This window comes from Lissotriton vulgaris, chromosome 3_1 (assembly GCF_964263255.1).
Source record: "Lissotriton vulgaris chromosome 3_1, aLisVul1.2, whole genome shotgun sequence".
Taxonomy (NCBI): domain Eukaryota; kingdom Metazoa; phylum Chordata; class Amphibia; order Caudata; family Salamandridae; genus Lissotriton; species Lissotriton vulgaris.
In genome coordinates this window covers 14,308,679-15,414,502 of record NC_141689.1, presented here as the reverse complement: position 1 = coordinate 15,414,502, position 1,105,824 = coordinate 14,308,679, and the positions used below count along the sequence as shown (strand labels likewise).

Genomic DNA, 1,105,824 nt, shown 5'->3' with positions numbered 1-1,105,824 from the left:
GGTGGGAAGGACAGGCATACACTGCATTGCATATGTTAGACGGACCTGGAGGGTCGGCCGAGGACAAGGGGAGAGGTCTCCGGGGAGAGCCGTCTCCAGCGATCGTACAGACGAGTAACTTCCCCCCCACAGATGTACACCACACAAAGATAAGGTTTAACGTTCTTTATAAGCAATCTTGAAGTACGATAGGATGGTACAAGGAGGTCAGGACTCAGGGGTCCCCTCGATTCTAGTCTCTTGGATGGGAAAGGGGGTAGCGGGACAGTCTTGTTACCAATCTGGTAGATGCGATGATATGATGGATAGCTCACAATCCTCGAGCTCGGCGTTCTAGGTGGACGGGCCGCGGCAGCGCCGGCAGGTCCCGAGATGATCAAAGGTAGCGACTGTCTGCGGCAGCGCCAGCAGGTCCCGGTGAAGGTGGTAGTTACAACGGTCCGCAGCAGCGCCAGCAGGTCCCGACGAGGATGAAGGATGCAGAAGGTTGCGGCAGCGCCAGCAGACAGGACGATAGTTCACAAGGCAGGGCTACGGCAGCGCCCGTAGTCCGTCAAGGATGAGTTCTTCACGGGGTCTCTCGACTCCAGGATACAACTGCCTTCCTACTCTGGAGCAGCCCCAGTTATAGGTCTGGCGCCCTTTGATGTCCGGACCCTCGCACTTGGAGGTCGGGAGGTCCGGGATGAGGGAGTCCAGACACCCAGCAGGGGGGTGGAGCCAGTGCCCGGGGGAGCTGGGGGCGATCGGCACCTGGCGGGGGAGAGCCATCGACACTTCTTTCTCCCATTGACCTGCCAAGTGGTCCGTTCACCTCCTGGGAGGATGGTGGTGCCGGGATGTCGGGGCCTGGCCAGGCCCAGGGTTAGGGTCGAGTCGAGGCCACGCGGCCTCGTGGTGCAGGGTCCAAGATGGCGGCCGGGCCAGGCGATGGAGCTGGTAGTGGCTCGGCCCCATGATACAGAGATGTCCGGGGGCAGGAGTCCCATAGGGGACGGGGTGCCGGTTGCTTCTGTGGGTAACACCTGGAGGGCCGGGTCTCCGGCCCTGTCATGCGGGGAGGGAGCGAGCCCTTCATGTGGCCTGTCCAACATGCGTCCCCCCCAGCTGAAGGCGGGGAGAGTCACCCATCCTCTTGGGGACTCTCCTCGTCGAGGCGGAAAAAGCGTGACAGGCCATCCGCGTTGGCGTGGTCTTGGCCAGGTCGGTGTTCCACAGTGAAGTCCATCCCCTGCAGGGAGATGGACCAACGCAGTAGTTTGGGATTTTCCCCCCGCATCTGCATTAGCCACTGCATGGGCCGATGATCTGTTTGCACCCGGAAGTGGGTACCGAAGAGATAGGGCCGGAGCTTCTTGAGGGCCCACACTACTGCGAAGGCATCCGTCTCGATGGTGCTCCAGCGCTGTTCTCGGGCCAGTAGGCGTCTGCTGATGAAGGCCACCGGTTGGTCAAGTCCTTCGGGGTTCAACTGGGAGAGGACCTCCCCGATGCCATGGTCGGAGGCATCTGTTTGTACGATGAATTTCCGGCTGTAGTCGGGGGCCTGGAGCACAGGGGCAGTGCACATGGCGGCCTTCAGCTTCTCGAAGGCCGCTTGACAGTCTGGAGTCCAGTTGACCTCCTTCGGGTGGTTTTTGGATGTGAGTTCTGTGAGGGGCCCCACAATGCTGCCATAGTCCCTCACAAACCGCCGGTAGTAGCCGGTGAGCCCCAAGAAGGCTCGGACCTCGGTTTGCGTGACTGGAGGCTGCCAGGACTGGATGGCAGCGATCTTGAGTTGAAGAGGGGCCACCAGACCGCTTCCCACTTGTTGTCCGAGATAGGTCACGTACCCCTGACCAATTTGGCACTTGCTGGCCTTGATTGTGAGGCCGGCCTGTTGGAGGGCCTGCAGGACCTCTCGGAGGTGGCGGAGGTGGTCTGACCAGTGGCGGCTGTACACAGCGATATCGTCCAGGTAGGCGGCGCTGAACTCCTCGAGTCCCGCCAATACCTGGTTCACCAGTCGCTGAAAAGTAGCTGGAGCGTTCTTCATGCCGAATGGCATGACTTTGAAGTGGTAGTGGCCATCGGGGGTGGAAAAGGCGGATCGTTCTTGGGCCCCGGGTGTGAGACCGATCTGCCAGTAGCCCGCTGTCAGGTCGAAGATGGTGCGGTAGCGGGCAGCCCCCATGCGGTCGATCAGTTCATCTGCTCGGGGGATGGGATGAGCGTCGGTTCTGGTGACAGCGTTCAGGCCCAGATAGTCGACGCAGAATCGGAGCTCAGGAGTGGTGCCGGGGGCGGCAGCTTTGGGGACCAGCACGACCGGGCTGGCCCAGGGGCTGTCCAAGGGCTCGATGACCCCGAGCGTGAGCATCTTTGACACTGGGAACGGTTGCAGAGGTGCTTTGAGTTTGCGGCCGCTCTTCCCGCTGGCCTGGCACGTGGGGCAGGACCGGCAGTGGTTGAGGACGTTGTTTCTCATCTTTGGCCAGAAAAAGTGGGTCACCAGGCGACCGTAGGTTTTGTCCTGTCCCAGGTGTCCAGCCAGAGGGACATCGTGGGCCAAATTCAACAAGAAGTTTCTAAAACGGAGGGGCACCACCAACACTCGACTGGCCCCTAACTCCGCGATTCTTTGTTCACTATACAACAGGTCATTGTCCCAATAGATCCAATGGGCTCCGGCGGTGTCTCCCGCGCTCTGGGCGAGGGCTTGCTGTTGCAGTCCTTCGAGGGAGGGACAGGTCTTCTGGTCTTGACGGAACTGCTCCTGGGTGGGTCCCTCTTCTTGACGCCACTGAGCCAGGTCGGGAAGGTCCTGGAGCTGAGCGAGCCCTTCGGGGGTTTGCTCAGGGGGGTTGGTGTGGTCGGTGTCCTCCACTGGAGCGACCGGGGGAGGAGGTGCTGGCCATTCTGGTTCTTCAGGTCGGGAGATGGCCCGGGCGGCCATGGACCGAGTGGTTACGCATGCCCAGTCCGGGAGGCCCAACATCCCCAGGTGCTCTCTTCTTTCCACGACGGCCCACGGGGAACTCTCAAGATCATTCCCCAGGAGACAGTCCACGGGGGCATCATCTCGGACGGTCACCTTCAACATGCCGGAGACTCCTCCCCATTCGAAGGGGACGCAGGTCATCCGACACAGACTCTCGGAATTGTCGGCTGAACGGACGGGGCAGAGGATGTTCGGCAGGATCTGTTCCGGGGTCACCAGGTGACAGCGGACGGCCGTCACACTGGCCCCCGTGTCACGTAGTGCTTCGGCCCTGCGCCCATTAATGTTCACCCACTGACTGTATTTTCTGGTGTTGGCGGGTAGGGGAGCCCGCGGGACCATGTCTCTTCCCCCTAGGCACGCTAGCACCATGGCGGCCGGTTCCCACTCGTGTTGTTCTTGTTCGCATTCTTCCTGTTCTTCGGAGATTTGCTCTCCCCCCAGGGCGGCGGCAGCTACCTGGCGGGGCCTCGGAGTCTGGTTCTGTGGACAGTTCGGGTCATTGGCGTAGTGGCCGATTCCCTACTAGTACATATGCTAAAGCCTAACTGAATTTAAGAAAACATGTATTTCCATATTTTTAAACACATCATCTAAGCAAATTATTCACCCAGATCCATTTAATATCAAGCTTGACTCACAGTGTGATCTTAGGCACATCAGACACATGTCATGACACACACATAAAGAGAGAAATGACACACAGAAAAAGAGAGATTATGCATGTGCAAAGTGACATGAGACACAGGCACAAAGTACCTTTTAAGCTAAGAGAGGCAAACTGTTAGAAGGCACAGGTGACATTATTGAAAAATGTGAAAATGTAAATCCTTATTTCAGACAGACACTCAATGTAATCCTTGACCAAAATTTCAAAGCCAGACATTTTTCCAGAAATATTTTCCATAGTAAATCGTTTTTAACACAGAGCACAGCCCATTTCAATGACCACTACAAAACAAGGCAGAAACCTAACTCATTTCCATAATACATTTCCAATATGCACCATTATATTTTTAAACGGCATTACAAAAAAACATGACACACAATGCAGGAATAAAGAAGCACAATATGCTTCTTAATCTTCCCCATAGTGCTTACAGCAGTCTATCTTTATTAAAATAATCTTTACTCACCTTTAAAAATGCTTTGGAAGATGTAGAACAGTGTCAGTCACACACACCAGATTTTCTTAAGCAGAATCTCTGAATAATGAATGTCTGACAAAATATCGAGAACTAGAATATCGATGTACAAAAATATCGGAACAAAATTATCGATGTCAAAAATATCGGGATCCTATACTTAACTATATATCTACACAAATATCGATTTCTTAATATCGATATACAAAAATATCGTTTACTGTGATATCGACTACATTAATATCGGAAGACAAAAATATCGCAATCTACACAAAATAATGACATTTACAAAAATATCGACATCAAATATATCGTGCACATAAATATCGGATTATAAAATAGATCGACTTTTTAAAAGCATTTCTTTACATAATTAATGAACGCTTTATATGTTTTCACATCAAAAATAACATACCACACTTTAATTTCTACTATACACACAGTATAAATTCATATAATGTTTAATATTGGTAAAAATAATGTCACCTACACATATAAAAATATTCTATGCTACTTTGTATACTTTTATAATTATTATTGGTTTTACAATTCTAATACTAATTAATCTCAACAGAAATTCAAATCTACTAACTAACCAATCACAACCCTAATTTTTTAAATGAACCAATAGGAAAGTAATTACTACTGACACTCCCCTATATAAGCAATGAAAACGTAAGCATAAACTACTTGCCAAAAGTCACAGAAGGAGATTCATCTCTATCCGAATTGCTGCACAACAACTAGATTAACAGAAGAACAGAAGAACCAGACTATAAACCTACTATTACATCTACTAAGTAAGTAAATAAAATAGATAGTGCATTATTTGCTAATTGTATTAACTTAACTGCTAAATACCCAGTCCCCCTTTGCTATTTATAGTACTTAACATTCTAAATAATGATATATAAATATTTTCTTTAGATACTACCACTACTGATAATTCTACTCCAAATAATTGTGAACAAAACATAGGAATACAGATTCTGAAAACTATGTAAGTAATTTGACATTGTTTCATTATGTGCACATTAATCTAAACACACAGAAATAATGACTTTTGCACACCATCTTTTTATTTTGCTGTAGATTCTACTACTGAAAACTGCACTACTACTGAATTAAGGACATCAGTACTACATCTACAATACTTTTTACTAAGTAAGTAAATAAAATAGAAACTGCTTTATTTGCCAGTAATACTTAATTACCTGCTAAATACCCAGTACCCCTTTGCTATTCATTGCAGTTAACATGCTAAATAATTTTCTACAACTATTTGTTTAAGATACTACGAGAACTGAATATTCTACTCTAAATAACTGTGAACAAAGCATAGGAATACAGATTCAAAAATATATGTAAGTAATGTCACCTTGTTTCATTATGTCCAGATAAATCTAAACACACTGAAATAATCATTTATCCCCCACATATATTTTTATTTCTACAGATTATACTACTAAAATCTGCTGTAGTAGAAGTAAGAACATCAGAATTATTTCTACAATACTTTTTCCTAAGTAAGTACATAAAATAGAAACAGCATAATTGAGTACTACTAATTATTTACCTGCTAAATACCCTGTGGCCCTTTGCTATTCATACTACTTAACATGCTAAATAATGAAATATAATTATTTTTTTAGATACTACAACAGCTGAATATTCTGCTCAAACAAAGTGTGAACAAAGCATAGGAATACAGAATCGAATAACTATGTAAGTTAGCTCACATTGTTTAAATATGTGCTCACAAATCTAAACACACAAAAATAATCAGTTGTGCTCAACATATATTTTTTTCTATGTAGATTCGACTACTGAAAACTGCACTACTAATTAACTGAGGACCTCAGTACTATTTCTAAAAAACATTTTTGTAAGTAAGTATTATGCAACTGCAATAAATGTGGTAAAACAATACAAACATTTATAACTGTTCTAATAAATTTATATGATATATTGTTTATTTACAGAGCTAACACGGTGCATAGATATACAGACAACAACCAGAACTTCACATTCTAAACAATAGTAATACAAATCACTAGGTAAGTATATTAAATAACAAATTTACCACATGTTTAAAAAAACCTACCAACATGTTGATAAAACAAACTCATATGTTCCTTATTTTTTAAAGATAACACTACAAACTATTCTACAGAAGCTGAAGAAACAATTCTACTGGCAAATACCAACCTCAAAAAATTATGTAAGTATCTTCACAATGTGAATCATGAAGATACACTGTTGTAAGAAAAATGAGCTCTAAAATTGCTAATTTACCTAAACATTAATTAATAATATACTACTTTCATGTTTCTCATAACAGCTACAACAACTTCACAACCATTTATCCTCAACTAAAGAAGCAAGAAACTCCTAAGTTTTGCTGTACATTCTAAAACACGTAAGTATAAACATTCCTACTTATCACTAACATAGATTATTGATCACATTTAAATTGACATTAACTATTATATATATATATTTTATAGATATACAAAGTACAAAATGACCGAAGGAGCCGAATTTGTGACCAGCCAAAAAGGAAAATTATTACTATGCTACATGGGTTACACGTACACACAGGAAAAACAATATGGCATGAAAGTGAATTGGAAATGTTGCAAATATTATTCGAACAAGTGCTATGGCAGAGCAACAACAAAAGAAGCTACAGTACTATATACTAGGGAACATAATCATCCACCTAATATAACAGAAATAGAAGTTAGAACAGCTATGGAAAGTATAAAAGAAGCTAGTACCGGATCCCAAAAGCAAACTAATGTAATTTTAAAAGAAGCCATTCCTAAAATTCCCAAAACAGCCACAACCCAAATGCCAAATATCCTATCATTAAAAAGAACTATAGCACGAACCAAAAAAGCTACAACTTCTTCAACACCATGTCCCAGAACATATCAGGATATTAATTTTACTGCTAACGAAATAATAACTTTAAATAAACAACCCTTTATAGTTTATGACAACGAAAGCAATGAGAATAGGCTTATAATTTTTGGTACCAGTATGAATTTAGTAAAACTGCAGCAAAGCCAATATTGGATGATGGATGGGACATTTAACATCTGTCCCAAACCATTCTTCCAATTATACACAATACATGGCCTCTATCACAACTGCAACATCCCTTTGTTATATGCACTATTGCCTAACAAAAACAATTCTACATATATGGAATTATTAAATGTCATAAAACAAAACACGAATGATTTCTCTCCTGACAAAATCATTCTTGATTTTGAGCATGCAATGCTCTCAACTATTCTAAAAATCCACCCCCATACCTCCATTCAAGGCTGCTATTATCATTTCAACCAGTGTTTATGGCGACACCTTCAAAAAACTACCCTAAGTGTCGAATATGCTACAAATTCATCATTTGCTTTTCAAATCAAAAACCTTATTGCAGGGGGAGGAGCCAAGATGGCGACTGGTGAAGACGTGTAGGCTCCCGGCTCCGGCAGCTTCTTTTCTTCCGCGCTGATTATCCTGCATCTTATCCTGTAATTTTGGTGGCGGAATGCGTGCCACGTTGTGCTGACTCGTATCGACTTTCCCGGGCCTCTCAGCTCGCCCGGCAGCCGGAGATAACTGAGTGACGACATCGAGCCCTGGCCCCGGGACTACGCCACCGCACGTCCCCGAGTCTGGAAGGCTGAGAGGCGGCCGATCTGCCTGGGATTTGCCGATGCTGTGAGGGTGACACTCTCCTCCCGACTCGGACCCCTTGTTGTGCAGCCTGCTGAGGAACGCCGCGACCGGCGCCCTGTGATCTATTACCCCTCAAGATGCATTTCGAGCAGAGAGTCTTTGTCTGAGGCTGGTGGGGAGAGAGAAGGAGCACACGGCCATGTTGGGATGATGTTTGATGCCTGCCCCCTCGGCCTGGTGTGTGGCCGGTAACCCCGCAGTCCCCCGTGTTGACGGCTCGATCTTCCTTGATTTTACGTGATTGGAGCCCTGTGCTGCTGTTGGACCGCACTACACTCGCATTGAAGTTTGCGCTGTGCCTTGACCACCAGGATGGGGTCTGCTGCCTCGGAGAATGGGGGTGAGCACCCGTCCCTGTTTGCCGGTGATGTTGCCCGAAGAGAAATGGGGGCCGGTTTGCTCGTTCCTCTCCGGGAACGTGACGGCGGGAAGCCCCAACCACCGCTCTCTTACAAAACCATCCTGGCCGCCCTGACCGAATTTAGGACGGAAATGAGGGTGGGTTTTCGAGCGCTGAGTGATTGCCTCGACACTATGGCGGCCGATCTCCGGAGGGAGCATACTGCGGGGGGCCGGCCGACTCTGGGACTGTCTCCATTTGAACCTACGAGGGGCACAGTGTCGCTCTTTACTGGAGGAGAAGCCGTGACTTTCCCTGTCTCTATGGATGCCTGCCACCGGCCGACCAGTGTGTGTGTTTGCGATACTTTGTTTCCTTTGTCTCCGAGGCTTGACGCTCTGCCGCCTGAAACAATGTTACTGCCTCATGCCCGGGACTCGCAACAGCTGGCCCCCTCGGTGGTTTTCCTACGGTTGCCTTCAGTCTGCGCCCCGGAGACCCCATATTTTCCTGATGGACTATGGAACTTGATTGCTCAGGACGAAGGATTTACTGGTGACGCTCGATGGCCATCTTGTGGGACTGCTTTATTCTCCTTCAGTATGCGGCCATGTTGGTCCTTTGTCTGGGTGGGGGTGGGCCTTCTTTGTGTGCTTCGTTCTGGGGTCTGTACTAGATCGGGTCAGGGCTAGGTTCTATTTACGCAGTCGGTTGCTTGGCTGGTTGGACCGGGATTGGGAGTGGTACATACTTGTTTAAGTCGCACACGATATACTGACTTTCCCCTAACTGTTTTTGTATTAATGCCTGATTCTCAGTGTCGCAAATTGAGTGGGGATAGTGTTCCTGACTGAGGGGCTGGGACTGTTTGGATTGGCTCCTCCTCCCGCTTCCCTTGTAGTTTTTGGGAGTCGCAGATTAGAATGGTCTAGTCTCACTCTCTATATCTCAGAGTGTATATTTTTATTATTTTCTTCTTTTTTCTTTTCTTCTCTTCCTTACTCTTACTACATTTCGGGTTCTTTATAGGGCGACAGGCACATTGTCGGGGGGGGTAGGCCGTAGCCTCCGCATTGGTGTAGGGTGGGGGGGTAGATTTTATTTCTCTTATTTAGTTTCTATGGGCCTTTTTCTCATTTTTCTGCGCTTTCCTGTACTGTTTTCCTTTCTGGGTCTGTGATAGAGGATGGTTGGGAGTGGGTGGCGCTGGGAGTGGCACGAGCTTGGTTCCTGTCGTCTGCTTTGTTTTTCTATTGTATTGCTACTCTGGTGGGGTACTTCACTCAATTGTTGCTATTATTATTGCTGCCTACTCATGTGGGGACTATTGTACGGACTCGGATCTCCTTTGCACCTATCCTTCATTGATTTTTGTTTAATCCGAAAAAACTAAAAATTAACCTTTACTTCTCCTTCCCCCTGGCGACGTGATTTTTCAGTATAAATGTTATTAATTGCTGCTATATCGCCTGACACCAATGGGGGACCGTATTGTTGGCACCTGCGCTCAAAAGTCTTGTGGCCGGCCGGATGGTTGTAGGCCCGTATTTGTCTTTCTGCAACATGCGCAATAAAGGTTTCCAAAAATTAAAAAAAATAAAATAAAAAAAAAAACTTATTGCACTTGCCTACGTACCTACAACAGATGTAGCTGAACATTACAATATTATTATAGACAGTCCATTCTACAAACAAAACGAAGCTAGATTAACTCCTTTTCTCGATTACTTTGAAGATACCTGGGTAGGCAGACTCCACAGATCTGGCCACAGAAGAAATCCAAAACTCCTCATTCCCTTGTGGAATGTGTACAATAGTACCCTTAACGGGGAGTCAAAAACTAACAATGCCGTTGAAGGTTGGCATAATGCATTTGTCCAATCAACTGGCAGAAGCAAACCTACTCTCGAAAAATTCATAAAATGCCTACAGAAAGAACAGAGCTATCAAGAATTTAGAATGGACCAATCTGTAACCAAACTTGTCCCTAAAACATCCAAGCAAAATAAACAAATGCACAAGTACCTGGAAGAACAAGTTAAACTTTACCCTAATACGAAAGGCATAGAATACCTAAACATCATAGCCAAAACACTACTGTAAATAATTCCGAAACTGTTATAAAACACCAAAAGTAGCACCTAAGTAAGCAAAAATATGTAACGTGACCTTCTAAAGTATTTAATGTATGCAATATATAATGATATTATTGTAATATATGCACACATTAAAAATAAATAATAAGTTAAAAACAATTCCATAATAAATATGACATTACCCACCCACAAAAATATTAGTAAGCAAAGACTTACCAATTATGTTGTCAATCCAATAACGTCCTTCACCAGCGAAGTAATCCAGGTAGTGCAAAAGTAACCCAAAAAAAAATGTCAAAATACAACTGTTCCAAAATTAAGAAATCCACGCGGTCCTTAGCCATCGAACTACCATAAAAAACCCGAAAAAGTAGAATAAAAGAAAGAATCGCTCCGGAAATCCCGAAAAATGTAAAGAAGTGTTTGTAAATCAGTGTTGGATGAAAAAAAGTAACACTTCCTTAAAAAAAAACGGAACTTCCGACGTAGCGTACACCTATGAAAAAAACATAGGAAACAGACATTCCCACCCACAATAATTAGCAAATAATTACATACCAACATATTAACATTGATAATTTAAAGTTAGATATACCCTAAAAGACTTAAATTAACTCTATAAATAATTAGTTAACTAACTAACACAACGTGTATATACCATACGTAAATATCTGATTTCAAAATCAAAAACATAGCTCCCTCACATTCAACAACACTAAATATAATGTCACTAGTCTAAAAACATCATAATAATACACATATAACATATAAAATGAACCTTACCTGCAGCGACGTGAAGTGTCTCCCAAGCGCGATCAGCCCTTCTTCCAAATAACCCAAAACGACCTAACCCGGTTACAAAAGAAAGCACCAAAAATCAATAAAATAGTCCCAAGTATAAAATATAATATCTATACAGAACCAAATGTGTTTAAAAAATGTATTATTTTATGTTATATTGAAAAAATTGTTTTTTTTTTCTCCTACAAAGAACTCATTAAAAAAATGTACACGAATGTAATAATTAAATATGATTAAAACAATAATGTTTATTTTAACAATGTTAAAAAATGTAAGTACATTGTCACAAAAATAAAAAGTGATAAAAGATGAATAATTTTTTATTTATATAATAAAAATTTGATCTTAACTAATGAAGCAGAAAAAAGCTTAACATAAAAATATGTGTGATATTTACATTTATTTTCTGACATAACAATTTGTAAAAGAGATAATAAAGAATGTTAATTTCATATGGATAAAAAGAAAAATAATAATGGTTCTGTATAGTTGTTATTAAGTGTGTTTATAAAAGTTTATTTCAAATGAAATGTAAATAAAAAAATGTTATTATGATTTTATTTTATTTGTTAAAACGTTAATAAAATAAAAGTTTATACAATCATGGTGAATAATTTGTATTATTGTCTTACTAAAAAGTATCAATGTAAAAAAAAAATATTTAACTGTATATGACATGTGAGTATATGTTGTACTCTAATAATGTAATGATTCATATACCAAATCCAGTGTACATTAAATTAGAGTAGGTGTTGCACAGTAATAACATAAGTATTAATATTCCTACTGCATTCTACATAAAATGTTAATATGTGCTGTACACTAATTAATTAGAATAGATTATTCCAACTGTAGTCTTCAGTAAATTAGAGTTGGTGTAATGTTATATATGTATAATTTCCTTTAATTGATTAAATGTAAAATAATAATATTTTTATCCTGTAGAACTAGGTACCAAAAACACAAAATTAACCCTGAACCCTACAAATACTCCTTTACCCAAAATCATAACACTGACCCAGAACCCCAAAAATATTCCTTTACCTAAAAACTGAAAACTGACCCAGAACCCAACAATGACCCCTTTACCCACAAACTGAAAACTGACCCTGAACCCAACAAATACGCCTTTACCCAAAAACTAAAAACTGACCCTGAACCCAACAAATACCCCTTTACCCAAAAACTAAAAACTGACCCTGAACTCAACAAAAACCCCTTTAGCCAAAAACAAAAAACTGACCCTGAACCCTAAAACTATGCCTTTACCCAAAAACTGAAAACTGACCCTGAACCCAACAAATACCCCTTTACCCAAAAACTGAAAACTGACCCAGAACCCAACAATGACCCCTTTACCTACAAACTGAAAACTGACCCTGAACCCAACAAATACCCCTTTACCCAAAAACTGAAAACTGACCCTGAACCCAAAAGTATCAATGTAAAAAAAAAATATTTAACTGTATATGACATGTGAGTATATGTTGTACTCTAATAATGTAATGATTCATATACCAAATCCAGTGTACATTAAATTAGAGTAGGTGTTGCACAGTAATAACATAAGTATTAATATTCCTACTGCATTCTACATAAAATGTTAATATGTGCTGTACACTAATTAATTAGAATAGATTATTCCAACTGTAGTCTTCAGTAAATTAGAGTTGGTGTAATGTTATATATGTATAATTTCCTTTAATTGATTAAATGTAAAATAATAATATTTTTATCCTGTAGAACTAGGTACCAAAAACACAAAATTAACCCTGAACCCTACAAATACTCCTTTACCCAAAATCATAACACTGACCCAGAACCCCAAAAATATTCCTTTACCTAAAAACTGAAAACTGACCCAGAACCCAACAATGACCCCTTTACCCACAAACTGAAAACTGACCCTGAACCCAACAAATACCCCTTTACCCAAAAACTAAAAACTGACCCTGAACCCAACAAATACCCCTTTACCCAAAAACTAAAAACTGACCCTGAACTCAACAAAAACCCCTTTAGCCAAAAACAAAAAACTGACCCTGAACCCTAAAACTATGCCTTTACCCAAAAACTGAAAACTGACCCTGAACCCAACAAATACCCCTTTACCCAAAAACTGAAAACTGACCCAGAACCCAACAATGACCCCTTTACCTACAAACTGAAAACTGACCCTGAACCCAACAAATACCCCTTTACCCAAAAACTGAAAACTGACCCTGAACCCAACAATGACCCCTTACCTACAAACTGAAAACTGACCCTGAACCCAACAAATACCCCTTTACCCCCAAACTGAAAACTGACCCTGAACCCAACAATGACCCCTTTACCCACAAACTGAAAACTGACCCTGAACCCAACAAATACCCCTTTACCACCAAACTGAAAACTGACCCTGAACCCAACAAATACCACTTTACCCACAAACTGAAAACTGACCCTGAACCCAACAATGACCCCTTTACCCACAAACTGAAAACTGACCCTGAACCCAACAAATACCACTTTACCCACAAACTGAAAACTGACCCTGAACCCAACAATGACCCCTTTACCCACAAACTGAAAACTGACCCTGAACCCAACAAATACCCCTTTACCCACAAACTGAAAACTGACCCTGAACCCAACAAATACCCCTTTACCCAAAAACTGAAAACTGACCCAGAACCCTAAAAATACCCCTTTACCCAAAAACTGAAAACTGACCCTGAACCCTAAAAATACCCCTTTACCCAGGAACTGAAAACTGACCCTGAACCCAAAAAATACCCCTTTACCCACAAACTAAAAACTGACCCTGAACCCTAAAAATACCCCTTTACCCAAGAACTGAAAACTGACCCTGATCCCGAAAAATACCCCTTTACCCAAAAACTAAAAACTAACCCTGAACCCAACAAATACCCCTGTAACCAAAAGAATAAGTACATTATTATTATTATTTTAAATATACATTAATTAATTACCAATTAATTAGTAATAAAAATAATTGACTAAATAAAATGTATTAATTAACTAATTAATAATAATTAATTACCAATTAGATATAATTTAGAAAGATTTATTTACATTTATTAATTAATGAAATAATTATTAATAAATTACTTCCCACCCTTATCCCCTCTAAACCCAATAACCTGCTCCTAAACCTAGAAATGTTATTTTTTATAAAATAATTTAAAATCAATTTAGAAATACTACATAAACATGTATCTACATTTAATTATTTAAGTATATAATTATGATTTATTAATTAATATTAATTAATTACCAATTAATAAGTAATTAATGATATAGACTATATGAGCTTAATTAATTAACTAATTATTTAGAATTAATTAACAAATAGGTATAATGTTTTATTATTTAATAACATATATTAATTAATTATTAATAAATTACTTCCCACACTTATCCCCTATAAACCCAATAACCCGCTCCTAAACCTAGAAATGTTATTTTTATAAAAATTATTTTTAATAAATTTAGAATTACTACATAAACATGTATCTACATTAAATTATTTAAGTATATAATTATGATTTCTTAATTAATATTAATTAATTACCAATTAATTAATAATTAATGATATAGACTACATGAGCTTAATTAATTAACTAATTATTTATAATTAATTAACAAATAGGTATAATGTTTTATTATTTAATAACATATATTAATTAATTAATAATAAATTACTTCCCACCCTTATCCCCTATAAACCCAATAACCCGCTCCTAAACATAGATATGTTTTTTTAAATAATTTATTTGTAATTGTGTAATTTATACTAATACACCTTTTTTCATACATTTTATATACAATTATTTTACTTTTTCCTATACTATTGATTATTTCCATTACTACACGATATTTTTTTTTTTACGATATTTTGTCACTCGATATTTTTTTTTTCGATATTTTTGCATACTTACCTATTGCGATATTTTTGTATCCGAAATTTTTGCTTACCTATATTTTTGTCCTTCGATATTTTTACTTCGATATTTTGTCTTTCTGATATTTTTTTTTCGATATTTTGTCTGATTACCCTGAATAATGCTTCTGTCTCTGCAGCCTCGGAATAATGGCAAAGATTATCTTTCATTGCAGACCCATATTCTTGTACATACCCAATGAAAATTCTTCCCACACAAATTCAAAACCAAACTGCACATTTTAATTAGTTGTACATTTCAACACTTTGAAACTCATATAATATTCACCCATCCCCCCAGTGCTCATTCACCCTGTTACCATGGCAACTCCCATCTAACACAGCACACAGTTCATCATACTATGCTGCAAAATAATCCAGCAAGGGTGCTTGACCTCTCAATGTAGTAGCTAATCATCGGCAATGTTTCTTTCAATTACTTTTTTTCAACCATTAAAATGACTTCTTTAAAAAAAAGCATGCACCTTAATTTTCAGTTGTGAATTTTATGAAAGCACCAATCATTTTTGTTTTTCAAGTGCACTGAATCTCAACCACTTTTTTCATAACTCTTACTTTCAAACTGCCATTTCATTTCCACAACTCATCTGAATACAAGCACATCTACCTTCAAGATGCCAAAAGTCTGGTTTGTGGGTCATAGCTTGGTCTACTGGAGTGAAAAATTTGAAAGTAACAGAGGTATTTACAACCTTGATTTACCAAATGCGGACATTGTGTGGATTGGACAGAGAGGATTGAGAAGTCACCAATTGATACCATTGATAAAATCCTTTATGCATCTACCACACCCTGACCTCATAATTGTGCACTGTGGTAGCAATGACCTGGGCACTTTGACTCGGGTAGGTCTGGAAATCCTTTTAAAGGACATCTTTAGGCAATTGATGTCACTTTTTCCAAAAACTGCCTTGGTATTTTCTAATATATGCCAAAGGCAAAAATGGAACTGGTCCAACCAATTTTGTCCACAGATTGAGAAAGCAAGGAAACATGTGAATACATCTGTTTCTGCTTTCCTCAGAGACTATGGTATGGGTTCCATTTACCACAACAACTTGCGTTATAACATGCAAGGCATCTATAGGAGGGATGGTGTACATTTTACAGATCAGGGGAATAGAGTCTTCCTCTTGAATTTGAGACTCTGCATTGGAACCTACTTGTAGGTGCAAAACACACCCACATAACACAACAGGTTTTTTCAGAGCTACCCAACCTCTAAGCACTCTAAATTATTTTTTTACTCTAATTTTTTACACTGTTTTTACCCATGGTGCGCTCAGGGTGCTCGTACCGGAGAGCGTTCATGGGAACGCACCCAGCGCTTACCCCGCGAAAATTACAAACAAAACCCAGTTTTTGCGCTTTAGGGTGCTTCTAGGCCCCCCTCAGAAAACCTAGGAGGCCAGGGGGTGTCTGCCCTGCCCCCTTTTAATCATTTCCCCCTTTTTATTTTCACCTCTTGTGTCTCGATTCTACCGAGACACAAGATGGTGGACTCTCCGGACTGTTTAGAATGTTGACAGACATCCGAGAGCCAATCAGCTTTCCGTTCACGCACTCCCATAGCGCGCCGGGTGCGCTCCCCCGTACTCGTACCGGTGAGTGCTCGGAGTGCGCCTATAGATATATATGTGTTTTTGAAGTTAATTTTCGAAAAAAGCACTAGAGCAATTATCCCCAAATATAGCAAAGGCACTTCTGGGTACCAGTCCCTACAATTTTGCAAAGTTTGCCGTAATTCCATTCAGCGGTTCGGGTTGTTGCCTTGTCAATTCTTCCTATGGAAATTAACATGGGGAAAACACGTTTTGAGACCCCCCTTTTTTCTCGGCCCCTACTTCATGATTCCCTCCAAAACTTGCAGGGAAGGAGCAGAGTAGAGCTGGCCTAAATGTTGAAAAATTGCATGCAAATTCCTCAACCGGCGCCAAAGTTATTCCCAATAGAATGTTGCGGATTTCCTATGGTAGCTAGGTCCTAACTATAACTACCTACTGGCGACCGCCAGTAGGTAACATATATATACATATATATATATATATATATATATATCACAAGAAACTTCTCAGAAAGAGAGTAGAGGCCACTGTGGGAGTTAGCAGGGAGACCACTTTATTCCATCAATAGCTACTCAACAGGCGAATGCATTTCAGCATCTCATATGCCTTCTTCAGCGCCAAGAGTCTTATGGGCAGCAAAAGGTAACATTGTGTTTTAAATATTAGCCCCATGATGATTGGTTCAGGTCCGCCCCGCCCTCTGGAACAGTGTCCCTTCTCCACTCGTAGTGCACTCGGTACAATAGGGATCCAGGTAAGAAAGGTGGGTAAGTAACTGGTAATTGTTGCGGAAAATGGCATTTCACTGTGTCACCCAGCCTAATCCCTTTCAAGTGATGTGAATAGCAGTAACCCCTGGGTCCCCAGACCGCATCAACCTCCGTGGCACAGAATTCTGTTCGGGGGGGGGGCAAGACCGACGATTCAATCTCTTCCAGCATAAAGCTGAATAACGCCATCACCGCCCCATCTCCTTCTGGCCCCAGGGGTGGGCCTTGGTGATCCAGTACCCTTGAATTGTGAAGCGTCCGCCGCAGCAGATGCCAGTGAAGCCAAAGCCAACTCCAGGATGCGGGGGCCTCTGGAGCGCACCTCTGGCATACGTGCCAATAATCACAAGAAACTCCTTCAGAAAGAGAGCAGAGGCCACAGCGGGGGTTAGCAGGGAGACCACTTTATTCCATCAACAGCTACTAAACAGGCAAATGCATTTTGGCATCTCATATGCCTTCCTCAGCGCCAAGAGTTTTATGGGCAGCAACAGGAAACATTGTGTTTTAAATATTAGCCCCATGATGATTGGTTCAGGTCCGCTCCGCCCTCGGGAACAGTATCATTTATCTCCACTCTTAGTGCACTCGGTACATGTGCACCACAATTCCCAGAATGCAATAGGAATCAGGTAAGAAAGGTGGGTAATTTACTGGTAATTGTTGTGGGAAATGGCTTTTCACAGTGTCACCCAGACTATTCCCTTGCAAGTGATGTGAATGGCAGTGTCCCCCTGGATCCCCAGGCCGCATCTACCTCCGTTGCATAGAATTCTGTTCGGCGGGGGCGAGACCGACGATTCAATCTCGCCCAGAGTAGAATTGAATAACTCCATCACCGCCCCATCTCCTCCTGGCCCCCGGGTTGGGCCTTGGTGATCCAATATCCTGGAATTGTGAAGCGTCCGCCGCAGCAGATGCCAGTGAATCCAAGGCCAACTTCAGGATGCGGGGCCTCTGGAGCGTGCCTCTGGCATACGTGCCAAAAATCACAAGAAACTTCTTCGGAAAGAGAGAAGAGGCCAGAGCTGGGGTTAGCAGGGAGACCACTTTATTCCATCAATAGCTACTCAACAGGCCAATGCATTTCGGCATCTCATATGCCTTCTTCAGCACCAAGAGTTTTATGGGCAGCAACAGGAAGCATTGTGTTTTAAATATTAGCCCCATGATGATTGGTTCAGGTCCGCCCCGTCATCGGGAACAGTATCCTTTGTCACCACTCGTAGTGAACTCATTACATGTGCACCACAATTCCCAGAAGGCAATAGGGATCCAGGTAAGAAAGGCGGGTAATTAACTGGTAATTGGTGCAGGAAAAAACTTTTCACTGTGTCATGTAGCCTAATCCCTAGCAGTGTCCGCCTGGGTCCCCAGACCACATCAACCTCCGTGGCACAGAATTCTGTTTGGCAGGGGCAAGACCGACGATTCAATCTCACCCAGGGTAGAGCTGAATAACTCCATCACCGCTAAGCATGGGCGGATTTTGCGGATCCATGATCCGCGAATTTGCGGATTTGCGTATTCGCGGATCCGCAAAATCTGCGAATATGCAGATTCGCGATTGATTGGATTTTTTAAATGGGGGGGGTCTTCTGTGCGAGTAGTGCCTCTTGTGTGTATAAATGGTCAGAGACCGATCAGAGCAGGAGATGAAGAGAAAGAAGCTCCTGGTCACAGGAACAGCAGGAGGATTACGCTTGTGAAAGTCAAGGATACAAAGGCCTCTATCCAGCATCACAGCTGATTTTCGACGGTAGATTTGAGAAGAAGGCACACCTGCCCAGCCTCGACGAAGCTCACGATTGTTTTTGGGCTGATGATTGAGTCACTGAATTTGAGCGACAACTAGTTCCAGCGACCATGTGTGTGTTACCATGCAATTGCACCGACATGCACAGGGGTCTCTTGAGTGAGCTGCAGCTGCCCATCATCCTGTAACTATTTTAGGATGGCGCCGGCAAGCTGCCAGCGCCATCCTAAAATAGTTATTAAATTAGCTTTATCAGGAAGCACTAAAAGATACAATAAAGCAGGTGCTCGAGCACCTGCTTTATTTTATGTATTAGTGCTTCCTGTTGAAGCTAACTTAGTAACTATTTTAAGATAGCGCTGGCAGCTTGCCGACGCCATCCTAAAATAGTTACAACAACATCGAGCTTGAAGGCTTGAACTTTTGCCCCCTGGATCCGCCGCTCGCGAATTTGCGTATTTTCGGTAAATTTGCGGGAGTTCGCGGATTGCAGACTTACCATAAATCTGCAAAATCCGCGAGCGGAACAGATTTTGCACTCACACTTAATCACAGCCCCATATCCTCCTGGCCCCGGGGGAGGGGCCTTGGTGATCCAGTACCCTTGAATTGTGAAGCGTCCGCCACAGCAGATGCCAGTGAAGCCAAGGCCAACTTCTGGATGCGGGGGCCTCTGGAGCGCGCCTCTGGCATACGCGCCAAATTTCACAAGAAACTCCTTCGGAAAGAGAGCAGAGGCCACAGCGGGGGTTAGCAAATGACCACTTTCTTCCATCAATAGCTACTCCACAGGCGAATGCATTTCGGCATCTCATATGCCTTCTTCAGCACCAAGAGTTTCATGGGCAGGAACAGGTAACATTGTGTTTTAAATATTAGCCCCATGATGATTGGTTCAGGTCTGCCCGCCCTCGGGAACAGTGTCATTCTCTCCACTCTTAGTGCACTCGGTACATGTGCACCACAATTCCCAGAATGCAATAGGAATCATGTAAGAAAGGTGGGTAAATAACTGGTAATTGTTGCGGGAAATGGCTTTTCACAGTGTCATCCAGCCTAATCTGTTGCAAGTGATGTGAATGGCAGTGTCCCCCTGGATCCCCAGGCCGCATCAACCTCCGTTGCACAGAATTCTGTTCGGCGGGGGCAAGACCGATGATTGAATCTCACCCAGCGTAGAGCTGAATAACTCCATCACCGCCCCATCTCCTCCTGTCCCTGGGGTGGGCCTTGGTGATCCAGTACCCTGGAATTGTGAAGCGACAGCCGCAGCAGATGCCAGTGAAGCCAAGGGCAACTTCAGGATGTGGGGGCCTCTGGAGCACGCATCTGGCATACGTGCCAAATATCACAAGAAACTCCTTCGGAAAGAGAGCAGAGGCCAGAGCAGGGGTTAGCAGGGAGGACAGTTTATTCCATCAATAGCTACTCAACAGGCGAATGCATTTCGGCATCTCATCTGCCTTCTTTAGCGCCAAGAGTCTTATGGGCAGCAGCAGGTTACATCGTGTTTTAAATATTAGCCACATGATGATTGGTTCAGGTCCGCCCCGCCCTCGGGAACAGGGTCCTTTCTCTCCACTTGAATTGCACTCGGTACATGTGCACCACAATTCCCAGAATGCAATAGGGATCCAGGGAGGAAAGGCGGGTAAATAACTGGTAATTGTTGCGGAAAATGGCTTTTCACAGTGTCATCCAGCCTAATTCCTTGCAAGTGATGTGAATAGTTCAAGTTCAAGTTCAAGTTCAGGAATTTATATAGCGCACTACTCACCAGAGGGTCTCAAGGCGCTTGGGGAGGGGGTTCATTATTTATTGAATAACCAGGTTTTAAGTTCTTTTCTGAAGGAGATGTGGTTCTGTGTAAGGCGGAGGTGAGTGGGGAGAGAGTTCGAGGTCTTGTTCGCCAAGTAGGAGAAGGATCTACCTCCCACGGTGGTTCTTTAGATACGTAGAACTGCGGCAAGGCCTTGATTGGAGGATCTTAGTTGGTGGGTGGGTGTGTAGAAGGATAGTCGAGTGTTGAGGCATTCGGGCCCTAGTTTGTAGAGGGCCTTGTGTGCGTGGGTGAGTAGACGGAATGTTATTCTCTTGTTGACGGGAAGCCAGTGGAGGTCTTTCAGGTGGTTGGAAATGTGATATTGGCGAGGGATGTCCAAAATGAGTCTCGCTGATGCGTTTTGGATGCGTTGGAGTTTATTCTGTAATTTGGCTGCAATTCCGGCGCATAGGGTGTTTCCGTAGTCTAGTCGACTCATAACCAGTGCGTGGGTGACAGTCTTTCTTGTCTCGGCGGGGATCCAGTGGAAGATTTTTTTGATTATACGAAGTACGTTGAAGCAGGAGGATGAGACGGCGTTGACTTGTTTGGTCATCGAGAGTGAGGAGTCTAGGATGAAGCCAAGGTTACGTGCGTTGTCTGTGGGTATGGGTGCTGAGCCCAGGTCCGAAGGCCACCATGAGTCATCCCAGGCAGAGGGGGATGATCCTAGGATGAGCATTTCAGTTTTATCTGAGTTAAGTTTTAGGCGGTTGTTTTTCATCCATACGGCTACTTCTTTCATGCCTTCGTGAAGATTGGTTTTGGCGGTGTTGGGGTCTTTGGTAAGGGAAAGGATCAGCTGGGTGTCGTCAGCGTAGGAGATGATGTTAAGGTTGTGTTGACGCACGATGGAAGCGAGTGGACTCATGTAAACGTTGAAGAGGGTGGGACTGAGTGATGATCCTTGTGGTACACCGCATATGACTTCGGTGGCCTCTGATTTGAATGGGGAAAGTCGGACTCTCTGAGTTCTCCCAGCTAGGAATGAGATGATCCAGTCCAAGGCTTTTCCTTTTATGCCGATGTTGCTGAAGCGTTGTATGAGGGTGCTGTGACAGACAGTGTCGAAGGTGGCAGAAAGGTCGAGAAGAATGAGGGCACTGTTTCTCCGTTGTCCAGTAGTGTTTGGATGTTGTCTGTTGCTGCGATGAGGGCGGTTTCGGTGCTGTGTTTGGCTCAAAAGCCGGATTGTGAGGGGTCGAGGGAGTTGTTGGATTCGAGGATGGCGACGAGTTGGCTATTGACGGCTTTCTTGATGACTTTGGCTGAGAATGGGAGGAGGGAAATGGGGCGGTAGTTTTTAAGTTCAGAGGGGTCTGCTTTGGGTTTCTTCAGGAGGGCGCTGACTTCGGCATGTTTCCAGCTTTCTGGGAAGGTAGCAGAGTTGAAGGAGCAGTTGATGACATCACGGAGATGGGGTGCGATGATGTAGTCTGCTTTGTTGAAGATGTGGTGGGGACATGGGTCGGTTGGCGCGCCGGAGTGGATGGAATTCATTAAGCTGATGGTGTCTTCAGTGGTGATTGGGTTCCAGGCGCTGAGGTTGTTAGAGGTCGGTTTAGGATCTGAGGGGGGTGGAGAGGATTGTTCGTTGGAACTGTTTTCGAAGCTGTTATGTATGTCGGCAATTTTGTTGTAGAAGAAGGAGGATAACGAATCACAGAGGTTTTGGGAGGGAGTGATGTCGTTTGAGGCTGCGGTGGGGTTGGTGAATTCTTTGACGATGTTGAATAGTTCCTTGCTGTTGTGGGCGTTGTTGTCGAGTCGGTCCTTGAATGCTGATTTCTTGGTGCATCGAATCAGCTGGTGGTGTTTGCGGGTGGCTGCCTCGAAGGTGGTCATGTTGTCGGTGGATGTTTTTTTTTCCATGTTTTCTCGCGAGTTTGGCATAGCTTCTTGGATTGCTTAAGGTCATCGTTGAACCAGGGGGCCTTTTTGCTGTCTTGTTTGGTGTGATGGTTTTTCAGGGGTGCTAATTCATCAGCGCTGTGAGTGATCCATTGTTTGAATTTGATGGCAGCTTGGTTTGGGTCCGAAGAGAGGGCGGGTGGGTTTTGGTTGAGCGATGTGAGTAGTTGGTGGTGGTGATTTTGTTCCATTTTCTTCGGGGAATAGGTTGTGGGGGGTTGTGGGTCGAGGTGGTTTTGTAGCTGAAGTGAACACAACTGTGGTCCGTCCAATGGAGAGCTGTGGTGCGATCGAAGAAGATGTGTTTGCTGGAGGTGAAAATTGGGTCGAGCGTATGTCCGGCTACATGGGTGGGGGTGTCAACAAGATGTTTGAGGCCGAGATTGGCCAGGTTGTCCAGAAGGGAGGTGGTATTGCTGTCATTTTTCTTTTCCAGGTGGAAGTTGAGGTCTCCCAGTAGAATGTAGTTCTCGGAGTCGAGGGCATGTGGACTGATGAAGTCAGTGATGTCTTCGCTGAATAGTTTATGGGTTCCTGGAGGCCTGTAGATGAGGGTGCCTCTGAGTGTGGTCCTAGGGTCGGTGTGGATCTGGAAGTGGAGGTGTTCGGCAGTTGTAAGGTTATCGTCAGAGCTGGTCGTGATTTTGATGGTGTTCTTATGGACGATGGCGATGCCTCCTCCAGTTTGAATGGAGCGGTCTTTTCGGATGATCTTGTAGTTGTCCGGGATGGCTATGGCGATGTCGGGTGTTGATGATGCGTTCATCCATGTTTCAGTGAGGAAGGCGACGTCCGGTGATGTAGTGTCGAGTAGATCCCATTGTTCGGTGGCGTGTCTGTGGACCGAACGGGTGTTCAGTAGGATGCACTTCAGGTGGTTAGAGACGGAGCTGAGTTTGGTGTTAGTGGAAGTGGTATGGGTCTTGATGCTGGTAAATTTGCAGGAGTGGCAGGCGAAGGGTCCATGGGTGAGTCCTGGGGCAGCTACGCAGCATAGAGGTGTGCGTCCAGGGTTAAGGGCTAGGAGGGTGGCGGCGTCATACTTTATGCTGTGGGGGAGCGCTTTGCGGGGGCCAGGGGGTCTGGCGCTGGGCGCGGCCCAGGCGAGGACGGGCGTAGACGGGCTTACCATTCGGTGCCTGCATCCTCACAATGCCTCTGGCACTGAAGAAGGCGAAAAGAAGATACCGAAATGCATTTGCCATGTTGTGAGTTCTGGAATAAAATGCCTCCATGTTTCCCCGTCTGTGGCCTCTTCTTCTTTCTTGGGAGGAGTGTTTGGACATATATATATATATATGTAACATTAAATGAAGTAAACCCACTATCAATGAAAATAAAAAAGTAAACAACATTATTTGCAACTTAATACAAATATTTTACAAATACAATATAATGATACATATTCTTATTTATTATTTTAAATAACTAAAACATAATGATATCAATTAAAACAATATAAAAATATATAATATAAAATACAAGGTTAAATATTAAAGTGAACACATAAAAGATTCCCACTAAAATTTAGACAAATTCTTATACTAATAATATATACAGTTTACTACTCCAACATCACACAATACAACAGTAACAAAATGCCACATCACACAAATGTAAAACATTCTATTCTCAGTATACCAAATGCCAAATTAGATCAAATATTTTACTGCGAAGTACTAAAATGTACTATTCTCACCACAATTAGGAGAAATGTTAGATTACAGAGAGATAAAATGTACTATTCCCACTCGAATCATTGTAACTATAGGGAAAGTGTTGAATTTCAGAGGGGTAACATTTAATATTCCCATTCCCGTCAGTGCAACAGTAGGGAAAGTATTCGATTGCGGAGGGCTAAAGTTTAGTACGTCCACTCCCATAAGTGAAAAAGTATGGAAAGTGCTGGATTGCAGCGGGATAACATTTACTTTTCTCACTCCAGTCAATTTAATATTCCTACTGCAGTCAATAATACATTAGAAACAAAGTTTTAGCCGTTGTGCCGCATCGCGCAAAGTGTACCATGGCTTGTCATTCAGAGGCCAATCAGATTCAGTAGGGAACTTGTGATTACAGCCATCAGTGGCCAACTGCAGCAGACTAATTTGACCAACACCATTATAATTCCGGAAATGATCTTGTACTGTGGAATCAGAACTCAAAGAACAAAATTTCAAGGCATCTCCTGCATCTAACATGAAGGCGTACCATCCACGTAAGCAAGGCCTCATCAGGCCGTTGCCGAAATTGTTGCAAAATGTCACTAACTTCCTGTTGCGTAAAATCTTCTAAACTATCCAAAGGAATACCATTTGGATTACCAGGAGCTTGCTGTAACTTTCGTTGAAAAACCGGATGCGCAGAAACCTCAGGATAAGCATCAGAAGAAGCCCGATCCACAGATTTAGAGGGACAATCAGAACGAGAAATGTCATCAGAATGGAAAGAGCGACCACGGTCGCCGGATTCATCAAATTTCTCACAAGAATTAGATTTACAGTCACATCTGGAGCGAGGAGACTCGCGCCTGTCAGATTCCTCAGCCGAGGAACCAGAATCATTAGAGTCCCAGATATTACCATCCCATTCATCAGGATTCCAGTCCAGTCCGGCTTTTGCCACGACCAGACGCACCTTCCGTTTACAAATACGACCACGACGATTCTTATATTTGTATTTTGCAATTCGAACAGCAGCCCTTTTGGCTATTGTCTGATAAGTCTCAAGTTTGTCGGTAAGCAATTTATTTTGACATCGCAAAAGAGTATGAACATTCTGCACTACAACAAACTTTTCCTCATATTGTCTCTGCAATTAAAAAAATTTCTCATGTACAAACCTGTACGCAGTTAAAACAATCCAACCTCTGCGTCCCAAAATAGGAAGCTCCTCACCCTTCACTACTGGCGCTTTTTGCAAACAAGCAATCACATTAGCGGGCTCCGCCAGCTCCAAACAAGAATTCCAATTTTCACTCAAACCAGTAGAATCGGCCCACTCACGGGCCAAAGCCTCGTAAGGCGTTGATTCCCAGCCGGAATTTCCACAGGCAATTTGAAAGTAGATTTCGACCTTCTCAAAAACATTTTGACAAACCAAAAAGATATATACAATTATAAACAAAAAATATACAAAATGAACTTCGTACGTGCCGAGCGCAAACCAACAAGATAAAAACAATACAGCGCACACAGGCTTCGTAAACAGTTTGTGACGCCAGATGTAACGACCGGATTTTTGGACCAGATAGAATCAGCTCACCAAGACACCACTAACCCAGCTGAAACGTAACCACCTCCCTCCTTAAGACCTATTTACAACAGGTATCTGTGTGACTACCCAAGGATGGCGAATTAGCAATATACAAGCTTGGATCTTCTAAAATACCACACTCATACAATATAGTCTTGCGGCAACATGGGCCCAGACCAATCTACCCTGGGGCAGTTCTGATTACTTACCGTTACACACTGCTCAAGCCACAATCCTGTGGGTATAAACACTGTATCCTCCCAGTGCTCTCACTATTACACAAGCCACAATCCTGTGGGTATGCACATCAACCTCAGTCAATGCTCTCATTAACGCCGCTTTCCCTAGAGGCGATCTCATTAGACACCGTATCCCCCCGGTGCTCTCATTAACGCTGCCTTACAACGACAATCACTTTCCTATGAATACATTTAGCTCTTCATGGTGGGGAATCTCTCACTATCCACTAGAGGTACAATACTACAATATTATGGATCACACAAGAATGGCCGAATTACACGGTGTACAACTTATTCTCTATTTCAAGGGCTCCTCTCTCCCTCATTATTTAGTTACCATTTACCTGGACAGGAATCGCATCCGTTCACATAAAAGCATCTGACTAGAAGAAAGGTTAACTTTACTATAAAACAATAAGGCATACACACTGGTTCACTAAGAACTGGGGTATCTTTATTATAACAATATCAACAATAAAATACTATACTATAACATATAGCCTGAAAAGGAAAAGGAAAGGTTAGAATGTGTGTGCACGCTAATAAGAAAGGGTCAATGTCACCTTATTAATATGAAGTCTAGACTCAGCAGTCATCTGGGTTCCCTTCTCGTCTGTGCCTTGGCTCATCTTAGGATCACACCTCTGCAGTCACGGATACACGTCTGCACCGCTATGCTCTGTCTCCTCCGCTTCCCTCCAAGTCACTGGAACCTTCCTCTTATTCTCTGTCTCATCAGCTGCTTTTTCTCTGGCTGTTCTGCACTACTCCTCTCTCCTCTCAGTCACGGACTGTCTTCACTTTCCAGCTTCGATCTTATTACTTAGTTTCTACCACTCTGGTATTCGCTCTCTCAATTAACTGCTTCACTCTGTATGCTCTGATCTTAATGTCAAAGCTCGCCAGCTGCTCCAACTAAAATAACTTCAATCTTTCTAAGAGAGTATAAGCTTCTCGGTCTTTCTCGGACTTCAAAATGGCGACTGTCTGCCTTGAAATAATTAATTGCATTGATGCTAACGACTAGCTGCCGCTTACAGACTGACTGACTCACTGCCTCATGATTTCACTAATATGGAAGCTTGTCCCTTCATGGAAAGTTACGGCCAGTAACCTGCGGCCCACCAAATTCTTGTACCTCCCCGTACCAAGGACACGTTTTCAGACGGCCGGCCTGATGTTATGTCTTCGACACGGAGAAAAATACAGTCTTTCGATAAGGGCCAGCCCTGAGCCGGTTCTCTCCAAGCGAACAACACCTCATAACTAAAACATTACATTTGACCTAGAAGCATCTCAAGCTGCCGGGGCAGAAAGAAAGATGGAGTCTCTCCCGTTTGAGGCCTACAAGGCCCGAAATAAGCCTAACTACATCGGAAATATACTAGCACTCATAAAAGGAAGGATTACTACTCTTACTAAGGAATCTATCCCTTAACATAGATTTATAAGCCCTAAACTGAAGGGAAGGGTATGGAATTGTATCAAACGCCTTGTAAATAGGCCCTATCTAAGGCTCTAGTCCTCCTATTAGAATGATAGCAGACTAAAGTCACCTCCAATCACCTTCACTCACGAAAGGGGCAAAAAGTCAGTTAGAACAGGCCCCCCTTTTGAGGCCGCTCATGGCCCCGGGAACCTCATCCACCACCGGGGCTAGGCCTTTCCTGTTTCTTATTTTCACAGGGTAGTGGGGCTTAGGGTTCACCTCTCCAGGCTGGTTTCGGCCCCTGGGACCAAACATGTACTGTTGGAAGCGGGGCAACCTTCCCTGGGCCTCTCTTGCCCCGGGGGATAGGGCCGAACCAGCCTTTTTTAAAAAATTTTTTAGAGGGGGACACTTGGCCTCCCTCCTGTACCCAATTTTAGTCCCGGGGACCCCATCCCTTGGGGCCCAGCCTTATTAATTATTTTGTTTTTATTACAAAAGGGAGGGGGCGTGTGTCCCCCCTTCCCTGGGCCACTTTTGGCCCCGGGGATACCAATCCCTGGGTCCCGGCCTCCTAGAAAGGGACTGCATGGGGAGTCACCATGCCCCCGTAGTCCTAGCCGGCTCCCCACCTCCTGCAGGATTTGGCATTGCTTTTGGGGAAGGGAAGCTTCTAACATGTAGCTCCCCCTGTCCAAAAGCAATTCTTCCTTGCTTCTTGGAAGCAAAAGCAGGTTTCCTCCTCTTGCTTCAAAGAAGCAAAGTAGTGTTTAATATGGCAGGGTGGGAGCTGCCCGCCCCACAATAGCAAACTGCAATGTCCTGGGGTGGGCACCCTGGGTCAATTCTAGCGCTGGCCCCTTGGAGGGGCCTGTCCGAGGGCCAAGGAGGGCTCCCAAAGAGTGGCCGTGCGGCCCCCCTCCCAACTGCTTAAAGCCTGGGAAAGTGGTGGTCAGGGATCTGCACCGGATCCCCATAAATTGTGCCCTGGGGAGGGGGTGGTCCCTGGGGCTGTGTGGTGGGGCTTGTGACCCTGCATACAGTTTTTAATTGTAGCCCCATAGAGGTGGCAGTTGCCTGGGCTGCAGTGGGGCCGCATGGCCCCCTGCATTCAAAGCATTTAGGCCCTGGGAAGTAGCTTTCCCTGGGAATTAGGGGCCCCCTCCTTAAAATATTAAATGCCCCTGGGAGGATGCAGTCCCTGGGGCAGAATGAAGGGGAGGAGCCTCCCATGCATTTGAATAATAAAGCCCCGGGGAGGGGGCAGTCCCTGGGGCAGCATGAAGGGGAGGAGCCTCCCATGCATTTGAATAAGAAAGCCACGGGGAGGTGGCAGTCCCTGGGGCAGAATGAAGGGGAGGAGCCCCCCATGCATTTGAATAAGAAAGCCACGGGGAGGTGGCAGTCCCTGGGGCAGCATGAAGGGGAGGAGCCTCCCATGCATTTGAATAAGAAAGCCCCAGGGAGGTGGCAGTCCCTGAGGCAGCATGAAGGGGAGGAGCCCCCCATGCATTTGAATAAGAAAGCCCCAGGGAGGTGGCAGTCCCTGGGGCAGCATGAAGGGGAGGAGCCCCCCATGCATTTCAATAATAAATCCACGGGGAGGTGGCAGTCCCTGGGGCAGCATGAAGGGGAGGAGCCTCCCATGCATTTGAATATTAAAGCCCCGGGGAGGTGGCAGTCCCTGTGGCAGCATGAAGGGGAGGAGCCCCCCATGCATTTGAATAAGAAAGCCACGAGGAGGTGGCAGTCCCTGGGGCAGCATGAAGGGGAGGAGCCCCCCATGCATTTCAATAATAAATCCACGGGGTGGTGGCAGTCCCTGGGGCAGCATGAAGGGGAGGAGCCTCCCATGCATTTGAATATTAAAGCCCCGGGCAGGTGGCAGTCCCTGGGGCAGCATGAAGGGGAGGAGCCCCCCATGCATTTCAATAATAAATCCACGGGGAGGTGGCAGTCGCTGGGGCAGCATGAAGGGGAGGAGCCTCCCATGCATTTCAATAATAAATCCACGGGGAGGTGGCAGTCCCTGGGGCAGCATGAAGGGGAGGAGCCTCCCATGCATTTGAATATTAAAGCCACAGGGAGTTGGCAGTCCCTGGGGCAGCATGAAGGGGAGGAGCCCCCATGCATTTGAATAAGAAAGCCCCAGGGAGGTGGCAGTCCCTGGGACAGCATGAAGGGGAGGAGCCTCCCATGCATTTGAATAAGAAAGCCCCAGGGAGGTGGCAGTCCCTGGGGCAGCATGAAGGGGAGGAGCCTCCCATGCATTTGAATAATAAAGCCGCGGGGAGGTGGCAGTCCCTGGGGCAGCATGAAGGGGAGGAGCCTCCCATGCATTTGAATAATAAAGCCGCGGGGAGGTGGCAGTCCCTGGGGCAGCATGAAGGGGAGGAGCCCCCCATGCATTTCAATAATAAATCCACGGGGAGGTGGCAGTCCCTGGGGCAGCATGAAGGGGAGGAGCCTCCCATGCATTTGAATAAGAAAGCCCCAGGGAGGTGGCAGTCCCTGGGGCAGCATGAAGGGGAGGAGCCCCCCATGCATTTCAATAATAAATCCACGGGGAGGTGGCAGTCGCTGGGGCAGCATGAAGGGGAGGAGCCTCCCATGCATTTGAATAAGAAAGCCACGGGGAGGTGGCGGTCCCTGGGGCAGCATGAAGGGGAGGAGCCTCCCATGCATTTGAATAAGAAAGGCCCAGGGAGGTGGCAGTCCCTGGGGCAGCATGAAGGGGAGGAGCCCCCCATGCATTTAAATAAGAAAGCCACGGGAGGTGGCAGTCCCTGGGGCAGCATGAAGGGGAGGAGCCCCCCATGCATTTGAATAAGAAAGCCACGGGGAGGTGGCAGTCCCTGGGGCAGCATGAAGGGGAGGAGCCCCCCATGCATTTGAATAAGAAAGCCCCAGGGAGGTGGCAGTCCCTGGGGCAGCATGAAGGGGAGGAGCCCCCCATGCATTTCAATAATAAATCCACGGGGAGGTGGCAGTCCCTGGGGCAGCATGAAGGGGAGGAGCTTCCCATGCATTTGAATATTAAAGCCACGGGGAGGTGGCAGTCCCTGGGGCAGCATGAAGGGGAGGAGCCCCCCATGCATTTGAATAAGAAAGCCCCAGGGAGGTGGCAGTCCCTGGGGCAGCATGAAGGGGAGGAGCCTCCCATGCATTTGAATATTAAAGCCCCGGGGAGGTGGCAGTCCCTGTGGCAGCATGAAGGGTAGGAGCCCCCCATGCATTTGAATAAGAAAGCCACGAGGAGGTGGCAGTCCCTGGGGCAGCATGAAGGGGAGGAGCCCCCCATGCATTTCAATAATAAATCCACGGGGTGGTGGCAGTCCCTGGGGCAGCATGAAGGGGAGGAGCCTCCCATGCATTTGAATATTAAAGCCCCGGGGAGGTGGCAGTCCCTGGGGCAGCATGAAGGGGAGGAGCCCCCCATGCATTTGAATAAGAAAGCCACGAGGAGGTGGCAGTCCCTGGGGCAGCATGAAGGGGAGGAGCCCCCCATGCATTTCAATAATAAATCCACGGGGAGGTGGCAGTCCCTGGGGCAGCATGAAGGGGAGGAGCCTCCCATGCATTTGAATATTAAAGCCGCGGGGAGGTGGCAGTCCCTGGGGCAGCATGAAGGGGAGGAGCCCCCATGCATTTGAATAAGAAAGCCCCAGGGAGGTGGCAGTCCCTGGGACAGCATGAAGGGGAGGAGCCTCCCATGCATTTGAATAAGAAAGCCCCAGGGAGGTGGCAGTCCCTGGGGCAGCATGAAGGGGAGGAGCCTCCCATGCATTTGAATAATAAAGCCGCGGGGAGGTGGCAGTCCCTGGGGCAGCATGAAGGGGAGGAGCCTCCCATGCATTTGAATAATAAAGCCGCGGGGAGGTGGCAGTCCCTGGGGCAGCATGAAGGGGAGGAGCCCCCCATGCATTTCAATAATAAATCCACGGGGAGGTGGCAGTCCCTGGGGCAGCATGAAGGGGAGGAGCCTCCCATGCATTTGAATAAGAAAGCCCCAGGGAGGTGGCAGTCCCTGGGGCAGCATGAAGGGGAAGAGCCCCCATGCATTTGAATAATAAAGCCGCGAGGATGTGGCAGTCCCTGGGGCAGCATGAAGGGAGGAGCCCCCCATGCATTTCAATAATAAATCCACGGGGAGGTGGCAGTCCCTGGGGCAGCATGAAGGGGAGGAGCCTCCCATGCATTTGAATAAGAAAGCCACGGGGAGGTGGCAGTCCCTGGGGCAGCATGAAGGGGAGGAGCCTCCCATGCATTTGAATAATAAAGCCGCGGGGAGGTGGCAGTCCCTGGGGCAGCATGAAGGGGAGGAGCCCCCCATGCATTTCAATAATAAATCCACGGGGAGGTGGCAGTCCCTGGGGCAGCATGAAGGGGAGGAGCCTCCCATGCATTTGAATAAGAAAGCCCCAGGGAGGTGGCAGTCCCTGGGGCAGCATGAAGGGGAGGAGCCCCCCATGCATTTCAATAATAAATCCACGGGGAGGTGGCAGTCGCTGGGGCAGCATGAAGGGGAGGAGCCTCCCATGCATTTGAATAAGAAAGCCACGGGGAGGTGGCGGTCCCTGGGGCAGCATGAAGGGGAGGAGCCCCCCATGCATTTGAATAAGAAAGCCACGGGGAGGTGGCAGTCCCTGGGGCAGCATGAAGGGGAGGAGCCCCCCATGCATTTCAATAATAAATCCACGGGGAGGTGGCAGTCCCTGGGGCAGAATGAAGGGGAGGAGCCTCCCATGCATTTCAATAATAAATCCACGGGGAGGTGGCAGTCCCTGGGGCAGCATGAAGGGGAGGAGCCCCCCATGCATTTGAATAAGAAAGCCCCAGGGAGGGGCAGTCCCTGGGACAGCATGAAGGGGAGGAGCCTCCCATGCATTTCAATAATAAATCCACGGGGAGGTGGCAGTCCCTGGGGCAGCATGAAGGGGAGGAGCCCCCATGCATTTGAATAAGAAAGCCACGGGGAGGTGGCAGTCCCTGGGGCAGCATGAAGGGGAGGAGCCTCCCATGCATTTGAATAAGAAAGCCACGGGGAGGTGGCAGTCCCTGGGGCAGCATGAAGGGGAGGAGCCTCCCATGCATTTGAATAAGAAAGCCACGGGGAGGTGGCAGTCCCTGGGGCAGCAGGAAGGGGAGGAGCCCCCATGCATTTCAATAATAAATCCACGGGGAGGTGGCAGTCCCTGGGGATTAAGGGGGCCATGTTCCCCCACGCATTTTAAACTAAGCAGCAGGGAAGTGGCGGTCCCAGGGCTGTGGGGGCCCACAAGACCCCCACACATTAATGAAACTTTGCCCCGGGACCTGGCCCATGCAAGAAATCAAAGAAACAAAGCGCGGAAGTCCGCGCTTTGTTTTTAAAAAACAAATTCAGCCAGATTTGTGCACCAAGTGCCAATTCGTCTGATTTGTTTTAAAAAAAATGCTTTTTTTGGTCCGGGGGGCACGTCTAGGAGATGAGGGTGTTTCTACTCTGCTCCCTTTTCTTGTTTTTATCCCTTTTTTTACTGTTTTCTAGTGACTTGGTTTTACTGTGTCACAGGATGGCTGCCAACACTTCCTGGTTTGGAGTGTTAACAGCCAATCAGGATCAAGCTCGGGCTCATGAATCTTCCTTGGCCATCAGATATCGATATATATATGTTTAAATTTCTAGGAAACTATTGAATGGATTTACACCATTTTTTAAAAAGCACGCTTTCTGAACTAAGACTCACCTTTTTTGGTGTAATTCCATTCAGCAGTTCGGGCTGTCACTTTGTCTAAAGTTCCTATGGAAATTAACACGGGGAAAACGAGTTTTGGGACCCCTTTTTTTCTCGGCTCTCGCTGGATGAATTACCCCAAAACTTTCAAGACAGGAACTGATGGGAGCGCCCCATTAGCTTTGAAAATTTTGCTAAGATTCATCAATCAATCAATCAAGGCATTTATAGAGCGCACTACTTACCCGGAGGGTCTCAAGGCGCTTGGGGGGGGGGGGGGTGGGGTGCCGCTACTGCTCGAACAGCCAGGTCTTGAGTTTCTTCCTGAAGGAGAGGTGGTCTTGGGTCAGGCGAAGGTCGGTCGGGAGGGTGTTCCAGGTCTTGGCGGCCAGGTAGGAGAAGGACCTTCCTCCTGTTGTCGCTCTTCGGATGCGGGGGACGGCGGCGAGGGCGAGGTAGGTCGATCGGAGGTGGCGTTTGGGAGCGTAGAAGTTGAGGCGGTTGTTGAGGGAGCTCGGGCCTTGGTCGTGTAGAGCTTTGTGTGCAAGGGTGAGGAGGCGAAAGGTGACTCTCTTGTTGATGGGGAGCCAGTGCAGGTCTCTCAGATGTCCGGAGATGTGGCTGCTTCGGGGGATGTCGAGGATGAGTCTGGCTGAGGCGTTCTGGATCCGCTGGAGTCTCAAATTCAAATTCAAATTCGCAAATGAGGTCCCAAAACTTTTATACATACCAATGTAATTTGGTATTAGGAAGGGTTGCCCTAAATACATCCCTTCTTAATAGCGAATCGCAAAGGCATTTTGCAATTCGGTAACGGGTTGCCGAATCTCAAAATTGAGTTTGCTACATCGAAAAAGCAATTTTTGCATTTGCAAAAAAGGGCAGATTCTGCAAAAATGCCTGTTTGCAAATGCCAAAAAGCTTGATACCTCTGGCCGTGGTGTTTTGTGAGTTTAATGACGGAACCCTTTTGGTTCCTACCGGACTCAGTAGAGCTGTGATGTCAGTCTTAGAGTGGAACGCAATGAAAGCTTGGGCTAGAATGTTGAGTTTGCAGTTACGCGCAGAAGCAAAAAGAAGTGTATTATTAAGCTTTGAGTGTGGAGTAGTCATTGGGGGTACCCAGGCTATGTTGGACGTTTCACACATGGGAGTCACTTGCTGATTTTTTATGTTAAATCGTTTAAGGCTGTGAGTATGGATACCATTGCTGGACTGATGAAAGCTACGTGAAGGAGGATGATGTGGACATTAGTTCATATCTCTTTCTAATCAATCAAATTTCTTAATTTGCAAAAAATAGATTCTTAGAGAAATATTGCACATTCCTGAATGTATTGAAATATAAAATTACAGATATTGTAAAATCAGTAATACATAACATGTAGCTCATTCAGTGAGAAGTATTTTGGCTAGAAAGGGAGGTCTTGTGGTCAAAGGACATTCTTAAAGCTGTAGATTGGACTAACTCGGGTGGTTTCAGTAGGTTTTATTTTAATCTTGTGGGCATTTGATGGGATCTTATTTAAAAAGTCTTGAACTTACAGAATTTTAGCCTTCTTTGCGTCATAAAATTGCGATTCTCCGAGCTAACCCCCAGATGCATCAACAACCCATTTTGCGATTCATTATTAGCGAAAAATACCGATTCGCTATTAAGGAATAGCAAAATGGAATGCATCAAGAAATCACTAAAAAAATAGCAATTTCTTAGAATTCCTTTATTGCGACTCTCAAATTGCGAGTCGCAATTAAGGAATACCTCCCCATTCATTCCTATGGGCCTATAGGCCCATAGGAATGAATGGGAAGACAATCTCAATTAGCGAATCGCAATTAGCGATTCGCAAAGTGAGATTGAGATTTTAAGGGTGCAGGGGTGTCCAAAGGACACCCTGTTGCACCCCTGAAATTGATCTGTGCATATATGTTGCGCACACACATGCCCTTAGGGCATGTGTTTGCGCAACATGAAACTTTGAAAAAAGCACTTTAGTGCATTTTTCAGAGTTTTTGCAAATTACCATGAAGTTGTACTTCATGGTAATTTGCGTGCCCTATTAGCGAATTTGCTATTTTGAAAACTTTCATGCATTGCATTTAAGGAATCTCAATTTGAGATTCCTTAAATGCAAATAATCGCAAATTAGCGATTTCTCAATTTGCAAATTTTGCATTTGGGATGATGCATCCCAAATGCAGAAATGCTGGTCGCAAAGGGGCAGATTCTGAGAATCTTCCCCTTTGCGAGCGGATTTTTGTATGATGCATCTAGCTGTAAGTGACCTAACTTTTAGTATTGCATTAAAGACCAGATGAAAAGCACCATCCCTCCCTCTTTTCCTGGGGCAGTGTCTGGTGTAGATTGGTTTAGCTGGATTCATAAATCTGAGTTTTAACATTAAAGTTTACTAATTAAGGTGACCGAGAACTATTAATGAATGTTATGTGCTCTGTAAGCTTTAGTACTTTTATGCAAATATGTTCAATTTAGATTTGAGAGCCAGGAAACTGGAGGCCAAAGTTTATTTTGGGAGAATAAATCTACAGCTTTAAAAACAAGATGCTCTTTGAAGCTCCTACAAGAGGAAGAGTGGAGAGCAGGAGCGAACTATGGGACACAGAGTGTTCTTAACAGTATTTTAATGGTGTGACGGTTCTTTATAACCTGCAGAGTAGAAACAAAAGGACTACTTATAGTGCTAGCCTCCTAGTCCTTCATAAAATCCTAGTTCTCCTGGTACTCTGCTTGTAGTATTCTCATCCCTGGAGCTGAGGAGCAGTGCTACAGCATGGTGATGTAGTCATCTTTAACAAGGCGCATCTTCTGCATCGGGGGCTCCTCGTGAAGGCCAGGTGATAGTAGCCACAGGCTGCTATCAGGTAAGTTTTATCCCACGAGGCACCAGAGCATTGTTTCATTCATTCATGTCAGATGGAGCTGGGCTCTAGGCACCACCTCAGCTTGTGTTTGGCCTCAGAGTCATCAACTTGAAGGGTGTGAAGGTGACGCGTTGTTATTGCGCTAAGAACGCGTGGGACCTTCCAGGAGACAAACATCTGCAAGTGTGCTTAACTAGAAATGATATGTGGGACTGAGTCAAATGAACCATGTGATCCCTCTGCTGTTTAATGAGCAATGCTTGTTTTAGTGGGGATGCTTTATATAGCAAACAAAGATAATTGACTTTTCTACAGTCATTAAGCATCAAACTTTTCTCCTGGTTTTCTTACTGTTGAACCACAGATCTTTGCACTAGAGCTCCTCGAACGGCATGATGTGACTGAAGGGTGAAATGTCAGGCATGTATCATCTGAGTGGCTAAGAACCAATGTCTAAGGTTAGAAGAGAGGGGATTAGAACATTTAGTGAACATTCAGGCTATTTGATGGCAGCGACTGGCTGCTTATGACATCTGGCTGGTTCAATAATGTGATTCCTACCTTGCATACATTACTTCTAGGCACTTGCACACAGGGTTTCTCAGTGTCTTTTTCCTTTTCTTTTCTTTTTTTGCCCAGAAAGATACAAAAAAGAACAAATTTCATAGATAGCTGTTTCAAAAGTACATAAGTTACATTATTAATAAATGAAAACAAAGATAACTACATGGCTTCCTTGATCTTATAAGTTAGTAACTACAGAAAGGAGTAGGGTGTTGGAAAACCTGTCGAAGCGGTTACCCAGTGTCGCGTCCCCAGGGTCTCTCACACTCCACTTAAAAATGTCCATGTCCAACTAGCTAGATCCCTGTGTGTCCATCTTGGATGGGGCCTAGTGTACCACATTTCAAAGATACTGCTTAGGTAGAGCACACATAGGAGAGACCCGGGTTCCCACCGCAGACCATATGACAAGGCTCAATCAGGTACGTGCATCAAGGTAGGATTTTGCGAGTCCTTAATTGCGATAATTGAGGAATTGCAATTAAAGACCCTCAAAAGCCTATGCATGTAGGAATAACTGTAAAAATAGCAGAGAGCACGGTGAACACAGAGTCAGAGGAGTTTGGTAGCAGAGGAGCACGGCAGCAGGCATCGGTGAAGCGTTGAAGCGAGGAAGAGCAGAAGTCGGCGTTCTTGGCGTCCTCTCGCTCCCCGCCGCTCTCCTCCACTTCCCTTATTACAGCTTCGAGCTTTGAGGACCAGAACCGGAGCCGGAGCCAGAGTCAGAGGCCTGGAGAGCGCCGGAGGGGGTTGTAGAGCCGTGAAGCACAAAGCGGCTGATACCTAGCTCCGAGCTCCGAGGTCTCAGTGTTCCCGGCTGAGGGATTGAGCGATTTGGGCATAGAAGCACCATCTCCGCAGAGCTTTGGCGGCATCTTGGCGGCTCGTCTTGGTGTCTTGGAGTTCGGTGAGGTTAGAGGCGGAGGAGGAGGGGTGAACCTAAGCGCGACTGCTGCTAAAGGCGGTTGCAAAGTAAGAGCCGGGGGGTAGATCGAGGGAGGCTGTCTAACTAGGCTTCTCAGCCCACGGTCCCCCTGTGTTCTCCACTTGTTGCCCCGCTTGCTGCCCCCCCAAAACGGGTTAAAACAGACCGAGAGTGCATCTGCATCAAGCCTGCACCTCGCTTCATAATTAAATCTACCCAAAGCTAATAAGCTAATAAGCTAACAACATAAGGTCTAAGGATAAGGACACGGACACGGGTAGGGGTAAATTGAATCACCCCCTGTGGGGGACAGCAGGCGCATTTCAACCTTTTAGTTTACCACTTTAACCCACTGCTATAAATTATACAAACCCCCAAAAAAAGGACAGTTCCGGCTACTGAAGGCACACCAACGGAACGCTCAGCTCAAGCTGCCCCTTAAACCAAAGGAACAATCACACTGCAGTATTATCATGAGATCTGGGAAGATACGAGGCGAGGAAAACCTAGCCGAAAAACCACCGGCGAAGATGAAAAGGGATCCTATGGGCACCATCAACGAGGCAGAATAAGGATCCACCGCAGGCGGGGGTAAAAGCCCCACAAAGCCAGACCCAGAGGAACAAGGCATCAGTTCGATAGACCTCGCAAAACCTCCCCCTGGCTCAATACCCCAACATGACAACTCTGGGCTGCAGAGCTCTGACATGGGAGCTAAGGGGCTCCACAAGGTCAGCACAGTTAGCCCCAAAGCCAAGAACAAGGAATTATTGGATTATTACACCACGCCACCATCGAACTATAAAGTTTAAACCCAAGCCCCGCCACCAAAAACAAGCAAACGGGCTTTGATTACAGATTTTTTAAAAGTCTGTCAAAGACTCTCTACTGGGAATGGAACGGAACTCCCGCTACATGATGCTAGCTCCAAATCCAATAGTACTCAACACAAAGCGTTCAAGAAGGGCACGAACAAAGGCGTATTACCACCATTATCACCATCTCTTCACATAAGGTGTTATAGTGAAACTTTAATGCTTTTAGTCCTAAAACAAGAAGCATCTCTGGGAGCGGGGGATCTGGTCCTCCTGGGTCGTACGATCAAATTACTCGACTACCAGTCAACGACTCAGACCAACCCAGGGGGCACTCAATTCCCAAGCCTCAACAAATAGTTTATACATCACCGGCTCGTGCCTTAGTCCATTGGGACCCGGACACAAGCAATGACTCAGTCTTTTTAGAGCAAAGCCCACAACCCATCCAGAAAACGACCCCGATAGCAACCAAGGAATGCCCCTTACAAACCCAAACACAAACACCAAACTGCATTCAAAACCCAATGCCATCGGCAAATTCTCCCAGCAATTCGAGCTGACAGTCCATATCGCTACCAGATAAAATGCATTGCCCTGCACCTGCAGGACAAGTAACAGGAGAAACCGATGTCATCAAACACAGTAAAACATCGTATCCACAAGAAGAAAATATAGCTGCAAGTGAGATCGTAGAACTGGAACGGAGCATGCGTCAGTTCGCAGCCCAATACGACCACACCCCTGGCAAGGAGGAAAGTAATGTCAAAAGGTCATCGTCAAGGAGTGGCAACTGCGTGAGCATCGCAATCAATCAGATTCTTCTGCGCATCCTCTTACCTCACCCACATTTACCCATACTCAGGGGGAAACATCAGAGAGCCCCCAAATGGACTCCATCTGGCCGCAACTACTAAAGACAATGGAAACCATTGGCACCGCCATGTCCTACCATGCGGACAAATTGGACACGCCAGTCGACCTGCTTAACTTGTTGGCCCCTCACGTTCAGGACATTGAATCAAATAGAAAAAAAAAAAGATCTAAATAATATGATCACGAAGGTGCAACTTAACAAGGACTCCACTTTCTATACTTGCCACTGTTCAGACATAATAGATAAACTGGCTACAGGACCCAGTCTGATGACGCAGATACTGGGGGCTGTTACGGCATCTACAACTGATTCACTCATGGCAAAAACCACAACCATAAGTCAAGCAACTAGCCAACAGTACACCAAAGAGGGTCCAGGCAGGCCGCCTGAGGTCAGCAGCGGCGAAACAAGCTCGGATTCTCAAGACCAATCATACCTCTTCACCTCTAATGAAATCACGACGCCAGTAAGTCTACACAAACCAACTCCAGTCGATCAGGGAGAAGAAGCAGACTCAATTCAGGCGTCCCCACAAATCGCGGCACTTAGTCCCTACGTTACCATTCAGGCGCATGCGCTTACCAAAAGGGAAAGGAAGCGCCTAAGAAAAGCTAGAAAAGCAAAAGCACACAGCCGAGGCGCATCATCAAAGCTCCCCAAAAAAACCAACAACGACCCCAGCACCATCGAAGGTGAAGAGCAGTTAGATGGTTCCCCACCTCAAATCAGAACAACTCTAGAGCAAGGGCCTACCTTAAAAGTCCTACCCCCCGAGAAGGAAATAACCAGTCCAAAAAGAGCCACAGATTGCACAAATCCAATCCAGAAGGAAATAAAAGCGTTCAGCATTTTCAACCCACCCGGAGAAAAGTTAAATCGCAAGCCACCAATAGATGAGCAAGTCATCAACACAAACATCAAGCGAAGACAGAGCCCAAAGGGGACCAATTTAGCTACTCAAGTACCAGAAAACAAAAGGCAAATTTGTATAGATAAACCCGCTAAGACCAAGGAATTAAACCCACGAGACTTGCAGGACGGAGATACCAAAGCCGCACCAGCCCTAGTCCTCAACGGACAAGCATCTATAAGCAGTGCACAGCTAGCCAATCCGCTCACCTTAGAGCCAGAGGTGGACCAGGAAGGAATGTCTCTCCCAATTATCAAAGAGAGCAGAAGACCAAAAATCCAAAAGCGGGAAACTTTAAGCAAAAAAATTGAGCTAATTCCGAAATACTGTTCAAGAGGGGCTCACGACATCTTGAACAGAGGGGCAATCTTAAGACTCCTAGAGGAACTACCAGGCCTGAGTCATTTAAAATCATGTGATTTGGAATCAGTAGAGTTCAAACCAAACCCTTCCCAACCAGGCTCAGACTCCACGATAACAACATGGATTGATCACATGGTCACATAATTATTCCTAACCCATTGGGAGGACTTTGCCTCATGGGGCATTGATCTAAAAAAGGCGGAGCCTGCTCGATACCCCAGCCCGCTGCGGAAACAAAACCTAAAACGAGGCCTCCTAAAAAACGCCAATGGACCAGAGTTTAGAGGCAGCATAGAAGAAGAAAGCCACCAACTCAGGCAAATTACAATTACGTTTGCCCGTCAGGTGAATGACCTGCCCGAAAGGCTCCAACATACCCCTCTGGCATCAATCCATAGGAACATAGACTGAACCAACAGTAGACCAATGGTTGGGAAAGAGCAGAGCTGTACGTTCTGCTCATGGAATGTCAACGGTCTAAAAGCGAACCTGGGGGAAGAAGATTTTATAGAGTTTATTACTGAATTTAAAATATTAATGCTCCAGGAAACTTGGCAGACTGAAAACACACCTCTTGTGGGTTATAAAGAATTCTTCACACCAGCACATAAGGAGGCATGCTCCGGCAGGGCAAAAGGAGGCCTATCCATTTTTCTATCGACTGACCTCCTATGGCAACTTAGTAGCCTTGATCTAGAATCCAGATGGATGCAATGCATTAAAATTGATCTCCCCAAACTTGGGCCTCCTGATCGTGAACCTCTATATGCACCCTGGTGGAATACATAAAGGGAAGAGGATAAAACAACTAGTCACTGCAATCAACACACTAAAGCCCACCTATCCAACCGAAAACATGCTCATGACCGGAGATTTTAATATGAATCTAATTCAACATCAGGAAAGAACCCTCCCCACCCACATTGTCCCACAGCAGGGCAAACATTGCAGACAAAGTGCAATGGGAAGGAAATGTGCTATGGAATTGGAAGCCCTCCAATTGTACAACTTAAATTTAAGGGGTTATCTGGACACACCGGCTGCTCTAACGAGGGTTTCTAAGAATTCAGGATCAACTATAGACTATACCCTAGCTGACCCCGACCTATTCCTTTACATCAGAGACTTCCATATCCAGGAATGTGGAGAAAGTGATCATTTCCCACAGACCTTTATTTTGACAATCCAACTAAAAAAGCCTGAGCAAGCTCTGCCTCTATCCTTGAACACCCAAATCTTTAACCTACACCGGTTAAATTGGAATGAAGAAAAGCTCCCCATCTTAATGGCATCATGCCACGCATTGCTTTCACCATTTGATATATCAAAGGACATAACAAAGATCTGGGAGTCCTTTGTAGTGGACATAAATACGAAATTTCAATCTAACTACAGAGGACAAAAAGCCATAAGAAATAGAGGAGGGAAATGGTACACCCCAAAGCTGCGACAACTAAAAAGGCAAATGAATGCATTTCTCAGGGCCAAACGCAATAAGGATTCTCACTTTTCTCAACAAACTCTGAAAATAATCGAAGCCTTTAAAAAAAGAGCTAAAAAGAGAGACCAATTTGGCCAAGAGAATGCACAGGGAGAAATTAGTGTGCACCATACTCCACGCTAGTAAACAGTGGAACTCAAAAGACTTCTGGGCAAAAATATACTTCATGCTCAACGGTAAACATCAGCAGTTAAACTCAGACATGACTGACCAGCTTTGGAGCAGCCAACACATCACTAGATAATGAAGTCGTGCCTCTCCCATAGTCATCCCATTATCTACCTCATATCTGTTTGTTTCTTGTAATGTCCACACTTATATTAGTTAACCTATTAATGTGAATTACACTTGTGTTTTTTATTTGCATATATATTGTTTCACACAATCATATTCATTCTATTATCTACCTCATATCTGTTTGTTTATTGTAATGTCATCACTTATGTTAGTTAACCTATTCTGATGTTAAGCGCGCTGATACCCACGGGTCTTGTTCGCACTATATAAAACTCTTCAATAAATAAATAAATAAATAAAGCCTGAGAACAACGACAGACTCAAAGCCCTTTGACCTCAAAGCTACCTGCGAACCAACAATAACAAAGCATACTGGAGACACCGACCTGATGTCATTAACGCAGGTCTTAAACACCATAAAATTGTTGGGAGCAGATGGAGCCCCTGGACTAAATGGTCTACTAAACGCCCTATTTAGGAAAACCCTACGTTTTGGGCCAGTCAATTACTCCCCTTATTTTGTCATAGCGTAAAAACTGGGAACATTCCCGAATCGTGGTTGGGCAGCATTTTACATCCGATACATTAATCTGGGTCCCGCTCTCATCCCAACAACTATAGGCTGATAGCCTTAATAGACGTTGAGGCCAAAATCTATGCGTCAAATCTACTGGTAGAATTGGAGGCTTGGGTAAGCAGTACAGGGCTAATCCCCCTGACTCAAACAGGCTTTCGTTCAGGAATGGGAACCCTCACCAACTTATCTGCGATATCTCTACTAGCAAAAAGGGCAATTGACAATTCTAACTCGCTGTACACTTGTTTTGTGGACTTAAAAGCAGCATCTGACAAAGTGCCAAGATCCAAACTCTGGGCCAAAATGAAAGCCTGGGGTGCGCCGCCAAAGCTAATGGGAGCAATCATAGAGCTTTATTCACAGACCTGGGTCCAAGTGAAAAAAGGAGACGGCCGATGCCTGACAAAGAAATTCCGTACACTCAACGGCTTAAAACAAGGCTGCGTATTGGCCCCTGCCTTTTCAACAATTACACCGCAGACCTAGATAGCGATTTACGCTCCTTTCAGGGAGATGCACCAAAATTGGGTAATTTACCCATAATGAGTCTTCAATATGCTGATGAGTTTGAGTTTAAAATATTTCTTGAGCGCACGTACACCGAGCGGTGTCATGGCGCTGTGAAGTACTACGGATTCCTGAGGGGCAGAAGAACGGGGTCACCTTGAGGGCATCAAGAAGGGAAAGCTTGGGTAAAAAGAAATGTTTTGAGTGCCTTGCGAAAGAATGAGTACTGGGTGCAGGATCTCAAATGAGCCGGGAGGGAGTTCCAAAATGCAGGAGCAAGTGTGGAGAATTTGGATCCTCCCCATTTTTTTTTGTCTAAAACGGGGAACTACGAGCAATTTTTGGGTGGATGAGCGTAGCTCCCTGGGAGGAATGAAGGAATGAATTTCGGAAGTGATATAGGCAGGGGCTGAGCTGGACGGGCGTTGAAGATGATGCAGCCCAACTTAAACTTGGCTCATTCCTGAATAGGGAGCCAGTGTAGAGACTTGAGGAGGGGCGTGACATGGTGTGATTTGGGTAAGTTGAAAACCAGGTGGGCCGCCTGGTTCTGAACCAGCTGAAGACGTCTCACGATGTACGCGTGCATGCCACAGTAAAGGGCATTGCCATAGTCCAGGCGGGAGGTAACCATCGCCAGGACTATGAGTTTGAGTGCCCAGGGGGAGAAAAACCGAGAGACTTTGCGGATGGTACGGAGGGAAAGAAAAGATGAGGAAACGACAGAACTGACTTGGGACTGAAGAGAGAGTTGGTCATTGAGTTTGAATCCAAGAGTTTTTACAGAGGAAGACGGAATGGGGGGAACCTAAGGAGGGGGGCCAAAAGAGAGAAGACCAAGGACTGGAGCAACCACCTGTCAGCACCAGCTCCGTTTTGTCGGGGTTTAGCTTCAGGTGGTTGTGATTCATCCAGCCTTGGATGAAAGTCATGACTGAGTGGAAATTGGATATTGACTCAGGGGAAGAAGATAGGGAGAAAATAAGCTGGAGGTCGTCCGCATAGTTGTAAACGGAGACCTCCAGCTGTTGAAGGGCGAAAATAAGAGGGGCGATATACAAATTAAATAACAGAGGGGAGAGGGAGGATCCCTGGGGAACCCCGCATTGAACTGCACGGAAATCCGCAGAATAATCACACAATTGCACTGCTTGGGAGCGGTCATGCAGGAAGGAGGACAGCCAGACCAGGGCCGAGCCCTCGATTCCCGCCGCTCTGACACAGGAAAGTAAGATGGCATGATCAACCGTGTCAAAAGCGGCGGAGAGATCGAGGAGGACCAAGGCCTGAGGATGGTTGATGTCCATGCCCTCTCTAAGTTTGTCAAGGACCGACAAGACTACGGATTCTGTGGAGTGAGCGGGGCGGAACCCGGCCTGCCTGGGGGCCAATACATTGTTCATCTCCACGAAGGTGCTCAGTGTTCTGGTTACATGGCGTTCCAATACCTTCGCCAGAAAAGGTAGGAGTGAAATGGGGCAGTAGTTGATAGTCACCAAGGGGTCAGCACCAGGTTTTTTTAAAATGGGTAGGATAACGGCCGATTTAAGAGGAGAAATAACAATGCCCTGTGAAAGGGAGCTATTAAGAAAGGTAAGGGGTGGCAGAACACAGGTAGAGTAGATTTGTTTAAGGATGTGTGCTGGGCAAGGATCTAGAGGGGAGCCGGATTTAACCAAAGGCAGAAGAGATAGAAAGGAATTTTCTGTAAGAAGAGGGATGGATTTGAGGCGGGCTGCAGCTGGGGGACACTGGGGGCTAACAAAGGTCGGGGAGGGAAGGGGGATGTTGGCTTTAATAGCAGCTATTTTATCAAGAAAGAAAGAGTTGAGGGAATCACAGAGGTGCTGTGAGGGGGAGGGTTTAAGTGTGGCCCTGTCGGAGTATGCGAGGTGGTGCACAATGGTGAAGATTTCTCTAGGCCGATTTTCAGCGGTGTGTATTTTGGACGAGAAATAAGCCTTCTTAGTTATCAAAATAGAATTTTTGTAAAGGGCCAAAAGGGTGATATAATGATTTCTAAGAATCGGGCAGTAGTCTCGCCGCCAAGAGCGCTCAGCCCGGCGGACGTTGAGTTTTTGAGCCTTCAGTTCCTCATTCGCGTCTTTGAAACGCCTAGATGAGATCCGCCTTAAAGGGGCGACTGAATCGCAGCCTGCTCGGAGCCACGCGTTGATGGAGTCTGCTTGGCCGAGAGATTAAAGCCCACGGAGGTCCGGGCTGGAAGCCGAAAGTGTGGCAGACAGGGAAGCCACATCCACACGGTTCCATGAGCGCGCCCAGATGTTTTTGGCGAGTGAGGGCTTAAGAGCTGGGCTGAGGGATAAGGAAAAGGAAATGAGGGAATGATCGGACCAGGTACAGGGAGAAATAGACAGTGAGGTTACCGGGCAATTGAGGGACCAGATCTGGTCAAGAATATGACCCTGGTTATGGGTTGGGGCATGGACAGTGGAAATGAAGTTGAGAGAGCGGAAAGACTCCGAGAACTCTTTAGATGTTAAACATTCGGCCGGGTCAGAGGGCCAGAAATTGAAGTCACCTAGTACCACAATAGAGGAATTGTTTACTACTAGGGTGGCCACTAGATCTTGGAAACTCGGAAGAAAGAGTTGAGGGGAAGAGGGGGGACGGTAGATAAGAACACAAGTAAGTGGGGAATTGAATGAAAGTGAGCAGACCACTAGACAGTCCGATGATCCAATGGAGGGACAAACTAGGGTTTGAAAAGTGGCGACGCCGCCTCCTGACTTACCGGGAGGACGGTCGGCTCGAAGAGCATAATAAGATGCAGGAAACATAGCCAGTAGGGAAGTGAGGGAGCTGTCGCAGAGCCAGGTCTCTGTGCAAAATAGAAGGTCTGGTTTGTGTAAATCGAGTAGGGTAAAGAGTTCATGATGATGCTTGACAGCTGATCTGGTATTGAGGTAAAAAACCGAGAGAGCGACGGGGGGTGAACAGACTGGTGGAGCAATGTCAGAGCAGATGGCGGGAGACGAGGATATGGGATAGGAATGGGGGCAGCGGATGGGGGAGACAGGCCCAGCCTGTTGATTCGTGCTGTAATGATATCATCCAGCGGCCACGGGCCTTGGAGACTGGTCAGCTGCGTGGGGGAGTATTGTGTAGAGTGGGCAGAATAGCCGGCCCCTAGCCCCGTTCGGACGCGGACAGGTGTGGACGGGCGCAGACGGGCTGACCTTTGGCGTGCCTTCGGCGCGCAAACATCGTGCTCGCTGCGCTCGTCCGCTGCGCGTCCGAGGGAGACATATGATTTATGGAAGGACGAAGGGGGACAGTGGGCCTGGCCTCTGAAAAGGGGGTGTGGCCTGCAGCCTGGGTGAAGTGCTAGCAAAAGAGTGTCTAGCTCCGATGTCAAGCAGCGCTAAATCCGCTGTCAAAACCGGGAAGGTAGCAGAGGGTAAGTGGTTTAAAAAACACAATTATAACAGTGACAATCCAATTATTTAAAACAAGAAGACTCCCGGCTTCCGCCTCTGGAGTGTAGTATGATGTAAATGGCGGCGCTAGCAGTCAGCGTTGCTTTATAATGTGTGGCGGTGGGCGTGGCCTCCGAAAAGGGGGCCTGTCCTGCGGCCTGGGCGAAGTGCTAGCAAAAGAGTGTCTAGCTCCGATGTCGAGCAGCGCTAAATCCGCTGTCAAAACCGGGAAGGTAGCAGAGGGTAAGTGGTTTAAAAAACACAATTATAACAGTGACAATCCATTGTGTTATTGTCGCAAACCCCTCTCGGCCTGCAACGTATGATCTCTAAGCTTGCGTCGTACCTCTCTAATGCACAACTGACAATAAATCTTTAAAAAACCAATGTCTTATGTTTCTCTGGCTCTCGCAAGAAAAGAAATACATTTGTCTGGAAGATAAACTCCACCACACTCACTCAGGTAGACCACTACAAATACTTGGGCATCTCACTGGACTATCAACTAAAGTACAAACAGCACTTGGAACAGGGGAAATCAAAAGCTAAACAACTTCAATTTGCCTTCAAAGCAGTCCAAAAACACCTATGCGGAAATTCCACTGCCCACATATTAAAGATCGTAGCTGCCAAATTCTAGCCATCGCTTACATACAGCTCTGAGATGATGGCAACCCGGGACTCCACAGTGCTAAACCTCGCTCAATCTAGTCTGTTCAAAAACTTCTTTTCAATCCTGCGTTATATTTCGCAATCCCAAATACATTTGGAATACGGTCTTACAAATCAGCTTCCGGCAAGACAAGGAGCCCTTGTCAAATACTACTGGCGAATGATGGATGCAGAAGATCATTCCCTGGCTCATCGGTGCTGGCTGGAAGTTAAATGAAAATGTAAATGTTTTTGTTCTTGTATAGCGCACAGCTACCCGCAGTGGGTTTCCCGGCGCTTGTACGAATAACGCAAGGGAACCCTTCCTGACTTTCCCTGTGAATTGTCCACTCCTGGGCACCCCCATGGTGCAGACCAGGCATCCCTCGCGTTGTGGGGGCCATTGTGGAGACTAAGAAAGCTATTGCCCAGAGTTGCAGCATGGGACCCATGATCAGAATAGGCAATGAGGCGAGAATATCCGGTCAGGGGAATCAATGAGCCCGAGACCCGCCAGGGCAGGAATCGAACCCTGGTCCCTGGCCAGAGCTCTGCATCGAGGTCTGCCTGCTCTAACCATTGAGCCACACTTCCCCACTGTTGAAAAACAGGCAGGACTTCCCAATTCTACATACAAGTCCCTCAGGCAAGCGCTTTAATCATTAGTACTGGAAGAAACCTGGCTTGCACCTATGACTTATACTGCTTTCAAATTGCGAACCAACAAAGCAATCAAACAAGCATCACTACTAATGGACAAAGCTGCAGTGGCTGGCAAAAGCCGCGCCTGGATCGTTCTGCCATCATACACCCACTTGAAACCCCATCCATATTTGCAAGACTGCTTCAGGGACTATTACAAAAGGAAATGTTAAGGTTGGGCTGCTTTGCTAGCAAAGATCTCACCCCTACATGGCTACGGTCGTGGCCAACTTCCGACTGTCTCCTTTGTGACAATGGTGCAGAGTCATTACTGTATTTTATACATATGCCCTGCACTTCAGAATCTAAGGAAAGTGCTTTTGATACCAGTCTTAAGAGATGCCCAGGTGAGAACCTGTAGGGCGGCCGTCATTATATGCCTCTGTGGATCTTGGATAAAATGATCTTGTAATACTATAAAATTTCTGGAGCATGCCGCTGAAGAGCTGGGAAACAAGGCACCAATCGAAGAGATCTCAGGATAACAGGTCCGGACTTTTATTCCCTCAATGGACTTTTCAGTCTCCACTCCCTAGCTACTCAATTCATGTCACAAAAGTGTAACCCTCATTTTCCTAATGGACTTTTCCTCCATTCCCCAGTATTCCAAATCATGTCACAAAAGGGCGCCCTGATCCAACTAATACCATTTCCCTAAATTTTACTTTCCCCTTCAGATCTCTTTCTGAAAAGCCTGTGTAATTTTACATTCTCTTTTCATTTATTTCTCCTCTTAGTTTTATTTTGACTTGAAGTTGATTTTGTGCTGTTTTAAAATGTAAATATTGACCAAATGGTGGTAAGCTCCACCCTTTTATGATTTTTTTATAAATCAAATAAAAGTATTATTACAATTACACTGTAAAAATAGCGATTCCTACACATTCCTTATTTGCGACTCGCAAATTGCGAGTACCAAAAGAACACCCTGTTTCACCCCTAAAATTGAACTGTGTACATATGTGTGCGCAACATGACATTTTGAAAACTGCACAAAAGTGCATTTTTCTAAGTTTTTGCAAATTACCATGAAGTTCACTTCATGGTAATCTGCGCCCCTATTTTCGAAATTGCATTTTGTTTTACTTTAATGCATTGCTTTTGAGAAATTGCAATTTGCGATTCCTTAAATCCAATCTCAATTTAGAGATAACTTAAAATGCTATTTTTGTATTTGGAAAGATGCATCCCAAATGTAAAAATACTGGTTCTGATTCTTAGAATCTGCCCATTTGAGACCCGTTTTCCTGTTGATGCATGTGCCTGTAAATCCCTTCATATCCTAACTGAGATATCCCGGCCTGTTGTTAAGCCATGTTGTCAGGAGTTCCTATTCCTTGCATTTATACAATCATGGTTCTTGCACATAAATACTTAAGAGGAAGTTAAACCAAGCCTGATACATAGGGGGATCTGTATATATCCATGCAGAAGGAATAAATAGGGGGGCCACTGCAACTGAAATAAATATAAAATACCTTTGTGTTGCATCAAGATCAGCCTCGCTATCATATCCCAGTAGCATCTAGAGTGGGTTAATAGAGATTGCCTTGTTGTTGTTTGTTGGCAGAAGGCCTCAATGCCTGTTCTTAAAGGCAGCAGTTTGTTGCATGAAAAGATCATAGGTATACCTTCATCAGGCACCACTTGGCACCTAGGGCAATTATCATTTTCTCTCTACCTCAAGACATTGAGCTTCACATGTGCATAAGTCAAGTCAAGTCAAAAGAGTCTTTATTTCGATCATTCCGATCATAAAAGACACAATAACATTGACAATATTACATCTTGACTGAAGAGTTAAAATAGATTTACGTGCAGAATTGAAACACAGTGAATGCATTAGATAATATGCAGTGTGACTCTATGTATATAAGGTGCATTATAAAAGAGAGGATTAAAACATTAGCATAAAATTTAAAACAGTTAGTAAAACTGATAAGTGTTACTGAGAGGAGATAGTATGGTGAGCACATCACTCTGTCTAGTTGGCTTAGCTGACATTCAAGCACATATTTCCATTTCACCATAATACTTAGGCGTTCTTACAAGATGGGAGAGAGCATTATCTAAATTACTATCAGACATAGCCCAATAATACAAGATGTTAACAGCAAGGGTATTCACGGTTCTCAAGGAGTATGGTTATCATTTGTCAATTCCTAATTCTTCAGATGTTTAGCTTGAATCCCCTACATCCAGCTAAATGTCCGGCTTCCGAGCAAAACACAGCACTGAGACCGCCCTCATCGCAGCAACAGACGACATTCGAACTCTACTGGACAATGGAGACACAGTCGCCCTCATCCTCCTCGACCTCTCCGCAGCCTTCGACACAGTCTGCCATAGCACCCTTCTACAGCGCCTCAGAAACATCGGAATCCAAGGAAAAGCACTAGAATGGATCACCTTGTTCCTCACCGGAAGAACCCAGAGAGTCCGCCTTCCACCATTCAAGTCAGAGGCCACTGAAGTCATCTGCGGCGTACCACAAGGATCTTCACTCAGCCCCACCCTCTTCAACGTGTACATGAGCCCCCTCGCGGTCATCGCACGCCAACACAACCTCAACATCATCTCCTACGCGGATGACACTCAACTGATCCTATCACTCACCAATGACCCTAGCACCGCCAAAACTAACCTACACGAAGGAATGAAAGAAGTAGCCGAATGGATGAAACACAGCCGTCTGAAACTGAACTCAGATAAAACAGAAGTCCTCATCTTAGGTACCTCCCCCTCCGCATGGGACGACTCTTGGTGGCCAGAAGCCCTTGGAAAAGCACCCATCCCGACAGACCACGCACGGAACCTGGGCGTCATCCTGGATTCCTCACTATCAATGAACAGACAAGTCAACGCCGTCTCCTCATCCTGCTTCAACATTCTTCGCATGCTCAAAAAAACATTTCGTTGGATCCCCACCGAAACTAGGAAAACGGTCACCCACGCTCTAGTCACGAGCCGACTGGACTATGGAAACACCCTCTACGCCGGGACTACCGCTAAACTCCAGAAAAGACTCCAACGAATCCAAAACGCCTCAGCCAGGCTCATATTAGACATCCCACGTAAAGAACATATCTCTGGTCACCTGAAAAACCTCCACTGGCTTCCCGTCAATAAGAGGATCACTTTCCGGCTCCTAACCCACGCACACAAAGCACTCTACGAAATCGGACCAGAATGCCTCAACACACGACTGTCCTTCTACACCCCCTCCCGCCAGCTACGATCATCCAACCAAGCCCTTGCCACTGTACCTCGCATCAACAAAACCACCATGGGAGGTAGATCCTTCTCCTACCTGGCAGCTAAAACCTGGAACTCACTTCCCACTTACCTTCGCCTTACCCAGAACCACCTAGCATTCAGAAAGCAACTTAAAACGTGGATTTTCGACAAGTAATTCCCCACCCCCCCTCTAGCGCCTTGAGACCCTCTGGGTATGTAGTGCGCTATACAAATTCTCTGACTTGACTTGACTTGACCCATAATGGAACAAAGTGGCTTCATCCATTTGTCCCTGGGGAGCTCATACGCTGCACAAACACATAAAATGCGGGGAATTGTCTCAACCTGCTCTGGGCTGAATATACATTTATTGCCCAATGGGCTATGCCATTTGTCTGTAAACGATTTGACAGGGAGTGTACCCACCCTAAATTGATGGAATAATTCCTGTCACAAGGTTTAGATATGAAATTCCAATAATCCTCGAACAGAATATCATGTTTGTGCTCCAGAAAAGGGCCAGACAGAGATGTTTCCTTAATGGATTTAAAACATTTTATTTCAACTGTGTTCCAGTACACTTCTTTAAAGTCCTTTAAAGAGGGAAAAGGGCTGCCTGCTGGGGCTTCCCACAGATGGCTCACATGTGTATAATATAAATAAATACATGTTTGTAGTGCTGTGCTTTCAGGTTGGCAGCAAGGCAGATCTTCATCCCCATTGTGATTGACATATCTAGGTCTACGTCACCATCTCCTACCTTCACAGCTCTTTTCGGCTATTTTGTAAAAACACCTGATCCTACAGTTTCCTACGCAATTTTTTCCAAAACTGGGATTTTATCTAAATTGAAGGACCCCCCAGGTAAACACATGGGACATTCCTTAATCTATATATACTTAAATTGTGTCCTATCATCCATCCTGTCACATTGCACTAAGTCTACAAAGGAGGAGGCCTCTGCAGCATTATACAACTCAGCTATCCTATCAGTCCCGCCATGCTTTCAACCTCATTAATTGACTTCTCTGTTTCTTCTGTAATAATAGCAATATCATCCCGGTAAGCCAAGATCTTGGTATCATACCCGTTAGTTGTTACTGGTTTTATTGCTTGCTTTTGTAAGATCTGGTTGATAATTAGGTCTCTATAAATAGCAAAGAGAATTGGGGAGCAGGGGCCAACCAGCCTCATCCCTCTTTCCACCTCTACTTTCCCTGATGCATTACCCATCATTTGCAGACAAGCAAAGGGTTTATAGTACATTGCTCAAATGGCGGTGATAAGGTAAAACCAGCTCAATGTCAAAACCACCCACAGATATTTCTCTGCATCTAGGATGATCGCAGCCATCTCACCCCTGTAGCTTCAGCTACATTCAACAGAGAGATGACTCACCGGATATGATCTGTGGGCGCCAAGCCCGGTATAAAGCCATGCTGCCACGGTGAGACAAGTGTGGCTATATTCCTCCCTAGCCAGTTGGCTAGGACTTTTGAATATAGATTAGCATCATAATTTATCAAAGAGTAAGAGGCAGGCAGTTCTGGTGCCTTCCCCTTTTTAACAAATATAATTATGTCCATACCTTGCCACGAGGAAGGGAAAATCTCGTTATACTGTGCATCTAAAAAAAGATCATGCTTTATAGGAGCTAGGTCAGGTTGGAGCATCCGCGGGTCTCTCAGTTTCAAGGTCACTAAAACTCTCAAGCACCCACTATAACTCTTACATCACCCTTCTTTTAGCATCTCAGTCCTTCATTCAGTTCTAATTTTGTTTAAAGAATTGGCACAAATCTTCCCTCGTAATCTGTAACATGCTACGAAAGCCTTGTGCATTGTTGTCTGCATTAGTGCAAGTGGAGGGTGAAAGGTTCTCTGAACACTGGCCCTTCCCTCCCCCCAGTGTGTCTCACTCTTTCATCAAGGGGCAAAGGAGCAAAGCTCTCAGAGGTGGGGTGCTCCCCAGGTCACTCCCTGTGAGGGCAGTGGGGGCTGCGCTTTGCAAATAATATGAGTGTAAGAGGGTCAAATACACCAGCAGTGGCTGAGCACCAGTGCATGTGAACACATCCATCCTCTCTACAGCAGAGAGAAGAAGAGAGCACATCAAAGGCTCATGCCTGCTCACAGTCACAGTCACATCAGGGAGGCTAGAGGTCAATCCTGCTAATACATCATGGAAGCCAGAGGTCAATCCTGCTAATACACCAGGAAGGCCAGAAGTCAATCCTGCTCCCAGCACACATCAGGGAGGCCAGAGGTCAATCCTGCTCCCAGCACACATCAGGGAGGCCAGAGGTCAATTCTGCTAATACATCAGGGAGGCCAGAGGTCAATGCTGCTTACATATCAGGGAGGCCAGAGGTCAATGCTGCTAATACATCAGGGAAGCCAGAGGTCAATCTTGCTTATATATCAGGGAGACGAGAGGTCAATCCTGCTAATACATCAAGGAGGCCAAAATTCAATCCTGCTCCCAGCACACAGCAGGGAGGCCAGAGGTCAATCTTGCTAAAAATCACGGAGACCAGAGGTCAATCCTGCTAATACATCAGGAGCCCAGAGGTCAATTTTGCTAATACATCAGGAAGGCCAGAGGTCAATTCTGCTCCCATCACACATCAGGAAGGCCAGAGGTCAATCCTGCTAATACACCAGGAAGGCCAGAGGTCAATCCTGCTAATACATCAGGGAGGCCAAAGGGCAATCCTGCTCCCATCACACATCAGGGAGGTCAGAGGGTAATCCTGATAATAAATCTGGGAGGCCAGAGGTCAATCCTGCTAAATCATCTGGGGGCCAGAGGTCAATCCTGCTAATACATCAGGGAGGCCAGAGGTCAATCCTTCTCCCAGCACACATCAGGACAGCCAGGTCTCCATCCTGCTAGCAGCACACATCAGCGAGCCCAGGCATCCATCCTCATCAAAGCACACATCAGGGCGGCCAGGCATCCATCCTGCTCATAGCACACATCAGGAATTGAATTATTTGGCAGGCATGGCTGCCAGCTCTCTCTCTGCTCTCATTAATGTCAACAATACCTATCTACGATCTGTGAACAAACCTCATCTCGATCTTGTACACATGATTAGTCCAGGGGCTTCTTAAATGGACCCCACAGGCCTCCTTCAGTTTGGTTCTCCATGTGATGCATGTACATACATACAAACACATCTGAGATCAGGGTAATAACACAGACCAGATTCACATGTAACAGCGGAATGTTATAGGAGTGAGCGGGTAGACCACCACTGCTGTGAATCGTAGTCCTCTGGTATAACGCTATCGGCACACCCCATCCATTTCCATAACAGGTCTAGGACCTGACTAAAATCAACCGACAGGCCCAGACCTTTGCACACAGGCTGGGTTAGCATGAGGCTGGATCCAAATATAGAAAATAAGGACACCAGGTGCTCACAGTTGATCACTCAGTGGAGGATACACAACTGTACACCAAGAACAAGACAATCCAAGCCCCTTATTTGAAGTTCTCCTTTATGAAAGATGGTGACCCCTTTCTGGCTTGCATAGCGATGAAGAGCACTGGCAGTAGCAGGCCAATGTGGGGTAATGCCAAACCTAGCTCACATTCCCATGGATGTCAAGAGTCCTAAGGCCAATTAGAGTTTGGCGGATAGGGTACTCGGTCTTCATGTGATGGATTATCCTGCCTGCCAAACCCTTGGTCCTCTGTTGGGAAGACCATCAGCTTCCCATTGATGGCACCTCCATTGAATACATTGGCAGAAAGCTTACTCCAGGGACCTGATGGAGTGCAAGCCTTTGAAGTAAAGACATTACACTGCCTGTCCTATTTGATGATTATCTAATATCCGAGGTCCCTTTTTCTGCCTGCTACTACCAAGAAAAAACTGGCAGTGATGAACAGAAAAATAAAATGTGAATATTTACTGCCACACCCCCAGCAGCTATTTACCCTGTCCTGTCAAAACATAGCATGTTAGGAGCAGGATAGGGATAACTTGCCCCCAAATCGGACCTCTCCCCCACCGGGCAAAACAAAACATACTATTTTTTTATCTGCGCCACTGATTCATAGTGGGTATGCAGATCTGCAGCATCAATAAAAGAAAAAGTGAGTTATTACCTGAATTCCAGCAGAGGATGCGGTCTGAAGGTGAAGGGGAGGTTGTTCCAGGACTTCACAGAGAGGTAGTAGAAGGAGAGTCATCCATTGTTGTTTCAGTGGATGCAGAGGGTCTGATCCAGGGAGAGGGAGGTAGAGCCCAGGTGTCTGGTGGGTTGGTGGAAATTCAGGCGATAGTTGAGGTATGCCAGTCCTTGATTGCAAAGGGCTTTCTAAGTATCGGTCAGCATCTTGGATTGACATCTTTTCTGGATAGGAAACCTGTGGAGCCTATTTAGGTCAAGGGTGATATCGGTCACCTTAGACTGGTTGAGGCCAATACTGGCCGCAAAGTTCTGCATGATCTGCAGTCTTTTGAGGAGGTGTTTGTGAAGTGATAGCATTGTAGAGTGCATTGCCTTAGTCGAGTTGACTGATGAGTAGGGCTTGAGTGACAGTTAGTCTTGTGTTGACGGAGAGCCATTTGAAGATCTTACAGAGCATGCAAACACTGACAAAGCAGGCAGAGGAGACTGTGTTGATCAGGGTGTCTATGGTGAGCTTGCTGCCCAGAATGATGCCTAGGTTGCGGGCACGATATGTCGGAGTGGGTGAGGGTCCTAGTTCAGAAGGCCACCAGAAATCATTCCACAGGGGGGTTGTGTTCCCCAAGATCAGTACTGCTGTCTTGTCAGTGTTGAGCGTTAGGCAGTTTTCCTTCATCCATTTGGTGACACTTGGCATTCACCGCCGAAGCTGGCCATCGTGGTGGAGGAGCCTTCTAATAGCGAGAGGATTAGCGGTCTGTTGTCGGTTTAGGATATGATGTCTAGTCCATGGATTCTGAATATGTTAGCCAAGGGGGTCATGTATGTGTTGTACATTGTAAAGCTGAGCAATGAGCCTTGAGGGATGCCACAGGTGATGTTCTTAGGTCCAGAAGATAGGCTGAATCTCTGGGTTCTTCCAATTTATTTATTTATTTGTATGCTTGTATAGCGCAGGACTCGAACCCCGAAGGGGTATCTCTGCGCATGTGTTCATCTAGGGTGCTCAAGATATAGCTAGCCGGTGCACAGAATTAGGATGTCAGGAACAAGTGTGTTTTAAGAGATTTCTAAAGGCCTGAAGGTTGGTGTTTTGCCTCAGTGTGAGGGGGAGCGTGTTCCACAGGGTGGGACCCTTATATGACAGTGCTCGGCCTCCCTGTCTAGCCCTCCTAACATGAGGGATCTGAAGCAACATTTGATTACTGGAACGCAGGAGATGCCCAGGCTTGTAGAGGTTGAATTTTTCAGCCAAATATTTAGGGCCCGAGCCAAAGAGGCTTTTGTGTATTATACAACAGATATTAATTTTGACCCGTTGCCGAATGGGCAACCAGTGAAGTTTCTCCAGGAGAGGGTGTGAGGGTGACCTAGCTGGTGTATTGAGGGCCAGTCTTGCCGCAGTATTTTGAGCCACTTGTAGTCTGCCAAGCTGTTCCTCATTGGCAGATATAAAGAGGCTGTTACAATAGTCCAGCCTGCTGACCACAAGGGTCTGGACAAGGGTCTTTCTGTAACTGTCAGGCAAAAATGGGAACACTCGCCTCAAGAGTCCGATGACCCGAAAGCAGGACCCGGTTACCTGGTTTGCGTGCTCTTTCAACAACAGTGCCTGGTCTAACCCCCCCTAGATTCTTCACCAACTGCTTAGGACATGGGACCGGTCCTAAGTCCGGTGGCCACCATTCTGGTGACCACAGAAGGGGGGCCTCCCCAAAGAGCATGACCTCAGTTTTGCCCACATTACATTAATTAGAGACCATCCAATCAGACACCGCCCTCATACCTTCGGCAAAGGATTGTTTAATTGCAGGTGTAAGGGTCTGGAATGGAAACAAAAGCTGAGTGTCGTCAGCATACGACACTGGGGTGAACCCATACGCTCTCACAATGTCAGCCAGGGGGGCCACATACACATTAAAGAGTGTAGGGCTTAGACATGAGCCTTGTAGGACCCCCTTAATGAGCTCCCTAGATATGGAATAGTGGGAACCCAATCTGACACCTTGTGAGTGGCCCGAGAGAAAACTCTCAAGCCAGGACAGAGCCAAACCTCCTATCCTATCCCCACCTCCCGCAGACGACCGAGAAAAATATCATGTATTACCGTGTCAAAGGCACCGGACAAGTCTAACAGCACCAGAATCATAGAGCCCCCTCTATCCTGTGCCTTCCTGATGTTATCGGTCACGGAGAGAAGGGCTGATTCGGTGCTGTAGTTAGGTCTAAACCCTTCTTGAGTATAGTCAAGACCTCCCGCTGCCTCGATGAAATTAGACAAATGGGTATTCACACGTTTCTCGGTCATCTTGCTTAGATGAGGAAAAAGGGAGATGGGGCGGAGGTTGGAAAGGTCTGTCCATGGCAAAGCTGCGTTCTTCCGGATGGGATTCACCACGGCTTGAATGAGGAAGAAGGCGATATATTTGATGGTGTCTCCTTGGATTCCAATGTGGTGAAGCCTCAGTGGTATGGTGTAAATGTAAATGTTGGTATGGTGAGATATAGTGTTGAACACTGCTGAGAGGTCAAGAAGGATCAGGGCCACCATTTATCCCCAATCAAGGAGGATTCTGATGTCATCAGTGGCAATGAGCAAGGGGGATTTTGATTTTGTATTGTAGCTGGTGCATACTCTGGATTGGGAGGAATCCAGAAGATTGTTGTTCTCCAGGTGTTCCTTGAGATGGTTTTTACAAGGTATTTTGCTGGAAAAAGGAGCAGAGACATGGGATAGTAATTCTTGAGTTCGCTGGGTTCAGCGGAATTTGTTTTTCACAAGGTGTTTGACTTCTGCATGTTTCCTTTCATCGTGGTGAAGGATGTGTTGAAGATGGTGGTGCGCTTGTTGCTGATCATCTTGCTCCTGTGGTTGAAGATGGGGTGGGGACAGGGTCTGTGGAAGCTCCTAAGTTGATGCAGTTCATGATGGTTGTGGTGTCTTGAGTGCAAAGCTGGTCCTTGGTGGTGAGCAAGTGGTCGGGGCTACCATCTGTTAGAGTGAGGAGGCCAAGGATGTCAGCTGCACTATTGTCTCAGTGAAAAGTACTGTACTGTTTTCCATGATCCCTGAGGAATCAGGGTTGTCAGGTTCAGTAGTTGCCAGAAACTACCTACATCACTGTAGAATACAGGGAGGTGGTAGTGGCACTGTAGAGCTAGCTGGTCGAATGGCTGAAATATCCTGTGTGGGTGTCCGGAGTAGGTGTGGACATCAAGCCCTATGTTTAGATCATTCAAAACACGCAGGTCTTGGGGATTCCTTGGAATTATACCACAATACTGCTGTAAGCTGCCTGTACTACTTCCTCATCAACCAAGCAGTTCCCACTCTCTTTTTAAGCTGAGGAAAGCACTGGGGCCCATATTTAGGTAGTCTTGCATCCCCGCAAGGATAACACAAGGGCTTCCGCAATATTTACGAAGCTATGCAAAGCCTGATGTGAATGGTCTTACATGCCTTTATAAAGAAATGATGTGTTACATTTTATCTAGGAAGGAATTCCGTGCCTGTGTGGGCTTTCCATGTGTGTGTGTGTGTGGGTGGGGGGGGGGGGGGGGGGGGGGTATTCCATGAATGTGTGTGTGGGAGTTTCTATACTTCCACCCATGGATTTATCGGATTCCCATTTTTACAAAGACTTTTAAACCTGGGAATGCATCAAAATGCTACTTCTTCCTAAGCCTGGCGAGATGTCTCCTCATTATTTCTCTTTCTGAACCACAAATAGAAAGATGAGATAGTCGCTAAGGATTATTTTTGTGCTTGAAGGTGTCCCTTCTTGTGCAAAAACAATCCTGCCTGCAACACAGACACCTTTACACTGTGTAAATATGGAGATTTCTGCCTTCTCTCTTACAAGCAACCAAATGCACCCCAACAACTTTGCTTTCTGCCCAGCGTTACACAAGAGTATCGTAAACTTGCCCCTTGGTTTTTGAAGACAGCCTCTGCTGCCTCTGCGGTTAGACATCTTTTTTGTTCTGGCCCTGAGTCGTTGGTAGTGATGATTGACCTACACTGTAGAGCCCACAAATTTCACAAGGATTCACTTTGACCCCGACATTTTGGGTAGGTGCATCAGTGTGATCCGTACTACGGACAGGTACCAACTCCTGGTGCATCCTTTACCTGAGAAGCCCGGAGATGCCATTGTCGGTCTCAATAGGGTCCCACTTGGACTGAGCAGGAACTCCTGGCCTTCAGTCCCACTTCCAGAGGAATGTAGTATACACCCTTCTAGACTGTGTAGAACCAATTTTGTATAGTTTAGGTCCTGATGAATTGCTCTTACAGCATGAAACATGTCCATGTCGACCTTTAGGTAAGATAGACACCAATGGATCTTCGCACCAATGTGTTCTGTCACCTCACTGTTTTTATTAAGGTAGTGTACCACACCAATAAAGATTGCAGTGGATTCACTGACCTTTTTTAACTTTACACCCCTTTTTTCGTCTACACTCCTTCTAAAGCCCTGATACCCACATGCACCACCTGGCAGGAACAAAAGAGCTCCGATAAAGAGCCCCTTTACGGGTACCCGCCAGACATTGCAGCGCCAGTCTGACGAGGAGCAGAACCCAAATGATGAAGCATGTTACCTAGCTCGCTGGGTGTGTGAGGGTTTTAGTTCCAAAAGGGGGATTCCGCTTATCCCCTCCTTTCCGCTTGGTTACTTCTTTCTCTTTACCTCCCTGGGGAACAGTGTATCTCTTTTTGTTTGTACTTGTTGTCTTAGGGCCGGTACACTGGACCCCGTTAAATATTGCCCTTCAAATCTCCCTCTTGTTGTTGATACAAGGATTCACTTCCCAGAACTTGCTTGCGGGGAGAAAACTCCATGCATGCCGGGGTCATTGCTCTACTGCCTTTCAGGTAAAAACTATCACTTTGGAAGAATACTCCTAAAAGGATCACTGAGTTAGCACAGTGGACATGGCACCCACTAAGCAAACTCAACATTTGAAGAAACCAGTGTCAAAGTAACACACCATGTTTAGAGCATCATAACTCTTCTGCTAGTACAAGGGGAGTTTGCCTGTGTTAGTTCAGTGTGATTGTTCTATGTGTGTTAGTGTGTGTGTGAGTGTGTAAGGGAAGCTTGAGCTGTTTCTGCCGGTGTTAGTGAACTGTAAATGTTCTCAGTGTTTAAAGTGAGTTTGCACTGCTCCTGCCAGTGTTAGTGCAGTATGGCTGGTCTATGTGAGTGTAAAGGGAGCTTGAACTGATCCTTCCTGTGTTACAGCAGCGTGACTGAGTATGCGCATAGGAAGAGCCTCGACTCCTCTAGCTGGTGTTAGTGCAATGTAACGTCTGAGTGTGTAAGCGTACCTTGCATTACTCCTGTCATTGTTAGTGCAGTGTGACTGTTATATGTGTGTGTGAAGGGAGTTGGCATTGATTCTTTCAGTGTTAGTGCAGTGTGACTGTTCTGAGTGTGTAAGGAGAGTTTTACATGCTCCTGCTGATTTTAGTGCAGTGTGAATGTTCTGAGTATTCTGAGTGTGTGTGAGTAAGGGAAGCTTGCACTGCTCCTGCTAATGGAGTGTAAGGTCCACACCCGGAGCGGAATTTCCACCATCAGGCCAGAATCTACTTCCAGGCCGGAATACCCACAATGCATCAGATATAGTCAATTAACACCAAATTGCGGGTATTCCGGCCCGGAAGCGGAGATTCCGGCGCAATGGTGGAAATGCTGCCACGGGTGTGGAGATTCAACTCCGGTTGCTGAGCTTACACTGCATTAGCAGGAGCAGTGCGGCCTGAGTGTGCACGTAAACTTACGTAAACTTAGGACAGTCCCTTTATTGGCGCCGAGATGCTCCCTGGAGCGATTGTTAGCGCGATATAAATGGACTTTACATTTACATTTACATTTACATTTACAGTCGAAAGTGCATTCTGTGAATACCATGAGTAGTAAGTTTAGGATTTTGTCTTAAGTCAGTTCTGGGAATTGGGCCATAGGTGTTTGTATAAGGGGAACTTGCACTACTCCTGCTGGTATTAGTGCAGTGTGACTGTGCTATGTGTGAGTAAAGATAGTGTACATTGATCCTTTCAGTGTTAGTGCAGTGTGACTGTTTTGAGTATGTTTGAAGGGAGACTTCCACTGCTTCTTCCAGTGTTAGTCCAGTGTATTTGTTCTGAGTGTCTGTGTAAGTGGGGGTGCATTGCTCCTGCTGGTGTTAGTGCAGTGTGACAGCTTTGAGTGTGTGTGTGTATGGTAGCTTGCACTCCTCATGCTGGTGTTAGTGCACTGTGACTGTTCTGATTGTGTGAGGGGAGCCTGCACTGCTCCTGCCAGTTGCAGTGCAAGGTGTCTGTTCTATGTGTGAGCTATGGGAGTGTGCACTGATCTTTCTGGTGATAGTGCAGTGTAAATGTTCTAACTGTGTAAGGGGGCTTGCACTGTACCAGGAAACATCCATTACAACACAGCCATTACAATGCACTGCCTTTCCATCACATGCAATTACAACACAGCCATTACAACGCACGCCAAGAAACCCATGTCATTACAACTCATGCCATTACAATGCATACCATTACAATGCATGCCATTACAACGCATTTAAAGCCATGTAATAGAGAGTTTTAGGTTGGGTATGGGTTTTGGGGTACATGGGAATAGTAATTGGTACCTCTACACTATCCAACACTTACTCTACTATTGCACTCTCTGGAGTGGGAATAGTAATTTTTACCCCACCACTACCCAACACTTTCCCTTCTGTAGCACTCGCTGGAGTGGGAATGGTAATGTTTACCTCTCTGCTATCCAACGCGTTCCCTACTGTTGCACTCTCTGGAATGGGAATAGTAATTTTTACCTCTCCGCTATCCAACACTTTCCCTGCTGTTGCACTCACTGCACTTGGAATAGTACATTTTAAACCTTCGCCATCCAACACTTACCCTCATTTTGTACACATTTTGCACACATTTGTAAAGGCATGTGTTGTGAATGTTTGCGTTGTAATGTCATACATTTGTGCTGTGTGACTGTTCCATATGTATGCAAGGTGAGCTTGCACTTCCCCTGCTGATGCTAATGCACTGTCACTGTTCTGCCTGCTCAACAGAAGCCTGCACTACTCCTGCTGATATTAGTGCATTGTAACTCTCCTGTGTGTGTGTGTGTGTGTGTGGGTGTCTGTGTGTCGGTGTCGGTGTCTATGTGAGTGTGGAAGGGCAGCTTGCACTACTCCTGCCAATGTTAGGGCAGGGTGACTGTTCTATGTGTTTGTGTAAGAGGAGCTTGCACTACTCCTGCTAGTGTTAGTGCACTGTAACTGTTCAGAGTGTGTAAGGGGAGCTTGCGCTACTCCTGCTGGTGGTAGTGCACTGTAACTGTTCTGATTATGTAAGAGGGGCTTTCAATACTCCTGCCAGTGTTAGTGCAGTGTTACTGTTCTCTGTGTGTGGAAAGGGAGTGTGGTTGTTCTATGTGCGTGTGTAAGGGAGCTTGTACTGCTCCTGATGGAGTTAGTGCACTGTAACTTCTGAGTGTGTAAAGGGAGCTTGCATTACTCCTGTCAGTGTTAGTGCAGTGTGACTGTTCTCTGTGTGTGGAAAGGGAGTTTGCACTGCTTCTGCTGGTGTTAGTGCATTCAAATGTGTCTGAGTGTGTAAGGGGAGCTTTCACTGCTCCTGCTAGCGTTAGTTCACTGTAACTGCTCTGAATGATAACGGCTGCTTTCATTTCTACTGCCAGTGGCAGTGCAGTGTGTCTGTTCTATGTGTATGTTAAGGGAGTTTCCACTGATCCTTCTGGTGTTTGTGCAGTGTAAATGATCTGACTGTATAAGAGAGGCTTGCACTATGCCTGTTGTTTTTTTTATTGACTGTTACTCTTCTGAATGTGTTAGAGAAGCTTCTACTGTACCTATCGGTGTTAGTGTATTGTGGCTGTTCTTGGTGTGTCACTGTTCTACATTATCTATGGAAGCTTGCACTACTCCTGATGTTATTAGCACTTTGTAACTCTTCTGTGTGTGTGTGTGTGTGTGTGTGTGTGGGTGTGTGTGTGTGTGTGTGTGTGTGGGTGTGCGTGTGTGTGTGTAAGAAGAGCTTGCATGGCTCCTGTTGTCATTGTACCTCTTCTGAGAGAGCTAGGACAACTGCACTTCTCCTATCTGTGCTGTACCTCTACTGATAGTGCTAGGAAAGCTTACAGTGCTCCTGCCGGTATTATTGCATCCTTTACTCCTTCAATAGCGGGATGTTGGCAAAGTTAGAACTACATGTTTCGGTATACCACTATACCTTGTTCACGATCGTCCTGGAGGAATTGTGTTTGTATATGAAGCGGCTTGGTTCTGCCGCAGGGAATCGAACCTGCAAAGAGCGCTGCATTGCCCTGTAAAATGGGAACCAAGTAAAAGGATATATTTATATATCTTAGCTCCGTTCCATGTTGAGTGCCGCTGCACTCACTAGCGGGTGCTCCATTGCACGAGGGCAGGCTCATGTTTATCTTAGTGCTACAAACACTCAATGGAGAGACAAATCCAATTAAGATTTACTCGTACATCACAACGAATGCATTTCAGCAGTTTCGGTACAATCGAGACACAAGATGGAGGACAAACAACATTGGGAATGGGTAAAAGGGGGCACGGTAGACACCCCCTGACCCCCTAGGTTTTCTGAGGGGGGCTTAGGAGGCTCATAAAGGCTAAAATAACGTTTTTTTTGCGGGGGTAGCGCCCGGTTCGCGCACCGGGGTGCGTACGAGGAGCGTACTTTGGTGAAAAATAGTGAAAAAAGTTAGAAAAAGAAAATCATTATGAGTGATCAGAGGTAGGGTAGCCCTGAAAAGAGCTTTTGGATTCTGTGGCTGATTTAGGTACCTACAAGTAGGTTCCAATGCACAGTCTTAAATTCAGGAGGAATATTCTATTCCCCTCATCTGAGAAGTGCACACCATCTCCTCTGTAGATGTCTTGCATGTTGTAACACAAGTTATTATTGTATATTGAACCCATTCCACAGTCTCTCATGTAAGCAGAAACAGATTTATTCACATGTTTCAGTGCTTTCTCAAATTGTGGACAAAATTGGTCGGACCAGTTCCATTTCTGTCTTTGGCATATATTGGAATATACCAAGGCAGTTTGTGGAAAAAGTGGCATCAATTGATCAAAGGTGTCCTTTAAAAGCATTTCCAGACCAACCCCAGTCATAGTGCCCAAATCATTTCCACCACAGTGCACTATTAAGAGGTCAGGGCTTGGCAGATGTAAAAAGGTTTTCACCAATGGTATCAATTTATGACATCTCAATCCTATCTGGCTAATCCACTTGATTCCCACATTTGATAAATCAAGGTTGTGAAAATGTCTGCTAGCTGCATACCTTTGAGCCTAGTGGATGTAGCTATGTCCAATAATCCACACAGAATACATGATGAGAGAAGGTTCTGGTGCAGTTAGATGAAGTGTGGGAATGAAATTGCAGTTGAAACAGTAGGAGTTTACAAAAAAAATAATTGTGGAGTTTCCCTGCAATGATTGGTGGATTCAGATAGTTAAAAACTGAAAGTTAGGGTGCATGGTTGTGTTGTGTGAAAGAAGCAATTTGAATGGTTAAGAAAAAGTCAATTAAAGCAATAATGCCCTGGATAAGCTGGTGTATTGAGAGGTCAAACATCCTTGCTGACTTAATTTGCAACATTGTAGAATAAACTTTTGAACCTGAGAGTTCAGTTAGGAGGGAGTTGCTATGGTAACAGATAGAAAGGTCTGAGAGGGGGAAGGGTGTTGGTTTGAAAATAGTGAGGGAAGAGATTTGATTGGTTGAAATGAGGCATATGTGTGTAGAATTAGAGGTTATCAGTGCCATTAATGGTTGCAGTGTCTGGAGAACATACCTTTTGCTCTGCTAAAGAAATATTGGTGTGTGTGTCTGACACTGTTCTTAATCTCCCAAAGCATTTGTAAAGGTAAGTAATGATTCATTTAATTTAGATAGAGACTTATTTGCTCTATGGAGAAGATTTGGAAGCAGATAGTGAAGTTTCAGTAGTAAAATTGAATGCTTTTACATAGGACTTGTGCTGTGTTTGTAAAAAGTTATTTAAAAAACGATTTTGGGGTAAAAGAATGCAATTAATAGTCTCTGCCTCTGTCTTTGCTATGTATATTTGCAAGATAGGGGATTTGTATTTTGTGAAACAGTGAGGTTTAAGTAGTGAAATTGAATGCTTGTACATGGGTCTTGCGCTGTATTTCTAAAATGTTATTCAAAAAATGATTTTGGGGGCAAATCAATAGTATTTACATTTTGGTGTTATTTATGATTGCCTTGTGGCGCCAGTGTGTCACTTTTAACATGGGAAAGAAGTGATGCACCGGTGGCGCAAGGCCTTCATAAATAAGGCCCTGAGTTTCTTTGCTGTTGGTTTGTGTCTTGCTTTTTGATAATGCTTGCTATGTATATTTGCAAGATAGGGGATTTGTATTTTGTGAAACAGTGAGGTTTCAGTAGTGAAATTGAATGCTTGTACATAGGACCTGTGGTGTGTTTCTAAAATGTTATTCAAAATACGATTTTAGGGGTAAATCAATGGTATTTACATTTGGGCCTTATTTATGATTGCCTTGTGGCGCCAGTGCGTCACTTTTAACATGGGAAAAAAGTGACGCACCAGTGGCACAAGGCCTTCATAAATAAGGCCCTGAGTTTCTTTGCTGTTTATTTCTGTCTTGCTTTTTGATAATGCTTGCTATGAACATTTGCAAGATAGAGGATTTGTATTTTGTGAAACAGTGAAGTTTCAGTAGTGAAATTGAATGCTTGTATATAGGACCTGCGCTGTGTTTGTAAAATGTTATTCAAAAAAACGATTTTAGGGGCAAATCAATGGTATTTATATTTGGGCCTTATTTATGATTTCCTTGTGGTATAAACTTAGATATGTTGCAAATTAGTGTTTATATCGTTTGCTTATTGTGATTGCTTTGTTGTTTGCTAATAGTGGTCTATAATGTGTTATTTTTTTCTTTACCACAGATTGAAATCAACATTTAAAAAGTAAGCAAAAATGCCGTCAAGGCAAAGGAGAAGAAAAAATACCATACGAAAAATTACAAAATTAGCAACGAAAGTAAAGGAATCCTCTACAACAAGTACTTCAAAAAACAGCCAAAAAGGTCCTGGTAAGACAACTAAATCTTTTTTTCGCAATATATGTAAAACAAAAACAAATGTTAATGGTAATGTGAAGATCTAGAAGGAGAGAACAAATTTGAAAAGGAAGGAGAGGCCCTCAAAAAATGTTGCTATTGGAGCAGGAGAGAAGAATATGGATAGCAATAGAAGGTGAAATCAATTTAGGGACATCCATAGACGAATGTTTTGCAATAGGATAGTTTTCAATTTGCTAAAAAATAAAAAGAAAGGTAAACAGAGAGCTGCTTCTTACAAGAAAAAGAAAAGTGTAGAGATTGTTGATCAGGCTTTTGAAGTTAAGAAAAATTATTTATTTTAGTAATCAATAGAATTAGGATACTTAATAAGGCAATTGATGTTTTCAAATCGAACAGTAGATGGAAAAGAATAATTAATCAGACTAATTTTTGTGAAGTATTTTCTGGAGAATGAGTGCATAGTTCAAGTTCTGAGACATTTTTTAATGAGGAGAGTAACTTTCAGGAAAATGATTTGAGAAAGCACAGGTTTGCATGGAAATTCACTGGCTTGTCATTCTAGAAAAGTATGTCAAAGTGTTTTTCATCATTTTAGGATGTTAGCAGTGCATCATATTAAGGTGAGGAAATTAGTTAGAAGGTTGTATTATGCAAAAGTCCAGCACTTAAGCTTAAACAGTTAAACAGTGCTCTTTTGCATGGATCTGAAGTAGATGTGAAGACTATTTGTGAAGAAATTGAGTTTTGTTATTTTGGGAACAAAGAGGACAGTGTAGAAATGTATATAGTAATGGATGGTAATGTGGAAGACAATATACAGATTTCAAGTACAGAAAAGTTTGACGCGGAAATTACCAAGTTTAAGGTGAAATCAAGTGAAAGGCCTAATGTAACTTGTGTTTGTTGTCGATGGACTCATTATAAGATTCCGACTAGGTTAGTTGATTCATATGCAAAATGTGAATTGGAAAATAATAGCGAATGGAAGTATTTGTTGGTTGAAAATTGTTTTGATTTGAGTTTTGATCAGCGTATTTGTAATTATTGTTTGAAAAAATTAAATGAAAATAGAATGCCTGCTAGAGCTGCTCATAATAATCTTCAGTTGATAGATATTCCTTCTGAATTGATGGATTTAAATACTTATGAATCAATTTTGATTCAATGTGTCCATCCTTTTCAAGCTATTGTTCGCATGGAGCCTAAGATAGGGAAATTACCTCCTACAGATTTACAAAGAGGATTAAAGGGAAGAGTTGTTTATTTGCCTCTAGATGTCAAGAAAAATATTGATACAATTGGTGTAGAAAGAGTAGAAGAGGATCCTCTGGTCATTCTAGTTAATGGGGTTCCGACGAAGAGTAAGACAATCTGGCAAGATTTAGTGGATGTTAGGAAGTCAAAAAGGCAACGTTGTATTTGGTCAAAAACAATGAGTACTATAAAAATGTAAGTGTTGGAGCAGAGGAAACAGCTACAGAAGAAGACAGTGATTGTTCAGTTGGCCAAATTGAAAAAGTTGATGTGTCTAGAAGTAAAGAAATATATGAACATTATACTGTTCATCCTTTGCATTCCAAAGAAGTAATGGGGAATGCAATTGACTTGTTTCAAATGAAAGCAGCAAAAGGAAGTCCTATTAGTGTATGGGAAGAAAGTTTCGAAGCTCGTTGTTTTCCACAGTTATTTCCAACAGGACGATATGACGATCGACCAGTTCAAATTCCTGCAGCTGAATACCGGACTTTAAGATTATATGCTGAAGATCCAAGGTTTCGTCAATGCATTCCGTAATTGTTTCATCTAACAAATGAAATTGATTTGTCTGGGCTTTCTTATGCAGTTAATCATATATTGAAAAGTGGAGCTCATCTGCAAAATGTTTTGGCGAGGGACTTTATGGAGAAAGTCAATCTGCAAGACAGTATTTTGGAATCTCAGCTAATCAATCTCATGGCATGTCAGTGTGGAACAAACGAGTATTGGTTCCGTCATCATGGGGAATTGAAATGTATGCCTAGAAACTTAGGAACTCCTACATGGTTCCTCACTCTTAGCTGTGCTGAGTATGCAAGGGACGACTTACTTCAATTTCTATGAGAGGCAAATGGAAACATACAAAATATAGAATTGAAACACCAGTGATGTCATGAGTGATGTCACTGACCATGTCATGAGTGATGTAATATGTGATGTCATCAGAAGTGCATTACACGCACAAGTTATAGTGAGTCCAACTAACTATAATGTGGGAATTTTAATGGTTTTATGTCAGTAAAATTTCCAGGTAACTATAACTGGTGTGAAACCTATGGTTTTTCAGTGAATATATATATATATAGGATCTACTTTCCATAGGAAATCCGCAACATTCTATTGGGAATAACTTTGGCGCCGGTGGACAAATCTTCGCGAATTTCTCAAAGTTCGTGACCCGCTCCTTCCCTGAAAATGTGGGGGCGATTCGTCAAGCGGGGGCTGAGATAAAAGGGGGTCCCAAAACGTGTTTTCTCCATGTTAATTTCCATAGGGGCGGTCGAACTCACTTTTAGCCTGAACGGCTGAATGGATTTCCACCAAACTTGGCAAAATTTTAGGGATTGGTAGCCCGATGTGCCTTTGCTATGTCTCAAGATATGTGCTCCAGTGGATTTTGAGTAATTTAGGTTCAAAAAAATATATATATCTATGGCAGCGCCTCGGTACACGCACCGGGGAGCGCTCTGGGCGCGCCACGCGAGGTGCGCACGGAAAGCTGATTGGCTCTCGGGTGTCTGTAAACATTCGAAACAGTCTGGACCGGCCGCCATCTTGTGTCTCGGTAGGATAGAGACACAAGAGGTGGGAAAAAAAGGGGAAAATGACCATAAGGGGGCAGGGTTGCTCCCCCCTGACCCCCTAGGTTTGATGTGGGAGCTATAAAAGGGCCCCGCAGTGCAAAATAGATATATATTTTTTTGATTTGCGCGGGGGTAGCGCCCGGTACGCGCACCGGGGAGCGGACCGGGGAGCGGCCCATGGTGAAAGAAGAATTACAGAGTTTTTAAAAAATGTAGCCTTTTTTTATAAATTGGAGATAGTTCTAAAAAGAACTCTTTTTTTACTCCTTTTTGTTGTTTTAAATTTTTTTTAATTGTTTTTTTGAACATGTTACTTTTTTGAACAGTTTTATATTTTTTTTGTATTTTTCATGGGGAGAAACGAAAAAACAGGGAATTGAAAATGGCTCAACTGGAGCCCAAAAAAAAAAAATTAGGGTTTTTTGGGGCATTTGTGGTTGTCCCCAGCTAGGAATATGAGCTTTATGCTCAGTTCACCATGAGAGATGGTCTTTCCACAATGAATACAAGTAATTCAGAAATCTGCAAACCATGGCTGAATGCAAGGGATTGTCTCCCTTGCCTCTGGTCCCGACGGAAGGGGTTGCTTTCTTTTGGAGGTGGTGCTTGTAGATTGGGGAGGGTTACTGGCCAGTTCCTCATCTCTGCAGCAGAATAGTTCACTGGATGCTTGCGCTGCATGTGTATAATCAGGGTGTTGTTTCCGAATGAATATTTTTTATTCGGGTTCCCCCTAGAAAGTTCCATGCCACAGATTAGGCAAGTCACCTTGGCCGCATTGACTTTTTTCTTCCCCTCTAGGATCGAAAAAAAAACTCCTATACAATGTCTTGTCTTGGCTGGTATGGGGTATTGTGTTCTTCAAACCATCTTCTCCTCCCCTCCTCCTCCTCCTCCTCCTCCTCTTCCTCCTCGTGTTGACCACCAATGTAATCTTGTGGTGGTCCTGTTGGTGGTTGTGGTGGTGGTGGTGGTGCAGATGCTCCAGCTGCTGCTGCTACTGAAGCCATTTTATAGTTCAAAAAGGTACAGATAGGTATAAACAGGTCTTCCTCAGTCAAAGGACAAAGTCAGAATAGGGAAAAAGGTGGGGTCTTTCGTCATTTGGAAAAAAACGCCTGAACCAATGAGAAGTGTTATTTTCAGGTCACAAGACCAGGGATTTCATCATTATGAAACCAAAACTGTTCTGCACCAATAAAAAGTGTTATTTTTAGGTCACATGACCGACGCGCTTACGGGGACATTGGCAATCCCTTTAATACTTTTTTTGCATGCGAATGGCGGCGGCGACCCACTTGGGTTTTACGGAACCACCAGTCCCAGAGAGCATTGCTTCAGGTTTTACACCTGTGCATAATTACTGAGGGTATTTACTGGTGCCTGCAGCTTGCCGTCATGTCACATATGCTGCCACTGGAGAGGGTGTTGGCCCGAAAACGCATCTGGCAGGAAAGGGACTCTGTTCGCAGCTCGCGCCCTTGCGCTGGCATCAATTTCTACCTGTAAGTGCATCCCCACCTAGCAGCAACTCTTTCTTTCCATTTTTTGCAGCCTGCCCGGTCGCGGGGTTGCACTACTGCTTACAACTGCAGGTCCACAGCTGCCTTACTTGGGCAGCTTTCTGTGGTACAGGAGGTGCCTTTATTTGCGGGGTGCTTGCGGGGAAATTGGCAATCCCTTTAATACTTTTTTTGCATGCGAATGGCGGCGGCGACCCACTTGGGTTTTAGGGAACCACCAGTCCCAGAGAGCATTGCTTCAGGTTTTACACCTGTGCATAATTACTGAGGGTATTTACTGGTGCCTGCAGCTTGCCGTCATGTCACATGTGCTGCCACTGAAGAGGGCGTTGGCCCAAAACGCATCTGGCAGGAAAGGGACTCTGTTCGCAGCTCGGGCCCTTGCGCTGGCATCAATTCCTACCTGTAAGTGCATTACCACCTAGCGGCAACTCTTTCTTTTCATTTTTTGCGGCCTGCCCGGTCGCGGGGTTGCACTACCACTTACAACTGCGGGTCCACAGCTTCCTTACTTGGGCAGCTTTCTGTGGTTTAGGAGGTGCCTTTACTTGCGGGGTGCTTGCGGGGACATTGGCAATCCCTTTAATACTTTTTTTTGCATGCGAATGGCGGCGGCGACCCACTTGGGTTTTACGGAACCACCAGTCCCAGAGAGCATTGCTTCAGGTTTCACACCTGTGCATAATTACTGAGGGTATTTACTGGTGCCTGCAGCTTGCCGTCATGTCACATGTGCTGCCACTGAAGAGGGCGTTTGCCCGAAACATGTCTGACAGGAAAGGGACTCTGTTCGCAGCTCGCGCTATTGCGCTGGCATCAATTCCTACCTGTAAGTGCATCCCCACCTAGCGGCAACTCTTTCTTTCCATTTTTTGCGGCCTGCCCGGTCGCGGATTTGCACTACCGCTTACAACTGTGGGCCCACAGCTGCCTTACTTAGGCAGCTTTCTGTGGTACGGGAGGTGCCTTTACTTGCGGGGTTCTTGCGGGGACATTGGCAATCCCTTTAATACTTTTTTTGCATGGGAATGCCGGCGGCGAGCCACTTGGGTGTTACAGAACCACCAGTCCTAGAGAGCATTGCTTCAGGTTTTACACCTGTGCATAATTACTAAGGGTATTTACTGGTGCCTGCAGCTTGCCGTCATGTCACATGTGCTGCCACTGAAGAGGGCGTTGGCCCAAAACGTGTCTGGCAGGAAAGGGACTCTGTTTGCAGCTCGCGCCCTTGCGCTGGCATCAATTCCTACCTGTAAGTGCATCCCCACCTAGCGGCAACTCTTTCTTTCCATATATATATACATAGATATATATAACCTACTTGCGGTCGCAAGTAGGTAGTTATAGTTAGGACCTAGTTCCCATAGAAAATCTGCAACAGTCTATTGGGAATAACTTTGGTGCTGGTTGTTGAATCTTCTCAAATTTCTCAAAGAAGATGGCCCACTCCTCTCCGCTCCTTCCCAGAAAGTCTCGGGAAGATTCGTCAAGCGGGGGCTGAGAAAAAAGGGGGGTCCCAAAACGTGCTTTCCCGATGTTAAATTCCATAGGACAATTAGACACGGCTACAGCCCGAACCGTTGAACAGAATTACACCAAATTTGGGAAAATGGTAGGGTCTGGTACGCAGATAACGCTTTTGGTTAAATGGTGTAAATCCCTCCAGTAGTTCCTAAGAAAATCAAAAGAAAAAATATATTTATATCTGGGCGGAGCCTAACCACACTTCTCATCGTGAGATCTGATTGGTTGTCAGCACTTCATCCATGAAGCGTTGGCAGCCATCTTGGGACCAATATACATGATAGCACCTCATTAAAAAGCATTGCAGTTAATAGAAGGTGTTAGGACTTTAGTTACATTATAAATCATGTGTTGATGGTACCATACTCATTTTAGGAATTGTGGTGTGTTCTAAGGTGATTTTACCATGTGAAAAAACCTTCTGCTGGGATATCATGAATCATGTTTGAAATAAAACTATTATCTCATGTTTTTCCCACGGTGGTTTGGAAGGGGACCTATAAGCTAAACTGAAAGCATATTTTCTGTAAATTCACATTATCTTTCTCAGTTATGTGTGAATGAAGTTTGACATTCTCATTAAAACATGTACATCCAACAAGGACAGAGACTTTCACGTGATTCCTTTGTGTTCTATTGCAGCTTCCCATAGTGTTCTAAAGAACAAGTGGAGCGCTAACAGTCCTACTTATTACAAAGCTATGGCACACCAGAAGCCATCTTGATTGGAATAAAGTGGTAACTCTTAATTTCTGTTACCATTTTTTTGCAGCATCATTTAATAACGTGTTAATCCATGCTAGTATTTTCCAAAAATATTCATCATGGAAAATCTCTGTAACTACTTTAGTTTCAATTCAACAAGCATTGGAAAACACAGTAGGTCTGAAATTGATGGTCACCTTTTTACTTTTGTAATTGTGTGACTCGTTTTAGCATTGTGTTTGCTTCCACAGTAGTTACTGGCAGTGAACAAAACTACTTTGTGTGCCGATATGCTCCTTGTGAAACAGCATAATGCTGTGACTCTCAGTGAAGCCATCCGATACAAAGACAGAGAGAGAGATACAGGAGAGAGAGCAGAGTGGATGAGAGTGGAGGGAACAGAGAGAGAGAGAGAGAAAGAGAGGGAGAGAGAGAGATGTAATAATCGCAAAAGGTCATGGTTAATGCCAGACCAAATTAGGGGCCCAATTATTCAAGAAAGTCTCAAAAGTGCACCCATGGAATATGTCCTATTATTAAGTGCAGCTATACAGCTTTTGTGAATTCCCAAAAATGTACACAAGTAGGACAAGATATAGTACTCCTAGAAAATATTTGTGAATTACATTTTAACATGAGCAAATTTGCATGTGTAGAATTGCTTATCCAAAAATCTGAATGTTTACAAATTCACTTTTCCTCCAACACCTTTTTTCCCAACTCAGGAAGAAGGTTGATGTCTGCCATTGTTGGGAAGATATTTCCAACATTCTTCACTATGAGAAAAGATTAGAGAAGAGTTGTTAAAAACGCATAAAACATGGAGTTAGTGGGTTTGAAAAGACTCAAAAGGCCATTCTGACCCTGGAACTATGTTTACCATGTAAATACATATAAAGTTTTTTATTTCAAAAAGCTATTCACCTTTAAACAATGCAACATTAATTACAACTTACTTTTCACTTTCTTCTCAACAGGCCCAATGTTTCGAATGCAGCAGATGACTTCAAGCAAATGTAAATCATACTTGCCTTTTACTGCCGGTATATGTGAAAAATGTGTTGATTTTGTTGAGTCTAAACACACCTTTTGGATTATAGTGGTATAAAAATATAATTCATTCTATTTTCAGATATCTACCTTGGTGATAGTGGAATTACCACTACTTTTTAGGCAACAATTCTATGATAATGTGTAGAGGAGCGGTGTTGCTTCTTCACCTTCAAAGAGGAAGATTTAAATTTATATTTCAACATATAAACAAAATAATTACTCAATTTCAAAAAGAAAATTAGGTAGGAATGTTAGACGAAGTCTGCTCCAACTCTAAAAGCATTGTGCAAATCGTAACAGGTGATAAAAGTGTGTCTCAACATTACTTTTTAAGATAATTTGCACACAAGACTAGACTTCAGAAGTGTCTAAATATCGAACTAGATATCTTGCATGTGATCATATGTTACTTAAAAACATACTTATGCACTTTTTAGGCAGGACAGTATTGCTTCTAAACAGCCTTTCACTGCTTTCTTCCAAACCTTCAAAAAAGATTTCATGGATTTACATGCATAGTCTTTCAGGTCTGTATATCTCTAATGTAAAACAATCATACTTGTTTTCTCTTTTGTAAACTGACAGATGTAAACGCATCAGTCACTCCTAAGGTAAGCCTTTACAATCCTGAATGCTGAGTGCTGGGTTTTGTGTGAGAGGATGCCCATACATAACCAAGCTACATTTTGTTTAGCTACATAGAAACATGTAGTGTAACCTGTCAAACACTTTGAAATACTACCCTCCCACTAGTCCTAGAGGTGGATGTAGAATTCAACCGTTCTTCATGAAATAGAATTGGATGTCACTAAGTACAAAGTATTTCTGTATTATGGAATCCCTATGCGTCCCTTAAAGATTCAAGCGAAGTCCAAATACATACTAACTCAAACACACCAACCATTAGTAACCTGTAAAATTTGCCAAACAACTCTTTCAAGGTGTGATCAATCCAAAAAATACTCCTTTCGCACACCAAATATAGTACAAAACACATAAACTACTTGCACCCCAGCAACTTTGCTTGAGCTACAACACAGAGATTGCAGGACAACCACTTGCTGCAGCACCAAGCACATCAACAGCTGCAACACCATATTTAGCAAACCGTCCATACTCGCATATTGATCTTGAGTTTCGTAAACTTAAATTTCTATGCATTTATTGTGATGAACCTTTGTGTTATGCAAACACTATAATAACCTCATCAAAAACAATAAGAAACAGGAGCAGAGCAGTGCTCAACATTAGTTATTAGACATTTATCAAGCTTTTGTGTTGTAAAATTGATCCCGTCCGAAGGCAGTTGAAAATGTGCACACTTGCTGCCTTTCTTGCCTGGGGTTATCAATTACTCTTGAATTTCATATTCTGATTCAAACTTGTGATCCTTTTTGTTCTACCTACTACCCCGGACGAAAGCAGTGGGAAATTTGCACACTTGCTGTCTTCCTTGGCTGGGGTTGTTAATACAAATTCAAAGTGCAGGCCATTTCTTGAGCCTTCTTGGTAACTACTACCCGTGAATGGCAGTGGGTAATTTGCGCACATCCTACCGTTCATGTATAAACAAAAGCTTAAAAGTCTAACAATATTAAAATAGAGCCAGTATAGTCTCTGGTTGTCAAATCTTCGGTTTGTTATTGTAATTCAAAGTACAGGCCCTTTATTGAGCCTTCTTGCTAACTACAACCCATAAATGGCAGTGGGTAATTTGGACACTTTCAACCTTCCATATTTTTTACATTATTCATCTACCACTCAATCAACACATCATCTACACGTACGCACACTTACTTGCCACCTTTCTTGGCTATAGTTATCAACTATTCTTCTATTTCATGTTCCTATTCAAAGTGCAGGTCCCTTATCAAGCCCTTTTTCTTCAATCAACTACCACGGCGGAAGGCCCTTTATTGAGCCTTCTTGGTAACTATTACTTGTGAATGGCAGTGGGTAATTTGCGCACTTCCTGCCGTTCATGTCTAACAAAAAGCTTAACAAAAGTTTACTGTTAGACCTGACATCATTGGCTTGAGTCTCTCCTCCATTTTTTCTGTTTGCCTCCACTGTTTTACGATGTTTTGCTGGATAATGCTTTGGGCGCCGTGCCACTGCTGATCAGTGCCACAGCGCAAGTGCTCCCGATGTTAAATTGATGTATCAATTGTATTCCATGTTTGGCTTATTTGGTTTACTGTCAGTCCCTAGTCTAGTGCACCAGGAGTGCCGGGGCTTGTAAATACAAATGCCGCTCGTGGGCTTGCAGCACGTGTTGTGCCACCCACAAGAGCAGCCTCCTAAAAGAATGTCTACGGGTCGGTCATTGCGAGACCCACGTGCAGTCTGGTACTGTCACGCGGGCTGCGCAAGTATACCCACTTGCCAGTCCCTCAAACCTTCCCTTAACTTCATGTTAGTCACCCCTATGGTAGGCCCACGGGCAGGGTGCATTGTAAGTATAAGGTAGGACACACCTGACCAAGTTGCCATGTCCTAATAGTGAACAACAGCCATCTTCGTTCTTTACTATTGTGAGGTAGCCTGCTCTCCATTAGTTAGAATGGGCCGCCGGGATTATTAACGCTATAATCCTAGCTGGCTTGGGGAGCATGGTGCAATGTCGAGTTTGGTATCCCTGAACTCGGAGTTTAATTACGCATCCGTTGGTGTGGATGGTTTTTGGACTCTGGGTTTGAAAATAGCACTTTTAGAAAGTGTTATTTTCTTGTCTAACCATTTCTGGTTTCTGCTGGTCTTGCGTGTGTGTGACAGGAGCTGGGTGGCTCCAGAGGTCTGGATGAGTCAGTGTGGGATGAGTGGGACATTTGCGTTGAGAGTAGGGGAAGAGTAGTTGCTGATAGCCTGCCCTGCCTGATACAATGCTGGCTCCACCTCCTGCCAAGCGAGTGATGGCTCTGTGCCTGCCATGGACGATCCTAGCCCCACCTCCTGCCAGGAGGCCGATAGCTCTGCTCCTGCCAGTGACAATGCTGGCTCCACCTCCTGCTGGGCGTCTGAGGACCCAGCCCTGCTCAGTGAATAAGCCAGGTGCTTCTACCTGGCTCCACCCACAACAGACCCAGGATATTGGGAAATTCCCCTGCATGGACAAAGGGATCAAAGCCGAAAATGGGTATAAGAGAAGGACCCCTGAACCAAGAAATCAGATCACTTCTGACAAGGAAACCTGTAACCAAGGACAAGAGGCCTGCTTATCTGAGGACTTGCCTACCCCTTCTACCAGTGTGCTGTTTGCTGGGGGGAATCCTGCAGTGCTACTTCATTTTTGCCAAGGAACCAGGAGAGAGGAACTGTGTGTGTACTCTCACGCTTGCTAAGAAAATCTCCAAGGACTGGAAGAGTGCCAGTCTCCTGCTGAAGTCACAGGGCTAAAGGACTTCATCTGCTGAAAGTGCTATTTGCCGGAACCTGTGAATCAGGCACCTCTGAAAGAACTAGCAATCTTGACGCCGACGGACGTCGCCAAATCCAGCTCGACATAGTGAGTAACGGCTCCAGTGTCCCGCTTCCTCAACGCCGGCCGCCGGGCCCGATCGACGCCAGCAGCAACACCAGTGAGTAGTGAGTTCGGCTCCAGCTCCAAGGGACCTCGTGTCCGGACCGCTGCTGATCGCATCGCCCTCGTGCCCTCTCGACGCCGTGAGCGCTGCTCACACTTTGCAACAGCATCATCGACATCGACGACTACCGAGGCCTGATCGACACCGAAGACGCGACGCCGGATTGCTCGACGCCGCTGATCATCATGTGCTTCATTTTCCAAGGTACTGTGTTGTTGGGGGTCCGTGTGACTCCGGGCTCGACGTAGCGCTCCTCGCGGTCGACGCCGAACCTTTGGATTAACTTTGCCTCGACGTCATGTAACTCCCGTGTGGGTTACATTGTTGCCAAGAACTGTGTTTCCAGGAAGAAGAGTTGCTTTGATACAAAAGACTTTGTGCTAAAGAAGAACTTACCTTGAACTATTATTTTCCCTTCCAAGAGTATTTATTAAGATTGTGTATATTTTTGTCGTTATTTGGTCTTGTGCTAAGCCTTATATAAAAATCCTTATTTTTATAATACTACTGTGTCGTGTCCATTTGTAGTGTATTCACTTTATTACTGTATGTGGTCATAAATGCTTAACGCACAGCCTCTGAGATAAGCCTGTCTGCTCTGCCAAGCTACCAAGGGGGTGAGCAGGGGTTATCAAAGGGTGTGATCCCCTTGCCCTGACTAGAAAAGGTGTGTCCCTATTTGTCAGAAGTGTATACCTCTGCCAACTAGAGACAGCCGGTTCTAACATTGGTGGGTCAGCGGTGAGGATTTGAACTTTGCATTTATGACCCATGTGCAGTGATTAGTGTGCGCTACATAGTGAAAGCAGACCATAGCGCAGCCACAATCTATTTGGAAGGATCCTATTTTTGGTTCTCCGCTTTTCTGAAACTTGATTTTTTTTAACACTGCCAGTTTTGAGCATGAGTGATACAGGAAGCAATACCCCTGTTGTTGTGGAGGAATTTGATAGAGCGAAGATAAATGTCTACAAACTGAAGGAGCTGAAATCCTTTTGCAAGAAGTTTGAAGTTACTACCACAGGCATCTCAAGAAAGGAGGAATACCTGAATGCATTGGAAGCCTGGTTAGAGGCCAGGAATCCCACTGATCCGGTGGTGGTACCGCCAGTGGAAGGGGATGAGGAGGCACCAGTGAATGGGCCTGTGTCCTCTCCCGGAAGCAGTGTTTCCTCCAAAGGTCTTTCCCCTGAAGAACGAGAAGAAAGGGCGAAGGAGCGTGCATACAACATGGAAATGGCAAGGCTAAAGATAAATGGGCAGTTGGAATTAGAAAATGCGAGAGGTATAAGAGAAGCTGATTTGGAGACCAACAGGTTGGAGTTTGAACGAGAGAAGTTAGCTTTGGAGCGTGATACCAAGTTGAGGGAATTGGAGATCCAAGCTAAAAAGTTAGAATTGAATCCCTCTGGTGGCAGCATCCCATCTGTGCCTGCAGAAAGTAGGTTTTATTTCCTGAAAGATGTGATAAAAGATTATCATAGGAATGAAGATATTGGTCAGTGGTTTAAAGCATATGAGTTAGCATTGTTGGCCCACCGGGTCCCTGAGAAGGATTGGGGAGCGGGGTTGTGGGGTCGCTTTGTGAATGAGGGGAGAGATACCCTGTTAGACATGCCTGTTGAGGATAGGATGTTGTATGCTCATATGAAAGATGTTTTAATGTTGCGGTATGGCCTAACCCCCGAGAAGTACAGACAAGCTTTTAGAGAATGTAAGAAGTTGCCCGGTACGACGTGGGTTGAATATGTGTCTTATTTTTGCATAGCCATGGACGGTTGGGTGAAGGGCAGCAAAGTGGAAAGTTACGAAGCTCTTTATGATTTGTTTGCTTGGGAGCATTTGTCTAATAACTGTTTTCCAGAGCTGTGCCAGCACCTGATTGATAGCAAGATATCTAACCCTAGAAAACTTCCTGAGGAGGCGGACCGCTGGGTCAGTACCAGGGTCCACAAGGGTCCAGTGGGAGACTCAGCCAAAGGTGGGCAGGGTTCCCAGCAGAAGAGTAAGGGGGACAAGGGTAAACAGAAGGAGTCCCAGAAAGGGCCCCAAAGTAATCCCCAAGGGAACCAAGGGAAAGGTTCCCAGCCTCCCCCGGAGAAGAAACCAGGGGCCCCGACTGGTAAACCTGTTCATAGGGCCCCCCTAACCTGCTACGTTTGTGGGCAGGTGGGACACCGGTATTATGACCCCCAGTGTCCCATGAAGAATTCGAATGCACCGCCGCGTGCACCCCCGTCATTTGGTGAGTGTAGCCCTGGGAGGGGAGGAGATGGTTGTCCCTGGTGGGAGGGGTCCCGCAGAAATGTCCCTGGTCTCGCTAGGAGACATGCAAATGGTCCCTCCAACCACTCTGCCTAGTAACATTAGTAAATATAGGCAGTGGGTGACCATTAATGGCCATAGAGTGGAAGCTCTCAGAGACACCGGAGCGAGTGTGACAGCTGTCAAGTGTCACTTGGTGTCCAGAGAGCAGGTGGTTCCCCAACGCATTCTACCCCGTGATAGCTGCTGACAACTCCCAGAAAGAGTGTGAGGTAGCTCAAGTTTCCTTTGAATGGGGGGGAGTTTCCGGTACTCTTCAGGTTACTGTGAGGCCCGCCATGCCTGTCGATTGTCTCCTGGGCAATGATTTAGAAGACTCCCCTTGGGCTAAGGTGGAGAGGGAGACGCACTTGAAAATGTTGGGTGTGCCAGAGTGGGTGTGAGTAAGGGTGTTGATGGGGTCCCGGAGCCTGAAAGTACGGCCCAGGACCCAGCTGTGAAGAGAAGAGGCAGGAGGCGCGGGAAACCGGCCCCCGTAGTTCCCGTGGTCCAGGAGGAGGTAGACCCTGAGGGGGATGCCCTGGAGCCCACAGGGGAACAAATTGCCGAACTGGGAGACCTGCCCGAGCTGACCCATTGGCAGCAGGATGGTGGTCCCTCCAGGGAGGAATTCTGTGCCGAACAGAAGGTGTGCCCTTCTCTTGTGGGTATGAGGCAACAGGCCTCAGCCCAATCCTCAGGTGATCAGTCAGGGTCACATTTTTTGTACTGGGAGAACGACCTCCTGTATAGCGAGCCTAAGGCTGCTGAGCCTGGGTCAGCCCGTGTGCTGGTGGTACCCCAGCGCTTAAGAGCCTTCCTACTGGGTTTGGCTCATGACGTTCCTTTAGCTGGACATCTGGGGCAGGACAAGACCTATGAGAGCCTTGCCACCCATTTTTATTGGCCTCAGATGCGAAGGGATGTAGACATCTATTGTAAGACTTGTCACACTTGCCAGGCAAGTGGGAAAAGCGGAAGGAAGCAGAAGGCTCTCCTCCAACCTTTTCCAGTGGTCAGTACCCCCTTTGACCGGGTGGGTATTGACATTGTTGGGCCCCTGGACCCCAAGACAGCCCTGGGCAACAAGTTTATCCTGGTCTTGGTGGACCATGCCACACGGTACCCGGAAGCCATCCCTCTCCGAACAGTGACGGCCCCCGTGGTGGGACGGGCACTGATGGGTGTTTTCTCCCGGATGGGGTTCCCCAGAGAGGTGGTGTCAGACCGGGGCACCAACTTCATTTCCAACTATATGAAGTCTCTGTGGAAGGAGTGTGGGTTAACCTACAAGTTCACCACTCCTTACCACCCTCAAGGAAATGGGCTGGTTGAGAGATTCAACCGGACCCATAAAGGCATGATCATGGGTCTTGAAGAACCAATGAGGTGGAAATGGGACGTCCTCTTGCCATGCCTGTTTTTTGCTTACCGAGAGGTGCCGCAGAAATCTCTAGGGTTCAGCCCCGTTGAGCTTTTGCACGGTCACCCGGTAAGAGGGCCTTTGAGTCTGGTCAAGGAAGGCTGGGAGCAATCTCCCAGGAAACCTCCCCAGGATGTATACAGTTACATGCTGGCCTTTCGGAACCAGACTCGGCGCTTCAGAGAACTTGCTCATGCAAATCTGGAGGCCAGCCAGGAGGAGATGAAGCGTTGGTATGACCGGAATGCCACTCTGGTAGAGCTTCAGCCTGGTCAGGACATGTGGGTCATGTCCCCTGTGGAACCTTGTGCGCTCAAGGACAGGTGGACTGGACCGTTTAAGGTTGTGGAGAAGAAGAGCGATGTCACCTACTTGGTGGACTTCAAATCGCCCAGGAACCCCTTGCGGGTCCTGCATGTTAACCGTTTGAAGCCCCACTTAGAAAGGTCCGAAGTGGGCATGCTCCTAGCTACAGATGCTGGAATGGAGGAGGAGAGTGAGCCTCTTCCTGACCTCCTGTGTGCTAAAGAGCAAGACGGGTCAGTGGATGGTGTGGTCCTCTCTGACACACTGACCCTTGAGCAGAAACAGGATTGTCGCCACCTGTTGGGACAATTCCCGGATCTGTTTTCCTTGGTTCCGGGTGTCACTCACTTGTGTGTCCATGACGTTGACACCGGAGATAGCCCTCCTGTGAAGCACAAGGCTTACAGGGTGACTGACAAGGTTCGAGCATACATTAAGGAGGAGGTCTCCAAAATGTTTGCGTTAGGGGTGGTTGAGTCCTCTAGCAGTCCTTGGGCCAGCCCAGTGGTCTTGGTCCCGAAGGCTGCAGCGCCTTGTGCTTCACCGGAACTCCGGTTCTGTGTGGATTACTGAGGACTCAATTCGGTCACGAAGACTGATGCGCACCCCATCCCCAGAGCTGATGAGCTCATAGATCAGTTGGGGGCTGCCCGGTACCTTAGTACGTTTGATCTAACGTCTGGGTACTGGCAGATCGCCTTGACTGAAGGGGCAAAGGAGAGGTCCGCATTCTCCACACCAGATGGGCTATACCCATTCCGGGTGATGTCCTTTGGGATGAAGAATGCCCCTGCCACCTTCCAGAGGTTGGTCAACAAGGTCTTGGCTGGACTGGAGGATTTCAGTGCCGCCTACCTGGACGACATCGCAGTGTTCAGCGCCAGCTGGGAGGAACACTTGCGCCACCTCCAGGAAGTGTTGATGGCCCTGCGCTGAGCAGGCCTCACAATCAAAGCAAGTAAGTGCCAGATTGGGCAGGGTTCTGTGGTGTACTTGGGGCACCAAGTAGGGAGCGGCAAGGTTGCCCCCCTGCAACCCAAGATTGATACCATCCTGGCTTGGGCGCCGCCCAAAACCCAAACTCAGGTCAGAGCCTTCTTAGGACTCACGGGTTATTACAGGAGGTTTGTCAAGGATTACGGTAACATTGTGCACCCCTGACTTCGCTGACGTGCAGGAAGCAGCCACGAAACGTGATCTGGACTGATGCTTGTCAAACGGCCTTCGATACCCTGAAAACTGCAATGTGCACAGCACCCATACTCCAGGCACCCGACTTTTCGAAAGAATTTATTGTCCAGACGGACGCTTCAGAGCATGGCGTGGGGGCTGTTCTAGCTCAGGTGAATGAAGAGGGCCGAGACTTGCCTGTAGCCTTCATCAGTCGGAGGTTACTTCCCAGGGAAACGAGGTGGAGTGCGATAGAGAGAGAAGCATTTGCTGTGGTCTGGGCGCTGAAGAAGCTAAGACCCTACCTGTTTGGGACTCACTTCCGGGTTCAGACAGACCACAGGCCCCTCAGATGGTTGATGCAGATGAGGGGTGAGAATCCGAAACTGTTGAGGTGGTCCATTTCCCTACAGGGGATGGACTTCACGGTGGAACACCGCCCTGGTACAGATCACGCCAATGCTGATGGTCTGTCCAGATTTTTCCGCCTTAGTGATGAGGACTCCCTCGGTCAAGGGTAGTTCTACCCACATTTCAGCTGGAGGGGACACGTGTTAGACCTGACATCATTGGCTTGAGTCTCTACTCCATTTTTTCTGTTTGCCTCCACTGTTTTACGATGTTTTGCTGGATAATGCTTTGGGCGCCGTGCCACTGCTGATCAGTGCCACAGTGCAAGTGCTCCCGATGTTAAATTGATGTATCGATTGTATTCCATGTTTGGCTTATTTGGTTTACTGTCAGTCCCTAGTCTAGTGCACCAGGAGTGCCGGGGCTTGTAAATACAAATGCCGCTCGTGGGCTTGCAGCACGTGTTGTGCCACCCACAAGAGCGGCCTCCTAAAAGAATGTCTACGGGTCGGTCATTGCGAGACCCACGTGCAGTCTGGTACTGTCACGCGGGCTGCGCAAGTATACCTACTTGCCAGTCCCTCAAACCTTCCCTTAACTTCATGTTAGTCACCACTATGGTAGGCCCACGGGCAGGGTGCATTGTAAGTATAAGGTAGGACACACCTGACCAAGTTGGCATGTCCTAATAGTGAACAACAGCCATCTTCGTTCTTTACTATTGTGAGGTAGCCTGCTCTCCATTAGTTAGAATGGGCCGCCGGGATTATTAACGCTATAATCCTAGCTGGCTCGGGGAGCATGGTGTAATGTCGAGTTTGGTATCCCTGAACTCGGGGTTTAATTACGCATCCGTTGGTGTGGATGGTTTTTGGACTCTGGGTTTGAAAATAGCACTTTTAGAAAGAGTCTATTTTCTTGTCTAACCATTTCTGGTTTCTGCTGGTCTTGCGTGTGTGTGACAGGAGCTGGGTGGCTCCAGAGGTCTGGATGAGTCAGTGTGGGATGAGTGGGACATTTGCGTTGAGAGTAGGGGAAGAGTAGTTGCTGATAGCTTGCCCTGCCTGATACAATGCTGGCTCCACCTCCTGCCAAGCAAATGATGGCTCTGTGCCTGCCATGGACGATCCTAGCCCCACCTCCTGCCAGGAGGCCGATAGCTCTGCTCCTGCCAGTGACAATGCTGGCTCCACCTCCTGCTGGGCGTCTGAGGACCCAGCCCTGCTCAGTGAATAAGCCAGGTGCTTCTGCCTGGCTCCACCCACAACAGATCCAGGATGTTGGGAAATTCCCCTGCATGGACAAAGGGATCAAAGCCGAAAAGGGATATAAGAGAAGGACCCCTGAACCAAGAAATCAGATCACTTCTGACAAGGAACCCTGTAACCAAGGACAAGAGGCCTGCTGATCTAATGACTTGCCTACCCCTTCTGCCAGTGTGCTGTTTTCTGGGGGGAATCCTGCAGTGCTTCTTTATTTTTGCCAAGGAACCAGGAGAGAGGAACTGTGTGTGTACTCTCACGCTTGCTAAGAAAATCTCCAAGGACTGGAAGAGTGCCAGTCTCCTGCTGAAGTCACAGGGCTAAAGGACTTCATCTGCTGAAAGTGCTATTTGCCGGAACCTGTGAATCCGGCACCTCTGAAAGAACCAGCAATCTCGACGCCGACGGACGCCGCCGAATCCAGCTCGACATAGTGAGTAACGGCTCCAGTGTCCCGCTTCCTCAACGCCGGCCGCCGGGCCTGATCGACGTCAGCAGCAACGCCAGTGAGTAGTGAGTTCGGCTCCAGCTCCAACGGACCTCGTGTCTGCACCGCTGCTGATCGCATCGCCCTCGTGCCTCCTCGACACCGTGAGCGCTACTCACACTTTGCAACAGCATCATCGACAACGACGACTACCGAGGCCTGATCGACACCGAAGACGCAACGCCGGATTGCTCGACACCGCTGATCATCGTGTGCTTCATTTTTCAAGGTACTGTGTTGTTGGGCGTCCGTGTGACTCCGGGCTCGACGTAGTGCTCCTCGCTGTCGACGCCGAACCTTTGGATTAACTTTGCCTCGACGTCGTGTAACTCCCGTGTAGGTTACATTGTTGCCAAGAACTGTGTTTCCAGGAAGAAGAGTTGCTTTAATACGAAAGACTTTGTGCTAAAGAAGAACTTACCTTGAACTATTATTTTCCCTTCCAAGAGTATTTATTAAGATTGTGTATATTTTTGTCGTTATTTGGTCTTGTGCTAAGCCTTATATAAAAATCCTTATTTTTATAATACTACTGTGTCGTGTCCTTTTGTAGTGTATTCACTTTATTACTGTATGTGGTCATAAATGCTTAACGCACAGCCTCTGAGATAAGCCTGTCTGCTCTGCCAAGCTACCAAGTGGGTGAGTAGGGGTTATCAAAGGGTGTGATCCCCTTGCCCTGACTAGAAAAGGTGTGTCCCTATTTGTCAGAAGTGTATACCTCTGCCAACTAGAGACTGCCGGTTCTAACATTTACCAATATAAAAAAAGAGCCATTATAGTCTTTGGTTATCAAATCTTCTGTTTGTTATTGTAATTCATATTACAGCCCTTTATTGAGCCTTCTTGGTAACTATTACCCGTTAACCTCTTGGCTGCTAAGGCATTATTACTCTGATCATATAATTTCCATTGAAATCAATGGAAAGTCCATGACGAGTTACCCTTGTCATTAGCAGCCAAGAGGTTAATGGAAGTAGGTAATTTGCACACTTGCAGCCTTTCTTATTTTTCACATTATTCATCTAACACTCAAGCAACACATCATCTACACATACACACACCTACTTGCTGCCTTTCTTGGCTGCGGTTATCAATTATCCTTCTTCTAATACAAATTCAAAGTGCAGGCCCTTTATTCAGCCTTCTTGGTAACTATTACTCGGGAATGGCAGTGGGTAAATTCCACACTTGCGTAGTTTCTTGTGTCCTTTTTACTGCACAGTGTGTGTATTTTATGCACTTGCTTAACTCCTTAGATGAGATACCCGTTTCTCAGGCTCCCACTGCAGAATCCGACTCACAGTCTGTAATGGACTGGAAAACCAAACGCCCATTTCCTTTATAAGGCAGTGGGTTCTTTCCACATCTGCTACCTTTCTTCCTTTTCACCTTATTCTGCATCCACTACCTAAAACACACCTACCTCCTAACTTTCTTGCAGCCTTTGCCAAGTATTATTCTAATTCAAAGTAGAGTCCCCGAAATGGGCTTGGTGTTTTAATTTTCCAGCCCTACCCCCCACTATGATAACTTAATGCACTTACATTGCTTCCTTCAATGTCATAGCAATTTCTTATGCTCCCACTGCTAAATTAGATGGCCTATCCGTATAATGACTCGGAAATCCAAAGATCCACTTCCCTGACAAACCAGTGGATAGTTTGCACGTCTGCAGCCTTTCTAATTTTTCACAATTTTTATCTTCCACTCAATCAACACATCATCTATACATAACACACATCAACGTGCTACCTTTTTTGGCTGCAGTTATCAATTCTTTTTCAGTTTCATATTCTGATTCAAACTTGTAGCCCTTTATTGAGCCTTTGTTGTAGCTACTACCCCAGTCTAAGGCAGTGGCAAATTTGGACACTTATTGCCTTTCTTGACTGGGATTATCAATTATTGTTCAATTTCATATTCTGATTCAAAGTCAAGGACCTTTATCAAGCCTTTTTCATATACTGCACTGGCAGAAGCAATGGGAAATTTGTACACTTGCTGCATTTTTTTGCAGGGGTTATGAACTATTGTTCAATTTCAAATTCCTATTCAAACTGAAGTCCCTTTATCAAGCCATTTTTATTCTATCAACTACCCCGGCCGAAAGGCAGTACGATATTTGAACTCTTGCTGCCTTTCTTGGCTGGGGTTATCAATTATCCTTCTTGTAATACAAATTCAAAGTGCAGGCCCTTTATTGACCCTTTCTTGGTAACTATTACTCGTGAATGGCAGTGGGTAATTTGCGCACTTCCTGCCGTTCATGTATGAAAAAAGCTTAACAAAAGTCTACCAATATTAAAAATGAACCAGTATAGTCTATGGTTATCAAATCTTCTCTTTGTTATTCTAGATCAAAGTGCAGGCCCTTTACTGAGCCTTCTTGCAAACTACTACCTGTGAATAGCAGTGGCCAATTTGCACACTTACAGCCTTTCTTAGCTTTTACATTATTCATGTTCCACTCAATCCACACATTATCTACACATACAAAAACCTACTTGCTGCCTTTCTTGCCTATGGTTAGCAAATATTCTATTTCATATTCGAATTCAAACTACAAGCCCTTTATCGAGCCTTTTTGTTGTATCAAGTACCCCAGCTTAAGGCAGTAAAAAGTTGCATGCTTTCTGCCTTTCTTGGCTGGGGTTATCAATTGTTCGTGAATTTCACATTCTGATACAAACTCATGGCCCTTTATTGAGGCTTTTTGTTGTACCTACGAATCCGGCCGAAGGCAGTGAAAATTTACACACTAACTGCCTTTTTTTGGCCAGGGGTTATCAATTGTTCGTGAATTTCATACTCTGATACAAACTCGGGCCCCTTATTGAGAATTTTTGTTGTACCTACAACTCCGGCCGAAGGCAGTGAAAATTTGCACACTAACTGCCTTTCTTGGCTAGGGGTTATCAATTATTGTTCAATTTCATTTTCTGATTCAAAGTTAAGGACCTTTACAGAACCTTTTATTGTAGCTAATACCCCGGCCGAACAAAGTAGGATATTTTCCAACTTGCTGCTTTTCTTCACTGGGGTTGTCAATTATTTTAAAAGTACATACAAGCTTAGCAACAATATTTTCTTTTGGAAACAAATTTCAAACTAATCGTCTCTGTAAAATGTCTTTGACATGTTCAGTTATTTCTCCAATTCTTATTTCTTGTAGAATAGTTCCATATTCAGCATAATTTCCTTATTGCATATTTGTAATAACTTCCTTATATTAAAAATATAACCAAATGTTAACATTACCAATGCTACATTACATCATTTACTTATTCTACCTATGGAGCATAACAACAAATTACAATACCACTAGATATCTGGAGAAGCTTGTTGTGAAGAAAATGAAACTTTTCATTATTGATGACATAAGCATGGTATCAGACTTAATGCTTGCCTTTTTGCATTTAAGAATGCTGCAAACTCTTAAAACAGAGTATTACATATTAGTCTCAATTTATTTAAGGCACAGACAATTGTAATATATCCTTAGATTCTGTTAACTGTACAAAATAACATTCATCAATGTTTGCGTTGAGTAGCACCTTCAATATACATTGCAGATATCAGGGTTCACAACTTTACTTCAACTTTTCTTCTACATTAAGGACAGCATTGTATTCATGCTTCCTTTCCTTAAGGCAGAGATAATTATACTGTGTCCTAATATTCTGATATCTGTGACTAAATAGCATTCATCGATCTTTGTGTCAACAACTGCAGTCAATCTACACTGCGGACAGGTGCGTTCACAACCTCAATTCAGCTTTCCTTCTACATTAAGGACAGTATTGTATTCTTCCTTGCTTTCCTTAAGGCAGAGACAATTATACTATGTCCTCAGATTATGTTATCTGTGACTAAATAGCATTCTTCGATCTTTGTCTCAACAACTGCCTTCAATCTACACTGCGGACAGCTGGGTTAACAACTTAAATTCAGCTTTCCTTTTACATTAAGGACAGCATTGTATTCAGCCGTGCTTTCCTTAAGGCAGAGACAAATGTATTGTATACTCACATTCTGTTAACTGTGGCAATATAGCATTCATTGATCTTTCGATCAACAACTACCTTCAATCTAGACTGCGGACAGCTGGGTTCACTACTTGCATTGAGCAATCTTTCTGTCAACAACTATCTTCAATCAACACTGCAGACAGCTGCGTTCACTACATGCATTTACCAATCATTCTGTCAACATAAACCTTCAATCTACACTCCAGACAGCTGGGTTCACAACTTCAAATCAGCTTTTTTCTAGATTAATAACAGCATTATATTCAGCCTTGCTTTCCTTAACGCAGAGACAATTATACTGTGTCCTCACTACAGACTCTGTTAACTAAGATAAAATAGCATTCATCGATCTTTTGTCAACAACTGCCTTCAATCTACACTGTGGACAGCTGTGTTCACTACTTGCATTTACCAATCATTCTGTCAACAACTACCTTCAACCTACACTCCAGACAGCTGGGTTCACAACTTCAAATCAGCTTTCCTTCTAGATTAAGAACAGCATTATATTCAGCCTTGCTTTCCTTAAAGCAGAGACAATTATACTGTGTCCTCACTAAAGACTCTGTTAACTAAGATAAAAAAGCATTCATCGATCTTTTGCCTTCAATCTACACTGGGGACAGATGTATTCACAACTTCAATCAGCTTTCCTTCTACATTAAGGACCGCATTGCATTCAGCCTTTTTTTCCTTGAGGCAGAGACAAATATACTGTCTCAGCAGATGCTGTCATCACATTCTTCAATCTTTGTGTGAACAACTATCTTCAATCTACACTACGGACAGCTGGGTTTCCAACTTTAATTCAGCTTTCCTTCTGCATTAAGGACAGCATTGCATTCAACCTTACTTTCCTTAAGGCAGAGACAATTACACGGTGTCCTCACATTCTGTTAACTGTACAAAATAGCATTCATCGATCTTTGTGTCAACAACTGTCTTCAATCTACACTGCGGACAGCTGCGTTCACACCGTCACTGTAGCTTTCCTTCAACATTAAGGGCAGCATTAAATTCAACATTTGTTTTCCTTAAAGCAGATACAATTCTACTCTGTCCTAAAATTCTGTTAACTGTACCAAATACCATTCATAAATGTTTCTATCGATTAGTACCTTCGATCTACCATACAGACAGCATGGTTCACAATTTCAATTCAGTTTCAATGTAAATTTTTCTTCACTATGTGTGCTGCGAACTGCCTTCAATCAATTCTGCGCTCAGTTGAGTTCCCAACTAGATAAAAAGAGCACCAGCACTACAGAAAACATTCAATACAATCTTAATTTACTTAAAACACAGACAATTACACAATATCCTCACATTTTCTTAAACTTTGAATACTAGGAAATTCAGCCTTCATTGATTTAATGCAGACAAAATTCTACTAAATGTGTTTCACATTTTGTTTAAATAAGTGACAAAAAACATTCATCTATGTCAGTTAACAACTGCCTTCAATCCACACTGCACATGGAACATACAAGCTCAGCGCCAAAGATACCACCTACTCAGCGCACCATAAATAATCACAAACATGAGTGAACACTTTTATGTCACAGTGTTATGTGTTTATCTAGGTTCCTGATCGATACTGTGACCTTATGCCCCTATTCGGCTATAAATCCATGTATTCCCTATATTGGCATAACCGTTCAAGTGCGATTTTCTGAAAAGTCATCTCTGGCCTCACACGAACAGAGCCACATTCCAGCATAACTCTCTGCCACTTCCTTTGCGACCAATTAGTGCAATGACAGAGCAGAAGTCACTATCTGATATTCCTAGATTAACACTCCGAGTTCTTCAACAAGATAAAAACTCAGCAAACCTGGAAATCCCCGCTTGCTGTGTTTTGATTAGTAATGGAACTCTAATGAGCAACTGATAACTATCACTTCCTAGTGACATCTTTAATTGATGTCTTATGTCCAGCAAACTTGCGTCGAACCCGGCACCTGTCAGGTATAAATATTACCAACGTTGCCTTAAGCAATAGCTCGTTGCTCGTTGCCTGTTGTTAGCTGTCTGCAAGACCCCGTGTTGGTGAAGCTAGCACCCTGTTGCTGCAGACTGCTGTCCCTTTGGTGGTGAAGCTGCTGATACCATTATCGCTGCTAAAGCGCGAAAAATGGTGCAGTACGCTTAGGAGCTGAACAGCCGTCCCTCTGCGAAGACATCCAGCAGATTCCAGCTGCCCGCGGACGCTGTCCCCCCTCCTTCCTCGACGCGCTGAAGAAGAGCCGCTGCCTTTCTCGTGCAGAGAAATCCAGCTCCGGCGTTTCCGGTCTGCCCTCGCGGGTGACTGGGATATCGAGAGTGACCCCTGAAGGAGATACCAATCCTCCATCATTCTATTCAGAGGTATGGTGTTGACTAAACCCTTAGACGAGAATTCTTGAAACAAACCTTGGCAAAACCAACTTAACTTAAAGCTACTTACTTACTCCCCTTCCACGTGTTAGGCTTAGGTCAGGCACACTGGGGTAGGCTTAGTTAGAAGCACCAGTTGAGTATGTTAGCCTAATGTATATATGACTGTATATATGTTTTATTACTTTTAAACCATTGTATGGCTAAGAAACCATATCAATGCTTTTACAGTTCTATTTTGCAATCCTTATCTTACTGTACGTACTTTTTATCATAACAAGTCTTGCAATTGTGGCAATACATTTCTCTTGTACGAGAAGAAAGACTGTTCAATAAATGTTAACCCTTTATTGACAAACGCCCGTCTCTCTATTCTCTACATCTCGTGAAAGTAAACTGCACTAGACTGACTGAGTGAAATACATGTCTATTGTTTCACACAACCCTAGAGATTGACTCTTGATCTGAGGAGCAAAGTTGTCATGTTGCACGGTTGTTGGAAAGCTGAATCCCTTCTTGTCTGTGCCAAGGAAGCTGATCACTTCCTATGCAGAGAAGAAAGTTTCCAGTGACCTCTGAGCTAGTTGGTAACACAACCCAATTAAGTTTAGCATAGTCAGTGGAGGCCTGGAATATCCGCAGTTCCACGTCGATACTACTGTTTATGTTATTCCAATGCGCAGGGCCTAGTGGGAAACTAGGAACTACACTACATGGCGCCCAAACGTTTGGTAAGGTGATAAACTAACGCAAGACAGTTAGAGTAACTCAGTCGTGCATATTTCACACAGACCCCTTTCTCCCGTAAATACTCCAATAGACGTCTGGAGTGGGTGAAAGGTTAAAATCCGCCCGACCTTAGTAGGAAGAGATTCCTATGTAAAGCTCTGGTTTATTCAACGTTGAAGGATACAGTGTTCCAAAATATTGTGCACCTAATCTTTGTCTCCTTGAAGACCTACTCTGCAAACCTTGCATTTTTACAATGCCAGAAAATAACGGAACCACTGAGGGCCGCAGCAGATGCGACTCAGCAAGGTCCCGAACACACAGACCCGGATGCTATTATCATCCCGGTCCACTTAAGAAGATCTATAACATTAAAAGTTATAGAGAACGGACTGACACCTCAAGGTGGTACAGTAATTTTCGTGATAGAGGCTCACGAGTATCGGCAGACAGAGGTATTCTATTCATGGATAAACTTTCCAGAGGTAAACGCTATAACAAAAGAGTTTCACTATTACAAAATAGAGAAACCTCCGGAAGAGTACGCTCCTTTCGAGGAGATTGAAATTCCACTTAAATTTCAAGAGCACCTGCTCTGGTTTAATGGCGCCCTAAAACACAATGATCACATTACCAGGCTCGGTCCTCTAGGTAGACCAGGAGCCACGTGGCCGGTTCTAGCCAGCTACACACCACATCCTGACATTGTAAGAATGTCAAGAGAAGAGCTGTTAGTACAGCTAAACACATTCATAAAAATACATAGGCAATTAGTCCAATATGTAATGCGGACTGCAACAGTCCAGCCAGCTGTTAATGTACCACAGCTGACCCCTCATCAGGGGAACACTAATAAAATTACACCACAGAACATACAGTCATGTCTTGGTAAAACACCCGTTAAACGGGAACAAATTCCTTTCTGGTTAGCACAGAAAATCACTCAAATAGAGGCAGTATTTCCTGATACTACCCCTATTGAGAAACACAGAATCTTGACCATCTGCCTTCCTATGGGAATCGCACCACACGTGGAGGACTCTGACACTTGGGGTACAGTCTTTGCTTCCATTTACACAAAAACACACGGTGTTCCGTCTATGGTGGTAATACCAGAAGTGCTAAAACAGATTCAAAATGAATTCGGTCCAGAGCCCGCTTTAAATCTAGGTATGAAATTACTGAAAGACTTCAAGCAGGTCTCGGCTATATTATTAGCCAACATTAAAGGAGAAGTAGCATCTGTGGCGATCCGCCAGAAGTTGAAGGAAACAGATATAAAAGATCCTGTTAAGCTTGCAAAAATCATAGAAAAATGCTATGAGGAATTAGGTAGAGACAGCTTGGGTGGGAAACCAGTAAAGCCCCAACTGCTCGAAAATCCTGAAAAATTATTTATTAAAAATAATTTAAACACTCCTAAAAAGAGCTGGGATGGAAATAAACAGTCCAGTCCCAAGGAAAAAGTTTTCCAGTCCAGAGGAAGGTCTCCTCGACGAAGGGAAAGAACTCCGACTCGAGAACGCCAGTCTCCCCAGAGGGAGCCCTCTGAGAAAAGATATTACCTTAGAAATAGGGATAATCTGAAAAAACCTGATAGATATCTTAGTATTGATACACGTCCCTCTCGATCTCTTCCACAGAATTCGGAAAGAAGAGGACGGTCAGACCCAGGAGAGCACACCAAGTCCAAAGACAAGGAACCTGCTCAAAATAAAAAATCTCAATTTCAGAAAAAGAAGGTAGCCAGTATTAGAGTAATCAACCATGCCGAGAATACTGAGGACACAGTTGAAAAACGGGGAGTGGGCATTGACAATGTTGGACAGTGCAGCAGAAATCAGTATAGCGCGCAAGATCTTGATGAGTCATCTGGAGACAGTGGACACGAATGAATACATTCAGGTTGAAACTGCCGACGCCAGACTTAGCGAGCCCCATAAAATATACGAAATAACATTGCGTATAGAGGGTGATAAGACTAGGAAAATTAAGGGTCTATTTTGGGATAAGCTCTCAAAAGGCTATGATATTCTGTTAGCTGAAAAAGATTGGCCCCCAGAGTTTGTCAGGGAGTGCCCTCGTGGCGAAGAAGTGATTATGCCTGCCTTCTCGAATCACATTCCGATTCACAAAAAATATACATATGCAAGGAAATGGGCAGTAGCCCAGGCACCTGCATTGTATAAAAATCATGTAGGATGGGATGAGGACTCTCCACCTCACAAAATCCAATTAAAAAGTGAACCAACTGCCCAACGGCAGTATCCCATAAAGCAAGAAGCTAAAAAACAGGTCAGATAGATCTTAGATCAACTTGAGAACCAGGGGGTGATTGAAACATGCACCTCTCAAATGAACAATCCTTTGTTTCCTGTCTCCAAGCCAGACAATTCATATTGTCTAGTTTTGGACTACAGACATCTTAATACATGTTGCAAAACTTTTGCAGTACAAAACTCGCATAGTGCAGCCCTAATGAATAATATAGTTAGGAAAAAATACAAAACGACATTAGACATATCTAATGGTTTCTTTGTCAAAACATTGCACCAGAAAGCAGATATTTGACCGCTTTCTCTGCATTTGGGTCGCAGAAAAAATTCTGTCGACTCCCACAGGGGTTCAAGAACAGCCCAGGACTATTCTCAGCTAGAGTAACAGAGTTACTACAAATCTATGATGATGAGGCATTATCTTACGTAGATGATATTTATCTCACAGACGACGACTTGGATACTCATTTGAAAAGAGTGAACACCATTATACTTGGGTTCGCAGCAGAGGGTTACAAATTCAACTTTAAAAAGTCTCGAATTGCCCATCTGACAGTACTATTCTTAGGGTACGAATTATCAAGTGAAGGGAAAAGCCTAGCGGACAACTTCTTAGAGAAGTGCGCTGTACTCCAAGCTCCAAAAACGCTGAAGAATTTACAATCCATTCTAGGTTTTCTGAATTTCGGAAGAACTTGCATTCTAAATTACGCAGAGAGGGTTAAACCACTCTACGAACTAATTAAACCTGATTTTAAACAAATCAATTGGACTCCTAAACACACAGAAATTTTGAGATCACTGCAAACAGACATGTTAGCAAAAACAAAATTAGATACACGTGACAACACACGTGATCTTGTAATCCGAGTCATCCCAGGAAGATGCGGATTCACATACCTAACCTCTAATGAGGGAGAAAAGGTACCAATTTCAATTAAATCACACTTGTACACACAAGCAGAAAAAACATTCAGTCACACAGAAAGAACTGTGAAAGCAGTGCAAATCGCATTAGCAAATGAACGAGAACTAGCACACGGCAAACGGATTAATATCCTTACAGCGGAATCCGCCTTCGAGGCGCTATTCAGCCCAGTAAACCTGCCTACAGTGTCACTGGATCCGAAATGGATACAGTGTATAGATTCTCTGGGAGCGGAAGATGTGAAATACTATTTCGCCCCGCAATTTGAAGAACTGAATGAGTTAGAATATGAAGAAGAGTATCCTCTGCCAATCGAAATTCTGCCTCTCCCACAATACGCATGTATAATCTATACAGATAGCTTTGTACAGCATTTCAACGTAGAGAGAAAATCCTACGATGCAGCATGTGCGATCATTAAATGTCGTTGGCTGTGCGGTAAAATTACACCGAAATTAACAAAAACTGAATCAGTAAAGTACTGTTCAGTTCAGAGAACTGAAATCAGATGTTTAAAAATGGCGCTCGAAAATGCAGAACGTGAATTCCCGACACTTATAGTGTGCGATTCTCATTTTTTGCTTCAACTCTTACAATAACAGACTGCAGAGTTGGATCGAAAACAACTACAAAGATGACACAGGTGCCACAATAAAGCATAAAATGCTCTGGAAACAAGTAGCTCTTTTACACAAAGAACTACAAAAGACTCACGTGATTCATGCACAGAGTCTTCGACGTGATGGCGTTCACTTGCAGGGAATTCATTGGCTAATACAGCCACAGCGGAAGCAACTAACCCGGCTTCCGTAGCCACAAAAAAGCGTACAGATAAATACATAGACGGGGAAACCATGCTGGCAGTAAAAACGACCGTAAAAGGCGACTGTGCAGCACTACCGTTAAACTATCCACTCAATTATGCATACATAATCGATGCAAACTCCGTTCCTTTTGCTCGAATCCCTGGAGTGGGGGACAGAGTAATTCCAAACAGGAGCAGGAGGGGCTTCCTCTTACTGGAAGCACACATGGGGTTGGGTCTGAGACACCAAAAAATCAAGGCTTCTCTGAAAGAATTACAATCAGAGTACTGGTGGCCAGGAATGAGTATAGACATTCAATGTTTTGCTCAAAATTGTGAAGACTGCAACAGAGATCGCAGTAATGAACAGGCCAGTGTAATTTCAGGATCCCTTCTAGACAGCATAAGGCGGTCTATCTGCGCAATCAAAGAAGAGAAGCGCGTCCCAGTGTACACCATTAAGACTAAAAGCACTTAAATAATGAGGCCTCCAGCGCTCGGCTGACGCTAGAACGGTTATAAAAGATTTGCGAGTCTATATCGGCACATACGCAATTACCACGTTCCATTCTGACCAGGGTCCTGCTTTCAGCTCTCGAGCTTATAAGGAGGCCATGGCCAGCATGGGAATTGGGTTGCGGTATTCTTGTCCGTCGCACCCCGAAGGGAACAGTGTGGTAGAAAGAAAAAACCTGGACATAAAGCAATCTATAACAGCGAAGGTATTAGGTTCAGGCGCTGGGTGGGTCAAACATTTAATAAGTGTCCAGACTAGTCTTAACAACATGCCAAGAAATTCTCTAAAAGGTTTCAGCCCATACGAACTATTGTTCGGAATTAGAATGCATATTCAGGACCTCGATAGTCAGATGTCAGTGGTACAAGAAGAAACAACGCACTTTGATATAAAGGATCGTTTGGCTGTTTTACAGGAACTGAACGAAACAAGAAAATCCTTAAGCAACATAAAGTTAAAGCAACAGCCAAGTACCACTGACGAGGCACCACCAGCAACAGCCCCAGCAAGGCCTGTCTGGATTCCAAAGATTGGGGATCTAGTCAGAGAAAAGATCGCGGTTAAGAAGGAATTTGGGCCTTCTTACAGAAAAGCAGTACCTGTCTTGGCAGTCACCGGAACAAGATCAGTTGTGCTACCGCCACTTGCAGGTAAAAAGGAGACAGAGTCGTGTCCATCGACCTGGTAAAACCACAAGCATGTGGCCTATAATCAACAGTAGGCCCAGTGGACTCCCAAGAAACAACAGAATACCCAAACTTGCAACAATCCAAGAGGTTCAAACTGAAAGACTCATCACATTCGATCAGCCTGCAGTGCACAATGAAGGACTATGCAATAATGCCATGGAACTCGTGCCTCTTGAAACACAGATTGAAACAGTTTGTCAAGAAACAACACCAGTCTACAATGATGTGGCATCAGAATGTGCTACCGAAAGACAGATTGAAAGAACAATCCCATCAATTGACAGAACTGCCTCTGGTTATTTCATCAACTTCGACAACTTCTCTGAAGATCAAAACGACCCCGAAGTGATGCCGGAAACAAAAAAGACTTTTAAAGAAAAAGCAACGGAACTCTTTCATCAGTTGAAGGAAATCTACCTTATTTCCCCTTGGCTAGAGTTCTGGTTCGGTCTAGGTGTATTTTTCCTCCTGCTTTGGCTCATCATGGTACTGTGTTTGGGAAAATTCATTGAGGGAAAATATATTACAATGGACACAGCAAGTCAGAACATCAACCTAGTCCTGAAACCACACAGATCATCCCACGTGAAGAAAAGAGAACTGTCAACAGTAAATGTCACAGCAATTCCAATACCTGGTGGGGTAGTATGGGAGAAAACAGACTATGAAGATATATGGTCCGGTCGAAATCCTGAAGTATCCTCATCAACTAAAGGTTTCCTTAAGTGACTTTGTGACACCTAGTACATTCTCTGATGATTGGGACTTTAACAGTATTAATGACATGATGTCTGATTTAGTAATGTCAGCTAGATTCACAGATCATGATTATTTACAAGGTTCATCTAGTTATGAGCAGTTATTCTGTTACACACACTATGGTGATCATTACTTGCATAAATCTGCACAGCCTAGAAATGTTTTTATGTATAATCAATGGGAACATTGTTCTACACCACCTAAAAGCAGTTCTAAAGCATTTTTTGAGAAATTCAAATACTTCTCAGGGTTTAACACCAGTGATGCAGAAACGTTTTATTACAAACTGTTAGATAAAACAGGAATGAAAACAATGCTGACAAATTCTAAATTGATATATTCAGAAGCATTTTATGACAAAATGATGACATTTGGTTTTGATCATTGGAAAAATAATATTGAAACGAAAACAATTTGGGGTACAAAAGATTGGCAGGTGCAAGGCATTGAAGCACTATTTAGAACCTGCATGATACCAGAACAAATGTTGTTTTTAAATGACACAATACACCAAACATCTTGTCTTGGCCTAGCTAAGATCAAAGACCTTAAAACACCGTCTATACCAAAGCCAATACCTGAGAATGCAACCACAGATATTGAGTTAGACGTGTCACAAATTTTACATTTCAACAGAACACATCCTGATTGGAAAAAGTGGTTAATCTGGCCTACTGACACAAATAGCTGTCAAGATAGATTCCTGAATAAAACACAGGGGTTAAAAATGACCAGATTAGACTCGAGATATTCCCAGAGACAACATCCAGGAATAATAACAACATACAGTGTAGGGAAGCTCTGCCTTGAATGGCTAACATCATCCACACTGGCTGAAATTAAGCAACACTTGTCTTTAATAAAAGATGGTGCTGATTTGCGCGATTTCATTCTTGGACCACGCAAACAGCGTCAAAAGCGTTTCATAGCGACCAGTATCTATGCTGCTTACAACGAGGCTTGGAAAGTCAAACAAATTGAAACAGCTGAAAAAATACGAGAAATTGATTGTATTAATTTGGAAAAACTTGAGAGACTACCATTGACAATGTCAGAGAGTCCTGTCATTGAATGGATAATACACGGAATTATCACAATTCCGATAACAACTTTCCGATTTAAAAAGTGCCTTGAGTACATACCTGCTGGCCAATATGAACAATTGGGTAAAGGATATGTAAAATCTGAATGGAAATTACCATACACTCATTCTTGCTATAGTGACAGCAACAAAAATGTATTTCTTAGTGGTGACAACTGTAAACATTCACTAAGCGGTATACTTTTGTGTCAGGGTATTAATTTACACGGAGCATGTGATGGAAATTCAAACAACCTTTCATGCCACCAGCTAGTCACACCTGCAACTCAGATAGAGCCCTTCTTTATGCAACTTTCGAACGGGAGTTACATTCTTAGAACGGATCACAGATGTTGTGGCCTCGTGCCAGGGAAAAGTTATCTAGTGAAAGTAACATCCATGGTCAAATGCTGTATGCAAGCATTGTTTCCGAGTGGGCCTGCAGACACAGTGACGCCCATCTGGCCTCGTCTGAATCTCTATTCTATACGAATTGATACATTAAGCAAAATGAAATCTGTACTTTTACAGACAACAGTGCCTATAACGTCATCAAAAGAGACGTATGATCTTCTAGTTGCAAGGACAGCTACTGAAGTTCATGACCTTTTATCAACAAATTGCCCCGTGCATTTCGTAGACATGTTGAGCCAACTCCTTAACATGTCTAGTGCCACAAGCATCCCAGGCATATTTAAGACAGTCTTTACGGGACTTCTAACACCCTTCCAGGCAATTTTGGGAATCGTTCCTAATTTTGTACACTCTGTTTTTGGCGGCATACCGTTATTTTTGGGACTCGTCGCAGGGATTTTATTTTTGACCCTCCTGCTTCGTTATGGCAAGCCTCGGCTCAGACATAGCTCCCATGGGAATGGAAGAGACAATCCTAGCAATGCGCTACCGGGACAGGATAACTAACGTCCTTGGATTGGCCAGGCTGAGAGATCTAAACATGACCTGGTTCCTTTCATTCAGACCTATATGGCAGAACTGTATCTTACCGGTACTAAGATGTATGCTATGCGGTGATGAATGCGTGTTGGACATCTGTCTTTCACTTCCATCAGCAGTACCAATGGACGTCGATACTTTGCTCAGTCCAATAACGGCTCACGCATTGTGTTGTCCCCAGCGGCTACCAATCCTGATGACAGCATTCGTTGAGACTCCTGTACTACGACTAGGTGGTAACAGTGGAGCAAGTGACAAAAGCAACATCACCCAGGTGCGACCTTCTGTGAGCATTGCTGAACCCGACTATGATGACAGCAATCATTCTCACACCTGCCAAGTTACAACGCTATCTAATTTGGTTGAACTGTCACCTGAATTTGTAGACCAATTATTTGAGAGCCTGTCTGATACGATGTTCTCACCCGTACAGAAACAATAACTTTTGAGAAGCTTTCCGACTCACAGCGTTCCCATGAACTCTGAATTCGGCCTTCAGTTTTGATCAACAAAAACTGCTAAAAGCTTTGGAACTCTATTTCCCCATTCAAGCATTAATTCTTTTGAATTGGACATTTTTAATATTCATTTTTTTTTTGGCACGAACAATTCTTTGCTTAACGTAAAAACTATTCTTAGAGAACAGAAGCTTCACACTTCTATTTCTAATCACATCTAGAGACATAACAAAGTTACACCAGCCTCTAGCACACATGTTATTACAATGCATTTATATGTGATGATTTATCTCGCCTTTCTTCTGTCAGAGATACTTCATGTGTAATTCCTTTTGCATAATCGTTCATTGATTTCATATGCAATAATTTTTGAATGATTTCTATGCTTCAAAAAACGTACAGTACCTAAATTTCATGTATTTCAAGTACGCCTATTTCGAATGCATTTATGTATTTTGGGGTGGGCAATGTTACTCATGCATCTAATTGCTCTAGTTTTAGTAATTTGATGGACATGAATACGTGGAGTGGGTGTTATGTGTTTATCTAGGTTCCTGATCGATACTGTGACCTTATGCCCCTATTCGGCTATAAATCCATTTATTCCCTATATTGGCATAACCGTTCAAGTGCGATTTTCTGAAAAGTCATCTCTGGCCTCACACGAACAGAGCCACATTCCAGCATAACTCTCTGCCACTTCCTTTGCGACCAATTAGTGCAATGACAGAGCAGAAGTCACTATCTGATATTCCTAGATTAACACTCCGAGTTCTTCAACAAGATAAAAACTCAGCAAACCTGGAAATCCCCGCTTGCCGTGTTTTGATTAGTAATGGAACTCTAATGAGCAACTGATAACTATCACTTCCTAGTGACATCTTTAATTGACGTCTTATGTCCAGCAAACTTGCGTCAAACCCGGCACCTGTCAGGTATAAATATTACCAACGTTGCCTTAAGCAATAGCTCGTTGCTCGTTGCCTGTTGTTAGCTGTCTGCAAGACCCCGTGTTGGTGAAGCTAGCACCCTGTTGCTGCAGACTGCTGTCCCCTTGGTGGTGAAGCTGCTGATACCATTATCGCTGCTAAAGCGCGAACGATGGTGCAGTACGCTTAGGAGCTGAACAGCCGTCCCTCTGCGAAGACATCCAGCAGATTCCAGCTGCCCGCGGACGCTGTCCCCCCTCCTTCCTCGACGCGCTGAAGAAGAGCCGCTGCCTTTCTCGTGCAGAGAAATCCAGCTCCGGCGTTTCCGGTCTGCCCTCGCGGGTGACTGGGATATCGAGAGTGACCCCTGAAGGAGATACCAATCCTCCATCATTCTATTCAGAGGTATGGTGTTGACTAAACCCTTAGACGAGAATTCTTGAAACAAACCTTGGCAAAACCAACTTAACTTAAAGCTACTTACTTACTCCCCTTCCACGTGTTAGGCTTAGGTCAGGCACACTGGGGTAGGCTTAGTTAGAAGCACCAGTTGAGTATGTTAGCCTAATGTATATATGACTGTATATATGTTTTATTACTTTTAAACCATTGTATGGCTAAGAAACCATATCAATGCTTTTACAGTTCTATTTTGCAATCCTTATCTTACTGTACGTACTTTTTATCATAACAAGTCTTGCAATTGTGGCAATACATTTCTCTTGTACGAGAAGAAAGACTGTTCAATAAATGTTAACCCTTTATTGACAAACGCCCGTCTCTCTATTCTCTACATCTCGTGAAAGTAAACTGCACTAGACTGACTGAGTGAAATACATGTCTATTGTTTCACACGACCCTAGAGATTGACTCTTGATCTGAGGAGCAAAGTTGTCATGTTGCACGGTTGTTGGAAAGCTGAATCCCTTCTTGTCTGTGCCAAGGAAGCTGATCACTTCCTATTTCAGTCAAGAAAGTTTCCAGTGACCTCTGAGCTAGTTGGTAACACAACCCAATTAAGTTTAGCATAGTCAGTGGAGGCCTGGAATATCCGCAGTTCCACGTCGATACTACTGTTTATGTTATTCCAATGCGCAGGGCCTAGTGGGAAACTAGGAACTACACTACAACAGTGAGCCATACTGTCCATTTTAAATGGAATTGATGCAGAATTGAATCATCAAAAGACAATACTTTAATTACTGTACCTCACCCCGACCACACATCCTCACAGGGTACATTCAAGTTCAGCGCCAAAGGTATTACTAACTCAGTGCACCACAAATGATCACCATGTCACCGTATTGAATGAGATGACTTATTTAGAAAAAAATACATCATACTTTTTAAAAATATTCTTCAACTTACTTCTGTGAATGGACAACCAATATTTATTAGAAAACTTGATTTTAAAGATTTTGCTACTAATTCGTGCTGCTTGCACCACATATCATCACACACTCCACAAAACGTTGTTGCCTTAGATGCACACTTGCTTCCTTTCTTGGCTGGGATTATCAATTATTCCTCAATTTCATATTCTGACTGAAAGTCAAGGCCCTTTATCGAACCTTTTTCTCATTTCTGCTACCCCAGAAGAAGGTTAATACTCCAAACCTAATCTGTAAAATTTAGCAAACAACTATTTTAAGGGATGATCCATCCAAAAAATACCCCTTTGGCACACCAACTATGGTGCGACATGTAAAAACTTGCACCCCAACAACTTCACTTGAGCTGCAATACAAAGATTGCAGGACAACCCACTTGCTGCTGCACCAATCACATCAACTGCTGCAACAGCATCTTCGGCAAGCAGTCCATACACACATATTGAACTTTGTAGTGTAGTTCCTATTTTCCCTATAGGCCCTGCGCATTGGAATAACATAAACAGCAGTTTGACGTAGAAGTGCGGTCTTCCAGGTCTCTACTGACTATGCTAAACTTAATTGGGTTTGTTACTAACTAGCTCAGAGGTCACTGGAAACTTTCTTGACTGAATAGGAAGTGATCAGCTTCCCTGGTACAGACAAGAAGGGATTCAGTTTTCCAACAACCGCATAAACATGACAACTTTGCTCCTTAGAATAAGAGTCAATCTCTAGAGTCGTGTGAAACAATAGACAGTTATTTTACTCAGTCAGTTGTGCAGATTACTTTCACCAAGATGCAGAGAAATAGAGAGACGGGCGTTTTCAATAAAAAGGTATTATTTATTGAACAGTCTTTCTTCTCATGCAAGAGAAATGAATTGCCACAATTGCAAGACTAGTTATTATAAAAAGTGCGTACAGTAAAATGAGGATTGCCAAATAATACTGTAAAAGCATTGATATGGTTTCTTAGCCATACAATGATTAAAATGAATAAAATATATACATTCATATATACATTTGATTAACATACTCAACTGGTGCTTCTAACTACGCCTACCCCAGTGTGCCTGACCTAAGCCTAATACTTGGGAGAGAGTAAGTAAGTAGCAGTTTTAGTTAAATTGGTTTTGCCAAGGTTTGCTTCAAGAATTCTCTCTAAGGGTTTAGTCAACACCATACCTCTGGAATAGAATGTTGGAGGTCTTGTATCTCCTTTCAGGACTCGATATCCCAGTCACTCGCAAGAGTAGGCTGGAAACGCCTAAGCTGGATTTTCTCGGCAGGAGAAAAGACAGCGTCTCTCTCAGCGCGTCGAGGAGGAGGAGGGGCAGCGACTGTGGGCAGCTTGCATCTGCTGGGCTCTGTAAGGGACAGCTGTACTGCTCCTGTCTTCACCACACCATCGCTATCATCGATGTCATTGAGGCAGCATTTGCTTAAGGCAACATTGGTAATATTTATACCTGAAAGGTGCCTTGTTTGACGTAAGTTTTTGGACATAAGACGTCAATAAAGATGTCACTAGGAAGTGATCGTCTCTCAGTGCTCATTAGAGTTCTATTACTAATCAAAACATAGCAAGCGGGGATTTTCCAGGTTGCTGAGTTTTTATCTTGTTGAAGAACTCGGAGTGTAATCTAGGAATCTTAGATAGTGGCTTCTGCTGTGTCATTTGCTCTAATGAGCTGCAGTGGAAGCGATTCTGAAATGTGGCTCTGATCGTATTAGGCCAGAGACGAGTTTCTGAAATATCACTCTTGATCGTTTATGCCATTATAGGGGTAAAATGGATTGTAGCCATATAGGGGCATAAGGTCACAGTATTGATCGGGGTCCTAGATTAGAAAGCAACATCTTGATTTTGGTAAACCTAAATGTCTATGCAACAAGGAGCATCACTCTCCTCAACATCATTCACTACACATTTATCAAGCTTTTTTGTTGAGAGAACTACCCCATCCAAAGGCAGAAGGGAATGTGTACACTTGCTGTCTTTCTTGGCTACAGTTATCAATTATTCTTTAATTTATTATTCTGATTCAAAGTCAAGACCCTTTATTAAGCCTTATAGTTGTAGAGGTTTCCACATTTGCAACCTTTCTTCAGTAGGGTTATCAATTATTCTTCTGAAAATTGAAATTCAAACTGCATTGACCCTTCTTGTAACTACTACCCATGAATAGCAGTGGGTAATTTGCATACTTGCATCCTTTCTTGCGTCCTTTCTACCACACAGGGTTTGTACTTTGCGCACTAGCTTGCCTCCTTATATCTGGTACCCATTTCTCAGGCTTCCACTGCAGAATCCGACACCCTGTCGGTGTAATGGACTGGAAAACCAAACACCCACTTCCCTTGCAAGGAAATGGGTAGCTTGCACATCTTCACCATTTCTTATTTTTCACCTTATTCATCTTCCACTCAATCAACATATCATCCACACATACACACACCTACTTGCTGTCTTTCTTCACTGTGCTTATCAAATATTCTTCAATTTCATATTCTAATTCAAACTTGAGGCCCTTTATCAAGCCTTTTTGGTGTAGCTACTACCCCGCCCAATGCAGTTAAAAATGTGCACACTTGCTACCTTATTTGGCTAGGGTTATCAATTATTCTTGAATTTCATAAACTTGTTTTATATCAGTTATAGGTTTAGTATAATAACAAAATTTGTCTTACAATTCCAAAAGAACACTGAATGACAGTCTATACTACATACAACAGAGGTCACAATTTGAACTAATATGTCCCTGAAACATACATATTTTGACAATGCATTCCATGCATGTTCTATCTTTCATTTCAATTGTGATTACAGATGATATAGTCCACCATTAAATGTACACTGCAGACAGCCGGATTAACAACTTCAATTCACCTTTCCTTTTACATTAAAGACAACATTGGATCTACCCTTGCTTTCCTTAACGTAGAGACAATTGTACTCTGTCCTCAGAATCTGTTAACTGTACAAAATAGCGTTCATCAATATTTGTATCAATTAGTACCTTCGATCTACATTACAGACAGCAGGGTTCACAACTTCAATTCAGCTTTCAATGTAAATTTCTCTTCACTATGTTTCCTGAGAAGTGCTTTCAATCAATTCACCACTCAGCACAGTTCACAACTAGATACCAAGAGCGCTACCACTACAGAAATCATTCAATACAATCTTGATTTACTTAAAACACAGACAATGTACAGCATGAACATTTAATTATTCTTATCAGTGGCGTTCCTACTAAGAGTAAGAAAATCTGGCAAGAATTAGTGGATATTAGGCAAGTGAAAAAGGCAATGTTCTCTCTACAATAAAGAAATTATTATTACAAAAATGTGTATGTGGGAAAAGAATAAATAACAGTAGAAGATACTGATTTCCCATCTGGACAAATTGAAAAACTGGATGTTTCTATAACTGAAGAAATCTACGAACATTACAGTATTCATGCACTTCATTCTAAAGAAGTAATGTGGAATATTATAGAGTTATTCCAAATGAAAGAATCAAAGGGAAGTCCCATTACTGTATGGGAAAAATTCTTGGAAGATTGTTGTTTCCTCAGTTCCTTCCCACATGAAAAAGAGGACGATATGAAGACCGACCTGTGCAGATTCCTGCATCTGAATACCGGACATAAATATTATATGCAGAAAATCCAAGTTTTTAAACATTTCAACAATGTATTCCATATTTGTTCCATCTTTTGTTTGAGAGTGATTTGTCTGCACTTCTTATGCAGAAAACAATATATCGAAAACAGGTGTACATCTGCAAAATGTTTCAGCAAACAAATGTATGCATAAAGTACAGCAGAAATATAATATTTTGTAATCTCACCTCATTAATCTCATGGCATGTCAGCTTGTAGTAATGAGTACTGGTACCGTCGTCATGGAGAACTAAAATGTATGCTAAGTAACTTAGAAACTCCTACATAGTTGCTTACTCTATGCTCTGCTGACTATCCTTGGGATGATTTACTTCAATTTCTTGATTACACAAATTCATATGCATCTAAAGTTTAGTTTAGAAAATCACAGCTGATATCTACAGCATTTATATCTTCCTCTTCATTCTCCCTACTTATAGAAATTATGTTTAGCTCTTCTATGACACTGTTACTAATGTCGAAACCGTCTTTCTAATGCTGTTGATTTTCCATACTAAATTTCTTATGTTGTAGGTCCTTGTATAAAACATAAACACTTAATTTTATCTTCACTGTAATATCAGCATATGTGGTCATTCATATGAAAGATCTTACAATTAAAGCAACAATATTTTCTACATGAGTGTATATTATTTTCAAAATATTCAAAAAATATATACAATAAATACAGTGTCACTGCATTGTGTCAAGTGCTTTATTTACTTATGTATACTACCTACTGTTTTGCAAATTTAAAACATTGACGACAGCACTACCTTAGTTTGATTCACCCCATTATGTTCTCAATTAAGGCTGAGGGAGACAAAGGAAAGCAGTAAACTTCATGTCTACAGATGTACTCCTATATTGCAGCCCGGGACGCCCCCGGGCAGCAATCGCGCTGTTATAAATTTACTTTTCATTTCATTTCATTTCATTATATTTAGAACACTGGATGATGCACTGAATAAAGAAAGTTAGATACAAAAGAACATACACAAAAAAGGCTGCAGAAATGATCCACAAAGGAAAGCAACACAAATAGGTCACCGAATCTTGAACACAAACTGGTAAGTCACCAAAAGAACAAAAAGACTAAAAACACTGCAATGGGCGCTACGCTGTGGAACTCATTGTGAAGAAAGGTAGAAACATACTGTAAATTAAGCATAATTCAAATAAAGAAAAAGTAAAAAAGATACTTGGATGACAAAGTCACTGGAGTGGGACCGTGGAGAGAACCCCAATGCCCCCCCGGTCCCAGCCGGCTCCCCGCATCCTTCGAGAGCCGGCATTGCTTTCTCAGAGAGAACAGCTTACATGCTGCTCTCTCTAATGAAAATCAATCTGCTTTCCTTCTAGAAATAGACAGCAGATTAACTTGCTCTCTCTTTCAAATAGTAAACCTGTTTGCTGTGCTAAAGTGGGAGCCGCGGTGCTCCCGCCCTACAACAGCAAACAGCAGTGTCCTGGGTACAGGCACCCTGAGACATTGCAGGAGCCGGCACTGGGAAATGATGGTCCCCAGAGCCATCAAGGGTTCCATTAAGGAGGCCGCGCGACCCCCCCCCCCAACATTAAAAAGTCAGGAGAAGTGGAAGCCCTGGTGCTACGAAATCCGTGCCATCACAGACCCCCTATTTTAAATATTACTGCCCCCGGAAGGTGGCTGTTCCTGAAGAATGTAGGAGAGCTGTGAGCCCCACGCATACTTTAAAATAAGCGATGGCTGCCAACACTTCCTGATTTGGAGTGCTGACAGTCAGTGACAACCAATCAGCATGCAACTCTGGCTCGTAATTGTACGGATTTCCGTACGCGTACGCCACGATTTTTCTTTAAAAAAAAGGAATATATATATAGCCTAAACATCCATGTACAACCCCCTGAGCAAGCCTATATCAATCAATCAAGAAATTTGTATAGCGTGCTACTCACCCGGAGGGTCTCAAGGCGCTTGGGGAGGGGGGGTCCGCTACTGCTGGAACAGCCAGGTCTTGAGTTGCTTCCTGGAGGAGAGGTGGTCTTGGGTAAGACGGAGGTGGATGGGGAGGGAATTCAAGGTCTTAGCTGCCAGGTAGGAAACGGAGCTTCCTCCCATGGTGGCTCTTTGAATGCGTGGAACGGCGGCGAGGGCGTGGCTTGTCGATCTTAGTTGGCGGGTGGGAGATTAGAAGGTCAGGCAGTTGTTGAGGTACCTGGGGCCTAGGTCGTGGAGGGCTTTGTGTGCCTGGGTGAGGAGGCGGAACGTGATTTTTTTGTTGATGGGGAGCCAGTGCAGGTCTTTCAGGTGTCCGGGGATGTGGTTGTGACGGGTGATGTCCAGGATGAGTCGTGCGGAGGCGTTCTGGATGCGTTGGAGTCTTTTCTGCAGTTTGGCTGTGGTTGCGGTGTAGAGGGTGTTTCCGTAATCCAGTTGGCTGGTGACAAGTGCCTGGGTGACCGTCTTCCCGGTCTCGGTAGGGATCCATTGGAAGATCTTTCGGAGCATGTGATAGGGAGGAGTCCAGGATGAAGCCCAGGTTTGCGTGCATGGTCCGTTGGTTTGGGTGTGCTGCCTAGAGCTGGGGGCCACCAGGAGTCTTCCCAGGCAGATGGTGATGATCCAAGGATGAGGACTTCCGTCTTGTCTGAGTTCAGTTTAAAGTAGCTGTTCTTCATCCACTTGGCTACTTTGACTTTGATCCCTTCGTGTAGGTTGGTTCTGGCGGTCGCGGGGTCGTTGGTGAGGGAGAGGGAGAGGATCAGCTGGGTGTTGTCAGCGTATGAATGAATGAATGAATGAAAATTGCATTTGTATAGCGCTAACTACCCGGAGGCCTCGCAGCGCTTGTGACTGATTGCTGGTAGTTCAGCAGGCGTAGGAGATGATGTTGAGGTTGCGTTGGCATGCGATGGCTGCGAGGGGGCTCATGTAGACGTTGAAGAGGATGAGGCTGAGTGATGATCCTTGTGGTACGCCGCAGATGACTTTGGTGGCCTCAGATCTGAACGGGGGAGGCGGACTCTCTGGGATCCACTCCAGAGCCTTCTCTTGAATTCCAACATTGCTGAGGCATTGTACTAGGGTGCGGTGGCAGACAGTATTGAACGCTGTGGAGAGGTCCAGGAGGATGAGGGCCGCTGTTTCCCCGTTGTCATGTCATTTGAGATGTCATCAGTGATGTCATTTGAGATGTCATCAGTGATGTCATCAGTGATGTCACTGACCATGTGATGAGTGATGTAATATGTGACGCAATCAGCAGTGCATTGTGGGCGTGCGAGTTATAGTTAGCTGAACTAACTACAACAGGGGAATTTCAATGGTTTTGTATGAGAGAAATGTCCAGCTAACTATAAAATGGTTGAAACCTATGGTTTTTCAGTGAATTTCAAAGGTTTTTTAAATGCTAATTCCTAACTATAACGTGGATAAAACCTATGGTTTTTTCTGTTAATATATATATATTTTTTTACCTGCCGAATAAATTATCACTTGCAAGACAATCTGGGTGTCCGAGTACTATCCTTACGTGGTGGTGTTGTGGAGAGAATATATATATATCTGAAAGTGCAGTGTTGCTCAGAGTTACATGGTGCTGAGATGATATGCTGCTTCACTCGGCTATGAAATTGAGAGCCTAAACCGTGAGCTCATTGCTGTAAAATGATGTGCTCTGGTCTTTGTAGCATACGTGTGCAAGTAGTGTTAGTAGACAGAGAATGGAAAGTGAGCTAGTTACCACTATCGTGCATTTATACTATACCGGAAGCCGGAAGCAAAGTACTCACGCCTACTGGTGTGAAGACTTGGGGATCAAACCGAGGTGATTGCTGTAAAGGGATGGGCTCTGGGCGCTGTAGTATTTGTGGGCAAGTAGTGTCAGTAGGCGTTTATACCATATAGGGAGTAGGAAGTGAACTACTGACCGCTACCGTGTGTTTATACTATACCTGAAGTGAAGTACTCACGCCTACCGGTGTGAAGACTAGGGGATGAAACCGAGCTGATTGCTGTAAAGTGATGGCCTCTGGGCTCTGTAGGATACTAGCAGCTGTAGTATAACTGTGTAAGTAGTGTTAGTATGCCTTTATAGTCTTTAAGGAGTGGGTAGCAAACTACTTTCTCCTACTGGTCTGAAGACTTGGGATTTAAGCAAGAGCCTAAATCGGGAGCTCATTGCTGTGAAGTGATGTGCTCTGGGCGCTGTAGTACACCTGTGGAAGTAGTGTTAGTTTGCATTTATTTAAGACAGGGAGTGGGAAGCGAACTACTCAGCCCTACCGTTCTAAAGACTCCTGGATAAAACCATGAGCTCATTGCTGTAAAGTCATGTGCTCTGTGTAGTATTCCAATGTAATAAATAGTAGAGTGTTAGTATGTAATTTTACTAGAATGTAAGTATGTAATTTTTTTTTTTTTTTCAACTTTATTTCGGTTTATTAATGAACCATAAAAGTGCATAACAGTTAAAAAAAAAGAATACATTTACAACTCATCCAATGCATTGTAGATCTCAATTAGCATATTTGCAGTAATCGGTTGACGTGCGGTTATAATATAACAATAAGGACATAACCATAAGATACAGAAACTAAGAAATTTCCTTTAAAACAGATAAAAAACTAATTATTACTAAGACAGAGCCATCCACCCACAATAAGCGGGTTACTACACATGGATCAGTCTTCGTCTAGTTAACCACATCGAGAACAAGAATTTAGAAATAGCAGTAACTATCAATGCATTAGTATCAGTTTTTAAAATTCTAAAATAGTCTATATAGTTCCTCAGTCCTAGGTTAACACATAACTGTATAATCCATTTTTTCCTGCTGACAGAATAAGCAGGACAAAACAAGATTACATGGATTAAAGATTAAGTATGTAATATTATAATGTAGGGATGTCATGAGGTGAACCTTGGGGAGTTTGTACACGGTGCTGAAGAAGTCGGTTGCCTTGCAGTCTGCTCCTGTTGGTGGGTGTTTAAGGTGTCTTGTTTTCCTGTAATAATTCTACTTATCGAATCCACTGCTGTCTACCTCTTCACTACCTAAATTTGGCGACAAGCGGGAGAAGTTAAAAAGAAAGCAGCACTCACCAATATTTCAAAGTTGTGCTGTTTTCTTTGTGTAGCTGTTTCTACTCATCCCAGGTTTGTCGGCTCATTGAAATATGTTATCCAACCTCTGGTAGGATTTATATTTTTAGATTTTGCACTTCCTCTGCCCCTTCACTACACTCTGGTCGCTGTAATACATGTAATATATGTGTGTTAGTATGCGTTTATACTAGCCAATGCATCGTGGTCCTAGGGAGCATAACCTACCAGGCGCAGCTCATACAATGTCCCGGGGTGTGCATCCACGGGACATTTATGTTTGTTATTAGAGGACGGGTGCATGACTTGCACCCTGTGATAGCAAATCCTTGTTTGACTAGTTGAAGCGAGAGGAGGAAAATCTTGTATCGCTTTAATAGACCGTACCCAGATGGTAAAAATGGAGAAAAAAAGTGGGGTCCCATTCGTTGATTTCAATTAGGCTCCTGGTGGGTAATGTTCCGTGGCTAATCCTATTCTTCTTTTGCAGAGTCTCTGTAGGACTGGGGATGTCAATGTCACATGTAAAGTAGGCGCGGAAGGGCACAGAGATGTTTTGCAGCCTAGGGGATCGCCACCTTCCCGGGTATTGTTTACTAATTGTTCGTTGGCCTTCGAGGCCAAATGAAGTCCGGGGATCGCCACCCTCCGGGGTTTTACTTAAAAATGCAGGGTGGACCTAAACACTCCCTGAAGCCTCATGACCCTTAGCAGTGCCTTATTGGTTCTGTAATCACACGGGCAGTACTTATGGTGTTATAAAGTGATACACTCATAGAACCCTTGCAATTGTAAAATTACCCAGGCTTAATTTTGTAATAGTCTGTTGGTTTATATTTGGTAGGTGCATTGCAAAATACAAATGTTTTCCTTCATAACCTCCTAGAAACAGACGATTTCACAATAAACTACAGACAAGTGTTGTCAGAAAAAGAAGACATATACACTCACGTATTTATTGGAAAAAAATAACGACACAAATAAATGGAAATACAAGTTTATTAGAACAAACAAAAGTATAACATGAAATACATGGGTGGGACTCCTCCGGAAGCAGTGTAAAAAACCTGAAAAATAAAAATTAAACATAAGTATGTGTGCCATGTGGAAGAGGAAAAGTAAAGTAGTCCGAATGAAAGGAAGATAGTGAGAATCGGAGGGAGAGGGAGTGGGTGGAAGGGAGAAGGGGAAGGAGAGTCAAAAGAACAGAGGGAGGAGGAGACAGAGCGTTGGCTAGCCCTCATTTTTTACGTTCCGTCACCCATTTATCAAGGACTCTTGGGTCTGTGAGAAAGAGTGTGGTCCAGCAAGTCCTCAAAATGAAACATAGGAATGAGGCCAGAGATTACATTATTAGCTATGGGAACATTGCTTTTCTGCACCTGTGCACCCAGGGTGCCGCACCCCAGCACCTTACTCTGCACTGTGCTCTATTGTAGGTCCTGCGCACTGAGGCTTTAATGCTTACTTGACACCACTGGTGTGTCCAATAATGTGCAAGATCTGAGTCTGAACTACTTTTGTAGGGTGGGAGAGCAGGTCACCGGTCGGGGACAGTGTCTTGCTTGATACTACGATGGAAGGCACAGAATGCTGAGGCAATCATGACGGGGTGACCACCCACTCCGCCCATTTTCGGTCAATTAATTCAGTGAAAAGAGAGAAATAATTTCACTGTGGAAACGTCTAGAGGTAAATGAAGGTTTATTTCAAGGTTAATAGAAAACACCAGTTGAGTGAATCCTTTGTTTTTGAACTACGATCTGCCAACTGTTAGTGGGAATTGTGGTTCAAAGAGGGGTTGGAGTGCACGAGAATGCACAAGGTTAAATAATAATATGCTATGCTAACATTTACATACAAAGGAACAGAGCGCATGCTAGAAGCATAATGTGCACGTGCAATGCAGTGGCGGAAGCCTGTGTGCATGTACACTTAGTATTGAGCTCACTGCAGTGCCCTAAAAGTCCATGCCATGTGTCTGTAGTGCAGCCCTGCCTGCTGGCTCAGGCCTACAGTACGGTCCAGCAGGTCCTTCAAATGAGACAGAGATGAGACTGAATCATGTCAGAGATCACATCATTAAGCACTGCAACACCGCTTGTTTGCACCTGCCCACCCAGGATGATGCACCCAACCCCTCCCACAGCACTGCTCTCTACACATGTCTGTAGGGTAGCACTGCCTGCTGGTTCAGGCCTACAGTATGGCCCAGCAGGTTGAGATATGACTGAATGAGGTCAGAGATCACATCATTACGGACGGCCAGATTGCTTGTTCGAACTTGCGCACCCAGGGTGATGCACCCAACCCCTCCCACAGTACGGCCAGAAATTAGAATATTAGCTACGGGAACATCGCTTGTTTGCACCTGTGCACCTAGGGGGCTGCACCCCAGCGCCTACCGTACCGTTAATTTTGTGTTGATCTGCTTTTCTTAAATACCTGTTTTACAATTTGCCTTGACCAATAACACTTTTGATGTTATATTTACTGGGACCACCTCTTTATATACTCTGATAAGAACAACATGTTTTCACTTGATAGTGAGTGTATTTTTGGCTGAAAGAGGATGAATGGGTATAGAAGTGAGGTGTGTTCTAGGGGATAAAGGGTCATAGCCCTAAATATATATCAGATGAGGTCTTAGGTATTCACCATGTGAACATGCGGTGCACTATATTTTTAGTTTGAAAGATGTTGTTAATTACTAATAGATAATATGCTGTGATGTCAATGAACATGTTTTGAAACAAGATCTTGAGATTATGTATGTAAAGGAATCTTTAGCTGTAGGCGTTTAGGATGAGGATATTGCTTTATTTCACCATCTAAGGAATATTCCTCACCCTGATATTTTCCTTTTATGTCCAGATGTAAAACCCGCATACCAATCAGAAGATGAGTAAATCCCAGATTGTGAGTCCTGAGGAAGGTGGCTAAGAAATTGGCACTACATACCACCGAAATGAGTCAACTCTATTTATCTCAATCCAACCATATGAAGCTCTGAGATAGGAGTAACCAGCTATTCTGTTTTCCATGAAATAGTGGATAATTTTTTGCAACAGTCTAACTAGATATGGGTTTTCTTCTTTTCTTTTTTATGTCTATTATTACATGCATATGTTTGATTGTATATTTTTCTGCTGATATTTACCTGACACATGTGTTCTTTGTGATGTTTGAAAAAAGATGCAATAGAAAAAGTATGTTTTAACTGATTTATTTTATTGATGTATTTGATTTTAAAGTTTTTGTGAATTAACATTGTACGTTTTATGATCTAGAAATAAACATTTGTACAACTTCATTATCATTACATCTTAATTTGGAAATATATGTTGGATATAATTTTATAGAGTGGGGTTCCCTAGAACATGAGTGATATGTGAATAGGATATGATAGATGGTGTGAGTGTGTCGTTCTAAGCAATCATCCAGAGGAGACTTTATTCTCTACTAATTACCAGACGCTCCTCAGCCTCAGCTGCCCTAACCACACTCCATTGGCTGCCCATCCACACAAGAGTCCTCTTTAAGATCCTAGTAATTACCTACAGAACCTTCAACCTTCCATGCCCCAACTATCTCCGAGCCAGGTTTTCCCACTAAGTACCACATCGCACTCTCAGATCTTCCACTGTGAATCTTCTGAAACACCTGGGTATTAGGAACACAACAAAGGGTGCAAAATCGATTGCGGTGCTAGGGGCCATATACCATGGAATATACTCCTGTACCAGCTCCATTTTATTCAAACAGAAAACATGTTTAGCAGGCCCTGAAAACCTGGATCTTTGTCGCTGCTGATGCCCTACGTAGATCTCTTATATGATCCCCTTAGTTAAGGTTGTGTGTGTCTTTTGGGCTCTGCATAGTGTCATGATGCTTCACGGAGTGAAAGCTGTGCTTTATAAGTTCGATATACCATAAATAACAAAGGCACTTGTAAGCAGATATTCAGGTTTCGAGCATGTGAGAATAAGAAGAAGGTTTATTGATTGAGATAAGTCTTAGTTACAGGTAATATATAAGATAGTACATAGTACAAGAAGCCCCACCAGGAGCAGCATCCTTGTTGCTCAGCCCACTGTCCCAAACTCTCATTCATCCACACCTGGCACTCATCAGCATTCCATGACATCACACTCAAACTGGCTGATCAGCAGGGAACTGGTAATGAAAAGATGCATAGCAACAATTCAAGTCACAACAAAAGGCTGAGTGAACCCATGGGCATTTAGACCTGTGACCTCGCAAACCAGCACAAACCCCTGCAGTGAACAGATAAGTCCACCAGTTCCTTGTGTTTCATGGGGGTCCTACGCATTGGTTTCCCCGTGAGGTGAACCACTTTCTTCCTACCTTCTGTGAGCTAATAGGAACAACGTCCACCCTGCGCGTGGGACAGAAGGCAGCCAAGCAGGGTGGGAGATGATGTGCGCGAGCCCCTGCCCACTGACGTCAGCCTCGCACAGTTGATGACGTCACCGGCGCTTATAGGAGGAAGCCATGTCCCTTGTCGCCAGCGCCATGGAGGCTCCTGAGGTGAGTGTGGGGGCACAGGCCTCTAAGGCGCAGGCATGGAGGCTCCTGAGGTGAGTGTGGGGGCTCAGGCTTCCGAGGCACAGGCAGGGCCACTCCTGCAGTGAGTGTGGGGGCACAGGCCTCTGAGGTGCAGGCACGGATGCTTGTGATGTGTGTGTGGGTGTAGCTCTCTGAGGTGCAGGCAGAGTGCTCCTGAGGTGAGTGTGGGGGCACTTGCCTTTGGGGTGCAGGCAGGGCTGCACCTGAGGTGAGTGTCGGGGCTCCTGAGGATAGTATGGGGGTCACAGGCCTCTGTGGTGCAGTCAGGACCACTCTGAGGGGAGTGTGGGGGCAAAGGCCTCTGAGGTGCAGGCATGGCCACTCCTGAGGTAAGTGGGGGCCACAGGCCTCTGAGGCGCAGCCAGGGCCACTCCTGAGGTGAGTGTGTGGGCACAGGTCTCTGAGGCGCAGGCAAGGCTGCTTCTGAGGTGAGTGTGTGGGCACAGGCCTCTGAGGAGTAGGCAGGGCCTATCCTGAGGGTGTGGGGTCTCAGGCCTCCGAGGTGTAGGCAGGGCCACTTCTGAGGTGAGTGTGGGGGTACAGGCCTCTGAGGCGCAGGCAGGGCTGCTCCTGAGGTGAGTGTAGGGGTTTCAGGCCTCTGAGGCGCAGGCAGGGCCGCTCCTGAGGAGAGTGTGGGGGGCATACACCTCTAAGGCGCATACAGGGCTGCTCCTGAGGTGAGTGTGGGGGCTCCTGAGGACAGTGTGGAAGCCACAGGTCTCTGTGGCACAGGCAGGGCCACACCTGAGGGGAGTGTGGGGGGCACAGGCCTATGAGGCACAGGTATAGCCACTCCTGAGGTGAGAGTGGGGGCCACAGGCCTCTGAGGCGCAGGCAGGGCCACACCTGAGGTGAGTGTGGGGGTATGGGACTCTGAGGCACAGACAGGTATGCTCCTGAGGTGGGAGTAGGGGCACAGGCCTCTAAGGTGCAGGCAGGGCCAATCCTGAGGTGAGTGTTGGGGCACAAGCCTCTGAGGCACAGGCAGGGCCGCTCCTGACGTGAGTGTGAGGGCACAGGCCTCTGAGGTGCAGGCATGACTCCTTCTGAGGTGAGTGTGGGGGCGCAGGCCTCTGAGGCGCAGGTATGGCTGCTCCTGAGGATAGTGTGGGGGCACAGGCCTCTGAGCCACAGGCAGGGTCTCTCCTGAGTAGAGTGTGGTGGCTCAGGCATCTGAGGCACAGGCAGGGCGCCCTCCTGCAGTAAGTATGTGGGCTCAGGCCTCTGAGGCACAGGCAGGGCCGCTCCTCAGGAGACTGTGGGGAGCATAGGCCTCTGAGGCATAGGCAGGGCCACTTCTGAGGTGAGTGTGGGGGCTCCTGAGGACAGTATGGGGGCCGCAAGCCTCTGTGGCACAGGCAGGGCCACATTTGATGTGAGTGTGGGGGCACAGTCCTCTGAGGCATTGGCATGGCCGCTCCTGAGGTGAGTGTGGGGGCCACCAGCCTCTGAGGTGCAGGTAGGGCCGCTCCTGAGGTGAGTGTGGGGGTACAGGACTCTGAGGCACAGACAGGGCCACTCTTGATTTGAGTGTGGGGCCACAGGCCTCTGAGGTTCAGCCAGAGCCACTCCTGAGGTGAGTGTGTGGGCAGAGGCCTCTGAGGCGCAGGCATGGCCGCTTCTGAGGTGAGTATGGGGGCACAGTGTTCTGAGGCACAGGTATGGCTGCTGCTGAGGGGAGTGTGTGGGCAGAGGCCTCTGAGGCGCAGGCAGGGCCAACCCTGAGGAGAGTGTGGGAGCTCAATCTTCTGAGGTGCAGGTAAAGAAATCAAGATACCTTCCTAGGGGTCCCACTGATATGTGTTCCTTTTTAAACCAACAAAGAAGAAATTTGCACTGAAGCTGAAATATAAAAGGTACATTTTTATTAAACTCAAATGAGTGAGACTACGTCACGTAGAAACCGTAGCAACTGAATGAGGCAGTCTGAGGAGTACAGAAAACTGCGGATTTATATATGCTTAGGGTTACATAGAAAGCATGAATGCAAGGGGCAGTCCTGGCTCGTGTAAGCATGCACAATGACTAAGTTGGGCATACAGGATCTGCTTGCTCAACAAAGTGGGAGGAGAGTTACTTTTCCATACAGCACCAAAAATAGTCTGACAGTTTTACTGGAGAAGCAGGTGCATTCTACTAGCTAGGCCCTTTTGGGCATGTGCGAAGTGGAAGATGCTGAATATACTTTGACTCTAGGCAGATTTCAAGAGCAGTTAACACTGAGGGAGGACAGAGCACATGGCAAACAAAATGGCTGCCAGAAATACAAGATGGCTTTCACAAAGTGGATAAGATAACTTCTGAATACAGAATGGCTACATATAAATGCTAACCCATTGCTGTCAATTTACTTCAGACACACGTTTTAGCATTAGCAGAAGACATTCCTATGATCCAGGAGGAACATAGAAAATATTTACACATCAATTTCCTAATTCTTTGCTAGGTGGGCATTTTCCTTTCTAAACATTTCATTAAGGGTATGTGTATGCGATAAGCAGTAATACAAAGAGAACAAAGCATTGGGTCATAATTAACATTCAGATAGCAGGGGAAAGTAATGACCACTATTATAAATAGAATTATCATTTTTTCTGGTCCTAAGCAAAAGCAAATCCTAAAATCATCTAAAATCATCTAGTAAACATTTTAGGGCTCCTATGCATTTCAGTGACTATTATATATTCAGGTGAGACAGTGGCGATCCTTATCAATGCTCTCAGATGAAATAGGAATACCCTTTATCAGAGTACAGACAGAACACTTCTTTAAAACCATGCCAGCAGAACAGTAAGAACAGTCACACAAATTCACTTCTGGTGGACCATTTTGGATGCTAGGGGCGGAGCCACTAGAGGCTATTCCTCTTCCATGGCAATTCAGTCAAATGGGAACATATCCAACACTAACTTTATACACTTGCCCTTGAATCACTTGAGCAGCTATGCCAAAGTTCGTTCTAAGCCTCTTTGGTAGTCCATCAAATCTGCTTCAGTTTTTCTTCTTCAGCGTTGGGCCTCTCGATCCAGGCCTTCCATGAAAATAATGCTTCTCAATATCCGTTGGAGTGCCCTCCTGGCAAACCCTCACAGCTCACTCAAAAGTCTCAATGTCTCAATGCAGTGCAACAGTGTCTCTCCACTACGGCAGGCAATACAGATATTGTGCTCTTTGTTGGTCGTGGGCACAGATCATCTTGTGCAGACCCGGGTACTGCTTAAACAGAAAAAGCATTACAATTTCATGGTCAGCTACATTATCAGGCTCCAACACTCGTTATTCAGTGTCAGAGGACACTCAGGCTGCTCTTTCATTTTATTTTTCCTTTCAAGATGGGCACCACAATGTAGTGCCTTTTGCCAACCTTGGATCCTCTGGTGCACTGCCCTTCCGTTGGAGCAAAGAAAAAGGGGGGGGGGGGGGTGGCCAAAACTCAGGCGAAGGGGCTCAAGGGACCGTGCTCTGACAGAGGTTACCAGCACATGACAGGTAGAAAACTGAAGCCTCAAACCAGCACTGCCATAAACAACAGGGATCCTTCACTTTCGCTCTATTGCACTGAAACTCTGGTTCTGTGGCAAACAGGGAACCAGCTCCTCCTTCTTGTCTGATGACCAAAACGTTCTGATGGAGCAAGCACAATTCTTTGGAGATGCCATTGATGGCACGCTGGTGATTGCTGTCCAGACTTGCTACTTTCTGGATGCTGGAACTGTAGGTCTAACACATCTGTCCTTCATCTGTAGCTCTCACTGATGGGAATTAGGACTCATCTTAATCATTGTTCTGTAGGTTATTATGACTCTTCCTTTTATTCTGGAAGATCCTGCAGAACCTGGTAATATAAGAACCTGACACAGCAATTAGTTTCCTTCAATATAGTACAAAAACAATTCATTGTATTTAACAATGGGACTGTAGGTAGATGACCTGCAATCTTCAAAGGAGTGGGCAGAAGCCATGGGACAACTCTGGTCTAGAAAGCACTGTCACTCTCAAAGGCAAAGGCAGTACTTCTAGTCTCTTTAATTGGGTACTCTTCAGTATCCTCACTAACTTCAATGTGAGAACATTATCGTCTGCCATTTAAGGGTAGATAGCTACATGGGAAGTCTATTTGCTAAAAAAAAAGGAAATGTTCTAAACTTTTGCTCATACATTTTGCATTACTTGTACAGGACTGCAGACACTTCTAAAATGATTCTTCTTAATAAAAAGCACCTAGATTGGACGCTTAGGACCATGCTCTCGTGTTATATAGGAGCAGCAGGAAAAATCTAAAACTACTAATTTCCCAGGGGCTCTTATCTATAAAACAATATTTTCTTCAAAACATTTTTGCTAAGGATCACATGGGAATCTTCCCTACATTCTACTTTTTATGATCCAAACTATGCAACATCAGCTCTAATATGGACTGTCAGTTTATTTACGTAGACTAGCTAATAAAAAACTAGCAATGCCCTTGCAAACATATGTAGTATGGAATAACATACAATAACGGTGTTATCACCTAAGAATTTTAGAGCAAAAACCACCCACATCTAGATCCCCTTAAAGGTCAAATAAGGGAACAACAATCTAGACTACTTATCATGTCAAACAGGATGGGCAGTAATAAAACTTGTATATTTTTATTCATTTTATTAATGCTAACAATGTTTAAAACAGTATTACTGAATAGCCAATTAAATGTCTCATTGCTATTTCACAGACAGTTTAGACAGGCTAAAAAAGAATTGAGAAAAGGAGAGAGCAACATACATATTAAATAGCCTTAATTTGTAGAGGAGATAGCCTCCTTCCCCCATTTTGACATTAGGAAAACCTGAAACAGATTTCACTTCTGTCAACGCTATCTACCCCTATTTGTAGCAACTGGCCAGAAACAACGTTGTAGGAGGTACATAGCACTTTTGAGAGGGCTAAAAAAAACATGAGTTAAACTAATGTAAAAATAAGGCAAAGCTCACATATGCAAGTGTATTGTGGTATATTTATATGAGTGCATAAAAACTTGCTTTGCCAACAAAAAATGTGTCAAAATGTCAATGCAGACCTTCTCTGGGAGCCCTGCCAGGCTTCTAAATATAGAGCTGACATTTAACTCTTCCCGGCTATCATATTCTGTATTCAAGGGTGTCCATGCGGCTGTCCAAATTCACCTAGAGACAGAAAGCTGGAAAGCACTTATCCCCCTGTTTGTAGTTAAAAGAATAACTTCTGCTGGTTTTTATATTCATTTTCAATTGTAAGCAGTATGCAATTAAAGGGTGGGCGTAAAATCCGTTTTGCGGGCGAATTTGCGGATTTTCCATGATTTCGCAATCCGCGAATCTCGCGAAATCGCGGTAAAATCCGCGAATCAGCGGGGACGAATTTTCAGCCAAGCAAGGGTTACAGCAGCAGGTGCAAAAGTTGAACCTAATTTCTTTGTAACCTTTTACAAAAGGGTTACAAACAAATTAACTTCAACTTGGACACCTGCTGCTAATTGCTTCCTGGCGCCTCGTTGCCTACTTGCAACTATTCTCTGACCCTGCTCTGACCCTTGAAGCAGGGTCAGAGAATAGTTACAAGTAGGCAACGAGGCACCTGTCCAAGGAATTAAACCTCATCAGGAAGCACTTACAGATATAAAAAACAGGAAGAAGGGAGAGGATGGCAAATACACCCATTATGAGTTGTCAGGAGGGGTTAAACTAAAAGAGACCTTTACAGCACAATTTTCATATGCATTTTGCTAAAAATAAAAAGCTGTATGTTCTGTAGGGGCAACTCAGGAATCTGGCCCTTCAGAGATCCGGCCTCTCTTTCTTTCTCTCGTTCTCTCTCTCGTTCTCTCTTTCCCTCTCTTTCTGTCTATCTATCTATCTATCTATCTATCTATCTATCTATCTATCTATCTATCTATCTATCTATCTATCTCTCTCTCCTATCCCATAAACGACTGCATGGGTAACTTCGCTATGCAAGCGGCTCGCGAAGACGCAAAAAGCCCCGCGAACACGCAAAAAACCCAGCAAACATGCAAAAAACCCCACGAACACGCAAAAAAACTAAAATCCGCAAATTCGCACATCCGCAAATTCGCGGATCGCGAATTCTCAAAAATCGCCCATGCTTATATGCAATATACCTATCTAACAATCTAGAAGTCAGCTATTTTTATTATACCTAAATGTATGCATTTACTGAAGCCTAATGCCTTTTAAAAGCTACTGTAAATGGAGAAAATGCTGTTTAATTAGTGAAATTTACCCAATTTCGACTTTGATATTTGGGGCACTAAAAATGAATATCCTATAATTTCTTTACTTATTAATTATCCTCAGAATGTTCTTTACAAATTGCAGAGATTGGACATTAGACATATCTTATGTAAATCCTTAGAAAAATTATAGTTTTACGCCTGCGCAGAGTGATCTTTCATATGCAAATATCCTCATTTTGTGATATACCACAACCTAAATTACATTTTAATGCTAGGAGGTAATAGTGTGAGTATTAAGCTTTATAAATACTAAAACACTAATTTAAAAGCACTTATTCTTTAATAATTTTTCATAATTAATATTTGTTTTCTTTGGATAAAACCAATCATTTTGATAATTCCACATAGGTAAAGCAAGCTGCTTCTCTTACCTATCATATTTAGACACATTCATTCACTAGCCTCAGCACAGAAGCCTAACTTGAAACAAGACACATTTTTGCGCCATTTTTTTAAAAGGACAATAATTTTAACATCAGAACCATGAATATGCTTATAAAAATGCCTTTTAAGAATGGAAATCCCTACCTTAAACGTTTTCCTCATATCTAAATTAATGAACCTGATTTTTGTAACTTTTTTAAAACAGCATTCTGAAATGCAGGGTTTTACCCGTGTTTAACATACAACATTCCTGTCTCTCTGTGGCCTGCAAAAACGACAGCTGTTTGCTTAGGGGGCAGTAAAACACACAGCAGTCGGAAAGCCTTCTTAGTGTTGAAACGTGAACACAGTGGCAGTCTATTTAAAACTGAGACATTTCTAGTTTTAAAATGCGTATGCAGTTCAGCAAAATCCAATTTATTCAGATGATGTGTTTGCCAGTTAATATCTGACACAATGTATCTAAGAAAAAATACTTTATAATTGTTTATTCATTACAAAACACACAATTTCGTTTTTGAGGCCTTTTTTATTCCTATTGAATGCGAATTCTAATTTTATCTTTTAAGCATTTAGCAGTTTGTACATGTGCATACTTGCTTACTCTATACATTAAATAGTAACATACAGCTATTTTAGCATATCATATGGTTCATTTCTGGATGTTTATTTAATTTTTATTTAATATTAATTAAATGACATTTTGCATAGCAGACTGATAACAAAAAGAACAACACAAACACATGCATTGAGCTTATTTTAGACATATACAGAAGGGGTCAAACACTCAGGACACATAATACAGCACGATTAATAGCCATTATTTCATTAATAGCGCAATCGCTATTTACTTACAAAAGTTGCACTAATGTGAAAACCACAAACTACATAGACATTGAAACACACATTTAACCCACAGATCAATATTTAAGACAGAAACAAAGGACAGCCCACGGACTGTACTTAAACCAAACCATTTGTAAATACTAGTTGTAAGTCATATTTACAAGAAACGCTTCTCAATAGTATTCTAAAAAACTGCAAAAACAGCCCAACTGAAGTCAAATCATTAACTTTGTCTGCCAGAACACCAAAAAATCTCTCTGTATATCTCCATTCATAACATTGCGCAGAAAAGAGGATCCTTGTATGTATTATGTCCATATTTTAATTCCCTGGGGAGACAGAATCACCAAGGAAGAAATATGTTTTTATACCTAAACCTATTTAGGTATTCCCTCAAGGGAGCCGGCTAATTCAATTCATATCTTACTATGGTACCTTCAAAAAGCAACACATTCTTCGATGTGTGCTTGAAACAGGCATGCCAAAAATAGTGCAAAATATGCAGTATTATAACCAAAGTGGCGCTTAAAGTACTCTTCGTGCGTTCAAATATTCTTGGAAGTAGAGAAAAATCTCATCATTACCTGCCTTTATGTATTGAAACACATATTTACATATTCATAGGACAAGTTCAATATTTGGCCAATTTCATATACAAATGCCGCAGTAAGCGTTTCTAAACTACCTTACTAATCCAAGGCTTCAAACTTACAACAAGTGCCGTCAAACAGCTCTTACCAACCAAATGGTGTCCAGATTCCCACTGCCAAGTTTTGAATGACCTAACGTTGTTTTTTTTTAATACTAATGCTAAAAAGGTTCTCAGTCAAGGGTGACATCATGCGGAGGATCAAAATCAGGAATATCAGAAATACACTGGGCTGCAGAGACAGAGAATCCACAGAATCTCCGTGCACAGAGTACCTCCTTAGTAGAATCCTGTCCTGTCCTCCACAGTAGATTTCTGTCTCCTGACAAGATCACCCAATAGATAGCCACTTCTCTGATGAGGTCCACGTTAGAGCCCCAACTGAAGAAATCGAGAAACCTTCCTAGGGGTCCCACTGACACTTGGTCCTTTTTAAACCAACAAAGAAGAAATTGGCACAGAAGCTGAAATATAAAAGATCATTTCATTTAACTCAAATGAGGTGAGACTACGTTTCACAGAAGCCTTAGCAACTGAATGAGGCAGTCTGAGGAGTACAGAAAACTGGGGCTTTATATATGCTTAGGGGTACATAGTAAGCATAAATGCAAGGGACATTCCTGACTCATGTAAGCATGCAAAATGACTAAGTTGGGCATACAAGATCTACTGGCTCAACAGAGTGGGAGGAGAGTTACTTCTCCATACAGAAGCACAAAATAGCCTGAGAGTTATACTGGAGAAGCAGGTGCATTCTACTAGCTAGGCCCGTCTGGGCATGTGCAAAATGGGGGATGCTGAATATAGTTTGTCTCCAGGCAGATTTCAAGAGCAGTTAGCACTGAGGGAGGAAAGAGCACATGGTGAGCACATGGAAAACAAAATGGCTGCCAGAAATACAAAAAGGGTTTCACAAAGGGGATAAGATAACTGCTAAATACAGGATGGCTTCAGCAAATTGCTAACCCTTTGCTGTCAATTCACGACACAGGCAGGGCTGCTCCTGAGGTGAGTGTGGCTGCCACAGGCCACTGAGGCGCAGGCAGGGCCGCTCCTGGGTTGAGTGTGGGGCCACAGGCCTCTGAGGCGCAGGCAGGCCTGCTCCTGAGGTGAGTGTGGGGCCACAGGCCTCTGAGGCGCAGGCAGGCCCGCTCCTGAGGTGAGTGTGGGGGTACAGGCCACTGAGGCGCAGGCAGGGCCGCTCCTGGGTTGAGTGTGGGGCCACAGGCCTCTGAGGCGCAGGCAGGCCTGCTCCTGAGGTGAGTGTGGGGCCACAGGCCTCTGAGGCGCAGGCAGGCCCGCTCCTGAGGTGAGTGTGGGGGCACAGGCCTCTGAGGCGGAGGCAGGGCCACTCCTGAGGTGAGTTTGGACCGATCAAAAAGTAAAAGAAACGCCCTCCGTCTGCCCCTCTTATATACACCTCTTAATAGCTTGGCAATAAGGAAGGCCATGACCAGCACACTTTCAATGGCTATTGTGAGAAGTTAGCCTGGCATATGATGTCCACTAGATCTAGTGGGCACCTTGCACCAGTCTAATCGACCCTTATTGATGGTGGTTGTAAAGTCAACCTTATAGAAAGCTATCCTAGTTATAGCATGAACCAGCAGTCATCAGGCTAAGACTTCAGAGAGCTTATTAAGCAAGTTTTTTAACCATATATAATCCCTTGAGTTCCAAATGAAAGCCCACCACACAAGGTATATATCAAATATATATGTATTTATTCTAAACATAACCCCTATGCACTCTTTATAAGGTCAGAGGTAAAAGTACAATACAAGTTACTTAATTACCACACGATAGGTTGCACAGTATACGTTTTGCCCTACGGACCTCACAAACCATATACTAAAATAGTGGTATACGATTACGAACCACATGAGAATTAGAAAGCAGGCCTGGGGCCTGTGGAATCGCTTGGGCTACTCTAAACAACAAAAGGTTATGGTGCAGGAGGCCCACGGGAGACCCATGCAGTGTCTATATACAGACACGGGTTACCATTGACTTTCTATGGAAAACGAACAAGTTACACAATTTTACAGTTTAAGGACACTCCTAAATAAACTACGATGGAACCCATTTAGAATTAGACACTTGGAGGGGCCAATACCCTTGAGACTACCAGAGTACTCGTGTTACCTCACCCACGGAAGCTGGGTGCATAGGTGTCTTTTGGTGTTGGGTTTCGTTGTCGATTTCAATGGAGATCCGCAAAGAAGTGCTGCAGGCGACCAAAGGAAAAGTGTCTGGGTGGATCCAAGGGTGGATAGAAGATCTGAAGAACCTGAAAGCAGAGGAGACAGAGTCTGGGCCACTTGCCAGTGACCAGAGCGGTGATAGAAAGATGCACCCAGATGTTGGGTGATTTCAGGTAAAAAGGTGAAGTTTGCCTCTTTAGCCACGAGTACCAGGAGGTGTTGAACGACAACCAGGAGCTGGATTCGAGCTGTGTCACAAAGGATCTAGTTGAGTGCGATGTCGGTATCCGGACTGGACCCAACAAGCCTTGGCAAACGCAACGCACTCAGGATGTCGAGATTGGCTTCGGTGCAGACCAGCAAGGTCTGTGGTGCTTCTCCTTTGTGGGAAAGCTGGAACAAGCCTGGAGCAACCAGGAAAGCAAGTTAGAATTAAAAGGAAGTCTTTGGGGGGTCACTAGCCAATGGACTAGGAAGCACAAAGACGCATCACACTGAAATGCAAAAATGGGGCCCAGGGGAAACTTGTGGAGTGGGGGCCTCTGAGCTTGAGTGAAAATGGTGCCCGGGCCTGGGGCTTCAAACCCCCTAATGTACAACTTCAGGATACCTCAGGAAGTTAGTGCAGGTAGCGAAATGTAGGATGTCCAGGAGTTCCAGTCCCACATCTCTCGTGTCCGACACGGGTCTCAGCTTTGTTATTAGCGAAGGTCGGGGTCAAAGATGTCTGGGAGTCCATGTCCTGTGTCACTGATTCTTTTGGATCTGGCAGGAGCCTTGAAAATGCAGACAGGCAAAGTTGCTGTTGGTGCCTGTTTGAACAGGGTGGCCACTCCTTGACCACAAGGGAGATGTCTTCTGTCTTCTAGTCAAAATGGAATGTCGAAGGTCCAGGATTTATGTTTCAGAGTTTCATCCAGGGTAATCTAAAGTCCTAGGGCATGGGTTCCTATACTTATACTAAGTTTAGGAGCTGGACTACCTTTAAGGCCCCTCCTATGGATGGACCTGGAGTGGTGGTGGTTACACCCCTTTCCCTTTGTCCAGTTTTGCACCAGAACTGGGGAAGAGCGCCCCAGAAAACCGGTTTGAACTGCAATACCCCCGCTGCAAAGAATGGAGCGGGGTATTATTCCAAAGTGTTTGAAACCTTACACAACATGTTTTGATAAAGCCAAACCAAAGTTAGCATTAACCGCGAGGATTATAATGCACTTAAGAGTATATGGTATGCATATATCATAGAACAGCTACAAGGAGATGGATTGAAAGCTGAATAGGGGCTCAGCTCATGCTAGGGCACCCTCTCACATAAAACCAAGCACTTTACCTCCAGGATTGTCGAGGTCTGCCTTAGGAGTGGCTTACAGATGTATATGTGTCTATATAGGTATATAGATATAGGTATTCTATATCTAAGTAAGGGGCGATTACACCACCTTACCCAGTATGTGTGAACAGACCTGTGGTGAAAGTTTGGAAGGCAAACCAGGGGTGGCACAATACATGCTGCAACCCCTGGTAGGTAGGACTAGGGTGCACCTATGCCCTGGGTACCTAGGGTACACTATACAGGGGCTCACAAGGGTGACCAAGTAACCAACATGGTATGTACCTAAAGTACATGGTATCAATTTAGAGAGCTAGGCTGTGGGCCTGATTAGCATGGCCACAGCCAGACTAAAGTAAAACAAAACAGATAATCACAGCAAAATGTGTGGGTAACCATAGGAATCAAACCCTACTCTCCTACAGCTATTATATGTGGTAAATTATATGTAACTTGTATTCACTTATTTACCTTCCCTGTTAAAAATGTTCCTTTGTCTGCTCTACAGATGTCACAGACCTATGAAGCTAGTGCAGACGTGTTTGAGGTATGCGGTAGAAGGCTGAGCCCCATGGATTTGCCCGCTCACTGCTCTCGGTAAGTGTCATACCGAGCAGGGCTTTGTGTTGAGTTCTGAGGCATGGTAGAGAAACAACACTGTACCGAATTCTTCTGAGCATTGGTACAGTCCCCTCTGTCTGTGTCTTTGTCAATTCATGCCAATTGACCCGATACAGGCGGGTAACTTCTGATTTTTTTAAGCTAAAAATGGCTTTATTTTGTCTGGCTCCCCCCTGAAATTGCCTCTTCTTCGGTAGAAGTCAACGAGGGAAATATTTCTACCCGTTATTTTTATTTAAATTCCCTACATTTAAAATATTGGCATGTATGTGGGTCCTGGTTGGATTATCAACAGTGCCCTTTCTCTGAGCAGGGCAACGACAGATAGAGGCTCTCCTTCATGCATTAATGTGTTCACTGTCCGCAGACGCCGATCCCCTGGTTGCCGGGTGAATGTGAGAGGAAGTCGTTGCTGTTGTCCTGTGCTATGCTTTGACAAGTCCCCCTTGTGAAAGGCGACACACATTTCTTGTTTTCATTGCACCGGTGGCAGTAGGAAGGTACTGCACTGGAGAAGAGCTGTTTGGTTCCTTGTTTATTTAGTTTAAATAAGAAAAACTGTGAACTGAACTGATAAATTATAGTTATATATAATAGTTCTTGATGTGGTCCTCCTTTGACAAATTCTTATCCAGGGTAATGCCTAGTGACTTTACTGAGTCGGTTAGGATGAGGGAGTTGTTAAGAGCATCCAGCTCCTTGAGTCAGTCTTGAATTGATCGGTGGTTACTTTTCGGAGAGAACCATATTAATTCTGTTTTAAGTGGTTTGTGTTAAACTATGTTTAGATCTTGGTTAGCGTGACATTGAGGTTTCGGACGTCACTGGGTGATTTGATTTTGTAGTACATTTGTGAGTCATCTGCATATTGGTAGTATTAAAACCCTGCTTGTTCAGAATAATTGCAACGGGTTCCATGAAGAGATTGAAGTGGGATGGTATGAGGATCGATCCTTGTGGGACTCCAAGTTTGGCTTGTGTTGTTACAGAGAGGAAGGAGTTGATTTTATTTTGTTGCGAACAGTGCTGAAGGAAGGAAGTGAACCATTCTAGAACTGTGCAATTAATGCTAGAGCGTCTCTTCAGAGTGTCAAGTAAAGCTGGATGGTTTATAGTGTCAAATGCCGCTGATAAGTCAACAAGGATGAGGAAACAGGCTTCATCTTATTCTATTGCTCTGTGGATATCTTCAGCAATATTGAGCATCGCTGTTTTGGTGTCACAAACTTTAGTGGAACCCGATTGAAGGTGTTGGGGTGGTTGAAGTCATCAATATGTTTGTTAAGCTGTTGGAGAATGCACTTCTCCGATGTTTTAGCTAGGAACGGAAGGTTGGAGATAGGTCCAAGGTTGTTGAGTTTGTTGGGGTCGGCCCCTGCTTTCTTGCGTATATGTGTGATTTGTCCAAGCTGAAGGAATTCTGGGGCATATCCTGATGTGAGGGGGAGTTGATGATTTTTGTCCAGAAGGGGCCAATGATGTGGCTGATTTTTTTTTTACTTTTGTGGATAGGAGGGGGTCCATAGTGTGGGAAGTAGGCTTTAAACTTGCAATTATATTGAAGACTTCGATTTCGGACATGAGTTCGTAGTTGGACCAATTAGCGTCATGTAACTAATGTATAAACGTGCCATTAGGGACGTCAAATCCTCCTACTAAATGAATAAAATTAGGTCTGCCAGTAACTTCTCTAATGAATTCTTTAAGGTGATAAAAGAGCTCTCTACTCCTCAGGTCCAACAGTCCACGGAGTACTCACAGAGTTTTTGTAACAGTGTGTCAGTATACTTCAGAGACACGATCCTGAAGATGTATTCTGACTTCACTGTCAATGAGAACTGACCGTTTCCCTTGCTCAGCGCTGTTGACTCTGACTAGTTCTTCCCCTCAGTTCCAGCTACATTTTCTCCCATTTATTCCTTTATTTATTTGTTTTTTTTATAGAGTTTTATATGGCGCAGACTTGACCCTTGGGTATCAGAGCACTTAACAGTTACATATGGACATTTGTGATATAATGTGAATAACTATATATATTTCCTGTACATGATTTTCTTATCAGTTTCAATAAAAACAGCATCATTACTATGTACAATATTACTGTATATGCCCTTCCTATTAGTTTTAGTACAGTACCATTATTTCTTTACACATGGTTCTGTTGTGCTTTCTGTTGGATCTACAACAGGAACGGTTCATGTTTGACGTTTGGGTATTAGTCTTAATGTTAAAGAATCGTCTGCCATGACCGGGGAAGAAGATTCCGCGAACCATGTTTCTGTTAGGATTGTTACGTCTATTTCCTGACTTCCGACGATGGCCGCGATGTCCGAGGCATGTTTTGTTGCGGCCCAACAGTTGCAAGTAAAAATTATTCTCATGAACATGAAATCAGGTTCACCTGATGGATCCTGCCCACTTACATTTCTAGAACTTACCCTGGATCAGATTGTGACTTTTTTGGTCAAAGTCTTCAATCAGGTATTAAGAAAGGGAGTGTTCACCTTATAAACCTGGGTAAGTTGGTTGCTAACATTAACTCTGTTAGACCTGTCAGTCGTGGGGTAGGCTTCCCCCAAACCTCTTTGCCTTATTCTTTTTGCTGTTCTCATTTTTGTTGGCCTTGGTGTCCTATGACTTACACTTCCTCAGTGGTAACTGCATGTATTGGCCAACATAAACATTGGGAATGTGCCAGACTCACTCCATGCTTATATTCCTGCTAGATCAAAGTGCAACCATAGTTACCCCTAACGCTAGGTAGGTAACTATTAGATTGTGCAACCTGACTCCCCAAGGAATCATGGTAATAGATGTAGAATCTCTCCGCACAGACACACGTGCAACACAAAGATAAACAAGAAGTACAAAATGAGGCGTTTCAATATTTATGGAAACATTGTGATCATTGTCAGTGCTCGAGAAATCCACTCGCCCACTCGCATTTGCAAGCCAGATTTAATTAGGACAAGCTGTTTTTAGGTCCTGATCGCCCTTTCTGGCGAGTAGGAAGGCAATCTGACTTATGACCTCTGTCTCTGAAAGCAGAGCAAATGTGACAAGATTTGCATTTGACTGGGTCCAAACTGGGGTGGTGTTCTGAGCAAAAGAATGATGGATTAAATCCAGATCCTTATGACTGGGGGTGAATGTTTGCATTGTCCAGCATCCAGTCCATCAATTGTTTTGTTTGTATATGCAGCCCTAAGTGGGAAGGGTATGCCCAGACATGGGTCCCATACTCACTACACCACTGGATTTAAGTTAGCCTGGCTGATGAAGGGTGATACCCTGAAACCGGTTCCAGGATGCTTGTTTCCGGTCAAAGGAGGACCTGACTTGGCAGTTCGGGCTGGACTGTTCCCGCAACGAACAGGGTCAAGACTGATTTGCATATGGCTGGGTCAAAACTGGGGGGGTGTGGTGAGCAAAAGAATGATGGATTAAACCAAGATCCTTGTGACTGGGGGGAATGTTTGCATTGTCCAGCATTCAGTCCATCAATTGTTTTGTTTGTATATGCAGCCCTAAGTGGGAAGGGTATGCCCAGACATGGGTCCCGTACTCACTACACCACTGGATTCAAGCTAGCCTGGCTGATGAATGGTAATGCCCTGAAACAAGTCCCAGGATGCTTGTTTCCGGTCCAAGGAGGACCTGACTTGGCAGTTCGGGCATGACTGTTCCCATAGGATGCAGGGTCAAGACTGATTTGCATATGGCTGGGTCAAAACTGGGGGGGTGTTCTGAGCAAAAGAATGATGGATTAAACCCAGATCCTTGTGACTGGGGGTGAATGTTTGCATTGTCCAGCATTCAGTCCATCAATTGTTTTGTTTGTATATGCAGCCCTAAGTGGGAAGGGTATGCCCAGACATGGGTCCCGTACTCACTACACCACTGGATTCAAGCTAGCCTGGCTGATGATGGGTGATGCCCTGAAACAAGTCCCAGGATGCTTGTTTCCGGTCCAAGGAGGACCTGACTTGGCAGTTCGGGCTGGACTGTTCCCATAGGACGCAGGGTCAAGACTGATTTGCATATGGCTGGGTCAAAACTGGGGGGGTGTGGTGAGCAAAAGAATGATGGATTAAACCCAGATCCTTGTGACTGGGGGTGAATGCACTGTCCAGCATTCAGTTCATCAATTTATTCCGTTGCAAGATAAGATTTAAAGGCATCTTTATTGCTTACAAAGTGAATGAGCAATAAAAATGCCTTTAAATCTTGTTAACATGTCACATTTGCGTGGCTTTCAGAGACATAAATTAAGTGCATTACAGTTAGGTCCATTAGATATTTTTAAGTTACTAGACCTGCAGGTCTATAAACAATTGTGTGAGCCCTGCATGTATAGAGTACATGTGCTGCAGTCATTAAGAGACAGAAGAATATGAGAGTGATTTGAATTATAAGAATGGTGACAATATTAAACAGTTACACCATTGTGCTAAAGCAGTGTACATATGCTGGCACATAAGTACTGTGTTTAGTATAGGGTATTCCTACTGTGCGCTCCCTAACCTAGTTGCCTAGGGTGGGTAATCTGCCAATCCCTTACCGGATGATCTAACTCCCCATTACCTGTCAGTGCAGGTCCCCGTCTTGGTCACAAATTTGTCATCCCTCCTCGCAGAGGGAAAACAGTAATCAGCGGTCTAATATTCCAACATGTAGCGATCTCGCAATGGCAGCAGAGTGCTCCTCTGATATAAACACTGAAATGCTTGTCTATATAAAATAACAGCATACCTGCTTACGTGCCCAGACCTCAGCCAGGCCGACATTATTTGTCCTCTATTGATAGCTGTGTCACCTCATGGACGATAAACAAACAACAACATTTGCACATAGGCCCAGTAGCAAATGTTCAAAGTATCATGAAAGTGTGCATACGAAGCTGAAATTTAAGCAGTGAGATTTCAGAGAAACTAATTCTACTCTGTTATACAGGCAAATATGTGTCAAAAGTTGTTGGGTTGAGAAAAGAGGGCAACTTACGAAACATGTGCATGGAGAAAATTGCTTTTTTACCTTCGGCATAACACAATCACGTGACACCCACCTATACTTGAGTAGACTTAGAAGCGATCCAATGCTCTTCAAACGCATGTAAAGCACATTCTACTTAATGTGTATTTGCATAAAAATTTTAAGAATTTAAAAGGTCAATTGTGCCGTTGTCGGTACAAATGATCCAGTAAGCTATTTAAAGCCCACAAAGAGACAGGTAAAAGTATGCAAATTAAAAACAATTTAGGCTGTTAGAAACGGGGCCAAATTAAATCTTCCCACCACTTGGATCTGCCAGATTGTTTATGTGTGCCTAGAGGTAGAAAAGCATTGCTGTTCCCAGGTACCACAGATGATGATTTCAGAAGCATACCACAAAGCAGGTATATGGAGCAAACATGTTCCCATCTATGTACCACCACAGTCGCATAGGGAGGTACTGCAGCCAGTGTGAAATCCACAGAGCCTGGATCCAATTCAGTAGGAGCAGAAGAATCTCAGGAGGGCTTGTACAATGCATTCAGAAGAAATGGCAAATACAGGGGGCATCATACAAATGGCCCATTAACGGGTACACCAGTAATTGTACATCTAACAGGTGTTTGCCTCAGGGATGATGCTGGATATTGGTGTGGGCATAATTACTATTTCAACTCTAAAAGGTGTTTGCCTCAAGGAAGGCTCTGGATAGTTGTGGGGGAAAAAATACTCTTCTGACAGGTGTGTGCCCCACGGAGGGTACAGGATGGTGGTGGGGGGAAAAATTACTATTCCTACTCCAGCAGGTGTTTGCTTCAGGTAAGGTGCAGGATGGTGGTGCGGGCATAATTACCAATCAAGCTCCAAAAGGTGTTTGCCTCAAGGAAGGCTCTGGATAGTGGTGGGGGCAACATTACTACTCAGGCAGGTGTTTGCCTGAGGAAGAGTGTAGGATGGTGGTGGGGGACACAATTACTGGTTCTACTCTAACAGGTGTTTTCATCGGGGAAAGTGCTGAATAGTGGTGCGGGACAACATTACTTTTCATACTCTGACAGGTGTTTAACTCAGAAAAGCATGAGTACTCCTATGAGTGAGGTCCTCAAAGTATTTGAACAAGCTTACCTAAACGTAAAGAAGCATTGGCATAGCCAGTAGGTCTCGCTTTTGGGGACCTTGTAAGTATTTAGTTATGCAGCACAATATCCTTGGTGCAACAACATCAACTGTTGCATGGCTAGACAGTTATAAGGTTATGCCAATGCTTGCTGAACGAGGGAGCAGTCCTAAGAGTGTGCACAGAATTTAGTCTAATTTGGTGCGGGTTCTTTCGGCTGGTATAAACATCAGCACCGTGAAGAATAGCCGTGGAAGCAGAGGGTATGGACAACTGGACCAGAAAACGAGTTTCATTTCATTATCTAGTTTTACGTTTTATTATCCTGGTTTTATATGTAGTACATGAATGACAAATGACTGAATGTAACATAACATGGAGCCTGAACTTGCTGGAAATAGTTTGGCCCTCATGCTCTTTGCTGCCCATGGTGGCTGCTGTGAGTAGGACGTGATCATGAGGGTAAACATGTGAAAGTTGGGGTGAGGTTGGAATAAAGGCTTTGAGACCCAAGAATACAACATAGCGTCAGAGCAGTTCGAGGGGTGCTGACAACATAAAGTATAACTGGGTGGAATGGGGAGGGAAATGAAGAGGGGTTTAGGTGTGTTAATGGAGAGGCAAAAAGAAGACGAAGAGGGCGGAGCGAGTAAGTGGGCAAGGAGAGAGGCGCGCACATGTGTTTGCTGGCCCTGGAGTGGTGCATGCGTACGTGTGTGCGTGCGCACAAAGTATCCTCTTTCTCAAAGCACATACTCGTGCTTGAAGCACGCCCCCGTGCACTCATGAAAAGTGTATGCTGCCACAAGCGTGAGTATGTGCTTCGAAAAACAGCTGAATGACGGCTAAATGTCTCCTATGAAGGGAATCCACTCACATTACCCTTTTTAAAGAGAACTTTGAATTTCTACCATAGAATTTACATTTTCCAAAACATGAATAGAACAGAAATCAAACATTCCAAACTCTTTAAGACTAATGAAACAAACTCAACAGATATAAATTGTATTATAAACGTTTTATTTCCATAAAGTATCAAAATCTGCAGCAATATGTGAATGGGATATGAAATTGCTCCTATCAAAATCTGCCTAAACAAAATAAAAGCATATGCCTCAGTAAATGTAGCAAGTAAAATCTAACCAGAGCAAATACATTATCTCTTTTATAGGTGTAATGCAAACCATAGATCCATAGGGGAAAAAAGAAAAATAATATTATACATCCATATCTTCCTAACATTTATCCACAGATCAACTCATAGTACTCCACCTATCTGAAGGGATGTATCCGCAAACAAATCTGAAATACTTATAAGGTCCCAAAAGCGAGATCTATTGGCTATGCCATTGCTTGTTTACGTTTAGGTACACTTGTAGACATTGTTTGAGGACATCACTCATAGGAGTACTAATGCTTTTCTGAGTTAAACATCTGTCAGAGTATGAAAAGTAATGTTATCCCCACCACTATCCATCCCCCGCAGAAGGTGCTGCCGATACACAAGGAAATCCCATTAAAGCTCAAATAAATCAACAACTCAATTATCACCAATGTTAACTTTCTTAGTTAAAATACATTGCCATGTAAACATAGCATCGCCTAAGGCTGTGGTTCCCAAACTGTGCTCCGCGGCTCCCTGGTGCGTCGTTAAGAGTTGCCAGGGGCGCAGCGGCACCATGTGGGCAACATGCAGAGTGGAGCTGCAGGAGCTCTTCGAAGCGGTGAAACACAGGAAGGCCTCATTAACATGTAAATGGTCTATAAATGACCTGTGAAGTGCTCGGGTGCGGCTGTGTGTGCTCCCGGGATGCTGTCTTATCCTGGGCTGCCTCACACGAAGGGGAGGCGTAGGAGAGGGGAGGGGGCGGGGGGGGAGTGATGTGGGTCGGAGGCTGAATCCCTTTGAGTTCAATAGGTGTTGCGGACCGCAACTATTTTTTTTTGTGTATTATGTGCTTTGTTCTTACTCACTAATCACTACTGCATGTGCGTGAAATGGAAATGGATTTTTGGTTTCTTCTGGGTACGGCGCTTTGTGCATATGTGAACTTTTCTGACCTTTACTGGTTGCACAGGCACGCCATGTGTCTGGAATTCTGCACTTTACTTTATTTATTGATGCCATTGAAACTCTCGACCTCGTGCAGTTTAGGTGACCTTGGTATTCCAGCGAGCATTAATGAACAGAACAACCATTGGGTAAAAAATTCGATTCACACAGAAATTATGTTCCCAGAGTCTGTAGTTTTGCTTCACTCTCAGGTGCGTATTCAGACAGAGTCCTACCTTGGCATCAGGACTCATGAACTGTTCGTACTTGAATATCAACCACATCGTTAAGCATCGCATTTTACGCGTCCTTTTTGCGCTTAACAGTTCCAAGTACAATGGTCATTTGCTCCCCCACACGCAGTGTATTTCTGTATGTTTTATTGGTAGGTCTGTTGTGCGCATGGTATCAGGCTGTTCTACGTTAGTTAGGACAAACATTTGCCTGTTATGAGCGATTATGCAGCAATAATTCACTGATGACGTCATTTTTCTATTTCTAACCATTTTGATTTTTAGATATTAATTTAATTATTTTCTCTAGACCTTCATAAACAGACTTTTTTGAATACCGTTTTCCTGACATTTGTTTTTAATGTGGGTGATGTGGGAGACTAGTCTATTTCAGAGTGACATTTTGCAGAGAAATGTTAGTTCACGTTTCATGCCACATCCTTAAAGTTACTTTTAGATCAAAATAGTACCTCACACACATGAGAAATGGAAGGGTGTCACAGAGATTATTGGCATTAATATTAGTGAGCTGCTGTTCTGTTGAAAATATTGAAAACACGTCATCACTATCCATGAATATTATAGATGGAAACACATTTAGAATTCTGAGGAATGGCTGTGCACTGTCAGTGACCTAGTCAAAGAGGGCATGAAACAGCTGAAACTGGACCATATATTCAAAGCCGTTCCTATGAATATGTTAGGCCCAGGGCCCCCAAAATCCTTAATATTTCCCATTTTGCCCACTCTTTTAAAAAAAAAATCCCCCTTAGGTTGTTCATGCTCGCTCGCTGCGTTCGCTTGCCGTGGTGGACTCCCAAACACATTTTTTGCCAAACCACTTTCAAATGTCACCAGCCGCCACTGGAAAGGGGCAGTCTCAGGGCACGAAGGGAGAAGGCATGGAGGAAAGGGGCAGTCTCCGAGCACAAAGGGAGCAGGCATGGAGGAAAAGGGCAGTCTCAGGGCACGAAGGGAGAAGGCATGGAGGGAAGGGGCAGTCTCAGGGCACGAAGGGAGAAGGCATGGAGGAAAGGGGCAGTCCCAGGGCACGAAGGGAGAAGGCATGGAGGAAAGGGGCAGTCCCAGGGTACGAAGGGAGCAGGCACGGAGGAAAGGCATGGACAGATGAGGTAGTCTGAGAGCACGAAGTGGGTTGAGATGGACAGAAGGGGAAGTCTGAAAGTACAGTGGGAGCAGGCATTGCCAGATGGGTCAATCAGGGGGCACAAATGGAGCAGTCATGGACACAATGAGCAGACCGAGTGCACGAAGAAAGGAGGCATGCACAGAAGGGGCAGTCTGAGGGCGCGGGCCGGCATGGACTGAGGGGGTAGTCAGGGGTATGGGGGCAGGCACTGACAGAAAGGTAGTCTGAGGGCACGACGGAAGCAGGCATGAACACTAGGAGCAGACTAAGGGCGAAAGTGTATTTTGTTTAAAAAACATCTTCAAATGTGCGTTTACAGACAGGGCCATCGTCATTTTTCTAAACTATTCTAGACCAAACCCAGTAGAACTCTCGGATGGTCCTTGAATGGGGAAGGTATTCAAATATTACTGAAACATCAGTATGGTCACTGGCTTCAATACAGTCTCCCACGCCTGAGTTTACAAGGCATTTACATTCTCGATGAGAGAAAACGTATCAACACATAAAACAAAAGTTTGTTTTTCCCCTTTTACAACTGTTATCTTTTTATTTTGTTACAAATATGATTAAATACCTTCATTGTATCCCAATTAATTTAAGGAAAACAACAGGAAGTGCTCCAGAGGTCGGGCTTACATCCCCACCCACTCGTCCACCGGTAAAAAAATGGGGGGAGCCATGGCCAACTGCCAATTAGATCAAGGGAGCCACGGGTCAAAAAAGTTTGGGAACCACTGACCTAAGGAGTATAAACCTTGTTATCAAAAGGAATTCCAGAATGAAATTAATTTCTAAATATTTTTCCTTGCAGGGTAATAAGAAAACACTTTGAAATACCAAATCAATAACACATTTCTGAGTCTTTTTCTATCTGTACAGATGAACGCATTGACTCCATCCAATCCTAAGTGTCCTCATTGATTCCATCCAATCCGAGGCATCTGCATTGACTTCAGCCAATCCTAAGAGAGTCTTATTTGACCCCATCTAATCCTAAGAGTCTTAATTGACCCCATCCAATCCCAAGTGTCTTAATTGACCCCATCAAATCCTAAGTGTCCTCATTGATTCTATCCAATCCTAGGCGTCCGAAGTCTGCTTCAGACTGAGTCCCATTTTGTGCTCATTGCAAATGTCGCAAACAAGAAGAGATGAAAGGCTGTCTTTCAGAGAGGAACCTCAACAGCTGCACTGCGCGTCTCACTGACCCACCTCATTCTAGGCAGTACAGAACTGAAAGCTTGGCCTGTGTGAAATGTGCAAAATCCAGCAAATGAAACTCCTGAAGAGTTGTGCCACACTTCTCGAGAATGCCACTCTGATGTGCTTGCATTGTTCATTGCACATCATGTGTAACATGAAATGTGGGAAATGACGAGAGAGCCCACCCATGTCAAGAGCATTTCACCAGGGGGTACTGACAACAAATGCCCTTGCTCCCTGTTCCCCTACCTCTCCCTTCTAAACATTTAAACCTGGCTGCCCAATACCAGGCTTCATTGCACTATAGCTGGGTCACACTTTACAAGCCACTTACTCACTTGAAACAAATGACAGAAGCACAAAAGAGAGAACAATCAGATGTTTTGCTAAACATGAATATTTATTATTACTAAGCAAGATGTCATTGATTCCTGGCAGCAAGCAAGCACAGAAGTCTATATATGGGGATAGTCATATCATAGAATGAGTCAATTATTGGCTTCTTGGCGCTATGGACTCAATATACACCAGGCAGATTTAGCTTTGTCTAGGAAGTCCCTGGACACCATTGTCAGCAGTTACACAAAGGACTCTGGGAAGAGAGCGTTGAGTTGGGACCGCGGAGGAGGCTGCGGCAGGCAACAAAGAAGGAGCCTTGAGGCGTGAAAGATGCCACGGGAGGTTTATCTCCAGCTGCTGGTGACGCTGATGTGGAGGGACTTGAGTTGTCGCAAGAATGAACCCCACTGTGTCTAAATGTTTATCCAAGATGGAGGCGCCTTACGACTTGACCAATATCAGGAGTAAAATCCTGTCCTGTTCAATCTACTCCATGAATGGTCTGGACCCCCCCCCCCGTCTCACGCTTATCGGTAATCCCTTCCTCAGCAGGCTGGGCCAGTGTAGCAGCAGACACTCAATGGCAAACCTTTGATGTGAGCAATTGTGTAGGGTCAGGGTCAGGGTTATTCAATAGTTAACTATATTTTCTTAAATTATTTTTTTTCACAAAAGTACATTTTTGCCTCTCCTGATTGACAAATGTATTTCCAAACTCAGCTGGCCCCTATGCCCCAGATGTGGGTAATAATTCAGCCCACCCCAGAGTTATTGGTTCCAGGGTCCCATTATATCCGGGGGTCCAAGTTGAACACTGAGAATCCCCTGAGAAATGAGGGATTACCGGGGTGAATCCAGGTCCCTTCCCAAGCACCGCTTCGTTTTCATCAGCTGAAATCTCTGGTTGAAAGTAAACAGATTTGAGGGGGTCTTCCTGGTCTTTTAATTCTGTTGGGGCCAAAAATTCCAGGTGCTGACCCCACTGGAATGAAGAACAAACTCCCAACCAGGCACTTACCGGCACCCCCCCCCCCCCCTGCTGTGCCGCTGAACATCAGTCTGTTTGGAAACCTGCAGACAGAGGTGCACAGATCTGACACAGCTGTGAAGACACCCAGAAAGGCACATGTCTTTGTGTATTCATAAACTTTATCGCTCTGTAAATGTATTGGCATTTATATAGCGCACTACTTACCCGTAGGGTCCCAAGGCGCTTTGACCGCTGCGAAACCCTTCCTGGCTTCCCTGAGAGATGGTCCCTTAATGGGTATCTCCAGGGTGAGACCAGGCATCCCCGGCAGTCTGGTGGGGCCGTTAGTGAAGATGAGGCAAGCTAATGCCCAGAGTTGCCGAGTGTGATCGCTGATCAGAGTGGGCACCGAGGCGAGAGAATTATCGAGTCCGCTGACCCTGGTCCAGAAACCTGCCGCGCCGGGAATCGAACCCTGGTCCCGGCCCGTCCTCTGCTCTCGGGTCTGCCGCCTCTAACCCGTGAACCACACTACTTCACTGAGGGCGGTGAAGGATTTACTCCTCCTAAAAGTAGATTAAACTAGTGTTCTATCATGGAAAAGGGTCAGGAACAAACCATAAACTGGCAGAAACACAAGGGAATGAGGTCCTAGGTCCCCGGGCCCCGGGGTGGGGGTTGTCGCACACCTGGTTCAGGGGTCGGTTCTCTCCTAATGAGGCACTGGTTCTTCCACAGAAAAAGAGGTGTTTATCTAAAACTAGTGACTGCACCATGGGCAGGTAGTGGGTGTCCTTTAAGTCATTTCCATGAATGTTCCTATAATAATCTGTTAGTTCTGAAGTCCAGGTGTCAATGTTCTGCAGAATTATAAGAGTCCCCAGAGCTGTGCCACATTTTATAACAATCCCAACAAGAAGCAGTGAGCAAGACATTTATAACTACATAAAATAATCATGAAATGCAGAGCTGAAATAACAAGTCAACTGACAGACCCCGCAAAGCAATCATGAAATGCGGAGTCATATGAAACACATCCGTGCTCCTAACGGGCACTGAAGACGCTGATTTAGAAATCCTCTATTTATTGTTCCTGCACAGGTTCTCCTGCTTTCATCATCAGTGGATTACTCGGCATGGCTGGATGTCTGTCAAGAGGGATGAAAACAGAAGAATGAGATAATGGAGAGGAAATTACACTGGAGCAGAAATACAATGAACAGACAGGCAGACATCATGAAGGGCCTCAGGCAGACATCATGCAGGGGCCCAAGAGGCACCCAAAATAAACAAGTGTCTTTTCATGCACCTCACTCTATGTATGTATGCATGTATTTGGTATTTGTTAGGCGCGTGCATCACCCGTAGGTCTTGCAGCACCAGCGGGATACAGGAGGGCTGTAGCAGATTACTCATTTGAGCCGGAAGAGCCATGTTTTCAGTAGTTTGTGAAAACTTTTGTCCTTATGTTCAGCGCAGAGACGAAAGGGAATGGAGTGTCAGGTTTCTGGACCGAGTTTGGAGAACGCTCTGCCTCCGGTTATGACTGTGCGCACTTTAGGTACGGCTAAGAGAAGTATGCTAGAGGAGTGGAGGAGTCGGGCTATTTCATATCTTATCAGTTTATTGGCTAAGTGCCTGGGTCCATTTCTGTTGAGGGATATATGTATCACACAGAAGGTTTTGAAAATAATCCATATTTTCATGGGAAGCCAATGTAGGGTCCTTAGAGAAGGGGCTGAGTGGGAGCGAGGTGGGAGATTATGGACCACTCTGGCCGCTGTGTTCTGCGGCAACTGGAGTTTAGACAAGTCTTCCTCGTTGATGCCTGCAAGTAGCGCATTGCCGTTGTCTAAACGACTAATGATGAGGCCTTGGACAAGGGGCATCCGAGAGGTGAGAGACATCCACGTAAAACATTTTTTAATGGTTCTCAGAGTGCCAATACTGGTACGGACTGTGGTGTTAATGTGCTCAGCCATAGAAAATTTGTCATTAATGAGGAAACCTAGATTACGTGCTGATAGCCACCAGTCATTGGTCCATATTTTCCGCGTATTACCGAAGAGGAGGATTTCTGTTTTGCTGGCATACAGTAGCAGGTGGTTGTTTGCCATGATGAGATCTATGGAATGAGGGTCCGACACAAGCTCCGGGTGGTAATTGAAATCTCCTAGTAGAAAGACATTATTGGTGGCTAGGATGTGTGGAGCGATTATTTCAGACAGTTTGTTGATGGGTTTTTGTGCCAGGAGGACGGTAAAGGAGGGCTCCTTTCCGAGACTCCTTATCTGAGAGCTCTGGTAAAAACGCATAGTTTGCCCCAATCTGACTTGTGGGATTCGATTATGTGAGTTTTCCTTTTTCTATTGAAGGCAATGGCTAGTCCCCCACCTCTTCTATCTTTCCTGTCCTGTTTAATTAAATGATAGCCGGGAGGGAGGGCTGTTGTTATGTCAGGTAAAGAGAAATCTTGTAGCCAGGACTCAGTAATGAAAAAAAGATTGTGTTTTTCCGAGTCCAGGTGGGCCCAGATGTCCAATGCATGCTTGGGTAAGGAGAATGCATTGCAATATAAACAGGTCAGGTGGGGAGGCCTCGATGGGGGGCTAATGCTCAGGTTAGTGTTGTTTTTATTGAGAGCGTTAGTGGTTATAGAGTGTCTATTGGGTGGGTGGGAGTCAGGTATGGTATTGCGGATCCGAGGGAGTTTAGTTTGACAGCTCTTCTGGGTACAGGGAGACGCTTTATTCAAAAGGCATATTTCTTGGCTAGTATATTTAAAGATTGCCATACCTAGAGCAGTGAGTGAGAAGTATGAGGGGAGATAGAGGACAAAAAGGGCAGGGTGTCTGGCATCTGGCGTTGGTCTGGCACAGACAGGCTTGCCTTGCCTTGGGCACGCCACTGCGCATGTCCGCTCTACGCACCTCCTTTTGACTGGGAACTCGGAGGACTGCGACAGCGAGGGTGGAATGCTGACCTGCCTTTGTCAGCTGTGGCGGAAAGGCAGTGGCAAGAACTCTGGTTGACACTGACCCATCTTCCCTAACACTGCTGCGGGTGAGCCGTACAATGTGTCCTACTGGGACAGTTTATACATATACTACTGAATTATAGGGTTCATAAAAAATTTATAAAAGCAAATAAAAGTTTTAGTTTAAAAAGGTGCGCTGTTACAGCGAGGCTGATGTGTCCGTTTCCGTGCTCGATTGTACAGTGCCTGGGGGTCCGCTGCGCACCTCCGCTCGGCGCACCTCCTTTTGACGGGGAAGTTGGCAGGACCGCGGCAGCGAGGGTGGAGCTGGCCTGCCTTTGTCAGCTTTGGCGGGAAGGCAGTGGCAGGAAGCATGCTAAGATGGTGCCTACCCCTCGACACAAACGGCACAGGCCACGGCAGACCAGGGGAGCACAGACAAGTAAATCAAAATACTCAAGTGGGGGTGGCAATAGTTTAAAAGTAAATACAAGTTTTAGTTTAAAAAGGCACGCTGGTACAGCGAGGCTGATGTGTCTGTTTCCGTGCTCAATTGTAAAGTGCCTGGGGGTCTGCTGCGCACATCCGCTCGGAGCACCTCCTTTTGACTGGGAAGTGGGCGGAAGTGGGCGGAACCGTGACAGCAAGGGAGAAATGCTGACCTGCCTTTGTCAGCTGTGGCGGAAAGGCAGTGGCAAAAACTCTGGTTGACACTGCCCCATCCCCCCTAACACTGCTGCGGGTGAGCCGTACAATGTCTCCTATTGGCACAGTTTATACATATACTACTGAATCATAGGGTTCATAAAAAATTACTCTTTTGGATTAAACTGCTTTGGACACACTTTGAACAACTTCTTCCTGCAAAGAAACGAGCAGACACAGCTGAGCTGTGCTAGTCATTAAAGACCCCCGCATTATTACACATAGCATTTGCTACCCATACTGTTAGGATTTTTTTACACACTTGTCAGAGACAGCCAAGGTTTGCTTGTGTCTATATGGAAAAAGAATCACTTTAAGAAAAACAGAGGTGCATCCTCAGCTCTCCCTTGTCGTCATTCAGACCCTGTGGAAGCAAAAGGTTCAGGATTCCTTTCTCTTAGCTTTCACTTGGCTTTCACTAACTTCCACTGAGCTTCCACTGAGCTTCCACTGAGCTTTCACTGGGCTTTCACTGGCCTTCCACTGAGCTTCCACTGAGCTTTCACTGGGCTTCCACTGAGCTTCCACTGAGCTTCCACTGAGCTTTCACTGGGCTTTCCCTGAGCTTCCACTGGGCTTCCACTGAGCTTCCACTGAGCTTCCACTGAGCTTTCACTGTGCTTTCACTAACTTGCACTGAGCTTCCACTGAGCTTCCACTGAGCTTTCACTGGGCTTCCACTGAGCTTCCACTGAGCTTTCACTGGGCTTTCACTGAACTTCCACTGGGCTTCCACTGAGCTTCCACTGAGCTTTCCCTGGCCTTCTATTGGGCTTCCACTGAGCTTCCACTGAGCTTTCCCTGGGCTTCTACTGGGCTTCCACTGAGCTTTCGGTGGGTTTCCAATGAGCTTCCACTGAGCTTTCACTGGACTTCTACTGAGATTCCACTGGGCTTCCACTGAGCTTTTACTGGGCTTCCACTGAGCTTACAATGAGCTTTCACTGGGCTTCCACTGAGCTTCCACTGAGCTTTCACTGCGCTTCTACTGAGGTTTCTGTGGCGTTTGACCAAAAGCAGGTAAGAAAGAGCGGAGGATTCATGTTAAAACTGTAAGTTTAATACGTCTTAAGGACCTACCACAAAACATTTCTGTTGGAGCTGACAGCTCTGAGCAGCTGACAAAGAATGTGTTGGTCTTCATACAACAATCAAATGTTGCCAACATTCTGCCCACACTGCATAACTAACCATTACATTACTTTTCCCTTTACCCAATGACAATGCTTCATTTTAATACATGAACCATTAACATTACATTCTTTCTTTACAAAAACTAACATAACAAAAACAAGGCAAAAACCAACAACAAAAAATCAAACAATCCAATTGATCATTATTTTTCTCTAGACTTACCAAAACGGTCAACAATAAAACAGTGAACATTTTGCAGAACCAGAGAAACAAGGTCCCTTGTAAACCAACATGGAGTGGAAAGAAAAATCATAGGTTAATTCCTAAACCTAAGAGGAAGACAGCTAGAAATGCTGCTCCTGTGGACCTTTGAACTAGCATTTGTTTCTGGCACAGAAACGCTCCATTTGACACTACTGATTTAGCACTCTGTTTGGCAACCAAACCTCTCTCTTGGTCAATCCTACTTCGACGCTCAACAACCCTTCTTAAGATCCGTCACTTGGAACTGTTGACTCTGACTGCGTTTCCACACACTTTATCAGCAGCAACCGGATCACAAAACTTCTTACCACTTCTTACCACTAGTTTTGACATGGATTCCCTTTTCGATACAAACTATATATCCACCTTTCACCTTGCTCACATGGTTGTTTCATCAAACTATTTATTTGTTTACTATCAGCAATGTTTCTCATTACCCTAGGATCATGTTCATCCAATCAAACACCACATTTGACCCAACTTTTTATCGCTTTGGGAAAGACTGGTGGTGGGCTTCCTCCCTTCCAAAAGCTCAAACAGGGAGACCTGCATCGTAGAATGTTGACTTGTGCAATTAAACCATAGCTTTGAGCTATCCACATTCAAAACCACACACTTAAAAGCAATAGCTCATTGGACACACTGAAACAACAATGTATTGATTCGCTCACCTGACCATTGGTTTGGGGATGATAAAGATAAGTTCTAAGATGCTTAACATCACTCGCTTTAAGTAAGACATCCACTTCTCCATTCACAAATTGGACCCTATTGTCTGATATCAGGAATTTGGAAAAACCCTCACCAAGAAAAATCTCCTTTAGGAATTTTATAACAGCCTTAGCCTTGGCTTCTATCACAAACTTCTTCTTTGGCCATTTTTGATAGAGGTCAACCAACATCAAATTAGAGTGTAGTTTATAAGGCAAGCAGTTAGATAGGACAACAAAAATCTATGCCAACCTTCTCCCAAGCTCTAGAAAGACACTCAGTCGGCTGTAAAGGGGGCTTCTTCACTACTCTGGGGCCGATTCCGATCTCGGTCGGAATGGCTCTGAATCGGGTTTTGGATTAGCGGGTCAGATTAGGAGGTTGAATTTCCGTCCGGTTCGTACACGGGTCAGGACAACGAAGTAGGATGCGAACCATCGCAAAATCTGCGGCCGAATCGTTTCTGAGTCAAAACGTCTCCGTACTTCTCGGCAGTAAGCTAACCGTGGCGTGCAATGGAGGCGAATTCCGACCAAGCCAGTACGATGCGTTATTCAGACAGCCAGATTGAGTCGGAGCTTCCGGTTTGCAATAGCTCCCGGAGCTAGACTTTGGGGTCTGCATCAGACCCCCTGTTATCCGCAGCCTTACCGCTCAGACACAGTGGAGTGGTGTGGCTCACTGGTTAGAGGCGGCAGACCCGGAAGCAGAGAACGGGCCGGGACCAGGGTTCAATTCCCGACGCGGCAGGGTCGTGGACCAAGGTCAGCGGACTCGATAATTCTCGCCTCGGTGCCTACTCTAACCAGGGATCACACTCGGCAACTCTGGGCATTAGCTTGCCTCATCTCTACAACGGCCCCCCACATTCGCCGGGGATGCCTGGTTTCACCTTGGAGATACCCAGTAGGGACCATCTCACAGGGATAGCCAGGACGGGTTCCCCAGCGGTCTACAGCGCCACAACGCCTCAGGGCAGCAGTGCGCTTTACAAGACACATTACATTACATTACATACATTACATTTCACAAGGGGAGACCCATGGGTCTCCCCAACACAGGCATGTACGATGCGGATGGCGCCAATGCGTATCCACTGAAGGGGGCACACTTGTCCAGAACATACCCATTCAGTCAATGGGAGCCCATGTATGCGTTGTATGACCAGCTCCCATTGACTTCAATGGGAGTCCGACCAAAAAGAGTCCGACAGCATACGGCCGCATCGTACTCGCTCAGTTGGACAGTAGGAGCCCGGATCGGTCGGAAAAATCCTCCGATCCGGATCGGTAGGAGTGATTTCTGACTCAGATCGGAATCGGCCAGTCTGTCTTTTTCACTACTATCACACAAAACACTTTTCCCCACAACAAAATCGACCTCTCTTTCCATGGATGGCCACCACAAAGTCAGTCTAATCCTGCGTTTTGTGAAAGTCTTTCCCAAATATCCTTTGTGAGCCATCAAAGGAATATTATGCCTGACACCCCCCGGTGGTATTAAATTGTCACCCCTCATTGGAATACCATCTTCAATGGTGAGCTCGCTATGAATTTTCCAATAAGGTTGACACAGTTTCTCTAGGGATTTCTCTGTGGGCCAACCTGTACTCACATAATTCATATTAACTATTTTGTAACTTCATCTCAACCCATTTCTGCTTTCCACTCCTCCTCACACACTGCACAGAGCTCTTCCAGATCCATTGCAGCAATCAAGCAATTGTCATTCAAATCTTCATCCCCCTTGTTCGTACTGTCATCAGAGGAAGCAAATACAGCCAAAAAATAGCTCAAACATGTTATTGCTTTTTTGCACCTTAAATGTGTGATATTTCAAACGGATCACTGACATTATATTATCAGTCAAAATATCGAGGTACCAGAATATCATGTTCAAAATATTGATGGACAAAATATTGACTTCCTATCTCCATACAGGTAAGTACCAAAATATTGATACCATAATATTATTGTTAAAAATATAGTTGTACAATAATATTGCTTTTTTAATGTCTTAAAATTATTATGAAATTAATTACATTATTAATATAATTAAAGACAACATAGCGGTCTATTAGGATGGAAGGCGGATCACCACCGCCCTACAGGCGGTGGCGATCCTCCTGCCAAAACACCCCACCGGACGGCCTTTTAACCTCACCACATTATCATGGCGGGGTGTACCGCAGCGGATGGAAAGACCGACCAGCGTTTTTCCGCCGGTAGGCTCTTGTCATGATTCCCTTCTGGGTGGAAAAGCCCTGCTATATTGTGGCGTGCATTATAGGCACCCCCATTCAAATTACGATTGTGCAGTGTAATGCCTTTCCATGGTAGAGACTCTGCCATAGAAAGGCATGCAGTGTTTCTGTTGCGGGGCCCCAGGGTGTTGGGGGTATGTAGGGGGTGCACTTGGGGGTACCCATGGTACCCCCAACATTGGCATACACAAGGTGGCAGGCCCCTGTCATGTTGTGCATGCCAATGCACAACATGCATATATTGCATTGTAGCGGGTCCTGCTTATAGCACAACCCGCCACAATGTAAATATATGCCAAATGGGACCGCCAGGGTGGTGGTGTGGTCAAATCCTAATTGGCGATGCGGGACTGCTGCACCACTGGCGGCCGGTCCCAGGAACACTAGGGTGGCGGGCGGACTCCTAATAGACCCTTTAGTTAGAATTATTAAAAAATCATTAAAAGTAATTAACAATAAATGTAATGTAAAAAATATTAAACTTGCATAATTCTTTTTTTACTATATATATTAATGTATTCATTTTAGTAATTATTTATTAAATTTAATTATAACATGTTAACACATAATTAACATTATAATTTCATATATATCTAAATAAACCTGTAATATAAATATAAAAATACATTTTACATACAACCAATATTTTTCTAATAATATTTAACACTACATTAATTATAAGAGTAGGGAAATCATTGCATAGAGTAGGGGATACAATTACTACTCCCACTCCAACAAGTGTAACAGTAGAGAAAGTGTGCCATAGCAGGAGGGAAAAATTACTATTCCAACTCCAGCAAGTGCAAGGGTAGGGAAAGTGTTGGATAGCGGGTGGGAATCATTTACTATTCCAACTTCACCAAGTATAACAGTAGGGAAAGTGTTGGATAGCATAGGGGAATCATTTAGTATTCCCACTCCTGCAATATAATTCACATTATTTACAATTACTTAATTTAAAAACATAATTTACCTCGTTCCATATTCCCCAATAAACGTCACCGCCAATATTGTAAAATATTAATGAATTAACATAATTAATTATCAATTATTTTATTAACTAGTAACAATTAACAATAAAATGAATAACCATCAAATATAAATTAATTCACTCAATTAACACTATAAAATAACTTTAAATAATTATTATATGAACAATATTTAAAATGTTATTAACAATTAAATTACTCCCCTATCAACCCTCAACCCACTTCTAAAAAAGTACACACTTAACATACTAAAAAATGTGTTATTAATAATTCATTCTCACATTATTAACTAATTAATAACTTGTTTAACACAATTAACATAATTACCAGAAATGTATTAATTATTATTAATCTATGTATAAATTAAAATTATTATTAACACAATTAACAATATACATTATCAAATACCAAAATTGTAATTAATGTATTTATTAATTAATTAATTTGAATTAAATTACTTCCCACCCAATTCCCTTATAAACCCACAACCCACTAAAAAATTACACAAAAATTAATTAACTTATCAATAAATAATTCAAAAACATTGTAATAATATATTCTAATAACTTTCCACCCTCAACCAATCAATCAATCAAGGGTTTATAAAGCGTGCGACTCACCCGTGAGGGTTTCAAGGCACGGGGGGGGGGGCGGCTCCGAATCAGTCGAAGAACCAAGTCTTAAGGACCTTCCTGAACGTGTGCAGGGTCGGGGAGCGTCTGATGTTCACAGGTAGCTCGTTCCACATTTTGGCTGCTATGTGGGAGAAAGCTCTCCTGCCTGTACTGGTTCTGCAAATACAGGGGACCTCTGCCAGGGCGAGGTCAGCAGAGCGGAGGTACCTCTTGGGTACGTGGAAGGATACTCTCTTGTTGAGTTGTTTGGGTCCGATGTTGTAGAGGAATTTGTTACGTAGATTAGGAGTTTGAAGGTGACCCTCTACTCGACGGGGAGCCAGTGGAGGCCTCATAGGTGTTGGGTCAGATGCTCATGGTGCGGTGTCCCGAAGATGAGTCTGGCTGTGGTGTTCTGGATGGTCTGGAGTCTGTGTAGGAGAGTTTTGTTGATTTCGGTGTAGAGGCTGCTGCCATAATCCAGTCTGCTGGCAATGAGTGCATGGGTTACAGTCCTTCTGCAGCTAGAGGGGATCCACTTGAAAGTGTTACGGAGGATGCAAAGGCAGTTGAAACTAGTGGAGACGACTGCAGGGACCAAGGATGAGAACCTCAGTCTTCTCTGACTTTGGCTGCAGGCAACTGTCTTTCATCCAGGTTGTCACGTTTTTTATGCCTTCCTGGAAACATAGTCTGGTGTCTTCTGGATTCTTCGTGAGCAAGAGGATGAGCTGGGAGTCTTCAGTTTAGGATACAATGCTGAGCCCATGCTGTCTGACGATGGCGGCGAGGGAGGCCATGTAGATGTTGAAGAGTGTGGGGCTGAGTGAAGATCCCTGGGGTACTCCACAGTTGGTTTCTGTGGGTTTGGAGAGAAAGGGAGGGAGCCAGATCCTCTGGGTTCTGGGGGAGAGGAAAGATTGGATCCAGTCGAAGGCGGATCCTTGAATTCCCCCTTGTGCAGTCTGGCTGCAAAAGTGCGGTGTGAGACGGTGTTAAAGGCTGCAGAGCGGTCTAGCAGGATGAGGGCCGAGGTGTTTTGCTGGTCGAGTAGCATGGAGGAGCGAGATTGGGTGGTAGCTTTTCAGGTCTGTTTGGTCGGCTGATGGTTTCTTGAGAAGGGGTTTTGCTTCCGCCCGTTTCCAGTGGTCTGTCGAGATGCCAGATCTAAATGAGGCATTGATGGTGCATCCTAGTTCGGGTGCGATTACAGTGGTGGCCCTGTGGAAGATGTGTGGTGGGCTAGGGTCTGTAGGGGCTGCAAAGTCGGTTATCCTCATGGTCGCTGTGATGAGTACGATGGTCGCAGGATCCTTGGATGTGGGGGTGGGTAGGGGGATGGTGCTCGTCGTTGATTCGCTGAAGGTGTCGTAGAGGGCCTTGATGTTCAGATGGAACTAGGAGCTGAGCTTGTCACAGAGTTCCTGGAACGGTGTGGCGTCTGTGGTCTGGGGCTTCGCAGGTGGGTTTTGTGAGCTGCTGTATGATGTTGAACAGTTCCTTGGTATTTCTCGCGTTGGTCTGGACCTTGTCTCTAATGAAGGTTCGCTTGGTGTCTCATATGCACTGGTGGTATTCCTTCAGAGCTCTCTTATGGTCGTTCCGTGCTTCCATTGTTTTCAGGTTTTGCCAGGTTTTCTCTAGGCATTTGCAGGAGCGTCTGGCTTCTTGAATTTCTTTGGTGAACCATGTGGCTTTCAGCAGGCATTTGTTTGGCGGGCTTGCGTAGGGGTGCAAGCTTGTCGGCGCAGCAAGAGATCCAGCTGTGGAATTCCTTGCCTCTGAAGTTGGTGTCGGTCATGGCACTGGGGGGTCCTGGAGGAGGGTGGTGTTTATTCTGCACCACTATATTTTTGATGATTGATTTTAAGTCCTCTCAATATTTAAAACTCTATATTTTGCCATCCAGATATTGTTGTATGGTTTGTGGGCCTCTTTTGCGTGTATGTTAAGTTAGCATGGCTTATTCGAAGTTTAAACGCCATTTTCCCCTTTGCTGCTTTTATACACAACACTGCTTATCTGTTTTTGCTGAGTTAGCTTGTATGAAGGTCTATACATGGGAAACGGGTTGTTTTTTCACATCTCTAGACATACATCGTATCCCCAGTCTGTATAGTGAGTGATAAGCCACCAAGGTTATCATAACGCGAGCCTGTTCATTGGCTTGTCCGTGTAACACATTCTAGACACAACAATTTGGCAGCTGCAAGCCGAGTAGGATTCTGATGCCTTTATCATAGCACACTTGCCAGAATTACACACACTTGGAAGATTCCAGGCATGCAGAGAGACTAACCGGTCCTGATGTAATTTACACTTACTGAGCGGACAGGTACATGGGGTCCTCCTTTGAATACTCCAGAGACCTTCTACAGTTTTATAATACATAGTTCCTAGATAGGGAGGGCATTTTAAATAGGCACCTTTATCACCTGTTTGCACTATCATTGTAACATGATTCCTCCTTTTGTATTTTATGGAATAGTAACCATGCTGTCCATATTATTATAATCCATATGTATGCCGATATTGATTAAAATACTGCACTTGAGATCACGTTGTTAAAATAAACATTTTAACCTTACAGTGTCTCTATTTTACTCCTGTTGTGGACTGGTATGAGTGTATAACAAAAGAGTGTTCTCACTTCCCACCATTCCTGAGATGATTCTAGGTCGCATGTTAAAGGTTTACTAAGCATTGGTTTATTTGCTATAGGAGCTAATGTGACACTGATTGCTAGTCTGGTAGGGGATTTTGGGTACTAAGGTGAGTTTTGGCACACCCTAATTCACTGAGGTCCTAAGTCTCTGTACACAGTTCTGTGTTTGCACAGAATCCATTTTACAATATTTTTAAGTCAATATTTTGACTGTTTACCATTTCAAACTGATATTGTAATAATTTTGTTGTCTATTTCACACTTTTAGGGATTTATTATTTGATTTTCTCACTAGTTAAGATCGGAACAAGTTGTTCGTAATGCATACAAATCAAAAACGTTGTTCCCCAGAGGTACGTTTGAATATTTTACCACACACTAGCATGCAAGCAGTTCTTTTTCAATTGTCGAGTAAAGATATTCTGACTCTCTTAGGATCCTTGACACAAAATAACCGGTATTCTCTACTTCACCATCACCTTGGGTTAGTACTACGCCCAGTCCTTGATTGGATGCATCAACATTAATATGCTCTGGATTAAATGGTCTAACATCCTAGAACTTGCCAACTGTTTTTTAATCCATTCAAATGACTCCTGGCACATGGAGTTCCATTTGAAAGATACATTCTACTTCAGTAGAACAGTGAAGGTTTTATATGAGCTGCAAAATCAGGGATTAAAAAAGTATTAGAAGAGTTTTATCCTTTGGGGAAAGTATACCTGTATCTGTTATATATTCACATTTCTTCCACTCGTTCTATATCACTCACATCATCTGTGTTTTAACCAACAGGCTTTTTTTTAAATCTATCATACTTTCATTGTTATTGATTTTGAGAGTACATTAAATCTCTGTTGTCTTGAAAAATATGGTGATATAAGAGTCCATCGAAACACATTGATGCCCAGTTGAAGTGTACACAATTTGTCAAGTGGCTGGACCAACAAGCATTTTATGAATCAAATAATACCAGGTTCTAGCCTGTAAAGCTTTTTCTTATGAATGTGTACACTACTTATGACATAGTGTTTTTTGTCTTGTGATTTGTAATCTCTCCTTCTGTCTTTTTTATAGCGTGTGATTTTAAATAATACTAATAGGATTTGTTTACATGTCCTGGTTATAATTCTATGTATATATTCTGTAATTATTGTCTTCTATTTTTAATTGTGTACATTTAAGGGTTTTATTAATAAATCAATGTTGATTTTTACACAACTGTTCATGTCAGTATTATGTGTTAGAAATATATGGTCTCACTTCCAAAGAATGTAGATGGTGTGAGTGATAATGAATGAGTGGAAGAAATGTGAATATATAACAGATAAAGTTATGCTTTCCCCAATGGATAAAACTCTTGTGCCTCTTATTTTTCGAAATATATTCAGGGATTAAACCAGAACAGAAATTGTACATGCCCAAAAATGACTTCAGCCCAGTTTTATTTGGCTGGTGCTTGTGCATCAATAATGACACTTACTAAGCCTGGTCTTGCTTCAGTACCATCCCCTGGAATAATGTGCCCAAGATATTCAACACTTGTCTTCCTAATCTCAAATGTCTTTATTTTTAACACGACCCTTGTTCTTGAAGGATAGACAACACCTGAACTAGAGTAGCCTCATGTTCCTCCTTTGTTGCTGCAAAAATCAACAGGTCATCCTAAAAAGCGACCATCCCTTTTACATCCTTGAGCAACTGGTACATAATCCATTGGCACACAGATGCCGCAGAGGCTAATCCAAACAGTATCCTCCAGTACTGTAAAGTACCTATAGGTGACACAAAAGTCTTGAAGTGTCTAAACTTATGTATAAAAAACCACCTGATGGTAGACCAATGCTAAGTCAAACTCAGAAAACCAACTCACTCCCACCACTGAAGCCAAAAGATCAGATGATTTTCCGGCATGGGTGGGAATTATTCCAAATGAACTTGTTGAGACTTTGCAATTCCACGCAGTCCCTCAATTCGCCATTTTTCTTCTTGCCACCTACAAGGTGTGTTCAAAGTTCAAAAAATACTTTATTCGGTTAAAAAATCAATAACCATAAAAGCAACAGATAAAAAGAAATACATTTACAGTGTTGAATAGTGCAGATGTGTGTAAAAGGAGAAGTTATCGCAGTTCATGTAATCCATAATATATACAATATTAAATTTCATCTAGACGAATTGATTTCCGATATTTAAAAACTTGTTTAAGAAGCTCAGATAATGAGGCAACAGTAAAAACATTGTCCATTTTTTGCAATTCTAAAAACGCTGGGCGACATCTATACAGGTTCATCTCTTTTAGGATAGGGACAATAAGTTTCCTACCGGGCAGGGTATAAAATTTACAAAAGAATAAAACATGTATATTAGATTGTACAGATAATTCATCACAAAGGCATACAGGCAATTCATTAGACCAAGAATTCATATCAGGGAAAGTGAATAATCTAAAAACAATATTAAATCTGAAACGTGTTAAAAGGAATCTATCATAATTAGGCATATGTAGGGTTAGGTATGGCTGTATTTTGTCTCTGGTTAGAATTAATTGATGTGAAGAGACAGTCTTTTTCTTAGTTTCTTCAAACAGTCTTTTTTCTCTCAGATACTCCATACATACTTTTTTCAGTGTTTTTCTGGAAATGTGTGCCATAGTAGATGGATCTTCATAATATTGTGAGCAGTCAATTTCCATCAGGAAAGTTCTGATGTAATTTAGTCATTCAAGTCCATTTACTTTACCAAGTTTTAGCACATCCTGTAATATGGCACGGTTTAATACACATTCATCTACAGTCCAGACCCTGTCCACAAAAGAATGGGCTGTATTCTAATAATGTCTGTAATGTACAGCAACCCCAGCTCAGCATGGCAAATAAAAGTTGCCGTACTTTCTGTAATTGACAAGATATACCGTAAAAATTTATTTTCCACCGTTTGGAGTGGTTTTATATTGGAGTAGCCCCAGAGCCCTGCTCCATACAATGCCACCGAAACACACGTTGCGTTATAAATAGTTAAAATTTCCCAAATCGTTTTTTCCCCAGTTTTCTTATGAAACTCTTTAGTGTCATTATTGTCTTAGAGAATAGGAGCGTTCTTGCCTTCACCGCATTTGACCAGGAACCGGTCTCGTGAAACAAAATTCCAAGATACGGGAAGGTGGGTGTTCTTTCTAAAGGGGCGTTATTTATATACATTGTTTTCATTTGCTTTTTAATGCGTGTGCCACAATTCACTGCAAAAGTCTTACTACAATTTATTTTTAAGTCCAAGCTGAGCCTAAACTGGTTAAAAGATGTTATCAGTTTTTGCAGGGCCATGGGGGTACGGGCCATTAAGACAGCGTCGTCTGCATACAACAGTGCAGGGATAAATCTTTTTCCAATCTTAGGCATATCCCCACACTCTTGCAACAAACAACTTTCAAGGCCATTTATATAAATAAGGAATAGAAAGGGGGCCAAGACGCACCCCTGGCGTACTCCGTGCCCTATCCCAAAAGGCCTACTGCATTCCCCCCCTTTTCCATAACGTACAATAGCAGTGGCTCCTGAATATAACTCCCTTAAAAATTGGATTATCGACTTTTCTACGCCCAGCCTTGACATCAAGTCCCATAATTTAGAATGAGACACAAAATCGAAAGCCGATGTAAGATCAACAAATGTAAAATACAAACGCTCCCTTTTTATCGTAATTTATTTCTGTTGGATCAGAAATAAATTTAGACCCTGCTCCGTAGTTCCTATGCCCTTTTGAAATCCGAATTGTAGGTCGCTTATTACCCCAAACTCCTCTGCCCAGTTTTGTAATTTGGCTAAAATGACTCTGCCGAGGATCTTTATTGATGAATACTGTTAGACCTCTCTGCCGCTTTCGACACGGTCGACCATGGTATTTTGGTCGACCGTGTCAGAAATGCTGGCATTTCGGGCCTGGCCCTGTCATGGGTGATATCTTTTCTCCATTCCCGCTCTCAATCCGTCCGTCTTTCCTCTTTTTCTGCCCCTCTATCCTCTCTTTCTTGTGGTGTTCCCCAGGGTTCTGCTTTGTCCCCGCTTTTGTTTAATCTTTATATGCAGCCCCTTCTTGTCTCTCTTCGGCAGTTTTCACTTACTGCTTTCAACTACGCAGATGATCTGCAGCTTATTTTTCCTCTCAATTCTTCTCCCTCTTCCTGTTCTAATTTTCAGAATGCCATGCTCTTTATCTATGAGTGGATGAACCTTAGCCAACTTAAGCTCAACCCAAGCAAAACGGAGCTGGTGGTGACCGGTGGCTCTCTTACTCCCTGGTCTCCCAACTTTTGGCCTACAGCTTTGGGTTCCCCTCCTTGTCCAGTTAATACTGTGAAGAGCTTGGGGGTCACCATTTCTAGTGACCTCTCAATGCGGCCACACATTAACACCGTCACTTCGGCTTGTTTCTTTCATCTCCGCCGAATTGGGAAGATTCGCAGGTTTCTATCCCAAGAGGCCCTTATTCTTGTTATCCTTGCCCTCATCACCTCACGTCTAGATTATGCCAACTGTCTATACGTGGGGGTCCCTGCCTGCCATCTTTCCCGACTCCAACTGGTCCAGAATCAGGCAGCCAGACTAATTTTTCAGCAACCTAAACATCAGCACGTCACCCCTTTGCTGAAAACTTTACACTGGCTCCCAGTTGTACAGCGGTGTGTTTTTAAAATGGCCTGCACCATCTTTAAATCCTTGTTTACCTGTGCCCCTGCCTTTATTTCTTCCTGTTTGCACGCCTATGTCCCTTCCCGTCACCTTAGATCTTCGACTCATAACCTTCTGATCACCCCCAGGTTCAATCGCAAGAAACATGGGGGAGCCTGTTTCTCTTTTCTTGCTCCTGTTACTTGGAACTCCCTTCCTCTTGCCATCCGTCTGTCCACTGACTATCGTTGCTTTCGCAATTCTTTGAAAACCTACCTGTTCCGTCTGGACACGGCTAGCGGCCTTGTTCCTGAATGTTCTTCTTCCACCTGGTCTAGAGCGCCAAGAAACCAATTGGTGTAAGTGCGCGGTACCAAATCTTTTTTAATAATAATTAATAATAATAATCAAGAAGGGATATTGGCCTATAGCAGGCACAATTTTGTATATCTCCCTTCTTATAGATGGGTACAATGATTGATGTAAACCAAGATGGACTCAGTCCCTTTACTAGCGCTGCATTAAAAAAATGTACAAGCATCGGACCCCAGATTTCGCTATTCGCCTTGTACAAATCTGGCGGGATCCCATCTGGACCGGCCGCCTTACTGCCCTTTGTGGCTTCCAAACTTGTTAAGACCTCGGGTAAAGTTACCATCAGTTTATGGGCCTCGTCTCCTGACTCATCTGGCGAGTTTAAACCCATATGTTGAACCTCATCTATAGACATATAAAGAGTGGAGAAATGTGCAACCCAGTCCTCCTCATTAATCGCAATTTCCAAGCGAGCTTTAGTGTTTTCATAGGGTAGTGGGGCATTTACCACCCTCCAGAAGGCCGATGTATCTTTAGTTTGTTAGGCTGCACATAATTCTTCCCATGCCACCCTTTTAATGGCATTCTTCCTGTCTTTTAGTGCCTGGTTGTAACTTTTCCCTAGGTTTCTAATCTGAGCAATATCTCTGGGCACCTTATGTATTGCATGTTTAAGTTCTGTAAGGGCCTTAGTGCAGGTCCTGTCAAACTATCTTGTCCTGTTCTTGGCCCCATTCTTTGACGCTAATTTCAAGTTCTCTTTGATAGTGGATGCAATTATGTTAAAGTGCTCTATTATGCTTTCACTATCAGAGTCTACGCCCAGACAAATTTTAAAACTATCGGCACAGGTATTTACCAGCTTTTTAAAGAATTCTTCCGGTACCACCTTACTCCACTTGAGGGTATACCCATTTTGCCTCCCCAGTGCCACATGTGCGGCGACCTGCGCTGGGGTATAATCGTTCCGTCGTGCCACAAAAAGGTTCTCAATGTCAAGTATTTGAGGTAGGTGGTCACTCATTGGTGCATTCAAAATTTTAAAACTACCTATCTTATGACCATAACTATTTGAGCAGAGGCTAAAGTCAATGGTAGTCGATGCTCCCCTCCCAATAAAAGTTGATGCAAAAGGTGTTGGTTGCTGAGTCATTTCATTTACAAAACCCAAATCATAATCAAACAATAATTCATTCAATAAGTCCTCAGTTTGAGTATGTTTAAAATGTGTGAGGTTAATGTCCTGCTCTAACATTAAACCACAAATGCCTTTTTGGCCTTTTGTACATAATGGACAATTGAAATCACCCCCCCATAAAATCATTACTTCCTTCTCCTTGCTGTCTAATTCACATTGTAAATCGTTAGCTAACATTTCAAAATATCCCGAGGCATATTACCTGGGATATTATTATAGAAATGTATAATTACAAGACAGAGTCCAGCTTTAGTATCTATCACTAATTTATGGTAGAAATCACATTTAAAATAAAAACGTGCCTTCTCGTACATTAAACCATTCGAGAGGTACATAATTAGGCCACCCTTAGGTCTCCCATATGCGCCACCTACTGCTGGGGTACAGAATGTTTTATAACCATTATGGGGTCTGTAGCCCAGGTTTCTTGAAAGGCCATAATATCCATGCCATTTGTAACGGTTTCCCAGGAAGGATTAGTAATTTTCGATGTCAAACCTGCCACATTCCAAAACATCAAGGTACATATGTCTTTATTTAAGTCCATACCACCATTATCTATCTCCCTCTCCTGATTTACAGCTTTGTTGTTTCTGGGGGTATTAATAACTATAGTGGTTTGCTTTCCATTGATCCTGGTGTCTACTTCATTATATCTTTTATTCTCCCTCCACAAGGTATTAGTCACATTTGTGTTATCATTTTTAATCGGTGGCCTTTTTTCACTTTCCTTCCTTGTGCTCATATCAAGGGGTAGCTGGTTTCCACTACAATCCAATGACTTACTAAGGGTGAATAGAGATGAAGAAGACTGTAGGGAACCATTTTGTTCTGGATGTCAATCCACTGTCTCCAATTCGCTAAACTGATTGAAGCAGGGGATGGTAAATGGAACATATTGTGGGCCCATCCATTCAGTATGTCTGTATCGATCACCATAATGCGTTCTCCCCACCCTTCGCTGTATTGAAGTCCAACCCTCATTTACCCCTTCTCCCCATGTATTTTGAGTTGGATCCCCAAACATTTCATTGCCCCACCCTCCCCGGGGATAATTTGAACCCCTCATCCAGCTCCATCTGTTGTCCATAGACTGAACTGGCATGTAGAAAAATGAGAGTGGTCTTGCCACATTATTTCTCTTTGAACCCAGACATATATGGTCCACTGTTCTAAGGATCGTCAAAGGTTACCACCACACAGTCTCCTTGAATTCTCTTTTTGGTTTTTCCCACCCAAGGGACCCTCTTTACCATCAAGATGTTACTAAATATGGTTGGTGGAAGGGGATGGTTAGAATTTAACCAGTGAATTACCTCATTTTTAAGTGTCCAAAATGATTCCGTAGCCTGAGCAGCCAGTTCAGGGACCCCAGTTAAGATTACCACATATGGGCTTGCATCTGGTGGTAAATTGATCCCTCTACGTTTTCAGTCCTATCTTGTAAAAGTTTATCAGGACTGTGGATGGGGGCATTTAAGGTGGCTGGTTTCTTTGTATTTACCTCAGTGGTTGGAGTAAATTTAACCGAATTTTTACTTGTCACCGGAGGGCAAGGGTTTAGCAATGGTGTTTTGGGAGCTGTTTTTTTAGCTTCAGCTAAGGGCTTATTTAATATTTGTGGTTTATTTGCGGGCAGAGTTAGGTGGGCTACTTTTTTAGTCTCGGTCGAATGCAAGTCATCTATATTCTTATGTAGGACATTTAATTGGGTTTCTATTGCCAGGAGCTTATTTTCCAGAGGAGACAAAAAGGATTTAATGAGAGTCTTTAGTGTCGATATAAGCAGGTCTTCCCTGTCTATACTGACGGTTGTACTATTGGGTGTAATGCTGTTATTAAAAATATCGGCCAGAGTGTCATCTAAGATGGAATCATCAATAGTCAAAGGCATTGTCCTAGGGCCAGCCTCTTCTTTCCCTCAGTCCACTTTGGGTGCTCCCCTCACTTGTTCTTTAATATTATCGGCTCCCGGTTTATGCACAGTTGCCGATTTTGTCTTCTTAGAAGTGGTAGTATTATTTTTAGTGTGCCTAATCTTTGGAATTGCTCCCTCCCTTTTCCCTTGCGACTCATTATTACTACTTTCAACCTGAGAGTCCAGTTGTGTGGTAATGAGGATGTTCCACAATGGTGCAAGGTACTGAGAGTCACAGAGAGTAGAATCCCGGAATGCCGGCAGAGTAGACTTATTATTATGGACCTCTACCAGTGTTTGCAGAGGGATGGTATTGCTTACTACGTTTTCCGGGCTACGGGCCTCAGCTATGTTGCCCATAAATGACCTCTTTGCAAAAGCTAGATCCTGGGATACCCTTCTCTCCATAAGCACAATTCCCTGATCTATTAATGTGTTTGTGCATACAATAAAGTCATCGAGGGTTCCTGTCAACTTTGTCCCTCCAGCAGCAGCCTTACTTCTAGCTTCACGAGCCATTGCACATGAAAAGATTAAACTACAATCACAGTTTTATAGTCAGCCTCAAGTGACCATAATGTACAGAATGTGATAATCTGTATATTGGAGGTGTATGCTCACATGGCCAAGGCGATCCAGCGGAAAATTGGGCAGAGTTTCGGGCCCAGCCCAGCCTCCTCCGGTCTCTGACGGCCACAGACGGCCCGCCCTTTGCCCGGGCTTAGCCTGGCGTGCCCCGAGCGCGTGATCCTGCGACGCGGGTGTGAGATCCACTTTATAGTGCCTCAGGGCGCAGGCGATGACATAGGCGGCTTCGGCCGCAATTCCCCCTGGGAAGGCTAGTCCTTCGCTCGGCAGCCGCTGAAGGTAGAAATGCGGCAGCGGGAGGACTAGCGGTCGGGCACAATGAAAGGGGCAGCAAGGCACCAGGGACAAGTCCTGCCAGAGGTATGGACGGCGATTTTTCAAATAACCACAACAATAATTCAATGGGTTTGATTATTCCGCTATCACACAGCATTAAAAGCTCCTACTTAGGTCTTCTTTTAGAGAAAATTAGACACTCTGCAATGGGTGCTTTATCTGAATAGACCCTTCTATAAACTTTATTTTGTGTTGAAACTCCTTTATGCTGCCCAATGTATCTGAAAATACTTCAGGGCCCTTGGAATTAACATTTGTAACAATACTTTTCCCAACCACAGACACCTGATATTTAGTACCAGGACTCAACACTATTTTCAATAGGCATTGGTAGAAGATACACAACCCCTTGACTGCCATATAGACTTTCCCATAAACTTGCCTATTCTTGAAAGTAAAAAAATCTTCAAAATATCCAGATAAATCATTGTGCCTCCCTTTGTAAGTGAATGGTGCCCAGTCAGGAAGTTCGAAACTCCTACCTGGCCAAAATGTATTGTACATTTCCTGGAGTATCATTGATATTCTGGCCCCTGAGTCAACTAACGATTCAGAAAAGGGGGTGGTGATGAACAGAGTGTCTGAATTAAGCAGACCACTCTTACCCAGTCCAAAGATCAGGGCTTGATCCATCACCGTTTTTCAGCTCACTGCACCATCCCAGCTCAGAACTTGGCTATATGCAAATTAGTCTGACCCTGGCCCAGTGCATCATGAGAACAGGGCAGACCAAACTACCAAGCCAATTCTTATACTGGGAAGGAAATAAGCTACCGGGGACCAGTTTCTGGCATTTCAGCCGTCTTCGGCCCGGCTTGCTTGAATCCTGATGGTGCAATGAGCTTGGGACTCACATCTGAGTATACCCTTCCACGCTTATGGTGGACAAAAATGATTCAGAAAAGGGGGTGGTGATGAACAGAGTGTCTGAATTAAGCAGACCATTCTTACCCAGTCCAAAGATCAGGGCTTGCTCCATCACCGTTTTTCAGCTCTCTGCACCATCCCAGATCAGAACTTGGCTATATGCAAATTAGTCTTACCCTGGCCCAGTGCATCATGGGAACAGGGCAGACCAAACTACCAAGCCAATTCTTATACTGGGAAGGAAACAAGCTACCGGGGACCGGTTTCTGGCATTTCAGCCGTCTTCGGCCCGGCTTGCTTGAATCCTGATGGTGCAATGAGCTTGGGACTCACATCTGAGTATACCCTTCCACGCTTATGGTGGACAAAAATGATTCAGAAAAGGGGGTTGTGATGAACAGAGTGTCTGAATTAAGCAGACCACTCTTACCCAGTCCAAAGATCAGGGCTTGATCTATCACCGTTTTTCAGCTCACTGCACCATCCCAGCTCAGAACTTGGCTATATGCAAATTAGTCTGACCCTGGCCCAGTGCATCATGGGAACAGGGCAGACCAAACTACCAAGCCAATTCTTATACTGGGAAGGAAACAAGATACCGGGGAACGGTTTCTGGCATTTCAGCCGTCTTCGGCCCGGCTTGCTTGAATCCTGATGGTGCAATGAGCTAGGGACTCACATCTGAGTATACCCTTCCACGCTTATGGTGGACAAAAATGATTCAGAAAAGGGGGTGGTGATGAACAGAGTGTCTGAATTAGGCAGACCACTCTTACCCAGTCCAAAGATCAGGGCTTGATCCATCACCGTTTTTCAGCTCGCTGCACCATCCCAGATCAGAACTTGGCTATATGCAAATTAGTCTGACCCTGGCCCAGTGCATCATGGGAACAGGGCAGACCAAACTACCAAGCCAATTCTTATACTGGGAAGGAAACAAGCTACCGGGGACCGGTTTCTGGCATTTCAGCCGTCTTCGGCCCGGCTTGCTTGAATCCTGATGATGCAATGAGCTAGGGACTCACATCTGAGTATACCCTTCCACGCTTATGGTGGACAAAAATGATTCAGAAAAGGGGGGGGTGATAAACAGAGTGTCTGAATTAGGCAGACCACTCTTACCCAGTCCAAAGATCAGGGCTTGATCCATCACCGTTTTTCAGCTCACTGCACCATCCCAGCTCAGAACTTGGCTATATGCAAATTAGTCTGACCCTGGCCCAGTGCATCATGGGAACAGGGCAGACCAAACTACCAAGCCAATTCTTATACTGGGAAGGAAACAAGCTACCGGGGACCGGTTTCTGGCATTTCAGCCATCTTCGGCCTGGCTTGCTTGAATCCTGATGGTGCAATGAGCTAGGGACTCACATCTGAGTATACCCTTCCACGCTTATGGTGGACAAAAATGATTCAGAAAAGGGGGTGGTGATGAACAGAGGATGTTGTTTTCTACTATGAATGAGGCAAATTGACTGTTAACTGCTTTTTCCATGACTTTCACCAGATATGGAAGTAAGGAGATCCCTCTGAGTTCTTGAGGTCCAATAGTTCCTCCTTTTTCGGCCTTCATGCAGATTATATTGGGATTGTTTGTCAGTTTTTTAGTATGGTAATTTGATTGAATTTGTTAAGCGCAGCAGTTACCCTGGGGTTTCCTGGCACTATATATTGCCTAGCCGTAGTGGGGAGAGGGTCATTGGGTAAACAACTAAGTTTTCAGTCCTTTCCTGAAAAGAAGGAAGTCTGAGGCATTCCTCAGATGAAATGGCAGATCAGTCCAATCCTTCAATGTACATACAATAAAACTTCTGCCTCCCCAACTGGTCTTTTTAACAATGGGGGTTAGGACCTTTTTTGCTCCAGTAGATCGAAGCGTCCTAAAGGGAGCATACCACTTAAAATTATTGTTCAAGTGGTTAGGGCTTATACCATTAAGAGCCTTAAAAGTTGTGCATACGGCCTTAAAGCGAACCCTTTGCTTCACCGGAAGCCAATGTAGCATGGTTAGCTCTTTTTTCACTGAGACGAATTTGGGAGTACCTGACAGCAGCCTGGCAGCTGCATTTTGCGCTATCGGAAGCCTATTTATAAGTTGGTTTTGGGCATTCAGATAGATACCATTGCAGTAGCCCAGTCTTGACATAACGAGTAACGTGACCACTGTCGTGAAATTTGATTCTGATAGGTAAGGTTTAATTTTACTTAAAATTTGTAATATCAGGAAACAAGCAGAGACCACGGCACTTATGTGATCGCTAAATGTCAATCTACTTTCAAATGTTACCCCCAAATTCTTAGCTTTCAGTGTTGGTGCGGGGCAGTTGCCCAAATCTGCTGACCAACAATGATCTTGGTTTTGGTGGAATTTAGTTTTAAACAGTTCGATGCCATCAACCCAGCTATCTCCTTCATACAAGCAAGAAAACGCACTTCCATTTCTTTTTCCTCACTTTCATTAAATGATAACACTATTTGGGTGTCATCGGCATACAAGGTTACCTAAAAACTGTAGGATTTTATTAGGGCAGCCAGCGATATCATGTAAATATTGAAAAGCGTTAGGCTTAGTGAGGACCCCTGGGGGACCCCACAAGGAAGGTAGAACGGTTGGGAATTTTTATTATCCAGGTCGACGGTCTCAGATCTATCGAAAAAAAGGAATGCCGCAGTTTCTACACCATACCTTGTACTCCGACCTCCGACAATCGATCCATCAAAACCATGTGATGGACCATGTTGAAGGCCGCCGATAGGTCTAGCAGGATCAATACAGCCTTCACTCCACCATCCAATGACTCCTTTTATAGATTTATTAAGGGCAGTTCTGTGTTATGTTCAGCTCTGAATCCATATTGTGTTAGATAGAGTAAATGATTGGTTTGAAGATAAGAGCTAAGCTGGATGTATGCTGAATTCTTTTTGGGTCAGGTTGTTGTGTTTTCTCTTTTTTGTGTAATTAATTTTGGTGAGATCAAATTTCACTAAATTCTCAAATGGATCTAATGATTTATGGCTGACAGGTGCCATATATGTTCTTGTAAGACTAATAGCTGTTCATGTTCCAGGGCTCTTTGATTTTGGAGAACGTTGTTGAAGAAATGTCGCAATCTTAATTTTCTTCATAAACTTAAAGAAGCTTATTTTACGTTCCAACACGTTGGTATGTAAGGTGGGGACGTATGAGGGGCCTTTTTGGAGTAATTTGAGTTTGTTTTGATCTAGGTTCTGTTCAGATATGTTTATTACTACTTGTAACTTTTCGGCTTCTTGCCTTTGTCCTTCTTTAATGTGGCTGTGGTACACCTGGTGGCTGGTGTTCCTTTTTCTTTTTCCCCGCTGGGGCCGTTTTTGTCTGTCTGACATGATTCTAAAAAAGGCTCAGCCGGTGCTGGTATTGATTCGACTGTAGATGTGCTTGAGGGTTCTGTATGTATTGTTTGTGACTTGAGGATTTTGGCCGTTTAGGTCAGTGAGTTGCCTTGGTTCTTTGAAATCTTGGTTTATTAGACATATTGCTACCAGATGATGATGTATCGGTATCTTGTGTATATGGTTTGTTCTGTCTTCTACAGGCATTCACTTCAGCCCAACTATATACTTCGCTGAGCTTGTAATCTACTGTGAGTGCCTTGTCAGCTGCTCCTTGATATCTTCTAAAACTCTTGTCAAATCATTGTATGACATTGAATTGGTGAGTTTGTTGGTAACCGTGACTATTTCTTTAGATAATTCATCAAGAATGTTAGAGAGTTCTTCAATTATTAACAATATTAAGTTTAACTAGCATTTATTAAGAATCGCATACCAGTGGTCCTTACATTTTTGTAACCCTGACTGTTGCAGAAAGATCCTGATGCATTTCAGCCAAAAAATTAACTAGAGCAGGCATAATGACCATATCTAGCAAAATAATGAACAGCTTCGACCTGTTAACCAAGTCGAACGCTGAAGAGAGGTCCATAAAACCCATATATAACAAACCTTCTTTAGCTACTGTATATTTGCTTGTTATGAGATGTAGATTCAGACTCTGATCCAAAGTACTTCTTCCCTGTCTTAATCCATATTGGAGGTTAGAGAGGACTTCAATCACCCAGTCCGTGATTTTAGCAAAAACAACTTTGCCCAATATTTTAATGGCAGAATCAATTAAGGATATAGGTCTATAACACAGAGGATCACCTCTCTTGTCCTTATTAAAAACTGGGATGATTATTGATAGGGCCCATTGTCATATAGTTACTGCTTTTCTATATATTGTGTTAAGTTAGCATGAGCTTATTAAATGTTTAAACAACATATTTTCCTTCGGCTTTAGTTTGCACACGGCACAGAATTGTTATTGTAGCTTTCAACCTAGACGAAAGATGTGATTTATTGAGAATAATATGTTATTGCTCTGATATCAGTCGTGCCTGGTACACTTGGTACACTGTCTGCACACTGAGAGCTGAACCCTCTAAGAATAACCTAACACAAGGTTGCTGAGAGGCCTGATCCTCGCACCACATTAGACATAACACAAATAATGTTGCTGCCAACATTGGGCTCTACGCGGGTTTAAGATAGAGTTACTGAGAATGCAAAAACACACTTGATGCTTCGCATGCAGAGAGCTGGTAGCTGTTGATGTGATCTTTTCTTACTGACCATTAGAGGTATGGGCCCGCCCTGCTAAAAACCCAAATGAGACCTTCTTAGATATAATATAGTATGCTAAATAGGGTGCGCGAAATATAGGTGATACAGATTTCTATTGATTTTGCATTATAATATGCTATCACCGTTCGCTTACTATGGACTTGTGACTATGCTGATAACTCTGATTTTTATAATGTGTATGTTGATATTATATAAGATACTGCGTTTGAGAACCTTGCATTGAAAAATAAATATTTCAAACTTGCACGTGTCTTCTTTTACTCCCCGTTGTGGTTTGAAATGATTATAGAGCGAAAGAGTGTTCATGTGTTCCACGATACCTGAGGTTCCCTAAGTTCATGTTCTGGATTGTCTAAGTCATTGGGAAGTTGTTATGACAAATGAGACACTGTAGCTAGTTCGGTAAGGGGATTTCTGATACTAAGGTGAGTTTTGGGTCACCCTAACTCACCCAGGTTCTAGATCTCTGTGCACAGTTCTGTGGGAGAACGGAAACCCTGCTACACCATGATGCAGGAAACCCCTGAGTACCTGAGGCATTATAGACATTAGTTAATATCCTTGCCCAAAATTTGGGATCACATTTATACAGATCTGGCGGGACACAATCAGGGCCAGGTGCTTTATTATTAGAAGTCTCTATGATTGCCTTTTCTATATTCGCCTCCTCAAATATCAGTGGTTGCCAGGCCCGGCAAGTTGCTAAACTCAGAGTGGGATCCCCATCCACATTGTGCCCATAAATTGCCTCAAAATGCGTGAGCCACAGCACCTCTTTGATATTGCTCCCCATGGGATCATTCTCTACAAAGGAAAAAACAGGTGTGGGACAATGCCCGGAATCTGGCACTATCCTTTAAAACCTCTACTGAAAATGCAATCCAAGCTTCTTCTTCAGTCTCCTGTTCATGTGAGTGAATCACCAACTTATACAATGTCCTCAGGTTTAGTATGCGTTCCCCATCTCTGGGAGTAGATTTCGATGGACCCGTGAGCAGTTACTGTCAAACCACCTTTTACCCATCTGACATCTTAATTGAGCTTTAACAGACAAATCAGAAGCTATCTGTCCACAACTTCCTTCAAAGGGTTTCACAATCTCCGCCTTTGAGGAACTATGGTCCACACATTTGGCAATGTTATCTTTTGCCTTTTTGCAGAGGTCAGCATGAAAAGAATCAGGAATGGCTTTGGACCAGTTTAGCCTCCTCCCCTGATCACTTGGTGCCACAGAGCTAACTCCCACCTTTCCTGCTGTTCGCAACAAGCCACAGTCTTTATCAACCACTAAGATCACAGGATTATGATCGCTAACAGGGGCTAGGACTAGCATTATAAGACACTACCTTAGCTAGGCACAGAGTTGAGAAAAAAATATAGTCAATAATAGTGTCCCTAACCATAGCTTTAAACATAGAGACCCTGTCAGTTCGAGCATTAAATCCAGGATCAAAGAGGTTAGCTCCGGCCAGGAGATCCTCCAAAGCCTCCCCCTGTTGTGAATGCTCAAAGTGAGGCGAAACGCAGTGAGCTGGTCCCGGATGGTCATTTATACAGCAATCCATATCAAACAAATTAATATTAAAATCGCCTATAACAATAATATCAAACAAAGTGGATTGCTTTGATCTATAATCTTGTAAAAAACTTTCCAAATGTAAAAAATGTTGGTTCACCACATCACATTCGCCAGAGTTATAAAAATTAAGAAATAACATTTTAGAGTAATTGGGGGTGGAAAATTCTGCTATTAAACAATTGTGAAATCCCGACTCCAACATCCTTGATGTCCCTTTTAACGTTAGTGAAAAGAGAAGCACTAAGCCCCCCTTGGCTCTACCAGCCAAGGCTGGGCATGCAGGTAAACAATAACATTCAAAACCATCCAACCAGAAATGATTAACCCTATCCCATGTTTCCTGCAAGGCAATTACATAATATTGTTTTACGAATGACAACCATCACTTTTCGTCCCTTTTAGATCTAATACCAGCTATATTCCAGCTAACAATTTTACAGTTTTGGACAAATTCCGTTTCTAAAGCCCGTTCGTTCAAGCATGGGCCAGGAGAACAAGCCAGTGGGACTTGTAGTCAGTTATTCATGTCAAGGTTAGACAGAGAGAGGAATCTATTTGTTAAAACTAAATCTCGACTTCTGTTGCCTGCCTTTGGATATTGTGATTGAGTGTCAGTCTCTACACACCAATGACGCCATTCTAGACAGGGATCAGACATCCAATTTCGGATAAGGCAAGGAGTCTGATAATACCTCTTCCGATCTATCCCAGTACCATTATTAGCATTCACGTTTAATTGTTTTACAGGGGAGTAGAAAACAACCCAAGGGCAGGGCCCTAATGCTTCCCTTCACTAACTCAGAGGCATCCCAAAAAACACTGTCGCTATATCGCATTTATTAAAGTTGACAATGATGCAATCACCACCAATTTTTTTAGGGCAATTACCAATCCATCCCACTCGTCTAGCCATTAATATATTAGATGGATCTTGCCATTACTACAACAATATTGATCGCACAAGCTTTTAGTTTTTGGTAATACTGCCTGACTGGATTCACTGCCCTGAGTATCAAGAGGGAGACTCCTACAAGAACAGCCACCAAAGGGGTAGCTTCAGGGGGGAGAGTGAGTCTACAAAATGTAATGCTTGGGCAACTCCCTTGTCTAACAAAGGCCCATCAAAATCATCAGTCATACCATTGGGTAAAGGATTTAAAGGGTTCTGGACAAACACAGGGGTTAATCCTCCCTCTACCTGAGACCTCTTAGCAGGCGCAGAACTACCCAGATAACTGTTTTTTAGCATAGCCTGCGCCTGTAATAAGGGTTGACTAACAAGGTGACGGTCTCACACTTGGGGCACACTCTCTTCGCAGACCTCAGATAATACAATAGGATCAACTGAGCTGTGCAAGGTTCTAAGGGCCCTGATGTAGGAATTAATTAGCTAACATTTATTTAAAATACCCGCGACACAGGTGTTGAAAGTGTCAATTATATTTTTGTTATGTTATGTTATGTTATGTTATGTTATGTTATGTTATGTTATGTTATGTTATGTTATGTTATGTTATGTTAAAATTGCTTGTATAGCGCAACGTTCACGGGTTGGTTTCTTGGCACTTAGGACATGAGAGAACTGAGCTAATCCTATAGATTGTAGAAGTTAGTTGTAAGCTTTGATAAAAAGCCAAGTCTTCAGTTGTTTCCTAAACTGGAGATAGGCATCCATATTGCGTATAGACGGTAGAATGGAATTCCGGAAATGAGGAGCCAACGATGAAAACCTGAGTCCCCCGTGTTTAATGCTCTTAAACCTTGGGGTGATCAAAAGATTATGACTAGACGATCGAAGAGTGCGGGAGTGAATATATTTCTGAATCCTTTCAGCAGTGAATTTTGAGCCTTTATTGGACAGTGCATTGTATACTATACATCCCAATTTAAAGACAATGCGATGGACCACAGGGAGCCAATGCAGTTGTTTCAGCAGAGGCTTCACGTGCTGACGAGTAGGGAGTTGGAAAATTAATCTGGCGGCGTGGTTCTAAATTAATTGCAGGCGTTGTACTTGATACGCCGGGATGCCAACATAGAGAGCGTTGGTGTAATCCAAAAGTGAGATAATAAGCGCCAGGACAACCAACGTAAGAGCATCCGCTGATAGGAATCTTCTGATTTAATCTTTGGTGGCAATTTCCTTGCTCAATACTCCCACCGCCGAAGTCAAGTAAGAAATTATAGATTTGGACTTTCTAGCATTTTAGATTTTAACCTCTCCTACAGAGATGTTTGCACTTACCCATATTTGATGTTAGGGGGTGGCCCAGCCCAGCCTCCTCCGACCGCTGATGGGCGCAGAAGGGCCCGCCCATGGCCCATGCACATCCTGCATTGCGGGAGGGCCGAACACGAGTGAATGCGCCGCGATGACGCCACAGCAGGTGTCTGGCAAAGCCTGCTGGGGCTTGTAGTTCTTGTAGTGCTGTTCACCTCACGGCGTGAACTGGAGGGCTGAGCAAAATGTATTCCAAGCCATTTTCCTTACGGCTGATGATAGGATGGAATGCAGGTAAGTATTGAAAAGCAGTTCCCCTCACGGCAGAGCCTGCGACCTGTGAGCGCGTCCGTGCAGCGGGAAGGCCGCTTGCGATTCAACACGCCTCTTGGTGCCGCAATGACACCCATGGCAAGGCCTGCTGGGGCTCGTAGTTCTTGTAGAGCCGTTCCCCTCATGGCGGGCCTGAGCAAAATAGATTCCAAGCAGTTTCCCTCATGGCTGATGACAGGATGGAATGCAGGTAAGCAGTAAAAAGCTGTTCCCCTCATGGCAGAGCCTGCGACCTGTGAGCACACAATTAAATTGAACGCTGTGGTAACGTAGTGGTACTGCCAAAACTAAAAGACACTTACGAGACACTTATGAGACACTGGGGGTCGCGTTTTAGCAAATGTCGCATTTCTGTAAAGATAAGACAACTAAGAGTCGTGCTCAACATGGTGAACTGTTATAGCGGTTAAATATGCTGTTAGTATCACTTACATGTTCTCGTTGGATGTGGATTATTCCATGTTCATGCGGTGAGTGAAGTAATTATCCAGTGTTAGTTTGTGCGGTAAGGAAAGCCGTAGTTCATCAGGCATATTTAGGGCCGGAAAAGGCGGACTGCATGCATTGTTAAAGTGCGCATATGGAACGCTAAAGCTAAATTGCAGTGGTAGGCTAAGTGGCGGCCATGTTGGGAATAGTCACAAATGGAAAAAATAAAGGTGCAAAATAAAAATAATAATAAAATGTGCGGTATCACGCATGTCAAAGCTGTTTATATAAGAAGTGAAACAATTGCAGAACATTCTCATTATATTTACAAGCTCGATATATATGATGCTTGAACTATGGTTATCAGTAAGTAAACACTTAAAGTTCAACAGAAACCAAATGTTTTATAAATAACATTGATATTCCATACGGTCATTCATTGCATATGGCTTAAGGGAGTCCACTCGTCTTATCCATTAAATCTCTATTTGGAGGAGATATTTGTTGTTATCCGTCCTACCATTTTTTAGACAGTTTCTAAGAATAAGAATTTGATTTGGCTAATGGTATGATGGTGTTCTTGAAAGTGGACGGCGACTGTGGATTTGATATTATTATATGTTCATTAATCCTGGTTTTGATCTAACGTTAAGTTTTTGCAATGTAAACGCGTCCGCACGGGCATTTCAATAAATATATTACATTGGTAGTATCGCATGTTGCTGTTACTTGTAATCTGATTTGGTATCCTTTGCGTGGATGCTTAATTAATGACGCAAAATCAACCAACGCCTTCATGCCAGTACATTGATTAAATACAATCGAGCACAAAGAATACCAAGGGGACTTCGAATAACCCTAAAACCACCATCCCGTGGGTCCAAATCTGATGACATTTGATGTTTTCTTGTTGACCCTCACTGATAACTGTAACAACCTCCATGGCTGCCTAGGATTACTGCATCTGTAAGCTTTCAGTTTCTGTAGATCGTAATTTGACTCACAATAGTAATATACATAGTCTTATATGAACTGGCGACTCTGTGTCGTTCCTTCTATGAAACTCCTTCACTGTGATGCTTTCCTTTCTCCAATGAGCCTGACTGTTCAGTAACAAACTAATGATATTATTCTATCCATACTGGTTAGCGCCACTATTCATAGTGAGCATCTGCATACTTGAAACGAATAAGAGGCCCCCTTCTTTCTTCCTAATGTTGGACTCCTCGTGAGTGGTGTGGCTCACTGGTTAGAGGCGGCAGACCCGGGAGCAGAAGTCGGCCCTGGACCAGGGTTCAATTCCCGACGCGGCAGGGTCATAGACCAGGGTCAGCGGACTCGACAATTCTCGCCTCGGTGCCTACTCTAACCTGGGGTCCCACTCGGCAACTATAGGCATTAGCTGGCCTAATCTCTACTACGGCCCCATCAACGCCGGTGATGCCTGGTTTCACCTTGGGGATTCCCAGTAGGGACCATCCCCCAGGGAAAGCCAGGACGGGTTCCCCAGCGATATACAGCGGCGGGACGCCCCTTTGCTGGGGCAGCTGTGCGCTTTACAAGTATACGACATTTACAAGTATACGACATTTGACATTTAAATAGCCTTTTCTAGCACTAATTTTAACTTATTATCAGACACTACGATAATACATGACCTCGGACTCGGACGTGACTTTGTACGTTTTACTGGTTTGGGGTTCCTATTGGACGACAAGGCTTACATTCCTTTTTCATTAGCCAGCGCCTCAACCAATAGCGTGGGTTTACACACGCTGTAGACCAACCACGAGTCGTTTCTCCACTGATAGACTTTCTGCGCACACGAGTAATATCGCATAAACAAATCATCGCTCTTTTCCAACTGGTTCCCTATGGCCTTATTAACATCGCGCAGCACTCCACAGAGCCATTGGGTGTATATATATTTCTCTTTACACTCAGCTATACTGGTTGCTTTTAGTAATTTTTGACTCCGTTACTATACAAACAATACAAGCAACACACCACGACAAAAACGTGACTTTGCACGTTTAACTGGGTTTCTATTGGATGACGAGGTTCATCCTTTATCCCCATTAGCCAGCGCTCTAGCCAATCATGACTATTTAAACACGCTACAAACCAATCAGAGGTCACTTTTCTTTTGACGGACTCCTCGCGCACAATGTTTTGCTCTCGGTTTGCGAGAGTGTGACTAGAGTCTACCATATCGAGGACGATCCGGGCTAAATTGATGTTCCCTACCAGGTCCGCCTAACCTGTATTTACACGGACCTCCCTGTCCGTCGAGTTACCTTCCCCTCGACTCAGTAGGGGTTTGAGGTACCGACGGACAGGTGAGTGTGCTAGAGGCCCACAATACATACTTATACAGCGAGGCGGTTTATAATCTTATAATTAATTTAAAGAAGGCTAGATATTACATCTTTGTTAAATTCTTAATAAGTAAGCTGACAAAACTATAGCTACCTTGACTAGCAGCTTTCGTCTTCTTGAGTTGTTGTTTGATGTGTGCGGATCTCCTTTTCTGTTCAACCCAACAATAGTCATGTAGGCTATTGAGCCAAAGGGTTGGCTTTGTTTGTTAAAACAACTTCCTTACTATCTGAACTTAATGACTGTTTTTATAAACCTTTTTTATAAACCTTTTTCAACATCGGCTGGCTAGGCCAGCGAGTACTGCTGTTCTGCATTTCTGCCTTTTTTAAAACATCAGGAGATTGAGGAAATGGATTTACATCATAAGCTGATGTTATGATGTATTTTTTCCTTTTCCATTTTCATTAGAGCGGGCCTCATGAACCGGAGCGAGCGCCAGGCGAGGTGAGGCCACCCCAAGCAATATTTGGGTGAGTGACTATATAACTATCAATAATTGAGCAATGACTTTGTGGCTGCCATATGTCTTACCATTTATATGTTGTTTTCATACTTACAATATTGGCATTTGTCTGTCTTTACTATTTTTGTGTTTTAGGAGCGGATTGTTTCTACATACCATGACTTTATCTCCTACCACTAAATACACACGTGTCTGGAAGGTTTATTGGCTTGGCATGGTACGTATATATTTCTTATCACATTTTTTCACTAGTTGCAGTAGTGTTACAATAGGTCCTTAAGAAAGCCTGTTTAGGCTGAAACATGTCGACCAATAAATTCATCTAAGGATGGTAATATTTGTTTTCATCCATTTACACTCTGCTTTTAATCTTGTCATCATGGTGACCGCCTGAATAAAGTTTACTATTAGGCACCATGTTAGTCAATTTTATATCACCACTTTCTAATTAGCACACATCTTTTGAACACTGCAACTTTTTTCACTTCCCATAGCCCTTGATACACTGCTGTCTGGCTTTCCATCACTGGATGATTACACACTAGAAGTTGTCCTCACATTCCTTCATGGTGAGGTACCTAGTGGATACCAGTCTGGATTTCTAAACCCCAGATGATGATGTTCCGCCAACGGGTGGGCTGATGGGTTTACTTTTCCTATCTTCTGCTCTCTCACACTTATAGTCTATACATACATCCATCTAGTATTAAACAGATACTTTCTAGCCACTATAGACCAATAGCACCCCTTTGTGTGTTTTTATACATCATATGTGCCAGTGTGTGTCTCCCATGCCAGTGACATACCCTTGATGGCATTTTTACAAACAATGACCATATCAAAGCTATCTCGACCAAAGCAGTCCCCTGGTCTGATCACAGTGCTAATGTCTCTGACTAAACGTACAAATCATCGAAGAGGCCTTATGCTTCCCGAAACAACACGTCCTTGGAACAAGCTTGAAGACGCCCTTTTGGCTGAGTCACTTGCATAAGATCCCCCTGCTCTTGAAACCGGCAACACTAACTTAGGAACGGTCAAATTCCGAAATTGGATTAAGCAGACAGTCGACCAGCTAGCCCCTGTAGAACTAAAAAAAGCCAGAAGACGATCTGCCACTGCACCGTGGTATTCCACAGAGGTGAAACACATAAAACAAAAATGCGGACGACTTGAGCGGTCGTGGCGTTCGGATTATAGTGTTCAAAACAAACAAATATACACCAAAGCCCTGCAGGAATACAAGACAGCAATAGTGCAGGCTAAATCAGCCTATTTTACAAATAAAATCCAGGCAGCCTCTAACACTGCTAAAGAACTATTTAAAACTGTCACTCATCTAACTAAGACCCCCCCGCGACACTGTCTTCAGCCCTGACCAAAACTTTGTGACTAATATTGCTACCTTCTTCCAACACAAAGTCCAGACAGTTTATGATGACCTTAGCTCATCTGCATCAATCACACCCAAGGAGAATAATGACACTGCCCCCCTGTCTGGTCCTAGCTATTCCTCTTTTCCCCTATTAGAGGAGTCACAGGTGGCAGACCTCATCACACAGATGAAGTCAGGGTCCCCACTAGATCCCTGCCCACCACGTATACTACACATGATTCCGCTGACAGTGGCAGCTGTTCTGACCCCCTTGATTAATAACATTATCACCTCGGGTGATTTCCCGAGCAGCTGGAAAAAAGCTTGTATTCGACCTATCCTGAAGAAGGATTCGTTGAATCCTGCTGAACCAAAGAACTACCGACCAATATCCTGCCTACCGCTACCAGCCAAGATTCTGGAAAAAGCTGTCAACCTAGAAATGATGTGCTATGTTGATCACAACAAACTCCTAGACCCCTCTCAACATGGATTCCGCCCCTCCCATTCAACAGAGTCTGCTTGATTATGGCAACAGAAAACATTTGAAGAACAATGGACGAGGGTGGCAGAACGGCCCTGATCCTACTTGCAGCGGCGTTCGACACTGTGAACCATTCAATCCTGTTAAACAGATTAAAAACACTTGGTTTCACGGGTGCTGCCCTAGCCCTCTTAACATCTTTTCTGGACTCTCGAATCCAACAAGTGCATTGGGAAGGTCTTACATCTGATGAATTCTCCCTTCCAGGGGGGTCCCTCAGGGATCGGCATTATCGCCCACCCTGTTCAATCTATATGTCACCCCCCTAGCTGCCTTAATTCAATCTCATGGTCTAAAATTAGTGTCCTACGCTGACGACACTCAAATTGTAGTCTCAGTATCCCAGTCCATCCAAGCCACTGCAGAGCGCTTTAAGAACTGTCTCCTCAGTGTAAAAAACTGGATGAGCCTTAACGTTTTAAAACTAAATACGGACAAGACCGAGATAATCGAGTTCGGTCAGAAACCATTGATCTGGAACAACCTCTGGTGGTCCCCGGAGGCGGGCTCTTGTCCTAGCACAGCAGAAAAGGTCAGGAATCTTGGCTTCCTAGTTGATAAAGAACTTTCTTGTAAGGCACAGATTAACTAGGTAACCTTTACATGCTTCCATACCATCAATGTTCTTATGAAAGTACTACCCTACATCCCTCCAACATTACAAAAAAATGTCATGGGCGCACTGGTAATGTCCCGAGTGGATTATTGCTACTCTCTCTACTTGGGCACAGGAGAAAAACAACTGAACAAACTGCAGGCAATCCAAAACGCCGCAGCCAGGGTTCTGCTGAATTTACCCTATTGTCACCCAACATCTAAAGTCATCAGGGAACTTCACTGGCTTCCAGTCAGGTGTAGAATATAATTTAAGGCCCTCTGTCTGGCCCACAGATCCGTGCACGGTATGGAATCAGATGATCTTGCCAAACTTCTCCCTCAATACGTGCCCTCAGGTGCGCTGAGATCAGCCAGTCTTGATCTAATCTGCCAACCTAAAATAAGAAGAAAGCGCTGGGGTGGCAGATCTTTTTCCTACCAAGCTTCCAGACTATGGAATTCCCTGCCCCCTGCACTGCGCTCACAAAAGTCTAAACTATGTTTCAGAAAGGCACTGAAAACCTTGCTCTTTTCCTCGCATTAAGTTCGGCTCACACCGCTCTCTCTAGTCATCCAGCGCCAAGACGCCGCGGCATTTGATCACTTTATAAGTACTTCAGTCAGTCAGTCAGTCAGTGTCTATACAACATTTGTGCCAGTCTGTCTCCCATGCCAGTTTCTATACATCATCTTTGCCAGTCTGTGTCACCCATACCAGTGTCTGTACATCATCTGTGCCAGTCAGTGTCATCCATGTCAGTGTCTATACATCATCTGTGCCAGTCTGTGTCACCCACGCCACCCCCTGAACACTACTAATGGAACCAAGGTGGAGGTTATTGCTTGTGAATGAAACACTTTTGGCTGAAAGTGTGCCAACCTTAGGATTTCAGAGCACAGTGAACCACTAACATTGGTCTTAAAATAGTGCATTTAAAGACAAAGGTATATTTATTTGTGAGCTCATTTTCAAAGGTTCTGTGATAAAAACCTGTTATTAAAGTGGTTGGTTGATCTCTGGCCAGAAAACAATCACCTCCCTGAAAGTCTGTAGGGCAAAACTGTATGAAAGGTAAGCAGGGTCAATGCTGCCACAGGATGTTCTTGTTTCATATCACCCACCTAAAGTCCATGTCTGTTCGGTGTGAAGACTATTTTTTAGCCGGGGCTGGTACTGAGGTCCCTGCTGCCTGGATTGTGTACTTTCCGGGGGTGGTGTACACCTTCTCAAAGTCCAGCTGCCTCTTCACAAGTGTCTCATATTTGTCCTGGTGCTCGGAGACCTGTCAGGAGTTGGAACAAAACATACACAAGAGTCAAACAGTGCCTAATCGGTGACACCAACAAAAATACTCAATGTACATTACTGCCATGTGGAAAGATTGCGGAGTAAACTACAAGTTTTACACATCCTACCATCCATAGTGCAATGGGGTTGTTGAAAGTCTCAACAAGATTCTCAAGCGTATGATCATGACACTCCCAGAAAAGCTCAGATGAAAATAGGATGTCTTAATTCTTTTTGGCTACAGAGCGGTTCCTCAGAAGAGGGTTGGCTACAGCCCATTTGGACGTCTGTTTTGACATCCAGTTAGGGATCCACTATTATCTTGTTGAGAAGGGCTGGAAGAAACCTATAAAACCTCCTAAACAAGATATTGTGGACATTGTCCTTGGCCTGCATTCATGTATGGTTGAGCACATGAAGAAGGTAACAAAAACCTTGAGGCCAGCCAGGAGTTTCAAAAAGTGTGGCATGACCAACAGGCTGTACTGACTGTTTATCAGCTAGGACAGAAAGTGTGGGTATTGGAGCCTGTGGCCCCAGCAACTCTCGAAGACAGGTGGAGTGGCCCCCATACTCTTTTTTTTGTTTAGTTTTATTTTTTCTGCAAGGAAAAACAGCATATACAAATAAAAGGTTTCCATAACACAATAAGTAAATTCATCAAAAACATGGAATCGTAGAAATAAAAAGAATAAGCACACAAATTATAACATTATCAATTCCTAAATCCATTCCATGATGGGTGCCCATAACTTTGCTCCCATAACCCTCCTCCTTGTCCCTTTAGTTTTATAGACAGAAAGTTCAAAATTATACCTCAACAATAATTTTTCACGCCAGATGAAAAAAAGAGGGCGGCTCGGGATTAATCCAGTCTCTTATAATACAAGCCCTATTACAGCCATGCAAATAAAGAGAAGGTAAATCGTAGCCTTCGGTCTTGGCTGACCCACAATTCCCAAGCCGCGGCCTGTTAGGACCAGCTCACCAGTTATACAAATAGTACGTCCCAAAATTACAGCTACAAATTGTTCAATGAGAAAAAAAAAATCTGAAAGTTAAGGGCATAAAAAAACATATGCACTGTATCAGCAGCAAATTGGCCACATCTGTTACATTTGGTCCCGGTAGTTAAACTCCATTTAGATACCTTCTTCGGGGTATATTATAAGTCATGTGTAGCCGTGTAATTCTGTGATCTCATCATCCCGGTAATTAGAACTCGGTTCGCCAGCATAACAGATTCACGAATATTGACCCCAGATTTTCCAAGCTTAGTTTCCCATTTTGTTTGACAGTTTTCCAGATCATCCTGAAATTCTTGAATCAGACAAGAATAAAAAAGGCCAATTGATGTCTTTTTCATCATGCTTTTAATAAGGGGGGTTTTGATCATTTGATATTGTAATAGTGGTCCTAGAGTCTGTAAAAAACTACAAATTTGAAGGTATTTAAAAAAATTATTTTTCGATACACTAAAATCAGTTTGTAAATCTGTGAAAGAAATTAAATGCCCCTCTTTAAACAAGTCCTCATACAACATATTCCTTTATTACTCCACCTAGTAGCGATTTGGATCCCGAAAAATATAGGGCAGTAAATCAGATGCGGAAAATGGTGTATATATAATATATTTTAAGATTGCCAAATGGTGCTTAACCGTTTTCCAAACCATATAAGCGGCTTTTAGGATTTTAAATTTGGTTTTCTTAAAGTAACTAGGTTCAACAACCCTGAACAAACATCCCTTTTTCTCCTCGCCTATTGCCAACTCATAAATAGATTGTACAAAGAAATTGGCGCTTTATCCCCGACCACATGTGGACTAATTAATGGTAAAGAAGCAGCTACATAATAAAAAAAAATAGGGAATACTCCACCCCCCATGCTCTTTAGGAAGAATCGTCTTTTTATGAGCTCTGTGTTGTCGTTTATAGCCCCACAAAAATCTAGTGGTTGCCCTCTCTAATTTTTTAAAAGATGCAAGGGGGAATTCAATGGGGATTGTGCGAAACATATATAAAAAATGTGGGTAGTATCAACATTTTTAACACTTTGGCTCTACCGTATAAAGAGAAGTGAAGGTGGTTTAGTCTTTCTAATGTCAAGTTAGTTTTATCCACTGCAGGATTCATATTTAATTCAGGGATATTGGAGACTGGAAGTGAGATCTTAATTCCCAGATATGTAACTTCAGAAACTGTTCCTATAGTAGAAGGTGGGTTATCTCCAACATACAAAATCTGAGTTTTAGATAGATTCAGCTTATATCCTGAAAAGGATCCAAACTGTGCCGCTAAGTCATTAATGGAGGGTAGTGTAGCTTCTATATCAGTTGTAACCACAACTATATCATCTGCGTAGGCTAGGGCACGATAATCTGTATGGGCTAAATGAATTGGTTTAATATTTATATCACAGTTTAAATGGTTTAAAAAAGGATCTATGTAAAAGGCAAAAAGTAAAGGTGAACACGGGCACCCTTGCCGTGTGCCTCGAGTAATTGGGAACGGGGAAGATGTTTGGCTTCCCAAATGGATTGAAGCCTTTGGAGTGTGATACATAGCTTTTAAAGCTGTTAAAATAACTGGACCTAGTACCTTTCTAGTTTAGGAGTTCGACATATATGCCCAAGCAACCCTGTCAAATGCTTTCTCAGCATACAACAGGGTTACTCCAAAAGTAGAACTAGTTGCTTGAGCCCAATCGACGATTGTGATTAGGCGGCGTATTTGATCAGCTATATCACGTCAGGGAATAAACCCATGCTGAAATTTCGAAACAAGCGGTGAGATAATACCAGAAAGACGTGAGGCTAGAATTTTAGAATATATCTTGCTATCCGCGTTGATCAGTGAAATGGGTCTAAATGAAGAGGGTAACAGAGGAGGTTTATCTTTTTTAAGAAAAACAGTAATTACTGATTCCTGCCAAGAAGGTGGTATCATCCCTCTTTGAGCCTCCAGAAAAAGTACAATAAGTTCTTTTTTAAGAACATTTCGGAAGGCCCTATAGAATTCCAGAGGAATGGCATCAGGTCCAACAGCTTTACCTGAAGCCAATGATATTACAGACGATTCACTTTCTTCCCAAGTGATTGGGGCGTCCAATTGCTCAGACTCCTCTAGTGATAGAATAGTATTAGGTAAGGGATGTCTAAAATCTATTACCCTTCCTTCAATGTCTCCAGCGATGTCCTCTGTATACAATTTACAATAAAATTCACGAAAGTTTGCAAATTGTATTGATGATATACAAAAACGATTTGTGAAGAGAGGTTATTCTCCTACCATTCTTAACAAAGCCAAGAACAGGATTAAGAAAATCAAAAGGACAGACACTCTTAAAGCTAGACCTACATTGAATGACAAAAGAGATGTAATTCGTTTAGTAACGGATTTTAATGAACTTAGCAATATTCTAAGGACAACCCTTAAGAAACATTGGGGGATTCTCACTGCTGACAAAACACATTACACCACACATTAGTAGTCAACCCCAAATTACTTTCAGGAGATGCAGGACCCTACGAAATAGACTCAGCCCGACGATACCCAGGGTATAAAGAACAGAATCCTGGTTGAGTTCCCCACAAAAGGGTTTTTACAAATGTGGGTTTTGTGGAGTTTGCCGATGGGCAAAACACAAGACAAAACATTTCGGGGGATGTGACAACAAGACCTATGACATTCGTATGAACATCAATTGTCTTACCAAATTTGTGGTCTACATTATAGAATGTAAATGTGGACTACAGTACGTAGCCAGTACTATCAGGAGTTTGAAAGACAGAATGGGGGAACATGTTAGAGCCCTATTACAACAGGATGCCAGATACCCTGTTGCGAGTCACGCTAGCATATGCCAGGCTCAAGGTCCTAAAAAGGAGTTTGTTTTATTTGGAATAGATCATATCCCCTTAAACATCAGATGTGGCAATAGAGAACTACGGTTGAGACTCATGGAGGCACTCTGGATTATGAGGTTACACACGGTGGGGCGGGGGCTCAACTGTGATCCGGAGATGCAATTTTTCATAGGCGACTAGGGTCCCATACTACAATTCATCTTATTGTCCCTATGTCCTTATATAATTATGATGAGTGACCCAACTTGGGGAACATAGGAGATCATACAGATTCTGAACTTAATGTGCTGCACCTCTAGGAGTAGATGTTGTAAACTCTCATGTGCAATTTTAATCTGGGCAAATTTGTGCTTAATGCACTTTGTGCTTGTCAATTTGATGCCTATACACCTTTGCATTTATGTAATTTTACTTACATGTTTTTTTTAACCTATTCTAAACTTCTCTGTCCTTTAACTACCTTACACTGACTACCTTGGCTTTGAGGTTTACTTTGTGCTTGATTGTCCTGAAATGTTTAATTGGTGTCTGATACAATTTTGGGTCCTATACACAAACTGGACCCCTTTGATTTTATATACTTGTAACAAATCAACATAGTTTTCGTTGTTGATCGATACAGTGTAATTTTGAAAACATTTAGAGATCCTTCCATGCCGTGATGATTGAGACGCTATTATGAAATAGAGATTAGCTCATGCTTCAATATTTGCCTGGCACAATTTAGAATCACCAGATATTAACCCACACTTTAAATCTCTCCTGATATAATTCTTAATAACTGCATATACAAATAGGCATATCTTTTAATTTAGACCTGTTATTAGACCTAATAGTAACGGTTTTTAGCACACACCAGACGCGATCTGAGGTAACTTCGGGTTAGCGCTATAGCCTTTTTTCTGATTTATGATCGCTCTACTTACACACGACTTCCTAGTTCAAACCCGATTCTCTTCCGGGTTTCGAACGTGAGTAACGCGAGGGCGATTGTGCTGAAGGTAAGGACTTTTGTCAGGGGATAGTTTTAGCAATTCTCTACTTGAACTCATGTTAGTTTTCTAACAACTTATGAGAATACAAGGACAACTAATGTTTGGCTTTGACTTGTTTTTAGGAAATCGTAACTCCGCACCCATGGTTACGTTTTGTTGTTGTTATTTTAACGGGAAAGGTACCCTTTGGACCATACCTGATTCCAGTAAAAACTGAAGGTTTGAGAATTATATACAAATTTTTGGATTGAGATTTCAGCATAAGAGCGGGTAAGATTTGCCACACGTTCACGTTATGGTAATATGGGTACAGAGTAAGCCATTATATTTCGGTGGCATACTGTGAATATCGGGAGATGTTGTTTATATCTCTAACCATTACAATCTCTTGTCAAACAGAGAGGGTCTTGGACTTACAACGAGCGACGTTTATGATTTGCATGTCTTTTCGTATCATAGTATGATGTCGAAATAAAAGGTTTTGTAACAACAGTTGTTTACTTGACTATACAGATCTAATCACTAGTTGCCTCAGAGAATGTGCGCTTTTTCACACATTTCACACGCAAGCTTTACTGATAGTATGACCCCCATATTTTACAGAGGCTACGTTTATTGTGACTTAACAGGTTTAAAGAGTATCACCGGATTTGGGGTAAGGTAACAACTTTGACATCATTTGATATTTGAAACCAAGAGGAGATCAGTTTTGAGGATTTGGGAGACTAATTGTGTTCTCTTTATATCCCTCCCCTCTTCTCTCTGTTTTTTCCTTTCTTTTTCTCTCCATACACATTATTCATATGGAACTAGTCGAGACATTGCCATTTCAGCATTTGAGGTATTATAAATCTGGATTTTTTTTAAACATGTACAATTGTTTTTCTCTGTGGCCTCGCACATTGTTTCAATGGCTGTAACCAATAAGGAATGGGTGTATAAATACAATGTGTGATCTAGTAGAACTGCGACACGGGTGAAGTTACACTCTATTTCGTTTAGTTTAAACTAAACTGTACTTTAGAATACATTTTTACAGGGGTTCCACACAAGGAGGTGTCTATCGACTAAAAAGTCACTATTGGGACTGTATGCATGACAGAGCATACTTTGATTAGACATGCATATGTAGGAGTGCGACTTAGGTCATTCCTTTTATATTTTCTAGCCCTGAAGAGTTGTAGCTACTGTATATATACAGTCCTACAACGAAACACGTGTCGGCTGGCTGTGTATTAAGTTACCTAACTTTGATGTCCCAATAAAAAGGAGAGACACACAAACCTCCATGAAAACGACGCTGAACAAGAATTTCCTTTTGTATCAATTTGTAAAATGAATTGTCACATTGTTGTTGAGATTCTTTTGAGTGCGCAGGATTTTGTATTTATATTGTAAGGGTGTGTTTTTACACGCTCTAATTGAGGGGTTCCCAAGGGTCTCCCCTTCCTGCCTGCACCATCACCTTTGAGATATACTTTGCAAGTTTACTTTGCTTGAGCGCCTACAAATCCCGAATACTTAAAACCCTTTTCTTTGATAGTAAATTCACAAAAGATCCCTAGTATTTCTGATGGACTGTCATGAAGCTTCCCTGAGTTATCCATAATCTTATCTATTCTTGCAGAGACCTCCTTCTGTTGGAGTCTTTTCGCTAAAAGTCTCCCTGAATTTTCCCCACCTCATACATTTCAGATCTGAAAGCTGCGATTTGTTTGGCTAGTCTTGTGACAAAACTTTGATGTATTCTTGCTTTCTGTATGGCAACATTTTTAAAAATGTAATCAATATGTATCCCTCTACTACATGCTGTCATCAATTCAATTTCAATGTCTCGCAATTTAGTCTTCTCCCTATCTTCTGTCTTCCTAATTTCATGCTGTTTGTTAATTGAGTAACTTAGCTTTTCTAATTAATTTGGGTAGAATTTCAAACCTAATATTTTTGGCAGTATTGACATATCCAGTGGTTACGAAAAAAAGATCTAGACGAAAGTGTTTCCAATGCGGCGCAGAATAGAATGTACTCCCTGGAGTGCCCCCTCCCTTTAGATAACCTGCAGCTGTTAACCCAAATTCATCAATGATCCCTTTAGTGGCCTTAAATACATTTTTCTTCTTGCCAGTGTAAATGTAATTACTGGAGATGTCAACTTTCCCATCCACATGCAAGTTAAAATCCCCACATAAAAGTAGGGGAGACGGCCATGATGCTAGCTCTACACTTAACTGATCCAACATGTCCGGATCGTCTGAGTTGTGGACATAAATACGACAGATAGTCAATATTGTAGCCTCGAAGCATAGTTCACTAATTACACATCGACCCAAAGGATCCTCTTTGACACATTTACACGTCCCCAGCCCGTGTCTTTTTAATACAGCAACACCTCATGTGGTTGTGCCCTGGCGAGTGCAGCATACTAATTCAAGATCTAAATCTTTAAACCAATTCCTGTTCTTTCAATTTATTTGGGTTTTTTGAATACACAAGACGTCAATTTTCATATTTTTCAAAATTAGGGCCATTATACCCCTTTTCCTTTCATCGTTTAGGCCACAGATGTTCCAAGAGCATATTTTAGGTCTACCCATTTTCAAGACAGAGTGTACCATAAAAAATCAGACAAGCAGTACTCACATCAATTGATGCACCCGAAAAATAATATAGATTGATAGGATCTAGAATCGGATTTACATAAAATATTCCTTTGCTGTTTTTCCTTGCCCCACACACCCAACCCCCCTCCTACCCTTCCTCCCCAGAGAGCTCACCCCACCCACCCTGAATCCCACCCACATGAGACAGAGGGACTGACAAGTCCCGACCATAGGTGATGGAAAGAGAAGCTAACTGCCCCCCACTGACTGCCCCACCCCCTGAAAAAAAAGAGAAGAGAAAAAGAGAGAAAACATGATCATAACATAGCCATAAGTATTTATATAATTATAGGAAACAGTAACATAAGAGTAGCGTAATTAAAATTCATTACACATTACTCAAATATTCCACAACACAGTAATTAGGCTATTTCCCTTAAGAAATATCTTGCAGCAATCTCTGACGTATAGAAAGACGTCTTCTCTTCATAGACAACCTTTAACTTGGAAGGGTTTAAAAGAAATGCTAGGACTCCCTTAGCTTGAAACTGAGGTATTAGCTGTCGAAAATGCCATCTTGGTTGCACTGTAGCCTGGCAGTAGTCGGGCTGAACAAAAAACTCTATACCCTTCCCCTCCCTCTTGCGATCTGGTCTTGCTAAGTCATATAATGTTTCTCGTAATAGGAAATTATTTGAACAGATCAATATTGCTCTCGGTTTCGCATCAGTAGAGCTATTGCTAGATTGTTTATGGAAGGGAAATCAATGAAGTCTTTGCAGTTTGTGCTCCCAACTCCATTTGGTTAGATCAGGAAAGGCTTCTGAAAATAGCTCTTGAACGAACTGCCGGATATTGCTCCCTTCGGATTCTTCGAGAACGCCCGGGATGCGGAGATTATTCCTTCTTGATCTATTCTCTAAGTCAGTTAACTTCCAGTTTACATCATCTCAGAGAGCAGCTAGTGCAGTAACCTCTGCCTTCTGTTGTACCATCTCATCCTCAACTGTAGAGATTCTAGCTTCAGTCTTGGCAACCCGTGTAGTCAGTTCATTGGTTGACTTAATGACCCGACGTACTGTGTTCTAAAATTTGCGGACTGCCCCTTGTGTACGCAAAGCTTCTGCCCTTGTCTCCTCATGGTGCAGTGTGATAGCTTTAAGAATTGTAGCCAGCGTGTTTTCAGACTCTGTTTTAGATGAACACTCATTCCCTTGGCGAGAGTCATTGTTCAACATATTGGAGGAAATTTTGGAAGAAATGTTGTCGGAAAGCCCCCCGGACTGACTAGACAGTGATATTATATCATTCAAGCTTGGAAGCACAGACTTGATGTGAAGAAGAGCAAGCAGGGGAGACCCATCATTTTCAAAATGCTGAGAAGGGGATACTCGTGCCTCAAACGAGGATATTATAGGAGATGCCCTACGAACTGTGTTACCTTCCGTGAAGCTACCTTCATCCTCCTCCAATGGCACAGAACTTGTCAGGCTCCTATCATCAGCCCAGTCAATTTCATTACTCTCAGTGCCTGATAAGTTCGATAAATCCGACAATGAGTAGAACTTGCCAGCTGAATCACCAGAATCGACATCGGAGATAACTTGTTGCGAAGTCTTGGACTCTGAAGTTGCCAGATCCGCCTCTAGAAGTGTCTCACCCCCCTTACTGGCTGATGCTGGAATTTTTTGCTGTAAAATCACAGACTGTTGGGGTTGTTGATCAGAAGTCATTGATTTAGCTACCTCCGGTATAGGGTTTTTACCCTTAAGCTGTTTTTTCTTTTTAAACATTTCAGAAATTTTAGGGTTAGTGACCCCCCCTTGCCTGGAGTTTTAGCAGGGCTGCCCAAGTTCAGGGAGGAGGACCTACCTCTTCGCATTGATCTGTTACTCACTAATTCATCAGTGGTAGCACAAACACTTACTTCGCCCTCTGAAGTGCAGATAATGCCACCAGCAGCTGCTGGACCGTATTCATCAGGGTGCACCGCAGTCGCTGACACCGTAGCCCGTGTGGCTGCTGTAGCAAGAGTACACGGTCCCTTCCACTTTCCTGCCATTCCGGTACCGGTGGCGTTATTAGGGGCCGTTGAACCTGCGCATGAGGAGTAGGGTAATGGAGTCGCAATTCAACAAGGGTTTTCCGGGTCTTCTGAGAGCCCTGTTAGTGTCTGCCTGGAGTATAGCAAAATGTCATCTGCAATTATGGGCAATAATGAAGAGCGGAGATCAGCGCAGCGTCCCAAGGTCAGCAGATAGGCAGCGGAGCGGTGCAGAGCAGTGCACTAAATGAAGGTAGAATTGCTTTATCCGTCGGAGTCGCTGATATCTGAACAGGTCACTCAGCATCGCTCAATACTTCGGTAAAAATCTCATAACGAGGCAAATCCAAACCCATTTCTTTCCAATCCTTCCAAGTCAAAAAAACCTGCTGGGGAGAAGTCCGTCGATGAGGAGCAGCAGAGAGCCTGTCTCACTCGGAAAACAAGGCATCCGCCATCTTGCCTCAATTCAGACCCCGGCCCCCATACTCTTCTTGAGGAAAATGGTGAGGTCACATACAATGTTGACCTAGACACTCATAGAAGGCCCCACATGGTACTTCAAGTGCCTAAATCCTTGTGTTAATAGGGCTGACATGAGCTTGCTCATGGCCACTGATGATGGACAGGAGGAAGAGAGTGACCCTCTCTCACTGATCTCCTCTGCCAGGACATGTTAATGGGTCAGTTGGTGGAGTAGCTTTGGCAGGCCGCCTCACTGACCAGCAGCAAACTAATTACAGAAAAGTTCTCAGTCAGTTCATCCATTTGTTTTCTCTGACTCCTAGTTAAACCAATCATTGTACCCATGAAGTGGACACAGGTGACGGCCTGCCTATGAGGAATAACATTTACAGACAGCCTGACCATGTCAGTTACTGCTTCAGGACTTTGATCCAAAAGATGCTGGAATTCGGGGTCATTGATCTGTCAGATAACCCCTGGGCTAGTCCACGTGTCCTTGTGCCAAAACTTCACACCTAAGATGGTAAGAGAGAGATGAGATTTTGTTTGGACTACAGAGGCATCAATGCGGTCACTAGGACTGATGCCCATCTAATTTCCAGGGCAGATGAGCTAATTGATACTCTGGCCTCAGCCAAGTTCCTGAGTACATTTGAACTGCTGGTGGCAAATAAGACTTTCTGAGGATGGCAAGTCAGACACAGCATTTTCAACCTATAATGGGCATTACCAATTAATTGTAATACCTTTTGGCTTGTAAAATGCACCTGTCCCATTTCAGAGGTTGGTGAACAATGTTTTCACAGGCCTGCAAGCCTACAGTGCAGCATATATAAAGATGATATTGCTGTATTTGGCTCCCCCTGGGAGGATCACCTGGTCCACCTCAAGAATGTTCTGGAGGCCCTATAAAAGGCAGACTTCGCTATCAAGGCCACGCAGTGCAAGACAGACCAGAGCAAAGTTGAAAACTTGGGTCATCTGGCAGGTGGAGCCTAAGTTCAATCATTGGAGAGCAAAATCTAGACCATAAGGTACTGAGTTGCCCTCACTACCCAGACAAAGGTCAGAGTTTTCTTGGGCCTGAATGGGTACAACAGGAGGTTTGTTAAGGGATATGGGTCCATCGTGAGGCTCCTTAATGATCTCACCTTCAGTGGGCTCTCCTGCTTGTGCTGACCTGCTCTGACTCTCCGGCATTTGATAAGTCCCTTGGATTTGCTGATCCCAAAGTCACACCTTCTTCGTTTACCGCTACTGTTGTTGCTACAAAGACTTCTTGGTGCTCCCGCGGGACACCAATACCCTGGTTCTTGACTCCCAAATGCTGGTGCTCCTGACAGAAACTAATTCCCAACGTGGGACAGCTCATGAACAGCTCCTGGTCTTCTACAGCGTTGCCTGGTCCTCCACAGCTGCAGCAATAAGGTCACTGGCATTGCTCCCGCATTTTCGGTCATCAGTGGTCAATGTTCTTCCATGCCTCCTGGTCAACTCCAAGTGGCATATACGCTGTCTCCTCTGCTTGCAGGTTTTTCTCTTCAACAATTCAGTCTTAGATTCCACTGGACTCTTCAACCTTCTTCACCAGTAGATTCTTTCCTGAAGTCCTCCATTGTGGTCTACGGCTGGTTCCAATGTCACTTCGCACCTATGCACCCAGCTTCCAAGGTATAGGTATCCTGGTTCATGGGGTATCCACGAGTGTGTTGATTCTCCAACCTTACGTGTTCCATGGGGTTTCTTCAGGGATCCACGGGCAAGGGTCCATCTTCTTGCAAATTGTAACAGTGACTTTCCCATTGTGTTTCCACTCTGCACACAGCCTCTGTGAGGTTCCTTATTTTTATAACTACACTTTGTGGTTCTTTTCATTTTACCTACACTATATGATTAGTTCTGGTAAAACAATCTGCTCTACACTCCTTCTGGACTAAGCCTGAAGGCTGCTCTCCACAGCTAACACTTGGAGAGCTTTCTAAAATTGTCTAAAACCACTAAAATAACCATAAGGGTTTTCTGGATTACGGCAAAGTGCTTCACTGAAATAAGTGTGCACCATATACTAAGCCAGCCTTCTACAAAGAGGAACTACAAAACTCGATCCGAAAAGATATCAATCATTAAATAAAGGAGAACGATGTTAAAGTGACTCTGCAGGTTAGGAGCCTTCAAGATGATGATCTCTCCTCTGATTTGCTTCTCCACCAGTGGCTCCCAGAGAGTCTCTTGGACGTTCTACAAAGCAATAGACAGACTGTCTTGCGACGCAAAGAAGCCATGTGGATGATGCGTCTCCAATCAGTTGAACAGGGCCTCAACACTGACCATGAACTGCAGTACTTGCTAGGAGACGCTAACCAAACTAGATGCATGAACAAGGCATTTGGAGGTGATTGTCATACGTGATGATGTATGCAGGGTCTGTACTTCTAAAAATGGGTTCCGTGGATTGTTTGAACTACGATCATGATAGCAATGTAACCACCTTGTGTGAGATGATATGTGATTACCAAAGGGATGACATACAGAACGAATCACTGACAGAATTTCGATTACACAAAAATCGACCTACTATAACATCGAGTCTCAAACATCGATATCACTAATATCGACACCCTATACTTAACATGAAAACGACAATAATATCGAGCAAACTATATCGATGTACAAAAATATCGTCTACACAAATATCGTTAACAGTATTTTCGACTACCATAATATCGACACTCAATACTACATATAGCACACTACAATAATATCGAATACTAAAAAATCGATAACACTATTTTCGTCTATATAAAAATATCGATTGCTAAATAATACTCAATTTTTAATATATAACACCAATAAATCTATTCTCTTAGTAATACACACATTTTAAAAGACTTCACTATTTTTTTTTCAAATTATTAAGTAAGATAAACTGTAAAAAATTGTGTTTTCACACACTAACGATATTTGGATATAAAGTCATTGTAAACATACATTTTTTAGACTTAGTACTCATTGTACATATTCTATATTTATTACAAGAGTTTTTATACCATAAATATATCATTTCAGTTCCTCTAGATAAACAATATAAGAAGATATATCTAAAATGTTTAAGTTAAAAAAAATTCAAACTAACCAATAGTAACTCGTCTTTACATATCTGACCAATCAGATAGCAAACTTAATTACATATAGACTATATAAACCAGTCACAAACAGCCATACAACTTGCACGGAATATTCTTCGTGACCACATACTGCCAATTTTGGGAGCACCATCTATATTCTTCTGTGCAAGAAAATTCGTCCTGAAACTACAAGTAAGTAATGATATAGCTCTGTTAATAAATGCTAATCTTTTTTACTATTACTTATAGACCAAGATGTTATGTTATGTTATGTTATAAAAGGTTTTATATAGCGTGCGGCTACTCAAAGGAGTGTCCCGACACTTTGAATTGCACACTAATCTCATAACACAACAGGGAAAGTAAACAAAAACAGGAGAAAAGGAAACCTAATAGGGCCCGAAACTAAGAGGTGAAAAGCCAGGTTTTAAGCCCCTTCCTAAAGGCCAACAAGTTAGGAGTGCTGCGCAGGGACACAGGCAGTTTGTTCCACAACTGAGGCGCTAGTAATTTAAACGAGCGGCCACCGATGCAAGCTCTCTTCACGCGGGGTACTGCAGCAAGAGACAAGGCTTCAGACCTAAGCGACCTGGCAGGAAGGTAAAAGGACAGCCTTTTCTGAAGATATCTTGCTCCGGAGGCGTGCAAGGCTTTGTGTGCCAGGGTGAGAGTCTTAAAAATTATCCGCTTCCGGACAGGTAGCTAGTGCAAAGCCTCCAGGAGGCCCGAGGCTCTGGCACGGCGAGATAGTCCAAAGATGGCACGTGCCGCCGAATTCTGGACAACCTGTAACCGTTGGAGCAAGTATTCTGGCAGGCCGAGATAGAGGACGTTGGAATAGTCTATTCTCGAGCCTATAACCGCCTGCACCGTGATCTTCCTGTGTTCCTCCGATAGCAGGGGAAGGAACTTGCGAAGCATCCGGAGTAGGCCAAAGCAGGTGCCAGTGAGACCGATTACCTGCGAGCGTAGTGTGAGGCCATTATCGATCTTAATCCCAAGGTTTTTGGCCACCTGGGACGAACTTGCTGGTGGAAACATGTTCTCAGGCCACCACACTTTCCAGTCCGGGTCCGAACTGCACCCAAAAAAGAGGACCTCGGATTTATCCGAGTTGCACTTGAGGCTGTTATGATGGAACCACTGAAACACAGCCTCAAGGCAACCCTGGATCCTACCTCCATCGAAGTCCGCACCCCTCTCACAGGTTAAGAGGAGCTGGGTGTCATCGGCGTAGGAAACGATCTGGGCCCCGAAGGACTCCGCCAGTGCCGCCAGAGGGGTCATGAAGATGTTAAATAGAGTTGGGCTCAGAACAGAGCCCTGGGGAACTCCGACACCCAATGGCGACATCTCGGCGGAGCAACCAGAAGCCCAGACCGTTTGTCGACGGCCTGCCAGGAAAGATCGAAACCACTGGAGCACCGTCCCTCGAAGACCAATCTCTGAGAGTCTGGCAAGCAGACCCTCATGAGGGACGGTGTCAAAGGCCGCCGACAGATCTAACATCACCAGCATCGCTCTCCCGCCCGAATCCAGCACCTCCTTTATTGCCTCCGAGACTTCCAGGAGAGCTGTTTCGGTGCTAAGATTGGCGCGGAAACCCGACTGGGTAGGGTGCAGTAGGTCGTGGGACTCCAGGTAATCGGCAAGCACCTTATGCACGTGCTTTTCAATGACCTTCGCAAAAGCCGGCAGGAGCGAGTAACCTAAATTGTAATTTCTTTATGTACTTTGCCTTTAAACAGACTCTACAAACAAATAAAGTTATACTTCAACTTCAAGATACTGGACACTTTACATTTAAAAAAGGTATCTACATATTTTTAGTATTTACTTAACGTTATTTGACAATTAGTGTCCTAATTTCTAACTCTCTAATTTGTTTCTTCGGCTGTAACTCTTAATACATATTGTGAAGCCAGAATGTTTTGGGGGAAAAACGTTACAATGCTGTGTAAAAAATTATTTAATCCTGTTCTTAAATATGTCTCTTTTGCTTTAACTCATAATACATGTGTCATCCCAGGTTCTTTTCAGCAAATAAGTAACAATGCTTTATAACAAGTGTGTATTGTTTATGGAACATAGAAACGCATTGGTAATTTTCATAAACTTTCTCTCTAAACAGACCTCAAAGCTACAGAAAACAGATAATTCACATCAAAGAACAAACATTCTGCTACTACTCTAATTCTCTAGGTAAGTTCAGAAAAAAAACATAACTAGTCCTTATAAACTCTATAGAATATACTCGAACAAAAAATGACTCTTTGTATGCTTCTGTTAATATTATCTTGGAAATGTCTCTTTTAAAATCCAATTAAACTAAAGTATTTTTAGAAACGTTATAAACTACCAAAAACGTAACCAAAAAAAATTTTTTTACTTTTCCTATAACAAACTTAATTTTTTTTCAACAGACCGTGGCAATAGAACAACAACATCGGACTCAACAAGCACCTACTTTCGATACATAGAACATTACTGCTGGTAAGTAAATCACTATAAGAGTACTTGCTTTATTTTAAATCTTTTATACATTTCACATTTTATTAATATTTATATATTAACTTTTCTAGATACCAGAACTCAAGAATGACTGATGATGCAAGATTTATTACATCTCAGAAAGGCAAATTTTTGTTATGCTATATGGGCTACATTTATACTCAGGAGAAACAAAAAGACCTAAAAGTAAATTGGAAGTGTACGAAATATTACTCCAATAAATGCTATGGCCGTGCTACAATAAGGGAAACTAGTGTTCTTAATACCACTGAACATAATCACCCACCAAACATCTCGGAAATCGAAGTGAGATCCACTCTCGAGAATATCAAAGAATTAAGTAGCAGATCAGAACTACCTACCAACATAATTCTGAAAGAATTACTACCTAAAGTTCCCAGAGAAGCAAGAGGTCAGCTACCATCTATTGCTTCCATTAAAAGAACAATAGCAAGGACAAAGAAAGCAAGTAGACCCAATATACCAACTCCTAGAACTTTTGAGGAAGTCATAATTCCGCCTGAGCTTGTAATCACTCATAATGACGAGCCATTTATTTTGTATGATAATCATAGCAAGGACAAAAGAATAATAATGTTTGCAACTAATAACAATATGAAAAAATTAACAGAAAGTGCTACTTGGATGATGGATGGAACTTTTTCTATATGCCCAAAACCTTTCTACCAATTATACACAATTCATGGGCAATATCATAATACCTGTATCCCCTTCATATACTGCTTATTACCGAACAAACAAGCCACAACTTACTCAGAAATTTTGCAAAAAATAAAAGAACAAACTTCTGACTACTTCCCAATGAAAATCATCATAGACTTCGAACAAGCTATGATTAATTCTATTTTGAAAAGTTACTCACACACATCCATTCAAGGATGTTATTTTCATTTCAATCAATGTCTCTGGAGACATTTACAAAAATCTGCCCATAGTGTTGAGTATGCAACAAATATAACTTTTGCATACCAAATCAAACATCTCATTGCTCTGGCATATGTACCAGTAACTGATGTGGCAGAACATTACAATCTATTAATTGAAAGTCCTTTCTACACCCAAAATGAGCAAAGACTCGCCCCACTTTTAGATTACTTTGAGGACAACTGGGTAGGAAGACTACATAGGTCAGGCCACAGACGCCAGCCTAAATTTTTAATTCCCTGGTGGAATGTGTATCTACCAACGCTGAACCAAGAAGCAAAAACGAACAATGCTGTTGAAGGTTGGCACAATGCCTTCCTCTCTTCTACTGGACGTACAACACCCACATTACACAAGCTACTCACAGCTATACAAAAAGAGCAAAGCTTTCAGGAATTACGTATAGAGCAATCTGTCATACAACTAAAACCAAAAATCCCTAGACAAACTGCTCAAATGTATCTATATCTTCAACAGCAAGTCCAACTATATCCCACAACAAGAGGACTGGAATATTTAAAAATGATAGCCAAAACATTAAACTAATTGCAATAAGTAAATCAATGGATAAACATCAAACAATATCCTGAATATGATAACACACATATTCTAATATAATAAATCTATATTTATTTAGTCAAATGTAATTTTTTACACTATTATAAAAAGACTAAATAAATATATCATTATATGAATTTTTTTTTTTTTAAATACTGTTTCCATCCAAACAAAATATTAAAAATGAATAACTTACCTTTAAATAGAACATCATAAAGATTAATCCTTTACCGACAATACAATGTGTAAATCTCAAACACTAAATCCAACAAATCATTAAATATTTTTCTATTAACTGTGCTAAAACTATCCATCATCCAAATAAAACGACTATTTAAATGCCATTGAAAATGACGACAGTTATCTTAAACTGTGATAACTATTTCAGAGAACTCAAAATATAAAGGAAGAATGTTATACATCTCCGTTCTAACAACTGAAACACACTTCCTTTCCCAAAAAAAAGAGTAATCGGAAACGGAAATAGCTGTTTCAAAATACGAGACAAAAAAATTCAAAACAATCCCACCGACATAACACTAACGAGTATACCATAATATATAAACATAACATTCCGATTTGTTTTAATTTTAATTAAATTATACCACATACTCATTAACTCCAACTATTTCAAATGGCCCAAAAACTCGTTAACGAAAATACGTATTGAGTCCACTCCATTATATCATACTTTATTTACCAACCCCAAAATACCAAAGGAGTACCTTTAATTTTTAGTTACAATACTTTAAAAAGATAAAAGTAGAATCGTACGTACTCAAACGTGAACCTGCTTCCAACCGCGACTTTCCCTTTCCCAAAATAACGCAAAAAGACAAAGAGTGGTTACAAAATAAAAGAACCGAATTATATGTAACTGTGAAAAGTACTACTATAAATGTCCATTATTGTTCTATATATGGTTCGAAATTATGTGTAATGTACAAAAAATTGCATAGTACATTGTGAAATGTACATATTTTTTGCTGTATATTAATTATATTTTACATACTTTTAATATTTATTACATTAAGTATAAAAATATAGAAATATTTAATGTAATATTTATTAAAATTATTATATAACTAAATGTGTAATATTGTATTTGTTTTCCTGATTTACTTGTTTACAATATGACGAATATGTGAATATTATTATTATTAAAACGTATTTATTAATAATAATAATTATACATAACAATATTGTATTGTTAAAAAAATCATTGATGATGATGTAAATGTTCTAATAAAGATATTTATATTATATTATACATTTAAAAGTGTTCATATATTAATATCATCATCTGTATATCACTATATTTATAGAAATTTTGTGATTTATGTTTTTCATTACACATGTTTAATGTTTTATTTAGAAATAATATTTATATTATGTATGTATAATATCATACATTGCATTATGTTAACTAACCATTTTTTCTCTACAAATTAAAAGTACTTTTCAAGAAAACTACTCATAAATGTGATTATTAAAAGAACATTGTCCTTCTTTTTTTTAATATTTATACCAAACATAGCTTGATAAAATGTATATGTGATCGTATTTTTCAATTGTTCAATAAAAAAAATTATAGTCAACAAAAATTGTGTAATTATTTTCTATTACCTATTACAAAATCATTTTTATATATTTTTGCAAATGTATTATAACTGTAATGTTCTATCTATTTCTATATACCACATGTAATTAGAGTACATACTATACACTGAACCTATAACAGTTATTATTCATACACCCATATACATATAATATCAATATTTGAAGGACACAGAATTAATAAATTTAATATTCCGACTCCAATCACCATTTACTTTAGGTAATTGCTTGTCAAAAATCTTTAATAATTTACTATTACAACTGCAATCACCATTTAATTAGGGTAAGTGCAGGACACAGAACCTATTTAATTTACTATTCTAACTCCAATCACCAATTAATTTGAGTAAGTGCAGGACATTAAATCAATGTAAATTACTATCGTAAATTAAATGAAAGAAAAAAACTAATGTAATATAATTTATTTTAATTTCATTTAAATAATTTAATTTAAATTTAATCTTAATTTATTTTTTCCCTGTACCCCTGTACCCCAAAAACTAAAAACTGACCCAGAACACCATAATACCCCTTTACCCAAAAACTAAAAACTGACCCTGAAACCTGAAAATACCCCTTTACCCACAAACTAAAAACTGACCCTGAAACCTAAAAATACCCCTTTACCCACAAACTAAAAACTGACCCTGAAACCTAAAAATACCCCTTTACCCACAAACTAAAAACTGACCCTGAAACCTAAAAATACCCCTTTACCGACAAACTAAAAACTGACCCTGAACCCAAAAAAAAACCCTTTACCCACAAACTAAAAACTGACCCTGAAACCTAAAAATACCCCTTTACCCACAAACTAAAAACTGACCCTGAACTCTAAAAAAACCTTTATCCACAAACTAAAAACTGACCCTGAAACCTAAAAATACCCCTTTACCCACAAACTAAAAACTGACCCAGAAACCTAAAAATACCCCTTTACCCACAAACTAAAAACTGACCCTGAAACATAAAAATACCCCTTTACCGACAAACTAAAAACTGACCCTGAAACCTAAAAAAAACCCTTTACCCACAAACTAAAAAGTGACCCTGAAACCTAAAATACCCCTTTACCCACAAACTAAAAACTGACCCTGAACTCTAAAAAAACACCTTTACCCATAAACTAAAAACTGACCCTGAAACCTAAAAATACCCATTTACCCACAAACTAAAAACTGACCCTGAACACTAACAAAACCCCTTTACCCACAAACTAAAAACTGACCCTGAAACCTAAAAATACCCCTTTACCCACAAACTAAAAACTGACCCTGAACACTAACAAAACCCCTTTACCCACAAACTAAAAACTGACCCTGAAACATAAAAATACCCCTTTACCCACAAACTAAAAACTGACCCTGAAACCTAAAAATAACCCTTTACCCACAAACTAAAAACTGACCCTCAAACCTAAAATACCCCTTTACCCACAAACTAAAAACTGACCCTGAACCCTAAAAATTTCCCTTGAAAAACACTACCCACCCTTATCCACTATAAACTCGACATCCCGCTCCTAAAATTATGATACATTTCTTTATTAAATATCTACGAAAATATATATTTATAATACTTTTTACTACATACACAAAATCACAAAAATAAAAAACCAAACATAATTGTGTATGAAATTACGCATTTAACAAATATGTATTTAAAATTTCGAAATGTAGAAATAATTTAATAAAATACGAAATGTATTATTGTATGATTACAGTATACTTTTTTTATACACTACCCACCCTTATCCCCTTGAAACTCTACATCCCACTCCTAAAATAATTATACAAATATATGGTAAATATATATAAAAAGTTTATATTTACAATTCTTTTTAGTACATACACAAAATCAAACTAAAAAATGTTGTACTATACTCCATAAATTTCGATATAATTTCGACTTCTTCAAATATTTATTTAACATTTCTAAATTTAGAAATTTTAATTAAAATGCGAAATTTTAATTTCTATAATTAAAATATATTTTTAAAAACACTACCCACCCTTATCCCCTATAAACTCTACATCCCGCTCCTAAAATTATTTTACAAATATTTATAAAATTAAAAAAAAAAAATAATATTTTCTAAACTTTTTAGTACATACACAAAAGAACATTTACATTTTTATTTATATACTCCCAAAATTTCGATAAAATTTCGAAAAGTTCAAAAATTTATTTCAATAATCGAAATTTAGAAATGTAAATGAAATTTCGAAATTTTAAATTGTATAATTACACTATACTTTTTTAAAACACTACCCACCCTTATCCCCTATAAACTCTACATCCCGCTCCTAAAATTATTATACAATTATTTCGTAAATATTTAAATATCAATATATATTTTCAAAAATTTGTACTACATACACAAAATCAAACTACAATTAATTTAACAATACTCCATAAATTTATATAAAATTTCGCCTTTTACAAATATTTAAATCAAATTTCAAAAATGTACAATTTTACTTAAAATTCGAAATTTAATATTCCATAATTACACTATACTTTTTTAAAACACTACCCACCCTTATCCCCTATAAACTCTACATCCCGCTCCTACACTTATAACTAAAATTATTGGAATTATATATATAAATTACCTTATATATAGACAACATTTTACTATATCATTACTTAACTTACTTTAAAACATCACTTTTACATATCGATATTTTTGACTATCGATATTTTAAGCTTCGATATTACTGATTTCGAAATTCATGTCTTCGATAATATTAACACACACATAAATCGATATTTTCAACAACGATATTTTGGTTGTCGATATTTCTTACCATCGACTTTTAGGACTCGATAATATGGTACTTCGACATTAACAACTCGATATTTAGACTGCCTACCTACAGAACAAAGTGGATCTTATAGAGATCACACTGGAGTATGACAGATGTTGAGAACAATCGCTGACATTGTTATTTTATAGGTTGTAATTGAACAAAAAGGAGAAAAAAATGCCTATACAAATATAGATAGAGACACTATATTATATGTAACAGCAACTATAATTGAATTTAACAACATATAAATTCCTGTGGAACTTGTTAGGAACAAGAAGATTGAGCGTTTTCTTGCAAGGCACTGGTCTGTTTTAGGAGACAGGGTGGAGACTTCTCCTTGTATTGAATTATGAGTGGTTTCTCCCTTTCGTCCCTAAAATGTAATAAGATATTGATATAGATATTAGCGTTCATAAATGAGTCAATATTTCAGTAGCAGGATGGGAGATATAGAACATTTTAAATGGAAAGGCACCAATAAGATGGTGGCTGTTCCTGCATGATATATAATTTCATATCAAAGATGTATAATTTTGGGAAATTATTACAGTAAGTGAGAACACTAGAAATAGGAAGACAATTACTCGCAGTATTACTTAGATACTAATGCTGTGATAGGCACAGTTTTGAATATGGAATAATAAAGATATTAGGACTGATGAGTCATGACGGATATACTCCGGAGCACTGGTGAGACATAACATAGTATTAGGGTGAATACCTTGTATTTGAGTTTTTTGCCCAATTAATATCTAATAGAATATTGTTATTACTCACAGATACACCCTGTAAGGATTGTGTTCACTTAGTACCCGGGACAGAAGTACAACCGGAATGAAGGTATGATGAACACCATAGCAGAGATTTGATTTGCTTTGCATTATGGCTTAATACTGACAATATATGACATATATACAAATGTTTGACTGTAAGATTGAATGCACAACCTAATTACAAGAAAGACAGGAATGATGATGGGTTCATATGGGCAATGTTTCATGTTATTCTCAAGGAACGTGCGGTGATGTATGTCACATGATAGATTGTGGTTTACTTGGTAGTGTACCACGCCTTGTAAGATCCCACCTTAGATGTTCACAAGTTGTAAGCCCCACTCTATGCTATTATACGACTTAAAAACTGGGGGTGCCATTTGGGCCACCTCAAACAAGAAATGAGGAAGAGATTAATATGCAAATGAGCATGGGTTTCCACAGATTACCACCAAGCAGGATATATCAATGTGTGCACTGTAACACCGGTGTGATGTAATGTGTTAAGTTTCACACCGCAGTCAGTATTGTGTTTTCTATTATATTTATACCCCTGAGGAAGTTGTGGGGTACTCCCCATCATAACGAAACACGTGTTGGCTTAAAGGCTAAAATGAAGAAAGAAAATAAAGAACACAAGAAAGGAACAAATGCTGTTTTTCTAACTGCTTTCATCATATGATTCACAGTTGGGCGTGTGCTTGGGGGTTGATGGAACTATGTTCATGTGATCAGTTGGATCACAGGTTGTATAGGGGGAAGGGTGAATCTCCCTACCCTTCTAGTGGGGGAGCACCAAAAAACAACTACAATATTCACCCACATAAGGTATTACTTTATACCATGTCACCCAATCTCCCAAAACCATACCTGCCAGACCACTTTTTGATTATGTTTAAAAAAACATGTACTTGTTGCATCAAACTCCCATCTAAGCATTGAGCAAGGAATAAACATACTTGTTATTCCAAAATCATTTGGATAAAAGTAATGTCAGTTTCTTTAGCTCCAGAATAAAATAAAGAAAACAGATGATTTCAAATACTCCTATAAAACTTGCTGAGTAACAATTCTAGTTTATTAAAAATGCTATTGCCGCGCTGAAAACCAATCTAACAAGTCTGGCGCCGTGATTCTGCTAGCCCGCTGCTCCATAGTGCGAGCCAACAGCCCTCCGATGGATGTATGTTATTACTAAGCAGGGAAATACCACGCATCCCTTTACCACGCATTTGCTGAGTACCACTTCTATCTTGTGCGGGACAACACCCCTCCAATGGATGGATGTTATTACCACTCAGAGAATTACCACGCATGCCTTTACCAAACATTTGCTGAGTAACACTTCTACCTATAATATCAATCAGAATAGGGAGGCGGAATTTAATTGTCCATTCAATTCCCCAGTTCAGTGTATATAATCAACAGAGAATGGACACTTGTAACCACGTTACAGATAGATTTTATGGATCACCCTCATAAACGCTATGTATCCTTTGCGGTTTATATCGTTTTTACGCCCCACATATGCGTTATGGCATTATCATTGGGTGTTCCAAATTTGTGCTATATGGCAGCCTCAAGCCTGAGGCAATCTCTGGTGTAGCGTGGTAGTGTCCAGAGATATAAGTGGACCCCCAGAAAGTGGAAGGATATATTAACATAAAACAAACTCTTGCCTGGTTTGAACTTTAATTGTTAAGCGTGAATTTTTGTTAAAAAACAAAGGGTATAATAAAAGATCGTGTTAATGGATCTCTTTATATCACTTCAGAAAAGGTCGACATGTTTCTGTCCCATCTTGCCCAGCCGGTTCTAAGGGACATTCGTCAGGACAAACACACAAATTTAAAAACGTAATTCACACAATTTGTGTGATATATAATGTTTTTTTTTACCACTCTGTCTCCAAGTAGGTATGTTGCACCTGTAATGAAAAGAAACATAAAGAAGCATGGGGGTACAAATGTAGCACTCATCAATTATTCTCTTTTGGAGGTATATATTGAAAAATGCATTATTATTGCATTGATTGCGGATTGATTAAAATAATGCTTGTGAAGACAATCATGTTGTGTTAAGGTGGAGGTGACATTTATAAGTAACTCAGTAGTATTTTCAGTTAATACTTGTCAATTGAGGGGGTGGAAGTTGTATTTTTATCCTCAATCTCTGGTTCATTCATTCTTAATCACTGTAATAGTTGTGAATATCTGACTAACTCACTAGGGAAACCCAGCGGTGACTACTTATGTTTAGTTTCATTGTATCTGGTGTGACAGATCGGGGTATCTTAAAAGAAGGTATAATTACCTGAAATGGATTGTTACCACGTTTTAACAGGAGTGCAGGATTCTCTGGTCCTAAGCAAAAAGGGGAGAGATGTACAGAACGGGTTTTAACTTTACCGTATTTATCCCAGAGAGTCTCAGTCAGAGTTGGTAACCGTTAGTCTCACCCGCACTTCAGAACTGCTCCGAATCTGGTGCTGGCTCTGCTCCTGGATGTGAAGGTTCGTTTCTGGCTTCCTTATATTTGGAACGTGTTTTAATGTTTGGAAGTAGAAAGGGGACTACGGTAATTGTTAACGATTTACGATTACAATCTCTTCCCGAATGTGGGAAAGCCGGCAGTTATTTATCTGTGTTGTTTTGGTGAAATCTGAACAAGGTGTAAATATAAACGAGTGAATCACAGATGTAAACATTTTTTTACATTTTGTAGATTAAAAGCGCCCGTCTGTTCAGATATATTAAACGCTATTGTGATACAGAAGGGCATTCTAATACAGCTTAGATTAGCTCATATTTCTAGGGATTAGTTTTGCGAACATTATTGTGTGTCGTAGTTTGAGTGATTAGAGCTAGAAAGAGGACTCACATTTTTTTAGAGCTAGAGAGAGGACTGAATATTTGAAACACCAGCCTAGTGATTATTCAGTTCTTATTAGAAACTATACTTGGTAATATCCTAAAGACAAAATCATCTGGTTTATGGCCAAGTTCAATGAAATGTGAACACAATTTTGTTGTGTTTTTCTTTAGCTTGATGTTGCTCTTGTGTTACTCAACCCTTGTTTTTATTTTTCTACATGTCATGCCAATATATTTCTTGTCACATGGACACCATATCATATAAATAACATGAGTGGAGTTGCAGTTGGTAGGCTGTTTTTGTGTCCAGTGCAGTGTGTCCGTTAGCTGTAATGATTTTGTCACTGTGTCAATTTGCACAGTAGACAGGTCCCACACGGGTAATGGCCAACAATTGGGATCATTTCTACGTTCCTTGTTTGGGTTATTCTTTGGCATTTCACACGTCGGGTATGTACTAGGATGTCTTTTAAATTTCGTGTTCTTCTGTTTGCGAATCTTGGCTGTGGCCAATTGAATTTGCCTGTTGTTAGTATTCTCCAGTTTTTTCTGACCATCTTCTCCATTGCTTAAATTGCTGGATAGTAGGTTGTGCCACATGTCATCAGATCAGGAGTGGGTTGTTTCATGGTGGTTTGTAAAAGGCATTCTCTTGGTTGATGCTTTGCTCTTTTACGACATTTCGCTATTGTTGTTGGTGTATAGTCTCTGAGTTCCAATTTTTCACTCAGTTCTTGTGTTTGTATTTTATAGTCAATTGGCCTGCTGCAGTTTCTTTTCAGCATTAAGAACTGGCTATACGGTAAATTATCCCGCAATGGTTTAGGGTGGAAACTCTTGTATGATAAGAGACTATTCTTAGCTGTTGGCTTGTGATATGTTTTGGTTTCAATCTGTCCGTTTTCTATGAAGATTGTTAGATCCAAGAAGTCTATACTTGTGTTGTTAGAGGTAAAGGTAAATTTGAGCCATTTATCTCTGTTGTTCAGCCATTCAATGAATAGAGTTAGATCTTTGTCAACTTTCCAAATCATTAGGATATCGTCTATATATCGTTTCCAATAAAGTATATTGGATACAAAAGGATTAGTGTCGGCCAGTACAAATTGACTTTTGAAATTGCTGACATAGAGACCAGCCACCAATGGAGCAAACGCACTTCCCATGGAAGTTCCATAGTTTTGTAAAAACAAAGTGCTGTTATACTCAAAGTAATTTTCAGTTAAGTCTAGTCGGCAACATTCTAAAACAAAGTGTCGTGGCATTTTGTGACTCCAGTCCATCATGAACAGTGTGTCTTCCGACAGCTGTAGAGTTTCTTTCTGGGGCAGACTCGTATAAAGTGACTCCACATCTAGTCCTACGAGTGTCATGTTTTGTGAAATCAAAGTTCATTCCAGAGAGTTGGTTCACGAGATCCCCTGTTTCCTTCAAGTACGTGGGTGTTCGTTGCACTAATGGTTTTAAAAATGGATCCGCGAATCATGATAAAGGTTCTAGGACTGAACCAATTCCCAAAACTATTGGGCATCCTGGTGGTGGAGATCTATTCTTGTGTGTCTTTGGAAGAGAGTGAAAGAAAGGTATTTTAGGATCTTTTGTTATGAGGTAATCTGCTTCCTTTTTCGAGATCCTAGCATTGGTCTCAGCTTCATATACCATTATGGCAATCGTATTTTGCAGCCTTGGAGTTGGGTCAGTCAGAATCCTATTGTAGAATTTAGTATCTGACAGGAGGGTGAGGCATTTTTCGTTATAGCCTTCTTTATCTAGGATCACAATTCCCCCCCCTTGTCCGCTGGTTTTATGATGATTTTGTCATTTTTTTGTAGTTCTTCCAAAGCTTTGCGTTCTTTCTTGTTCAAATCCTGAAAGGGTTGTTTCCTATTTTCACTCAAACTGTCTGCTCCATTTAGAAGAGCTTGTTCGAAGGTTTGTATCTCTATTGGAATTAAACCACCAGGGGGATTAAAGGTAGATTTTCTTCTCAGATTTGTATATCCATCATTTTCTTGGGGAGTTGGGCCTTCAATTTCAGAGTTCTACAAAATTCTGCCATCTCACATTTCAATTTGAAAGTGTCTAGTGGAGGAGTGGGGACACATCCTAGGTCTTTATTGAGGACCTGAGTGTGTTCCTCGGATAGGATGGTATCTGTAAGATTCACAATTAATGATTGGTTTTGCTTGTGCTGGGTTTTTCCGAGGACATGCTGCGGGTCATTATGTTCTGTTGCTGGTCTTGCCACGTCAGATTTCTTCGACGACCTTTTTGTTGATTTTGGCCTTTTAATAAAAAAGGCTGCTGTTGGTGTGTATTTTCTATTCCTGGCATATGTTGGTTCATCATTTGGGGCATTGAATGCATACCTTGATTGTAAGGGTTGAACCAGCCTGCAAATTGAGTCATATATGGTTGGAAAAACGGCATTTGGTTCGGTCTTTGCCATCTGTTGGGTCTTCGTGGCCGTTGGTAACAGTAGTTGTTTTTTCCTCTTTTTGGCGTTTGATCATCTGAACTACCGTCTGAGGTATCAGATGAATTGTGCCCTCCAGATTCGTTATCAGAACTTAGGTCTGGTGCTTTATACTCTTCTTTGGAGTAGGGGTGCATTCTTTCTTGACTGAATCTTTTTAAGTCTTTCCCCAGTTTCTGTAGTTTGTTTCATTCATTTCCTTATTAATTTATTCTAGCCTCTTTTTATATATAGCAGGGTTAATTGCTTTTTTTAATTAGTTTTCACATGTTTGAATTTGTGCCAGTAAGGCTTCAGATAGTCTTTTAGCAGTCTTCACAATTAGTGCTAAGTAGTCTAAGGTGCATTTCCATGAGATTGACAACCAATCTCTCCGGAATGCCAGATCATGTAGAAAAATCCGAGGGGCATTACTGACCCATAAGCCTCTTGGATCTGAGGTATTCAGTCATTATTATTCCATGAATGGCTGTTCTTATTTGTTCTCTCTTTTTTTCGGACAGGGATTCCCAATCATCCGTCTGGGTCAATATTTGTGTTGAATCTGTGTTTTGTAATAATGGTTGTGCTGCAAGCAGAGGCGGATCCTCCATGGGGGCGTTTGGGCGCCGCCCCACTACTTTCTCACCGTGCGAGAAGGCAGAAACAAATAGTAGAGAACTACCATTTGTTTCTGCCTTCTCGCACGGCGAGAAAGGATAAGTTCGAGTTCCTGCTCGAGACAGTGGGAGGGGTTACTCGAGGGAAGGGGGGAGTGGTTTTCCTCACTGTTGTAAATACAGTCTGTTTGACAGCCTGAGAGGCTGTCCAAACAGACAGTATTAACTGTATTCATAACAGCGGGGAAAGCCGCTCCCCCCTGCCCTCGGGTAACCCCTCCCACTCTCCCTGTTCTCTGTATGCTGCAGCATACAGAGAAATCACGTGGTGTTAGGGAAGCCGGCCGAACCAATTGCAGCGCTGTGCTGTGGTGGAGCCAGAGGGGAGGGAGGCTGCCTGGCTTCCTGCATGACGAGTCTGATGAGTCATGATGACGATTCCGAATTCAAGAACTGAACGGCGGCGGGAGTCGGAGCGGACTTGGAGGCGGGAAGCCGGAAAGTTAAGGTAAGTAGTAAAGTTTCTTGACTATTTGACTTATGACTGTTTTATTATGTATTGAAATGTCTTCCGACCTTTTCACATGAAGCGGGAGGCCCCTCTCCGTTTCCTGCCCTAGTGCCCTTTGATGCTCACTTTCCCTCCGTGTCCCTTCGACAGTCTGTGGAGAGAGAGAGAGGTGTCGGTGGCCAGGTGTGGATTAGGGCGTTATGCAGAGGGTTAGACATTGTCGGGTGTGCAGACTCTCTGATGAGTGTTACCACAGAGCCCTGTAAAGCTGCGACAGCTGTCATCACGCCCCGCCACTTTCAAATGTCACCAGCCGCGACTGGCTGCAAGTATCTCGTCAATATCACTCTCTGTGTAGCTCAGTCCACAATTGTCTTCCATATTTTCAATCCTATAGAAACCTTTGCCACTCTTTGTTGCGGCCAAGAAGTTCTCCCGCAGCTGTGCGCTGCTTAATAACAATATAAATCAGAATAGGGAAGAAGAATTTAATTGTCCATTCAGTTCCCCAGTTCAGTATATATAATCAACAGAGAATGGACACTTGTAACCCTGTTACAAATAGATTTTATGGATCACCCCCATAAACGCTATGTATCCTTTGTGGTTTATATCATTTTTCTGCCCCACATATGCGTTATGGCATTATCATTGGGTGTTCCAAATTTGTGCTATATGCCAGCCTCAAGCCTGAGGCAATCTCTGGTGTAGCGTGGTAGTGTCCAGAGATATAAGTGGACCCCCAGAAAGTGGAAGGATAAATTAACATAAAACAAACTCTTGCCTGGTTTGAACTTTAATTGTCAAGCGTGAATTTTTGTTAAACAACAAGTGGTATAATAAAAGATCGTGTTAATGGATCTCTTTATATCACTTCAGAAAAGGTCGACATGTTTCTGTCCCATCTTGCCCAGCCGGGTCTAAGGGACATTCTTCCTATGCCAAATTCAAAATGAATCCAATGCCGTGACGCTGCTAGCCCGTTGCTCTGTAATGTGGCCCAATGCGCCGCTGATGCATACAACTGTAAGAGTAGCATGACCCCTGCAACGTACTTCCAGAGGAAAGCATGCACCCGGATGTGAACAAACAGTAGACAAACAGTAAGAAGGAAGACTGGCTTCTGGTTACATAGTAAAAGGGCGGGTCACTTAAATAAATAGATTGAAAAACAACGCTTGGGAAGGGTACTGTGGAGGGCACTGTCTGATCAATGTCGAAGTAAGTAATGGGATGGATATATGCAGACGAGGAGGTGGTGAGATTTATGGTAAAGAAGCAGCAGAGAGAACATGCGAGCGAAGAATGGAGACCAGACTAGAACAATTTTTTTTTACAATTCAGTTTTAAGTGCTGCATCTGTAGCGCCTAGTTTGCTCTTTGTAAGAACAGTAAAGGTGCATGTGCTTACCCTGTTGTGTAGTTGGCAGTTTAATGCCGGCTGCAGGAGGGTTGTTTCCACCTTCTAATGGATTGTTTTTCTTTCTAACCCATATTCACTGCAACTATTTTCCTGACTTGAAATCACAGTCAAGGTAAAGTTTTTGTTTTTGATTTTACTTTGCAAACCGAGAAAGCAATAAAAGTAAAGAAAGAAAGAAAACTGAACTTGAATGTGAATTTAAGCAAGGGAAAGAGTTCTAATGGGTATCAGAAAAAATTAGTTTGAAATAAGTTTTTATTCATTTTATGACACTTTTAGATCATCCATAAGATTGTGGTTAATGGGGTAAGATGTTAACTGCTTCCGCGGCAGAAAAGATTGGCTGAGAATGAGTACAACATTAACCCCCACAATGTGTGCTCTGCAGTTATGTTATCGAGAACGAGGGGGCAGTGGAAGAACAAAAAATTATGCCCCCAGACCAGCAGCATGTACGAGTCTCCCATATCCCACTTGTATGAGTGGACCCCCCTTCAAGGGGTGGGGGGCCCTGCACTGCAGGGGCTGCAGGAGCCTGTGTTACACCCCTGTGAGGAGTAGAGCAAATAAGTGTCTCCCTTAACATGCAGGTGAAGTGAATGCAATGCCTTCAGCGCATGATCTGTTCCACTAGAAAAGCACAATTGCTGCCAGTACCCATACCGAGGGGATGAATAACATCTTCAAGAAATGGCGGTACCGTACCGTAGAAGCAGCAATGAAAAAGAGTGCCTTTCTATCTACCAGCTATTGACAGGCAACTTGACCTCACTTTTCTTCATAAAGGTACATTATTTTGGCTGCAACCCTGCTTTATGGACTGTTGTTTTCTGCTCTCATTAGTTCTTAAGCGGCCTGACCCTAAGATGGCATCCGCTCGAGAAGTACTGTGAGCATTTTTCACCTTCCCCTGCAGGCCGCATGCTGAAACCCTATTACTCGCACTAAGCCTTCTGGGGCGGTGCCTAATACTATTTATAAGTGCATTTTTTGCAAAACCGATCACTTTTGGCCCTCCGCCCGCCCCTGTGGCTTCCGTAAAGAGTTTGGGAGTCATTATTTACTCCGAACTCTCTCTCAAGGCTCAGGTGGGGGCAGTGGTCTCCTCCTGTATGCACCAGCTCCACAGGATTAGGAAGGTCGCTTACCTTCTGTCCCCCGAAGTCTTGCTTCAAGTCACCTTGGCCTTGGTCCTTTCCCGCTTGGACTTCCCGACCTCCCTATACTACGGTCTGCCAAAAATCTTGCTTCACAGGCTGCAGATCGCCCAAAACCAAGCGGCGCGTCTGGTATTTAGGATCCCTAAATGGCAGTCGGCCAAGCCTCTTCTTGCCAAATTGCACTGGCTTCCAGTCAATCTTAGGGCAGCCTTTAAGATCGGCTGCCTAGTATTCAAGTCTCTCACTGGTCCTTCCCCTAGGTTCCTGAAATCCCTCATCACTCCGTACTGCCCCCCGCGCAATCTCAGATCCTCTCATCTTCACCTCCTGGTCACCCCCTCCTTTAAACTCGCTAGGGTTGGAGGTCGTAGTTTCTCACATCTTGCCCCCACACTTTGGAACTCTCTTCCCCTTTCTCTCAAATCTGTCAACTCACTCATTCTATTCCGTAAGTCTCTCAAAACCTGGCTCTTCCACCAATCTGGTTAATCTCTAATCTGCCATCTTACAGAACCCCAATCAGCGCCAGGAAACCCACGGTGACAGTGCGCTCTAAAAGAACCCCCTAACATAACATAACTCTTGCACAACGACGCTCATGTCTGCTTAGCCTGACCCTAAGATGGAACCCAATTTCAGATCCTAGCATCCTTATTGAATTGTATATTGAGTTTCAAACCAGCTACTTGATTGTCTCTATTTATTGCCGATGCGAAACCTATTGACTTGTCGGAGCACTTCATTGTAAGGCTGTGGTCTTCACCACGGTGATTTTCATGTTATCAATGCCTGTCCCTAAAACGGCGCCCAGTTTTCAGGCCTTCCTTCATCTCAATAAGCATTATCTCAGCCTGTTAAGGCTGTAATACTGAAATCGAGGCAACCACTAATCCTTTACACCAAGCTGGGGACTTTTCTATACTCATCAGTTTCTGATTAGTCTAGCCTGCAGAGTGCTGCAAACTGACTCCGCCTACCCCTAGCTCCTCCATTGGCTAATACAGCCTCCAACTTGGGAATGCAAAAACAGGCTCTCACCTACCTGAACCCCGTCAAGGGTCACTCCCTCTACCAGGACTCTCTACTCAAAATGGAGCTAAGTCCCGGTCTCTCAGGATCCAATGCATTCATAATCAACTACCCACCTAACCTATCTAAAAATGCCGCCAAAAAACACAAGCATCACATACTTAGGGCTAAGCCCAAAACTTTAATCTCTGACAACTACTCTTGCTCTAACAATGGAAGTAGAGTTAATTACCTTATTTTCTACAACAGGAAAAGAGCATGCTGGTGAAAAGACTTTTACTCTATGCTCCGAATATCAGCTAACAGGAAAACACCTCAATCAATCAATCAATCACAGCATTTATATAGCGCACTACTCACACAGATGGTCTCAAGGCACTGGGGGAGGGGGGTCCGCTACTGCTCGAACAGCCAGGTCTTGAGCTGCTTCCTGAAGGCGAGGTGGTCCTGGGTCAGGCGGAGGTGGGTCTGGAGGGAGTTCCAGGTCTTGGCGGCCAGGTAGGAGAAGGACCTTCCTCCTGTGGTGGCTCATCGGATCCGGGGGATGGCGGCGAGGGCGTGGCTGGTCAAATGAAGTTGCCGTGTGGGAGCGTAGAAGTTGAGGCGGCTGTTGAGGTATCCTGGGCCTTGGTTGTGTAGGGCCTTGTGTGCGTGGGTGAGGAGACGGAGGGTGATTCTCTTGTTGACCGGGAGCCAGTGCAGATCTCTCAGGTGTCCGGAGGTGTGGCTGCGACGGGGGATGTCCAGGATGAGTCATGCTGAGGCTTTCTGGATCCGATGGAGTCTCTTCTGGAGTTTGGCGGTAGTTCCGGCGTAGAGGGAGTTACCGTAGTCCAGATGGCTGGTGACGAGGGCCTGGGTGACCGTCTTCCTGGTCTCGGTGGGGATCCACCGGAAGATCTTACGTAGCAGGCGCAGGATGTTGAAGCATGACGAGGAGACGGCGTTGACTTGTCTGGTCATGGAGTGGGAGGAATCCAGGATGAAGCCCAGGTTGCGTGCGTGGTCTGTTGGTTTGGGTGCGCTACCCAGGGCGGGGGGCCACCAGGAGTCGTCCCAGGCGGAGGGTGAAGATCTCAGGATGAGGACTTCCGTCTTATCTGAGTTCAGTTTCAGGCGGCTGCTCATCATCCACTTGGCTACGTCTGTCATCCCTTCGTGTAGGTTGGCTCTGGCGGTGGCGGGATCGTTGGTGAGGGAGAGGATCAGCTGGGTGTCGTTGGCGTAGGAGATGATGTTGAGGTTGTGTTGGCGTGCGATGTCTCCGAGGGGCTCATGTAGACGTTGAAGAGGGTTGGGCTGAGCGAGGAGCCTTGAGGAGCGCCGCAGATGACTTTGGTGGCTTTTGATCTGAACGGGGGGAGGTGGACTCTCTGTGTCCTTCCGGCGAGGAACGAGGTGATCCATTCCAGTGCCTTCTCTTGGATTCCGACGTTGCTGAGACACTGTAGTAGGGTACGGTGGCAGACAGTGTCGAAGGCCGCAGAGAGGTCTAGGAGGATGAGGGACGCTATTTATCCGTTGTCTAGCAGGGCTCGGATGTCATCGGTAGTTGCGATCAGGGCGGTCTCGGTGCTGTTGTTGGCCCAGAAGCCAGACTGCGAGAGGTCGAGGGATCCGTTCGTCTTGAGGAAGGCGGCCAGCTGCTTGTTGACGGTCTTCTCGATGACTTTTGCAGGAAATGGGAGCAGCGAGATGGGGCGGTAGTTCTTGAGGTCGGTGGGGTCGGCTGATGGCTTCTTTAGTAGAGCGCTAAGTTTGGCGTGCTTCCAGCTCTCCGGGAAGGTAGTGGTGTCGAAGGAGGTGTTGATGATGTCCCGCAGGTGGGGTGCGATGACAGCATCGGCCTTGTTGAAGATGTGGTGAGGGCAGGGGTCGGTCGGAGATCCGGAGTGGATGGAGTTCATCGTGCGGATGGTGTCTTCGGTGCTGATCGGGGTCCAGGCGCGGAGGGTGGTGGTGGGGGGCGGTGGTTCAGTCGTGGCGAGCGTCGGTTGAGAGCTGAAGCTGTTGTGTATGTCCGCGATCTTGTTGTGGAAGTAGGAGGCGAGGCAGTTGCAGAGGTCTTGCGACGGGGTGATGTTGTTGTTTCCGGCGTTGGGGTTGGAGAGCTCTTTAACGATGTTGAAGAGTTCCTTGCTGTTGTGGGCGTTGTTGTCCAGTCGTTCCTTGAATGCAGTTTTCTTGGTGGCGTGGATCAGTTGGTGGTGTTTTCGGGTGGCAAGCTTGAGGGCAGTCATGTTGTTCGGTGTTGGCTCTCTGCGCCAGGCTTTCTCGAGGGCTCGGCAGTTCTTCTTGGAGCTCTTGAGTTCGTCGGTGAACCATGGGGCTTTCTTGCTGCCGGGTCTGCTAGGCGGGGTCTTCAGAGGGGCGAGGTCGTCTGCGCAGTTGCTGATCCACTTCGTGAGGTTGGTGGCCGCCTGGCTTGGGTTTGTTGCGCTGGTGGGAGGGTTCATGCTCAGGGAAGTCGCGAGCTGGTCGGCTGTGATCTTGTTCCAGCCTCTGCGTGCAACCTGTTGCTGGTGGTGGTGGATCGTGGTCCTTCTGAAGCTGAAGTGGACACAGCTGTGGTCCGTCCAGTGGAGTCCGGTGGCGTGGCTGAAGGCGATGTCCTTGCTGGATGAGATGACGGGGTCGAGTGTGTGTCCGGCGTAGTGGGTGGGGGTGGTCACCAGTTGCTCAACCAGTGGTCTCAAATTAACAACTGCGCCTTCAGCCACTCTCAACGTCAGTGCCACCATCTTCGGCTACAACAATGGCATCATCCTAATCCAAGTTTCAAATTTTAACCTAATTAAGATAGCCAATATCTTCCTGTTAATCAAAATCACGACTTTGGCGAAATCCAGTAACACCAACACTAACCCTACAATTACTTGGGACACGACCAGTCCTCCTCTTACCACTTCTGGGAGGCCCTCACTCTATCTTAATCACTCTTTGCCTTTAGATGATCAAGAGCGACTCTGTCCCCTGTAGATGGGTCCCAACCCCCTCTACCTCAGACTCAGATGGCAGGAGATTTTTCGAGTTCTTTTGCTGCACAGCTCGCTATTCAGACTCTATCCTTTCCTCGAGCGGAGAGAGCCCCTTGCGACCTACTGTCATTGCCTTCATTGATAGATCCCTCTGCCCTCATCCCCTTCTCCACACCACCTACCATGCAGGAGGCATGGCCAATGCACTCCACCGACCATGATTGGTCAAAATAATTCTCTCCGGTTTGGACCGTACCTGACCACCAGCTCAATGTTAATACCTTTCTCGCTGATGTACCAACTTCAATACACAAAGACCATGAAACTGCGCTAGTCCCAAATAATCAACTCCCTCCCCAGGAACTACACATCATCACCCCAGACCCTAAGAGCCTACAGCGAGGCCCCACTACTCCACCTGCCTTCCCAACACCCCCTTTACCCCTCTACTAACACTCAGACTTGGTGGCGTGCCTTGACAATGTATTCCTCCAGTTGCACCTCCTCACTACCGAACGACATGACTTGAAAGCCCTTTCTAATAATCTTTTCCCCTTGATCCGCTCCGTCCTCACCTCTGTGAATTTGCCCAGAGCCTCCCCCAGGGTTAGTGATAGCATGGGGCAGCACTTCGCTCCATCCGTCTAAAAAAAATACCCCTTCCTAACACTCCTACCCGTCCTAGAATATCTAAGTCCTACCTAGCGTCCAATGATCTCTATGACCTTTACAACCCTTACTCTCCTAGGCCCAACTCCAACCCGATCCCTCTGGGACAAATACAAACCATCTACTCTAACCCAGGCAGAGAACCTCAGCACAACCTTAAAGTCATCAATAAAGACAACCTCACAAGAGCGAACCTCATACAGACTCTTTCCCCACTTAATCCGTTACAACTTAAATGTGTGCTACTCAATTACAGGTCTGCCAGTATCATGCCTCCAATATCTTCAACCTCATCCATCACACTGATTTAGTCATTATCATCCTCACTGAAACATAGCTACATCCCGCCTCCACTCCTATCCCAGACCTCCTTGTGGCTCCTACACACAACATTATTAGGCTAGACAGAGCTCGGAAGCAGAGTGGTGCCCTAGCCTGCATTCATTGGAACACACTCTCAATCTCGATCTTGGAGTCATCTCCGCCTTCCTCCTGCGAATACTTTGGTCTCAGTATCTCAAGAAATAACTTGACAGTGTGTAAGCTTCACATTTTTTATCAGCCCCCGGGAGACAATATCCCCTTCATGGAAATCCTCTCTGGCAATGTCAAATTGTCAGTGTCCAAAATCTTCCTGGGTGACTTCAACCTTCACTGGTCTAATCACAATGACCATGCTGTAACTTGCCTCAAATCATTCTTAAATGAACAATAATTGATTCCGCACTGTGACCAATCAACTCATAATAAAGGGGAAATTCTAGACCTCATCATCTTGAAAGGACAGACTATCACATTGGGCACCATTACCTCTTGCGATGGGTCCGATCATCACTGCATCCTCTTTTTTATAAATAGGGAGGTGTTTGTGAGGAAGGCTCAACCAAAGAAATCAAAGATCTGGAAAAGGTACCTCAGATCAATAAATGCGGATAAACTAGCAGCCCATTGTAAATCTGCCCTCTCCTCCCAAGCTGACCTGGTTGAGGTTCAGTTACTAACCGACTCATACAACTCGACAATCTCCAACATCATGGATGACATTGCACCACTCCAACAAAAAAAATGCCTTGACAAAAATAACCAAAACGACAATTTAAACATGGAACACCGTAACTTTGGGGCAGCTGAACGTTCTTGGAGATCCAAACTCTACTTGGACCAACTAAAACTCCCCAGAGATGCTAGGAGCTTCTACAAAAAACAAATCAAGAGCGCTAAGGCAAATTACTTTAGACACCAACTTGATCAAGCTGCAAACCGCCTCAAGAAACTTTTTGAAATGGTTAAACAGCAATCAGTGGTAGCTCCAAACAACTCGGTTTCTGGAGGGAACCACCCTCATGTGACAAACTGGCTGCTTTTTTCATTGAGAAATCAAGACTCATCAACATTGAACTTGCCTCCAAGAAGGCATTTCTTCCATCCTTCAGGCCTGCACCACAACTTGACCTGTTAGAGAACCGCAAACCTATCAGCCTGATCACCAAGAACAATGCATATTGGAGCACCTTTTCCCCTTTCAGAGAAAAATACATCAACAAGATTCTTCAGAATATCAACCCTTCTAACCATTTCAGTGACCCCCTGACCCCGGCCATCTTCAAATAAATCAAGAAAGTCCTCATCCCCACCTGGTCGAGGATTGTAAACGCCTCACTGTCTCAAGGCGCGATCCCAGATTGTCCAAAATCAGTTCAGGAATCACCGATACTAAAAAAAACTAACACAGATAGAGCTGACCTCAATAACTTCCACCTTATCTCCAACAGCCCCACCCTAGCCAAACTCCTGAAAAAATGGGTACACTCCCAACTTTGTGCTCACATTGAGAATTCCCAACTCCTGGACCAGCACCAAACTGGCTTTCAGAAGGGGCACAGTACCAAATCGGCTCTCACTCACGTTATGGGTGACATTTTAAAAATGCTTGACCACAATGAATCCTGCCTCCTATTCCTTCTTGACCTTAACTCTGCATTTGACACAGTCCATCACGTTAATCTCCTGGTCATTCTGAAGAACAGGATGGGTTTCTCTGGTCGGGTATTGCAATAGTTCTCGTCCTTCCTCCACCTCAGATCGCAGAGAGTTAAGGCAAACCACTCTCTCTCCCAGCCCTCCCCAGTTCTCATGGTTGTTCCCCAAGGGTCCTCCCTATCTCCTATACTCTTCAACGTTTTCTTGGAACTATTAGCTAACTCACTAAAATCCACAAACATTTTCTTTCATATGTATGAGGATGATAAGCAACTCTATTTGAAAATATCCTCCCTGGACAACATCATCTCACTCAACTGTACGCTATTGTCTACTCAAAATTGGCTAATTGAGAATCATTTCCTGCTCAACACCTCTAAAACTGAATTCCTTATCATCTCTCCTCCGAACCACATCCCCAAGCTAGAACTGTGGTTGAATCACCTCATTGCTTTCAACTGCAGCCCCCTTATTATAGACTTCGCCAAATCTCTAGGAATCACCCTGGACAAGCACCTGAATTCGAATAATCATATCAGCAATGTGTGTAGAGGAAAAAATCACTTAATGAGAACACTTAGAAATATCACACCATTCCTTCCACAAACTGATTTCAAGCAAGTGGTTCAAGAGCTCATCTTACCAAGATTAAGCTATGCCAGCGCTACGCTCGGTGGTCATCCCAAATACGCCCTGGCTCCACTAAGGGCATCTCTGAATGCTGCGGCCAGACTAGTTAGATAGTGAGCTAGATATAGATATTCCACTCATTAGTCCCTACTCTCTCACCCAGCCTTCCTTAAGACCGTTCCCCCCTCTCACTTTAGGAGAAAGCGAAATCCTTCTTAAATCAGCTAAGTCAGAAAACCCCTAAAGACCTAATTCCCGCGAAAATTGTAAAAACTCTTGCAACGGAACTGGCAGGACCCCTTGAGGCTGTTTTTAACAGATCGATCGCTGAGGGCAAACTCCCAAAAGAATGGAAAGACGCACAACTCATGCCAATCAGGAAAAATTACAAACTTCCACCAGATGTTATTACGAACTATCGGCCCATCTCCTTGCTCCCGTTATACAGCAAGCTGCTGGAAAAACATATTAATAAACATCTCTCATCTTTTGTTGAGATCTCCAATTGCTTAGATCACACCCAGTCGGGCTTCCACCCCGCCATAGTACGGAATATGCCTTGGTTAACGTCCTAGACAATATTAGAATGCAGGCGGATGGGGGTCGAGCAGTTATTCTTATACTGCTCGACCTATCTGCCGCCTTTGATACCATTTCACATCAGATCCTACTAGAGAGATTGCGCACCATAGGTATTCAGGACACGGCATTGGAATAGCTGACAGAATTCCTTAAGGATCGAACCCAAACTGTCAATTTGGGCCCGTTCAAAGCTAAGACCACCTCTGGTATCAAAGGTGTCCCACAGGGCTCATTTCTCAGCCCTACCCTTTTTAACATTTACATTGCCTCTTTGGCCGCTCTTCTTAGGAAGATCGGGTTTATCCCGGTCTCCTACCCAGACGACACACAGCTGCTCCTGGCCTACGTTATTGATGCGCCCAATATTCAAGAAATTTTCTCTGAAGGCATGCTCAAGGTTACTGCGTGGATGAGTCAGAATTTCATGCAGCTTAATACTAGCAAAACGGAAATTATGCTATTCACGGAGGCAGTCACTAGTTGGTCCCTGAGTTGGTGGCCGCAAGAACTAGGGACAGCTCCCACCCGCAAATCAGTGGTAAAGAACTTAGGGGTACTGGTAGACAATAAGCTAACCATGGATGAGCACATAGCATCCACCAAACGATCTTGCTTCCATGCTCATAGTCTTTTGCGGAAAGTTTTCCATTTTCTCCCCCTTTCCACCTGCAAGACTCTTATACATGCTTTAGTACTCAGTCGTATGGACTTCGGTAACGCCCTCCTTATTTCTGCCAAAGACTCCGCCCTACAGACCTTACAGGTGGTCCAGAATACAGCAGCCCGCTTGGTTACTAATGCCCCTCATTGTACCCCCTCCTTCCCTCTCCTACACAAACTGCATTGGCTCCCCATTCACAAATGTATTCACTTTAAAATCTGTTGCACAGTTTGTAAGGGCCTTCATCAGCTTGGCCCAACATATCTATCCAACAAACTGATCACATATATTCCCTCACGCAGGCTCCGTTCGGAAGGCAAAGGCCTCCTGGTCATCCCCCGCTTTAAGAAAACCAAGTGGGGAGGACAAGCTTTCTCTCACTTGGTGCCCAAAATGTGGAATCAGCTACCTGAGACACTTTGCCTTACCCACAACTACCTCAGCTTTAGGAAGAACCTGAAGACTTTCCTGTTCTAATGCTATGATCTCATGCTTCTACAGTCCTTAACTCGGAGATACCCCATGAGGGGTGATTCATGCGTGTGAGAAGTTGGCCTGGTATATAATGCTCACTAGTTCTAGTGATCACTCTGTACCATGCCAAGCAACCCTTATGATGATCGAGTGTAAGTCAACCTTATAGACCAGTTATCCTAGTGGTAACGTGGACAAAGCAGTCTTAGGCTAAACTCTGAAAGGCATGTGAAGCCAGCTGTATTACCATGCACAACCCCCTTGAATACCAGATGAAAGGACACCACACACATATATAGAAAATATATATATATATATTTATTAACTACAAATATCCCCTGAACTCTGTATGAGCACAGAAGCACAAGCGTTAAACAAAACACAATTTAAAATACACAAAAGTTGCACAATATGGATGAGCCCTAGGGGCCACCTAAACCATATACTAAGAAAGTGGTATAAGCGATACCAATCGATAGGGAAACAGGCCTAGGGCCTTGGGAATCGCTGGAGCTGTTCAGGACTAGCAGTGACTAAGTCGGGAAAGGCCCGCGGGACTCGGGTGCAGTGTTTAAAGTGCACGCACTCACCAATACAAAGTCTATGGCGCGTAAAAGTAAGAAAGTTAGTTAGTTCGGAACCTTCCGAGTGACCTAGAAAGCTGAAACTTAAGACACAGGCCCTAGAGGGGTGGACCAGTGTGGGAACACCGGGGTTGCTGAGTTACCTCACCCACAGGAAGCGGGTGCATAGGGTCGAAGTAGTGTCGGGTTTCACCACGCTGGTCGATGGTGCTTGGAGCTGAAGATGCTGCAGGTGGCTAAATGTGAAGAGTTCTGGTGGATCCAAGGGTGGATCTGAAGTTGTGAAGACCTGAAAGCAGAGGGGATAATGTTCAAAGTCACTAGCCAGTGTCTACCGTGGAACCAGATTGGAACCAGGTGATGTTGGGTGCAAACAGGCGTTGGACACCGGGGGTCGAGGACGTCCAGGAGTGGGTCACGACCTGTCCCACGCAGGCTTCTCACTGTTGGCGGTGTCGGCAACTTGATCGGAGCAAACAGGCCTTGGCTAATGCAAGCCACGCAGGAGTTGAAAATGGCTTATCACTCGGACCAGCAAGGTCAGAGCGGGTGCTCCTTTTTTCAGGAGCGAGGGCAAGTCTGGAGCAACCAGACCCGCAGTGTAGTTCTTCGGTTTCGTCGCCAAGATGGCCACTGACCACGTGGCTAGAGGCTGGGATGGCGCATCGAGTGGCACAATGCAAAAGGGCCCCACGCAGATCGTGGAGATGCTGTGGGGCTGATCTTCGGTGCCAAAGCTGCTCATTGGTGGGTGTTCTCAGTCCCCAAAGCACAATGTCGAGGATGCCTCTGATGCTGCGCAGTCAGCTCTTCGGGTGTCTTCCAAGATGTCCGGTCCCACGTCTCTCGGTGCCTCCACGGGTCCCTTCTTTGCAGGGACTGTGGATCGGGCTGTGAGAAGTCTGAAAGTCTGGGTCTTGTCAGGCTCCAGGCTCGGGCTCCGGCGGGAGGCGGCAGCAAAGCAGATGTCGATTCGCTGGTTGGTACCTGTGTTCACAGGGTGGCCACTCCTAGGCCACAAGGGAGATGCTCTTCAGTCTTCTGTGCAGCAGAATGTCGAAGTCCAGTCGTCTTCTTAGTTTCAAGTTGATTCAGGATGATCTGAGGTGCTCTGGCACTGCTCCCACTCTTATTCCCAATCTGAGGTTGTGGATCACCTGCTAGGTCCCTCCTCTGGGTGGGGCCAGGAAGGGGGCGGTTACACCCCCTTTCCTTTGTCCAGCTCCTCGCCAGGCCTGGTTCTGGAAAGTCCCAGGCCCGGTTTGGACTGGCTTATGCATGGGAACACCTTGTGTGCCCCGGGCATGTCTCAATCTATTCAGCCCTGTCCTACCCAATACACAAAATCCTGTCTGGGGTGGTGCTCGCACCTCCCAAGGCAGAAAACCCTTTGTCCAAGCCTCCCTCGCTGGAAGGACTTCCAGCAGCAGGAGGCCAGACTTGTGTCTGTGGTGGCAGCATCCATTTTGTGATGCTGAGGCACGGGTTAACTTTAACCGGGGTTAAGGCTACACACATGTCGTGTCCCTCTAGAAGGGTGGAATGCTATCCCCGTTGACAGAACTGTCTAGGGGATAGTATTCCAAATCGTATGACACCTTACTCAACATGTTTTGATAAAGCCAAACCAAAGTTAGCATATAACCGCGAGGATTATAATGCACTTAAGAATATATGGTATGGCAGTATCCTGGAACAGCTAAGGGAATGGTTCCCGACAGCTGCAGACAGGCTCAGCTCATGCCAGAGCACCATCTCACATATTTCCAAGCACTCTGCCTCCAGGATTGAAGAGGCCTTCCATAGGAGTGGCTGATAGGAACATATGTGTCCAGTTAAGGTTAGATATAGGGATACTATATCTAGGTAAGAGGTGATTACACCAACTTACCCCAGCTGAGTGATCAGCCAGTTGTGTCAAATATGGAGGCCAGGCCACGGGTGGCACAATACATGCTGCAGCCCCTGGTAGGCCTTGGAAACATCTATGCCCTGGGTACCTAGGGTACACTGTTACAGGGGCCAATAAGGTGAACCAGTTCCAATTGTGTATGCACCTAAGGTACATGGAGTCCATTTTAAGGAAAGCGCAATTAGCCTGGGGCCCTGATTAGCAGAACCAAACCAGCTAAACACCAGGCAAAAAAATCTGGGGGTAACCATAGTCAGATATCCACCTTCCTACAATGCGCTTTATAAGACATCTAATAATAATATTATAATGATAGTTACAGGTACAAAATGAAATGTGCACTTGTCCTAAAATCTCTTAAATGGTCGCAGGGACAGAAAGTGTAATTTACTATATTTTTTAAAATTGCCGTTAAGTTGCTGTAACAATAAATGGTGTACACTGAAGGTCAACTTCCTTTTTGATAATGGCTAAATTTTCTATTTGCTCCTGGAACGTATGTGGGTTGAATGACAGAAAGAAAAGGGGGGTGATGGCACAGATTCTTAAGAGTATGGGGGTACAGAAACTATGTATTCAAGAAACTCACATAGTATGGAACAACAGGATGTGCCTGAAAGATTTAGGCTTCGAAACCTTGATTTGCACTCGCCAGTGTACAACTACTAAAGGGGTTGCAATTTAAAAAAAACATGGGTGGGGTGAGTGCAAACGTGCTAAAGCTGATCCATATGGAAGGTGGGTAATTGTGGAAATCAGGATTGGTCATTTTTCTTTTACCCTGTGTACCATACATGCCCTCAAATTAGATGATCCTGAGATCCTTAATCTGATTAGTATTGAGCTGGCTCAATGGCCCTCTCCACCTGTGATCTGTGAAGATTTAAATCTGCATTGACCCGGAGATTTGGATTTCCGTCTTAATTCCACATATACAGGTAGAAAGCCAAAAATTTTTAAATCAATAAAGGGTATCCTGAACGAATTTGGGCTTGTAGATGTATGGAGTTTTAAATGCTCCACCATCCCTGGTTTTAATTTTTTCTCAGCCCCTCATCAAAATTATTTTCGTATTGATTTTTTTTTGCCCCTGTAGACCTGTTAACCGAGTCCAAAATTGATATTTTTACTTTGCTGAAGCGCATAGCTGGGTCGCGCTCACCATTGGCAGGACTCTGCGTGGACCGCACGAACTTCCCTCACTTCTCCCACACCTCGCCGCACCCGCTCCGCGGGTGCCGCTTCGTCAGGCCATCGTGAGGAGGAGCAGTCTGGGAGACCTTGGAGAGATCATCACAACCTCTGCGGAGGGCTGCAGGGCTGCGAGCGTGCCAGGGACTCCAATTCCCAGGAGTCCCTGATAGACCGGTGACAACTTCCGGTCCGCTCTCCCTGACGGCCCGCCCCCCGCCCACCGGAGGGCTTTTTAAACCCTTTGCTGCCTAGCCCTCATTAGCGTGGAAGGGTATTCTCAGATGTGAGACCCTTGCTCATTGCACCATCAGGATTCAAGCAAACCGGGCCGAAGACGGCTGTAATGCCAGAAACCGGTCCCCGGGAGCTTGTTTCCTTCCCAGTGTAAGAATTGGCTTTTGTAGTTTGGTTTGCCCTGTTCCCATCATGCACTGGGACAGGAACAGACTAATTTGCATACAGCCGGGATCTGAAACTGGGATGGTGCAGTGAGCTAAAAAACGGTGTTGGATCTAGCCCTGATCTCTTGACTGGGTGAGAGCTTTCTGCTTAATTCAGAGACTCTGTCCCTCACCACCCCTTGTTGTAAATATTTTTGTCCACCCTAAGCGTGGAAGGGTATTCTCAGATGTGAGACCCTTGCTCATTGCACCATCGGGATTCAAGCAAACCGGGCCGAAGACGGCTGTAATGCCAGAAACCGGTCCCCAGGAGCTTGTTTCCTTCCCAGTGTAAGAATTGGCTTTTGTAGTTTGGTTTACCCTGTTCCCATCATGCACTGGGACAGGAACAGACTAATTTGCATACAGCCGGGTTCTGAAACTGGGATGGTGCAGTGAGCTAAAAAACGGTGTTGGATATAGCCCTGATCTCTTGACTGGGTGAGAGCTTTCTGCTTAATTCAGAGACTCTGTCCCTCACCACCCCTTGTTGTAAATATTTTTGTCCACCCTAAGCGTGGAAGGGTATTCTCAGATGTGAGACCCTTGCTCATTGCACCATCAGGATTCAAGCAAACCGGGCCGAAGACGGCTGTAATGCCAGAAACCGGTCCCCGGGAGCTTGTTTCCTTCCCAGTGTAAGAATTGGCTTTTGTAGTTTGGTTTGCCCTGTTCCCATCATGCACTGGGACAGGAACAGACTAATTTGCATACAGCCGGGTTCTGAAACTGGGATGGTGCAGTGAGCTAAAAAACGGTGTTGGATCTAGCCCTGATCTCTTGACTGGGTGAGAGCTTTCTGCTTAATTCAGAGACTCTGTCCCTCACCACCCCTTGTTGTAAATATTTTAGCCCTCATTGGGACACTATTTTTACTTTGCTGAAGCGCATAGCTGGGTCGCGCTCACCATTGGCAGGAATCTGCGTGGACCGCACGAACTTCCCTCACTTCTCCCACACCTCGCCGCACCCGCTCCGCGGTTGCCGCTTCGTCAGGCCATCGTGAGGAGGAGCAGTCTGGGAGACCTTGGAGAGATCATCACAACCTCGGCCGAGGGCTGCAGGGCTGCGAGCGTGCCAGGGACTCCAATTCCCAGGAGTCCCTGATAGACCGGTGACAACTTCCGGTCCGCTCTCCCTGACGGGCCGCCCACCGCCCTCTTACCTTCCTATAATTGGGGTCACTTCTCCCGCAGCGCGGGACGCAGCCCGGAGCAAAGACCGGGCTAAGAGCGGGCCGTTTGAGGCCGTTCGAGGACGGCAGAGGACGGCCCTGGCCCATAATCCCTGCACAGTTGTGATTTAAGTAAGGTAGGCGGTATTGTGACCCAGAGATTGATTGGACACAAGAAACATTGTACTGACTGTGAGGGCTACTAAGTTATTACCCCATTTTGTGTAAATAGCGTGCCTAGTTTTGATTACTGTAGCTGGTGCTAATTAGATACCATGGTTTTAAGATCTGGTAAAACACGCACTGTCCAAATTCAAACACCTAAAGGAGTGGTATCGGGTCCATTGGACGCTTTTATTACACGTACCACGGGAATCCTGGAAAAAGAAATAGCAATGGTGGAAAAACGACTCTCCATTGACCTAGTCAGCGGAAAACGCTCTTCGCTGGGTAGGTTGGCCACGATTCCTAGCCCCGTGTCACATGCACATGCACATGCAGCTTTTAATTGTATACACTTAGACACTACGGATGCCATAGTCCACATGGATAGTGAGGGGGTTGATCTTCCTGTACACACTCCAGCTCATCCTGAACACCTTTTGGATGATCACGAGGCAACTGGGGAAACTGAAACTCAGGATAGTCTAGATTCCGAACATAGCTCGGAATCTGCCGACTCATCCCTTGACTCACCCAAAACAGTCTCTAATGAGCTATCCTATATAGATTCTTTAGGTATAGACATGGTATCGAGGAAGAGAAAGCAAGACATGAGCCACATGGGAGGGAGAGAACGTAAGATGTCTAAATTAAAAGACACTATTGGCAACCCTACATTGGCACCTGGCCACCCCAGCGAAAAACAATGTCCTAGTACATTGTCTAATGTCTTATGCCCCTCCCTCATCTACCTAGGTTCCTTGAACCCATGCCCAACGTGCCAAAGCAGCGACGAATCCTTGTTGGCAAAGATCGAGGCTTTGATGAAAAACCTCTTATTACCAGTCTTGGAGCGGACTAGATTAATGACTTTAAAAATAGACTCACTGGAGGCAGTAGTGAATACGAATTCTGCCCTGTTATTATCTATACCTGGCATAAACCCAGGGGGGTCAAATCCTCACATCTGGCCCCAAAAACATCAAATATTCCAAATACTCTTATTAGTAATCCCAGCAATCACAAACCCCCAGGGCCAGTAAGCGATAGACCAAAGAGGGGTGGTGATTCTAAAAACATTCCAAGCAAGGTATCTGAGGCCCCGTCTCAACGTACCCATATGACGAAGCCCATGAATAAACCGGATAGATCAACCCCTGCTAGACTCCATACTACCAAACCACTCTCTTTGGCAAAATCTAGCACAGACACCCATAGGCATCCTTCCCACGGCCCCTAGTTAACCATCATAGTACCTTAAAACCTATGGTAGAAAAACACCCCAGGTATACAACACCCCGGGTAGACATCCCTATAGAGGCTACACCATACACAATGGTATTGACCGGTGTGGCCCCCCTACAATCTGGCAAAAGGGAGACTCATGGTGACCTGCGCAACAAGGTGATTTTCTGGCTGAATAAAAACCGACCCCTACCTCCTTCCTCGCCAACTGAAATTCTGTTTGTAAGAAGGGTTGATTGGGTGGGCCAGGGCACCAAAGATCTGGAGGGTGACTGCATTTTAATTTCATTCAGGGACCCCTGGGTGGTGGATACAATTAGTAGAGAAGCTAGGTTTGCCAGGCAGGGGGATGTCCAGACCCTGGGCCTATCATACTTTTACCCACACAGACAGGCTTATACCTTGAAGGCCCCTAAACAGGGACGACCCACCATTAGGAGTTACCCTATGATAAGGACACCCCAACTACCGCAATTGCCACCCCTTTTGAATCATTTTGGCCCCTTGTCTGATCTCGAGGCCATTGATTGACTTCAAACACCTTCTTATCTACTTGAATCCGTAGAAAATCCTGACTTTGGGGTAGAGAGGCAGAGGCAGGGTCAGGAGTCCCCACAGCTCGCAATTATAGCAGAAGAGTGTAAGGGGGTTCCAGTACTAACAGGGATTGACACATCACCATTGAGGGCAGGGGGAGTCCCCATGATGACCGGGAAAAATCAGAACATCGTTGGGAGAACTGAAAATGGGTGGGATGGTAGGGTTGGACAGGGCAAGTCTGCAGTTTTAGATGTGGTGGCCCCTACTGTGGTACCCACATCAGAAACACTTGCCCTTGTGTCCTGGAATATTGCTGGGGTTAAAGGTCATATCCATTCTGAAGATTGGCTGGAGTTTATGGACAAATTCGATATCATCCTACTCCAGGAAACCTGGGCAGTTGATCCAATATTTAGGCAGGGTTATGTAAATTTCTTCAAAGCTGCCACTCGAAGCGCCATTAGAAATGCCAAAGGGCGAGCCTCAGGGGGCCTATTGATCTGGGTGAAACAATCCTTGGGATATCACACTACAGAAATAAGTGTACAAAACCCGGACCTCCTTATTGTCAAGTTGAGCAAGACTGGTTATCGGGACCAGATCCTGATCAACATATATGCACGAGGTTTGCCGGGTGGCCGCTCCCCACCCTTGTTGGAGGTATTGGACCCCAATTTGGCAGCCTTAGATAGCAATAATGTTATTCTTCTTGCTGGAGACCTAAATTGCTGCTTCGAACCTTTACTTGACCCAGGGGACAGTTGGGGTTCTGCGGAGGACGCAGTATGGGGTATACCCGATCTGCTGTCCTCCAAACCGGTACCTGCAACAGAGGCAGCGGTGAACTGGATGGCTTTCTGTTTAAATAGCGGTTTTCGAGCCTGTAATGGTCGAACAAAATCAGACCAGGAAGCCAACTGTACATTTGATAATGGGTTAAGAAGAAGCCGCATTGATTATATCCTGCTAAAAATAGGAGATTGGCCCCTGTTGGTGGACATGGAGGTATCTTCCCGTCCAGAAAGTGACCATAACCCTTTGACCTTGCAACTAAGGTTGCCAGGACTTGTGAGACTAGTGGAACCCGGTATCTCACAGACAGGGGACACTTATCTTACAAACGATAGGAAGAGGTTAAAATGGTCAAAAATTGAGGAGGACGAAATATTGAGGAATAAGGTTATTAGCGTGGTTAACAATATATATAATGAAATGCTGATCCACGCCCAGTTGGGGGATAACCCCAAAACGGCTAACCCTATTATAAACCTTCATAATCGTTGTTTTGACGATTTAAAATCTCTGCTTTCGTAACCTCGCCGGCAGGGTACCACTAAAGCACCTATTCGTCCCCAGAAATGGTATAATAAAAAATGTAGGGAAGCCCACACTGACTTGATTAAAGCTGTTAAGTCTCGGAATATGGGTACAGTGAAAGCGGCTAGATTAACCTATAGGAAAATACAGTGGGAAGCCAAACTGGAGTGGGAGGACAAGTACTGGTCAGACCTACTGGAAGCTTCCACATCCAATAACCCCATTAAATTCTGGGAAATAGTTAAGTGGGGGAAGGATCCGGACGCACGCACTCCCGCAAACCATGTGTCTCCCACTGAGTGGGTGACTTTTTATTCAACCCAGTTCTGTGCTGTGAATCCCATGCTTTCCTGTACCCTGGGAATTGCATCCCATCCTTCTATTCAAAGCGAGACCATCATTTTCACAGAAAGTGAGGTCGAGCTGGCACTAAATCTCACCATGCGAGGGAAAGCGCCGGGCATGGATCTTATACCCGCCGACTTGTTTAAAGCCAACCCCGCTCTGTGGACGCCATATATTACCAAGGTGGCAAACTCCATAGCTGCAGGTGCAAGAATACCCAAATCTTGGAAGGGGCGGAGATTTTACCAATTCATAAAAAGGGTAGTAGGTCAAACCCAGGTAATTACCGCCCGATTAGTCTCATTGACTCCATGCAAAAACTCATTGCACGCATGGTTCTGGGTAGGGTCCAAGGCTGGATTGAAATGGAGGACATACTATCTCCAATGCAAGCGGGCTTCAGATCGGGAACAAGCACCATCGACCAGGTGTTCAGATTTTGTCTGATTTACTGGAAGGTGGTTCAGCTTGGCGGCGGTACCATCTACGCAGCGTTCATTGATCTGAAGTCCGCCTTCGATCTAGTCCCGAGGGACAAACTGTGGGGAGTCTTGAGGAGTTTGGGAATGCCCGTGGAACTGCTTGATTTGATAACCAAACTGCATGAGGAGAATTTTGCGAGGGTAAGATGGGGAGGACAGGGCCAAGTGACGGAACCCTTCCCAGTCACCCGAGGTGTCCGTCAGGGGTGCGTACTGGCACCCACCCTTTTTTTATTGTTCATCGACCAAGTGGTCAAATTCTTCGAATCGACCCCGACAGATGCCCCAATGCTGGCAGGACAGCGTTTCCCAATGCTCATCTTTGCTGATGACACTTTACTCCTCTCCAGAACACGTAGCGGATTACAGCGGGCATTGGACCGCTTTGAGGAGTTCTGTGCCATCAGCGACCTCAAGGTGAACGTGGGAAAAACCAAATTTATGGTGTTAACAAAGAACTGCTCTGTCCGGAGTTCAGTTAGTATGGGTGGTGTCAAATTGGACCAAGTGGAGAATATGATTTACCTGGGGGTCACGTTAGATAGTCGCTTGAGATGGAAAGCCCAAGTTGGTGCTCAACATCACAAGCTCGCCCGACTTACTGGCTGCCTCCTTAGTGAGCAAAGAAAATCTATCACCAAGCGGGTTACCCCAGCACTCAAAATCTATGATGCAAAAATCAACCCAGAGATTTTATATGGTGCAGATCTGTGGGGCCATATGGATCTTACGGGTCTGTTTAAAATACAGTGTAAATTTTTCCGAAACTTGGTAGGCCTGCCACAGTTGTCCCCTTCCATTCCCCTTTGCCTGGATCTGGGATGTCCTCCGATTAATGAGATGGCCAGATTTAGACTGGTTGCCTTCTGGAGGCGCCTATGGACCTCCCCTGACCTTACCTTATTTGCTAATGGGGTAGCAGAAGTTAGGTCAATCAAGGGATCGGGGAGAATCCCCTGGTTCCAAATGGTAAAATCCATCCTGATGGACATGGGTTTAGAGCAGCTCTGGACATCCCCTGCCACCAGTATCTTTCCAACTAAACTGGCACTTAAAGAATTGTATTGGGCTACGCTCCGTCGGAATAGAGTCAATGCCTCCAGCTCTACTAATCTCACGGGTAGGTTCCTTTCCTTTAAGTTGGACCCATCCCGTGAACAATATTGGGATACAGTTTCTAAATCCTTAGACAGGAAACTTTACCACCAGTTCCGGGTGGGAGCATTGCCACTGAACACCTTTACGAAAAATTGGCCATCAAGCACCACGGATCATTGCAAATGGTGCCCAGGCCACAAGGAAACTGTGGGTCATTTTCTGTTTGCCTGTCCTAGATATCAGGCACCAAGGGCCAAATGGCTAAAACCACTGTTTCAGCTCCTGCCTATTAGAAAATCTGAAGAGGCCATTCATGTATTAAAAACTAATACATTAGAAATTATCACAGTGAGCATGGCCAAATACCTGGGCTGGGCCTGGATACTCAGGGCAAAACAATAGTTCAACCCTGGATTGTTTTAACGTACTGATGGTTCGAGCATTCTTTCTGTAAGTTTGTATATTTGCTCCTGATAATGATTGCCTCTGATTTAATCTATATTTTTTAATGGCATTGTCCCTTTTTTCTTTCCCTACAAATTACTGTTTGGAATTTATTTGTAAACCTTTTTCCCTACAAGGAAAACTTGTTTCAGGACTGTCTTTATATTGTTTAATGCTTATTTTATGGTTAATGAATATGTACTTATTATTAATTAATGTTTGTTACTACTTGTCTTTTATGATTTCTTTTAATCGAAATAAAGACTTTAAAACCTTAAAACCTGATATTCATCCTAAAATTATATCCAATCATAACCCGGTTATTTTTTAACTTGCAGCCGATATCTCCCTGTTGTCTAATACCAGGAGTTCATGGTCCTTCGATCGTCAGTTATTGCTTGATCTAGGATATCGTCAGCATATGGCCAAATGGATCCCAGACTTTTTTGAGTTCAATGCTGGTTCGGCTGAAGTAGGTATAGTCTGGGATGTATTTAAGGCCGGAGTTCGGGGTGAAACGCTAAGCTATACTATAAACAAACAACAGCGTATTAGGGCCAAACAAGAATCTGAGATGACCAAACTGCGTGATTTAGAGCTGGCGCTGATGCAAACTTCAAACTCTAACCCTGTAGAATTCGAACAGAGGGTTCGAGAGTTTGCTATTCAGAGAATGAAAATTTATGAGAGCTACGCTGAGAAATTAGCGGCCCAAATTACGATTTTTCGCTCTGATTTGTTTGAAGCCGGGGAAAAATCTGGCCGATTATTAGCCAAACGATTAAGGCAGAAAGTTGCGGCCAGGAAGGTAGACTCAATACAGGATGCCAATGGCATTATATACGGAACCGGGTACAATTTTGGAAACATTCAGAGAGTTCTACTCTCAACTCTATTCTAGTGAGGACTCCTTTGATACAGAAGACGGAGTAGCTGTGTTTTTGGGTAATCAAGAGTTCTCCAAACTTACTGATGCACAGAGGGAAGTCTTAGAGTTGGAGTACACAGAGCAGGAATTAGATCAGGCAAGTTCATCTTTAGCTTTAAGAAAAGCAGTAGGTCCTGACGGGATCCAGTTGGAATATCTTCAAACTTTCTTTCCTATTCTGAAGAAATATATTCTGGAAGTATGTGTCAGGGCACAAGCTGGGTCACCCCCGTCCTCATGGCATGAGTCTTTAATAACTGTGTTTAGAAATAAAGATAAATCTGGTCTCTTGCCTTCATCTTACCGGCCAATATCTCTAATAAACGCTGATAGTAAGCTGTATTCCAAAATTTCAGCCACTAGGCTTTCCTCTATGATTTCCTCAGTAGTTTCACCCTTTCAGCACGGGTTCATACCTGGCCGCAATACAACAGATCATGTGAGGGGTGTTATTCCTTTGATGGACTGGGCAGAGGTGACTAAAAAAACTATATAACTTGACCCTGTTGGGTGCCGAAAAGGCATTCGACAGGGTCGCTTGGCCTTATCTGTGGGAGGTGCTATGTCTAAAGGGTGTCGGACCACGTATGCTTCTGGCAATTAAGACGTTGTATTTAGCCCCTAAAGCTTCTATTCAATTAGCATGTAAAGAATCGGACCCATTTCCTATTTTTCATAGTACTAGACAAGGCTGTTCCACGGCCCCTTTATTATTTGTATTATATATTGAATTTTTCTTGGTTAAACTAACGGAATCAGCTCAGATCAAACCTGTTAGTATAAACATGATGGAGTATAGAGCTCTCGCATATGCGGATGACATTGTGATTTTAACTACAGATTTGGTGCCTGCTCTTTCGACAGTAGAAATCTTGGCTAAACAGTTTGGCCATTTTGCGGGATACAAGTTTAATATAAATAAAACTCAGGTTTTATACGTAGGGGATGATGTCCCAAGGAATACAACCGTGGTCACTGAGGCCACATATCTAGGTGTTAAAATTACTTCACCTATTAGTAGGATTCCTGAGATCAACTTCAATTCAGTTCTAGATGGAGTCAAGTCTACGTTAGAGCGCCTCAATCACTTGCATCTATCCCTAAACGGAAGAGCAAACGTTTTAAAAATGTTGGTTCACCCTAAATTTCTTTATTTATTTAGATCTGTACCATTAGAATTTCCTTTATCTTGTCTAAAATAACTTGAAAATGTCTTGTCAATATTTATTTGGGGGTACAAACGTAATAGAAGGGCATTAAAAAAAATGGCACTTCCCAGATCCAAGGGTGGGTGGGGTATACCTTATTTTGTTTTCTATCACTGGGCATCTGTTTTGCAATTTATTTCTCCTTTAGTTATTGGGGAAAAATGTGGTTTATTGCAGTGTCATACACCCACAGTTTATGAATTCTTTATTGGGGAGAAGGCCAATGGCTGCCTCTTGAAAATATTGGAGCCTAGTTACTATAAAAAAAAAACAAGTTTAAGGTGCTGATTGCCGCATTTTCGGTGTGGAGACAAATTAGGCGATATATAGGACTTCCTCAAATAAACTGCTACACCCCGTTTGAGGCCGTTGAAATTTTACCCAATATCTTTCGAGATGTAACAACCTGGAAATGGCATCACTTGGGTATAAGTAGTCTAGGTGACATGTTTTATAACCTCCAGCCATTACTTTTCAACGAGCGACAATGTAAATATGGAGTACACAAAAATGATTTTGTTAAATTTCTCCAGATCCGCAGTTATTATATGCGGTTGGAGCAATATGAAACTCGGTTTAAACAATTCCGCTATTGGAAGGGATGGGAAAAGGGCTCCCCATTGGCTTCTTCTACTCCTGTTTGATTCAGCTACTTCCAGAGGATCAGGATTGGTGTCAGGAGAGATGGAGAACTAAATTAATCTTCAAATTGTAATGTTTTAACTGGCATGCTTTAAAGCCACATTTTATTGTTTGCTTCTCTTTTAATCATTCTTTTACTTCATAAAATTGTATACAATGTGATTTGTGCGACCTTTTAAAGATATGTTTTATATCTAAATAAAGGAATTATTACTATTATTATTATCAGTGTTATTAAATTAAACATAGCAACTATTAATCTCTAATCTTCCATTTGTTTGGCCAAAGAGGTGCTGATATTGGGTAAGATGTTGGCCTAACATTACATGTTTTACAGGACTGGTACTATTCCCACGGGAAAGTTTCCTAATGGAGTACTGGACTGGTCCAGGAGCCAGTTTTGCGGCTGATGCTCAACATATGTTTTTTTCATGTGGTAACCTCGGTCCCCTATGTATCTACATACAAAAGTTCTTGATGGTGGAGATACTGGTCCCCCCGAAACAGCTTGCACTTTGCTCATGTTTTCTTATTTTTCTTTGATTTTTTTGTGTACTTATAGGCGTATTTTGTCGTTTCATATTGTACTGTATTGCTCAAAAGGTTTTGTTTTAAGCATTTGTGGGGCCTAAGCTATGCATTCATGTATATTTTCTGTTCCCTGTCTGTTCCTTGCATAAAATTAAAAAAAAAAAGAGAAAAAAAAAAGGTTGCCCTTCGAAACTCGAATCCAGTTAAAGATTGCTGTACTGGTGCACAAAGCTCTCAACTTGAAAACTGCCTGGTACCTAGCTCAAAAACTTGAATTATCCTGCGGGGTAGAGCCTCAAGAAGCGCAAACAATTTCCTCCTGAAACCACAAATCTTTAGGAAAAGAGAACTTGCCAGCGAGCCTTCTACAGTGAAGCCCCAAATATATGGAACACTCTTCCACCGGAAATAAGCAGAATCTCCTCAACGATTGCTTTCAAACTGGAAGTCAAAAGATTGGTAATGAACACATTTCTACCTTAATTAGGCTAGGTTGACCTGCTCAAGGTCATTGATCCTACAACCACTGGACCATCATTGGATGCTGCTCATCTTTATCTCATAGTGTGCCCCCCGTTTGGTCCACTATGTACCTGCTTATTGTATTACTCTCCTTTGACCCAGGCGTCATGTAATTATGTGATTCTTATTGCTTTTATTACGACTTAATGTCGATATTGTATGTATTGCCCTCCTTTGATCCTTTTTGTAATGCACTCTGATATCCGTCTGGATCTTGTTTCAGCTATATAAAACTTTATAAATAAAATAAATAAATAAGTGAGCGGTAGGACAGGAAGTGTTGTCAGAAGGAGAAACTTGAAGGGATATCGGGGTGTTAGTAAATCCTGTGGCGGTAAGGGGGGCTAAAGGATTACAGAGGGTAGCCAGCAGGGAGCAACTGATGTCAGCACACTGGAGAGATGGGGAAGAGCGGGGGGAGAAACCATATGCTTACACACCAAGAGATGTGGGTGGGTGGTGAAAGGATAGGCCCTATCAGAAGAAGCTGAAAGACCCCCTCAAACAACAACCTGGAAGGCATGAGGGGGCGTCTGTAGAGGAGGGTGGGGGCAGCTACATTCTGCCAGTGATGTCGTCTTACAGTGACAGGTGACAGAATGAGGAGTGAATGTGTAGAGTATAAGAGAGGGCATCCAATCTTTACTCAAAGGTCACTCGCACACTAACACTGGAGGGATGGAGAAAGGTGTCAGTAGAAAAGATGTGGTCTGAGTGAGTCTCCCAAGGGTCACTCACACATTAACACCAGAAGGAGTGAGCAAGGTGTGAGTGGAAGAGATGTCGCTCCGAGTGATTCTGGCAAGACTAACTCACACACTAACACTAGAAGTAGTGAGCAAGGTGTGAGTAGAAGAGATGTGGCTCTAAGTGATACTTTCAAGACTAACTCACACACTAACACCAGAAGGAGTCAGCTAGGTGTGAGTGGAAGGGATGTAGCTCTGAGTGAGGCTCCCAAGGTTCACTCTCACGCTTCCACCAGAAGGAGTGAGCCAGGTGTGAGGAGAAGAGAAGCATCTCTGAATGAGACTCCCTAGGCTCACTCGAACACTGACACCAGAAGGAGTGAGCCAGGTGTCAGTAGAAGAGATGTGGCTCTGAGTGAGGTTCCCTAGGTTCACTCGCACATTCCACCAGAAGGAGTGAGCCGGGTGTGAGTAGAAGAGATGCATCTCTGAGTGAGACTCCCTAGGTTCACTCGTACACTGACACCAGAAGGAGTAAGCCAGGTGTGAGTAGAAATGGATGTGGCTCTGAGTGAGGCTCCTAAGGTTCACTCGCACACTAACACCAGAAAGCGTGAGCCAGGTGTGACTAGAAGAGAGTTAGCTCTGAGTGAGCTTCCCAAGGTTCACTCGGACATAAACACCAGACGGAGTGAGCCAGGTGTGAGTGGAAGAGATGTGGATCTGAGTGAGACTCCCAAGGTTCACTCACATATTCCACCAGAAGGAGTGAGCCAGGTGTGAGTGGAAGAGATGTGGATCTGAGTGTGGCTTTTAAGGCTCACTCACAGAAAAGTGTATCTAGGTACTTGGGCAGGTGTGTAGGTGTGTGGTCCCCAATCTGCTTAGACGAAGAGCCAGGTTGTCAGTCTCTTGTGGGACTCAAGAAGTGAGGAGGAGGGTCTGATGTGTTAAGGGAGGCCGCATCATGTCTTGGGTGTGATGTAGGAGAAGGATCAACCTCCAGTTTTGCTTTTACAGATGCGGGTAATGTGTGCAAGTGAAAGTGAGGCAGAGCGTAGGTGTCTGGTGGGTTGGTGAAAGTGCATGCAGCTCTTCAGGTCTTATGCTCCAGTGTTCTGTAGGTTTTTTTTGAGTGCAACAGAAGTTTGAATTGGCTTTGCTTGGGAACAGAAAGCCAGTGTGGCTTCTTGAGGTGCAGTGTGATGTGGGTGCAGCATAGGGCGTTCAGTATGAGTCTTGGAGCGGTGTTCTGAATGATCTAGAGTCTTTGTAGGCATTGTTTGGAGTTTCTGGAGTAGAGAGTGTTGCTGAAGTCCAGCCTGTTGGTGACAAGCACTTTTGTGAGGGTCCATCTGGTATAGTGAGGCAACCATTTGAAGATCTTTCATAGCATGCACAGGATGTAGAAGTAGGAGGTGCACACTGCATTGACTTGAGCCGTCATGTTGAGCTTGTTGCCCTGCATGATCCCTAGATTTCTTGCTTGGTGTGCAAGTGTTGGTCCTAGCTCTGACAACCACCAGGTGGAGTCCCATGGGGGGGCCTTGTTGCCACAGACCAGTACTTTTGTCTTCTCAGAGTTGAGCTGTAGGCAGTTGATCTGCATTCAATCTGCTACCATGATCATGCAGTTGGTCAAGTTGACTCTGGTGGTGATTGTCTTGTCCATCAGGGACAGCAGTAGTCGAATGTCATCGGTGTTGGAGATGATGGTGATGTCTTGTGATCGGATGATGTTGGCAAGCGGTGTTATGTATATATTAAAATGGGTGATGGATGATACCTGTGGGACTTTGCGTACCAAAGCTGTTGGTCTTTGATATGAAGGGTGGTAGCCATGACCCTCTGGGTTCTTCCATTGAGGAAGGAACAGATCCATTTAAAAGCTGATCTTTATATGCCAATCTCCTGGAGTCTTCTAATGAGGGTGTTATGAGAGACATTGTTGAAGGCCGCAAAGAGGTCCAGGATGACAACTGCTCTTTGTCTTAGATCCAGGATGATTCTAATGTCGGCATGGTGGCGATGAGTGTGGTTTCAGTGGTGTGGTTCTTTCTGCATCCTGATTCCTGATTGAGTGTTGTGTGGAAGATTGCGAAGGTCAAAGTGGGTTGCTCGTTGCTTGTTGATGGCTTTTTCTATTACTTTGGCTGGATGGGGGAGCAGGGAGATGGGTCAGAAGTTTCTCAGTGGGTTTGGGTCGGCTTCTGGATTTGGGCGGTGATTTCTGCAAGTTTCCATTCATCCGGGAAAGTGGGGGACATGCTGGAGGTGATACTGTGGATTTGGGTGCTGCTGAATGGGAATCTTCCTAGGTTGTAGACGTGATGGGGCCAAGGGTCCTTTGGGCCCCCTGAATAGATGGTCCACATGATTGCTGATGTGTCGTTTCTGGTGAGAGTTGTCCTTTCTGTAAGGTGGGTTTCTCTCTGGTGGTAAGTGAGATAGCAACGAGTTCTCAGGTGTTTGTCTGGTGTGCAAAGTTGCTGTAGAAAGGTACCTACGTATATCTACATTAGGTATGGATCTGAGTGAGGCTGTCAAATCACAATACCCTCCTCAATATTCTTCAACAGAGAATGGGCATGGAGGGCACTGTGCTTAAATGGTTTGCATCCTTCCTTTCTGGCAGATCCCAAATGATCAAAATAGCGAACAGTCTTTCACCTCCTGTGGCGGTAGGTCAAGGTGTTCCCCAAGGCTCGATACTTGCTCCCACACTGTTCAATCTCTATTTAGAACCACTGGGAAATCTCCTAAGTAAATCCGGGATTCACTATCATCTTTATGCTGACGACACTCAACTCTACCTCAAGATTGCCTCTACTCACGATCTTTCCATCCTAAGCTCCACTCTCGACTCCATTCAAAACTGGATGTCAACTCATCAACTGATTCTGAATCCCTCCAAAACTGAATTCCTCCTCTTCTCCTCCTCACTCTCTCCTCCCCCGGTTCAATCATGGATGGATCAGATGAATCTACTAAACAATAAACCCATCATTGTCGACAGCGCCAAATCCCTTGGTGTCATACTAGACAAAAAACTTAATCTAATTCCCCACATCAATTCCATTGCGAAATCAGCTCGATACCAACTGCGCCTTCTTTGGGGAATCCGTCGCTTCTTCGCGGAGCGGGACCTTATAACCCTGGTGCAAGCACTGGTCCTCTCCAGACTCGACTACTGCAATTCTCTTCTTACTGGCCTCCCCAAATCCCACGTGTCCCCACTTAAGTCTGTTTTCCACTCAGCAACTCGTTTCATTTATGGGGCCAAAAGAAGCGATCACATCACACCGATGTTATCTACCCTCCGCTGGCTTCCCTTGGAGGCTAGAGCTATCTACAAGACCGCTTGTATCACCCACAAAGCCCTGCACTCCTCTTCTCCTCTCTACCTGGCGAATAAACTGAAACTCTCTGGAGGTTCTAGACCTTCACGCAATGCGGAGAATCTACTGCTTGAACCTCCCACTTTCAAGAAGGAAAGAACGATGGCCCAATCATTTTCAGGCAACGCAGTGAGAATCTGGAACTCATTGCCGCCTCAGCTCCGGACCACAGCCTCCTCCCAGGCCTTTAAAAGGGACCTCAAAGCTCTCCTCCTCCAGAGACACCTCCAAAAGTAACTCTCTTCTGTCTGTAGGAAGATCTCCCACTACTGATAATTTCTACTTCTCATGTCCATGAAAGTGCCTTCCCAGTGTGTTCTTGCGGTTAGAGTGTTTGCCTTTTATTGCAGTATTATCCATGTACTTGTGTTTGGTACCCTCTTGCAACTTGCACTCACCACTTTGCCCCTGTAACACACGGTTTGCTTCCTCTCACAGGTTTTTTACCTTTGATACTTGCACAAGTGCCACTTTTGCCTACGTAATCGTCTGTCCTTGTGCTTGAGTGTGTAACATATACTGCAGTATCATACCACAAATTATACTCTATTTTCTCTTGTAGCCTGCACACTTGTCACTTTTCCCTCCTGAGCACTTTTTACTACCTCATGTATTTTTGGTAGCCCACATTTTTACTACCTCATGTATTTTGTTTGCTCACAAGTGTCACAATTACCTTGTCTACCTCATGTATTTTTGGTTTCTCACAATTTTTACTACCTCATGTACTCTTGGTTGCTCACAATTATCACTTTACCGTATGTAACATAACGAATGCCTCTGCAATCTGTTGCTCGTGTAACGTTCTCAGTTTGTATCTTTTCTGTTCCTATTGTGAAGCGCTCTGACACCTTCGGGTAAAGTCCGCGCTATATAAAATTGCATAAATAAATAAATAAATAAATAAAATACTCACAGACTTAGATCAGGAGTGAGCCAGGAGGGAGTAGAAGAGATGAGGTTCTGAGTGATGCTTCCAAGGCACACTCACACACGTAGATCCGAAGGAGTGAGCCAGGTGAGATTAGAAAAGATGTGGCTCTGAGTGTGGCACCCAAATCACACGCACACATGCAGATTAAAATGAATAACATGAAGGATGTAGGAATTCATTTGGGGAAGTGGGGCAAGGGGCATTCCTTCCGCAGCACACTCGCAGACTGCTACTCGGACGGGAGGATTGTTTAGAATGGAGAAGCATCATGAAAGAAGAGTCACTCACACAATGACACCAGAAGGAGTGACCCGATAGATGCAAAATGTCGTGCTCTGCATTCACTTGTGCCCAGGGGCCCAAAAGCTGACAACCCAGCCTGTAACGTGTCATCTCTCCTTTTAACTATAATTAATGTTAATTACCTCCTCATACACCTTCTGCTTGAAATCCGCCGCCTCCTTTGAGATATCCTGGTTCGGCTGGACCCCTTTGGTCATTGCCAGAGCATGGTACAGGGAGTTGTCCCCAGACTTGGTTGGGATCACAGAACCATCAGGCGCTACCAAGTTGAACTGCCCCTTGTATAAACTTTCCTTTCCTTGGACTCGATTGATGAGAATGTTGGTCTTGTTTGAATCCCTGGAAAAGATAAATTCATAACACCATTTCTGCACCAAACCTACTGTGTGTGAAACAAATGCATGCACAGCATGGGTGAACTTACATGAATATACATGAGCAGTCAGCATAAGAACTCAAACACCAGAGAAAAATCTCACAAGAGACGACCTTACATGAATGTACATGTGCAGTAGCATAAGAAATCAAACAGCAGAGAAACATCTCACAAGGGATGACCTTACATCAGAGTTCTTCAATCTGTGGGCCGTGCCCCCTGGGGGGGCGCAACACTTTTCTCAGGGGGGCGCGCACTCCACCCTAAAATCTCACCTTTGTACTCTACTGATTCTATGAACAAAATGGCAGAGTGGAGCTGCAGGGGCCCTAAGAAGGGGTGAAAACCATTAAAGCCTCATTAACAAGAAAAAGGTCTGTTAAAGATCTGTGAAATACTTGGCGAAAGGGAGGCTGTCTCATCCAGGCTTCCACACACAGGGTTAAAGGGGGGGCTATCCTGGTTAATTCCTACAGCTGAAATGCTTTAGCTGCAGTGGGAGGCAAGGAGCCCCCTTTGCTAAAACTGAGAGCAACAATTTCATAGCAGAGGAGACTCCTTGACTCACACTGCAGATGAAATGAATGTCTGTTACTTGCTTTCAGTTTTAGCAGGGAAGGCTTCCTGCCTTTCACTGCAGCTGAATCATTTCAGCTCTCAGAATTTAACCCCATCTAGGGAGGGACAGCTCTTCCCGGAAAGGAGACAATGTTGCTTTTTAAATTACACCGGCAGTGTAGCACCAACCCAGACACCATTGCACCAAAGTGCAAGGGTGTCTGCGTGCAGGGAAAAGATTGTTTATGTACAGGAATGGGGCTTCCTATACATAAACCATCTTTAAATGCCATTTGTCCCACTTCCATGTGTGCTGCTTAATGCACACACAGAACATTACAAATTCAAGGCATTTTGCACAACGCAGCACACATGGATGAAGCAAAAATGAGTAGAAATAATGCATTTCTCCTAGTTTCGTCAGCTTAAGACCAGGTTCTCCCTGTTCTTAATGTTAACGCTGCCTCATTTTTACGCTGTCCCTACAAGGATACACAACACAACGTTTTTTGCTTAACAGTCTAAAGCGTGTGAAATCAGTTTAAGATATCGTTTTATGTTGACCAATGAATTTAATTGGTTATCAAACCGTAGTGTATCCTACTTGTAAATAGAAATAAACCACCACCATAGATCTATCATCACAAAAAAAGTGTGAGAAGGAAAGAAGGCACCTCACGGTAGCAACACCAAGGGGGACAATACTGACTGGTACTCGCCAGTGAACCACTTCTCATCATCGGTTACCTTCTTTACCATAGGAAAGTGTGCATATGTAGTGCAACAAATCCACAACCCAATGAAAACAAACGTGAAAGATAAGAAGTAAACAACCTAAATGTGAATGTACTCCCTATGCGTGCAAATAATTATTTGTGCATGTGTTCAAAGGATCCCGTGAGAACCAATCAGTAGTTCGGACTGGACTGTTCCCATGGGGCACAGGGTCAGCGCTGATTTGCATATCGCCATTGTCTAACCCGGGGTGGTGTGGAGTGCAAAAAAACGATGGATTTGGGCCCAGATCTTTGGACTGGGATGAATGTGTGACATTGATCCACATTCGGTCCATCACCTGTTTTGTTTGCCAATTCGCCATAAGTGCGCTGGGGATGCTCAGACGTGAGTCCCAGGCACTCCACACCACTGGAGTCAAGCTAGCCGGGCTGATGAGAGGTGTTACCTCGAAACCGGTCCGGTCTTTGGATGCTTGATTCCGTTCTGGGAAGGACATGGCTTTTGTAGTTCGGACTGGACTGTTCCCATGGGGCACAGGGTCAGAGCTGATTTGCATATCGCCATTGTCTAACCCGGGGTGGTGTGGAGTGCAAAAAAACGATGGATTTGGGCCCAGATCTTTGGACTGGGATGAATGTGTGACATTGATCCACATTCGGTCCATCACCTGTTTTGTTTGCAAATTCGCCATAAGTGCACTGGGGATGCTCAGACGTGGGTCCCAGGCACTCCACACCACTGGAGTCAAGCTAGCCGGGCTGATGAGAGGTGTTACCTCGAAACCGGTCCGGTCCTCGGATGCTTGATTCCGTTCTGGGAAGGACATGGCTTTTGTAGTTCGGACTGGACTGTTCCCATGGGGCACAGGGTCAGAGCTGATTTGCATATCGCCATTGTCTAACCCGGGGTGGTGTGGAGTGCAAAAAAACGATGGATTTGGGCCCAGATCTTTGGACTGGGATGAATGTGTGACATTGATCCACATTCGGTCCATCACCTGTTTTGTTTGCAAATTCGCCATAAGTGCGCTGGGGATGCTCAGACGTGGGTCCCAGGCACTCCACACCACTGGAGTCAAGCTAGCCGGGCTGATGAGAGGTGTTACCTTGAAACCGGTCCGGTCCTCGGATGCTTGATTCCGTTCTGGGAAGGACATGGCTTTTGTAGTTCGGACTGGACTGTTCCCATGGGGCACAGGGTCAGAGCTGATTTGCATATCGCCATTGTCTAACCCGGGGTGGTGTGGAGTGCAAAAAAACGATGGATTTGGGCCCAGATCTTTGGACTGGGATGAATGTGTGACATTGATCCACATTCGGTCCATCACCTGTTTTGTTTGCAAATTCGCCATAAGTGCGCTGGGGATGCTCAGACGTGGGTCCCAGGCACTCCACACCACTGGAGTCAAGCTAGCCGGGCTGATGAGAGGTGTTACCTCGAAACCGGTCCGGTCCTCGGATGCTTGATTCCGTTCTGGGAAGGACATGGCTTTTGTAGTTCGGACTGGACTATTCCCATGGGGCACAGGGTCAGAGCTGATTTGCATATCGCCATTGTCTAACCCGGGGTGGTGTGGAGTGCAAAAAAACGATGGATTTGGGCCCAGATCTTTGGACTGGGATGAATGTGTGACATTGATCCACATTCGGTCCATCACCTGTTTTGTTTGCCCTTGTAAATAGGGCGCACATCAAAATCAGCACATGAGCAGACAGCATAAGAACTCATGCACTACAGAAACATCTCACAAGGGACGACCTTACACGAATGTACATGTGTACATTCGTACATTATGTGAAGCTTCTGCCAACTTCAAAGGCACAACTGTGTGTAAATACTGGACCTCAGACACCAACTCTTTAGTTATCTTCTGGATCTATGGAAACACTGCTATGAAGAATAATGGTTGTTCTGCAGAAAGGACCACCATTCTGTTGCACTGCTACTCTGAAGGAACTGTTGTCCTTTTGTGCTGACCTGCTACCCTCTTTCCTGGGGAGGAATAACTGAACGTAGAAACTCATCTTGAAACCAGAACACCAGAGTGAGTGCAAAGGCTAGTTTACTGGCCCCCTTTTGTGAGCCTCAGGGACATACGTGTTCCCCAACATCCTACACCTGCCCCGGGAACCAACTGCAAACAGTTCCTTAGCCCCAAGTGTTGCTCCTTAGTTCCGGGAGCCTTGGTGTGTTTACTGGAAACTGAATTCAAGCCTTTGGGCTATTTTCACGCCTATGAACAGACCCGTTAACACTGTTACCTCACCGCTCACACTGCGATTCAGTGCTAATTGCATCAGATCAAGTGTTCACACTCCAGCATCAACCCCCGCAGTGACTTCCAATGCCAAGCTCGCACAATACCCGCCAGGTGAAGCGTTGCACAAATCCTTTGCACATTGCCTCTCAGTTAGGCCTGACTGCTCTGTGCCAAGCTACCAGAGGGGGAGCACATGATAATATAGGGTTGGCTTGTGCCTCACCTTGACAAGGATTGTGGTTGCTGCTTGACCAACGCTTACGCCCCAGTCAACAATGAACTCAGTTCCTCACAAGGCCCATCATAATCTTGATGGAGTACATTGGATGGCTGAGTTATGGGTGTTTCAAGTTGAAGGGAATCCGCCTTCTGAGTGACTGTTTGATAACAAATCACTGAATGGTATGGATGTGCCCGGTCCCTATTTTCGCTCCTCAGTGGCGGTTCCTCCTGTTCATGTCAAATGAGCAGGTTTGGTAGTTCAAGCTGCTCCCATTTGGGCTATATTTCATCCCGGGTGTTTATCAAAGCTGAAGTGCTCCCTATGTTAAATGAATATATTGATTAGTGACTCCATGATTGGGTTATTTGACTTACTAATCATACCCTAGTACAGTGCATAGAGTGTGCCCAGGGCTTGTAAATCAAATGCTGCTAGTGGGCTTGCAGCACTGGTTGTCCACCCACAGAAGCTGCTTGTAATGTGTGTCTCAGGCCTGCCATTGCAAGGCCTATGTGCAGTCTAGTACTGCCATGTTGACCTGGCAAGTGCACCCACTAGCCAGTCCCTAAACCTTCCCTTTTCTTCATATCAGGCACCCCTATGGTAGGCCCAAGGACAGGGTGCATTGCAAGTATAAGGTAGGACTTGCCTTGGTGTGTGTGGCATGTCCTAATAGTGAATTACAGCCATTTTTAATTTTCACTACTGCAAGGCTACCTGTTCTCCTTAGGCCAGAATGGGCAGATTATTAGATCTTATAACCCTATCTGACTCACAGAAAATGGTAGAAATTCAAGTGTAGTATGCCTGAACTCTGAATGATATAATACATATTTTAGTGAAGTTTGTTTTCACATTCTGTGTTTGAAAATACCACTTTTAGAAAGTAGGTATTTTCTTGTCTAACTAACCAAGCATGACTCTGCTAGGTTGTCTATTTCTTGTTTGGAGTTTGAATGACAGGGCTGGGGGATTCCAAGAGACAGAATGAGTCAGCCCAATGGTGAATAGGGAGATCTGCATCTAGATGGAAGGGAATTGTTGCATATGGGACCTGAACAGGGCTGTGCCTTCCCTCCAGAATGCTGGCTCCACTCCGTGGATTGTGGCAGATGTTTCTACCCTGCACTGTGAAAGGAAAGAAGGAGTCATGTCAACAGAGTGCTCAAGAACTGGTTTGGACTGGGCAAACATGGTTGGCGTTAGACTCCGACCTGGATGTTGTAACATCCCTCCCCTCTGGTTTTCAAATCATCCGACAAGACCGTCCGGAGGGTAGAGGGGGAGGGCTGGCAATTATATTTAAAGAACAATACCTTGTAGACTCATCCCGGAAAACATCCCAGATTGTGAAAGCCTAGCTTTCTCGCTGGAGCTCTCTCCCAACCACTGTTTTTCGGGCACACTGATATACCGCCCGCCTGGCCCCCCTAAACAATTTCACAATCTCCTACCAGCAATAGTGGCGCCACGCATCAGCGCTGCCGCCAACTATACTGTGCTAGGCGATCTCAATTTTCACTTTGACTCACCACTGGATTCCACGGCTACTACACTAGCCGATGACCTGGCCGCGCTACAACTTATCCAACGAGTAAAAACATCAACTCATGTGAAAGGACACCTTTTAGATCCAGTGTTCAGTAACTGTGTGGATTTTGTGGTTGGGTCCCCACTCCACCTCCCATGGACTGACCACTCTTTGGTGCCCTTCACCTGGTCTACCCAGAAACCCATCCCGGTAACACCAATGATAAGACATGCCAGATCCTGGGCGCGGATTCCAGTAGACGAATGGAAAAATAAACTTACGAAAGAATTTCCCCTTAATAATGAAGATCCATGTCTGGCATACCAGGCCTATGAAAACTGGATCCTGCACTCCCTCGAAACCATCCTTCCCCTTAAGAAATCAATAGTAAAACGTTCTCACAAAACTGCACCCTGGTACTCGGAGGCCCTCAGGAACAAAAAGCGCCAATGCCGGAAAATTGAAAGAAAATGGCGTTTAGACTACTCTATGGAGGACAAAACTCAATACCGAGAGGAAATAAAAGCCTACAAGAAAGAAGTAAAAGCTGCCCAAGCGGCATACTTTTCTGACAAAATCCTAGCCGCAAAATCCAAACCCAGGGAAATCTTTCAAACGCTACAAAAACTTACAAAACCTCCCCCCCCCCAGTGTATATGAGAAAAAATCTGTTTCCCAATGCAACGACTTGGCGGAATTTTTCTCGGCCAAAGTAAACAAAATATATACTTCCTTCCCAGGCACCACTACCCCTCTGATAGTCCAGGATAAAACCAGGGGGACAGATTCCGTTCTAGCCTCTTCACCCACGCTTGACCACTTCCCTTGCATGGATCTCGAAGTGTTAGAGTCCATGGCTCGGAAAGTAAAATCCGGATCTCCAACTGACCCGGCACCCCCTGAAACCATGTTGCTGGCATCTCAGATTGTCCTACCGATCATCAAAAACCTTCTGAACGCCTCCATCGCTTCCGGCATCGTCCCTCCTGCCTGGAAACAGGCGATGGTCCGAGCTCTGATAAAGAAGACAAATCTGGACCCATTGGACTTTGCTAACTATCGTTCCATTTCCCTGTTACCCTGGGTAAGTAAAATTGTGGAGAAGTATGTAAATCTCCAGCTGGTTAGCTTTCTTGAGGATAACCAGCTGCTAGACACCACCCAGACAGGGTTCAGACCTAAGCATGGAACAGAGTCCGCCCTCCTAATGGTCATCGAGGAGTCCGGGAAAATTCTTGATCAGGGAGGATCAGTGGCAGTGATCCTCCTTGATCTCAGCGCGGCATTCGACACGGTCAGTCATAACACCCTACTGAACCGTCTTTCGAATGTCGGCATTGTGGACAAGCCCTGGCTCTGGTTAAAATCTTTCCTAAGTAACAGGTCATTCCAAGTGTTTGACGGTCAGACAGTGTCCTCCAGCATACCCCTGAAGTGTGGAGTTCCCCAGGGCTCCTCTTTAAGCCCCACGCTTTTTAACATCTATATGAGGCCATTGGCTGAGGTAGTTCGTCCGTATGGAGTTAAGATCATTTCCTATGCGGACGACACCCAGCTGGTGGTCTCATTAGCGCAGGAGGCTCAACAGCCAATTTCAGGTGGATTAACAAAAGGCTTGGAGGAGGTGAAGGCCTGGATGACTCTGTCATCGCTAAAGCTCAATGGTGACAAAACGGAGCTTATGCTCCTGGGCCCTGCCGACCCTACCCTTTTCAACTCATTATGGCCCACCTGCCTAGGCCCCCCGCCCGGTTCCGAAAGAAAACATCAAAAGCCTAGGGGTGTGGTTGGACAGGAGTCTTTCATTTAACACCCAGGCCACAAAGCTCTCAGCCACCTGCTTTGGACTACTCAGGACACTGAAGAAAGTTCTTCCTTTGCTCCCAATGGAGGCAAAGCAGATAGCCATACAGGGCATGATACAGTCGCGGTTGGACTCTAACAACGCCCTCTATCTGGGTGCCCCAGAGTACACACTAAAGAGACTACAGCTAGTTCAAAACTGTGCCGCCCGCACTCTACTACAGATCCCACGCAGAATGCCAGTTAGAACGGCACTGATCAGCCTGCACTGGCTCCCAGTGCGGAAGAGAGTCACTTTTAAGGCAATGTGTATTGCTCACCAGGCCTTTTGGGACTCGGGACCCCAAATTACTCGAAGCCTAGTAAGCCAGTATTGTCCAGGCAGAGACCTGCGATCTAGCCAGGCTTTTATGGCAACAGTCCCTAGAATCAAAAGGACAAGATCGGGGGGAAGGACATTTGCCTTCAATGCCGCCAAGATCTGGAACTCCCTTCCTTTGCATTTAAGATCCAACCCCAACCTAGTCTCTTTCCGCAAACAACTAAAAACACACCTGTTCAATTCTCCGCAATAAACCGGCTCTCCTTCCCTCTTCTGGCTCTGCAACCTCACTCACCTTCCAACAGATTTCTCTAGCGCTTGGACGCCTCAGGGCAGCAATTCGCGCTCTAAAAATCCACTTTCTTCTTCTTCTTCTTCTTCAAAGGCCCCTCTGCCTTCAGAGAACAAAGAGAAAAGTAATATAAATATTGGGAGCCGGACCCAAGAACTTTAGATCACTTTTGAGAACAAGACAAACCTTTTGTCAAGGAGAAGAACGAAGGAAGCTGCAGGAGTTTGGACTGCCCCTCTGTCAGTGTTATGTTTGCTGGGTTGGCCTGCAGTGGTTTCTTTATTGCCAAGGAAAGGAGAAGGAACTTTCAGAAAACTTTCATCATCTTACAGAATATTTCTCCAAGGGCTTGAACTTGTGCTTGCCTCCTAATGAAGTCTCAGGGACAAAAGACTACAGCACCAGCTCCCCTCCGAAATTTCCTTGCTGGGAATTCTATCAGCAGATCCTGCCGGGTACTTGGAGCTAGAAGCGCGATGCAATGAGAATTATTGTCACAGTCACAGCTGTAGTCGTCGAATCGAAGAGAAGCGTGCCGCCATCGCATCTCCCCAGAAGCCTGTCTTTGTCACAGCTGTCTGCTGTTGCATCACAGGAGTAGCGTGACGCCATCGAGAGGGCGTCACTCATCACTGGTGAAGCGTGTAGCAGGGCCTGTCGCAGGGCCTGTCACAGTTCCAAAGTACAGAGTCATCACAAGGCTGCCAGGGCGTGTAGGCATCATCTCCGCATCGTCGCATCAAGGGCGCCATTGTATCGCATTGTACCTTGTCAGATCTGAGAAAACTTAATGTGGCTTGGCCGCACAGGAACAGAGATGCCTTGTCCCAAATCCAACTTCAGAACAATCCAGAGCTCGATGTATACGAGTCTCTAAATTATTATCTTGGGGGAAGGGGGATATTGGATAAAATAATAATCAGAAAAGAGATGAGAAGAGACTGTCTTGGATGGTCCAATTTGTCTAGTCCGTCCTGCAGACTGTTCGATTGTACCTGAAGGGAATATAATTATTAATATTTCTAAACCTCCTACTCTAGCTCTCTCTCTCTACATATGTTCTAGTGATTTCTCTATCTACACTTACCTATTACTTCCAAGAACTAGCCTCTCTCCTATTGCTTTATTAAGTTCTGTCTGTTCTTCACTTGTAGTATTCTTCCTAATGGCTCTCTCTCTTCTAATCTGTATCTCTGCACAATTTTAATGAACACATTAAGACTCTCTTGTCTTTGGGAACCCTTGACTCTTATTATCCTCTACTATGTTCTATACTCACTTATCAGTTATCTGATGAATTGTTGTCTATCTTTCCTTATTGTAAATATTCTTTGATATATTGTTATTTGTAGTTTGTTGACCTTGACTCTCAAATAAGTTTTATTTCTTTCGCTCTCTATGCATTCGAAGAAACAAGGTATTCGTCTTCTTTCAAATTTGGTAAGTATTCTTATTTCTATTTCTGTAATATTTGCAGTAAATCTAGAAATGTTTCTTGACTTAGCTTTATATGGTATGTTGTCCTCTCTCTCCTCAGGAACTCAAAACGGGTGCTTGTGGTCTTGTGTTAAGTCTATATAAAGAATACTTATTTTTAAAAAACGTGTGTGGTGTCCATCTGCAGTGTTTTCACTGTATTACTGTGTATATCAACACATGCTTAACACACTGTCTCTGAGAAAAGCCTGACTGCTCTTGCCAAGCTACCAAGTGGGTGAGCAGGGGCTATCTAGGAGCGTAATTCCCTTATCCTGACTTGACTTATAAGCAAGGGTCCCTATTTGGACAAAGGTGTATACCATTGCCAACTGGAGGCCCCCAGTTCTAACAGGGTTGATAAAACCTTCAGGGTCAGACTTATTATCTACCTGGACAACATCTTTTTCAAGGCACAATACAGCGAGGGCTTCTTGCTCAAGTGCAGTCGGTGCCTGAACTCTTGGAGGACCTCAGTTTTCTAATAAATCAAGACAAAATTCACATTTGGTACCCTCTTAGGCTTTGCAATAGGTTTGGAGACTAAAGTATCAAAACAAAAAGCTGGGAACCATGAAAGCAGAGCACAGACTAGTCCTGAAAATGTTCACGGAGTCCTGGGGATGACTGCTAAGAGTTGTGTGCCTACTGGTCTCGTCGAGACAAGCCATCTACCGGAGGCCTCGTCACTATCAGGCTCTTCAGTGCTTAAAGACCCAACACTCGTAAAAGGGTCTATTTCACTTGCAGGCACGTTTTTCACCCGAGGAGGCCGGAACAGAATTGATGTGGGGGACTGACTGTGTGAGTACTTAAATTCAGTGCAGGGTAGCAGCTACTGTCATCAGTGCAATGTAGGTTAGCAGTGAAGTCCATGAGTGCAGGCTGTCTGTGCAGGTTAGCAGTGCAGAATATCAGTGCAAGTTACCACTGAAGGCCACCAGTGCAGACTGTCAGTGCAGGTTAGCAGTGAAGAATATCAGTGCAAGTTACCACTGAAGGCCACCAGTGCAGACTGTCAGTGCAGGTTAGCAGTTCAGGCCATCAGTGCAGGTTAGTACTTAAGGCTATCAGGGCATGTTATCACTGCAGGCTAGCAGTGAAGGCCAACAGTGCAGAGTGTCAGTGGAGGTCACCAGTACCGGCCTTAGTGTAGGTTAGCAGTGAAGCTTGTCAGTGCAGTCTATCAGTGCAGGTCAGCTGTGTAGGCCATCAGTGAAGAAAATCCGTGTAGGTTATAAGTGCAGAGTATCAATTGAGGTTAGCAGTGAAGGCAATCAGTGCAGGCTGCCAGTGCAAGTGTAGGAAAGTGAGTTTATGTTGCAGTAACCCCACACTTTTTGCCTGGCTACTGATGCACTTTTCCTTGGTGTGCCCGGGTACCCTGCCATTCAGGGTCCCAGGGCCTGTATTCTTTCCCCAAAATAAACCCAATTGGCATCTCTTGGCACATGTCAGCCCCTGTTAAATGGTACCATATGGACCCAGGGCACTGTGACCAAAGAAGGCCTCTAAGGGTTGAAGCACTTGTTGTGCCACCCTTAGAGGTCCTGTACCCTGACACTCACCAACTGCCTTTGCAGGATGCGTGTCTTGGTGCAGAACAAAGTGAAGAGTCGACATGGCACACATCTCTGTATGCGATGCCCACAAACCACTGCCCTGTCATACATCAGTCAACCCTCTAGCTGGGTGCTGTATGCCAGTGGTGAGGGTACAGGGGTATGAGCTCTGTACCCCTACAGTGCCCAAGTCCATCCATGGGCACTGTAAATGCAGTGCTGCCATTAAGAGTAGAAGGTGCTGGGAGTTTGACAATACAAACTCCACAACACCATAATGGCTGCACTCAAGACTGAGAAGTTTGGAGTAAAACTTCTCAGCACATTAAACTCACACTGATGCCAGTGTGGGATTTAATGTAAAATGCACAACAGACATAGAGATGCCCCCTGAAATATTGACCTGATTGAGTGACCTGAATGAGTGGCTGCTTAAGCTGCCACGACCAGACTTTTTTCTGGACCCCTGGGTCAAGAGCCTGCTGCTCTCAGGGGCCTAAATCAATGCACATGGGACGAGGTGCCAAGGCTTCCCGAAGGAGAAGCGTCAAAGGCATGCCACCTCTGTGAGCCTCTCCAGACCATTTAATGCTTTCAGCAACTGGTCTCCACTGGCTCCACACCCCACTTTGGGCGGGGGAACTGTGGGAAAAACAAGTGAGGAAGGGAGGTGTGCCCACCTCTGCCAACTCCACCCCTCAGGTGGGGGAGAAGAGGTGAAGCACAACATCTAGTCCTGGCCATATTGAAGATGGGGGACCCAGCCAACCAGGGACATGATCCTACCCCCCTCCCACAGGAGACTGGCAGAGTAGGGGGTGAAACCACCCCAGTGTGGTAAATAAATATTTACAGGCTGAATTTCTATGCAGTAAAGTTCAATAAAAATAACTCAATCGAAAATAAAGAGACAAAGTCCGTGGCAGCTGAGTTATAAGGGGTTTTATTCCATAAAATGGAATGGTTCGAACCAGGATATCATGTTCCTTTCACCATAAAGGATCAGGAAGGGATAGAGCATACTTTATTGACAGAGTACAACTTTTATAGTTAATGCACATAATGGTGAGGAATACAGAAAGCGTAACAGCTGAGAGAAACGAGATAAGAACACATGTGCGTAGCAATACGTAATCAGAAGGTGTGCACAAGGGCGTACACAGAGATGTGTGCTAGAAACGTCACATGAAAGTGTCACAAGTGGGTGGATACATAGTGGAATCTTACAGTGTCAGCAGAAATCTGTAGCAAGGATGCCCGCGCAGCAGCATGACGTGTGACTGACGTGAGGCTGGAGGGTGCAGGGGACTTGACATTTAACACTAAAGGAAAGAGACAGAAGTCTGGCATGTCAGATCAACTCGTTCCTAAATCATATCTAATATCTTGTGTTTGGGGAACTATATTATCTAGAAGGAAAAGGTCTCTCGGGCAGAGGCTACTCTATACTGACTATTAATGTGTGCATATGTGACTACGTGTCTGCGTGTAATGCGAGGGGCCATGGGCCTACCATGGTAACAGGAGCAATGAATTACTTGCATGGAGACAGAGAGGCCGGGCCCCTTGCTCTATTCTGCTAGACTGGAATGTGTTTTCGAGGAGCTGAACTCGGCTATACTGATAACTTGAAGGCAAAATACTGTCTTTGGCAGGCCAGCAGGCCGAGCCGGGCACCGCTCGCCGCGCAGGGAGTAGGACAGAGGTCAGGGAGGCATCCCACGTTGCAGCTTTCAGGAGGCAGAGAACAGAAAGGGCTCAATGGCAGAAATCAGGGCCTAGCTCTGCAGACTTGGAAAAACATGGAAGTGCACCATGAAAAGACGTTGGCAAGGCATACTTAGGAACTGAATTATCGATCCATTCATGGTGGATCTGAAAGAGGACATGTTAACGTTGGACGCAAATGTATTTGCGTCTTCATAACAGGTCGAGGAGGGAAGTTACATGCACTTTAAGCTCGTACATGGAGACGGTGGGGTTCACGTCAGGGGACATAATTGACTATAAAAATGTATATTACCTCATTCCCTCCTTGTCCCCTACAGACCCTTCATGATATATCAATCCTCATTAGTCCATCTATTTGTTCATATAACATCATTTGCTCTTCCTTTTTCAGACGGGATTTAGAACGTGGACTTGGATGAGGAAAACAGGATGTGGCACACAAGCCGCAAATCGCCGGCCCACATTGTATACATAGGCAACAACTGAATACTATGAGAAGGGCTATTCCAAGGAAGGATAGGACTTTCCAACCCCAAGCTGACAACACGCTCCAGAACCAACCGGACCAAGACCAGGTACCTGGATTCTGATGTATCTGACTTGCAATCTTATGGAGACGTGTAATGGCTTTATATACTGACGGTGCATTATTTAGAATGAAAACACAGCAGCTCGATCCGAGGACTTTACAGGCCCCGCCCCTATCGGCCAGGATGACGTCAAGGACGAGACGATTTTGAAGAACGACAAGTCTCATAGCAGACTGTTCCTCGGTCAAGTTACCTAGGGCGGAAGTAGTTTCATACACTACTGCTTCGAGGGTTCTGGTTAAGTGGCGTATAGATTTACTATTAAAGACAGCACCTAAATAGGGAAAAAAACCTTTATTGAAATCTGTGTATCGTTCCCATGCCGTTTCAGTATAGCCGACAAGCGGGAGATCTCTTTTGGGTCTATGAACTAGATGGGAGTTTCTGTGATAATCAGGTGGAGCTAGAAAAACAGGTGGCAGAAGGAATGCAATGTAACATGTCCCATCCCAGTCTAGTGGCAAACGTATATAGGCTGTATGACCACAAATGAAATAGGAATGGCGGGTAGCTTTGAATGTAGACTTGCCTTTATCACTAAATTCGATCACAGTAGTACATTTACTATGACCTAGAGGTACTGAACCATTCTTTCTGACACATAATTCGCCTTTGACGGGTAATACTGACATAGAGGGCAAGTCTGGTCCTGTATCAGACTGAACATTTAGAATCATGAGGTTGAGTGTATAATTACCTAATCCATATACTTCATTTTCTAGATCGGTCCCTGTCCTTTGTGGAAGACCCTCCTTGTTAGGGTAACATGCTTTATGCAGAACTGTATTCAGATTTCCCCATACCCAACTGCCTTTGTAGACTACGGACTCAGAGTCTAAAGAATGTATTAAACTAAACCAGGCACCACAGGAACCATTATGTGTGAACGGATACGGGAAGAGGGGCAAGACTTCCTTATATTTCTGATAGGGAGGAAGTCGGCCACATATCCAACAATTGGTAGCATTGCTGGTCTGATGAGAATGATGTAACATACTGATAAAAGTATTGTTGCGCAGCGCAAGCCGGTAAGCTAACTCATGCGGGGGCAGTTCACTGAAGGTATGCTCGACAGTGCTATTTGGAAAGAAATGTGCATGTATGGAAATAGGGAAATACATGTGTAGCAGAAAACTTGCAGCAGTAATCGTAAGACTCAGAAAAAACATAATCAATAATGTCACAATACAGTGACTACGAAGAGATTTACAATATTCTCGTTCCTTGAGCTGTTTCTGTCTGTCTCTCTCTCTATTGGGGTCTAACGGGTACATGTCAGAAACTGTCTAACCGATTCACCTAGGGGAGGACTTAAACAATTAAACTGTCTGACTTGCTAGACCTCAGCTTTAAACGATATTCCTGTTGAGGAGTTTTCTCTACCAGGGGAAGTTTAGAGTCACTGGAATCTGGGCAGTCCTTAGAGGGGGAGGAAGAGTCAGTCTCTGGCGGCGATCCGTAAAGTTTTTTAACATGACTCATGTGGACCCATCCCTTGCGGCCCTCCAACTTCACTGCCGTCCTCGTGGTCAATAAGACGAGCTTCGGCTCCTGCCAGCGGGGCGCCAGCGGGCTTCTCCTGTCGAAATGTCGTACAAAAACGAAGTCCCCCGGTGTAATTTCGTGCGGCTTGTTATGTTATGTTATGTTAATGGGTAACTTATATAGCGCACGGCTACTCCAAGGAGTGTCCCGGCGCTTTCTGACCCATTACTGAAAGAAAGGAGAAGGACAACAGAAACAAAGCAGAGTTACTAATGAAAAAGCCAGGTTTTCAAGGCCTTTCTGAAGGCAAACAAATTAGGAGTGTGGCGGAGATCAACGGGAAGGGAGTTCCATAGTGTGGGGGCGAGATATTTAAAAGAACGTCCACCTATTCTGACTTTCTTAATAGGAGGTACAATTGCCAGGCCAAGATTTTCCGATCGGAGAGATCTGGTGGGCTTGTAGAAAGAAATCAGTTTCTGAATGTATGAGGCCCCTACACAATGGAGTGCCTTATGGGCCAGAGTAAGTGCTTTGAATATGATACGCTTCTTAATAGGAAGCCAGTGCAGGGAGGAAAGCAACTCAGATGATCTGGCATGCCGGGGTAGGCCGAAGATGGCTCTTGCCGCAGAATTTTGGACAACCTGGAGTTTGTGCAAGAGATAGTCTGGCAATCCCAAGTAAAGGATATTTGAATAGTCAAGCCTGGAACAGATCAAAGCTTGAACTGTCAGCTTCCTGTGGGCCAAAGGGAGCATAGGAAGGAATTTGCGCATCATTTTTAATAGACCAAAACAGGTGCCCGTAAGGCCTGTGATCTGTGTTTTCAAGGCAAGGGTGTTATCAATTTTAACCCGGAGGTTTTTAGCGACCAAAGATGAGGAGGAAGGGGGGGACATGCAAACCGGCCACCATTCCTGCCAAGGTTTTTCTGCCTGACAGCCGAAGAAGAGCACCTCAGATTTATCTGGGTTGCACTTGAGGCTGCTTCCCTGAAACCAGTTGAAGACAGCCCCAAGGCAGCCACGGATGCTCTCCCCGTCGAACTCCATGCCCTTCTTGCAGGTGAAGAGGAGCTGGGTGTCGTCAGCGTAAGATATGATCTGGGCACCCATTGACTCCGCCAGTACCGCCAAAGGAGTCATGAAGATGTTAAAAAGGGTCGGGCTCAGCACCGACCCTTGTGGGACTCCGACATCCATAGGCGGCACCTCGGCGGAGTACGGGGGGGCCCAGACCACTTGTCGACGACCCGCTAGGTAAGATCTCAGCCAGCTCAACACCGTCCCTCTGAGACCGATCTCGTGAAGTCTTCTCAAGAGGGCCTCATGCGGGACGGTGTCGAAGGCCGCCGACAAATCCAACAACACCAGCATTGCTCTTCCACCTGCGTCGAGCACTTCCTTAATGGCTTCGTTAACTTCCAAAAGAGCGGTCTCAGTGCTCAAGTTGGAGCGGAAGCCAGATTGGGTAGAATGGAGTAACCCATGGTCTTCAAGAAAGGAAGAAAGCACAGAATGAACGTGCTTCTCGACGATCTTAGCCAGACTGGGCAGGAGAGATATGGGCCTATAGTTTGCATGTATTTCTGGATCGAGGCCTGGTTTTTTTAGAAGGGGGACAACCATAGCCTTCTTCCAGGCTGGTGGAACCATGCCACAGGACAAAGAAAGATTCAGGATAGGGGAGATTAAAGAATTCAAAATTTTGGCGTTCCTAGCTAAAAAGCTCGCCGGGCACGGGTCAAGCGGGGAGCCCGATTTAATCCTGAGTAAAAGATCCAGGGAATTAGATTCCAATAAAGGAGGAACCTCCGATAGAATGGGGCTAGAATCAGGAGATGAAGACGTCAGATTTGAATCATGCAGTGATGCATTAGGGGTAGCTGGGGGAAAAGATTCTTGAATCAATTTGATTTTTGTATTGAAAAAGATGGCCAGCTCCCTTACCCAAGGTTCTGAGAACTTATGCTGAGCTATGCTGGATTTGGGAGAGATAAACTCTTTAACAATGGTAAAGATTTCTTTACTGGAATTTGACGCAGACTCAATTCTATCTGCAAAGTAGTTCTTTTTGGCCTCAAGAATGTCAGAATGGTAAGATTTAATAGATAGTTTATAGGCAGACTTAGCTTCTTGATCATAATGCTTCCGCCAGAGCCTTTCGGCTACTTTACAATTACGGCGTGCCGAAGCAAGTGACTTCGAAAACCAAGGAGCCGAGCAGCGCTTAGCAGATGAAGGGGGGTTTGAAAGAGGAGCAAGATCATCAAGCCTTTCAGTTAACCATTCCTGGAAGGCTTCAAGATCCCTCTCCAGATGGCCAGATAGCGTACAGGGATAGTCCTGAAATGCTTGAGCAGGATTCTCGGGGGTAATTTTATGCAAAGGTCTTCTAGGATGCCTAAGGTGGTCTGAGTTAGTATAAGATGTTTTACTTCTGCCCTGAATTAAAAAACTGATCAGAGAGTGGTCAGACCAGAGAACAGGGGTGGGATGGGACATAATAAGAGGAAAGGTGGAGAACACTTGATCAAGCGTGTGACCCTTGTCATGAGTCGCGCTTGAGATGTAAGGTGTTAGACCGAGAGGAACAGTGATGTCCTTGATTTTAATTGTTTCACTGTCCGACTCAACGTCCATATGGATGTTAAAATCTCCTAACACTATACAGTTTTCCACCTTCAGGCAAAAAGCAGTGATAGCAGATTGAAGGTCATCGAAGAAAGAACCCCGCAGACCCGGAGGTCTATAGACAAGAAGCCCAGAAAAGGATTGATGCGGGGAGAGTGCAATGGAAAAGGCGAGGGATTCGCAGCCAGGTATAGGCAAGGATGGAATAATTGTGCAGGCAAAAGATCTTAAAACTGCAATAGCCACACCACCACCTTTTCCCACTGTCCTATCCTGTCTATAGACAATATAATCTGGCGGAAAAGCTGCCGCGATGTCAGGATTCGACGACTCGCAGAGCCAAGTTTCCGTGAGCAAGAGACAGAGAGGTTTCTCAGAGGTAAGTAGCTCGTAGATGTCTAAAGCGTGCCTATGTAAAGAACGGGTGTTAAGCAATAAGCACTTAAACTGTTTAGGCGGGAGTGGACGGAAACTCTCAGAGGCCCGGTAAATGTTAGGGAACCATCCACAGCCTGGGCAGCAACATTTACCTTTGAATCGGCCAGGGAAGACATACCGACAGGAGGCGGTATTGTGATTAAACGATAATAAATCAGCTGCAGAGTAAGTAAGCCTATGGCCAGAGCCTGCCGCCGTGCCGTCCGCTGCCGTGACGCGGACGGGCGCAGACGGGCAGTACTCTGGCACGACTCCGGCGCAGATCCGGCGCGCCCGCTGATCGCGTCCGCTGCGCGGAGTCATCCCTGCCCATTTTTATGACGCTGCAAATCGCGTCAGGAAGCCCAACCCTACCCAAGATGGCGGCCAAAAACCAGAGCCTGCCCTCGGCGTCAACACTCAGCCGAGAGCAGGTCCGGTGCTAGAAGGGAGAGGGTGAGAAGGGGGCTAAAGCGCTACAAGCGCAGGGGGGTCACAGCACAAATATAACACTGTGATAAAAACCACCTTTTAAGCACAAGTGAAACGAAGTGCAAAAAAGCGAGTAACAATTTTAAAATCGAGTAAAACAAAGGGGAAAGGCTATAGACCTCCCGGCTTCCGCCTCAGGAGGGGGAAAAGCGTGCAGAGTCAGAAATTACCTGCACTCGCCCTCTCGTCCCTTTTATGATGCTGCAAATCGCGTCAGGAAGCCCAACCCTACCCAAGATGGCGGCCAAAAACCGGAGCCTGCCCTCGGCATCAACACTCAGCTGAGAGCAGGTCCGGTGCTAGAAGGGAGAGGGTGAGAAGGGGGCTAAAGCGCTACAAGCGCAGGGGGGTCACAGCACAAATATAACACAGTGATAAAAACCACCTTTTAAGCACAAGTGAAACGAAGTGCAAAAAAGCGAGTAACAATTTTAAAATCGAGTAAAACAAAGGGGAAAGGCTAGAGACCTCCCGGCTTCCGCCTCAGGAGGGGGAAAAAGCGTGCAGAGTCAGAAATTACCTGCACTCGCCCTCTCGACCGTTTTATGACGCTGCAAATCGCGTCAGGCCCAACCCTACCCAAGATGGCGGCCAAAAACCGGAGCCTGCCCTCGGCGTCAACACTCAGCCGAGAGCAGGTCCGGTGCTAGAAGGGAGAGGGTGAGAAGGGGGCTAAAGCGCTACAAGCGCAGGGGGGTCACAGCACAAATATAACACAGTGATAAAAACCACCTTTTAAGCACAAGTGAAACGAAGTGCAAAAAAGCGAGTAACAATTTTAAAATCGAGTAAAACAAAGGGGAAAGGCTAGAGACCTCCCGGCTTCCGCCTCAGGAGGGGGAAAAGCGTGCAGAGTCAGAAATTACCTGCACTCGCCCTCTCGTCCCTTTTATGACGGCTTCACCTCGGTATTGTCGGGAAAGGCTGCAACTACCTGTGAACGACAAGATTGTAGTGCAGACATCAAGGAGGCAAGGTAATCTGTCAACATGTTACTATCAACATCTGTAATTTTACGAGGCAGAGGCGTCCCCCACATATTCGGTGGCGTACCAAAGACCACCTCATACGGGGATAGCCCTGTTCTAGAGTGTGCAACCATTCTCATGTAAAACAATGCAACTGGCAAGGCGACTATCCAGTCTACCCCTTTCTCGGCACAGATTTTAGCAAGACGTGTTTTCAATGTCTGATTGTGGCGTTCCACGAGACCTGCTGCCTCGGGATGTCGGACGCAGTGGAATTTCCACTGATATCCTAGCAGGAGTGAAACCTGCTTCATTAATTCGGACGAGAATGGTTGGCCGTTATCTGAATACACGACACGAGGCAAACCGTACCGTGGGAAGAATTCACGAACCAACTGTTTGGCAGTGGTCGGAGCAGTGTAATCTGGGACTGGATATGCTTCTGTCCAACGGGAAAGTGCACAAACAACTACGAGGACATATTTGAATCCTCGACATCGTTCCATCTGGATATAATCCATCTGGAGGACTTCAAAAGGGTAATCGGGAGGATTGAATCCACCTTGCTCTACGGGAATGCTTTTACCTGGATTGAACTGACAACAGATCATGCAAGTACGCACTTTCTGTTTTGCTGCTGCTCGTAAACGTTTGTTGTACCAGAGATTCTGTAAACTGTCTAACATGGCTTTTTCTCCCAGATGTGCTGGACTGTGTGCAGTGTTGATCATAACTTGGACCATAGAGTCGGGGAGAAACCATGTGGCTTTTCCCTTCGTCATCCATTCCTGATCTGTCTGGATCCCTCCTAGTTCAGTCCATTTCTTTATTTCGTCTGGAGTAGCATGTGTCTGTATGTCAATTACATCTAGTGCGGGATCCTTAACTGTCATGCAATGTGTCGGTGTCGGAACTATTGTCTTTATCATGTCAGCTGCATGTGTATGAGTCAGAGCTGTGTGTTTTGCGGTTCGATCTGCCAGGTCGTTACCCTGGGAAATGGTATCTGTAACTTTAGTATGTGCCTTGCACTTCATGATAGCTATAGCTGATGGCAAATGTATTGCTTCCAATAATTCTTGAATGAGGGGACCATGTTGGATTTTGGCTCCGTGAGAGGTCAAGAAACCTCTTTCCTGCCAGAGTACACCGAAGTCGTGTACGACTCCAAATGCATAACGTGAATCTGTGTATATGTTAACATTCCTGTTTTTGGCTATTATACAGGCTCGGGTCAGAGCAATAAGCTCTGCAGCTTGAGCAGACAGTGTATCAATGCGGTGTGTTTCTTTGACTTCAGTTTCAGTGGTCACTGCATACGCGGCCACTAATTCGCCTGTACTTGTTCTCATACATGAACCATCCACGTAAAGTGTCAGGTCTGGGTTAGTCAGTGCAACATCTGTCAAGTCTCGTCGGGGTTTTGTTACTGCATTAATGATCTCTATACAGTCATGTGGAGCTGGATCTGTAATGTTCGAAGGTAACAATGTGGCAGGATTGAGTATGTTACAGCGTCTGATTTCTATGTGTGGTTGGAATAATGTCAATTCATAACCTGTCAATCGTGCTATGGTCAAGTGTTGGGTCTGTGTTCTGTTTAAAAGAACTTCCACAGAGTGTGGAACTTGTACTGTCAGGGGGTGTCCTAACACTATGGAATCACTTTGTCGGATTGCTAAGGCTGTTGCTGCAACTGATTTCAAGCACGCAGGCAGAGCCTGGGCTACTGGGTCTAATGTACTCGAAAAATAAGCACAAGGCTTATGTGAACCTGCTTGGTCTTGTGTGAGGACAGATAATGCTGTGCCATCACGTTCTGTAACAAAGAGTGTAAAAGGTTTGCTGTAACATGGTGTTGCTAAAACTGGTGCTTGACATAATGCTTTCTTTAATTCATCAAAAGCCTGTGTGTGTTCCTGAGTCCAAGGGAGGACAGTCGAAGTCGCTGCCTCCTGTGTTGTCAACTGTATAAGTGGCTTAGCTAGAAATGCGTACTGGGGAATCCATTGCCTGCAGTAAGAGGTGAGGCCAATGAAGGCCCGCACTTCCTTTTGCGTCGTGGGTCGCGGTAAGTGTGCAATTAACTCGATGCGGTCAGGTGTTAGCTGTCTCCCCCTCTTGGACAGCAAGTGCCCAAGGTACACCACTTGCTGAACACAGAATTGTAACTTTGAAGGAGACACCTTGTGTCCTTTGTCAGCCAGAAAATGTAAGACTGTCAGTGATGCGTGTTCACATTCAGGTTCGCTATGAGCGGTGATCAGCAGATCATCGACGTACTGCAGTAGGGCAGTGTTAACTGGCATTTGAATACTGTCAAGTTGTCTTTTCAATGCTTGGCTGTAGATGCTGGGGCTTTCTGTGAATCCTTGAGGTGCGCGTGCAAATTTGAAGCTTCGACCATTTAAACAGAAACCAAAAAGATATTGGCTTTCCGGATCAATGGGGACACTGAAGAAGGCGTTCTTGAGGTCAATTACAGTAAAGAACGTCGCCTCTGAATCAATAGCAGTCAATAAGGATGAGATGTCGGGGACCACAGGGTACTGTGGCACAATGCATTTATTTAATTCTCGCAGATCAATCACCAACCGATAAACTGGTGGTGCATTTGGGTCAGTACGTTTAAGAATCGGAATGATAGGGGAATTACATAGGTTGGAGTCGGTTTCTACAACCACTCCCTGTGCAATGAGCTCTTCAATGATTTCCAGTAAAGCCACTACAGCATCGGGTGGTAACTTGTATTGTCGGATTCGGGGCAGGACAACTCCTGGCTTGAGTGTCACTCGGTATGGTGTAATGTGCATACAACCTACATCAGTTGGGCCTTTTGCCCACAAATGGTCTGGTACATTTTTCAATCTGTCATCAAAATCTCGTAACACATAGTGACCCTTGAAGTCACGTAAAAACAGTCTAACTCCTTCCGGAGAACAACATATTACAGCTCCTAGAGCCTTCAGTGTCTTGATACCTAACAAGTTTTCTGGACATGACTTCGTGAGTAGTAAGTCTGTGGTACGTGACAATGGACCAACTGCTAGGGGAACAGGTTTCGATACTTCATTAACAATAGGCTGTCCTGAAAAACCAAGGGAAACATTCTGTGAGCCTGAGAGGGGTGCCCCTGGAACCTCATCGTGACTTATTGTTGTTCGACTTGCCCCTGTGTCAATCAGAAACTTTCTATCCTTTCCTAACACTTGACTATGTACATAAGGACCCTCTTGATCTACAGGGATTTCAATAAGAGGCAAGCCAACCTCCCTCTCTAGGCTGTTTCATGTGTATCGCTGATAATCGGGGTAATCAGATTGTGCATACTGGTACATCTGTTGTGAAACTTGCTGTGTCGCGGCAATAGGCTGTGGCTGTGGTACCGCTACTGTCTGTACTGTCTGTTGTGGAGCATGCATTGGCTGGGTGTTCTGTGGAACATGTTGCTGGACCTGATGTTGGATCTGGTCCTGTCTAGGCTGACGGGGTCTCTCTTTAGTTTTACCTGTGGCTATGTTGTGTTTCAGGACTGTACATTCATTTACATAGTGACCTGGCTGTTTACTGTAGTTGCATGTCCCTTTAACAGGAGCCGCCGAATTATTAGACTGTGTCGTACCCCTTTTCTGACCGTCAGCTGGGACTGACTGAGCGACTAACATTTTCATTTTCGTATCTTTCATACGCCTTTGTTCGTGATCTTGTTCTTCTCTAATTCTATTCTGGTGGTACTGTAACATTTGTAACATTTGGGATGGCGTATTTGCTTGCCATGTGCTTTCGACCTTATATACACGGTTCTTAACCTGTGGCAGGGAATTCTCGACTAATTTGGTTACAAAAAGGTGTGGGTATGACTCGCTACTTGGTTTCAGGCCACTATTAATAATAAAACATTTCTCGAATCTAGAATAAAAATCACTAGTGTCTTCATCGTGTTTCTGTTTACAGGCTGAGATTGCGTCCCAGTCTTCCTTTTTCGTTGTCAATAATCTTGGCAAAACCTGTACAATTAGTCCTGGTAATGCTTTAGCTTTTTCCCCAAGGCCTAACCCTGGAGTACGACCATTTTCCTCGTCTCCTATTTCGGTCCAATTAATCTTTTTATCTCCCACCTCCCATTCTTTCTCTTTGAGTTTCTCGTAAATGCCAGCAGGCAACAGTACTTTTAACATTTTCATAATATCTGAGTACGTGTAGTCACCCATGAGTAGCATATCTTTAATTTCTCGGTGAAAACCTGCAGGGTCTTTATCGTGACAGGGTACTAGTTTCTTCATTTCTAGCAATTCTATTTTAGTGAGGGGTGTATATACATATACACGTTCTAGTGTGTCATCATCCTATCTTACTGGATGTACTTCTCGTAAGGGATTCTGTCTATCAAAGTAAAACATTTTTCTTTCTGAGGGTGGTGGAGCTGACATGAACTGTGGTTTCAGAAAATTACTATACTTGTGTCTATGTTCTAGAATTTCTTTAATTAAATCAGTACCTAGGCCTCTCCATCTATTAGAGAGCAGTTCTATTAATATATCCGGTAAGGGACCTGGATCAGAATGTTGGCTTTTGAACAACGTAATGAGATGCTGAATCATGTATACACTAGCTAACTTTTGTTCATCAGGGGAAAGGCTCAAAAACGTCTGAGCTACTGCATCATCATTATACGTACTAGAATTGTCAGCCCATTTTACGGCGGACCGGGCTAGTTCTTGTTCATCCATGGAATTGAGTACATGGTACCCCATTCGTTCTTGAAGTATTTTATCGGTAGCCTGAAACAAATGTTCAGGAGTCCTCGGATTTGACATGGCTGCTTGAAAAAGTCTCTTGCTTTCTGGACGTATCGGACGTATTGTATTATTAAAGGGTCTTCCCTTACCTACATATGCTATTATTTCTCTAGCTGGTAATTGCAATGTTTCTGCTGTAGTTTCTGGGTGTTCGTCCTCCTCCGAGGATTCATTCTTGTCTGTATCTATTTCTCTTTCAGGCTTTCTTCTTTCGTGTATTTGTACTACTACTTTTCGGATCCTTCTGTACATGTTGTCTATACAACTCTGTTTATCATGCTTTCCGTCGGCTATATTCTGACCCCATTTATTAAGTGCATTCATCTCTTCCTTGTCTACACCAGGCCTATCTTGATCTCTTATCAAGCAGTTTATAAAGAAGCGTAATATCATACCTTGAATGTCAACTTTCTGGTATGCCATGGCCTCGCCAATACTTTCAGGACCTTCCCCCGTTTGGACAAAATGATATATTCTGTCTAGATGATCAATCATTCCTGGTAGTAACATTAAATAGTTTGCAACTCGTCGTAAACGTACTGATGCTAGCATCATTCTGTCGTCTTTACTGGGTACTGGATCATATCTACAGTCTGTGAGAGGCTCTTTAAGTATGTCGTAACTCGCTGTTTGAGGTGTACGTTGTTTTGCTAAATCCCTATAAGTCAGTCGATGTGTTTGTGGCGGCGTTCGAAAACCTCCTGTCGCACCTCCTGAGGTGCCAGGTCCAAAAGGATTTAGTGGATGAATGCCAGGAATAACGGGAGGGGAAGTGATAATAGGTGCGGGAAGTGCTGGGGGGACAGGCGCAGGATGTGGAACGGGAGGAGGTGGAGTTTGTTGTTGCGGAAATAGTAAATTATCTTGGGGTGGGTTGCCGTCAGCAGGTGGTGCATGGACACGTGCATTTGTATATTCGGGAGCTACGTCGTCTAAATAGGAAGAAAGGAATATGTCCTTTGCGGTCTTGTGGCGTAATTTAGTCGGAACCAATGGAGGGGGCAGATCTTTTGGTACTTCCGGGGTGGCCTTAGGTAAACCCTCGGCCAAAAGAGGATACATACCATTCGCAAGAGTATTTCGTTGTCGGTCTACTTGTTCTGCTTTGACTCGTATACCTTCCTCAACTAATTCATTTTCTCGGGCTTTTTCTGAATCTTCCCTATGTTTTTCTGCTTTTCTGAATTCTTTTTCTGTTCTTTTATGCGATTCTTTACGCCACAATTCTATGGCATCTTTCTGAGATTGTCTGGCTTTCTTTTTCCATAGTGCTTCTTCTACTCTCATGATGCAATCTGCATCCCATGTCCCTGTAACGGGCCATCTGTATTTCTCTTCTAGGTTCTTAGTATAATCGGCCCATAAATCTAGGTAGAGTATGGCATCTAAGCCATGCTTATGGTACATAAAATTTCCGGGAGTGTCCGTGGGTGGGACAGGAATTGCTTCCTCTAGTATCCCTTTCCTAGTTCCTATCTGTTTTAATTTGCTGAATAATGGCATCTTGGTACTTGACACTTGAGACTTTCTTGAACTCGAACACAGCTGATATACAAAAACACAGTAAAACAGTCACTCATACCACGACATTAATCACATAAAAACATTTTGAACACATTTTGACTACCCTTGAACTCTGAAACGAGAACAAAATCGAACCCTTGAATGTCTTGATATACTGCTAAACAGTACAGATACACTGCTAAAACAGTGCAGACCGGGTCTGTGTACCCAAACCCGTCTTTACCGGATACATAGTAATGCACCCGTCTAGATGCGTCCCCAGCAACGGTACTCACCGGGAAGCACGGAACGGAAGGCCTCGGAAACTCGTCTGGACTGGACCGGACTGGACTGGACTCGACTCGTGACGTAGATACTTCGGAACTGGTGGGCCTCTAGATACCTCGGACCTTGTTCTCTTTGGCTGGGCTCTGGTCGGGATCCTCCGCACTCCTCACCGCCTCGTCTGGGTGCTGATCGCAGTCTCCGTCACCTCCGTAGGCCTGAGGGAGATACAGGAAATCCTGCGGGTACGCGTAATTGTCCGTCTTGGCTGGGGCAGGGGGCAAAGCCTGCAACGCACCTACCGGCGCGTGGGGTGGGGGAGGGGTCCCTATTCGGGCGCCAAATTAATGTGGTAAATAAATATTTACCGGCTGAATTTCTATGCAGTAAAGTTCAATAAAAATAACTCAATCGAAAATAAAGAGACAAAGTCCGTGGCAGCTGGGTTATAAGGGGTTTTATTCTATAAAATGGAATGGTTCGAACCAGGATATCATGTTCCTTTCACCATAAAGGATCAGGAAGGGATAGAGCATACTTTATTGACAGAGTACAACTTTTATAGTTAATGCACATAATGGTGAGGAATACAGAAGGCGTAACAGCTGAGAGAAACGAGATAAGAACACATGTGCGTAGCAATACGTAATCAGAAGGCGTGCACAAGGGCGTACACAGAGGTGTGTGCTAGAAACGTCACATGAAAGTGTCACAAGTGGGTGGATACATAGTGGAATCTTACAGTGTCAGCAGAAATCTGTAGCAAGGATGCGCGCGCAGCAGCATGACGTGTGACTGACGTGAGGCTGGAGGGTGCAGGGGACTTGACATTTAACACTAAAGGAAAGAGACAGAAGTCTGGCATGTCAGATCAACTCGTTTCTAAATCATATCTAATATCTTGTGTTTGGGGAACTATATTATCTAGAAGGAAAAGGTCTCTCGGGCAGAGGCTACTCTATACTGACTATTAATGTGTGCATATGTGACTACGTGTCTGCGTGTAATGCGAGGGGCCATGGGCCTACCATGGTAACAGGAGCAATGAATTACTTGCATGGAGACAGAGAGGCCGGGCCCCTTGCTCTGCAGCCGGGGAAATGTTTATCTATTCTGCTAGACTGGAATGTGTTTTCGAGGAGCTGAACTCGGCTGTACTGATAACTTGAAGGCAAAATACTGTCTTTGGCAGGCCAGCAGGCCGAGCCGGGCACCGCTCGCCGCGCAGGGAGTAGGACAGAGGTCAGGGAGGCATCCCACGTTGCAGCTTTCAGGAGGCAGAGAACAGAAAGGGCTCGATGGCAGAAATCACGGCCTAGCTCTGCAGGACTAGGAAAAACATGGAAGTGCACCATGAAAAGACGTTGGCAAGGCATACTTAGGAACTGAATTATCGATCCATTCATGGTGGATCTGAAAGAGGACATGTTAACGTTGGACGCAAATGTATTTGCGTCTTCATAACAGGTCGAGGAGGGAAGTTACATGCACTTTAAGCTCGTACATGGAGACGGTGGGGTTCACGTCAGGGGACATAATTGACTATAAAAATTTATATTACCTCACCAGGGAAAGGTACTCATTGTTCCCTGCCCTTTACCTACCTGTAATTTAGGGGGCACCCTGAACCTTGCTTCCTCAGATTAAAAACCACAAGAAAAGAAAATAAGAAGAAGGACTGAAGAGCCGTACAGAGCTAGCAAGAGGACAACACCCACTGACTTGGCCCCAGCCCTACAGGCCTGTCTCCCCTCAAATCTGCTTTTGCGAAGTCCCAGCATGTCCTGCAGCTAGCAACCTCACAAAACCCGGAGGACCAGCCTGCCTTCACTTCAAGGACTCTATCTCCTGAGAACACCAGACGTGTTTAAAATGCGGCTTCTGGTGCCAGTCAGAGACTGCAAATCCAGCACACCATGAGGTCTACCCAGCGATCCTGACCCGAGAACCGGCAATCCCTGACCTGCCTCAAGCCTCCAGTTAATGCCTGCAGCCTCAAACCAGAGTACACCCTGTATCGCGACCAGAGCGGGTAATAAATTCCGACTCGAAAAGGCACCCCTGCACCCGATACCTCCCGAGCTTCTCAGCCCAAACCAACAGTGCCTATCCAACCCATGCATCTCACCTTACCCCTCAAAGTGGTGGTCGTACCCAGAAGGTCTTCGTCCCTGAGCCAGATGCAGTTCTTCCAACCGGAGGGTCTCCATAAAAAACCACGGGGCACTCAACATCGAAACAGCACTCTGCACTCAGCCACTCCAGTGCCACTGAGGGTGCACTTTTTGTGCCTACTTGTTTCCCCCTTTGCCCTGACCTAAAATCTAGGAGCTTTGCTCCCACAGCTGTGTGGCCTGCTAGCCAGCACCCACCAACAAGAGGCCTCCATTCCTCGATAGGATAGCATTGGGCCTCAACACTGCACCCGGCCGCCCTAGTGCCGCTGAGGGTGCAATCTCAGTGCATCACTGACCCTGGGGGACCCCTGAGTGTAAACCCAGAACCTTAACTCCCACAGTTGTTTACTTACTTGTAAACAGATACGCTGTTTTTCTTCTATAGAATAACATTGACAATTTGCTTTCGAAAAAACAAGTGTGTGGAGTTTTGAAAACTTGAAATATTCCCTAAAAATCGTAACAATAACCAAACCGTATTATCTCAAATGTTTTCAGGAAATGTCCCAGTGCCGAATCTAGACATCAAGCACTGAGTTAGAAAAAGTAATGTAAAAGTTACTTACCTGCAATTTATTGTAGAAGCCTTTTCATGTTAATGTACTGCTCCAAAAAGTTTCTAAGTGTAAAGTTTTAAAATTTTAAAATATTCTTTAAAAATTGCACGAATAACAAAAACCCATTTACTAACCTGTTTTCAGGAAATGTCCCAGTGCTGAATCTAGGCATCCAGCACTGAGTTAGAAAAAGTAATGTAAAAGTAACATACCTGTAGTCTACTGAAAAAGTAAATTCATTTCAATGTACTGCATTTACTAAGTAATGCATACTACTGCTCCCCTGTAAATCAAACAAAGTACAATTCCTATTGCATTTTTTAATGTTCTATATTCAGCAACTTATTACTGAAAAGTATTCAATGCTTACCTGTACCAGGCTTGCTTGGTTCTAAAAATAAACAAAAGTAAATTTGTATACAACAACAATTGGCCTAGAGTTCAGTTCTTGAGTGTGTGAATATATTTGCTAACTGAGTGTGTACATCAAATGCTTTACACTGTCCTCTGACACTGCCTTACTGCTCAACCAAGCTACCATTGTAGAGACTAAGGTTATATCTAACTTTAGCCTCTATTAAACCTCTGGGGACTGGGGACTCTGTACCCAGTGTACCTCACTTTGATGCAGTGTATATAGAGCCAGTATCTTACAGCAGGTTGGTGATGCAGGCCATCAGGGCAGGCTATCAGTGAAGACCATCAGTGAAGGCCATCAGTGCAGACTATCAGTGCAGGGTAGCAGTGAAGGCCATAAGAGGAGACTATGAGTGCAGTTTAGCAGTGAAGGCCATCAGTGCAGGGTAGCAGTGAAGGCCATCAGTGCAGACTATCAGTGCAGGTTAGCAGTGAAGGCCATCAGTGCAGGGTAGCAGTGAAGGCCATCAGTGCAGACTATCAGTGCAGTTTAGCAGTGAAGGCCATCAGTGCAGTTTAGCAGTGAAGGCCATCAGTGCAGACTATCAGTGCAGTTTAGCAGTGAAGGCCATCAGTGCAGTTTAGCAGTGAAGGCCATCAGTGCAGTTTAGCAGTGAAGGCCATCAGTGCAGACTATCAGTGCAGTTTAGCAGTGAAGGCCATCAGTGCAGTTTAGCAGTGAAGGCCATCAGTGCAGTTTAGTAGTGAAGGCCATCAGTACAGACTATCAGTGCAGTTTAGCAGTGAAGGCCATCAGTGCAGACTATCAGTGCAGTTTAGCAGTGAAGGCCATCAGTACAGACTATCAGTGCAGTTTAGCAGTGAAGGCCATCAGTGCAGACTATCAGTGCAGTTTTCTAGTGAAGGCCATCAGTACAGACTATCAGTGCAGACCATCAGTGAAGGCCATCAGTGCAGAGTATCAGTGCAGACCATCGGTGAAGGCCATCAGTGCAGACTATCAGTCCAGACCATCTGCGAAGGCCATCATTGCAGGTTAGCAGTGAACACTGTCAGTGCAGGTTAGCAGTGAAGGCCATCAGTACAGACTATCAGTGCTGTTTAGTCATTCTCATTCCAGGTTAGCAGTGAAGGCCATCAGTGGAGACTATCAGTGCAGGTCAGCAGTGAAGGCCATCAGTGCAGTTTAGTAGTGAAGGCCATCAGTACAGACTATCAGTGCAGTTTAGCAGTGAAGGCCATCAGTGCAGACTATCAGTGCAGTTTAGCAGTGAAGGCCATCAGTACAGACTATCAGTGCAGTTTAGCAGTGAAGGCCATCAGTGCAGACTATCAGTGCAGTTTTCTAGTGAAGGCCATCAGTACAGACTATCAGTGCAGACCATCAGTGAAGGCCATCAGTGCAGAGTATCAGTGCAGACCATCAGTGAAGGCCATCAGTGCAGACTATCAGTGCAGACCATCAGTGAAGGCCATCAGTGCAGACTTTCAGTGCAGTTTAGCAGTGAAGGCCATCAGTGCAGTTTAGCAGTGAACACTGTCAGTGCAGGTTAGCAGTGAAGGCCATCAGTACAGACTATCAGTGTAGTTTAGTCGTTCTCATTCCAGGTTAGCAGTGAAGGCCATAAGTGGAGACTATCAGGGCAGGTTAGCAGTGAAGGCCATCAGTGCAGACTTTCAGTGCAGTTTAGCAGTGAAGGCCATCAGTACAGACTATCAGTGCAGTTTAGCAGTGAAGGCCATCAGTGCAGACTATCAGTGCAGTTTTCTAGTGAAGGCCATCAGTGCAGACTATCAGTGCAGTTTAGCAGTGAAGGCCATCAGTGCAGTTTAGCAGTGAAGGCCATCAGTGCAGTTTAGCAGTGAAGGCCATCAGTGCAGACTATCAGTGCAGTTTAGCAGTGAAGGCCATCAGTGCAGTTTAGCAGTGAAGGCCATCAGTACAGACTATCAGTGCAGTTCAGCAGTGAAGGCCATCAGTGCAGACTATCAGTGCAGTTTTCTAGTGAAGGCCATCAGTACAGACTATCAGTGCAGACCATCAGTGAAGGCCATCAGTGCAGAGTATCAGTGCAGACCATCAGTGAAGGCCATCAGTGCAGACTATCAGTGCAGACCATCAGTGAAGGCCATCAGTGCAGAGTATCAGTGCAGACCATCAGTGAAGGCCATCAGTGCAGAGTATCAGTCCAGACCATCTGCGAAGGCCATCATTGCAGGTTAGCAGTGAACACCATCAGTACAGACTATCAGTGCAGTTTAGTCGTTCTCATTCCAGGTTAGCAGTGAAGGCCATCAGTGCAGACTTTCAGTGCAGGTTAGCAGTGAAGGCCATCAGTGCAGACTTTCAGTGCAGTTTAGCAGTGAAGGCCATCAGTGCAGACTATCAGTGCAGTTTAGCAGTGAAGGCCATCAGTACAGACTATCAGTGCAGTTTAGTCGTTCTCATTCCAGGTTAGCAGTGAAGGCCATCAGTGGAGACTATCAGTGCAGGTTAGCAGTGAAGGCCATCAGTGCAGACTTTCAGTGCAGTTTAGCAGTGAAGGCCATCAATGGAGACTATCAGTGCAGGTTAGCAGTGAAGGCCATCAGTGCAGACTTTCAGTGCAGTTTAGCAGTGAAGGCCATCAGTGCAGACTATCAGTGCAGTTTAGCAGTGAAGGCCATCAGTGCAGACTATCAGTGCAGTTTTCTAGTGAAGGCCATCAGTGCAGAGTATCAGTGCAGACCATCAGTGAAGGCCATCAGTGCAGACTATCAGTGCAGACCATCAGTGAAGGCCATAAGTGCAGACTTTCAGTGCAGTTTAGCAGTGAAGGCCATCAGTGCAGACTATCAGTGCAGTTTAGCAGTGAAGGCCATCAGTACAGACTATCAGTGCAGACCATCAGTGAAGGCCATCAGTGCAGAGTTTCAGTGCAGACCATCAGTGAAGGCCATCAGTGCAGAGTATCAGTGCAGGTTAGCAGTGAAGGCCATCAGTGCAGACTATCAGTGCAGTTTAGCAGTGAAGGCCATCAGTACAGACTATCAGTGCAGACCATCAGTGAAGGCCATCAGTGCAGAGTATCAGTGCAGACCATCAGTGAAGGCCATCAGTGCAGAGTATCAGTGCAGTTTAGCAGTGAAGGCCATCAGTGCAGACTATCAGTGCAGACCATCAGTGAAGGCCATCAGTGCAGAGTATCAGTGCAGTTTAGCAGTGAAGGCCATCAGTACAGACTATCAGTGCAGACCATCAGTGAAGGCCATCAGTGCAGAGTATCAGTGCAGACCATCAGTGAAGGCCATCAGTGGAGACTATCAGTGCAGGTTAGCAGTGAAGGCCATCAGTGCAGACTTTCAGTGCAGTTTAGCAGTGAAGGCCATCAATGGAGACTATCAGTGCAGGTTAGCAGTGAAGGCCATCAGTGCAGACTTTCAGTGCAGTTTAGCAGTGAAGGCCATCAGTGCAGACTATCAGTGCAGTTTAGCAGTGAAGGCCATCAGTGCAGACTATCAGTGCAGTTTTCTAGTGAAGGCCATCAGTGCAGAGTATCAGTGCAGACCATCAGTGAAGGCCATCAGTGCAGACTATCAGTGCAGACCATCAGTGAAGGCCATAAGTGCAGACTTTCAGTGCAGTTTAGCAGTGAAGGCCATCAGTGCAGACTATCAGTGCAGTTTAGCAGTGAAGGCCATCAGTACAGACTATCAGTGCAGACCATCAGTGAAGGCCATCAGTGCAGAGTATCAGTGCAGACCATCAGTGAAGGCCATCAGTGCAGAGTATCAGTGCAGGTTAGCAGTGAAGGCCATCAGTGCAGACTATCAGTGCAGTTTAGCAGTGAAGGCCATCAGTACAGACTATCAGTGCAGACCATCAGTGAAGGCCATCAATGCAGAGTATCAGTGCAGACCATCAGTGAAGGCCATCAGTGCAGAGTATCAGTGCAGACCATCAGTGAAGGCCATCAGTGCAGAGTATCAGTGCAGGTTAGCAGTGAAGGCCATCAGTACAGACTATCAGTGCAGACCATCAGTGAAGGCCATCAGTGCAGAGTATCAGTGCAGACCATCAGTGAAGGCCATCAGTGCAGAGTATCAGTGCAGTTTAGTCGTTCTCATTCCAGGTTAGCAGTGAAGGCCATCAGTGGAGACTATCAGTGCAGGTTAGCAGTGAAGGCCATCAGTGCAGACTTTCAGTGCAGTTTAGCAGTGAAGGCCATCAGTGGAGACTATCAGTGCAGGTTAGCAGTGAAGGCCATCAGTGCAGACTTTCAGTGCAGTTTAGCAGTGAAGGCCATCAGTACAGACTATCAGTGCAGTTTAGCAGTGAAGGCCATCGGTGAAGGCCATCAGTGCAGACTATCAGTGCAGTTTTCTAGTGAAGGCCATCAGTGCAGACTATCAGTCCAGAACATCTGTGAAGGCCATCAGTACAGGTTAGCAGTGAAGGACATTAGTGTAGGCTATCAGTGCAGTTTAGACGTCAAGGTCATCCGTGCAGTTTAGCAGTGAAGGCCGTCAGTGTACAGTATCGTTGCAGGTTAGCAATGAATGCCTTTAGTAAAGTCTATCAGTGTTGTTCAGCAGTTATTCTTTCAGTGCAGAGTAGGAGGAGGTTAGTACTGAAGGCCATCAGTGCACACAGTCAGTACAGTTTAGCAGTGAAGGACATTAGTGTAGGCTATCAGTGCAGTTTAGTAGTTATCATTCCAGGTTAGCAGTGAAGGCCATCAGTGCAGGTTAGTACTGAAGGCGATCAGTGCAGGTTAGCAGTGAAGGCTATTAGGTCAGAATATCAGTGCAGGTTATGAGTGATTCCTGGAGACTGCCTATCTTCTTCTCATCCGACATGCATTTGTTGGTCAGTGCTGCCACTGATGCTGGAGTGTGCATTTAAGCAAATGTACAATATTTAATTAATAATCAGCAGATATATATATGAGTTGTTCTGTTAATAATCATCAATTACCGTCTTACCCTTCAGCTTTCTCCTTTACTTTCTGCAGCTGCAGGGTGATGACGCCGGCTGTGGAGTCTTTGCCGGGGTAGACCTCCGAGGAGATCTTCTTCTGATTCTCGTCCACCATGATGATCTTGATGCCTTTCCCCTTCAGCAGGTCACTCTTCGTGAGGACGTTTAGGTCCAGCTCGGTCGCCGGGCAGCTTGTATCCTGCATTTTCTTCACATAATTATTTAATTCTTTCTGCTGAACTTCTGTTAATTTATTTTTTGCTCCCTCAACTGATGTCTTTTTCATATCGCTTTTGTGTTCTTGTTCAACGAAGAATCTCTCAGTCTTTTTCCGTCCAAGAATTTTCTCGACAGTTTTACCTGCTTGCTTATTTACTGCTGCAAGCAAAGGCTTACTCAAAAACCCGTTTAGGCGGCTTGAAAGCAAATCAACAAAGTTATCATTGATCTTTTGGGATATCATATCCAATAGTTGATGTTTCATTTTCTCCACAGCTGGGAAGTTGCGGCGTCCATCATCCTTATAGTCGGCAGCAGATTCCAGATCATCGCATTCTTTGACTATGAAAGGAATGACTCTATTTTCAATAATGTCTTGAGTTGGGGCAGAACTTATCATCCGCACAAACTCCCCAGTTTTTTTTCCGACTTCAACACTCAGTTTGATTCCTTTATGGATGACTCCCTTCACTTCGGCCTCGTCCATGATTTCCAGAATGCCATCTTTCATGGAGTCGAGGTAAGAAAAGAACGTTTCCATGGTGCTGTAATCCTCAGAGATGTCATCAACAGCAGACTGGCAAATATCTTCCATTGCACTATTCATCATCTGTTTATGGGTGTCTCGAATCTGAAAAGACGATGGGTTTTCTGTTTTTAGGGCACTCTCAGGAACCCCATTGACCACTGTAAATTCTATAAGTGTTTGTTTCAAAGCTTGATTCTGCTTGATGGAGTTTGCTATCGTGCCTTTAAAGGCTTTATCAAATATTTTCTTGAAGACCCCTTCGAGGGCTGCATCCATGCCATAATCTAATGCTTGCATAACTCCTTGTTTGGCCATTTCTTGACCAGTGTACTTCACTGCCTGCACAAAGTTGTTCTTCATGGCAGAACTCGAGGCAAGTGTTTTAATGGAGTTGGAAAGAGTATTTTTGGAAATGGCAGAGGTGGCTGATGTTAGAGATGTTTTAACGGAAGAAACTAGCGCTTTTCCTGAGCGAATGATGTCATCGGCAAGAGATGCAAATGTTTTTGCTCCACTGAGTAGACCTTTTGTCACTTTCATAACAGCCTGTGCTGACTTTTTAATGATGCTAAATCCTGCCGTTATGAGTGATAGCCCAATACTAATGGACTTGGATATTGCCCATTCTGCCCAATCAAATGTACCTTTTATCATCCCTTCTATCCCTGATATCATGTCCGACACACCCTCAGAAATCAGACCCATTCCGAACTGACTAGCCGTCCCACAGGTGAAAACACACACAAGGACCCCAGCGAGGACCTGCAAAGCTCCAACTATGAAGCAAATGAGAGCACTGATGCAGAATTCTGGCTTATACTCAACTTCAAACACAAAGGACAGGCCGTAGTCATACAGCACATTCAGTTCATCGGTTGTTATAGGACTGTGATCAGTTGCCAATGAGAAGACAGCCTGGTCCTTGGTAATAGCGTTGCTTTTATTCTCCGTTAGCTTTGCAATGGATTTATCGATGTAGTCGATCCAGGACTTGAATAGACTCTTGCGTGTCTGCATTTGTTTTGTGAAGTTGGGATCGTCTCTGTTGTGAGGTTCAAACTTGGCTAAGCAGGACATCTGGCAGGAAACGGTGGTGTTTGACACCTCCGATACATAGATTTCAACCATCTGCTTAGATTCTTTCAAGAGATCCATCGCCTTCTGCATGTAGCCTGCCTGTCCCAGATTGATTGTAATGTAAGCCTGATTGTAGAGTGAGACAGCACGGTACACCCGATCAGTCGTCTCTGCTTTCTGCCAGAATGATAGCGCCCCATAATCCGATCCTTTATTCTGAGTGTGGAGGTACATGCGATCCATAGCCTGTTTGATGAAGTCATAGAAGTTATCAGATTCTCCTCGCAGGAGGCTGTCTGCTCTCTTCTGAATCACTTGGCCAAGGTCTTTTTTGAGCTCTTTGAGGTCTTTGTGTTCATCTATGTCCTTCTCATGTAGTGTGAGCCAAAGAGCCCAGCTCTCCTTTAAAGCATTGAGAGCCGGGCGGTAGTCTATCTTTGTCTGAGAGTAATCAAAGGAGCCACTGTCATTTGATGAATCAGAAGATTTATAGATATCACGTTGTTCAGTCTTGTTGTACTTCCCCTGAAAAACATTTAGATGTTCACAAAATGTCTGAAAGAGTTCTTCCCGCATCTGTACTTCAAAGAGCTCCTCAGCCTCCATCTCAGCGATGTGTTTTTTTTGGTAGTCTGCTCTGAGTTGCCTCATCACCTCGATGGGTTGGTCCTGATAGGATGGTGACAGCTCATCATAGTTTATTATCATCTGGACCATGCCAGGGTTTCCTTTGCGAGATGTTCTTCCGAATATCTGCTTTTCTACCCTCATGTTTGTGGGAAAGTGGGTGAGAATCACAAAGAGCCCTCCACATTTATTTACATCTTTGGAGATTTTAACATCTGTGCCTCTTCCACCGAGGTTTGTGGCAATGATAACATCTCCTGCATCAAAAATTCTTGTTTCAATATTGTCTTTATCACTTCTGGTATACAAAGTTACTTTATCTGGCTTGGAAACAGCTTTTAAATCTAATAACTCTTTTTGAAGCTTTTCAGCTGTTTTCACATCTTCGCAGACAACTAAAGCTGCTTGGCCCTTGCCCCACTGGCTTGGACTTGTGCGCTGCTTCACATGTTCACAGATACTTTTGATCCAGGCTTCACGGCCACCAGCGACCTGTAGAGTTGGTAGTTCAGTCCTCTTAGTATGGCGGTGAGTAGGCATAACATAGCAGGATACCTTGTAGTGTTTTATAAGATATTCAACCTCTGGTTCATCCCCTAGGGTTCCCGAGACCCCAAACATCCCTGTACCTTTAGTGTATCGCTGAAGGAAATGGAAATTTGACATGAAGTTGGTGACGTTTGACAGTGGTGAGATCGCCAGCTGGTGCTTCATCTCCAGGAACTGCTGTAAGCCGTCACCCCAGCGCTTGTTCTTCTCAAGCACACCAGTGGCTTTGAAGTCCACAGGGATGATGGAGTGGTATTCATAGATGGGCGAGGTGGACTTCAAATGACTCGTGTCTGTGGCTGATTCTATCATGTACTCTCGATCCTTCTCCATCATGATTGCCTTCATAGCATTTTCCACAAAGACCTTTGTCCTGTTCAGTGTGTATTGCTTCAGGTAGGCTGGCAGGAGAATAAAGTTCTCGTCCTTATTCTCTTGTTTATCTGGTGGCTGATAGGTATCTGAGTACCTGATTCGTGATTCCAGTTCAGTGACCACTCCTTCTATCAGAGCCTCCTCGCTCATCACCACACAGGCACAGCCATGTTCCAGGAGAAGAATGCAAATTTTGTCATAATCAGATGTGGATTTATTGTCTGTTGTGGAACTGATTGCACATTCAGATGCTTTACCATCCTTTAAATCATAATATTCAAAAACGACAGCATCTTCAAGAACTTTCTGAAAAATAGACAAGAGATCTCGCTGCTGAGCAGGTGCTAGTTTATCCATGAGTTCTTTGATTGCAGAGTCTTGTGGTGCTTGAGTGATTGGCTGATCAGACTCCACTAGGGTGGATTGAAGCTTCTTCACATCCTCTTCAGTAAAGAACCCCAGCTGCAGTCCTGGTAATAGAATGTCCAGGGAGGAGAAATGCTCTGATGTGTTCGGCCCCATGACTGCTGCTGCAGCAACTTTGTGAAAGTATTGTGTTCCTGTTGCCCAAAGAGTGTCACCAGTTTTGGCCTCCTGGATGCGTTGGCAAGTGCATATCTTCGCCCAGATGGCTGCCAACAATTGTTCTAAGTGCCGCATTCCTGTTGCTGCATGTGAAAGGTAAGTGACTTGGACGCCGCTGTCTAAGGTCATATAGTCCACTTCATCCACAATGGATATGTCAAAGGTCCGGTCTCCACGGGTTTTGCGTTTTTCAAACTCTTGTTTTAGAATGTCAGCAGCAAAGTTTCCAACAGTGCCATACACAATATCAGCTGCATACGCCTTTTTAATTGCCTTGTCAATTTCTCTTGAGTCGGTACATTCATCTAACCCTGGAGGTGGCACAACACTACAAGACACATCGAACATCTTGTAGAGTTTGATCCATTCCTCCTGATCACGACGGGCAAGCACTGGTGAACTTGTGATAACATCAACCTTCTTCCCACGGATAGCATGAACAAGGGCGAGCATGGCCACAATGGAAGATTTACCCTCTCCAGTAAAGATCTCCAAAAGACAACCATTGCGTGCAGGGTCTTTGGAAATGAGAAGAGTCAACAGAGATGCGAGTTGAGTCATGCGTGGGAAATAGCCCTCAATCTTCTCTCCTGACTGTGTTATAATCGTCGTGGTGTCCTGAACAGCCACACATAAACCAATCGATATTTGCACCAGTTTCTCAATATCAGGATTTTCAAAGTCCATAGATCTGGTCATGGCTATACCTTCTTTCTTCATCGTTTCATCCAGGTCTAGGGTTTGATATGCTGGAAGCCGAGCTCCAACTTCACTGAGCACTTGGTCCAGGATAGAAAGAACCTTTTCAGAATAGTTGTTTTTCCTCATTTCCGCTAGCATGGTCTTTAAATCCTTGTCCTTCTCATTCTTTACATGTTGCCGCAGAAGCAGCACAGGATCTTGCTCCTTCAAAGATGCAATGGTTGTGTTTATTTCAATCTGGTATGTCTGCACACATTGAAGGATGGCCTCCACCTTCTCTTGTGAAACGCTGCTCTCCTCCACCTTCAGAGTGAATTGAACTGCCTGGATTGGGGTCCAGGTTCCACTGAATAATATGTGCCCAAGGAAGTCTTGGCTGGTGCTGGAAAGCTCAGAAAAGACACCTCTGGATAGTTTCCTAGCTAAGGTCTTGTTTGTCTTGTACATTTCCTCTATGATATGAAGACGAAAGCTGGTTATGTCTTTTGTCTCCTTTGAGGACTGTGTTATCCCCTCTTCTTTCAGTGTTACCTGGATTGTTGCTTTAAGGAGACTCAACTGCTCAGTGAGTGAAATATTCTCAACATAAAAGGCGTTGTCCAAACCTCTGTGACACCAGATGGGTATGTCTTTCTTCATTAGGAACTGAGCTACAAGGTACTGCTGTAGTGTTCTCATCCGGTCACCAATGTCCTGGGATTCCATACCCTTCTCTTCTTTGATGTTGATGTCAAGCAAGAGCTGTTTAAACTTCTCCTCAACATTCTTTTCCTGCAATAAAAATAAACATATTGTATTTACCTCGTCAGTTTATAGCATAAACCAGGTCTCTATTTTCTTGGAAACAGTAGGACTGCTTGAGTGCCTTGTGTATCAGCTTTGTAGGTCTGGCATGAGCTCTGTCCTGTCTTAAATATTTAATTGTACTCTCTATAAAATATTGCTATGGCCTAAAAGTCATCCTTTACTTACTAAGCGTGTGTGCCAATTTTGTTAGCGTGTGATAAGTTGGTGCTACTGGAAGGTGTAATGTACGTTCACCAATGGTGCACTTGGTTATTAAACATATTCAATGATAGCATGTGCTTTATACACCCCCATCCCTCTGAATTTGCCAATCATGTGAGCTTGAGATGAAGTCAAATTGAAGTCATCAAGTTCTCCAGTTTTAAATCTTTCATAGATTCATATGCTTGCATCTTATTCTTTGTCATGGTGGGAGTCCCACAGCAACAGCAGTATAAACGCATTGTGGGTAGATAGACATTAGAAAACCCATTAAAACAATATTAATTGTTAACCTATTGAACTTGTTTTTAAAGAATCCAAACTTTAGCCAATCAGAGCAGAGATCCAGAGATCTTCCCCTGCAGCGCCACCATACCTCTGAGTTCTTACGGCACATTGAGTGATAGTTAGAGTGTCTGAGCTTTCAGCTTTTGACCTGTCAGATATTTGGTGACTTTTCGAACCTCTAGCTACTTCTGAGGTACAGTGTGAGAGACTGTTTCTCTAAGTTTGCGAGAATGCCTGAGACCGGAAAAAAGGCTTTAAGGCCTTGCCAGTCCTGTGGGAAATTCTGGCGATATTCAAAATAATCACATAGCAGTTTCTTATACTGGCCGCACCCTCAATACAGGTCAAAGGAATGTAAGTACTGCCGTACTTTTTCTGCGAAAACTCTCAAAGATTGTGGGCCAGATTACTTCTCTGGCTCCAGAGAAAATTAGCTCAGTTAAACTCTAACTCTGAGAGCGATGAAAGAGGACGTACATCCTCTAAAAAGGTGCAAAAATTAGGATTCTGCCTCATATGCCAAAGATCCAAAGGGGGCAAAATCCCATTCCAGGAAACTAAGTGCTGATAGGTCAAGTAACAAGGCTAAACCATCTCCCTTTCCCAGAAGATGTTCATCTGCTCCTCTTTCAGTTCATGAGACACCCTTACAGGAGCCAGTGGCACAGGAAATGTGAGCTTCACTAGATCTTCTGAAGACAACCACACTACTAACTGTGTAGTAATTACGCCGTAGACTGATGTTTTCAGTAGAGATGGTTTATTCATTGACTACATGGTTGTGGAGCCCACACAACAGAGGCTCCACCAAGCACAGCTCAACCTCCAACTGTCCACGCCTAGTGCACTCCAGCATCACTAAGTAACCAGTAACATTCCACCTGAACATGCAATTCTACTTTAGAACACACCCACAAAAGGAATGAGTCCTGACTTTACTTATAAAAGATGCAATACCATATATCTTCCCTTCTTCCCAAAACAAAAAACAAAGTATCAAATTTTATTTTCAACTTTGCAGGAGGGTTGCAACACCTTTTCTCTGGGCCAACCCTTTCTCACAAGAATACACACATCTTGTATGACAGAATCATCAAGAAAGGCACGCCTACACTCCTCCTTAGAGCACATTGTTAACTCTGATATCGCCAGCATTGCAACCAGGCAATCTTCACAATCTGTATCAACCAAATCCTTACATTTGACCTTGTCTTGGTCATCACTCGTAACAGGGAAACAGGACAATACGTCTGCTCTAGCATTTTTATCCCCTGAAATGTGTCTCACATCAAACTGATATTGACATAGTCTAGTAACCATCCTTTAAATCCTGGGAGTACAGCATACAGCATACATGATATTTACAAGTGGCTTATGGTCGGTTTTTAATAGGAAGCGCTTACCCCACACAAAAGGTTTGAATTCTTATAGTGCCCGACAACACGACAAAAAAACTCCATTTCAATCATGGAGAATTGAAACTCAGCTGCTCTCAACACTCTGGAGGCAAAACCAATGTGTTTTCAACCTTGTCAACAGTTTGTGTCAAAGTGGCCCCTAGTCCTATCTGACCAGCATCCACTGTGACACAACATGATTGATCGGGATAAAACGGTTTGAGGGCTTTGCAATGCCTCAACAAAGTCTTCCCACAGTCAGATGCACTCATACAGTCTCTGCACCAATGGAATTTCACTCCCTTCTTGATAAGATTGATAATATGGTGAACTATGGTGGCAAAGTCAGAAATTAATCTGGAGTAGTATTTGGAAAGGCCCAAGAGAGATTTAACACAATTCTTATCAGTGGGTGCTGGGGCATTATTAATGGCTTCTGCCAGGCCTGAAACCCAGCCCCACTCTGTTTATATGTTAACGGGGTGGTGAGATTTCTTCAGGAGGTCCCGGCCGATGCGCCGATTCTGGTGGGTGACAAGGTCCCAACCCCCTTGTTTCACTGATGACACCTTGTTGGTGTCAAAAACTCCATATAGCTTACAAAAATTGCTAAACAGATATCAATCATTTTTTTTATTCTTGGGGTTTAGTTATAAACACCGCTAAAACAAAATGTATATCTTTTAACCCTCACAAGTCTTTTAAAAATAACTAAACACTAACTGACACCTTATTGGAGAGAGTTAATATGTTTGATTATTTGGGCATAAGGATTTCTGCCAAAATGCATTGGAAGCCCCACTTAGCAAAGATGCTCATAAGCCATTAGCATGTAGTCGGGGCTTTAAGTAAAGAACACCGGTCCTCGTATAGTAGGCCGGTCGCACCAGCCCTCGCAATTTACGATGCCAAAGTCAGCTCCGCCCTGTACGATGCAGAGCTTTGGGGCTTTGAAGATATTGAGAATATCTCCAGATCTGAGCACAGGTTCCTGAGGTACTTGGTAATGCTTCCTTGCAATACCCCTCTACTTCCCCTAATGTTTGACATGGGTAGATGGCCGTTCAGGGATATTGCTAAGTTGCGCCCACTGCTCTTTTGGGCTCGCGTAATGCGCACCCCTGAGCTTGCAAATTATGCTGCTGCCTTGATTGAGGTGACCAATCAAGATGTGGGGCACAAGGTCAAGTGGATATCCAACTTTAGAAAGACACTGACTAAGCTGGGTCTTATGGACACATTGGAAACACAAGCCCCCTCAAACAAGCTAGAGCTGAAGCATATCTATTGGAACTAGGTTGATTCCAATGAACTAAGCAAAACAAATCTGGGGCGATTGAGGGAAGAGTTCTTCACTCATAAACAGTGCAGAGCCCTACAGCCCTACCTGGATATTATCCAGGTTCCACGCGATAGGCTGCTATACATTCAACTTAGGCTCGGCACACTCCCACTACATGTAACAGCATCTAAATGGAGCACTCACAAAGATCAAATCAAGGCTTGTCCTTGTTGTTGAGCCCCGTCAGAAAGTGTGTCCCACGTTCTATTTGCTTGCCCGGCTTATTCCACCTCTAGGACAAACTGGATAAAAACAATTTGTAAATCCATGAGCACACGTGACCACAAGGTCGCCCTGTGTATTCTTAAAACTGATTCAAGGATGTTTGTTGTTGCGGGGTGGCCAAGTTTTCGAGCCGCGCCTGGAATATTAGACACAAAGCTTTGCAGGACTCCCACAAGCCGAGTGAAAATGGCAGCCCTTCCCTCATTTCCAATCTATCATAATATTTTGAAGATCCCAAAAATTCTGAACCCTTCGTGGAATGTACATGTTTTAGGAAAAAAAAAACAATGAGTGTCTCCAACTTCAAGATACATCGCCCTTGTTTGTGAGAGTCTATCAATAGCTTGTACATATTTACATCTTATATATTACTGTTTGGTGGTGTTTTCAATCTTCTTCCTTTAACCTTTTACTCATTCTTGTTCTCTATTTTTAACAAAAGGAAAAACCATTACTTAGGGCCCCTTTTTCCTTACTAGTATTTTCTTTTATTATATAACTTAGTAACTTGAAAATCCAGTTTAATCATGTCTTAACTCGATGTGGACCCCCACCGATTTTTAAACGATTTTGCATGTTTTTGCACGTTGGTTTTATGATAAAGAATTATTATTATTAATGACTTCGATCAGACCAGGTTTCAGACTGACACCTTCCTGGGAGGCCAAATGTCCCAAATATTCCACCTTTTCACAAAAAACTCAAGGTTCTTTGCTTTCAGAACCACCCCCTGTTTCTTGGGAAAAAGCCAATACCCTGTGAAGAATGCGAATGTGAGAGATGGCATCTTCACCAAAGATAAGAATGTTGTCTTGAAACACAAGAACACTGTCTAACTCCTTGAGAATGTTGATTATGACCCTCTGAAATACAGAGAGCATTGACTCATATCCAATTGACATTTGGCGATATTGAAAGGTTCCTAACGAAGTTATGAAGGCAACATGATGGCGAGAATCAGGATGGAGCTCACCCTGATGATAGGGGCACTAGCTAAGTCAAGTTTGGAGAAATATTTTGCTTCTCTGGTAGAGGCAAACAAATCACTTATCTTGTGAAGGGGTGTGAAACTACACACATTTCTCGATTGGGTGACCTCAAATTGACACATACCCTGATCTGTCCACCTCCCTTTTGAGCAAAAACTAAGAGACATCCACAACGAAGACTCTTTAGGTTCAATTATTACCTTGGCTCACAGTTACTTTACCTCCTTATATAAATTGCTCCTAGCACTAAAAGACACACCCCTAAGTTTGTGTATGATTGGTACAATACCTTTCTTGTCAATCATCTTGGGTGTTGAAACCTTTATTCTTTCCCAGGGTGTCTCCAAATACCATTGGAAATGTGCACTTCCATTCTTGTCCAGCATCATCATTGCTCCACACAACCAACACTTGTTCAGATTTCCCCGACCTCAAATCATTCTGAACAGTCCCCGATGGATCCAACCAAGGATGTTTAAACCTTTTACCGCAACATAAATTGAACCTTGATTTTTCTTCCCTTAAAAATCATGTCTTGTTCCAAAAACCCAAGTAGATCGATCTTCTGCCCCTCATAGTAAACAGGGGACTGGTCAGTGGGAGTCAACTGCAGAGTATGCTTCTAGGTCTGTTCGAACAACTTTTGTGTAATCATTCTCATACGGGCATCAGAGTCGACTAGCAACTTAAGTATTTTGAGTCCTACTTCAATATCTACAATATCTACAATAGGGTCTCTACAATACAAAGGATCCCCTTCAATAAGTATTTGAATGGGAGCGCATTTCTCAACTTCTTCTCCCACACCAGATTTTTGTGCTCTTTCCAAATGAAGGAAATCTCCTCAGTTTCAGACTCCTGACAACCATATCCGGATTAAGAAGAATGAAAGGAAATCTCTCTTTGTGGTCAAATAGCCTCATAAAGAGCTTATGAAAGGGCTTTTTCGGGCCTCTATGCTTGTTCAGCCTCAACTGGTGGCTCGGCAACTCAGTACAGTCTTGTCGGAATTTATAAATTCTTCTTTTGAGCTGATTCAAAAGCCTAACTTAAAAAATAATTCCTGGAAGGTTGATTTTGTCTTGGCTAGTGCCTCCACAAGGAGAATAAGCAAAATTCAGGCCCGAACAATTCGAGAACCACCTCTTCTATTTCTGGACAACAGAGTAATTCTGAGAACTATCCCCAAGTTTATTCCAAAGGCGCCAACCACTTTTCATCTCAATCAGCCTATTGTCTTGCCAATGTCTTTCCTTAATCCGTCTTTGCCTGCAGAAAAGCTTTTCATTCTTTGGACATGATTCTGCTTAGCTGCAAATTTGCTAAAATCTTGGTCCCCTATGCCTCACCCAGAAAAGGACAAGCCTGTAATATCTTGTTTATGTATTTATGCATCTCCCCTGTTACTTTGGTCTGAGCTGCTCAGTCAGTGTGAATGTGCTGCATGGAATTCGTGGGTGCCTGTGAGGTGAGAGAGTTGGAGATGGGCTGAGCAGCAGGCAGGCTGCTCCCAGTGGGGCTGCTCTATATATATATAAATGGCTATAAATTACTCCTCAACTACCAGGTTTTGATTTAAACAAATCCCTATCAAGGGCAGTAACTGCTGCAGTCATTGAATCCTGCCATGAAAAAGCAGACGGCGTCCCTGAAGGGCAGCCACGTAGGTTAATGCCCATACTTTCACGAAACACTACTGCCTGGACTTGTGGCAACAAGCTGATGTGGCAGTTGGACAAGCATTGTTATGACTCCTGTATTCATAAGGCAGGTTAGTTTGAGTCTTTTATAACACAATGTATATTTCATATTGTTTTTCCTCTTTCTGTCACTTTACACAAATGTCTAGTGAATGATATATGAACAGGAGTGCACTAGATATTCAAATGTTATATTTAAGCGTAGCCTTTATGCATTTACGATATATATTGGTGCTTACGTAAATGATTGCCAGTATATCATACTTTATTTTTGGAATGGGTCTCTTGGTGGGAAGGTTTGCCTAACCCACCTCCTTAGCACGTTTTAAACTGCTTGCTACTCTGAATCAAGCATGTGACTCTACGATAGATATAATACCGGAGAAAAAGACAAGTTACTTACTTGTACACTGTGGTTCTCCAGTATTGATATCTTTCATAGATTCACATGTGACCCTCCCACTTCCCTGTTCAGGTTCAATACTATTTTGCCTCATATCATCTAAGTGTTTAACTCGTGCTCGAAATCGGAGGTATGGAAGCTCTGCAGGGGAAGAATGTCTCTGGGTCTCTGCTTTGATTGGCTGAAGATTGGAGGCTTTAAAAGTAGGTCAATAAGTTAACAATTTATATTGTTTCCAATGGGTTTTCTAAGGCCTATTTATTAGCATTACTTTTGTATTTTTGTTACCATAGGACTCCCACCATGACGACGGGGGAGATTCAAGCATGTGTATCTATGAAATATATCAATACTGGAGAACCACATTGTACCGGTAAGTAACTTTTTTTTCACTTTGAAAAGAATAGGCCCTCATTAGAGCCACCCCTGAGAGGGAGATGTTCCTTCTGAGGTGTTATATAGGTATGCGGTAGAAGCTATTATTACCACATAAGTGGCATATGTACACAGCAGCAAAAAATACACATCTTTCACATGATAAGCTGGCGCTAATAGTACAGCAAACAGAACTTTCTCTGGTAAACAGCATGAAACATATCATGAGTTTGGTATACGGTAGGATTTGCAATCACTCTGTGCCCAGTTGTCTTCAGGCTGGTAGCACTGAGGTTACAATAGAGTCTTTTAGAAAGATTAAAAATATACACTCCCAATGCACCCATGTTCTCAGGAGAGAGGATTTATGGTACAGGATGATAGCAGACCCCCGGAGGTTTGAAAAGAAAGCTATGAGGTTAAAACCTGTTAACGGTCTGTGAGTTTCTTACCCTCATGCAATATTAATCCTAGAATAGCCTCTTTGTGGGCGACCAAAGGTATTAGACTGCTGAAGGATTTGTATGATTCTATTCATGATCCACATCCCTTTTCTTTTTTGACCAAGAAATATCATCTTTGTAATATGGAATTTTATTCTTTCTTAAATCTAAAGGTTAAAATTGCTAAAATACCCCTGTCTACGGATTCAGGTTATGTTTCACTCCTTTCTATGTGGTTACATTCAGGTCACACAGCATCTAAAATCTATAAATTCTTATCTGCTCCACCCCCTTCACAGTCTACGATTACTTATGATAAATGGTCTAATTTTTAAACATATTTCACAAGATACTTGGTATCTGATTGGTAAATTAACCCTACGCATAAAATAAAAAGAGCTCCCTCGCTGATCCAATTTAAATTCTTCACATTAACTGTTCTACATTGGACCCCCGGGTAATTTACATAAATGGAAACTTCAAAATAGTGATTAATGTTGAAATTGTAATCTTGTACCAGATACCTATCCGCACATGTTCTTTGCGTGTACAGTATTACATTTCTTTTGGGGCTCAATACATGAACTGCAGTTATTCCTTTACCCCTTGATAATACGGATCTAGAGCTATTAGATTTGCTTTTATCCATAGCTGTTAAAATTATTCTGAGAGAATGGAAATCTATTCACTTACTATCCTACCATACCTGGTGGGCATGGGGTTCATATCTTCGTGGAGCTCATACTTTTGTTGAGAAAAAACATTATTCACCTTACATCTTTAGTAATGTTTGGCTGTCTCTGGATAATTATATGAATTTTTTTTCTCCCAAGGATTGATCGGTCAGTATCCTTTCGGTGCTTCTTAAAAGTAATTTTCTTCCATTGGAGCAGATGTCCCCTCACACCTCTTTGAATCCATTCTTTTCTTTTTACTGTCTTTCTCTCAATAATCTCTTTCTTTTTCTTTTTCACTTTTTCCTCGGCTGCTTGTTTTATTTATTAAACAATACAACTATTATAAGTTTTTTATCTTGATATATGTAGTTCTTTTACTTGCGTCATATTTCTATATGCCACAATATCTATTTACTTACCTTTTTTAAATAATGATATGTTTACCACCATTTTTTATCCCAGTCAACTGAATTTTCTTATGAAATCAGTCAATTCGTAAAACTTGTCTGAGCTAATATATTTATAACTCCCTTTGTACTAGTTTATTGTTAATGCATTACAGTTGGATATCTCTTTCAATATGCAATAAAGATATTTGAACAAAAAAAAAGTCTGTGGGTTCCTTACCCTCCAGCGAGGGGTTATTTTTTTTGTATTGCACAAAAGATGTTCTTAGCCCCATTTAAAGTCTATGACTTGAAAGTGCCTTTGGTTTAGCGCAGGACTCCTGACAAAAAATAGTTGGGCTCCTTTTTATTGCATGGGGGCTCAGCTCCCGATCGTGCTCTTCAGCCAGGCTGCTAAATGTTCCCATGTAGAGATACTGTTGTGGTATTACAACTGCCTCTTGTGATGGCCCTAAGGGTGCAGTTCTGGGGTTGTGGGTTTCTCCACTGCTGGGCCCAAACTGCGGCCCTTGGAAGAGGCTCTTGGTTCCTGAAATCCATCTGTGTGGTTCAAGCTTGGGCCGCAGATGGCCCAGGCAATTGAGTTGATTGAGTTTATTGCCAGCCTAGGTTCTGGGAACTGTGCCTGGGTATTGAGTGCCTGTCTGATTAAGTGTGTGAATGTTGCCATTCCTGGAAGAGAGCAGGTGTTTGTTTAGAAGAACCGCCAGTCTGATGCCTCCCTGAAGGACCTTGTGCCCTTAACCCTGAAAATGGGGCGGAGTAACCAATGACGTTTGCTGGCCAATTTGGGGGCAGCGGCATAATAGATGAAGCCAGGATGCCTTTTGGTAGATACACATCCGACAAGAGGCTGCTCCATCCTTTCAGCCCCTCTTACGTTGAAGTCCGAGATCTTGGGAGCAATGAGCTTAGAGCCTGGGCTGAAAGTGCTTCTCATAGGTACTGTTGGGCTTTCCCCAGGACGTAAGACGCATTCAGCGCTGTTGTGTTTGTATTGAAGAGGAGTAGGGCCTGATCCTTTTTGTGCGAAATGGTTCGGACCTAGCGCCTCACACCATTTACCCAGGCTTTTTTCCAGGCTGCCAGCTCCTGTGAAGACCAGGCGTCTGTAGTTGATGGCTGGAAATTGTTGTGCCTGGAGGACAGTCAGCACTGGCTCTACTGTTCGGCTTCAAAGACATTCGCTTAATCGTCTCAGAGAGAGGATCACACAGTTGGTTTTAGTATTTAAATGTTTCATGAGTGTCGCCGGGGTGGCCTTCTGAGTGTCGCCGGGGTGGCCTTCTCAGTTAGCCAAAGCCCAAGCCGGGCCGAAGACGGCTGAAATGCCAGAAACCGGTCCCCGGTAGCTTGTCTCCTTTCTGGTGAAGAAATGGCGTGGTAGTTTAGTCTGCCCTGTTCCCATGATGCACTGGGCCAGGGACAGACTGATTTGCATATAGCCAGGTTCTGAGCTGGGATGGTGCAGTGAGATAAATAATGGTGATGGATCAAGCCCTGATCTTTGGACTGGGTAAGAGTGGTCTGCTTAATTCAGACACTCTGTTCGTCACCACCCCCTTTTCTGAATCGTTTTTGGCCACTATAGGTGTGGCAGGGTATACTCAGACATGAGTCCCTTTCTCACTGCACCATCAGGATTCAAGCAAGCCGGGCCGAAGACGGCTGAAATGCCAGAAACCGGTCCCCGGTAGCTTGTCTCCTTTCTGGTGAAGAATTGGCTTGGTAGTTTAGTCTGACCTGTTCCCATGATGCACTGAGCCAGGGACAGACTGATTTGCATATAGCCAGGTTCTGAGCTGGGATGGTGCAGTGAGATAAATAAAGGTGATAGATCAAGCCCTGACCTTTGGACTGGGTAAGAGTGGTCTTCTTAATTCAGACACTCTGTTCATCACCACCCTCTTTTCTGAATCGTTTTTGGCCACTATGGGTGTGGCAGGGTATACTCGGACATGAGTCCCTTTCTCACTGCACCATCAGGATTCAAGCAAGCCGTGCCGAAGATGGCTAAAATGCCAGAAACCGGTCCCCGGTAGCTTGTCTCCTTTCTGGTGAAGAATTGGCTTGGTAGTTTAGTCTGCCCTGTTCCCATGATGCACTGGGCCAGGGACAGACTGATTTGCATATAGCCAGGTTCTGAGCAGGGATGGTGCAGTGAGATAAATAACGGTGATTGATCAAGCCCTGATCTTTGGACTGGGTAAGAGTGGTCTGCTTAATTCAGACAGTCTGTTCATCACCACCCCCTTTTCAGAATCGTTTTTGGCCACTATAGGTGTGGCAGGGTATACTCAGACATGAGTCCCTTGCTCACTGCACCATCAGGATTCAAGCAAGCCGGGCCGACAACGGCTGAAATGCCAGAAACCGGTCCCCGGTAGCTTATCTCCTTTCTGGTGAAGAATTGGCTTGGTAGTTTAGTCTGCCCTGTTCCCATGATGCACTGGGCAAGGGACAGACTGATTTGCATATAGCCATGTTCTGACCTGGGATGGTGCAGTGAGATGAATAACGGTGATGGATCAAGCCCTGATCTTTGGACTGGGTAAGAGTGGTCTGCTCAATTCAGACACTCTGTTCATCACCACCCCCTTTTCTGAATCGTTTTTGGCCACTATAGGTGTGGCAGGGTATACTCAGACATGAGTCCCTTTCTCACTGCACCATCAGGATTCAAGCAAGCCGGGCCGAAGACGGCTGAAATGCCAGAAACCGGTCCCCGGTAGCTTGTCTCTTTTCTGGTGAAGAATTGGCTTGGTAATTTAGTCTGACCTGTTCCCATGATGCACTGGGCCAGGGACAGACTGATTTGCATATAGCCAGTTTCTGAGCTGGGATGGTGCAGTGAGATAAATAACGGTGATGGATCAAGCCCTGATCTTTGGACTGGGTAAGAGTAGTCTGCTTAATTCAGACACTCTGTTCATCACCACCCCCTTTTCTGAATCGTTTTTGGCCACTATAGGTGTGGCAGGGTATACTCAGACATGAGTCCCTTTCTCACTGCACCATCAGGATTCAAGCAAGCCGGGCCGAAGACGGCTGAAATGCCAGAAACCGGTCCCCGGTAGCTTGTCTCCTTTCTGGTGAAGAATTGGCTTGGTAGTTTAGTCTGCCCTGTTCCCATGATGCACTGGGCCAGGGACAGACTGATTTGCATATAGCCAGGTTCTGAGCTGGGATGGTGCAGTGAGATAAATAACGGTGATGGATCAAGCCCTGATCTTTGGACTGGGTAAGAGTGGTCTGCTTAATTCAGACACTCTGTTCATCACCACCCCCTTTTCTGAATCGTTTTTGGCCACTATAGGTGTGGCAGGGTATACTCAGACATGAGTCCCTTTCTCACTGCACCATCAGGATTCAAGCAAGCCAGGCCGAAGACGGCTGAAATGCCAGAAACCGGTCCCCGGTAGCTTGTCTCCTTTCTGGTGAAGAATTGGCTTGGTAGTTTAGTCTGCCCTGTTCCCATGATGCACTGGGCCAGGGACAGACTGATTTGCATATAGCCAGGTTCCGAGCTGGGATGGTGCAGTGAGATAAATAACGGTGATGGATCAAGCCCTGATCTTTGGACTGGGTAAGAGTGGTCTGCTTAATTCAGACACTCTGTTCATCACCACCCCCTTTTCTGAATCGTTTTTGGCCACTATAGGTGTGGCAGGGTATACTCAGACATGAGTCCCTTTCTCACTGCACCATCAGGATTCAAGCAAGCCGGGCCGAAGACGGCTGAAATGCCAGAAACCGGTCCCCGGTAGCTTGTCTCCTTTCTGGTGAAGAATTGGCTTGGTAGTTTAGTCTGCCCTGTTCCCATGATGCACTGGGCCAGGGACAGACTGAATTGCATATAGCCAGGTTCTGAGCTGGGATGGTGCAGTGAGATAAATAACGGTGATGGATCAAGCCCTGATCTTTGGACTGGGTAAGAGTGGTCTGCTTAATTCAGACACTCTGTTCATCACCACCCCCTTTTCTGAATCCAAGATAATTATAGGCTGTTGCCGTCCCTATTTGATGGTCTCCCACTTGCCAAAAGCTTTCTTTTTGTGAGGATGCTTGCTGAATACTATTACCTTTGTCTTGCTCACTTTGACTAACAGGCTGTTTTCCTTGTTTCACTCTTTGAGTTCCTTTAAGGCTCTCTGAAGTCCCACCCTGGTGTGATCCATTACTACTGTGTTATCAGCATACTGGATGGTTGCGAGCCTCACCTCTGTCTCTGGGGCTCTAAACTGACTCCTTTCAGGACGTACCCCAAGTCCGCGGTGTGACGGTTAAAAGATAGGGGCACCAGGACACAGCCCTGCTTGAGCCCGTTGTTGGTTTCAACTCTTGATTTTGCAGCTGTGGGGCTTATTATCACTTGGCCCCATGTCCCGTCATAGAGAGATATCATTGTTTTTGGGAGCTTCAGGGGAATCCCAAGGCTGCCAGTTTTCCTCAGTGTCTGCCTCAATCGATTCTATAAAAGACAGTGATGTAATCTATGAAGCAGCAAAACAGAGGTGCACACTTGTCTTTGACCTATTGGTTGGGGATGTAGGCCACGTCATGATGTTATCCATTGTGGAGTTGTTTGTCCTGAATCCTGTCTGGTGGAATGGGAGTATTCTGTTTTTGTTTGCCCATTCTTCCAAGCCCTTCTTAGTGGGTTGGCCTTGGCTTCTATGTCCAGCAGGATTAAGAGCCTGTAGTTAGCAGGGCTTGAGTGATCACCTTTTTTGTTGATGAGAAACAAAACAGATCTTTGGAATTTTTGCTGTTGTGTAAGCGTAGTTATAAAGTGGAGTCAAGATTGGGGCGTGTGCTGCTTTAAATACAGGGGCAGGAATGCCACTGGGTAATGGCACGTTGTTGTTTCTCATTGGCCTGATGATCCTCGTTATCTCCACTTCGGTGAGGCGGGTGCATTGGGATGTCTCTGGACCTGCTTCACTTGAAGTGGAGATCCATAACTTGGGCTGCATGGCCTGATATCTTCACTTCGGTGAGGCGGGTGCGTTAGGTTGTCTCTGGACCTGCTTCACTTGAAGTGGAGATCCATAACTTGGGCTGCATGGCCTGATATCTTCACTTCGGTGAGGCAGGTGCATTGGGTTGTCTCTGGACCTGCTTCACTTCTAGTGCAGATCCATAACTTGGGCTGCTTGGCCTGATATCTTCCCTTCGGTGAAGCAGGCGCATTGGGTTGTCTCTGGACCTGCTTCACTTGAAGTGGAGATCCATAACTTGGGCTGCATGGCCTGATATCTTCCCTTCGGTGAGGCGGGCGCATTGGGTTGTCTCTGGACCTGCTTCACTTGAAGTGCGGATCCATAACTTGGGCTGCATGGCCTGATATCTTCCCTTCAGTGGGGCGGGCGCATTGGGTTGTTTCTGGACCTGCTTCACTTGAAGTGGAGATCCATAACTTGGGCTGCATGGCCTGATATCTTCACTTCGGTGAGGCAGGTGCATTGGGTTGTCTCTGGACCTGCTTCACTTCTAGTGCAGATCCATAACTTGGGCTGCTTGGCCTGATATCTTCCCTTCGGTGAAGCAGGCGCATTGGGTTGTCTCTGGACCTGCTTCACTTGAAGTGGAGATCCATAACTTGGGCTGCATGGCCTGATATCTTCCCTTCGGTGAGGCGGGCGCATTGGGTTGTCTCTGGACCTGCTTCACTTGAAGTGCGGATCCATAACTTGGGCTGCATGGCCTGATATCTTCCCTTCAGTGGGGCGGGCGCATTGGGTTGTTTCTGGACCTGCTTCACTTGAAGTGGAGATCCATAACTTGGGCTGCATGGCCTGATATCTTCCGTTCGGTGGGGCGGGTGCATTGGGTTGTCTCTGGACCTGCTTCACTTGAAGTGCGGATCCATAACTTGGGCTGCATGGCCTGATATCTTCAATTCGGTGAGGCGGACACATTGGGTTGTCTCTGGACCTGCTTCACTTGAAGTGGAGATCCATAACTTGGGCTGCATGGCCTGATATCTTCACTTCGGTGAGGCGGACACATTGGGTTGTCTCCGGACCTGCTTCACTTGAAGTGGAGATCCATAACTTGGGCTGCATGGCCTGATATCTTCACTTCGGTGAGGCGGACACATTGGGTTGTCTCTGGACCTGCTTCACTTGAAGAGGAGATCCATAACTTGGGCTGCATGGCCTGATATCTTCCCTTCGGTGAGGCGGGCGCATTGGGTTGTCTCTGGACCTGCTTCACTTGAAGTGGAGATCCATAACTTGGGCTGCATGGCCTGATATCTTCCCTTCGGTGAGGCGGGCGCATTGGAATGTCTGTGGACCTGCTTCACTTGAAGTGCGGATCCATAACTTGGGCTGCATGGCCTGATATCTTCCCTTCAGTGGGGCGGGCGCATTGGGTTGTCTCTGGACCTGCTTCACTTGAAGTGCGGATCCATAACTTGGGCTGCATGGCCTGATATCTTCCCTTCGGTGAGGCGGGTGTATTGGGTTGTCTCTGGACCTGCTTCCCTTGAAGTGAGAATCCATAACTTGGGCTGCATGACCTCATATCTTCCCTTCGGTGAGGCGGACGCATTGGGTTGTCTCAGGACTTGCTTCCCTTGAAGTGCGGATCCATAACTTGGGCTGCGTCCAGGGTTTTCTTATTAGTGATGGGGACAGTAGTTATTGAATCTCTCCTATAGAATTATTTTACATACGCTTCCCACTCATTACCTGCAATGTTATTCCCTCTTGTCGGGCATTGGGAGTTCAGCCGGTTGATGTAACTCCATAATTTAGAGTTGTTCTCTTCCTTCAGCAAGGAGAACACTTTGGGACATTTCTCTTTGGTGAGCTTTCTTGTGTACCCCATGCATTCTTCCTGTGTGCTGACCTCAGAGAGGCTATCAAAATTGCAGCTGGTGGTGTGCCACCTTTCTTTTTTATCTTGAGTGCCTTCCTGAGGGCACGTGTACATAGAGTCAGGCACTTCGGAGCATGTAGCTCTAAAGTGGATGTTTCTATGCTGGATCCTTTTTTATGTTGGGCTTCCCCCAATTTACACTCTAAGTCCCCAGTCAGGGCTCAATATTTTTGTACTTACCATCATAAATATAGGATGTTGATATCAATATTTCAATGTCAATATTTTGTTCACAATATTTTGGTGTGGATATTTTGTCAGTGTATCTTCTTAAGACCTTCTGTGTGTGGCGCCGATCCTGCCCACATCTGCCTCGCTACCTTGTTCTTGAGAATTTTAAACACTGAATGAACACGCCTTTGGCACTCGCCGCCAATGCTGCCCACATCCACCTCTATTGTGAGGTCTTCCACTGATGCTCATGCAAGGCCTAAATCCAATAATGTTGTGTAATAGACTGGCGGAAGGAGATCAAAGATCGACTATGGCTTGTTTCATAAAGCGCTTTGTTAAACATAAACGTTTGCTTGATATTATTCAATTTAGAAAATCCAGGCACACATTGGTAAAGTTAAGTGTTAACACAAAATGTTACTGAAGAAAGTCTCACTGCCAGCTAAACCACACATTGCATTGAAACATCGATACTCAATAAATGTAATACTGTTAAGGAGAAAAAACATCATTTGGTGACTGGGATTAAACAATTTTATTTATCTGCAAATATAAGAAATTATTCATTAGGTTTGGATTTTATTTAATATTTATTTCTGATGTTGATATTCAGGACTAATATTTTTCAGTTTGGTATAGTTTATTGTGCATTCTGGCTATATTTTGCATTTGGATATTTAATGTGTTTTAAGTGGGAAACAACCTTAACAATGTGGTCATTAGATCGCATTACCTTTACAACGCTCTAAACTGAGGAATAGTATAAGTTACTATTCCAACTCCTTCCCTACTGATGCACACACTGGAGTTGGAATAATAAAGTATACTATTCCTAAATCCAACGCGCCATCTAGAGCAACTCATTGTAAACGCATGTGATGTAATGGTATATATTTGTTTTAAGTTCATGAAACATCATTGATTACTTAAGCTGTGTCTTTGAGTACTTCTATTTCCTGGGTATCTCTCATTTTGGCTTTTATGATTATATTGATATAATTGTATTTAATTTGTTGTGTTAAAAAATCAATAGTACGTGGTTATATTTGGAGTTCCAGTTGAGCAATGGCTACTCAGTTCATTCAGGATGGAAGGAAGTGTGGGAGGTACATCTCAATCAATCAATCAATCAATCAATCAATCAATCAGGGGTTCTTTAGCATATTACAGTACTCACAAATGAGGGTTTAAAGGCGCTGGGGGTCCGGGCAGCTCCGAAGGTCATTCAAAGAGCCACCAGGTCTTGAGGTCCTTTTTGAAATGGTGCAGTGTTGGGCTTCGTCGGATTTAGTGGGGCAGTTTGTTCAAGGTCTTGGCCGTGAGGTAAGAAAAGGAGCTGCTTCCTGTTGTGGCCCTCTGGATGTGGGGGGACATTGGCTACGGTGAGGTTGGTAGAGCAGAGGTACCTCTTGGGGGCGTGGAAGGAGATCCGTTTGTTGTGGTATTGGGACCCGGTGTTGTGGAGAGCGTTATAGGTGTGTGAGCAGCGTGAAGGTTATTCTTCTTTTGGCAGGAAGCCAGTGGAGATCACGGAGGTGTTAGGTGATGTGGTCTTGTCATGAGATGTTGAGGATGGGTCTGGCTGTGACGTTCTGGATAGTCTGGAGTTTGCAGAAGAGTTTTTTGTTGATTCCTGCATAGAGGGCATGTCCGTAGTCCAGTCTGCTGGTGATGAGTGTGTAGGTGACAGTCTTTCTGGTATTGGGAAATCCATCTGAAGGCCTTGCAAAGTATGTGGTCGGTGTTGAAGCAACTGGAGGACATGGCGTTGATCTGACGGTTCATGTTGAATGAAGAGTGGAGTATGATGCCGACGTTGCATGCGTGGTCCGTTGTGTGGTCCGTTGGGGTTGATTGGTTTCCAAGGTTTCCAGGTGTTGTCCCATGCGAGAGTTGGAGCTCCGCATTGAGATTCAGGCAGCTGTTAGTCATCCAGGTTGCAATGTCTTTCATCCCATCTTGGAAACTGTGCCTTGTGCTGCCAGGTTCCTCAAGGAAGGAGAGGATGAGCTGGGTGTCATATGGGTATGAGACTATGTTGAGTCTGTGTTTTTTGATGATGGTTGCGAGGGCTGCCATATACATGTTGAAGAGCCTGGGGCTGAGGGAGAATCCTCAGGGTACTCCGCATCTGATCTCTGTTTGCTCGGAGAGGTCCTATTCTGTGTATGATGCTTTGAGAAAAGATCGAATCCAGTCAAATGCTGTTCCCTGGATGCTGACGTCAGGGAGTCTGGTTGCTAGTGTGCAGTGAGAGATGGTGTTCAAGGTTGCTGAAAGGTCCAGGAGGATGAGGGCTACGGTGTGGCCTTGGTTGAGGAGGACGTAGATGTCAAGGTGAAGGCTATAAGGGTGGTCTAAGTCCTGTGACTGCTGCGGGATCTGGATTAAGATGTGTCTAGGATGTTGTTGGTTTCTATAAATTGTGCTTGCTGGGTGTTAATGGATTTCTGGATGACTTTGGTGGCGAAAGGGAGTAGTGAGATGGTCCTGAAGTTTTTGAGATCTGTCGGGTCTTCAGAATGCATCTTAAGGAGGGGTTTGACTCCGGCGCGGCAATGTAGCTATATTGCGTAAGCACTCCATAGTTCAGCGTAGTTCGGGTGACCTGGTAATGACGGCCCTGTGGAAGATGTGTGGTGCACAGGAGTCAGTAGGTGATCCGGAGTAGATGCTTTTCATTGTCTTTGTGGTGTCTTCTTTGGTGAGAGGGGTCCACTTGAGGAGGTTCTGTCTGGAGGCATCGCTGGTGGGGGTGTTAAGGCATTTCCGTGGTATTGGTCGTAAAAATTGTTGTAGAGAGTCTTGAGCTTGAGGGGGATGAAGGGGCGGAGTTTGTTGCAGAGGTATTGGAAGGGAAAGACATCAGTTGTTTCGCTGTTGGGTTTGGCAAATTCCTGTATGATAGTTCCTTCGATTTGTGGACTTTGGTGAGGATTGTGTCTTGGATTACGTTTTTCTTTGTAGATTTGATGAGTTGGTGGTGTGTTGTGATGGCTGTTTTGTAGGCGGAGCGTGCTTTCAGGGTTTTTCTGTTTCTCAAATTTTTCTCCAATTGTCTGCAAGAGCGCTTGGATTCTCGGAGGTCTGTGGTGAACCAGGTGGCTTTCGTGTTGTTTTGTCTTGTGGTGTTCTGGAGGGGGGCGAGAGTGTTGGCGCAGCTGGTGACCCATTGGTGGAGGTAGCTTGCTGCTGTGCTGGCGTCTGTTGTGGTAGGGGGAGGAGAGCAGCTAAGGACAGAGGTGAGGTGTTCTTCGGAGACTTTGTTCCAGTTTCTACATGGGAGGCGGGGTGTGCACTTGTGTGCAGTGGGTTTTGGGAAGAAGAAATGGATGCAGTGGTGGTCTTTCCAGAGCAGTTCATACATTAGTAATAATACTAAAGCGTTCAGCATGCTGTGATGTCATGGGTGGAATAGGGGAAGAACATACAATAGTGCTCACTGACTACATAACGTAGATCGTGTAACAACACAAGTAAAGTCCAGTCGTTATGGGAGGTTACAAATGAAGTCAAGGCTGTAGCAAGTAGTGAATACTGAGTATATTCACAAAAGAAAAGTAATGATTTTGCAAGGACAGTAACAGGAGTCAATTGAAAAGATGGGCGGGAAATGGGTCAAGCCTCTATGCCATACCTCAGTACAGCATGCCTTGCAGAGCAGTGCTTGCCCAGCCCATGCTCAATCTAAAAAGTAACCTATATTACCAGAAAGGTTTTTAGATGTTTTTTACATGTAATCTTGTGAAGTTAATCACAACCCCAGAAAGATCGGAGTCACGCCATATTAACTACACGGCAGAGGGCTAATTCATTACTGAATGATTGACAAGAGGGATATTGGACGGACCCTGTTTTCAGGTTGTTTATGGGGTAATCTGATCAATGACAGACATGTAGTATTATGAAGCCCTTGTACTTGTTGGCTCACAAATTAAAACTAGATGAGAGAGATGGGGGTGGAGGGGTAGACAAGCCTATGAGTTGACCAAAAGATAAGTGTTGATACATAAAAACTTTTATCACATGTGAGCGCCTGCTGGGCCTTAAGGCGTGAACTGGAGGATGGACATTTACAAGCAGAAGGATAGAAAACGCAGGGCCGAGCCTTTCATATCTTGAAGAAGGGCATTCCAATAATGGTCGTATTAGGGAGGCAGAAGAGTATAGATTAAGAGCTGTTGACAGTCATAGTATGGGCACCATTTCACCTATGACAGCTTCCATGGGGTCTGCGAAGGGTGGCTAGTGTGATGATAGTTTTCCTTTTCTCTCGCCATGTCTCCCTCACGGTCGTGTCTCCTTTTGTGCTTCCATTGCTGCCTTGTTCTTCGCATCCCATTCACATTTTCACAATGTTTGTTCTCCTCTTATTCAGACCCTTCACCATTACTCACTCACAGTCATAGGTTTCTTACTGGTGACCCCATGTCTCCATTTCCCACTGTTTGAACACCTTCCCTTGGTTCTACCAGTGCTTGCTTGATTGGCACTGACATTTCTTACTCAGTCCCCTTGGTTCTACCACTGCTCGTTTTATTGGTACTGACATTTCCCACACAGCAGTGAACCTACCCCTGATGCCCTCACTTCTCTCTCTTGTTACATCAAGTTTATCACTCCCAGGCTCTACTCTGTCACTTCCACACGTTGTGCCCCTCTTGACCCCACATCCTAAAACAATGCTCCCCACATTTTTTGACTCCAATTAAGAGATGTTAGATGACTGTTTTAGTCTACTGTACCTCATTGATCTCAACGAGTTCAGAATCATCGTCCGTACTAAAATCCGTGACGCGCAAGCGTTCTTCGTTGGATTGTCCTCGTTGGAGGCTCATGTTTCTCAATTTCTCTTTTGTTTTCTTCAGTCTGCAATCAATGCTTTGTCTTTCTCTCTCCATTTCTTGCTCAATCTGTCTCAACCTCTCCTGACGTTCCTGTTGTCGCTTCTCTTCCTCCATCTTTTTTCGTTTTGCTTCTTCCCGCTGCTTCCGCTCTGCCTCCTCTTGCAGCTGCTTCCTCTTTGCTTCCTCTTGTTCTCTCTTTAGCTTATCTGTTGCTAATTTTCCTGAAAATTGAATGACAAAAATTATAGGTACAGATGGCAGGACCTGGTGGCATTTCAATATGGTGTAAATAGATGAGAATATTCTAAGGCATGGCAGAGTTTTATGTTTTTATGCCAAGTGTTGCTTACTGACAAAAAGTATACAGTTCAATTAGGCCCTTATTGTGACATAGCAGCAAAACACAGCACACATACTGAAGGCCAATGCAAGCTTATCAAACCTGGATCATGTACTGGGTAAACTATCGGCACGTTATTATGCTTCTATAATGCTCCTTTTTAGAGGGAGAATGTTCTAGAAGAAATGGTGCATGCTTGTAGACTGCTCATAGATACATCCCAGATCATATCTGGCTTCACGCTGAGGTGTGAGCTATTTGTACATCTTGCCCGTGATGCAGGATCTTTCATTTCTCTAGTCTTCAGGTTGGTGGTAAGCACCTCCTAGTTTCTGGCAGCTGGAAGTAAAGAGATCGGTTCCCTGTGCTGGCTTCGGATTTTCACAAACTCTTTCAATTATTGCAACTTTCTCAAATACATCAAGCTGTACCTGGGGGGAAACCTTGGTGGTCTTCCTGGTGGATATTTTTCTTTCCTCTCTAGTTTTAGTGTATTAGTACAAAGTTCTAAGCTCCTGCAGCCATCTTGATGGTGACCTGTGTGGCTCGAGGGCGATGCACATGCTCCAGGTTCGGCTCCCAGACCCTCTTCCCTAGCACCCTCAGCTATCTGATGACCCACTGGTGCCAGTGGTTAAGGAAGATATTGTTGGTTCTTGTGGACTTATTTTGTCAGTCAAGCTTGGGTTCAGATGCTTTAGTGGAAGTTTTATTTGTTTTATAATGTCTTCTAGCCCCATGGAAGAAATACGTGGCTTTGGTGAAACAAAAAGTGATGACATGGATTTTGGTCCAAGTGGCATTCTTGTTATCAAAGAAATACAGTATCCTTCTCTACTCCACAATTTGTGCTGATGCCTGCTGTTCTCACTTCAGGAAGGTAGAAGAGATGATGTAAAGATTTTTTGATTTTCCTTAGATGGAATCACAGCTGCTCATATGCGAGGGTCACTGTGATAGGTGTGCTCCTCACTTGGCCTAGGGTGGAAGACACAGGGTGCGGGAACCAGGTTCCTGGTACTTGAATTGAGGAAGGAATCCATTTTGAACGCAATTAATCTTTTGGGGACCATTTTTAAGAGTCTCAGATTGCTGCATGGATTTATGCACAGACCACAGTCTGTATGTTGGTTGTGGAGGTAGGCGTTTTGAGTAGAATAATTGTTGGGTTTTGTCTTCTAACCATGAAAGAGGTGACATTAGGGATCATGACAATGTTGTCAGGACCAGACCAGTAGTCTTAATCAGTCCTATTACCACTAAAGCTTAAATTTGTGTCATGTCATGAACCACCTTTCTCAAGATAACACTGTACAGTAAGAGGGAGTGGATACACCATTGTGTTGTGAATGTTTAAAAAAAACAATTCTTTGTCCCGAATTTAAACAAAAACCCTTTTGGGCCCCACTCTTTAACCATCTCCTCTAGCAAGCCACCCCACACCTGTTCCCCGGTGTACATAATAGCACTCTATAGTTCTTAAAATGGAAAGCCATGTAATATGACCTTAGGTCTGGTAATGCTAACCCTCCATTTGCCAATTTGAATTGCAGTTTCTTCCAGGACATACGTGCTCCCTTATCTGCCCACACAAAAATGCTCAATTTATCTATCAGGCCTCTCTGGAAGGTACGAGGTATACAGTAAAACGAAATGTAAGCTTTGGCACTAACACAATAACCCTTCCATATAGTGTTAATGGGAGGTTCATCCACCTAGTTAGTGCTTTCTCAATATCCTTAGCAACCCTCTCTAGATTATGTTGCGGTATATCCTGCAATGTGTTGACAATACTTATTCCCAAAAACCTAATCTCTCTCTGGACACTCCCCCTCCAATCTGGAATATTCCAACACATAATCCCATTGTTTTCCTTATTTACTAGGTATCCTGAAAAGGCCCCATATTCTTCTGCTAATCGTTCTACTCTTGGGATTGTGGTAACATGGTCTGCTGTATAGACAATTAGGTCATCCGCATACAAAGCGATTTTCTTACCAAATGCTCCCACACAGAAAGCCTTGACCTGGTCATCTTGATGGAGCGTCTGGGCGAATGGCTCAATACATATATCACACAACAAAGGAGAAATGGGGCAGCCCTGTCTCGTCTCTCAAATATCATAAAACCCTTAGTAAGAGCTCCATTAAGGAAGATCCTGGTTTAGTGTAGATAAGAAAGAGGGCCCGAACCCCATAATCTCCAGTACGGCCCATAAATACCCCCAGCAGTCTCGGTCAAGCGGTTTGGCGGCGTCCAATGTGACCACCACCAAAGGAGCCGACCTTGCTCTAGCTTTATCAATACACCCTATTAATTGCAGGGTCAATTCATGCATTTGTCTCCCAGGGATAAACCCCTTTTGGTCCTCATGTATCTGCTTAGATACATATCTGACAACCTCCCTGCTAAAATGCTGACAAAGATCTTATAATCTGCATTTAGCAGGGATATCGTCCAGTACCATTCCGCCTTTACTGGGTCTTTAGCAGGTTGTAAAATTAGGACTATAGAGCTAAACTTTTGTTCCCATCTTCCGGAGCTCCTCCATCTTGCCTCCTAACTACCACTGCCTCTGTTCTGTAGTCTTACACACATGAGATACAACAAGCAAGGAATATCCATTTACCGAATAGGGATGATTTTTTATTGCTCTACTGAGTATCTCTTCCTTGATGGTATAGGAGAGGAAGTTAACCAAGATCTTCCGAGGTTTGGTTCTTTGCAAATTGCGCCGGAATGGTTCTCTGTGCACCCACTGAATTTCTTTTTTTTTTTTTTAAACCTTTTTATTAATGGATATCACAGGCAGATTTAAACAGAATAATCAAAATTTTGTTGTACATAATTTCCAGTGTCTTTAAAAATATTACAAAAAGCAGTTAACCAAAGCTAGTAAATAATAGTCAATTCTCAGACGGGCAAATAAATACAATACAGGAAGGATTTACACAAATAAATACAATCTTATCTGAATTAGAGTTAGTCACGGCTTCAGTTCAAGTTAGTTAGTATCGGGTGTATAAAACATGCCTCCCCATATTCTCTTTACTTTAATCATTGCTTTTACTCCTCTTTTTCTGGCTAGAGATAGCTCCATATGATGTATCTCTTTAACCAAGCACCACCATTCATTCGCATTAGGTGCTTGATCAGCTATCCAAGCTCTGGCCAAAACTAACCTTGCACATGCCAGCACAATAAAAATTAAATTTTGAAAAGGTGTAGGATTGGGCTGTATACCTAACAGAATCATTTCAGATGTTAAAGGTGCATCAATTAACAATTTCAATCTCAGTATCTTCCCTATACTGTCCCAAAACGAAGCTAGCGCAGGGCATAGAACCAACATGTGTTCTAGATCTGCCGCCTGTAGGTGACATTTGGGGCATTTGGTTCGATCGTTAAAAACATTATTCGAGGACCATTTGCTTGTTTGCAGAGGAGTGTGGTAAAGTTGGCAAATTGTTTTATATGCTTGCAGTTTTAAACTTGAAGAGTGAACCAACGTATCAATTTCTCCAGTGCCTTTCACCTCCTTATGGCCCCGTGCACTGGGCCCTCCTCCCACCCCCAAGGAGAGTGTCAAGAGCCTGGGAGTGTGGCTGGACAACAAACTTTCCTTCTCCACCCAGGCCACTAAGTTGTCCGCCACATGCTTTGGCCTACTAAGAATTCTGAGAAAGATCCTCCCGCTTCTACCTTTAGAGGCTAGAAAGGTGGCGGTACAAGGCCTCATTCAGTCCCGTCTGGATTCAAACAATGCCCTGTATGTTGGGGCACCCGAAATGACCCTCCGGAAACTGCAGGTCGTACAAAACTGTGCAGCGCGCACCCTGCTGCAGATCCCACGATCCCAGTCAGCCAGACCTGCTCTGAAGAGTCTCCACTGGCTGCCAGTGAGGCAGAGAGTAGCATTCAAGGCGCTATGCATGGCACATCACGCCTTCTGGAAAACAGGCCCACCCATTAATAACGACCTTGTCATCCCCTATCACCCAAACAGGAACCTTTGGTCGATGGAGGCTTTCCTTGCTGTTGTCCCCAGAGTGAAGAGAGCCAGGTCGGGTGGTAGGCTGTTCTCTCTGAATACCGCCAAGCTCTGGAATGCCCTCCCCCTCTCACTCCGGTCCAACCCAAATCTGCTCCTATTCCGGAAAAACCTGAAGACACTACTGTTTGCTAAATCCTTTGTGTCTTAAACTTCCGTTCCTGGTCATTTCCGCCTCAGCTCAGCGCTTGGACGCCCTTGGGCAGCAATCGCGATCAATAAACATATTTTCATTTTCATTCATTTCATTTCATTTTCTTTAAAAAGTAAGATATTTCATTCGAGGTGATACCTATTGGAAAGCATAAGGCCCATTTCTCTGCTATTTTTGGACACTCGTCTAGTTTATTTTCAGTAAGACACTTATATCCCTCGCTAATAGTTACTATTTGATTTTCCTCTCCCTTGTACAAACATTGCCAAAAATTCCGAATCCAGAATCTCTTTCAGTTTTAATTTTCTTACAAGAAAGTCACAAATTTGTGTATATTTAAAATAAGTATGCTCTGGTAGTTTATACAATAACCTTAATGTTTCGAACTCCAAAAAACCTGAGGAGCCGTAAAGATCCCCGAGTTTCAATATACCTTGACTCACCCATATTTTACACCCAGAATCAGAAAAAATGCTAGGTAAACCTGGGTTGTTCCAAAGACTTAAAAGAGGGTGATAAAATGATAGCTTATTCTGATTCATAACTATCCTCCAGATGTTAATCATGTCCTTTGCGGTCTTACACCTCACTCTTTTGAAGTAGTTTGGGTCATTACTTCTGGCCAAAAACTGCAAGCAATCTGGCCCCAGCATAAATTGATGAAAAAAGTATGGATTGCTGGAATTAAATAAGCTCTGTAACCGCCCCAAAAATGATGCGATATAATACAATCGGAAATCTGGGAAATTAAGCCCTCCTTTTATAAATGGGAGTTTCAGAAAGGAGAGTGCTCTTCGGTTCTTTTTATAACCCCAAATGAAGCTGCCCAATATGCCATCTAGTTTTCTGAAAAAGACTGTGTTTATTTTCAGTGGTATACATCTGAATAAGTATAAACATTTTGGCAGGATGTTCATTTTAATAAGGTTGATTCTCCCGATAAGATTTAAAGGTACCTTATGCCATTTTTTAAGGAGGGCCTCAGTTTCTTTTAATAAAGCATCATAGTTCAGTAAAATAATTTCCCTTATATTGGATGTTAGCTTAATGCCTAGGTAAGTAGCAGCATAGCATACTCCTACCAGAGGTACTGGCGGTTTATAGTTGGCTATTATTTGTGTTTTGTCTAGGTTTAGCTTATAACCCGAAACTTTTCCAAAGATTTCTGCCTCTTTAACTATACCTAACATGGATTCAGTCACATCGTTTGTATAGATTGCTAAATCATCGGCGTATGCTGTTATTTTAAGAGAGTTTTCCCCGAATGTAAATGGTTTTATCATAATTTGAAGCTGTATGGCGTTGATAAAAGGTTCCATAGAGAGGGAGAATAAAAGGGGTGATAAAGGGCAACCCTGCCGTGTTCCTCTTCTAATGGGAAATTTAGTAGAAAGTAGGCAGTCGTATCCAATTAATGCATTAGGTAAATAGTAAAGTGCTTTTATCTTAGTAATGAACTTGCTTTTAAACCCCATTGCTTTCAAAACTGACCACAGGTAATCCCACCCCACTCGGACAAATGCTTTTTCAGCGTCAAGTAGTATAATACCGAGTGGGGTGGAGTTAGCTGCGGCCATGTCAAGCACTGTGATGGCCGTATTTACATGCTGCGTCATATCTCTACCTGATACAAAACCATGCTGATGTTTGCTAACCATTCTCGGCATAATGGGGGACAGTCTCAAGGCTAGTAATTTGGCAAAAACCTTGGCATCAGCATTGATCAAAGAAATTGGGCGGTAAGATCCACATTCCGTGGGAGTTTTATTCTTTTTTAAAAAAAATATAATTTTGGCGGTGTTCCAAGATGACGGGGCCCCGTCCTCTGTAACAATCTGATTAATAACCAAACAAAGTACAGGCACGAGCTCTTCCAAGCATAATTTATAAATTTCAATAGGGAGGGTGTCATCTCCGGCAGCCTTTCCAGATGGGAGGGAGAAAATGGCTAATTTTAATTCTTCTTCAGTATAATCTTTTTCTAACTCTTCCATACATATCGAATCATTCTCCGATTGCCAGTTATTTCTGATATAATTCTGCACCAAATCAGTTGAAGGCACATTCTCGGGGGTATACAGCTTAGTGTAGTAATCAGCAAATTGCTGCAGTATCTTATCAGGTTGAGTATAAATAATACCTTCTGTTCCTTTTATACTCTTAATTAGAGAAGTGGCTCATTCGTCGGCTATTTTATAAGCAAGTATTTTTCCTATTCTGTCACCGCTCTCATACTGTGTAATTTTATATTTGTGTAATTTAGCAGTAACTTTATCTCTTAAGAATTTTTTAGTCTCGCAGCACAGCGTATTTATTTTAAGTTCAAGTCTGTCTTTGTTTAAATTATTAGGGGCTCCTGCGCTTTCTTTTCTAGCAATCTCGGCCAGATGTTCTTCTAACACTCTAATTCCTGAGATTAAGCATTGAGTCTCTGCTTTCTGATTGAAATTCTGCTGAATAATATATTGCTGTGCAAATCCTCTAATACTGGCCTTGCAACAATCCCAAACTGAAGTAATCTTAGTCAAATCAATATTAAACTCTAAAAATTCCTTAATGTGAGCTTTCAGTAAAGGAATAAACGTGTTATCAGATAAGAGGTGTCTGGGTAAAGAAAATAGCCTGGGTTCTTTCTTTGAAGAGAGTACCTTAAAAATTACCATTATAGGGTTATGGTCCGACATTACCTTTGGGCAGATCTCCATTTTACAGCCGTTGGTAATTTGGCTCGTTGCCCAGGCCATGTCTATATGGGAATACATTTTATGAGGTATAGAATGGTAAGTGTATTCCGCCAATGTAGGGTGTAGCTGTCTCCAGATGTCTTTTAATTTATGTATACGGGCCAGCTCTAAAATGGATGCCCTAGTCTTACACATTCGCTGCGAGGGGGTACTCTTGGTTGTGTCTATTGCATAGTTTATAACACAGTTGAAATCCCCCATGATTAATATCTCTCCCTCCCACCCTAGTAGTTCTATATTTAAACGATCAAAGACTGCAGCATCATCATGATTGGACCCATATACTGCACATATGGTGTACTTAACAGCTGATAACGTGATTTGAGCGATGACCCATCTACCCGCTTTGTCAGATGCTACCCTATTAACCTCAACCTTGAATGTTTTTTTCTTTAGTATAGCTACCCCACGTATCGAGGTATTTAGAGATGTGCTAGCTATCAACTCATACCCCCCTTGCACCAGCATTTTCCTATCTCGATATCTTATATGTGTTTCATTTAGCAGTGCCAAGTGAGGGTTATACATCCTTAACTCTTCAAATACAAGCTGTCTTTTACTCCTATTATTCAACCCTGATACGTTCCATGCAAGGCAGTTAACTTGGCACATTTCTTAATTCAGAAATGTTCTTAATAACCGCTTCTAATGGCATATATACCCCTTCTGAAATTATAAATTTGTAGCATGAATCGTACCTGCCTGTGATACTCTTTTCAGTTAAACCCCCTCCCCTCCCACAACCACCCCTAGGTCTAGACCTATGTCCCTCCCCCCACCCTGTACCTACCCGGAAGCCTAACCCTATCTTCTGCTGCCGCTGATTGGGCAGCGAGAGAGTGTGGACCCTCCCAGGATCCTCCCCCTCTGCATTCAATCATACATACTTAAGTATCGTATTATCGGAGTAGAGAGCAAAAAAAGAAAAATAAATAAAAATATTTCATATAGTAGTGTCAAATTAACAAAGATAGAGGAGAAAAAGAAGAGAAGCAAAACAACTAATCAAGTCTCTTTAAATCATAAAGTGCGGTACTTCTGGTGTTTTTAGCGATCGTTTGTTAATGATGCGAGAAATTGTTCGGCCTCTTTGAAATCATTAAAAATGCGGGTGTGACCTGACTTTATAATTTTGAGCCTAGCAGGTTCTTGTAGATAGACCACCGCCCCCTTCGATTTCAAAGGATCTATCAATTTTCTCAGTTCCCATCGCTTGTCCATTGTGGCCTTGCTCAAGTCGGACTTCATGAAAAACGTAATATTATCTACCGTCACTGGAGTATTAGGTCTAGCCTTGATGGAAATTGCTTGTCTCAGTAAAAAATTCCCCAGATAGATCAGGATGGGCCTTGGATATCTGCTATCCTTGTTTTTAGCAAACATGGGCAATCTGTGAGCTCTCTGTACTTGGGAGTCCCAATCCCAATCAGAGAGATCTGGGAAAGCTTTGTGCAGTAGCTTGACCATGTACGCCCGAGCGTCGGCCCCTTCGGATCCCTCTGGAATTCCAAAAATGCGCAGATTTTGGCGCCGCTGGCGATTTTCCAAGTCTTCGACTTTATTTTTAAGCATTACAATGTCTTTGTCCTGGCATTCTGAAGAAACAACCGTAGTAGCCAAAGTTTCTTCAACCGTAACAATCCTCTGTTAGATTTCGACTATCTCCTCTGTAACATTATGTAGTCTACCTGTGACCTCCTGCAGACAACTCTGCATTTTGCAATTATCTTCCCTTAACTGAGAGAAGTTATGCAGAACCTCTTGACGGTGCTCCAGAAGGGTCTGCAAAATCAGATCCAAAGAAGTACCCGCAGCAGCAGGGGCTGTTGCAGATTCTGGGTGTGATTTTTGGGGGAGAGTTAGTATCGCAGAAGGGCATGGTATCAAAAAGGTAGCTAGGTTGAATCAACACAGACAGAGTGTTGAGGAGATGGTGATTCCACTGTCTCACCTTCTATTATATCTAAGACAGAATCCTCATCATCTACCACTCTTGGCACACCTGCTGTTAAAGAGTCAGAGGGGGTCTTAGTATTGCTCATATCCTCCGTGGGGTTATTACCAGAAAGACGCATAGCCAAGGTTTTAACACCACCCTTGGCTTGTATCCACTTACGTAATGGACTCTGATCTATCAAGAGTTTCTCCCTGGCGCTTGCAGATGCTAGTGTCGATGACATAGAGTTAAAGTTCAAGCTTCTGCCCTTTTTGGTCTTAGCTTTTGCCTTCCCTCCCCTTTTAAGTAGACCGGTAGTCTTGCCATTCATGATTGTAACAGAGTCATCCTCATTTTCATCACCCTCAACCCCTTCCTCAGTAACCAGATCCTCATATTCATCCTCATTAGACTCCACACCAGAAGCTCCTGAGACATCAACTTTCGCGGAGTCCTCCCCTTTCCTAGATAAAGATCCGAGCAGGACGTTTCCCGCATTTACAATAGTCACACTTATTGTATCTATGTTTGTGGAGCCTAAGTTTTGGTTGCTTGGCTGATCTTTTAGATTAGAGACTGCATCTTCAGCGTCTTCAAGAGTCACATTAGCTTTCTTCATATTAGTATCCATGTCCTGAGTCTGTGCTGACTTGCTTGACCCCTCATTAGCTCGATGTATCTCTACAGGTTTTTGAATAAGACCCCCAGTATCATCTCCTGGCTGGGTTAAATTAGCTTTGGCTGTAATAGCTGTAGTAGTCATAACTGTGGGAGCTGTAGGGGATGCTATAGTGTCTTTGTCAGTATGAGAGCTGATTGTATTTATATTCTTGTGTCCCCCAGAGCTGGAAAGAGCCAGAGAGTTAACCGGCGCTTTGTTATTAGCACTTTAATTTTCATTTTTCCCTATCACTGTCACATTTTTAGCTGCATTTACTACTGGTTCGTCCACTCTAGAACCCTCAGCTACTGGTAGAGAAATGGTCACTTGCTTACCGCTTTGCTTGCCTTGTGCGTTGAAGGGAGATCCAGCGATTGGTTTGGCTGCTTCTGTTGGGGTTTTCGCGGTTACTTCTACCACTGCTTGCGTTGTTGTTACTACTTCTTTTGTTAGTGCAGCCGGCTCTGCAGTCTCTTTACCTTCAGTGTTCTCCTTGTGTAGTTTATTCTGCCGAGGAGGGTTCTTGGGTGCATTTTTAGGGGCCATTGTAGCACTGCCTTCCAGCTTTTTTTTACTCCTTGTTCTCGCCACTTTCGTCTGTTCTGCTGGCGTATTTCACGTCTACTAATGTCTCTGTCTCTATCTCAGATATCTGCTGCTTGGCTGCCAATCCTCAGCCTATCCACTTTCACCAGTTTCGAGCCTATCCACTTTCACCAGTTTCTGCTACTGCAGAACTAGGCACCCCCCTGCTAGTAGTCAGTATGCTTCCTTTTGCTTGTTTCCGCCCTTTCATTCGAGTTATTCGGCTTTACTGAGCCTCCGCCTCCGTCTTCCCCCTCCAGCAATACCACCACTGCTGCTGGTTAGGGCGGCGATGGTTTCAGTAATTTCATTGGTTTTCCGTGGTCAACTCCGCTCTGCTCCGCAAAATTGCTCAGCAGCCAACTTCGCCCTCTCTATCAGTCCCGCTGATTTCTGTCAGGCAAAGGTGCAGGCAAAGGTGCAGGAAAGTGAAACGCCTTCAGCCACCGCCCGCCCGCCTAAGCAAGCAGAAATGCTCTGGCAGTCAGCTCCGCCCCTGCTCGGTCAATTCGGTCAATCACGCCGGTCAGCCGATTCCGCCGATTCTGCCGTCCCAGCAAAGGAGCAAGCAAGGAAAGGTAAAAAAAAGCGGTAGCGGCTATCTGCAGCAATAAAAAGGATCCAAGAAGGTAGAAAATCACTGCTTCACTTATCCGCTTGCGTTAATCGCGTTAATCAGTGCTCTGCTCCATTCTGTGTAACGCTCCTCTGATCTGTTCTTGCGGAGGTAGGGGGGGTCCCAAGGAAGCGTCCTCACTGCAGCGGCTTCAATCCGCCATCTTGCTTCCAGCTGGCCGCACCCACTGAATTTCATGCTCGAGATTGATCTCCTTCTTATCTTTCGGAATTGATTTCCGTAAGAGTGAGATTATGAAGGCCTTCATATCTTACCCTTCCTCGGTTTCAGGAATATTCATAAACCTTAGATTATTTCTGAGAGAATGGTTCTCCACTCTCTTCAGATCTTCTCTTGGGGCTTGATTTTGAAATCCGAGTTTGGAAATCTCAGATACATTCTTCTCAACATCCTGTTTCACTGTGCCTACTTCTTCCTCTAAATTCTTAGTTCACAGGGTTACTTCATACATCTTTTGCGTTAGGTCAGAACATGAAGCTTATATGCCTAGTTGATTTGCCTCTGAGACCTCAAAACATTTTGTATATCTCTCTATAGATCCAATAATATGCTTCCCAGTGAGGTTTCTGCATCTTTGCTTGCTTTAAGCGTTCCCATATCTGTGCTACTTTGTCTATCCCCATTTACATCTTGGAGCAGAACTTCCTGGTCTTCAGTTGATGCCAGCACAGCAAACCTATTGCTCCAGAGGACTGTTATACTGTCTCCGTGGGGTGCCCCAGTCTCATCCCTTGACCCGCTCAATTCCACCAAGCCACGTGTACTATTTGCACTCTTGTCTGCATTGATGGTAGTATCTGATGCATTAGCCCCAGCCCTATTTCCAGGCGTTTCTGAGGTGCGCTCTAAGGTACGCTCTTCTGAGCTGGGGCTTGAACTCCCTGCACCATTTTTCTGCTTACTTGGAAGCACACAGAAAAAGGATTTAGGTGAGGGAGGAATTTTAACTCTAGAGGGTAAAGCACCAAATTTTGTTGTGCCTTTCCCCTCGTTAGTTTTCCCAAATGGAGACTTTCCTAACCCACTACCTTGAGAACTCCCTCCTTGTCTCCCCTGTTTTGCCTTAATGATAGTTTTAACTCCTTTAGGTAATTCTGGCAATGTGTCCAGGGAAATAGGAAGGAGATTTGCCTTACCTTCGATGTTCCTGGTCCTCAGCATGGACCTGGAGGGAGCCTCATCTTCCTTGTTATTTCCTGTTCCATATGCAGTTTGCAGCCCACACTCCTGCTCAGCTCTCCACCCTTCAGCTGCTTCCATTGTTTTTCCTCTCTGCTCAGGCCCCTCTCCTTGCCTCCCACCTCCTCGACATACTGCAGGCAAGCTTGACTTGTTCTGACTCTGTCTCTGTGCAAGCTTCTTTTCCGCCTGCTTTACGCTCTGATTCCAGCTTTCGTACGGCCGCGGATCTGGAGCTCTCCCACCAGCACTTCCCCCGTGATGTCACCTACGGCCATTGGGCTAGCAGCTGCCATGTTTCCCCTGTCCCAAAATCAGGGCTTCCATTGTGTTGTTAACAGGAGCTTCTCTGTTTATTTTGCAAACTTCTGTGGCCCTACTTGCTGAGACCCTACCTGTTGCCACTTCATTCTGGTCCACACGCCGCCTGTGCTGCTGCATCAACCCGCCTCCCGCTGCCGCACACCCACGCCACCCAGGTGCGGCCGCTGTGTGGAGATCGGGCCCGTGGGACTCCAACTCCCAGCAGCCTATGCGGTCGGAAGCCGCTCACTGGGCTATCGCCCCAGGAGGCGCATAAAAATCAACGTCACCTCCGGGGGAGCGGGGAGCTTCTCTGTTCATTTTGCAAACTTCTGTGGCCCTACTTGCTGAGACCCTACCTGTTGCCGCTTCATTCTGGTCCACACGCCGCCTGTGCTGCTGCATCAACCCGCCTCCTGCTGCCGCACACCCATACCACCCAGGTGTGGCTGCTGTGTGGAGAGCGGGCCCGTGGGACTCCAACTCCCAGCAGCCTACGCGGCCAGAACCAGCTCACGGGGCTATCACGCCAGAAGGGGCATAAAAATCAGCGTCATCTCCAGGGGAGCTTGGAGCTTCTCTATTCATTTTGCAAACTTCTGTGGCCCTACTTGCTGAGACCCTACCTGTTGCCGCTTCATTCTGGTCCACACGCCGCCTGTGCTGCCGCATCAACCCGCCTCCCGCTGCCACACGCCCACGCCACCCAGGTGCGGCCGCTGTGTGGAGAGCGGGCCCAAGGGACTCCAACTCCCAGCATCCTACGCGGCCAGAAGCCGCTCACGGGGCTATCGCGCCAGGAGGCACCTAAAAATCAGTGTCACCTCCCGCGTTGCAGGAGCGCACGGGCAGCAAGCGGTCGATGCGTTTCCCGGAGTAACGATTTCAACCCTTTAACAGGAGACGTTGTTCCCTCCACCTACTACGCCTCTCGGGAGTCTTTTGAGAGAAACGGGCACCCTCCATCCTGTCCCCTCATCCCGTGAATCCTCCCCAGGACCCAAAGATGGGGTCCTTTTCTTAGGCTGCTGGTGTACTCAATTAAATTAATAGGAGAGATTCTCCACTACTCTAATTCCATTCTCCGGGAGCCACAGAGAGGAACATGTCTTCCCTCTTTCTATTCAAGAGTTCACATGTAGTGTGACCTCAATTAGAGTTTCATCAAACTTCCCGATTTAGGAACCTAAACCCTACCTGATATCTCGTAACTGCCTCTTGCACTGGTAACAACAATAAACCCCACCAGTCCACCAGATCCCCCAGCGAGCAGGATATCATCGCACTACAACCCCTTCTATCCATTCAAGGAAACCTTCTATTGCCTGTGGCCCTCATTTTGTCTCTTGCCCCACTTCCCTCCGCCCTGATGAAGGTGCAGCCCGACACTCCAAAACGCGCGTCGGTGCTTGTTCCATCTTTGGAACCTACAAAAAACCTCCTTGTGACTGTATACCATCTTGTCTCTTGCCCATCTTACACATCGGTGGCAACTGTGTGAAGTGAAGTATGATTGTTTATGAATGTTTGCGTGAGTGTTGGTGAGAATAACCTCGAGAATATGGGCCCTGTCTAGTATTTATGCTATTCTATTTAAAACATCTTTTTATTGTGTATCTATAACCCTAAACTGTCTAAAGAAAATGAAAAAAAGAATGAATTGTCATAACGTATAATAAAATATATTTTGATATAACTCTCTTTACTATGTGTCTGTGAAATATCCCCTTGGGCTCAGAGTGATATGTAATCTTTGGACCTACTTTAGGCCACCCATATTATCCCTATGGCAGGTCCCTTCTGCTCTGAAATCCAACTCCCAGCAGCCTACGTGGCCGGAAGCCGCTCACGGGGCTATCGTGCCAGTAGGCGCATAAAAATCAACGTCACCTCCGGGGGAGCGGGGAGCTTCTCTGTTCATTTTGCAAACTTCTGTGGCCCTACTTGCTGAGACCCTACCTTTTGCCACTTCATTCTGGTCCAAACGCTGCCTGTGCTGCCGCATCAATCCGCCTCCCGCTGCCGCACACAAAAGCCACCCAAAAGCCGCTGTGTGGAGAGCGGGCACGTGGGACTCCAACTGCCAGCATCATACGCGGCCGGAAGCTGCTCTCCTCCCGCGTTGCAGGAGCGCACGGGCAGCGCCGGGCAAAGCCGGGCAAAGGGCGGGCCATCTGTGGCCGTCTGGGGCCAAAGGAGGCAGGGCAGGTCCACTCCCTTTGGTTTTTCCAACAGGTCTTAGTACCAGGTACATTGTGTCCACATATCTGCATATAAGTGAACTGCAGATAAGTATTATATCGCATTTCTATAGTTGATAAGGATAAATATGGGTAAAAATACACCTATGTTAACTCGTTCCTCCTTGAGAAAAAAAGCACAAACAACAACCCCACTTCCAAGCCTGACTGCAATAGACAAGATGTTACAGAAAACCAGGGGGTTGTCGTCACTGCAGTAGAGAGCACCGAGAGGCACCTCTCACTACCCCCAAGTATGTGTTTACCTACTCAATCCATACAAGATAAAAATACACATGTAAACACTTCTATAACTACGGCGACTTCCCAGGATTCCATCCTCATGGACTCATATGCGGACTTCCCGGGTAAAGAATTAAACTGTGTTACTATATCACATCAAAGCCCTCCTAGTGATTTTATATGTTGGGAAAGTAGGCTGTCATTAACACCCAATATGCGGCTAAATGAGGAACCCCCCATTATAATCAATATGTCAGATGATGTAGAGGGGACAGATAATTCTATTATTAACAATACCAACTTAGTAGATAAGACAGTCAGTGTGATTCCCCTACAAAACCAAAGAGGGAAAGGACTTAAGGGCAAACTGACATCTAGTAGAAAACTGCAGCCTTTAAATACATTTAGGGGGAAACCCAAAGGTAAACAGAAGAAAATGTTTCCCATTCCATCGATTCAGAAGGGGGATAAGAGTAGGCCACAGCTTAACAGTGCTGAACAGCAGCACAATGAGGAGGGGTGTAGTGTCCAACAAGAAATATTATCCCTAAGCCCGGCGGATCTTATGAGTCAATTTGAGCAGTTAATGAAATCACTCATTTTACCAATAGTGGAAAGATTAAGGGTCCTAGTAGATAAAGTAGGAACCTAGAAAAGATGGGCTTAGTCAACTCAGAAATACTAAAACATATGAATATTCAAGTTATATATAACTCCAGCCCATCTGTAAGTATTGTTAGTGGCGCTCCAAAGGTAACTGGGAAGCCAACGACACTAGCAGTAAATGGCGATAAACGCCTCGCTCAGCATACCTTACCTCTAGGTAGACCCAAGCACAAGCCCATAAGAATTCTGGACAAGAGGGGGCAGAGAGGGAGTCTGGCATGGGACCAACAAGGAGGGAAGACATTAGGGACAAGAATAATAAAAATCCAGATAAGACTACTAATAGAACTGAGAAGATCAAACGTATATGTTCCTTCCCCCTCAGTCAACTCCCTATTCTGTTGTGATGGCGGTGGTGCCAGAGTTAAGAAATGACAGAGGGGAAACCTACCTAGAACTCAAGAATAAGGTAGTACATTGGTTAGACAGCAACAGACCCTTACCGGTACACATACAAGCAGAGATTATACACGTCCGAAGAGTAAGTTGGATTGTTCATAGGCAAAAAGACCTCCCTGGAGACTGCATAATTGTTAATTTTAGAGACAGAAGTGCAGTGAGATTTATCTGCAACTAGAATACTAACCATGGTAATGGTGGGATTCAAACTATGGACCTGACTCATTTTTATCCATTAATGAAGCCTAGGATGACTACTTTTAACCCATGGTAGCAAGGGGAGTACAGGACCAGATATAGAGATAACTTTAACTTTGACATACCATTATCAAATCGATTCTACGCCTTGCAGGGGCTAGAGGACATTGATTGACTGGCCACAGATACTAGAACCACTAATCTTATCTCCTGCGGGTGGCCAGAGCCTGGGGACCGTGGGATGGAAAATGCCACTGTAACCAACGAGATAGGCACAGCCGACCACACGAGCAAGGAGCAGGGCTCTGTGTGTCGTAATGGCCCACACAATGAGATACTCCAAGGGGATATTTTGGAGCTTAGTAGTAAAGAAGATACGATGGTCAGCCAAACAAATGAGGGCATATGGACATTCATGAGCTGGAATATTGCAGGGATAAGATCTAAATTGGAAAATGAAAACTGGGCTACACTCTTGAATAACTATGATGTTGTTAGTCTTCAAGAGACGTGGACAATGGAACCAGTTCACATCAATGGCTATACAACTTATTTTTCTCCAGCAGTTAGTTCACCTCATGGCAGGGCTAAAGGAGGTTTGAGCACCTATGTTTCCAACATGTTAGTATGTACAAAAATAGAAGTAGTTTTCAATATCAAGTACTATCACATTATTAGGATTACAGTTGACAAAGTGACGGTTTTAGTTTTAGTAATTTTTTTTAATAATGTCCAAGGAGAGGACGTGGATAATGTTTTTAGAACACTAGGAAGTAATATTAAATCTGTGATGGAAGGGAGTTCTAAGGAGGCCTGTGTCATATGATCTGGAGACTTTAACTGTTCTTCATGTATTAAAGGAGAGAGATGGACATACGGAGTAAAACTTGACAAAGATACCAGTTTTAGCCACTTTGAACACTCCAAGTGTGGGGATTATTTAAATGAAGTCATATTTGGGAATGATATGGGGTTTGTAAATGGACTGGTTGGTCCTGAGGCCCCCTTCCTCCCTACTTTTAATGGAAGAGGGGCAAACACAATAATTTATTACATTATTATGACCGTTAGACATGGGTGTATGATACAGGATTTTGCTATCCTTGACACTTCACTTATTGACCACTTTCCTCTTAGCTTAACTCTAAGAGGGAGACCTAAGGAACCTTGTGGTAAGGACAAGTCTAAAGCATTAGTTGACAATATATCCATGGTCCGAAAAAATGGCTACTCCCTAAAGTGGACTAAAATTGTCCCAGAATACTTTTTGCAAAAAGTAATAGAGAGCACGCTGCCCCAATTTTATGCATGTACAGACGAAAATACCGCCGACCCTGATATAATTAAAAACTTCCTGATGATTGTTATGCAAATTAGGAAGCTATTATGTGTTGAAACTAAAGGCGGAAATCAGGTACAGAAGGGGTGGTTTGAATCAGCATGTACAAAGGCATATTCGAATTTAAAGCAAGCCTTACATGCCCTATTGAAGGACACTGGCTTAATTAGAGACTGTAGGAATACTTACAAGCAAACCCTTAAAAGTAGAAAAAACACCATTAATAAAGAAGCATGGGATGCCCTGTGTGCGGCCTCATTGAGTAAAGACTCTGCAATATTCTGGAAAGCTGTTAATGCTCCTTTCCAGAATCATAATAAAACAGATTCACTAGAAGGGGCAATACCTGAGAGAGAGTGGATTGAACACTTCGCAAGGTTGTACTTTGATGAACATGATAAGAGGGATGGTGCAATTGAGAACGCCCAAACGGGAGTCTGTACCTACCCTCGTAGTGTTTTAGCCCCTGAAATCACTGTAGTAGAGATACATGAATGCATTGACGCATGTTTGGGAGGGAAAGCACTGGGCCCCGATGGGGTTGTGGTTGATTTATATAAAAACAATAGGGAATAATGGGCCCCATTCCTTGCACGCCTTTTTAATGCCTCTCTACACAAGGGCCTACTCCCTTCGTGGTGCCAATCTTTGATAGTACCCATATTTAAAAAGGGCGACCGAGATAGCTGTCAGTGTTATCGCCCAATATCACTCCTGGACTCTACTGTCAAGATTCTCGGAAGAGTAATTTCAAACAGACTTCAAACATGGGCGGATGAGAATAAAATAAAAAGCGATTTACAGTACGGCTTTAGGAAAGGGCTTGGAACAATCGAACAATGCTTGAATTTGCACATTTTAACTGGAAATATACCAAAGCCAAGGAGGGTCGAATGTTTTTAACGCTTATAGATCTCACCTCTGCATTTGACTGTGTCTTGCACAGTAAACTTTGGCTGGTTATGGGTAACCTGGGGGTAGACATTTCTATTATAAATCCCCTTCGGGAACTCTATGCAGGAGCATCCGCCAAAGTTAGATTTGGGAAAAATGGTGAATGTACTGAATCTTTTGGAATCAGAAAGGATGTACACCAAGGCTGCGTCCTGGCTCTGTTTCTTTTTACACTCTACATCAATAAAGTGGAGAATATACTATTGACCGAGTGTAGGGACATGCCAATGGTGGGGGAAAGACCAATACCAACTCTGCTGTACGCGGATGACGCTGTCCTCATGGCCAGAACACCGCAGGCCATGCAAAGGCTGGTTACTTCCTTTTCTGAAGATCTGAGAATTAATTGCTCTAAGACCTTCACCATGTACTGTGGATCGGGTGCACAAAAAAAGAGAAAGGCATTTTATATTGGTACTACCCCAGTTGACGTCACCCCAACGTTTTGTTACTTAGGAGTTTTAATTGATTGTACGGGCCTATGGAACACCACTATTATTACTAGGAAATTATTGTACTGCAAATCAATCATGGCCTTAAAGAATTTTAGCCGCAAAATAGGGAGGAAACCAATCAAGGAAATGTTAACTGTATACAAAGTTACTTGTGTAGCGATTGTAACATACGGCGCAGGTCTGTGGGGACACGCCAATGTGAGCTCTCTGCAGTTCGTTGAAAATCTTATTATGAACATATGTCTGTCATGTGGAACTTGGGGAGCCGTATCTGGAAGATACTATAAAGACAGCCCCAGTCCTACTATGGCATAGAATATGGTCAGTTGACAAATGCGGACTGAATCGCTCGATTATGAACAATGCGGTTGGGCTAGAGAAGTGTGGTAAAATAAGATGGTTGTGTTATGTAAGGAAATTCCTCACGGCACTGGGCATGGGGCATTATTTCTCAGAACCATCTTCTCTATGTAATTTCCCTAGAAAGTTTTTAAAAGAAAAAATGTATGACCTACCTGCATGAAAATAGAACTTTGACCGAAATGAAGAAAATAACGGTAGTAGTCCACGAGCAAATTGTGTTTTCTATGAACGCACAGCCATGCCTGAATTTTCCAATGAGTGACCATGAAAGCTTTTTATTAATTCGTTTTAGACTGAATTTGTTGTTTCGGTTACTCAGCTTTCCAGTAATGAATGATTGGTCTAAAATTTTGATAAAATGTCCCTGTGATGAATTGTCAGTTCAATCGGATATACATATACTTTTTTTTTGCACATTTTGTACTGTACCTAGACGAATGTGGGTTGTTCCATTACTGAAGACTATGGGAATGAATCGCTGTTGCCCTACTTTTTTAGCTGTACAGAAGCTCAATAGTACTTTAAGTGTCGTATTTATTTCCTCATTCCTTAAAAATGTTTTGGAATCACAAAAATCTATTGTAATCTGAACTATGTGGAATTACCTTGGGTGTATTGTAAGAATCCTTTTAATTGTGATTTGTAATTGCACTTTTTTTGTTTTAATAACCGAATAAAGTTTTGAAATTGAAATTGACTGGAAAACCCAATATTAGAAAGGTGACATCGAGGGTTCAAGCTAGGTCCTACTTCTTACCATTTTTATAAGTATTTTGCCCATTTTTTCACCACTGATCCTGCTTTGTTGAAGAGCACAGCTAACCAGGACTGTGGTAGACCATCACTTGATTCTTCGAGCCTCATGGGCTGTCCATTTTTAGAGATTTGACAACTGCCCTTCTAATTGAGATGAGACTCTGGAGGCTGTGCTGAAGGTCTGTATGAATTAAGAGTCTCTGATGTAATTGAAACAGTAATTTATGCAGTAAAAGTGTGCAGGGAGAGAACTGCCAGTCAACAGCTGTGTCCGAGCTCACAGAACTAACTGAAGACAAAATCCTGAACTTACTACTTTTGGTATTCACAGAAGTTAGGATTTTGTCTTTAGTGTGTCTTAAGACAAACTTAAGACATACTTAATACAGACTTAAGACAGACTTAAGACAGACTTAAGACAAACTTAAGACAGACTTAAGACAAACTTACGACAGACTTACGACAGACTTAAGACAGACTTAAGACAGACTTAAGTTAGGATTTTTAGGATTTTCTCTTCAGTTTGTCTTAAGTCTGTCTTAAGTCTGTCTTAAGTCTGTATTAAGTATGTCTTAAGTTTGTCTTAAGACAAACTTAAGACACAATCCCAACTTCTGTGAATACCAAAAGTAGTAAGTTTAGGATTTTGTCTGAAGTTAGTTCTGTGAATCGGCCCCAAAGGTTTGTAAGAATTGGGTTATTGGTGCAGAGGGATTTTGCCCCACTTAGGGATCAACCACGGTCCCTGTCAGGGTGCACTACCAAACTCAATTAATTAACCTGTGCTTAACCCTCCGGTAGTTGGGCAAAAGCAATCAGGCTTAAGTTAGAGACAATTGTAAAAGCATTTATGCAGCACACAAACAGTAATAAAGTGAAAACACAAGAAACATTCCAATTCAATGTGGAATAATAGAGTGAATTTTAATAAACAACATAACACCAAAATAAATAATATCCAATCAGTAGGACTGGAGTTATGAATTGTTAAGGTTTTTAGTGAACATAGCGCTTAATAGATCAAAGCACCAACTGTGGGTATATGTGTCAAATCAAGAAGCATGAATAAAAGGAAAGTCCAGAGTAGAAGTAGAAGTGAGTTTATTCCAAATAGAAAAGGTCCCATTCATCCAGTAGGTAGTGCCGGGTACAACTGAACTAACAACTGAACTAACTCATCAATAATCTGAGAACACCAGGTTCTGTCAATATGGTGCTACTCAAATGAACACACTGTATGTCAGGCCTAAGGACAGGGTAATAAGCACATTACTGCACACCTTCTCTCTTTATACTAAAAGTACAAACAGCAAAACAAAAACACAAGGTTACATAAGTTAATACAGAAAAGATCTCATCGCCACGATTGCTCCATGACATAGTCTTTGAATCTTGTAGGTTGTCTCACAAACCTTCTTTATCTTAGGGGTGTCACATTCCTGCCTTTCTTGCATGAATCTGAAGTTGATGGTCGTGGTGAGGATGATTACAAGAATTGACCATCACACCCATCGCGTATAAACGCTTGTTCTTAATGACAACAATTCTGTTGAGATTCCATATGCATGAATCTTCAGTTTTTATGGCATTGGTTAATAGTTTGACAACTTTATGTGGTCTTTTAAACAAGCCGGACGCCTTCCTACCAATGGGGGTCCTGATCATGACACAATCACCAATGTTCACAAGCATAACCTTGACAGCTTTGACAGCGTGAAAGGTTAATTTCCGTGCATCAATCCTTTTTAATTAATTCAATTAATTTATATAGCGCCCTTGGCTTCATACCCAGAGGGTCTCAAGGCGCTTGGAGAAGTGTGGGGAATTACTTGTCGAATATCCACGTTTTAAGTTGCTTTCTGAATGCTAGGTGGTTCTGAGTGAGGCAAAGGTGGATGGGAAGTGAGTTACAGGTCTTAGCCGCCAGGTAGGAGAAGGATCTTCCTCCCATGGTTGGAGGAGCGTAGCTGGCGGGGGGGGGGTGTAGAATGAAAGTCGTGTGTTGAGGCATTCGGGTCCAAGTTCGTAAAGTGCTTTGTGTGCGTGGGTTAGGAGGCGGAATGTTATCCTCTTATTGACGGGGAGCCAGTGGAGGTTTTTCAGGTGACGAGAGATGTGGTCGTTACGTGGGATGTCTAGTATGAGTCTGGCTGATGCGTTCTGGATGCGTTGGAGTTTTTTCTGAAGTTTTGCAGTGGTACCGGCGTATAGGGTGTTTCCGTAGTCCAGGCGGCTTGTAACCAGTGCGTGGGTGACCGTTTTTCTAGTTTCGGTGGGGATCCAGCGAAAAGTTTTTTTGAGCATGCGAAGAATGTTGAAGCACGATGATGAAACGGCTTTGACTTGTCTGGTCATCGAGAGCGAGGAGTCCAGGATGACGCCCAGGTTCTGTGCTTGGTCTGTCGGGGTGGGTGCTTTTCCAAGGGACTCTGGCCACCAAGAGTCGTCCCAGGCAGAGGGGGAGGTACCTAAGATAAGGACTTCTGTTTTGTCGGAATTCAGTTTCAGACGGCTGTGCTTCATCCAATCGGCTACTTCTTTCATTCCTTCATGTAGGTTGGTTTTGGCGGTGTTAGGGTCTTTGGTGAGTGAGAGGATCAGTTGAGTGTCATCAGCGTAGGAGATGATGTTGAGGTTGTGTTGGCGTGCGATGGCTGCGAGGGGGCTCATGTATACCTTGAAGAGGGTGGGACTGAGTGAGGATCCTTGTAGCACGCCGCAAATGACTTCAGTGGCCTCTGACTTGAATGGTGGGAGGCGGACTCTCTGGGTTCTTCCGGCGAGGAACGAGGTGATCATTCCAGTGCTTTTCCTTGTATTCTGATGTTTCTGAGGCGTTGTAACAGGGTGCTATGACAGACAGTGTCAATGGCTGCGGAGAGGTCGAGGAGGATGAGGGCGACTGTGTCTGCATTGTCCAGTAGAGTTCGAATGACGTTTGTTGCTGCGATGAGTGCGGTCTCAGTGCTGTGTTTGGCTCGGAAGCCGGACTGTGAGGAGTCGAGGGATTTGTTGGTTTCGAGGAAGGCGGCGAGCTGGTTGTTGACAGCTTTCTCGATGACTTTGGCCGGGAATGGGAGGAGCGAGATGGGGCGGTAGTTTTTGAGTTCGGTGGGGTCAGCTGTGGGTTTTTTCAGAAGGGCGCTGATTTCGGCGTGTTTCCAGCTTTCCAGGAAGGTGGCGGAGTTGAGGGAGCAGTTGATGACGTCTCGGAGGTGTGGTGCTATGATGGAATCTGCTTTGTTGAAGATGTGGTGAGGGCATGGGTCTGTGGGGGATCCTGAGTGGATGGAGTTCATCAGGCGGATGGTGTCCTCAGTGGAGATTGGGTTCCAGTTGTTAAGGATGTTCAAGGGGGGTGAAGGTACGGCAGAAGGTTGGGTGGGTTGGTCTCCGGGTTGGTTGTCGAAGCTGTTGTGGATGTCTGCGATTTTGTCGTGGAAGAACGAAGCTAGGGAGTCGCAAAGGGCTTGAGAGGGAGTGATGTCGTTGGAGTTGGCAGCGGGGTTGGTAAACTCTTTGACGATGTTGAATAATTCCTTGCTGTTGTGGGCGTTGTTGTCAAGTCGGTCATTGAAAGCGGCTTTCTTGGCAGTCCGGATCAGTTGGTGGTGTATGCGGGTGGCGTTTTTGAAGGCGTCCCTGGTGCTGGTGTTTGGGTCTTTTTTCCATGCCTTCTCAAGGGAGCAACAGAGTTTCTTGGATTTTTTAAGATCATCGTTGAACCAGGGGGCGTTTTTGTTGCCTAGTTTTATTTGACGTTTTTTCAGGGGTGCTAGGTTGTCGGCGCTGTTGGTTAGCCATTGAGTGAGGTTAATGGCTGCTTGGTTGGGGTTCGAAGAGTGGGCAGGGGGGTTTTGAAGAAGCGATGAGGAGATCTGGTCGATGGTGATTTTGTTCCAGTTTCTTCGCAGAGTAGGTTGAGGATGGTTGTGGGTTGTGGTCTTTTTGTTGATAAAGTGAAAGCAGCTGTGGTCCGTCCAAAGGAGAGCTGTGGTGTGACTGAAGGAGATATGTTTGCTGGAGGTGAAGATAGGGTCGAGTGTGTGACCTGCGTAGTGAGTGGGGGTATTAACAAGTTGTTTGAGTCCGAGGTTGGCGAGATTGTCCAGAAGGGTGGTGGTGTTGCTGTCGTTGTTTTTTTTCCAGGTGAAAATTGAGGTCTCCCAATAGAATGTAGTCCTCGGAGGGGAGTGCGTGTGGGGTGATAAAGTCAGTGATGCCTTCACTGAATTGTGCACGGGGTCCTGGTGGCCTGTAGAGGAGGGTGCCTCGGAGTGTGGTCTTGGGGTCGGTGTGGATCTGAAAGTGAAGGTGTTCGGCACTAGCGAGGTTGACGTCTGAGCTGGTTGAGATGCGGATAGAATTCTTATGGACGATAGCGATGCCTCCTATTTGCTTGGTGCGGTCTTTTCGGATGATCTTGTAGCCTTCCGGGATGGCAATGGTGATGTCTGGGGCTGAGGAGGCGTTCATCCATGTTTCAGTTAGGAAGGCGACGTCCGGAGAGATGGTGTCTAGTAGATTCCAGAGGCGATGGTGTGTCTGTGTTGAGTAGGATGCATTTTATGTGGTTGGTGTCAGGTCTCTGTTTGGTGTTAGTGGATGAGGAGTTGGTCTTGGTGCCGTCAAACTTGCAGGAGTTGCATGTGAAGGTCCATGGGTGTGTCCAGGGGCGGCTTGGGCACAGGTGGGGAGTCGACCGGGCTAAGATGGTGGAGGCGGCGTATGTAATGCGGGTGCGGTGGCTGGTACGGGGGCCAGGGGGTATGGCGCTCGGTGTGGGCTTGGCGCGGACGGGCGTAAACGGGCTTACCTGTGGCGCACCTTCGGCGCGAATGGGGCGCGACCGCTGCGCGTGAACGCTGCGCGATTGTCCAGCTGTCATTAATGGAGGATGGAGGGGGGCAGAGCGTGGGCGGGGCGGCTGGGAGGCGGGAGCGTGGGGGGAGGGACGGGCTGAAGGCACAACCAAATGGCAATACGTAAAAACACAACACAAAGGCTAACACGCCGATATTAGGGCACAAGAAAAGCAAATAAGGTTATGGAAAGGCTTATTTAAAATAAAATACTCCCGTGGGCACTGTTAAGCACACAGGCACCAATAACGGGTCAAGAGTCAGCAAAGGCAGACACACGGCACAATCAATAAATGAATGAACAGCAGTGCGAGGCCCTTGTGGAGGAGAGCAGCGCTACGATACCAGAAGCTGCAGGAGGCAAGGGGGAGCAACCGCTGCCTCCTTGAGCTTCCACTTACCATCAGAAAGTGTCCTCCCCTTTTTTTGATTCAGCTTTATTGACCCAATGAGGTGCAATAAATGTGTTGGGTGTCTTCCCTTGACCAACTCAAAGGGAAGTCGTCCAGTGGTGGCATGAGGTGAAACTCTGGAAATGTCCACCTTTTCTTTCCAATCTAAGCAGTTCTGTTTGGCAATGGCAATAGTTTCTTTCAGGACTCGGTTGAAGCGTTCCACCATACCATTCGTCTTCGGATGATAAACAGAACAACGTTGGTGCTTGATGGAGCAACTTTGTAAATACTCTTCCATGTCATTGGAGACAAACTGGACTACAATATATGTGAGCAAGACCCTAGGTAGACCTGTACAAGATTGCAGGGATTTGTTAGCATGAGCTGAATGCCATTTAGTATTTGGCAGCCATTTTAGGTAGCCATATGCTCGCCATGTGCTGTTTCTCTCTTCAGAACCTTGCACATGCTCAGAAGGGCCTAGCTAGTAGAATGCACCTGCTCCTCTTATAGAACTGTCAGGCTATTTTTACTTATGCAGATCTTGTGTGCCCATATTAGTCATTTTGTATGCTTACATGAGCCAGGACCTCCCCTTGGTTTTATGCTGACTGTGTAACGGTAAGCATATATAAGGCCCCTGTTTTCTGTACTCCTTAGACTGCCTCTGAGGGTACTGTGTGACATAGTCTCCCTCATCTGAGGTTAATAAATGCATTCTTTTATATTTCAGCTTCTGTGCCAATCTCTTCTTTGTTGGTTTAAAATGACCAGGTTTATCACTGAGACCCCTGAGAAGGTTTCTATTTTCATCAGACCTTCTTGTGAAAACATGTCTTTGTGTCAAATCCCCTGGTGAGTTTAATTTCTGGCCACCTAGCATACATGTCAATGAGCACAAACACATAATTATCACATTAATTATCACATTAATCTCCTTCTATTGGGCCCAAAATATCTAGTGCTATTTCTACCCAAGGTCCTTTTCGGTGCTCGCTGATGACCATAGGCTGCAATCTGAGATAAGGTACTTTTCTTTTTTTTTTTTAAATAATTTTTATTAGCTGCACAGGAAGCAAAAATATATTGACAAAACATAACAAGCAGAACGAGGGAAGAAACAATAAAAAAATCTAAACGTAAAAAGAATTGACATTAAATCATTAACAAGTTCTAATTGAATCCGATCAAACTAAATGCGAGTATCGTTACAGGCAAATAACATAAATCAAAATGTTATCTGCTAGGATAATATGAGATAAGGAAGGACCCCCAGATCTTGTCGAACTTAACTAAGGGCTTAGTACCTCTGAGCCTGGCTAGAGCCAGTTCCATACAGTGGATTTCGTTAAGCAGTGACCACCATTCCATTATATGTGGGGAGTTAGGAGAGATCCAGGCACAAGCAATTAAAAGTTTTGCGCACAATAACATAATAGTAATTAAAGCTCTATGTGGAATATTCGTAACCTTAACATCTAACAAAACTAGCGCTGAATCTAAAGAGAATGTGCACCCTAGCTTCAATTTCATTATATTCTCGAAAGACGTCCAGAATTCTGAAATCATAGAACAAGTATACAGCATATGCACCAGGTCGGCTGCGGCTAAAGCACATTTAGGGCATTTAGATCTATCACTGTATATACTGTTCGAAGCCCATTTGGATATTTTTTCTGGAGTATGGTAGAGCATGTAAGTTGTTTTATATTGCTGTAGTCTTAAACTAGACGAAGATACAGCTTTATTATTATATCGTAGAGATCAATTGATCACCGCCGGAGTAATATTACTCTCCAACATCCTACTCCATTTCTCCGCTAGAGACTACAATCAATGTTTCTATAGGCGTTAAAACCCTTGTAGCAGCAACTAATTAATGAATTATTTTTCTGCAAATAAAGACTGTCCCATATATTAGAATCAGAGATATTCTGAAGTTTCATTTTACGAATCAGAAAGTCATATATTTGCAAATACTTGAACCTCGTAAAGTCTGGGATATTGTAGAGTATTTTAAGTATTTCGAAGTTTAGAAGCCCTTGTGCACCATATAGATCCCCAAGTGTTTTTATTCCATGCTCCAACCAAATATTAGTTGATCCATCACTGAATATTCCCGGTAGGCCGGGGTTTCCCCATAAAATCAACTTAGGATGGAAAAAGGTCACTTTACAAAAAGCCTGTATGCTACGCCAGATTTTAACCAAGTCTCGGGCGGTCTTAAATCGCACCCTTTTAAAATAGTTTGGATCATTGATCCTCCACAAAAACAGTTTAGCATCCAAATTAAGCATAAACGTAAGAAAATAAGGTCGATTATCTGCACCATCCAAATTAATTCAATGTCGTAGGCGTCCAACAAACGTTGCCCAAAAGTATAGCTTAAAGTCCGGGAAGTTCAACCCTCTTACATCTAAAGCCCCTTTTAGGAGAGTCATGGATCTACGAGCTTTACGGTATCCCCAAATAAAGCTACTGAAGACTCCATCCAGATTTTTAAAAAATGAATTACACAGTGCCAAAGGAATAGACCGGAATAAATAAAGAAATTTGGGTAATATTATCATACGGATCAAAATAATTCTGCCTATAATATTTAAGGGAAGTTTATGCCATTTTTTTAAAAGAATTATCGTAGTTTTAACTAAATCATCATAATTTAATTTGATTATGTCCTTGATATTAGCAGATAACTTAACCCCCAAATATATTGCAGTCTGACACAATCCCATAGTGGCCCCCCCTGGTTTATGATTAGCTAATATTTGTGTTGAGAAAATAGAAATTTTACGTGGCCAATGTGTCCCCTACATGTACCCTATGTATATCCATGTCACCATGCAATTCCCTTCTCATGCCTGTAATAATAATGCCTCTACATTTCCGTCCAATGTTAACATGTCAGTTACCAAGCCCTCCATGAAAGAAACGTTAATTTTGCACTGAGGCCTATGTTGCCAATGCATTTACATGGTGCACGTTTAAAAGTCGAGATGAACTCGTTTTTGTGGCTCAGCTGAGCCAGGACCCGAATTCAGGCTCCATGCCTCCTTACACTCTGAAAACTGCAAGTTTAGTTATGTATCCCTGACCTCTGAAATACTTCCTGCTCAGCCGAGAGGTGCCCAGCCTGGCCTGCCAAGACAGTATTTTTCTTATAGTTATCTGCCCTGCTCCACAGAAACACATTCCTGCTTAACGAAAAGGGTAAACATATTCCGTCTGCAGAAGATAGGGCCTAGCCTTTCTGTCTCCATTCAAGTGATTTACAGAACCCGCATCCATAGAAGGCCCATGGCCCCACGCAATGCACGAAGAAATATATGCACACACTAGCATCTAGTGATGAGCAGCCATTGCTCGAGCGACCTTTAAGTCAGATAATACATCCTCCAAACTCAAGTATCAGATAATACCAGAAGTGCAGGTCGTCCTGACATCCAAGACTCCTCTACTAGCACGAAAGTCAGCTACCCCCAGCTTCCCCCAGTTACACGTCAATTCCACGTTATGACCAAATTGCGCACACAAGTAGGGTAAAGGTTCCTGCTGACCATGCAGACCCCCTCCATGTATCCACCCACCTATGACACGCCTAAGACGCATCAAGTGAACACCCACGTGTACGCCTTCTTACACGCCCTTTTTCACGCCCATGTGCTCTTATCTCTCTCTTCCACTTGCTCCGCCTTCTCTATGGAAGTTAATCTATGTTTTAAGTATAAATGATGTACTCTGTGAATAAAGTTCAGATGACGATCCTTCCTGATCCCTAGTGGTGATGGAACCCGATTCTCCCTTAACTCGAGTTACTGATTTAAAGCCCTTATGAATCGGACACCACGGACTCTGCCTCTCATTATATGCATGATCCTTGTTAATGTATAGAAATTCCGACAGGGTAAATATTTTATTTACCACATAATCTGGCGCCCGAATAGAGACCAGTCCCCTTCCCCACGCGCCGGTGATGTAGGTCCAGCCCCCTGCCCCCTTCTGCAGCCGTGACGGACTTCAAGTGTACACGACAGCGGGACTTCCTGCCTACTCCCGCAGGCCCACGGAGGAGACGGAGACTGCGACCAGGCATCCACACGAGGCGGTGAGGATTGCGGACCATCCCAACCAGAGCCCAAGCCGTGAGAGAGCAAGGTCCGAGGTATCCAGAGGCCCACCTGTTCTGAGGCGCATGCGCAGCAGCCGTAGCAGCAGTACCGCAGTATCGAGTTTCCGAGGCCTTCAAGTTCTGCTTCCCGGTGAGTACCGTTATTGGGAACGCATATAGACGGATTCATTTAATTGAGTTCGGTAAAGACGTGTCTGGGTACACAGGCACGGTAGAGACGTGTCCATTTCGGTGGACGCGGTAAAGACGTGTCTCTTTATGAGACCGGTATGGTTGTGCTGTATTTCAGTGCATAAAGTTAAGTTAACGGTTTTTCAGGTTCATGTTTTTCCCCATGTATCAGTCAAACTGTATCTGTTTTAATGTTTTAGTGTTGTAGTGTGAATGGTTGTTTTTAGTCTATTTCTTTTTTTTGTGTATATTGTGTTTTCGTTAAGTTAGTTCCAACATGCCACTGTTTTCGAAATTACGTCAGATAGTGACCAGGAAAGGGATACTCGAAGAGTCAGTTCCCGTCCCGCCTAGAGACACACCTGGTCATTTCATGTATCAGAAACATGGGCTAGATGCCATACTGTTTTTAGACTTATGGGTAGATTACACGAAGGATCTAGAGGAGAAATATAAATGGCCTGCCTCAGGAACATGGGATGCTGAATGCATTATGAAGTAGAGGAAGCACTATGGAAAAAGAAAGTTAGACCGTCCCAGAAAGATGCCATTGAGTTATGGCGTAAGGAAGCGCATAGGAGAGCAGAGAAAGAGTTCCACAGAGCAGAGAGAAGTAAAGAGGCAGCAGATAAAGCCAGAGAAAAAGAAATAAAAGAAGAGGGGGAACGGGTCAAGACAGAACAAGCAGATAGAGAAAGAAATGCCCTCATCACGGGTATGTATCCCGTCCTCGCTGAAGGACTAGCTAAAGTGACCCCCTCAGAAGTACCTAGTAATTTGCAGCCACCACTAATACCGACTAAAGTACGTAGACATAAACAGACAGAAGCGGAGGCTTTTATTTCCTCCTATTTAGAGGAGCCCGCTCCGGATTATGTAAACGCAGAATTCCCTCCTCCTGTCCCTTCTGTCAACAATCCTTTTTTTCCTCCGCCCCCAACACAGGATCTGCTTGTACGAATGCGTCCTCCAGCGACCGTGAAAGACGACTTAGGCCTAGGGGCAGGGCAGTGGGAGGGGGGCCACAAACTCGCCACGAACACCACCAACAAACCGAACACTGCAAGGGTTAGGACTACAACGAACGCCACAAATGACAGCATCACCCCGACGAGGGTGGGATGATTGGTGTGAGGCGTTTGAGAATTACATCATAGCCTTGGATGGTACAAAGTTTTCTGCTATCAGGAAGAAGGCTTTGTTACTGAGTGCTTTGGGGAAGGAGGGACAAAGCATATTTAAATATTTGCCAATTCCGCCTTTAGACATGGATGATGTTTATAAAGATGCTCTATTTAGATTGTATACAAGGTTTGCTAAGCAGGAAAATGTAGTAATGCGCAGACATAAATTATACACTGCCCCTCAAAGGGAAAATGAAACAATAGATGAATTTGTCTCTAGGCTAAGAGAACTTTCCGTGAAATGTCGATTTGGGAACATACAGGATGAGATGATTCGGTATCAATTAATTGTGCAATGTTTTAGCAAAAAAACACAAGAAAAGTTGTGGGCAGCAAAAAACCCCACTCTCACTGAGGCTATTACTATTGCTAAAGTTGCTGAAGAAAGCGATAGGTGCATGAAAGAGCTTAAGAGAATACAACAGGGACACACAAGTAGTCAGGAAGTTGCAAGTTTGCAGGCAGATGCTTCAGAAAGCATAGGTTTAATACAAGGGAGACAAACAAATAAAGGGGGGGAAACCCACAACCTCTTTTAATAGAAGTGGGACAACAAGCAAGTTTAAACAGACCACACGGTCCTGTAACAGATGTGGAAGCCCTTTTCACTTAGCTGATTCTAAGAATTGTACAGCTTTGTCTAGGGATTGCTTAAAATGTGGGAAGAAAGGGCATTATGCACGCATGTGCAGAACAAATAGCGCAAAAAAGGTTGCTATGGTTGAGAGTGAAGCTACGGATGATGAAGCGGAAGTAATGATGATTACATCTGCTGGCAGCCAAGAGTTAACAGAGGGTGTTGTTCTATCTCGGCCTAAAGCAGATTTTGAGCTGAATGGGAGTGTTGTGAACTTAATGGTGGATACTGGGTCGCTCTATACAATCATTCCAAAGAAGTTGTATAATTCATCTTGCACCGAGTCTGTTCTAGTAAAATCTGACATCACTCTAAGAGGTTATCAAGGGGTGAGCATTGGTGTCCTTGGATTCTTTGAGGCCAATATTAAGTTTAAGGGGAGAACTACTCAGGGAAAGGTTTATGTATCCCCACATGGCACTGCAATATTGGGATGGTTACACCAATATGAGCTAAATATAAGAGTGAACTCGAGAGCTGATCCACCTGTAATGTGTGTGGATGGGGAAAACGTATGCAATATAGTTCATGAGAACTTAGAAGCCATTCTTAAAAATACATGAAAACATCTTCAATGAGAAATTGGGGGAGGCTGTTGGTTACCAACATGTTATTAAAACCAAGAAGAGTGTAGCACCTGTGAAACACACCGCGAGGAAGATACCCCTATCCGCTAGAGATGAGGTCAGAAAGATTATCAAACAGTTATTGGAAGATAACATAATTGAACCTGTGGAGGCCACACAGTGGTTGAGTCCAGTAGTTATCACACAGAAACCGGACAAATCTTTGCGCTTCTGTGTGGACATGCGAAGTCTTAATAAAGCCGTGATAATGGATAACTTTCCACTTCCAAACATAAACGAAATTGTCCTGAGTTTGGGTGGAGGAAAGATCTTTTCAAAGTTGGACCTCCGCAGCGCATACCACCAGGTAAAGCTTCATCCGGACTCGAAGCAATTTACATCATTCATCACTCCGGAAGGTACATACCAATTCAAAAGACTTCCCTTTGGCCTCTGCTCGGCAGCAAGTGCATTCCAAAGAATCATCACAGATGTCCTGAAAGACATTGAAAGAGTAGTATTTTTCCAGGACGACATCCTGATTCATGGTTTGAACATCGATGACCATAATGGTATTTTAGATAAAGTTTTCACTGCTCTTTCAAGGGCTGGTTTGACATTGCGAAGGGAAAAATGTGTATTTGCTGTTGAGGAAGTAGATTACTTGGGGTACCACGTGTCTGGCCTTGGGATACAACCCAAAAAAGACCTTGTAAGCGCAATATGTAACTTGTCTGAGCCTGATGACAAAGACAAACTAAGGTCTTTTATGGGCATGGTTGAGTACTATGCGAAGTTCGTAAAAAACTTTGCGGAAAAGGTAGAACCCTTGCGAATCATCATGAGGAAAGGGAAAGGTTTTACTTGGGGTGCAGATCAGAGAAATGCCTTTTTATTGATCAAACAAAACATCTTGGATGCTAATATTCTTTCAAGTTTTGTACAGTCGTATCACACCATCCTCACGGTTGACGCCAGCTCTGTTGGGATTGGAGCGGTTCTAACACAAAAAGGGGGTGGTAAACAAAACACTGTTGCGTTTGCTTCGCGTTCTCTGACTGAGACCGAAAGGAATTACTCGGTCATAGAGCGTGAAGCATTGGCGGCTGCATGGGCAACCCGGTATTTCCGAGTGTATTTATGGGGAATCACATTCACACTCAGAACGGACCACAAGCCTCTGTTGAAGGTTCTAGCCCCTGGGGGAATTAGAAATTGCTCAGGGAGGTTAGCGAGACTTGCTGTTAGTGTCCAAGAGTTCACATGCAATGTGGAATACTTACCTGGTTGGTGCTACAGTGTTGCCGACTGTTTATCTAGATTGCCCGACACTAAAGAGCTGCCTAAAGAGATGGTGACCGAGAATGTAGTCGCGTTTTTAGATGACTTAGAAAGTGATTTACCCAGTTCTATATCTAGGAGGGAATGGATGGAGGAAATGAGAAAAGATCTTGTCATGGATGGTTTAATTAAGATGTGCAAGGAAGGGGTGTCAAGGCAAAGTAAGGTCTCACCTGCTCTTAGGCCTTATGTTCAGTTACAGGATGAGATTTCTTTACAGGGCGAGTATATTCTTGTGCGGGGCGAAAAATATATACCTCCGGTATCCCTTAGACCCCGTATCATTGCCTTGGCGCATGAGGGCCATCTAGGCCAAACCCTTACTGGCAAGCGCATCAAAGCTGACTTCTGGTGGCCGGGAGTAGATGCACATGTAAAGAGTTGGGTTGAACAATGCCAGTTATGCAAGGAGTCTGAAAAGAGGTTACAGGTTCGTGCAAGTAAGGATGGCATGGGAAAGATTGTTTCTGACGATGGTGTGTGGCAGAAGGTCTGTATTGACTTCATAGGTCCTTTTCATGACCTATTGGATTCTGAGAAATTCGCTTTGGTGTTGGTGGATTCGGCTTCAAGGTGGGTGGAGGATGCCTTTATGAAGAGTATCACTGCTGAGTCCACTGTCAAGGTACTTGCAGAGATCTTTAGACGTGAAGGGATCCCCTCCATGGTTTTGACAGATAATGGCACACAGCTTACCTCTGCCATTATGGAGGATTATTTTGTATTTCTGGGCTTGAAGCATTTGCGTACTTCGCTTTACAACCCACAAGGGAATGGACTTTGTGAGAGGGTAAATAGACTTGTTAAGGGCACTATGCAACTTGCTTTAGCCTCAGGCCGCTCAGTACAGAAGGAAATTAAAGAAATGCTGTGGGCATACCGCACAACAGTTCATAGCAACATGTCCGTGACACCCTTTGAGCTCATGAGGGGGAGGCCGGCGGGTACGAAACTAATTCCTACCTGGCTACATGAGAGAGTAAACAAGGTGGGATGCGACATCCCGGGAAAATGTGTCTCTACTAAAATAGCTGAAGGGGACCTGGTAAAAGTGAAACCTGGCGGTAATCCGAGGATGTTCAACAAATTTAGAGGGCCCTACCAAGTGAAGTCGGTAGCTGGCAACTACATTAAGTTGCAGAATGGACAAACTTGGAACCTCCGCAGGGTGGCACTTTACCAGAAAAAGGTTAAGCCTGCTTCTTCAGTGCCAGTCACTAGGAATGTTGTTGCTGAAGGGGTTTGCAGACCTCTTCGCCGTAGGGTTGCTCCTGCCTATTTAAAAGACTTTGTTTAATTTTGTTTGTTTAAGGGAGGGTGTGGGGTTACATGGCCTGTGTTACCTGGCCCTGCATTCTCAAGAGTAAGAAGTGTATTCAATGCAGAATTGTTTTTCTTTGTGTCTCACCTGTTCCCTTGCAATAGGTTGCTATAAGTCCTTGTCTAATTTGTTCTGTTGCATTTTCTTCATTCTTTGTTTAAGGAAAAGAGATGTGTTATATTCACCCTGCTCAATCTGTGCCTCAGCTTATGTCGCGCGCTGAGCTCGTGCTTCCTGATTCTGTGACATGTCCAGTGTTCGGTCCAACGGCGGTTTGTTGCCCGTTTGGTCCCGATCTTGATGGTTGGGTTTTCTACGTCTCGCTTAATTAAAGACCCTAACCTACACGACGCTGGTGTGCCGCCTCTCTTCTTTATAACAGTAACGATTTCTCATTGTATATACGATCCAGTACCAGGTGTGGGTGCCATGCTCATGTTCTCACTAAGATTAAGACACGCTGTAGATTATCTGATCACATTACCCGGCATGGGATGGAGGCGGCAGAGAACCACGCCTCTGCGTAGTCTCCCGCGACCCGGAATCTGGACTCCACCCCCTCAATGGCGATAGCGGGACGCTAGCTGCTCTTGTCCGGAGCTCCCCGTTCGAAATCCAGGTAGAGGGATCTTGCTACACAAGACATCGGAAATGGGCGAAAGATAAGAGCAAAGCTGAGAAAAACGCCGAGTAAAGCTGCCGATCCAGTCTCCAGTCTCTGCCATCACGTGTGTCTGGACCCAAGCTCCCAGTTTAAGGTCAGACAGAGTCAGACTCAGTAATTGATCAGCAAAACGCTTTTGGGCACTAGGAGGAGGTAAAAAAAAATATATGAAGTTGCTGCTGCAGCTTTTCTTTTTTTTTACCCCGTGTTTCGGATGGACTGTGGTTGGTCTATGGAGCAGTGTTTCTTTTTTTCTAAGCTACCAGCTGGGAAAACTCGAGCACATTCTTCTGTCTTCTGTCTTTGAGATGAATAGCTGTCTGAGGTGGTAGTTACTTGGAATGTGAACTGTGGATTTGTTATGGACATCGGCCACCCCGGAACCAGCTAGACCATTAGATCTCTGGATCAGGACCAGAGTGCACCACCCGGATTCCGCCAAAACCCGGTGCGGAATTTTTTTTTCTTTTTTTTTTTTTCCTTTTTCTTTTTTTTTACTCAATATCAATTAAAACCTGAAACAACCTGAAATAACCTTGGAATCCTGCAGTGAAGGAAAAGAGGAGGGTGAAAGGAAGGTGTAAAGGCAAAGAAAAGGAGAGATCACAATGGGCAAGCCCATGAAAGAGGGAGAGGATGTGGTAAAATTAAGCAAAGTTGAAATGGCCGCCCGTTCAAAGGCAAGGACACGACTAGCTCAAGCCAAAAAAGCCACACATAAGGCACGTAAGGCAGCCGAAGCCGAAGAAGAGAAAGGAAAAGATAAGATGAGAGAGGAGAACTCAGCTGAAGACACTACGCCGGAGTCCTCGGAGGATGAACTTTCTCCCTCCTCTCCCTCCCTCCCTCCCTCTCTCCCTCCCTCCCTCCATGATGAAGGTCATATGAGAATAGCCGTAGAGGGGTGTAAAAGTTTGGGTTCTCTGGATCAACCCGAGGCAGGGGCTCAAGTACAGAATCCCACTCCTACCCCTACCCAGGTCTCAGTCTCAGTCTTAACACCATCCCAGACAACGGAGGAAAAAAGGAAGAGTGATAATGGAGCAAAGGAACTGAGACACTTCCCTCTATTTGCCAAAAAAATTTCCCCGAAATCTCTAGCGCCACCTCCTCCACAATCTTCTATTGTCTCTATTGACATTGCTGATCCTAGAGACTCTGTCCTAATGGAGGGGGGGGTCAAAGCTCTGAGGCTCTATTGACATCTGGACCCCAAACCCCCCACTTGGCAAGGAAGGAGTCAGCCATGGAAGGGGAGAACCGACAGAATGAAACATCAGGAGCAGAAGAAGCAGAAGTTGCTAGTATACCTACGGAAGTAAGATATCAGTTAGATATCCGTGAAATGTTAAATTTGATCCAAAATGAAATCCAGGAAATAAAGAACAACCAGCAAACCGAGATAGCTGCTCTCCATGCTAGGATGGATAAATTTGAAGAGCTATACATGGTGCTCCCGAGCAGAATTCAAGAGGCAGAGGGGAGGATTTCTGTCCTCGAGGATCGTATGAATCTAGTCTCGGGGGATGCCAAGGAAGCAGTAAAGAAGAGGATCTCCATGGAGAACAAGCTGGAGGAGCTTGAAAATCACTCACGAAGATCAAATTTAAGGATTGTGGGGGTTCCGGAAGGAACAGAAGGATCCGATACTGTCCAGTGGGTCAACTCCTTCATCCAGAAATCAGTTCTACCCGATTTTGAAGGAGACCTGACCATAACTAGGGCCCATCGAGTTCGAGCACAGAGGTTCGCAAACTCAACATTCCCAAGAACTATATTACTGAACTTTGCAGATTACAGGATCAAGGAAAGGATTCTTTCGAAGGCCTATCAGCAACGCCAATTTGCAGTGACTGAGACTACAAAATGTAGGATCTTTTCCGATATGACAGCGGCAGCTGCAAAAAGAAGGAAAGAATTTGTAAAACTTCTGCAGTTATTCAAAGCAAACGGTGCTCAAGCCTAGATTGCTCAGCAATCAAAGCTGAAAGTTTTGGTCAGGGGGAAGTTTTTCTTATTTTCAGATTTAGATGAGGCGCAGTCTCTTTTGAAAGAGATATCAGGGGGTAGGGAGTGAAACGGAACGAGAGGAATTTTCTTTCTTTTTTCTTTGGCGTTCATTTTCTTTTTCCCCTTTACCCTCTCAGTCCAATTGTTTTTTTCTCTTCGTCTTCTCCTGGTGTCCTGTGGGCATCTTATAGGAAAGGAAGAGGCATAGGGTAAGCTAGCGTTCTATAAAAGGGGAAAACATTTTTTTGTAAAAAACAGGGTGGGTCCAGTCAGACGGGTCACCAAGGGTGTAGGAAGAAGACACCCAGTTGAGAAGGAAGGGAGGGAGGAATGTGGTCAGCGTGGAAGTGCAGGGTGTTGCCACATTCCTGGGGTGGGGGGGCGCAGGGGGTGAGAAATGCAGTAAAAAGATACATAAGCAATGGATGTAATAGCTATTTTTTCAATATTTGGTACTTAACAAGGATAAGACACTTCATTCAAAATGAATCATGATATTTGTAAGATACTGTCAATCAATGCTAATGGTATGTTGAACAAACAAAAGTACGGGGCTCTCTTAAAGTGGGCAATCTCACTAAATCCTCAAGTAGTATACTTTCAAGAGACACATCTGAAAACGAATGACCCTAATTTATTTATTCCGAGATACTTTAGTCAAACTGTTTTTTCATCTGCGGGGGTTGCCCAGAGAGGGGTAGCAATTTATTTCTCTAGGAATCTACCCTGGGAGTTTATTCAGACCAGAAGGGACTCCAAAGGAAGGTGGCTTTGGGTTACAGTTAAACTTCACGGGAAGGCTCTAAATTTTGTGAACTATTACGGCCCAATTCTTGATGATGTTTCTGCTTTGAAAGAAATTTATGAGGCGTTAAGAGGTGTCCCAGGACAAATTATTTGTGGAGGGGATTTTAACTTTATCCAAGATCTGAAAAGAGACACATCAAATAAAAATAAAAAACACTTGAAGCCCAGAACTAAAGGCTCTCTCGAAGCATTTGTAGATGAATACCAACTTCGGGATCCCTGGCGCTCCAAGAATGTAGAGAGGGAGCTGTTCACATGCTATTCTCATTGTTTCCGGACTGCATCCAGAATAGATTTTTTCTTGATATCAAGTTCTTTGCAGGTCTCTAATAATCTGATCGGATGCAATCCTTTCTCCGACCATGGCAGAATCGAATTGGATCTTGTTCTGGGAGGGGCCGATAGGGAGCGCCCAAGATGGCAGCTAGATCGTACTTTGCTTCAGGACCAAACCTGGGTATCTGGTTTTAGATCATGGATTGTGGAATATTTTGAAATAAACCAAGATTCAGCTGAACCCTTCTCAGTCTGGGGTGGGTTTAAAGCAGCAGCACGGGGCAAGATAATTGCGTTCACATGCGCTCAGGCGAAGGAAAGGAAACTAAAAATAGCTAAACTACAATCTACTGTCGAGGAGCAGTATCTATTACAGCTTCAGTCTCAACCAAACCATTTGGAGCAAGCTAAAGCATGCTTAAGGGATTTTTTTATTCTCGAAGAAATATATAACTCAAAAACCTTCCAGCAAAAAATCTATGAAGACAGTCAGATGGTTGGGAAATTACTAGCCAACTCTGCAAGAAAAAAACAGGAGTCTTCTCATATACTGAAAATCCAGGACCCTCTGAGTGGGATCGAAGTGGTGGAAAATGAGAAGATCTCTTGGATTTTCCTAGACCACTTTAAGAGAATCTACTCCACAAACTACCAGGTAGAGGAAGAAAAGATTCATGAGTATTTTGCGAATTTAGAGATTCCTAAAATCTCGGAATTTCGGAAGATACAAATAGACAGGGAATTAACTGTTTCAGAAATTCGTACAAGTGTTAAGGCGACCGCAGGGGCAAAGGCTTGTGGCCAGGATGGGTACCCTATAGAATTTTATAAAGTATTTCTTGCAGAATTAGAACAACCTCTATTAAAATTATTTAACCATATTAAATTAGGAGGTACCGTTCCTGGGGTTTTCAAAGAATCGACAATTATATGCTTTTTAAAAAAAGATAAAAAAAAGGATGATGTAAATTCATACAGGCCAATCAGCCTTTTGAACTCCGATTATGAAATTTTTATGAAAATATGGGCAGAAAGATTTGTTCTGGCAGCTCAGTAAGTAATCCATTATGACCAGACCGGGTTTATTGCAGGACGTTATATGGCCACAAATACGGAATATCTAATTCAGGCATTAGACTATCTGAACACCAATTCGGTGCCAGCTTGTATTTTAATGATCGATGCCGAAAAGGCATTCGACTTGGTGAACTGGGACGCCCTATTTTACTCCCTTGGCCAATTTGGATTCCCGGTTCAAATAATTAAGATGCTACATAATATATATTCTGGAGCCTCTGCTCAGGTAATAATTAACGCACAACAGGCCGGTAGGATCAATGTAAATAGGGGCACCAGGCAGGGCTGCCCCTTATCTCCCTTGCTTTTTACTTTTTTTATTGAGCCCTTGGTGGCAAGGATCAGGGATAATGTAGCTATCATGCCCCCCATCATCGGCATGTCTAAACTAAAACTATTTGCCGACGACATTATTCTTTATCTTGCTCCTGAAAAGGAGGTAGTTGAGAACTTATTGAAAGAGTTAAAGCCTATGAAAAGATTGGGGGATATAAGATAAATGCTGTTCAGTTTGCAAACTTCTGTGGCCCTACTTGCTGAGACCCTACCTGTTGCCGCTTCATTCTGGTCCACACGCCGCCTGTGCTGCTGCATCAACCCGCCTCCTGCTGCCGCACACCCATACCACCCAGGTGTGGCTGCTGTGTGGAGAGCGGGCGCGTGGGACTCCAACTCCCAGCAGCCTACGCGGCCGGAACCAGCTCACGGGGCTATCGCGCCAGAAGGGGCATAAAAATCAGCGTCATCTCCAGGGGAGCTTGGAGCTTCTCTGTTCATTTTGCAAACTTCTGTGGCCCTACTTGGTGAGACCCTACCTGTTGCTGCTTCATTCTGGTCCACACGCCGCCTGTGCTGCCGCATCAACCCGCCTCCCGCTGCCACACACCCACGCCACCCAGGTGCGGCCGCTGTGTGGAGAGCGGGCCCAAGGGACTCCTACTCCCAGCATCCTACACGGCTGGAAGCCGCTCACGGGGCTATCACGCCAGGAGGCACCTAAAAATCAGTGTCACCTCCCACGTTGCAGGAGCGCACGGGCAGCAAGCGGTCGATGCGTTTCCCGGAGTAACGATTTCAACCCTTTAACAGGAGACGTTGTTCCCTCCACCTACTACGCCTCTCGGGAGTCTTTTGAGAGAAACGGGCACCCTCCATCCTGTCCCCTCATCCCGTGAATCCTCCCCAGGACCCAAAGATGGCGTCCTTTTCTTAGGCTGCTGGTGTACTCAATTAAATTAATAGGAGAGATTCTCCGCTACTCTAATTCCATTCTCGGGGAGCCACAGAGAGGAACGTGTCTTCCCTCTTTCTATTCAAGAGTTCACATGTAGTGTGACCTCAATTAGAGTTTCATCAAACTTCCCGATTTAGGAACCTAAACCCTACCTGATATCTCGTAACTGCCTCTTGCACTGGTAACAACAATACACCCCACCAGTCCACCAGATCCCCCAGCGAGCAGGATATTGTCGCACTACAACCCCTTCTATCCATTCAAGGAAACCTTCTATTGCCTGTGGCCCTCATTTTGTCTCTTGCCCCACTTCCCTCCGCCCTGATGAAGGTGCAGCCCGACACTCCAAAACGCGCGTCGGTGCTTGTTCCATCTTTGGAACCTACAAAAAACCTCCTTGTGACTGTATACCATCTTGTCTCTTGCCCATCTTACACATCGGTGGCAACTGTGTGAAGTGAAGTATGATTGTTTATGAATGTTTGCGTGAGTGTTGGTGAGAATAACCTCGAGAATATGGGCCCTGTCTAGTATTTATGCTATTCTATTTAAAACATCTTTTTATTGTGTATCTATAACCCTAAACTGTCTAAAGAAAATGAAAAAAAGAATGAATTGTCATAACGTATAATAAAATATATTTTGATATAACTCTCTTTACTATGTGTCTGTGAAATATCCCCTTGGGCTCAGAGTGATATGTAATCTTTGGACCTACTTTAGGCCACCCATATTATCCCTACGGCAGGTCCCTTCTGCTCTGAAATCCAACTCCCAGCAGCCTACGTGGCCGGAAGCCGCTCACGGGGCTATCGTGCCAGGAGGCGCATAAAAATCAACGTCACCTCCGGGGGAGCGGGGAGCTTCTCTGTTCATTTTGCAAACTTCTGTGGCCCTACTTGCTGAGACCCTACCTGTTGCCACTTCATTCTGGTCCAAACGCTGCCTGTGCTGCCGCATCAATCCGCCTCCCGCTGCCGCACACAAAAGCCACCCAAAAGCCGCTGTGTGGAGAGCGGGCACGTGGGACTCCAACTGCCAGCATCATACGCGGCCAGAAGCTGCTCACCTCCCGCGTTGCAGGAGCGCACGGGCAGCACCAGGCTAAGCCGGGCAAAGGGCGGGCCATCTGTGGCCGTCTGGGGCCAAAGGAGGCCGGGCAGGTCCACTCTCTTTGGTTTTTCCAACAGGTCTTAGTACCAGGTACATTGTGTCCACATATCTGCATATAAGTGAACTGCAGATAGGTATTATATCGCATTTCTATAGTTGATAAGGATAAATATGGGTAAAAATACACCTATGTTAACTCGTTCCTCCTTGAGAAAAAAAGCACAAACAACAACCCCACTTCCAAGCCTGACTGCAATAGACAAGATGTTACAGAAAACCAGGGGGTTGTCGTCACTGCAGTAGAGAGCACCGAGAGGCACCTCTCACTACCCCCAAGTATGTGTTTACCTACTCAATCCATACAAGATAAAAATACACATGTAAACACTTCTATAACTACGGCGACTTCCCAGGATTCCATCCTCATGGACTCATATACGGACTTCCCCGATAAAGAATTAAACTGTGTTACTATATCACATCAAAGCCCTCCTAGTGATTTTATATGTTGGGAAAGTAGGCTGTCATTAACACCCAATATGCGGCAAAATGAGGAACCCCCCATTATAATCAATATGTCAGATGATGTAGAGGGGACAGATAATTCTATTATTAACAATACCAACTTAGTAGATAAGACAGTCAGTGTGATTCCCCTACAAAACCAAAGAGGGAAAGGACTTAAGGGCAAACTGACATCTAGTAGAAAACTGCAGCCTTTAAATACATTTAGGGGGAAACCCAAAGGTAAACAGAAGAAAATGTTTCCCATTCCATCGATTCAGAAGGGGGATAAGAGTAGGCCACAGCTTAACAGTGCTGAAAATGAAACTTAAGACAGACTTAAGACAGACTTAAGACAAACTTAAGACAGACTTAAGACAAACTTACGACAGACTTACGACAGACTTAAGACAGACTTAAGACAGACTTAAGTTAGGATTTTGTCTTCAGTTTGTCTTAAGTCTATCTTAAGTCTGTCTTAAGTCTGTCTTAAGTCTGTATTAAGTATGTCTTAAGTTTGTCTTAAGACAAACTTAAGACACAATCCCAACTTCTGTGAATACCAAAAGTAGTAAGTTTAGGATTTTGTCTGAAGTTAGTTCTGTGAATCGGCCCCAAAGGTTTGTAAGAATTGGGTTATTGGTGCAGAGGGATTTTGCCCCACTTAGGGATCAACCACGGTCCCTGTCAGGGTGCACTACCAAACTCAATTAATTAACCTGTGCTTAACCCTCCGGTAGTTGGGCAAAAGCAATCAGGCTTAAGTTAGAGACAATTGTAAAAGCATTTATGCAGCACACAAACAGTAATAAAGTGAAAACACAAGAAACATTCCAATTCAATGTGGAATAATAGAGTGAATTTTAATAAACAACATAACACCAAAATAAATAATATCCAATCAGTAGGACTGGAGTTATGAATTGTTAGGGTTTTTAGTGAACATAGCGCTTAATAGATCAAAGCACCAACTGTGGGTATATGTGTCAAATCAAGAAGCATGAATAAAAGGAAAGTCCAGAGTAGAAGTAGAAGTGAGTTTATTCCAAATAGAAAAGGTCCCATTCATCCAGTAGGTAGTGCCGGGTACAACTGAACTAACTCATCAATAATCTGAGAACACCAGGTTCTGTCAATATGGTGCTACTCAAATGAACACACTGTATGTCAGGCCTAAGGACAGGGTAATAAGCACATTACTGCACACCTTCTCTCTTTATACTAAAAGTACAAACAGCAAAACAAAAACACAAGGTTACATAAGTTAATACAGAAAAGATCTCATCGCCACGATTGCTCCATGACATAGTCTTTGAATCTTGTAGGTTGTCTCACAAACCTTCTTTATCTTAGGGGTGTCACATTCCTGCCTTTCTTGCATGAATCTGAAGTTGATGGTCGTGGTGAGGATGATTACAAGAATTGACCATCACACCCATCGCGTATAAACGCTTGTTCTTAATGACAACAATTCTGTTGAGATTCCATATGCATGAATCTTCAGTTTTTATGGCATTGGTTAATAGTTTGACAACTTTATGTGGTCTTTTAAACAAGCCGGACGCCTTCCTACCAATGGGGGTCCTGATCATGACACAATCACCAACGTTCACAAGCATAACCTTGACAGCTTTGACAGCGTGAAAGGTTAATTTCCGTGCATCAATCCTTTAATTAATTCAATTAATTTATATAGCGCCCTTGGCTTCATACCCAGAGGGTCTCAAGGCGCTTGGAGAAGTGTGGGGAATTACTTGTCGAATATCCACGTTTTAAGTTGCTTTCTGAATGCTAGGTGGTTCTGAGTGAGGCGAAGGTGGATGGGAAGTGAGTTACAGGTCTTAGCCGCCAGGTAGGAGAAGGATCTTCCTCCCATGGTTGGAGGAGCGTAGCGGGCGGGGGGGGGTGTAGAATGAAAGTCGTGTGTTGAGGCATTCGGGTCCAAGTTCGTAAAGTGCTTTGTGTGCGTGGGTTAGGAGGCGGAATGTTATCCTCTTATTGACGGGGAGCCAGTGGAGGTTTTTCAGGTGACGAGAGATGTGGTTGTTACGTGGGATGTCTAGTATGAGTCTGGCTGATGCGTTCTGGATGCGTTGGAGTTTTTTCGGTGGTACCGGCGTATAGGGTGTTTCCGTAGTCCAGGCGGCTTGTAACTAGTGCGTGGGTGACCGTTTTTCTAGTTTCGGTGGGGATCCAGCGAAAAGTTTTTTGGAGCATGCGAAGAATGTTGAAGCACGATGATGAAACGGCTTTGACTTGTCTGGTCATCGAGAGCGAGGAGTCCAGGATGACGCCCAGGTTCAGTGCTTGGTCTGTCGGGGTGGGTGCTTTTCCAAGGGACTCTGGCCACCAAGAGTCGTCCCAGGCAGAGGGGGAGGTACCTAAGATAAGGACTTCTGTTTTGTCGGAATTCAGTTTCAGACGGCTGTGCTTCATCCAATCGGCTACTTCTTTCATTCCTTCATGTAGGTTGGTTTTGGCGGCGTTAGGGTCTTTGGTGAGTGAGAGGATCAGTTGAGTGTCATCAGCGTAGGAGATGATGTTGAGGTTGTGTTGGCGTGCGATGGCTGCGAGGGGGCTCATGTATACCTTGAAGAGGGTGGGACTGAGTGAGGATCCTTGTGGCACGCCGCAAATGACTTCAGTGGCCTCTGACTTGAATGGTGGGAGGCGGACTCTCTGGGTTCTTCCGGCGAGGAACGAGGTGATCATTCCAGTGCTTTTCCTTGTATTCTGATGTTTCTGAGGCGTTGTAACAGGGTGCTATGACAGACAGTGTCAATGGCTGCGGAGAGGTCGAGGAGGATGAGGGCGACTGTGTCTGCATTGTCCAGTAGAGTTCGAATGTCGTTTGTTGCTGCGATGAGTGCGGTCTCAGTGCTGTGTTTGGCTCGGAAGCCGGACTGTGAGGAGTCGAGGGATTTGTTGGTTTCGAGGAAGGCGGCGAGCTGGTTGTTGACAGCTTTCTCGATGACTTTGGAATGGGAGGAGCGAGATGGGGCGGTAGTTTTTGAGTTCGGTGGGGTCAGCTGTGGGTTTTTTCAGAAGGGCGCTGATTTCGGCGTGTTTCCAGCTTTCCGGGAAGGTGGCGGAGTTGAGGGAGCAGTTGATGACGTCTCGGAGGTGTGGTGCTATGATGGAATCTGCTTTGTTGAAGATGTGGTGAGGGCATGGGTCTGTGGGGGATCCTGAGTGGATGGAGTTCATCAGGCGGATGGTGTCCTCAGTGGAGATTGGGTTCCAGTCGTTAAGGATGTTCAAGGGGGGTGAAGGTACGGCAGAAGGTTGGGTGGGTTGGTCTCCGGGTTGGTTGTCGAAGCTGTTGTGGATGTCTGCGATTTTGTCGTGGAAGAACGAAGCTAGGGAGTCGCAAAGGGCTTGAGAGGGAGTGATGTCGTTGGAGTTGGCAGCGGGGTTGGTAAACTCTTTGACGATGTTGAATAATTCCTTGCTGTTGTGGGCGTTGTTGTCAAGTCGGTCATTGAAAGCGGCTTTCTTGGCAGTCCGGATCAGTTGGTGGTGTATGCGGGTGGCGTTTTTGAAGGCGTCCCTGGTGCTGGTGTTTGGGTCTTTTTTCCATGCCTTCTCAAGGGAGCAACAGAGTTTCTTGGATTTTTTAAGATCATCGTTGAACCAGGGGGCGTTTTTGTTGCCTAGTTTTATTTGACGTTTTTTCAGGGGTGCTAGGTTGTCGGCGCTGTTGGTTAGCCATTGAGTGAGGTTAATGGCTGCTTGGTTGGGGTTCGAAGAGTGGGCAGGGGGGTTTTGAAGAAGCGATGAGGAGATCTGGTCGATGGTGATTTTGTTCCAGTTTCTTCGCAGAGTAGGTTGAGGATGGTTGTGGGTTGTGGTCTTTTTGTTGATAAAGTGAAAGCAGCTGTGGTCCGTCCAATGGAGAGCTGTGGTGTGACTGAAAGAGATATGTTTGCTGGAGGTGAAGATAGGGTCGAGTGTGTGACCTGCGTAGTGAGTGGGGGTATTAACAAGTTGTTTGAGTCCGAGGTTGGCGAGATTGTCCAGAAGGGTGGTGGTGTTGCTGTCGTTGTTTTTTTTCCAGGTGAAAATTGAGGTCTCCCAATAGAATGTAGTCCTCGGAGGGGAGTGCGTGTGGGGTGATAAAGTCAGTGATGCCTTCACTGAATTGTGCACGGGGTCCTGGTGGCCTGTAGAGGAGGGTGCCTCGGAGTGTGGTCTTGGGGTCGGTGTGGATCTGAAAGTGAAGGTGTTCGGCGCTAGCGAGGTTGACGTCTGAGCTGGTTGAGATGCGGATAGAATTCTTATGGACGATAGCGATGCCTCCTATTTGCTTGGTGCGGTCTTTTCGGATGATCTTGTAGCCTTCCGGGATGGCAATGGTGATGTCTGGGGCTGAGGAGGCGTTCATCCATGTTTCAGTTAGGAAGGCGACGTCCGGTGAGATGGTGTCTAGTAGATTCCAGAGGCGATGGCGTGTCTGTGTTGAGTAGGATGCATTTTATGTGGTTGGTGTAAGGTCTCTGTTTGGTGTTAGTGGATGAGGAGTTGGTCTTGGTGCCGTCAAACTTGCAGGAGTTGCATGTGAAGGGTCCATGGGTGTGTCCAGGGGCGGCTTGGGCACAGGTGGGGAGTCGACCGGGCTAAGAGGGTGGAGGCGGCGTATGTAATGCGGGTGCGGTGGCTGGTACGGGGGCCAGGGGGTATGGCGCTGGGTGTGGGCTTGGCGCGGAAGGGCGTAAACGGGCTTACCTGTGGAGCACCTTCGGCGCGAATGGGGCGCGACCGCTGCGCGTGAACGCTGCGCGATTGTCCAGCTTTCATTAATGGAGGATGGAGGGGGGCAGAGCGTGGGCGGGGCGGCTGGGAGGCGGGAGCGTGGGGGGAGGGACGGGCTGAAGGCACAACCAAATGGCAATACGTAAAAACACAACACAAAGGCTAACACGCCGATATTAGGGCACAAGAAAAGCAAATAAGGTTATGGAAAGGCTTATTTAAAATAAAATACTCCCGTGGGCACTGTTAAGCACACAGGCACCAATAACGGGTCAAGAGTCAGTAAAGGCAGACACACGGCACAATCAATAAATGAATGAACAGCAGTGCGAGGCGCTTGTAGAGGAGAGCAGCGCTACGATACCAGAAGCTGCAGGAGGCAAGGGGGAGCAACCGCTGCCTCCTTGAGCTTCCACTTACCATCAGAAAGTGTCCTCCCCTTTTTTTGATTCAGCTTTATTGACCCAATGAGGTGCAATAAATGTGTTGGGTGTCTTCCCTTGACCAACTCAAGGGAAGTCGTCCAGTGGTGGCATGAGGTGAAACTCTGGAAATGTCCACCTTTTCTTTCCAATCTAAGCAGTTCTGTTTGGCAATGGCAATAGTTTCTTTCAGGACTCGGTTGAAGCGTTCCACCATACCATTCGTCTTCGGATGATAAACAGAACAACGTTGGTGCTTGATGGAGCAACTTTGTAAATACTCTTCCATGTCATTGGAGACAAACTGGACTACAATATATGTGAGCAAGACCCTAGGTAGACCTGTACAAGATTGCAGGGATTTGTTAGCATGAGCTGAATGCCATTTAGTATTTGGCAGCCATTTTAGGTAGCCATATGCTCGCCATGTGCTGTTTCTCTCTTCAGAACCTTGCACATGCTCAGAAGGGCCTAGCTAGTAGAATGCACCTGCTCCTCTTATAGAACTGTCAGGCTATTTTTACTTATGCAGATCTTGTGTGCCCATATTAGTCATTTTGTATGCTTACATGAGCCAGGACCTCCCCTTGGTTTTATGCTGACTGTGTAACGGTAAGCATATATAAGGCCCCTGTTTTCTGTACTCCTTAGACTGCCTCTGAGGGTACTGTGTGACATAGTCTCCCTCATCTGAGGTTAATAAATGCATTCTTTTATATTTCAGCTTCTGTGCCAATCTCTTCTTTGTTGGTTTAAAATGACAAGGTTTATCAGGGAGACCCCTGAGAAGGTTTCTATTTTCATCAGACCTTCTTGTGAAAACATGTCTTTGTGTCAAATCCCCTGGTGAGTTTAATTTCTGGCCACCTAGCATACATGTCAATGAGCACAAACACATAATTATCACATTAATTATCACATTAATTATCACATTAATCTCCTTCTATTGGGCCCAAAATATCTAGTGCTATTTCTACCCAAGGTCCTTTTCGGTGCTCGCTGATGACCATAGGCTGCAATCTGAGATAAGGTACTTTTTCTTTTTTTTTTTTCAATAATTTTTATTAGCTGCACAGGAAGCAAAAATATATTGACAAAACATAACAAGCAGAACGAGGGAAGAAACAATAAAAAAATCTAAACGTAAAAAGAATTGACATTAAATCATTAACAAGTTCTAATTGAATCCGATCAAACTAAATGCGAGTATCGTTACAGGCAAATAACATAAATCAAAATGTTATCTGCTAGGATAATATGAGATAAGGAAGGACCCCCAGATCTTGTCGAACTTAACTAAGGGCTTAGTACCTCTGAGCCTGGCTAGAGCCAGTTCCATACAGTGGATTTCGTTAAGCAGTGACCACCATTCCATTATATGTGGGGAGTTAGGAGAGATCCAGGCACAAGCAATTAAAAGTTTTGCGCACAATAACATAATAGTAATTAAAGCTCTATGTGGAATATTCGTAACCTTAACATCTAACAAAACTAGCGCTGAATCTAAAGAGAATGTGCACCCTTGCTTCAATTTCATTATATTCTCGAAAGACGTCCAGAATTCTGAAATCATAGAACAAGTATACAGCATATGCACCAGGTCGGCTGCGGCTAAAGCACATTTAGGGCATTTAGATCTATCACTGTATATACTGTTCGAAGCCCATTTGGATATTTTTTCTGGAGTATGGTAGAGCATGTAAGTTGTTTTAATTTGCTGTAGTCTTAAACTAGACGAAGATACAGCTTTATTATTATATCGTAGAGATCAATTGATCACCGCCGGAGTAATATTACTCTCCAACATCCTACTCCATTTCTCCGCTAGAGACTACAATCAATGTTTCTATAGGCGTTAAAACCCTTGTAGCAGCAACTAATTAATGAATTATTTTTCTGCAAATAAAGACTGTCCCATATATTAGAATCAGAGATATTCTGAAGTTTCATTTTACGAATCAGAAAGTCATATATTTGCAAATACGTGAACCTCGTAAAGTCTGGGATATTGTAGAGTATTTTAAGTATTTCGAAGTTTAGAAGCCCTTGTGCACCATATAGATCCCCAAGTGTTTTTATTCCATGCTCCAACCAAATATTAGTTGATCCATCACTGAATATTCCCGGTAAGCCGGGGTTTCCCCATAAAATCAACTTAGGATGGAAAAAGGTCACTTTACAAAAAGCCTGTATGCTACGCCAGATTTTAACCAAGTCTCGGGCGGTCTTAAATCGCACCCTTTTGAAATAGTTTGGATCATTGATCCTCCACAAAAACAGTTTAGCATCCAAATTAAGCATAAACGCAAGAAAATAAGGTCGATTATCTGCACCATCCAAATTAATTCAATGTCGTAGGCGTCCAACAAACGTTGCCCAAAAGTATAGCTTAAAGTCCGGGAAGTTCAACCCTCTTACATCTAAAGCCCCTTTTAGGAGAGTCATGGATCTACGAGCTTTACGGTATCCCCAAATAAAGCTACTGAAGACTCCATCCAGATTTAAAAAAAATGAATTACACAGTGCCAAAGGAATAGACCGGAATAAATAAAGAAATTTGGGTAATATTATCATACGGATCAAAATAATTCTGCCTATAATATTTAAGGGAAGTTTATGCCATTTTTTTAAAAGAATTATAGTAGTTTTAACTAAATCATCATAATTTAATTTGATTATGTCCTTGATATTAGCAGATAACTTAACCCCCAAATATATTGCAGTCTGACACAATCCCATAGTGGCCCCCCCTGGTTTATGATTAGCTAATATTTGTGTTGAGAAAATAGAAATTTTACGTGGCCAATGTGTCCCCTACATGTACCCTATGTATATCCATGTCACCATGCAATTCCCTTCTCATGCCTGTAATAATAATGCCTCTACATTTCCGTCCAATGTTAACATGTCAGTTACCAAGCCCTCCATGAAAGAAACGTTAATTTTGCACTGAGGCCTATGTTGCCAATGCATTTACATGGTGCACGTTTAAAAGTCGAGATGAACTCGTTTTTGTGGCTCAGCTGAGCCAGGACCCGAATTCAGGCTCCATGCCTCCTTACACTCTGAAAACTGCAAGTTTAGTTATGTATCCCTGACCTCTGAAATACTTCCTGCTCAGCCGAGAGGTGCCCAGCCTGGCCTGCCAAGACAGTATTTTTCTTATAGTTATCTGCCCTGCTCCACAGAAACACATTCCTGCTTAACGAAAAAAAGGGTAAACATATTCCGTCTGCAGAAGATAGGGCCTAGCCTTTCTGTCTCCATTCAAGTGATTTACAGAACCCGCATCCATAGAAGGCCCATGGCCCCACGCAATGCACGAAGAAATATATGCACACACTAGCATCTAGTGATGAGCAGCCATTGCTCGAGCGACCTTTAAGTCAGATAATACATCCTCCAAACTCAAGTATCAGATAATACCAGAAGTGCAGGTCGTCCTGACATCCAAGACTCCTCTACTAGCACGAAAGTCAGCTACCCCCAGCTTCCCCCAGTTACACGTCAATTCCACGTCATGACCAAATTGCGCACACAAGTAGGGTAAAGGTTCCTGCTGACCATGCAGACCCCCTCCATGTATCCACCCACCTATGACACGCCTAAGACGCATCAAGTGAACACCCACGTGTACGCCTTCTTACACGCCCTTTTTCACGCCCATGTGCTCTTATCTCTCTCTTCCACTTGCTCCGCCTTCTCTATGCAAGTTAATGTATGTTTTAAGTATAAATGATGTACTCTGTGAATAAAGTTCAGATGACGATCCTTCCTGATCCCTAGTGGTGATGGAACCCGATTCTCCCTTAACTCGAGTTACTGATTTAAAGCCCTTATGAATCGGACACCACGGACTCTGCCTCTCATTATATGCATGATCCTTGTTAATGTATAGAAATTCCGACAGGGTAAATATTTTATTTACCACATAATCTGGCGCCTGAATAGAGACCAGTCCCCTTCCCCACGCGCCGGTGATGTAGGTCCAGCCCCCTGCCCCCTTCTGCAGCCGTGACGGACTTCAAGTGTACACGACAGCGGGACTTCCTGCCTACTCCCGCAGGCCCACGGAGGAGACGGAGACTGCGACCAGGCATCCACACGAGGCGGTGAGGATTGCGGACCATCCCAACCAGAGCCCAAGCCGTGAGAGAGCAAGGTCCGAGGTATCCAGAGGCCCACCTGTTCTGAGGCGCATGCGCAGCAGCCGTAGCAGCAGTACCGCAGTATCGAGTTTCCGAGGCCTTCAAGTTCTGCTTCCCGGTGAGTACCGTTATTGGGAACGCATATAGACGGATTCATTTAATTGAGTTCGGTAAAGACGTGTCTGGGTACACAGGCACGGTAGAGACGTGTCCATTTCGGTGGACGCGGTAAAGACGTGTCTCTTTATGAGACCGGTATGGTTGTGCTGTATTTCAGTGCATAAAGTTAAGTTAACGGTTTTTCAGGTTCATGTTTTTCCCCATGTATCAGTCAAACTGTATCTGTTTTAATGTTTTAGTGTTGTAGTGTGAATGGTTGTTTTTAGTCTATTTCTTTTTTTTGTGTATATTGTGTTTTCGTTAAGTTAGTTCCAACATGCCACTGTTTTCGAAATTACGTCAGATAGTGACCAGGAAAGGGATACTCGAAGAGTCAGTTCCCGTCCCGCCTAGAGACACACCTGGTCATTTCATGTATCAGAAACATGGGCTAGATGCCATACTGTTTTTAGACTTATGGGTAGATTACACGAAGGATCTAGAGGAGAAATATAAATGGCCTGCCTCAGGAACATGGGATGCTGAATGCATTATGAAGTAGAGGAAGCACTATGGAAAAAGAAAGTTAGACCGTCCCAGAAAGATGCCATTGAGTTATGGCGTAAGGAAGCGCATAGGAGAGCAGAGAAAGAGTTCCACAGAGCAGAGAGAAGTAAAGAGGCAGCAGATAAAGCCAGAGAAAAAGAAATAAAAGAAGAGGGGGAACGGGTCAAGACAGAACAAGCAGATAGAGAAAGAAATGCCCTCATCACGGGTATGTATCCCGTCCTCGCTGAAGGACTAGCTAAAGTGACCCCCTCAGAAGTACCTAGTAATTTGCAGCCACCACTAATACCGACTAAAGTACGTAGACATAAACAGACAGAAGCGGAGGCTTTTATTTCCTCCTATTTAGAGGAGCCCGCTCCGGATTATGTAAACGCAGAATTCCCTCCTCCTGTCCCTTCTGTCAACAATCCTTTTTTTCCTCCGCCCCAACACAGGATCTGCTTGTACGAATGCGGCCTCCAGCGACCGTGAAAGACGACTTAGGCCAAGGGGCAGGGCAGTGGGAGGGGGGCCACAAACTCGCCACGAACACCACCAACAAACCGAACACTGCAAGGGTTAGGACTACAACGAACGCCACAAATGACAGCATCACCCCGACGAGGGTAGGATGATTGGTGTGAGGCGTTTGAGAATTACATCATAGCCTTGGATGGTACAAAGTTTTCTGCTATCAGGAAGAAGGCTTTGTTACTGAGTGCTTTGGGGAAGGAGGGACAAAGCATATTTAAATATTTGCCGAATCCGCCTTTAGACATGGATGATGTTTATAAAGATGCTCTATTTAGATTGTATACAAGGTTTGCTAAGCAGGAAAATGTAGTAATGCGCAGACATAAATTCTACACTGCCCCTCAAAGGGAAAATGAAACAATAGATGAATTTGTCTCTAGGCTAAGAGAACTTTCCGTGAAATGTCGATTTGGGAACATACAGGATGAGATGATTCGGGATCAATTAATTGTGCAATGTTTTAGCAAAAAAACACAAGAAAAGTTGTGGGCAGCAAAAAACCCCACTCTCACTGAGGCTATTACTATTGCTAAAGTTGCTGAAGAAAGCGATAGGTGCATGAAAGAGCTTAAGAGAATACAACAGGGACACACAAGTAGTCAGGAAGTTGCAAGTTTGCAGGCAGATGCTTCAGAAAGCATAGGTTTAATACAAGGGAGACAAACAAATAAAGGGGGGGAAACCCACAACCTCTTTTAATAGAAGTGGGACAACAAGCAAGTTTAAACAGACCACACGGTCCTGTAACAGATGTGGAAGCCCTTTTCACTTAGCTGATTCTAAGAATTGTACAGCTTTGTCTAGGGATTGCTTAAAATGTGGGAAGAAAGGGCATTATGCACGCATGTGCAGAACAAATAGCGCAAAAAAGGTTGCTATGGTTGAGAGTGAAGCTACGGATGATGAAGCGGAAGTAATGATGATTACATCTGCTGGCAGCCAAGAGTTAACAGAGGGTGTTGTTCTATCTCGGCCTAAAGCAGATTTTGAGCTGAATGGGAGTGTTGTGAACTTAATGGTGGATACTGGGTCGCTCTATACAATCATTCCAAAGAAGTTGTATAATTCATCTTGCACCGAGTCTGCTCTAGTAAAAACTGACATCACTCTAAGAGGTTATCAAGGGGTGAGCATTGGTGTCCTTGGATTCTTTGAGGCCAATATTAAGTTTAAGGGGAGAACTACTCAGGGAAAGGTTTATGTATCCCCACATGGCCCTGCAATATTGGGATGGTTACACCAATATGAGCTAAATATAAGAGTGAACCCGAGAGCTGATCCACCTGTAATGTGTGTGGATGGGGAAAACGTATGCAATATAGTTCATGAGAACTTAGAAGCCATTCTTAAAAATACATGAAAACATCTTCAATGAGAAATTGGGGGAGGCTGTTGGTTACCAACATGTTATTAAAACCAAGAAGAGTGTAGCACCTGTGAAACACACCGCGAGGAAGATACCCCTATCCGCTAGAGATGAGGTCAGAAAGATTATCAAACAGTTATTGGAAGATAACATAATTGAACCTGTGGAGGCCACACAGTGGTTGAGTCCAGTAGTTATCACACAGAAACCGGACAAATCTTTGCGCTTCTGTGTAGACATGCGAAGTCTTAATAAAGCCGTGATAATGGATAACTTTCCACTTCCAAACATAAACGAAATTGTCCTGAGTTTGGGTGGAGGAAAGATATTTTCAAAGTTGGACCTCCGCAGCGCATACCACCAGGTAAAGCTTCATCCGGACTCGAAGCAATTTACATCATTCATCACTCCGGAAGGTACATACCAATTCAAAAGACTTCCCTTTGGCCTCTGCTCGGCAGCAAGTGCATTCCAAAGAATCATCACAGATGTCCTGAAAGACATTGAAAGAGTAGTATTTTTCCAGGACGACATCCTGATTCATGGTTTGAACATCGATGACCATAATGGTATTTTAGATAAAGTTTTCACTGCTCTTTCAAGGGCTGGTTTGACATTGCGAAGGGAAAAATGTGTATTTGCTGTTGAGGAAGTAGATTACTTGGGGTACCACGTGTCTGGCCTTGGGATACAACCCAAAAAAGACCTTGTAAGCGCAATATGTAACTTGTCTGAGCCTGATGACAAAGACAAACTAAGGTCTTTTATGGGCATGGTTGAGTACTATGCGAAGTTCGTAAAAAACTTTGCGGAAAAGGTAGAACCCTTGCGAATCATCATGAGGAAAGGGAAAGGTTTTACTTGGGGTGCAGATCAGAGAAATGCCTTTTTATTGATCAAACAAAACATCTTGGATGCTAATATTCTTTCAAGTTTTGTACAGTCGTATCACACCATCCTCACGGTTGACGCCAGCTCTGTTGGGATTGGAGCGATTCTAACACAAAAAGGGGGTGGTAAACAAAACACTGTTGCGTTTGCTTCGCGTTCTCTGACTGAGACCGAAAGGAATTACTCGGTCATAGAGCGTGAAGCATTGGCGGCTGCATGGGCAACCCGGTATTTCCGAGTGTATTTATGGGGAATCACATTCACACTCAGAACGGACCACAAGCCTCTGTTGAAGGTTCTAGCCCCTGGGGGAATTAGAAATTGCTCAGGGAGGTTAGCGAGACTTGCTGTTAGTGTCCAAGAGTTCACATGCAATGTGGAATACTTACCTGGTTGGTGCAACAGTGTTGCCGACTGTTTATCTAGATTGCCCGACACTAAAGAGCTGCCTAAAGAGATGGTGACCGAGAATGTAGTCGCGTTTTTAGATGACTTAGAAAGTGATTTACCCAGTTCTATATCTAGGAGGGAATGGATGGAGGAAATGAGAAAAGATCTTGTCATGGATGGTTTAATTAAGATGTGCAAGGAAGGGGTGTCAAGGCAAAGTACGGTCTCACCTGCTCTTAGGCCTTATGTTCAGTTACAGGATGAGATTTCTTTACAGGGCGAGTATATTCTTGTGCGGGGCGAAAAATATATACCTCCGGTATCCCTTAGACCCCGTATCATTGCCTTGGCGCATGAGGGCCATCTAGGCCAAACCCTTACTGGCAAGCGCATCAAAGCTGACTTCTGGTGGCCGGGAGTAGATGCACAGGTAAAGAGTTGGGTTGAACAATGCCAGTTATGCAAGGAGTCTGAAAAGAGGTTACAGGTTCGTGCAAGTAAGGATGGCATGGGAAATATTGTTTCTGACTATGGTGTGTGGCAGAAGGTCTGTATTGACTTCATAGGTCCTTTTCATGACCTATTGGATTCTGAGAAATTCGCTTTGGTGTTGGTGGATTCGGCTTCAAGGTGGGTGGAGGATGCCTTTATGAAGAGTATCACTGCTGAGTCCACTGTCAAGGTACTTGCAGAGATCTTTAGACGTGAAGGGATCCCCTCCATGGTTTTGACAGATAATGGCACACAGCTTACCTCTGCCATTATGGAGGATTATTTTGTATTTCTGGGCTTGAAGCATTTGCGTACTTCGCTTTACAACCCACAAGGGAATGGACTTTGTGAGAGGGTAAATAGACTTGTTAAGGGCACTGTGCAACTTGCTTTAGCCTCAGGCCGCTCAGTACAGAAGGAAATTAAAGAAATGCTGTGGGCATACCGCACAACAGTTCATAGCAACATGTCCGTGACACCCTTTGAGCTCATGAGGGGGAGGCCGGCGGGTACGAAACTAATTCCTACCTGGCTACATGAGAGAGTAAACAAGGTGGGATGCGACATCCCGGGAAAATGTGTCTCTACTAAAATAGCTGAAGGGGACCTGGTAAAAGTGAAACCTGGCGGTAATCCGAGGATGTTCAACAAATTTAGAGGGCCCTACCAAGTGAAGTCGGTAGCTGGCAACTACATTAAGTTGCAGAATGGACAAACTTGGAACCTCCGCAGGGTGGCACTTTACCAGAAAAAGGTTAAGCCTGCTTCTTCAGTGCCAGTCACTAGGAATGTTGTTGCTGAAGGGGTTTGCAGACCTCTTCGCCGTAGGGTTGCTCCTGCCTATTTAAAAGACTTTGTTTAATTTTGTTTGTTTAAGGGAGGGTGTGGGGTTACATGGCCTGTGTTACCTGGCCCTGCATTCTCAAGAGTAAGAAGTGTATTCAATGCAGAATTGTTTTTCTTTGTGTCTCACCTGTTCCCTTGCAATAGGTTGCTATAAGTCCTTGTCTAATTTGTTCTGTTGCATTTTCTTCATTCTTTGTTTAAGGAAAAGAGATGTGTTATATTCACCCTGCTCAATCTGTGCCTCAGCTTATGTCGCGCGCTGAGCTCGTGCTTCCTGATTCTGTGACATGTCCAGTGTTCGGTCCAACGGCGGTTTGTTGCCCGTTTGGTCCCGATCTTGATGGTTGGGTTTTCTACGTCTCGCTTAATTAAAGACCCTAACCTACACGACGCTGGTGTGCCGCCTCTCTTCTTTATAACAGTAACGATTTCTCATTGTATATACGATCCAGTACCAGGTGTGGGTGCCATGCTCATGTTCTCACTAAGATTAAGACACGCTGTAGATTATCTGATCACATTACCCGGCATGGGATGGAGGCGGCAGAGAACCACGCCTCTGCGTAGTCTCCCGCGACCCGGAATCTGGACTCCACCCCCTCAATGGCGATAGCGGGACGCTAGCTGCTCTTGTCCGGAGCTCCCCGTTCGAAATCCAGGTAGAGGGATCTTGCTACACAAGACATCGGAAATGGGCGAAAGATAAGAGCAAAGCTGAGAAAAACGCCGAGTAAAGCTGCCGATCCAGTCTCCAGTCTCTGCCATCACGTGTGTCTGGACCCAAGCTCCCAGTTTAAGGTCAGACAGAGTCAGACTCAGTAATTGATCAGCAAAACGCTTTTGGGCACTAGGAGGAGGTAAAAAAAAAATATATGAAGTTGCTGCTGCAGCTTTTCTTTTTTTTTACCCCGTGTTTCGGATGGACTGTGGTTGGTCTATGGAGCAGTGTTTTTTTTTTCTAAGCTACCAGCTGGGAAAACTCGAGCACATTCTTCTGTCTTCTGTCTTTGAGATGAATAGCTGTCTGAGGTGGTAGTTACTTGGAATGTGAACTGTGGATTTGTTATGGACATCGGCCACCCCCGAACCAGCTAGACCATTAGATCTCTGGATCAGGACCAGAGTGCACCACCCGGATTCCGCCAAAACCCGGTGCGGAATTTTTTTTTCTTTTTTTTTTTTTCCTTTTTCTTTTTTTTTACTCAATATCAATTAAAACCTGAAACAACCTGAAATAACCTTGGAATCCTGCAGTGAAGGAAAAGAGGAGGGTGAAAGGAAGGTGTAAAGGCAAAGAAAAGGAGAGATCACAATGGGCAAGCCCATGAAAGAGGGAGAGGATGTGGTAAAATTAAGCAAAGTTGAAATGGCCGCCCGTTCAAAGGCAAGGACACGACTAGCTCAAGCCAAAAAAGCCACACATAAGGCACGTAAGGCAGCCGAAGCCGAAGAAGAGAAAGGAAAAGATAAGATGAGAGAGGAGAACTCAGCTGAAGACACTACGCCGGAGTCCTCGGAGGATGAACTTTCTCCCTCCTCTCCCTCCCTCCCTCCCTCTCTCCCTCCCTCCCTCCATGATGAAGGTCATATGAGAATAGCCGTAGAGGGGTGTAAAAGTTTGGGTTCTCTGGATCAACCCGAGGCAGGGGCTCAAGTACAGAATCCCACTCCTACCCCTACCCAGGTCTCAGTCTCAGTCTTAACACCATCCCAGACAACGGAGGAAAAAAGGAAGAGTGATAATGGAGCAAAGGAACTGAGACACTTCCCTCTATTTGCCAAAAAAATTTCCCCGAAATCTCTAGCGCCAGCTCCTCCACAATCTTCTATTGTCTCTATTGACATTGCTGATCCTAGAGACTCTGTCCTAATGGAGGGGGGGGTCAAAGCTCTGAGGCTCTATTGACATCTGGACCCCAAACCCCCCACTTGGCAAGGAAGGAGTCAGCCATGGAAGGGGAGAACCGACAGAATGAAACATCAGGAGCAGAAGAAGCAGAAGTTGCTAGTATACCTACGGAAGTAAGATATCAGTTAGATATCCGTGAAATGTTAAATTTGATCCAAAATGAAATCCAGGAAATAAAGAACAACCAGCAAACCGAGATAGCTGCTCTCCATGCTAGGATGGATAAATTTGAAGAGCTATACATGGTGCTCCCGAGCAGAATTCAAGAGGCAGAGGGGAGGATTTCTGTCCTCGAGGATCGTATGAATCTAGTCTCGGGGGATGCCAAGGAAGCAGTAAAGAAGAGGATCTCCATGGAGAACAAGCTGGAGGAGCTTGAAAATCACTCACGAAGATCAAATTTAAGGATTGTGGGGGTTCCGGAAGGAACAGAAGGATCCGATACTGTCCAGTGGGTCAACTCCTTCATCCAGAAATCAGTTCTACCCGATTTTGAAGGAGACCTGACCATAATTAGGGCCCATCGAGTTCCAGCAGAGAGGTTCGCAAACTCAACATTCCCAAGAACTATATTACTGAACTTTGCAGATTACAGGATCAAGGAAAGGATTCTTTCGAAGGCCTATCAGCAACGCCAATTTGCAGTGACTGAGACTACAAAATGTAGGATCTTTTCCGATATGACAGCGGCAGCTGCAAAAAGAAGGAAAGAATTTGTAAAACTTCTGCAGTTATTCAAAGCAAACGGTGCTCAAGCCTAGATTGCTCAGCAATCAAAGCTGAAAGTTTTGGTCAGGGGGAAGTTTTTCTTATTTTCAGATTTAGATGAGGCGCAGTCTCTTTTGAAAGAGATATCAGGGGGTAGGGAGTGAAACGGAACGAGAGGAATTTTCTTTCTTTTTTCTTTGGCGTTCATTTTCTTTTTCCCCTTTACCCTCTCAGCCCAATTGTTTTTTTCTCTTCATCTTCTCCTGGTATCCTGTGGGCATCTTATAGGAAAGGAAGAGGCATAGGGTAAGCTAGCGTTCTATAAAAGGGGAAAACATTTTTTTGTAAAAAACAGGGTGGGTCCAGTCAGACGGGTCACCAAGGGTGTAGGAAGAAGACACCCAGTTGAGAAGGAAGGGAGGGAGGAATGTGGTCAGCGTGGAAGTGCAGGGTGTTGTCACATTCCTGGGTTGGGGGGGCGCAGGGGGTGAGAAATGCAGTAAAAAGATACATAAGCAATGGATGTAATAGCTATTTTTTCAATATTTGGTACTTAACAAGGATAAGACACTTCATTCAAAATGAATCATGATATTTGTAAGATACTGTCAATCAATGCTAATGGTATGTTGAACAAACAAAAGTACGGGGCTCTCTTAAAGTGGGCAATCTCACTAAATCCTCAAGTAGTATACTTTCAAGAGACACATCTGAAAACGAATGACCCTAATTTATTTATTCCGAGATACTTTAGTCAAGCTGTTTTTTCATCTGCGGGGGTTGCCCAGAGAGGGGTAGCAATTTATTTCTCTAGGAATCTACCCTGGGAGTTTATTCAGACCAGAAGGGACTCCAAAGGAAGGTGGCTTTGGGTTACAGTTAAACTTCACGGGAAGGCTCTAAATTTTGTGAACTATTACGGCCCAATTCTTGATGATGTTTCTGCTTTGAAAGAAATTTATGAGGCGTTAAGAGGTGTCCCAGGACAAATTATTTGTGGAGGGGATTTTAACTGTATCCAAGATCTGAAAAGAGACACATCAAATAAAAATAAAAAACACTTGAAGCCCAGAACTAAAGGCTCTCTCGAAGCATTTGTAGATGAATACCAACTTCGGGATCCCTGGCGCTCCAAGAATGTAGAGAGGGAGCTGTTCACATGCTATTCTCATCGTTTCCGGACTGCATCCAGAATAGATTTTTTCTTGATATCAAGTTCTTTGCAGGTCTCTAATAATCTGATCGGATGCAATCCTTTCTCCGACCATGGCAGAATCGAATTGGATCTTGTTCTGGGAGGGGCCGATAGGGAGCGCCCAAGATGGCAGCTAGATCGTACTTTGCTTCAGGACCAAACCTGGGTATCTGGTTTTAGATCATGGATTGTGGAATATTTTGAAATAAACCAAGATTCAGCTGAACCCTTCTCAGTCTGGGGTGGGTTTAAAGCAGCAGCACGGGGCAAGATAATTGCGTTCACATGCGCTCAGGCGAAGGAAAGGAAACTAAAAATAGCTAAACTACAATCTACTGTCGAGGAGCAGTATCTATTACAGCTTCAGTCTCAACCAAACCATTTGGAGCAAGCTAAAGCATGCTTAAGGGATTTTTTTATTCTCGAAGAAATATATAACTCAAAAACTTTCCAGCAAAAAATCTATGAAGACAGTCAGATGGTTGGGAAATTACTAGCCAACTCTGCAAGAAAAAAACAGGAGTCTTCTCATATACTGAAAATCCAGGACCCTCTGAGTGGGATCGAAGTGGTGGAAAATGAGAAGATCTCTGGGATTTTCCTAGACCACATTAAGAGAATCTACTCCACAAACTACCAGGTAGAGGAAGAAAAGATTCATGAGTATTTTGCGAATTTAGAGATTCCTAAAATCTCGGAATTTCGGAAGATACAAATAGACAGGGAATTAACTGTTTCAGAAATTCGTACAAGTCTTAAGGCGACCGCAGGGGCAAAGGCTTGTGGCCAGGATGGGTACCCTATAGAATTTTATAAAGTATTTCTTGCGGAATTAGAACAACCTCTATTAAAATTATTTAACCATATTAAATTAGGAGGTACCGTTCCTGGGGTTTTCAAAGAATCGACAATTATATGCTTTTTAAAAAAAGATTAAAAAAAGGATGATGTAAATTCATACAGGCCAATCAGCCTTTTGAACTCCGATTATGAAATTTTTATGAAAATATGGGCAGAAAGATTTGTTCTGGCAGCTCAGGAAGTAATCCATTATGACCAGACCGGGTTTATTGCAGGACGTTATATGGCCACAAATACGGAATATCTAATTCAGGCATTAGACTATCTGAACACCAATTCGGTGCCAGCTTGTATTTTAATGATCGATGCCGAAAAGGCATTCGACTTGGTGAACTGGGACGCCCTATTTTACTCCCTTGGCCAATTTGGATTCCCGGTTCAAATAATTAAGATGCTACATAATATATATTCTGGAGCATCTGCTCAGGTAATAATTAACGCACAACAGGCCGGTAGGATCAATGTAAATAGGGGCACCAGGAAGGGCTGCCCCTTATCTCCCTTGCTTTTTACTTTTTTTATTGAGCCCTTGGTGGCAAGGATCAGGGATAATGTAGCTATCATGCCCCCCATCATCGGCATGTCTAAACTAAAACTATTTGCCGACGACATTATTCTTTATCTTGCTCCTGAAAAGGAGGTAGTTGAGAACTTATTGAAAGAGTTAAAGCCTATGAAAAGATTGGGGGATATAAGATAAATGCTAAAAAAACTGAAGTTCTTGCTTTAAATACAGATACAGGATTTCTCCCTGATTTCTTGCAAGTTCAAGCTGCGAGAAGAGACCCAATAAGATATCTGGGTATTTTTGTAACTGCAGAGTATGATATGCTTTTAGAACTAAATTACATTAGAATGAAAAATAAAATCAAGCATATGTTAGATAAATGGCTCTTGCTACCTCTGACAGTGATTGGTAGGGTGTCAATGGTTAAAATGTCAGTTTTGCCTTTACTTATATTTTTGTTCACTAATGTACCGTTAAAAATTAATCTGTCTTTTTTTAAAGAATTAGAAACAATGTTAAGAGGATTTGTCTGGGGTAATAAAACTCCTAGAGTTAAACTCCCGGCGGTGCAACTCTCAATAGATCAAGGAGGGTTAGCGTTACCCCACTTAAAAACATACTACGAAGCTGCTTTTTTTTTATATAGTGGCAGGTCTTTTGAGGGTGTATCAGACAAGAGACAATTTTTTTTGGAGAAGATGGTTCAAGAAGCAGGCTCTCAAATCCCAATTTTTTTAAAGACCGCAAAACTCCCCAAAAAATCGAGGTATAAGACGTTGAAAGAATATACAACGCGCTTATTGCTGCTTTTTAAAAAAACATGGTTCTGATGGTTCCCAATATCTAAGTTTGTTTGAATGCAGTAAAATAGGCCTTCCGTTAAGTTTGTTGAAGATTAAAAAATGGGATTTGTGTTGGTTTCGGGAATTGAGAGATTTGTTAGTCCAAAATAGGGTTATTAGTTGGCAAGAGGTGATAACTAGAACCAACATTTTAAGGCGACCGTCCTTTTTTGAATATCTTCAGATTACTCATTTTATTAAAAAGGAAGGAAGTGGTTTGTTGAATACCCCTAATAACTTACTAAATAACCTTTATGGTAGGAAGAGCAGCGGGATAGGGCAGTGGTATAAATTGCTCCATTGCTCTGGTCAATCCCCACTCATTGTTAAACATCTGAATAAAGTAAATCTCTCGACCCAGTGCTTTTTTTCCTTGAAAGATTGGGAGGCTCTCTGTTTACTGGGAAACAAATCCTTGCGCGCTGCCAACTATAAGAGGATGGCCTTTCTGTCTCGTTGGCTAGCCTATTATACGCCTGAGGCTATGGAAAGAATGTTTCCTGGAACAGAAAACAAGTGTTTTAGATGTTTATCACACGGCCAGGGAGGATGGTATCATATTTTTTTTGCCTGCCCGATGTTGGAGTCTTTCTGGAAAGAGATATTCGCGCAAATTGAATTGGCCATTGGAAAATCATTTCCGCCTACGGTAGAAGTGGCCTTGTTTGGCATAAGCAAGGATAGAATCAATATCAAGAAATCGGAGGAGGTATTTATATTTATATCATGTGCGATCGCTCGCTCTTTAATATTACAAAACTGGAAATCAAGGGAAATTCCATCACTTATAAAATGGTTTAATAAGATGAGGAGAACCTGTCTCTTTGAAAAAGCATATGCGGGCAGAGTAGGTTCTATTAAGAGATTTGAAAGGAATTGGAAATATTTTGGGGATTTGGAACAACTGAAGGAGGGATGAGCAGCAAAAGAAGGATAAAGATAAAGAAAGGGTCAATACATTTAACTGCACCAGCACTTCTTTTAGATATCACTTTATCATAGTTTTTTGCACATGCAGTAGCACTTTATTGCAGGTTTTTGCACTTTTTTGCAATGCCACTTTATAAATTGCGGATTTTGCACAGACCCTTCTTGATAAAATTGTTGTTTGTATTCCTTTTTTGTTGCGCTTGATGAATATCTTCCCCTTTCCTAATTCTCATGTCTGATATATATATGTATATAGATGTCTTTCTTTTTTATTTTATTTTTTTATTTTTTAAAATTTTTTTAATGTTTTTTTAAGTCTGTTTAACCATTGAAATGATTATTGAAAAAGAAAATTGTAAAGATGCGTTGTACCATTGATCATCCATTGCTATGTTCAATAAAAAATTTAAAAAAAAAAAAACATTACCCGGCATGAAGGATAATTTGGACAAAATATACCATTTCGTTAGAACGGGGGAGGGACCCGAGAGTATAGAAGAGGCCATGGAACAAAGAAAGATGGAGGTTCAACGCATGATTTTACGTTTTTTGATTAACTGTCTGATCAGGGAACAAGACCAACCAGGTAAAGGAGTAACTAGAGGTCTGATGGATTGGAGTGACAACATAGCTGCCGGTAAACATGACAAAGAGAGACAGACAGAATGTATGTACAGGAAAATACGAAAAGAGATTCTAAAGATACACAGGAAAGAGTCTGACGAGAAAGGGGATTCTTGGGAAAAAAGATGCCAACCCCACCACTTCTCAAATGCTCTCTACTACGAGCAAACAAATCAAAATGAATTTGAGATTTGTTCGGTATATTTATTTTTACCTTTTACTTCAGAAATTTCAACATATAAGCTCAAACGGATTGTCTGAGAAAGACACTCAACATGTAACAACTACTGTACAATAATGCAACAAAAAGGAATATAAATCACAGGAAAAGTTACAAGACACACAATTATATAATACACCTTTCGGATAGTGAGTGGTCGTATTGGAACATTCAATAAACCAATGAATCTCTGCAAATATTGGAACATTCAATAAACCAAAATCAATATATCAACTCAATGAAAGAGACACGTTCAAGGAAAACAATGGAAGAATATAAACAAATTAATAAGTAAGACTCAGAAATAAATTCTGTATCCTTCGCATATCCTTCCAATGATGCCGACGCGTTTCGAGTCCGTGAGTCAGGTTGACAGACTCTCATCAGGGCTCAATCAATGTAGTTCTAAAAGGTGTTTATGTTAAAAAGAAAGACAAAAGGAGAGCGACATGTCACCAAACGCTTTTTGTCACTGAACGAGATGGAACAGCATTATCTGTCCTTACACAAGATCAAGCAGGAAAACACAAGCCTTGTGCTTATTTTTCTAGTACACTGGATCCAGTGGCCCAGGCTCTGCCTGCGTGCCTGAAATCAGTTGCAGCAACAGCCCTAGCTATAAGACAGAGTGATTTCATAGTGTTAGGACACCCCCTGACAGTACAGGTTCCACATTCCGTGGAAGTTCTCTTGAACAGGACACAGACACAACATCTGACCATAGCGAGACTGACAGGATATGAACTGACATTATTTCAGCCACACATAGAGATCAGACGATGCAACATTCTGAACCCTGCTACACTCTTGCCCTCAAGCACAGTAGACACTGCACCACATGACTGTGTGGAAATAATTAATACAGTGACGAAACCAAGACAAGACTTGACAGACATTGCTTTGCTTGACCCTGACCTGACACTTTATGTAGATGGTTCATGCATGAGAACAAGCACAGGAGAGTTAGTGGCCGCCTATGCCGTGACCACTGATACTGAAGTCATAGAGACACAAAGAATAGACACATTGTCAGCACAAGCAGCAGAGCTCATCGCCCTGACACAAGCCTGCATACGAGCCATGAACTTGAAAGTAAACATATATACAGATTCACAGTACGCTTTCGGGGTCGTTCATGACTTCGGAGTGTTATGGAAGGAGAGAGGTTTCCTGACCTCTCATGGGGCAAAAATTCAGCATGGTCCCCTTATTCAGGCTCTGTTAGAAGCAATACACTTGCCTACAGCCATAGCCATCATGAAATGCAAAGCACATACGAAAGCCACAGACACCATTTCCCAAGGTAACGACCTGGCAGATCGAATAGCTAAACTTACAGCCCAGACACCAACAGACACGACAAAGACAAAAGTGCCATCACTGACAAACAGCATGACAGTCAGGGATCCCTCACAAGATGTACTCGACATACAGACACATGCTACTCCAGACGAAATAAAGAAATGGACTGAACAAGGAGGGGTCCAGACTGACCAAGGTTGGATGACAAAAGGCAAAGCTACATGGTTTCTCCCTGACTCTATGGTACAAGTCATCATAAACACAGCACATAGTCCAGCACACTTAGGAGAAAAGGCAATGCTAGACAGTTTACAGAATATTTGGTTCAACAAGCACCTGCGTGCAGCAGCAAAACAGAAAGTATGCACCTGCATGATCTGTTGTCAGTTCAATCCAGGCAAAGGCATTCCAGTGGAACAAGGTGGATTTCATCCCCCTGACCACCCTTTTGAAGTCCTCCAGATGGATTATATCCAGATGGACAGATGTAGAGGATACAAACATGTCCTAGTAGTTGTATGTGAACTATCTAGATGGACAGAAGCATACCCAGTCCCAGATTATACTGCTGTGACCACTGCCAGGCAATTGGTACGAGAGTTCTTTCCACGGTATAGATTGCCCTGTGTCGTGTACTCAGATAACGGTCAGCCGTTCTCCTCTGAATTGATGAAACAAGTATCTCTTCTGTTAGGGTACCAGTGGAAGTTCCATTGTGTACGACACCCAGAGGCAGCCGGACTTGTAGAGTGACACAATCAAACTCTTAAGACCAAATTAGCGAAAGTCTGTGCAGAAAAAGGCGTGGATTGGATGGTAGCCTTACCGGTTGCCCTCTTTTACATGCGTATGGTAGCTCATTCCAGAACAGGCCTGTCCCCTTACGAAGTGGTTTTTGGTAGACCATCGAATATGTGGGGTACACCTATGCCAAAGAAAATTATCGATGTTGACAGTAATATGCTGACAGATTACCTGGCTTCCTTGATGTCTGCACTCCTCTCTTGTCGTTCACAGGTTGCAGCCGCCTTCCCCAACAACACCCAAGTTAAAGAGCACACCATCGTTCCCGGAGATGTAGTTCTGGTCCGGAATTTTGATCGTTCAAGCCCTCTCGAGCCCCGCTGGCGAACACCGAAGTTAGTACTGCTTACCACGAGGACTGCCGTCAAGGTCGAGGGACGTAAGGGCTGGATCCATGCCCAACACATCAAGAAATTCCATGGAAATACGGAACTGTGATCGAAACTAAAGACTGCCCCGAAACCAGTGACTCAAAGCCCCCTTTGCTAGAAAAGACTCCGCAACAGGAGTATAGGTCTAAATTACGGTCTAGTAAGTCAGACAGCGTTTAATTGTTTAAGTCCACCCTGTGGTGAATCGGTTAGACAGGCTCCTGACATGTATAAGATCGTAGACCAGAATAGCAGACAGAGAGATAAGAAAGAGAAATACTGCAAAAACTTACGCAGTAGATGTATAGTAACTCTGATTATTATGTTTCTTCTAAGTATATCGATTATATGTATCAGCTTGACGCTACATGTTTTCTTTCCTCCTATTGCTTCACATATACATTCTTACTCTAACGACACTATAGAGCACACATTCAGTGACCTACCACCCCATGAACTGTCATATCGACTAGCACTGCGCAACAATACTTTTATTTGAATGTTGCACCATTCTCATCAGACCAGCAATGTAACGAATTGCTGGGTATGTGGCCGACTCCCACCTTATCTGAAAACGAAGGGAGTTCTGCCCCTCTTTCCTTTCCCGTTCTCGCACAATTGTTCGTGTGGAGCATGGTTTGCTTTACTGTCATCACAAGACAGAAAGTTCACAGATTCCCAGAGCGATTGGATTTGGGGAGATTTAAATAAAGTAATGAATAAGGCATGTTTTCCAGACGAAGATGGTCTTCCCCAGAGAAAAGGGACAGATCTAGAGAATGAAGTGTACGAACAAGGAAATGCTTCCCTTAACTTTATGATTCTGAATGTCCAGTCCGAGAAAAATACAGGTCCTCCGTTTATATCCGTCTTACCAGTAAAAGGTGAATTGTCAAGTCAAGTCAAGTCAAGTCAAGGAAATTATATAGCGCACTACATACCCAGAGGGTCTCAAGGCGCTTAGGAAGGGGAGGAGGATTAGTTGTCAAATAACCACGTTTTAAGTTGCTTTCTGAATGCTAGGTGGTTCTGGGTAAGGCGAAGGTAAGTAGGGAGTGAGTTCCATGTTTTGGCAGCCAGGTATGAGAAGGATCTGCCTCCCATGGTGGTCTTGTTGATGCGAGGTACGGTGGCGAGGGCTTGGCTGGAAGAACGTAGTTGGCGGGAGGGGGTGTAGAAGGACAGTCGTGAGTTGAGGCATTCTGGTCCGATGTCGTAGAGTGATTTGTGTGCGTGGGTTAGCAGTCGGAAAGTGATTCTCTTATTGACGGGTAGCCAGTGGAGGTCTTTCAGGTGACCAGAGATGTGTTCGTTGCGCAGGATGTCTAATATGATTCTGGCTGAGGCGTTTTGGATTCGTTGGAGTTTCTTCTGGAGTTTAGCGGTAGTACCTGCGTAGAGGGTGTTTCCGTAGTCCAGTCAGCTCGTTACCAGAGCATGGGTGACTGTTTTCCTGGTTTCGGTGGGGATCCAGCGAAAAGTTTTTTTGAGCATGCGAAGAATGTTGAAGCAGGATGAGGATGTCTGTTCATTGAGAGTGAAGAGTCCAGGATGACGCCTAGGTTCCGTGCGTGGTCTGTCGGGATGGGTGCTTTTCCAAGGGCTTCCGGCCACCAAGAGTCGTCCCATGCAGAGGGGGATGTACCTAATATGAGGACTTCTGTTTTATCTGAGTTCAGTTTCAGACGGCTGTGTTTCATCCATTCGGCAACTTCTTTCATTCCTTCGTGTAGGTTAGTTTTGGCGGTGCTGGGGTCATTGGTGAGAGAAAGGATTAGTTGAGTGTCATCCGTATAAGAGATGATGTTGAGGTTGTGTTGGCGGGCGATGGTCGCGAGGGGGCTCATGTATACGTTGAAGAGGGTGGGGCTGAGTGAGGATCCTTGTGGTACGCCACAGATGACTTCAGTGGCCTCGGACTTGAATGGTGGAAGGCGGACTCTCTGGGTTCTTCCGGAGAGGAACGAGGTGATCCATTCAAGTGCTTTTCCTTGTATTCCGATGTTACTGAGGCGTTGTAAAAGGGTGCTGTGGCAGACTGTGTCGAAGGCTGCAGAGAGGTCGAGGAGGATGAGGGCGACTGTGTCTCCATTGTCCAGTAGAGTTCGAATGTCGTCTGTTGCTGCGATGAGGGCGGTCTCAGTGCTGTGTTTAGCTCGGAAGCCAGATTGTGAGGAGTCGAGGGATTTGTTGGCTTCGAGGAAAGCGGCGAGCTGGCTGTTGACAGCTTTCTCGATTACTTTTGCCGGGAATGGAAGGAGCGAGATGGGGCGGTAATTTTTGAGTTCGGTGGGGTCCGCTGTGGGTTTTTTCAGAAGGGCGGTGAGTTCAGCGTGTTTCCAGCTCTCAGAGAAGGTTGCGGAGTTGAAAGAGCAGTTGATGACGTCTCGGAGGTGTGGTGCTATGACGGAGTCTGCTTTGTTGAAGATGTGGTGAGGACATGGGTCTGTGGGGGATCCTGAGTGGATGGAGTTCATCAGGCAGATGGTGTCCTCAGTGGAGATTGGGTTCCAGTCGTTAAGAGTGTTCACGGGGGGAGAATGTTCAGCATACGGTTGGGCGGGTTGGTCTCCGGGTTGGTTGTCCAAGCTGTTGTGGATGTCTGCAATCTTGTTGTGGAAGAATGAGGCTAGGGAGTCGCAGAGGGCTTGAGAGGGGGTGATGTCGTTGGAGTTGGCCGAGGGATTGGAAAATTCCTTGACGATGTTGAAAAGTTCCTTGCTGTTGTGGGCGTTGTTGTCAAGTCGATCCTTGAATGCTGTTTTCTTGGCCTTTAGGATTAGTTGGTGGTGTGTGCGGGTGGCGTTTTTGAAGGCGTCCTTGGTGCTAGTGGTTGGGTCTTTTTTCCAGGCCTTTTCAAGGGAGCGGCAGAGTTTCTTGGACTTCTTAAGATCATCGTTGAACCATGAGGCCTTCTTGTTGCCAGGTTTGCTTTGACGTTTTTTCAGTGGTGCTAAGGTGTCGGCGGTGTTGGATAACCATAGGGTGAAGTTAGCGGCGGCTTGGTCTGGGTTAGAAGAGTGGGCTGGGGTGTTTAGAAGGAGCGATGAGGAGATCTGGTCGATGGTGATTTTGTTCCAGTTTCTTTGCAGAGTTGGTTGGAGGTGGTTGATGGGTTTTGGCTTGTTGAAGGTGAAGTGAACGCAGCTGTGGTCAGTCCAGAGGAGATCCGTAGTGTGGCTGAAGGAGACATGATTGCTGGAGGTGAAGATGGGGTCGAGTGTGTGACCTGCGATGTGGGTGGGGGAAGTGACCAGTTGTTTAAGTCCGAGGTTGGCGAGGTTGTCCAAGAGGGTGGTGGTGTTGCGGTCGTTGATCTTTTCAAGGTGAAAGTTGAGGTCTCCCAGAAGGATGTAGTCTTTGGAGGGGAGCGCGTGTGGAGTGATGAAGTCCGTGATGTCTTCACTGAATTTTGCGCGGGTCCTGGTGGTCTGTAGAGGAGGGTGCCTCTGAGTGTGGTCTTGGGGTCGATGTGGATCTGGAAGTAAAGGTGTTCGGAGTTGGCGAGGTTGTCGTCAGAGCTGATTGAGATGCGGATTGATTTCTTATGGTGCGTTAGAAAGAAAGGATCAGTGCATTTAGGACACAGTGATTGTAATACTGTAGTCGAGTTCAATGATAAAGGAAAGTCTACTTTCAAAGCTTCCCGCCATTCTTATTTCATTTGCGGTCAGACAGCCTATGTACGTCTGCCCTTAGACTGGGGTGGAACGTGTTATATAGCGTTCCTACTGCCACCCGTCTTTCTAGCCCCATCCCATTATCATCGAGATTCCCGATTAGTACATGTCAGACACAGGAGGGAGACCGATTCCCCAGTGATTGATCAAACTGAGACAGCTTTGGAGCAATATACAGATTTCAATAGAGGATTCTTTTTCTTCATAGGTCCCGTCCAAAACAGTAAACTAATACGCAGGTTAACAAGAACTCTAGAAGAAGTAGTAAATGAGACTGCATCTGCTCTGGCAAACTTGACAGAGGAGCAGTCTGCTATGAGACTTGTTGTTCTTCAGAATCGCCTTGTTCTTGACGTCATCCTGGCAGATAGGGGCGGGGCTTGTAGAGTGATCGGCTCCAGTTGTTTCGTGTTTATTCCTAATAACGAGCCATCCGTGTATGCAGCAATAACAAGGCTCCATAAGATAGCTCACGAGATACATCAAGACCCAGGCACATGGACTTGGTCCGGTTGGCTCTGGAGTGTAATATCAGCATGGGGATGGAAAGTATTGTCGTTCATAGGAGTGATACTCCTTATGTTATTCAGTTGCTGTCTCTGTCTGCAATGTGGCCCGGCGATTTGCGGCTTGTGTGCCACTGCCTGTATTCCCCATCCACGTATACAAAAGAAAAAAGACGAGCAAATGATGCTGTATGATCAGATATATGGTATCATGAATATAGATGTGTCCTGAAGGGCACAGTAGGGGACAAGGAGGGAATGAGGAAATAGAAATTTTACGTGGCCAATGTGTCCCCTACATGTACCCTATGTATATCCATGTCACCATGCAATTCCCTTCTCATACCTGTAATAATAATGCCTCTACATTTCCGTCCAATGTTAACATGTCAGTTACCAAGCCCTCCATGAAAGAAACGTTAATTTTGCACTGAGGCCTATGTTGCCAATGCATTTACATGGTGCACGTTTAAAAGTCGAGATGAACTCGTTTTTGTGGCTCAGCTGAGCCAGGACCCGAATTCAGGCTCCATGCCTCCTTGCACTCTGAAAACTGCAAGTTCAGTTATGTATCCCTGACCTCTCAAATACTTCCTGCTTAGCCGAGAGGTGCCCAGCCTGGCCTGCCAAGACAGTATTTTTCTTATAGTTATCTGCCCTGCTCCACAGAAACACATTCCTGCTTAATGAAAAGGGTAAACATATTCCGTCTGCAGAAGATAGGGCCTAGCCTTTCTGTCTCCATTCAAGTGATTTACAGAACCCGCATCCATAGAAGGCCCATGGCCCCACGCAATGCACGAAGAAATATATGCACACACTAGCACTAGTGATGAGCAGCCTTTGCTCGAGCGACCTTTGAGTCAGATAATGCATCCTCCAAACTCAAGTATCAGATAATACCAGAAGTGCAGGTCGTCCTGACATCCAAGACTCCTCTACTAGCATGAAAGTCAGCTCCCCCCAGCTTCCCCCAGTTACACGTCGATTCCACGTCATGGCCAAATTGCGCACACAAGTAGGGTAAAGGTTCCTGTTGACCATGCAGACCCCCTCCATGTATCCACCCACCTATGACACGCCTATGACGCATCAAGTGAACACCCACGTGTACGCCTTCTTACACGCCCTTTTTCACGCCCATGTGCTCTTATCTCTCTCTTCCACTTGCTCCGCCTTCTCTATGCAAGTTAATGTATGTTTTAAGTATAAATGATGTACTCTGTGAATAAAGTTCAGATGGCGATCCTTCCTGATCCCTAGTGGTGATGGAACCAGATTCTCCCTTAACTCGAGTTACTGAATTAAAGCCCTTATGAATCGGACACCACGGACTCTGCCTCTCTTTATATGCATGATCCTTGTTAATGTATAGAAATTCCGACAGGGTAATTATTTTATTTACCACAGTGTTTTATTTAAATTTAATTTATATCCAGAAACGTCCCCGATCTGCAGGCTTCTGCTGTAATACCCTACATTGCGTTTACGATATCAGTTGAATAAATGGCGATGTCATCAGCGTAAGCTGTAAAGTTTAATAAATGAGGGCCAAACTTAAGGGGAATAATACCAGATTGTAATTGTAATGCATGAAGAAATGGTTCTATTGATAGTGCAAACAAAAGAGGTGACAGGGGGCACACCTGATGGGTTCCCTGGGTAATAGAGAACAAAACTGATGATAAACCTGCATAACTAATTTTGGCCATAGGATCATCATATAATGATTGCAAGGGGGCGTGGCTTGGGCGCCGATGGAGCAGACGGCGTGAGCCGATAGCTCCGCGCCCGATCCCCCGATTTATCCTGATAATCGGGGTCAAAGTTGGCCTGGGACCGTGGAACCTGTGTCGGAACGCCGGCGGCACAGTTAGAACCCGGTATCCTAGCTGGAGGAGTTCCGGCACCGGAGATTTCTTTGCTGCGCTGGAGCCGGGCAGTCCAAGACGGAGCACCTAAACTGGCGGCGATCCCTTCCTGATAGCCTTGCAGGGAGCGGACCTATCCTGGGGATCTGCAGCCCACCTAGCGGAGGCGAGGCCGGAGAGGGACGGCGGCTGCCCAGTGCCAAGATCTGCACTCCCCGGGGAGCCGCTGCGGAGGACAGCCGATGCCGCCCAGTGGCTAGCAAGACCGGACCTGAGCTTTAAGATGGCGGCTGCCGGGCTGGCACTCGGGGAGCAGTGATGACCCCTGGGTGAGGGTCGGGGTCCTGCAGAGGCTCGGAGCAAGACCTGGTTGGGAGTGGCCATTATTAGCGGACCGGCCAGAGCCCACCTGCACCGGCCGCAACTGCGGCGTAGAGCGGACTGCAAATGACCACCATGGGCCGGAGGTGAGCACGAACACTCGAAGGAGACCGGAGGGCCGCGTTGGCCCGCAGCGACCCCCCTTGTGATCGTATGCAGCACCCAGCTGGGCTGAGGAGGGCCGCCGAGCGAGAGGGGTGCCCCCGGTGCAACCGGGGCTCGACCGGAGCCCGCCCGAGTCAGCCATGAACACACCTAGCGGAGCCCACCCGCGTTGGCAGTGACGGAGAGCCCCAGGGAGGCATTGAGGAACCACGCGGTGCCCACCCGCGTGGCTGAAGAGACCAGCCGGGCGGAAGGTAGGCCAGCATACGGGACGGCCCGGACGGGGGCTCACCCAACCGCTGCTGACCTAGAGGAGAGGCCCGGGGAGCGGCGTGCCGGCGGGGACCCACCTCGCCGCGTGGAGCCACGGAAGGGCGCCGCGGCGTGTGGGGAACGCTGGACCATTACCTAACTGAACGGAGCCCACCTCCGAGCACACGTGGTGGCCCTATCTTCCCCCGCCGCACAGAGTGCATGGACGGTTGCTGCGTGGCCCCCCATTGGGACGGCCCCTGGGGCTGGTGGTGTGCGCAGCGGAGCACCGAGCGGTCCCAGACACGGGCGGACTCGCCCCAGGAACTCCGGGAGTACTAGGTCGTGGAAAGGACCGCGGGGCCACAGAAGGTGAGGCGACACCAGTGGGGTGTCCGGCCCAGTCGGGGGGATCCCAGGCGGGGAGGCACCAGCTGGTGGTGAAGGGGGCTAGTGGAGGGCCTCAGGGTGCGGGTTCTGGACTGGTTAAGGCGGAGGGGGCATCTTTCTGGAGCCTCGATCCTCGGCCGAGGTGGTGTGAGGAGGATCTGGAGATTGGCCAGTGCAAGTGCTTGGGGATCTGAGGCGGACTGGAGGACTAGGAGCCGAGTGCGTGCCGGATGCTTGTAAACGGTCTGGAGCCCTTGCGTCTGCCTGGCTCTCAGGGGCCTGTGACTATAGTGGAACCGCGGTGGCTGCTTGGATTGTACTGGTCAAAGAGGGGGTGACTGCGGAGGATCCAACTGCGCAGCTGCTGGCGAGCATGGCCGAGACATAGCGGAGCCCTGCGGGCATCAGAAAGCGGAGAATCACACCGGAGGGCGCTGTTCCGTGCGTGGTGAGGCCGGCGCAATGAAGCCTGGAACAGCAGATGGAAGCGAGGTACTGCAGACTGTCGCCCCAACATGTGAGGAGGCGATGGGGGGCTCAGAGGCGGAAACAAGACTGGGCAAGCGTCTGGACCAGATCCTGGAAGCCATTACGGCAACCGAAGAATCCCTCCATAATGGCATAGCACAGGTTGCGACGGGGCTGGGCCTCCTGAAGGCGGATCATTTGAAGCTGGTGGACCGGGTGAAGGACACTGAATCGACAGTGCAAGAACTGAAACCGGCGGTAGTAACTGTGGAACGGAAGTTGGAGGGCGCACTGCAACGGCTGTCAGCCCTAGAGAAAAGGGCAGATGATGCCGAAAGTAGAAACAGGCGCAACAATGTGCAAGTGGTCGGGCCTACCAGAAAAAATTGAAGGGGCGGACATGATCGCGTATCTGGAGAACTGGTTCAAGACACAAGTGGCCCCGGAGGGTCTCTCCCCCTTCTTCACACTGGAAAGGGCACACAGAGTCCCGGCCAGGCCGCCATCATTGGGGGGCCCTCTTAGGCCGGTGGTGGCCCGTCTACTCCACTACAAAGACAGGGATCTGCTGATTCAGAATGCGCGGACGCTGGGCCCCTTCAAAGTGGAGAACAGTTCGGTGACCATCTTCCCGGATTATACCCAGGAAATCCACAGAGCTAGGGCTTCTTTTCTTGCGATCAAGAAGGAGCTCAGAACCGAAGGGATCAAATATTCATTACTGTTCCCGGCAAAACTACCGATTATCCTGGATGGCACGACTCAGTTTTTTACAACGCCTGACGAGGCCTGGACCTGGCTAGAGACCTACAGAGCGGGTACTGATCGCAGGCATAAAGCTGAGAGTGACCCGCCTAAACCGGCGAGGGTACGCCAATCACAGCATTCCGGGAAACGGCATAAGACTCAGCAGGCCCTGCTGCTTGCACAGTTGGCGGCGGACAAACAAGGGGCCCTGAAGGCGACGGCGACCATCACGGGGTCGCGATAAGAGGTGTTCACAGAAGGTTCTGCATCTGAGGACGACAAGAGACATTCTGGGACTGAGATTTCAGATGTAGATAGTAATGTGGGGCCGGAGGCGACTCCCCGTTCAGCGGACGATTTGTGACTTGCTCGACCCCCGGAGTACAGTGCGGGGTGCAGCCACCTATGGTAGAAGATGGACTTCATGGTATCCTTCTAGAGCACGGTAACGGTACCAGGCCATTGGGGAGGGGATCATGGGGCGGAGGGAGGGGGCGAGGGCTGCCGCTTATCGGGCGCGACCACGCTCCTACTGCCCTTAAGGCAGCCTGCAGTGGCTACTGCAGGGTAGATTTGCTCATTTGGTGTGTGAGGTTTGGATGGGGGCTATGGAGCAGTTGCTGGTTCCTGTTCTGGGGGACTGGGTGTTGGGGGTTTTGGGGGGTGTTTGGGGGGTGGGTACTTTTGTTGCTGGTGTGTGCTGGCGAGCTGCGGTTGAGTTACTGCGACTGAAGGGTAGCAATGGGGACGATGCCTGAGCTGAAGTGCGTCACATGGAATGTGCGGGGACTCCACACCATGTCCCGATGCCACAAAGTGCATGCCTACCTGGTGCGCCGTGGAGTTCAGATTGCGATGCTCCAAGAGACTCATCTTACTAAACTGGAATGTGCGGCGCTCCAGAGGCGCTGGAGGGGGCAAGTGTTTGGCACAGCATATTCTGCGTTTGCGAGGGGGGTATTGATTTGGGTGCGGGCGGGGATTCCCTTCCAGGTGACGAGCCAGACGATTGACCCAGAAGGTAGATATGTAGGGGTAGCAGGAAGACTCTATGGTAGAGAAGTGGCGCTCTGCTGTATTTACTCCCCGAACTCTGACCAACCCCGCTTTTTTGACTCCATTTCAGGCCTCCTGGCTCAGTACCTGGCAGGGCAGGTCATACTGGGAGGCGACTTTAACTCTATCACTGATGTCACCCTGGACATATCCCACCCCCCACTGATTACATCCCCGGTGCGCAGAATGGCGAAGCATAGGAGCGAATGGCAGGCTGAATGGGAGCTGATTGATGTGTGGTGGGGACATCATCTTGGGGACAGGGACTACTCCTTCTTCTCGGCACTCCACGAGCTGCATGTCAGGATTGATACGATCCTCTGCGACCCCACCACTGCCTCTTTAGCAAGGCACACTGAGTACCTAGCTAGGACTATCTCTGACCACAACCCCCAGCTGCTCTCCCTCCAATGGCAGCGAGTGAGGACAGCGATTCCTAATTGGCGACTGAACCCGGACACCTTAGAAGATCAGGTCTTCCAATCTGTGGTCCGCGAGGGGGCAGAGTCATACTTTGCGACTAATAAGGGAACGGCCTCTACTAGGGGATTGGAATGGGACGCATTCAAGGTGGTCATGAGAGGCCTATGTATTGGGAAACACACTGGAGAAAGGAAGGTGGTACTGGAGGAGGTCAGGAAGGCGGAGGATACATTAAGGGAGGTGGAGAGGCAGAGGCCGGAATGGGGGGCACTGCAGACACGGCTCCTGGAGGCTAAAGAATTAGTGGCATCGGTGACCGAGAGGCTGAGATGCTATGACTACAGGCAATATATAGCAAGGGTCCACGCAGAGGGCGACATAGTGGGCACACTGTTGGCGCGGCTAGCAAACCCAGAACCGCGGGGATGTGCAATACTGAGTGTGAGGTTGGAGTCAGGGGATACCGTTTATTCACAGGGGGCGATCCTCTCTCGTTTTACTAGGTATTATGAGACCCTATACCAGAGTCGCTTAGAGACGGAAGGTAATGACCTCTCCGATTACCTGGCGGAGGTCGCCTTTCCACAGCTTGATGATGAGGAAGCTAAGACCCTCGGCGATGTGATCACATTGGCGAAGGTTAGGGGGGCTATCAAGCACATGGCACGGAGGAAAACGCCGGGGGTAGATGGTCTTCCAGTTGAATTTTATGCCCAATTTGTGGACGTCTTGGCGCCCCAGTTCTTATAAGTCTATAATGAGGCGTTGAAACAGGGCCGGCTGCCCGGCTCGATGAGGGAAGCGCTGGTTGTGCCCCTGCTGAAACCTGGAAAGGATAGTACGGATGTGACCTCTTATAGGCCGCTGTCTATGTTAACGGTGGATTATAAAATCTTAAGCCGTATCCTGGCCACTAGATTGCAGCCGCACATGACATCATTGGTGCACGGAGACCAGGCTGGCTTTATCCCCACTCGGAACACCTCAGCTTATATCCGCCGACTAGTGCGAGTACTGGGTGGTGAGATGGACCCGGGCGATTGGCCTGCAGTACTATCCATTGACATAGAAAAAGCGTTTGATAGTCTGGAATGGGGCTACTTGGATGAGGTATTGAAGAGGTTTGGCCTCGGGTCTGGGTTCAGGCGCTGGACGAGAGTATTGTACTCCTCGGCTACTGCCAGGGTGAGACTGGGCTCGGTGATCTCCTCTGCGTACCCGGTCCAGAGAGGTACGCGACAGGGGTGCTCATTGTCGCCCCTACTGTTTGCCTTAGCGATAGAACCCCTGGCAATTCGAGCTCGGTCGGGGCTGATACATGAAGGGGTCGTATGTCGAGGTGAGCAACATCATATATCGCTTTACGCGGATGATCTTTTGCTGTTCTTGGAGGACGCGGAGGGGGCACTGAGGGGAGCAGTGAATGCGCTTATGGGGTTTGGAGCCCCATCGGGTCTCAAGGTGAATTGGCGTAAGACTTGCCTTTTCCCATTGAGAGCGGGGACGCCACAACCATCATTACCGGCAGACGTGATCTGGGAAGACTCCTGTTTCACCTATCTGGGAGTCAGGATCTATCACACGGCTGAGGGGTTGCTGGAAGGGAACTTGGGTCGGTGCATGAGAGCCCTGCGAGGCTCGATGGCGTTTTGGGCCACGCTCCCACTGGCGACGGTAGGGAGAGTAGCACTGCTCAAAATGGTGGCATTGCCACGCCTCCTGTATTATTTTAGGACCTTGCCTATTTGGGTCCCGCCTCGGTTCTTCAGGGACCTGCGGACCCTCACCACTGGATTCATCTGGGGGACCGGGAGGAGACGAGTGGCACTGGACACATTGCATAGACAGAAACTCGATGGAGGGATGTCGGTCCCTGATTTCGAACTATATTATTTGGCGGCGCAGCTACAGATCCTTACGCAATAAGTGGTGAAGGAATTTCGGGGACCTGACCAACATAGGGGCAAGGGGGTCCCGAGACATGTCCTTTCTTATATTGTAATGAACCAGCATCTGGATGTTCGGGATCTGACACTCGAGGAAAAAACGTTGTGGTTATGCTGGAACAGAAGCCGTAAACGTGCGGGAGTGGTACACCCGTATGCCCCGGAGATAACCCTGGGCATGCTGACGGCACTGCCGCATGGAGGGGATTGGACCCCCCTCTCGGAATGGGAGGAGTTAGGATTCCAGGTGATAGGCGACTTGTACGCCGAGGGAGAACTGCTGCCCTTCCAAGCGGTGCAAGACCAGTTTGGGGTACCGGCAGGGAATTTCCTCTTGCACATGGCTGTTACGGCAGTGATTAGGAGGCACTGGGGTGAAGGTAGGAAGAACCGGCGACCACATTGGCATGCCAGTATGTCGTGATGGCTGCAGGGACGGTCAAAGCGATCACATGTCTCCAATCGAGCATGCTCCGTGAAGGACTGTCAACCCTTCCTGGTCTGAAGCAGAAGTGGGAGGAAAGTATAGGGAAACCCATTCCGGATGCAACGTGGGGCCACCTCTTGCAGAGAGCAGGGAAGGGCTGCAAAAATGCACGCTTTCAGCAAGTGCACTTCTTTGTGGTCCACAGGGCCTATCTTACCCCGGGTAGGATACAGAGGCATTTCAGAGTGGTGGGGGCGGCTTGCCCCAGGTGTCTTCTTCTGGGGGTGGAACTGGACCACATGTTCTGGGACTGCCCAAAACTGGGATCATACTGGACTGACGTGGGTGAGCTCCTGAACGAAGTAACAGAGAGACAGGTGACCTTTGACAAGGCCGCCTGCCTGCTTCTATGGTTTCCCCACACGAGGAAGACGAAGGTTACTAGCAAGTTTATTGACTTGGCGTTAATACTGGCTCAGAGAGAGCTAACATGGCGCTGGAAGTCGACGAAGGGCCCATCTAGTAGGCGGTGGGCGGTGGAACTGAGTAAATGGGCTAAGACTGAAAGTATGATCCGGCTTAGGCAGGCAACGCGCACAGCGGATGAGAGGGGTCTAGAGGTGGCACGAGCGTGGGAATGTCTGGTGCAAGCGTTGGAGGACTACAGATCGCAGGAGGAGAGCGGGGAGGAGTGAAGCGAATGATGCATTCCGGGATGGCGCACGGATGCCTGAGTGTTGTTCCCTTAGCTCCTACACCACGGTTTAATATTCTGGCAGTCGGCGCACACCAGCAATTTTTCAGGGAATGGGTGGGAGAGGGTGGGTATGGGGGGGGCTCCTAGGGAGATTAGAGGACGATCACAGTGCGCGAAGGCCACGAGTTGCTGCAAGTAAGCGGGCTTACTCTGCCCTGTTTCCTTGGGGGGAAGGAAGGTGCTGACCGGAATCGTTATACCTTGGAGCTTCATAAGAGGGGAGTGATATTGGTTTGGGGTTGGGGGGGGAACAGGTATTGAAAAAGCAGCGACATTTGATGGACCTGCCATGATGGATGTCGAATTGTTGCTCACATGGTTATTCTATCACCTAGCGCCATCCCAGGTCGAAGACTCTTGCCGCCCTGCCTCCGGGATGTGGACTGAATGGCCGTGTAATGCAGGCGGAACTATCGGGGGGTGGGCGAAGTGTGGAAATTGGCAGTGATATGTGTAAGCTATATAACTTTGATGCTGCAATAAAAATTGTTTAAAAAAAAAAAATCATATAATGATTGCATCCATTTAAAAAATGTACCCCTAAAGCCAAAGCCAGTCATGACTTGCCACAAGTAATCCCACCCCACTCGGTCGAAAGCTTTTTCTGCGTCAAGCATAATCATACCGAGTGGGATGAATTCTTTTTCCGCTATATCAAAAGCTGTCATGGCCATGTTAATATGTGCTGTGGTGTCCCTACCTGTTACAAACCCATGTTGGTTTGGACTGACTATTTTAGGTATATGAGGTGCTAAACGGGTGACCAACACCTTTGCAAATACTTTGGCGTCCACGTTAACTCCTGAAATGGGGCGATAAGAACCACACTCATCTGGTGGTTTCCCCTTTTTAAAAAAAAAAACTATTTTACCTTGTTGCAAGACCCCGGGGCTTTCCCACTATCCCCGATAAAGTTAATAACTTGATGAAGGAGAGGTATATGCTCCTCAACACATAACTTATATATCTCTATAGGGATCGTATCTTCACCGGACGCTTTCCCAGATGGCAACGAAGAGATTGCTTGTCTAATTTCAAGTTGACTAATAGGATTAGATAGTTGTTCCAATTAGAAAGAGTCAAGTTTTTCAAGAAAGTGATCCAAATAATTCTGAATAACCGCCACTGTCGGATATGTTTCTCGAGTATATAATTTTTTATAAAATATTGAAAATGTTCTAAAATTTGCGCTGGTTGATCAATTATGATATTATTGCGGCCCCTCAAGTTTTTAATCAAAGTATTAGCTCTTTCGTCAGCTATTTTGTAAGATAATAACTTTCCAACTTTGTCTCCGCACTCATATTGTGTCACCTCAAAATTTATGTAGTTTTATGCTGCTTTTTTCACAAAAAATAGTTTTTAGGGCCGACTTTAGCCGCCCTAAATGTAGTTTCAATTCTGCTGTGTTAGCAGCATGTAGCCAAAGAGCCTCCTCCAATAGTAATTCGACTGTCAGTATGTCATTAAACAAAGCTTTTTCCTTTTTACGGTGCTCAGAATTTTGGTAAAAAAGAAATTGCTGGGTGAACCCCCGGATACTTGCCTTACAAGAATCCCAAACCATTAGGCATGTTGTGGAGTTAAGTTGAGCTCAATAAAATCTGCAATATGTAACCTAAGTTGTGAAATAAATAAAGTGTTAATAAATAAGTGCCTGGGAAAATAAAAGGTACGAAGTGTTGTATGAATCTGTTCGGTATCAAAGGATAGTAATATAGGATTGTGGTCGGAATTAATTCTGGGACAAAGTTCAATAGTACTAGTGTTCGCTACTCTGTCTGATGTCCAAGCCATGTCAATACGGGAAGAGAGCCTATGGGGGGCCGAGTAATATGTATAGCCAGGCGTTATAGGAAAAACGCAGCGCCAAATATCTTTAATGTTATATATACGCCCTAACTCTAGAATAGCTGCCCGGGTTCTCCGCATACGTTGGAAGGCATTGCCCCTCGTAGTGTCAATCTGATAATCCATTATGCAGTTAAAATCTCCCATGATAATTAATTCTCCTACCCACTGCAGCAGTTCCACATTCAATTTATCAAAGATAAAGGCATGATCAAAGTTTGATCCATAGACTACACAGAAGACAAATTTACTTTTTTCTATCAGTAATTGAACAATGGCCCACCTCCCTTTCTTGTTGCAAGTAAATTTACTAACTTCAGCCTTAAAGCGTTTATCTTTAAGGATAGCGACCCCCTTATTGATGCGTTGAGTGTAGAACAGACTATCACCTCATAACCCAGGTGGCCCAAGATTTTTCTGTCTTTGTGGGCAACAAGTGTCTCAGATAAAAAAACTAAATTGGGTTTATACAGTGTTATCTCTTCCCGAACCAAGCGTCTTTTCCTTTTACTGTTTAGGCTTGCAACGTTCCAAGCCAGGCATTTTACTCGCTCATTTAATAAAGAAAAAAATTACATACATCCTGTCATTCTGTAAGACTGAGGTACATAATGTACTTCTCTCGAGCTGCTTTAAATTCTCATCTTCCTGTGGTGCTTTTTCCAAACAAAGAAACCCCCCCTCACTTCCCCACGAATCACCCCAACCCTCACCCTCCTGCCCCCTCCCTACTCATATGAGAGGGCACCCCCCCAGATACAGCCTGCTGCCGCCGTAGTGGCAGCTACCCTAAGAAGCAGCCTGTGACTTCACCAATTGCCTGCCCAACCGAATAAAACAAGAAAGTAATTTTCCATTCCGGATAATATCTCTCTCAATTATGAGAATGAAGCTAATACATCCTCTGCTTCCTTTGAGTCTTTGAAAAAATAGGTATGCCCTCCCTTAATAACTTTTAGTTGGGCTGGTTCCAGCAAGTATACTTGCCCCCCCAGAGATTATAATGGATCAATCAATTTACGGAATTGCCATTGTCTGTCCATTGTAGCCTTACTAAGGTCCGATCTGACAAAAAAGGACATCTCGCCTACCGTGATTGGTAGATTAGGCCTAGCGTTTAAAGAAACAGCCTGCCTTAACAGATAGTTTCCAAGTGTGGAAGTGTGGCTTAATGGTTAGAGCGGCAGACCCTGATGCAGAGGTCTAGCCCAGGACCAGAGTTCAATTCCCCGCCTCGGCGGGTCTTGGGCTCAAAATTCCACAGACCTGATAATTCTCGCCTCTGTGCCTATTCCAATCATGGATTCCAACTCTGCAACTCTGGGCAATAGCTTGCTTAATCTCGACAACAGCCCCCACAATGCTAAGGATGCCTGGCCTCCACCTTGGGGCTGCCCAGGAGTGGATGCCTCACAGGGAAAGCCAGGATGGGTTCCACAGCGGTATTCGTACAAGCGCCTTGAGACACTTGCAGGTGAGTAGTGCGCTATACAAGTATCAATTTAAAATTTACAAAATGGATTAGAAATGGGTGTGGGAATTTGTTTTGTTTGTTTCTCTGGATTAATGGTAGCCTATAGACTCTCTGTAATTGGGAGTCCCAATCCCAGTCTGAGAGATCCGTGAAAGCCTTCTGTAGTAACCCTACCATAAATGCCCTCGGGTCTCCCCCTTCAACCCACTCCGGGATACCAAAAAGCCTGAGATTCGATCGCCTTTGGTGATTTTCTAAATCTTCAACTTTTAACTGCAATGATAAAAGCTGATCATCTTGTTGGCTAACCACAGTGCCCATTCCTGCCGCCCCTCCTTCTACCTTAGCCACTCGTTGCTGTAGGTCCCCAATTTCCTGTGACATCCCCCCATCTTTGAATTAATATCCTGTAGCAAGTTCTGTAGTTTAGTATTATCCTCTCTCAATTGTAAAAAATGTTCTTGCGCTTCCTTCCTATTATTGGTCAAAGTCTATAGGATAATGTCAAATGGTGAGTTCGCATTTCCCCTCTCTTCTTCCAATATACTGCTAGTACTATTACTGTCCATGCCTTGCAATGATTCATCATCTAGAGAGACAGGTGAGGATACAACCACATCGTTTGGCACCATAGACCTATTAAGGGGGGGTTTCTCAATAGATAGATCCGTTTGAGAGTTTGCGTCTTCTAGGGCTTCTGGAGCCTTTATTGGAACATTGACTGAATAATTGGGCCCTTCAGACTCTTGCCGTGCTGTAATAATCAAATCCGGTGCAGGCAAATGTAAAGCATCCTTTGCAAGTGGGATATCTTCTGTAGGAGTAGCAGAAGGTTGAGTAACGATCTGTTCAGGCGGGCTTGCACCAGAAAGCCTCAATGTCATACTCTTCACCAAGCCCTTAGCTTGAATCCACTTCCTAAGGGGACTTTTCTCAACGAGAACGGATTTCTTTACCAGTGGTACAGAATTCGGTATAGGCGTGCTCAATAATTCCAAAGCTTTCGCGTTTTTTTTGCTGTTCGTTTTATTTTTAGATTTAGCCTTGTCTCGCCTGCCGGCTAGGTATTCGACATTGTCTGAGGTATGTAACTGTTACCACAGATTTTTTAGCACGCATACCGTTACCACGCATACATTTACAACGCTGGTCATTTTACAACGCATACCTTTACATCGCAATACACTACAACACACATACTATTACAACGCATACCATTACATCGTAAGTATTATTATAGGTAAGTTTAACATTTTTTAGTGGTATTTGGTTATGGGGTACAGGGGTATTTTTAGGTTTTAGGGTTGGGTTTGGGTTATGGGGTACAGGGGTATTTTTAGGTTTTAGGGCTGGGTTTGGGTTTTGGGGTACAGGGGTATTTTTAGGTTTTAGGGTTGGGTTTGGGTTATGGGGTACAGGGGTATTTTTAGGTTTTAGGGCTGGGTTTGGGTTTTGGGGTACATGGGTATTTTTAGGTTTTAGGGCTGGGTTTGGGTTTTGGGGTACAGGGGTATTTTTAGGTTTTAGGGTTGGGTTTGGGTTTTGGGGTACAGGGGTATTTTTAGGTTTTAGGGCTGGGTTTGGGTTTTGGGGTACAGGGGTATTTTTAGGTTTTAGGGTTGGGTTTGGGTTTTGGGGTACAGGGCTATTTTTAGGTTTTAGGGCTGGGTTTGGGTTTTGGGGTACAGGGGTATTTTTAGGTTTTAGGGTTGGGTTTGGGTTTTGGGGTACAGGGGTATTTTTAGGTTTTAGGGCTGGGTTTGGGTTATGGGGTACAGGGGTATTTTTAGGTTTTAGGGCTGGGTTTGGGTTTTGGGGTACAGGGGTATTTTTAGGTTTTAGGGCTGGGTTTGGGTTTTGGGGTACAGGGGTATTTTTAGGTTTTAGGGTTGGGTTTGGGTTTTGGGGTACAGGGGTATTTTTAGGTTTTAGGGCTGGGTTTGCGTTTTGGGGTACAGGGGTATTTTTAGGTTTTAGGGCTGGGTTTGGGTTTTGGGGTACAGGGGTATTTTTAGGTTATAGGGCTGGGTTTGGGTTATGGGGTACAGGGGTATTTTTAGGTTTTAGGGCTGGGTTTGGGTTTTGGGGTACAGGGGTATTTTTAGGTTTTAGGGCTGGGTTTGGGTTTTGGGGTACAGGGGTATTTTTAGGTTTTAGGGTTGGGTTTGGGTTTTGGGGTACAGGGGTATTTTTAGGTTTTAGGGCTGGGTTTGGGTTTTGGGGTACAGGGGTATTTTTAGGTTTTAGGGTTGGGTTTGGGTTTTGGGGTACAGGGGTATTTTTAGGTTTTAGGGCTGGGTTTGGGTTTTGGGGTACAGGGGTATTTTTAGGTTTTAGGGCTGGGTTTGGGTTTTGGGGTACAGGGGTATTTTTAGGTTTTAGGGCTGGGTTTGGGTTTTGGGGTACAGGGGTATTTTTAGGTTTTAGGGCTGGGTTTGGGTTTTGGGGTACAGGGGTATTTTTAGGTTTTATGGCTGGGTTTGGGTTTTGGGGTACAGGGTTTTTTTTAGGTTTTAGGGCTGGGTTTGGGTTATGGGGTACAGGGTTTTTTTTAGGTTTTAGGGCTGGGTTTTGGTTTTGGGGTACAGGGGTATTTTTAGGTTTTAGGGCTGGGTTTGGGTTTTGGGGTACAGTGGTATTTTTAATATATATTTACAAAAAATAAAATTAAAATAATTTAATTTTATTAATATAATTATTTAATAATTTAATAATTAATAATTAAATTAAATATTACAAAAATAATTATTTACAATATATATTAATATTATATACTTACCTATACTTACGTTGTAATGGTATGCGTTGTAATAGTATCTGCGTTGTAGTGTATTGCGTTGTAAAGGTATCCGTTGTAACGTGACCTGCGTTGTAAAAAATCCGTGGTAATGGTATGCGTGCTAAAAGTACGCGTTGTAACATCATATATCCTTGTCTGATAAAGAGCCCGTTGCAGTTAATTCCTCGTACTTGTTGTTCGAAGCCTCATCCTCTATGGCTCCAATCTCCTCCGCAGATGGATTTTCGTTGGAGGGGCTATTTACATCCGTACCCAGTACCTGGGAGTCGTATGTGATCTCTACAGCAGTGGAAAGAGGTCCCATCGGGCAAACAGAGGAAACCATCACCAAATTATTTACTCCTTCTCTGCATCCCTGTCCTCCTACTTCTCCCGTTGTGATTAACCCCCCCCCTGAATGGGCGAGAGCGTGACCGCAGCCTCAGCCTCAGTCCTGTTAGCCCCGTTCATGGAGCACATACTAATAGCATTCTCAGTTGTATCTTCGGTGAGTACGTTCACAGAACCAATAACCAGCACAGGGGGTCAAAGTACCTGTTTGCCCGGTAGCAATTCGTTGTGGCGGCCCCCCCTCGTGGTGGTGAGTTTGTTGTACTATTTGCCGCTGCAATACTTGCTGTAGAGACAGCTTTAACAACCTTAGATTTTTGGGTCACAGTGCTTGGTTTAGAAGTATTTAGTATCGATGCCGTGTCTGTGGCCCCTTATATCCCTGCCCCCTCCATGGCATTGACTTTGTTAGCTCTTGTCATCCTCGGAACATTCTTAGGGGCCATCTGTAGGCAATTACTTCGTAATGGATCCGCATCCACTTGAGCGTTGTCCACCCGCACCTCTGACCAGTGCCTTAGACCCAGACCAAACCAGCCGAGCGTTGTCCCACCGACCAGTTGCGGGATGAGGGGCCGGGCAAGCAGGAGGTAAGGCTGAAGCAGCCGCTGCAGTTCTGTTTGGCAATGGCAATAGTTTATTTCAGGACTTGGTTGAAGCTTTCCACCATACCATTCGTCTTCGGATGATAAACAGAACAACGTTGGTGCTTGATGGAGCAACTTTGTAAATACTCTTCCATGTCATTGGAGACAAACTGGACTACATTATATGTGAGCAAGACCCCAGGTAGACCTTTAAAAGATTGCAGGGATTTGTTAGCATGAGCTGAAAGCCATTTTGTATTTGGCAGCCATTTTAGGTAGCCATGTGCTCGCCATGTGCTGTTTCCCTCTTCAGAACCTTGCACATGCTCAGAAGGGCCTAGCTAGTAGAATGCACCTGCTCCTCTTATAGAACTGTCAGGCTATTTTTACTGATGCAGATCTTGTATGCCCATGTTAGTCATTTTGTATGCTTACATGAGCCAGGACCTCCCCTTGGTTTTATGCTGACTATGTAACCCTAAGCAAATATAAGGCTCCTGTTTTCTGTACTCCTTAGACTGCCTCATACAGTTTCTGAGGGTACTGTGTGACATAGTCTCCCTCATCTGAGGTTAATAAATGCATTCTTTTATATTTCAGCTTTTGTGCCAATCTCTTCTTTGTTGGTTTAAAATGACAAGGTTTATCAGGGAGACCCCTGAGAAGGTTTCTATTTTTATCAGACCTTCTCGTGCAAACATGTCTTTGTGTCAATTCCCTTGGTGAGTTTAATTTCTGGCCACCTAGAATACATCTCAATGAGCAGAAACACATAATTATCACATTAATTATCACATTAATCTCCTTGTATTGGGCCCAAAATACCTAGTGCTATTTCTACCCAAGGTCCTTTTCGGTGCTCGCTGATGACCATAGGCTGCAATCTGAGCTTAAGGCACTTTTCACTCAGGGTACAAGGCACACATTCTCTAACAAGGCATTCTACATGCAATTCCATGCCAGGCCAATAGTAATTGAGCTTAAGCCTTTCCTTCGTCATTGACATTACTTGATGCCCTTGATGGGCCAACTCTAACATCTCATAGAGAACTAAAACTGGAGGGACCGTCCTGGTTCCTCTAAATATTAGTCCCTCACATTCAAAAAGCTCATGCCTCACACTCTAATACTTCTCACAGCCACCCTTGATTTTACTGTTCCAACCTTTCTTGAGCAGCGAAGAGAGCTCAAAAAACTCTTTGTCAGAGGCGCACTCTTCACTCCATCTCTTTTCTTTCACACCATCACTCTCAACACTCAAGTCAAGTCAAGTCAGAGAATTTATATAGCGCACTACCTACCCAGAGGGTCTCAAGGCGCTTAGAAAGGGGAGGAGTATTACTTGTCAAATATCCACGTTTTAAGTTGCTTTCTGAATGCTAGGTGGTTCTGGGTGAGGCGAAGGTACGCGGGGAGTGAGTTCCATGTTTTAGCAGCCAGGTATGAGAAGGATCTGCCTCCCATGGTGGTCTTGTTGATGCGAGGTACAGTGGCGAGGGCTTGGCTGGAAGAATGTAGTTGGCGGGGGGGGTGTAGAAGGACAGTCGTGAGTTGAGGCATTCTGGTCCGATGTCGTAGAGTGATTTGTGTGCGTGGGTTAGCAGTCGGAAAGTGATTCTCTTATTGACGGGTAGCCAGTGGAGGTCTTTCAGGTGACCAGAGATGTGTTCGTTGCGCGGGATGTCTAATATGATTCTGGCTGAGGCGTTTTGGATTCGTTGGAGTTTCTTCTGAAGTTTAGCGGTAGTACCTGCGTCGAGGGTGTTTCTGTAGTCCAGTCGGCTCGTGACTAGAGCATGGGTGACTGTTTTCCTTGTTTCGGTGGGGATCCAGCGAAATGTTTTCCTGAGCATGCGAAGAATGTTGAAGCAGGATGAGGATACGGCGCTGACTTGTCTGTTCATTGAAAGTGAAGAATCAAGGATCACGCCTAGGTTCCGTGCGTGGTCTGTCGGGATGGGTGCTTTTCCAAGGGCTTCCGGCCACCAAGAGTCGTCCCATGCAGAGGGGGATGTACCTAAGATGAGGACTTCTGTTTTGTCTGAGTTCAGTTTCAGACGGCTTTGTTTCATCCATTCGGCAACCTCTTTCATTCCTTCGTGTAGGTTAGTTTTGGCGGTGCTGGGGTCATTGGTGAGAGAAAGGATTAGTTGAGTGTCATCCGCGTAAGAGATGATGTTGAGGTTGTGTTGGCGGGCAATGGCCGCGAGGGGGCTCATGTATACGTTGAAGAGGGTGGGGCTGAGTGAGGATCCTTGTGGTATGCCACAGATGACTTTAGTGGCCTCGGACTTGAATGGTGGGAGGCGGACTCTCTGGGTTCTTCCGGTGAGGAACGAGGTGATCCATTCAAGTGCTTTTCCTTGAATTCCGATGTTTCTGAGGCGTTGTAAAAGGGTGCTGTGGCAGACTGTGTTGAAGGCTGCAGAGAGGTCGAGGAGGATGAGTGCGACTGTGTCTCCATTGTCCAGTAGAGTTCGAATGTCGTCTGTTGCTGCGATGAGGGCGGTCTCAGTGCTGTGTTTTGCTCGGAAGCCAGATTGTGAGGAGTCGAGGGATTTGTTGGCTTCGAGGAAAGCGGCGAGCTGGTTGTTGACGGCTTTCTCGATGACTTTGGCCGGGAATGGAAGGAGCGAAATGGGGCGGTAATTTTTGAGTTCGGTGGGGTCCGCTGTGGGTTTTTTCAGGAGGGCGGTGAGTTCAGCGTGTTTCCAGTCTTCCGGGAAGGTGGCGGAGTTGAAGGAGCAGTTGATGACGTCTCGGAGGTTCGGTGCTATGACGGAGTCTGCTTTGTTGAAGATGTGGTGAGGACATGGATCTGTGGGGGATCCTGAGTGGATGGAGTTCATCAGGCGGATGGTGTCCTCAGTGGAGATTGGGTTCCAGTCGTTAAGGGTGTTCACGGGGGGAGAGTGTTCAGCAGATGGTTGGGTGGGTTGGTCTCCGGGTTGGTTGTCGAAGCTGTTGTGGATGTCTGCAATCTTGTTGTGGAAGAATGAGGCTAGGGAGTTGCAGAGGGCTTGGGAGGGGGTGATGTCGTTGGAGTTGGCCGAGGGGTTGAAAAATTCCTTGACGATGTTGAAAAGTTCCTTGCTGTTGTGGGCGTTGTTGTCAAGCCGATCCTTGAATGCTGTTTTCTTGGCATTTCGGATTAGTTGGTGGTGAGTGCGGGTGGCGTTTTTGAAGGCGTCTTTGGTGCTAGAGGTTGGGTCTTTTTTCCAGGTCTTTTCAAGGGAGCGGCAGAGTTTCTTGGACTTCTTAAGGTCATCGTTGAACCATGAGGCCTTCTTGCTGCCAGGTTTGCTTTGACGATTTTTCAGTGGTGCTAAGGTGTCGGCGGTGTTGGATAACCATAGGGTGAGGTTGGCGGCGGCTTGGTTTGGGTTAGAAGAGTGGGCTGGGGTGTTTAGAAGGAGCGATGCGGAGATCTGGTCGGTGGTGATTTTGTTCCAGTTTCTTTGCAGAGTTGGTTGGAGGTGGTTGGTGGGTTTCGGCTTGTTGTAGGTGAAGTGAACGCAGCTGTGGTCAGTCCAGAGGAGGTCCGTGGTGTGGCTAAAGGAGACATGATTGCTGGAGGTGAAGATGGGGTCGAGTGTGTGACCTGCGATGTGGGTGGGGGAAGTGACTAGTTGTTTAAGTCCGAGGTTGGCGAGGTTGTCCAAGAGGGTGGTGGTGTTGCGGTCGTTGATCTTTTCAAGGTGAAAGTTGAGGTCTCCCAGAAGGATGTAGTCTTTGGAGGGGAGCGCGTGTGGAGTGACGAAGTCCGCGATGTCTTCACTGAATTTTGCGCGGGGTCCTGGTGGTCTGTAGAGGAGGGTGCCTCTGAGTGTGGTCTTGGGGTCGATGTGGATTTGGAAGTGAAGGTGTTCGGAGTTGGCGAGGTTGGCGTCAGAGCTGGTTGAGATGCGGATAGATTTTTTATGGACGATAGCGATTCCTCCTCCTGTGTGGCCGGTACGGTCCTTGCGAGTGATCTTATAGTCTTCAGGGATGGCAATGGTGATGTCTGGGGCGGAGGAAGCGTTCATCCATGTTTCCGTTAGGAAGGCGACGTCTGGAGAGATGGTGTCTAGTAGATTCCATAGGTCAATGGCGTGTCTGTGGACCGAGCGGGTGTTGAGAAGGATGCATTGTAGGTGGTTGGGGTCGTGAATCTGTGGTGTGGTCGTAGCGGAGATGCAGTTGGTGCCGCTGAATTTGCAGGAGTAGCAAGAGAAAGGTCCATGGGTGTGTCCAGGAGCGGCTTGGACGCAGTTGGGGGAGCGGCCGGGGTTAAGGGCTAGGAGGGTGGTGGCATCGTAGGTGATGCGGGAGGGCAGCGCAGCGCGAGGTCCAGGGGGTATGGCGCTGGGCGCGGTCCAGGCGCGGACGGGCGTAGACGGGCTTACCTTTGGCGCACCTTCGGCGAGGCCGTAGCGCGTGGACGCTGCTCGTTGGAACATCAAGCATTAATGGATAGTGGAGGGGGCGGAGCGTGGGAGGGGGAGCAGGGAGGCGGGAGCGTAGGGGGAGGGGCGGGCTGCAGGCACAACAATATGGACGGGGAGATAAGCAAGAGGACCGGGAAATGCGGGCTGGCGCTGAAAAACGGGCACAATAATAGGTTCAGTTAAAAGAAAGCAATGCCCAGCTTACCTAAGAGCGATATGCAAATGTGGCAAAACGATGCGAGTAAAGCACACTTCACGAACAAAACACACTGCAAGCCAAGTTATGCTGAGCGCTGCGCAGACTGAGTGGGTTCAGATTCAATTAGTGGAATAACAATGCCAGAGGTGAGCAGCGCTACGATACCAAAAGCAGCGCTATGCAGCGCTATGGATCCAGGAGGGAGGGTGGAGCGGCCGCCTCACACGGAGTCAGGCAAGTCACGGAGGTAACACAGCTGGGATGTCCCTGGTATCTCGTGGGTGGGAGGGGGAGCAGGGAGGCAGGAGCGTAGGGGGAGAGGCGGGCTGCAGGCACAACAATATGGACGGGGAGATAAGCAAGAGGACAGGGAAATGCGGGCTGGCGCTGAAAAACGGGCACAATAATAGGTTCAGTTAAAAGAAAGCAATGCCCAGCTTACCTAAGAGCGATATGCAAATGTGGCAAAACGATGCGAGTAAAGCACACTTCACGAACAAAACACACTGCAAGTCAAGTTATGCTGAGCGCTGCGCAGACTGAGTGGGTTCAGATTCAATTAGTGGAATAACAATGCCAGAGGTGAGCAGTGCTACGATACCAAAAGCAGCGCTATGCAGCGCTATGGATCCAGGAGGGAGGGTGGAGCGGCCGCCTCACACGGAGTCAGGCAAGTCACCTGCATACCCATTTGTTAAGCCTGTGTTCCTCATGACTCAAATTATCCTCATTATGTGGTACTAGCCTTGAAAGTGTGTCAGCTATCCTATTCCGAGCTCCAGGTAGATATTTCACTTCAAAATCATAACCCTGAAGCGCTACCACCCACTTGGATATCCTGCTTGAGATTGCATCAATGCCTTTTTCTTGAATTCCTCACACAGGGGTTTGTGGCCAATCGTGCCCTCCTTTCTGATCGAGCCATAAGGAGAGCACAACGCACCGGTAAGTTTATACTGGACTGCCTGGTGTGATTGTCTTTTCTTGGTCACAGTAGAAGGACGCTTGTGAAACAGCTGTGTCCCTTCCAGGTTTTCGGCTTGTAACTGTCTAGCTGGTCTCGCTAAAAATATTCTCAAGCTGAGGGAAAATTGTGTGCAAAGTGGAACTCTGAGCCAGAGAGTGAAGTGAGGAAATTAATGTGATTTACGTGTTTATCTTTCTAGAAATAGACATATGTTATTGCTGTGCCTCTTGTAAATACAAGGAAGGAAAGTCTGTGCGTGGCATCTTTCAGCGCTCATTTTGCTTATTTTAAGAGAGAGCCCCTCTCCGATGTATAGGTTGACAGGGAAGGAAACATTTGCGTCTGACATCTTTCAGCGCTTAATTTTGCTTTTTTAAAGCAGAACCTCGGTCTGATGTAAAGAGTGACAAGGAAGGAAACCCCATCGTAGTTATAAGTTATGAAGGAAGAAGCTGTACAAAATAGCCGTGATCTTAGTGCTTCTTTGATAAGATAAGAGAAGACTTCTATTTCAGTATTCAGAAAAGAGGCTGATTACTGAGAACCGTGTAGCTGACGGAATCTCCGATATCTCCTGTGTAGACAATTCAAGTGGTTCCCGGGATGATTGAGTGTTTTTTAAGGGTAAATATTGTATTTTAGCCAGTTAAAAGTACCTTTTGCATTTTTGTCTTCTTTTTGTGTGCACCGTTTACATTGCTTTCTATTTTGAAACACATGTACAAAATGTTTGCTAATTATTAGGTACTTACAGGACTGTATGTTATTGCTTAGAGTCTAGTGGTATATATAGAGGTTTTTATTAGGTATAGCGGCAGAACTTCTTTGTGATTATTGTTTTTTCAGGGTCATTGTATGGGAAGTCACTGGATGGTACAGAGGCTGACTTTAGTGAGACCATAATATTTAGGTACACATTGATAATTTTTTTGTTAATTCTTTGTTTGATTATAATCACATGTATATTGATTGTAAAAAAATATTTGTGTGACTGGCCCCATACCAATCCTATCATTTAAGGGAAAGGTCCTGCTAGGATGCTGCTGCCAAATATTTTGTGAACATTATAGAAGACCACTGCCAAATTCAGAAGACTGGTTTATTAGTGAGATCCAATAACTAGGGAGGTTTCAAATGCATTTAAGTACCCCTATGTGTGTTGATCTGCCACTGATTAACTGAAGAGATTCTGTAAGCATCCTGAGCGCCACAATTGTCACAGGTATACTATTTTAATGCTGCTACTTTCCTGTGTGCATATTTCTCATTCAGGATTGCCCCCCCCACCCAATCAGCACTGCAGACTTCGCTAGGAAAAAGCCAACGAACATTCACTGGGCCATTCAAAATGCCTAGGTGTTACTCAGGTCTGCAGAAAATGTTTGTCTTTTAAACAGCGTTTTTCACACAAATGAATAGAATACATGGTTACAGAACATATAAGACTGCACACACCATACATGTGCTGTTTTCAATGCTAACACCAGGATTAGAGATACCCACTGTAGTGACCACCTCTTGGCCCGCAACCCTTTGCAAAGCAAGGTCCTCGTTGCTTGCTTGAGAGAACACCCTAGTGCCCTACAATTCCCTGACCTCTCTCCGAAGTTGTGTATAACGGCCCAGATAAACAAGAGATTAAAGAGGCATTCTATTTAGTCATTAAAGAAGCATTAGGGGTCGAGCTTGTACTGGACTGCCCTACCTTCTTGAGTACTGACACATAAGGATAATATATATATTACAGGTCGGGTGAACAAGCGGCGGGAGCCGCGAAACGCGTCTTTGACTTTGGGCAAATAAAATAACGTAAGAAGGAATTTGAGTCTGTGTCCTGTCTTCTGGCTACATGCGCGATTGAGGCGTGTGCGCTAGGTTTCTCAGGATTTTGTAATATATATATATATATATATATATACTTCACTAGGAGATACAGATGAGGGATGTATGACATCACAACGTATGTTTTTACTCCGCTTGCCATTACAACGCAGTTTTTACAACGCAAGTCCTTACAACGACTTGTGTTGGGGGGCGCTGGATAATGGAATAGTTTAATTTTCTATTCCAACTCCAATCCCTGTGGATAGCAGGGAAGGTGTTGGATAGAAAATTAAACTATTCCATATCCTATAGCGCCCTCCAGTGCAAGTCGTTGTAACGACTTGCGTTGTAATAGCTGCGTCGTAATGGTAGTGTTGAGTAAAAGTTGTGTTGTAAAGGATGTTCCCCCAGATGAGCTATAGTGAGCAGCAATCAGTTGAGGTAGTTCTGCACATACTAGACAACAGAATAATAGCAGTATACAATCCTAGCGCACAAACTCTAACAACATTTGACAAACGCCAAAGTGCCTTGATATCTAAAGCGTGGAACCTACTGGGAGTCCCACTCACACAGGGCACTGAGGTAAGAGTATCTATACCGCATCTTGTGCAACACTTGAGGGGCCACAGTATTCACAGAGCTCCCCCTCTGTGGGTGACACTCAAGATATACCAGTGCAACTGCCACTTGTGTCCCCATCAACATCATATACTACTGAAGAGTCCTCCACAGAATCAATCCAGTCAGTGGGAAGTGTAGTCAGTAGCGACCAGTAGCCACCAGCACTCACTGACATCATATCCTTCAAGCACCATTTGCCTGGAGAAGCAGAGAGATTCACAAGATACTCACACACCACTAGGCTTTGAACATCATGCATTATTTATGCAGTCACTCCACGACCCCAACTTGCCCCTGGTTTGTGAGCATCACGCCCAGCTGCTGCATGAGCAGCTGCAGCAGCAGCCCTCACCAAGTATCCTAGAGCGGTTACAAAGACAATCTTCCACAATGCACTAACCATTATTGTGGGCATATATACAAAACCGCCAATTAAAAGTGGAATAGTATTTTCATTGCCACCAATTGCCCACCTCAAAGATAGCTCTAGGAGATGAGCAGACAGCAAACACAATACCCAAGACTACAGATCACGGTACACATAGAGAACGGCTGTGTTATTGCCCTTTATGAGGATACAACACCATCTTCTGTTCAGGTCTCATCCCTAACTTGAACAGTCATCTTGACACTAATCTCAGCCCTGGGAATTGACAAAACTAACTTGCAGCAATAACACCTAGTGGAGTTACACCCTCACTCCTGCCTACACACGACCCTAAAGAATAATGACAACTCCTCTGCAACACGTGATAAAAAACTTCACAGCTCAGGAAAAGTGTAGCATGAAAGATTGTAAAGAGCTGCACGAACTCACACAAAATATGCTACACCCATTGCCCAGAGAAGGTACATTCGATAGAGCGATGCCAGATCACACTAGGACATTCCTGGAGGGAATATACTCTGGTAGCAAACTCAAAAAACGTAAAGACACCCTGGCTATGTGGAGTGTCTTCAAGGACAGTGACTCACCAGCCTGTGACGTAGGTAGCATGTATCCAGAGCTGATTTTCAAAACTGACCTAGAACCCTTATCAAATGACCAAGCAGCCATAGGCCATGATGATATCTCTGTCCCAGCCCTCTCAGATGACTCACGAGACAGCAGACCAGAGAGTAGACAGGGCAAGCTATCGCTAAGCTCCCAAACCCCAGTGATGCAGGGCTCAGCATCAGGAATGCCAGATCAGATTGGCACGCTTTACAATAAAAATGACAAATGCTTCCAACTCTACAGCCCACCAGCAGGAGGAGGACCAAGAGAGCGATGGGGCCTCTGGCGGTTCACAGCACAGCTCCCACATGCTACCCCCCAGACCTAACCGCCCAACCCCCACACCCTTCATTAAGGATAACAATACCTCAGGGACAAGAACACGAACTAGACATTATGGCCCATTCCAATCCCCTAGCCAGCAGCATTACAATACACAGACACACTATAATGGGTGTCACCCCCTTAACATTGGTCTCAAGCGAAAGGAAGAACACCTGCTACAGTTCAATGAAGAAAACAGGGACAGCGAACAGTATCCCTATGAGGTAGTCACTGAGGGAGATAGTAGCAGGTGGAGGACAGAACACGACCTATGCCAAAGAACGGGTAGAGAAAAATGGGACATGTCACATGAACAGTACTCAAGAAGTCCCACTGGTGATACAGCAACCATCGAGCGATTGTCACTTCAAGTAAGTAGGGTAGAGGATAGAATGACTGAACTGATGAGTGGCTTGGGCCAATTTAGTGAGAAGCAACAACTAACACTCAATGAATTAGCGGGCACTGCAAGCCTAGCAGGGTCACATAGTGGTGGGTTCCAAACCATCATGCCACAGCAAGAGGCACGGATAGACTTACATCAGAAAGCCCAAAATGTAGCCCCACCACAGAGAAACACAGCAGCTTCTCCTACAGTCAACTTAAGTATACGCCAAGCTCTGCCAACAGTCATTAACTATAACCCCTATGTGACACCACCACCTACACTCGTACCTCAGGCATCGCCTCCAGTAGTTACACCACGCAGGCCAGTAACGCCACAGCTAGACCTAGACAATATGGATCTGTCAAACAGGCTTGAATGGGCAGAAAACAGGTGGAGAAGGCAGATAAGAACAGAGATAAGAACAGAGCCTTGCAGTGTTAGGTAACCATGAACGACCTGAGGACACCCCACAGGAATATGATGTATCAGGTACAGCATGCCTGCACACGACCAGATCTAGAGCGCTGCACCGCATGGCCCTTAACAGGCCAAGACCGCCATCGACCAACGGTCTGATACCAACTGAGATAGTAATACTTGGAGAATGGTCTGACTACTATATCAATCCATTCTCAGATACCTTGGCAGGCTGGACAGAAGCTAACACACCTCAAATTAATGTCTGGCCCCGAGAGGGGTCTTTCGAGCCCGAACAAAATGGCCACTGCTGAAGAATGTATCTTGCAGGGGCAGTAGACAATGATTGGGACTACGAGTACATGTGCCAAGGCCTACGGGTCTGGCAGAAATACACAGGCAGGTACGGTCACACATGATCTACAGGGGTAACACACCAGCTGCCCCTACTGTTCAAAAGTGTCAATGACCCCCCCATCTCTGTCTCTTGGTCCCTAATGGACAAATATAATCTGCAAAATGAACTCCCACCCCTCACAGAGGGTGCATGAAAGTGGATACAGGCCTTTGAAAAGCACACTGCAGGTGTGTCATTGGCTATTGGGGATGTGAAAAGTCTGCTCACCTCCCTGATTGGGTAGGATGCAGAGGATATGTTTACACGCATTGACGCAAGACTTTCTACCACTAATACAAAATTAGATGGTAATCCTTTCAATAAAATAAGATCAGTGCTATGGAATGAACTGCACCAGAAGTTTCCCGATGTCCCAGACATCGGTTCTCTAATGTCACAAACAAGGCAATTAGCTATTAAAAACTCAGCTGCTAAATTAGTACAGCAAAAACTGAAGGAAAGAGAGGCTCTTGACACAGTTATGGTAGCTACACCAGTGAGTCAAATGACTGCTGTCACCAATTTTCCACAAAGTGCCTTGAATGTACTAGGAGGTAACACAGGTAACAGCACAACACGTACAACCACAGCTACCTCAGCAACACAGGCCTGTGTACCAAATGGTGCCCCAGATGCAAGTCCTTGTACCACAGGGAGCTACAGTACTGCCCCCCATCAATTCGTTTTCACAGGGCACTATCCAACAGTACCAGGCTGGAGGGTATTCAAGTTAGGACAGCTCACAGACAACGCTAGTGTTTCCCGTGTTGTTGTGTCTCACAAATATTAGAGAGGACCCAGTTGTGCATGTCACGATTAACAACAACATAGTTTCTTGATTGACACAGGTGCTACCTTCTCCTGTATCAGGGAGGGGGCACTGTCCATCTCTAATCAGAGTGCAAACACAGTGGATTTCTCTGGGGCAATAACAAGGGTCCCTTTCACTGAGCCAGTACCAATAGATATAGGAGGTAAATGTATTCAGCAGTGTCTACTTTACTCAACAGTAAATCTCTTGGGACGTGATCTCATGGCCAAATTAAATATGAGAATATATTTCAGTGAGAAGGGCACAATGAATTTCTCCTTTCCTGATACACCACCAACCAGAATGATGGCTGTCAAACAAAAATTCCTCAAGATATACAGTATTTTTCGATCATAGGCCTGAAGAATGCTCTCTTCAGTGTCCCATTGCATGCTGACAGTCAGTTTTTATTTGCATTCTTATTCGAAAATAGACAGTTCACATATCAAAGATTACCTTGAGGCTACTGTGAGTCCCCCAGTGTGTTCAACAGAGTTGTCAAAGATGATTTGTCAAAATTTCCAATATGACAGCACTCTCCTACAATATGTCAATGACATACTCGTCTGTAGCACTACAGAGCAAGAGTGCCGACAAGATACAATTGCTCTACTACAACACTAGCACAGAGAGGATACAAGGTAGACAAAAAAAACTGCAATACTGTCAGGAAGTAGTGCAGTACCTAGGTCAGGTGATTTCAGCATCAGGGAAAAGAGTTACACCAGGAAGAGTAGAGGTAATCAGGAACACTACAGTCTACTTTGTTGAGGGTTTCTCTATCATCAATCAAGAAACAGGGATAAGATACACAGGAGCTGCAGTGGTCAGAGCACAGCAGAATGACTCCTCTGACTCTCTAGACATTGTTCAGCAGATAGCATTACCATCACATTACACAGCACAAGCAGCAGAGTTAGTGGCACCGATTGCAGCCCTCAAACATGGAGCTGATGAAAAAATTACCGTATACTAGGATTCTGCATATGTTACCACAGCAACACATTCTAGCATCTTGAGATAGAAAAGGCATGGATTTCTCAAAACAGATGGCACACCTGTGATGCACAAACAGTTACTTGAAGAACTAATAGATTCAGTGACATTGCCAACTGAAGTAGCTGTAGTAAAATGTGCTGCACACACAAAGGGCCAAGATTTCATTTCCAGAGGAAATGCCATGGCAGATTGGGCTGCAAAAGCAGCAGCTAGAGGGCCTCAACCTGTACCATCTCTATTTTCAGCCATTTTTCAAACGCCATTTTTAACATAATTGCCACAATGTTAGGAGTCAAACATAAGTTGACTTCAGCCTATCACCCACAAAGCAATGGTATTTGTGTGCGCCTCAGTGGCCTGTTTAAAGCCAAGATAAGTAAGATTAGTGCCACAATTGGGAAGAAATGGCTCTATTATCTTCCCATTGCTCTGTTTACACTCAGAAACACTCCCAGTTCTGATCATCGCCTCACACCTCACCAGCTTGTCACTGACAGATCAATGAATGTGGTTGTTCTCTCCACCATTCCTAAACCAGACGCTGAACTTTCTTCTGAGATTTTAAAAGCTGAATTGTTTGTTCATTTATGTACCCTAATGTGTGCTTCAAAGTTCCTTTCCATTCCTATATCAAGGACAAAAGACAAGGGTTCTATTTCCGATGAACTTCCACCTATCTGCCTTGGGACACACATCTTTGTAAAAAAGAGCAGTCCGGAAGTGGAGAGACCTCAAATTCAACAGACGCTTTCAAACTGTGGACCCTTCACCCACAGCTGTCTGAGTAGCCAAAAAGGAATGGATACACCAACGCCACGTGAGGATTCACCCGGCACCATCCGAGATCTGAATATTGACCAAGAGGAGGGCATTGTGTTTCCACGACTATCCAAGAACAAGAGTATTGAGATTGTATGGTGGTCTATAGACTAAGATGCAGTAACACGCCCACCCCTCATACCAACATATTAGTCAAAAAGATATGTACAGTCACCAATTTTTTCTTTGTTATGTTTGTTGTTTCAATAGCTTTATTCCACTGGTTTACATGCGTTCAGAGAGAGAGAGAGGTGCTACTAGCAATATTAGACCTATAGGCACCACAGGACAACCCATGTCCAAGACACTTCCTGTTAACAAGCAAACTGGGATAAGCACCAGCAGTAGCTATCATACCCCTGTGCCCACCTCGACACCTTCCACACCCCATGCGGACCCCACCGAATGGGACATGGTATTTGATACTACCTTGAATACCCCTGTGCCAGACACCCCTAAACGTTCCCGCCAAAATAAATGAAGTGTCAGATATAAAATGGGTCGTGAGAAAGTGCCAGTCAGATATACATTGCGCACCGAATGTAAGAAGGAACAGGCTGCGCAAATTTCAGACTGGGTCAGTAATCTCCAAAACACAGTTGTTTACACCTTCGACCAGCACTCTATGCCTGATTTCCACTCCCAGCGCCCTAGTAAAACAGCAGAGGATAATGGGGTTCACAACGCTCTATTAGACAATATGTGGTACAGGGACATGAGGGAGGTTGGAAGAAAGGTCACAAATGAGTCCTGCTTTGTGTGTTCACACATTCCTCACGCTGTAGGCGCAGATAAATTGATCTTTCCCAAAGAAGTCCCACCGCCCACCACCAAATGTCTCCTACATCTGTTTCTTTGCTGCATAAATGGTCAGATACAGCTCCAGTCAGCAGAAATAAATGATGCATTTGTAAACGCTACAGAGTGGGATGACAAGTATATTACATTTACGGTCGTCACTGATCCAGTGGAGTTTGGAAGGAGAATGGAAGTTTGCTGTGATATGAAAGTGCCTGCCAACAAGATGCAGGTTTGGGAATATCACTTTAAGATACTAGGGTACTTCACCTTCCCAACGCTCCTATCGAAATGCCACTCACCCAAACATCAATGAGCCAACCATACCCATGACACATGCCGTTGTCAGTGGAGGCCAATTCTGTACCTGAAGGCCAATATTTATTTCAACAGCAAGTGGAATGGCCCACCTGACTTGTTATGTAAGGCAGCCTCCTTAGGTAGCCCCATTGTAGGACAAGAGCACAAACATTATATCAATGAGGATATTGGGAGGGAGTGTGCTGAGATATGGGCACAGGAAACAAGAAGATACACTTTCAATGAGGGTACAAAAGACAAACCAAAAAGAGCATACAAGCTAGTCTCCTCTCCTTTGCTTCCTAGGTAACGGAAAAGTTCCTGTGGGTCTGAACACTAATTGCAGCAACACACTTTTTAATTCGGACCTTCAGTACGGCACCTCCAGCCTCATGGACATCTAATGGGCCTGCGGAGAGCAGCTGCCTCCCCACTGAAATGGACTTTGCATGATGGTGACGATGCATGAACTGCATCTGGTTGTTCAAGCAGCAAACATTTCCCACATCCATACCCACCCAATGACAAGTGATGTCACTCTGCTCCACCCCCGAAGAAGTGAAGTCATGAAATATTTCTCAGTTGGTACATTTCAGGAGATTCAACAAGAATTCCGCCTTTTCAACAATGCTGAACTTTTCTTCAGGGGTGTTATCCCCCTGTTCCAGACCAAAGCCAATGCCCGCTGGCTTCAAGTCACAAGATATGAGCTGATGCAGCTCGTCAACAACACCCGTGATGGATTCAACGGCGTGAAAGAAGAACTACAACCTGTGCTACTCATGGTCCTAGAACACCGCTATGTTCTGGATCAGCTAACTGCGATGAATAGTGGTGTATGCGCCAAAGTGGGGAGGTCCTGCTGTACTTTCATTTTGGCCAATGATGCGGACAATGGAACACTTGCAAAGGCCATTGAGGACTTGGACAATATGGGGAGACAGATGCATGAGGAGGGAGGTGCAGAAGCAGACGTCTTACCTAATTGATTCAACTTGGACTGGATGCCTTCATGGCTGTCTGCTGTACTAAAATGTATAATGCCTATCTTTTGTGTGTTGTTGCTGTTATGTTTCGGGACAAGGTTAATACTACACTATGCTGGTAAAAAGGAGAACAGAGTTGTGTCTATCGACCTGGTAAAACCACAACGTGTGGCCAATAATAAGTAGTAGGTCAAGTGGACTCCCAAGATGTAGCAGACTGCCAAATCTTGCTACAATCCAAGACGTTCAAACTGAAAGACTTATCACCTTTGATAAACCTGCAGTAAGAAAAGGAGGACTATGCAACAAAGCAATGGAACTCATGTTCTTGGGACCCAAATATCTGTTCGACCAGAAACACCAGTCTACAATGATGTAGCACCTGAATACACTAACATGACAAAGGAGAAATCAGTTTTAGCGATTTCAACAAACCCCGATGCCATTCAAACAATTGACAGAACTGCATCTGGATATTTCATCAACTTTGATAACCTTTCTGAGGATCCAAGTGAACCTGAAGATACAACAACAAAGAAATCTCTCAAAGAAAAAACAACAGAACTTGAAAAAATATATCTAGTTTCACCATGGACTGAATTTTGGATTGGTTTAGGTGCATTTTTTCTCCTGCTCTGGCTAATATTGGTTTTAAGCCTGGGACAAATGATAGATGGAAAATACAGTACAATGGACACAGCAAGTCAGAAAATCAACTTGGTCCTAAAACCTCACAAATCATCACATGTTGAAAAAAGAGAACTGTTATCAGTAAACATCACAGCCATCCCTTTACCAGGAGGTATAGTATGGGATATAACTGATTATGATATCTATGACCCGGTAGAGATGCTGAGGATTCCACATCAGTTCAAGGTTTCTGGGAATGACTTTGTAACACCCAGCAGATTCTCTGATGATTGGGACTTTGAGACAAATAATAATATGATGTCAGATTTAGAAATGTCTGCGAAATATACTGAACATGACTATTTAGAAGGGTCATCGGACTATGAACAAATGTATTGTTTTAACCATTTTGATCATCACTATTTGCACAAATCTGCAAGCCCTAGAAATGTTTTATGTATAATCAATGGGAACATTGTCAACACCACAAAAAGGCAGCTCTAAAATATTTTATGAAAAGTTTCCTTACTTCTCAGGGTTTAATGTTACAGATCCAGAAACGTTTTATTTTAGAAATGTAAATAAGACAGGATTGAAAACAATGTTGACCAATACCAAACAAATTTATTCTGCAAACTTTTATGCTAAGTTGTCCACATTAGGTTATGACTTCTGGAAAGACAACATCGAGACAAAAACTGTCTGGGGCACAAAAGAATGGCAGGTGCAAGATCTGGAAGCTTCATTCAGAGCCTGCATTACACCTGAACAAATAATGTTTTGAAATGACACTGTGCAACAAACCTCTTGTCTTGGCATAGCAAAAATAAAAGATTAAATAAACCGTCTATACCAAAGCCCATACCTGAAAATAACAAAACGACAGAAGGGGAGATAGACGTACAATATCTTTTCAAATTGAACAGAACTAGTCCTCATTGGAAAAAATGGTTAATCTGGCCCACAGACATCAATAACTGTCAAGATAGATTTCTACACAAAACACAGGGTTTAATTCTTAACAGGCCAGATCCAAGATACTCCCAGATGCAACATCCAGGGATAGTAACAACATATAGTGTAAGGAAACTATGCCTTGAATGGCTGAAAACTTCTACACTTCCAGAATTTAAACAACACTTGACTTTACTTAAAGAAAGTAATGATTTGCATGATTTCTTATTGGGACCTCGCAAACCACTGCAAAAACGTTTCATATACACCGGTATATATGCTGCATAAAACAAGACTTGGAAAATAACACAATTAGAAACTGCAGAAAGAATACGAGAAATTGATTGTATTAACTTGGAGAAAGCTCTCTCTGTAGTGGACAATGGGTTAACTAACTTTGTCCTCCAGAATATATTCATTGGACAGCATTGTATCCTCTGCAATTGACATAATGGAAAAAGACTTGCTAATGTTACAACATGGCCAGTCTCAATTATGTTCTATAATGCAGCTAGGCTGGACATTGCAAAATCTGCGTTCAGGTTACGTGCCATGGAGGCTTATCAACACAACGTCATTGTTTACTGGGTTTAACCTTACAGTTAAACTAATCTCCTTGGCACAAAGAGGAGCAGACTATACGGTGCTGAGCATTCAAAAACTGGAAAGATTACCATCGACTGTTTCTGAGAAACCTGTAATAGAATGGATAATTTATGGCACCATCATGATTTCAGTGACGATTTTCCAGTTTCAGTATTGTCTACAGCATATACCAGAAGGCCTGTATGAAAGGTTGGGTAAAGATAATATTAAGTCAAAATGGACTTTACCATATACACACAGTTGTTGGAATAAGGGGAAAGAAGTATTCCTTAGTGGGGAAAATTGTAAAAATTCACTAAGTGGTACACTTCTGTGCCAGGGTATTAATTTACATGGAGCCTGCAATGGTTCTGCAAATAACCTTTCATGCCACCTGCATGGTACTCCCTCCACACTGATAGAACCCGCTCCCTCCACAATGATAGAACCCGTTTTCAGGCAGCTATCCAATGGCAGTTACGTTATATTAAATGATCACAGCTGCTGTGGCATGGTGCCAGGAAAAGTTTATCTGGTTACAGTGTCGTCCATGGTCACTTGTTGTATGGAAGTATTGTATCCAACTCACAAGTCAGATAATCAGAGGGCAATATGGCCTTCATTGAATTTCTCTTCAATACGAATTGATACTTTAAGCAGACTAAAGTCTATTCTTTTGCAAAAATCTGTGCCACTGACATCATCAAAAGAAACGTATGATCTGCAAGTTGCAAAGACATCTGCAGAGATACATGCATTATTATCAACAAACTGCCCTGTACATTTCGCAGAAATGTTAAGTCAAATCTTAAACATGTCTGATACCAGTGGCATCGCACATGTATTTAAGATGATTTTTTCGGGACCATTTGAAGCAGTCCTCGGCATTTTGTTGGGGTGGTAGTGGTGGTGGTGGTGATGACTGGTGCTGAGACGATGCTGCGGTGATGCTGAATGATACTTAGGTATTGCCGAGAGATGATGATGTGGTGGTGTACTATTGTAAAGGCAATGCTGAGTGATACTGATGTGGTGTTGAGTAATGTTGTGGTGGTGCTGAGTGATGCAGTGGTGGTGCTGAGTGATGTTGTGGTGGTGCTGAGTGATATTCTTGTGACCCTGAGTGATGCTGTCGTGGTGCTGAGTGATGTGTGGTGGTACTGAGTGATGCTGTGTTGGTGTTGAGTGATGCTGTGTTGGCCGTGAGTGATGCTTTGGTGGTGCTGAGTGATGCTGTGGCGTTGCTGAGTGATGCTTTGGTGGCGTTCAGTGATGTTGTGGTGGTGCTGAGTGATGCTGTAGTGGTGTTGAGTGATGCTGTGCTGGCCCTGTGTGATGCTGTGCTGGCCCTGAATGATGCTGTGGTGGTCCTGAGTGATGCTGTGCTGGCCATGAGTGATTCTGTGGTGGCCCTGAGTGATGCTGTTGTGGTGCGGAGTGATGTTGTGGTTGTGCTGACTGATGCTGTGGTGGTGCTGAGTGATGCTGTGGTGGTGCTGAGTGATGCAGTGGTGGGCTTGAGAGATGCTGTGGTGGTGCTGAGTGATGCTGTGGTAGTGCTGACTGGCGCTGAGTGATATTGTTGAGGTGGTGCTGAGTGATGCTGTGGTGGTGCTGACTGATACTGTTGTGGCGCTGAGTGATATTGTTGTGGTGGTGCTGAGTGATGCTGTGGTTCGGAGTGATGTTGTGGTTGTGCTGACTGATGCTGTGGTGGTGCTGAGTGATGCTGTGGTGGTGCTGAGTGATGCAGTGGTGGCCCTGAGTGATGCTGTGGTGGTGTTGAGTGATGCTGTTGTGGGACTGAGTGATGCTGTGGTGGTGCTGAGTATTGCTGTCTAGGCGCTGGGTGATGCTGTGGGGGTGCAGAGTGATGCTGTGGTGATTCTGAGTGAAGCTGTGGTGGCACTGAGTGATGCTGTGGTGGCGTTGAGTGATGCTGTGGTGGCACTGAGTAATGCTGATGTTGTGCTGAGTGTTGCTGTGGTGGTGCTGAGTGATGCTGTGTTGGTGCTAAGTGATGCTGCCATGACACAGTGTATTTGCTACTTACAGTGGGTAGAATATGGGTAGAAGAGGGGTAGAAAAGGGGTAGAGGGGTAGAAGAGGGATAGAGGGGTAGAAGAGGGGTAGAAGAAGGGTAGAAGAGGGCTAGAAGGGGGTAAAAGAGGTATATAGGGGTATAAGAGGGGTAAAGCGGTAGTAGAGGGGTAGAGGGGTAGTAGAGGTGTTGAAGAGATATAGAGAAGAGGGGTAGAGGGGTAGTAGAGGTTTAGAGGGGTAAAGGGGTAGAAGAGGGGTAAAGGGGAAGAAGAGAGGTAGAAGAGAGGTAGAGGGGTAGAAGGATAGAAGAGGGATAGGGGTAGAGGGGTAAAAGGGCTATATGGGTAGACGAGTGGTAGAGGAGTAGAAGAGGGGTAGGGGTGGAAGAGGTCTAGAGGGGTAGTAGAAGGGTAGAGGGGTAGAAGAAGGTTAGAGGGGTACTAGAGCTGTAGTAGAGGGGTAGATGGCGAGTAGAGGGGTTTGGGGTAGTAGTGAGGTAGAGGGGTAGAAGAGGGGTTGAAGAGGGGTAGGAGAGAGGTAGAGCGGTAAAAGAGTAGAAGAGGGGTAGATGAGTAGAAGAGGGGTAGAGGGGTAGAAGAGGAGTAGAGGGGTGCAAGAGGGGTAGATGGTAGTAGAGATGTAGAGGGGTAGCAGAGGGGTAGTGGGGTAGAGGGGTGGAAGAGGGGTAAAGGTGTAGTGGGGTAGGGGGTAGAGAGGTAGAAGAGGGGTAGTAGAGAGGTAGAAGAGGGGTAGAGGGGTAGAAGAGTGGTAGAGGGCAGGTAGAGCAGTAGAGGGGTAACAGAGGGGTAGAGGGCTAATAGTGCAGTAGTAGAGAGGTAGAGGGGTTGTAGAGGGGTTCAGTGGTAGTATAGGGGTAGAGGGGTAGATGAGGGGTAGAAGAGGGGTAGTAGGGTAGAGGGGTAGTGGAGGGGATGAAGGGGGTAGAGGTGTAGATGGGTAGAGGGGTAGAAGAGGGCTTGAGGGGTAGTAGTGGGGTAGAGGGGTAGAAGAGGCGTAGGAGGTGGTAGAGGGGGAGAAGGGGGTAGAAGAGGAGTAGAGGGGTAGAAGGGTCATAGAGGAGTAGTAGAGGGGTAGAAGAGGGGTAGAGGGGTAGTAGAAGGGTAGAGAGGTAGTAGAAGGGTAGAGGGTAGTAGAGGGGTAGAGGGGTAGAAGAGGGGTCGAAGAGGGGTAGTAGAGGGGTAGAGAAGTAGAAGAGGGGTAGATGGGTAGAAGAGGGGTAGAAGGGGTAGCAGAGGGATAGAAGAGGAGTAGAGGGGTGGAAGAGGGGTAGAGGGGTAGTGTTGTATGGCGTTTTAGGATCCGAGTGAATTTTCCTGCTTCCTGCCCTTATATAGGTACAATTCACATTGCCCTAATATAGGCATAGAAACCATTCCCTTATTTAGACATAGCCCATGCAGACCAAATACAGGCATGGCTACTTCCACCGAGTACCAAAACGTCACAACGATATCTTGGAAAATGTGCTTAGGCAGTCAGGGACCTTCCCTTGCTCGAATATTGATTTGTCCAAGAACTCATGTACTTTAAAAAGAACTACTATTCCCTTGTTCTTTCCTGACGTTATTATGCCCGACTTTACGTCAAACTAGACACCTTCAAGGTATAAATATGCCTTCACTTGGTCAAGCAAGACTTGATGGTTCGGAGCAGTTCGACTATCTACTTGCCCGACGCAGCTCACTACAGCAAGTGCTGAAGGAAGCCGACCCTCCAGCTGACGCACTGATCGAGAGGCTGCATTTTTCGCGGCGAGAATCCAGCTCCAGTGTTTCCAAGCTCACCTTGCGGGGTGTTGGGAAATCGAGTCCCGAGACTGAGATACCAACATCCGAGACTTGGGAGGAACATGGTGAACGCCAGGTAAACGGCCGCAGTCGCACCTCACCTCTGTGTCAATAGAATGGCGATCCGAGGCCCAACGTGGTGATTGTTCGTCTCCCCTTGAAGTTCACTGTTTCGTTGCCTTATCCTATTTGGAGGATTATATGAGACTATGTGGGAAATCGCTGACGGAGACGCGGACGGTTACCGTGCTGGCAAGGAGCTGCTATCACTCAAGTGAGCCGATTGGAGGTGGGAGGAGGCAGCGCGGCTCCCGAGAAACCGGGACACCGCCTGCTTCTGGTTTCGGCTCACCGCTGGAACAGGCAGCACAGGAGCTGTGTATGCTGAGTCTGTTACAGGGAAAAGGCTCCTGAGGCTGAACAAGGAGCTGAATAACAGGCTGAATAACGAGTTGCAGGGAAACTTGGGAAGGAGGCAACAGACACCCAAGGTCAGTGTGTCCATTTCTGAGCAAGTGGGAGTCTCACTTGTTGGCTTTTCCGTATGCGGGGACCCAAGAGGAGAAAGCCTCTCTGTATATGAGTGTTGGGACCCTGGTATTTTTTCCCCCTGTTGTATGGAGGTAGGAGGAAGTGATCTTGAAGAGAAAAGGGGGGCTTGAGGAGGCAAACAGGTGTCTTTCTCTCTCTCCTCCCAAACCATGTCGCTACAACCTTAGGGCCAGGACAGCTCATTCAGTACATAACTCCGATATTATTCTACCCATAGTAACCCAAAAAAAGTCCCTCCCCATTTTGGAGACCAACATCAAGGGTAAACAGAAGAAGCATAGTGTCATGACCGGGTAAGTAGAGATAAAAGTAAGAGAGCCCCCAAAGAATAGAGGGAAAGGAAGGGAGAAGAAGAGAATTGTGTTAAAAGCTAAAATAACTCCCTCTGTAAAAACCTACCAAAGAGTCATGTCCTCCACGAAAGGCCTGAGTGATGCGTCTGAAACAAACACTCAAAAAGAGCTGGAAGGAGGGATATCTAAATCTAAGATTAAATCTAAGTCTAAGACGCCAGATGGCGACAGTGAACCCCTCTTCTTTTGACTCTATTCCAGCAATGCAAGCAGAGGGGGCCTAAACAACCTAACATAATTACACCTTTGACCTCCCTTGAATCCTTACCCCACCCAGAGGTTGCATTGTCTAACAGATTCAAGGCCTTAGAAGTTGAGGACTCGCAGGACTCACACACCCTACTTGACCCCCCTCTCGATTCTTGTGTTCCACTGGAGGGGGTGAAGGAGGCACAATTCTTAGGGGGGATTCGTCATATATCTCCAAACTTTATTTAAAGCTTATTTTGGAGAACCCTCCAATGATAGTGGGAGGGGACTTCAATGTTCTCCTAGACCCCCTTAAGGATAGGTCAAATCAAGGCCACTATATAGGGGCTCCTTGCATTCGGAGTGTAATGAAGAACCTGCCTGATACATGATTTAGAGCTGGTAGATGCTTGGAGGGGCAAGATGGGAGATGTAGCTGGGTTCACGTTTTACAGTAAAAGATACCACAATTTTTCCAGGATAGATTATATGTTAGTGAGTAGGGATCTTCTGGTTAATACGTCTGCGTTTCTATTCTTCCTAGCCATCTTTCTGACCACGCCCCTGTTTTGTTTTCATATAAAAAAATAATTAATTCCACTCAAACTATATGGATACTCAATAGGGGAATGTTGAATGACCCAGATATCATACAGGGTATCAATGCATCTTCTTAGGAGTGTTTTTTATATCAATATTGACTCAATGACTATAGAGGTCGTCTGGGACGATTCTAGCCGCATCGCTGCGGCGCGAATTCCCCGCCCATGCTGACTCCGCCTTGCGCGGGTGGAGTCATGACGGAACGGTTCCGTCATCCGCACAGCTCAACCGACGTGCATGACGGAACCGTTCCGTCAACAGCATCGAAGGGGTTAAGGCCAATCTTAGGGGTCGACTCCATGGCCTTATATGTTCTAAAAATCTCGCCGAAGGTCAGGAGTTAAAATTGAGCAAGGAGAAAGTTAAGAAATCAGAACCAGAATTTCTTTTATATATAGGAGGGCCACCTGAAAGGTTGGGTAAAGTACAGGAGGATCTAGAGCTAGCTAGGCAAGAATTTAGAGGGAAGCTAAACGAGAAATGTAAGGCTCAATGGCTAAATAAGAATTTCGAGAACTATGAGTACGACGAGAAGGCTAGTGCCCTGCGAGCTTGGAAAGCTAGAACTGACCGCTTAAAAAACAACATCAGCGAGTTAGTAATAAATAACAGTGGAGATAAATCTACCGATATAGAGGACATACAGAACTGCCTCCTCTCCCGTTTCACTGATCTCTACAAGAAGAACTTGAGCCCTTCAAAACGGGCATGGCTGAGCACTAAATCACTATCTTCCCTAACACCCTAACACAGGCTGGTAAAGACCTTCTGGACTCACTGATCTCATTGGAGAAGATACAAACTCAAATAAAGATATCTAAGAATAAGAAAGCATCCGGTTTGGATGCTCTCCCAAACGATGTGTATAAACTTCTGTTGGTTGAGGTAACTCCAGTATTGGAGACTCTATTTCAGTCAATCTATAATAAAACAGGGCAAATCCCTAGTTCATGGAGGGAAGCAACCCTTGTGTTAATACCCGAACCTGGGAATGACCCCCTGAGAGCAGACTCCTATTGTCCGATCTCCCGGCTAAAAGTCGACTATAAAATCTTTATGGGCATATTAGCAGGGAGACTGGCTAAACTGGCCCCTGGTTTGGTCAATCCTGATCAAAAGGGGTTCATTATTGGACGCTATATCCAGGAACAGACGCAGCTACTCATACTCATTGGTATTATATTCCTGGCCACAGTAAGATCAGAACCCTTAGTGGTAATCGCTTTAGATGCCACCAAGGCGTTCGACAGGGTCTTCTGGACCTATCTCTGGGAGGTATTAGAAGTTATGGGCTTTAGCCCTGTGTTTATTCATACCCTAAGACAATGCTACCAGGGAGCTTCAGCAAAAATTCTGATTAATGGGTCGCTTACTTCTAATTTTGAAATTCAGAGGGGAACTAGTCAGGGGTACCCTATTTCCCCCTTGTTGTTTGACCTATATATAGAGACGTTGGCCCAGACTATAAGGTTAGATGAACTAATCCCTCCTTTTAAATCTCAGCTGTATTATTAATCGAAAATAGCACTATATGCCGATGATTTCATCCTCTATACTAGTAATCCAGATGTAACAATGCCACGGGTCGAGATCCTCTTGCAGAAATTTGGCTCAATTTCCGGGTATCAAGCCAACTCGTCTAAGACGGTAGTAATGTGCTGTAATATTGGGCAGTGGAGGGGGCAGATCAGCACAGAGTTTAAATATCTCGGCATTACCTTAGTAAAAGAGCTTGAGAAGATTCCTCTTCTATATCTGAATAAATTCACTAAAGAACTAGACCGTCTTTTCGCAAGGTGGCTGAATCTCCCCTTAACCATATATGGGAAGGTAAACTTATTAAAAATGACTATTCTCCCTAAGGTGACCTATATCTTCAATGCAGTTCCCCTGATGTTTCCCCAACAGGGCATTTCAAAAATCCAAAGTAAGATCGGGAGCTTTGTATGGGGGATAAGGGAGTGAGACTATCATGGAGGATACTGAGACGGAGGTTAGTAAAAGGCGGATTAGCACTCCCAGATATCAGTTGGTATCTGGTAGCATTTCAATTTAAAGCTACCCAGATGCTTTTGACAAACCATGCGGCTTCAGCTTGGGGGTTACTGCTTAGTGAACTGGCAAAGAACGAAAATGCTGGTAGCGCAGAGGGGTTTCTTTCTAAGTTTGGGTCACCAACATTTTTCAAAAGAGTGCGCTCTTTAGGTCCTTAAAAACGCATTAGGAATCTGGTTTAAAGTAAGGATTAGGTGAAGGATAGGTTATTATTCTAACCATGACCCTGTCTGGGACTCTCCGGGGACTTAAAGACGGACTGGCTACCCCCATTAAGAGAGCTGGAGTCTCTAGTTGGTCAGATTTGGGGGATGAGAACGGTATCCACTCGTGGGAAATATTGAGAGCCAGGATAGGCCCTGGCATATCTAAATTTAAGTTTCTACAACTGAAATCATGGTTTGTGACGGATAGCGGGGGCATAAGGGGAGACTGGGACACAGAGGTTCTATTTCCATCGGCTCTACAGCTGAAGAAAGAAGTTTCGATTTGGTACAGAAAGCTGGTTGAAGCGGACGATCAGGATATTCCTACACAGGCTTCTGCTTGGAATCAATCCACCTCTGAATCTGCTATAGGGAACTTTTTAGAACCTTCCTTAAAACTTCTTTATAAATTCCCAAAATCAGCTAGTTTAAAGAAGAACCACTTTTTGTGACTAACCGCATTTATTATACCCCAGCTAAAATAGCAACATTTGCCCCAATCCCTGAGCCGAAGTGCCACAAATGATTGACTCCTAAAGCTAATGACATTCATATTTTTTTTGAGTGCCAGTACTTGGTCCGTTCTGGAAAGGGATTGGGGGCTATTTGTGCAGGATTTTTGATATGAACATCATGGTAAATGGGTCTTTAGTTTTTTTTTGCTAACGATGGTTCTTCAACAATGAACCTCGCAGCGACTGTTGGACTTGGCCCTTCTGGCGGGTTCACCCTTAAACTTTTTGCTTTTAATGGTGACCTGGTGGTAGTGAATTTTGGTTTCTGCGCACTTTCACTGTGTCCCAGTGGAAAGTGCGTGCGCACTCAGAGTGCGTGGAGTGAGGTTGGCGTGCCCTCCCATAGGAATGCATGGGGAATGTCTGTGTCCCTGGTAGTTCCTGATGCATGAGGCGTGCATGCTCAATTTTGGTATGTGCGTACTCGTGAGAGTGAATGCTGCGCAATGGTATGTGCGGCGTGTATGTGTCTAGTGGGGAAGTGCCACTTCTAGACATGGCTGTGTATGTGCTGTGAAGGTGCTGGCGTGTGATTGGCTGGAGCTGGCTGGGATGCCTGGCTCCATGAGTCATGATTGGTCTGCCCGGTGGTGAGTGTGGAGATTAGCATGCTGATGGCTGGGGAGGAGTGTACCTGTGTCCTGAATGAGGCTGAGTTTTCCCCAGACAATGCTGGCTCCGCCCCCTGTGGTGCGACAGATGACCATAGCTCTGCCAGAGGAGGAGCTCTCTGGGTGCTTTGGCCGGTGCCTACCCGGCATCATTTGCCTGCGTGCTGGTTTTCTGCCCTAGCGAGTGCCCACTTCGCATTTGTGCCGCTCGGGGCACTTCGCTTTATTTAAATTAGAGGGAGCCCACCCCTCGTAGCACTGAGTTCACCGCCACAGCCCAGGGACATCGAAACCGTGGCCGGGCCACTGCCTTGTGCGACCCGGAAGTCCCGCCTCCATACCCCCAGGGTCATGCTGCCATTGGCGGCCCCAGAGGAAGTCAGGCGGTTTGCACGTGACAAGGCCAGGCCGGAGAAGCAGCAAGCAGCCTGCACGTCCTGCCGAGGCTCCCGAGTGAGAGGAGGGCCCTGGACCTCTGCCAGCAGCCGGTGAAGAGGCCCGTCGAAGGGAGCCCGTAGCCAGAGCTGCCCGGGAAGCAGAGAGCCGGTGAGTGGGGTCCTGGTGTGCAGTATCAGGTAGGAGGGCGTTGGGGCACATTGCCGGTGCCCGCCCCTCCCCTCCAATGTGAAGAGCCTGAGAGGCTCCGACCAGGGGCATTGCTGGTTTTCGAGCCCTGAGAGGCCCCGGGGGCAATGGTGAGCTTGAGTCCCCCATGAGGGACTCCAACAGCGGCATCTTTGTGATTTGGAGCCCCGAGGCTCCTGGGGACATTTTTAAATTCAGAGAGCCCCGAGAGGCTCAAGGCGCCCTAAGTGTTCCTGGGTCCCCCGTGAGGGACCCCCGCCCAGTGAGGCTGCATCTGTGTTTTGAGAGCCCAGAGAGTCTCTAGGGGGCATTTCTTGTGGCCAGAGCCTGCGAGGCTCCAGCGTTGACCCTCATTATCTACACCAGTTGCCTAGCACTTTGTGGGCAAATGCCACGTTTAGGCCCTTGACACTGGGACACAGGGCGTCCTAGCCCTAGGGAGGCCAGTTGGAATAGGGACAGTCACAGGTGGTGACTAATGTGATTCTGGCACATGTATGATTTATGTGCCAATGTGATTACTGCGCAATTGTGATTGCTACACCTCTGAATGTTTTTAGACATCATGTGTTTTCCTTCCCTGCACCTCTGAATGTGTTTTTATGCATCATGTGCCTTGTTCTACACCGCTGAATGTTTTTACGCATCATGTGTTATCTGCACCTCTAAATGTGTTTAGGCGTCATATGTTATTTGCTTACACCCCTACAGGTATTGTGATACTTAGGTGGTTTTTCTCCTAGTGCAGGTGGTGCTAGTGAGGTCCTTTACCAGTAGTTACTGGTTGTGTGCTTTATGTTCTATTATTATTCTATGTGCAAGTGCTATTTCTAACAGTATTTCAAGTTCTAAAAGTGCTGATTCCTGACAGTGGTCCATGTGGCCCTGTCTTGTACATATCCCTTGTAAATTCTGCCCGTGCCTGTTGGCACATTGTAAAGTGTGTGTTCTATCTAATGTGTTTCGGTGTAATACAAAGGCTATTTTTATATATAACCTTGTGTGGAGTTTCCTTTGTGTTGGGCCTTGGGTGTTGTTGCTGGGGTGCGTGCGCAAATACTTAACTCACATCGCCTCCAAGTTTAGCCTTGCTGCTCGCGCCACGTTACCTAGAGGGTGAGCAGGGGTTATCTTGGCGTGTAACTCCCTTGCCCTGACTCGGGAGTGGTGGTCTCTGACTGACTTTGGCGTAAGCCCTGGCCAGCCAGGGATCCCATTTCTAACAGCGACCAATAGAGGATTATTGCTTTGCCTTATTCTGCTGGCGCGCAGAGAAATATGTATGAAATGGAAATACCCAAGCCCCCCAAGAAAGGAAGGCTGGCTTAAATCAGCATTTGCGATGGAGCGCCTTGACCCTTTCAATACCTTAACTAGCCTCTGGCAACCCCTTACCAATATGGGCTGAGATTTAAGACTGCTTTGACATCTATGCAGAAAGGTACCCAGTCCTATGATTACACCTTAACTCCAGTGCAAGGAGTTGGTTGGGAGACCTAAGCAAGTGCAGTTAGCTGGAGGGCGCCCAGGTCCATAACAATGGCTGTAAAACTCTGCAATGTGCTTAAAGGTGAGATGAGGACATAATATTTTTTTTAAAAGGAATACCAGACCTTCTTCATTCTAAACTAAAGGTATGGAGTTGATTAGAACTTAGAGAATCCTTGAATAGATCCTTGGCCCAGGAAAACTAAACCTATGCTATATCACACTTACTCCTTCCCGCGTACTAGACTTAGGTTAGGTGCATTGCAGTAGGCGTATTTTAGAAGCACCAGTTGAGTACTTTTTAGCCTGTGTTATTTATCTATGTATTTATATATGGTTTAGAAACCATACAATTCTCTTACAGTATTATTTTATAATATTGTTCTGGCTATTCGCATTATACTTTGCAGTCTGCATTACGATTGTAGCAGTTCACTTTACTTGCATGAGAAAGAAGACTGTTCAATAAAACCTTTTATTGAAAACGCCCATCTCTCTATTTCTCTGCACCTCTGTAGAAACGAAGCATGCACGAGTGACTGAGTGAAATACTTATCTATTGTTTCTGCGACTCTAGAGATACATTTCTTATTCTTGGGAACAAAGTTGTAACATTTATGCGGTTGTCAGAAACGAACCCCTTCTTGTGAATTCAAGAAAGTTTCTAGTGACCTCAGAGCTAGCTGGCATTCACTATTAAGTTTAATATATTCGATAGAGACCTAGTCGACCTCAGTCCTACGTCTAATCTATAGCATATATTATTCCAGTGCACAGAGCCTATTGGGAATATAGGAACCACACTACATGGCACCCAACATTTGGTAAGGCACTCATTTAACGCTAGATACTAAAGTAACTCAGTCGTGCTTTTGTCAGAGACCCCCTTTTCCCGTAAAAGACATCTGGAGTGGGTAATAGGATAAAATATCCGCCATAAATAAGTAGGGCGAAAATCCTGTCTTAGTTTTTGGTTTGTTCAATGTTGAAGGGTACAGTATTCCAAAATATTGTGCACCTGATCTGTGTTTCCTTGAAACTTGCTCTGCAACTTTCATTAAACAATGTCGAATAATGGCAACAGCACCGAGAACGGTGGAGCTACAGGCAATAATACCATACCGTACAAGATGACCCAGATGCTATAATCATCCCAGAAAATGTAAGGAAAGCCATCACTATAAAACTTATAACAAATGGCCTATCATAAAGAGGTGGTAGGGAAATTGTTGGTATTTAGGCACACGAATATCGGCAGATTATCTTCCCTGAAGCAAATTCAGTAACACATGTTTCACTTCTACAAAGTAGGGGAACATCCAACGGAATACGTTCCTTTAGAAGATATTGAAATTCCACTAAAACCCTACCAGGCTCGGTCCACTAGGTAGACCAGGAGCAACATGGCCGGCTTTAGCCAGCTAAACACCACATCCTCACATTGAAGACATGACAGGTGCAGAAGTATTAATTCAACTAAAACAACTATTCAAAATACATAGACAATTGGTTCAATATGTCATGCAGACTCTAACACTCAAACCTCCTATAAGGATTCCACAACACACCCCTTACCAGGGGAACACAAATAAAATTACACCACAGACTATACAATCAGTCATTGGTAAATTACCAGCAAAAAGGGAACAAATTCTATTTTGGATAGCTCAAAAAACTACTCAAATGGAGGGAGTGTTTCCTGATACTACCCCTCATGAGAAACACAGGATTTTATCAATCTGTTTACCAATGGGGATCGCACCACACCTGGAGGACTGCTACACTTGGGGTACAGTCTTTGCTGCAATTTACACAAAAACACATGGTGTTTCATCTATGGCGGTAATACCAGACGTCCTAAAACAGATTCAAAATGAATACGGGGCAGAACCTGCTTTAAATCTAGGTATGAAATTATTGAAAGATTTCGCACAGGTCTCAACAATAATATTAGCTAATAATAAAGGTGAAGCAGCATCTGTGGCGATCCGCCAAAAGTTAAGAGCATTTGATGTAACTGAGCAACCTCAAGAACTAGCCAGAATAATTGAAAAAAACCTATGTAGAGACAGTTTGGGTGGTAAACCAGTGAAACCCCAGCTGACTGAAAGTCCTGAAAAGATCTTTATTAAAAACACTTTCACTGTTCCAAAAAAGAAGTGGGAGAGCACTAAATAAACATCTTAAGAGTAGCGTTCTCAATCCTGAGGTAGGAATCCTCAAAAGGAGCCCTCTGAAAAGAGGTATAACCTCAGGAATAGGGATAATTTGCAAAAACCTGATCGATATCAAGATACTGATACACGTTCCTCTCGTACATTTCAGACTTCATCACAGAAATCTGAAAGAAGAGGACGATCAGAAGACAAGGAAGAAAGAAGGGTGAAGTCCAAAGACGATCAGCACGTTCCCAAAAATAAGAAAACCCAATTCACCAAAAAGAAGGTAGCAGGGCTAAAAAATCAGACATGCCGAGGATCTTGAGGACACAACTCAAGAACGGAGAGTGGGCTCAGGCAATGCTGGATAGCGCAGCAGAAGGCACTGTAGCTCGCAAGATCTTGAAGGATCATCTGGAGACAGTGGACTCGAATGAGTACATCCAAGTTGAAACTACTGATACCAGGGTTAGTCTTACACAAATTATATGAAGTATCACTCCGGATGGAGAGAGATATAACTTGAAAAATAAGAGCACTCTTTTGGGAGAAGCTCTCTAAGGATTATGACGTTCTTCTAGCTGAACAAGACTGGCGACCTGAATTTGTCAGGGAGTGCCCGCATGGAAAAAGACATCATTATGCCAGCCTACTCCAACCATATTCCAATTCATAAAAAATACACATATGCCAGAAAATGGGCAGTCACCCAGGCACCTGCATTATATGAAAATCATGTGAGATGGGATGAGGATTCTCCTCAACATAAAATCCAGTTAAAAACTCAACCAACTGCACAAAGGCAGTATCCTGTTATGCAAGAAGCTAAGAAACAAGTCAGGGAGATCTTAGATCAACTTGAATACCAAGGGGTCATTGAAACATGCACCTCGTCAATGAACAATCCTTTGTTTCCTGTCTCCAAACCAGACATTTCATATTGTCTAGTTTTGGACTACAGACATTTAAACTCCTGTTGCAAAACATTTGCAGTACAAAATGCACACCGTGCAGCACTAATAAATAACATTGTATGTAAAAAATATAAAACTACATTAGATATTTCTAACGGTTTCTTCTGTCAAAATATTGCACCGGAAAGCAGATATTTGACCGCATTCTCAAGTATGGGGACACAGGGTCAATTCTGTTGTCTCCCCCAGGGATTCAAGAATAGTCCAGGGTTATTTTCAGCCAGAGTAACAGAGTTACTACAAACGTATGATGATGAAGCATTATCATATGTCGATGACATCTATCTAACAGACGATGACTTGGATAGGCACTTGAACAGGGTGAACACCATAATATTGGGCTTCACCTCTGAGGGGTACAAATTCAATTTAAAAAAATCACGAATTGCCCACCTCAAAGTCCTGTTTCTAGGATATGAATAATCAAGTGAAGGCAAAAGCCTGGCAGCAAACTTTCTAGAGAAATATGCGTTGCTCCAACCTCCAAAAAAGCTGAGAAACAGTCAATTCTTGGTTTCCTAAATTTCAGAAGAACTCACATTTCAAGTTACGCAGAAAGGGTTAGACCGCTCTACGAATTAATCAAACCAGATTTCAAACAAATAAACTGGACCCAAAAACAAACAGAAATGTTGCGTTCAGTGCAAACAGACATGTTAGCAACTACACATTTACAAACATGCGTAAATATACGCAACTTAGTAATCTGAATCATTCCAGGAAGATGTGGATTCACATACTTAACTTTTAATGAAGGGGAAAAAGTACCAATTGCTTATACATCACACTTGTACACACAAGCAGAAATGAAAATCACTTCTACAGAAAAAATTCTGACAGCGGTCGCAAAAGAGAGAGCCCTCGCACAGGGAAAACGCATAATGGTCATTACTCCTGTACCTGCTCTAGAGCCAGTGACAAAAGCAAGCATTCCAAATGCAAAGGCTTTACATCCAAGATGAAACAATGGGTTAATTCTCTTGCTGTAACAGAAGTTGACTACATTTTTGACTCGTATTTGAAAACACAAGAATTTCTACAATACGAACAGGAATGTTCTCTGCCAACTGAAATTCTGCCTATTAAACAGTATGAATGTATAATTTATACTGACGGATCTGCACAAAACGCAATTGGGGGTAAACAAGCTTACAGTGCTGATTGCGCGATCGTTAAAGGTCACTGGCGTGAAGGACTGGGTTATTTTAGAACCCAGCGGTGCCAGGGCACAACACCTGAAACCTTCGTGGGTAACCTGCTTCGGCGTACGAATCACAGAGACACGGGACACTTCCTTCGGCGTCAAAGATTCAAGGTTTATTTGCTGCAGGGAAACACAGAAATCACGGAAGTACAACAAGTGTAGTTCAGAGTGACTGCTTCAAATTGGTTCTGCGGATCGCTCCTTTTATACACGATTTTCCCATAGGTTTGCATAGCAGACAAAGGTTTACAACCCGGTTCCCACAATTATCCCCGAGAGGGGTCGCTTTGGTCACTTTGATACTCATAAGGTCCGGAACATAAGTGCGGAAACATTTGGCGGTTCCCAACTGTAAAAACCCATCTTCCCACCATTAGTACATTCCAATCAGCAGTAAAACAGATCGTAATAGGAACAAGGACAGGTGCAGAGGAAGATGGAAACAGTGGGGAAATCAGAAAGGGTGTAAAAGGGGAGGTATCGGGAAACATGAGATACAGGCATCAAAGGGACGTGCCTAATGAGATGCACGGCTGAGACAATAAGCCGGCCGTTCGAGATGGGCCTCGAGCGGCGCCATCTGCCTTACAGTATCATCCCCCTCATCATAAAGACATTTACAAGAGACATGTGTCTTCCGCAAATATCTTGGGAGTCCCAGGGTCGCGAAGCGGACAACGTCCGTTCGCTGGCTACTTGAGGGCAGGAGACAAAATGGATGCCGTATCTAAGATGGAACCCGTGGGTACAGATGAAAAACCCACATAACAAACAAACGGTTTGAGTTAGCACAGCGAAACTGCGCTCACTTACTAAACTCGTCATTTGCGGTTCATAGATACCAGACTCGACCATATTCGTGCGAGTCGAGAACACCACTTACAATTGTCACGGAACCTCAGACGCTCCTTTTGCCCTCATGTAGGCAAGCACTAGTCGGAATCATACTCGATATTCATCAGACCATCTAGATGTTGTTGTAGCATAGCTCTGTCCAACCGAGTTCCATTGGTAACAGGCGGCTGTCTCATACACGTTGTAGCACAGAGGCCACATAAGGCAGGACTGCACTGCACACAAAGGCAACACGTGAACAGGAACGCCACGACAACTCCGACGATCATCAGAATCTTCCAACCCCAAGTCGACATCAGGCCCCAAAACCACCCAAGTAGCGTCCAATCCCCTACATCCACGTGTATGGATTCGGAGATCTTATGCAACTTCGAGATGGCTTGATAAACAGTCGGAGCGTTATCAGGAATGAAAATACAGCAGCTCGAATGGATCACCTTACATACCCCACCTCGATCTGCTAAGATCACGTCTAAAACCATACGGTTTTGTAACGTCATAAGTCTATCCGCCTGAAGTTCTGTGGTGATATTACCAAGGGCACTGGCAGTAATGTTATCTGTCGATTCTACCACTCGAGTCAACTGTCTCAGGTTCCTACTATTAACCATAGGTCCCCAAAACGGGAGGAAACCCTTGAAAAAGTCTCCTGCCTCTTGACCGGCAGTATCCTCTTCGCTAATTACGCCTCTCACAACTCTAGTCTTGTGATAATCTGCATCTACAGTAAACGTCGGGGCAACAAATTTGCGATAAAACATGAGCCCATGAAGTCAGAGGGCAACCATGCATACGCACGATCATGACAGATAAAGTATGTACCCTTAGCAGCCAAAAACACAGGGGACGAGACCATTGGCAAGATGTAATTTTCAGTGCAAGCACTCTCTCCAAGTCGAGCTTTCGATCTTCGGCCACGACCTATGAGACAAAAATTACCAATGTGGGGTACGACCCATATCGGAGACGAGCTTTTGGGCTGTCTTTCACTAGTGAACACACTATACTCGCCTCTACTCAGGACCCTATAGGCTTGTACCTCTTCTTCTGGAATAAGCGAGGGATCATAGATATCGCTATCTAAGTCCTCTATTGCTATAGACAAAGGTTTTTGATACGAGCTAGGACCCGAGTAGGGGGAACGTGGTTCTCGAATGGGGTGGAAACCTAGTGCGCTTCGAAACATTGTTTGAAATGCTCGAGCAGACCCTTGGGAACTATACGGTAACACCAGATATGGAATTCCCTTATCCGTAGTATGTGGCATCAACCCACACACCCAACAATTGGTAGTGTTAACCACTAACTGATGCTGATGAAGGAGCTGAATAAAGGAATTGTTGCGGAATTCTGCACGTCTAGCCTGCTCGTGTTCGGGTAAGATGTGAAAGGAATGAGGAGAAACAGTGGAGGTAAGTTTAGGATCAGGGGTAGGAGTAGGTATAGCAGAAGGTAAGAAGTAAGACATCGTGTAATACACCCCACCCGCCAATAATGCAGAAACAGTCAAAAACAATACAAATATTTGGAACATAAAACATTTGGTACGACTAAGTTGTTGCAACTTGAACCTTTGCGCCTGAGCTTCTTCCAAGTCCATCAGCTTTGAGAACGCCATCCCCTATGACCGTCCGCAACGTTTCTTGACGCACTTCGTTCTGTGTAGCAGTAGTCAATTCCCAGGAGTTCCCAGGAACCAACGGTCTTTAACCTAGCGTCAAGACCTACTAACCAGAAAGAAGTACGCGCGCGGCCCTACGGCCTTTATTTATAATCAATGTCTCTCAGCTGTGGAAGCAAAAAGTATAAGGAACAAAACTCAATATATATATATATATACAAGAAAAATCACAATAATACGAATGTTCAAACTGATCACGGAAAGCGGGATAATGCAGTTGTCAATGAATCAAAGCAGGATCTTTTATTAGTCTTTAGTGCTAGACCGCAAAAAGTATCGGGTTTTCCCAGGACGTGTCTGTTCGTCGAACAAAGGATCCTTTGAAGAGACAACGTCCTGCTGATCAGTTGAGTGTTCTGGTCTTGAGTCTTTTGATGACAAATGTTCAACAGTGTCTCTCTGCTGCACTGAGGATTCTCCGACAGGTTGTGCGTCGCTAAAAGGTACAAACGCCGGCAATCCTTTGGTTTCAGTTGATGCAATGCCTCTCCTCACCCACGGGTCTGCCGGCAAAGGGATAGGGACTTTCTTCGTGTGGGTGGCATGCACCCAGTTCTTCCGTCCCTCAAGACGAACAGCAGTCCTCGTGGCGAGGAGAACCTGGTAGGGTCCAGTGAACCTCGGATCCAAATTGTTCTTGCGCGAAAAGTTCCGCGTCACCACCCAATCTCCGGGCTGGAGCTGGTGGCCTGGACCCTCCGTCTGCGTCGGCAGTGCTTCGTGAACCTGTTGGTGAATTAACCTCAGTTTAGCAGTCAAGTCCTGAAGATAATCGATCAACATTGGATACTCAAGATCACAGAACGCACCTGGCTTAGGAACCCCCCAAACATTCGCAGGACGACCGAACACTATTTCATAGGGACTAAGCCCTACTCGGGAGTGTACAGTCGCCCTAGTTGACAATAATGCTAAGGGTAAAGCGTCAGGCCATGAGAGACCAGTCGTAGCCTGAATCTTTGCCAGCTTTAGTTTAAGGGTGCCATTATACCCTTCAACCAAACCAGCTGACTGGGGATGATTGGCACTATGGAATTTCTGATTAATTCCAAGGCCCTTACACACACTCTTCATCACGCTCCCCACAAACTCACTTCCGTTATCTGACCACACGACTCTAGGCATTTCGTACCGAGGAAAGTATTCCTTCAGTAGGATTTTCGCAGTAGACAAAGCAGTGTTGTCCTTGAGAGGATAGGCTTCAATCCATCGGGAGAATGCACAAACCACAACTAAAACGTATTTCAGGTTATTGCTTCGCTCCATATGGATGAAGTCCAATTGAATCACCTCAAAGGGACATGAAGGGGGAGCAAAACTGCCAGGAGGAGTTGGGGTTCCCTTACCAGGATTGTACAACATGCACACCATACAATTCTTAACCAAGCGTTCAGCACATTTCGTGATACCATCATTCTTCCACACAGGGGACAGCAGCTTACAAATACCTTTCGCGCTAATATGTGCTAACCCATGCGCCATTGTCACAACGGCCAGCACATACGCATCAGGCAACATCCATCTTTTCTGATCCGATAAATCAATCCAACAACCACTTGCATCCAGCTTTCCCGTACTTTCTTTCCACTTCGTCTTTTCAGTCTCGGTGGCCTCTTTCTGAATTTCTTTCACACTCTCAATAGTGTCTTCACACATACCCGACTCTGCAGGCCACCTAACCGAACTCGTCACATACATTCGAGTGCTAAGGTTCCGGGCAGTCTCCTTAGCAATCTCATCCGCAAACGCATTACCACGACCAACATCATCCGTCACCTTACGATGCGCACTACATTTAACAATTGCTACCTGCTTAGGCAACGTCAGTGCATCTAAGAGATCATTCACAAGCTGGCCATGCTGAATCTTGGTACCATGCGATGTTAGAAAACCTCTCTCTCTCCACAATCGTCCGAAGCTATGGGCGACGCCAAACGCATATTGGCTGTCGGTAAACACATTCACACGTTTCCCTTTCGCTAACACACACGCTCTGGTGAGAGCGATCAGCTCTGCAGCTTGGGCAGAATTCTGATTCAATCTTGCAGTCTCAACAACAGTATTCAACGTTACAACAGCATAAGCAGTAGTCACATCGCCGTTCGGCAACTTAAAACATGAACCATCCACATACAGCGTTCCATCTGGGTCTTCCAATGGGGTGTTTTTAAGGTCCACTCGACCTTTTGTTTCCTCTTCTGTCCTCAAATAACAATCGTGTTCTGTTATTTCATCTGACTCTGAGCTAATTGGTAACAAAGTCGCCGGGTTCAGAACATTGCAATGTTTTATTTGGATATGACTTGCCAGCAACGTCAACTCGTACCCAGACAATCTCGCACTCGTCAAGTGCTGAGTTTTCGTACGATTCAGAAGAGTGTCAACTGCATGCGGAACCATCACCGTAAGCATATTATCCATGACCAATCCTGCTGATTGTCGGATGGACACCGCAGCTGCCGCTGTTGCTCTCAAACAACTCGGCAATGCTCTAGCTACAGGGTCCAAGGTCGAGGAAAAATATGCACATGGACGTTGCTTACCACCAAAAGGTTGCGTTAAAACACTCAAAGCACAACCTTCTCTTTCGTGAACATATAATGTGAACGGCTTACTGTAATCAGGAGTACCTAACACAGGAGCCGAACACAATGAATCACGCAATTCAGAAAAACTTTTCCGACATTCTTCCGTCCATGGTAAAGGAGTTGAAACATCCTTGCACGTAAGAGCCACCAATGGTTTCGCTAGCAATGAAAAATTTGGAATCCATTGCCTGCAGTACGACGTGATACCTAGAAAGGCACGCACATCTCTTTGGGTTTTTGGCACAGCCATTCGTGCAATTGCAGCAATTCTCTCTGGGGTCAACCGCCTTCCCTCCTTTGACAATAAGTGACCTAGATAGGTTACTTCTTGACAACAATATTGGAGTTTAGAAGGTGACACCTTGTGATTTAACACGCATAGATGTTGCAGCAACGACACCGTAGCAATTTTGCAAATGTCCTGAGTATCTGCAGCTACCAATAAGTCGTCGACATATTGGATTAAGGCCGCACCAGCCGGCAACTTGAACGCATCCAGTTGACCCTTCAAGGCTTGACTGTAAATCGATGGACTTTCACAGTAGCCCTGAGGAGCGCGTTTAAACCGGAAGCTACGTCCACCGAGAGAGAAACCGAAAAGGTCCCTGCTCTCCTCTGCAATCGGGATGCTGAAGAACGCATTCTTCAAGTCAATCACCGAAAACCACGATGCAGAAGCTGGAATCAGAGTCAGTAGCGCCGTGATGTCAGGCACAACGGGGAACTGAGGAATAATAATTTTATTCACCTCCCGTAAATCGATAACAAAACGATAAACAGGTGGCTTCAAAGGATCAGTACGTTTAAGAATGGGCAGTACAGGGCTGTTGCACACGTTTCCCCGAGTCTCCTCAATAACATCTTTCTCGATCAGATCATAAATGATCGCTAACAGTGCACGTTCACCATCAAGAGAGATACGATACTGGGGAATACGTGGCAACCGCACATTAGATTTCAACTGAACAACATAAGGGGAGATGTCAAGCAGGCCCACATCATTGGGACCTGTTGCCCACAAAGACGCAGGAAGAGAACTCAATTCCGGTGGAAGCTTATCGAGAGATAAGTACATAGGAGAGACAACCCTCTCTCCCAACGTAAGCTTTACACCCGCAGGAGAACAATACAAAGTTGCATACAAACGTTTAAGCAAATCCAGGCCCAAAAGATTTTCACCACAACCAGTAGTCAAAATCAACGGAGCTAGGAGCTCACGAGGCCCAATTTTAAGGGGCAAAGGGTGCGAAACTGGATTGCTAACCGGGGCGCCAGAGAATCCAACGGAAACATTTGTTAAGCCAGACAAAGGTGCGCCAGGGAGTTTCAAATGCATAATGGAACTTTTCGCTGCACCAGTGTCCAACAGAAAAGGCTCAACGACGCCCGATGTAGCAACTGCGACGTAAGGCCCTCTCTGATCAACCGGAACTGATACCACTCCCTCTCCTTGTCTTTGGCTGTCCTAGTAATTACTGTCGTCAGTTCCCTGATCGACGTAGTAATCGTCTACATTGTACTGCGCAGATCGTCCTTGCGATGATCCACGTTGATCAAAACAGTTATTAGAGTTCGATTGGTTATCTGAACGATCATTCTGAGCATCACGACCTCTACCACGTGACGTCTGCTGTGAACCACCACGACCTCCTCTAGATGAATTACCACTATTACGATCGTTCAGAACAGGACAATTGAATTTGATATGACCCTCCTGTCTACAATAGGCACATTGATTGTACCCTAACGAGGATCTTTGGGAAGAGGAGTCATTACGAGATTGTGATCGGTTCGACTGCGGCTGCGATCTATTCTGTTGGGGTGCATTCTGATTCGAACGTGGGGGATAGGCCTGCTGTAACAACACTTTAGTTTTAAGCTCTTTCGTCTCTTTCTCAGCACGGTCGTTCTCCTCTTTCTCTCTATTCTCATAATATTGTGCTGTGGCCAATATCTGAGCTGAGGTAGAAACGGCCCACGCACTTTCTGAATTCTTTAATTTGTTGCTCAAATCGGGCAATAAGTTTGAAACAAATTTATCCACGAACAACCGCTGACCACCCTCAGTACCCATATCCTGTCCACTATGGTCAATGAATGCCTCCTCGAACCTCGTAAAGAAGTCGGAGACACTCTCGTCCTTCTTCTGTTTACAAGCCGACAATTTCTCCCAATTCACTCTCATAGCTGGCATAAGAATTTTCATTAACGTTATTATTCTTTGAGGAAGAGCAGCAATCAGCTGGTCAGGTTTAGCACCACCGGTTTGTCGGGCATCCGCCGCTACAATGGCAGCCCAAGCACCACCTAATTCATTTGGATGATTCTCCTGACGAATCTTAGTCCACACCGGTTGCGGTACGACATTGCCAAACAGCATGTCAATATCGGCAAGATTCATTATCGTAGCGTCTACGAGCTGCGATAATTCTTTGTAATACCCTGTAGGATTTTTGCGAGGGTCAGGCAATGATTGCTTTACCTGTAATACTTCTGATCGTTTCCACGGGAGATGTATCCACACTCTCTGAAAGAACGGCAAGATCGGAGGAGCAGCTGCGGGATTACCTGGGATCCACACTGGTGGAACTTCGCGCATAGGAAACTGACCAGATTCATCTGGCTGTCTTTCAACATCCTCAACAAACAAGGCTTGAGGTATAGGAGTGGGACGGAAAGATAGCAACCGCTCAACAGCACGTCGAACGTTAGTATCCACTATCAATCCATTCGAGAACTGAAGCTGTAGATCAGACAAAGCGGACAGCACCTCGTCAGGTGCATCGGCCGATATCTGATCACGAAGGACCTTACACATTTCTTCAAACACGTATCTTTGGGTTGGTATATTAAATTGACAGAACGTATCGAGTACAATACGTGGTGGATTTCTAAGAGGATGTGTCATCCAACCCATCGCCATATTATATAGCGAAGCACGTTCTCTGTTACCAGGAAGCTGACTACGTCTCTGAGGACCATCGGAACCAGCGGACCCAAGAACAGGTCCGAGAGAATGAAAGAAACTAGCCGCAAGAGGAGAAGTACGGCTACGAGTAGAGGGAGAAGTATAAGACACAGGACTGGGTGATGGGGTAGAAACAGTAGCAACAACAGGAGTTAACAGAGCAGGAGCAGTAGCGGGAGCAGGAGTATGTGAAGCGGAGGGGCAGTAGGGATGGCAACAGACAAAGGAGCAGGAACAGTCGGAAGGACGGGTGCAGGTTGAGGAACAGGCTGAGGAATAGGTGGCGGAACAGGTACAGGGGGAACCACTGGAGCAGCGGTACCCTGTACATACGGAGGTGGTGACTTCATAAGATAGGACATTAAAGAATCCTCAACTGCCTCTTCCTTCTTTTCCGACTCCGTAGGCAAAGTAGGATAACATTTATCTATGGACATACGCTGTAGCCTATCGAACACTTCCTTTTCCTTATCCTCCTTATCACGCTGAAATTGCCCTGCTTTCTTTACAATGGTAGCAACACCATCTCTCTGATTTCATTTAGTCTGTCTGATTTCTTTCTGTCGGGCTTCTTTACGCCACAATCGAAAGGCATCAAACATGGCCGGCCTTGACTTTTTCGCAAATAATTTAGCCTCTAGATTATCTAAGATTGGAGTCTCAAAACTACCATGAGGTGGCCAACTAAGGACACCATCCTTCTTAGTATACCGGATCCAGTAATCATTAAAAGTAATCGGGCCTAGCCCATGCTTACTGTACAGTTCATAAGTCGGAGTTCCAACCGGAGGTATCGGACACGAGTCCTCCAGTCGGGAATCCACACCACAAGGTCTGAAACAACTAAACAAAGTACTACGACTAGGCATCTTGCACACTAGCCGAGTTTCACAAACTTCAAGGGTTACGGGATTTACCAAGTCCCTGTAAAGAACAAAAACCCTCGGTTTTTGGCGGCTGCAGTCGTCAAACAACACAACCAAGGACCAAGAACTACAAATGCAATGGAACCATGCAACCACTAAGCAACCACAACCAAGAACTCTGGGAGCGACCCACAAATACTTAACTCAAAGATCGATGGCGTCACCAGGAAGGCCCGTCAATCGTCTCGCTCTACCAAGGTCTATGCCAGGCGCCAAAACAGGTCTACAGTCAGGGCAGCAGTCCGTCGCAGCCGTCAGGAGGCGGGAATCTTCGCGGGAAAAGTCTTCGGGCCACTTATTTTGACAACAGGATCAATGAAGCGGAGTGCACCTTCCCTCGGAGATTTCTCACGAAGTTCCTCACGATCGTCGGGCTTGGACCGGTACCACTGATGCAGCCCCAACTGAAGGACTGGGTTATTTTAGAACCCAGCGGTGCCAGGGCACAACACCTGAAACCTTCGTGGGTAACCTGCTTCGGCGTACGAATCACAGAGACACGGGACACTTCCTTCGGCGTCAAAGATTCAAGGTTTATTTGCTGCAGGGAAACACAGAAATCACGGAAGTACAACAAGTGTAGTTCAGAGTGACTGCTTCAAATTGGTTCTGCGGATCGCTCCTTTTATACACGATTTTCCCATAGGTTTGCATAGCAGACAAAGGTTTACAACCCGGTTCCCACAATTATCCCCGAGAGGGGTCGCTTTGGTCACTTTGATACTCATAAGGTCCGGAACATAAGTGCGGAAACATTTGGCGGTTCCCAACTGTAAAAACCCATCTTCCCACCATTAGTACATTCCAATCAGCAGTAAAACAGATCGTAATAGGAACAAGGACAGGTGCAGAGGAAGATGGAAACAGTGGGGAAATCAGAAAGGGTGTAAAAGGGGAGGTATCGGGAAACATGAGATACAGGCATCAAAGGGACGTGCCTAATGAGATGCACGGCTGAGACAATAAGCCGGCCGTTCGAGATGGGCCTCGAGCGGCGCCATCTGCCTTACAGTATCATCCCCCTCATCATAAAGACATTTACAAGAGACATGTGTCTTCCGCAAATATCTTGGGAGTCCCAGGGTCGCGAAGCGGACAACGTCCGTTCGCTGGCTACTTGAGGGCAAGAGACAAAATGGATGCCGTATCTAAGATGGAACCCGTGGGTACAGATGAAAAACCCACATAACAAACAAACGGTTTGAGTTAGCACAGCGAAACTGCGCTCACTTACTAAACTCGTCATTTGCGGTTCATAGATACCAGACTTGACCATATTCGTGCGAGTCGAGAACTACACTTACAATTGTCACGGAACCTCAGGCGAGATGGCAAATTCCGACCAATGGTCACTCAAACTCAATCTCTAGGAAATTGAACATCTCAGCGAGCTGAACTATAGGCATTCAAGATGGCGCTTGAAGATACGAATCGCAAATTCCCCACACTCACAGTGTGCGATTCCTATTATTGCGTTCATTCTTATAATGAATACTTGCAGAACTGGATTGAAAACGGTTTCAAAGAAGCAAAAGGTGGCACAATTAACCATAAGTTGCTATGGGAACAAGTAGTTCAGTTACGACAAGAACTACAAAAAGCTCACGTGTTCCATACACTGTGTCATCAACATGATGGCATGCAAGTTGCAGGGTATTTATTGGCTGATGAAGCCACGAAGGCGGCTGTGCAAATGGCTTTAGTAGCTGCAATCACTCATTCAAAAACGAACATAGACAGCAAAATAATGCAAGCTGTCAATGCTTCAAACAAAGACAGTGGTAAAACATTACCAAAAGGCTTTCCACTCAAATACTCGTATATAACTGATGCAAATAATGTTCAGTTTGCTCGAATCCCTGAAGTGGGGGATTAGAGTAATTTCAAACATGGAATATAGATTAGGACTAATCGGAGCAGCACATGAAGGGCTCGCCTCTGCATAAGCAGGTGTTTCTGCTACAGTATCATTATAAAAGCAGCAATACTGGTGGCAGCGCATGTGGAAACAGACCAGAAACTATGTTTTGGAATGTGAAATCTGCCAAAAGATGAAAGTCTCTACAGTGAAACGCCCGGCGCAGACGCCCCTGTTAATTTCAGATAAACCATTAGCTTGCGTTTACCATGATCACTGCAGTCCCTTACATAGTGATGGTAACTATAAATATATCATGGTCGCAGTGGATTCATGCTTGAGATTCATTTGGATGTGGCCCCAGAGCTCGGCTGATGTCCGAACTGTAAAAAAAGATTTGCGAGTCTTTATCGGCACATATGCTGTCGGCACGCTACATTCTGACCAGGGTCCTGCGTTTAGCTCTTGAGCTTACAAAGAGGCGATGGGCAACATGGGCGTTGCATTTCGGTATTCTAGTCCATGCCATCCTGAGGGAAATTTGGTTGTGGAGAGAAAAAACCGGGACACAAAGCAATCTATAATAGCTAGGGTACCAGGCTCGAGTGACTGGTGGGTCAAACATCTAACGTAGTCTTCATACTCTGCCAAGAAGTTCTCTAGGGAGAATCACTCCATATGAAATCCTTTTTGGAACTAGAATGATTGTCCAGGACCTTGATCGTCACACTTTAGTGGTACAACAAAAACCTTTTGATATCAAAGACCGTTTGGCTGTTTTGCAGGACTTAAATGAAACAAGAAAAATAAAAAGCAACGTATTCCTGAAGCCAACGACCACTGAAGAAAAACCACCCATCCCAGCAAGTCCTGCCTGGATTCCAAAGATTGGAGAATTAGTCAGAGAAAAGATCACGGACAAGAAGGAATTTGGGCCTTTATACAGACAGCCAGTACCTGTTTTAGCAATCCACGGATCAAGAACAGTATTACTGCTGCCCCTTGCTAGAAGAAAGGAGAACAGGTTTGTATCCATCGACCTGATAAAATCACATCATGTGGCTGATCATAAGTAGTAGGCAGAGCGGACTCCAAAGATGTAGCAGGCATCTGAATCTGGCTACAATCCAAGAGGTTCAGACTGAGAGACTGATAACATTTGAAGACTCTGCAGCACCGAACAAAGGACTTGTAACAAAGTCATGGTACTTGTGCCTCTTGTGACCCAAATAACAGTTCATCAATAAACACCTGTCTACAATGATATAGCATCCGAGTATACTAATATGACAAGTGATGAAGTGATTCCAGCAATTTCTTCGAATCCGGAAGAGATCCCCACAATTGACAGAACTTCCTCTGGCTACTTTATTAACTTTGATACGTTTTCCGAGGATCCAAGTGAACCTGAAACACCACCAGCTATAAACACTTTCAAAAAATAAATAAAATATCTCTTTCAACAACTGGAAAAGACATATCTGGTTTCACCATGGGTTGAAGTATTGATTGTCTTAGGTATACTTTTTATTCTACTATGGTTGACTATGGTATTTACCTTGGGAATGCTGATCAGTTGGAAATATAGTACAAAGGACACTGTAAGAAAGAACATCAGCTTAATACTCAAGCCACATAAATCATCCCATCGTGAACAAAGAGTTTTGTCAGCAGTAAACATCACAGCCATTCCTATACCAGGTGGTATAGCTTGGGACAGAACTGAATATGACATTCTTGGTCCGACTGAGCTGTTGAAGATTCCACACCAATTCAAGGTCTCCTTGAGTGATTTTGTTTCACCCAGCACATTTTCTGATAATTGGGACTTTGAGACTGTTAATATTATGATGTCAGACTTAGAAATGTCTGCAAAATTAACAAATCATGAATACTTGGAAAGATCATCATATTATGAACAAATGTACTGTTATAATCACTATGGTCATCATTTCTTACATAGATCTGCAAACTGTAGAAATGTTTTTTTTACTTATAACCAATGAGAACATCATCCAATGCCACCAAAAGGTAGCTCTAAAACATTTTAAGGCAAATTTCCATACTTTTTAGGTTTTAATGTTTCAAATCGAGAATCATTTTACTTTAAAATATTAATAGGAGAAGAATGAAACGTATGTTGACAGTAGAAAATTTATTCTGAGGCCTTTTATGCTCAGCTGTCTACATTAGGTTTTGACATTTGGAAAGACACCATTGAGACAAAAACTGTCTGGGGCACAAAAGACTGGCCGGTGCAGGGCTTAGAAGCTTAATTTAGAGCCTGCATTATCCCAGAACAAATAATGTTTTTGAATGACACTGTTCAACAGACATCTTGTCTTGGATTAGCTAAGATTAAAGATTTAAACAACAGTCAGTACCTACACCTACACTTGAAAGCGGTAACTCTTCAGAGGGGGTGGTTGACGTAAAAACTATTTTACTTAACAACAGAACAGATCCTGATTCGAACAAAATGGTTAATCTGGCCCATAGACACAAAAAACTGTCAAGATAGATTCCTGAATAACACACAAGGGTTCACATACACTAGGACATATCCAAGATATGTCCAGAGACAACATCCAAGTAAAGTAACATCATACAGTGTGGGAAAACTGTGTCTCGAGATGCTACAAAAATCTACACTAAAGGAAGTAAAACAATACTTATCTTTACTTAAAGATGTCGTTGATTTAAGGGACTTCTTACAAGGACCTGCGAAACCGCATCATAAATGTTTAATATACGCCGGTATTTATCCCATGGATAATGAAGCATGGAAAACAACACAAGCAGAGGCTGCAGAACGGATACGAGAAATTGATCGTATTAATTTAGAGAAATATCTCTCTATAGTTGGCAAAGGGTTAACGGCTCTGTCATCCAGAATATATATTTTGGAAAGCATGGTATCCTCTGCCATTGACATAATGGAACAGGACTTGGTCATGTTACAGCATGGTCAGTCACAATTGCGTTGTATAGTCCATTTGGGCTGGACGTTGTAAAATCTTTGTTCTGGCTATGTGCCATGGCGTCTAATCAACACCACGTCATTGTTTTCTGAGTTTAACCTTACAGATAAACAAATCACTTTGGCACAGAGAGGGGCAGGCTATACAGTGCTAAGCATTGAAAAACTGGAAAGATTACCATTAACTGTTTCTGAGAAGCCAGCGACAGAATGGATAATACATGGTACAATCACTCTGCCTGTGATGATTTTCCATTTTCAGTATTGTTTAAAACATATACCAGCGGCCGTATATGAAAGGTTGGGTAGAGAATACATCAAGACATCCTGGGATTTACCGTATACAAACAAATTTTGGAGTGGGGGAAAAGAAGTGTTTCTTAGTGGTACGATTTGTGAAAACACACTAAGTGGTTCACTCTTATGTCAGGGTATTAACTTACATGGGGCCTGCGATGGTTCCTCGAACAACTTCAGCTGCAGTGATAGATCCAATTCTTAGGCAGCTTTCAAATGGGAGTTACATTATTTTTAATGATCACAGCTGTTGTGGCATGTTGCCAAGAACCCCCTATCTTGTAACTGTGTCAGCCACGATCACTTGCTGTATGCAAGTATTGTTTCCTAAAACTAAGAAAGATGGGGAGTGGCAATTATGGCCTTCACTGAACATCTCTTCTATTCAAATTTATACTTTAAGCAGACTGAAAGCCATTATTTTACAAAAAAAAGTGCCACTGACCTCCGCCAAAGAGACGTATGATCTGTAAGTTGAAAGGACTTCTGCAGAGATACATGCGCTTTTATATACAAACGTCCCAATACATTTCCCAGAAATGTTAGGTCATATCTTAAACATGTCTGATACGAGTGGTATTATACATGTATTTAAGACAATTTTTTCGGGACTGTTAGCACCTTTGAAGCAGTCCTAGGCATATTTCCAAACGTTGTGCACTCTGTGTTTGGCAGCTTGCCTCTCGTTTTGGGTCTCGTAGCAGGAATACTATTTTTACTCATTTTGCTCTGATATGGCAAGTCAAGTCACCATCGACACCGAGAACACCCTCCTGGCAAAGAAGTGTTGTGAGCTCATGATACGAATTTTGGGCTTGGCTCGTTTAAGAGATCTAAATACCACTTGGTTTCTATCATTTCGATCAATCTGGCAAGATTGCATCTTACCTGTTCTACAATGCCTGCTATGTGGAGAAGAATGCGTGCTAGACATCTGTCTGACACTCCCATCAGTCCTGCCAACGGATGTTGATGCTTTGCTTGGACCAGTAACGGCTCATGCACTGTGTTGTCCCCAGCGGCAACCAATCCTGATGACGGCATTCATTGAGATCTCACAGACGCAAACTGCAGACGGTGGGATACGTGGAGCAACAGACACACAGGTACGATCTACTTCAAATATTGCTAATGACGCTAACGGAGATGCTTCTCATCTATGTGCGAATGATCTGCTTAACGAGGTAGTCCAACTTTTACCTACTGTAGTACAAAAATTCTTTACCAGGATTTGATGTTTTCTCCAAACAATGACACAGACTTTTGAAGTTAGCACACAGTATACTGTAAGACTCTGAATTCGACCTTCACTTTCCAAAACAAACTCCTATCTTTGGAAATGTATTTTTCTATGATTTGATTTTTTTCCAAAATTCAACCTTTTTTCTTTTTTTGGCTCAAAGTAATCTGATCAAAGTAGAACTTTTCCTAGAGAACAAGAATTAGTTGAATACTTCCAAGGGACAATATTTGACCTTGTCCTTGTCCATAAGTAAACAATTTATATACAGTGTCATGGAATGGTCTCAACCGTTTTCTTCTGTAATTAAGAGCCATTTCATAACTGTATTTTCATGATTCATTTGGACAAAGTTTTGAAAAAGCATACAGCACAAATGTTCTTTTCAAATGCATTTTTTTTTTTGTATTCAGGATGGGTTTTTTTTTAACACATCATGTTTTAGATATGTTTTCTGTTTTAAGAACTTAGTAATATTGTACATAATAAAGTGGAGTGGGTGTTGTATGGCGTTTTAGGATACGAGTAAATGTTCCTGATTCATCCCCTTATATAGATACAATTCACATTGCCCTATAATATATGCATAGAAATTATTCCCTTATTTAGACATAGCCGATGTATACCAAATACAGGCATGGCTACTTCAACCCGTACCAAAACGAGACAAAGATTTCTTGGAAAATCGGCTTAAGCAGTCAGGGACCTTCCCTTGCTTGAATATTGATTTGTCCAAGAACTCATATACTTTACAAAGAACTACTATTCCCTTGGGGTTCTTTCCTGAGGTTATTATGCCCGACTTTACGTCAAACTAGACACCTTCAAGGTATAAATATGCCTTCACTTGATCTAGCAAGACACGATGGTTCAGAGCAGTTCGACTATCTACTTGCCCGACACAGCTCGCTACAACAAGTGCCGAAGGAAGCCGACCCTCCAGCTTACGCACTTATTGAGAGGCTGCATTTCTCCTGGCGAGAATCCAGCTCCAGTGTTTCCAAGCTCCCCTTGCGGGGTGTTGAGAAATCGAGTCCCGAGACTGAAATACCAGACCTCCTTAATTCTAAACTAAAGGTATGGAGCTGATTAGAACTTAGAGAAACCTTGGATAGATTCTTGGCAAAGAAAAATAAAACCTATCCTACACCACACTTACTCCTTCCTGCGTACTAGACTTAGGTTAGGTACATTGGGGTAGGTGTATTTTATAAGCACCAGTTGAGTACTTTGTAGCCATTTTTATTTATGTATGTTTTTATATATGGTTTAGAAACCATACAATGTTCTTACAGTATTATTTTATAATATTGTTCTTGCTGTACGTATTATACTTTGCAGTCTGCATTACAATTGTACAGTTCACTTTACTTGCATGAGAATGAAGACTGTTCAGTAAAACCTTTTCTTGAAAATGCCTGTCTCTCTATTTCTCTGCACCTCTGTAGAAACTAAGCATGCACGAGTGAATGAGTGAAATACTTATCTATTGTTTCCGTGACTCTAGAGATACAGTTCTTAGTGTTGGGAAACACAGCTGTCATGTTTATGCGGTTGACAGAAACTAATCCCTTCTTGTGAATACGAAAAAGTTTCTAGTAAGTTCTGAGCTAGCTGGCATTCATTATTAAGTTTAATATATTCGATAGCGACCTAGTCGACCTCAGTCCTACGTCTAATCGATAGGATATATTATTCCAATACACAGAGCCTATTGGGAAGATAGTAACTACACTAATGTAGAAGAGGGGTAGCAGGGGGTAGAAAGGGGTAGAATAGGGATAGAAGGATAGTAGAGGGGTAGTAGAGGGGTAGAAGAGGGGTAGAGAGGTAGAAGAGTTGTAGAGGGGTAGTGGGATAGAAGAGGGGTAGAGTGGTAGAAAAAGGGTAGAGGGGAAGAAGAGGGTTAGAGGTGTAGAAGAGGGGTAGATGTGCAGAAGGTTAGAAGAGGGATAAAAGAGGGGTAGATGGGTAGAATGGTAGAAGAGGGGTAGAGGGGTAAAAGAGAGTTAGAGGGGTAGTAGATGGCTACAGGGGTAGTAGAAGGGCAGTGGGGTAGTAATGGGGGTAGTAGAGGGGTAGAGGGGTAGAGAGATAGTAGAGGGTAGAAGAGGGGTAGTGGCGTAGAAGAGGAGTAGAGGGGCAGAAGGGTGGAAGAGGGGTAGAGGGGTAATAGAGGGGTAGTAGATGGGTTGAGGTAGAGTAGGGTGGCGGGGTAGAAGAGGGGTAGAGATGTAGAGGGATAGAGTGGTAGGAGAGGAGTAGAGGGGTAATAGAGGGGTAGTGAGGGTGTAGAGGGTTAGAAGAGGGATATAAGAGGGGTAGAGGGTTGTAAGAGGGGCACCAGAGTGGTACAGTAGTAGAAGAAGGGTAAAGGTAGAAGAGGGTAAGAGGGGTAGAAGAAAAGTAGAGGGGTAGAGGAGGGGTACAGGGGTAGAAGAAGGGTAGAGGATAGAAGAGGAGTAGAAGAGGGGTAGAGGGATAGAAGAGGGATAGAGGGGTAGAAGAGGGTAAGAGGGGTAGACGAGAGGTAGAGGGGTTAAAGAGTAGAAGAGAGGTAGAGGGGTAGAAGAGAGGTAGAGGGGTAGAAGAGACGTAGAGTAGAGGTAGAAGGGTAGAAGTGAAGTAGAGGGGTAATAGAGGGGTAGTAGAGGGGTAGAGGGGTAGTAGAGGGGTAGTAGGGTAGAGGAGAAGAAAAGGTGTAGCGGGGTAGAGGTATAGAGGTGTGGAGCGGTAGAAAAGGGGTAGAGGGATAGTAGAGTGGTAGAGGGGTAGAAGAGTGGTAGATGGGTAGTAGGGGGTAGAGGGGTAGAGGAATAGAGGGGTATTAGATGGGTCGTAAAGGGTAGAAGTGTAGGAGGGTAGAAGAGAAGAAGAGAGGTAGAGGGGTAGAAGAGAGTTAGGGATACATTGGCAAATGAAAAGGAAGCTATCGATTTCAGGAATGTGAGAGAAAGCTCTATTATCTTGAAAGCTGATTACAAGCATCTCCTGAGAAACTGAGTTGTTTGAAAGTTTTGCCGCGTTTCTCAGGAGCTACTTGTAAATACAAATAACCTGATTCATTTAATTTAACAGTTGGCTCCACCCAGGATTGCTTAGTAAAGCAAATGACAAGGAAGCTATAGACTTCAGGAATATGAAAGAAAGCTCTTGTATCTTGAAAGCTGATGACCCATGACGAGAGATGAAACCAGATGGCGCCTCTGCTCGTAGGCCTGCGCCCTCACGCGTAACCGCAAGCTCTATGCCACAGTGGTAGCATTTTCTGAAGCCCTTACTAAAAGTCTCGCCAGAAAGCGCATGCGCTGGATCAGGCAACATCTAAAAAGTAGTCACATGCAAAGTTAACCGCGCTCCGGGAAGATAGAAATTCCTTAGGAAGAGAATATCAGCAACCTTGGGCTGAGTTAAAAGACAACAAAGACAGCCAAACTCTGTGTGTTTCCTGGTGCGTGCGATGCTGAGGAAACAAATGCAGGCGCTGTCAGTCCCTTGGTGCGAGGGAAGCTTTGATATGATACTATTTGAATAACACAAGAAGCCGCGTGCCCCTCGTGTTGTTGATCCTTGAAAGAGGGATGACTCGTTGAGCGCGTCAAAGTTCCCAGGAAAATTAAAAGTCAGTTTTTACCATAAGTTAGCAACGCACCAATATACAAAAAGGTCACACAGAACCTAGCTCAGACCGGTAGCAGTTCGACAAAGTAACAATCCTCAATGTCGAAAACAAGGAGAAGCAAAACTTAGCACTCTAAGATGTGAGTGAGATTGTGAGGTTCCGTGACAATTGTAAGTGGTGTTTTCGACTCGCCCGAATATGGTCGAGTCTGGTATCTATGAACCGCAAATGACGAGTTTAGTGGGTGTACGCGTTTTCGCTGTGCTAGCCTAAACCGTTCGTTTGTTTCGTGGGTTTCTTCATCTGAACCCACGGGTTCCATTTTAGATGTGGCATCCATTTTGTTTTCTTGCCCTCAAGTAGCCAGCGAACGGACGCTGTCCGCTTCGTGACCCTGGGATTCCCAAACTCTTGCGGAAGACACGTGTTCCTTTGAGGGTGTCTTTTTGATGAGGGGGATGACACTGTAAGGCAGATGGCTCCGCTTGAGGCTCATCTTGCCGTGCCGGTTTATTGTCTCAGTTGTGTATTCATTAGGCACGTCTCCTTTGATCCCTGCAATCGTGTTTCCTGATACCACCCCTTTTACACTCTCTTCGATCTGTTCGCTATCCCCGTCTTCCTCTGCACCTGTTTCTGTCTCTTCCTTGATTCGTTTACAGCCGAATGGAATGCACTAATGGTGGGAAGATGTACTTTTACAGTTGGGAACCGACAAATGCTACTGTAATTATGTTCCGGGCCCTGAATACATGAAAGCGACCCCCTATGAAATGTACTGTGGGAACCGGGTTGTAATCTTTTGTTTGTCATGTTATCCTATGACGAAAAACTATATAAAAGGAGCGATCCACAGATACAATTCGAATCAGACTCCGTGAACTTACATGCTATGTACTTCTCGTGACTTCTGTGTTCCCTGCAGTAAATAAACCTTGAATCTTTGACGCTGAAGGAAGTGTCCCGTGTCTCTGTCATTTGTACGCCGGAACAGGTAACCCACGAAGGTTTCAGGTGTTATCCCTGGCACCGCTGGGTCTTAGAAAAACCCAGTCCTTCAGTTGGTGCCCAACGTGGGCTGCATCAGCGGTACCGGTCCAAAGCCCGACGATCGTGAGGAACTTCGTGTGAAATCTCCGAGGGAAGGTGCACCCCGCTTCATCGATCCTGTTGTCGAAATAAGTGGCCCGAAGACTTTTCCAGCGAAGATCCCCGCCTCCTGACGGCTGCGACGGACTGCTGCCCTGACTGTAGACCTGTTTTGGCACCTGGTGTAGACCTTGGTACAGCGAGACGATTGACGGGCCTTCCTGGTGACGCCTTTGTTCTTTGAGTTAAGTATTTGTGGGTCGCTCGCAAAATCCTTCGTTGTTGTGGGTGCTTAGTCGTTGCATGGTTCCATTGCATTTGTGGTCCTTTGTATTTTGTTCTTCGTTGTTCTATTTGACGTCTGCAGTCGCCCAAAACCGAGGGTTTTTGCACTTTTGCAGGGACATTGTAATCCAATAACCCTTGACGTTTGTGAAACTCGGTTAGTGTGCACGATGCCTGGCCGTAGTACTTTGTTCAGTTGCTTTAGAGGTTGTGGTGCGGATTCCCGATTGGAGGACTCGTGTCCGATACCTCCAGTTGGAACTCCAATTTACGAATTATATAGTCGCCATGGTGTGGGTCCTATCACATTCAATGATTGTTGGGTCCGTTATACTAAAGACGACGGTGTCCTTAGTTGGCCACCTCATGGTAGTTTTGAGACCCCGATTTTAGATAATCTTGAAGCTAAATTGTTCCAAAGAAAAGCAAGGCCGGCCATGTTTGATTCCTTTCGGTTATGGCGTAAGGAAGCCAAGCAGAAAGAAATCAAGCAGCTTAAACGTAATAAGAGAGAAGGTATCGTTACTACGATGAAAAATGCAGAGCAGTTTCAGCGAGACAAAGAGGAGAAGGAAAAGGAAATTTTTGATAGATTGCAACGCATGACGGTGGATAAATGTTATCCCGTTTTGCCGACAGGTACGGATAAGAAAGGAGAGGAAGCAGTAGAGGATCCTTTGTTGTCTTATTTATTGAAGTCGCCACCTCCCTATGCACAGGATACCACAGTTCCCGTGGTTCCTCCTGTTCCTCAACCTGCTGTTCCAGCAGCTGTTCCTCTTGTTCCTGTTCCTCTACCTGATCCTGTTCCTACTGCTCCGCCGTCTATACCTTCTCAAACTACTGTTCCTGCTACTTCCACTCTTGTGGCTACTCCTGCTGCTCCTCCTGTTTTTGGCTCTTCTATTGTTACCCCTTTGCTTCTCTCTTCTTCCCCGTCTGTTCGACGTCGTGTTCCTACTGTTGCTGCCAACTTCTACACTTCTCTTGGACCGATTCTTGGGTCTGCTGGATCTGATGCTCTCCAAAGACGAAGTCAGCTTCCTGGTGGTAGGGAACGTGACACGCTATATAATATGGCGAAACATTGGATTAAATATCCCCTTAAGAATCCTCCACGTATAGTTGTTGAGACTTTCTCTCAATTCAACGAGCCAACGCAAAGACTCGTGTTTGAAGAAATGTGCAAGCTCTTACGCGTTGAGATATCAGTAGATGCGGCTGATGATGTATTGGCTGCTCTAACTGACCTTCAGCTCCAGTTTTCGAGCGGTATAATTGTGGGTAGCAATGTTCGACGTGCTGTCGAGCAGCTACTATCTTTTCGTCCTGCTATGATGCCTCGAGCGCTGTTTAAAGACGAAACTGAGGAATGGATGGAAACGCCTGGTCAGTATCCCATGTGAGAAGTTCCACCAGTGTGGATGCCAGGTGATGCTAATGCTGTTCCTATTATTCCACCACATTTCCAGAGGGTGTGGATACACCTTCCATGGAAGCGATCGGAAGTCTTGCAGGTTAAGCAGACTCTGCCCGACCCTCGCAAAAATCCTGCAGGGTACTATAAAGAATTGTCTCAGCTAGTGGATGCTACGATCATGAATCTTGCTGACAGCGATATGCTGTTCGGCAATGTCGTACCGCAACCGGTATGGGCAAAGATTTGTCAGGAAAACCATGTAGCCGAGTTAGGCGGTGACTGGCCTGCTCTTGTGGCGGCGGATGCCCGACAAGTTGGGGGGGCTAAGCCTGAACAGCTCATTACTGATCTTCCTCAGAGAATAATTACCCTTATGAAAACGCTTATGCCAGCTATGAAAGTTAACTGGGACAAATTGTGCGCTTGCAAGCAAAGGAAAGACAAGAGTGTCTCCGATTTCTTTACAAGATTTGAGGAGGCATTCATCAATCATAGTGGTCAAGATATGGGCACTGAGGGAGGTCAGAGATTGTTTGTGGACAAATTTGTGTCGAATCTGTTGCCGGACCTAAGCAACAAATTGAAAAATTCAGAGAGTGCGTGGGCTGTTTCCACTTCTGCTCAGATATTGGCTACAGCCCAATATTATGAAAATAGAGAGAAAGAGGAAAATGATCGCGCAGACAAAAAGACGAAAGAACTCAAAACGAAAGGGTTGTTGCAACAAGCGTATCCTCCGCGTTCGAATCAGAATGATTCTCAGCAGCGGAATAGATCACAGTCGCAGTCATCTAGGTCACAATCGCGAAATGACTCTTCTTCGCAGAGATCTATGCTTGGGTACAATCAGTGTGCCTATTGTAGGGGTGAGGGTCATTTGAAATTTGATTGTCCAGTTTTGCGTGATCGAAATAGTGGTAATTCATCTAGAGGAGGCAGTAGTGGTCCTCAGCAGGCTTCACGAGGTAGAGGTCGTGGTGTTACGCAAAATCAAAATGATCGTTCTAATAATTCCTCTGATTCTAATAATTGTTTTGATCAGCGTGGGTCATCATCAGGTAGATCCGCACAATACAATGTGGATGATTATTACGTCGATCAGGGTGCTGACTACGGTAATTACTAGGACAGCCATAGACAAGGAGAGGGAGTAGTATCAGTTCCGGTTGATCAGAGAGGGCCTTATGTCGCAGTTGCCACCTCGGGCGTAGTTGAGCCTTTTCTGTTGGACACTGGTGCAGCGAAAAGTTCCATCATGCATTAGAAACTCCCTGGCGCACCTTTGTCTGGCTTAACAAATGTTTCCGTTGGATTCTCCGGCGCCCCCGTTAGCAATCCGGTTTCTCGCCCTTTGCCCCTTACAATTGGGCCTCGTGAGCTGGAAGCTCCTTTGATTTTGACTACTGGTTGTGGTGAAAATCTTTTGGGCCTGGATTTGCTGAAACGTCTGTATGCGACTTTGTATTGTTCTCCTGCGGGAGTAAAGCTTACATTGGGTGAGAGAGTTATCTCTCCTATGTACCTGTCTATCGATAAGCTCCCACCGGAATTGAGTTCTCTTCCTGCATCTTTGTGGGCAACAGGTCCCAATGACGTGGGCCTGCTTGACATCTCCCCTTATGTTGTTCAATTGAAATCAAATGTGCGATTACCACGTATTCCCCAGTATCGTATCTCCCTTGATGGTGAGCGAGCGTTGTTAGCGATCATTTATGACTTGATCGAGAAAGATGTTATCGAGGAGACTCGGGGAAACGTGTGTAATAGCCCTGTGCTGCCCATTCTGAAACGCACTGATCCATCTAAGCCTCCTGTTTATCGTTTTGTCATTGATTTACGGGAGGTGAACAAAATTGTGGTTCCTCAGTTTCCTGTGGTGCCTGACATTACAGCTTTACTGACTCTGATTCCAGCATCTGCGTCCTGGTTCTCAGTGATTGATCTGAAGAATGCTTTCTTTAGCATTCCGATTGCTGAGGAGAGTAGGGACCTTTTCGGTTTCTCTCTAGGTGGCCGCAGCTTTAGGTTTAAACGCGCTCCTCAGGGCTACTGTGAGAGCCCATCGATATACAGCAAAGCCTTGAAGAGCCAACTTGACGCGTTTGTGTTGCCGGCTGGTGCGGCCTTGATCCAATATGTCGATGACTTATTGGTGGCTGCAGACACACAGGACATTTGCAAAATTGCTACGGTGTCGTTGTTGCAGCATCTCTGTGACTTACATCACAAGGTGTCACCTTCTAAACTGCAATATTGTTGTCAAGAAGTAACCTATCTAGGTCACTTATTGTCAAAGGAGGGAAGAAGGTTGACCCCAGAGAGAATTGCAGCGATCGCTCGAATGACTGTGCCAACAACTCAGAGAGATGTGCGTGCCTTTCTAGGTATCACGTCATACTGCAGGCAATGGATTCCAAATTTTTTGTTGCTAGCGAAGCCATTGGTAGCTCTTACGTGCAAGGATGTTCCAACTCCTTTGCCATGGACGGATGAATGTCAGAAAAGTTTTTCTGAACTGCGTGATGCGTTGTGTTCGGCCCCTGTGTTAGGTACTCCTGACTACAGTAAGCCGTTTACACTATACGTTTACGAGAGGGAAGGTTGTGCGTTGAGTGTTTTGACGCAACAATTTGGCGGTAAGCAGCGTCCATGTGCATATTTTTCCTCGACCTTGGACCCGGTAGCTAGAGCATTGCCGAGTTGTCTAAGAGCGACAGCGGCAGCTGCGGTGTCCATCCGACAATCTGCAGGATTGGTCATGGATAATATGCTTACGGTGATGGTTCCGCATGCAGTTGACACTCTCTTGAATCGTACGAAAACCCAACACTTGACGAGTGCAAGGTTGTCTGGTTATGAGTTGACGCTTCTGGCAAGTCACATCCAAATAAAGCGCTGCAATGTCCTAAACCCGGCGACTTTGTTGCCAATCAATATGGAAGCAGACGAGGTACCACCACACGATTGTTATTTGCGGACTGAGGAGGAAACGAAGGGTCGTGTTGACCTAAAAAACACTCCATTGGAAGAACCCGATGGTACTTTGTATGTGGACGGTTCGTGTTTTAAGTTGCCGAATGGTGATGTGACGACTGCGTATGCTGTGGTAACGTTGAGTACGGTTGTGGAGACTGCGAGATTGAACCAGAACTCTGCACAGGCGGCAGAGCTAATTGCCTTAACCAGAGCGTGTGTGTTGTCGAAAGGGAAACGGGTGAATGTGTTTACTGAAAGTCAGTATGCTTTTGGTGTTGCCCATAGTTTTGGACGATTGTGGAGAGAGAGAGGTTTTATGACATCGCATGGTACGAAGATCCAGCATGGACAGCTTGTGAATGATATTTTAGATGCACTTACATTGCCCAAGCAGGTGACGATTATTAAATGTAGTGCGCACCGTAAGGTGACGGATGATGTTGGCCATGGTAACGCGTTTGCTGATGAGATTGCTAAGGAGACTGCGCGAAACCTTACAACTAGAATGTATGTGACGAGTTCGGTAAGGTGGCCTGCAGAAGCTGGTATGTGTGAAGACACTATTGAGGGTGTGAAAGTGATTCAGAATGAGGCCACCGAGACTGAAAAGACCAAGTGGAAAGAGAGTACGGGAAAGCTGGATGCGAATGGCTGTTGGATTGATTTGTCGGAGAATAAAAGGTGGATTTTGCCAGATGCGTATGTACTAGCTGTTGTGACTATGGCACACGGTTTGTCACATATTAGTGCGAAAGGTATGTGTAAGTTGCTGTCCCCTGTATGGAAGAATGATGGTATTGCTAAGTGTGCTGAGAGATTGGTCAAGAATTGCATGATATGTATGATGTACAATCCTGGCAAGGGAACTCCTACACCCCCTGGCCATTTTGCTCCTCCTTCATGTCCCTTTGAAGTAATTCAGTTGGACTTCATCCATATGGAGCGATGCAATAACCTAAAATATGTTTTAGTTGTGGTTTGCGCATTCTCCCGATGGATTGAAGCTTACCCTCTCAAAGACAATACTGCCCTGTCTACAGCGAAAGTCCTACTGAAGGAATACTTTCCTCGGTATGGAATGCCACGGATTGTATGGTCTGATAACGGAAGTGAGTATGTGGGGAGTGTGATGAAGAGTGTGTGTAAGGGCCTTGGAATTACACAAAAATTCCATAGCGCCAACCATCCCCAGTCAGCAGGTTTGGTTGAGGGGTACAATGGTACTCTCAAACTAAAACTTGCAAAGATTCAGGCTACGACTGGTCTCTCGTGGCCTGACGCTTTACCCCTGGCTCTTCTGTCAACTAGGGCGACTGTACACTCTCGAGTAGGGCTCAGCCCATATGAGATTGTGTTCGGCCGTCCTGCAAATATTTGGGGGGTCCCTAGACCCAGTGCGTTTTCTGATCTTGAGTATCCAATGCTGATTGATTACCTTCATGATCTGACTGCTAAACTGAGGTTAATTCATCAACAGGTCTTTGAAGCACTGCCGGCGCAGACGGAGGGTCCAGGCCACCAGCTCCAGCCAGGAGACTGGGTGGTTACGAGGAACTTTGGCCGAAAACGAAATCTTGAGCCGAGGTTTATCGGGCCCTATCAAGTGCTCCTTGCCACGAGAACTGCTGTTCGTTTGGAGGGCCGCAAACATTGGGTTCACGCCACGCACACCAAGAAGGTACCAATCCCTTTGCCAGCGGACTCGTGGGTGAGGAAGGGCATCGCCTCGTCTGAAACTGAGGTTTTGCCGAAATTTGTGCCATTCAGTGATGCTCAGCCTGTGAAAGATACCTCAGTGGAGCCGGACGATACTGTTGAACATTTATTATTGGAGAACTCAAGATCTGAACTATTGTCTGATCGACAGGATTCTGTTTCACCATCCGACCAACTGTTCGAAGATCAGACTCGTCCTGGGAGAAGCAGATATTTTCTCCGTCCCAACACTAGAGACTAATAAAGAAACATATTTTTGCTTTCTCCCTTGACATTCACGTTACCCCATTATCACTCTGAACATTTTTGAATAATTGTAATTTTTGTAAATTCTGAGTTCTTTTCCGCATTTGTGTATTTGTTTCCACAGCTAGGAGATTTTGTATATATTGTTTAATTAAAAGTACCTTACATCCGGGTAGACCGTAGGGCCGTGCGGGTACTTCCTTCTGTTTAGTAGGTCCTGACACTAGGTTGGAGACCGTCGATTCCTAGGAACTCCTGGGGATTGACTATTGCTACACAGAACGAAGTGCGTCAAGAACGTTGTGGATGGTTTTAGAGGATGGCTTTCTCAAAGCTATCGAAATTGGGAAAGACTCAATCTCAAAGGTTCGAACTGCATAGGATTGCACGTACTAAATGCTTCATGTTTCAGGTGTTCCTTCTATTCCTAACTGTTTCCTCATTATTGGTGGGTGGAGTGTATTACACGATACAGTCATTACTGCCTTCTGCTTCACCTACCCCTTCTTCTGAACCTAAACCTACCTCCACTGTTTCTCCTCATTCCTTCCACATCTTACCCCAACACGAGCAGGTTAGACGTGCGGAATTTATGAATAATTCCTTCATTCAGCTCCTTCATCAGCATCAGTTGGTGATGAATACTACCAACTGTTGGGTGTGTGGGTTAATGCCACATACCACCGATAGGGGGATTCCGTACTTGGTCCTTCCTTACAGTTCCCAGGGTTCAGCTCGAGCATTCCAAACAATGTTTCGTAGCGCACTAGATTCTTACCCCCATCGAGAGCCACGCACTGCAGATCATGGTCCTGGCCCGTACCACAAGCCTTTGGCAAGGGCGATTGCCGATTTAGATAGGGATATCTTTGACGCATCGCTTATCCCAGAGGAAGAGGTGCGAGCATACCGAGATCTGAGTGAGGCTGAGTATAGCATGTCAGTGGGTGATCGGTAGCTTAAAAGCTCGTCTCCGATCTGGATCGTACCCCATCTCGGTAATTTCTGTCTGAAAGGCATAGGCCGAAGCCCACGAGCTCAGCTTGGGAGGAGTGCCTGTACTGACACTTATGTTATGCCAATGCTCTCTTCCCCGATTCTTCTGACTGCCAAGGGTCTTACTTTGTTTGTTACGACCGCGCATATACATGGCTGCCTCGTGACTTCTCAGGCACATGCTATATTGCGAATTTGTTGCCGCCGACCTTTACCGTTGGGTCGGATTATCACAAGACCAGAGTTGTGAGAGGCGTAATTAGCGAAGAGGACACTGCCGGTCAAGAAGCAGGAGACTTCTTTAAGGGTTTCTTGCCGTTTTGGGGACCTATGATCAATAGTAGGAACCTGAGACAGTTGACTCGAGTGGTGGAATCGACCGCTAATATCACTGCGAGCGCCCTTGGCAACATCACAGCAGAGCTACAGGCGGACAGGCTTATGACGTTACAAAATCGTATAGTTTTAGACGTTGTCCTTGCAGATAGAGGTGGAGTATGTAAGGTGATCCATTCGAGTTGCTGAATTTTCATTCCTGACAACGCTCCAACTGTCTATCAAGCCATCTCGAAGTTGCATAAGATCTCCGAGTCCATACACGTGGACGTAGGGGATTGGACGCTACTAGGGTGGTTTTGGGGCCTGATGTCGACGTGGGGTTGGAAAATTCTGATGATCATTGGGGTTGTTGTAGCATTTCTGTTCACGTGTTGTCTTTGTGTGCAGTGTGGTCCTGCCTTATGTGGCCTCTGTTCTACGACGTGTATAAGGCGGCCGCCTGTTACCAAGGAAGCGCTGATGGATAGAATAATGTTGCAGCAACATCTGGATGGTCTGATGAATATCGAGATCGATTTTGATTCCGACTAGTGCTTGCCTACATGAGGGCAAAAGGAGCGTCTGAGGTTCCGTGACAATTGTAAGTGGTGTTTTCGACTCGCCCGAATATGGTCGAGTCTGGTATCTATGAACCGCAAATGACGAATTTAGTGGGTGTACGCGTTTTCGCTGTGCTAGCCTAAACCGTTTGTTTGTTTCGTGGGTTTCTTCATCTGAACCCACGGGTTCCATTTTAGATGTGGCATCCATTTTGTTTTCTTGCCCTCAAATAGCCAGCGAACGGACGCTGTCCGCTTTGTGACCCTGGGATTCCCAAACTCTTGCGGAAGACACGTGTTCCTTTGAGGGTGTCTTTTTGATGAGGGGGATGACACTGTAAGGCAGATGGCTCCGCTTGAGGCTCATCTTGCCGTGCCGGTTTATTGTCTCAGTTGTGTATTCATTAGGCACGTCTCCTTTGATCCCTGCAATCGTGTTTCCTGATACCACCCCTTTTACACTCTCTTCGATCTGTTCGCTATCCCCGTCTTCCTCTGCACCTGTTTCTGTCTCTTCCTTGATTCGTTTACAGCCGAATGGAATGCACTAATGGTGGGAAGATGTACTTTTACAGTTGGGAACCGACAAATGCTACTGTAATTATGTTCCGGGCCCTGAATACATGAAAGCGACCCCCTATGAAATGTACTGTGGGAACCGGGTTGTAATCTTTTGTTTGTCATGTTATCCTATGACGAAAAACTATATAAAAGGAGCGATCCACAGATACAATTCGAATCAGACTCCGTGAACTTACATGCTATGTACTTCTCGTGACTTCTGTGTTCCCTGCAGTAAATAAACCTCGAATCTTTGACGCCGAAGGAAGTGTCCCGTGTCTCTGTCATTTGTACGCCGGAACAGGTAACCCACAAAGGTTTCAGGTGTTATCCCTGGCACCGCTGGGGCTTAGAAAAACCTAGTCCTTCAGTTGCACCGAAACCTCCCAACCCGAAAGGCTCAATGGTGAGACTTCCGGCGAATTCTTCCCAAACACAAAAATACACGGATTCCCTTTTAGAGTATGAGGATGAGCTTGAACCAAAACTTCCCAACCCAAACAAGAAAGACACAGGTTGAGAAAGCGCGCCGAATGCTCCCAAACCACAACTAGAATGAAGTTAATGTGGTTTAAATAATAACTTATGTGGCACTTGGGAACGGCTTTGATGGAAGTGCCGCTCCTGGAGAGATCCTGCTCCTTGATAGAGATAGATGGTGGGACCGTACACTTCTTCTTCTAAAACGTAGTTAAATGTTCAAATCCATGTAGGTGCACTGGGGTTAGTCTCCTTAGCTGGTCGCCAGGGTAAAATCAAGTAAAATGAATAAAAGGAAGACCCAGAGTAGAGGAAGAAGTATGTTTATTCCAAGTACAAAAGGTCCCATCCATCCAGAAGGCAGCGCCAGGTACAACTGAACCAACTCATCAATAATCTGAGAACACCAGGTTCCATCACCATGGTGCTACTCAAATGAACACTCTGTATGTCAGGCCTATGGATAGGGAAATAAGCCCATTACTACAATATGGTTAAAATGTTAAGGCAGACCATAATGTAACACAGGCTGGATACAAGGAGTGGTTTGGGCCTAGTCTCAGCTTCAAATAACTTCTTGAAGAAAGGTCAAGATGAAGGTAGAGTCCAGTGGGGCAAGGCAGTAGGCTGCATCAGAGGAGCAGTGCTGTCACCAGGGGGTGCTGTATGAAGTCTCTGTGAAGCCTTCGACAATGGAGGGACAAAGCTCAGATTTGGAGAAGCTGGATTTTTGACTGAAGAGGTTGTCATTGTTGATTGGGAGCCTGTTGCCGTCGAGCTCAGTGAAGATTTTTACTGTCGGTTTTACACATCTCTTTGGAAGTCAAAAACCTTCACGGGACGACGCTGCAAGCTGTAGTTGAAGAGAGCTCAAAGAGGCTGATACAGTTGCTTGTAGGTCTTGCAAGCTCTTGCTGAACAGGATTTGCTGCAGTGCCGAAGAACATAACTGAAGCTACCACAAAATTAGGCCGACCGCTGATGCTCCTTCGCCGGATCATGTGGCAGGCATTTCCCGGTCAGTCGGTTCTTCTGTCACTTTTTGGTTACATTTTTCTGCAGTCCGAAGTTTTAAGGTGAGGCAGGGTCAGCACCTCTAACATCCCTTCCAAGGGTCCGGAACCAGATGGTTACCACTTGGCAAGCTAGGACACACTCCAGCAGAGGTCACGTGCAGGCTTGTTAAGTCCCTGTGGTTCACACAGGAGGACAGTCAACTAGCCCCTGGAGTCACTTCGATAGCCCTGGGTTCAAGGATATGCCTTACCTTTTCTACAAGCAGCAAGGCAGTCCTTGGTATCAGCTGGTCAGTCCTCTGAGGTTCAAGGCAATCCTTCTGAAGACTTCCACAGGTACAGGAGTGTAGTAAAGGGATGTATGTCGTTACAACGCATGCTTTTTCCACGCATGCCTTTACAACACAGGTTTTACAACGCAAGTCGATACAACGACTAACGTTGGGTGGCGCTGGATAGTGAATAGTTTAATTTACTATTCCAACTCCAGTCCCCGTGGATAGTAGGGAAGGTTTTGATAGTAAATTAAACTATTCCCTATCCTACAGCGCCCTCCAGCGCAAGTCGTTGTAACGACTTGCGTTGTAATTCCTGCGTTGTAAAGGTACTGCGTGGAAAAAGTTTTGTTGTAAAGGATGTTTCGCGTAATAAAGATATTCAAAGGGCCAACTATTGATACATGTTGACATCATTTAAAGTGCGGAATTTCCTAAGCTACCCCACATCTGGTTTTATAAAGAAACACCCATGTTGCCAACAATTAGTCCCTTTTTTTGACTCACTGCCTGGGAGTAATACACAAAGACCTACAGCTAAGCTATCTCACCGTCATGTGACACAGGGCACTGATAGAAGACACCAAATTGTTGTGACAGAAATGAAATTAAATGAATGAAATAAAATTCTGTTTTATAAAGTGCACTTCTACCCTGAGGCCTCGTAGCGCTTAGGACGGGAGGGCAAGGACAGCGATCAGGCTGTGCAAATTAGTGGAAAAGAAGGGTTTCAAAAGTTTGAAAAACTTTTGTAGATCAGATTCGCTGCACATGGTGAGGGGCAAGGAGTTCCAGAAGGAGGCAGCATTCCTGGAGAAGGATCGACCTCCCCATCTATCTCTTTGCATTTTCTGTGAGACTGCAAGAAAAGATGTGCTAGAATGCAGATTTCTGGAAGGGTGGAAGGGTGTCACGAAAGAACTAATCATAGCCGGGCCAGCGTGCCACATCGCTTTGTGGGCTATACACATTGCCTCAATACGAATCCTGGTCTGGATAAGCAGCCAGTGGAGTTTTTTCAAAGCAGCTGACCCTGAGTGTCTCTGAGGCAGCTTCAAAAGTAAGCGTGCCGCACAGTTCTGGGTCACCAGTAGTTTTTGATGGTTGTCATCGGAGTACCCAGGTACAGGGCGATCCCGTATTCTAGACGGGACAAGATCAGAGCCTGCACCATAATCCTACAGGCCTGAAAAGGGAGGAGGAGCAGAATTTTTCTCAACAGCCTCATCAGGCTGAAACAGGTGGCGGAGAGCTCGATAGCTTGATGGTTGAAGCAGAGAGTGCTATCCAGCCATACTCCGAGACTCTTAATCTGATCTATAGGCTCTGGCATGGTGCCCATACATGTCGGCCAGTCTATAGCGGCTATGGGTGACGGAGACTTACCCAGGAACTTCAGTTCTGGCTTGTCCCCATTTAGTTTTTTTTTTTTTTTTTTCAAAAATCTTTATTGTACCTTTCAATTTACACAGCTATTGGCCTACAACCCGTCCGGGCTGGCCGCCATCACAGTAACATTTCCAGCATGCAGTAATATCCGATGCAAATCCAGTTGGTACTTTTCCTACAATACATTATCACCGCTTCGGAGAAAAGGCACTGCTATTCCATTATTCAGTCGTTCAGTGTGGTTTTTGTTTTTTTTCTTTTTTGCAAAAACAAGAACATAACAATAAAACTTAAGGAAGCACATTATGGTTGTTCATTGTTGGTTATTAGGTTCGATGGCTACGTAGGGAAGTTTCCCCCCCAGTAATCATTCCCCTTCGTAAACCTCCACCCAACCCCAAGACCTATTATCAGGTATGTGCGGGACCTTCCAGGTATCATTCCCACGGTGACCCCACCACTCTGACACCCAAGACAGGTCCGGAGTGTTCTGATGTAATCTAAAATCTGTGAGCCCTCCCCCTCATGGGCTCCAAGTGGTCCCCTAGCCCGCATCCTCATCGTCTTCAGACTCGTCCTGCTCATCCTCTGATAAGGGATCACAAATCTCCCCTCTGTATATGTTCCACTTGTACCAAATTTTGTTCTATTTCCCCGGGCATGCCCTGTTGGAGAATACTGCTCGCTCTGTCACCATGACCCTGTCCATGTTCAGACCCCATTGTGTCATCGTTGGTACATCGGCTGTGCCCCATTTATGTGCGATGTCTCGTTTGGCCACCATTAAGCCCACTGTGACCCAGGTTTGACCATGTCTAGAGACGTCAGTTGCCTCCCATATATTTAGGAGACACTGCCTCGGATCGGGCAGCAGCGAAATCTCCAACAATTGTGATATTGTCCGCATTATTTGTCGCCAAAACTCCTGGATACGGGGGCAGTCCCATATAGTGTGAAAAAATGTGCCCTCTTCCCCGCACCCACAAAGGCAGAAAGGGTGTTGTGTTCTGTGTATGCGATGTAGCATGGTTCTAGTATAGTAAACTCTATGCAGGACTTTTAGTTGCACTAGTCTCAGTCGTGCCGAGATACCCACTTCTTTAGGAGATGCTATCGCCTCATGCCACTCATATTCATCCATCTCCCCGGCGTCCCCCTCCCATCGCTCCTTCAGCCTAGCCAGTGGATCCGGTAGGTTGTTCAGTAGTTTACGGTATGTAAGGGAGGTCGCTCTCTCAACCATGTATTCAGTGAGAAGCCAGTCTTCAAGTGGGGATGCCTCCGGCAAGTCACTGTCAGGGGGAATGACCGCTCGTAGCGCGTGACGTATCTGAATGTATCTGTATAGTTCCCTCTCTCCCAGGTTATATAGCTCTCTCAATCTGTCAAAAGTAACTACCGCGCCCCTCTCCCAAAGATCCCCAACCGTGGAAATTCCTATAGTGTCCGAGTGAGAGAAGCCTCTGCTGTTTCGCATGTTTCCAAAGGCTTTTGAGTCCCACAGTGGCGTGAGCTTCGTTACTTTCGCCTTCCAGCCCAACGCCGCGGTTGCAGTATGCCACAGCGCCGCGGTTAGTCTGGTAGGTCCCCCCAATTTACGCTCTTTAGTCTGGTCATATAGTGGGGCCAGTAGACTGTTCGTGCCTAGTTGTGCCCTGTCTGCCTGAAATGCCGGCTCGGACTGTGGAGTATGTATCCGGTAGTTGATAGGCTTCAGCTGCGCAGCCCAATAGTACACTTTCAAGTTGGGGAGCGCAATTCCTCCGTCATACCATCCCCTGTGCAGTTTGGCTTGCGCGATACGTGGCGGGACATTGCCCCACAGTAGAGTAGACACCAGCGCCACCACTTTCTGAAATAATCTAGGATTCACTGGATACGGGGTATTTTCGAGTACATACAGAAATCGGGGCAAGGACATCATTTTATACAGAGCGGCTCTCCCTAGCAATGTGAGGGGCAGCCCCACCCAGAATTTAACATCCTGCTTTAGTCGCTCGATGTGGGGCCCCAAATTCTTGTCCATAAACTCCGCTGGATCCCTTGTGACGTGGATACCTAAATATTTGAATGAGGATCCTGCGATCCTCAGAGGGCAATCTACACTCAGCGCTGGAGTCGGACCCCTCAGGACATACATCTCCGATTTGGTCCAATTGATTGTGTAGCCAGAAATTTTCCCGTGGCTATCACAGAGTTTTAAAAGGGCCGGTACCCCCCGTTCCGGATCAGTTAGATATACCAGCATATCATCCGCATAAAGGGAGAGCCGGTACTCCCAGCCCTCCGCCCAGCTGATCCCCTTCAACAGTGGCGTGGTTCGTATCAGGGTAGCCAACGGTTCCAATGAAATTGCGAACAACAGTGGCGAAAGTGGACACCCCTGACGAGTGCCCCTCCCCAGAGGAAACGTGCGCGAGATATGGCCATTGGCCACCACTTGGGCAACCGGGTCAGTGTATAATAATCTCATCCACGCAATAATCTTGGGGCCAAACCCCACATGAGACAAAGCCTCAAACAGGTAATTCCACTCCACCAGGTCAAAGGCCATCCTGGCGTCAAGGGTCAGTATAACTGCCGGTGACGTGATCACTGCTGCCTGTGCCAGCACCCCATGTAGCCAGCGCAGATTTAGCGCCGTGTTCCTGTGTGGCATGAACCCGGACTGATCTGGGTGTATAAGATCGGGCAGATGAGGTACAAGTCCGGTCGCCAAGAGTTTGGCGAGGATCTTAACTTCTGCATTAAGCAGCGAGATAGGTCGGTAAGAGGAGCAGTCCTCCGGCGGTTTCCCTGGTTTGGGGATGGCTACTATAGTGGCCAGTCTTTGGTCTGGCGGAAGTATTCCCTTCTCTAGACATTCTTCGTACATAGCTAGAAGATGAGTGCTGAGTATTTCAGCCTTCGCCTGATACCATTCTATGGGTATGCCATTTGGGCCAAGTGCCTTGCCCGGGTTTAATGCGTTAATCGTCAGCTGTATCTCCTCTGCCGTGATGTAAGCCTCCAAGTCCGCAGTGGCCTCTGCAGAGAGCGTCCGGACCTCAATCCGTCCCAATGCCTCTCTGGCCATTTCAGTTGTTACATTCCGCTCAGGGGTGTACAGCCCCTCGAAGTGAGCCGCCAGCGCCTCGACTATGAGTGCAGGGCTCGCGTGGGTCTCCCCCTGACTATCCCTCACCTGCTGAATGCCCCTGGAACCACCCTCCCGCTTATCTAGCCAGGCCAGCATTCCCAATTTAGTTTTAGGTGGGAGAGCGCCATCCACTCGGCTACTGCTCCTAGGCAGCTGCCCAGGGTGCTAGATGCTCCCTCAGGTGGTTGAAGGCAACCACCAGTTGGGTATCATCTGCATAGGTGACAATTTCAATGCAGAAGGGGCGCACTATACCAGCCAAAGGCTCCATATCAATATTAAAAAGGGTGGGACTTAGGGAGGATCCCTGAGGGATACAGCAGCTAAAGGGTCAAGGTTTGGATTGAGTAGCGCCCTCCGAGACCGGAAAGAACCGGTCTTCTAGAAAGGATTGCAGCCAGGTGAAAGCCAGTCCTCTCACTCCAAGATGTTTTAGACAGGAGAGTCGTACGTCTTGAAAAGGGAAGTTTTGGCTTTGCAAAAGGTTTATTTTGTCTGATTATAATACCAGCTTATGACTTCCTTAAAGGCTGCAATCGCAATCTTTGAACACGTTTAAAAGGGCTACTTTAGGGCATGACACAAAGAATGTTGTGGGCCCAATCCTAGCATTTCATTTACAAGCCCTAAGTAAATTAATTGTACCAATAAGTTGTAAGCCAATTTCAACATGTTTAAAGGAGAGCATACATGTACTTTACCACTGGATTGCAGTGGTAACATACGGGGAAGCCTAAGACTAACAAAACCGGTTTCAACATCAGCAGCCCTATCCTTGCTATGGTCTGATCATTGAGCAGTTATGTTTAACATTAAACGTGCCCCACTCATTGCATTACACAATAAACCTCGACCAGTAAGGCTCCCAGGTAATTGGCATTAGATAACGGAGGTAGAGCCTGGCCCATCATATCTGAAACGCGACCCTACATAAACCTACCTACATAAAAATGAAGATAAAAAAATATGAGTAAAGCAAACAAATTGATTCATTTGATTCAAAACCTTAAGTGAGGCGGTGCTGCCTGGTGGAATCGGAAGAGGGTTCCCTTGTGAATACTTGTATCGTCACAGCGCGCAGAGACGAAGCGTGAAGCAGGCATTGCACGCCGTTATAATTACAATGGAAAAGAAAGGATTAAATAAAGGAAGACAAGGTGTGCATCTCGTTTCTGTGATCTCATTAGCAGTTCTTCTCAGATACCATTTCATTATCACATACTGGCCTAGCTCTGAAAATAGAAAAGCAGATGCGCTCACTAGGCAGTCGTCTTCTACAGACCCAGACATTACCCTGGAACGATCAATCATTGACCCCGCAGAGGTCCTGTGTGTCATACAACCCGATACGTTTCTCAAGAAAGTACTCAGGGGAGTTAACAATTTGTCATGGAGAACCTGGCTGAAGAGCCATACAGAATGGCAGATAAAGAATGGTTTCCCACTGAACAGAAACTGTCTTTTAGTACCTACAGAGAAACTGAGGAAACAAGTATTTTGTTGGTGTCAGGAATCACCTAGTACAGGACATGCGGTAGGAAAAACTGTGGATCGCATAAACAGACACTTCTGGTGGCTGTCTCTCCAGGTGGATATTAAAGACTGGATAAGAACATGTGAAATATGTGCAAAAATGAAGTCTTACCACCTACTCCTACAGGGTTTATAGCAGCCTCTCCCTACTCCACATAGGCCTTCGGAGAACGTCTCATTAGAATTTATTGTTAGTCTATCGACAGATAAAGAATGTACCGTGATTCTGGTAGTAGTCAAATATTTAACGAAGATGGAACACTTTGTGGCATGTAAGAAGGTCCCTTCAGTGGGCCAGTTAGCTCATTTACTAATGAGACATGTAGTTTACTTGCATGGGTTACCAAGTATCATTCTATCAGACAGAGATTCTCAGCTTGTAGTCCAGTTCTGGAGAGTGTGGTGTTCGTCTCTACATATAAATACAGCCTTGTCTACGAGTTTCCACCCACAAATGAATGGGCAGACAGAGCGTCTCAACCAGACGCTTAAGCAGTATTTGTGTTGCTATGATTATAGCAGCAAGGAGGAGTGGGTGGATTATCCTTGGCTAACTGAAGTTGCCTATAACAACGCCACACATAGTTACACGAACACCTCCCTGTTTTACTGTACCTATGAACACCATTCACAATTTCTTCCCATTATCCATCCAACGGAAAACTCCAAGTTACCAGAAGTCACAAAGAGGGTGGCCCATATTCAGAAAACCCTGGTGAAAACACAAGAGTACCTGAAGACCACAAAAAGCAAGTACAAGGTCGCTGCGGATAAACACAGACGACCTGGGCCGTTGTAACCAAAGGGGGACACAGTATGGTTAACTACTATGAATATACAATTTAAAAAGCACAGCGTGTTTAACCCCAGATACATTGGACCATACGCAATTAGTAAATGCTGAGGAGAGATCACTCTGACAGAAGAGGAGCATTCTTTGCCCGTGGCCTGCTGCCTTGCACTGCTGAAGAGTTTTGACTTCACTTCCAGAGACTGAGCCTGAAGGGAAAACTTTCCACTGGAATCTACTTGGTCCCTGACACTGATCCGCGCTCCACCGTGGTCAGCCTTAAAATGTACCCATATCTCAGTCAAGCACAACCAGATGACTGCATTTAGCACTTTATGCTTTTTGGCGCCATTTTGAACCTCAAAATTAAAAAATTAATAACTCCTGTTCTACTTATAAAATTGTTGCTGTTTTGGTCCCTTGTCCGCACATTAATTTTATTTATTAAAATGGACTCTTTTTAAATTCTGTTTAGGTTTTTTCTTGTGTTTGAGTATTGAATAAATACTTGAAACAGCCTTTACTCTGAAGTTTTTTATTTGGATTACATTTACCACCATTTTTTACTACGAAAAGACTGCTACAATGCAAGACTTAAGAACGCAAGAATTTATCACTCAATTGATCATCAAGTGGCAGTGTTTCACTTTGTGTGGAAGGTTTTTAAGGGTTAGACTTGATGTGGGCTAAGGTTCCTGTGTTTTAGGGCTCAGGGTACGTGTTTGTATCGTCCATATAGTGCTTGGCTTACTTTGGGTATGTTTTGGTGTGATTTTAGGTTAATCTGGCTGAAATATCCAAGAATTTCCTAATATTTTCTTGTCCTTTTTTGATTTTGCAAATTATGTGTAAAATACGGTCTCAGTTTACAGTCTCAGTGCACATCATATATGAAAAGATATAACATGCAGCAATGAAAAATAAAAAAAGTGTCAGCAGGAAAAAATGTAATTACACTTGCAGTTTAAATAAACTCCAGGAGCAGAAATGCCTTGACTCTTCCTTCTTCTGTCTCACTTCAATAGTCCTTTTTAACTTTTAATACAAATATGGAGACGTAGGGGCTTGAACTTATCTTTTTACAGAGACTGGGGCACTTTGAAGCAGCATGGACGATCGGAAAAGAGAATGCTACATACAGGTAAGTACGTTTATTTTACATTCTATAACAAGATACAGAAAGGGTGTGTGTGGTGAAAGTGTGCGTGGTAAGTCTGCTTTAGTGTACAAGAGTCGTAACGGTATGCGTGGTTGAATATGTGTGGTAAAGGCGTATGAGGTAAAACCACGCCTGGTAATGTCGTACAACCTAATTACTTTACACATTGCCTCTGAGTTAAGCCTGTCTGCTCTGTGCCATGGCTACCAGGGGTCTGGGCTCACGGTAATTTAGTGAGGTTTGGGGTTGTCTCTGGCTAAGGTTGTGGTTATATCATGAGGTGGTGAGGTTGAACCCACCCCCTCAACTCAAACCGCAGCTTAGTACAATCACCAATACCATCACGGTGCCCATGGTGATGGGTGGGGCAGATAAGGGACACCAGGGCTATGCAATGAAGGCTCTGCTGGACACGCCTATGCGTAGAGATGATGGGAGGCTACCTTGGGTTTGCATGCAAGCTGTGCTGAGTTATTCTAGGAGGGAGTCCCTATCTAAGGATCCCTCAATATTTTAGAGTTTTGACCCACTTGTAACAGTATATTTGCTGCCTCCCAAATCTTGGTCAATGAGTGAGGTTTGTGGGGTGACCTCTTTGCTTCTTAACATCTCCAATTTTGCTGGTGGTCACCAGCGACTGCCCAGGGTAGGGTTGGGGAGTGGAGGGAGCAGCCATGAAGAAATCTCATTGAATCACCAGAGAGGACCTGAAACTATCAGCTCCAGAGGGTCTCCCAGCGCAGATGAACACTACCTGAGAGTTTGAAAAATTGGGTTCAACTCCCAGAGGGTCATGGGCTGAGTGGAGCAAGGGTGTTGTCTGTTTATCAAGAGGAGAGGGACGAATTGGGGGGATTCATGGACGTGTCAGACACTAGCAGCAAATCCCTGCTACAGAGACATGTTTGATGAAACACAGGATGAAGGACCAGGCATGGGCGTGGGCCACCCTGTGACCCTGACCTCAACAATGGTTTGCACTTCAATCAAACACACAGAATCTGGATAATATGAAGATCTTGTTAACACTGAATTCCATTTCAAAAGTGTGTGCCCAACCACTGACACAATAATCTCACCATGGTTCGGACAGACTGGAAATTTCCTTTGATGATTAGACACCAGCTGTATCTGCGACTGATCCCAGTTGATGACCCGGATGTTGAATGTCGGGCGGTTCAAACCTCCGTATAGGGTGCTTAAGTCTGGAGACTGATAGCAAGTAGCCCCATTGTGGGATCCATATTTAACAAATATTTCACTAGGTAGTCCTTGCTGTTTCTTTGATACTCTCTCACCTGGTCCAAGGATATGTTCACCCTAAGGGAGAAAAGAAAAGATGAGTCTGACAACACTGAGGAACATCCTGCTGATAAAAAGGATTACTGAGACTAAAATATATAGAACTGGCAGGCATTAGATACATCTGACTTAGGAGCAAACTAATTTATTCCTTCCACTCACAACAAATATAGACAAGTCCAGTAGGTGCGGCTTAGAACTGAGAGTGCCCGAATACGTTTACCTATGCAGTCACTCATCTATCCCTCCATCAGGCAATCAATTAGCATCCATGCACTCACTCATCCCTGCAGTCACTCATCTATCCATCCATACAATCACTCACTCATTCATGCACTCACTCATCCCTGCACTCACTCATCCTTTCACTCATGCATCTATTCATCCATGAATTGACCCATGTTTGTGTTCAGTGTCCTGCAAGCTACTGAGCTATCCTAAGTGAAGAACTTTATACCCAGCTTTTGGGCTCTTTTTCTCCGACCATATTGATACTACCCACTACCACTGTATCCATCAAGGTGACCAAGCTTTGGGATACCAAGCAACAGCCTCCTAGAACCATCTTCCCTTTGGGGCACAGTGAGCCATCTGCTCTTCTGTAATACCATTAAACCCTGACTTCAGATACATTAGGGGCTCCATAGCCCCACCATTGGCTGCTCAGTCTTGATTCCATCTGAGCGGGTGTAGGTGAGACTTATAAAATGATGGAAAACATAACATGACACCTGAGGTTGAGAGGGATTGTGGCAGCAGCAGACTGGCAGTGATCCTTCACCCTTTGTATATACTCAGTGGAAAAGGGGAAACCCTTCCTACCTGATCTTCATGGAGTGGCTTTAAGCAGGCGGAGGGTCTGGGTGGCTGTAGCGGTTTCGTGGTCAAGGGGGCGGGTGTCCTATTCCCCTGGGTTACCCCGTTGTTTGTGTATACCATGTAATGAGAATGTTTCTGGTCGGAAGTAATACAACTACCAGCATGCTAAGGGGCTGACAAACGGAGGCACAAGGCGGATCTTACAAAAGCGCCTCCCTCTCACGAGGAATGTGCTTGTCAATCAACCCGGATGGTTTGGAAATAGCGGATGGTGATCCCCGCCGGAATTCAGCTGTAAGATAGAAGGCTACCGTGCCTGGAAACTGTTTTGAACTTTGTGTCCTGGAACCTTTGGAAGGCTCGCGTATTGCGATAAGTACAGATCCGATCGGAGTGCGGGCCCACCTCCGTTGTGTGTGTTCTGAGCCTTCATTTTGTTTCTATTTTAGATAGCGACCGCTGTGTCATACAAATGTGTCTCGCTTTTGTCTGGCATTACGAGTGAAATAAGGAGTTGTAAGAAGAACGCGTCTGCTGTTAAAAGACGCGCTCACTGCCTTTCCTTTTAGGTTCAGCTGAAGACGCGTTTGGAGAGTTGCATTTCTCCTAATACCTTTGTATTGAGTTTTTTTGAAGTCACAGGGGAATACTAATCCGAGATCACTGTTTGTTTTCGGTTCTTTGAGGAGAGGAGAAGTACTAACAAGGAAAGTGACTTATGTTGTGCAATGAACAACCAAAACTGTTTCTGATCACCTTGCGCTCCTGTTACTCTGTTTTCTGGCGGCATAAAAGAACTGTTCTCTGTGAAGGATGAAGTACATTTTCATAGACAGTCTTGTCTGCAGTGATGCCTAATGCCAACTTTCCCTGATTGGGTGGTGTGATACTCTAGTGAGTCATAGAGTAGGTTTCTGAAGCTTTACTGTCGTTCTCCGAAGGACTGATATAAACCTTCTGTTTTGTTCCTCCTTTATGCAGTGTGGACGCTCTAGCAATCCATTGGCCCATATTCAGAGGGACCCACAGAAAACCATCAACCGCCTGTTTATTATTTTATCCACTTCCCCTTTTCCCCCCTGGGCACGTATTCACGTAGAGAGTTGGTCATTTCACTGTTCGGATCGTGTTAAGGAGGGATTAGGGGGCTTATCGTCAGACATCGTTTCTTCTGGTCTGCTTGCGCTGCAGCCAATCCTGACAGATTGACAAGCCCAAGTATATACGCCAGCCTAGACGATGGACATCGAGGTCGTGTTGGTCTCTGAGGTGGAAAGCTTAGCGGCTTTGCAGCAAGAGGTACACACATCAAGAAAATTGAACCAGGTACTATTTAAAGAAGTAGGTACCTTGCGGAGAGAGGTAGCAGGGATATCACGGAAGGGCACTGATGGGAACCCCTATATCAAACCTGCTACATTGCCTCCTCCTGTTTCCACCACACACACTCCCTCTTTGGGAGCAAAAGGGGGTGGGTTTTTCGCTCCTCCTCCTGTAGACCTCCCTTCTCTATCTCCCCAGATAGATCCTATCCATACAGTACACGTACAAAATGTGGGATTCCCATTAGCCACACCTGAACGCTTTTATGGGGATCCCAGGAAGTTCGAAACTTTTTTGAACCAGTGTAGTTTACACTTCCTATGTAAGCCCGGGGTGTTTCAAGGTGATCTGGCAAAGACGGCAATTATGATGTCCTATATGGGTGGCAATGCCGCCAGTTGGACTATTCCTTTGCTGGAGAAAAACGACCCAGTGTTGCACAGTTTTCCTGATTTTTGTTTGGAGTTACGAAAACTTTTTGATAGGAAATCTCACATACTGACCCTTGACAAGGAACTATTAACTTTACGTCAAGGCACTCAAGATATTCTGTCATATATTACATCGTTTAATAGACTAGTGGTCGAAACCGACTGGCCTCCTGCAAAACGAATCTCTTTGTTCTACCAAGGATTAAGAGGGGAGCTTAAGGATGTCCTGGCACAAGTAGTACAGCTTCTTGACACCTGTGAAGAACTCATAGATCTAACGGTTCAGTTGGATCACAGACTTCTTGAGTGTAAAGGGGACAAGACCAAGGGAGATAGTCGTCCTTTCTATCCTCGCTTCAAAAGTCCAACTGAAGAACGCTCTAAAGCATCAGAAGGAACAGAACCCATGCAGATAGGCGGCATTTTTGTGGTCCCCTTTCACAGGAGGAGAAGGAGAAAAGACGCCGATTGAAACAATGTCTATACTGTGGTAAAGGAGGACATTTCATCAAAGAATGCCGAGCAAGGAATGCGTTACCCGGAAGATCCTTTGTGCCTCGTGTTCAAGCACTCGTACAGTCCGATAAACCGATGGAAAACTAGAGAACCCAAATCAGGAAGAGGTCTCTGCCTTGGGTTACCAACTTCCAATGATCTCAGCCTCACTTGCCAATACGTTACATCCGGCTGTAGCACACATGAGCCTTAAGGTTGTTTTATGGGTCACTGCTCAAAACGCCTTGGACATTGATGCTTTGCTAGATTCTGGTGCCACTGGGAATTATATCGACCAAGAGTACGCCATGAAAATCGGAATCGCCTGTGAAAAGAAGGAAAAGCCTGAGCTGGTGAAGGCAGTTGATGGAACCATTTTATCTTCTGGTCCTGTGGCTTACCACACATGTTCTATGTTAATGCAGACCAGCCAAAACCATCAGGAATATATTCGATTTAATATCATTGACGCTCCTCAATTCCGTCTTATTCTGGGCATGCCATGGTTGACTCTTCATCAATCCCAAAGTCAGTTTGGCAGCACGTACCATTACCCTGTCATCTGATTATTGTAAGGAGCACTGCATTCAGGACACCCCGGTTGCAAACACCTCTGACACAACGCCTTCAGGGTGTTTGGCGACAGCATGCTCCCAGGAAAGATATTGTTGTGCTACTGTCCTTCCTGAAGAATATAACGAATACCTTCCTGTGTTCAGGTATACGACTGCCGAACAGAACTGATGCCCGGCGCAGAAATCCCGTGCAGTCGAGTCTATGCCATGACTGAGAAAGAAACACGATATTTAAAAACAAATATTGAAGAGAATCTTGCATCTGGCTTTATCAGACACTCAACATCTCCAGCCTCATCCCTTATGTTTTTCATTCCGAAGAAGGATTGTGCTGAATTAAGACTGTCATATGGTTACTGCATTTCTATATATTGTGTTAAGTTAGCATGAGTTTATTAAATGTTTAAACACCATATTTTTCTTCGGCTTTAGTATGCACACGACACCTAATTGTTATTGTAGCTTTCAACCTAGACGAAAGATGTGATTTATTTGAGAATAATATGTTATTGCTCTGATATCAGTCGTGCTTGGTACACTTGGTACAAATGTCTGCACACTGAGAACTGCACCCTCTAAGAATAACCTAACACAAGGTTGCTGAAGGCCTGATCCTCGCACCACATTAGACATAACACAAATAATGTTGCTGCCAACATTGGGCTCTACTCGGGTTTAAGATAGAGTTACAGGGAATGAATCAACACACTTGATGCTTCGCATGCAGAGAGCTGGTAGCTGTTGATGTGATCCACTCCTACTGAAATTTAGAGGTATGGGCCCGCCCTGCTAGAACCCAAATGAGACCTTCTTAGATATAATATAATATGCTAAATAGGGTGCGCGAAATATAGGTGATACAGAATTCTATAGATTTTTGCATCATAACATGCTATCACCTTTTGCTTACTATGGATTAGTGACTATGCTGCTAACTCTGATTTTTATAATATGTATGTTGATATTATACAAGATACTGCGTTTGAGAACTTTGCATTGAAACATTTCAAACTTGCACGTGTGTTCTTTGCCTCCCAGTTTCGGTTTGTAATGATTATATAACGAAAGAGTGTTCATGTGTTCCACGATACCTGAGGTACCCTAAGTTCATGTTCTGGATTGTCTAAGTCATTGGGAAGTTATTACTCCCTATGAGACACTGTAGCTAGCTTGGTAAGGGGATTTCTGAAACTAAGGTGAGTTTTGGGTCACCCTTACTCACCCAGGTTCTAGATCTCTGTGCACAGTTCTGTGGGAGAACGGAAACCCTGCTACATGGCACCCATACTTTGTTAGCCTTATATCATGACACTCGAGTAGTATATCATTCAAACCCTGACACCTTCATTCCCGTTTCCGGAAAACGGCAGTGTCGGAAAAAATCTACCTATTTTTGAAATAGGTCTTTTTCAAGCTTGAATCTATCTAAAAACGGTTCCGTTGAATTACTACCCAGTTGTGCTACAAAGTAATCTTTGTTTTTTCACTTTCCTGTGCTAACATGGCACAAGCCGTGGACATCCCGCCGAATAGTCGCATTGCGGTGCGTGACCATTTGCGGGCTTATAATGTCACTGTTGAAGGCTTGGCTGTTGTTCTAGTGGTAAGTGCGGAACATGCTTACCCATACAAACTATTTTATTCGTGGGTGAAATTTCCGGCGGTGAACGCTAATTCTGGCGTTTTCCATTCCTACACTGCTACGGCTGTACCGGCTGCGTATGCTCCGTACAGAGCACTGGAGGTTCCTATTGACGCTTGGCAGCATGGAGTTTGGTTTGGTGGCGCCCTACCACACGCTTTAACCGCTCCGAGGTTAGGTCCTATGTCCATTCCGGGCACTCCTTGGCCCGCTTTGGCTGGATTCACTCCTCACCCTAATCGAGCCACTTGTGGCATAGCTGATCTGCGGCAACTTCATGAAGTCGCAGTGGCAGTGATTAGAGCTCTTGTTCATTACACTAGCCGTAATGTTCAAGACGTAGCCCCTAGGGGTGCACAGCTCCGTGCAGAACAGGCTGGTTTGAAAATCAATCCTGTCATGGTGAATTCCGTGATGGGCAAAAAGCCCCAGGACAAGGATGATTTTCCGTTCTGGCTTGCAGAGAAATTCGGCCAGCTTAAAGCTGTGTTTCCTAATACGAATCCCGGTGATAAGCACCGGATTCTTACACTAAGTTTACCAAAAGATTTGGCACCTGAGCTTGTTGACTGTGAGACCTGGGGTAAGACTTTTGCAGTGGTCTATTCGAGGTGCTACGGCACCCCGTCTGTGACCAATCTGGGTGCGATCCTTAAACGTGTTCAGGACGAACACGGACTGGAGTCGGCGGTCGAATTGGGTATGCGCCTGTGTGGCTCCTTTGATGTAGTTTGCGATCTGATCCTTGCAAATGTCAAGGGAGATGCAGTGAACTTTCAGGTTGCTAACGCTTTGGCGTTGATTCCCGAGGCTGAAAGACCCCGTCAGTTGGCTAGGATCATTGTGGCTGCTTATAAAACGGTTGGCCGCAATGCGAAGGAGCTTAAGGCTTTTCCTGATAAAGAGAAAAAGCAGCCCCAGGGTCAGTCTTCGGAAACTAGTGGTCAACCTAAGTCCAAGAAACAGAATTGGCCTAAAAAGCAGAATCAGGGTAAGCAACAACAACAACAAACACAGGTTTCTGCTCCTGCATCTCCGTTGCCTGCGCAGTCGGATCGTGTTTATGATTTGCGCGACCGCACGATGATTAAATCGCCTGAGAGGTTTCAGGCTTCTGACCAACGCTCTCCTCGTTCCTTTCAGGACTCATCGGCTCCGTCAACCGGTGGTGGAGGGGGCGGCAGGGGCCGGGGTGGCCAGCAAGGACGTGGTCAGCCCCGCCCGTGTAACGGTGGAGAGCAGCAGGAAGGCGCTACGCCCAAGAGACATCAGTTTGCAACGAAGAAAGTCGCCGCCCTGACAGCGCATCGTTATGCCCCAGATAGTGAGAACGCGGCTTCGGAATCTGACGTGGGCTCTGACCTTGCTAGACAGCGCGGCAGAGATTACCATAGTGAGAGAGGCCCTCCGTCCACTGTTGAAGGTGACAGCGACTGACACTTATGTTGTAATTAAAACTGCTGATACGCATGTTGCTCCCCCTGAACGTCTTTTCGAAATTGTCCTGTTAATAGAAGGTGACATGCAGCGAACTGTAAAAGGGGTATTTTGGGAAAATCTCTCGTCTACGTATGACATTTTGCTTTCGGAGGCTGACTGGCCCCCACCTTTTGTTCTCGCAGCTCCGTGAGGGGAGGAGGTGATCCTCCCCAGTTTCGCGCACACTGTATTGAGAGTGGAAGCGCTGCATTTTGCAGAAGTGTGGGCTCTGGCGCTTGCGCCGGCTGTGTACCGCAATCAGTGTGGCTGGGATAAATTGTCTCCAAGCCATGAGATTCTGTTATGGTCTCAGCCGCAGCCTCAACCTCAATATCCCATACGACGTGAAGCCAAAGCTTCAGTCGCGGCAATCCTTGAACAATTGGAATATCAAGGTGTAATTGAAACGTGTGTGTCACCGATGAATAACCCCCTTTTTACTGTAAACAATCCGGATGGCTCATATCGTTTGGTTTTGGATTATAGGCATTTAAACTCGCATTGCCGTAACTGCGCAGTACAGAATACTCATGGCTCTGCTTTAGTGAATAGTCTTGAGCGTAAACGGTTCAAGACCACGCTCGACATTTCCAATGGTTTTTATGCACATAGATTAGATGGTCTAAGTTCCCAATGGACCAGTTTCACATGCGGCGGTGTGCAAAAAATGTTTCGGCGACTCCCAATGGGCTATAAGAATAGTCCTGGAGTGTTCTCCGCCCGCATTGTCTGTCTTTTGGAGGGCATCGACCCAGTTGCTTGTTCATATGTGGATGACATTTATCTAACAGACGACGATCTTTGGGAGCATCTGTGTCGAGTGAATAGCATAATTTGTAACTTTGCTGACATAGGTTACAAATTTAACTTTGCAAAGTCGCACATTGCAGAGTACACAGTGTTGTTTCTCGGTTACGAGCTTAACAACGAGGGAAAAGGTTTTGCGCCTCACTTCCTGGAGAAATGCGCACAGTTGCGCTCTCCGACAACACTGAAAAAATTACAATCTTTGCTGGGTTTTTTGAATTTCGGGAGAACTTACATTCCGGAATATGCCCAGCGTATCAAGCCTTTGTATGCTTTGATACAACCATCTTTCTCCAAATCATGCTGGCTGCCTGAGAGTTCAATACGCTGCAATAAATAAACAACACGCATGACCAAACATTTCTTAGAGGCTCAACATGCTCCCACTGATTTACAATGGACAGTGCTAGAACAACCTATGATCCCTAAGCATATAACAGATATCAGCACTTTTCTACATCGAAGAGAACAAAGATGGGTGCACTGAGGAAATATAAAATTTTATAGTCAGAAATGTTCCCTAACGTGTACCCCACCGTCTCCATGTACGAGCTTAAAGTGCATGTAACTTCCCTCCTGTGCCAGCTATAAAGACGCAAATACATTTGCGTCCAACGTTAACATGTCCTCTTTCAGATCCGCCATGAATGGATCGATAATTCAGTTCCTAAGTATGCCTTGCCAACGTCTTTTCATGGTGCACTCTCACGTTTTTTCCTAGTCAGGGCTAGGCCCTGATTTCTGCCATCAAGCCTTTCTGTTCTCTGCCTCCTGAAAAGCTGCAACGTGGGATGCTCCCTGACCTCTGTCCTACTCACTGCGCGGCGAGCGGTGCCCGGCTCGGCCTGCTTGCCTGCCAAAGACAGTATTTTGCCTTCAAGTTATCAGTATAGCCGAGTTCAGCTCCTCGAAAACACATTCCAGTCTAGCAGAATAGATAAACAATTCCCCGGCTGCAGAGCAAAGGGCCCGGCCTCTCTGTCTCCATGCAAGTAATTCATTGCTCCTGTTACCATGGTAGGCCCATGGCTCCTCGCATTACACGCAGACACGTAGGCACATATGCACTCAGTATAGAATAGCCTCTGCCCGAGAGACCTTTTCCTTCTAGATAATATAGTTCCTTAAACACAAGATATCAGATATGATTTAGGAACGAGTTGATCTGACATGCCAGACTTCTGTCTCTCCCCTCTAGGGCTAAATGTCAAGTCCCCTGCACCCTCCAGCCTCACGTCAGTCACACGTCATGCTGCTGCGCGCGCATCCTTGCCACAGATTTCTGCTGACACTGCAAGATTCCACTAAGTATCCACCCACTTGTGACACCTTCATGTGACGTTTCCTAGCACACGCCTCTGTGTACGCCCTAGTGCACGCCTTCTGATTACGTATTGCTACACACATGTGTCCTTATCTCGTTTTCTCTCAGCTGCTACGCCTTCTGTATTGGTCACCATTCTGTGCATTAACTATAAAAGTTATGTTCTGTCAATAAAGTATGCTCTATCCCTTCCTGATCCTTTATGGTGACAGGAACATGATATCCAGGTTCGAACCATTCCATTTTATGGAATAAAACCCACTTTGAAACTCAGCTGCCACGGACTTTGTGTCTCTTTATTTCCGATTGAGTTATTATTATTGAACTTTACCGCATAGAAATTCAGACGGTAAATTACTATTTACCACAAACTTCAAACCGATATTACAGGTCTGAATGAAGACATCCCGTGGATGTCACTATAGGTCATGATCCATTGAATACGGGTTAATAAGTTCTGCACCTATGAGCCAGAATGATGCAGATTTATTTCCACAATCCCAAACCACGATTTCTGTTTGTTGCATGGAAATAGAATACATAATAATTGGGCCCTAAACTACTATATAGGTCCACCGGTCCTCCCTAAGATCACAAAAAATCCAAATGATTGGTAGAATAGATATAGTAGGAATGTTAACTTTGTGCCTAATTTGAATATATATTTCTGTTTTCAGTAAAAACTTACTACCAGTTTTTCTAACAGGTTTTTTTCACCATAAGATTGGGCATTATATCTAGGCATAAACCGGCTACATACAGCATTTAACGAAATGGGAACAAAACTACACCAACCTATTATGGAGTAGTTCTGGGGTACCCATCACGCTTTATCCCTAGACTCGTAAAACAGTAGGTATGTTCCCTCACAATAGACATTTATTCTCATTTTTATGGATATCCACGAATTGCCAGGGCGATATATGAGCATAACTCTGTTGATCCAACAAAACAGCCCTTTGACAACCATGGGCGAGGGACTGTAAACAAACTACATTTCCCAGTAGTTTTGTAGTTCTATGACGCGTGTTCCATGACGCGCATTACAATGCGCAACACGTGTCTCCTCATCGGCCAATTGGGAGTTGGTTAAGTATTCCGCTTCCTGCCCGGTCGGTACCTCCCACTGTCAGCCTAGAGGAAGGCGAGGAGTACCGACGGACAGGTAAGCGGGTTGGGGGAGGCACTTAACGGAACGAAGTTGGTAGCGTGTCGCTTCCGTGGAAGGCAGCATTGGAGATCGGAGAGGGAGATCGTTCCTTGTAGGCTTAAGTTGCTCGATCCTCCGGCAAGCGTAATACGCCCGAGAGATCTCAACGGGTGTTTTGTTTATTGTAAACCGAGCGAAGAGAGCAGTTAGACCTCACTTAAACTCATGACCTAGTTACGTTGGGAATACTTAGAGGCTGCATCCCAAATATCATTTACCATCCCCGACATCAGGCTGGCATTCAAAACGGCGATATGTACTAACAAGCTGAGGGAAATATGTGTTTTCTGACTGAGTTCTAGCGAACTCTTCCTCTTTCATTTTTCTTTCTTCTCACATTCAATAGAGCGGTGCTCCATTTGTACCTGAGCTGTGGCCGGGTGAGGTGGAGAGTTCATTCCCCAGATTATGGGTGAGTGTATACAACCTTGTTTACTCCAGGATTTTTGTACCTGGCTAATTAGTTGATTATTTTTACAACCACTGACCAAAAATAATTGGCATATACATGAACATCACGAGATTTTCTCTGTGTATTTGTAGCTATCGTCACTAACTGTGTGTATGTTTGTCCTTTGGTGACCAAATGGATCATTTCAACCGGTGTTCTCTGGTGATATGATTTTTATACACATTCTTCACTTTAATCAGCAGTAGCACTTGATCAATAATAAGGTCCTGATGAAGCAGATGGGTATCTTGTGAGCCAAAGAAACTGCAGAAACATGTCGACCTAGATAAGACCTAAGTAGTTATCTGTTAACACTACTTTGCACTGTTTTTTAACCTTGTGTGTGGGTAGGACCCTAATAAATTTCTTCTCTCCACTCCCACAACCCAATATTAATTTCACTTTATCACATGCTACAGAGAGCACTCATTGCACTGCTTACTATTTTTTGCCCCCTGATACCATCACATAGTCTACACTTATACATCCTTAATTCCTTCACATATGATTAGGCCACAATCTACCTAATCCTAAGTGGATTTTTTCCACTTCCTTCGGGTGAAGGATCCCAAATGATGTAGAGCGGTACAGGACGGGTATCTGATGGGATCATATTTTTCACCAGGAATACCTTGGATTTAGGGATTGTGTTCTTTCAACACACACACAGTCATTCAGATAGCTACACAATGTTTTCGTTGACCCATTGTTATACTTGGTTTTTTCAGTATTTGTAGGGATTGTAACAATGCTAGGTCATTAAATATTTCCCTCACATGCCCCCTTATTGTATTAATGCCTGAGCATTCAGCCATTTTGCAGTCTTTGCAGGCTGATTTGCTCGCTTCAGAATACTTACAGACTCGTGATAACCAGACCAACCTAGTGATAAGAATTATCCCTGGGGCGGTGGGTTTCACGTACCTGACTTTTAATGAAGGAGATACAGTACCTATTGCTTACAAGTCACACTTGTACACTTCAGCTGAATTGCGTTTTTCCACTGTGGAGAAAGTTTTAACTGCTGTACAGATGGCAATTCTTAAAGAACGTGCCCTGTCACAAGGAAAGCGCATGTTGGTTGTTACCCCGTGTCCTGCCTTGGAGGCAGTTATGAAAGCCAGTGTACCTAATTCCAAAGATTTGCACCCTAGGTGGATTCAGTGGGCTGCATCCTTGACATCCCAGGATGTCACATTTATTTTTGACGCCACTTTACGGTCGCAGGAGTTTTTACAGTATGAATTTGTTCATCCTGCTCCTTTAGCAATGCGGCCGTTGGAGGATTTCCATTGCATCATTTACACTGATGGTTCGGCGCAGGTTTTGCATGGCTCTAATCATGCCTACGTTTCCGCATGCGCCATTGTGGTCGGTGCCATGGTGAACGATGAGTTCAAGTCCAGTGTCGTGCACACGCAGACGCTTGGGGACTGCACCGCACAATTAGCAGAGCTTCGTGCTATGATGCTTGCATTGGAGTACGCTGATCCTTGTGTGACGACTTTGATCGTAAGTGACTCTTACTACTGTGTCCAGTCTTACAATGAGAACTTGTTCTTTTGGATTCAGAATGAATTTCGTGATTCCAAAGGGAGCACAATAAAACATAAAATGATCTGGGTCCGAGTGGCGGAACTTAAAGAGAAGTTGCCACTCGTGTTTGTGATTCATACTCTCGGTCATCAGCGCGTGGGGGTTCACGCTGTTGGTAATTCGCTTGCTGATGAAGCAGCGAAGTCAGCGGTATCAAAATACTTAATTGCAGCAGTCACGAGGTCCAAAAGCAAAATAGATGATGACATCTTGGCAGCTGTTGCTGCGACTGCGAAGGGAAGTAAATATCCTGCGGGGTTCCCTTCTAAATACACATACCACTTAAGTCCCGATAAGGTTCCTTATGTGAAAATTCCTGATGTTGGCGAACGTCTAGTTCCCAACTCGGATCACAGGGCTGCTTTGATTACAGCGGCTCATGAAGGTGTGGCGTCTGCGCATGCGGGCGTCTCAGCCACTGTAACTCAGCTACAACAGAGGTTCTGGTGGCGGGGACTGTATAAACAGACGCGCGATTATGTCCTTCTATGTGACATTTGCCAGCAGATTAAACCTTCGACTGCTGCGCGTCCGCCTCAGACACAGTTGTACATCTCTAATAAACCGCTTGGTTGCGTTTATTTGGATCACTGCGGTCCATTTTCTTCTGATACTGCATACAAGTACATCTTAGTAGCAGTTGATTCATGCACACGCTTTGTGTGGGTATGGCCACATCGGAGCGCTGATTCACGAACTGTCATTAAAGATTTGCGAGTCTTTGTGGGAATTTTTGCCTGTGGTACCTTCCATTCGGATCAGGGTCCGGCTTTCGCCTCTAAGGCGTATAAGGATGCTATGGTTTCGTTGGGGGTCCAAGTCAAGTTTTCGAGTCCCTACAGGCCCGAGGGCAATAGTGTAGTTGAACGAATGAACCGCGACTTAAAGCAATCTTTGACAGCTCGAGTTATAGGCACTGGCAGAAACTGGCTGACCCACCTTAATGGCATGCAGCGTGCGCTTAATAATCTCCCTAGAAGGTCTCTGGGTGGGCGGACCCCGTACGAAATGCTCTTTGTTATCAAGATGTACGTCCCTGACCTCAATGGTTTAGACTGCAAGGCCCAGGCCTCGGCATTTGACGTAGATGAACATTGCAATGTTTTACAGGATCTACAAAAGACCAGAGACAGTCTAGCAAAGGAACATTTGCCCTCCACATCGGATGATGCGTTGCAGATCCCGGTAGTTGGCTGGCTACCCCAAGATTGGAGAACTGGTTCGAGAGAAGATCGATAACAAGAAAGAGTTTGGTCCCTCATATCGTGCACCGGTTCGATTTCTTGGAGTGAAGGGCACAAGAACAGTCATTTTACCACCACTTCCAGGTCGTAAGGAAAACACATTTATTTCTATTGACAATGTCAACACACACAGGGTGGCCGATTCTTCATAGAATGACACCGTCTGTATCCTGTCCTTCCATGGTGAGGCACTCTGTGCTGGCTATTACATCTGGTGCAGAACAGGAGGTGTCCCTCGAGATGCCTGCCATATCCAGTCCTTTATTAAATACTATTCCTGTTACTAACATTGATGAGTTGAACTACACCTATCCTGCTGATTTATCGATGCCTGATTTGCAGACTCGTTTGGCCGACCAGTCCAGATTCTCTTTTGACTCTGTTTCGGAACTTTCAAAGAAACCCTCAACTATTGCAAAATATGCCACGTTGTTTAAAAAACATTTTTTAATTCCCCCTTGGACATACATTTGTTTGATCCTATTTTCATTTTACCTTTTTATGTCAATTGGTTTTGTGTTTTATGTTTTTCCGCCTGATCGATGGTCACTACGTTAAAGAAAGAACAGGAATTCGGTACCTTAATGGAACATTGGCCCCTCTTTCCTCTTCGCATTCAGCGCACAGACTGAAACGAAACTTGAATACAGTTAACATTACTGCTTGGCCTGTCCTTGATGGAATTGTGTGGGATGCGGTTAGATTTCAAATACATGGGCCCACTGAAGTGGTTAATGTTCCAAATGTGCTTAGAGTAAACATGGGAGATGTGATTAAACAAAATATACGTTCTGATGATTGGGATATTCAGGCCGTAGAAGCATTATTCTCTGATTTGAAATACTATGCTGCCTTCGATGCTGAGGATCTGTATTTAGATTCTATTAATTATGGTGATTTGTTTTGTTTTCAACATTATGGTAATCATTTTTTGCATAAGACAAATTCCAGTAGGGTTGCTGTAAATTTTACACAATGGGAACATTGCCCTGCTCCATTAGGAGGCAGCTCCAATACGTTTCTGAAAAAATACACTTATTTCACAGATTTTAAGCAATCAAATCCTGAGTCATTTTATTTCAAAATGACACAATAGTCCATGTCCAAAGTTAGACTTACCGATACAAAATTGCTGTATTCGAAGTCCTTTCTAGACAGATTAGCTGTAGATGGCTACGAGTTTTGGAAAGGAACAATTGACCTTAAATCGGTTTGGGGTACCAAAGATTGGCAGGTACAAGGCACTGAGGCTTTGCACCGTGCATGTCTCATCCCGAATCACATGTTGTTTCTAAATTCATCCATTTTCCAAACAACATGCTTTGGATTGGCTACTTCTAAAAAATTAAATACACCAATCATCCCAGATTTAGAGGAATATTCAGGTTGGGGTAATCATACTGAATTGCCCATTCATGAGTTACAAGCTCTATTGCACAATTCATCCTTTAACGTTTCCAGTTTGGATTCCAAGGGTTGGCTGATGTGGCATAGGAGTGCTGATTCTTGCCAACGTCGTTTTCTGGGTTTGGCTGAAGGGTTCACAGAAGTCAGACCTGATCCCCGTTTTGAAGAAGATTATGCTGTCACAACTTATTCTGTGGGGAAACTGTGTCAGAATTGATTACAACATTCCACATTAGCTGCAGTTAAACTACATCTGTCTCAATTAACTGAAAATGTGGATTTGAACGATTTTATAAAAGGCCCAGCTAAAGGTAGATCTAAACGATGGATGGATTTATGCGGTATACAATGAAATTTGGAAAGTTTCTCAAATTGAGGCTGCTAAGCGCCTAAGGGCAATTGATCAAGCGAATTTAGAAAAAGTGCTTACAGTGGTCGATAACAGTATTAACACGCTTTCTTCCCGAATTTACATGTTGAACAATATAGTATCTTCTGTTGTTGACATTGTACATGATGAAGTGTCCGTGTTGTATCATGGTCAAAATCAATTGCGCTCTGTCATGCAGTTTGCTTGGACACTACAGACTCTGAAGGCTGGTCGAGTGCCTTGGAGTTATATGAACGTCTCATCACTATTTGCCCCATTTAATTTGACTGACAAACAGCGCATGCTTTCCATGCGAGATGCATCATTGAAAAATTAGAATCCTTGCCCTTTTCTGTGGCTGAGTTAACTGCTGCTACATGGCTTATCCATGGTATTATTACTTTACCTTTTGCTCTGTATAAATTTACAAATTGTATGCGATATGAACCATTAGGCAGTGCGTTCTTCCATGAGACATGGTCTTTACCAAACACTTACAGATGTCTAAAGGAGGGGAATGAAGTGAATCTGAATGGTGAAGAATGTACACAGTCGCCTGACCGCTCACTAATATGCAGACACATCCAGTTGCATGGTTCTTGTAATCAGGACAAGCCTAATTTAGCGTGTATTTTAAAAGGGACACCGGTTCCTGCAATAGTTCCCACCTTCACTTTATTGTCTAACGGTAGTTATTTACTTTTGAATAACGAAATGTGTTGTGGGTTAATGGTCGGTATCGCCTATGTGGTTACTGTATCAGAACGTGTGGTGTGTTGCAAGAATGTGTTATATCCACCCACGCATGGGAATTCAGATGTTTCCATTTGGCCACGAATACCAACCTTGAGAGCAGAGTTCAATGGTTTGAGCCGAATAAGAGCCCTATTGTCTCAAAAAGAAGTGGCCCTGAGCTCTGCCCGTGAAACTTATGTCCTTCACATAGCTAACACACGCACAGAGGTGCAGGCACTTTTAAATACTGATTTGCCGTTTCATTTCTGCGAGCTGGTTCATCAAATCTTTAATGCCTCCTCCACAACTGGACTGGCACATTTTTTTAAATTGGTTAGCAGTGGTCTTGTGATTACGTTTGAAAAAGTTTTTGGTATTATCCCTGCGTTTTTTCATTCTATATTCGCAAGCTTGTTTGGCGGATTCCCTGTTTTGCTAGCTTTGGCTGCAGGCGTTTTGTTGATATTTTGCTTTATAAAACATGGATGCCCATCCTGCGCAAGGAGCAGCTCAGCCCCTTCTAACACTGTTTCGCAACCGGATGCTTAATTGCTATGGAACGTTGCCGCTTGCGACTTTAAGCACGGCATTTGGATTATCATTTCGGTTTTCCTATTTCACATGTGTCCAGCCTGTGTTTCATTCCCTGAGCTTTGATTTCGACTGGGCCATTGATTTGTGTCTCTGCTTGACGACTTCTCCTGACGTCGATTTTGATCAGCTGATGAGCCCCGTAGTTGCTCACGAGTTGGTTTGTTCTGGCGAAAGGGTTATGGCCGTAGCAGCGATGCATGGACTAATGGGTCAGTGGGACATATCCGCAGCGGCGCATGACTTTCTGGCACATAGTGTTCTCGAGAACCCACTGAGTTGTCCTCTGATGTTGCTAGAGGATTCGGTGCTGGAGGAGCACGTATGTTCTTTCCCATTGCTTAATTGGATGGCTGAACTATTTTTGGATGATGACAGTGATTTCATGTTGGAAGCTGTGGCTACCTATTTTGCACATTCTATCCACCCATGAGTGGCTTTGGAGACTTTCACTATTATGGCACGTGACTTTTTAGTAATTCTGAATGGTGCCTTTGCTATTACGACCATTGGACTTTGATATATTCTGGGCCTATGATTTTATAAATGGCCTCAGGTTCAAGTTTTTTTTCTATATATATATTTTTGTGTGGCCACTGTAGACATTCATACATATTTTGTATTATTGAATTTTATATACATTTACATACATTTAGCTTGGCTCAATATTGTTGAACTCTGCTTTCATGTTTTGCCTTTCTTATAGTATTGGCTTAATTTTTTATTTTCTTGACCGTCCTCGGATCATTGGGGGGGTGTCATATGGTTACTGCGTTTCTATATTTTGTGTTAAGTTAGCATGAGTTTATTAAATGTTTAAACACCATATTTTCCTTCGGCTTTAGTATGCACATGACACCTAATTGTTATTGTAGCTTTCAACCTAGACGAAAGATGTGATTTATTTGAGAATAATATGTTATTGCTCTGATATCAGTCGTGCTTGGTACACTTGGTACAAATGTCTGCACACTGAGAACTGCACCCTCTAAGAATAACCTAACACAAGGTTGCTGAAGGCCTGATCCTCGCACCACATTAGACATAACACAAATAATGTTGCTGCCAACATTGGGCTCTACTCGGGTTTAAGATATAGTTACAGGGAATGAATCAACACACTTGATGCTTCGCATGCAGAGAGCTGGTAGCTGTTGATGTGATCCACTCCTACTGAAATTTAGAGGTATGGGCCCGCCCTGCTAGAACCCAAATGAGACCTTCTTAGATATAATATAATATGCTAAATAGGGTGTGCAAAATATAGGTGATACAGAATTCTATAGATTTTTGCATCATAACATGCTATCACCTTTTGCTTACTATGGATTAGTGACTACGCTGCTAACTCTGATTTTTATAATATGTATGTTGATATTATACAAGATACTGCGTTTGAGAACTTTGCATTGAAAAATAAACATTTCAAACTTGCACGTGTGTTCTTTGCCTCCCAGTTTCGGTTTGTAATGATTATATAACGAAAGAGTGTTCATGTGTTCCACGATACCTGAGGTACCCTAAGTTCATGTTCTGGATTGTCTAAGTCATTGGGAAGTTAATACTCCCTATGAGACACTGTAGCTAGCTTGGTAAGGGGATTTCTGAAACTAAGGTGAGTTTTGGGTCACCCTAACTCACCCAGGTTCTAGATCTCTGTGCACAGTTCTGTGGGAGAACGGAAACCCTGCTACAAGACCTTGCATCGATTACAGAGCTATAAATCGTGTGACCATCAAGAATCGATATCCTGTCCCCTTGATACCAGTACTCATGGACCAGCTGAAAGGAGTCTGTTTTTTCACCAAACTCGACCTTCGCGGAGCGTATTATTTGGTAAGAGTCCAAAAAGGGGATGAGTGGAAAACAGCGTTTCGAATGAAATTCGGATCGTTTGAATATAGGGTGATGCCTTTTGGGCTGTGTAACGCCCCTGCCGCGTTTCAGTTCTTTATGGACGAGGTGCTGCGAGGATGTCTGTAAACCTATTGCGTCGTATATATAGACGACATTCTGGTTTATTCTTCTACCCTTTCGGAGCATGTCACTCATGTGAAAACCGTGCTTGGCAAATTACAGCAAAATTCACTTTATGCAAAACTTGAGAAATGTCTGTTTCATGTTCAGGAAGTCTTTTTCCTTGGTTACGTGATCAATGCACAAGGCTTCCGAATGGACCTGAGTAAAGTCGAAGCGATCAAGAATTGGGACAAATACAAATAATAGTTTTGTTGCATCACCAGTTGAAAAAGTAGTGTACTGAAGTACTTCACTTCCTATGGTGGTGGCTGGGTGCAGGGCGGTGTTCTGATTGTGTGCTCTCCATTCCATGGTTACTAGCAGCACCATGTCTGCCACTTCTGCGTTGAGTGACTTGCGATGTAGGATGTAGGAGTAGGAGTGTTACTGCTCCTGCTAGAGGTCTCCTCACTTTCTCCCGACACCATTGGGGTGCTGGCACCAGAGTTGGCTGTTTGCATTAGTTCCACATCATTTGTGACTTGCGCTAGGCCTCTAGCTATATTTTGACTGCAGTGACTCATCTCCATCTGCATGGTGATGCTGCTCCTTGTGAAGTTTGATGTTACTGTGCAGAGGCGGTTAACAGCCTGCGTATAGCTATGCATACGTACATGTGCACGTTGTGCAGCCCTGTTTCTTACAGTCTCTGAGTGCTCCAGTGTAGTACATAATTTGTCTATTGCACCTGCCATCGCCATGTTTCACTGGTTTCTCTTTAATTTGGTCAGCTGCCTATTTATGGACCGCAGTGCCTTATGTTGCAGGTGCTGCACCTCAAGCATGTCCTGCTCCAGTCCTGCGAATACAGTGGGTGTCTCTACATTAACACTACTACTCCTGGATAAGGACCTTTTTGCTCCATATGTGCGTGTTCTTGCCTGCTGTTGCTGTTGGCCCAGGCTCCCACCAGGTTCCTCAGTGTCTTGGCTACTGTCTCTTGCATTAGTATGAATGTCCATGTCATCCTCCAAAGGAGGCAGAGGGGGCACATGTCAGCGCTTCCTACGCACTATTGGTGTGGAGACACGTTCCTCACTGCTTTCCCCTTCATTAACAGATTCAACCTGGATTTGGGAGTCCTCTCCCTCAGCGATGTGCCCTGGTGCCCTTGATTGTTCTGTGGATATAGAGTGGGACATATGAGTTTGTGTTTTGTTCTGCATCAATTAAAGTTTTCTATTTTGAAGTTCTATCAATCCTGACACTCTCATTTTGCCCACAATCAAAACCACAATGTACGCATGTGTATCATTGCTATCAAATACAAAGTATCCTTCATCAATCAATCAATCAATCATAACATTTGTATAGCGCACTACTCACCCGGCAGGGTGTCAAGGCGCTAGGGGAAGGGGGTCCATTATTGCTCGAACAGCCAGGTCTTGAGTTGTCTCCTGAAGGCGAGATGTTCTTGGGTCAGCCGAAGATGGATAGGGAGGGAGTTCCAAGTCTTGGCCGCCAGGTAGGAGAAGGATCTACCACCGGCAGTGGCTCTTCGGATGCGTGGTACGGCGGCGAGGGCGAGGCTTGTGGAACGTAGCTGGCGGCTGGGCGTGTAGAAGGTCAGGCGGTCGTTGAGGTTCTTGGGGCCCAGGTTGTGGAGAGACTTGTGTGCGTGGGTGAGGAGCCTGAACGTGATCCTCTTGCTGACGGGGAGCCAGTGCAGGTCCTTCAGGTGGCCGGAGATGTGGCTGCGTCGGGGGATGTCCAGGATGAGTCGGGCCAAGGCGTTCTGGATCCATTGGAGTCTTTTCTGTAGTTTGGCTGTGGTTCTGGCGTAGAGGGTGTTTCTGTAGTCCATTCGGCTGGTGACGAGTGCCTGGGTGACCGTCTTCCTGGTTTTGGTCGGGATCCATCGGAAGATCTTGCGGAGCATGTGTAGGGTGTTGAAGCATGACGAGGAGACGGCGTTGACTTGTCTGGTAATTGAGAGGGAGGAGTCGAGGATGAAGCCCAGGTTGCGTGCGTGGTCCGTTGGCTTGGGAGTGGCGCCCAGGGCGGGGGGCCACCAGGAGTCGTCCCAGGCGGAGGTCGATGGTCCCAGGATGAGGACTTCCGTCTTGTCTGAGTTTAGTCTCAGGCGGCTGTTCTTCATCCACTCGGCGACGTCTTTCATCCCTTCGTGTAGACTCGTTCTAGCGGGGGCTGGGTCTCTGGTGAGGGAGAGGATCAGTTGGGTGTCGTCGGCGTAGGAGATGATGTTGAGGTTGTGCTGGCATGCGATGGCTGCAAGAGGTCTCATGTAGACGTTGAAGAGGGTGGGGCTGAGTGTTCTTCCAGTGAGGAACGAGGTAATCCACTCTAGAGCCTTCTCTTGGATGCCAATGTTGCTGAGGCGTTGAACTAGGGTGCAGTGGCAGACAGTGTCGAACGCTGCAGAGAGGTCCAGGAGGATGAGGGCCGCTGTTTCTCCGTTGTCGAGCAGGGTTCTGATGTCGTCGGTGGCTGCGATGAGGGCGGTCTCGGTGCTGTGGTTGGCTCGGAAGCCGGACTGCGAGGGGTCGAGGGATCCGTTTGTCTCGAGGAAGGCTGCAAGCTGTTGGTTGACGGTCTTCTCGATGTCTTTGGCTGGAAAAGGGAGGAGCGATATGAGTCGGAAGTTCTTGAGGTCGGTGGGGTCAGCTGTTGGTTTCTTCAGTAGGGCGTTGAGCTCGGCATGCTTCCAGCTCTCCGGGAAGGTGGCGGTGTTGAAGGAGGTGTTGATGACGTCCCGGAGTTGGGGTGCGATGATGGAGTCGGCCTTGTTGAAGATGTGGTGGAGGCAGGGGTCGGTAGGAGATCAAGAGTGGATGGTGTTCATCGGGCGGACAGTGTCTAAGACTACAAATCCCATGATGCATTTGTATGTGTATGTAAAGGAGTGTACCTGGATTCAGACTTCTTTTTTTTTTTTTTTTTTTTTTTGAAAACCTTTATTGTGCTAAAAGACAGTACAAATACGGGCCCACAACCATCCGGCCGGCCACGGTCACACATTCGGCACTAGTGCACACAATACGACGCCATGGTAATGCGGCATGACAATGGTTGCAGTGTAAGAGTAGACTGGTAAGCGCCGTCATACCTCGGCCCAGGAGCAATGTAGGTTAATTTTCAAAGTCTTTTGTTTGTGCAAATAGTAAAGTCAGGTCATACTGCTCCGCACTTAAACAACGAAAGAAATAGGCAAGGTCCATGTAGGTGGGACTCGACAAAAACATCTATATCTGGCAAATCGATTTACAACATGTAAGTCCCGACCAGAGGATGGCCACAGGATAGTAAGACCACAGGAAGCTATCCAGCAACCCATCTCCAATGCCACCACCACCCACCCCCCAGTATTCCCAACATGGGCCTAAGAAAGAAGGGAAAATCAAAAAGAGCAAAAAAGGTACCATAGAAAGGAAAAACTCAACTAATAAGTAACCCCCCACCCTACACACATGCAGAGGCTATGGCTTACCCCCCTCTAGCAGAGTGTCTGTCGCCCCGTAAACCCGAAATATAGAAGGAAGAGAAAGGAAGAAGAAGAGAAAGCGAAAGTGAAAATAAGAGTAAAGAGTTAATTCCAAACAGGATAATGAGGTTTAATTTTAAAATAAAGATCCAAAGTGAGTCCATAGCAACAGGTCCGGAAGGAGATGAATCAGGGCAATGCAGTTGGGACTTATACGGGGCAGCAGTCTCAAGGAGGACCAGCAAACATTATTCAACAGGCAAGCGATCGCACTCAATGGAACCAGGATAGTGAAGAGCATAGCAAATGGCGATCTCAAAACGCTACCCCAAAAGCACCCACTCCACTCACAGACCCAAGGAAGAAGTGATGAAAGAGCTAGCCAGAAGAAAAGTGCAGGAAGAAAAAGGAGAGGAAGTAAGAAGAAAGAAGGGAAAATGAGGCCCATAGAAAGAAAAAACCCACAAGAAGATATACCCCCCCACCCTACACACATGCAGAGGCTACGGCCTACCCCCCCCCTAGCAGAGTGTCTGTCGCCCCAAAGAGTACCCGAAATATAGACGAAGATAAAGAGAAAAGTAAGGAAAAGAATAAAATGTCACGGTTGATCGGAGGAGGGCCAAGGATTAATGTAAGCAAAACATAATCGATACCTGCGGCCACCCAACCCCCGGCCCCGACCTAACACCCATACAACTTGTACCTCCAGCAATCACAAATCCCAGTCTCAGTCTTATGTGTCCCGGTGTGCAGCAAGAAAGTCCCCATCCTCAGCCTTGTCCCCTTCGAATCCGTAGTCCAATCGAAACTAGTCGCAGCACAGCCAGTATGGACGAAATGGACCACCTTGGAGACCATCGTGAAAGTTGGGGTGTAGGAGACAAGGCAAACTGGATCGTTGCTTGGCTGTAAGGAACCAGAGGACGTACCATCGCTAATCCACGGCTAAAGCTCCAGGGGGCAGAACGGTGTATAGGTTCCAAGATAGCAGCCGGCCGGTGCACAGAGAGCAAGTCCAGGAGGGCGCTCGGCAACATGGCACCCGTGAACAAAAGAAATGGGCGAGGCGGCGACGGGGGCCCGAGCCCCGGCAGCACAAGAGAGGCAACGTCGTCAGACTCCTCCAGAAAAGGACCGAGGAGTACCGCAGCGGGTCCCGGGACACGTCCCACCGCCACCGATCCGCACCCCAATTCGGGCAATCCACCGACAGTCGGCTCAGGGTATGGCGTAACGCACCGCTCTGGAGAGTCATCTTGGCCAGCCAACAGGGCCCCATCGAGCTGGGCCCCCAAATCGGTAGCAAGATCACGAAAGGCCAATCTCAGGTCCCCCAGTGCCGCCAGGATGTCACAGAGCCTCAGCGGTGGATGGAGAACGGAGGGTGCCGCTGTGTCCGCCATCTTGGGTAATCTGCCATGGAGCGCCCTCGGGATCAAGCCCCCGGCATCAGCCATCGACATCAGGCAATCCATGAAACCTCTGTGAGGCCCCGGTGGTGCAGGAAACGTGAAGGCAGCCGAGTATGAAGAGGCAAGAATGCCAGGAGCAACTGTGGCGCTGGGAGACCCACCGGCCGGAGCAAGGCGCCTGTTGCAGAAGATGGCGACCGCTGCTACAAACTGCAACAAAGGAACAATCCCGGACCCTCGCAGCCGGGCCGGGATACAAGAAGCAGGAGCTGGCAACAATGTTGCGTTCGAATCGCGCTGGGCTGCTGGCAAGGAGAATGCTGCTACGAGAATCACACCAGCGCCGAGCTCCGGGGCCGGTGCCCCAGCTCCTCCTTCTCCGCAGCGGCCGCCGCTGTCGCAATTGCCTCCGGCCGTCCCCACTAACAATGGCCCGGCCGCTCCCTCTGCTGAAGGCCGGAGCGGTGACCGGGGTGGAACTCCGCCCTGGCAGCTCCGTTTCGGACCGGGGACACTGCAACGTGGTCAGGAGAGCAGCGCCGGGAAACGTGTTGCCAGGAGGCACAGGATGTCGAGCAGGATCTCAACGAAGGGCGCCAGGGCCGACGGAGCCGAGGAGCTAGGCGGCCATCTCGGCTGCTGGCTAGGCTCCATGGATGGATTCAGACTTCTTAACTCAATGTCCCTCTATCTACACTGTGTGCAAGCAACACCTAGCTGATTTCATCTTTTTGCCATGCATCTTACCTTGAGCACTAGAAGTAGGGTCAGAGCTGTCAATATCAGCCACTCCACTAACACTCTCAGGCAGGAGAGTGGCCTCCATGAGTTCTGCATGTGGTGTTGGTTGCTCAGCAGTGGAAGTACTACCACCAGTCTTCTGTGCCTCCTTCAACCTGGCAGCCACCCTCTCTTTAGATCTCTGACGCATATCGTACCATCTTTTTCTTAATTCCTCTATGGTACGTGTGGTGACTCCAACAGCATTCACCTTCTGTTGAATTTCAAGCCAGATCTTCCTCTTCCTGGACTCTGGAACCTTCAATGTTTTCTTCCCAAAAAGCAGTTCATGGCTGCAAACCATCACCTCAATTAAAATCTCCTGCTCCTTTTCAGAAAACCTATGCTTTAATTTCCTTTTTTCAGCATCCATGCCCTCCTGTGGCCCCTGGGACTCCATTGCAGAGCTAGCAGTTCATTGCAGCCTCCAAACACTCTCCTAACTGCCACTGGGTGTGGCTCAGGCAAGCAGGTGCAGGTGATCATTCCCTCTTCCTGGTTGTGATGTCATCACCCTGCACCTGCTTTGCAGATTCCTGCTTTTGCGATTTTCAAATTGCTAAATATTCTGCGATTTTTTTTGCGACATTTGAGAAATCGCTATTATTTTGCAAACTATTACTTACATCCCATTTTGCGAATCTGCAACTGCACCACACCTCGCCACCTCTCCGGCATCAGATGCCACAGCAAGATCTCTCAGCTGCTTATGTTTATCCTTTTCAGACATAAGATATACTAGGATATAGTGAGGTCAGTAATTTGTCTGTTCAATACTTTGACAAAATTATTTTATGAATTCACAGCGCAATGAAAATATGTAAATATGTGTTTCCATGCGTCACAATTGGAATGTGCATCTTCCATTCAATTATGGCCTTTCACATGTTTTACATCCCAGCTGCTGTGCTCTGTCCAAACTGACCTGATAAGAGTTACTCCATCCGGAGTGTTGAATGGGATTGACACAGTATTCTGTGCTGTTCTCCTCATTTCATAATTCAGACATGCCTGCTGTTTCCTAATGCACATGTGGCCTGTGTCATTAGTCCCTTGACAGCTCATCAAATAGAGTTTGCTGTTGCTAACCAGCAAACCTTGAGCTGAAGTGGTCTATTTAAAGCTGAACGCCTCTTAAATGGGTGACTATTGTCTCCAGGGCCGTGCATTGACACCCTTTGTTACCAACAAGTTGAGTACATGATGAAAGGTGTACTCCTTTACTGCGCTCCTCCTGTATGAAGTTTGGCCAAGGTTTGGAGAATGGTCCATTGGCACAGATATAGCTTAGTTTTCTCCTGTTCCCTGCATGTCCTCTGTGTAGAAAGTGCCCTTTTTTGTATGGTCTCCGCCATACTAACCAGGCCCCAGTACCAATGCTCACTCTTTAAAACTAATACATGTGAATTGGTAATCCCAACTGGCATACCTTTAAGCCCCTTGTATGTCCCTGGTAAGTGGTAGCAAGGACGTGGGAGTCACCAGAGCCTGACGCCCTGATTGCGCCACCCTGAGTGACCCAGATAAACAAATGGCAGCAGTCGTGGCATTGCAGACTGCTTGAGCGAGTAAATATGTAGGAAGTAGTGTTCCCTTAAAAGGAAATGTCCGCACATTCACTAGGAATAAAATAATCTAGCAATAATTGAGCGTGAAAAATACAAGAGTTCTACTATATTTCAGTACACGGGTTCAAGGTTAGCCACAAACACCTACCAACTAGCAGTGTTGTCGGTGAGTAAACTGCTCAAACTCGACTTTGCCCTAACCATGTGTGGCAAGGTCAAACCAATATTTTTAATATATGCCATTCACCCCTAAGGGAGACCTTCTGAGCCAGGACGCCGGCTACATTATATTAAAGGTGTGGGCTTATAAGTGCAAGCTTATATGACCCTTATATGACCCTATAGTAGCATCTTTCCATAAAGGGTTACTATAAATGATCAGGGAGCTTTTAGACAACATGGGCTGGTACCGGTGGTTGCCATCTCCATTGTGATCCCACTGAAATATGTCAGGCTTGGTATCTAAAAACTTCTCTCCTCAAACCTAAGATGATTCCAATGTCAGATTTGATGTGACATTTGCCCAGGTGGCTACCTTAAAGGTTGCTCACCTGGTTGCCCAAACGGATCATCTGTCCAAGTTGACAGCTTGCAGCTGCTGCTGCCAAGACAGGAATCTAACCGTCTGCCAAAAATCGTGAACACACCCAGGAGTCAGAAACAAAGGCCTGGAGGGGAAAAAGGCAACACTCCCTTCCGTGATTGGATGGCTAATGAAGTGGCACGTCAAGGTGGTGAGCTTCAAAGCTTTCACCCCCTCTGATATGCATCCAGGCTGACTCCCAGAGAAGGACACAGCCGTACCTCTGCCCCCAGGCACATTTTGCTCCCAGGCAGGTGGGAAGAATTTAGGTAATAAGGAGGTGTGCACCCCTATAAGACTACCCACTCCCCTGTGGGTTGGCTACCTGGACTGTAGAGCCAAAGAAAATGTCTACCATTTTTAAAAGTGGCAGGACAGAGGTTTCTGGATAGCAAAGGTGGCACTCATCCCTGGCCGTGGTCACCTCACGGGCGATTAACCTCTAGTAGCCCATTGGTTAATTGCACCTAAAGCTCTAACACCCCTAAATCTAGGATTTGATTAGACCCTTGGCACCAGAACTTTATATCTGATTTGACTTGCAGCAAAGGACAAAGACGGGATTCCAGAACCTGCACAAAATAAAGGTGCAATACTCTGCGCCTATGGCAACCCCCCTGCAACTGCTTCACTAGCGACTCTTCCTTGACCAAAGATAGATTCCCCCAGACAGAGGAACCCCTTTTGACAGCCAAAGGTGATTCCAGACTCGCATGGACTAGTGGTGCTAGTCCCCTGCAGCCCACAGGTAAAAGTACTCGCTAGCCATCAGGTCCACTGAGGGATCGCCCAAAATTAGTCAAATTAATTGTGAGAAACTTAGCCCTGACCTTCAGCAAGTTTCCTTGTGGCTACCTTTTTCTCACGAACCTCTGGACATCAAAATATCTTCATACTAATCTTACCACTGCCAAGGATAGTCGGTGGCCTGTCCGGCTACCACTACCTTCACTCGATGTTGCAATGTGGGGGAACACTGCAGCACCTTCAACCAACCACTTCAGTAGTCCCATTGATGACTTTTTGCATCTCTTTCCTCACAGCACTGTCTCAGCTGTAAAACTTTCTCCCCCACGGCTCATTCTTCAGCACCAAAGACTGCCAGAGCAACTCTGCACCCGGCCCCTATGAGCCAGGTAAAATTCAACTGACTGTTGTGCACTGGTCCTGGACCTGCATCACAGTACCACTCAGTGGGTTCCGCGCAACTTGACGTGCAAGTGGCCAATTGTCACTAGTGCTTTTTAACTTTTACTGCAGTGTTAAAATTCTGAAGTATTGAATGACACTGAATTATTTTTCTCTTCTAAAATCCATAACCTCTGTTATAATCATCTGATTGTCTTTGTTTTGGTGTTTACATGTATATAAAAAGCTGCTGAATTTGTATAAATCAGTGTCAGATTTCGTTTGAGTCGTGCCAATTACTTATCGTCCATATCTATACTCTGAAAGGCTTAACATATCTTCCTCTAGTAAAGCCTGACTGCTCTGTGCCACTCTAACCGGACTGAACTAAGAATGTATTAGGGTGAATCCAAAGAACCTATTTTGGGATATTGTGAGAGTATGACATAGTGTAGACCAGCCAGCCTCATTGCATCACACTCCACTAACCTTCACTCTGCTCTGCTCTTTTCTGACTCCCAGATCTCTGCATCGAACATTGTAAGGCAGGCACTGTGTGTCTGCTGCTGAATTCACACCCAAACAGCAAAGATATCTTAGTGTTCTCGTTCCTGAATCAAGCCAGTGCCACAATATTAGCCTCTCGCCTGAGCAAAGTGACACATTAAAGATGAACAGATCCCCAAAGGAGTTGTGCTGCCCACCACTCACCCACATCTGACCCCGAGCAGCCCTGAGTTGCCTGAAGGACTGGGCCAGATACACAAACCCATTGAAGTCATGGGTGCCGGAGGGAATGTGCATATTCTGGAATCCTTATAGGACTGAACTGCATCTACAAGAAGATGTTCTTGGCAATGGTTGAAGCTCACTTAACTGTTGGTGTAAATTGAAATCTGAGTGGTCTGGTGGCTTTTTTTCAGCTGCCACTGCTCTATATAAAAGCTGGCTAACCACGTGAGCCAGGTAAGTTCACCCTTTGACTTCAAATAGTTTGGTGCATCAGCAAAGTAGAAGAATTGAGCAATTGGCATATCCAGGAATGAGGATCAGACCAGCTGTTGCTGCAACATGAGGTAAAAGGTGAACTGACTCATTTGCTGAGATGCTGAGAATCTGACTTTCATTGGTACCAAATCTCCAAGATGAGAAGGAGAGATGGATCATACAGTGACCTGAAACCAAGGACCCGTGCAATATCAAAGAATCACAGTTGGCCCCAGGTCTGACAATGAAGAACTCATCCCGCCAGCATCTGTGCTCATCCCGTTCTCTCCCTGCTAAACCTGTGTGAGAACGGGGCCCATATAATCCAGGCCGGGGGGTAATCAGCCTGGCCACGCTCAGTCTTCTTAGTGCCAGTAGGTACAATAGTGCTGTTTGATGAAGTCACTCTTCATCCTCTGTGGCCACCATTCTTTAATTGCTGAGTTTGTGTCATGTACACCGCCAGGGACTCCCAACAATTATCTACTTCCCGGCTGCTCCAATGTGGATAACACACTTTCCCATGAACAGATCAATGCTGCTGTGGCCCCTTGCTGAGCATTGACTGTGTTGATGCCGCTTTGCCCACTTGCTGAACAGTGACTGTGTTGATGCCGCTGTGCCCCCATGCTGAGCAAGGACTGTGTTGGTGCCGCTGTTACCTCTTGCTGAGCAATGACTGTGTTGATGCGGCTGTGCCCCCGTGCTGAGCAAGGACTGTGTTGATGCCGCTGTGCCGTCCATGCTGGGCAATGTCTGTATTAATCCCGCTGTGCCCCCGTGCTGAGCAATATCCGCGTTGATGCTGCTGTGCCCTCGTGCTGATCAATGACTGTGTTGAGCTGCTGTGCCCCTGGAGTTCTGGACTTTTTGGTTCCGTCCAGAGGTGTCAGGGAACAACACCCAAAGACCCCGGAGTTCCACCTGCCTTGGTGCGCAAATGAACAGAAACACGGGCTTCTCGATGGTGGCGTCAAAGACCAAAGGTTTATTACTGCAGGGACACAGAAGTCACAGAAACTACGCATGGGCAGTGTCTAGGAGCCTGTTCGATTTGTACATAGAGGGTTGCTCCTTATATACTAAAAATTGTGCTCCAGGCAAATATTTCACATGTTAGTACATTCCTAAACCTTTGTGTCTTAAACAATAAATATTTGGCGTTACACAGGAACTGTCGATAATATCTGATGCCAAACATCACGAAGAGGGGTTCCCACTAGTTCATCACAATCCCTTGTCAATATTGCATTCAAGAGCCGGACCGCCTCATCGTAAATTTCGTTACCTCCCCCTAATAAAGGCCCAGAAGGAAAGGAGCAGAGCCAGGTGCAGAAGATAGGAAAGCGGGATAAGAGATGTTTGTGGGTTGTAAATGGGCAAGGCTACCGGCTTCGGCCGCCTAATCATGATCGGGACAATGGACACGAGAACCAGTTCAGGTGGGCTGGCCTCGGGCAGAGGAGGCAGCCTTTGTTGAATCATGTAGCTACAGCGTGATCTGGTTTAAGGTGCACGTGTCATGAAAGAGGTGAATCTCCAGCTAAGGCTACGTGTCCTTAATCGAAATGTAGTGATCAGAGGTTATTGCATATGTGAGGGCAAGAAACACAAAATGGCGGCCATGATCTAAGATGGATGCCGTGGGTAAATCAGAAATGTGTTCATAACAGGAGTGCTCTTGCTCGTATCGTAGCGAAAACACCAGGATATGGTAAATGGATCATTTGCGGTTCGCTGATACTAATATTATGTATTTCCGACAATATTGAAAACATGGGTTCAAATCGTCACGGAACCTCAGACCCTCCTTTTGCCCTTACATAGGCAATTACTCAGTCTATATCAGAGTCTAGTTCTATACTCATCAGGTCAGTGACATGTTGTTGTATCATCATCCTTTCTCGTGCCTTTTCTCCAATTGCAGGTGGTTTCCTAAAACAGATTGCAGCACAAAGACTACACAAAGCTGGACCACACTGGATAATCAGGCAGCATGAGAATAGGAATACTAAGATGACACCGATGACCATTAGAACCTTCCATCCCCACGCTGAGATCAGAGTCCAAAACCACTCCATGAAAGACCAGTTTCCCTCGTCTACATGTATAGAGTCAGAAATCTTGTGTAGCTTAGAGATCGCCTCATAGACTGTTGGAGCATTATTAGGAATAAAGACACAGCAGCTCGATTGGATCATTCTACATACCCCACCTCGGTCTGCAAGGATAACGTCTAGAACCATACGGTTCTGTAACGTCATGAGTCTATCCACCTGAAGCTCAGCTGTCAAATTACTAAGGGCACCAGCAGTTTCGGTAATAGTAGATTCAACTACCCGTGTTAGCTGACGTATGTTTCTACTATTGGCCATAGGCCCCCAGAACGGAAGGAAGCCTTTAAAGAAGTCTCCAGCTTCCTGACCAGCGGTATCTTCCTTGCTGAAGACACCTCTCGCTACTCTGGTTCTGTGGTAATCAGATGAAGCAGTGTATGTTGGAGGCAACAATCGAGCAATATAGCATGAACCTGAAAAGTCAGCAGGTAACCATGTATATGCCCGGTCTCGACAGATGAAGTAGGTACCCCTAGCAGTAAGGAAAGCAGGGGAAGAGTTGGCCGGAAACACATAAGTCTCAACGCACTCACTCCTCCCTAGCTGAGCTCTTGGATTTCTCCCATTACCTTGCAAACAGACCTGACCTCGGTGAGGTACGACCCAGATTGGAGTTGAGCTTTTACGCTTGCTTTCTCCTAAACTAAGGCGATACTCTGAAGTATTCCAACTTAAATATACTCGCAGTTCGTCTCTAGGGTATGATGGAGTATTATTGACATCCTTGATCATGTCAATAATTCCCTGGACTAAGGCTTTGTTGGCAGAGTTATATTTAGTGGAACGTGGTGGACGTGGAGGATAGGTTTCAAGGGCATAAGCAAAGATGGTTTGAAGGGCCTGAAATGATCCATTGTAGCTGAAAGGCAAAACCAGATAGGGAATACCTTTATCCATAGTGTGGGGTATCAAGCCACACACCCAGCAGTCTGTAGTGTTAACTACCAGTTGGTGTTGGTGCAAGAGCTGTACAAAAGTGTTGTTAATAAACTCTGAGCGTCGAGCTTGCTCATGTTCCGGAAACGAGTGAAAAGAGTGTATAGAAGAAACAGTAGAAATAGCGGGATCAAGGGGAGGTACTGTAGTAACTGGCACAAAAATCAAATTTATACTGAAAACAGTTCCACCCACCAATGTTGCTAAAATAATCAAGAATGTAATGGCACATTGCATCAAAAAGCATTTGCTATGAAGAATTCTATAAAGTCTGTTTCTGCGAACGTAAATCACATTTTCTCGTTGCAGCGCAGGAAGCTCCATCTTCTACAATCCGCTCGCGACCACTGATGATGTGTACGTAGATGAAAATGCCTCTATCAGCCCTGGGAGTTCCCAGAACCAACAGAAAGATCGACCTTGTGTCAGACCCCTGCAGATTCAACTAGGCACACAGCCACGACCCTACGGCTACCCAGACGGCAAGGCAAATTTAAAACAATAAAATAAATAGCAAACTTCCTGGCTGAGGGCAAAAGTTCAATATTTCAAAAATATCACAGTATGCAGTTGCCTGCTTTATTTGTCCATATTAAGGCTTCTTAAGTTATATCTCTGCTTTGCAGGTACTGTCTGATCGGCAAATAATGTTTCACTGGTAATTGCTGCAGTGTTCAGGTTCGCAGATGACAGAGTTTCTTTTGATGCTGGAGACAAATGTTCAGTGTTAAGAGGAGTCTTTTCTGAAGGAGAGTCAGAGCTTAGAGTGTCAGTTATTAATTCGGCATCGCTGAAAGGGATAAATTTTGGAGTTCTTTCAGATTCGGAGGAACCAATTCCCTTCTTCACCCAGTCGTCATAAGGAAGCGGCAAAGGGACACGCTTAACATGGGACGCGTGCACCCAGTGCTTGCGTCCAGCCACACGAACTGCTGTCCTCGTTGAAAGTAGGACCTGGAAAGGACCGACGTAGCGGGGCTGAAGATTCTTTGTCCTCGCAAAGTTCCTGATGACGACGAGGTCTCCCGGTTTCAGCTGATGCCCTGGACTCTCCGGAGGTTTTGGCAAAGCATCGAAAACCTGTTGATGAATAAGACTCAATTTAGCAGTCAAGTCGTAAAGGTAGTCTATCAACATAGGATATTCTAGAGAACTAAATTCCTTAGGCCTTGGCACACCCCAGATATTTGCTGGGCGGCCAAAGACTATTTCATATGGGCTAAGCCCCACTCTAGAATGTACAGTTGCTCTCGTTGATAACAAGGCCAAAGGAAGTGCGTCTGGCCAGGTTAAACCTGTGGATGCTTGTATTTTAGCTAATTTCAGTTTGAGGGTACCATTGTAACCCTCCACTAAACCAGCTGACTGGGGGTGGTTCGCACTGTGGAATTTCTGTTTCAGCCCTAGGCCGGCACACACACTCTGCATAACTTTCCCTATAAACTCACTTCCGTTATCTGACCATACAATCCGTGGCATTCCAAATCTAGGGAAAAATTCCTTAAGAAGAATTTTGGCAGTTGATAAGGCAGTATTGTCCTTCAGTGGGTATGCTTCTATCCACCTGGAAAAAGCACAAACCACCACTAGGACATATTTTAAATTATTACAGCGATCCATGTGAATGAAGTCTAACTGAATCACTTCAAAAGGGCAGGAAGGAGGAGCAAAATGACCAGCAGGAGTTGGAGTTCCCTTGCCAGGATTATGCATCAGGCATACCATACAATTTTTCACCACTCTCTCTGCACACTTACTGATTCCCTCATTTTTCCAGACTGGAGCCAACATCTTACAAATCCCTTTAGAACTTATATGCGCTACTCCATGCGCCATTGTCACCACTGCAAGCACATACGCATCCGGCAACATCCAACGCTGCTGTTCTGTCAAATCAATCCAACATCCATTCGAGTCCAACTTGCCCGTACTCTCTCTCCATACTCGTTTCTCTTCTTCGGTTGCTTCCTTCTGAATCTCTTTCACACTTTCCATAGTATCCTCACACATTCCAGATTCAGCAATCCATCTTGCAGACGTTGCAACATACATTCTACTCATCATGTCTCTAGCTGTCTGTTTAGCAATTTCATCAGCAAAAGCATTTCCACGACCAACATCGTCCGTGATTGCTTTATGAGCACTGCACTTCACAATCGCAACTTCAGTCGGCAAGGTTAGAGATTCCAACAAGTCGTTAACTGGCTGACCATGTTGAATCTTAGTCCCATGGGACGTAATGAAACCTCTTTCTCTCCACAAACGGCCAAAACTATGGGCCACGCCAAATGCGTACTGACTATCTGTAAAGACATTCACTCTCTTTCCCTTAGCTAAAACACACGCTCTGGTTAAGGCTATTAATTCTGCAGCCTGGGCAGAATTCTGACTCACTCTTGCAGTCTCCACAATCGACTTCAAAGTCGTTACTGCGTAAGCAGCAGTCACATCACCATTTTCCAATTTAAAACATGATCCGTCCACATACAGCGTACCGTCTGGATCTGATAATGGAGTATCCCTCAAGTCAATGCGTCCTTTTGTCTCTTCCTCCGTTTTAAAACAGCAATCATGTGGCTCGGAATCACTCGACTCTTGATTAGCCGGCAACAGCGTTGCTGGATTCAATACATTACATCTTTTGATCTGAATATGACTCGCTAGTAATGTCAGCTCGTAACCAGATAGTCTCGCACTAGTAAGGTGTTGTGTCTTCGTTCGATTCATGAGTGTGTCCACTGCATGAGGAACCATGACCACTAGCATGTTGTTCATCACCAGACCAGCAGATTGTCGAATGGAAGCCGCAGCTGCCGCTGTAGCTCTCAAACAACTAGGTAACGCTCTAGCTACCGGATCCAATGTTGATGAAAAATACGCACAAGGGCGTTGTTTATCACCAAATTTCTGTGTCAGAACACTCAACGCGCAACCTTCTCTCTCGTGAACGTAGAGCGTGAATGGCTTACTGTAATCGGGTGTACCCAATACAGGAGCTGAACACAGTGCTTTTCGTAACTCAGAAAAACTCTCTTGACATTCATCAGACCATGGCACCGGACTCGGAACATTTTTCCCAGTCAAAGCTACCAATGGTTTCGCTAAAAGAGAAAAATTCGGAATCCACTGCCTACAGTAAGAGGTAATACCTAAAAAGGCACGTACTTCTCTCTGTGTGCGTGGAACACTCATTTGCGTAATTGCTTTTATTCTTTCTGGGGTCAACTTCCTTCCCTCCTTTGACAAGAGATGACCTAGGTAGGTCACTTCTTGGCAGCAGTATTGCATCTTGGAAGGTGATACCTTGTGATTCAGATTAGACAAGTGATGTAATAACGAAACTGTAGCTGCTTTGCAAGTTTCCTTGTCATCAGCAGCCACTAAAAGATCATCTACATACTGTACTAGAGCAGAGCTTGGAGGAAGGACAAAGGAGTCTAACTGACTTTTTAATGCTTGACTATAAATAGACGGACTTTCACAGTAGCCCTGTGGAGCGCGTTTAAATCTGAAACTTCGACCTCCTAGACAGAAGCCGAAAATATCTCTACTTTCTTCGGCTATCGGAATGCTGAAAAAGGCATTCTTCAAGTCGATGACTGAGAACCAAGTGGCTGTAGCAGGAATCAATGTTAACAAGGCAGTAATGTCTGGAACCACAGGAAACTGTGGAACCACAATTTTATTAACTTCTCTAAGGTCTATGACAAACCTGTACACTGGAGGTTTTGTGGGATCAGTTCGTTTCAAAATCGGTAGTACAGGACTATTACAAACATTTCCTCTAGTTTCTTCAACCACACCTTTCTTAATCAAGTCTTGCACAATCAATAAAAGTGCACGCTCTCCTTCACTAGATATTTTGTATTGAGGAATTCTTGGAAACTTCACATTTGCTTTCAAAGTTACTACATATGGTGGTATTTCTAAAAGGCCTACATCATTAGGACCAGTCGCCCAAAGAGAATCAGGGAGCGAACGCAGCTCTGGTGGGAGTGCATCCATTGACAAGTACATCGGAGAGGTTATTCTTTTACCCAATGTAAGCTGTACTCCTTCCGGAGAACAGTATAATGTCGCATATAGTCGTTTTAACAAGTCTAAACCAAGCAGATTTTCATTACAACCCGTCGTCAAAATCAAGGGTGCTTTCAATTGACATGGTCCAACAGAAATAGACAAAGGGCCAGATATAGGGTTGTAAACAGGGGCGCCTGAAAAACCTACAGAAACATTTGTTGAGCCAGACAAAGGTGCGCCAGGGAGTTTCGCATGAATGATAGAACTTTTTGCGGCACCAGTATCCAACAGAAACGGCTCGACTACACCTGATGTTGCTACTGCGACATAAGGCCCACTCTGATCCACTGGAACTGATACTACTCCCTCTCTCTGTCCATGGCTGTCCTAGTACTCATTTTGCTGAAATCCCTCATCCGCTTCACAATAGTCTTCAACAAGATATTGCTGAGATCTATTTTGCTGGGCAGGTTGTCCATTTCTCTGATCAAAGTGATTAGAGGGACGATCATTCGTCTGTGGAGGCATAGCACCTCGCCCTCGACCTCTAGAATTCTGCACAAAACCACCACGACCTCTCTGAGCTGCTGCTGCATTATTTTGTGCTAATACCGGACATTCATTCTTGTAGTGACCCTCTTTCTTACAATACGCACATTGGTTCCACTGATATTGAGGCCTGGTTGAACTATAATCTGTCCTCTGATAGGAACCCTGTTGCATATTAGACTGATTCGTGCGAGGCGGATACGCCTGCTGCAAAAGAACCTTAGTCTTTAAATCTTTTGTTTTCTTTTCTGATTTCTCCTTTTCTTCTTTATCCCTATTTTCGTAGTACTGTGCAGTCGCAAGTATTTGCGCAGTTGTAGAAACAGCCCACGCACTTTCTGAATCCTTTAATTTATTGCATAATTCAGGTAACAAATTATGCACAAATTTATCGACAAACAGTCTCTGTCCTCCTTCTGTACTCATATCCTGACCACTATGATCTACAAAAGTCTCTTCGAACCTCGTGAAAAAGTCGGAGACACTTTCGTCTTTCTTTTGCTTGCATGCAGATAACTTGTCCCAATTAACACGCAATGCGGGCATCAGAGTCTTCATTAAATCGATTATCCTACCTGGAAGATTAGCAATTAGGGGCTCAGGTTTTGCGCCACCCGTTTGCTGACCATCCGCTGCAGTGATGGCTGCCCAATCACCACCTAAGGCTACTTGATGATCCTCCCTACGAATTTTAGCCCAGACTGGTTGAGGAACTACATTTCCAAATAACATATCAATGTCTGCTAAGTTCATTACACAAGCTTCAACCGTCTGTGTTAGTTCCTTGTAATATCCAGCAGGATTCTTACGCGGATCTGGTAAGGCCTGTTTTACTGCTAGCACTTCAGCTCGCTTCCACGGAATGTGTATCCACACTCTTTGGAACCCTGCTGGAACAGCTGCAATACCAGCATTATTATCAGCTGCCACTGCTTCGCGCCAAATTGGAGGAACCTCCCTCATTGGATATTGGCGACTCAGTTTCGTCTTACCTTTCTCTAAATCTCTCGGTGAACGAAGAGATGGATCATTCCTGAAACTTAAAATCAGTTCCATCGCTTCTTCTATATTTTCACCCACTATCATACCAGCAGCAAACTCTTTCTGAACCTTAATTAAGTCTTCTAAATTTGATTCAACATCATCTTCCTCTATTTCATCACGTAACAACGAGCACATCTCATCAAAGACGTACCGTTGCGTTGGTTCCTTCCACTGCATAAATGTTTCTAGTACATCTCTCGTACTATATCTCCTACTCTTCGAAATCCATCTGAGAGCCGTGGAATCTAAAATTCCCCCTTCCTCAGTACTTGGAAGCTGACTCCGTCTCTGAACAGAGTCAGGAGTAGGAGTCTTGATTAAAGTTTTGTAGAAAGGAGACAGAATATTAGACACAGAATCAGTGATTCTTCGACGTACAGAAAGTGGAGTTAACACACTCGCAGACGTAGAAAACACAGTAGAAGTAGGAACAGATAGCGAGGCAGTAGGAGTATCGAGAAAAATAGTTTGTGAAGTAGTAGGTGTAAGCGAGACAGATACAGGTATAGAAGTCGGCAATCCAGGAAGAGGAGGAGCAGTAGGAACATTCACATTAACCACAGGGGGTACAGGAACTTGATTCTGAGGGGCAGGAATACCAGGTTGTCCAGCAACCGGCAATTGAACATTTGGTACAAGTGGAGCCGTAGCACCTTGTGCATACGGTGGAGGTGACCGTAACAGATAAGACAACAGGGGATCGTTTTCTGAATCCTCCAGTATCTTAGCCGTTTTCGATGGCAAGGCAGGGTAGCACTTGTCGATCGCTAAATTATGCTCTCTAATGGCCACCTCTAAGGCCTTCTCACACTCGTTATCTTGCAGCTGTTTAGTTGCTTGCTCTAGAGTCAACTCTTCTTTCTCTTTCTGTTCTTTCTTAAATTTCTTCATTTCTCTCTGTTTGGATTCTTTTCGCCAGTAACGGAAAGAATCAAACATTGCCGGCCGGGCTTTCTTCCTAAACAATTTCGCTTCTAAATTATCAAGAATCTCGGGCTCAAAACTACCATGCAGTGGCCAACTAAGGACACCGTCTTTCTTGGTGTAGCGGACCCATACCTCATTATAGGATATAGGACCCACACCATGTTTACAATATAAGTCATATAGAGGAGTCCCAATCGGAGGAACCAGACATGAGTCCTCCAATCGTGAGTCACTGTTGCAACCGAAACAAGACAACATACAATTTCTCCGACTTACCATTTTCAGTCCGGAACACAAAACAAACAAAACACGAAACAAATATGTGCACCTGAACCAAGAACTTAGGCCTACCAAAACGAACTAATGTATCGATACCCAAACTGAACCAAATAGATTATCGTGACCAGAACAACCAATGATAATCCTACGAAACCAAACCAAACTAAGAACCAATCAAGGATTTTTAACAACCCTCACAAAGTAACCAGCTAGCTATCACTAAATACTTAACTGAGGCACTGAAGACGTCACCAAGGAGAAACCCGTCACGTTTCGCTGTACTAAGGGCTGCACCTCGGGTCCAAGACAGGGCGACGGTCAAGGCAACGGCCCACTGCAGCCGTCCTGAACGGGAACCCTCGTGGAAGAGAACTTCGGGCCACTTTTGCGATATGCCGGGATCGATGAAGTGGGGCGCCTCCCTCAGGAATCTTCACACGAAGCTTCTCGAACTCTTCAGGCTTTTGGACCGGTACCGAATGACGTCGCCCCACGTTGGGCGCCAATTGGAGTTCTGGACTTTTTGGTTCCGTCCAGAGGTGTCAGGGAACAACACCCAAAGACCCCGGAGTTCCACCTGCCTTGGTGCGCAAATGAACAGAAACACGGGCTTCTCGATGGTGGCGTCAAAGACCAAAGGTTTATTACTGCAGGGACACAGAAGTCACAGAAACTACGCATGGGCAGTGTCTAGGAGCCTGTTCGATTTGTACATAGAGGGTTGCTCCTTATATACTAAAAATTGTGCTCCAGGCAAATATTTCACATGTTAGTACATTCCTAAACCTTTGTGTCTTAAACAATAAATATTTGGCGTTACACAGGAACTGTCGATAATATCTGATGCCAAACATCACGAAGAGGGGTTCCCACTAGTTCATCACAATCCCTTGTCAATATTGCATTCAAGAGCCGGACCGCCTCATCGTAAATTTCGTTACCTCCCCCTAATAAAGGCCCAGAAGGAAAGGAGCAGAGCCAGGTGCAGAAGATAGGAAAGCGGGATAAGAGATGTTTGTGGGTTGTAAATGGGCAAGGCTACCGGCTTCGGCCGCCTAATCATGATCGGGACAATGGACACGAGAACCAGTTCAGGTGGGCTGGCCTCGGGCAGAGGAGGCAGCCTTTGTTGAATCATGTAGCTACAGCGTGATCTGGTTTAAGGTGCACGTGTCATGAAAGAGGTGAATCTCCGGCTAAGGCTACGTGTCCTTAATCGAAATGTAGTGATCAGAGGTTATTGCATATGTGAGGGCAAGAAACACAAAATGGCGGCCATGATCTAAGATGGATGCCGTGGGTAAATCAGAAATGTGTTCATAACAGGAGTGCTCTTGCTCGTATCGTAGCGAAAACACCAGGATATGCTAAATGGATCATTTGCGGTTCGCTGATACTAATATTATGTATTTCCGACAATATTGAAAACACATGTTCAAATCGTCACGGAACCTCACCCCTTTGCTGAGCAATGACTCTGTTGGTGCTGCTGTGCCCCTGTGCTGAGCAATGACTGTGTTGATGCTGCTGTACCCCCGTGCTGAGCAATGACTATGTTAATGCCAAGGTGCCCATGTGCTGAGCAATGACTCTGTTGATGCCGCTGTGCCCCCGTGCCAAACAATGACTGTCTTGATGCCACTGTGCCCCCTTGCTGAAAAATGACGGTGTTGTTGCTGCTGTGCCCCCCTGCTGAGCAATATCTGTGTTGATGCAGCTGTGCCTGTGCTGAGCAATGACTGTGTTGTTTCCACTGTGCCCCCGTGCTGAGGAATGACTGTGTTGATGCTGCTGTGCCCACGTGCTAAGCAATGACTATTTGATGCCGCTGTGCATCTGTGCTGAGCAATGACTCTGTTGATACTGTTGTGTCCCCGTGCCAAACAATGACTGTGTTGATGTCACTGTGCCCAGTGCTGAGCAATGACCATGTTGATGCCGCTGTGCCCCCATGCTGAGCAATGACTGTGTTGATGCCGCTTTGCCCCCATGCTGAGCAATGACTGTGTTGATGCAGCTGTGCCCCTGTGCTGACAGGGACTGTGTTGATGTCGCTGTGTGGTCCATGCTGAACAATGACTGTGTTAATGCCGCAGTGTCCCATGCCAAACAATGACTGTGTAAATGCCACTGTGCCCCCGTGGTGAAAAATGACTGTGGTGTTGCTGCAGTGCCCTCCTGCTGAGCAATAACTGTGTCGATGCCACTGTGCCCTGTGCTGAGAAATGACTGTGTTGATGCCGCTGTGCCCCTGTGCTGAGCAATGACTGTGTTGTTGCCACTGTGCCCCCGTGCTGAGCAATGACTGTGTTGATGCTACTGTGCCCATATGCTGAGCAATGACTGTGTTGATGCAGCTGTGCTGAGCAATGACTGTGTTGATGCCGTTGTGCCCCCGTGCTGAGCAAAGACTGTGTTGATGCCGCTCTGCTGCCCTTGCTGAGCAATGACGTTGTTGATGCCACTGTTCCCACATGCTGAGCAATGACTGTGTTCATGCCGCTGTGCCCCCGTGATGAGCAATGACTGTGTTGATGCCGCTGTGCCCCCCATGCTGAGCAATTACTGTGTTGATGCCACTGTGCCCCCGTGCCAAATAATAACTGAGTTGATGCCACTGTGCCCCCATGCTGAGCAATGACTGCGCTGATGCCGCCGTGCTCCCGTGCTGAGCAAGGACTGTGTTGATGCCGCTGTGCCGTCCATGCTGAGCAATGACTGTGCTGATGCCACTGTGCCCCCCGTGCCAAACAATTACTGTTTGGATGCCAATGTGCCCCATTGCTGAGCAATGACTGTGTTGGTGCTGCTCTGCCCCCGTGTTGAGCAATATCTGTGTTGATGCCGCTGTGCCCCCGTGCTGAGAAATGACTGTGTTGATGCCGCAGTGCCCCCATGCTGAGCAATGACTCTGTTGATGCAGCTGTGCCCCTGTGCTGAGCAAGGACTGTGTTGTTGCCGCTGTGCCGTCCTTGCCGGGCAATGTCTGTGTTGATGCCGCTGTGTCACCGTGCTGAGCAATGTCTGTGTTGATGCCGCTTTGCCCACGTGCTGATCAAAGACTGTTTTGAGTCGCTGTGCCCCTTTGCTGAGCAATGACTGTGTTGATGCTGCTGTGCCCTTGTGCTGAGCAATGACTGTGTTGATGCTGCTGTGCCCCCGTGCTGAGCAATGACTATGTTATTGCCACTGTGCCCATGTGCTGAGCAATGACTGTGTTAATGCCACTGTGCCCACGTGCTGCACAATGACTGTGTTGATGCCACTGTGCCCCAGTGTGAAGCAATTACTGTGTTGATACTGCTGTGCCCCGTGCTGAGCACTGACTGTGTTGATGCCTCTGTGCCCCTCTGCTGAGCAATTACTGTGTTGATGCCGCTGTGCCGCCCATGGTGAGCAATGACTGTGTTGATGCTGCTGTGCCCCCGTGCTGAGCAATGACAGTGTTGTAGCCGCTGTGCCCCGTGCTGAGCAATGACTGTGTTGATGCCGCTGTGCCGAGCAATGACTGTGTTGATGCTGCTGTGCCCCCGGGCTGAGCAATGACTGTGTTGATTCGGCTGAGCCCCAGTGCTGAGCAATGTCTGTGTTGATGCCGCTGTGCCCCCATGGTGAGCAATGACTGTGTTGATGCTGCTGTGCCCCCAGTGCCCGCAATGACTGTGTTGATGCCGCTGTGCCTTCCATGATCAGCAATGACTGTGTTGATGTCGCTGTGCCCCCGTGCTGAGAAATGACTGTGTTGATGCCGCTCTGCCCCCATGCAGAGCAATGAATGAATGAATCAATCAATCAATCAGGAGTTTGTTAAAGCGCAACTACTCACCCGTAAGGGTCTCAAGGCGCTAGGGGTGGGGGGTGCAGGTTCCATTGCATCAAGGAGGGGGTCTGTCGTAGAGCCAGGTTTTGAGGTTTCTTGCGAAGATGGGGAGCGATGTTGTCTGTCTGAGGTGGAGCAGAAGGGCGTTCCATGCTTTGGCCGCGAGGAAGGAGAAGGAGCGGCCTCCCTGTCGTAATTTGACAATGACTGGGTTAGCTTTAAGCTTTGCTACACATTATTCCCTTATCTTGACTATAGTCATGAAACGCCATTTTGTATGTTACGGCGGCCATTTTAGAGAATGTGTCGCCTCGTGGTCAGAATGCCCTTTTGCCCGTCCTCTGTACCACTGACCACTTGAGTTTGCCCAGCAACAGGCTATTTTTAGTAATGGTCAAGCCCGCACATGCGTAGTCCTGATTGACCAATCATCACTTAGGAATGTTCCGCCAAACTGACCATCGGTGTTGTAGCCCCTCCCATGAGTTGGCTGTGTTCCAAAAATGACCATATGTGTACTTAAAACTCTGTAACCATGTACCTCCCATCTTTTAATGTCTGTAAAACTTTATAAAAGAAGGACTTACACCGATGTTCGGTGTGATACTTCTTGTATTGCCGAAGGGTGCTGTAGGAATGTACCACCACCCCATGGGGTCTTAATAAACTTGTCTTTTGCATTTTCTAGTTTCCGTGCCAACTGTTCCTATGGTATAGAGGGTATTCTGCGGAGTATGTAGGCCTGGAGAACCCAAAACCACAAATTGGCGACCACTAAGGGACTCATCGGCGACTCGGATGCCCGAAGGAGAGGTCGTGACGAAGGATTGGAAACTCGCCATGGACGCGTACGCTGCCACTGAGTGACCCGAGTCTTGGCACCCACGGTGTTTTCTTCCCTTCCTTCTGATCTGACCTTCCAGGTGGCGCCGGTCCCCGACTGAGATCCTGTTTGTCTGCGTTGCTGTACAGTGCCTGTTTGGCTGATTTGATCAAAGACCTTGGCAGTTGGAACCTGGATATTTGAGATTTGGGTAAGAATTGTGATTGGTAAGGTAGTCTGCGGACGCTTACTGTGGTTCTATGAATATGACTATGATTTGAGTTAGCTAACATTTGGTTCTATGAATTGATCCTATATGTGTAGTGCACTACACATAGGCAGGCATGTAGAGATGTTTCTCTAACTTTGTTTGTGTTTTGAGCGGCACATTTGTGTGAAGTATAGTAAGTGCCATTTTTCAGGTATCACGTTTCCGTGGTACTTTTTGAACATGCCTGTTTTAAGCACACTCCGAGGGATGTGCTGTCTTGGGAATGGTACCACATACCGATTAAACGAGTCTCAGCCGGCTCCCCCAGAGGGGACTCCCAATCGTGAAATGTACATTAAATTTGGCATTTCCCCTATATTGTATAGTAAATTATGGAACAAATACACTAAGTCTGATCCCGAGTTGCAATGGCCACTACATGGGTCGTTTGATTTACGAAAGGTTCAGTTTGTGGAGCAATGTTTGTTTCAACGCAGGTCTAGACAGGATATGTTTGACTGTGTGCAAATGTGGGAGAAAGCAGTGCGTGAACGTATGAAGCGTGAAATTGCCTTGGCGGAAAAAGAGCAGCGCAAGGCTGCTCGGGATAAAGCTTTACAGCTGGAGGAGAAGGAGTTGCAGGAGAAGAAAGAGAGGGAGGCACGGGAACGTAATTTGCAAACGAGTGGTCAATTTCCTATTCGACGTCCGCTTTATCCTGTCCTTACTAATGAAGTTGATGATTTTTCGTTATTAGATCGGTCTCCGCCTCCGTACGTTTCGCCTACGGCTCCGGACGAGGACTTCGGTGATGAAGATCGAGATAGTGCGAGTACGAGGTTAACTGCTGGTAGAGCCGCGGATTTGCGCAGTTTCGCTAGGAAACTGAATTTGAATAAAATAACTATGTCAGAGATTAATGCTGAAAGGAATAAATGGTCAGAACGAGAACAGTTGTGTTTTTTAAGTACCTTTGCAGATGAAGTTGTTGAACGATTTCGTAAGAATTCAGAGGATTTAGAATCTAAGGATATATCAGTCTATCATGAGAATATGCGTAAAGGTCTATTTGATATTTCAGATGCGGATGCCTTTTTCCTACGATTGGTCCAGCTACGGGATGAGGCGTCCAGATTGCGGGAAGCACGAAAAGCATCAGAGAAGTCTGTTCCGGGGTCGACGGAGCAATCCAAAGAGTGTTCTATCTTTGGAGCAGATAAGAGTTCTAAAGTGCATGTTATGCCTATGCGTGAAGCTGCACCTTTGTATGTTCCCCCTAAGGGGCAAGGTACTAGTGATGATAAATTGTCAGGGGATGCAAAAGGCTATTTCATATATAATTGGGTGTATACGCCTTGGAATAGAGCGGATGTGATGGCATTGAAAAATGCTTTACCTGATCCCCGTAAAAATCCGGCAGTTTTCTATGAAGGAGTGGAGGGGGCTATTTCTTTCTGTGTTATGACGCTAGTTGATATAGATCTTTTCTTTGGACTAATATTCCCCTCTGATATGTGGAGAGCGATTTATAAGTTTGATGAACAAACGATGTTAGGAGCAAATTGGAAAGATATAAGCCAAGCTGATTTAGACAGGGAGCCTGCATGTAAACCCTGTCAGCTGATTTTAGATCTCCCAACAGCTATTTTGAATAAACTGAAAACGCTTGTCCCCCCTAAAAAGATTGATTGGACTATGTTAGCTTCGTGCAAACAGAAACAAGACGAGTCGGTATCTGACTTCTTCACACATTTTGAAGAAGCGTTTCATGATTACAGTGGACAATTGTTAACAGATGATACGGGTAGACATCTGTTTGTCGATAAGTATGTGGCTAATCTCCTACCGGAGATTGCAAAGCGGTTGAAAACTAGTGAAAGTTCCTGGACCACGGCGACCCCTGCGTCTTTGTTAACTATGGCTCAGTATTACGAGCGGCAGGAATTAGAGGCTAAAGAAAGTGTCGATAAGAAAGCGTAGGAGTTAAAGACGAAGGTGATGTTGGCGCAGGTTCGTGGTGCGCAATCTAGAGGGAATGATAGGGGCAGGCGAGGAGGGGGTAGTGCGTCGTATGGTCGTACCGACATTGCTGAGGACCAGTGTGCATATTGTAAAAAGTTTGGGCATTGGGCTGAAGATTGTCCGGTGCTTCGTGAGCAACGTAGCCAGCGTGGTCGAGAAGGTGGAAGGACACGGAATAGTTGTTCGGGACCGAGAGGTGGAGTAAGTGATCGTGGTAGGTTTGAGGCAAGGGTTCGTGGTCAGGATGAACGTAATACGTTTGATCGACGAAATCAGTACCAGATATCGGAGGGTGAGAACGTGGAGAGTCAGGATTATGTGCACGCATAGGATTGCGTAGGATGGGGTGTGGAATCGGTTGAAGTGCCAGTAGATCAAAGAGGTACATATGTATCAGCGGGCGTTTTGGGTTCTACTGATCAGTTTTTAGTTGACACAGGAGCTACTCGTAGTGCTTTGTCTAAAAACTTGGTTCCAAGGGCTCCCCTGTCTGGCGAAACTATTACATGTATAGGGTTCGATGGCACACCCTCTCCAAGCCCACTGTCACAACCTCTTGCATTGTGCATTGATAAATTCTTCGGTCTGTGCCCATTCTTATTGTCGCCCCATACCCCAGACAATATTATGGGCATAGATTTGCTCAAATATTTTCGAGCTACAATACGCTGCGCTCCTGAAGGAGTGCGGGTTATATTGAATGATAATTATCCAGATGCAGGCAGACTTTGTACCATGCAGGAAATTGAAGCGCTAGCCTCTCTCCCACACACGTTATGGGCGATATCAGATACAGATGTGGGACAGATGCACATTCCGCCTATTTGAATTACTGTTAAGGAGGGAGTATCTTTGCCACGTGTACCTCAGTATAAGATATCTAGAGAAGGTGAGATTGCCCTGACGTACATCGTTCAGGATTTGATAGTGGCAGGAGTAGTGGAGGAAGTTCCTTACAATGTCTGTAACAGCCCTATTCTTCAGATTCTCAAGAAAGATACTGATGACAAAATCTATCGATTTATTATTGATTTGAGAGAAATAAACAAAATTGTAGTGCCCCAGTACCCGGTGGTGTCTGACATCACCACCTTACTTACTTTGGTCCCCCCCACTGCCACTACTTTCTCTGTCATTGATCTTAAAAATGCTTTGTTTTCCATTCCCATCCATCCTGACAGCAGATACCTATTTGGTTTCACGTTAAATAATAAATCGTATAGATATTGTCGTGTTCCTCAAGGTTATACAGAAAGTCCTAGCATTTATAGCCAGGCTTTAAAACGACAGCTCGACTCTTTTGAGTTGCGGTCTGGAGTAGCTCTTATTCAATACGTTGATGACCTCTTATTGGCTGCAGACACCTATGCACAATGCGAGGAGAGTACTCTTGCTTTGCTCTCCTTTTTGGCTCAGAATAATCACAAAGTTTCTAGGAAAAAGTTACAATATTGTAGACCAAAGGTGACCTACCTCGGTCATCTTTTGTCTAAGGAGGGACGTGCATTAACATCTGATCGAATTCAAGCAATTTTAGATACACCAGTCCCCCGCACTCAGAGAGATGTGCGTGCCTTTATAGGATTAACGTCCTTCTGTAGACAGTGGATAATGGGGTTTTCGCACATTATGAAACCTCTGTTAGCGTTATTGTCCAAAACAACACCAATGCCCCTTGAATGGACAGATGAATGTCAGAATGCTTTTGAACAATTGAGACAGGCCCTTTGTTCTGCACCCGTGTTAGGTACACCAGATTATACAAAGATTTTCACGTTGTATGTGCACGAGAAAGATGGGTGCGCATTATCAGTGTTAGTGCAGACACACGGGGATAAGCAGAGGCCCTGTGCGTACTTTTCGGCCATTCTTGATCCTGTAGCACGTGGGTTACCTGGGTGTTTTCGAGCAGTTGCAGCAACAGCAGTAGCCATACGACAGAGTGAGGGAATAGTTTTGTCACACAAACTGTTGGTTTTAGTTCCCCATGCGGTAGACGCTCTGCTAAACCAAACGAAAACCCAGTATCTCACGAGTGCACGTTTAACAGGATATGAGCTTACACTTTAGGCGCCGCATATCACACTAAAGAGATGTGCTACACTGAACCCCGCCACTTTATTGCCGTATCCGGTTGCGGAGGGCCAAGAGGAAGAACATCATGATTGTGTTTTCCTGACTGAAGAACAAACAAAGGGTCATGTTGACTTACAGGATACGCCACTTCCAGATGTGGATGGGAAACTGTGGGTTGATGGATCGTGTTTAAGGCTGCCAGATGGCACAACTTCTGCAGCATATGCAATCACGACACTTAAAACAGTGGTAGAAACAGCACGAATACCACAGAAATCGGCCCAAGCGGCAGAGTTAATAGCTTTGACAAGAGCCTGCGAATTGAGTGCTGGCTTATGTGTGAACATCTACACAGACAGCCGGTACGCCTTCGGAGTAGCGCATGACTTCGACCTACTCTGGAGAGAGCGTGGGTTTTTGACTTCGCATGGAGTACACATTATGCACGGAGAGCTAGTGCGTGATCTCTTGAATGCGTTGCTTTGCCCAAAGAAAGTGGCGATAATCAAATGCAGTGCACATAAAAAGGTCACTGACAAAGTGGGACAAGGCAATGCTTTTGCGGACAGTATAGCAAGACAAACGGCTATGTCACGAAATGACTCTCCAATGTATGTGGTGAAGTCACAGGCTGAGCGATGGCATGATGCTAGAGAGGAGATACTAGACATTCAGAAATCAGCGACCGAAGCAGAACTTGCAACCTGGGCAGCAGAGGGAGTGCTGGATGATGAGGGTTGTTGGAGGAGTAAAGATATGGAACGATGGAAATTGCCTGCAGCTTAGTTGCAAGCGATGGTCCAGATGACACATGGATTGGCACATGTTGGAGCTCTTGCAATTACTCGATTGCTAACGCGAGTTTGGGAGCATCCTGAGATTGCCAATACGGCCAAGAGAGTAGTGCAGACCTGTCTGATATGTTTACAGCACAATCCTGCAAAAGGGACGCATACTCCGAAAGGAGGGTTTGTTCCACCTACTGCACCATTCGAAGTACTACAAATGGATTATATCCAGCTTGAGCGTTGCAATACCCTTAAGTGTGTCTTAGTGGTGGTGTGTGCTTTCAGCAAATGGGTTGAGGCCTTCCCCACGAAGGATGCTCAAGGAGTACTTCCCACGCTACGGCGTTTGCAAATTTTTGTGGAGCGACAATGGTCCTCATTTTGTTGGGAAAATTGTGGAGTACGTGTTGAAGGGATTGGGAATCCAGCAGAAGTTTCATGCTGTGTTCCATCCTCAGTTGGCAGGTTTTGTTGAACGGTACAATGCTACTCTGAAACTAAAGTTAGCAAAGATTGTGGCATCCACGTCTTTGAAGTGGCCGGATGCCCTGCCTTTAGCATTACTTTCTATTAGATCAGTGCCCCATTCCCGAACTGGCCTCACACCTTATGAAGTGGTGTTTGGAAGGCCAATGAACATATGGGGAGTTCCTAAGCCTTGATTGTTACATGATGTGCCTTGTATAATGATGAACGATTATTTGGCACGATTAACAAATGATTTACTTTCCATTCATCAACAGGTTCGAGAAGCGCTCCCTGACAATTCCATTGGAGAGGCTCACAATCTTCGTCCTGGCGACCATGTGATGATTCGCTCGTTTGAGAGGACGAACAGATTAGAACCAAGGTGGCGTGGTCCCGAGCAGGTATTGCTCGCAACTCGAACGGCTGTGCGAGTTACCAACAGGAAGTGGTGGGTGCACTCTACTCACTGCCATCGTGTCTCTCCGGATCTGGTGAGTCCGACTGCGTTGTCTGACTACCGAGACATCTTGGACGAGGAGAAGAGCCCAGCTGTAACGTCTGCCAAATCGGAGGGAGCCTTCCCGGACCACACTGTTTCTGGACGAGAAAGATACAATCTGCGACCACGATAAGAAGATGTTTTTTGGCGCGAGTCTGGTTGAGTTACCGCTCCAGGTTTGTGAAACGGAAGCCGGGAATCTCAAGGGGGGGGGATCCGCTTTGCCAAGTGTAGCGACACCCGTCTTGACCCCGGAGAAGCAATCAACGGCTACCTCGGAGCTCAGCACTCACATTTTTATTTTTTAGTTGTACTTTTGAGACATTGTGAACTCTGAACTATGGCGTCTTCTGCAGCACGTGACAAAATAATTGTGGTAATAGCTGTGATAGCCTGGGTAGTTGAACTTGTGGTACCTGTGCGAGAACATTTGCTGCCGACTACCCCGGCTCCATCTGAACATTTTCACTTCACTCTACCATATCATGAAGAACGGCACCGACAGACTTACTTGAACAATAGTTTCATTCAAATTCTGCATCACACTCACAATATGACGAACACTTCTAACTGCTGGGTATGTGGGATGTTGCCTGGACATCAGAAGAAAGGAGGCACACCGCTTATCCCACTCCCATTTTCTCATAATGGGTCTTGCAATGCCTGGTATACCCTCCTGTTCACTTTGCAATGGCCAACAAAAGGGGGGCTGCTTTTCCGTTTAAATAAAATTTGTTTCAATGATCGAGATGGCTACCCACAAGCTGAAGGAACTAAGTTTGAATGGGAAGAGTACCGTCCGGACAATGTGTCTGCACCACGAGTTTACAGCAATCATCGAAGTGTTAACATGTCCAATTCTCATGTTATTAATGTTATTAATACAAAAGCCGATCTCTGTGTACGTAATAAAGGCACAATCCCAGTTGTCAGAAGTGAATGTAACACCACTCTCACCTTTGATATCCCGAATGGCATTTCATTTGTGGCCTCCCGAAATACGTACTTCATATGCGGTAATAAAGGTTATCATCGTCTCCCTTTAGGATGGTTAGGAACATGCTACATCTCTTTTGTATTGCCCCCTGTATTTATTGCTCCGCCCATGTATCATAATGATTACGTATTGTACCATGATTTTATATTGAACAGAGTCAAGAGAGCAGTAGTTCTAGATGACATAGACCAAACAGACACTGCGTTGCAACAGTATGTTGACTTTAATTTGGGTTTGTTTTCTTTTGTGGGAGCTGCTCTAAATAGCCGAAAAATACGACGATTAACTCGTGTTGTTGAAGCCGTTGCCAATGATACTGCTTTTGCATTAGGGAATTTACCTGAAGAGCTTCAGATCTCTAGAATTGTAACGCTCCAGAATCGGATGGTTCTAGATGTGGTTCTAGCCGACCGAGGGGGGGCATGCCGCATTATCGGAAGTAGTTGCTGTGTTTACGTGCCAGATAATTCACCATCTGTGTATGATGCCATATCCAAATTACATAAAGTTGCTGCTGAGATACATCCTGACAATGGTACGTGGACCCTTTCGGGGTGGTTTTGGTCAATGCTTAGTACATGGGGCAGGAAGTTACTGACGATTCTATGTATAATAATTGGGATATTATTCTTTTTATGCTTATGTATTCAATGTGGCCCTGCATTATGTTCTATGTGTCTATCAGCTTGTATTCCATCCAGACAAGCTTTTGTTAAAAATGAACAAATGGTTCATAAAGAAGTGAACCAGATTATGTCCATCGATATAGAAGATGAGTATCCTAATTATGTCCATTATGAGGTAGCTTCAGCTAAACGCTAAAAGGGTTGTCTGTCGTAATTTGACAATGACTGGGTTAGCGTTAAGCTTTGCTACACATTATTCCCTTATCTTGACTATAGTCGTGAAACGCCATTTTGTATGTTACGGCGGCCATTTTAGAGAATGTGTCGCCTTGTGGTCAGCATGCCCTTTTGCCCGTCCTCTGTACCACTGACCACTTGAGTTTGCCCAGCAACAGGCTATTTTTAGTAATGGTCAAGCCCGCACATGCGTAGTCCTGATTGACCAGTCATCACTTAGGAATGTTCCGCCAAACTGACCATCGGTGTTGTAGCCCCTCCCATGAGTTGGCTGTGTTCCAAAAATGACCATATATGTACTTAAAACTCTGTAACCATGTACCTCCCATCTTTTAATGTCTGTAAAACTGTATAAAAGAAGGACTTACACCGATGTTCAGTGTGATACTTCTTGCATTGCCGAAGGGTGCTGTAGGAATGTACCACCACCCCATGGGGTCTTAATAAACTTGTCTTTTGCATTTTCTAGTTTCCGTGCCAACTGTTCCTATGGTATAAAGGGTATTCTGCGGAGTATGTAGGCCTGGAGAACCCAATACCACATCCCGATCTGGTCTTTCTGGTGCGGGGGACCACAGTGTAGGAAAGCTGGGCTGATCGTAGGGTCCTTTGGGGTGCATGGAATTTGAGTCGGCTGTACAGGTATGCTGGTCCGGTGCCGTGGAGGGCCTTGTGTGCGTGGGTCAGCTTCTTAAAGGTGATTCTCGCCTCTACGGGGAACCAGTGGAGTGTGCGCAGGTGCTGGGAGATGTGGCAGTGTTTTGGCAGGTTGAGGACCAGTCTTGCGGCGGCGTTCTGGATGTTCTGTAGCTTGCGGATGAGGTTTGAGTGCGTTGCCGTAGTCGAGTCTGCTGGTGAGCAGGGCATGAGTGACTGTCTTTCGGTGTTCGAGGGGGATCCATTTGAAGGTCTTACGAAGGAGGCGGAGGGTGTGGAAGCAGGAAGATGAGACAGAGTTGATCTGGGGGTCCATTTTGAGCTCGGAGTACAGGATGATTCCCAGGTTGCGTGCGTGGTCTGTGGGCGTTGGCGGGTTTCCGAGGGCGGTGGGCCACCAGGTGTCGCTCCAGGCATCGGGGTTTGGGCCTATTATCAGTACTTCTGTTTTGTTGGTGTTTAGTTGTAGGCAGCTGTTTTTCATCCATTTGGCAATGGCTTCCATGCCTTCTCGAAAGTTGCGTCTGGTGGTGTTGGGCTCGTTGGATAGGGAGAGGATGAGCTGGGTGTCATCTGCATATGACACGATGTTGAGTCTGTAGGTTCTGACGATGGGGGCAAGTGGCTCCATGTAGACGTTGAAGAGTGTCGGGCTGAGGGTGGTGCCCTGGGGGACTCCGCAGGTGGTAGGTGTGGGGTCCGAGAGGAAAGGGGGGAGTCTGACCCGCTGCATCCTGCCAGAGAGGAAGGAGCAGATCCAGTCGAGGGCCTTGTCCTGGATTCCTGCATCGTAGAGTCTGCGTATTAGGGTGCGGTGGGAGACTGTGTCGAACGTCGCTGATAGGTCGAGGAGGATGAGGGCTACTGTTTCTCCTTTGTCCAGTAAGGTGCAGATGTCGACTGTTGCGGCGAGGAGGGCGGTTTACATACTGTGGGTTTTTTCTGAAGCCGGATTGGGAGGAGTCGAGGATGTTGTGTTCTTCAATGAATGTGGCGAGTTGGCTGTTGATGGCTTTCTCAATGACTTTCGCTGGGAACGGGATCAGGGAGATGGGTATGTAGGTTTTGAGGTTGGGGGGGTCCGCTGAGGGTTTCTTTAGGAGGGGGTTGACCTCGGCGTTTTTCCAGTCGTTGGGGAACGAGGCGGTTGCCAGGGAGCGGTTGATGGTTTGGCGGAGCATGGGTGCGATGGTGTTGGCGGCTCTGTTGAAGATGTGGTCGGGGCAGGGTTCCGTGGGGGCCCCTGAGTGGATTGACTTCATTGTCTTCAGTGTGCCTTTGGTGGTGAGGGCTGTCCAGTCATTAATCGCTGGTTTCTGGGTGTCGGGGATGGTTGGTGAGGGTTCAGTGTGTTGGTTGTCTTCGTCGAAGTTGTCGTAGATGCTCTTGATTTTGTGGTGGAAAAAGATGCTGAGTTTGTCGTAGAGGTCTTGTGAGGGAGGGATGTCGGTAGACTCGCTGGTAGGTTGGCCGAACTCCTTGATGATGCTGAAGAGTTCCTTGCTGTTGTGTGCGTGGGTGGAGATTCTGTCTTCAATCACTTTTTTCCTCGTTTCTCTGATGAGTTGATGGTGGGCGTTGGTGGCGGCTCTGAAGTTGTTGTGGGCTTCTGTGGATTTGGGGTTTCTCCAGGCCTTTTTGAGGCTGTGGCATGTGCGCCTGGACTCTCGAAGTTTGGTGGTAAACCATCTGGCTTTCTTGGCACAGGTATTGTTGTTTTTCTTGAGGGGGGCTCTGGTGTTGGTGCTGTCCGAGATCCATCTATGCAGGGTTCGGGCTGCAGTGTTGGGGTCGTCCTTTTCCGTGATGGTTGGGGTGGATTTGTTGAGTGAGGAGGTGAGCTGGTCTTCAGTGGTTTTGGTCCAGTTTCTTTGTGGAAGCAGGTGCTGGTGTCTGTGGATGGTGGGTGTTCTGAAGGTGAAGTGGACGCAACAATGGTCGGTCCATGGGAGTTCGGAGGTGTGTCTGAAGGTGATGGAGTTTCCTGTAGTAAAGAGGGGGTTGAGGGTGTGTCCTGCTGAGTGCGTGGCCTCGGTTACGATCTGGCGTAGTCCAATGTTGTGGAGGTTGTCCAGGAGGCATGTGGTGATTGTCGAGGTAGAAGTTGAGGTCTCCCAGCAGGGTGTAGTTGGTGGATGCGATGGCCTGCGGGGAGGTAATGTCTGTGATGGAGTTGGCGAAGGGTCCGCATGGTCCAGGGGGTCGGTAGATCAGGGTTCCTCGAAGGGCGGCAGTGGGGCTGGCCAGTATCTTGAAGTGAAGGTGTTCCATCAGTTCTGTGGACTCGTCAGGGAGTGTGCTAGGCGGAGGCTGGATTTGTGGATGATGGCGATTCCTCCTCCTGGGTGGGTGGGGCGGTCCTTCCTGGAGATCTTGTATCCTTGGGGGATGGCGATGTCCGGTCCCGAGGTGGTGTTGGTCCAGGTTTCGGTGAAGAATGCTGCGTCTGGGGTGGTGCTGTTGAGGAGGTCCCAGATTTCTGTGGCGTGTTTGTGGAGGGATTGGACGTTGAGGAGGATGCATTGCAGGGTCTTTGGTTCGGTTGTGTTCTTGTGGATCCATGTTCTTGGCGGTGCTGCAGGTGTGCCGGCAGCGGTGACAGCTGAAGGGTCCATGGGTGTCGGCTGGTGATGCTAGCTTGCAGTTGTTGTTGCAGCCTGGGTTGAGTGCGTGGAGTGCTGCTGGGTCGTAGCGTTGGCGGGGCGGAGGTCCAGGGTTCCTGGTGCTGGTCGCGGACGGGTCACAGACGGGCGCAGACGTGCTTGCCTTTGACGCACCTACGGTGCACCAGCGGCATGCCCGCAGCCCGCGGCCGCTGCGCGGCCGCCATTAAGTAGGGGTCGGGAGGGCTGGACAGCTGCTAGGTGGGAGCGGGGAAGAGAGCTGGATTGGGCCGGTCGCGCTGGGGGGGAGGGGCCGCGGGGCCAGCAGCGGCGGGGAAAGGTAAAGGGAGGAAAGAAGGGATAAAGAAAAAAAGGGAAAATAAGCAGAAATAAGGCACAAAAGAGCAGAGATGCAGAAAAGAGCAGAAAGGTGAAAGATAGCAATGACTCTGTTGATGCCGCTGTGTCCCTGTGCTGAAAAATGACTGTGTTGTTGCTGCCATGCCCCCCCTGCTGAGAAATAGCTGTATTGATGCGGCTGTGCCCCTGTGCTGAGCAATGACTGTGTTGTTGCCACTGTGCCCCCGTGCTGAGCAATGACTGTGTTGATGGAACTGTGCCCACGTGCTGAGCAATTACCGTGTTGATGCCACTGTGCCCCCGTGCTGAGCAATGACTGTGTTGATGCCGTTGTGCCCCCGTGCTGAGCAAAGACTGGGTTGATGCCACTCTGCTGCCCTTGCTGAGCAATGACTTTGTTGATGCCATTGTGCCCTCATGCTGAGCAATGACTGTGTTGCTACTGCTGTGCCCCCATGCTGAGCAATGACTGTGTTGCTACTGCTGTGCCCCCATGCTGAGCAATGACTGTGTGGATGCCGCTGTGCCCCCGTGCTGAGCAATGACTGGGTTGATGCCACTGTGCCCCCGTGCCAAATAATAACTGAGTTGATGCCACTGTGTCCCCGTGCTGAGCAATGACTTTGTTGATGCCACTGTGCCCCCGTGCTGAGCAATGACTCTGTTAATTCCACTGTGCCCCCATGCTGAGCAATGACGGTGTTGATGCCACTGTCCTACCGTGCTGAGAAAGGACTGTGTTGATGTTGCTGTGCCGTCCATGCTAAGCAATGACTGTGTTGATGCCGCTGTGCCCCCGTGCCAAACAATGACTGTTCAGATGCCAATGTGCCCCAGTGCTGAGCAATGTCTGTGTTGTTGCTGCTGTGCCCACGTGTTGAGCAATAACTGTGTTGATGCCGCTGTGCCCCCGTGCTGAGCAATGACTGTGTTGATGCTGCTGTGCCCCCGTGCTGAGCAATGACTGTGTTGATGCTGCTGTGCCGAGCAATGACTGTGTTGATGCTGCTGTGCCCCCCTGCTAAGCAATGACTGTGTTGATTCGGCTGAGCCCCAGTGCTGAGCAATGTCTGTGTTGATGCCGCTGTGCCCCCGTGCCCAGCAATGACTGTGTTGATGTCGCTGTGCCACCCATTTTTTTTGAAGACCAATGGTCCCAAACTTTATTTAGTTTCACAGATGAGTTAAACAGCAGTCACACAGTGTCATAACAATAAACCACTACTACAAGCGGTACTCGGCTGTCAGTACAGAATGACATGGCAATTAAATACGAGTGAAAATAAACAGTAGCCAGTGGTAATGCATTAGTTCACAAGCAGCGGTGCTAGGAAATGTCTCGTGCCGCAGCGCCTGCGGCTCATGGCACTGCGCTAGGAACAGGGTGCTGTAAGAAATCCGACAGTCATTGCGTTGAGTTATGTTCCCTGTTCAGTACAGTAGCGAGCTGGAGCAGGATCATATCCCCCGTCGTCACATGGATCGCTGGGCTTCCGCTGCCTGTACATGAAAACACCCAGTTGCCATTGTATGATACGGAAACAGGGAGGGGGGTGTCAAGCATTAGCACGTGTACAAAATCAACAGTCTCTGTGTCAACCAAAAGGTATAACTGGGAATTAAAAGAGGAGGGGGAGGGAGAAACATTTCAACAACTGTTGGACTAGTGCATGTGCGTGTGGTAGTGTGTCTTGAATCCTAGCCATGTGTGGTGCACCCTGTACGGGCTGCGCAGGGGCGGGGTGATCGAGGATGTGGTGTCGCTGCGGCCGCGGGGTGGAGGCGGGAGGGGAGGAGGCCGCGGGGGGGGAAGGGCAGCGGTGGGGGCGGCAGGGGACATCGCTCGGTGTGCAAGAGCTCGGTAGTCGGGGCTGGCGGCGGGGGGGAATGAGGGGGGAGGGGGGGCGGCAGTGGGGGGAGGAGGGGGGGGGAACGCGGCAGTGGGGGGGGGGCAAATTCCGTGACCCATATGGACAGCAAGCGACAGAGCCCCTTCTATTCCGCGTCAGGTTGGCATTCTATACCGGCCCGGGCGCATGCCCTGTGGTACGCGGTCAGGGTAGCGTCCCAGTCTTGGGCGATCGGGTATTTCCGTAGGCCAGTGGTCTCCTCTCTGTGTAGTGACACACTCTCCGCACTGGCCCAGTTGCCAAAAGAGCGACGCCAGTCTGCAGGGCGCGGTGGGTTGGCGTTTTTCCACCGTTTCGTAATGAGGCGTTTAGCCGTAATGAGGCCTAAGTCCCAAAAGCGTGCCCGCAGCTTGGTCTGCTTGGTTCTCCTGTAGAGCCCCAGTAGGCATACTTCCCACGTCTTGGGGAGAGTTTCGCCCAAGGCCGCCGTCAGCGTGTCAGTGACCGCTGACCAGTACGAGGCGAGGTGGGCGCAGTTCCAGAGTGCGTGCAGGAAGTCTGAGTCTAGGAGGCCGCATCTGGGACATGCCGACGAAGTGAGTCCGAAATAGCGATTCAGTTTGTCAGGAGACAAATATGCTCGATGAATGATATAATATTGGATGTTTTTAAATCGCGCGTTTCGGGGAACATTTCTAGCGCCCGCTAATATTGCGGTCCATTGTTTGTCCGTCCAGTCGGAGCCTCGGTCGGTCGTCCACTTCCCTCTCAGCCTTTGGGAGGAGAATTGAGTATGGGTGTGTAGTGCCTGTGCCAGCCAGTGCACTATATGAGACCCATTGCCCATCACGTGCAGGTACTGGATGAGAAGATGAGTGGGCGGTTCTTGGCTCATGTCACCCCATGCCTTCGTCAGTTCATGTAGGAGTCCGGCGTGTGCCAGGAATTGACCCACTGGCAGCTCGGTGTCTGCGGTCAGGGTCTCGAAGGTCAGCAGCACTCCGTCGCTATATAGGCCGCTCAGGTCGTCCAGGTCTGCCGCCGTCCAGCTGCGTAGCGCAGTCGAGGAAAGTATGCTAGTGCCCAAGGGAGTTCCCAGTAGTGGCAGGTTCGGAGCGTAGGGCACTGTACCTTTGGTAAGTCTGAGGGCCCGCGCAAAGCACCGCTTCGCGATCGCCACATGGATTTGTGTGGGGTGTCGCCCCTGCGTTAGGGGGTGGAAGAGTGTGAGCACCTGCACGGGGGACAGAGTGGTATCAGCCGTGGCCGTGTCTATCAGGTTCTTGCCGCTCAGCCAGTAAGCGACCCATTGTAGCTGGGCTGCTAAGTAATATTGCTCCTGGTTGGGGACGGCAAAGCCTCCAGCGTCCGTGGCCGCATAGAGAGTCTTTAACGCTACCCGTGGTCTCCCTTTGTTCCAAATAAGGCGCCTGGTGAGAGTTTCCAGCCCTCTGAATATGCGCGCTGGCACATACACTGGCAGGTTAGCATAATAATAGAGGAGCCGGGGGAGCATTATCATTTTGGTCAGTGCCACTCTGGCCGGCACATTCAGCGGGAGGGAGTTCCAGAACGTGACCTGGGCCGTGAGTGAGGATATAGCCCTCACCAGGTTACCCTCCAGGAGATCCACGGGGTCTCGATATATCAAGATCCCTAGGTACCTGAATACCGTCGGGTGCCATCGGAGCGTCTCCCCCATCATGCGCACCTCACATTGCGGCATCTCGCTACTGAATGCGTAGGTTCCCGATTTGGCCCAGTTAACGCGGAACCCCGACATATCTCCGAATGTACGGAAGGTGTCCGCGATTGCCTCAGGTATGCATGTGAGATCTCTGACATACAGTAGTAGATCATCGGCATATAGAGACACCGAGTGTATGCCGTCCGCTAGTGGGATGCCCCATGTGGCGCCGGAGGTGTGGAGCAGTTCTGCCAATGGCTCCATCGCCAGGGCGAATATCATAGGGGAGAGGGGGCAGCCCTGTCTGGTACCCCGCCCATTGCGGATCCTGTCGGAAAACAACCGCCCAGTCCGGACACGCACTTCGGGCGCCTGATAGAGGAGCCCCACCATCTGGATATAGGCTTCGCCTAGTTCGTATTTCTCAAGGACTCGGAGGAGATACGGCCATTCCACCGAGTCGAACGCTTTTTCCAGATCGAGCACGATGCACCCTGAACGCGGCCAGGTAGGGGTTGCATACCGTTGGATCTTAAAAAACCGGCGTAGGTTGTAGGACGTGCTCCGGGTGGGCACAAAGCCATTTTGATCAGCGTGCACCAGCGTGGGGACCAGCGGTGCAAGTCTCCGGGCGAGCGTCGCAGCTAATATTTTATAATCGGTGTTGAGGAGTGCCAATGGTCTGTATGAGCCAAGTTCGGTCGCCTCCCTATCTGGTTTCAGCAGAGAGACCACGTTAGCTTCGTTTAGGGACGCTGGGAGCTCAGCATCTTCCAATACCACCTTATACATTCTCAGCAGTTCTGGTATTAGCACCAGTGAGTAGGCTTTGTAGAACTCTGCCGGGAGCCCGTCAGGGCCCGGCGCTTTGCTATTGGAAAGGGAGAAAATCACGTCCCGTAGTTCCTCACCGGTAATTGCAGCACCCAGCTCCGCCTGGTGGGCAGCAGTAGATGTTGGGAGCTGCAGGGTCGTCAGATAGTCCACGATCTCCACCACGGTGGCCTGCAGCCTTGTGTTATACAGGGACTTGTAATGTGACGTGAACGCCTCGTGGATCTGTGTCTGGGTGTAGACCTCGACGCCTTGGGACGTACGGATCGACAGGACCGGCGCAGACTGCGTGTCCTGCCGTATCAGCCACGATAGCAGTCTGCCAGGTTTGTCCCCCGCGTTGTGAGTGCGCGCGGAGTGGGCCGCGAAGTTAATGTTCTTTAGGCGCTGCATCAACGCAGCGTGATCTGCCCTGGTCGAGATCAGCTGGGAATCATCGCCTCCCGTCGCCTCCCGTTCTTTATTCAGTAGTGTAGCAGGGTTTCCGTTCTCCCACAGAACTGTGCATAGAGATCTAGAACCTCAGTGAGTTAGGATGATCCAAAACTCATCTCAGCGTCAGAAATCTCCTTACCTAGCTAGCTACAGTGTCTCATGGATCATTATGGAATGAACCATGTCTTAGACAAACCAGAACATGATCTTTAGAATACCTCAGGAATCGTGGAACACATGAACACTCTTTCGTTATATAATCATTTCAAACCAAAACTGGGAGTCAAAGAACACAAATGCAAGTTTGAAATATTTATTATTCAATGCAAAGTTCTCAAACGCAGTATCTTGTATAATACCAAAATGCAGATTATAAAAATCAGAGTTAGCAGCATAGTCACTAATCCATAGTAAGCAAAAGGTGCTAGCATGTTATAATGCAAAACCTATAGAATCGATATCACCTATATTTCGCGCACCCTATCTAGTATATTATTTTATATCTAAGAAGGTCTCATTCGGGCTTTAGCAGGGCGGCCCCATACCTCTCAATGTCAGTAGGAGCAGTTCACATCAACAGCTACCAGCTCTCTCCATGCGCAGCACCAAGTGTCTACGTTCATTCCGTGTAACTCTATCTTAAACCCGCGTAGAGCCCAAAATGTTGGCATCAACATTATTTGTGTTATGTCTAATGTGGTGCGAGGATCAGGCCTCTCAGCAACCTTGTGTTAGGTTAATCTTAGAGTGTGTAGCTCTCAGTGTGCAGACAGTTGTACCAAGTGTACCAGGCAAAGCTGATAGCATAGAAATAACATATTATTCTCTAATAAACCACCTCACCGCTTCTAGGGTGAAAGCTACAACAACAAGTATGTGTCGTGTGCAAAACTGAAGCCGAAGGCAAACCGGCTGTTTAAACATGTAATACACTCATGCTAACTTAACGCCATATATGTAATGAAGTATCCATATGACACCCCCCCATTGGTCCGAGCACCGTCAAACATAAGGGAAAAGGCAATACTCAATCAGACACAACAATTGAAAGCAAAATTCAATGATCTTGAGCTAAAATAAGCTAAAATTATGTATGAATGAATATGTATGAATGCCTACAGTGGCCTCAAATCGAAAAATAAAAACAAAACTTTTGAACCAAAAGTCATCCACCAGGTCTCAAAAATATGAAACGTAGGACCAGGTTTCATCAATGCAAATGTTTGTAAGAGAAAAAACAGGGCACGTATCCGATTTCCAATGTCATGTTCCACATTGACGTTATCCCCAGCGACATCACATGATTGTACTCTCCATCAGCTGAACATAGTCCATCCCTCCAATCCAGCGAGGGGAAAGTCATATTTCACAACAAAGCATTCCTCCCAGGCATCTCACGATTGGAAAGTATATGCAAAGAAAGTTGCCACAGCCTCCAGCATGAAATCACTGCCATCATCCGAAAATAGTTCAGCAATCCAATTTAGCAATGGGAAAGAACATACGTGCTCCTCCAGCATCGGATCCTCCTGTAACGTCAGAGGACAACTCGGTGGGTTCACCAGATCGCTGTGTGTCAGAAAGGCATCCGCCGCTGCAGAGATCTCCCATTGACCCAGAACTCCATTTATCGCTGCCAAGGCCATAACTCTTTCGCCAGAACAGATCAGCTCGTGAGCCACCACGGGACGCATTAGCTGATCAAAATCGACGTCAGGAGCAGTTCTCAAGCATAGGCACAAATCAATGGCCCAATCGAACTCGCAGCTCAGGCAGTGAAACACAGGTTGGACACACGTGAAGTCGGTGAACCGAAATGACAATCTATAGGCCGTGCTTAATGCTGCAAGCGGCAATGTTCCATAGTAATTGAGCATCCGATTACGACACAGGGTCAGGAGGCGTTGAATGGCGTCTTGCGCAGGATGGGCATCCATGTTTTATGAAGAAAAACACCAACAGAAAGCCTGCGGCCACAGCCAGCAAAACAGGTATTCCACCAAACAAATTCGAAAAAATAGTGTGGAAAAACGTGGGAATGATACCAAAAACTTTTTCAAACGTAGTCACGAGGCCACTGCTCACTAGTTTAAAAAAATGTGCAAGGCCAGTCGTTGAAGAAGCATTAAAAATCTGGTGTACCAGCTCGCAGAAATGAAATGGCAAATCAGTGTTTAAGAGCGCCTGCACCTCTGTGCGGGTGTTGGCTATGTGAAGGACATAAGTTTCCCGGGCCGAACTCAGGGTCACTTGTTTTTGAGACAAAAGGGACCTTATTCTGCTTAAACCATTGAATTTCGCTTCCAAGGTTGGGATCCGTGGCCAGATGGATACATCTGAAGAGCCATGCGTGGGTGGGTATAGAACGTTCTTGCAGCACACTACACGCTCTGATACAGTTACTATATAAGCCACACCAATTAATAAACCACAACATAATTCGTTGTTTAAAAGCAAATAACTACCATTAGCTAATAATGTAAATGTGGGAACTACTGCTGGAACTGGCGTGCCTTTTAAAACACAAGCTAAATTTGGGCGGTCCTGATTACAAGACCCGTGTAACTGAATGTGTCTACATATTAATGAACGGTCAGGTGACTGTGTGCATTCCTCACCATTAAGATTCACTTCTTGTCCATCTTTCAGACATCTGTATGTGTATGGTAATGACCATGCCTCATGTAGGAATGCATTGCCTAGCGGTTCATATCGTCCTATAGCAATATAACGCATACAGTTAGTAAATTTATATAAAGGGAATGGTAATGTAATTAATCCATGAATAAGCCATGTGGCAGTAGTGGTTTCAGCAACAGAGAAAGGCAAGGACTCTAGCCTTTCAATATGTAGCATAGAAAATGAAGCATCACGCATTGAAAGCATGCGCTGTTTCTCAGTAAGATTAAAAGGAGCAAAAAGGGATGAAACGTTCAATGAGGTCCAGGGAACTCGACCAGCCTTAAGAGTCTGTAGCGTCCATGCAAACTGCATTACAGAACGCAATTGATTTTGACCATGGTATAACGTGGACACTTCATCATGTATAATATCAACAACAGAAGAAACAATATTATCCAATGTGTAAATTCTGGAAGAAAGCATGTTAATACTGTTATCGACCACTGCAAGCACTTTTTCCAAATTTGCTTGATCAATAGCTCTCAGGCGTTTTGCTGCCTCAAATTGTGAAAATTTCCAAATCTCATTGTATATAGCATAAAGAAAGCGTTTAGATCTACCCCTAGCTGGGCCTTTTATAAAATCATTTAGATCTATATCTTCATTCAACTGGGACAGATGCAGCTTAACTGCAGCCAAAGTGGAATGTTGTAACCAGTTCTGACACAATTTGCCTACTGAATAAGTAGTAACAGTATGATCTGTTTCAAACCTGGGATCTGGCCTGATGTGTGTAAAACCTTCAGACAAACCCAAAAAGCGACGTTGGCAAGCATCAGAGCTTCTTTGCCACAAGAGCCACCCCTCCGGATCAGAATGGGAAACATTAAAGGAGGAATTATGCAAAAGTGCTCGTATCTCACTGATGGATAATGTAGTGAAATTACTCCAACCTGAATATTCTTCTAAATCAGGGATAGTAGGGGTATTTAATTTTTTAGATGTAGCCAATCCAAAACATGTTGTTTGGGAAATAGTTGAATTTAAAAACAACATGTGATTCGGGATGAGACATGCACGATGCAAAGCCTCAGTGCCTTGTACCTGCCAATCTTTGGTACCCCAAACCGATTTAAGGTCAATAGTATCCTTCCATAACTCATAGCCATCTACAGATAACCTTTCTAGAAAGGACTTTGAATACAGCAATTTTGTATCAGTAAGTCTGACTTTGGGCATGAATTTCTGGTTTACTTTAAAATAAAACGACTCAGGATTTGATTGATTAAAGTCTGTAAAATAAGAGTATTTTCCCAGAAACGTACTTGAGCTCCCCTGTAAAGGAACAGGGCAATGTTCCCACTGAGTGTAATTCACAGGAACCCTCCTGGAACTTGTCTTGTGTAAGAAATGATTCCCATAATGTTGATAGCAAAACAAATCACCATAATAGACAGAGTCTAAGAGTCTAAGTACAAATCCTCAGCATCAAAGGCCGCATAATATTTCAAATCAAAGAACAATGCTTCTACAGCCTGAAGATCCCAGTCATCAGAACGAACATTTTGCTTAATCACATCTCCCATGTTTACTCTAAGCACATTAGGAACATTAATAACTTCTGTGGGGCCATGTATCTGAAACCTAACCGCATCCCACACAATCCCATCAAGGACTGGCCAAGCAGTAATCTGTACTGAATGTAAGTATCTCTTTAGTCTGTGTACTGAATGTGAGGAGGACAGAGGGGCCAATGTTCCATTAAGGTACCGAATTCCTGTTCTTTCTATCACATAATGGCCATCGATCAAGCGGAAAAAATAAAACACAAAACCAATTGACATAAAAAGATAAAATGAAAATAGTATCAGCCAAACGTATGTCCAAGGTGGAATTAGAAAATGTTTTTTAAACAACGTGGCATATTTTGCAATAGTCGATGGTTTCTTTGAAAGTTCCGAATCAGAGTCAAAAGAGAATCTGGACTGGTTAGCCAAACGGGCATGTAGGTCGGACATAGATAAATCAGCAGGATCTGCATAGGTCAGCTCATCAATGTTAGCAAGAGGAATAGTATTTAATAAAGGACTGGATAAAGCAGGCATCTCGAGGGACACCTCCTGATCTGTACCAGATGTAATAGCCAGCACAGAGTTCCTCACCATGGAAGGACAGGATGCAGCCGGTGTCATGCTATGAAGAATCGGCCACCCTGTGTGTCTTGACATTGTCAATAGAAATAAATCTGTTTTCTTTACGACCTGGAAGTGGCGGTAAAATGACTGTTCTTGTGCCCTTCACTCCAAGGACTCGAACCGGGGGTCGATATGAGGGACCAAACTCTTTCTTGTTATCGATCTTCTCTCGAACCAGTTCTCCAACTTGGGGTAGCCAGCCAACTACCGGGATCTGCAACGCATCATCCGATGTGGAGGGCAAGTGTTCCTTTGCAAGACTGTCTCTGGTCTTTTGTAGATCCTGTAAAACATTGCAATGTTCATCTACGTCAAAGGCCGCGGCCTGGGCCTGGCAGTCTGCACCATCAAGGTCAGGGACGTACATCTTGATACCAAAGAGCATTTCGTATGGGGTCCGCCCACCCAGAGACCTTCTAGGGAGATTATTAAGCGCACGCTGCACGCCATAGAGGTGGGTCAGCCAGTTTCTACCAGTGCCTATAACACGGGCTGTCAAAGATTGCTTTAAGTCGCGGTTCATTCTTTCTACTACAGAATTGCCCTCAGGCCTGTAGGGGCTTGAAAACTTCACCTGTACTCCCAACGAAACCATAGCATCCTTATACGCCTTAGAGGCGAAAGCCGGACCCTGGTCCGAATGGAAAGTACCACAAGCAAAGATTCCCACAAAGACACGCAAATCCTTAATGACAGTTCGCGAATCAGCGCTTCGATGCGGCCATACCCATACAAAGCGTGTGCATGAGTCAACTGCTACTAAGATGTATTTATAAGCAGTATCAGAAGAAAAAGGACCGCAGTGATCCAAATAAACGCAACCAAGCGGTTTATTAGAGATGCACAACTGTGTCTGAGGCGGACGCGCAGCAGTAGAAGGCTTAATCTGCTGACAAATGTCACACATAAGGACATAATCGCGCGTCTGTTTGTACAGTCCCCGCCACCAGAACCTCTGTTGTAGCTGAGATACAGTGGCCGAGACGCCCGCATGCGCAGACGCCACACCTTCATGAGCCGCTGTAATCAGAGAAGCCCTGCGATCTGAGTTGGGAACTAAACGCTCTCCAACTTCAGGAATTTTCACATAAGGAACCTTATCGGGACTTAAGTGGTATGTGTACTTCGAAGGGAACCCCGCAGGATATTTACCTCCCTTCGCCGTGGCAGCAACAGCCGCCAAGATGTCATCATCTATTTTGCTTTTGGACCTCGTGACCGCTGCAACTAAGTATTTTGATACCGCTGACTTCGCTGCTTCATCAGCAAGCGAGTTGCCAACAGCGTGGACTCCCACGCGCTGGTGGCCGAGAGTATGAATCACAAACACGAGCGGCAGTTTCTCTTTAAGTTCCGCCACTCGGACCCAGATCATTTTATGTTTTATTGTGCTACCCTTGGAATCACGAAAATCATTCTGAATCCAAAAGAACAAGTTCTCATTGTAAGACTGGACACAGTAGTAAGAATCACTTACGATTAAAGTCGTCACACAAGGATCAGCGTACTCTAATGCAAGCATAAGAGCACGAAGCTCTGCCAACTGTGCGGTGCAGTCCCCTAGCGTTTGCGTGTGCACAACACTGGACTTGAACTCATCGTTCACCATGGCACCGACCACAATGGCGCAAGCGGAAACGTAGGCATGTTTAGAGCCATGCGCAACCTGCGCCGAACCATCCGTGTAAATGATACAGTGGAAATCCTCCAACGGTCGCATTGCTAAAGGAGCAGGATGAACAAATTCATACTGTAAATACTCCTGCGACCGTAAAGCGGCGTCAAAAATAAACGTGACATCCTGAGATGTCAAGGATGTAGCCCACTGAATCCACCGAGGGTGCAAAGCTTTAGAATTTGGTACACTGGCTTTCGTGACCGCCTCCAAGGCTGGACACGGGGTGACAACCAACATGCGCTTTCCCTGCGATAGGGCACGTTCCTTAAGAATTGCCATCTGCACAGCCGTTAAAACTTTCTCCACAGTGGAAAAACGCAGTTCAGCCGAAGTGTACAAGTGTGACTTGTAAGCAATAGGTACTGTATCTCCTTCATTAAAAGTCAGGTACGTGAAACCCACCGTCCCAGGGATAATTCTTATCACCAGGTTGGTCTGGTTATCACGAGTCTGTAAGTAGTCAGAAGCTAGCATATCAGCCTGCAAAGACTGCAGAATGGCTGAATGCTCAGGCAGCCAGCATGATTTGGAAAAAGATGGTTGTACCAAGGCATATAAAGGCTTGATACGCTGGGCATATTCCGGAATGTATGTCCTCCCGAAATTTAAAAAACCCAGCAAAGACTGTAATTTTTTCAGCGTTGTCGGAGAGCGCAACTGCTCGCACTTCTCCAGGAACTGAGGAGCCAATCCCTTTCCTTCATGGTTAAGTTCATAACCTAGAAACAACACTGTGTACTCCGCAATGTGCGATTTTGCAAAGTTAAACTTGTAACCCATGTCTGCAAAGTTACAAATTATGCTGTTTACTCGACACAGATGCACCCAAAGCTCGTCGTCTGTGAGATAAATATCATCCACATATGAACATGCAACTGGATCGAAACTCTCTAAAAGAGAGACTATGCGTGCGGAAAACACTCCAGGACTATTTTTATATCCCATTGGGAGTCGATTAAACTTTTTTTGTACGCCGCCGCATGTAAAACTGGTCCATTGGGAACTTAGACCATCTAATCTATGTGCATAAAAACCATTGCAAATGTCAAGCGTGGTTTTGAACCGTTTACGCTCAAGACTATTCACTAGGGCAGAGCCGTGAGTATTCTGTACTGCACAGTTACGGCAATGCGAGTTCAAATGCCGGTAATCCAAAACCAGACGATATGAGCCGTCCGGCTTGTTAACAGTAAAAAGGGGATTATTCATCGGTGACACACACGTTTCAATTACACCTTGATATTCCAATTGTTCAAGGATAGCCGCGACCGAAGCCCTAGCTTCACGCCGTATGGGATATTGGGGTTGTGGCTGCGGCTGTGACCATAACGGAATCTCATGGCTCGGGGACAATTTATCCCAGCCACACTGATTCCGGTACACAGCCGGCGCAAGCGCCAGAGCCCACTCTTCTGCAAAATGCAGCGCTTCCATTCTTGGCACAGTGTGCGCGAAACTGGGGAGGATTACCTCCTCCCCTCGCGGAGCTGCGAGAACACAAGGTGGGGGCCAGTCAGCCTCCGAAAGCAAAATATCATACGTATCCGAAAGATTTTCCCAAAATACCCCTTTTACAGTTCGCTGCATGTCACCTTCAATTAACAGGACAATTTCGAAAAGTCTTTCAGGGGGAGCAACATGTGTATCAGCTGTTTCAATCACAATAAAAGTCTCAGTCGCTGTCACCTTCAACAGTGGACGGAGGGCCTCTCTCACTATGGTAATCTCCGCCGCGCTGTCCAGCAAGGTCAGAGCCCACGTCAGATTCCGAAGCCGCGTTCTCACTATCTGGGGCATATCGATGCGCCGTTAAGGCAGCGACTTTCTTCTTGGCAAACTGCGGTCTCTTTGGCGTAGAGTCGTCCCGCTGATCCCCTTCACTTCGTGTGCGGGGCTGGCCACGTCCTTGCTGGCCACCCCTGCCCCTGCCGCCCCCTCCACCACCGGTTGACGGAGCCGATGAGTCCTGAAAGGAACGAGGAGAGCGTTGGTCAGATGCCTGATATCTTTCAGGCGATTTAATCGTAGCGCGATCGCGCAATTCATAAACTCGCTCTGACTGCGCAGGTTGTGAAGGCGCCGGACTCGAAACCTGTGTCTGCTGTTGTTGTTGCTTACCCTGATTCTGCTTTTTAGGCCAATTTTGTTTTTTGGACTTGGGCTGTCCACCTGTTTCCGAAGACTGTCCCTGGGGCTGCTTCCTTTCTTTTTCAAGAAAAAACCTTTGCACCCTTAGAATTGCGGCCAACCGTTTTATAAGCCGCCACAATAATTTTTGCCAGCTGACGGGGTTTCTCGGCATCGGGAATTAACGCCAGACCATTGGCCCCCTGAAAGTTCACAGCATCCCTTTTTACATTGGCAAGGATAATACCGCAAACTGTCTCAAATGAACCGTTCAGGTGCATACCCAACTCAACCGCCGACTCAGGTCCGTGATCATCTTGAACACGTTTGAGGGTCGCAGACAGGTTCGACACTGTCGGTGTGCCAAAGCACCTCGAGTAAACCGCTGCAAAAGTCTTACCCCATGTTTCACAGTCAGCAAGTTCAGGGGCTAAATCCTTCGGTAAACTAAGCGTAAGAATCCGGTGTTTCTCACCCGGAGTCGTATTAGGAAACACAGCCTCCAGCTGGTCGAATTTCTCGGCAAGCCAGTAAGGAAAATCATCCTTATTTTCTGGCTTTCTGCCCATTACGGAATTCACCATGACAGGACTGATTTTCAAACCAGCCTGTTCCGCTCGAAGCTGCGCACCTGCGGGGGCAGCGCCATGTATATTACGACCAATGTAATGAACAAGCGCTCTAATCACGTCAACCGCGACATCATGCAGACGTCGCAAATCAACCACATTACAAGTGGCGCGATTAGGATGAGGAGTAAATCCGCCCAAGGCGGGCCAGGCTGTGCCCGGAATGGACAACGGACCTAACCTCGGAGCCGTTAAAGAGTGGGGTAGGACGCCACCAAACCAAACTCCGTGCTGCCAAGCATCGATTGGTACTTCCAGTGCTCTGTACGGAGCATAAGCCGCCGGAACAGCCGAGGCAGTGTACGAGTGGTAGACGCCCGAATTAGCGTTTACTTCCGGAAACGTCACCCAGGAATAAAACAATTCGTACGGGTACGCATGTTCCGCACTCACCACTAGAACCACAGCCAAACCTTCCGCAGGGACATTATATGCCCGCAAGTGGTCGCGAACCGCGACGCGGCTATGCTGCGCTATTTCCACGGCCATGGTAGCACCGGAAGTGAAAAAAGGACAAAGAACACTTTGTAGCACAACTGGGTAGTAATTCAAAGAAACCGTTTTAAGTAGAATTCAAGCTTGAAAAGACCTATTTCAAAAATAGGTAGGTTTTTCCGACACCACCGTTTACCGGAAACGGGAATGAAGGTGTTAAGGTTTGAATGATATACTACTCGAGTGTCATGAAATACGGCCAACCAATCCGTTGGGCGCCATGTAGCAGGGTTTCCGTTCTCCCACAGAACTGTGCATAGAGATCTAGAACCTCAGTGAGTTAGGATGATCCAAAACTCATCTCAGCGTCAGAAATCTCCTTACCTAGCTAGCTACAGTGTCTCATGGATCATTATGGAATGAACCATGTCTTAGACAAACCAGAACATGATCTTTAGAATACCTCAGGAATCGTGGAACACATGAACACTCTTTCGTTATATAATCATTTCAAACCAAAACTGGGAGTCAAAGAACACAAATGCAAGTTTGAAATATTTATTATTCAATGCAAAGTTCTCAAACGCAGTATCTTGTATAATACCAAAATGCAGATTATAAAAATCAGAGTTAGCAGCATAGTCACTAATCCATAGTAAGCAAAAGGTGCTAGCATGTTATAATGCAAAACCTATAGAATCGATATCACCTATATTTCGCGCACCCTATCTAGTATATTATTTTATATCTAAGAAGGTCTCATTCGGGCTTTAGCAGGGCGGCCCCATACCTCTCAATGTCAGTAGGAGCAGTTCACATCAACAGCTACCAGCTCTCTCCATGCGCAGCACCAAGTGTCTACGTTCATTCCGTGTAACTCTATCTTAAACCCGCGTAGAGCCCAAAATGTTGGCATCAACATTATTTGTGTTATGTCTAATGTGGTGCGAGGATCAGGCCTCTCAGCAACCTTGTGTTAGGTTAATCTTAGAGTGTGTAGCTCTCAGTGTGCAGACAGTTGTACCAAGTGTACCAGGCAAAGCTGATAGCATAGAAATAACATATTATTCTCTAATAAACCACCTCACCGCTTCTAGGGTGAAAGCTACAACAACAAGTATGTGTCGTGTGCAAAACTGAAGCCGAAGGCAAACCGGCTGTTTAAACATGTAATACACTCATGCTAACTTAACGCCATATATGTAATGAAGTATCCATATGACAGTAGCGCCTCCTCCACCCTTATCAGATCCCTCTCCACCTGGCCTCGTAGGCCCGCCTGAACACTGAGGGAGCCTCCCCGGGTGACCGCCTTGAAGGCGTCCCACTTAAGTCTCGGGGAGGAGGTCGAGTCGGTGTTGTCTTCAAAATATTGAATGATTCTCCTGGACATCTCCTCCCGAAATGGCGGGTCGAGTAGGAGGTCCGGCTGTAAGCGCCATGTGGGTACGGGCGGACGTGGGCGCCGCCATCCATAGACCAGTGTGTGCGGGTTATGGTCCGAGTGCGTCCGTCCCAGATAGTCAGCGTCAGTCACGGAGGAAATCAGGTCGCGGGACAGCATGTATCGGTCCAACCTAACATGCAGAGAATGGGCTCCCGAGTAATAGGAATACACCCGGGCGGTGGGATTCCTGACTCGCCAGGCATCGTGCAGGTTCCATTGCGTCGCCCAATCGGTTAGGGCCCTGGAAGTCGCTTGCGCTGGGGCGATCGCTGCTGGGGGGGGACGAGCGGTCAAGGGAAACATCTAGTACGCAGTTATAATCCCCGCCCACCATCAAGGGTACGTCTGGCCAGGGCGCAATTACTGCCGACAAGCGCGTGAAGAATTACCCCTGTTCCACATTGGGTGCGTATATGGAGGCTATGACAATTTGCTGTCCGTCTAGTCTGCCCTGTATGAAGACGTAGCGTCCCTCGGTGTCGATATTGCTGTGTGTTAGTGCGAATGGAACCCCAGGTCTGACCCAGATCAGGGCCCCCCGCGCGAACGCTGAAAAGGTTGTGGCGTATATCTGCCCCCTCCACCTACGGCGAAGTGCGGCCACCTCAGCGGCGACTAAGTGTGTCTCCTGCAGTAGTGCAATCTGGACCTGATGTCGCCTAAGGTATGAGTACACCTGGTATCTACGTGAGGGAGTGTGCATGCCCCTGACATTCCAGGTACAAAATTTAACCATAGCCATCACAGTATGCATCGCGCTCAAGCACCCAGCCCCCCCAACCCCCAGCCCACCCCACCCACACACACACAGCGGCCGCAGACAGTGGCTATTGTTACCCCTCGCCCACTCCCACAGTCCCAGGGATGCACGTTGTAGCATTGCAATGTCCACACTAGTCTCAAAAGGAAGAACTTTAACAGAAACATAATACCAAAAGGGCAACGACAGAACGAGTCGCCGCCCAAACGCTCTATCGAGCTTAATCAAACCGTGAGTTCAATGGGGGGATGACGAAGTTCAGCACGTGAGTAAAGCAAGTGAGTTCAAGTCGCCAAGAGAGCTGTGGCAGCTCCCCTCCACGGGCAGTATGTCTAGGGGCACCAAATGTCAGTGGCAGTGTCCGCAGACAAGTCAGGGTTCCCAATGTCGCTGGTCTCGGATAGTCCACCCCTGGGTGGGGGATCCTATCTGCTACTTCCACAGGGGGGGCCACTCACCTCTAGGGGTCCGTCCACCCCACCAGATGCTTGCTCCCAGTGACGTGCCAATGGGACCGCTCCAACCCCTCTCTCGGTGTCACGGCGGGCCGTGCCGGGCCGGTAGGTGGGGGGATCAGGAGTGGAGCTCAGATCACGGAGATGGGGCTCAGAAGTGCTGTTGTGGACTCCCGGACAGGTCAGCCATAAAAGTGTCCAAACTGTCCCAGGATGCCAATCGCAATGCCCAGGCCTGGGCTAGGTTGAGGAGGGTCGTTTATGCTATCAGATCCGATGTTTGGGGTGTGACATCCGGCAGGCCCTCTGCTTTCAGGTCTTCACAACTTCAGATCCACCCTTGGATCCACCGGAACTCTTCTCCTCGAGCCGCCTGCAGCATCTTCAGCTCCAAGCACCATCGACCAGCGTGACGAAACCCGACACTACTTCGACCCTGTGCACCCGCGTCCTGTGGGTGAGGTAACTCAGCTCCACCAGTGTTCCTACACTGGTACACATCTCTAGGTCTGTGTCTAAAGTTTCAGCTTTCTAGGTCACTCGGAAGGTTCTGAACTAACTAACTTTGTACTTTTTACGCACCATAGACTTTACATTGGAAAGTGCGTGCACTTTGAACACTGCACCCGAGTCCCGCGGGCCTTTCCCGACTTAATCACTGCTAGTCTCGAATAGCTCCAGCGATTCCCAAGGCCCTAGGCCTGTTCCCTTTCTGATTGGTATCTCTTATACCATTTTTTTAGTATATGGTTTAGGTGGCCCCTAGGGCTCATCCATATTGTGCAACTTTTGTGTATTTTAAACTGTCTTGTCATTTAACGCTTGTGCTTCTGTGCTCATAAAGAGTCCAGGGGATTTTATAGTTAATAAATCAATATATATTTTCAATATATATCTGTGTGGTGTCCTTTCATTTGGTATTCAAGGGGGTTGTGTATGGTAATACAGCTGGCTTCACATGCCTTTCAGTGTTTAGCCTAAGACTGCTTTGCCTACGTTACCACTAGGATAACTGGTCTACAAGGTTGACTTACAACCAATCATCATAAGGGTTGCTTGGCATGGTACAAAGTGATCACTAGAATTAGTGAGCATTATATACCAGGCCAACTTCTCACATTGGTGAGCAGCGGATTGGGATCTGAGCTTGCTGTTGTTTTACCATTGCAATCTTTGAGATTATCATTTGAAAGATCATACAGGTACCTGCTAGGTACATATAAAACAAGACTAGTATACTTAAGTTCTACTGAACTTAGTTGTTGTAGAGCAAAGGGAGTAGCACACCCTGACTACACCTACTAGATAGGTTTAGTAGGTAAACACCAGTGTAGGTAGATTGCAACACATCCACCCACACTAGAGCAATGTCTGGAGCAGAGGGTTCCACTGGGAACATCCCTGTTGAGAGTGACCCTCCAAAAGGCACCATCCAAATTTGCTATATTCTCCTTTAAGGAACTAAGACAGCTTTGTGTCTTAAGGGGTCTGAAGACAGGGCTTTACTTTCCATCTTTGTAGTTCCATTTTTCAAATGTAGTTCCTGCACACATAGTTCTTTCTCGCTCGTCGCCATTATTGCAATGTATATCATGTAATTTGTAAGGTAAGAAGATCCAGTAGTCGTAGGTATTCTTGAAAGGGTGTTTATTAATTAAAAGCTGGTAAATAGGTAAATAGGAAGGAGGCCCCACCGGGAGCAGCATCCAGCTGCTCAGCCCACTCAATCAAACTGACCACACATTCAAACCATGCACACAGGAACATTCTAATGACATCACACACACAGGCTGAGCAGCAGGGAAAGAGATGATCAGGATATAACAAGTACATTGTCCAAACAGATGCTTCTGAGTTGGGAGTGGGAGCAGTGCTTTCACAGCTTAATGTAGATGGCCAGGACCAGCCCATTGCTTTTATTAGCAGAAGGCTGACCCCCAGAGAGAAACGTTGGTCAGCTATTGAGAGGGAGGCCTTTGCTGTGGTGTGGGCCCTGAAGAAGTTGAGACCATACTTATTTGGCACTCACTTCAAGATTCAGACAGACCATAAGCCCCTCTTCTGGCTAAATCAGATAAAGGGTGAAAATCCCAAACTGCTTAGGTGGTCCATTTCCCTACAGGGGATGGACTTTACAGTGGAGCACCGCCCAGGGACTGACCATGGCAACGCAGATGGTCTCTCCAGGTACTTCCTCTTAGAACATGAAGACACAACTGGTCAAGGTTAGTCTAATGTCCCTGCGTTTGGGGGGGGTTGTGTAGGAGAGTAGGGTCTGCTATCCTATGGTCACCCCAAATTTTTGCTTTTTGCTTCACTGGTTTATGACTTAATGTGGCTGTGAGCCTGCTAATCAGACCCACAGCCTGCTGTTCTCTCTCTAAATTACTGCCAATGCACTCTAGGTGCATTACGAATTGGAACTGGTTCACCTTATTGGCCCCTGTAACAGTGTACCCTAGGTACCCAGGGCATAGGTGTCTCCAAGGCCTACCAGGGGCTGCAGCATGTATTGTGCCACCCCTGGCCTGGCCTCCATATTTGACACAACTGGCTGATCACTCAGCTGGGGGTAAGTTGGTGTAATCACCTCTTGCTTAGATGTAGTATCCCTATATCTAACCCTAAACTGGACACATATGTTCCTATCATCCACTCCTATGGAAGGCCTCATCAATCATGGAGGCAGAGTGCGTGGAAATATGTGAGATGGTGCTCTAGCATGAGCTGAGCCTGTCTACAGCTGTCGGGAACTACTCCCTAAGCTGTTCCGGGATATTGCCATACCATATACTCTTAAGTGCATTATAATCCTCGCGGTTATATGCTATCTTTGGTTTGGCTTTATCAAAACATGTCGAGTAAGGTGTCATACGAATTGGAATACTATCCCCTCGAAAGTTCTGTTGACGGGGATAGCATTCCACCCTTCTAGAGGGACACGACATGTGTGTAGCCTTAACCACGGTTAAAGTTAACCAGAGCCTCAGCATCACAAAATGGATGCTGCCACCACAGACACGAGTCTGACCTCCTGCTGCTGGGAGTCCTTCCAGCGAGGGAGGCTTGGAGAAAGCGTTTCCTGCCTTGGGAGGTGTGAGCACCACCCCAGACAGGGTTTTGTGTATTGGGTAGGACAGGGCTGAATAAAATCAGACATGCCCGGGGCACACAAGGTGTCCCCGTGCATAAGCCATTCCAAACCGGTCCTGGGACTTTCCAGACCCAGGCCTGGCGAGGAGCTGGACAAAGGAAAGGGGGTGTAACCGCCCCCCTTCCTGGTTCCTCCCAGAGGAGGGACCTAGTAGGTGATCCACCCCTCAGATTGGGAATAAGAGTGGGAGCAGTGCCATTGCACAGCAGATCATCCTGAATCAACTTGAAATAAAGAAGAAGACTGGACTTCGACATTCTGCTGCTCAGAAGACTGAAGAGAATCTCCCTTGTGGCCTAGGAGTGGCCACCCTGTGAAGACAGGCACCAACCAGCAACTCGACGTCTGCTTTGCTGCCGCCTCCCGCCGGAGCCGGAGCCCAGAGCCCGACAAGACCCAGACTCCCAGACCTCTCACAGCCGGATCCACAGTCCCTGCAAAGAAGGGACCCGTGGAGGCACCGAGTGACGTGGGACCGGACCTCTTGAAAGACACTCGAAAAGCTGACTGCGCAGCAACCAAGGCATCCTCGACGTTGTGCTTTGGGGACTGAGAACCCTTACCACGAGAAGCCCTTGCACCGAAGATCAGCCCCCAGCATCTCCACGATCTGCGTGGGGCCCTTTTGCATTGTGCCACTCGATGCGCCATCCCGCCCACTAGCCACGCGGCCAGCGGCCATCTTGGCAACGAAACCGACAAACTACACTGCGGGTCTAATTGATCCAGACTTGCTCTCGCTCCTGTAAAAAGGAGCACCCGCTCTGACCTTGCTGGTCTGAGTAACAAGCCTTTTTCATCTTCTGCTTGGCTTGCATTAGCCAAGGCCTGTTTGCTTCTATCAAGTCGCCGACACCGCCAACAGCGAGAAGCCTGCGTGGGACAGCTCGTGACTGACTCCTGGATGTCCATGACCCCCTTTGTCCACGTGGCTGCAGAGAGAAGCTACACCTCAACGCCTGTTTGCACCCAACATCGCCTGGTTCCAATCTGGTTCCACGGTAGTCACTGGCTAGTGACTTTGAACATTGTCCCCTCTGCTTTCAGGTCTTCACAACTTCAGATTCACCCTTGGATCCACCGGAACTCTTCACCTCGAGCCGCCTGCAGCATCTTCAGCTCCAAGCACCATCGACCAGCGTGACGAAACCCGACACTACTTCGACCCTGTGCACCCGCATCCTGTGGGTGAGGTAACTCAGCTCCGCCGGTGTTCCTACACTGGTACACATCTCTAGGGCCTGTGTCTAAAGTTTCAGCTTTCTAGGTCACTCAGAAGGTTCCGAACTAACTAACATTGTACTTTTTACGCACCATAGACTTTACATTCGAAAGTGCGTGCACTTTGAACATTGCACCCGAGTCCCGCGGGCCTTTCCCGACTTAATCACTGCTAGTCTCATATAGCTCCAGCGATTCCCAAGGCCCGAGGCCTGTTCCCTTTCCGATTGGTATCTCTTATACCACTTATTTAGTATATGGTTTAGGTGGCCCCTAGGGCTCATCCATATTGTGCAACGTTTGTGTATTTTAAACTGTCTTGTGATTTAACGCTTGTGCTTCTGTGCTCATAAAGAGTCCAGGGAATTTTTTAGTTAATAAATTAATATATATTTTCAATATATATCTGTGTGGTGTCCTTTCATTTGGTATTCAAGGGGGTTGTGTATGGTAATACAGCTGGCTTCACATGCCTTTCAGAGTTTAGCCTAAGACTGCTTTGTCCACGTTACCACTAGGATAACTAGTCTACAAGGTTGACTTACAACCGATCATCATAAGGGTTGCTTGGCATGGTACAAAGTGATCACTAGAATTAGTGAGCATTATATACCAGGCCAACTTCTCACACTGTGCCCCCGTGCAGAGCAATTACTGTGTTGATGCCGCTGTGCATCTTTGCTGAGCAATGACTGTGTTGAGCCACTGTGCCCCGTGCTGAGCAATGACTATGTTGAGCCGCTGTGCCCCCCATGCTGAGCAATGACTGTGTTGAGCTACACAAAATAATGATGGGTGAATGCTTGAATTACTCTAGCTACTGGTAAGTAATATGGGCCACATTCAGTCCAGTCTGCTCCTCCCCACTTTGCCACCTTAGACAGTAATCAGCCATATGCAAATTAGTCTTACTCCTGCTCCAATAGGACCAGTGCAGACAAACCTCCAGGCCAGGCTCCCTCTGAACAGGAGCACAAGCAGGTCAGGGCCGGCTTTGGACTGCTTGGGTCTCTTCAGGCTTGAGTCCTGTGCCCAGTGAGCACCAGTCCCATGAGTCTCGCACTGGGCGCTGCACTAAGGCTGATGGGTGGATTCACCTCAGCCACTGGTAATTACTCAGGGCCGCATTGACCTCCATCTTTCTTTTGCCCACCAACCCCCTCGGACAGTGATCAGCCACATGAAATCAGTCTTGATTCTGCTCTAATAGGAACGGTGCAGTCAGGACAGCCAGGCCAGGTTCCCTCTGAGGGAAACCTAAGGAGCTCAAGACTGGTTTCAGACTGTTTGGGTCTCTTCAGTCTGGTGTAGCCGGAGTCCTATGCACAGTGAGCACCCAAATAGAGTAGAATGGGGACCCCTCTCAAGATAATTTCAGGTCAGGGAGTAGAGGGGAAGAGAAATACCAATACAACCAAGAAGCTCCCTCTTGACCTATAAATACTTTTATCACGTCAAGTACCTCTTAACCATAGGGCATACACAAAACATATCTGCACTTATTTTTGGATTTTACTCATTTATTTCATTTTTCTGTAGAAAACTTTTTTTCATTTCTTTATGTGAGCACCCAACCCAGGTCTGGGCATGCCCGTTGCACATACAATATTGACATGAGGTATAATCTGGTAAGTGGCATGCTGGGAAAAAGAAAAGTGTGTTTCAAGGCTCCCCCAGGTGTTTGCCAGCGGTTCGACACATTGCAAGCATTTTTCCCTTCACAATTTGTGTGTTTGATGTAATGCCCAATGGCCAGAGCTGAGTCCTTTGCTCACTCTGCCTCTGGAACCAAGCTGCTGTCAGAAGCCCTATCAGAACAAATCCAGTCCTGAGTTGGTTATGTTCTGATTCAGAGAGGACCTGGCTTGGCTCAGCTGTTCCCACTGGAGCAGGGTCAAGGCTGGTTTGCATATGGTTGAGTCTAATATGAGGTGGCACAATGGGCAGAAGAACAGTGGGTTGGAAGGCTGCATTGCCATTCAGTTCTCACATTGTGAGCCCTCCCCATCACCTTGTGTGTGTTTGAATAATGACTGTGTTACACAGCTCACTTCATGCTGCAAGGGCTGTCTGACCCGACTCACTCCCAAGCCCCCCTAAGCTTGTAGCCACTTGCAATAAACAACCCACTTTCCGGGTCCTGCTCAGACCGGCACTATTTGTTAAGATGGTGTCATGGCTGGAGGGCAGTTGAACGTTATAAAATGTGCAAAGCAGACTTGGCTAACTAAGCCGCACTAGCCACTAAATGCACATGTGTCCCTTTTATAAAATGAGCCGGGCAGAGGAGTCCCTTCCACTAGAGGAAGTCAGTGCCTCTGAGATCATGGATTGGTTGATTAACTGTGGCACAACTGTTTTCACTACACTATTGACCCTAAATCCAATAAAAGTTCTATACTTCATGAAAATATTAGTACAGAATACAAATGTGATTCGTTGTAAGTTGTTTATTAGCTCTGTATTTGACATTTTACTTTGCACCAAACTTCAGGAGTGAGACTTTACCCTTTGAAAAGGAAGTCCTAGTCAATATAGTGAACCTTCAGCTGGGTCTGCTCCCTGTGGTGCCAAAGAAAACTGGAAACCCATCACAAGAGTTGACATTGAGTGCTACAGGGCTCAGAGAGTTGGTTGGACGCTGTCTCTTTCAGCCTGATTCATGAAGCCGAAATGGGCTCGCAAAGGGCCAGATTCTGTGAATATGGCCCTTTGCAAGCTCTATTTTTGCTTTTGGGATTCATCATCCCAAATGCAAAAATCGGTAATAGCGATTTTGCTATTTTGCGATGAATTACATTTAAGGAATCTCAATTTGAGATTCCTTAAATGCAATTCACCATCCATTTTAAAATTGTGAATTCGCAATTTCGGCCCGCTTTTTACCGCGAGGTCAAACCTCGTGGTAAATAGCGAAAACTATTTTCTAAGTTGCATGTTACACACACACATGTCCTTTGGACATGTGTGTGCGCAACACCTGTTCGTATTTACTGTTAAGGGGTGCTACAGGGTGTTCTTTGGACACCCCTGGCACCCTTTAAATCGTAATCTTACTTGCGATTAGCAAATTGCTAATCGCAAATAAGGAATACTCCCCATTCATTCCTCTGGACCTTTTGGCCCATAGGAATGAATGGGGAGTTATTCCTTACTTGCGATTAGCAATTTGCTAATCGCAAATAAGGAATATGTAGGAATCGCTTTTGTTTTTGCGATTCCTACATGAATGCCGTTTTGCGAGTCTGAAATAGCGATTCCATATGATTCACTATTTCAAACTCGCAAAACGGCACTATGATGAATCAGGCTGTTTGTCTCTTGTAGTGCTGCATCCCTCTCAGCCCCTGATTGGCCCTCGGGAGCTGAGGGTATATCCCACGGCTTACAGCAGTGAGCAGAGGTTGATGAAGTGGTGGTTGAACTTATAGCTTCATTCTCAAGTTCCGCGAGGCGTCTCAGTCAATGAAGGTGGATTCCATATGTGGTTGACACTCCAAGGATTCATAAATGAATCACGCCACACCGCTTACCATGACATCAGTATTGCCTTGGAAAGCATTGGCCACCAGGAAGCAGCAACATCCTCAGCCAAGCTTCTATGCCATTAGCTGGTGGGATTGATGAAGACATCAGTAGGGTAGGAGGAGGGCACATCTGAGTCTGAAGGCCATTGCAGTTTAACCTCATTGATCACCTACATGGCCTGGGTCCAGCCGGTTTGGATGGATTATTCACCATTTTGTCTGCCTTTCCCCACAAAACAAGGATTCTGTGTCCTGGGCAGATGAAGGTTCTGGGATGTGTAAGGATGGTAAGCAATCTTGTAATGCTAAGTCAGGCACAAAAATCTACATGGACTTTGAGCAAAAGAATCTTGTTTTTTAAATTGAATGGTCCAACTTTTATTTATAACAAGACCTAGCGTCAGAGGTAAACAGCATGTTTCAAGTAGCAAATCAGAGAGTTTGGGACTAGAAGGAATATTCTCTCATTAAAACATCTAGAGTATGTTAATACCTGACACTTGTATTCAATGTCTACAAACTCCACAGAGATACAGACTTGGGATATCCAAATTACTCCATTCCTTCAGAAAAGTAAGATGAGAGCAAGGTTCTACGGAGAGGAGTTGGCCTAACGGCTAGGGAGGTGGATATTGATACGGGGGAACTGGGTTTGAGTCTCGGCAAAGACCCTGAACATCCTGTGATTCTGGGCAAATCACTTCATCTCCCTGTGCCTAACAAAAATAAATGTGTCCTCATGTAACGCAACTGGTGCTATGTAAAGCGCTCTGATACCTGATTCGGGTCAAGTTTGCGCTACATAAAACTCTGTAAAATAAGAAAAATGTGCAAGGATGGTAAGCAACCTTGTAATGCACAAAAAACTACATGGACTTTGAGAGAAAGAATCTTGGGGCATATTATCAAGCCTGTGCGCTAAAATTATCGCCGCTTTATCGGCCGAAAACGGCCGATAAAGCGGCGATAATGGGCTTAATAATATGCTCTATGGAATTCCAATCGAAGCCCATGTTAGATGTGAGCCTCTAGGATATGTTATGTTATGTGTATTTTAAAAAAGCACTATCATATGCATCAAAGGGTTTACCCATTCTGTGCCTCCAGGAAAACGTGTAGTCCATTAGGGGCCAAACTCACCTGAATAACCCACTCCCTGTACAAATAGCCAAAGCCGAAGCTGAAGGTGTAGGGAGTCTCATTAGTCACAATCACGAAGTAGTTCCCCATGGTGAAAGAGCGTCTTCACGCCTGCGGTGCTCCAAGGATCCAGGGAGTCCCAAAGATGTGAGGTACCTGAGGGAACAAGACAACAAACAGCAGGAAAGACTCAGAGATGGCGGGAGAGGCGATAGATTTGAGAATGAACTGAAATGACAGGCAAAAACATGAGGGGATTAAAAGTGGAATGAATCTCTAATGAGATATATTTAAACATTTCAAGCATCAAAGCAGCATTTACAACCAGGACAAAATAAAGAAAATGAACATGGCATTTCAGTGGACCACAAGCGATAATGGACAAACAAAGTGATTGCTTGGGGAGGATGAGGCAATCCAAGAGATAAGAGACTGCAGGGTCACTGCTAGGGGCATCATGGCTCTTGTTATCTGGAAACACTTCAAGCACATTCAGCCAACATGTCTGATGGAGGATTCCCCAGAGAGTCAACAAAAAGTCTGTCCTACATATCTTGACTAGGCTACAGTGGAGGTGATGGAAGTAATTGAAAGTGGAGTAATGTGTGTGAAATGTTCATTGAGACGTGTGTGGTGTGACGCCAGCAGGACCAACTTTGCTCATCAGTGAGCGTCTTCCCAACATCACTTACTGCACTCCTCATTACTCCGAGCCCAGGTCTTCCCGCCCACAGTATAGTTTCCCATCCCTCCGTGCCCTGTTGTGACTGGCTTCATTTTTTGATTGGTGGCTTTTGGAAAAAGGAGGGGCTTTGACTGGGCTTCTTTTTCATTTTATGAGTGATGAAGCAGAAGTCGGCCATATTGGAGGGACGGGAGGCTAGTGTGCTAACTTATAACTTGGGAGTTTCTGTAGGAAGACTAAAGTAATTTCTGTGGCAAGGCAGACCAGAGATTGGAGTGGTGTAGATTACTGGTCAGTAACTGGAGCACTCGTCTCCCTTCATCTCCTGACTCTCTACTCTCTGAGGCAGGTGATAACATCAAGCCATCAGTTGGCGCATGTCTAGATAGTTCAAGCATGAGTAGCTTGTGTTGGTGTTGTACAATGCAGACCTGGAGCATCCGAATCAGGAACATAAACAGATGTTAAGAGTGAGCAAAGTCCAGTACTCCAGATCCCTGATCTTCACAAGGGAGGGATAATGCTAGGGATCAATGTGTAACAGAGAAGTTTTCCCAAACTGCGTAACACAGATCACAGTAGGACTTCTTCCTTCTTCACCATTCAGGGGAGTGGTTTGGTAGGACTGACTGCCAGGTGTGGCACCGACAGGTGTACATCTCTAAACTCTTCCTTTCCACCATTTTGTACCAGGTAAGATTGGCGGAGTCCACCGTGTGCATTGGCCATGGACATCTACCCATCCTGCTAGGTAGGACTGCTTGTCACACCCTTCTGGAGAGCAGGTGCCTCTCAACTATGAACTAGAAGATCTAGAGGTGAATGGTAGGTTGCAAGCTTGGATGTAGATGGTATTTGTATAGAGAAAGGTTACATAAAAGGCAGCAGAAGCTGCACAGAGTAAATTGCAAGTATTCTGTCGATGACTGATGGGAGACATATCGGGGTTCTAGGAGCAGAAGAGTACTGTCACTACATGGTGATGCGGTCTTTTGTTCCATGCCTGGATCCAGTGATGCTAATATAGACATTGTGCACATAGCTGGACTAGGCCTCAGTCATATTTACAAGGAGGTAAAAACCACCAAAACATCACTTTTTGGTTCGTTCGGTGGCGTTAAATCATTCACCTTATTTATTTATTAGCTCACTTTGCCACCAGATTGATGATGGATTCAACCCAGATCTGTGACTGGTCTGGAAAGGTTCAGCGCTCCGTCCATCTTCTCCTTGTGTTTGCTGTACCAGTGCGACAAAGTCATAATTGCAGCCTCTTGAGTATTGAGGGTAGGGTCCACTTTTCATGTGCCTCTTTGAACATGCCAAAAATGTCTCAAATAGTATGTCTGCTGCACTCCTTGTACAATTAAGCCATGTAATCTTGAGTTTTCTTGGTGTGTTTGAATGTAGGAGATCCCAAATGGCCCCCTTGACCACAAGCAGCAAGATAGGCTGGCTCTCAAGGGCCACCACATCCTTCTGTGGAGTTGAGCCATGTCAGAGTTCTCCTGGTCTCTTGTCTGCTTGCCAAGGAATTTGATCCCAATGTTCTCCTGTTCACAGAACATTGCTCGCTCATGTATGCCACGTGACAGCCTGCTTCTCCTGTTGATGCTCTTGCAGACCTGGTCTACCTTTGGCAAGGAGAGCCATGTCCTCTGCTTCTGCTCCTCATGATATGGATGGCATGGAAAGCAATATGCTGTTTGTGTATATCATGAGTTACTACAGATTACTAACATGCATAGCCTGTGATCCCTGTTCCCTTGTGCATTGGCATGAAATAGCCGTGCAATAATGAGTTCTTACTGTGAAAGGTCTTCTTGTTTCTCTATGATTTTTACCTGTTTTCATACACAGTGCAATCTGATCTTAACGCTTGGCTTTGGGTCTGTGGATTTCCTTGCAAGCAACCAAGAAACTGGTCAAAATGCAGCACAATTTTGCACTTTTTTTGGAAAAATGTGAAATAATGTTCAGTTAGAAAATATGGGTTGTGTTCTAAACAATGCATCAGGAAAGAAGTTTCCTTGCTAATATCACCCACAAATGTAAAAAAATCATTTTTACCACAACTTTTTGCCTTTTTTAAAGTGGCATTTAATTTTTTCCTATGTTCTGTCATTTCCACCACTTGCAGTTTGTGGTGTAAAGAGGTGTGGAGCCCAAGAGTGAATCATGAATCAATACATTTCTGAAAAGTAGATAAAATTCAGAATTTAGCAAGGTCTCATTGATGTCATTTATGTAGATCGATCATGGTTTTCCCAAGGAACTAACAATTAAGCTCAAAATCTGATCAAATGAAGTAGGAGAACATTGACATGGATGACACCATGTTCATCCTTGAATTGTTTACCCAGTGGCCATTCATAAAGGTCAAACAACAACACAACGATCGATTGGCGGCCCTAGGGAATATTTAAAGACCAAGCTTTGGGATGTTCCCTGACAATACTCCATAACACAAAAGTACCAAAGGGTCTAAATATAATGACGAACACTTGCGGTGCACAATGACACTAGACACATCGCTCCAAAATGTCTACAAAGTAATAGTTATCCTTAAAACCTCAGTAGATGGTCAAGGATACCCATCAGTCACCATTTGGAACCGCCCTTCATCATTTGGGATTCCTTACAGACCCATACATACTGAATCCCTATCCCCAGAGAGAGGACCAAGATGGAGGAAGGTCCCTCCTACTGAGATGGGAGATAAGTGTGGTCTGACCACTCTATTGCAAGGGTAATTTTGTGAATGCGAGGTGACCAAAGGTGCAGTGCAACAAAGAAAAAAGAATATCTGAAAATAGAAAAGTGTGTTAAAATTGGATGAGGGAGTACTGAACCTCTTTATTCTGGTGATACTCGCTCTACCAATATTAAAAATAGTCAAGACAGTTTACCAAAATAACTGTCTTTAAGTGATACACGGTCAACATGTTTCAGCAAATAGGGACGTGTTTGTCCTTGCTTTCATCAGGACCCAAGACGACTATAGCTACTGCAGAAAAAAAGTATGTGTGAAGTATATGTACAGTGAAAATTAGGAAAAAAAGATTTCAAGACAAGCACAGAGATCATCTGAATATTCTAGGTGCCATATTTAGTCTTTTCTCACAAGGCATGTATTTCACGAAGTTGTAAGAAGTGAAGACCTCACCCCACCTGGCAGCGGCTCAGGGGTAGAGTGAAGCACCGCTCTGTCCATCGGTACTTCTATGCCGGCTTCCGAGCTGACTGGGGTCACCTGCTGCTTGTCAATCGAGTCTTGTTTAGTCGACGCGAGGGATGTACAGTACCTGTTCGCAGTACCTGGAGCCGTCTTAAGGAAGTTTAACATGTTGAAAATGTGAGCAAGAATGTGATTTTAGTAAGATTGTGTTTCGTATGACACTGAACTTGCGGTTGCTCACAGTACCAGATGCTTGACAGTATGGTTTGCAAAATGTTTTCTTTCTTCCACATTGACTTCTGTTTCGAGGCCAAAATGGATTGAAATTCAATGGATAATATTAATCTACTCTCTGTGATCCACACTACTCCCAATTGAAATAATACCCATTTGTGCGGGTGGGTTAATCACCTGCAACAGGAAAGTCTCCAAAAAGCAATGTGTAAGACTTCAAGTTCTTCTGCCCTCAGCACTGGGAAATGTGAGGTTTATGTCATTTATGAGGTTTTATCTTTGAGAAGCGCAGCAGGCCTTCCTGCTGCACATCCCTACGGCAAAAGAAAAGTGGAGGAATGCACCATATCTATAAGATACGGCACATTCCAGTCCTTTTCCCCTGCGCCGGTGCACAGTGGGCTGCCGTGCGCCAACACAGGCACCTTTGCACAATGGTGCAAGGGAGCCTGCATTGCGCAGATGATCATTTTTGTACTGGAAGGGAAACCTTTCTTTACAAAAATAATCACAAGAGGCTTTTCCTCTTTCTATGTGTGCTGCAGAATGCCGCACACATAGAAAAAGGAAAAACAAGGAGAAATAAAGACATTTCTCCCCGTTGCTCCTCGCTTACGCCTCCCCTGAGCAGGCGAAAGCTTTTGGCGCTGCTTCAGATTTACGATTTCTTGTAAATCTGGGGCAGTGTCAAAAGGCCATGGATGTTGCTGGGAACACCCCCAGCAACACTCATTGGACGCCCCTTTAACACATAACACTGCGTTAAAGGGACTGATATTTATCAGGCAGCAGTATGCCTAAAAAATTGGCTTAGTGCTGCGTGATATATATCACGCAGGCTTCTGCACCACAGAACATCACAAAAAGTGACGTACGGATGGCGCAAAGGGCCTCATAAATGAGGCCTTAAGATTTTTCCTTGGAATTTCGGTCTTTCTGGTGATGTGGGTAGGTGCAGTATTGGGGCTCTAGGGTGCCATCACCAAATTAGATATATCAGGCTGTCCGGGCCGTAACACCTGGATCCCACTTTCTTGTCTTACCCAGAATGCTCTTCAAACATCAAGCATTGTTTAAAATCACTGTTTTTCCAAGAATTTTTGTGGGGAAAGTTCCAGAATCCGTGGGGATCAATATAATTCCTATCACTCAGCACTTCCATATTTCTACCAATAAAAACATTTCTGCATTAGTGTTGGTGAACCTATAACCTGCAAGAGGAAAGGGGCCCCCAAGGAAATTGTGGAAACATCAAGTTTTCTTCCTTCAAATATACTCATTTTTGTGACGTGGGTAGTTGTGGTAATTGGGCCTGTGCTTGGCCTCCTTACAAATCACAACCATTCAGCACAGCACTCCCATTTGGGCTTAATAACTTCACACCTACTGAAGGGACTACAGAGCATACAGAATCATCCTCTGTCTCCCAGACTCACACCGCCCCCCACCTCAAGAAGCTCCACTGGCTCCCCATTCAGAAGAGATGTCAATTCAAGATCTTGATCCACACCTAAAAAGTCCTACACAACCAAGGACCAGCATACATCAACAACCGCCTGAAAGCCCACAAACTCTACTGATATGTGCGCTGCTCCTCCCTCTCCCTCGCTCACACCTCTGCTTCTACCGAGGCAACAGTGGAGGACCCTCCTGCTTCTACCTCACTGAAAAGTCCTGGAACAACCTCCTCTTTCCCCTCTGGATCTTATCCTCTCTGCTGGAATTAAGCAAAGGAGTCAAGACCTGGCTGTTCAACAGAACCATCCTGAAGCAGCAAGGTTCTTATCAGTTGGATACAGCCCTGCATGATTAGCTGCGCTTTGTAAGTCCTGTTTTGATTTGATTTCGTCAAGTCTGTCATAGAAATCTTTGGGAGGACTGCTTAAAATTCTCTGATTCTTTGAGTATGAGGTTCATTCCCACAATTGAAGAGCATAATCCTGCCACAGGGTTTTCATATACTAAGTTATGAAGTTTGTATCACGGTCAGACACTACCTTTCGGGGGAATCCCACATGGGAGAAATCCCCATTAAAGTGCAATGCACCACTTGGCCATCACAGTCCAGAGAGGGATGGCTTCCGGGTACCAGGTGGCATGATCCCCTAAGACCAGGATGAACCTGTTGCCCATGGCCATCTTGGGAACCAGTGGCCCCACATTGTCAAACCCACTCTCACAAAGGGGGTGCTGACCACAGGGAAAGGTTGGAGAGGAGCCTTCCACTTCCTCCCACTCTTAACACTTGGCTGGCAAGTTTTGCAAGACCTACAATGGGTGTCAGAGTTCTTACGCATTTGGGTCAAGTAAATGTGGGTAACAAGCCTGTTCAAGTGTCTTGTCTTGCCCCAAATGCCCTATCAAAGGAACACCATGAGCCAGACCCAGTAGGAAGGTTCTGAAGTGCTGGGGCACCACCAGCGCGTTGGCTGACTCAGGCTCAGCAACCTTAGGCTCACTATACAGGAGACCATTCTCCCAGCAAATCCATTGTGATTCAGACTAATCACCTGCCACCTGGTTTGCAGCCTGCTGCCCCAAACCAACAAGCGAAGGATACTTCTGCTGCTCCTCACTGAATTCCTCCCTGGAGGGGCCTCCTTGCTGCTGCTAGGTGAGCTCAGGCAGGTCTCCCAGTTCAGCCATTTGCTCCCCTGTAGGCTCCAGGGTATCCCCCTCAAGGATTGTCTCCTCCTGGACCGTGGGAACTTCAGGGGAAAGTTTCCTGCACCCCCTGCCTCTTCTCTTTGTGGTAGGCAGCTGGGCCACTATTTCAGGCTCCAGGTCCTCTTAACTGTTATTACAGGCTGCTATAGACAGAGTGGTCACACCCGCCCACTTAGGCAGAACCAACATCTCTATATGACACTTCCGCTCCACCTTATCCCAAGGCAAACTCTCCAAATCGTTGCCTAGCAGACAGTAAACATTCATGGCTGGCGTCACAGCCACTTTCAAGGTACCTGAGACCCCCCACTCAAAGGGAACCTGTGCCACTTTGAAGAGACACTCTGAGTTGTCAGCGGCAACTACTGGGTAGAATGAGTCAGGACCACCTGCTCTTCAGACACCAGCCGACAAATGACAGCTGTCATACTGGCTCCAGTGTATATCAGAGCCTCCACACTATGGCCATTGATGGTCACCCACTGAATGTATTTTTTTGTGTTCTCAGCGGATAAGCTCTTTGGACCATCTCACTATCTCCTAAAGAGACCAGCTTCACCTCTGTGGACCCCCACCCCTCTTGGTCACCCGTTTCTCCCCTCAAGCCTACACTAGCCATCTCCCGGGGTGGTGCTCCAGTGGCTGTGTTGGTAATCTTTTTTAGACACCTAGGGTCTTCCTGGAAGTGATCCACCTGACCATAAGCCTAACATAACCTGGGGCCCTTCTGAACAGGCTTACCTGTAGAGACCCATGGCTTCTTCTCAGTGGGAGGCTGGGATCCTATCCATCATTACTATGGGACCCTTTCTGGAACTCCTTCTGTTTGCCTTTGTCCTCCCTACGCTTCTGCTGGGGACCCGGCCCACCTTTGTCAGAGTCTTCCACATGACCATTTTGGACCCTGGTTCTGACCCAGCGGTCCGCCTCCACAGCAAGCTTCCAGGGGTCAGTCAGCTTACGGTCTGTGAAGTGCTGGCGCAGCTTGGGAAAATGATTATCTGAAAAGTGCTCCCATGCAACCAAATCATAGAGCCCCAGAAAATGATTTACCTGGCTACCCTTCACCCATCTATCCAGTGCTCTGCAAAAATAGGACACATATTCCACCCAAGTGCTTGACTCCAGCTTTGTATAAGCCCTCAACTGCTGCCTGGATTGCTCTGGGGTCAAACCATACCTTATTACCAAGGCTTGCTTCATGGGGGCGTAGGACATCTGATCCCCAGTGGACAAGCCTAGCGATATTTCCGTCCCTTCAGTGACAAAGCAGCTCCGCACCCCGTCCCCCATTCTCTGATGGATTCTGTAGGACCTCATTGCTACCTCATCAGCTTTGAACCTCTGACCTCATGCTTTGTGAAATCCTTAATAACATCCTTGGGGATGTACAACTTCCTTTCTCCAGGCACTGATGGTGCGCTGCCACCATGGGGATTAGACTCTAAACTCTTTGCCTTTGGATCCAGGTCCCTCAATCCTCTTCTATTCTCCAAGATCTCTTTTTCCCAGGGCTAATTTCCCAATCTGAAATGCCAACTCCCTGTCCTCTTTCCGCAGCTTGAGATTTGTGATCTGCAACTCATGCATCTTGGTTCTCTCCCTGTCCTCTAGCTCTTCTGCTGGAGGCAGCCCCTTTGAAGAGACTGCTGCCCCCCTGGGAGGGTTCATACAGACGCAATAGCCCATCCTGCTGTCCATCTAAATTCTTTACCACCTCCATCGGCTGATCAGCATGCAAGCTAACATCCATTGACTCCAACGAGGCCCTCAGTGCTTTTTGGAATTCCTCCTTTCTGGAGAGGCCTCTTAAGAGATTTTAAACTGTTTAAAGACAACCTTCAATTTTGGAACATATTGTAGATTTCAACCCTATCCTCCTCAAACCCAAGATCCATGGATCAAATTGATGCTGGCTTTGACATGATGAAGATTGGCAGTTTCCAGTTCCATGGAGAAAAAAAATTGTCCCAAAGAAAAAAATTCAGACCATTACGCAAAGTGGTTGCGTAATGGTCTGCACTAAACTAGTAGTGTAGACCAATCCCTTTATGTAAGACACAAATGCAATCCTCACCGCGGACCACCAATGTTAGAAATGGGGGTCTCTAGTTGGCAGAAGTAGGAAACTTTGTCCAAATAAGGACCCTTGCTTCTAATCAGGGTAAGGGAGATACACTCCTAAAATAACCCCTGCTCACCCCCTTGGTAGCTTGGCATGAGCAGACAAGCGTATCTCAGAGGAAGTGAGTGAAGCATTTGTGAACACATACAGTAAAACAGTTAAGACACTACAAATGGACACCACAACAGTTTAGAAAAATACCTACCCTTTATCTAAACCAAAACAAGACTAAACAACAAAAATCCACAATACAGTAATAAAAATATGACTTTCAAATGATAGAAATAGTTGAGTTCAAAGCAAATTCCAGATGCAAAACTTTTCACACAAAGTACCTTGGATGCATCTCGCACACAACCAAAAAGGGTTGCATGGAAGATGATGCGTTGGTTCCTTACACTCAAGGAAGGTGATTCCTCCATTCCTTTCTCCGGGGGATGTGATGCATCACTTCCTTACTGCTGGCAGGGGAGGTGATGCATCGGTTCCTTACTGGAGAAGAGGTAATGCGTTAGTTTCTTACTATGTGGGGAGGTAATGTGTTGGTTTCTTTCTGCATCCTGCAGCGATGTGACAGACTTGGCGCCCGGATGCGATGCAAGGATCCGGGACGATGCATAGGTTATTGCAGCTGCTAAGCAGGCCTTGCATCAGAAATGATGGGGTGACCTGGGACTTTGGAGATCGGTGCACTTGATGCAGCATGCAACGATTTATTTGGTGATGCATCAGAAACAGGTGCGGAAGTGTCAAGCTTTTCCAATTTGAGTTACTATTCCAGCTCCCAGTGGCAATTAGTCTCTAGAAGTCCAAAACAACAGCAGGCACCTCTCAGTAGGACAGAACTCCCAGCAAGAAAGTTTAGGGGAACTGGTGATGAAGTATTTGCATCCCTGAGACTTCGGAATAGGAGGAAAACTCTTCTTCAAGCCCTAGGAGATCTTCCTCAAGCAGGGGTACAGTAAACAGCAAAATACTTTTCCCTTTCCTTGTTAAAGAATAGCCACTGCAGGCCAACCCCAGACAGCAAACAGCACAGGTGCAGTATTCCTCCTTAGTTTCTCAAGCTCTTCTCCCTAGTAAAGGTACCTTTTAGTTTCACAGAATTGATCTAAAAGTATGGAGTCTGTTCCCCTCTTTTTATACAGTAAATGTATTGTTTTCCTGAAGGCAGAGTGTCTTTGTGCCTAGCCAAAACCAGTTGTGTTCTCAGTGGTTACATATTCCTTGAAGGATGTGGAGACAGCATTGTGGAAGGCAGACCAGGCCCATTTGAGTGAAAGGAAATCTCCTCTTCCTACTGTAAAGGCAGCCTAGGTCTATTCATCCCATCCCTGGCCCATCTAAACTCTCTGGAGCAACTGCTCCTCCCAAGCCACTGTCATCCCAAAGCCAGTCAATCCACAACCCCAGCAGAGGCACACAGAATGGCTAAGCAAGAAAATACCTACTTTCTAAAAGAGGTATTTTAAAACTCAGAATGTAAAAATCACCTTCACTAAAAGTTGCATCTTAACATTCTGAGTTCATGCATATCAAACTTTAATTTCCTACCTTGTTCCCAGCTGTAGATATGTTTATAAGATGTTATAAACAAACTTACCATTCTATTCTTTAGGAATAGGTATCCTTGCAATAATGAAAAGCAAAATTGTCAGCAATTCACTTTCAGCACATGCCACACATATCAGGGCATAGCCCACCTTTCACATACACTGCACCCTGCCCACAGGTGCACCTAGGGCCTACCTTAGGGTTGACTACAATGTAAGAAAAGGGAAGGTTAGGACCTGACAAGTGGATGCACTAGCCAAGTCGACATGTCAGTACTAGACTGCACAGAGGCCTTGCAATGGCAGGTCGGAGTTACATTTACAGGCTGCTTATGAGGGTGGCACAATCAGTACTGCAGGCCCACTTGCAGCATTTGAGTTACAGGCCTTGGGCACACATAGTGCAGTGTAATAGGATCTGACTAGTAAGTCAAATGTGCCAATCATGGAATTGCAAAAACCTAACAACAATTCACTAAGGGAGCACTTGCACTTTGGCACTGAACAGCAGTGGCAAAGTGCCCGAAGCATCTAGACTAGCAAAAATAAAGTCCAACCCACAGCAAAAACACAGGAGGCAAAGGCAAAAATACAGGGGAAACTCATGCCAATGATGCCAGGTCTAACACTTGGTTTAGGTATTCAAGTGTGGGAAAGGCATGTGTGGCCGGATCTTAACCCTGCATCAATCAGGAGTGCTCCAACTTAAGAGTCAAAGACGCAGCGCTTTAAAGAGCACTGCATCACGATGCAGTAACAGTCCACTACTGCTCCCAGAAGCCACCTCCATCTCTCGTTGACTTGAACTCTGTGCAGAGCTCTACTGCCCTTTCGCTATATGTGTGCTATACAAGGACCGCATACTTATCCTACAGACATGTATAAATACCGACTAGTGGTGGTTCGTCCACCACAGAAGCCTTCTTCAGGATGAAGCTAGAGATGAATAGTAATGCTGGGCAGAAAGGTGTGTTTGCCAATGTGCAGTTCATGCAAATCTCAGACTCTCAATCTCTAAAGTTATTACTTCCTGGAGACCTTTTCCATGAAAATCGTACTGGAGGTAAACTGCCACTCCCTGACAACACACCTCCAACTCCACAGTTATTGTCAGACATCTTTGGCTGGAACCAAGTATTCCACCAGTGATGATTATGTGATGATCTGCATCATACAGTAATCAAGGCCTGTGTCAGATTACACTGCATAAAAAAACTACATAGAGACCTAGTCAGAGATTGTGTTGCTGATACTAGCAGAAGAAATGCCATTAAAAGAAGAATGTGACTGGGTTATGAAATCAGTTAAGAAACATAGAGAGAATTTTGGGTTGATGGACAGACAGATTTCATGGACAAATAATTTGCCAAAAAGAAGTGTGAACTCAGCATTCAAGATGATATAGATGTAATCCATTGTCCAGGAGGGTCATCCATGATGGAAGAGAAGGGTAAGGCTTCAGTTGCGGGGCCTGCTCAGGACATAGAAAGAGGAGGAAAATTGAGAAGCCGATGGAGTTACAAGTGAAATCATTGGGGGAGGTTAGCATTGAATGTCATTGGTCCAGTGCACGCTATGTCAAATCAAAATGAAATTACTTGGAGGGAAATGTTTGAATTTCTAGAATAACTTGATGTGAAACAGAAAATAACCATGTTGTTAGACCCATTTGGTAAAGGGCTCCTGGGCAGTATGAACCGTGTGATGATAGAAACGTATTTTTGAGCATTGGGGTGACTTAGAAGAAGAGCTTTATGGAGGTAATAAGGGGGTGCAGGCCTACACAGATACTACAGCAGGGATGTTCCCCTTCTATATTGCTCCACAGTTCTTGTCTTTCTTTAACAATACTATGATGGGACTCCTGTCACTAAGCAGCACACAACAAGTCACTTAAATTAATCCATATTTAATACCACAAGGACGGATGCACCTTCCAACATGCTGCTTTTGTGGCTAGGACATCTTGGCCCTGAGGTTAGCTTGGGGTTCAGGGAACGGGAGCGTGAAAAGGAGCCTTGAGATATATCAGTAATATTTTGATCTAAGACAAGAGGTGAGAACCATTGGTTTGCACTTCAGAGATTAGATGGCTGAATGCTAGGGTAGGATGTGAAAAGTTGTAAAACGGAAGAATAAACAAGCATTAATGGGTCTATTTGATATATGAGGCATTGTCATTGTTGTCAATCCAAATATATGCTCAATTACACTTAGACTGATGGGAACGTCTCCCTACTCAATCCAAAGATGCTTTTTATCAGTTTCTCCTTTTTAACCTCTAAAAGAACCTACTAAAAAGTAGCTTTGCACTGAGCGGGAGGATGTTCCCATCACTTAAACCCCTTCGCTGCTAGGCCTCAGCCCCGTGCTAAACTTTTATGGGCTATTTGGGATAGTTAGTGCTTAGGCCCCTGTAACATTTTGTCCACAAAAGGTATCCACACCAAATTTGCATCATTTTCTTCTAACAACTTGAGGATTCTTATGGTACCCAGGCTTTCTGCATTCCCTAGGAGGAGAACCAGAAATTATCAAAAATACAGCTAAATGTTTTTTTTATTAATGGGGAAAAAGTGCTGCAGAAGAAAGTGCCTGGTATTTTCCCTGCAAATGGTATCAACAAAGGGTTTGTGCCGCTAAAATCACCACCTTCTCAGCTTTCAGGAACAGGCAGACTTTTGTCAGAAAACCAACATTTTTTACACAGTTTTGGCATTTTACTTGGGCATAACCTATTTTTGCTTTTTGTTGTGCTTCCAACCTCCTTCAAGTTAGTGGTAGAAATTGTTATGAAAGCAATAAAGGATCCTGGAAAGCTATACATTTGTGATATGTAGATAAAATTCTGAATTCAGCAAGGGGGCACTTGTGTAGATCCTTCAAGGATTTTTTAATAGAAACTTAACAGTTGAAAATAAAAAATATTGAAATTGAGTTAAAAAAACAGCCATTTGCGCCACCGTTTTCACCTATAACTTCTTCTAAGAATGATATTTTTTTTAAAGCCTTATACCATTACATTTGCTTGACCCTTCTAGTTGCGGGGCTATATAGGACATGTAAGTTCACCAAGAATCCGAGGTACCCAGAGCCAATAACTGAGCTGCGTTTTGCAATGGTTTTTCATTGTGCCCCAGGAATACAGCAATTCATTTGGTGAAAAATAGGTACCAAGGAAACCTATATATTTCCAAACTAAAAACCAAATATAGAGTTTAGAAGCAGTAGTAATTTGCACATCTCCAAAAGTGTGGGTACCTATACAAGTATGTGAATTAGAGGTCATTTTTCAAAATGACTTCTTTTTTACAAATTCTCTTACATTTGGAAGGCAGAATTGCAATGAAAGTCAGTTGTTAATACCACTTCTTCTACTGTTCTCTGTTCCCCATAGTCGCCTGATAAAAATGCTACCTCACTTGTGTGGGTAGGCCGAACACTCAATGTAGACACATTACATTTTTTCTGTAAAAACTGTCCCTTTTTTTGCAGTGTGCCTAGCTGTGGATTTGGAAACCTAGCCCTGCGGGCACCACAGGAAACCTAGCAAACCTATACATTTTCTAAAAACCAGACACTTAGGGGAATTGAGGATGGGGAGCCTTGTGTGGCTCTCAGCAGGGTCTGTTACCCAGAATGCTTTCCAAACCTAAAACTTTGTAAAAAAACTACATTTTCCTCATATTTCTGTGTTGGATTATTTTGGAATCTGGAGTGAGCCGCAAACTTCCACACACTCAGCATTTCCCCAAGTCTCCTGATACAAATGGTACCTCACTTGTGTGGTACCTCACTTGTGTGGCAATGTGCCTAGCTGTGTTTTTTAACCCTAGCTCTGCCAACATCCAAGGAAGCCTATCAAACCAATACATACTTTAAAACTAGACATCCAGGGATATTCAGGGTGGGGTAACTTGTGTGGCTCTCACTAGGTTCTATTACCCGGTATCCCTTGTAAACCTCAAACTTTGTAAAAAAAAAAACATTTTCTGTATATTTCTGAGATGGAAAGTTCTAGAATCTGTGTGAAGCCACACGATTCCACCGGAGCAGCATTCCCCAAAGTTTCTCCATGAAAATAGTACCTCACTTGTGTTGGTAAGCCTTTGGTAAGCTTTTGAAGACTCCACTGTAGGTTTTAGGCCAATCCCTGATGCAGGAATTGGCCTAAAACCTACAGTGGAGTCTTCAAAATTATTGATTACTAAAAGACCTTGTTTTGTGAGCGAGTCACCTGCATTTGTGAACCAGGGCTTGGCAGTCATCTAGGGAAACCTACCAATCCTAGATATATTCAAAAACTATACACCACCAGGAATCCAGTAAGGAGTGACTTGCATGGATCCCCAAACATGCTCTACCCAAAATCCCCTGCAAAACAAATTTAGCAGAAAAAACACATTTTCAAACATATGCCTGTGGAAAGTTGTAGGATAGCCAATCTGACACAAATGTCGTCCCACCCAGTATTCCACCAGGTCTCCGGTGGGCGGAATTTGCGTAATAGCGCTACACAAAGATCAGAACTGCAAAAAATATCTGCGAGCATGCAAAAGTTCCACGAATACATGGAATTGCTTGTACCACCCGTTCGCTATGCTTTTTTTATGTTCGTGAACACTGTTTGTTTGTCAGGAGATGCCGGTTTCTCAAGGATACTTATACAAAGAATTACCAGCTGCACATTTCTTTCATGTCTCATATTTAAGAACTACAAACCAATTTTAATTGGAGTTTGTAAGGTATACTTTGTTCATACCTATTTTATTTCATTATTTTTTAAATGTTTCTGTATTGTTTCAACTAAGTAAAAACACTATACATACATGTACAATTTGTACAAAACAACATATATGATGAGAACCCAAAAATTGACGTGAGAGGGTTCGAAATGCGTCGGCACATTGAGAAGCAATTGACTTGGAAGTCCTTTAGACTAATTAATTCATGTGTGGTCTTATAGAGCGATTTGTTGCTTAGAATATTTTTTACTTTTTCCCTTGCATTAAGTTGTTATGGATAGTAAATGAACTTGGTGTCAAGATAGGGCACCCCACAGTAATTGAAGTCTGTTGATGAAATTGTCTCTATGTGATGAATGCTATCTCCATATATTGTTTAATGTTGTAGAATATATATGTTGTTTTGTACAAATTGTAAATATGTATGTATAGTGTTTTTTCTTAGTTGAAACAATACAGAAACATTTAAAAATAATTAAATAAAATAGGTATGAACAAAGGATACCTTACAAACTCCAATTGATATTGGTTTGTAGTTCTTAAATGTGAGACATGAAACAAATGTGCAGCTGGTAATTCTTTGTATAAGTATTTAATGATGGTCCATCCAACTGCACTTCCCAGGACCTAACTCCTTATATTGAAAAGGTGTCTCAAGGATGTCAGAAGATGCTGGGGCCTCTAGGATGTCAGAAGATGCCAGGGCCTCTATGATGTCTGGAGATCCGGGGGCCTCTAGGATTTCAGGAGATGCCCGGGGCATCTAGGATGTCAAGAGATGCCAGGGCCTGAGGTTACGTGGTTTTCGACTTCGCTTCGTATCTAGTCGTCGTCATTTTGTATTTAACCGCCATTTTGTGTTGCCTCACTCAGGCAGCACGGCGGACGTGGTGAACGCAATGTTTTTGCTTTTTCAGCTGCTACATGTCTTTCCCGTTAAAGAGTAACTCCTGCCCATGTTTATGAAACCGATGTTAGGGTCTCCCGAGTTTTGTAAATCCATGTCTAGACTGATTAATCCATGTCTTACTCCACTGTTTGGGTCCCACCATCCTTCTTGACTTTATCTTGTTTTACTGACCTTCGCTATTCTCTTCGTGTTTTCTCCTGTTACATAGACTGTCCTTTGAAGCATTCAAACATGTTCTACAACCTGCAAATTGAATTACGGGCACTAGTGTTGATTAACTTGAGGGGAGGAGAGCACACAGGGTCTGAAAGGTTTTATGTTTTAGACATTTGATAGCTTGTTTTCAAACTATTCCTATTTGTCAGTTTTGTATGTTTTGGGAGTTGGCATTGTAAACCTGTATAGTATAATAGACTGTGCGCCACGGAATGAAGTGGCAGTCTCCTGATAACCTACCAGTTGGTGTACTTACAGGACCACTGTGCTTAGCTGCAGCTAATAAATCTGCTTTTCTACGCCTAACAGAGTGTCACGTGTCTCTGTCTGCCAAAGCAGGTGAACCCGGAGATCTTAGGGGGTGCCCTGCGCCGCCTGGCGCCGCCTGGCCCATAAGGTCAGGTTCTCCAATTGGCAGCCCAACGTGTGGGCGACTTCAGTGGTAGTAGTTTTGCCTGAAGGTCGTGAGGAGCTTCGCAAGAAAATTCCAGAGGATTTCGCAAAGATCTTAGGCGTGCCCTGCGTCGCCTGGCGCCACCGGGCCCAGAAGGTCAGGTTCTCTAATTGACGGCCCAACGTGTGGGCGACTTTAGTGGTAGTAGTTTTGCCCGAAGGTCGTGAGGAGCTACGCAAGAAAATTCCAGAGGATTTTGCGAGCCAAGAATCCCCCCCACATTTTTAGGGAAGGAGTGGAGCGGAGCGGGCCACCTACTTTGAGAAATTCGCGAAGATTCGTCCACCGGCGCGAAAGTTATTCCCAATAGAATGTTGCGGATTTCCTATGGAAAGTAGATCCTAACTATAACTACCTACTGGCGACCGCCATTAGGTAATTCACTGAAAAAAACATAGGTTTGACAGCAGTTATAGTTAGCTGGAAATTTTACTGACATAAAACCATTGAAATTCCCACGTTATAGTTAGTTGGACTCACTATAACTTGCGCGGCTGCAATGCACTGCTGATGACGTCACATATTACATCACTCATGACATGGTCAGTGACATCACTGATGACACCATCCAGTGAATGTGTGTGTTTCTGAAAAATAAATGTTTTATATATGTATAGGTCGATGGAAGAATAAATGTTTAAATAAGTGTCTAAATGGATTTTTTTTTAAATTGATTGGTTAACTGGCTTATTAAGTGTATCTTAGTGAATACATATATTAGCGAGTAATGTTTAAATATTTAAATATATGTATCAGTGTTTCACTTTGTGTATAAGTGGCTGCATGGGTTGGTGAGTAGCTACATGTGTGTGTATATGGGTTATTAGATTTTTTTTAGTATCAGTATGAGTGTCTGTATGGTTTGGTGGGGGTATTACTTAGCACATAGATGCATCAATGACTGACTCACTGTTTGTATGTGTTTTGAAGACAGCATATGTGCAGGACTGTATGGGTGGATGAGTGTGTATATGTGTGTGTTAGTGAGTGAATGACTGTCTCACTAGTGTCTTTATCAGTAACTACATATGTTTTAATCTAGTATATGTGAGTATTGATGTATATAAGTGAGAGTGAGAGATTGTAAGAGTTCCTGTATAAATAAGTATGTGTTTGTATAAGTGATTGTTTAAGAGAGTAAGTATGTGTAAGTTTCCTTAGAAGTAAGGTGGTAGTGTGTGTATAGCTGTATATGCAAATAAATGGATGTTCAATAGTTTATTTGCATGTGTGAGTATGTGTGTGAGCAACTTTTGGAAGACTGTCGGTGTATTAACGGATGTATAGGTGTCTCACTACATATGATGAGTGAGTATATGTATGAGTGACTATATAGAAGTGTCGGTGAGTGAGTGGATGTGTATATAAATGGTGGAATTGCTGAATTGGTTGTTGTAACTGGTATAGGTATGTCCACTTTTTTTAAATGTTAGGTTTTTTTTTCAAAATGTGTTTCAAGGGTTTCTTTACAGTGAAAGTAGGTCAGTCTCTATGTCACAAGGATGGTGTCATCAGTGATGTCATGAGTGATGTCACTGACCATGTCATGAGTAATGTAATATGTGATGTCATCAGCAGTGCATTACACGCGCAAGTTATAGTGAGTCCAACTAACTATAACGTGGGAATTTCAATGGTTTTATGACAGTAAAATTTCCAGGTAACTTTAACTGGTGTGAAACCTATGATAGGTTTTTTAGATGCTAATTCCTAACTATAACTGGTGTGAAACCTATGGTTTTTTCAGTGAATATATATATATATACATTACCTACTGGCGGTCGCCAGTAGGTAGTTATAGTTACGATTATTTTCAATAGGAAAATTAAAACATTTTATTGGGAATAACTTTGGCGCCAGTTGAGAAATCTTCCTGAAAATTTCCTCAAATTTGCCTCGCGGCGCTCCGGTCCTTCCCTGAAAGTTTGGGGGGGATTCCTCAAGCGGGGGCCAAGATAAAAGGGGGGTCCCAAAACGTGTTCTCCCCATGTTGATTTCCATAGGGCTGTCGACCCCACTTTTAGCCCGAATGGCTGAATAGAATTCCACCGAACTTGGCAAAATTGTAGGGACTGGTAGCCCGATCTGCCTTTGCTATGTCTCAAGATATGTGCTCCAGTGTATTTTGAGTAATTTAGGTTCCAAAAAATATATATATCCATTAGCGTGCCTCGGTACGCGCACCGGGGCGTGCACCATCGCGCTACGCGAGTTCGCGCGCGGAAACCTGATTGGCTCTCGGGTGTCTGTAAACATTCCAAACAGTCCGGAGCGGCCGCCATCTTGTGTCTCGGTAGGATCGAGACACAAGAGGTGGCAAAAACAAAGAGGGAATGATCAAAAGGGGGCAGGGTAGACCCCCCTGACCTCCTAGGTTTGATGTGGGGGCCATAAAAGGGCCCTGCGGGGCAAAAAAAAATAATGTTTTTTTTTTTCAAATTGCGCGGGGGAACGCCCGGTACGCGCACCGCGGAGCGTACTGGGGAGCGTTTTTTAAAAATGTAGGTTTTTTTTAATAAAGAACTTTTTTTTATTCTTTTTGTTGTTTTATATTGTTTTATTGTTTTTTTGAACATTTTTTACTTGTTTTGGCTTTTCTAAACAGTTTTATTTATTTTTTGTATTTTTTATGGGGAGAAACAAAAAACAGGGAATTATAAACGGCTCAACTAGAGCAAAAAAAAACAGGAAAAAAATTAAGGTTTCTTCGGGCACTTGTGGTTATCACCAGCAATGTTGATGAGGGTAATACTCTTCTCGCCATAAGTGATTGTTTTGCCACAATATATGCAAACGATTTTCTAATCACCAAAGTTAGTGTGTATATTTGGAACCATCTGACTTCTTCTAGACCCGATGGAGCGGGTTCTTGGGTTGTTGAGGTGCTGGCAGACGATTGTGGAAGGTTTCTGCACAGTTCTCTCACCTCTGCTGCAGAATAGTTATTGGGGTGCAATCGTTGCATGTGCCGAATCAATGTGTGATTCCCAAATGAATATTTTTTTGCAGGGTTCCCCCTGGATAGTACAGCGCCACAGATGAGACAAGTCACCTTTGCAGCGTTTACCTTCTTTGCACCCCTTGGGATTTCAAAAAACTCCCATATAAAGTGCTCCTTAGGTTTATATGGGGCATTGTCTTCAGGCAGGAAATGCCTTGTCTGCCTTCTCTCCTCCTCCTCCTCCTCCTCCTCCTCCTCCTCTTCTTCTTGACCACCAATGTGATGTTGTGGTGGTCCTTGTGGAGGTGGTGGTGGTGGTGGTGCAGATGCTCCAGCAGCTGCTGCTACTGTAGACATTTCTCTAACAATAGAAGCAGGTTGTCCTCACTCAAACAACAAAGTTAGAATGAGGAAAAAAGGTGGGGGCTTTCATCATTTGGAAACCAAAAGTGTTCTGAACCAATGAAAAGTGTTATTTTCAGGTCACATGACCTGACGCGCTTCCGCTACGCGCCCCGGGGCGTGCCCGGGGGCACGTAGCGTAAGCGCGTCAGGGCGCGCCCTGGGGCACTTATGTAGCGCGATCGTATGTGCTCCAGCACTTGCGGGTGCGCTTACGCCGTGCGTCATAACAGGCATCACGCGGCTATGCGATACGTCACGATGACATTTTCGTTCGCGGCAATAGCGCAAAGGGGGGGGGGCTCACGGGTACGCGAACCGGTGCGTGGCAAAACTGCGCTTACCGGTAAGCGCATCGGTACGCGCCCCGGGAGCGCTCTGGGGCAAAAAAATAAAAAATAAAAATAAAAAAAACATTAAAAAAATAGTATTATATAAATATACAATATAGGATTCATTTTAAAAAATATTACATTTCATAGCTTTAGAAATTTACTATTAAAAAACCTTTGAAATTCACTGAAAAAAACATAGGTTTCACACCAGTTATAGTTAGGAATTAGCCTTTAAAAAACCTATGAAATTCACTGAAAAAAACATAGGTTTCACACCAGTTATACTTAGGAATTAGCATTTAAGAAACCTATTAAATTCACTGAAAAAACCATAGGTTTCACACCAGTTATAGTTAGCTCGACATTTTACTGACATAAAACAATTGAAATTCCCACGTTATAGTTAGTTGAACTCACTATAACTTGCGCGCCTGCAATGCACTGCTGATGACGTCACATATTACATCACTCATGACATGGTCAGTGACATCACTCATGACATCACTGATGAAACCATCCTTGTGACAGACTGACAGACCTCCTTTCAGTGTAATGTAACCCTTGAAACACATATTCAAAAATAGAAACTAACATTTAAAAATCAATGGAGATACCCATACCAGTTACAACAACCAATTCAGTAATTCCACCATCTATATACACATCCACTCATTCAGCAACAGTTCTATATACTCACTCATACATATACTCACTCATCATATGTAGTGAAACACATATACATCCTGTTACACACCGACAGTCATCCAAAAGTTACTCACACATGCAAATAAACTATTGAACATCCATTTATTTGCATATACAACTATACACACACTAGCACATTACTTCTAAGGAAACTTACACATACTTACTCTCTTAAACAATCACTTATAGAAACACATACTTATTTAAGCAGGAACTCTTTCACTCTCTCACTCTCACATATACTTACTTATATACATCAATACTCACATATACTAGATTAAACATATGTAGTTACTCATAAAGACACTAGTGAGGCAGGCATTCACTCACTAACACACACATATACACACTCATCCACCCTTACAATCCAACACATATGCGGTCTTCAAAACACATACAAACAGTGAGTCAGTCATTAATGCTTCTATGTGCTAAGTTATACCCCCACCAAACCATACAGACACTCATACTGATACTAAAAAAAATCTAATAGCCCATACACACACACATGTAGCTACTTACCAACCCATGCAGCCACTTATACACAAAGTGAAACACTGATACTTATATTTAAATATTTAAAAATTACTTGCTAATATATGTATTCACTAAGATACACTTAATAAGCCAGTTAACCAATCATTTTTTTTTAAAACATCCATTTAGACACTTATTTAATAATGTATTCTTCCATCGACCTTTACAAATACATATATAAAACATATTTATTTTACAGAAAGACACACATTCAGTGGATGGTGTCATCAGTGATGTCATGAGTTATGTCACTGACCATGTCATGAGTGATGTAATATGTGACGTCATCAGCAGTGCATTGCAGGTGCGCAAGTTATAGTGAGTCCAACTAACTATAACGTGGGAATTTCAATGGCTTTATGTCAGTAAAATGTCCAGCTAACTATAACTGGTGTGAAACCTATGTTTTTTTCAGTAAAAACATGCCTAAAAAGATTATTTCTTTCAAGACTGGCATTACGCGTTTCGAGTCCTACGACCCTTAATCATATGCCACTTGTCTCTCCCTGCCGGGTTCACTCTCTCTGCCGCAAACGCCACTAGCCAGGAAGGGCTGAAGGCCTCGCACAGTCTAAAGGCGAGTCCTCACAGTAACTCTCGTTGATTGAATTCCCCACGCCCATTCTACTGGGTGGGAGTTCTCTATCGCACGCAGCTGAGAGAGTCGTGGAGACTGAGAGCCAGGTGCCAGTTGCCGGGAGTCGCTGCCGCAGCCAGCAACCAGCAGTAGATTCCCGCTAATTCCCACCCCACAGCACTGGGCCAGACCGGGGCCGCACCTCAGCTGCACCACACTGCTCCCGCACCACTACCGCAGCCGAGGCAGCGGCAGGGAGGCAAGGAGGAGCAGCGGGCTGTTAGCGCCAACATTTTCTTCTGTAAAAAAAAAATAGGTACACCTGCACCGGCTACAACCAGGCTCCAGCGCCGCTTCCCCGCCCTTCAAAACCACTACTGACAGGACAGTAGGCTGGGCGGCGGCTAGCCAGCAGTGGATTCAGCCGGTCCAGTAACCCAGTGCCCTAGTGTCTCCGTGAGCCGTGAGTTTGTCAGAGACACGGCCCCGGCTATCGCAACCGCCCACAGGATCAGGACGGACCTGCAGGCAGAGTGTGTGGAGGCACGGGGGACGAATCGCCAGCACTCAGGTGAGCCTAGTGTACATTGGGGGTGGAGCGGGGGCACTGAGCCTGAGCCTGAGCCATGGCACTGTGAGGGAGAACAGAGGTGCCAGAACAACTCGCAGCAAGTAGCCAGGTAGCCTGGTAGATCTAATGATATATGGAGGGGTCCCTGACCAAACACACAGCAAATACTTGGAGTTTCACTAAGTTATTTGAATAGAAACAACACAAAAAAGATGATGGACAGTGTTTTTATTATCACTGCACCAAAAATCGTATATTAATTATGCAATTGCTAGTATAGTATATAAAATTCAAGTGCGCCCACAAAGGAAGGGGGAAGGAGTGCAAGGGAAGGGGTATGTTTCAATTAGTTAACATCACTAATCAAAAAAATCATTAAGCACCAATCCACAACTGAAAACATCATTATCGTTGATCCATATGATGAAGATCAAGGAAAAACACATGTTAAACATAACATATCACATGAAAAACAGAAACTCCCGTGATGATTATTATTATCAGTCTTGGGGTAAGGATTTTATCCCCCCCTGGCTCTTTTCCAGATGAACGCCCAGGTTTGAGAAATACGGTTAAATCCACATATCCTGCCTTGGCACCAAGACCAGGGGCGGATGGAGTACCTGGTGAAGTGGAAGGGCTGGTCTCAGAAGACATAGCCCCACCCCTTCCTTCACCCCCCATCGTCCTGATGAAGACCCGCGAGTAAGGATCCATTATCCTACACCTTTGGGTCGAAACGTAGACCACCATCTACTTACACGAACTCCTTACCCCAAGACTGATAATAATAATCATCATGGATTTGGACTTCTGACTTGCAAGTAACTAAAAAATCTAGACTGCATTTGAATTTAATGAAACCTGGCACCGAAAAGACCCCACCAGTGACCATGTCATCGGTCGCCCTATTCATGTAAGTGCCAGTTTCAATGTCTTTGGATGAGCTTTTTGGAGAGATGCAGAACTGTTGCTGAGGATAACGTGAAAACAGCGTGTGGTTTTCATTACTTGCCTGCTTCACATACCGGATTTATCAGCTCTTGTTGGGAACAACTGTGACTGATGTGTGGAGCAACATTCTGTCTTGTCACGTTTTGGATGTCTCCAAAATCATCAGAGCCAAGTATCAAGGTTTTATTTGGCAGTTTTAATGTGGCCTGCCTCACTGCATAGGATCTGCAAGCTGTTCTGTCTTACATTCAATGCCACAGCGAGGGGTGGCTGGTGAGATCGTTTTTTTGTTTTGTTTTAAAATCTACGCAGAGACTTGGGGCCTGTGGTGTTTCTAACTGCTAAATGGATCTGGCAGAAATTCATTTGCTTGTTCATTCCTATCGAGAGAGAACAACACGCATTTGGCAGCATATATTATCTAATTAAGTGTTTACTTTGGACTGTGCTGTACATCGCCTGCTCTGGAGCAAAGGGAGCGACGTTTTTGTTTGTGGATGGGCCCCCCAGAGGAAAGAGTGACGAGCTGTGGAGGTGAAACAGGACTTTGTTTGATTTTTTTTTTCCCTTTGACTTTGCCTGATACCGTGCGTTTTTTTTCTCTGCGATGTAAAGGTTCGACCAGTTTAACTGTCACTTTCTATTTTTAAATGGTCGTGAGCGCTGCATAGCACGTGTACTTTGAGCGAGTGCGCTCTTACCTCACAAGCTTCTTTCCTCAGAATTTCCTTGCTGTTCTGCTGATGACAGACGCTCTGCAGCATATGCGTGCATGGAGCCACCCGGCGAGCGTAAGTTCAACGTGCCGTCCTTGTTCTTCCGTGATGTTGCCTCTCGGTGCTTATGAAGTGCTGGAGTTCACATGAGGTATGCTTCACATGTATATACGACCGATTACCATTAGGTTGCTGTGGAGTCTGTAATTACGTAGGTCCACGTTCTTGGAATCTCTTGGCTGACAGGCACAGCTACTTTTTGATATGGATTATAACAACAAGTGAGCTTTCAGACATATCGTCGGCAACCGCTGTTTCAGTATTGCTTAAAAGGATTGTCATCGTTTCTACTTTTAATAGCAGGACACACTGTTTCTTTAACTTGTTCTCCACTTGGATTGACATACTCGGGTGAGAGATCGCTCACCGGAGTATAAGACTTTAATTTCGTTTTTGCCTTTATTCACTATTTAAGGGGGGTGAAATGTGTGTCTTTATGCAGATCTTGAGTCTAGTCACTTTAGTGTGTGTGACTCTTGGGTTGTTCTTTGAGTTTGGAGTAGTGTATTTTCCCTTGTCCTGCCGTTTTAATTTGTGTATGGAAAAAGGGAAGTGTGTGTGAGAGTGGTATCAGTGGTGTATGCAGAAGTGGTAGTACACGGTTTTCTAGTCTACTTTTTGTATGCTGTATGTGGTTGTGTGGTTAGCGTTGGACTGTGCGTGACGGGTACGCACAAGAGAAGTTGATTTTTTTTTGTAGCTTCTCTTATTTGCTTCTGGTTTTACCCTTTGGATTTTGTTTTTACCTCCTGTGAGGTGTGGTATTTAAGGTTTTGTTTGAGTGTCTGGGAGTTTTTGTGCTCTCATTTGGTTGTGAGTAACTTAGTTGGTTACTCCATAGGCCATGTGCCATTATCTTGGTTGTGGGTGACATAAGTCTGTCTCCCCATTAGTTTTTCTAGGTTTTTGGGAAGTGTTTTCCCTAATAGGGTGGTTATTTTCCCTATTTTACTGATTTTTGTGTCTTTGGGAAATGTTTTTTCCCAATAGGGAGGTGATTTGCCCTTTATCTTATTTTTCTGTGTTTTTTGGATGTATGTTTTTCCAATTGGGTGGTGATTTACCCTTTACAGTATATTTCTAGGTTTTGGGGAGGTGTTTCCCCTAATTTTCTTTTGTATTTTCCTTTGGGAAGGAGGTGGGGTGGGGATGGTTTGCCTCCGTTGTTGTGTCTGTAAAGTCTGAGAAATCTAGTCCTTGTCTTTATTTAAATGTGTTTGGTGTGTTAGAAGATTTTGTACTTAGATGTCGAATCGTTGTGTTATTTGGCTCTTTGTTTCTTAATTTTCTTAACACTCTCTTTGTGCTTTTACATCTTTGCACTTTTACTTTCTTGTGATTTGTTTTGCATGTTTGCTTATTTTACATGTGTTGATTTTGATAAAAGGGGGATGTGTTGTAATGTACATGTCTTGTACATCCTCCCTGTGTTTTCCCCCTGCTGTCCTGCTTGGCCCTTGATGATGTAATTGGAATCTTGGGTGGGTTGTTGAGTAAGCAGATGTCAGTTGGCTTGAAGGGCTGAGCAGTGGAACTGCTCCTGGTGTGGTCTCCTGAATATCTCTAATAAACTTATGATCCTAACATACCTACAGACTATGGATCTTTCATTATTGTAACACTAAGCCTCTCCCATTTCTCGATAGAATTCACGACCAGGAGCGACCACTCATACCAGCTGGTACACTTCAGGTTAAAAATCATCAAACACCAGGTAAATGTATCCACTGAAGGCAACATTCACACAGTTGACCTAAAACGGTAAAATGGTCTAACGATACAATGGAAACACTGCAGTTAAAAATAAAAAAGAAGTTATTCGCAAGTAAAGCTGGTACCCAGAATAAAATCCAAGCATGGGAAAACTTCATAGCGGACTTAACTACGCTAATGTCGTCTGGACAAAAACAGACAAACAATCATAGCCATATTACTGACCTGGGAAAAACATCAACGGCAGGGCTGAGAGCCTTGAAACGTAAACTCAAAAAATCAATAAGGATGTTAAAAAGAACAGTTCCTGATAATGCGGCATGGGATAGGGTAAGGCAGATCAGGAAATGTTACAAAAAAGACCTCTGGGCGGACAAAAGAAAGAGCAATGATAAATTCTGGGCCGAACTCCTTTGTAGCTCAAAAAAACCCAACTCAAAACAATTTTGGGTGACCATAAACAACTTGAAACGACCAGCTAAAACCTTATCATCAAATATCCAAGAATCTGAGTGGGTGGAATTTTTATCCATGAGGTTTATTGAAACAACCTCCCAAGAAACATTAGTGGGAAGCACTCCGGATCCAGATGTGGGAAGTGGCGAGCCCAAAAGGGTCATAGAAACTTTCAGCACCGAAGACTCCGTAACTCCAAAAAAAAAGGAGCAGCCAGAGGTTGTTACAAATCTATTGGAGGGAAATGTTTCCGTAACAGCAATAACAAGTTACCCGTCTTCCCCAAGTGCGGAAGTCAGATGCATAATAAAGAAAGGCAGAAACGATGGCGCACCAGGCCCCAACGGAATCCCTCAAGCAATCTTTAAACACAATATTTTGTTTTGGGGTGATCATCTTTCAATCTTATACCAAGAAGTAGAGAACTTAAACAAAATACCTGTAAACTGGCAAGGCTCGATTCTGACCCCTATATTTAAAGGAGGAGACAGAGTAAACCCAGCTCACTACAGGTTAATAGCTCTGCTGGATGTTGAGGACAAATACTACGCCTCCCGGGTGCTAGAAGAGCTCAAGGCATGGTCTGAAAATCATAACCTCATCCCGGCCAATCAGACGGGCTTCAGACAAGGCCCAGGGACAACGACAAACATCTTAGGACTATCACTAATTGCAAACAAGTGCAGGCAAAGGAAACATCACCTTTACCTCTGCTTTATAGACCTCAAAGCTGCCTTCAATAGCGTCGACCGCCACCTCCTGTGGAAAAAGCTGCAAGCTTGGGACATCCCTGAAAGGCTATTAAAAGGCATATTGCTTTTTTATTCAAACACCTGGCTAAGGATCAAGATAGGAGATGGGTCCAGACTATCAAGGAAGCTGACATCCACCAGAGGCCTAAAACAAAGGTGTGTTCTGGCCCCTCACCTTTTCAATCTGTTTTTATCTGATCTTTCTCAAAGGCTGGACCGCATCAACTCCCATCCACTGAAACTTGGTGAGTTGAGACTCTTACATCTTTCATACGCGGATGATGTGGTGCTAATGAGCCAAACAAAGATCGGCCTCCAAAGAAGCCTGAACGAAATGTCAGCATACGTTTCAGAAAACAAACTACAAATAAACATATCCAAGACCAAAACAATGGTGATTGTGAGCTAACTGAGAAGAAAACAGTCAATTTGGCTCAACGGAATCCAACTAGAAGAGGTAAAAAAATACAAATACCTTGGCCTCTATATGGATAACTCAAGAAACCTCACAGAGCAAAAAAGGTACATGACCCAGAGAGCAAGTGCCCTAATATTTGCCTTCAGCTTACTGTCTAAAAGCCTGCAGGGCCCCTCCTATAAACCCTTATTAGCCGTAATGAAGGCAAAAACCCTTCCAACACTAACATATGCCAGCGCAGCCTTCCACAGTGAGGATGGGGAGCTCCTAAATCAACTGACAACTTCCATCTACAAAAAAGTGTTCCAGATACAAAGGTCGGCCTCTCCAGCCCAGGTTCGCCTTGAATTCGACCTAATAAATGAAGATATAGGCAGAATGTACGAGACAGTGAAAACTTGGTACCGCATCAAGCTAAATATATCTACATCAAAAATTAATGAAGCCCTTTGGTCTGAACTAAACGAGGACAAATCCTCTCCTTTTAATCAATACCTCCGTAAATCCATTACAACGACATGCACAAAGGAGCTATGGAACAAAAATTTGCCACACCAATCTTTTAAACAAGCCTCAGACAAAGTCTTAAAGACCCACTCATCCCTATTGGACAAAAATACTTTTAGATCAAGGTCGCACGCCTGGATGGTGATAAACCACTACAAGCTTCTTGCCCCGGCGACATATATGAGCGAAACATTCTAAATAAAATCAAAAAAGCAACTCATGTGGCTTCGCTTTGGATCCCTACCATCCTTGGCTGACCAGCCTGCTTGGTTGCATGCAGGCCCCAAATCATGTCGGCTGTGCAATTCCCAAGAAAAAGATTTCATCCACGTAATTTGCATGTGCAAAAAACTCCAGGAGGAACGAGCAATCTTTCTAAAATCAAGCTTTAATTAAAGAGGCATAAGATCCTGTAGACCTGCGCTAATGGTGTGTTTAAACCCCTCAGATCCCCATTGAATGACAGACTGATTACATTTCTTAAAGCCTTCGCAAAGCTTGCTGAAAGGGTCGGATGAATGGTTAATGAGGGATTAACCCATTGCACTGACTTTTAATAATATTGAACTTTTAAAAACCCCATGAAGAGATGAAAAGATTGTATGGTCAATTCCTGTTTTTTGTTTTTTTCTGCTTCTTCTTTTTTATTTATTTTTTTGTTAAAAATTGTTAAGGTTTTAATTAACTATACAATAAACATTACCTTACCATATGCCACTTGCCGTTTTGTCAGTGGGTGTGTTCTTAAATAACGTAACTCATAAGACATCAAAGAAGGACACCGTCCATTCTCCTAGTTGAAGGTGCAGTTCATTGCTGAAGGGTTGGAGGCTCCTTTTTCGGGGACTTTTGCTTTGGATTGACTGAGGGAGCATGACTCAATCGCTGCAGCAAAACCTAACTGGTGTGAAACCTATGTTTTTTTTCAGTGAATTTCATAGGTTTTTTAAATGCTAAATCCTAACTATATATAGGGCCTCAAACCTATGTTTTTTCCTGTGAATTTGAAAGATTTTTTAATAGCAAATTTCTATAGCTATTAAATGTAATATTTTTTTCTAATGAATCCTATATTGTATATTTATGTAATACTATTGCTGTGAACGAAACCATCATTGTGACGTATCGCGTAGCCGCGCCCACGTGATACGCACGGCATAAGCGCACCTGGAAGAACCCGTGCGCATACGATCGCGCTACGTAAGCGCCCCGGGGTGCGTAGCATAAGCACGTCGGGTCATGTGTCCTGAAAATAACACTTTTTATTGGTTCAGAACAGTTTTTTTTTTAAATGATGAAAGCCCCTACGCCTACCACCGTACAAGTCAGAGGCCACCGAAGTCATCTGCGGCGTCCCTCAAGGATCCTCGCTGAGCCCCACCCTCTTCAACGTCTACATGAGCCCCCTCGCGGCCATCGTACGCCAACACAACCTCAGCATAATCTCCTACGCCGACGACACCCAGCTGATCCTCTCCCTGACCAACGACCCCGCCGCCACCAGAGCCAACCTGCACAAAGGGATGAAAGAGGTAGCCGAGTGGATGACGACCAGCCGCCTGAAACTGAACTCAGACAAGACGGAGGTCCTCATCCTGGGCTCTTCACCCTCCGCCTGGGACGACTCCTGGTGGCCTCCCGCCCTGGGCACCGCACCCAAACCGACAGACCACGCACGAAACCTGGGTTTCATCCTGGACTCCTCCCTCTCCATGACCAGGTAAGTCAACAACGTCTCCTCGGCGTGCTTCAACATCCTACGCATGCTACGGAAGATCTGGTGGATCCCCACCGAGACCAGGAAGACCGTCACCCAGGCCCTCGTCACCAGTCGACTGGACTACGGCAACGCCCTCTACGCCGGCACCACCGCCAAGCTTCAGAAGAGACTCCAGCGGATCCAGAATGCCTCAGCCAGACTCATCCTCGACATCCCACGAACCAGCCACATCTCCGGACATCTGAGAGACCTGCACTGGCTCCCCGTCAACAAAAGAATCACCTTCCGCCTCCTCACCCACGCACACAAAGCCCTACACGACCAAGGCCCGAGCTACCTCAACAACCGAATCAACTTCTACGCTCCCAAACGCCACCTCCGATCGGCCAACCACGCCCTCGCCGCCATCCCCCGCATCCGAAGAGCGACTTCAGGAGGAAGATCCTTCTCCTACCTGGCCGCCAAGACCTGGAACGCCCTCCCGACCGACCTGCGCCTGACCCAAGACCACCTCTCCTTCAGGAAGAAGCTGAAGACCTGGCTGTTCGAGCAGTAGCGGCACCCCCCTCCCCCCAGCGCCTTGAGACCCTACGGGTATGTAGTGCGCTCTATAAATGCCATTGATTGATTGATTGATTCTCACTTTGTTCTTTGACTGAGGAAGACCTGTTTGTGAGAAATGGCTACAGTAGCAGCAGCAGCAAGAGCATCTCAACCACCACCACCACCACCACCACCACCACAAGGACCACCACAACACCACAGTGGTGGAGAAGAAGAAGAGGAGGAGGAGGAGGAGGAGGAGGAGGAGGAGAGGTGATTCCTGCCTGAAGATAATACCCCCTATAAGCCAAAGGAGCACATTGTCTGGGAGTTTTTAAAATCCCAAGGGGCCTAAAGAAAGTTAATGCTCCAAAAGTTACGTGTCTGATCTGTGGCACTGTACTTTCCAGGGGGAGCCCTGCCAAAAAGTATTCTTTTGGCAACAATACTATGATTCGCCACATGCAACGCCAGCATCCAAACAACTATGCTGCAGAAGAGGTCAGAGAACTGACCAGAAAACCTCCCCAATCTTCTCCCAGCACCTCCCAAAGTAAACAAACCACTCCATAGGGTCCAGAGACAAGGGAGATGGTCCCAAATATCCAACCCCAGTTTGGAGATTTTAAAATAGTTTGTACATTTTGCGGGACTACAATTTGATATGGAGAGCAAAGGATTAAGCTGATTAACCGTGCTGGAGACAACCGTAAGTGCAAAAACAAACCTTAATTTTTTCCTGTTTTTTCTTGCTCCAGTTGAGCCATTTACAATACCCTGTTTTTTGTTTGTCCCTATAAAAATTACAAAAAAATATAAAATTGTTCATAAAAGCCCAAAAAAGTAAAAAATGTTCCAAAAACAATAAAAAAGTTAAAACAACAAAAAGAAAAAAAACCTGTTCTTTTTAGAACTACCTCCAATTTATAAAAAAATGCAAAATTTTTTTAAAACTCTGTCATTCTTTTTTCTTCATGGTAGGCTCCCCGGTACGCTCCGCGGTGCACGTACCGGGCGCTCCCCCAGCGAAAATCGAAAAAAAATATATATTTTGCCCCCCGGGGCCCTTTTATGGCCCCCACATCAAACCTAGGGGGTCAGGGGGGGTCTACCCTGCCCCCTTTTGGTCATTTCCCCCTTTGTTTTTGTCACCTCTTGTGTCTCGATCCTACCGAGACACAAGATGGCGGCCGCTCCGGACTGTTTGGAATCTTGACAGACACCCGAGAGCCAATCAGGTTTCCGCTCACGAACTCGTGTAGCATGCTGGTACGCGCCCCGGTGCGCGTACCAGGCGTGCTTATAGATAAATATATTTTTTTGAACCTAAATTACTCAAAATCCACTGGAGCACATAACTTGAGACATAACAAAGGCACATTGGACTACCTGTCGGACGAAACATGTTACTGTAAAGTAGATAAACGGTACATATTGAATCTACGAGAGGAATACTACAAACAATTGAAGCACTGGCGAGATAAAGGTTTACTAACGTGGGATGAAGAAAGGTATCTCCACAAAGAAAATCCCAAAACCCCGACCTTTTACTTATTGCCGAAAGTGCACAAGAGTATATCTAAACCGCCAGGGAGACCCATAGTTGCATCCATCGATAGCCTCTTTGAACATACTAGCATCTATATAGATCACTTTCTCTTCCCATTTGTAAAGGAATTATCCTCCTATGTGAGAGACACCAATGACTTTATCCACAAAATTTCAAATATCAAATTGGACGAACAATGCTGGTTGGTATGTTTGGATTTCGAGTCCCTTTACACAAGTATAAGACACAAGGATGGCATTAAGGCATGTCAATTATTTTTGAAACAACGAAAATTGGAATATCTTGAAAAATACTTGTATGGTACTAGAAATGATCAGGCTGTGTCTGAACAAAAATGTCTTCTTATTCAACAAAGTACACAATAGACAACAACAAGGGACTTCCATGGGCACCTGCTTCGCCCCCAGTTATGCCAACCTCATGGTGGGCTGGTGGGAGAAGCAGGTGCTCTGGAATGACCGTAGGGAAAGATGGGCATTGAATGTAGTGAGATGGCTAAGATATATAGACGACGTCTTTTTTGTCTGGCGGGGGACTGAAAATGATTTGAACTGCTTCATTGATTGTCTTAATACTAACCAGGTGAATTTAAAATTTACAAGACATTACAGCAGACACTCGGTAGATTTCTTAGACATCATAGTTACGAACACTAATAACCAATTAACCACCTCACTTTTTCATAAAGAGACAGCAGGGAACTCTTTACTCCATTCCTCCAGCGCTCACCCCCCTAGCTTCCGGTGGGGAATCCCTTTCAGTGAATTCCTGAGAGCCAAACGCAACTGTTCAACTGAATTACACTTTCTAAAAACTAAGGAGGAGATGAAAGAAAGATTCAAAGCTAGGGGGCATTCCAACGAATCACTCAGGGAAGCAGAATCTAGAGTTGATAAAATAACAAGAGAGAAAGCTCTAACACCCAAAACTACTTTTTTGACAACTAAACCTGACACCCCAAAAGTGAGATTTATCACAAAATACTGCAGCCAGTCTAACCAAATAAGACAAATATTGAAGTACAGGTGGGATATACTAAGGCAAGATCCCATATTGAGAAACACTGTTGGTAGTTCTCCAGGCATTTTGTATCAACGTGGCCAATCCCTTAAGGGTTGCCTAGTACAAAGCCATCTAACCCCTAAAGAGACTGACTGGTTAAAAATTACTAAGGGATTCAGGGAATGTGGAAATTGCAAGGCGTGCAAGTATAGTCAAAATTGTAATGAGATCCTCCTACCTAAAACAAAAATGAAATGGAAGATTAACACCTTAATTACATGTACTACGGAATGCGTTGTGTACCTGATTCGTTGCCCATGCAACTAATGGTATACTGGGTCAACTACAGCACCTGTTAAGAAACGTATTCTTGAGCACCTGCGGGCAGTTATTAACCATGACTTCTCATACAGCAGAGGAAGGCATTTCAGCCGATTTTACCAGAGTGATGCTTCAAAAGCAAGCTATATAGGTATTGCAACTATTAAAAGTAGCAACAGAGGTGGGGACAGATTGGTAGCATTACGCAAATTAGAATCAAGACTGATTCTTTTGGCAGGCACCCGTTTCCCTGATGATTTGAATGTTGACGAGGAGCTACATTCCCATCTTTGAAAGAATAACATACCCGTATGAAGAGTAGGATAGCTGAATTCTCACCTGAGTAAAATACCCCTTCTTAATTTACCCTTCACGCACATTCTCACCCCCCACCTTTTTTTCTTTTAAAACTTGCACCAGTCTCAGCAACTACTAGCAAACACGAAGTTCAATCATTATAACATTGATTAGGCCCTCAAAGTACTATTATGAACTCTATAGACTTTTTTGATGCACAAGATGAATCAATGTATTCTTTCCTCTTCTTTCTTTAGGTTGCGAAGAAGACACCATTTTTGAATTGCGTCCACACATGGGAATTTCATGTTCTTCAATTTAAAATCTATATCACTCCAAACGAAGTGTATATAATCATGTATATCCAGTTGCATAAAATAGACAGAGGGTACTATACCGAAATTGTCTATGGAGAAAGTGTATAGTGTTGTATATGGGTACTATACCTAAATTATGGACCTTTGTAAAACTTCATTGCTGAACGGAGTCTCTCTTTAAAAAAGGAGCTGGTTGTGTAATCTTGTACCTTTTTTCTAATAATGGTTTTTTTTCACATTTATCACACGTGTAAATATTGTATGAATTTCTGCCAGTGACATTAACTGATACAGAAGCCAATACGTTGTTTTGAGTGCATAAGGAGAAATGTCTTCTATGTTCATGATTTTGTGTGACTACACCTTTAAATAGTGGGTTGAGATGAACGCGGGTCATGTGACCAAGAACACAACTTGTTGTACGAAACGCGTTATCCCTCGACTTTTGTGTTGGCCGAATAAAGATCTTTCGGATGAACTACGGGCTTGTCTGGATTCATTTACCCTGGATTCTGTTTCTGCATATACTGTATATATATATATATATATATATATATATATATATATATATATATATATATATATATATATATATATATATATATATATATCCAACACATGAGTTTTCCCCATTTTGAAGAGCCAACCTCAGGTAGGTATTGCGAATTTCGTTTTTATTGCAGGAAAACAGCGTGGCAAGAGGAGAACAAAGTCCATTCAAATCACCAGCCTGACGCGTTTCCATGCTCTCCCGAGCATTTCCTCAGAGGCTTCTGAAAACTCTGTAAGGAGCCTGGAGTATTTCAAATATTAGCACCTGCTCCAGTGGGCGTTGGCGCCCCCAGAGCCTGCTGGTGCTTGTAGTTTAATGAATCACGCTTAAAATAAGCTGCTCCCAGAGTAAAATTGTTCGTAAAAAATATTAACACCCCAATGGGTTTGGAAATTGTTCACTTTACTCTGCGCTGTGAATAACATCATGCAACACCACCTTGCCTGCCAATTCATGCTTTTAGCCAGGTGACTGCAGCTTGGACCACTTCCATGTGGTAAGGGCACTTCTCCGACCGGGGACGGCCGGTAAACAAATCCAACACATGAGTTTTCCCCATTTTGAAGAGCCAACCACCAGCCTGACGCGTTTCCATGCTCTCCCGAGCATTTCCTCAGAGGCTTTTAGCCAGGTGACTGCAGCTTGGACCACTTCCATGTGGTAAGGGCACTTCTCCCACTGGAGCAGGTGCTAATAATTGAAATACTCCAGGCTCCTTACAGAGTTTTCAGAAGCCTCTGAGGAAATGCTCGGGAGAGCATGGAAACGCGTCAGGCTTTGTTCTCCTCTTGCCATCCTGGTGTCTCCACAATAATTTCTTTCTTTTTGGGAGTGATCTATATCTGCAAAGACGTGGGGTCGCCATGGGGGCATGTTTCTCTCCCAGCTACGCTACGCGTGCTTGCACGTGGGCTGGTGGGAGGAACATGTCCTCAGACGACAACATGCCCAAATTTACTCTGATCATGTTTTACTTTGGCTCCGTTATATTGACGATGTTTTTTTGTTATGGCAGGGTGACAAACACAGTGCACAACTGTTCATTGATTCTATCAATGTGAATAATGAAAATCTGAAATTCACTAGTTCCATCAGTGAATGTGAGGCAGAATTCTTGGATGTTAAAATCCAGATCCACAATGGCAGGATTACCACCAAACTACATCGTAAAAGTACTGCGGGGAACAGTATTTTGCACGCCAGCAGTGCACATCCGCGCCATGTGGTAGATAACATTCCCCTAGGTGAACTATTGAGAATTAAAAGAATCTGCAGTACAGACTCTGATTTGATATCCTGCACCAATGAAGCCTTGGCGAGATTTCGTGCTAGGGGGTACCGTGAATCAGTCCTTACAAAAGCTATGGCTAAAGCCAAGACTAGATCCCGTGCTTCCTTACTTGCAATTAACAGTAGTGCTAATACATCTTGCACCTCTGATGAGGACACCACGAACCCCAGGTTCCTAACACCGTATAGCAGACAGGCAAGGCAAATAAAATCCATTCTATCTAAAAGATGGCCAGTCCTTGCTACAGATCCTGTACTCAAACCCCAATTAGCAGAAGTTCCCATTGTCACCTTTAGGAAGGGTCCCTCTCTCAGATCCCACGTCTGCCATGAGTTTCCTGAATTAAGAAAAAAGCAGGAATGGTTGAAAACTAGATCTGGCTTTATACGTTGCACCTCCTGCAGGGCTTGCAAATTTGGCAAAAGTACTCGGCAATACAACACGCCATTCAGTCCAGACCCTATTCAAATTAGGGGCCAATACAATTGTAAGACTGAATTTGCCATATATGTTTTAACCTGCACATGTGGACTCAGGTATGTCGGCAGTACTCGACAACCTGTACACGTTAGGATCCTCCAGCATCTACGTGCCATTGTTAACAACGACCCAGCCTACCCTGTAGCCAGGCACTTCAAGGCAATGCATAACAATAATCTGGAGTGCCTGTCATACTTTGTCATCTCCGCAATAGATAAACCTAGAAGAGGCGGGGACAGGGTAAAGATGCTGAGAAGAATGGAATCTCATTTCATTCTTGAATTAGACAGTAGATCCCCGAATGGTCTTAACAACACGGAAGACCTACATGTGTTTCTGTAACCTTAGCCCTGCTCTTTCCAATACACTTTGCATTACTTTGGGTGGTGGGGTTCAGTTGGTTCATGCCCCCGCCCCCTCTCCACGTGTTCCACTATTTGTCTCCTTGTTGGGTTGTTGCACGTATGATTTATACAATTTTTCACGGTGATTGACCATTGAGGTGCTTTGCATTTATTTTTTCTGACACATTTATTTGAGGACATAGACATAAAAAGTTTTTTTCTGTGATCCGTGTACAAACATGTTCTTACAACAGTTCGTTTCTTGACTACGAAACTCCCATGATTAGATGCCAAATAGCCCATGCCTTATTAATTTTTTTTGCTGCAGTCATATGTTTACATATTATGCTGTTTTGCACGTTGATAGTTACAGATGTAATACAATATTGTTTACATTTAAGCATATTTTGCACATAACCAATAGTATCATTACTGGTTTTTAATTGCATCTGGTATAACTGCAACTATCGTTTTTTAACTATGCACTATGCACTATGCACTTTGCACTTTAATATGCTATTTGCACTATCAACATTAAAAATTAACGAGGGCCATCTATATATACTAATATTTGTGTTATATATGAAAAATCTTTTGGCATTTGCACTTTATGCTGTGTATAGAAAAAGAGTTTTTTAAATCTTTTTAAAACTTTTGTATCATGGGTTGTCATTTTTGTCAATTTAACATATGGATTTTAACCTGTTAATGAATTTTTCGAACTGTTGTTATTCCAATATTGTTTGGAAAACAGACTAGGCTACCATTCACTAGTAGTTTGTCCTCACTGTTTATTATCACGTGGTGTACTATGAGAAAAAAAGAGTAAAAAAATGCATTTTTTCACTGCTCAGTGATTACTATTTAAAACGCATGCATTACCAACTCTGACTGTCTGTGAGCAAGGGCGGATGCCCGAAACGCGTCAGATTGCTTGGTTCAGCTTTTGAATAAAAGAACTGTGCTTATAATTACTGGATCTGCGCGATTTCCTGGGTCGCTGTGGTCGGAGCTCGGGAGATTGCATTTGTTTGATATATATATATATATATATATATATATATATATATATATATATATATATATATATATATATATATATATATATATATATATCCAACACATGAGTTTTCCCCATTTTGAAGAGCCAACCTCAGGTAGGTATTGCGAATTTCGTTTTTATTGCAGGAAAACAGCGTGGCAAGAGGAGAACAAAGTCCATTCAAATCACCAGCCTGACGCGTTTCCATGCTCTCCCGAGCATTTCCTCAGAGGCTTCTGAAAACTCTGTAAGGAGCCTGGAGTATTTCAAATATTAGCACCTGCTCCAGTGGGCGTTGGCGCCCCCAGAGCCTGCTGGTGCTTGTAGTTTAATGAATCACGCTTAAAATAAGCTGCTCCCAGAGTAAAATTGTTCGTAAAAAATATTAACACCCCAATGGGTTTGGAAATTGTTCACTTTACTCTGCGCTGTGAATAACATCATGCAACACGACCTTGCCTGCCAATTCATGCTTTTAGCCAGGTGACTGCAGCTTGGACCACTTCCATGTGGTAAGGGCACTTCTCCGACCGGGGACGGCCGGTAAACAAATCCAACACATGAGTTTTCCCCATTTTGAAGAGCCAACCACCAGCCTGACGCGTTTCCATGCTCTCCCGAGCATTTCCTCAGAGGCTTTTAGCCAGGTGACTGCAGCTTGGACCACTTCCATGTGGTAAGGGCACTTCTCCCACTGGAGCAGGTGCTAATAATTGAAATACTCCAGGCTCCTTACAGAGTTTTCAGAAGCCTCTGAGGAAATGCTCGGGAGAGCATGGAAACGCGTCAGGCTTTGTTCTCCTCTTGCCACGCTGTTTTCCTGCAATAAAAACGAAATTCACAATACCTACCTGAGGTTGGCTCTTCAAAATGGGGAAAACTCATGTGTTGGATATATATATATATATATATTCAATGAAAAAACCATTGGTTTTAGGCCATATATAGTTAGGGATTTGCATTTACAAAACCTTATTTTACTCGCATAAAACCATTGAAATTCCATATATAGTTAGATGCGCTAACTATATATCGCGCACCCGCAATCCACTGCTGATGATGTCACATATTACATCATTCATGACATGGTCAGTGACATCACTGATGACATCACTGATGACAACTCAAATGACATCACTGATGACAACATCCAGTGACTGTATGTTTCTGTAAAGTTAAAATATGTCTTACATATTGAAGAATGAGTGGATGTATAAATGTCTGGATGAAGGATTTAGTAGGTGCATGACTGATTGTATGAGGGAGTGATTAAATGTGTCTCACTGAGTGCATGGGTTAGTGATTAAACTGTATTAATTTGTGCATCATTATATCTGTTGTTCTGTAAACTGCTGCATGTGTTGATCAGTAGCTATATGAATAACTTTATGGGTTATTGATTGGTTGCTCAAGTATTTGTATGGGAGACTGAGTATGTGTGTGGGTGGCTAGGAGGTGTGTGACTCTGTGCATAGATGTGTAAGCAGTTGATTCACTAGATGTATGGTTTCAAAAGTGCTACATGTCAAAGTAAGTACATATGTAAAACACAGTACATGTGAGAGTTAACATATATAAATAACTGCATAAGAGCCAGTGAATGTGTGAGTGGCTGTATGGATCATTGTGAACATGTATCAAGGATTGTATAAGAGAGTAAATATGTGTTAGAATATGTTTCAATAAGTAAGGTGTGTATAACTGTATAGTTGAGGAATTGGAGGTGTGTTTGATTCTTTGCATGACTGTCTAGGTGTATGAGTAACTCCATGGATGAGTGACAATCTGTGAGTGTCTGTTTTCACTGAGTGTATCTAAGGATATATCAGAGTCTGTAGAGGTTCATCGTATTAACACATGAATGATGTCATCTGTGATGTTGTCAGTGATGTCATTTGAGTTGTCATCAGTGATGTCATCAGTGATGTCATTTGAGATGTCATCAGTGATGTCATTTGAGTTGTCATCAGTGATGTCATCAGTGATGTCACTGACCATGTCATGAATGATGTAATATGTGACATCATCAGCAGTGGATTGCGGGTGCGCGATATATAGTTAGCGCATCTAACTATATATGGAATTTCAATGGTTTTATGCGAGTAAAATAAGGTTTTGTAAATGCAAATCCCTAACTATATATGGCCTAAAACCAATGGTTTTTCATTGAATTTTCAAGGTTTTGTAAATGCAAATTCCTAACTATATATCGACTATAACCTATGGTTTTTTCAGTGAATTTCAATGGTTTTTTAATAGCAAATATGAAAAGCTTTAAAATGTCAAGTACGTGATAGATAAAAACATTTTCGTATTTATGCACGCTGATGTGCTTTGAACGCTGCACCCCCCCTCCCCTCTTTTCTCTTAGTAGTACTCTCTCTTTGCAGATAGTGAACGGTAGTTAACGCAGACCTTTACCCCCGTTGTAATCCGTCGTACCTGCTTGTCTCTCCATTTGATTGATTGTTATCTAAGCATTTACTGTTTTACAATTGATTCTCTTTGGTTCATTCTCTATTTACAAACAAGCACAAAGTCGCAATACTCTGTTTAGTCTTTGCAGATAGTGAAAAATCGTGTAAAAAAATAAAAGTAATCGAGCAAAATCAGTAGGCCACTAATTGGATCTCTTTTTGACCTCGCTAAAATAGAAATATTAGGAACAACCCTTCATGAGAAATACGAAAATAGTGAGATGAACTGAGCTCCACACCATGAGGGCTGCAAGACAGCTCGACTCCGTCACCCACCCCGCCCAAAATAACGACAAACCCTATGCAAATATTAAAAATATAGACAACACACCAGCAAAGAAACAGGGTAAAACATTTTATTAAATAACTATTTACATAACTATTTTATACTTTTTATTGCCCGATCCGGCTAGCTCAATCGATCGAGCATGAAACTCATGCACTCTGATAGCAAGCGTTGCTACTGATGCTATGCAGACCAAAACTGGTTTTCAGTTTGTACATTTTTCTAGATTTTTCAATCCAAGGTTGGTTGACTTTGTAGAACGATGGCTTCAGATTTTCAACATACGGTGTGGTGGCGCGGACTGGGAGGGGGCGCTTCGCTCCTGCCCCCTCCCCAAGTAAGATTTTCATACGTGAAAGTACGTTAATGGTTTTGGTCCCTGAGTTGCTTCAATGTCACTGCCATTCTCAAATGGCATAAGTTCTGGATGTTGGGTGCCATAGTTCAGAGTTCTGAGCAGCGCTTGTAACACTGTCTGAAGCTTATTTCCACCTACTGCAGCTTCACTATTCTCAAAGTAAGTGAGTGTCGTTTGTGGACCTGACTGCATTTGAAAACAATGTGATATGAAACCTTCCTAAACAGCTTGACGGAGGCCCCCGAGGGGCGGTGTGATGGCCATGGACTCGGAGAACACACTTGGCTCCGACCCCCTCCCCAAGTCTTATAGCACCGGTGTAGCCTGAGATCGCCCCCGACATAGGCGGCCGGCTCTCGGGGTCCGGCAGAACTTTTTGCCTTTTGATGACTCTTCTATTCTGGACCTTGTCCCACAATCCGTTTGACCTGAAGACACGCTGTAGTGGGGCGCCCCTTTACCGTTTCAGTTGCCATTCCGCCCGCTTTTGCTACACTGTGCCTCTTCCGCCATTCAACTGTTTACCGCCCGCTCTTGCGACTACAGCGTCTCGCTCACCATGTAGTTGAGTTGCTCCCGCTCTTGCCGTGCAGCGATAGGCGGCTGCCACAGGAATCTCAAAATGGCGGCCGGCTCTTCGGTTTTGGGCCTGGTCCACTAAAATGGCCCTGGGACACCTTTGAACTCGGACGCTTCCCTGATAGGGCTTGGGTCCCATTCTCGAAAGCGTCCCCTCAGCCGTGAAGATTCTACAAAAGTCTTGGGGGCCCCCGACTCCCGCAAGCTTCTGGTGGGGAGCGGCTGCCATGTCTGCTCGTGGAATGGCCACGACGGAGCTACGAGATGGTAGTGCTCTCATGCTGACGCCAGCTTTAGTCTGAAACATCCAGAAACACTGTAGACTACCAATTCGATCAGTTCCGGTAGCGCCCCAACATGACCCGGAAGAGAAGAACTTGCCCTCCCCTCTTTGACTGATGGTTCTTGTTGCCTGTCCCCTCTGTTGTCATTTAACAGAACTTTTTGGACTGCTGAAAGGGGTTGTGTTCCGAACGCTGGTTGGTGGAGACATTTTGACTATATTCTTGACCTACGTTGTCGCGTAATGCGTTATATGACACGCCGCGTTAGCGCACCCGGAAGTGATCCGAGGCGCGGCGCGCAGCGCGTAACGTAAGCATAACAGGTCATGTGACTTGTTAATAAAACTTTTCATTGGTTCATTTTACTTTTGTTATTTTAATGATGAAAAGCTTGGTCATATGACCTAAAAATTACGCTTTTTATTGTTTTCGAACATTATTTTTTTTTAAACATATGTTAAAATATTCCAGGCTAATGTACTTTCCCGGAAAATTTACAACTGTCCTGCAAGTAAAATATATTCCTTTTTCGAGAAAAAGGGCAATTCTTCGTTCCATGACGGAGCCGTTGAGTAAAAGAGACTCGGCCTGCTGTCTTAGTCGCCGATACGCCTGATTATCAGATTCTTATCGATCACTTTATGTTGCAGAAATGAAAAACACAACTGCCCTTGACCATTTATCTTTACTGCGTTCCTACATATTATACCTTTTATCCGTCATGTAATTGGACTACTTTATTTCACTTGCCTTTTACTGATTCGAAAACAGTGACTAAAAGTAAAAACTTTACCAATGCAAATACTACTACCATGTTTTGTTTTAAAAACCTTTATTGTGAAAATGTCAGTATACAAATACGGGCCTATAACCACGTGGGCCGGCCACGGAGCAAACTGGAATCGTATATGATGAGGAGACATTTACATTATGGAGGAACGTAACGAACGAGCCATTAGGTTGCAAGAACTAAGGTGTCTAACAGTTGCGGAATCGGTGGACGTACATTTTGTAATTAAAATACGACAGGGCCACTTACAAAAAAGTTATCTAGATATACATTTGCGTGCAAGTACCATGGGTGACGTTAATTCGAACTTTCAATAGTACAGTAATCAATAACACATCAGAACTTAATATCAATAGGGATGTCGAAATATTCAATCAATTCTCGTCCCCGCCCGCCATGAGCATCAAAACTGCATTCATATCTCGTGATATCAAGGTTGTTCAACCAGTACACAACAAGGAGTTACGAGTCCCATTTATACCGGCGCCATTTTGGGCGAGGCCGGGCAGGTCCAAGATATAGTAAAAAATGTCTCCACCAACCATCGGCCAGACCAGAACCCCTTTCGGCCCTTTATGCTACAAGATGGTGTCTTCCATTCAGAAAATATTATTGGCAGCATTTTGAAAGGAAACATAAACAGCCGTTCTCCTAGTGAGTTTCACATTGTTACATTTAGGAAGAATGTTGAAGAGTAGTATGTGGAAAATCTGAAGCCATTTTTCTACAAACTCTCAATCAGCCTTGGATGGAAAAAAAATCCTGAAGAATGTACAAACTGAAAACCAATTTTTGTCTGTATAGCATCAACAGCAACGCGTGAGTCAGCTTTGTGTCAAGCCGCCATTTTCATTCACTCAATAGCGTCCCCCTGCACACATTCAGGGACCTGGTCGTGTTTTCAGATGAAACGGATTGTAGGACAAGAAGCAGAAAAGAAAAGGAAAAAAGTTCTGCCGGACCTCGGGAGCCGGCCGCCTATGTCATGTGCGACCTTTGGCCACACCAGGGCAATAGTGAAGCTGCAGCAGGTGCAAATAAGCTTCAGACAGTCTTACAAGCACTGCTCAGAACTCTCAACTATGGCACTCAACATCCAGGACTTGCCATTCGGATCTTGGCGCCTTGTGCTGGTTCCGACCTATTCACACATCGGTCCACTACTGACATCACCTCATAAGCCAACGGGGCACCCCACGCCGACTTTCGGCGCAGCATTGTAGGATGGCCACACCAGTGCGGCAACTTGCTGGACACCACCTCGGTGCCATCCGGATCTCGGCGCGTTCGAGTCACTGTACCGCAAGAGTGACCGCAACTCAGCTGGACACGCCGTCTTTCGGCGCAGCATTGTAGGATGGCCACACCAGTGCGGCAATTTGCTGGACACCACCTCGGTGCCATCCGGATCTCGGTGCGTTGTGCTGCCTTCGGCCTACTGTAGCCGCAAGTGCAGACGCAACTCAGTTGGACGGCGAGTGAAACGCTAAGGGGCGCCGCACTGCAGCCGAGGAGCCTCCATCTTGGGGGAGACGCACAGCCCCCACTGACTGACGCGACCTCACAGGCCAACGGGGCGCCCCACGCCGACTTTCGGCGCAGCATTGTAGGATGGCCACACCAGTGCGGCAATTTGCTGGACACCACCTCGTTGCCATCCGGATCTCAGCGCGTTGTGCTGCCTTCGGCCTATTCGCACATCGGTCCGCTACTGACGCCGCCTCACGTGCCAACGGATTTTCTACGCTTTTTGTAGCCCTATGCCGCATAACAGGTCATGTGACTTGTTTATAAAACTTTTCATTGGTTCATTTTACTTTTGGTTTCCTAAAGATGGAAGGCTTGGTCATATGACCTAAAAATAACACTTTTCATTGGTTTAGAACATTTTTTTTTCCCAAACGATGAAAGCCCCACCTTGTTTCTGGATGTTTCAGACTGAAGCTGGCGTCAGCATGAGAGCACCACCATCTCGTGGCACCGGAAGCCTGCGGGAGTCGAGGGCCCCCAAGACTTTTGTAGAATCTTCACGGCTGAGGGGACGCTTTTCGAGAATGGAGCCCAAGCCCTAGCAGGCAAGCGTCCGAGTTCCAAGGTGTCCCAGGGCCATTTTAGTGGACCAGGCCCAAAACCGAAGAGCCGTCCGCCATTTTAAGAGTCATGTGGCAGCCGCCTATCGCTGCACTGCAATCGTGGGAGCAACTCAACAACATGGTGAGCGAGACGCTGTAGCCGCAAGAGCGGGCGCAACTCAGCTGGATGGCCGCCACCTGGGGAGGCCCGTTCACGCCGCCTCCCCCACGCCCCCCCCCCCGGGCCGCCCCACGCCAATTTTCGGAGCAGCATTGTAGGATACCAAAACCAGTGCGGCAGTTTACTGGACATCACCTGGGTGCCATCAACATCTCAGCGCGTTCTGCTGCCTTGGGACTATTCGCACAACAGACCGCTACTGACGAGGCCTCCCCCCGCACCACCCGGGACGCCCCACGCCAATTTTCGGAGCAGCATTGTAGGATACCAAAACCAGTGCGGCACCCAGGCGACATCACCTGGGTGCCGTCCAGAACTCAGCACGTTGTGCTGCCTTGGGACTATTCGCACAAAAGACAGCTTCTGACAATTGTTGCTTTTTTTGGTGAAAAATGTTTAAATGTTTTTACAGTTTTTGTTCCGTTCATTATATTTAAAAGTTAATAAAGTTTTATAATGTTACTTTGTTGGAGTGTTATATATTTTTTTAAAAACGGGTGAATGGGGCCTTGAATCGGGTTATTGTCATGTGTGGGCTTTGCAAGTGTACTGCTACAGGATCGGACATTTCAAACTCAAATGCACGTTCTTTTTCTTACCTTTCCGAAGCATGGAGCGCAATAGCAGGCAGAGAAAGGGTGATGCAAGTGTTGAACACTGCCTAGCCTGGAAGTTGCTGGCATTCCCCCCTCCCCCCCCCGCCCGCTCCTGAAAGAGGACACACACACACCGCCGCCCCGAGTACTTCACAGATCTTTAAAAGACCATGCGCTTGTTTATGAGGCTTAAATGGTTTATCACCCCTTCTAGAACCCCTGCATCGACCCTCTGACGTTTCCTGGAAGAATTACCACATAACACAATACCAAGCCCTGTCAGCTGAAACCCCCGAGGAATCATGGGGCATATTATCAAGGGGGTTTATCTCCGCTTTTTTGGCTTTAAAAGCCAAGAAAGCGGAGATAAAATTATCTCCCTATTACCAAGCTGTCGCTAACACCAGTTAGTGACAGCTAAAAGGAGATAGCGACCATCGTGGGCCCCGCTTTGCATGTCAGTGATAGTGCCCTGAGCAGTTCTTAGCCATGTTATCCAATGGGAGGTGGATAACATGACTAAGAGCATTTGCTCGATAATACATGAATATCGCTGACTTTTCAGCGATATTCATGCATTGCGGCCGTTTTTTATCGCATTTGCGATAAACCTTGCTAAAAGCAAGGTTTATCTGCGATAAAAATCGCCGATGTGCGGCGATAATTTTTGTCTCTAAACAAGTTAGAGACAAAAATTATCGCTAGTTGTTGGTAATATGCCCCCGGGTTTTTGCTTGCAGAAATCGGGAGGCGGGAGACTAGCACTGAAATCAGTAGTCTCACGCCTGAATCGGGAGGGTTGGCATGTCTGGATTCTCTACAGCTGGGGCCATAAACTACATCCGCAGGGGTAGGTGATAGCCTGGGACCAGCCTGGCATCTGAAATGGCTGCCGTGTACGACAAAATTGTGGCATTGGAAAAAAGGCAAGATGGCGCAGACAATGTTTATCAATAAGGATTCATTTATAACAAAATATTTTATCGCAGTGACAAATTGGCGGTCAACACTTCCTGATTTCCATCGAATCGAACGTTAACAGACGTCACGCAGCAAAAAAAATAAAAAGCTCACGCACAGCCGCTGGAAGAGATGTATCAACATATATGAGCCTCCTCAGCCACCCTCATGAAACATAGGGGATTAGGATATGTCTCCCGCACCCCCTTATACCTAGTAATTTAATTAAAACGAAGCACAAAATGGCGAATTCCCGTTTCGCTACCAGTTTGCGGCCCAGTTCGCGGCCCGTGAAACGCTTCTATCGTGAAAAATCATTTTTTTTTTATTTTCCTCACGGGACCCTTTAATAACCCCAACAACATTCCTAGGGGGTCAAGAGGGGTATACCTTGCCCCCTTTCATTAAATTCCCCCTTCGTTTTTCACCTCTTCTTCTCTCTCGATCCTACCGAGAGATAAGATGGCGGCCGCTCCGGACTGTTTAGAATGTTGACAGACACCGGAGAGCCAATCAGCTTTCTGCGCTCAAAGTTCCGTTTCGCGAAAAGTAAGCGAACCGGAGCGCAGCCTGGAGCGCTGTTACAGATATATATCTTGTTTTAAACGTTAATTTCTCAAAAACTACTGGAGCACATATATTGAGACCTAGCAAAGGCACATCGGGCTAACAGTCCCTACAATTTTGCCAAGTTTCGTGCAAATCCATTCAGCCGTTCGAGCTAAAAGTGAGTCCAACCGCCCTATGGAAATTAACATGGGAAAAACGCGTTTTGGGACCCCCCTTTTTTCTCGGCCCCCCCTCGACAAAACCCCCCAAATTTTCAAGGGCTGCTCAGAAACAAAATGTGCCATTTTCCTGAAAATTTCAGCCGATTCCGTCCACAAACGCCAAAGTTATTAGACATAGAATTTTCAAAAATCCCATAGGGAATAAATCCTAACTATATATACCTACTGGCGATAGCCAGTAGGTAATATATATATATATATATATATATATATATATATATATAGTATATATATATCCAAAAGAAAACAGCGTTCCTTCAAAAACGCAGAACGGGCTACAACAAACATGCTTAAAAAGATTCTTTATTTTAAGACTGGCATTACGCGTTTCTAGTCCGACGACCCTTAATCCTATGCCACTTGCCGTTTCGTCAGTGGGTTCATTTGTTCTTAAATAACGTAACTCATAAGACATCAAAGAAGGACACCGTCCATTCTCCCAGTTGAAGCTGCAGTTCATTTTTTTTTTTTAAATAACCATTTGTCGGTAGTGCAGCAAAGGTAAGTACAGTTTTTTTAACTAAGGTTGCCTTTTAACCCCCAAAATGGTACTGAATCTATGCATTCTTTCATTCCGATTATATGTTAATCCATCGTTTTGCATGTGGGGACTTCAACTCCCAAAATACATCATAATTGCACCTTTTACATCTTATACTGGTCTCCAAGGTCGATTTTGGCAAAACCGCACTCACATAACTACAACCGAGTGCAACATTTGCTTCAAAGGATAATAACATAACCTGGTTGCAATATACTTAAGTAATGTCTCGCTACCACTGAGTTATTACCCAGCCATAGTTTGTCTTTCCACGTCATTATCCAAAGCGTGAAGTGCACAGGAGAATTCCTTTCGCAAATCCTTGCTGCTGACAAGTCCATTCGCCAAGTTTGAGGCGGGCTCCGCACGGTGGCCTTATATATAGACAGGTATACAGCATGCAGGTTTAATAACACATGTTTGCTGTTCCTGCACAGGGCCACGAATCTCGACCTAGTGCGTCCCTTTGCCATCAGTTTGGGGCTAATGTAGACTGTTGTCCCCTAGCTTGCCATGACCGCTGTGATATCCTAGGAATAAGCAGTGCTCAGCACAGATACAAGTATAGTTAGCATAGACAGGGAATCAGCAATGAGGTTTAATGGCATGCGTTGCGGATTCCTGCATAGGGTCGCTAATTAGTGATGCAATGGATTACATAGTGGTCATGATCGGACTATTATAAACTGCTGTCTTTGGCATGCCATGGTTGATGAGCTATGTGAAGGCCTGGGATATTTATGCATGGAGACAGCATCCCGTTGTCATGGCTGCGACCCTTCTTGTCCTGTGCAGCTTGATTTTCTTGTAACAACCCAGGTATCTGAGAGTCATATAGTACCAGGTCAAATCCATTGTTCCTGTGTTATCCATCTTTGGGATACAGGAGAATGCTCCAGGTAAAGAGTGATGTAACTCCAAAGAGAAGCATACAGCTGGACGTGTGTTCCCCATACAGCAACCTCAAGCATTTTGCATAAAGGCCATAGAGAATGTTTGCCCCGGCTTATTTAGCCTCAACGTTGAACAAGGGGTAGGCCCACACGCCGGCGTAGGGACTTGGTTGTACACTGTTTCACCGGCAAACAAGTATTTTTAAGGACGTTTGATCTGGGTAGGAGGAATAGGAATCACTTTGAAGCACATGAGGACAAGGAGAACAGACCGGCAGCTGCCAGCAGCCCTCTGAATTATGGTGATGGGGCAATATGTATGAGAGTTGTGCAATCCTGTGGTACCCACAGACCAGGGTGCCACCTCTTTTCAAGTGGGCTCACAGAGCAAGATTGCTGTGGGGGAGTGGCGGTCCTGAGAGATTCGGCCTTGTGATGACAGGCTTATGATCCTCCAGTGTAAGCATGGGAGGTGTCAGGGAGAGGGCCTGGTAAAGCCTGGTTTTGAGCGTTCAGTGGAAGCCTGGGACTGGGAGGTGTCAGGGATTGAGCCTGGTGAAGCCAGGTTCATGAGCCTCCAGTGTAGGCTTGGCAGGTGTCAGGGATGCGGCCTGGTAAGGCCAGGTTCATGAGCCTGCAGTCTAATCCTGGGAGGTGTCAGGGATTCAGCCTGGTGAGGACAGGCTTATGAGCCTTTAGTGTAAGCCTGGGAGGTGTCAGGGATTGAGCCTGGTGAGACCAGGTTCATGAGCCTGCAGTGTAAGCCTGGGAGGTGTCAGAGATTGGGCCTGGTGAGGCCAGGATTTTGAGCCTTCAGTGTAAGCCTGGGAGGTGTCAGGGATTGAGCCTGGCGAGGCCAGGTTTATGAGCCTGCAGTGTAAGATTGGGAGGTCTCAGAGATTGAGCCTGGTGAGGCCAGGTTTATGAGACTGCAGTGTAAGCCTGGGAGGTGTCAGGGATTGAGGCTGGTGAAGCCAGGATTATGAGCCTGCAGTGTAAGACTGGGAGGTGTCAGAGATTGGGCCTGGTGAGGCCAGGTTTATGAGCCTGCAGTGTAGGCCTATGAGGTGTCAGGGATTGAGCCTGGTGAGGCCAGGTTAATGGGCCTGCTGTGTAAGCCTGGGATGTGACAGGGATTGAGCCTGGTGAGGCCAGGTTTATGAGCCTGCAGTGTAAGCCTGGGAGGTGTCATGGATTGAGCCTGGTGAGGCCAGGTTCATGAGCCTGCAGAGTAAGCCTGGCAGTTGTCAGGGATGCGGCCTGGTAAGGCCAGGTTTATGAGCCTGCAGTGTAAGCATGGGAGGTATCAGGGATTGAGCCTGGTGAGGCCAGGTTAATGGGCCTGCTGTGTAAGCCTGGGAGGTGTCAGGGATTGAGACTGGCGAGGCCAGCTTTATGAGCCTGCAGTGTAAGACTGGGAGGTCTCAGAGATTGAGCCTGGTGAGGCCAGGTTTATGAGACTGCAGTGCAAGCCTGGGAGGTGTCAGGGATTGAGCCTGGTGAAGCCAGGATTATGAGCCTGCAGTGTAAGACTGGGAGGTGTCAGAGATTGGGCCTGGTGAGGCCAGGTTTATGAGCCTGCAGTGTAAGCCTATGAGGTGTCAGGGATTGAGCCTGGTGAGGCCAGGCTTATGAGCCTGCAGTTTAAGCCTGGGAGGTGTCATGGATTCAGCCTGGTGAGGCCAGGTTCATGAGCCTGCAGTGTAAGCCTGGGTGGTGTCAGGGATTGAGCTTGGCGAGGACAGGTTTATGAGCCTGCAGTGTAAACCTGGGAGGTGTCATGGATTGAGCCTGGTGAGGCCAGGTTCATGAGCCTGCAGTGTAAGCCTGGAAGAAGTCAGAGATTGAGCTTGGCAAGGCCAGGTTTATGAGCCTGCAGTGTAAGCCTGGGAGGTGTCAGCGATTGAGCCTGGTGAGACCAGGATTTCGAGCCTTCAGTGTAAGCCTGGGAGGTGTCAGGGATGCAGCTTGGTAAGACCAGGTTTATGAGTCTGTAGTGTAAGCCTGGAGGTATCAGGGATTGAGCTTGGCGAGGACAGGTTTATGAGCCTGCAGTGTAACCCTGTGAGGTGTCAGGATTGAGCCTGGTGAGGCCAGGTTTATGAGCCTTTAGTGTAAGCCTGGGAGGTGTCAGGGATTGAGCCTGGTGAGACCAGGTTCATGAGCCTGCAGTGTAAGCCTGTGAGGTGTCAGGGTTTGAGCGTGATGAGGCCAGGTTTATGAGCCTGCATTGTAAGCCTGGGAGGTGTCAGGGATTGAGCCTGGCGAGGCCAGGTTTATGAGCCTGCAATGTAAGACTGGGAGGTGTCAGGGATTGTGCTTGGCGAGGCCAGGTTTATGATCCTGCAGTGTAAGCCTATGAGGTGTCAGGGATTGAGCCTTGTGAGGCCAGGTTCATGAGCCTGCACTCTAAGCCTTGGCGGTGTCAGGGATTGAGCCTGGCGAGGCCAGGTTTATGACCCTGCAGTATAGGCCTGTGAGGTGTCAGGATTGAGCCTGGTGAGGCCAGGTTCATGAGCCTGCAGTGTCAGCCTGGGAGGTGTCAGAGATATGGCCTGGTGAGGCCATTTTTATGAGCCTGCAGTGTAAGCTTGGGAGGTGTCAGGGATTGAGCTTGGCGAGGCCGGGTTTATGAGCCTGCGGTGTAAGCCTATGAGGTGTCAGGGATTGGGCCTGGTGAGGCTCGACTTATGAGCCTGCAGTGTAAGCCTGGGAGGTATCATGGATTGAGCCTGGTGAGGCCAGGTTCATGAGCCTACAGTGTAAGCCTGGCAGGTGTCAGGGATGCAGCCTGGTAACGCCAGGTTCATGAGCCTGCAGTCTAATCCTAGGAGGTGTCAGGAATTCAGCCTGGTGCTGCAAGGTTTATGAGCTTGCAGTGTCAGCCTGGGAGGTGTCAGAGAATTGGCCTGGTGAGGCCAGGTTCATGAGCCTGCATTGTTAGCCTGGGAGGTGTCAGAGAATTGGCCTGGTGAGGCCAGGTTCATGAGCCTGCAGTGTAAGCCTGGGAGGTGTCAGGTATTGAGCCATCTGAGGCCAGGATTATGAGCCTGCCGTGTAAGTCTGTGAGGTGTCAGGATTGAGCCTGGTGAGGCCAGGTTTATGAGCCTGCACTGTAAGACTGGGAGGTGTCAGGGTTTGAGCCTGGCGAGGCCAGGTTTATGACCCTGCAGTATAAGCCTGTGAGGTGTCAGGATTGAGCCTGGAGAGGCCAGGTTTATGAGCCTGCAGTGTAAGCCTGGGAGGTATCAGGGATTCAGCCTGGTAAGGCGAGGTTTATGAGCCTGCAGTGTAAGCCTTGGAGATGTCAGGGATACGGCCTGGTAAGGCCAGGTTTATGAGCCTGCAGTGAAAGCTTGGGAGGTGTCAGGGATTGAGCTTGGAGAGGCCAGGTTTATGAGCCTGCAGTGTAAGCCTATGAGGTGTCAGGGATTGAGCCTGGTGAGGCCAGACTTATGAGCCTGCAGGGTAAGCCTGGCAGGTGTCAGGGATTCAGCCTGGGGAGGCCAGGTTTATGAGCCTGCAGTGTCAGCCTGGGAGGTGTCAGAGATTGGGCCTGGTGAGGCCAGGTTTATGAGACTGCAGTGTAAGCCTGGGAGTTGTCAGGGATTGAGCCTGGCGAGGCCAGGTTTATGAGCCTGCAGTGTAAGCCTGGGAGGTGACAGGGATTGGGCCTGGTGAGGCCAGGTTTATGAGACTGCAGTGTAAGCCTGGGAGTTGTCAGGGATTGAGCCTGGCGAGGCCAGGTTTATGAGCCTGCAGTGTCAGCCTGGGAGGTGTCAGAGATTCGGCCTGGTGAGGCCAGGTTTATGAGACTGCAGTGTAAGCCTGGGAGTTGTCAGGGATTGAGCCTGGCGAGGCCAGGTTTATGAGCCTGCAGTGTCAGCCTGGGAGGTGTCAGAGATTGGGCCTGGTGAGGCCAGGTTTATGAGACTGCAGTGTAAGCCTGGGAGTTGTCAGGGATTGAGCCTGGCGAGGCCAGGTTTAAGAGCCTGCAGTGTAAGACTGGGAGGTGTCAGAGATTGGGCCTGGTGAGGCCAGGTTTATGAGACTGCAGTGTAAGCCTGGGAGTTGTCAGGGATTGAGCCTGGCGAGGCCAGGTTTATGAGCCTGCACTGTAAGACTGGGAGGTGTCAGTGATTGGGCCTGGTTAGGCCAGGTTTATGAGCCTGTAGTGTAAGCCTGGGAGGTGCCAGGGATTGAGCCTGGCGAGGCCAGGTTTATGAGCCTGCACTGTAAGACTGGGAGGTGTCAGAGATTGGGCCTGGTGAGGCCAGGTTTATGAGCCTGCAGTGTAAGACTGGGATGTGTCAGAGATTGGGCCTGGTGAGGCCAGGTTTATGAGACTGCAGTGTAAGCCTGGGAGTTGTCAGGGATTGAGCCTGGCGAGGCCAGGTTTATGAGCCTGCACTGTAAGACTGGGAGGTGTCAGAGATTGGGCCTGGTGAGGCCAGGTTTATGAGCCTGCAGTGTAAGCTTGGGAGGTGTCAGGGATTGACCTAGGCGAGGCCAGGTTTATGAGCCTGCAGTGTAAGCCTATGAGGTGTCAGGAATTAAACAAGGTGAGGCCAAGTTTATGAGCCTGCAGTGTAAGCTTGGGAGGTATCAGGGATTGAGCCTGGTGAGGCCAGGTTTATTAGCCTGCAGTGTAAGCCTGGGAGGTGTCAGGGATGCAGCTTGGTAAGACCAGGTTTATGAGCCTGTAGTGTAAGCCTGGAGGTGTAAGGGATTGAGCCTGCTGAGGCCAGGTGTATGAGCCTGCAGTGTAAGCCTGGGAGGTGTCAGAAAATGAGCCTGGTGCGGCCAGGAAGTATGAGCCTGCAGTGTAAGCCTGGGAGATGTCAGGGATTCGGACTGGAGAGGCCAGGTTTATGAGCCTGCAGTGTAAGCCTGAGAGATGTCAGGGATTCGGACTGGAGAGGCCAGGTTTTTGAGCCTGCAGTGTAAGCCTCGGAGGTGTCAGGGATTCAGCCTGGTGAGGCCAGGTTTATGAACCTGCAGTGTAAGCCTCGGAGGTGTCAGGAATTGAGCCTGGTGCGGCCAGGTTTATGAGCCTGCAGTGTAAGCCTGGGTGGTGTCAGATATTCGGATTGGTGAGGCCTGGTTTATGAGCCTGCAGTGTAAGCCGGGAGGTGTCAGGGAATGAGCCTAGTGAGGAGAGGTTTATGAGTCTGATGTGTAGGCTAGGGGCTGGGAGGTGTCAGGGATTGAGCCTGGTGAGGCCAGGCTTATGAGCCTGCAGTGTAGGCCTGGGAGGTGTCAGGGATGGATTGAGCCTCGTGCGGCCTGGTTTATGAGCCTGCATTATAAGTCAGGGAGGTGTCAGGGATTCAGCCTGGCGAGGCCAGGTTTATGAACCTGCAGTGTCAGCCTAGGAGGAGTCAGGGATTGAGCCTGGTGAAGCCAGGTTTATGAGCCTGCAGTGTAAACCTGGGAGGTGTCAGGGATTGAGCCTGGTGAGGCCAGGTTTATGAGCCTGCAGTGTAAACCTGGGAGGTGTCAGGGATTCAGCCTGGTGAAGCCAGGTTTATGAGTCTGCAGTATAAGCCTGTGAGGTGTCAGGATGGAGCCTGGTGAGGCCAGGCTTATAGGCCTGCAGTGTAAGCCTGTGAGGTGTCAGGATGGAGCCTGGTGAGGCCAGGCTTATAGGCCTGCAGTGTAAGCCTGGCAGGTGTCAGGGATGCGGCCTGGTAAGGCCAGGTTCATGAGCCTGCAGTGTAAGCCTGGGAGGTGTCAGGGATGGATTGAGCCTTGTGCGGCCAGGTTTATGAGCCTGCATTATAAGTCAGGGAGGTGTCAGGGATTCAGCCTGGCGAGGCCAGGTTTATGAACCTGCAGTGTCAGCCTAGGAGGAGTCAGGGATTGAGCCTGGTGAAGCCAGGTTTATGAGCCTGCAGTGTAAACCTGGGAGGTGTCAGGGATTGAGCCTGGTGAGGCCAGGTTTATGAGCCTGCAGTGTAAACCTGGGAGGTGTCAGGGATTCAGCCTGGCGAGGCCAGGTTTATGAACCTGCAGTGTAAGCCTGGGAGGAGTCAGGTATTGAGCCTGGCGAAGCCAGGTTTATGAGCCTGCAGTGTAAACCTGGGAGGTGTCAGGGATTGAGCCTGGTGAGGCCAGGTTTATGAGCCTGCAGTGTAAACCTGGGAGGTGTCAGGGATTGAGCCTGGTGAGGCCAGGTTTATGAGCCTGCAGTATAAGCCTGGGAGGTGTCAGGGATTGAGCCTGGTGCAGCCAGGTTTATGAGCCAGCGGTGTAAGCCTGGGTGGTGTCAGAGATTCGGACTGGTGAGGCCTGGTTCATGAGCCTGCAGTGTAAGCCTGGGAGGTGTCAGGGATTGAGCCTGGTGAGGCCAGGTGTATTAGCCTGCAGTGTAAGCCTGTCAGGTGTCAGGGATGCAGCTTGGTAAGACCAGGTTTATGAGCCTGTAGTGTAAGCCTGGAGGTATCAGGGATTGAGCCTGCTGAGGCCAGGTTTATGAGCCTGTAGTGTAAGCCTGGAAGGTGTCAGGGATAGAGCCTGGAGAGGCCAGGGAGTATTAGCCTGCAGTGTAAGCCTGGGAGATGTCAGGGATTCGGACTGGAGAGGCCAGGTTTATGAACCTGCAGTGTAAGCCTCGGAGGTGTCAGGGATTCAGCCTGGTGAGGCCAGGTTTCTGAGCCTGCAGTGTAAGCCTGGGTGGTGTCAGATATTCGGACTGGAGAGGCCAGGTTTATGAACCTGCAGTGTAAGCCTCGGAGGTGTCAGGGATTCAGCCTGGTGAGGCCAGGTTTATGAGCCTGCAGTGTAAGCCTGGGAGGTGACAGGGAATGAGCCTGGGGAGGAGAGGTTTATGAGTCTGATGTGTAGGCTAGGGGCTGGGAGGTGTCAGGGATTGAGCCTGGTGAGGCCAGGCTTATGAGCCTGCAGTGTAGGCCTGGGAGGTGTCAGGGATGAATTGAGCCTTGTGCGGCCAAGTTTATGAGCCTGCATTATAAGTCAGGGAGGTATCAGGGATTCAGCCTGGCGAGGCCAGGTTTATGAACCTGCAGTGTAAGCCTGGGAGGAGTCAGGGATTGAGCCTGGTGAAGCCAGGTTTATGAGCCTGCAGTGTAAACCTGGGAGGTGTCAGGGATTGAGCCTGGTGAGGCCAGGTTTATGAACCTGCAGTGTAAGCCTGGGAGGAGTCAGGGATTGAGCCTGGTGAAGCCAGGTTTATGAGCCTGCAGTGTAAACCTGGGAGGTGTCAGGGATTGAGCCTGGTGAGGCCAGGTTTATGAGCCTGCAGTGTAAGCCTGGGAGGTGTCAAAGATTTAGCCTGGTGAGGCCAGGTTTATGAGCCTGCAGTGTAAACCTGGGAGGTGTCAGGGATTGAGCCTGGTGAGGCCAGGTTTATGAGCCTGCAGTGTAAGCCTGGGAGGTGTCAAAGATTTAGCCTGGTGAGGCCAGGTTTATGAGCCTGCAGTGTAAGCCTGGGAGGTGTCAGGGATTAAGCCTGGTTCAGCCAGGTTTATGAGCCAGCGGTGTAAGCCTGGGTGGTGTCAGAGATTCGGACTGGTGAGGCCTGGTTCATGAGCCTGCAGTGTAAGCCTGGGAGGTGTCAGGGATTCAGCCTGGTGAGGCCAGGTTTATGAGTCTTCAGTGTAAGCCTGGGAGGTGTCAAGCATTGGTCCTCGTGCAGCCATGTTTAGGAGCCTACAGTGTAACCCTGGGAGGTGTTCAGGGATTGAGCATGGTGAGGACAGCTTCAAGAGCATGCAGTGTAAGCCTGGGAGGTGTCAGGGATTGAGCCTGCTGAGCCAGGTTTATTAACCTGCAGTGTAAGCCTGGGAGGTATCAGGGATTAAGCCTGGTAAGGCTGTAGTACTGAAGATTCTGGACCCGTGTTATAAACATCGTTGTATCATGACGATCTTGGTATCAGCAGACGGTAATGATTGAGATACTATGTACAAGCATTTCCGTCATATTTGAGTGACGAAATCACCCTGAAATCGGAGTTTCCGTCTTGAACCTTCGGGTTGCATTTTGTGAACGGCAGCCATTTTGTGATTTCTCTCACCTAGGCTAAATGACTAGAGCCGAGATTGAGTCAGAAGGACACGTATACCTACGCTGACTCCTCTGCGACCTGGGCAAGCTGAGTCCACTGCCTGCAGCCAAACCTGTTCGGTCAGTTCCTTTCCCAGTGGCCGAATGAGATTAGCATCAAGGCGCACATGTCGTAAACCTTTTCATCGCATACAAACTATGTTTAATCTCACACACACCTGTCTCTGTTTCTTTCTTTCTGACTTGCTTTACGATGAGGAGGTGCCCGTTTTTATTAGGGGTCCGTCGATATCTGATGGAAATACTGGGCCTTGCCGGATAGTTGATTGTGGGCTGCACAAACTGAAATATGGGCTTGTCATCATGACTCTGCTTTTTCTTTGTAGTGGAAATATGTGAATGATCAACTGTAAAATAAGGAATGTTTGCCTAAAGCATAATATTTTGTATAAAAAGAGAAGGCTGGCTTTGTAAGATTGAGCAGTCTCCTGAGAACATATACCGTGTTGTACTTCTAGGATACCTGTTACTGGCTGCATCCAATAAATACGATCTTTGGCTTCACCTAGAAGACTCTGTGTTTCTGTAGTCTGAAACAGGAAGAACTCGAAGTCTTCGGGTGTGTACCCTGGCACCGCTGGGTTCTTAAAATCCAGTACTTCGAAGCCAGGTATATGAGCCTGCAGTGTAAGGTGTCAGGGATTGAGCATGGTGAGGCCAGGGTTATGATCCTGCAGTGTAAGCCTGGGAGGTGTTCAGTGATTGGGCCTGGTGCGGCCAGGTTTATGAGCCTGTAGTGTGAGCCTGGGAGGTGTTCAGTGATTGGGTCTGATGCGGCCAGTTTTATGAGCCTGCAGTGTAAGCCTAGGAGGTGTTCAGTGATTGGGCCTGGTGCGGCCAGGTTTATGAGCCTGCAATGTAAGCCTGGAAGGTGACAACCAGTGCTGGAGGCCCAAAAGCAGCATTTGGATTGCACGCCCTGGCACACTCAGTGCACTAGACTAGGGTCTGACAAGTAAACCAAATAGCCAAACATGGAACCACTGATTAGTACATCAATTTACCGTACGGAGCACTTGCACTATGGCACTGAATAGCAGTGGCACAGTGCTCAAAGCATCTAACACCAGCTAAAACACATGAGGCAACAGCAAAAATGGAACGGAGACCCACGCCATTGGTGCCAGGTCTAACAAGCCTGTAGTGTAAGCCTGGGAGTTGTCAGGTATTTGGCCTCATGCGGACAGGTATAGGAGCCTACAGTGTAAGCCCGGGAGGTGTCAGGGTTTGAGCCTCGTGAGGCCAGGTTTAGGAGCCTGCAGTGTAAGCCTGGGAGGTGTCAGAGATTGGTCCTCGTGCGGCCAAGGTAATTAGCATGCAGTGTAAGCCTGGGAGGTGTCTGGGATTGAGCCTTTTTTTAAAAAAGTTTTATATAGCGCGAACTAAACCCCAACTGAATCGGGTATCAGAGCGCTTTACATAGCACCAGCTACGTTACATGAGAACACACATTCATTTTAGGCACGGGGAGATTAAGTGATTTGCCCAGAATCACAGAAGGTCATGAAAGGTATCAGGTATTGGACCTGGTGCTGCCATGTTTATGAGCCTGTAATGTAAGCCTGGGAGGTGTAAGAGATTCAACCTGGTAAGGCCAGGTTTATGAGCCTGCAGTGTAAGCCTGGGAGGTGTCAGGGATTGAGCCTGATGAGGCCAGGTTTTTTGAGCCTGCAGTGTAAGCTTGTGAGGTGTCAGGATTGAGCCTGGTGCCGCCAGCTTTATGAGCATGCGGTATAAGACTAGGAGGTGTCAGAGATTGAGCCTCGTGAGGCCAGGGAGTATGAGCCTGCAGTGTAAGCCTGGGAGGTGTCAAGGATAAAGCCTGGTAAGGCCAGGTATATTAGCCTGCAGTGTAAGGCTGGGAGGAGTCAGTAATTCAGCCTGGTGCGCCCAGGTTTATGAGTCTGCAGAGTAAGCCAGGGAGGTGTCACAGATTTAGACTGGGTGAGGCCAGGTTTATGAGCCTGCAGTTTAGGCCTGGGAGTTGTCAGGGATTTGGGTGAGGCCAGATTTATGAGCCTTCAGTGTAAGCTTGGGAGGTGTCAGGGATTGAGCCTGGTGCATGCAGGTTTATGAGCCTGCAGTGTAAGCCTGGGAGGTGTAAGGGATTGAGCTTGGTGAGTCCAGGGAGTATGAGCCTGCACTGTAAGCCTGGGAGGTGTCAAGGATTGAGCCCGGAGAGGCCAGGTTTATGAGCCTGCAGTGTACACCTGGGAGGTGTCAGCGATTGGACCACGTGAGGCCAGGTTTATGAGCCTGCAGTGTAAGCCTGGGGGGTATCAGAGATTGGGCCTGGTAGGGTCGGGTTTAGGAGCCTGCAGCGTAAACCTGGGAGGTATCAGGGATTGAGCCTGGTGAAGCCAGGTTTATGAGCCTGCAGAGTAAGCCTGGGAGTTGAAAGGGATTGAGCCTGGTGAAGCCAGGTTTATGAGCCTGCAATGTAAGCCTGGGAGAAGTCAGGGATTGGTCCTGGTGCGGCCAGGTTTATGAGCCTGCAGTGTAAGCCTGGGAAGCGTAAGGGATTGAGCCTGGTGAAGCCAGGTTTATGAGCCTGCAGTGTAAGCCTGGGAGGTGTCAGGGATTGAGCCCGGTGAGGCCAGGTTTATGAGCCTGCAGTATAAGCCTGGAAGGTGTCAGGGATTGAGCCTGGCGAGGCCAGGTTTATGAGCCTGCAGTCTAAGCCTGGGAGGTGAAAGGGATTGAGCCTGGTGAAGCCAGGTTTACGAGCCTGCAATGTAAACCTGGCAGGTGTCAGGGATTGAGCCTGGTGAAGCCAGGTTTATGAGCCTGCAGTGTAAGCCTGGGAGGTGTCAGAGATTGAGCCTGGTGAAGTCAGGTTTATGAGCCTGCATTGTAAGCCTGGGAGGTGAAAGGGATTGAGCCTGGTGAAGCCAGGTTTATGAGCCTGCAGTGTAAGCCTGGGAGGTGTCAGGGATTGAGCCTGGTGAAGCCAGGTTTATGAGCCTGCAGTGTAAGCCTGGGAGGTGTCAGGGATTGAGCCTGGTGAAGCCAGGTTTATGAGCCTGCAGTGTAAGCCTGGGAGGAGTAAGGGATTGGGCCTGGTGAGTCCAGGTTTATGAATCTGCATTTTAAGTGACAGAGGTGTCAGAGATTGAGCCGGGTGAGGCCTGATTCATAAGCCTGCAGTGTAAGCCTGGGAGGTGTCAGAGACACGGCGTGCTGAGGCCTGGTTTATGAGCCTGCAGAGTAAGCCTGGGAGGTGTCAGGGATTGAGCCTGGCGAAGCCAGGTTTATGAGCCTGCAGTGTAAGCCTGGGAGGTGTCAGGGAGTGAGCATGGTGAGGACAGGTTCATGAGCCTGCAGTATAAGCCTGGAAGGTGTCAGGGATTGAGTCTGTTGAGGCCAGGTTTATGAGCCTTCAGTGTAAGCCTGGGGGTTATCAGAGATTGAGCCTGGTGTAGCCAGGTTTATGAGCCTGCAGTGTAAGCCTGGGAGGTGTCAGGGATTGAGCCTGGTGAAGGCAGGTTTATGAGCCTGCAGTATAAGCCTAGGAGGTGTCAGAGATTGAGCCTCGTGAGGCCAGGGAGTATGAGCCTGTAGTGTAAGCCTGGGAGGTGTCAGGGATAAAGCCTGGTAAGGCCAGGTATATTTGCCTGTAGTGTAAGCCTGGGAGGTGTCAGAGATTGGGCCTGGTGAGACCAGGTTCATGAGCCTGCAGTGTAAGCCTAGGAGGTGTCAGGGATTAAGCCTGGTGAGGCCAGGTTTATGAGCCTGCAGTGTAAGCCTGGGAGGTGTCAGAGATTGAGTCTCGTGAGTCCAGGTTTATGAATCTGCATTTTAATTGATGGAGTTGTCAGAGATTGAGCCGGGTGAGACCTGATTCATAAGCCTGCAGTGTAAGCCTGGGAGGTGTCAGAGACACGGCGTGCTGAGGCCTGGTTTATGAGCCTGCAGTGTAAGCCAGGGAGGTATCAGGGATTGAGCCTGGTGAAGCCAGGTTTATGAGCCTGCAGCGTAAGCCTGGGAGGTGTCAGAGATTGGGCCTGGTGAGGCCAGGTTCATGAGCCTGCAGTATAAGCCTGGAAGGTGTCAGGGATTGAGCCTGGTGAGGCCAGGTTTATGAGCCTGCAGTGTAAGCCTAGGAGGTGTCAGGGATTAAGCCTGGTGAGGCCAGGTTTATGAGCCTGCAGTGTAAGCCTGGGAGGTGTCAGAGATTGAGTCTCGTGAGTCCAGGTTTATGAATCTGCATTTTAATTGATGGAGGTGTCAGAGATTGAGCCGGGTGAGGCCTGATTCATAAGCCTGCAGTGTAAGCCTGGGAGGTGTCAGGGACACGGCGTGCTGAGGCCTGGTTTATGAGCCTGCAGTGTAAGCCAGGGAGGTATCAGGGATTGAGCCTGGTGAGGCCAGGTTTATGAGCCTGCAGTGTAAGCCTAGGAGGTGTCAGGGATTAAGCCTGGTGAGGCCAGGTTTATGAGCCTGCAGTGTAAGCCTGGGAGGTGTCAGAGATTGAGTCTCGTGAGTCCAGGTTTATGAATCTGCATTTTAATTGATGGAGGTGTCAGAGATTTTGCCGGGTGAGGCCTGATTCATAAGCCTGCAGTGTAAGCCTGGGAGGTGTCAGAGACACGGCCTGCGGAGGCCTGGTTTATGAGCCTGCAGTGTAAGCCTGGGAGGTGACATGGATTGAGCCTGGTGATGCCAGGTTTATGAGCCTGCAGTGTAAGCCTGGGAGGTGACAACCAGTGCTGAAGGCCAACCAGCAGCATTTGGATTACACGCCCGGGCAAACTCAGTGCACTAGACTAGGGTCTGACAAGAAAACCAGATAGCCAAACATGGAACCACTGATTAGTACATCGTTTTACAGTAGAGAGTACTTGCACTGTGGCACTGAATAGCAGTGGCACAGTGCCCAAAGCATCTAACACCAGCAAAAACACATGAGGCAACAGCAAAAATGGAAGGGAGACCCACACCGATGGTGCCAGGTCTAACAAGCCTGCAGTGTAAGCGAGGGAGGTGTCAGGGATTGAGCCTGGTGAGGCAATGTTTATGAGCCTGCAGTGTAAGCCTGGGAGGTGTCTGGGATTGAGCCTTTTTTTTTCTAGAGTTTTATGTGGAGCGAACTAGACCCAAACCAAATCGGGTATCAGAGCGCTTTACATAATACCAGTTATGTTACATGAAGACACACATTCATTTTAGACAAGGTGAGATTAAGTGATTTGACCAGAATCACAGGAGGTCCTGAGGAGTGTCAGGTATTGGGTCTGGAGCTGCCAGGTTTATGAGCCTGCAGTGTAGGCCTGGGAGGTGTCAGGGATTGAGCTGGGTGAGGCCAGGTTTATGAGCCTGCCGTCAGCCATCGAGGTGTCAGTGATTGGGGTTTGTGAGGCCAGGTTTGTGAGCCTGCAGTGTAAGCCTGGGAGGTGTTCAGGGATTGGGCCTGGTGAGGCCAGGTTTATGAGCCTGCAGTGTAAGCCTGGGAGGTGTCATGGATTGAGCTTGGTGAGGTCAGGTTTGTTAGCCTGCGTTGTAACCATGGTAGGTATCAGAGATTGAGCCTGCTTTGGCGAGGTTTATTGGCCTGCGGTGTAAGCTTGGGAGGTGTCAGGGATTGAGCCTGGTGAGGCCAGGTTAATGAGCCTGTAGTGTAAGCCTGAGAGGTGTCAGGGATTGAGCCTGGTAAGGCCAGGTTTATGAGCCTGCAGTGTAAGCCTTGGAGGTGTCAGGGATTGAGCCTGGTAAGGCCAGGTTTATGATTCTGCGGTGTAAGCCTGGGAGGTGTTCACTGATTGGGCCTGGTGCTGCCCGGTTAATGAGCCTGCAGTGTAAGCCTGGGAGGTGTCAGGGATTGAGCCTGCTGCGGCCAGGTTAATGAGTATGCAGTGCAAGCCTGGGAGGTATCAGAGAATGGGCCTGGTGCTGCCAGGTTTATGAGCCTGCAGTGTAAGCCTGGGACGTGTAAGGGATTGAGCCTGGAGATTCCAGGTTTATGAGACTGCAATGTAGGCCTCGGAGGTGACAACCAGTGCTGAAGGCCCACCAGCAGCATTTGGATTACACGCCCTGGCACACTCAGTGCACTAGACTAGGGTCAGCCAAGTACACCAAATAGCCAAACATGAACCACTGATTAGTACATCAAATTACAGTAGGGAGCAATGCACTATGGCACTGAATAGCAGTGGCACAGTGCCCAAAAACACATGAGGCAACAGCAAAAATGGAAGGGAGACGCACGCCGATGGTGCCAGGTCTAACAAGCCTGCAGTGTAAGCCAGGGAGGTGTCATGGATTTGGCCTTGTGTGGCCAGGTTTATGAGCCTGCAGTGTAACCTTGGGAGGTGTTGAGGTTCCGTGACGATCGTAAGTGGTGTTTTTTTGACTCGCACGAATATGGTCGAGTCTGGTATCTATGAACTGCAAATGATGAGTTTAGTGGGTGTACACAGTTTCGCTGTGCTAACCTAAACCGTTCGTTTGTTTCGTGGGTTTCTACATCCAAGCCCACGGGTTCCATATTAGATACGGCATCCATTTTGTCTCTTGCCCTCAAGTAGCCAGCGAACGGACGCTGTCCGCTTCGCGACCCTGGGATTCCCAAGACTCTTGCGGAAGACACCTTTCCTTTGAAAGTGTCTTTATGATGAAGGGGATGACACTGTAAGGCAGATGGCCCCCGCTCGAGGCTCATCTTGCCGTGCCGCTCTATTGTCTTAGCCGTGCATCTCATTAGGCACGTCCCTTTGATGCTTGCAACTCGTGTTTCCCGATACCACCCTTTTACACCCTTTCCGATCTCCCCACTGTTTCTGGCTTCCTCTGCACCTGTTTCTGTTCCTTCTTCGATCTGTTTACTGCCAATTGGAATGTACTAATGGTGGGAAGATGGGTTTTTACAGTTGGGAACCACCAAATGTTTCCGTACTTATGTTCCGCGCCCTGAATACATGAAAGCAACCCCTTCTGGCGTTTATTATGGGAACCAAGTTGTAAACCTTTGTGTATCATGTTAACCTATGAGAGAAATGTGTATAAAAGGAGCGACCCACAGTAGCAATTTGAAGCAGACTCCTCGAACATACACATGCTGTACTTCTTGTGACTCCTGTGTTCCCTGCAGTAATAAACCTCGAATCTTTGATGCCGAAGGAAGTGTCCCGTGTCTCTGTCATTTGTACGCCGGAACAGGTTACCCACGAAGGTTTCAGGTGTTGTCCCCTGGCACCGCTGGGTCTTAGAATAACCCAGTCCTTCAGTTGGTGCCCAACGTTGGGCTGCATCAGTGGTACCGGTCCAAGCCCGACGATCGTGAGGAACTTCGTGTGAAATCTCCGATGGAAGGTGCACCCCGCTTCATCGATCCTGTTGTCGAAATAAGTGGCCCGACGACTTTTCCCGCGAAGATTCCCGCCTCCTGACGGCTGCGACGGACTGCTGCCCTGACTGTAGACCTGTTTTGGCGCCTGGCGTAGACCTTGGTACAGCGAGACGATTGACGGGCCTTCCTGGTGACGCCATCGATCTTTGAGTTAAGTATTTGTGGGTCGCTCCCAGAGTCCTTAGTTGTGGTTGCTTAGTTGTTGCATGGTTCCATTGCATTTGTGGTTCTTAGTACTTGGTTCTTTGTTGTGATATTTGACGCCTGCAGACGCCAAAAACCGAGGGTTTTTGCTCTTTGCAGGGACTTGGTAAATTCCGTAACCCTTGAAGTTTGTGAAACTCAGCTAGTGTGCAAGATGCCTGGCCGTAGTACTTTGTTCAGTTGTTTTAGTCGTTGTGGTACGGATTCCCGATTGGAGGACTCGTGTCCGATCCCTCCGGTTGGAACTCCAACATATGAGCTCTACAGCAAGCACGGACTAGGTCCGATTACTTTTAATGAATATTGGATTCGCTATACTAAAAAAGACGGTGTCCTTAGTTGGCCACCTCATGGTAGTTTCGAGACCCCGATTTTAGATAACCTCGAGGCTAAATTGTTTAAGAAAAAATCAAGGCCGGCCATGTTTGATGCCTTTCGGTTGTGACGTAAAGAAGCCAAACAGAGAGAAATCAGACTGTTCAAACGTAATCAGAGAGATGGAGTTGCTACAACGGTAAGAAAAGCAGAGCAGTTTCAGCGAGATAAGGAGGAAAAGGAAAAGGAAGTTTTCGATAGATTGCAACGTATGTCTGTAGATAAGTGCTATCCCGCTTTACCGGCGGATACGGACAAAAAGGAGGAAGGTACCGAGGACTCCTTAATGTCTTATCTCATGAAGTCACCACCTCCGTATGTACAGGGTACCACCGCTCCTGTGGTTCCCCCTGTTCCTGCTCCCCAACCAGCTCCTGTCCCTGTACTTCCAGCTGTCCCCGCTCCTCTACCTGCTTCTGTCTCTACTGCTCCTCCACTTGTACTTCCTCATACTCCTGCTCCCGCTGCCTCTACTGTTCTGGTTTCTCCTGCTGTTCCCTCTGTTTCTGGTACTTCTCTTGTTACCCCTTTGGGTTATTCTTTGTCTCCGTCTGTTCAACGTCGTACTCCCTCTGTAGCTGCTAACTTCTTTAATTCTCTTGGACCTATTCTTGAGTCCGCTGGTTCGGACGGTCCTCAAAGACGAAGTCAGCTTCCTGGTGGTAGGGAGCGTGACTCATTGTATAATATGGCTATGGGTTGGATGAAATGCCCCGTTAGGAATCCTCCACGTTCGGTATTGAATACATTTGGTCAATTCAATATACCGACACAAAGATATGTTTTTGAAGAAATGTGCAAGGTTTTACGTGACCTAATATCGGCTGACGCATCTGATGATGTAATGACTGCCTTGACTAATCTACAGCTTCAGTTTTCGAGTGGAATGATAGTAGGTAGCAATGTTCGACGTGCAGTCGAGCAATTACTGTCCCTCCGTCCTTCTATAATGCCTCGAGCATTGTTTGTAGAAGATATTGAAGGACCGCTAGGAGCACCTGGTCAGTATCCCATGCGTGAGGTTCCTCCAGTGTGGATGCCAGGTGACGCTAATGCCGTTCCTATCGTTCTGCCGCACTTTCAGAGAGTGTGGATCCATCTTCCATGGAAACGATCGGAAGTTCTCCAGGTGAAGCAATCTTTGCCTGACCCTCGCAAAAATCCTGCTGGGTATTATAAAGAATTATCGCAGCTCGTAGACGCTACGATAATGAATCTTGCCGATATCGATATGCTGTTTGGTAATGTCGTACCGCAACCGATATGGACAAAGATTCGTCAAGAAAACCATGCGGTAGAATTAGGTGGTGATTGGGCTGCTCTTATCGCGGCAGACACACGACAAATTGGTGGGGCTAAACCTGAACAGCTCATTACCGATCTCCCTCAGAGAATCATTACCCTAATGAAAACGCTTATGCCAGCCATGAAGGTAAATTGGGACAAACTGTCCGCTTGCAAACAAAAGAAGGATGAAAGCGTCTCTGATTTCTTTACGAGATTTGAGGAGGCTTTCATTGACCACAGTGGTCAAGACATGGGTACCGAAGGTGGTCAGAGGTTGTTTGTGGACAAATTTGTTTCAAATTTACTGCCTGACTTAAGCAACAAATTACGAAATTCTGAAAGTGCGTGGGCTGTTTCTACTTCTGCTCAAATATTGGCTACGGCTCAATATTATGAGAATAGGGAGAAAGAGGAGAACGATCGTGCTGATAAGAAAACGAAAGAGCTCAAAACTAAAGTGTTGTTGCAACAGGCGTACCCTCCGCGTTCGAATCAGAATGACTCGCAACAACGTAATCGATCTCAGTCTCAGTCAAATAGGTCACAATCACGAAATGATTCCTCTTCACAAAGATCGTCGTTAGGGTACAATCAGTGTGCCTATTGTAGACAGGAGGGTCATTTGAAATTTGATTGTCCAGTCCTCAATGAGCGTAATAGTGGTAATTCGTCTAGAGGAGGTCGTGGTGGTTCTCAACAGACATCACGTGGTAGAGGTCGCGGTGCTCAGAACGATCGTTCCACTAACACTTCTGACTCCAATAATTGTTTTGATCAGCACGGATCGTCACAAGGGCGATCTGCTCAGTACAATGTAGATGATTATTACGTTGATCAGGATGCTGACGACGGTAATTACTAGGACAGCCACAGACAAGGAGAGGGAGTGGTATCAGTTCCGGTTGATCAGAGAGGGCCTTACGTCGCAGTTGCCACCTTGGGCGTCGTTGAGCCTTTTCTGTTGGACACTGGTGCAGCGAAAAGTTCCATAATGCATTCGAAACTCCCTGGTGCACCTTTGTCTGGCTTAACAAATGTTTCCGTTGGATTCTCTGGCGCCCCTGTTAGCAATCCGGTTTCAAGCCCTTTGCCTCTTACAATTGGGCCGCGTGAGCTCAAAGCTCCGTTGATTTTGACCACTGGGTGTGGTGAAAATCTCTTGGGCCTGGATTTGCTAAAACGTTTGCATGCGACTTTGTATTGTTCTCCTGCGGGAGTGAAGCTTACTTTGGGTGAAAGAGTTATCTCTCCAATGTACTTGTCTCTCGATAAGCTTCCACCGGAATTGAGTTCTCTTCCTGCATCTTTGTGGGCTACAGGTCCCAATGACGTGGGCCTGCTTGACATCTCCCCTTATGTTGTTCATTTGAAATCTAATGTGCGGTTGCCACGTATTCCCCAGTATCGTATCTCCCTTGATGGTGAACGAGCATTGTTAGCTATTATCTATGACCTGATTGAGAAAGACGTTATCGAGGAGACTCGGGGAAACGTGTGCAACAGTCCTGTGTTGCCCATTCTGAAACGTACTGATCCTTCGAAACCACCTGTTTATCGTTTTGTTATCGATTTACGGGAGGTAAATAAAATTGTGATTCCTCAGTTCCCTGTTGTGCCCGACATCACGGCGCTATTGACTCTGATTCCAGCCTCGGCATCTTGGTTTTCAGTGATCGATCTGAAGAATGCGTTCTTCAGCATCCCGATTGCTGAAGAAAGCAGAGACCTTTTCGGTTTTTCTCTTGGTGGTCGCAGCTTCCGGTTTCAGCGTGCTCCTCAGGGCTACTGTGAAAGTCCATCGATATACAGTCAAGCCTTGAAGGGCCAACTAGATGCGTTTGTGTTGCCGGCTGGCGCAGCCTTGATCCAATATGTTGACGACTTATTGGTGGCTGCAGATACTCAGGACATTTGCAAAATTGCCACGGTATCGTTGTTGCAACATCTCTGTGACTTACATCACAAGGTGTCTCCTTCTAAACTTCAATATTGTTGCCAAGAAGTAACCTATCTAGGTCACTTATTGTCAAAGGAGGGAAGAAGGTTGACCCCAGAGAGAATTGCAGCGATTGCCCGAATGACTGTGCCAACAACTCAGAGAGATGTGCGTGCCTTTTTGGGCATCACGTCATACTGCAGACAGTGGATCCCAAATTTTTCACTGTTAGCGAAACCATTGGTGGCTCTTACGTGTAAGGATGTTCCAACTCCTTTACCATGGACGGAAGAATGTCAGAAAGGTTTTTCTGAATTGCGTGACGCGTTGTGTTCGGCTCCTGTGTTAGGTACCCCTGACTACAGTAAGCCGTTTACATTATACGTGCACGAGAGTGAAGGTTGTGCGTTGAGTGTTTTGACGCAACCTTTTGGTGGTAAGCAACGTCCATGTGCATATTTTTCCTCGACCTTGGACCCAGTAGCTAGAGCATTGCCGAGTTGTTTGAGAGCAACAGCGGCAGCTGCAGTGTCCATCTGACAATCAGCAGGATTGGTCATGGATAATATGCTTACGGTGATGGTTCCGCAAGCAGTTGACACTCTCTTACATCGTACAAAAACTCAGCACTTGACGAGTGCAAGGTTGTCTGGGTACGAGTTGACGCTCTTGGCAAGTCATATTCAGATAAAACGTTGTAATGTCCTGAACCCGGCGACCTTGTTACCCATTAGCATGGAATCAGATGAAGTAACCCCTCACGACTGCTATTTGCGGACTGAGGAGGAAACAAAAGGTCGTGTGGACCTTAAAAACACTCCTTTGGAAGATCTCGATGGGACTTTGTATGTGGATGGTTCATGTTTTAAATTGCCAAATGGTGATGTCACGACTGCGTATGCTGTGGTAACTTTGAATACTGTCGTGGAAGCTGCGAGATTGAATCAGAACTCTGCTCAGGCTGCAGAACTGATCGCTTTGACTAGAGCGTGTGTGTTGTCGAAAGGGAAACGGGTGAATGTGTTTACTGATAGCCAATATGCTTTTGGCGTTGCGCATAGCTTTGGACGATTGTGGCGAGAGAGAGGTTTTATGACATCGCATGGCACTAAGATTCAACATGGACAGCTTGTGAATGATCTTTTGGATGCACTTACGTTACCCAAGCAGGTGGCGATTGTTAAATGTAGTGCGCATCGTAAGGTGACAGATGATGTTGGTCGTGGTAATGCGTTTGCGGATGAGACTGCTAAGGAGACTGCCCGGAACCTTAGCACGAGAATGTATGTGACGAGTTCGGTAAGGTGGCCTACAGAGACTGGCATGTGTGAGGATACCATCAAGAGTGTGAAAACGATACAGAATGAGGCCACCGAGACTGAAAAGACGAAATGGAAAGAGAGTACGGGAAAGTTGGATGCGAATGGTTGTTGGATTGATTTGTCAGAGCACAAGAGGTGGATGTTGCCAGATGCGTATGTATTAGCTGTTGTGACGATGGCACATGGGTTAGCGCATATTAGTGCGAAAGGTATCTGCAAGTTGTTGTCTCCTGTGTGGAAGAATGATGGTATCACGAAGTGTGCTGAGAGATTGGTGAAGAATTGCATGATATGTATGATGTACAATCCTGGTAAAGGAACCCCTACACCTCCTGGCCATTTTGCTCCCCCTTCATGTCCGTTTGAAGTGATCCAGCTAGACTTCATCCATATGGAGCGATGCAATAACCTGAAATACGTTTTAGTGGTGGTTTGCGCATTCTCCCGATGGATTGAAGCCTACCCTCTCAAAGACAACACTGCTATGTCCACTGCGAAAATCCTACTGAAGGAATACTTTCCTCGGTATGGAATGCCACGGATTGTATGGTCTGATAACGGAAGTGAGTTTGTAGGGAGTGTGATGAAGAGTGTGTGTAAGGGCCTTGGAATTACCCAAAAATTCCATAGCGCCAATCATCCCCAGTCAGCAGGTTTGGTTGAAGGGTATAATGGCACCCTTAAACTCAAACTAGCGAAGATTCAGGCTACGAATGGTCTTTCGTGGCCTGACGCTTTGAGTAGGGCTCAGTCCCTATGAAATAGTGTTTGGCCGTCCTGCAAATGTTTGGGGGGTCCCTAGACCAAGTGTGTTTTCTGATCTTGAGTACCCAATGTTGATCGATTATCTACATGATCTGACTGCTAAACTGAGGTTAATTCATCAACAGGTCTTTGAAGCACTGCCGACGCAGACGGAGGGTCCAGGCCACCAGCTCCAGCCCAGAGACTGGGTGGTGACGAGGAACTTTGGAAGAAAAAGAAACCTCGAGCCTCGTTTTACTGGACCCTTCCAGGTCCTCCTTGCCACGAGAACTGCTGTCCGTTTGGAAGGCCGGAAGAACTGGGTGCATGCCACCCACACCAAAAAAGTACCTATACTTTTACCGGCGGACTCGTGGGTGAGGAAAGGCATTGCTTCATCTGAAACGGAGAGATTGCAGACCTTCATACCCTTTAGCGACGCCGAACCTGTCGGAGAATTCTCAGTGCAGCAGAACGACATTGTTGAACATTTGTCATCGCAAAACTCAAGATCTGAACAATTGACTGATCAACAGAACTCTGTTCCTTCATCGGACCCATTGTTCGACGAACAGACACGTCCTGGAAAGAGCCGATACTTTTTGCGATCTAACACCAAGGACAAATAAATTTGCTTTTGTTCCTCGATATCTACGTTACCCCAATTGCCACGATCAGTCTAAAAACTTGTATTTTGTAAATATTGAGTTTTTTCCACATCTGTGTTTTTGCTTCCACAGCTGAAAGACTTTGTGCATATTTGTGAAATTAAGATACCTTCCATCCAGGTGTACCGTAGGGCCGCGCGTGTACTTCCTTCTGGTTAGTAGGTCTTGACACTAGGTCAAAGACCGTCGGTTCCTGGGAACTCCTAGGGATTGACTACTGCTACACAGAACGAAGTGCGTCAAGAAACGTTGCGGACGGTTTTAGGGGATGGCGTTTTCAAAACTTGTGGACTTGGAAAAAGCTCAGGCGCAAAGATTCAAATTGCAACAAATTACCCGTACCAAATGCTTTATGTTTCAGGTGTTCCCTCTGTTTTTAATTGTTTCCTCGTTATTGGCGGGTGGGGTGTATTATATGATACAGTACTTCCTACCTTCTGCCATACCTACTCCTACTTCTGAACCTAAACTTACCACCACTGTGTCCCCTCATTCCTTTCACATCTTACCTCAACACGAGCAAGCTAGACGTGCAGAATTCAGAAATAATTCCTTTATTCAGCTTTTACATCAGCATCAGTTAGTGGTTAATACTACTAATTGCTGGGTGTGTGGGTTAATGCCACATACCACGGATAAGGGAATTCCATATCTGGTCCTTCCTTATAGTTCCCAGGGTTCAGCTCGAGCATTCCAAACAATGTTTCGAAGCGCACTAGATTCCTACCCCAATCGAGAGCCACGTCCTTCCCACTTTGGCCCAGGTCCGTATCATAAGCCTTTGGCTATAGCGATCGCTGATTTGGATAGGGATATCTATGAGCCGTCGCTCATCCCAGAGGAAGAGGTGCGAGCCTATAGGGACCTGAGTGAGGTTGAGTATAGTGCGCTCGTGGGTGAAAGACGGCTTAGAAGCTCGTCTCCAATATGGATCGTACCCCACCTCGGTAATTTCTGTCTAAAAGGTCGTGGCCGAAGATCGAGAGCATATCTTGGAGAGAGTGCTTGCTCCGAGACGTATGTCTTACCGATGCTCTCGTCCCCTGTGTTTCTGGCTGCCAAGGGTACGTACTTTGTCTGTCATGATCGTGCGTATACGTGGTTGCCCTCCGACTTTGCGGGCACATGTTATATTGCGAATTTGTTGCCTCCGACATTCACCGTAGATGCAGACTATCACAAGACTAGAATTGTGAGGGGCATGATTAGCGAAGAGGACACTGCCGGTCAAGAGGCAGGAGACTTTTTCAAGGGTTTCTTTCCGTTTTGGGGGCCTATGGTCAATAGTAGGAACCTGAGACAGTTGACTCGAGTAGTGGAATCGACAGCTAATATCACTGCCAGTGCCCTTGGTAATATCACCGCAGAACTTCAGGCAGATAGGCTCATGACGTTACAAAACTGTATGGTTTTAGACGTTGTTTTAGCAGATCGAGGTGGAGTATGTAAGGTGATCCATTCGAGCTGCTGTATTTTAATTCCAGATAACGCTCCGACTGTCTATCAAGCCATCTCAAAGTTGCATAAAATCTCTGAGTCCATACACGTGGACGTAGGGGATTGGACGATACTTGGGTGGTTTTGGGGCCTAATGTCGACTTGGCGTTGGAAGATTCTGATGATCATTGACCTTTGTGTGCAGTGTGGTCCTGCCTTATGTGGCCTCTGTGCTACAACGTGTATAAGACAGCCGCCTGTTACCAAAGCAGCTCAGTTGGATAGAATGATGTTGCAGCAGCATCTAGATGGTCTGATGAATATCGAGTATGATTCCGACTAGTGCTTGCCTACATGAGGGCAAAAGGAGCGTCTGAGGTTCCGTGACGATCATAAGTGGTGTTTTTTTGACTCGCATGAATATGGTCGAGTCTGGTATCTATGAACCACAAATGATGAGTTTAGTGGGTGTACACAGTTTTGCTGTGCTAACCTAAACCGTTCATTTGTTTCGTGGGTTTCTACATCCAAGCCCACGGGTTCCATCTTAGATACGGCATCCATTTTGTCTCTTGCCCTCAAGTAGCCAGCGAACGGACGCTGTCCGCTTCGCGACCCTGGGATTCCCAAGACTCTTGTGGAAGACACCTTTCCTTTGAAAGTGTCTTTATGATGAGGGGGATGAAAGTGGCACAAGGTTACTTGCGCTACCCTGGACCCACTATTCCACTATCAGTCGGAGCACCTCTCCCCGGACATTGATGAAAATGTCTCTAGGCTGAACTCTACTCTCCTTAAAGCAATCGATTCTATTGCCCCCCAGACAACCATCTCCTCCACCAGGTCGCGACCATCAGCTCCCTGGTTCTCCACCCCCCTTCGGGAGGAGAAAAGTAGATGTAAGGCTCTTGAACGCAAGTGGAGACTTAATTATGACCCTGAAGCCAAACATCTTTACAGAATGGCCCTAAAACAATTCCTTAAACTCAAAAAATGCGCGATGAAAGATCACTTTGCCGCTCAAATCAATAAAGCCAAAAATTCATCAAAAACGCTCTTTAGCATCGTTAAAGACTTTATTAACCCACCGGCTAGGGCCCCCCAGAACACCGCTTCTCAGGTTCTTTGCGAGGGACTCTCAGATTTCTTTCTGGAAAAGATTAACAAACTCTGTGTTTCCTTCCCCACAGAGTCTGTCACTCCATCTTCTCTTATTAGTCCCCCAGAGTCTCCATCCTTCCTTTCATTCAATAAACTCAACCAGGACGAGGCTATCAGACTACTCATTTGCTGTAAATCTGGTGCCCCCTCGGACCCGGTCCCTGCAAAAATCATGGGAGAACTGGCGCCTTCACTGGCCTGCCCTCTCCTTTCCGTCTGGAATGCCTCCCTTCACCATGGCTTCTTCCCTACCACCTGGAAGGAGGCTTTGGTGATCCCTATTTTGAAAAAGGCAGACGCGGACCCCGCTGTCTTTTCTAACTACCGTCCCATTTCCCTGCTTCCTGAACCCGCCAAGGTCCTGGAAAAAGCCGTACAGCTCCAACTTACGGACTATTTAGAAAACCACTCTCTGCTTCATGGATCCCAATCCGGTTTCAGAGCAGGATTTAGCACCGAGACGGCCCTGCTGGAGGTATCTGAAACCATCCGAGAATGCGTGGACAGGGGCGAGGAGGCCATGCTGGTTCTCCTCGACCTGTCCGCAGCATTCGACACGGTCTCCCACCCCATCCTTCTTGATCGCCTTAAGCAGATAGGCATCGGCGGCACTGCCCTCAGCTGGATTGAGTCGTTCCTCTCATCCAGAAGTCAAAGGGTTCTGTTACGTCCTTTTAAATCAGAGAAAAAACCTCTGTCATGTGGAGTGCCGCAGGGCTCCGCCCTAAGCCCCCTATTCTTTAATGTCTATCTGGCCCCCTTGGCTGACGTTGTGGAATCTTACGGAGTCAGGGTGGTCTCGTTCTCGTACGCTGACGACACACAGCTGGTGTTTTCCTTTCGGGACCACTCGGACTCCGCATTTCTCAACTTCCGCCAATGCCTTAATAACATCAGTGGCTGGATGACTACGAACCACCTCAGATTGAACGCAGATAAAACAGAGGTTCTGTTCTTCAATCAGAAAACCCCTATCCCGTCTGCTTGGTGGTGGCCTACGGCGCTTGATCCTGCCCCATCCCCGGTTCACTCGGCGCGGAATCTTGGCTTCCAATTTGATGACTCTTTATCATGCAAAACCCAGATCAATAAAGTTACTTCCGCCTGTTTTATGAAACTCCGAATGATAAAAAAGATCCTTCCCTATCTCCCCCTGGATTCCCGCCGCACAGTCACCCAGGCCCTCATCACGTCCCATTTGGACTATGCCAATAGTCTTTATGCAGGGGCTCCCCAGTACCTGATTGGCCGGCTGCAGATTGTCCAGAATGCTGCAGCCAGACTGATCGGTAATATCCCGTACCGTCAATCTGTCTCTGCATACCGGAGGGAACTCCATTGGCTCCCTGTGGCTAGCCGCATCCAGTTTAAGGTCCTCACTCTTACCTATCGAGCCGTCAACAACTTCGGTCCTACTTATTTAAAAAACCGGGTCTCGATATCCCGCTCCACCAGAGCCTTGAGATCCAATGACCTTCGTCTCCTGATCTCGCCCCGTTTCAGACTGTCCAGAACCGGTGGCCGAGGTTTCAGTGTCATTGCTGCCAGACTTTGGAACTCCCTTCCACTTGAGCTGAGGTTCTGTCCCTCCGAAACCATCTTCCGAGCCAAACTTAAAACCTGGCTCTTCTCCGGACTCTAGCCTCCCCACTTTCTTCCTTTTTCACCTCCCCTCTTACTTGGTTGACCCTGGATTTTAGCGCCGGGACACCCCTTCGGGGGTAGCTGCGCGCTCTACAAACTCCATAAAATAAATAAAATAAAATGACACTGTAAGGCAGATGGCCCCCGCTCAAGGCTCATCTTGCCGTGCCGCTCTATTGTCTTAGCCGTGCATCTCATTAGGCACGTCCCTTTGATGCTTGCAACTCGTGTTTCCCGATACCACCCTTTTACACCCTTTCCGATCTCCCCACTGTTTCTGGCTTCCTCTGCACCTGTTTCTGTTCCTTCTTCGATCTGTTTACTGCCAATTGGAATGTACTAATGGTGGGAAGATGGGTTTTTACAGTTAGGAACCACCAAATGTTTCCGTACTTATGTTCCGGGCCCTGAATACATGAAAGCAACCCCTTCTGGCGTTTATTATGGGAACCAAGTTGTAAACCTTTGTGTATCATGTTAACCTATGAGAGAAATGTGTATAAAAGGAGCGACCCACAGTAGCAATTTGAAGCAGACTCCTCGAACATACACATGCTGTACTTCTTGTGACTCCTGTGTTCCCTGCAGTAATAAACCTCGAATCTTTGACGCCGAAGGAAGTGTCCCGTGTCTCTGTCATTTGTACGCCGGAACAGGTTACCCACGAAGGTTTCAGGTGTTGTCCCCTGGCACCGCTGGGTCTTAGAATAACCCAGTCCTTCAGTGTCTGGGATTGAGCCTTCTTTTTTTCCCAGAATTTTATATGGAGCGAACTAGACCCAAACCGAATCGGGTATCAGAGCGCTTTACATAGCACCAGTTATGTTACATGAAGACACACATTAATTTTAGACAAGGGGAGATTAAGTGATTCAGATTAGCTTTATTCGATTTTTTGTTTAAAATCATAAAAGCAGCAACAATACATAAATAGATATCTTAACATTTCATTACAAAGTTAATATTAAATATTAAAACAGGATTAAATAAGTATGACGGATCAGCTAATCAATATAGAACATTTCATTATCAAGTAGAACAACTCTAAAAACAAGAAGGGTCATGCATACAGTGCCAAAAAATAGCTTAGGGTTCAGGGGAAGAACATCAGGCAAACCTATGTCAGCAGTTTTCTTAATAATTGCATACTACCATGTCAATTAAGCTAGTACTCATGAGTGTCCTCTTTGTAGTTGGTTCTCAGAAAATAAAAAAATTTAAAACAGTGGTTCAAATCTATTGGAGGCTAGAAGATTAGTGGCGCTAGGTACACAAGATCCCCTTCCACAGCAGTTGTATTTCTTTGCCGTTGATCTTAGCAACGGGATGTGTGGGATGCTCTGGTAGAAGTCATGCAAGTCCCATATGCAAATGGGGCCATCTCCTTCTTTGGGCTGGCAAGATGGTAAGTGGGGGACGATGTTCCTATTCTTAAATTTAATTAACACCAGGTCCCCAAAGATGTCTTTGGGCAGCGTACCTAACCACCCCACCCTCCTGACGCTCAGGATTTCACCATCTAGATCGGGTGGCAAAGGTCTGTTGTTCTGTAGCAAAAAAATAACCTTATTTAGCAGGTCCTGTTGTGTTTCGTGTTTCCCCAGGCTAAGTGCAGGAACCCCAGAGAGGACAGTCACATATGGGGCGGCTTCAGGAGGTAAGTTAATACGTGGCATTCTTTCTGGTTCAGCTCTGGCCACTATGTAATTTATTAACGCGAGTTTTAATGCCACTTTAGGGCCTGTTGCGGTAGGTGTATTAAGAGGTAGTAATTGAGTTTGGGCATTCTTACGTGTAATTGACTTAGACTTTTCGGGGGTATTGGGAGGATTAGGGCAAATGGGTATTACCATCTTATTGGGTGGTGGAGAATTCCTTTTAATTATTTTCTCAATACTAGTCAGCCTGTCCCCCAGGTCATTCATTTTTATTACCAAAGGTGATATGACAGATAGTAACAGTTGCTCGAGCTGAGCCAGTAAAGTCAGTTGGGAGGACGATACAGGGTCATCTATTTTATCCACAGCCATATCCGCCATTAATGTGATTGGGTTAGAGGGGGATGAAGTAGGGCTAATGCACAATTTTGGGATTTTTGATTGGTTCTCTTTGACATTTTCCCCGTCATGCTTCCTTTTAATATTAAGACCCCGAGGCAGTGCATTGGCTTGAGTTTTGTCTTTATTTAAAGGTAAGGGTAGGTCCCGCGAAGTGCCGTTTGAATTGTCAGAGTTACTGCCCATGATAGGAGGGGGTGATCCATCCGGGACATACTTGGTGCCACACAGGGCATTGAGCTCCTCCCAGATGGAGATTTTTTGTATACAATTCGCCAAAGAGCGGCAATAAGCAGTCCAGTGCAGGTCAGTAAGTAAAGTGCGTCTCTATACCTCCTCCTATGGAAGAGTCAGGTGAGGTGGCCCTTCCTGTCCTCTTCTGGCCTCTTCTGGCCGTAGAGGGCCCGCCCTTTGCCCGGGCTTCACCTGGCGCCGCCCGCGCGCATCTGCGGGGAGGAGGATTCTGCCGCTGGTTAAGCGCCTCCGGGCGCGGAAATGAAGGAAGTGGGTGAGCGGTGGTTCCTGGTTACCCCAGAGCTTGCTGTGAGCTGTAGTTCCTCCCCGCAATGGCCGTGTGGATGGAGTGTAACGGGGGAGGGAGGAACGAGCAGCGTAAGGAACCCAGCAGCCCGGCAGCGAATGAAGGTAGGTGTGGGTCAGCCTTGACCCTTTCTTGCCCCTTTGCCAAGTGAGCCGGAGATTAAGTGATTTGACCAGAATCACAGGAGGTCCTGAGAAGTGTAAGGTATTGGGTCTGGAGCTGCCAGGTTTATGAGCCTACATTGTAAGCCTGGGAGGTGTCAGGGTATGGGCCTCGTGAGGCAGGTTTATGAGCCTGCAGTGTAAACCCGGGAGGTGTAAGGGTATGGGCCTCGTGAGGCAGGCTCAATCTGAGACAGTGAGAGGTGTCTCAGATTGAGCCTTTCTTTTTCCAGAGTATTATATGGAGCGAACTAGACCCAAAAAGAATCGGGTATCAGAGCGCTTTACAGAGCACCAGTTATGTTACATGAAGACACACCTCCATTTTAGACAAGGGGAGCCAGGTTTATGAGCCAGCAGTGTAAGCCTGGGAGGTGTCAGGATTGAGCCTGGTGCCGCCAGCTTTATGAGCCTGCAGTATAAGCCTAGGAGGTGTCAGAGATTGAGCCTTTTGAGGCCAGGGAGTATGAGCCTGCGGTGTAAGCCTGGGAGGTGTCAGGAATGAGCCTGGTGCCGCCAGCTTTTTGAGCCTGCAATGTAAGCCTGGGAGGTGTCAGGGATTAAGCCTGGGAAGGCCAGGTTTATGAGCCTACAGTGTAAGCCTGGGAGGTGTTCAGGGATTGAGCATGGTGAGGACAGGTTCAAGAGCCTGCAGTGTAAGCCGGGGAGGTGTCAGGGATTAAGCCTGGTAAGGCAAGGTTTATGAGCCTGCAGTGTAAGCCTTGGAGGTGTCAGAGATTCAGTTGGTGAGGCCAGGTTAATGAGCCTGCAGTATAAGCCTGGGAGGTGTCAGGGATTGTGCCTGGTGAGGCCAGGTTTATGAGCCTGCAGTGTAAGCCGGGGAGGTGTCAGGGATTAAGCCTGGTAAGGCAAGGTTTATGAGCCTGCAGTGTAAGCCGGGGAGGTGTTCAGTGATTGGGCCTGGTGCGGCCAGGTATATGAGCCTGCAGTGTAAGCCTGGGAGGTGTTCAGTGATTGGGCCTGGTGCGGCCAGGTTCATGAGCCTGCAGTGTAAGCCTGGGAGGAGTCAGGGATTGAGCAAGGTGAGGCCAGGTTAATGAGCCTGCAGTGTAAGCCTGGAAGGTGTCAGGGATTGAGCCTGGTGAGGCCAGATTTATAAGCCTGCAGTGTAAGCGTGGAAGGTGTCAGAGATATGGCCTGCTAAGGCCAGGTTTATGAGACTGTATTGTAAGCCTGGAAGGTGACAACCAGTGTTGAAGGCCCAGCAGCAGCATCTGGATTACATGCCCTGGCACACTCACTGCACTGGACTAGGGTCTGACAAGTAAACCAAATACCCAAACATGGAACCACTCATTAGTACATCGTTATACAGTAGAGAGCACTTGCACTGTGGCACTGAATAGCAGTGGCACAGTGCCCAAAGCATCTAACACCAGCAAAAACACATGAGACAACAGCAAAAATGGAAGGGAGACCCAAGCCGATGGTGCCAGGTCTAACAAGCCTGCAGTGTAAGCCTGGGAGTTGTCAGGGATCGAGCTTGCTGAGGCCATGTTTATGAGCCTGCAGTGTAAGCCTGGGAGGTGTTCAGGGATTGAGCATGGTGAGGACAGGTTCAAGAGCATGCAGTGTAAGCCTGGGAGGTGTCTGGGATTGAGACGTTTTTTTTTTGTGCAAAGTTTTATATAGCGAGAACTAGACCCAAACCGAATCGGGTATCAGAGCGCTTTACATAGCACCAGCTACGTTACATGAGAACACAAATTCATGTTAGGCACGGGGAGATTAAGTGATTTGCCCAGAATTACAGGAGGTCATGAGAAGTGTCAGGTATTGGGTCAGGAGCTGCCAGGTTTATGAGCCTGCACTGTAAGCCTGGGAGGTGTCAGGGATTGAGCCTGGTGCCGCCAGCATTATGAGCATGCAGTATAAGCCTAGGAGATGTCAGAGATTGAGCCTCCTGAGGCCAGGGAGTATGATCCTGCGGTGTAAACCTGGGAGGTGTCAGGGATTGAGCCTGCTGAAGCCAGGTTTATGAGCCTGCAGTGTAAGCCTGGGAGGTGTCAGGGATTGAGCCTGCTGAGGCCAGGTTTATGAGCCTGCAGTGTAAGCCTGAGAGGTGTCAGGGATTGGGGTTAGGCCAGGTGTATGAGCCTTCAGTGTAAGCCTGGAAGGTGTCAGGCATTGGTCCTCGTGCGGCCAGGTTTAGGAGCCTGCAGTGTAAGCCTGGGAGGTGTCAGGGATTGAGCCTGGTGCCGCCAGCTTTATGAGCATGCAGTATAAGCCTAGGAGATGTCAGAGATTGAGCCTCCTGAGGCCAGGGAGTATGAGCCTGCGTTGTAAGCCTTGGTGGTATCAGTGATTTAGCCTGGTGAGGCTAGGTTTATGAGCCAGCAGTGTAAGCCTGGGAGGTCTCAGGCATTCAGCCTGCTGAGGCCAGGTTTATGAGCCTGCAGTGTAAGCCTGGGAGGTATCAGAGATTGGTCCTTGTGCGGTCAGGTTAATGAGCCTGCAGTGTAACCTTGGGAGGTGTCTGCGATTGAGCCTTCTTTTTTTTCCAGAATTTTATATGGAGCGAACTAGACCCAAACCGAATCGGGTATCAGAGCGCTTTACATAGCACCAGTTATGTTACATGAAGACACACATTAATTTTAGACAAGGGGAGATTAAGTGATTCAGATTAGCTTTATTCGATTTTTTGTTTAAAAGCAGCAACAATACATAAATAGATATCTTAACATTTCATTACAAAGTTAATATTAAATATTAAAACAGGATTAAATAAGTATGACGGATCAGCTAATCAATATAGAACATTTCATTATCAAGTAGAACAACTCTAAAAACAAGAAGGGTCATGCATACAGTGCCAAAAAATAGCTTAGGGTTCAGGGGAAGAACATCAGGCAAACCTATGTCAGCAGTTTTCTTAATAATTGCATACTACCATGTCAATTAAGCTAGTACTCATGAGTGTCCTCTTTGTAGTTGGTTCTCAGAAAATAAAAAAATTTAAAACAGTGGTTCAAATCTATTGGAGGCTAGAAGGTTAGTGGCGCTAGGTACACTAGATCCCCTTCCACAGCAGTTGTATTTCTTTGCCGTTGATCTTAGCAACGGGATGTGTGGGATGCTCGGGTAGAAGTCATGCAAGTCCCATATGCAAATGGGGCCATCTCCTTCTTTGGGCTGGCAAGATGGTAAGTGGGGGACGATGTTCCTATTCTTAAATTTAATTAACACCAGGTCCCCAAAGATGTCTTTGGGCAGCGTACCTAACCACCCCACCCTCCTGACGCTCAGGATTTCACCATCTAGATCGGGTGGCAAAGGTCTGTTGTTCTGTAGCAAAAAAATAACCTTATTTAGCAGGTCCTGTTGTGTTTCGTGTTTCCCCTGGCTAAGTGCAGGAACCCCAGAGAGGACAGTCACATATGGGGCGGCTTCAGGAGGTAAGTTAATACGTGGCATTCTTTCTGGTTCAGCTCTGGCCACTATGTAATTTATTAACGCGAGTTTTAATGCCACTTTAGGGCCTGTTGCGGTAGGTGTATTAAGAGGTAGTAATTGAGTTTGGGCATTCTTACGTGTAATTGACTTAGACTTTTCGGGGGTATTGGGAGGATTAGGGCAAATGGGTATTACCATCTTATTGGGTGGTGGAGAATTCCTTTTAATTATTTTCTCAATGCTAGTCAGCCTGTCCCCCAGGTCATTCATTTTTATTACCAAAGGTGATATGACAGATAGTAACAGTTGCTCGAGCTGAGCCAGTAAAGTCAGTTGGGAGGACGATACAGGGTCATCTATTTTATCCACAGCCATATCCGGCATTAATGTGATTGGGTTAGAGGGGGATGAAGTAGGGCTGGTAGTTGGTGGTTTTTCCCTGGAGTGGGAGGAGATGGAGAGGTGGTCAAGTTGTGCCAATGGTTTTCCTGTAAATTCCCTTTAGGAAGGGGGAATGGATGCTGTGGGAGGATCCTGGGGGGGTGCTGCAAGGAGGGGCCTGCTGCACACTGCGCACAGCAGAACTTACAACAATGTGGGCTGGATGTTTTTGGAGTGTGAAATGTGATAATTGGCTTGTGTATCCATCTTCCATCTAGCTATTGATATACTGAAATTAGTGTTTTCTCGGTGCATACCTTCGCTTACAAGCCTGGGAGGTGTCAGAGATTAAGGTTCTGCATCTCAAGCACACCTGTTTCAATCAATCAATCATTGACACTTATAAAGCGCGCTACATACCCGTAGGGTCTCAAGGCGCTGGGGGGGGGGGGTGCTGCTACTGCTCGAACAGCCAGGTCTTCAGCTTCTTCCTGAAGGAGAGGTGGTCTTGGGTCAGGCGCAGGTCGGTCGGGAGGGAGTTCCAGGTCTTGGCGGCCAGGTAGGAGAAGGACCTTCCTCCTGTGGTCGCTCTTCGGATGCGGGGGACGGCGGCGAGGGCGTGGTTGGCTGATCGGAGGTGGCGTTTGGGAGCGTAGAAGTTGACTCGGCTGTTGAGGTAGCTCGGGCCTTGGTCGTGTAGGGCTTTGTGTGCGTGGGTGAGGAGGCGGAAGGTGATTCTTTTGTTGACGGGGAGCCAGTGAAGGTCTCTCAGATGTCCGGAGATGTGGCTGGTTCGTGGGATGTCGAGGATGAGTCTGGCTGAGGCGTTCTGGATCCGCTGGAGTCTCTTCTGGAGCTTGGCGGTGGTCCTGGCGTAGAGGGCGTTGCCGTAGTCCAGTCGGCTGTTGACGAGGGCCTGGGTGACGGTCTTCCTGGTCTCGGTGGGGATCCACCAGAAGATCTTCCGTAGCATGCGTAGGATGTTGAAGCACGCCGAGGAGACGTTGTTGACTTGCCTGGTCATGGAGAGGGAGGAGTCCAGGATGAAGCCCAGGTTGCGTGCATGGTCTGTCGGTTTGGGTGCGGTGCCCAGGGCGGGAGGCCACCAGGAGTCGTCCCAGGCGGAGGGTGAGGAGCCCAGGATGAGGACCTCCGTCTTGTCCGAGTTCAGTTTCAGGCGGCTGGTCGTCATCCACTCGGCTACCTCTTTCATCCCTTCATGCAGGTTGGCTCTGGCGGCGGCGATGTCGTTGGTCAGGGAGAGGATCAGCTGGGTATCGTCGGCGTAGGAGATTATGCTGAGGTTGTGTTTGCGTACGATGGCCGCGAGGGGGCTCATGTAGACGTTGAAGAGGGTGGGGCTCAGAGATGATCCTTGGGGGACGCCGCAGATGACTTCGGAGGCCTCTGACTTGTATGGTGGTAGGCGGACTCTCTGTGTTCTTCCGTCGAGGAAGGAGATGATCCATTCCAGCGCCTTGTCCTGGATTCCGATGTTGCTGAGGCGCCGTACTAGGGTGCGGTGGCAGACCGTGTCGAATGCCGCGGAGAGGTCTAGGAGGATGAGGGCCGCTGTTTCTCCATTGTCCATCAGGGCTCGGATGTCATCGGTGGCGGCGATGAGGGCGGTCTCGGTGCTGTGGTTGGCTCGGAAGCCGGACTGTGAGGGGTCGAGGGATCCGTTCGTCTCGAGGAAGGCGGCCATCTGCTTGTTGACGGTCTTCTCAATGACTTTGGCTGGAAACGGGAGGAGCGAGATGGGGCGGTAATTCTTGAGGTCGGTGGGGTCCGCTGTTGGTTTCTTGAGTAGAGCGCTGAGTTCGGCGTGTTTCCAGCTCTCAGGGAAGATGGTGGTGTCGAAGGATGTGTTGATGATGTCTCGCAGGTGGGGTGCGATGACAGCGTCGGCCTTGTTGAAGACGTGGTGAGGGCAGGGGTCGGTCGGTGATCCGGAGTGGATGGAGTTCATCGTGCGGATGGTGTCTTCGGTGCTGATCGGGGTCCAGGCGTGGAGGGTGGTGGTGGGGGGTGGTTGTTTGGTCATGGTGTGCGTTGGTTGGTTGTTGAAGCTGTTGTGTATGTCCGCGATCTTGTTGTGGAAGTATGAAGCGAGGGAGTTGCAGAGGTCTTGCGATGGGGTGATGTCGTTGTTTCCTGCGCTGGGGTTGGAAAGCTCTTTCACGATGTTGAAGAGTTCCTTGCAGTTGTGTGCGTTGTTGTCCAACCGGTCCTTGAATGCTGTTTTCTTGGCGGCGCGGATCAGCTGGTGGTGTTTCCGGGTGGCAAGTTTGAAGGAGGTCCTGTTGTCTGGTGTCGGTTCCCTTCTCCAGACTTTCTCGAGGGCTCGGCAGTTCTTCTTGGAGCTCTTGAGTTCGTCGGTGAACCATGGGGCCTTCTTGCTGCCGGGTCTGCTAGGCGGGGTCCTCAGTGGGGCGAGTTCGTCCGCGCAGTTGCTGATCCACTTCGTGAGGTTGTCGGCGGCCTGGCTGGGGTTCGTTGAGCTGGCAGGAGGGTGCTGGCTCAGGGAGGTGGCGAGCTGGTCTGCTGTGATCTTGTTCCAGCTTCTGCGGGCGGCCTGTTGCTGGTGTTGGTGGGTCGTTGTTCTCTTGAAGGTGAAGTGGACGCAGCTGTGGTCCGTCCATTGAAGCTCTGTGGCGTGGCTGAAGTCGATGTCTGTGCTGGAAGAGAAGACTGCGTCGAGTGTGTGTCCGGCGAGGTGGGTGGGGGTGGACACCAGTTGCTTGAGTCCCAGGTTGGTGAGGTTGTCGAGCAGGGTGCTGGTGTTGCGGTCGTTGTTGTTCTCCAGATGGAAGTTGAGGTCTCCCAGGAGGATGTAGTCAGCGGAGGGGAGGGCGTGCGGGCTGACGAATTCGGCGATGTCCTCGCTGAATTGCGTGCGTGGTCCAGGGGGTCGGTAGATCAGGGTGCCTCTGAGGGTGGTGTTCGGGTTGGTGTGGATCTGGAAATGCAGGTGTTCGGCGCTGGTCAGAGTGTTGTCGGTGCTGGTCGTGAGACGGATGGTGCTCCTGTGGATGATGGCGATGCCTCCGCCCATCTGGTTGGCGTTTCGGTCCCTCCGGACGATCTTGTAGCCCTCTGGGATGGCGATGGCGATGTCGGGAGCTGAAGAGGCGTTCATCCAGGTCTCCGTGAGGAAGGCAACGTCAGGGGCTGTGGCGTCTAGAAGGTTCCAGAGTTTGATGGCGTGTCTGTGGACGGAGCGGGTGTTGAGCAGGATGCACTTGAGGTGGGTGCTGCTGGTGTTAGACTTGGCGGGTGCTGGTGCGGGGCAGGTCCGGGTGCAGGTGAACTTGCAGGCGTGGCAGCTGAAAGGTCCGTGGGTACGTCGTGGAGTGGCTTGATGGCATTCTGGGAGTCGGCCGGTGTTGAGAGCGGTGAGGGTGGCGGCGGAGTACGTCAGGCGGGTCGGTCGGTGTCCTCGTGGGCCAGGGGTCCTGGCACTGGGCGCGGTCCAGGCGCGGACGGGCGTAGACGGGCTTACCTTTGGCGCGCCTTCGGCGCACAATCGGCGCGCCCGCTGCGCGTGACCGCTGCGCGTTCGCACGGTCGCCATTTAAGGCGAAGTGCGCGGGTGGGCGGAGCAGCTGGGAGGCAGGAGCGGGGAGGGAACAGAAGAGAAAAGGGGCGTGGCCACAGGCGGTGGCGGGAGGCGGGAAGCGGGGAGGGAGAGCGGAGGGCGGCGAGGTAGGCGGGCAAACAGGAAGGAAACTGGACACGGCAAAAGAGGATAAAATTACATTAACAGGCACAAATGGAGGGAAAAAATAAGGCAAAAACAGGAAGGAAAACGAAGGTACAGGCACAAGGGAATACAGGCACAATAGACGGGCAAAACAGAGGAAAAACAGCTAAAAAGCGATCGGATGGCACAGAACAAAAAACAAGCACAAATTTTGGGCAAAAACCCTGGCAAAACCAGAGGGGAACGGCCAGGCGTCAGCGAGGCCGGCGGCGAGGCCGGCGGTGAGGCCGGCGGCGAGGCAGAAGGCAGGCAGAGGGAGACACACGCAGCAGCTGGTGGCCGTGCGGCGCGGGGGTGTCCCACAAGTTTGATAAAGGAGTGCCTCTGTCACTCTCCTGAGTCTTGTGTCCCCATCAATCCAGAACTCACCATGAGAACTGCAAAATGAAATGTGTGGGCACATTTTCTCATTGTTTCTAAATCAGCTCTACATGCAGCTGGAAGTGAATCGGGGCATCTGTGGGTCGGACAGGGCCAGGACCAGGGCTGCATCAAGGGCTCCGCCGCTTTGCAGCAGCCGGAGGAGCATCGTGGCATCTGTCCAAAGTCCGTGGGTCGGACAGGGCCAGGACCAGGGCTGTATCAAGGGCTTTTCCAGTGTGCAGCAGCCGGAGGAGCGTTGGGTCATCTGTCCAAAGTCTGTGGGTCGGACAGGGCCAGGATCAGGGCTTCATAAAGGGCTCTTCAGCTCTACGGCAGCCGGAGGAGTGTTGGGGCATCTGTCCAGAGTCTGTGGGTCAGACAGGGCCAGGATCAGCGCTATATCAAGGGCTCTTCTGCTCTTCATACAGCCAGAGGAGAGTCGGGCATCTGTCCAGAGTCAGTGGGTCGGGAAGGGCCTGGATCAGGGCTGCATCAAGGGCTCTTCCGCTCTGCAGCAGCCGGAGGAGCATTGGGGCATCTGTCCAGAGTCTCTGGGTCAGACAGGGCCAGAATCAGCGCTATATCAAGGACTCTTCTGCTCTTCATACAGCCAGAGGAGAGTCGGGCATCTGTCCAGAGTCAGGGGGTCGGGAAGGGCCTGGATCAGGGCTGCATCAAGGGCTCTTCCGCTCTGCAGCAGCCGGAGGAGCATTGGGGAATCTGTCCAGAGTCTCTGGGTCAGACAGGGCCAGGATCAGGGCTGCATCAAGGGCTCTTCCGCTCTGTCCGACTCCACCTTTTGATTCTATGTAGTTTGTTTTAAGGCTACTAATGCTGATGGGCTGACTGTTTACAGACCCACCTTGGCCCATCGCTTGTGCTATGAAGCAGACAGCGGAAGCTTACAGCGCTATATAAATAAATGAGGCTCACCCCCAGTATGGAAACAAATGGAAACATGGCATTTAGTTTCTGTACCAGAGGAAGGAGAAAGACAATGTTTGAGAAGAAAATCTGTGTGATTGCAGATTACATACATTTTGTAAAATGGTAGGAGTAATATGAATGCACAAAACTAAGGGGGTCTTGTAGAGTTGGTGGGGAGATCCCCGCTCCCTCTCTTCTTGTGCCATGACTCCGACACCTCACTCAGCGCTATGTTTCTGATCTGGAATCTCAGCTAAATGCTCCCTGCCCGTCCCATCAGCTGCTGGCTGCCAGAACAGGGCGGCATCTTTACGAGACATCTTTTTCATGTCTGGCCTTAAGACATTTTTACTTATCTTATAAATCTAATGTAATCAAATAAATCATAAATCAATATTCTTATAAAAGACATGGTACTTACAGTCCTTCGAGCTAGAGCTACTGCTTCAGCCTGAAACCTCCTGTAGGAGAGAATAGAAACAGATGGTCTAGAGGCAGGCAGGCTATGAGATGATTGAGAGACAGGCTGCGAGATGATTGAGAGACAGGCTGTGAGTTATTGTAGAGGCAATAAGGCTATGTGGGGTTTCCTGGGCAGGCAGTCGGGTGGTGCTTTAGAGGCAGGCTGTGAGATATTCTTGAGGCAGGCTGTGAGGTGTTCTAGAGATGGCAGGCTTTCAGTTGTTCTGGAGGGAGGCAGACTGTGTGCTGTTCTAGAGGCAGGCAGGTTGGGTGGTGTTTTAGAGGCAGGCAAGCTGTGTGCTCTTTCAGAGGCAGGCAGGTTGGGCGGTGTTTTAGAGGCAGGCTGTGAGTTATTCTTGAGGCCGGCCAGCTGTGAGGTATTCTTGAGGCCGGCCAGCTGTGAGGTGTTCAAGAGGCAGGCATGTGGGGTACTCTTCTAGAGGTAGGCAGGTTGGGTGGTGGTTTAGAGGCAGGCTGTGAGGTATTTGTGAAGCAGGCAGGTTGTGAGGTTTTCTAGAGGCAGGCAGGTTGGATGGTGTTTTAGAGGCAGTGTGTGAGCTGTTCTAGAGGCAGGCAAGATGTGAGGTATTCTAGAGGCAGGAAGTCTGTGAGGTGTTCTGGAGCTGGCAGTCTGTGAGGTATTCTCGAAGCAGGCAGGAGAGAGGCCACCTGTGAGGTGTTCTAGAGGCAGGCAGGCTGCAAGGTGTTCTAGAGGTAGGCGGGCGGTTAGGTGTTTCCTAGACAGGCAGGCTGTGAGGTATTGCAGAGTCAAATAGGCTCTGAGGTGTTCAAGAGGCAGGCCGGCAGTGAGATGTTCTAGAGAAAGGCAGGTTGTGGGGTGTTTTTGAGGCAGGCAGGCTGTGAGTTGTTCTATATGGGGCAAGCTGTTAAGTGTTGGATAGTCAAACAGGCTGTGAGGTGTTCAAGAGCAGGCATGCTGTGAGTTGTTTTAGAGATCACCTGTGAGTTTTTCCAGAGTTAGACTTTTACCTCCCCTGGTAGAGGTCACTCCTCCCCCTCTACTGCAGTGGCATAGAGGAACTGCTCCTGGTATTCCTGCCTTGCTGCACCAAAGTTTGAGCCTCCTGCCGGCCTCCTGCTGCCTTGGTCCTACACTAACCTAGACAATTCCCCCACTGTGGTTGTGCCTAGATATTTTTTCTTCTTTTTTTTCCCTTATTTTTTTAAGCTTTATTTTGTTTTGTTTCTCCATAGTAGGGAATGTACATTGATCTGTGTTTCCTCTCTGCATCACCCTACCTTTACTCCTCCCCCCTTTGGTCAGCTGCGCTCTGTCTGTAACGCAAACCAGCGTGTTCTAGTTCCTTGTTTCCACCTGACCTCCCCTTAGCATGACTGAAGCCACCCATCTCCCTGAAGTACTTAATAGAGGCCCGAGCATGGGCACGCTGCTGGTGTGCCTAAGGTGCACCAAAGGCAAGCCTGTCTGCACCTGTCTGCCCTGGACTGCACCCAGAACCAGGAGCCCTGGACCTACAGCCGCATACGATTTTCTTCCAATGAGATGTGCAACCTTGGACACTAATTCCCTTCCTTCCACCAACTGCCACAGCACCTCACCTCCATCCACCAGTGGACCCTTCACCTTCCAACACTGCTGGTTATCCTGCGATGCAAGATCCCACTTGACCACCACCCAGCAGACACCCTGTCACATGCCTCAGCTTCACTTCACTCTACTCAACATCAGATCCCTTTGCAAGCACACTCCGGTAATCTGGTCCACCATTAACCACCCTCAGCCCCAACATCATGTTCATAATATAAACCTATTTCACCCCTGCCTCAGCACCAGACATTGCCAATTTACCCCAATACAAGATGATCCACTTCGACTGCCCAGACACACTCTGCCGAGGCATCGCCATCATCCACAAGTACTCCATCAACCACACCACCGATTACACAACACCCATCATGGTATACCTTAACTTTCCGATCAGACCCGATGTCAACACCACAATCAAATGAACCCTCACCTACAGTCCTCCGGCCCCCTGCCTCAGCTTCTGAACTCTATCCTGTACTTCATATCCCAACTGTCTATCGACTCCAACCACTGCATCTTCCTGGTGACCTAAACTTCCACCTAGAAGACCTCAATGACTCCCACTCCACCACACTTATCAAAAACATGAGCATCATCGGCCCCTATCAACTGGTCACCATCCCCACGCACACAGAGCTGGTTGCACCCAGGACCGCATCTTCACCACCTTCGACAGTTAAATTCTCACACACCACTAAATTGACCTGGACAGACCAGAGAATTGTGCACTACATTATAGACAGTCCACAAGATCCTCCCATGAGACCCACGACCCACCCTCGCTGCCAATGGGGCAAGGCCATAGAACCCCTCTGGACTATTACCTAAAATGAAACAAGACCCGCCCCTTCAAACTCCCTCGTACACAGCGTCCAGAACTACTCCAGCTGGACTTCCTCAGCTGCCAACACCATCACCCCACTGAAGAACGCCATCAATAACAGACCCACTAAACAGGCCAGCCGGTTCACCCAGGAGCTTCTGACCCTCAAGCGACAATGCAAGAAATTAGAGAGACACTGGTGATCAAACAAGACCCCCATCAACCTCAACGTATACAGATCCGCCCTCCACAACTAGCACAAGAGTCTCAGAGTGACCAAGATAGAAGCACCAAATACCAGCATTGAGGCAAGCAACAACTGCACCAAGGTATTGATCAGCATTGTCAGAGAATTCTCATGAGCCTCCACCACGAGAACATGATCTGCCCCTCTCAAGCCCTCTGCGAAGACCTGGCAGACAATTTTCACTGCAAAATTGCTGATGTCTACCGCAACTTTGATTCACATTCCATCAGCTTCAAAAACCTCAGCACTCCAGCCTGCCCCTCCCACCACCCAGGAACACCGACTAGAATCAGCTATTCACAGAAGACATCATCTCTATCATGAACTCCATACACTCTGGATCTCCCACTGACCCCTGGCTGCACCACATCTATAAACTAGGAAGAGTAGTCTCCTCACCAAACTCCTTGACACCTCCATCACCACAGCCACCATACCCAACGTCTGGAAGCATACAGAGGCCAAGCCCCTCTTGAAGACACCCTTTGCCAACCCCAGCTTACTCAAAAACTACCACCCACGGACTCAAAATCATCTCCTACGCCGATGACACCCAGCTCGTCCTATCCCTCACAGAAGATGCCAACTCTTCTAGAGGCATGTCAGCTGTGAGGTGTTCAAGAGGCAGGCAGTCTGGGAGGTCTTCTAGAGACAAGGCAGCTGTGAGGTATACTGGTGTTACGCCAGCAGTGATGTGCTCTAGAGGCAGGCTTGATGTAAGGTCTTCTAGAGGCATGGCAGCTGTGAGGTGTTCTAGAGGCATGCCACCTGTGAAGTGCTCGAGAAGCAGGCAGGCTTTCAGGTGTCCTTGAGGCAGGCAGACTGGGTTTTCCAGAGTGGGAAGTAAATAGAGAGGTTAGCTAATGTCACTGGCTGGAGTAGTAGTGTTCTGGCCTTGGTCATAAACGTAGATGCAGTACTTGCCTCCGGCATAGGTAGGTAGATGGTGTTCTAAAGTCAGACACCAGTAGCAAGATATTCCTTAATCAGAGAGCAGTAGAGATATGCTCTAGAGTGAGAGTCATAAAACTGTTCTATTCTCAAAGAGAGACAAAGAACTGCTCTAGAGTCAAAGGCAAGAAGAAAGGTGTACGGTGCTCAGAGAGAGGCACAGACGTGTTCTGTCCTCAGAGAGAGGCACAGATGTGTTCTTTCCTCAGACAGAGGCAGAGACATGTTCTATCCTCAAAGAGAGGCAGTGACGTGTTATATACTCAGAGAAAGGCAGTGATGTGTTCTATCCTCAGACAGAGGTAGAGACATCTTCCAACTTCAGAGTGAGGCGGAGGCTTGTTCTATCTTCATAGTGAGGCAGAGGCTTATTCTATCCTCAGAGAGAGGTAGAGTCTTGCTCTATCCTCAGAGAGAGGCAGTGAGGTGTTCTGGCTTGTTCTATCCTCAGAGAAAGGCAGAGGCTTGTTCTATCCTCAGAGAGAGGCAGAGGCTTGTTCTATCCTCAGAGAGAGGCAGAGGCTTGTTCTATCCTCAGAGAAAGGCAGAGGCTAGTTCTATCCTCACAGAGAGACAGAGGCATGTTCTATCTTCAGAGAGAGGCAGAGGTTTGTTCTATCCTCACAGAGAGACAGAGGCATGTTCTATCTTCAGAGAGAGGCAGAGGTTTGTTCTATCTTCAGAGAGAGGCAGAGGCTTGTTCTATCCTCAGAGAGAGGCAGTGACGTGTTCTATCTTCAGAGAGAGGCAGAGGCTTGTTCTATCCTCAGAGAGAGGCAGAGGTTTGTTCTATCTTCAGAGAAAGGCAGAGGCTTGTTCTATCCTCAGAGAGAGGCAGAGGTTTGTTCTATCTTCAGAGAGAGGCAGAGGCTTGTTCTATCCTCAGACAGAGTCAAAGGCATGTTCTTTCCACAGAGAGAGGCACAGAGAGGTTCTGTTCTCAGAAAGAGGCAGACAGGTGTTCTTTTTTCAGTGAACAGTAGAAAAGTGGTCTGGACCATGCAGGGAGGTATTCCTCTTACCTCAGCAGGAGAGATAGCGATGGTCTAGAGTCAGAGGCCAATAGTGAGAGTTTGGAAAGTCAGGAGTGGTGTTCCATCCTCAGAGAGAGGTATAGAGGAGCTACCGTGTCATATCCCACTAGAGGAGTATTCTAAAGGCAGAGGCCGGTAGAGAGGCGTTCTAGTCTCAGACTGAGTCAGAGGTGTTCTAGAGCAAGATGCTGGTAAAGACATGTTCTATTTCAGAGGTCAGTCCAATCAAGCTTTAGTGTCAAAGGCAGGTAAAGCGGTCTCTTCCCTTAGTGAGAGACAGAGAGGTGCTCTATCCTCAGAGAGAGGTTCTATCCCCAGAGAGAGGCAGAGAGAGGTTCTATCCTCAGAGAGAGACAGAGAGAGGTTCTATCCTCAGAGAGAGGCAGAAAGATGTCTTCCCCTCAGAGAGAGGTTCTATCCCCAGAGAGAGGCAGAGAGAGGTTCTATCCTCAGAGAGAGGCAGAGAGAGGTTCTATCCTCAGAGAGAGGCAGAAAGATGTCTTCCCCTCAGAGAGAGGTTCTTTCCCCAGAGAGAGGCAGAGAGAGGTTCTATCCCCAGAGAGAGGCAGAGAAGTGCTCTATCCTCAGAGAGAGGTCCTATCCCCAGAGAGAGGCAGAGAGAGGTTCTATCCCCAGAGAGAGGCAGAGAAGTGCTCTATCCTCAGAGAGAGGTCCTATCCCCAGAGAGAGGCAGAGAGAGGTTCTATCCCCAGAGAGAGGCAGAGAAGTGCTCTATCCTCAGATAGAGGTCCTATCCCCAGAGAGAGGCAGAGAGAGGTCCTATCCCCAGAGAGAGGCAGAGAGAGGTTCTATCCCCAGAGAGAGGCAGAGAAGTGCTCTATCCTCAGATAGAGGTCCTATCCCCAGAGAGAGGCAGAGAGAGGTCCTATCCCCAGAGAGAGGCAGAGAAGTGCTCTATCCTCAGATAGAGGTCCTATCCCCAGAGAGAGGCAGAGAGAGGTCCTATCCCAGAGAGAGGCAGAGAGAGGTTCTATCCCCAGAGAGAGGCAGAGAAGTGCTCTATCCTCAGATAGAGGTCCTATCCCCAGAGAGAGGCAGAGAGAGGTCCTATCCCCAGAGAGAGGCAGAGAGAGGTTCTATCCCCAGAGAGAGGCAGAGAAGTGCTCTATCCTCAGATAGAGGTCCTATCCCCAGAGAGAGGCAGAGAGAGGTCCTATCCCCAGAGAGAGGCAGAGAGAGGTTCTATCCCCAGAGAGAGGCAGAGAAGTGCTCTATCCTCAGAGAGAGGTCCTATCCCCAGAGAGAGGCAGAGAGAGGTTCTATCCCCAGAGAGAGGCAGAGAAGTGCTCTATCCTCAGATAGAGGTCCTATCCCCAGAGAGAGGCAGAGAGAAGTTCTATCCCCAGAGAGAGGCAGAGAAGTGCTCTATCCTCAGATAGAGGTCCTATCCCCAGAGAGAGGCAGAGAGAGGTCCTATCCCCAGAGAGAGGCAGAGAGAGGTTCTATCCCCAGAGAGAGGCAGAGAGAGGTTCTATCCCCAGAGAGAGGCAGAGAAGTGCTCTATCCTCAGATAGAGGTCCTATCCCCAGAGAGAGGCAGAGAGAGGTCCTATCCCCAGAGAGAGGCAGAGAGAGGTTCTATCCCCAGAGAGAGGCAGAGAAGTGCTCTATCCTCAGATAGAGGTCCTATCCCTAGAGAGAGGCAGAGAGAGGTTCTATTCTCAGAAAGGGGCAGACAGGTGTTCTTTTTTCAGAGAACAGTAGAGAAGTGGTCTGGACCGTGCAGGGGGGTATTCTTCTTACCTGAGCAGGAGAGATAGCGATGGTCTAGAGTCAGAGGCCAATAGTGATAGTTTGGAAAGCCAGGAAGGCAGAGTGGTGTTCAATCCTCAGAGAGAGGTATAGAGGAGCTACAGTGTCATATCCCACTAGAGGAGTATTCTAAAGGCAGAGGCCGGTAGAAAGGTGTTCTAGTCTCAGACAGAGTCATAGGTCAGTACAATCAAGCTTTAGTGTCAGAGGCAGGTAAAGCAGTCTCTTCCCTTAGTGAGAGGTAGAGAGGTGCTCTATCCTCAGAGAGAGGCAGTGAGAGGTTCTATCCCCAGAGAGAGGTTCAATCCCCAGGGAGAGGCAGTGAGAGGACTTATCCTCAGAGCAAGGAAGATGTGTTCTATCCCCAGGGAAGGGCAGAGAGAGGTTCTTTCCCCAGAGAGAGGCAGAGAGAGGTCGTATCCTCAGAGAGAGGTTTTGTCATCAGAGAGAGATTTTGAAGTGTACCATATTCAGAGAGAGAGGCAGAGGGGTGATCTTTCTTCAGAGAGAAGTGGTTTGAACCATGTGAGGAGTTATTCTTACCTCAGTAGGATAGATAGAGGTGAACTAGAGTCAGGCACACGTGTGCTGTGAAGTCAGAGGCAGGCACAGAGCCTTTCTTACCTTAGTGGGTGGCGGAAGAGTGGCGCTCTGTCCCATGGGAAAGACAGAGAGGTGCTCTGTCCTGAGTCAGGCAGATATGTAGTGTTAGGTGGAGGAGGGCTGTTATTTATTCCTATTTCTCAGTCACCCCCCTGACATGTGGTACAGTCCTTGTGTTTGCACAAGATCCGCCCTAGCTAGACCCCTCCCTCAGAAGATCTTGCTGCTGATGCAAAGGCGCTGCTTAGAAGGTCTCAAACTGAGGGACGTGCCTGGGGCGGGCACATGGGCAGCCCTGTAGTGGAGTTCACTGGCGAACCTCATTTAGTGCACACCTCAGGCTCCCGGGCTCCAGGCGTGTCAATAATTGGTGTACTGTTGCCCAGCACAAATGCCTTCTTTTTAATCAAGACCAGAACATTTGAATTGGCCCTGGCCTAAATCCACAGGTCACTGGCAGGTACCCTTGGCTTGCCATAAGTTGTGGGCAGGCTACCCTCAGGGTACATTCTGGTTACAGGAATGTCACAGACAAGATGCTGGTATGATATGCTCAAGTTACACACAGGTTGCATGAGCGAGACGCACTGAAGTTGCATACGCATTACACAATAGTTACATGCAAGTTACACAGTGCTAACATGTAAGGAGCCGGATTACTGAGAGAATATGAGACAGAACACAAGGCTGGTGAACGTAAAGCAACGTTTTTAAAGCCTTTCTCAACTGAAGAAGATGTTGTGATTATTTTGAGATTAAGGGAAAGGGAATGCTAGGTTTTTGTGATGCTAACCAAAAAACTCTTTGTGTGCCATCGGGCCATCCAGAAGATGGGGACTGTCCCTATTTTGGAGGTCTTGGAGCGGAGGGATCTAGAAGGCGTGTCCCACGAATGTTTGAATGAAATAATCCTGTCCAGAGTTGTGCAGTGCCTTGAAGGCAATGCACAAGGCCTTCAAGGGATTCCTTTCTTACAGGCAGCCAGCGGGGTTTGTGCAGTGCCTTATAGGGGGTCCTTTCTGATAGGCAGCCAGCGGGGGTCATGGAGCGCCTTCAGGGTTTCCTCTCTTATTGGCAGCCAGCAGGGGTTCATAGAGAGCTTTCAGGGGTTCCTTTCTTAAAGGCAGCCGGTGGGATTTATGCAGTCCCTTCAAGGGGTTTCTTTCTCAGAGGCAGCCAGCGGAGTTCATGCAGCGACTCGAAGGGGTTAATTTCTCATAGGCAGCCAGTGGGGTTCGTTGAGTGCCTAAAAGGGGTTCCTCTCTTATAGGCAGCCAGTAGGGTTCATGGAGTGCCTTCGAGGGGTTCTTTTCTTATAGGCAGCCAGTCGGGTTCGTTGAGTGCCTAAAAGGGGTTCCTTTCTGATTGGCAGCCAGGGGGTTTCGAGCAGTGCCTTCAGGGGTTCCTTTCTTATAGGCAGCCAGCGGGGTTCGTGGAGTGCCTTTGAGGGGTTCTTTTTTTATAGGCAGCTGGCGGGGTTCTTTGCAGTGCCTTCAGGGGTTCCTTTCTTAAAGCCTGCCTGCGGAGTTTATGCAGTGCCTTCAAGAGGTTTCTTTCTCGTAGGCAGCCAGCGGGGTTAGGGGAGTGCCTTCAAGGGGTCAGGGATTGAGTCTGTTAAGGCCAGTTTCTTGAGCCTGTAGTCTAAACCTGGGAGGTGTCGGAGATTGAGCCTGGTGAGGCAACGGATTATGAGCCTGCAGTGTAAACCTGAGAGGTGTCAGAGATTGAGCCTGGTGAGGCCATGTTTATGAGACTGCAGTGTAAGCCTGGGAGGTGTCGGAGATTCGGTCTGCTGAGGCCAGGTTTATGAGCCTGCAGTGTAAGCCTGGGAGGTGTCAGGGATTGGGGTGAGGCCAGGTTTAGGAGCCTGCAGTGTAAGCCCGGCAGGTGTTCAGGGATTGAGAATGATGAGGACAGTTTCAAGAGCATGCAGTGTAAGCCTGGGAGGAGTCAGATATTGAGCCTGGTAAGGCCAGGTTTATGGGCCTGTAGTCTAAGGCTAGGATGTGTCAGGGATTAAGCCTGGTAATGCCAGGTATATGAGCCTGCAGTGTAACCTTGGGAGGTGTCAGAGATTGAGCCTAGTGAGACCAGGTTTCTGAGCCTGCAGTATAAACCAGGGAGGTGTCAGAGATTGAGCATAGTGAGTAAGTATGGGCGAATTTTGCGAATCTCGCGTTCGCGAATTTTGCGGATTTGCGGACTCGCAATCCGCAAAATCCGCGAATTCTCGCGAATTTGTGGATTTTTTTTTTATGTTCGCACGGGTTTCTGCAAGGTCGCGAGGGTTTTGTACAATTTCGCAAATTGCAAAATTGTACAAAACGCGTGCGAACTTGCAGCAACCCGTGCGAACACAATTATATGAAGAGAAAGAAGCTCCTGGCCACAGGAACAGCACGGGGATTGCGCTCATGAAAGTCAAGGATGCAAAGGCCTCTACCCAGCATCACAGCTGATTTTCCACAGTAGATTTGGGAAGAGGCACACCTGTCCCGCCTCGAAGACGCTCATGATTGTTTTTGGGCTAATGAATGAGTCACTGATTTTGAGCATCAACTAGTTCGAGCGACCATGCAAAGGCCGCCCTCTACCCAGCATCACAGCTGATTTTCCACAGTAGATTTGGGAAGAGGCACACCTGTCCCGCCTCGAAGACGCTCATGATTGTTTTTGGGCTAATGAATGAGTCACTGATTTTGAGCATCAACTAGTTCGAGCGACCATGCAAAGGCCGCCCTCTACCCAGCATCACAGCTGATTTTCCACAGTAGATTTGGGAAGAGGCACACCTGTCCAGCCTCGAAGACGCTCAGGATTGTTTTTGGGCTAATGAATGAGTCACTGAATTTGAGCAACTAGTTCGAGTGACCATGTGTGTGTTACTAAGCAATCGCCCTGAAGGGCGCAGGGGTCCCTTGAGTGACCTGTGTAAGGCTGTGCCTGTAACTATTTTACAATGGCGCCAGCAAGCTGCCAGCGCTGTTGTAAAATAGTTACAAAGTAAGCTTGCACAGGAAGCACTTAGATAAAATAAAGCAGCACCTGCTTCGTTTTATCTAGTGGTTCCTGTGCAAGCTAACTTTGTAACTATTTTACAACGGCGCTGGCAGCTTGCTGGCGCCATTGTAAAATAGTTGCATGAGTGGGGGTTCAACTTTTGAACCCGTTACGCTCGCGGATTTTTTTTTCCGGATTTTGCGGAAAATCCGCAAAATTCGCAGATTGCGGATTTCCCAAAAATCCGCAAAATCCGCGAGCGTAACGGATTTCCCGCTCATGCTTACTAGTGAGGCCATGTTTATGAGCCTGCAGTGTAAGCCTGGGAGGTGTCATAGATTGAGCCTGGTGAGGCCATGTGTATGAGCCTGCAGTGTAAGCCTGGGAGGTGTCAGAGATTGAGCCTGGAGAGGCCATGTTTATGAGCCTGCATTGTAAGCCTGGGAGGTTTCAGAGATTGTGCCTTGTGAGGCCTTGTTTATGAGCCTGCAGTGTAAGCCTGGGAGGTGTCAGCGATTGGGCCTGGTGAGGCCAGGGAGCATGAGCCTGCAGTGTAAGCCGGGGAGGTGTCAGAGATTGAGCCTAGTGAGGCGACGGATTATGAGCCTGCAGTGTAAGCCTGGGAGGTGTCAGAGATTGAGCCTAGTGAGACCAGGTTTATGAGCCTGCAGTGTAAGCCTGGGTGGTGTCAGAGATTGAGCCTAGTGAGGCGATGGATTATGAGCCTGCAGTTTAAGCCTGGGAGGTGTCAGAGATTGAGCCTGGTGAGGCCATGTTTATGAGCCTGCAGTGTAAGCCTGGGAGGTATCAGAGATTGAGCCTGGTGAGGCCATGTTTATGAGCCTGCATTGTAAGCCTGGGAGGTATCAGAGATTGTGCCTGGTGAGGCCTTGTTTATGAGCCTGCAGTGTAAATCTGGGAGGTGTCAGCGATTGGGCCTGGTGAGGCCAGGGAGCATGAGCCTGCAGTGTAAAACGGGGAGGTGTCAGAGATTGAGCCTAGTGAGGCGACGGATTATGAGCCTGCAGTGTAAGCCTGGGAGGTGTCAGAGATTGAGCCTAGTGAGACCAGGTTTATGAGCCTGCAGTGTAAGCCTGGGAGGTGTCAGAGATTGAGCCTAGTGAGGCAACGGATTATGAGCCTGCCGTTTTAGCCTGGGAGGTGTCAGAGATTGAGCCTGGTGAGGCAATATTTATGAGCCTGCAGTGTAAGCCTGGGAGGTGTCAGAGATTGAGCCTGGTGAGGCCATGTTTATGAGCCTGCATTGTAAGCCTGGGAGGTGTCAGAGATTGTGCCTGGTGAGGCCTTGTTTATGAGCCTGCAGTGTAAGCCCGGGAAGTGTCAGCGATTGGGCCTGGTGAGGCCAGGGATCATGAGACTGCAGTGTAAGCCGGGGAGGTGTCAGAGATTGAGCCTAGTGAGGCGACGGATTATGAGCCTGCAGTGTAAGCCTGGGGTCAGAGATTGTGGCTGTTGAGGCCATGTTTATGAGCCTGCTGTGTAAGCCTGGGAGATCACAAGAGGAACCTTGTAGGCACAAGGTGGTGAACCTGAGCACACCTGTATGCTATAATGAGCACAGAGTAGTCCAAAGTTGAAATGCAAAAACGTTTTATTCACTTTTTTCAATTATATGAATATCTTCATATTAATGTTCAGAATATTCCACAAATGGTAGGAACTGAAGATCATATTTTCATTTTGTATAACTTTTCCAAAGATGATCAAGTTCAATGTAGTGACATGAATACATATATCCTCACCCCGATGCATTTCGAGCCGAGGGGCTCTTCGTCAGGGGGTATACACTGTAAATAAGTAGAGGAAAGTGGTATAAGTCAGGGGCCGGAGGTGAGTGTCTGCTAACAAGTATAAGCTAACAAGTATAAAAGTAGGAAATGTTAACATGCACTATGCCGTGGTCGTGCATTAAATGAAAATAGTAGGTTGTGAGTGAGGGCATGCTGCAAGCAAGAGATGCGGAAAAGTACAAAAGTGTGAATTAAAAGAAGTGGTCGTTGCATTTTCTAGTGACCATGTGTGCGCAAAAGTTAAAAAATCCACGTTACCGAGAGTGCCAAGAAATACCGGAGTGTGAAAGGGGTAGAATACCGATCGTCAGTGCACAGTAATAGCAGAGCCACCGTTACCAAAGGTGCATGTGAATATAAATAAACAAACATTAAAACCCCCAGATAAACCCTACGTCTAGGCATTCGTAATTGTATCTCTGCACCCGTGCAGACTTACCGAGGAAAGATGTAATAAACGTCCTCAAAGTGAAACGGCGACACAGACGCCAGAACCCGCGGGTGAAAAGCTCCCGAAAGACGCGATAGTGTTTAAGAAGGTGAAGGCAATGAAAGACGGACTACGTGGTGATGCCGAGTTGGTGGACACCAAGAAAGGACTAAAGTAAACAAACCTCCCGGGGAAGTGAATGAACTTGGTCAAAAGCAAAGGGAGGTGTACAAAGTGGGTAAGAATACATGAAACAGCCGAGATGGCGAGGATAAAAGAGGAAATTGGGCCAAGAGCCTGAAAAAAAACGGAAAATGAAAAGTAGCATGGAAAATAGAAATACATTAAAAAATCGGAATGACGGGAAAAAAGTGAAAAAGAAAACGGGACAAAGTGCCTGTAAGAACGGGAAATGAAAATTTGCATAGAAAAAGGATGAAATGGAAACAGTACATGGAAAGAGATTAGAAGAATACACGAAAATTAAATGCCTCAAAAGGTAGAAGCATGCACAAAAGTGAAGATCAGCCAACGAACAACAAATAGTCATTATACATTCATCTTATCAAAGGAAGCTACTATACTCCAGGCGTTCATTGAGGCCTTGTGGCACGGTCGTTCTCAATTTGAAAATCCAAAATAGTTCTCTTTGTAGTAGATATTTTTTAGGGTCTATGCCCTCTGGTTTAGGTACAGTTTCCAGAACCAAGAAACGGATTTGACTGTTCGTGTGTTTTTCTTGCGTGAAATGTGCGGATACACATGATTTGAGATTGCCATTTCTAATGTTACTTCTGTGTTCGTTTAGGCGTGTTTTTATCTTACGCTCCGTTTTACCAACGTATGAAAGTCCGCATGGACATTTTAAGAGATACACCACGTTGGTAGAATCACAGGTGGCATTGGTTCTCAATGAAATTTGTTTGCCAGAACTGGAATGGCTGATGCTTGTCCCTGGGATGATGTTGTGGCAATTTTGGCAATTGTGGCACGGAATAGTTCCCTTGAATAAAGTTGGTTCATTGTTACATGGTTTGATCAGAGACCGTAGATTTCTAGAGCGTTGGTATGCAAATATTGGCATGTCGTTGAAAACACAGTTGAAATCTGGCTCTAGTTGTAACATTTGCCAGTGGGTTTTTATAGTTTTTTTGATCAAGTGGCTTTTGGTAGAGAATTTAGATACAAACACGTTGGGTTGTGTGCCCGGATTTATTCTTGTCCTGGGTTGCAATAATGTTGACCGGGCCATTGTGGTGACACGTTGGTATGCAGTGTTAATGATCCTTTGTGGATATCCTCTTTTGGCGAATTTTTTCATGATGGTGGTGCTGTCCTGTATGAATAAATCTTCAGTGGAAGCTATTCTTTTAGCTCTTAGGAGTTGTGAATATGGTAAATGAGTTTTGAGACTGGGTTGGTGGAAACTGGAGTAGTGTAGATAGTTATTGCGATCGGTGGGTTTTGTGTATACTGATGTTTGAAGTTTTTGGTCTTTCATGGTGATGTTGACGTCCAAGAAGGTGATATTAGAACTGTTGTACTGGTAGGTGAACTGGATTCTTTCATCAATGTTATTCAAGTTCGTGATAGCAAAGGTTAGTTGTTCTTCCGTACCTGTCCAGATTACAAAAATATCGTGAATGTAACAATAGTAGGTTTGGAGGTGATTTTTCTAATGAGGAGTAGAAAGACTGTGTTCATTTTCGAAATCCTGCATGAAAAGATTGGCATATGCCGGAGCAGCACAGTTGCCCATGGCTACTCCAGATAGTTGACTGTAGTATTTGTTATTGTATCTGAAGTAGCTGTGCATGAGGGTGAATTCGATAAGTTCCATCAGGAAGATTTGTAGGTTGAGTGGTTTGTCCGTTTTGAGCAATGCCGCCTCTGCAGCCTGTATTCCTAGGTTGTGCGGAATGGAGGTGTAAAGTGAATTAACATCAATGGTGCACAACAGGGTTGGTGTGTTTGGATCGATGATGACTTGACTGAGTTTGGCTAGAAAGTCTGTCGTGTCTTGTAGGAAACTGGCCATGAGTTTCACAGATGGTTGTAAGTGACGGTCGATGTAGGTCCCAATCGGTTCGTGAATTGAATTGATGGTACTGACAATAGGTCTGAATGGTGGTTTCGTCGGGTGTTTGTGGATTTTGGGAATCATGTATAGATATGGGACACTGGGATGGTTCTTGATGAGGTAGCTACGATCTTTGGTGGTGATAGTTCCATTGAGTACAGTTCATGCGGACTTTCATACGTTGGTTAAACGGAGCGTAAGATAAAAACACGCCTAAACGAACACAGAAGTAACATTAGAAATGGCAATCTCAAATCATGTGTATCCGCACATTTCACGCAAGAAAAACACACGAACAGTCAAATCCGTTTCTTGGTTCTGGAAACTGTACCTAAACCAGAGGGCATAGACCCTAAAAAATATCTACTACAAAGAGAACTATTTTGGATTTTCAAATTGAGAACGACCGTGCCACAAGGCCTCAATGAACGCCTGGAGTATAGTAGCTTCCTTTGATAAGATGAATGTATAATGACTATTTGTTGTTCACTGGCTGATCTTCACTTTTGTGCATGCTTCTACCTTTTGAGGCATTTAATTTTCGTGTATTCTTCTAATCTCTTTCCATGTACTGTTTCCATTTCATCCTTTTTCTATGCAAATTTTCATTTCCCGTTCTTACAGGCACTTTGTCTCGTTTTCTTTTTCACTTTTTTCCCGTCATTCCGATTTTTTAATGTATTTCTATTTTCCATGCTACTTTTCATTTTCCGTTTTTTTTCAGGCTCTTGGCCCAATTCCCTCTTTTATCCTCGCCATCTCGGCTGTTTCATGTATTCTTACCCACTTAGTACACCTCCCTTTGCTTTTGACCAAGTTCATTCACTTCCCAGGGAGGTTTGTTTACTTTAGTCCTTTCTTGGTGTCCACCAACTCGGCATCACCACGTAGTCCGTCTTTCATTGCCTTCACCTTCTTAAACACTATCGCGTCTTTCGGGAGCTTTTCACCCGCGGGTTCTGGCGTCTGTGTCGCCGTTTCACTTTGAGGACGTTTATTACATCTTTCCTCGGTAAGTCTGCACGGGTGCAGAGATACAATTACGAATGCCTAGACGTAGGGTTTATCTGGGGGTTTTAATGTTTGTTTATTTATATTCACATGCACCTTTGGTAACGGTGGCTCTGCTATTACTGTGCACTGACGATCGGTATTCTACCCCTTTCACACTCCGGTATTTCTTGGCACTCTCGGTAACGTGGATTTTTTAACTTTTGCGCACACATGGTCACTAGAAAATGCAACGACCACTTCTTTTAATTCACACTTTTGTACTTTTCCGACTCTCTTGCTTGCAGCATGCCCTCACTCACAACCTACTATTTTCATTTAATGCACGACCACGGCATAGTGCATGTTAACATTTCCTACTTTTATACTTGTTAGCTTATACTTGTTAGCAGACACTCACCTCCGGCCCCTGACTTATACCACTTTCCTCTACTTATTTACAGTGTATACCCCCTGACGAAGAGCCCCTCGGCTCGAAATGCATCGGGGTGAGGATATATGTATTCATGTCACTACATTGAACTTGATCATCTTTGGAAAAGTTATATAAAATGAAAATATGATCTTCAGTTCCTACCATTTGTGGAATATTCTGATCATTAATATGAAGATATTCATATAATTGAAAAAAGTGAATAAAACTTTTGCATTTCAACTTTGGACTACTCTGTGCTCATTATAGCATACAGGTGTGCTCAGGTTCACCACCTTGTGCCTACAAGGTTCCTCTTGTGCTTTTCACGTCTGCCCTTCCCAGACAGTAAGGGCTTCATCCTGAGCACCCTAAAAGATTTGACTTTCTTTCTTCAAAATTCCAAATAGAACTTTGATAACCCAGGAGTGCAGCGGAATTATTCCCCTTTTTTCAGTAAGCCTGGGAGATGTCATAGATTCGGTCTGCTGAGGCCAGGTTTATGAGCCTGCACTTTAAGACTCGGAGGTGTCAGGGATTGAGCCTGGTGAGGCTAGGTTTATGAGCCTGCAGTGTAAGCCTGGGAGGTGTCAGCGATTGGGCCTGGAGAGGCCAGGGAGCATGAGCCTGCAGTTTAAGCCGGGGACGTGTCAGGGATTCGGCCTGGTGAGGCCAGGTTTATGAGCCTGCAGTGTAAGCCGGGAAGGTGTCAGGGATTGAGCCTGGAGAGGCCGGTTTATGAGCCTGCAGTGTAAGCCTGGGAAGTGTCAGGGATTGAGCCTGGTGCATCCCGGTTTATGAGCCTGCAGTGTAAGCCTGGGAGGAGTCAAGGATTGAGCCTAGTGAAGCCAGGGAGTATGAGCCTGCAGTGTAAGCCTGGGATGTGTCAAGGATTGAGCCTGGTGATGCCAGGTTTATGAGCCTGCAGTGTACACCTGGGAGGTGTCAGCGATTGTGCCTTGTGAGGCCAGGTTTATGAGCCTGCAGTGTAAGCCTGGGAGGTGTCAGGGATTGAGCCTGGTGAGGCCAGGGAGTATGAGCCTTCAGTGTAAGCCTGGGAGGTATCAGGGATTCGGCCTGGTGAGGCCAGGTATATGAGCCTGCAGTGTAAGCTTGGGAGGTGTCAGGGATCGAGCCTAGTGAGGCCGGGTTTATGAGTCTGCAGTGTAAGCCTGGGAGGTATCAGAGATTCAGCCTGGTGCGCCCAGGTTAATGAGCCTGCAGTGTAAACCAGGGAGGTGTCACGGATTTAGCCTGGTGAGGCCAGGTTTATGAGCCTGCAGTGTAAGCCTGGGAGGTGTCAGGTATTCAGCCTGGTGAGGCCAGGTTTATGAGCCTGAAGTATAAGCCTGGGAGGTTTCAGGGATTGAGCCTGTTGAGGCCAGGTTCAAGGGCCTGTAGCTTAAGCCTGGGAGGTGTCAGGGACTAAGCCTGGCGAGGCCAGGTATATGAGCCTGCAGTGTAAGCCTGGGCGGTGTCAGGGATTGAGAATGGTGAGGACAGGTACAAGAGCTTGCAGTGTAAGCCTGGGAGGTGTCAGGGATACAGCCTGGTGAGGCCAGGTTCATGAGCCTGCAGTATAAGCCTGGGAGTTGTCAGGGATTGGGGTGAGGCCAGGTTTATGAGCCTGCAGTGTAACCCTGGGAGGTGTCAGGGATTGAGCCTGGTGAGGCCAGGAAGTATGAGCCTGCAGTGTAAGCATGAGAGGTGTCAGTGTTTGGGCCTGGTGATGCCAGGTTCATGATCCTGCAGTGTAAGCCTGGGAGGTGTCAGGGATTCCGCCTGGTGAGGCCAGGTTTATGAGCCTGCAGTGTAAGCCTGGGAGGTGTCAGGGATCGAACCTGGTGAGGCCAGGTATATGAGCGTGCAATGTAAGCTTGGGAGGTGTTAGGGATCAAGCCTGGTGAGTCCAGGTTATGAGCCTGCAGTGTAAGCCTGGAAGGTGTCAGAAATTGAGTCTGGTGCGCCCAGGTTTATGAGCCTTCAGTATAAGCCTGGGAGGTGTTCAGGGATTGAGAATGGTGAGGACAGGTTCAAAAGCATGCAGTGTAAGCCTGGGAGGAGTCAGAGATTGAGCCTGCTGAGGCTAGGTTTATGAACCTGCAGTGTAAGCCTGGGAGGTGTCAGGGATTGAGCCTGCTGAGGCCAGGTTCATGAGCCTGCAGTATAAGCCTGGGAGGAGTCATGGATTGAGCCTGGTAAGGCCAGGTTTATGAGCCTTCAGTGTGAGCCTGGGAGGTGTCAGGCATTGAGCCTGTTGAGGCCAGGTTCATGGCCCTGTAGTCTAAGCCTGGGATGTGTAAGGGATTACGCCTGGTAAGGCCAGGTATATGAGCCTGCAGTGTAATCTTGGGAGGTGTCAGAGATTGAGCCTAGTGAGACCAGGTTTATGAGCCTGCATTGTAAGCCTAGGAGGTGTCAGAGATTGTACCTGGTGAGGTCAGGTTCATGAGCCTGCAGTGTAAGCCTGGGAGGTGTCAGCGATTGGGCCTGGTGAGGCCAGGGAGCATGAGCCTGTGTGTAAACCGGGGAGTTGTCAGAGATTGAGCCTAGTCAGGCGAGGGATTATGAGCCTGCAGTGTAAGCCTGGGAGGTGTCAAAGATTGAGACTAGTGAGACCAGGTTTATGAGCCTACAGTGTAAACCAGGGAGGTGTCAGAGATTGAGCCTAGTGAGGCGACGGATTATGAGCCTGCAGTTTAAGCCTGGGAGGTGTCAGGGATTGAGCCTGGTAAGGCCAGGTTTAGGAGCCTTCAGTGTAAGCCTGGGAGGTGTCAGGCATTGAGCCTGTTGAGGCCAGGTTCATGGGCCTGTAGTCTAAGCCTGGGATGTGTCAGGGATTAAGCCTGGTAATGCCAGGTATATGAGCCTGCAGTGTAATCTTGGGAGGTGTCAGAGATTGAGCCTAGTGAGACCAGGTTTCTGAGCCTGCAGTGTAAGCCTGGGAGGTGTCAGAAATTGAGCCTAGTGAGGCGACGGAATATGAGCCTGCAGTTTAAGCCTGGGAGGTGTCAGAGATTGAGCCTGGTGAGACGACGGATTATGAGCCTGCAGTTTAAGCCTGGGAGGTGTCAGAGATTGAACCTGGTGAGGCCATGTTTATGAGCCTGCAGTGTAAGCCTGGGAGGTGTTAGAGATTGTGCCTGGTGAGGCCTTGTTTATGAGCCTGCAGTGTAAGCCTGGGAGGTGTCAGCGATTGGGCCTGGTGAGGCCAGGGAGCATGAGCCTGCAGTGTAAAACGGGGAGGTGTCAGAGATTGAGCCTAGTGAGGCGACGGATTATGAGCCTGCAGTGTAAGCCTGGGAGGTGTCAGAGATTGAGCCTAGTGAGACCAGGTTTATGAGCCTGCAGTTTAAGCCTGGGAGGTGTCAGAGATTGAGCCTAGTGAGGCGACGGATTATGAGCCTGCAGTTTAAGCCTGGGAGGTGTCAGAGATTGAGCCTGATGAGGCCATGTTTATGAGCGTGCATTGTAAGCCTGGGAGGTGTCAGAGATTGTGCCTCGTGAGGCCTTGTTTATGAGACTGCAGTGTAAGCCTGGGAGGTGCCAGTGATTGGCCTGATGAGGCCAGGGAGCATGAGCCTGCAGTATAAACCGGGGAGGTGTCAGAGATTGAGCCTAGTGAGGCGACGGATTATGAGCCTGCAGTGTAAGCCTGGGAGGTGTCAGAGATTGAGCCTGGTGATACCAGGTTTATGAGCCTGCAGTGTAAGCTTGGGAGGTGTCAGAGATTGAGCCTAGTGAGGCGATGGATTATGAGCCTGCAGTTTAAGCCTGGGAGGTGTCAGAGATTGAGCCTGGTGAGGCCATGTTTATGAGCCTGCAGTGTAAACCTGGGAGGTGTCAGAGATTGAGCCTGGGGAGGCCATGTTTATGAGCTTGCATTGTAAACCTGGGAGGTGTAAGAGATTGTGCCTGGTGAGGCCTTGTTTATGAGCCTACAGTGTAAGCCTGGGAGGTGTCAGCGATTGGGCCTGGTGAGGCCAGGGAGCATGAGCCTGCAGTGTAAGACGGGGAGGTGTCAGAGATTGAGCCTAGTGAGGTGACGGATTATGAGCCTGCAGTGTAAGCCTGGGAGGTGTCAGAGATTGAGCCTAGTGAGGCGACGGATTATGAGCCTGCAGTGTAAGCCTGGGAGGTGTCAGAGATTGAGCCTGGTGAGACCAGGTTTATGAGCCTGCAGTGTAAGCTTGGGAGGTGTCAGAGATTGAGCCTAGTGAGGCGATGGATTATGAGCCTGCAGTTTAAGCCTGGGAGGTGTCAGAGATTGAGCCTGGTGAGGCCATGTTTATGAGCCTGCAGTGTAAGCCTGGGAGGTGTCAGAGATTGAGCCTTGTGAGGCCATGTTTATGAGCCTGCATTGTAAGCCTGGGAGGTGTCAGAGATTGTGCCTGGTGAGGCCAGGTTTATGAGCCTGCAGTGTAAGCCTGGGAGGTGTCAGCGATAATGACTGGTGAGGCCAGGGATCATGAGCCTGCAGTGTGAGCCTGGCAAGTGTCAGAGATTGAGCCTAGTGAGGCAACGGATTATGAGCCTGCAGTGTAAGACTGGCAAGTGTCAGCGATAATGCCTGGTGAGGCCAGGGATCATGAGCCTGCAGTGTAAGCCTGGCAAGTGTCAGAGATTGAGCCTAGTGAGGCCAGGTATGTGAGCCTGCAGTGTAAGCTTGGGAGGTGTCAGGGATCGAGCCTGGTGTGGCCAGGTTTATGAGCCTGCAGTGTAAACCTGGGAGTTTTCAGGGATTGAGTCTGGTGAGGCCAGGTTTATGAGCCTGCAGTGTAAGCCTGGGAGTAGTCAGGGACTGAGCCTGGGGAGGCCAGGGAGTATGAGCCTGCAGTATAAGCCTGGGAGGAGTCAGGGATTGAGCCTGATGTGGACAGGTTCATAAGCCTGATGTGTAAGCCTGGGAGGTGTCAGGGATTGAGCCTGCTGCATCCAGGTTTATGAGCCTGCAGTGTAAGCCAGGGAGGTGTCATGAATTGAGCCTGGTGAGGCCAGGTTTATGAGCCTGCAGTGTAAGCCTGGGAGGAGTCAGGGACTGAGACTGGTGAGGCCAGGGAGTATGAGCCTGCAGTATAAGCCTGGGAGGTGTCAGCGATTTGGCTTGGTGAGGCCAGGTTTATAAGCCTGCAGTGTAAGTGTAGCGATTACCCATAGCTGTAGAGGTAGAATAGGGCAAAACCGCTGCAGCACTACATCTCCCAGAAAACTCTGGGGCCTGGCGAAACGGAACACGCCCTCTGGGCGTCTATAAAAGCACTCCCTTCCCATTATCGTGTGCTTGTCAATCCTTCCGGTTGCTGATCGAGTTGGAGCTAGCTATCGTGTGTTCTACTTATCTGTTGGGCGGACGCTTTCTTTCCCGCTGGAGGACGCCGCAAGCAGGTGTTGGGCAGACGCTTTCTTTCCCGCTGGAGGATGCCGAAAGCAGGTGTTGGGCGGACGCTTTCTTTCCCGCTGGAGGACGCTGCGGACCTTTTTGTTTTCCCTCGAGTTCGGGGTAGGACCTAGTTCTATTAGCACGGCCGTGCTACCTTTTGTTTGTTTAGAATTCCAAAGTACCTGTAGGATCCTTGACCCTGAGGAACTATTGATACTAACTTTGTTGTGAATCTTGCTGCCAGTAGTGATGATAACTACATGGTGCTAGACACTGAATGCCATACGACTGCTGAATCGGGCTGTGGTGTAACAGCCTCTAGAGATAGACGTACTGGATACGGAAAACTTCCGCAGACATCAAACTGTCAGGGAGAAGGTTATCTGCTGTATCTAGATGTTAAGATATTAGGACAGCTTGTCTACCCTTCTACTAAACCATTGTTCTTGTGTTTCCAGAGTCGTTTTGCATTGAAGACATCCAAATCCTAGACCAGACCGCGAGGGGTGTCTTTACTACTACCTCCCTGATGAACTATCCTTCCCCCTGCCCAGAGGGCTACCTGTCCCTTGTGTGTGAGTTCACACAGGGAGGGTCAGTGCTATCGGGTATAGGGAAGATTAGCTTCAAGCTGTGGTCCCCGCTGGCTAGACACCTCAGGTTAGTGGCTTTATTATTGTTATTCCTACTTGGGTTACTTGTCCGCTGCTAACCTTGACAGATTGACAAGCCCAAGGAAGAAGACTAGCCTGGACCATGGATACGAGTGCGACTTTGGCCTCGTTGCTTGAAGGTTTTAGCTTACTGCAGCAGGAAGTGCATGCGTCCCGAGTGGAAAACCAAGAACTCAGAAAAGATATGAACACCATGCGTAGAGAAGTCGCTGGCATGTCACGAAAGAATCCAGGGGCAGGGTCTTATATTAGGGAAGCCACACTTCCCCCTCCAGCAAGTCAAGTCAAAAACCACTTTATTCGATTTAGTTAAAAATCATAAAAGCATACTACATCCAGGTACATATTTTAAAATTTCATATGATACAATACAATTTAAAACATATTTAAAAGAAATTTCATATAGAGCAATTCAATTTAAGCAATAAAAGTCATAAAAAGACTCGTCATGTGCAAAAAAGCCAGAAATACATAATTCATCCCAATCCCCGCAGTTGGGTTTGTACTTTCCTCCTCCTAATTCGAACGGCAGCGACAAGGTAATTTGCCACACTGAACATTACCAAAGGAGATTCAAGCATTTGTAGGAACAGTAGAGCAGGTTTTGCTTGAGAAAACGCTTTCTCCTTCAACAAGGGGAACAAATACTTTTGCCTTGGAACATGATAAAAAGGGCAGAATAACATAAGGTGCATATTGTCTTGTATGGAAAAGTTGTTACATTCACATACTGGTGCATCCTCAGGCTTGAACCATCCTTGTCTGTCGGAGAGTACCAAGTAAATCTGGTTAAACCTAAACTTAACCAGAAGCCATCTGTGGTATGGAATGTTGACTAGAGCAAGATACGGTTGGATGGCAATACAGGTGAGTGTCATATAATGTGCTCTGACCGTGGGTTTTGTTAACTGGAGTTGTTCTCTCTCCAAGGACTTAAGTTTATGAAAATTTCCCTTGACCCAGGCTAGGTCTGCTTTTTTTAAATCAAGCGGGGAGGAGAAAATCTCCGGGCGTCCAAGATCTACTGAGCACTTATTAATGTATGCCAGCCAAGCGATATCTTTATGCTTGTCCAATTTTAAACAGTCCAACAAAATTTTGTGGTTGAGACCTAAGTTGTTATTGGTCCAAACTCTTATCCACAATAGTATAGGTGCCATGGAGAGGATATCAGTAATATATCCTACTCCAAGCTCCTGATGGACGGAAAAAGTGGCTGTTGATGAGGGGAGTCCTAGTATAGAACATAAAAACTTATTAACCTCCGTTTGAATGGTTTCAGTTTTTACATAACCCCATAATCCTGCTCCGTATCTTGCTATAGCCAATGATTTTGCCTTATACAAGGCTAAGAGTGCCCCACTTGGTTTCCCCCCCAGTCTCCTTGAGAAGCTTAAAATAGTGTTAACAGAGCTCCTCACTGCTTTGGTCTTGGCCCCCTCCAGCACAAACTATATCACAGCCTACAACCCCTATGGCAGCTGGGGGTGGGTTCTTTTCTCCTACCGCCATACCTTCGTCCTCCACTGACCACTCTCTGACGGTGCACGTAATTCAGAACACGGGTATTCCTTTGACTCCCCCTGAGAGGTTCTATGGAGATCCCAAGAAATTTGAGACATTCCTGAACCAGTGTCGCCTCCACTTTTTGTGTAAACCTTCTGTGTTGCAGGATGACGCGGCCAAGACCGCTTTTATGATGTCGTACATGGGCGGAAACGCTGCAAGCTGGACTATCCCTTTAATGCAAAAGAATGATCCCGTTCTGCACCAGTTCCCCGATTTCTGTTCTGCCTTACGGAAACTGTTTGACCTAAAGACCCATATGTTATCATTTGATAAGGAGCTCCTGACACTACGCCAGGGGTCACAGGATCTATTGTCGTACATCACGTCCTTTAACCGGCTCGTAGCCGAAACTGATTGGCCACAAGAAAAAAGAACCTCTCTGTTCTATTAAGGCCTAAGAAGTGAATTGAAGGACGTCTTATCCCAGGTAGTCCAACTGCCTTCAACTTGTGAGGAAGTCATCGACCTAACGGTACAATTGGATCATCGGCTGTTGGAGAGAAGAGGAGATCGGAGCAGGGGTGATGGACGTGGATGGTATCCCAAACCCAAACTCCCTCAGGAAGACAGCGCCAAAAGTACGGATGGTGCTGAGCCCATGCAGATCGGGGGTATCCGAGGTCTTCTGTCTTCAGAGGATCGAGAGCGACGGCGTAAAATGAAATTATGCTTATACTGTGGCAAAGGAGGGCACTTCATCAGAGAGTGTAGGGCAAGAGCCCCACAATCGGAGAGGAATCCAGCGCCACGAAAATCGGCTGTCATGGGAACAAGAGAGACGTCGGAAAACTAGAACGTCCAAACCAGGTTGGGATCTCTGGGATGGACATGCGACCAACAACGATCTCCTCGCTACTTGCAAATACCATGATGCCCGCTGTGGCTCATATGAACATGCTGGTGTCCCTGTGGACAACGGGGGATAATGTCACGCAGATGGATGCGATGTTAGACTCAGGAGCCACAGGAAATTACATGGACATCGACTACGCAACCTCCCTTGGGATAGCGTGGGTGAAGAAGGATGAACCGGAACACGTGAAGGCTGTGGATGGGTCCGCCTTGTCCTCTGGGCCTGTTATAAAAAACACAATCCCTCTGCGAATGCAGCATGGAGAACACACGGAATATATCCAGTTCAATTTAATTGCTGCACCTCAGTTTTGCCTAATATTAGGCATGCCATGGCTAACGCTACACGATCCTGTGGTGAGTTGGTCCGCACGCACAGTTGCATTAACCTCCTCCTATTGTATGGAACATTGTCACAGCCCTTCTTCTTTGTCAACTGGAGGTGAAGAGTGTCCTAGTATTCGCCACCTGGCTGTAGCATGTGCAGAGAAACACATATGCAGTACTTCCAGTCTACCAGAGATCTACGAGGAATTTCGTTCCCTGTTTGACAAACAGAAGGCTACCAATTTACCACCGCATAGGGTTTACGATTGCTGCATTGAACTACTCCCAGGTGTGGCTATTCCTTGTAGTCGTGTGTATGCCCTGATAGAACATGAAAACACATATTTACAGAATTACATTGAGGAGAATCTAGCTACTGGATTCATCAGCCATTCCACGTCGCCTGCTTCTTTGCCCCTGTTTTTCATCCCGAAGAAGGACTGTGCATAGCTGAGACCTTGTATCGACTACAGGGCATTGAATAACATCACGGTCAAGAATAGATACCCCCTTCCATTGATCCCAGTTTTGATGGACCAGATAAAGGGAGCTCGTTACTTCACCAAGTTAGATCTATGAGGGGCCTATTATCTGGTTCGGGTCAAGTAGGGCGACAAGTGGAAGACTGCGTTCAGAACGAAGTTCGGCTTATTCGAGTACAACGTCATGCCCTTTGGACTATGCAACGCCCCTACGGCATTCCAATTTTTTATGGACGTGAGGAAATATAAATTTTGGTCAGATTGTGTTCCCTAGCGCGTACCCCACCGTCTCCATGTACGAGTTAAAGTGCATGTAACTTCCCTCCTGTACCAGCTATGAAGACGCAAATACATTTGCGTCCAACGTCAACATGTCCTCTTTCAGACCCACCCTGAATGGGTTGAATGGTCCGTTCCTAAGTATGCTATGCCAACGTCTTTTTGTAGTGTACTTCTACGTTTTTCAGCTCTAGCTGAGTAGGCCCTGAATTTCTGCCACCGAGCCTCTTTCCTGGCTTCTGACTCCAAGGGCCTCTGCCCAGGCTGCCTCTGTACCCGTGAACTCTGACTTACTTTCAGCGCGGCCCCTCGCGCTCAGCTCAGCCTGCTGCCTGCCAAGATTGACTATAACCTTCGAGTTATCTGTTCCGCTCCCCGAAAATACATTCCTGCCTGCTAGCTTCAGTAAACATCCCCCTCAGCTGCAGAGCCAAAGGGCCGGCCTGTCTCTGTGCAAGTAATTCAAGTAATTCATAGCCCTTGTTGCCATGCTCCCATGGAAGGCCCATGCCCCCACGCTTCTCATACAGACACTCAGGCGCTTATGCACGCACTCACAGTCAGTATAGAATAGCTTCTGCCCTCGAGACCTTTGCCGCCCAGATAGCTTAGTTCCTAAACACCAGATATCAGATATGATAGAAGCACAAGTTGATCTGACATGCCAGACTTCTGTCTCTTTCCGTCGGTGCAAATGTCAAGCCCCCTGCACCCTCCAGCTTCACGCCAATCACACGTCATGCAGCTGCGCGCGCATCCAAGCTTCCGATTTCTGCTGACATTGCAACATTTCTGTTAGTGCCACCCCTTTGTGACACCTACCTGTGACGTTTCTAGCACACACCTCTAGTTCACGCCTTCTGATTACGTACTTGTAACACGTGTATACTGTTATCTTGTCTTCTCTCAGCTGTTACGCCCATTATAACTGTTTCCTATGACATGAATTAAGTATATAAGCTATGTAATGTAATAAAATGTAGCGCTCTATCCCTTCTGACACCCCTGTGGTGGTCAGAACATGATATCCTGGTCTAGACCATTCCTTTTTGAGGAATAAAACCCCTAAGAACTCTAACACCACGGACTCTGTTTTCTTTCTTTCCGATTGAGTTATTATTGATTAAGTACTTACCTGCATAGAAATTAAGAGAGTAAATTAATTATTTACGTCAGACGAAGTGCTCAGGGGCCTACTGGATACCATATGTATGGTGTACATAGATGACCTCCTTGTTTATTCAAGTACTCTCCCAGATCACGAACAGCATGTCAAGGAAGTTTTAAGTCGTCTGCAACAGCACAATCTGTTCGCCAAACTGGAAAAGTGCCTTTTCCATGCAACCGAAGTCTCTTTCCTGGGGTACGTGATAAACGCCAAAGGCTTTCAGATGGAAAGTGGGAAGGTCGAGGCCATCACGAATTGGAAAACCCCACAAGACGTCAAATCGGTGCAGAGTTTCCTCGGCTTTGCGAACTATTATCGACGCTTTATCAAAGACTTCTCTAAGATCATCCACCCCATATCCAATTTGTTAAGGAAAAACGTTCCATTCGAGTGAGGTGAGGAAGCTGAACAGTCTTTTCCGATCCTCAAAGAAAGATTCACCCAAGCCCCCATATTGCGGCATCCAGATGCCCAACTTCCGTTCATTTTGGAAACCGATGCATCACAGTTCGCCTTGGGGGGGGTGCTCTCGCAACGCCACCCTGAAACAGGGCAAATCCACCCGGTGGCCTTCTACTCTAAGAAACTCAGTCCTAGTGAAATCAATTATTCTATCACCGACAAAGAGCTGCTTGCCATCAAAAGGGGTTGTGAGGAATGGCGACACTACCTGCTAGGAGCCCGTCATACTATCGAAATATTCATAGACCATAGGAACTTGTTATTCCTGAAAACAGCAAAGGCTCTCACACCTCGACAATTGAGATGGACTCTCTTTTTCTCAGATTACGATTTCGTCATCAAGTACCGTCCCGGCCCTCAAAATGGAAAGGCCGATGCCCTCTCCAGGAATCAAGACACCCAAGATACCCAGTCAGAAGTCCCCGTGGAACCGTCATACATCCTGCCTGAAAAGTCCTTTCCCGAAAGCACCATTGCTTTGCTCACGTCCACAGATTTCATTGAGGACATAAGGGTGGCAGTAACGGATGTCGATGCCCAATCATGGCTTCAGGAAGAACCCCAATGGCGGTCACAAACAGACGAACTCTTGTACTACCGACATGCCTTGTACGTGCCTGACCCTGGGTTGCAAATGCAGGTGCTAAATTGGGCTCATGATTCTGTGTTAGGTGGACATTGGGGGTGTACAAAACTATAGCTACCATTGAGCGATCATTCTGGTGGCCTACCTTACGAAATGATGTCAAGAAATACGTAAGGAACTGTTCGGTGTGTACCCAAAGTAAAGCCAAACATACCAGACCTACGGGTCTGCTACGTCCTATTCCTGTACCCCCTAAACCGTGGCATACGGTCTCCATGGACTTCATCGTGGAGATGCCATTATGTCAAGGAAAAACAACAATACTGGTGCTTATCGATCACTTGACCAAAATGGGTCATTTTGTGCCTTTGGAGGGCCTACCCACATCCGCGGAACTAGCCATGGTTATATTGCAGCATCTTATCAGAGCACATGGCATTCCAAGGGTCTTCATTACAGACAGAGGATCTCAATTCACATCCCGTTTTTGGAAAGCCCATTGTAAATCTTTAGCTATCGAAGTCAGGCTCTCTACAAGTTACCACCCGCAGACAGATGGCAAAACGGAGAGGCTCAACCAAACCATTGAGCAATATTTGCGCTGCTTCACCTTGCAAACTCGACAGATTGGGTCACCCTCTTGTGGTTAGCGGAATTCACGTATAATAACTCCGACCACTCCACCTTGGGTTGTTCCCCTTTCTTTTGCCTTCTTGGGTATCACCCGAACATCCTTCCCTTCGATTGGCCAGTGTCATCCAACCTGCCCAGTATTCAAGAACATCATGCGCATCTTCAGGCTGTACGGATAGATGCTAAGCGTCACTTGGCGGACGCTCAGGCCTCGCAGAAATGCAACGCCGACAAGAAACGCACTCCTGAACTGGTCTACCAGGTGGGGGACAAGGTATGGCTTTCCACTAAAAACATTCATCTCAGGGGTATTGACAAACTAAAACCTAGATACATAGGTCCCTATAGTGTTGAGGAGGTCATCAACCCTGTGGCACTGAAATTGTCTATTCCCCAGAACTGGAGGATCCATCCTGTTTTTCACGTCTCCCTACTCCTGCCTTGTCCCGTGGACACTAGATTAACCGTTCATCCTTCCCCAGTGTTGGTGGAGGGGTTGGAAGAATATGAGGTAGAAGAGTTGTTGGATTCTCGGACCTACCGGGGCAGAGTGCAGTATTTGGTTGATTGGAAAGGTTTTGGGGTAGAGGAGAGAACATGGGAACCAGAGCAGAATCTCCACTGCCCCGAATTGGTAGCTCAGTTTCATCTAACGCATCCAGGGAAGCCTGGTCGACCGCCGGGTCGGCGTTCCTCGAGAGGGGGTTCTGTAGCGATTACCCATAGCTGTAGAGGTAGAGTAGGGCAATACCGCTGCAGCACTACATCTCCCAGAAAGCTCTGGGGCCTGGCGAAACGGAACACGCCCTCTGGGCGTCTATAAAAACACTCCCTTCCCATTACCGGGTGCTTGTCAATCCTTCCGGTTGCTGATCGAGTTGGAGCTAGCTATCGTGTGTTCTACGTATCTGTTGGGTGGACGCTTTCTTTCCCGCTGGAGGACGCCGCAAGCAGGTGTTGGGCGGACAATTTCTTTCCCACTGGAGGACGCCGCAAGCAGGTGTTGGGCGGACGCTTTCTTTCCCGCTGGAGGACGCTGCAGACCTTTTTGTTTTCCCTCGAGTTCGGGGTAGGACCTAGTTCTATTAGCACGGACGTGCTACCTTTTGTTTGTTTAGAATTCCAAAGTACCTTTAGGATCCTTGACCCTGAGGAACTATTAATACTAACTTTGTTGTGAACCTTGCTGCCAGTAGTGATGATAACTACATGGTGCTAGACACTGAATGCCATACGACTGCTGAATCGGGCTGTGGTGTAACAGCCTCTAGAGATAGACGTACTGGATACGGAAAACTTCCGCAGACATCAAACTGTCAGAGAGAAGGTTTTCAGTACGTATCTGCTGTATCTAGATGATAAGATATTAGGACATCTTGTCTACCCTTCTACTAAACCATTGTTATTGTGTTTCCAGAGTCGTTTTGCATTGAAGACATCCAAATCCTAGACCAGACCGCGAGGGGTGTCTTCACTACTACCTCCCCGATCAACTATACTTCCCCCTGCCCAGAGGGCTACCTGTCCCTTGTGTGTGAGTTCACACAGGGAGGGTCAGTGCTATCGGGTATAGGGAAGATTAGCTTCAAGCTGTGGTCCCCGCTGGCTAGACACCTCAGGTTAGTGGCTTTATTATTGTTATTCTTACTTGGGTTACTTGTCCGCTGCTAACCTTGACAGTAAGCCTGGGAGGTGTCAGGGATTAAGCCTGGTGAGGCCAGGGAGTATGAGCCTGCAGAATAAGCTGATGTGTTTTATCTAGGACCCCGATCAATATTGTGACCTCATGTCCCTATATGGCTATAGTCAATACATATCCCTATAATGGCATACCAATCAGAGCCATATTTCAGTAACTTGCCTCTGCAGTCCATGTCAGTCCATGACACAGCAGAAGCCACTTCCTTAGATTCCTAGATAGCACACCGAGTTCTTTCAACATACCAAACCCCCAGCAACCTGGGAAAGCCACGCTTGCTTTGTTTTGATTAGTAATGGAACTCCTGAGAGCACTGTAAGAACGACCAGTTCTTAGTGACATCTTTATTGACGTCTTATGTCCAAAAACGTACGTCAAACTCGGCACCTTTCAGGTATAAATATACCAATGTTGCCTTAAGCAAGCACAGGGTGGTGGTCTCCTTGCAGAGCCCAGCAGATGCGAGAAGCCCACGGACGCTGCCCCTTCTCCTTGACGCGCTGAGAAAGACGCTGTCTTTTCTCCTGCCGAGAAATCCAGCTCCGGCGTTTCCAGCCTACCCTTTCGGGTGACTGGGATATCGGGTCCTGAGAGGAGATACCAGACCTCCTGCATTCTATTTCAGAGGTACGGTGCTGACTAAACCCTCAGAGAGAATTCTTGAAACAAACTCTTGGCAAAACCAACTTAACTTAAACTGCTACTTACTCCCTCCCTTGTATTAGGCTTAGGTCAGGTACACCGGGGTAGGCGTAGTTAGAAGCACCAGTTGAGGTTGTTAGTAAGCATGGGCAAATTTTGCGAATTCGCATTCCGCGAATTTGCGGATTTGCGAATTTGTGCAAATTTGCTGTTTTTTGTTTTTTGCGTGTTCGTGGGGTTTTTTGCGTGTTCGCTGGCCTTTTTGCGTCTTCGCGAGCCGCTTGCATAGCGAAGTTACCCATGCACTTATTTATGGAAGAGGGAGAGAGAGATAGATAGATAGATAGAAAGAGAGAGAAAGAGAGGGAAAGAGAGAGGGAGAGAGAGAACGAGAGAAAGAAAGAGAGGCCGGATCTCTGAAGGGCCAGATTCCTGAGTTGCCCCTACAGAACATACAGCTTTTTATTTTTAGCAAAATGCATATGAAAATTGTGCTGTAAAGGTCTCTTTTAGTTTAACGCCTCCTGACAACTCAAAATGGGTGTATTTGCCATCCTCTCCCTTCTTCCTGTTTTTTATATCTGTAAGTGCTTCCTGATGAGGTTTAATTCCTTGGACAGGTGCCTCATTGCATACTTGTAACTATTCTCTGACCCTGCTTCAAAGGTCAGAGCAGGGTCAGAGAATAGTTGCAAGTAGGCAACGAGGAGCCAGGAAGCAATTAGCAGCAGGTGTCCAAGTTGAAGTTAATTTGTTTGTAACCCTTTTGTGAAAGGTTACAAAGAAATTAGGTTCAACTTTTGCACCTGCTGCTGTAACCCTTGCTTGGCTGAAAATTCGTCCCTGCTGATTCGCGGATTTTACCGTGATTTCGCGAGATTCCCGGTTCGCGAAATCGCGGAAAATCCGCGAATTCGCCTGCGAAACGGATTTTACGCCCACCCTTAGTCATTAGCTAATGTATATATGAGTGTATATATTTTATTCATTTTTACTATCTTATGGCTAAGAAACCATATCAATGCTTTTACAGTATTATTTCGTAATTCTCCTTTTACTGTACGCACTTTTTATAATAACAAGTCTTGCAATTGTGGCAATTCATTTCTCTTCCATGAGAATGAAGACTGCTCAATAAATAATATCTTTTATTGAAAACGCCCGCCTCTCTATTCTCTGCATCCTGGTGAAAGTAAATCTGCACAACTGACTGAGTGAAATAGCTGTCTATTGTTTCACACGACTCTAGAGATTGACTCTTATTCTGAGGAGCAAAGTTGTCATGTTTATGCGGTTGTCGGAAGCTGAATCCCTTCTTGTCTGAGCCAGGGAAGCTGATCACTTCCTATTCAGTCAAGAAAGTTTCCAGTGACCTCTGAGCTAGCTGGCGCAAACCTAAATTAAGTCTGACATACTCAGTAGAGACCTAGAAGACCGCAGTCCTACGTCTACACTGCTGTTTATGTTATTCCAATGCGCAGGGCCTATAGGGAAAATAGGAACTAAACTACAAAGCCTGGAAGGTGTCAGGGATTGCGCCTGTTGAGGTCAGGTTCATGAGCCTGTTGTCTAAGCCTGGGAGGTGTCAGGCATTGGTCCTCGTGCGGCCAGGTTCATGAGCCTTCAGTGTAAGCCTGGGAGGTGTCAGGCATTGGTCCTCGTGCGGCCACGTTTAGGAGCCTGCAGTATAAGCCTGGGAGGTGTTCAGGGATTAAGCCTGGTGAGGACAGGTTCCAGAGGATAAAGTGTAAGCCTGGGAGGTGTCAGGGATCGAGCCTGGTGAGGCCGGGTTTATGAGCCTGCAGTGTAAGCCTGGGAGGTGTCAGGGATTGGGCCTCATGCGGACTGGTGTAGGAGCCTACAGTGTAAGCCCGGGAGGTGTCAGGGTTTGAGCCTCGTGAGGCCAGGTTTAGGAGCCTGCAGTCTAGGCCTGGGAGGTGTCAGAGATTGGTCCTCGTGCGGCCAAGTTATTTAGCCTGCATTGTAAGCCTGGGAGGTGTCTGGGATTGAGCCTTTTTTTGAGTTTTATATAGCGCGAACTAAACCCGAACCGAATCGGGTATCAGAGCGCTTTACATAGCACCAGTTATGTTACATGAGAACACACATTCATTTTAGGCACGGGGAGATTAAGTGATTTGCCCAGAATCACAGAAGGTCATGAAAGATATCAGGTATTGGACCTGGTGCTGCCAGGTTTATGAGCCTGAAATGTAAGCCTGGGAGGTGTAAGAGATTCAACCTGGTAAGGCCAGGTTTATGAGCCTGCATTGTAAGCCTGGGAGGTGTCAGGGATTGAGCCTGATGAGGCCATGTTTTTTGAGCCTGCAGTGTAAGCTTGTGAGGTGTCAGGATTGAGCCTGGTGCCGCCAGCTTTATGAGCATGCGGTATAAGACTAGGAGGTGTCAGAGATTGAGCCTCGTGAAGTCAGGGAGTATGAGCCTGCAGTGTAAGCCTGGGAGGTGTCAGGGATTGAGCTTGGTGAGGACAGGTTCATGAGCCTGTAGTCTAAGCCTGGGAGGTGTCAGGGATTAAGCCTGGTAAGGCCACGTATATGAGCCTGCAGAGTACGACTGGGAGGTGCCAGGGATTGAGACTGGTGAGGCCTGGTTTATGAGCCTGCAATTTAGGTCTGGGAGGTGTCAGGGATGGGGGTGAGGCCATGTTTATGAGCCTTCATTGTAAGCTTGGGAGGTGTCAGGCATTGGTCCTCGTGCGGCCAGGTTTATGAGCCTGCAGAGTAAGCCTGGGAGGTGTCAGCGATTTGGCCTGGTGAGGCCAGGTTTATGAGCCTGCAGTGTAAACCTGGGAGGTGTCAGGGATTGAGCCTGCTGAGGCCACATTTATGAGCCTGCAGTGTAAGCTTGGGAGGTGTCAGGGATTGAGCCTGTTGAGGCCAGGTTTATGAGCCTGCAGTGTAAGCCTGTGAGGTGTCAGGGATTGGGTATCATTTGGCCAGGTTTATGAGCCTGCAGTGTAAGCCTGGGAGGTGTCACGGATTTAGCCTGGTGAGGCCGGATTTATGAGCCTGCAGTGTAAGCCTGGGAGGTGTCAGGGATTGAGCATGGTGAGGACAGGTTTATGAGCCTGCAGTGTAAACTTGGGAGGTGTCAGGGATTGAGCCTGGTGAAGCCAGGTTTATGAGCCTGTAAATGTAAATGTAAATATATTGGCATTTATATAGCGCACTACTTACCCGTAGGGTCCCAAGGAGCTTCGACCGCTGCAAAACCCTTCCTGGCTTCCCTGAGAGATGGTCCCTTAATGGGTATCTCCAGGGTGAGACCAGGCATCCCCGGCAGTCTGGTGGCGCCGTTAGTGAAGAGGAGGCAAGCTAATGCCCAGAGTTGCCGAGTGTGATCGTTGATCAGAGTGGGCACCTTGGCGAGAGAATTATCGAGTCCGCTGACCCTGGTCCAGAAACCTGCCGTGCCGGGAATCGAACCCTGGTCCCGGGCCGTCCTCTGCTCTCAGGTCTGCCGCCTCTAACCAGTGAGCCACACTACTTCGCTCCTGCAGTGTAAGCCTGGAAGGTGTCAGGGATTGAGCCTGGTGAGGCCAGGTGTATGAGCTTGCAGTGTAAGCCTGGGAGGTGTCAGAGATTGAGCCTCGTGAGTCCAGGTTTATGAATGAGCATTTTAAGTGATGGAGGTGTCAGAGATTGAGCCTGGTGAGGCCTGATTCATAATCCTGCAGTGTAAGCCTGGGAGGTGACAGGGATTGAGCCTGGTGAGGCCAGGTTTAAGAGCCTGCAGTGTAAGCCTGGGAGGTGACAGGGATTGAGCCTGGTGAGGCCTGGTTCATAAGCCTGCAGTGTAAGCCTGGGAGGTGTCAGAGACACGGCCTGGTGAGGCCAGGTTTAAGAGCCTGCAGTGTAAGCCTGGGAGGTGACAGGGATTGAGCCTGGTGAGGCCAGGTTTAAGAGCCTGCAGTGTAAGCCTGGGAGGTGTTAGGGATTGAGCCTGGTGAGGCCTGATTCATAAGCTTGCAGTGTAAGCCTGGGAGGTGTCAGAGACACGGCCTGCTGAGGCTTGGATTATGAGCCTGCAGTGTAAGCGTGGGAGGTGTCAGAGATATGGCCTGCTAAGGCCAGGTTTATGAGACTGTATTGTAAGCCTGGGAGGTGACAACCAGTGTTGAAGGCCCACCAGCAGCATTTGGATTACACGCCCTGGCACACTCAGTGCACTAGACTAGGGTCAGCCAAGTACACCAAATAGCCAAACATGGAACCACTGATTAGTACATCGTTTTACAGTAGAGAGCACATGCACTGTTGCACTGAATAGCAGTGGCTCAGTGCTCAAAGCATCTAATACCAGCAAAAACACATGAGGCAACAGCAAAAATGGAAGGGAGACCCACGCCGATGGTGCCAGGTCTAACAAGCCTGCAGTGTAGGCCTGGGAGTTGTCAGGGATTGGGCCTTGTGAGTGCAGGTTTATGAGCCTGCAGTGTAAACCTGGGAGGTGTCAGAGATTGGTCCTCGTGCGGCCAGGTTTATGAGCCTGCAGTGTAAGCCTGGGTGGTGTCAGGGTTTGAGCCACGTGAGGCCTTGTGTATGAGCCTGCAGTGTAAGCCTGGGAGGTGTTCAGAGATTGGGCCTGGTGTGGCCAGGTTTGGGAGCCTGTAGTGTAATCCTGAGAGGTGTCAGGGATACAGCCTGCTGAGGCCAGGTTTTTGAGCCTGCAGTGTAAGCCAGGGAGGAGTCAGGGATTGAGCCTAGTGAGACCAGGGATTATGAGCCTGCAGTGTAAGTTTGGGAGGTGTCGGGGATCGAACCTGCTGAGGCCAGGTTTATGAGCCTGCAGTGTAATCCTGAGAGGTGTCAGGGATACAGCCTGCTGAGGCCAGGTTTTTGAGCCTGCAGTGTAAGCCAGGGAGGTGACAGGGATTGAGCCTGCTGAGGCCAGGGAGTATGAGCCTGCAGAGTAAGCTTGGGAGGTGTCAGGGATTGAGCCTGCTGAGACCAGGTTTATAAGCCTGAGGTGTAAGCCTGGGAGGTGTCAGGGATTGAGCCTTTTGATGCCTCATTCATGAGCCTGTAGTAAGCCTGGAAGTTTTCAGGGATTGCGGTGAGGCCAGGTTCATGAGCCTCCAGGACGCCCCTTTGCTGGGGCAGCTGTTGCGCCTAATAAATGTTATTAACATAACATAACATAACATTGTTAACTGGGGAGTTGATCAGGGATTGGGCCTGGTGCTGCCAGGTTTATGAGCCTACACTGTAAGCCTGGGAGGTGTCAGAGATTGGTCCTCGTGCGGCAAGGCGTAGGTGCCTACAGTGTAAGCCCGGGAGGTGTAAGGGTTTGAGCCTCGTGAGGCAGGTTTATGAGCCTGCAGTGTAAGCCTGGGAGGTGTCTGGGATTGAGACCTATTTTTTTTGGCAAAGTTTTATATAGCGCAAACTAGACCTGAACCGAATCGGGTATCAAAGCGCTTTACATAGCACAAGTTACGTTACATGAGAACACACATTCATTTTAGGCACGGGGAGATTAAGTGATTTGCCAAGAATCACAGAAGGTCATGAGAGGTGTCAGGTATTGGGCCTGGTGCTGCCGGGTTTATGAGCCTGCAATGTAAACCTGTGAGGTGTCAGGGATTGAGCCTGGTGCCGCCAGCTTGTATGAGCATGCAGCATAAGCCTAGGAGGTGTCAGAGATTATTATTATTATTACTATTATTATTATTATGTTTCTTATATAGCGCCTGAATCGACCCCCGAAGGGGTATTCCGCGCTTGCCTTGGGAACCCGTCCTGGCTTTTCCCTGTGAGATAGCCCCTACAAGGCATCCCCAAGGTGAAAGCCAGGCATCCCGCCGCGGGGGGCCGTTGTGGAGATTAAGCAAGCTTAATGCCCAGAGTTGCAGAGTGTGAACCCATGATTAGGTCAGGCACCGAAGCGAGAATTATCGAGTTCATGGACATTTGAGCTCAAGACCCTGCAGCTTCGGGAATTGAACCCTGGTCCCGGGTCTGACCTCTGCTTCAGGGTCTGCCTGCTCTAACCAGTGAGCCACACTTCTCCACAATTGAGCCTCGTGAGGCCAGGGTGTATGAGCCTGTGGTGTAAGCCTGGGAGGTGTCAGAGATTGGGCCTGGTAGGGTCGGGTTTATGAGCCTGCAGTGTAAGCTTGGGAGGCATCAGGGATTGAGCGTGTTGAAGCCAGGTTTATGAGCCTGCAGTGTAAGCTTGGGAGGTGTCAGGGATTGAGCCTGGTGAGGCCAGGTTTATGAGCCTGCAGTGTCAGCTTGGGAGGTGTCAGGGATTGAGCCTGGTGAGGCCAGGTTTATGAGCCTGCAGTGTAAGCCTGGGAGGTGTCAGGGATAAAGCCTGGTAAGGCGAGGTATTTGAGCCTGCAGTCTAAGCCTGGGAGGTGTCAGAGATTGGTCCTCATGTGGCCTGGCGTAGGAGCCTACAGTGTAAGACCGGGAGGTGTAAGGGTTTGAGCCACGTGAGCCAGGTTTATGAGGCTGCAGTGTAAGCCTGGGAGGTGTCTGGGATTGAGCACTTTATTTTTTGCAAAGTTTTATATAGCACAAACTAAACCCGATCCAAATCGGGTATCAGAGCGCTTTACATAGCACAAGTTACGTTACATGAGAACACACATTCATTTTAGGCACAGGGAGATTAAGTGATTTGCCAAGAATCACAGGAGGTCATGAGAGGTGTCAGGTATTGGGACTGGTGAGGTCAGGTTTATGAGCCTGCAATGTAAGCCTGGGAGGAGTCAGAGATTCGACCTGGTAAGGCCAGCTTTATGAGCAAGCAGTATAAGCCTAGGAGGTGTCAGAGATTGAGCCTCGTGAGGCCATGGAGTATGAGCCTGCGGTGTAAGATTGGGTGGTATCAGGGATTTAGCCTTGTGAGGCCAGGTTTATGAGCCAGCAGTGTAAGCCTGGGAGGAGTCAGGAATTGAGCCTGCTGAGGCCAGGATTATGAGCCTGCCGTGTAAGCCTAGGAGGTGTCAGGGATTGAGCCTGCTGAGGCCAGGATTATGAGCCTGCCGTGTAAGCCTAGGAGGTGTCAGAGATTGAGCCTCATGAGGCCAGGGAGTATGACCCTGCAGTGTATGCCTGGGAGGAATCAGGGATTGAGCCTTCTGATGCCATGTTTATGAGCCTGCAGTGTAAACCTGGGAGGTGTCAGGGATTGGGTCTGGTGAGGCCAGGTTTATTAACCTGCAGTGCAAGCCTCGGAGGTGTTAGGGATTGACCCTGGTGAGGCCAGGTTTATGAGCCTGCAGTGTAAGCCTGGGAGGTGTCAGGCATTGGTCCTCGTGCGGCCCGGTTTATGAGCCTGCAGTGTAAGCCTGGGAGGTGTCAGGGATTAAGCCTGGTAAGGCCAGGTACATGAGCCTGCAGTGTAAGCCTGGGAGATGTCAGGGATTGAGTCTGGTGAAACCAGGTTAATGAGCCTGTAGTGTTAGCCTGGGAGGTGTCAGGGATTAATCCCGGTGAGGCCAGGTTTATGAGCCTGCAGTGTAAGCCTGGGAGTTGTCAGAGATTGAGCCTGGTGAGACCAGGTTTATGAGCCTGCAGTGTAAACCTGGAAAGTGTCAGGGATTAAGCCTGGTAAGGCCAGGTACATGAGCCTGCAGTGTAAGCCTGGGAGATGTCAGGGATTGAGTCTGGTGAAACCAGGTTAATGAGCCTGTAGTGTTAGCCTGGGAGGTGTCAGGGATTAATCCCGGTGAGGCCAGGTTTATGAGCCTGCAGTGTAAGCCTGGGAGTTGTCAGAGATTGAGCCTGGTGAGACCAGGTTTATGAGCCTGCAGTGTATGCCTGGGAGGTGTCAGAGATTGGGCCTGGTACGGCCAGGTTTATGAGCCTGCACTGTAAGCCTGGGAGGTGTCAGGGATTCAGCCTGGTGAGGCCAGGTTTATGAGCCTGCAGTGTAAACCTGGAAAGTGTCAGGGATTAAGCCTGGTAAGGCCAGGTACATGAGCCTGCAGTGTAAGCCTGGGAGATGTCAGGGATTGAGTCTGGTGAAACCAGGTTAATGAGCCTGTAGTGTTAGCCTGGGAGGTGTCAGGGATTAATCCCGGTGAGGCCAGGTTTATGAGCCTGCAGTGTAAGCCTGGGAGTTGTCAGAGATTGAGCCTGGTGAGACCAGGTTTATGAGCCTGCAGTGTAAGCCTGGGAGGTGTCAGAGATTGAGCCTGGTGAGGCCAGGTTTTTGAGCCTGCAGTGTAAGCCTGGGAGGTATCAGAGATTGAGCCTGGTGAGGCCATGTTTATGAGCCTGCATTGTAAGCCTGGGAGGTATCAGAGATTGAGCCTGGTGAGGCCAGGTTTATAAGCCTGCAGTGTAAGCCTGGGAGGTGCCAATGGCCCCGTGCTTGGAAGTAAGGCCTCATTCCTTGCTAGAGTGGCCTGTTATAACGGGGTAGCGAATTGAGCCCCCATGGTCCATTTCCAGGAATCTAAGTAGTTGGCTGAGGAGGGGGTCAAAACCCAGGAGTAAGAGGGGCTTGCTTTTGTCCCTCACACAAAGTACAGGCTTGCCTGGCGTAAGCAGCGGTGGACTTACAACACTGATCTTAATGGCTGCATGCATTTTTGGGGCACATTATGGGCCTAGCGAGGGGCAATTTTGAGCAGACAGCTCCTACACACTGGGGATGGTGAGGTCGCCAGCTAGTTCTACCTGGTTGGTTATTGTGGGTTGTGGCGGAAAGCCATAGGTTGATGATCTAATACCCATTGGTTGACTGAAGGAGTTCAACTGATTATTATTCCTGACGTGATGGTATGTCCACCAAAAGGTGGGGTACGTCTCTTACAGGCGTCACTGCGGATTCCAGGTAGAGGGATTAGGCATATCTGTAACTAAGGGTGGGTCGGTAGGGAAGAGTCCATGGCAGTGCAGAGTTCATGTCAGTGCAGGTCCATGGCAGTGCTGGTCCACGGCAGTGCAGTTCCACGGAAGTGCAGAGTCCACGGAAGTTCAGAGTCCATGGCAGTGCAGAGTCCATGGCAGTGCAGGTCCATGGCAGTGCAGAGTCCATGGCAGTGCAGGTCCATGGCAGTTCAGAGTCCATGGCAGTGCAAAGTCCATGGTAATGCAGGTCCATGGCAGTGCAGAGTCCATGGCAGTGCAGAGTCCATGGCAGTGCAAAGTCCATGGCAGTGCAGGTCCATGGCAGTGCAGGTCCACGGCAGTGCAGGTCCACAGCAGTTCAGAATCCATTGCAGTGCATAATCTATGGCAGTGCAAAGTCCATGGCAGTTCAGAGTACATGGCAGTGCAAAGTCCATGGTAATGCAGGTCAATGGCAGTGCAGAGTCCATGGCAGTGCAGAGTCCATGGCATTGCAAAGTCCATGGCAGTGCAGTTCCATGGCAGTGCAGGTCCACAGCAGTGCAGGTTCATAGCAGTTCAGAATCCATGGCAGTGCATAATCTATGGCAGTGCAAAGTCCATGGCAGTGCAGAGTCCATGGCAGTGTTGGTCCATGGCAGTGCAGGTCCACGGCAGTGCAGGCCCATGGCAGTGCAGGTCCACTGCAGTGCAGGTCGATGGTAGTGCAGAGTCCACAGCAGTTCAGAGTCCATGGCAGTTCATAGTCCCTGGCAGGTTATAGTCCAATGCAGTGCAGAGTCCATGGCAGTGCAGGTACACAGCAGTTCAGAGTCCATGGCAGTTCAGATTCTACGGTAGTGCAGAGTCCATGGCAGTGCAGAGTACTTGGCAGTGCAGAGTCCATGGCAGTGCAGAGTCCATGGCTGTAAAAAAAATCCATGGCAGTGCAGGTCCATGGCAGTGCAGGTCCACGGCAGTGCGAGTCCATGGCAGTTCATATTCTACGGCACTGCAGAGTCCTTGGCAGTGCAGAGTCCATGGCAGTGCAGTTCCATGGCAGTGCAGGTCCATGGCAGTGCAAGTCCATGGCAGTGCAGGCCCACGGCAGTGCAGAGTCCATGGCAGTGCATAGTCTATGGCATTGCAGGTCCATGGCAGGTCAGAGTTCAGTGCAGTTCAGAGTCCATGGCAGTTCAGAGTTCATTGCATTTCAGATTCTACGGCAGTGCAGAGTCCATGGCAGTGCTGGTCCATGGCAGTACTGGTCCATGGCAGTGCAGGTCTATGGCAGTGCAGGTCCATGGCAGTGCATGTCCAGGGCAGTTCAGAGTCCACAGCAGTTCAGAGTCCATGGCAGTGCAGAGTCCATGGCAGTTCAGCCCCATGGCACTACAGGTCCGACATTGGCACCCGGGCTCCTGTTGAAGGGGATCTTTTGATGGAAATGGAATATGCCGCATAGCTGGGTCGGTCCAGTGCGCAGGGAGGCACCATGTTGGTGAGGGAGCTATGAGTGACATCAGCAGGAATTATGTTGGGGACCAGGGCTGACTGGAGGGAGGAAGGATTGAGGTGCTGGGCTCTAAGACCTTTCAGCCCCACCTGTGGCTGCCTGGAGTTCTTTGTTGGATGGGAACTGCTTGGAGGTGGGTCACAACACAGGTATCCCATCAGACGGTGTGTTTTGCGGCTCCCGGGAGGTATTGGTAAGGTGCCTATGGCTGTCATCAACCTGTAATGACCTGCTGGTGGTTCCAGACTTTATGGCCATGCCCAGGTGCCCATTGTAGGATCTTTCGGGTTGCGCTGGCGTCCAGACACCCTGGCAGGCTGACCTTTTATTGGATGCCAAGGGGTGGTAGTACCCTCTGGGATTGAAGACAGTGGAACCAGAGCTGGTCACTGGTTCCTGTCAGGGGGCATGGATTACTTGACGAGGAATAGCGAGATAGTGTCAGCTGGGGTCTTCCTAACTCAGTGAGCACTGGATATGGACTTCAGGACAACTACCAGTTCCTGGGATCTGCTGCCAAGAGGTATTTATGTAAAGCGTTCTTGATCCAGGTGATTTATCACTTGAATTGAAGATGATTCCTGATCACGCCTCTGCTTGATGACCCACGGCTTGAAAGGGAAGTTGTGGAATAAAGGGGCGAAGGCAAGGGGTATCTCCTAGCCTCCTTTGGGAGGCAGGCACTTCTGGGGTCATGATTTGCATCATGCTCAGTAAGAAAATAGTCAAAGAGGCTTACATGAACATCAATATTTTGGGGTCCAGTCATGCTGCAGTTGGGTGGCTAAGCAGCTCTCTCCGTGGGGATACTAGCCACTATATTGAGATTCCAATCACTAGGACTGGTCTAGGGTCAATGGCAGACTTCAGATAGTGCTGTTCCAGGAGGACGAGAGCGCCAGTAAGCTCCTCACCCTGTGGGGTATCTCTGGCAGATAATGAAGGGGAATTATGATTCTAGGATTGACTGCCCCTTTGGTGGAGTATGATATGTGTGGGCACCGTGCCGGTGGGAGGGGATCTGACCTGCTGTTAGTCCCTGCACTCTTCTGCCCTAGGATTTGGAAGTTTTGGGGTATTAAGTCTATGTTCAGGTACCCCGCTGGGCCAATGCACTATGCGGTGCCCTGTTTTAAGTTGGTGGTTTTTCCCTGGAGTGGGAGGAGAAGGAGAGGTGGTCAAGTTGTGCCAATGGTTTTCCTGTAAATTCCCTTTTGGAAGGGGGGAATGGATGCTGTGGGAGGTTCCTGGGGGGGGTGCTGCAAGGAGGGGCCTGCCGCACACTGCGCACAATGTGGGCTGGATGTTTTTGGAGTGTGAAATGTGATATTTGGCTTGTGTATCCAACTTCCATCTAGCTATTGATATACTGAAATTAGTGTTTTCTGGGTGCATCCCTTCTCTTACAAGCCTGGGAGGTGTCAGAGATTAAGGTTCTGCATCTCAAGCACACCTGTTTGATAAAGGAGTGCCTCTGTCACTCTCCTGACTCTTGTGTCCACATCAATCCAGAACTCACCATGAGAACTGCAAAATTAAATGTGTGGGCACATTTTCTCATTGTTTCTAAATCAGCTCTACATGCAGCTGGAAGTGCATCGGGGCATCTGTGGGTCGGACAGGGCCAGGATCAGGGCTGCATCAAGGGCTCCGCCGCTTTGCAGCAGCCGGAGGAGCATCGTGGCATCTGTCCAAAGTCCGTGGGTCCGACAGGGCCAGGACCAGGGCTGCATCAAGGGCTCTTCCAGTGTGCAGCAGCCGGAGGAGCATCGGGGCATCTGTCCAGAGTCTCTGGGTCGGACAGGGCCAGGATCAGCGCTATATCAAGGACTCTTCTGCTCTTCATACAGCCAGAGGAGAGTCGGGCATCTGTCCAGAGTCAGGGGGTCGGGAAGGGCCTGGATCAGGGCTGCATCAAGGGCTCTTCCGCTCTGTCCGACTCCACCTTTTGATTCTATGTTGTTTGTTTTAAGGCTACTAATGCTGATGGGCTGACTGTTTACAGACCCACCTTGGCCTCCGCTTGTGCTATGAAGCAGACAGCGGAAGCTTACAGCGCTATATAAATAAATGAGGCTCACCCCCAGTATAGCAGCAAATGGAAACATGCCATTTAATTTCTGTACCAGAGGAAGGAGAAAGACAATGTTTGAGAGGAAAATCTGTGTGATTGCAGATTACATAAATATTGTAAAATGGTAGGAGTAATATGAATTCACAAAACTAAGAGAGTCTTGTAGAGTTGGTGGGGAGATCCCCGCTCCCGCTCTTCTGGTGCCATGACTCCCAAACCTCACTCAGCGCTATGTTTCTGATCTGGAGTCTCAGCTGACTGCTCCCTGCCCGTCCCATCAGCTGCTGGCTGCCAGATCAGGGCGGCATCTTTATGAGACATCTTTTTCATGTCTGGCCTTAAGACATTTTTACTTATCTTATAAATCTAATGTAATCAAATAAATCATATATCAATATTCTTATAAAGCACACAGTACTTACAGTCCTTGGATCTAGGGCTACTGCTTCAGCCTGAAACCTCCTGTAGGTGAGAAAAGAAACAGATGGTCTAGAGGCAGGCAGGCTATGAGATGATTGAGAGACAGGCTGTGAGATGATTGAGAGACAGGCTGTGAGGTATTGTAGAGGCAATAAGGCTATGTGGTTTCCTGGGCAGGCAGTTGGAAGGTGCTTTAAAGGCAGGCTGTGAGGTATTCTTGAGGCAGGCAGGCTGTGAGGTGTTCTTGAGGCAGGCAGGCTGTGAGGTAATATTGAGGCAGGCAGGCTGTGAGGTGTTCAAGAGGCAGGCATGGTGGGTACTCTTCTAGAGGCAGGCAGGTTGGGTGGTGTTTTAGAGGCAGGCTGTGAGGTATTTGTGAAGCAGGCAGGTTGTGGGGTTTTCTAGAGGCAGGCAGGTTGGATGGTGTTTTAGAGGCAGTGTGTGAGCTGTTCTAGAGGCAGGCAAGATGTGAGGTATTCTAGAGGCAGGCAGTCTGTGAGGTGTTCTGGAGCTGGCAGTCTGTGAGGTATTCTCGAAGCAGGCAGGAGAGAGGCCACCTGTGAGGTGTTCTAGAGGCAGGCAGGCTGCAAGGTGTTCTAGAGGTAGGCGGCGGTTAGGCGTTTAAAGAGACAGACAGGCTATGAGGTATTGCAGAGTCAAATAGGCTCTAAGGCAGAGGTCTTCAATCTGTGGGGCGCGACCCCCAGGGGGGTCGTGGAGTCCTTTGAAGGGGGTCGCAGATTCTGTCACTGGCTTGGGCTGATGAGGGTGCTCATGGCGAGGCCTAATTCACACAGAGGTGTGAAAAACATCGAAGCCTCATTAACAAGTAAAAGACTTGTCAAGTACTCGGGTGTGGCTGTGTGTGTCCCTGAAGCCGTTTCGAGCTGGGGGAAGTCGGGGAGGGGTGCTGGGGGAGCAGGCTGTAGTGTAGCCTGCCCTTTGAGGTCGATGGATATTGCGTGCCTGGAACTGTGGGTCCCGTGACACATCCCCCGCCCCCAGCAGGGAGGCACAGAGGTGCCCTCCCATGATCGGGAAAGAAGGAAAAACACGCAGAGAGATACTGATCCCCCCCCCCCCATGAGAGAGGCACAGAAAAGGTGGGTGAATGAATGATGGGTGGATGGATGGATGAAGGATGGATGGATGTGTGAAAAGGTGGGTGGATGAATGATGAAAGGGTGTCTGAATGAAAGGATGGATGGATTAAAGGGTGAATGGAAGGAAGGATGAAAGGGTAGCTGGGTGAAGGATGTATGGATAGATAAAAGGTTGCATGGATGAATGATGGATGTGTGAAAAGAATGGTGGATGAATGATGGGTGAATGGATGGATGAAAGGGTGGAGGGATGAACGATGGATGTATGGATGGATAAAAGATTGCATGGATGAATGATGCATGGATGGATGTGTGAAAAGGTGGGGGGATGAATGATGGGTGGATGGATGAAAGGGTGGGTGGATAGATGAAAGGGTGGATGGATGATGGATCGATGTATGGATGGGAGGATGAATGGGTGGATGTATGTATGTATATATGGATAAAAGGTTGCATGGATGAATGATGGATGGATGTGTGAAAAGGTGGGTGGATGAATGATGGGTGGATGGATGGAAGGGTGGATGGGTAAAGGATGGATGTATGGATGGAAGGATGAAAGGGTGGATGGATGAAGGATGGATGTATGGATGTAAGGATGAAAGGTTGGATGGGTGAAGGATAGATGGATGAAGGATAGATGTATGGATGCAAGGATGAAAGGGTGGACGGATGAAGGATGGATGGATGGATGAAAGGGTGGATGGATGGAAGGAAGGATGAAAGGGTGGGCGGACGAAGGATGGATGGATGGATGGATGGATAAAAGGTTGCATGGATGAATGATGCATGGATGGATGTGTGAAAAGGTGGGGGGATAAATGATGGGTGGATGGATGGATGAAAGGGTGGGTGGGTGAATGGATGAAAGGGTGGATGGATGATGGATAGATGTATGAATGGGAGGATGAAAGGGTGGATGGATGTATGGATGGATAAAAGGTTGCATGGATGAATGATGGATGGATGTGTAAAAATGTGGGTGGATGAATGATGGGTGGATGGATGGAAGGGTGGATGGGTAAAGGATGGATGTATGAATGGAAGGATGAAAGGATGGATGTATGGATGTAGGGATGAAAGGGTGGATGGGTGAAGAATAGATGGATGAAGGATAGATGTATGGATGTAAGGATGAAAGGGTGGACCGATGGATGGATGTATGGATGGATAAAAGGTTGCATGGATGAATGAGGCATGGATGGATGTGTGAAAATGTGGGATAATGAATGATGGGTGGGTGGGTGGATGGATGAAAGGGTGGGTGGATGGATGTATGGATGAAAGGGTGGATGAATTAGGGATGCATGTATGGATGGTTGGATGAAAGGGTGGATTGATGTATGGATGGATAAAAGGTTGCATGGATGAATGATGGATGGATGTGTGAAAAGGTGGGTGGATGAATGATGGGTGGATGGATGGAAGGGTGGATGGGTAAAGGATGGATGTATGGATGGAAAGATGAAAGGGTGGATGGATGAAGGATGGATGGATGGATGGAAGGATGAAAGGATGGATGGATGTGATGAGGTCTAACAGGCGCATTTATGGTTGTCAAAAGATGATGATGAGGACTACCAGTTTCTAGAAACTTTCGTCAGAAGGGGGTCCTTACCCCTAAAAAGGTTTTACAAGGGGGTCTCTGCATCAAAAAGTTTGAAGACCTCTGCTCTAAGGTGTTCTAGAGGCAGGCCGGCTGTGAGGTGTTCTAGAGGCAGGCAGGTTGTGGGGTGTTTTTGAGGCAGGCAGGCTGTGAGTTGTTCTATATGGGGCAAGCTGTTAAGTGTTGGATAGTCAAACAGGCTGTGAGGTGTTCTAGAGCAGGCATGCTGTGAGTTGTTTTAGAGATCACCTTTGAGGTTTTCCAGAGGTAGACTTTTACCTCCCCTGGTAGAGGTCACCCCTCCACCTCCACCACAGTGGCATAGAGGGACTGCTCCTGGTATTCCTGCCTTGCTGCACCAAAGTTAGAGCCTCCTGCCGGCCTCCTGCTGCCTTGGTCCTAACCTGACCTAGACAATTCCCCCACTGTGGTTGTGCGTAGATATTTTTTCTATTTTCTTCTTTCTTTTTCCTTATTTTTTTAAGCTTTATTTTGTTTTGTTTCTCCATCGTAGGGTATGTACATTGATCTGTGTTTCCTCTCTGCATCACCCTACCTTTACTCCTCCACCCTTCGGTCAGCTGCGCTCTGTCTGTACCGCAAACCAGCGTGTTCTGGTTCCTTGTTTCCACCGGACCTCCCCTTAGCATGACTGAAGCCACCCATCTCCCTGAAGTACTTAATGGAGGCCCGAGCATGGGCACGCTGCTGGTGTGCCTAAGGTGCACCAAAGGCAAGCCTGTCTGCACCTGTCTGCCCTGGACTGCACCCAGAACCAGGAGCCCTGGACCTACAGCCGCATACGATTTTCCTCCAATGAGATGCACAACCTTGGACACTAATTCCCTTCCTTCCAGCAACTGCCACAGCGCCTCACCTCCATCCACCAGTGGGCCCTTCACCTTCCAACACTGCTGGTTATCCTGCGATGCAAAATCCCACTTGACCACCACCCAGCAGACACCCTGCCACATGCCTCAGCTTCACTTCACTCTACTCAACATCAGATCCCTCTGCAAGCACACTCCGGTAATCTGGTCCACCATTAACCACCCTCTCCTCCAACATCATGCTCATAATATAAACCTGTTTCACCCCTGCCTCAGCACCAGACATTGCCAATTTACCCCAATACAAGATAATCCAGACACACTCTGCTGAAGCATCACGATCATCCACAAGTACTCCCTCAACCACACCACCGATTACACAACACCCATCATGGTACACCTTAATTTTCAGATCAGACCCGATGTCAACACCACAATCAAATGAACCCTCACCTACAGGCCTCCGGCCCCCTGCCTCAGCTTCTGCAACTCTATCCCATACTTCATATCCCAACTGTCTATCGACTCCAACCACTGCATCTTCCTGGTGACCTAAACTTCCACCTAGAAGACCTCAATGACTCCCACTCCACCACACTTATCAAAAGCATGAGCATCATCGGCCCCTATCAACTGGTCACCATCCCCACGCACACAGAGCTGGTTGCACCCAGGACCGCATCTTCACCACCTTCGACAGTTAAATTCTCAAACACCACTGAATTGACCTGGACATACCGAAGAATCGTGCACTACATTATAGACAGTCCACAAGATCCTCCCATGAGACCCACGACCCACCCTCGCTGCCAATGGGGCAAGGCCATAGAACCCCTCTGGACTATTACCTAAAATGAAACAAGACCCGCCCCTTCAAACTCCCTCGTACACAGCGTCCAGAACTACTCCAGCTGGACTTCCTCAGCTGCCAACACCATCACCCCACTGAAGAACGCCATCAATAACAGACCCACTAAACAGGCCAGCCGGTTCACCCAGGAGCTTCTGACCCTCAAGCGACAATGCAAGAAATTAGAGAGACACTGGTGATCAAACAAGACCCCCATCAACCTCAACGTATACAGATCCACCCTCCACAACTAGCACAAGAGTCTCAGAGTGACCAAGATAGAAGCACCAAATACCAGCATTGAGGCAAGCAACAACTGCACCAAGGTATTGATCAGCATTGTCAGAGAATTCTCATGAGCCTCCACCATGAGAACATGATCCACCCCTCTCAAGCCCTCGGCGAAGACCTGGTAGACAATTTTCACTGCAAAATTGCGGACTTCTACCGCAACTTTGATTAACAACCCATCAGCTTCAAAAACCTCAGCACTCCAGCCTGCCCCTCCCACCACCCAGGAACACAGACTAGAATCAGCTATTCACAGAAGACATCATCTCTATCATGAACTCCATACACTCTGGATCTCCCACTGACCCCTGGCTGCACCACATCTATAAACTAGGAAGAGTAATCTCCTCACCAAACTCCTTAACACCTCCATCACCACAGCCACCATACCCAAAATCTGGAAGCATACAGAGGCCAAGCCCCTCTTGAAGGCACCCTCTGCCAACCCCAGCTTACTCAAGAACTACCACCCACGGACTCAACATCATCTCCTACGCCGATGACACCCAGCTAGTCCTATACCTCACAGAAGATGCCAACTCTTCTAGAGGCATGTCAGCTGTGAGGTGTCCTGGAGGCAGGCCAGCTGTGAGGTGTTCAAGAGGCAGGCAGTCTGGGAGGTCCTCTAGAGACAAGCCAGCTGTGAGGTATACTGGTGTTAGGCCAGCTGTGAGGTCTTCTAGAGGCATGCCAGCTGTGAGGTGTTCTAGTGGCATACCAGCTGTGAGGTGTACTAGAGGCATGCCACCTGTGAAGTGCTCGAGAAGCAGGCAGGCTTTTAGGTGTCCTTGAGGCAGGCAGACTGGGTTTTCCAGAGTGGGAAGTAAGTAGAGAGGTTAGCTAATGTCACTGGCTGGAGTAGTAGTGTTCTGGCCTTGGTCATAAACATAGATGCAATACTTGCCTCAGGCATAGGTAGGTAGATGGTGTTCTAAAGTCAGACACCAGTAGCAAGATATTCCTTAATCAGAGACCAGTAGAGATATGCTCTAGAGTGAGAGTCAGAAAACTGTTCTATTCTCAAAGAGAGACAAAGAACTGCTCTAGAGTCAAAGGCAAGAAGAAAGGTGTACGGTGCTCAGAGAGAGGCACATACGTGTTCTGTCCTCAGAGAGAGGCAGAGACATGTTCTATCCTCAAAGAGAGGCAGTGACGTGTTCTATCTTCAGAGAGAGGCAGAGGCTTGTTCTATCCTCAGACAGAGGTAGAGACATCTTCCAACCTCAGAGTGAGGCAGAGGCTTGTTCTATCTTCAGAGAGAGGCAGAGGCTTGTTCTATCCTCAGAGAGAGGCAGAGGCTTGTTCTATCCTCAGAGAGAGGCAGAGGTTTGTTCTATCTTCAGAGAAAGGCAGAGGCTTGTTCTATCCTCAGAGAGAGGCAGAGGTTTGTTCTATCTTCAGAGAAAGGCAGAGGCTTGTTCTATCCTCAGACAAAATCAAAGGCATGGTCTTTACACAGAGAGAGACAGAGAGAGGTTCTATGCCCAGAGAGAGGCTGAGGGTGCTCTTTCCTCAGAGAGAGGTCCTATCCCCAGAGAGAGGCAGACAGGTGTTCTTTTTTCAGTGAACAGTAGAAAAGTGGTCTGGGCCATGCAGGGAGGTATTCCTCTTACCTCAGCAGGAGAGATAGAGATCTAGAGTCAGAGGTCATTAGTGAGAGTTTGGACAGTCAGGAAGGCAGAGTGGTGTTCCATCCTCAGAGAGAGGCATAGAGGAGCTACAGTGTCATATCCCACTAGAGGAGTATTCTAAAGGCAGAGGCCGGTAGAGAGGCGTTCTAGTCTCAGACTGAGTCAGAGGTGTTCTAGAGCAAGATTCTGGTAAATACATGTTCAGAGGTCAGTCCAATCAAGCTTTAGGTTCAGAGGTAGGTAAAGCGGTCTCTTCCCTTGGTGAGAGACAGAGAGGTGCTCTATCCTCAGAGAGAGGCAGAAAGATGTCTTCCCCTCAGAGAGAGGTTCTATCCCCAGAGAGAGGCAGAGAGAGGTTCTATCCCCAGAGAGAGGTTCAATCCCCAGGGAGAGGCAGTGAGAGGACTTATCCCCAGAGCAAGGAAGATGTGTTCTATCCCCAGGGAGTGGCAGAGAGACGTTCTTTCCCCAGAGAGATGCAAAGAGATGTTCTATCCCCAGGGAAGGGCAGAGAGAGGTTCTTTCCCCAGAGAGAGACAGAGAGAGGTTCTATGCCCAGAGAGAGGCTGAGGGTGCTCTTTCCTCAGAGAGAGGTCCTATCCCCAGAGAGAGGCAGACAGGTGTTCTTTTTTCAGAGAACAGTAGAAAAGTGGTCTGGACCATTCAGGGAGGTATTCTTCTTACCTCAGCAGGAGAGATAGAGATCTAGAGTCAGAGGTCATTAGTGAGAGTTTGGAAAGTCAGGAAGGCAGAGTGGTGTTCCAACCTCAGAGAGAGGCATAGAGGAGCTACAGTGTCATGACCCGGTAGAGGAGTATTCTAAAGTCAGAGGCCGGTAGAGACGTGTTCTATCCTCAGACATAGACAGAGATATGTTCTGTCCTCTGATAGGCAGCCAGCGGGGGTCATGGAGCGCCTTCAGGGTTTCCTCTCTAATTGGCATCCAGCAGGGTTCATAGAGAGCTTTCAGGGGTTCCTTTCTTAAAGGCAGCCTGTGGGGTTTATGCAGTCCCTTCAAGGGGTTTCTTTCTCAGAGGCAGCCAGCGGGGTTCATGGAGCGCCTCGAAGGGGTTAATTTCTCATAGGCAGCCAGTGGGGTTCGTTGAGCGCCTAAAAGGGGTTCCTTTCTTATAGGCAGCCAGTGGGGTTCATGGAGTGCCTTCGAGGGGTTCTTTTCTTATAGGCAGCCAGTGGGGTTCCTTGAGCGCCTAAAAGGGGTTCCTTTCTTATAGGCAGCCAGCGGGGTTCGTGGAGTGCCTTTGAGGGGTTCTTTTCTTATAGGCAGCCAGCGGGGTTCTTTGCAGTGCCTTCAGGGGTTCCTTTCTTAAAGTCTGCCTGAGGGGTTTATGCAGTGCCTTCAAGAGGTTTCTTTCTCATAGGCAGCCAGCGGGGTTCGTGGAGAGCCTTCAAGGATTTCCTTTCTTATAGGCAGCTAGTGGGGTTCGAGCAGTGCCTTCAGGCGTTTCTTTCTTATAGGCAGCCAGCAGGGTTAGTGGAGTGCCTTCGAGGGGTTCCCTTCTTAGAGGCAGCCGGTGGGGTTCGTGGAGGGCCTTCGAGGAGTTCCCTTCTTATAGGCAGCCGTTGGGGTTTGTGGAGTGCCTTCAGGGGTTCCTTTCTTATAGGCAGCCAGCGGGGTTTGTGGAGTGCCTTCAGGGGTTCCTTTCTTATAAGCAGCCAGTGGGGTTTGTGCAGTGCCTTCGAGGGGTTCCTTTTTTTATAGGCAGCCTGCGGGCTTCATGGAGTGCCTTCAGGGGTTCCTTTCTCATAGGCAGTCAGCGAGGTTTGTGGAGTGCCTTCAGAGGTTCCTTTCTTATAGGCAGCCAGCGGGGTTCATGGAGTGTCATAGAGGCTGAGTGGTGTTTGGAAAGACTGAAAATGAAGCCTGCCTCTGCATTCTGTAAGATCAGGAGTTTTTCCAATAATGTTTGCTGCATGTTCACATATATTGTCCATTGTAATAATCACATTTTGATAAAATCTTGGCAGTGGACTTTTGAAGAAAGGGGGGGATTTAAGGAAGAATGCTCCTAATGACCTTTAAAAGATAGATAATGGCGGTAGCGATTTGGTTCACCTGATTTTCATAGGTAAGCCATTTGTCAAAAACAACCCCATGATTTCCCACCTCGTTAACTAGTGTGGGAAGAGACCCTAAGTCCTGTGGCCAACAATCTGGGGACCAAAGGGGTGATGATGTTATTTCCAAAAAGAAGATTCTCGTTTTTTCCTGAATTAAGTCTTAGGCAGCCCTCACTCATCCATGCACTGATGTTCTCTACACATTGACAGGATTTTAGAGCTGTCGGGGAAGGGAGGCCTGATACAGATACAACGATATCATTGAGAAACCGAATGATTCAATTAGTTCAGTTAAGGGACTATTATAAATATTAATCAGCGCAGGCTCAAGGATGCGCCCGGTGGAAGCCACAGGGGAGAGTCAAGAACTTAGGGCCTGATGTAGGTGGCTAAATACTGGCCGGTAACGGTGAATTTCGGTAAATGTCACCATTAGCGACTGGTATTTAGCCATTCCTGATGTAGGTAAGGAATCGGTAATAGGGAATCGGTAAATACCAATTCCTTTAATGCAATGTAGAAAGCACATAAAAGAGTGCTTTTGAGCCTTAGGAATTAGGTAATTACCACCAACTTCAAGTTGGTGGTAATTACTGAATTCCTTTTAAAAAGCACTTTCTTGCTTTTTTAGAAGTGCCATGTGGCACACATCCATGCCCTTAGGGCATGTATGTGTGCCACATATGCACGCATGCACATTTCAGGGGTGCAACAGGGTGTCCTCTGGACACCCTGGCACCCTTGAAATACCTCCCGGGATTACTTATTCGGTAAAACTGAATTGGTCATACTGAATGTCTTCACATTCATTCCTATGGGCCTTTTTTAATGTATTAATGGTTTTATATTTTATTTATTTCATTTTGTGTTTTAAGTTATTTTATTGTTTTGCGGAGAATTTGCTTGTCTCTAAAGTAGTACTAACTGCAGTGGGAACATTCATTTTTTTCCCTTCCACAAACTAACACTTTCCCTACTGTTGCTCTGACTGGGGTGGGAATATTACATTTCACCCCTCTGCAATCTACCACGTTCCCTACTTTTGCACTCATTGGAGGGGGAATAGTGCATTTGATCCCTTCAAAATCCAACAATTTCCCCACTTATTTTAGTGGGAATAGTACACTTTGGGGCAGATTCTGATCCTGGAAATAAATTGGCCGTACGATTGAGAGAGAGAGAGAGAGGAAGACTCTGTTTATTTAGACCTTAGTCTTTAAAACCAAATCAAATAAAATTCAGGATATTATACATAATTAGTTATTAGTAAAACAGTGTACAACTTTTGTTAAAATCTTTAAAAAGGTATAAAACATACAGAACATTCTACTTAAAATCCGAATCATCTTTGACTTTTAAAGTTAGGGCTATTCCTTATCTTCAGCAGTCCACCATTGCTGTAAGGAGATTACAAGGTATTAAAACCCATTGGACTTGTCCTGCCTAAGTTACTCTTCTTCTTTTATTGTATACAGGGTAACAGGAGTTTCTCACTACACTTCTTTGAGCTTTCCTCTGACCATTTGATTGATTTCTTTCAGGTAATAACCCAGAGCTATAGCTATTTCTAGATATTCCATTCTTAGCACTAAATTGATTGCTTGGGCTCTCGCTCTTGTGTTATATTTTCTGAATATGGGTCGCAGAATCCTTTTTCTCACTTCAACATACCTGAGACAGTCAAGAAGATTGTCATTGTCATCCGGAGCCATCGCCGTACGATTCATACCCATCCGTCCGAGTCGCGTAGTACGATCCGTATTCCGTCAATCCGTCCGAATCTTTATGATCCGTACGTATTGCAAGGCTGAAACAGTGAACCGTACGACTCGTACACATGCCGCACGACCCAACAAGTACGATCTGGACCGGGGTATGAGGACGCGATTCGTACGGTCCACGTCAGGTAAGGGGGATTCGTACAGAAAAGCACACAATCACTTACACACAGTACGGTGCGTACACCCCAAGATCGTAGGTGTACGGTGCGTACCCCTGCGATCTTGGGGTGTACGCACCGTACACCCAGCGAACATGGAGTACGGTGCATACACCCCAAGATCGTGGGGTACAGTGCGTACACCCCAAGATCGCAGGGGTACGCACCATACCCCTGCGATCATGGGGTATACGTACCATACCCGGGGGGGGGCAGTTATGTACCTGTTTTGGGGCGAACTCTGTTTTTACGGCTGTTTACAGCTCCCGTAGAAAAAGCGTCGTACAGAGCTTACCCGACACGAATCGTACTTGCCAGGTCGAAAAAAGCACCCACGAAACAATCAATCAATCAATCATAACACTTGTATAGCGCGCTAATCACCCAGAAGGGTCTCAAGGCGCTTGGGGGAAGGGGGCCGCTACTGCTCGAACAGCCAGGTCTTGAGTTGTCTCCTGAAGGCGAGGTGGTCCTGGGTCAGCCGAAGGTGGATGGGGAGGGAGTTCCATGTCTTGGCCGCCAGGTAGGAGAAGGATCTGCCTCCGGCGGTGGCTCTTCGGATGCGTGGTACGGCGGCAAGGGCGAGGCTGGCAGAACGTAGCTGGCGGGTGGGCATGTGGAAGGTCAGGCGGTAGTTGAGGTACTTGGGGCCCAGGTTGTGGAGAGACTTGTGTGCGTGGGTGAGGAGCCTGAACGTGATCCTCTTGTTGACGGGGAGCCAGTGCAGGTTCCTCAGGTGGCCGGAGATGTGGCTGCGTCGAGGGATGTCTAGAATGAGTCGGGCAGAGGCGTTCTGGATGTGTTGTAGTCTTTTCTGCAGCTTGGCTGTGGTTCCGGCATAGAGGGTGTTTCCGTAGTCCAGCCGGCTGGTGACGAGGGCCTGGGTGACCGTCTTCCTGGTTTCGATCGGAATCCATCGGAAGATCTTGCGGAGCAAGCGGAGGGTGTGAAAGCATGAAGAGGAGACGGCGTTGGCTTGTCTGGTCATTGAGAGGGAGGAGAGAGAAAGGAGAACAGTACAGATGTCGCGTTCAGCTGGTTCCCAGGGAAAATCGTGCAGAGATTCGAGTTGTACGGTCTTTGTACGATTCGTACGCAGTCCTGCTCCCGGTACGAATCGTACTTCGTCGTACGTACGGGGGACGTTGCAGGCTATGATTCGTATGGAAAAAACGCTCCAAACTGCTATTCGGAGCGTTATTTCCCGAATCAGAATCGACCCCTTTATCTCTCTGTAATCCAAACATTTTCCTAGTGTTGTATTAAATGTAGTGGGAATAGTAAATTTTAATTCTCCGCAATGCATTATCGTATCTAATTTTGCATTCATTATAGTGAGAGTAGTACATTTTACCTTTATTTGATTGTTTTTAAAAATATTTTATACATTTTTCAATTTTTATCCCATCAATTACAATTTATTGTGGTTATACACAGTAATGCATCACATAGAAATCACTGTACAGTGTACGTGCATCATCTTATACAGGAAGTGTGTAATACATAAGCGCAGCTATCCCACCCCTCCCTCCAAACCTGTCAAGGTCGGTGCTCTCCTCTTATGCACAGGAGCAGAATGTCACAAGTTCCCAATGCCTCTCCAAGATTTCGCAGCAACACGCATATAGCAGCATGAACGCCAATCAAACCCCAGGGAGGAAAGGGGCTGGGACGGAGAAGAGAGAGTCACACCTTGTTTGATTCTTTCTTCAGCTTCAGACTTTCTGTTGTAATAATCTAGTCAAATTGATGAAATAAGTCTTAATTTATTGACAGCACAAATAACATCCATCAGTTAATTACGTTCAGCCTGTACTGAACTTCAACAGTAAGAGTCCTAGCTAGCAGTCTTTAGAATTAAGAACATACTTGGAAATAAACATGTCTGCTGCACTGGCATGCGACCACAGCATTACATTTAAAGAGACATGCTGTGTATAATAATATAACACATCTCCCTCTAGCCTCCTCCCTATGGAATTCTCTGCCACTGACACTGAGACTCCATGAAGACCTTTTGGTTTTCAGACAAGCTTTCAAAACTTGGCTTTTTAGGCAAGCCTACCCATAGTTAACTTCTGCCTCTTTTTGTTGTTGTGTTATGTCTCTGCAAATCTTCCAATAGAGCCATGAAGCCTACGGGCGTACGTGCGCTCAATAAATTCTATTTAACATAACATAACCTTATTACAAATAAAAAATAAAAAAATAAATTAACATATCTTTTAGGCATATTGATGACACATTTGGTATCTTTAACTCTATGAGCAATGGAATCATATTCAATCAAATTACTTTGCTTATTTGATGGAGTTCTCTCATTACTTATAGCAGTACATTTTGCTAATTTCTTAATGTTCCAAAATGTGCCATCTTGTGTCATAACACTATTGGAAAATACTTTCCTTATCTGAATAGGATCACTAAATTTATTAGACCCTTTGGATAATAAACCTGGTCTAAGAATTCTCACCCACTTTCCTACATGAAATTCTTGAGATTTTGTGTTCCATTTCCTGTCATACCACACCTTAGTTTTAAACTGCTTATTTTCAACATGTCTGGGCACATCATCCATATTATCTTTATACACTAAGAACTGATTGCATTTCTCCTTTAACCATCATGGTAACATCCTTGATGCTGGATTACGGCCTTTGAACAACTTAAAAGGACTCACCTCAGTGGTAGTATGGGGTGTAATACGGTAAGTCCATAGCCGTTCCCTCAAAGCACTTACCCAATTTACTCCAAACTTAACTGATTCCACCACAAAATTCTTCAAAACTCGATTAAACCTCTCAGCTTGCCATTGTCATGTGGTTCGTATAACAAAGTCAACCTGTAAACAATGTTACACTCCTTGAGAAATTTGGCGATTTCAATAGAGGTGAATTGAACACCATTGTCAGAAACCATAACCGAAGGACATCCTTCTCTAGTAAAAATGTCTTTAAAAAAACTAATGACAGCTTCAGTGATAGCCTTGGGGACAAACTTTACTTCAGGCCACTTGGAATGATAATCTACTATTACTAAAGCATGCCGTGAGGATTCTGGAAGCATATTAAAAGGACCCGATACATCAAACGCAATATTTTGCCACGGCTCCGAAGGCCATTTGACTATTTTGAGTGGTGGAGTATGTACCTTTAACATTCTTTCCTTACACACACACTCTTGACACTCTCTAACTGTCCTACCAACGAATCTGTCAATACCTGGCCAGCAGAAAAAAGATCTAACTAACCTTTTCATAGACTAAATACCAGGATGTGTGTCATGTGCAACCTGTAAAATGATCTCCTGCATGCTCTCTGGCGGTATGCATTTGCCTGACTTGAAAATGAAACCACTGTCAAATTCCAACTCATCCGAAACTTTGTAAAATGGCATTAATTCCGACTTGATATTTTTTTTATTTGGCCAACCATTCTGAATATAATTCACCAAATCTTCCCACTTGGAATCTTTTTTTACACATTCTTGCCAATTTGATTCAGTAATGCTTTTAATTTTTTTCCTGTAACACATCTTGGGTAGCTAACACAAAATCGCATTCATTAACTACACTGACATCATCCACTTTGCTCGGTAAACGTGGCAAACAATCAGCTGTGACATTCTTTTTGCCAGGTACATATACCGTGACAAAATTATATTCCTGAATCTAGATGTTAGTCTCGCGATTCTGGCCGTGGAGTTCCGTCCACCTCCAACAGATAAAATGTTTACTAAGAGTTTGTGATCCGTCCTTAACGTAAATTTGGATCCCCACACATAAAGTCTAAAATGCTCAATGGCCCAAATGCACGCTAATAATTCTTTTTCTATTACAGAATATTTACGCTCACATTCATTTAATGTTCTCGAAGCAAATGCCACATTCCATTCCTCACTGCCTTCCCTTTGAGATAAAACTCCACCCAAACCATACAGGCTTGCATCAAATGTGATGATACATTCTTTGTTAATTCTAAAAGTTTTTAGAGTGGGAGCTTTAACTATGTCTCTTTTAATTTCATCAAATGCTTGTTGTTGTATATCAGACCGAGTATATTCCACTCCCTGTCTTAACAACATTCTTAACGGTTCCATCTTAATAGCAAAATTCACTACAAACTTGCTGTAGTATTCGCACATACCAGCAAAAGATAATAATTGATTGTGGTTTTTGGAACTGGAGCTTGGATAACAGCTTCCACATTGGATTTTTTGGGAGACACACCCTTACCCGATAGTGTATGTCCCAAATATTCAACTGACTCCTGAAAAAGTTTGCACTTAAGTGCTTTCACTGTTAACCCATTATTCTGTAGTCTTTTACATACTTCCTGCAAATGATGTTCATGTTCGTTCGTATATTTTGAAAAAAACAAGGATATCCTCCTGAAAGCATTTTACAGTCTTACTTGCTCCAAAGGCTTCATCCGTAATTCGTCTCTGCTGTGAATATTTGAAATCAAGCGCAGCAAAGTTTTTTCCCTGACTAAACTTCATGACGCTTACTCAAGACGTCCTTCTCTCCTCCGAGATTAGGTGAATTGTGCCACAGACCGGCACGGCACCTGAATCCTGGTGATTGCTGGCGAGTGCTAGAGCGCTAACCTACTGCTCTAACAATCTACTCCTGGTGGCCCTATTTGAGATGATACTTGCCAAGGATTTATCTGCCTGTGAACCTTCTTTCTTTTAACTCTTGACAAGTGCAATTGTGCCTTTTTCTGTAATGAGGTCTGACAGTCCTGACACCACCTCAACTTCGTCTAACACCATCCACTTACACCACATTTGGCAAGGTGTTCCACTAGCTACTCCCGGTTGCACTTAAACATTCAAGGTGTATGTATGCACCCTGTGGTGCAGGGTCTACAGAAAATGTAAGTCAATAATAACATAAACTGTAAACAAAAGCTAGGTAAGAAATCAGTTATTAATTCTGAGTTACCAGTACCGGTGGTGGAGCTAGGGCCTTGAACACTTCCAGAATACTGCCCCAGTCTAGAGAGATGATCTTATGCGCAATCCCCGGGCTTCCTCCCGGCGAATAGCAGCACTCTCTGCTCTACCCCATCTCACTACTTCCCCATGCCAGCCATTAAGCTGTGGTGGTGTGACCGATTTCCACCTCATCATAATGGATCATTTAGTCAGGAGTAAACTTAAGTCTATAAAGTGAAGTTGCATTTTCTGCGTCTTAGGGCATCATATCAGTCCCACTGCATGCATGCTCGGGACGGGGATCCCGACTGCAGCTTCACGGAAGGATAAAACCTCTGACCAATAAGGCAAAATCACAGGGCACTGCCATAACATTTTTAGTAAGTCAGCGTCCTCTAATTTACATCTGGGGCAGCAGTGTTTCGTGGTCGGGAAAATATGTTGCAGTCGATGCAGGGTGAAGTATACCCTATGTGAAACCATATATTGGATGAATTTGAATTTGCCGTTTCGTGGGATCCTCCTAGGATATGTCAAGGCCCTAAACCAGTCCCCATCTGTCAAGTCCGTACCAAGGTCTATGGACCATTTATTGCGTAAATCTGTTAGTGGGATTCTAGTGTGGATAGTAATGCCTTTGTAGAGCCACTTGGTGACATAGTGGCCGTCTCCCATTAGGTAGGTCATGAAGACCATTTCACGGTAAGGGGGTTCCTCCCTGTTGGGGGCCCAATGTTTCTTTACTTATTGCAAGATTATGACATGTGTCACGCATCAGTGCCTCCCTTTTGCCAAACAAAATTACCATGTTCCATCAGTTTGCCGTCATCGAATAGGTCACCCACCGTTGTCACACCACCCTCTGCCCAGGGAAGCAGTCACCTTTTAGTGAGGAGGCCAGTGGGAGCAGGCATTCCAAGAAGTGGTTTGGTGTCAAAATAGGGAATTCAGCTACACGTGTGATGCATGGATTTTCTCCGGAATATGAGTGCCATGCGCAAGAGCATCAGGGTGCTGGCCGGGATCTCTGCCTGCGGTAGGAGCAGGGTATGAAGCCGCCCCAGGTCTATATCAGCAGAGGAATAATCTATTTTGTGTATGATGTGCCCAGCCAGCCAGTACGAGAGCCATTGTAGTTGGTTCGCATAACAGTATGCCCAAATATCTGGGGCACCTATTCCACCCTTATCAGTGTCCAACTGCAGTTTGGTCAGCCCTACTCTGTGGTGGCCATTACCCCAAATCAAGGCTTAAAGTGTTTTGTTCTGGGAGTTAAGCAGTGGGGTCGGGTTCACTACTGGCAGGTTGGTGAAAAAGTACAATAGCAGGACTACCATTTTTGAAATCACTACTCAACCCATCACCAAGAGAGGTAGGGAGGACTAGAAGGTGACCTGTGATCAGAGCAAACGTATAGCCTGGCCCAAGTTACCCACTTTGAGGTCCGGCGCCATTCGATAAACCTGTATACCGAGATATTTAAACATGTGCTGGGTGACAGTTAAGTAGTGAGGGCTGAACTGGACCGTCTCTGGCATTCCCCTTGATGGAAAAAGAAGGCATAAGACTTACTGTCATTAATTCTAATTCTAATTCTAATTCTAAGCTCTGCAAAATGACTGTGTACCCGTTCCTGGTGGTTATCTCGTCGATCGGGGTGTATGGGGGTTCATCTCTGAGTATGTGTGCTAGCAGCCAGCCTGCCTTGTCGGCATCAGCATGTCTCGCATGTATGTGGGCGGTGCAGTCATTTGTGTCTAAGTGTGTCAAGCGGCTCTGCATGTTTTATTCGGCATCTTGCAAAAGTGCTCCCTTAGTGGGGTCATGGGCTGCGTCTAGTTCGAGAATATTCAGGGAGTTTTCGACCTCTTTCAAGTTGTTATGTATTTCCTGTCGCGCCCACACCGTGGTGCTAATGGCTATCTCCACTCACCGTCTTGAATCCATTCCACTCCAGCTGTGGTGTGGATGCAGTTCCTGTGTTCTCAGCAAAGAAATGATCTATGTCTGCAGCCAGTGCTTCCCGAAAGACTGAGTCCTCATGCATCAAGGGCCATACTTTCCAGGTAGGAACAGAGGTAGGGATTCTGCCACAGGTGAGAGAAACCACCAGGGGTTATGGTCAGAGAGTGTCTCACCCAAGTATGTTAAATGCATCACCTGAGTTGTGATGTGGTTGGAAAAAAGGATCCTATCAATTCGGGCGTGGAGTTGGTGTGGGTGTGAGAAGAATGAGTGTTCTCTGCTGGTGGGATGTTTTAAGCACAGACATCTCCCAGGACCCATCCCTCGGCCCAATGGCCCATGGCCCCTGCCTGACAGACAGGATTGGCTCCTCCAAGGAGGGGTGTGATCTGTTGATAAAGGGTTCCATTACGGAATTGTAGTCCCCTCCCAGTATCCACGACATGCAGCCCAGGGTGCCAGGACCCGGTTAAGGATAAAGAGGTAGTTATCCTGTTCAAAGTTGAGCAAATATATGCTGTCTAGGACAATGTGTGTGCCTCTCACTAGGATGTATCTGCCCAATGGATCCACCCATTGTTCCAGAGCTTTGAAGGGAACCCCATTCCTGACCCACATGGATGTGCACCTGGCAAATGCAGAATATGACATTGAGGAAACCTGACCCCTCCATTTTTTGTGGAGTTTAGCTGCCTCGGCTGCAGTCAGGTGAGACTCTTGTAGGAATACCATGTGTGTATGCCACCTATTTAATTGTGCGTGAACTCTGTGTCCTTTGTGGACCAACCTCAGTCCCCGGACATTTCAGGTAATCACGCTACAACTGTCCTGCATTGGTGTCTAAGGTATACTATTATGGAACGCTTTTGCAATAGAGGTGGAGCAGCAATGTTAGCACAAGTGGTGGGCCAGAACCTGAAAATTACATAAATACCTTCCACAATACTCGGGTCAGCTATTCGAACTGTGCTGGTCCAAACCATATGCACAACAGTGCAAACTAAGAACAGAGTGTGTTTTGCTTTCACTAAAGGGGGCTGCATGTCTGCAGACTGCCCAGGTAGGTTAGAACGTCACGAGCTTCCATGCTGCCCGGACCACTTTTTATCATCACATTTCACAGAACTGTGGATGTGGCACTATTTTGCTAAGTACAAGAAATCCATAAGCAGAAAGGGCGGAGTGACCATACAGCTTGCCCCAACTTAGATCATAGCCAAGCATTATCCTAAATAACCATCAGCAGTCTGGGGTGTAATGTTGGTAAATAAGTTGATACTGGATTCTGAGTCTGAATGGTTTGAGGTGTCATTTGAGGAGTCCGACAGAATTGGATGGGCTTCAGCCTCTGAACCTGGCGGCCATCTCAAGTGCCTCTGCTTTATCCTGTAGGGCCTGCTCAGGTGTGGGAATACTGGATTTTGCTGCTAGTCCCCCCCTGGGGTGGTTCAATTTGTGGACTAGCCACGCTTCAGAGAGACAGTGACTGTTTGCGAAGAGGGCCCAGATCCACCGGGGGGAACATGATTTCAAGCCATCCTTCCACCTCGTCAGGGGCTTCAAAGAGCTGTGTCTTATGATTTTGTATCACTTTCAGCTTAGCTGGGAACAGAAGTGCATATTTGACATTCAGTGCCTTAAGTTTCTTCTCCACATCATGGTAATGGGAGCATTTGCGTTGGACCAGAGTGGTGTAGTCCGGGTACAGTGATATCCACTGGTGCTTGTAGTGTATTTGGAACAGTTCTCTAGCCTTTTGCAACAGGATGTCTCGAGCTCCCGCCTCTGGTCTGCCTGACGGTATTATGTGCTCTCTTTCTATGCAGAAAAGTTCAGAGAGGCCCTCTAGGGCCACGTGGTGCCTGAACCACTGTTCCATGAATCTAGTAGCGTCCGTCATTGCTCCAGTAGGCCTATTACACTGACCTTTTTGTGCCGGGCACGTCCCTCCAGAGCTCCCTGCACCGTGACAGAGTGAGTTCGTTATCTTTGACAACTGCAGCTAGCTTGGCATGGTCGGCTTTAAGGATGGCGAACCCCTTTGTCAAAGTTCCAAGTTGTTGCTCAATGGCCTGTTGTGAGTCGCGCACCTCCTTTAGGACAAGGTCCAGCTTGTCCGGAGGGGTCACCAAGTCAGTGGGTGGGATACTGTTAGGCGTCTGTGTGGCGGACGTAGTGTCATTGATCTGCTGAGTAGCAGCATCACCAACATGCATCCCCTTGGCCCTGGGATGGCCCATTATAGTATGTTCATGAAGCGCTAACTGCATGCCCCAAGGAAGAAGCTGATTGCCACTCCAGGGGATGGCATGGTCGCCCTCAACTGTTATGGGCATTCTCTTCACTGACTAGGGGGTCCACCATCCAGTGGTTGAATGTAGGCCCACCAAAATCTCACAGCTGCCAACAGTGCTCAATTCCGTCGGCGTCACCCTTCTGGCAGCACCGTGGTGGAGGGGTCCAAATAGGAGGTTGCAGCATTGTCACGGATGGCCCCTCACAGGCGCACTCCCAGGAAGTCAGAGCCCCTCGAAACCTTGAGGCTAGGCTCACCCAGAGCCGTCTCCCCACCTAGTCCTGCAGCTGGGTCATGTCATGGGCGGAGTGAATAGGTAATGCGTGTGGCTGAGGCGTTCACAGTGGGTAATAGTAGGTTGAGAGGGATGTCTCAGGCCTCAGGTAGGTTGTCCCCCCTCTCACAGGGATAGCTCAGCAGGCCCTGGTCCTCACACATCCATTTCCCTGAGATTGGCCAGGCATATGGCAGCCCCCCACAGCAGCAGTGTCCAATGATGCATCCATTTCCTCCCCTCTGGTTACTCCTTGCCCCTGGTCTGATCACTTCTTTATTTCCTTTACTTTTGATCAAGGTTTGGTGGCGAGACTCCCCCTTCCTAGTAATACTTGGGCCCGCAACTGGAGCCATGTGGATTAAGCCACTCTCTGCTCTTCCCTCTCAGCATCACCGCCTGATCTTGTTGGCCTCTCCCCTTACTCCCAGGTTACCACCATCAATAGTTGGCTCTCTGCAGCATGCGAACAAGTTGCCCCTCTTAAACGCGTCAGAACCCGGCGCGCATACGAGGCCAATAGATGCTTTAACCCGGAGCTAAAGAACAAAAAACTCATACTAAGGCAGGCGGAGTGCCTTTGGAGGCGCGATTACTGCCCTGCACTAAAACTACAGTACACCACCTTGCTCCAGGAATATAAAAGAGCCATTCTCCACACAAAATCTGAAATTTTTTTCTCTAAGATCCATCTGGCCGAAAATAAACCAAAGGAAATTTTTAACATAGTCCATGAATTAGCCTCCTCTGACAGTCACCCCTAAACCAGTCCCCTCACAATCCCTGTGTAATTCCCTCAATGATTACTTTATTGAGAAAATCTCAACTATCAAGACCAACATCCCATCCCGTACCCCTCCTTTCAAAATCCCCTATCCCCGCTCAACCCTTCCTGTTTAGATCAATTTTCTCTGGTCTCTTAGGAAGTTTTTCTCATCTTGCTGACAAAGGTTAAATCTGGCTCTCCTGCAGACACCTGCCTGGCTTACATACTGAAAGAGATCTTCTCTGCCTGCCCACAGCCCCCTTTAACTTTTCTTAATAAATCCCTCATGCAGGGAATTGTTCTTGACTCACACAAATCAGCCAAAATAATCCCTTACCTCAATAAGCCAGGCACTGATCCCTCCTAATTACCCTCCTATCTCCCTTCTTCCATTCCTGGGAAAAATTTTAGAATGTCATGTCACCAAAACCTTCAGAAACTTCATTGAGGAAAGCCGCTATTTAGCGCCCCACCAGGCTGGCTTCCGCCCATCTCACTCCACAGAGTCTGTCGTCCTTTCTGTTCTGGGCGAGCTCAGAGGGAGTGCGGATGTCAACTCCCCCCAGGTGCTGGTTCATCTTTATTTATCCGCTGCCTTTGACACGGTCGACCATTCCATCCTTCTGGACCGTGCCAAAGGCACCGGCATCAGGGGACCCGCCCTGGCGTGGCTCACCTCCTTCTTAGGAAATCGCATTCGGGCTGTTCAGCTAGCAGACCTTTCGGCCTCCATATGTGCTGTTCATTGTGGGGTACCACAGGGCTCTCCCCTCTCTCCCCTTCTTTTTAACCTCTACATTCGTCCTCTGATACTGGCCCAGCAACAGATGGATGTCTCGGTATTCAACTATGCCGATGATCTCCAGCTGATTTTCAACCTCTCTCCACTGTCCGCTTCTATACACAACTTTCAAACCATTATGACTTTCATCAGCGACTGGATGATCTGCAATCACCTCAAGTTAAACCCCGATAAGACCGAACTGGTTCTTACGGCTGGCAGTCCCAGTCCCTGCTCCCCCAGCTTTTGGCCCCCATCTCTTGGCTCCCCTCCTCTACCCTCCTCCTCAGTAAAAACCCTGGGTATCAAAGTCAACTCTGACCTCACATTGCGCTCGCAGATCAGCTCTCTGGTCTCAGCAAGTTTCCTGACACTCCGCACCATTCGTAAGATTTCCTGTCTCTTTTCTTTTGCAGCCCTTAAATTGATTCTCATGGCCATGGTCATTTCTCGCCTCGACTATGGCAATGTTCTGTACACAGGCGCCCCTGCTTACGAACTTCGGCACCTCCAGCTTATTCAAAATCAGACAGCCCGACTTATTTACAAACTCCCCAAATTTCATCACTCTTCCCCTTTGATGAAAGCTTTACACTGGCTTCCTATTGCTGAGCGCTCAAAATTCAAGATGGGCTGCATGAATTTCCAGGCCCTGGCTGGCACTGCACCAGCCTTTATTAACTCTAAAATCACATCATATGTCCCCAAAAGAGATCTGCGCTCCTCATCCCAAATCTTGCTGTGAGTTCCCACTTCAGGAAGAAGAAAACGGGGGGACTAAAATTCTCTATCCTGGTGCCATCCTTCTGGAATAGCCTCCCCTTCACCATCAGGTCCATTCCAGCTTACCCTGATTTTGCAAGGCCCTCAAGACTTTCCTGTTCACTCGAGCTTTTCCACGCTAGTCTACCCTCTCTTTCCGCCCGGGCCACCCGTCCTCAGCGCCAAGAAACCGCATGGTGATCGAGCGCTTTATAAATCCCTGTAGGGGAGAGCGGACCAGCACGCCAAACACCATCGGCGAGAACAGCCCACAATAGTCATCCAGCGGCAGCAGTATAGTTGGTGTACAGCACATGACAATCCCGTGGGCGCTCCCCTAGGCGTGTCCGCTGTATTCAGTTAGGGGGTGTCAGTGGAAGGTACCAGGGGCAGGCCTCATTTGCTCCCACAGTTCCAAGGTTGCGAGTGCACACAGAGCTGCCAGTTTGGAGGGGATTCAGCGGAGCGGGCCCCAGATGCGGTGAAGGACCGCATACAGCGTCACTGTTACCCGGTACTGCAGGGTCAGAGGCCTGCAGCAGCAGCTGTAGTCACAGTGCCACTCCACACACGCTGGCTCTGACTCACAGGGCTGGTCGATGGAGGTGGTGCAACCAGCAGCACAGGTCCTCAGATGCCCCTAGCTCAGCCGCGGGGTCAGCAGAGATGCAGGTTGGCCACTCCGCAGAGCCTCGGCAGCCCGCGGGACAGGCCCGATCTACGTATCACCAACTCCTGCACTTCATCCTCCCCTCCTCGATCACGGGGGCCCACAGCGGCAGTGGGAGCTTAGAGTGTCACACCAGCACCAGTCCTGGCTTTTGTCTCCTCCACTCATCTGGGACAGGCTGCCTGCTCCGCAGTCGAGCCCCAACTGCTAGGCCCTCCTCGGTATTTGGGAGAGGCTGGCAGCTCACAGCAGCGATTCACCGGGTGAGTGCCCACCCGATCTGCAAATGCTCACTTGGCAGGAGGTTTGGTGGTGGTTAGGAGCCGAAACTGCTAGGATTAGGCAGGATTTAGCAGGTCCGGGCACGGAGTTCGCTCACTGTGCGACTGCCATACTCAGCAGTTAGCCACGCCTCCTTACCTTTATTTAATGAACATTTTTATTACTGTTGTGTTGTGTGAGGCGGGAATAGGAAACATATATTATTACTATAAGAATATGTCTGTTTTTATATATTTGTAGTCAGAATTTTATATGTATTATTTTAATACATTTTATTTTAATATTTAATGCATTCTTTTATATTGCTTTAATTTATATCATAATGTTTTTGTTTTTCAATATTTATAGATATTATTTTTTGTTTGTAATATATTTTTCTTACATTGTAAAAATGTTCCACCTTGTTCCACTCTTTGTACACTTTTTTAAGAATGATTTTTATTTCATAATTCCATTACCTTCTCAAATTTTTATATATCATTAGTTTTTCAATACGGCTTCATGAATTCCACATATACCCTATGCATTTCGGGTCATATGGGACCCTTCCTCAGGGGTCTATAAAGCGGAACAGAGAAGGAAACTTAGGCTAGCTCTACAGCATATAATCCACAATTAGAGTTCACCAATAATAAATCATAAAAAAGTATAAGCATATTCTCAGTTCATTGATACACGTCTACATTCTAAAGAAGACTACATAGTTGTATAATTCCCATGAAATTAGATCACTTTTGGACTACAAGAAGAAACCTTTACTGAGGAGAGGAACCTGAAGAAACTGAGGAGAGACTATTCCCAAGCTGAAGTGCTGCTTGGGGGATTGGCCTGCAGTGGTTGCCTTACTGCCAAAGGAAAGTGAAAGGAACTTTGTGTACTTTACTTTCAACTTGTGAAGGCTCTCCAAGGTCTTGGAAAAGAGCTTGCCTCCTGCTGAAGTCTTAGGGACAACAGACTTCACCCCCCAGTTCCCCAGAGTTTTTGTGGAAGTGCCTGCTGATGTTTTGTGGCCTTCAGAGGAGCTGCGTGTCACAAGGAGGTGGAAGCGCGACTCAACGAGAAGTAGTATATCGCCTTCGCTGTGCCTGCTGTCGCAACTCCGGAGATAGGAGGGTGTCGCCGCTGAAACTGTCGCACTGCACCGCATCGGAGAGAAGTGTGCCCCAACAAAATGGAATCGTGTTGCCATCACTGGTGCTGCAGTTGCAACTCCGAAGAAGGAGGGTGTCGCCGCTGTGGTTGTCACACTGCATCGTATCAGGAGAAGAATCTCGCAACAAGGTCGGAGCTTTTCGCCGTTGCTGTGCCTGCCGTCACAACTCCGAAGGAGGGTGTCGCCGCTGGAAGTTTCGCATTGCACAGCATCAACCAAGAGCACCTCGCATCCCCGGGAAGCGCGCCGACATCTGAGCTGCTGCCATCACATCTTGGATGTCGCTGCTGTAGTTGTCGCATCCAGCGGAAGCTTCCATCATCGTGGAAGAAGAGCGCCCCGCTGAAGCTGTTGCCGTCACATCGTAAGGGTGTCGCCTCTGCAGTCCACCCATCAAACCAAGAGCTTCTTGCATCCCTGAAACGTGCCACATCTGGAAGATCTTCACGTCTTTATTTCTTTGCACCTGAAATTTGCTGCATTTCCCATCGCTGCAACATTGCTTGTCGTGGAAGCGCAACACAACTTAAGGTACATTGACGCAGAGTGTCGCATCTAAGAACTGAACTGAACTAAGATTAAATCTGCCATCTTAAAGTAATCATAGTGTGTGTTTTAGTCGTTCATGGTCTTGTGGTAACTCAATACAAAGTATACTTATTTTTGATATAAAACCTGTGTGGTGCCCATTTGTAACGTTGTCTCTGGGTTATTGTATGTGGTCACAACTGCTTAACTTACAACGCCTCTGAAATAAAGCCTTTGTTGCTCTCGCACGCTAGCTTGAGAGTGATCAGGGGTTATTTTAGGAGTGTAAACCCCCTTTTTCCCTGACTAGAGGAGAGGGTCCCTATTTGTAACAAGTATCTGCCTGTGCCAATTAGAGACCCCTAAATCTAACTGTAGTCAACACAAAAGATTAGGACCATCATGAATAAACACTGGCCAACAATTCAAACTCACATGATTTTGAGCCAGTTATTCCCGACCCCCCCAGCACTGACATTCAGAAAGCCTCAATCCATGTACAACACCTTAGCAAAGCACAGTCCTGTATTGACCAATCCAGTTAGTCATCCAGGCACAAAGTGGTTAGCACCCCGTAACAGTTTAGAGCGTGCAAATTTGGAATAAACACCACCCAGCACTCTACTGTATTTGGGGCATCCATCAACCACTTCAAGGCAAGATACACCTGCCGGACAGAATATGCTGTCTACGTGTTGGGTTGCACTTGCAACTTACATCATGTAGGAAGTACCAAACTTCAGATGCAATACAAACCGACCCGAGACCTTCGCTCTGCCCACCTGTCCCTCCTCAAGTTGCCGACATTTAAAAATAAACGACTTGGCGGATCCTGTTTCGCATACCTCGCCCCAAAAACATGGAATTCCTTGCCCCTGTCTATTCGGAACTGTACTAAGCTGACAGAGTTTAGGGGAGCTCTGAAGACCTGGTTATTCAAACAAGCGCATGGTTAGAGCATTGTTCCATCTGTCTCTTCATTTACCATCTGTCTCATTCAGCGCCATGAAACCCCTGGGTGACCGTGCGCTTAACAAGTTCCGAATAACATAACATAACATAACATAACCTATTTTACAGTACCTGAGAGCAATAGTCAACTCTGACATGAATCACCCAGTGGCCAGACACTTTAAGGCGGTACACAGGAATAGACTAGAATATCTGAAGTACTATGTCATAGCAGAGGTACCACCAATGGGAAGGGGAGGGAATGTCACCTGTAATGTCATTTGAGATGTCATCAGTGATGTCATCAGTGATGTCACTGACAATGTCATGAATGATATAATATGTGACATCATCAGCAGTGGTTTGCAGGCGTGCGAGTTATAGTTAGTACAACTAACTATAACGGAGAAATTTCAATAGTTCTGTTGGAGTGAAATGTCCAGCTAACTATAACATCCCTAACACCCATGGTTTTTTTCAGTGAATTTCAAAGGTTTTCTAAATGATAATTTCTTACTATAACATATCTGAAACCTATGTTTTTTAACATGTATTACAAAGGTTTTTTCAATAATAATTTTTAAATGTATTAATTGTTATTTTTTAGGTTTCGACCTGGCGAGGGGCACGAAGTGCCCCTCCCACTTTGAAAACTTTTGTTTTCAGTAGGGATCTTCAGACCGCCTCTGTTTCCAATTGGCTAGCTCCATAAATGGCAGCTAGCCATTGGGAGACAGAGGCTGTCAATCGCGCTTTCTCTTGAAAACGCGATTCGGGGGCGTTTCTGGTGCTTTTTTTAAGCCCCGCCCCTTTGTCCCGGGCCGCGCTGCGATTGGCTGCCGGCCCGGGACACCCCCGTGACGTCATTCCCGGGCCGCGCTGTGATTGGCTGCCGGCCCAGGACACCCCTGTGACGTCAGCCAATCACAGCGCGGCCCGGGACCTCTTCGCTTCTCCCGCCTCTCTGGCTTCCCTGTCCCTCTCTCTCATCTCTCCTGTCCTACCTTGCCTGCCCCATCTCGTGCTCTCGCTCCCATCCTTCCCCACCCGGCTGTCCTCCGCAGGGTATGAGTAAGAAGTGGGATGTTTCTTCGGATAAAAATGTACATTAATTTAACACGAACAGTGTCTGGTCACATCATTTAAAAAAATAGAATATCCTATTTTTCTATCCGTAGTTAAGTTTCCAAAGCACAGCATTTGCCTCGGGGTGCATTTTCCAGTCTCTGAGCCCTTGGGTAACGTGCTTATTTTGTGTCCTACTTCTATGTCTCTCATCACGATGTTACTCCCTGCTCTCCATCAGTTTTTGTCGGGTCACGTGACAAGAGATTGGCAGCTCCAGTGGCTTCGTTCTGTTCACCGAAAGGGAGGTAGTGGGAGGAAGTGGGAGGGCCGGGAAGATGGCGGCACGCAGGAGCGTAAGTGTCAGGTGCGGAGCTCAGTGAGTGGCCAGGAGATTGTGCGCACGGGTGACATGGAGAGCGAAGAAGAGCAGCATACCACGACCTTGCTGTGCATGGAATTCGCTGACCCTGGTACCATCCGGAAAGCATTGCGTTTGGCAAAAAATGACATCAATGAAGCGGTGGCGCTGCTCACAAACGAGCGGCCGGGCTTGGACTACGGCGGGTATGAGCCCATGGATAGCGGCGGCCCTCGTGGGGACAGTGGCGAGGGCAGTCGCAGCGGGCGCGGAGGCTTCGACCCTCCACCGGCCTATCATGAAGTAGTGGACAGTGAGGTAAGGAGAGTAAGGAAACTTCATATTTTGCAATGAAACCAGGAGGGGAAGCAGCTGACAGCAGGTTTAGAGAGACCACACCCGACATGGGCAGGGTACCCCATCTGAGCATCATGGTGTGTGTGTCCTACGCATGGTGTCCCCCCATCTCAGGAAAAAATAGTACAACAGGAACCTCCAGCCTATATGCCTCGAGCAATCAATGTTTTGTAGCATATAGGATGCGCCTTGTGAATATCGTGGGAGATTGAGTGTAGTGAGCGAGAGGTTGGTCTGCTCGCTCTACAGTTCCCATCCATATGGAGGGCAATCAATGAGCGTGAACAGTAAGGGACTCTATTAGTAACTATCTACATTTGCACGTAATTAGAGACGGGCAACTTGATCAAGAGTATCCTATGATGCACTAAACGGGAGCTACCCAGGTGGCATGATACACCCAAAGGTTGGCGCACTCGGCAAGCAGTAGCTTACTTCCTACTGCCAAGTATACGCTTGGTAACAAATACAGCACCAACACCCTGAGATTCCCACTATGGGGAGAAGGCTGTAAACACGCATTCATTGGCATCAATTGCACCACTATGAATGCATCCAATGAGAACTACAGTAGTAGCTCTTAATCAAGTGAGGGGATTAATCTAGATATTCTACCTTTAGCCCACTAACGGAGAAAATGTTTGGGGTGTCTCATATAATACTTATCAGGCAATGCGAAAATATAAGAATTCTGGGCGTGGGGATCAGTGTAAGGTATATCATTGTTAAGTATTTGTATGGGACACGTGCTGTAAAAACCGCTTACTATTGTGAAAAAGGATGAACAAATAGGAGGCATTGTGGAAGGTACAAAAACTAAACGTGTGAATCAAAACGTGAGTTTGGCACGCACTCGCTTATGCTGAATCCCTCTTAACTTGAATGAAAGTAATTAAATACATTTTGCGTGCTACAGAGTATGAATGGCTGCTTACCTACGTGCCCTTCAGTAACTCAGTAAACCTCATTATGAAAAGCACTCCTCATTACTTACATGAGGAAACATGGTTTAATGATCGTTGTATTAGAGTACAGTGTGTTTTAAAGCCAGGTGATTTTTATTTATAAGCAGTAAAAAAGTGATGTTAATTGTTCGTACCTTATTCTACCTTTTTAACTCTGGCTGTGGCAGCAGCACTGGTTATGCGTTGATCATCATGCTTTCTGTTTCATCCTGCTTGAAAGTGTAATCTTGCTCCTTATCTGCGTTTCTGAGTAGGCAGAGGGTTCATGCCCTCTCGCAGTATTCCAGTAGGGATCTCCAGCCAGCTGTTGCACAAATACTTGATCTCAAAATTGTGCAGCCCAGGATCTCTTTTGAAACCTACTAGTGACTAGTGTGCTTGCTTCCCTGCCCCCTGGCTGTGCTTGCTTCCCTGTCCGTGCTTGCTTCTCCGCCCGTGCTTGCTTCCCCGCCCCATGGCTGTGCTTGCTTCCCCGCCCCCTGGTTCCCCTGCCCCTGGCTGTGCTTGCTCCCCTGCAACCTGCCTGTGCTTGCTTTCCTGCCCCCTGGCTGTGCTGCTCCCCCGCCCCCTGGTTCCCCTGCCCCTGGCTGTGCTTGCTCCCCTGCAACCTGCCTGTGCTTGCTTCCCTGCCCCCTGGTTTGCTTCCCTGCCCCCTGGTTTGCTTCCCTGCCCCCTGGTTTGCTTCCCTGCCCCCATGCTGTGCTTGCTTCCCTGCCCCCTCGCTGTGCTTGCTTCCCTGCCCCCTCGCTGTGCTTGCTCTCCTGGGTGGGTGTGTGTGGCTCTGGGTGGGTGTGTGTGGCTCTGGGTGGGTGTGTGTGGCTCTGGGTGGGTGTGTATGGCTCTGGGTGTGTGTGAGGGTGTGTGGCTCTGGGTGTGTGAGTGTGTGTGGCTCTGTGTGTGTATGTGTGTGGCTCTGGGTGTGTGTGGCTCTGTGGCTCTGGGTGTGTGTGGCTCTGGGTGTGTGTGTGTGTGGCTCTGGGTGTGTGTGTGTGTGTGTGTGTGGCTCTGGGTGTGTGTGTGTGGCTCTGGATGTGTGTGTGTGTGTGTGGCTTTGGGTGTATGTGTGTGTGTGGCTTTGGGTGTGTGTGTGTGTGTGTGTGTGTGTGGCTTTGGGTGTGTGTGTGTGTTTGGCTCTGGGTGTGTGTGGCTGGCTGTGTGTGTGTGGCTCTGGGTGTCTGTGGCTCTGGGTGTGTGTGTGTGGTAGTAATTGCTGTCTGCTGAGCTCGTCCAGTAGGGTACAATAGGTCTCACATTTGCGAGAGATTAAGCTATTGGCAATGTAAATGACAATGTCATTTATTTATCTGTTTTCAAAACCAACACATAAATAAAAATGTTGTCATTTACAATGCCAATAGCTCTAACTTTTGCCAAGGCGAAACCGTTGCATTGTAAATGCTTGTTTTATATTGTCTTACTACTTTTTTTAGTCTATTTTTTTAGATATCTTATTTTTTATTTACATGATACATATTTATTAAAAATATATATTTTTTTAAATTGTTATTTTTTAAAAATAATTGTATGTTCTTTTAAATATATTTATACTATTTTCTTTATTTTTTTTGGAGTCGTGCATCCAAAGCGCACCCTTCTCGTTCGTCGTGCAGAAAGTGTCCGCCATTTTAAGTTTGCTGTGTAGGATCCGCGTAGGGTATGCAACAAGTACGACATTCTCAAAGCGGATGCTATGCGACTGGTACACGACTTATAGGGCATACTAGACATGTACGTATTGCGCAACGGTCGCGCAGTTGTGCGTGACATCATGCATGCATTGGACGTGGTGGGTGCACAACCCCGCTAAATGTTTTAATGTTCAAAAACGTATATTTATAAATATTTAATATAAATTTTAAGACAAGACATCATCTGAACTAATCATAAAAATAATATTCTTTAACTTTCAAAAAGGTTACATTACTTTTAAATGCAAATTCGCGAAGTCGCGCTGGATACGAGTTGGGTTCGAGCTGCGTACGTGCACAACTATGCGTTCCCCATGTGACCAGAAAAAAAGTTATTTGATTAGTTCATTACACTTGTAAGTATTGAAGGACCCCACCCATTTCAATCACTCTTCTTAGACCTTCCTTAGGAGAAGACTTCTGCCCAGAAGAACTGCTGTTTATTGCTGATTGCAGACCTTGTTGTCCTGATAATTTTGAAAATGACTACAAACCAATCTTCTTCTTCAGATTCAGAAAATTCTACCACTGAGGAATTTATTCCAGAACCTTCCCCTCCGGAGAGATATACATCTATTGTCTGGAAGTTTTTCACTTCCCCATCTGGGTGCAAAAAGGTGAATGCAACAAAGGTCACATATAATATCTGCAAGGCGGTCCTCTCCAGAGGAGACCCAAATAAAAAATACTCATGTGGAACAGCTAGCATGTGGAAGCACTTGCAGACACGCCATCCTGTGAACTTTGCACAAGAGGGGATGAGAAGGTTATAAGAAAATGCTCCTGCACCACCAGCTGTTCCAAGAACATCTGGGACAACACCATCTACTTCAACTTCACCATCAGATACACGCCCACAATTTGTGAGAGGATGAATTGCATACAATGCAATCATCAACTTGCTTATGGAGAACAATAAGTGGACCTTACTTGTCGGGTATCCCCAACCACCGTTGCTAGTTTCTTTTTTTTTTCTTCTCATAATTTTTGGTACTGTTCATCCTGTTTACATTTTTTCCCTGCTTAAAAAAAGCAACACAATCAAAAAAATCATTAAAAAAAACCAAAAAAACAAAAAAAACTACAAAACAAAAGAAAAGTTATTTTCAGAACTACCTACTCTGGTTAAAAAATAGAGTTAAACTTGTATGCTAGTGTGTGAAACTTTAGATGAATGTGTTTGTAGTGCATACTTGACTGAAAGAATACATCTGTGATGTGTTGTGAATGCATGAGTGCAGAACTATAAGGAAGTGCTGCAGCATGACACTGTAAACTGTTTAGCTACAGCATGATGTGGTACTTCCGAAGCACAGAGATCCAACATATGTACATAAATGTGTTGCAAGTCTGTGCTTCCCTCTGCACAGCTGCTTAAACTGCAGCCATTTGGTGACACAGCCACCCTTGCACCATGGGGCAAGGATGTCCGTGTCATGCGGAGATTGTTTTTGTACAGGTAGTGACACCTTTCTGCACAAAAACAATCAGTAAAGGCATTTTTCTCCTTAAATATATGCTTTGCATTGTACCATATATTGAAAGAGAAAAAATGAGGAGAAGTAAAACAATTCTCCTTGTTGTGCTTTGCTACACCAATTGGAGGATGGTGCAGCATTCACAAACATGGCCAGATTTATAATTTTTGATAAAACTGTACATATGTCTTGTTCAATGACTGTTATGTGCAAACAAGCACAGCAAAACAAAAGGTATACAGAATGCCTTTTCCTCATCTTGTAAATAAGAAAGAGAGTTAATGGCGTGGCCAATTCTTATTATAGGAGTACATTTCTGTACTGCTAACAGAGAACACAATGCATTTATAAGTACTTATGTTTTAGGGAACTTATAGCACTTATTTATATATGACTAAAGAGAAGGGATGGGGCCCACTGTGACATGTGCAAAAACACTTAGTGATGTGCTTTAAGTTAAATAGTTTTATTTCTTATAATTCTAAAAATACCAAGATCTACAATACCACCATATGACTCTATTGTGTACTATAACATGTATCTTACAGACAGGTGCTCTGGAGCTGTGTCCTATTTGATACCTGTTTGCAATGGAATTCTCTGGAACAAATCTAGTCCATCCATCTTCCTTTTTTTCAACTGTGTGGAAACACAGGCCATTGTGCATGTTAAGACTTACTTAATTTACCTCTGCAGTAATACATCTAAAAAAACGCTATACATTTTATTCAGTTGTTTTTATAATGTAAAATATAGTAAATTCCATATTTTAAAATTAGAATCTGTAAAAGAAAAGAAAAAATAGTTATAACATGTAATAATACATTTTTAACAGCACAGCATAATTTTAACATTTCACAAAGTAATTTCTTTGTCTTTCTGGCTGTTCTCAGAATATATTGAATTTCACTAGAAACAGTGATTTCAATCGTACTCATCACATAACGCGGGCAAAAAAAAACAATCAATTAGATTGTTTAAAACAAACAACAATCCATCCTCAGTAAAATACCAGATAATACAAATCACACATATATAAAATGGTTACTGCTAATAACATTTTATAACTTAAATTTATAAACACTGTAAATGTTGTAGGTTAAAAATATACAGTGAGACAATGTGCAAGAAAAAGTCCATAATTCAAACATATACCTTTCCTTGAGGCCAAATAGTATTTTTGCACTCCTTTTTATGTTAATTGTCCAATGGTAATCCTATTAAATCTTAATAATAAATTCCTCAGAGGCTGAATTATCTTCCTAAAACTTTGGCTTTGAAAATACTAAGTAGGAATTTGGTAAATTGCTAGGCAAACGTTGTTTAAAAACCAACTGAGTATCATTACATAGGGCCCCATTAGGATGGCGGGTGGAATTTGTCCGCCCCCCATCCTCACGGTGAAAGGGACAGTCCACCATAAGGGCAGGGTCCTGTGGGGGTAATTAGGATGCGCCCGCCACAGAGGCGGGTGCATCTCGTATTTTTAACATTGCGGAGCACCGCCCGCCGTAATGCTAAAAATACATGTTTTGCATTTCAAAGCACAACGTGACAGGCACCGCGCTGTGCCTGCCATGTTTTTCTTTGAAAGGCAAGGTACCCCCCATGTGTACCCCCCACCCCGCCTGAGTCCATTTGGCCAACAGGGGGTCCCCAAAGCAGACTCCGCGAGCCTTTCCGTGGCAGCAATGCCGCCACTGAAAGGCATTCACGATAGCACATTCTAATATGAATGGCGGTGTCTGAAAGACACCGCAACCATATAGAACCTTATTCTGCCCGGTGGACATGTTGTCCGGGCGGAAAAGCAGTGGACGGTCTTTGCGTCTGCCGCAGACGCCCCAGCCATTAAAATATGGCGGGGGGTCATTCCTGCACGGATGGCAAGCATATCACCCCCGCCAGGCCGGCTGTGGCTACCGCCGGCTTGGCGGGGGCAATCCACCCGCTATTCTAATGGGGCCCATAGTGTCCAGCCTTTGTCATATTTTAGATAGGCAGTGTAATGTCCAGATGTTGTGGAAGGACCATCATGGAAAATTATTGCTACTGCTACAAAAGTCCTTCCTGAAATTGATGATCGAGAAGCTACAAAATGTTTTATTAAAGTGTCCAATATTCTTCATTCAGCTGTAAAACGTTGCATCATTAAAATGATACATTGTCCATATCTTTGTAAAAATAATGTTGATAACATTTCTGATTTGCATTGGCTACACTCCATGTTTTGGTTTTCAGCTTTAACTAATTTATTGAAAGACACTGATTTACGGTCTGGTAATGTCAAATATAGAAATCTTTCAGTGTCTACATTAGTGCTATATGTATACATGCAATGTTGACATTAATGTTCCCTTTTATAACAAAGGCCAAAAATATTTTCTATTTCTACACCTTCATTTTCCAATACGGTAAGCATATACTTTAGAAATTCCTGAGCAGCTTGTTGGATATTTTGCGTAAATTGTGCAGAACCAGACATACATCCAAAAGATTATGAACATCAGTAACGGTTTTTGTAAAAAAAGCTTGAGATTTATGAATAGTCACTGCACTGCGCTGCTGCTAGCGCTTTGTATTTTAAAACTTCACTGATTACTATTTGCGTTATTTTCATTTTTTACTTCTTCCCCTGCTTTTAGCGGGACTAGGCTGGGTATTTTCCCTTCCCTCTCACCGCATTTAAATGATTTGAAAGCACCGTCGCTTTGGTGGGTCCGGGTCCCGGTGGTGGTCTTGTTGGGGCGCCATCTTGCTTTAGGCTCTGCTCTTCCCGGTGGGCGCCATCTTTGAGCGTCCTTGCGCTCGCACTGGTCCTCGGAGCACCTATTTAAGGCGGACTCACTTTGCCTGCAGTCTGGACAAGGTACTTGCACTGCCGCGCACGCGCTGCTGCTAGCGCTTTGTATTTTAAAACTTCCCTGATTACTATTTGCGTTATTGTCATTTTTTACTTCTTCCCCTGCTTTTAGCGGGACTAGGCTGGGTATTTTCCCTTCCCTCTCACCGCATTTAAATGATTTGAAAGCACCGCCGCTTTGGTGGGTCCGGGTCCCGTGGGTGGTCTTGTTTGGGTGCCATCTTGCTTTGGGCTCTGCTCTTCCCGGCGGGCGCCATCTTTGAGCGTCCTTGCGCTCGCACTGGTCCCCGGAGCGCCTATTAAAGGCGGACTCGCTTTGCCTGCAGTCTGGACAAGGTACTTGCACTGCCGCGCATGCGCTGCTGCTAGCGCCTTGTATTTTAAAACTTCCCTGATTACTATTTGCGTTATTGTCATTTTTTACTTCTTCCCCTGCTTTTAGCGGGACTAGGCTGGGTATTTTCCCTTCCCTCTCACCGCATTTAAATGATTTGAAAGCACCGCCGCTTTGGTGGGTCCGGGTCCCGGGGGTGGTCCTGTTTGGGCGCCATCTTGCTTTGGGCTCTGCTCTTCCCGGCGGGCGCCATCTTTGAGCCTCCTTGCGCTCGCACTGGTCCTCGGAGCGCCTATTTAAGGCGGACTCGCTTTGCCTGCAGTCTGGACAAGGTACTTGCACTGCCGCGCACGCGCTGCTGCTAGCGCTTTGTATTTTAAAACTTCCCTGATTACTATTTGCGTTATTGTCATTTTTTACTTCTTCCCCTGCTTTTAGCGGGACTAGGCTGGGTATTTTCCCTTCCCTCCCACCGCATTTAAATGATTTGAAAGCACCGCCGCTTTGGTGTGTCCGGGTCCCGGGGGTGGTCTTGTTTGGGCGCCATCTTGCTTTGGGCTCTGCTCTTCCCGGCGGGAGCCATCTTTGAGCGTCCTTGTGCTCACACTGGTCCTCGGAGCGCCAATTTAAGGCGGACTCGCTTTGCCTGCAGTCTGGACAAGTTACTTGCACTGCCGCGCACGCGCTGCTGCTAGCGCTTTGTATTTTAAAACTTCCCTGATTACTATTTGCGTTATTGTCATTTTTTACTTCTTCCCCTGCTTTTAGCGGGACTAGGCTGGGTATTTTCCCTTCCCTCTCACCGCATTTAAATGATTTGAAAGCACCGCCGCTTTGGTGGGACCGGGTCCCGGGGGTGGTCCTGTTTGGGCGCCATCTTGCTTTGGGCTCTGCTCTTCCCGGTGGGCGCCATCTTTGAGCGTCCTTGCGCTCGCACTGGTCCTCGGAGCGCCTATTTAAAGCGGACTCGCTTTGCCTGCAGTCTGGACAAGGTACTTGCACTGCCGCGCACGCGCTGCTGCTAGCGCTTTGTATTTTAAAACTTCCCTGATTACTATTTGCGTTATTGTCATTTTTTACTTCTTCCCCTGCTTTTAGCGGGACTAGGCTGGGTATTTTCCCTTCCCTCTCACCGCATTTAAATGATTTGAAAGCACCGCCGCTTTGGTGGGACCGGGTCCAGGGGGTAGTCCTGTTTGGGCGCCATCTTGCTTTGGGCTCTGCTCTTCCCGGCGGGCGCCATCTTTGAGCGTCCTTGCGCTCGCACTGGTCCTCGGAGCGCCTATTTAAAGTGGTCCTCTCCCGCGCAGCGGGGATGCGCAGTCGGGGCGCCCTCGCGTAGCCTGAGTCGTGCCGGAGTCCTGCCCGTCTGCGCCCGTCAGCGACGAGGAAGCGAGAGTCGCGGCAGGGCTCTGGTCACAAGTCTTGTTTACCATCATGCATGCTCTATCATCATTTAGCTATACTCGGGCGGAACTGCTGTCCATTGGGAATAGGGTCGATGTTTGTCCTTGTGTTCCTGTGGACCCCTTATCCGGCCCACTTGTTTGTGCCTGTAAGGGTTGGTCCCTAGACAGACCGGTTAGGATACGATCTTTGGAAGGGAGTGCTCCGACCACGCGCAATAACACCGCGGGCCGTGCGCTTTGGATCTGGAACCTGAACGTGAGGTCATTGGTCAAACATCACCAGTTTATATATGACCTCATTGAAAAGGACTCCCCCGATCTACTTTTCCTCACCGAAACCTGGCTCCAGGACTCAGATGCTGCTATTCTTAATCTTACCTTTCCATCGGAATATACGATCTTCACACTGAATCGCGCCACGAGAGGAGGTGGCATTGCCATGGCAGTAAAATCGTGCTTCCCTGCGGAATGGAAAGCCCTCGGGCTGCCAGCCTGTGAGAGCGCCCTTTTTAAAGTGGCCTTCAGTCATCGTTTCACGCTTAGCGGTATCCTTATTTACCGCCCTCCAGGCAACGACACAGTATTTAAGACCGCCCTTGCCGATATGGTAAGTTCTCTAGCGCCCAGCTGTGCGAATTTTAACATCACTGGCGACCTCAACATTCATTTTGACCGCATGTCGTCCACAGCCAGAGACACCTTGCTTGCGGATCTTGAAGCACTGCAACTTGTCCAAATGGTAACACTTCCCACTCATACTGGGGGACACATTCTTGATCCCTTCTTTACCACTCTGGAGAGGGCGAAGGTGTCCAACCCGATCCCGGTTGGCTGGACCGACCATCTGCTGGTGGAAGTTTTCTGTCCCATTGACAATATGCCATTCAAATCTGTGTATAGGCTGATTCTTAAAAGACACTGGCACAAGCTTAATCTTGAGGAGTTTTACAGGTTACTGGAGCAGAAACCCCTGAGCCCCTTTTTGAATGTGGAACAAGGTTACGAACTGTTTTGCAAATGGTTTTCGGATGCCCTTGACTCCCTTATACCTATGTGCTGGTCGAAATGTCATTCTAAGGTACCAGCCCATGGTATAACGACTCTCTTGCCGAGCTTAAAAAAATCTGCCGGAAAGCTGAAAGGGAGTGGAGGAAGTCTTACGATCTCAGCCTGAAATCCTCTTACTTTGCCAAACTTAAGGTCTATCATAGGGCAATTTGCAGAACTCGTGCCGCATTCTATGCCCAGGAATTCCAAACCAGTACCAACCATTCAAAATTTATTTTTAAGGTCCTTAAAGACCTTACGAATAAAAGAGCCACTTCGCCAGAAATCTGCACTGACTCTCACTGCGAGAGTCTGGCATCCTTCTTTCTGGAGAAAGTGCAGGCTATCTAACGAGGATTTGACCTGTCTCTGCTCGATCCAGAGCCAGCTGGCCCTAACCTCTTGGGCTATGAGACTCTGACCTCCTTGCCCGACTTATCTATGGAGGCTTTTGACACGCTGAGCCTCAGGATTAAATCAGGCTCCCCCTTGGATCCGCTGAAGCCAGCTCAAATTAGGTCGCTCTTCCCCCTATGTCGGGTCCCGATACTTACCTTGATCAACCTGTTGTTGTCAACCGGAATGGTCCCCTCTTCGTGGAAGCAGGTGGTAGTCACCCCAGTTTTGAAGAAGGCAAATGCAGACCCGCTCCTGCCTGAGAACTACCGCCCCATATCTCTTCTTCCATGGACTGCCAAAGTCACTGAGGCTCATGTAAATTCCATCTTGTCTGATCATCTTGCTCGTAACCATATACTAGACCCGAGTCAGAATGGCTTCCGGCCGGGACACAGCACCGAGACCGCTCTGCTCTACATGACCGAGCATCTGCGTTTGGTGCTCGACTCTGGGAGGATCGCAGTGCTCTTTTTATTAGATCTGAGCGCTGCATTTGATACTGTGTCCCACCGTGTGTTGATTCAGCGCCTAGAGGAAGCTGGAGTAGCAGGGACTGCTCTTCAGTGGTTCTGCTCTTTCCTCTCTGAGCGTTCCTTTAAGGTAGCTATACCACCCTGCCAGTCCACCTTCCATCCTTTGGATCTGGGGGTTCCATAGGGCTCCTCGTTGAGCCCGACCTTGCTCAACCTCTATGTGAAACCGCTAGCTGCGATCGTCAAACAGTAGGGTTTGACGATGACCTCATATGCAGACGACACGCAGCTGGCGGTGACACTGAGTGGAGACCCTGAAGTGGACGCCCCCAGATTCCGAGCAGTACTTGTGGCAGTAGCAAATTGGTTAAAGACCAATTGCTTACAATTGAACGCCCAAAAAACCGAAGTCATGGTTTTGGGGAAACATGCGGAGCTCTGGGGAGATCAGTGGTGGCCTCCTGAATTGGGCGTCACTCCCGTACCAGCTTCCGAAGTAAAGAACCTAGGGGTCTGGCTGGACTTGGCGCTTACCTTTACGAGCCATACGAAGAAGGTTGCAGCCACATGCTACGGCATCCTGCGAGGCTTAAGACCGATCCTCAAGTTTTTTTAACCCTCCACCCGGCAGCTCATGGTCATAGCCTCGGTTCTATCTCGGCTGGACTACGGTAGCGCGCTGATGCTGGGGTAAACCAGGCTGAGGCCTCTAGGCTACAAAGGGTACAGAATGCTGCGGCGCGGGCCATTGTTGGTCTTCCTAGGCATTGCTCTGTTTCCAGCACTATTTCTGCCCTTCACTGGCTGCCGGTCAGACAAAGAATTAAGTTTAAGGCGCTTTGTCTGGCCTTTAAAATCATGAAGCTCTCCTCGCCGCCTGCACTTGCTAACTTGCTCATCCCCTACGTTCCTTCGAGGTCCTTGAGATCGGAGGCTCTTCATCTTGCGTTCTGCCCCCGTTTTAAACTCAGCAGGATGGGTGGCCGCTCCTACCGAGTGCTTGCCACTGGGTTGTAGAACTCACTCCTGGTGCACATTCGAGCTCTGGATAATCTGTCCGCCTTCAGGCGTGCTATCAAAACTTTCCTGTTTTCGGCACTTGGTTAGCCGTCTTTTTCCCTCTTCCTGCGTGTTATGTTTTAGTACCTGTTCAAGCGCCAGGACGCCCCTTTGCTGGGGCAGCTGTGCGCTGTATAAATACTGTTAACATAACATAACATAACATATGCCAGATAAACTGGAAACTGTTGTCTACAGACATATACATCTTTAACAAGCAAAAAATGAACTGAACAACGGCCAATTTGTTTAAGATTTTCAATCTGTTCAAATTTAATTTTTAAGAATTCAATACCATTTTTATTTTGAGAATTAACAAAATCCAAAACTTTGCCTATTGCTCCATTAACTAAACCCTTGTGTATGTGGCTTGACAGTTTCTACATGCATATAGATTCCTTGCTAAACCAGAAGTTTTAGATATTGATTTTTCTAAAGAATCCAATTTTGTCTTCAATTTTCCTGTCAAAATAATAGTGATTCCTTCATGCTCTATTTTATTGATGGCTTCCATTTTTATTATTTTTTCATTTTCCAGCTTCAAAAGTTGTTTGTTGAATATAGAACACTCACACAGTGTTGGCATTAAGCAGATTACAGATTTGTGTTCTGCAATTTTCATGTATATTTTCTCCGGAACTACATTTTCATTTGGAAACAAATTGGAAAGTAATAGACTGTGCAAATCTTGTTTGCTATGTTCAGCCATTAGTCCAATTCTTATATCTTGGAGAATAGTTCTATAATCAACATCATTTGCCTGTCGCATATTTGTAATGAGTTCTTTGTATTTAAAATATGACCAAATGTTCACATTTCCAACACTACCCAGTGTCTTCATGCGCAAGTGTTTTAAATACTGGTTGTCCTTTTACAGAAGTCAGTTGCAGTAGATCTCCAAAAACTATGACGTGTTTTCTTCCAACTAACATGTCGTACTCTGTTTTAGGTATTTGCTGCATGCTTAAAAGCACAAAGACAAGCATTAAGTTTGATACCATGCTTACCTCATCAATAATGAGTAGTTTCATTTTCTTCAAGACTCTTGAAACTTCACAACAAGCTTCTCCAGATAGATTGTGGTATTCCAATTTGTTTTTATGCTCTACTGGTAGCATAAGTAAACAATGTAAAGTAATTCCTTTAATGTTGTGCGCTGCCAACCCAGTTGGTGCAGTGACAACACAAGACAAATGTGACTTCGTTTTTTTATGAATATAACTTGTAATTACTTTAATTACAAAATGTTTTCCTGTTCCAGCTTGTCCACTCACGTACATTCGGATAGGTTGAAATTACGTGCATGAGCACTCTTTCTTTTCATGAAGTCATCCATGGTCAATCGGAAACAAAGCAAAGGCGGTAGTGTTCCCAAAAGGGGAAATGTCTGCACAACACCTTATATAAACCGTTATTCTTTATCTTTATGTTAAGTACACATTGTATTAAAAGAAGAAAAAGTAATTTTGTAGGGTGCTGTAGAACCTCAAGGCATCTACCACCTAGAGATGCCGTCAGTGCACACTATAGAGTGTGTCACGAGAACCAAACAAATTAAAGAGGATAGCACTCCTGTAAAGTAACAGTTGTAAGGTTTGGAGCAAAATTAGATAGCCCCCAGTAAATGAAACTCTAATGTTTATAGAGTAAACACAAAAACAGGTTATGAAGTAACATTCAATGGCAATGATAGAGTTCTGGGATATAGTCCACTTGTTTTTATTCTCAATGTTTATTCTTGTGATTCCAAAGCACAGATTATTCCAGCAGGATAAAACATCACCAACACGTGTTTCATCCTACACAAGGACTTTTTCAAGGCTGGAAGATTACAAAAATATATATACAATGTAATAATTCATATTACTAAAGTGCATACATCTATGTATTATTTACAATTAAAAACTTTATAAACAGTGATGTATTATGTTAGCTAGCTTTGCCCATTATATCAGACTGATTGTTTACACATCGGGCAGATCCGGATCTCAAAAGACATGCTCTCTGATGTCAGCCAGAAAACACAATACCATCTATACATACAGACAACAACACAATATAATGATCATTCTTATACACGGGGTATCTATGACCAAGAAAGAAATCCCTGTATAACTGTCCAAATTAAAATTAAAGAATGAGACATTCGAAATGTATACAAATTTTCAGTCACATGCATGTAATTTTCCTATGGGGCTGGACAACTGATGCTTATAGTTTTTTGCATAGGGTACTAATAGGAATATATAGATAAAAGGAGACTCATCTAATAGTCAGGTGAGCTCGATTGTCCAGAAGATGTCCAGAATGAACTGATAGGCCACAGTTGGTAGAAAAGAAATAGGATTTCTGAGAAAAGAGGAGGTATCATAAGTAAAAGATTTTTAGAGTCTAAAGAGAAAAGAGACTGACGCTAGTGTCCAAAGCACTCTGTTGGAAATGACCAAAACGATATAAGGTATCACTGACAAAGGTATGGCAACGCTGACACAATTCAAACAGTAGGGGCCTGATAGGCTGTATGGTTGGGGTTATGAGAATGTATACACCCTGTGGGGTATAAGGCTGGGTAACTAAAGATTGCAAAGCTCCCATAAAGACACCTTTATGCAAAAGTGTACAGTTACTCAATAAATGGAAAAAATTCCAAAGTTCATAATATCTACAATAACGTCCATATACTCGCTTACAGTAAGACTCACCTAAATGTCAACGGTAGAGATTAATAATGTATGATAACATTCAGCAATTTTCGGTCCATGGAAACAGTATCAAAGGTCACATGAGACCTGGCTAGTACGCTGTGGGAAAAGGAGAGCGGGTAAGTCATACATAGTTCTCACAAAAGTGAAAAGCACATATGATTCTCGCTACGGTAGGGAACAGCTGCGCATGCAAACGCACATTAGTAAAAGCCTACTCAGAGATACACGAATCATGTCAACAGAAGTTTGGCCACACTTGCAAAAGGTAATGGGGAATGGTAGAGCAGCTCATATATGGCTAATGATAGCGCGTAAAGCACACGTAAATAAGGCGTGCTGCTCAATAGTATAGAAGGAATTTTAGGAATCACTATAAGACAATATACTTATGTCCGAGAAGTTCAGTTTGTTAATGCCATTAAATATATGGCATGTTGGAGAAAGTGACAATTATGGCCAATACCGTTACTGCAATAAAAAAAGGATATATGTATAGCAATATACCTACAACTCACCAAGCTGCACAATAGAGCAGAAGTTATATGTCAATCAGGTTCTTATAGCTGAACACACGAGCATGGACCGTGACGTATTCAGTAAAGTACAACGACAACCATGATAAGTTGGGACGCTACAAAAAAATATGATATAATGGATTAGAAAACGGTAGTGGGGCTACTATGTTACAACCTCATGCGCAGAAAATAAAGCTCACCGTTGGTATACACTTACCCTAAATTTAGGACCGTTACATGACCTCAAATGAACAGAGTCTGGAGCGCGGAACGGTGGGTAGCGGCATGCCGCATTATAAGCAGTCGCCGCTGAAGTGAAACCGCCGTTGCACCCACGTGTGGAGACCGGTCATGGACACAAACAAAGGACTGATTCGCGTCAGCGTCAAACAATATAGGAAAAGCGGCTTCCATCTTAGAATATCTTAAAAGATGGTCAGAAGTTAGCGTATTGAGATCAAAAAGCTGTATGGCAGCGGAAGGTCAGAGAGATGGTTTGGACACTAGCATAGGTCATATTGTACTCCCATGGACATTGTATATAATAAGATTAAAGTACCGAAAATACAGAAGAAATTGAAAAAGTTAAAAAATGGTAGAGAGGACTACACGTAGAGGCTCATAAGGTGAAGTTGCACATAAGATTGTAATGTATGCAATAATTATATTTATCTTGTTTATTATATAAAAAAACAGTTTCAGCATAATAAACAACATTGAGACTTACAAAAAGAGTGTGATGCTTTCAGAGAACAGGCTATTCTTTCAGAAAGACGTGAAGCTCACGGTCAACATTAAGACCCATGTCCACAGCTCGCGATTTGATTAACCATTCAGCTTCACATTTCCTTAAGGCATTTGTTCTATCCCCACCTCTAGGGTTAGCCTTTACTTCCATAATGCCATGAAATTTCACTGCAATAATTTCCGAATCCGCATGTACAGTGTTATAGTGAACTGCTAGGGGATAGGTTTTGTTGTGATTGCGGATAGCTCGTATATGTTCCTGTATTCTCTCTTTCAAAGGTCTTGTGGAACTGCCGACATAAATAAGACCACACTGACACACTATGCAGTAAACACAAAATTTGGTATTACAATTGATAAAGTCATTGATCTGGTACGTGTGGAGAGAGTTATATTTGAAGCTCTTTTTTTTATCGTCAGCAAATTGACATATGCAACACTGGGTGCATTTGTAAAAACCCTTGGGTTTATCAGGAAGCCACTTGTTGTCAATGGACACTGGTTCTTTGATTATGGACGGACTTAAACGATTCCTAAGTGTTTGTCCTCGTTTGTAAACGATTCTGGGTTTGTTGGTAAGATAGGGGTCTAGATCTGGGTCCATTCTCAAAATGTTCCAATGTTTATTGATTCTCTTGTAAACCTGGTTACTGTGAGAATTAAATTGTGTAATAAAGGCTACCTTATCCGAGTAATTGTTTTTATTCTTACTTTTTTTCTTATTTTTACGTTTCAAAGTCTCAGATCTGGCCACCTTGTTAATGCGCATATGAGCCTTGTCCAATATAGCCGTGTCATAGCCTCTCACTGTAAAACGTGCTTTCAGGTTATTTACTTCATGTTGAAAATCTGTGTCGCGACTACAGTTGCGACGTAATCTGGTCATCTCACCAAATGGTATTGCCATGATTTGTGATTTGGGATGAGCGCTGCTGGCATGTAACACCGCGTTACAGGCAGTGTTTTTACGAAACAGTTTGCTTTCCAACCTGTTGTTGTCAACAAACAGGGTTATATCCAAGAAATCCACACCACTCTTACTATGCTGTGAGGTGAAGCTGAGATTATATGTATTATCGTTAATGTACGTGACAAATTGATTGAGCGATGTTTCATCCCCGCCCCAAATAAGGAAGATATCATCTATATATCTACACCAAAAAATTATGTGATTAGATAGATCAGGGGGACCATTTTTCCAGATATGGAATTCTTCAAAGAATCCCATGTATATGTTGGCAAATGAGGGCGAAAATTTTGCCCCCATGGCTACACCAGAGTGTTGGTGAAACCACTTCTTGTTGTGGGTGAAGTAGTTGTTATTGAGTGCAAAACGGGTGAACTCCAATATCATTTCAGTATGGTAGTATAGGGTAGCATCACGTTTGGATAGAAAATATGTGAGAGCCTCCATGCCTCTAGCCACTGGAATACTGGTATAAAGAGCACATACGTCTAGTGTTACCAAAAAGGCATCATCTGTCCATGAAAGGTTCTCAAGTTTGTTAAGGAGGTCCTTAGTATCCTCTATGTAGGACGGTAAGTTGCGTACAATAGGTTGTAGTGTGAGATCTATGTATTCAGAGATATGTTCGGTAACACAGCCAATACCCGATATTATGGGTCGGCCAGGCGGTTTGGTGATGCTCTTATGTATTTTAGGAAGAATATAAATATAGGCTGCCATGGGATTGGGGTTGTAGAGATACTTAAGTTCTGCATCCGATAATACTCCCATGCTATGCCAATATTTGAGCATTTTCTCAAGGCACTGATTGACTCTAAAGGTGGGATTGGCTGTGATGTAAGTATAGGCAGTCGTGTCCATAAGTTTTCTATCTATTTCAGAGAGGTAGTCACCTTTATCCATGAGGACAATGTTGCCTCCTTTGTCTGCCTCTTTTAAGACCACATTGTCATAGCTACAGAGTTGTTTGAGAGCATTTCTTTCTTGAGTTTTGATGTTATCAACTGATGTGGTAGAGGTCCATTTGAATTTGTTCTCTAAATTGTATAGTTCTTTAGTTACTTCCCTGAAAAAACAATCGATCAGATTATCATGCGGTAGTTGTGGTACAAAGATAGATTTGTTTTTTAAACCACTATTAAGGTTGAGATTATCATCAATACCCAAGTCTGTCATGATGTCATGTATACCAGGGGGGTTATCAATACTGTCATCTAGTTCTAATAACATTTGTATATTTTGCATGTCTTGAATAGATTGACCACTTTCAGCAATAGTATATACAGGAATAGGTGACAATTTTTTGTTTGCATCAAAAAACTTTTTTAATTTCAGTCTTCTGGTGAATTTAAACAAATCAACATGTAGAGAAACAAAATCTGGTTTAATCATTGGACAAAAATGTAAGCCTTTTTTCAGAACATTTTCTTCTGTATTGGTTAATGTGATGGAAGACAGATTAATTATGAACACGTCATTATTTTCGCCAGAACATAATACAGTTTGACTGATGTCAGTAACATCCTTATTTCCATCTACTTTCTCTGCACACGTGAGGCTGATCTTGTCACCCTTTTGCTCTCGTCTGTTCCTGTTCTTCCTCCCACCTCTTCTGGTTCGCTTTCTGTGTTTTTTCGGCTGTATGTTGATTTGGTCGCCTTTCGGAACCGTTCTAGTTCCAATAAAAAAGCCGAACCAGTGTTACCCACATCAGGGGTTGTGGTGTTAAGTGAGATCTCACTTCTGGTTTCACTGAAACCACTAGCAACGCTGGAGAGGTCTGAATTACTAGCTGACATGGTAGTGTCAGTTCTTTTCTCTGTCAAGGAAGATGTGCCTACTCTTGGTTTTACTTCGTCAAATTTCTTTGCGAAGGTAAAGATTCTGCCATTACGGTAGTCATTCTCATCCCTTTTTAGTTTTCTGAATTTCTTATTTCTGATATAAATCTGGTGAGCGTTAAGTATACCTTTAAGAACATTATAATTCTTTTCTGTATTCTCAGGTAAATTAAGTGACTTTATCTCCTCTTCTATTGCCTCAATTTCACTCAATAATTTGGAACGTTTACGCTCCGCATGTCGGATGAGAATATCAATCATTCCGAATGAAGAGCCAGATATGAGTTTTTCCCACTCACTGAGGAGATCAGGGTCAAGATCTTCAAACGTCGGGAAAATTATCACACGTAGGCCCCTAGGAATTTGTTTTAGTTCTATATATTTCTTTAAGGTGGCTATATCCCACCATCTAGATAGTTCTGCTTTACGGAGTCTTTCTAGTTTAACAAACAGCTGTTTTAAGCCAACCGGTTTGTCTTCTACAGTAATAGTCTGTTTGGGTTGAGATCCTTTCTCATGGAAAATATCATTGAACAGTTTGTCTCTATCATCAGAAAAGTTTGCCATATCTACTTGTTGCGTAATTAACAATGTTTCGAATCTGTGATCAATTTTACACAGTTCACGTGTACAGAGAAAGAGATGGTGCAGGACTCACTTAATTATTAGAAACAAAGCAAAGGTGGTAGTGTTCCCAAAAGGGGAAATGTCTGCACAACACCTTATATAAACCGTTATTCTTTATCTTTATGTTAAGTACACATTGTATTAAAAGAAGAAAAAGTAATTTTGTAGGGTGCTGTAGAACCTCAAGGCATCTACCACCTAGAGATGCCGTCAGTGCACACTATAGAGTGTGTCACGAGAACCAAACAAATTAAAGAGGATAGCACTCCTGTAAAGTAACAGTTGTAAGGTTTGGAGCAAAATTAGATAGCCCCCAGTAAATGAAACTCTAATGTTTATAGAGTAAACACAAAAACAGGTTATGAAGTAACATTCAATGGCAATGATAGAGTTCTGGGATATAGTCCACTTGTTTTTATTCTCAATCTTTATTCTTGTGATTCCAAAGCACAGATTATTCCAGCAGGATAAAACATCACCAACACGTGTTTCGTCCTACACAAGGACTTTTTCAAGGCTGGAAGATTACAAAAATGGTCAATCTGTTGTCTCTTTTTCTAATATATTTGTTTCAGTTCAACATTTTGTTGTTCTTCTAAGTTTGCTAAGTTTGTTACATCTTCTTGAGCTTGATGCATTACTGTTTCCACCTCATTCATGGCGATTGCTGCTTCATTTTCAACAATTGGTTGTCCTAGTGGATCTTGACTCAGCCCGGCAGAACTTTGATTGTCTTGAGAACTGTCTATAGCAATCTCAGCTGCAATTGTAGCTTCTTGATCCATTTCATTGTTTAACATTTTCACATAATTTGCAAAAGCACTGCATTGTATGCTATCTTTACAAGCATTAAAGCAATCTTCATAGCTCTGGAAATCTCCAAGTAATTCCAGTTCTGAACGCCATGGTTTGAACAGTTGTAAAAGAGCTAAATAGTAAAATTCCCTTTTATCAGCAGTGTCGCAACTCAGCTTTCTGTGATTAATCAAATTTCCTTTACTTTATTTCACCAAACATCCTTCGGAACCAATGACTCCATATTTTCCTTCATTGATGTTTTCTGTAGTATTCCGTTTAAAAGTGTAGTTTTGCAGAAATTCATAGAGACACATTTTCTCAAGATGATGGCTTCTAATTGGGTAATAAGTATCCAACATTGTTGTAAACGTATCTAGGGCTCTAGTGTAATTTTCCCGATTCATGCCCTTATATAGGTATTGAGGTTCCGTGACGATCGTAAGTGGTGTTTTCGACTCGCAAGAATATGGTCGAGTCTGGTATCTATGAACCCCAAATGACGAGTTTAGTGGGTGTACGCGTTTTCGCTGTGCTAGCCTAAACTGTTCATTTGTTTTGTGGGTTTCTACGCCCGAGCCCACGGGTTCCATCTTAGATGCGGCATCCATTTTGTCTCTTGCCCTCAAGTAGCCAGCGAACAGATGCTGTCCGCTTCGCGACCCTGGGATTCCCAAACTCTTGCGGAAGACACGTTTCCTTTGAAGGTGTCTTTATGATGAGGGGGATGGCACTGTAAGGCAGATGGCCCCGCTCGAGGCTCATCTTGCCGTGCCGCTCTATAGTCTTAGTTGTGCATCTATTAAGCACGTCCCCTTTGATGCCTGCAGCTTGTGTTTCCCGATACCACCTCTTTTACACCCTTTCCGATCTCCCCACTGTTTCTGTCTTCCTCTGCACCTGTTTCTGTCCCTTCCTTGATTTGTTTACTGCTAATTGGAATGTACTAAATGGTGGGAAGATGAGCTTTTACAGTTGGGAACTTCCAAACGTTTCTGTACTTATGTTCCAGGCCTTGAATACATGAAAGTAACCCCTTATGGTTTTTACGATGGGAACCGAGTTATAAACCTTTGTGTACCGTGTTATCTTATGCGTGAAAACTGTATAAAAAGGAGCGACCCACAGAGGCAAGTTGAATCAGACTCCACGAACTTACACATGCTGTACTTCTTGTGACTTCTGTGTTCCCTGCAGTAATAAACCTCGAATCTTTGACGCCGAAGGAAGTGTCCCGTGTCTCTGTCATTTGTACGCCGGAACAGGTTACCCACGAAGGTTTTAGGTGTTATCCCTGGCACCGCTGGGTCTTAGCAGAACCCAGTCCTTCAGTTGGCGCCCAATGTGGGGCTGCATCAGTGGTACCGGTCCAAAGCCTGACGATCGTGAGGAACTTCGTATGAAATCTCCGAGGGAAGGTGCACCCCGCTTCATCGATCCTGTTGTCGAAACAAGTGGCCCGACGACTTTTCCCGCGAAGATCCCCGCCTCCTGACGGCTGCGACGGACTGCTGCCCTGACTGTAGACCTGTTTTGGCGCCTGGCGTAGACCTTGGTACAGCGAGACGATAGACGGGCCTTCCTGGTGACGCCATCGATCTTTGAGTTAAGTATTTGTGGGTCGCTCCCAGAGTCCTTTATTGTGGGTGCTTAGTTGTTGCATGGTTCCATTGCATTTGTGATTCTTAGTACTTCGTTCTTTGTTGTGATATTTGACGTCTGCAGTCGCCAAAAACCGAGGGTTTTGCTCTTTGTAGGGATATTGTGATCCTATAACCCTTGACGTTTGGGAAACTCGGTTAGTGTGCACGATGCCTAGCCGTAGTACTTTGTTCAGTTGTTTTAGGAGTTGTGGTGCGGATTCCCGATTGGAGGACTCGCGCCTGATACCTCCGATTGGAACTCCAAATTATGAACTGTATAGTAAGCACGGGTTAGGTCCAATTACATTCAATGAGTGTTGGGTTCGCTATACTAAAAAGGATGGTGCCCTTAGTTGGCCACCTCATGGTAGTTTTGAGACCCCGATTCTAGACAATCTTGAAGCCAAATTGTTTCAGAGAAAATCAAGGCCGGCCATGTTTGATTCATTTCGGTTGTGGCGTAAAGAAGCCAAACAGAAAGAAATCAAGGAAATTAAACGTAATAAGAGAGAAGGAATTGTTACTACGGTAAGAAACGCAGAGCAGTTCCAGCGAGATAAGGAGGAAAAGGAAAAGGAAGTTTTCAATAGATTGCAGCACATGTCTATAGATAAGTGCTATCCCGTTTTACCAGCAGATACGGATAAGAAGGAGGAGGTTACAGAGGACCCTTTAATGTCTTATCTCATGAAGTCACCACCTCCGTATGTACAGGGTACCGCAGCTCCTGTGGTTCCCCCTGTCCCTGTTCCCCAACCTGTCCCTGTTCCTGTACTTCCAGCTGTTCCTGCTCCTCCACCTGCTTCCGTCCCTACTGCTCCTCCGCTTGTACTTCCTCATACTCCTGCTCCCGCTGCCTCTACTGTTCTGGTTTCTCCTGCTGTTCCCTCTGTTTCTGACGCTTCTCTTGTTACCCCCTTGGGTTATTCTTCTACCCCGTCTACTGGACGACGTGTCCCTTCTGTTGCTGCTAACTTCTTCAATTCTCTTGGACCGATTCTTGAGTCCGCTGGTTCCGATGGCCCCCAAAGACAAAGTCAGCTTCCCTGTAGTCGGGAACGTGACTGTCTATATGATATGGCGACGGCTTGGATGAAATATCCCCTTAGGAATCCTCCACGTGCGGTGATTGACACGTTCTCTCAGTTCAATATACCGACACAGAGGTTTGTGTTTGAGGAAATGTGCATGGTATTGCGAGACCAAATATCAGTTGATGCATCTGAATAAAACGATGTCTGCTCTAACTAACCTCCAGCTTCAGTTTTCGAGCGGAATGGTAGTGGGTAGCAATGTTCGACGTGCTGTCGAGCAGTTGCTGTCTTTTCGTCCTTCTATAATGCCTCGAGCATTGTTTGTAGAAGATATTGAGGGGCCGCTAGATGCGCCTGGTCAGTATCCCATGCGCGAAGTTCCACCAGTGTGGATGCCAGGTAACCCTGGCGCTGCTCCGCCGATCCTGCCACACTTTCAGAGAGTATGGATACATCTTCCGTGGAAACGATCGGAAGTTTTGCAGGTAAAGCAATCTTTGCCTGACCCTCGCAAAAATCCTGCAGGATACTATAAAGAATTATCCCAGTTAGTGGATGCTACGATAATGAATCTTGCCGATATCGATATGCTGTTTGGTAATGTCGTACCGCAACCGGTATGGGCGAAGATTCGTCAGGAAAATCATGCAAACGAGCTAGGTGGTGACTGGCCTGCTCTTGTGGCAGCAGACACCCGTCAAATTGGTGGGGCTAAGCCTGAACAGTTAATTACGGATCTTCCTCAGAGAATTATCACTCTTATGAAGACGCTTATGCCAGCTATGAAGGTGAATTGGGACAAGTTGTCCGCTTGCAAACAAAAGAAGGATGAGAGTGTCTCTGATTTCTTTACGAGATTTGAGGAGGCATTCATCGATCATAGTGGTCAGGATATGGGTACTGAGGGTGGTCAGAGGTTGTTCGTGGACAAATTTGTGTCTAATTTGTTACCGGACTTAAGCAACAAATTGAGAAATTCTGAGAGTGCGTGGGCTGTTTCTACTTCTGCTCAAATATTGGCTACGGCCCAATATTATGAGAATAGAGAAAAAGAAGAAAGTGATTGTGCTGATAAAAAGACGAAAGAACTCAAAACGAAAGTGCTGTTGCAGCAAGCATATCCTCCACGTTCGAATCAGAACGATTCGCAACAACGGAATAGATCGCAGTCCCAGTCGAATAGGTCACAATCCCGAAATGACTCCTCCTTTGAGAGATCTTCATTGGGGTACAATCAGTGTGCCTTTTGTAGGAACGAGGGTCATCTGAAATTCGATTGTCCAGTTTTACGTGATCGAAACAGTGGTAATTCATCTAGGGGAGGTCGTAGCGGCCCCCAACAAGCATCACGTGGTAGAGGTCGTGGTGTTCAAACTGATCGTTCTACTAATTCTTCTGATTCTAACAACTGTTTTGATCAGCGTGGATCGTCACAAAGCAGATCTGCTCAGTACAATGTAGATGATTATTACGTTGATCACAACATCGACAATGGTAATTACTAGGACAGCCATAGACAAAGAGAGGGAGTAGTATCAATTCCGGTCGATCAGAGAGGGCCTTACGTCGCAGTTGCCACCTCGGGCGTCATTGAGCCTTTTCTGTTGGACACTGGTGCAGCGAAAAGTACCATCATGCATTCGAAACTCCCTGGCGCACCTTTGTCTGGCTTAACAAATGTTTCCGTTGGATTCTCTGGCGCCCCTGTTAGCAATCCGGTTTTGTGCCCTTTGCCCCTTACAATTGGGCCTCGCGAGCTGGAAGCTCCGCTGATTTTGACTACTGGTTGTGGTGAAAATCTTTTGGGCCTGGATTTGCTAAAACGTCTGTATGCGACTTTGTATTGTTCTCCTGCGGGAATAAAGCTTACGTTGGGTGAGAGAGTTGTCTCTCCTATGTACCTATCCATCGATAAGCTTCCACCGGAATTGAGTTATCTTCCTGCATCTTTGTGGGCGACGGGTCCCAATGACGTGGGCCTGCTGGACATCTCCCCTTATGTTGTTCACTTGAAATCTAATGTGCGTTTGCCACGTATTCCCCAGTATCGTATCTCCCTTGATGGTGAACGGGCACTGTTAGCGATCATCTATGATTTGATTGAGAAAGATGTTATCGAGGAGACACGGGGAAACGTGTGCAATAGTCCTGTATTGCCTATTCTGAAGCGTACTGATCCATCTAAACCCCCTGTTTATCGTTTTGTTATTGATTTACGGGAGATGAATAAAATTGTGATTCCTCAGTTCCCTGTGGTGCCTGACATTACGGCTCTACTAACTCTGATTCCAGCCTCTGCATCTTGGTTCTCAGTGATCGATCTGAAAAATGCGTTTTTCAGCATTCCGATTGCCGAGGAGAGTAGAGACCTTTTCGGTTTCTCTCTTGGTGGCCGCAGCTTCAGGTTTAAACGTGCTCCCCAGGGCTACTGTGAGAGTCCCTCGATATACAGTCAAGCCTTGAAGAGCCAACTTGATGCGTTTGTGTTACCGGCCGGTGCAGCCTTAATCCAATATGTCAATGACTTATTGGTGGCTGCTGATACTCAGGACATTTGCAGAATTGCTACGGTGTGGTTGTTGCAACATCTCTGTGACTTACATCACAAGGTGTCACCTTCTAAATTACAATATTGTTGCCAAGAAGTAACCTACCTAGGTCACTTATTGTCAAAGGAGGGAAGAAGGTTGACCCCAGAAAGAATTGCAGCGATTGCTCGAATGACTGTGCCAACAACTCAGAGAGATGTGCGTGCCTTTTTAGGTATCACGTCATACTGCAGGCAATGGATTCCAAACTTTTCATTGCTAGCGAAACCATTGGTGGCTCTTACGTGTAAGGATGTTCCAACTCCTTTGCCATGGACGGAAGAATGTCAGAAAAGTTTTTCTGAACTGCGTGACGCGTTGTGTTCGACTCCTGTGTTAGGTACCCCTGACTACAGTAAGCCGTTTACACTATACGTTCACGAGAGGGAGGGTTGTGCGTTGAGTGTTTTGACGCAACAATTTGGCGGTAAGCAGCGTCCATGTGCATATTTTTCCTCGATCTTGGACCCAGTAGCTAGAGCATTGCCGAGTTGTCTGAGGGCAACAGCGGCAGCCGCGGTGTCCATCCGGCAATCTGCAGGATTGGTCATGGATAATATGCTTACGGTGATGGTTCCGCACGCAGTTGACACTCTCTTGAATCGCACGAAAACTCAGCATCTGACGAGCGCAAGGTTGTCTGGTTATGAGTTGACGCTTTTGGCAAGTCACATTCAAATAAAACGTTGTAATGTCCTGAACCCGGCTACTTTGTTGCCAATCAGTATGGAATCAGATGAAGTAGCACCTCACGACTGCTACTTACGAACGGAGGAGGAAACAAAAGGTCGCGTGGACCTGAAAAATACTCCTTTGAAAGATCCCGACGGGACTTTGTATGTGGATGGGTCGTGTTTTAAGTACCCGAATGGTGATGTGACGACTGCGTATGCTGTGGTAACATTGAGTACGGTTGTGGAAGCTGCAAGATTGAATTAGAATTCTGCTCAGGCGGCAGAGCTGATTGCTTTGACTAGAGCGTGTGTGTTGTCGAAAGGGAAACGGGTGAATGTGTTTACCGACAGCCAATATGCTTTTGGCGTCGCGCATAGTTTTTGACGATTGTGGCGAGAGAGGGGTTTTATGACGTCGCATGGCACTAAGATTCAGCATGGACAGCTTGTGAATGATCTCTTGGATGCACTTACTTTGCCTGAGCAGGTGGCGATTGTTAAATGTAGTGCGCACCGAAAGGTGACAGATGATGTTGGTCATGGGAATGCGTTTGCGGATGAGACTGCTAAGGTGACTGCCCGGAACCTTAGCACGAGAATGTATGTGACGAGTTCGGTAAGGTGGCCTGCAGAAACTGGTATGTGTGAGGACACTATTGAGAGTGTGAAAGCGATTCAGAACGAGGCCACCGAGACTGAAAAGACGAAGTGAAAAGAGAGTACGGGAAAGTTGGATGCGAATGGCTGTTGGATTGATTTGTCGGAGCATAAGAGATGGATGTTGCCAGATGCGTATGTACTGGCTGTTGTGACGATGGCACACGGTTTAGCACACATTAGTGCGAAAGGTATCTGCAAGTTGTTGTCCCCGGTATGGAAGAATGATGGTATTACAAGGTGTGCTGAGAGATTGGTTAAGAATTGTATGATATGTATGATGTACAATCCTGGAAAGGGAACACCTACACCTCCTGGTCATTTTGCTCCCCCTTCATGTCCCTTTGAAGTAATTCAGCTAGACTTCATCCATATGGAGCGATGCAATAACCTGAAGTATGTTTTAGTTGTGGTTTGCGCATTCTCCCGATGGATTGAAGCCTACCCTCTCAAAGATAACACTGCTTTGTCCACTGCGAAAATCCTACTGAAGGAATACTTTCCTCGGTATGGAATGCCATGGATTGTATGGTCTGATAACGGAAGTGAGTTTGTGGGGAGTGTGATGAAGAGTGTGTGTAAGGGCCTTGGAATTACTCAAAAATTCCATAGCGCCAATCATCCTCAGTCAGCGGGTTTGGTTGAAGGGTACAATGGCACGTTCAAATTGAAATTGGCGAAGATTCAGGCTACGACTGGTCTTTCGTGGCCTGACGCTTTGCCTCTAGCTCTTCTGTCAACTAGGGCGACTGTACACTCCCGAGTAGGGCTTAGTCCCTACGAAATAGTGTTCGGCCGTCCTGCAAATGTTTGGGGGGTCCCTAGGCCTGGTGCGTTTTCTGATCTTGAGTACCCAATGTTGATCGATTATCTGCATGATCTGATTGCTAAACTGAGGTTAATTCACCAACAGGTCTTTGAAGCACTGCCGACGCAGACGGAGGGTCCAGGCCACCAGCTCCAGCCCGGAGACTGGGTGGTAACGCGGAACTTCGGACGAAAACGTAATCTTGAACCCCGCTTTCAAGGACCCTATCAAGTGCTCCTTGCCACGAGGACTGCTGTTCCTTTGGAAGGTTGGAAGAATTGGGTGCACGCCACCCATACTAAAAAGGTACCTATACCTTTATCAGCAGACTCGTGGGTACCTATACCTTTATCAGCAGACTCGTGGGTGAGGAAGGGCATTGCTTCGTCCGAAACGGAAACTGTGCAGACTTTCATCCCTTTCAGCGACGCTCAGCCTGTAGGAGAGCCCTCAGTGCAGCAGAACGACATTGTTGAACACTTGCCATCAAAAAGCTCAAGATCTGAACAATTGACTGATCAGCAGAACTCTGTCCCACCATCGGATCAGTTGTTTGATGAACAGACAGGTCCTGGGAAAAGCCGCTACTTTTTGAGATCCAATACCAGATACTAATAAAAGATTTTGCTTTCCCCTTTTGACATCTATGTTACCCCATTGACACCATTCAGTCTGAACACATTCGTATAATTGTGATTTTTGTAATATTGTGAGTTTGTTTCCATAGCTAGGAGATTTTGTATATATATTTGTAAATAAAATACCTTACATCCGGGTGGACCGTAAGGCAGCGCGGGTACTTCCTTCTGGTTAGTAGGTCTTGACACTAGGTCGAAGGCCGTCGGTTCCTGGGAACTCCTGGGGATTGACTACTGCTACCCAGAACGAAGTGCGTCAAAAACGTCGCGGACGGTTTTAGAGGATGGTGTTCTCTAAGCTGATGGATTTGGAAAAAGCTCAGGTTCAAAGATTCAAGTTGCAGCAAATTACTCGTACAAAATGCTTCATGTTTCAAGTGTTCCTTCTGTTTCTAACTGTTTCTTCGCTATTGGTGGGTGGGGTGTACTACGTGATACAGTCGTTCTTGCCTTCTGCCTCACCTACCCCTTCTTCTGAACCTAAAGCTACATCCACTGTTTCTCCTCATTCCTACCACATCTTACCTCAACACGAGCAGGTCCGACGTGCAGAATTTATGAATAATTCCCTTGTTCAGCTCCTTCATCAGCATCAGTTGGTGGTTAAAACTACCAATGGTTGGGTGTGTGGGTTGATGCCACATACCACCGATAAGGGAATTCCATATTTGGTTCTTCCTTATAGTTCCCAGGGTTCAGCTCGAGCATTCCAAACAATGTTTCGAAGCGCACTAGATTCCTACCCCAATCGAGAGCCACGTTCTCCGCACTTTGGTCCAGATCCGTACCACAAGCCTTTGGCCATAGCGATCGCTGATTTAGATAGGGATATCTATGAGCCGTCGCTCATCCCAGAGGAAGAGGTGCGAGCCTATAAGGATCTGAGTGAGGCTGAGTATAGTGCGCTCGTGGGTGAAAGACAGCTTAAAAGCTCGTCTCCAATATGGATCGTACCCCACCTTGGTAATTTCTGTCTAAAAGGTCGTGGCCGAAGCCCGAGAGCACATCTTGGAGAGAGTGCTTGCTCCGAGACGTATGTCTTACCGATGCTCTCTTCCCCTGTGTTTCTGACTGCCAAGGGTACGTAGTTTGTCTGTTATGATCGTGCATATACGTGGTTGCCCCTTGACTTTGCGGGCACATGTTATATTGCAAACTTGTTGCCACCGACTTTTACAGTCGCCTCCGATTACCACAAGACTCGAATTGTGAGGGGCGTGATTAGCGAAGAGGACACTGCCGGTCAAGAGGCAGGAGACTTTTTCAAGGGTTTCTTTCCGTTTTGGGGACCTATGGTCAATAGTAGGAACCTGAGACAGTTGACCCGAGTGGTGGAATCGACAGCTAATATCACTGCCAGTGCCCTTGGTAATATCACAGCAGAGCTTCAGGCGGATAGGCTTATGACGTTACAAAACCGTATAGTTTTAGACGTTGTCCTAGCAGATCGAGGTGGAGTATGTAAGGTGATCCATTCGAGCTGCTGTATTTTCATTCCAGATAACGCTCCGACTGTCTATCAAGCCATTTCGAAGTGGCATAAGATCTCCGAGTCCATACACGTGGACGTAGGGGATTGGACGCTACTCGGGTGGTTTTGGGGCCTAATGTCGACTTAGGGTTGGAAAATTCTGATGATCATCGGGGCTGTTGTGGCATTTCTGTTCACGTGTTGTCTTTGTGTGCAGTGTGGTCCTGCCTTATGTGGCCTCTGTGCTACGACGTGTATAAGACAGCCGCCTGTTACCAAAGGAACTCTGATGGATAGAATTATGTTACAGCAACATCTAGATGGTCTGATGAATATCGAGTATGATTCCGACTAGTGCTTGCCTACATGAGGGCAAAAGGAGCGTCTGAGGTTCCGTGACGATCGTAAGTGGTGTTTTCGACTCGCACGAATATGGTCGAGTCTGGTATCTATGAACCGCAAATGACGAGTTTAGTGGGTGTACGCGTTTTCGCTGTGCTAGCCTAAACCATTCGTTTGTTTCGTGGGTTTCTACGCCCGAGCCCACGGGTTCCATCTTAGATGCGCCATCCATTTTGTCTCTTGCCCTCAAGTAGCCAGCGAACAGACGCTGTCCGCTTCGCGACCCTGGGATTCCCAAACTCTTGCGGAAGACACGTTTCCTTTGAAGGTGTCTTTATGATGAGGGGGGTGGCACTGTAAGGCAGATGGCCCCGCTCGAGGCTCATCTTGCCGTGCCGCTCTATTGTCTTAGTTGTGCATCTATTAAGCACGTCCCCTTTGATGCCTGCAGCTCGTGTTTCCCGATACCACCTCTTTTACACCCTTTCCGATCTCCCCACTGTTTCTGTCTTCCTCTGCACCTGTTTCTGTCCCTTCCTTGATTTGTTTACTGCTAATTGGAATGTACTAAATGGTGGGAAGATGGGCTTTTACAGTTGGGAACTTCCAAGCGTTTCTGTACTTATGTTCCGGGCCTTGAATACATGAAAGTAACCCCTTATGGTTTTTACGATGGGAACCGAGTTATAAACCTAGGTGTACCGTGTTATCTTATGCGTGAAAACTGTATAAAAATGAGCGACCCACAGAGGCAAGTTGAATCAGACTCCACGAACTTACACATGCTGTACTTCTTGTGACTTCTGTGTTCCCTGCAGTAATAAACCTCGAATCTTTGATGCCGAAGGAAGTGTCCCGTGTCTCTGTCATTTGTACGATGGAACAGGTTACCCACGAAGGTTTTAGGTGTTATCCCTGGCACCGCTGGGTCTTAGCAGAACCCAGTCCTTCAGTATAACTTATCATATCATCATATAGGCTTAAGAATCATAACCATATTTAGACACAGCTAATGCAGTCCAAATACGGCATGGCTACTTCCACTAAGCTCCTAGAGTACAACGAGTTCTTGTAGACAACCAGCCTTCAGCATTACGGGACTTCCCCCTGCTTCAGTATTGATTTGTCCCAGAACTCCTGGAGCATGTAAAGAACTTTGAGTTCTTAGTGACGTTATTATGTCCACCCTTACATCAAACTCGGCACCTTCCAGGTATAAATATTGCCACATCTGCCCTAGCAAACACACGGTGGTTAGGAGCAGATCGACTAACTACTTGCCCGATGCCCTGCTGTAACGAGTGCCGAAGGAAGCCAACCCTCCAGCTGACGCACTGAGAGAGACGCTGTCTTTTCTCCTGCCGAGAAATCCAGCTCCATTGTTTCCCTGCTACCCTTGAGGGTTACTCAGAGATCGAGTCATGAGAGAGAGATACAAGACCTTCTTCATTCTATAACCAAGTTACGGAGCTGATTAGACCCTTAGGGAATTCTAGGATAGATTCTTGGCAGAAACTATTTAACTCAAGCTACACCTCACTTACTTCTTCCCTTGTACTAGACTTAGGTTAGGTACACCGGGGTAGGCGTATTTAGGATGCACCAGTTGAGTACTTTTACTCATTATTTATCATTCTACGTAGTTTATCTATTTTAAGTATCGTATGCCTTAGAAACCATACAAATGCTTATATAAACAGAATTAGTTCATAACACTCCTTTTACTGTACGCACTTTACTTCATAGCAAGTATTACAATTGTGGCAATTTACTTCTCTTGCATGAGAAAGAAGACTGCTCAATAAATAACTTTTTTATTGAAAATACCTGTCTCTCTATTTCTCAGCACTTCTGGTGAAACGAAGCATGCACGATTGATGGAGTGAAATAGCCATCTATTGTTTCTGCGACTCTGGAGATATATTTCTTATTCTTGGGGAACAAAGTTGTCATGTTATATGGTTGTCAGAAACTGATCCCTTCTTGTTTATTCGAGAACGTTTCTAGTGACCTCTGAGCTAGCTGGCATTCACAATTAAGTCTAACATACTCAATAGAGACCTAGTCGACTTCAGTCCTACGTCTAAACTATCATTTATGTTATTTCAATGCTCAGAGCGTATTGGGAATATAGGAACTACACTACAACATATTAGTTTTCAAAATATCTGTACTTTTTGGATCTTTTTCTGCTAAATATTCAATTTCTTGTACAGATTTCAGTACTCGATTTCGAATTGCTGCAAGACCTAGACTCACCCAAATGATTCTTCTAGATTTGGAGTAAAGACTTGCATATGATTACCGATCTGAGCATTCATATGCTCCGATTTTTCGATGGGATAACATCTTCATACTCAAACTGTATAATTTCTTACTTAGAGTCTTCTTGTGAGAAATCTCCTCCCACATTTCTTTCAATTCCGTCTTTTCTGATTTTGTAATATAGGACGTTACATATGGAGCAACAGCAATGGAATTGTCCGCAACATACTGAATATCCATGTTAGCATTCCACATGGACAAAATAACTGGGTTGTAGTCATTTATGTATTTTGACTCTTCATTTCATCTTAAGTTGTAGGTATTTTTGGAGACTTTCATGTGATGGTATGTCGCAAAGACGACATAAAACTGTTAATTCTTCCTTTGAATATTACAGGCCGTGGAAATGCAAAACGACATTTGGGGTAGACTGCATCCTTAGATTTGTAACTTTCGTCAACAGTATTTTCCACATCGGTGGCTTTGGAATCATAGGATTTGTGCTCTTAAGTTGTTTCCGTCTGTGCTTTTGGGTACAGCACATGTTCCATATTGTTCAATAAAAGTCAAAACAGAATCATCCGCATCTGTTCCAAATTTGGGGGCGTCCTTAATCCATAACAGCATATGTATATGAGGAGCACCTCTTGCCTGATACTCCTTTCTCCAAAAGAAATCCACAACTTCTCCAAGAGAAGGATTTATTTTTTTGCAGATAAAAGACATCATAGCTTCAAATCTATGATTGAAATACCTGCATACATTAATAGGATCCAAAGAGCACAATTCCCCAGGTGTCTTGTATTCAATATTTTTTATATTGGATTTTGCCTCTCGAAGAAATTCAAGTAAATCATCCCAAGCGTACTCAGCACAGCTTAGGGTAAGGAACCATGTAGGAGTTCCTAAGTTCCTTAGCATACATTTCAGCTCTCCATGACGACGGTACCAATATTGATTAGTCCCACGCTGACATGCCATCAGATTAATGAGCTGAGATTCTAAATGATCATCTCTCTGGTGCACTTTATCCATAAAATCCTTTGCAGATACATTTTTCAGATGTATTCCAGTTTTTAAAATGTGATGGACTGCATATGAAAGTACAGACAAGTCACTTTCAAACAAAAAATGAAATATATAAGGGATACATTCTTGAAATCTTGGATCTTCTGCAAAGAATCTTGTTGTCCGATATTCAGATGCAGGAATCTGTACAGGACATTCATCATATCGTCCTCCTTTTTCTGTTGGGAACAACTGCTGAAAACAACGAGCTTTCAAGCTCTCTTCCCATACACTCATGGGACTTCCTTTTGCTTTTTTTCTGTTGGAACAACTCAATAGTGTTCCCCATCAATTCTTTTGAATGAAGTGGATGCACACTGTAATGTTCATAGATTTCTTCACATCTTAACATATCCACTTTTTCAATTTGTCCACTTGATGTTTCAGTATCTTCTGCTAAAAGTATTTCTTCTTCTCCCATATAAACATTTTTATAGAATATATCGTTTTTTATCAACTACAAAGTTGCCTTCTGTACTTTCCTAACATCCACTAACTCCTGTCAGATTTTCTTACTCCTAGTCGTCACACCATTAACAAGAATAACTAGTGGTTCACTTTCTATACTCTTTACACCAATAGTTTCAATCTTTTTCTTTAAATCTAATAGTAAATACACAACTCTTCCTTGTAATCCTCTTTGTAAATCTGAATGTGGCAATTTACCTGTTTTAGGCTCCATACGAACAATAACCTGAAACGAGTGCACACATTGAATGAGAATAGACTCATAGGTGTTTAAATCTATCAGTTCTGGAGGAATAGCAACTAACTCTAAATTATTATGCACATGTCTAGGAGGCATTTTGTTTACATCTAATTTGTTATAACAATATTTACAAATACGCTGATTAGAACCCAAATCAAAACAATTCTCTACCAACAAATAAGTTGCACACTCCTTCCACATATCATTATTTTCTTTTTCACTTTTTAAAAACAGATCAACACTCCTAGTCTGATTTTTATAGTGAGTTCGCCGACAACAAATACAATACAAATTTGGCCTTTCACCTTAAATCACCTTAAAATTTGTAATTTTACCTGAAACATTTTTTGTACAACTGTGTCCAACATTCTCTCAAACATTTTCTTCTATTAATGTCTGAGTTTCTTCACTCTCTTTTTCAGGACCAAAGTAACAAAACTCAATGTCATCACAAACCTTTTTCACATCTGAAACTGACCTATGCAAAAGAGCACTGTTTAACTCATTTAACTTTAGTGCTGGACTTTTTGCATAATAAAATCTTCTAACTAACTTCGGCATTTGAGTATGATGTACTGCCAACATCCTGAAATGGTGAAAAACACTTTGACAAACGTTCGTAGAAAGCCAAGCCAGAAAATGACCTTGCAAACCAGTATTTTTTCTCACTCTACAAGGGTCTAGGCCTTACAACATCTCAATCTTTTGTTTAACACTTTTTTTAGTATATGTTCGTAAGAAATTGTCTGAAAGATTAATAGATTCTTGTTGTACACTACAAATACTACTGCAATCCCAAGTAAACACTGGAGCTTTAGGACGTCAGCCTAGAAGTTCATCAGCTATCACTTCTTCTGCATTTCTAGGAACCATTTTTTCTTTCTCAATAGAACAACCATTTCTAACCTCATAAGCTTGACCACTGTTGTCAACTGCATGCAACAAATCATTGGTCTGAAAATAGATCAGAAAGGCTCAGAACTTGAACTGTGTTTCTATTCCCCTAAAAAAAATCACAAAATCTACTTCTGTTAATCACTCTTTTTCTCTTACTTTTGGCATTCAATACATGGATTGGTTATATCTAGTGATCGAATTCTGTTTAAGACTAAAATAAATAATGTCCTCTTTACTTCATAAGCCTTTTCAACAATAGATTCAATATGCTTCTTCTGTTATAAAACAGTGCTCTCTTTTTATATTTCTTCATATCTTTTATCAAATTATGTACTGCTCTATTATAAAATATTTTTTACGGATTTCTTTATATTGAGTTTCTCTTCTTTTGCTATAAGTTGTACCCTTTGTATGTATATTGCCTTTTTTTCCTTTCCTGTTCTTTGCACTTTATTTTGTGCTTGGAACATTTTCAGTGCTTTTATAAAACAGTGCTCTCTTTTTATATTTCTTCATATCTTTTATCAAATTATGTACTACTCTATTATAAAATATTTTTTACGGATTTCTTTATATTGAGTTTCTCTTCTTTTGCTATAAGTTGTATCCTTTGTATGTATATTGCCTTTTTTTCCTTTCCTGTTCTTTGCACTTTATTATGTGCTTGGAACATTTTCAGTGCATTCAACATTTTCAGTATTCTTTCTGATTCTAGTAATATTTTTAATAAAGTCCTTTGTGGTCTTACCAGAAATCTTTCTCTTTTTAGCCACATTATCCTGGTCATACAATACTTGTGGTTGGGTTTTCTTCAAGTAAGTATCCTTTTTCTGTAATTTTTTTTCTTACTTTTGGGGTTCCATCACGAAAAGGGACCGCCCACCATAAGGATGGGGGGTCCCGTAGCTGGCATTAGGATGCACCCGCCACAGTGGTGGGCACATCCAGCATTCCTACCATTGTGGTGGGCGGTGCACTCAGCACCGTCCGCCACAATGGCCGGAAGGCATTCTGTGCACTTCCATGCACAACATGGCAGACACTGAGCGGTGCCTGCCATGTTGTGCATAGAACTGCTGTGGGTACCATAGGTACACCCCATGTGCACCCCCCAGGGTCCTTGCGTGCCAGCAACGGTACCCCAAAGCAGACTCCGCATGTCTTTCCGTGGTGGCATTGCTGCCACGGGAAGGCATTGCAAAATGCCCATTCTAATATGGCTGGTGGTGTCTGATAGACACAGCCACTATATGTATCCCTTTTCTGCATGGTCGCAAGGCGACCGGGGCGGAAAAGCAGCAGACGGTCTTTCCGTCCGCCGCCGACACCCCAGCCATACTAATATGACGGTGGGTTATTCCGGCATGGATGGCGGGGACAATCCGCCCGCCATCCTAATGGGGCCCTAATTTTAATTTGGGTTTCCAACTAGGTGTGAACACTAAAGATAGTGTGCACTAGTTTGTATATAGATTGTGTCTTTGAAAAGGATTGTTATTTATTTTTTCATCGTAAAATTGTATCAACTAAAGATCTTAATTGAGCATCTTTGTACAATTAAACTGCTTATTGGTTTATAAATGATAATCATAAAATGAAAAAAAGCAATGCAATAGATGAATGTTTTTTATATAAAAGAAATGATATATTAATTATTTTTTTAAATAAAAGGAGAAAAACAGAAACATCAGTTCTATGTGAAGCAGAGCATTTTTTGTGTGTCCCAGGTATGAGCTTTTAGCAAGCCTTATGTAAAGCAATATAGGTCAAGGGCTGTATAACCTACGTGTAGATTCTGTATGTTTTTTTCCCCTTTTTCCCTGAGCTTGTAGTTACTCTTTTAGGGGGGTGCCTTTACTAACCCGATGCCGATAAACCCCGTCAGTTACCGAGAATTATTACGGCTGCTTATAAGACCATAGGCCGCAATAGTTTAGGTGTCAAGCCCTTTTCTACCAAAGAGAAAAAACAAATTCAGGGGTCGAGGTCTGAGAAAGATGATCAACCCAAAGCCCCAAAGCAAAATTGGAGCAAAAATAAGAAATGGGGAAAACAACAACAGAAACAGGAGTCTCGTCCCGCGTCACCAGTGCCTGCGTACACTGAGCGCACTTATGACTTGGGCGACCGCGCTATGATTAAGTCACCTTATCAATTTCAGGTTCCTGATCAACGTTCTCCTCGTTCTTACAGGACACATCAGCCTCATCGTCCGGTTTTTGAAGGCTGTGGCAGAGGTCGGGGAGGCAAGCAGAGTCGCGACCATCCCTGCACGAAAGACGGAAAAGGCAAGCAGGACGATTCTTCACAGAAAACACCCCAGTTTCAGAAAAATAAAGTTGCTGCTTTAACTGTGAGATATGCAAAAACAACAGTTGATGGACAGAATGCTGAACAATGTCATACATTCACCCCAGTACAGAGATCTGGGCCTAAATCCATAATTTTTTTGCACTCCACGCCACCCCAGTTCATATGCAAATCAGCTTGACCCTGTGCCTCATGGGAACAGTCCAGCCGGAACTGCCAAGCCATGTCTTCCCTGAACCGGAATCAAGAATCCTAGGACCGGTTTCTGGATATCAGCCATCATCAGCCAGGATAGCTTGACTCCAGTGGTGTGGGGAGCACGGGACTCACGTCTGAGCATACCCGTCCCACTCGGGGTGACAAATGCAAAAACAACAGTTGATGGAGAGAATGCAGAACAATGTCATACATTCACCCCAGTACAGAGATCTTTTTTTTTTATGCCACAGATAGTGAGAACGCAGCTTCGGAATCAGACATGGGCGCTGATATTGTTGGACAGCACGGAGGAGATTACCATAGTCAGCGAGGCAATGCGTCCACTACTGAAGGTGACAGCGACCGACAAATTTGTTGTTGTTTCTGAGACAGCTGATACTCAAGTAGCTCTCCTGATAGGCCTTTTGAAATTGACCATTTAATTGAAGGTACCATAAAAGGGGTATTTTGGGAAAATCTTACAACTACCTATGACATTTTGTTAGCGGAGACTGACTGGCCCCCACCTTTTGTTCTCGCAGCTCCGAGAGGGGAGGAGATAATCCTCCCTAGTTTTGCGCACACTGTGTCAAAGGAGCATGCGCTGAATTTTGCAGAAGAGTGGGCTAAGGTACTTGCGCTGGCATTGTACAGTACTCACTGTGGTTGGGGTAAATTCTCCCCCCAAAATGAGATTCCCTTACGGTCTATGCTATAGTCTCAACCTCAATATCCCATGTGGCGTGAAGCGAAAGCTGCGGTCACAGAAATCCTTTAACAATTGGAATATCAAGGTGTGATTGAAACTTGTGTGTCTCCGATGAATAACCCTCTTTTTACTGTGACCAAGCCTGATGGTTCTTACCGTTTGGCATTGGATTAACGGCATTTACACTCGCATTGTCGTACCTGTGCAGTATAGAATACCCACGCCTCTGCCCTGGGGGATGGTCTTGTGAGTAAAAGGTTTAAAACAACACTTGACATATCCAATGTTTTTTTGCCCACAATCTTTCTGATTTAAGTAGTCAATGGATCGCTTAAACCAACGTATAGCAATGGGCTATAAGAATAGTCCAGGTGTGTTTGCTGCCCGTATAGTCTCTCTTTTAGAGAGGATCGACCCAGATACATGTTCGTATGTGGATGACATTTCTCTCACAGATGAGGAGTTATGGGTGCATCTGTGCTGCGTTGACTGCATAATTTGTAACTTGGCGGACGTTGGTTACAAATTTAACTTTGCAAAGTCACACATTGCAGAGTAAACAGTGTTGTTCCTGCGCTATAAGCTCAACAATGAAGGTAGAGGATTGGCTCCTCACTTCTTGGAAAAATGTGCACAACTGCGTGCTCCTACAACACTGAAAAAATTACAATCTTTGCTGGGATTTTTGAATTTTGGGCATACATATGCCCAGTGCAAAAAGCCATTATATGCTTTGATACAACCAACTTTTACCAAATCATGCTGGCTGCCTGCACATTCAGCCATTTGCAATCTTTGCATGCTGATCTTCTAGAATCTAAATTTATACTGACTCGTGATAACCACACCAACCTGGTGATAAGAATCATCACTGGGGAAGTGGGTTTCACATACATTGCTTTTAACGTGGGGGACACAGTACCTATCGCTTACAAGTCACACTTGTACACTTCGGCTGAAATGCGTTTTTCCACTGTTGAAAAAGTTTTGACAGCATGTTGGTTGTTACACCATATCCTGCCTTGGAGGCAGTGACAAAAACCAGTGTACCTAATTCTAAAGCTTTGCACCCACGGTGGATACAATGGGCATCAACATTGAGGTTTCTGGATGTCACGTTCATTTTGATGCCTCCTTACAGTCGCAGGAATTTTCGCAGTATGAATTTGTTCATCCTGCCCCGTTGACTTTGCGACCTTTGGAGGATTTTCATTGTATCATTTACACTGATGGTTCAGCGCAAGTCGCCCACGAGTCTAAGTACGCATACGTCTCAGCTTGCACAATTGTGGTTGGTATAATGGTGGATGGTGAATTCAAGTCCTATGTCGTACATACACAGTAAGCGTGGGCGTAAAATCTGTTTTGTTCATGGAATTTGAGAATTTTTGGCAAATTTGCAGTCCGCGAATCGCGCATGTTTGCCCAAAAATCGGCAAATTCGCAAGCTGTGGATTTATTTGCTTGGTTGCGGTTGAAAAATATAATATTGTGCGCGCTGCGTTGACTTACCGTGATTCTGTGTTCTCTGAGTTGTTTTTTCCCGGTTTGCGTGTGCTGCGCCATTTTGGATCTTGCTGCTTGATCGCGCGAGAGTCTTTCGACCACGATTACGTCTTCGTTGCCCGCCATCTTGCACAGCGAGAGTTTGACAACACGAGTATGTCATAAGGGCCCGCAATCACGCATCACAGGAGTAAACAATGGCGAACACGTAGATGCATATTTTGAGAACAAGGGTACCCCATAAAACAAACTTGGGGTGAAAACGTATTTTGGAAGAACAATGGTTCAGGGGTGGCCTACGGAGGTCCTTGAGAGAATGTAGCGTATGATTAATTCACGCTGGGGAGCTAAAGATGTAGGTAAACATAAAATCTTTAATTTATTTTCTTTTTCGCATATATCATGACGTTTCAGGTGCTCATATGAGTGACAAAGTGCATAACGTGACACAAGTGAACATAGTGAAAAATGAAACAAAATGTCACACAACAACAAGGTATAAACCACAAAAATAAATACAATGGAGTGGGGGTATTTCCTTGAGTGGGTCAACTTTTACCAAATCATGCTGGCTGCCTGCACATTCAGCCATTTGCAATCTTTGCATGCTGATCTTCTAGAATCTAAATTTATACTGACTCGTGATAACCACACCAACCTGGTGATAAGAATCATCACTGGGGAAGTGGGTTTCACATACATTGCTTTTAACGTGGGGGACACAGTACCTATCGCTTACAAGTCACACTTGTACACTTCGGCTGAAATGCGTTTTTCCACTGTTGAAAAAGTTTTGACAGCATGTTGGTTGTTACACCATATCCTGCCTTGGAGGCAGTGACAAAAACCAGTGTACCTAATTCTAAAGCTTTGCACCCACGGTGGATACAATGGGCATCAACATTGAGGTTTCTGGATGTCACGTTCATTTTGATGCCTCCTTACAGTCGCAGGAATTTTCGCAGTATGAATTTGTTCATCCTGCCCCGTTGACTTTGCGACCTTTGGAGGATTTTCATTGTATCATTTACACTGATGGTTCAGCGCAAGTCGCCCACGAGTCTAAGTACGCATACGTCTCAGCTTGCACAATTGTGGTTGGTATAATGGTGGATGGTGAATTCAAGTCCTATGTCGTACATACACAGTAAGCGTGGGCGTAAAATCTGTTTTGTTCATGGAATTTGAGAATTTTTGGCAAATTTGCAGTCCGCGAATCGCGCATGTTTGCCCAAAAATCGGCAAATTCGCAAGCTGTGGATTTATTTGCTTGGTTGCGGTTGAAAAATATAATATTGTGCGCGCTGCGTTGACTTACCGTGATTCTGTGTTCTCTGAGTTGTTTTTTCCCGGTTTGCGTGTGCTGCGCCATTTTGGATCTTGCTGCTTGATCGCGCGAGAGTCTTTCGACCACGATTACGTCTTCGTTGCCCGCCATCTTGCACAGCGAGAGTTTGACAACACGAGTATGTCATAAGGGCCCGCAATCACGCATCACAGGAGTAAACAATGGCGAACACGTAGATGCATATTTTGAGAACAAGGGTACCCCATAAAACAAACTTGGGGTGAAAACGTATTTTGGAAGAACAATGGTTCAGGGGTGGCCTACGGAGGTCCTTGAGAGAATGTAGCGTATGATTAATTCACGCTGGGGAGCTAAAGATGTAGGTAAACATAAAATCTTTAATTTATTTTCTTTTTCGCATATATCATGACGTTTCAGGTGCTCATATGAGTGACAAAGTGCATAACGTGACACAAGTGAACATAGTGAAAAATGAAACAAAATGTCACACAACAACAAGGTATAAACCACAAAAATAAATACAATGGAGTGGGGGTATTTCCTTGAGTGGGTCAACGACGTTTCGATCTATAATGATTTTAGATCATCTTCAGGACTGATGAGCTTCCTGAAATCTATAGTTGGGACAGTCCAACTGGACAGAGAAGAGGAAACTTGAATCGGTGTAACCGGAATATCGGGTGATATGACTGGAATGGTTTCTTATCTTATGAACAATTACAATGACATTCCAGTGGTCAAGGTGGTAGTTATTCTGCAGTAATAATAGAATATGCTGTAGATCCGAGTGAATACAGGTTATTACGAGTCTGGGCAGTTGGACAAAGTGGCTTGTATGCGGGTCCTTCTGGAGTAGGTTTTATTAAAAACGTGGTCCGTATATGGGGGTCCGAGTAGTGGCTTGCTCGCTAAAGAAGGAGATTACTTGTCATATTTAAATCACGTCGCCTGGAGTTAATCTAGGCGGTTTGGCGGCTGGAAAGGGGCGTCCGAGTGCCTCGCTGCTTTGCTGCTCTCACTAGATGCAGCGTGCAGCTGACTTCCGGCGGGAGATTTGAACCGCTCGCTTTCCCGAACTTGCAAAAATAGCAATTCTGCACAAAAAATCCACCGCAGGCAGCATAAACCTTCTGAAAATGATGATTTTTATCAGAATAACATTTGGCTGTACTTTTTGGTGCAAGGAGTCCATTTTTATGGGGGGGGGTGGGAGGAAGGAAGTGCCCCAGAGTCTCCAACTTCCTGTTCTTGTCCAGCAGGCTTCTCCCAGTGCTTTGTCCATGATCTGGAGCTGGAAGGATTACTTTTTGTGGCTGCTGCTGGATATTTGTGCTTGAGGACTTTTTGGACTTTGGAGTTTGGATCACTTTTGGACTTGAGATTTTACAAGTAAGTTGGTGTTGTTTGTTTGGGGCATTGCAGTTGCTGCAACTACAGTTTTAAAACTTTTTTCACAACTTTAAAAAAATATATATTGTGGGTAGCCACAGTATCCAGTAGGCCCAGGGTTAGTCATGGGTGCATGATACAACTGTTAACTTTATTCTCATTTATGTCATGGAATTTTAGCTCACTGTTATATGTTGATTTTTATTTTTATTTTGGGGTGCCTGTAAAGCCTCACTAGCCAGTAGGCCCAGGGGTAGTGAGTGGTGCATGGACCAAGACTTTCTGCGGGTTGTCTTTAATTTAGACATCATTGAGGGCATGGATGGCATTGGATTGTGGTGATTTTTATCTGTTTTTTGACTTTTTGCGGTGTTGTTGGGGCCTGGCCATGTGGGTGGGTGCCATTTTGAGGCCTGGTCCAGGCATGGCCTGGCCATGTGGTAGGGGTCAAGGGGCCATTTTGAAGCCATGCAGTGTGCTTAGGCCTGCACCCAGTTTGCATTGCTTTCAACCATTATGCCCAGGGGTGCATGGACCTAGTCTATCTGTGGGGTGTCTTGAATTTAAACATCATTGAGGGCATGGATGGCATTGGATTGTGGTGTTTTTGTGTGTTTTTCAACTTTTTGGGGTGCCTGTAAAGCCTCACTAGCCAGTAGGCCCAGGGGTAGTGAGTGGTGCATGGACCAAGTCTTTCTATGGGTTGTCTTTAATTTAGACATCATTGAGGGCATGGATGGCATTGGATTGTGGTGATTTTTATGTGTTTTTTGACTTTTTGCGGTGCTGTTGGGGCCCGGCCATGTCGGTGGGGGCCATTTTGAGGCCTTGTTCAGGCAGGGCCTGTCCATGTGGTGGGGTTCAAGGGGCCATTTTGAAGCCAGATAGTGTGCTCAGGCCTGCACCCAGTTTGTCTTGCTTTCATCTATTAGGCCCGGGGGTACTCAGTGGTGCATGGACCAAGTCTGTCTGTGGGGTGTCTTGAACTTAAACATCATTAAGGGCATGGATGGCATTGGATTGTGGGGATTTTGTTTGTTTTCCGACTTCTTGGTGTGTTGTTGTTGGGGCATGGCCATGTGGGTGAGGACCATTTTGAGGCCTGGTCCAGGCAGGGCCTGGCCATGTGGCTGGGGGACAAGGGGCCATTTTGAAGCCAGGCAGTGTTCTTTGAGCCATAGGCCTGCACCCAGCCTGCCCTGCTTTCACCCATTATGCCCAGGGGTAGTGAGTGGTGCATGGACCAATGCTTTGTTTTGGGCCTCTTGAATTTAAACATCATTGAGGGAATGGATGGTGTTGGATTGTGTTGATTTTTGTGTGTTTTTGACTTCTTGGGGTGTTGTTGTTGGGGCCTGGCCATGTGGGTGGGGGCGATTTTGATGCCTGGTCCAGGCAGGGCCTGGCCATGTGGCTGAGAGACAAGGGGCCATTTTGAAGCCAGGCAGTGTCCTTTGAGCCAAAGGCCTGCACCCAGCCTGCCCTGCTTTCACCCATTATGCCCAGGGGTAGTGAGTGGTGCATAGACCAAGGCTTTGTGTAGGGCCTCTTGAATTTAAGCATCATTCAGAGCATGGATGGCATTGGATTGTGTTGATTTTTGTGTGTTTTTCGACTTTTTGGGTTGTTTAACTGATGTTCCTCTGGCTTCCTTTGCTTTTAGGTGCACAAGAAAACCACCAGTGCCATCCTGTGATGTCACGTGTGGCCACAGACAACTCTGCAACTCGTGCAACTGCGGCCTGCTGTTCTGACATCTGAAGAAGATGGGCCCGAAGAAAGGTGGCCATAGCTCCTCTACAAAGAAAGTTGCCACTGCCAGTAAGAAGGAGCAGTAAAAGCAAGTGGTGCCACTTACCAAGGAGACTGGTGTGCTCACAGACACTTTTTTGGGGCAAAAAAACAATGCGTGCAGCAGCGGGGTCTGACGGGGACCAAGCTGGGAGCAGCACCTCTGCTTCATTGGGCTCAGTGCCATCATACCAAGTTAGGTCCAAGTCCATGAGTGCTGCAGAGGCAGCCAATTTGGTTGTTCAATCACCATCGACCAGTGATGTTGGCTCATCGCAAGAAAGTAGCACCCAATCAACGCAGGGTGTAACTCAGCTGACGAGTGTTCAACAACCACAGCTGCAACGACAACCACAGGGGCAACTAGTACAAGCGCAAGTACTTGCGCAAGGAGAGGCTCAAGTACATGCGCAAGGAGAGGCGCAATGAGAGGAGCAAGGAGAGGCGCAAGGAGAGGCTCAAGGAGAGGCACAACTAGAGGCGCATGGAGCGGCACAACTGCCCACAATGCTTGTTCCTCCAGAAGTAGGGGCACATCAGGAAATCGAGATTCAAGCAGAGGCATCATCCGAGGAAGCCACTCCTCCTGAGGATGATCCATTGTCTTCCAGATCCCCAGCAAGAAAAAGGTCAAGGATGTCCACTACAAGTGTTTCTTCAAGCCCCCTTCCTTCTGATGACCTTGATCTTGATTGAAACCCAGCAATGCAGGCTGAGACTGAGGCACGCCACGAGCCAACAAAGGTAGCTAAGCCTAAAAGGAAGGTTCCCGCAAGGCTTTCACTTATGGCTGATGATGACGACAAGCAAGAAGTGGTGTATGCTGCTGATGAACTGTCTGAGGATGACCCAGTCATCACAAATGTCACTCCAGCCCCAGCGGGCATGCAGCAGACAGACATTTTTACCCTATCCCGAATTGCTGCTGAGCGGGATGTGGGCGGCGTGGCACTGGTACCACCACCCACGCATTTAACTACTACAACAACACGACCTACAGCTTCAATATTTTTTCGTGAGAAGGGCCGGCAGGGACCTCCATCCAGCTCGACCTCCATTACCTCAAGTAGTGGTGCTTTAAGTGTACAACAGAGTCGAATTCAGCCACACCCATCATCCACTTCATCTGACATTGAAACTGAAAGTAGCACCTCCACCACCAGCAGACATTTCCAGTCCCCAGTTTGGGACTTCTTTAGTGTTAGCCAAAAGGCGGAAAACATGGTCATTTGTTGGATTTGTAGAACTGTAGTTAGTCGGGGTAAGCTTGGCACCAACTATGGTACTGGAGGCCAGAGAGGTCATCTCCAAAAACACCACACTCTCATTTGGGAGGCGCACCTAAGGAAGATCCAGGGAGCCAAAAGTTCAACAAATCCAAATGTATCCATTCATATTGCATCTGATGATGACGAAGGGCTGATCATGCATGGGGGAAGTGAAGAAGTGGCAGACATTTTTTCTGGTACACCCAGTACCCTTGGCAGCAGCACTTCAGTGGTAGCGCCCACACCCTCTACCCCTGCAACATGTATCAGGCACACTAAGAATCTGGGAGAGACACCAATGCGAAAAAGTACATCAATGAGCCTAACTGGTTTGAAGAAGTCTGCATCATCATCATCACGTCAAACTGTCCAGACCACCATTAGCAGAATGTTTTGGGCGGCGGCGCCATTTGAACGCAACCACCCAACGGCAAGTCTGTATAACACAAAGGAGGCTAAAATGCTAGCGCTGGACCTTCTCCCTTTTTATTTCGTGGAAGGGATGGGTTTTCTAAAATTTGTGGCAACAGTCTGCCTTAAATGGAAGGTTCCTGACCGGTCCTAATTTGCCAGGGTTGCTGTTCCAGCACTACATCAAATGTGCTGGAGGTGATTGGCGCAGCTATTCAGAAGAGTGCTGTTCTCACTATCCACCTGACAACAGACATGTGGACTAGTTGCCAAGCCCTTGATTACATGTGCATCACTGCACACTGGGTCTCTTTTGCAGGGTTTAAAGACAAGTTAAAAAAGTAGGTATTACACAGACACAGTTTTTCAAGCTAGTCGGAAACATGCAACAAAGCCATGTTTGCCATGGAGAAAACTCATACTGCATCTAACCTTTGGAGGAGTTTGATAGGAATGTCAATGAATGGCCGCCTCAAAGAAATCGCAGAATTGGTTATGTTTCCACGGATAATGGCAGTAATATAGTTAAGGCCATGCAAGACGGTAACTACTTCAGAGTGCCGTGTTTGGCGCACAGTATTAACATCGTGGTGCAAGATTTCTTGAAAAAAGAAAAGACAGTCAGCAAGTTACTGACCACCAGCCGAAGAATCTGCACACATTTCAGCCATTCTTTTAAGGCCCGGAAGCAGCTGAGGAGCATTCAACATGAACGTAGACTGCCAGTCAAAGGACTCATCTAGGAGGTGGCAACACGTTGAAACTCAACCTTTTACATACAAAAAGAGGGGGGTAACAGTTAGAAAAGAGCGCACAGCAAATATAGGTAGATTACAATATCTCAAGTCTTAATTTAGTGCTCCAGGAGGGAAAGGGGTCGGTTACTACAACCCCAGAATTCAACCACCATCTGGTGATTTAAACTATGACAAAAAAGTTCTTCCGAGCACTTATAGTATAATAAGAACAAGTTCTCCAGTCATTGTTTTCAGTTGTCTGTGTCCAAGTTTTATTTTCTCCAATAGATTCAAATCCCATTCACATAGGACAATGCAGCCAACACATGTTTCGTCTAGTCAGTAATTGACTTTAGACTTCTTCAGGGCAAAACAGAAGGTATGAGAATATCATCTCATCTTGATATGATCTCTGTAACACAACAGCATAAGTCTCAATATTCATATGAACCACAATTCGTATCACCATTCAAAATCTTCTTAATCACGTGTTCGTGTTCTCTATGTCTCACTCCCAGTCCGTAACAAACCCTGGCGTACTGTACGCCGGGATTTGTTACAGACTATGTGAATGGGATTTGAATCTATTTGAGAAAATAAAACTTGGACACAAACAACTGAAAACAACGACTGGAGAACTGTTGTTCTTATTATACTATAAGTGCTCGGTAGAACTTTTTTGTCAACCTTTTACATGCTTGAGCGTCTGTCTGAGCATTGGGGGATAATAAATGAGTATGTCTATTAACTGGGTTCTACTATGAAAGACATGAGGCTAGAGTTGGAGGAATAGAAGCTAGTTGCAAGCCTGACAGACATGCTTTGTTCTTTTGAGGTCTTCACGCGTGAAGTCAGCAGCGAGGACTGTTCTTGAGGCAAAGCTATCCCATTGTTGCGCCTGCTAGAGCACCAACTAAAGGCGGTGTCTACAACGTTTTGAGATGATGCTGAAAAGCAAGACGTATATCAGTTGGCGGAGAAATTATTAAGCCGCCTAGTTGCTAATGAAAGGCTTCAAAACATGCATACAGAACAACATTATATTTGTGCCACTATTCTGGATCCACGGTACAAAAAGGCAGTGGCCAGGAAAGCATTCATTCCTTTTGATGAAGCAGATGTTTCAAAGTACAAACATTGGCCACTTGGTTCGAAAAAGAGCGGCAGAAAATAGAAGGAGCCGGCAGAAGTACAACTGAATCAGCATGCCATTCGGCTTCCTCATCACCCCTTGCATCTTCCTCACAGCTGCCTGTGCCTTCCTGCTATCCTGGTGTGTCTCCTCCCTGTGGGAGAGGATGGCCTGATATATAACATCTAGCGTGGCTGTAGAGGTAGGAATAGTACTGTCCGAAGGAGTATTACCAGAAAGAGGCGTTGTTGAGGAATAGTCTTTTTACTGCATGTTAGTGGATTTGGCAGAAGGTCTATCTTCTTCGTAGTGTTCGGGGGGTTCGTATCGCTCCCTTCCAGGTCTGAATCCAGTTCACGGCTCCCTGGGGATGAACTCACATCACCAGACCAATCTGCCCCTTCCGAAACTGACAGGAAGCAATCGCTAGGAACATTTTCCTTATCCATCTCTGCTTTAGCTTCTGGTAGGCAAGTCAAACCCGCTGTTGTTATCATGGCCAGTTCCTCAGTCGGCATATAGGGTGCCGTCACCTCTGTGGTTGTCATTACATCCAAAGTTGTTGTAGTGATTGTAGTGATTGTAGTGTCTGTGGTGAAGCTCCCACCCCCTACTAGAGTATTTCTGACCGGAATGACTCCCCTGCAGGGGCTCCTACCACTTCGCCACTACCACCATTACCGCCTTTGTTCCTTGACACCGGGGGGGGGGGCTCTTCGTGTGCTTCCAGTTTTTTAACTGCAGTGCCTGAGTTAACAGTTACTAACTTTTCTCTTTTCCCTAATGGGGAGGCTAGGTCTACCAGAGGGCCCGACCCTAGGGCCTGTTTGCTCATATGTTGGGTCGCTGTGCAGTCTGTAGTACCTGTGCTGTCTGTGGCTGCTCTTTCATTGCGGGTCGGTTTAACCTGGCAAGATTGATCTTTGCCACGTCTAAGCAAGTCTACAACAGACTGTTCAATCGATCGATTTTTCAGCATGGCCCCACTTGCCTTCCCTCACCGGATCAGTTGTTGATGGTCGGCGTATCTCCGCGTTGGCCTCTGCTGATCTACGCTCAGCGGTCACTTCTCCCCATAGGTTCCGCCCTGCAGCAGCTGCCGCCGCAGCTTTTCGTCCGATGCTCACTGGCTGCTTTGGAGCCATTCTCGGTCCTGCCAGTGAAGTCAGACAGCAGACAGCCCAGAGCCTATGCTGCAGTCCTCTCCTCCACTGCATGCGGGACTTGTAGCCTTTCCTTTCCCTTCTTTGCCTCTTTCTCCAGCCAGGTCGCGTGGATGTATTTGCCCGTATTATTCCATTAATACCGGCAGGGTGGGAGATCCATCACTTGTCACTGTGGACCCAGGATATAGGAGAGACGTGACCCAGTCTCACCCGTGCTCCTGACAACCTTACTGCTCGGTGGCCATCTTGCTCGCTCTGATTTCTTTTCAGGTCTAACTTTCATAGCAAGTGGTTTGAAGTAAATCCATGGTGGAAAAGGGGGGTTAGGGTCAAGCTGCAGAGCACGTTTGGAGCGATTTTCAGGTAGGCCTCAGTAGATTTTCTAAGTGTGGCATTTTCCATTTTTGCTTTTGGCCTGTTTGGGGGTGTTCTACTTTTTTGGGGGTGGGTTGAGGGGTCTGGGTACACTGCTGGGAAGGTCTAAGGTTGGATGCAAGTGGTCAGGAGAAAATCCATGGTGAAAAAGTTTTTCTTTTTTAGCTCACTTGCGTGTTTTTAGGGGGCTGTTTGGGGGTTCTAGGTTTTTGGGGATGGGTTGGGGGGTCTGTAAGCACTGCTGGGAAGGTCTAATTTTGATTGCAAGTGGTTTGAAGAAAATCCATGGTGGAAAAGGGGGGTTTGGGCCTAGTTGCAGAGCGCGCTTGACACAATTTAATGGTAGGCCTCGCTGAGGATAGCACTCCTGCGTGTCTTTGAGGGGCTGTTTTGGGGTTTCTCCATTTCTGGGATGGTCTAATTTTGATTGCATGCGGTTTGAAGAAAATCCATGGTGGAAAAGGGGGGTTATGGCCTAGCTGCAGAGCGCGTTTGGAGCGATTTTCAGGTAGGCCTCTGTAGATTTTCTAAGTGTGGCATTTTCCATTTTTGCTTTGGCCTGTTTGGAAGTGTTCTACTTTTTTGGGAGTGGGTTGAGGGGTCTGGAAGCACTGCTAGGAACGTCTAATTTGGATTGCAAGCGGTTTGAAGAAAATACATGGCGGAAAAGGGGTGTTTTTGGTTTGGGCCTAGTTTTAGAGTGCGTTTTGGCAAAATTTACCTCATCCTTGAAAAGGAGACTCAGGGTACGCACATTCAAAATGATGCTTGTATGTAATACTTGCAAAAATAACAGAACAATGCAGAACAATGTCATACATTCACCCCAGTACAGAGATATGGGCCTAAATCCATCGTTTTTTTGCACTCCACACCACCCCTGTTCAGACATGGCCATATGCAAAACAGCCTTGACCCTGTGCCTCATGGGAACAGTCCAGCCCAAACTGCCAAGTTATGTCTTTCCTGGACCGGAATCAAGCATCCTCGGACCGGTTTCTGGCTATCAGCCGTCTTCAGCCAGGATAGCTTGACTCCAGTGGTGTGGAGAGCATGGAACTCACTTCTGAGCATAAACATCTCACTCGGGGTGACAAATGCAAAAGTAACAGTTGATGGACAGAATGCAGAACAATGTCATACATTCACCCCAGTACAGAGATCTTGGCCTAAATCCATCATTTTGTTGCACTCCACACCACCCCAGTTCAGACACGGCCATATGCAAATCAGCCTTGAGCCTGTGCCTCATGGGAACAGTCCAGCCCAAACTGCCAAGCCAGGTCCTCCCTGGACTGTAAATACTGTGCATCCAAGGACCGGTTTTTGGCTATATGCAGTAGTTGCCTCCACGTCCTGCTCCCGAGCCCACAGCTGCCGATATTCAGCGCAAATGACCTCTAGCTTATGGGCCCCGGCCCGGACAGCCATCTCCTTGCGGGTGAGCTTTTGTTGCGGAGCATCTATGTGAAGAAAGAAAGACAAATACTGTAGCCAATAGTCAGTAAGTTGTCTCACAGTCAGTAACACTAGCAACATGCAAGCATAGTATAACATTTTGGCATGTATCTTTCCGCCGTCTATTTAGGCCTGTGACATTAGTGGGAGTTTCAGGAATTCTACTAGCAGCACTATGGACTCACTACTACATAGTCAGAGAGTCAGAGACTACACCAGTCTTCTTCTTTTTTTCTCTTGTTTTACAAAAGAAATTACTTGTACGTGAACTTGTGGTAGCCTAGCCGGCAGCAAAATGCCAGCTCACTGAGCTTGCAGCAAAGAAAAACAGACACAAGCCATGATGACGCATTACTTTAAGCAGTACATGCAGGTGGTGATAGGGAAGCTCTTACTTTTCTATACGGGTGGCTCTGGCCATACTCGATTACATCAGGGATACTGCTCAATGTAATTTATATTTCGCACTGCCCCCCAGGCCTTCAGTACTACAAAAGTAAAATGAAGATTATTCATTTCTGATCATATATCCTGCCGAGAACATGCTTATATGATGGATGGCTTTAGGTGCTTTGTTTTGATAGATTGAGTGAACAACAGCGATAGTCCACCCATGACACAGCTGAAAGAAAATTATTAACATAGGGTGTGAGTGTGGTACCCATAATTGCCGGAGGAAGGGACTTTACTTGATATAATGTCAACTATACAATACATTGACAATATATGCTGTGCATGCAAAGTAAACTACTGTACTGTTAGTCAAGGGAATATTTCTGAACAATCACAACTTCTAGTGTTTGGATTACCTCAACTTTGCTACCATGGCACGGACATGCTGTTCAATGTAACACTCTTTATCCACTGAGCGTCTGCTCTACTACATACACCTCTGCTATCTATGGGGAAGAAGAAGATACCATCCAGGCTCTCAAATTAAACGTCTATAATTCTTCTTAATGTCTCAACTGTACCAAGTTTACTTTTTCTCAACAACCAACTAACACCTTTTTAATTTTATTTGGTAAACCACCATCTTGACTTGCATTTGAGTTTGACCCAAATGATATATTGCAATGCACACCACACATGCATTTTCTCTGATTCACCCACACAGGAAGTCATCTTTTCTTTCTCCTCCAACCATCCTTGCTTCAAGCAGCCATGCATGTGATTCCTTCCTATCAGCCACCTCTGCCTGCATTCAAAAACACGTATCGTTCTTTACAGTCATAAATGTTATGACTCGCTCGTCCTTCCTTTCGCCCTTCTTTCCCTTCTCATTCTTCACATCCCTCAAGTTCATCTCATGTGACTTGGCTTCACAATAAAAGTTTCCCAGCTGAGTTGAAGTCGTAGAGGGGGCCATTGCTTACCCGAGAACCTCCACCGCTAATGCTATTGCTAAAACAAGGTTGACTGTCTTCTCCGTGATTGGCAAAAATGTAGTTCTAAATTAGTAACTGTTCTTAACAATACGGTGTACTTGTAGTAGTGTACTGACTACTGTACAGTACATCATGCACTCCTTTGTGAGCCTACTAAAAAATGTCAATAAGTAAGGAGTATAATAGCTTACCACGGTCCGCCGTCGCTGAGCCTTCCCCCCCAACTCCTCCTGGTGGCACTTGTTGTGGCGCCGCCGCATCATCTGGAGTGGACCCCTCCGCACTGCTGGCCCCGGCACTGGTTTTAGATGCCGCATCCGATGTTGTGACGTCTAGAAAAAACATGGCATATTTTCAGATACCATACACCACCCCCTATGTCTTCTCATGACGAAAGAAAATGTTAACACATAACCAATTTTTAATTATTGGGAATGAAAAAAAGTGACGGTTTTGGGGAGGGTGATAACCTTTTATATGGTTAGCCATTAAATGCTACACTTTTTGGCACAACTGATGAATGCTTGTTTTTTAACTTGCACCATTTTTATAATTACAGACAGAACATTCCATTTCCCTTCTGCCAACAGGACAATTCACTGCCTACTCCTCATCACCAGCAGTACTTTAAGTACTTGAAAGAAGGTGGGGGCTCCTGCACAGTTATTCCAATCATTTGATGTGTTAAGTTATATTGATTCAAGGGAATGTTGTTTAAACTTTAACATCAACTATCTCATCACCAGTGCTCGTTCGCAATACTGCACTATTAAAAATGAAGATATAGTTTTTTTTATTTCTTATTTGAAAATAAAACTTTAATACTAACAAACACTGTGTGGTTTAGCTTCAGGAGTGAGTGAGCAGAAGGGTTTGATCTTTGAACTACTGCACTGTGCAGGCATGTTTCTGTGACTCCGATAGGTCGGGACTCGGCAGTAGTCTTCTTCTGTTCTTCTGGGTCGTAACGTAATCATTGGTCAGACACACTAGATAGTCGTTCAGGGGATTCCATGTTCAACTTCTGTTTGGACTGAGGGATGTGGAAAGTCGAACTGCACCTGTCATCAACAATGCACTATTTCTCTTGTCCATACTTCTGTATGTACAGAATAGTCCTGAAACACTAGCGGTATGGTATGTGCTTCTATCAAATTAAAAAAGCCAACTACTAACTTATTCTTGTTGGACACATTGACATTGTGTTGTTGGAAATTGTCAAAGCACTTACATTAGGAAGATTGGAATAGACAGCAAGGGCAACCCAGAGGACTGCACTCTGTGCCTGGACCAGAGTTTTGTTTAACACTGTTTGCCGACTGGGCAAGCTTAGCTACCTACACAGTCCGACTCATAATAATAGTAAATATTATTAGTGGCACAGGGAGTGATGGTAGATGCACAATAAGAATGTAGAAACAGTCTACAAGAAGATCAAAGACTATTTTGTACAAAATAGAATTAGGAAACAATTATGAATGAATAGGAGCTGTAAAAGTTAGGGAAGTATAATTATTAATAATAAATAAATAATTAATAATTATTAATAATTATTAATATTAACAACAGAACAACTTACTGGGGCCAGCAGAAGAGCCTGCAGAGAACCGATCCTACCCACTTTTTCCTCCGGAGTTTCAGTCTTCTTGCCCCTGGGAGGTGCTGATGATCATGAAATAAACACAAACATGGATGATTGTTTTTTGAAATGTTTGATTTCCAAAATCTAAAATTATCTTGGGGAAACAAATTACCAACAATTGCACTACATGTATTGATTGACCTATCTGATCTGGTCAACTAGGATAGATTGTACAGTATTGTTGGATTCACAGACCGTCTACTTGGAAAGTTATGTAAATCACTAACTAAACCTACAACAAAAAGGTTCTACTACGACTGCCAGCAATCAAAAGCATGCAACGTGACAGACACAGTCCGTCATCATGATTGCAGTCCACTAAAAAAAGTCCTACTACTAAATAACAAGTCATAATATACTCAACCTATCAATCCACCACTATCTCTTCTTATGGGCAGCAGGAGTACAAAGGAAGGACTAGACTTGAGTCTCAAGTCTCTCTAGCATTACGCACTTCTGCTCTAAAATAAGCACAACGTTGCAAACAAGTAAGCATAGTAGCAACGCCACTGAGCAGGCAAGCACCTGCAATCACAGAAGCTATTTAAACGTTAATTTACCTGCAATGTAATCGAATCAGCAGCATTCTTGCTCTTCGGGAAACACATATATTAGCAATATACCACAGAGCAGAAGAAAACAAAGTAGTTATTAAATAGCTACTCACCAAGGCCATGGATCTCCATACCTAGTAGGTGGAGCAAGTCCTGCTCGCATTCAAGGAGGTCCGACCACCGGTGCGTCACTTGATGGTAGGTGCGCTGGACCCTCGACTCCCTCCGCATGGCCCAGCACACCTTTACCCACAGCTGGCGTCGCTCCCAGAGGCTATACCCTGACATGAGCCTGCCCCCTGCTGCCACGGTCTTGGGGAGGTGGTGCTGCACATAAAAGATCAGTGCAGCCACCTCCATTGAGGACCATGTGGGTAAGTTTGAGCAATATTTCTCCCGCGAACATGCAAAAATGGACGCAAACACGTAATTGAGACCCTCACCTTGGAATTGCACAACGCGAGCATGCAACTGGGGCCCGGAACCGGAAATACGCAACGCAAACACGTGAAACAAGATGTCCACGCTTATGTACGATAGCATGGGTAAGTTCGCGGTCATTGCGGTGAAAAAATGCCCATGAACACCCTCATCTACAGACCACCAGGACCCCGCGCAAAATTCAGTGAAGACATCACGGACTTCATCACCCCACACGCGCTCCCCTCCAAAGACTACATCCTTCTGGGAGACCTCAACTTCCACCTTGAAAAGATCAACGACCACAACACCGCCACCCTCTTAGACAACCTCGCCAACCTCGGACTTAAACAACTGGTCACTTCCCCCACCCACATCGCAGGTCACACACTCGACCCCATCTTCACCTCCAGCAACCATGTCTCCTTCAGCCACACTACGGATCTCCTCTGGACTGACCACAGCTGCGTTCACTTCACCTACAACAAGCCGAAACCCATCATCCACCTCCAACCAACTCTACAAAGAAACTGGAACAAAATCACCACGGATCAGATCTCCACATCGCTCCTTCGAACCTCCCCAGCCCTCTCCTCTAACGCCAACGAAGCCGCCTCCAACCTCACCCTTTGGTTATCCAACACCGCCGACACCTTAGCACCACTGAAAAAACGTCAACACAAACTTGGCAACAAGAAGGCCTCATGGTTCAACGATGATCTCAAGAAGTCCAAGAAACTGTGCCGCTCCCTTGAAAAGGCCTGGAAAAAAGACCCATCCACCAGCAACAAGGACGACTTCAAAAGCGCCACCCGTACTCACCACCAACTGATCCGAAAAGCCAAGAAAACAGCATTCAAGGATCGACTTGACAACAACGCCCACAACAGCAAGGAACTTTTCAACATCATCAAGGAATTTTCCAACCCCTCGGCCAACTCCAACGACATCACCCCCTCTCAAACCCTCTGCGACTCCCTAGCCTCTTTTTTCCACAACAAGATTGCTGACATCCACAACAGCTTTGACAACCAACCCGGAAGCCAACCCACCCTACCATCTGCTGACCATCTTCCTCCAGTAAACACCCTTAACGCCTGGAACCCAATCTCCACGGAGGACACCATCCGCCTGATGAATTCCATCCACTCTGGATCCCCCACAGACCCATGCCCCCACCACATCTTCAACAAAGCAGACTCCGTCATAGCTCCGCACCTCCGAGACGTCATCAACTGCTCCTTCAACTCCGCTACCTTCCCAGAAGACTGGAAACACGCTGAACTCACCGCCCTTCTGAAAAAACCAACAGCAGACCCCACCGAACTCAAAAACTACCGCCCCATCTCGCTTCTTCCATTTCCGGCCAAAGTCATCGAGAAAGCCGTCAACAACCAGCTCGCCGCCTTCCTCGAAGCCAACAAATCACTCGACCCCTCACAATCTGGCTTCCGAGCCAAACACAGCACTGAGACCGCCCTCATCGCAGCAACAGACGACATTCGAACTCTACTGGACAATGGAGACACAGTCGCCCTCATCCTCCTCGACCTCTCTGCAGCCTTCGATACAGTCTGCCACAGCACCCTTTTACAACGCCTCAGAAACATCGGAATCCAAGGAAAAGCACTGGAATGGATCACCTCGTTCCTCACCGGAAGAACACAGAGAGTCCGCCTCCCACCATTCAAGTCCGAGGCCTCTGAAATCATCTGCGGCGTACCTCAAGGATCCTCACTCAGTCCCACCCTCTTCAACGTATACATGAGCCCCCTCGCGGCCATCGCCCGCCTACACAACCTCAACATCATCTCTTACGCGGACGACACCCAACTGATCCTTTCTCTCACCAAGGACCCCAGCACCGCCAAAACTAACCTACACGAAGGAATGAAAGAAGTCGCCGAATGGATGAAACAAAGCCGTCTGAAACTGAACTCAGACAAAACAGAAGTCCTCATCTTAGGTACATCCCCCTCTGCATGGGACGACTCCTGGTGGCCGGAACCCCTCGGAAAAGCACCCATCCCAACAGACCACGCACGGAACCTTGGCGCCATCCTGGATTCTTCACTCTCAATGAACAGACAAGTCAGCGCCGTATCCTCTTCCTGCTTTAACATCCTTCGCATGCTCAGAAAAACATTTCGCTGGATCCCCTCCGAAACAAGGAAAACAGTCACCCACGCTCTAGTCACGAGCCGACTGGACTACGGAAACACCCTTTACGCAGGCACCACCGCTAAACTCCAGAAGAAACTACAACGAATCCAAAACGCCTCAGCCAGACTCATATTAGACATCCCACGCAACGAACACATCTCTGGTCACCTTAAAGACCTCCACTGGCTACCCGTCAATAAGAGGATCACTTTCCGACTGCTTACCCACGCACACAAATCACTCTACGACATCGGACCAGATTGCCTCAACTCTCGACTGTCCTTCTACACCCCCTCCCGCCAACTTCGCTCTTCCAGCCAAGCCTTCGCCACTGTACCTCGCATCAACAAGACCACCATGGGAGGCAGATCCTTTTCTTACATGGCTGCCAAAACATGGAACTCACTCCCCGCTTACCTTCGCCTCACCCAGAATCACCTAGCGTTCAGAAAGCAGCTTAAAACGTGGATATTTGACAAATAATCCTCCTCCCCTTCCTAAGCGCCTTGAAACCCTCTGGGTATGTAGTGCGCTATACAAATTTTATGACTTGACTTGACTTGACACAGCGCCCAGTGAACACGCCCCAAAAAAATACGCAAATTTGCGGATTTTGCACACCGCAAATTTGCTTTCGCGCAAATCGCGTACCGTGAATTCGCACATTTCGCCCATACTTAATACACAGACATTAGGGGTCTGTACCACCCAATTAGCAGAGCTTCCTGCTCTGATGCATGCATTGGAGTACGCTGATCCTGGTGTGACTACTCTTATTGTGAGTGACTCTTACTACTGTGTCCAGTCTTACAATGAAAATCTGTTCTTTTCGACTCAGAATGACTATCGTGATTCCAAAGGTAGCACAATAAAACATAAAGGGCCATATGTAGGTAAATTCCAAATACCGACTCCGTAATACCGATTCATACCGAATCGGTATTAAGAATGAGGTAAACGTGATGTAGGTAAATATTCGGTAAACATTACCGATTCGTTCCTAATCGGTATTAAATACCGATTGTGACCAATATCGGTAATAAAAATGCATACCGAAAGGCTAATACCGATTCGATGTTACCGAATCCACACCCAAAATCGGAAATACCGAATCAGTAATTCGAAAAACAGCGTTTTGGTGAATCAGCCAATCCTGATACACCCATTTACTCCCCAAACAGGAAGTTGCCACACCCAGCCAGGTGCACAGGGCCTGGAGCTCACTGTGAGGCAGGCAGGCAGGAGAGCTGAGGAGGCAGCAGCAACATAGACCAGAAAAAGAAAAGAGAAGAAAAACAGAACAAGCATTGCAATGGCAAGCCAGGACAAGGAGAAGGAGGGAGGTGATAGAAAAAGAAAACTCAAGTTCAGCGACAAGGAGCTTGAGATCCTGGTTGAGGAAGTCACCCAAGTGTACCACAAGCTGTTTGGAGCCCAGTCCCACCAAGTGCCAGACGCACAGAAGAGGCAAATATGGAGTGGCATTCGGGACAAGATCAATGCCATAGGTGTGACCCTGCGCACCATAGAGGACATCAGAAAGAGGTGGTACGACCTCAGAAAAACTGCAAAACAGAGGATGGCAGAGAGACATAGGCTGGCAGGGAAAACTGGAGGAGGGAAAAATCGAGCCCCAGTACCAACACCACTGGAACAGATGGTGGAGTCCACCATCCAGCGGGAGAGTGTGAGTGGCATAGGAGACGCAGACAGCTCCGCCAGAGCAGCTAGAAAACAAGGTAAGAAGCATGCCCAGCATGCTGCCCTAACCCCTCCCAAACCCCAACCCCCATAGTGGTAAAAGTGCTCCCACTCCACACCATGTCTTACTGCTTACCTGCAATGCATACTGGGTGATGTAGTCAGTGTGAAATCATGTTCAGGACTGTCGGGACAGCTAACACAATAGCATGGTAACATAATTGGACAGGTCAGGATAACCACTGTGCACTGTTGGCATGTACTTTAATGCAATGGCATTGCAGACAGAGCATTGAGAAAATTTACATTTGTGTCATTTCAGGCGAGTCATCTCGCAGTGCAGCTGAGGGCAGCAGAGGCAGGTCAGCCAGGCCAGAGGGGAGTGAACACGATGAAGACAGCATGGCTGCAGGGAACACCAGCTCTGCGCCATCGCAGCCAGCCAATCGTTCACCACAGACATCACCACAGCACCAGGGAGGGCCGCAATCCTCTCTCACTCAGTCACCATTGCGACGTTCACCTACACCACCACCATCACCACCACCACCACAACCACAGTCAGGCAGGAGGCATGCCGTGATCACCCTCCAGCAGATGGAGGAGTCGGAGGAGGAGGGCAGCCAGCGCCAACAAAGTCCCATTGTAGAGAGATCCAACAGGGAGCGGGCTGGATCAGCATCCGAGGGTGTGAACATCACATCACGACGCCGCAGGGCAAGGCCGGTCAGTCCAGTGGAATATGAGCAGGGTGGCAGTGTGTTTGCTGGACTGGAAGGAAATATGCTGAAGGTCCAGCGCCTGCAATGTGGGGAGATGAAGGCGTTACACAGGGAGGTGGCAGACATTAACAGACATATGCACAAGATGGAGGAGGGTATCAGTGCCATGGGGGAGAATATGTCTGCAGGGATGGAGAGGGTAGCAACCTCGGTGGACAACCTGTGCAGCCAGCTGCAGCAGGACCGTGTTGGCATGCGCCGACTGAGAGTGAGACTCCAAGACTATACTTCGTCGGTGAACCGGCTGGCCAGTACAACAGCACTGATGTGTCGCCGGTCCATCGCCATGCAGGAGAAGATGTCGCATTGCAGCAGGGATGTGGCCAGGGGGATGGTGTCCATGACCTCAGTGCTAGAGCTCATGCAGAATGCTAATGCCTCAAATATGGAAGGGGGGGGGACAGTGAGGAGGCTTCCAGCCGTGGTAGCGTCACACCCTCACCCACCGAGTGCAGGAGGCGTAGTGGACGTACTGTCCCAGCACAGGAACGGTCCAACTCACAAGGCAGTGTGGATGGGGAACATGCACGCGCAGCACGGGGACGCAAGAAGTGAAGGACTCTGGCTGTCCACATGCATGTGATGGGTGATGTAACCCATGTCAAATTGGACATTGCTCAGAATGCAGTAGGTGTGCCAAATAAACACCTGTACATGTAATTTGAAATGCCTCAGTGTCGTTACTCACTCAGAAGTAGTGTGATCTAATCTCTGCCCGTCTATGTCTCCCATCATGTTCATTTGCAGCACCAGCCGCGCTGGGCTCTGGCTGAGGGTTGTCCTCGTCTTCGTCCTCTGACTCAGTCAGTTCCACTGCAGTTCCTTTTTTGGTGGCCAGATTGTGTAGCATTGCACACGTAGCAATAATCTTGCAACATTTTAAGGGGCTGTACAGACGCGCACCTCCTGTTTTGTCGAGGCAACGGAATCTGCTTTTGAGCATACCAAAAGTGCGCTCCACCACGTTGCGTGTGCTCCTATGTGCCACATTGTATCTCCTCTCCCTTCGGGTGGTTGGGTTCAGATATGGTGTGAGGAGATACGGCCGGAGGGCATATGCGCTGTCACCTATGAAGAGAAGTAAGTGGCATTGATTGGTGTGACCAACAGCTTGTGGCAGGGTGTACATCAGGGTGTGTGACATTTACTTACCTAGTATGTGTCCGTCGGCAAATTCACCAGCAAGCAGACGTGTATGTATGCCACTGTTCCTGAAGATGTAAGCATCGTGGGTACTCCCGGGGTATTTGGCCACAATGTCTGTGATGATGTGTTTGGCATTGCAGATCACCTGCACATTGATTGAGTGGGTGGATTTGCGGTTCCTGTAAATGTATTCACTTGCTGCAGGTGGGCAGATGGGAATGTGGGTCCCATCGATGCAGCCGATCACGTGGGGGAAGTGGGCAATTTGATAGAACTCCAGCTTGGTTCTCTGCAGCTCCACCTGCGTACTGGGGAAGGATATGTAATGTTCCATTCTGTCCATCATGGCGTCTAGGAAGGTGTTGAAGATCCGGGAGAGGCAGCTCTGTGATACTCCACCCACTGCTGCTATCACACCCTGGAAACTTCCTGATGCTAGCAGGTGCAGGCAGCAGAGTACTTGGACATGGGGGGGGATTGCGTGGGCCCTTGGTGTCTGATGCTCCAGATAGGGAGTTAGGTCCCGTATTAGCTCCAGGATGGTGTCTGGGTGCAATCTGTATCTCTCGTGGATTTCAGCGTCTGTCAACTGGAACAGAGTGATGCGTACTCTGTACACCTGCTCCTCACGTCTCCAGATCCTCATTCCTGCTGCTCCCAGCCGTAGGCGCCTTGCTATGAGATAGAGGCCTGCCATTGTGGTCATACAGATGCATTTTGGGTGTGTTTATATAGACTCCTCCTGATTACCACATGCTCCAGAAACGTGGTAATTAGCGAATCGTTATCACCGATTTTGGCCAAATTCGGTAATACCGGGGTTTGCTACATAGCATATTTGGGGGTTTTACCGATTCTTTTCTACCGATTCGGATCTCATTGTTTCGGTAATTCCGATTCGGTGACGGAAGGTTTTTACCGATTCGTTATTATCGATCCTATTCGGTATTACCTACATCTCACATGGCTACATATTTGTCGGTAACACCGAAAATGAGCCATTTTCGGTGTTACCGATCGGTATTTGGCCACCTACATATGGCCCAAAATGATCTGGGTTTGAGATGCTGAACTTAAAGAGCAACTGCCACTCATGTATGTAATTCATACTCTTGGTCATCAGCGTGTGGGAGTTCACACTGTTGGCAATAGTTTGGCCAATGAGGCCGTGAAGGCAGCAATTTCTACATATTTGGTTGCAGCAGGTACATGTTCCAAAAATAAGATTGATGATGACATCTTGGCAGCAATTGCCGCTACTGAGAAGGGAAGTAAATATCCTGCTGGATTTCCTTCAAAGTATTCTTATCATTTAAGTCCTGATAACATTCCTTATGTAAGAATACCGGACGTTGGTGACAGATTGATTGCTAACGCGGACCGCAGGTCAATGCTGATTACAGCTGCACATGAGGGTGTTGCATCCGCGCATGCAGGCGTTTCAGCTACTTTATCTCAGATACAACAACCTTTCTGGTGGCGGGGACTCTACAAACAGACACGTGATTATGTCCTTCAATGTGACATTTGTCAGCAGATAAAGCCTTCAACTGCTGCGAGTCTGCCCCAGACGCAGTTGTACATATCTAATAGACCACTTGGATGTTTTTATTTAGATCACTGCGGTCCTTTTTCCTCTGATACTGCGTATAAGTACATCTTAGTTGCAGTTGATTCTTGCACGCGCTTTGTATGGGTGTGGCCCCATTGAGGTGCTGATTCACCACTGTCATAAGAGATTTGAGTGTCTTTGTGGGAATTTTTGCATGTGGCACCTTCCATTCAGAAATAGGGTCCAGAGTTCACCTCTAAGGCATACAAGGATGCCATGAGTTCATTGGGGGTCCAAGTCAAATTTTTGTCTCCATACAGACCTGGGGGTAATAGTGCTGTGGAGCAGATGAACCATGACTTAAAGCAATCATTGACAGTTAGGGTGATAGATACCGGCAGGAACTGGCTAGCCCATCTCAATAGCATACAGCGTGCACTTAATCATCTCCCTAGAAGGACTCTGGGTGGGCGGACCCCATACGAGATGCTCTTTGGTATCAAAATGTTCATCCCGGACCATGAAGGTCTAGACCAGGTGGCGGCAGCTGCCCCCTTTGACGTAGAGGAACATTGTAATGTTTTACAGAATCTACAAGAGACGAGAGATGGTCTTGCCCTCCACATCTGATGCTGCGTTGCAGATTCCGGTAGTTGGCTGGCTACTACGAGTTGGAGAACTGGTTCAAAAGAAGATCGAGAACAAAATAGAATTTGGTTCCCCATATCGAGCTCCAGTTCCTGTACTTGGTGTGCAGGGCACAAGAACAGTCATTTTACCTCCACTTCCAGGTCGAAAGGAAAAAAGGTACATCTCCATTGACAATGTCAAATTACACAGATTGGCCGATTCTTCTTAGTATGACACCTGCGGTCTCTCGTCCATAAATACTGAGAAATTCTGTTTTGGCTCCGGCTCCTAACAACTGGCCTGACGTTGCCTTCAAGATGCCTGCTGTTTCAAGTCCTTTATTGAATACCCCACCTGATGATCATCTTGATGATACTGAATATACTTACCCCACAGACTTATCGATGCCCGATTTACAGACCTGTTTGGATACTGAGTTCAGGTTTTCATTTGACACTAACTCTACCACATTGAAGTCCCCTACAAAAATCTCTGTTTTTGCATCATAGTTTAAAAAACATGTTTTGATACCCTCTTGGACTTATGTCTGGTTGGTGCTTTTTTCAATTTTTTTGTTCATGTCAATAGGATTTGTGGTGTATTTTTCCCGTCTTGTGAATGGACACTACGTTAAATAGAGACTAATAAATGGAACACTGGCACCCCATTCCTCATCACACAGAATGAAGAGGGACCTGACTTTTGTAAATATTACTGCTTGGCCCGTCTTAGATGGAATTGTATAGGATGCTGTTAAATTTTTAATTCATGGTCCCACAGAGGATATAAACGTCCCAAATGTCCTAAGGGTTTCTATGGGAGATGTGATTAAACAAAATATACGTTCTCATGATTGGGATGTTCAGGCCGTAGAAGCTTTGTTTTCTGATTTGAAATATTATGCTGCTTTTGATGCTGTAGATTTATATTTAGATTCAGCTAATTATAGTGATTTGTTCTGTTACCAACATTATGGCAATCACTATCTGCATAAGGCAAACACAAGGAGGAATATGGTTAATTATACACAATTGGAACAATGCCCCGCTCCTATTGAAGGCAGCTCCAGTTCTCTTTTAAAGAGATTCACATATTTTACTGATTTTAATCAGTCAAATCCCAATGCATTTTATTTTAAGATGACCGAAAATTGTTCTATTCCAAGTCCTTTCTTGACCAATTGGCTATTGGGGGATATGAACTGTGTAAAGATACTAATGATCTTAAATCTGTTTGCGGTTCTAAAAGTTTGCAAGTGCAAGGCATTGAGGCTTTGTATCACGCATGTCTCATCTCGAACCATATGTTGTTTTTGAAGACGACTATTTCACAAACGACTTAGTTCGGATTGGCTACTACAAACAAATTAAATGAAAATTAAATGCTCCTTCTTTTCCAGAGTTGGAAGAGTACCCCAGTTGGGATAATAATACCAGTATTTCTATCAGGGAATTATAGACCTTGTTGCTGAATTCTACTTTTAACATATCCAGTTTGGATCCTAACGGTTAGTTGTTGTGGCACAAGAGTGCAGATTCTTGCCAATATCATTTTCTGGGTTTAGCCCCTGGCTACTCACAGGTTAGGGTGGATCCCCATTTTGAGAGTGACCATTTTGTGACTACCTATCTCGTAGGCAAGCTGTGTCAGAAACACTCCACTTTAGCCTCAGTTAAGTTTAATTTGTCTAAATTGACTGACGATGTTGATCTGGATGACTTTGTCAGGGGCCCTGCTTCCGGCAGATCCAAAAGGTGGATATTTGCTATTTATAGGGAGCGACCTATGACCCTGCTCGCAGGTAGGTCTCTCCCCACGCATGGTAATGCCTGCATTGTGTTTGCCTAATCTTGTATTTTTCCCTGTGCCTAACTTCCTTTCTTGCCCAGACTTGTTTTTATTCCCCTGTGCCTGTACTTGCTTTCTTGCCCAGACTTGTTTTTATTCCCCTGTGCCTAACTTGCTTTCTTGCCCAGACTTGTTTTTAGTCCTCTGTGCCTGTACTTGCTTTCTTGCCCAGACTTGTTTTTATTCCCCTGTGCCTAACTTGCTTTCTTGCCCAGACTTGTTTTTATTCCTCTGTGCCTGTACTTGTTTTCTTGCCTAAACTTGTTTTTCCTTCCTGTGCCCAGTTCTCCTGCGACCCATTCCCATTTTTCCCGCCGCTGTGCCCCTGCGGCCCGCCCACCTGCAATCCCATTCGCTGCCCCCCTCCCGCCTCCCAGCTGCTCATCCCTCCCACATCCCCTCCTATGGAAGCCGCTACGCATAGCGGCGGTGCTCAGTAGGTTCGCCAGCGGCGCGCTGCTTGCACGCCGCTGGTGCTCCGCTTGCACGCCGCTGGCGCACCTAATGCAAGCCCGTCTATGCCTGTCCGTGCCTGGACCACGCCCAGCGTCAGGACCCCTGGACACCACAAATGCCACTACACCTTACACCGCTACGATGCCAGAACCCTCCACACACTCAACACCGGACGATCACACACCTGCTTCCTGGCAGCCCCGAAGCGCACCCACAGAGCTTTCACCTGCCGGAACTGCAGCTTCACAACCAACCGCCTCACCATGCTGCCGGGTAGGAAAGAACCCAACCACCTCAAATGCATCCTTCTCAACACCCGCTCTGCCCGAAAACATGCCGTTGTACTCTGGGACCTACCCGACTCAACCTCCCCAGACATCGCCTCCCTGACGGAGACCTGGCTGAACCCCGCCTCGGCACCCGACATAGCCATAGCCGTCCCGGAAGGCTACAAGATCACACACAAGGACGGCACCAACAGAGCGGGAGGAGGAATTGCCATCATCCACAGGAACACTCTTAGAGTCTCGACCAACACCGACAAGACCCTCAGCACCGCCGAACACCTGCACTTCCAGATCCACACTGACCCCAACACCACCCTCAGAGGAACTCTCCTCTACAGACCGCCCGGACCCTGACCACAGTTCAGCGATTCCATCGCCAACTTCGTCAGCACACACGCCCTCTCCTTCACGGACTACATCCTCCTCGGGGACCTGAACTTCCACCTCAAGAACAATGACGACACCAACTTCACCAACCTGATCAATAACCTACCCAACCTCGGACTCAGACAACTCGTCACAACACCAACCCACTCCACCGGTCACACGCTTGACCCCATCTTCTCCGCAAGCTCCCACGTCTCCTTCAACCATACCACTAAACTCAACTGGACCGACCACCGCTGCATCCACTTCGCCTTCAAGAAACCCACCACGCACCACCACACTCAACAGATGGCTCACCGCTGCTGGAGAAAAGTCACCAAAGACCAGCTAACCACCACCCTCGCCCAGAGCCCAACACCCGACCATACCGACCTTGACACCGCAGCACGCAACCTCAGACAGTGGATCAACGAATGCGCCAACACCCTCGCCCGATCAAGAAACCCTCCAACAATCATACCAACAAGAAAGCCAGCTGGTTCACTGAAGACCTCCGGGCCTCCAAGCAAACCTGCCAACAGCTGGAGAAGATCTGGCTCCGTGAACGAACACCGGACAGCCACGCCGCCCACAAGAATGCCACCCGCAGACATCATCACCTCATCAAATCCGCTAAAAGGGCCTCCTTCAAAGACCGCCTAGACAACAACGCGCACAACAGCAAAGAGCTTTTCAACATCATGAAGGAACTCTCCAACCCCAGCTCCAACACCATTGACGTCCCACCCTCGCAAGACCTGTGCGACTCGCTGGCCACCTTCTTCCACCGCAAGATCACAGACATCCACAACAGTTTTGACGCCACGACCGCCCCAACAACCACAGAGACCTCTGGTACCACGACCTCCATCCGGACCAACCGCCTGCTCTACTGGACCAAAATCAACGACAATGACACCAAAAAATCATGAACACCATCCACTCCGGATCTCCGTCAGATCCATGCACACACCACATCATCAACAAAGCCAGCACATCCATCTCACCCCATATCCGGAAAGTCATCAACACCTCCTTTGAGACAGCAACCTTCCTGGATAGCTGGAAGCAGGCGGAGATCAATGCCTTACTCAAGAAACCCAAGGCGGACCCCAAGGACCTCAAGAACTTCTGCCCATCTCCCTGCTCCCGTTCCCGGCAAAGGTCATCGAGAAGACCGTCAATGAACAACTGACCCGCTACCTCAAAGAGAACAACATCCTGGACCCTTGCCAGTCCCGCTTGCCCAGACGTGGGTCCCAGGCACTCCACACCACTGGAGTCAAGCTAGCCGGGCTGATGAGAGGTGTTACCTCGAAACCGGTCCGGTCCTCGGATGCTTGATTCCGTTCTGGGAAGGACATGGCTTTTGTAGTTCGGACTGGACTGTTCCCATGGGGCACAGGGTCAGAGCTGATTTGCATATCGCCATTGTCTAACCCAGGGTGGTGTGGAGTGCAAAAAAACGATGGATTAGGACCCAGATCTTTTGACTTGGTTGAATGTGTGACATTGATCCTCATTCGGTCCATCACCTGTTGTTTTTGCAAACTCGCTATAAGTGTACTGGGGATGCCCAGACGTGGGTCCCAGGCACTCCACACCACTGGAGTCAAGCTAGCCGGGCTGATGAGAGGTGTTACCTCGAAACCGGTCCGGTCCTCGGATGCTTGATTCCGTTCTGGGAAGGACATGGCTTTTGTAGTTCGGACTGGACTGTTCCCATGGGGCACAGGGTCAGAGCTGATTTGCATATCGCCATTGTCTAACCCAGGGTGGTGTGGAGTGCAAAAAAACGATGGATTAGGACCCAGATCTTTTGACTGGGTTGAATGTGTGACATTGATCCTCATTCGGTCCATCACCTGTTGTTTTTGCAAACTCGCTATAAGTGTACTGGGGATGCCCAGACGTGGGTCCCAGGCACTCCACACCACTGGAGTCAAGCTAGCCGGGCTGATGAGAGGTGTTACCTCGAAACCGGTCCGGTCCTCGGATGCTTGATTCCGTTCTGGGAAGGACATGGCTTTTGTAGTTCGGACTGGACTGTTCCCATGGGGCACAGGGTCAGAGCTGATTTGCATATCGCCATTGTCTAACCCAGGGTGGTGTGGAGTGCAAAAAAACGATGGATTAGGACCCAGATCTTTTGACTGGGTTGAATGTGTGACATTGATCCTCATTCGGTCCATCACCTGTTGTTTTTGCAAACTCGCTATAAGTGTACTGGGGATGCCCAGACGTGGGTCCCAGGCACTCCACACCACTGGAGTCAAGCTAGCCGGGCTGATGAGAGGTGTTACCTCGAAACCGGTCCGGTCCTCGGATGCTTGATTCCGTTCTGGGAAGGACATGGCTTTTGTAGTTCGGACTGGACTGTTCCCATGGGGCACAGGGTCAGAGCTGATTTGCATATCGCCATTGTCTAACCCAGGGTGGTGTGGAGTGCAAAAAAATGATGGATTAGGACCCAGATCTTTTGACTGGGTTGAATGTGTGACATTGATCCTCATTCGGTCCATCACCTGTTGTTTTTGCAAACTCGCTATAAGTGTACTGGGGATGCCCAGACGTGGGTCCCAGGCACTCCACACCACTGGAGTCAAGCTAGCCGGGCTGATGAGAGGTGTTACCTCGAAACCGGTCCGGTCCTCGGATGCTTGATTCCGTTCTGGGAAGGACATGGCTTTTGTAGTTCGGACTGGACTGTTCCCATGGGGCACAGGGTCAGAGCTGATTTGCATATCGCCATTGTCTAACCCAGGGTGGTGTGGAGTGCAAAAAAACTATGGATTAGGACCCAGATCTTTTGACTGGGTTGAATGTGTGACATTGATCCTCATTCGGTCCATCACCTGTTGTTTTTGCAAACTCGCTATAAGTGTACTGGGGATGCCCAGACGTGGGTCCCAGGCACTCCACACCACTGGAGTCAAGCTAGCCGGGCTGATGAGAGGTGTTACCTCGAAACCGGTCCGGTCCTCGGATGCTTGATTCCGTTCTGGGAAGGACATGGCTTTTGTAGTTCGGACTGGACTGTTCCCATGGGGCACAGGGTCAGAGCTGATTTGCATATCGCCATTGTCTAACCCAAGGTGGTGTGGAGTGCAAACAAATGATGGATTAGGACCCAGATCTTTTGACTGGGTTGAATGTGTGACATTGATCCTCATTCGGTCCATCACCTGTTGTTTTTGCAAACTCGCTATAAGTGTACTGGGGATGCCCAGACGTGGGTCCCAGGCACTCCACACCACTGGAGTCAAGCTAGCCGGGCTGATGAGAGGTGTTACCTCGAAACCGGTCCGGTCCTCGGATGCTTGATTCCGTTCTGGGAAGGACATGGCTTTTGTAGTTCGGACTGGACTGTTCCCATGGGGCACAGGGTCAGAGCTGATTTGCATATCGCCATTGTCTAACCCAGGGTGGTGTGGAGTGCAAAAAAACGATGGATTAGGACCCAGATCTTTTGACTGGGTTGAATGTGTGACATTGATCCTCATTCGGTCCATCACCTGTTGTTTTTGCAGTCCCGCTTCCGCAGCAACCACAGCACTGAGACTGCCCTCATTGCTGCCACCGATGATATCAAGTCCCTGCTGGACAATGGAGAAACGGCGGCCCTCATCCTCCTGGACCTGTCAGCCAACTTTGACACGGTCTGTCACCACACACTATGAACACGCCTCCACAACGCTGGGATCCAAGAGAAGGCCCTTGACTGGACCACCTCCTTCCTCTCCGGCAGAAGACAGAGCGTCCACCTTCCCCTCTTCCGCTCCGAAGCCACTGAGATCATCTGCGGCGTAACCCAGGGCTCATCCCTCAGCCGAACTCTGTTTAACATCTACATGGCACCGCTCACCCATGTCGCCCATCGGCACGACCTCAACATCCTCTCCTATGCCGATGACACCCAGTTGATACTCTCCCTCACCAAGGACCCCCACACCACCAAAACCAACCTTCATGAAGGAATGAAGGCTGTTGCTGAATGGATGAGAAACAGCCGACTGAAGCTGAACTCGGACAAGACGGAGGTCGTCATCCTCGGATCCAACCCTTCAGCCTGGGACAACTCCTGGTGGCCCACCGCACTGGGAACTGCTCCAACACCCACCGACCACGCACGCAACCTAGGGGTCATCCTCGAATCCACCCTCTCCATGACTAAACAAGCCAACGCTGTCTCCTGCTCCGCTACAACACCCTCCGCATGCTCCACAGGATCTACAAGTGTATCCCGACCGAAACGAGAAGAACAGTCACCCAGGCTCTTGTCAGCAGTAGGTTGGACTATGGAAACGCCCTTGACACAGGGGCCTCGGCCAAACTCATGCTATGACTCCAACGCATCCAGAACGCTGCTGCAAGCCTGATCCTCGACAACCCTCACCACAGCCACATCACACCCCACCTGAGAGACCTGCACTGGCTCCCGTTCAACAAGAGGATAACCTTCAAACTACTCACCCACGCACACAAGGCACTCCACAACACCGGACCAACGTACCTCAACAGACAACTCAGCTTCTACACCCCCCCTCCCGCCAGCTCCGCTCCGCCCAACTCACCCTCGCTACAGTCCCCCACTACCTCAGGTGGCAGACAGTTCTTCCACCTCGCTGCAAAGATCTGGAACACACCCCATCTACCTACGGCAGACCTAAGACCTGCTGACCTTCAGAAAACTCCTTAAGACCTGGCTTTTCGAGCAGTAGCAGCATTCCCCACCCCAGCTCCTTGAGACCCTCGCGGGTGAGTAGTGCACTTTACAAATGATATGATTGATTGATCGTTTTCTGTGGCCAAAACAAAATTCTGCCTTGTGGCTGGTCCATGGGTTAAAAAGATTACCTTTTCCTTTTTTCAAATTTGAAGCTTGCATGAACTACTACGCAATTGGCAGGTATGGACTTCTGGGCACCGCTTATCTCCATGAAGCTTGGTCACTACCATTTACCTATAGGTGCCTGAAGGAGGGAAAAGAGGTTTATTTGAATGGTGAGGATTGCACAACAACACCAGATCACTCATTAGAGTGTGGGAATATCCAATTGCATGGCTCCAGTAATCAGAATGCACCTAATTTAGCCTGAGTTTTAAAAGGTACACCGACGACTGCTATCACACCCACATTCACATTACTAGCAAACAGTAGTTATATACTTTTATACATCAGACGAGGAGAGAGAGGCTCAACCCGCAAACAAACGCCCCAAAAATCCGGCAAAATCAGCGGAGACCAACAGTAACTCACTGATACATATCAATATCATTGACACAAGCCCACTTAAAGATAAATATCCCATCCTAAATAGAAAAAGGCCTAAGGGGAAACAAATTCCTGCACACACAGTAACACGCAGGTCAAATAAAAAATCGACCAAAACGAATCCCCTCACTCAAAACAAACGTAACGTAGTGGCGATCGAAAACCTCACAAAGGGGATAGAAACACTTCGCTGTACCTTAGCCGAGGCAATACAGTCCCTGGCCAATAGAATGCCTAACTTGGAAGCAATATTCAAGGACAACTTCCTTCCTACAGGAGCAGCAATCCAAACCTGGACCCGATCTGCCATCAAGGGATAGTCACACACAGCTTACAGCCTGATGCCAACCTGTGCACGGCAAACCCATTACCTCTATCTGGACATTCTTTGCAAACTAATCCCAATCTAATCAACACCACCCGCACCCCATTAATTCACACTGTTCCAATAAACCCTTCAGTCAAAAGACCCATCTCCAACAAGTCTGGCAGAATTACACCTATATCAAATGCCTCATTTAATTCTAACTTGGGGGCTAAGATGGACTGTCTTGATCTACACTGGGCTGCCACCCCATATGTGGTGGTATTGGCCAATATTCCTCCAATATCAGTGTTAAAGCATGAAACCTGGATGGAGCTCAGGAACAAATCCCTACATTGGCTGGGCAACCAAACTGGGTTAAAAAATGAATTGTTTCACTGTTTTAAAATAGTAAGAAGGGTAACATGGGCGGGAAAGGAAAGGAAGATCTCTCCCGGGGATTGCATAGTATTGACTTTTAATGACCCTAGACTCGTTCACAACATCTTTAAGAGCACTATAAGCATTCCTACAACCCAAACCTCAATAAGTATCAACCCATTGGGGGCTTTCTATCCTCCTCAACCACGTGCATACAGGACCTTCACATACCAACTTGGTAGAAAATAGCAAGCTGCATATACCCCACGGTGGTGTATACCCTTAGATAACCACTACGAGGCCTTAACAGGCATGGATGATCTAGATTGACAGAAGAAGAACTATACGGGCCAGAAAATACTGGCAAACACCATCCCGTCACTGACGGAATTAAATAGGCCACAGGGGAGGGAACACACAGGTCCGGCCGAGATGAACAACAAGGATAAGGCAATGCGGGTTGCAGCTGTATTAACCTCCCAGTGGAGATCCAACTATGATATACACTTAATGAACCACGGCTTCAAATTGAACATCAGATAAAGAAAGGCCTGACTGACAGAGGCACATAGCGCAGATAGTGCTCCCCTTAAAGGGGAAGACTTCAAACATAATATAATATCTTGGAATGTTGCCGGATTGTCAGACAAAGTGACCCACTCACCATGGCTAGACATAATAACCAAGCACAGTATACTATGCCTTCAGGAAACATGGACCATAGATGAGTTACACCTCCTTGGGTACCAAACCCTCCATACACCTGCCATTGCAAGTCCACAGGGGAGAAACAAAGGGGGCTTGTGTACATATGTTTCAATCTCAGGGGGGATTAATGTAGTTAAATTCACGACCACGGAGTATTACCAAATTTTAACAATCAGATGGGGGCATGTAAAAAACATGACCTTAGTACATTTTTATAATAATGTCTCAATAGTCTCCATGGAACATGTGATTAATAAACTTATGGACCAGCTGGCAGGAGACATGGTCTTGATCTGGGTGGGTGATTTCAACTGTACTGTTTGTCCCCGCAGTTCGACCGGCATTTGTGGCCTAGGCGAAAATAGGGAGGACAATCCCACCCATTTCACCCACTCTAAACTTGGCGATATGTTGAATAATTTGATCTTTTACATTAACTTGTCTTACCTTAAGGAATTATGCAGCCCAAATATCCGGTTTCAGCCTACCTTTAACGGGAGAGGGTGCAATTTGATGATTGACTTTACACTTCTATCCATTGGGCATGCAGGATTAGTATCATCATGGTGAACACTCGATGTCTTGCTCAGCGACCACTATCCTATTTCTTTTGGCTTAAAAATAAAGGTTGAGAGCAGACTCCGAGAGGAAACCCCTTATATAAATCCACGATTAACCTGGCAAGCAGAATGGTTACTCAATCAAATGGGACAAAGTGGAGCCAGTGGCTTTCCTGCAAAACCTAGTAACAAACTCTTATGAAGACATCGTCATTTTTCTCTCACAAAACGAGGAACCTCAAACAGTTATGGCCTCGTTTATTATTATCTTAGCGGAGACAAAAAAATTACTGACTAGGGAACATCGCCAAGACCCAAACAAAGCTCACAGCTGGTTCAAAAAGCTGCACAAATGCACTCATTGCCTTGAAAAGGGCACTGCATGCATTACCAAGATCCCCTGTGGTGATCAGGAATGCAAGAAAGTCCTATCAAACCGCCATGAAGTTGAGGAAAAAACAATTGAAGAGGGAGGCTTGGTTGGTCTTACACAAAGCCTCTCAAAGAAAAGATAATACAGCTTTCTGGAAAGCGGTCAATGCCCCGTTCTTACAGAGCAAGGAGGTAGATATCATAGACCTTGCAATCACTGGAGAATCTTGGGTCATACATTTTAAAAGCCTCTATGACAAAGTTAACCTACTTGAATCTGGAAATCCAGCGATTGATGAAACAGGCATACACCATGATAACAATTCGCCCAGCGTATTCCCGCTGGGTATCATCTTTAACTGTGAGGAGGTTAAAAGGGCAATCAAGGATAGCCCTTCAGGCAAAGCATCGGGCCTTGATGGAGTCCCAATCGACGTCTACAAAACCGAGATTTATCTTTGGGCTCCCATGCTAACTAATGTTTTAAACAATGCAAACCACCATGGATTTATACCATCTTGGCCTGATGCAATAGTTCCAATTTTTTTGGAAAGGGGACAGAAATTATCCCACTTGTTATCTGCCAATTTCGTTACTTGATGCACTAATGAAGGTGGCGGGCTGGATAATTTTAAGCAGGATAAAGACACGCAGGCCAAGAAGGGAAATCTTTTTGTTACTTTTGTGGACCTGAGTTCCGCCTTCGATTGTGTGGACCATGAGAAATGATGGTCGATACTCAGCGACATTGGCTTAGATCGACAAATCCTCCTATTCATTAAAGAACTCTATAGGGGTGCAGGTGCAACGGTACGATATGGTAGTAGGGATGAGTGCTCAGATAAGTTTGATATCCGGAGGGGAGTGAGACTGGGGCGTATCTTAGCACCCCTCCTCTTAACACTGTACATCAACTCCATCGGCAACATCAAAGCAAATCTCAACACGACTATCCAACCATAATGGGAACACCAGTGCCAATATTTTTGTATGCTGATGACGCTGCCATCATGTCCCGGACTAGGGTCGGTATCCAGAGGGCTGTTGTCATATTTACCAATTATATGAGAGACAGAGGGCTCAAAGTCAATGCAACAAAAACATATACTATGTCTTGTGGCATTGGGACAAAGAGGGCACCCTGTCCAATTTTCCTGGATGGGAAAAAGATTGAAACGACAGAGAGATTTTCCAATTTAGGAATAATTTTTGACAGAAAGTGCACCTGGCATGCAGCTGTGACCGCAAGAAAACTAGCTTTTTCTAGGGCCACATGTGCACTGACCAACTTCACGGCTAAACTAGGTGGAAGACCGTGAGAGAACTGATTCAAATTTACAAAGCAAAATGCGTATATCTTTCCAATCAAATATTCATTGCATATTGTTTTGCAAATTTTATCAGACACCAAGGGGGGCATTCCTGAAACCTATTTAAAGGCCTGGGGGATCTGCACTTGTAGAGCAGCATTCCTTAAGTTGCCACAGCTGGAAAACGACCTTGTCATTCAGGCAGTATCCCGCTTTTTAAAATTCGCAATTAGGTTCCGAAATTCAATGCAATGCACATAGCAACTAATTCCACCCTGTACTTTCTGGAAAACTAGGTTTTCAAATTCATTACAAATGTACATACCTGCTTAGCTCCTTCACGACATGATATGAATTGTGTGGAGTGAACCTCCATTACTTATTGACTAATGTAAATTGTATCATGGCATCTTTTTAAACTAGAAACTTTTATAAATGTATAGTTTCCTTTTAAAAGTAAATGGCATTTTTTTTAGAATGTATGCTTTTATGATTTTGTTTTCTGAAATCGAATAAAGCAATTTTGAATATGAATATGAATATACTTTTAAATAATGTAGGTTGTTGTAGGATGCTGGCTGGAAATCCTTACATCGTTACGGTCTACCAACGTGTAGTTTGTTGAAAGAATGTAATGTTTCCTCCTCTACATGGGAAGCTGGATGTTTCCATCTGGCCGTCGATTTCCACCTTGAAAGTAGAGTTCAACAAGATGAGTCAAATAAGAGCTCTTTTGTCCCAGAAAGAAGTCGCCTTTACATCTGCCCGTGAAACATTTGTCCTTCACGTGGCATACACCTGCACAGAAGTGCATGCCTTTTTAAATACAGATCTGCCCCTGCATTTTGGGGAGTTAATTCACACTATCTTCAATGCTTCTTCGGCCATGGGGCTGGATCACTTTTTTAAAGTTGGATAGATATATAGATAGATAATAGAAATGTTTATTGTTTCAATTCATTAAAACCGTAACAATACATTTTGTAAAATCAGGCACTACAAATAAAACTCTTAGTATTTACCTACATTTTGTTTCTCTGAATTATAAAACTTTCCGTTTCAAGTGATGAGCAGTGCGTATTTTTAAAATTTAGTCATTTTAACATACACAATGTGCAATTTTAAAGCGGATCAAAAGCATTTGTTGGGCCATGTGAAGTGTTTTTCCCGATGTTCTAGTGTTGTTCTGTGTTGTGTTCGGGAGAGCCCTCTACTGCAGGGTCGACCGTCCTGTTTCCCTTTTCTGGGAAGGGCACAGGGTTACATTTCAGTGCATGTGTATGAGCCAGAAGGAACTTTATTAGTTGGCAATTCAATGGAGTGTCAGTTGGATTTACGGTCGCCATGATCGCCGATCTGCACGTTCTTATACCTCTGGAGTTCATGGCATTTTTTTAAAAGATGCATTGTGCATGGGATAGATTCGGAAAAATGCTGACAAGATGAATAATGTACTCCTTGCTACTCCCACATAGTCTGCAGTCTTTGGACCCGTCGTGGACCTAGGCTGGCTGGTGCATGGTAAATGGAAATTTACCCAAACGTAGGGACATTAGCTGTAATTGTCTGTGGACCAGAAATGTAATTGTTAACTATGGAGCTGATGTGAATGATTTACAGTTGGATATTACCATTCAAGCATCTTTTCTCATGCTAAAAGTGGTTTTGTCAGCTAGAAGTGAATGGAATTTTGCTGATTTGTTTATGGCTTGGTTAAAGGCCGGGTAAGGCAGATTGGTTTCCCAGAGGTCTCTTGTGCAGGTGACTGTTGAGGCATTATTTAGAAATGGGTTGTATGGGGACTTTATGTAATTTTCTATTTCGTCCCACGAGACCAAATTCAGTTCTGAGGCTGCTGAGTTCTGTTTCAAACTGTACCAATGCTTGATAGTTGCATACTTTCTTCCCAGCGTTTCAATTATTACTCAAAATTCTAATTTGTTCCACCCTGGTGAAGCTCCCTGATCGATTTTGAAGACAAATTTGTAGATTGCCATCCGTACTTTATTAAGCAGGTCCACCTCTTTCCCATAGAGGGCTGTGCTGCCATATGATAGCGTAGGAAGCATTTTGGCTTTTATTGTTGCGAGTGGGGGTTTGTATGTTGGCTACTTGAGCTTTTTTGTTAGGGGCCTGAAGGCGTTTGCCTTCTGGGAGAGGTTTTTTCTGCTGGTGATTGTGGCGATTATCAAAATAAAATCCCCAGTACTTGTAATTAGGCACTGCTTCTATCTTTTTTTCCCTCCAATTGGGTATGCTGATTGGCAATCCGTCGTCTGGTGATGAGCATTGTTTTGCTTCTTGTGGTGTTTATCTCCAATTTGTTATTGGTTATAAATTCCGCAAATGCCACAAGTGACCTTTGAATGCCGGTCTTGGTTGGACTCATCAGCATGAGGTCGTCCGCATAGAATAAATGGGTGAGAGGTAAAGTGCCTAATTTGGGTGGATGGGATGTAATCTTGCTGAGCCTTGGCGCAAGGTCTGTCATGACAAGATTGAAGAGATGAGGAGCCAGGACACAGGCTTGCTTGAGCCCTTTGCTGGTTTTGCTCTTTCTTGATAGCCGTGCTCCGTCCCCCAGTTTTACTTCCATCCATATGTTGGAGTATAGGAGCAGTATTCCTCTGAGTATTTAGTCTGGGATATTCCAGCTACGCAATTTCCCCCATAGGATATTTCGGTCTACGCTGTCGAAGGCCGCCTTTAGGTCGATGAAACAGAGATGCAACTGCTGTTTCCTTCGTATATATTTGTCGGCTAACAGTGAGAGTGATAAGATGTTTATTATTGTCCCGCACCCTTTCCTGAAGCCTGTTTGTTTAGGTGAGATTTGTTTTGTACTATCTGACCAACTAATCAGATCTTCAAGGAGTAGTGATGCATACTACTCTGCGTCTACGTGCAAGCGAGCTATCAGTCTGTAGCTTGCTGGAGATGTTCTGTCTCCTCCTTTGAAGAGCGGTGAGATTATTGACCCTTGCCAGCTTGATGGAATTAGATTTTCTCCCTCTACCTCATCAAATTGTTTTTTTAATCTTCCACTTCAGAAATCCGGACCAGATTTAAAAACTATTGGGGGGATGCCTTTTGGACCTGGGGCTCCACTGCCACGGCTCTCCCTAAGTATTCTTCTTATGTCTTCCTCACTGAAGCCTGGGAGTCCAAGCGTGTCTGCTATCGCCTAGCTCTCAGTTGAGTGTGCCTCTTCTAGGTCGACCATTGACCCATATCTGGGGGTTGAACTGCACTGCTTTCTTCATTCGGGTATGCGTCATCTGTGCAGAACGTTATATGTCGAACACAGGTTAGGGAGCTATTTGTTCTTTTTGTGGCCTTCTTGTTGTTAATTTGTTGTTCAAAGCATGCCTTGGACAGGTCTTGCGTTCTCTTCCTTCATTCTAGATATTTTGGAGGTGTTACGTCCATAAATCTCTTTATTAAAAATGCAACCCAGCCGCTTCTTGGACATTTGATGTTATTGGGTTTGCGGGACGGTTTAGCCCATTGTTTATTCTCCAAAATGCACTTTAGTTGGTGTTCTTTGCCGTGCAGAGTAATTTTGCCAAAAATCATCCTTCATAGTTCTTTTGTATTCCCCCATTGCCTTTTTGTATTTTATCTTGAGAGTCTCTCTTTGGACCCAGTCTTTGGATGCTGTGGTTATTTTTTTTAGTGCTCTTGCATTTTTCCTTATCTCTAGCTTGAATTTTATCAGTACTTTTGGGAGTGGCATACTATGTGTTGAGGCCCGTGTTTTTTTATGAGAGCTGACATGATTGTGGTTGTTAACTCTTCAGTGAAACTCTCCCATTTTTTAATCTGGTTACCTGTGATTGTTTCACTTCCTATTTTTATACCTGAACTTTTACCTGAAGCTCTACAAAGTTGTCTGTTGTCCGATTCAATTGTTTCCGGTTAGTTGAAATGGAACTTTCTACGAATGTCTTAGTGTTATGATGTTTACTAGACTTTAGATTGAAGTAAATATGCTGGTATGAATGATCACTTTTTGATGTAAATTCAATTGAAAATTGCTGAAAGAAGGGTAATAATGTAAGTGATACTGCTGTGTAGTTGAGTCTCGATATTGTCGACCCTCCCAGATGAGTATACTGTGGAGGATTATTGCCTGGAATTCTCCCATTAAGGACCCGTTGGGCCAGATAGTCCAAGGTTGTTACCAGATGTTGCCCTGCTGGATCATAGCGCTCTGTTTTGAGTTAGTATTGTGGTGTTACATTCCAGAATTCATTTTCTGCAGCTGGCTTTTCGTCCTCATCTGGGGTGTGGATTAAATTTGAGTTGAAATCACCTGTTAAGATGACTTCCCAGGTAGGTTTGTTGTTTCGAATGTCATTAATTGTAGTTACTAGCTGGTTTAACTGGACTTGCTACTCTTACACATAAGGATGTACATAGGTGTTCACTAGTAATACAGGGGCCGCTCTGCCAGGAATAGACAGTTTTGTTAATTGCATGTTTGGCCCGTTATGTTATGTTAAAATCAATTTGTAAAGCGCTCGTACGCCCGTGGGCTTCATGGCGCTATAGGAAGTATGAAGAGTCCGAACAACATAACACTAAGCTGACAGAGGTTAATGGTAGGCGTGAGAGAATAACCAGGTTTTTAGTCCCTTGCGGAAGGTGAGCAAATCCTTACTCTGCCTAATTGGCAAGGGGATGGAGTTCCAAAATGAAGCTGCTAAATGGCGAAAGCAGCAACCGCCCTGTCGCTTCCTTTTAAAGCGAGGCACCTCCAATAAAGATTTTTGAGCGGAGCGCAGGCTTCTAGTGGGAGTATATTTAGAAACCAGGCTGCAAATAAAGGCAGGGCCTTTATCTTGAATGGCCTTGAAGGTGATACAGCCAGCTTTAAAGGAAATGCGTTGGGACATCGGAAGCCAATGTAGCTTTTCTAGTCCTGGTTTGATAGAAGACCATTTTGGCTGTTTTAGGATGAGTCTAGCCGCCTGGTTCTGGGCCAGTTGAAGTCTCTTCAATAGGCCCACTGGGAGTCCCAGGTAGACGCTATTGGAATAGTCTAAGCGGGACATAACCAGGGCAATAGTGACCTGGGTTAAGGCAGACTGAGTAAGTAGATGGGCGATTTTTTTTATTTTCCTCATTTGGAAAAAGCTTGCGGAAACCACGGCACCCACCTGGGTTGGGTGCCGTGCGGGCTATTTGCCCTGATCTGATGTTAATGTCCGTCGCAATTTAAACTGAGAGCCCCCATTTTTTAAAGTTGTTAGTAGTGGCCTTGTGACTTCTTTTCAAACTCTATTTGGTGTGTTCCTGGCATTTTTTCATTCAATTTTTTCCAGCCTGTTTGGTGGATTTCCCTTGATGCTCGCTCTGGTTGCTGGAGTGCTTCTACTTATTTGTTTATTTAAAAATGGATGGACGTCCTGTGTTACACAACAATTGGCCCCTGCTGTTGCTGCTCCGCAACCGAATGCTTGATTATTATGGAGCGCTGCATCTAGCTACATTAAGTGCAGTTTATGGATTATCGTTTCAATTTTCCTTTTTCACATGCATCCAGCCTGTCTTTCATTGCCTGAGCTGCAATTTCGAATGGGCTCTCGATTTGTGTCTCTGCAAAACGGTGTCTCCCAACGCAGATTATGATCAACTGATGAGCCCTTTAGTTGCTCATGAATTGCTTTGTTCTGGCGGCGGCGGGATTATGACCTTTGGATCGATGCATGGAGTCCTGGGATGTTGGAATGTTTTTGCAGCGGCGCATGACTTCTTGGCACGCAGTTACAATGAAGTGAACTTGTGTTGTCCTCTGATGGTACTAGAGGCTCCGGTTATTGAGGAACATGTAAGCTCATTCCCATTACTGAATTGGATGGCTGAAATGTTTTCGGATGAGAACAATGACTTCCTGTTGGAGGCTGTTGCAACGTACTGTGCACACAAACTATTGGAGTGAGGTGCATTTCCTTTTCTCTCTTTCACGATCAACCTGATGTGTTGAATAGCGGATTTTTTTCTCCTCCCCCTAAACTACATGTAAATGAATCAACTCCAAGGCTTTTTGGTTGACTTTCGCCTGTCCATAGGTGGATACTAAATTTGTGTGTGATTTCTAAATTCAGAGCTTGCTCACGTTTTTCCATTATGGCAAATTTGAACTTGATTCTGTCTCTCGAACATGAACTTTGCGTTCCCGGTTTACCCATTCTTATCCGTGCGCTGATCAAGGGAGGGTGTAGTGGGGCTGAGCCTTGCATTTCACACAGTGTCAAGTTAGCATGAGCTTATTAGAAGTTTAAACACCATTTTACCTTTCTGCTGTCTTTTGCACATGGCGCATGTGAGAAGTTGGCCTGGTATATAATGCTCACTAGTTCTAGTGATCACTTTGTACCATGCCAAGCAACCCTTATGATGATGGTTGTAATTCAACCTTGTAGACCAGTTATCCTAGTGGTAACGTGGACAAAGCAGTCTTAGGCTAAACTCTGAAAGGCATGTGAAGCCAGCTGTTATACCATATACAACCCCCTTGAATACCAAATGAAAGGGACACCACACAGATATATATTGAAAATATATATATTGATTTATTAACTATAAAATCCCCTGGACTCTTTATGAGCACAGAAGCACAAGCGTTAAATCACAAGACAGTTTAAAATACACAAAAGTTGCACAATATGGTTGAGCCCTAGGGGCCACCTAAACCATATACTAAGAAAGTGGTATAAGAGATACCAATAGGAAAGTGAAGAGGCCTAGGGCCTTGGGAATCGCTGGAGCTATTCGAGACTGGAAATAACTAAGTCGGGAAAGGCCCACGGGACTCGGGTGCAGTGTTCAAAGTGCACGCACTTTTCAATTCAAAGTCTATGGTGCGTAAAAGTTACACAAAGTTAGTTTAAAGGCACTTCCGCTGAACCTAGAGGAACAAAACTTATGACACAGACCCTAGAGGTGTGGACCAGTGTAGGAACACCGGCGTTGCAATGTTACCTCACCCACAGAAAGTGGGTGCACAGGGTCGAAGTGGCGTTGGGTTTTGACACGCAGGTTCTTGGCGCTTGGAGCTGAAGATGCTGCAGGCGATGGGAAGCAGAAGTGTCCGGTGGATCCAAGGGTGGATCTGAAGTGGTGAAGACCTGAAAGCAGAGGGGACAATGTTCAAAGTCACTGACCAGTGACCACCGTGGAACCAGATTGGAACCAGGCAAAGTCGGGTGCAAACAGGTGATCAGGGGTTGCTTCTCTCTGCAGCTGCGTGGACACGAAGAGGTCAAGGACGACCAGGAGTCGATCACGAGCTGTCCCTCGAAGGCTCTAGCTGATGGCGGTGTCGGCAACTCGATTGAAGCCAACAAGCCTTGGCTAATGCAAGCCACGGGGAAAGTAAAAAAGGCTTATTACTCGGACCAGCAAGGTTAGAGCGGGTACTCCTTTCTACAGGAGCGAGGGCAGGTCTGGAGCAACCAGACCCACAGTGTAAATCGTAGGTTTCGTTGCCAAGATGGCCGCTGACCACGTGACAAGCGGCTGGGATGGCGAGTTGAGTGGCACAAAACAAAAGGGCCCCACACAGATCGTGGAGATGCTGGAGGGCTGATCTTTGGTGCAAAGGCTGCTCGGTTGTGCGGCTTCTTAAACCCCAAAGCACAGGGTCGAGGGTGCCTTGGGTGCTGCGCAGTCAGCGTCTCGGGGGTCTTTCAAGATGGCCGCTCCCACGTCTCTCGGTGCCTCCACGGGTCCCTTCTTTGTAGGGACTGTGGATCAGGCTGGGAGAAGTCTGGGAAGTTGGGTCTTGTCAGGCTCTGCACTCGGGCTCCGGCGGGAGGCGGCGGCAAAGCAGACGTTGAGGTGCTGGGTGATGCCTGTGTTCACAGGGTGGCCCCTCCTAGGCCACAAGGGAGATGCTCTTCAGTCTTCTGTTCATCAGAATGTCGAAGTCCAGTTGTCTTCTTAGTTTAAAGTTGATTTCAGGATGATCTGCTGTGCAATGGCACTGCTCCCACTCTTATTCCAATCTGAGGGGTGGATCTCCTGCTAGGTCCCTCCCCTATGGGTGGGACCAGGAAGGGGGGTGGTTACACCCCCTCTCCTTTGTCCAGCTCCTCACCAGGACTGGGGCTGGAAAGCCCCCGAACCGGTTTGGGCTGGCTTACGCACAGGGACACCTTGTGTGCCCCAGGCATGTCTCAATCTATTCAGCCCTGTCCTACCCAATACACAAAACCCTGTCTGGGGTGGTGCTCGCACCTCCCCAGGCAGGAAACCCTTTGTCCAGGCCCTCCCCGCTGGAAGGACTCCCAGCAGCAGGAGGTCAGACATGTGTCTGTGGTGGCAGCATCCATTTTGTGATGCTGAGGCTCTGGTTAACTTTAACCGGGGTTAAGGCTACACACATGTCGTGTCCCTCTAGAAGGGTGGAATGCTATCCCCGTCGACAGAACTGTTGAGGGGATAGTATTCCAATTCGTATGACACCTTACTCGACATGTTTTGATAAAGCCAAACCAAAGATAGCAAATAACCGCGAGGATTATAATGCACTTAAGAGTATATGGTATGGCAATATCCCAGAACAGCTTAGGGAGTGGTTCCCGACAGCTGCAGACAGGCTCAGCTCATGCTAGAGCACCATCTCACATATTTCCAAGCACTCTGCCTCCAGGATTGATGAGGCCTTCCATAGGAGTGGCTGATAGGAACATATGTGTCCAGTTTAGGGTTAGGCACAGACATACTGTACCTAAGTAAGAGGTGATTACACCAACTTACCCCAGCTGAGTGATCAGCCCCAGCTAAACACCAGGCAAAAAGTTTGGGGGTAACCATAGTCAGATATCCACCTTCCTACAGCGCACACTTTATCAATTGTTTAGAGTTAGGCTGAGTGTTTTGCTTCACATGAGAATAACTTTTTTTCTAAATTGGAAGACTTGCTTTGTAAGCTTAGTCTGAACAGTGAGTGCTGAGGCCTTCAAGGTTATTTCAACACGCTGGCTGTTGTTCGAACTGATCAGAGCACGTTCTAGACATAACACAAATGCAGCTGTGGTCACCTCAGATACTGGCGCCTTTAATAATGCAGTGTGTAGGCATGATCACACACACTATGAGAACATATGTATGCTGTGAGCTTGATGTAATTCACTCATGCTGATCCTTGAGGTATGGGGTCACCTATACAAGCCTAAGAGACCTTATTTAGCATTATAACTTGCTTTTCTCCCTTTGTATTTTATGGAATAGTAACTATGCTGACAATCTTATTTCTTATCATGTGTCTGCTTGTATTAGCTAAGATGCTGCACCTGAGATCACGGCAAAATGGATCTCCTTCTTCCTCACTGGAAGAACCCAGAGAATCCGCCTATCACCTATCTCCTCTGGACTTAAGAACATCACCTGTGGGATCTTAAAGGCACATCCCTCAGCTTTACAATGTTCAACACCTACATGACTCCCTTGGCTAACATCATCAGAACCCATTGACTAAACATCATATCCTAAACTGACGACACACAGCTCATCCACTCGCTATCAGGAGACATCTCAACCATGATGAGGAGCTTCTGCAGGTGAATTCCAAGTGTCACCGGCTGGATAAGGACAACTGCCCAAAGCTCTACACTGACAAAACATAAGTGCTGATCTTCTGCAACTACACATTCCTGTGGAACGACTCCTGGTGGTCTTCAGAACTAGGGTCTCGATTCACAGAACTAACTTAAGACAAAATCCTAAACTTACTACCATTTTACTATTCACAGAAGGCAAATACTCATTTCGGTATTCACTGAAGGCACTTACTAATTTTGGTATTCACAGAAGTTAGGAGTCCTAACTTTAGGACTCCGAAATGCCTTCTGGGAATACCGAAAGTCTTATAGTAAGGATTTTTCTCAGTTTAGGAGTAGTAAAGTTAGGATTCCTAACTTTAGGATTTCTAAACTGAGAAAAACCTTAACTTTAAGACTTTCGGTATTCACAGAAGGCATTTAGGAGTCCTAAAGTTAGGAGTCCAAACTTTACTACTCCTAAACTGAGAAAAATCCTAACTTTAAGACTCGGTATTCACAGATAATGATAGTAAGTTTAGGATTTTGTCTAAAGTTCTGTGAATCGGGCTCTAGGATCCTCACCCACTCCAACAAATTGTGCCTGTAACCCAGGCATCATGCTGGGCAGCGAGCTCACCATGGCCCCCACAACGCTAAGGATGCCTGGCCTTCGTCCTGGGGTGCCCAGGAGTGGATGCCTCACAGGGAAAACCAGGACGGGTTCCACAGCGGTATTCGTACAAGCGCCATGAGACCCTTGCGGGTGAGTAGTGCGCTATACAAGTATCAATTTACATGAAAAGCCTGATCAACAGAGTCTCATTCGCCGACTTCTTCAGTCCTCGCATGAGCTGTAAGATCTTCAGATGGCTCTCCAACAACACCAGACAAACCGTCACTGTAGCCCTAGTCATCAGCCCACTTGACTAATGGAATGCACTCCAGGTAGGAGTCATCTCCCACCTCCCAAAGAGACTGTAGATCATACAGAACGTAGCAGCCAGATTCTTCGCAGCCCTCCCTAGGAGAACCTCCATCACCCTCGACCTCAAGGAGTTCCAGTGGCTCCCTATCAAGAAGAGAAGTCAGTTCAAGATGCTGAGCCACACGTACAAAGCCCTTCACAACCAAGGACCAGCGCACATCAACCACCAACCCTCCAGATACCTGCGCTCCGCCTCCCTCCGCCTTGCTCACACCCCAGCATCCACTGAAGCAACAGTGGAGGACTCTCCTTCTCCCACTTTGCTGCAAAGTCCTGGTACAACCTCTCCCTTCACCAATGAACCTCATCCTCTGCTGGAATTCAGGAAATAACTCACGTTTTCTTTTATTGATGATGCAGAATTGCATACACACTGTGCTTCAGCGGTGTCAATAAAAAAATAGTATGGTTTTTTTTGGTGGTAGAGGGTAATGCCTGGGGGAAGGGTACCCCTATCCTGCGATCTTTATGCTATGTTTTGACAGGAAAAGGTAGTCCACATGTCCTAAAATAGCTGCTAGGGGTTTGGCAGTAACTATTCAAATGTTTCTGTTCATCACTGCCAGATAGATTTTTTCTGGTGTAGCAGATACAAAAAGGTACCTCTGATATTAGATAATAATCTTATAGGACAGGCAGTGTGGTGCCTTTACTTCAAAGGCTATCGCATCGTCAGGGCACAGGAGTAACCTTTCTGACAACACATTCAATGGAGACACCATCAATGGGAAGCTGAGGGTCTACCCAACAGTGTACCAAGGGTTTGACAGGCAGGATAATCCATCACATGAAGATTGAGTACCCTATCTGCCACACTCTAACGGGCCCTAGAACTCTTGACATTAATGGGAGTGTGTGCTTGGTTTGGCATAGCCCTGCATTGGCCCACAACTGCCAGTGTTTTTCATATATGTGCACCCCAGAAAGTGGTCTCCATCTGTAATAAAGGAGAACTTCAAATAAGGGGCTGGGACAGAATGTCCTGTGCATGGTGTACAGTTGTGTATCCTCCCCTGAGTGCCCAACTGTGAGTACCTGGTATCCTTATGTTCTATATTTGCTCCAGGCTCATGCTAACCCAGACTGTGTGCAAAGGTCTACACCTGTCCTTTGATGTTAGTCAGGTCCCAGACCTGTCATGGACCTGGATGGGGAGTGCCGATAGTGTTCTCCATAATGCCAGAGGACTACGGTTCACAGCAGTGGCTGCCTACCGGCTCACTCCTGTAACATTCCGCCACTAACTGGCTCACTCCTGTAACAAATCCGGCACTAACTATCTCACTCCTGTAACATACTGCCACTAACTGGCTCACTCCTGTAACATTCCACCGCTAACTGGCTCACTCCTGTAACATTCTGCCACTAACCGGCTCAATCCTGTAACATTCCGCCTCTAACTGGCTCACTCCTGTATTATTCCGCCACTAACTGTCTCACTCCTCTAACATTCCGCCTCTAACGGGCTTACTCCTGTAACATTACACTGCTACAAATGAATCTGGTGTCTGTGTTATTAGCCTGATCTCATATATGTACGTATGTATGTATATATGTATGTATGTTTGTATGTGCATGCATGTCATGGGGAACCAAACTGAAGGAGGCCTGTTGGTTCCGTTTTTGAAGCCCCGGGACTGTTCATGTGTTCAAGGTAGAGATGAGGTTAGCCCCCAGATTGTAGATAGGTATTGTTGACCTTAATGAGAGCAGAGAGAGGTGCCAGCCATGCCAGCCAATACATTTAGGAAAGAGAAGGCTGTCTCTCTCTTAGAAATTCTATGAAGTCCTTTTTCTGCAGAGAGTTGTTGACTAGTTTCCCTAAATATTGTTATTTGGTGGATGGCAGAGGTAAAGGGTTGGACTGCAGTTCCACTTATCAGTGCGAGAAGGGTCCCTTGTTTCTCTTCCTGATCACTTTCAAGTGTGGCTGTGCTATCCCGGTGCAGAATGCTCACACCACTCTGTGCCTCTGTTGTGAGATGAGTTATCCAGCCAGAGACAAACCTATTGTGAAGAGCATCACTCTAGACAGTGGCCGAGCCTGGAAGATGGCTTGAGAGGGACAATGAAACAGAGCCAAGCAAGCATCCCATCCCTGAGCTGGTTACTGCTACCAAAGCCGAGGATTTGTGCCACTGCTGAAGTTTGCCCAAGCAGATTGATCTTTCAACTCTGCTGTTGCATCTATCGACCTTACTTCATTATGTGCCAATATAGTCTGCCCCACAGCTCCACTGGCAGTAACCTAAAATGTGCCCAAACAAACTAAGCTGCTATGACTGAAGTTGCTTCCTTAAAGCACCAGCCATTGTATGCCTAAGTTACTGTGCGGCTTGACTTTTACTGTGTATTAAGGAACTTATCGTTTTACAAAGATATTCCTAGGACAAATTCTGTATTACACTGTTTGGTATCTGTTGAGTACTGATCCCAAATTAACTCCTCTGAGAAGCTTGTGACTGCTACCATCGCTATGCACTGCTCATCACTGGGAAGCCTGTGGCCACTGCTATCGCTATGCAATGCTCGTCACGGAAAAGCCTATGGCAGCTGCCTTCGCTACCCACTGCTCTTTACTGACAAGCCTGTGGCCGCTGCCATGGATAGTACACTGCTCCTCACTGAGAAGCCTATGACCGCTGCTATCGCTATGTAATGCTCGTCACTGAGAACCCTGTGACCATTGCCATCACTACGCACTGCTTGCACAGAGAAACCTGTGGCAGCTGCCATCGCTAAGCACTGCTCATCACTGATTAGCCTGCGACCGTTGCCATTGCTACGCACTGCTCGCACTGAGAAGCACGTGGCTGATCAATCGTTCCCTTCGGGGGATCAAGTGGAGAAGGGTTTCCACTCGGCCCAGTTTGCAGAGCTATAGTAGGATAGACCTCAGACGCAAATGACCCTAGCCCCCACTGCAGTGAGCTAGTATCCACTGCTCCCCCTGTGCCCCCAGGCCCATAATGGGGTCTGATATAAGGTTGTTTACCGAACACTAATGGACCCCAGCTAAGATAAACTACTAAGCTGTAACCACTAGCGGGGGAGAAGGCATACTGATGAGGCAGCCAACTGAGGGTCTGATAATTATTTTGACATTGTTGAATGTTGTCAAAGAAATAGATTCATGGAGAAGCCACTTTAGTCAGCCACTGCATTCAGCTGGTTGGTGGCATGCATGACTTTCCATCGCCTTCTCACACCTTATCTCTAGATCACTTCTCCCATAGGAAAATGTCTGGCATAGCTGGGTAAAATAACATGGCCACATTCTGCATTTTTCTATTTGAGAACCATCACTGCAATGGCTTTCTGGAAGGCCCATTACCTTTAAGGGTAAATGGATGGCTAGAATTCTTGATGTGTTCTGCAAGCAGGATGGATGCCTGGCCTCCCTGATGTATGTTGGGAGCAGGGTAGACTCCTGGCCTCCCTGATGTGTGCTCTGAGGAGGATGGACCCCTGGCCTCCCGAATGTGTGTTGGGAGCAGGATGGAGCCCTGTCCTCCCTAATGTGTCCTTTGAGGAATCCTGACCCTGTGCCTCATGGGAACAGTCCAGCCCGAACTGCCAAGCCATGTCTTCCCTGGACCGGAATCAAGCATCCTAGGACCGGTTTCTGGCTATCATAGCTTGACTCCAGTGTCGTGGAGAGCACGGGACTCACGTCTGAGCATACCCATCCCACATGGTCCTAGGATGCTTGTTTCCGGTGCAGGGAGGACCTGGCTTGGCAGTTCGGGCTGGACTGTTCCCATGGGGCAGAGGGTCAAGACTGATTTGCATATTGCTGGGTTCAAACTGGAATGGCATGGTGAACAGAAAAAAATGGCTTTAGGCCCAGATCTCTGTACGGGGGTGAATGTAGGACATTGTTCTGCATTCTGTCCATCACCTGTTGTTTTTGCACTTGTAACATTCATGGGATCTGCAAAGCAGAGCACTGAAACCCACCCAGTGGGCATGGATAGCCCCCTACCTCTTTGAGCTGTGCTGCTTTGCTCCTTGCTGAAAGGGTGAGACACACTGGGAGAGGAGACAGCCAAAGTTTAGAGAACCTTTCGCCCTCCACCTGCACAAATGCTGCACACAAGTCACACACTAAAGGAAAACCAGTAGGTCTGGCTCAAACTTCAATGCAGAGCATGTAAATGGCTTTCGAAGCATGTTACAGATCGTGGAGGGATATTTGTGCCAATTCTTTAAATAATTAATAAAGGATTAAGATGTGAAATAATGGGAGTACAAGAGGTATTGTGGGTGCTTGTGAGTTTTGGTGGACTGTTAACGGAGAGAACCCTTGTGCAAGTGTCTACAAGTAAATCACGCAAAGCGCGTTTCACATTATCGAACCAGCTATTGTTAGCAGCCTGTCGCTGCATTCAAATAGCCTGAATTTTCACTAAATGTTCCAATCCTCTACTAGCCCTGGTGTTGATTCTTGGTCTCTCAGATGATAAGTGCCTGACATTCACCTTCAGTCACATCACGCCTTCCCAGGAGCTCTAGCGCAAAGATCTGTGGTTCAACAGTAAGTAAATCTGAAGCAGACTTTAGTGCTTAGAAATGTCAATTATCTCTGTTTGCTGTATAAAGCGTCCCCATTAAAACAAGCACTGCACATCAAACAGCAGCGGGATCAGAGGGTTCATTCGAGTTAAGCACACTTGAAGGTGTTTGTCTTCTGGCATATGCTTTGAGTCCTTAGGACGATAACAACGCGTCACCCTCACAGCCTGCAAGTTGATGACTCCAAGGCCAAACACAAGCTGAGTTAGTGCCTGGAGCCCAGCTCCATGTGACATGAATTAATGAAACAAAAACTTACCCGAGAGCAGCCTGTGGCTACTATCACCTGGCCTTCACGAGGAGCCCCCGATGCTGAAGATGCGCCTCGTTAAAGATGACTACATCACCATGCTGTAGCACTACTTCTCTGCTCCAGGAATGAGAATACTCCAAGCAGAGTACCAGGAGAACCACGATTTTATGTAGGATTAGGAGGCTAGCATTATGAGTAGTCTTTTTGTTTCTAGTCTGCAGTTTATAAAGAACCGTCACACCATTAACCAAGCAAGTCAACGCCATCTCATCATCACGCTTCAACACCCTGCGCATGCTTCGCAAGATCTTCCGGTGGATCCCTACGGGAACTAGAAAGATGGTCACCCAGGTCCGCGTCACCAGCAGACTAAACTACAGAAACGCCCTGTACGCAGGAACTACGGTCAAACTTCAGAAAAGACTCCAACGCATACAGAACGCATCCGCACGACTCATCCTCGACATCCCCCGCCACAGCCACATATCAGCCCACCTGAGAAACCTGCACTGGCTCCCCGTCAACCAAAGGATCATGTTCCTCACCCACACACACATAGCGCTCCACGACATAGGTCCCGAATACCTCAACAACCGCCTCACGTTCTACACTCCAACATGCAAACTCTGCTCCGCCAGCCTCCCCCTCGCCACCGTCCCACGGATCCGCAGAGCCACTGCTGGAGGAAGATCATTCTAATACCTGGCGGCCAAGATGTGGAACTCCCTCCCCGCCCACCTACGACTAACCCAGTACCACCTCACTTCAGGAAACACCGCAAACCTGGCTCTTCGAGCAGTATCGGCACTCCCCTCTCTCCCCAGCGCTTGAGAACCCTACGGGTGAGTAGCGCACTCTAAAAATTTATTGATTGATTAAAATTATGTTATGAACAGAGTTAAGAACACTCTGTGTCCCATACTTCACTCCTGCTGTCCACTCTTCCTCTTTCGGGTGCTGCAAAGACCATCTTCTTTTCAAAGCTATAGATTTATTCTCCCAAAATAAACTTTGTCTTCCAATTTCCTGGCTCCCAAATCTAAATTGAACACATTTGAATAAAAGGACTTAAGCTTACAGAGCACATACAATTTATTAATAATTCTTGGTCACCTAAATGTATTATTTTATTTTTCCTGGTCAACATAAAAGGTTGTATACAAAGATAAATACAGATGTACATATTTGTGTCTCATGTGATACATTCAGCTATATTAAAGAAAAAACATCCAGGCCCAGCACCCCTGCTTAGCAAGAGGTCCAACATTTCATGATGTTGCACATTTAACCCACCATAACAATAACAGTGATCCAACATGGTATGCAATATACCGCATGCACCTAACTAATTCTAGCAACACCATCAAGTCGTATGACCAATCTGGGCCGGTCTGGGGGTCTCTCTCTCTCTCTCGATCAGGTATTAGGTGGTGCACCAAGGGATACTACCCGTCCTCCTGTGTAGAACTGAGGTATTGGACAAAGGATTCCCAGAAGTCCCTAGGTCTGGAGGCCTGCGGTAGTTCCTCAGCATATACCTCCAGGGTCTCTTTACAGTATGTCATGTCAGCAACTAAATCCTAAAATCTTGGTGGGCGCTTACTGCTCCATCTCAATGCTATCCGATGTTTGGCTAAGAGCAGGGTCACTGCCCGTAGTTTTCATCTCCTGGCCAGTCTTAGCTTATGGGTTCCCAGTAAACATCTTAGTTTGGGCATTTTATATGAATTCTGATAGCATAATCATGAGGACATTAGTGACTTCTTACCAGTAGGCTTGAATCGAGGGCAGGACCATGCCATGTGTAAGAAGTCTGCATTGGGGAGCTGCATTTAGGACACTTATCATCTGCGCGTAGACCTTAACTGTGTAGTTGTGCTAGAGTGTAGTAAGTTTGGTGCAGGAATTTTAAATGAATTATGCAAAGATTACAGTTTGAGGTCAGCAGGTGTAATTGTGTGCAGCTGTGTTCCCAGTCCCCTTCATCTATAGTATCTCCTACTGATTGCTCCCATCTTTGAATTGACGTATTCAGCGTCTGGTGTTGTTCTCCCTGTGAAATGTTATATAATTGCGTTACCAGGCACTATCATGTAGGTGTTTTTAATAGGAGTTGTAGTGCATGAAGCTGGGGTGGCTCGCTCTGAAAAGTTGGGAAAGTTCTTTGATAGCCATGCGCAGCCACAAATATGCGAATTCCTTCAGCGGCGCACAGTGTGCCTTAAGAGACGGCTCATCCTGTGAGATGAATCGGTTGTGTGGGAAGGTTTTGCACATTTCAGTGAGGCCCATGTCCCTCAGAAGAGAAAGCATATTTTTCTCTTAAGTAACTGTGATTCTCCGGTGATGGTCTATGGGGAGTGCAGGAGCATATATTGGAAGTTTCTGCGCCCGGTGTGCTATTGGGTGCCATGCTCGCAACGTGCAAATCACAGGGTGTGTTTTGTCTCTAGGAGTATGTTGTTGCAGGTCAGATATGTAGGCTATCTGTGGGGAAGGCCGCACACTTTCATGTTCCACAGCTATGTGGGGATGTATTCATGTGATTGTAGCCAGTAGTGGGCATGTTGTGCTTGTGCACAGTAAGAGAATAGTCGAAGGTCTGGTGTTTCAAAGCCTCCTTGGTGGTAAGGTTTAGTGAGAGTCTTCTGGCCCACTCTCGCCCGCTTCCCAGGCCATGTATGCTTCTGGATTATTGATCTCAGCTTGGAAAAAAGGCCTGTGTGAGACGGATTGGAATATTCATACATAGGTATACGAATCTGGGCAGTACCACCATCTTTTGTATGGTGATCCTGTCGGCCAGTGAAATCGGTCATCTAATCCAGCAGTCTACCTGTTCGTCCAATTTCACTATAGCTCTACTGTAGTTTTCCCAAATCACCGTTTCAGGGTTACTGTGTACCCATATACCCAAGTATTTCACTGGATCAGCGTGCCATTGCAGTGGAAAGCCAAAGATTGGCTGGGTCATGGTTGGCGTGAATGGTATTAACATTGATTTATACCAGTTAATGCCGAGTCCTGAGTAATGTTCAAATCGTATCTATTCCCTGATGAGTGAATTGAGATTATAGTCGGATGGCGCGCTTAAAGGACCATGTTGTCGGCATAAAGAGATATGCCAATGGGCCACAGTTGGAAGTGTAGTGCGGAGTCTGGGTGGTTTCAGCGAATCTTACAGGCTAGTGGTTTGAGAGCCAGTGTAAAGAGAAGTGGTGAATGTGTGCAACCTTTCCTCATTCCCCGGCTAATGCGAATTGGTGCGGAAGAGTTGCCGTTGATTCTGATTCAAGCGCTGGGCTCAGTGTAGGGAAGGGCTGTCCACCACAGGAAAGTTTCCAGGATACAAATCCGACATCGGACTATGAACATGAAGACCCATTCAACAGAGTTGAATGCCTCTGCCATGACTAAGAGGGCCGCGGCAGCCTGTATTTCAGGGTTTAAGTTGTGGAACATTGTAAAAATGGTGCGTAGATTTTATGTGGTAGACCTGGTCGGTCTAATTCCAGCCTGGTCTGGTAGCACCAGATTCCGAATCCATAGCTGAATGCATGTCACTATGACTTTAGCTAGAATTTTCACATCTATGTTTATTAGTGACAGCGGGAGAAATGATTTGGCGTGAGTCAGGTCTTTATCAGGTTTAGGGAGAGCAATTAATAGCGCCTTACACAGTGAGGTCGGTAGTATGCCGTCCTCATATGATTCTTCATACATCTCAGCTAGGTGCGGGATTAAAATGTTTCTGAATTCTTTGTAGAATTCTCTGAGGAGTCCATCCATGCCGGGGGCTTTGGTATGTGGGAGAGAATTTATAGCTTCAATAATTTTATCCCATGTTATGTGCTGGCTGAGGAATTCACGATGGCTAGAGGCCCTGCTAACAAGTATTGTTTAATTTCAGGAAGTTATGTTGTCGATTATGTAGAGTAGAGGTGGGTATAGTAATCCGTGAAACTGTCTAAGATCGTCAGTGTATCATAGGAATATTGGGCGTGTTTATCTATGATCTGTGTGATGTGGGTTGCTTTATGTGTTGAGCGAAGTCTGTGAGAGAGCACCATCATTGGTTTACCCTCGCCCTGTCGGTGTGCGCAGTGTATCTGTGTGAGATGTATTTGATCTTAGCTGCTACATGTTCATTAAATGTATCAATCTTCTGCCTGATTTCAGCTAACAGTGCTGGGTTTTGAGTGTCTACAAAAGCTGCCTCTAGCGATTGGATATCTTGTTCTACCAGTGATAGCTGCTGTCGGATATATTTCAGAATGCCTGCATGTTTGCCTATGCAATGTCCTCTAATTGTAACTTTAAAAGCCTCCCAGAGTGTTTTTGCGCTGCTCACACAGCCTTTGTTTAACTCCAAAAAATTCACTGATGGCTTGGCGAAATTCGACACAGAATACCTGATCAAGAGTGCGTTCTGTTGCAGACGCCAAGCAAACTGACATGGAGTGTGTTTGGGGATGTCAAGCGCAAGAATTACGGGTGCATGATCTGATAATGTCCTGGGCATGTGCTCAATCCGATTGGTCCATGTACTGATGTTGTGTGTGGCAAGCCAGAAATCTATTCTTGACCACCTGATATGTGTTGATGATGTGCAAGTGCCTTCTTTTGGGCCGGGGTGTCATTGACACCACAGGTTGATCTTTGCGCATTCTTGCATACCATCCCTGAGCGTTTTAGCCAACTCTATCCCATATCGGTCATTGCCTGTGGATTTATCTAGTGCTGGGTCAAGACGTGTTGCCATCACCTCCCCATATAATGGCGGTGGGTGGTAGTTCATACAGTTTAGCCCAGATGTGTGCATTAAAACCCGGGTCGCCAGTGTTTGGGCCGTATGTAGTGACCCCTGTCAATGCTGTGTCAACAAAGTTGCCCTGTACTTATACACTTGTATTATAGCTCCCTTGGTTATCCTTGAAAGCATTGATGAGCGTAAAGGGGGTGCTGCGTCTAACCAGGAGCATGACCCCTCTAGCGTACCTGAAGTAAGAGGATGTCATGCAGTATATTGCCCATTTGGCACCAATCCTCCAATCAGTGGTATTTGTGAGATGTGTTTCTTGTAGACAGGACACATCTATCTTGTGGTGCCAGCAACCTTTGAATCTTTTGTGGGTTTTGAAGGCCTCTCACATTTCGGGTCAAGAACACCAGAGGCCTAGTGTTTCGTGGGCCTCTAGCCATGTATGTCAGCTTGTCTTGTGAGACCTGATCCCTGTTTCATAGCATGCACAATATCTGTATAATCTGTATTCTGACCAGTGTTTTATGAAAATTACCCGCCCCTCCCCCCTCCCACTCTGCATACTTTTTGCAGCACAGACAATTCCAAAAACCTTGAATATTCCCAACATATTCCCTCAAGAACAGTAACTAGACGATTTAACTATTTGTGGTGTACACAAGTGGGCTGAAGTTGCCGACCTGGGTGCCCCCGTGATTTAGCTCTCAGGGGTGGCCGCCATAGTGGTTAAATATTCCCTGATCATCTCAGTAGTTCTCTAGTTCAATGGGCGCAACACCGCCCGTCCCTGTATTTCAAGGCACCATTTGACACTATTATGCATTGCCACTGTCCAGAAACACGCCGCCCAGACATATCTGGCTCTGCAGTGTGCATGTGTAGTTGTCCAACATCTGGAAGTCAAGGCGGCACCCTGGCACGTGTATAGCAGAGTCCAGCGCAGAGAGAACATGTTCACAATGAGTCTTAGCATCGGTAGGTGCGCTGTATCCAGATGTGATGTATCAGTAAGTCCGCCTTGCGGTGCCTCCTCTGTTGTGTGTCCAGCAGTGTGGAAGTACCAGTGTCCGTAGGGGGTCAACCATTATTCCACGTCCGATGTGGTAACCTGTTCATCTGGTACTCCTCTCAGTGATCTTCTACGTGTGGGTGGGGCTCCTTTCTCTTGTAGGAATTTTTGTACTTCCTTTGGGTCATTGTAGATTTTTGATTTTCCTCTGTCTGTTACTCGTGGCCTGGCAGGGTATAGCACTGCGTGGACCATGTCCCGGAGCTTCTATTTGACAAGCACAAACTTCTTCGTCACCTCTTGGACAAGCAGCGTGAAGTCGGCTAGAGCGAGATGTCCATGCCCTCGTGCCTTAGATTGCGTAGCTCTCTGGCCTTTTGGAGGGCTGCATCCATGCCCCAATAATTTAGAAGCCTGGCTATTATCGGTCATGGCCGCGCACCTTTTGTCAGGGCCGGAGCTAGCGTTCTGTGTGTCCACTATATAATGAATACTTCCGAGAATGTTTCGCTGCCCAGTAAGGTTGCAAGCAAGTTTTCAACATAACATTCCATATTGCCTGTATTATTTGTTTCTGTCACCCGACCGAGCGTATGTTTTTGAGGCGGGAGCACGCCTCTGCGTCCTCAGCCCGTGCCGTTAGCACTGCCAGTTGCTTGACTATTTTCTCCTGCTTGGTCTCCATTTGCGTGTGTGAGTCCTACACCTCTGAGATGCAGTTTTCAGCCATGTCAAGCCGCTCAACCAGGTGCTCTGCCATGTTGTCCACTCTGTATGTTAGTGAGTCTATCTTACCGTCGATGTTGGAGAGAGCGGCCTGGGTCGTGGTGATCATGGAATGTACATCATCCAGTTGGGACTCCACTTGCAGATGCCCCCGACTGTTGTGATTGCAGTTTCTCTTCTGAGCTGTGTTCCAACGTTTTTTTTGATTGGTAAAAATTGATGATTTCTGTTGGGTTTGCCCATGGTTTTCTTTTGATACTGAGCTATAAGTGCATTCAACTTCAGGCTTCCTTGTAGAATGTGCCCAGTGCACTGGAATAAATAGGGTATGCAGTTGATCGACACCTTGGACTATGATATGTCTATGTGGCCGTGGAGGTTCAGTAATCTTGGTAGCCTCGTCTGCAGTCTTAGAGTGGACTGATGGCACCTCTGGTGGGGAGTAGCTCTGTTTTGGGGGTGCACCTGTTTCACCAGAGCCGACCTCCTTAGCTGTGTGGATGCACATCCCTGTGTGTTGCATGTCACCGGTGGTCAAATTATGGGTCAAAAGCGTAGTGATATGGGATGGTAGTGTGGCTAAGCGCAGGGCACAGGTTAGAGGCAGCCTCCTTCAAACCAGGTACCCCACGTGTTCGCCGCAGGAATTACTCTTGGTTGTGGTCTATGTGGCGGCGCCCCGGTATTGGTGTGTCCCTTCTCCCGGGGGGGTTGCGTGGTGCCCTCACTCACCCACCCAACAGGCTTTGGCCACCAGCAGCGCAGGCTCACAGGCTCACTTCAGGGGCACAATCCAGGCAGTCAGAAGGTCATCAGTGCCACTCACTGTGGGCTCCGCACCGTTTCTTCTCCAGTGTCTCTAATGTGCAGCGTGGTGATTCCCTGACCTTGCCCAGCTCAGTCAGGGCATCTGGGCAGTGCTGTTTGTCTGGGCTATGTGGAGTGTCGAGTAGCCCCCCAGTCATGGCCCAATTTCGGGAACACATTCACCCTCTGTTTCCGATGAGGGTCAGGTTCAGGGTTGCTGCAGCTCAAGTATTGTAGCTGTGCCAACGGTGCATGTCCCTGTGAGTGGTGCAGCACTTTTATCTCCGGGCGGTTCTGCAACGTCGTTTCTTCCAGTGTGCGTGCCCTGCATTGTGGTAAAGTATGCACGCATTACCGGCATGGAAAAGCATGTGGTCTTTACTCTAGGGGCCCATTGCAGGCCCCCATGGTGAATGCGAGGTGGGGGGTGCACATGGGGGGTACCTGTAGTACCCCCCTGCATTTGCTTACACAATGCGGCAGGCATCGCGTGGTGCCTGTGATGTGTGATGTGATGTAAAAAGAAGCGCGCTACCACTCCAAGGAGTATCTTGGAGCTTGGATTCCAGAAAAACAGCAGGTAGTAGAAGAAAAGAGACTACCTTTCTATAAGGCACATCATATAAATCACATGCCTGCCACTTTGTGTATGCAAATGCATAACATGTATTTTTAACATTGCGGTGGGTGCTGGTGTAAACACCGCCCACCGCAATGTTAAAAATGCATGATGCGCCCGCCAGTGTGGCGGGCGCATCATAATGGGCATGGCGGGACCGACACTCAGTTTTCCACGAGGATGGTGGGCGGGCAAAGCCCGCCATCCTAATGGGGGCCAAAATATTAACTGGAGTGGAAATAGTAAATTATATATCTTGACTTTCCAGCACCTTCCCGACTTCATACTTACTGGAGTAGGAATAGCAAATTATATATCTTTACTGTCCAGCACCTTCCCTTATTTAATATTAACTGTAGTGGGAATAGTAAATTCTATAATTTGACTATCCAGCATCTTCCCTGACGTAATATTAACTGGAGTGGGAATAGTAAATTATATATCTTTAGTGGCCAAGACCTTCCCTGACTTAATACTTACTGAAGTGGGAATAGTAAATTATATATCTTAAGTGTCCAGCACCTTCCCTGACTTAATACTTTCTGGAGTGGGAATAGTAAATTATATTCCCTTGGTTTCCAGCACCTTCCCTGACTTAATACTAAATGGAGTGGGAATGGTAAATTATATGAGGCAGATTTACAAGCCCCTTGTGCCTCTTTTACGCCGCCGCTGCGTCACGTTTGTGAAGCAGCGGCGGCAGAAAAGATGCGCCATGCTGTGGGGTATTTACAATGTGACGCATCTGGGAGATGCGTAATGTTGTGAAGCCCTGCATCAGAAGGAGGTGTTCCTGCACAGGGGGGGACGTTCCGGAGCAGGAAAGCCTCCTAAAAGTGGCTGAGTAAAATCTACTAGATTTCACTCAGTCACTTCTGGGCCCATGCTGCGTCAAAACCCTGTGCCTGCTTGATGCAGGTGTAAAGATTGACGCAGCTTTGGAAGAATAAGACCCCCAGAGCATTGCTAGAGCTGCTCCGCAACTCCAGCAATGCACCGCCTTTACAGCACAGATGCATGACACATCTGTGCGGTTTTTGACCCATGGTGCGCCACATTGTAAATGCGGCGCATCCATGGTGGCGGAGGCATGGCAGACAATAACTGGCGCATCCCTGCTGATATGCACGATTGCGCCAGTTATTGTAAATATGCCCCTATATCTTTAGTGTCCATCACCTTCCCTGACTTAATATTAACTGGAGTGGGAATAGTAAATAATATATGTTTAGTGTGTAGCATTTAAAAAAAAAATGATTAGTAAGTACAATAATTACATGTATAGATTGATATAATATATATTGAATTAAAATACATATTTCTGGAAATATGTTATGCTAATAATTTAATATAAAAAGAATTACATTTGTTAACTTTAAGCATTGTTTTAAATTTCAATATTATAATTAGGGTAAAAGAATACATTTTATTCAGACAATATTATAGTAGTTGGTAAAAGAATACTAAACCTATGCTACACCATACTTACTTATTCCCTTGTACTAGACTTGTACATTGGGATAGGCGTATTTTAGACGCACCAGTTGACTTCTTTTAGTATTTAATATTAATGTATGTATTTTATGGCTTAGAAACAATACCATGCTTTTACAGTATTATTTCATAATACTCTTCTTGCTGTTCTTATTATACTTTGCAGGTAGTATTACAATTGTAGCAGTTCATTTATTTTGCATGAGAAAGAAGACTGTTCAATAAATACTTTTTATTGAAAACGACCGTATCTCTATTTCTCTACACCTCTGGTGAAACGAAGCATGCACGATTGACTGAGTGAAATTTCTATCTATTGTTTCTACGACTCTGAAGATACGTTTTATGTTGGGGAAATAAAGTTGTCATGTTTATGTGGTTGTCAGAAAATAATCCCTTCTTCTTTATTCGAGAAAGTTTCTAGTGACCTCTGAGCTAGCTGGCACTCAAAATTAAGTTTAATATATTCAATAGAGACCTAGTGAACCTAAGTCCTATTTCAAATCTATAAGATATATTATTCCAATGCGCAGAGCCTACTGGGAACATAGGAACTACACTACATGGCGCCCAATGTTTGGTAAGGCACTAATTTAATGCTAGATACTAGAGTAACTCAGTCGTGCTTTTCACAGAGACCCCTTTTTCTTGTAAAATACTCCATTAGATCTCTGGAATGGGTGAAAGGATAATATTCGCCATAACTGAGTAGGAAAAAAATCCTATATATTAGTTTTTGGTTTAGTTCAACGTTGAAGGATACAGTGTTACAAAATGTTGTGCACCTTACCTTTGTTTCCTTGAAACTTGCTCTGCAAACTTTCATAAAATGAATGTTGCTTAACGGCGACAACAACGCAGGGTTTAATGAAGACGACAATGATACAATTATCATCCCGGAAAATTTATGGAAAACCATCACTATAAAGCATGTAACAAATGGCCTATCATCGAGAGGCGGTAGGGTAATATTTGTAATAGAGGCACAGAAATATCGGCAGACAGAGATATTCTATTCATGGATTATCTTCCCAGAAGCAAATCCAACAACACCTGTGTTCCACTTCTACAAAATAAAGGAACCTCCAGCGGAATACACTCCTTTAGAGGATGTTGAAATTCCATTAACATACCAAAAGCATGCGCTCCGGTTTAAAGGTGCCCTACAACATCAAAATCACATTACCAGCCTCGGTCCACTAGGTAGACCAGGAGTAACATGGCGGGTACTAGCCAGCAATACACGACACCTTGCCATTTAAAGAATGTCAGATGTAGAACTATTAGCTCAACTAAAACAATTAATCAAAATACATAGATAATTGGTACAATACGTCATGAAGATTTTAACAGTCCAACCTGCTAAAAGGATTCCACAGCAAACCCCTCATCAGGGGAACACAAACAAAATTACACCACAGACTATACAATCAGTCATTGGTAAATTACCTGCAAAACTGGAACAAATTATATTCTGGTTAGCTCAAAAAATTACTCAAATGAGGCAGTATTTCCAGATAGTACACCTCATGAAAAACAAAGAATTCTAACAATCTGTTTACCAATGGGGATCGCACCACACCTGGAGGACTGCAACACTTGGGGCACAGTCTTCGCTGCAATCTAAACAAAAACACATGGTGTTACGTCTATGGTGGTAATACCAGACGTCCTGAAACAGATTCAAAATGAATATGGGGCAGAGCCTGCTTTAAATCTGGGGATGAAGTTACTGAAGGGTTTTAGACAGTTATCAGCTATAATTTTAGCTAATATTAAAGGTGAAGCAGCATCTGTGGCGATCCGCCAAAAACTAAAAGAACTTGATGTAACTGAGCAACGGTATGAACTGGTCAGAAAAATAGAAAAGAACTAGGTAGAGATAGTTTGGCTGGGAAACCAGTAAATCCCGAACTAACAGAAAATCCTGAAAAGGTTTATATTAAAAACACTCTCATTACTCCAAAAAAGAAGTGGGAAAACACTAAACAGACACTTCCTAAAGAGAACCGTTCTCAATCCAGAGGTAGGTCTCCTCAAAAGGAGCCCTCTGAAAAGAGGTATAACCTCAGGAATAGGGATAATTTGAGAAAACCTGATAGATATCTAGATACTGATACTCGTTCCTCTCGTACCTTTCAGACTTCCTCACAGAAATCGGAAAGACAAGGATGACCAGAACACAAGGAAGAACACGTGAAGTCCAAAGGCGATCAACACATTCAGAAAAATAAGAAAATGCAATACACCAAAAAGAAGGTAGCAGGTCTACAAATCAGACATGCCAAGGATCTTGAGGACAAAGCTTAAGAACGGGGAGAGGGCTCAGACAGAGGTTACCGTAGCTCGCAAGATCCTGAAGGATCATCTGGAGACAGTGTACTTGAATGAATTGAATGAATGAGTTGAGACTGCCGATACCAGGGTTAGTGTACCCCATAAGTTATATGAAGTAAAACTCCGAATGGCAGGGGACATAACTAGGAAAATAAGAGCACTCTTTTGGGGGAAGCTTTCTAAGGGTTATGACATTCTTCTAGCTGAACAAGACTGGCTACCTGAATTTGTCAGGGAGGGCCCACATGGCGAAAACATCATTATGCCAGCCTTCTCAAATCATATTCCATTTCATAAAAATGCACCTATGCCAAAAATGGGCAGTAGCTCAGGCTCCAGCATTATATAAAAATCATGTGGGATGGGATGAGGGCTCTCCTCACCATAAAATCCAGTTAAAAACTCAAGCATCTTGTGGTAAATATAAATTACCTATACTTAATTTATGCGGTAAAGTTCAATAAGAATAACTCAGTCAAAAATAAGAGGCAGAATCTGTGGTATTTGAGGTTTATAAGGGTTTTATTCCTTAAAAAGGAATTGGTTATATGGTTCGAACCAGGTGTCATCGGGTTCCATCACCACAAGGGCTCAGGAAGGGAATCACAATACTTTATTGACAGCATATCATATATATAGTCAATGCATTACAGTGGCGATGGATGCAGAAGGCGTAACAGCTGAGAGGAGAGAGATAAGAAATGCATGTACGTAATAGAAAGGCGTAACAGAAGGCGCGTACTCAAAACGTCACATAAAGGTGTTACAAGTGGGTGGATCCATAAAAGAATCCTGCAGTGTCAGCAGAAATACATGGCAGGGATGCGCGCGCAGCAGCATGACGTGTAATTGACGTGGAACTGGAGGGTGAAGGGGACTTGACATTTAGCCTTACATGAGGAGACAGAAGTCTGGGGTGTCAGAACAACCTAATCCCAAATCATATCTAATATCTGGTGTTTGAGGAACTGTATTATCTAGAGGGAAAGGTCTCTCGGGCAAAAGGCTATTCTATAGTGACTGCTAGTGCGTGCATAAGCGTCTACGTGTCTACATGTAGTGCAAGGGGGCATGGGCCTACCATGGTAACGAGAGCAATGAATTACTTGCATGGAGACAGAAAGGCCGGGCCCTTTGCTCTGCAGCTGGGAAGGATGTTTACCTAAACTACTAGACAGGAAAGTATTTTCGAGGAGCGGAGCAGATAACTTGAAGGCTGAATACAGTCTTGGCAGGCAAGCAGGCCGAGCCAGGCACCGCTAGCCGCGCAGGGAGTAAGACAAAGGTCAGGGATACAGATGCAGGTCCAGGCTGCAGCATCCAGAGACAGAAGGCAGAAAAAGACTCGATGGCTGAAATCAGGGCCTAGCTCGCCCTGGCCAGGGAAAACGTGAAAAGTGCACCATGTAAAGACGTTGGCAAGGCACACTTAGGAACGGAATATTCGACCCATTCATGGTGGATCTGAAAGAGGACATGTTAACGTTGGACGCAAATGTATTTGCGTCTTCATAACTGGTTGTGGAGGGAACATACATGTACTTGAAGCACATACATGGAGCCGTTGGGGTACACGTTAGGGAACATTTCTGACCATAAAATTTTATATTTCCTCATTCTGCTCAGAGGCAGTATCCAGTTAAGCAAGAAGCTAAAAAACAGATCAGGGAGATCTTAGATCAACTTGAGTACCAAGGGGTGATTGAAACATGTACCTTGTTCATAAACAATTCTTTGTTGAGTGGAGTGGTGTGGCTCACTGGTTAGAGGCAGCAGACCCGGAAGCAGAGAACGGACCGGGACCAGGGTTCAAGTCCCGATGCGGCAGGGTCGTGGACCAGGGTCAGCGGACTCGATAATTCTCGCCTCGGTGCCTACTCTAACCAGGGATCACACTCGGCAACTCTGGGCATTAGTTTGTCTCATCTCTACAACGGCCCCCCACATTCGCCGGGGATGCCTGGTTTCACCTTGGAGATACCCAGTAGGGACCATCTCACAGGGATAGCCAGGACGGGTTCCCCAGCGGTCTACAGCGCCACGACGCCTCAGGGCAGCAGTGCGCTTTACAAGACACATTACATTACATTACAATTCTTTGTTTCCTGTCTCCAAACCAGACAAAACATATTGTCTAGTTTTGGATACAGACATTTAAACTGTTGTTGCAAAACCTTTGCAGTACAAAATGCACAGAGTGCAGGACTGATGAATAACATTGTGCGCAAAAAATATAAAACCACATTAGATATTTCTAACGGTTTCTTCTGTCAAAACATTGCAGCAGAAAGCAGGTACTCGACCGCTTTTTTACTCATGGGGACACAGGGTCACTTCTGTCGTCTCCCCCAGGGATTCAAGAATAGTCCAGGGTTATTTTCAGCCAGAGTAACAGAGTTACTTCAAACGTATGATGATGAGGCATTATCTTATGTCGATGACATCTATCTTACAGATGATGATTTGGATAGGCACTTGAACAGAGTGAACACCATAATACTTGGCTTCGCATCTGAAGGGTACAAATTAAATTGTAAGAAATCACGAATTGCCCACCTTAACGTCCTATTCTTAGGATACAAACTTTCAAGTGAAGGCAAAAGCCTAGCAGCAAACTTTCTAGAAAAATGTGCGCTGCTCCATCCTCCAAAAACGCTGAAAAAAGTACAGTCAATTCTATGTTTCCTGAATTTTGGAAGAATGTACATTCTAAATTACGCAGAAAGGGTTAAACCTCTCTACCAACTAATCAAAGCTGATTTTAAAACAACTAGATGGACTCAAAAACACACAGAAATTTTGCGTTCAGTGCAAACAGACACGTTAGCAACAACAAATTTACAGACGCGTAAACGTACGCAACCTAGTAATCCAAATCACCCCGGTAAAATGGGGATTGACGTACTTAACCTTTAATGAGGGAGAAAAAGTACCAATAGCTTATAAATCACACTTGTACACACAAGCTGAAATGAAATTACCTTCAACAGAAAAAATTGTGACAACGGTTCAAACTGCAGTAGCAAAAGAGAGAGCTCTCGCACAGGGAAAACGCACAATGGTCGTTACTCCGGTACCTGCCTTAGAGGCAGTGACAAAAGCAAGCATTCCCAATGCTAAGGCTTTACATCCGAGATGGATACAATGGGTTAAGTCTCTTGCTGCAACAGACATTGAATATGTTTCTAATTCATTCTTGAAAACTCAAGAATTTCTACAATAATAACAAGAATGTCCTCTGCCCATTGAGATTCTGCCTCTAGAACATTACGGATGTATAATTTATACAGTCTGATCAGCACAGCCCGCAATTGGGAGTAAACAAGCTTAAAGTGCTGCATGTGCGATTGATAATGGTCGCTGGCGCATTGGTAAATTCAGACCCATGGTCACAAAAACTCAATCTCTTGGAAATTATACGGCTCAGCGAGCTGAACTACAGGCATTCAAGATGGCGCTTGAAAATACAGGTCGCAATTTCCCCACACTCATAGTGTGCGTTTCGTATTACTGCGTTCAATCTTACAATGAATAAAGCAGAACTGGGTTTAAAATGGTTTCAAAGACTCAAAAGGTGGCACAATTAGGCATAAGTTGCTTTGGGAACAAGTAGTTCAATTACAGAAAGAACTACACAAGACTCACGTGATCCATACACTAAGTCACCAGCGTGATGGCGTTCACATTACATTGAATTCATTGGCTGATAAAGCCGCAAAGACAGCTGTGCAAACTGCTTCCGTAGCAGCAATCACTCATTTAAAAACAAAAATAGACAGCGAAATAATGCAAGCTGTCACTGCTACAATAAAAGACAGTGGTAAAACACTTTCAAAAGTCTTTCCACTCAAGTACTCATATAAAACTGATTAAGGGTGGGCGTAAAATCCGTTTCGCGGGCGAATTTGCGGATTTTCTGCGATTTCGCGATCCGCGAATCTCGCAAAATCGCGGTAAAATCCACGAATCAGCGGGGACGAATTTTCAGCCAAGCAAGGGTTACAGCAGCAGGTGCAAAAGTTGAACCTAATTTCTGTGTAACCTTTTACAAAAGTGTTACAAACAAATCAACTTCAGCTTGGACACCTGCTGCTAATTGCTTCCTGGCGCCTCGTTGCCTACTTGCAACTATTCTCTGACCCTGATCTGACCCTTGAAGCAGGGTCAGAGAATAGAGACAAGTAGGCAACGAGGCACCTGTCCAAGGAATTAAACCTCATCAGGAAGCACTTACAGATATAAAAAACAGGAAGAAGGGAGAGGATGGCAAATACAACCATTTTGAGTTGTCAGGAGGGGTTAAACTGAAAGAGACCTTTACAGCACAATTTTCATATGCATTTTGCTAAAAATAAAAAGCTGTATGTTCTGTAGGGGCAACTCAGGAATCTGGCCCTTCAGAGATCTGGCCTCTCTTTCTTTCTCTCGTTCTCTCTCTCCCTCTCTCTTTCCCTCTCTTTCTTTCTCTCTCTTTCTATCTATCTTCTATCTATCTATCTCTCTCTTCCTCTCCCATAAACGACTGCATGGGTAACTTCGCTATGCAAGCGGCTCACGAAGACGCAAAAAGCGTTGCGAACACGCAAAATACCCAGCGAACATGCAAAAAACCAGCGAACACGCAAAAAACACAAAAATCTGCAAATTCGCACAAATTCACGAATTTTGCGGATCGCAAATTTGCAAATCCGCAAATTCACGGATCACGAATTCGCAAAATTTGCCCATGCTTAAAACTGATGCAAATAATGTTCCTTTTGCTCAAATCCCGGGAGTGGGGGATAGAGTAACTCCAAACATGGAACATAGATTAAGACTAATCTTAGCAGCACATGAAGGACTCGCCTCTGCACACGCAGGTTTTTCTGCCACAGTGTCAATATTAAAACAAAGGTACTGGTGGCCGCGCATGAGGAAACAGACCAGAAACTATGTTTTGGAATGTGAAATCTGCCAAAAAATTGTCCTGCGCAGACGCCCCTTCTTATTTCGGATAAACAACTAGCGTGCGTTTACCTGGACCACTGTGGTCCCGTCCAAAGGGATGGCAACTATAAATTTATCATGGTCACAGTGGAATCATGCTCAAGATTCATTTGGATGTGGCCTCAGCGCTCGGCTGATGCCAGAACTGTTATAAAAGATTTGCGAGTCTTTATCGGCACATAAGCAATCGGCACACTACACTCTGACCAGGGTCATGCTTTTAGCTCTTGAGCTTACAAGGAGGTCATGGCCAGTTTGGGCGTTGCATTGCGGTACTCAAGTCCATTTCATCCTGAGGCAAATTCGGTAGTGAAAAGAAAAAACTGGGACATAAAGCAATCTATAACAGCTAGGGTATTAGGCTCCGGTGACGGGTAGGTCCAACGTAGTTTAAACAATCTGCCAAGAAATTCTCTGGGTGGAAGCACTCCATATGAAATCCTTTTTGGTACTAGAATCATTATCGAGGATCTCGATCATCATACTTCAGTGGTAGAACAAAACCCGTTTGATTTCAAAGACCGCTTGGCTGTTTTGCAGTACTTGATTGAAACAAGAAGAAGTCTAAGCAACACAATACAGAAACAAACGACAACTGAAGAAAAACTACCTGTCACAGCTAGGCCTGTCTGGATTCCAAAGATTGGGGATCTAGTCAGAGAAAAGATCATGGATAAGAAGCAATTTGGGCCTTCTTATAGAAAACCAGTACCTGTGCTAGCAATCCAATCAAGAACAGTTTTACTGCCGCCCCTTGCTGGAAGAAAGGAGAAATGGTACGTATCTATCGACCTGGTAAAACCGCATCATGTGGCCGAAAATAAGTAGTAGGCTCAGTGGACTCCAAAGATGTAGCAGACAACCAAATCTTGCTACTATCCAAGAGGCTCAAACTGAGAGACTCATCACCTTTGAAGAATCTCCAGTGAGAAAAGAAGTACTATGTAATAAAGCAATGGAACTTGTACCTCTTGAGACCCAAATAACAGTTTGTCAAGACACTCCCTTCTACAATGATATAGCATAGGACTATATTAATATGAGAGGGGAACAAGCAGCTCAAGCCATTTCAAGTAATCCGCATGCAATTCCAACAATTGACAGAACTGCCTATGGCTATTTTATCAACTTTGATACATTTTCTGAGGATCTCAGTGAGCCCAAAAAATGCCATTAAATAAAACATTCAAAGAAAAAGTAACAGAAATCTTTCATCAACTTGAAAATACATATATGGCATCACCATGGGTTGAACTTTAGATTGTGGTAGGCAACCTTTTTCTCCTAATTTTGCTAATCCTTGTATTAAGTTTGGGAACGCTGACAAATGGGAAATATAGTAAAATGCACACAGCAAGTAAGAACAGCAACTTGCAGCTGAAGCCACACAAATCATCTCATCGGGAACAAAGAGACTTGTCATCAGTAAACATCACAGCCGTTCCTATACCTGGTGGTATAGCATAGGACAGAACTGATTATGACATTTATTGTCCTGTGGAGCTGTTGAAGAGTCTACATCAATTTAAGGTTTCCTTGAGAGACTTTGTTTCTCCCAGCACATTTTCTGATGATTGGGACATTGAGACTGTTAATAATATGATGGCAGACTTAGAAATGTCAGCAAAATGTACAAAACACGAATACTTAGAAGGTTCTTCAGATTATGAACAAATGTATTGTTTTAATCATTATGGTCATCATTATTTGCACAAATCTGCAAACCCTAGAAATGTTTATAATTATAATCAATGGGAACATTGTCCAACGCCACCAAAGGGTAGCTCAAAAACATTTTATGAAACATTTCCATACTTCTTAGGTTTTAATGTCACGAATCCAAAAACATTTTACTTTAAAAATGTAAATAAGACAGGAATTAAAAGAATGTTGACTAAAACTAAGCAAATTTATTCTGCGGCCTTTTTTGCTCGATTGTCCACATTAGGTTTCGACTTTTAGAACGACAACATTAAGACACAAAAGACTGGCAGGTGCAGGGATTAGAAGCTTTATTCAAAGCCTTCATCATCCCAGAATAAATAATGTTTTTAAATGACACTGTTCAACAGACATCTTTTCCTGGCTTAGCTAGGATAAAAGATTTAAACAAACCCTCCATACCTAAACCCACACCTGATAGTAATGCCACTACAGATGAGGAGGTAGAAGTAAACCATATTTTACAACGGAACAGAACTGATCCTGATTGGAAAAAAATGGTTAATCTGGCCCACAGACGGGAATAACTGTCAAAATAGATTCCTGAACAAGACACAAGGGTTTACAGTAACTAGGCCAGATCCAAGATATGTCCAGAGACAATATCCAGGGATTGTAGCAACATACAGAGTAGGAAAACTGTGCTTTGAGTGGCTACAGAAATCCACACTTTCAGAAATAAAACAACACTTAACTTTACTTAAATATGGTGTTGATTTGAGAGACTTCTTACAAGGACCTCATAAACCTTGTCATAAACGTTTTATATACGCCTGTATTTACGCTGCTTAAAATGAAGCATGAAAGTCACGCAAATGGAAACTACAGAACAAATATGAGAAATTGACTGTATTAATTTAGAGAAAGCTCTCTCTGTAGTTGACAATGGGTTAACGACTCTGTCATACAGAATTTATTCTTCGGACAGTATTGTAACCTCTGCCATAGACATAATGGAACAGCATGGACAGTCTCAATTGCGTTCTATAATGCTGCTAGGCTGGACGTTACAAATCTTCGTTCAGGCAATGTGCCCTGGCGTCTAATCAACACCACGTCATTGTTTACTGGATTTAACCATACAGATTAACGAATCTCTTTGGCACAGATGGGAGCAGACTATACTGTGCTGAGCATAGAAAAACTGGAAAGATTATGATTAACCGTTTCTAAGAAACCAGCTGTGAAATTGATAATACATGGCACCATTACATTGCCAGTGATGATTTTCCAGTTTCAGTATTGCTTGAAACACATACCAGCAGGCCTGTATGAAAGGTTGGGGAAAGAATACATAAAGTCGACCTGGGATTTACTATACACACTGAAATGTTGGAGTGGGGGAAAGGAGGTATTTCTTAGTGGTAAAAATTGCAAAAAAGCACTAAGCGGTACACTTTTGTGCCAGGGTATTAATTTACATGGAGCCTGCAATGGTTCATCTACCAACTTATCCTGCCACCTGTAGGGTTCCCCGGCAGCAGTGATAGATCCACTTTTTAGGCAGCTTTCCAATGGGAGCTACATAATGTTGTAAATCAACGGCGATTAGGTTAAGCATTACTAGAAGACATGCTGTATTTGACCATTATCGTAGCAAATGAACCAACTCCATTTTGTATTCGTAGCGGCCATTTTCTATGCCATACATTGCCATGTGCTCATCATGTGCTTTGTCCTACCTCCTTGTTAACTGCACCTGAAGTCTGCCCGGCAACAGGCTATATTTAGCATCCCCCACTTTCAGCATGCCCAAACATGCCCAGTGGGGTCTGCGGCTGTTACTAATTATTTCCATATAGGAATGTGCTTACTAGTTTCTGAAGACTGTTTCATCCGCCAACTTATCGATTGTGCTTTCCAATATGTCCTTGTACGGTCATAAAACTGCTCTTGTATTCTGTACCGCCTTCTTTTGAGCCCCTCATTGTGTATAAAAGGGGCCATGTGCTTTAGTTCGGTGTGCTACTCTATATAATACTGAAGGGTGTTGTGTGGACTGTAGTACCACCTTTAAAGGTTTAACACCTTGGCTGCTAGGTGTTTTCCCCTCCTGCGCTGACTTTTTTGATTATTATGGTTTTATGACGAGCTCAGCTCGTCATGAGCACAGCTCAACCGTGCCTCATGACGAGCTGAGCTCGTCATGAGCATCGAAAGGGTTAATAAACTTTGCTTTTGTATTTTCCAGTTTCCTTGCCAACTTCTTCCTATGGTCTGATGACTCTGTGCAGAGAAGGGCAAACCCCTTGCAATAGTAGGCCTTGCTGAGGCTTGCTTACATCAATTGGCGCCCATCGGGGGGGTCATCGGCGACTCAGATGCCCGTTGGAGTGGTCGTGACGAAGGATTGGAATCTTGCTGCGGACGCGATCGTATGCCAGAGGAGACCCGAGTCTTGGCATCCAAGGCATTTTCTTTCTTTCCGATCTGACCATCCAGGTGGTGCTGGTCCTTAACTGAGATCACTTCTGTTGGCTTGCCGTGCAGTGGCCGTTTGGTCAAATTTAGAACTTGGCAGATGGAATCTGGACGCCCTGTGTTTGGTAAGAACCGTTGTACGGTACTTGCTGTGGGTTTTGGAAAGCCTGGGATTGGAAAGGCAGTTTTAGGATATGCTTGCTGTGGCAATTTTGGTTTGGTATGACTAGTCATGTTGTGTATGTGTAAATGTAATATATGCGTTGCAACACATACAGGCAAGTAATGAGGAGATTTTAATCTAAAATGCGATTTTGATTTGAACGGCACAACATATTACAGATACCTTAAGTGCTACTTTGATTATAATACTGCATATTTTGCACTATTTTTGGCATGCCTGCTTTTAGCGCACTTCGTAGGATGTGCTGGTTTTGTGGAAATAACTGGTTAAGACTTGAGGAATCACAGCCAGCTCCCCCAAAGGGAGGGCCTAATAGGGAAATGTATGTGAAATATGGTCTTTCTTCTATAATGTACAGCACATTGTGGAGGAAATACACGCAAAAGGATCCTGAGTTACGTTGGCCAAAGTATGGGTCGTTTGATATGCGAAAAATTGAGTATGTGGAACAGTGTATGTTCGAGCGAAAATCTAGACAAGACATGTTTGAGTGTATACGAATGTGGGTGAAAGAAGTACGTGAGCGTGAGAAACATGAGCAAGCACTGATTGAAAAAGAACAACGGAAGAATGTGTATCAAAAAGCGCAAGAATTAAGGAATAAAGAGGTGAAAGAATTGGTAGAGAGACAGGAGAAGGAGCGCAGATTACAGATATCTGGCCAATGTGCTGTTCGGCAACCTCTTTATCCTGTCCTTAAAAAACCACAAGATGATTTTTTATTGTTAGATCATCCTCGGCCTCCATATGTCGTTCCGTCCGCTCCATCTGGCGAAGATAAAGATTCGGGGGCAGATAAAATGAAACCTGATACCCCATCCATGATGTTGGTCGACAGTGCGGCAGAACTTAGAAAGATCGCCCGTCAGGCACTTCATGATACTGTTACTGTTTCTAGTATCTTAAATACTTTAAAGGGATGGCAAGATGGAGAGCAGATATATTTTACTGAGCATTTTGCAGAAGAAGTTGTTGATATGTTCTGAAAAGTTTCTGATATTCTTGAACCTGATGATGTAGCAACTGATTGTAAGCAATTGTGTAAAGGTCTTTTTACTTTCCCCCAAGTGACTGATACGATCAAGCGGCTGTTTAAACTACGAACTGAGGCGCTTCATCTACGGGAGGAGAAACGGAAAGCTAAAACAGATGGACGGACGGGGTTGGTCAACGGGAAACAATCATCTATCTTTGGAACAGATAAGACCGCAATAGTGCATGCAAAGGCTATGCGAGAGGCCGCGCCTTTATATGTTCCTCCTAAGGGAGCGGGTACAAGTGACAATAAGTTTTCTGTAGATGCTAAAGGTGTTTTTATTTATAATTGGGTTTATACTCCCTGGAATAGGGCAGATGTCATGGCACTTAAAGCTGCATTGCCTGATCCACGTAAAAATCCAGCCGCTTTCTATGAGGAAGTTGAGGGAGCCATAAATTCTTGTACCATGAAATTAGCTGATATTGATTTATTTTTCAGGCTAATATTACCACCTGATATCTGGAGATCCGTGCGTAAAGTTGATGATCGCGCAGTGTATGGGGCATTATGGAAGGAGATAGAGAGGGAAGATGAGGATAGGGAACCAGCAAAAAAGCCATGTCAGTTGATTTTAGATCTTCCTGGTGCAATATTAACTACGTTAAAAACGATTATTCCCCCTAAAAAAATTGATTGGACTATTTTAGCATCCTGTAAGCAAAAGGCAGATGAATCAGTTTCAGATTTCCTTAGGTGTTTTGAGGAAGCCTTTCATGATTTTAGTGGCCAGTCGCTAACGGACGATACGGGCCGACATTTGTTTGTAGATAAGTAAGTTACGAATCTATTACCAGGAGGGGCTAGCCCTTTAAAACCTAGTGAAAGCTCTTGGACTACCTCTTCTCCGGCATCTCTCCTGACGATGGCTCAATATTACGAGCGTCATGAATTAGAAGCGAAGGGTAGCGAGAATAAAAAGTCTAAAGAATTAAAAACAAAGGTTATGTTATCTCAGGTTTATGGTCCACCTCGTAGAGGAAACGATAGAGGCGGACAAGGATTTTATGGTTCCTCTTACACTCGTTCGAATTTGGCTGTGCGTATTGTAGGAAATTTGGCCAGTGGGCAGATGAGTGTACATTGTTGCGCTCACAGGGCTATGTCCGTGGCCGAGGACCAATGAGAAATCGCAAAGGAAATTCAGGACCCAGAGGCAACACGAACAATCGCGCCAGGTTTGGGTTCAATACTTTTGATAGGCACAACCAATACCAGATGTCTGATTATGTGCAGCCTGATTAACATGATTCTGCTTATGCATAGGATTGCGTAAGATGGGGTAAGGAATCAGTTGAAGTTCCAGTAGATCAGAAGGGTCCCTATGTTACAGCACATGTTTTGGGTTCTACTGATCAGTTTCTGGTTGATACAGGAGCTACTCATAGCGCTTTGTCTAAACAATTGGTTCCAAGGGCACCCCTGTCTGGCTTAATGATTATATCGATAGGGTTAAATGGAACACCTTCCCTTAGTCCATTGTCACAATCACTTGCATTTCATGTTGATAAGTTTGCTGCTCCCTGCCCGTTTTTGCTCTCCCCAAATACACCAGACAATATTGTGGGTCTTGATATGCTCAAGTATTTCAGAGCCACAATAAGATGTTCCCCTGAAGGAGTGCGTGTAATTTTGAATGACAATTATCCAGTAAGGGACAGAGTTTGCATTTCTAAAGAGGATACTGCATTAGCCTCCCTACCAAAAACTTTGAGGGCTACTTCAGATACTGATGTGGGACAGATGGTTATTCCACTGGTGCATATTAGTGTAAAGGAGGGCGCTGTGTTACCACGTTTGCCTCAATATCGAATTTCACAGGAGGGTGAGGAAGCACTCAGACAAATTGTACAAGATCTTATTGAAGTTGGGGTTGTTAAAGAAGTTCCATTTAATGTTTGTAACAGTCTGATCCTCCCAATTTTGAAGAAAGATACCGATACTAGGATTTATTGATTTATAATTGACCTACAGGAGGTGAATAAGATAGTGGTGCCACAATATCCAGAGGTTTCTGACATCACAACACTTCTTACTTTAGTTCCACCTATTGCATCTATGTTCTCTGTTATAGACTTGAAGAACGCCTTCTTTTCTATCCCCATTCATCCTGATAGCCGATATCTCTTTGGTTTCACTTTGAAAAATCGATCGTCTAGATTTCGTAGAGTTCCTCAAGGCTATACTGAGAGTCCTAGTATTTACAGCCAAGCATTAAAAAGACAACTTGATTATTTTGTTCTACCCAAAGGTGTGGCGCTCATACAATATGTTGATGATATTTTGTTGGCAGCCGATACCCCTGAACAATGTGAAAAGTGTACACTGTCTTTGCTTTCTTTCCTTGCTTCACATCATCACAAAGTATCGAAAAAGAAATTGCAGTATTGTAGACCAAAGGTGACCTACTTAGGTCTCCTTTTGTCTATGGAGGGGCGTGCACTCACATCAGATCCCATTCAGGCAATTTTAGACACACTAGTACCTTCTGCACAGAAAGAAGTTCGAGCATGTTTAGGTCTTACTTCTTTTTGTAGGCAATGGATATTGGGATTTTCCTACATTGTTAAACCTTTGTTAGCACTTTTGACAAAAGATACTCCAACACCCCTTCCATGGACAGATGAATGTGAGAATGCTTTTCGACAGTTACGACAAGCCCTTTGTTCAGCACCAGTGTTAGGTACTCCAGATTACATGAAGCCCTTTACATTGTACGTACACGAGAGAGATGGATGTGCATTGTCAGTTTTAGTACAGATACATGGTGATAAGCAACGCCCTTGTGCATATTTTTCAGCAGTACTTGATCCTGTTGCTCGAGCGTTGCCTGGATGTTTTCGCTCATTTGCAGCAGCAGCTGTGTCAATTCGCCAGAGTGAAGGGATAGTCTTATCACATAAGCTGTTGGTGCTGGTACCCCATGCTGTTGATGCCCTTTTGAATCAAACAAAGACGCAGCACTTAACTAGCGCTCGTCTGACAGGATGTTAGCTCCTCATATTACACTGAAGAGATGTGCAACACTAAATCCAGCCACGTTGTTGCCATTTCCGAAGACTCAGCCTGAGGCGCAAGAAACACATATTTGTATTTTCCTGACTGAGGAACAGACAAAGGGTTGTATTGATTTGCAAGATACGCCCCTTCCAGATGTAGATGGAGAATTGTGGGTTGATGGGTCTTGTCTGAAGTTACCGGATGGTACAACTTCAGCCGCATATGCAATTACTACGCTTCACACAATAGTGGACACAGCTCACATACAACAGAAGTCCGCTTAAGCAGCAGAACTAATAGCTTTGACACGAGCATGTGAGCTTAGTATAGGTTTGTGTGTGAACATTTATGCAGATAGCCGCTATGCTTTTGGAGTGGCGCATAATTTTGGCCTGCTCTGTAAGGAAAGAGGTTTTCTGACATCACACAGGATGCAGATAATGCACGGAGAACTAGTGCATAATCTTCTGACTGCATTAACATATCCAAAGAAGATAGCTATAGTGAAATGTAGTACGCATAAAAAGTGACTGAAAAGGTGGGACAAGGAAATGCTTTTGTAAATCAAGTGGCACATGAGACTGCGATGCAGCCTGACACTACTTCCATGTATGTAGTGAAGTCACAAGCTGAGCGGTGGCACGATGCTAGGAAGGAAGTATTAGAGATACAGATGACCGCTTCTGACAAAGAACGGGAGCAATGGTCCAAGGATGGAGAGTTGGATGATGAAGGATGTTGAGGAAACAAATAGATGGATAGATGGAAGTTGCCTATAGCTTTTGTACAACCTATGGTTCAGATGGTACTGTTGCGTGCTTATCTAGGTTCCTGATCGATACTGTGACCTTATGCCCCTATTCGGCTATAAACCCATTTATTCCCTATATTGGCATAACCGTTCAAGTGCGATTTTCTGAAAAGTCATCTCTGGCCTCACACGAACAGAGCCACATTCCAGCATGACTCTCTGCTACTTCCTTTGCGACCAATTAGTGCAATGACAGAGCAGCAGTCACTATCTGATATTCCTAGATAACACTCCGAGTTCTTCAACAAGATAAAAACTTAGCAAACCTGGAAATCCCCGCTTGCTATGTTTTGATTAGTAATGGAACTCTAATGAGCAACTGATAATTGTCACTTCCTAGTGACATCTTTAATTGACGTCTTATGTCCAGCAAACTTGCGTCAAACCCGGCACCTGTCAGGTATAAATATTACCAACGTTGCCTTAAGCAATGTTCGTTGCCTGTTGCTGATGCCAGCTGCCTGCATGACCCTGTGTTGGTAAAACTGGCACTCTGTCGCTGCAGCCTGCTATCCTGTGGTGGTGAAGCTGCTGATTACCATTATCGCCGCTACAGCGCGAACTATGGTGCAGTACGCTTAAGGAGCTGAACAGCCGTCCTCTGAGAAGACATCCAGCAGATTCCAGCTGCCCACGGACGCTGTCCCCCCTCCTTCCTCGACGCGCTGAAGAGAGCCGCTGCCTTTCTCGTGCAGAGAAATCCAGTCCCGGCGCTTCCGGTTTACCCTCGCGGGTGACTGGGATATCGAGAGAGACCCCTGAAGGAGATACCAATCCTCCATCATTCTATTCAGAGGTATGGTGTTGACTAAACCCTTAGACGAGAATTCTTGAAACAAACCTTGGCAAAACCAACTTAACTTAAGCTACTTACTTACTCCCCCTTTCACGTGTTAGGCTTAGGTCAGGCACACTGGGGTAGGCTTAGTTAGAAGCACCAGTTGAGTATGTTAGCCTAATGTATATATGACTGTATATATGTTTTATTACTTTTAACCATTGTATGGCTAAGAAACCATACCAATGCTTTTACAGTTCTATTTCGCAATACTTATCTTACTGTACGTACTTTTTATAATAACAGTTATTGCAATTGTGGCAATACATTTCTCTTGTACGAGAAGAAAGACTGTTCAATAAATGTTAACCCTTTATTGACAAACGCCCGTCTCTCTATTCTCTACATCTCGTGAAAGTAAACTGCACTAGACTGACTGAGTGAAATACATGTCTATTGTTTCACACGACCCTAGAGATCGACTCTTGATCTGAGGAGCAAAGTTGTCATGTTGCACGGTTGTTGGAAAACTGAATCCCTTCTCTTCTGTGCCAGGGAAGCTGATCACTTCCTATGCAGAGAAGAAAGTTTCCAGTGACCTCTGAGCTAGTTGGTAACACAACCCAATTAAGTTTAGCATAGTCAGTGGAGGCCTGGAATATCCGCGTCCACGTCGATACTACTGTTTATGTTATTCCAATGCGCAGGGCCTAGTGGGAAACTAGGAACTACACTACATGGCGCCCAACGTTTGGTAAGGCGATAAACTAACGTAAGACTTATAGAGTAACTCAGTCGTGCATATTTCACAGACCCCTTTCTCACGTAAATACTCCAATAGACGTCTGGAGTGGGTGAAAGGTTAAAATCCGCCCGACCTTAGTAGGAAGAGATTCCTATGTAAAGCTCTGGTTTATTCAACGTTGAAGGATACAGTGTTCCAAAATATTGTGCACCTAATCTTTGTCTCCTTGGAGACCTACTCTGCAAAGCCTGCATTTATAAAAAATGACAGACAGTGAAGAAGAAAGGGAAGCAGTTAGACTGGCATGCCTACTAATGGAGGAAGACACGAGTCTCCTAGAAGCAGACCCGGATGCTATTATCATCCCGGTCCACTTAAGAAGATCTATAACATTAAAACTTATAGAGAACGGACTGACACCTCAAGGTGGTACAGTAATTTTCGTGATAGAGGCTCACGAGTATCGGCAGACAGAGGTATTCTATTCATGGATAAACTTTCCAGCGGTAAACGCTAGAACAAAAGAGTTTCACTATTACAAAATAGAGAAACCTCCGGAAGAGTACGCTCCTTTCGAGGAGATTGAAATTCCACTTAAATTTCAAGAGCACCTGCTCTGGTTTAATGGCGCCCTAAAACACAATGATCACATTACCAGGCTCGGTCCACTAGGTAGACCAGGAGCAACGTGGCCGGTTCAAGCCAGCTACACACCACATCCTGACATTGTAAAAATGTCTAGAGAAGAGCTGTTAGTACAGCTAAACACATTAATAAAAATACATAGGCAATTAGTCCAATATGTAATGCGGACTGCAACAGTCCAACCAGCTGTTAATGTACCCCAGCTGACCCCTCATCAGGGGAACACAAATAAAATTACACCACAGAACATACAGTCATGTCTTGGTAAAACACCCGTAAAACGGGAACAAATTCCTTTCTGGTTAGCACAGAAAATCACTCAAATAGAGGCAGTATTTCCTGATACTGCCCCTATTGAGAAACACAGAATCTTGACCATCTGCCTTCCTATGGGAATCTCACCACACGTGGAGGACTGCGAGACTTGGGGTACAGTCTTTGCTTCCATTTACACAAAAACACACGGTGTTCCGTCTATGGCGGTAATACCAGAAGTGCTAAAACAGATTCAAAATGAATTCGGTCCAGAGCCCGCTTTAAATCTAGGTATGAAATTACTGAAAGACTTCAAGCAGGTCACGGCTATATTATTAGCCAACATTAAAGGAGAAGCAGCATCTGTGGCGATTCGTCAGAAGTTGAGGGAAACAGATATAAAATTTAAACACTCCTAAAAAGAGCTGGGATGGAAATAAACAATCCACTCCCAAGGAAAAAGTTTTCCAGACCAGAGGAAGGTCTCCTCGACGGAGGGAAAGAACTCCGACTCGAGAACGCCAGTCTCCCCAGCGGGAGCCCTCTGAGAAAAGATATAACCTTAGAAATAGGGATAATATAAAAAAACCTGATAGATATCAAAGTATTGATACACGTCCCTCTCGATCTCTTCCACAGAATTCGGAAAGAAGAGGACGGTCAGACCCAGGAGAGCACACCAAGTCCGAAGACAAGGAACCTGCTCAGAGTAAAAAATCTCAATTTCCTAAAAAGAAGGTAGCCAGTATTAGAGTAATCAACCATGCCGAGAATACTGAGGACACAGTTGAAAAACGGGGAGTGGGCATTGACAATGTTGGACAGTGCAGCAGAGATCAGTATAGCGCGCAAGATCTTGATGAGTCATCTGGAGACAGTGGACACGAATGAATACATTCAGGTTGAAACTGCCGACACCAGACTTAGCGAGCCCCATAAAATATACTAAATAACATTGCGTATGGAGGGTGATAAGACTAGGAAAATTAAGGGTCTATTTTGGGATAAGCTCTCAAAAGGCTATGATATTCTGTAGCTGAAAAAGATTGGCCCCCGGAGTTTGTCAGGGAGTGCCCTCGTGGCGAAGAAGTAATTATGCCTGCCTTCTCGAATCACATACCGATTCACAAAAATATACATATGCAAGGAAATGGGCAGTAGCCCAGGCACCTGCATTGTATAAAAATCATGTAGGATGGGATGAGGACTCTCCTCCTCACAAAATCCAACTAAAAAGTGAACCAACTGCCCAACGGCAGTATCCCATAAAGCAAGAAGCTAAAAAACAGGTCAGGGAGATCTTAGATCAACTTGAGTACCAGGGGGTGATTGAAACATGCACCTCTCAAATGAACAATCCTTTGTTTCCTGTCTCCAAGCCAGACAATTCATATCGTCTAGTTTTGGACTACAGACATCTTAATACATGTTGCAAAACTTTTGCAGTACAAAACTCGCATAGTGCAGCCCTAATGAATAATATAGTTAGGAAAAAATATAAAACGACATTAGACATATCTAATGGTTTCTTTTGTCAAAACATTGCACCAGAAAGCAGATATTTGACCGCTTTCTCCGCATTTGGGTCGCAGAAAAAATTCTGTCGACTCCCACAGGGGTTCAAGAACAGCCCAGGACTATTCTCAGCTAGGGTAACAGAGTTACTACAAATCTATGATGATGAAGCATTATCTTACGTAGATGATATTTATCTCACAGATGACGACTTGGATACTCACTTGAAGAGAGTGAACACCATTATACTTGGGTTCGCAGCAGAGGGTTACAAATTCAACTTTAAAAAGTCCCGAATTGCCCATCTGACAGTACTATTTTTAGGGTACGAATTATCAAGTGAAGGGAAAAGCCTAGCGGACAACTTCTTAGAGAAGTGCGCTGTACTCCAAGCTCCAAAAACGCTGAAGAATTTACAATCCATACTAGGTTTTCTGAATTTCGGAAGAACTTACATCCTAAATTACGCAGAGAGGGTTAAACCTCTCTACGAACTAATTAAACCTGATTTTAAACAAATCAATTGGACTCAAAAACACACAGAAATTTTGAGATCACTGCAAACAGACATGTTAGCAAAAACAAAACTAGATACACGTGACAACACGATCGCTCTTGTAATCCGAGTCATCCCAGGAAGATGCGGATTCACATACCTAACCTCTAATGAAGGAGAAAAGGTACCTATTTCAATTAAATCTCACTTGTACACACAAGCAGAAAAAACATTCAGTCACACAGAAAGAACTGTGAACGCAGTGCAAATCGCATTAGCAAATGAAAGAGAACTAGCACACGGCAAAAGGATTAACATCCTCACAGCGGAATCCGCCTTCGAGGCGCTATTCAGCCCAGTAAACCTGCCTACAGTGTCACTGGATCCAAAATGGATACAGTGCATAGATTCTCTAGGAGCGGAAGACGTGAAATACTATTTCGCCCCGCAATACGAAGAACTGAATGATTTAGAGTATGAAGAAGAATATCCTCTGCCAATCGAAATTCTGCCTCTCCCATTATATGCCTGTATAATCTATACAGATAGCTCTGTACAGCATTTCAACGTAGAGAGAAAATCCTACGATGCAGCATGTGCGATCATTAAATGTTGTTGGCTGTGCGGTAAAATCAAACCGAAAATAACAAAAACTGAGTCAGTAAAGTACTGTTCGGCTCAAAGAACTGAAATCAGATGTTTAAAGATGGCGCTCGAAAATGCAGAACGCGAATTCCCCACACTTATAGTGTGCGATTCTCATTTTTGCGTCAATTCTTACAATAACAAACTGCAGAGTTGGATCGAAAACGACTACAAAGATGACACAGGTGCCACAATAAAGCATAAAAAGCTCTGGAACAAGGTAGCTCTTTTACACAAAGAACTACAAAAGACTCACGTGATTCACGCACAGAGTCTTCAACGTGATGGCGTTCACGTTGCAGGGAATTCATTGGCTAATACAGCCACCGCGGAAGCAACTAACCCGGCTTCCGTAGCCACAAAAAAGCATACAGATAAATACATAGACGGGGAAACCATGTTGGCAGTAAAAACGACCGTAAAAGGCGACTGTGCAGCACTACCCGTAAACTATCCACTCAATTATGCATACATAATCGATGCAAACTCCGTTCCTTTTGCTCGAATCCCTGGAGTGGGGGATAGAGTAATTCCAAACATGAACAGGAGAATATTTTTAATAGCAGACGCACATATGGGTTTGGGTCTGAGACACCAAACAATTAAGGAGTCACTGACTGAATTGCAATCAGTATTCTGGTGGCCGGGAATGAGTGTAGAACACCAAATATATGCAAACAACTGTGAAAACTGCGATAGGGATCGCAGTAGCGAACCTTGCTACCGGCTACCAGTCAGAAAGAGCGTAACGCTGCCTGCACCCCAACCTGCGTCCTATTAACTAGTTAAGACGAAAAGCACTTTAAAAATGAGGCCTCCAGCACTCGGCTGACGCCTAGAACTGTTATAAAAGATTTGCGAGTCTTTATCGGCACATACGCAATTACCACGTTCCATTCTGACCAGGGTCCTGCTTTCAGCTCTCGAGCTTATAAGGAGGCCATGGCCAGCATGGGAATTGGGTTGCGGTATTCTTGTCCGTCATACCCCGGAAGGGAACAGTGTGGTAGAAAGAAAAAACCGTGACATAAAGCAATCTATAACAGCGAAGGTATTAGGTTCAGGCGCTGGGTGGGTCAAACATTTAATAAGTGTCCAGACTAGTCTTAACAACATGCCAAGAAATTCTCTAAAAGGTTTCAGCCCATACGAACTATTGTTCGGAATTAGAATGCGCGTTCAGGACCTCGATAGTCAAATGTCAGTGGTACAAGAAGAAACAACGCACTTTGATGTAAAGGATCGTTTGGCTGTTTTACAGGAACTGAATGAAACAAGAAAATCATTAAGCAACATAAAGTTAAAGCAACAGCCAAGTACCACTGACGAGGCACCACCCGCAACAGCCCCAGCAAGGCCTGTCTGGATTCCAAAGATTGGGGATCTAGTCAGAGAAAAGATCGCGGTTAAGAAGGAATTTGGGCCTTCTTACAGAAAAGCAGTACCTGTCTTAGCAGTCACCGGAACAAGATCAGTTGTGCTACCGCCCCTTGCTGGTAAAAAGGAGAACAGAGTCGTGTCTATCGATCTGGTAAAACCACAAGCATGTGGCCTATAATCAACAGTAGGCCCAGTGGACTCCCAAGAAACAACAGAATACCCAAACTTGCAACAATCCAAGAGGTTCAAACTGAAAGACTAATCACATTCGATCAGCCTGCAGTGCACAATGAAGGACTATGCAATAATGCCATGGAACTCGTGCCTCTTGAAACACAGATTGAAACAGTTCGTCAAGAAACAACACCAGTCTACAATGATGTGGCATCAGACAGTGCTACCGAGAGACAGATTGAAAGAACAATCCCATCAATTGACAGAACTGCCTCTGGTTATTTCATCAACTTCGACAACTTCTCTGAAGATTTAAACGACCCCGAAGTGATGCCAGAAACAAAAAAGTATTCTAAAGAAAATTCAACAGGACTCCTTCAACAAATCAAAGAACTATATCTGGATTCACCGTTGATTGAGCATTGGATAATTTCAGGGGTATTCATACTCCTACTCTGCCTAATTTTAGTTTTAATTTCAGGAAAGTTCATTACAATTGAATGGACACAGCAAGTCAGAACATCAACCTAGTCCTGAAACCACACAGATCATCCCACGTGAAGAAAAGAGAACTGTCAACAGTAAATGTCACAGCAATTCCAATACCTGGTGGGGTAGTATGGGAAAAAACAGACTATGAGATCTATGGTCCGGTCGAAATCCTGAAGTATCCTCATCAACTAAAGGTTTCCTTAAGTGACTTTGTGACACCGAGTACATTCTCTGATGATTGGGACTTTAACAGTATTAATGACATGATGTCTGATTTAGTAATGTCAGCTAGATTCACAGATCATGATTATTTACAAGGTTCATCTAGTTATGAGCAGTTATTCTGTTACACCCACTATGGGGATCATTACTTGTATAAATCTGCACAGCCTAGAAATGTTTTTATGTATAATCAATGGGAACATTGTTCTACACCACCTAAAAGCAGTTCTAAAGCATTTTTTGAGAAATTCAAATACTTCTCAGGGTTTAACACCAGTGATGCAGAAACGTTTTATTACGAACTGTTAGATAAAACAGGAATGAAAACAATGCTGACAAATTCTAAATTGATATATTCAGAAGCATTTTATGACAAAATGATGACATTTGGTTTTGATTATTGGAAAAATAATATTGAAACGAAAACAATTTGGGGTACAAAAGATTGGCAGGTGCAAGGCATAGAAGCACTATTTAGAACCTGCATGATACCAGAACAAATGTTATTTTTAAATGACACCATACACCAAACATCTTGTCTTGGCCTAGCTAAGAACAAAGACCTTAAAACACCGTCTATACCAAAGCCAATAGCTGAGAATACAACCACAGATATTGAATTAGACGTGACAAAAATTTTACATTTCAACAGAACACATCCTGATTGGAAAAAGTGGTTAATCTGGCCTACAGACACAAATAGCTGTCAAGATAGATTCCTGAATAAAACACAGGGTTTAAAAATGACCAGATTAGACTCTAGATACTCCCAGAGACAACATCCAGGGATTATAACAACATACAGTGTAGGGAAACTCTGCCTAGAATGGCTAGCTACATCCACACTGGCTGAAATTAAGCAACACTTGTCTTTATTAAAAGATGGTGCTGATTTGCGCGATTTCATTCTTGGACCACGCAAACAGCGTCAAAAGCGTTTCATAGCGACCAGCATCCATGCGGCTTACAACGAGGCTTGGAAAGTAAAGCAAATTGAAACTGCTGAAAAAATACGAGAAATTGATCGTATTAATTTGGAGAAATCACTTTCTGTGGTAGACAATGGGTTAATGACTCTGTCTTCCAGAATATATTCTTTGGACAATATTGTATCCTCTGCCTTTGATGTGATAGACAGAGATTTGCTGATGTTACAACATGGCCAATCTCAATTACGCTCTATTATAGAATTAGGCTGGACGCTGCAAAATCTCCGTTCAGGCTCTGTGCCTTGGCGTTTAATCAACACAACGTCATTATTTTCCAGTTTTAACCTTACTGATAAACAGATCAGTTTGGCACAGAAAGGAGCAAACTATACAATCCTGAGCATCGAAAGACTCGAGAGATTACCATTGACAATGTCAGAGAGTCCTGTCATTGAATGGATAATACACGGAATTATCACAATTCCGATAACAACTTTCCGATTTAAAAAGTGCCTTGAGTACATACCTGCTGGCCAGTATGAACAATTGGGAAAAGGATATGTAAAATCCATATGGAAATTACCATACACTCATTCTTGCTATAGTGACAGCGACAAAAATGTATTTCTTAGTGGTGAGAATTGTAAACATTCACTAAGCGGTATACTTTTGTGTCAGGGTATTAATTTACACGGAGCATTTGATGGAAATTCAAACAACCTTTCATGCCACCAGCTAGTCACACCTGCAACTCAGATAGAGCCCTTCTTTATGCAACTCGCAAACGGGAGTTACATTCTTAGAACGGATCACAGGTGTTGTGGCCTCGCGCCAGGGACAAGTTATCTAGTACAAGTAACGTCCATGGTCAAATGTTGTATGCAAGCATTGTTCCCGAGCGGGCCTCCAGACATAGTGACTCCCCTCTGGCCTCGTCTGAATCTCTATTCTATACGAATTGATACATTAAGCAAAATGAAATCTGTGCTTTTACAGACAACAGTGCCTATAACGTCATCTAAAGAGACGTATGATCTTCTAGTCGCAAGGACGGCTACTGAAGTTCATGACCTTTTATCAACAAATTGCCCCGTGCATTTCGTAGAAATGTGCAGCCAACTCCTTAACATGTCTAGTGCTACAAGCATCCCAGGCATATTTAAGACAGTCTTTACAGGACTGCTAACACCCTTCCAGGCAATTTTGGGAATCTTTCCTAATTTTGTGCACTCCATTTTTGGCGGCATACCACTATTTTTGGGACTCGTTGCAGGGATTCTATTTTTGACCCTCCAGCTACATTATGGCAAGCCTCGGCTCAGACATAGTTCCCATGGGAATGGAAGAGACAATCCTAGCAATGCGCTACAGGGACAGGATAACTGACGTCCTCGGATTGGCCAGGCTGAGAGATCTAAACATGACCTGGTTCCTTTCATTCAGACCGATATGGCAAAATTGCATTTTACCTGTGCTACGGTGTATGCTTTGCGGAGATGAATGCGTGTTGGACATCTGTCTTTCACTTCCATCAGCAGTACCAATGGACGTCGATACTTTGCTCAGTCCAATAACGGCTCACGCATTGTGTTGTCCCCAGCGGCTACCAATCCTGATGACAGCATTTGTGGAGACTCCTGTACTACAGCCAAGTGGTAACAGTGGAGCGAGTGACAAAAGCAACATCACCCAGGTACAACGTTCTGTGAGCATTGCTGGTCCTGCCTTCGATGACAGCAATCATTCTCACACCTGCCAAGTTACAGCGCTATCTAATTTGGTTGAACTATCACCTGAATTTGTAGACCAATTCTTTGAGAGCCTGTCTGATACGATGTTCTCACCCACAGAGAAACAATAACTTTTGAGAAGCTTTCCGACACACAGCGTTCCCATGAACTCTGAATTCGGCCTTCAGTTTTGATCAACAAAAACTGCCAAGAGCTTTGGAAATCTATTTTCTTTGAATTGGACAATTTTTCTAATATTGACCTTTTTTGGCACAAACAATTCTTTGCTTAACGTAAAAACTATTCTTAGAGAACAGAAGCTTCACACTTCTATTTCTAAACACATCTAGAGACATAACAACATAACACCAGCCTCTAGCACACATGTTATTACAATGCATTTTTATGTGATGATTTATCTCGCATTTCTTCTGTCGGAGATACTTCATGTGTAATTCCTTATGCATAATTGTTCATTGATTTCATATGCAATAATTTTTTAATGATTACTATGCTTTAAAAAACGTACAGTACCTAAATTCCATGTATTACTAGAACGCCTATTTCGAATGCATTTATGTATTTTGGGGTGGGCAATGTTACACAGGCATCTAATTGCTTAGTTTTAGTGATTTTGATGGACATGAAAACGTGGAGTGGGTGTTGCGTGCTTATCTAGGTTCCTGATCGATACTGTGACCTTATGCCCCTATTCGGCTATAAACCCATTTATTCCCTATATTGGCATAACCGTTCAAGTGCGATTTTCTGAAAAGTCATCTCTGGCCTCACACGAACAGAGCCACATTCCAGCATGACTCTCTGCTACTTCCTTTGCGACCAATTAGTGCAATGACAGAGCAGCAGTCACTATCTGATATTCCTAGATAACACTCCGAGTTCTTCAACAAGATAAAAACTTAGCAAACCTGGAAATCCCCGCTTGCTATGTTTTGATTAGTAATGGAACTCTAATGAGCAACTGATAACTGTCACTTCCTAGTGACAGCTTTAATTGACGTCTTATGTCCAGCAAACTTGCGTCAAACCCGGCACCTGTCAGGTATAAATATTACCAACGTTGCCTTAAGCAATGTTCGTTGCCTGTTGCTGATGCCAGCTGCCTGCATGACCCTGTGTTGGTAAAACTAGCACTCTGTTGCTGCAGCCTGCTATCCTGTGGTGGTGAAGCTGCTGATTACCATTATCGCCGCTACAGCGCGAACTATGGTGCAGTACGCTTAAGGAGCTGAACAGCCGTCCTCTGCGAAGACATCCAGCAGATTCCAGCTGCCCACGGACGCTGTCCCCCCTCCTTCCTCGACGCGCTGAAGAGAGCCGCTGCCTTTCTCGTGCAGAGAAATCCAGTCCCGGCGCTTCCGGTTTACCCTCGCGGGTGACTGGGATATCGAGAGAGACCCCTGAAGGAGATACCAATCCTCCATCATTCTATTCAGAGGTATGGTGTTGACTAAACCCTTAGACGAGAATTCTTGAAACAAACCTTGGCAAAACCAACTTAACTTAAGCTACTTACTTACTCCCCCTTTCACGTGTTAGGCTTAGGTCAGGCACACTGGGGTAGGCTTAGTTAGAAGCACCAGTTGAGTATGTTAGCCTAATGTATATATGACTGTATATATGTTTTATTACTTTTAACCATTGTATGGCTAAGAAACCATACCAATGCTTTTACAGTTCTATTTCGCAATACTTATCTTACTGTACGTACTTTTTATAATAACAGTTATTGCAATTGTGGCAATACATTTCTCTTGTACGAGAAGAAAGACTGTTCAATAAATGTTAACCCTTTATTGACAAACGCCCGTCTCTCTATTCTCTACATCTCGTGAAAGTAAACTGCACTAGACTGACTGAGTGAAATACATGTCTATTGTTTCACACGACCCTAGAGATCGACTCTTGATCTGAGGAGCAAAGTTGTCATGTTGCACGGTTGTTGGAAAACTGAATCCCTTCTTGTCTGTGCCAGGTAAGCTGATCACTTCCTATGCAGAGAAGAAAGTTTCCAGTGACCTCTGAGCTAGTTGGTAACACAACCCAATTAAGTTTAGCATAGTCAGTGGAGGCCTGGAATATCCGCAGTTCCACGTCGATACTACTGTTTATGTTATTCCAATGCGCAGGGCCTAGTGGGGAACTAGGAACTACACTACAGTACATGGGCTAGCACATGTTGGAGCTTTAGCAATAGTGAAATTGCTTACACAAGTTTGGGAGCATCCAGAAATTGCTAGCACAGCTAAGAGAGTAGTACAGTCCTGCATGATCTGCCTACAATTCAATCCTGGAAAAGGGACACGAACTCCAGCAGGAGGATTTGCTACACCAACTGCACCTTTTGAAGTTTTGCAGATTTATTATATTCAGCTTCAACGCTGTAATAACCTGAAGTATGTATTGGTGGTGGTATGTGCCATCAGTAAATGGATTGAGGCATACCCTACAAAGGACAATACTGCAATTACTACGGCAAAGGTACTCTTGAAGGAATTTTTCCCTCGCTGTGGTATTTGTAGATTTTTGTGGAGTGATAACAGACCTCATTTTATAGGGGACGTTATCAAGTATGTCCTGAAAGGATTAGGGTTCAAACAGAAGTTTCATGCAGTGTTCCACCCACAATCAGCAGGATTGGTGGAAAGATACCATGCTACTCTGAAGCTGAAATTAGCCAAGATACAGGCTTCTACTTCTCTGTCTTGGCCAGATGCGTTGCCACTGGCATTCAAGTCAAGTCAAGTCAAATAATTTATATAGCGCGCTACATACCCAGAGGGTCTCAAGGCGCTTGAAGAAGGGTGGGGAAGTACTTGTCGAAAATCCAAGTTTTAAGTTGCTTTCTGAATGCTAGGTGGTTCTGAGTGAGGCGAAGGTGAATGGGAAGTGAGTTCCAGGTTTTAGCTGCCAGGTAGGAGAAGGATCTTCCTCCCATGGTGGTTTTGTTGATGCGAGGTACAGCAGCAAGGGCTTGGTTGGAGGAGCGTAGCTGGCGGGAGGGGGTGTAGAAGGAAAGTCATGTGTTGAGGCATTCGGGTCCAAGTTCGTAAAGTGCTTTGTGTGCGTGGGTTAGGAGGCGGAATGTTATCCTCTTATTGACGGGAAGCCAGTGGAGGTTTTTCAGGTGACTAGAAATGTGGTCTTTACGTGGGATGTCTAGTATGAGTCTGGCTGATGCGTTCTGGATGCGTTGGAGTTTTTTTTTAAGTTTTGCGGTGGTGCCGGCGTATAGGGTGTTTCCGTAGTCCAGGCGGGTTGTAACCAGTGCGTGGGTGACCGTTTTTCTAGTTTCGGTGGGGATCCACTGAAATGTTTTTTTGAGCATGCGAAGAATGTTGAAGCAAGATGATGTAACGGCGTTGACTTGTCTGGTCATCGAGAGGGAGGAGTCCAGGATGACGCCCAGGTTCCGTGCATGGTCCGTCGGGATGGGTGCTTTTCCAAGGGCCTCTGGCCACCAAGAGTCGTCCCAGGTGGAGGGGGAGGTACCTAAGATAAGGACTTCTGTTTTGTCGGAATTCAGTTTCAGTCGGCTGTGCTTCATCCACTCGGCTACTTCTTTCATCCCTTCATGTAGATTGGTTTTGGCGGTGATTGGGTCTTTGGTGAGTGAGAGGATCAGTTGAGTGTCGTCAGCGTAGGGGATGATGTTGAGGTTGTGTTGGTGTGCGATGGTCGCGAGGGGGCTCATGTATACGTTGAAGAGGGTGGGGCTGAGTGAAGATAGCACCTCTGTCATAACAATCACAGAAGACTTTGAAACGTAATTTACCTGTAATGTAAGCAGCGGCATTCTAGATGGTTGGAAAAAAAGATATTCGCCATATATAACACAGAGCAGAAGAGCAAACACAAAGTAGTAATAAATAAATAGTTACTCACCAAAACCCGGGACCTCCACTCCTAACAGGTCCAGCAGGTCCTGCTCCCGGTCCAGGATATCGAACCACCGCTGCGTCAAGTGGTTCTGGGAGCGTCGGACACCAGAGCTGCGAGACACTGCCTGGCGCACCTTTCTCCAATGCTGCCGACGCTCCCGGAGCCCGTACCCAGACCCAGGCCTGCCGCCTGCTGCCAGGGTTAAGGGGAGGTGGCGCTGCACAATGAAAACCAGTGCAGTTAACTCCAGCTCCCCAAATAAGGCCCGTGCCTGCAACCCTTGTGGGCGCCGCCTTCCGCAAGGAAGGCGGTCACGGCTCTGGCTTCGGCGTCAAGCCCTTTGCCCTTTGGACATGGTTCTGGGGTAGGCGGGCGGGAAAGAAAAGGTAAAAAAAATTTAAAAAGTAAGTAACAGAAATAAAAAGAGCAGGCAATAGAAAAAAAGTGAAAAAGTAGTTAAAACACACACACAAAAGTAGATAAAAAATAAAAATATAGAATCAGGAAAATAGTCTGAAAGAATAAATAAAACAGATTTAAAAAAAGTTTCTAGAAACAAAGGATTGAAAAGATAGAGGGTGGATTCAAAAGCAGGCCCTGGAACCATAGCAATTGAGTGAAACACAAGATGGCTGTGCCTATTGCGACCACGTGGGCAAGTTTGCAAGATATTTTCCCTCTGAGCACGCAAAAAGCAGCGTGAATACGTAAAAGTGTTCCCGAACAGGAAATACATATTGCGAAATGGGCACGAGCATGCATTACGTGACCCGGAACAAGAAATAAGCTTCGCAAGCGGTCGGGACAAGTGAAAACAAGATGGCCGTGCCTATAAGGGACCGCATGGGCAAGTTGGCGCGACATTGCCAACGCGATCATTCAGAAAATATCTTGAACAGGCGGGAAAAGAACTTCTGCATCTTTGCGATATTTCCGCATCTTTGCGAAGATTTTTGACATTTTTGCGAAGAGTTGCGTAACGCGAATACAAAAATTCCACCCACCCATAGTGGGAACACACTGAAATAAGGGTAACAGAGCATCCTCTGTGCACATCAAAGGTGTTTTTGGTTCCAGGAAGAGTTACTAGTCAGTGGGTTCACTCTCAGAGAGGTGTTGGGGCTAATACGTCCGATACTTTGGACTAAGCAATATTGATAGATAGGAATGATTAGGCCTTTGAACCTTTATGAGATATATTTTAGTTGAGGTTGACAGATCCCAGTTTTGCCTGTGTTGTTGGTAAATCAGCACTGGAACAAAATCACTTTTAACTTAGGCCAAGACTTCAAGGCTGGTGACAGCTACAACCCATATTTCACAGGATCAAACACCAAGGGGCCTATTTAATTATTTGCAGTCTAATTTAAATGCAGGGGGGCCTTAGGGTAAATCACTCCATCTCCACCGTGAATAATCACTTTCTTTAGAGGGCCGTCGGATGCTTACCCGTCATTTCATCAACCTAATTTAGATCAGCAAAATGACAGGTCAGTTTTCAATGCATATCAATGCCAGGGAAACCTGACGGTAAGCGGCAGTGAAAACTGCTAAATGTTCCCCTTGCCATTAGAGAGAACTCACATGGTCAGGGGAGCATTGTATTTTTTATTGTCAAAAAGAAAATCCATTTTTGTGATTTTTTTTTTTCAAAACAAAAGGACCCCGTTTGCTACTGGGCTCCATCCTGTTGATAAAGTCCTGCACCAAACCGAAAAATTAATTGACAGGAACCACCGTGATGACGGTTCCTTTCGGTGCTTTATCAGTAACCGCCAGCTTGGCCGTCATTTATAAATCTGGAAGGTGCTCCCTCCAACAGGGTCATGGAGTGATTTACCCCATTGCCCTAGTGGAACAACGGGCCACCCACGACCATACAAATGAGGCCCTCAACCACATTTATGACATGGGCAGCATGAGAACCACAAGTTGTATAACTGCACCGTTCATCCATCAAAAGAAGATTGCCAAGACTTCTAGCTGTTGTAACCAGGACTATTTACCAAGCTCTGCTAGTTTCCCTACTTTGTGATGGGCCATTATACAGGAAGTCAAGACCATTTTCCCTGAGAGCAGGTCACCGGCCTTCTGCCTGCCAAGACAAGTGGATCCTGTGAAAAAGAGGAGAGCAATTGGAAGGAGCGAGGTCCATCGATGATTCTGGTAAGTGGTTCCAGGTGAGCAAAGTGTGACATACCCAATCGGGTCGGGACCACTGCAGGAGTGCCGGCTGCTCACTCGATCTTACCAAAGACAGCTACTCTTTTGTCACCAGGAAGAGGGCCTCCGTAAAGTGGAGAAGTGTGGCTCACTGGTTAGGGGAGAAGTGTGGCTCAATGGTTAGTGGAGAAGTGTGGCTCAATGGTTAGAACAGGCAGACCCCGATGCAGATCTCTGGCCAGGGACCAGGGTTTGATTCCTGCCTCAGCGGGTCTCGGGCTCATTAATTCCCCTGACCGGATATTCTCGCCTCAGTGCCTATTCTGATCATGGGTCCCACGCTGCAACTCTGGGCAATAGCTTGCTTAGTCTCCACAACCGCCCCCACAACGCGAGGGATGCCTGGTCTGCACCATGGGGGTGCCCAGGAGTGGACACTTCACAGGGAAAGCCAGGAAGGGTTCCCTTGCGGTATTCGTACAAGCGCCGGGAAACCCACTGCAGGTAGCTGTGCGCTATACAAGTACAAAAACATTTACATTTACATTTAAAGTGTAGGCTGTCTCTAGTGTGAGCACCAAAGTCAGCAACTATTGTGTGACCAGGAAGGGGTCCTGTGCAACCAGCAAGTGGTACACATTGAAGTCAAGGCCATAATAGGTGCATGGGTTGAGGTCCATCCTCCCGTATGACCAGGGGAGGAGGGTCACAGTGAAACAAGGCTGTCAGGGTTTGTCAAGAATCTAGGAGAAACACTTGCTGATTGCCACAGGAGCCGGACCCAGACGTCCAATAGCGACTAGTGCCGTTTGAGTACTGGGAAGACCAACAATTCACTGGAGAAAGACCGCTATAGGTTGCGGACACTCAACATCAGAAGACCAGAGCTCAGGGAGGAGCGCCTCAGTCCTTCTGGGAATTCTGGCTGCCATTGGGTAAGGTAAGACTGTTCCAGACAATTAAGCCTGTTGGGGACTTGAACAAACTTAGTAACTAGAAAGCTGTTAGCATTGACTCTTAAGATGAGACATCGACTTTTTTGTCTAGGAACTAAGAAAGGTCACACCTGAAAGATGCTTCCAATACAGAAGGAGGAGTAACCAACCCCAGTATACGGGACAGAGAGACCTTGGGATTCCATCCAGTAAGAGCATGCTGATCTTAAAAAGCTGTGGAGATTAGTTAGTGTGACAATCCTATGCTTTGTGTGATGACATCAAAATAGTATTTTGATGGACAATCATCTTATGCCCTTATTGTGTGTACATTGAGACTTGTGCCTCTGTATGCATCTTGCCTCTTGCCTTGCACTTAACTCCTTCTTAAAGACCATTGGACTCTTCAACCCGCTCTACCACTGAGAGTGAAGTGCTGAAAGAGGAAGTACTTGGCCCAACTACCCATCACCCACAGTGGGTTCAGTACTGGGACATCAGGAATAAAAGGTATCAACTCACCTCATGCTTGCCTTGGGCTGTTCATAATTAGGCTGAATTCAGTAGAAGGAGTTTAGCAATTTCCTGAGAGAGCAGAAGGTTGATGAAATTTGGAATCTCAAACCAAAAATAAGTCAACTTTGCCTCGCCCCAGTTGCTGAGCTTGAGACTTTCAATTAGTGTGGTTGTGTTGGTTTGTAGCTCTTGGAAAAATTCACAGTTGAGTGGTGATTCCACTGGGTCCTGCTTCCTAATTGCAGTAACCTCGCAGGTCCTGTGCCTAGTCCCTTTGCACCCACTGCCACCTGTTGGTTTGCTTGCATGCCACTGTTCGTGGACCCCTACCACCACCACTCTCCACCGCTCTCCACTCTGCATTGCTCGCTACTGCAATTGCCATTGTTTTGCCAGTCAGCCTTTTTTTTCTGCTTAGCCGTTCCTCACCTTCCCTGTTCACTGCTGCTCTCCACCCATGCATTGCTCACTATTTTTATGGTTGTTATTGCCATTGTTTTGTATTGTGCCAGTCAGCCTTTCTTTGCCTGTTTAGATTTTCATTTTTTGCATCTCACCACATTACACGTGCCCCAGTTATATTTTTCCCCCACACCTTCCCAATATTTTTGCCATTCTCCCACGTCCAACCACCCAGGACCCCCTCTTTCTCAAGTAAAATCTTAATGGAGTCTGCAGCGCGGCTGTGCCAGCAGCGTACCAAATGCAAGCCTGTATGTGTCCGTCTGCAACTGGGCCATGCCAGCACCGGGGCCCCATGCCATCCGGCCACCTACCAATACTCCACTGCCAAGCTCCTCGCCCTGGACCCCAGACGCCACAACAGCATCTGCTTCACCACTACGTCCTCAAAAATTGAAAGACTCTTTGACTGTCGGCGATGCTGCTTCACATGCAACACAGAGATAATTGCCATCTCCACACCACCAGCCGCCAACACCCTGGAGCTTCTCCAGGTCATCCCGCTCAACTCCCGGTCTCTCGGCAAATAAGTCACCAAAATTTGGGGCACCATCACCACACTCACCCCGATGTGATCTTCATCACTGAGACCTGGCTCATCCCCTGAAATCACCACAGCAACCCCCTATGGCTACAGGATTATACACCAAGACTGCTCAAACAAACACAGAGGAGGCATCGCCATCATTCACTTGGATACTCTCTGGTGCAACACCGCCAATGACAACATTACATCAATCGTGGAAAACCTCAACTTCCATCTCGACACCAATGGGCGGATGGCAATCAGAGGCACCCTTGCCTATAGGCCGAGACCATGCCCTGACTTCTGCGATGCCATCTCCAAATGTATGGCCCCCTTAGCTATTGACTCCAGGCACTACACCTTCCTCAATAACCTCAAATCCCACTTTAACGAACCCAAAGTTGCCAACTCCAGCAACCTTCTGGAAAGTATTAGCAATGTCGACCTCAAGCAACTGGTCACAACCCCAAACACAGCGCAGGACATACATTGGACCCTATCTTTACAACCAGCGACAGAGTCAAGTACAGCCATGTCACCAAACTCACTTGAACCGGCCATGCCATCGCCGATATCATTATCGCAGGTTTCCTAGCCACCACCACCAGGCCCCCGAGCTCCATCCACAATAGCAGGAACAAAGTGACAGAAACCCAATGGACCAATGCCCTCAACCTTAGACACAAAGAAATCAGCAGTCAACTCATCACCATTCTCATAGCCTTAATCACCACTGTTGCCTTCCCCAACAGATGGAAACACGCGGAGGCCAGACCCCTCCTGAAGAAACCCTCTGCCAACCCCAGCAAACTCAAAAAGAACTGTCCATCTAACTGCACCTATTACCCACCAAAGTTCTCTAGACGGCCATCAACCAACAGCTCACTGAACACCTAGAAAGAAACAACCTGCTCGACTTCTCCCAATCCGGCTTCCATGCCAACCACAGCACAGATACTGCCCTGATCGCTGTCACTGATGACATCAAAACGCTCCTCGATTGGGGTGAAATATCAGCCCTTATTCTCCTCAACCTCTCAGCAGTGTTCAACACTGTATCCCACCACAACCTCCAGGGAGACACCCCCAAATGGAACACAGCCTTCCTCACTGGATGCTCTGAGAGAATTTGCCAACCACCCTTCTCCTTGGAGCTCAAGAAGATCTTCTGCGCCATATCTCAAGGCTCATTCCTCAGCCCAACCCTTTCCAATGCCTTAAATGACCCCTGTGGCCAACTTCGTCAGAATCCATGGACTCAATATCATATCATGCGCAGACGACATCCAATTCATCCTCTCACTACCACCAAGCCAAACTTCGACAACGCCATTATGAGTGTCACCAACAAGATGAGGGCCAACTGCCTGAAGCTCAACATAGACAAGACAGAAGTGCTGATTTTCAGAAAGACCACCTCCCCGTGGGATGACACATGATGGCCCCTCCAACTCAGACCAAACACCAACTGGCCATGCCCGCAACCTTGACATCATCATGGACAGCAAACTCCCCATGAAGCGCCAGGTCAATACAGTCACTTTAGCCTGTTTCCACGACTTCTGCATATTCAAAAATATCTCCAGCTGGATCCCCGTCAACATCAGAAAAACTGTCACACGGGTGGACTACACGCACTATGCTGGAATCTCCGGCCAACTCCTCAAGAGATACCAGACCAAGCAGAACGCAGCAGACAGGCAGATCCTTAACCACCCCAAATGGACCCACATCACGCCCCTCCTCAGGGACCTCCACTGGGTCCCCATTCATAAGAGATGTCAGTTCAAAATGCTGACACATGCCTACATGGCCATCCACAACCAGAAGCCAGCCTACATCAACAGCCGTCTTTCCTTCCATTAACCCATCAGACACCTGCCCTCTGCCATCCATGACTTTGCACACACTCCACACATTTTCAAAGCAGCAGTGGTTGTCATTCTTTCTACCATCTCTCTTCCAAGTACTGGAATGACCTACCTCTCCATCTGTGAACGTCAATCTCTCTCGCTGGCTTTAGAAAGGGGCTTAAGACCTGGCTGTTTGACTGCGACCAGTAAAACTGCAGCACCTAGATACCCTCAGAGGTGATATACTACAGTATATAAAAACAGATGGATGGACCGACCAATGAAACCGCAACACCTAGATACCCTCAGGGGTGATATACTACAGTATATAAAAACAGATGGATGGACCGACCAATGAAACGGCAGCACCTAGATACCCTCAGAGGTGATATGCTGCAGTCGATAGAAACAGATGGATGGACCGACCAATGAAACCGCAGCACCCAGATACCCTCAGAGGTGATATGCTGCAATCGATAGAAACAGATGGATGGACCGACCAATGAAACTGCAGCACCTAGATACCCTCAGAGGTGATATGCTGCAGTCGATAGAAACAGATGGATGGACCGACCAATGAAACCGCAGCACCTAGATACCCTCAGAGGTGATATGCTGCAGTCGATAGAAACAGATGGATGGACCGACCAATGAAACCGCAGCACCTAGATACCCTCAGAGGTGATATACTGCAGTCGATATAAACAGATGGATGGACTGACCAATGAAACCGCAGCATCTAGATACCCTCGGAGGTGATATGCTGCAGTCGATAGAAACAGATGGATGGACAGGCCAATGTAACCGCAGCACCTAGATACCCTCAGAGATGATATGCTGCAGTCGATAGAAACAGATGGATGGACCGACCAATGAAACCGCAGCACCTAGATACCCTCAGAGGTGATATGCTGCAGTCGATAGAAACAGATGGATGGACCGACCAATGAAACCGCAACACCTAGATACCCTCAGAGGTGATATGCTGCAGTCGATAGAAACAGATGGATGGACCGACCAATGAAACCGCAGCACCTAGATACCCTCAGAGGTGATATGCTGCAGTCGATAGAAACAGATGGATTGACTTGATTCCTGAGTGGTCTGAAATGCTGAGTCTAAAGGAGAATCATAATTTCTGAGGTTAGTGATTGGCCTGAATGTTTGCACGCATAAACTGGATTACATAAAGATTTCATGATGCACATAATGCAAATTAAAATGACGTTTTCTCTGCACACATCACACAAATTTAAACAAGAATTTCACAGCATGCACATTACACTTTAAACAAAGTTTTCAAATTGTGTTCAATGCCAGATAAATAAGAATTTCAAAATGGGTATAATGCAAAGAAAATAAAACGAGCTCAATGCAAAACAAACAAAGATTTCTAAATGTGCATAAGACAAAGTAACTAAACATTACCAAATGGGTACACGTTAGATTCAACAACTACACAATGCTGGCTGCATGAGAAATGCAAAGAGTGTACATCACCACTTTCATAAGGAAATCAAAGCGTGTCCTAAAAGCTCCAAACCGTTATTGAACAAGATTGAACTTCTTTTAGTGACATTGGAAGTTTGAAAGTCCTCCAGGATTTTTTTGATGGAGCATCAACTACTTTGTAAACACACACCTTTCCAGCATCAGCCTGCTCTTTGGTTGTCCTTCGGCGTAGAATGTTTGTACTTGGAAGCTGAGCCACATATCTTGACCCTAATCTGCGCAATCGCAATGCAAGTACGGGTTGCATTGATATTCAAAGTAGGCAACCCATGTACAACTCAATATTGGGCACAAATGAGGCTCGAATTCGGGATGCAAAGACAAGAGCTGACCCGTAAAGGAGCTTTTAATAAAACGTGGTACAAATTCAAAAAAGGGCAGCAGGAACGCTCAACTCCTATTTGTGGAGGAAACTAGAAGCCTCAGAGACCTGCCCAGCTAGATACTTCCTGGACACTGCACTGGACCAGCCGGGGTTACAGCAACTCTGGGGATTGTCAGGGTCCATGGTAAGCTTCAAAAGAATTGTAAATAACACTGTCAATAATGAATCTATCATACAAGACAAAGCGGTCTTGATAGAACGCTCACATGGCTGGCTCACTGTACAGTCCTACATCAAAGCGACACCACAATCATACCTCCAATCTAACTTCTTCCAAACCACCAGAGATGTTTTTGAGATTTCGGTCAGGCTTATTGCCATCTGCACATAACCTGCCTCTATGGTTCCGCCCTCTGAAGCCTGCAATCTGCCCTCTCTATGGGGAAGGAGAGGAGGACATCATGCACTTCATAACCATATGCCGGGAATTGATGTAGGAGCGCCGGTCTCTACTTAGACCAATCTTTAACAAGAAACAAATACAGTCCTGTAGGCAAGGGGTGCTCGTAAGTTTCTCTGGTGAAGATATTCAACAAAGCTTCTGCCTGGTAACATTTTTAACTGCTGCTGATCTCAGACTAAAAAAGTAACCACCAGATTGTCTGAGAAGTGGTTTTGGAACCGGGATGGAGCCGGCCCCCTAACCCATCACGTGGAAGCCTTTGACAGCGCATTTTACATCAAGAACTAAGCACTCTTGCACCTACAAGCATCGAAGACAAACATGAACGGGCTAATCTCGGCCATTTTTGCACTGAACCACAATAGTTGTTGCTGCATTACGCACTTTAAACTTGTACCCACCCTCATTCTGCTGCCACGACTCTGACCAGGGAGGTAATTCTACATTATGAACTGTCGCTAAATTTCCACCTACAAAAATGAAGGAACTGAACTATGGGTCACCAAGGCAGGGGGACTGAATCCCTATGCAATTTTTTTTTTTTTTGTAAAATTTTTTATTTTGCAGACAAAGAAAAATAACAATAAACAAAAGGTACCACATTTGGTGCGTAGATGGTCCCACACAGTGGGAAGCGTGAAAGTAAGATGAGGCAGAGCAGCAAAACAAAAATCCAGCAGGTAACGTCTTCATGTGCTGAGAGTGTCGGCAGTCCCGCATCTATCCCCCAGCAAGGGGTAGCTCAGTTAGTGCAGCCGATAAATAGTCCACGATCGCCCCATTCTCTAAGTAAGCCTCATCTCGGCGATGCAACTGTCCCAATGCAACACCCAGCCCCTCCCCCCAAGAACTCCCCCCCCCCCGTGACGGCGCCGCTCGCATCCCCCATTCATCCAACAAGCATACTCTAGAGCTGAAATAAATGTAAATTCCTCAATGACGCCGGGCACACAGCCGAAGGCAAGCCAGCAGAAAGAAAGGACACCAAGGGGCCCCACTCGTGCCTGAAGCTTTTGTAGTTGCCCATAAATATATCCGCCATTCTCTCGAGACTCAAAAGTCTCCACAATCTAGAGTGCCAAAGGGAAACCGCCGGGGCCTCCTTCCGTTTCCAGGCTGAAGCCAACGTGAGTTTAGCTGCGCCGAGACATAGCCATAGGATCTTTTTGTCGGGCCGCGTTTGGTGTTCAAGGCCGGGGTCTCTCAATCCCAGTAGCACGAACTCAGGGGAGCCGTCGACAGGGTACCGCAGAATGTCCTTAATATGGGACAAGATCTCGACCCAGAAGGGCTTAATGATCGGGCAGTCCCACCAAATGTGGCGGAAGTCCCCCAGGAGGCCGCAACCCCTCCAGCACCTGTCCGTGACCGCCGGGAAGATGCGATGAAGTCGAGCCGGGACCATGTACCATTGCGTAAGGGTTTTGAAATGCGCCTCCCTCAGGAGTATGGAATGATTAAATTGCGTCATGTCCTTCCAAAGCGCTGACCATTCTTCATCAGTGATATCTCTCCCCACCATCTCCTCCCATTGCTCCATGTAGCGCGGTCTGGGGGAAAGAGCCGAGCGGAGCAGCAGCTGGTATGGAAAGGAGACGACCCCCTTCATGGCAGAGGTCTTCAGGAGAAAGGCTTCAAAGTCGGACAGAGGTCTCGTCGCCGCCTCCCGCACCCCCGGCGATGTGGCCCAGTGAAGCAATTGTAGATGCCGGTACCGCTCCCCTGGCTGCACCTGGTAATCCCGCATGCAGTTCTCAAACGTCAGGGGGTCGGGGCCATGGAACAAGTGAAGTAACGCCCGGCATCCCCCCTCCCTCCAGCCGTTAAAGGGGCCCTCGGCGAGCGCCGGTGGGAACTCCGGATTAAAGTGCAATGGGGTGAATGGGGATGGAAAGGTCGTCCACCTCTCATCGCCCGCCAGTGTGTCCCAGACCTTCAGCGTAGTCCCCGTGGGGGTAATAATATACGCGTTTACTGGGCGGTCCCGCTTCGGCTTCCATGCCAGGTCCCAGATGGACCGGCCTGCCACACTCCGGTCCATATGCAGCCAGTGTTTGTCAGAAAACTGCTGTGACCACTCCACCATGACTCTAAGTTGGGCCGCCTTGTAATAGAGGTTGAAGTCCGGAAGGCCTACCCCCCCTTCCTTCCGCAGGCGTCGCAGGAGTGTAAACGAAAGCCGCGCTCGACCACCCTGCCAGACAAATTTCAACATCACCGATTTAAGGTGGCCAAAAAAAGTGGAGGGCAGTGGGATCGGTAGGGCCTGGAACAGGTATAGATACTTGGGGAGAAGGACCATCTTGATAGCATGTACCCGTCCTAGCCAGGATAGGAATTTTGGTTTCCATTTCTCCAATTCCGCCCGCGACTTGGCCAAGAGGGGCGGGAAGTTGGCCGCGAATAGGCCGCCCACTGTGGGGGTGAGGTGAACCCCTAGGTATAGAATGGAGCCCGAGGCCCAGGCCAGAGGAGTCATCGCCTGCACCCGAGCCACCTCGGCCTGAGATAGGGTCAGGTTCAGGACGTGCGACTTGCCATAGTTAACCTTGAAGCCGGCCACCGCTTCAAATTCCAGCAATATATCCCGTACACATGGGAGAGAGTTAGCGGGGTCGGCCACCAACAATAGGACATCATCTGCAAAAAGGGTGATCTTGTGCTGTTCCCCCGTGAAAGGGATGCCCTTCACCCCCTCGTGCTCCCTGACGGCCAGCGCCAGAGGTTCAATGCTGAGCGCAAACAGCAAGGGCGAGAGGGGACACCCCTGCCTGGTGCCTCGTGTGTGCCAGAAGAAGGACGACAGGTGGCCGTTCACCGCCACTCTCGAACGCGGGCTGCAAAAGTTGTCTCTCACCATCGCGATGAATCGATCGGAGAACCCAAACGCCTGTAACGTGTGGAATAAGAAGCCCCAGTCCACTCGGTCGAAGGCCTTCTCCGCATCCAGCCCCACCAAGACCGCCGGGATGCGGAACCTGTCCGCCTTCTCAATAAGGTGGATTACCCTCCTAGTGTTATCATGCGTCTGGCGGCCCTTGATGAAGCCAGATTGGTCCGCGTGGATAATCGACGGCAGCAGGTCCTGTAGGTGACTCGCTAGAATAGCCGAGTAGAGCTTTGCGTCGATATTGAGCAATGCTATGGGGCGGTACGAGGCACACTGCTCCAGGTCCTTCCCCGGCTTCGGCAGGACCGTGATCACTGCCTCCGCAAGGGTCCCAGAGTTCACCCCAGGTCCAACCATGTCGTTAAAGAGGGCGACCAGGAAGTCACACACCTCTGTCGCATAGGTCTGATAAAAGACTGCGGTGAACCCATCGGGTCCGGGGGCTTTGTGCAATTTCAGGTTTTTGATGGCAGAGAGTACTTCCTCCCTCGTGATCGGAGCATCAAGTAAATCATTCCAAGCCCCTGATACCTGCGGAAGCGATAAGCGCTGCAGGAAGTCACGCTGTTTGGCAGTGTCCAGCTCATCCCCCTTGTACAACGCGGCGTAGAAGCGACCAAAGACATCCGCCTTCCCCCCGTCACTGTGATGGAGCACTCCCGCCGCATCTCTAATCCCACCTATGTATTCACGCTCCCTCTTGTCTTTCAATTGCCGGGCCAGGTGTCTGCCAATCTTGTTACCCCCGGAGTAGGAGTGGCGACCCAGCCTCAATAGGGTGAGTTCAGCCCTATTTGTATAGTGCGCCTTCAACTTGCCCCTCACCGCCGTCAGGGGACGTAGGGTCACCCTCGAGGGATTAGCTTTGTGCTCCCTCTCCAGCGTGAGCACCTCCGCCTCCAACGCCTCCCTCTCTTTCCTACGTAAAGCGTTCAATTGCGAGTTGAGGCCCAGGCACGTCCCCCTGATCGTCGCCTTGAAGGCGTCCCACGTGGTCATCAGGGACGTGTCCGAAGGGGGATTGCTTTCAAAAAAGTCCCGAATAGCCAGACGTAAGGCCTGATGGGACACCTCGTCCCTGATCACCGAGGCCGGGAAGTACCACTTCCGGTTCGCGGTGTCAGGAGGCGACCACCGAAGCGTGAGCACCATGAGACTGTGGTCCGACACAGATATCGGGAGAATGGCGGCATCCAAAATGTTCCCTCTAAGTGATTGACTAAGGAAGACATAGTCCAGACGGGAGTAGGAGTGGTGCACATGGGAAAAGAATGTATAGTCCTTTACATCAGGGTGAAAAAACCTCCAGCCATCAACCAGACCCATCTCCTCCACCCCCCGCTGCGTAGCCCCCGAGAAGACCCCTGTGTCCGCCCGCCGCCCCCCCGAGCTATCCACCTCTCCGTCCCAAACCAAGTTATAATCCCCCATCATGAACACAAGACCTTCCGCAAAGTCCCCCACCTTCTCCAGCAGCTCCTGCAAGTACTTATTCTGACCCGTATTAGGCAAGTAGAGCACCACAAATGTACATAGCCTGCCCTGAACGTGCCCTTTGACCATAAGCCACCGCCCCTCTCTATCGTTACGGACCCCCATAGGTTGAAAATGCAACGCTGCCTTAAACATTAGAGCTACTCCCCGGTGCTTCGTGACAGCTGAGGATCTGTACACAATGGGGTACGCCCTGTGGCGGAGCCGCAGTTCATCCTTTCGTGCTAGATGGGTTTCCTGCAGCCCCACAACATCAAGATGATGGTCTACAACATACTTCAGGACCTTCTGTCTCTTCTGAGGGGAGTTCAAGCCCTTGACGTTCCAAGTGCCTATACTAATCGGCATGGTAGACACCAAACAGAGAACTCGCTATTAGTAAAACAATTGGCGCCCAGCCTGCATTCCTCCCCTCCCCCCAGCCACGTGCTCCCAAACGTTCCCAGAATAGTCGTTGGATCAGCATGGCACGCATCCCACCACTCACACTCTGCATTCATCCCCAAAGGCCTACCGTCACGGGCCCCCCCCCCAGCCCAACAGTCCCCCAACCAAACCCCCCCGAACCAACACAGAACATTGTACAAAAATAGAAAAAGAAAAAGTGCAATAACTATACTCATCGAGATCAGGAGGCCGAAGTCCGTAGGAAGCCCCCAATCAAGAGACAGGCCAGAGGAATGAAACCACTATTCCCCTTGGCCGCAATCGAGGTCGTCTCCCACCAGAGTACTTGAAAAACCCTCGATCAGAAGGCCCGAGCCTCCCCGGCGCCGATCCGCCATTCTTCGGGGATTACGCCGCCCCAGAGCTAAGCTGTGAGTCGGCCAACGTGGCCGAGGCCACCGAAGCCACCGCTGCTCCTCGTTCCTGCTGGCTGGTAGAAGGGTCCGGACGTTGTCCAGCAGGGGAACCGGCGGGGGAGCGCCCCACCCTGTGCCATGAGTTCGAACGACGGCGCCGTCGAGACGGAGAGGCCGCCGCGGCCTGCGAGGACGGCACATCCTCCAATCCCAAGAGCTCTTTTGCCGCCTGAAGTGTGCGGATTTGGGCCAGGCGGTTCTGCCATCTGAAGATAATCCTGAAAGGGTGCCCCCAGGAATAGGCGATCCCCCTCTCTCTCAGAAACGTTGTGACAGGTCGGAAGTCCCTCCGCTTTTGCAGGGTGGATGCAGCCAAGTCCTGGTATAGTTGCGGCCGATGGCCCCGGAATTGCAGTGAGTCGATGGCCCGGGCTTTCCGAAGTATCCTCTCCTTAAGTTGAAAATCGTGGACGCACACCAATATGACAGGGGGATGGCCCCCCCCGCGCCTTGGCAATCCCACCCGGTGCACTCTGTCCATCCGTATCTCCGTCGTGTCCGCCTCATCTAGGACCTGGAGAAACAACTCCTGAACAAACCCCCGGAGATCCCCCGCCTCACCGTCCCATGGTACCACCCGTATACGGATGTTATTTCTACGGGAGCGGTTTTCAAGGTCTTCCGTGTGCAGTTGAAGGTCCAAATTTTGCTCGGTGAGGCGGATTATGTCTTGCTGGAGCATGTGAACATCGGTGGCCACACTTAGGTCCCTGTCTTCCAGGGTCGCCACCCTCTCTCCTATGCCATCCACGTCCCTCCGCACTTCCCTTAGGTCGGAGGCGAGTTGCGCCCTGAGTTCCGATATATCCTCCTTGATGGAGGCGAACAGCTCCGACATGAAAGCTTTTGTCGCTGGGGCGTCTTCATCAGAGTACTTCGACGACCCACTCGCCCCAGGGGAGGCCGGTTGTTGGGAGGCTTTGTCCTTCCCCTGGTTCCGTTTGCGCTGCACAGTAGACATGGCGACTCACTGCACCCAGCGCCGGCTCCACGTGGCTGAGGAAAGTAGTGGGGCCTGCAGGCGGACCAAATGATCGGCGCCCGCCGTCGCCTCCAAGCGTGTCCAGGCCCCCTGCACTCAGGCACTCGACCCGTGGGGAACCCCAGGGAGCCAGTGGTCTTCTGCCTCGGCCCTCCGTGCCTCCGCTCTGCACGTGTCGCACCCCCAATTAGCGGTAGAGTCACTCCTTAGCCCTGTCTGGCTACGCGCAGCACCCAGGCCCGGGGCCTCGAAAGTTCGAACAGGCCGCTGGCGCCAACCGCGAGGGGAGGGCTAGTCGATGGAGATAGTAAAGTGCAACTGGTCGTCCGAGTACCACTGCTTGGCCAGGGGTCGGTGCTCCACCTCCCCCAGGTGTGGTGGGGTACGAGCCGTCTACTCCAGAGTCTGCAGGCGAATCTGGGGCCCCGCCCTTCGTCCGCACCGGGCCGCGATGTCTGGAAAGCCCGGGGTCTCACAGGCCGCAGATTGCGTTCGCTTTCGCAGGCGCTTCCAAGGTCACTCCGCCTCGGCGACCCCACCAACGTCTGCCGCTCGGCTAGGCGATCGTCTCCGCCACTGTAGGGGCTCGTGTGCACCCCCAAAACCGTGCTATTAGATGCTTTGTTGGATCAGCGCCGGAGCGGCACGAAAAGGCGTCCTACTCCACCGCCATCTTGGCCACGCCCCTCCCTATGCAATTTTAACTGTGTTCTTAACGGTGGCTATCTGTCTTTTAAAATGATAATTTACCGTTTTTTAAGATGTGGTCAACTTTTGTAAAGGTTTTAATGAATATTACAATAAATATATTGCTTACTAACTTACTTAACTCAATATTTGGTAATACCAATAATTATTTATGTAAATATAAATGCAATTTTAAAAAAAATTGAATGTTTCTCCAGTGAACATGGAACCCAAAAAAGTAGTGACATATACACCTGTTTTCCAACATTTATAAGAGTCGACCTTCTGAAGTAATTAGTAATGGAGACAGCGCCCTTATATATTAATAGGTACAAAAGGGGGTGGTGATGGACGGAGCATCTGAATCCTTCACCGTTTAATCCATCACCGTTCTTTAGTATTTGCATATGACCATGTCTGAACTGGGGTGGCAGAGTGGGCTAAAGAACGGTGATGGATTAAACCCAGATCTTTTGACAGGGTGTGAGTGTTTGATGGTTTCAGATGCACCGTCCATTACCACCCCCTTTTGTACCGCTTTTGGCCGCCATAAGTGTGGCAGGGAATGCTCAGACGTGAGTCTCTTGCTCACTTTGCCACTGGATTCAAGCAAGCCAGGCTGAGGACGTCTGGAATGCCGGAAACCGGTCCTCGGATGCTTGTTTCCGGTCCAGGGAAGGCATGGCTTGGCAGTTCAGGCTGGACTGTTCCCATGAGGCACAGGGTCAGACTGATTTTCATATAGCCATGTCTGAACTGGGGTGGCAGAGTGGGCTAAAGAACGGTGATGGATTAAACCCAGATCTTTTGACTGGGTGTGAGTGTTTGATTGGTTCAGATGCTCCGTCCATTACCACCCCCTTTTATACCGCTTTTGACCACCATAAGTGTGGCAGGGTATGCTCAGGCGTGAGTCTCTTGCTCACTTTGCCACTGGATTCAAGCAAGCCGGGCTGAGGACGTCTGGAATGCCGGAAACCGGTCCTCGGAGGCTTGTTTCCGGTCCAGGAAAGACATGGCCTGGCAGTTCGGGCTGGACTGTTCCCATGAGGCACAGGGTCAGACTGATTTGCATATAGCCATGTCTGAACTGGGATGGCAGAGTCCGTCTACACTCCACAATGACGGCTGCAGAGACTCGAGCCACGGTGAATGCAAGCCGGACGTCTCAGCAGCGTCACATGAGAGAGCTGCCTAACTGGATCCAGTTTTCTGAAATCCTGTAAGAAAAAGAAAGGAGCCCAGACCGGTGAGTGTGTTGCTCATGTTCGAAAAAATAAACAGTGTGATACATGCTCAATATTTACATACAGGGGGCACGTGTAACCACAATGGACAGTGTGAGATACATAAGGCTAAATAAAAATGGGGGTCATACAGACATAGCTTATGTCTGGCACCAGCGGGAGTGGAAACGGTTCCTTGGAGCCCGAGCGAGGGTCAGCAAGGGGGCAGGCATATGGAGATGAGTCATATATTGTAACCTTGTTGGAGCTACGGACATCAATACTAATACACACATTACATGAATGGAGGATTGGCACAAGTTAATTCACTAATGAGGCAACAAAGCCCGCCATTCTTTGGCTGAATTTAGGGGCATATTACCAAGCAATATCGATAATTATTGCTATTGCTTGGTTAGAGACAAAAATTTACTGCTGAGCTGCGGCGATTTTTATCGCAGATAAACCTTGGTATTACAAAGGTTTATCGCAAATGCGATAAAAATCGGCCGCAATGCATGAATATCGCTGAAAAGTCAGCGATATTCAAGCATTACCGAGTGAATGCTCTTAGCCATGTTATCCACCTCCCATTGGATAACATGGCTAAGAACTGCTCAGGGCAGGTGTAAGCTTTTGGAGATATTCGCGCTTAGCGCGAATATCTCCAAAAGTTGGTAATAGGAGATAGCGATGTTAGCGACTGTTTCCAGTTGCTAACATCTTGGCACGCCCACTTTGCATGTCATTAGTGATAAATATCACTGACATGCAAAGTGGGGCCCAAGATGGTCACTATCTCCTACTACCTGTCGCTGACTGGTGTTAGCGACAGCTAGGTAATAGGGAGATAATTTTATCTCCGCTTTCCTGGCTTTTAAAGCCAAAAAAGCGGAAATAAACCCCCTTGATAATATGCCCCTTAGTCCATGGGCTCTGGAGTTAGTCCGGTCTGTCCAACGGCACTCTAATCTTTGCAAAATGTGTGTCAGATCACCCCCTCTTTCTGGAACATTAGCTCATCAAGTATCTGCCACTGTATAGTTTTTGTCAGCTAAGTGGGCAACTAATGGGGCATTGGGTGCAGAACATCTGATGCCACTGCGATCCTGTGCAATATGCGCTTTGATTAGTTGCCGTGTCTGTCCAAGGTACAGTAAGTTACATGGACACTGCATACAGTACACCACATTATGTGTGTTGCAGTTCAAGAAAAATTCAGGTGTCTTTTTACATTTGCATGCTCAAATGTATTTGTATCAAAAGTGTAAGCACACACAACACCGTTGCCACATTTAAAGTGTCCTTTCAATTCTGTGCGGATTCTATGGTTCCAGTTTTCCTTACAGTACTGCTCTTTGTAGAGGAGAGTATCAGATGAGCTTTTACAGTTTTGCCCCATTTGAAAGCAAACAAAGGAGATTCTATAGTAGAATCAATATTTTTGATCAAATTCCGGACCTTGTTTGTGTGCACGCCACACACCGCCCACCTGAGGGTTGTTAAAGCCCCACCAGTGGATTGACTCTTGGGAAACCTTTCTGCACAGCGCCTGTTGGGACGCGCTCACCTTTGCCTGCTGACTGCGAGGAGGACTTTTAGCCAGCAACTCGCCGCACCCGCTCCGCGGGTGCCGCTTCGTGGACAAGTGAGGAGGAGCGGGAGGTTAACACCATCTGAGGGCTGCAGGGCTGCGAGCGTTTCAGGGACTCCAAATCCCAGGAGTCCCTGAGTGACCGTTGACCACTCCCGGTCCGCTCTCCCTGCCGGCCCGCCCACCGCCCACCTGAGGGTTGTTAAAGCCCCACCAGTGGATTGACTCTTGGGAAACCTTTCTGCACAGCGCCTGTTGGGACGCGCTCACCTTTGCCTGCTGACTGCGAGGAGGACTTTTAGCCAGCAACTCGCCGCACCCGCTCCGCGGGTGCCGCTTCGTGGACAAGTGAGGAGGAGCGGGAGGTTAACACCATCTGAGGGCTGCAGGGCTGCGAGCGTTTCAGGGACTCCAAATCCCAGGAGTCCCTGAGTGACCGTTGACCACTCCCGGTCCGCTCTCCCTGCCGGCCCGCCCACCGCCCTCAGCCCCTGCTATATCTGGGGCCACTCCTCCCGCAGCGCGGGACGCAGCACGGAGCAAAGACCGGGCTAAGAGCGGGCCGTTTGAGGCCGTTCGAGGTCTGAGCGGTCTGGTCTGGGCCCCCTCTCTTACACTTTTGCCTCGCATTCTGTGTTTGCCTATCTTTGTTGCCCAGGTTGCTAGCCACAGTAAGTCCACATGTGTACCCGCGTTACACGCAACAGGGCGGCCAAGGGAGGGTTGGCCCACAACGGGCCTATGGACGACTTTATTACGCGGACAACCAAGGCGATAGACCATGAAATTGACAAACTCCAAACTAGAGTGTCCCTTGACCTGGAAGCGGCCAGGAAGCTGTCACTCGAATTTGCCTCCCATAAGAAATCCTCTCTTGGACACATAGCTACTGCTATTTCCCCTAATCGCATTTGCATGCGGGAGGGTGCTATAGCGGTGGTCGATGTCCACGATATGCCTGTTCTGCCCACTCCCTCTCCACTTCTAGGTCTACCTGCTCCGCCTGATGGCCCGCTTACTGTTGAGGATAGTCCTCTTGTTCCCTCCATTTCTTCCCCACAATCACTTGATATATCTCTGGCCTCCACCTCATATGGCGGTCTCGACAACATTCCGGTGAATTCCAATAAGAGAAAACGTTCTCCTAGTCCAACTTCCCCCCGGAAAAAACTGCCAATGCAGGGTTCCAACCTGCTCACCAGTGATAACACAATAGCTGATGTCAGTCCGGCTATGCCCTTCCTCTCTCCATTGGTTCCTTGTGGTGAAAATATCGTGGGGCAAGTCACTTTAGATCCTGGAGGCACTCCACAACCTGAGAGATCAGACACGGGTTGGACAAATCAAGAAGGGAGGGAGAGGGAATTTATAGGAGTGGTTTGGGAGTCTCTAAAAAATCTCCTATCTCCCCTGGATTTAAGGCTTTCTCGTATAGAGAACAATCTCCTTGAGATGGAGAAAAGTATTATCGCCTTGGCCACTCTTGGCCTGAGAGGCCTTGAACGCCAGGGTTTGATTGATAGTAATATGGTTACACAGGTCCCTACCCCACCCCCTACAGCCATACCTGGTTTGCCCCCTAATCCCACTCTGCCCTGTCCTACCCACCCTATTCCTAAACCCCGCACCAGGAGTCTCATTACTGCAAACTTGCCCCCCGAGGCCAGGGCTAACACCTTAAATGCTCCAGCAACACAATCTCATATTGGCAATACACTAGCTGCATCGAGAGCCCAGAACTCAACTAGCACTAGTTCCCGCCCTGCCCAGGCCCCCCGGAACAACACTACACCAGCCACACCGAGAGTTCAGAACCCAGCTAGCTCTAGTTCCCGTCCCGTCCAGGCCCCCCGGAATAAACCCCCTACTCATTCTGCTAGGGGTCCTCATACCAGGAGCAACTTTCGAGGAGGTTACATCGACCTTCCTCCTGAAGCAAATGATTATATGGTGGTTTTGACGGGTGTCCCGGAATTGGTGAATGGCCAATACAAAGACCAGCATTCCCTACGCAATAAAGTTATGCACTGGCTTAACACTTATAGACCTATCCCCAATGGTAGGAGGAGTAGAGTCTTAACGACACGAAGAGTTCCATGGGTGGGCACCACGAGGAAATCGACCCCCGGTGACTGTATAGTCGTAACTTTTGATGACGTGTATACGGCCAGACACATCTGGTCTCCTGGGAACCAAGATTGGGGTTCCTCTATTGCCCCGAGGCCTTTGTCATTCTTCTATCCCCCCCATGCTGTATGTTCGCAGGGGGGTTTTTGGCCCACAGTCCCCCAACAGCCTAGTTGGGGATTCCTTCCCACTCCGTCTAACCCAAACAGCGGTTGGCCTGGAAATGTAACCTCAGATAGGTTTGGCAGCCTGGAGGATGTCGATTGACTCCTAACGCCCCCAGCAACAACACTACCAAGTAATCCCAATGGTTTTGTATTGGAGACGGTGAGTTCATCCTTGGCGGCTACCGTGGGTGTGATCAGTACTTCCCCTCCTACCCAGTCCCCAATCCAGGCCCCCTATACACAGGATTTGGTGCACCTTTCCTCAGCTGTATGTCCTCCCAATACTCCCCTAGCCTTAAATCTGATTGCCCCTGATGTCTCGTCACCTACAGCTTCTCTCCAATCCTCCAGGGTCGATGTTATCCATGTCATCTCTCCAGTTTCTGAGCCACAGTCTGGTAAGACCTTGACAGGTGTTCCCCAGCTTAAAATCTTAAGCTGGAATGTGGCAGGGCTTGCTCGGAATTTTGATAAACCCGATTGGATTTCCTTTATGGAGCCTTTTGAGATCTGCCTTTTACAAGAAACTTGGTGCCTGGAGCCCGTGCACAGGGTCGGCTTTACCACCTACTCTGTGCCGGCCACCAGGTCCAAAGGCAGTAAAGGTCGTCCTTCTGGTGGCCTTCTCATCTGGGTTAGTGTATCGCTGGGGCTCACAGTAAAACAAATAAATTCACCATCCCCAGATCTTTTGAGACTCACCATTCAATGCCCGGGGGGCAAGACCCTAGAGCTTTTCAACCTGTACTTAAGGGGGGCCAGGGCAGGGAACTCGAGCCCTTTGTCTTTAACTGGAGTTGAAGAGGAGCTAACTGGCTGCAACATTGACTCCTTCATTATTCTGGCCGGGGATTTCAATTGTTGTTTCGAGCCTCTGGCCAGTGATGACATTTTGGACACATGGGAGGACGATGCCAAGAGAGGCATTCCCTTGCTTGCTCTCGACCCCATCAGGAAATGGACACAGAATGCTATTGATATTAACGCACTTTGCCTGGAATATGCCCTCAGAGCCACTAATGGCCGTTGCAAGTCAGATACTGGGGGTGCACACACATTTAACAGGATTGGACACACCTCCAGAATCGACTACGTGCTGCTAAACTATAACCTGTGGGAATATGTCCTTGATATGGTTGTCCAACAATCCACGGATAGTGACCACAACCCTTTGATCCTCTCGCTTGCTCTCCCGTGGGATCTAGGGGCCACAGTATCATCCCGGCCAACTTGGAAATCATCCCACGAAGTTGTTCCATCTAACTGCGGGAGGCGACTGAAGTGGGCTAAGGTTGCTTCTGATGTCACAAGAATGGCCCAAGTTCAGTCCATAATGATGGAAGCCAAATGTATCGCAGGCACGCTGGACTCTGACTCTCCTATCCTCGTGCCATTTGTGGAGACTATTGTATCTCTTAGCAATCTTTTTCTGGTTCCTGTGGGGAGGGGGGGGTCTAAGTGGAGAAACGAGACTAGGGGTAGAGATCAATGGTACACCCACGCTTGCCGCCAAGCAAAAAGTGAACTAATCGTGGCGGTTAGTGCCAAAGACCCGGCTTTGATTTCACTAGCTAGGAAAAACTACAAGAAGACTCAAGCTGCGGCAAAGGTCACTCACGAAACTAACTTCTGGAGCGATTTAATGGAGGCTGGCTCTAGAAAGGACTCAAGGGCTTTCTGGGCTTTGATTAGAGGTAGGGACAGGCCTGTTGACTCCCTGCTTACATGTAATATCACAGGGGAGGTTTGGTTGGCCCACTTTTCCAAACTCTACTCTAACTCCCTGGGGGTATTGGGCCCAAGTAGGATTACTAGTCATATAGTGTCAGCTGATAGCTCTCATCCTGGCCCCACTTTTTCATCTAGGGAGGTGGAGTTAGCAATCAGGTGCATCGTCCCCAACAAGGCGGCAGGCCCAGATGGAGTCCCCGGTGACTTGCTTCGTAGCAATGTCGAGGTTTGGAGCCTATACATTGCTAAACTCCTGAACGAGGCAATGGTGGGTGGCGGTTTCCCGGATTCTTGGAGGGGTGCGGAAGTCGTCCCCATTTTCAAAAAGGGCTGCAGGGACGATCCGGCCAACTACCGACCCATAAGTCTGCTTGATTCTACCCAGAAGGCAGCAGGGAAGGTAGTTTTGGGTAGGATCTTGCAGTGGGCCGAGGAAATGAAGGTTCTGTCTGACTTTCAGGCCGGCTTCAGATCTGGAACCGGCACGATTGAGCAGACATTCCGTTTCCTAATGCTTTATTGGAAAGTGGTCAAACTGGGCAAGGGCAGTCTGTATCTCGCTTTCATCGATTTACGGACTGCCTTTGACCTTGTTCCACGCAACCAACTGTGGACTGTACTTGAGGGCATGGGCATGCCCGCGTATTTGTTAGCCTTAACTATCAAATTCCACGAAAGCAACTTTGCCCAAATTAGATGGGGTCAGCAGGGCCAAAAAACATCCCGGATTCCTGTTCACAGGGGCGTCCGGCAGGGGTGTGTGCTAGCTCCCACTCTGTTTTCTCTATATCTAAACGGAGTGGTAGAGCACCTTCTCCAACTACCAGCAGATGCTCCCTCCCTGGCGGGCAGGAAGATACCAACGCTCCTGTTCGCAGACGACACCCTGCTGATTTCGAAATCCCCGAAGGGCCTCCAAACTCTGTTAACGAGGTTCCAGGGCTTCTGCGACACAAGGGGCTTGGCTATTAACATCAGCAAAACCAAGTTCCTTGTGCTGAATCCCCCCAGGAAGACAGTCTACCCGCCATCTATAGACGCAGTACCTTTAGAAAGGGTCAGGGAATTCGATTATTTAGGAATCAGACTTTGTGATACCATGTCTTGGAAGGCGCATCACCAAAAATCCATCTTGACATATAGGAGGGTCACGGGCGCTCTCCTAAAAGAGCATCGCGCCTCACCCCTTAAACCCATCGGGGTGATACTCGACATTTACAAAGCAAAGGCTGTGAGTGCGGCATTATACGGGGCTGAATTGTGGGGTACCCAGAAACCTGATACCCTATTCCATCTGGAGAATAAGTTCCACAAAGATCTAATGCGGCTCCCCCATAGCTCTCCCACTCTACCCCTTCTACTCGATACAGGAACACGATCCATAGCTGATCAGGCCAAGCTACGTCCCCTCCTTCTGTGGGCCCGCATATGGAATGTCCCTGAACTATCAAGCTATGCTGATGCACTAAGTGAACTTCTTTCAACCCCGGGCTGGCATAAGATCGGTTGGCTCCTTGGTGTAAAGCGCCTCCTTTGTGACTTAGGCCTGGATGATGCTTGGGCCAGTAGATCTTCGCCACCCAAACAGCTGCTAAAGAAAATATTCTGGTTGTGGGTGGATAACGAGAGAGTGACCCAACCGAATCTGTGTAGAGCAGCTAAGGAGTTTTTGGCTACCAAATCCCGTCCCTTCAGAGAACCCTACCTTGATGTGATCTTGAATCCATCAGATAGGGCGTTGTATTTCAAATTTAGGGCCGGGGTTCTGCCCTTAGGCACAAGAACAGCAAAATGGAAACCACCATGGCAAACTGTAGAAACTTGCCCTTTCTGTACAACTAGGGCTGAGTCTATCCCCCACCTGCTGTTCGAATGCCCAGCCTACGCTGCTCCCCGTCACAGATGGTTGAAACCGCTCTGCGCGAGGCTGGGTACTCGGTCACATTTGGAGGCCTTACAGCTATTAAGATCAGACCCTCACCCACTGCTTGCTTGTGGCCTGGCAAAATTTCTGGGGTGGGCTTGGAGGATAAGAACCGCGAGGAGGAAGATCCTCCAGTAAGGATGCCAACACACATTCCAGTGGCCTGGTTGCTTTTTGTATGTGTCCCTTCACCATTATTCCTATCAGAAATTGATAATTTTATACTTGCACAAATGTTTTTAGAAAGGATGCTATCTACTAGGTTGTATATTTTTAGCACCCTTCTTGAAATTTTGTCAGTTTTGATGTATAACTGTTTTTATCTCACATTGATTTTTACTGTAATGCTTTTATGAAATGAAATATTTCGAAATAAAGCTATACAACAACAACAACGATAAGTCTGTCAATAGGGGTCTCCTCTTTTGTGATTAAGAGCTCCTCTCTGGGGTAAAACCAAGCTTGTTTGAGTGACTTTCTTATTAGTCTTTTAGGGTATCCTCTGGCCAGAAGTTTTGATTTCAATACCTGGGCCTTATGCATATAGTCCTCCTTATCTGAACAATTTCTGCGCAACCGCAGAAACTGTCCAAAAGGAAGGCCATCTTGCAATGCTTGTGGGTGATGACTTTTGTATGCTAGGAGTGTATTCCTCTCTGTGGGTTTCCTATGGAGATTAGTGTGAAGTGTACCTTTTTCATGTTTCATGCTTTACATAAATAACTATTGGTATTACCAAATATTGAGTTATATATGGTTTCTCTCCTTTGGATATCGACGTATATCTTACTTGCATTGCAATTGCGCATATTAGTATCACTTCTATCTATATTTTTACGCAGTTTCTGTTTATGAAATACTTACCCTGGTTCCTTGTGAGTAGGGTTTCCCTTGTCTCTTGTTCTCAACAGATCTAGACACAGCTTCTTGTTTCTGTCTGGAATGGCACAGCTCTGGTTTGAAAAAAGCCATAATTTTCTGACTGAGTCCCAGTGCCTATGGTCTGAGGCCTTTTATTTATGCTTTGAGCCGCTGCTGCAAAACCTGCATAGGTAGTGTTTTTCAGGCCGATCAATCAATCAATCAATCAATCAATCAATCAATCAGAGTACATGTAGAGCGTGCTACTTACCCGGGGTGCTGCCACTGCTCGAAAGGCCAGGTCTTGAGGAGTCAACTGAAGGTAAGTAGGTCTTAGGTCTTTCGTATGTTGGTAGGGAGGGTGTTCCAGGTCTTGGCCGTGAGGTAGGAGAAGGATTTGCCACCAGAGGTCGTTTGTTGGATGTGGGGGACATTGTCGAGGGCGAGGCTGGCGGAGCGGAGCTGGTGGGTGGGGGTGTAGAAGCTGAGTCTGCTTTTCAGCTAGGCTGGTCCGGCATTGTGGAGTGCTTTGTGTGCATGGGTGAGGAGCTTGAAGGTGATCCTCTTGTCGACGGGGAGCCAGTGTAGGTCTCCCAGGTGGGGGATGATGTGGATGCAGCAGGGGATGTTGACGATCAGTCGGGCAGAGGCGTTTTGGATGTGTTGTAGTCGTCGTTGTAGGTGTTTGGCTGGGATTCCTGCATAGAGTGCGTTGCCGTAGTCCAGTCTGCTGCTGGCGAGGGCCTGTGTAACCGTTTTTCTTGTTTCGGTCGTTATCCAATTGTAGATCCTGTGGAGCATGCAGAGGGTCTTTTAGCAGGAGGAGGAGACAGCGTTGACCTGCTTAGACATGGAGGGGGAGGAGTCGAAAATGACTCCTAGGTTGCGTGCATGGTCGGTGGGTGTTGGTGCTGTAACCAGTGTGGGCGGCCACCAGGAGTCGTCCCAGGCTGAGGGGGCGGGTCAGAAGATGAGGACCTCCGTCTTGTGCGAGTTCAGCTTCAGACGGCTGCTACTCATCCAGTTGGCGATGGCCTTCATTCCCTCGTGATGGTTGGTTTTGGCGGTGAGTGGGTCCTTGGTGAGGGAGAGGATGAGCTGGATGTCGTCGACATAGGAGATGATGTTGAGGTTGTGATGGCGGGCCACTTGTGCGAGGGGGGCCATGCAGATGTTGAACAGAGTCAGGCTGAAGGATGAGCCCTGGGGGATGCCGCAGATGATGTTGATGGCTTCGGATTGGAAGGGTGTGAAGCGGACACTCTACGTTCTGCCGGAGAAGATGGACGTGGTCCAGTCAAGGGCCTTCTCTTCTCTTCTCTTGGATACCAGCTTCTAGGAGGTGTGTCTTTAGAGTGCAATGGCAGACTGTGTCCAGGAGGATGAGGGTTTGTTTTTTGTTGTTGTCTAGTTGGCGCCTGATGTCGTCTGTGGCAGCGATGAGGGCTGTCTCTGTGCTGTGGTTTCGTCTGAATCCGGAATGGGATGGGTCCAGGATGTTGTTGTATTCCAGGAGGCGGGCCATTTGCTTGATTTTTTCGATGACCTTTGCCGGGAACGGGAGCTGGGAGATGGGCCATAAGTGGGGGTCCGCCTTGGGCTTTTTGAGGAGAGCGTTGATTTCGGCGTGCTTCCAGCTTTCCGGGAATGTCGCTGTTTCGAAGGAGATGTTGATGACCTTCCGTAGTTGGGGTGCGATGGCTGCGTCTGCCCTGTTGAATACGTGGTGTGCGCATGGGTCCGACGGAGACCCTGAGTGGATGGAGTTCACGACCTTGCGTGTCTCTTCGTCGTTGACGTTGGACCAGGAGGTTAGGTGGATGGCGCGGTGGTGTTCACAGGGGAGGTGGAAATCTGGCATAGTCGGGGCGGTCGTGGTGTTGAAGCTGTCATGGATGTCAGTGATCTTGCGATGGAAGAAGATGGTTAGTGAGTCACACAGTTCTTGCGAGGGCGAGATGTTGTTGGTGTTGGCACTGGGGTTGGAGAGTTCCTTTACAATGCCTAAGAGTTCCTTGCTGTCATGTGCGATATTATCCAGGCTGTCTTTGAATGAGGATCTCTTGTCTAGTCTGATGAGGTGGTGATGTCTGCGGGTGGCATCCTCGTGGCCTGCGTGGTTGTCCGGTGTGCGTTCGTGGAGCCATATTTTCTCCAGTTTCTGGCATGTGCGTTTGGAGGTCTGGAGATCGTCGGTGAACCAGGTGGCTCTCTTGCTGGTGTGGCTGTTAGATGGTTTCTTGAGTGGGCCGAGGGTGTTGGCGCAGTTGTCGATCCACTGTCTGAGGTTGCGGGTTGCGGTGTCTGGGTTGGTGGGGTCGGTGGGTGGTTCTGGGTGAGGGTGGTGATCAGCTTGTCTTCAGTGGCTTTGCCCCAGGAGCAGGGAGGCAGCTTTTGGGTGTGGTGGTGCGTGGTTGGTTTATTGTAGGTGAAATGGATGCAGTGGTGGCCGGTCCAGTGGAGTTAGGTGGTATGCTCGAAGGCGACGTGGGTGCTTGTGGAAAAGACTGGGTCCAGCGTGTGGCCGGCGTGGGTGGGTGCCGTGACGAGTTGTCTGAGGCCGAGGTTGGCAAGGTTGTTGATCAGGGTGGCGGACTTAGTGTCAATGTTGTTCTCGAGGTAGAAGTTCAGGTCCCCGAGGAGGATGTAGTCCGTGGAGGCGAGTGCGTGATTGCTGTAGAGGTCGGCAATGGAGTCCCTGAACTGAACCCGGGGTCCGCGGGATCTGTAGATGAGTGTTCCTCTGAGGTTGGTGTTGGGGTTGGTGTGGATCCAGAAGTATAGGTGTTCAGCAGTGTTGAGGGTGCCATCTGCGTGGGTGGCGACCTTGAGGGTGGACTTTGGGACGATGGCTATTCCTCCTCCGGTTCCGTTGGCGCGATCCCTGTGGGTGAACTTGTAGCCTTCTGGGATGGCTATGGCAATGTCGGGCACCGAGGAGTCGTTCCACAAGGTCTCGGTCAGGAAAGCAATGTCTGGGGAGGAGGTGTCGAGCAGATCCAAGAGCTCGACGGCGTGTTTGCATGCGGAGCGGGTATTGAGGAGTATGCAGTGGAGGTGGTTGGTTCCAGTCCTTAAAGGTTTGGTGGTTCAGTCACAGGTGAAGTTGCCGGTGCGGCAGGAGAAGGGTCCGTGTGTCCGTTTCGGGGTGGCCTGGAAGCAGGTGTGGTTTAGGCCATTGTTGAGTGCGTGGAGGCTGCTGGCGTCATAGTGGAGTCTAGTGCTGTGGCGTTCACGGGGTCCAGAGGTTCTGGAACTAGGCGCGGACCAGGTGCGGACGGGCGCAGATGGGCTTGCCTTTGGCATGCCTTCAGTGTGCCAGCGGCGCACCCGCTGCGTGGCTGTGCAGCTGCCATCATTTTAAGGGGGGTGGTAGGGAGGAGCAGCTGGGAGGCGGGAGGCAGTGCTGAACGAATGGGCACAGGGGGCGGGGCTGCAGGGGCAGTAGCAGCAGGAACTGCGATCAGGGGCACATGGGGGCGAGGAAATACAGCACCCAGGAATGGGCAGCAGAGACCGAGGGTGCAAGGCTCTGGTGGAGCTGAGCTGCAGCGGGGGGGAGAGACCTACCTGGCAAGGTCAGGGGTCTGACACAATCAGGGGAGAGAAAACAGGTGCAATCAGGGGAGCAGAAGGCAAGAAATTTGGCACAGATAAGAATGCAGGCACAGGGGGTAAACAGGCAACAGCGGTCATAGACACCAGAAGACAGTATGGCCAGTACAGGGAAGACAGACAGGCAGCAACAGTTTTACAAAATGCAAGGCCTACCACTGACCACCAGGGATGAGGTGCAGGTGGTAGCCTGCGGGTGGAAGAGGGCCTCAGCTTCTCCATCAGCGGTAGCTGGGTCAGGGCACACAGGCGGAGCTGTGTGGTGGGGGAGCGACCTGCCAGCAAGGTCATGGCTACTTCTCTTACAACAAATTTGAAGAGGGCCTTATGTTGTATTGCCTACATCTTTGTTCGAATTATTTGAAAACCAGCAAGAGAAGGTGTTCCAGGTGCCATTTTGGTTGATCTTACTACCCTGAGTGCTTCCTACTCTTATGCAAGTAGCTTCTGTACAAGTCTCTACTGTGCCTGATCTCACAATGCTTGGGGTAGCAGTAGTTGCTGTATGAGGTGTTGAAGTCTCTGCTGTGCCTGATCTCACAATGCTTGGGGTAGCTGTAGTTGCTGTATAAGGTGTTAAGGTCACTGCTGTGCCTGATCTCACAATGCTTGGGGCAGCAGTAGTTGTTGTACAAGGTGTTGAACTCTCTGCTGTGCCTGATCCCACAATGGTGGGGGCAGCAGTAGTTGTTGTACAAGGTGTTGAAGTCTCTCCTGTGCCTGATCTCACAATGGTGGGGGCAGCAGTAGTTGCTGTATATGGTGTTAAAGTCACTGCTGCGCCTGATCTCACAATGCGTGGGGTCGCAGTAGTTGCTGTATGAGGTGTTGAAGTCACTGCTGCGCCTGATCTCACAATGCTTGGGGTAGCAGTAGTTGCTGTATGAGGTGTTGAAGTCTCTTCTGCACCTGATCTCACAATGCTTGGGGCAGCAGTAGTTGCTGTTTGAGGTGTTGAAGTATCTGCTGTGCCTGATCTCACAATGCTTGGGGTAGCTGTAGTTGCTGTACAAGGTGTTGAAGTCTCTGCTGTGCCTGATCTCACATTGCTTGGGGTCGCTGTAGTTGTTGTATGAGGTGTTGAAGTCTCTGCTGCACCTGATCTCACAATGCTTGGGGTAGCAGTAGTTGCTGTATGAGGTGTAGAACTCTCTGCTCTGCCTGATCTCACAATGCTTGGGGTAGCAGTAGTTGCAATATGAGGTGTTGAAGTCTCTGCTGCGCCTGATCCAACAATGCTTGGGGTAGCAGTAGTTGCTGTTTGAGGTGTCTAGGTCCCTGCTGTGCCTGATCTCACAATGGTGGGGGTAGCAGTGGTTGCTGTATGAGGTGTTGAAGTCTCTGCTGTGCCTGATCTCACAATGATTGGGGTAGCAGTAGTTGCTGTATGAGGTGTTGAACTCTCTGCTCTGCCTGATCTCACAATGCTTGGGGAAGCAGTTGTTGCTGTATGAGGTGTTGAAGTCACTTCTGTGCCTGATCTCACAATGCTTGGGGAAGCAGTAGTTGTTGTATGAGGTGTTCAGGTCTCTGCTGCGCCTGATCTCACAATGCTTGGGGTAGCAGTAGTTGCTGTATGAGGTGTCGAGCTCTCTGCTGTGTCTGATCTCACAATGGTGGGGGTAGCAGTGGTTGCTGTATGAGGTGTTGAAGTATCTGCTGTACCTGATCTCACAATGCTTCGGGTCGCAATAGTTGCTGTACAGGGTGTTGAAGTCTCTGCTGTGCCTGATCTCACAATGCTTGGTAAGCAGTAGTTGCTGTATGAGGTGTTGAAGTCTCTGCTGTGCCTGATCTCACAATGCTTGGGGTCGCAGTAGTTGCTGTACAAGGTGTTAAAGTCTCTGCTGTGCCTGATCTCACAATGCTTGGGGTCGCAGTAGTTGCTGTATGAGGTGTTGAACTCTCTGCTGGGCCTGATCTCACAATGCTTGGGGTAGCAGTAGTTGCTGTAAGAAGTGTTGAAGTCTCTGCTGCGCCTGATCTCACAATGCTTGGGGTAGCAGTAGTTACTGTATGAGGTGTTGAAGTCTCTGCTGTGCCTGATCTCACAATGCTTGGGGTAGCAGCAGTTGCTGTATGAGGTGTTGAAGTCTCTGCTGTGCCTGATCTCACAATGCTTGGGGTAGCAGTAATTGCCGTATGAGGTGTTGAAGTCACTGCTGTGCCTGATCTCACAATGCTTGGGTTGCAGTAGTTGCTGTACGAGGTGTTGAAGTCTCTGCTGTGCCTGATCCCACAATGCTTGGGGGTAGCAGTAGTTGCTGTATGAGGTGTCGAGGTCTCTGCTGTGTCTGATCTCACAATGCGTGGGGTCGCAGTAGTTGCTGTATGAGGTGTTGAAGTCACTGCTGTGCCTGATCTCACAATGCTTGGGGTCGCAGTAGTTGCTGTATGAGGTGTTGAAGTCTCTGCTGTACCTGATCTCACAATGCTTGGGTAAGCAGTAGTTGCTGTATGAGGTGTTGAACTCTCTGCTGGGCCTGATCTCACAATGCTTGGGGCAGCAGTAGTTGCTGTATGAGGTGTTGAAGTCTCTGCTGTGCCTGATCTCTCAATGCTTTGGGCAGCAGTAGTTGCTGTATGAGGTGTTGAAGTCTCTGCTGTGCCTGATCTCACAATGCTTGGGGTCGCAATAGTTGCTGTACGAGGTGTTGAAGTCTCTGCTGTGCCTGATCTCACAATGCTTGGATGTTAACTGGTATTTATTGAGCGCTCGTACGCCCGGAGGCTTCATGGCGCTATAGGAAGGAACAGGGTGACAGTCACTTGATAAAAAAGAGGCAGCTCAAGGGTGTGCCTGAGAAAAGAGCCAGGTCTTCAGAAGATGTCTAAAACTGAGGAGATTGTCGCTTAGTTTTAGGTGAAGGGGGAGGGAGTTCCAGAAGGCAGCTGCAAGATGGTCAAAGCAGCTGCTTCCGAGACGTTTCCTCTTGTACGACGGCACAGTCAACAGAGATTTATGGGTGGACCGGAGATGTCGGGAAGGATTGTATTTATGGAATAGGTTCCTAATGAATTGGGGGCCAGTGTCGTGCAGGGATTTAAATAAAATGCAGCCCGCCTTGAAGGCCACACGTTGTTCCACCGGCAACCAGTGTAGTTGTTTCAGGCCAGATCTAACTGATTGCCTTCTGGGGATGTTCAGAAGAAGTCTGGCTGCTTGATTCTGAACCAGCTGGAGGCGTTTAAGCTCTCCTTTTGGGAGCCCAAGGTAAAGACTATTGGAAAAATCCAGTCTGGATAAGACCAAGGAGATGACGATCAGAGTAAGGGCGGAAAAGGAAAAAAAGCGTGCAATTTTTTAAATTTTTTTCAGCTGAAAAAACTGGAGGAAACGACTGTTCCCACCTGTTTCTTCAGGGAGAGATCTTCACTGATGTGGATGCCCAAACTTTTTACCGAAGATGACTTAGACGGAGGGGCACCCATACAGGAGGGCCAGAAGCTGGGATTCCAACTATGTATACTCTGTCCAGGCAAGACCAATTCGGTCTTTCCTGGGTTGAGTTTTAAATGATTGCAGCTCATCCAACTCAGAATGTGGGACATGGTGTTTTGAAATTCTACCACTGAGTCCTTGGTGTTAAGGGGGAAGATGAGCTGCAAATCATCGGCATAGTTGAAAATGGTTACCTTGGCGTTTCTAAGAGAAAACAGAAGAGGACGCAGGTATAAATTAAAAAGTAGGGGGGACAGCGAAGAGCCTTGAGGCACTCCGCAGTTGGTGGATATGGTGGGGGCCGTAAAGGTACCCAGTCTGACCGATTGAGTTCGGCCAGAAATGAACGAGCGGATCCAACTCAGAGCTGGACCTCTGAGGCCAGCCTGCTCGACACGGTCGACCAAGATGGTGTAGTCGACCGTGTCGAACGCAGCGGAAAGATCCAATAGCACCAAGGCCTGGTGGATCCCCTCGTCCGCATTCCGTCTCAAAGAATTCTGCACCGAAAGAATAACTGCTTCGGTTGAGTGGCAAGGGCGGAAGCCGGCCTGGTTGGGTGCAAGGTACTCAGATTTCTCCAAGAAAGCGGAGATACTATCACAGACATGGGATTCCAAAAGTTTGGCGCAGTAAGGCAACAGAGAAATGGGCCTATAGTTAAGTGGGTCTGATGGGTTGGCTCCTATCTTTTTCAAAAGGGGAATGAGTAGGGCTTTTTTAAATTTACTTGGAACTTTCCCTTGGGTGAGCGATCCGTTCAGCAAGGGAAGTAGACCCTCAGGAATGAGGGTGCCTACTTCTTTCAGAATGAAAGGAGGACAGATGTCATCAGGAGATCCTGATTTAACTTTGGTAAGAAGCTTGGATAAGGTAACATTATCAATAAGAGGGTTTGAGATCAAGGTGGCAGGATTGTGAGAAACATCGGAAAACAAAAGAGATGGCTGAGTGGTGGAGATGCTCTGTTTGATGGTGCAGATTTTGTCAAAAAAGAAAGAATTGAGTGAATTGCAAAGTTCCTGAGTGGGAGTTATCGGAAGGGAGGTTCTATCACTGGTACTAAGATTTTCCACTATATTGAATAGTTCTCTGGATTTATTATTAGCTTTGAGTATTTTTTCAGAGAAATGTTCAGTTTTGTGTTTCAGGATAAGCTTGTGATAGTCCCTGCGAGCTTTACGGTAAATATCCTTGTCTTGCTCTAAATAGGTAGTGCGCCATTTTCGCTCCAATTGACGGACCTCAAGCTTAAGGTTTTTCAGAGTAGGTGTAAACCACTTGTGTGCGTCGTTGGGGCGGGAGCGAAGAAAGTTGGTGCAGGGAGCATGAGCATCAGCTGCCTGAAGTAACCAACCTGAAAAAGCTTCTTCCATTTTATCAATGCCCTGGTCGAATGAGGGAGGGGAGGAAGATAAGGATTCAATAAAGGTGGGAATGTTGACATTTTTCCACAGTCTACTTTTACCTCCTGGCTGAGGTTGGGACCTTCTGCTATTTACTATGGTGATGGTAAAGTTAATCAGGTAATGGTCAGACCAAATGCAGGGCATGATAGAATTAATAGCAAGAGGAATGTTTTGGGACCAGATTTGGTCTAAACTATGCCCTTTATCGTGGGTAGGAAGATGGATGTGTTGAATAAAATTCATATCCAATAACAATTCTTTAAGACTGGCTGCCTGAGGATCAGACTCAATAGAGTCCAACCATAGATTAAAGTCTCCTAATAATACAATTTTGCCATGGGAGATGGTCAGGGATGCAAGCTCTTCAGCAAAGGATGTGATGAATGTGGGCGAAGTTTGAGGGGGACGGTATAGAAGGATCACAAGTAATGATCCTAGGTCAGTATTCCTTGGGGTAGCAGTAGTTGCTGTAAGAAGTGTTGAAGTCTCTGCTGCGCCTGATCTCACAATGCTTGGGGTAGCAGTAGTTACTGTATGAGGTGTTGAAGTCTCTGCTGTGCCTGATCTCACAATGCTTGGGGTAGCAGCAGTTGCTGTATGAGGTGTTGAAGTCTCTGCTGTGCCTGATCTCACAATGCTTGGGGTAGCAGCAGTTGCTGTATGAGGTGTTGAAGTCACTGCTGTGCCTGATCTCACAATGCTTGGGTTGCAGTAGTTGCTGTACGAGGTGTTGAAGTCTCTGCTGTGCCTGATCCCACAATGCTTGGGGGTAGCAGTAGTTGCTGTATGAGGTGTCGAGGTCTCTGCTGTGCCTGATCTCACAATGCTTGGGGTCGCAGTAGTTGCTGTATGAGGTGTTGAAGTCACTGCTGTGCCTGATCTCACAATGCTTGGGGTCGCAGTAGTTGCAGTATGAGGTGTTGAAGTCACTGCTGTGCCTGATCTCACAATGCTTGGGTAGCAGTAGTTGCTGTATGAGGTGTTGAAGTCTCTGCTGTACCTGATCTCACAATGCTTGGGTAAGCAGTAGTTGCTGTATGAGGTGATGAACTCTCTGCTGGGCCTGATCTCACAATGCTTGGGGTAGCAGTAGTTGCTGTAAGAAGTGTTGAAGTCTCTGCTGCGCCTGATCTCACAATGCTTGGGGTAGCAGTAGTTACTGTATGAGGTGTTGAAGTCTCTGCTGTGCCTGATCTCACAATGCTTGGGGTAGCAGCAGTTGCTGTATGAGGTGTTGAAGTCTCTGCTGTGCCTGATCTCACAATGCTTGGGGTAGCAGTAATTGCCGTATGAGGTGTTGAAGTCACTGCTGTGCCTGATCTCACAATGCTTGGGTTGCAGTAGTTGCTGTACGAGGTGTTGAAGTCTCTGCTGTGCCTGATCCCACAATGCTTGGGGGTAGCAGTAGTTGCTGTATGAGGTGTTGAGGTCTCTGCTGTGCCTGATCTCACAATGCTTGGGGTCGCAGTAGTTGCTGTATGAGGTGTTGAAGTCACTGCTGTGCCTGATCTCACAATGCTTGGGGTCGCAGTAGTTGCTGTATGAGGTGTTGAAGTCACTGCTGTGCCTGATCTCACAATGCTTGGGTAGCAGGAGTTGCTGTATGAGGTGTTGAACTCTCTGCTGTGCCTGATCTCACAATGCTTGGGGTAGCAGTAGTTGCTGTATGAGGTATTGACATCTCTGCTGCACCTGATCTCACAATGCTTGGGGTAGCAGTAGTTGCTGTATGAGGTGTTGAAGTCTCTGCTGCGCCTGATCTCACAATGCTTGGGTTGCAATAGTTGCTGTATGAGGTATTGAAGTCTCTGCTGTGCCTGTTCCCACAATGCTTGGGGTAGCAGTAGTTGCTGTATGAGGTGTAGAAGTCTCTGCTGTGCCTGATCTCACAATGCTTGGGGTAGCAGCAGTTGCTGTATGAGGTGTTGAAGTCTCTGCTGTGCCTGATCTCACAATGCTTGGGGTAGCAGTAATTGCCGTATGAGGTGTTGAAGTCACTGCTGTGCCTGATCTCACAATGCTTGGGTTGCAGTAGTTGCTGTACGAGGTGTTGAGGTCTCTGCTGTGCCTGATCCCACAATGCTTGGGGGTAGCAGTAGTTGCTGTATGAGGTGTCGAGGTCTCTGCTGTGCCTGATCTCACAATGCTTGGGGTCGCAGTAGTTGCTGTATGAGGTGTTGAAGTCACTGCTGTGCCTGATCTCACAATGCTTGGTGTCTCAGTAGTTGCTTTATGAGGTGTTGAAGTCACTGCTGTGCCTGATCTCACAATGCTTGGGGTAGCAGTAGTTGCTGTATGAGGTGTTGAAGTCTCTGCTGTACCTGATCTCACAATGCTTGGGTAAGCAGTAGTTGCTGTATGAGGTGTTGAACTCTCTGCTGGGCCTGATCTCACAATGCTTGGGGCAGCAGTAGTTGCTGTATGAGGTGTTGAAGTCTCTGCTGTGCCTGATCTCTCAATGCTTTGGGCAGCAGTAGTTGCTGTATGAGGTGTTGAAGTCTCTGCTGTGCCTGATCTCACAATGCTTGGGGTCGCAGTAGTTGCTGTACGAGGTGTTGAAGTCTCTGCTGTGCCTGATCTCACAATGCTTGGGGTCGCAGTAGTTGCTGTATGAGGTGTTGAAGTCTCTGCTGTACCTGATCTCACAATGCTTGGGTAAGCAGTAGTTGCTGTATGAGGTGTTGAACTCTCTGCTGGGCCTGATCTCACAATGCTTGGGGTAGCAGTAGTTGCTGTAAGAAGTGTTGAAGTCTCTGCTGCGCCTGATCTCACAATGCTTGGGGTAGCAGTAGTTACTGTATGAGGTGTTGAAGTCTCTGCTGTGCCTGATCTCACAATGCTTGGGGTAGCAGCAGTTGCTGTATGAGGTGTTGAAGTCTCTGCTGTGCCTGATCTCACAATGCTTGGGGTAGCAGTAATTGCCGTATGAGGTGTTGAAGTCACTGCTGTGCCTGATCTCACAATGCTTGGGTTGCAGTAGTTGCTGTACGAGGTGTTGAAGTCTCTGCTGTGCCTGATCCCACAATGCTTGGGGGTAGCAGTAGTTGCTGTATGAGGTGTCGAGGTCTCTGCTGTGCCTGATCTCACAATGCTTGGGGTCGCAGTAGTTGCTGTATGAGGTGTTGAAGTCACTGCTGTGCCTGATCTCACAATGCTTGGGGTCGCAGTAGTTGCTGTATGAGATGTTGAAGTCACTGCTGTGCCTGATCTCACAATGCTTGGGTAGCAGTAGTTGCTGTATGAGGTGTTGAAGTCTCTGCTGTACCTGATCTCACAATGCTTGGGTAAGCAGGAGTTGCTGTATGAGGTGTTGAACTCTCTGCTGTGCCTGATCTCACAATGCTTGGGGTAGCAGTAGTTGCTGTATGAGGTATTGACATCTCTGCTGCACCTGATCTCACAATGCTTGGGGTAGCAGTAGTTGCTGTATAAGGTGTTGAAGTCTCTGCTGCGCCTGATCTCACAATGCTTGGGTTGCAGTAGTTGCTGTATGAGGTATTGAAGTCTCTGCTGTGCCTGATCCCACAATGCTTGGGGTAGCAGTAGTTGCTGTATGAGGTGTAGAAGTCTCTGCTGTGCCTGATCTCACAATGCTTGGGGTAGCAGTAGTTGCTGTATGAGGTGTTGAAGTCTCTGCTGTGCCTGATCTCACAATGCTTGGGGTAGCAGTGGTTGCTGTATGAGGTCTTAAAGTCTCTGCTGTGCCTGATCTCACAATGCTTGGGGTAGCAGTAGTTGCTGTACGAGTTGTTGAACTCTCCGCTGTGAATGATCTCACAATGCTTGGGGCAGCAGTAGTTGCTGTACGAGGTGTTGAAGTCTCTGCTGCGCCTGATCTCACAGTGCTTGGGAAAGCAGTAGTTGCTGTACGAGGTGTTGAAGTCCCTGCAATGCCTGATCTCACAATGCTTTGGGTAGCAGTAGTTGCTGTATGAGGTATTGAAGTTCTGCTGTGCCTGATCTCACAATGCTTTGGGGTAGCAGTAGTTGTTATATGAGGTGTTGAAGTCTCTGCTGTGCCTGATCTCACAATGCTTGGGGTAGCTGTAGTTGCTGTAAGAGGTGTTGAAGTCTCTGCTGTGCCTGATCTCACAATGCTTGGGGAAGCAGTAGTTGCTGTATGAAGTGTTGAACTCTCTGCTGTGCCTGATCTCACATTGCTTGGGGCAGACGTAGTTGCTGTATGAGGTGTTGACGTCTCTGCTGTGCCTGATCTCACAATGCTTGGGGTAGCAGTAGTTGCTGTATGAGGTGTTGAGGTCTCTACTGTGCCTGATCTCACAATGCTTGGGGAAGCAGTAGTTGCTGTATAAGGTGTTGAACTCTCTGCTGTGCCTGATCTCACAATGCTTGGGGTAGCAGTAGTTGCTGTATGAGGTGTAGAACTCTCTGCTCTGCCTGATCTCACAATGCTTGGGGTAGCAGTAGTTGCTGTATGAGGTGTTGAACTCTCTGCTCTGCCTGATCTCACAATGCTTGGGGAAGCAGTAGTTGCTGTATGAGGTGTTGAAGTCACTGCTGTGCCTGATCTCACAATGCTTGGGGAAGCAGTAGTTGCTGTATGAGTTGTCGAGGTCTCTGCTTCGCCTGATCTCACAATGCTTGGGGTAGCAGTAGTTGCTGTATGAGGTGTTGAAGTCACTGCTGTGCCTGATCTCACAATGCTTGGGGAAGCAGTAGTTGCTGTACGGGGTGTTGAAGTCTCTGCTGTACCTGATCTCACAATGCTTGGGTAAGCAGTAGTTGCTGTATGAGGTGATGAACTCTCTGCTGGGCCTGATCTCACAATGCTTGGGGTAGCAGTAGTTGCTGTAAGAAGTGTTGAAGTCTCTGCTGCGCCTGATCTCACAATGCTTGGGGTAGCAGTAGTTACTGTATGAGGTGTTGAAGTCTCTGCTGTGCCTGATCTCACAATGCTTGGGGTAGCAGCAGTTGCTGTATGAGGTGTTGAAGTCTCTGCTGTGCCTGATCTCACAATGCTTGGGGTAGCAGTAATTGCCGTATGAGGTGTTGAAGTCACTGCTGTGCCTGATCTCACAATGCTTGGGTTGCAGTAGTTGCTGTACGAGGTGTTGAAGTCTCTGCTGTGCCTGATCCCACAATGCTTGGGGGTAGCAGTAGTTGCTGTATGAGGTGTTGAGGTCTCTGCTGTGCCTGATCTCACAATGCTTGGGGTCGCAGTAGTTGCTGTATGAGGTGTTGAAGTCACTGCTGTGCCTGATCTCACAATGCTTGGGGTCGCAGTAGTTGCTGTATGAGGTGTTGAAGTCACTGCTGTGCCTGATCTCACAATGCTTGGGTAGCAGGAGTTGCTGTATGAGGTGTTGAACTCTCTGCTGTGCCTGATCTCACAATGCTTGGGGTAGCAGTAGTTGCTGTATGAGGTATTGACATCTCTGCTGCACCTGATCTCACAATGCTTGGGGTAGCAGTAGTTGCTGTATGAGGTGTTGAAGTCTCTGCTGCGCCTGATCTCACAATGCTTGGGTTGCAATAGTTGCTGTATGAGGTATTGAAGTCTCTGCTGTGCCTGTTCCCACAATGCTTGGGGTAGCAGTAGTTGCTGTATGAGGTGTAGAAGTCTCTGCTGTGCCTGATCTCACAATGCTTGGGGTAGCAGCAGTTGCTGTATGAGGTGTTGAAGTCTCTGCTGTGCCTGATCTCACAATGCTTGGGGTAGCAGTAATTGCCGTATGAGGTGTTGAAGTCACTGCTGTGCCTGATCTCACAATGCTTGGGTTGCAGTAGTTGCTGTACGAGGTGTTGAGGTCTCTGCTGTGCCTGATCCCACAATGCTTGGGGGTAGCAGTAGTTGCTGTATGAGGTGTCGAGGTCTCTGCTGTGCCTGATCTCACAATGCTTGGGGTCGCAGTAGTTGCTGTATGAGGTGTTGAAGTCACTGCTGTGCCTGATCTCACAATGCTTGGTGTCTCAGTAGTTGCTTTATGAGGTGTTGAAGTCACTGCTGTGCCTGATCTCACAATGCTTGGGGTAGCAGTAGTTGCTGTATGAGGTGTTGAAGTCTCTGCTGTACCTGATCTCACAATGCTTGGGTAAGCAGTAGTTGCTGTATGAGGTGTTGAACTCTCTGCTGGGCCTGATCTCACAATGCTTGGGGCAGCAGTAGTTGCTGTATGAGGTGTTGAAGTCTCTGCTGTGCCTGATCTCTCAATGCTTTGGGCAGCAGTAGTTGCTGTATGAGGTGTTGAAGTCTCTGCTGTGCCTGATCTCACAATGCTTGGGGTCGCAGTAGTTGCTGTACGAGGTGTTGAAGTCTCTGCTGTGCCTGATCTCACAATGCTTGGGGTCGCAGTAGTTGCTGTATGAGGTGTTGAAGTCTCTGCTGTACCTGATCTCACAATGCTTGGGTAAGCAGTAGTTGCTGTATGAGGTGTTGAACTCTCTGCTGGGCCTGATCTCACAATGCTTGGGGTAGCAGTAGTTGCTGTAAGAAGTGTTGAAGTCTCTGCTGCGCCTGATCTCACAATGCTTGGGGTAGCAGTAGTTACTGTATGAGGTGTTGAAGTCTCTGCTGTGCCTGATCTCACAATGCTTGGGGTAGCAGCAGTTGCTGTATGAGGTGTTGAAGTCTCTGCTGTGCCTGATCTCACAATGCTTGGGGTAGCAGTAATTGCCGTATGAGGTGTTGAAGTCACTGCTGTGCCTGATCTCACAATGCTTGGGTTGCAGTAGTTGCTGTACGAGGTGTTGAAGTCTCTGCTGTGCCTGATCCCACAATGCTTGGGGGTAGCAGTAGTTGCTGTATGAGGTGTCGAGGTCTCTGCTGTGCCTGATCTCACAATGCTTGGGGTCGCAGTAGTTGCTGTATGAGGTGTTGAAGTCACTGCTGTGCCTGATCTCACAATGCTTGGGGTCGCAGTAGTTGCTGTATGAGATGTTGAAGTCACTGCTGTGCCTGATCTCACAATGCTTGGGTAGCAGTAGTTGCTGTATGAGGTGTTGAAGTCTCTGCTGTACCTGATCTCACAATGCTTGGGTAAGCAGGAGTTGCTGTATGAGGTGTTGAACTCTCTGCTGTGCCTGATCTCACAATGCTTGGGGTAGCAGTAGTTGCTGTATGAGGTATTGACATCTCTGCTGCACCTGATCTCACAATGCTTGGGGTAGCAGTAGTTGCTGTATAAGGTGTTGAAGTCTCTGCTGCGCCTGATCTCACAATGCTTGGGTTGCAGTAGTTGCTGTATGAGGTATTGAAGTCTCTGCTGTGCCTGATCCCACAATGCTTGGGGTAGCAGTAGTTGCTGTATGAGGTGTAGAAGTCTCTGCTGTGCCTGATCTCACAATGCTTGGGGTAGCAGTAGTTGCTGTATGAGGTGTTGAAGTCTCTGCTGTGCCTGATCTCACAATGCTTGGGGTAGCAGTGGTTGCTGTATGAGGTCTTAAAGTCTCTGCTGTGCCTGATCTCACAATGCTTGGGGTAGCAGTAGTTGCTGTACGAGTTGTTGAACTCTCCGCTGTGAATGATCTCACAATGCTTGGGGCAGCAGTAGTTGCTGTACGAGGTGTTGAAGTCTCTGCTGCGCCTGATCTCACAGTGCTTGGGAAAGCAGTAGTTGCTGTACGAGGTGTTGAAGTCCCTGCAATGCCTGATCTCACAATGCTTTGGGTAGCAGTAGTTGCTGTATGAGGTATTGAAGTTCTGCTGTGCCTGATCTCACAATGCTTTGGGGTAGCAGTAGTTGTTATATGAGGTGTTGAAGTCTCTGCTGTGCCTGATCTCACAATGCTTGGGGTAGCTGTAGTTGCTGTAAGAGGTGTTGAAGTCTCTGCTGTGCCTGATCTCACAATGCTTGGGGAAGCAGTAGTTGCTGTATGAAGTGTTGAACTCTCTGCTGTGCCTGATCTCACATTGCTTGGGGCAGACGTAGTTGCTGTATGAGGTGTTGACGTCTCTGCTGTGCCTGATCTCACAATGCTTGGGGTAGCAGTAGTTGCTGTATGAGGTGTTGAGGTCTCTACTGTGCCTGATCTCACAATGCTTGGGGAAGCAGTAGTTGCTGTATAAGGTGTTGAACTCTCTGCTGTGCCTGATCTCACAATGCTTGGGGTAGCAGTAGTTGCTGTATGAGGTGTAGAACTCTCTGCTCTGCCTGATCTCACAATGCTTGGGGTAGCAGTAGTTGCTGTATGAGGTGTTGAACTCTCTGCTCTGCCTGATCTCACAATGCTTGGGGAAGCAGTAGTTGCTGTATGAGGTGTTGAAGTCACTGCTGTGCCTGATCTCACAATGCTTGGGGAAGCAGTAGTTGCTGTATGAGTTGTCGAGGTCTCTGCTTCGCCTGATCTCACAATGCTTGGGGTAGCAGTAGTTGCTGTATGAGGTGTTGAAGTCACTGCTGTGCCTGATCTCACAATGCTTGGGGAAGCAGTAGTTGCTGTACGGGGTGTTGATGTCTCTGCTGCGCCTGATCTCACAATGCTTGAGGTAGCAGTAGTTGCTGTATGAGGTGTTGAAGTCTCTGCTGCGCCTGATCTCACAATGCTTGAGGTAGCAGTAGTTGCTGTATGAGGTGTTGAAGTCTCTGCTGTGCCTGATCTCAACGTGCTTGGGGTAGCAGTAGTTGCTGTAAGGGGTGTTGAAGTCTCTGCTGTGCCTGATCTCACAATGCTTGGGGCAGCAGTAGTTGCTGTATGAGGTGTTGAAGTATCTGCTGTGCCTGATCTCACAATGCTTGGGGCAGCAGAAGTTGCTGTATGAGGTGTTGAAGGCTCTGCTGTGCCTGATCGCACAATGCTTGGGGTAGCAGTAGTTGCTGTATGAGGTGTTGAAGTCTCTGCTGTACCTGATCTCACAATGCTTGGGTAAGCAGTAGTAGCTGTATGAGGTGTTGAACTTCCTGCTGGGCCTGATCTCACAATGCTTGGGGTAGCAGTAGTTGCTGTATGAGGTGTTGAAGTCTCTGCTGTGCCTGATCTCACAATGCTTGGGGTAGCAGTAATTGCCGTATGAGGTGTTGAAGTCACTGCTGTGCCTGATCTCACAATGCTTGGGTTGCAGTAGTTGCTGTATGAGGTGTTGAAGTCTCTGCTGTGCCTGATCCCACAATGCTTGGGGAAGCAGTAGTTGCTGTATGAGGTGTCGAGGTCTCTGCTGTGCCTGATCTCACAATGCTTGGGGTCGCAGTAGTTGCTGTATGAGGTGTTGAAGTCCCTGCTGCGCCTGATCTCACAATGCTTGGGGTAGCAGTAGTTGCTGTATGAGGTGTTGAAGTCTCTGCTGTACCTGATCTCACAATGCTTGGGGAAGCAGTAGTTGCTGTATGAGGTGTTGAACTCTCTGCTGGGCCTGATCTCACAATGCTTGCGGTAGCAGTAGTTGCTGTATGAGGTGTTGAAGTCTCTGCTGTGCCTGATCTCACAATGCTTGGGGTAGCTGTAGTTGCTGTAGGAGGTATTGAAGTCTCTGCTGCGCCTGATCTCACAATGCTTGGGGTAGCAGTAGTTGTTGTATGATGTGTTGAAGTCTTTGCTGCACCTGATCTCACAATGCTTGGGGTAGCAGTAGTTGTTGTATGATGTGTTGAAGTCTCTGCTGTGCCTGATCTCACAATGCTTGGGGTCGCAGTAGTTGCTGTATGAGGTTTTGAAGTATCTGCTGTGCCTGATCTCACAATGGTTGGGGTTGCAGTAGTTGCTGTACGAGGTGTTGAAGTCTCTGCTGTGCCTGATCTCACAATGCTTGGGTAGCAGTAGTTGCTGTATGAGGTGTTGAAGTCTCCGCTTTGCCTGATCTCACAATGCTTGGGTAAGCAGTAGTTGCTGTATGAGGTGTTGAAGTCTCTGCTGTGCCTGATCTCACAATGCTTGGGGTAGCTGTAGTTGCTGTAGGAGGTATTGAAGTCTCTGCTGTGCCTGATCTCACAATGATGGGGGCAGCAGTAGTTGTTGTACAAGGTGTTGACATCTCTGCTGCACCTGATCTCACAATGCTTGGGGTAGCAGTAGTTGTTGTACGAGGTGTTGACATCTCTGCTGCACCTGATCTCACAATGCTTGGGGTAGCAGTAGTTGCTGTATGAGGTGTTGAAGTCTCTGCTGTGCCTGATCTCACAATGCTTGGGGTAGCAGTAGTTGCTGTATGATGTGTTGAATTCTCTGCTGTGCCTGATCTCACAATGCTTGGGGTCGCAGTAGTTGCTGATGGAGGTGTTGAACTCTCTGCTGTGCCTGATCTCACAATGGTGGGGGTAGCAGTAGTTGTTGTACAAGGTGTTGAAGTCTCTCCTGTGCCTGATCTCACAATGGTGGGGGCAGCAGTAGTTGTTGTACAAGGTGTTGAAGTCTCTCCTGTGCCTGATCTCACAATGGTGGGGGCAGCAGTAGTTGCTGTATGAGGTGTTGAAGTCTCTGCTGTGCCTGATCTCACAGTGCTTGGGGTAGCTGTAGTTGCTGTACGAGGTGTTGAAGTCTCTGCTGCACCTGATCTCACAATGCTTGCGGTCGCAATAGTTGCTGTACAAGGTGTTGAAGTATCTGCTGTGCCTGATCTCACAATGCTTGGGGTAGCAGTAGTTGCTGTATGAGGTGTTGAAGTCTCTGCTGTGCCTGAACTCACAACGCTTGAGTAAGCAGTAGTTGCCGTATGAGGTTTTGAACTCTCTGCTTTGCCTGATCTCACATTGCTTGGGGTAGCAGTAGTTGCTGTACGAGGTGTTGAAGACTCTTCTGCAGCTGATCTCACATTGCTTGGGGTCGCTGTAGTTGTTGTATGAGGTGTTGAAGTCTCTCCTGCACCTGATCTCACAATGCTTGGGGTAGCAGTAGTTGCTGTATGAGTTGTTAAAGTCTCTGCTGCACCTGATCTCACAATGCTTGGGGAAGCAGTAGTTGCTGTATGAAGTGTTGAACTCTCTGCTGTGCCTGATCTCACATTGCTTGGGGCAGAAGTAGTTGCTGATGGAGGTGTTGACATCACTGCTGTGCCTGATCTCACAATGCTTGGGGTAGCAGTAGTTGCTGTATGAGGTGTTGAAGTCTCTGCTGCGCCTGATCTCACAATGCTTGGGGCAGCAGTAGTTGCTGTATGAGGTGTTGAAGTCTCTTCTGCACCTGATCTCACAATGCTTGGGGTCGCAGTAGTTGCTGTATGAGGTGTTGAAGTCTCTGCTGTGCCTGATCTCACAATGCTTGGACCAGCAGTAGTTGCTGTGCGAGGTGTTGAAGTCTCTTCTGCACCTGATCTCACAATGCTTGGGGTCGCAGTAGTTGCTGTATGAGGTGTTGAACTCTCTGCTGTGCCTGATCTCACAATGATTGGGGTAGCAGCAGTTGCTGTATGAGGTGTTGAAGTCTCTGCTGTGCCTGATCTCACAATGCTTGGGGTAGCAGTAGTTGCTGTAGGAGGTGTTGAAGTCTCTTCTGCACCTGATCTCACAATGCTTGGGGTCGCAGTAGTTGCTGTATGAGGTGTTGAACTCTCTGCTGTGCCTGATCTCACAATGCTGGCGTAGCAGTAGTTGCTGTATGAGGTGTTGAACTCTCTGCTGTGCCTGATCTCACAATGCTTGGGGTAGCGGTAGTTGCTGTACGAGGTGTTGACGTCACTGCTGTGCCTGATCTCACAATGCTTGGGTAAGCAGTAGTTGCTGTATGAGGTGTTGAAGTCTCTGCTGTACCTGATCTCACAATGCTTGGTAAGCAGTAGTTGCTGTACGAGGTGTTGAAGTCTCTGCTGCGCCTGATCTCACAATGCTTGGGTAAGCAGTAGTTGCTGTATGAGGTGTTGAAGTCACTGTTGCACCTGATCTCATAATGCTTGTGGTAGCAGTAGTTGCTGATGGAGGTGTTGGACTCTCTGCTGCGCCTGATCTCACAATGCTTGGGTAAGCAGTAGTTGCTGTATGAGGTGTCGAGGTCTCTGCTGCGCCTGATCCCACAATGCTTGGGGAATAGGTAGTTGCTGTATGAGGTGTCGAGGTCTCTGCTGCGCCTGATCTCACAATGGTGGGGGCAGCAGTAGTTGCTGTACGAGGTGTTGAAGTCTCTGCTGCACCTGATCTCACCGTGCTTGGGGAAGCAGTAGTTGTTGATGGAGGTGTTGAACTCTCTGCTGTGCCTGATCCCACAATGCTTGGGTAAGCAGTAGTTGCTGTATGAGGAGTTGAAGTCTCTGCTGCACCTGATCTCACCGTGCTTGGGGAAGCAGTAGTTGTTGATGGAGGTGTTGAACTCTCTGCTGTGCCTGATCCCACAATGCTTGGGGTCGCAGTAGTTGTGGTATGAGGTGTTGAAGTCACTGCTGTTCTTGACCTCACAATGCTTGGGGTAGCAGTAGTTGCTGTAAGAGGTGTTGAGGTCTCTGCTGTGCCTGATCTCACAATGCTTGGGGTCGCAGTAGTTGCTGTATGAGGTGTTGAAGTCTCTCCTGTGCCTGATCTCACAATGGTGGGGGCAGCAGTAGTTGTTGTACAAGGTGTTGAAGTCTCTCCTGTGCCTGATCTCACAATGGTGGGGGCAGCAGTAGTTGCTGTATGAGGTGTTGAAGTCTCTGCTGTGCCTGATCTCACAATGCTTGCGGTCGCAATAGTTGCTGTACGAGGTGTTGAAGTCTCTGCTGCACCTGATCTCACAATGCTTGCGGTCGCAATAGTTGCTGTACGAGGTGTTGAAGTCTCTGCTGCACCTGATCTCACCGTGCTTGGGGAAGCAGTAGTTGTTGATGGAGGTGTTGAACTCTCTGCTGTGCCTGATCCCACAATGCTTGGGTAAGCAGTAGTTGCTGTATGAGGAGTTGAAGTCTCTGCTGCACCTGGTCTCACCGTGCTTGGGGAAGCAGTAGTTGTTGATGGAGGTGTTGAACTCTCTGCTGTGCCTGATCCCACAATGCTTGGGGTCGCAGTAGTTGCTGTATGAGGTGTTGAAGTCACTGCTGTTCTTGACCTCACAATGCTTGGGGTAGCAGTAGTTGCTGTAAGAGGTGTTGAGGTCTCTGCTGTGCCTGATCTCACAATGCTTGGGGTCGCAGTAGTTGCTGTATGAGGTGTTGAAGTCTCTCCTGTGCCTGATCTCACAATGGTGGGGGCAGCAGTAGTTGTTGTACAAGGTGTTGAAGTCTCTCCTGTGCCTGATCTCACAATGGTGGGGGCAGCAATAGTTGCTGTATGAGGTGTTGAAGTCTCTGCTGTGCCTGATCTCACAATGCTTGCGGTCGCAATAGTTGCTGTACGAGGTGTTGAAGTCTCTGCTGCACCTGATCTCACAATGCTTGCGGTCGCAATAGTTGCTGTACAAGGTGTTGAAGTATCTGCTGTGCCTGATCTCACAATGCTTGGGGTAGCAGTAGTTGCTGTATGAGGTGTTGAAGTCTCTGCTGTGCCTGAACTCACAATGCTTGAGTAAGCAGTAGTTGCCGTATGAGGTGTTGAACTCTCTGCTTTGCCTGATCTCACATTGCTTGGGGTAGCAGTAGTTGCTGTACGAGGTGTTGAAGTCTCTTCTGCAGCTGATCTCACAATGCTTGGGGAAGCAGTAGTTGCTGTATGAAGTGTTGAACTCTCTGCTGTGCGTGATCTCACATTGCTTGGGGCAGAAGTAGTTGCTGATGGAGGTGTTGACGTCACTGCTGTGCCTGATCTCACAATGCTTGGGGTAGCAGTAGTTGCTGTATGAGGTGTTGAAGTCTCTGCTGCACCTGATCTCACAATGCTTGGGGAAGCAGTAGTTGCTGTATGAGGTGTTGAAGTCTCTGCTGCACCTGATCTCACAATGCTTGGGGAAGCAGTAGTTGCTGTATGAAGTGTTGAACTCTCTGCTGTGCCTGATCTCACATTGCTTGGGGCAGAAGTAGTTGCTGATGGAGGTGTTGACGTCACTGCTGTGCCTGATCTCACAATGCTTGGGGTAGCAGCAGTTGCTGTATGAGGTGTTGAAGTCTCTGCTGCGCCTGATCTCACAATGCTTGGGGCAGCAGTAGTTGCTGTATGAGGTGTTGAAGTCTCTTCTGCACCTGATCTCACAATGCTTGGGGTCGCAGTAGTTGCTGTATGAGGTGTTGAAGTCTCTGCTGTGCCTGATCTCACAATGCTTGGACCAGCAGTAGTTGTTGTGCGAGGTGTTGAAGTCTCTTCTGCACCGGATCTCACAATGCTTGGGGTCGCAGTAGTTGCTGTATGAGGTGTTGAACTCTCTGCTGTGCCTGATCTCACAATGATTGGGGTAGCAGCAGTTGCTGTATGAGGTGTTGAAGTCTCTGCTGTGCCTGATCTCACAATGCTTGGGGTAGCAGTAGTTGCTGTACGAGGTGTTGAAGTCTCTTCTGCACCTGATCTCACAATGCTTGGGGTCGCAGTAGTTGCTGTATGAGGTGTTGAACTCTCTGCTGTGCCTGATCTCACAATGCTTGGGTAGCAGTAGTTGCTGTATGAGGTGTTGAACTCTCTGCTGTGCCTGATCTCACAATGCTTGGGGTAGCGGTAGTTGCTGTACGAGGTGTTGACGTCACTGCTGTGCCTGATCTCACAATGCTTGGGTAAGCAGTAGTTGCTGTACGAGGTGTTGAAGTCTCTGCTGGGCCTGATCTCACAATGCTTGGTAAGCAGTAGTTGCTGTACGAGGTGTTGAAGTCTCTGCTGCACCTGATCTCACAATGCTTGGGTAAGCAGTAGTTGCTGTATGAGGTGTTGAAGTCACTGTTGCACCTGATCTCATAATGCTTGTGGTAGCAGTAGTTGCTGATGGAGGTATTGGACTCTCTGCTTCGCCTGATCTCACAATGCTTGGGTAAGCAGTAGTTGCTGTATGAGGTGTCGAGGTCTCTGCTGCGCCTTATCCCACAATGCTTGGGGAAGCAGTAGTTGCTGTATGAGGTGTCGAGGTCTCTGCTGCGCCTGATCTCACAATGGTGGGGGCAGCAGTACTTGCTGTACGAGGTGTTGAAGTCTCTGCTGCACCTGATATCACCGTGCTTGGGGAAGCAGTAGTTGTTGATGGAGGTGTTGAACTCTCTGCTGTGCCTGATCCCACAATGCTTGGGTAAGCAGTAGTTGCTGTATGAGGAGTTGAAGTCTCTGCTGCACCTGATCTCACAGTGCTTGGGGAAGCAGTAGTTGGTGATGAAGGTGTTGAACTCTCTGCTGTGCCTGATCCCACAATGCTTGGGGTTGCAGTAGTTGCTGTATGAGGTGTTGAAGTCACTGCTGTTCCTGACCTCACAATGCTTGGGGTAGCAGTAGTTGCTGTAAGAGGTGTCGAGGTCTCTGCTGTGCCTGATCTCACAATGCTTGGGGTCGCAGTAGTTGCTGTATGAGGTGTTGAAGTCTCTGCTGCACCTGATCTCACTGTGCTTGGGGAAGCAGTAGATGTTGATGGAGTTGTTGAACCCTCTGCTGTGCCTGATCCCACAATACTTGGGTAAGCAGTAGTTGCTGTATGAGGTGTTGAAGTCTCTGCTGCGCCAGATCTCACAATGCATGGGGCAGCAGTAGTTGCTGTACGAGGTATTGAAGTCTCTGCTGCGCCAGATCTCACAATGCTTGGGGCGGAAGTAGTTGCTGTATGAGGTGTTGAAGTCTCTGCTGTGCCTGATCTCACAATGCTTGGGGCAGCAGTAGTTGCTGTATGAGGTGTTGAAGTCTCTGCTGCACCAGATCTCACAATGCTTGGGGCAGCAGTAGTTGCTGTATGAGGTGTTGAACTCTCTGCTGTGCCTGATCTCACAATGCTTGGGGTAGCAGTAGTTGCTGTATGAGGTGTTGAAGGCTCTGCTGTGCCTGATCTCACAATGCTTGGGGCAGCAGTAGTTGCTGAATGAGGTGTTGAACTCTCTGCTGTGCCTGATCTCACAATGCTTGGGGTAGCAGTAGTTGCTGTATGAGGTGTTGAAGTCTCTGCTGTGCCTGATCTCACAATGCTTAGGGCAGCAGTAGTTGCTGTATGAGGTGTTGAAGTCTCTGCTGCGCCAGATCTCACAATGCTTGGGGCAGCAGTAGTGCTGTATGAGGTGTGGAACTCTCTGCTGTGCCTGATCTCACAATGCTTGGGCTAGCAGTAGTTGCTGTATGAGGTGTTGAAGGCTCTGCTGTGCCTGATCTCACAATGCTTGGGGTAGCAGTAGTTGCTGTATGAGGTGTTGAAGGCTCTGCTGTGCCTGATCTCACAATGCTTGGGGTAGCAGTAGTTGCTGTATGAGGTGTTGAAGGCTCTGCTGTGCCTGATCTCACAATGCTTGGGGTCGCAGTAGTTGCTGTACGAGGTGTTGAAGTCTCTTCTGCACCTGATCTCACAATGCTTGGTGTAGCAGTAATTGCTGTATGAGGTGTTGAAGTCTCTGCTGCGCCTGATCCCACAATGCTTGGGGTCGCAGTAGTTGCTGTACGAGGTGTTGAAGTCTCTGCTGCATCTGATCTCACAATGCTTGGGGCAGCAGTAGTTGCTGTACGAGGTGTTGAAGTCTCTCCTGCACCTTATCTCACAATACTTGGGGTAGCAGTAGTTGCTGTATGAGGTGTTGACATCTCTGCTGCGCCTGATCCCACAATGCTTCGGGTCGCAATAGTTGCTGTACATGGTGTTGAAGTCTCTGCTGAGCCTCATCTCACAGTGCTTGGGGTAGCAGTAGTTGCTGTATGAGGTGTTGAAGTCTCTGCTGTGCCTGATCTCACATTGCTTGTGAGATGAGGCTCAGCAGAGACTTCAACACCCTGTACAGCAACTATTGCGACCCGAAGCATTGTGGGATCAGGCGCAGCAGAGATGTCAACACCTCATACAGCAACTACTGCTACCCCAAGTATTGTGAGATAAGGTGCAGGAGAGACTTCAACACCTCGTACAGCAACTACTGCGACCCCAAGCATTGTGAGATAAGGTGCAGGAGAGACTTCAAACACCTCATACAGCAACTACTGCTACACCAAGCATTGTGAGATCAGGTGCAGAAGAGACTTCAACACCTCATACAGCAACTACTGCTACCCCATGCATTGTGAGATCAGGCACAGCAGAGCCTTCAACACCTCATACAGCAACTACTGATACCCCAAGCATTGTGAGATCAGGCACAGCAGAGCCTTCAACACCTCATACAGCAACTACTGCTACCCCAAGCATTGTGAGATCAAGCACAGCAGAGCCTTCAACACCTCATACAGCAACTACTGCTACCCCAAGCATTGTGAGATCAGGCACAGCAGAGAGTTCAACACCTCATACAGCAACTACTGCTGCCCCAAGCATTGTGAGATCTGGCGCAGCAGAGACTTCAACACCTCATACAGCAACTACTGCTGCCCCAAGCATTGTGAGATCAGGCACAGCAGAGACTTCAACACCTCATACAGCAACTACTGCTACCCCAAGCATTGTGAGATCAGGCACAGCAGAGAGTTCAACACCTCATACAGCAACTACTGCTGCCCCAAGCATTGTAAGATCAGGCACAGCAGAGCCTTCAACACCTCATACAGCAACTACTGCTACCCCAAGCATTGTGAGATCAGGCACAGCAGAGAGTTCAACACCTCATACAGCAACTACTGCTGCCCCAAGCATTGTGAGATCTGACGCAGCAGAGACTTCAACACCTCATACAGCAACTACTGCTGCCCCAAGCATTGTGAGATCAGGCACAGCAGAGACTTCAACACCTCATACAGCAACTACTTCTGCCCCAAGCATTGTGAGATCTGGCGCAGCAGAAAGTTCAACACCTCATACAGCAACTACTGCTGCCCCAATCATTGTGAGATCTGGCGCAGCAGAGACTTCAACACCTCATACAGCAACTACTGCTACCCCAAGCATTGTGAGATCAGGCACAGCAGAGAATTCAAAACCTCATAGAGCAACTACTGCTACCCCAAGCATTGTGAGATCAGGCACAGCAGTGAATTTAACACCTCATACAGCAACTACTGCTGTCCCAAGCATTGTGAGATCAGGCACAGCAGAGACTTCAACACCTCATACAGCAACTACTGCTACCCCAAGCATTATGAGATCAGGCACAGCAGTGAATTTAACACCTCATACAGCAACTACTGCTCCACCAAGCATTGTGAGATCAGGTTCAGAAGAGACTTCAACACCTCGTACAGCAACTACTGCTACCCCAAGCATTGTGAGATCTGGCGCAGCAGAGACTTCAACACCTCATACAGCAACTACTGCTACCCCAAGCATTGTGAGATCAGGCACAGCAGTGAATTTAACACCTCATACAGCAACTACTGCCACACCAAGCATTGCGAGATCAGGTTCAGCAGAGACTTCAACACCTCGTACAACAACTACTGCTACCCCAAGCATTGTGAGATCAGGTGCAGCAGAGAGTTCAACACCTCGTACAGCAACTACTGCTACCCCCAAGCATTGTGAGATCTGGTGCAGAAGAGACTTCAACACCTTGTACAGCAACTACTGCTACCCCAAGCATTGTGAGGTCAGGAACAGCAGTGACTTCACCACCTCCATCAGCAACTACTGCGACCCCAAGCAAAGTGAGATCAGGCACTGCAGATACTTCAACACCTCGTACAGCAACTACTGCTGCCCCAAGCATTGTGAGATCAGGCACAGCAGAGACTTCAACACCTCATACAACAACTACTGCTTCCCCAAGCATTGTGAGATCAGGCACAGCAGAGACTTCAACAACTTGTACAGCAACTAATGCTTCCCCAAGCTGAGGTTCCGTGACGATTTGAACCCGTGTTTTCAATATTGTCGGAAATACATAATATTGGTATCAGCGAACCGCAAATGATCCATTTAGCATATCCTGGTGTTTTCGCTACGATACGAACAAGAGCACTCCTGTTATGAACACATTTCTGATCTACCCACGGCATCCATCTTAGATCATGGCCGCCATTTTGTGTTTCTTGCCCTCACATACGCAATAACCTCTGATCACTTCATTTCGATTAAGGACACGTAGCCTTAGCCGGAGATTCACCTCTCTCATGACACGTGCACCTTAAACCAGATCACGCTGTAGCTACATGACTCGACAAAGGCTGCCTCCTCTGCCCGAGGCCAGCCCACCTGAACTGGTTCTCGTGTCCATTGTCCCGATCACGATTAGGCGGCCGAAGCCGGTAGCCTTGCCCATTTACGACCCACAAACATCTCTTATCCCGCCTTTCTATCTTCCACACCTGGCTCCGTTTCTTTCTTTCTGAATCTTTATTAGGGGGAGGTAACGAAATTTACGATGAGGCGGTCCGGCTCTTGAATGCAATATTGACAAGGGATTGTGATGAACTAGTGGGAACCCCTCTCCGTAGATGTTTTTGTATCAGATTTTATCAACGGTTCCTGTGTACGCCAAATATTTATTGTTTGTGACACAAAGGTTTTGGGAATGTACCAACATGTGAAGAATTCGCCTGAAGGCCAAAAATCAGTATATAAGGAGCAACCCTCTTTGTACAATTTGAACAGGCTCCTAGTTACTGCCCATGCGTAGTTTCTGTGACTTCTGTGTCCCTGCAGTAATAAACCTTTGGTCTTTGACGCCACCATCGAGAAGCCCGTGTTTCTGTTCATTTGCGCACCAAGGCAGGTGGAACTCCGGGGTCTTTGGGTGTTGTTCCCTGACACCTCTGGACGGAACCAAAAAGTCCAGAACTCCAATTGGCGCCCAACGTGGGGCGACGTCATTCGGTACCGGTCCAAAAGCCTGAAGAGTTCGAGAAGCTTCGTGTGAAGATTCCTGAGGGAGGCGCCCCACTTCATCGATCCCGGCATATCGCAAAAGTGGCCCGAAGTTCTCTTCCACGAGGGTTCCCGTTCAGGACGGCTGCAGTGGGCCGTTGCCTTGACCGTCGCCCTGTCTTGGACCCGAGGTGCAGCCCTTAGTACAGCGAAACGTGACGGGTTTTCTCCTTGGTGACGTCTTCAGTGCCTCAGTTAAGTATTTAGTGGTTGCTAGTTGGTTACTTCGTGAGGGTTGTTAAAATCCTTTTTGGTTCTTAGTTTGGTTCGGTTTCGTAAGATTATCACTGGTTGTTCCGGTTACGATAATCTATTTGGTTTAGTTTGGGTATCGATACATCAGTTCGTTTTGGTAGGCCTTAAAAGTTCTTGGTTCAAGTGCACATATTTGTTTTGTGTTTTGTTTGTTTTGTGTTAGGAACTGAAAAATGGTAAGTCGGAGAAATTGTATGTTGTCGTGCTTCGGTTGCAACAGTGACTCACGATTGGAGGACTCATGTCTGGTTCCTCCGATTGGGACTCCCCTATATGACTTGTATTGTAAACATGGTGTGGGTCCTACATCCTATAATGAGGTGTGGGTCCGCTACACCATGAAAGACGGTGTCCTTAGTTGGCCACTGCATGGTAGTTTTGAACCCGAAATTCTTGATAATTTAGAAGCGAAATTGTTTAGGAAGAAAGCCCGGCCGGCAATGTTTGATTCTTTCCGTTACTGGCGAAAAGAATCCAAACAGAGAGAAATGAAGAGGTTTAAGAAAGAACAGAAAGAGAAAGAAGAGTTGACTCTAGAGCAAGCAACTAAACAGCTGCAAGATAACGAGTGTGAGAAGGCTATAGAGGTGGCCATTAGAGAGCATAATTTAGCGATCGACAAGTGCTACCCTGCCTTGCCATCGAAAACGGCTAAGATACTAGAGGACTCAGAAAACGATCCTCTGTTGTCTTATCTGTTACGGTCACCTCCACCGTATGCACAAGGTGCTACGGCTCCACTTGTTCCAAATGTCCAATTGCCGGTTGCTGGACAACCTGGTATTCCTGCTCCTGCCCCTCAGAATCAAGTTCCTGTACCTCCTGTGGTTAATGTGAATGTACCTACGGCTCCTCCTCCTCCTGGATTGCCGACTTCTATACCTGTATCTGTCTCGCTTACACCTACTACTTCACAAACTATTTTTCTCGATACTCCTACTGCCTCGCTATCTGTTCCTACTTCCACTGTGTTTTCTACGTCTGCGAGTGTGTTGACTCCACTTTCTGTTCGTCGAAGAATCACTGATTCTGTGTCTAATATACTGTCTCCTTTCTATAAAACTTTAATTAAGACTCCTACTTCTGACTCTGTTCAGAGACGTAGTCAACATCCAAGCATTGAGGAACGGGGAATTTTAGATTCCACGGCTCTCAGATGGATTTCGAAGAGTAGGAGATATAGTACGAGAGATGTACTAGAAACATTTATGCAGTGGAAGGAACCAACGCAACGGTACGTCTTTGACGAGATGTGCTCGTTGTTACGTGAGGAAATAGAGGAAGATGATATTGAATCGAATTTAGAAGACTTAATTAAGGTTCAGAAAGAGTTTGCTGCTGGTATGATAGTGGGTGAAAATATAGAAGAAGCAATGGAACTGATCTTAAGTTTTAGGAATGATCCATCTCTTCGTTCACCGAGAGATTTAGAGAAAGGTAAGACGAAGCTGAGTCGCCAATATCCAATGAGGGAGGTTCCTCCAATTTGGCGTGAAGCTGTGCAAGCTGACAATGTTGCTGGTATTGTAGCCGCTCCGGCGCAATTCCAGAGAGTGTGGATACACATTCCGTGGAAGCGAGCTGAAGTGTTAGCAGTGAAACAGGCCTTACCAGAGCCGCGTAAGAATCCTGCTGGATATTACAAGGAATTAACACAGACAGTTGAAGCTTGTATAATGAACTTAGCAGACATTGATATGTTATTTGGAAATGTAGTTCCGCAACCAGTCTGGGCTAAAATTCGTAGGGAAGATCATCAAGTTGCTTTAGGTGGGGATTGGGCAGCTATCACTGCAGCGGATGGTCAGCAAACGGGTGGTGCAAAACCTGAACACCTAATTGCTAATCTTCCAGGTAGGATAATTGACGTAATGAAGACTCTGATGCCCGCATTGCGTGTTAATTGGGACAAGTTATCCAAGCTAAAGAAAGACGAAAGTGTCTCCGACTTTTTCACGAGGTTCGAAGAGACTTTTGTAGATCATAGTGGTCAGGATATGAGCACTGAAGGAGGACAGAGACTGTTTGTCGATAAATTTGTGCATAATTTGTTACCTGAATTATGCAATAAATTAAAGGATTCAGAGAGTGCGTGGGCTGTTTCTACAACTGCGCAAATACTTGCAACTGCACAGTATAATGAAAATAGGGATAAAGAGGAAAAAGAGAAATCAGACAAGAAAACGAAAGATTTAAAGACTAAAGTTCTTTTGCAGCAGGCGTATCCGCCTCGCACAAATCAGACTAATATGCACCAGGGTTCGTATCAGAGGACAGATTATAGTTCACCGAGGCCTCAATACCAGTGGAACCAGTGTGCGTATTGTAAGAAAGAGGGTCATTACAAGAATGAATGTCCGATCTTAGCGCAAAATAATGCAGCAGCAGCTCAGAGAGGTCGTGGTGGTTTTGTGCAGAATTCTAGAGGTCGAGGGCGAGGTGCTATGCCTCCACAGACGAATGATCGTCCCTCCAATCACTTTGATCAAAGAAATGGACAGCCAGCACAGCAAAATAGATCTCAGCGATATCTTGTTGAAGACTATTGTGAAGCGGATGAGGGATTTCAGCAAAATGGGTACTAGGACAGCCATGGACAGAGAGAGGGAGTAGTATCAGTTCCAGTAGATCAGAGTGGGCCTTATGTCGCAGTAGCAACATCAGGTGTAGTCGAACCGTTTCTGTTGGATACTGGTGCCGCAAAAAGTTCTATCATTCATGCGAAACTCCCTGGCGCACCTTTGTCTGGCTCAACAAATGTTTCTGTAGGTTTTTCAGGCGCCCCTGTTTACAACCCTATATCTGGTCCTTTGTCTATTTCTGTTGGACCGTGTCAATTGAAAGCACCCTTGATTTTGACGACAGGTTGTAATGAAAACCTGCTTGGTTTAGACTTGTTAAAACGACTATATGCGACATTATACTGTTCTCCGGAAGGGGTACAGCTTACGTTGGGTAAAAGAATCACCTCTCCGATGTACTTGTCAATGGATGCACTTCCACCAGAGCTGCGTTCACTCCCTGATTCTCTTTGGGCGACTGGTCCTAATGATGTAGGCCTTTTAGAAATACCACCATATGTAGTAACTTTGAAAGCAAATGTGAGGTTCCCAAGAATTCCGCAATACAAAATATCTAGTGCAGGTGAACGTGCACTTTTATTAATTGTGCAAGATTTGATTAAGAAAGGTGTGGTCGAAGAAACTAGAGGGAATGTTTGTAATAGTCCTGTATTACCGATTTTGAAATGAACTGATCCCACAAAGCCTCCAGTATATAGGTTTGTCATCGACCTCAGAGAAGTTAATAAGATTGTGGTCCCACAGTTTCCTGTGGTTCCAGACATTACTGCCTTGTTAACATTGATACCTGCTACAGCCACTTGGTTCTCAGTCATCGACTTGAAGAATGCCTTTTTCAGCATTCCGATAGCTGAGGAAAGCAGAGATATTTTTGGCTTCTGTCTAGGAGGTCGCAGTTTCAGATTTAAACACGCTCCACAGGGCTACTGTGAGAGCCCATCTATTTACAGTCAAGCATTAAAAAGCCAATTAGACTCCTTTGTCCTTCCTCCAGGTTCTGCTCTAGTACAGTATGTAGATGATCTTCTAGTGGCTGCCGATGACAAGGAAACTTGCAAAGCAGCTACAGTTTCGTTATTACATCACTTGTCTAATTTGAATCACAAGGTATCACCTTCTAAGATGCAATACTGCTGCCAAGAAGTGACCTACCTAGGTCATCTCTTGTCAAAGGAGGGAAGGAAGTTGACCCCAGAGAGAATAAAAGCAATTACGCAAATGAGTGTTCCACGCACACAGAGAGAAGTACGTGCCTTTTTAGGTATTACCTCTTACTGTAGACAGTGGATCCCGAATTTTTCTCTTTTAGCGAAGCCATTGGTAGCTTTGACTGGGAAAAATGTTCCGAGTCCGGTGCCATGGTCTGATGAATGTCAAGAGAGTTTTTCTGAGTTACGAAAAGCACTGTGTTCAGCTCCTGTATTGGGTACACCCGATTACAGTAAGCCATTCACGCTCTACGTTCACGAGAGAGAAGGTTGCGCGTTGAGTGTTCTGACACAGAAATTTGGTGATAAACAACGCCCTTGTGCGTATTTTTCATCAACATTGGATCCGGTAGCTAGAGCGTTACCTAGTTGTTTGAGAGCTACAGCAGCAGCTGCGGCTTCCATTCGACAATCTGCTGGTTTGGTGATGAACAACATGCTAGTGGTCATGGTTCCTCATGCAGTGGACACACTCATGAATCGAACGAAGACACAACACCTTACTAGTGCGAGACTATCTGGTTACGAGCTGACATTACTAGCGAGTCATATTCAGATTAAAAGATGTAATGTATTGAATCCAGCAACGCTGTTGCCGGCTAATCAAGAGTCGAGTGATTCTGAGCCACATGATTGTTGTTTTAAAACGGAGGAAGAGACAAAAGGACGAATTGACTTGAAGGATACTCCATTACCAGATCCGGATGGTACATTGTATGTGGATGGGTCATGTTTCAAATTGGAAAATGGTGATGTGACTGCTGCTTACGCAGTAACGACTTTGAAAACGATTGTGGAGACTGCAAGAGTGAGTCAGAATTCTGCCCAAGCTGCAGAATTAATAGCTTTAACGAGAGCGTGTGTTTTAGCTAAGGGAAAGAGAGTGAATGTTTTTACAGATAGTCAGTACGCATTTGGCGTGGCCCATAGTTTTGGCCGTTTGTGGAGAGAAAGAGGTTTCATTACGTCCCATGGGACTAAGATTCAACATGGTCAGCTAGTTAACGATCTGTTGGAATCCCTAACCTTGCCGACTGAAGTTGCGATTGTGAAGTGCAGTGCTCATAAAGCAATTACGGATGATGTTGGTCGAGGAAATGCTTTTGCTGATGAAATCGCTAAACAGACAGCTAGAGACATAATGAGCAGAATGTATGTTGCTACGTCTGCAAGATGGATTGCTGAATCTGGAATGTGTGAGGATACAATGGACAGTGTGAAAGAGATTCAGAGAGAAGCAACTGAGGAAGAGAAACGTGTATGGAGAGAGGGTACGGGCAAATTAGATTCGAATGGGTGTTGGATTGATTTGACAGAACAGCAGCGTTGGATGTTGCCTGATGCGTATGTGCTTGCAGTAGTGACGATGGCGCATGGAGTAGCGCATATAAGTTCTAAAGGAATCTGTAAGATGTTGGCTCCAGTCTGGAAGAATGATGGGATCAGTAAGTGTGCAGAGAGAGTGGTGAAACATTGTATGGTATGCCTGATGCATAATCCTGGCAAGGGAACTCCAACTCCTGCTGGTCACTTCGCTCCTCCTTCCTGCCCCTTTGAAGTGATTCAGTTAGACTTCATTCACATGGATCGCTGTAATAATTTGAAATATGTCCTGGTGGTAGTTTGTGCTTTTTCCAGGTGGATCGAAGCATACCCACTAAAGGACAATACTGCCCTATCAACTGCCAAGATTCTTCTCAAAGAATATTTCCCTAGGTATGGAATGCCACGGATTGTATGGTCAGATAACGGAAGTGAGTTTATAGGGAAAGTTATGCAGAGTGTGTGTGCCGGCCTAGGTTTGAAACAGAAGTTCCACAGTGCAAACCACCCCCAGTCAGCTGGTTTAGTGGAGGGTTACAATGGCACCCTCAAACTGAAATTAGCTAAAATACAGGCATCCACAGGTTTAGCTTGGCCAGACGCACTTCCTTTGGCTTTGTTATCAACGAGAGCAACTGTACATTCTAGAGTGGGGCTTAGCCCTTACGAAATAGTCTTTGGCCGCCCGGCAAATATCTGGGGTGTGCCAAGGCCTAAGGAATTTTGTTCTCTAGAATATCCTATGTTGATAGACTATCTTTACGACTTGACTGCTAAATTGAGTCTTATTCATCAACAGGTTTTCGATGCTTTACCAAAGCCTCCGGAGAGTCCAGGGCATCAGCTGAAACCAGGAGACCTAGTAGTCATCAGGAACTTCGCGAGGACGAAGAACCTTCAGCCGAGATTCGTCGGCCCCTTCCAAGTCCTTCTTGCAACGAGGACAGCAGTTCGTGTAGCTGGACGCAAGCACTGGGTGCACGCGTCCCATGTTAAGCGTGTCCCTTTGCCGCTTCCTTACGACGACTGGGTGAAGAAGGGAATTGGTTCCTCCGAATTTGAAAGCACTCCAAAGTTCATCCCTTTCAGCGATGCCGAATTAATCACTGACACTCCAAGCTCTGACTCTCCTTCAGAAAAGACTCCTTTGAACACTGAACATTTGTCTCCAGCATCAGAAGAAACTCTGCCATCTGCGAACTTGAACACTGCAACAGCTACCAGTGATACACTATTTGCCGATCAGACAGTACCTGCGAAGCGAAGATATAATTTACGAAACAGTAAAATGGATAAATAAAGCAGGAAACTGCATATTGTGATATTTTGAAATTTTGAATTTTTGCATTCAGCCAGGAAGTTTGCTATTGTTTTACTATTTTTAAATTGCCTTGCCGTCTGGGTAGCCGTAGGGTCGTGGCTGTGTGCCTAGTTGGATTTGCAGGGGTCTGACACAAGGTCGATCTTTCTGTTGGTTCTGGGAACTCCCAGGGCTGATAGAGGCATTTTCATCTACGTACACATCATCAGTGGTCGCGAGCGGATTGTAGAAGATGGAGCTTCCTGCGCTGCAACGAGAAAATGTGATTTACGTTCGCAGAAACAGACTTTACAGAATTCTTCATAGCAAATGCTTTTTGACGCAATGTGCCATTACATTTCTAATTGTTTTGATAACGTTGGTGGGTGGCATCGTCTTTGGTATAAGTTTGATTTATGTACCATTAACTACAGTACCTCCCCTTAATCCTGTTACTTCTACTGTTTCCTCAATACACTCTTTTCATTTGTTTCCCGAACATGAGCAAGCCCGACGTTCAGAGTTCATTAACAACACTTTTGTACAGCTCTTGCACCAACACCAACTGGTAGTTAACACTACAGACTGCTGGGTGTGTGGCTTGATACCCCACACTATAGATAAAGGTATTCCTTATCTGGTTTTGCCTTTTAGCTACAATGGATCATTTCAGGCCCTTCAAACCATCTTTGCTTATGCCCTTGAAACCTATCCTCCACGTCCACCACGTTCCACTAAATATAACTCTGCCAACAAAGCTTTAGTCCAGGGAATTATTGACATGATCAAGGACGTCAATAATACTCCATCGTACCCTAGAGACGAACTGCGAGTATATTTAAGTTGGAATACTTCAGAGTATCGCCTTAGTTTAGGAGAAAGCAAGCGTAAAAGCTCAACTCCAATCTGGGTCGTACCTCACCGAGGTCAGGTCTGTCTACAAGGTAATGGGAGAAATACAAGAGCTCAGCTAGGGAGGAGTGAGTGCGTTGAGACTTATGTGTTTCCGGCTAACTCTTCCCCTGCCTTCCTTACTGCTAGGGGTACCTACTTCATCTGTCGAGACCGGGCATATACATGGTTACCTGCTGACTTTTCAGGTTCATGTTATATTGCTCGATTGTTGCCTCCAACATACACTGCTTCATCTGACTACCACAGAACCAGAGTAGCGAGAGGTGTTTTCAGCAAGGAAGATACCGCTGGTCAGGAAGCTGGAGACTTCTTCAAAGGCTTCCTTCCGTTCTGGGGGCCTATGGCCAATAGTAGAAACATACGTCAGCTAACACGGGTAGTTGAATCTACTATTACCGAAACTGCTGGTGCCCTTAGCAATTTGACAGCTGAGCTTCAGGCGGATAGACTCATGACGTTGCAGAACCGTATGGTCCTAGACGTTATCCTTGCAGACCGAGGTGGGGTATGTAGAATGATCCAATCGAGCTGCTGTGTCTTTATTCCTAATAATGCTCCAACAGTCTATGAGGCGATCTCTAAGCTACACAAGATTTCCGACTCTATACACGTAGACAAGGGAAACTGGTCCTTTATGGAGTGGTTTTGGACTCTGATTTCAGCGTGGGGATGGAAGGTTCTAATGGTCATCGGTGTCATCTTAGTATTCCTCTTCTCATGCTGCCTGATTATCCATTGTGGTCCTGCTCTGTGTAGTCTTTGTGCTGCAACCTGTTTTAGGAAACCACCTGCGTTTGGAGAAAAGGCACGAGAAAGGATGATGATACAACAGCATGTCACTGACCTGATGAGTATAGAACTAGATTCTGACATAGACTGAGTAATTGCCTATGTAAGGGCAAAAGGAGGGTCTGAGGTTCCGTGACGATTTGAACCCGTGTTTTCAATATTGTCGGAAATACATAATATTGGTATCAGCGAACCGCAAATGATCCATTTAGCATATCCTGGTGTTTTCGCTACGATACGAACAAGAGCACTCCTGTTATGAACACATTTCTGATCTACCCACGGCATCCATCTTAGATCATGGCCGCCATTTTGTGTTTCTTGCCCTCACATACGCAATAACCTCTGATCACTTCATTTCGATTAAGGACACGTAGCCTTAGCCGGAGATTCACCTCTCTCATGACACGTGCACCTTAAACCAGATCACGCTGTAGCAACATGACTCGACAAAGGCTGCCTCCTCTGCCCGAGGCCAGCCCACCTGAACTGGTTCTCGTGTCCATTGTCCCGATCACGATTAGGCGGCCGAAGCCGGTAGCCTTGCCCATTTACGACCCACAAACATCTCTTATCCCGCCTTTCTATCTTCCACACCTGGCTCCGTTTCTTTCTTTCTGAATCTTTATTAGGGGGAGGTAACGAAATTTACGATGAGGCGGTCCGGCTCTTGAATGCAATATTGACAAGGGATTGTGATGAACTAGTGGGAACCCCTCTCCGTAGATGTTTTGTATCAGATTTTATCAACGGTTCCTGTGTACGCCAAATATTTATTGTTTGTGACACAAAGGTTTTGGGAATGTACCAACATGTGAAGAATTCGCCTGAAGGCCAAAAATCAGTATATAAGGAGCAACCCTCTTTGTACAATTTGAACAGGCTCCTAGTTACTGCCCATGCGTAGTTTCTGTGACTTCTGTGTCCCTGCAGTAATAAACCTTTGGTCTTTGACGCCACCATCGAGAAGCCCGTGTTTCTGTTCATTTGCGCACCAAGGCAGGTGGAACTCCGGGGTCTTTGGGTGTTGTTCCCTGACACCTCTGGACGGAACCAAAAAGTCCAGAACTCCAAAGCAATGTGAGATCAGGCACAGCAGTGACTTCAACACCTCATACAACAACTACTGCTACCCCAAGCAATGTGAGATCAGGCACAGCAGAGACTTCAACACCTCATACTGCAACTACTGCTACCCCAAGCATTGTGAGATCAGACAGAGCAGAGAGTTCAACACCTCATTCAGCAACTACTGCTACCCCAAGCACTGTGAGATCAGGCACAGCAGAGACTTCAACACCTCATACAGCAACTACTGCTACCCCAAGCATTGTGAGATCAGGCACAGCAGAGCCTTCAACACCTCATACAGCAACTACTGCTACCCAAAGCATTGTGAGATCAGGCACAGCAGAGCCTTCAACACCTCGTACAGCAACTACTGCTACCCCAAGCAGCGTGCTGACGAGCCTGGGATCCCGCACCTATGCTCCGGAGTGGTACTATACCTGGCAGATATTGGCAGCCATCAGCGACCCCAGAACACTGCCTATCCCTGCTGACGAGGGTTGAAAACCCGAAACACGTGTCCAGGGATGGCGATGACAGCGAAGATAGCGAGATCGAAAGATGATGCATCGCGAACACTCTACTACAATGACCAGAGTCCTTAGGGGCAACTTCCGCCGGTGTGTGAGTAGTGTGCGACCCCACCCCTCTTTGTAACTTAAAGCTCCCTTGAGCAGCGGGCTGACGAGCCTGGGATCCCGCACCTACGCGCCGGAGTGGTACTATACCTGGCAGATATTGGCAGCCATCAGCGACCCCAGAACACTGCCTATCCCTGCTGACGAGGGTTGAAAACCCGAAACACGTGTCCAGGGATGGCGAAGACAGTGAAGATAGCGAGATCGAAAGATGATGCATCGCGAACACTCTACTACAATGACCAGAGTCCTTAGGGGCAACTTCCGCCAGTGTGTGAGTAGTGTGCGACCCCACCCCTCTTTGTAACTTAAAGCTCCCTTGAGCAGCGGGCTGACGAGCCTGGGATCCCGCACCTACGCGCCGGAGTGGTATTATACCTGGCAGATATTGGCAGCCATCAGCGACCCCAGAACACTGCCTATCCCTGCTGACGAGGGTTGAAAACCCGAAACACGTGTCCAGGGATGGCGAAGACAGTGAAGATAGCGAGATCGAAAGATGATGCATCGCGAACACTCTACTTCAATGACCAGAGTCCTTAGGGGCAACTTCGGCCAGTGTGTGAGTAGTGTGCGACCCCACCCCTCTTTGTAACTTAAAGCTCCCTTGAGCAGCGGGCTGACGAGCCTGGGATCCCGCACCTACGCGCCGGAGTGGTATTATACCTGGCAGATATTGGCAGCCATCAGCGACCCCAGAACACTGCCTATCCCTGCTGACGAGGGTTGAAAACTCGAAACACGTGTCCAGGGATGGCGAAGACAGCGAAGATAGCGAGATCAAAAGATGATGCATCGCGAACACTCTACTACAATGACCAGAGTCCTTAGGGGCAACTTCCGCCGGTGTGTGAGTAGTGTGCGACCCCACCCCTCTTTGTAACTTAAAGCTCCCTTGAGCAGCGGGCTGACGAGCCAGGGATCCCGCACCTACGTGCCGGAGTGGTACTATACCTGGCATATATTGGCAGCCATCGGCGACCCCAGAACACTGCCTATCCCTGCTGACGAGGGTTGAAAACCCGAAACACGTGTCCAGGGATGGCGAAGACAGCGAAGATAGCAAAATCGAAAGATGATGCATCCCGAACACTTTACTGCAATGACCAGAGTCCTTAGGGGCAACTTCCGCCGGTGTGTGAGTAGTGTGCGACCCCACCCCCTTTTTGTAACTTAAAGCTCCCTTGAGCAGCGGGCTGACGAGCCTGGGATCCCGCACCTACGCGCCGGAGTGGTACTATACCTGGCAGATATTGGCAGCCATCGGCGACCCCAGAACACTGCCTATCCCTACTGACGATGGTTGAAAACCCGAAACACGTGTCCAGGGATGGCGAAGACAGCGAAGATAGCAAGATCGAAAGATGATGCATCGCGAACACTTTACTACAATGACCAGAGTCCTTAGGGGCAACTTCCGCCGGTGTGTGAGTAGTGTGCGACCCCACCCCCTTTTTGTAACTGAAAGCTCCCTTGAGCAGCGGGCTGATGAGCCTGGGATCCCGCACCTACGCGCCGGAGTGGTACTATACCTGGCAGATATTGGCAGCCATCGGCGACCCCAGAACACTGCCTATCCCTGCTGACGAGGGTTGAAAACCCGAAACACGTGTCCAGGGATGGCGAAGACAGCGAAGATAGCAAGATCGAAAGATGATGCATCGCGAACACTTTACTACAATGACCAGAGTCCTTAGGGGCAACTTCCACCGGTGTGTGAGTAGTGTGCGACCCCACCCCCTTTTTGTAACTTAAAGCTCCCTTGAGCAGCGGGCTGACGAGCCTGGGATCCCGCACCTACGCGGCGGAGTGGTACTATACCTGGCAGATATTGGCAGCCATCGGCGACCCCAGAACACTGCCTATCCCTGCTGACGAGGGTTGAAAACCCGAAACACGTGTCCAGGGATGGCGAAGACAGCGAAGATAGCAAGATCGAAAGATGATGCATCGCGAACACTTTACTACAATGACCAGAGTCCTTAGGGGCAACTTCCGCCGGTGTGTGAGTAGTGTGCGACCCCACCCTCTTTTTGTAACTTAAAGCTCCCTTGAGCAGCGGGCTGACGAGCCTGGGATCCCACACCTACGCGCCGGAGTGGTACTATACCTGGCAGATATTGGCAGCCATCGGCGACCCCAGAACACTGCCTATCCCTGCTGACGAGGGTTGAAAACCCGAAACACGTGTCCAGGGATGGCGAAGACAGCGAAGATAGCAAGATCGAAAGATGATGCATCGCGAACACTTTACTACAATGACCAGAGTCCTTAGGGGCAACTTCCGCCGGTGTGTGAGTAGTGTGCGACCCCACCCCCTTTTTGTAACTTAAACCTCCCTTGAGCAGCGGGCTGACGAGCCTGGGATCCCGCACCTACGCGCCGGAGTGGTACCATACCTGGCAGATATTGGCAGCCATCGGCGACCCCAGAACACTGCCTATCCCTGCTGACGGGGGATGACAACCCGAAACACGTGTCCAGGGATGGCGAAGACAGCGAAGATAGCAAGATCGAAAGATGATGCATCGCGAACACTTTACTACAATGACCAGAGTCCTTAGGGGCAACTTCCGCCGGTGTGTGAGTAGTGTGCGACCCCACCCCCTTTTTGTAACTTAAAGCTCCCTTGAGCAGCGGGCTGACGAGCCTGGGATCCCGCACCTACGCGCCGGAGTGGTACTATACCTGGCAGATATTGGCAGCCATCGGCGACCCCAGAACACTGCCTATCCCTGCTGACGAGGGTTGAAAACCTGAAACACGTGTCCAGGGATGGGGAAGACAGCGAAGATAGCAAGACCGAAAGATGATGCATCGCGAACACTTTACTACAATGACCAGAGTCCTTAGGGGAAACTTCCGCTGGTGTGTGAGTAGTGTGCGACCCCACCCCCTTTTTGTAACTTAAAGCTCCCTTGAGCAGCGGGCTGACGAGCCTGGGATCCCGCACCTACGCGCCGGAGTGGTACTATACCTGGCAGATATTGGCAGCCATCGGCGACCCCAGAACACTGCCTATCCCTGCTGACGAGGGTTGAAAACCCGAAACACGTGTCCAGGGATGGCGAAGACAGCGAAGATAGCAAGATCGAAAGATGATGCATCGCGAACACTTTACTACAATGACCAGAGTCCTTAGGGGCAACTTCCGCCGGTGTGTGAGTAGTGTGCGACCCCACCCCCTTTTTGTAACTTAAAGCTCCCTTGAGCAGCGGGCTGACGAGCCTGGGATCCCGCACCTACGCGCCGGAGTGGTACTATACCTGGCAGATATTGGCAGCCATCGGCGACCCCAGAACACTGCCTATCCCTGCTGACGAGAGTTGAAAACCCGAATCACGTGTCCAAGGATGGCGAAGACAGCGAAGATAGCAAGATCGAAAGATGATGCATTGCGAACACTTTACTACAATGACCAGAGTCCTTAGGGGCAACTTCCGCCGGTGTGTGAATAGTGTGCGACCCCACTCCCTTTTTGTACATTATAAGCAACTGTAATCATATTAATCCCTATATATCTGCATTTAAGCAAACTGATGGAGCATGAAGTTGGTATAAATAGGAATAAGTTTGCCGGTCACCGTAAAGAGGCCTTGGTTGACCAAGTTGGTATTGGCCATACACACACTGGGTCGTCCAATGAGGCTGAACATACTGCCCCGTATCAAAGAATCCCCATAGTTGACCTTAATAATTCTGCTCCCAATAGTCACAAGCCAGGCTTAGGTGTCCAGTTTAACTCTACAGGGCTGCGCTCACAGCCCGAACCAATACCAACTACTTACTGTAGTGCGTGGTTTAATCAGTCCCCCCGTACACAGGGAAAAAATGTAGGCAACATTTACCCCACTGTCAGCTGTGTTAGTAGGGGTCCCTTCTTGGAAAGACAATATAAATGAGTCCCAGACAAACTGATACGTGAAGTCAATTTTGGTGTTCAAGGCTGCCGTAGGGTAGAGTCGAAGAAGACTCACACATTATTATGGCTAGGCGTGTGGGGTGGGTTGGACAGGGGGTGAAGATGATTGAAGGAGATTGTGTTGTTATTAATTTTAATCAGGGTACTGTACCTCGCTCATTGTTTAGGGACCCTAGGACCCTGGGGGGGAGAGAGATTACAGTTTTACCCCGAGGGTTTTTCTATCGTGCGCCTGTGAGAAATCTACCTAGGAATTCTCTGTCTTTGCATGGTCATCCCACAGAGAGAACACATGCAGGGCAAGGTTTCACATGTCTGCCAAGGCAGATTCACCCCATTCCCAACCCCATACCTACAATGCACAAGTTTATTAACAGCTTGGATTATCCCAGGGTCTAGTCTACCAGGGAACTCATTAGTACTAGCTAATAGATTTTCTCATTTGGGATGGTAATTCGCCCATACCGGCACAGACCAGTTTGGGTCAAATTGTTCTTAGTCTGAGTCCCACTACAAGGGTTGCTGAAAGAGGGACAGAAACTCTGAAAATCTTAATTTGGAATTTAGCTGGTTTTGGTTTTAAGATTAAGTGTGATGACCCAGAGTGGCTTGTCCTGGTGAGGGAACATGATATTCCAACGATATACTGCCAGATTAATCAAAGACCCGTTTTGCGAGTCTGTAATAGCGATTCATAAGGAATCGCTATTACCGACTCGCAAAACGGGATTCATGTAGGAATCGCAAAATAAATTGCGATTCCTACACATTCCTTATTTGCGATTAGCAAATTGCTAATCGCAAATAAGGAATAACCCATTCAAAAGGCCCATAGGAATGAATGGGGAGTTATTCCTTATTTGCGATTAGCAATTTGCTAATCGCAAATATGGATGCGATTTCAAGGGTGCTAGGGGTGTCCAAAGGACACCCTGTAGCACCCCTGAAAGGTAATCTACATTGGTGTTGCGCACACACATGTCCAAAGGACATGTGTGTGCAACATGCAACTTAGAAAAATGCATTTAAAAGCATTTTTCTAAGTTTTCACTATTTACCACGAGGTTTGACCTTGCGGTAAATAGCGACCCGAAATTGCGATTTCGCAATTTAAAAATGGTTAATGAATTGCATTTAAGGAATCTCAAATAGAGATTCCTTAAATGTAATTCCTCGCAAATTAGCGATTTCGCTATTACCGATTTTTGCATTTGGGATGATGAATCCCAAATGCAAAAATTGCGCTTGCAAAGGGTCAGATTCACAGAATCTGGCTCTTTGCGAGCGCAATTGAGCTCCATGAATCTGGCCGATAGTTCCCTCCAAGGCACTTGGAGGGCACTTTACCCTTGTTGGTCCAAGGTTGGTCCTTGGAACAACCTTGTTGGTCCAAGGACCAACAAGGAGCGCGAAACATGTTGACCTATTTTTGTGTTGTTATTCACCCTTGCACTGATTATGAGAGCAGCGGCTAGTTACACGATGATTTATTTAATTTATTTATTTATTTTATTTATCTAGAATTTATATTGCGCAACAGCTACCCGAAAGGGTTTCCCGGTGCATACCATGAAGCCATAACACAGGAGGAACTGGAAAGTTATTTATCAAATAGGCAAGTTTTCAATTGCTTGCGAAAACTGGAGTAGCTTGTTTCTTTCCTAAGTGGAATGGGAAGTGAATTCCAATATGTAGGTCCTAGGTGTGTAAAGGATTTTCCTCCCACGCGGGTTAGCTTGTATTTTGGAACCATAAAGCGTCCTTGGGAGGCTGACCTAAGATCTCTCGCTGGAACATAGGGTGTGATCAGGGAGCAGAGATATTTCGGGGCAGTCCCAGCTTTCATTTTATGCATATAAGTGAGTGACTTAAACTTTCCTCGATTTTCTATAGTTAGCCAATGTAGTTTCCGTCGAAACACAGAGATGGATGCTTTTTTGGGCACTTTACATAAAAGTCTGACTGCTGCATTTTGGGCCATCTGTAGTCTATGAGTTACTTGTTTGTTGGAACCCACGTAAAGGATGTTTCCATAGTCTAGCCTGGAGGTAATTAAGGCATTGACTACCGTTTTGTTGGTAGTTTCTGGTAACATCCAGCAGATGTGTTTCAACCACTTGATGATGGAAAAGCAGGTGGCTGCAACTTGTACCGATTGTGCCTGCATGCTCAGGGTGTCATCCAAGATGACACCTAGATGACGTACATGGGGTACGGGGATGGGTAGGGCTCCCATTTTCTCTGGCCAATGTTGTGTGCTCCAGAGATTTTTTTGTTTACCTAATATGAGCACCTCTGTTTTTTCTCCGTTTAATTTGAGAAAATTAGATTGCATCCAAGCTGCAATGTTGGTGAGTCCTGTCTTAAGCGAAGAGGTGTCATTTGGGATTGGTGCCGATAGTGAGAACATACTCTGAGAATCATCTGTATATGAGAAGATTATCAGACCATATTTCTCTGCTAGCTCTGCCAGGGGTTTTATGCATAGGTTAAAGAGTAACGAGGATTGGGGTTTAGAACAGGTTTTTTGAGAAAAGACCTGAAAAGTTCTGTTTAAATGTAAAGCTTGAATCCGTTTTAAAGCTCCTTTACCAATACCGATGTTACTCAGAGTGTTCCAGAGTACCGTCTGTGAGATGGTATTGAAAGCGGCGCTCAAATCAAGCAGAATGAGCGCCACTGTTTCCCCTTTGTCTAAGTTCTGGCAGATGGTTTACATCACTCCTAATAGGGTGGTTTCAGTTAAAAAACCTGCCCTAAAACCTGATTGTGAGGAATGGATTAGAGGCAACAAATTGTGTCAGATTGATGTGTATATGTTTTTCCAGAACCTTGGATAGAATTGGCGCAAAGATATGGGTCGATAGTTTTTAATGTCATCGGGATCTGTATTTGGTTTCTTTAGCAGTGTGTGAATCATGGCATGCTTCCAAGTAGGAGGAATTTCCGCTTCTTTAAGTGATGTGTTGAGAAGATGCGTTAGTACAGATATCACGGAGTGATCTAATTGCTTCAGAATATTTTCTGGCAGTGGGTCCATAGGCGAACCCGATTTAATGGAGTTCAGGAGTATGTTCGTATTTTCAGTTGTTCGGATGGGCCATTCGTTAGGATGTAGTCCTTGCCTGTTTCATTGTATTCAGATGCATCTGAAGGATGATGTACCAAAGGAGGAGATATATCAGTATTCTCACTGCTGCTTACTACCTGTTCCTGTGCGATTATCTCTTGGTAAATACCCTCTACTTTATTTATAAAGAAGGCTGCTAAATCCTCGCATTTAGTTTGAGATAGCTTTGGGGGTTTAGCTACCATCTCTGAGCCAGCGAGCTCCTTTACTGTGTTAAAAAGTGTTTTAGCATTGTTGACCGCATTGCAAAGTCAAGTTAACAAAAGTTGCTCTGGCTAGTTTACATTCTTGATGGTATTTACTTAAAGCCATTTTATAGATCTGTTTGGAGGGTAAATCATAATTTCTCCTCCACCTTCTTTCAAGGATCTTACAGTTGGTTTTAGAGTTTTTTTTAGGAGTCGTTATACCAAGGTGCTGGGGGACGATGAGTGGTCCTTCTGTAGTTGGTGGTAGGCAGGCAAGTGTCGATGAGAGCCATTTATGTACTGTCTCAGCAAGGGGACCAGTTTTTTGTTCTGGAGTAGGTTTGTGTTTCTCCAGATGTTCGTTAAGTTTGCCGATATTAAGTTTTTTCCAATTTCTATGTATTTCTCCTATTCCTTTGCTATATTGGTGTTATAAATTGATACTTGTATAGCGCACTACTCACCCGCAAGGGTCTCAAGGTGCTTGTATGAATACCGCTGTGGAACCCATCCTGGCTTTTCCTGTGATGCGTCCACTCCTGGGCACCCCCAAGGTGGAGGCCAGGCATCCTTAGCGGTGTGGGGGGCGTTGTGGAGATTAAGCAAGCTATTGCCCAGAGTTGCAGAGTGGAACTCCATGAATGGGATAGGCACTGAGGCGAGAATTATCAGGTCCGTGGAATTTTGAGACCAAGACCCGCCGAGGCGTTAAATTGAACCCTGGTCCCGGGCTAGCCCTCTGCATCAGGGTCTGCCGTTCTAACCATTGAGCCACACTTCTCCTGGGGAGAGCTCACCTGGAAATGTATCTGGTAGTGATCGGACCTATTGATGGGAAGTGCCGGAGAGCACTTAATGGTACTAAGTTTCAAAATGATTGGATCAAGAAAATATCCTGCCATGTGGGTAGGACCTGAGCTTAAAAGCTTTCAATTTAGTGAGGACAAGTCTGATATGAATCTAGTGCTATTAATGCAGGTTGAATCTTCCATATGTAGGTTCACATCTCCTAAGACTGTGAAGTTTGCTTTGTTGATAACTAGAGGGGAAATCTCTTCCATGAAAGTAGGGATCCAGTTAGCATGGTGTTCAGGAGGACGATATATTAGTACTCCTGAGAAAGTAATTAGGGGAGAGGTAGAGTTTAAATAGAGCAGCTTCGCATGTGGTGATAGTAATCGGCTCTAGAGAACAACAATAGTTTTTTTTTTAAACTATCACAATTCTGCCTCCAATCTTTTTCTTTCTATCTAGTCTGGGTATCGCATAGTTAGAAGGTAGGGCAGTTGCTATGTCAGGCCCTGAGCTCTCTTGGAGCCAGGTTTCAGTTAGAAAAACTGCATCTAGCTGGTCGTCTAGGAGTAGGTCAAAAATATTAGATTTATGTTTGGGGAGTGAGCGACAATTTATGCTCACCATGGTGTAACACTTGGGTCGAGAGAATATTTCAGCACCAATGGGTGTGGGAGTAAAGTGAAAGCCGCAGTGGGTGCAAAGGAAAGGATCAGAGATGGTGTGAGTTTTGATACATTTAGGTGTTGATAATTTATTGAGGGCTTTGAGTGTACTAGCGTCGTATTTAAGAATCCTTTGAAATGCTGGGGTCGTAATTATTGCCCTTGTGTTTTTTAGGGCCTGGGGTCCACTGCGCGTACCATCTGAGATGCCCATTTATCTTGATTACGCCCAAAAACTAGTCCGCTGCCCCTCCGAATACCTCTAAGATGGTGGCTGAGGTGGTCGGCGGCATTTCCCGGTGTTGTTTAGCGCCCCTGCTCTGCTCCTTATCGGCAGATTCAGGTGGGTGAGTGGCAACTGTACCGTTATTTAAAAATATCGTGCAAAGCAATAAGTGACACAAGAACTAAAGTAAAACTTAAAAGTACAACCTCCCGACATCTACCTCAGGAGTTTCTGACTAGGTTGTATTAGGCTGGGGGGAAGAACTGGACGTCTTTTATCTTGATTACGCCCAACATGATGAAGCATGACACTCGCAAGGGTGTGTGAGGGCACTATATTCAAAAGAAGGGGTTCCCCCCGTAGCTGTTTATAACCTTTGAGACTGACCATTTTTTACTATTCCTCTCTACCAACCAATTATATTACCATCCCCTGTTTGTGCTTTTCACTAGATCAAACAGAAGAGACAGCATGACGTTAATTAATATTTGATGTTTGAAGTCATTATAATACCATCCCCGGAGCAGAAGTCTTGTTGGTTACTGAAGACTTGTGACACATGTGAGGCCCAGGTGCATACCGATTGATTTTAATGTAGGATGTGCGAGGTTGGCACTGGAAAGGACGTTTCTTTTTAAGAGCAACTTCTTTCTACAAAGTAAGGAATCAGGATACTATGATAGAAGTTTCTTTTACTCCAACCCTAGCAAAATTATTTTGACAAAGTAATAGATCTAGGAGCCTAATTATGACTAGGTCACGCAGTGAAATGTGTCTCCTTGCTTCACTGCATTGTGTGACAAGGAAATGGTGCAGACGCCCTTCTTTGTAGCTTAAGACCAATGCAGGTACCGTACCCTTGCATCAAGGTGCAAGGGCGCCTGTCTTGCCTTCAGGATTGTTTTTGTGCAGGAAGAGGCAATTTTTGAGAGGCGCATTCCTCTATGTAAAAACCAGCACACACATCAATGTAATGAAGAGACATAAAGATATGTCTCCTTGTCACGCCTCTCCTGGGAAGGTGTATTTTGTTGGTGCATTCCCAGGTTATGTCTTGAAATATTCCCTTTGGAATCATAAATCACCACAAGGACTCGTTTAATAATATTCTATCTCACATACATCTCAGACTTATCCACGACTCATTCATACAACTCCAAACATTCGTATAGTGCTACAATGGTTACTGTCTATATGAAATGTGTAATAAAAACATTATTTCATAAACCAGTATACATAAAACATAATCTGGTCCTTCATATACATAATAAAACATACACAACATAAAAAGCTAAACGTTTAAAAAGACCTTTCCTACTTGTCTTTTGTTAAAAATTCCAATTATCATAAAGATTACATGTAGTCAACATACGTATACACGAAAAGAAAGAAAAAACACGCATGATTTACAAATAATCAATACTGGCAAATGTTTATGACAAGTTTATCATCTAGTGTGCCAGAACGATCCACAAATTTAGCACATTTCAGTGGCTAAAGCCAGTTCTGACCACCTTCCTCAAGACAACAACATATCTCTCTTGTGTCAATCAATAAAGGCATTTGTAGAGAGTGCAGCTACCCCAGATGGTGTAATGCTTATTGTTAATACTAGGCAGGCCCATAAATTGGTCCTGGTTATTTTCTTCCAATTTGCATACGGATCACATGCATATATTTAAAGGATCCAGAGCACGTGGCATACCTCTGATGCTCTCGCCCCACTGGTTCATTCTCTTTGCTTTTAGTGGAGTCTGCTGGGAGCTGTATTGACGTATCCAGCCTCCAGGCTTCTTGGCTAGTTCAAGCACAAGGGCCAGGCCACTGGTTAGTCAAGTCAAGTCAACACTTATATAGCGCACTACATACCTAGAGGGTCTCAAGGCGCTTGAGGAAGGGGGAGAATTTTACTTATCGAATATGTTATGTTATGTTATGTTAATTTTTTTCTTCTATAGCGCTCGGCTACTCCAAGGAGCATCCCGGCGCTTTGGCGAAGAATATCAGCAGGTAGAACAACAACATAACAGCTAAAACGCAGACTAAGAGAGGAAAAAGAAAAAACTATTTAGTAAAAAGCCACGTTTTTAGGCCCTTCCTAAAAGCAAGAAGGCTGGTAGCCTGTCTCAGGGACAGTGGTAGTTTGTTCCAGGCCCTCGGGGCTAGGTAGCGAAACGATATCCAAGTTTTTAGTTGTTTTCTGAAGGATGCGTGGTTTTGTGTAAGGCGGAGGTAGATGGGGAGGGAATTCCAGGTTTTGGCCGCTAAGTAGGAGAAGGATCTTCCTCCCAGGGTGGCTTTGGGGATGCGCGGAACAGCGGCGAGAGCTTGATTGGACGATCGCAGCTGGCGGGTGGGGGTGTAAAAGGATAGGCGCGTGTTGAGGCATTCTGGTCCAAGTTCGTAGAGGGCTTTGTGTGCGTGGGTGAGGAGACGGAACGTTATCCTCTTGTTGATGGGGAGCCAGTGAAGGTCTTTCAGGTGACCGGAAATGTGATCTTTGCGGGGAATGTCTAATATGAGTCTGGCTGAGGCGTTTTGGATGCATTGGAGTTTTTTCTGAAGTTTGGCGGTGGTTCCGGCGTACAGGGTATTTCCGTAGTCCAGCCGGCTTGTGACCAGTGCGAGGGTGACCGTTTTTCTTGTTTTGGTGGGGATCCAATGGAATGTTTTTTTGAGCATGCGTAGGATGTTGAAGCATGATGATGAAACAGCGTTGACTTGTCTGGTCATCGAGAGTGAGGAGTCCAGGATGAAGCCCAGGTTACGTTTGTGGTCCGTCGGTATGGGTGCGTTTCCCAGGGCCGGTGGCCACCAAGAGTCATCCCAAGGCGGAGGGGGATGTACCTAAGATGAGGACTTCCATTTTGTCCGAGTTCAGTTATAGACGGCTGTTCTTTATCCACTCGGCTACTTCTTTCATCCCTTCGTGTAGGTTGGTTTTGGCGGTGTTTGGGTCTTTGGTGAGGGAGAGGATCAGCTGTGTGTCATCTGCGTAGGAGATGATGTTGAGTTTGTGTTGTCGCGCGATGGTTGCGAGGGGGCTCATGTATACGTTGAAGAGGGTAGGGCTGAGTGAAGATCCTTGTGGTACGCCGCAGATGACTTCGGTGGCCTCTGATCTAAAATGGGGAAGGCAGACTCTCTGCGTTCTTCCGGCGAGGAACGAGATGATCCAGTCCAATGCTTTTCCTTGAATTCCGATGTTGCTGAGTCGTTGTATAAGGGTGCTATGACAGACTGTGTCGAAGGCTGCGGGAGGTCAAGTAGGATGAGGGCGACTGTGTCTCCGTTGTCCAGTAGTGTTCGAATGTCGTCTGTTGCTGCGATGAGGACGGTCTCGCTGCTGTGTTTGGCTTGGAAGCCGGACTGAGAGGAGTCGAGAAATTTGTTGGTTTCGAGGAAGGCGGCGAGCTGGCTGTTGACGGCTTTCTCAATGACTTTGGCAGGGAATGGGAGGAGCGAGATGGAGCGGTAGTTTTTTAGTTCGGTAGGGTCTGCTGTGGGTTTTTTCAACAGGGCGCTGAGTTCGGCGTGTTTCCAGCTTTCTGGGAAGGTGGCGGAGTTGAGGGAGCAGTTGATGTTGTTTCGGAGATGGGGTGCGATAATGGAGTCTGCTTTGTTGAAGATGTGGTGGGGACATGGGTCTGTTGGGGATCCTGAGTGGATGGAGTTCATCAGGCGAATTGTGTCATCAGTGGTGATTGGGTCCCAGTCGTAGAGGTTGTTCAAGGGGGGTTTTTAGTTCAGAGGTGGGTGGGGTGGACTGGTCTCCGGGTTTGTTGTCAAAGCTGTTGTGAATGTCGGCGATTTTGTCGTGGAAGAATGAAGCTAGGGAGTCGCAGAGGACTTGGGAGGGAGGATGTCGTTGGTGCTGGAGGTGGGGTTGGTAAATTCTTTGACAATGTTGAATAGTTCCTTGCTGTTGTGGGCGTTGTTGTCTAGTCGGTCTTTGAATGCTGATTTCTTGGTTGTCCGGATTAGTTGGTGGTGTTTGCGGGTGGCGTTTTTGAAGGCGGTTCGGGTGATAGTGTTTGGGTCTTTTTTCCAGGCTTTCTCAAGGGAACAACAAAGCTTCTTGGATTTCTTAAGGTCATCGTTGAACCAGGGGTTTTTGCTGCCTTGCTTGATTTGATGGTTTTTTAAGGGTGCTAATTCGTCGGCGCTGTGGGTGATCCATTGTGTGAGGTTGATGGCTGCTTGGTTTGGGTCCGATGAATTGGCAGGAGGGTTTTGGAGAAGGGATGTGAAGATCTGGTTGGTGGTGATTTTGTTCCAGTTTCTTTGCAGAATTGGTTGAGGGTGGTTGTGGATCGTGGTCTTTTTGTAGTTGAAGTGAACGCAGCTGTGGTCCGTCCAATGGAGAGCTGTGGTGTGATTGAAGGAGATGTGCTTGCTGGAGGTGAAGATAGGGTCTAGCATGTGCCCTGCATAGTGGGTGGGGGTGTTTACAAGTTATTTGAGTCCGAGATTGGCGAGGTTGTCCAGAAGGGTGGTGGTGTTGCAGTCGTTGCTCTTTTCCAGGTGGAAATTGAGGTCTCCCAGGAAAATGTAGTCTTCGGAGGAGAGGGCGTGTGGGGTGATGAAGTCAGTGATGTTTTCGCTGAATTGTGTGCGGGGTCCTGGTGGTCTGTAGAGGAGGGTGCCTCTGAGTGTGGTCTTGGGGTCGGTGTGGATCTGGAAGTGAAGGTGTTCGGCGATAGTGAGGTTATCGTCTGAACTGGTCGTGACGCGGATGGAGTTCTTGTGGACGATGGCGATGCCTCCTCCTGTTTGGTTGGTGCGGTCCTTTCGGATGATCTTGTAGCCGTCCGGGATGGCTATGGTGATGTCTGGAGCTGATGAGGCATTCATCCAGATTTCTGTTAGGAAAGCGACGTCCGGAGATATGGTGTTGAGTAGATTCCAAAGGTCGATCGCGTGTTTGTGAACCGAGCGGGTGTTGATAAGGATGCATTTTAGGTGGTTAGTGTCGGGGCTTTGTTTGGGGTTTGTGAATTTGGTGTGTGTCCTGATGGAGTCGAACTTGCAGGAGTGGCAGGTGAATGGTCCATGGGTGTGTCCTGGGGCGGGTTGGTGGCACTTTGGTGGACGGCCTGGGTTGAGGGCTGAGAGGGTTGCAGTGTCATATGTGATGCGGGAGGTAATGGGTTTGCGGGGACCAGGGGGTCTGGCGCTGGGCGCGGTCCAGGCGCGGACGGGCGTAGACAGGCTTGCCTTTGGCGCACCTTCGGCGCGCATGGGGCGCGACAGCTGTGCGTGGACGCTGCGTGCAAATGTATCTGTCATAAATGGGGAGTGGAGGGGACGGAGCGTGGGCGGGGCAGCTGGGAGGCGGTAGCGTGGGGGGAGGGACGGGCTTGAGGCACAATCAAATGGCAGCAACCAAAATAAAGGCAAACACGACGATAATGGGGCTATTGGGGCTAAAATAATGCAAAATAAAGCCAAATAATGCCGTGGGCACAGTCAGGCAATACTCGACCTCAGGAGGCAATGCAGGCAATGCGAGCGGTGGACCGCCAGGAACACACACAGGCACAATTAATTTCCAGCAATGCGAGGCACTACAGCAAGTAAACAATTAAGCAGGGGGAGGCGCTAGGGGGCGCACAGCGGAATGGCTGCCTGAACTGCAGCTCCGCCGGGCGATATCACACGATGTGATCCATTGCCACTAAAACCCCACCAACCCACCCTGCACGACTAAAATCTGGTGTAGGAAGATGTGGAGCAGAGTTGGACCTGTGCGGAGGCGGCCGTTACCCTCGCAGCGCGGAGAAATGCCGAGATCATTATAATGTGCACCGGACTGCCTGACAAGATGGCCGCCGGATGTCTGGAGGAATGCTGCGAGCAACGCACGATCGGCAGCAGACTGGCCGGATAGCCCAGCAACAGCATCCGTAGGTGAGCGCAGACTGCCAGGGCCAGAGGGCACGTTTGCACTGCTTCAGCCCCGAGAACTAGCGGCGGAGTTCGCTCACGCATCGGCCGGTTGCCTGACAAGATGGCGGCGCCCTTTGCTGGTACAGCGGACTCGGCGGAATAGCGCCGGCGGGCTTTTGCTCGGAAAACGGGGCTCACTACCGGCGGATTAGCGGGGAGGAAGACGGGACACGCTACCACGCGCATGTAAACTAGGCACAGCGTATTGAAGACCTCCTGTTCTCCACCGATCTGGCGATCAGGGACACGTGGGACCATAGGGCTAACAGGTATTGGGGGTGAGAGGCCACACAAACAGGGTACTGTCCCACTGGCCGGGCTGATTGCGAAGGGCCCCCCAACAGACACGAGAGCGACCCTCTCCCTCGCTTCACAACGCTGCGGGGTTGACCAGTCCACATCGCTCTTATAGTCCCTGCCTGCTAGCGTATTACAACCAGTGGTGGCCATCTTAGAAACGAACTTGCCAACACGTGCAACTGCTGGCTACCACCAACGAGGAAACACGGCGACGGCGGCCAGAGTGACGAGGGCATCTGGACCCACGTTGAGGAAAGTGCTTTCACCGGCCACCGCAATGGGTAAGCCGGATAAACAGCAGCCAAAACTCTCCTTTGATAATAGGAGGGGGACTAAGCCAGCGGACGACACAGCGGAGGCCGGCGGATCTTCGGGCTCGCCACCAACTAACAACATAGAGAAGATCCTGATAGCGATTCAATCAAATCTACAGGACATCAATGGGAAGCTGGACAATCTAACGTGCAGGATGGATGGCATGGCTGCCCGACAAGAAAAGCACGGTGAACGGCTTGACGAAGCTGAAACCAAGATTTCGGCGGTCGAAGATGAAGCACGAACGTCCACCTCAAAGTGCGCGGGAATGGAGCGCATTCTGGAGGTAATAAAAGCGAAGGAGGAGGATTTGGAAGCGCGCTCGAGGCGCAATAACGTGCGAATCACGGGCCTGCCAGAATCAACCAACACAGGCCGTATGGAACAATACGTCAAGGGTCTTTGTAAGGATATCTTTGGGGCGGAGGCCCTGTCGCAGATCTTCATTGTGGAAAGAGCTCATAGATCGCTGGGCCCCAAACCACCGCCCGGCGCTGCGCCCAGGCCGATCGTGGCACGGATCCTCAATTACAGGGACAGGGACGTGATCCTCAGACTTGCGAGGGAAAAGGGCAAAATCACTCACCAGGGCAACTCCCTGGAGTTCTACCCTGATCACACGGTCGCTGTTCAGCAGGCAGGTAGGGAATACACCACAGTGAAGGCTAAGCTACGAGAGTTGAACATTGGGTATTCTATGTTGTATCCTGCCCGGCTACGAGTGGTGTGGAAGGAGCAGACGATCGTGCTGGCAACACCTAAAGCGGCCCTCGAACTTGTCAAGAAAATACAGCGTGAGACGAGGTCGGAAGCCCAGCACGACCAGAACAGAGACTCGGACTGATGCACCTAGAAATCTCAGACTTCACACAGCGGTAAGGATTGCTGCACAACTGACTACGATGGACTGCTATATTGCCACTCTTGGCTAACTGTGCAAGGTTTGCTGATGCGAGACTACTTGAGGTGAGATGTTGGCGTTTCGCTTTGACATTGGGCGGTGGAAGGGTAGGGATCAGCTGGGATGGCTGGGAATATAGCACACTCCTGCCCTGAACTGTAACAAACACCCATGTCTGGACATTGCTGCCAGGCTTTCCCCAATGGATTTCAGATAACACGGCCGCGTTACACTGCAAATGCTGCCGCTACTGTGGGCAATGGGTCAGGACCTTTTGTGCACACTGTGCTCACAGACCCTCAGAACTGGAATGGGATAGCTTAGAAGGTGGCAGAACGTTGGACACTACGGTCCATCTCACATTGCGAGTTGTAAACTAATAGAGGTGACATTGCCCTTACACGCTGCTGAGATCCGGATGAAGTGTAACCGGGCAATTACTAAGTGCGGGGAGGGCTGAACACTGATTTGAATGGGATTAGTCCCTTCCCTACACGTCTGTTCACTGTGGGATGCGGCTACATATCCTCTAGGTCTGCTTCACTGCATGCACCCAGCGGAGGGATGGTAATGGGAAAGTGGACTTGTGGATTAATGGACACATAAATTGCGATTCTGTTCGCTTCTATCTAATATCGCCTGCACCTGTACATCGGGTGGAGTGTTGTGCTACTGACGGTCCTCCATAAGGGTAAAACCCAACACAAGTTCTGCTATGAGCACCAAGTTGTTGGTTAAGTGGTTGAGGGAGTTGTGCTCTGTAGGGGTGAGGCTTCGGCAGGTTGGGGATGCTGGAGTGGGAGGGTCTTGGGGAGGGGGGATGTTTAACTGTTTACGAAGACCGGAGACATTGCAAATCTACGCATTATTCGAATATCCCTTGAGGGGGCTTGTAATTGCATATGGCGATCATGGTACTGGGTGGGGTCGGGATCCGGGCAGGTTATTTGCATGTGCAGGAATGAATGGTGTTATATCAAATGGGTACGCCAGGTTCTAGAAATGAAAGCAGGAACGGACTAAACGTCCTTACATGGAATATACGGGGGTTCTCCCGCCCACAGAAAATCAGACAGGTATTTGCCAGTCTCACTAGATGGAATATTGACATTGCATTCCTGCAGGAATCGCACCTAGCACCGCACACTCACGCTACACTGGGGTCGAGATGGGCGGGAACGTCTTACAGAGCCTCATACTCATCTTATTCCCGGGGGGTGCTTATATTGATCAAGAGAGGGGTAAACTTCGAAGAGAAGCATGTGACACAGGACCCTGCTGGCAGGTATGTGCTAGTGACAGGCAAACTAAGGGGGCAACACATAACTCTCCTCAACATATATGGCCCGAATATTGACGCGCCGGACTTTTATCGGGAAATCTGGGGACACTTGCAGAAACATACTGGCACACACATTTTATGTGGGGGGGACTGGAACGTGACACTGCAGGACGGACTGGATCGATCCTTCCAATCAGTGGAACAGCACAAGCAGGCAAGACTTATGGTGGGTCACATGATGGGGGATCTAGCGTTAGCAGATATCTGGAGACTACAACACACTAACGATCCAGGCGCTACTCACATCACCGCATCACACAATAGCTGGTCCAGACTGGACTACTGGCTGGGCTCCAAGGATGTTGCACTATGGGCGCGTAAGGTACAGGTGCTGCCACGACATTGTCGGATCACAACCCGGTTCTATTACAGCTGGACATTCCACACTACACCCCCCCCCCCCTTCCAATGGCGATTTAACTCCCAGGCCCTCACAGACCCTATATATGTCGACACCCTGACGAAGGCGATCAAAGACTACTTCGCTAATAATTCTCAAACTACTGACGACCCATGTCTCCTCTGGGAAGCCTTTAAGGCCATGATAAGGGGCGTCTGCATTAGCACTACCATAGGTGTACTCAAAGACATCAGGTGCCAAATTCGCCGCTGCGAAAGTCAGATGAGGGACCTGGAATTACAATATGAAAACACACAGGACGTATTGTTGTTACCCAAGCTGCGCGACTTACACACAGAACATGCTGATTTCTTGACGTCGGAAATCAAATACCTAGACCGCAAACATGCAGCCAAGGCTTTTGGAGAAGGGGGCAGACCAGGGCAAGTACTGGCGCGGAAAATATGTGAGGGGAGGGGGCACTCTGGAGTTCTGGACTTTTTGGTTCCGTCCAGAGGTGTCAGGGTACAACACCCAAAGACCCCGGAGTTCCACCTGCCTTGGTGCACAAATGAACAGAAACACGGGCTTCTCGATGGTGGCGTCAAAGACCAAAGGTTTATTACTGCAGGGACACAGAAGTCACAGAATCTACACACGGGCAGAAACTAGGAGCCTGTTCGATTTGTACAAAGTGGGTTGCTCCTTATATACTAAAAATTGTGCTCTAGGCAAATATTTCACATGTCGGTACATTCCCAAACCTTTGTGTCTCTAAACAATAAATATTTGGCGTTACACAGGAACCGTCGATAATATCTGATACCAAACATCACGAAGAGGGGTTCCCACTAGTTCATCACAATCCCCTGTCAATATTGCATTCAGGACCCGGACCGCCTCATCGTAAAGTTCGTTACCTCCCCCTAATAAAGATTCAGAAAGAAAGAAACAGAGCCAGGTGTGGAAGATAGAAAAGTGGGATAAGGGATGTTTGTAGGTCGTAAATGGGCAAGGCTACCGGCTTCGGCCGCCTAATCATGATCAGGTACAATGGACACGAAGACCAGTTTGGCAAGACTGGCCTTGGGCAGAGGAGGCAGCCTTTGTCGAGTCATGCAGCTACAGCGTGATCTGGTTTAAGGTGCACGTGTCATGTAAGAGGTGAATCTCCGGCTAAGGCTACGTGTCCTTAATCAAAGTGGAGTAAATGAAATGATCAGAGGCTATTGCATATGTGAGGGCAAGGAAACACAAAATGGCGGCCATGATCTAAGATGGATGCCGTGGGTATATCAGAAATATGTCAATGGAAGGAGTGCTCTTGCTCGTAGCGTAGCGAAAACACTAGGATATACTAAATGGATCATTTGCGGTTCACTGATACCAATACTATGTATTTCCGACAAACTTGAAAACACGGGTTCAAGTCGTCACGGAACCGTCACGGAACCTCAGACCCTCCTTTTGCCCTTACATAGGCAATTACTCAGTCTATGTCAGAATCTAGTTCTATGCTCATCAGGTCAGTGACATGTTGTTGTATCATCATCCTTTCTCGTGTCTTTTCTCCAAACGCAGGTGGTTTTCTGAGACAAGTCGTAGCACCAAGACTACACAGAGCAGGACCACACTGGATAATCAGACAACATGAGAATAGGACTACTAGGATGACACCAATGACCATTAGAACTTTCCATCCCCACGCTGAGATCAGAGTCCAAAACCACTCCATGAAGGACCAGTTTCCCTTGTCTACATGAATGGAGTCCGAAATCTTGTGCAACTTAGAGATCGCCTCGTAGACTGTTGGAGCATTATTAGGAATAAAGACACAGCAGCTCGATTGGATCATTCTGCATACCCCACCTCGATCTGCAAGTATAACGTCTAGAACCATACGGTTCTGCAACGTCATGAGCCTATCCGCCTGAAGCTCAGCTGTCAGATTGCTAAGGGCACCAGCAGTTTCAGTAATAGTAGATTCAACTACCCGTGTTAGCTGACGTATGTTTCTACTATTGGCCATAGGTCCCCAGAACGGAAGGAAGCCTTTGAAGAAGTCTCCAGCTTCCTGACCAGCGGTATCTTCCTTGCTGAAGACACCTCTCGCTACTCTTGTTCTGTGGTAATCAGGTGAAGCAGTGTATGTCGGAGGCAATAATCGAGCAATATAACATGATCCTGAGAAGTCGGCAGGCAACCATGTATAAGCTCTGTCTCGACAAATGAAATAGGTACCCCTAGCAGTAAGAAAGGCAGGGGAAGAGTTAGCCGGAAACACATAAGTCTCTACGCACTCACTCCTCCCTAGCTGAGCTCTCGGATTTCTCCCATTACCTTGCAAACAGACCTGACCTCGGTGAGGTACGACCCAGATTGGAGTTGAGCTTTTACGCTTGCTTTCTCCTAAACTAAGGCGATACTCTGAAGTATTCCAACTTAAATATACTCGCAATTCGTCTCTAGGGTATGATGGAGTATTATTGACGTCCTTGACCATATCAATAATTCCCTGGACTAAAGCTTTGTTAGCAGAGTTATATTTAGTGGAACGTGGTGGACGTGGAGGATAGGTTTCGAGAGCATAAGCAAAGATGGTTTGGAAAGCCTGAAATGATCCATTATAGCTGTAAGGCAAAACCAGATATGGAATACCTTTATCCATAGTGTGAGGTATCAAGCCACATACCCAGCAGTCTGTAGTGTTAACTACCAGTTGGTGTTGGTGCAAGAGCTGTACAAAAGTGTTGTTGGTGAATTCTGAGCGTCTGGCTTGCTCATGTTCCGGAAACGAGTGAAAAGAGTGTATAGAGGAAACAGTAGAAATAGCAGGATCAAGGGGAGGTACTGTAGAAACTGGCACAAAAATCAAATTTACACCAAAAACGATTCCACCCACCAATGTTGCTAAAACAATCAAAAATGTAACGGCACATTGCATCAAGAAACATTTGCTGTGAAGAATTCTATTAAGTCTGTTTCTGCGAACGTAAATCACATTCTTTCGTTGCAGCGCAGGAAGCTCCATCTTCTACAATCCGCTCGCGACCACTGATGATGTGTACGTAGATGAAAATGCCTCTATCAGCCCTGGGAGTTCCCAGAACCAACAGAAAGATCGACCTTGTGTCAGACCCCTGCAAATTCAAACTAGGCACACAGCCACGACCCTACGGCTACCCAGACGGCAAGGCAATTTTAAAAACAATAAACAATAGCAAACTTCCTGGCTGAAGGCAAAAGTTCAATATATATATAAATATATCAAAATCACAGTATGCAGTTGCCTGCTTTATTAGTCCTTTTTATGGCTTCTAAGGTTGTATCTTTTCTTCGCTGGTACTGTCTGATCGGAAAATAGTGTATTACTAGCAGCTGTTGCAGAGTTTAAGTTCGCAGATAGCAAAGTTTCTTGTGATGCTGGAGACAAATGTTCAGTGTTCAAAGTAGTCTTTTCAGGAGGAGAGTCAAGTTTCAAAGTGTCAGTAATCAAATCGGCATCGCTGAAAGGGACAAATTTCGGAGTTGTTTCAGCTTCGGAGGCACCAATTCCCTTCTTCACCCAGTCGTCGTAGGGCAGCGGCAGTGGAACACGCTTTACGTGAGAAGCGTGGATCCAGTGCTTGCGACCAGCAACACGTACAGCTGTCCTCGTCGTCAGCAGGACCTGGAAGGGGCCGATGTAGCGAGACTGAAGATTCTTTGTCCTCGCAAAATTCCTGACCACCACGTGGTCGCCGGGTTTCAGCTGATGCCCTGGACTCTCCGGAGGTTTTGGCAAAGCATCAAAGACCTGTTGATGAATAAGACTTAATTTAGCAGTCAAGTCGTAAAGGTAGTCTATCAACATAGGATATTCAATGGAGCAAAAGTGTTTAGGCCTTGGCACACCCCAGACATTTGCCGGGCGGCCAAATACAATCTCATATGGAGAAAGCCCTATTCTAGAATGCACTGTTGCTCTCGTTGATAACAAGGCCAAAGGAAGTGCGTCTGGCCAGGCTAAACCTGTGGATGCTTGTATTTTGGCTATTTTAAGCTTGAGGGTGCCATTGTAACCCTCGACTAAACCAGCAGATTGGGGATGGTTTGCACTGTGGAATTTTTGTTTCACTCCTAGACCAGCACACACACTCTGCATAACTTTCCCTACAAACTCACTTCCGTTATCTGACCATACAATCCGTGGCATTCCAAACCTAGGGAAATATTCCTTGAGAAGAATTTTGGCAGTTGATAGGGCAGTGTTGTCCTTTAATGGGTATGCTTCTATCCACCTGGAAAAAGCACAAACTACCACCAGGACGTACTTTAAATTGTTGCAGCGTTCCATGTGAATGAAGTCTAACTGAATCACTTCAAAGGGGCAGGAAGGAGGAGCGAAATGACCAGCTGGAGTTGGAGTTCCCTTGCCAGGATTATGCATCAAGCACACCATACAATTTTTCACCACTCTCTCTGCACACTTACTGATTCCCTCATTCTTCCAAACCGGAGCTAACATCTTACATATCCCTTTAGAACTTATATGCGCCACTCCATGCGCCATCGTCACTACTGCAAGCACATATGCATCAGGCAACATCCAACGCTGCTGTTCTGTCAAATCAATCCAACATCCATTCGAGTCCAACTTGCCCGTACTTTCTCTCCATACACGTTTCTCTTCCTCAGTCGCTTCTTTCTGAATCTCTTTCACACTTTCCATAGTGTCCTCACACATTCCAGACTCAGCAATCCATCTTGCAGACGTAGCAACGTACATTCTACTCATCGTGTCTCTAGCTGTCTGTTTAGCGGTTTCATCAGCAAAGGCATTCCCACGACCAACATCATCCGTGATTGCTTTATGAGCACTGCACTTCACAATCGCAACTTCAGTCGGCAAGGTTAGAGATTCCAACAAGTCGTTAACTAGCTGACCATGTTGGATCTTAGTCCCATGGGACGTAATGAAACCTCTTTCTCTCCACAACCGGCCAAAACTATGGGCCACGCCAAATGCGTACTGACTATCTGTAAACACATTCACTCTCTTTCCCTCAGCTAAAACACACGCTCTCGTAAGAGCTATTAATTCTGCAGCTTGGGCAGAATTCTGACTCACTCTTGCAGTTTCCACAATCGTCTTCAAAGTCGTTACCGCGTAGGCAGCAGTCACATCACCATTCTCCAATTTAAAACATGACCCGTCCACATATAGCGTACCATCTGGGTCGGATAGGGGAGTATCTTTTAAATCGATACGTCCTTTTGTCTCTTCCTCCGTTTTGAAATAACAGTCATGTGGCTCAGAATCACTCGACTCTTGATCAGTCGGCAACAATGTTGCTGGATTCAATACATTGCATCTTTTGATCTGAATATGACTCGCTAATAATGTCAGCTCGTAACCAGATAATCTCGCACTAGTAAGGTGTTGAGTCTTCGTTCGGTTCATGAGTGTATCCACTGCATGAGGAACCATGACTACTAGCATATTGTTCATCACCAAACCAGCAGATTGTCGAATGGAAGCTGCAGCTGCCGCTGTAGCCCTCAAACAACTAGGTAACGCTCTGGCTACCGGATCTAATGTTGATGAAAAATACGCACAAGGGCGTTGTTTATCACCAAATTTCTGTGTCAGAACACTCAACGCGCAACCTTCTCTTTCGTGAACGTAGAGCGTGAATGGCTTACTGTAATCAGGTGTGCCCAATACAGGAGCTGAACACAATGCTTTTCGTAATTCAGTAAAACTCTCTTGGCATTCATCAGACCATGGCACCGGACTTGGAACATTTTTCCCAGTCAAAGCTACCAACGGTTTTGCTAAAAGAGAAAAATTTGGGATCCACTGCCTACAGTAAGAGGTAATACCTAGAAAGGCACGTACTTCTCTCTGTGTGCGTGGAACACTCATCTGCGTAATTGCTTTTATTCTTTCTGGGGTCAACTTCCTTCCCTCCTTTGATAAGAGGTGACCTAGGTAGGTTACTTCTTGGCAGCAGTATTGCATCTTGGAAGGAGACATCTTATGATTCAAATTAGACAAATGATGCAATAACGAAATCGTAGCTGCTTTGCAAGTTTCCTTGTCATCGGCAGCCACTAAAAGATCGTCTACGTATTGTACTAGGGCAGAACCTGGAGGAAGGACAAAAGAATCTAGCTGACTTTTTAAAGCTTGACTATAAATGGATGGACTTTCACAATAGCCTTGTGGAGCGCGTTTAAATCTGAAACTGCGACCTCCTAGACAGAAGCCGAAAATATCCCTACTCTCTTCGGCTATCGGAATGCTGAAAAATGCATTCTTGAGGTCTATAACTGAAAACCATGTAGCTGTAGCAGGTATCAATGTTAACAAGGCAGTAATGTCTGGCACTACAGGAAACTGCGGAATTACAATCTTATTAACTTCTCTAAGGTCTATGACAAACCTATAAACTGGAGGTTTTGTAGGGTCAGTTCGCTTCAGAATCGGTAATACAGGACTGTTACAGACATTTCCTCTAGTTTCTTCAACTACACCCTTCTTAATCAAGTCTTGCACAATCAATAAAAGTGCACGCTCACCTTCACTCGATATTTTATACTGGGGAATTCTTGGAAATTTCACATTTGCTTTCAAAGTCACTACATACGGTGGAATTTCTAGTAGACCTACATCATTAGGACCAGTCGCCCAAAGAGAATCAGGGAGTGAACGGAGCTCCGGCGGGAGTGCGTCCATTGACAAGTACATCGGAGAGATGAGTCTTTTACCCAAAGTAAGCTGTACTCCTTCCGGAGAACAGTACAATGTCGCATATAGTCGTTTTAACAAATCTAAACCAAGCAGATTTTCATTACAACCTGTCGTCAAAATCAAGGGTGCTTTCAATTGGCACGGTCCAACAGAAATAGACAAAGGACCAGATATCGGATTGTACACAGGGGCGCCTGAAAAACCTACGGAAACATTTGTTGAGCCAGACAAAGGTGCGCCAGGGAGTTTCGCATGCATTATAGAACTTTTTGCGGCACCAGTATCCAACAGAAACGGTTCGACTACACCTGATGTTGCTACTGCGACATAAGGCCCACTCTGATCCACTGGAACTGATACTACTCCCTCTCTCTGTCCATGGCTGTCCTAGTACCCATTTTGTTGAAATCCCTCTTCAACTTCACAATAATCTTCAACAAGATATTGCTGAGATCTATTTTGCTGAACAGATTGTCCATTTCGTTGATCAAAGTGATTGGATGGACGATCATTAGTTTGTGGAGGCATAGCACCTCGTCCTCGTCCTCTAGAATTCTGTGCATAACCACCACGACCTCTCTGAGCTGCTGCCGCATTATTTTGCGCCAAGATCGGACATTCATTTTTATAGTGACCCTCTTTCTTGCAGTACGCGCATTGATTCCATTGATATTGAGGTCTTGATGTACTATAATCTGTCCTTTGGTATGCGTTTTGCTGCGTATTAGTCTGGTTCGCGCGAGGCGGATACGCCTGCTGCAAAAGAACTTTAGTTTTTAAATCTTTCGTTTTCTTTTCTGATTTTTCCTTTTCCTCTTTATCTCTATTTTCGTAGTACTGCGCAGTCGCAAGTATTTGCGCTGTCGTAGATACAGCCCACGCACTTTCTGAGTCTTTTAATTTATTGCATAATTCAGGTAACAAATTATGCACAAATTTATCGACAAACAATCTTTGCCCTCCTTCTGTACTCATGTCCTGACCACTATGATCCACAAAAGTCTCTTCGAACCTCGTGAAGAAGTCCGAGACACTTTCGTCTTTCTTTTGCCTACATGCTGACAACTTGTCCCAATTAACACGCAATGCTGGCATCAGAGTCTTCATTAGATCAATTATTCTACCTGGCAGATTAGCGATCAAAGGTTCGGGTTTCGCACCACCTATTTGTTGACCATCTGCTGCAGTGATAGCTGCCCAATCACCACCTAAAGCAGCCTGATGATCCTCTCTACGAATTTTAGCCCACACTGGTTGCGGAACTACATTACCAAATAACATATCAATGTCGGCTAAGTTCATTATACAAGCCTCAACTGTCTGTGTTAATTCCTTGTAATATCCGGCTGGATTCTTACGCGGATCTGGCAAGGCCTGCTTTACTGCTAACACTTCTGCTCGTTTCCATGGAATGTGTATCCACACTCGTTGGAACTGCGCTGGAGCACCTGCAATACCAGCATTATCATCACGTGGCACTGCTTCGCGCCAGATTGGAGGAACTTCCCTCATAGGATATTGGCGACTTAGCTTCATTTTACCTTTCTCTAAATCTCTCGGAGAACGAAGAGATGGATCATTCCTAAAACTTAAAATGAGTTCCATCGCTTGCTTTATTTTCTCACCCACTATCATTCCAGCAGCAAACTCCTTTTGAACCCTAATTAAATCTTCCAAATCTGATTCGACATCGTCTTCTTCTATTTCCTCACGCAACAACGAGCACATCTCGTCAAAGACGTATCGCTGCGTTGGTTCTCCCCACTGCATAAATGTGTCTAACACATCTCTCGTACTATATCTTCTACCCTTCGAAATCCATCTGAGAGCCGTGGAGTCTAAAACTCCCCGTTCCTCAGTACTAGGAAGCTGACTCCGTCTCTGAACAGAGTCAGGAGTAGGAGTCTTAATCAGGGTTTTATATATAGGAGACAGCATATTAGTAACAGAATCAGTGATTCTTCGACGAACAGAAAGTGGAGTTAGTACACTCGCAGACATAGAGAATGCAGTAGAGGTAGGAATAGATGAGGAAGCAGTAGGAGTATCGAGGAAAATAGCTTCTGGAGCAGTAGGTACAGAGGTAGGTATAAGAGTTGGCAGTGTAGGAAGAGGAGGAGCTGTAGGAACATTTACATTCACCACAGGAAGTACAGGAACTTGGTTCTGAGGGACAGGAACACCAGGTTGTCCAGCAACCGGCAATTGAACATTCGGGACGAGCGGAGCCGTAGCACCTTGTGCATACGGTGGAGGTGACCGTAACAGATAAGACAGCAGAGGATCGTTTTCGGAGTCCTCCAATATCTTAGCCATTTTCGATGGCAAGGCAGGATAGCACTTGTCAATCGCTAAGTTATGCTCTCTAATGGCTACATCTATGACCTTCTCACACTCGTTAGCCTGCAACTGTTTAGTCGCTTGCTCTAGAGTTAACCCTTCTTGTTCTTTTTGCTCTTTCTTCAACCTTTTCATTTCTCTCTGTTTGGATTCTTTCCGCCAATAACGGAAGGAATCAAACATTGCCGGCCGGGCTTTCTTCCTAAACAATTTCGCTTCTAAATTGTCGAGAATCTCTTGCTCAAAACTACCATGCAGTGGCCAACTAAGGACACCATCCTTCTTACAATAGCGGACCCATATCTCATTATAATTTATAGGACCCACGCCATACTTACAATATAAATCATATAGGGGAGTCCCAATCGGAGGAACCAGACAAGAGTCCTCCAATCGCGAGTCACTGTTGCAACTAAAACAAGACAACATTTTCCGACTTACCATTTTCAGTCCGGAACACAAAACAAACAAAACACGGAACAAATATGTGCACTCGAACCAAGAACTTAGGCCTACCAAAACGAACTGATGTATCGATACCCAAAACTAAACCAAATAGATTATCGTAACTAGAACAACCAATGATAATCTAACAAAACCAAACCAAACCAAGAACTGATCAAGGATTTTTAACAATCCTCACAAAGTAACCAGCTAGCTATCACTAAATACTTAACTGAGGCACTGAAGACGTCACCAAGGAGAAACCCGTCACGTTTCGCCGTACTAAGGACTGCACCACTTCGGGTCCAAGACAGGGCGACGGTCAAGGCAACGGCCCACTGCAGCCGTCCTGAACGGGAAACCCTCGTGGAAGAGAACTTCAGGGCCACTTTTGCGATATGCCGGGATCGATGAAGTGGGGCGCCTCCCTCAGGAATCTTCACACGAAGCTTCTCGAACTCTTCAGGCTTTTGGACCGGTACCGAATGACGTCGCCCCACGTTGGGCGCCAATTGGAGTTCTGGACTTTTTGGTTCCGTCCAGAGGTGTCAGGGTACAACACCCAAAGACCCCGGAGTTCCACCTGCCTTGGTGCACAAATGAACAGAAACACGGGCTTCTCGATGGTGGCGTCAAAGACCAAAGGTTTATTACTGCAGGGACACAGAAGTCACAGAATCTACACACGGGCAGAAACTAGGAGCCTGTTCGATTTGTACAAAGTGGGTTGCTCCTTATATACTAAAAATTGTGCTCTAGGCAAATATTTCACATGTCGGTACATTCCCAAACCTTTGTGTCTCTAAACAATAAATATTTGGCGTTACACAGGAACCGTCGATAATATCTGATACCAAACATCACGAAGAGGGGTTCCCACTAGTTCATCACAATCCCCTGTCAATATTGCATTCAGGACCCGGACCGCCTCATCGTAAAGTTCGTTACCTCCCCCTAATAAAGATTCAGAAAGAAAGAAACAGAGCCAGGTGTGGAAGATAGAAAAGTGGGATAAGGGATGTTTGTAGGTCGTAAATGGGCAAGGCTACCGGCTTCGGCCGCCTAATCATGATCAGGTACAATGGACACGAAGACCAGTTTGGCAAGACTGGCCTTGGGCAGAGGAGGCAGCCTTTGTCGAGTCATGCAGCTACAGCGTGATCTGGTTTAAGGTGCACGTGTCATGTAAGAGGTGAATCTCCGGCTAAGGCTACGTGTCCTTAATCAAAGTGGAGTAAATGAAATGATCAGAGGCTATTGCATATGTGAGGGCAAGGAAACACAAAATGGCGGCCATGATCTAAGATGGATGCCGTGGGTATATCAGAAATATGTCAATGGAAGGAGTGCTCTTGCTCGTAGCGTAGCGAAAACACTAGGATATACTAAATGGATCATTTGCGGTTCACTGATACCAATACTATGTATTTCCGACAAACTTGAAAACACGGGTTCAAGTCGTCACGGAACCGTCACGGAACCTCAACTCAGCGATACTCCGTGTCAAGTCAGGAGCAGGAATAGTACAAACGCACTCAGCAGACATAGTCAAATGTTTTGTAGAATCTTACAGCACACTATATCAATCTCAACCAACAGCTACTACTGAGGAAACATATGAATACCTACATGATGTGGCGATTGGCTGGCTATCAGATGCCCATCGGGAATATCTGGATCGGCCAATCACGGTTGAGGAGGTCACTGAGGTGATCGCCTCGCTCCCAAATGGAAAGGCACCGGGCCCTGACGGGTACACATCCGAATTTTACAAGAAGTTTGTGGATATCATTGCCCCATATTTGGTGGACATGTATGGCACTTCCTTTGAAGTGTCACTGCTCCCCCCCACTCTGCGGGAAGCTATGATCATTGCACTCCTCAAACCGACCAAAGATCCGGAAAACTGCGACTCCTACAGGCCCCTATCCCTAATAAACGTAGATTCGAAAATACTTGCAAAATTACTGGCCGTTAGGTTGTCCCCTCTGATGACTCGCCTAGTACTCCCAGACCAGGCGGGGTTTGTTCCCACCAGATCCACCTCGCATAATACCAGATCCTTGTTTGCACTGGCGCACTATCTAAAACCCTCGGTTAAAGCTGTGGCTGTCATGCTCGACGCCGCCAAAGCGTTCGATTCAATCGAATGGCGTTATATGCTAACCGTCCTTAATAGGATGGGTTTCCCTAAAAGATTTGTCCAGTGGATTCCTTTGCTGTATACCAAACCGTGTGCAAGGGTCCGGATCAATGGGTACGTTTCAGCCCCATTTGACATTGGGCGGGGAACGAGACAGGGTTGCCCCCTATCACCCCTGCTCTTCGCGCTGGCGTTAGAACCACTGGGGTGCATAATACGTCAAAATTACAAGGCATCGGCATTGCAATTTGTGTCAAGGCCACTGCACATATCGCTCTACGCGGACGATATGTTGCTCTATGTTCGCGATCCAGAAATACATCTGAACCCGCTCCTTAGGGAGTACATCCGATTTGGGGGCCACTCGGGGTTGGCGATAAATTGGTCCAAGTCCTCACTCATACCCCTCACAGATTCCACTAATTCCTTTGAAATAGATTACCCACTAGAGTGGCAGCAGGACCCAATTCGCTACCTAGGGGTCATGTTCCACAGGGATCCAGACGAAGTTATGCGCGCGAACTATGGGGTAGTACTCTCCAAGCTGGACGACAAGATCCGTCGTTGTATACACTTGCCATTATCAATAGCTGATCGAATAGCGATCGTCAAAATGAACATTTTGCCCAAGTTGTTATATCTCTTTAACAACATACCCATCACGCCTACGCGGGAGGTCTTTCGGCGCATAAAATCCCTGGTACTAACCTTGATTTGGGCGGGTAAACAAGCTCGTATTGAACTACAGACACTAACGCTCCCGATAGCAAAAGGCGGATTCGGGGTGCCTGATTTTCTCCTACATTACCTCTGTGCCCAGGCACAGTACGCAGCATACTGGTACCATGAGGTCCCCTATATTACTCACGTGGCCATTGAGGAGGGAGATGCCCATCCCGTCCCCCTGTCTGCGATATTATCACACACAAGATCTCCGCTCCACTCAAAGGACATCAACACTGTAGACACCACGATCAAGGCATGGAACAAACTAGGGCAATTGGCTCACAAAACCCCATTATATGCACCGGACATGCCACTACAGCACCATCAGGCTTTGTCAGTCACTAACGAAAAGGTGGGGATGTCTCTGCTGTCTAGAGCTGGGATCGACAAAATGGGTGACGTGTTTCAGGGAGGCACATTTATGGAAATTGATAAATTGAACTATATTCAAAATCAGACTCTTATGTTCCGCTTCACATACTACAGATTGACAAGGGCATTAAAGGGACATTACCCATCATTCCCTGAGGAGCCGGAAACTCTAGCACCCTTGCAAATGCTGATCACCACGAGGGATCTGTCTCACTTGGTATCTAGACTTTACACTGCTGCACAATCGGAAATAGCAGGCCACACACTTAAAGCTAAAGAGAGATGGGATGCACTACTAGATACTCCACTGACAGAGGTAGAATGGTACAGTTTGTGCGCACTGACACAGATACTAACACCAAACGGGAATCTGAGAATTATTCATTTCAAGTTCATTCACCAAAGCTATTACACACCGGTGAAAATGCGTAAATATGGGCTTCAAGAGGACGACAAATGTAAGCGCTGTAACAGGGACGGTGCGGACTTTGTACATTTGGCATGGAAGTGTGCGAGAGTAGCGAATTACTGGGAGGAGGTCACTGCCGCGCTCTCGGTCATGTTGGAAGACGAGGTGCAATGCACGCCACAGATCTGTCTGCTAGGTATTGTACCCCAATTCAGAGTGCTGAAACGCAAATTCTGTGCAATCGCACTACTGTTAGCTAAAAGGCAGGTGGCGCAATGCTGGCACAGCCGTAGAGTACCGACTACAAAAGTGTGGCTACATGACATGTCTATTTGTAGGGATAAACTACAAACGTATGAGGAAGACTTACCAGTAAAATCGAGGCCTAAGGACATATGGTGCTTTTTGTCGGACTATCTGAATTCATTACAGGAAAATGGGGAGGACTAGTTGGTGCGCTGGTAATACTGGAATGTGAATGACTGATGTGAGAGTTGCGGCGCCTTAAGGCTGCTTTGGGGAAATGCCGGGACACTGTTTCGCTCACCGTATAGGATGTAAATGAGAGCAATGTAAGGTCTTAAGTTGGGGAAAGTTGAAGTTCGGTTGATAAAATTACAAAATGTAAGACTCATATAGACTGTCCACTAAGAGTCCTACTTGGAGCATGCAAGACGGTTATGCCTAACGTTTATACAATGATTTCCATGTCTAACTTCGATTGTATTAAACGAACATAGTAACGTGGCGAGACGGCCTCAGGGATGTAGGCTCATGCTGTGTACTCTACTTTATGTTAATAAAGGTCTTACACAAAAAAAACAATTAAGCAGGCACAGATCGATTAAATGCACAGATACGTTTTGGCAGCAGTGGGGTGAGGTTCCGTGACGACTTGAACCCGTGTTTTCAACATTGTCGTAAATACATAATTTTGGTATCAGTGAACCGCAAATGGTCCATTTAGCATATCCCGGTATTTTCGCTATGCTACGAGCAAGAGTACTTCTGTTACAAACACATTTCTGATCTACCCATGGCGTCCATCTTAGATTATGGCAGCCATTTTGTGTTTCTTGCCCTCACATAGACAATGGACACGCAATGACCTCTGATCACTTCATTTCGATTAAGGACACGTAGGCTTTAGCCGGAGATTCACCTCTCGAGTAACACGTGCACCTTAGAGCAGAACACGCCATGGCGGCATGACTCGACAGAAATTGCCTCCTCTGCCTGAGGCCAGTCCTGCTATACTGGTTCTCGTGTTCGTTGGCCTGATCATGATTAGGCGGCCGAAGCTGGTAGCCTTGCCCATTTACGACCCACAAACATCTCTTATCCTGCTTTTCTATCTTCTACACCTGGCTCTGCTCCTTTCCTTCTGGGCCTTTATTAGGGGGAGGTAACGAAATTTACGATGAGGCGGTCCAGCTCCTGAATGAGAAGTTGACATGGGATTATGATGGAACAGTGGGAACCCCTCGTTCGTAATGTTGTGACATCAGATATTGTCGACGATTCCTGTGCAACGCCAAATATTTATTGTTTAGGACACAAAGGTTTGGGAATGTACTAACATGTAAAGAATTTGCCCGAAGCCCAATATTCAGTATATAAGGAGCAACCCTCTTTGTACAAATCGAACAGGCTCCTAGATTCTGCCCGTGTGTAGTTTCTGTGACTTCTGTGTCCCTGCAGTAATAAACCTTTGGTCTTTGACGCCACCATCGAGAAGCCCGTGTTTCTGTTTATTTGTGCACCGAGACAGGTAGAACTCCGGGGTCTTCGGGTGTTATCCCTGACACCTCTGGACGGAACCAAAAAGTCCAGAACTCCAATTGGCGCCCCACGTTGGGCGACGTCATTCGGTACCGGTCCAAAAGCCTGAAGAGTTCGAGAAGCTTCGTGTGAAGATTCCAGAGGGAGGCGCCCCACTTCATCGATCCCGGCATATCGCAAAAGTGGCCCGACGTTCTCTTCCGACGGCTGCAGTGGTCCGTTGCCTTGACCATCGCCCTGTCTTGGACCCGAGGTGCAGTCCTTAGTATGGCGAGACAAGACGGGTTTCTCCTTGGTGACGTCTTCAGTGTCTCAGTTAAGTATTAAGTGATTGCTAGTTGGTTACTTCGTAAGGGTTGCTCCTGTTTGGATAATCCTTTTAAGTTCTTGGTTTGGTTTGGTTTCGTAAGATTATCACTGGTTGTTCTGGTTACGATAATCTTTTGGTTTAGTTTGGGTATCGATACATTCGTTCGCTTTGGTAGGCCTAAGTTCGTGGTTCGAGTGCACATTTCTGTTTGTGTTTTTGTTTGTTCTGCGTTCCGGATTATAAAATGGTAAGTCGGAAAAATTGTATGTTGTCGTGTTTTGGTTGCAACAGTGATTCCCGGTTGGAGGACTCATGTCTGGTTCCTCCGATCGGAACTCCTCTTTATGATCTGTATTGTAAGTTTGGTGTGGGTCCTATATCTTATAATGAGGTGTGGGTCCGTTATACCGAAAAAGACGGTGTCCTTAGTTGGCCATTGCATTGTAGTTTTGAACCCGAAGTCCTTGATAATTTGGAAGTGAAATTGTTTAAGAAGAAAGCCCGGCCGGCAATGTTTGATTCTTTCCGTTATTGGCGAAAAGAATCCAAACAAAGAGAAATTAAAAAGTTAAAGAAAGAACAGAAAGAGCAAGAGTTGACTTTAGAACAAGCTGCCAAGCAGCTGCAACTCAATGAGTCTGAGAAAGCAATGGAGGTGGCTACTAGAGAGCGTAATTTGGCGATAGACAAGTGCTACCCTGCCTTGCCATCGAATACAGCTAAGGCGGTAGAGGACTCCGAAAATGATCCTCTGCTGTCTTATTTGTTAAGGTCACCCCCACCGTATGCACAGGGTGCTACGGCTCCAACTTTACCGAATGTTCAATTACCGGTTGCTGGACAACCTGGTATTCCTGCTCCTGCTCCCTTGAATCAAGCTCCTGTACCTCCTGTGGTCAATGTAAATGTTCCTTCGGCACCCCCTCTTCCAGGGTTGCCGACTTCTTTACCTATACCTGCATCACTTACACCTGTTGTCTCACAAGCTACTTTGCCTGATACTCCTACTGTTCCTGTTCTATCTATTCCAACTGCTACTGTATTTTCTGCTTCTGCTAGTATTATGACTCCACTTTCTGTTCGTTGGAGAATCACTGATTCTGTCTCCAATATTCTGTCTCCCTTCTATAAAACTTTAATTAAGACTCCGGCCTCTGACTCTGTTCAGAGACGTAGTCAGCTTCCCAGTACTGAAGAACGGGGAATATTAGATTCCACCGCTCTTAGATGGATTTCAAAAAGTAGAAGATATAGTACTAGAGATGTATTAGATACATTTATGCAGTGGAAAGAACCGACACAACGATATGTGTTCGACGAGATGTGCTCCCTTTTGCGTGACGAATTAGAAGAAGATGACTCTGAATCAAATCTAGAAAAATTAATTAATGTTCAGAAAGAATTTGCTGCGGGTATGATAGTTGGTCAGGACATAAAGGAATCAATGGAACTAATTTTAAGCTATAGGAATGATCCATCCCTTCGTTCACCGAGAGAGTTAGAGAAACATAGTACGAAGCAGAATCGCCAATATCCAATGAGGGAGGTTCCTCCAATTTGGCGCGAAGCTGTGCAAGCTAATGCGCATCTTGGTATCGCTGCTGCTCCGGCACAATTCCAGAGAGTATGGATACACATTCCATGGAAGCGAGCTGAAGTACTAGCAGTGAAACAGGCCTTGCCTGATCCACGTAAGAATCCCGCCGGATACTATAAAGAGTTAGCACAGACAGTTGAGGCTTGTGTGATGAATTTAGCGGACATTGACATGTTATTTGGAAATGTAGTTCCGCAACCAATTTGGGCTAAAATTCGTAAAGAGAATCATCCAGTTGCCCTAGGCGGTGATTGGGCAGCTATCATTGTGGCAGATGGTCAGCAAATAGGTGGTTCCAAACCCGAACCTCTAATTGCTAATCTTCCAGGTAGAATAATTGACTTAATGAAGACTCTGATGCCAGCATTGCGCGTTAACTGGGACAAGTTGTCCGCATGCAGACAGAAGAAAGACGAAAGTGTCTCCGACTTTTTCACAAGGTTCGAAGAGACTTTTGTAGATCACAGTGGTCAGGATATGAGCACAGAAGGAGGACAGAGACTGTTTGTTGATAAATTTGTACACAATCTGCTGCCAGAGCTCAGTAATACATTGAAAGATTCCGAGAGTGCGTGGGCTGTCTCTACAACTGCGCAAATACTTGCAACTGCACAGTATTATGAAAATAGGGATAAAGAGGAGAAAGAGAAATCAGATAAGAAAACAAAAGATTTAAAAACTAAAGTTCTTTTACAGCAGGCATATCCGCCTCGTATGAATCAGACTAATACACAGCAAGGATCATATCAACGGACAGATTATAGTTCACCGAGGCCGCAATATCAGTGGAACCAGTGTGCGTACTGTAAGAAAGAGGGTCATTATAAGAATGATTGTCCAGTCTTAGCACAAAATAATGCTGCAGCAGCTCAGAGAGGTCGTGGTGGTTCTATGCAGAATTCTAGAGGTCGAGGACGAGGTGCTATGCCTCCACAAACGAATGATCGCCCTTCTAATCATTTTGATCAGCGGATTGGACAGTCTGCCCAACAAAATAGATCTCAACAGTATCATGTTGAAGACTATTGTGAGGTTGATGAGGGATTTCAGCAAACTGAGTACTAGGACAGCCATGGACAGAGAGAGGGAGTAGTATAAGTTCCAGTGGATCAGAGTGGGCCTTATGTCGCAGTAGCAACAGCAGGTGTAGTCGAACCGTTTCTGTTGGATACTGGTGCCGCAAAAAGTTCTATCATTCATGCGAAACTCCCTGGCGCACCTTTGTCCGGCTTAACAAATGTTTCTGTAGGTTTTTCAGGTGCCCCTGTTTACAACCCTGTATCTGGTCCTTTGCCTATTTCTGTTGGACCGTGTCAATTGAAAGCACCCTTGATTTTGACAACCAGTTGTAATGAAAATCTGCTTGGTTTAGACTTGTTAAAACGCCTATATGCGACATTGTACTGTTCTACGTCAGGAGTACAGCTTACATTGGGTAAAAGAATCACCTCTCCGATGTACTTGTCAATGGATGCACTCCCGCCAGAGCTGCGTTCACTCCCTGATACTCTTTGGGCGACTGGTCCTAACGATGTAGGCCTTTTGGAAATTCCACCATATGTAGTCACTTTGAAAGCAAATGTCAAATTTCCACGAATTCCTCAAACCAAGATTTCTAGTGAAGGTGAACGTGCACTTTTATTGATTGTGCAAGATTTGATTAAGAAAGGCGTGGTTGAGGAAAATAGAGGAAATGTCTGTAACAGTCCTGTATTACCAATTTTGAAACGTACTGATCCTTCAAAGCCTCCAGTGTATAGGTTTGTTATCGATCTCAGAGAGGTTAATAAAATTGTGGTTCCGCAGTTTCCTGTGGTTCCAGACATTACTGCATTGTTAACGTTGATTCCTGCTACAGCCACATGGTTTTCAGTCATCGACTTGAAGAATGCCTTTTTCAGCATTCCGATAGCCGAAGAAAGCAGAGATATTTTCGGCTTCTCTCTAGGAGGTCGAAGCTTCATGTTTAAACGTGCTCCACAAGGCTATTGTGAGAGTCCGTCCATTTACAGTCAGGCATTAAAAAGTCAGTTAGATTCCTTTGTACTTCCTCCTGGTTCTGCCTTAGTGCAGTTTGTAGATGATCTTCTAGTGACTGCCGATGACAAGGAAACTTGCAAAGCAGCTACAATTTCCTTATTGCATCATTTGTCTAGTTTGAATCATAAGGTGTCACCTTCGAAAATGCAATACTGCTGCCAAGAAGTGACCTACCTAGGTCATCTCTTGTCAAAGGAGGGAAGGAAGTTGACCCCAGAGAGAATAAAAGCAATTATGCAAATGAATGTTCCCCGCACACAGAGAGAAGTACGTGCCTTTTTAGGTATTACCTCATACTGTAGGCAGTGGATCCCAAATTTTTCTCTTTTGGCAAAACCATTGGTAGCTTTGACTGGGAAAGGTGTTCCGAGTCCGGTGCCATGGTCTGCTGAATGTCAGGAGAGTTTTTCTGAGTTACGAAATGCACTGTGTTCAGCTCCAGTGTTGGGTACACCCGATTACAGTAAACCATTCACGCTCAATGTTCACGAAAGAGAAGGTTGAGCGTTGAGTGTTCTGACACAGAAATTTGGTGATAAACAACGCCCTTGTGCATATTTTTCATCAACATTAGATCCGGTAGCTAGAGCGTTGCCTAGTTGTTTGAGAGCTACAGCGGCAGCTGCAGCTTCCATTCGACAATCTGCTGGTTTGGTGATGAACAACATGGTAGTGGTCATGGTTCCTCATGCTGTGGACACACTCATGAACCGAACCAAGACGCAACACCTTACCAGTGATAGATTATCAGGCTATGAGCTGACACTGTTAGCGAGTCATATTCAGATCAAAAGATGCAATGTATTGAATCCAGCAACATTGTTGCCGACTAATCAGGAGTCGAGTGATTCTGAACCCCATGATTGCTGTTTCAGAACCGAGGAGGAGACAAAAGGACGAATTGATTTAAAAGATACTCCGTTGTCAGATCCAGATGGCACATTGTATGTTGATGGGTCATGCTTTAAATTGGAGAATGGTGATGTGACTGCCGCTTACGCAGTAACGACTTTGAGTACGATTGTGGAGACTGCGAAAGTGATTCAGAATTCTGCCCAAGCTGCAGAATTGATAGCGCTAACAAGAGCGTGTGTCTTAGCTAAGGGAAAGAGAGTGAATGTGTTCACAGATAGTCAGTACGCGTTTGGCGTGGCCCATAGTTTTGGCCGTTTGTGGAAAGAAAGAGGTTTCATTACGTCCCATGGGACTAAGATTCAACATGGTCAGCTAGTTAACGACTTGTTGGAATCTCTAACCTTGCCGACTGAAGTTGCGATTGTGAAATGCAGTGCTCATAAAGCAATCACGGATGATGTTGGTCGTGGAAATGCTTTTGCTGATGAAACCGCTAAACAGACAGCTAGAAATATGATGAGTAGAATGTATGTTGCAACATCTGCAAGATGGATTTCGGAGTCTGGAATGTGTGAGGACACAGTGGAAAGTGTAAAAGAAATTCAAAAAGAGGCGAATGAGGAAGAAAAGCTTGCATGGAAAGAGAGTACGGGTAAATTGGACTCGAGTGGATGTTGGATTGACGTGTCGGAACAACAGCATTGGATGTTGCCTGATGCGTATGTGCTTGCAGTAGTAACGATGGCGCATGGAGCAGCGCACATCAGTTCTAAAGGGATTTGTAAGATGTTGGCTCCAGTCTGGAAGAATGATGGGATTAGTAAGTGTGCAGAGAGAGTGGTGAAAAATTGTATGGTATGCCTGATGCATAATCCTGGCAAGGGAGTCCCCACACCTGCTGGTCACTTCGCTCCTCCTTTGAAGTGATTCAGTTAGACTTCATTCACATGGATCGTTGCAACAACCTAAAGTACGTCCTAGTGGTAGTTTGTGCTTTCTCCAGATGGATCGAAGCATATCCACTGAAGGACAACACTGCCCTGTCAACTGCCAAAATTCTTCTCAAAGAATACTTCCCTAGGTACGGCATGCCACGGATTGTCTGGTCAGATAACGGAAGTGAGTTCGTAGGGAAAGTTATGCAGAGTGTGTGTGCCGGTTTAGGGATTAAACAGAAGTTTCACAGTGCGAACCATCCCCAGTCTGCTGGTTTAGTTGAGGGTTACAATGGCACCCTCAAACTAAAACTTGCTAAAATACAAGCATCCACGGGTTTGTCCTGGCCAGATGCACTACCCTTGGCTTTGTTATCTACGAGAGCGACCGTACATTCTAGAGTAGGGCTTAGTCCATACGAAATAGTTTTTGGTCGTCCTGCTAATGTTTGGGGAGTGCCAAGGCCAAAAGAATTCTGTTCTCTGGAATATCCAATGTTGATTGATTACCTTTACGACTTGACTGCTAAATTGAGTCTTATTCACCAACAGGTTTTCGATGCATTGCCAAAGCCACCGGAGAGTCCAGGTCATCAGCTGAACCCTGGAGATCAAGTCGTCGTACGCAACTTTGCAAGGACGAAAAATCTTCAACCCAGATTCGTCGGCCTATACCAGGTGCTGCTAGCAACGAGAACTGCTATTCGTGTGGCCGGACGAAAGAATTGGATACACACGACACACGTCAAACGTGTGCCCTTGCCACTTCCTTACGATAACTGGGTGAAGAAGGGAATTGGTGCCTCTGAGTTTGAACAAATACCCAAGTTTATCCCTTTCAGCGATGCCGAACTAATAACTGACACATCGAACTCTGGCTCTCCTCCTGAAACTGCTCCTTTGAATTCTGAACATTTGTCCTCTGCATCAGAAGAAACTTTGCCATCTGCGAACTTGAACATTGCAACCCCTACTGAAAATACACTGTTTCCAGATGAAACAGCTCCTGCAAAACTGAGATACAATTTACGGTCTCGCAATATGGACAAATAAAGCAGGAAACTGCCTATTTTACACATTTGAATTTTGACACTTTGCCTCCAGCCAGGAAGTTTGCTATTGTTTTGTTGTTTTAAAAATCGCCTTGCCGTCTGGGTAGCCGTAGGGTCGTGGCTGTGTGCCTAGTTGAATCTGCGGGGGTCAGACACTAGGTCGATCTTTCTGTTAGTTCTGGGAACTCCCAGGGCTGATAGAGGCATTTTCATCTACGTACACATCATCAGTGGTCGCGAGCGGATTGTAGAAGATGGAGCTTCCTGAGCTGCAACGAGAGATTGTAATTTATGTTCGCAGAAACAGACTTTACAAAATTCTTCACAGCAAATGTTTTCTAATGCAATGTGCCATTACATTTTTGATTGTTTTGATAACGTTGGTGGGTGGAATCGTCTTTGGTGTGAATTTAATTTTTATGCCAGTAACGACAGTACCTCCCCTTGATCCTGCTACTTCTACTTTTTCTTCTATGCATTCTTTTCACTCATTTCCTGAACATGAGCAAGCTCGACGCTCAGAATTCATCAATAACACATTTGTACAGCTCTTGCACCAACACCAACTGGTAGTTAACACTACAGACTGCTGGGTGTGTGGCTTGATACCCCACACTATGGATAAAGGCATTCCCTATCTAGTTTTGCCTTTTAGCTATAATGGATCATTTCAGGCCTTCCAGACCATTTTTGCCTATGCCCTTGAGACCTATCCTCCGCGTCCACCACGTTCCACTAAATACAACTCTGTCAACAAAGCTTTAGTCCAGGGAATTATTGACATGATTAAAGACGTCAATAATACTCCATCTTACCCTAGAGATGAATTACGGGTATATTTGAGTTGGAACTCTACAGAGTATCGCCTTAGTTTGGGAGAAAGCAAGCGTAAAAGCTCCACTCCAGTCTGGGTCGTACCTCACCGAGGTCAAGTCTGTTTGCAGGGAAATAGGAGGAATCAGAGAGCTCAGCTAGGGAGGAGTGAGTGCGTTGAGACCTACGTGTTTCCGTCTAACTCTTCCCCTGCCTTTCTTACTGCTAGGGGTACCTACTTCATCTGTCAGGACAGAGCGTATACATGGTTGCCTGCTGACTTTTCAGGTTCGTGTTATATTGCTCGATTGTTGCCTCCAACATACACTGCTTCTTCTGATTATCACAAGACCAGAGTAGCAAGAGGAGTCTTCAGCAAGGAAGATACCGCTGGTCAGGAAGCTGGAGACTTCTTTAAAGGTTTCCTTCCGTTCTGGGGGCCTATGGCCAATAGTAGAAATATACGTCAGCTAACACGGGTAGTTGAATCTACTATTACCGAAACTGCTGGTGCCTTTAGCAACTTGACAGCTGAGCTTCAGGCGGATCGTCTCATGACGTTGCAGAACCGTATGGTTCTAGACGTAATACTTGCAGATCGAGGTGGGGTATGCAGAATGATCCAATCGAGCTGCTGTGTTTTTATTCCCAATAATGCTCCAACTGTCTATGAGGCGATCTCTAAGCTACACAAGATTTCCGACTCTATACATGTAGACAAGGGAAACTGGTCCTTCATGGAGTGGTTTTGGACTCTGATATCAGCGTGGGGATGGAAGGTTCTGATGGTCATTGGTGTCATCTTAGTATTCCTGTTCTCGTGCTGCCTAATTATCCAGTGTGGTCCAGCTTTGTGTAGTCTTTGTGCTGCAACCTGCTTTAGAAAACCACCTGCATTTGGAGAAAAGGCGCGAGAGAGGATGATGATACAACAACATGTCACTGACCTGATGAGCATAGAGTTAGACTCAGACATAGACTAAGTAATTGCCTATGTAAGGGCAAAAGGAGGGGCTGAGGTTCCTTGACGATTTGAACCGGTGTTTTCAACATTGTCGTAAATACATAATTTTGGTATCAGTGAACCGCAAATGGTCCATTTAGCATATCCCGGTGTTTTCGCTATGCTACGAGCAAGAGTACTTCTATTACAAACACATTTCTGATCTACCCATGGCGTCCATCTTAGATTATGGCAGCCATTTTGTGTTTCTTGCCCTCACATAGACAATGGACACGCAATGACCTCTGATCACTTCATTTCGATTAAGGACACGTAGGCTTTAGCCGGAGATTCACCTCTCGAGTAACACGTGCACCTTAGAGCAGAACACGCCATGGCTGCATGACTCGACAGAAATTGCCTCCTCTGCCTGAGGCCAGTCCTGCTATACTGGTTCTCGTGTTCGTTGGCCTGATCATGATTAGGCGGCCGAAGCTGGTAGCCTTGCCCATTTACGACCCACAAACATCTCTTATCCTGCTTTTCTATCTTCTACACCCGGCTCTGCTCCTTTCCTTCTGGGCCTTTATTAGGGGGAGGTAACGAAATTTACGATGAGGCGGTCCAGCTCCTGAATGAGAAGTTGACATGGGATTATGATGGAACAGTGGGAACCCCTCGTTCGTAATGTTGTGACATCAGATATTGTCGACAATTCCTGTGCAACGCCAAATTTTTATTGTTTAGGACACAAAGGTTTGGGAATGTACTAACATGTAAAGAATTTGCCCGAAGCCCAATATTCAGTATATAAGGAGCAACCCTCTTTGTACAAATCGAACAGGCTCCTAGATTCTGCCCGTGTGTAGTTTCTGTGACTTCTGTGTCCCTGCAGTAATAAACCTTTGGTCTTTGACACCACCATCGAGAAGCCCGTGTTTCTGTTTATTTGTGCACGAGACAGGTAGAACTCCGGGGTCTTCGGGTGTTATCCCTGACACCTCTGGACGGAACCAAAAAGTCCAGAACTCCAGGGGAGAGCAGCGCTACGATACCCAGTGATGCAGGAGACAAGGGGGAGCAACCGCTACGTCCTGAGACAGGCTGGTCACAATGAAACGCCGGACGGGACGATCCTGATAGCCAGTGGGTGGGCGGGGCAGATGGGAGGTGGTAGCGTGGGGGGAGGGACGGGCTTGAGGCACAACCAAATGGCAGCAACCAAAATAAAGGCAAAAACAACAATAATGGGGCTATTGGGGCTAAAATAATGCAAAATAAAGCCAAATAATGCCATGGGCACAGTCAGGCAATACTCGACCTCAGGGGGCAATGCAGGCAATGCGAGCGGTGGAGCGCCAGGAACACACACAGGCACAATTAATTTCCAGCAATGCGAGGAGCTACAGCAAGTAAACAATTAAGCAGGCACAGATCGATTAAATGCACAGATACGTTTTGGCAGCAGTGGGGAGAGCAGCGCTACGATACCCAGAGATGCAGGAGACAAGGGGGAGCAACCGCTACGTCCGAAGACTGCCTAATCCGGCCTCCCACCGCCTCATTCGTGATTTGTCTTGTAACTGCGTCTGTATGTCTCCTTTTCAGATTTGGACTCCGAGCTTTACCCGTTCTGCTGAATCTGGGAACGTATCAAAAACCACGGGCGTTCCCAGTAAAGAGTAAGGCAGCACGGCAACGAGCACAGTGGTGCCTCACTCAGACTTATGGAGTCACTCAGGCGTTCCCAGTGAAGAGTAAGGCAGCGCAGCAATGAGCACCGTGGTGCCTCACTCCAGGCTTACGGAGTCACTCAGGGCCGTCCGACTTAAGGTTTGTGTAACTCTGGTACCAGGCTGAGTATTGCAAGAGCAACACAAACCAGCTTGCAAATAGGCCCCCCACTCTCTATGCAATGGCTTGTAAAAAGGGCCCCTAAGCAGAGCACGGTATGGTGAGGGATCAGTCTCCTAAAGATGAAGTCAAGGAGTAATGACCTAAACACGCCTGTAGGACAATGTTTGGGATATTAAGCGCCTCGATGAAGATACTCACTTAAGACCATTGCTGTTGGCTTAATATTGAGAACTTCAATATTGAGAGACCGCATATAATTTTTTTTTTAATTGTATTGTATTGTATTGTATAGCATACTTATGTAGCATGTACTGTCACCCAAAGGGTATCCTGGCGCTTTGACTCCAAAACCACAGCACAAGCAGAGGAGAATCACACAGCGCTAGGAAAGAGGTGGGACTTCAGACCCTTTTTGAAATGAGTCAGCTCATTCAACTTCCTTAAAGAGAGCGGGAGAGCATTCCACAATTTAGCAGAAGGAACGGCCACCCATTCGCATCCTCTGAATGCGAGGGACCCCAACCAAGAAGGCAGAGGAGGAGCGTAAGGGCCTGGCTGCCGAGTACCATTTACATTGATTCTGAAGAGCAATAGGTCCCGTGAAGTCCTCTGAAGACAATGCAAGAAGCCTTGAAGCAGATCCGCTGATGTACAGGCAGCCAATGAAGGTCTTTAAGTGCCAAAGATGACGATGCAGAGCGCGCATGTGAAAGAGCCAGCTTGGCTGCCATATTATGGATCCGCTGCAATTGTCTTATCAGACAGCTAGGGCCTCCTAGAAGTAGTATTAAACTATAATATTTTCTTATTTAGTGCATGCCTTTGTGTACCTCAGAATAAGCAAACTATCACAGAAATGTGGGGGATGCCAAAGATTCATGGACATCACAAATATGTCCTTTCTATAGCTTGCAACACCATTAAGAACTGCTGAACCCTTCAGACATAGAGTATTGAAGTGAGTCTAAGACAAAAAATTACATGTAATTACTTGAAATGCAAACCCATCATTTAGTGTCATATTATAGTGTGAAATGCGTCCTCACACCCATTTTTGATATGAGTATGCTAAAACTAGTGCACAAAACTAAATTGTTGTGAATAACGCTTGCACTTTGATTGTATGAGTTGTTGCCACACTCCTGCCGTATAATTTTGTCTTGAATGGCGACATAAGTACACTACCTTGTGTAATAGCGATATTTTGGGGATTTATTTTACGAAGTGCAACTCAAAATTTCTAAAATTACATTAAATACACCGAATTACATTGGAATAATTTAATTTTTGCCCAGGCATGGAATAAACCTCAGTCGTACAGTTCTGGATTGAAAATGAAGATTAGAACTAAATCAATCAGCAGGGGATCAAACTCCCCCTCATATAAGAAAGGGGAATAAAACAGGCTAGACACCCAAAAGATCCAAATCATAGAAAAATCTAAGACAAAAATAGTAGCAGGTGGGTGAAGAATGCAAAAAAATTAAGGCACTAAATGCATTATTGCTCATTATCCACTCATTACTCTTTACTTAAATATGATTAGAACAGGAGTAGATTTCACAGGATAAGTCTCAAATCCATCTAAAATTGGAAACCAATGGAAAAGGTTAATAATTTCTCACACCAGAGTGAGGGTTTAGAGTCGGGAAAAGTGTGTGTACAGACTGGGTGTCACACTGTTCCTAATGACTGAGTCAAAAATACATGACATGTACAGGCTACACCCACACACCATCCTTGACCTGATACGGGACCTGCCACCATACCTGTAGCATGAGACACCAAGGGCGCATGCAATACCCACCCATGTTCAAGTACTCTGTTGCCTGCACCTGCAGGTATCAGGAAGTTACCAGGGTATGATAGCCACAGCAGGTGGTGTGTCACAGAGCTGCCTGTCCTGTTTCTTTAACTCCTTTCTAGACACCATGAGGCAGAGAATGCATCACTACATAGGCTTCCCCAGCACACAAGTGGAGCTGCAGAAGACAAAGCGGGATTTCTACCAAAAGGCACAGTTCCCACATGTAATAGGCTACATCGATGGGACCCACATACCAATCTGCCCACCTGCAGATACAGAATATATATACCACAATCGCAAATCCACTCACTCCATCAACGTGCAGGTGATATGTGATGCAGTCTTCATCATTACTGACATTGTGGCCAAATTCCCAGGGAGTACACATGCCTCCTACATATTCAGGAACAGTGGGATCTATATAAGTTTGGCTGCTGGTGAATTTGGAGAAGGATACCATCTAGGAATATATTGGAATGCATAGGGAATATGTGTGTCCATGGTAGTTCCTGATGCGTGGGGAGTGCACGGTCGAGTTTGGTATGTGCAAACTCGTGAGATTAAATGCGCGCTTTGATGTGTGCGGCGTCAATGTGTCGAGTGTGGAAGTGCCACTTCTAGATTTTGGCATGTCTGTGTAATAAAGGTGAAATGACTGTCTGGCTTGTGATTGACTGGAGCGGGCTGGTGTGCCTGGCTCCAGGAGTCAGGATGGGTCTGCCCCGGTGGTAAATGAAGAGATCTGAATGTTGATGTGAGGGAGGGGTGCACCTGGGACCTGAATAGGCCTGGGCTTTACCTACACAATACTGGCTCTGCCCCCTGTGGTGCGACTGATGTCCCTGGCCTGTACTGTGAATAGGGAGGGGGGCTGAGCTAAACAAAGTGCTCAGGAACCAGTTGCATCTGGTTCCCCCCTTGCCTGTACCTTTGCAGACAAAGGAAATGTCTGTGTAAAAGAGGGGCTGTGACCCCATGAAAATATTCTTGTTTTTCCTGACTTGAATCTACCAGGGGCGTGCTGCTGCTGGGGCCCATGGGAAGGTTTGCCTCCCTGGGCCCTGCCCAGCCCCTGGATGCCCTGGATACTATAGGACTTCTTTTCGACCCTTCTGCCTTGCTGGAGTATTTCCAGGACCTTGAAGAGACTTTGAGGGCTGCCCCAGCACCTTGGGTGTGCTGGCTTTCATTTTCCATGCCCCTATCTCTCCCTGCACTTTGTATCCCTCTTGGAGCACTTTATTTGAGCTTTGCAGCGTGGAGCTGCTCTTTGTCCTGCTCCTGTTTATATCAGGTGCCTACCCTGCATTATGCCCATGGTGGTGTGGGGTTAATTACGGCTGCCCACCTCATTTTTATGTTAGGGTCCAATTTCGGGTGCCCACCCTGCTGATGGCCACCTCCTGATAGTTATTTTTTAAAACGGAGAGTGCCCACCCCTCATTTGATTCCGAAAAGGGGGTGGTGATGGACAGAGTATCTGAATTAAGCAGAACACTCGTACCCAGTCAACAGATCAGGGCTTGATCCATCACCGTTTTGTAGCTCACTGCACCATCCCAGCTCAGAACCTGGCTACATGCATGGATTGGAGGACTGGCTGCCCTTACCCTGATGCGTCTGGAGGATGTGTGGGCGCGCTACGAGGGGGACTGTGATCTTTCCCTGTTGCGGTTCTCATGCACTGTCGACTGTTTGCCCCCTGTGCTGTCCTCCTCTGACATCTCCATCTGCTGGAGGGTGGCCAAGGCATGCCTCCTGCCTGACTGTGATGGTGGCGTTGATTGTGGCAGTGGTGATAATGATGGTGAGGGTGGTGATGGCGGCGTTGTCTGGTGCTGTGGTGATGGTGGTGGCGTTGGTGGTGGTGGTGGTGGTGGGGTTGTGTGCCCTGCAGGTGACTGGTCCTCCTCCTGTTGTCCCCCCTCTGGCCTGGGTGCCTTCCCTCTGCTCCCCTCAGCTGCACTGCGAGATGTCTCACCTGTAAAGACAGAATGTATATATGCTCACTTATCTGGCAGCATTTGCAATGCAATAAACATTAGGCCTGACAATCACACTGACTGTCCTCTGCTTGCTAATTGCTGTCACATTGCTTTGGGTTTGCTAGATTGACTGTTATGAACATGTGTTACTTCTGACTACATCTCCCATAATGCATTGCATATTATGAGTAAAACATGGACTGGAGTCGGAGTCCCTATGCCTCTCTGGGGATTGAGGTTGGGGAGGGCGATGCACAGCATGCTGTGCATGCATCTTACCTTGTTTGGTGGCAATTCTGGTAGAGATGTCTGCGTCACCGATGCCACTCACACTCTCCGGCTGGAGGGTGGACTAACCCATGAGCTCCAGGGCTGTTGGTGCAGGTGCTCTGCTCCTCCCTCTATCAGTTTTGCTGGCCTGCTTCTGCCTCTCCTCCATCCTTGCCTTCGCAGTCTTTCTCAGGTCATTCCATCGTGTTTTATATCCTCAATGGAGCGCTGGGTGACCCCGATGGCATTGATCTTACTCTGAATAGCAAGACAAATCTGTCTCTTTTGCGATTCAGGCACATTCAGGGACTGCTTGCCAAACAACTTCTCATGGTCCTTGGTGACGTCTTCGATGAGGACCCCAACTCCCTCTCGCTAAACTTCTGTTTTCTTTTTCTTTCTGCTCCCTCCTTCTCTCTCTCCTGCTTTGCCAATTTTCTAGGTTTTTTTGCAAAAAGAGGCTGTGTTGCTCCTGGCTCCTCTGCTCAGCTACCTGCATCACAGTCAGCTCCAGGTTCAGTGCAGCTGCCTGGGTGTGGCCACTTCCTGTTTGGGAGGTAATTGGGATGCACAGGATAGGCTGATTCCACAATTTCTGAATTTTTGAATTACCAAATCGGTATTTACAGATTTGTTATAGGGATTCGGTATATACGAATCGGTATTGGGGTTTTGGTATTTTTTTTTTTACCGATACATTCCGAATTGCTATTTTTTACTGATTGATACCGATTCGGTAATTTTTAACTAATCTTTACGTACATTGGAGATACCGATTCCTTAATTCTGAATCGGTAAAATTCTGAATTAAGGAATTGGTATTTCACGATTACCTACATCTAGCACCTTTCTATCTCATCATGGATGGCACTGTGCTAAATCTACGCTTAAAGACTTTGTTAGAAAAGCAGACATTTGAGGTAAGCAAATTTAGAGTTCTCTACTTCTTTTTTGCATATATATATATATATTACCTACTAGCGGTCGCCAGTAGGTAGTTATAGTAAGGACCTATTTTCCTTAGGAAATCCGCTGCATTTGGAATAACTTTGGTGCCAGTTGACAAATCTTCGCAAAATTTTAAAAACTGATGGGGCACTCCGGTCCGCTTCTATCCTGAAAGTGTTGAGGGTCTTCGTGAAGCGAGGGCGAGAAACAAATGGGTCCCAAAACGTGTTTTCCCCATGCAATTTTCCATAGGAACCGTTCATCGCAGCTACAGCCCAAACTGCTGAACGGAATTACACCAAATTTGGCAAAGAGGTAGTCCTTGGTTCAGACTCAGGCCTTTTGCTGAAATGGTGTAAATCCGTTTAGTAGTTCCTGAGAAAATGACAAATAAAAGTACATATATATCTATGGCCTCAGTGAATCCGCTTATCTTGCGCGCACTCTAAGCGCACCGTCCCAATCACACACTGAATTCTAATCGTCTGTCAAGTGGTTCTCAACATTCAAAACCAGGAAGTGTTGGCAGCCATTTTGTGCCTCGGTAGAAGCGAGGTCTAGAAATTAGTGGAACAAGTATTCAAAAATGTATAAAGGGGGCAGGTAAGACATATTTTGACCCTCTAGACCTGCTTAGGGGGTACCACAAGGACCCACAGGGCCCCAAAAAAATCTTGTTTTAAGAAAAAAAAATGAGAAAGTGTGCTGGGTGTATGGATCTGCTGTAAAGAAAATAAAAACGAAGCGCGGGTTCCTGTTCTTGATTAAAAATATATATTGCAAGTTACATGGACATGGGAGAACATAGATAACTTGATCAGTTTTGCATGTCATATGTTATGTTATGTTATGTTATTTTTATACTTCTATAGCGCACGGCCACTCCACGGAGTATCCCGGCGCTTTATCGAAGGAAACCCAACCGAAGAAGGGAGAACATAACACTGAGAGGACGTGAGGACACAGGAAGCAGCATCAAATTAAGGGAAATGCCATGTCTTAAGGGCCTTTCGGAAGGACAGAAGGCTAGAGGTCTGTCTCAAAGAGATTGGGAGGTCGTTCCAAGCATGAGGAGCTAAGTAGCGAAAAGACCGTCCTCCTGCTCTAGCACGCTTGATAATGGGAACACTCATTTTAGATAGGGACGAAGATCTGAGAGATCTGGGGGGGTTATACCAGGACAATCGTTTAGAAATATATTTGGGGCCTATGCCATGTAGGGCCTTGAAAGTCGTGGTCAAAGTTTTAAACAGAATCCTTTTAGCAATAGGAAGCCAGTGTAGTGTTGAGAGAAGATCAGTGGCTCTGGCTTTTCTTGGAAGACCAAAGATGGCTCGGGCTGCAGAATTCTGGGCGATTTGCAGACGCCTGACCAAATATTTGGGAAGTCCCAGGAACAAAACATTAGCATAATCAAGCCTAGAGCCAATCAGTGCCTGGACAATGATTTTTCTGTGCTGGATGGAGACTAGAGGGAGGAATTTACGAAGCATCCGAAGGATGCCGAAACATTTCCCAGTAAGAGATGAGATATGCGGTCCGAAAGATAGCTCATTGTCAATCAAAACTCCCAAGTTTTTGGCTTTCAAAGACGAACTAGTGGGAGGAAACATATCTTGCGGCCACCAGGGTTTCCAATCAGGCTCAGAGGTACAACCAAAGAAGAGCAACTCCGACTTGTCGGAGTTGCACTTCAGCCCATGACGTCCAAACCACTCAAAAACAGCGCTCAAACAGCCCCTGACCTGGGCATCGTCAAACAGGCCATCCTTGTTGCTTACAAAGAGGAGCTGGGTGTCGTCAGCGTAAGTGACAATCCGGGCGCCGAAAGACTCCGCCGTCACCGCCAGGGGGGCCATAAAGATGTTAAAGAGGAGGGGGCTCAGAATGGAACCTTGGGGAACCCCCACTTCTAGCGTTGACATTTCGGCGGAGTAGGGAGGCGCCCAGATTGTCTGCCGGCAGTCGGCTAAGAAGGATTTAAGCCAATTCCACACCGTTCCCCGCAGACCAAATTCCCAGAGTCTGGAAAGAAGAAGTGCGTGGGGAACGGTGTCGAAAGCCGCCGACAGGTCTAGCATAATCAGTAACACTTTTTTTCCAACATCCAACTCCTCCCTGATGGCATCTGTGACTTCAAGGAGCGCAGTCTCCGTGCTGAAATTTGCACGGAAGCCAGATTGAGTGCTATGCAACAGACCCTTTTCCTCGATGAAATTAGAGATAGATCTGTGAACAAACCTCTCAGTCACTTTCGCCAGAGCAGGGAGTAGGGAGATGGGTCTGTAATTGGCATGGACTGAAGGGTCGAGCGCTGGTTTTTTAATGAGTGGCAGGATCATGGCGCTCTTCCAAGCTTTGGGAACTACCCCGGAAGAGAGCGACAGATTCAGGATGGGATTTACCAGGTCATTTAGAACTGGTGCCATATTTGCTAGACACTTGGCCGGGCAAGGATCTTGTAGAGATCCGGATTTAAGACTTGCCAAGATGTCAAGAGAACTCTCCTGATCTAGTGGGGGAAAGTCACACAGGAAGGGACCGTGGTCTGGTAAGGGGCACCCCAGACTCATAGCCTTACTGATCTTGTGTTCCTTGCCTCCAAAGAGGGTATGATAGAAACTCTTATTCGTTCCCATGCTGACATGTCTTGCATGTTTTGCATTTAAAGAACACCTTGTGACTACTCAGCCAATTGGTGTTTTCCAGTATTTCAGGGCTCGTTCTCACCAAGCTATCTCTCATAGAGGGTCCCCTACTATGAGAAAAGGACACTTTCTTTGGTAACAACCGTCCTATCACCGGATTGTCGAGTACTAGTCGCCAATTCAGTCTGGTTATGGACCTTATACTCTGCTCCTGTTTACTGTATCCGATGATGATTCTAAATTCCTTGTTAGGTTTTGAGTTTGGATTGTATTTAGCCTGTTTCTGATTTACTGCTTGAATATTATCTTTCTCCTTGAGTAAATCCGTTCTGTCAACCATCATAGATTTCTCAATCACTCTGTTGATGGTTTTCATGGTATATCCACGCTCCCTGAATCTTAGTTTACTGGCCTGTTGTGCCTCCTCTAGGTCCTCTTTCCTGCTGGTAATTCTTCTGAATCTCAACATCTCGCGGAAGGGTATACTGTCTACTAAGTGTCTAGGATGAGAACTGCTGGCATGTAGTATAGAATTGCCAGCAGTCTCCTTGCAATGTAGCCTAGACTCTAATCTGTTGTTCAGTACATATACTTGTGTGTCTAGGAAACTTACTGACTCCTGACTGATATTGGCTGTAATGTGTAAGTTGATCTCATTGACGTTTACTAGATTGACAAATTCTGTGGCTGTTTCTTTAGTACTCTGTCATGCTATGAATAAATCGTTGATAAATCTAAACCAAAGTTTTACATAAGTTTTGGCCCGGTCCTTTTGCACAGCGCTAAGTACCAGCTCCTCCCACCAGCCCATTTGAAGACAAGTGTCACTGGAGTATAAGCTGGCACCCATGGCTACTCCTCAAGTCTGCTGGCTCAAGGTATTATTAAACATAAACAGGTTATTGTTTAGACACAACTTGACCATTTTGATTAGCATTTTATTATGTTGTGTGTACTGTATTGCTTTCCTGTTTAAATAAAATTCAAGTGCATTTATCCCATCCCGGTGAGTTATGATTGTGTACAGGGAACACACGTCTAGAGCCATAATAATATACATATCATCCCATTTGAAGTTATTGAGTTTACGCAGAAAAATCCCTGTGTCTCTGATATAAGATGGTAGGGCTTGCACATGCTCTTGTAAGAAATGAACTACATATAGAGAGGCATGTTCAAGTAGACTGTCCCTGGCAGATATGATGGGTCCGCTAGGAGGTTTTAGAGAATTTTTGTGAACTTTCGGGATGAAGTGTTTTGTGGGTACTGTTGTCGTTTAATTTTTCAGGAACTTGTTTTCTTGTGTATTGAGCAGGCCTGCACCTTTCCAAATCAACAGTTTTCTATAGAATCATTGTACATGTTTTTAAGATTAGCCACATTACTCTTGACATGGCAATCTCTGTTGTTCAATGGCAGATATGCCTCTTTCAAATATTCAGTCTTTGCCCAAATCACTTTGTTGCCCCCCCTTGTCCGAATTGCGTATGACAATATTTTTGTTGCTCTGCAATTTATTCATCAACATGAAATATTGGTGATTTGGCCTGCTATATAATATATATATATATTACCTACTGGCGATAGCCAGTAGGTATATATAGTTAGGATTTTTTCTCTATGGGACTTTTGAAAATTCTATGTCTAATAACTTTGGCGGTTGTGGACGGAATTGGCTGAAATTTTCTGGAAAATGGCACATTCTGTTTCTGAGCAGCCCCTGAAAATTTGGGGGGGTTTCATCAAGGGGGGGCCAAGATAAAAGGGGGGTCCCAAAACGCGTTTTTCCTATTCATTTTTCCATAGGGCGTTTGGCCTCACTTTTAGCTCGAACGGCTGAATGGATTTGCACGAAACTTGGCAAAATTGTTAGCCCGATGTGCCTTTGCTGGGTCTCAATATATGTGCTCCAGTGGATTTTGAGAAATTAACGTTTTAAAAAACAGATATATCTGTGACAGCGTCCGGGGTAGCGCTCCGGTTCACGTACTTTTCGCGTTACGGAACTTTGCGAAGCGAAGCTGATTGGCTCTCCGGTGTCTGTCAACATTCTATACAGTCCGGACCGGCTGCCATCTTGTGTCTCGGTAGGATCGAGAGACAAGAGGAGAAAAACGAGGGGGGAATTTAATGAAAGGGGGCAAGGTAGACCCCTCTTGACCCCCTAGGAATGATGTTGGGGTTATTAAAGGGTCCTGTGGGGCCAATAAAAAAAATTTGACTTTTCGCGGTAGAAGCGCTTCTCGGTTCGCGAACCGGGTCGCGAAACGGGAATTCGCCATTTTGTGTTTCGTTTTAATTAAATTACAAGATGGAGGAAAAACAATGTGAGAAATGGGTATAAGGGGGTATGGGAGACGTATCCTGACCCCCTATGTTTTCTGAGGGTGGCTGAGGATGCTCATATATGTTGATACATGTCTTCCAGCGGCTGCGCGTGAGCGTTTTTTTTTTGTTGCTGCGTGACGTCTGTTAACGTTCGATTCGAAGGAAATCAGGAAGTGTTGACCGCCATTTTGTCACTGCGAGTAAATATATTGTTAAAAATAATTGTTATAAATTAATCCGTATTGATAAACATTGTCTGCGCGATCTTGCCTTTTTTCCAATGCCACACTTTTGTCGTGCACAGCAGCTATTTTAGATGCCTTGACCAGACCCACTCTCTGCACGCCTCCGATCCTCAGCATGGCTCCCCACTCTCGCAAGCATCTCCCCCACGCACTGGTCACCCCCGCTCTCTCTCTCATGCATGGGCCATAAACCTCCCCCCATCTGCGCTGCTCTTCCCTGAGAATCACACCCTGTGCCCGCCCGACACCTCCCTTTCACCCTATTCACTATCGCACCCTCTGACACTCCTCTTCCTCTGTGTCTGATTGTCCAGGCTGGTCCCAGGCTATCACCTAGCCCTGCAGATGTAGTTTATGGCCCCAACTGTAAAGAATCACCCCTCTTCAAAGGAGTTACAGTAGATCAAGGCCCCCACCCCATGAGATCCGTCACACCACATGCGTTCCTACTATCTGATAACGATCCTGTATTGTGATTGGGGGGGGAATTCTCACTGTAAGGGTGTGTTTGGGACCGAGCCTGAAGCGGAAGATTCCAGGGATGCCTTTTTGTACATCAAAGTCTTCACAATTATGTGTCACATTAAAAATATATAGCACTCCAACAAAGTAGTAGGATTATAACACTTTAATAACTTATAAATATATACAACACTCCAACAAAGTAAACACATTAAAAAAAAATTAAACAACTATTTACATGGCAGCCTGCTGCAACATCCATCTCAAAGCAACAATGGGCTGCTTTGGTCTGTCTTTTAGTCGGCAAAATCCGTCGGCCTGTGAGGTGGCGTCAGTAGCGGTCCGTTGTGCGAATAGGCCAAAGGCAGCACTGGTCTGGCCATCCTACAATGCTGTGCAGAAAAATGGCGTGGGGCGCCCCGGGGGGGGAGGCGGAGCGAACGGGCCTCCCCCGCCTCCCCAGGTCGAGGCTCCTCTGCTGTAGTGGGGCGCCCTTTAGCGTTTCAGTCGCCATTCAGCTAGGTTGGGGCCCGCTTTTGCGGCACTGTGCCTCATCCGCCATTCAGCTGAGTTGCGCCCACTCTTGCGGTGCAGCGATAGGCGGCTGCCACAGGACTCTCAAAATGGCAGCTGGCTCTTCGGATTTGGGCCTGGTCCACTAAAATGGCCCTGGGACACATTTGAACTCGGGCATTTGCCTGCTAGGGCTTGGGCCCCATTCTCGAAAGCGTCCCCTCAGCCTTGAAGATTCTACAAAAGTCATCGAGGCCCTCGACTCTCGCAGGCTTCCGGTGGGGAGCGGCTGCCATGATTGCTTGCGGAATGGCCACGACGGAGCTACGAGATGGTGGTGCTCTCATGCTGACTCCAGCTTCAGTCTGAAACATCCAGAAATACTGTAGACTACCAATTTGATGACTTCCGGTGGAGCCCCAACGTGACCGGTAGGGAAGAACTTGCCCTCCCCTCTTTTGACTGATGGTTCTTGTTGCCTGTCCCCTCTGTTGTCATCTAACGGAACCTTTTTGGACTGTCGAGTGAGAAAAAAAAAGGTGGGGCTTTCATCATTTGGGAAAAAAAAATGTTTCAATCCAATGAAAAGTGTTATTTTTAGGTCATATGATCAAGCCTTCCATTATTAGGAAACCAAAAGTAAAATGAACCAATGAAAAGTTTTATAAACAAGTCACATGACCTGTTATGCGGCTTTGGGCTATAAAAAGCCTACATAATCCGTTGGCTTGTGAGGCGGCGTCAGTAGCGGACCGATGTGCGAATAGGCCGAAGGCAGCACAACGCGCCGAGATCCGGATGGCACAGAGGTGGTGTCCAGCAAGTTGCACTGGTGTGGCCATCCTACAATGCTGCGCCGAAAGACGGCTTGGGGTGCCCGGGTGGGGGAGGCAGCACGAACGGGCCTCTCCTGACTCCCCAGGTGGAGGCACCTCATCTGCAGTGCGGCGCCCCTTACCATTTCACTCGCTGTCCACTTGAGTTGCGCCCGCACTTGCCCCTACAGTAGGCCGAAGGCAGCACAACGCGCCGAGATCCGGATGGCACTGAGGTGGTGTCCAGCAAGTTGCACTGGTGTGGTCATCCTACATTGCTGCGCCAAAAGACGGCGTGGGGTGCCCAGGGGGGGCGAGGGGGAGGCGGCGCAGACGGGCCTCTCCGGCCTCCCCAGGTGGAGGCACCTCATCTGCAGTGGGGCGCCTCCTAGCGTTTCACTCGCCCTCCAGCTGAGTTCCGCCCGCTCTTGCGGCACAGTGCCTCACCCGCCATCCAGCTGAGTTCCGCCCGCTCTTGCGGCACAGTGCCTCACCCGCCATCCAGCTGAGTTGCGCCTGCTCTTGCGGCTACAGCGTCTCGCCCACCATCCAGCTGAATTGCGCCCACTCTTGCGGTGCAGCGATAGGCGGCTGCAACAGGACTCTCAAAATGGCGGCCGGCTCTTTGGATTTGGGCCTGGTCCACTAAAATGGCCCTGGGACACATTTGAACTCAGACGCTTGCCTGCTAGGTCATGGGCCCCATTCCTGAAAGCGTCCCCTCTTTTGACTGATTGTTCTTGTTGCCTATCTCTTCTGTTGTCATTTAATGGAACCTTTTTGGACTGCCGAAAGGGGTTCTGGTCCGACCGCTGGTTGGTGGAGACATTTTGACTATATCCTGGACCTGGCCGGCCTCGCCCAAAATGGCGCCGGTATAAATGAAACTCGTAACTCCTTGTTGTGTACTGGTTGCCCAACCTTGATATCACGAGATACGTATGCAGTTTTGAAGCACATGGCGGGCGAGGACGAGTACTGATTGAACATTTGGACATCCCTATTGAGATTAAGTTCTGATGTGTTATTGATTACTGTACTATTGAAAGTTCGAATTAACGTCACCCATGGTACTTGCCCGCAAATGTATATCTAGATAGTTTTATTGTAACTGGCCCTGTCGTACTTTAATTATAAAATGTACGTCCACCGATTCCGCAACTGTTAGACACCTTAGTTCTTGCAACCTAATGGCCCGCCCGTTACGTTCTTCTACAGTGTAAATGTCCCCTCATCATATACGATTCCAGTTTGCTCCGTGGCCGGCCCACGTGGTTATAGGCCCGTATTTGCATACTGACATTTTCACAATAAAGGTTTTTAAAACAAAACATGGTAGTAGTACCTAGATTGGTAAAGTTTTGAATAATAGCCACTGTTTTCGAATCAGTAAAAGGCAAGTGAAATAAAGCAGCCCGATTACATGACGGTTAAAAGGTATAATACGCAGGAACGCAGTAAAGATAAATGGTCAAGGGCTGTTGTGTTTTCCAATTCTGCAACATAAAGTGATCGATAAGAATCCGATATTCATGCCTATCAGCGACTAAGACAGCAGGCCGAGCCTCTTTTGTTCAACGGCTCCCTCATGGGACGAAGAAACGCCCTTTTTCTCGAAATAGGAATATTTTACTTGCAGGACAGTTGTAAATTTCCCGGGAAAATACATTAGCCTGGAACATTGTTAGTGATAAACTGTAAATGCATCTGGGTCTTTTGCTTTACAAGTCAGAGTGAGAAAAAAAAGGTGGGGCTTTCATCATTTGGGAAAAAAAAATGTTCGAAAGCAATGAAAAGTGTTATTTTTAGGTCATATGACCAAGCCTTCCATCATTAGAAAAACAAAAGTAAAATGAACCAATGAAAAGTTTTATTAACAAGTCACATGACCTGTTATGCTTACGTTACGCGCTGCGCGCCGCACCCTGGATCGCTTCCGGGAAACTGCGCCTCGCGCACCGGAGCACTTCCGGGTGCGCTAACGCGGCGCGTCATATGACGCATTACGAGACAATGCAGGTCCAGAATATAGTCAAAATGTCTCCACCAACCAGCGGTCGGAACACAACCCCTTTCAGCAGTACAAAAAGTTCTGTTAAATGACAACAGAAGGGACAGGCAACAAGAACCATCAGTCAAAGAGGGGAGGGCAAGTTCTTCTCTACCGGGTCACGTTGGGGCTCCACCGGAACTGATCGAATTGGTAGTCTACAGTGTTTCTGGATGTTTCAGACTGAAGCTGGCGTCAGCATGAGAGCACCACCATCTCGTGGCTACGTCGTGGCCATTCCGCGAGCAATCATGGCAGTCGCTCCCCACCGGAAGTCTACGGGAGTCGGGGGTCCCGGTGACTGTTGTAGAATCTTCAAGGCTGAGGGGACTCTTTTGGGAATGGGGCCCATGCCCTAGCAGTCAAGCGTCCGAGTTCCACGGTTGCCCAGAGCCATCTTTAAAACACGAAAATGTTTTTACCTATCACGTACTTGACATTTTAAAGCTTTTGATATTTGCTATTAAAAAACCATTGAAATTCACTGAAAAAACCATAGGTTATAGACCATATATAGTTAGGAATTAGCATTTACAAAACCTTGAAAATTCACTGAAAAAACCATGGGTTATAGACCATATATAGTTAGGAATTAGCATTTACAAAACCTTATTTTACTCACATAAAACCATTGAAATTTCATATATAGTTAGTTGCACTAACTATATATCGCGCACCCGCATTCCACTGCTGATCATGTCAAATATTACATCATTCATGACATGATCAGTGACATCACTGATGACATCACTGATGACATCACTGATGACATCTCAAATGACATCACTGATGACATCACTGATGACATCTCATTTGACATTACTGATCACATCACTGATGACATCATTCATGTGATAATACGGTGAACCTCTTCAGACTCTAATATAATCTTACATACACTCAGAGTAAATAGACACTCACAGACTGTCACTCATCCATGGAGTTACTCACACACCTAGTCAGTCATGCAAAGAATCAATCACACTTCCATTTCCTCAACTATACAGTTATACACACCTTACTTATTCAAACATATACTAACACATATTTACTCTCTTATACAATCCCTGATACAAGTTCACAATGATCCATACTGCCACTCACAAATTCACTGGCTCTTATGCACAGTTATTTATATATGTCAACTCTCACATGTACTGTGTTTTACATATGTACTTACTTTGACATGTAGCACTGAGATATCCATTCACTCACCAATACACTCATGCACACAGTCAACCGCCCATACAGCTGTTTCCACATGCACTTTTGAACCCATACATCTAGTGAATCCACTGCTCACACATCTATGCACAGAGTCATACACCTCCCAGCCACCCACACACACACTCAGTCTCCCATACAAATACTTGGGCAACCAATCAATAACCCATAGACTTAATCATAAAGCTACTGATCAACACATGCAGCAGTTAATAGAACAACAGATATAATGATGCACAAATTAAGACAGTTTAGTCACTAACCCATGCACTCAGTGAGACACATTTAATCACTCACTCATACAGTCAGTCATGCACCTACTAAATCCTTCATCCAGACACCTATACATCCACTCATTCTTCAATATGTAAGACATATTTTGACTTTTCAGAAACATGCAGTCACTGGATGTTGTCATCAGTGATGTCATCAGTGATGTAATTTGAGATGTCATCAGTGACGTCATCATTGATGTCATCAGTGATGTCACTGATCATGTCATGAATGATGTAATATGTGACATGATCAGCAGTGGATTGCGGGTGCGCGATATATAGTTAGTGCAACTAACTATATATGAAATTTCAATGGCTTTGTGTGAGTAAAATAAGGTTTTGTAAATGCTAATTCCTAACTATATATGGTCTATAACCTATGGTTTTTTCAGTGAATATATATATATATATATATATATATATATATATATATATATATATATATATATATATATATATATATATATATATATATATATATTCAATGAAAAAACCATTGGTTATAGACCATATATAGTTAGGAATTTGCATTTACAAAACCTTATTTTACTCGCATAAAACCATTGAAATTCCATATATAGTTAGATGCGCTAACTATATATCGCGCACCCGCAATCCACTGCTGATGATGTCACATATTACATCATTCATGACATGGTCAGTGACATCACTGATGACATCACTGATGACATCTCAAATGACATCACTGATGACATCACTGATGACAACACCCAGTGACTGTATGTTTCTGTAAAGTTAAAATATGTCTCACATATTGAAGAATGAGTGGATGTATAAATGTCTGGATGAAGGATTTAGTAGGTGCATGACTGATTGTATGAGGGAGTGATTAAATGTGTCTCACTGAGTGCATGGGTTAGTGATTAAACTGTATTAATTTGTGCATCATTATATCTGTTGTTCTGTAAACTGCTGCATGTGTTGATCAGTAGGTATATGAGTAACTATATGGGTTATTGATTGGTTGCCCGATTATTTGTATGGGAGACTGAGTATGTGTGTGAGTGGCTGGGAGGTGTGTGACTCTGTGCATAGATGTGTGAACAGCTGATTCACTAGATGTATGGGTTCAAAACTGCATGTGGAAACAACTGTATGGGTGGTTGACTGTGTGTATGAGTGTATTGGTGAGTGAATGGATATCTCAGTGCTACATGTCAAAGTAAGTACATATGTAAAAGACAGTACATGTGAGAGTTGACATATATAAATAACTGTGCATAAGAGCCAGTGAATGTGTGAGTGGCTGTATGGATCATTGTGAACTTGTATCAGGGATTGTATAAGAGAGAAAATATGTGTTAGTACATATTTGAATAAGTAAAGTGTGTATAACTGTATAGTTAAGGAAATGGAGGTGTGATTGATTGTTTGCATGACTGACTAGTTGTGTGAGTAACTCCATGGATGAGTGACAGTCTGTGAGTGTCTGTTTACACTGATTGTATCTAAGGTTATATTGGAGTCTGAAGAGGTTCATTGTATTATCACATGAATGATATCATGAGTGATGTCACCAGTGATGTCAAATGAGATGTCATCAGTGATGTCATCAGTGATGTCATTTGAGATGTCATCAGTGATGTCATCAGTGATGTCACTGACCATGTCATGAATGATGTAATATGTGACATCATCAGCAGTGGATTGCGGGTGCGCGATATATAGTTAGCGCATCTAACTATATATGGAATTTCAATGGTTTTATGCGAGTAAAATAAGGTTTTGTAAATGCAAATTCCTAACGATATATGTTCTATAACCAATGGTTTTTTCATTGAATTTTCAAGGTTTTGTAAATGCAAATTCCTAACTATATATGGACTATAACCTATGGTTTTTTCATTGAATTTCAATGGTTTTTTGAAAGCTAATATCTGTAGCTGTAAAATCTATTCTTTTTTAAATCTTTAAATATATTTTACATGTTTTTAATACATGTTTTTAAAAAATATTTTTTTGTTCCGCTCCCAGTTCGCGAACCGGTCAGCTTTCCGTTAGCTCATTTTAAAGCCGCTCTTAGTCCGTGAACCGGTAAACGTTCTTTCAGCGTAACTGTTACGTTAGAATGACGTTTTGCGTTGTCGCGTAATACGTCATCGGACGCGCCAAGTTAGCGGACCCGGAAGCGGACTGAAAGCGGCGCAAAGCGCGAAACGTAAACACACCAGGTCATGTGACTCGGTAATAACACTTTTCATTGGTTCATTTCACTTTTGGTTTCCTAATGATGTAATACTAGGTCATGTGATCTAAAATTAACACTTTTCATTGGTTTAGAACTTTGGCTTTTCCCAAATGATGAAAACCCCTCCTTCTTTCCTCACTCTGACTTTCATCTTGGTGAGAGAAAGACCTTTGTACAATCCAGAGAAATGGCTTCTGTTGTTGCTTCTGGTAGTGTTCCCCCACCACCACCTCCACCTCCTCATGGAAAGAAAGGACCACCAACTCAACCAATCTTTCAAGAAGAGGAAGATCAGGAAGAGGAGGAAGAGCCTGAATATTTGCCAGAGGAGCCCAGGAGGTACAACAGGAAGGAAAATTTCATTTGGCAATTTTTTAAATTCCCACCAGGGCAAAAGAAAGTGAACGCCAGGTATGTCTTTTGCCGTATCTGTGATGATCGTCTTTCTAGAGGCACGGACAAAAAATATAGTTATGGGAATTTCACTATGCACAGGCACATGAGCAGGTGGCACCCAAATAACTATAGTGCTGCTCAGCTTCGGGACGAACAACAGAATTCCCCAGCAATAGCCAGAAGATCGGTCGTGCCAGAAGTTTCGGGACCTGAAGCAAGGGAGTTGATCCCAAATATTCAAATGGACATGGGGGAAGTGAAACAAGTTTGTGTGAGGTGCAATCAAATATTATGCTACCGCGAGAGTAGCATAACTCTTATAATAAGAGCCATCAAAAATCATGTATGTCCAAAACGCCCCCAAAAATAAATTCTTCTTTTTTTTGTTGCTCCTGTTGAGCCCTCTTCGATGAATCATTTTTGTTTCTCCCCTCCCCCCAAAAAATAAAAAAAAATACAAAATGTTCAGAAAAAAACAAAAAAATATAAAAAATGTTCAAAAAACTAATAAAAAAAATTTAAAACAACAAAAACAAAAAAAAAGTTCTTTTCAGAACTACCTCCCCATTATTAAAAAAAATTGGTAGAATTCTTTGAACTCTGCCAAGCTCTATTTCTATTAGTTCGCTCCCAGTTCGCACTCCGGTACGCGAACTTTGAGCGAACCAAAAAAATTTTTTTTTTAAAAAGAACAGTAAGAATAAGGAAAGGAAACAGACAGTTATGTTACAAAAAAGACAGCTATAGGGAGTAAAGAAAAGATACTGTTACCCGCAATTCACTTCTGATCATGTCATATATTACATAATTTTTGACATGGTCAGTGACATCATCAGCAGTGGATTGCGAGTAACAGTTTTTTTTGTTTACTTCCTATAGCTGTCTTTCTCGTAACATAAATGTCTTTTCCTATCCTTATACTTACTGTTCTTGTTTTAAAAATTTTTGGAGATCATTCAGAAACAGTAACATTAATAGAGACAGAATGAGTGAATAAGAATGAAGAAGTATGAGAAGAGAGAGAGTGAGAAAAATACTGGAAGGAGTAGAAAAATTAAGTAATAGAGAAAGGAATGAGAGAAGTAGCAAACACAGGAAAGTAAAGATTAAAGAAATGAAGCAGTAGAACTAATAGATGTTAAATGTGATAGATTAAATGATTGATTGAGGGTGACGATAAGGTGTGTCCTCTCTAAAAGTTTGTTTAAGGTGAACCGTACTCTGGGTTGCATATCAAATTTATGCTTGTTGAAGAATACAGAGGAGATAATAGATATGAAGACCTACCATTGTAGTAAAACATGCCCACTTATTACATCATTCATAACATAGTCAGTGACATCATCAGCAGTGGAATGCGGGTTAAAAAAGTAGAAAACATTTACCTTATAATTCTTGTTAACTTTTAAAGAAAATTTTTCATACATTCAATCTGTAAAAGAGAGAACAAACATTTCCAAAAATATTAAAACATGTATTTAAAAATTAGAAAAAAGAAGGGAAAAGGTTCTAGAAGAAACAGTTTTTAAACAACTTTGACACTTACAGAAACCTCTACTTCTCTACGACCCGTACACAATCCTAAAGATATTTATTTTAAACAAACAGTATCTTCATGCTGATGAAATGAGGCCTATTTTGGAACATGGTGCTTCTTTTGCATTGCTGATGTCTCACAATAGTGATGCAATAGCAGCGCAAAAGAGATGTAAAGCCATCATAAAATTGTGTCTAACATTTTAAATGATTGTTTCAGGATGCAAATAAGATGTGTGCTTTCAAGAGCTTTCTTAGAGGTGAGGCCTATTTCTTTTTTTTCAAAAAAAACAGTACCCAGAAGTACAGCACTGTAAGCATTAGAATTGACACTTACAGAAGACTCAGTTTTTCCATATCTACCTCACATTTCTAAATGTATATCATAAGTACAAAAAGCAGAACATTAATTATACATGTTAAATGGTTTATTTTTGCTGTTCTCAGAATGTATCAAATTTCACTTAAATCAGTGATTTGAAGGTATTCATCATGTAACAGCGGGGAAAAAAAAACACAATCAAAATGATTGTGTTTAAAAAACCCATACAACCTAAGAAATCTGATTTCAAAACTCCTTAAAATTAACTTACTTTCAATGACGTCGAAGGATCTCCTATGAAGAGCGTCCACTCTGTTGTGTTATAAATATTTTCAGCCCGCCACTTTCTGAAAGAAAACCTCCATCATTTTGAAAAATATGTTACATACAAGAAAAGACTTCTCACATTCTATCACATGTTTCCACTAGGCCAAATCATGTTGCAGCGATTCGCAACTCTTGTAATTCTTCCAATCAAATCCCGTCATTTTCTATTTTCGCATCTTTCAAAAAGAAAACATTTGAGATTATTTTCACAATCCTGGACTACTAATATCTTACTCTTCTTTGTCACTCATGTTCTCCTTTTCCTATGACACTGATACTGCTTACTATGAAGCAGACTTACTTGCATCAGGTTTATATAGTTGGATTTTAAAATTGACATTATAATTAAAAGTTTTGGACCAATAATCTAGACAGCATTGCAGACTTACATTCCCTCTACTTGATGAACAATTTCCAATTCCTCACAGGAAATCCCAAAATTCTTTCTTTAAAATTTTGGTTTTAAAAACACCAGGTAAGAATTTTTAGGGTCAAACGGCAATTTTTTTTTGAAAGTTACAACAGAATCATTGCAGAATGACCAGCCGTTTCGAGACTTTAAGTAAGCTGTATAATGTCCTGATGTTGTTGAAGGACCATCGTGGTAGATAATTGCTACAGTTACAAAAGTCCTCCCTGATATTGACAGCTGAGAAGCCACAATTTTTTTTATTAAAGTTGACAATTTTGATCCATCAGGCTTACATCGTTGGATCATTAAAATGACATACTGGCCATATCTACGTATAAATAATGTTGACATCATATCACATTTACATTGGCTACACTCCATGTTGTGATCCGCTGCATTTACTAGCTTATTAGAGGACACTGATTTACTGTCTGGCAAAGTTAAATATATAAATCTTTCTGAGTCTACACTAGTAGTACTTGATACCATACAGTTCTCGCAGTCATGCTGCCATTGATAAGAAAGCCCAAACAGGTGATCTACATCTACACCCTCATCTTGCAATACATCAAGCATATACATTAAAAACTCCTGACAATCTTGCTGATTATTTTCAGAGAAGTCTGTTTGACCTGAACATTCATCTAACAGATAACGAACTTCAGACACACTTTCTACTTTTGTTCGATCAGTGCTACATTTCTCGAAAACAGAATTCAACAAACAGCATAAAATTTGTTCTGAATTCAACAGAATCTGTTCTTTTAAACTCTCTAGTGAAAAGAGAACATTAACCACTACATTTGCATAGCAGTTGACACCAGAACTGTTTTCAAATTGAAAACCGACAACATCTTCAACAGAATCCACTTTCTTTCTGCTAACAATTTTCGGTTCATTGACTTTTAGTCTTTTTGCAACAACCTCCCTACTATTACTGATATTTCTACGTTTCCGGCCTACCACACGTTTCTCAAACAAAGGATATTGAGGCAAATGTGGCGCATACTCTCTTCTTAACCTATTGTATTCCTTAACACAATCTAGATCCGCACAAATGTTAGTGACATCACAGTCAATCAAGTACAATCCCGATAAAGTTCTAACTCGTGACAATGCCACATATGCCATACCCTCCTTGAACACAGAACTGCCAATATTCACCAATGCACTGTCTACACTTAAACCTTGCGATTTATGGATTGTCACCGCATATGCCAAGCAAACAGGAAACTGTTTACGGCAAACATATAAGTCTTTAACAAGCAAAAACCTAGCAGAACAACGACCAATTAGCTGTACTTCCTCAATGCCATCAAATTTAATTTTTAAAAATTCTATTCCATCTCTATTTCTGTATTTCTCAAAATCAACAACATTACCCATTGATCCATTTACCAGACCTCTTTCTACATGTAAATTCCTTCTCAAAATGATTCGGCAATTTAAACACACATTCAAAGTCTTTTCAAAACCCGCTGTTTTAGATATAGTCTTCTCTAATGAATCCAATTTTGATTTCAAATTGTCTGACAAAATAATTGTTGATCCCATATGCTCTATTTTGCCGATAGCTTCAAGTTTCACAATCTCTTGCTTTTCTAAATTCAACATTTTGTTGTTGAAGATGGCACATTCTGCAAGAGTTGGCATCAAACATATCCCGGATTTCTTCTCAGTAATTTTCTGAAAAATATTCTCAGGCACAATCTCTTGTTTGGGATATAAATTTGACAGTAATCGTGCATTTAAAGCTTCTTTCCCATGCTCGGTCACTTTTCCAATTCTAATATCTTGTAGAATATTCTTGTAATCTTCATCCTTTGCCTGACGCATATTTTCATGCAGTTCAGCATAATTGAAGTTTAACCATATATTGACGTTGCCAATGCTCCCTAAGCACTTCCTGGTATCTTCATGCGTGAGTATTTTGAACACAGGTTGACCTTTTACAGGTGTCAGCTGCAGAAGATCTCCGAAAACAATGATGTGTTTGCCACCAAATAACACATCATATTCAGTTTTAAGTACTTCTTGCATTCTCAAATGCACAAAGGCAAGCATGACATTGGAAACCATGCTTACTTCGTCAATGATAAGTAGTTTCATTTTCCTCAAGACTCTTGAAACTTCACAGCAAGCATCCCCAGATAACTTGTGGTATTGTAATTTGTTGTCATGCTCCACTGGCAGCATCAGTAGATGATGCAAAGTAATACCTTTAATGTTATGAGCTGCCAGTCCAGTAGGAGCGGTGACAACACAAGACAGCGATGACTCAGTCCTTTCCTGCAAATAACAAGAAATTGCTTTAATGAGGAAACTTTTTCCAGTTCCCGCTTCTCCACTCACGTACAGTCGGACAGGCTTCAACGATGTACATGAGCACTCTTTCTTCTCATGACTTAATCCGTGCTCAATTTCCTTGGTAACTTCATCATATATTTTCCTCTGCTCAACGTTGAGTTGTTTTTCCAAGTCTTCTAAGTTAACTGAATCCTCCTGAGCATGTGCCATGGCTCTTTCCACTTCATTCATAGCAGTGGCAGCTTCATTTTCGATAATAGGTCCTCCAAGTGGATCTTGACTCAATGAAACAGAACTCTGACTGTCCTGAGAACTGTCTCTGGCAATCTCGGCTGCAATCGTTGCTTCCTGCTCAATTTCCAAAGTTAGCATTTCTTGATATTTAGGAAAAGCAGGACATTCTATGGACTCCTTGGCTGCATTGAAAGAGTCTTCGTAACAGAGGAAATCTCCAAGCAGTTCCTCTTCTGCACGCCAAGGCTTGAAAAGTTGCAAAAGTGCTAAATAGAAAAACTCCTTTTTTTCTGGAGATTCACCACTCAATTTTCGATGGTTTACTAATTGGCATTTTCTTTGCTTGACCAGGCATCCCTCACTTCCAATTACAGCATACACTCCTTTCTCAATATTTTCTTTGATGTTCCTCTTGAATATATAATTTTGTAGAACCTCATATAGACAAACATTCTCAAGGTGACTGCTTCGATTTGGATAATATGTATCCAACATGTTGGTCTTCAAAATGTCGGTACTGTTTGGTTCCTTTTCTGCCAAATACTCAATTTCCCGGACAGGTTTTAGAACTCGATTTCGCGTTGCAGCAAGACCAAGACTCGCCCAAACGATACTCCTGGATTTGGCATAGAGACTTGCTGAAGACAATCGATCAGAACATTCGTAAGCTCCGATTTCTCGATGCGACAACATCTTCAGACTGAAACTGTACAACTTCTTGCTGAGGCTCTTTTCATGGGAAATGTCCTCCCACATATCCTTCAGTTCTGTCTTTTCTTTTTGGGTGATGTAAGATGTCACATACCGAGCCACAGCCATACAGTTGTCAGCCACAAACTGTATATCCATGTTAGCATTCCACATGGACAAAATCACTGGGTTGTAGTCATTGATGTACTTGGACTCTTCATTCCTTTTCAAATTGTATGTATTCTTGGGTGATTTCCTCGTCACATTATGTCGCAGCGAAGACATCAAACTGTTCACTCTTCCTTTAGAAATCACCGGTCGTGGAAAGTTGAAACGACATTTGGTGTAGAACTTGTCCTTGTTTCTGAATTTACGACGACAGTACTTTCCACAACGATGGCTTTGGAAACGTAGAACTTTTTCTCTTAGGCTTTTCTTCTCCGTTGCGTTTGGAACAGCACACGTAGAATACTGTTCTATGAAATTCATCACTAAGTCATCCGGATCTGTTCCAAATTTAGGTGCATCCTTGATCCACAACAACATATGTATATGAGGGGCACCTCTTGCTTGGTACTCCTTTCTCCAGAAGAAATCCAACACCTCTCCAAGAGGTGGATTCTTCTTATTTGTGATGAAAGACATCATAGCTTCAAATCTATGATTGAAGTACCTGCATACATTCACTGGATCCAAAGAACACAGTTCTCCAGGTGTCTTGAATTCAATGTTTTCAATATTTCCATTTGCCTCTCGTAGAAATTCAAGTAAGTCTTCCCAGCCATACTCGGCACAGCTCAGAGTGAGGAACCATGTTGGAGTTCCTAAGTTCCTCAGCATACATTTTAAATCACCATGACGACGGTACCAGTACTCATTAGTACCACGCTGACACGCCATGAGATTAATTAAGTGAGAATCCAAAATACTGTCTTGGACATTGATTTTATGCATAAAATCACTTGCCGAGATGTTTCGCATCTGTATACCACTTTTTAAAATGTGGTTCACTGCATATGACAGTCCTGACAGATCGCTTTCAAACAGGAGATGAAACAAATAGGGAATGCATTGACGAAACCTAGGATCTTCTGCATACAATCGTAAAGTCCGGTATTCAGACGCAGGAATTTGATGAGGTCGCTCATCATATCTTCCTCCTTGACCTGTGGGAAATAGCTGTGGGAAACACCGAGCTTCCAAACTTTCCTCCCAAACACTAATGGGACTCCCTTTGGCTTGTTTCATTTGAAACAACTCAATAGCATTCCCCATGACTTCCTTGGAATGCAAAGGATGAACACTATAATGTTCATATATTTCTTCACTATTAGACACCTCTACTTTCTCAATTTGGCCAGCACACAAAACGCTATCCTCTTCATCACTTACTTCCTCTTCTGCAACATATACATTCTTATAGTACTTATTATTTTTCTTCAAATACAAAGTTGCATTTTTCACTTTCCTAACATCCACTAAATCTTGCCTTATTTTCTTATTCTTTGTCGGAACCCCATTAACCAAGATAACCAGAGGTTCCTCTTCCACTTTCTCAACTCCAATTGTGTTAATGTTTTTGTTCAAATCTAGAGGCAAATAAACAACTCTTCCCTTTAATCCTCTCTGTAAATCTGTTGGAGGCAACTTCCCTGTCTTTGGCTCCATTCTTACAATAGCCTGAAAGGGATGGATACTTTGAATCAAAATAGATTCATAAGTATTTAAATCCTTCAATTCTGAAGGAATCTCAACCAATTCCAGATTATTATGAACTGCCCTAGCAGGCATCTGGTTTTGATTTAATTTATTACAACAATAAGTACACACACGTTGGTCCACTCCCAAATCAAAACAATTTTCTACCATCAAGTATGTGGCAAAATCCTTCCATTCACTATTATTTTCCCTTTCAGTTTTTGCATATAAATCCACTAACTTAGTCTGATTCTTATAATAAGTGCGTCGACAACATACACAAGTGAAATTAGGCCTCTCACTTGATTTCATCTGAAACGTGGCAATTTCCTTCTGAAAATTATCTGAACTAGAAACCTGTATATTATCTTCAACATAACCCTCTACTTCTGGGTCAATTTGAACATTCTCATCTCTACTACCAAAGTAACAAAACTCAATTTCTTCACAAATATTCTTCACATCTATTTCAGAACCATGCAAAAGAGCAGCACATAATTGTTTAAGCATAATTGCTGGACTCTTAGCATAATACAACATTCTCACTAATTTTCTCACTTTATTATGATGCACTGCTAGCATCCTGAAATGATGAAAAACACTCTGGCATACTCTCCTGGAAAGACAAGCCAGTGAATGACCACGCAAACCTGTCATTTGTCTCACTCTGCAAGGATCTAAATCTTGCAACATCTTTATTTTCTGCTTCAAACTTTTCTTATTAAATGTCCGTATAAAATCACAAAGCAAATTGATGGAAACCTGTCGCACACTGCAAATAGAACTACACTTCCAAATGTACACAGGACCCTTAGGACGTCTTCCTAAAACCTCATCACTTAGCGCCTCTTCTGTCTCTGTTGTCACAAGCTGTTCTTTTTCAACTGGACAACCATCCTTCACTTCATAAGCTCGACCACTGGTGTCAACTGCAAACACCAAATCATTATCCTGAAAATAACTCTCCTCATTAAAAAATGCCTCACAACTTGAACTATGCATCCATTCTCCGGAAAAAACTTCACAAAAGTTAGTACGATTTACTACTCTCTTCCATCTACTTTTTGTTTTGAAATCAGAAATTACCTTGCTTAGTTTCCTAATTCTATTGATTACCAAAATAAACAACTTTCGCTTAATTTCAAAAGCATGATCAATAATTTTCTCTACATTTTTCTTCTTCTTATAAAATGCCGCTTTCTGTTGGCCTTTTTTTTAAATATTTTTCAATAAATTAACTATTATCCTGTTACGGAACATTCGATTTCGAATGTCCCTAAACTGTTGTTTCCTTCTACTATCATGCACAGAGTTATCTCTTCCTCTACCAGTAACATTTTTGATGGGTCTCTCCTTTCCATTTAAATTGCTTTTCTTTTTGTGGACTGAAACATTTTTTGGAGAAAAACTTTTTTTACTACAAATATTTCTTAAGAATGATTTCGTGCTCTTACCCGGACCTTTCTTGATGTTTTGACAAGTATTTGGGGAAGAGGACTGCTGCAATAAAACATCATCCTGCTGTCTTTGACGTTTTCTAGCCTTTCTAATTCTATTTTTTGTAGGCATTTTCCAAACTATGAAAGAATCTGCAGTTGAATCTGTGGAAAAATATAATAAAAAATGTTATTAACCACTATTACCAAACAGTAAATGAATAACAGTCATCTAAAACTTAATGCCCTACTAATTATTTAACATAGCAAATCTTTTGCACCAGCACTGCATCACAAAAATGACACTCAATGGTACAAAACAGGCATAGAACAATCATAAATCACTCCCTAATATTTTAAATGATTAATTCAGGATGACGATAAGATGTAGCCTATCTAAAGGTTTGTTTAGGCCCAGATCTTTGGACTGGGGTGAATGTGTGTCATTGATCCACATTCGGTCCATCACCTGTTTTGTTTATTTGAGGTGAGGCCAACACATGGTTGCAGATAAGATTTTCACTGAAAAAAACCAAGGAGAAAATACATGTGAAGGCCTACCAATGAAGTAAGTCATTATTTGAAAACCATTACATTTCTGGAAATATGCACTGCTAGTGCTTCATAAGTTGTTTTGGGTCATATTTATAAGGCATTTGAGTGTCTATTATGCTATTTTACGTTCTTCATGGTGCAAATTTCTTGTAAATACGCTCCCACCTGCGGTTGGCAAATTTAGATTTTGATTATGGGAGTTACATAGGCATGTTAATAATTTCCCAAAAATGGTGTATGACCCCAAACAACCTATGAAGCTCTAGTAGTACATATTCAGAAATTTAATTGATTTCAAAATTCGTTTTTAAACACAGCATATAAATCAATTGTATACCTGCATTCAAGAGGAAATGACTGAAAATGTCCTTGAGACACATGAAAGCGTTTTCTGGAATGCCCTAGCACCATTTTTTGGACATTATTAACATGGCTATGTAACTCCCATAATCAAAATGTAAATTTGCCAAGCGCAGGTGGGAGTGTATTTACAAGACACTTGCCCCATGAGGAATGCTTGCCATTTAAAAAGGAAAAAAAACATCAAAGACACTCAAATGCCTTATAAATATGACCCAAAACAACCTATGAAGCTCTAGCAGTACATATCCAGAAATGTAATTGATTTCAAAAATGGTTTTTAAAAACAACATATCTGTTTCAGCTTACATAAGAGACCATGGAATGGGCTTCATATACAACAATAACTTGTGTTACTGCATGCCAGAATGGTACACCGAATATGCAATTACAATTTCTCAAAGAAACAAAATCTATTTCTATATCACTAGAGACAAAGCCACAGTTTAAAAACACAGTTTTCTTCATCATTTTCTCCTTAGCAAGATTTATCGCAAATGCGATAAAAAACGGCCGCAATGCATGAATATCGCTGAAAAGTCAGCGATATTCATGCATTATCCAGCAAATGCTCTTAGCCATGTTATCCACCTCCCATTGGATAACATGGCTAAGAACTGCTCGCAAATGCGAAAAAAAACGGCCGCAATGCATGAATATCGCTGAAAAGTCAGCGATATTCATGCATTTTCCAGCAAATGCTCTTAGCCATGTTATCCACTTCCCATTAAATAACATGGCTAAGAACTGCTCAGGGCCCCATGAGGAACGCTTTCCATTTAAAAAGGTAAACATAACATCAAAGACACTAAAATGCCTTCTAAATATGACCCCAAACAGCCAAGAAGCTCTAACAGTACATATCTAGAAATGTAATTGATTTCAAAATTCGTTTTTAAACACAGCATATAAATCAATTGTATACCTGCATTTATGAAGAAATGACTGAAAATGTCCTTGAGACACATGAAAGTGTTTTCTGGAATGCCCTAGCACCATTTTTGGGACACTATTAACATGGCTAGGTAACTCCCATAATCAAAATCTAAATTTGCCAAGCGCAAGTGGGAGCGTATTTACAAGACACTTGCCCCATGAGGAACGCTTTCCATTTAAAAAGGTAAACATAACATCAAAGACACTAAAATGCCTTCTAAATATGACCCCAAACAACCTATGAAGCTCTAACAGTACATATCCAGAAATGTAATTGATTTCAAAATTCGTTTTTAAACACAGCATATAAATCAATTGTATACCTGTATTCAAGAGGAAAGGACTGCAAATGTCCTAGAGACACAGGAAAGCGTTTTCTTGAATGCCCTACCACCATTGTTTGGACATTATTAACATGGCTATGTAACTCCCATAATCAAAATCTAAATTTGCAAAGCACATGTGGGAGCGTATTTACAAGACACTTGCCCCATGAGGAACACTTTCCATTTTAAAAGGAAAACATAACATCAAAGACACTCAAATGCCTTATAAATATGGCCCAAAACAACCTATGAAGCTCTAGCAGTACATATCCAGAAATGTAATTGATTTCTAAAATCGTTTTTAAAAACAACATATCTGTTTCAGCTTACATAACAGACCATGGAATGGGCTCCATGTACCACAATAACTTGTGTTACTGCATGCCAGAATGCTACACTGAATATGCAATTACAATTTCTCAAAGAAACTAATTCTATTTGTATATCACTAGATACAAAACCACATTTTAAAAACACAGCTTTCTTCATCATTTTCTCCTTAAATCATACTATTCTCTATCTAAATTAAATAAATCTTTTCTCACCTTAGCAAATATTTTTTGAGTTTTGAAAACAGTCTCAGAAATACACCAAATTTTCTTCAGCAGAAGAAAAAGGATGCACTCCAAAGGCTGCAGCTATTGAAAGCACAGAAATACAGATATTCATTTCACATATCTCTCATATTAGCCAATCATAACTCTTCCCTCACTTTTTTCAAATCAAAACCCTTCCCCCCTCTGCCCTCTCTGCCTTTTTTCCATAGCAACCACCTCCTGGAAGACCTCTCATGTTTGCAAATTCACACAACAATGTTTCAATTGAACTCTGAACTCTCAGTGCACCTGCGTATCCAGTGCAATCTTTCATTAAATGTTTCTTCCTTGACCATTCAAATTACATCTTTCAAAGAACACATCCATGCACCCTAACTTTCTGTTTTCATAAATGGAAATGCACCAATCACTGCTAATGATTCATTAGCATTGGAAATCCACAGTTTATTTTCTTTAGAAACTCCTACTGTTTCAACTGCCCTTTCATTACCACACTTCATCTGACTGCAGAACAACCTTCTCCCACCATGTTTAAGGTCTGGATTGTTGGACATAGTTACATCCACTGGGCTCAAAGGTATGCTGAGAACAGAAATTTACCTAACCTCAATTTACAGGATGTGGAAATTAAGTGGTTGGGCCAAAGAGGATTAAAATGTCACCAATTGATACCATTGGTGAAAACCTTTATGCATTTACCAAAACCTGACCTGTTAATAGTGCACTGTGGAGGTAATGATTTGGGCACTTTGACAGGGGTAGGTCTGGAAATGCTTTTAAAGGACACCTTTGAGCAATTAATGGCACTTTTACCTCAAACTGCCTTGGTATATTCCAATATATGCCAAAGACAGAAATGGAGGTGGTCCAACCAATTTTCTCCACAAATTGAGAAAGCGAGGAAGCATGTAAACAAATCTGTTTCAGCTTTCATGAGAGACCATGGAATGGGCTCTCTGTACAACAATAACTTGCGTTACTATATGCAAGATATCTACAGAGGAGATGGAGTTCACTTCTCAGATGAGGGCAACAGAATTTTCATTCTGAATTTAAGACTGTGCATTGGTACCTACTTATAAGTACCTAAATGTACCATAAACCCAAAAGCTCTTCTCAGAGCTACCCTACATCTGATCACACACTTTTATTATTTTGTTTCTAACTTTTTTTCTGTAATTTTCAACAAACTACGCTCAAAGAGCGCTATCCGGTACGCGAACTGGAAGCTAACCGCGCAAAATTTTAAAAAAAAAGTTTTTTCTTCGCACATATAGTCCTCCTCAGCCACCCTCAGAAAACGTAGGGGGGCAAAATACTTGTACCATGCCCCCTTCTACCCATTCAGAACATTATTTACCCTCCATGTTATACCTTGATTCGACCGAAACACAAAATGGTGGACTCCCGTTATGCTCCTAGTTCGCGGACCGGACCGCTTTCCGGGAAGCGGTCTAAAAAAAAGGTGGGAAAGTAATTTACAGAAAAACGACTACAGACACTCTCACCAAATATAAATTAGCTCATACTACATAACAATCCATTTCATTCTCACAAATTTGATTGAAATTTCATTTAGCCATTTAGCCTGTAGACCTCTCCAAATACCGTGAGGTAAATTACTTCACAAAACACATCTGAACTGTTGGAATTGACAACCAATGAAAATGTTACTTTCATTTTCTACTTTTATTACCTGACATTTGATTGGTTATATACTTGAATATATATAAAGGAAGAGAAGAAAACACAGCCATTTTGACTACTACTTCTTGTTGTACATCACATTTCAATAGCTTCCAAAAACTTCAACTTCTTTGTGAAGGTAAGTTATAATTTTTAAAAATGAAATATATTGTGCACTATAACTTAATATAGTAGACTTTTTCTGCTAGATATACACTATCCCTCCGTAGTAGTTATGTATTTAGATAGACTTCTCTGTTATAGTTATGAATGGAGTTAGGCTTGTCTTGGTTAAATCACATACACTTTTTTATAGTCCTATTTCCACTCTCATACTATACACTGCCAAAAGATAAATTCACTGATAAAAACTGCCTGTCTAAAATTAATCCCAACAGTGCCCTATCTCTACTAATATATATTTTTTTAATCCAAATTTCAGGCAAAATGGAAGGCGAAAACCAAGTTTCTTTTGAGATGGACCTGCAAGAGAGCAGCCAGGAATTGATTGAACAAATTGACATGGAATTTATGGATGAAAGCTTGGATAATGAACTGCTGCAATGTGTCCAAGCAGTAGATGCCCTCCTTGCAAATGAGGACATTTTACAACCTCACAGATTGCAAACAATATTTCAAGAAAATAATGACATTTCAGACACTGAAATGTTAGAAAGTTTAATAAATTATGAAAAACAATCAAAATAAAAAAAAACTTTAAAAATAAAGAAAACAAAAAAAACAACAAAAACAACAAACAATTAACATACAGTCTTTGAAAAGTGTATCATTCTATTATCCTTATAGTACGCTGCCCAGAACGCTTTCCGGTTCGCATACTAGGCGCTCGTCGTGCAAAAAAAAAAAAAAAATGTTTTTTGACCCTGCTGGGCCCTTTTAAAACCTCCACATAAAACCTAGGGGGTCAGGGAGGATCTACTATGCCCCCTTATGGAAATTTCCCCCTTTGTTTTGGCCTCCTCTTGTCTCTCGATCCTACCGAGAGACAAGATGGCGGCTGCACCGGACTGTTTAGAATGTTGACAGACACCGAAGAGCCAATCAGCTTTCCGTGCGCAAAGTTCCGTTACGCGAAAAGTACGCGAACCGGATCGCTGCCCGGAGCGCTGTTACAGATATATATCTTGATTTAAACGTTAATTTCTCAAAATCCACTGAAGCACATATATTGAGACCTAGCAAAGGCACATCGGGCTAACAGTCCCTACAATTTTGCCAAGTTTCGTGGAAATCCATTCAGCCGTTCGGGCTAAAAGTGAGTCCAACCGCCCTATGGAAATTAACATGGGAAAAACGCGTTTTGGGACCCCCCTTTTTTCTCGGCCCCCCCTTGACGAACCCCCCCAAAATTTCCAGGAGCTACTCAGAAACAAAATGTGCCATTTTCCTGAAAATTTCAGCCGATTCCGTCAACAAACGCCAAAGTTATTAGACATAGAATTTTCAGAAATCCCATAGGGAAAAAATCCTAACTATATATACCTACTGGCGACCGCCAGTAGGTAATATATATATATATATATATATATATAGATATATCCATGAGTGTAAGTATGTGTTAGTATATGTTTCAATAAATAAGGTGTTCTGTGTTTAACTGTATAGATGAGGAAATCGAAGTGTGATTGATTATTTACAGGACTGACTAGGTGTGTGAGTAACTCTATGGATGAGTGGCAGTGTTTGAGTGTCTGCATAGGTGTATGAGTGCATATGATAGTGTTGTAATAATGAGTGACTGTATTTATGAGTGATTGTATGGGTGAATGAGTGAATGTGTGTGTAGACGTAGGAATCAGTGAGTGCGTATGTAGTAACTGGTATTGGTGTGTCAATGGTTCTTAAAATGAAACTCTGTATTTAACACTGGGTGTAACAGAGGTTATTTTAGAGTGTGAGGAGGTGCATTGTATTATCACATCACTTATATCATCAGTGACGTGATGATTGATGTCAAATGAGATGTCATCAGTGATGTGATCAGTGATGTCAATAGAGATGTCATCAGTGATGTCATCAGTAATGTCATTTGAGATATCATCAGTGATGTCATCAGTGATGTCATTTGAGATGTCATCAGTGATGTCATCAGTGATGTCATTTGAGATGTCATCAGTGATGTCATCAGTGATGTCACTGACCATGTCATGAATGATGTAATATGTGACATCATCAGCAGTGGATTGCGGGTGCGCGATATATAGTTATTGCAACTAACTATATATGCGAATTTCTATGGTTTTGTGCGAGTAAAATAAGGTTTTGTAAATGCTAATTCCTAACTATATATGGTCTATAACCTATGGTTTTTTCATTGAATTTTCAAGGTTTTGTAAATGCTAATTCCTAACTATATATGGTCTATAACCTATGGTTTTTTCAGTGAATTTCAATGTTTTTTTAAAAGCAAATATCAAAAGCTGTCAAATGTCAAGTACGTGATAGGTAAAAACATTTTCGTGTTTATGCACGCTGATGTGCTTTGAACGCTGCCCCCACCCTCTTTTCTCTTAGTAGTACTCTCTCTTTGCAGATAGTGAAGGGTAGTTAACGCAGGCCTTTGCCCCCGTTGTAATCCGTCGTGCCTGCTTGTCTCTCCATTTGATTGATTGTTATCCAAGCATTTACTGTTTTAGAATTGATTCTCTTTGGTTCATTCTCTATTTACAAACAAGCACAGAGTCGCAATACTCTGTTTAGTCTTTGCAGATAGTGAAAAATCGTGTAAAAAAACAAAAGTAATCGAGCAAAATCAGTAGCCCACTAATGGGATCTCTTTTTGACCTCGCTAAAATGGAAACATTAGGAACAACCCTTCATGATCCAGCGGATCCAAAATGGCGGAGTGAGGATCCGTGCCGGCTGACTCACCTGTGTGCTCCACTCCTCACTCTCCCTCCTAGAACTCTCGCGGAACGAATGCTGAAACGAAAGCTGTAACTTCATCGAGGTTACAGAGCAGGTTTACTACGGCGGCTCTTTCTGTTTTAATCAACCGATGCTTCTGCTCCTCGAGGCTGCCTGGCTGCTACGACAGCTGTTTGGTGCACGGATCGGTAACTCCGGGCTCAGCTGTTCTGGTCTTTTCGTCAACCGGCGAGCGACTGCCGGAGTGCGTGGGACCCATAGGATGACCCCAAAGAACCCTTCGCAGATGCCGTCACGCCAGACACGAAACAGCAAACAGGCGATGACGGCTACGACTACGGCGGCAGCTGCAGCAGTAACTACCTCGCTTTCAGCCGCCACCTCTTCCACAGCTGCTACGCTCACCGTCTCATCCGCGGCAGTCCCGACGGCAGCCGCCACCTCTCTACAAACCTCTCTACAACCCCTTGAGATCCACCCCGACGGCGCTCTGAAGGAAAATAGCGACCCCCCTGCTATAGTCTCTGCTTCTGCAGTCTTGATCTCAGCAGCAGAAGTGAAATCCTCAACGGGTACAGCCAAACAGGTAACGAAGCCCTCAATTTCATTTAATGTGCCTCAGATTAAGGGTTCAGTATCCAAAACGGACAAAACCGGGACAAAAACACAGGCAAAAACAGGGGGGGTGGCAGAAGGGTCTGCTTCACAACATTTGACTCTAAGTAATCAAGGTGCTGATCCTGACCCCTTGCATGCGAGCACTATGACACCAGAAGCGCTAGACCCCAATAGGGGTAAAGCTCCACAGATGCTGCCAGAGCCACCACCCCATCTACCCAAACCGACCTCAATTGATCTCATTACAAGCAACCTAGAGGTGATACCTGAAGATGTAGGTAACAAGCCCGGGGGGTCAAATGAGAATATAGCAAATATGCTGCTCCCAGCTGATGCCGAGTTGGACTCCTACGAGGACTGTGAGGTCGAATCAGAGATAGAGGATGATAGGTCAGCAGATCTATTAACAGGGGGGTGCGCTTCACAGAACAAAATCAAGGGGAAACCAAAAACAAAGAAAAGTAGCAAAGCTGGTGCGATCTCCAAACGACTCAAACAAAAGACAAGCAGTAATCCCGCTCTGAAGAAGCATATCTTAGAAAAAAGCCCGCTTAGAAACTGGATCGTAGCAAAGGGTTTGGTTAAAAACATGACACTGAGGCTATCAGGTGGGAGCCCTACCGACCCTCTACCAGTCACGACCGGAGAAAAGTATATTGATCAGCCCAGACATCACGCCTTTGGGGGACAAGTCGGACGGGCTACAACATCAAGAGCAAGCTAACGGGTCATCCTACAGCTTGGAGCTAACATTATTGGACGAAGCCAATAACTCACCATCAGCCATCCAACCGTCCTCCCCGGCAACAACAAGCCCCTCCTCCTCAACGGCGACACCCCCGGGCCCTGCCATTGCTTCTCCTACAAAGGCTACAAGAAATGCCGAAAATGATACTCCTCCCTCCTTAGATGAAATACTGACGGTTCTGAGCAAACAACTGAGCAATCAGCGGGCGGAAGCACAAGAATATTTTCTCCAACTAAGAGAAGATAATAACAAGACGCAATCTGTCTTACAAGATCTCACGGCTAAAATTGGGGGGGTCTCTCAAGATACCATTGAGCTACAGGAACGGGTGGTACAGGTGGAGGAGACAAACACCAAAATGATAAAAACAGTGGAAAAACACGATGATCAACTGAAGGTACTACAGCTAAAAGTTGAGGATTTGGAGAATCGTCAAAGGCGCTCCAACCTAAGACTTTTTGGAATTCCGGAGAGATCAGAGGGCGCAGACCCTAGAGCCTACATCGTAGGGGTCCTCCAGAAGGCTTTCCCGGACCTGTCAGACTGGGACTGGGACTCACAAATCCAAAGGGCCCACCGCTTACCTCTGTTCCAGAAGAATAGAGAGAACCAATTTCCACGCCCATTCCTAATTTACTTCGGCAATTTCCTTCTACGACAAGCGGTCTGGCAGAGAGCCCGCCCCAACTCCCCAATAGCTGTAGGAGAATTCTCGCTTTTTGCACGCTCCGATCTCAGTAGGGACACTATGGACAAGAGGTGGCAGTTTCGCAAACTGATGGATCCAATTAAGGCCCATGGTGGGCAAGTTTTCCTCCAAGAACCTGCTCGTCTAAAGGTTATAAGAAATGGGCGAACCCATTTCTTTAATGATGTTAAGGAAGCAGAGAATTATCTCTCCAGCATCATATCTAGCCAGAGCTAGACCCAGAAACAATTTAACATCAGAAGTAAATAAGTAAAGACTGATGTCAGAACAAACTATCTAATGGGAGTATGGGGGGCACAACTCCACAAACTCACGAAATTAGAGGGGGACAAAATGAGAAAAATCGAAAGGAAACGAAAAAGACTTGTGCATGTTTAATGATTTTTGCTTTTTGGAGGGGGGGGGGGTGAGAGTGACACAGGTTGCGTCACCACACACGCTGCCTTACTAACGGCAGCACTCACTGGGGGGTGGTTCTTCCCCGGCCGGGGTGAGAATCAAGGGGGGGCGAGGGGGGAGGGACAACATCTCCGCAAGATGGGGGCTAGGGGAGCCAGGGGGGGGGGAATATAATAAAATTTGTGTGCAGGATGACAAGTGGGAACTAATTGATAAAATTCGCAACTCATGGTTTTTTTGTGGCATTACTATATGTTGTAGAGGCTTAAGAGAACTAGCTTTAGCCTTATTATTTGGTTATTTGAAGAGGGGCGCATTATTTCAACAGACAGTTAAATGCATCTAATTAGATGTTTAGCTTGGAACGTGGCAGGACTTAATAGCAAAAGCAAAAGATCCTTAGTATCAGAGGAATTGAAACTACATAACCCTCATTTTTGCTTATTATCAGAAACTCATATCGTATGGAAAGACAGGAAAATCTTAAATCAACTGGGATATGAAGTTTTGGTTTGTTCCACTTTTGGGAATCCTACAAGAGGAGTTGTCATTCTTAAGGACAAACGACTCAGGGTAGAGGTACTTCAAACCGCTCATGACAAAGATGGCAGATGGGCCATAGCGCAAATCAATCACGCTAACACTAAGTATGTTTTATGCGTAGTCTACGGCCCAAATGTAGATGACCCAAAACACTTTGACCAACTAAATGTGAAACTTTTGGGTTGGGAGGGGGAACTCATAATAATGGGGGATTTTAACTGTATTCTGGACTACAAAATAGATACTACTAAACCGAATGCTCATCAAAGGATGCACAAGACCAGGCTGTCCATAAAAGATATATGTCGGACACACAATATTAAAGACGCTTGGAGATATTTGTATCCATCTGTACCGGGCTTCACATACTATTCTGCGCCCCACAAGACGTGCACTAGAATAGATCTGGCTCTAACTAGCGATAAATTATTACAGGCTGGTTCCATGATTCTCTGTCCCCGGATAACATCTGATCACAACGCACTCATAATAACATTCGATACACAAAGCATGCGGACACCACCTAGGCCTTTCTCTTTTCCAAGACACCTGCTTTCTGATCCAAATTATGTGAAACAGCTTAAAACTCATCTCAATGAATATATAACAATTAATAGGAATTCAACCGGGTGCTGCATGGTATGGGACTCTTGCAAGGCAAGTATCAGAGGGCTCACTCAAGCCTATGTCATCAGGCAAAATGCAGAACAGAAGCAGCACAAGCTTACACTACTAAATAGTATAACCAAATTGGAAGATTTACTTGTTAATGCATTACAGCATAACCCCGCAGCAGTAATGGAAATCAACCTAAAACTTAGCACATTGAAAACTGATATAAAATCTAACCTTATTAGGAAAAACAGCACCAGGATCCAAAAATTCAAAATAGCCCAATATGAGGGTGGGGACAAAATTGGCAAAGTCTTAGCATATAAAGTAGCAGAAGATAGAGCAGATACCTTAATTTCTAAAATCCGAGGACAAGGGAACAAAATTTATAATCAGCCACAAGATATACTTAATCAATTCGCTGAATATTACAGAAACCTATATACCCCAGAAAATCCTTCCGATATAGATTCAATTGAGGAATATGTAGAAGAACATCCAGTGAGTACAGGGAACCCATTAGGCCTGGATGTACTCTCTAATGCCATATCACTGAATGAACTACAACAGGCTATTAACTCGTTACCAACAGGGAAAGCGGCAGGAGAGGACACAATACCTCTGGAACTCTATAAAACTTGTGGCCAAGAATTAGATCAGCTATTATTGGAAGTAATGCAATCGATTGGACCAAACGGAACGGCTCCTAAATCCTGGAACAGGACAAAAATAGTTTTTTTCTTAAAAAAAGGGAAAAATAAGGAAGAGAGAGGGTCATACCGACCCATCTCTCTGATCAACACTGATGCGAAAATATTCGCTAAGATCATGGCTAATAGATTAGCCCCTTTTATGCCCAAAATCGTCAATCAACAACAACATGGCTTTATTTTAGGGCGAGATACAACCGCGCATGTAAACATGGCAATTACAGCGTTTGATATCGCGGAGGTTAAGTCCATTCCACTCGGCATGATATTATTAGACGCCGAAAAGGCTTTCGACCGAGTGGGGTGGATCTATCTCTGGCGAGCACTATCTAAAATGGGTCTTGGGGGAAACTTTTTGAAGGGTATAAAAGCACTCTATGACAAACCCACCGCTTGCATTAGCTACGGGGGCCTGACCTCATCAGAGTTCCCTATAATGCGCGGGACTCGGCAAGGCTGTCCTCTCTCACCTCTTTTATTTGCCCTCTCACTCGAACCTTTTTTACTTGCACTCCACCTTCAAAATTTGATTATCCCATTCAATTTCAACTCACAGGAGCTGAAAATGACAGCCTACGCTGATGACATTGCCGTATATACCATGGACATTGCTAAAGCACTAAAAGGAATTTACCTCGAGGCCGAGAAATTTGGGAAGGTGTCAGGTTACAAGCTCAATGTTCAGAAGACGCAAGTCATATCGAATTACTCCCCATCTGTCCCTATACCTGGGATCTGCAAAGAGGCCACATATCTTGGGGTTAAACTAACAGCCAGACTACAAAACATTAACAATATAAACTATAACGACCTGATTAAAAAAACTACTCTGATTTTGAAAAAATGGAACAAACTGCCCTTAAATATGATTAGTAGAATTAACCTTATCAAAATGAAAGTTCTGCCAAAATTTGTATACCTATTTCGTTCCATTCCGCTGTCACTTAACAATACATTTTTTCAGCATCTAGACGGGCTTCTGAGCAGTTTTATATGGGGCTACAAAAGGGCCAGAAGGTCATTAAAAATAATGAAAAATAATCTAAACAAAGGAGGGCTGAATGTCCCAGACTTCAAACTATATTTTTGGTCCTCATTTTTTACTCGTATACGCTCAGTACTACACTGAGATAGAACTCCCCTTTTTTTTCATTCTTTTATGCTGAAACAAGACTCCTCATTCTTTCTGTTTAGAATCAATGACCCGAATTACTACAAAAGGGTAAAGTTCAAGACCGCCAGAGACATTGTTAGGATTTGGAATAATATATTAAAACATTGCAAAACAAATTTTTATCACTCAAAACTTCCGTTGTGGGGCAACCCAGGTCTCCCGGCTATCTTTACAGATCCTATCACTAATAGCTGGGCTTCTCTTGGGATTAAGACGCTGGAGGATCTGTACGGCTCGCAGGGGTTGCTAGAATTCAATACACTTAAGCAGCTATACGATCTACCGGAATCTTCAAGGTTCAAATATATGCAAATCCATGACTATTTGATCAACTATAAAAAGATACAAAATATTTCTGATTGCGATATCTGGACTTGCCTCTATTCAAATAAGAATAAATCAGTTATCAGCGAATCTTATAAAATACTCAGCCTCTTTAGAACCAACGACAGCGACAAACTGGCGGCGAAATGGAGTACCCAGCTAAACCTAAATATTACTCCTAACCAGATAGAGCACTCTCTTACTAATATAAATAATCTTGTACGATCATCCAGCCTTCGGCTACAACAATACAGAACGACCTGCATGTTATATTACACACCAGAAAGAATTACCAAATGGTCATCAAACCCCTCCTTCAGTAGCCGTACCAAATGCCCCAAATGCTCGCTGGAAGCAGCTAATTTAGCTCATATCTTGTACTCTTGCCCCAAACTAAAGAATTTTTGGGGCGACATATTGAGGGTACTGAGACTAAAAAATATTTCATATCCTACCACTACGGCTGCTTCGGTCCTACTAGACCTTAACACTTTTTTATCCCCACAATCATCTTTAATCACTATACTTTTTTCATGTGCAAAATTAACTCTGGCTAAGGCCTGGATTGACCCAGAACCACCGACGGTCTGGAAATGGTGGACCTTAGTAATAGAAATACACGCTATGGAGCTAGCCTTAGCAAATGTCAGGGGAACACGCTCACTGACTAAGTTTAACAGAATTTGGGGCACCCTGCTAGATTGAGAATCTTATATTGTTATAACTCTATAAATTTGTATGACTCTTAAGCCTTTTGTTTAATTCTACAAATGGATGAACTTGTATATGAATTCTTGTTGCCTTCTGTTTTCTTTTGTCATCTTGCATATCAATAAAAATATTTAAAAAAAAAAAAAAAAGGAACAACCCTTCATGAGAAATACGAAACTAGTGAGATGAACTGAGCTCCACACCATGATGGCTGCAAGACAGCTCGGCTCCGCCACCCACCCCACCCAAAATAACGATAAACTCTATGCAAATATTATAAATATATACAACACACCAGCAAAGTAACAGGGTAAAACATTTTATTAAATAACTATTTACATAACTATTTTATACTTTTTGTTGCCTGATCCGGCTAGCTCAATCGATCGAGCATGAAACTCATGCACTCTGATAGCAAGCGTTGCTGCTGATGCTATGCAGACAAAAACTGGTTTTCAGTTTGTACATTCTTCAAGATTTTTCCATCCAAGGCTGGTTGAGAGTTTGTAGAACGATGGCTTCAGATTTTCAACATACGGTGTGGTGGCGCGGACTGGGAGGGGGCGCTTGGCTCCTTCCCCCTCCCCAAGTCGTGTTGCCCTGGTGTGGTCTAAGATCGCCCCCGACATAGGCGGCCGGCTCCCGGGGTCCGGCGGAACTTTTTGCCTTTTGATGACTCTTCCATTCTGGACCTTGTCCCACAATCTGTTTGACCTGAAGACACGCTATAGTGGGGCGCCCCTTTACCGTTTCAGTTGCCATTCCGTCCGCTTTTGCTACACTGTGCCTCTTCCGCCATTTAGCTGTTTACCGCCCGCTCTTGCGACTACAGCGTCTTGCTCACCATGTAGTTGAGTTGCTCCCGCTCTTGCGATGCAGCAATAGGCGGCTGCCACAGGACTCTCAAAATGGCGGCCGGCTTTTCAGATTTGGGCGTGGTCCAGTAAAATGGCCCTGGGACACCTTGGAACTCGGACGCTTGTCTGCTAGGGCTTGGGCCCCATTCTCGAAAGCGTCCCCTCAGCCTTGAAGATTCTACAAAAGTCTTGGGGGGCCCGACTCCCGCAGGCTTCTGGTGGGGAGCGGCTGCCATGATTGCTCGTGGAATGGCCACGACTGAGCTAGGAGATGGTGGTGCTATCATGCTGACGCCAGCTTCAGTCTGAAACATCCAGAAACACTGTAGACTACCGGTAGAGAAGAACTTGCCCTCCCCTCTTTGACTGATGGTTCTTGTTGCCTGTCCCTTCTGTTGTCATTTAACTGAACTTTTTAGACTGCTGAAAGGGGTTGTGTTCCGACCGCTGGTTGGTGGAGACATTTTGACTATATTCTGGACCTACGTTGTCGCGTAATGCGTTATATGACACGCCGCGTTAGCGCACCCGGAAGTGCTCCGGTGCGCGAAGCGCAGCTTCCCGGAAGCGATCTGGGGCGCGGCGCGCAGCGCGTAACGTAAGCATAACAGGTCATGTGACTTGTTAATAAAACTTTTCATTGGTTCATTTTACTCTTGTTATTCTAATGATGAAAGGCTTGGTCATATGACCTAAAAATTACGCTTTTTATTGCTTTCGAACATTATTTTTTCTTAAACATATATGTTATAATTTTCCAGGCTAATGTACTTTCCCGGAAAATTTACAACTGTCCTGCAAGTAAAATATATTCCTTTTTTGAGAAAAAGGGCGTTTCTTCGTCCCATGATGGAGCCGTTGAGCAAAAGAGGCTCGGCCTGCTGTCTTAGTCGCCGATACGCCTGAATATCAGATTCTTATCGATCACTTTATGTTGCAGGAGTAGAAAACACAACAGCCCTAGACCATTTATCTTTACTGCGTTCCTGCGTATTATACCTTTTATCCGTCATGTAATTGGACTGCTTTATTTCACTTGCCTTTTACTGATTCGAAAACAGTGACTAAAATTAAAAACTTTACCAATGTAAATACTACTACCATGTTTTGTTTTAAAAACCTTTATTGTGAAAATGTCAGTATACAAATGCGGGCCTATAGCCACGTGGGCCGGCCACGGAGCAAACTGGAATCGTATATGATCAGGATACATTTACACTGTAGAGGAACGTAACGAGCGGGCCATTAGGTTGCAAGAACTAAGGTGTCTAACAGTTGCGGAATCGGTGGACGTACATTTTGTAATTAAAATAGGACAGGGCCACTTACAATAAAATTATCTAGATATGCATTTGCGGGCAAGTACCATGGGTGACGTTAATTCGAACTTTCAATAGTACAGTAATCAATAACACATCAGAACTTAATATCAATAGGGATGTTGAAATATTCAATCAATTCTCGTCCCCGCCCGCCATGAGCATCAAAACTGCATTCATATCTCGTGATATCAAGGTTGTGCAACCAGTACACAACAAGGAGTTACGAGTCCCATTCATACCGGCGCCATTTTGGGCGAGGCCGGGCAGGTCCAGGATATAGTCAAAATGTCTCCACCAACCATCGACTATGATGATGTTCATAAGCTCTATTTATTAGAGTAACACTCATCTGTCCACATGAAATTAATTTGCCACAATCTAAACATGTCATTTTAATCTTTCCAAAGTTCTTCTGAATACTTGGGACCGTTTCCCTTGCCTCTCATGCTGTCAGTGCCACTTCATTGGTGGATGTACTGGCAGGTCGGGGGTTGTCCACCAAATCTCTCATTTGTGCAGCACTATAATTAATCGGTGCCACCTCTCCATATGACGATGCATGGTATAATTACCATAACTATATTTCGGCTCGTTTGCGCCGCCTCCCCCCCCCCTTTGGGCACCCCACGCCGACTAACGGCGCAGCATTGTAGGATGGCCACACCAGTGCGGCAACTTGCTGGACACCACCTCGGTGCCAACCGGATCTCAGCGCCTTGTGGTGTCTTCCATTCAGAAAATATTGTTGGCAGCATTTTGAAAGGAAAGATAAACAGCCGTTCTCCTAGTGAGTCTCACATTGTTACATTTAGGAAGAATGTTGAAGAGTAGTATGTTGAAAATCTGAAGCCTTTGTTCTACAAACTCTCAACCAGCCTTGGATGGAAAAATCCTGAAGAATGTACAAACTGAAAACCAGTTTTTGTCTGTATAGCATCAGCAGCAACGCTTGAGTCAGCTTTGTGTGAAGCCGCCATTTTGATTCAATCCATAGCGTCCCCCTGCACACATTCAGGGACCTGGTCGTGTCTTCAGGACAAACGGATTGTGGGACAAGATGCAGAAAGGAAAAGGAAAAAAGTTCCGCCAGACCCCGGGAGCCGGCCGCCTATGTCATGGGCGATCTTTGGCCACACCAGGGCAATAGTGAAGCTGCAGCAGGTGCAAATAAGCTTCAGACAGTGTTACAAGCGCTGCTCAGAACTCTCAACTATGACACCACCTCGGTGCCATCCGGATCTTGGCGCCTTGTGCTGGTTCCGGCCTATTCACACATCGGTCCGCTACTGACACCACCTCACAGGCCAACGGGGTACCCCACGCCGACTTTCGGCGCAGCATTGTAGGATGGCCACACCAGTGCGGCAACTTGCTGGACACCACCTCGGTGCCATCCAGATCTCGGCACGTTGTGCTGCCTTCGGCCTACTGTAGCCGCAAGTGCGGACGCAACTCAGCTGGATAGCGAGTGAAACATCAAGGGGCGCCCCACTGCAGCCGAGGAGCCTCCATCTTGGGGGAGATGCACAGCATCACATTGCTTTCCAATGCAGTCAGATCCTCAAACAGCCCCCACTGACTGACGCGACCTCACAGGCCAACGGGGCGCCCCACGCTGACTTTCGGCGCAGCATTGTAGGATGGCCACACCAGTGCGGCAACTTGCTGGACACCACCTCGGTGCCATCCGGATCTTGGCGCGTTGTGCTGCCTTCGGCCTATTCGCACATCGGTCCGCTACTGACGCCGCCTCACGTGCCAACGGATTTTCTACGCTTTTTATAGCCCTATGCCGCATAACAGGTCATGTGACTTGTTTATAAAACTTTTCATTGGTTCATTTTACTTTTGGTTTCCTAATGATGGAAGATTTGATCATATGACCTAAAAATAACACTTTTCATTGGATTAAAACATTTTTTTTTCCCAAACGATGAAAGCCCCACCTTGTTTCTGGATGTTTCAGACTGAAGCTGGCGTCAGCATGAAAGCACCACCATCTCGTGGCTCCCTCGAGGTCATTCCGCGAGCAATCATGGCAGCCGCTCCCCACCGGAAGCCTGCAGGAGTCGGGGGCCCCCAAGACTTTTGTAGAATCTTCAAGGCTCAGGGGACGCTTTCGAGAATGGGGTCCAAGACCTAGCAGACAAGCGTCCGAGTTCCAAGGTGTCCCAGGGCCATTTTAGTGGACCAGGCCCAAAAAGGAAAGAGCCTGCCGCCATTTTGAGAGTCCTGTAGCAGCCGCCTATCGCTGAACCGCAAGAGTGGGCGCAACTCAGCTGAATGGCGGATTTTGGCACAGTGTACCAAAAGCGGGCGGAATGGCAACTGAAACGGTAAAGGGGCGCCCCACTACAGCAGACGAGCCTCCACCTGGGGAGGCCCGTTCACGCCGCCTCCCCCCCCCCCCCCAGGGCGCCCCACGCCGTTTTTCGGAGCAACATTGTAGGATACCAAAACCAGTGCGGCAACTTACTGGACATCACCTGGGTGCCATCCACATCTCAGCGCGTTCTGCTGCCTTGGGACTATTCGCACAACAGACCGCTACTGATGAGGCCTTCCCCCGCACCCCCCAGGACGCCCCACGCCATTTTTCGGAGCTGCATTGTAGGATACCAAAAACCAGTGCGGCACCCAGGTAACATCACCTGGGTGCCGTCCAGAACTCAGCACGTTGTGCTGCCTTGGGACTATTCGCACAAAACACAGCTACTGACCATTGTTGCTTCTTTTTTCAAAAAAATGTTTAAATGTATTTACTGTTTTTGTTGCGTTGTATATATTTATAAGTTATTAAAGTTTTATAATCCTACTACCTGGATTTTTAATTTACCAGACACGGTTAGCAAACAGCTAGTCTAAGCTCTAAACATCCCTCAGGTACTATGAAATTGATGTGAGTAGTGTTTACCGGCCCACCATTCTAGGCTACGGACTACAGCGCCAAGATGCTCCTTGGAGCGATAGTATGCGCTCTATAAAAACTATCTTACAATTACTACTTTGTTGGAGTGCTATATATTTTTAATGTGACACATAATTGTAAAAACTTTGATGTACAAAGAGGCATCCCTGGAATCTTCCGCTTCAGGTTCGGACCCACACACCCTCACAGTGAGAATCCCCTCCCCAAGCACAATACAGGATGGTTATCCGTTTAAACGGAGACAAAACTGAGGTACTGATAGTAGGGAAAAATGCCTCTGTTTGGTCACAAGCTTGGTGGCCGAGCGAGCTAGGAGAACTACCGCTGCCTGTGGAGACAGTGAAAAACCTCAGAGTCATGCTTGACGCCGACCTCTCTAGCAAAGCCCAGGTGAACAAAGTTACAAACAAATGCTATGGCACCTTAAAGGTACTCCGTAAAGTACTTGATCTTCTGCCAACCGAAGCGAGAAAAACCATTGTCCATGCATTAATATCTCCTCATTTGGACTATGGCAATGTTCTCCTACTCGGTGTAAATCAAAAGGGGCTGCACCAGCTACAGTGCATTCAGAATTCAGCAGCACGACTGGTGCTTGGTCTCCCTCGAAGATCATCTACTAAACATGCGCTTGCCAAGCTTCACTGGCTCCCAATCAAAGAGAGAATTATATTCAAGACTCTTTGCTATGCACACCGCATTGCTCAAAACAAAGGCCCTGGCTATCTGAGAGATCTTATTACCATCCATAGGCCGATCAGAGACCTAAGATCGTCGGGCAGGATGCTATTTAAAATCCCTCGCATCACAAAAGCTAGGATGGGCGGAAAATCTTTCCGCTACCTAGCCAGCAAACTCTGGAATGCTCTGCCCATCCACCTGCGTATGGAGCCATCTGAAATGAGTTTCAGAGCTAAACTTAAAACTCACCTATTTCCCAGATACTAATCCTTAGCTCCCTGAGCTCTTGCTCTTTTTGACGGGTTTGCATTTGCAGTCAGCGCGGGGACACACAGTTTTGTGCAGCCAGGCGCTTAATAAATGCTTATTATTATTATTATTATTATTATTATCAGATAGTAGGAACGCGTGTGGTGTGACGATCTCATCGGGTGGGGGCCTTGATCTACTGTAACTCCTTTGAAGAGGGGTGATTCTTTACAGCTGGGGCCATAAACTACATCTGCAGGGCTAGGTGATAGCCTGGGACCGGCCTGGACAATCGGACACAGAGGAAGAGGAGTGTCAGAGGGTGCGGTAGTGAATAGGGTGAAAGGGAGGTGTCGGGCAGGCACAGGGTGTGATTCTCAGAGAAGAACAGCGCAGAATGGGAGGAGGTTTCTGGCCCATGCATGAGAGAGAGAGCGGGGGTGACCAGTGCGTGGGGGAGATGCTTGCGAGGGTGGGGAGCCATGCTGAGGATCGGCGGCGTGCAAGGAGTGGGTCTGGTCAAGGCATCTAAAATGGCTGCCGTGCTCAACAAAAGTGTGGCATTGCAAAAAAGGCAAGATGGCGCAGACAATGTTTATCAATAAGGATTCATTTATAACAATTATTTTTAACAAAATATTTACTCGCAGTGACAAAATGGCGGTCAACAGTTCCTGATTTCCATCGAATCGAACGTTAACAGACGTCACGCAGCTCACGCACAGCCGCTTGAAGACATGTATCAACATATATGAGCCTCCTCAGCCACCCTCAGAAAACATAAGGGGTCAGGATACGTCTCCCGTACCCCCTTATACCCTGTAATTTAATTAAACCGAAACACAAAATGGCGAAATTCCGTTTCGCTACCAGTTTGCGGCCCGGTTCGCGAACCGGGAAGCGCTTCTACCGAGAAAAATCACATTTTTTTTATTTTCCCCACGGGACCCTTTAATAACCCCAACATCATTCCTAGGGGGTCAAGAGGGGTCTACCTTGCCCCCTTCCATTAAATTCCCCCTTCGTTTTTCTCCTCCTCTTGTCTCTCGATCCTACCGAGAGACAAGATGGCGGCCGCTCCGGACTGTTTAGAATGTTGACAGACACCGGAGAGCCAATCTGCTTTGCTTCGCAAAGCTCCGTTACGCGAAAAGTACACGATCTGGAGCGCTATCCAGGACGCTGTAACAGATATATCTTTTTTTTAAAACGTTAATTTCTCAAAATCCACTGGAGCACATATATTGAGACCCAGCAAAAGCACATCAGGCTAACAGTCCCTACAATTTTGCCAAGTTTCGTGGAAATCCATTCAGCCGTTCGAGCTAAAAGTGAGGCCAAACGCCCTATGGAAATTAACATGGGAAAAACGCGTTTTGGGACCCCCCTTTTTTCTTGGCCTCCCCTTGACGAAACCCCCCCCAAATTTTCTGGGGCTGCTCAGAAACAAAATGTGACATTTTCCTGAAAATTTCAGCCGATTCCGTCCACAAACGCCAAAGTTATTAGACATAGATTTTCAAAAGTCCCATAGAGAAAAAATCCTAACTATATATACCTACTGGCGACCGCCAGTAGGTAATATATATATATATATATATATATATATATATATATATATATATCCAAGCTCAAAAATTTCCTTTTCTCCTTCAGGAAAGAAATAGCACTCGCGAGGATTCTGTAGCTCAGCAGCAGTTTATTCAGGACAAACGCGTTTCGGATTTACATCCTTCGTCAGTGTCGTAAACTCTAAACAAAATACTGGCGGCCATATTTTATTAAAACATTACATGTCACGTGTCTACTGTGGGAGTAAAGGACGGACTTGGCGTCCTTATGATTAACGTGGGCGCCATTTTAGCACAGTAAATACTGGCTGACATTTACATGATTTCACAACAGAACCCAATTTAGGATATCGGTTTGAAGCCACAGTTATGTTACATTTCAACATTAACACAAATCATCAATTTAAATGCTATTCATTAAATTATAATTTGGCCGTGGATCGGCAATGCAGCCTTCTAAAAAGGCTGCTAGTCCAATATTACCCACTAAGAATTATGCCGTGTATCGGCTCAAGCGACATGTTAGAAAGCGAAATAATTGCAGACAGTGCCTCACAGATCATTCTCATATATTACAGTGTTTCACTTATTCAAGTGGATGGCCAACTCCACCCCACCGTTCAACCCTTTAGGTATTTTAGTTCCCAGATCGATAATGTAACGGGACTCTAGCCTCCTCAGTTTGAGCAAACGATCTCCCCCTCTAATATTTGATGGTAAATAATCCAAACAATAATACTGCAACAGGACCCTATTGCTATTGTGTTGTATTGAGAAGTGTCGTGCTACTGGGTAGCTGAAGTCCTTATTCTTTATAGCCCGCATATGCTCTAATATCCTCAATTTCACCATATTGATGGTGCTACCCACGTACTTTAGTCCGCAGGGGCACACAAGACAATATACTGCAAAGCTGGTTTGGCAGGTCATGAATTTGTTAATCTGTTTGTTTTGCTTCATGCCCTCTATCTTGTATGCTCTTACTCTTTTGCTTGCAACACAGGCTTTGCATTTCCCACAGGGAAAGAATCCTTTCATTTCCTTGAGGGTGTTTTGAGTTTTAGGTGGGGACTTGTCTAGATGACTGGAGACCAAGTTATCTTTAAGGGAACAAGCTTTCCTAAAGGTCACTAGGGGATGGATAGGAATGTCTGTAGCTATAACGGCATCCGTTTTTAGTATATGCCAGTTTCTTCTCAGAATATTCCTTATAGTGTTGGACTCCTTGGAAAAAGTAGTGATCATTCTGAATTTTCCTGTGTCTTTGGTGGTCTTCTCTTTTTTCTTTAACAGATCCTCCCTGTTCAGATTTTGGACCTTTCTCGGGGTACTTTCTAGCAGTGTTGTCTTATATCCCCTTGCCTGGAAGCGTTCTATGCTACCCCTCAGAGCTTCGTTATAGTCTTCCTCACTCGAACAGTTTCTTTTTAACCTCAAAAACTCCCCATAGGGGATACTGTCTTTGAGCTTTTGAGGGTGTCCACTCTCCGCGTGCAGAATACTATTCCCAGCAGTGGGCTTTCTGTACAAGGAGGTATTTATCTTCCCATCCTTGACAGATAGTTCCAAGTCTAGATAACTGACTGCAGTAGTACCTACTGTATGATGGTACTCGACATTACGAGTTTGTATACATGCATTAATCATCCTTCAGGTCTGACAGCCATAAAATACTTCCTAGATAAGAAATCTATGAGATTTTCCACCCATAATTCTATGTTGCTGGAACTCATAGAATTTTGTCTATATAACACCATATTTACCTTTAATGGGGACTTGTTTAGACAAACATCCGGGACCGCGATGGGTACCTGCTTCGCCCCCAGCTACGCGAACTTGTTCGTGGGCTGGTGGGAGGAGCAGGTAGCCTGGTCCAGGGCGAACCAAGAATGGACCAATAAGACAGTGGCATGGTACAGATATATCGATGATCTGTTTCTAATCTGGAATGGTACTACAGCCGAAGCAAAGGAATATATAGGAATTTTGAACGATAATGAAGTTAATCTTCATTTCTCTGGAGAAATCAGTACTACTGCAGTCAGTTATCTAGACTTGGAACTATCTGTCAAGGATGGGAAGATAAATACCTCCTTGTACAGAAAGCCCACTGCTGGGAATAGTATTCTGCACGCGGAGAGTGGACACCCTCAAAAGCTCAAAGACAGTATCCCCTATGGGGAGTTTTCGAGGTTAAAAAGAAACTGTTCGAGTGAGGAAGACTATAACGAAGCTCTGAGGGGTAGCATAGAACGCTTCCAGGCAAGGGGATATAAGACAACACTGCTAGAAAGTACCCCGAGAAAGGTCCAAAATCTGAACAGGGAGGATCTGTTAAAGAAAAAAGAGAAGACTACCAAAGACACAGGAAAGTTCAGAATGATCACTACTTTTTCCAAGGAGTCCAACACTATAAGGAATATTCTGAGAAGAAACTGGCATATACTAAAAACGGATGCCGTTATAGCTACAGACATTCCTATCCATCCCCTAGTGACCTTTAGGAAAGCTTGTTCCCTTAAAGATAACTTGGTCTCCAGTCATCTAGACAAGTCCCCACCTAAAACTCAAAACACCCTCAAGGAAATGAAAGGATTCTTTCCCTGTGGGAAATGCAAAGCCTGTGTTGCAAGCAAAAGAGTAAGAGCATACAAGATAGAGGGCATGAAGCAAAACAAACAGATTAACAAATTCATGACCTGCCAAACCAGCTTTGCAGTATATTGTCTTGTGTTCCCCTGCGGACTAAAGTACGTGGGTAGCACCATCAATATGGTGAAATTGAGGATATTAGAGCATATGCGGGCTATAAAGAATAAGGACTTCAGCTACCCAGTAGCACGACACTTCTCAATACAATACAATAGCAATAGGGACCTGTTGCAGTATTATTGTTTGGATTATTTACCATCAAATATTAGAGGGGGAGATCGTTTGCTCAAACTGAGGAGGCTAGAGTCCTGTTACATTATCGATCTGGGAACTAAAATACCTAAAGGGTTGAACGGTGGGGAGGAGTTGGCCATCCACTTGAATAAGTGAAACACTGTAATATATGAGAATGATCTGTGAGGCACTGTCTGCAATTATTTCGCTTTCTAACATGTCGCTTGAGCCGATACACAGCATAATTCTTAGTGGGTAATATTGGACTAGCAGCCTTTTTAGAAGGCTGCATTGCCGATCCACGGCCAAATTATAATTTAATGAATAGCATTTAAATTGATGATTTGTGTTAATGTTGAAATGTAACATAACTGTGGCTTCAAACCGATATCCTAAATTGGGTTCTGTTGTGAAATCATGTAAATGTCAGCCAGTATTTACTGTGCTAAAATGGCGCCCACGTTAATCATAAGGAGGCCAAGTCCGTCCTTTACTCCCACAGTAGACACGTGACATGTAATGTTTTAATAAAATATGGCCGCCAGTATTTTGTTTAGAGTTTACGACACTGACGAAGGATGTAAATCCGAAACGCGTTTGTCCTGAATAAACTGCTGCTGAGCTACAGAATCCTCGCGAGTGCTATTTTTTTCCTGAAGGAGAAAAGGAAATTTTTGAGCTTGGATTTATATCGCGGTACACCACCGCGTTTTTGCACCCGACCACGAAGTGCCCCGCCTATGGCGTGTGGAGGAGCTATATATATATATATATATATATATATTACCTACTGGCGGTCGCCAGTAGGTAGTTATAGTTAGGATTTTTTTCAATGCAAAATCTCAAAATTCTATTTTGAATAACTTTGGCACCGGTTGACGAATCTGCATGAAAATTTCCTCAAATTTGCCTCGCGGAGCTCCGGTCCTTCTTTGAAAGTTTGGGGTGGATTGGCAAAGCGGGGGCCAAGATTAAAGGGGGGTCCCAAAACATGTTTTCCCCATGTTAATTTCCATAGGGCGGTCGACCTCACTTTTAGCCCGAACGGCTGAATGGATTTCCACCAAACTTGGCAAAATTGTAGGGACTGGTAGTCTGATGTTCCTTTGCTATGTCTCAAGATATGTGCTCCAGTGGTTTTTGAGTAATTTAGGTTCAAAAAAATATATATATATATCTATGACCACACCCCAGTACGTGCACCGGGGAGCGCACCGGGCGCGCTACGCGACTTGCGTGCGGAAAGCTGATTGGCTCTCGGGTGTCTGTAAACATTCCAAACAGTCCGGAGCGGCCGCCATCTTGTGTCTCGGTAGGATCGAGACACAAGAGGTGGCAAAAACAAAGGGGGAAATGACCAAAAGGGGGAAGGGTAGACCCCCCCTGACCCACTTGGTTTGATGTGGGGGCCATAAAAGGGCCCCGCAGGGCAAACATTTTTTTTTTCAATTTTTGCAGGGGGAGCGCCCGGTACGCGCACCGGGGAGCGTACCGGGGAACGTACTAGGGGAAAACCCAGTGAAATAGTAAAATAATAATTTAAAGTGCTTAGAGGTAGGGTAGCTCTGCATAGAGTTGTTGTGTTGTGTGGGTGATATAAGTACCAGCATGTAGGTACCAATGCAGAGTCTTAAATTCAATGTAGACTGTGTCCTCTGTAGATAATGTGCATGTTGTTACAGAAGTTATTGTGGTATATGGAATCTATACTATAGTCTGTCAGGAAAGCAGAAACAACATGGAGGCAGGAGATGATAAGGAGATAAAATACACATTGGAGATAATATAGTGGGAGAAAGGAAGTAACTATGAGCAAAATTACTATGTAACACAAAAAAGTTGCACAGTATACTATAAATCTCACTTTATATTCATTTTGGTACTATTTCATAATTTACATATAAAAAAGAATAATGTCTCGAACAATTTTTAAATTTTATATAAAAATGTATTGCTGTGATTTTTCAAAATCTAAAAGAATTTCCAACATTATATCGTCAGGTATGTCCTCATTTGGATTTGATGATTCCATTTCTTCCACACAATTCAGTAAGTCTTGATCCAGAGACTGATCCAAGTCTAATTCATCAATCTCTTCCTTAGGATTGTTCTCCAGATCAATTTCGAATGAAATATTACATTTGTTTTGTTCTCCTTCCATTTTCTTGCTGTAAATTGCATGAAAATAAATATATCAGTAGAGATAGGGCACTGTTGGGTTTAAGTTCAGACAGGTATTTGTGAGTTTTTAACAGTGAAGTTATCTTTGGGCAGTGTATGGTATGAGGTAGGAAGTAGAAATATAAAAAAGTGTATGTGAAGAAGCCTATGAAAATTCATATTTATACCAGAGAAGTCTAATTCAATCTATAACTATAACAGAGAAGTCTATCTCAATCTGTAATTATAACAGAGGGACAGTAAATAACTGTCAGAAAACGTTTTTACAAATGAACTTAAAGTGCCCCTTACAAATTTATAACTTACCTTATAGAAAGGTGATGAAGATAAATGAGAAAATCCTTTAAAGATGTATCTCAGGTAGTTGTAGTCAAAATGGCTGTGTTTCCCTCTCATTTTTCATTTATATTCATGAACATAACCAATCAAATGTCAGGAAAAAAAAGTAGAAAATTAAAGTAACATTTTAATTGGTTGTAAATTGTAACACTTCATATGTGTTTTTGTCATGAAATTTATCTCAGGATATTTAGACAGGGCTACAGCCCAAATGGCTCAATGGAATACCATCAAATTTGGGATAATGGTAGGGACTGGTATGTAGTAGGGTCTATTCTATATTTGGTGAAAGTCTGTCCAGTGGTTTTTATGTAATTTTATTTCTCACATTTTTTGGGGGAGCGCTTACCGGTGCGCGCCCTGGTACGCGCACCGGGAGCGCTACGGGAGTCCGCCATTTTGTGTTTCGGTCGAATTGAGACACAAGATGGAAAGCAAACAATGTTGGGAATGGGTAAAAGGGGGCACGGTAGACACCCCCTGACCCTCTAGGTTTTCTGAGGGGAGTTTAGGAGGGGCATACATGCCAAAAAAAAAAAATTATTTCACGGGAGCGCCCGGTACGCGCAGCGGGAGCGCTCCAAGACAAAAAAAAAAACATTTAAATTATGAACAATATATATAAAAAAAATAGTATTACATAAATATACAATATAGGATTAATTTTTAAAAATATTACATTTCATAGCTATAGAAAGTCTCTAGTTTGCAATGGCTGGTGCCAATGTCCAGATAGGGACCCTTCTTTCTAAGACAGGGCAAGTGGGCTACCCCTTTTGACAACCCCTGCTCAACCTTGTGAAAAAGTAGCACAAGCAGTTAGGCCTATCTCAGAGGCAGTGTGTGAAGCATTTATGACTATGTACAGCAGGGCAGTAACAACACCTCAAAAGGGCACAACTCAGGTAGGTATAGAAAAATAATATCTTTATCTAACCATTTAACTCAAAACTCTCAAAGCATTTCAACAAGCTACAATGCACGCACAGTAGTATGAGCTCAAAAAGTCACTAATGTATTCACCAGAACATGACAAAGACTGAGTTCAAGGCCGGGGCCTACACGGCCTGTTGGGCACCAGGTACCTGCCCTTCAAAGTGGACACAGCATCCAGCTTCTTGAAGAAGCGGAGATGGTGACAGGCGGACTCCCAGCAACCACAAGTCTTGGCTGCAGAGGTCCATAGTGCGCACCCACAATGATTCGGGCACTCGGGGACCGTCAGGCTCTCAGCAGCAGCAGCGTGCGGCAGCCCGGACTGGTCGTAGCGCTGACTCAATTCTTGCAGCTCTGTGGTGTGCTCACAGCAGCACCAGCTCTCTCTTAGCTGCAGCGGCCCACGAGACGATAGCGACAATCCTCGACAATGGTGAAAAAGATGCGGGCACTCAGCAGCTGCAGCTCTCCCTTAGCTGCTACGGTCCACAGGGCAAATCACAATGAGGCAAAGTTAGCAAAAGTGCAGGCGCTCGGTGGCAGAAGCTCTCTCTTAGCTGGGACTGCCCACGGGATGAACCACGATGATGCAAAGTTGGCAAAAGTGCGGGTATTCAGCGGCAGCAGCTCTCTCTTAGCTGCGGCGGCCCACAGGACTAAGGGCGATGCAAAGTTGGGCCAGGTGCGGGCATTCAGCGACGGCAGTCCTCTCTTAGCTGCAGTGACCCACAGGACGAATCACGAGGATGCAAGGTGGACAAAGGTACGGACACTCAGTGGCAGCAGCTTTTTCTTAGCTGCAGCGCCCCATACCGATTTAGTGAAAGTTGAGAAGGTTAAAATTCAGGCAGGCTCTCAGCAGCACCAGCTCTCTCTTAGCTGCAGCAGCCCATACAGATTCAGCTAAGGTTTTCAAGGGTCAAATTCAGGCTGGCTCTCAGAGGTGGCAGCTCTCTCTTAGCTGCAGCGGCCTACACAGATTTCAGCGAAGGTATCAAAGGTTTAGATTCAGGCGGGCTCTCAGCGCCGGTAGCTCTCTTAGCTGCATTGGCCTGCACAGATTTCAGCGAAAGTTTCAAAGGTTCAGTCCACAGCCCTCACAGTAGAACTAGAGGCTCCGGATTACTCTACGGAGGCCTCACCTGCAAACGGAATTCCTCGCACCAGCATTCCGACGGCTGATGGGTTGAAGTCTAATGTCCCTGAGACTTCTGCAGGAGGAGCTCTCAATTTAGGCCCTCGGGTAGTTTTTTTTGCAAGCTTGGTGAAAGTTTCAAAGTCTTTTTCTCTGTTCACTCGGACAGAGTTTTGTCTTGACATCCAGAAGGAACACACTTGGACAAAGTTCCGGCGCAGCGTTTTATACCTAAAAAGTCTGGCAGGCATGTTATCAAGGAACGGCGTTAAAATTATCATTGTTTTAGCAACAGTTTATGGGCTTGATATTATGCCCTTGAGAATTCCAATAGAAGCCATGTTCTGGTGGTAACATGGGGTTCTATTGGTATTCTCTACGGCATATTATCAAGCCCATTATCGCAGTTTTAGCTGCAATTTCCTGCCGCTAAAGCTGCGAGTTTAAGAGGTGACATCCTGCCCTCTCAGAATGAGGGGGTCTGCTATTAGACATGTAGAAAGTCAAGAGAGGAAGACCGGCACATAAATAAGCAAGTGAGCTGCATAAAGAGGCAAGAGAAGTGCATCAAGAGGCATGAGAGGTTCTGAAAGAGGAAGAAATGTTCAGAAAGAGGCAAGAGAGGTGCAGAAAGAGGCATGAAAATAAATAATTATGACTCACCAAGCCCCACAATCCCTAAGCCCAGAAGGTCGAGCATGTCCTGGTCCCAGTCTAAGATGTCTACCTATCGGTGTCTCAGCTGGTGTTGGTTGCGATTGATGCCCAAACAGTGGCAAACTGCCTGGGACACTCTCTCCTAGTATTGCTTCCACTTGTGGACCACGTAGCCGCTACCAGGCCTGCAGCCTGAAGCCAGGGTGGAGGCGAGGTGGTGCAGCAAGTAAAAAAGACAGTGCTGCCACCTACACCTTGGTGAACAGGACGTGGGACTACACCCCATCTCTGCATGTGCTACTGTAAGGTAGGCGGTTGTGGCTGGTGGTTCGGAGGGCCTGGCGCTGCCACTACGATACTCTGCCATAGTGCTAGGTAGGGGCCAGGGAAGAAAACAGAGTAGAGAGTGAAAAAGAAGGAAGGCAGGAAAAAGAAAGTAATGCAAAAAATAAAGCACTAAAAGTCAAGCAAAAACACAAAATAAAAAATAAATGTAAAATACAAAACACAAAGACATAGGGTAAGGACATAATAAAAAATGGGGGGCTGATAGGATTTAGAGGTGTAGGATTAAGAAGATTAGGAGGAGATGGAAAAATATGGCCAGCACCATAAACAGAGCAAAAACCAAGATGGCCATGCCCATGCAAATAAGGTGGTGCTGTTTGCTTACTATTTCTACCACAAAAAAACATGTTGTGATATGTTTGATGGAAAACATAAAGCGAACGGGTCAGCAAACAACTCCACCTACTTGTGGAACTCCACGTAGCATGCACACTCCACCCAGGCCTTCAATAGATCCAATCACACATGAGTTGTGACCAAATCCATAGAAGTCACCCTTCACATTGGCCAAGTCAAAACACCTAAGGAACTTAATATAGCTGTCCATGTGTTTCCTCATAGATGAAAATACATCACTCAGTGCACCACTATACATAGGTTTTGACATTCCACTAGATATGGCCACAGTGTACTGAAAGGAACCTATGGTCAATAAATGTAGTGCTGATATTATATTCCATGCAATTCAAAAGGTCTTTATTTCGATTCACATATCATAAAAGACAATGCATTTAAAATAAATAAGACATTCCATTCTCATAAAAATACAAAGTAGTCAGAGCTGGCAGTACTCCTTCCCACTAGGCCAGATATCCCACCATGAGGCATGCTTCCATTGTAGGGAGTGCAAGTTACCTTTCAGGCTGTCAGTCATTGGTGTCCTGTTGTTTGTTTGAGCGCTGGTCCCAACAAGCCCATGGAATTCACACAGCAGAACCCAGTGTGGTAAATCTTTGTGAGATATTTTAATTGAGTCTTAGGGAACGCATTATCCTAGGTGAGTTGTGTGGAGTTTGTGTTAATGGGTGTGTATGCAAGAACCTGCTGGTAGATGTAGTCAGAGCTGGCGGTCCCCCTCCCCCATGTCAGATATCCCACCATGCAGCATTAACACTCAGGATGTGAGACTGTGGTGTCTTGTTGTTTGTCTGGGCACACGTCTCACCAGGGCCTTTTGCTCCCCACAGTAGAGCCCATTCTCAGCCGTTGTGTCAGTTTTTTTCAACTCCCTGTGAGAATGCAGCTTGTGGGACCATGCATGAGGGGGGCGGTTGAATGTGACTGCAAGTGCCATCATGCTGTCTGCTACAAGCACATTCCCAACAGACATAACCTTCCTTCTTTTTGATTCAGCTTCCCTCTGAGGTAGTGTACCAGAGGTGGCAAAATGGATGACAGTGTTTGTTGGTGATTTATGCCAATACCTTGCAGTAATTATTGTTAGGTTTGTACATGTTATGACATAGTTCAATATTACTATGAGATGGCAGGTATTGTGTTTGTGTAACCGGCATACATGTTACAGGATACTTGCCTTTCTGTTGCTATGGCTTCGATAACAGTACTTGGTTTCACTGTCCCCTTGACAGTGATATATGCGTATTCCTGCACACTATTGAGTATATTGGTTGTGTACTCACCAGGCTCTGGTTTTCCTGTTAATCCATGGATGCTCTCCAGTGGTAGGATGACCAGCACCTTCGCCTCCCAGGACCGGAAGTGTGTTTGTTTGGCAGGCGGGCCACCGCCAGTCTGCTTGCTCAATGTGTGCTGCCTGTCCTTGAGCTTCTTGACCCTCCTGCGTACAGCATAGTACCTGTTCTGAATATAGTAATTTGTGCTCAAACAAGGTGTTTGTGCGTTGAACTTGTCAACAATCCTCTCCCACATCTTTGTTTACTTTGACATGGGGGTCTTTTGGAACAATGTGCCAAACAACTGTGGCTCTACTCTGAGGATTTCATCAATCATGACTTCCAACTCACTATCTGTGATCTTTGGATTCTTTTTGGGGGGAATGGTGCTGGGTGGGTGTAGGGATTGATGTGTGTGTGAGGGTATAAGTGGGTGTGATAGATGTGAATGTATTGGTTAATGTGTGATTGATTTTTTGAGAGGTGCAACTGGTTTATATGTTGTGTGGTGTGTCTCTGCAGTGTGGTGGTGTCCCCGGGCCTATGTCTGTCGTTTTCAAAGCATCATAGTAGGGAATTCTGCCCTTTATGTAGGTGGAGTTGTGGGTGTGTCTTTGTTCAATTTATTTGTTTATTTTTTATATATTGGCTTTTTTGTCATTGCTTGTTTGGTTCTTTTTTTTTTCTTTTTTCCTTTGGTTTTGTTGGGCATGATGGAGACGTTCATTTGACCAAGACAGACGCTGCCAGTGGCTCTTGCACTGTAATCAGAGTCTGTCACACTAACATTATGCTGTTTTTCTACGTTGGCATAAGCGTTGGTCACAAAGGAGTCTATTGTTTGCTAGTCACAGTTTTCTGTACGTCTCGGTCTTCCGGATTGTGCTCCGTGCAAGTCGGTCTCGTTTCACACGCATTGCATCATACTACGTTCGCCGCAAAGCGCGGATACGTGCTGGTCGGGTCCAATTCTGATCCTAGTCAGTCGGTAGGATTCCCTGTCCGTCTACGTGTGATTCAGTGATTTACATACAGTTCGATTGTGCTGCTTGTGTTCCGTACGAGTGGGTTGCAATTCAAATGTGTTACATCGTACTACGCGGGTCGTTAGGGACCTGTACTTGTCGGTCGGTGTCCATTCCCAGCCTGTGTCGGTCGGTACGTTTTACAACCGGAATCGTAATCGGCCCCTAAGTGTAGAGCATGCAACAGACAGTACTTTTGCATACCAAGTAAAAAAGGTATTGTACTGGCCTATCTTCAGATAACTTAGGTAGCAGAGCACTATAACTTTCTAATCAAAATCCCCTACTCTCCCTCTTCTTTCTTCCTTCTTCCTCCTTACCTCTTTTTTGTTTTGATGAATAGACACTACTAGTAATAAAATTGAGTGTACATTGCAAATATAAATGTGTGAATTGGAGTCATTAATGTGGGTTTATGTGTACAAGATGTATACAATTGGGATATTTTGTTGGCATTCATGCGTAATTGTAGGATCTGTTTGTAGTAAGTGTTAGTGCCTTTTATCTATGTATATTGTTTTCATATATGTGCTGTTGGTCTTGTAAATATTTTATATATATGTTTATTTATATGTCGATTCGTGTTGTTTACAGCCCTGATGAAGTTCCTATAACTGGAACGAAACGTGTTGGCTGTTGTGCTATTTCCTTATACGAAGAAGAATGAAGACTTTTGATAAAGATTACATTTGGCTGTTTTGTGACTTAAACTCTAGTGCTACCTCCACGCTTTTTGAAGTTATTTAAATAAACATATATATTCAAATGATTTCCTTTTTCTTTATAAAAAAATGGATTTATTTTCTATGTTTCTTAAATACTGTAATATTGTCTGAATAAAATGTATTCTTTTAACCTAAACATGTTCATATTGAAATATAAAACTATGTTTAAAAGTTAGCAAGTTTCATTCCTTTTATTTTGAAAGTTTTATATAGCGCCAACAAGATCTTCGCAGATATCAGAGCGCTTTACAGAGGAGGGGAGCATGTATACGCAGATACATCAATCATGTTAAAAGTACATTGAAGTGAAAACATAAAACAATCAAGTAAATCAATTTCAAAGTCAAAATAAAAATACAAAGGGTTCGAACAAGTAGTACAGATGAGTATCGAGTCTTTGTAGTTTTTCCCCAGTAGTGGTTCAAGTGTATTTAGCCATGAGGATCGCTTTTACTTCTTTCTTGAAAAGTATGGTAGAGGTGATGAGCCTGGTTTCAGGGGGGAGCGAGTTCCAAATCCCGGGAGCCATTCCTGAGAAGGAGCGTTTATAGGTTTTTTCCTTGCGGAATCTTTTAGGCTTTAGCAACAGATTGTTTGTCCCTCTAGTGTTTCTGGAGCCTCCAGAAATCGTCAGCTTCTGAGTGAGGTATCCAGGTGAGCTCAGGTGGACAGCCTTGTGCGTCAAACAAGCGATTTTCAGGTGTATTCTGGCTTCAAACGGTAGCCAGTTCAGGGATTTGAAGTCAGGGGATATGTGTGAGCGTTTTTTTGATCCAGTGATAAGTCTCGCTGCGGCGTTTAAAGAGGCTCTTATGGGTGCCGTAGTGGCTAGGGGGAGACCGCAGAGGGCGGTGCTGCCGTATTCTATTCGAGGTATGACTAGTGATTGTACTGCAGTTTGGAAGTCTTTGGTTGGAAGTAAAGGTTTAAGTTTCCTAAGGGTGTTGATTTGGTAGTTCGCTCCCTTAGTTGCTTTGTTGATGTGTTCCTGCATGCTGAGATTGGTGTCAAGTGTTATGCCCAAAGATTTCGCTGAGTCCACGGTGGTGGGTTGGACATTGAGTGCCGTTAGGTCTTTAAGCCACATTTGTGCGGTAGTACTCTTCGCGGGTGGTGAGATCAGAAGGAACTCTGTTTTAAGGGCATTGAGTTTGAGATGATTAGCGGCCAACCACGATTGTGTGCTTCTGATCGTTGAGTTCAAGAGCGTGATGTCTTTGGGTGATTGTAGTTTGAGATAAAGTTGGGTGTCGTCAGCATACATGTGGAAGTGTACATTGTATTCTTGCAGCAAGGTGGTGAGAGGTTCCATAACTAGGTTGAACAAAGTTGGGGATAGGGAGGATCCTTGTGGTACGCCTAGCGATCCAGGTCTTGGCGCAGACATCAAGTTGTTGCTCTTGAATTTCTGCGACCTGTTATGCGGAAAGGACGTGAACCATTTGAGCACAGTTCCAGATAGGCCCATTCTTGTGTTTAATAGTTCGAGTAAGTTCTCATGTTTGATGGTGTCAAATGCAGAGGAGAGATCAAGAAGGATGAGGAGGCAGGTATCGTTATGATCTAGGATTTGGAGGGCGTCGTCGATTATGTGAGTCATAGCAGTTTCAGTACTGTGATTTGCTCGGAAGCCTGATTGATGCTTTTATATTAAATTATTATCATAACATATTTCCAGAAATATTTATTTTAATTCAATGTATGTATTTGTTAATTAATATATATTATGTCAATCTATACATGCAATTATTGTACTTAGTAATATTTTTACAAAAATGCTACACAATAAGCATATATTATTTACTATTCCCACTCCAGTTAATATTAAGTAAGGGAAGGTGTGCATATCAGCAGGGATGTACCACTTATTTTGCGTCACCGCACACACCTCTTGCGTCACCTCTTGCGTCACCATGGATGCGCCGTATTTACAATGCGGCGCACCATGGGGTAAGAATAGACAGAAGTGGAGGAGGAGCTTCGCTGCCAACCAAGATGGCCGCGTGAGCTCGGAGCTCCGAAGACCTCCCGATCCTCCGCAATAATCCTGCGACCCATCCTGTCCCACGATAGTGGGAATCGGTTGCTAAGCCGGTCCTGAGGCGGCACCCGCTTTCGGAATAGAAATCGGACATTCCTAGACTCAGCTAGCTCGACGGATCCCGGAGGCTCCGCCCGCATCGCTGGCGACCGGTGTGGGGTACAGTGGTGTCTCCACATGGTTCCTCCCTGCCTACGCTTCCTCTTCCCGATGGGCGCTTCTGATCCTTGAGCGCCTTGCTGTGCGGCCTCAACATTGTACTTTGGAGATATCGTTGTGTGCATTGGGCATACTGCGCTGGACCCTTTCGCCCCTGGTGTCCCCCCGTCCCGAGAGTGCCAACATGGCGGGCAAGGGAGGCTCGGACGCAGGCAAATCTCAGCGGCTCAACAGGAAACCATCCCAGTCCCAATCCACCATACCGGAGCGTTTCTCCCAGTCTAGGGGATCACCGGTACTGTCGGGTCGTTCCAAGGACTCGAGAAGGGATGAATCGCCGGACGACTCCGAGATAACACTTCGGGACGTCATGGGAGCGATAACGGGGGTGCAGACGGAGGTGCACACTCTCCGCGAGGAACTGTCCAGCAAGGTTGACTCCCTGAAGATTGAGTTAAACCTCATCAGGACCGACCTCGGGAAAACTAATGACCGGGTGAAATCGCTGGACCTCAAGACTTCCAGCCTGGTCACTGATGTGTCTGACGTGCAGTTGGAGATGCGCGACCTGAAAATGGCTAATGGAATGCTGGCGCGTCGACTGGACGAGTTCGAGGGCCGTGCGCTGCGCCAAAACGTTCGCATCACCGGAGTACCGGAAAAGGCCGAGGAGGACTCGACTGAGCTCTTTGTGGAAGAACTGGTGGTTAAGAATTTGGCACCGGGGGGCCTGAGTAAGTTTTTCTCGGTGGAACGGGCCCACAGGATCCCGGGTGGGCCGCCGAAATCAGGTGCCTCCCCTCGCCCCATCATCGCGAGGCTGTTCAACTACAGAGACAGGGACGCTATCCTGCAAGCATCGAGGACCGCGGGCCCTCTCCGCTTCCAAAACTCTGATGTGAACTTCTTCCCGGACTTCACCCAGGCTGTCCAGAGAAAGCGCCAGAGCTTTACGGGGGTGAAACGGGGACTGAGGGAAATGGGCCTGCGTTACTCCATGCTCTATCCTGCCAAGCTTCGAATCGAGCGTGACCACCGGACTTTCTTCTTTGACTTTCCAGATGAGGCGGGACACTGGCTTGACACCCTGCCCCAGGAACGACGGGAGCCGACCGACCAGACGGAGGAGACCACCGGAGGCGCGGAAGCACAGGAATGATCGTTTGGTTACTCGCCTTCCGAGAGCTGGGTTGCCGTGAGGGGACTCTGGCTTTTGACATTGCTGCTATTATTTTGACTCGTTTTGTATTTAATATGGGGGATGACGGGGGGGATGGGATGCTCCTTTCTCCTCTGTGGGCTTTTTGTAGGTTAGTTAAGGGGCGACAGGCACACTGCTAGTTGGGGTGGATTATAGTCTAATGCAGGGGTGCGGGGTGGTGGGTAGTTGGGGTGTGTTTTTTCTTACTTTTTCTTTGTCTAACTCCTTACTCTGGCTGAGGAACTATTGTTCTGAAATCTTATTGCTGTGGGCGCCGTGGTGGGTGGGGGAGGGGGCGCGGGACGTCCTTAATGATGGGGGGTAAGTCTCTTAACTTGTTGAGCTGGAATGTGAACGGGTTGGGGGACCGTATTAAGAGGGGTGTTGTGCTGCAGATGCTCAAGCGCTGTTCGCCTGATGTGGTTTTTCTACAAGAGACCCACTTGGTGGGGCATGCCTGCAAGGCATTGAATAGACGTGGATACAAAATGGTGGCACATTCGGGGTTCTCCTCGGGCTCCAGAGGGGTGGGCATCATGGTGCGCACGTCCCTCCCGTTGGAGGTGGAGTCTGTACTTGCTGATGACAGAGGAAGATACGTGGCGTTGGTGGGCAGGTGGGAGGGCCGCACGCTAGTTTTGGTTTCGGTTTATGTTCCCCCGGGGCTGCAGGAGACTACTTTCAGGGACCTGGGAGGCGCCATTTTAGGTCTCCCCGAGGGATTGTTGCTGATGGGTGGGGACTTCAACTCGGTAGCCTCCGGGGACTTGGACCGCCTTCCATCCAGGGACCTCCGCCCTTCGCAGTCTTGGTTGCCTGAATTTTTGAGTTCCATGGGGATGGTTGATTGCTGGCGATTGTTGCATCCTACCCAGCGGCAGTACACTTTTCTCTCGGGTGCCCACGGTAGCTTTTCCAGAATAGACTACGTCCTCACCCCGGCTGCCCAGGCGCAGTCTGTGTCCACCGCGCGTCTCTTAGCTAGGGGCATTTCGGATCATTCCCCGGTCTGGGTCTCTTTTGACTTCCAGATACCCGCGTCTTCACGAGTGGCTCCCATTAACCTGTGGTACTTTCGCGATCCGAAGACCAGGACCCTCCTGACTAAAGCTATGGATCGGTACTTTGCCGAAAACACTGGCTCCATTGCCTCCGCTGTCTCCCTTTGGGAGGCCTTTAAAACTGTGCTTCGTGGCGAGGCCTTCTCCCTGATTGCGGAGGCCCGCCGCCGCCGGGATGAGGACGTGGTGCGGCTAGAGTCCGATCTTGCTGACCTAAGCGCCCAATTGGAGCTGGATCCGTCTCCCGACTTGATTCACGCTCTCTCCCTTAAACAGTCTGAACTCCGGGTGTCCACCACTGACGCAGCGAAGGCCTTGAGCAGGGAACAGCAGGGCAGGATATATGACTCAGGTGATAAGGCGGGCAAGCTCTTGGCGTGGCTGGATAGACGGGAGTTGGCGTCCCGGGTGGTCCCTGAACTGGTGGGTGAGGACGGTTTATCCCTGACGGACCCGGCGGCTATAGTTGGGTCCTTTGCTGAATACTTCGAGGGAGTATATACCTCCGTGAATCCTCTTCCAGAATCTGTCTCGGCCTCATTTCTGGAGGACATCGACCTTCCCTGCCTCTCGGATGTTGACCGAGAAGACATGGATCGAGACCTGGCTGCAGATGAGGTGGCCCTGGCGATCCGATCGCTGCGCTCCGGCAAGGCACCGGGACCCAACGGTATCCCGGTCGAGCTTTATAAATTCAAGGCCGACGCGCTGGCTACACCGTTGCTTAATATGTTCCTTGAAGCGCGCGAGAAGGGAGAACTCCCCCTCGATCAGAGACTCGCCACCATTGTGGTGATCCACAAAGAGGGAAAACCACGTGATTTGTGCCGGTCCTATAGACCCATTTCGCTACTGAACGCCGAACCCAAGATCCTGGCCAAATTGTTGGCCAATCGGCTAGTGGGTGTGATCGCGGATTTGGTTCACCCGGACCAATCCGGCTTCATACCGCACCGGAACACGGCGCTCAACCTGAGGAGGCTTCACGCGGTCATGGCACGCGCGCACCTGCTTCGTGAACCTGCAGTTCTCGCCTCGCTTGACGCCACCATGGCTTTCGACTCGCTGGAGTGGAATTACCTGTGGGCAGTCCTAGCCAAATTGGGGTTTGGGCCCACTTACATTGGGTGGGTCCGGCTGCTGTATTCCGCACCGTTGGCTAATGTGACCGTAAATGGTCGGCTGTCGGCCTCCTTTGCGCTGCATAGGGGCACCAGACAAGGTTGTCCGCTCTCACCGCTCCTGTTCGCCCTGGCACTGGAACCCCTGGCGGCTTGGATCAGGACACACCCTGATGTCTCCGGGATTACGTGGTCACCTGGCTTCGAGGACCGAGTGTCGCTTTACGCGGACGACATCCTCTTGTATCTCACCTCTCCTTGCCGATCACTTATTGTGGTTTTTGACCTGCTGGGTACCTTCGGGACACATTCCGGCTTGGTGATCAACTGGTCTAAATCCTCACTATACACTTTGTGTGGAGATACTCCGCGCCTCCCCCGTGGGTGCTCAATACAGATAGCCCAGCAGGGCTTTCGATACCTGGGCATTTACGTGTCACGCGACCCCCGAGCCCGATACTCGAACAACCTTCTACCACCGCTTGCACGTTTACGCAGAGATGTTGAGGGATGGAAGACGTTGCCGATCTCCCTAATGGGCAGAGCCGCTTTATTCGAAATGATGGCGCTACCCAGCTTCCTCTACGCTCTACAAAACACCCAAGATCCGGTCCCGGCCAAATATTTTGGAGAGATCGAATCCTTACAGCGAGCACTGTTGTGGGATGGGAGGCCACGAATCTCGTTGCTCAAGCTGACCATACCGTGCTACGACGGGGGTATTGCCTTGCCGGATATGCGGCGCTACTATTGGGCGTCACAGCTTGCTGCCGTCAACCACGGCCTTTATGGCCCAGCGGTTAGCCCGGGATACGCCATGGATCGGTGGCTCGTGAAAGACGGGAACTATTATAGTATTATAGAGCCTTATACTCCAGGTCCTTAGACCGGAAGCTGACGGGGCCCACCAAAACGATGGTGCATTTATGGCGCGCGGTCACTGACACCCTGGGCTGGAGAGATAGGATCACCCTGGCCACACCCCTATATGACTCCGATATACTGGGAAAGCTGTGGAAAACTAAGGGTTTCGACCGGTGGGACACCATCGGGATATCTAAGGTGGGGGACATGATGGCGAGGGGGAGGATCAAGTCGTTTGCCATGTTACAGTCTGAGTTTCAGCTGGCGTCGACGGAATATTTCCGACACGCCCAGCTTAACCATGCCCTCTCCCCTCACGTGTCGGAAGGAGATGCGATCCCTGAGTCATCACCCCTGGAGGATCGGGTGCTGGACGGCCACATGCCGGACAGCGCTATCTCCCTGACGTACAAAAAACTCATCAATGTGAGAGTGGATTTGCTTGAACGATTGAGGTCGCACTGGGTGAATGATGGTATAGAGATGGACGACGAGGAGTGGCAGTCAGCGGTCTCCTCCCCCAGGGAGGTGGCCATATCAGCAAGACTCCGCCTTGTTCAGTTGAAAATACTAAACAGGGTGTATGTCACCGGCCCTAGACTCATACATATGGGACTTTCCACGGACGGCCTGTGTCGGAGGGGTTGCAGTATGCTTGCTACTTTCCTGCACATCATATGGGAGTGCCCTGAGGTTGCCCGGTATTGGGCGCGAGTGCATGAGGTGATGGAGGAAGTGACTGGAGTGGCCCTACCGGCTGAGGCCCGGCGATGCCTCCTTAATGTTTGGTGTCCGAATGATTACAGTGTAGCCCAAACCCGTTGGGTCACCCTGGGTAACACGGTGGCCAAGAGGGACATCGCCCAGAAATGGGGTGCGCCTGCTCCTCCCTCCCTTAGCTTATGGGGAACCAGCATGGACTGGTGCATGCTGCGGGAAAAGACGGTGTACGTAGCCAGGGGCAAGCCTAAAATGTGGAGGTCTGTGTGGGGAGCCTGGAACTCCTATAGAGGTGACATTTGCGAACCCCCAATGGAGATTGACACTGAGGACCAACCTTCCCCGTAGAGCCCCCTCCCGCATTCCAGACGGGCTATCCTGGTGTTTTACCCCCCACATGCCTTACTGTAGTCACTGTCACTGTGTGCTGTCTTGGGTGTGCGGTCCTCGACCCCCCCCCCCGCTGCGCAATTCCACTACTTCTGCACTGTCCTCAGCCCCTCCTTCTCCTTTTTGACTCTCTTTCGTGCCTAGTGCACGCCTCTCTTTCTTAGCCTCTTTGGGGCTTTCTGATTCTTTGGTTTATTTATTCCAGGTTTGATGCTGTTAAAATTAAACCTGATTGCTTCTGCACACAGTATGGTACACGATCTTACCTGCTACCTCAATGCTGCCTGGCCTCCGGGATGTATGGCTGAATAGCGGTGTACTTTTTCTACAAATAAAGGTTTTCCAAAAAAAAAAAAAAAAAAAGTGTGATGCATATGATGCCGTAAAGGTGACGCATTGCTGGAGTCGCGTCGCAAGAGTGACGCAGCATCAGCAAGGCTCGGGGTGCCCCATGCCTAACATGCTGCATAAATCCTTACGCCTGCTTCAAGCAGGCGCAGGGTTTTGACGCAGCATGGCCGTAAACGTGACTGAGTGTAATGTTAGAGATTTCACTCAGGCACCTTTAGGAGGCGTTTCTGTGCCGGAACGCCCCTCCCTCGCCCCCCCACCCGTGCCGGAACACCCACATGTGCACATGTGGCACAGGGCTTTACAATGTGACGAATCTCTCTACATGCATCACCTCATAAATACCCAGCAGAATGGCGCTGGCTTTGCGACACCGCTGCGTCACAAAAGTGACACTACGGCGGCGCAAATGTGGCCTATGGGGCTTGTAAATCTGCCCCTAAAGTTATATAATTTTCTAGCAAAACCAATTTGGTAGTGGTGTTCCCTAAATGGGATTAACTGCACATCACAATATATACAGGTATAGGAAAACATAATAGTCATGTGTTAGACTTGGCGGTCTCTAGTTGGCAGAGGTATACACTTCTGACAAATAGGGACTCACCTGCTCGACACCACAGCCCCAGACGTCGCCTTCCTCACGGAAACCTGGATGAACGCCTCCTCAGCGCCCGACATCGCCATCGCCATCCTGGACGGCTACAAGATCATCCGGAGGGACCGCGCCAACCAGACAGGAGGAGGCATCGCCATCATCCACATCAAGACCAACACCGACGACACCCTCGCACCCGCCAAACACCTGCACTTCCAGATCCACACTGACCCTAAGACCACCCTTAGAGGCACCCTCATCTACAGACCCCCGGGACCACGCACACAATTCAACGAAGACATCGCCGACTTCATTAGCCCGCACGCCCTCCCCTCCATTGACTACATCCTCCTCGGGGACCTCAACTTCCACTTGGAGAACAACAACGACCGCAACACCACCACCCTGCTGGACAACCTCGCCAACCTCGGTCTCAAGCAGCTGGTGACCACCCCCACCCACTACGCCGGACACACTCTCGACCCCGTGTTCTCATCCAGCAAGGACATCGCCTTCAGCCACGCCACTGGACTCCACTGCATGGACCACAGCTGCGTTCACTTCAGCTTCAGAAGGACCACGATCCACCACCACCAGCAACAGGTTGCACGCAGAAACTGGAACAAGATCACACTCGACCAGCTCGCGACGTCCCTGAGCATGAACTCTCCCACCAGCGCAACGAACAAAAGCCAGGCGGCCACCAACCTCGTGAAGTGGATCAGCAACTGTGCAGACGACCTCCCCCCTCTGAAGACCCCGCCTAGCAGACCCGGCAGCAAAAATGCCCATGGTTCACCGACGAACTCAAGAGCTCCAAGAAGACCTGCCGAGCCCTCGAGAAAGCCTGGCGCAGAGACCCAACAGCGAACAACATGACTGCCCACAAGCTCACCACCCGAAAACACCACCAACTGATCCACGCCACCAAGAAGACTGCATTCAAGGAATGACTGGACAACAACGCCCACAACAGCAAAGAACTCTTCAACATCTTTAAAGAGCTCTCCAACCCCAACGCCGGAAATAACGACATCACCCCTTCACAAGACCTCTGCAACTCCCTCGCCTCCTACTTCCACAACAAGATCGCGGACATACACAACAGCTTCAGCACTCAACCGACGCACGCCACGACTGAACCACCGCCCCCACCACCACCCTCCGCGCCTGGACCCCGATCAGCACAGAAGACACCATCCGCACGATGAACTCCATCCACTCCGGATCTCTGACCGACCCCTGCCCTCACCAGGTCTTCAACAAGGCCAACGCTGTCATCGCACCCCACCTGCGGGACATCATCAACACCTCCTTCGACACCGCTACCTTCCCGGAGAGCTGGAAGCACGCCGAACTCAGCGCTCTACTAAAAAAGCCATCAGCCGACCCCACCGACCTCAAGAACTACCGCTCCATCTTGCTGCTCCCGTTTCCTGCAAAAGTCATCGAGAAGACCGTCAACAAGCAGCTGGCCGCCTTCCTCAAGATGAACGGATCCCTCGACCTCTTGCAGTCTGGCTTCCGGGCCAACCACACCACCGAGACCGCCCTGATCGCAGTCACCGATGACATCCGAGCCCTGCTCGACAACGGAGAAACAGCGGCCCTCATCCTCCTAGACCTCTCCGCGGCCTTCGACACTCTCTGCCACCGTACCCTAGTGCAGCGCCTCAGCAACGGCGGAATCCGAGAGAAGGCACTGGAATGGATCATCTCGTACATCGCCAGAAGGATACAGAGAGTCCGCCTCCCCCGTTCAGATCAGAAGCCACCGAAGTCATCTGCGGCGTTCCTCAAGGCTCCTCGCTCAGCCCAACCCTGTTCAACGTCTACATGAGCCCCCTCGCAGCCATCGCACGCCAACACAACCTCAACATCATCTCCTACGCCGACGACACCCAGCTGATCCTCTCCCTCACCAACGACCCCGCCACCGCCAGAGCCAACCTACACGAAGGGATGACAGACGCCTGAAACTGAACTCGGACAAGACGGAAGTCATCATCCTGGGATCTTCACCCTCCGCCTGGGACGACTCCTGGTGGCCCCCCGCCCTGGGCAGCGCACCCAAACCAACAGACCACGCACGCAACCTGGGCTTCATCCTGGACTCCTCCCTCTCCATGACCAGACAAGTCAACGCTGTCTCCTCGTTGTGCTTCAACATCCTGCGCATGCTACGTAAGATCTTCCGGTGGATCCCCACCGAGACCAGGAAGGCGGTCACCCAGGCCCTCGTCACCAGCCGTCTGGACTACGGCAACTCCCTCTACGCCGGAACCACCGCCAAACTCCAGAAGAGACTCAAGCGGATTCAGAACGCCTCAGCACGACCAATCCTGGACATCCCCCGTCGCAGCCACATCTCCGGACACCTGAGAGATCTGCACTGGCTCCCGGTCAACAAGAGAATCACCTTCCGTCTCCTCACCCACGCAAACAAAGCCCTACACAACCAAGGCCCAGGATACCTCAACAGCCGCCTCAACTTCTACGCTCCCACACACCAACTTCGATCGACCGGCCACGCCCCCGCCGCCGTCCCCCGCATCCGAAGAGCCACCACAGGAGGAAGGTCCTTCTTCTACCTGGCCGCCAAGACTTGGAACTCCCTCCCGACCCACCTCTGCCTGACCCAGGACCACCTTGCCTTCAGGAAGCAACTCAAGACCTGGCTGTTCGAGCAGTAGCGGACCCCCCTCCCCTAGCGCCTTGAGACCCTCTGGGTGAGTAGTGTGCTACATAAATGCTTTGATTGATTGATTGATTGACCTCCTCTAGTCAGGGCAAGGGGATCACACACTTAGATAACCCCTGCTCACCCCCTCGGTAGCTTGGCAAAGCAGATAGGCTTATCTCAGAGGCAGTGCATTAAGCATTTACGACCACATACAGTAATAAAATGAAGACACTACAAATGGACACGACACAGTAGTATTATAAAAATACGAATGTTTATATAAGGCTTAGCACAAGACCAAATAAGGACAAAAATATACCACAATCTTAATAAATACTCTTGGAAGGAAAAATAATAGTTCAAGCGTAGTTTCTTCTTAGCACAAAAGTCTTTAGTAACAAAAGCAACTCTTCTTCTTTAGATCTCAGTTCTTGGCAACAATATAACCCACACAGGAGTCACACGACGTCGAGGCAAAGTTAATCCAAAGGTTCGGCGTCGACCGCGAGGAGTGCTACGTCAAGCCCGGAGTCACACGGACCCCAAACAACACAGTACCTTAGGAAAGTGAAGCACATGATGATCAGCGGCGTCGAGCAATCCGGCGTCGCGTCTTCGATGTCGATCCGGCCTCAGTAGTCATCGATGTCGATGATAAGGTTGCAAGAGTGAGAAGCGCTCACGGCGTCGAGATTGCTCGAAGTCGATGCGATCAGCGGCGGTGCAAACACGAGGTCACTTGGAGCTGGAGCCGAACTCACTACTCACTGGCGTCGCTACTGGCGTCGATCGGGCCCGGCGTCAAGGAAGCGGGACACTGGAGCTGTTACTCACGATGTCGAGCTGGATTCGGCGTCGTCCGTCGGCGTCGAGATTGCTGGATTCTTTCAGAGGTGCTGGACTTTCAGGTTCCAGAAACAAGCACTTTTAGCAAACGATGAAGTCCTTTAGCCCTGTGACTTCAACGGGAGGCTGGCACTCTTCCAGCCCTTGGAGAATTCCTTGGCAAAGTTCGAGAGTTCACACTCAGTTCCTCTCTCCTTGTTCCTGGGCAAAAATAAAGAAGCAACTGCAGGATTCCCCCCCGCAAACAGCACACTGGTCGAAGGGGTAGGCAAGTCCTTGGATCAGTAGGCTTCTTGTCATTGGTTCAGGGTTCCTTGTCAGAATTGATCTAAAGTCTTGGTCCAGGGGTCCTTCTCTTATACCCCTTTTTGGCTTTGATCCCTTTGTCCATGCAGGGGAACTCCCCCTCATTCCGGGTCTGTGGTTGGTGTAGCCAGGTGGTGACACCTGGCCGATTCACAGTACAGGGCTGGGTCCTCAGACGCCCAGCAGGAGGTGGAGCCAGTATTGTCACTGGCAGGAGCAGAGTTATCTGTCGCTCGGCAGGAGGTGGAGCCAGCATTGTATCGGGCAGGGCCGGCTATCAAGAGCTACTCTTCCCCTACTCTCAATGCAAATGCACCACTCACCCCACACTGACCCATTCAGAACTCTGGGGCCACCCAGCTCCTGTCATACACACACCAAACCAGCAGAAACCAGAAATAGTTAGACAAGAAAATAGTTACATTCTAAAAGTGCTATTTTCAAACCCAGAGTCCAAAAACAATCCACACAAATTGATGCGTTATCAAACTCCGAGTTCAGGGATACCAAACTCGACATTACACCATGCTCCCCGAGCCAGCTAGGATCATACCATTAATAATCCCGGTGGCCCATTCTAACTAATGGAGAGCTGGCTACCTTATGATAGTAAAGTACAAAGATGGCGGTAGTTCACTACTAGGACATGCCAACCTCGTCAGGCTGGTCCTACCTTATACTTACAATGCACCCTGCCCTCGGGCCTACCATAGGGGTGACTAATAGGAAGTTAAGGAAAGGTTTGGAGGACTGGCAAGTAGGCGTACTTGCGCAGCCCGCGTGACAGTACAAGACTGCACGTAGGTCTCGCAATGACAGACCTATAGACATACTTTTACTAGGCCGCTCGTGTGGGCGGCAAAACACGTGCTACAAGCCCAATAGCGGCATTTGTATTTACAAGCCCCGGCACTCCGCGTGCACTAGACTAGGGACTGACAGTAAACCAAGTAAGCCAAACATGGAATTCAATCAATACAGCAATTTAACATAGGGAGCACTTGCACCGCAGCACTGATCAGCAGTGGCACAGTGCCCAGAGCGATATACCAGCAAAACATTGTAAACAGAGGAGGCAAACAGAAAAAAATGGAGGAGAGACTCAAGCCAATGATGTCAGGTCTAACACGTGTCCCCTCCAGCTGAAATGTGGGGAGAACTACCCTTAACCCAGGGAGTCCTCATCACTAAGGCGGAAAAATCTGGACATTCCATCAGCATTGGCGTGATCTGTACCAGGGCGGTGTTCTACCGTGAAGTCCATCCCCTGTAGGGAAATGGACCACCTCAACAGTTTCGGATTCTCACCCCTCATCTGCATCAACCATCTGAGGGGCCTGTGGTCTGTCTGAACCCGGAAGTGAGTCCCAAACAGGTAGGGTCTTAGCTTCTTCAGCGCCCAGACCACAGCAAATGCTTCTCGCTCTATCGCACTCCACCTCTTTTCCCTGGGAAGTAACCTGCTACTGATGAAGGCTACGGGTAAGTCTCGGCCCTCTTCATTTACCTGAGCTAGAACAGCCCCCACGCCATGCTCTGAAGCGTCTGTCTGGACAACAAATTCTTTAAAAAAGTCGGGTGCCTGGAGTATGGGTGCCATACACATTGCAGTTTTCAGTGTGTTGAAGGCCGTTTGACAGGCGTCAGTCCAAATCACATTTCGCGGCTGCTTCCTGGAAATCAGCGACGTCAAGGGGTGCACAATGTTACCATAATCCTTGATGAATCTCCTGTAGTAACCCGTGAGTCCTAAGAAGGCTCTCACCTGCGTTTGGGTTTTGGGCGGCGCCCAAGCCAAGTTGGTATCGATCTTGGGTTGCAGAGGGGCCACCTTGCCGCTCCCTACTTGGTGCCCCAAGTACACCACATAACCCTGCCCAATCTGGCCCTTACTGGCTTTGATTGTGAGGCCTGCTCTGCGCAGGGCCAACAACACTTCCTGGAGGTGGCGCAAGTGTTCCTCCCAACTGGTGCTGAAGACTGCGATGTCGTCCAGGTAGGCGGCACTGAAATCCTCCAGTCCAGCCAAGACCTGGCTGAACAACCTCTGGAAGGTGGCAGGGGCATTCTTCATCCCAAAGGGCATAACCCGGAACTGGTAGAGCCCATCTGGTGTGGAGAATGAGGACCTCTCCTTTGCCCCATCAGTCAAGGCGATCTGCCAGTACCCAGGCGTCAGATCAAACGTACTAAGGTACCAGACAGCCCCCAACCGATCTATGAGCTCATCAGCTCGGGGGATGCAGTGCGCGTCAGTCTTTGTGACTGAATTGAGTCCTCGGTAATCCACACAGAACCAGAGTTCGGGTGAAGCACCAGGCGCTGCAGCCTTCGGGACCAAGACCACTGGGCTGGCCCAAGGACTGTTAGAGGACTCAACCACCCCTAAGGCAAACATTTTGAGACCTCCTCCTTAATGTATGCTCGGACCTTGTCAGTCACCCTGTAAGCCTTGTGCTTCACAGGAGGGCTGTCCCCGGTGTCGACGTCATGGACACACCAGTGAGTGACACCAGGAATCAAGGAGAACAGATAGAGGGAATTGTCCCAACAATTGGCGACAATCTTGCTGCTGTTCAAGGGTCAGTGTGTCAGAGAGGACAACACCATCCACTGACCCGTCTTGCTCTTTTGCGTACAGGAGGTTAGGAAGAGGCTCGCTCTCCTCCTCCATTCCGGCATCTGTAGCGAGGAGCATGCCCACTTCGGATCTTTCTAAGTGGGGCTTTAACCGGTTGACATGCAGGACCCTCAAGGGGTTCCTGGGAGATTTCAAGTCCACCAAGTAGGTGACATCGCTCTTCTTCTCCACAACCGCCAGCTGAGGAAACTCTCCTCAGTTCTATCCTTTTCCACCATGAGGCTGGCGGTCTCCGCCTTAGTTCTGGCACGGCTGGACTACGGTAACTCTCTTTACTATGGCCTCCCAAACAACCTTCTGGGCCGACTACAGGTCGTAATGAATGATGCGGCGAGACTCATTTTTAATAAACCCAGGCACACTCGGGCTATGCCCTTACTTCGCAGCTTACATTGGCTACCCATTGCCCAAAGAACTACATTTAAAAGTCTCTGCATTGCTCACAAAGCGGTCTACGGCTCAGCCCCCAAATATATTAAAGATCTGCTCCATAGGTATTTTCCCACTAGGTCTCTCCGGTCAGCTGAGGCATGTAACCTACTTTGCCCTCGGTACAACCTCACATCCAAGGGCGGCAGAGCGTTTTCTAGCACTGTGCCCCTGGCATGGAACCTTCTCCCGGTTGAACTCAGGAAGGAAACAAACCTATTGCTGTTCAGGAAAAAGCTGAAGACAGTGCTTTTTGCGGAGGCATGGGGGCCTCTGTGATCCGCTTTTTTCGCCTACTGATGTTTTGTTTCCGCTGATAGCGCTTAGATACCCCTGGGTGATATAGCGCTTTACAAACTCATAATAACATAACATAACCTTAAACGGACCGGTCCACCTGTCCTTGAGCGCACAAGGTTCCACAGGGGACATGACCCAAACTTCTTGACCAGGCTGAAGTTCGACCAGAGTGGCATTCCGGTCGTACCACAGCTTCATCTCTTCCTGTCTGGCCTCCAGATTTGCCTGAGCAAGATCTCTGAAGCGCCGAGTCTGGTTCCTAAAGGCCAGCATGTAACTGTATACATCCTGGGGAGGTTTCCTGGGAGATTGCTCCTAGCCTTCTTTGACCAGACTCAAAGGTCCTCTTACCGGGTGCCCGTACAAAAGTTCAAAGGGGCTGAACCCTAAAGACTTCTGCGGCACCTCTCGGTAAGCAAACAGCAGGCATGGCAAGAGGTCATCCCATTTACGCCTCATTGGTTCTTCAAGACCCATGATCATGCCTTTAAGGGTCTGATTGAATCTCTCAACCAGCCCATTACCTTGAGGGTGGTAAGGAGTAGTGAACTTGCAGGTTACCCCACACTCCTTCCACAGAGACTTCATATAATTGGAAATGAAGTTGGTGCCTCGGACTGACACCACCTCTCTGGGGAACCCCATTCAGGAGAAAACACTCATCAGCGCCCGTCCCACCACGGGGGCCATCACCGTTCAGAGAGGGATGGCTTCCGGGTACCGTGTGGCATGGTCCACCAAGACCAGGATGAACCTGTTGCCCAGGGCTGTCTTGGGGTCCAGGGTCCCAACAATGTCAATCCCCACCCGGTTAAAGGGGGTACTGACAACTGGAAAAGGTTGGAGGGGAGCCTTCTGCTTCCTTCCGCTTTTCCCACTTGCCTGGCAAGTGTGACAAGTTTTACAATGGATGTCTACATCCCTTCTCATCTGAGGCCAATAAAAATGGGTGACAAGCCTGTCATAGGTCTTGTCCTGCCCCACATGTCCAGCTAACGGAACATCATGAGCCAAACCCAGTAGGAAGGCTCTGAAGCGCTTGGGTACCACCAGCACACGGGCTGACCCAGGCTCAGCAGCCTTAGGCTCGCTATACACGAGGTCATTCTCCCAGTAGATGAAATGCGATCCTGACTGATCACCTGTGGTCTGGGCTGAGGCCTGCTGCCTCATACCCACAAGAGAAGGGCACACTTTCTGTTCTGCACAAAATTCTTCCCTGGAGGGACCACCATCCTGCTGCCAATGGGTCAGATCGGGCAGGTATCCCAGTTCAGCAACTTGTTACCCTGTGGGCTCCATGGCATCCCCCTTGGGGTCTACCTCCTCCTGGACCACGGGAACGGTGGGGGCCGGTTTCCCACGCCTCCTGCCTCTTCTCTTCACAGCTGGGTCCTGGGCCGTAGTTTCAGGCTCCGGGACCCCATCAACACCCTTACTCGCTGTCATTGATCGAGTGGTCGCACACACCCACTCTGGCACACCCAACATTTTCAGTTTGTTTTGGGATTTTGAAGAAACTGAGAAAGGTCCTGGACTTACTCCCGATTGATGCCCGTCAAACCCTGGTTCATGCTCTGGTGACAGCTAGGTCGGACTACGGGAACCTGCTGTACCTGGGGGCTCCAGAAAAAAGCATGGCACGCCTGCAAGTGCTGCAGAATGCGGCAGCACGTTTGATTCTCAGGCTGCCCAAAAGGGCGCCTTCTAAGGCAGCCCTCCAGCAGTTACACTGGCTCCCTGTGAGGAGAAGAGTGGAATATAAAGCCCTCTGCACCTCTCATCGTATCTTGAATGGCAGGGAACCCGACCCTCTGAATAAACTGATCGAAGTGTACCAACCTACACGTGCGCTTAGATCCGCAGGGGGCGGCCTACTGAGGATCCCTAGAGTCAAGAAAGCCCGCATGGGAGGAAGGTCCTTTAGCAAATAAGTGGAATAAACTGCCAGCGGACCTGCGCCTGGAACCGGAGGAAGCTAGGTTCCGAGCGAAACTTAAAACATTCCTTTACACTAAATAACTGTCCGCTCAGCTTTTGTGTTCCCTGCTCGCTGCCTCTCCCACTTTCAGCGCGTGGACACGCCGGTGTGCGTAACGCAGCGCTTTACAAATGTCCCAATAATAATAATAATAATAAATGTGATGCTCGCTCCACCTTGGCCCAAGGGGAGTCTTCCAAATCATTGCCCAGGAGACAATCAACAGGCATGTCGGGCCTCACAACAACCTGAAGAGTACCTGAAACTCCCCCCCATTCAAAGGAAACCTGAGCTACCTCACACTCTTTCTGGGAGTTGTCGGCTGCTATCACGGGGTAGAATGTGTGGGGAACCACATGCTCCCTGGACACCAAGTGACACTTGACAGCTGTCACACTCGCTCCGGTGTCTCTGAGAGCCTCCACTCTATGGCCATTAATGGTCACCCACTGCCTATATTTATTAGTGTGACTAGGCAGAGGGGGTGGCGGGACCATTTCCATGTCTCCTAGTGAGACCAGGGACATCTCTGCGAGACCCCTCCCACCATGGGCAACCATCTCCTCCCCTCCCAGGGCTACACTCATCAACTGACGGGGGGTGCACGTGGTGGTGCATTGGAGTCCCTCATGGGACACTGGGGATCGTAAAAACGATGTCCCACCTGCTTATAGACATAGCAGGTCATGGGGCCCCTATGAACAGGTTTACCTGTCGGGGCTCCGGATTTCTTCACAGGGGAGGCTGGGAACCTTTCCCTTGGATCCCTTGGGGATTACTTTGGGGCCCTTTCTGGGACTCCTACTGTTTGCCCTTGTCCCCCACACTCTTCTGCTTGGGACCCTGCCCACCTTTGGCTGAGTCTCCCATTGGACCCTTGTGGACCCTGGTACTGACCCAGCGGTCCGCCTCCTCAGCAAGTTTTCTAGGGTTAGATATCTTGCTATCAATAAGGTGCTGGCGCAGCTCTGGAAAACAGTTGTTTGACAAGTGCTCCCTAGCAAACAAATCATAAAGAGCTTCATAACTTTCCACTTTGCTGCCCTTTACCCAACCATCCATGGCTCTGCAAAAATATGACACATACTCAACCCACATCGTACCAGGCAATTTCTTACATTCTCTAAAAGCTTGTCTGTACTTCTCCGGGGTCAGGCCATACCTCAACATTAACGCATCCTTCATATGAGTATACGACATCCTATCCTCCATAGGAATATCTAACAGGGTATCTCTCCCCTCCTTCACAAAGCAACCCCACAACCCCGCTCCCCAATCCTTCTCAGGGACCCGGTGGGCCAACAATGCTAACTCATACGCTTTAAACCATTGGCCAATATCTTCATTCTTATGATAATCTTTGATCACATCTTTGGGAAAATAAAACCTACTTTCTGCAGGCACAGATGGGATGCTGCCACCAGAGGGATTTGCGTCTAAACTCTTAGCTTGGAGCTCTATCTCCCTCAAACTTGTGTCATGCTCCAAAGCTAACTTCTCTCTTTCAAACTCCAACCTTTTGATCTCCAGATCAGCTTCTCTCCTACCTCATACATTTTCTAACTCCAACTGCCCATTTACCTTAAGTTTTGCCATTTTCATGATGTAGGCTCGTTCCTTCGCCCTTTCTTCTCTTTCTTCGGGAGAAAGACCTTTGGAGGAAACACTGCTACCGGGAGGAGACACGGGCCCATTCACTGGCACCTCCTCCTCCCCTTCCACTGGCGGTACCACCACAGGATCAGTGGGATCTCTGGCCTCCAACCAGGCTTGCAATGCCTTGAGATATCCTTGCTTATTTTTGAGGCCCGTGGTAGGAACTTTCAGCTGCTTGCAAAAGGCTTTCAGCTGATTTGACGTGTACTCGTAGATTTTTGCTCTATCAAATTCCTCCACAACAACAACAGGGGTAGTGACTCTGGCGTCACTCATGGTCAAAACTGGCAGTGTTCAAACAAGCTTCATAAAAGCAGAGAACAAAAATAGAATCCTACCAAATTAGATTGTGGCTGCGCTATGGTCTGCTTTCACTATGTAGCGTACACTAATGACTGCACATGGGTCGTAAATGCAAAGTTCAAATCCTCACCGCTGACCCACCAATGTAAGACTCGGCGGTCTCAAGTTGGCAGAGGTATACACTTCTGACAAATAGGGACTCACCTCCTCTAGTCAGGGCAAGGGGATCACACACTTAGATAACCCCTGCTCACCCCCTCGGTAGCTTGGCAAAGCAGATAGGCTTATCTCAGAAGCAGTGCGTTAAGCATTTACGACCACATACAGTAATAAAGTGAAGACACTACAAATGGACACGTCACAGTAGTATTATAAAAATACGAATGTTTATATAAGGCTTAGCACAAGACCAAATGACGACAAAAATATACCACAATCTTAATAAATACTCTTGGAAGGAAAAATAATAGTTCAAGCGTAGTTTCTTCTTAGCACAAAAGTCTTTAGTAACAAAAGCAACTCTTCTTCTTTAGATCACAGTTCTTGGCAACAATGTAACCCACACGGGAGTCACACGACGTCAAAGCAAAGTTAATCCAAAGTTTCGGCGTCGACTGCGAGGAGCGCTACGTCGAGCCCGGAGTCACACGGACCCCCAACAACACAGTACCTTAGGAAAGTGAAGCACACGATGATCCGCGGCGTCGAGCAATCCGGCGTTGCGTTTTCAGTGTCGATCCGGCCTCAGTAGTCGTCGATGTCGATGATAAGGTTGCAAGAGTGAGCAGCGCTCACGGCGTCGAAAGGGCTCGAAGTCGATGCGATCAGCAGCGGTGCAGACACAAGGTCACTTGGAGCTGGAGCCAAACTCACTACTCACTGGTGTCGCTAATGGCGTCGATCGGGCCCGGCGTCCGGCGTCGAGGAAGCGGTACACTGGAGCCGTTACTCACGATGTCGAGCTGGATTCGGCGTCGTCCGTCGGCGTCGAGATTGCTGGATTCTTTCAGAGGTGCTGGACTTTCAGGTTCCAGCAACAAGCACTTTTAGCAAACCATGAAGTCCTTTAGCCCTGTGACTTCAACAGGAGGCTGGCACTCTTCCAGCCCTTGGAGATTTCCTTGGCAAAGTTCGAGAGTACACACTCAGTACCTCTCTCCTGGTTCCTTGGCAAAAATAAAGAAGCAACTGCAGGATTCCCCCCAGCAAACAGCACACTGGCCAAAGGGGTAGGCAAGTCCTTGGATCAGCAGGCTTCTTGTCCTTGTTTCAGGGTTCCTTGTCAGAATTGATCTAAAGTCTTGGCCCAGGGGTCCTTCTCTTATACCCCTTTTTGGCTTTGATCCCTTTGTCCATGCAGGGGAACTCCCCCGCATTCCGGGTCTGTGGTGGGTGTAGCCAGGTGGTGACACCTGGCCGATTCACGGTGCAGGGCTGCGTCCTCAGACGCCTAGCAGGAGGTGGAGCCAGTATTGTCACTGGCAGGAGCAGAGCTATCCGTCGCTCGGCATGAGGTGGAGCCAGCATTGTATCGGGCAGGGCCGGCTATCAAGAGCTACTCTTCCCCGACTCTCAATGTAAATGCACCACTCACCCCACACTGACCCATTCAGAATTCTGGGGCCACCCAGCTCCTGTCATACACACACCAAACCAGCAGAAACCCAAAATAGTTAGACAAGAAAATAGTCACATTCTAAAAGTGCCATTTTCAAACCCAGAGTCCAAAAACCATCCACACAAACGGATGCGTTATCAAACCCAGAATTCAGGGATACCAAACTCGACATTGCACCATGCTCCCCGAGCCAGCTAGGATCATACCATTAATAATCCCGGCGGCCCATTCTAACTAATGGAGAGCAGGCTACCTTACGATAGTGAAGTACGAAGATGGCGGTAGTTCACTACTAGGACATGCCAACCTCATTAGGCTTGTTCTACCTTATACTTACAATGCCCTCGGGCCTACCATAGGGGTGACTAATATGAAGTTAAGGGAAGGTTTGGAGGACTGGCAAGTAGGCGTACGTGCGCAGCCCGCGTGACAGTACAAGACTGCACGTCGGTCTCGCAATGACAGACCTTTAGACATACTTTTACTAGGCCGCTCGTGTGGGTGGCACAACACGTGCTTCAAGCCCACTAGCAGCATTTGTATTTACAAGCCCCGGCACTCCGCGTGCACTAGACTAGGGACTGACAGTAAACCAAATAAGCCAAACATAGAATTCAATCAATACAGCAATTTAACATAGGGAGCACTTGCACTGCGGCACTGATCAGCAGTGGCACAGTGCCCAGAGCGATATACCAGCAAAACATCGTAAACAGAGGAGGCAAACAGAAAAAAATGGAGGAGAGACTCAAGCCAATGATATCAGGTCTAACATCAGGGTACATAAGTATCAACATTGCTGTAACCCACCACCTGGAATGACTAAAGCAGATCAATATGACCTGCTGATACAGAAATTGAGAAGGTGAGAACAGCACAATCCAATTGAAATGTTAAGAAATCTTGTAAGTCTCATTATTATTTAAACAATAGGACTGTAAGATATGAGCAATACAACTGTAGATTATTAATCATTTCAAGACAAGATCACCAAGTTGAAGTCTTTCTGCATGTGATTTTCTTTTTTATTCAGTTATTCACGTTCAAGCATAATTTACTATTCACACTCCTTTTAATATTAATTAAGGGAAGGTCCTGGAAACTGAATATATATCATTTACTATTCACACTCCAGTTAATGTAGAGTCAAATAAGGTACTGGACATTAAATATATATAATTTACTATTCCCACTCCAGTTAATATTAAATAAGGGAAGGTTCTGGACAGTAAAGATATATTACTTTACTATTCCCACTCCAGTAAGTATTAAGTCAGGGAAGGTGCTGGACACTTAAGATATATAATTTACTATTCCCACTCCAACAAGTATGAAGTCAGGGAAGGTGCTGCATAGTCAAAATATATTATATACTTTTCTCACTCCAGTTAATATTAAATCAGGGAAGGTGCTGGCAGTAAAGATATATAATTTACTATTCCCACTCCAGTAAGTATTTAGGAGCCCATTAGGATGGCAGGCAGATAACCCCCGCTGGGCCGGCGGTAGCCATCGCTTGCCCAGCGATGGTGATCCGCCCGCCATCCATACCTGAATGACCCCACCATATTAGTATGGCTGGGCGTCCCGAGGCGGACGGAAACACCGTCTACTGCTTTTCCGCTGGTGGAATCGTCAACCGGGCGGAAAAGGGGCATGATATGGTGGTGGTGTCTGCAAGACACCACCATCCATATTACGATGCAGGCATAGAGCAGCCTTTCCATTGTAGCATTGCCGTCATGAAAAGGCATGCAGTTTTTGCTGTTGAGGAGTTGGGGGTGCACATGGGGGGTACCTATGGTACCCCCCCAAATTTGCATGCATAAGGTGGCAGGCACTGCACGGTACACAACATGCTTTTCTTGCATTGCGGCAGGTGTAGTTTGGTTTAGCTGGATTCATAAATCTGAGTTTTAACATTAAAGTTTTCTAATTTAGGGGGCAAAGATTGCCGCTTTGGGAGATGGCCACTTCCTAGGCACGCTCCTTGGGCCGCTGAAATATCAATCATACATACTGCATGGTTAGAGCCCTGAGGCACCCCTGCCTACCCGCGGGCACATCTGCCGACTCGGCTGCCTTGACATACGCTGCTGTGCCGATCTCTGACACTTCCCCGAAGGTCTGGAACTTTGGTAACGAGGTGCGGGTCCTACAACAGAAGCGTGCAGACTTGCACAGCAGCCTTGCGAGAATACTCTGCCATGACGTAGGGCACGCACACCGGAAGAAACCACGTTGCAGCACTGCCCAGAGATAAAAGCGCTGCATTACTCACGGGGACATGCACCGGTGGCACAGCTACAATACTTCAGCTGCAGCTACCCTGTACCTTACCGTCATCAGACACAGTGTGTGAGTTTGGTCCCAAAATTGGGCCACAACTGTGGGACTACTCGACACTCCACAGCCCAGACAAACAGCACATCCCAGACGCCCTGACTGAGCTGGGTAGGGTCAGGGAATCACCATGCTGCACATTAGAGACACTGGAGCGGAAAAGGTGCCAAGCCCACAGTGAGTGGCACTGATGACCTTCTGACTGCCTGGATTGTGCCCCCAGGTGCGCTGCTGGCGGTCAAAGCCCGGTGGGTGAGTGAGGGCACCACACGACCTGTGGAAAAGGGCCGCCACAACAATACTGGGGCGCAGCCACATAGACCACAACCACTGGTGTACGTCTGGCGAACCCTTGGGGCACTTGGTTCGGAGGAGGCTGCCTCTGCCCTGTGCCCTGTGCTTGGCAACACTACCATCCCATATCTCTATGCTTTTGACCCATAATTTGACCACTGGAGACATGCAACACACTGACGAGTGTGCATCCGCAGAGCTAAGGAGGTTGGCACTGGCAAAAAAGATGCACCCCCAAAACAGAGATATGCCCCTCTAGAGCTGCAAACAGCACAATCTAAGACGGCAGAAGAGGCCACCACGATTACAGAGCCTCCACGGCCACATAGACATATCATAGCCCAAGGTGTCGACCAACCGCATACCCTATTTATTCCAGTGCACTGGGCACATTCTACAATGAAGCCAGAAGTTGAAAGCACTTATAGCTCAGTATCAACAGAAGAGCCATCGGCAAACCAGCCATAAATCACTCCAAACTCAATGTTGACCAATAAAAAAACCATAGGAACACTGCTCGGAAGATCAACTGCAATCACAACAGTCGGTGGCCTCTGCAAGCGGAGTCTCAACTGGGTGATGTACAGGCCATGTTCACCACGATCCAGGCCGCTCTCTCCAACATCGGCGGTAAGATAGACTCACTAACATGCAGAGTGGACCGCATGGCCGAGCGCCTGGACCGTCACATGGAGTGGCTTGACATGGCGGACCGCCGCATCTCCGAGGTGGCAGACTCCCACATGCAAATGGAGACCAAGCAGGGTAAAATAGACAAGCAACTGGCCGATGTTGGACAACTACACATGCACACTGCGGAGGCAGATAAGTGTGTTGTCTGGGAGGCATGGTTTGGGGCAGTGGCATTGCATAATAGGGTCAAGTGTTCCCTTGAAATACAGGGATGGTAGGTGTTGCGCCCATTGAACTAGAGAATTACCAAGATGACCGGGGGATGTCTTTACAGGCTCGATTGTGATGAATATTTAACCGCTACAGCGGCCCCCCCTGAGATCTAAATCACGGGGGCACCCAGTGTGGCAGCTCCAGCCCACATATGTACACCATAAATAGTTAAAATGTTTAGTAACTGTTCTTGAGGGAATATGTTGGGAATATTCAAGGTTTTTGGGACTGTCTCAGCTGCAAAAAGTATGCAGAGTGAGTGGGGGAGGGTCAGGGTATTATCATAAAACACTGGTCAGAGTTCAAACACCGAATACAGATTATACAGATAGAGTGCAAGCTATAAAACACGGATCAGGTCTCATTATACAAGCTGACATACATGGCTAGCTGCCCACAAAACACTAGGCCTCTGGTGTTCCTGACCTGGAATGTGAGAGGCCTTCAAAAGCCACAAACGATTCGAAGGGTCCAGGCGTGCCTAGACCGCCACAAGATAGATGTGGCCTGTCTACAAGAAACACATCTCACAAATACCACTGAGGGGAGGATATGCACCAAATGGGGAATATACTGCTTGGCATCCTTTTACTCTAGCTACGCTAGAGGGGTAATGGTCCTGGTTAGACACAGCACCCCGTTACGCTCATCACTGCTATCAAGGGCAACCAAGGGCGCTATATTATAGTACAGGGCAACTTTGGTTGCACAGCATTGACAGGGGTCACTACATATGGCCGAAACACTGATGACCCAGGTTTTTATGCACACATCCGGGCTAAACGGTGTGAACTACTACCCACCGCCATTATATGGGGAGGTGATTTTAACACGTCTCGACCCAGCACTAGATAGATCCACAGGTAATGACCAATATGGGACACAGTCGCAAAAAGCGCTCAGGGATGGTATGCAAGAATGCGCAACGATCGACCTGTGGCGTCTACGACACCCCGGCCACAAGGAAGGTACTTGCACATCATCAACACATAACACGTGGTCAAGAATAGACTTCTGGCTAGTCACACACAATATCAGTACATGGATCATGCGGATTGAGCACATGCCCAGGACATTTTCAGATCATGCACTGGTACGCCTCACGCTTGGCATCCCCACACACACTCCATGTCTGTTTGCTTGGCATCTGCAACAGAACGCACTCCTTGATCAGGTATTCGAAGGCTCTCTGAGCAGTGCAAAAACACTCTGGGAGGCTTTTAAAGTTACAAATAGAGGACATTGCATAGGCAAACATGCAGGCATTCTGAAATATATCCAACAGCTGCTATCACTGGTAGAACAATATATCCAATGGCTAAAGGCAGCTTTTGTAGACACACAAAACCCATCACTGTTATCAGGCAGAATTCGATACATTTAAAGAACACGCAGCAGCTGAGATCAAATACATCTTGCGTAGATACACTGCGTGCACCTACGGGGAGGGGGGATACCCAGATAATTCGCTCTCTCACCTAAAGCAACCCACATCACCCAGATTATAGATAAACCCGGCCAATATGCTTACGATACACCGAAGATCTTAGGCAGTTTCACTGATTAATATACCCGCCTTTACTCAACACAATCGAACACATCACCGCCTGAAATTAACCAATACTTGGATGACATTGCACTGGCGTGGTTAGCAGACAGCCATCGTGAATTCCTCAGCCACCACATAACATGGGACACGGTGGACCACAACATCCTTCTCCACCGTGTCGAACAGGCTGGCATCCAGGGCCTGGCGCTGGCCTGGGTCAGATCTTTTCTGACCGGCAGGTCTCAGACCCTCAGCCTGGGCGCCTTCAGGGCTCCCAGAGAGCTCTCGCTCTGCGGGGTCCCCCAGGGTTCCTCTTTGTCCCCTCTTCTTTTCAATCTCTATCTTCGCCCCCTTCTTTTTTCTTTGAGGCAGTGGGACGTCACCGTGTTTAATTACGCGGACGACCTGCAACTCATCTTTTCTCTTAACTCCCCCTCCGCTATCCCCAACTTTCAAGCAGTTATGTCCCACATTCTCCAGTGGATGGGCCATAATCAGTTAAAGCTGAACCCCGGAAAGACGGAGCTCCTCCTTCCCGGTAGGAGCGCCACCTTCTGGGGGCCTCAATTCTGGCCGGCGGATCTGGGCCCCTCTCCCACTCCCGTAGCCTCAGTGAAGAGCCTGGGGGTCACTATAACATAACACATAACATGGGTATTTGTAAAGCGCACGTTCACCACTGCGGGCCTCTTGGCGCTGAAATAACAGATGTTTGTTGTTACCCAACTCAATGGTACTCATTTTATCGACCCCAAATGGATGAAAGGCTGAGTGGACCCGCCGGGATTTGAACCTGTGACCATGAGGTCGAACACAGGCCCCTGCAGTAGACGCATTAGTCCACTGAGCCACCAGACCCGGCATATCGATTCCGCCTTATCCCTAGGGCCGCAGGTAGGGACCGTGGTCTCGTCCTACATCTACCAACTGCGCAGGATCAGGAAAGTGGCATACCTCTTTACACCCGATGCCCTCCTGCAGGTTATCATGGCCCTCGTCCTCTCCCGCCTAGATTTTTCTAACTCGATCTACCACGGTCTGCCCAAAACATCGACGGCTAGACTGCAAGTGGTCCAAAATCAGGCCGCGAGATTGGCCTTAGGGATTCCGAAGTGGCAATCCGCCAGGCCCCTTCTTGTCAAACTCCACTGGCTCCCTGTCATCTCTAGGGCAGCCTTTAAGATCGGCTGCCTTATTTTTAAGTCATTAGTTGGCCCCTGTCCTGCTTTCGTTAAATCCCTCATCAGACCCTATTGCCCATCCCACAACCTGAGATCCTCTCACCTCCATTTCTTGACTGTTCCTTCCTTCAAGCTCTGTAGATCTGGAGGCCGGAGATTTGCTTACCTGGCCCCCAAGCTTTGGAATTCTTTCCCCCTCTCTCTCAAAACTTCTAACTCTCTAACCCTTTTCCGTAAGTCTTTAAAAACTTGGCTCTTCCCCCAATCTGGTTAGTCTTTCTGTCCCCTCTACTTCCAACCAGCGCCAGGAAACCCATGGTGTCAGTGCGCTCTATAAGCACCCCTTACGATACGATACAATACGATACGATAAGAATATTGAAGCTATCAATTCTCTCCCAAATAACAAAGCCCCCGGCATGGATGGATTTCCCAGGCAATTCTACAAAGAATTCAGAGACATTTTCATCCCACACCTAGCTGAGATGTATGAAGAATCATATGAGGACGGCATACTACCGACTTCACTTTATGAGGTGCTATTAATTGCTCTCCCTAAACCTGATAAAGTCCTGACTTACTGCGAATCATTTCCCCTGCTGTCACTAATAAACATAGATATAAAAACCCTAGCTAAAGTCATAGTGACATGCATTCAGCTACTGATTCGGAATCTGGTGCTACCAGACCAGACCGGTTTTAGACTGACCAGGTCTACCACACAAAATCTACGCACCCTTTTTACAATGTTCCACCACTTTAACCCTGAAATACCGGCTGCTGCTGCCCTCTTAGTTGTGGCAAAGGCATTCAACTCTGTTGAATGGGTCTTCATGTTCACCGTCCTACGCCGGATGGGTTTCCTGGAACCTTTCCTGTGGTGGACAGCCCTTCTCCACACCAAGCCCAGCGCACAAATCAGAATCAACAGCAACACTTCTGCCCCAATTAGCATTAGCCAGGGAACGAGGCAAGGTTGCCCCCTTTCACCTCTTCTCTTTACACTGGCTCTTGAACCATTATCCTGTAAGATTCGCCAAAAGCACCCAGACTCCACACTACAGTTCCAACTATGGCCTATTGGCATATCCCTGTATGCCGGCGACATGGTCCTATACGCCCGCCATCCAGCAGACTCTAATCTCAATTCACTCATATGGGAATAAATATGGTTTGAACATTACTTAGGACTCGGCATTAACTGGGATAAATCAATGGTAATACCACTCACGCATGCCATGACCCAGCCGATCTTTGACTTTCCACTGCAATGGCATGCTGATCCAGTGAAATACTTGGGTATATGGGTACACAGTAACCCTGAAACGGTGATTAGCTAAAACTATGGTAGAGCTATAGTGAAATTGGACGAACAGGTAGATTGATGGATTCAATGACCGCTCTCACTGGCAGATAGGATCACCATTCAAAAGATGGTGGTAGTGCCCAGATTCTTATACCCATTTATGCATATTCTGATCTGTCTCACACAGGCCTTTTTTTCCAAACTGAGATGAATCATGCAGAAGAATACATGACCTGGGAAGCGGGCGAGAGTGGGCTGGAAGACTCTCACTAAACCTTACCACCAAGGAGGCTTTGGGACACCAGACCTTCAACTATTCATTTACTGTGCACAAGCACAACATGTCCACAACTGGCTACAACCACATGCATACATCCCCCACATAGCTGTGGAACAAGAAAGTGTGCTGCCTTCCCCACTGATAGCCTACATATCTTACCTGAAAAAACATACTCCTAGAGACAAAATACACCCTGTGTTTTGCACGTTGCGAGCATGGCACCCGATAGCACACCGGGCGCAGAAACTTCCAATATATGCTCCTGCACTCCCCATAGACCTTCACTTGAGAATCACCGTTACTCAAGAGAAAAATATGCTTGCTCTTCTGAGAGACATGGGCCTAACTGAAATGTGCAAAATCTTCCCACACAACCGACTCATCCCACAGGATGAGCCGTCTCTTTGTGCACACTGTGCGCCGCTGAAGGTATTCGCATATTTGCAGCTGTGTGTGGCTATCAAAAAACTTTTCCCAACTTTTAAGAATGAGCCACCCTATCTTCATGCACTACAACTCCTATTAAAGGCACCCACATGACAGGGTCTGCTAACACGTTTATATAACATTTCACAGTGAGAACAACACCAGACGCTGAATACGTCAATTCAAAGATGGAAGCAATCTCTGTGTATAACTACGCTGACGACCTCCAGCTCGTCTTTGATCTCTCCTCTTCTTCTCACTCTCTATCCTTTTTTCACTCCACCATGGTCTTTATTTCTGGGTGGATGAGCGCCAACCACCTCAAGCTCAACCCAGATAAGACTGAGCTTGTCCTGATTGGCGGCTCATCCAGTCCCTGGTCCCCTGCTTTCTGGCCCCCCATTCTTGGCCCCCCTCCCACCCCCGTTCCCTCTGTTAAAACTTTGGGCATCAAGGTCAGACAGGACCTGTCCATGCATGGCCAGGTCAGTGCCGTGGTGTCCTCCTGTTTTCTTTCCCTTCGAATGATCCGGAAAATTTCTCGTTTCTTTTCTCTTGACTCCCTTAAAATCATTATTTCTGCCCTTATCACTTCCCGCCTTGATTATGGCAACAGCTTGTTCGCTGGCATCCCTGCCTATGAAACCCGCCGCTTACAAGCTATCCAGAATCAGGCCGCCCGTCTTATCTTTCACCTGCCCATAACCCATCATATCACTCCCGTCCTCAAATCCCTTCACTGGTTGCCCATTTTGCAGAGATCTCTGTTTAAACTAGGGTGCCTTGTTTATCGAGCCCTTGATCACTCTGCACCGGCTTTCATCAATTCTTTGATTTCCCTTCACACCCCTGCCCGCACTCTTCGTTCATCATCTTCTGCCCTCCTCACTGTTCCCCGCTTTCACAAATCTCGCACTGGTGGAACCCGTTTTTCTGTTCTTGCTCCCCGGTTCTGGAACTCCCTTCCTCTTTCTATGCGTTCGATCCCTATCTTTTCACATTTCCGTAAAGTGCTGAAAACTTTTCTGTTTGCCCTGGCCTACCCCTGCTAAACCTCCTGGCCCTGTCTGTTCGGTTCTTTAGAGCTCCCAGCGCCAGGAAGCCGTTTTGGCCATCGTGCGCTCTACAAATATTTTTCATTCATTCATTCATTCATTCATTCATTCATTCATTCATTCATTCATTCATTCATTCATTCATTCATTCATTCATTCAATCAGTAGGAGATACTATAGATGAAGGGGACTGGGAACACAGCTGCACACAATTACACTTGCTGACCTCAAACTGTAATCTTTGCATTATTCATTTAAAATTCCTGCACCAAATTTACTACACTCTAGCACAACTACACAGATACGGTCTACGCGCAGATGATAAGTGTCATAGAGCCGGCGCCCCAATGCAGACTTCTTACACATGGCATGGTCCTGCCCCTCGATTCAAGCCTACTGGCAAGAAGTCACGAATGTCCTCACAATTATGCTTTCAGAATTCATACCATATGCCCAACTAACATGTTTACTGGGAACCCATAGGCAAAGACTGGCCAAGAGATGAAAACTACTGGCAGTGGCCCTGCTCTTAGCCAAACATCGGATAACATTGAGATGGAGCAGTAAGTGTCCACCTAGATTTAAGGATTGGGTTGCGGACATGACATACTGTAAAGAGGCCCTGGAGGTATATGCAGAGGAACTACCGCAGGCCTCCAGACCTAGGGACTTCTGAAAACCCTTTGTCCAATTTTTTTTTTTTTGATTGGAAAGAAGGGGACCCCTATATAATGACTAGACTAGCTATACATAGGGAAAGTAACTAGTTGAAAAAGTAGTGAGTCTCACTACCGCCTTGCCATCATCATTTGTGTCTCATGGTTTTACTTTGTACTGTTTATAATGATCATCATGGACATGAATTAATACATGTCTACACTACATTGTAAAAAGTATTTTCCATTTTTTATATATCCAATAATAATAATAATAATTTTTTCAAAAAAATGATGAAAATTATGATTCATTATAAATATATTTTTCAGGCCATAGCCTTGTAAGGAAATAAAACCTTAGGGTTTCATTATTATGTCACAGCCTTGTCTAAGCTATAGACCTTTTTCAACTAAACCCTTGGTCCAATACCTCAGTTCTACACAGGAGGACGGGGTACTATCCACTGGTGCGCCACTTAATACTTGATCTAGAGAGACCCCCAGACCGGCCCAGATTGGTCAAACGACTTGATGGTGATGCTAGCAAGGGTTAGCCGCATGCGGTATATTGCATACCATGTTGGATTACTGTTATTGTTGCAGTGGGTTATATGTGTCCCATCATGAAATGTTGGACGTCTTCCTAAGCGTGGGTGCTGGGCCTGGATGTTTTTTCTTTATTATTGCTAAATGTATCACATGAGGTATCACATGAGACACAAATATGTATATCTCGATTTCTCTTTCAGCACAACCTTTTATGTTGACCAGGAAAAATTTAAATAATACATTTAGGTGACCAAGAATTAATAATAAATGTTATGTGCTATGTAAGCTTTAGTACTTTTATGCAACAATGTTCAATTAGATTTGGGAGAATACGTGTACAGCTTTGAGAAGAAGATGGTCTTTACAGAGGAATGGTTGACAGCAGGAGTCAGCTATGGGACACAGAGTGTACTTAACTCTGTTCATACCATAATTTTTCATAGTGTGACGGTTCTATATAAACTGCAGACTGGAAACAAAAGGTCTACTCATAGTGCTAGCCTCCTAGTTCTTCATAAAATCTTGGTTCTCCTGGTACTCTGCTTGGAGTAGTCTCATTCCTGGAGCAGAGGAGTAGTGCTACAGCATGGTGATGTAGTGATCTTTAAAGAGGCGGATATTTAGCATCAGAGGCTCCTCGTGAAGGCCAGGTGATAGTAGCCACAGGATGCTCTCAAGGTAAACGTTATCCATCGAGGCACCAGAGCATTGTTTCATTAATTCATGTCAGATGGAGCTGGGCTCCAGGCACCACCTCAGCTTGTGTTTGGCCTCAGAGTCATCAACTTGAAGGCTGTGAGGGTGACGCCTCCTTATAGTCCTAAGGACTCAAAGCATATGCCAGAAGACAAACACCTTCAAGTGTGCTTAACTCGGATGAACCCTGTGATCCCGCTGCTGTTTGATGTGCAGTGCTTGTTTTAGTGGGAACGCTTTATACAGCAAACAGTGATAATTGACATTTCTAAGCACTAAAGTCTGCTTTAGATTTACTTACTGTTAAACCACAGATCTTTGCGCTAGAGCTCCTGGGAAGACGTGATGTGACTGAAGGTGAATGTCAGGCATGTATCATCTGAGAGGCCAAGATTCAACACCAGGGCTAGAAGAGAGAGGATTAGAACATTTAGTGAACATTCAGGCTATTTGATGGCAGCAACAGGCTTCTAACAATGGCTGATTTGATAATGTGAAACGCGCTTTGCATGATTTACTTGTGGACACTTGCGTGAGGAGTCTATCATTTTATAGTCCACCAAAACTCAAAAACACCCACAATACCTCCTGTACTCCCATTATTTCACATCTCAATCCTTCATTTATTGTTTAAACCATTGGCACACATACCCCTCCACAATCTGAAACATTCTTCAAAAAGCCATTTGCATGCTCTGAATTTGCAGTTTGAGCCAGACCTACTGTTTTGCTTTGGTGGGTGACCTGTGTTCAGCATTAGTGCAGGTGGAGGGCCAAAGGTTTCTCTAAACACTGTCTGTCTCCTCTCCCCAGTGTCCCACACTTTCATCAAGGAGCTAAGCAGCACAGCTCAAAGACGTAGGGGGCTCTCCATGCCCCCGGGAGGATGGAGAAGGCTGCACATCAAAGGCCCATGCCTGCTCACAGCACACACCAGGAAAGCCAGGTGTCCATCCTGCTCGCAGCACACATCAGGACAGCCAGGCGTCCATCCTGGTCGCAGCACACATCAGGGAGGCAATGAGTCCATCCTGCTCGCAGCACAAATCAGGACAGACTGGCTTCCATCCTGCTTGCAGCACACATCAGGGAGGCCAGGCGTCCATCCTGCTCACAGCACACATCAGGGAGGTCAGGAGTCCATCCTGCTCGCAGCACACATCAGGGAGGCCAGGGGTACATCCTGCTCCCAGCACACATCAGGGAGGCCAGGCGTCCATCCTGCTCGCAGCACACATCAGGGAGGGAAGGAGTACATCCTGCTCCTAGCACACATCTGGGAGGCCAGGGGTCCATCCCGCTCCCAGCACACATCTGGGAGGCCAGGCTTCCATCCTGCTCGCAGCACACATCAGGGAGGTCAAGAGTACATCCTGCTCCCAGCACACATCAGCGAGTCCAGGTGTCACTACTGCTCGCAGCACACATCAGGGAGGTCAGGGGTCCATCCTGCTCGCAGCACACATTAGGGAGGCCAGGCGTTCATCCTGCTCCCAGCACACATCAGGGAGGCCAGGGGTCCATCCTGCTCGCAGCACACATCAGGGAGGCCAGGTGCCCATCCTGCTCGCAGCACACATCAGGGAGGCCAGGCTTTCATCCTGCTTGCAGCCGACATCAGGGAGGCCAGGTGTCCATCCTGCTCGAAGCACACATTAGGGAGGCCAGGCGTTCATCCTGCTCCCAGCACACATCAAGGAGGCCAGGGGTCCATCCTGCTCGCAGCACACATCAAGGAGGCCAGGTGCCCATCCTGCTCGCAGCACACATCAGGGAGGCCAGGCTTTCATCCTGCTCGCAGCACACATCAGGGAGGCCATGCGTCCATCCTGCTCGAAGCACACATCAGGACAGAGAGGCTTCCATCCTGCTCGCAGTACACATCAGGGAGGCCAGGCGTCCATCCTGCTCGCAGCACACATCAGGGAAATCAGGAGTACATCCTGCTCCCAGCGAACATCAGGGAGGCCAGGCATCCATCCTGCTAGCAGCACACATCAGGGAGGCCAGGTGTCCAGCCTGCTCCCTGCACACATCAGGGAGGCCAGGTGTGAATACTGCTCGCAGCACACATCAGGGAGTTCAAGAGTACATCCTGCTCCCAGCACACATCAGGGAGATCAAGAGTACATCCTGCTCACAGCACACATCAGGGAGGCCAGGCGTCCATCCTGATCGCAGCACACATCAGGGAGTCCAGGCGTCCATCCTGCTCGCAGCACACATCAAGATTTCTAGCCGTCCAATTACCCTGACAGGGAATCGCCTTGCAGAACGCCATTGCAGTGATGGCTCTCAAATAGAAAAATGCAGAATGTGACCTTGTTATTTTACCCAGCTATGCCAGACATTTTCCTATGTGAGAAGCGATCTAGAGATAAAGTGTGGGAAGGCGATGGGAGGACTTGCATGCCACCAACCAGCTGAACGCAACGGCCATCCTGGAAAACTGCTGGTAGCAGCAGCTGACTAAAGTAGCCTCTCCATAAATCTAGATCTTTGACAACATTCAACAATGTTAAAATAATTATCAGACCCTCAGTTGGCTGCCTCATCAGTATGCCTTCTCCCACACTAGTGGTTAAAGCTTAGTAGTTTATCTTAGCTGGGGTCCATTAGTGTTCGGTAAACAACCTTATATCAGACCCCATTATGGGCCCGGGGGAACAGGGGGAGCAGTGGCTACTCGCTCACAGCAGTGGGGGCTATGGTAATTTGCGTCTGAGGTCTATCCGACTATAGGTCTGCAAACTGGGCCAAGGAGAACCCCTTCTGCACTTGATACCCAGGGGAGCAAGGGAAGCAGCCTCAGGCTTCTCAGTGCGAGCAGTGCAAAGCGATGGCAGCGGTCACAGGCTTCTCAGTGATGAGCAGTGCGTAGCAAATCTTTAACATGTGTTTCCTGAACACCAGGACTCACTCCTAGCTTGCACTCCTTTATATTTTCCTTAAATGATTACTCCATAGTTTTTTGTTTGATTGTTTGCAAAATTTATTTTCATTTTCAAACTTTGTTATTTAGCGAGTTTCTTTTCTCATATAACATTTCATCTTCTGTATCATATTTTTCGCCCAATTTATGTATCAAACCCAATGCATTTCAAGCGATAACGCCCTTCGTCAGGGGATTTCTTATCTGAAAATTTATTTTCATTTTCAAACTTTGTTAGTTAGCGAGTTTCTTTTCTCATATAACATTTCATTTTCTGTATAATATTTTTCGCCCAATTTATGTATCAAACCCAATGCATTTCAAGCGATAACGCCCTTCGTCAGGGGATTTCTTATCTGAAAACATGAATATATATTCATGAGTACACATGTAACATAAATTTACAACCATTAACAATGCACATTATCCATGATGATTCAATCTCTGTCATACTTTGGAAAACATAAATGAACCGTGAATTTGTGGGGATACTAGTGAACGTGACAGTGTTGCTATGATACCTTCCATCCCAGTTTAAACAAAAGTGTCAGCATATCAGTACTGACCTTAAAATGGTTGTGGGTTGTGTTCCAAGCTGTGGAATCAAAAAAGAAGAAAGTATAATGGTAACCCGGTCGTTGTAAGCAGTGTCTGATTCTACTGATTAGACATATCAAAGGAGCCGTGTCCTAACCCGACGTTGAAGCGTGTTTCCTCTCCACGCTAACTCGGCGTGCCTCACTCTCTACGCGCTGTTTCCCTGACTCTATGATATATTCTGTGTCACGTGGTATCGGTAGTGGGCCGGCGTTTTCGAACGTGAGGTTGTGCGGGGTGTGGTTGGAATACTACGTGGGAAATTTGCAAGTGTGAATAATGCGTCAGACAATTTCATGGATGACTAATAAAACAGGTTGTACATGACTATTTACAAAAACAATTGTTGACAAGTCAAAACGGTCTGTCAGATGAAAACTGTTCTCTGGAATGTTCAAAAAATATTCGTAAATTTACAGAAAGCAATTTAAATCCATCCATTCACTTAGTCCTTTTGGATGTGTTGTGCAAAGGTAATTGATCCAGAATACTTCCCTCCTTAATAGGTAGTTATTATTGTCTCTTCCTGGGAGGGTTGCAACCATTTCCAAAATACAAAATTTCAATTGGCTCACATTATGATTCGCTTCGTTAAAGTGAACTGCCACCATTGATTTCTGATTTTTTAGTCTGATGTTACTTTTGTGTTCGACAATTCTTGTTTTTATTTTTCTTTGAGTTTTTCCCACGTAGGATAAGCCGCATGGGCATCGAAGCATGTATATAACATTGCTGGAATCACATGTACCTGAGCCTTTAAAATTTATAGGCGTGCCCTTGGTGGGGTGATTGATGGTGCTGCCTTTGATAATGGCGGAACAATTGCCGCAGTTGTGGCATGGTAGTGTGCCAGTGTATTTTGTATGTAGTTGTTTGTTAGTTGACTTAAGTAATTCCTTCAAGTTTTTGGTTCTCTCATATGCAAAAATTGGCACTTTGCTGAAAATTCCTTTGAAGTCTTCCTCCAGAGCTAGTAATGGCCAATGATTTCTGATGATTCTTTTTATTTTTGAACTGCGTGTTGAAAATTTGGAAACAAACACACTTCTTTGTTCATCTGGTTTGTTAGTAGGTGTTAATAGATGTTGTCGTTGTAATTTATCTGCTCTCTCAGCTGCTGACTCCAGGATGGGTTCAGGATATCCTCTCTTTTTAAATTTCTGTATTGTCTCCATTTTATGTTTGACGTATAGTTCAATGGTGGATGCAATTCTTTTAATTCTGAGAAGTTGTGAAAATGGTAAATGATGTTTCAAAGAACCTTGGTGAAAACTGTTGTAGTGTAATAAGTTGTTCCTGTCCGTACTTTTTGTGAAAACGATGGTGGTGATTTTTCCTTCTTTGTTTGTTAATTGTACATCCAAAAATGATAACTCTGTTTTGTTTACAGTAAATGTGAATTGGATTCTTTTGTTTATTGAGTTTAAGTTGGTTATCGCTTGTCTTAAACTATCTTCTGTACCTTTCCATAAGACGAAGACATCGTCTATGTATCTCCTGTAAACAATTAGGTTGTTTATCCAATTTTCATCCTCCAGTATGTTGTCTGTCCCAAATCTGTGCATGAATATATTTGCATAAGTGGGCGCGGCACAATTGCCCATAGATGTTCCGGACGCTTGTACATAAAATTTGTCTGACCATTTGAAGTAACTGTGATACAGTGTAAAATGTAACAGCTCCATCAGAAATATCTTTAAGCCCTCTGTTTTGTCCTCTTGTATAAGCATGCTTTCAACAGCTGATATACCTAGATCGTGTGGTATGGAGGTGTATAGCGATTTGACGTCAATACTTGCCATTATCATGTCTTTTGTGAAATTTGATTGTTCTTTGTCCAAGATGTTTAGAAAATGGGTGGTGTCCTTGATGTAGGTGCTTGTTTTTTGTACAATCGTCTATAAGTGTTTGTCCAAATACTTTCCGATTGGTTCGTGTATTGAGCCCACTGTTGATACAATTGGACGTAGTGGAGGGAATTTTGGGTCCTTGTGTATTTTGGGTATCATATATATATAGGGAATAGATGGATTTTCCTTAATGAGGTATTCTTTCTCCTTTTGGTCTATGATACCATTGTCTATTGCTTTTTCAATGATGGTTCTCAAAAAAATTTCAAATTCTTTGGTAGGATCCATTGTCATAATGGTGTACGTATTGCGATCTTGAACATGGTTCTCAACATTTTGTAGGTAGTAGGTTGTGTCCATTATGACTAAGGCACCGCCTTTGTCTGCTTGCCTTATTGTGATTAATTCGTTGTTGGCCAGTTTCTGTAGTACAATCCTCTCCTCTTTGGTCATGTTTGAATATTTTGGTTTTGGTGTTTTGAATATCGTTTCAATTTCAGTAATGACTACTTTCTCGAATGCATCTAACACCTTATGACTCGTAGGAGCCAGAAATTTGCTTTTGCTTCTTAGACCCATGAGTGTGTTTTCTTTCGTTGGGGTAATCGATGGTTCGACAATGTTATTGAAAAAGTGTCTTAGCCTTAAAGATCTCAGAAATTTGTACAAGCATACTTTGGTTTCCAAGAAGTTTGAGTGGTACGTTGGAACGTATGATGACCCTTTCTGTAGCGTTTTGAGTTCCTTGTCACTTAAAGTTTGACTCGATATGTTTATAACTAGGTTTTCGGATTCTGACTCCTTGTGTTTAACGCTACTGCGTCTTTGGTTGATTGTTGTGATGGAAGGAAATTAACGATAGAAAATTGAGAAAGTTTAAAAGGGACACAACGGACTACCGCTTGGGCGAAGTTTACTCATGGGCGGACATATACGCCAAAAGACGCCAACAGAAACCCAATGCATCAACGGACGACACATCGTCAGATGATTCGCAGTACAAACGACCCACATTTGAAAGAAGAGCCAGACAGGGCCAATCTGCAGAAACGACGAGTCAAACAACTGACAAAGGAACCACAGCTTCCACATCACAACAATCAACGGCGGCTTTTTTAGAGACAGGCCCAGGACCAGATGTAGAACCCGGAGGAGCAAAAAAACAAACAACCAAAGACGCAGTAGCGTTAAACACAAGGAGTCAGAATCCGAAAACCTAGTTATAAACATATCGAGTCAAACTTTAAGTGACAAGGAACTTAAAACGCTACAGAAAGGGTCATCATACGTTCCAACGTACCACTCAAACTTCTTGGAAACCAAAGTATGCTTGTACAAATTTCTGAGATCTTTAAGGCTAAGACACTTTTTCAATAACATTGTCGAACCATCGATTACCCCAACGAAAGAAAACACACTCATGGGTCTAAGAAGCAAAAGCAAATTTCTGGCTCCTACGAGTCATAAGGTGTTAGATGCATTCGAGAAAGTAGTCATTACTGAAATTGAAACGATATTCAAAACACCAAAACCAAAATATTCAAACATGACCAAAGAGGAGAGGAATGTACTACAGAAACTGGCCAACAACGAATTAATCACAATAAGGCAAGCAGACAAAGGCGGTGCCTTAGTCATAATGGACACAACCTACTACCTACAAAATGTTGAGAACCATGTTCAAGATCGCAATACGTACACCATTATGACAATGGATCCTACCAAAGAATTTGAAAAAATTTTGAGAACCATCATCGAAAAAGCAATAGACAATGGTATCATAGGCCAAAAGGAGAAAGAATACCTCATTAAGGAAAATCCATCTATTACCTATATATATATGATACCCAAAAGTCACAAGGACCCAAAATTCCCTCCACTACGTCCAATTGTATCAACAGTGGGCTCAATACACGAACCAATCGGAAAGTATTTGGACAAACACTTATAGACGATTGTACAAAAAACAAGCACCTACATCAAGGACACCACCCATTTTCTAAACATCTTGGACAAAGAACAATCAAATTTCACAAAAGACATGATAATGGCAAGTATTGACGCCAAATCGCTATACACCTCCATACCACACGATCTAGGTATATCAGCAGTTGAAAGCAAGCTTATACAAGAGGACAAAACAGAGGGCTTAAAGATATTTCTGATGGAGCTGTTACATTTTACACTGTATCACAGTTACTTCAAATGGTCAGACAAATTTTATGTACAAGCGTCCTGTACATCTATGGGCAATTGTGCCGCGCCCACTTATGCAAATATATTCATGCACAGATTTGAGACAGACAACATACTGGAGGATGAAAATTGGATAAACAACCTAATTGTTTACAGGAGATACATAGACGATATTTTCGTCTTATGGAAAGGTACAGAAGATAGTTTAAGACAAGCGATAACCAACTTAAACTCAATAAACGAAAGAATCCAATTCACATTTACTGTAAACAAGACAGAGTTATCATTTTTGGATGTACAATTAACAAACAAAGAAGGAAAAATCACCACCAGCGTTTTCACAGAAAGTACGGACAGGAACAACTTATTACAATACAACAGTTTTCACCAAGGTTCTTTGAAACATCATTTACCATTTTCACAACTTCTCAGAATTAAAAGAATTGCATCCACCAATGAACTAAACGTCAAACATAAAATGGAGACAATACAGAAATTCAAAAAGAGAGGATATCCTGAACCCATCCTGGAGTCAGCAGCTGAGAGAGCAGATAAATTACAACGACAACATCTATTAACACCTACTAACAAACCAGATGAACAAAGAAGTGTGTTTGTTTCCAAATTTTCAACACGCAGTTCAAAAATAAAAAGAATCATCAGAAATCATTGGCCATTACTAGCTCTGGAGGAAGACTTCAAAGGAATTTTCAGCAAAGTGCCAATTTTTGCATATGAGAGAACCAAAAACTTGAAGGAATTACTTAAGTCAACTAACAAACAAGTACATACAAAATACACTGGCACACTACCATGCCACAACTGCGGCAATTGTTCCGCCATTATCAAAGGCAGCACCATCAATCACCCCACCAAGGGCACGCCTATAAATTTGAAAGTCTCAGGTACATGTGATTCCCGCAATGTTATATACATGCTTCGATGCCCATGCGGCTTATCCTACGTGGGAAAAACTCAAAGAAAAATAAAAACAAGAATTGTCGAACACAAAAGTAACATCAGACTAAAAAATCAGAAATCAACGGTGGCAGTTCACTTTAACGAAGCGAATCATAATGTGAGCCAATTGAAATTTTGTATTTTGGAAATGGTTGCAACCCTCCCAGGAAGAGACAATAATAACTACCTATTAAGGAGGGAAGTATTCTGGATCAATTAACTTTGCACAACACATCCAAAAGGACTAATTGAACGGATGGATTTAAATTGCTTTCTGTAAATTTACGAATATTTTTTGTACATTCCAGAGAACAGTTTTCATCTGACAGACCGTTTTGACTTGTCAACAATTGTTTTTGTAAATAGTCATGTACAACCTGTGTTATTAGTCATCCATGAAATTGTCTGACGCATTATTCACACTTGCAAATTTCCCACGTAGTATTCCAACCACACCCCCGCACAACCTCACGTTTGAAAACGCCGGCCAATTACCGATACCACGTGACACAGAATATATCATAGAGTCAGGGAAACAGCGCGTAGAGAGTGACGCACGCCGAGTTAGCGAGGAGAGGAAACACGCTTCAACGTCGGGTAAGGACACGGCTCCTTTGATATGTCTAATCAGTAGAATCAGACACTGATTACAACGACCGGCTTACCATTATACTTTCTTCTTTTTGATTCCACAGCTTGGAACACAACCCACAACCATTTTAAGGTCAGTACTGATATGCTGACACTTTTGTTTAAACTGGGATGGAAGGTATCATAGCAACACTGTCACGTTCACTAGTATCCCCACAAATTCACGGTTCATTTATGTTTTCCAAAGTATGACAGAGATTGAATCATCATGGATAATGCGCATTGTTAATGGTTGTAAATTTATGTTACATGTGTACTCATGAATATATATTCATGTTTTCAGATAAGAAATCCCCTGACGAAGGGCGTTATCGCTTGAAATGCATTGGGTTTGATACATAAATTGGGCGAAAAATATTATACAGAAAATGAAATGTTATATGAGAAAAGAAACTCGCTAACTAACAAAGTTTGAAAATGAAAATAAATTTTGCAAACAATCAAACAAAAAACTATGGAGTAATCATTTAAGGAAAATATAAAGGAGTGCAAGCTAGGAGTGAGTCCTGGTGTTCAGGAAACACATGTTAAAGATTTGGTCTGCAATACCCTGAACACGCTCAGCAGGGTAACCTACCATTGCACCACCGACCTATGTGAAACAATTCCACCTCACCACCGAAAACGGATCAAAACAGAGTGCGTTAGTCCACACCATAAACATTTGAGACAGTGCGTAGCAATGGCAGCGGTCACAGGCTTCTCAGTGACGAGCAGTGCATAGCAATGGCAGCAGTCACAGGCTTCTCAGTAACGAGCAGTGCATTGCAATGGCAGCGGTCACAGGCTTCTCAGTGACGAGCAGTGCGTAGCAATGGCAGCAGGCACAGGCTTCTCTGTAACAAGCAGTGCATTGCAATGGCAGCGGTCACAGGCTTCTCAGTGACAAACATATTGATATGTATATTTGGTTTTTAGATTAATATGTGCAGCGTATGGTCCTGAAGACGGTCCTATGGATTGTTTTAACCAATTAAGGACCGAAACGTCGATGCCTGGCAACGTTTTGCTGACTACTGTCACATTAGTTTGAGTATCAAATAATTGGATCATTGTAAAGTATTGTTTTTTTGACATGATATTCATCTTTTCATGTATATAGCAAAAGTTGCCTGATACTACTGTAAAAATATTTTTTTGTTGCTTGTATAGTAGTATTTCTGTTGCCATATTTTAGATTTGTGTATCAAAAAAGAAAAAGATCCAAAAAAGAAATAATTTTGCGTAATAAAGAACAGTTTAAATCTGTTTCTTTCCTTGCTCAAGTTTAAATGATTGACCACTCTTGTGGCAATATTATTAATTTATTGAATAGAATTGAAATAATTCCTTCAGGGACACCTGTTTAATTGTCAGTGCGTAGCAATGGCAGCGGTCACAGGCTTCTCAGTGACGAGCAGTGCGTAGCAATGGCAGCGGTTACAGGCTTATCAGTAACAAGCAGTGCATAGCAATGGCATTGGTCACAGGCTTCTCAGTGATGAGCAGTGCGTAGGAATGGCATTGGTCACAGGCTTCTCAGTGACGAGCAGTGCGTAGCAATGGCAGTGGTCACAGGCTTCTCAGTGACGAGCAGTGCGTAGCAATGGCAGCGGTCACTGGCTTCTCAGTAACAAGCAGTGCATTGCAATGGCAGCGGTTACAGGCTTCTCAGTAACAAGCAGTGCATAGCAATGGCAGTGGTCACAGGCTTCTCAGTGATGAGCAGTGTGTAGGAATGGCATTGGTCACAGGCTTCTCAGTGACGAACAGTGCGTAGCAATGGCAGCGGTCACAGGCTTCTCAGTGACGAGCAGTACGTATCAATGGCAGCGGTTACAGGCTTCTCAGTAACAAGCAGTGCATAGCAATGGCATTGGTCACAGGCTTCTCAGTGATGAGCAGTGCGTAGGAATGGCATTGGTCACAGGCTTCTCAGTGATGAGCAGTACGTAGCAATGGCAGCGGTCACAGGCTTCTCAGTGACAAGCAGTGCGTAGCAATGGCAGCGGTTACAGGCTTCTCAGTAACAAGCAGTGCATAGCAATGGCAGTGGTCACAGGCTTCTCAGTGATGAGCAGTGCGTAGGAATGGCATTGGTCACAGGCTTCTCAGTGACGAGCAGTGCGTAGCAATGGTAGCGGTCACAGGCTTCTCAGTGACAAGCAGTGTGTAGCAATGGCAGCGGTTACAGGCTTCTCAATAACAAGCAGTGCATAGCAATGGCAGTGGTCACAGGCTTCTCAGTGATGAGCAGTGCATAGGAATGGCATTGGTCACAGGCTTCTCAGTGACGAGCAGTGCGTAGCAATGGCAGTGGTCACTGGCTTCTCAGTGACGAGCATTGTATAGCAATGGCAGCGGTCACAGGCTTCTCAGTAACAAACAGTCTTTAGCATTGGAAGCAATCACAGGCTTCTCAGTAACAAGCTGTGCATAGCAATGGCAGCGGTCACAGGCTTTTCAGTAACACGCAGTGCATAGCAATGGCAGCGGTCACAGGCTTCTCAGTAACAAGCAATCCGTAGCATTGGAAGCGGTCACAGGCTTCTCATTGACGAGCAGTGCGTAACAATTGCAGTGGCCACAGGCTTCTCAGTAATGAGCAGTGCGTAGCAATGGCAGCGGTCACAGTCTTTTCAGTAACAAGCACTGCGTAACAATGGCAGTGGCCACAGGCTTCTCAGTAACAAGCAGTGCATTGCAATGGCAGTCGTCACAGGCTTCTCAGTGACGAACAGTGTGTAGCAATGGCAGCAGTCACAGGCTTCTCAGGAATGAGCTGTGTGTAGCGATGGCAGTGGTCACAGGTTTCTCAGTGCAAGCGGTGCTTAGCGATGGCAGCTGTCACAGGCTTCTCTGTGCAAGCAGTGTGTAGCAATGGCAGCGGTCACAGGCTTCTCAGTGACGAACAGTGCGTAGCAGTGGGAGCGGTTACATTCTTCTCAGTAACAAGCAGTGCATAGCAATGGCATTGGTCACAGACTTCTCAGTGATGAGCAGTGCGTAGGAATGGCATTGGTCACAGGCTTCTCAGTGACGAGCAGTGCGTAGCAATGGCAGCGGTTACAGGCTTCTCAGTAACAAGCAGTGCATAGCAATGGCATTGGTCACAGATTTCTCAGTGATGAGCAGTGCGTAGGAATGGCATTGGTCACAGGCTTCTCAGTGACGAGCAGTGCGTAGCAATGGCAGCGGTCACAGGCTTCTCAGTGACGAGCAGTGCGTAGCAATGACAGAGGTCACTGGCTACTCAGTAACAAGCAGTGCATTGCAATGGCAGCGGTCACAGGCTTCTCAGTGACGAACAGTGCGTAGCAATGGCAGCGGTTACTGGCTTCTCAGTAACAAGCAGTGCATAGCAATGGCAGTGGTCACAGGCTTCTCAGTGATGAGCAGTGCGTAGGAATGGCATTGGTCACAGGCTTCTCAGTGACGAGCAGTGCGTAGCAATTGCAGCGGTCACAGGCTTCTCAGTGAGGAGCAGTGCGTAGCAATGGCAGCGGTCACTGGCTTCTCAGTAACAAGCAGTGCATTGCAATGGCAGCGGTCACAGGCTTCTCAGTGACGAACAGTGCGTAGCAATGGCAGCGGTTACAGGCTTCTCAGTAACAAGCAGTGCATAGCAATGGCAGTGTTCACAGGCTTCTCAGTGATGAGCAGTGCGTAGGAATGGCATTGGTCACAGGCTTCTCAGTGACGAGCAGTGCATAGCAAAGGCAGTGGTCACCGGCTTCTCAGTGACGAGCATTGCATAGCAATGGCAGCGGTCACAGGCTTCTCAGTAACGAACAGTCTGTAGCATTGGAAGCGATCACAGGCTTCTCAGTAACAAGCAGTGCATAGCAATGGCAGTGGTCACAGGCTTCTCAGTGATGAGCAGTGCGTAGGAATGGCATTGGTAACAGGCTTCTCAGTGACGAGCAGTGCGTAGCAATGGCAGTGGTCACCGGCTTCTCAGTGACGAGCATTGCATAGCAATGGCAGCGGTCACAGGCTTCTCAGTAACGAACAGTCTGTAGCATTGGAAGCGGTCACAGGCTTCTCAGTGACGAGCAGTGCGTAGCAATGGCAGAGGTCACTGGCTACTCAGTAACAAGCAGTGCATTGCAATGGCAGCGGTCACAGGCTTCTCAGTGACGAACAGTGCGTAGCAATGGCAGCGGTTACAGGCTTCTCAGTAACAAGCAGTGCATAGCAATGGCAGTGGTCACAGGCTTCTCAGTGATGAGCAGTGCGTAGGAATGGCATTGGTCACAGGCTTCTCAGTGACGAGCAGTGCGTAGCAATTGCAGCGGTCACAGGCTTCTCAGTGAGGAGCAGTGCGTAGCAATGGCAGCGGTCACTGGCTTCTCAGTAACAAGCAGTGCATTGCAATGGCAGCGGTCACAGGCTTCTCAGTGACGAACAGTGCGTAGCAATGGCAGCGGTTACAGGCTTCTCAGTAACAAGCAGTGCATAGCAATGGCAGTGTTCACAGGCTTCTCAGTGATGAGCAGTGCGTAGGAATGGCATTGGTCACAGGCTTCTCAGTGACGAGCAGTGCGTAGCAAAGGCAGTGGTCACCGGCTTCTCAGTGACGAGCATTGCATAGCAATGGCAGCGGTCACAGGCTTCTCAGTAACGAACAGTCTGTAGCATTGGAAGCGATCACAGGCTTCTCAGTAACAAGCAGTGCATAGCAATGGCAGTGGTCACAGGCTTCTCAGTGATGAGCAGTGCGTAGGAATGGCATTGGTAACAGGCTTCTCAGTGACGAGCAGTGCGTAGCAATGGCAGTGGTCACCGGCTTCTCAGTGACGAGCATTGCATAGCAATGGCAGCGGTCACAGGCTTCTCAGTAACGAACAGTCTGTAGCATTGGAAGCGATCACAGGCTTCTCAGTAACAAGCTGTGCATAGCAATGGCAGCGGTCGCAGGCTTTTCAGTAACACGCAGTGCATAGCAATGGCATCAGTCACAGGCTTCTCAGTGACGAGCAATCCGTAGCATTGGAAGCGGTCACAGGCTTCTCAGTGACGAGCAGTGCGTAACAATTGCAGGGGCTACAGGCTTCTCAGTAATGAGCAGTGCGTAGCAATGGCATCGGTCACAGGCTTTTCATTAACAAGCACTGCGTAACAATGGCAGTGGCCACAGGCTTCTCAGTAACAAGCAGTGCATTGCAATGGCAGTCGTCACAGGCTTCTCAGTGACGAACAGTGTGTAGCAATGGCAGCAGTCACAGGCTTCTCAGGAATGAGCTGTGTGTAGCGATGGCAGTGGTCACAGGTTTCTCAGTGCAAGCGGTGCTTAGCGATGGCAGCTGTCACAGGCTTCTCTGTGCAAGCAGTGTGTAGCAATGGCAGCGGTCACAGGCTTCTCAGTGACGAACAGTGCGTAGCAATGGGAGCGGTTACATTCTTCTCAGTAACAAGCAGTGCATAGCAATGGCAGTGGTCACAGTCTTCTCAGTGATGTGCAGTGCGTAGGAATGGCATTGGTCACAGGCTTCTCAGTGACGAACAGTGCGTAGCAATGGCAGCGGTCACAGGCTTCTCAGTGACGAGCAGTGCGTAGCAAAGGCAGCGGTCACAGGCTTCTCAGTAACAAGCAGTGCATAGCAATGGCATAGGTCACAGGCTTCTCAGTGATGAGCAATGCGTAGCAATGGCAGTGGTCACAGGCTTCTCAGTGACGAGCAGTGCGTAGCAATGGCAGAGGTTACAGGCTTCTCAGTAACAAGCAGTGCATAGCAATGGCATTGGTCACAGACTTCTCAGTGATGAGCAGTGCGTAGGAATGGCATTGGTCACAGGCTTCTCAGTGACGAGCAGTGCGTAGCAATGGCAGCGGTCACAGGCTTCTCAGTGACGAGCAGTGCGTAGCAATGGCAGAGGTCACTGGCTACTCAGTAACAAGCAGTGCATTGCAATGGCAGCGGTCACAGGCTTCTCAGTGACGAACAGTGCGTTGCAATGGCAGCAGTTACAGGCTTCTCAGTAACAAGCAGTGCATAGCAATGGCAGTGGTCACAGGCTTCTCAGTGATGAGCAGTGCGTAGGAATGGCAATGGTCACAGGCTTCTCAGTGACGAGCAGTGCGTAGCAATGGCAGTGGTCACTGGCTTCTCAGTGACGAGCATTGCATAGCTATGGCAGCGGTCACAGGCTTCTCAGTAACGAACAGTTTGTAGCATTGGAAGCGATCACAGGCTTCTCAGTAACAAGCTGTGCATAGCAATGGCAGCGGTCACAGGCTTTTCAGTAACACGCAGTGCATAGCAATGGCAGCGGTCACAGGCTTCTTAGTAACGAGCAGTCCGTAGCATTGGAAGCGGTCAAAGGCTTCTCAGTGACGAGCAGTGCGTAACAATTGCAGTGGCCACAGGCTTCTCAGTAATGAGCAGTGCATAGCAATGGCAGCGGTCACAGGCTTTTCAGTAACAAGCACTGCGTAACAATGGCAGTGGCCACAGGCTTCTCAGTAACAAGCAGTGCATTGCAATGGCAGTCGTCACAGGCTTCTCAGTGACTAACAGTGTGTAGCAATGGCAGCAGTCACAGGCTTCTCAGGAATGAGCTGTGTGTAGCGATGGCAGTGGTCACAGGTTTCTCAGTGCAAGCAGTGCTTAGCGATGGCACCCGTCTCAGGCTTCACAGTGATGAGCATTACATAGCGATGGCAGCAGTCACAGGCTTCTCAGTGATGAGCAGTTCATAGCATGGCAGCGGCTATAGGCTTCTTACTAACAAGAAATGCACAGCGAGTGCAGTTTGCAATATCCCACACATCAGGGAGGCCAGGCGTCCAACCTGCTCACAGCACACATCAGGGAGGTCAGGAGTCCATCCTGCTTGCAGCACACATCAGGGAGGCCAGGGGTACATCCTGCTCCCAGCACACATCAGGGAGGCCAGGCGTCCATCCTGATCGCAGCACACATCAGGGAGTCCAGGCGTCCATCCTGCTCGCAGCACACATCAAGATTTCTAGCCGTCCAATTACCCTGACAGGGAATGGGCCTTGCAGAAAGCCATTGCAGTGATGGTTCTCAAATAGAAAAATGCAGAATGTGACTTTGTTATTTTACCCAGCTATGCCAGACATTTTCCTATGTGAGAAGCGATCTAGAGATAAAGTGTGGGAAGGTGATGGGAGGACTTGCATGCCACCAACCAGCTGAACGCAGCGGCCATCCTGGAAAACTGCTGGTACCAGCAGCTGACTAAAGTAGCCTCTCCATAAACCTAGATCTTTGACAACATTCAACAATGTTAAAATAATTATCAGACCCTCAGTTGGCTGCCTCATCAGTATGCCTTCTCCCCCGCTAGTGGTTAAAGCTTGGTAGTTTATCTTAACTAGGGTCCATTAGTGTTCGGTAAACAACCTTATATCAGACCCCATTATGGGCCCGGGGGCACAGGGGGAGCAGTGGATACTAGCTCACTGCAGTGGGGGCTATGGTAATTTGCGTCTGAGGTCTATCCTACTATAGCTCTGCAAACTGGGCCAAGTACAACCCCTTCTGCACTTGATACCCAGGGGAGCAAGGGAAGCAGCCACAGGCTTCTCAGTGCGAGCAGTGCAAAGCGATGGCAGCGGTCACAGGCTTCTCAGTGATGAACAGTGTGTAGCAATGGCAGCGGTCACAGGCTTCTCAGTGACGAGCAGTGCATAGCAATGGCAGCGGTCACAGGCTTCTCAGTGACGAGCTGTGCATTGCAATGGCAGCGGTCACAGTCTTCTCAGTGACGAGCAGTGCGTAGCAATGGCAGCAGGCACAGGCTTCTCAGTAACAAGCAGTGCATTGCAATGGCAGCGATTACAGGCTTCTCAGTGACGAACAGTGCATAGCAATGGCATTGGTCACAGGCTTCTCAGTGATGAGCAGTGCGTAGGAATGGCATTGGTCACAGGCTTCTCAGTGACGAGCAGTGCGTAGCAATTGCAGCGGTCACAGGCTTCTCAGTGAGGAGCAGTGCGTAGCAATGGCAGCGGTCACTGGCTTCTCAGTAACAAGCAGTGCATTGCAATGGCAGCGGTCACAGGCTTCTCAGTGACGAACAGTGCGTAGCAATGGCAGCTGTTACAGGCTTCTCAGTAACAAGCAGTGCATCGCAATGGCAGTGGTCACAGGCTTCTCAGTGATGAGCAGTGCGTAGGAATGGCATTGGTCACAGGCTTCTCAGTGACGAGCAGTGCGTAGCAATGGCAGTGGTCACAGGCTTCTCAGTGAGGAGCAGTGCGTAGCAATGGCAGCGGTCACTGGCTTCTCAGTAACAAGCAGTGCATTGCAATGGCAGCGGTCACAGGCTTCTCAGTGACGAACAGTGCGTAGCAATGGCAGCGGTTACAGGCTTCTCAGTAACAAGCAGTGCATAGCAATGGCAGAGGTCATAGGCTTCTCAGTGATGAGCAGTGCAAAGCAATGGCAGTGGTCACAGGCTTCTCAGTGATGAGCAGTGCTTAGCAATGGCATTGGTCATAGGCTTCTCAGTGATGAGCAGTGCGTAGCAATGGCAGCGGTCACAGGCTAATCAGTGACGAGCAGTGCGTAGCAATGGCAGCGGTCACAGGCTTCTCAGTGACGAGCAGTGCATTGCAATGGAAGCGGTCACAGGCTTCTAAGTGATGAGCAGTACATAGCAATGGCATTGGTCACAGGCTTCTCAGTGATGAGCAGTGCGTAGGAATGGCATTGGTCACAGGCTTCTCAGTGACGAGCAGTGCGTAGCAATTGCAGCGGTCACAGGCTTCTCAGTGAGGAGCAGTGCGTAGCAATGGCAGCGGTCACTGGCTTCTCAGTAACAAGCAGTGCATTGCAATGGCAGCGGTCACAGGCTTCTCAGTGACGAACAGTGCGTAGCAATGGCAGCTGTTACAGGCTTCTCAGTAACAAGCAGTGCATCGCAATGGCAGTGGTCACAGGCTTCTCAGTGATGAGCAGTGCGTAGGAATGGCATTGGTCACAGGCTTCTCAGTGACGAGCAGTGCGTAGCAATGGCAGTGGTCACCGGCTTCTCAGTGACAAGCATTGCATAGCAATGGCAGCGGTCACAGGCTTCTCAGTAACGAACAGTCTGTAGCATTGGAAGCGATCACAGGCTTCTCAGTAACAAGCTGTGCATAGCAATGGCAGCGGTCGCAGGCTTTTCAGTTTTGAGCAGTGTGTTGCAGTGGCAGCGGTCATAGTCTACTCAGTGATGAGCATTACATAGCGATGGTAGCGGTCACAGGCTACTCTGGGATGAGTAGTGCGCTATCAATGGTAGCAGCCACAGGCAGCTCAGTGATGAGCAGTGAGTAGGAATGGCAGCGGTCACAGGCTTCTCAGTGATGAGAAGTGCATAGCGTGGCAGTGGCTATAAGCCTCTTAGTAACAAGCAGTGCATAGCAATGGCAGTGGCCGCTGGCTTCTCAGTGATGAGCAGTGCGTAGCGTGGCAGCAGCTATAGGCTTCTTAGTAACAAGAAGTGCACAGCGATGGCAGTTTGTGATAGCCTTCTCAGTGATGGGCAGTGCATAGCGATGGCAGTGTTCACAGGATTCTCAATTATGAGCAGTGTGTTGCGAGGGCAACAACCACAGGCTTCTCAGTGACAAGCAGTGCCTAGAGATGGCAGTGCTCACAGACTTCTCAGTGATGAGCAGTGCATAGTGATGGCAGTAGTCACAGTCTTCTCAGTGATGAGCAGTGCATAGCGATGGCAGCTGTCACAGGCTTCTCAGTGATCAGTAGTGCGTAGCGTGGCAGCGGCTATAGCCTTCTTAGTAACAAGCAGTGCGTAGCAATGGCAGTGGCCGCTCGCTTCTCAGTGATGAGCAGTGCTTAGCATGGCAGTGACTATAGGCTTCTTAGTAAAACGGAGTGCACAGCGATGGCTGTGGTCACATGCTTCTCAATTACGAGCAGTGCGTTGCAATGGCAGCGACCACAGGCTTCTCAGTGACAAGCAGTGCCTAGAGATGGCAGTGCTCCCAGGCTTCTCAGTGATGAGCAGTGCATAGTGATGGCAGTAGTCACAGTCTTCTCACTGATGAGCAGTGCATAGCGATGGCAGCGGTCACAGGCTTCTCAGTGATGAGCAGTGCGTAGCGTGGCAGTGGCTATAGCCTTCTTAGTAACAAGTAGTGCGTAGCAATGGCAGTGGCCGCTCGCTTCTCAGTGATGAGCAGTGCGTAGTGTTGCAGCGGCTATAGGCTTCTTAGTAACAAGAAGTGCACAGCGATGGCAGTTTGCAACATACTTCTCAGTGATGGGTAGTACATAGCTATGGCAGTGGTCACAGGCTTCTCAATTACCAGCAGTGTGTTGCGATGGCAGCGACCACAGGTTTCTCAGTGACAAGCAGTGCCTAGAGATGGCAGTGCTCACAGCCTTCTCAGTGAGGAGCAGTGCATAGTGATGGCAGCAGCCACAGACTTCTCAGAGGGGTTAATGTGGGATTTGTACTCAACAGACAATAAAAGGTGTAATACAGCAGTTGTCCAGTGTAGTAAAGTCAGGAAACAAGTGGAATGTGAATCCAATTCATTTAGTGGAAAGATCTTTTTTTTTCTTTTTTTTATTGGCATTTCAAAAACAAAACTTTCAATGACAATAATAACAGATAATTTTGTCCAAGTCTCAACAGCATCCATCATTCAGTGTGAGTACATTACATTTGACTACAGTAGGGAAACACCGTTAATGCAGAAATTACAAAAGTTAGGTTAATACATGCATTCAGTCAACTTGATGTGTTTTCAGGAATTCTACTAGATATGACCAGTAATCCTTAGGCCTAGAGCATGCAGGCAGCTCTTCCTCATATGTTAATAAAGTGTCTTTACAGTACGTTAAATCTATAATCCATTGTTTAATTGTCGGAGCCCTTTTGCCATTCCATCCCATGGACACTCCGCGTTTTGCCAAAAGCAAGGCTACCACACAATATTTACGCTTAACAGCTCTGACCCCGGGCACTAGCCCTAGAAGGCATGTATGCAATGTGCATTCTATGTGAGTATCAATCATGTCACTCAGCGTTTTAGTGACCTTTAGCCAGTATTCCGTTATCTTGGACAATGCCACGCTAAATGCATGAAGTCTGCATTACTCGCGTGACATCTTTTACATTTTGAATCTACACTAAGTACGTATTTATGAAGTCTGGTAGGCGTGTAATAAGTCTGATGTAGGTATTTATAATAGATTATGCACAGATTACCGTTAGGTGTTACCAGCCCAGTAAGGGCGCAGGTCGTGGTCCATTCTTCCGGTGTTAATGGAACATCTAGGAAGGCATTCCATCTCTCTAATGCACTTTGTGTGTTACCCGCAATGTCAGTCTGCAATGCGCTATATAGTATGGAAACCATATGGGTCGCTGTGGGAGTTGTAAGTATCAATTGCAGAGGTGGTAGTTGCTGTGGCTCTGCAGGATAAGTAGCGTATAGTTTCTGTATAGCTTTCCGTAATCTGTAGTATGTGAATGTAAAGATGGGTTACTGATGTATGTGAGATCCTTGAAAGTTTTAAATTGTCCATTGTTGTATAAATCGCCCATGGTGTATATACCAGCGTTGCGCAGCAACCCCATGCCTACCTCCTCCTGGGTGACCGAAAGCTCTGGGTGATGGTGCAGCGGTAGTGCAGCCGCATATAATGGCAGTTTATTAGCCTTTTTCCCCATTACGTACCATGCTGCGTTTGTCACATCAATTGTGTTAATATCTCTGTAATGCAGAGGGGGTCCTCGCTGAGTAATAATAGCCGACAGCGGGATGGGAAGCACATCTCCCTCTTCAGCCGCCACGTGAGTGAGAAAAGGGATTTCATGATACCAGTGGTGTGCATATTGCGCTTGCGCACAAAGGTAATAGAGGAAGAAGTCAGGTACTTTGTATCCTCCCTGCGAGAATGGTAGCGTTAAAGCTCTCATTCCTATTCTGGCTTGCTTGACGCCCCATATTAATGTTAGCACCATGGATGTAATTCTATGAAATACTGCCATTGGTGGCTTGATCGGGATATTATTAAATAAATACAGAAGTTTGGGTAGGATTACCATTTTGACTATGGCCGTGCGGTCGGCTAGTGATAACGGCAAGCAGTTCCACCGCCTGATTTTATCTTGTGATGTGATGCGATATTTATATAACGCACTGTCTCGCCAAGGAGCATCTTGGCGCTTTGACTCGGACCAGCTGAAGTTGTAACAGCTATTCTGTCCCCAGAGTTGGAGCGATTCACATCAGAGCTTTACATGATAAGTCCGACAAGCCATATATCCACGTTTTCAGCACCTTCCTAAAACCTTGTTCGGGTGTGATCTCACGTAGCTGGTGGGGTAATTTATTCCATGCCCAAGCACCAATCTCTGCCAGGGATTTACCTCACTTTGTCGCCAATCTAAATTTAGGACCAATGAGCAGGTTGGCTGTAGCAGATCTAAGATTACGGGCGGGGTGATATCGCGCAAAACTTCTGCGGAGATACAACGGGCCCTGCATATGAAAGGCCCTGAGGATGATAGTAAGGACCTTGAACAGGATGCGTTTATGTATCGGGAGCCAGTAAAGGGTATCCAATGCAGCAGTGGCCGAAGATTTTCTCGGCCATCTATGTACCAGCCTAGCGGTCGCATTCGGGACAATCTGCAGTCTATGCAGGGCCGATTCATTTGACCCTGCATACAGGCTATTGCAGTAGTCTAATCTGGAAGTGATTAGTGCCACTGGCTGTAAGGGGGAGCAGGTCAAAAGATGTCCTAAGCCCCTTCATGATTTGGAAACATGCGTCAGCTACCTCTCTTGCTTGCTGTTTAAATGATAGGGTGTCATCAAATTTGATCCCTAGATTTCTTACTGCATTGATTGTGTTTGGCGGGGCTTCCACATCCTCTGGCCACCACTTATGTGGAATAAAGGATTTGTTTAGACCAAACGGCAAGATTTCCGTTTTGGCGGAGTTGCACTTAAGATGGTTATTTGCCATCCACATGAAAGTCACAGCTAGGCAGTCTTTCAGAGTTTGTTCCGCATTAGCTATGTCCTTATCCAGGACTAGGACTAGCTGCGTATCATCTGTGTAGGCTATCATGCTGATGTCAAACGAAGAAATTATTTTGATCAGAGGGGCCATGTACAGTTTAAAAAGTGTAGGGCTCAAACTTGAGCTTTGAGGAACTGCTGTCTTCAATACCTTTTCCTCTGAAAAATGTGTCTAGAAGTTTTTGAGCCATTCTAATATGGTGCCTGCTATGCTTGCACTGGTCAGGCGGTCTAAAATGATAGCATGTGACACCGTATCAAACGCTGCGGAGAGCACTAAAAGGATCAGGACAGCCTTCTTGCCCTGATCCAAAGCAGCTCTTATGGTCTCTGTTGTGAATAGCTGGGCAGACTCAGTTGAATGATTGGCTCTAAAGCCTGCTTGATTAGTATGAAGAATGCTATTCTCTTCAAAGAATGCCGTAAGCTGCTTATTCACACAGATTTCCGCCAGTTTTCAGAGGGCAGGCAGGAGCGAGATGGGACGTAAATTGGAAAGAGTTGTGTGGTCCTGCAGTGTCTTCTTCTGAAGCGGTTTCACTGCTGCGACCTTCCATTGTGATAGAATCTCACCAGACTGAAGGGATTAATTAATAATAGAATTTATTACATGATTAGCCTCCTCTATCATGGCTTTTAACAGGGTCGAGGGACAGGGATCAAACGGTGAGCCTGACTTGATTTTGGATATGGCCTGGCGGGTATCCTCCATACTAATCAGGGTAAAGGATTCCAAACAGGCCGTGCGAGAGTCTTTTGTGTCCCTTGTGTCTTCTATATCACTGATCGCCCATCCGTAGTTAGTGCGGATGACGACTTCCGGGTCCCTGTGGAACCATACACCTAAATACCTTGTCGGTTCTGACTGCCACTCTAGAGGGTAGTCTAGTGCCTGTGGGATCGTGGTGTCTGTTAGTGGAATGATTTGTGATTTGGCCCAATTAAGTGTTAGTCCCAAATGTTGACCGAAATTGATATATTCACGGAGCAGGGGGTTCAAGTTTTGGACTGGGTCACGAACGTATTCCATCATATCTTCCGTATACAAGGAAATGTGTAAAGGTCGATTCGGGAACTGAAGAGCAGAATAGTGGTGTTTCTGTCTGATTTTGCATGCCAGTGGTTCTAGTGCCAAGTCGAATAATGGAGGAGACAGGGGGCATCCCTGTCTCGTTCCTCTGCTTATGTGAATTGGGTCAGATATATTTTTATTGACCTTAATACGTGCTGTAGGGGCGGAATATAGCAACATTATCCATTGTAGGAATATGGTAGAGAATCCTATTCTGTGTAATACGGTATATAGATATGACCATTCGATGGAGTCAAAGGCTTTGCCTGCATCTAGTAAGACCGCCGCCACCTTGGTGTTGGGAACCAGGTAGTGTGATACTGCAAACAGTGTTCTAGTGTTGTGCACTGTAGAACTCGCCGGGATAAAACCTGATTGGTCTGGGCGTATCAGAAGGGGCATCAATGGCTGCAGCCGCGTGGCAATAAGTTTGGCAATTAAGTTCATGTCCACATTTATGAGTGAAAGTGGCCTGTAAGAATCGCAATATGCCAGATCTTTGCCTGGTTTTAATAGGGCGGCCAACATGGCTTCTCTCATGGATGGTGGAAGTGTCTGCCTTTCGTTTGCATCACCATACATGCGCACTAGATGAGGAGCTAATAAGTCTTATAAAGGGACTTAAAACTCATCTGTTTGCTTTGTAATGCTGCTATGGTTAATTCTGGTTATTTTTTTTCCCGTTATGGCTGTTTGTTTGCTGCTGGTATTAGGTGTGATGATCTTTAGCGCCGGGACGCTCTTTGGAGCAGCTGAGCGCTCTATAAAACAAACAGTAACATAACATAACATAACATAAAATTTGCACGTGAAGCCGTCGGGGCCTGGCACTTTTCCATTCAGTAAAGACTTAATAGTGGTTATTACCTCTTTCACAGTGACAGGCAAGGAGAGGTATTCTCTTTGTGTGTCCGACAACCAAGCTATTTCCACATCAGCTAAATATGACATAATGTCATCAGTGTCGGGGGTGGGGTGCGATGTGTATAGGGTTTCGTACGTTAGCATAAATCCACTCAGTATGTGATGTGTATCGTACCACGGTGTGCCCTTGGCGTCTTTAATCATCTGTACTAATTGATGGGCGCGTGCCGTACAGATTTTGTTCCCTAGAGTTCTGCTAGGTCTGCCTCCCTCACCGTAAGCCCGTGCAGTTTGCCGTTTCGTGATGTACTTTAGTTCATCTTTTGCAAAGGATTGATATTCCGATAATATCGTTCTGATCTCACCCAGTATTTCAGAGTTTCGCGTGCAGGTATATTCCCTTTCTAGGTCTTGTAATTTATTCTCCCGTGTAAGAAGTTGATGCTGTATGTCTTTAAGTTTGCCGTCCGTGGTGTTAATGCAGGCCCCCCTTATCATCGCTTTGAATGCTTCCCACAGCAGACATTGGGTCTTCCGCTGTTGGAGCGTTGAACTGAAAATACTCGATGATAGCATTGTGTATAGTATCAGTATATACTGAATCTAGTAGGTGTAATGACCGGATTCTCGGACCAGATAGAATCAGCTCATCAGAGCACCACCAACCCAGCCGGAACATAATCACCTCCCTCATTAGGACCTATTTACAACAGGTATCTATGTCTCCTACCCAAGGACGGGGAATTAGCAATGTACATGCCTAATTTTTCTACAATATCACACTCATACCAATTAGTCTCGCGGCAACTTAGGCCCAGACTATTCTACCCTGGGGCAGTTCTGAATATATACCATTACACACTGGCCACAACCAGTGCTCACTCAAGCCACGATCCAGTGGGTATAAACACCAGTATCCTCCCAGGTGCTCGCTAAACAAGCCACAATCCGGTGGGTATAACGCCGCATCCCAACGACGATCACATTTCTATGAAAACCATTAGCTCTCTCTATTGGGGAATCTCTTGTTACTTACTAAAGATGGAATACTACGATATTATGAGTCACCACAATAGCCAAATTAGATGATACGCGACTTATCCTTTACTTCAAGGGCTCCTCTCTCCCTCGGTCACCGCTTACCTGATCGGGAGTTGCATCCGTTCGTGTAATAGTAACTGACTAGAAGAACAGGTTACCTTGTTCATATAAGAATAAGAGGCACATGCGGGTTCTCTAAGAACTGGGGTACTTTATTAATCATATAATAATATCAATATAACATTATACTATAACATATAGCCTGCGAAGGAAAATGAAAGGTTAGAATGTGCACACTACAAGAAAAGGGTCGACGTCACCTGATTAATGTGAAGTCTGGATTCAGCAGTCATCTAGGTTCCCTTCTCGTCTGTGCCTTGGCTCGTCTTTAGGGTCACACCTCTGCAGTCACAGATACACGTCTGCACCGCTATGCTCTGTCTCCTTCTCCTCCCTCCAAGTCACTGGAACCTTCCTCTCATCAGCTGCTTTCTCTCTGGCTGTTCTGCACTACTCCTCTCTCCTCTCAATCACGGACCATCTTCACGTTTCTGCTTCGATCTTATAACTCCGTTTCAGCCACTCTGGTATTTCGTTCTCTTGACTAACTGCTTCACTCGGAATGCTCTGATCTTGAAGGTCAAAGCTCGCCAGCTGCTCCAGCTAAAATAATTTCAATCTTTCTAAGAGAGTATCAGCTTCTCGGTCTTTCTCGGACTTCAAAATGGCGACTGTCTGCCCGGCTAGCTGCCGCCTACAGACTGAGTAATTCACTGCCTCATGCTTTCACTAATATGGAAGCTTGTCCCTTCATGGAAAGTTACGGCCAGTAACCTGCCGCCCACCAAATTCCTGTACCTCCCCGTATCAAGGACACGTTCCCAGCCGGCCAGCCTGATGTTGTGTCTTCGGAGTGGAGAAAAATACAGTCTTTCCATAAGGGCCAGCCTGAGCCGGTTCTCTCCAAGCGAACAACAACTCGTAACTAAAACATTACATTTGACCTATAAGCATCTCAAGCTGCCGGGGCAGAAAGAAAGATGGAGTCTCTCCCGTTTGAGGCCTACAAGGCCCGAAATAAGCATAACTCCATAGAAGGTATACTAACACTCTTACAAAAGGACGGATAATCACTAATACTAATGAGTCTATCCCCTAACATAAGGTTAAAAGCCCTGATCTAAGGAAAAGGGTACGGAACTGTATCAATATGCCTTGTGACTAGGCCCTGTCTACGGTTCTAATCCTCGCAGTAGAATGATAGCTGACTGAAGTCACCTTCAATCATCTTCCCTCAAAGGAGGGCCGAAAAAGTGGGTCAGAACATTTCACCCTTGAATTCAGTCTATTAATCATTCGTTAAATGGAACTAACATCTGTAATAGAATAATATGAAACAAAACTAACTGATCTATTTCTTGTACCAAATCTACAGTACTGGAGTAAGGAAGGAATGCACTGAATAAAGCAGCAGATAGCAACTAAAATACTAATAATAATCATAATACCCCTTAATATCTGTCGTAAGGAATGTAAGTCAGGTAAGCAATCGAAGAGCCAGTCAAACCAGCCCTGATCTATGTGTTTCCTAACCTCTTCAGTCAAGTCATGAAGTTTGTCAATATGAGCCTGAATAGATTTAGTATGGTCAGACAGGTTAAAACAACAAAGACCTTCAAAATCAGAACAATCATGTCCATGTTTGAGCAAATGCCTGATGCCTGTGGATAATATGGTATATGAAACACCCATTCGATGTTATTTTCCACACAAAATTCCTGTACCAATCTTCCACGAAAATGGGATGCATTATCAGATTGGATTTGAAATGGAACACCATGATAGAGCAGAATCAATTCTAATGTTTTAATGGTATTCACTTGGGTGGCTCGTTTACAGGGAAAGGCCACTAAAAGGCCACTGTATGTATCCACAATTGTACAAACGTATTGGCAGTTTTTACTCATAGGGAGTGGACCAATATAATCAATCTGCCAAATTTGAGCGAGCAATTTTCCTCAATGTAAATGACCTTTAACAATTTGAGGCACTTTTCGTTGCCTAGAATGTTGACAAATAGGACAATGCAAAATGGTATCTTTAATCAAATTTAAAGGAATATAAATTCCTCGATCGGTGGCCCACCTGCTAGTGGCTCTCTCTCCAAAGTGTCCTGCTTTCTGGTGGGCCCACTTCGCCAATCCCGCCAAATCAGAATCTTGCATGTCCACCACTGCCTCAGCAATTTTAGATTTCTCATCTGCAATGTTATGAAAGAATTTGTCAAGAGAGTCTAACGGGGTATGAGCATCCACGTGAAAGATTGTGACAGTACTCTGTGGGAGCATTTCCCAAATTTCTTGCCATAATTCTTTTCCCCACAGTTCTTTTGAATGCAATTCCCAATTATGAGAATGCCAAGTTGGTAACCAAACCGCCAGTCCATTAGCAGTGGACCAGGAATCAGTAAAAATATGACATGTGCCAGGTAACTCTTGTTTCAAAACTTGGTAAACAGCATATAATTCAGCAAATTGACTTCTCTTTCCTTCACCAGTTGTACTCAGCAATGTTTGTGTGATAGGATTATAGGACACTGCCTTCCAATGCCGTTTCTCTCCTATGTACCACGCTGAACCATCCGTAAACCACACATGGTTTCTGTCCTCCGCTGACAAATCATCAAATGGCTTACCCCATTTAACAGGAGATTCCTGTACTACAGGTACGGAGTAATCACTCCTAGTCTCAGTCGATGGCACCTGCACCACTTGCTCATGCAAAGATGCTACACCTTTCGGTCCCACACGTGCCCTGTCTTGTATGTACCATTTCCATTTAATCACACTCGCCTCTAGAGCAAGTCCGATTCAATGAGTTTTCAGCGAACTCAAAACCCACTGCATAATAGGAATTTCAGGTCTCAAAATCACATCATGTCCCAAAGTCAATTGCTCGGTATCCACCAGAGCCCAATAACATGCAAGCAACTGTTTCTCAAAAGGTGTATAATGCTCACCAGCATCGGGTAACTTTTTAGTCCAAAAACCTAATGGTACTTTACATTTGCCCTGTTTTACCCACAAACTCCAATTCGCATAAGGACCTTGCACGGACACATTCAAATCCACATCACCCTCGCACACAGGCCATAAATCCAAAAGCATACTGGATCGCTTCTTTTGCCAAAATAAATGCATCTTGTTGTAGTTTACCCCATTCAAATACATTCTTTTTGCGAGTGACTCGATATAAAGGGGCCAATATCTGACTCAAATGTGGAATATGCTGACCCAAAATCCAAATAAGCCAATGAAGCTTTGGGCTTTTTCCTGTTTCTTGGGATAGCAAAATCAAGAATTTTCTGTTTCACTTCTGGAATCACTTCTCTGTGACCCTCATGCCAGTTAATGCCTAAAAATTTCACATTTTGAGATGGACCTTGCAATTTATCTGGATTGATTTCCCACCCTTTTCACGCAAACAATCAATAATTTGATCTAACTGAGTCTGAACTTGATCTTGTGTCTCACCTTGGATTAAAATGTCATCAATATAATGACATATTTGAATTTGTGGGTATACAGGTACTTCGGATAAATGTTTCGCCACCAGCTGGTGACAGATCGTAGGACTGTGTACATAGCCTTGGGGAAGATTTCTAAACGTCATTTGACGTCCATTCCATGTAAAACTGAATTGTTCCTGACACTCGGGGGCAATCGGAATTGAAAAGAAAGCATTGGCAATATTAATGGACGCATACCATGTACCTGAATGTTTTTGAATTCGTTCAATTAAAGTAATAATATCTGGTACTGCAACAGTCAAAGGGGGTGTATATTTGTTCAATTCGCGGTAATCAACAGTCATGCGCCAAGAATTATCACTCTTGCGTACGGGCCAAACAGGATTATTCCAAGCAGAAGTAACCGGAGTTATAACTCCTGCATCCACTAAATCTTGAATTGTAGCACTAATTTCTTCATGACCACCTGGAATACGGTACTGCTTCTGAGAAACAATTTTTGTAGCCTGGGGAATTTTTACGGGGGGCATTCTTAAACGACCAACCCGTACAGGTCTGGACGATATATAATGTTTAGTTCCAAATTGATAACAGCCGTCATCTAAATGCAAAGTCATTCCTTTTAAAATGTCAATTCCAATTATGTATTCCAAAAGTGGTACAACTAATACAGAATATTATTTTCGGGGAATTCTGCCTATTCTCATTTCAAGTGCAGTTTGCACTGCGGGGGTTTCCTTTCCACCTAAACCAGTAATTGTGAAAAATTGGCCTTTAAATGTCTTCGATTTTCCATGAATAAGAGTGGCCTCCGCTCCCGTATCTACCAATGCTCGGGCCCTTTGGATATTACAATGTTTCCAGAAAATTTCAATATCTACATAGGGTCTATTGTCTTTGTAAGCCCACCTGCGTACTGGAGCTTGACCTATTTCCTAGTCATTTTTACCGCGTTCTGTCAACCAGGACAAATCAGGATAAATACTCTCATATTTCTTGGGTGTCAGAACATGATGTTCATATCCATCTCCATTACGAAATGGATTCCTGTCATCTGTATGATATTGTGAATTTCGATCGGAAAGTCTGTGTCGATCCTCCCTTCTCCTCAACTCAGGGGACTGATCCTTTTCCTCTCTATATCTGCTGTTAACACGATCATCTCTCCCCCTTTCTCTTTCCCCCTCTCGCCCTCTCTCTTTTTCACGGCGAGGGGACACATCACGCTCACGTCGTCGATCACCACGACGATCAGAATCATCACAATGCCTTTCATCCCCACTGTCATCAGAATATCCACGATCACAATCATTCTTACGCACACGTCGGGCACCCTCCTTCCGATCCAAACCACGCTTGCGAAACAAGTCCCACAAGCGATTATTAGGCTCACCATCAATGTCTTCCTGTTTCACACCATCAGCCAACAGTGCAAGAAACATATCACGTCTAGAGAATTTATGTTCACCAGGAGTACGAACTTCGGGTCTGGATTGCCTCTCAGGTTTAAACCAGTCACCCAACTCACCAAGATGACAAACAGATTCAAGCACCATAGACAAAGCATTGACAGTTTGATTGATCAACAAAGTCATCATAACCTGTTTATAAGCAACAGGGGAAGAACGGATGATGCGATTACGCACAGAAGAAGTTAACAAACCATCCAACAGCCTATCAGCCGTACTCAGAATGATCGCAGTTTTCATCACCTCCTCTTCAAGCCGCTGCGCCGCATCGCGCAAGGTGTACCACGGCTTGTCATTTACAGGCCAATCAGATTCAGTAGGGAACTTGTGATTACAGCCATCAGTGGCCAACTGCAGCAGACTCATTTGGCCACCAACATTATAATTCCGAAAATGATCCTGAACAGTAGAATCGGAACTCAAAGAGCAAAATTTCAAGGCATCTCCTGCATCTAACATGATACCCGCAGCGCCTAGCTCATAAAGGCGCACCATCCACGTAAGCAAGGCCTCACCAGGCCGTTGTCGAAATCGTTGCAAAATGTCACTCACTTCCTGTTGTGTAAAATCCTCCAAACTATCCAAAGCAATACCATTAGGATTACCAGGAGCTTGCTGTAATTTACGTCAAAAAACCGGATGCGCAGAAACCTCCGGACGAGCATCCGAAGAAGCCCGATCCATAGACTGAAAAGAAGAATCAGAATGTAAAACGTCATCATAACGGGAAGAGTGACCACGGTGGCCGCGATCAACATGTTTATCACAAGAAGTAGATTTACAGTCACGTCTGGAGTGAGAAGACTCATGCCTGTCAGACTCCTCTGCCGAGGAACCAGAATCATTCGAGTCCCAGATATTACCATCCAATTCATCAGGATTCCAGTCCAGTCCGGCTTTCGCCACGACCAGACGCACCTTCCATTTAGAAACACGACCACGAAGATTCTTATATTTGTATTTCGCAATTCGAACCGCAGCCCTTTCAGCTATCGTCTGATAAGTTTCAAGTTTGTCGGCAAGCAATTTATTCTGACATCGCAAAAGAGTATGGGCATTTTGCACCTCAACAAACTTTTCTTCCATATCCACTTATTGCTTCTGCAATTTTAAAAGTTTCTCATGTACAATCCTGTACTATTCTATTCTATTCTAGGTTTGGTAAAGCGCGACAGCTGCCCCAGGGAAGAGGCGTCCCGGCGCTGAGAAGAGTCACAGAACATACCAGGTAGGGGGAAGAGGGAGAGTGAAGAGCTAACCAGAGGGAAACAGGAGGGTCTTGATGGCTTTTCGGAAAGTAGGAAGGCTAGCTAGGGAACGGATGTTGAGGGGCAGAGCATTCCAAAGCTTAGGTCCTAAGACCCTGAAGGAGCGACCTCGGGTGCGGCAAAGCTTTGCGCGGGGAACGCTCAAGAGAAACTGGTTAGAGGAGCGTAGGTCACGACCAGGAACGTAGGGACTGAGGAGATTTTGTAGAAGAGTGGGACTTCCCAGTTTGAAAATTTTGAAAATCGTGATGAAGGCTTTGAATTGAATTCTGGAGTCAACGGGCAGCCAGTGAAGTTTGCGGATGGTAGCTCTGGCTGAGCATCTGCGGGGAAGGCCGACCAAAGCTCTTGCCGCCGCATTTTGCACGCGTTGGAGTCTAGCAATTTCTGCTTTGTTTGCGCCTAGGAGGAGGACATTCGCGTAGTCCAAACGAGAAAGGATAGTCAATTGGACGATCAGCCGGCGGACCTTCGGGTCGAAAAAGCCAAGTATGGAGCTGAGACTTCTCAATAGACCTATACAGGTGGCGGCCACCTTCTTGGTGTGAGTCTGGAAGCTGAGTGAGGCGTCCATCCAAACTCCTAGATTTTTTACAAGGGACTTAGGGAGGGGGATGGAACCAAGGGATGACGGCCACCAGTGCTCATTCCAAAGGCTGGTGTTTTTGCCAAGGAGTAGCACTTCCGTTTTTCCCGCGTTCAGTTGTAGGTAGTTATCCGTCATCCATTGCGCACCTGCTGCCAGGCCATTTCTGAACCTGGAGGCCGCGATGGAGGGGCTTTCCGTGAGGGTGATGACCAACTGGGTGTCGTCGGCATATGACACCAGCGTCAGCCCCCACTCTTTGGCCACCGCCGCAAGAGGCTGCACCTAAAGGTTGAAAAGGGAAGGGCTCAACGCCTAGCCCTGAGGAACTCCCTGTGCTATGGGGTGGGGTTTGGAAAGAAAAAGGGGGGCTGACACCCGGAAGGATCTGTCCTTAAGGAAGGAACGGAACCAGGTCAGAGCGAGGCCAGAAACTCCGGTCATCTCCAGACGCTTAAGAAGGATGTCATGGGATACCGTGTCAAAGGCTGCGCTGAGGTCGAGAAGAATCAGCGCAGCACTCTGACCGGAATCTAAGATCGTCCGGAGATATTCGGAGGTGGCCAGTAGGGCAGACTCCGTACTGTGGCCTGGTCTGAACCCATTTTGGGATGGGTCCAGGATGCCATTCAGGTCCACATGTTTGGAGAGGACGCCGTTAACGTGGCCCTCTGCAATTTTAGACAGCCAAGGGAGCAAAGATATGGGTCGGAAGTTTTACGGTTTAGATGGATCCAGGGAGGGTTGTTTGATAATGGGTGACACCCATGCCTGTTTCCAGGCTGCCGGGACAGTAGCGGACGAGAAAGAGAGGTTGAGAATGTCAGTCATGGGAGGCAGGAAGAAGTCAAGCGAGTCCATGAAATGGGTAGGGCTCATAGGGTCCGCAGGGGAGCCTGATTTCACCTTTCTGCACAGTTTGATTAGGTTGTCAGGAGAAATGTCAGGGATTTGAGTAAGAGGGGTGAAGTTGGAGGTGAAATTGGTAGGTTTGATAGGGTGGAGGGGGTGCTGAGAGAAGGTTTTGTAAATATTCTGGACTTTCTCTACGAAGTATGTAGCGAGTTGCTCACATTGTTCAGCGGATGCAATATTGGGGGAGGGTGACCTGGTGCTCTGAAGTTCTTGGACTAGTTTGAAGATTATTTTTGCAGGGTTTGGACTCGAGTTGATTTTGTCAGCATAGAAAGCTGCACGAGCCGTGCGGATAGCTTTTTGATACGATTTAAGTTTCAATGTATAGTTGGTTTTGTCCTTACAGTCAAAGTCTTTTCTCCAGAGACGCTCTGCTCTTTTACATTCCTTGAGCATGGTTTGAGAGTGTCATTGTACCAGGGGTTGGAGGGTGTGATACGCCCTTTGGTCAATTTAGCTGGAATAAGAGTGTCAAGTACACCCGTAATCCAGTCATTAAAGGCGTTATAGGTCGTATTAATGTCATGGTTGGCTTCCCAATGAAATTCCCCTAGGGTATCGTGGAAGACAGCGGTGGATAGTTTGTGCCATGGTCTTATAAGGCGGCTGGTAGATTCGATTTTGTGCGGTCGTCCAAAGACTAGGATAGTCAGTTTAATGAGGTAGTGGTCTGTCCATCCCATTGGTATGGGCATCTCTGTAGTGGCCTCTTGAATGTTGGTAAAGACCGGGTCCAGAGTATTTCCGGCTAGATGGGTGGGAGCCTGGATAAGGGAATTAAGTTGTAGGGCAGAGAGATCGGTAAGGAAATTTTTAATAGTGGGGTCATTAGATAGGTCAAAATGGAGGTGGAGGTCGCCCAAGATGGTAAAATTAGCAGATTTGGTCACAAGAGCGGTTGTCATCTCAAGGAGGGCATCAATAAACCTGGAAGCAGGGCCAGGTGGGCGGTAGATGTAAAGGCCAGACATTGTGAAGTGTGGGCTAGTTGTAATTTTAAATCGGGCGCATTCACAGTCAGGAAGCACTTCTTTAATAAATGAGCAAGTGAATTACTTTTTATAAATTACCGCTATGCCACCACCTCTCGTATCGCGATTTATAGTTGACATGTGGTAGTCATCTGGGAGCGTGAGGTTGGGAATGGCAGACGCGCCATCCCGCAGCCAGGTTTCGCAGAGGAAGAGAATGTCAGGGTTCTCATCCAGTATGAGGGAGTTAACCTCAAGATGGTGTTTGGTGAGCGACCTGACATTGAGTTGAAGAATCGTGAGGGGAAAAGTGGTAGGTGAGTATCGTGTTTCTTGAATGTGACTTGGGCTAGCAGCGGTGAAGTGGCAGGAGTTCCATTGGAGTTCCGTGTGGCCAAGGATGCCTGTCATGTCAATACATCTCTGTCCAGAGTTTAAGGCAAGGAGATGTTCTCGATTGTACCGAAAGGGCACCTGAGGCAAAGTGTGACCAGGGGGACTGGCGAAAGGCGATGTCGTGGCGATGACGGGCGCAGACGGGCTTGCCTTAGGCGCGCCTTTGGCGCGCAAATGGCGCGCCCGCTGCGCCCGTCTGATGCACGTACGGTACAAGCACATTCTAAATAGGGAGGGCTAAAGGCCTGGGGGCGTGGCCTCTGAGTGGGCGTGGCCTCGCGTCTCCCCAGCTGGAAAAGTTAGTTTGAAAGGGTCCGCGACCAGTGATTAATCGGCTGTGCGGCGCTTTAGAGGGCAGAGTCCTGATGTAAATTACAAGTAAGTGCTCCTAAAATCAGCAACAAGTGACAATAGTAATTTTAAAAAATACAACAGACAAAGTCTCCCGGCTTCCGCCTCAGGAGGGTTCATGCTTTCTAGCAGTGGGCGCAGGGATCGGCGCTTTTAAGCACAATGGGGGGGGCGCGGCCTCTGAGTGGGCGTGGCCTCGCGACTCCCCGGCGGGAAAAGTTAGTTTGGAAGGGTCCGCGACCAGCGTTTAATCGGCTGTGCGGCGCTTTAGAGGGCAGAGTCCTGATGTAGATTACAAGTAAGTGCTCTTAAAATCAGCAACAAGTGACAATAGTAATTTTAAAAAATACAACAGACAAAGTCTCCCGGCTTCCGCCTCAGGAGGGTTCATGCTTTCTAGCAGTGGGCGCAGGGATCGGCGCTTTTAAGCACAATGGGGAGGGGCGTGGCCTCTGAGTGGGCGTGGCCTCGCGACTCCCCGGCGGGAAAAGTTAGTTTGGAAGGGTCCGCGACCAGCGCTTAATCGGCTGTGCGGCGCTTTAGAGGGCAGAGTCCTGATGTAGATTACAAGTAAGTGCTCTTAAAATCAGCAACAAGTGACAATAGTAATTTTAAAAAATACAACAGACAAAGTCTCCCGGCTTCCGCCTCAGGAGGGTTCGCAGTTAAAACAATCCAACCTCTGCATCCTAAAATAGGAAGCTCCTCACCTTTCACTACCGGTGCTTTCTGCAAACAAGAAATCACAGTAGCTGGCTCCGCCAGCTCCAAACAAGAACTCCGATTCTCACTCAAACCAGAAGAATCGGCCACTCACGGGCCAAGGCCTCGTAAGGCGTTGATTCCCAGCCGGGAATTTCAACAGGCAATTTGAAAGTAGATTTCGATCTCCGAGAAAACATTTTGAGAAACCAAAAAGATATATACAACTATTAACAAATAATATACAAAATAAACCACGGACGAGCCGAGCGCAAACCGACAAGATAAAAACAATACAGCGCACACAGGCTTCATAAACAGTTTGTGACGCCAGATGTAATGACCGGATTCTCAGACCAGATAGAATCAGCTCATCAGAGCACCACCAACCCAGCCGGATCATAATCACCTCCCTCATTAGGACCTATTTACAACAGGTATCTATGTCTCCTACCCAAGGATGGGGAATTAGCAATGTACATGCCTAAGTTTTCTACAATATCACACTCATACCAATTAGTCTTGCGGCAACTTAGGCCCAGGCTATTCTACCCTGGGGCAGTTCTGAATATATACCATTACACACTGGCCACAACCAGTGCTCACTCAAGCCACGATCCAGTGGGTATAAACACCAGTATCCTCCCTGGTGCTTGCTAAACAAGCCACAATCCAGTGGATATAAACACCAGTATCCTCCCTGGTGCTCGCTAAACAAGCCACAATCCGGAGGGTATAACGCCGCATCCCGACGACGATCACTTTCCTATGAATACCATTAGCTCTCTCTATTGGGGAATCTCTTGTTACTTACTAAAGATGGAATACTACTATATTATGAGTCACCACAATAGCCAAATTAGATGATATGCGACTTATCCTTTACTTCAAGGGCTCCTCTCTCCCTCATTATTCGGTCACCGCTTACCTGATCGAGAGTTGTATCCGTTCGTGTAATAGTAACTGACTAGAAGAACAGGTTACCTTGTTCATATAAGAATAAGAGGCACATGCCGGTTCTCTAAGAACTGGGGTACTTTATTAATCATATAATAATATCAATATAACATTATACTATAACATATAGCCTGCGAAGGAAAATGAAAGGTTAGAATGTGCTTACTACAAGGAAAGGGTCGACGTCACCTGATTAATGTGAAGTCTGGATTCAGCAGTCATCTAGGTTCCCTTCTCGTCTGTGCCTTGGCTCGTCTTTAGGGTCACACCTCTGCAGTCACGGATACAGGTCTGCACCGCTATGCTCTGTCTCCTTCTCCTCCCTCCAAGTCACTGGAACCTTCCTCTCATCAGCTGCTGTCTCTCTGGCTGTTCTGCACTACTCCTCTCTCCTCTCAATCACGGACCATCTTCACGTTTCTGCTTCGATCTTATAACTCCGTTTCAGCCACTCTGGTATTCGTTCTCTTGACTAACTGCTTCACTCGGAATGCTCTGATCTTAAAGGTCAAAGCTCGCCAGCTGCTCCAGCTAAAATAACTTCAATCTTTCTAAGAGAGTATCAGCTTCTCGGTCTTTCTCGGACTTCAAAATAGCGACTGTCTGCCCTGAAATAATTAATGGCATTGATGCTAACGGCTAGCGGCCGTCTACAGACTGACTAATTCACTGCCTCATGCTTTCACTAATATGGAAGCTTGTCGATTCATGGAAAGTTACGGCCAGTAACCTGCCGCCCACCAAATTCCTGTACCTCCCCGTACCAAGGACACGTTCCCAGCCGGCTGGCCTGATGTTGTGTCTTCAGAGTGGAAAAAAATACAGTCTTTCGATAAGGGCCAGTCTGAGCCGGTTCTCTCCAAGCGAACAACACCTCGTAACTAAAACATTACATTTGACCTAGAAGCATCTCAAGCTGCCGGGGCAGAAAGAAAGATGGAGTCTCTCCCGTTTGAGGCCTACAAGGCCCGAAATAAGCATAACTCCATAGAAGGTATACTAACACTCTTACAAAAGGACGGATAATCACTAATACTAATGAGTCTATCCCCTAACATAAGGTTAAAAGCCCTGATCTAAGGAAAAGGGTACGGAACTGTATCAATATGCCTTGTGAATAGGCCCTGTCTACGGTTCTAATCCTCGTTCTAGAATGATAGTAGACTGAAGTCACCTTCAATCATCTTCCCTCAAAGGAGGGCCGAAAAAGTCGCTCAGAACAGTAGGGAAGCTGCTTTTAACCGCCAACTAAATGGAGGGGGGGTAAAGTGTGGTATAGTAAGGGAAAGGAGCACCAGATTATGATTGGACACCGTCCTAGGTAAGTGCCTAATGTCAGTCTCCCATAGTGACATGTCTTCCATGCCCAACCAACAGTCGATACGGGACCAGCTACGGTATGCAGCTGTTATGTGAGTGGCCTCTGTACCGCCCAGATTACGCGCTCTCCATAAGTCTGTGAGGCCAATATCCAACATAATATTTTTTAATTTAAGTAAGGCACGCTTGTGTGTTTCAGGTGTGTTCGCTGATCTGCTAATCCATCTTGCTGTGCAATATTGAAATCCCCTCCCCATAATATCTGCATATCTCGCAATCCAGACAGTACTCACCATATTTCCTGGTAGAATTTGGGGTCATCTACATTGGGCCCGTATACATTGACCAGAGCCATGTGCTGCCCTCGTATGTTTCCCACCACCACCACATAGCGCCCTGCTTCATCCTTAAAGACTTCTGTGACATTAAAATTTAGTCCTCACCTGATTAGAGTTAGAACTCCCCTAGAGTAGGTAGAGTAATTTGAACTATTGACCGACTCCGTCCACCTACGGCCAATATTGTGTGTTGTGTGTGGGGCAAGGTACGTTTCCTGTAATAGGGCCACATCCACTTTCTGTCTATCTAAATAAGCAAATATATGGCATATTTTTTTCGGATTGTTCAGCCCCCGCACATTCCATGTTAGGAAGTTAATATGTTTAGGTGCTATCCGCTCTGCGAGTTTCTAGTATTTGTCATATTATATCCGGTAGTAACAAACATTTGGTACGTGCATAACCTAGAAAGTGTCCCTGTTACTGAAGTCATCTCATTACACATTACTGTTGAAAACTGAACATCAGCGATGCTTCTCAAGTGCCTTGATCTGTGGTACAAAACCCAATATCCCCCTACCACCCCCCACCCACTTTAGCATTCCAATTATACCAAAGACACATTCCCAGTAGAACAATTTTACAAACAAACTTTGGTTGGGGAGCACCCATATGGGGGGTCCACCCGGTGCACATATCACCATCCATCAACATGGATGTGACTAGGTACTCATGATCCATACGGACGTAGACATCTCTGAGAGTTTATTTCAGAACAGTAGGCGGTAGGAATGCTTAGACAAATGCCATAGTATGGAAATGTACACGCTATCAGCCCAGCAGCAGATCAGCAATCAGACATACCGGTTAACCTTAAACATTGTAGTAGTTCCAATAGTCTAGAATCTACCTCGTATCCATTTACAGGTGACCTTACACTACAGGTCACGGTGACAGTTACAGTCAGGTCGTGCATCCCATAAAGACTCGCTAGAACTTATAAACGGAGAAAAGCACTAACGAGAAGTCTGCTGTGTAGCAATTAAGTTACCTGCAAGAACGCTTTTGGTAGAGGCTTGTTCTGGTGCGTCTGCATTTCAGCTGTCAGTTGTATAGAGTGGTAACAAAAAGTTATATACTCTGGGTCAAAATATAACAGGCAGTGTATGAATCCCTCTGTCTATACCTGCATCTCCAAAGGGAGTTCCTCTCCCCACAGTTACTACAACAATAGGTGTCTTTGTGGCCGGGGCATGGCATTTACACACTGTGCACAGTACCTGGAGAATTGTAAGCATGTGACGGTTCCATGTTACAGCGGCACAGTGCAGAGACCCGGCAGACCAGCTCCATCAGCAGTAAATTGTGCCATTATCTTACCAGTGTGTAGGTACAGGAATGTGTGATACCAGAACGTACCAACCCTCACTCAGTCCGAGTCCTGCAGCATTTCCTCACAACGCCGCTCATTGCGTTTGTGGGCCAGTTTCTTCAGGAAGTCCTGTGCAGCCTGCGGGGTTTGAAAAATGAGAGGTCGGCCACCTTGTGTCACCTTGAGCCGTGCCGGGTATAAAATCACGTATTCAATTCCCAGATCGCATAGTTTCTTTTTCGTCAGGTTGCATTCTTTGCACGCAAGCTGAACTGTCATCGTAAAATCTGGGTAGAATTGCAACACTTTCCCCTGGTAGTTAATGTCAGTCTTCTCCAGAGCCAGTCTCAGGATAGTATCTCTATCTTTATAACTGAGAATGCGGGCAACTATCGGGCGTGGAGGAGGGCCAGGCTTCGGTCTCGGAGCTAGTGATCTGTGTGCACACTCCACTTGCATGATTGGCGTAAAGGCCTCCTGGACAAACACTGTGCGAACCAGATCCTCCACATATGTCTCCATTCTGCCCGGATTGGTGGATTCGGGCACTCCTGTGATGCGAACGTTGTTGTGGCGGGATCTCGCTTCCAAATCCTCTGTCTTATTACGGAGTACTTCCAGTAGTTTTTCCATGTTGGAGAACCTGACCTTATGGGCCAGGCGGCGCAGGGCACGACTAAGATCTCTGGGTTCACCTGCTTTGGCAGACAGAGACACGTGACACTCTGTTAGGCGTAGAAAAGCAGATGTATTAGCTGTAGCTAAGCACAGTGGTCCTGTAAGTACACCAAATGGTAGGTTCTCAGGAGACTGCCACTTCATTCTGTGGCGCAAAATCTATTATACTACACAGGTTTACAATGCCAACTCCCAAAACATACAAAACTGACAAATAGGAATAGTTTGAAAACAAGCTATTGAATGTCTAAAACACACCCTTCTTTCAGACCCTGTGTGCTCTCCCCCCCTCAAAATCAACACTAGTGCCCGTAATTCAATTTGCAGGTGGTAGAACATGTTTGAATGCTTCAAAGGACAGTCTATGTAACAGGAGAACACTTGGAGAGAATAGCGAAGGTCAGTTAAACAAGATAAAGTCAAGAAGAATGGTGGGACCCAAACAGTGGAGTAAGACATGGATTAATCAGTCTAGACATGGATTTACAAAACTCGGGAGACCCTGACATCAGTTTCGTAAACATGGGCAGGGGTTACTCTTTAACAGAAGAGACACATAGCAGCTGAAAAGGCAAAAACATCGCGTTCACCACGTCCGCCATGCTGCCTGAGTGAGGCAACACAAAATGGTGGTTAAACACAGTATGGCTGAAGTTCAAAGGATAAAGATGTTTCTTTCGGCCAACCATTCTTGACAAACATGCAGACATCTTGAATAACCTTGTCTTCTGAAAAAGCTGACCTCCAAACCTCTTCCGAACCATCATCTAAAATAGGAATGTCTACAGATGCTACAAAACAGTCTTCATCATCCTCATCATTCAGCTCTTGAAAAGCTGTACCCTCACTAAAATCACCACATTGAGGAAAACGTGAGAGATAATCAGCTCTGATATTCTTACCACCTGCAATATGTGTAATTTCAAATTGATATTGTAACAGTTTGCTCACCATCCTGGTGATTATAGGTGTACAACATTTGCTGGGACCAAAAGACAATATCGAAACACGTGGTTTGTGATCTGTGACCAAGTTAAAATGCCTTCCCCACACATATGGATGGTATTTGTCAATAGCCCACAAAGAAGCTAATAATTCTTTCTCGATTACAGAATATTGAATTTCTTCATTTCTAAGAACTCCCGATGCGAATGCAACTGTAAATTCCTGATTTTCAGACTGTTGCATAAGAATCGCTCCTAAACCATCTTTACTTGCAACCACTGTAATGGAACATGGTAAATCAGGATCAAATGGAGTAAGAGCCTCACTTTTTTTAAGTGCATCTTTTACTCCCACAAAAGCACAACCACAGTCAGGAGACCATATATATGTTGTGGAAGTTTTGAGGAGATTACTGATGGGTCTAACCATAGATGCATAGTTAGCGACAAATCTAGAATAATATTCTAACAACCCCAATAGAGATTTAACACCGGTTTTATCCTTGCGTACAGGAGCATTCATGATAGCATCTATAAGACCCTTCCTAGGCTTAATTCTTTATTGGGATAGTAGATGACCAAGATATTCAATTTCACTGCATGAAAACTTGCACTTCTCATTTTTGAAAACCACAACATTTTTTTTTGAAAATTTCTAAAACCTTTCTGATAATGTTTTTGTGTGTTTCATTATTTTTTGCATAGATAAGGACATCATCCTGAAACACAAGAACACCCTCTACGCTCTTCAACATGTTCTGCATAACCCTCTGGAACACCGCCGCCACAGAGGCTAGCCTGAAAGGCATCCTCTTGTACCAGAAAGTTCCGAGTGGAGATAGAAAAGCTGTCAAGGAGCGTGAGTCTGGATGGAGTTCTATTTTAAGATAGGCACTAGCCAAATCCAAATTAGAGAATACTTTAGCACCTTGGATGCTGGCGAATAGGTCTTTAATCTTTGGCAATGGATGTGAATCAACCCAGAACTCTTAGTTAAGAGATCTGAGGTCCAGACACACTCTCAACTTGCCATCACGTTTGCGTGCAACCACCAAAGTCGACAACCAAAGAGAGGAATCTGTTGGCTCTATAATTCCCTTCTCACATAGAGAGGAAAGTTCTTTATTGAGATCCTCTCTAATGCTAAAGGGGACAGTCCTGAGTTTATATTTGATAGGGGTTACACCTTCATTAACAATTATTTCATGTTTGAACCCAGTGATTTTCCCCAGTTCATCGCTGAAAACAGAAGGAAATTCACTGACCCATTTAGAACTGTCTTCCTCACATGTAACTAACATAGCTTGTTCTTTGGCGCCGGGTTTCAATTGCATACCAAATAGGCCCTGGTAAAACCAATCAATTATATTTAGACCTTTGACAGCCACATAGATTTTTCCCTAATTCTCCTTCCCTTGAATACTAGAAAATCCCCATGTTTCATAGAAGACTTTCTGTGTTATCATGGAGATCCTACCACCGGAATCTACTAGTAAATCAAGCTTTTTACCACCAACGATAATTTCAACTATAGGGTCAACACATGATGAGGGATCACCAGTGAGAGGTATAGAGGACCCATTAGAAACAGTGTGATCATGTACCACAGAAACAATTTCTTCTTCAGAATCAGTGTCATCTGATTCCAAGACACAGGTTACGGACTTTTGCTTAAACTTCTTCTTCAGGCAGACAGTAGCAAAATGTCCAACTTTCTTACAGTAGTTACACACAGAGTTCAACGCTGGACATTTTGATCCTTTACCATGAATAGAGCTCCCACATCGTAAACAAACATTGCTAGGTTTAGAGTTATCAGATTTGGTTTTTGAAGAATAAGCATTTCCCTTCTTCTGAACTTTGTTTCTTGAACTTTTTGAGGGATCAATAAAATTAATAGCTTCAGGTGGTTTATCTTCCAGCTCTTTGAGAGAAATATGTGAGGTTTCAATGCTCTTTGTTACTTTGATTGAGTAGAGGATTGTCCATAGATAATAACTTTTGTCTAATTTGTTTATCCCTGCAATGACCCACAAATTGATCGCGAATCAACTGTTCAGTGAAGTTTTTGAAAATACATAATGAGGCGAGTTTCCTGAGAACTGAGATATATGAATCTATATCCTCATTCTCTGCTTGTTTCCTCTTGAAGACTTTGTGCCTAAGAACAATCAAGTTGGGTTGTTTATCAAAACGTAGCTTGAGTTTAGCCACAGTGCTTTGGTATTCATCTATTACTTCAACATTGTCAGGTAAGTCAGGTAAATGTTTCAAAATCGATCTTCCTTCGAATCCCAGAGAGTGTAACAAAAAATATTTTTTTCTTTCTGGGCGATACCTTAAAGCACCAATTGCACCCAGATATGTTTCAAATGCATCAAACCAAATGCCCCACTTCACTGGAGGCTCTCCTGGAGTTTCCAGGAATGAAGAAGGAGCATTAATAGATTGTAAAGAAGACATAGTTCTGGAATAAAATACTGTATACAATAAAATTGAAAAAAACTTGGGTGAGAAAAGATATAAAACACATCAAAATTGGAGTAGGGGCAGAGGCCAAAGTTTAACGACTTAGCAGGATATATAGCCCCAATACTAGTGTGGAAAGGTCACTGTACCTGCCGTAGCTAAGCGACATCTTCGCGCGGGGAGGGGTCCGTCTAACATAGATGATGCCTTGTTCCCTCTCCATAGGACTTCTTCTCTATCTCTCCCCCTGCAGGGTTGCCGAAACCAGAAACCGGAAGATCGACACCCGGATGCAGTTCAACCTGAACCCGGAAGTCCCGCCCCCGGCCACCTCCCGGAAGGTATAAAAACCAACGAAAATCAACAAAGGGCGTTCCAACCCGCGGACTTGTGGCAGGAGGCAGCAAGGAAGGAACCGGAGCTGAGAGCGAGAGACGAGGAGCCGGAGCTCCAACTGAAAGACGTGGAAGAGGACGCCGACGGCGACGTGTGGTCTGAGGACTGGTGGAGTCCTCAGGAGGTTGCTGGAGAGCGGCCGCAACTCACCAGGGAGTTGCGGCGGGCCACGTGAGTAACCGTCATCCATCTCCGTGTGCCGTTTGTAGATAGTTGTAATTACGTGTAAATAATATAGCCCGGCACCTACTAGAGCACGAGAGCACTGTATATATATTGATAGAGAGGTCCCCACCTTCCTACACCTCGAACACCCTGTCAACCCTTGGTCTTCCCTCCTATTCTTCGGCCTCTTTCACCTCCCCGTTCTACCCGCCCCTCACTTTCCTTTTTTCTGTGTCCCCACCTCCCGGTGTCGGTGATAGTTGTACAGACCGAGAGGAGTGCAAGACTAACGGTCCTCTATATTATCTTTTCTCTCGCCCCAAACCTCCGAGGCTCACCTGCAGAAGTCAAAGACCCACGGCAGTACCGAGAGGGAAACCTCACCCTACCCGGAGGACGTCAGGAGCGGACGGAGCCCTCCCCTTTACCCACCGACCGGAATACATCTCTACCTCGGACATTCCCAGGAGAACTCCATCGATCGCCCTGTGTTCAGAGACTTATAGACCTTCCAAACTTGTATCTACAATAAACTTCGCTAAACATAGCGCACTATATCTGGCCTCCCCGCCTGTTATTCCGGCCCGCCACATCCCACACCCCACAAGTGGTGTCAGAAGTGGGATATCCCGGAGGCATGGAGGCCGCAGTCAAGAAGCTGGCCGAAAGCCAGGAGCAGCTCGGACAAATGATGGAACGCTTCCTGAAGACCGCCGAGGACGACCGGGGCCAACTCCACGACGTCCTAAAAGGGCAAGGGACTGCACAGGACCAGGCTCTAGGGAAGCTCACGGAGGCGATGGGACAACAGAGGCCTCTGGCTCCGTTACCATCGGTCGTCCTCCAGAAATATGTCGCGGGGGAAGACCCCGACTTTTTCTTCACGAATTTCGAAAGACTGGCTCAAGCCGCCAACTGGCCTGAAGACCGCTGGGGTCATTACTTGGGACCGTTGTTGACCGGGGAGCTACAAGCGGCCTATCAACAGGCCAATATACAGGGGCAGACGCCCTATGCCGACATAAAGAAATGTATCCTCGAGCGTCTGGGGATAGACGATGAATCCTATAGGATCCGCCTACGGCAAGTAAGAGAGGGGCCCCAAGAAACTCCTCGAGCCCTCTCATATCGCATTCAGGACCTGACGTCCCGGTGGCTGAAAACTACCACGTCAACCAAGGAGGAAATAGTCGCTAAAATCAACCTGGAACAATTCCTCGCCTCCCTCCATCCGAGCACCCAAAAGTGGGTGCGACAACATGCTCACCTGACACTCGAACGAGCAGTCGAGATAGCCAGTGCTTACAGCAAAGCCCAAGAAGTTCAGAAGAGCAAAGAAGAACACCTCCCTCGGAGCTCGCATGGAAGCCACATCCGACCTCCTCGACCACCCGTTCCCCGAAAAGTAGAACCAACTCCTTTCGTACCCTATCCTATGATGCCTCGACCAAACCCACCTGGACCCCAATGTTACCACTGCGGTGGTTTTGGACACATTGCCCGTCACTGCCCCCAGAAGGAAGAGCCTATGGAAATCGGGGTGACTCGGAACTATGTATGTCTCACCGCGGGAAACTCACCCCCGCCGTTTAGGTGTCCTGTGAAAATCAACAACCAACCCCTTATGGCGCTGGCCGACACTGGATGTAGACACAGTGTCGTGCGACCTCAAGACATGCAGAAACCCGTCGGCCCTTTCACGGGATCAGTAGCTATCAAGTGCGTACATGGGGACACCAAAAGCTATCCCACAGCCCGAGTCACGGTGCAAACTAGTACTGACCACGGAAGAACCCTGAATGTAGGATTGATTCCTAACTTGCCAGAACAAGCCATTCTGGGTAGTGATTATAGTGGGCTTCCCCTTCTCCTCAAAGACACTACCGACTCCTTGGAAAAATGGTGGAAGGAAGCACCTTTCTCCCAAAACCACCCCTTTGGTCCCTCCTCCGCGAAACAGCCTAAAACCAAAAACCAAAAGAAAAAGGAAAGAAGGAGGTACACAGAAGCATATCCAGTCCAAGAGGCACTGCATCCCTGGGAAACCGACCGTGAATTTAGAGCGGCACAGCAAGAAGATCCCATCCTGCAAAACGCCTGGGGGCAGGCGCTTGACAACGAGGACCCGTTACATGTAGGTCCCTATTTCTTCCGTTCTAGGGGCCTATTGTATCGAAAAGCAGACCCACAGAAACCTTCACAGTTGGTTATTCCGGTTCCCTTCCGGGACAAGGTGTTATTCCTTGCCCACAGTCATCTCCTGGGTGGCCACTTCGGGGAAGAGAAGACAGGACAGGCAATACTCGAAAAATTCTACTGGCCAGGCGTATATGGCCAAATCAAACAATATTGCAAGGAGTGTGCCATCTGTCAGAGGAATAGCCGGTACAGACCCCCAAGAGTACCCCTCCGGCCCCTCCCTCTCATCGACATACCCTTTAGCAGGGTAGGAATGGACCTTATCGGGCCCATGTTGCCCTCCAGGAGCGGTTGCAGGTATGCTTTGGTGGTGGTGGACTATGCCACCCGCTTCCCGGAAGCTGTCGCTCTGAAACATCCCACCACCCAGAACATAGCGAAAGCCCTGGTGTCCATCTTTTCTCGGGTAGGCTTTCCACGAGAAATTCTAACGGACCAAGGAACCCCGTTCGTGTCCACCTTGATGCGTCAGGTATGCTCCCAGCTAGGTATCAAGCAGCTGAGAACCTCCGCGTACCACCCACAGACGGATGGGCTAGTGGAACGCTACAACGCCACACTAAAAGCTACTCTGAAGAAGCTATTGGAATTGGAAAGCAAGCGGTGGGAAGAGATGTTGCCCCTGGCACTGTTCGCTATTCGGTGCAAAACCCAAAGTAGCACCGGATATTCTCCATATGAACTATTGTATGGAAGACCTCCCAGAACCCTCCTAGATATGGCCCGCGAGGCGTGGGAGGCCGAACCGGATCGAACCCGGCCCCTTCCCGAATACGTGGAAAATCTAAAGACCCACCTCACACAAGTCCGGGACATTGTACGGCAACACATGGAAAAGGCCCAAACATCCCAAAAACATCAGTACGATAAAGGAGCCAAGCAGAGGGTCTTGGCTGTTGGCGATTTAGTGTTGTTGCTATTGCCCTCCTCTGACCACAAGCTTCTAGGGCAATGGCAGGGTCCATTCACCGTCCTTCGTCAGGTGACCCCTGTCACCTACGAAATAGAGACCGAGCCTACGAGAGGAGTTAGGCAAATCTACCACATCAATCTCTTAAAAAAGTGGGAGGGACCCCGACCTGCCTTATCTGGTGAACCAGTGCATCCCCCCCTGTCCTTTGAGGGTTGCATAGACCCGGATCTACCCCCGTCCTTGACAGAAGAACTAAAATCCATGTTGTTTCCAGTACAGAATGTCTTCTCCTCCCTGCCAGGACGTACAACCCTAGTGGAACACGCAATCCAAACTGATCCAGGGGTAACTGTACGACAACGGCCCTATCGGGTCCCGGAAGCACGCAGAAATATCATAAAGAAAGAAACAGAGCAGATGTTGCAGATGGGCATTATCGAGCCGTCGGTTAGCAGCTGGAACTCACCGATAGTACTAGTCCCCAAACCCGACGGCTCGGTGCGGTTCTGTATAGACTTTCGAGCAGTGAACAAAGTCTCGCGATTTGATTCCTACCCCCTTCCACGGGTTGATGAGATGGTGGAAAGAATAGGAGCCGCAAAATACATCAGCACGCTCGACTTATGCAAGGGGTATTGGCAGATACCCCTGAAAGAGGATGACAAACGAAAGACTGCCTTCTCTACCCCTGAGGGCTTATTTCAGTTCAGAGTAATGCCTTTTGGCCTACATGGCGCCCCCGCCACGTTTCAGAGGGCCATGAACCGGGTCCTACAGCCTCACTCCCTCTATGCTGGGGCTTATTTGGACGATATAGTGATCCACAGCAACACTTGGGACCAACATTTGGGGCACCTCCGGGCGGTGGTGGCCGCTCTGGGCAACAGTGGGTTTACTATAAACCCGGCCAAAACTACCTTGGCCGCCCAAAGCGTCAAATATCTGGGGTATCTTTTGGGGGAAGGTCTCATCCGACCCCAAGACAACAAGATAGAGGCCATCCGTTCCATACCCTTCCCTCAGTCCAAAACCGAACTCCGGGCCTTTCTGGGGCTTCTGGGGTATTACAGACGGTTCATACCAAACTTTTCCCAAACAGCTGTCCCCCTGACCGATCTACTGAAGAAAAGTACCAAGACAGATGAGGCCTTGAGACATCCCTCAGTACCCCTACGGCAGGCCTTTGAATCTTTAAAACAGGCCTTAGTATCCAGACCAGTCCTTGTAAGCCCTGACTATAGCCAGCCTTTCATCCTCCAAACAGACGCCTCCGATCAGGGGTTGGGGGCCGTCTTGTCCCAGAGAGACCCCAGTGGGAATGAAAGGCCCATTCTGTATATAAGCAGGAAGCTCTACCCCAGAGAAATGAACTATGCCTGTGTAGAGAAGGAGGCCCTAGCCATAAAGTGGGCAGTGGACAGTCTCCGTTATTATCTAGAGGGGAGGGAATTCGTGCTCTACACAGACCATGCCCCTCTGGCGTGGATGGCCCGCAACCGAGGCCATAACGACAGGGTCCTTAGATGGTTCCTTTCCCTTCAGCCCTATAGGTTCACGACCGAACATAGGAAAGGGGCGGAACAGGGGAATGCGGATTACCTCTCTCGCTTTCCCTGTGCTTCCCCCCCTACAAGAAAGACAGCTAGGGAAAGGGGATGTGGAAAGGTCACTGTACCTGCCGTAGCTAAGCGACATCTTCGCGCGGGGAGGGGTCCGTCTAACATAGATGATGCCTTGTTCCCTCTCCATAGGACTTCTTCTCTATCTCTCCCCCTGCAGGGTTGCCGAAACCAGAAACCGGAAGATCGACACCCGGATGCAGTTCAACCTGAACCCGGAAGTCCCGCCCCCGGCCACCTCCCGGAAGGTATAAAAACCAACGAAAATCAACAAAGGGCGTTCCAACCCGCGGACTTGTGGCAGGAGGCAGCAAGGAAGGAACCGGAGCTGAGAGCGAGAGACGAGGAGCCGGAGCTCCAACTGAAAGACGTGGAAGAGGACGCCGACGGCGACGTGTGGTCTGAGGACTGGTGGAGTCCTCAGGAGGTTGCTGGAGAGCGGCCGCAACTCACCAGGGAGTTGCGGCGGGCCACGTGAGTAACCGTCATCCATCTCCGTGTGCCGTTTGTAGATAGTTGTAATTACGTGTAAATAATATAGCCCGGCACCTACTAGAGCACGAGAGCACTGTATATATATTGATAGAGAGGTCCCCACCTTCCTACACCTCGAACACCCTGTCAACCCTTGGTCTTCCCTCCTATTCTTCGGCCTCTTTCACCTCCCCGTTCTACCCGCCCCTCACTTTCCTTTTTTCTGTGTCCCCACCTCCCGGTGTCGGTGATAGTTGTACAGACCGAGAGGAGTGCAAGACTAACGGTCCTCTATATTATCTTTTCTCTCGCCCCAAACCTCCGAGGCTCACCTGCAGAAGTCAAAGACCCACGGCAGTACCGAGAGGGAAACCTCACCCTACCCGGAGGACGTCAGGAGCGGACGGAGCCCTCCCCTTTACCCACCGACCGGAATACATCTCTACCTCGGACATTCCCAGGAGAACTCCATCGATCGCCCTGTGTTCAGAGACTTATAGACCTTCCAAACTTGTATCTACAATAAACTTCGCTAAACATAGCGCACTATATCTGGCCTCCCCGCCTGTTATTCCGGCCCGCCACATCCCACACCCCACAACTAGCTAATCAGAAAATACAAAGAATATCCTGCAGTCAACACCTATAAAGACAGAGAATAACTGTACGACTACCTAGACTGATCAACAAAAAATACGCAAAATTTGTACCGATTCCCATCACTCACCGGTCCCGGTGACATGCTTTATCATCTGGGTCACCTTTATAGGGCTACCACTCCACCATAGTGATGGAGGAGCCCAAGGATGTTTTACAAAGTATTAATCACTACAGATGTGAGCAAATATGATGAAAAGTGTGTATGGGAAGAAAGTGCAGTGCAAGAAAATGTGATGTGAATCTAAAATTGAAGCGGAATCAGACTATAATTTTATTCTTGTCTGATCCGAACAAACATTAAAAACGTGCAAAAGACAGGGTGGGTTCAACAGATAACTGTCCTTTCACAAGAATTGGTCAACATGTTTCAGCACAAGCAGGTAAAAAGTAACCTAGTGCTTTCATCAGGACATCTTGAGTATAGAATGCTACTGCCATGCAACACAGTGATGTGATGAAGTGATAAACAAAAAAAAGAATATGCTGCAAGTCTAGCTTCTCACAATCAACATTCCTCTTGCCTCTTGGAGAAATCTCAAGGGTATGGAGGAAAAGCCTCACCCCACCTGGCAACAGCTCAGGGCAAAGGAGGCACCGCTCTAACCGTCGGTACCTCAGGCGGTCATCTCAGCCGTCGGGGAGATGACCGCCTGAGGTACCATCATATTTGCTCACATCTGTAGTGATTAATACTTTGTAAAACATCTATGGGCTCCCCCATCACTATGGTTGGAGTGGATGATGAAGCAAGTCACCGGGACCGGTGAGTGAAGGGAATCCGTACAAATTTTGCGTATTTTTTGTTGATCAGTCTAGGTAGTCGTACAGTTATTCTGTGTATTTATAGGTGTTGACTGCAGGATATTCTTTGTATTTTCTGAGAAAAGATATATGCAACAACAGTTTAAAACAAATGTACAGAGTTTGCGAATCACTGCAATCCGCTTATTGGTAGAAATGTGTGTGTATCACAGTAATAAATAAGTGTGCGAATCACTGTAATACACTTGCAATCCACTTATTTGTGTGTGTAGATCACAGTAGTAATTAAGTGTGCGAATCACTGCAATCTGCTTGATAGTGAAGAAAATTGTGTGCGGATCACAGTAGTAGAGACAGCACACATTGCTGTTTGTAAAATTATATATATTGCATAAAAAATGCATTAGAGTTCAAGAAAACCAGATTGTTGCGTGCTTATCTAGGATCCTGATCGATACTGTTACCTTATGCCCCTATTCGGCTATAAATCCATTTATTCCCTATATTGGCATAACCGTTCAAGTGCGATATTCAGAAAGTCATCTCTGGCCTCACACGAACAGAGCCACATTCCAGAATAGTTCTCTGCCACTTCCTTTGCAACCAATTAGTGCAATGACAGAGCAGAAGTCACTATCTGAGATTCCTAGATTAACACTCCGAGTTCTTCAACAAGATAAAAACTCAGCAAACCTGGAAATCCCCGCTTGCTGTGTTTTGATTAGTAATGGAACTCTAATGAGCAACTGATAGCTATCACTTCCTAGTGACATCTTTAATTGACGTCTTATGTCCAGCAAACTTACGTCAAACCAGGCACCTTTCAGGTATAAATATTACCAACGTTGCCTTAAGCAATTGCCTGTTGCTAGCTGTCTGCTGCTGAGCCTGTTCCTGTTGCTGCAGCCTGCTGCCCGTCGCCTGAAGCTGATGATACCATTATCGCTGCTAAAGCGCGAACGATGATGTGGTGTAACTAGGAGCTGAACAGCCGTCCCTCTGCGAAGAAGCCCAGCAGATGCCAGCTGCCCGCGGACGCTGTCCCCCCTCCTTCTCCTCGACGCGCTGAAGAGAGACGCTGTCTTTCTCCTGCAGAGAAATCCAGCTCCAGCGTTTCTAGTCTGCCCTCGCGGGTGACTGGGATACCGAGTTCCCCCTGAAGGAGATACCAGACCTCCATCATTCTATTCAGAGGTATCGTGTTGACTAAACCCTTAGTGAGAATTCTTGAACAAACCTTGGCAAAACCAACTTAACTTAAAGCTACTTACTTACTCCCCTTCCACGTGTTAGGCTTAGGTCAGGCACACTGGGGTAGGCGTAGTTAGAAGCACCAGTTGAGTATTTTAGCCTAATGTATATATGAATGTATATATATGTTTTATTACTTTTAAACCATTGTATGGCTAAGAAACCATATCAATGCTTTTACATTATTATCTTGCAATACTTATCTTACTGTACGTACTTTTTATCATAACAAGTCTTGCAATTGTGGCAATACATTTCTCTTGTACGAGAAGAAAGACTGTTCAATAAATGTTAACCCTTTATTGACAAACGCCCGTCTCTCTATTCTCTACATATCGTGAAAGTAAACTGCACTAACCTGACTGAGTAAAATAACTGTCTATTGTTTCACACGACCCTAGAGATTGACTCTTAATCTGAGGAGCAAAGTTGTCATGTTGCACGGTTGTTGGAAAACTGAATCCCTTCTTGTCTGTGCCAGGGAAGCTGATCACTTCCTATGCAGAGAAGAAAGTTTCCAGTGACCTCTGAGCTAGTTGGTAACAAACCCAATTAAGTTTACCATAGTCAGTAGAGGCCTGGAAGATCCGCACTTCTACGTCGATACTACTGTTTATGTTATTCCAATGCGCAGGGCCTAGTGGGAAACTAGGAACTACACTACAAGATCTTCAGGTCTTTGGCAATGTAACTTGTGACATCATAAAGTAATGTTCTTGAGATATATAAAATTCCCACTTTGTGAAGTCATAGAATTGTCTTGCAGAAAATACAGAACATCACTGACAAAAAAAATCCGATGTTAAAAGACAATTGTGACGTCATGGTTGGCAACTAGTAAAATGGCAGTTCTGTGTCCTCACTCTGCGTGGTTGGCAACGTTTGACGATGCCTATGACTGGCAAAATGTAGAACACATGCGCGAGAAAGACTGTGTTCCAATCTCGAAGGAAGTCAATGGATGCTCAAGAAGAGAGGCACAGATACACTGACAACAGCCATTAGTCAGGTAAGGGCATTTTGAAAATAAATAGATTGCGCGAGCTCAACGCAAATGAGGTATAGATAAAATTTGATAAGGAATCAAACCAGCAGTTTTTTAAACAATCTCAAAAGACGCTCCAGTCTAAAAATGTTAATGTTACACCCGCGGTGTAAACGGGGAAAAAAACAAAGTCCGCGCTGTGATCAAGAAGAGAAATCTCAACTGCCGCGGTGAGGGGGAGGATAAAACAAAGTTTGCGCTGTCTTTGAGAATTAAAGTCTCAACAGCCACAGTTAAATGCTGGAGAGGATCTAATTGAAATGGAACAGACAGAGATTTGGCCAAGGAAGTTGTTTAGAGAAAATACTTGTTACTAGTGCCGGTAATAAAAAAAATAGCAAATAATCGAAAAGAAATATTGACTTAGCTTGAAGTGTCCACTAGTAGTAGATAGGAGATATTGCTTGCAGCAGATCATAAAGTTGTCGAAGTTGATGAGGTGAATCATTTGATGCGTGGGTTCTGCTGTGTAGAGTCCTCATCGCCAAATGTTGTAGTAAAGTCAGGAAACAAGTGGAATTTGAATCCAATTTATTTAGTAGAAAGATCTACACAGCTCATCATCTGCTGGTAAATCCACCTCTGGATCAGTTGACTCCCAGCATTGAAATCATAACCTTCCAGATGCAATGACATCATAAACACAATGACAGCTGTAATCAAATGTCTAAGTAGACTTCCATAGCATACATGAGCATATAATATCATGTCAAAACATTGTACATAGAATATAACATCCAGCCTAGCGAATATCTTTGTAAAATAATAAATACCTTAATACATAGTAAAATTCGATACTGCAAATTACTCAAAAAGCAGCAGTGCGTAGCGAGGGCAGCGGCCACAGGCTTCTCAGTGACCAGCAGTGCGTAGCAATGGCAGCAGTCAGAGGTTTATCAGTGAAGGGCAGTGAGTAGAGATGGCAGCTCTCACAGGCCTCTCAATGACAAGTGGTTCATAGCTGCCACAGGCTTCTCAGTAAAGAGCAGTGGGTAGCAATGGCAGCGGCCACAGGCTTCCCAGGGACAAGCAGTGCCTAGAGATTGCAGTGGTCACAGCCTTGTCAGTGATAAGCAGTGCGTAGCAATGGAAGTGGCCACAGGCTTCTCAGAGGGGTTAATGTGGTATTAGCACTCAACAGACACCAAAAGGTATAACACAGAGGTTGTCCAGCCTAGCTAAACTCGTTTCAAAACGATAAGTTCCTTAATACACAGTAAAAGTCAATACTGAAGATTAGACAAAAAGTATCAAGTGCTCAACGTGTTTGCTGTGGAAATACTGCCTCCTAGCAAGGATGCCCTTTTTTGCCCCTTTTTACCTCCCTCAGTTTAAGGCATCCAGGTGTAAGGTTCAGGATGGTTGTGGCATTACCCTCAACCTGTTCTGGTGAGAAACCCACAGTTCCTCTGCAGTAGGCCTCACTCTGGCCAAAAGCTCTTCAGTCATGGTCCTCTCACTGTGGGGGGAGAGGCAAAAACCGTAGGTGCATAAAGCTGTTGCTCTACTTTTGCTGAGTGGATGTAGACCGGGTAAGCATATCCAGAGGCAATGGCAGGTTAGCAGCTGCCTTCACTCAGCAGCCCCTACATCCGCAGCACATGACATCAGCAGCACATGGGCCAAAAGCTTCTAACAGGGCCTCCATCATTCTCAACAGGTTGTAGTTTCGAAGGTGTGGGGACACCAGCTCAGTCGCTTCAAGAGCTTCAGTGCCACAAACGAGGCTGAGTCCAATTGGGCACACTTCCAGTCAGCACCTCAGCAGCCTCACAGTCACTTAGGCGTACAATGGCTAGTACTTTGAGGAAGCAACTTCAATTATAATAGCTAAGTCTGTTTTGGCACATTTTAGGTTACTGCCAGTGGAGCTGTGGGGCAGACTATATTGGTACATAATGAAGTAAGGTCGATAAATGCAACAGCAGAGTTGAAAGATCAATCTGCTTGGGCAAACTTCAGCAGTGGCACAAATCCTCGGCTTTGGTAGCAGTAACCAGCTCAGGGATGGGATGCTTGCTTGGCTCTGTTTCATTGTCCCTCTCAAGCCATCTTCCAGGCTCGGCCACTGTCTAGAGTGATGCTCTTCACAATAGGTTTGTCTCTGGCTGGATTACTCATCTCACAACAGAGGCACAGAGTGGTGTGAGCATTCTGCACCGGGATACCACAGCCACACTTGAAAGTGATCAGGAAGAGAAACAAGGGACCCTTCTCGCTCTGATAAGTGGAACTGCAGTCCAACCCTTTACCTCTGCCAACCACTAAATAACAATATTTAGGGAAACTAGTCAACAACTCTCTGCAGAAAAAGGAATTCATAGAATTTTTAAGGGGGAGACAGCCTTCTCTTTCCTAAATTCATTGGCTGGCATGGCTGGCACCTCTCTCTGCTCTCATTAATGACAACAATACCTATCTACAATCTGGGAGCTAACCTCATCTTTATCTTGAACACATGAACAGTCCTGGGGCTTCCAAAACGAACCCAACAGGCCTCCTTCAGTTTGGTTCCCAATGACATGCATGCACATACAAACATACATACATATATATATATTCACTGAAAAAACCATAGGTTATAGACCATATATAGTTAGGGATTAGCATTTACAAAACCTTATTTTACTCGCACAAAACCATTGAAATTTGCATATATAGTTAGTTGCACTAACTATATATCGCGCACCCACAATCCACTGCTGATCATGTCACATATTACATCATTCATGACATGGTCAGTGACATCACTGATGACATCACTGATGACATCTCAAATGACATCACTGATGACATCACTGATGACATCTCATTTGACATTACTGATCACATCACTGATGACATCATTCATGTGATTATACGATGAACCTCTTCAGACTCTAATATAACCTTAGATACACTCAGTGTAAACAGACACTCACAGACTGTCACTCATCCATGGAGTTACTCACACACCTAGTCAGTCATGCAAAGAATCAATCACACCTTCATTTCCTCAACTGTACAGTTATACACACCTTACTTATTCAAACATATACTTACACATATTTATTCTCTTATACAATCCCTGATACAAGTTCACAATGATCCATACAGCCACTCACACATTCACTGGCTCTTATGCACAGTTATTTATATATGTCAACTCTCACATGTACTGTGTTTTACATATGTACTTACTTTGACATGTAGCACTGAGATATCCATTCACTCACATTTACATTTACACACACACTCACCAATACACTCATGCACACAGTCAACCGCCCATACAGCTGTTTCCACATGCACTTTTGAACCCATACATCTAGTGAATCAACTGCTCACACATCTATGCACAGTCATACACCTCCCAGCCACACACACTCAGTCTCCCATACAAATACTTGGGCAACCAATCAATAACCCATATAGTTACTCATATAGCTACTGATCAATACAAGCAGCAGTTTACAGAACAACAGACATAATGATGCACAAATTAAGACAGTTTAGTCACTAATCCATGCACTCAGTGAGACACATTTAATCACTCACTCATACAGTCAGTCATGCACCTACTAAATCCTTCATCCAGACACTTATACATCCACTCATTCTTCAATATGTAAGACATATTTTAACTTTACAGAAACATACAGTCACTAGATGATGTCATCAGTGATGTCATCAGTGATGTCATTTGAGATGTCATCAGTGATGTCATCAGTGATGTCACTGACCATGTCATGAATGATGTAATATGTGACATCATCAGCAGTGGATTGCGGGTGCACGATATATAGTTAGTGCAACTAACTATATATGCGAATTTCAATGGTTTTGTGCGAGTAAAATAAGGTTTTGTAAATGCTAATCCCTAACTATATATGGTCTATAACCTATGGTTTTTTCAGTGAATTTTCAAGGTTTTGTAAATGCTAATTCCTAACTATATATGGTCTATAACCTATGTTTTTTTGCAGTGAATTTCAATGGTTTTTTAATAGCAAATATCAAAAGCTGTAAAATGTATTCTTATTCTAATTCAAAAATATATTTAATATTTTTGTAATATAATTTTTTTATTTATATTTTTTTAAATTTTTTTTTTTGTTTCGCTGCCGGTCCACGAACCGGGCAGCTTCCCGTTAGCTTCATTTTGTTCCGCGACCCGGTCCGCGAACCGGTAAACGTTCCGTTACCGCGTTAGAAAGAAACATCGTGACGCGTCGCGTAAGCGCGACGTTTCATGTTACCGCATAATGCGTCTTATGACACGCCGCGTGAGCGCACCCGGAAGCGCTCCGGAACGCGAACCGAGGTGCGAAGCGCCGGGCCACGGAAGTGATCCGGGGCGCGGCGCGGAGCGCGTAACGTAAGCATGACAGGTCCTGTGACTTGTTTATAAAACTTTTCATATGACCTAAAAATAACACTTTTCATTGGTTTAGAACATATTTTTCCCAAATGAAAAAAAGCCCCACCTTTTTTCCTCACTCTAAATTTCATTTTTATGAGAGAAAGACCTTTTTTAAATACCATAGAAATGGCTTCATTGATTGCTGCAGCTGGTGGACCCCCACCACCACCATCACCTCCTAGGAAGAGAGGACCATCTCCTCAGGTCATCCTAGAACAAGAGGAGGAAGAAGAGGAAGAAGAGGAAGAGGAGCAAGGGACAGGGAGGTTTTTACCTGAACAGCCAAGGAGGTCCCATGTTAAAGAGAGTTATATTTGGCAATTTTTTTCAATTCCCCCAGAACAAAAAAAGGAAAAATGCCTGGTATGTTACCTGCCTGATTTGTAAAAATGAACTGTCCAGAGGAACAGAAAAAAAATACAGTTATGGTAATTATACCATGCATCGCCATTTGGAAAGGTGGCACCCTATAAATTACAGTGCTGCACAACTACGTGATCTGGTGGATAACCCCCGACCTGTGGCCAGTACATCCACCAATGAAGAGGCAGTGACGGGACCAGAGGTGAGGGAGATGGTCCCAAATATCCAAATGAACTTTGGCAGTGTGAAGCTTGTATGCATTTTTTGTGGCCAACTCATTTGCTTCAGAGAGAGCAGCATAAACTTAATTAATAAAGCAATAGACAATCACAAATGTGCAAAACGCCCCAGGAAATAAATCATCTTTTTTTTGTTGCTCCTGTTGAGCCCTTCATAATGAATCATTTTTGTTTCTCCCCCCCATCAAAAAAAACAAAAAAAATATAAAACCGTTCAAAAAAAAAAAAAATATTTCAGAAAAATAATTAAAAAAATATAAAACAACAAAAATAATAAAAAAAGTTATTTTCAGAACTTCCTCCCCTTTATAAGAATTTGCTAGAATGTTTAGCACTCTGACAACCTCTATTTCTTTTGTTTCGCTACCCGGTTCGCCCGCGGGTACGCGAACTGGAAGCGAACTCAAAATGTTTTTATTTTTTTAAAAAGAAGAGTAAGTAAACTGAGAGTAATGTTAAAAGAAAGACAGTTAGAGGGAGTAACACAGAGATACTCTTTAAAGAGGGACTGAGAAGAGGAGTGGAAAGAATAGAGTAAAAAAAGTAATAGAAAAAGGAATGAGGGAAGTAGCAAAGGCAGGAAACTGAGGGTTAAAGAAATGAAGCAGTGGAACTAATAAAAGTTAAATGTAAAAGAGATGCAACAGAATGAGTACTAAACACTTACCTTATAGTTATTGTTAACTTAGTCACGTGTTATTTTTATACTTTCAATCTGTGAATGAGAGAACAAAAATTTTAAAATTGATAGAAAGTAGTAAAAGATGAGTGAGCATGAGACAAGATGAGTACATATTAAAAATCACAATTCAAAGTACAGAATTAATTATACATATTAAATGGCTTATTTTTGCTGTTCTCAGAATATATCAAATTTCACTGAAAACAGTGAGTTGAAGGTATTCATCATATAACAGCGGGGAAAAAAAAACACAATCAAAATCATTGTGTTTAAAAAACCCATATAATATAATCAATCAGAAATCAGAACTCCTCAAAAGTAACTTACATTCCATGACGTCAAAGCATGTCCTATGAACAGCTTATACTCTGTTGTGCTGTTATTATTTTCTGCCCGCCACTTTCTGAAAGATAAGCTCTATCGTTTTAAGACAAATGAGACATACAAAGCAATTTAAAACAGCACACTAAATTACAACAACACCTAGAATCATTATAATCCAGTTACCTACCCTAAATTCTCACTTCTGAAAACAAGTCAAAAGGCAAAATTGCTTCATGGTCAAATTCTAATCATTGCCGAAAGACCAGCCTTTTTTAAATTTCGAATAAGCTGTGTAATATCTTTAAGTTGTCAAAGGACCATCATGTCATATAATAGCTGCAGTTACAAATGTTCTTCCTGAAATCGACGACTGTGCAGCCAAAACATTTTTAATTAGACTTGACAACTTATTTACATCTGGTTTATATAGTTGGAATTGTAAAATGACATTTCACCGATAAGTTTCTATAAATAATGTAGACAGCATTACAGACTTACATCACCTCTACTCCTTCTTTTGATCTGCTGCTTGAATTAGCATATTAAAAAAAAAAAATTCGCTCTGTGCTACACTTATCCACAAGGCTATATAGTGTAGGAGCCATTAGAACCTCTTGAAATTCCTCAGAACAAATCCCGAGATTCCTTTCCTAAAATTTTGGTTGTAAGAACACCAGGTAAGAATTTTGAAGGTGAAAAGGCAATCTTTTTGGCAATCTTTTTTTGAAAGTTAAAACAGAATCATTGCAGAATGACCAGCCATTTCCAGACTTCAAATAAGTTGTGTAATGTCCTGATGTTGTTGAAGGACCCTCATGATATGAAATTGCTGCAGTTAGAAAAGTCCTTCCTGATATTGACAACTGAGAAGCCACAACATTTTTAATTAAAGTTGTCAATTTTGTTCCATCAGGCCTACAGCGTTGGAACATTAAAATGACATACTGGCCATATCTTCGTATAAATAATGTGGACAGCATTGCAGACTTACATTGGCTACACTCCATGTTTTGATTGGCTGCTTTTACTAGCTTATTAAAGGATACTGATTTAGTGTCAGGCAAAGTTAAATATATAAATCTTTCTGAGTCTACACTAGTAATACTTGATAACGTACAATTCTCGCAGTCATGCTGCCATTGATAAGAAAGGCCAAACAGATGATCTACATCTACACCTTCATCTTGCAATACATTAAGCATATACATTAAAAACTCCTGACAATCTTGCTGAATATTTTGAGAGAATTGTGTTTGACCTGAACATTCGTCTAACAGATTTCGAATTTCAGACACACTTTCTACTCTTATTCTATCAGCACTACATTTCTCTAACGCAGAATTCAACAAACAGCAAAAACTTTGATCCTAATTGATCACAATCTGTTCTTTTAAAGTTTCTAGAGAAAAGACAACATTAACCACTACATTAGCATAGCAGTTCACACCAGAACTATTTTCAAATTGAAAACCAACAACATCTTCAACAGAATTCATTTTCTTTCTGCTTACAATTTTGGGTTCATCAACTTTTGGTCTTTTTTCGACAACCTCCCTACTATTAGTGACATTTCTTCGTTTCCGGCCTACTACATGTTTCTCAAACAAAGGATATTGAGGCAAATGTGGCACATACTCTCTTCTTAACCTATTGTATTCCATAACACAATCTATATCCGCACAAATGTTTGTGACATCACACTCAATCAAGTACAAACTCGATAAAGTTCTGACTCATGACAATGCTACATAAGCCATTCCCTCCTTGAACACAGAACTGCCAATATTCACCAAAGCACTGTCTACACTTAAACCTTGTGATTTATGGATTGTCACCGCATATGACAAGCAAACAGGAAATTGCTTACGGCGAACATATGTCTTTTACAAGCAGAAGCTTAGCTGTGCAATGACCAATTAGCTGTACTTCCTCAATGCCATCAAATTTAATTTTTAAAAATTCAATTCCATCCCTATTTCTGTATTTCTCAAAATCAACAACATTTTCCATTGATCCATTTACCAGACCTCTTTCAACATGTAAATTTCTTCTCAAAATGATTCGGCAATTTAAGCACACATTCAGAGTCTTTTCAAATCCAGCAGTTTTAGATATAGTCTTCTCTAATGAATGCAATTTAGATTTCAAATTCTCAGACAAAACAATTGTTGCACCCATATGCTCTATTCTGTCAATAGCTTCCAGTTTCACAATCTCTTGGTTCTCTAAATTCAACATTTTGTTGTTGAAGATGGAACATTCTGCAAGAGTTGGCATCAAACATATTCCAGATTTCTTCTCAGTAATTTTATGAAAAATATTCTCTGGCAGAACATCTTCTTCTGGAAACAAATTTCACAGTAATCGTGCATTTAAAGCTTCTTTCCCACGCTCAGTCACTTTCCCGATTCTAACATCTTGTAGAATATTCTTGTAATCTTCATCCTTTGCCTGACGCATATTTTCACAAAGCTCAGCATAACTGAAGTTTAACCATATGTTAACGTTGCCAATGCTCCCTAGGCACTTCCTGGTATCTTCATGCGTAAGCAGTTTAAACACTGGTTGTCCTTTCACTGGTGTCAGCTGCAGAAGATCACCGAAAACAATGATGTGTTTGCCACCAAATAACACACCATACTCTGTTTTAAGAACTTCCTGCATTCTCAAATGCACAAAGGCAAGCATGACATTGGAAACCATGCTTACTTCGTCAATGATAAGAAGTTTCATCTTCTTCAGGACTCTAGATACTTCACAACAAGCATCTCCCGATAACTTGTGGTATTGCAATTTGTTATCATGCTCCACTGGCAGCATCAGTAGACGATGCAAAGTAATACCTTTAATATTATGTGCTGCCAGTCCAGTTGGAGCGGTGACAACACAAGACAGCGATGACTCAGTCCTTTTCTGCAAATAACATGAAATTGCTTTAATGAGGAAACTTTTTCCAGTTCCTGCTTCTCCACTCACGTACAATCGGATAGGCTTCAACGACGTACATGAGCACTGTTTCTTCTCATGACTTAATCCATGATCAATTTGGTTGGTAACGTCATCATATATTTTCCTCTGCTCAACGTTAAGTTGTCTTTCTAAATCTTCTAAGTTAACCACATCCTCCTGAGCATGTGCCATGGCTTTTTCCACTTCAATCATGGCAGTGGCAGCTTCATTTTCAATAACTGGTCCTCCTAGTGGATCCTGACTCAATGAAACAGAACTCTGACTGTCCTGAGAACTGTCTCTAGCAATCTCGGCTGCTAGTGTTGCTTCCTGCTCGATTTCTGCATTCAACATTTCTAGATATTTTTGGAAAGCAGGACATTCTATTGACTCCTTGGCTGCATTGAAAGAGTCTTCGTACAGAGGAAATCTCCAAGCAGTTCCTCTTCTGCACGCCAAGGCTTGAAAAGTTGCAAAAGAGCTAAATAGAAAAACTCTTTTCTTTCTGGAGATTCGCAATCCAATTTTCGATGATTTACCAATAGACATTTGTTTTGCTTGACCAGACATCCCTCACTTCCAATTACAGCATACACTCCTTTATCAATATCTTCTGTGATGTTCCTCTTGAAAATGTAATTTTGTAGAACCTCATACAGACAAACATTCTGCACCGGGATGCCCCTGGGTAACAGCGCCGGGATGCCCCTGGGTAACTGAGTGCGCTACAAATTTCATATAATAATAATAATTCTCCAAGTGACTGCTTCTATTTGGATAATATGTATCCAACATGTTGGTCTTTAAAATATCTGTACTGCTTGGCTCCTTCTCCGCCAAATACTCAATTTCCCGTACAGGTTTGAGAACTCGATTACGCGTTGCAGCAAGACCAAGACTTGCCCAAATGATACTCCTAGATTTGGCATAGAGACTTGCTGAAGATAACCGGTCAGAACATTCATAAGCTCCGATTTCTCGATGTGACAACATCTTCAGACTGAAACTGTACAACTTCTTACTGAGGCTCTTTTCATGGAAAATGTCCTCCCACATATCCTTGAGTTCTGTCTTTTCTTTTTTTGTGATGTAAGACGTCACATACCGAGCCACAGCCATACAGTCAGCCACAAACTGTATATCCATGTTAGCATTCCACATGGACAAAATCACTGGGTTGTAGTCATTGATGTTCTTGGACTCTTCGTTTCTCTTCAAATTGTATGTATTTTTGGGTGATTTCCTTGTCACATTATGTCGCAGCGAAGACATCAAATTGTTCACTCTTCCTTTAAATATCACCAATCGTGGAAATCCAAAACGACATTTTGTGTAGTACTTGTTCTTGTTTCTGAATTTACGACGACAGTACTTTCCACAACGATGGCTTTGAAATCGTAAAACTTGTTCTCTTAGACTTTTGTCTTCCTTTGTCTTTGGAACAGCACATGTAGAATACTGTTCTATGAAATTCATCACTAAGTCATCCGGATCTGTTCCAAATTTGGGTGCATCTTTCATCCATAGCAGCATATGTATATGAGGAGCACCTCGTGCTTGATACTCCTTTCTCCAGAAGAAATCCAACACCTCTCCAAGAGGTGGATTTTTCTTGTTCGTGATGAAAGACATCATAGCTTCAAATCTATGATTGAAGTACCTGCATACATTTACTGGATCCAAAGAGCACAGTTCACCGGGTGTCTTGAATTTAATATTTTCAATGTTTCCATTTGCCTCTCGTAGAAATTCAAGTAAGTCTTCCCAGCCATACTCAGCACAGCTGAGAGTGAGGAACCATGTGGGAGTTCCTAAGTTCCTCAGCATACATTTTAAGTCACCATGACGACGGTACCAATACTCATTAGTACCACACTGACATGTCATCAGATTAATCAGGTGAGAATCCAAAATACTGTCTTGCACATTGACTTTATCCATAAAGTCCCTTGCTGAGATATTTCGCAGTTGTAAACCACTTTTCAGGATGTGGTTCACTGCATAAGACAGTCCAGACAGATCACTTTCAAACAGTAGATGAAACAAATAGGGAATGCATTGCCGAAACCTAGGATCTTCTGCATACAATCGTAAAGTCCGGTATTCAGAAGCAGGAATTTGATCAGGTCGCTCATCATATCGTCCTCCTTGACCTGTGGGAAATAACTGTGGAAAACACCGAGCTTCCAAACTTTTCTCCCAAACACTAATGGGACTCCCTTTGGCTTGTTTCATTTGAAACAACTCAATAGCATTCCCCATGACTTCCTTGGAATGCAAAGGATGAACACATTAATGTTCATATATTTCTTCATTTTTAGAGGCTTCTACTTTCTCAATTTGTCCAGCACACAATTCGCTGTCTTCTTCTTCACTTACTTCCTCTTCTGCAACACATACATTCTTGTAGTACTCATTGTTTTTTATCAAATACAATGTTGCCTTTTTGACTTTCCTAACATCCACTAAATCTTGCCAGACTTTCTTACTCTTTGTCGGCACACCATTAACTAGGATAACCAGAGGTTCCTCTTCCACTTTCTCTACTCCAATTGTATTAATGTTTTTCTTCAAATCTAAAGGCAAATAAACAACTCTTCCCTTTAATCCTCTCTGTAAATCTGATGGAGGCAATTTCCCTGTCTTTGGCTCCATTCGTACAATAGCCTGAAAGGGATGGACACTTTGAATCAAAATAGATTCATAAGTATTTAAATCCTCCAATTCAGAAGGAATGTCAACCAATTCCAGATTATTATGAACCGCTCTAGCAGGCATCCGGTTTTGGTTTAATTTGTTAAAACAATAAGTACACATACGTTGGTCCGATCCCAAATCAAAACAATTTTCTACCATCAAGTATGTAGCAAAATCCTTCCATTCACTATTGTTTTCCATTTCACTTTTTGCATATAAATCCACTAACTTAGTCTGATTCTTATAATTAGTCCGTCGACAACACACACAAGTGAAATTAGGCCTCTCACTTGATTTCACCTGAAAGATGGAAATTTCCTTGTGAAACTTATCTATATTAGAAATCTGTACACTCTCTGCCACATTACCTTCTTCTACTGGGTCAATTTCAACATTGTTCTCTTTACTAGCAAAGTAACAGAACTCAATTTCTTCACAAATATTCTTCATAAGTAGTTCTGAACCATGCAAAAGAGCACTGCTCAATTGATTAAGCATAATTGCTGGACTCTTAGCATAATACAACATTCTCACTAATTTCCTAACTTTATTTTGATGCACTGCTAGCATCCTGAAATGATGAAAAACACTCTGGCATACTCTTCTGGAAAGACAAGCCAGGGAATGCCCATGCAAACCTGTCACTTCTCTCACTCTGCAAGGATCTAATTCTTGCAACAACTTCATTTTCTGTTTTAAACTTTTCTTATTAAATGTACGTACAAAATCACAAAACAAATTAATGGAATCCTGTCGCACACTACAAATGCTACTACATTTCCAGGTGTAGACTGGTCCCTTAGGACGTCTTCCTAAAATCTCATCACCTAACACCTCTTCTGCATCTGCAGACACAAGTTTTTCTTTTTCAACCGGACAACCATCTTTTACCTCATATGCTCGACCACTGGTGTCAACTGTATGCACCAAATCATTGTCTTGAAAGTAACTCTCCTCATTAAAAAATGTCTCACAACTTGAACTATGCATCCATTCTCCCGAGAATACTTCACAAAAATTAGTACGATTAACTACTCTCTTCCATCTACTATTTGATTTGAAATCAGAAATTACCTTGTTTAGTTTCCTAATTCTATTGATTACCAAAATAAATAACTTTCGCTTAATTTCGAAAGCCTGATCAATAATTTTCTCTACATTTTTCTTTTTCTTATAAAATGTCACTTTCTGTTGGCCTTTCTTAAAAATTTTTAACAAATTGACAACTATCCTGTTGCGGAACATTCGCCTACGAATGTCCCTGAATTGAATATCCATTCTACTGCCATGCACAGACTTATCTCCTGCTCTAGCAGAAACTTTTTTTACGGGCCTTTCCTTTTCCTTTAAATTGTCTCTCTTCTTATGCACTAAAACATGTTCAATACTGGTATTTTTCTGTCTGAAAATTGTTTTTATAAATGATTTTATTTTCTTACCCGGAGCTTTTTTGGCAACTTGATACGATTTCATATTACAGGACTGTTCCAAATCTTTACCAAGATGGAGTGTAAGTCGCTTTGCTTCTTTTAGTTTTCGCTGCCTTGAGGGCATTTTTAAAGTCTTCTAAAGATCTTCAGTTAAATCTGTGGAAAAATATTTAAAAAATTGATATTAACCACTATTACCAAACAGTAAACCAATAACAGAAGGCAAACAATTAACACACTAGATGTCAATTCCATCTACAGTAATTTAACAACATAGACTAAGGGGGCACATTTACAAGGCACTTGCACCATGGGGGAAATAAGTTAAAATTCCAAGAACACATAGGGTCGTATTTACAAGGCCCTTGCACCAGAAAGAAGTGACTTGAAATGGCCAAGCACACATGAGGGTGTATTTACAAGACCCTTGCATCAGGGGGGAAGTGACTTACAATTACCAAGCAGACATGAGGGCATATTTACCACACCCATGCACCCGGAGGAAGTGAGTTAAAATTGCCAAGCACACATGAGGGCGTATTTAAAAGGCCCTTGCACCAGCAGAAAGTGACTTAAAATTGCCAAGCAGACATGACGGTGTATTTACCACACCCATGCACCAGGGAGAAGTGACTTAAAATTGCCAAGCAGAAATGAGGGCGTATTTACCACACCCATGCACCAGGGGGAAGTGAGTTAAAATTGCCAAGCACACATGAGGACGTATTTACAAGGCCCTTGCACCAGAAAGAAGTGACTTGAAATGGCCAAGCACACATGAGGGTGTATTTACAAGACCCTTGCATCAGGGGGAAGTGACTTAAAATTACCAAGCACACATGAGGGCGTATTTACAAGGCCCTTGCACCACCATAAGGTGTGGCCTATGCAGAAGTATGCTGGATTATCTGTCTGCCATGGTAAAACCAAGAAATATCTAGGAGCAAAAAGGCAGGTCTGGCAGTCACAAAAGTTTGTTTGAGGTGAGGCCTACTCAGCGTTGCAGATGAAATGTTGGCTTATTGAAGAGTACAGAAGACATAATAAATGTGCAGGTCAACATATGAAGTGAGTCATGTCCACTGCACACTTTAACAAAGACCAGACCTCCTCTGTCTCCCTGGACAGGCCTAAAACTCATCTGCACAACGTGATTAGTAATGTTAGGAAACACAGGTGATGTAATTGAAAAACGTGCAAATATTTTTGCTCATTTCACAATCACATCACCTGTGTTTCCTCAGCTTAGGTATCTCATTGAGCCGATATAGTCTAGCATATCCAAGAGTACGCAGAAGGTGAGAACTGTATGCAGCAGTGCAATGTACATAATTCTCCTCCTTTGACAATTACAGAAGCCTCAGCATATCCATGCCCCCTAAACAGTCCTAAATGTATATCATAATTATCATAGTGACTATGAAACTCTAGCAGTACATATTGTGAAACCTAAATGACTTCAAGAAACGACTTTTTAAACCATCAAACAAGCAAATTATTCTCCCATATTCATGTTGAGAAATAAAATATTTATTTAAAAAAGCAAACCCCTTGTTGTCCTTCTCATAAATGTGAAAATTATTTCTTTTTTTAAAAAAACGATTTTCTGGTCATAATTTCAAAACACAAAACATCTCCTATGTACAAGCACACCCTAGCTGGCTTCCTTATTTTCTCCAATAAGCATACTAATCTCCTTCTAAATTAAAGGAATCTTTTCTCACCTAAGCACAATTTTTAAACACATCATGTAAGGAAATTAGTCTCCCAGATTCCTGGGAGAAGTACCTTAAAATTGTCTAGCACACATAGAGGCGTATTTACAAGGCACATGCACCAGGGGAAAATGACTCAAATTTGCAAAGCACTCATGAGGGTGTATTTACAAGAACCTTGCACCACCTTTAAAGTCACTTTTAAAATGGAGAAAATGACGTGAATGTGTCTCATAAGCCTTGTAAATATGCCCCCATGTTGACTATGTAACTCTTGCAAAACATATTATGAAACCTAAATAACTTAACGAAACGACTTTTAAACCAACAAACAAGCAAATTATTCTTCCATATTCATGTTGGGAAGTGAAATATTTATTTAAAAAAGCACACCCCATGTTATCATTCTCATAAATGTAAAAAGCATGTCTTTTTCTTAAAAAACTATTTTCTGGTCATAATTTGAAAACACAGCACACCTCCTATGTACAAGCACACCCTGTCAGTACTAATACTTCACATTATCTATAATTATAATTTGTCAAAGAAGCAAAATCTTTTTTGAAAAAATAATGAAAACACTTGACACAAAACAACATTTTAAATGTACAGCTAACTTCCTTATTTTCGCAATATACTATACTAGTCTCTATCTAAATTAAATGATTTTTTCTTACCTTAGCAAATACTTTTTGAATTTCAAAACAGTCTCAGAAACAAACCAATTTTTCTTTAGCAGAACAAAAGGTATGCACTCCAGAGGCTGCAACCAACAAAGGCACTGAAATGCTGAAATTCATGACACATATCTCTCATGTGACCCAATCAAAACTCTTCCCTCACTTTTTTCAAATCAACACCCTTCCCCCCTCTGCCCTTTCTGGCCTTTTTCCATAACAACTACCTCCTGCCAGACCTCTCATGTTTACAAGTTCACACAACAATGTTTCAAAGAACTCTGAACTCTCAGTACACCTGCTAATCCACTGCAATGTTTCTTAAAATCTTGTTTTCTTAACCAGCAATGGAAATCCACCAATCACTGCTACTGAATCATTAGCACAGAAACTCCACATTTTTTTTCTTTACAAACTCCTACTGTTTCAACTGCCATTTCATTACCACACTTCATCTGACTGCAGCAGAACCTCCTCTCGCCATGTTTTCTGTCTGGATTGTTGGACATAGTTACATTCACTGGGCTCACAGGTATGCTGAAAACAGAAATTTACATAACCTCAATTTACAAAATGTGGAAATCAAATGGATTGGCCAAAGAGGATTGAGATGTCACCAATTGATACCATTGGTGAAAACCTTTTTACATTTGCCAAACACTGACCTCATAATAGTGCACTGTGGAGGAAATGATTTGGGCACTTTGACTGGGGTAGGTCTGGAAATGCTCTTAAAGGACACCTTTGAGCAATTAATGGCACTTTTCCCTCAAACTGCCTTGGTATATTCCAATATATGCCAAAGACAAAAATGGAGGTGGTCCAATCAACTTTCTCCACAAATTGAGAAAGCGAGGAAGCATGTAAATAAGTCTGTTTCAGCTTATATGAGAGACCATGGAATGGGTGCCATCTACAACAATAACTTGCGTTATTACATGCAAGATATCAACAGAGGAGATGGTGTGCACTTCTCAGATAAGGGCAACAGAGTTTTCATACAAAATTTAAGACTGTGTATTGGTACCTACTTATAAGTACCTAGAACTTACACAGAACCCAAAAGCTCTTTTCAGAGCTACCTTAACTATAATTACTCTTTTAAAATTTCGAATGTACCTTTTTTCACAAATTTTCACTTGTTTGCTTCCCAGTTCGCTACCCGGTTTGCGTACCGGCAGCTAACCGCACAAAAAAAATCAAAATTTTTATTTTTTTCGACATATATGAGCCTCCTCAGCCACCCTCAGAAAACCTAGGGGGTCAGAATACATCTCCCGTGCCCCCTTATACTCATTTCCCCACATTGTTTTTCGGCCATCTTGTGAATAAATTTGACTGAAACACAAAATGGCGAACTCCCGTTATGCTACCGGTAAGCTACCCGGTTCGCGTACTGGGAGGCGCCTCTACGGCGAAAAATCACAATTTTTTTTATTTTTTTATTTTTTGCCCCGCGGGGCACTTTAATATCCCCCTCATCAATCCTAGGGGGTCAGGAGGGGTCTACCTTGCCCTCTTTCCTTCTTTTCCCCCTTCGTTTTTCACCACATCTTGTCTCTCGATCCTACCGAGAGACAAGATGGCGGCCGGCCCGGACTGTTTAGAATGTTGACAGACACCGGAGAGCCAATCAGCTTCGCTTCGCGAAGTTCCGTTACGCGTCAGGTACGCGAACCGGAGCGCTAACCGGAGCGTTGTTACAGATATATCTGTTTTTTAAAACGTTAATTTCTCAAAATCCACTGGAGCACATATATTGAGACATAGCAAAGGCACGTCGGGCAAACCATATCTACAATTCTGCCAAGTTTTGTGTAAATCCATTCAGCCTTTCGAGCTAAAAGTGATTCCAACCGCCCTGTGGAAAAATGAATGGGAAAAACACGTTTTGGGACCCCCATTTTTTCTCGGCCCCCCCTTGATGAAACCCCCCCAAATTTTATGGGGCTGCTCAGAAACATGCTCAGAAAATTTCAGCCAATTCTGTCCACAAACGCCAAAGTTATTCGACATAGAATTTTCAGAAATCCCATAGGAAAAAAATCCTAACTAACGACCGCCAGTAGGTAATATATATATATATATATATATATATATATATATATATATATATTACCTACTGGCGGTCGCCAGTAGGTAGTTATAGTTAGGACCTAGTTTCCATAGGAAATCCTCAACATTCTATTTGGATTAACTTTGGCCCCGGTGGATTTCTCAAAGAAGATGGCTCGGTCCGCTGCGCTCCTTCCCTGAAAGTTTGGGGGGGATTTGTGAAGTGGGGGCTGAGATAAAAGGGGGTCTCATAACGTGTTTTCTCCATGTTATTTTCCATAGGACGTTTAGACACGGCTACAGCTCGAACGGCTGAATGGATTTATAAGAAATTTGGCAAAAAGGTAGAGTCCAGCTCGCAGATTACGCTTTTGTTTGAATGGTGTAAATCCGTTTAGTAGTTGCTGAGAAAATTAAAGTTGAACTCAATTATATATCTATAAGCACGCTCGGGTGCGCGCACTAATGCGGCTGCCCTCGAGCTGAATTTTTGTTTTGGTGTGTGACGTCTGTGAAGGTTCAATTCGAAGGAAATCAGGAAGTGTTGACCGCCATTTTGTCAGTGCGAGTGAATATATTGTACATTTCAAAGCGTTGGAACATAGAAAGGGGGCAAGGTATAGATTGTCTGGCCGCGTAGGTTTTCTCAGGGGGTGCAGTAAGGCCCTTAAACGCGAAAATATTTTTTTATTTTTTAAAATAAAAGTTGCGGGGTGCGCGCACTCGGTCGCGCACACCTATTTACAAGAGTGTGAAAATGGAGATAAATCAGAAGTTTGAGTGTTTAGATATCAGGTGGCTCTGAAAAGAGCTCTTGTGTTAATTGAGTTTTTTCTGCATTTATAAGTAAGTACCGATGCAGAGTCTCATGTTACAGAGGAAGATTCTGTTTCCCTCAGCCGTGAAATGAACACCATCTCTCCTATAGATGCCTTGCATGTTGTAACGCAAGATGTTGTGGTAAATAGAACCCATGCTATAATCTCTGAGGAAAGCAGAAACAGATTTATTTACATGTTTCCTTGCTTTCTCAATTTGTGCACAATGTTGATTGGACCAATTCCATTTCTGTCTTTGGCATATATTGGAATATACCAATGCAGTTCGAGGAAAAAGTGTCATCAATTGTCGAAAGGTGTCTTTTAGAAGCATTTCCAGACCTACCCCAGTCAATGTGCCTAGATCGTTCCCACCACAGTGCACAATTATAAGGTCAGGTTCTGGGAGATGCATAAAAGTTTTCACCAACGGTATCAATTGGTGACATCTCAATCCTCTCTGGCCAATCCACGTTATCTGCACATTTGGTAAATCAAGGTTGGAATTTCGTCTGTTTGCTGCATATTTTCCACTCCAGTGAATATAGCTGTGTCCTAAAAGCCAAACCTTCATTTTCAAGGCAGATGCACTCGTACTCCGATGGGTTCTGGAAGTGGAATGGCAGTTAGAAGCTGAAAGTCAGGATAAAAAAATGGAGGAGGCAAGCCACAGTTCCTCTGCAGTAGGCCTCACTCTGGCCACACGCTTTGGTGTGGTTGAAAAAATAAAAATGATTGGTTGATTGTAATACCTCAAGATTTAAGACTACGTTGCATGTTAATGTTTATGGAAAACGAAAAGTACTACTGGGTGTCAACAAACTGACATGTAACAGAGCAGTGGATAGGCAGGTGTTTTTGGAGGGAAATCAGCATTCTTGGTTTGATGTAGAGCTTTGAGATATGAACATTTGACCTGTGCCTTCAGCCAGGTGCAAAATGAGCTGTTACCATGGATACGGCCAGAGAAGGCAGTGGGTGATGGGTGACTTTTATGTGACATTGAAAATATTGTAAGGGACAACCAACTGAAATGTTAATTTGATTTTAACATTTTGCGGGAACAAATATGATTGGTTGAAGAGACATATATGAGTCTGTATTGACAGGATATCTGTGCCATTGAATTTTGGTTGCAGTGATAGAAGCATTATTCAGAGTTCCGCGAACGAATATGTGTTTTGTGACTGTCACTGTTCTATATCGTACAAAGCATTGGTAAAGGTAAGTCTGTAACTGTTTGTTTTGTCATGTACCGTAAAATGTGGTTTAGTCACTATAATTGGTTCATTTCCCTCACAGTCTCTGAGTAACCTCATTTTTGACTGTGATAATGTCTTGTATTTTTAAAACTATTTTTCCATTTCGTTTCATCACTCTTTAACAACATTATTTGTTTGCAATTATTAGTTTAAAATTTTGAATAATAAATTTTAATAAGCTGAATGGTCTTCAGTAATGTTCTTATGTAATCTTTTACTGTTAGTTTTTTTAATTCACTGTCAGTCAGAGATGAACTGGAACGAAATTTTGGGGGGCAAATTAAAAAAATTTTGTTAGGCGTACATGAATGTTTAATTAGTAGGCATAGTAAATCTGCAGGGGCTTTTAGAAGGGGTAAAACAACTGAAAGGCCTAATTAACATTCAAATGGATGTTTACAGAATGTGAAACGTTCAGGTGCGGCTGTGTGTGTATCTGGAATATATATGTTACCTTGGGCTGCCAGACCAGACGGGAGGGGGTGGGGGCCTGAAGGTCTGTGAATTTAATGAGGGTTGCGCGCCTTTTCTTCACATTCTTTCAAGTGTAAATTATAATTATGTATATCATTTTGGTGAACAGCAAAAAATGGAATATAAAATATGTTTAATATAGACAGTAATTATTTGTGTGATTTTGAAGCATTTACATATCATGAGAGAAGTTGGTTTTGAGATGAAAAAATGGTATTAGCAGAGACACAGATAATGCAGATAGAGAGAGAAATGCTTAAGGTATTCCTAAACTTTCTGTCAGACGACAAAATTACAGTGTGGTTTGTGGCCGCGGGCTGCACTGGTGGGGGTGGGATGAGAGGGGGAGGTGGCCGAGTAAAATAAAATGTTGTGACCATGAGGTTGTACACAGGTTCGTGTAGTACACATGTGAAACCGTCGTCAAAAAGTGCTAATGCTTAAGGTATTCATAAACTTTCTGTCAGACAACAGAAAACAGTGTGGTTTGTGGCCGCGGGCTGCACTGGTGGGGGTAGGGTGAGAGGGGGAGGGGGCAGAGTAAAATAAAATAAAAACTTGAGATTTTGAGGTTGTATACAGGTTTGTGCAGGACATGACTACATACATTGAGGTAGCAGACCGAGTATACAAATATCTCTCTCCCTCCTGCCGTTTGACTCCATCTTTATCTCCCTCCTGTTTTCCGTCTCCGTTGCCCTGTGTTACCTTAGTGTGTGTGTCTGTCTGTGTCTGCCTTCAGTCCGGGCTGAGGAAGTTTGCTCTGCACGCACACACAGATAGTCGCATCAAAGTACTTGGCAGGTTTTCAAAAAACTATTTTTATAATTGAGAAACTTTTTTGAAGCGCTAGTGAATGTCTACTTTCCCAATTACCGCTCGGTTGGTTCCACAGAGCAGAGGGTATGTCGTATTTGACTTCTTAGTGCCTCTGCATCTGCACTCTGTTCTCTGGTGGCTAGAGGAGAAGTGTTTGTTATAGGGGAGATGGAAGGGTGATAAGGAGTGAAATACGACATAGCGTCTGGTCTGTAGAAGCCGGGGAGCAGTGTTTATCAGTGTGAGTGAAGCGCAACTGTGGCGGTGCTTGGTAACAGTAATAAATTATTTTCTTACCAGAGGTACGACTGTTTGCATGGTCCGTGACCCGCTAAGAAAGGCTTGACGGGCAGTCATAGGCCTGCGGGTTCTAGTATGAGTAACTCAGGTCGACAAAAGAAAACATGAACTTAGTACAGCTGAGGTTACGTGGAACACATGAATACTCTTTCAGAATACAATTATTTCAGTTCAGAATATGGATTAAAAGAAAGAACGTGTATATTTGAAATGTTCATTCAGAAATGCACTGATTTCAAGGCAAGTTTCTTATCTAATGCGAGTACAGATATTGTAAGAAACAAAGTAATCGGCATAGTCACTAGTACATAGAATACAAACGGTATAGCTGATGAAAAATGAATATGGTTTAGCTAAATTTATTCTACACCGTTATGAGGAAGTACATTACATTTTATTAAATCTAAGAAGGTGTCTTGCCTTTAAGTTTAGCAACGATACATGAAAATGCTAGTGGTTAGACATCAGCTCATTAACAATCAGCTCTCTGCATGTGAAGCACTATCAACTTTGTGTTATGCTATTGTGTAAGGGAAAAAAACGCGCCAAAAGCGAGAAGTTGGCTAGAGGTGCATGTATGTTATCTGTTGGAACGTTCGAAATTCAGTGTTGAGAACAAATACTGTATTGACATATCTTTTGAAGGTTTCAGTACTCCATCTGAAATACAGCACGAAAAGTAATGCAAATATTAGTGTAAGAACATATTTTTCTCGTATGAATTAAAAATATTTCTGTACATGGAAAACTAAAGCAGCAGAGGTGTGTGAGGCGCATATAAGCAGCTGAAAAGGGAAATGGCGTTTAAACTTATAAAAATCTCATGCTAACTTTACACATTAATCAGGGCACATGTAGCATATATTACTCTGCTTTGCTCCGAGTACGTTTGAAATAAGATAAGATAAGATATGCAACTGAACTGTTGAAATTAGAGTTCAATAAAAAGTTAAGTTCGAAATCGAGTAGCTGAGGAAAAAAAATTTAGTCCACATAAAACACGAAAATCTGACCAGCAGGAAATTGTAATGTCCACTGTTAGTAAAGCCAATAGGTCTGTTCATATAATAAAAAGTCCAGGAAAACGTGAAAAAGATAGGGAGGGAAAACAACATGTAGACGTCAATGGCTTGCATAAGAGTCATCCAACAACTGAGTAGGCAAAATAAGCAGCTACCGCTTCTAAAAGGAAGTCACTGTTATCATTCGAAAACATGTCAGCCATCCAATTGAAAAGAGGAAAAGAACATACATGGTCTTGAATTACCGGAGCCTCTAGTACCATCAGAGGGCAACTCGGTGGGTTCTCAATGAAGCTGTGTGCCAAGAAATCTTGCGCCGCTGCGAATATATTCCAATGACCCTGAACTCCATGTATCACTGCAAAGGCCATAATCCCTCCGTCGGAACAAAACTGTTCATGATCAATTAACGGATTCATGAGATGATTGTAATTCACTTCAGGAGACACCAAGTTGCAGAGACATAAGTCCAGGGCCCACATGAATCACAGCTCAGGCAATGAAACACAGGCTGCACACAGGTGAAATAGGAAAATCGAAATGATAATGCATATGACACACTCAAAGTCGCAAGTGGCAGGATGCCATAGTACTCAAGCATCCTCTAGTGAAATAGTTCTAAGTTCTCCGGCTCGTTTGCGAAGACAGGACGGACATCCATTTTGTAATAAACAAAATAGGAACAGAAAAGCAGCTGCCACTGGTAGCAGAACAGGTAGTCCAGAAAAATAGGTCGCCGACTATGGAGTGAAGAGTAGCAGAATGACTTCAAATAATTTCTGGCAAAGAAGTCACTAAACCATTGCTTAGTAGTTATAAAAAAAATAGGCCTGCCTTGAAGTGGAGGATGCGTTAAAGATTATGGGAGTCACCTCAGCAAATTGTAAAGTAAGGTCACTATTTCATAAGGAATGGACTTCTCTGTGAATATTAGCTAAGTGAAAGAGATATGTTTGTGAACAGATGGAAGGGTAACTTGTTTTTGTGACAATAAGGCTGTTGTTCATGTCTTGTGATTCAAGGCCGGAATTTGCGGCCAGATGGAAACATCAAGGTTCCCATGCGGGGGTGGATAAACTACATTCTTACAGGGAAGCATATGCAGAGTAACTATTACCGCGTAAGCTTTGCCGTTTAAAAACTCATAATAATTCTCATTTCATGAAAAAAAATAACACTGTTGAAGAAGAAGGAAAAAGTCGGCATTATAGCAGGCACTGGTGTATATTTGAAAAGACATGCAACATTATAGCGGTTCTACTTAAATAAGTCATGTAATTGAAAGTGCCTGCATGTGAACGACTAATTACATGTTTCAGTACACTCATCTCTATACAGATATAGGGGCAGATTAACATGCTCCGTGCGGCACTTTTGCTTCACTTATCCCATGTTAAAAGTGACGCTAAAGTGGCGTAAGGGGATTGTAAATCTGCCCGACATTTTTTTGCCGTCTCCAAGGCATTTGTAAGTGAAAGGGAGCGACTTGGTTTTATGACTGTAGGAGGTACTGAGCCACTTGTATCTATTTATGTGAAGAAATTTATAGAATTTGAACACTGAAAAAACGCGAAAGGTAGACTAATTAATTCGTGCATTAGCCATGTTGCAGTTGCGGCTTCGGATACTAAAAAGGGAAAAGTGTCTAGGCGTTGAATGTGGAACATTGAAAAAAAACGTGTGTCATGGAAAGCAAACGTGGTTTGAAAATGAAATGTAAAGGTTTAAAGAGAGAGGAGAAAATTAAGATAGTTTCAGGGCTTTAGGTTGGCCGGGTCTGTTCGGGTTTCAGCACAGGTAGTTTCTTAAAGGTAGGCTTGCTGTCTATCGGGCTGCACTTTTGAGGCCTGGCGTAGGCAGCTTTTTTAGTTAACTTGTGCAGCTATTAATCTGTGTCAAATGTATTAGTACTTAGTTGCTGTAGGTATGATGTTACGTGTTGTACCATACCTACATTTAAAAATATGGAGGGCAAAGCTTACAGTGTGGTTTGTGGCCGAGAGCTGCAATGGTGGGTGAGAGTTCAGATGGGAAAGGGTTGGGGCTAAAGGGAAACAAAGAGTTGTGAGTTAAGATTATGCAGAAGTTCCTGTAACAGATACGTTCTTGCAGTAAGTTAGTGGAGTCAGTATACATATATCTGTGTTGCTGTTTTCCTTTTCTCAACATACTGCTTTTGTGCTGCTTACTTCATATATTTTAGTGTGTCTGGCTCGCCCTCTGTATCTCTGTCTACTGTGCAGTTTTTCTCCATGTTGCCTATCCTCTGATTTTTACCGTTCCTGTCTCTCATACATTTTCTCTCTATGCAGTTGTTGTTCTCCCTCACGTGGGGCTTTATTTATGAAGGCCTTGCGCCGGTGGTGCGTCACTTTCATGGGAAAAAGTGACGCATCTGTGGCGCAAGGCTTTCATAAATGAGACCCTTTGTGTCCTATTCTTTTTTGTTTCTCTTGCTCTCTCTGTCTTTGTTGTGCTTTTCACTATATTTATTCATTTCTGTCATTCTTTTCTTTTCTGGCCTGAAAGCACTCTTACCTTCACTGTCCCTTGTGATATCTCTCTCTTTCTCGTGCTCGTTTTGTATCTTTCTCTGTGTCCTGTTCTCTTCCCCCTACATTGTCTGTATGGTGGTGTATATCTATTTCCCTCTTATTCACTCTTCTTCTCTCCATCTTTCTCTCTCTTCTGCTTTGTTTGTCCATCTCTGTGTTCCTTCTGCTCTCTTCCACCCTATTGTAGTGTTTGCCTGCTGTCCTCTCCATCCCTGTGCCTCCTGTCTTTTGTCTTCTTTGTTCTCTGTCTGTTATTTCTACTCGGTGACTCC

At 45.7% G+C, this 1,105,824-nt stretch overlaps 1 protein-coding gene across 1 annotated transcript; it reads right to left on the bottom strand.

Annotated features, from left to right (window-relative positions):
- Window positions 1–142,072: 142,072 nt before the first annotated feature.
- Window positions 142,073–634,787, bottom strand: LOC147725828 (uncharacterized). The gene is made up of 9 exons (XM_086960004.1): window positions 634,722–634,787; window positions 627,660–627,699; window positions 540,716–540,871; window positions 459,817–460,057; window positions 299,571–299,893; window positions 273,852–279,280; window positions 239,850–240,066; window positions 179,111–179,271; window positions 142,073–142,337 (listed from the first exon to the last, which is right to left on the bottom strand). Exons 3-8 carry the CDS (start codon window positions 540,803–540,805, stop codon window positions 179,140–179,142), a joined length of 6,432 nt encoding a protein of 2,143 aa, XP_086816130.1. The 5' UTR covers window positions 540,806–540,871; window positions 627,660–627,699; window positions 634,722–634,787; the 3' UTR covers window positions 142,073–142,337; window positions 179,111–179,139.
- Window positions 634,788–1,105,824: the final 471,037 nt, after the last annotated feature.

Coding starts and splice junctions, on each gene's coding strand:
- LOC147725828 (XM_086960004.1), bottom strand. CDS start 540,805: ATGGGGAACTACTTCGTGATTGTGACTAATGAGACTCCCTACACCTTC. Junction 460,058..540,715: donor ACAGGGAGTGGGTTATTCAG/GTGAGTTTGGCC, acceptor TTTCTCCCTTAG/GGTGAACATATCCTTGGACC. Junction 240,067..273,851: donor GTAAAGGAGAAAGCTGAAGG/GTAAGACGGTAA, acceptor TATCTTTTCCAG/GGATTCAAACAAGACCAACA.